At 39.3% G+C, this 1,153,433-nt stretch overlaps 6 protein-coding genes and 3 pseudogenes across 6 annotated transcripts; 3 read left to right on the top strand and 6 right to left on the bottom strand.

The window, feature by feature from the left end:
* The first annotated feature begins 6,418 nt into the window (after nt 1-6,418).
* LOC136149936 (olfactory receptor 5D16-like) lies at nt 6,419-7,363 on the top strand. Its single transcript, XM_065910632.1, has one exon. The coding sequence runs from the start codon at nt 6,419-6,421 to the stop codon at nt 7,361-7,363; it is 945 nt and encodes a 314-aa protein (XP_065766704.1).
* Nucleotides 7,364-12,468: 5,105 nt separating this feature from the next.
* Nucleotides 12,469-13,882, top strand: LOC136150210 (olfactory receptor 5I1-like; annotated as a pseudogene).
* A 6,839-nt stretch (nt 13,883-20,721) lies between these two features.
* Nucleotides 20,722-21,654, bottom strand: LOC136149106 (olfactory receptor 5I1-like). The gene has a single exon (XM_065909048.1). It carries the CDS (start codon nt 21,652-21,654, stop codon nt 20,722-20,724), a length of 933 nt encoding a protein of 310 aa, XP_065765120.1.
* An 11,666-nt stretch (nt 21,655-33,320) lies between these two features.
* On the bottom strand, nt 33,321-34,258 carry LOC136150209 (olfactory receptor 5W2-like; annotated as a pseudogene).
* A 48,361-nt stretch (nt 34,259-82,619) lies between these two features.
* Nucleotides 82,620-83,585, bottom strand: LOC136150208 (olfactory receptor 5W2-like). The gene has a single exon (XM_065910944.1). It carries the CDS (start codon nt 83,583-83,585, stop codon nt 82,620-82,622), a length of 966 nt encoding a protein of 321 aa, XP_065767016.1.
* A 2,823-nt stretch (nt 83,586-86,408) lies between these two features.
* LOC136150207 (uncharacterized) lies at nt 86,409-242,084 on the bottom strand. Its single transcript, XM_065910943.1, has 6 exons — nt 242,018-242,084; nt 239,736-239,898; nt 236,793-236,976; nt 236,265-236,687; nt 117,974-118,288; nt 86,409-86,431 (listed from the first exon to the last, which is right to left on the bottom strand). Exons 1-5 carry the CDS (start codon nt 242,082-242,084, stop codon nt 117,992-117,994), a joined length of 1,134 nt encoding a protein of 377 aa, XP_065767015.1. The 3' UTR covers nt 86,409-86,431; nt 117,974-117,991.
* Nucleotides 91,104-92,036, bottom strand: LOC136150012 (olfactory receptor 5W2-like). Its single transcript, XM_065910748.1, has one exon. It carries the CDS (start codon nt 92,034-92,036, stop codon nt 91,104-91,106), a length of 933 nt encoding a protein of 310 aa, XP_065766820.1.
* A 14,984-nt stretch (nt 242,085-257,068) lies between the features above and the next one.
* LOC136150044 (non-histone chromosomal protein HMG-17 pseudogene) lies at nt 257,069-257,334 on the top strand (annotated as a pseudogene).
* Nucleotides 257,335-297,636: 40,302 nt separating this feature from the next.
* On the bottom strand, nt 297,637-1,089,437 carry CA10 (carbonic anhydrase 10). Its single transcript, XM_065909950.1, has 9 exons — nt 1,089,312-1,089,437; nt 966,378-966,452; nt 776,269-776,411; nt 467,401-467,586; nt 324,504-324,599; nt 309,411-309,483; nt 303,332-303,486; nt 300,629-300,803; nt 297,637-298,797 (listed from the first exon to the last, which is right to left on the bottom strand). Exons 1-9 carry the CDS (start codon nt 1,089,370-1,089,372, stop codon nt 298,775-298,777), a joined length of 987 nt encoding a protein of 328 aa, XP_065766022.1. The 5' UTR covers nt 1,089,373-1,089,437; the 3' UTR covers nt 297,637-298,774.
* Nucleotides 1,089,438-1,153,433: the final 63,996 nt, after the last annotated feature.

The raw sequence follows: 1,153,433 nt of genomic DNA, 5'->3' as shown, positions 1-1,153,433 counted from the left end.
ATTAAGAAACAAAGAGAGAAGAACCAAATTAACAAAATAAGAAATGAAAAAGGTGAGATCATAACAAACAACACTGAAATACAAAGGATCATAAGAGACTACTACCAGCAGCTCTATGCCAATAAAATGAACAACTTGGATGAAATGGACAAATTCTTAGAAAAGTATAACTTTCCAAAACTGAACCAGGAAGAAATATAAGATCTTAACAGAACCATCACAAGCAAGGAAATCGAAACTGTAATAAAAAATCTTCCAGCAAACAAAAGCCCAGGACCAGATGGCTTCACAGCTGAATTCTACCAAAAAGTTAGAGAAGAGCTAACACCTATCTTACTCAAACTCTTCCAGAAAATTGCAGAAGAAGGTAAACTTCCAAACTCATTCTATGAGGCCACCATCACCCTAATTACAAAACCAGACAAAGATGCCACAAAAAAAGAAAATTACAGGCCAATATCACTGATGAACATAGATGCAAAAATCCTGAACAAAATTCTATCAAACAGAATCCAACAACATATTAAAAAAATCATACACCATGACCAAGTGGGCTTTATCCCAGGAATGCAAGGATTCTTTAATATCCACAAGTCAATCAATGTAATACACCATATTAACAAACTGAAAAATACAAACCATATGATTATCTCAATAGATACAGAGAAAGCCTTTGACAAAATTCAACACTCATTTATGATTAAAACTCTCCAGAAAGCAGGAATAGAGGGAACATACCTCAACATAATAAAAGCTATATATGACAAACCCACAGCAAGCATGACCCTCAATGGTGAAAAATTGAAAGCATTTCCCCTGAAATCAGGAACAAGACAAGGGTGCGCACTCTCATCACTACTATTCAACATAGTCTTGCAAGTTTTGGCCAGAGCAATCAGAGCAGAAAAAGACGTAAAAGGAATCCAGATAAGAAAAGAAGAAGTGAAACTCTCGCTGTTTGCAGATGACATGATCCTCTACATAGAAAACCCTAAAGACTCTTCCAGAAAATTACTAGAGCTAATCAATGAATATAGTAAAGTTGCAGGATATAAAATTAACACACAGAAATCCCTTGCATTCCTATATACTAACAAAGAAAAAACAGAAAGAGAAATTAAGGAAACAATACAATTCACCATTGCAACAAAAAGAATAAAATACTTAGGAGTATATCTACCTAAAGAAACAAAAGAACTGTACATGGAAAACTATAAAACAGTGATGAAAGAAATCAAAGAGGACAGAAACAGATGGAGAGACATACCGTGTTCATGGATTGGAAGAATCAATATTGTCAAAATGGCTATTCTACCCAAAGCAATCTATAGATTCAATGCAATACCTATCAAGCTACCAACGGTATTTTTCACAGAACTAGAACAAATAATTTCACAATTTGTATGAAAATACAGAAAACCACGAATAGCCAAAGTAATCTTGAGAAAGAAGAATGGAACTGGAGGAATCAACCTGCCTGACTTCAGACTCTACTACAAAGCCACAGTCATCAAGACAGTATGGTACTGGCAAAAAGACAGAAATATAGATCAATGGAACAGAATAGAAAGCCCAGAGATAAATCCACGAACCTATGGACACCTTATCTTTGACAAAGGAGGCAAGGATATACAATGGAAAAAAGACAACCTCTTTAACAAGTGGTGCTGGGAAAACTGGTCAACCACTTGTAAAAGAATGAAACTAGAACACTTTCTAACACCATACACAAAAACAAACTCAAAATGGATTAAAGATCTAAATGTAAGACCAGAAACTATAAAACTCCTAGAGGAGAACATAGGCAAAGCACTCTCCGACATAAATCTCAGCAGGGTCCTCTATGATCCACCTCCCAGAAAATTGGAAATAAAAGCAAAACTAAACAAATGGGACATAATGAAACTTAAAAACTTCTGCACTACAAAGGAAACTATAAGCAAGGTGAAAAGACAGCCCTCAGATTGGGAGAAAATAATAGCAAGTGAGGAAACAGACAAAGGATTAATCTCAAAAATATACAAGCAACTCCTGAAGCTCAATTCCAGAAAAATAAATGACCCAATCAAAAAATGGGCCAAAGACCTAAACAGACATTTCTCCAAAGAAGACATACAGATGGCTCACAAACACATGAAAAGATGCTCAACATCACTCTATTACAGAAATGCAAATCAAAACCACAATGAAGAACCATTACATGCCAGTCAGGATGGCTGCTATCCAAAAGTCTACAAGCAATAAATCCTGGAGAGGGTGTGGAGAAAAGGGAACCCTCTTACACTGTTGGTGGGAATGCAAACTAGTACAGCCACTATGGAAAGCAGTGTGGAGATTTCTTAAAAAATTGGAAATAGAGCTGCCATATGACCCAGCAATCCCACTTCTGGGCATACACACTGAGGAAACCAGATCAGAAAGAGACACGTGCACCCCAATGTTCATCACAGCACTGTTTATAATAGCCAGGACATGGAAGCAGCCTAGATGCCCATCAGCAGATGAATGGATAAGGAAGCGGTGGTACATATACACCATGGAATATTACTCAGCCATTAATAAGAATTCATTTGAATCAGTTCTAATGAGATGGACGAAACTGGAGCCCATTATACAGAGTGAAGTAAGCCAGAAAGATAAAGAACATTACAGCATACTAACACATATATATGGAATTTAGAAAGATGGTAATGGTAACCCTATATGCAAAACCGAAAAAGAGACACAGAAGTACAGAACAGACATTTGGATTCTGTGGGAGAAGGTGAGGGTGGGATGTTTCAAAAGAACAGCATGTATATTATCTATGGTGAAACAGATCACTAGCACAGGTGAGATGCATGAGACGAGTGCTCGGGCCTGGTGCACTGGGAGGACCCAGAGCAGTCGGGGGGAGAGGGAGGTGGGAGGGGGCGATCGGGATGGGGAATACGTGTAACTCTATGGCTGATTCGTGTCAATGTATGACAAAACCCACTGAAATGTTGTGAAGTAATTGGCCTCCAACTAATAAAATAAAATTTAAAAAAAATAAAAAAAATAAAGTGATTAGCCTCCAACTAATAAAAATAAATGAAAAAAAATGTTTCTAAAGCTGCTGTTTGTTTTTCAAGAAATCAGAATTTCATCAGAAAACAATCATTAGTTCTAATTGCTTGTTCTGAGGCCTCCAAAGAACAAAGAGCAACACAGGGAGTTTTCTCTAGGGTCTTGTTGCCACCAGGAGTAAAAGAGACATGAGAATCCTCTCCCCCAAACCAGTGACTCTCCAGAGCCTGGAGGGAGGCTGTTCTTTCCATATTCGGCTTTGCTTGTAGGTTTGAGAAAATAGGATCTTCTTTACTGTATAAGGTGATCTAGAACATATCTTAGGCTTGTCAGTTCTTTATGAGAAAAATTATTTTAGAGAAAATTTGAGCCACTGCAAACATTACATTTTTAGAACAGGAAGGCCATACTTTCTAGAGAGCTCTGTAGAGGGGCCTTGGTGTAACTGAACTTCTTCTAGTGTCCTGGACAAGTGTTTCCTGGGAGTGGAGGGACAGAGGGGTGTGAGAGTTTTCAGGTATGTGACTCTGTGCTTCTGTGATTTTTCAGACAATAGGGAGGTATTTACAGAAAACTGAAATGAAAGAACGAAATGAACCTTTTGGAGAAATAGAATCAATAGGACTAGCTCTAAATAATACTTTAGAGCGGGGGGAAAACTATGTCAGCTCATAAAAGCAAAATGAAAAAAAAAAAATGGGAAACAGTCATTGGGAAGAAACAAGATTGTAGACCATTATATCATTTGGGAGATAAGAAATAGTTTTAAGTCAGACAGAGGAAAAATGAAAAGCTATCGGAATAAAAGAATCAAGGCAATAGTTCTCAATTACAGGCAATTATGCACTTTCTTGACTTCCCTGGTGGCTCAGACGGTAAAGCGTCTGCCTACAATGTGGGAGACCCAGGTTCAATCCCTGGGTTGGGAAGATCCCCTGAAGAAGGAAATGGCAACCCACTCCAGTATTCTTGCCTGGAGAATCCCATGGATGGAGGATCCTGTTAGGCTATAGTTCATAAGGTCACAAAGAGTCAGACACAAGTGAGCAATTTCACTTTATGCACTTTCTCTCCCCTCCCAAGTGTACACGTGACGATATCTAGAGACCTTTTTTATTGCCATAATGGAGAGACCAGGGGGAGGGTGATGCTGTCATAGAGGCCAGAGATACTGTTATATGTGGTACCTTGAACAGTGTAGGTACCCATAAAAAAGAATAAATCAGCACAAAATATCAATAGTGCTGAGTTTGAGAAACTCTGAGAAAGCTCACTGGTAAAGAATTTTATAATAGCGAGAACTGATTTGGAAACATCGCCTTCTGACTGATCCTTAAATCCTTGGATATCTGAACATACAGGACCTTCAAGAGTCCTGCTACATGGAACCTCTAACCTTTAATGCTGAAACACCTAAAGCCAGTTGGTTCTAGGGATGTGGAAACAGAGATGACCTTACCAGATATATTAGTCTGAGCAAGAAGTCTTCATTATTTGATGGAGGGAATTTCTGGCAGGCAAGACCCTATTGTTCTAAAACAAGGAAGTCCCAAGTGGAATGTATTGTTCACTATAACATTCTAAATTCTTGTAGATATAAGGTTGACAGATTTAGCAAGCAAAAATACAGCATGGTAAATTTAATTTGAACTTCTGATAAACAATGAAGATTTAGTACGGAAACCTCCATAGAATACTTGGGATGCATTTATATCAATAATCCATTATCTATCTGAGATTCAAATGTAACTGGGCTTCCTATCTGTGTGCCAGTTTAAGAAATCCCATCTCTTTTTCTTTTTTTCCTATATTAAGAACTCCTTTATTTTAAGTGTCATCAGAGTGTGGAGAATCTCAATTTTGATCCATGCTTCCGACAATTTGAGTATTCTAGGTGCCTAAGGAAAAGAGAATCATCTAGACAACCTTCCCTGGTGGCTCAGAGGTTAAAGCATCTACCTGCAATGTGAGAGACCTGGGTTTGATCCCTGGGTCTGGAAGATCCCCTGGGAAGGAAATGACAACCCACTCCAGTATTCTTGCCTAGAGATTTCCATGGACAGAGGAACATGGTGGGTCTGAAATCCACAGGATCACAAAGACTGAGTGACTTCACTTTCACTTTCAAGGAAGAGAGAATCATCTAGACAAGTGTCAATATTTAGGACTTTTAATTATATTTATTTCTAAAAAGGGCTTCCCCTAACATCCATTCTTTATGTTCCATCTTTACACAGATCTTCAGAAGATCTCTGTGGCCCACACATAAATATTGAACTAACTTTTATAGCTTTATATCATGAAGTTTGTTTTTAAAGTGGTCAAAAGTATTAGCAAAATAAGGGGCAAAATGTGATCTTTGTAAAGTAGAAATGCTCATATCTCAGTCTGTAATGGGAATCACAGCCTGCTGTGTATGTCATTGGGAATTAAGGAATATGGGCTCTAGCTGTAGTTGAGCATCAATACCTGTATGTCACTAGGCAAGTCATAGTTTCTGTTTTCTCACATGTAAAGGAAGGCCCTTCAATAGGTATTATTTCCTGAAAGCTGTAAATCATTATTTAATTTGTTAGCTGACTTTTTGGTCAAAAAAGGAGGGATGATGATTAAAGTGCTAATCAGATATTTAAAATATGAGCATATGTAAGTACAAGTTTCCTGGTGATTTAATGGTAAAGGACTCAGCCCCCAATGCAGAAGACATGGGCTCAATCCCTGGGTGAGGAAGATCCCCTGAAGAAGGAAATAGCAACCCACTCTAGTATTCTTGCCTGAAAATTCCGTGGATAGAGGAGTCTGGCGGGCTGCAGTCCATGGGGTCGCAGAGTTAGACAGGAGTTACCAACTAAACAACAAAAAGTAAGTTGTCATTACTTACCACACAGACTAATCTTTGTTTATATCACAAATATGCACATATTTTATATAAAACTTATTTCTGATTATATGTTATTTCAAGTGTTTTCACTTTTTATTAATAACTGTATCAGCTAAAATTATTTCATTTTGCAGAATTCATGGATTTCAGTATTAAAATGTCTCACATGAGCATTTGATTACATGTTACAAACAAAATTGCTTGATTTATAATTATTACATTTGTATGTCATTAAAATTATATTTCAGAACTTGAATAGAATAAAGTGTTATAATGTTTGAGGAAAAAAATTAACTAGTAATTCTTTTCTGAAGCTGTAGCTATTTTTGCTTTGGATGATGAACCCCTATCAGGATTATAACACAGATTTATTTTGACTCATTTCATATCCCCTCTGAACAGGGCACAGGTTAAGTATGCTTTATGTGTCAATCACTCTCCTAATATTTTATTTCCAAGACAGATTTTCAGATCCGTCCATCAGGAAGCATGTCTCTGACCAATAGAAATATAACCATTGGGGCCACATTCGCCCTCCTGGGTTTTTCAGACTACCCAGAACTGCAAGCCCCCCTCTTCCTGGTGTTTCTGGCCATGTACAGCTTCAGCATAGCAGGGAACCTTGGCATGATGGTCATCATCAAAGTTAACCCCAAATTGCACACCCCCATGTACTTTTTTCTCAGCCACCTCTCATTCGTGGACTTTTGCTATTCTTCCATCATTGCTCCCAAGATGCTGGTGAACCTGCTTGCAGAAGACAGAACCATTTCATTTTCGGGATGTATGGTGCAATTCTTTCTCTTTTGCACCTTTGTGGTAACTGAATTAATTCTGTTTGCTGTGATGGCCTATGACCGCTTCATGGCTATTTGCAACCCTCTGCTCTACACAGTCGCCATGTCTCAGAGACTCTGTGCCATGCTAGTGGTCGTGTCGTATGCATGGGGAGTAACTTGCTCCTTGACTCTCACTTGTTCTGCTGTCAAATTATCTTTTCGCGGTTTCAACAGCATCAATCACTTCTTTTGTGAGCTTTCTTCCTTGATTTCCCTCTCTTATTCTGATTCTTCTCTCAGCCAGTTGCTTCTTTTCACTGTTGCCACCTTTAATGAGGTGATCACATTGCTTGTCATTCTCACGTCTTACGTGTTCATTGTTGTCACCACCTTGAAGATGCAGTCAGCCGGTGGGCATCGCAAAGCCTTCTCCACCTGCGCCTCCCACCTGACCGCCATCAGCATCTTCCACGGCACCATCCTCTTCCTCTACTGTGTGCCCAACTCCACAACCTCCAGGCACACGGTCAAAGTGGCCTCTGTGTTTTACACGGTGGTCATCCCCATGTTGAATCCCCTGATCTACAGCCTGAGAAATAAGGATGTCAAGGATACAGTGAGCAAACTAATGAAAGCAAAATTGTATTCACATTGAGGGCATGTAACTGCTAAATATTTGCTTTGGTTATTAGACAACACTTTTCTGATTTTGAATGAATTATGTGTCAAAAATTCATTTAAAAAATCACTTTAGATTTGTAAAACAAAACCTGTTTGCAATGGAAAGATTATGAGTTTTAGATCAAGAGACTATACCTAGTTCTGACTGAATAAGTCAGAGAAGATGGATTAACCTGACTCAGTTTTTATCTATAAAACCAATTCAATATGATTTTGTTCATAAATTTGTAAATAAAACAAAATAATAGATCAAGCATATTGCATATGTGCAGTAAACTCTAGTTCTGTTATTCCTTTTTTTCCCAGATGACTAACAGGTCATTAAATAAGTGACCAATTTTATACATTAAATTTGGTGAAATAGATGACAGGGAAATATATAGTTTCACTTTCAGGAAGCTCCGGACCCAGTGATGTTAGTTAATATCATAATACGTTTGGTGGGGAGAGATTGTACAAAATCATTTGCGGATATCATACTTCTTTTTCTTGGCCTTGAAATACAGCCAAATTTTTTAAGAGAAACAAAAGAGAATGTCATAAGTTTTACTTGGGAGTAAAGAACATAATGGTCAAGAGCCAATGATTTAAACATATATTAAGCTACTCTTTTATGTCATATGCATACAAGATATCTTGTTAGGTGCTTGAAGAAATGAAATTTTGCATACATTGTGGATACAATTCTAATATACTTTGGAAAAAAGTTTCAGTAGAGAGGATGAAAGAATTTACATGAGGCTTAGGAAAATTAGCTTGCTTCTTAAAATACTGAGAACAAAAACAAAGGTACTTTATACTTGTATGTTTTGTGTTCCCTTTCTATAACTTACTAATCATTATACATATATTATTACTTCACATAGAAGCTTGATCAAGCCTATATCTCAGTTCTCCTTATCAGGACTCTCTAGAAGGTTTTCACACAATTGAGTAGATTTGTTGTAAAAATTGAGAGCTAATAGCTTTCCTGGGACTTGAACGTTGCTTAAAAATAGCTCTAATTTTTATGTACAATCTAAACATCTATTTCTGCTTTATTGACTATGCCAAAGCCTTTGACTGTGTGGATCACAATAAACTGTGGAAAATCCTGAAAGAGATGGGAATACCAGACCACCTGACCTGCCTCTTGAGAAACCTGTATGCAGGTCAGGAAGCAAGAATTAGAACTGGACATGGGACAACAGACTGGTTCCAAATAGGAAAAGGAGTATGTCAAAGCTGTATATTGTCACCCTGCTTATTTAACTTATATGCAGTGTACATCATGAGAAACGCTGGGCTGGAAGAAACACAAGCTGGAATCAAGATTGCTGGGAGAAATATTAATAATACCAGATAGGCAGATGACACCACCCTTATAGCAGAAATTGAAGAGGGACTGAAAAGCTTCTTGATGAAAGTGAAAGAGGAGAGTGAAAAAATTGACTTAAAAATCAACATTCAGAAAACTAAGATCATGGCATCTGGTTCCATCACTTCATGGTAAATAGATGGGGAAACAGTGGAAACAGTGGCTGACTTTATTTTTCTGGGATCAAAAATCACTGCAGATGGTGATTGCAGCAATGACATTAAAAGACATTTACTCCTTGGAGGGTAAGTTATGACCAACCTAGAAAGCATATTAAAAAACAGAGACATTACTTTGCCAACAAATGTCCGTCTACTCAAGGCTACGGTTTTTCCAGTGGTCATGTATGGATGTGAGAGTTGGACTGTGAAGACAGCTGAGGATTGAAGAGTTGAGGCTTTTGAGATATGGTGTTGGAGAAGACTCCTGAAAGTCCCTTGGACTGCAAGGACATCCAACCAGTCCATCCTAAAGGAGATCTATCCTGGGTGTTCATTGGAAGGACTGATGCTGAAGCTGAAATTCCAATACTTTGGCCACCTCATGCAAAGAGTTGACTCATTGGAAAAGACCGTGATGCTGGAAAAGATTGAGAGCAGGAGGAGAAGGGAACGGCAGAGGATGAGATGGCTGGATTACATCATGGATTCAATGGACATAAGCTTGAGTAAACTCCAAGAGGTGGTGATGGACAGGGAGGCCTGGTGTGCTGCGATTCATGGGGTCACAAAGAGTTGGACACGACTGAGCAACTGAAATGAACTGAACTGAACTGAACTGAAGTTTTCTTTCAGTCTTGAAATGTGCAATAAACTTGACATATTATTGCAATTAATATTCTTTGTATAAGTTTTTTCTTCAAGTCCTGTACATTTGTGAATAGAAATACAAGATTTGGTAGAAAAACAACTTCAGCAAAGAAGTGTTTGTTTCTCATGGCCAAGGCCTCAAGCTTATTTAAGCATTGTCCCTAAAGATGAGTCTCTTTATTTGATGTCTACTTTTGAATAGTCATTTTTCATTATTGTAAAAGAAAGAATGTCTCAGAAAACATATAATTGTATCTTTTGCTTGCCTTCAGAGAGTGGCAATTGCTCTACTCCTTAGTCAATAAACAATCTCTTCTCTATGTTTGCAGAACAAAACAGATGGGGTATCATTCAAGGATAGTTAGTATTTTCTAAGAAGGAAGCCTTTTCTATATTTCAGAAAAGGAGAATTGTAATGAATTAACTAGTAGATCAGTGATGCTTTCCTTCTTTGCTTAAACTTTTGCTTAGTGGAAAAAGGAATCCATGTTTCAACCACCACAAAATATATTCTGTGTTATTGCATCAAAGGATGTAAATCTTCCTATTTGAGCACAAACTCTAAATTAAGATGTATGCTAGCTTTAAACTAATATCCCTATATCCAATTCAGCTCATTGAGTTCTGGGCAATGACTATCTTGGTTACGCTAATCTTTTAAGTACCGCCGTCTCTAACATTTCCATATCTGTAGGTAGTATTTATTGAAGAGTGCCTAGTGATCCAGAAGGTCCAAACTCTGGCCCTGGCTCTTTGATTGCAAAGTTATGCAATCCTGGATCCTTAACTGGGTGGAAATCATCAGTTCCTTTTCAATAGAGGTGATCAGCATAATTTAAAGAACTGTGAGAATTAAGTTAGATGAGAAAGTACTTTGAAAATTATAAGATGGCAATGTATCTATGCCAGATTTTCACATTTACTCTAATGTATCTCCTTTATCTCTTCCATCAGCAGGTAGATTCTTTACCACTCACTGGACCTCGGAAGTCGCTAATTTAGCTAAGAACAGAACAAATATAGAAAAATAGACATTAAGTAATCCAGAATCCTGTCATTATTGTATCCGTAGTTCATGTTCTATACCCAAAGAATAGCTTGGCAAATAGTTGCATTATGCCTATTAATTCTAAATGTATGAAAAATTTTAAAAACACTCAGTTTTATCAAAAAATTTGGAACAAATTGAGAAAAAATTGGAACATAAGATTTTAGTGGTGTGGTTAGATCATAATCTGAGATAGAGTATATAAAATGAAAATATTTTCAAATCCGAAGTTATGCAAATGTTGAATTTGTAGCAGCTATGTGTTACATAGTTTGTTAACAAAGAATTATATAAGTATCATGTATATATATATATATATATATATATATATATATATATATATATATATATATAAATTATCTATGATACACATACCATATGTATATATATGGGCTTATGTGGCGGCTCAGCTAATAAAGAATCCACCTGTAATGCAAGAGATCTGGGCTCAATCCCTGGGTTGGAAAGATCCCCTGGAGAAGGAATGGCTACCCATTCCAGTATTCTGACCTGGAGAATTCCATGAACTGTACAGTTCATGGGGTTGCAAAGAGTTGGACATGACTGAGTGATTTTCACTTTCACTATATATATATATATGACATACATACGAACTTTATACTTACATAAAATGGGCATATGTAAACGATTTTGCTTATTTCATTCATCAAGATGCTATAAATGCTACAAAAGATAATTTAAAGAATCACAATATTATAAATCAGGAATTCACAAATAAACCGATAAATGATGCAAAACTGCCTTTTCCACTGCAGAGCAAATCAGTTTCTGTATGCTGGGGAAAAAAAATGTACCTGTCTATAGACAAATATCATGTGCATTTCTCTGGGTTAGTCACAGTTTACAGAGCTATAGACTAGTGCAACAACAAGAGAATGCATCATTAAGAGAAGTGGGAAGGTGACCCTTTTTAAACATCTGTTACAATTATTCATTATGCATGGAAACATTCCTGAATACTATCATTATATTGCATGGATGAATTCAATAATTGTCCAAGTATGAAGATTTCTCTAATTGGATTCCATAACTTGGCTTATAATTTAAAAAAAAATTAAAAAATGAATGTACTAATTACTATTAATATGCTGCCAACTTTAGAACAGTGAATCAATGAGATGCTAAAGATATTTAACTGTAGAAGAAAACTCATGTAACATAAAATTTGGTGAGACAGGCACACTAATATCTCACTAATGATGATGAAACTTAAACTTAGTGATTACCTGGCTGGCCTAAAGAATTGCAACTGCTGAGTGGTAGAGTTAGGATTCAGCTACTTATATAACTAAATTCTGAATATTTTCTCTTTCTGCTTTACAAACAACTCTTAGAAGTCCCTTTGTTCCTCAGAAGCAAAGTCACATCTCAATGTATGAGAGATTAAGTACTTTGACTCCTCTACCTAGTCAAGGTTTCGACTGAAACAGAAATACTTTAATTTGTTGTGCAAGTGAAATAACACTGCAAAGTGGAACAGATGTGAGTTACTCAGAGTTTGCTATATGCAATATGGTTAACCATGATCATTCACATTGGTGAAAGATGAGAGAGTAAATGAAAGAGGTTCAGAGGTTAGAGCTCACCCATTGGTTTGATGTTGTGTCATTTAATGTGGAAAATGATAGCTTTAAGGAATAGAAGTGGTAACTTATCAGTTCAACTGGAAATATGTACATTTTCTGTGCTTACTGTTCATATGCCTAGGGGTTACCAGGATGCCCAAGTGGATTTAGAATTAACGTTCTAATTACTTTAGCCATTTTCATATTTATTTCTTTGTGACTCTTCAGGTTATTATCAACATCCCCATCAGTACCCTGTCAAAATTCCGACCTCCAGAAACACTGCAGAGAATGGAGGTGGACAACAGTGCTATGAAGACACACTTCTTTCTCTTGGGATTCAGTGACCACCCAGAACTGCAGAGTGTTCTTTGTGCTGTTTTTCTGTCCATCTACTCTGTTACTGTCATGGGGAACCTTGGGGTGATTTTATTAATCACAGGCAGCCCCTAATTGCACACTCCTATGTACTTTTTACTCCACATCTTTTCTTTCGTAGATGTCTGCTGCTCTTCAGTCATTGCCCCCAAATTACTTGTGGACCTAGTTTCTGATAAGAAGACCTTTTCTTACAATGGCTGCGCTGCACAGTTATATTTCTTCTGCTGGTTGGTGGACACAGAAGTTTTTCTCTTGGCTGTTATGGCTTATGACTGGTATATAGCCATCTGCAACCCCCTGCTTTACACTGCTATTATGTCCAAGAGGATTTGCTGCCAGCTTGCAATTGAAGTATTTCTGGGAGGCACCATGAGTACAATCGTCCACACCACAAATATATTTCAGCTGTCTTTCTGCTCCAATGAAATTAACCATTTCTTTTGTGATACTCACCTCTCTTCTCTCTGTCCTGCACTGACACTTACATCCAAGACGTTGTACTGGTGGTCTTCGATAGTTTAGTGGAAGCTCTCTGCCCTCTGACAGTTCTTCTCATTTATGTCCTCATCATAGTAGTCATTCTTAAAACAGGTCCTGCGGAGGGAAGAAGAAAAGAATTCTCCACTTGTGCATCCCATCTGACCATGGTCTCTGTCTACCATTGTACCCTGATCTTCACTTATTTGTGCACTGGCACTGGCTATTCAATTGCTATTGAGAAAGTGACCTCAGTGTTCTATACATTGATTGTACCTATGTTAAATCTCTTAATTTACAACCTTAGGAACAAAGATGTAAAAAATGCCTTCAGGAAAATGATTAGCAGAAAATTTCTTTCTTTTATTTTTTTTCCATTTATTTTTATTAGTTGGAGGCTAATTGCTTTACAATATTGTAGTGGTTTTTGAACTATAAAACTCCTAGAGGAGAACATAGGCAAAACACTCTCTGACATAAATCACAGCAGGATCCTCTATGACCCATCTCCAAGAATATTGGAAATAAAAGCAAAGATAAACAAATGGGACCTAATTAAACTTAAAAGCTTTTGCACAACAAAGGAAACTATAAGCAAGGTGAAAAGACATACTTCAGAATGGGAGAAAATAATAGCAAAGGAAGCAACAGACAAAGGATTGATCTCAAAAATATACAAGCAACTCCTGCAGCTCAATTCCAGAAAACTAAATGACCCAATCAAAAAATGGGCCAAAGAATTTCTTTCTTAAGAAAGGATGAAACTGATGCTGACAAGTTTTCTACCCTGTTTCTTAACCTTTCTTCTTTAATCTTTAAAGATTCTACGAGTTGAAGCTCTAGTACTTTGATATAAGTTCCTATAACTCACCAGTACAACCTTCTGAATGTTTCCCATTATTTTCAATTGTGCCTAAATTGAGTATAAGGAGCAGGCCTTAATGATCTTAATCTTCTCTCCAAACTAAGGAAGAGTAGCAATAGGGTCTCTTTGCTGTTTTGCACAAAAGATCTTTCTTTTTTTTCTTTTTACATCTCTTTTCTTTGTTCCTGGGAGGCCCTACTGAGGTATCACGAGAAGAGCAACTGCTCTATCCAAGTCAGTTAAACTTACTTCCCTAAAGGCTCCATTAAAACAAAAACAAAAAACAAAAAACAGTAAGCTTAACAGACTTACTCAGTCAGGAGAGACTTTTACTGTGTCAGATTAGTTTTGTTTGCACCCTTTTTATGTACTTGCATCACCCTGTACTTATTCCATCATAACACATAGAAGTAAGTAGTAAATAAATAAATAAGAATATATGAGAAACCTCCCTCCAGGTCTAAATATTCCATAAAAGCATGGCACTTACTATCCTGCTCACCATTTTTTCTACTATGCCACTAAGAGTGTTTGACCTGAAAATTCAATTCAAAAATACTTCTTGAACAACAAATGAATGAGTGTAGCCAGGACAATCAATATAAAATTGAACCTTTGTAATATGATCAAACAAATTGCTCTTTTCTTTGATTTTTACCCTACCATGTTCACTTTAGGTGAAATCTATTTGAATATGTTTTCTTTTGCCCTATACAGAAATGAGAGTCAGAGACAGGAATTATTTGTTGTAAAACTCTTCATTCTGCCTTAATTCCTCTTCATTCTGCCTTAATTCCTCTTCATTCTGCCTTAATTATGTCAGCAAACATCACCTGATCCTCCAAAGGTTACCAAAGAGGACTCCATCTCCCCACTGGGTTCATAGCATTACACTAGTTAAAAATGAAAATAAATAAATAAACTGAAAGGCCCCATAATATAGTTTAAATCATAAATCATACATGTTAAATCACATTAACACAAATATAGTTCCCTTTGCAGGGGAGGAACAAAGTATTAGTTATATTAGCATGCTATATATAGTGATTATGTTTTCTATGAAAGTATGAAATAAATTGGAATAATATTCTAAACAAAATTTTAACAGTGGTTATCACAATTGTGTAGTGCTAAATTATTTTATGCTAGTTAATCCCTGAAATATTTACCAAAAGCTTAATTAATTGTGTATTCTATTCTGCCTGTATTCAATTAGCAATTAATCCAGTTGTGAAAACATAACACAATTTAAAGCTCTCAGAAGCATTCATTTTATCATAGGTTGTGGCCATGAAAGGAACATGAAGCCGCTTTTTTTAATTCTAGGAGCAGAGAGCAATTGCTCGTGCAGATTCGTATTCAGGTCACAGGTCCTGCTCACGGATGTCCAATATCCCTGTGGTCCTGATGATTTTATAATCAAGACATCATTTGAAGGAAACAACATATTTAAAAACTTGGAATTTTCAGCAGATTATTTGAATTAGAATTCTCATATAAATTGGAATGTTAGACAAAAATATTTTATTGTTTCTTCAATATATTCTCTCATGATTTCAAATTATTTTTAGTTCATAGAATATACCACATATCAGAAACTCTCAATCACTGTCTAAACTCTTCACAACCCAATGAAATTTATTAAGAACATGTGAAAATACTTATATCTGCAAAAATTAGGCTTCTCAGGTGGTGCTGAGGCAGAAATTTCTAGATGGTGTAAGACTTTGAGACCTCAATTTCTTTCTTTTTTTTTTTTTTTTTTTTTAGTTACAATTTTTTTTTTTCTTCTCAAGTAAGCATCTCAGTCCTTTTTCCAATTTCCAGGCATTCAGAGGAATGCCTCCCTGGTCTGGTAAGTCATAAAACATTCAGATCCAGGACAATACAATCATGAACTGATATCTAGTCTATCAAGGAGAAAAGCTCCAGGTAAACAATTAGCTCCTAAACATATATGTCTAGCCCCTAAATAATGGCCTGGGGTCTTAAGAAAGTGTCAAGGAACAGTGTCACAATGTCTGGGAAAACAGAAACTTGGGGATCCGGGACAGCCTTAATAATGACAAACTGGATGTTGTGAAGCTTAACTGGTCAAAAATGATACATATTAAAGTTATAAGTCAACCAAAAATATATAGATCAATACTAGTAAATATATAAAACTGTTGTAATCCCCACCTTTTTGGGGTTCTTCACCACCACCACCCCCCCCCCCCCCCCCGTCGGTGTCTATGCTAAGGGCTTTGAATCTCTATCTTTTAAAATAAACTTTGCCTGTGTGAGTGTTTGCTAGTTTGTGGAGTCCCTTCCTCGGCTCCACGAACAGAACCTGGTTTCCTGTTTCGGTGCCAGTGGCAAAGAATCAGCCTGCCAGTGCAGGAGACGAAAGAGGTGTGAGTTCAATCCCTGGGTTGGGAAGGTTCCCTGGAATGTGGAATGGCACCCCACCCTAGTAGTCTTGCCTGGAAAATTCCATGGACAGAAGAGCCTATGGAGTTGCAACCAGTTGGGCATGTCTGATCATTATAAAAACGAAGTCCATTCATATCATGTAAAATTAGCTTCACTGACTATTTTTCAAATATATATGTAATTTAAAAATAAAAAATCCCACCTGGGCTGGTGATCTGTTTCACCATAGATAATATACATGCTGTTCTTTCAAAACATCCCACCCTCACCTTCTCCCACAGAGTTCAAAAGTCTGTTCTGTACTTCTGTGTCTCTTTTTCTGTTTTGCATATAGGGTTATCGTTACCATCTTTCTAAATTCCATATATATGTGTTAGTATGCTGTAATGTTCTTTATCTTTCTAGTTTACTTCACTCTGTATAGTGAAGTAATTAGCCCCCAACTAATAAAAAAAATAAATTAATTAAAAAAATAAAGAATATATGCAATTAGAAAAATAAAATAAAAAATAAAAATCCCTTTTGTATCTTTATTTTTTCAAAGTTTTGATTTAATAGTGTTTATAGATGATCAGGAAACCTGGGTTGTTTTTGTTTGTTCATTTTTGATTTATGTTTATTTAAAGAAAATGATGAAGATGGAAGAGAGTTTAAGGTAATAACAAGATTTTAAGTGAGTAGACCTGAGTTCAAATCTGTATACTACCTTTCACTTGTTAGCTCTGTGACCTTAGCCAACTAACTCCTCATCAGGGACTAAATTCTGGTACTGAAAGAAAAGATGATGTAGTTTATCACATAAGGTCACAAGATGGAGTCTGCAGGATTCATCTTTCACGTTAGAGTCAGCTCACTGGGCTCGGACAATCCACTGGAGAAGTGAATGTCAACCCTCACCAGTATTCTTGCCTGGAGAATCCCATGGACAGAGGACCCTGGCAGCTACAGTCCATGGGGGTCGCAAAGAGCCAGACACGACTTAAGTGACATAGCATGCACACATGCCAGTCTTAGAGATTCTAGTTGCATATCTCAGCCACAGCTCATGTCTGGAGTTCTCTGCCCAGAACCCTAAGGACCAGCTTCTCTTGACCCTGCCTTCCTTTCTGCTAGAGCTGAGCAGAGATTTCTTCACAGTGAGCCATACTGGCCACACCATTTTTAATCTTGGCCAAATGTCTGAAAAATACCTTAATGGGCTAATTTTCAGATGTCACAAGTCCTACCTCACTGCTGATTTCTGCAGACAAAACTCTTCTTGTAAAGTTAGTTTCTCCACTGTCGTGAGTGGAATTGGATTTATAACCCAGTACACATTTTTATTGTCAGAAGATGTTCCTCTCTAATTCATCCTCTCTCACACTGCTCAACTGTCTTAGGGTTTATCACTGACTTTAGACTCTCCATCCACACTCTCTTTACTGGCCATGCCTCAGCAGTCACTCAGACTATCATCTCACCATCCATCTGCTTTAGTTCTCATCTCTGGCCCTCAGAAGATGTCCTTCCTTAGAAATGTTAACTGCTTACCAGTCAAGGGATTTCAGACTCTATATTTTGAGAAAATATTTCACAAGCCAGACTTTGATGAATTTGATATTTGCAGCCTGCATTATTATTTTTTTTTTAACTCACCATATTTGACAATATCTTTAAATAGGCATGTGGGTAGTATGGTGCCCTTCTGAAGAATGAGCCAAAAAGTGCAAGAGAAAGAAAGAGTTGCTGCCTATTTTGCACATATAATCTGAATTTTAAATGGTCAGTATTAAAACTAATTTTTTTGTTGTTGTTGTTACTGTGTCTCATGGCTTTTGGGATCTTAATTCCCAACCAGGGATTGAACCTGAACCTTCTGCAGTGAAAATGCAGAGTCTTAACCACTGGACAGCTGGGAAAGTCTTACTAGTAAAATTAATTTTATTTCATAAAATTTTGCTCATTATATACACTAGAGAAGATAATGTGATAAAGAGGCAAGAGTTCAAATATTAATAATAAAAATAATGAATAAATTCAATAGCAGACCATCTTACCTGCCTCCTTAGAAATCTGTATACAGGTCAAGAAGCAACAGTTAGAAGCAGACATGGAAAAACAGACTGGTTCCAAATAAGAAAAGGAGTACATCAAGGCTGTATATTGACACCTTGCTTATTTAACTTATATGCAGAGTACATCATGAGAAATGTTGAGCTGGATGAAGCACAAGCCAGAATTAAGATTGCCAGGAGAGATATTAATAACCTCAGATACCCAGATGATACCATCCTTAGGGCAGAAAATTAAGAACTACAGAGCCTCTTGATGAAAGTGAAAGAGGAGAGTGAAAAAGTTGGCGTAAAACTCAACATTCAGAAAACTAAGATCATGACATCTGGTCTCATCACTTCATGGAAAATAGATGGGAAAACAGTGGAAATAATGGCTGACTTTATTTTTGGAGGCTCCAAAATCACTGTAGATGATGACTGCAGCCATGAAACTAAAAGATGCTTGCTACTTGGAAGAAAAGCTATGACCAACCTAGATGGCATATTAAAGAGCAGAGACATTACTTTGCCAACAAAGATCCATCTAGTCAAAGGTATGATTTTTAAAGTAGTCAGGTATGGGTGTGAAAGTTGGACTGTAAAGAAAGCTGAACGCTGAAGAGTTGATGCTTTTGAGCTGTGGTGTTGCAGAACACTCTTGAGAGTCCCTTGGACTTCAAGAAGACCCAACCAGTCAATACTAAAGGAAATCACTCCTTAATATTCTTTGAAAGGACTGATGCTGAAGCTGAAACTCCAATACTTTGGACACCTGATGTGAAGAAATGACTCATTTGAGAAGACCCTGAGGCTGAGAAAGATTGATGGCAGGAGGAGACAGAGGATGAGATGGTTGGATGGCCTCACCGACTCAATGGACATGGATTTGGGTGGACTCCAGGAGTTGGTGATGGACAGGGAGGACTGGCGTGTCGCAGTTCATGGGGTCGCAAAGAGTCGGACAGGACTGAGCGACTGAACTGAAGTGAAATTCAATACAGGGGTATAACTACAGAGACAAATGACATTATTATAAAATTTAGTGATGTTTAGAATATAAGTTACCATCATAATTGAAGGGGATGGCAGGGGGAAAAAAGTCATGTAGGATTTAATATTTGAGGGAGGCTTTTTCTTTCTTTTCTTTTCTTTCTTTCTTTTTTTTTCTTTTTTTGAGAAAGTCTTTTTACCATGAGTATGATTTTGACAGTTAAGCTTCAATCTGTATATGGTTGTTGTTATTTAGTCACTAAGTCTTCTATGACTCTTTGACCTCATAGGCTGTAGCCAAGCTCCTCTGTCCATGAGATTTCACAGGTAAGAATACAGGAATAGGTGACCATTTCCTCCTTGAAGGGCTCTTTCTGACCCAGAGAGCAAACCTGTGTCTCTTGCACTTGGCAAGTGGGTTCTCTATCATTGAGCCTCAGAGAAGTCTCTATCATCTACACATACTGCCATGGAAATCAAATTAATTAACAAAGAAGCTCAGTGAATTTCATTTATAAATTTTCACAAAAGGGTGCTGCAATATATGATCAAAAGCTTATCCAATAATGAGTATAATTGTAATAACAAAATGAGAGACAAAGTGTAAGAATATGAAATATAGAATATTATATGAAGGGTAAACCTACTCCTGAGGAAAAAATATAAAAGTTCAAATTTATTTCATTTAGCCTATTTCCTATTGGTAGATATTTAGATTATTTTCAATAGCTTGCCCCTCATGCTGGGAAAGATTGTAGGTGGGAGAAGAAGGGGATGTCAGAGGATGAGATGGTTGGATGGCATCATTGACTCAATGGACACGAGTCTGAGTAAGCTCCAGGAGTTGGTGATGGACAGGGAAGCCTGGCGTGCTGCAGCTCATGGAGTTCCAAATAGTAGTACACAGCTGAACAAATGACTATACACAACTGAACTGGACTGATTATAAGCTCTGATGCAATGAATATTTTGAAAGTGGTAAACATTTTCAGGTTCAATTGAAGATGCAGAATTACTGGTTTAAATGATACTTGCATATTTAATTTTCAAATTCTATATGAATATTATATTTCATTCAAATATTAGCAAATTATCTTCCATAAAGTATACTAATTTAAATTTCTACCAACAATGAATGAGTATGGAAAAAAAAAAAAGTCAACCTTGAAATGACAAAGAATTAGACATATGTAACAGGACCTGACTCTAACATTAGCCTCTGGTCCAATTTTGCAGTTGAGGCTTTATTGCCTGTAGAATCAGGGAACACCCATAATAAACTGACTTGTCCATTAGTTAAAATTAAAGGTCAATAAAAATAAAGGTCAACAAACAAGGTAGAAAAGTTGTCAGCCTCAGTTTCATCCTTTCTTAAGAAAGAAATTTCCTGCTAATCATTTTTCTAAAAGCATTTTTCACATCTTTGTTCCTTAGACTGTAAATCAGGGGATTCAGCATAGGTATAATCAATGTATAGAACACAGAGGTCACTTTATCAATATCCAGCGAATGGCCAGCACTGGGACGCAAATAAATGAAGATCAGGGTACCATGGTAAATAGAGATTATGGTCAGATGAGAAGCACAAGTGGAGAATCCTTTTTTTCTTCCATCAGCAGACCCTGTTTTAAGAATGGCTGCTATGATGGGGATATAAGAGAGGAGAACTGTTAGAAGGCAGAGAGCTTCCACTAAACTAGCGAAGACCACCAGTACAACGTCATGGATGTAGGTGTCAGTGCAGGACAGAGAGAAGAGAGGGGAGATGTCACAAAAGAAATGGTTAATTTCACTGGAGCAGAAAGACAGGTGAAAAGTGTTAGTGGTGTGAATCACTGAGCTCATGGTACCCCCTAAAAATGCTCCAATTGCAAGCTGGCAGCAAATCCTCTTGGACATAATAACGGTGTAAAGCAGGGGGTTACAGATGGCTATGTACCGGTCATAAGCCATGACGGTCAAGAGAAAAGATTCTGTGTCCACCAACCAGCAGAAGAAATACAACTGTGCAACACAGCCATTGTAAGAAATGGTCTTCTTATCAGAAACTAGGTCCACAAGTAACTTGGGGGCAATGACTGAAGAGTAACAGGTGTCTATGAAAGACAAGATGCGGAGAAAAAAGTACATAGGGGTGTGCAAAGGGGGACTGGCTGTGATTAATAAAATCATCCCAAGGTTGCCAATCAGAGTAACAGAGTAGATAGACAAAAACACAGCAAAAAGAACACTCTGCAGTTCTGGGTGGTCACTGAATCCCAAGAGAAAGAAGTGTGTCTTCACAGTGCTGTTCTCCATCTCCATTCTTGACAGGGTTCCTGAAGGTTGGAATTTCAGGAGGGTACAGATGGGGATGTAGATAATAACCTGAAGAGTAGCCACAAATAAAAATAATTAAAGTAGTTAGAATAGTAATTCTAAATACACTTGGGCACCCTCATAACACTTAGACATAAGTAAAGTAAGTTTAGTATAAGCATAGTTTTTCAACTGAAATACCTTTTTTAAAATTAGTTAATTACTTTAGTTTTTAATGTTTGGCAGAGACATGTAGCTTGCAGGACCTTAGTTCCCTATGAGCAATGAAACCCATCTACTCTATACTGAAAGCACAGAGTCCTAAACACTGGATGGCCAGAGAATTCCCTGAGATAATTTAATTGAATTGATCATTTACACTTTTATTTCATATTATATATATATATTTCATTAAATGAGACCCCATCAAACCAGTGGGTGAACTCTGAATTCTTTGATGTCATCAACTCTCTCATCTGTCACCAAGGTCAAGTGATTGAGGTTAGTTTCATTGCTACATAGCAAACTGAGTAACTAGTCTCTCTTTCTCTTTGTGGTGTTTTTATTTACACTGCAAATAGGTAACATTTCTGTTTCAGCTGAAGCCTTATACATGTAGAGGAGTAGAAGTTCTTTATTTCTCACCTGAGCTGAGAATTTGCCTCTGAGGACTAAAGAAACTAGTTAAAGTTTCTTGAAATCCACTGATGAAATAGAAGGAGGTAAGATTCAGAATTAGTTCTGTAAATAACTAAATCCTAACTCTGCCACTTAGCAGTTATAAAGTCTTCTGAAGGCCAAGTAATCACAGTATTTCAGCTTCATCACCTATAAATGAAAAGGACAGTGCCTTCCTCTTCAAATCATGTTAAATTTCCTTTTAGGCTCAATATCTTCACCATCTTGTTCATTCACAGTTCTAAAGTGGGCAATATAGTAATTCAGAGGAATTCCATATATCTACTTTATGTTATCTGAAATCCAGGCTATGAAATACAACTAGAGAAATCCAAAGGCTTGCATATTTATTAAGTTCATCTAGGCAATACAATAATATTTAGGAATATTGGCTGGCCCCTTTGATTAAAATGATGAATGATGTTACGTTACAAAATGCTCACCTACCCACTTCTCTATATTATCTCTGCATTTCCTTTCCATTGCTTTAGTCCACAGCTCTGTAAATTGTAGATAACCCATAGCAATTCAAGTGACACTTGTCTATAGAGAGGCACATTTTGCCTAGGATAGAGATAATTGATTTCTCTCTCTGCTGATGGCAAAAATCCAGCTTTACACCTATTTGTCAGTTTATTTGTGAATTCCTTATTTATAATATTGTGGCTCTTAGAGTTATGTTGTGTGCATTTTATAAATGTTACATATTGAATAAAGTAAGCAAAATCTTTGATGCCTATGCATGCTATATGCACTGTTATTGTTGTTTAGTCACTAAGTAGTGTCTGATTCTTGAGGACTCCATGGACTGTAGCATGCCAGGCTTCCCTGTACCTCACTGTCTCCTGCCTACAAAAGTTAAAGATAAGTTAAATATGTGTGCATATATGTTATATACACAAATACATTTTTTCTTTAACAATTCACATTATTCGTGGTTCCTACAAACTCAGTATTTAAATAACTTCAGATTTGAATACAGTTTCATTTTCATCTCATATGTTCTGTCTCAGAACATAATCTAAGCACATTACCAAAATCTTAACTTCCCACCCTATCCTTAATTTTTTCCAAGTTCTTAACAAAACTAAATGTCATATTAAAACCATGTATACATTTAGAGTTAATAAGCACAATACAACTATCTGTGAAGCTATTTTTTGGGGTACAGAAAATGAACTACAGACAAAATAATAATTGTAGATTCTGCATTGCTCAGCACCTATTTTTCTGCATCTGTTCTGTTTCTAGGTGGATTAGGTAAATTCTGGGTAAATGTGTGTATCTGACATTAATACATCTAAATCTTATAATTTTCAAAGTAAAGCTTCTCATCTAATTTAAGTCTCACAGTTCTTTAAACAGGGCTGATCATCTCTCAGTTTTATTGAGAAGGAACTGATGATTTCAATCCAGTGAACAGTCCAGGACTGCATAACTTTGCAATCAAAGGACAGGTCCTGAGTTTGGACATTCTGTACACTGGACATTCTTCAATAAACACTACCTTTCCAGAAACTGAAATGTTAGAAATGGTGGAGCTTGGAAGATTACTGTAAATAATATAGTTATTTCCCCAAAACTCAATGTGCTCACCTGCCAGGGAAGTCCTTAGTCACTTTTTCTTTTTTCCTTTTATTTTAATTTCTTTAAATTTTTGTTCTGTATTGAGGTATATCTGATTGACAAACAATGTAGTGATAGTTTTAGGTGAACAGAGAAGGACTCAAACATACACATGCAAGTATCCATTCCCCCTCAAACTCTCCTCTCATCCAGGCAGCCATATAACATTACACAGAGTTCCCAGTGCTATACAGTAGGTCCTTGCTGATAATCCATTTTAAATACAGCAGTGTGTACATGTTCATCCCCAAGTCCCATTCTCCTTCCCGCTACTCTTTTCCACTGGTAACCATAAGTTCATTCTCTAAGTCTGTGCATCTCTTTCTGTTTTTTATAAGTTCATTTGTATTAATTCTTTTTCAATTCTGCATAAAAAGGATGCCATATGATATTTCTCCTTCTCTGTCTGAATTACTTCACTCAGCATGACACTGTCTAGGTCCATGCTTCTGCAAATGGCATTATTTCATTATTTTTAATGGTTGAGTAATATCATTATCTTTTATTTATTTTTTAGAGATGGTGATTAATTTGATTTATTAATGAAAGAGGATAACTCATATACAATTCTTTAGTTTTAACTGAATGATACATGCTCCAACTGATGTCAAATTGACAAATACCCCAGAGGAAGTACCATCTAGAAGGAGGTACAGAACTTAATTCAGGTGAGAGGACATGGGGAGATACTACAGCAAAGTAACTCTTGAAACCATGAAACATACGAATATTTTGATGGAAATAATATATAGCTGTGGTTTTCAAACTTTAGAACACATGAGAATTACTGGTAGAGATCTTCAGTAATTCAATTCCAGCATCCTTTCCCATTTCTATAATATTTCTTTTTTGCTGTTTTTTAGTCACTGAGTCATGTCTCTGCAAGCTCATGGACTGTGGCAGCCAGGTTTCCCTGTCCCTCACTATCTCCCTGAGCTTGCTCTGATTCATGTCCGTTGAGTCGGTGATACTATCTAACCGTCTAATCCAATGCCGCCCTCTTCTCCTTTTGCCTTCAGTCTTTTCCAGTGTCTTAGTCTTTTCCAATGAGTCAGCTCTTCTCATCAGGTGGCCAGAGTACTGGAATTTCAGCTTCAGCATCAGTCCTTCAATGAATATTCAGGATTGATTTCCTTTAGGATTGACTGGTTTGGTCTCTTTGCTGTCCAAGGGACCCTCAAGAGTTTTCTTTAGCACCACAATTTGAAAGCATCAATTCTTTAGCACTCAGCATGCTTTATGGTCCAACTCTCACATCTTTACATGAGTACTGGAAAAACTATAACTTTGACTATGGATTTTTGTCAGCAAAGTAATCATTTTGCTTTTTAATATGCTGTCTAGGTTTGTCATAGCTTTCCTTGCAAGGAGCAAGCATCTTTTAATTTTAATAATTTTTCTAGACATCAGGATATCTAGGTAAAAGCCTGAAAATCTTTTTTTTTTTTTTTTCACAAGTAATCTAGATGATTTTGATGCAGGTGGCCCAGGACACCCTTTGAGATCTTTCAGAGACTATAAGAAGAGCCCAGTATGAAGCCAGAGAAATGCTTAGAACTCTAAGCAGTAGGAAGGACTGTGGATCAAATCCCCAAAATTGTTAGGAAATATAAAAATAAGATTATAGCATAACCAGAGCTTGGGACTCTGGTCCAAGAGCAAGGGGCTGGCATGGATCAGATCATTATATTTTAAACATTATTTTTTCTTCTCCCTTAAAGTCAGCCCTCTTATCTGCCTGAGTCTTTTCACTGTGTATTGATAGTTGTTGATATCTATGTATTACCATAAGATAGGACAAACACTATAATATAAAAATCAGTTCAGGTTTAATTGATTTAATTTAATTCATCCATTCTTAAAAAATAAATAATATATAATTGCACAATATTTAATTCTGATTCCTAATCATAGTCCAGTAATGGTGAGCTTTGTTTTAAGGATTGCTGTTGTTGTTTAGTTACAAAGTTTTGTCCTACTCTTTGGTGACCTCCGGGGATTGTAGCTCACCAGGCTTCTCTGTCTTTGCAGTTTCCCAGGCAAGAATACTGCATTGGGTTGCCATTTTCTTCTCCAGGGGATCTTCCTGACCCGGAGATCAAACCCAGGTCTTCTGCATTGTCAGGCAGATTCTTTAACACTATCATGTGTCAAATAGTAGGTTTTTGTTTCTGCTATTGTTTCTGTTAGATATATTTTCAGAATTTAAAACCTGTATTACCCTAATTATGTTTATCCTCAAAACATTAGTTTCTTTTTTTTTTTTAATTTTTTATTTTTCAGTGGGTTTTGTCATACACTGATATGAATAAGTAAGCTTCCCTAGTGGCTCAGAGAAGAAAAGTCTGCCTGCAATACAGGAGACCTAGGTTCGACCTCTAGGTTGGGAAGATCCCCTGGAGAAGGAAATAGCAGTATTCTTGCCTGGCCAAACCCATGGACCAAGGAGTCTGGCAGATTATAGTCCATGGGGCCTCAAAGAGTCAGACATAACTGAGCTGTTAGCAAAAAAATGAAAAGTAAGATAAGCACTTAAACTCTCATCAAGTTCTAATAGGCTAGGATTAATGTAAGATCACTTACCAGATTATTATCTATTTCATTCACCTTCTTTCTACACTGTTGTCAGTATCAGTTCATTTTTCACTAGAAAAATCAATTTTAGCACTTAAATATTTAGAAAGAAAATTGATCTATTGTCTAATTTTTACAGCACATTTGGGCAGGTCTTCCGTATTCATAGAAGAAATCTGTGCCTTCCTTGGGAAGGCTGAAGTTCCTTAGGGTGATGCAAGATCTTTTATATGTTTCTTTGAAGCTTTTGAGATTAACTTTGTAATCTCAAATCTCAGGATCACACACTCTGATATCCAAATCCCAATGAGAAAACTTACCTGAGCAATTAGATTTCTACTGAGGAGTCGAGTAAACACAAAGGAAATGATGTAGTGTGTTTTTCTAGATCTTAAGAATATCTCACACAAAAATATATTATGACTTTCAAAATGGTAGATTATTATACATAAAACTGGAGGAAGATACTTATTATTTGATTTAACCTGTTCAAAGCAATTTATCAGTTAATAAAAGTTCTATGTGACAGAACAGTGGGACGAACTGAAATGAAGCCAAATGTACCTATACAGGCATTGAGAATTAGAAGGTTTTTAAGTAAACATTGTCAACTAGAAAATAACATAGTCACAACCTGAAGGTAGAGTTTTTGAGATTAGCTTTCTAATCTCAGATATCAGGATCACACACTCTGATATACAAATCCCAATGGGAACACTTACCTGAGCAATTAGAGTTTTACCGAGGAGTCAGGTATACACAAAGGAAATGATGTAATGTGTTTTTCTATTTCTTAAGAACATCTCAAGCAAAAATATATTATGACTTTCAAAATGGTAGATTAATATACATAAAATTGATGGGAATGTTAAGGACTTGATGGGAACGTTAAGGACTCTAAGACCAGGAGGCAGCATCTCAGTAGTCATGAGAAAACCGCTTCAAGGTGGCAGGAGGGGGAGTCAGGTTTTATATAAGTTTGCAACAAAGGGGACAGGGAATCTGAACATCAGAGATTATTGTGAGGTAGAGAAAATCAGATATCAACTTAAGGAGTTTATCGTTCTTCTGCATACAGAAAGATGCAAGCCTCTGGGCTCACTGAATTCATTCTTCCATATACACTTCAGCTCAGTTCAGTTCAGTAGCTCAGTCCTGTCCAGATCCCATGGACTGCAGCACGCCAGGCTTCCCTGCCCATCACCAACTCCCAGAGCTTGCTATCTGGGGCCAAATTCTCTCTCCTGATTGTTCATATCCTTAATTCCCCATTCACCTTAAGAAGTGGCCGATGTGGCAGATGGCTGCTGCTTGCATTCCCGGAGCTCCTTAGTGAACACCTATGGAGGTGGCAGCATCAGCTGGCTCTCAGTTTTGGGAGCCCTCAGTCACATTTGGAGGCCAGAAATCACAGATGGCTGTGACATTTCTTGTTTATCAATATGACAGCAGGCATTTCATTTCACCGCATGCAGGTAGAAAGTCAACGATGAATGACATTGACTCCAATGTGTGTTATCTGTGCATCACATTCAAGTGAAATTTTGGCTGTCCAAGGCCAGGATTGACCGAGAATTTTTACTCAATAAAAACACTTATTCTATGTAGGCATGCTAGCTGGTACTCTGGGTACAAAACAGAGAAAGAAAGGATTAGTTGAATCCATATGAAGAATTTGGCAAGCAGAAAATAGTGAATGAGAGACAATACAGGAAAAAAATAAATAAGAAATTGCATGGAGATTGAAAAGTTCATGGATTGATATTGAAGGATTTAAATGTGATTTAGAGCAATGATGCCTGTGTGTGTGTCTGTGGTTTTTTTTTTGGGGGGGGGGGCTGGCTCCTTGATGGTTAAACGGTAAAGAATCTGCTTGCCAATACAGGAGCCACAGGAAACAGGGGTTCAACCCTTGGGTTGGGAAGATCCGCTGGAGGAGGAAATGGCAACCCACTCCAGTATCCTTGCTTGGAGAATCCAATGGACAGAGGAGCCTGGTGGGCTGCAGTCCATAGGATCACAAAGAATCAGACACAACTGAGTGGGTACACACATACAGTAAAATGAAGCACAATAAAATTATAAGGGAATGAGAAATTCACATGAATTCCTACAATTTTCAGGTAAGAGAGTGGCCAGATTATTTATGTAAAGCCACTTAAAGAAATACAGAATAACCTTTTTGTGTTTGCTTTTCAGACGAGTTGGAGGAGCAGTCAGTGTGCCCCCATTGCTCCAGATGGGATAGAGGGGAGCCTTGTACAGTGGATGGTGCCCTGTCTTTAAAACCAAACCTCAGCTCATCCATGGCAGTGGGAACTACACTACAGAGAGGGTTCTGTCCACGCAGATCAGTGATGACATAGGCTTGGCAAGTGCGGCTTCCAGTGGGGAAGAAGGAAACGACAGCCTGAGGGTGATGAGAACCGAATGCTTTGTCTTAAACAGCAGACAATGGTGTTAGCAATGCAAGTGTGTGCTTAATTAATTGCTTTCTCCTGCACTGGCAGGTAGAGAGTCTTTACCTCCTTAGTCACACCAGTATACGTATATATATATATATATATATATATATATATATATATATATATATATATATATATATATACATACATATATATATAAGCCTGTATATATATATAGGCTTAGCAGGAAACACTGGTTTAATCCCTGGGTCAGAAAGATCTCCGGAAGAAGGAAATGGCAGCCCATTCCAGTATCCTTGCCTGGGAAATCCCATGGACAGAGACACATGGCTATAGTCCATAAGGTCACGAAAGAGTCGCACATGATTTAGTGATTAAATAACAGCAAACAAATACAAAAAAAATGCTATAAATCACTTTGCTGTACACCTGAAACTAATAAAGCATTATAGATATCTATATTTCAATAAAAAATAAAAAGATCTCCAAGAACCTAAAACTGTTTTTTAATTTATCTTTATTAGTTGGAGGCTAATTACAAAAAAAATAAGTTTTATTTTTACAGCTGGATTAATTGCTAATTGGATACCAGGAAAACAGAACATTACAGTTTTACTCAGAATATTATTCCAATTTAGTTATTTCATGGTGATATAGAGAGACTGTATAAATCATGACACATAGATATTAATATACATATGACTTTGTTCTCCCCTGCCTGAATCTCCCCCACACCACAAGGGACATACATTTTAACAACTCTTCCTTTACAATTTAAATTACATCAACAGAACATTCAATTTATTTCTTTTATTATTTTTTTATTTTTATATATTTATATATATAAATGTATATTCATTTATATAGTCATATATAGTTATTATTTATTATTTTTATTTTATTTAACTAGTGTAATGCTATGAACCCACTGGGGAGATAAAGTTATCCACTGAAAAAAGGCACAAGCTAAAAGTTGAGTGTTAAATTGTATTTGGCAGACATTCTGAGGGCTTCAAGCCTGGGACACAGCATCTCAGATAGTGCTAAGAAACTGTTCTGCAGAGGCAAGTTCTGAAGAGGCAAGAGGGAGCCAGGAGAGATAGAAGACTTTGCAGCAAAAGATAAGATAATCAGAACACCAAAATATTATTGTTAATAAAAGAAAAACAAATAAACTAAAGAATTTAGCACTTTTTCTGTTTATGGGAAGGTGCAACAGTTTGGGCTCACTGACATTATTCATTTGACATGCACCTTACATATCTTGAGAGTCCCTTGGACTGCAAGGAGATCCAACCAGTCCATTCTAAAGGAAATCATCCCTGAATATTCACTGGAAGGACTGATGTTGAAGCTGAAACTCCCATACTTTGGCCACCTGATGCAAAGTACTCACTCATTGGAAAAGACCCTGATGCTGGGAAAGATTGAAGGTGGGAGGAGAAGGGGACAACAGAGGATGAGACAGTTAGATGGCATCACCGACTCAATGAACATGAGTTTCAGTAAGCTACAGGAGTTGCTGATGGACAGGGAGGCCTGGCATGCTGCAGTTGATCAAAAAGAGTTGGACACGACTGAGCGACTGAACTGAACTGAACTGAACTGATCTTAGCTATCTGGGGCCAGCCTATCTTGAGAAAGCCTATTCTGTGCTTTCTCATCCTGAGTGGCCTCAGGGCTCACTGACCAGGCAGCTGTGTCATGGCAGCTTCATGATTGCAACCTCCTTTGTTTACTGATGTGGCAGGCAATAGTTTTCATTAACAAAGTCCTCTACAGTGACTTCTAGAAAATCAGGGTATGTTTGATGATAATAACTGAAAGAGAATGAAGAGAAACTGAGCAGATTTCTACATCAAATAATTCCTATCCCAAATTCTCATTTTTGCTTAAGGCAAAAGAAAACAAATGCAGATGGATCTCACCTAAAGTGAACACACTAGAATGAAATTAAGGAAATGATGATTTTTTTTTTAATAAATTTACAAAGGTTCAATTTTCTATTAGTTTTTCAGGCTAATTCATTAATCTATTCAATAAATATTTGTGAATTGCATCCCAAGGCTAACCAATGTAAATGAGTAGACAATAGTGAATTAGACAGGAAGGACCAAATTTTTAGGGAATATTTGGTCAAGGAATAGAGATTTCTCATTCCATCTTACTTACAAATTATTTGCTTCTAAGTGTTATGATGGAGCTTTGTTAGGGTGATACAAATACATGAAAGGGATAAAAATAAACCTAAGTTGACCCACTAACACTCCTATCCAGCTCAGCAAGATTATTAAGCCTATTTTTTAAAGTAAATAAATAAAGCAATCTATAGATTCAATGCAATCCCTATCAAGCTACCAACGGTATTTTTCACAGAACTAGAACAAATAATTTCACAATTTGTATGGAAATACAGAAAACCATGAATAGCCAAAGTAATCTTGAGAAAGAAGAATGGAACTGGAGGAATCACCCTCCCTGACTTCAGACTCTACTACAAAGCCACAGTCATCAAGACAGTATGGTACTGGCACAAAGACAGAAATATAGATCAATGGAACAGAATAGAAAGCCCAGAGATAAATCCACGAACCTCTGGACACCTTATCTTTGACAAAGGAGGCAAGGATATACAATGGAAAAAAGACAACCACTTTAACAAGTGGTGCTGGGAAAACTGGTCAACCACTTGTAAAAGAATGAAACTAGAACACTTTCTAACACCATACACAAAAATAAACTCAAAATGGATTAAAGATCTAAATCTAAGACCAGAAACTATAAAACTCCTAGAGGAGAACATAGGCAAAACACTCTCTGACATAAATCTCAGCAGGATCCTCTATGACCCACCTCCCAGAATATTGGAAATAAAAGCAAAAATAAACAAATGGGACCTAATGAAACTTAAAAGTTTTTGCACTACAAAGGAAACTATAAGTAAGGTGAAAAGACAGCCTTCAGATTGGGAGAAAATAATAGCAAATGAAGAAACAGACAAAGGATTAATCTCAAAAATATACAAGCAACTCCTGAAGCTCAATTCCAGAAAAATAAATGACCCAATCAAAAAATGGGCCAAAGAACTAAACAGACATTTCTCCAAAGAAGACATACAGATGGCTCACAAACACACGAAAAGATGCTCAACATCACTCATTATTAGAGAAATGCAAATCAAAACCACAATGAGATACCATTACACGCCAGTCAGGATGGCTGCTATCCAAAAGTCTACAAGCAATAAATGCTGGAGAGGGTGTGGAGAAAAGGGAACCCTCTTACACTGTTGGTGGGAATGCAAACTAGTACAGCCACTATGGAGAACAGTGTGGAGATTTCTTAAAAAACTGGAAATAGAACTGCCATATGACCCAGCAATACCACTTCTGGGCATACACACCGAGGAAACCACATTTGAAAGAGACACGTGCACCCCAATGTTCATCGCAGCACTGTTTATAATAGCCAGGACATGGAAGCAGCCTAGATGCCCATCCGCAGATGAATGGATAAGGAAGCTGTGGTACATATACACCATGGAATATTACTCAGCCATTAAAAAGAATTCATTTGAATCAGTTCTAATGAGATGGATGAAACTGGAGCCCATTATACAGAGTGAAGTAAGCCAGAAAGATAAAGAACATTACAGCATACTAACACATATATACAGAATTTAGAAAGATGGTAACGATAACCCTATATGCAAAACAGAAAAAGAAACACAGAAGTACAGAACAGACTTTTGAACTCCATGGGAGAAGGTGAGGGTGGGATGTTTCAAAAGAACAGCATGTATATTATCTATGGTGAATCAGATCACTAGCCCAGGTGGGATGCATGAGACGAGTGCTCGGGCCTGGTGCACTGGGAGGACCCAGAGGAGTCGGGTGGAGAGGGAGGTGGGAGGGGGATCGGGATGGGGAATACGTGTAACTCAATGGCTGGTTCGTGTCAGTATATGACAAAACCCACTGAAATGTTGTGAAGTAATTGGCCTCCAACTAATAAAATAAAATTTAAAAAAAATAAAGTAAATAAATAACTAGGAGCCTTTAGGAAGGTAAGTCAAATTAACATGGGTGACGGGTTGCTCTGTGCATGACATCTCACTGAGACTTCTCCAAGAAAAGAAAAAAGAGGTGTAAAAAAATCCTCTCTGCAAAACAGAAAAGTGATCCTATTACTACTCTTCCTTAGTTTGGAGAGTTTAGTGTAATGACTGCTCCCTAAACTGATTTAGGTGACAGTGTAAGTAGTGGAAAATATTCAGAAGCTGTACTAGAAAGACTATAAGAATCTATGTCAAAGTTCCTGTGCTTCTTCTCTTAGAATCTTTAAATACTTTCAGATGAAAGTACTGTATCACCCAGAACATAATTTAGTGCTAGTTGCTTTTTTTAGGGCACCTTTTACATCCTTATTCCTTAAGTTGTAGATCAGTGGGTTTAACATGGGGATGACAATTGTGTAAAAGACAGAGGTCGTTTTGTCTATGTCCATGGAGTAACTGGAGCTGGGTCTGAAATACATGAACAGGAGTATGCCATGAAATATAGCCACAGCAGTTAAGTGGGAGGCACATGTAGAGATGGCTTTGTGTCTCGCCTCTGTTGAGTTCATCCTAAGGATGGTTGCTATGATGTAACTGTAGGAGAGGAGGAAAGTGATAATGCTGGTCCCCACAATACAGGCAATAAAAGTGAATATCACAATTTCATTGATGGATGTATCTGAGGAGAAGAGGACTAGTAAGGGTGGGATGTCACAGAAAATGTGATTGATGATATTAGAATTGCAGAATAATGACTGAAATGTACAACAGGTGTGGACTGCCAAATCGACCAAGCCTATGATGTAGGCAATACCACAAGCTGGGTACAGATTCCCCTGGACATGGCAATTGTATAAAGAAGTGGATTGCAAGTGGTTATATAACAGTCATAAGCCATGACAGCCAACATGAGATATTCCACATCTGCAAAGGCTCCAAAAAAGTACATCTGGATGGCACATACATCATATGGAATCCTTTTTTGCTCAGATAAGAAATCAGCCAGAATCTTGGGAGAGATAGTAGAAGAATAGCAGATGTTACAGAAGGACAGATTGCTCAGGAAATAATATATGGGTGTGTGCAGTCTGGGGTCCACCTTGGTCAGCAGGATCATCCCGACATTGGCAACTGCAGTCACACCATAAACCAGCAGGAAGGGCAGGAAAAGCCCCTGCTGCACATCTTGTCTACTGGAAAGTCCTAAGAATATGAAGTCAGTAAACACAGTGCAGTTCTCAGCAGTCATCCCTCACACATGAAAATCCCTGGTTATGAAAAAGGAAATGGAAGTGGAGGGTTAATATCATCTCACGGTCTTAATTGCTAAATTGCTATTTGTTTATATATTTTAGTAATTAGAAGAAGAGATAAATAATGCTAAGATGCCTTGAAGTTAAATTGACCCTTTGGGAAATATTTCCAATTTGATATAACTGATAAAATGATAATAATAATGATACATCTGTAGTGTTTGCAGCACAAATTCATCTAAGCTAAATCAGGCTATTTCCACATCAATTTGTATAGCATTTATGACCATTTTTGCTACTTCAATCTAATATTAAGAACTTTATGTCCTCAGATTGAAGGCAAGATTCTCACAATTAGTTGGTCCAGGTAACCCAAGTCTTCTGACAAAATCTCTGCTTTGCTTTGTTTCAATGGTGTTTGGATGTTGTCATATCCTGTAACAGAGAAATAAAGTTAATGAGTGATGTAGCTAATGAATATATTGCTTTGCAATTTCCTCATCTGCCATGAGTGTGGAGCAGGAAGACCTGTGGCTAGTTTCTCAACATAACAAGAACTAATTTCCCCATTAAACTCTCAGGTCTGTTCAACTTTAGTATATGAGAGATAGATAGTTTGTGAAGACCCACTGGAGCAGAAAGGTGCTAACTTTTGGATAAGAGGCTGGAAGGGTGCCTATGTATTAAATGTTAGAGTGAAGAGGCAGTCATATTCCAGGACTGATATTCTCACCTCTGAGAGCTGCTGTTACATAGTGGGGGGGGGGGGTGATGAAGAACGTCTGGGACCCACTTGTAGGGACGCTGATAGCACAGATGACAGAAAAGCAAGAAAGGCAGTATGGTTTGCTGTGTGGATCTTTCTGCCCTCGTCTATTCTACTTAACATGATATATTCAACACAAGATCAGTTACATAAGACACATGATACAAATACTCATATGTTCACAGTCCCAGAGTCCCAGAGATGCATGAACTGTGTCCCCATCCCAGTCTCTAAAAATTTTGATAGTTTCATTCTTTTAATTGATCCATGTTTCTCTTGAATATCTCTGAGGCCAGTCATCCTTGATTTAGGAGTCATTGTCTTAGGGGGGAGGGCAATTGAATTTTATATCCTCTTGCAATACTTTACCCAAACCAACTGTGTGATACACCATGTCATACCCATCCTCTTACATTCCGTGAGACTGTAAGAAAAGTGGAGTTGAATGTAGCACTTTCCAGGTGGCTCAGTGATATAGAATCTGCCTGCCAGTGCAGGAGATGAAGAAGACATGAGTTTGATCCCTGGGTCAGGCAGATCCCCTGGAGTAGGAAATGGCAACTCACTCCAGTTCTTGCCTGGGAAACCCGATGAACAGAGGAACCTGGCAGTCTAAAGTCCATGGTATCACAAAAGAGTTGGACTATGTATATTTATCTGTGTATATCCGAAAAATTCATGCTTCCAAATTGTGGTGCTGGAGAAGACTCTTGAGAGTCCCTTGGACTGCAATGAGATCAAACCAGTTAATCCTAAAGGAAATCAACCCTCAGTATTTGCTGGAAGGACTGAAGCTGAAGCTACAATACTTTGGCCACTTGGTGCAAAGAACCAACTCGTTGGGAGAAAACCCAACTCATTGGAAAAGACCCTGATGCTGGGAAAAATAAGTTAGGAAAAAGGAGAAATGTTCAGCAGACGATGAAGTGGTTAGCATCACCAACACAAGTTGGTGCAAATAAATTTGAGCAAACTCAAGGAGAGAATGAAGGGCTGGGAAGCCTGGTGTGGTACAATCCATGGGTTTGCAGAGTCAGATATGACTTATCAACTAAAGAGCAATAATAAATACATTGATTTGAAATAAACAGACTGGGAAAAGTAAGTAAAATAAAATTTTGTGTATATTTCATATTTCCCTTTGTTTATATAACATGCTTTCTTTCAAAAAAAAAGCTTAAAAACCTAAAGAAATCTCAAACACGTATCAGAGAAACAAGAAAGATGTCAGTACCTGTCCCAGAACTCCTGACTTGCTTGTTGCATGCAGTTTTATCTGCTGGAGTATTCAGGATTGTCTCCTGCCTGACCTAGATCATATAACCATCTCTATGTCTGGTCCCTGGGTGGTGAACCTTTGGCCTCTCAGGAATAATTAACATACATCAAGATGTAGTTTATCATCTGGCAGTTCATACAAGTAAGTTGATTGTGAATGGAATACCGATTAAAGTTAAATGATAACAATCAACAAGCATTCCTTATTTCCAGTTCACAAATCCCTATTCAAACACTTTATTTCCATTTGATAAATTACAAAACAAACGCACAACCATTCACCCTTACATAATTACACAGACACACAGGCATCCCATTAAACACATCCACAAAGTAAAGATTTTGTAAAAACAGCAAAAATCGGAACATATTTACACTCCCTACAGATAACTAGATTTTGTTTTCTACACTACTTGGCTTTTAATTTTTAAATAAAAATGATGTTACAAAGAATGATATAATGAATTTTATATATATATATATATATATATATATATATATATCATCACTTAGTGTATATTCAATCATTAATACCATAAAACCTGTGATGTGAGACAATTAAATATACATAGTTTATCATCTTTCTACATTTTCATACTGTGTGGACCACAGCAAACTGTGGAAAATTCTTAAAGAAACGGGAATACCAGACTACATTACCTGCCTCAAAGCAAACTGTGTGCATGTCAAGAAGCAACAGCTAGAACCAAACATGGAACAACAGACTAGTTCAAAATTGGGAAAGGACTTATGTCAAGGCTATATATTATCACTCTGCTTATTAAACTTATATACAGAGTACCTCATATGAAATGCTGGGCTGGATGAAGCACAAGCTGGAATCAAGATTTCTGGTAGAAATATAAACAACCTTAGATATGCAGATGACCCCATCCTTATGGCAGAAAGTGAAGAGGAACTAAAGGGCCTTTTCATGAAGGTGAAAGAGCAAAGGTAAAAAGCTGGTTTTCAACTTAACATTCAAAACACTAAGATCATGGCATACAGTCCCATAATTTCATGGCAAATAGATGGTGAAACAATGGAAGAAGTGACAGACTTTATTTTCTTGGGCTCCAAAATCACTGCAGGTGGTGACTGCAGCCATGAAATCAAAAGATGCTTTCTCCTTGGGAGAAAATATATGACCAACCTAGGCAAAATATTAAAAAGCAGAGACATCACTTTGCTGGCAGCAGTCAGTATAGACAAAGCTATAGTTTTTCCAGTAGCTACATATGGATGTGAGAGTTGGACCATAAAGAAAGCTGAGCATCAAAGAATTGATGCTTTTGAACTGTGATGTTGAAGACTCTTGAGAGTCCTTTGGACAGCAAGGAAATCAACCAGTCCATCCTAAAGGAAATCAGTCCTGAATATACATTGAAAGGATTGATGCTGAGCCTGAAGCTCCAATATTTTGGCCACCCAACGGGAAGAGATTACTCATTAGAAATGACTCTGATGTTGAGAAAGATTGAAAACAGGAAGAGGAGGGGATGAAAGAGGATGAAATGATTGGATGGCATCACTGATTCGATGGACATGAGTTTGAGTAAACCCCAGGAGATGGTGAAGGACAGGGAAACCTGGCATGCTGCAGTCCATGGGATTGCAAAGAGTTGGACATGACTTAGCAACTGAACAACAACAACAGGGTTTATCAAAGTCAGATATTTTTTATTTTATTTTTTATTTATTTATGTTTATTTATTTTTCCCAATTATTTTTATTAGTTGGAGGCTAATTACTTTACAATATTGTAGTGGTTTTTGCCATACATTGACATGAATCAGCCATGGGCTTACATGTGTTCCCCATCCTGAACCCCCCTCCCACCTCCCTCCCCATCCCATCCCTCTGGGTCATCCCAGTGCACCAGCCCTGAGAATTTGTCTCATGCATCCAACCTGAACTGGCGATCTGTTTCACATTTGATAATATACATGTTTTGATGCTGTTCTCTCAGATCATCCCACCTTCGCTTTCTCCCATAGAGTCCAAAAATCTGTCCTATACATCTGTGTCTCTTTTTCTGTCTTGCATATAGGGTTATCGTTAGCATCTTTCTAAATTCCATATATGGGCATTAGTATACTGTATTGGTGTTTGTCTTTTTGGCTTACTTCACTCTGTATGATGGGCTCCAGTTTCATCCATCTCATTAGAACTGATTCAAATTTATTCTTTGTAATGGTTGAGTAATATTCCATTGTGTATATGTACCACAGCTTCCTTATCCATTCGTCTGCTGATGGGCATCTAGGTTGCTTCCATGTCCTGGCTATTATAAACAGTGCTGGGATGAACATTGGGGTGCATGTGTCTCTTTCAGATCTGATTTCCTCAGTGTGTATGCCCAGGAGTGGAATTGCTGGGTCATATGGCAGTTCTATTTCCAGTCTTTTAAGGAATCTCCACACAGTTCTCCATAGTGGCTGTACTAGTTTGCATTCCCACCAACAGTGTAAGAGGGTTCCCTTTTCTCCACACCCTCTCCAGCATTTATTGCTTGTAGACTTTTGGATAGCAGCCATTCAAAGTCAGATATTTTTTAAAACAAATTCTATGTGGGAACTTCCCTGGGGGTCCAGTAGTTAAGACTATGCAGTTCCAACACAGAGGGTGAGGGTTCCAATTGGCGCCTTGAGTGTGGGTTAAGATCCCACATACCACATGACAGGCCAATAAATAAATAAATAAAATTAAAATTCTAAAAATAAATAAAAAAATAAATGATGTTTAGTGCAAAGAATATTAAAATTACTTAAAACTTGCATTTTTTTGCTTTTTACCCATACTCATTTTATATTATCTAATTTTCACTGCATGCTATTATAGATTTGACATATTATTATTACTACATATGTCATGACTTAATAGTCTCATAATATGAAACAGAAATTGAAGCCCAAAGGGAATAATATTCTGAAATTCTGTAGACATTGTTTCTTTAATTCCATAGAAATATCTCAAAAATAGATTCCTGAATACAGCATAATGAAAGAAATTTGTCTTCAATGCATAAGACAGGGTGCTCTGGGCTAGTACACTGGGATGACCCAGAGGGATGGGATGGGGAGGAAGGTAGGAGGGGGGTTCAGGATGGGGAACACATATACACCCATGGTGGATTCATGTCAATGTATGGCAAAACCAATACAGTATTGTAAGAAAATGAATAAATAAAACAAAACAAAACAAACAAGAAAGACAGAAAACAAAAACAAAAACATAGCCCTGACCAACACCCTGACCACAGAGTTGTGAAACCCTGAGCAGAAAACCCAGTTAAGCTGTGCCTGAATTCTCAACCATAGAAACTGTGAGATAATAACTGGGTATTGTTTTATGCTGAAAATTATATATATATATATATATATATATATATATATATATATATATAAAATAATATACAATATATACAATATATATAATATACAATAATATATATATATACACACACATACACACACACATATAACTCCAAGTAGTCTCGCAGATATTATGGCTTTTTTACATTAAAGTGGCACTTGAAAACTCAAAAAACAATGACATACGGCTCCTAGATTTCTGAGAGGACAGATGGATCATACAAGTCCCGTTTCTAAACCAAGGAGGGATCTAGCCATGACTGAGAGCAGAGGAGGGCAACTAGGAAGCGCTGTCACACTGGGAGGGCATATGTTTTAGTTATATCACATGGACTCGAACATAATCAATGTTGGGGTGAAGAGAAAGGGATGTGGGGGACCACTTCGTTGCAATTTTAGGAAGGAATGGGAAGTAAAGAAAGTAGTGTCCCTTGACTTGCACAACCTGACGGTTTTGAGGAGGTGATCTCTGCATTATCCATCTATTGCAATATTCTATCACACGTGTGTCAGGGAATGTTTGACGGGAGGATTCCTACATGCTGTCTGTCTCTCGTGAGTCCTTTGTCCCTCTTCAAGCGGAACAGCACGCTGCTCCCAGGGACTGAGGTCATTGTGTGAGGCGAGCATGAGTCTCATTTAGTAAACATTCTCCTTAGGACATAACAGCTTAATTTCCTTCCCCTTTCTTGAGATATGGATTGTCTCCTGACCTTGTGACTAACATTACCCCTTGTTCCCTTGGTAACGGTTGCTGTACATTTGGTTTTCTGATCTCTAACATTCCCGAAAGAAATTTCTTGTACTGCAGCCTATATATACTCATAGAAAAATCATTAAAGCACCTTTGCTCCATCAGAGCTTAGGTCCCTGGGTCTTTTTTGTCTCTCTCTCTCTCTCTCTCTTTCTCTCTTTCACTTTCTTATCGTCGACTCCGTACCACCAGGTTCCGGTCCATTAAAGGACCCCAACACACGTGTGAGTCATTGCTGTATACTTTTGAGCACAGGTTGCTATTTGTTCTTTAGACACCTATAGTTGATAAATATTCTCCCCAAATGTACTATAATCATGTGCATTCCCTCTACAACTTCAGTCTTAATGAAGTTAATTTAATTGCCACAGATGTGTAAATGCAAAATGTGATGAACAAACAAGAAAAGATGTGCAAGGCATGTACCAGTTTATGCATTCCAATAATTCAGGAAGTTTCATATTTATTCTGAATCCTCAGTTCAGTTCAGTTCAGTTCAATCGCTCAGTCGTGTCTGGTTCTGCGACCCCATGAACAGCAGCACACCAGGCCTCCCTGTCCATCACCAACTCCCAGAGTCCACCCAAATCTCTGTCCATTGAGTCAGTGATGCCATCCAACCATCTCATCCTCTGTCATCCCCTTCTCCTCCTGCCCTCAATCAAAAAGACCTTAGGGTCTTTTCCAATGAGTCAATTCTTTGCATGATGTGGCCAAAGTGTTGGAGTTTCAGCTTCAACATCATTCCTTCCAATGAACACCCAGGACTGATCTCCTTTAGGATAGACTGGTTGAATCTCCTTGCAGTCCAAGGGATTCTCAAGAGTCTTTTCCAACACCACAGTTCAGAAACATCAATTTTTCAGCACTCAGCTTTCTTTATAGTCCAACTCTCACATCCATACATTACCACTGGAAAAACCATAGCGTTGACCAGACAGACCTTTGTTGGCAAAGTAATGTTTCTGCTTTTTAATAAGCTGTTTAGGTTGGTCATAACTTTCCTTCCAAGGAATAAGTGTCTTTTAATTTCATGGCTGCAATCACTACCTGCAGTGATTTTGGAGCCCAGAAAAGTAAAGTCAGCCACTGTTTCTACTGTTTCCCCATCTATTTGCCATGAAGTGATGGAACCGGATGCCATGATCTAAGTTTTCTGAATGTTCTGAATCCTAACTTGGAATAAATACAAAACAAATGATTTTCAGTTATTTGTGTTTATATCTTCATATTATTTACTTTTATAGTATTTCCCATTGGTGTCTATAAAGCTAGAATAGTCTTCAGACAAAATTCAATTAAATTAATAATTTTCATAAAAGATATTTCTGTTACTATTATTAATACCTTTCATTAATGTATTTATCTTCTTTATGTGATGACCTCAATAAGAAAATATCAATGTACTTCTGTGGCAGATATTGGCAAGAAAAATCTCAAAAACCCTCTGTATTTGCTAAAAGTATTTCAGCATGTTTGTACAGGAAAATGATATATTTGTGGTCATTAAGAATTTATTTCCATTTTCTATCTCTCTGGTGTGTATTTGGAGGGAGGGAAGTCAACCATCATCACCATAATCTGTTTTCTTTCCAGACATATTTTTCTCAGATGCTTCTTTTTCTCTAAAAATACCACATTCTCCCAGGTTACACTCTGTTTAGACAGAACCCCATCTTGTCTTCATAAACCTGACTGCCCATCTGGGCCATGATGACTAATTCTTCCTAAATCTGTAACATGGATAGCAGTATGCTACTGACAATTGAATAACCTAAGTTGCTTCCCCAAAGGTTTGGGCATTAATAGAGAATATCTTTTTGAATCATGAGGGCATGGAGAGAGAGACTGGAGGTAGAATATAAAATGCAAGAATTTGAAGACAAAAAATTGAGATAAAAATCTGTATCTAAACAAACTTCCTTGATGCCAATGATGTCCCTAAACATAATACTGCATAGGGAGCTATCTACTTAAAATTTTAAAATAAAATTTAGATTTAGTAAATATTCATATGGTTTTCTATAAAGTATGTCAATTCACACCTCCACTATGACTATTGCACTCATAACTCTCTTTTGACCAGTGGAAAATGAGGCCCATGATATAAGGGATTTGTAGAAGATGACAGTTACTGTGAGTTGAGTATTCTTACAGACACAATGTTGTTGAAACTGCTTCTCCAGTTCATAGCTTATTTCTAGAGAGGTTTTCAAGCTAAGCTAAATTTGCTGCCTCTGAAGAAGAAGCCACATACTTATCAATGATAGCTATTATGCTTTGATTCAACAAACTCTGCTAACCAACCTTTCACCAGTATGAGCTCATGGCTTCTATCATTCTGTATAACTAACTACCATCCCTGGTTATGCCTATTTGTGGTGATACCAATTGCAGAGTAGAAATAAGGAACTGAAAAAAAAGAACTGACATAAGTTACAATCTCATTATGCATAGTTACTGAAGGAGGCCAGGCAATAGGAGTCAGAGATGGTAAATTAAGCCTACAGTTGTTGGGATGATACCTTGATGAGAGACTGACAAATGACTCAGAGAGGAAATAGGACTGGGCAATATGAAGAAAGTATTAAACTCAAAGTTGAGGTTGAGTAGTCAGGGAGATGGTGAACTAGCAAGAGAGAAGAAAGACTTCAGTAGTGAAAATGTATGCTGTGTTATAAATTTCATGAGAGTTGCATTTATTGCAGTGAAAACTATCTTTAACAGTAGTTTTTTCAGAGGAGGTGATAAGTTAGAAAGTTGGAATCAACGTAAACACACTACTATGTTTAAAATAGATAATCAACAAGGTCTTACTCTATAGTATAGGGAACTCAATACTCTGTAACAACCTATATGGGATAATAGTCTGAAAAAGAATAGATACATGGACTTGTATTACAAATCACTTTGCTGTACGACTGAAACTAAGACAAAATTGTTAATCAACTCTAACCCAATATAAAACAGAAATTAAAAGGTAGGATTTTGTCAATTACAGATCATCATGAAGGTAAGATATGGGCAATGCTTGCTTTCGGTGGGCAAGAATGGAATGGTAGCCTGAAGGTGATGAGAATCAAGTGTCTTGCCCTGAATATGGAACAGGAAATGTCCTAAGTGCACGGGTTCATCACAAAAGATAATTATTGTTTCCTTTACAGTTAAATGTGCCATTTCAACCATGACCCTAGGGACAGGGCCAGGGAATTACATAAGAAAAGTACTCTGGGATTAATTAGCCAAATTACTTCTCGGCAAGGTGCAAGCAGGGGATTGCATCATTAGGGTTGCTTCAGGCATTTGGACTGATTTGGGAATGGTGTGTCCAACATAGATCACCGTGAATTAACACCTCTGCTCAGCTCAGACAATGAATTAATGCAGGGTCTGGAAAAACCAGTACTAAGGGCAAAGAACTCCAAACATAATGTGATGATGGGATGTGTAGTGAGATCTGAAACATTGGATGACCTGCCTCTGAAGTGGATAAAGATGGATCCTGAAGATGCCACTCATGACCTGGTGTTGTGAATGATGCCATCTCTTTTCAGGGCTCGTCCCTGAGGGACTTATTAATCTATATGATTGTGCAACCTTATGTAAAACAGATAGTGAGTGGCAGCCTGCCATACAGCACAGGGAGCTCAACATGGTACCTGCAGTGACCTAGAGGGGTGCAGTGCCAGAACGGAGGGTGAGAGGGAGGGGGCATATGCACACACGTGGGTGATTTGGTTAATGCACAGCAGGGCTAACGCAACATTGTAAAGCAACTGTACCCCACTTAAAAAAACAAACAAACAAAAAAAAAACAGATTGACTGCTCACCTCTCTCACATCTTAATCATTATATTAAAACAAAAATTAGCATAAAAAATGCAAAAATTCCTGGTTTCCTTATCATATGTAAAGGCATTAATACAGTGTCATTAGATAAAAAGCTAAAGGAACAAAGTAAAGTCTATCTTTTTTTCCTTAAACATAGAGTGTGTAGATGGTAAAGAATCCGTCTGAAATGAAGAAGACTAGGGTTCAGTCCCTGGTTAGAAAGATCTCCTGAGGAAGGAAATCCAGTACTTTATCCTGGAGAATTAATTGACAGAAGAACCTCTTGGGCTATAGCCCATGGGCTCAGCAAAAGTCAGACATTACTGAGTGACTAAGCACATTAGCACCTTATATGTAAATAATGGCCAGAGAATCCAATTTTACATAACACAAACTATTGTTAATAGGCATGGCTATCTTTAATAGGTTTTTAACAAAGTACATTGAATGTGGAAAGGATTTGGACAAAAATTAAGAGGTACTGATATATAAAATAGACTGAGGAAAAAAACATTATTTGAGGTTATAAAAGAAAATATGTGGGTCATGAAGAAAGCAAGGGAATTTCCAAAAAACATCTGCTTCTGCTTCACTGACTGTACTACAGTCTTTGACTGTGTGGATCACAAAAATCTCTGAAAAAATCTTAGAAGTGATGGTGTTTTGCCAAAAGTTTTCACTTCTGTCTCAGGTTCAAAGGATTTGTTAACAAAGTAAGCCACTTGTTATATACAAATAAATAATGCATATATTTATTAGAGAATTATCTAGTTTACTTTCAAGATACTAACATTAAAAGAAAAGAGAAATAGAAAGTGCAGAGAATGCATCACCAAACTGAGTTTTGACCAACATCCATACTTACACAAGGCTGGGAAGTCCCATGTCACAGCACATCTGGAGTCCCAATTGGGAAAATGTCCGAGGCAGCAACTCTGCTCTGCTCTGTGGGTGAGATTTCAAAGACTGTCCTCTGGTTTCGATTTATAATCCCAGGACAGACTCAAACAGATACATTCATCAATCTGGGGCCAAAATGCAAGCCTGGTTTCAAGATAATGCTGTTGACTTTGCCATGGAAAATTTGGAATGTGGTGCAGCCTGGGGCTTGGTTGGCCAGGCCCCCTCCAGGGGCTCAACTGTCTCAGGATTCCTCCCTCATCTTATCTATGGTGCTGCAAGTCTTGCACTCACAGCAGTCAATCCCAGTCACTCCCAGTCAGGGCAGTGCCCAGGTAAGTTAGAAGCAAGGTCATAGGCCTGCTCTGCTTTGTCTCTGAAGCCTAAACAAGACTATTTATTTATTTTCTTTAACAGATGGGAGTACCAGATCACTTTATCTGTCTCCTGAGAAAACTGCCTGTGAGTCAAGAAGCAACAGTTACTTCTGCGTCTCTTCTTCTGCCCCGCATAAGAACAGCATGCATATTATCTGTGGTGAAACAGACCACCAGCCCAGGTGGGATGCATGAGTCAAGTGCTCGGGCCTGGTGCACTGGGAAGACCCAGAGGAATCGGGTGGAGAGGGAGGTGGGATGGGGGACCGGGATGAGGAATACATGTAACTCTATGGCTGATTCATATCAAGGTATGACAAAACCCACTGAAAAATAAAAAATAAAAAAAGAAGCAACAGTTAGAACTGGACATAGAACAAATGACTGGTTCAAAATTGGGAAAGGGGTATGACAAGGCTGTATATTGTCATCCTGTTTGTTTAACTTATATGCAGAATACACCATAAGAAATGCTGGGCTGGATGAATCACAAGCTGGAATCAAAATTGCCAGGAGAAATATCAACAACCTTAGATGTACAGATGATACCAGTCTGATGGCAGAAAGTGAAGAGGAACTAAAGAGCTTCTTAATGAAGATGAAAGATGAGAGTGAAAAAGCTGGCTTACAACTCAACATTCAAAACACTAAGATCATGGCATCTGGTCCCAACATTTCATGGCAAATTTTGTTGTTCACTCACTAAGTCATGTCTAACTCTTTGCAACCCCATAGACTGCAGCACACCAGGCCTCCCTGTCCTTCATTATCTCCCAGAATTTTCTCAAACTCATGTCTATTGAGTCAGCAATGCCATCCAGTCATCTCATTCTCTGTTGTACCCTTTTCCTCCTGCCTTCAGTCATTCCAAAATTCAAGGTCTTTTCCAAACATTTGACTCTTTGGATCAAGTAACCAACATATTGGAGCTTCAGCTTCAGCATCGGTCTTTCCAATGAATATTCAGGGTTGATTTCTTTTAGGATTGACTGGTTTGATCTCCTTGCTGTTCAAGAAACTCTCAAGAGTCTTCTCCAGCACCACAGTTCAAAACCATCGATTCTTTGGACTCAGCCTTCTTTATGGTACAATTCTTACCTCTGTACATGATGACTGGAAACGCCATATTTTGACTACACAGACCTTTGTAGGAAAAGTGATGTCGCTGCTTTTTAATACTCTAAGATTGTCATAGCTTTTATTCCAAGGGGCAACCATCTTTTAATTTCATGACAGCAGTCACCATCCACAGTGGTTTTGGCACCCAATAAAATAAAGTCTGTCAGTTTCCATTTTTTCCCCATCTATTTGCCATGAAGTGATGGGACCAGATGCCATGATCTTAGTTTTTTGAATGTTGAGTTTTCAGCTATTTGTTTCACTCTCTTCTTTCACCTTCATCAAGAGGCTCTTTAGCTCCTTGTCACTTTCTGCCATTAGGGGGATATTATCTGCATCTTCGAGGTTGTTGATATTTCTGCCAGCAATCTTGATTTCAGCTTATGATTTATCCAGCCCATCATTTAACATGATGTACTCTGCATATAAGTTAAATAAGTGGGGTGACAATATACAGCCTTGACATATTCCTTGCCCAACTTTGAACCAATCCATTTTTCTATGTCTGGCTCTAACTGCTGCTGCTTGACCTGCATACAAACTTCTTAGGAGGCAGGTAAGGTGATCTGCTATTTCCATCTCTTTAAGAATTTTCCACAGTTTGTTGTGATCCACACAGTCAAAGGCTTTAGTGTAGTCATTTAAGCAGATGTTTGTTTTTGTTTGTTTGTTTGTTTGTTTTCTGAAATTCTCTTGTTTTTCTTGTGATGAAACAGATGTTGGGAATTTAATTTCTGGGTCCTCTGCATTTTCTAAATGCAGCTTGTACATCTAGACACTCTGTTCATGTACTGTTGAGACCTAGGTGAAACATTTTTGAAATCACCTTGTTAGCATGTGAAATGAGTGCAGTTGTGTGCAATTTGAACATTATTTGGATTGCCCTTCCTTGAGATTGGAATATAAACTGACCTTCATGACAAATAGAAGGGGATAAAGTGGAAGCAATGACAGATTTGATTTTCCAGGGCTCCAAAATCACTGGGGACATTGACTGCAGCCATGAAAACAAGAGATGCTTTTTCTTTGGAAGGAAAGTGATGACAAACCTGGACAGAGTATTAAAAAACAGATACATCACTTTGTTGACAGAGACCTGTGTAACCAAAGCTCTGGATTTTCCAGTTGTCATGTATGGATGTAAGTTGTAAGTTGAACCATAAAGGAGGCTGAGTGATGAAGAATTGATGCTTTTGAACTGTGGTGCTGGAGAAGACTCTTGAGAGTTCTTTGGATAGCAAGGGGATCAAAACAGTCAATACTAAAGGAAATCAACTCTGAATATTCATTGGAAGGACTGATGCTGAAGTTGAAGCTCCAAAACTTTGCCAACTTGACACAAAGAACTGACTCATTGTAAAAAAACAAAACAAAACAAAAACGTTGGTGCTGGGAAAGACTGTAAGCAGGGGGAGAAGAGGACGACAGAGGAAGAGATGGTTAGACAGTGTCATTCACTAAACGGACATGGATTTGAGCAAACTCTGAGAGATAGTAGAGGACAGAGGAGCCTGGCATGCTGTAGTTCTTGGGGTTCCAAAGAGTCAGACACAACTTAGCCACTGAACAACATGTTGCTCAGTATTCCAGTACATGTCACAGATACACAGAGAGCCAATATCAATCATTGCAAATATAATACAATTCTAAACATTATCTTGTGTTTGTTTCTTATTTTCCCATATACCAGTAATTAAGATGATAACTTTCTCTTTCATTTAAAAGATAGCATTTTTTTTTAATATTAACTGAGATAATGGCTCACTGGTAAAGAATCAGCCTAATAATGCAAATGATGAAGGTTTAATCCCTCGGTCAGGAAGATCCCCTGGATTAGGAAATGGCAACCTGCTCTGATACTCTTGCTTGGGAAATCCCATGGACAGAGGAGCCTGGTAGTCTATAATAGAGTCAGACATGACTTTGTGACTAAAAGCAATGACTGCAAAAGGCTAAGGCTAGGAATACCTCAAGAGGCGGAGTTGTCTTTTCCAGTGACCTTTAAAGAAGACCCAGGTTCTTTATCCCCCAACTTCCAATCATGAGTTTCTGTACCTCTGTGAAGAATACAGTATCTGTTCTCTGCAATATTGGCAAAAGAGAACAGGCACAGGATGATAACCAGTCTCTGGAGTGCAATAGCGATCTAGTACATATGATTCCAGGGTTACTTAGTGATATAATTGGGGCAGAATTATAAGGAATAGACTATTCAAGAAGTTCTGTCAATCCCTGTGATCCCTGTATCTGTTACTCATTCAACTGTGTCTGGAGGCATGAAACAGAGACATATTTCTCTTACAGTGAATACACGTGTGTGCTAAATCTCTTCAGTTGTGTCTGACTCTTAATGACCCCATGGACTAAAGCCCACCAGACTTGACTGTCTATCGGATTCTCCAGGCAAGAATACTAGAGTGGGTTGCCATGTCCTCCTGCAGGGAATCTTCTCCACTAAGGAATCAAGCCCACATCTCTTATTTCTCCTGCACTGGCAGGTAGGTTCTTTACCATCTAGAAGGCACAGTAAATACTCTAGAATAAAGTGAAATAAAGGGAGGGGTTCTTGCTAGTGTATTTGGTAAATTTACAAGGACTCCTTTGCTTAACAATGCAAGGAGTCCTCATTCATTTATTCAATAATTGTCTTTGAATGGCATTCTGAAGCCCAGCAAAATAAACATCAAAGTAGATAACGGGTGGACAAGAAAGGAAAGGAACTTGCATCTATCAAGGTTTGAATTACGACACATAGTTTTAGGTTTATTTTTATTTATTTCTGAATTTATTTGTATATGAAAGTATTTATTCACTGCCTCTGCAATTTTGCATGCTATGATGAAACAGTTACAGAGTGCTACAAGTACATAAAAAGTGTACAAAAAAACTATTTGAATCACTAATATTCCCTTATTGCTGAGCAATTTTGCTAAACTTATTGTTTAAATAATGTACTGGAATCATAGAATGGTAAGTTGAATTGACATAGGTGGAGGGATAGCTTGGTGAATGTTATCTCACAGGAGGCTTACCCAAGGAAGGAGGGATAAAAAAGACCCTCTCTGCAAAAGAGCATACTGCTCCCGTTTCCTTAGTCTGGAGACAAATTAAGATCACCAATGACTACTTTCAACACTCAATTTAGGCACAAAGGTAAGTAATGGGTAATTTCCAAAAGACTGTATTGATGAGACTACAAGAATCTATCAGTACCTGAACTTCAGCTCTCAGAATCTTTACATATGTAGTTTTGGTTGAAAACACTGTATCACACAGAACACAATTTAGTACTGATTGGTTTTTTTATGGCAACTTTTACATCCTTATTCCTTAAGCTGTAGATGAGTGGGTTTAACATGGGGATGACAACTGTGTAGAAGACAGAGGCTATTTTGTCTGTGCCCATGGAGTAACTTGAGCTGGGTCTGAAATACATGAACAAGAGTGTGCCATGAAATATAGCCACAGTAGTTAAATGGGAGACACACATAGAGAAAGCTTTGTGTCTCCCCTCGGCTGAGTTCATCTTAAGGATGGTTGCTATGATATAGCTCTAGGAGAAGAGGACAGTGATAATGCTGTTCTCCACAACACAGCTACTGGATATGAACAGCATTATCTCATTATGGATATATTTGGAGACGAGATGGTCTAGTAAAGCTGGGATGTCACAGATAAAGTGATTGATGACATTAGAACTGCAAAATGATAATCGAAATGTACAACAGGTGTGGATTGTTGAATTTATCAAACCTTCCACATAGATAACAGATATTAGCTGGGTGCAGAGTCTTCTGGACATGGAGACTGTATAAAGAAGTGGATTGCAAGAATATACAATGGAAAAAGAAATCTCTTTAACAAGCGGTCCTGGGAAAACTGGTCAACCACTTGTAAAAGATGAAACTAGAACACTTTCTAACACCATACACAAAAATAAACTCAAAATGGATTCAAGATATAAATGTAAGACCAGAAACTATAAAACTCCTAGAGGAGAACATAGGCAAAACTCTCTCCAACATAAATCACAGCAGGATCCTCTATGACCCACCTCCCAGAATATTGGAAATAAAAGCAAAAATAAACAAATGGGACCTAATGAAACTTAAAAGCTTTTGCACAACAAAGGAAACTGTAAGCAAGGTGAAAAGACAGCCCTCAGATTGGGAGAAAATAATAGCAAACGAAGCAACAGACAAAGGATTAATCTCAAAAATATACAAGCAACTCCTGAAGCTCAATTCCAGAAAAATAAATGACCCAATCAAAAAATGGGCCAAAGAACTAAACAGACATTTCTCCAAAAAAGACATACAGATGGCTCACAAACACATGAAAAGATGTTCAACATCACTCATTGTCAGAGAAATGCAAATCAAAACCACAATGAGGTACCATTACACGCCAGTCAGGATGGCTGCTATCCAAAAGTCTACAAACAATAAATGCTGGAGAGGGTGTGGAGAAAAGGGAACCCTCTTACACTGTTGGTGGGAATGCAAACTAGTACAGCCACTATGGAAAACAGTGTGGAGATTTCTTAAAAAACTGGAAATAGAACTGCCATATGACCCAGCAATACCACTTCTGGGCATACACACTGAGGAATCCAGATCTGAAAGAGACACGTGCACCCCAATGTTCATTGCAGCACTGTTTATAATAGCCAGGACATGGAAGCAACCTAGATGCCCATCAGCAGACGAATGGATAAGGAAGCTGTGGTACATATACACCATGGAATATTACTCAGCCGTTAAAAAGAATTCACTTGAATCAGTTCTAATGAGATGGATGAAACTGGAGCCCATTATACAGAGTAAAGTAAGTCAGAAAGATAAAGAACATTACAGCATACTAACACATATATATGGAATTTAGAAAGATGGTAATGATAACCCTATATGCAAAACAGAAAAAGAAACACAGAAGTACAGAACAGACTTTTGAACTCTGTGGGAGAAGGTGAGGGTGGGATGTTTCGAAAGAACAGCATGTATATTATCTATGGTGAAACAGATCACCAGCCCAGGTGGGATGCATGAGTCAAGTGCTTGGGCCTGGTGCACTGGGAAGACCCAGAGGAATCTGGTGGAGAGGGAGGTGGGAGGGGGGATCGGGATGGGGAATACGTGTAACTCTATGGCTGATTCATATCAATGTATGACAAAACCCACTGGAAAAAAAAAACTAAAAAAAATATATATATATATACATATGTAAAATTGTTTGCTAGTCAAAATAAATCTGATTTGTCCTACTTTAGTAAGAAACACACAAAAAAAAAATTAAATAAAAAGAAATACAATGGGGAAAGATATACACCCATGGTTGATTCATGTCAGTGTATGGCAAAACTACCACAATATTGTAAAGTAATTTTAAAAAATAGAAATACAATGCTTTTTCCATTAGATTACAGATTATTAACCAAAGGAAATAAGTAGATAAAGTGTTCATTTACAAGTCTCTAAATATTTGCTTCCTTAGTTTTTGAAATTTTAGGTTCTTATTCTTCATTCTTCAAATTTGGCAACTCAGAAACTTACCTGCAATAAGCAAGTTCTCCTGTGCTTGCCTCTGGAAGGTGAACAATATAGACAGATCACACTTAAGTTTTACTTAGTGACAGTTGGGAGTTAAATCTCTGAGGCATTTGTCCTCACTCTTCTGTGTTATGCAATCCTGTGATTAATTAGATTTCTAGTTTTGTATTCTCCTCCATGAATGCTGTAACAACTTTAGAAAAGGCCGAACTTTAATTATTCACACTTAAAGCAAATTGATCATATGAGATGGTTTTTACTTTTTAACTTGTTAATGTGATGTATCACACTAATTTGCATCCTTATGATGGTTGCTTTGAAATGTTGTCAGATAGTTGCTTATCACCACTTAGGTTTGTTATTCTTCTGAGGTTTTATTTTGTCCATTTGTTTGGAATTTATTTCTCTGCTTCCTCACTTTACATGGAGTGAAATGAAGTGAAAGTCATTCAATCATGTCTGACTCTTTGCAACCCGATGGATATACAGTCATGGGATTCTCCAGGTCAGAATACTGGAGTGGAGAGCCATTCCATTCTCCAGAGGATCTTCCCAACCCAGGGATTGAACCCAGGTATCCCACACTGCAGGTGGATTCTTTACCAGCTGAGCCACCAGGCAAGCCCAAGATTACTGGAGTGGATAGCCTATCCCTTCTCCAGGGTATCTTTCCGACCCAGGAATTGAACCGGGGACTCCTAAATTGCAGGCAGCTTCTTTACCCGCTGAGCTATTTATAAGTATTAAGTAAGTCAGTTATGTTTCCTATCTCTCCACCACATAGGGTTCCCTGTGTGTGAGCTGTGTGAGCCTTTCTGTTGTGATGGGGCCAGCTACTGCAGGAGCAGTCCTAGGTGAATTGCCCTCTGGCCAGTTTGGCTAAAAGGTTCTGCCTGATACAGTGGCTGCTGGCCCACTGTTGGGCAGGCTTAGGTCCTGAGGTGACTGGCTACAGGCGTGGAGGGGCTATGACTGTTCCAGGCCTGCTAGTGGACAGGACTGCGGTCCCTGTGGCTGGTCAGGGGCTTGAAGAGGCTGGAGCTCATTTCAGCCCATTGCTGGGAGAGCTCTGGTCCCTGGGCATCCAGCTGCAGCACCTGGGGCTCCTGGGTCTGATGGCAAGTATCTAGCGGATGAGTAAGCCCTTCGCACTAACAGATCAGAGCGAGGACTGGGCAATGCTGGTTGCCATGAGTGTCCTAGTGCCCAAATGAGTCTCAGAAGTGGCTGCTGCCACCATCTGTGTTACCAAAGGAGTTCCACTTGGTTCCTGCTTCTACAAGAGTCTCTCCAAGACCAGCGAATGGATTTGATCTGGGCTCCTTAAAATTAAGGTCAGACTCAGAGTGCATGAGATTATGCATGCACCCTTTAAGAGCTGAGTCTGTTTCCTGCAGCCATCCAGCTCTCCCATAGGCAAACCTTTCCAGCTTTCAAAGCCAGACCTTCTGGGCTTGTTTTCCAATGGAGGAGTCCTGGGCTAGGAAGTCCAGTGGGAGCTCAGGCCCTTCACTCCCCTGGGGAGAGACTCTGCAATTGTCTTTATCCTTCCATTTGTGAGTTGCCCACCTGGGGGTGTGGGTTTTGAACATACCATATCTCTATCCCTCCTACCCATTTCACAGTAGTCCTTCTTTGTATCCTTAGGTGTGGAAATCTTTTCTTCTAGTCTTCAGGTGTTATCATAAATAGTTTTTCTGTAAATAACGATCAACAGTGCTTGATATTTACATCATCATATAATTTTCTATGACATATGTCAATCCACACCTCCACTAACATTCTATCATTGTGAATCCTCTGGTTATTAAACATCAATACCAGTGATGTCTCTCATTTTCATTTTAGCTACTATGTATCTTTTTTCCTCATGGCTAATACACTTGATTACCCATTTTAAAAAATGCAGGATGAAATAATGGTTTAATGGGTCCAGCTTGATGGCATTAGGACTCCTGAAATACATACTAACTATCTTATGATTGCCACTTTATCCAAGGTCTAACTGGCCTAGGGATATCACATATTCTATTGTTATGAATATGCTTAAAAAGAAAAAAGCATGCACACCAATAGAATTGGCTATGGCCTTGAGAGGTTCATACCAATGTAGTTACAGAATGTGGTAGCAGGAATAGACAAGAAAGATTATTCAGACTAAGCCCATCTTTTAGCAGAGTAGACACTATGTCCCAAAGAGAAAAAGTGATTTGCTGGAGGTCACATTGCTGGTGAGCTGAAATACAAATTCAGACCCAATTCCGATACTGATTCTTCAGTTCATAGAATGCTGAAGATGATGACTTCAAACTAGGTTAAATTTGCTGCCACTTAAGACAAACCACACACTTATTGATGTAGTGAGTATTAATATACACAGCAGAATCATCATACATACACAGGCACAGATATATTTTCATACTTTATACTTTCATACACACTATATTTTCATACTTTAAAAATGTCATCCAAATATTCTTTAGAAAATTATGTTATCCTTGATCTGACAGAACATTGAGTGTTTATGGCTTGATAATTTTCTTAAAATTAAACACAAACAGAACCAGCAAATTCTATAAAAGCAGTCTTTAAGAAAAGAGTTTTAAAAAAGGGGGTAAAAACATTAAGGGATGCCTCTTTATCTTAAACACTTATGTGAAAGACAGTCATTGAATCTAATTTTATGCAACACAAAAAGATTTAATTTTTATAGACATGAATATGTTTGGTATGTTTTTATTAGTAAATTGAGTGTGAAAGGAGTTGGGCTGTAATTAATTTCCTGATATGTGAAATATTCTATGAACAGCAAATATATTATCTGTAATATAAAATAAAATATTTTAGAATAATGTATACTTTTGTGTTAAAACTCAATTCAATCAGTAATTTAAAGCAAATAACCTGCTTATAATTATGTTTTAATGTGTTGCTTTATGAAATAAGCCAGAAAGACAAACACCAATACAGTATACTAACACATATATATGGAATTTATTTTTTTTTTCATTTATTTTCATTAGTTGGAGGCTAATTACTTTACAATATTGTAGTGGCTTTTGCCATACATTGACATAAATCAGCCATGGATTTACATGTGTTTCCCATCCCGATCCCCTCTCCCACCTCCCTCTCCATCCCATCCCTCTGGGTCTTCCCAGTGCACCAACCCTGAGCACTTGTCTCATGCATCCAACCTGGGCTGGTGATCTCTTTCACCCTTGATAGTATACTTGTTTCAATGCTATTCTCTGAGAACATCCACCCTCTCCTTCTCCCACAGAGTCCCAAAGTCTGTTCTGGACATCTGTGTCTCTTTTTCTGTTTTGCATATAGGGTTATTGTTACCATCTTTTTAAATTCCATATATATGCATTAGTATACTGTATTGGTCTTTATATTTCTGGCTTACTTCAGTCTGTATAAAGGGTTCCAGTATCATCCAACTCACTAGAACTGATTCAAATGAATTCTTTTTAATGGTTGAGTAATATTCCATAGTGTACATGTATCACAGCTTCCTTATCCATTCATCTGCCGATGGGCATCTAGGTTGCTTCCATGTCCTGGCTATTATAAATGACAACCCTATATTCTTATGATATTTTAAACTACATTATGTTCGGCACTTTTTATGCCTAATGAGATATATAGAATTAGAAAAGAAGTTAAATTGAAAGCCTTGTATAACTCATTATCCCACCCTCCTGGAATCAGAGAAGCGTGACTCCATGTTCATTTTTGATGATGTAAAGTAAAATGAGTGGTCATGACAGCCTGATATAATGTTATGTTTTTCATAAATGGATTAACTGATAATTTATTGCTATGAGAACAACATAAGTACTTAATTTAGTGTTACAAAGTGAGAATTACTTAATATCCCTCTACTTGGCAACCACCACTATTTAAATTGCTAAGAATACAGTTCCTGTTTATTTCACAAATACACAGAGAAAGAATATAAGTACTTACAAATGGGATACTAATGCAAATACTACTTTTTCCCCATTGAACACAAATTTGTTAATAACCATTCCTTTACAACTGCAACTGTATTAACCAGGTTTTTATTCCCTAATTTTAAGAAGAATAATGCTATGAGCACATGAAAAGAGCTGGAGTCTTCTTTTCTAGTGAGTTTTAGAGAATGTCCTGGTACATTACCCCCAACTCCCATTCATGTAATTACTATAGAGTTGTTCCCACTGATGTAATCAGGGCAGAATTATGAAGAATAGAAGATTGAGAAATTCTCTACGTCTGATGGTCCCTGCTTCTGATACATATTTAACCTATGCCAAAAGATAGAAGCATAAGTGAATTTTGCCTAAAATAGATATTCTGGATTAAACTATTAAAAATAGAATTTTTTTAAATGTAAAAAGTTAACAAAGCTCATTTTTGCATCAGTTTTTCAAGGGACACTTGTTTCTTATTCACTAAATGTTTCTGAATGGCATCATGAAACCAAGCATTTTAAGTAGCAAAGTAGAAGCTTTATGAACAAGACAGACTAGGGTCTTGTAATTATGAAACTTTGAGTTAAGGTAGGAGGTTTTTCTTTTAATTATTTATTTATTTTTATTACTTAAGTACTACTAAGTGTCATGATGGAACATGTGTAGGGTGTTACTATTACACAAGAAAGGCAAAAACAAACCTTTTAACCCACTAACTCTCACTTTTGAGGGAGAAAGTTTATTAATCCCATTGTTTAAAAAAATATTGGAATATTTGGACCATAAGTTGGATTGGTGTGGGAAAAAGGATTGTTCTGTCCATGATATCTCTCTGAAGCATACACATGAACAAAGAAGAGATATAATATATCTTTTCTAAAAAATAGCAAAGTGAACCCATTACTACTCTTCCTTAGTTTAGAGATACAATGAAGATAAATGATTTCTGACCCCTACATTCAATTTAGGCATAAAGATAAGCGATGGAAAATATCTAGAAGTTGTATTGGTGAGATTACCAGACTTAGTCAAAGTACCTGAACATAAGCTATCAGAATCTTTAAATAAATCATTTTGGGTAAAAACGTAATTTAGTGCCAATTGCTCTTTTCAGTGCAGTTTTCACATCCTGTTTCTTAAACTGTAGATCACTGAATTTAACACTGGGATTAAAACTGTGTGGAAGACATGGGCCATTTCGTCTGTGTCCATAAAGTAACGAGCTGGATCTGAGATATATGAGGAGGAGTGTGCCAAACAATGTAGCCACAGTGGCTAGCTGGGAGGCACATGTAGAGAAGGCTTTGCATCTCCCCTTGGCTGAGTTCATTCTAAGGATGGTTGTTATGATGTGACTGTAGGAGAGAAAGACAATGATGCTACTGCAACCCGGAACACAGCTGCTGTAAGGGAACATCACAATCTCATTGCTGGCTGTACCTGATGAAAAGAGGGCTAATATGGGTAGGAAGTTACAGAAAAAGTGATTGATGACACTGGAATTGCAGAATGACAGCTGAATTGTGCAATAGGTAAAAACAATTGGCTAGATCAAAGCTTCTAAGTACACAAAAACTACAAGCTGAGTACAGAATCTCCTGAACATGACAACTGTATAAAGAAGTGGATTACAAATGGCTACATAAAGCTCATAAGCCACGATAGTCAACATGAAACATTCCACATCTGCAAAGGTCCCAAAACAATACATCTGAACGGCACACAAATTAAATGAAATCTTCTTTAGCTCAGATGAAAAATCAGCCAGCATACTGGGAGAGACAGTGAAGGAGTAGTGAGCATCACAGAAGGACACATTGCTTAGGATATGATACATGGGTGTGTGGAGTCTGGGGTCCACCTTGAGCAGCAGGACCATCCCTACATTGACAATCACAGTTATGCTGTGAACTATCAGGAGAAGAATGAGGAGGGCCTGCTGCACATCCCATCTGCCAGAACATCCTGGCAGTACGAACTCAGGAAGCCGTGTAGTTCTCAGCAGTCATCACTCACATCTGGGAATCCCTGGTTATGAAAGAGGAGATGGAAGAGGAAGATAACATCATCTTACAACCTTAGTATTTTAGTTGCTGATCCTTTCTGTATTTCAGTGATTAAGAAAAGAGATAATGCGAGGACTATGTGATGCAAACTGACTTCCTGTAAATTTATTTAATTTAGTATAAATCAACAATAATAATAATGATATCACTTCCATTTGCATAGCACTGGACTGTTTGTTTCATTGAGTTAAAGAAGGTTGTGGGCTGTGTGATCATACTGGCTAGTTTTCTGTGATTATGGTTTTAGTGTGTCTGCCCTCTGATGCCCTCTTGCAACACCTACTGTCTTACTTGTGTTTCTCTTACCTTGGAGGTAGGGTATCTCTTTACAGCTGCTCTAGCAAACTGCAGCCATTGTTCCTTACCTTGGATGAGAGGTATCTCCTCAAGGCCACCCCTCCTGACCTTGAACGTCAGCAGAGGTGGCCTATCGGCCCTCCTGCACCCATGAAGCCACTGCTCCATGGACGTGGGGTTGCTCCTCTGGGCTGCAGCCCCTGACCTCAGGCATGTGTTAGCTCATCTCGGCTTCTGCCCCTGACCTCAGAGATTGGGTAGCTCCTCTCAGCCACAACCACTGATCTCGGGCGTGTGGTAGCTCCTCTCGGTGGCGGCACTTCACCTCGGACATGGGGTAGCCTGGACCACAGTCTTGTCTAACTCAATGAAACTACTCCATGTCATGTGGGGCCACCAAAGACGGATGGGTCATGGTGGAGAGGTCTGACAGAATGTGGTCCACTGGAGAAGGGAATGGCAAACCACTTCAGTATTCTTGCCTTGAGAACCCCATGAACAGGAGGTAAAGGCAAAACGATAGGATACTGAAAGAGGAACTCCCCAGGTCAGTAGGTGCCCATTATGCTACTGGAGATTAGTGGAGAAATAACTCCAGAAATATTGAAAGGATAGAGAAAAAAAAAAAAAACAACAATTCCCAGTTGTGAATGGGACTGGTGATAGAAGCAAGGTCCGATGCTATAAAGAGCAATATTGCATAGGAACATGGAATGTTAGGTCCATGAATCAAGGCAAATTGGAGGTGGTCAAACAGGAGATGGTAAGAGTGAATGTTGACATTCTAGGAATCAGCAAACTAAAATGATCTGGAATGGGTGAAATTGACTCAGATGACCATTATATCTACTACTGTGGGCAGGAATCCCTTAGAAGAAACGGAGTAGCCATCATGATCAACAAAAGAGCCTGAAATGCAGTACTTGGATGCAATCTCAAAGATGACAGAAAGATCTATGTTCATTTTGAAGGCAAACCATTCAATGTCACGGTCATCCAAGCCTATGCCCCAACCAGTAATGCTGAAGAAGCTGAAGTTGAATGGTTCTATGAAGACCCACAAGACCTTTTAGAAGTAACACCCAAAAAAGATGTCATTTTCATTATAGGGGCCCGGAATGCAAAAGTAGGAAGTCAAGAAACACCTGGAGTAACAGGCAAATTTGGTCTTGGAGTTTGGAATGAATCAGGGCAAAGGCTAATAGAATTTTGCCAAGAGAACACACTGGTCATAGAAAACACCGTCTTCCAACAACATAAGAGAAGACTCTACACATGGCCATCACCAGATGGTCAACATGGAAATTAGATTGATTATATTCTTTGCAGCCAAAGATGGAGAAACTCTATACAGTCAGCAAAAACAAGACCGGGAGCTGACAGTGGCTCAGATCATGAACTCCTTATTGCAAAATTCAGACTTAAATTGAAGAAAGCAGGGAAAACCACTAGACCATTTAGGTATGACCTAAATCAAATCCCTTATGACTATACAGTGGAAGTGAGAAATATATTTAAGAGAATAGATCTGATAGACAGAGTGCCTGATGAACTATAGATGGAGGTTCATGACATTGTACAGGAGACAGGGATCAAGACCATCCCCGTGGGAAAGAAATGCAAAAAGGCAGAATGGTTGTCTGAGGAGGGCTTACAAATAGCCGTGAAAAGAAGAGAAGTGAAAAGCAAAGGAGAAAGGAAAAGATATTCCCATTTGAATGCAGAGTTCCAAAGAAGAGCAAGGAGAGATAAGAAAGTCTTCCTCTTGACAAAGGAAGCAAGGATATACAATGGAAAAAAGACAACCTCTTTAACAAGTGGTGCTGGGAAAATTGGTCAACCACTTGTAAAAGAATGAAATTAGAACACTGTCTAACACCACACAAAAAAATAAACTCAAAATGGATTAAAGATCTAAATGTAAGACCAGAAACTATAAAACTCCTAGAGGAGAACATAGGCAAAACACTCTCCGACATAAATCACAGCAGGATCCTCTATGACCCACCTCCCAGAATATTAGAAACAAAAGCAAAAATAAAGAATTGGGACCTAATGAAACTTAAAAGCTTTTGCACAACAAAGGAAACTATAAGCAAGGTGAAAAGACAGCCCTCAGATTGGGAGAAAATAATAGCAAATGAAGCAACAAACAAAGGATTAATCTCAAAAATATACAAGCAACTCCTGAAGCTCAATTCCAGAAAAATAAATGACCCAATCAAAAAATGGGCCAAAGAACTAAACAGACATTTCTCCAAAGAAGACATACAGATGGCTCACAAACACATGAAAAGATGCTCAACATCACACATTATCAGAGAAATGCAAATCAAAACCACAATGAGGTACCATTACACGCCAGTCAGGATGGCTGCTATCCAAAAGTCTACAAGCAATAAATGCTGGAGAGGGTGTGGAGAAAAGGGAACCCTCTTACACTGTTGGTGGGAATGCAAACTAGTACAGTCACTATGGAAAACAATGTGGAGATTTCTTAAAAAACTGGAAATAGAACTGGCATATGGCCCAGCAATCCCACTTCTGGGCATACACACCAAGGAATCCAGATCTGAAAGAGACACATGCACCCCAATGTTCATCGCAGCACTGTTTATAGTAGCCAGGACATGGAAGCAACCTAGATGCCCATTAGCAGACGAATGGATAAGGAAGCGGTGGTACATATACACCATGGAATATTATTCAGTCATTAAAAGGAATTCATTTGAATCAGTTCTAATGAGATGGATGAAACTGGAGCCCATTATACAGAGTGAAGTAAGCCAGAAAGATAAGCACCAATACAGTATACTGACACATATATATGGAATTTAGAAAGATAGTAAAGATGGCCTTATTTGCAGGACAGAAAAAAATACACAAATGTACAGAACAGACTTTTGGACTCTGTGGGAGAATGCAAGGGTGGGATGTTTCAAGAGAACAGCATCGAAACATGTATATTGTCTAGGGTGAAATAGATCACCAGCCCAGGTTGGATGCATGAGACGTGTGCTCGGGCCTGGTTCACTGGGAAGACCTGGAGGGAGAGGGTGGGGAAGGAGGTGTGAGGGGGGATCGGGATGGGGAATACATGTAAATCCATGGCTAATTCAGGTCGATGTATGACAAAAACCACTATAATATTGTAAAATAATTAGCCTCCAACTAATAAAAAAAAAAAAAAGAAAGAAAGAAAGAAAGCCTTCCTCAGTGATCAATGCAAATAAAAAGAGGAAAACAACAGAATGGGAAAGACTAGAGATCTCTTCAAGAAAATTAGAGATACCAAGAGAATATTTCATGGAGAGATGGGTTCAATAAATGACAAAAATATTATGGGCCTAACAGAAGCAGAAGATATTAAGAATATGTGGCAAGAATACACAGAAGAGCAGTACAAAAACTATCTTCATGGCCCAGTTAATCACGATGGTGTGATCACTCATTAGAGCCAGACATCCTGGAATGTGAATTCAAGTGGGTCTTAGAAAGCATCGCTATGAATAAAGCTGGTGGAGGTGACGGAATTCCAGTTGAGCTATTTCAAATTCTGAAAGATGATGCTGTGAAAGTGCTGCACTCAATATGTCAGCAAATTTGGAAAACTCAGCAGTGGCCACAGGACTGGAAAAGGTCAGTTTTCATTCCAACCTCAAAGAAAGGCAATGGTAAAGATTGCTCAAACTACCGCACAATTGCACTCATCTCACACGCTAGTAAAGTAATGCTCAAAATTCTCCAAGTCAGGCTTCAGCAATACGTGAACCAAGAACTTCCAGATGTTCAAGCTGGTTTTAGAAAAGACAGAGGAACCAGAGATCAAATTGCCAGCATCCGCTGAATCATCAAAAAAGCAAAAGAGTTCCAGAAAAACATCTATTTCTGCTTTATTGACCATGCCAAAGCCTTCGACTGTGTGGGTCACAATAAACTGTGGGAAATTCTGAAAGAGATGGGAATACCAGACCACCTGACCTGCATCTTGAGAAACCTGTATGCAGGTCAGGAACCAACAGTTAGAACTGGACATGGAAAAACAGACTGGTTCCCAATAGGAAAAGGAGTACATCAAGGCTGTATATTGTCACCCTGCTTATTTATCTTCTATGCAGAGTACATCATGAGAAACGCTGGGCTGGAAGAAGTAAAAGTTGGAATCAAGATTGCCAGGAGAAATATCAATAACCTCAGACATGCAGATGACACCACCCTTATGGCAGAAAGTGAAGAGGAACTAAAAAGTCTCCTGATGAAAGTGAAAGAGGAGAGTGAAAAAGTTGGCTTAAAGCTCACCATTCAGAAAACTAAGATCATGGCATCTTGTCCCATTACTTGATGGGGAATAGATGGGGAGACAGTGGAAACAGTGTCAGACTTTATTGTTTTGGGCTCCAAAATCACTGCAGATGGTGATTGCAGCCATGACGTTAAAAGATACTTACTCCTTGGAAGGAAAGTTGTGACCAATATAGATAGAATATTAAAAATCAGAGACACTACTTTGCCAACAAATTTCCGTCTGATCAAGGATATGGTTTTTCCAGTGGTCATGTATGGATGTGAGAGTTGGATTGTGAAGCAAGCTGAGCATCAACGAATTGATGATTTTGAACTGTGATGTTGGAGAAGACTTTTGAGAGTCCCTTGGACTGCAAGGAGATCCAACCAGTCCATCCTAAAGAAGATCAGTACTGGCTGTTCATTGCAAGGGCTGATGTTGAATCTGAAACTCCAAAACTTTGGCCACCTGATGCATAGAGTTTACTCATTGAAGAAAATCCTGATGCTGGGAGGGACTGGGGGCAGGATGAGAAGGGGACGACAGAGGATGAGATTAGCTGGATGGCATCACTGACTCAATGGACATGAGTTTGAGTAAACTCCGGGAGTTGATGGACAGGGAGGCCTGGCCTGCAGCGAATTATGGGTTTGCAAAGAGTCGGACATGATTGAGCCACTGAACTGAACTGTACTATTTGTGGCATTTTGTCATCTAAATTATTGCCACATCAACCTTATTAGTATGTATGTCAATTTTTGCTACTTTTACTCATATTAAGAAATTGGTGTCCTCAGATCAGAGGCAGTAATTCTTAAATTAATTGGTCCAGATAACCCACATATTCTGACAAGATAGTGGCTATTTTCAGTACTGGAGAAATATTGTTTTATCCTGAAATAGAGATACTTAGTTAATGAGTGGTATAAATAATGGATGTGTCCCTTTGCTATTTCCTCATCATGAACAATTGTGGAATAGGCAGACCTATTCAATTTTCCTGGATATAACATGCTCCTATATCCCATAAGTCTTTTATTTTCTCCCCATCCAGTATACATTCTTACTGTTGTTGTTTAGTCACTAAGTTATTTCTGACTCTTTTGTGATCCCATGGACTCTAAGCCACCAGGATCCCTGTCCATGGGATTTTCCAAGGAAGAATACTAGAGTGGGCTGCCATTTCCTTCTCAGGGCATCTTTCCTATCCAGGCATTGAAATCCAGTCTCCTGCATTGGCAGGCAGATCCTTCACCACTGAACCACCAGAGAAGTCCAATATCCAGTAACAAGTATCCGTTAATTGGAGCAGGGAGGGAACTGAAGAGGGTGGAGCTGTCTCCATAAGTTATATGCTGGAGAGCGCAGGTAGGAATATCCCAGGGCTGACCCCACTCCCCTAAATGTGAGTTGTTGCTCAGGGGACATTATGAAGAATGTTTGGGACTTAACATAGAGCTCATGGTAAGACAGGTGACACTGAGGCAAGAAAGGCAGTATGCTTTCCTGCATGCATCATTCTGTCGTAATTAACTAGAATCTACATGATCTACTCACCAATAGATCAGATATGTAAGATGTTTGGTAAAATTACTCCTATGTCTTCAGTTCCACATATGCAAAAAGATTCACATATTAGTGATGCCTCCATCCCAATCCCCCAGACACTGTAATATTGGTTTATTGTTTTCTTTGATCCTTATTCTACCTCTTTCTGGTTTAAAGGAGTTGATGTTTCCTGAATTCCCTGCCCCAGTCTTACATTCTACACAATAAGTTATGTTATATACAATGTTACAAATATTCTCCTCTGTTCTTTTAGAATATTCAAAGAGTGGAGTTGCATGTGTATGCAATGTTGATATATAAAAACTGGGGTGTAGTCTGACTTTTATTCTTTCTAGACTTAAGTATTATAGTGAATTTCCCAGGTGGTGCAGAGGTAAAAAGTCTTGGGTGGGGAAGATCCCTTGGAGAAGAAAATGGCAACCCACTCCAGTGTTTTTGCCAGGAAAAGTCCATGGACAGAGGAGTCTGGTGGGCTACAACCCATGGGGTGGCAAAGAGTTGGACATGACTTAGAGACTAAATAACAATAAAGAATTATGGCATTTGGATATCATAAATATTGTTATGGATTTGAATTTATACATATTGGTGGTTGTAATATGTTATCTCTACTATTATTTAAAAAAGACAAAAGCAAATTGACCTGTACAATGACATTATGTACAACAGCAAAATATGGCTTGCATATCAACTTTGATTAAAATAAAAAAGCTAAAATATTTAATATTCTTCAACAAATTATAAATGATCTTGTCAAATTCACACAGGTTTAACAAGTATCTTTATTTAGTTATTACATTTTAGTGTTTATGTAACTGAGCAAGTATAAAATGACTCATTTGAAAATTTTCAGTACTTCTTCACTTTTCTTCAAAAGTAAGTCTCTCTGCCACTCTCCATACTCTTTAAATGTATCCATTTAGAAACCTACCTGCAATGAACAAGTCTTCTGTCTTTTCACTCTGGTACATGTACCATAGGCAGATTGCTTTTAATTTCTGTCTGGCGACTGTTGGGACTTAACTCTCTAAAACTTCAACTTTTATATTTTTATAAGAACATGGTAAATTAGATTTCTCATTCTATATTTTCCCCTATGGATGCACAACAGCTTTAGCAAGGGTTGAGCTTTTAATACTTCCTTCTTTTCACAAAATTGATCACTGTCTGAAATTTATCAGAATTCATTTTAATACTATGCTTTATGGATACCAAAATCTACATTCTCCTCCCATGAAAAGAAATGCCTAATGAAATTAAAATAGATTTTTCCACTAACAATTTTCATGTCTTTCTCATTGCTAATCCAGTTTCTTCCATTTTTAAAGATTGCCTTCATTTCTTATTTAGAGATATGACAATCTTACATGTTGCTTTATTCATTAGTCAGGGTCTGAGACCTTTTCCTCAAGGACATGTCAGTCACCCTTATTTTATTTTTTTTAATTGTGTGGCTTCAGAATAATCTTCCTTTCTTCTAAGTTATGACTAGCCTAATAGCTAAATGAACATAAGACAGAGTAATAGGAGAAAAACAAATTTACTTTTCTACATATGGATGTCCCATAAAAAATATTGAGATTCAAAGTGACCAAAGCAGAAAGCTTTTATTCATTTTAGGCAAGAAAGCAGTAATTTGTGAGGAATTGACAAGACAAAGGTGTTTAGGCTTAGGACAGTAATTTGTAAGCATCTTGTCCCATCACTTCATGACAAATAGATGGGGAAAACTGGAAACAGTGGCAGAGTTTATTTTCTTGGGCATAAAGATTGAGTACCAAATTGATGCTTTAGAAATGTGGTGCTGAAGAAGATTCTTGAGAGACCCTTGGACAGCAAAGAGATTAAACCAGTCAATCCTAAAGGAAATCAACCTTGAATAATCACTGGAAGGACTTCTGTCAAAGCTGAAGCTCCAATACTTTGGTCACCTATTGTGAAGAGCCAATTCCCTATAAATAAATAAATAAAAAAAAAAAAAAAAAAAAAACCTGATTCTGGGAAAGGCTGAGGGCAGGAGAAGGGGGTGAGAGAGGGTGAGATGGTTGGATGGCATCACCAACTCTACGGACATGAGTTTGAACAAACTCCATGAGATGGTGAAGGACAAGGATGCCTGGTGTGCTTCAGTCCATGGGGTCACAAGAAATTGGACAGAACTGAGAGACTGAACAACAGCAACAAGCAGTCAGTAAAGAAGTAACAAGGTTTGGTTATGCAGACTTCTTGGCCCATAAACTCCCTGTTTCTACCCTCTGGTACAGGGAGGGGAACTTTCAAATGAGAGATTTATTTCCTGTTTTCAGAGCTACAAAGGAGAATCAGAGTGTCCTTTTTCCACTGCTCTTTCTTAAGTAACTTTAATTCACAGTATTAACATACCAAGCAGCATACTTTGGGGTGATATAGTCTGCTCTCCTTCAGCGGCATAATATCTATCACACATAGTTCACTCTTTATTTAATTTCCTATTTTATTTGTATACAGATAGATCTCATTTTATCATGCTTCATTTTGTTGTTTTTTCAGTAAGTTATATATTTTTTTTTACAAGCTGAAGGTTTGTGGTCAATCTGTATCAACCAAGTCTGTCAGCACAGGTTTTCCAACAGAATTTATTCATTTCATGTCTCCATGCCACATGTTAATAATTCTCACAATTTTTGAACTGTCTCATCATTAATCTATTTGTTCTGCTGATCTGTAATCAGTGATTTTTGACATTACTTTTACAGCTTATTGAAAACTCAGATGATGATTAGCATTTCTTTTTTTTTAATTATTATTATTTTTTTAATTATTTTTTTTCAGTGGGTTTTGTTATACATTGATATGAATCAGCCATAGAATTACACGTATTCCCCGTCCCGATCCCCCCTCCCACCTCCCTCTCCACCCAATTCCTCTGGGTTTTTTTTTAGTTATCAAGTACTTTTAAATTATGGTATTTGCATTTTTTAGGCATAATGCAACTGAACATTTAATAGACTGTGATATTATGTGAATGTAGCTTTAACATACACGGGGAAACTAAGCATTTCTTTTGACTCTCTTTACTGTGATACTTACTTTATTGTGGTAGGCTGGAACTCAATCCACGGTATCACCAAGGTCTGTTTGTAGGTAAGAATTATACATTCTTACAATGCATAAGAAGATGTCTATAAGTAATTGTTCTGTGAATGTGTGTTTTTAAATAGTTTCCTGTTATTATGCTGGTGAATGTTCTTTATCTCTGGTGATATAAGGTTGGTAGATGTTCAACAACAATTAAAAATAAACAGCATTTGAAGGTTTTTTTCTACTAATACAGTTCATATGAACGAAGATAATATTTTATTAAAAACATGTGTTGGGATATTTCTGTGAAAAAAAAAAGCTAATATCCATTTGTTTCTAAAATAGCCTTTGTGTGTTACTCATAGGAAGAGAGAGAGAATGATGGTTACCAGGAGATGGGAGTGGGGGATTGAGAATATGCTGGTTAAATTGTACACAATTGCATTGTAGGAGAAATTAGTTCTTCATTTTATGTACAGCATTGGGATTAAAGCTACAATACTGTATTATATATTGCAAAGTTTCTAGGATACTAGATCATAATTATCCCTCAACAAAAATGAACAATAATTATACAACTGACGCAGGTTTTAGCTAAAGATATAATGGTAATCGTGTTCTAATACATAGATTACTAAATAAATACTGTACTACACAATTTCATGAAGCAAGGGAAATAACTAAAATATTGTCCCTGAAGTTGTGCAGCATAGCAGCCTTAGAGGATATGCTCTTTATTTTTCATATTCAGTATGATAATATATGAATCATTTCAGGATGCTAACAAGCATATATTCTTATGTATTCATTAAATTCTTCTCCTGAATGTAACATAAAATAAAGTCTTATTACTGTGAGTTTTGCTTATCACAATTAATTTATTTCTTTACCACAGAAAAGGTAAATGCAAAATTTTTGTGTATGGAAAGTAATTTGTGAAGATAAATATAAGCCAGTATATATTTACAAATACTCCAGGGGATTTTCTCCTCTGAAACCTCACTGAGAACTAGATAGAGACCTAGGTTTATTTTAGGGTCCTATAAACCTAGAACCCACTGTAAACTAAAATCATTAAAATAAAGTATTATTGATATGTGATAAAGAGTGCCTGAATAATGTATTAATTGCTGTCTTATTGTAATTATTAGAGTGATGTTGTCTATTTAAATATACTTAACTTACACTACAGGAGAGGACAAGCACAAGCAAAGTACTTTTAATAATTTGCTACATACTAAACTGAAGGTGTTTGCGTCACTCAAGAGCTTTACTACCATTATCTAGTTACATATTTGAAGGTTGGAGTTTGTCCTTGCTTACTTCATTATGATGCCTTTGCAAAATCACTTTTCCCGTCAGGTACTTCACTATTTCCTAGGATATAAAATCTCTTAGGATTTCACTCTGTTGAAATAGGACTTAAGTTTAGCTTCCTAAACATGGCTGTCTCTGCAGACCATTTAGTATAACTTCCTGCCATTATGAGGGAATGAGCTGTTGTGGCTACGTTATTATTAAAAATTGGATAATTAGTTTAACAAAGGGTTTTACATTTAATTGAAGCTGACTTTCCTACATTACAGAAGAAACTCACAGTTAAAATTTAATACATCAGAGGCAAGCAATTGAGAAAGAAATATGAGTCCCCTGTGCCACTATACCTCTATTTGTAATACTCTATAGGAACAGTTTATTTATTAATACAAACACTTGCCTTTAGAAAATAATTGTGTGCCACTGAGTCATGGGCCAATGCGTGTAAGTTCAGTGTACCAACGAGGGTACGAAGAGGGGTACCAAAGAGTACAAGATTCATTAAGTCTCTTTGTTGCTGGGAAAAGTATTAGAAGTACATATGGGTTTAAAAGGGGGCTAAATTAAGACATTTTTGCATTACTAAATAATCTATGAAGATTGTACTATTTACTTCACAAAAATATACTGCACTGTTATGTATATCAAGAGTTTCTAGGGATACAAATTTATAATAATAATTCTGAAGTTTCTGGTAATGGTAAACAGACTTTACTTTTGGAAAATGTTTTTGATGTACAATGAACGAATCAGTTCAGTCAGTCGTGTCCGACCCTTTGCAACCCCATGAACTGCAGCATGCCAGGCTTCCCTGTCCATCACCAATTCCAGGAGCTTTCTCAAACTCATGCTATACAGAGAACACTTAAATAATAACTATATAGATAAACATTTTTCCAAAATTTTACCTGTTGACCTAGGTAAGTATAGACCAAGAAGTAACAATTTCCACAATTAACAAAGCCTTTTATAAACTCCCTCCTAAATGGCTAATCTCTTACCTTCAAAGAGTAGATACTTTCTTGACTTTTACTCTCACAGATCAGTTTTGTATTTTGTTTTTGAACCAGTCATAACTGGATGTCTATAGCATTCAGTATTTTGTTCAATTACATGCAATCCATCCATGCTGTTGCATGCAGTTTCAGTACATTCATTGTCATTGAAATATCTTAATTTTTTGTGCATATGCATCAATTTATTTATCTATGTTAATGTTAATGAACAATCATATTTGCCACCAATTTGTAGTGAGTATACTATGAAAGGCATATGAATTAAATATATAGAAAGTGAAGAAAATGGTTAGAATTGGAATTAAATCATGCAAGACAAAGTATTTTGATGCTAACTTTCCCTTTCTATGGAAAATCAAATCAGAAATCTCTTACAAGTCCTTAGCTCAAGCTCCTATCTGAATCATAAATTCTGTGGGGTGTTCACATTAAGTGACACCACATTCTATTTATCCTCCACATTCTATTTAGGGCCAGAGATCTCACACATTGTACAAGTCAATCAATTTAAGACACTCTTTATTGAGATTAAAATTCTTCATTTAATATACAACATTTTATTTTCTTCAGTTCACTCATTAGCCTTAGACTTGCTCATAAGGGCTAAATGCAGATGAAATTTGATTTTAGACACATTAGCATTTCATGTTTTTTTTTTTTTTTTCCTTTTTTAAGAGAGCAATGTGCTAACTGTATAATATTTTTACTTCTGAGATTGACACCCATCTTTGTGTCAGGCTTCATTCTGAATCAATCTCACTTCTGCCATGCTGCTATTCAATATAGTATCTAGAAGGTAGAGAAACATTCCAAGAGAAGGAAATGGCAACCCACTCCAGTATTCTTGCCTGGAAAATCCCATGGACGGAGGAGCCTGGTAGGCTACAGTCCATGGGGTAACGAAGAGTCAGACACAACTGAACGACTTCACTTTCACTTTTCACTTTTATGCATTGAAGGAAATGGCAACCTACTCCAGAATTCTTGCCTGGAGAATCCCAGGGACAGAGGAGCCTGGTGGGCTGCCATCTATGGGGTCGCGCAGAGTCAGACATGACTGAAGAGACTTAGCAGCAGCAGCAGATAAATATTTCAAAAGGTAATAACATTAAAAATGATTGAGAAAATATTATAAATACAAGAAACACCCTCTCATTTTTCTATACATCAACACATCCCCCTACCTGTCTCAGAATCCTAGAAAATCTTTTACACTGGAGTCTACTACCTATTCTCCTACTTGGACTTTAATCTAAAATGTTTTCACTCAAAGGTGTCTTACAAAGGCACTTGGATACATTTAGGTACCAAATTATTTTTGGCTTGTTTTATTGTAGCAAACACTCAAGAATGCACTTGATTCTTTTAGGGTCCTTCAAATGAATGCTTATGTCTCTGTCTACTAAATAGACCACTTTCAGCGATTCAATCAGCAGCAAACTAGAGTAGAGCTATGTGAAGTTTTCAAATATCTTCTAGCCAGAGGAGAGTTCTTTAAAAAAAAAAAAAAATCATCTGTATGTCTTTAACTTTCCATTACTTTTAGTATTCACAACCAGTTTATGTACTTAGATATAAGATGTATGTATGTGTGTGTGAGTTTGTGTTCAGTCATGTCTGACTTTTTGTGACCCCCTAGGCTATAGCCTGCCAGTTCCTTTGTCCATGGAATTATCCACGTAGGAATACTGGAGTGAGTTCCCTTTCCCTTCTCGAGGGGATCTTCCTGACTCAGGGATCAAACCTGCACTTCCTGCATCTCCTGCATTGGCAGGTATATTCTATACCATCTGGGAAGCAGATATAAGGTACAAAACATGTGTTTAAGGCACATGCATTTAAAGCTATCAGTAATTTTTTTTTTTTTTGCTTTATTATGAACAAAGTTTCAATAAAATTAACTTCTTTCTTTCTCCTTTTCTCTCTTTCTCATTCTTTCATTTACCCACTTGCTATATATCTCCTGGGTAACAGTCCTTAAAATCAGAATGTTCATAACACCACATTGAAGGAAATAATTTAGAAAACAGATACAACAATGATCTGAAGCAAAGGCTGGTGTGTGAATCAAGCTCAGAGCTTGCAGGAGAGACATAAAATTCCTGGAGGAGGTGACTGGGTTGTAAATTGCAGCCCTCCAACCTGGACACACTGAGTTTCCTTAAATGACACGGTCTTGTCCACCTCATGGTCACTCTAATTGTCCAACCATCTTCACAAAATGCTTTCTCTGCTGACTTGCATCTCTCAGTTACTTCCTACTTATCTCTTAGATACCAGACTAGTTGTGTTCGTTTTCAGGGAGCAATTTTTAACTTTCTTCACAATATTTGAGCAATGTGCTTTGGGTTTATGTTGTCCAGTCTTTACATTATTGTGCAAATATAGTTAATTATAAATAGTGTCAATAATTATCTAATTAACACCTATCACTTCCATTAGAAAAGATTAATTTGTGTAAAAACTGCTAGATTTACCATTAAATTCAGAGGAAGCAAAAACTTGGCAAACTAATAGTTCAGAACTTTTCCACAAATAGGGAACCTTAAATATAAGTTCAAGACATAAAATGGAAGTATGGAGTATATAGGAAACAACACATTTTGGAATGATTTGAATATACTTATTGATCAAATCAAAGGAATCAAAACAATTTTGACTTAAATCGTAGGGTAAGAGTAGGAGAAAAACATATACCTACAGCTTTACAATGGAACCACTTTCCATTTTTAGGCTTCTTCAGAGCCTCTTTCACACGCTTGTTTCTTAAGCTATAAATCAGGGTGTTTAACATGGGAATCACAAGGGTATAAAACAAGGAGGTCATTTTGTCTTCGTCTAGAGAGTAGGATGAACTTGGCCAGAAATACATGGAGAGCAGAGTTCCCTGGAAAATTGCCACAGCAGTTAGGTGGGAGGTGCAAATGGAGAAAGTCTTGAACCTCCCTTCAGCAGAGTGGATCTTTATCGCTGCTAGGATGGTGTAACAGTAAGACACAAAAAGACTTGAAAGCATAATCAGTTCAATGAAGCCCAAAATGATAAATATCACTAACTCATTGGCCTGTACATGTGAGCAAAATAGCGAAAGTAGAGGAGGGACATGACAGAATAAATGATTAATCTCATTTGACTCACAGAAAAACAGGCAGAATATTAATATTGCATTAATTAAAGCATCCACAATGCTGATCATGTAAATCTCAACCATGAGCAGGGAGCACACCCTGCTGGACATGCGACCACATAGAGCAAGGGGCTGTGGTGGCCTTGTACCGGTCATAGGCCATCACTGCCAGCAGGAGACACTCACAATCTACGAAGGTTCAGAAGATCAATGACTGCAGCACACAGTCATAAAAGGGGATTGATTTACTCTTGGCAAGGAGGTCTATCAACATATTGGTCCAGTTGCTGTGGGTTAGCAGAGGTCACTGAAGGAGAGGTGACCAAGGAAAAAGTACGTTGACATGTGAAGCTGGGAGTGCATTTTTATTAAAATGATCATCCCAAGATTTGCAGCAAGAATAATGAGATAAACAACCAGAAACATGGTAAACATCACTTTGATTCTAGGGTCGCTATTAATTCCTAAGAGAATGAATTCATTCAAGGAAGAGCAATTTTCTCCATCCATTCTTCTTTATTCTTCTAAAATGCTCCAGAAATCATAAGGGAAAAAAAAAGAGTGAGATCAAAGGTTTAACTCTTTTTGACATTTGGAAAAATATAATCTGTAAATAATAAAATATTTGTTACAGTGTATTATATGTCTTATAGCCTTTATCCTCATAACGTAGCTTAGAGATGTCTCATTTTATGTTGCTGACAAAAGTTGAAGTGTCTAGGATAGGATTTGACAGGTTGATCCTCAATTTGGATGTCATCTGTGAGGTATTGGAATTGTGTGAAACTTCACTGCTTTATCTCAGGAATCAATTATGAGATTAGAGATCACTACAGGTTAATATGATATGAAAGCAACACCCAAATTAAAGAGACAAAACTGGAATATACAACCTTGTATGTATAAAATAAATACCCAATTGAGCATAAAAGTGGTTATACTTCTTGAGTTATTTAATAATTATATACCAGAAACGAACACAACTTTGTAAAGCAATTATCTTCCAATGAAAAATAAAACTTAAAAAGGAATCATAATTTGCTTAATATTGTATATTAAACTCACACAATGAGCATATCTTGGAATTTAAAATGAACAATATGATATTACTATTCTCAGTCTAAATTAGTGTTCATATTTTTGAGACATTAGGTATTTCATAAGTTTTTATCTAGATATATTCCACATTATTGTTACTTGCATGCAGGAGTGGTGAGGGGTCAAAAGATATGTCTCTTGATCAGCCAAGCAAATTCTAACAAGTGGGATCAACACAGCCTTTTAGATTTTAGCCTCATTTATTCCAGGTGGCTGCTAGGGTAGGTGGTGCCTGAGACGGGTTCCATACCTGGGTTGCGAAGATCCCCTATAGGAGGGAATGACCACTGGAACCACTCCAGAGTTGTTGCTTGAGAATCCCATGGACAGAGGAGCCTGGCGGGCTACAGTCCACAGGGTCACAAAGAGTTGTGACCTTGAAGCAACTTAGCATGAACACACATCCATTAAAAATAGAGATGGAAAAAGGAGCAATAAACCTATCTTTGATAAATTGCCTTCTATTTATGTGTACATGTGTGTGTATGTATTTTCGTTTCCCTGTTAATATATGAAAACTGGAATATGAATGATAGCTTCATTTTGCTTTAAACAAGTAAATATATTATGTGGTTTATACCAGGCTGAATTTATACAAATTTGTATTTGTATTGCGATATATCAGTGGTGACTGGTGAAATATTCAAAAAAGTCTTAAGTATACATATACCATTTCATAGTGGTTAAAATATGAAATATGAAATAAAAACATGACTATCTCCTTAATTTTGATTATTAACTAAATTAATATAACTTTTACTTATCTAATAAAATGAATCATTTTCTCTTGCTTTAAAAGAAACATCATTTTTTTGCAAAGAGATTTCAGACTATGACTAAAGAAAATAGCAAAAAAAAAATCTATCTACAAGTTTCTAAATAATTTATGCCTTATTTTTTCAAATATAAAGTATTTTATTTTTCACTCTTATATTTTGTTACTTAGAAACCTACCTGTGATCAGCAAGTCTTTTGGTGCTTGCTTCTGGTAACTGAACAACATACGCAAATCACATTTAATTTTTCATAGTGACATTTGGGAGTAAATCTCTAAAGCATTTACCCTCATGCTTTTGTATTATGCAAACATAAGATATTAAATTTTTAGTTCTGTATTTTCCCCTGTGATTGATGAAACCACTTCAGCGATGGCCAAACTTTAGTTCTTTGAACTTGCTTTAAGTTGATCAATATTAGAAAGGTAAAATTATTTTAATATTATGATTGTTTGTTACTCTAAGTCTGCACCATCTTCCACTCAAATTAGACATCTAATGAAAGTGAAACAAACTTTCTATTTAATTATTTTATGTTATCACTCATCCTGTTAAATTCTTAAATTAATACATTAATTAAAATAATAATTATTATTTTATAATACTTATTATTGCTTATTCTTAATCATTTTTAATTTTGTGTGTTTATTTCAGTGTCAAACCAAAAACTAATTTACAAGACCTATGTCAAGTTTACCTCCTGTATTTTGTTTAGAAGTTTTATGGTTTCCATTCTTATGTTCAAGTCTTTAACTCATTTTAAGTTGACTTTTGTGTATGGAATAAGGAGTACAGGTGGCACTAGTGGTAAAGAACCTGCTTGCCAATTTCGGAGACATAAGAGATCCTCCGTTGGATCCCCAGGTAGGGAAGTTCCCCTGAGAAAGAAATGACAGTCCCCTCCAGTATTATTGCCTGGAGAATTCCATGGATGGAGGAGCCTGTCAGGTTACAGCCCATGGTGTTGCATGACTGAGCAATGCAACACAGTTTCATTACTTTGCCTGCAGCTATCTAGTAGTCCCAGCACCATTTATTAAAGAACACATTTGAATCAGTTCTAATGAGATGGATGAAAATAGAGCCCATTATACAGAGTGAAGTAAGCCAGAAAGAAACACCAATACAGTATACTAACACATATATATGGAATTTTAAAAGATGGTAAGGATAACCCTATATGCAGGACAGAAAAAGAGACACAGATGTATAGAACAGACTTTTGGACTCTGTGGGAGGAGGCGAGGGTGGGCTGATCTGAGAGAATAACATTGAAACACGCATATTATCAAGTGTGAAACAGATCGCCAGCCCAGGTTGGATACATGAGACAAGTGCTCAGCGCTGGTGCACTGTGAAGACCCAGAGGAATGGAATGGGGAAGGAGGTGGGAGGGGGGATCAGGATGGAGAACACATGTAAATCCATGGCTGATTCATGTCAATGTATGGCAAAAACCACTACAATATTGTAAAGTAATTAGCCTTCAACTAATGAAAATAAACGAAAAAAATAAAAATAAAAAAGACTATCTTCCCCATTGTATATTATTGGATCCATAATTGTACATTTACCAACCATGTATAAGGTGGCTTATTTTTTCCATTGATCTATGTGTCTGTTTTATTCCAATACCATACTCTTTTGATTACTATGTCTTCATAATATAGTTTGAAATCAGTAAATGTGATGCCTCTAGGTTTGTTTTGCTTTCTCAAGACTGCTTGCCTATTAAGCATCCTTTTTGATTCCATGTCTCTAGAGGTTTTTTTTTTTCCCTTGTGAAATATTGAATATGTAGCTTGTTTTGAGTGATACACATATTCTAGCAATAATAATTATTCTGATGCATAACAATGAAATACCTTTCCATTTATTTGTGTCTTCTTCAGTTTCTTTCAGCAGTACAATGTTTCTGTACTGCATCAATACAATTTCAGTGTATAGTTCGTTCACCTCTTGGTTGTTTATTTTAATTATTTTTATGATTTTTTTTTTTTTGCTTAATTTCTCTTTCCAATAAATAATTGTTAAGTGTATAGAAATGCAACTGCTTTTGTATTTATTTTATACCTGAAATTTACTGAATTTATTTATTGATTTTGTTACACTTTTGCCACCTCATGTGAAGATTTGACTCATTGGAAAAGACCCTGATGCTGGGTGGGATTGGGGGCAAGAGGCGAAGGGGACGACAGAGGATGAGTTGGCTGAAAGGCATCACCGACTTGACAGACATGAGTTTGAGTAATCTCCAGGAGTTGGTGACGGACAGGGAGGCCTGGCGTGCTGTGATTCATGCATGGGTCACAAAGAGTCACACAGGACTGAGAGACTGAACTGAACTGATGGTGAAAATTTTAATATTTTCTATAAGCTATATGATGCTACCTGCAGAGACTATTTCACTTATTTTTCCACCTGAATGCCTTTTATTTCTTTTCTTTCCTATTTCTTCTGGTTAGGACTTTCAAGAAAACGTTAAATGTAATTTACAAAGAGTTCTTGTCTGCTCCTCATCTTTGAAGGAAATATTTTACCTTTTCACTGTTTAATGTGATGTAAGCTGAGTTTGTCATATATGTCCTTTATTTTTACTGAGATATGTTCCCTCTCTAACTGGTTTGCTGATAATTTTATCATGATTTTTTTTAATTTTGTCATTTGTTTTCTATATTTATTGAGATGATTATATTACTTTTTCTTGTGTTTGTTAATGTGGTATATCACATTAATTGACTTGCACACTTTAAACTGTCCTTGCATGCTTGGAATAAATAACACTAGATCATAGTGTATGATCTTTATAATAGAGTTTTCAACTTATATATATATGTATATTTTGTTAGAGATTTTTTCATTCATGTTCATCAGGAATATTGACCCTTAATTTTCATTCCTTGTTGTGTTTTGTCTGGTATTGAGCCAAGGTAATGCTGGGCTCATAAAATGAGTTTGGAGGTACTACCTATGCTTCTATTTTTTTTTTTTTTTTTAGAAAAGTTTAAAAAGTATTAATTCTTTAAATGTTAGAGTTCACCAATGAAGCCATATGGTCCTGAACTTATCTTTTGGGGAAGCTTTGGATAGCTGATTAGATCTTCTTACTAGTAATTGGTCTATTCAGATTTTCTATTTTTTCATCATTCTGGGTTTGTAGATTGTTATGCTCTAGGAATTTAACAATTTCTTCTAAGTCATTTGATTTTTTCAGGGGGAGGGGATGTATATTGTTCATAGTAGCTTCTTATGATCCTTCATTTTTGTGTAGTATCAAGGGTCATATCCCTAATGCCATTTATAGTATTAGTTATTTGAGACTTCTCCATTATTCTTGGTAAATTTAGCTATTTTTCCCCCTCCATTTTGTTAATAACAGAAGAACTGTACAAAAAAGATCTTCATGATCCAGTTAATTATGAAGGTGTGATCACTTACCTAGAGCCAGACATCCTGGAATGTGAAGTCAAGTGGGCCTTAGGAAGCATCACTACAAACAAAGCCAGTGGAGGTGATGGAATTCCAGTTGAATTATTTCAAATGCTAAAAGATGATGCTGTGAAACTGTTGCACTCAATAAGCCAGCAAATTTGGAAAACTCAGCAGTGGACCAAAAGACTGGAAAAGGATGCCAAAGACTGCTCAAACTACCGTACAATTGCACTCATCTCACACGCTAGTAAAGTAATGCTCAAAATTCTCCAAGCCAGACTTCAGCAATATGTGAACCGTGAACTTCCAGATGTTCAAACTGGTTTCAGAAAAGGCAGAGGACCCAGAGATCAAATTGCCAAAATCCAATGGATCATTGAAGAAGCAAGAGAGTTCCAGAAAAAAACTCTATTTCTGCTTTATTGACTATGCCAAAGCATTTGACTGTGTTGATCACAATAAACTGTGGAAAATTCTAAAAGTGATGGGAATACCAGACCACCTGACCTTCCTCCTGAGAAATCTGTATGCAGGTCAGGAAACAACAGTTAAAACTGGACATGGAACAACAGACTAGTTCCAAATAGGAAAAGGAGTACATCAAGGCTGTATATTGTAACCCTGTATATTTAACTTATACGCAGAGTACATCATGAGAAATGCTGAGCTGGATGAAACACAAGCTGGAATCAAGATTGCCAGGAGAAATATCAATAACCTCAGATATGCAGATGGCACCACCCTTATGGCAGAATGTGAAGAACTAAAGCACCTCTTGATGAAAGGGAAAGGAAAGAGTGAAAAATTTGGCTTAAAGCTCAACATTCAGAAAACTAAATCATGGCATCTGATCCCATCACTTCATGGAAAATAGATGGGGAAACAGTGGAAACAGTGGCTGACTTTAATTTTGGGGGCTCCAAAATCACTGCAGATAGTGATTGAAGCCATGAAATTAAAAGAGGCTTACTCCTTGGAAGGAAAGTTATAATCAACCAAGATAGCATGTTAAAAAGCAGAGACACTACTTTGCCAAAAAAGGTCTGTCTAGTCAAGGGTATGGTTTTTCCAGTAGTCATGTATGGATGTGAGAGTTGGACTATAAAGAAAGCTGAGCACAGAAGAATTGATGCTTTTGAACTGTGGTGTTGAAGACCCTTAAGAGTCCCTTGGACTGCAAGGAGATCCAACCAGTCCATCCTAAAGGAGACCAGTTCTGGCTGTTCATCAGAAGGACTGATGCTGAAGCTGAAACTCCAATACTTTGGCCACCTGATGTGAAGAGCTGACTCATTTGAAAATACCCTGATGCTGGGAAAGATTGAGGGCAGGAGAACGGGAAAACAGAGGATGAGATGGTTGGATGGCATCACCGACTGGATGGACATGGGTTTGGGTGGACTCCAGGAGTTGATGATGGACAGGGAGCCCTGGCGTGCTGCAACTCATGGGATCACAAAGAGTCGTATACGACTGAGCGACTGAACTGAACAGAACTGAAGTGAAAAGTACAGCTTTTATGGTGATTGCCTTTTTCTATTTCATATGTTTTAACTCTGATCTTTCTTATTTCTTTTCTGTTACTAACTTTGGGCAGCATGTTTTGCTTTCCTAATTCTTTGGGGGTATAAAAGTAGCTCTAGTGTTTTGTTTGTTTGTTTGTTTGTTTGTTTTTTGGTTTTTTTTTTTTTCCCTTAATGTAAGAATTTTTTCCACACAAATTTTCCTCTTAAAACTGTTGTTGTAGCTTGTTATTGTCCTCTAATTTTTGGCATGACATTTTTCTATTTCCATTTGTCTCTATATATTTTTTAAAATTATTTTTTATTTCTTCTCTGAACTCCTGGTTGTTCAGGGATATGTTTAATCTCCAAACATTTGCAAATTTTTTAACTTATTTCTCTAATTGAATTATAGTTTTATACTGTTGTGGCTGGAATAATGTTTGATATGGTTTCAATTTCCTGTGACATTCTTGAATGAAAGTCTTATTGTCTGTCAGAGTAAGATGATCTGGAGACGTGTTGACCCTTAAAGTGTTGGTCACTCAGTCATGTCAGACTCTTTGTGACCTCATGGACTGTAACCCAGAAGGATCCTCTCTCCACAGAATTCTCCAACAAGACTACTGAAGTGGATAGTCATTCCCTTTTCCAGGGGATATTCCTGATCCAGGGATTGAACCCAAGTCTCCCATATTCCAGGCAGATTCTCTATCATATCCCTAGGATAGTCATAAAAGCTGAGGTACATCTATGTACAAATTCCTTCCAGGGAGATACTGGTAAATTGGGATGAGAGGTCCACAGACGATTGAATACGTCTATTTTAATTTTATAATCCCACTTATGGGGGTTAAAATATTCTTGCCTTTATTTCACACCTGCTAGATCTCATAATAACAGCCAGTATGTAGATCAAATATATCTTTAGATGCTCTGATACAGGGCCGTCATAAGGAGAGAGATTACCTAACCAGATTACACATGTATATTCTCTAAATTAGCAAAAATCCACCAACACTCCATTTTTCTTGGACAATATATCTCAAAAAATTATTTCTACAATGTTTCTGCTCATAAATAACAATTCTAAAATATTGTGTGTAAATTGAAGAAACATAGTACAGGTGGAAATCCTGCAGTATTTTAATTCTGTGGAAAACGTCAGTTTCTCACAAATGCCCCTTGTGGAAGCCAGAGAATCTGCTTGGGCTTTAATTTCATTCTGAAACGTTTTTGCACAAAGACACTTTACAATGATAGCTAAGAAAATCTAAGAAAGAGTGGTGTTTAACTGTAATAAACAATAAAACAGTGTAAACAGTGTAAACAATAAAACAGTGTAAAGCAATAAAAACAGTGCAACAACTGTAATAAATAAGTACATGAATTTTACATGCTTCTTCAAAAAATATGTGCTGTTTAGACATGCTGATTCAGTGCTTTAGCATCAGATTCTAGAGCAGAAACCAACAAAATATATACATATTAAGAACATATACAGATGAATGCTCTTTGCTTCTAGTGTGATATGTATTTTCTTTGTAGATCAGCACCCTAGTATTCCAACAATTTTATATTCTTTCTTAAAATTTATTATATACATACACACACACACACATATATATATGCTGCCCATATATTCAAGCCACATACAATATCTTTAGTTAATTTTGATTTTGTTAATTATTGATGTCTAATAAACACTCACAAATGTTATCCACTCTTTATTCCTTCCTTTTTCTTTACTTCTTCCTCTCTCTCTCTCTCTTTCTCCATTTGTTTCCCAAACATTAGTTACGTTCTTTGGATAATACAGATGGAATGCAGAATCCTTGGGCAAAGATTGCTCACAATCTCACAATGTAGGCCATGACTTCACAAGCAAGATGATATTACATAGAATGACTAAAGAAAATTGTTGTCTGTGAACTATGAAAAGGAGCATTTAATCAGAGACTAGAAGTGGAGGAGCTGATAGCTAATTATTAAAGAAAACTATGTAATTTACCAAGGCACTTTAAATTGCTTTCAATTTTGAATTTCTTAATTCTAAAAAGGTGTGTGTATGTGTGTGTCTGTATATTCAGTCGCATCTGACTCTTTGTGACCCCAGGGACCACAGCCTACCAGGCTCCTCTGTACATGAAATTTTCCAAACAAGTATACTGGAGCAAGTTGCCATTATCTACTCCAGCAGATCTACCTGACCCAAGGACTGAATCCGAGTCTCCTGCACCTCTTACATTGGCAGGCAGATTCTTTACTACTAAGCCACTGGCAATTCCCTAAAAAGGTATACAGCTGCTCTACTCATGACCTCTGTAAGTATCAAATCATCTTCCTAGAATCTTTTCCTTTTCCAAATTATTTTTGAATCTGACAATTAATATCTCCATTCAAGACAACCTTTCTTCTGCACACTGTGTTTTGACATTTGTTCCTAAATTTTTCACTCTAAGTTTTTACTTTTTTTTTTTTAATTCATGAAAATCTTAAACTTTACTATGAATTGTATGTGTGGTTAGTTAATAAATGTTTCTTTATTCATCTAGATTATAAGGTCCGTTTTTATACAAACTAATGGACTTTTTAAGAAATGTAAAGCACTTAGAGGCAGGCAAAGAAACAGTAAATAGTTAATAAATATTAACATAATTGAAATAATAATGCTTGAATGAATGGATACACACAAATATGACAGAATTTAAAGAGCCAGGAAGTTTTGCACAGAAAGAATTTCAGAGATAAGGTCAAGACATATAATAAAGCATGGCAAGTTTTGAAAACTGCAACAATTTCCTATGGCTGAACTTTAGTATAGATACTAATTTATTAAATAATTTGATAAAATTATATTTTTCACATATCATACCATATAATTTTGCAAAAATAATAACTACTATATGTATATGCAAATGTATGATATAAATATTTGAAACCATCTTTTATTTTTTAGCTTTTCTAGGGCATTTTTCACATCCTTGTTCCGTAGGCTATAAATCAGAGGGTTTAACATGGGAATCATAAGGGTGTAAAACAATGATATCATTTTGTCTTGCTCTAAAGAGTAGATTGAACTTGGTCTGAAGTACATAAAAAGAAGAGTTCCCTGGAAAATTGCCACAGCAGTTAGGTGGGAGGTGCAGGTGGAGAAAGCTTTGAACCTCCCCTCAGCAGAATGAATCTTTGAGACTGCTAGGATGATATAACAGTAAGAGACAAGAACTCCTGAAATCGAGCTCAATTCAATAACTCCAAAAACAATAAATACTGTCAATTCATTGACCTGTGTATCAGAGCAAGAAAGAAGGTAGAGTGGAGGTAAGTCACAGAAGAAGTGATTAATCTCATTTGACCCACAGAAACATAAGCTGAATGCTAATGACGTGTGTATCAGAGCATCTATTATCCCCACCAGGTAAACCCCAGCCATGAGCAGGGAGCACACCCTGCTGGACATGCTGACTGCATAGAGCAAGGGGCTGTTGATGGCCTTGTACCGGTCATAGGCCATCACTGCCAGCAGGAGACACTCAGAATCTGCAAAGGTACAGGCAATTAAGAATTGTAGGGCACAGCCATAGAAGGGGATTGGTTTGTTCTTGGCTAAAAGGTCAACCAGCATCTTGGGTCCGACTGCTGTCGAATAGCAGAGGTCACAGAAGGAGAGGTGGCTGAGGAAAAGATACATTGGTGTTTGCAGCTGGGGATCCATTCTAATCAAAATTATCATTCCAAGATTTCCCAGAAGATTAATAAGATAAACAAGTAGTAACATGGCAAATAAGGTCACTTTACCTCCCAGATTACTGGTAATCCCCAAGAAAATGAATTCAGTCACAGAGGAGCAATTTTCTTTTTCCATTCTTTAATTTTTCTCATCTAAATTTTTGACAAGTGATCAGGAAAACTATAGATGAGCATATGGACATCTGCAAAATATCTGTAAAGAAGAACACAGTCTCTTTGTGTAAATGTCATTTTATACTCAGAAAATTACCCAATCATGTAACTACTTCTTGAAGGAACATTATTACCTACCTGGAAAAATAAAAACAAACAAACAAACTGTAATACACATTGAAAAAGTTGTATCTAAATCTGCATGTCGTCATGATGTATATAAAATTTTATGAGCTTTTCATTTTCCTAGATTTTTGCTTTCTTATCTATGGACATATAATTGGATTAATGTTTCATTCTATGTTCAAAATACCATAGAAGAGACACCAATGTTTGAGAGACCTGGCTGTCAGTTACAGGATTAGGCATTTTCCATCTCTAGAAGTAGTTATTTGGATCCAAGAAATTGTTACCATCGTTATGCTTCTCAAAAACAGCTCAGATGATGTTGGTTTAAAATGATTTTTTATTCATTCTAGAGCATATCAGCAACTATTCATAATGAAAATTACTATGCTACTGTCCTAGTCTAAGTTTCCTTCAGCACTCGGTAGACATGAAATAAGTATTATTGATCTTTACTATAGAAATGTGTTGTTGCTTTGCCACAGTACTCATTACCGATCTCTGCAGCACCCTGGTGCCAGGGGATGAATCCCTTGACCAGTCAAAGAAAAATGATACAAATAATTGAAAACAGCAGAATTTAACACAAGCATTTGCATTTCTTTGATTTTAAATTGGTTTTCAAATTAAAAAAACAGAAAATGGGATGAGGTATAATAAACACTTCTGATAAATATAGTCTTCTCCTTGTGTGTATGTATTTGCATGTGTTGTGTCTGCATGTATGCACGTCTCTGTTGGTATAACAACTAGAATATTGGTGACAGATTTTCTTTAAGTGTATATTAGCATATGATTTACATAGAATTGTTTGCACATATTGCTATGTATAGTGCGGTATCTAAATTATTAAAAAAAAAAAAAAACTAAGAGGTATGTATATACTTCCTCAATGACAAAGAGTAAAGGCTTTCCTGTGAATCTAAATTAAAAGAAAATAATTAAACAATCATTTTATAGATACTAGAGACAGATTCTTCCAGTTCTGAGAAGAAAATATTATTTGACCATTAAGTTTATAAATCTCTCATTTTTTTAATGGTAAGTTTTTATCCTATATTCTTAAATCTAGAGATTCAAGAACATACCTAGAAGGATCAGGTCTTTCTGCCCTTGCTCCTGATGCCTAAAAAAATAAACAGCTAACCTTTTGTTTTGCCTGGTAGCATTTGGGACTTAAATCTCTGACGTTTCCATCCCCTGGCTCATTGTTTTCTAACATTTGATTAATTATATTTTCTGCTCTTCATTTTCCCCTGTGAAAACAGTAAAAAAAAAAAAAAAATGCAAAATTTGAGCTTTATTTCTTCACTATTGTCAACATATTTATCTGACAAGAAGAAACATACAGATTATGTTTATATTAAGCTGCACATTTACACTGTGCATCTTACACTTTGACTAGTAAAGTAGATATCCAGTGAATTACAAGATTTCCCCACTTAGTACTTTATATCTTCCTATCATTCATTTTGTTTCTAACTTTTTGAAATTTTCACCTTTCCCATGTCATTTAGGAATATTTCCAGTAATAAAAGGATATGAAGAAATGTCAAAGCAATGCATGAAAAGCTAAAAGATTAAAAAAAAAAAAAAAAACAGTACCTAAAATCAGTACTGTCTGATTAATTCAAAGATTTGATTCAGTTTGTGGGGATACTTGGATTACACTAACAACCATTAGAAATGAAAAGTGAGGGAAATGCACTTACTTTATACCTGCACTATATCTTTTTAGAACAATGATTGACTCAGGTGATAAAGACTTATTATGACTCATAATTTTCTCTCTTTTTAAAGAGGCAAAAACAGGATATGTGTATTATAGAGAATTGATGATGCATTTTAGTCCCCTTAGGCTCCCAAATCACTGCAGATGATAACTACAGCCATGAAACTGAAAGATGCTTGCTCCTTGGAATAAAAGTTATGACTAACCTGGACAGCATATTAAAAAGCAGAGACATTACTTTGCCAACAAAGTTCTGTCTAATCAAGGCTATGGTTTTTCCAGTAGTCATGTGTGGATGTGAGAGTTGGATATAAAGAAAGCTGAACACTGAAGAACTGATGCTTTTGAACTGTGGTGTTGAAGAAGACTCTTGAGAGTCCTTTGGACTGCAAGGATATCCAAGCAGTCCATCCTAAAGGAAATCAGTCGTGAATATTCATTGGAACGACTGACGCTGAAACTGGAACCAGTATTTTGGCCACCTGATGCAAAGAACTGACTCATTGGAAAAGACTCTAATGATGGGAAAGACTGAAGGCCGGAGGAGAAGGAGACAACAGAGGATGAGATGGTTGGATGGCATCACTGACTCTATGGACTTGAGTTTGAGCAAGCTCTTGGAGTTGGTGATGAACAGGGAGTCCTGGCGTGGTGCAGTCCATGGGGTAGCAAAGTTTCAGACATGATTGAGCAACTGAACTTAACCCTTCTTAACAATCATTTGATTAACTCTATAGCTAATGAGTGGTGTTATCATAGTAGTTCAGACACATTATTCAAGTAGTTAACTACTAGCTTGTGGAAATGCTGAAGAGGATGGATTTTTTACCCAGTCGGCTCAGTGGGTAAGTATCCACCCTCAGTTGAGGCGATGCAGGAGCACGGGTTCAATCCCTGGATCGGGAAGATGTCCTGGAGAAAGAAATGACAACCCACTCCAGTATTCTTACCTGGGAAATCACAAGAACAGGGAAACGTGGCGGGTTACAGTCTACAGGGTCATAAAAGAGTTGGACACACTTTAAGGACTAACCAGCAACAGCAAACCTCACATAGTTTTCATTTCTCTATTGTGTTGGGAAAACTTAGGATATATTTTCTGAGCAAATTTCAAATGTACAACACAGCATTGGCAATTATAGTCATCACATTGTGCCTTAGATCCCCAGACACTATTCATGTTATAGCAGAAAATCTGAACCATTTGAGCAATATCAATATCTCCTTCCCCCAACTCCTCTAGCCCATGGAGGGTTCTTTGAGTTCTACTTAGGTTCTTTGAATTCGACTTTTTTAGATTCGATATAAAGGAGATTATACAGCATTTGCTTTTACTTTGTCTGACTTATTTCACTTAGCTTAATGCCTTCGAGGTTAATCCATGTTTTCAAAACTGTGAATCTAGAACAGAGCAAAATTTGCTACCCCAAAATATGGCTCTTTGGTATGACAATTATATTGAGCTGAGTAATTTGTATTGTGCCAAATACTTCAATTTTAATCAATTTACATATATTTTCTTATTAAACTCTACAAGAATCCTATGACATTATGGATATCCCCATTTTATGGTTATTCATTCATTCATTCCATGCATATTTCTTGAACACTGACTTATTATATACAAGAGATCATTCTAGGTAATACCTAAGTGAAAAAAGGAGCAGTGTGGCAACCATGATAGGAATCTACACGGTTTGATTGGAGGTCAGCAGGGAAGGAGCTGGTACTGGCTGCAGGGAAAGGGAGCCAGGTAGGGGTGGGGGTCAGAAAGGTAGTGGGCAGCAGTTCCTGTGGGCAGAGGCAAATGACACAGAAAAGTTTTTTTTTTTTTTTTCTTTTTAACTTTCCCTTACTGTCTAAAATAATTAGATAGATCTCATGTTTCAAAGAAGGAACTACTATTATAGATGGGGACTGCAGAATAATATGAACTAGGTCTCCTAGACAGGGAGGAACCTAAAAATTTCTGTTATAATTTCTCTCTGACTCATTGTTTCTCTTTCTCAGGAAACATTTGTCTAGCAAACATTTGCTCCTTTCACCTCCTGGTGAATGGCTTTCCATTCCTTATTATTTTCAAACTCCTATCACTTTCTCCTTTGTCAGGTATATATGGTTAAAATGTAAAGATAAAATGAGATTATGTATACCTCCTTTTACCTGTCTTTGGAATCTCTCATGTGGATTCCATCTATGTACATAATTAAACACTTTTTTCCTCTTGTTAATCTCTTTCATATAAATTTAGTTATTAGATCTGCCAATATGCACTAGGAGGGAAAAATTAAATTGTTTCCTTCCTTAAAAACACTTTACTTTTAAAAAGTCATGGAATTGTCCACCTTAAGACCTCTATAATTGTCAGGTCTCTGCCTTCTATCTTCCTCTGTCACAACATGCATCATTTCTGTTTTACACTCTAATCTCCATTTGATGAAGCCTTTATAGAAAAAAATAGATTTAGGATTTTCTTTATATTTATTACCTACTGTTTTTACTTCATGATGATATTGAGGTTAGTATGAATTATCTGGTATTTATGTAATTAATATTAGTTAATTCAAAAAGATAATAAGATTTATTAGTATAGAAGCCATTCAAAGTGCAATGGAACAGAAAACACTTAAATGCTCAGACTTCATTTAGTAAACACATAATGCACTATAAGAACAGTGAACTGCTTGCTGTGGGTTTGTCATATATAGCTTTCATTATGTTGAGGTATGTTCCTTCTATTCCTGCTTTCTGGAGAGTTTTAATCATAAATGGGTGTTGAATTTTGTCAAAGGCTTTCTCTGCATCTATTGAGACAATCATATGATTTTTATCTTTCAATTAGATAATGTGGTGTATCACATTGATTGACATGCAGATATTAAAGAATCCTTGCATTCCTGGGATAAAGCCCACTTACATGGTGTAAGATTTTTTTTTAATATGTTGTTGGATTCTGATTGCTACAATTTTGTTCAGGATTCTTGCATCTATGTTCATCAGTGATATTAGCCTGTGGTTTTCTTTTTTTGTGGCATCTTTGTCTGGTTTTGGAATTAGGGTGATGGTGGCCTCATAGAATGAGTTTGGAAGTTAACATTCTTCTGCAATTTTCTGGAAGAGTTTGAGTAAGATAGGTGTTCGCTCTTCTCTAAATTTTTGGTAGAATTCAGCTGTGAAGCCATCTGGTCCAGGGCTTTTGTTGGCTGGAAGATTTCCGATTACAGTTCGGATTTCCTTGCTTGTGATGGCCCTGTTAAGATCCTCAATGGTGAAAAATTGAAAGCATTTCCCCTGAAATCATGAACAAGACAAGGGTGCCTACTCTCACCACTCCTATTCAACATAGTGTTGGAAGTTTTGGCCACAGCAATCAGAGCAGAAAAAGAAGTTAAAGGAATCCAGATATGAAAAGAAGTGAAACTCTCGCTGTTTGCAGATGACATGATCCTCTACACAGAAAACCCTAAAGACTCTACCAGAAAATTACTAGAGCTAATTAACAAATATAATAAAGTTGCAGGATATAAAATTAACACATAGAAATCCCTTGCATTCCTATACACTAACAATGAGAAAACAGAAAGAGAAATCAATGAAACAATACCATTCACCATTGCAACAAAAAGAATAAAATACTTAGGAGTATATCGACCTTAAAAAACAAAAGACCTATACAGAGAAAACTATAAAACACTGATGAAAGAAATCAAAGAGGATACAAACAGATGGAGAAACATACCGTGTTCATACATTGGAAGAATCAATATTGTCAAAATGGCTGTACTACCCAAAACAATCTATAGACTCAATGCAATCCCTATCAAGTTACCAACAGTATTTCTCACAGAACTAGAACAAATAATTTCACAATTTGTATGGAAATACAAAAAACCTCGAATTGTCAAAGTAATCTTAAGAAAGAAGAATGGAACTGGAGGAATCAACCTGCCTGACTTCAGGCTCTACTACAAAGCCACAGTCATCAAGACAGTATGGTACTGGCACAAAGACAGAAATATAGATCAACGGAACAGAATAGAAAGCCCAGAGATAAACCCACGAACCTATGGCCACCTTATCTTTGACAAAGGAGGCAAGGATATACAATGGAGAAAAGACAATATCTTTAACAAGTGGTGCTAGGAAAACTGGTCAACCACTTGTAAAAGAATGAAACTAGAGCACTTTCTAACACCATACACAAAAGTAAACTCAAAATGGATTAAAGATCTAAATGTAAGACAAGCAAGGTGAAAAGACAGCCCTCAGACTGAGAGAAAATAATAGCAAGTGAAACAACAGACAAAGGATTAATCTCAAAAATATACAAGCAACTCCTGAAGCTCAATTCCAGAAAAATAAATGACCCAATCAAAAAATGGGTCAAAGAGCTAAACAGACATTTCTCCAAAGAAGACATACAGATGGCTCACAAACACATGAAAAGATGCTCAACATCACTCATTATCAGAGAAATGCAAATCAAAACCACAATGAGGTACCATTACACGCCAGTCAGGATGGTTGCTATCCAAAAGTCTACAAGCAATAAATGCTGGAGGGGGTATGGAGAAAAGGGAACCCTCTTCACTGTTGGTGGGAATGCAAACTAGTACAGCCACTATGGAGAACAGTGTGGAGATTTCTTAAAAAACTGGAATAGAACTTCCATATGACCCAGCAATCCCACTTCTGGGCATACACACTGAGGAAACCAGATCTGAGAGAGACACGTGCACCCCAATGTTCATTGCAGAACTGTTTATAATAGCCAGGACATGGAAGCAACCTAGATGCCCATCAGCAGACGAATGGATAAGGAAACTGTGGTATATATACACCATGGAGTATTACTCAGCCATTAAAAAGAATTCATTTGAATCAGTTCTAAAGAGATGGATGAAACTGGAGCCCATTATACAGAGTGAAGTAAGCCAGAAAGATAAAGAACATTACAGCATACTAACATATATATATGGAATTTAGAAAGATGATAATGATAACCCTATATGCAAAACAGAAAAAGAGACCCAGATGTACAGAACAGATTTTTGGACTCTGTGAGAGAACGCGAGGGTGGGATGTTTTGAGAGAACAGAATGTATATTATCTATAGTGAAAACAGATCACTAGTCCAGGTGGGATGCATGAGACAAGTGCTCGGGTCTGGTGCACTGGGAAGACCCAGAGGAATCGGGTGGAGAGGGAAGTGGGAGGGGGGATCGGAGTGAGGAATACATGTAACTCCATGGCTAATTCATGTCAATGTATGACAAAACCCACTGCAATGTTGTGAAATAATTAACCTCCAACTAATAAATGTAAATGAAAAGAAAAAAAGAACAGTGAACTGATATTTGAATGAAAGAATGGACAAAAAATTAGCAAAACTAGAAAGGTTGAAAACTTTCTAAATAGAGGGGATGTTATTTTAAAATATAGACATATAATGAAGTATGCAACATTTCTTAAAATTGAGCTTTAGAATAAATATTCATTTTATTAATTAATTTATTGGAGACATCTTTGTTTCTCTTGTAACATTCAAAATAATTTTACAGTAAATAATTTATTTATGCTATAAATAAAATGCATGGGTGCACATATGTCAAATATAAATATTTAAAACTGTTTTTTATATTTTAGCTTTTCTAGGGCATCTTTCACATCCTTGTTCCATAAGCTATAGATCAGAGGGTTTAACTTGGGAATCACAAAGGTATAAAACAATGAGGTAATTTTGTCTTGATCTAGAGTGTGGGAAGAACTGGGTCTGAAATATATGAAGAGTACAGTTCCCTGGAAAGTTGCCACAGCAGTTAGATGGGAGGTGCAGGTGGACAAAGCTTTGAACCTCTCTTCGGTAGAGTGGGTCTTCAAGACTGCTAGAATGACATAATAATAAGAAACAAGGACTCCTGAAGTGGAGCTTAATTCAACAAAGCCAAAAATAGTGAATAATGTCAACTCACTGACCCATGTATCAGAGCAGGAGAGAAGGTAAAGTGGGGGTAAGTCACAGCAGAAATGGATAATCTCATTTGACTCACAAAAGCACAAGTGGAATGCTAATGTCGTGTGTATCAGAGCATCTGTCATCCCCATGATGTAAACCCCAGCCATAAGCAGGGAGCACACCCCACTAGACATGCTGACTGCATAGAGCAAGGGGCTGCTGATGGCCTTGTACTGGTCATAGGCCATCACTGCCAGCAGGAGACACTCACAATCTGCAAAGGTACAGAAGACCAAGAATTGCAGAGCACAACCATAGAAGGGGATTGATTTGTTCTTTGCTAAAAGGTCTATCAACATGTTGGGACCAATTGCTGTTGAATAGCAGAGGTCACAGAAAGAAAAACAGCTGAAGAAAAAGTACATGGGTGTGTGCAGCCTGGGATCCAACCTAATTAAAATAACCATTCCAAGATTTGCCAGAAAGTTAATAAGATAAACAAGAAAAAACAGGATAAATAGTATAACTTTATTCCCAGGATTATCAGCAATTCTGGAAAGTATGAATTCAGTTAAGGATGAGCAACTTCCTCTTTGCATTCTTCTATGCTCTTCTCTAAATTCTTGAGGAAATGATCAAGAAAATGATACAGATATGTGTATCAATTCTGGATGTTTACAGCATATTTGTAAGGAAGAACACAATTTATTTCTGCAATTTTCATTTTATACTCAGAAAATGACTTGGTCAATAGTCACTCTTTAAAGAGGCATTGCTATCTACCTGTTAATAATATAAATATGTGAGATAGGTAGTTGAGGAATTTGTTCTAAATCTACATGTTGTTCCCAAAGTATTTTACAATTTACAAACTAATTACTCTGAGTATAACCTTTCTTGTTTCAAGAATGTTTGGATGAATTAATGTCTCATTACATCGTCAAAATAATGTGAAAAAAAGCAATGTTAGAAACACCAGGCTATAAGAGAGACTAGTATTTTCTATGCTTGAAAAATTTCCATGCATACAAAATGTGTTTACATTTTTATGTCATTCAAAGAACAATTTAAAATGTTTATGTATTAATATTAGAATAAATTATTACAACATACACTAATAACAATGACGATAACTATGTTATTGATACTAGCCTCTAGTACTTAGTGAGGCATGCAATAATTAATATCACCTTTTCTCTTGAGACTTATTACTGCTTTACCACATGACTCATTACCTGTTTTTAGAATGTCTGGTGCCAAAGATGGAGTCTATAGAACAGTCAAAGCAAAGAGCTAAAAGGAAATGTAAACAGCAGGATTTAAAACACATTGCTGTATATCTTTGGATTTTGAATGGACTTTTATAACATCCAAGTGGAAACAGGATTAGTGAAAATAAATGCTTCTGAGATACACTGGTTTCTCTGTCTAGTGTGTGTATAATGTGTGTCATGTTAGAATGTCTATTACATGTCTCTAGTGTGCATAAGAATAAAATACAAGTGAGGATCTTTTCTTTATACCTTATGACATGGGATTCACATGAAGATGAATTTGTACATTTTAATTCTTAAAGTGCCACCTACATTAGTTTTTAAATAAGGTAAAACTAACAACAACAAAATCCTTAAATTTATCGACCTACCATTCTGATGATAAAAGAAGCGAAGGTTTTCCTGTGAATCAACATGAAAATAAATTAATAATCATATTATGGATGCTAATAAGTACAAACAGATTCTGACAGTTCTGAAAAGAAAATATTATTTCTGGACATTAAATTATATAATTTATTTAACTGAGTATGCAAGCATAAAATGTTTTACAAACAAATTTATTTTCCCAAAATTGTAGCTATTTGTTCTAGAGTCTTGAAATCTTTACCTGGAAAAATACCTGAGATGAGCAGGTCTTGGGTAGCTGAATAAAAAGATAGACTTTTATTTTACCAGGCATAGTTCAGTTCAGTTCAATTCAGTCGCTCAGTCGTGCCCGACTCTTTGCAACCCCATGAATAGCCGCCATGGCCTCCCTATCCACCACCAACTCCCGGAGTTTACTCAAACTCATGTTCATCGAGTCGGTGATGCCATCCAGCCATCTCATCCTCTGTCATCCCCTTCTCATCCTGCCCCCAATCCCTCCCAGCATCAGGGTCTTTTCCAATGAGTCAACCCTTCACATCAGGTGGCCAAAGTATTGGAATTTCAGCTTCAACATCAGTCCCTCCAATGAACACCCAGGACTGATTTCCTTTAGGATGGACTGGTTGGATCTCCTTGCAATTCAAGGGACTCTCAAGAGTATTCGCCAACACACAGTTCAAAACCATGAGTTTCCATCTTTCTAAATTCCGTATATATGTGTTAGTATACTGTAATGTTCTTTATCTTTCTGGCTTACTTCACTCTGTATAATGGGCTCCAGTTTCATCCATCTCATTAGAACTGATTCAAATGAATTCTTTTTAATGGCTGAGTAATATTCCATGGTGTATATGTGCCACAGCTTCCTTATCCATTCATCTGCTGATGGACATGTAGGTTGCTTCCATGTCCTGGCTATTACAAACAGTTCTGCGATGAACATTGGGGTGCACGTGTCTCTTTCAGATCTGGATTCCTCAGTGTGTATGCCCAGAAGTGGGATTGCTGGGTCATATGGAAGTTCTATTTCCAGATTTTTAAGAAATCTCCACACTGTTTTCCACAGTGGCTGTACTAGTTTGCATTCCCACCAACAGTGTAAGAGGGTTCCCTTTTCTCCACACCCTCTCCAGCATTTATTGCTTGTAGACTTTTGGATAGCAACCATCCTGACTGGCATGTAATGGTACCTCATTGTGGTTTTGATTTGCATTTCTCTGATAATGAGTAATGTTGAGCATCTTTTCGTGTGTTTGTTAGCCATCTGTAGGTCTTCTTTGGAGAAATGTCTGTTTAGTTCTTTGGCCCATTTTTTGATTGGGTCATTTATTTTTCTGGAATTGAGCTTCAGGAGTTGCTTGTATATTTTTGAGATTAATCCTTTGTCTGTTTCCTCATTTGCTATTATTTTCTCCCAATCTGAGGGCTGTCTTTTCACCTTGCTTATAGTTTCCTTTGTTGTGCAAAAGCTTTTAAGTTTCATTAGGTCCCATTTGTTTATTTTTGCTTTTATTTCCAATATTCTGGCCCTATATGCAGGACAGAAGAAGAGACGCAGAAGTACAGAACAGACGTTTGAACTCTGTGGGAGAAGGTGAGGGTGCGACGTTTCAAAAGAACAGCATATATATTATCTGTGGTGAAACAGACCACAAGCCCAGGTGGGATGCATGAGCCAAGTGCTCGGGCCTGGTGGGCTGGGAAGACCCAGAGGAATCGGCTGGAGAGGGAGGGGGGATGGGGGACCGGGATGGGGAATACATGTAACTCTATGGCTGATTCATATCAATGTATGAAAAAACCCACTGAAAAATTAAAAAAATATATAAAATAATAAAATTAAAAAAAAAAAAAACATGAGTTTTTTTGGCTCTCAGCTTTCCTCACAGTCCAACTCTCACATCCATATATGACCACTGGAAAAGCCATAGCCTTTACTAGGCGGAACTTTGTTGGCAAAGTAATGTCTCTGCTTTCTAATATGCTCTTTAGGTTGATCATAACTTTCCTTCCAAGGAGTGTCTTTTAATTTCATGGCTACAGTCACTATCTGCAGTGATTCTGAAGCCCAAAAAAGTAAAGCTTAACACTGCTTCCACTGTCTCCTCATCTATTTCCCATGAAGTGATGGAACCAGATGCCATGATCTAAGGTTTCTGAATGTTGAACTTTAAGCCAACTTTTTCACTCTCCTCTTTCACTTTCATCAAGAGGCTTTTTAGTTCCTCTTCACTTTATCCCCATAAGGGTGGTGTCATCTGCATATCTGAGGTTATTAATATTTCTCCCAGCAATATTGATTCCAGCTTGTGCTTCATCCAGCCCAGTGTTTCTCATGATGTATTCTGCATATAAGTTAAATAAGCACGGTGACAATATACAGCCTTGGCATACTACCTTTCCTATTTGGAACTAGTCTGTTATTCCATGTCCAGTTCTAACTGTTGCTTCCTGACCTGCATATAGGTTTCTCAAGGGGCAGGTCAGGTGGTCTGGTATTCCCATCTCTTTCAGAATTTTCCACAGTTTATTGTGATCAACACAGTCAAATGCTTTGGCATAGTCAATAAACCAGAAATAGATGTTTTACTGGAACTCTCTTTTTTTTTTTTGATGATCCAGCGGATACTCGTAATTTGTTCTCTGGTTCCTCAGCCTTTTCTAAAACCGGCTTGAACATTTGGAAGTTCATGGTCCACGTATTGCTGAAGGCTGGCTTGGAGAATTTTGAGCATTATTTTACTAGCGTGTGAGATGAGTGCAATCGTGCAGCCGTTTGAGCAATCTTTGGAATTGCCTTTCTTTGGGATTGGAATGAAAACCGACATTTTCCAGTCCTGTGGCCACTGCTGTGTCTCCCAAATTTACTGGCACATTGAGTTCAGCACTTCCACAACATCATCTTTCAGTATTTGAAATAGCTCAACAGAAATTCCATCACCTCCAATAGCTTTGTTTTTAGTGATGCTTTCTAAGGCCAACTTGAATTCACATTCCAGGATGTCTGGCTCTAGGTGAGTGATCACATCACTGTGATTATCTGGGTCGTGAAGATCATTTCTGTGCAGTTCTTCTGTGTATTCCTGCCACCTCTTCTTAATATCTTCTGCTTCTGTTAGGTCCATACCATTTCTGTCCTTTAATGTGCCCATTTTGCATGAAATGTTCCCTTGGTATCTCTTATTTTCTTAAGTAGCTCTCTAGTCTTTCCTATTCTATTGTTTTCCTCTATTTTTTTGCACTGGCCACTGAGGAAGCCTTTCTTATCTCTCCTTGTTCTTCTTTGGAACTCTGCATTCAAATGGAAGTATCTTTCCCTTTCTCCTTTGTTTTTTGCTTCTCTTCTTTTCACAGCTATTTGTAAGGCCTCCTCAGACAACCATTCTGCCTTTTTGCATTTCTTTCCCACGGGGATGGTCTTGATCCCTGTCTCCTGTACAATGCCACGAAACTCCATCCATAGTTCCTCAGGCACTCTGTCTATCAGATCTAGTCCCTTAAATTTATTTCTCACTTCCACTGTATATAGCCATAAGGGATTTGATTTAGGTCATACTTGAAAGGGCTCATGGTTTTCCCTACTTTCTCCAATTTAAGTCTGAATTTGGCAATAAGGAGTTCATGATCTGGGCCACTGTCAGCTCTCAGTTCTGTTTTTGCTGACTGTATAGAGTTTCTCCATCTTTGGCTAAAAAGAATATAATCAATCTGATTTGGGTGTTGACCATCCAGAGATGGCCATGTGTAGAGTCTTCTCTCATGTTGTTGGAAGAGAGCATTTTCTATGAACAGTGCGTTCTCTTGGCAAAACTCTATTATCCTTTGTCCTGCTTCATTCCGAAATCCAAGCCCAAATTTGCCTGTTACTCCAGGTGTTCCTTGACTTCCTACTTTGCTTTCCAGTCCCCTATAATGAAAAGGACATTTTTTGGGGGTGTTAGTTCTAAAAGCTCTTATAGGTCTTCATAGAACTGTTCAACTTCAGCTTCTTCAGCATTACTGGTTAGGACATAGGCTTCGATTACCGTGATATTGAATGGTTTGCCTTGGAAACGAACAGACATCATTCTCATCATTCTGTCATTTTTGAGATTGCATCCAATACTGCATTTCAGGCTCTTTTGTTGATCATGATGGCTACTCCATTTCTTCTAAGGGATTCCTGCCCACAGTAGTAGATATAATGGTCATCTGAGTCAAAGTCACCCATTCCAGTCAATTTTAGTTTACTGATTCCTAGAATGTCGACATTCACTCTTGCCATCTCCTGTTTGACCACTTCCAATTTGCCTTGATTCATTGACCTAACATACCAGGTTCCTATGCAATATTGCTCTTTACAGCATTGGACCTTGCTTCTATCACCAGACACACTGGGACTTAAATCCCTATTCGAGTGTGTCTAGGTTTTGACAATATACAAACACAGCATTAATTTTTTTTTTCTGCTTTTGTGTATCCCCCTGTGAATTCAGAAACAGCTTAGCAAAGTCTGAACTTTTATGTTTCAATATAGTAACCAAATTAATATGGTCTGAGGAAAACTGCATAAGCTATTTAAGGTGTTCCTAACATTTACCCTCTATCTGCTCAAAAAGATGCACAACTTGAGAGTTGTGAGTTAAATTTTATTTGGTGTAAAATGAGGACTGCAGCCTGGGAGACAACATCTCAGGTAGTTCTGAGAGATTTCTCCAAAGAGGCACTGAGGGAAAGTCAATACAAAAATTTTGATGAAGGGGGAGTTCAGTGTAATCAATTGCTATTTTACAAAAGGTTTTCTGCTAATCATAAGGAGCTGATGTTCCCGTGAAGGGATTTAGCAAGTTTTTAGATATGAAGAGATGTAAGGATTAGGATCATAAAATAAGTTCCTGAAAATATCTAGCTATCTAAAGACCTGTTCCACCATTTTCCCTAGGGAACAGAGTGCCTCACTCTCCACCCTGAATTCCCCTTAGGTGGTGTCAGCAGCTGCAGCAACACAGGATTAAGTCTCCACAAAGGCAGATGGCAAATGCCCTTGTTGTTTTTCAGTTGTTGGCAAAGATTTTTGGCAAGTGCAAAGAGACCCAACCAGACCATCCTAAAGGAGATCAGTCCTGGGTGTTCACTGGAAGGACTGATGCTGAAGCTGAAACTTCAGTCTTTGGCCACCTCATGCGAAGAGTTGACTCATTGGAGAAAACCCTGATGCTGGGAGGGATTGTGGGCAGGAGGAGAAGGTGATGACAGAGGATGAGATGACTGGATGGCATCACCAACTAGATGGACATGGGTTTGAGTAAACTCTGGGAGGAGGTGATGGATAGGTAAACCTGGCGTGCTATGATTCATAGGGTCACAAAGAGTCAGACACGACTGAGCGACTGAATTGAACTGAACTGACTGAATTTGTAGTTCACACCTCCATCAATATTCTCCTTCTGTAGTCAGAGGAAATCTAACAAAAATCAAATAGATCCCTCTTTTCCAAATTCTTTGGATTGATCATTGTGTTTTAGGTATTTATTTAGGTATTCTCTGTAACTCATGTGGGATATTGCTACACTTTGATCATATTTATTGAAATGTTATACACACACACACACACACACACACATACCATAAAATTCACTATATACATATAAATAGTTATTTGGATTTAAATATATTTTCAAGGTTGCTCACCCATTATCATTATCTACTTCTGGAACATTTGCATTAATAAGACACTCATACTAATATCTGTCGCTACCTCTTCTTCCCTCCCCCAGGTCTGGCAACCACTAATCTGCTTTCTGATTCTACATAATTGCATGTTCTGGCCATCTCACATAAAAAGAATCATGAAATAATGTGTGTCTACGTGTGTGTGTCTCCTGTCAGGTTTCTTTTCTTCAGTTAAATGTCTTCAAGGTTAAGTCATGTTGCTAAATGCATTGGAATTTTGTTTCATTAAATGACACAACAATTTTGCAATTTATACAGATACAACACATTTTATTGATCCATTCTCCAGACGGATGAATCCTGGCTTATCTCTACTCTTAATCTATTATGAATAAAGATTTTTTTTAACATTTATGTCAATGTTGCCTTTTAAGGCAGCCTTCAAAACCAAACATCAGCTTATTCTCATCTTTCAATACCATACTGATTACTTACAGTGAACAGCATCGAATTTTTTATCTTCAAAGAAGAAGATTTAGCTTCAGGACCAGAGACCAGGCTTGACCACTCAGAGGTTTGTGTGGCAGAAATTTTATTCCAGTGAAAAGGACAGAGAAACCTTCTGACACAGACATCAGAAGGGGGTGGAGAGTGCTGCCTCACTAGTCTTATCAAACCCTTATGTACTATAGTCTGAAGTCAGGCAGGTTGATTCCTCCAGTTCCATTCTTCTTTCTCAAGATTATTTTGACTATTTGAGGTTTTTTGTATTTCCGTATAAATTGTGAAATTATTTGTTCTAGTTCTGTGAAAAATACCATTGGTAGCTTGATAGGGATTGCAGTGAATCTACAGATTGCTTTGGGTAATATAGCCATTTTGACAATATTGATTCTTCCAATCCATGAACACAGTATATGTCTCGATCTATTTGTGTCCTCTTTGATTTCTTTCATCAGTGTTTTATAGTTTTCTATGTATAGGTCTTTTGTTTCTTTAGGTCAATATACTCCTAAGTATTTTATTTTTTTTGTTGCAATGGTGAATGGTATTGTTTCATTGATTTCTCTGTCTGTTTTCTTGTTGTTAGTGTATAGGAATGCAGGGATTTCTGTGTGTTAATTTTATATCCTGCAATTTTATTATATTTGTTGATTAGCTCTAGTAATTTTCTGGTAGAGTCTTTAGGGTTTTCTATGTAGAGGATCATGTCATCTGTAAACAGTGAGAGTTTCACTTCTTCTTTTCCTATCTGGATTCCCTTTACTTCTTTCTCTGCTCTGATTCCTGTGGCCAAAACTTCCAAAACTATGTTGAATAGGAGTGGTGAGAGTGGGCACCCTTGTCTTGTTCCTGATTTCAGGGGAAATGCTTTCAGTTTTTCACCATTGAGGGTAATGCTTGCTGTGGGTTTGTCATATATAGCTTTTATTATGTTGAGGTATGTTCCTTCTATTCCTGCTCTCTGGAGAGTTTTAATCATAAATGGATGTTGAATTTTGCCAGCAGCTTTTTCTGCATCTGTTGAGATAATCATATGGTTTTTATCTTTCAATTTGTTAATGTGGTGTATTACATTGATTGATTTGCGGATATTAAAGAATCCTTGCATTCCGGGGATAAAGCCCACTTACATGGTGTATGAACTTTTTTTTAAATATGTTGTTGGATTCTGTTTGCCACAATTTTGTTAAGGATTTTTGCATCTGTGGTCATCAGTGATATTGGCCTGTAGTTTTCTTTTCTTGTGGCATCTTTGTCTGGTTTTGGGATTAGGGTGATAGTGGCCTCATAGAATGAGTTTGGAAGTTTACCTTCTTCTGCAATTTTCTGGAAGAGTTTGAGTGAGATAGGTGTTAACTCTTCTCTGAATTTTTGGTAGAATTCAGCTGTGAAGCCATTTGGTCCTGGGCTTTTGTTTGCTGGAAAATTAAGACAGTATGATACTGGCAAAAAGACAGAAATATAGATCAATGGAACAGAATAGAAAGCCAGAGATAAACCCACGAACCTATGGGCACCTTATCTTTGACAAAGGAGGCAAGAATATACAATGGAAAAAATACCTCTTTAGCAAGTGGTGCTGGGAAAACTGGTCAACCGCTAGTAAAAGAATGAAGCTAGAACACTTTCTAACACCATACACAAAAATAAACTCAAAATGGATTCAAGATCTAAATGTAAGACCAGAAACTATAAAACTCTTAGCGGAGAACATAGGCAAAACACTCTCTGACAAAAATCACAACAGGATCCTCTATGACCTACCTCCAAGAATATTGGAAATAAAAGCAAAAATAAACAAATGGGACCTAATAAAACTTAAAAGCTTTTGCACAACAAAGGAAACTATAAGCAAGGTGAAAAGACAGCCCTCAGATTGGGAGAAAATAATAGCAAACGAAGCAACAGACAAGAGATTAATCTCAAAAATATACAAGCAACTCCTGAAGCTCAATTCCAGAAAAATAAATGACCCAGTCAAAAAATAGGCCAAAGAGCTAAACACACATTTCTCCAAAGAAGACATACAGATGGCTCACAAATACATGAAAAGATACTCAACATCGCTGATTATCAGAGAAATGCAAACCAAAACCACAATGAGGTACCATTACATGCCAGTCAGGATGGCTGCTATCCAAAAGGCTACAAACAATAAATGCTGGAGAGGGTGTGGAGAAAAGGGAACCCTCTTACACTGTTGGTGGGAATGCAAACTAGTACAGCCACTATGGAGAACAGTGTGGAGATTTCTTAAAAAGCTGGAAATGAACTGCCATATGACCCAGCAATCCCACTTCTGGGCATACACACTGAGGAAACCAAATCTGAGAGAGATACCTGCACCCCATTGTTCATTGCAGCACTGTTTATAATAGCCAGGACATGGAAGCAACCTAGATGCCCATCAGCAGACGAATGGATAATGAAACTGTGGTACATATACACCATGGAATATTACTCAGACATTAAAAAGAATTCATTTGAATCAGTTCTAATGAGATGGATGAAACTGGAGCCCATTATACGGAGTGAAGTAAGGCAGAAATATAAAGACCAATACATTATACTAACGCATATATATGGAATTTAGAATGATGGTAACAATAACCCTATATGTAAAACAGAAAAAAGAGACATAGATGTACAGAACAGACTTTTGGACTCTGTGGGAGAAGGCGAGGGTGGGATGCTTTGAGAGAACAGCATCGAAACATGTATATTATCAAGGGTGAAACAGATCACCGGTCCAGGTTGGATGCATGAGACAAGTGGTCGGGGCTGGTGCACTGGGAAGGCCCAGTGTGGAGAGGGAGGTGGGGAGGGGTAATGGGATGGGGAATACATGTAAATCCATGGCTGATTCATGTCAATGTATGGCAAAAGCCACTACAATATTATAAACTAATTAGCCTTCAACTAATAAAAAAAAAAAAAAAAAACCTAATGTACTTTTACCAAACTCACTCCCCCAACAGACATCTTAAGTTAACAATACTAAAACTAGCAACATAAAGGAAATGGCATCCCACTACAGTATTCTTGCCTGGAGAATCCCAGGGATGGGGGAGCCTGGTGGGCTGCCGTCTATGGGCTCACACAGAGTCGGACAGGACTGAGGTGACTTAGCAACCTAGCAGCAACCAGACACACTCCCACAACACAGGTCTTAGGACAACAAGATTAGTCAGAAGGTTCTTGTTAAGAACAAGAAATATGTCCTTAAGCAAGATGCATTGTTGTTACCTAATCATTAGTACAGAGCTTAAAGAAAAACACACCCTTGAACAAGAAGAGTTGCTTTGTGTAATCATTAGCTCTGGGATTAAAGAAAATATATGACTAAGACAAAGCCCCAGACTCCTTATCAACCTATTTAAGAATTAACTCTCTCAATATCACCCAAGGACACTTAATTGAATCTGTGACTTCATCACATTATCTACTGTGTATGCTCTTTTTTAAGTTACATATTTTTTTCCATAAAATATGTCTACTGCATTTAAGTCTTTAGGAAAAAGTTTTGTTCTTATTATCTCTATTTTCTAAAATTGCTAATACAGAAATTGCAAAGCTAACTGCTTTCTGGACATTTATTGCTAAGTATTTCCATCTGTTAAAGTGGATAATACTGTACAAAGGATAGAAATATATTAGATTTGGGATTTTCCTTACTGACATTATTCATACATGCAAGGATGACTCATTTAAAAATTGTTGGTGGGTTTAATTATTTTCTAAGTAGGTTTAACTTTTGTTTTCTTAAATAATTTGTCTCACATTACCCATACTAGATTTGCATAATTAGGAATATTGGAAATTTCTTTTTTTCTATAGATAAGTGTTGGGATATACTATCATATTAGTTTCAGATATATAGCTTAGTTATTCCATATTTTATGTTCTCCATATATAGTTATAAAATATAGTCTATATTCTCTGTTTGTACATCATACCTTGTATCTTATTTATTTTATATCTAATAGCTTAGTTACCAGCAGGGGGAGGCTTGAGGGAGAGGAATGGTTTGTGAGTAAATCAGAGGGAAGGTTACACCATCTTGGTACCTGTCATGAGAGATTGTAGAGCCTAGCCCATCTATCAACTGAATATTTCATTGTGGCTTCAGTCAACATGCAGAAGAAAAACAATAGCAAAAAAATGGACCAATAGTCATTATTTTAAGTTATGTAATTTTAAAAAAAGTTTATGTAGCAAAAGATAACTAGAATAGTAAGAGTAAATACATCAGAGAGAAACATCTCCATAAACTATAAAGAAAGTATTTGAAAACCATTTATTCATATATATGACACAGAACATGTATCCAAAATACATGAAACTTTTGTCAATAGTAATAACAACATTAATAACAACAAAAATGAACAAAATACTGAATAGATACTCTCGCCAAAAAGATAAATAAACAAGTTAAAGCACAACAACTTTCTCTGAATCATTAGTTACTAAGGCAATGACAACAAAGCCACACTAAGATAATATAATACAAATGTTAAATGCACTGAACCTAAATATTGATCATAATTAATTTCTGCTTCATCTGATTTCTCATTGGGAAATTAACTGGGACACAGGCTTTCTTATTAGTTTTGGCATTTTTCTCAATTTCTTCTTTTCATTTGTTCTTTTACTTATTTCTATGAATCTGGGAAATTCATTATGCTAAAATGTATATAATTAGTACATATTTCATTTTGGAAAAGTGATCCTGAATGACAATTTTTGATGCCTTTTATATGTCATTGTCATTCTTGGTTCTGAGGATGCCAATACTAAAATTTCACCTGCACTCCTGTGGAGATATTGTTGGGGCAAAGCTTACAATTCAACCAATTTTTAATAATTACCCACTAAAATCCAGAAAGTTTCAGAAAAAAATGTACTATTAATATTCGCTTCTCTATTACATGTATAGTGTATGTAGAATTGTCCTTAATCACCTAATCCTATCCATTCTAATTTTTCCCTCAGTTACTTCCATTTTTTATAGGGTATAAAAATCCCTTGAGTTACATTTTTTTTTTTTTTCAATGAGAACCCTGCTTTAGCTTTTTAACAGGGTTGCTCCTCAAAACCATGAAAAGTAGCATAATTTTGATCTACTCCCACTCAACAATTTAAACCTGAATTTGGGTAGCTACATTATTACTACAAGCTGGGTAACCTAAAATATCTCCCAATGGGATTTGTGTTTCATTAAAAATGAAGATCTTAAACAATTGAAAATCTTGTCTTAAGGAGAAAACATATTCCTCGGACATAAGCAAGTGAGAAAAAAATTCTATACTTAGGGTTTTCCTGGTGCCTTGGTGACAAACAATTCTATATAGGGAAATACCACCCATATCAAGATCTTCTTCAGAATGTAGTTGTCTGGTGCCCAAATCTATAATGATATAGAATGCATTGCATGGTTCCAAGCTGAAGTACATTATAGTTCTCTCCTGCTGTGAGAATGACAAGGAGAGCCAATGGGTGTATAAAGACAGTGTTGTTCTACAAGCAAGGCAGCATTTTTAGTAACATAAACATTAATACTATATTGAGATACTCTAGAAAGTATGAACTACATCAATGCAGGGGTCCAGCCCCAGCAGGATCCAGGGGAACCCTCAGGATGAACGGCGTCAGCGAATGAGTGACAGACAGTGAGACAAAGCTTGGGGGCTAAGTCTGAACTTTATTTTTCCACTGACCCTTTATACCCTTAACAACATCTTTTGGGAGGAAGTGCATATAGCTTACACACAGGTCATCTCAAAACATTACAGAAACTTGATCTTCAACAGAAACAGGATGTCACCCACATACTTTTTTTTCACAAGAGTCTTTCTTATTATTTGGCCTTCAGGCCTGCTAATATTTTATGGCTTGCACCTGGTGTGACTTAAGCAACTTCAGTAGCCTACCCTGTTTTTCTTGTAATTAATCTGTTTTCTTTCTAATAGATTTCATCTCTATGGGAACTAGATAGGATTACATTTTTACACAACAGAAATGGAAGGACTGCAAAAAAAAAGCAGATGTGGCACAAAACAGGCTCTTAGTCTAAAAGTTAACTACCTGCAAGAAGTTGCCAGCTAATCTCTAAAATATTTTCTATTAGGCACATTTGTGGCAATTATATTTGTGAAGCTTTTCTCACCCTGCGAAGGGGCCTATGCTTAATAGTTTCTTTTGTTAGTGTACTGTGCTTAAGATGTTTAGAACAATGAGCATTTTTTGCAATGAGAGCACACATTAATTAAACAAGCCAGAATGCCAGCAAAAGGGTTAGAATTGAAGCATTTCCTTCATCTCTGACCCCTTCATAGGGTACCAGCGTCCAGGAGATTTATTAGTTAGGGTTATAAGTTGGTCTTCATTCAATGAAAGAGGAGCAGAACTCTCGGCAGGCAACACAAGAATCTGCAACAGGGCAAACAAGAACAACAGCAGAAAAGGGGGAGGATACAGGGTAGGGTGGAGGCCGCAGTCAACTGGGAGGGTCCCTTATATCCTGGACAGCCTTGCCTGTCAGGTTTTTTCCTCATGACCTCGTCATGGATGGGGTCCCAGACGGCCTTGCCTGTCCAGTATTTTCTTCATGACCTCTTCTTTGGTGGGACCTCCCGTAACAGCTCTCGGCACATCAATTTCATAAATATATAATGAACACTTGTACAAGAAACTTTTAGATTTAAAAATAAAAATTTTGTACAAGAAACTTTTAGATTTAAAAATAAAAATTAACAGCCTCCTACAATCTCATAGTGAATGTATTCTGTTTATGGAAAGCCATTTTTAGAGTATAATATACACATAGAAAAGGCATTTTCTGGATTTAGAAAAGGCAGAGGGACAGGAGATCAAATTGCCAACGTCCGCTTAGTTCACTTCTGTTCAGTTCAGCCACTCAGTCGTGTCCAACTCTTTGTGACTCCATGAACCACAGCACCCCAAGCCTCGCTGTCCATCAGCAACTCCTGGAGTTTACCCAAACTCATGCCCATTGAGTTGGTGATGCAATCTAACCATCTCATCCTCTGTCGTCCCCTTCTGCTCCTGCCTTCATTCTTTGCCAACACCAGAGTCTTTTCAAATGAGTCAGCTCTTCACATTACGTGGCCAAAATATTGAAGTTTCAGCTTCAACATCAGTCCTTCCAATGAACACTCAGGACTGATCTCCTTTGGGATAGACTGGTTGGATCTCCTTTCAGTCCAAGGGACTCTTAAGAGTCTTCTCCAATACCACAGTTCCAAAGCACCAATTCTCTTGTGCTCATCTTTCTTTATAGTCCAAATATCACATCCATATATGACCACTGGGAAAACAATAGCCTTGATTAGATGAACCTTTGCTGGGAAAGTAATGTCTCTGCTTTTTAATATGCTGCCTAGGTTGGTTATAACTTTCCTTCCAAGGAGTAAGTGTCTTTAAAATTTCATTGCTGCAATCACCATCTGAAGTGATTTTGGAGACCCAAAAAATGAAGTCAGCTACTGTTTCCACTGTTTTCCCATATAATTTCTATGAAGTGATGGATCATCAAAAAAGCAAGAGCTTCATAAAATACCCATTTCTTCTTAATTTACGATGCCAAAGCCTTTGACTGTGAGGATCACAATAAACTGTGGAAAATTCTGAAAGAGATGGGAATACCAGACCACCTGACCTGCATCTAGAAATCCGTATGCAGGTCAGGAAGCAACAATTAGAACTGGATATGGAACAACAGACTGGTTCCAAATAGGTAAAGGAGTACATTTAGGCTGCATATCATCATCCTGCTTATTTAACTTATATGCAGAGTACATCATGAGAAACATTGGGCTGGATGAAGCACAAGCTGGAATCAAGATTGCTGGGCGAAATATCAATAACCTCAGATATGCAGATGACACCATCGTTATGACAGAAATTGAAGAAGAACTAAAGAGCCTCTTGATGAAAGTGAAAGAGGAGAGTGAAAAAGCTGGCTCAACATTCAGACAACTAAGATTATGGCATCTGGTCGTATCACTTTATGGGAAATAGGTGGGGAAACAGTGGAAACAGTGGCTGACTTTACATTTTTGGGCTCCAAGATGACCACAGGTGGTGATTGCAGCAATGGAATTAAAAGACCTAGACAGCATATTAAAAAACAGAGACAATCCTGGGCCATAAATCTAGTCCTGGAAAATTAAAAAAAAATGAAATCACTCCAGTCATCTTTTCTGACCACAGTGCAGTAAGATTAGATCTCAATTACAGGAAAAAAAATTGCTAAAAATTCAAACATATGGAGGCTAAATAACATGCTTCTGAATAACCAACCAATCATAGAAGAAATCAAAAAAGAAATCAAAATATGCATAGAAATGAATGAAAATGAAAACACAACAACCCAAAACCTATGGGACACTGTAAAAGCAGTGCTAAGGGGAAGGTTCATAGCATTACAGACTTACCTCAAGCAACAAGAAACAAGTCAAATAAATAACCTATTCTACACATAAAGCAACTAGAGAAGGAAGAAATGAAGAACATTAGGGTTAGTAGAAGGAAAGAAATCTTAAAAATTAGGGCAGAAATAAATGCAAAAGAAACTAAAGAGACCATAGCAAAAATCAACAAAGCTAAAAACTGGTTTTTTGAAAAAAAAATAAACAAAATTGACAAACCATTAGCAAGACTCATTAAGAAACAAAGAGAGAAGAACCAAATTAACAAAATTGGAAATAAAAATGGAGAGATCACAACAAACAACACTGAAATACAAAGGATCATAAGAGACTACTACCAGTAGCTCTATGCCAATAAAATGGACAACTTGGAAGAAATGGACAAATTCTTAGAAAAATATAACTTTCCAAAACTGAACCAGAAAGAAATAGAAGATCTTAACAGACCCATCACAATCAAGGAAATCGAAACTGTAATCAGAAATCTTCCAGCAAACAAAACCCCAGGACCAGATGGCTTCACAGCTGAATTCTACCAAAAATTCAGAGAAGAGTTAACACCTATCTTACTTAAGCTCTTCCAGAAAATTACAGAAGAAGGTAAACTTCCAAACTCATTCTATGAGGCCACCATCACCCTAATCCCAAAACCAGACAAAGATGCCACAAAAAAAGAAAACTACAGGCCAATATCACTGATGACCACAGATGCAAAAATCCTTAACAAAATTCTAGCAAACAGAATTCAACAACATATTAAAAAAATTCATACAACATGTAAGTGGGCTTTATCCCCGGAATGCAAGGATTCTTTAATATCCGCAAATCAATCAATGTAATACACCACATTAACAAATTGAAAGATAAAAACCATATGATTATCTCAATAGATGCAGAGAAAGCTTTTGACAAAATTCAACATCCATTTATGATTAAAACTCTCCAGAAAGCAGGAATAGAAGGAACATACCTCAACATAATAAAAGCTATATATGACAAACCCACAGCAAGCATTACCCTCAATGGTGAAAAACTGAAAGCATTTCCCCTGAAATCAGGAACAAGACAAGGGTGCCTACTCTCACCACTACTATTCAACATAGTTTTGGAAGTTTTGGTCACAGCAATCAGAGCAGAAAAACAAGTAAAGGGAATCCAGATAGAAAAAGAAGAAGTGAAACTCTCGCTGTTTGCAGATGACATGATCCTCTATATAGAAAACCCTAAAGATTCTACCATAAAATTACTAGAACTAATCAACGAATACAGTAAAGTTGCAGGATATAAAATTAACACACAGAAATCCCTGCATTCCTATACACTAACAATGAGAAAGAGAAATCAATGAAACAATACCATTCACCACTGCAACAAAAAGAATAAAATACTTAGGAGTATATCGACCTAAAGAAACAAAAGACCTATACATAGAAAACTATAAAACACTGATGAAAGAAATCAAAGAGGACACAAAGAGATGGAGAAACATACCGTGTTCATGGATTGGAAGAATCAATATTGTAAAAATGACTATACTACCCAAAGCAATCTATAGATTCAATGCAATCCCTATCAAGCTACCAATGGTATTTTTCACAGAATTAGAACAAATAATTTCACAATTTATACGGAAATACAAAAAACCTCGAATAGCCAAAGTAATCTTGAGAAAGAAGAATGGAACTGGAGGAATCAACCTGCCTGACTTCAGACTATACTACAAAGCCACAGTCATCAAGACAGTATGGTACTGGCACAAAGACAGAAATATAGATCAATGGGACAAAATAGAAAGCCCAGAGAAAAATCCACGAACCTATGGACTCTTAATCTTTAACAAAGGAGGCAAGAATATACGATGGAAAGAAGACAACTTCTTTAACACGTGATGCTGGGAAAACTGGTCAACCACTTGTAAAAGAATGAAACTAGAACACTTTCTAATACCATACACAAAAATAAACTCAAAATGGATTCAAGATCTAAATGTAAGACCCGAAGCTATAAAACTCCTAGAGGAGAACATAAGCAAAACACTCTCCGACATACATCACAGCAGGATCCTCTATGAGCCACCTCCCAGAATTTTAGAAACAAAAGCAAAAATAAACAAATGAGACCTAATGAAACTTAAAAGCTTTTGCACAACAAAGGAAACTATAAGCAAGGTGAAAAGACATCCCTCAGGTTGGGAGAAAATAATAGCAAACGAAGCAACAGACAAAGGATTAATCTCAAAAATATACAAGCAACACCTGCAGCTCAATTCCAGAAAGATAAATGACCCGATCAAAAAATGGGCCAAAGAAATAAACAGATATTTCTGCAAAGAAGACATACAGATGGCTAGCAAACACATGAAAAGATGCTCAACATCACTCATTATCAGAGAAATGAAAATCAAAACAATGATGCACCATTACAGGCCAGTCAGGATGTCTGCTATCCAAAAGTCTAGAAGCAATAAATGCTGGAGAGGGTGTGGAGAAAAGGGAACCCACTTACACTGTTGGTGGGAATGCAAACTAGTAGAGCTGCTATGGAGAACAGTGTGGAGATTTCTTAAAAAACTGGAAATGAACTGCCATATAACCCAGCAATCCCACTTCTGGGCATACACACTGAGGAAACCAGATCTGAGAGAGACACGTGAACCCCAATGTTCATTGCAGCACTGTTTATAATTGCCAAGACATGGAAGCCACCTAGATACCCATCAGCAGACAAGTGAATAAGGAAGCTATGGTACATATACACCATGGAATATTACTCAGCCATTAAAAAGAATTCACTTGAATCAGTTCTAATGAGATGGATGAAACTGGAGCCCATTATACGGAGTGAAGTAAGCCAGAAAGGTAAAGACCAATACAGTATACTAACACATATATATATGAAATTTAGAAAGATGGTAACAATAACCCTTATATGAAAAACAGAAAAAGAGACACAGGTGTACAGAACAGACTTTTGGACTCTGTAGGAGAAGGTGAGGGTGGGATGTTTCAAGAGAACAGCATCAAAACATGTATATTATCTAGTGTGAAACAGATCACCAGTCCAGGTTGGATGCAAGAGACAAGTGCTTGGGCCTGGTGCACTGAGAAGACCCAGAGGGATCGTGTGGAGACGGAGGTGGGAGGAGGGATTGGGATGGGGAATACATGTAAATCCGTGGCTAATTCATGTCAATGTATGACAAAAACCACTACAATATTGTAAAGTAATTAGCCTCCAACTAATAAAATTAAATTTAAAAAAAGGTCATTCTTTTACAACAAATAATCCATCAGAAAAGAGTAATATCAGGAATTTGATTTGCTGGTAGATGGCTGTATTTTCCTGTTACTGATAATGAAATAATTGATGCTGTGTTTTATTACTCAGCTTTGTGAGAGGAATATGACAATTTGAAATTGATGTGAAATTTGACAATTTTATTTAGAATGGTCTTTCCATCAAGTCTCCTTTGTCGTGTTATTTCTTTTAAATTATTTGCATTTATTTATATTTTGATTTAAGCTATCCAAATATGTTTGAGTCATCATGCAACTATAATTAAAATATAAGCCAGAAAAAGTGATTTGGGGAATGATCTTTGTGATGTTTTTGTGTTATGATAGTTGGTATAGTCAGTTTATTTCAATTGAATAAGTCATAAATAACTCAGCCAAAGAGGTTTTTATCAATCTCAAACACTGATTTTGCCTTTGAGTGGTAATTCCTGCAACCGACAGCCATACTTTCAATAAATTTCAACTTAAAAATGGTATATAAATCAGCTAAGATTAAAACAAATAAAAGGCATTATTAAGACTGAATTTTAGGCATGTTCAACTCAAAATCCAAGTTACTTTCACTGTAACAGATAATTTCAGGGGAATATAGAATGTATCATTTATATATACTTCTCCTTCCTGGGAATTAACATAACCCAATAAGTGTTTGATTTATGAATGGATAAAAATATCCAATATTAATTAGATTACTACATCCTCTACTAATGATTGGTATGGGATGCACTATTCTCATTATTGTGTTTTGTGTTCATCTCTCTCTCTCTGCACATTGAAGTCTTGTCTTAAGTCTTCTCCAATATTATAACAATATCCTTCTTCTATATTTTTCTTAAGTATTTTGGGAAAAACAAATTAGAGAAAAGTAGAAATAATCAAAAGGCAAGTCGGAAATTAGCAATCTACAACTGAGTACTAATTTGCTTGACTAAGATTTGAGACAAGTTCTTAATAAGATTCAATGATAAATAATTTTTTAAATTTCCACACGTTTTGTGAATATTAAATAGATATTGCATGATAAAACCTTTTGAAATGTAGAGATGACATTAAGCAATTTCTATCCAATATCTAATTCCCTCCTTAAATTTTATAGTAGCATAAAATCTTTCTTTCACATAAAAATACTGGGGATTTTCTCCATGAATTTTTAATGTTTTCAGGTGGTGTCAGGGATACCATTCATGCATGGCTTTATTATAATACTGAAAAGTATTATGTATTCATCTATGACAGTGAAAGATGTATATACCGATTACACATTGTGTTGGACTCATACTATTTCTGTTTTAATAACCTAAAACACTGAAAATGGAGTTACAAAGAAAAAGTGTGCAAACCAGTTGATGACTACAAATTTCATTCTAAGTCCACTATTTATTTCAGACTTTGATTAACAGTTTCTATTTGTGTTAAATGATTTTATGTTTACTTTCCAGAACATTTTAATTGAAATTACAGTGTCCTGCAATACAGAGGGTTTTCCCAAATGGCACTAGTGGTAAACAATCACCTGCCAGTGCAGGAGATGCAAGAGTTGCAGGTTGCTACAGCTAACAAATGTTAGTCAAGATTAATATACAAAAGAGTAGAATTGCAATCTTTATCATTTTTATGACTAAAAGCATTAAGTATTTCATTCATTACCTGAATAAAATTATTTCCAGTGCTATATAAAATATAATTTCTACTTGTACATATATGACGTTTTGGTGATGAAATCTTATATAACATGAAATAGGTAAGATTTGAGCTTGAATTTCTCAAGAGTAAAACAAGTTATACTTCAAGTATATTTGTATATTTGATAAAAATTGCTAATTCAATCCTTGAAAATAATTTAAAAACATTGCTGAAACTAGAGCTATCTTTATTATTTCATAAATCCTGAATTCTATAATTTTTTTCAAAACAACTGTTCTTTGAATTCTCCAATGATTAAAACTTAATTTTATGTATTACTTCATTTTAAATATCTTATTATAATATCAAACTGAATAGACATATGTAACTTTTTTTGTTACAATATGTGGGCTCAAATGAAGTTTTCTTTAATATTATCTATACCTAGACGTTAGCTATTACATTTTTTGGCATTTCAAAGTGACTTAATACCATTATTTATTATAATTATTTGATTAATTTTATTTAATATAATAAGAAATACATAGAAGTTGCTTTAAAGAACAAAAATATTTGCTACCATGTGTAAAATTGATAATTTGCACAATAAAAACCTGTGTGCATGATTGATTTTAAATTTAAAATAAGAATTAAGCCTTACTATCATTTTCATATTTACATTTTTACTTGAAATATTGCTGATTTTTCTCACTAGAGAGGGTTTGAATACCTACTGTAAGTGAAATTACCTGTTTCATCAAAGTAATTCAACTGGCCTTTAAATATTCTATTCTTTCTAAAATATAAAGTGCTCTTAAATAAAAGTAGTTATCTCTACCCAAGGATCTCTGCCACCTGACACATTTACATTTCCAATTAAAATAATTGCTTTCTAAATTTTCTGATTTGTTTTAATTTTTAAACTTTTCCTGAATAGCTTTCACTCTACTTAGAATGTTTTTTTCTTCAGCCTCTCCAGGGAAGAGGATACAATGCATTTTATTTCTTAGATGTGAACAGGGTACTAAGTAACATTTTTTATGGGCTCCCCAGGTGGTACAGTTGGTAAAGAATTGGCCTGACAATGCAAGAGATGCAAGAGGCCAGTGCAGGAGATGTAAGAGATACAGGTTTGATCCCTGGGTCAGGAAATCCACATGGAGTAGGAAATAGCAACCCGCTCCAGAATCCTTGCTGGGGGAATCCCATGGACAGAGGAGCCGGGTGGGCGACACAGTCAGACGCGACTGAGCACGCACACTCACACAGTATTATTTGGGTTGATCAAATAGACACACATCCAATTCTTACATTAACTATTATGAATGCATTATGCAGAGCCACTGTATGATATGTTCCTTGATTCCTGGTTAAAGGACACATCTGTATAATAGTTACAATACATATTCTGATGTCAAATATTTTTATGTGCAAAATTAATGTGTTACTGATTTCTTAAACAACCTGAGATGTATCTGATGAATATATTAAACATACATCAAAATTTAAAAACTGAACCCAAGGCTAATCGCAATAGGAGAAAAATTTTCACTTTTATGCAGCCTACCACCAATTTATCCCAAATTTATTTTACATGTTCATGGTGTGAATAGTTTCAGACTCTCACTTCAGTTCAGTTCAGTTCAGTTGCTCAGTCGTATCCGACTATTTGCAACCCCATGAATCGCAGCACTCCAGGACTCCCTTTCCAGCACCAGTTCCCAGAGATGATTCAAACTCATGTCCATCAAGTCGGCGATGCCATCCAGCCATCTCATCCTCTGTCATCCCCTTCTCCTCCTGCCACCAATTCCTCCCAGCATCAGGGTCTCTTCCAATGAGTCACCTCTTTGCATGAAGTGGAAAAAGTACTGGAGTTTCAGCTTCAGCATCGGTCCTTCCAATGAGCACCCAGGATTGATCTCCTTTAGGGTGGACTGGAGACTCCAAAGGACTCTCAAGAGTCTTCTCCAACACCATAATTCAAAAGCATCAATTTTTCAGCACTCAGCTTTCTTTGCACTCCAACTCTCACATCCATACATGACCACTGGTAAAACCAGAGCCTTGACCAGACGGACGTTTGTTGGCAAAGTAATGTCTCTGCTTTTTAATATGCTACCTAGTTTGGTCATCACTTTCCTTCCAAGGATTAAGTGTATTTTAACATCATGTCTGCAATCACCATCTGCAGTAATTTTGGAGCCCCCCAAAAAATAAAGTTTGACACCGTTTTCACTGTTTGCCCATGTATTTTCCATGAAGTGATGGAACCAGAGGCCATGAGCTTAGTTTTCTGAATGTTGAGCTTTAAGCCAGTTTTTTCACTCTCCTCTTTCACTTTCATCAAGAGGCTCTTTAGTTCTTCAATTTCTGTCATAATGGTGGTGTCATCTGCATATCTGAGGTTATTGATATTTCTCCCAGCAATCTTGATTCCAGCTTGTGCTTCTTCCAGCCCAGCATTTCTCGTGATGTACTCTGCATGTAAGTTAAATAAGCAGGGTGACAATATACAGCCTTGAAGTACTCCTTTTCCTATTTGGAACCAGTCTGTTGGTCCATGTCCAGGTCTAACTGTTGCTTCCTGACCTGCATACAGGTTTCTCAAGACGCAGGTCAGGTGGTCTGGTATTCCCATCTCTTTCAGAATTTTCCACAGTTTATTGTGATCTACACAGTCAAAGGCTTTGGTGTAGTCAATGAAGCAGAAATAGATGTTTTCCTGGATCTCTCTTGCTTTTTTGATGATCCAGTGTATTTTGGCAATTTGATCTCTGGTTCCTCTGCCTTTTCTAAAACCAGCTTGAACATCTGGAAGTTCATAGTTCATATATTGCTGAAACCTGGCTTGGAGAATTTTGAGCATTACTTTACTAGCGTGTGAGATGAGTGCAATTGTGCAGTAGTTGAGCATTTTTGGGGATTGCCTTTCTTTGGGATTGGAATGAAAACTGACCTTTTCCAGTCCTGTGGCCACTGCTGAGTTTTCCAAATTTGCTGGCATATTGCATGCAGCACTTTCACAGCATCATCTTTCAGGATTTGAAACAGCTTAACTGGAATTCCATCACCTCCACTAGTTTTGTTCATAGTGATTCTTTCTAAAGCCCACTTGATTTCACATTCCAGGATGTCTGGCTCTAGGTGAGTGATCACACCATTGTGATTATCTGTGTCGTGAAGATCTTTTCTTACCGTTCTGTGTATTCCTGCCACCTCTTCTTAATATCTTCTGCTTCTGTTAGGTCCACACCATTTCTGTCCGTTATTGAACCCATCTTTGCATGGAATGTTCCCTGGTATCTCTAATTTTCTCAAAGAGATCTCTAGTCTTTCCCATTCTGTTATTTTCTTCAATTTCTTTGCATTGATCGCTGAGGAAGGCTTTCTTATCCCTCCTTGCTATTCTTTGGAACTCTTCATTCAAATGGGAATATCTTTCCCTTTCTCCTTTGCTTTTTACTTCTCTTATTTTCACAGCTATTTGTAAGGCCTCCTCAGACAGCCATTTTTTTTTCCATTTCTTTTCTATGAGGATGGTCTTGATCCCTGTCTCCTGTACAATGTCACAGACCTCCATCCATAGTTCATCAGGCACTTTGTCTATCAGATCTAGTCCCTTAAATCTATTTCTCCCTTCCACTGTATAGTCATAAGGGATTTGATTTAGGTCACACCTAAATGGTCTAGTGGTTTTCCCTGCTTTCTTCAATTTAAGTCTGAATTTGGCAATAAGGAGTTTATGATCTGAGCCACAGTCAGCTCCCGGTCTTGTTTTTGCTGACTGTATAGAGCTTCTCCATCTTTGGCTGCAAAGGGTATAATCAATCTGATTTGGGTGTTGACCATCTGGTGATGTCCATGTGTAAAGTCTTCTCTTGTGTTGTTGGAAGAGCAGGTTTGCTATGACCAGTGCGTTCTCTTGGCAAAACTCTATTAGCCTTTGCCCTGCTTCATTCCGTACTCCAAGGTCAAATATGCCTGTTACTCCAGGTGTTCCTTGACTTCCTACTTTTGCTTTCTAGTCCCCTATAATGAAAAGAACATCTTTTTTGGGTGTTAGTTCTAAAAGGTCTTGTAGGTCTGCATAGAACTGTTCAACTTCAGCTTCTTCAGCATTACTGGTTGGGGCATAGGCTTGGATTACCATGACATTGGATGATTTACCTTGGAAACAAATAGAGATCATCCTGTCATTTTTGAGATTGCATCTAAGTATTGCATTTCAGACTATTTTGTTGGCCATGATGGAAACTCCATTTCTTCTAAGGGATTCCTACGCACAGTAATAAATAATAATGGTCATCTGAGTTAAATTCACCCATTCCCATCCATTTTAGTTTGCTGATTCCTAGAATGTCGACATTCACTCTTGCAATCTCCTGTTTGACCACTTCCAATTTGCCTTGATTCATGGACCTAACATTCCAGGTTCCTGTGCAATATTGCTTTTTACAGCATCGGACCTGGCTTCTATCACCAGTCACATCCACAACTGGGTATTGTTTTTGCTTTGGCTCCATCCCTTCCTTCTTTCTGGAGTTATTTCTCCACTGATCTCCAGCAGCATATTGGGCACGTACCGACCTGGGGAGTTCCTCTTTCATTGTCCTATCATTTTGCTTTCTCATACTGTTTATGGGGTTCTCAAGGCAAGAATACTGACGTGGTTTGCCATTCCCTTCTCCAATGGACCTCATTCTGTCAGACCTCTCCACCATGCCCCGAACACCTTGGGTGGCCCCACACAGCATGGCTTAGTTTCATTAGTTAGATAAGTGAATCAAAAGAATGTCTGGAGGTTTTTAAGACCTCACTAGACCTACTCCCATAATTTACATTTTAAGATAATAGGATTAGCCAAACTACCACCACCCCCACCCCCAGAGACTGTCCTCAAGCAGGATACATTATTGCTATTTAACTCTAAAGAATGTAGAGAGTCAAAAAAGGTTTGTCCTTTCTTCCTCCTTGAGAATTCCAGAGCTCTCTTTCCTTGGGGACCCCTGGACTTCTTATCAATCTGCCCAGGATTTGACTCTTTTAACCTCCCCCCCTTTTCTTTTAGGAGAATTATGTTGTCAAGGGAAAGGGGCATCCTTTTCATCCCATAACTACTTCTTGCTGTTTAGGGGCATGATCCCTAAATTATTAAGGCAACATATTCTCCTAACCTTCATATTGAGGGTCTCTGATAATTTAATTTACAAACATTTGTAAATTAAATTACATTTACAAACATTACAACTTACAAACATTTGTAAATTAAAAGATTTTAGACGGTTAGAAAAACCTGATATGCAATTACAGACTTAAGGCAAAATAGTCATTAAACCAAGTTAAAATAAAAATGAAAACTCACATTATTTCCATAGTTACATCAGTCCATCTTAAGGTTGTTAGATGTCATCAGTTTAAGAGGAGGCATCACATGCAATTGTTGTTGAAGGTATTTGCAGAGTTGGAGAAAATCTTTTCTTTGAATTGGAGATATCCACCGTGAGAAAACTTCCAATGATGAAGAGTGGAGTGCTCCACAAACCCAGCAGTTAGAATGACTGTAGAATTCAGCATAGGAATGAGACCAGGACAGGAAGGCATTGTCTTGAGGATCAAACAGCAGACTCAGGATTTTTGGAGTCACCAGAAGTAGGCTCACATAGATTATCAGGCCCATCTGAAAAGTATAAAGTCAGAGCATAGAAAGTAAAGACATAAAATAAAGTCACTTAGCTCTGGTCAGGGTGTCACCTTTCAAATAGAGTGTGATGAACCCACAAATCAATTCCTGACACAACTGTGGGAGAAGAAAGAATAACCTTGTAAGAGCCTTCCCAGAGGGCCTCGAGGGATGGGTCCCCAGACCCCATTGTTATTATGAGGATCTTGGTTCCTGGCTCAAATAGACACTTGCTTGACTCAGAGGCTGGGTCAGGAGTCTTCTCCAAGAGTTCTATTAATGCCTATTGAAAAGCTGAGAGCTGAGTTACGTAATTAGTTAATTCAAGGCTTCAGGGTCTACAACAATGTCTGTGCATAAGAAAGGCCTTCCATAAATGCATTCAAAGGGGGACAGTCCCTCCTTTCTAGGGGCAGTTCAAGCCCTCATTAAAGCTATGGGTAGGGCTTGAATCCAATTGTCCTGTATTTCTTGAGTTAATTTGCACAGATGTCTTTTGATAATGTCATTATCTTTTTCAACCTTTCCTGAGAATTGGGGTCTCCAGGAACAGTGTAAATGATATTCTATTCCTAGAGCTTTAGACACTCCCTGAGTTACAGCAGCTTTAAAGGCTGGGCCATTGTCACTCTGAAGTCTCCCTGGCAGCCCAAACCTGGGGATAATTTCATGGATTAGAATCTTTATTACCTCCTTAGCCTGTTCACTACAACAGGGAGAAGCCTCAATCCATCCAGTGAAAGTATCCTCCCAAACTTGTAAGCAAGATTACCCATTAGCTTTAGGCATATGAGCAAAATCAATTCCCCAGTCCTCTTCATGACACTTTCCACTTCGTTGTAATCCAGGTTTTGCTAGTTTTTCAGTCTTTGGGTTATTTTTCTGAGAAACCTCACACCATTTAATAATATTCTTTAAAGTTTTCATTGCATGTTTACCTTCAAACAAATGAGAAGCCATCTGGTAAGTACTCTCTGCACCCAAATGAAAACTCTGGTGTAAACAGAGTATAAGAAACCCTTAAGAATTTTCCATTGAGCACTTTCAGGAATTATTAGTCACCCATCCTCAGACTGTAACCATCCTCTATCAGTAATCTTTGCTACTCTTTTCTCATATCTTTCTAATTCTTCCTCAGTATATTGTGGTTTTTCCTATTCCACAGGACCTGTCCAGATCAAATGTGTCTGTCGTGAAGGAGTTTCCTAAAGTGTCGCTTTTCTGACTTGACAGTCAGCCAGCTGATTACCTTCAGCTACTTTACTTCATCCCTGTTGTGCCCTTTGCAATGCACAACAGCTACTTCTTTAGGACAATATATAGCAGTTAAAGTCTCTTAATCTTTCTGAAATGTTTAATAGGTTTTCCTGTTGCTGTTTTAAAATGTCTGTCTTTACATATTACAGCATGAGCATGTAAAGTCAAATAAGCTTACTTAGAATCAGTGTAGATATTTACCCACTGCCCTTTGCTTAACTCTAGAGCTCGGGTCAGAGCCATAAGCTCTGCTAACTGAGCACTGGTTCCCTGGGGGAGATATTTTTCTTCTAAAACTTGTTCAGCAGTCACCACAGCATAACCTGCTTTACACTTTCCATCCCGAACAAAAGGGCTGCCATCTGTAAATATTTCCATGTCGGGGTTTTCTAATGGGGTATCCATTAGATATTCCCGAGCTGCATAGTTTAAAGTTAGGAATTGGGAACAATCGTGATCAGGTGTTTCATTTTCCTTCTCAGGAAGGAAAGTGGCAGGATTTAAATTTCCACAAATTTTAAGCTTAGTTACTTGTCCTTCTAACAACAATGACTGATATTTAAGAAGCCTACTGTGTGTCATCCAAATATTAACCTTAGAATTTAAGATTCCACTCACATCATGAGAAGTCAGTACAGTAAGGTTTCATCCATTAATTATTTTTAAAACTTCAGGTGCTAATAAAGCCTCTACTCCAATTACTCTTAGGCAGTGGGACCACCCATGTGAAATTACATCTAATTCTCTGCTTAGATAAGTAATAGTTTGTTGGTGATGACCTCAGGGTTGTGTCAAAGCTCCCAAGGCCACACCTTTTCTTTCAGTGACAAACAAAATAAATTCTGACCCTGTGGGCAAGTTCAGAGCAGGAGCTTGCAAGAGAGCAGTCTGAAGAACCTTAAAAGTCTTTTGAGTATTTGGACACAAAACCAGTTTGTCAGTGTGGGCCCACTGAGTTTCAGCTATAAGTTTATATAAAAGCCATCCAAGTTCCCCATAACCCGGAATCCAAATGTGACAGTAGCCTGTGATTCCCCAAAATCCTCTCAATTGTCTTTAAAGTCATAGGTAGGGGATAATTTAGTATAGGCTTAATTCTCTTAGGGCTTGTGACCCTAGTCCCTTCTGATATGATAAGGCCCAGATATATACCAGATTGTTGACAAATCTGAGCCTTTTCTCTTGATGCCTTGTAACCGAAGCCTGCCAGAAAGTTTAAGAAGTCTTCTGAGGCTCATGGACAAGCTTCCTCTGTCTCAGCACAGAGCAAAATATCATCTACATATTGTAACACCACTGCTTAGGAGCTATTAAAGTTTTGTAGAACCCATAACAAACTTTGTCCAAATAAGTGAGGACTGTCTCGAAATCCCTGGGGCAAAACTGTCCAGGTTAACTGAGAAACTGGCTGCATAGGGTTTTCTAAGGCAAATAAAAATTGACTTTCCTCCATCAAAGGCACTGAATAGAAGGCATCTTTTAAATCATTTACTGAGAAATATTTGGCTTGTTCAGGAATTTCAGACAATATAGTATAAGGATTAGGCACCACGAGGTGTAAAGGAACTACAGCTTCTTTTATTAATCATAAATCTTGAATTAGTCTCCATTTATAATTTGATTTCTTTATACCCAAAATAGGAGAGTTGCATGGATTGTTACAGGGAATTAATAGTACCCGCTCCTTTAAATTTTTGAGGATGGGTTTTAACCCTCCTTAACCTCAGGTTTCAGTGGATACTGCTTCTTATGTGGAAATAAGTGTGGATCTTTGAGCTTAAGAACTACAAGAATAGCATTTTGTGCTCGACCCACAGATTTTCCGTCAGCCCATACTCTAGGATTTACATTTTGCTTAATTAAAGGAAGAGAAAGGGAGGCTCCATATTCATAAAAACAGAGGCATAGATCTTGCTCAGTATATCCCTCCCCAAAAGGGGTGAGGGAGACTCTGGTAAGATCAGAAACTCGTGTGAAAATAGCACAGAGTCTCAGTTATAACTTAAAGAACAGCTGAAGTAAGAGCTTTTGGCTTATTTAGACAGTCCCATCACAGAAGTGGATTGGGAAGAAAGTGGGCCAGGGGCTTCAGTAAGCACAGAGTAAGTTGCCCCTGTATCTAAAAGGAAATCAACAGATTGGCCTCCCACAGTTATTAATACCTGGGTTTCCTCAGGTGTAATTAAGACAGGAGCTTGTGTGGGGACCCCCTGGCACCTTCAGTCCTGTTTGTCTTGGGAGTCCGACCACTGAGACCTATGCCTCTGGGGACAGTCTCTCTTCCAATGGGGTCTTATGCAGACCAGACATGAAGCCGGGGGTGGCTTAGATGCCTGAGGGCAATCCCGCTTGAGGTGCCCCTCCTTTCCACAGTAATAGCAAGCCCATCCCTTTTCACCTGGGTCCCTCTGGGCATTTTTCTCAGGCTGTTTAAGAACGGTTTTCATAGACATTGGGAAGACTTCCTTTGTCTTTTTCTGCTTTTCTTTCTTTTGTTCATATTCCCTACCATAATCGACTGTCTGAGACAGTTGTAACAGAGTATCTAAAGACTGATTTTGTCCTTATGCCCATTTTAATCGCTTACAGCAGATATATGGGCCAACTGAGTGAGAAATGTATCCTTTGAATCATTTTTCCCTATTCACTCTTGGGATCAATCTCAATGAATCTGTGAAGGGATTCTCTCAGTCTACCTAGGAATTTACCAGGAGCTTCCTTTTCCTCCTGTTCTATGTTTGCCAATTTGCCATAGGCTTAGCACTGAGTCCTTCAAGAATACATCTGACAAAATGACTTTGATCCCATCTTTCTTTAGCTGTGTTGTCCTCCCAGTCTGGTTCTGTAATTGGAACCACCTGATTCCCAGTGGGAAGGACGGTTATCTCGTCCTCCCTCTTCCCTACTGATTCATTACCAAACCATTCATCTCCATAAGAAACCGCTTTTCCCAAACCTTGACTTTTTGTGTCTGGAGTCAGTGTTTGTCCCAAGATATACATCACATCCTTCCAAGTAAGCTCATAAAGCAGAGTAACAACTTTTACAGCTCTAATATTTTTTGATTCCTCTAAATATTCTCCCAGATACTCCTTGATTCTTTATATTTCTTGATAAGAAAAAGGCTTATTAACTCTCATAGACTGATTATTTCTCCTGGTGGGTGCTTCATGAAGAGGCATCAGCTTGTGTGGCTGTTCCTCAGTCTCTCTGGATGTTTTGCACACATGATCCCAGGGATAGATTGGAGAAACCTGACACCCAAATCTATACCCTAGGACATAAATCTGGCATATTTCACAGAGAGAAAAAGGGCAACACATATGCTATTTCTACCCATTTGCCTTGTTTTCTACAGAACCAGTCTAATTGTATCCCAGTTTTTCAGGATACAGTTCAAAGGAGTATGGCTGGAATTGTTAGCTCCCATGTGTAAGAGAGAGAGAAGAGAAAAGTGACCAGTGACCTCTTTCTACCTGAGATGCCCCCTCCCCCCGTGCTCTAGATGGGGGTGTAGACAGACTTTACACCAAAGCTTTACTTCATGGTCAGATTAGTCTGTTCCTTACTGATGCAGGTGTCACACTCATCTCTCCCGGTTCTACCACCGAGATGGCAAGAGGATGCACCGGGGTAGACCTGATGGCATCCCTGACTGATGTCCAGCTCCTCACCATTTAAACCTTGCTTGCCTCTGATGCCACCCGGGGTGTGATCAGAGTAACCTTCTGGAATGCCTCCCAGGCTAAGACCCCTGGGGGAAAACATTTGTCACCTGAGTGCCTGTGCACGACCCTGAGTATATTCCTGACCACGATAAAACCAATACAAACATAAAACTGAGACATTCCTTCCAAGTGTCACCACACCAGTATAAGTCTCCTCTAGTCCACTATGAGCCAGCGTTACCAAAGGGGGAAAAAAAAAGAAAACCATTGTAGTTCCAATCGGAGTAACATTTAACCTCAGAGATGCTCTTGGAGCTAGAGCTCCATCTGCTTCCAGACGTTTCATGCCTAACGAGGCTAGGCACTTACTGACTACCAATCAAAGTTTGGGATCTAAGTAACAGTACACAGTAACAGCACAGATCACAAGTCCCTTGAAAGTCTATGATCCAACAAATTAGGTTAGCACTTCTAATTTCCAAGGAGTTATGAAATGGTCAAAGAGACCGAAAAGTGTGACTGAGAAAGTTTTCGGTTCACATGCTTTGCCATTTCTGGTCGGCCCCCCAAAGGAGACACTGGGTGCCTCTTGGCAATTGCAGGTCTGTATAAACCCCTGACAGGTTTCTGCCATAAGTCTGAGGTCAGTAGCATATGAGGTCACCACGGAACTGCAGAGCAGGGCTCCTCACTTGTTTTGCTCAGGTGTGTGATTCATTCACACAAGCACATCGTAGAGTTAGTGAAGTATAGCAGAAAACATGTTCACTAGGAGAAGAAAGAACTAGAGCTCCAAGCATCCTTACCTTGTCCGGAATAATCCTGGGTGAGCCCCCAAGATGAAAGGTTGTTGCTGACACATGAAAAGACACTGTGATTCTTGGCCTCTGTGGGGAGAATAATTCAATCCAGATGAGGCCTTATCACTCAGAGCTTTGTGTAATAAAGTTTTTATTAAAGTATAAAGGAGATAGAGAAAGATTCTGACATAGGCATCAGAAGGGGGAAGAAAGAGTACCCCTGTTGCTAGTGTTAGCCGTGGAGTTATATACTCTCTAATTAGTTATTACAGAGAATCAAAAGAATGTCTGGAGGTTGTAAAGACCTCACTAGACCTACTCCCATAATTTACATTTTAAGATAATAAGGTTAGCCGGAAGGTTTTTTTCCAGGGACTATCCTCAAGACAGATACATTATTGTCATATAATCATAAGGAATATAGAGGGACAAAAAAGTTTGTCCTTTCTTCCTCCTTGAGAATTCCAGACACTCTCTCCTTGGGGACCCCTAGACTTCTTATCAAACTTCCTAGGAAATGACTCTCAAGAGGAATCCCGAATTTCCCCTCGCACCTCAAGAGGAGGCCTGTCTCACCTATTGAAACTTGAGATGAACCCCGCGGTTCCTTCTGCAAGTCAAAAGGACAGTGAGTTACCCCACCACACAAGATCAGACCTGATTCCCATGCACCACCTCTAATGGAAGCCTGATATCCCCCCACAACAGGAAGGGAGATTTTACACCTCTATAAAAAGCCCAAGATCCCCACCTGAAACTTGATAGGAGGTCTGGCACGCTCTTACAACTCGAGAGGAAAGCAAAATTCCATGCTTCAACATGAGAAGAAGCCTGGCTACCCCGTTGAAACTCGGAAAGAAGCCCAAGATAGCTGTTGCAACTGGAAAGGAACCATGAGTTTCCCGCCTCAACATAAGGTGTAGCCCTATTCCACTGCAATGACTCGAGAGGAATCTCTAGGTGTCCCTTGCAACCTGAAAAGAGGCCTGACTTGCCTGAGGCAACATGAGAGGTTGCCTAAAGCCCCCGTCTCAACTCTAGAGGAACATAAAGATTCCCACCAAAACTTGAGAAACATCACAAGATTCCCCCCTCAATATGAGATGAGGTCCGATTCCCCTGGAGTCATGCGAGAGCAATCCTGCACTCCCCCTCACAACTCGAAAGTAGTCTTGACTTTCCTGAGGGAACACAAGAGGTCCCCTGAGGTCCCCATTGCAACTTGAGTGGAACCCCAAGCTTCTTGCCGCAACTCGAGAAAAAACACGAGATTCCCCCCTCAACACGAGATGAGGCAATTTTCCCCTGCAGTGCCCCAAGAGCAATACCGAGTTCACTCTCAAGACTCAAAAGGAGGCTTCACTACCTTGACGCAGCACAAGAGGTCCCTGGAGATACCCTTCACAACACCAGAGGAAACGGGTGTTTCCCGACACAGCTCGAGAAGAGCCCTGTATTCCCCACCTCATCTGGAGATGAGGGCCAATTCACCTGCTTCAACCCGAGAGAAATCCGAACTTTACACTCGTACATCAAGGGATAGCTTGTCTCACCTACTGAAACTCGAGAGAAATCCCAGTGTTTCTGCTGCAAGTCAAAAGGACACCGAGTATCCCCTCAACTTGAAATTATTCCTGATTCCTCTGCACCAACTCTAATGGAACCACAAGTATCCCCTCTCAACACGAAAGGAGGTCTGACTCCCTGTTGCACCTCCTGAAAAAGCCCAAGTCCCCAGCCTAAACTCAACAGGAGGCCTCACAACCCTTTTACAACTCGAGAAGAAAGTGGAATTCCATGCCTCAACACAAGATGAGGCCTGACTCTCCTGTTGAAACTCAGTAGGAACCAGACATCCCTGTTGCAACTGGAGAGAAAGACTGAGTTTCCCGCCTTAACACGAAGTGAGACCCTATTACCCTGCAGTGACACAAAAGCAAACCCGAGGGACACTCACAACTTGAAAGGAGGCCTGACTCCCCTGAGGAAACATGAGAGCTTCTCTGGAGACACTGTCGTAACGAGAGAAAATACAAACTTCCTGCTGCAACTCGAGAAACACCACGAGACTCCGCCCCCCTCAATGCAAGATGAGACCTGATTCCCCTGCAGTGACTCGATAGCCATCCTGTGCTGCCTCCTCACAACTTGAAAGGAGATTTGACTTCCCTGAGGCAATACAAAAGGTCCCCAATATCCCTGATGCAACTCGAGAGGAACTCCAGGCTTACCACTGTAACTTGAGAAAAACCACGACATTCCCCCCTCAATGAGGAATGAGGCCTTATTCCACCACAGTGCCTCTTGAGGAATGCTGAGATGCCCCTCGAAACTTGAAAGGAGGCCTGACTTCCCAGAGGTAACACACGAGGCTCCCTGAGATACCCGCAATAACTCAAGAGGAGCCCCAAGCTTCCCACTGCAACTAGAGAAAAAAAACCACAAGATACCTCTCTCAATGTGAGGTGAAGCCATTTTCCCATGCAACACCTTGAGAAAAATCCCAAGTTCTGTCTGGATACTCAGAAGGAGGCTTGACTTCCTTTATGCAACTCAGTATGTTCCCTGAGATACAGGCCGCAAATTGAAAGTAACCCAGAGGTGCCCACTTCAACTCGAGATGTGCCCTGTGTTACCCACGTCATCTTGAGATGGGGGCCGATTCCCCTGTTTTGACTCAACAGGAATCCCAACTTTCCACTCTCACCTCAAGGGGAGGCCTGTATCACATACTGAATCTCATGAGAAACCCTGCACTTCCTGCCACAAGTTGAAATGACACCGAGTTTCCACTCAGCTCACAATCAAAACCAATTCCCCTGCACAGATCAAATGGAACCATGATATCCCCTCACAATACAAAGGGAGGTCTGACTCCCCTGTTGCACCTCTAGAAAAAGCCCAAATTCCCCGCCTCAACACGACAGGAGGCCTGACAACCCTTTACAGCTCGAGAAGAAAGTGGAGTTCTATGCCTCAACACGAGAAGAGGCCTGACTCCCGTGTTGAAACTTGCTAGGTACCCCGAGATCTCTGTCACAACTGAAGAGAAAAACTGAGTTTCCCACCTTAACACAAGATGAGGCCCTAGTTCCTTGCAGCGACTTGAAAGCAATCCCAAGGGCCAATTGCAACGTGAAAAGAGGACTGACTTCCCTTAGGCAACATGAGCAGTCCTCTGGAGACACTGTCGCCGGTAGAGAAAACACAGAACTTCCTGTTGCACCTCGAGAAACACCATGAGATTTCCCCCCTCGAAGTGAGATGAGGCCTGATTCCCCTGCAGTGACTTGATAGTAATACTGAACTCCCCTTCACAACAAGAAAGGAGACTTGACTTCCCTGAGGCAATACAAGAGGTTCCCTAAGATCCCCATTGCAACTGGAGAGGAACCCCAAGCTTCCCGCCGTAACTTGAAAAAAAAAAAAAAAAAAAACCACAACATTCCCCCTCGATGCGAAATGAGGCCCTATTGCACTGCAGCATCTCCTGAGGAATCCCGAGGTGCCTCTCAAACCTTGAAAGGAGGCCTGAATTCCCAGAAGCAACACACGAGGCTACCTGAAGTACCCCCAAAACTCAAGAGGAACCCCAAGCTTCCCGCAGCAACTGGAGAAAAAACACGAGATACTGCCCTCAAAGCAACATGAGGTCCTTCCCCTCTGCAATGGCTAAAGAACAATCCCGAGTTCTGTATCAATAAAGAAACGAGGCTTTGCTCCCTTTATGCAACTCAAGATGTTCCCCGAGAAACATGTCAGCACTTGACAGGAACCGTGTTTACGACCACAACTCGAGAAGGGCCCTGCTTCCTCAACTCATCTTGAGATGAGGATCAATTCCCCTGCTTCGATTTGAGAGGAATCCCGACTTTACCCTTGCATCACAAGAGGAGGCCTGTATAACCTATCAAAACTCAAGAGGAAACCTTCAGTTACTGACACAAGCCAAAAGGAAACCAAATTTCCCCTCAACTCGAGTTAAGGCCTGATTCCCCAGCACCGACTCGAATGGAAATCTGAGTTGCCCCTCACAACATGAATGGAGGTCTGACTTGCCTGTTGCACCTCTAGAGAAAGCACAAGTACCCCACCTCAACTCGACAGAGGCCTGAATCCCCTTTACAACTCAAGAAGAAAGCTGATTTTCATGCCTCAACAAGAGATGAGGCCAGGCTCACAGGTTGAAACTTGATAGAACCCAGAAATCCCTGTTGCAAGCGGAGAAGAAGGCTGAGTTTCCTCCCTCAACTCGAGATGAGGCCCTGTTTCCCTGCAACAACTCAAGTGGAATCCTATGTTGCCCCTTGCAACTTGACAGGAGACATCCCTTAGGCAACATGAGAAGTTCCCTAATGTCCACATCTCAAATCAACAGGAACCCAAAGCTTCCCACCGCAACTCGATAAAAACTGTGAGATTTCTCCTTCAATGTGAGATGAGGCCCGATACCTCTACAGTGACTCAACAGCAATCCTGTGCTTCCCCTCACAACTCGAAAGGAGATTTCACTTCCCTGAGGCAATGTGAGAGGTTCCCTGATGCCCCCGTCACAACTCGAGAGAAACCCCAAGCTTTCTGCCAGAACTCGAGAAAGATCACGGGATTCCTGTCTCACTATAAGATGAGCCCCTTTTCCCTGCAGTGCCTTGGGAGCAATCCAGAGTTTCCTCTCGAAACTCAAGAGGAGGCTTGAATCCTATTATGAATCTCAAGAGGTTCTCCGAGAAACCCGTCACAACTGGAAAGGAACCCCGAGGTTCATGCCATAATCTGAGATGTGCCTTGTGGTCGCCACATTATCTCGAGATGGGGGCCAATTCCCCTGTTTCAACTTGAGAGAAATCCTGACTTTCCTGTCGTACCTCAATGGGAGGTGTGTCACACGTATTGAAACTTGAGAGGAACCCCAGGTTTCCTGCCACAAGTCAAAACGACACCGAGTTCCCACTCAAGTCTCGATCAAAACCGATTCCCCTGCACTGATTGAATGGAACCCCAAATATCTCCTCATAACATGAAGGGAGGTCTGACTCCCTTGTTGCACCTCTAGAAAAAGCACAAGTCCCCGCCTGAACTCGACAAGAGGCCTGATATCCCTTTGGCACCTCGAGAGGAAAGTGGAGTTCCATGCCTCAAAACGAGACAAGGCCTGATTCCCTTGTTTACTATACTCAATAAGAACCATGAGATCCCTGTCGCAACTGGAGAGGACCACTGAGCTTTTTGAGTCAATTCAAGATGAGGCCCCATTTTCCAGCAATGACTGGATAGTAATGTCTATGTGCCCCCACAACATGAAAAGAAGCCTGATTTCCCAGAATCAACATGAAAGGTTCCCTGAGGTCCCTGATGCAACATGAGAGGAACCCAAACTTCCTGCTGCAACTCGAAAAACAACACGAGATTCCCCCCTCGATGCGAGATAAGGCCCGATTCCCCAGCAGTGCCTGGAGAGCAATCCCGAGTTCCCTCACAGGCTCGAAAGGAGGCTTTATTCTCTTTGTGCAATTCAAGACTTTCCCCGAGATACCCATCACAAGTCGGGGGGTAACCCAAAGTGTCCTGCCACAAGTTGAGAAGAGACCCATGTTCCTGACCTCATCTTGAGATGAACACTGAATTCACCAACTGATCTAGAGATGATCTAGAGATGAAGGCCGATTCCCTTACTTCGACTGGAGAGGAATCCTGACTTTCCACTCACACCTCAAGAGGAGGCCTGTGTCACCTATTGAAATTTGAGAGGAATCCCGCAGTTCCTGCCAAAAGTTGAAAGGAAACCGAGTTTACACTTAACTCGAGATAAGGGTTGATTCCCATGCAGCGACTCGAGTAGAACCACAACACAAAGGGAGGTCTAGTTTCCCTGTTGCACCTCTACATAAAGCCCAATTTCCTGCCTGAACTCGACAGGAGTCTTGACACCCAGTTTGCAACTTGAGAGGAAAGCAGAGTTCCATGCCTCAAAACAAGATGAGGCCTGACTTCCCAGTTGAAACTCGATAGGAAACCCAACATCCCTGTTGCAACTGGATAGCAACTCTGTTTCCCGCCTCACCTCAAAATGATGCCCTAGTCCCCTGTGGCAACTCAACTGTAATCCCCAGGTGACCCTTGCAACTTCAAAGTAGGCCTGACTTCCTGGATCCAACATGAGAGGTTCCCTGTAGTCACCATCGCAAGTCAAGAGGAACTCAAACCTTCCCGCTGCAACTAGACAAACACTAGGAAATTTCTCCATCAATGTGAAATGAGGCCCCAATACCCTGCAATGGCCTGAGTGCAATCCTGTGTTCCCCCTCACAACTCGAAAGGAGACTTCATTTCCCTGAGGCAACAAGACAGTCTTCCTGAGGTCCCTGCCACAATTGGAGAGGTATGCCAAGCTTCCAGACACAACTTTTGAAAAACCACGAGATTTCCCCCTTAATACGAGATGAGGCTCTTTTCCCCTTCAGCGTTTCAAGAGTGATCCCAAGACCGCTCTCAAAACTGGAAAAGAGGATTGACACCCCTTACATAACTCAAGAGGAACCCCAAGTTTCCTGCCACAACTCGAGAATAACCCCAAGTTCCCCACTTCCTCTCAAGATAAGGGCTTACTACCCTGCTTCAATTCAGTTGGAGTCCCGACTTTCCACTCACACCTCAAGAGGAGGCCTGTCTCACCTATTGAAACTCAAGAGGAATCCTGGGGTTCTTGCCACAAGTACAAATGACACCAAGTTTCCCCTCAACTTGAGATAAGACCCTATTTGTATGCACCACCTCGAATGGAATCCCGAGTATCCCCTCACAATATGAAGGGAGTTTTGACTTCCCTGTTGATTCTAGAGAAAACATAAGTTCTCATCTGAACTCGACAGGAGAACGGACATCCCTTTTGCATCTCGAGAGGAAAGCAGAGTTTCATACCTCAAAACGAGACAAGGCCTGACTTCTCTGTTTAAACTCGACAGAAAACCCCAAGATCCCTGTCGCAAATGGAGAGGACCACTGATTGTTCCATCTCAAATCGAGATGAGGCCTTATTCCAGAGCAGCAACTGGAGAATAATCCTGATGTGCCCCTGACAACTTGAAAGGGGGCCTGATTTCCCAGAGGCAACACGAAAGGTTCCCTGAGGTCCGTGAAGCAATGAGAGAGGAAACCAAACTTCCCGTTGCAACTCAAAAAATACCACAAGATCCTCCCCTCCAACGCGAGGTGAGGCCCAATTCCCCTGCAGTGCCTCGAGAACAATACCACACTCCCCCTCACAATTCGAAAGGATACTTGACTTCCCTGGGGCAACACAAGAGGTTCCTTAAGGTCCCTGGGTCAACTTGGGAGGAACCCGAAGCTTCCCGCAGCAACTCGAGGACATACAGGAGAGTCGCCCCTCAATGCGACATGAGGTCCATTTCCTCTGCAGCTACTCGAGAGCAATTCTGAATTCCCTCTCAAACACGAGAGGAGGCTTCACTCCCTTTATGCAATTAAGAAGTACCCTGAGATACCCATCTCAAGTCGGGGGTATCCCTGTATGTCCCACCACAAGTCGAGAAAAGATCTGTGTTCCTGACCTGATCTTGAGATGAGGGCTGATTCCGCTGCTTCGACTTGAGAGGGACCCCAATTTTCCCTTTGCACCTCAAGTGGAGGACTGTCTATCTGTTGAAACTTGAGAAGAACCCCTATGTTCCTGCTACAAGATGAAAGGACACTGAGTTCCCTCTCAACTCAAGATAAGACTTTATTTCCCTGCACCACCTCGAATTGAACCCCGAGTACCCCCTCACAACATATCAGGTCTGACTCCCCTGTTGCACCTCTAGACAAAGTCCAAGTTCCCTAACTCAACTCAGCAGGCCGCCTGACACACCTTTTACAACTCGACAGGAAAGCGGACTTCCACGATTCAACATGAGTCGATGTCTGACTCCCCTGATGAAACTCGATAGAAAAACCGACATCACTGTCCTAATTTGGGAGGAGCCCTGAGTTTCCCGCCTCAATTCAAGATGAGGTCCTATTCCTCTACAGTGACTTGATAGGAATCCTGAGGTTCCCCTAGCAACATGAAAGGAGGCCTGAATTTCCTGAGGCAACACGAGAGGTTCACTGAAGTCACCGTCGCAACTCGATAAGAACTCAAACCTTCCTGCTGCAACTAGAGAAACACCATGAAATTCCCCCCATCAATTCGAAATGAGGCCCCGTTCTTCTGCAGTAACTCGAGAGCAACCCCGCGTTCCCCCTCGCAACTCAAATGGAGACTTTACTTCCCTGAGGCAACACGACAGGCTTCCTGAAGTTTCTGCCTCAATTGGAGAGGAAACTGAGTTCCCCGCCTCCACTCAAGATGAGGCCCTATTCCCCTGCAGCAACTCAAGAGGAATCCCAGCGTGCCTCTCGGAACTTGAAAGGAGGCATGACTTTTCTGAGGCAAAATGAGGTGTTCCTCGAGGTCCTCAATGCAACTGGAGAGGAACCCAAAGTTTCTTGCCACAACTCAAGAGAAACCACGAGATTTCCCCTCAATGCGAGATGAGGCTGTTTCCCCTCCAGCACAAGGAGAGCAATCCTGAGTTCTCACTCAAAAATAGAAAGGAGGCTGGAATCCCTTTATGCAACTCAAAGTTTCCTGGAGATGCCCATCACAACTCGAGTGGAACACTGAGTTTCCAGCAACAACTCAATAAGAGCCCTGTTTTCCCCCAATAAATTCGAGTTGAGGGCTGACTCCCCTGCTTTGACTCTTGAGGAATCTGACTTTCCCCTAGCACCTCAAGAGGAGTCCTGTCTCACCTATTGAAACTCCTGAGGAAGTTCCTCAAGAGTTCCTGCAGTAAGTTGGAAGGACACTGAGTCCCCTCTCAACTCGAGAAAAGGCCTGATTCCCCTGTACCAACTCGAATGGAACACCGAGTATCCCCTCACAACACAAAGGGAGGTCTGAGTACCCTGTTTCACCTCTAGGCAAAGCCTATGTTCCACACCTCAACTCGACAGGAGGTCTGACACCACTTATACAACTCGAGAGAAAAGTTGAGTTCCATGCTTCAAAACGAGACGAGGTCTGACTCCCCTGTTGAAACTTGATAGCAACTCTGAGATTCCATTTGCAACTGGAGAGGAGCCCTGAGTTACCCACCTCATTTCGAGATGAGACCCCATTCCCTGGTAGCGACTCGAGAAGAATTCCATGGTGCCCCTCACAACTTGAAAGCAGGTGTGATTTCCCTGAGGCAATAAGAGAGGTTCCCTGAGGTCCACGATGAAATCAGAGAGAGAGAGGACCACTGAATGTTCTGCCTCAATTGCAGATGAAGCCCTATTCCCCAGCAGCAACTGAAGAGTAATCCTGATGTCCCTGGCAACTTGAAAGGAGGCCTGATTTACCAGAGGTTACATGAAAGCTTCCCTGAGGTCCCCGAAGCAACTAGAGAGGAACCCAAACTTCCCACTGCAACTCGAAAAACACCCTGAGATTCCTCCCTCAATGCGAGATGAGATCATATTCTCCTGTAGTGCCTCAAGAGCAATCCCGCCCTCCTTCTTGCAACTCGAAAGAAGACTTGACTTCCCTGAGGCAACACGAGAGATTCCCTGATGTCCCTGTGGCAACTCAAGAGGAACCCAAAATTCATGTCACAACTCAAGAAACACCACAAAATTACCGCTTAATGCGTGATGAGGCCCGATTCTCCTGCAGTGACTAGAGAGCATTCCAGCACTGGCCATCGCACCTCCAAAGGAGCCTTAACTTCCCTGAAACACCATGAGAGGTTCCCTGAAGTACCCATTGCAACTCGAGAGGGACCCCAAGCTTATTGCTGTAACTCGAGAAAACCACGAGATTCCCCCTCAATGCGAGATGAGGCCCATTTCCCCTGCAGCATCTCAAGAGCAGTCTCGAGTGCCCTGTCAAAACTCAAAAGGAGTTTTGAATCACTTTGGGCAATTCAAGAAGTTCCCAGAGAACCACAACATAATTCGAGAGGAACCTCGAATTTCCAGCCACAACTCTAGAATAGCCCTGTTTTCCCCAACTCATCTCGAGTTGAGGGTCGATTACCCTGCTTCCACTAGAGAGGAATCCGACTTTCCCCTCATACCTCAAAAGGAGGCATATATTGAAACTCCTAAGGAACCATGTGGTTCCTACCACAAAAGAAAGGACACCGAGTTCACCCTCAACCCAAGAAAAGACCTGATTCCCCTGCAGTGACTCAAAAGGAACCCCAAGTATCCCCTCACAACATGAAGGGAGGTCTGACTCCCCTGTTGCTTCTCTAGAAAAAGCCCATGTTCCCCGCCTCAACTCGACAGGTGATCTGACACCCCTTACACAAATCGGGAGGAAAGTTGAGTTCCATGCCTGAAAACGAGATGAGGTCTGACTCTCCTGTTGAAACTTAATAGGAACCCCAAAATCCCTGTTGCAACTGGAGAGGAGCCCTGACTTACCCGGCTCATTTCGATGTGAGACCTCATTCCCTGGCAATGAATCTAGAAGAATTCCAAGGTGCCACTCGCAACTTGAAAGGAGGCCTGATTTCCCAGAGGCAACATGAAAGTCTCCCTGAGGTCCCCAAAGCAATGTGAGAGGAAACCAAACTTACCACTGCAACTCCAAAAACACCACGAGACTCCCCCCTCAATGAGAGATGAGGCCCGATTCTCCTGAAGTTTCTGGAGAGCAATCCCAGACTTCCCCTGGCAACTCGAAAGGAGACTTGACTTCCCTGAGACAAAACGAGAGGATCCTTGAGGTCCACATTACAACTAGAAAGGAACCCAAAGCTTCATGCCACTACTCGAGAAACATTACAAAATTATCCCTCAATGCAAGAGGCCTAATTCTCCCTCAGTGGCTCAAGAGCATTCCAGCACTGCCCCTCACAACTCAAAAGGAGCCTTAAAATCCCTGAAGCAACAAGATAGGTTCCCTGAAGTCCCCATCGCAACTTGAGTGTAGCCACAAGCTTCCAGCTGCAACTCGAACAAACCCCGAGAGTCCCCTCTCAACACAAGATGAGGCCCATTTCCCCCTGCATCACCTGGAGAGCAACCCTGAGTGTCCTCTCAAAACTAGAAACGAGTCTTTGCAACTCAAGAGGTTCCCAGAGATATGCAACGTAATTCGAGAGGAACTCCATGTTTCTGACAAAAACTCGAGAAGGGCCCCGTGTTCCCCAACTCATCTTGAGATGAGGACGGAAACCCCTGCTTTGACTTTTCCCTCAAACCTCAAGAGGAGAGTACCTCACCATTGAAACTCCAGGGGAACCATGAGGCTTATGCAGTAAGTTGAAAGGACACCAAGTTTCCACTCAACTCAAGATAAGGACTGATTCCCCTGCACCGACTCAAATGGAAACCCAAGTAAGCACTCACAACATGATGGGTGGTCAGACTCCCCTGTTCCACATCTAGAGGGAGCCTCAGTTCCCCACCTCAACTCGACGGGAGCCCTGACACCCCTTTTACAACTAGAGCTGAATGTGGAATTCCATGCTTTAACATGAGCTGCAGCCTGACTCCCCTGTTGAAATTCAATAGGAATCATGAGATCCCTGTTGCAACTGGAGAGGAACCCTGAGATTCCAGCCTCGACACAAAATGAGGTCATATTCCTCTGCAGTGACTCCAGAGGAATCCCAAGGTCACCCTCGCAACTTGAAAGGAGGCTGACTTCCCTAAGGCAACATAAGAGACTTCCTGAGGTCCCCGTGGAAATGTGAGAGGAAGCCAAGCTGCCCACCACAACTCAAGAAACACCACGAGATTTTGGCCTCAGTGCGAGATAAGGCCTGATTCCCCTGCAGTGACTCAAGAGCAAACCCGAGCAACCCGAGCAACTTGATTGGATAATTGAATTCCCTGAGGCAAGACAAGAGGTTCCTTGAGGATCCTGTCGCAACTCAAGAAGAACACAAGCTTCAGGCCACATCTCGAGAAAAACCGTGAATTTCCCATCTCAACGTGAGATGATGCAATTTACCTCTGCAGAATCATTAACGCAATCCTGAGTCTTCAGTCGAAATGTAAAAGGAGGCTTGACTCCTTTAATTCGACTCAAGAGGCTCCCCGAGATATACATCACCACTCAAGAGGAAACTCAAGATTTCCACTGCAACTGGCCAAAAAACACGAGATTCCCATCTCACTGCGAAATGAGGCCCTATTCACCTGCAGCGACTTGAGAGGAATCCCGAGGTGACCTTTGCAAATTAAAGGAAGCCTGGTGTTTCTGAGGCAACATGAGAGGTTCCCTGACGTCCCATCACAACTCGAGAGGATCCCAAACCTTCCCACCGCAATTCGAGAAACACCACGAGATTACCCCCTCAGCACGAGATGAGGCCCATTTACCCAGAAGCACCTCGAGAGCAATCCCCAGTTCTCTCCCGAAACTCGAAAGGTGGGCTTGACACCATTTATGCAACTAAGAGGTTCCCCGAGATTCCCATGGCCACTCAAGAGGAACCCCGAGTCTCGAGCCACAACTCAAGAAGGTCCACATGTTCACCACTTCATCTGGAGATGAGGGCCGATTCCCCTGCTTCGACTCGTCGAAAACCCAGCTTTTCCCTAACACATCAAGAGGAGGCCTGTTTCACCTATTGAAACTCGAGAAGAACCCCGCAATTCCTGCAACAGTTGAAAGGACGCCGAGTTCCCCTGAACTCGATACAAGGCCTGATTCCCCTGCACCGACTTGAATGGAACCACGCATATACCCTCACAACATGAAGGGAGATCTGACTTTTCTGTGGCACATCTAGAAAAAGCCCAAATTACAAGTCTGAACTTGACAAGAGTCCTGACACCCCTTTTACAACTCGAGAGGAAAGAGGAGTTTTATGTTTCAAAATGAGGGCTGATTCTTTTGTTGAAACTCAATAAGAAGTCTGAGATCCCTGTTGCAACTGGAGATGAACACTGAATTTCACACCTCAACTTGAGAAGAGCCCCCATGTTCCTCACCTCATCTCGAGATGAGGGCCGCTTCCCCTGCTTTGACTCAAGAGGAATCTCGACATTCCCCTCAAACCTTAAGAGGAGGCCTTTCTCACCTATTGAACTAGAGAGGAACTCCACAGTTCCTGCTGCAAGTTGAAATGACACCTATTTTTCCCTCAACTTGAGGTAAGGCCTGATTCTGTCGCACTGACTCAAATGAAACCATGAGTTTGCCTTCACAACATGAAGGGAGGACTGACTCTCCTGTTGCACATCTAAAAAAGCTCCAGTCCCCCACCTCAACTTGACAGTACGTCTGACACCCCTTTTACAACTCAAGAGGAAAGCCGAGTTCCATGCTTCAGCATTAGTTGAGGCCTGAATCCCCTGTTGAAACCCAATAGGAACCCCGAGGTTGCTGTCGCAACTGGAGAGGAACCCTGAGTTTCCCACCTCAACTCAACATGAGGCCATATTCCCTGCAGAAACTCAAATGGAACCCCAGGTAACCCCACACTACATGAACAGAGTCTGAGTCCCTTGTTGTATCTCCAAAAAAGTCTAATTTCCCCTCATCAACATGACAGGAGGCCTGATACCCCTTTTGCAACTTGGGAGGAGAGTGTAGATTTATGCCTTAAAATGATACGAGGCCTGACTCCCCTGTTGAAACTTGATAGGAACCCTGAGATCACTGGTACAACTGGAGAGGAGCACTGAATTTCCCGCCTCAATTCGTGAAGAGACCTGATTCCCCTGAAGCAACTCGAGAGGAATCCAGAGGGTCCCCTCACAATGAGGCCTCAAAATGAGGCCTGACTTCCCTGAGGCAACACGAGAGGTTCCCTGAGGTACCCGTGGCAACCCAAGAAGAACCCAAAGCTTCCTGCCACAACTCGAGAATCACCAGGAGATTCCTGTCTCACTGTGAGATGTGGCCGGATTCCCCCACAGTGACTAAAGAGCCATTCTACATTCCCCTTCGAAATTTGAAAGGGGATTTGACTTCCCTGAAACAACACAAGAGTTTCCCTTAGGACCCCATGGCAACTAAAGAGGAACCCCGAGTTTTCCGCAATAACTCGAGAAGAGCCCCATATTCCCTACCTCATCTCGAGATGAGGGCTGATTCCCCTGCTTCAACTAGAGAGGAATCCAGACTTTCCACTTGCACCTCAAGAGGAAACCTGTCTCACTTATTGAAACTCAAGAGAAAACCCACCATTCCTGTCACAATTCGAAAGGACACCAAGTTCCCCCTCAACTCGACATAAATCTTGATTCCCGTGAACCGACTCGAATGGAACCCCAAGTATTCACTCACAACACGAAGGGAGGTCTGACAACCCTGTTGCACCTGTATAAAAAGCCCACATTCCCCACCTCAACAAGACAGTAGGCGTGACACCCTTTTTACCACTCAAGATGAAAGCAGAGTTCCACGCTTCAACACGAGTCGATGCCTGACTCCCCTGATGAAACTCAATAGGAACCCTGAGATCCCCATCACAACTGCAGAGGAACACTGAATTTCCCGCATCAACTTGACATGAAGCTCTATTTCCCTGCAGCGACTTGAAAGGGATTCCGAGGTGCCCCACACAACTCAAAAGGAGCCCTGACTTCCCTGAGGCAACATGAGAGGTTCCCTGAGTCCCCGTTGAAACTTGAGTGGGACCCAAAGCTTCCAGCCTCAACTTGAAACACCATGATATTCCCCCCTCAGAGCAAGGTGAAGCCCTATTCCCCTGAAGTTACTCAAGAAGAATCCCAAGGTGCCCCTCACCATTTGAAAGGAACCCTGACATCCCTGAGGTACCATGAGAGGTTCACTTAGGTGCCCATTGCATCTTGAGAACAACCAAAACCTTCCCCCCTGCAACTGGAGAAACATCAAGAGATCCTCCTCTTAATGCAAGATAAGGCACCTCCCATGCAGCACCTCGAGACAATCCCGAGTTCCCTCTCGAAACTCGAAAAGAGTGCTTAACAACCTTTATGCAACTCAAGTGGATTCCTGAGACACCTGTGGTCACTCGAGAGGAACCATGAGTTTCCCACCACAACTCAAGTAGAGCCCTGTATCCCCCACCTCATCTAGAGGTGAGGACCATTAACCTGCTGAGACTCGTGTGGAATAACAACTTTCTCTTTGGACCTCAAAGGCAGCATATCTAACCTATTGAAATCCAGAAGAACTCTGTGGTTCCTGCCGCATTTCAAAAGGACACCGAGTTCCCTTCAACTCAAGAGAGGGCTGATTTCCATGCACTAATGTGAATGGAACGTTGAGTATCTTCTCACAACATGAAGGGAGGTCTGAAACCCTTGTTGCACCTCTAGATAAAGTCCACAATCCCCACCTGAACTTGACAGGATGTCTGACACCAATTTTACAACTCGAGAGGAAAGTGGATTTCCATGCCTCAACACAAGCTGAGGCCTGACTCCCCTGTTGAAACTCTATAGGAACCCAGAAATCCCTGGCACAACTCGGGAGAAGCACTGAGTTTCCTGCCTGAAAACATGAGCCTGATTCCCCTAAATTGACTCGAGAGAAATCCTGATGTGCTCCCACAACTTGAAAGGAGGCCTGATTTCCCAGAGGCAACATGAAAGGCTCCCTGAGGTCCACAACACAACTCAAGAGGAACCCAAACTTCCCACTGCAATTCAAAAAACACGATATTCCCTCCTCAATGTGAGATGAGGCATGGCTCCCCAGCAATGCCTCAAGAAGAATACAGTGACCGCCCTCACAACTCGAAAGGAGACTTGACTTTCCTGAGGCAACACAAGAGGTTCTCTGAGGTCCACATCCCAACTTGAGAGGAAACTAAAGCTTCATGCGACAACTTGAGAAACACCACAAAATTACACCTCAATGTGAGATAAGACCCAATTCTCCTGCAGTGACTCTAGAGCATTCCAGCATTGCCCCTCAAAACTCAAAAGGAGCCTTAACTTCACTGAAGCATCACGAGAGGTTCTCTGAAGTCCCCATCACAACTCGAGAGGAATCCCAAGCTCCCTGTGCAACTTGAGAAAAACCACAAGATTCCCCTCTCAATACAAGATGAGGCCCATTCCCCCTGTAGGGCCCTGAGAGCAATCCTGAGTGCCCTCTCAAACTTCAAAAGGAGTCTTGACTCACTTTATGCAATTCAAGAGGTTCCCGGAGATAAGCAACGTGATTCGAGCAGAATCCCGAGTTTCTGACAATTAGAGAAGGGCTCCGTGTTCCCCAACTCATTTGGAGATAAGGGCAGAAACCCCTCCTTCAACTCGAGATGAATCCCGATCTTCTACTCACACTTCAAGAGGAGGCCAGTCTCACCTATTGAAACTCAAGAGGAACACCGCAGTTCCTGCAAAAAGTCATAAGGACACTGAGTTGGCACTCAACTCGAATAAAGGCCAGATTCCCATGCAGCGACTCGAGTGGAACTCCAAGGATCCCCTCAGAACACAAAGGGATGTCTAACTCCCCTGTTGTACCTCTACATAAAGCCCAAGTTTCCTGCCTGAACTCGACAGAAGTCCTGACACCCAGTTTACAACTCTAGAGGAAAGCGGAGTTCCATGCCTCAAAACGAGACAAGGCCTGACTTCCCAGTTGAAACTCGATAGGAAACCCAAGATCCCTGTCACAACTGGATAGGAACCCTGAGTTCCCCACCTATCTCGAGATGAAGCCCTATTCCCCTGTAGCGACTTGAGAGGAATCCCAAGGTGAGCCTCGCAACTTCAACAGTGGCCTGATTTCCCTAAGGCAACATGAGACGTTCCCTGAGATCCCCATCACAACTCAAGAGGAACCCAAAACTTCCTACTGTTACTCGAGAAAAAACATGAAATTCACCGCCTCAATGAGGAATGAGGCTTTTTTCCTCTGCAGTTACTCTAGAGCAATCCCAAATTCCCTCTCAAACTCGAACAGAGGCTTGACTCCCTTTATGCAACTCAAGAGGTTCCACGAGATACCCGTCACAAGTCGGGGGGATCCCTAAGTGTCCCACCACAAGTCAAGAAGAGACCCATGTTCCCAAGCTCATCTCGAGATGAGGGCCAATTCGCCTACTTCGACTCAAGAGGAATCCCAATCCCCCCCCACCCCCCCGCACCTCAAGAGGAGTCCTGTCTACCTATTGAAACTCGAGATGAAGCTTTATTTCCCTGCACCGCCTCGAATGGAACACAAAGGTAGATCTGACTCCCCTGTTCCACCTCTGCAAAAAGCCCACGTTTCCCTCCTCAACTTGACTGGTGGCATGAACCCAGTTTACAAATCAACAGGAAAGTGGAGTTCCATGCTTCAACACTAGTTGAGGCTTGACTCCCCTGATGCAACTCGATAGGAAAACCAAAATCACTGTCACAACTGGAGAGGACCCCTAAGTTTCCCACCTCAACTCTAGATGAGTCCCTATTCTTCTGCAGTGACTCGAGAGGATTCCCGAGGTGACCCTAGCAACGTGAAAGGAGGCCTGAATTCCCTGAGGTAACACAAGAGGTTCTCTGAAGTCTCCATCGCAAGTTGAGTGGAACACAAAGATTCCCACCGCATCTAGAGAAACACCACAAGAGTCCCCCATCAAGGCGAGATGGGGCCCTGCTCCTCTGTATTGACTCGAGAGCAATCACGTGTTCCCCCTTGCAACTAGAAAAGATACTTCACTCCCCTGAGGCAACACGACCGGCTTTCTGATATCCTTGCTCAATTGGAGAGGCACCCCAAGCTTTCAGATGCAACTCGAGAAAAACCACGTGATTGCACCCTCAATGTGAGATGAGGCCCTTTTCCCCTGCAGCGTTTCAATAGCAATCCCAAGTCTCCTCTCAGAACTGGAAAGGAGGATTGACTCCCTTTATGCAACACAAGTGGTTCCTGAGATACCCATCGCAACTTGAGAGGAACCCCAGGTTTCCCTCCACAACTCGAGAATAGCCCCATGTTCCCCAGTCCCTCTTGAGATAAGGGCTGATTCCCGTGCTTCAAATCGAGAGGAATCCTGACTTTCCACTCGCACCTCAAGAGGAGGCCTGTCTCATCTATTGTAACTCAAGATACCCACGGGTCCTGCCAAAAGATGAAAGGAAACCAAGTTCCGCCTCAACTGGAGATAAGGTCAGATTCCCCTACACTGACTCGAATGGAACTCAAGTAATCTCTCACAACACGAAAGGAGGTTAGACTTCCCTGTTGCACCTTTAGAAAAGGCTCAAGTTCCCTGCCTCAACTCGACAGGAGTCCTGACACCCCTTTTAAACCTCGAGGGGAATGTGGAGTTCCATGCCACAAAGTGGGATGATGCCTAACTACCCTATTAAAACTCTACAGGAACCCCGAGATTTCTGTCACAAATGGAGAGGAACCAGAGTATCCTGCCTCAACACAAGATGAGGGGCAATTCCCCTGCTTTGACTCGAGAGGAATTTTACTTTCCCCTCGTACCTCAAGAGGAGTCCTGTCTCACCTATTGAAACTCCTGAGGAAACAGGCAGTTCCTGCCACAAGTTGAAAGGACACCGAGTCCCCCCTTAGCCCAAGAAAAGACCTGATTCCCCTGCACTGACTCAAATGGAACCCCGAGTATCCCTTCACAACATGAAGGGAGGTCTGACTCTCATGTTGCACCTCTAGAAAAGGCCCATGTTCCCCACCTCATCTCGACAGGAGGCCTGGCACCCCTTTTACAATTCGAGAGTAAGTTCAGTTCCATGCCTCAAAATGAGGTCTGACTCCCCTGTTGAAATTCGATAGGAACCCTGAGACCCTGTTGCAACTGGAGAGGAGCCCTGAGTTACCCACCTCATTTCGAGGTGAAACCCCACTCCCCGGTAATGACTTGAGAGGAATTCTGAGGTGTCCCTCACAATTTGAAAGGAGGCATGATTTCCCTGAGGCAACATGAGAGGTCCCCTGAAGTCCCTGTCGAAACTTGAGAGCACTGGAAACTTCGCACCGCAACTCGAGAAACATGGCGAGATTTGCACCTCAATGTGAGATGAGGCCCAATATCCTTGCAGTGACTCGAGAGCAATCCCACGCTCACCTCACAACTAGAAAAGAGTCCTGACTTCCCTGAGGCAACATCAGAGGTTCCCTGAGGTCCACAGCACACCTCGAGAGTAACCCAAACTTCATGCCGCAACTCGAGAAACACCACAAAATTACCCCTCAATGCAAGATGAGGCCCGACTCTCCTGCAGTGACTTGAGAGCATTCCAGCGCTACCACTCACAACTCAAAAGGAGCCTTAACTTACCTGAAGCAACATGGGAGGTTCCCTGAAATCCCCATTGCAACTCGAGAGGAACCCCAAGCTTCCCACTGCAACTTGAGAAGATCATGGGATTTCCCCCCTAAAAGCAAGATAAGGCCTATTTACCCTGCCGCTCCTTAAGAGCAATCCTGAGTGCCCTCTCAAAACACGAAAGGAGTCTTGACTCCCTTTATGCAACTCAATAGTTTCCCGGAGATGTGTGACGTAATTCGAGAGGAACCCTGAGTTTCCGACAACAACTGCAGAAGGGCCCCATGATTGCCATTCATATTGAGATGAAGGCAGAAAGCCCTGCTTCGACTGTCCCCTCACGCCTCAAGATGAGGTGAGTTTCACCTTACAAATCTTGAGAGGAATCCCACAGTTCCTGCTAAAATTAGAAGGACACCGAGTTCACACCAACTCGAGATAAGGCCTGATTCCCTTGCAGCGACTCGAGTGGAACCCCAAGTATGCCCTCACAACACAAAGCGAGGTCTAACTCCCCTGTTGCACCTCCTGAAAAAGCCAAGTTTCCCACCTGAACTCGACAGGAGTCCTAACACCCAGTTTGCAAGTCAAGAGGATCTTAGAGTTCCATGCCTCAGAAGGAGACGAGGCCTGACTTCCCAGTTGAAACTTCATAGGAAAACCGAGATCCCTGTTGCAAACTGGTAGGAACCTGGGCTTCCCACCTCATATTGAGATGAAGCCCTATTCCCCTGTAGTGACTTGAGAGGAATCCAGAGGTGATCCTCACAACTTCAAAGGAGGCCTGAATTCCCTGAGCCAACATGAGAGTTTCCCTGGGGTCCCCATCATAACTCGAGAGGAATCCAAAGCTTTCCACATCAACACAAGAAAAAACATGACATTCACCCCTCAATGCGACATGAGGCCCGTTTCCTCTGCAGTGTCTCGAGAGCAATCCCGTGTTCCCCTTTGTTTCTCGAAAGGAGACTTCACTTCCCTGAGGCAACACAACAGGCTCCCTAGGTCCCTGCCACAATTGGAGGGGCATCCAAGTTTACAGACACAACTCGAGAAAAACCAGGAGATTCCACCTCAACGTGAGATGAGGCCCTTTCCCCTGCAGGGGATCGAGAACAATACCTAGTTACCACTGAAAAATTGAAAGGAGGCTGGACTCCTCTTTTGCAACTCAATACATTCCCTGAGATACCAGCTACTACTCAAGAAGAGCCCCATTTCCCCCAACTAATATCGAGATCAGCACTGATTCCCCTGCTTCCACTCAAGGGGAATCCTACTTTCCTTTCACACTTTAAGAAGAGTCCTGTTTCACCTATTGCAACTCCTGAGGAACCATGCGGTTCCAGCCACAAGTTGAAAGGACACTGAGTTGCCCCTCAACCTGAGAAAAGGCCGGATTCCCCTGCACCGACTTGAATGGAACCCCAAGTATCCCCTCACAACATGAAAAGTGGTCTGACTCTCTTTTTGCACTTCCAGAAAAAGCCAATGTTCCCCGCCTCATCTCGACAGGATGCCTGACACCCCTTACACAACTCGAGAGGAAAGTGGAGTTCCGTGCCTCAAAACAAGATGAGGTCTGATTCCCCTGTTGAAACTCGATAGGAACCCTGAGATCCCTGTTGCAACTGGAGAGGAGCCCTGAGTTACCTGCCTCATTTCGAGATAAGTCCCAATTCCCTGGCAATGACTTGAGAGGAACTCTGACGTGCCCCTCACAACTTGAAAGGAGACCTGATTTCCCTGAGGGAACATGAAAGGTTCCCTGCAGTCCCTTCTGAAACTTGAGAGCACCAGAAGCTTCATGCCGCAACTCGAGAAACACCGCGATATTCCCACCTCAATGCGAGATGAGGCCTGATTTCCTTGCAGTGACTCGAGAGCAATCCCACATTTACCTTGCAACTAGAAAAGACTGTTGACTTCCCTGAGGCAACATGAAAGGTTCCTTGAGTTCTGCATCACAACTCGAGAGGAACCCAAAGCTTCATGCCACAACTCAAGAAACACCACAAAATTACCCCTCAGTGCGAGATGAGGCCCGATTCTCTTGCAGTGACTCAAGAGCATTTCAACCCTGCACCTCGCAACTCAAAAGGAGCATTGACTTACCTGAAACAACACAAGATGTTCCCTGAAGTCCTCGTCAAACTTGAGAGGAACACCAAGCTTCCCGCTGCAACTCGAGAAAATCACGAGATACCCCCCCTCAACGCAAAATGAGGCCCATTTCCCCTCCAGGGCATTGAGAGCAATCCCGAGTGCCCTCTCAAAACACGAAAGGAGGCTAGACTCCCTTTATGCAACTCAAGAGGTTCCCTGAGATACCCATTGCAACTCGAGTGGAACCCTGAGTTTCCAGTCACATCTCGAGAAGAGCCATGTTTTCCACAGCTAATCTCGTGAAGAGAACAGATTCCTCTGCTCGACTCGAGAGGAGTCCGACTTTCACCTCTCACAAGAGGAGGCCTGTCTCACCTATTGAATCTCCTGAGGAACCACGTGGTTCCCGCTGCAAGTTGAAAGGACACTGAGTTGCCGCTCAACCCAACAAAAGGCCCGATTACCCTTCACTGACTCAAATGGAACCCTGAGGATCCCCTCACAACACAAAGGGAGGTCTGACTCCCCTGTTGAACCTCTAGACAAAGCCCATGTTCCCTGCTTCAACTCAACAGGTAGCCTGACGCCCCTTATGCAACTCGAGAGGAAAGTTGTGTTTCATGCCTCAAAATGAGACGAGGTCTGACTCCCCTGTTGAAACTCGATAGGAACCCCAAGATCCCTGTTGCAACTGGAGAGGAGCCCTGAGTTACCTGCCTCATTTCGAGATGAGAACCCGTTCCTTGGCAGCAACTCAAGAGGAATTCTGAGGTGCGTCTCATGTCTTGAAAAGAGGCATGATTTTCCTGAGGTAATGTGAGAGGTCCCCATCAAAACTCAAGAGGAACCTGAAGCTTCACGCTACAACTCAGGAAACAACACAAGATACCCACCTCTGAGGCCCGATTTCCTTTCAGTGACTCGAGAGAAATCCCGTGCTCCCCTCGCAAATTGAAAGGAGTCTTGACTTCCCTGTGGCAATACGAGAGGCTCACTGGGGTCCATGGCACATCTCGAGAAGAAACTCCAGTTTCCCCAAACAACTCGAGAAAAAACACGAGATTCCCCCTTCAACGCGAGATGAGGTAGTTTTCCCTGCAGCCTCTCGAGAGCAATCCCAAGTTCCCTCTCAGAACACGAATGGAGGCTTGACTCCCTTTAGGCAACTCAAGAGATTTCCCAAATTACCGATCGCAATGATAGAGTAACCCCAAGTTGCCCGCCCCAACTCAATATGAACCCTTTGTTCACCATCTCATCTTGAGATGAGGTCTGATTCCTCTGCTTTGACTCAAGAGGAATCCCAATTTTCCACTCGCACCTCAAGAGAAGGCCTGCTCACCTATTGAAACGAGAGGATTCTCGCAGTTACTGTCAAAAGTCGAAAGAATATCGAGTTCCCCTCAAGTCGAGGTAAGGTCTGATTCTCCTGCAATGAATCGAATGGAATCCTGAGTATCCCCTCACAACACGAAGGGATTTCTGACTCTTGTGTGATCCCTCTAGTCCCCGTCTGAACTCGACAGGAGGCCTGACACCCCTTTTGGACCTCGAGAGGAAAGTGGAGTTCCATGCCTCAAAAAGAGACTAGACCTGACTTCCTTGTTGAAACTCGATAGGAATCCTGAGATCCCTGTTGCAGCTGAAGAGGATCACTGAGTATTCTACCTATATTTCAGAAGAGACCCTATTCCCCAGCAGCTACTGGAGAGTAATCCTAATGTGTCCCTGCAACTTGAAAGGAGGCCTGATTTTCCATAGGCAAATGGAAGTTTATGAAAGGTTCCCTGAGGGCCCCAATGCAACTTGAGAAGAACCCAAATTTCCTGCTGCAACTCGAAAAGCACCATGGCATTCCCCCCTCAATGTGAGATGGGGCCTGATTCCTCTGCAGTGTCTCAAGAGCATTCCAGCACTGCCCCTCACAACTTGAAAGGAGCCTTATCTTCCCTGAAGAAATACAAGGAGTTCCCTGAGTCCCCATTGTAACTTGAGAGAAACCCCAAACTTCCTGCTGCAACTTGAGAAAGCCGTGAGATTCCCCCCTCAATACTAGATGAGGCCCATTTCCCCTGCTGTGCCTCGAGAGCAATCCCGAGTGCCCTCTCAAAATTTGAAAGGAATCTTGACTCACTATGCAACTCAAGAGGTTGCTGGAGATATGTGACATAATTCGAGAGGAACCCCGAGTTTCTGACAACAACTCGAGAAGTGTCCCATGTTACCCAACTCATCTCAAGTTGAGGGCCAATTCCCCTGCAGTGACTAGACAGCAACCCCACGTTCCCCCTCACAACTTGAAAGTAGACTTCACTCCCCTGAGGCAACACAACAGGCTTCCTGAGGTCCCTGCCACAACTGCAGAGGAACCCCAAGCTTCCAGAGGAAACTCGAGAAAAACCACGAGATTCCCCCCTCAAAGCAAGATGAGAACCAATCCCCCTGCTGTGCCTTGAGAGCAATCCCAAGTGCCCTCTTTAAAGTTGAAAGGAGTCTTGACTCACTTTATGCAACTCAAGAGCTTCCCAAAAATATGCAACATAATTCAAGAAGGACCCCGATTTTCCAACAACAACTTGAGAAGGGCCCTGTGTTCCCCAACTCATCTCAAGATGAGGGTGAAACCCCTGCTTCGCCTTTCCCCTCACACCTCAAGAGGAGGTCAGTCTCACCTGATGAAACTCTAGAGGAATCCCGCAGTTCCTGCCAAAAGCCGAAAGGACACTGAGTTGGCACTCAACTCGAGAAAATGTCTGATTTCCATGCAGTGACTCGAGTGGAACCCCAAGCATCCCCTCACAACACAAAGGGAGGTCTAACTCCCCTGTTGCGCCTCTACAAAAAGCCCAAGTTTCATGCCTGAACTTGACAGGAGCCCTGATACCCAGTTTACAACTCGAGAGGAAAGCGGAGATCCATGCCTCAAAATGAGATGAGGCCTGACTTCCCAGTTGAAACTCGATAGGAAATCCAAGATCCCTGTCGCAACTGGATAGCAACCCTGAGTTTCCCGCCTCATATCGAGATGAAGCCCTTTTCCCTTGTGGCGACTTGGGAGGAATGCTGAGGTGAGCCTCACAAGTTCAAAGGAGGCCTGACTTCCCTAAGGTAACATTAGAGGTTCCCTGAGATCCCTGCAGCAATTAATGAGGATCCCAAAGCTTCCCGCCACAACTCGAGAAAAAGCACGAGATTCACCACCTCAACGCGAGATGAGGCCTTTTTCCTCTGCAGCTACTCAAAAGCAATCCCAAGTTCCTCACAAACTCGAAAGGAGACTTGACTCCCTTTATGCAACTCAAGAGGTTCCCTGATATATCTGTCACAAGTCAGTGGGAACACAGAGTGTTCTACCACAAGTCGAGAAGAGACCTGTGTTCAAGACTTCATCTTGAGATGAGGGCCAATTCCCCTGCTTTGACTCGAGAGGAATCCTGATTTTCCCCCCGCACCTCAAGAGGACACCTGTCTACCTACTGGAACTCGAGAAGGAACCCTGAGATCCCTGGCACAATTGGAGAGAAGCTCTGAGTTTTCCACCTCAATACGAGAAGAGGCCCGTTTCCAATGAAGTGACTCGAGAGAAATCCTGATATGCCCCTCGCAGCTTGAAAGGAGGCCTGACTTCCCTGAGGCAATAGGAAAGGCTCCCTGACATCCCGTTGAAACTCGAGAGGATCCCAAATCTTCCTGCTGCAATTCGAGAAACACCACGAGATTGCCCTGTCAACGTGAGATGAGGCCCTTTTAGCCTGCAGCACCTCAGAGCAATCCCGAGTTCTATCTCGAAACTCGAAAGGAGGGCATGCCACCATTTATGCAACTCAAGAGGTTCCCTGAGATTCCCGTCGTCACTTGAGAAGGACCCCAAGTCTCCAGCCACAACTTGAGAAGGACCCCGTGTTCCCACCTAATCTGGAGATGAGAGCCGATTTTCCTGTTTTGACTTATAAAAAAGCCAACTTTCCCCTTTCACATAAAGAGGAGGCCTGTTTCACCTATCAAAACCCAAGAGGAACCCCATGGTTCCTGCCACAAGTTGAAAGGACACTGAGTTATACCTCAACTGGAGACAAGGCCTGATTTCCCTGCACCAACTTAAATGGAACCCCGAGTATCCCCTCACAACACAAAGGGAGGTCTGACTCTTCTGTTACACGTCTAAAAAAAGCCCAAATTCATCACCTGAACTCGAAATGAGTCCTGACACCCCTTTTTCAACTCAAGAGGAAAGAGAAGTTATATGCCTCAAAATGAGATGATGGCTGACTCATTTGCTGAAACCCAATAGGAAGTCTGAGACCCCTGTCACAACTGGAGATGAACCCTGAATTTCACACCTCAAATCGAGATGAGGCCCTATTCCCCTGCAGTGACTTGAGAGGAATCCTTGAAACTCGAAAAGAGGCCTGACTTCCCTGAGGCAACATGAGAGGTTCCCAGAGGACCATGTCACAATTCTAGAGGAACCCAAGTCCCACCACTGCAACTCGAGAAATATCGTGAGATTCCCCCCTGAATGTGAGATGAGGCCCGATTCCCCTGCAGTTACTTGAGAGCAATACTCTGCTCCTCCTTGCAACTTGCAACTTGATACTCGAGAGGAACCCGAATTTCCTGCCACATGTCAAAAGGACAGAAAATTTACCTTCAACTCGAGATAAGGCCTGATTCCACTGTGCCAACTCAGATGGAACACCGAGTATCCCCTCACAAAAGGAAAGGAGGACTGACTCCCCTGATGCACCTCCAAAAAAGCCCAAGAACCGTGCCTCAACTGGACAGGAAGAATGACACCCCTTTTACAACTGGACAGGACAGCAGAGCTCCATGCCTCAATATGTGATGAGGCATGACTCCCATGTTGAAATTCAATAAGAATCCCGAGATCACTGTCACAGCTGGAGAGGAACCATGAGTTTCCCTCTCAACTCAAAACGAGGTGCTATTCCTTTGCCGCTACTCAATCAGAATCCCGAGATGCACCTTGCAACTCAAAAGGCACACTGACTTCCCTGAGGCAACAAGAGAGGTTCCCAGAGGTCCTAATCGTAACGCCAGAGCAACCCCAAGCTTCCCGCCACAAATTGAGAAACTAAAAGATCCCTCCTCAATGGGAGATAAGGCCCTTTTCCCCTGAAATAACTAGAATGGAACCCCAGGTATACCCTCACGATATGAATGGAGGTTTGACTCCCCTCTTGCACCTCCTAAAAAGCCCAAGTTCCCCACCTCAATGCCACAGGAGACCTGACACCCATTTTACAACTTGGGAGGAAAGCGGAGATCCATGCCTCAAATGGAGATGTGACCTGATTCCCCTTTTGAAACTATATAGGAATCCCAAGATCCCTGGCTTATTGCAGAGGAGCCCTGAGTTTTCCACCTCAATGCAAAATGAGGTCCGATTCCACTGAAGTGACTCCAGAGAAATCCCCATGTGCCCCTTTCCACAGCAGTGCTTCGAGAGCAATCCCAAGTTCCCTCTCGTAACTCGAAAGGAGGCTTGACTCCCTTTACGCAACTCAAGATGTTCCCCAAGATACCCGTCACCACTCCAGAGGAAACCCAAGATTCCTGCTGCAACTCGAGAAAAACTATGAGATTCCCACCTCACCACAAAATGAGGCCCTATTTACCTGCCATGACTCGAGAGGAATCCCGAGGTGCCCCTCACAACTTGAAAGGAAGCCCAACATCTCTGAGGAAATATGAGAGGTTCGCTGACATTCCGTTGCAACTTGAGAGGATCCCAAACCTTCCCACAGCAATTCTAGAAACACCATGAGATTACCCCTCAACGTGAGATGAGGCCATTTTACCCAGAAGCACATTGAGAGCAAAGCCGAGTTCTGTCTCGAAACTTGAAGGAGATTTTGACACCATTTATGCAACTAAGAGGTTCCCCGAAATTCCTGTTGCCACTCGAGAGGAGCCCTGAGTCTTGCACCACAACTCAAGAACGTCCCCGTGTTCGCCACCTCATATGGAGATAAGGGCTGATTCCCCTGCTTCAACTCATTGAAAACCCAACTTTCCCCTTGCACATGAAGAGGAAGCCTGTTTCACCTATTGAAACTCGAGAGGAACTCCGTGGTTCCTGCCACAGTTGAAAGGACACCGAGTTCCGCTTGAACTCGATACAAGACCTGATTCCCCTGCACCGACTCGAATGGAACCCTGCGTATCCCTCACAACACGAAGGGAGGTCTGATTCTCCTTTTGCACAACTAGAAAAAGCCCAAATTCACCACCTGAACTCGACAGGAGTCCTGACATCCCTTTTACAACTCGAGAGGAAAGAGGAGTTGTATGTGTCAAAACGACATGAGGGCTGATTCACTTGTTGAAGTCCCTGTCACAACTGGAGAGGAGCACTGAGTTTCCCGCCTGACTCGAGATGAGGTCCTATTTCCCTGCAGTGACTCAAATAGAACCCCATGTATCCCCTCACTACACAATCAGAGGTCTGAATCCCCTGTTGCACCTCCAAAAAAGCCTAATTTCCATGCCTCAACTGGATAGGCCTCAACTGACACCCCTTTTGCAACTCAGGATGAAAGCGGAAATCCATTCCTTAAAATGAGATGAGGCCCGACTCCCCGTTTGTAACTCGATAGAAACTCTGAGATCCCTGGTGCAATTGGAGAGGTACCCTGAGTTTCCCACCTCAACCCCTGATAAGGTCTGATTCCCCTGAAGTGACTCAAAAGAAATCCCGAGGTGCACCTCGCAACTTGAATTGAAGCCTGACTTCCCTGAGGCAACATGAAAGGTTCACTGAGGATTCTGTTGCATCTCGTGACGAACAAGACCTTTCCTGTCGCAACTTGAGAAACACCACGAGATTCCCTGCTCAATGTGAGATGAGTCCCGATTCCCCTGCAGTGACTCAAGAGCAATTCCTCGCTCCCCTTTGCAACTCGAAAGGAGACTTGACTTCCCTGAGGCAAGACAAGAGGCTCCCTGAGGTCCCCATCATAACTCAAGAGGAATCTGAAGCTTCCCGCCACAACTCAAGATAAACCACGAGATTCCCTCCTCAACACAAGATGTCACCCTTTTCCCTGCAGTGATCGAGAGCAATCCCAAGTTCTCTCTCAAAACTCGAATGTAAGTTTTACTCCCTTTATATAACTCCAGGGGATCCCCGAGATTCCAGTTGCAACTCAAGAGGAACACCGGGTTTCCCACACCAATATGAGAAGAGCCCCGTTTTCCCCAATTCATCTTGAGATGAGGGCCGATTCTCCTGCTTTGACTCAAGAGGAATCCCGACTTTCCCCTCTTACCCCAGAGGAGGCCTGTCTCACCTATTGAAACTCAAGAGGAACCTCTCAGTTCCTGCCATAAGTCCAAAGGACACTGAGTTTCCCCTCAACTCGAGATTAGGCCTGATTCCCCTGCACTGACTCAAATGGAACCCCGAGCATCCCAAGACTACTTCCCCTGTTGCACCTCTAGAAAATGCCCAAGTGCCCCGCCTGAACATATCAGGAGGCCTGACTTTCCTTTTAAACTCGAGAGGAAAGCGGAGTTCCACGCCTCAACACAAGAGGAGGCCTGACTCCCCTGTTGAAACTAGATAGGAACACCAAGATGCCTGTCGCAACTGGAGAGGAATTCTGAGTTTCTCGCCTCACCTCAAGATGAGGCCCTATTCACCTGCAGCGACTCAAGAGAAATCCAAAGTTATTCCCCTTGCAGCTCGAAAGGAGCCCTGAATTTGCTGAGGTATCATGAGAGGTTCTCTGAGGTTTCTGTGGCAACTTGAAAGGAGCCCCAAGTTTCATGCCACAACTCAAGAAACCAAGATATTCACTCCTCAATGTGAGCTGTCACCATTTCCCATGATGTGACTTGAAAGCAACCTTCTGCTCCTCCTCACAACTCAAAAGAAAACTGACTTCCCTGAGGCATCATGAGACATTCACTGAGGTCCCCGAGGCAACTCGAGAGGAACCCCAATCTTCCTGCCACAATTTGAGAAACCAAGAGATTCCCCCTCAATGAGAGATGAGGCCCTTTTCCCCTGCAGAGCCTAGAAAGCAAGCCTGTGTTCCCTCTCGAAACTCAAAAGGAGGCTTGACTCCCTTTATGCAACTCAAGAGGTTCTCTGAGATACCAGTCACCACTTGAGAAGAATCCAGAGTTTCCCGCCACAACTCGAGAAGTACCTCGTGTTCCCCACCTCATCTCGAGATGAAGGCCGAATCCCCTGCTTCAATTCAGAAATAATCCCGACATTCCCCTCGCACTTCAAGAGGAGGCTTGTCTCACCTATTGAAACTTCAAAGGAACACCGAGGTTTGTGCTGCAAGTCGAAAGGACAGCGAATTCCCACTCAACTAGAGATAAGGCCTGATTCCCCTGCTCTGACTAGAATGGGACCCTGAGTATGCCTTCACAACACAAAGGTAGGTCTGACTCCCCTGTTTCACCTGTAGAAAAAGCCCCAGTTCCCCACCTCAATTTGACAGGAGGCCTGACATCCCTTTTACAACTAGAGAGGAAAGAGGAGTCCCATGCCTCAGCACGAGCTGAGGCCTGACTCCCCTGTTAAAACTCGATAGGGACCCTGAGATCCCTCTCGCAACTGGAGAGGGATGCTGAGTTTCATGCCTCAACTAGAAATGAGGCTTGCCAAGAATCAAGAGGAATCCCGAATGCACCTTACAATTCAAAAGGAAGCCTGACTTTCCTGATGCAATATGAAAGGTTCCCTGTGGTCATCGTCGCAACTCGAAAGGACCCCAGTTTCATCATGCAACTCGAGAAACACCATGAGATTTCCACCTCAATGCGAGATATGTCCTGATTACCCTGCAGTGACTCTAGAGCAATCCCGCACTCCCCCTCACAACTCGAAAGGAGAGTTGACTCTCCTGAGGCAACAGTAGAAGTTCCCTGAGGTCCCTGTCACAACTCGAGAAGAACCCCAATGTTCCCACCACAACTCGAGAAAAACCATGGGATTCCTCCCCTCAACGCGATGTGAGGCCCTTTATTCCTGCAGCACCTTGAGAGCAATCCTGAAATCCATCTCAAAATTCTAAAGGAACCTTGAACCCCATTTACAACTCGAGAGGAAAGTCGAGTTCCATGCCTGAACACGAAACAAGGCCTGACTTCCATGTTGAAATTTGATAGGAACCTCAAGATCCCTGTTGCACCTGGAGAGGATCCCTGATAATCCCACTTCAATTCTAGAAGAGGCCCAATATGCCTATGATTCAAGAGGAATACAGAGGTGCCCCTCACAACTTGAAAGGAGGCCAGACTTACCTGAGGAAACATGAGAGGTTCCCTGCTGTCCCCGTCACAACTCGAGAGGAACTCAAAGCTTTATGCCACAATTCGAGAAACACCATGAAATTCCCCTCGCACTGTGAGATGAGACCCGATTCCCCTGCAGTGACTCGAGAACAATCCCACAATCCCCCTCACAGCTCAAAAGGAGACATGACTTCCCTGAGGCAACACAAGAGGTTCCCAGATGTCCCTGTCCCAACTCGAGAGGAACCCCAATCTTCATGCTGCAACTCGAGAAAAACTACAAGATGACCCCATTAATGGGAGATAAGGACCTTTTCCCCTACAGCTCTTGAAGAACAATTTCAAGTGTCCTCTCAGAACTCAAAAGGAAGCTTGACTCCCTTTATGCAACTCATGAGGTTCCCTGAGATACACGTCATATCTTGAGAAGAACCTCGAGTTTCCCGCCACAACTCAAGAAGAGCTCTGTATTCCCTACCTCATCTCGAGATGAGGGCCAATTCCCCTGCTTCAATTCGAGAGGAATCCTGGCTTTGCCATCGCACCTCAAGAGGAGGTCTGTCTCACCTATTGAAACTCTAGAGAAAACCTTCCGTCCCTGACACAATTCGAAAGGACATCGAGTTCCTCCTCAACTCAAGATAAGGCCTGATTTCCATGAACTGACTCGAATGGAACCCCAAGTATCCACTCACAACCCGAAGGGAGTTCTGACAACCCACTTGCACGTCTATAAAAAGCCCATGTTTCCCATCTCAACTCGACAGTAGGCGTGACACCCCTTTACAACTCGATAGGAAAGCAATGTTCCATGATTCAAAATGAGACTGACTTCCCTGACTTCCCTTTTGAATCTTGATAGGAAGCCTGAGAACCTGTCACAACTGGAGAGGAACACTGAATTTCCCACCTCAACTCAACATGAAGTCCTATTTCCCTGCAGCGACTTGAGAGGAATCCAGAGGTGCCCCTCACAACTCGAAAGGAGACCTGACATCCCTGAGGCAACATGAGAGGGTCCCTGAGGTCCACATCACAACTCGAGAGGAAGCCAAACCTTCCCACCACTACTGGAGTAACACCACGAGATTCTGGAGAGGAACCCAGTTGTTCCCACCACCATTTAAAAGGACACCAAGTTACCCCTCAACTCTAGATAAGGCCTGATTGCTCTAAACTGACTCGAATGGAACCCCAAGTATCCCTTCACAACACTAAGGGAGGTGACCCTCTGTTGCACCAGTAGAAAAGCCCAAGTTCCCCCCCCCCCCACTCCCTGAACTCAAGAGGAGGCCTGACACTCCTTTCACATCTAGAAAGGAAAGCAAAATTTCAGACCTCAATAGGAGATGAGGCCAGGCTCCCCAGTTGCATCTCGATTGGAAACCCGAGATCCCTGTTGCAAATTTAGAGGAAACTTGAGTTTCCCACATAAATTCGAGATGAGAATCTATTCCTCTGAAGCAACTCAAAAGGAATCCCGGGGTTCCCCTCACATCTTGAAAGGAGGCCTGATTTCCCTGAGGCAACATGAAAGGTTCCCTGAGGTTCCCATAGCAAATCAAGAGGAACATCAAGCTTCCCACCTCACCTTGAGAAAAACCCCGAGAATCCTCATCAACACGAGATGAGGCACTTTTCTCTTGCAGCACCTTGATACCAATCCCAAGTTCCCTCTTGGAACTCGAAAGAAGGCTTGACTCCATTTATGCAACTCAAGAGGTTCCCCCAGATTCCAATCCCAATTCTAGAGGAACTCAAGTTTCCTGCCACAACTAGAGAAGAGCCTCATGTTCCCCACCTCAACTCGAGATGAATGCTGATTCCCCTGCTTTGATTTGAGTGGAATCTTGACTTTCCCCTCGTACCTCAAGAGGAGGCCTGTCTCACCAATTGAACTCAAGAGGAGCGCAGCCTTTCCCACAGCCATTTAAAAGGACACACTGCAAGTCAAAAGGACACCATGTTTCCCCTCAAATTGAGATGAGGCCTGTTCTCATGCACTGACCAGAATGGAACTCCGAGTATCCCCTCACAACACAAAGGGAGGTCTGATTCCCCTGTTGCACCTCCAAGAAAGCCTAATGTCTCCTCCTCAACTTGACAGGAGGCCTGACACCCCTTTTACAACTCGAGAGAAAAACGGAGTTCCATGTCTCGAATCAAGATGAGGCCTGACTCACCTCTTCAAACTCTATCCTTGGCAAACTCTATCCGTGATCCTTGGCAAAACTGGAGCAGAGCCTGGGTTTCCCTCCTCAACTCCTGATGAGGCCCAATTCCTCTGAAGCAACTTGAGTGAAATCCCGAAATGCCCCTCATAACTTGAAAGGAGACTTGACTTCCCTTAGGCAACATGAGAAGTTCACTAGTTCACTGAAACCCTGTACCTACTTGAGAGGAGCCCAAAGTTTCCCCCACAACTCAAGAAACACTACAAGATCCCCTCCTCAATGCCAGATGTGTCTCTTTTTACCCTGCAGTGCCTCCAGAGCAATCCCAAGTTCCTTGTTGAAAATGAGGCTTGACCCCCATTTTACAACTCCAGTGGAAAGCAGAGTTACATGCCTCAAAATGAGACTAGGCCTGACTTTTATGTTGAAGCTCGATAAGAGGTCCAAGATCTCTGTCTCAACATGAAAGGATCTCTGAATTTCCCGCCTCAATGCGAGATGAGGCCCTTCTCCCATGCAGTGCCTCGAGAGCAATCCCACGATCCCTCTCAAAGCTCAAAAGGAGTCTTGACTCCCTTTATGCACCTCAAGGGGTTCCCCGAAATACCCGTCACAACTCGAGAGGAACCCCGACTTTCCCACTACAACTTGAGAAGAGCCCCGTGATTCCCAACTCATCCCTAGAGGAGGCCCAATTCCCCTGCTTCGACTCAAGAGAAATGCTGACTTTCCCCTTGCACCTCAGGAGGAGACCTGTCTCACTTATTGAAACTCGAGAGGAACCCCGTGGTTCCTGCCTCAAAAAAATGGACACCGAGTTCTCCCTCAACTCAAGATAAGGCCTGATTCACCTGTACTGACTTGAATGGAATCCCGGGTATCCCCTCACAAAATGAAGGGAGGTCTGACTCCCCTGCTGCACCTCTAGAAAAAGCCCAAGTTCCCCGCCTGAACTCAACAGGCGTCCTGACACCTCTTTCTAACTCGAGACGAAGCAGAGTTCCATGGCTCAACAGGAGACAAATCCAGATTCCCCTGTTGACATTTGATAGGAATCTCGAGAACCCTGTCACAACTGGAGAGGAACCCTGAGTTTCCCACCTAAACTTGAGATGAGGCTCTTTGCCCCTGCAGTGCGTTGAGACCCATTCTCAATTCCCAACTGAAACTTGAAAGGAGGATTGCTTATTTTTATGCACCACAAAGTTTCCCCAAGATGCCCATTGCAACTCAAGAAGAGCCCCATGTTCCCTACCTAATCTCGAGTTTAAGGCCAATCCCCCTGCTTCCACTCGAGTGGAATCCTGACTTTCACCTTGCACCTCAAGAGGAGGCCTGTCTCACCTATTGAACTCGAGAGGAACCCCGCAGTTCCTTCAGCAAGTCAAGAGGACAGTGAGTTTCCCTCAACTCAAGATGAGGTCTGATTGCCACACACCAATGCAAATGGAACATGAGTTTCCCCTCACAACACAAAGGGAGGTCTGACTTCCCTGTTGCACTTCCAAAAGAGCCCAAGTTCCCCACCTCAACTCGACAGGAGACCTGAACCCCTTTTAAAACTCAAGAGGAAAGCAGAGATGCATTCCTAAAAAAGAGACGAGGCCTGACTCCCCTGTTGAAACTCGATAGGAACCCCAAGATCCCTACTAAGCTGGAGAGGAACCCTGAGTTTCCCTCCTCAACTCGAGATGAGGCCCTAATCCCCTGGAGTGACTCGAGAGGAATCCCGAGGTACCCTCACAATTCGAAAGGAGGCTTGACTTCCCTGAGGCAACAAGGTAGGTTCCCTGAGGTCTTCTTCACAACTCAAGAGGAACCTCATGCTTCCCGCCGCAACCCGAGAAAAACCATGAGATTGCCCCCTCAACGGGAGATGAGGCCCTATTTCCCTGCAGCACCTCGAGAACAATGCTGAATTTCTTCTTAAAACTCAAAAGGAGATTTGACTTCCCTGAGGCAACACGAAAGATTCCCTGAGGTCCCTGTTGCAACTCGAGAGGAACCCCAAGCTTCCCACCTCAACTCGAGAAAAACCACCAGATTCCCTCCACAATGTGAGATGAGCCCCTTTTCCCCCTGCAGCACCTCAAGACCAATCCCGAGTTTCCTCTCAAAACTTGAACGGAGGCTTGACTCCTTTTAGGTAGCTGAAGAGGTTCCCTGAGGTTCCCGCTGCAACTCAAGAAGAGCACCATGTTCCTCACCTCATCTCGAGATGAAGATCAATTCCCCTGCTTCAATTCAAGAGGAATCCTGACTTTCCCCTCGCACCTGAAGAGGCGGCCTATCTCACCTATCGCAACACCAATTTTCATGTCGCGAGTCAAAAGGACACCGAATTATCCCTCAACTCGATATAAGTCCTGATTCCTCTGCAGTGACTCGAATGGAAGCCCGAGTTCCCCTCACAACACGAAGGGAGGTCTGACTCCCCTGTTGCACCTCTAGAAAAGCCCAAGTTACTCACTTCAACATGACAGCAGACGTGACACCCCTTTTACAACTCGAGAGGAAAGCAGAGTTCCATGACTCAACACGAGTCAAGGCCTAACTGCCCTCTTCAAACTCGACAGGAACCCCAAGATTCCTGCCACAACTGGAGAGGAACCCCGAGTTTCCCACCTCAATACGAGATGAGGTCCTATTCCACTGCAGTGACTCGAGAGGTATCCTGAAGTGCCCCCTGCAACTTGAAATGAGGCCTAACTTCCCTGAGGTAACATGAAAGTTTCCCTGATGTCCCAGTCGCAACTCAAAAGGAACCCCGAGCTTGCTGTGCAACCTGAGAAAAGCCATGAGATTCCCCCCTCAACCTGAGATGTGCCCTGATTTCCTTGCAGTTACTCCAGGGCAATCCCATGTTCCCCCTTGCAACTTGAAAAGTTTGACTCCTTTCATGCAACTCCAGATGCTCCCTGAAATACCTGTCGAGAGGAATGCCAAGTTTCCCACTGCAACTCGAGAAAAACCTCGAGATTCCCCCTTCCACTCGAGATGAGGCCCTAGTCCCCTGCAGCCAATCGACAGTAATTCAAAGATTCCCCTTGCACCATGAAAGGAGGCCTGACATCCCTGAGGCCACACGAATGGTTCCCTGAAATCCCTGTTGCAACTCGAGAGGAACCCCAATCTTCACGCCCCAACTAGGGGAAAACCACCTGATTCCTCCCTCAACACAAGATGAGTCTTCATTCCCCTGCATTACCTGGACAGCAATCTTGAGTTCCCTCTTGAAACTACAAAGGAGGTTTGACTCCCTTTATGCAACTCCAGAGGTTCCCTGAGATACCTGTCACAACTCAAGAAGAGCCCCAATTTTCCCACAGCAATTTAGAAGAGCCCTGTGTTCCCCACCTTCCCGAGATCAGGGCTGATTCTTCTGCTTCGATTCGAGAGGAATCCTGACTTTACCCTCACACTTAAAGTGGAGGCCTGTCTCACCCACTGAAACTTGAGAGGAACCCCAAGATTCCTGCTGCAAGTCAAAAAGACACCAGGTTTCCCCTCAACTCGAGATAAGGCCAGATTCCCTTGCAGTGATACCAATGGAACCCCAAGTTTCCCTTAACAACATGAAGGGAGGACTCACTTCCCTGTTGCACCTCTAGAAAAAACCCAAGTTCTGCTTCAACTGGACAGGATGCCTGAGAACCCTTTTACAACCCGAGAGGAAAGTGGAACTCCATGTCTCAAAAGGAGACAAGGCTTGGCTACCCTGTTGAGACTCGATAGGAAAACCAAGATCCCTGTTGAAACTGGAAAGGAAACTTGAGTTTCCCTTCTCAACATTAGATGAGGCCCTATTCCCCTGAAGCAACTCAAAATGAATCCCGAGATGTCCCTCACAACTCGATAGGAGGCCTGACTTCCCTGAGGCAACATGAGAGGTTCCCTGAGGCCCCATCGCAATTTGAGAGGAACCCCAAGCTTCCCGCTGCAACTCAAGAAAAACCACTGCAACAAATGATGGAGGGGCTCTTCAGTCAAAACTGAAGCGGATTCCCCAGGCGCAACTTGAGAGGTGTCCCACAGGATATCACACGTGGAGAGAAGACCTTCTGTCTCCAATGGAGACGAGTTCCTTGAAGGAAATCGAGTGGAGAACCTCACAACTAGAGAACAGCAATCCCACAAGTAGATGTGAGAAACTGATAGTGCCAAAAGCAGAGAGGACCTCCCCTGTGGAGACACGCACATGCCAACCAGAAAGGACAGAGCCTTGCCCCTCAAGAGGAGCCCTCCACCACAATTTGAGAGGAGCCCACTGGACATCACACATAGAGAGGTGCCCCTCTTCTGCTAAAACAGTTGAACCTCACACCACAAGGGAAGAGGAGATTGCACACCACCACTAGAGAGATTCTAAACCCCTGCCACTACAGAATGGATCCAGACCACAACAATAGAGTAGTCCCTTGCCAAATCTAGTGAGCACTCACCTGTCATTGCAACAAGACAGGAGTCACCCTGCACATCCCTGCTAGAGATGAGTTGCCCCTCGAGAACTCTACAGGAGGCCCCACTGCAAGTTACCAGGAACCTGAGTACCAACCAAGCATAAGGAGAGCCCTGACTTCCCTGCCATGACTCCAGTGCAATCCTGCCTCCCATGCTGAAAATCCATAGAAACACTGATTTATCACTGCACTTTGAGAGGAGCTCTCAGTCCCCTGTTGTAACTCTTGAGGAAACTCCGACTTTCCAGCAACAACTAGAGAAGAAACTGGAGTTTTTGCTGCACCTTGAGAGGAGGCCCTACTCCCCTGCTGCAACTGGAAAGGAAACATGACTTCCCCACCTCAACTCGAGAGGAGTCCTGATTCCACTGTTGCAACTTGAGAGGTATCCCCAGATACTCATTGCAACTAAAAAGAAACCCTGTGATTTCCCCCCGTAAATAGAAAGGACAACGAGTTCCCCCTCAACTCAAGTTAAAGACTGATTCCCCTGGAGGAACTCGAATGGAACCCCGATTTTCCCCTAACAAGATGAAGGGAAGTCAGACTCCCCTGTTGCAACTCAAGAAAAATCCCAAGTTCTCCGTCTGAACTTGATGTGAGGCCTGACACTCCTTTCACAACTCGAGAGGAAATTGGACTTCCATGCCTCAACACGAGACAAGTCCTGACTCCCCTGTTGCAACTCAAGAGGAACGCCGAGATCCCTGCCACAACTGAAGTGGAACACCGGGTTTCCCGCCTTAACTCGAAATGAGGCCCTCTTCCCCTGCAGAGACTCAAGAGGAATCCTTAGGTAACCCTCACAACTCAAAAGGAGGCCTGACTCCCATGAAGCAACCTGAGCAGTTCTGTGAGATTCCTGTCGCAACTCGAGAGGATCCCCGAGATACTGGTCACAACTCGAGAGGAACCCTGAGTTTCCTGCCTCAACTAAAGATGAGGCCCTATTCCCCTTGAGAGAGTCTCAAGGTTCCACTCGTATTAAAAAGGAGGACTGACTCCCCTGATGCAACTTGATAGAATCCCCGAGGTCCCCATCACAACTCAAGTGGAACCCTGAGATACCCACTGCAACTCTAGAGGAACCCCAAGTTTCCCACCTTAACTAGAGATGAGGCCAAATTCCCCTTCAGTGACTCGAGAGAAAGTTCAAGCTCCCCCTAGCAACTTGAAAGGAATCCTGACTCCCCTGAGGCAACAAAAGAGGTTCCCTGAGGTCCCCATCACAACTGGAGAGGAATCACGAGCTTCCAACCCCAACTCGTGAAAAACCTTGAGATTTCCCTCTCAATGTGAGATGAGTCCTGATTACCCTGCAGTGACTTGTGTGGAACGCCAAGTTCCCCATCCCAACTTGACATGAGCACCAAGAAATTGATGCAACTGCAGAGGATTCGCAAGAGGATCCTACCCAACCTCAACTGGAGAAGAGCCCTCTACCACAGCCAGAGAGGAAGTCTCATACCACACCTTAGCAGGAGGCCTGCCCTACCACAAATAGCCAGTAGCTTCCTGCACTTTGCAACTAGGAAAAGAGCCCCTTTTCATTACAACCATAGAAGAGACACCCACCCCTCAATTTGAGAAGAACACTCTACCACATCTAGAGAGGATCCCAACTAGCACAGCTAAAGAGAATTTCCCCTGCCACAATGAGAGAAGTGGCTGCCAAAGACAAGAGATGAGCCGATCCACAGCAAATAAAGAGCGGACACCCACTGCAATGAGAGTGGACCCCAAGTCATATCTACAGAGTAGCCTCCCACACTTAGATTAGCCTCTAAGTGCCCTTAGACAGGGACCAGCTTGCACATTGCTACTAGAGAGGATCTGCCCCACTCTAGTTCAATAGGAGTCTCCATCACAACTCTTAAGGAACCTCGAGTCATATACTACAACTCAAGAGGCACCCCTAGTTCCCCCCTGTAATTTCACAGGATCCCTAGGAGCCCTCCGCCACAACTTGAGAGGAGCCCACTGGACATCACACGCAGAGAGGAGCCCCTCTTCTGCAAATACAGATGAACCTCACACCATAAGGGAAGAGGAGGTTGCACTCCACCACTAGAGAGACTTGAAATCCCCGCAACTACAGAGTGGACCTGGACCACAACAATAATCTCTTGCAAAACTAGTGAGTCACCACATGTCACTGCAACAAGACAGGAGCCACTCTGCATATCCTTGCTAGAGATGAGTCGCCCCAAGGGAACTCGACAGGACAGCAACCACAAGTTGCCAGGAACCCTGAGTACCAACCAAGTTCGAGGAGAACCCGGGCTTCCCCCCACGACTCCAGTGCAATCCTGTATCCCATGCTGCAAATCCAGAGAAACAGATTTCTCATTGCACTTCGAGAGGAGGTCTCAGGCGCTCTGGCAACTCTCCAGCAAACCCTGAATTTCCAGCAAGCACTAGAGAAGAAGCCCGAGTTTCTGCTGCAACCTGAGGGGAGGCCCGACTCCCCTGCTGCAACTCAAGAGGAAACACAGCTTCCCCAACTCAACTCGAGAGGAGTCCTGACTCCCCTGCTGCCACTCGAGAAGTATCCCCAGATCCCCATCTAAACTTGAAAGGAACACCGTGTTTTCTGACACAAGTCAAAAATGACACCGAGTTCCTCCTCGACTGAGATAAGGACTGATTCCCCTGCAGCAACTCGAATGGAATTCTGAGTTTCCCCTCAAAACAAGAAGTGAGGTCTAAACCCCCTGTTGCAACTCAAGAAAAGTCCCGAGTTCCCCGCCTCAACTCTGCAGGAGGCCTTACACCCCTTTCACAACTCGAGAGGAACTCATAGTTCTATGCCTCAGCATGAGACGAGGCCTGACTACTCTGTTGAAACTTGATAGGAACCCCAAGATCCACGTCACAACTGGAAAAGAACCCCGAGTTTCCTGCCTCAACTTGTGATGAGGCCCTATTCCCCTGCAGTGACTCGAGAGGAATACTTAGGTTTTGCTCACAACACGAGAGGAGGCCTGACTCCCCTGAGGCAACATGAGAGGTTCCCTGAGGTCCCCATCGCAACTCAAGAGGAAGGCCAAGCTTCTCGCAGCAACTCGAGAAAAACCACGAGATTCCCCCTTCAAAGCGAGATGACACCCGATTTCTCTGCAGTGATTCGAGACCAATTCTGAGTTCCCCCTTGCATCTCAAAAGGAGGTCTGACTTCCTTGAGGCAACATGAGAGGTTCCCTGATGTACCTGTCACAACTCAAGGGGAACCCCAATTTTCCCACCTTAACTTGAGATGAGGTGAGGCTGAATTGAATTCCTCTGCACTGACTTGAAAGGAATCCTGAGTTTTCCCTCCCAACTCGAAAGGATGCTTGACTCCCCTGAGGACACATTAGAGGTTCCCTGAGGTCCCCGTCACAACTCAAGAGGATCCCTGATTTTCTGCTTCAATGCAAGAAAAATCACCAAATTCATCCCTCAATGTGAGATAAGGACTACCCTGCAGTGACTCGAGAGCAATGCCGAGTTCCCTCCTGCCACTGGAATGGGTGCTTGACTCCCTTTTTGCAACTCGAAAGGTTCCCCAAGCTACCTGTCGCAACTCGAGATGAACCCCGAGTTTCCTGCCACAACTCGAGATGAACCCCGTGTTGCCCACCTTGCCTTGAGATGCCCCTGCTTTGAGTCGAGAGGAATCCCGACTTCCCCTCGCACTTCAAGAGGAGGCCTGTCTCACCTACTACAAGTCCACATGATCCTTGAATTCCGCATTGCAACTCGAGAGAAACCCCAAGTTTCCTGCCACAACTCAAGAATAATCCCAAGTCCCCTGCCTTAATTCGAAATGTGGCCCAATTCCCCTGCAGTGACTGCAGAGGAATCCTGAGTTCCCCGTCCCAACTCGACAGGAACCCCGAGACCCCCATGTAACTGCAGAGGATGCCCAAGAGATTACCCTACCACAATTGGAGAAGAACCTTCTACCACAGAGAGGAAGCCTCATAACACTCCTAAACAGGAGGTCTGCCCTGCCAGAAAAATCCAGTAGCTTCCTGCATTTCACAGCTAGAAAAAGCACACCTTCTCATCACAACCATAGAGGAGTCACCCACCTCCCAATTTGAGAAGAACACTCCTCCACATCTAGAGAGGAGCCCAACTACCATAATTAAAGAGAAGTCCCCCCACCACAAATAGAGAGGTGGCTGCAAACTAAACTAGAGATGAGCAGACCCACAACAAATAAAGAGTGCACCCCCACTGCAATTAGAGTGGAGCCCATGTCGCATCTAGAGAGTAGCCTCCCACATATTGCACTTAGACGGGGACCAGCTTGCACATGGCTAATACAGAGGATCTGCCACAGATTCATGAATCTAATTCAAGAGGAGTCTCCACCACATCTCTTAAGGAACCCTGAGTCATATACTGCAACTCAAGAGGCACCCCAAGATCCCTGTTGCAATTTCACAGGATCCCTAGGCTAGCACAAGGGGTCCGGGACCAAATGATGGAGGCACTCTCTGGCCAAAACTGAAGCGGATTCCCCAGGCACAACTAGAGAGTTGTCCCCAAGGATAACACACATAAAGAGAAGACCTTCTGCCTCCAATGAAGACAAGCTTCCTGAAGGAAGTCAAGTGGAGGCCCTGCCAACTAGAGAGCAGGAATCCCATGAATAGAAGTGAGGAACCCATAACACCCAAAGCAGAGAGGACCTCCCAAGTGGAGACACTAACACCCCAATCCGAGAGGATGCAGCGTCGCCCCTTGAGAGGAGCCCTCCTCCACAACTTGAGATGTGCCTGCTGGCCATCACACACAGGGAGGAGCCCCTCTTCTGCTAAGACAGACTAACCTGACCCCATAAGGAAAGAGGAGCTTGCACAGCACCGCTAGAGAGAATTGAAGCCCCCACAAATACAGAGTTGACCAAGACCACAATGATAGAGTAGTCCCTTTTCAAAACCAGTGAGCAGCCACCCATAATTACAAGACAGGAGCCACCCTGAACATCCCTACTATGATGAGTCGCCCCAAGAGAATTCAACAGGGTGCTCCACTGCAAGACTCTAGGAGCACTGAGTACCAACCAAGCTTGAGTATAACCCTGATTTCCATGACAGGACTCCAGTGGAATCCTGCATCCCATGCTCCAAATCCATAGGAACAATGATTTCTTGCTGCACTATGAAAGGAGCTCTCAGGCACTTTGGCAACTCTCTAGCCAGCCCCGAATTTCTGCTGCAACTCGAGAGGAGGCCCGACTTCCCTGCTGCAACTCGAGAGGAAACATGATTTCCCCACCTCAACTCGAGAGGAGTCTTGACTCCCCTGTTGCTATCCGAGAGGTATCCCCAGATACCCATCACAGCTCAAAAGGAACCCCATGTTTCCTGCCATAAGTCGAAAAGACACTGAGTTCCCCCTCAACTCAAATTAAGACCTGGTTCCCCTGCAGTGACTCAAATGGAACCCTGAATTTCCCCCTCAAAATATGGAAGGGGGTCTGAATCCCCTGTTGCAACTTGAGAAAAATCCCAAGTCCCCCGCCTCAACACAAGGAGGTCTGGCACCCCTTTCACAACTCAAGAGGAAAGTGGAGTTCCATGCCTCAACACGAGACAAGCCCTGACTACCCTGTTGAAATGTGATAAAAACTCCAAGATCCACATCACAACTGGAGAAGAGCCCCGAGTTTCCTGGCTCAACTCGAGATGCGGCCCTATTTCCCTGCAGCAACTCGAGAGGAATCTCTAGGTTCCCCTCACAACTCGAAAGGAGGCCTGACTCCCCTGAGGCAACATGAGAGGTTCCCGGAGGTCCCCATTGCCACTCGAGAGGAACCCAGAGTTTCCTGCCTCAACTTGCAAGGAAGTGAGGCCAGATTTCCCTGCAGCAACTCGAGAGAAATCTGGAGTGTCCCCTTGCAACTCAAAAGGAGGCCTGATTCCCCTGGGGCAACAGGAAAGATTCCCTAAGGTCAACGTTGCCACTCAAGTGGAACCCTGAGATTCCCTCTGCAACTCGAGAAGAACAACCAGTTTCATCCCTCAACATGAGATGAGGCCTGATTTCCCTGCGGTGACTTGAAAGCAATCCCAGCTTCTCACTGGCAACTCAAAAGGAGGCTTGACTCTTTTTTTGCAGCTTGAGAGATTACCCAAGATACTAGTTGCAACTGGAGAGGAATACCAAGTATCCCACCTCAAAACGAGATGAGGCCCAATTCCCCTGCCCCTGACAATTGAGGTGCCCCTCACAGCTAGAAATGAGGCCTTACTCCCCTGAGGCAACTAGAGTGGTTCCCTGAGATCCCTGTGGCAATTCGAGGGGAACCCCGAGATACCCATCACAATTCGAGAGGAACCCCGAGTTTCCGGCCTCAACTCGAGATGAGGTCCAATTCTTGTGCAGTGACTTGAGAGGAATCCAACGTTCCCCATCCCAACTCGAAAGGAGACTTGACTCCCTTTTGCCAACTGGAGATATTCACTGAGAAACCCACCACAACTTGAGAGGAACCCCGAGTTTCACGTCACAACTGCAGAAGAACACCATGTTCCCTACCTCATCTCAAGATGAGGGCCAAGTCCCCTGCTTTGACTCAAAAGGAATCCTGACTTCACCTTCGCTCCTCAAGAGGAGGTCTGTCTCACCTATTGCTCCAAGAGGTTCTCCTAGTTTATGTCCCTATCACCAATGCCAAAGAAGCTGAAGTTGATGAGTTCTATGAAGACCTAGAAGACCTCGAAGACCTCCTAGAACTAACACCAAAAAAGATGTTCTATTCATCACTGAAGATTGGAACACAAAAGTAGGAAGTCAAGAGATACCTGGAGTAACAAGCAAGTTTGGCCTTGGAGAACAAAATGAAGCAGGGCAAAGGCTAACTGAATTCTTCCAAGAGAATGCACTACTGCTCATAGAAAATACACTTTTCCAACAACACAAGAGACAACTTTACACGTGAACATCACCAAATGGTCAACACTGAAATCAAGTTAATTACATTCTCTGTAGTTGAAGATGGAGAAACTGTATACAGTCAGCAAAAACAAGACATGGAGCTGATTGTGGTTCAGATCATCAGCTTCTTGTAGCAAAATGCAGTCTTAAACTAAAGAAAGCAGGGAAAACCACTGGGCCAGCTAGATAGGACTTAAATAAAATTCCCTATGAATATGCAGTGGAGGTAATGAATAGTTTCAAGGGATTAAATATAGTAAACAGAGTGCCTGAACTTTGGCCAGAGGTCTGTATTATTTTACAGGAGGCAGCAAACAAAACCATCCCAAAGTAAAAGTAAAGCAAGAAGACAAAGGGGTTAGCAGTGGGGGCTTTACAAATAACTAAAGAAAGAAGTGAAAAGCAAGGGAGAAAGGAAAAGGTATGTTCAGCTAAATGCAGAGTTCCAAACAACAGCATCGAGAGACAAGCAGGGCTTCTTCAACAGTGCATAAACAACTGAAGGGGAAAAACTAGAGATCTCTTCAGGAAAATTGGAGATATCAAAGAAATTACCATAAAATGGGCACAATAAAGGATAGAAACTGTGGACATCTAGGAGATGCTGAAGATATCAAGAAGAAAGGGAAAGTATACACAGAACTGTGCAAAAAAAGATCTTAATAAACTGGATTACTATGATGGTGTTGTCAGTCACCCAGACCCAAACGTTCTGGAGTGTGAGGGCAAGTGGGCCTTAGGAAGCACTGCTGTTAATAAAGTCAGTGAATTTGATGGAATTCCAGTATAACTAGTCAAAACTCTAAAGGATGATGCCATCAAGGTGTTGCATTCCATATGTCAGCAAATCTGAAAGACCCAGTAGTGGCCACAGTATTGGAAAAGGTCAATCTTTATCCCAATTCCCAAGAAGGGTCCTACTAAAGAATGCACCAACCATTGGACAATTGCACTCATCTCCCATGCTAGTAAGGTCATGCTTAAAATCTTGCATGCTAGGCTTCAGCATTAGGCAAACATAGAACTTCCAGATGTCCAAGTTGGGTTTAGAAAAAGACGAGGAACCAGAGATCAAATTGCCAAAATTTGCTGGATCATAGAGAAAGTTAGTGAATTCCAGAAAAACATCTACCTCTGTTTCATCAGCTATACTAAAGCCTTTAATGGTGTGGTTCATAATAAACTGTGGAAAGCTCTTAAAGAGATGGGAATACCAGACTATCTTACCTGGCTTCTAAGAAACCTGTATGCAGGTTGAGAAGCAATAGTTAGAATCCTATGTGGAGCAACCAAAAATTTCGTTTCAAGATTGAGAAAGAAGTACGACAGGGTTGTCTGCTGTCACCCTGTTTGTTTAAACTATATGCTGAGTATATCATGAGAAATGCCAAGCTGGATGAGTTACAAGCCAGAATCAAGATAGGCAGAGAAACATCAACAACCTCAGCTATGTGGATGATACCACTATAATGGCAGAAAATGAAGACGAACTAAAGAGCCTTTTGGTGAGGTGAAGAAGGAGAGGGAAAGAGTTGGCTTAAGACTAAATATTAAATAAACCAAAAACACGATATCTGGCTCCATTACTTAATGGCAAATAGAAGGTGAAAGTAGTGACAGATTTCCTTTTCTTGGGCTCTAAAATAAGAGTGGATGGTGATTGTAGCCATGAAATCAGAAGATGATTGCTTCTTGGCAAGAAAACCCTGACAAACATAGAAAGTGTGTTGAAAAGCTCTGCTTCTCAGAGACACTGCTCTGCTGACAAAGGTCTATGTAGTCAAGACTACGGTCTTCCTAGTGGTCATGTACAGTTGTGAGAGCTGGACCATAAAGAAGGCAGAAGGCCAAAGAACTGATGCCTTTGAACTGTGGTGCTGGAGAAGAATCCTGAGGGTACCTTGGACAGCAAGGAGATCAAACCAGTCAATCTTAAGGGAAATCAAACCTGAATACTAGCTGGAAGGACCGATGTGAAAGTTGAAGTGACAGTATTTTGGTCATATGATAAAAACAACCAACATATTGGAAAAGTCCCTGACTCTGAGAAAGATTGAGGGCAGAAGGAGAAGAGGGCATCAGAGGATAAAATGACTGGATGACATCACCGCTGAAATGGAGTTGAAATTGGGCAAATTTTGGGAGATGGTGAGGGACAGAAAGGCCTGGCATACTGAAGTCCATGGGGTTGCAAAAAGTTGGACATGACTGGATGACTGAACAAAAACAATGATAAATTTGATGAATTACTTTATAATTATTATCATGAGTCAATCTATACTCGAGATGATATGAATAATCATAATACTGGGAAAAACAATGAAAAAAAAAACAAATGTAACAATTTTAAAGGAGGAAAATGTTATTCTCTTAAAGGTTTAGTAATTATGTAAACAGTTAACCTAAGCAAATTTGTAGAAAAATATATTAACAAACACAATGTTTTTATAAAAGGAAACAACAAAAGCACATGATGGGGTTTTAATTTATTGGAATTTTGTGTTAGTCTTCTTGAAATTGTTCATTGGCCATTGGTTACATTTCCCACTACTTTCATTTCTATTTCCCCTCATTACAAATTAAATTACTACTTTGAACTTCTTTCTATCCCCTTGATAGATCATTCTCACGTGCATCAGTGTATGGAAATGTTCTGGGATCATATCTTAAACACATTCTCCAGGAAGCTTTTCTTGACATCTGGAGCTTGGGTTATTTGCTTTCCATAACCACTCTCATAAAACATTCAGGACTTCCTTAACCAAAAATTTCCGATATTGTAATTGCTTACTTAGTACACTCTTTACACCCTCAAAGACAACAAACTCTAGAAGACCAAGGACCATAGCTGTGCTATTCATAGGTAAAACACTGGGATCTGGGTCAACAAATATAATATGAACTTGGGTATGTGTGTGCTCAGTCACCCAGTCATGTCACATTCTTTGTAGCCCTGTGGACTGTAGCCTGCAGGCTCCTCTGCCAATGGAATTTTCCAGGCAAGAGTACTGGAGTGGGTTGCCATTTTCTACTGTACTGGATCTTCCCGACCCAAGGATTGAACTTGCATCTCTTGTGTCTCCTGCATTGGCAGCAAGATTCTTTATCACCAGTACCACCTGGAAAGTCTTGAATTGGGGACAAAAGGGAAACACATAAGTTTATAGGATGACAAATAATAATATATACATACATTTGTTTACAAATTTGGAAAAAATGTTTTTTTTTTATAATGTGGTTAAAATTTTTATCATTTCTGCTTGAATTTTCATCAAGCTTCAGGAAGTTTCTCTTGGGGTAATACATACAACTGGTGTTTCTAGTGCAATTATATCATCATGAAAGTATGATCTTTCTTCTTTTCACAAGTACCTCTTATTAGTTGGTAGGGGAAGCACAGTTTTTGCTTATGTAACAAAAGTGATGAAACTTGAAATGAGTTATCAAGATAAATAGCAACTGAATACAGCAAATACATGTCCAGACACATTTTTATACACACATTTATGCTGCCAAGTAGAATGGAATACATTTCTTAAGAAACAGCTAAATGGTCTTATGAATTCAGAGAATAGGATGATCTGTTCTTGCTGGAAAAAACAGAATAGATGCATCTTCATGGAATGTGTGGCATTTAATTTTAGCCTTAAATAGGAGTGATGACAGAACAATAGGTGACCAGTCTGAAAAATGTAGCTAAAATAGAGATTATGATTGTGGGAAGAGGGGGAAAGTTAAAGAAGTATTTGGGAATTTTGAAAGGTGTAGGGGTCATGCAGAAATATGACAAATAAACCATAAATATAAGCTTGATTTGAAACAGGGACAGTTCTGAAGAGTAAGGATTTTGCATCCCATAAGATTATTTGAGGGTTTCCCTGGTGGTTTGATGGTAAAGAATCTGCCTGCCAAAGCAAGAGGCACAAGTTTGATAACTGGGCAGGGAAGATTCCCTAGAGAAGGAAATGGCAATCCACTCCAGTTTTCTTGCCTGGGAAATCCCATGGACAGAGGAGCCTGGCAGGCTACAGTCCATGGGGTCACAAAAGAGTCAGAAACAACTTACTGACTAAACAACAACAAAAGCCATTTGAACAGAGAAGGGATGTGATTAGAGATTTCTTAGTGAGAGTTTTTCTTTGGAGAAATTGTGTTTTTAAGGCAGAAAAGGAATTAGAAACTGCAAGATGTTTAAACTGGCGCTTGTGATAAATACCCACAGCTTGCTGTAAAAAACATGGCGAAGGCGTTGAAATCTCAATGAGAACAATATCAGATTCAAACATTACATAAATCATTATATAAACCACATTAGGGGTGGATCAGGTGCCATGTAAATGGAAAAACAGGGTTTACTCTAATCTTAGAGAAATTTTCTCATCTATAATTTCCTCTCTGACTCCCACCATCCATATCAATTTACTTACTTGTTTAATTCCCATTTACATGTAAAACAGTTATTGAATTGTTAACCTGTACTACCATGAGAAATAAATTTCTTGGTTTGAGTACAGTGTTTATATACAGCTCCCTTAGTTTTTAGCCTGACAGTTTCCAATCAATGCACCATTTTCCAAAGTTATGAGTACATTTTAATAGCTACAAAGAATGCTAGAATTAACATCTGTCTTCAGGTTTTGGTATGAACATACATTTTCAAAGGAAATGAGACACTTATATAAATGGTAAAGGCTTAACCATCCTGGGATGAGATATGAAGAAACAAGGTAATTTTTTAGTTTGGATTAGATTTTGGTTGCAAGAGAATAGTTCTGTAAATCAAACACAAATTACTATTATTATTATTTTTTTTTTCTTATGGCAGATCCTGGAGATGTTGGTCCCAGGGCTGGTGTGCTCTGTGGAACCAAGCATCTTCTTTCTTAATAATCAGACATTCAGGCCTCTTTTGTTAAGTGGCTATAGATGTCCCAAAAGCTGCTTCAACTCCAACTTTCATGTTTTCATTCTAGCTATCAAGAAGAAGGAAAGAAAATTAGAAGAAAGTTGTTTTTAGGGAAATCCCCTGAATCTGCACATGTCATCTTCATGGATATCTCAGAGGCCAAAACCCAGTCATGTGGACTCCCTCAGCTCCAAGGTACCTGAGAATATTACTGTACTATTGTCATCCATATGTTTGCTTAAAATTTGGCAAGTATAGCACTGCTAAAGAGGAAAGAACAATTTACAAGTTGGCTAAAGTGTATCAATAAATTTGTCCATAAAGAGAATTTAGGAAGATAATCTCACATGATGGTTTTTATGAGTCACAGGGTGTAACAATGAGATATCAGTTGTCAGTCCATGATTGAGTCCTTCCAGGGTGCTTCTTGAGACAGAAATTACCTTCTGTCTCTTGTATGCTACTGTTATTTTTTCTGACAAAGGCAAACCTAGTCCTACATGATATAGATTTTTTTAAAAATCACCTGTTTCTTTGACAATACCTTCATTCAAATTGCTGCCACATTAGAGACACTTGTTTTGAAAGTTTTCAATAGTAAAACTAGGACTAATTGGCAAATTCACAAAAGAAGCAGATTTCAATTCATAGATTGCTTACCAAATTTCTACTATGTACCAGACAGTGTGTTAAGACAATAAGAGTGCAGTTTGAGCTGATCTTAACATGGCCTGGCTTTCCTGAAGTTTCCTGTCTACTTAAGGGTAAATATTTCAATAAGGTAATTTTACAAAAAAAAAAAAAAAGTATATGAAACTATATGAATAATTTTGGAAAGTGATACCAAAGAAAGGAAGAGAAAGAACTTTTAGATGAAATTGCCCATATGATGAAAGCATCACTACTTATTGCTTTTGTTTGTTTGTTTGTTTGTTTTTTGTTTGTTTGTTTTAAGGCACGAGGTAGGTGGCAGCTTTGGAATGTGGTGGCAAAAATCTGTGTGTGGAAAAGAGACCTTGTGAAATTAAAGGTCCCACACAAATCATGCATAGATCCTATGATACGAAATCTTACAGAAATTATAGTATAAATCCTCAGTCAGTCAGTCAATTCAGTCACTCAGATACGTCTGACTATTTGCGTCCTAAGGGTGTTTAAAAAATGCATTATAAATTTCTAAAAGCTCTGTTTCACATGCTATATTACAATCACATGAAATGAGCCTTTGAAAGATTTCATGGTGTTAAAAAGATCATAATTAATTCCAAATGCATCCTTCAGCCTCCTCAGGAATTAGGATGTCATTTATTATTTTCTTCCATGAGGTTTGATGAAGTTGTGGTGTATAATAACTGTTTGACAACTACATGTTGCTGAGTAACTCATTTGGTCTCAAGCTGATGCTCAATTAAACGTCTATGAAGGAAAATGATTTCAAAAAAAGGGTATTAGCTTCTGGTTTGTGATGTAAATGCTTTGGGGGAATTTAAAGAATTTTAAGAAAGCAATATAACAATCTGATAAGGTAATTTCTTTATTAATCCTGGAAGGTTCCTCGTTTTTACTGAAAATAGCACAGAGTCTCACAAATATCTAATGTGAATTTTTAAAAAGCATTCTTCTGCAACAGTAGAATGGAGAGATATACTGATGTCTTCTTATTAATTCTGAAGCTTGTGTGTTTGCTCTCCTTAAGTAATCTAATTATTCCACATTGTGAAGTTATTTGAAATTTAGTTTGGCAGTCAAAAGTAGCATAAAAGTGATCTCTAGTTTTATTTTCAGAAGCAGTGTTTATCTTCAAATACCTTTCTGTAGCATTTCATCACTCTCTCCAAGAAAAACTGTTTCCTGTTTTCACTAACTACTAAATTAAAAAATGGTGACAATATGATTAGTTGACTTATGAAAGCAGTTCTAATGATTAAAAAATAAATGACAAAATTATATTAAAGTTTTGAGAGCATCTGATAGTACAGATACTTCTGAAAGCAAAGCACAATCCACATTAAAAATATCCCAGTCTTGAGAGTTCAAGTTGGCAGTGTTCAAGCTGAACTCACCTCCTTTCATGGATGCAACTAATCTACAATGGCATATGAAATAATTCACGCAGAAAGGGACCTGAAAACTGAATGAACAAAGTGTCCACAACAAAAGGGGAAAGTATAGCATTAAGATGGGTAGAAGAGGCAGAGAGACAGTCTTGCCAAGAAAAATGCAACAGTCCAACCAGTGAACCACAACTGAGTGGGATCACAAAGGGTTTGAACTTTCTCCTAACCAGCAATGGATTCAGGCACCACATCAGGAATCCCAACCCCTAATCCTGTATGGGAAGGGCCAGCCCCCAAAACACCTGAGCCAGAACTGCCTTTGAGTGTTTGTCTCCTGCAGAGGCATGTGTTAGTAGTGACCTGCTGCAGGGACAGGGGCTCTGGCTGCAGCAGACCTGGGTCACACAGCATTACCCAACATAGAGCCGCAAAGCAGATGACCCACAAACTGCAGAGCAATTATACTAAAGAAATCTCACACTGTTAAGAAAGCTCTATGGCCCACAACAGATTTCCCAACCTGGGGATCTGGTAAAGGGACTGAGAACCCCCAGGAAATTTGACTTAGGGTGGCAATGGGATTTGACTGCAGAACTTTCACAGGACTGGGGAAACAGACTCTTGGTGAGCACAAACAAAACCTTGAATGTACCAGGAGCCAGGAGAAAGGAGCAGTGTCCCCAGAAGAGACTGAGTCAGACTTTCCTGTGAGTGTCCAGGAGTCTCCTGTGGAGGCATGGGTCAACAGTTTGGCCTCAGGCCAAACAAGAGGAAGTGAACACAGTCCCATCCATCAACAAAAAAAATGGAGTAAAGATTTACTAAGCATGGCTCCCCCCATCAGAATAAGACACAGTTCCTCCCACAGTCAGTCTCTCCTATCAGGAAATTTCCAGAAACTTCTTATCTTTATTCAACAGAGGGCAGACAGAATGAAAACCACATTCACAGAAAACCAACCAATCTGATCAAATGAAACACAACCTTGTATAACTCAGTGAAACTATGAGTCATGCCATGTAGTGCCACCCAAGACAGATGGGTCATGGTGGAGAGTTCTGACTAAATGTGGTCCACTGGAGAAAGGAATGGCAAGCTGCTTCAGTATTCTTCCCTTGATAACCCCATGAACAACATGAAAAGGCAAAGAGATATGACCATGAAAGATGAACTCCCCAGGTCGGTAGGTACCAAATATGCTACTAGAGAAGAGAGGAGGAATAATTCCAGAAACAATTAAGAACGAGGCCAAAGTGAAAACAACACCCAGCTGTGTATGTGAATTGGGATGGAAGTAAAGCCCAATGCTGAAAAGAACAAATTGCACAGGAACCTGGAATGAATTGCATAGGAACACAGTCCAAGAATCAAGGTAAATTGGAAGTGGTCAAACAGGAGACCTCAAGAGTTAACATCAATATTTTAGGAATCAGTGAACTAAAATGGACTGAAATTCAGTTCAATTGCTCATGCGTGTCCAACTCTTTGTGATCCATGGACTGCAGCATGCCAGACCTCCCTGTCCATCACCAACTCCAGGAGTCTACTCAAACTCATGTCCATTGTGTTGGTGATGCTATCCATCCATCTCATCCTTTGTTGTCCCTTTCCCACTTTCCATCTTTCCCAGCATCAGGGTCTTTTCAAATGAGCCAACTCTTCGCATCAGGTGGCCAAAGTATTGGAGTTTCAGCTTCAACATCAGTCCTTCCAATGAATACTCAGGACTGATTTCCTGTAGGATGGACTGGTTGGGACTCCTTGCAGTCCAAGGGACTCTCAACAGTCTTCTCCAACACCACAGTTCAAAACCATCAATTCTGTGGTGTTCAGCTTTCTTTATAGTCCAGCTCTCCCATCCATACATGACCACTGGAAAATCATAGCCTTGACTAGACAGACCTTTGTGGGCAAAGTAATGCCTGTTTTTTAATATGCTGTCTGGGTTGGTCATAACTTTTCTTCCAAGGAGCAAGAATTTTTTTAATTTCTTGGCTGCACTCACCATCTGCAGTGATTTTGGAGCCCCCCTCCCCCCAAAATAAAGTCTGTCACTGTTTCCACTGTTACCCCATCTATCATTTCCATGAAGTGATCAGACCAGATGCCATGATCATAGTTTTCTGAATGCGGAGTTTTAAGCCAACTTTTCCATTCTCCTCTTTCACTTTCATCAAGAGGCTCTTTAGTTCTTCTCTTTCTGCTATGAGTGTGGTGTTGTCTGCATATCTGAGGTTACTAATTTTTCCCAGCAATCTCCATTCCAGCTTGTGCTTCATCCAGTCCAGTGTTTCTCATAATGCACTCTGCATGTAATTCAGATGACCATTATGTCTAGTACTGTGGGCAAGAATCTCTTAAAAGAAATGGAGTAACTCACACAGTCAACAAAACAGTCTGAATGCAGTACTGGGGTGCAATCTCAAAAATGAGCAAATGATTTCTGTTCATTTTCAAGGCAAATCATTCAATATCACAGTAATCCAAGTCTATGCCCCAAACAGGAATCCTGAAGAACTGAAGTTGAATGGCTCTGTGATGACCTACAAGACTTCTTAGAACTAACACCAAAATAAGATGCCCTTTTCATGATAGGGGACAATAATGAAGCAGGGCAAAGGTTAACAGAATTCTGGCATGAAAATGCACCAGTCATAACAAACACCCTCTTCCAACAACACAAGAATCAACTCTACACATGGACATCACCAAATGGTCAATACCAAAATTAATTGACTATATTTTTTGAAGCCAAAGATGGAGCACTATATGGTCAGCAAAATCAAGACTAGGAGCTGACTGTGACACATATCATGAACTCCTTATTGCAAAATTCAGACTTAAATTGAAGAAAGTAGGGAAAACCACTAAACTCTTCAAGTATGACCTAAATCAAATCCCTTACAATTATACAGTGGAATGACAAATATATTCAAGGAATTAGATCTGATAGACAGAGTGCCTGATGAACTATGGACAGAACTCTATTTCATTGTATAGGAGGAGGCAGTGAAAAAGACCAGTCCAAGAAAAAAAAAAAAAAGCAAAATGGTTGTCTGAGGAGGCCTTACAAATAGCTGAGAAAAGAAGAGAAGTGAGAAGTAAGGGAGAAAAAGAAAAATAAATATCCATTTGAATGCAGAGTTCCAAAGAATAGCAAGAATAGGTAAGAAAGCCATCTTCAGTGATCAGTGCAAAGAAGTAGAGGAAAACAATGTTATTGGAAAGACTAGAGATCCCTTCATCAAAACTAGAGATACCAAGGGAACATTTCTTGAAAAAATGGGCACAATTAAGGACAGAAATTTTATGGTCCTAACAGAATGAGAAGATAGTAAGAAGAGGGGGCAAGAATGCAGTTATTAAAAAAAAAAAAAAAAAAAAGCTTAATGATCCAGATAACCACTACGGTGTGATCACTCATCTAGAGCCAGACATTCTGAAATTTGAAATAAAGTGGGCCTTAGAAATCATCACTATGAAAAAAGGTAGTGGAGGTGATGGAGTTCCAGCTGAGCTATTTCAGATTCTAAAAGATGACACTGTTAATTACTGCACTCAAGATGTCAGCAAATATGGAAAACTCAGCGGTGACCACAGGACTGGAGAAGGTCAGTTTTCATTACAATCTCAAAGAAAGGCAATCCCAGAGAATGCCCAAACTGCCACACATCTGGGCTCATCTCTCATGCTAGCAAAATAATGCTGAAAATTCTCCAAGCCAGGCTTTAACAGTACATGAATCGTGAGCTTCCAAATGTTCAAGCTGGTTTATAAAAGGCAGAGAAACCAGAGATCAAATTGCCAATATCTGTTGGATCATCAAAAAAGCAAGAGAGTTCCAGAAAACATTTACTTCTGCTTTAGTGAATATGCCAAAGTCTTTGACTGGGTGGATCATAGCAAACTGTGGAACATTTTTAAAGAGATGGGAATACCAGGCCACCTGTCTTGCCTCCTGAGAAATCTGTGTGGAGATCAAGAAGCAACAGTTATAACTGGACATGGAACAACAGACTGTTTTCAAATCAGGAAAGGACTACATCAAAGCTGTATATTGTCACTCTGCTTATTTAACTTAAGTGCAGAGTACATCATTCAAAATACTGGGAAGGATGAAGCACAAGCTGGAATCAAGATTACTGGGAGAAATATCAGTAACCTCACATATCAGGATGACACCACACTTATGACAGAAAGTGAAGAACTATAGAGCATCTTTATGAAAGTAAAAGTGCAGAGTGGAAAAAAAAAAAAACGCTTAAAATTCAACATTGAGAAAAGTAAGATCATGGTATCTGGTCCCCTCATTTCACGGCAAATAGATGCAGGAAACAATGGAAACAGTGGAAAACTTTTTTTTTGGGGGGGGGGACCCAAAAATCACTGCAGATATTTACTGTAGTCATGAAATTAAAAGACGCTTGCCCCTTGGAAGAAAAGTTTTGACTAACCTAGACATCATATTAAAAAGGAGAGACATTTCTCTGTAAACAAACGTCCGTCTAGTCAACGCTATGGTTTTTCCAGTAGTCATGTATGGTTGTGAGAGTTGGACTATAATGAAAACTGCTACATGGAAGAATTGATGCTTTTGAACTCTGGTGTTGGAGAAGACTCTTGAGAGTCCTTTGGAATGCAAGAAGGCTCATCCAGTCCATCATAAAAGATATCAGTCCTGAATATTTATTGAAAGGTCTGATGCTGAAGATGAAACTCCAATACTTTGGCCGCCTGATGCGAAAAGCTGACCCACTGAAAAGACCCTGATGTTGGGAAATATTGAATACAGAGGGAGAAGGGGACGACAGAGGATGAGATGGTTATTTGGCGTCACTGAGTTTATGGACATGAGTTTGAGTAAGCTCTGGGGGTTGGTGCTGGATTGGGAAGCCTGTTATGCTTCAGTACATGGAGTTATAAGGTATCGGACATGACTGAATGACTGGACTGAACTGAAGGAGCCTAAACAGCATGGTTCTGAATAACCAACAGATCATGGAAGAATTAAAAAAGGAAATCAAGATATGTATAGAATCAAATTAAAATGTAAACATGACAACCCAAATGTATGGAATTCAGTAAAAGCAGTGCTAAGAGGATGGTTCATAGGAATACAAGCTTATCTTAATAAGCACAAGAGAAATCAAATAAATAGCCTATTTTTACATCTAAGTCAACTAGAAAAAGGATAAATGAAAAACTCCTAAGTTAGTACAGGAAAGACATCATGAAAATCAGAGTGAAACAATTCAAAAAGAAACAAATGGGACTATGGCAAATATCAGCAAAACTAAAAGCTGGTTCTTTGAGAATATAAATAAAATTGACAAACCATTAGCCAGACTCATCAAGAAAAAGAGGAAGAAGAATCCAGCCAGCAAAATTAGAATTGAAAATGGAGAAATCACAACAGACAGCACAGAAACACAAAGGGTCATAAGAGAGTAGTATCAGCAACTATATGCTAATGAAATGGGAAACCTGGAAGAAATGGATGAATTCTTAGAAAAGTATAACCTTCCATAACTGAACCAGGAAAAAGTAGAAAATCTTAACAGACTCATTACAGGAATGGAAATAGAAATTGTAATAAAACATCTTCCAGCAAAGAAAAGTCAAGGGCCAGATGGTTTCATAGGTGAAATCTACCAAAAATTTAGAGAACAGCTAAGACCCATACTACTCAAACTCTGCCATAAATTTGCAGAGGAAGGTAAACTCCCAAACCCGTTCTATAAGGCCATCATCACTCTAAATCCAATACCAGACAAAGATGCCAAAATAAAAAAAAAATAAAAATACAGGCCAATATCACTGATGAACATAGATGCAAAAATCCTCAACAAAATTCTAGCAAACAGAATCCAACAACATATTGAAAAGATCATACATCATGACAAGTGGGCTTTGTGCCAGGGATGCAAGGATTCTTCAATTTTTACAAATCAATCAACGTGATACACCGCATAAACAAACTGAAAGGTGAAAACCATAAGATTATCTCAATAAATGCAGAGAAAGCCTTTGAAAAAATTTAACAACCATTTATGATAAAAACTTTCCAGAAAGCAGGCAAAGGAACCTTCAACATAATAAAAGTCATATATGATAAACCCACAGCAAACATTATCCTCAATGGCAAAAAATTGAAAGCATTTCCTCTAAAGTCGGGAACAAGACAAGGCTGCCCACTTTTACCATTACTATTCAACATAGTCTTGGAATTTTTAGCCACAACAATCAAGAAGAAGAAATAAAAGTAATCTAGATTGGAAAAGAAGAAGTAAAACTCTCACTGTTTGCAGATGACATGCTCCTCTATATATAAAACTTTAAACACACCACCAGAAAATTACTAGAGCTAATCAATGAATATGGTCAAGTTGCAGGATATAAAATTAATACACAGAAATCCCCTGCATTTCTAAACACTAGCAATGAGAAAACAGAAAGAGAAATTAAGGAACAATCCTATTCACCATTGCTATGAAAAGAATAAAATACTTAGGAATAATTTACATAAAGAAGCAAATGACTTACATATAGAAAACTATAAAACACTGATGAAGCAAATCAATGGTGACACAAATAGATGGAGAAATAAATCGTGTTAATGGATTGGAAGAATCAATATAGTGCAAATGACTATACTACCCAAAGCAATCTATAAATTCAATGCAATCCCTATCAAGCTACCAATGGTATTTTTCACAGAACTAGAACAAATAATTTCACAATTTGTATGGAAACACAAAAAACCTCAAATAGCCAAAGCAATCTTGAGGAAGAAGAATGGAATGGGAGGAATCAACCTGCCTGACTTCAGGTTATACTATAAATCGACAGTCATTAAGATAGTATGGTACTAGAACAAAGACAGAAATATAGATCAATGAAACAGAATAGAAAGCCCAGAGATAAATCCACACACCAATGGATATTTTATCTTTGACAAAAGAGCAAAATTATACAATGGAGAAAAAAACAATCTCTTTAACAAGTTGTGTTGGGAAAACTGATCAACCACTTGTAAAAGAATGAAACTAGGACAATTTCTAACACCATACACAAAAATAAATTCAAAATGGATTAAAGAGATAAATGTTAGACTAGAAACTGTTAAACTCCTAGTGGAAAACAAAGGCAAAACACTCTCTGACATAAACCACAGCAGGATCCTCTATGACCCACCTCCCAGAATATTGAAAATAACAACAAAAATAAACAAATGGGACTTAATTAAAATTAAAATCTTCTTCACAACAAAGGAAACTATAAGCAAGGTGAAAAGACAGCCTCCAGAATGGGAGAAAACAATAGCAAACGAAACAAAGGGCAAATAATTAATCTAAAAAATATACAAGCAACCCCTGCAGCTCAATTCCAGAAAAATAAAAGATCCAATCCAAAAATGGTCCAAAGAACTAAACAGACATTTCTCCAAAGAAGACATACAGATGGCTAACACACACATGAAAAGATGCTCAACATCACTTATTATCAGAGAAATGCAAATCAAAACCACAATGAGGTACCATTTCAGACCAGTCAGAACAGCTGCTATTCAAAAGTCTACAAACAATAAATGCTGGAGAGGGTGTGGAGAATAGGGAACCCTCTTACACTGTTGGTGGGAATGCAAACTAGTACAGCCACTCTGGAGAACAGTGTGGAGATTCCTTAAAAAACTAGAAATAGAACTGCCATATGACCCAGCAATCCCACTGCTGGGCATACACACTGAGGAAACCAGAATCGAAAGAGACACGTGTACCTCAATGTTCATCACAGTACTGTTTATAATAGCCAGGACATGGAAGCCACCTAGATGTCCATCAGCAGATGAATGGATAAGAAAGCTGTGATTCATATACAAAATGGAATATTACTCAGCCTTTAAAAAGAATACATTTGAATCCTTTCTAATGAGGTGGATGAAACTGGAGCCTATTATACAGAGTGAAGTAAGCCAGAAAGAAAAACACCAATACAGTATACTAACACATATATATGGAATTTAGAAAGATGGTAACAATAACCCTGTATGCAAGACAGCAAGAGAGACACAGACGTATTGAACAGCCTTTTGGACTCTGTCGGAGAGGGTGAGGGCAGGATGATATGGGAGAATGGGATTGAAACATGTAAATTCTTATATGTGAAATGATCGCCAGTCCAGGTTTGATGTATGATACAAGGTGCTCGAGGCTGGTGCACTGGGATGGACCAGAGGGATGGGATGGTGGTTCAGAATGGGAAACACATGTACTCTGCCTGATTTCATTCAAATATATAATCTAAAAAAAAGGTAAAACAAAACCAAATGCATAGAAACAGATATCAGATTAGTGTTTATCAGAGGAAGAGAAAGTTGTGGGTCCAGAAAAATGAGTAAAGAGAGCTAATTGCATGATAATGGATGGTAACTTGACTTGCAGGGTGATCAGTTTGTAATGCATACACATGTTAAATTATAATGTTGTACATCTGAAACTTTAATAGTAATAGTATCATCTCCAAGGAAAAAAGTAAGGTGCTATTTTCAAATGAATCTCTTAAAATAAGAATGTGTTAATTAACATCTTGGACGCAGTTTTAATGAACAGAAACTCAAGAAAAAGGCAATTCAGTGAAGCAGTAATCTCATACAATATTTTCCAAAGATCCCTTGCTACCTAACACAGAAGTGTGTAACACTCATACCAACAAAACACTCTGTGATCTCAAAACTTTGGGAAGTGCTGGGTATTGTAAAATAGTATTGTAACATCATGCTGTTTATTTTTGCAGAGTGTCTCAGGTGACAAATGTTGAACCAATCAAAATGAAACAGGTTTTACTTCATTTTAGGAATTTGGGGCTTGAACATTTACGAGTTTAAATTTTTTTCAGTAATTGAATTGCTCATAGTATTATGCAAATAGTGTGTTATTGTGGAAAGAACAGTGTAATAAACTAGAAATGAGTTCAAATATTTTACTATTATTTGTTTCATGACCCTTAGCTGCTTAATTAAATTTTATGAATTTTAGTAACATATTTGGTAAAAAAAAAAAAAAAAAAAAAAAAAAACTTTTTAAAATTCACCTGATATAGTTTGTGTTACTTTAAGTTAGAAAATGCATTAAATTACTAAAAATAATTTTAATAAATTATGCATTAAAAGGTCATCATAGTTATTATTTACCTTATTTTTATGCTTATGACTCTTTAGATAAACATAAAACATTTATTTAAACATACTTAGATATACATATAAAAAGGTATTTCCAAAATGATATGGGCTTTTCTTTCTTGTTATGTTTTGTAGTGAATTTAATTTTAGGGGACAGAAGGGATCCCATGATTGTTATGGAAAACATGCATGTACACAAAATATGTTTATGTAATTCAAAGATTATGTGTAACTCAAAAGTGGAAAATTCCAGTTCTTGGAAGTCTACCCTACACCACAGGGCTCAGTATTTTTGTGTCCAAGTTTGATGAGGGATAAAAACAACTTTTAGCAATATTTTTGGCTTTTGATTCTATACAGAAGAGCATAATTTTGAATATGTGTGGGTTGGTGAAAGAGGATTAATTGATAATGATGTGAGTGTAGTTTAAAAAGATTTTATTTCTGATCCTGATAAGCTTTCCAAGTTCAGTAAAATGTTATAGAATTATAGAGCCATGGACTTACAAATCCATTCTAAATTAATCATAAGCTTTTTAATACTCAAAAGTTATGACTCACCTTTGTGTAAAACACAGTAGACATATTGAGTCAGTAACCATTTATAAAGAAAAATAGCTATTTAGGCAAGCTTTTGAGTGAAAAGGAAAATGTTCATATTAAGTGATCTTTGCAGAAAACGATTCAATGTATTCAATTTATGAAAGTGTAAGGCACAAGATTTTAAGAATCACATGCTCTACTGACTGAGCTAGTTGGGCGCTAAAGCACAAGATTTTAAAAATGATTTTTCATGTTTAAAGAGAAAGAATGAGAAGTTACTGGTCAATATTAAGAGAAAATCTAAAGGGAAGAAGAGCAGCCCTTTAGAGATTTTGTGAAGAAAAAACATAATGGATTTGAGTCACTTGTAGAAAAAATTGGTCTTAGTCTTTAAAAACCAAAAAAGACTCAAGAAATTGGGAGCATAAAAGGGTTTTTTTGTGTTAGTGTGAAATTACTGTAGCTGCTTATTGTGACATTATCTCAGTAATGGAATCAACTGCATATTCCCACAAATATGTTAAACTTCTGTTAATACTACAGTTATAGCTTCACTGAATTTTGAACTTTAAAAGTTAGCATGGATGTATAACTTAATGTTATGCCCGATGTCCGAATCCCTGAGCGGGAAGAGAGAAGGCTTCCAAGACAATGCAGCTCGCAGGAAGGGAAGTTTATTACTGACTCGAGCCAGGACTCTCTGCCACAACCAACGCAGTGGTGTGGGTCAGAGAGCCCCGAGCCCAAGCTGTTACACAAATTTATAGGCTGAGAAACGGATTGGTTACACGTTTGCAAAGCAATTTCATTGGTCAATACTTTCGCGAGCACGGGACTTTCCTGGGGGTTTCTGCCCCTGTTCTAATTGGCAAACAGTGGTCATTGTTAAGCGAAAGCTACCTGATAATCTTACCAAGTAGGAAGGCCTACTCCTAATCTAAGCTGCGTTACTTCTGCTCGCCTCACATTCCCCCATCTGTTGTTCAAGTAGAGGAATCTTCCTCTTCTCCATCTTGTGCCACTGACACTATAAGTGGACCCAGGCGGGTGGATTCCTGAGGTCTTATTGAGCAGCTCATGAGTCTTCCCATCGCTGATCAGCAGGAGAATTAGGAGACCTCCCGGCGGACGAGTTTCAGTATGGGTGAGGACTCGTCTTCCATTCTGCTCCCGCTTTTTCCTGTTCTTCCGGTGTGGCTTGCCGCACGTGATTGCAGTGAACCCAGGGTTCAATCCCGTCGACCTTGACAGCAGTAGGAGTGGTAAGGAGAACAACATAAGGGCCTTTCCATCTAGGTTCTAGTACACACAGGAGGGGGTCTTCCATACAGAATCTCAAAAGGGCAGCTTATAAGGGGTGTTATGTGCCTGAAAGAGTGCAAAGGGAAGAAGGGTCACCCAGTACCCGCCAGTCTCTATTGCCTACTTTGTCAAAGTTTCTTTTAGGGTCCGATTCATTCCCTCAACCTGTCCTGAGCTCTGGGGATTATACTCACAATGTAACTTCCATTTTGTCCCCAGAGCTTGGGCCAGCCCTTGTATAATCTGGCTCACAAAGGCAGGTTCGTTATCAGAACCCATTGTCACCAGCAGCCCATACCTAATCACTATCTCCTCTAAGATCTTTTTAGCAACCACTATTGCTGTCTCTCCCTTAGCAGGGAAGGCTTCCACCCACCCTGAGAAGGTATCTATCAGAACCAACAGATCCTGGTCTTACCTCAGTGCTTTCGTTTATCTACTGAGTGTCTTCTTCAGAAATCTATCTCCCAGTGTTGCCCTGGCTCTTCCCCTCGGTACCTCATTCCCGTGTGCTGCTTTTTCCCTGTCCTCATCAGCTGGCATGTTTTGCAAGCCTGGATTATCTCTCATCCAGTTGTATTTTCCTCAAACACTGATCAACACACAGATTCAGTCCATATTTGCTTTCATTTATCTACTGAGTGTCTTCTTCAGAGACTCTGGCATAGCCTGAAGTAGACCTTCACAGAATCATAGATAGTGCAGTCAGAGTGCTGGTCATGATGATGCGGGCAAAGAGTCCTTTCCATACATCTCTAAATCCAAGTCTCTTGAGGACCTGAGAGTCACTGCTACCCTTCTCTTTATGCAACACAGACACCACGGAATCAGCAACAGTACGTTATGGTATCTGTCTCATCCAAAGAGGAGCAACTCCCTTGTAGAACGCCTTTAAGCCTTCTTCCTTAATCTGGTTGGGTTTGAATTCGAACCTTAGCAGCTTCCATAGGAGCCAGAGCAATGTCAGCAAAGAATTCAGCACTGGTAGAGGCAGCCAAATACAGTGATGTGCGCCACAGATAGGCATTCTCCTCTCCAAGCATGTACTTCATAAAAGCCAAACTTGCAGAGCCCCTGCAGTGAGTAGTCAATGAGGGTCAGGGCCCATTCTTTGGCCAAACCACGGAAACCATTCTGTTTGAGTGTAACTGAAAATCCATTAAGAATGCCCTTGTACTTCTGTGGGTCCACCTGCATATGGCATTTCACTAAATCCAGAGGAACAACAGCAGTGTGTGTCAGAGCACAACTTAAGACCCCATCAAAGCCACACAGTGTGTAAAACTTCACGGAGTCATATTCATAACTGTACTCTTCTACCGTGGCAGCTCCAGCTTTCCTTTGCCCATCTTTTACATAGCTGCTCCCATCGGTGAACCATACTAGCTCACTGTTGTCTAGGGGTACATCAGTTAAAGTCTTTTCGTGCCGCCAGGGCCTTAGCCAGTGTCTCGCTGCAATCATGGAGCTACAAACAGCTGGAATGGCTTATTTGGGTTAGTCAGGGCAAGGGCTGGGGCTTCTAGTAGGGCCCGTCTGAGTGTCTGGAAAGCCTGTTTCATTGGCTCAGCCCAAGTCCAGTTTGGGGTCTCTTTACTTCCCTCATACAAGGGCTGGGCCTTCTCAGCAAACCCCATGATCCACAGTCTACAATATCCAACAGTCCCCAGAAACTCTCTTACCTGGTGGGGGGTCTTGAGCTCTGGTATCTGCCTTCATGGCCTGGGTTAGCCACCTTTGCCCCTGCCTGATCTTATGCCCCATATAGGTGACCTCTTGCCGGGCTATTTGTGTAGCAGAAGGACCTCTGGGTGGCAAGTCTGATATTCGTAGAGGTCTTCACTCAGAGCCTCATTAAACAAGGTAGGGGAGTTCTTGAACCCCTGTGGGAGGTGGGTACTTGTTGGTCTTCCCCCTTGGTCCACTCAAAGGCAAATATCTCCTGGCTCTGGGCCGCTAGGGGTAGGCTGAAAAAGACATCTTTCAAGTCCAACACAGTGTACCAAGTGTACTCAGGCAGCAAACTACTCAGGAGGTTATACAGGTTTGTTGAATCTGTCCCCCCTGACTTCTTCACCAGCAGTAAGGGTGTGTTCCAAGGTGATTGGCACCACTTGAGAATTCTGGCATCCATGAGACGTTGAATGTGGGGAGTGATACCCCGCCGAGCTTCTTGGCTCATGGGGTACTGTCTCACCCTCACAGGAGTTGCCTAGGCCTTTAGCTCGATGATGACCAGATGTCGGTTTGGCCAGTCCTATCCCTGCCATTATCAGCCCAGGCCAACGGGTATTTATTCATCTCTTAAGGCTAGGGATAAGACATGTATCGGCTGTCCAAGTCCATCCATGACTGTCATTCTCCCAGCTCTGTAGGCTTAACTGAATAAAACCGAATGGCCTCTCCTTTCTTCCACAGAATCTTAGCATAATCAGTACTGCTATGACACAGGAATGGGATCTCATTTCTCTCCATTTCCTGCTTTAATCACTCTCTCCCCAAGAGTTCTCACCTGCTTAAGCCTCTCTCTAGAAGGGACAGATGTTTTCACAATATCATCAATAGCCCACCACTGATCAGCAAGGTAAAGTGCCACAGCTGTGAGTGAGTCCTCAGGTGCAAAAAGAGCAAGAACTTTCTGGGTCTGATCTCCACCATAGAGAGGTACAAAGCCTACATTTGACAGGCTAATAGGAAAACATTCCAGATTTTCAGGGTCCTCACACCTCAGATCTAACATGTAATCCAACATATCCGCAGGGAATGCCATCGGTCAACAAGTTTCTTCCAAGTAGAGGGGCTGGGCATTCTGGTATCACCAAAAATGAATGGGACACCTGGTGGGTCCCCAGATTTACTTTTTGTTCTGTGGTTACCCAGGACTTGGAGAGGGGTGCCGAGTCTTGACTCCCCTAGTCAGTCTTCCCCCGCATATAGAACTTGAGTTCCAGGGGAGATTCTCTCTCTCTGGGTCATACCTCTCCTCAGGTCCCTCTTAGGGCACTCGTTTTTCCAGTGCCCCTGTTCTCTGCAGTAGGTGCACTGATCTTTCTTTAGGGCCTGCCTTTTTGGTTTCTGTTTTTCTCCCATCCAGGGGTCTCGAGGTTCCCTCAATTCTGTTCCGGCTTTTATCCCCGCAAAAAGAATCTGGGCTAGCTCCCTCTGGTTCTTCCACTTTTCCCTCATTCTATATTCTCTATCTTCCTTCCTGATCTTCTCAGCTAATTCCCTTTCCTCCCGTCGAATTCATTCTTCCCTTTCTTCTGGGAACTCCCTTTTATTAAATACCTTTTCAGCTGCTTTCCTGTATCATCTGTTCTCCCAATCTCTCTATCTTTTGTAGTTTCCTCCTAATATCTGGGGCTGCCTGATTCACAAACGCTAGTAGAACTGCAGCACATGACTCCTCAGCCTGGGGGTCCATAGTTGTATATTGCCTGAAAGCTTCCATCAGCCTTTCTAGGAAGGCTGCCAGGCTCTCAGTGGGCTCTTGCCTTACTAAATTTACCTTTGCCAAATTTGTCGGCTTTCTTGCTGTGGCCTGCAGGCCAGCCATCAGAGTCTGGCAGTACACTCGGAGACGCTCCCTACCTTCCGCTCGCTCAAAATCCCAGTTAGGCCGCAACAGAGGAAACGAGATGAGGCTGGGCGGTTGGCCTCCCGTCGGCCCCTGGGACCCATTTCCGTGCTTCTGTCAGAATTCGCTCCCATTCTTCTGTGGTGCAACAGCTGCTGACAGTCGTAGTGAAAGGAGGGTTTCACCTGGTCGGGCTTCTAGTTACTGAAGCTCACTTTTTATAGGGCCTTCAGAGTCCACCAGAGTGTAGCCCTGGCCGGGACTCATCAATTGCCCCCACAACCGTTCGCCTGTTCACTGAAACTCCTGAAAAGAGTAGGACCAGAGACAATGCTGGCACACACACACAGACACGGACAAACACGGAGAGCCAAAGACAACCACATGGACAGACAAACGTCGGCCGATAACACAGCACTGAGTTTTTTTCGGGCCCCCTGAGTTTTCTCACCAGACTCGGGATCAGGAGAGGAACTCTCCTTCCCACAGAGCCAGCTGCCTTCCAGCGCGCTTGCTGGCCTTGGCCTTACACCAGCTAGAGAAAGCTTTCTCCTATGCCAGATACCTTCCTGCTTTACAGCAGGGCCCTGGAATTACTCTGGACTTCCTGTGCCAGATACCTCCCTGCTTTACAGCAGGGCCCCGGATTTACTCTGGACTTCCTGTCCTGCCTGAGACAATGCCAGCACACACACAAACATGGAGAGCCAAAGACAAACACACAGACAGCTGACAACACAGCGCTGGGTTTTCAGGCCCCCTGAGTTTTCCTGAGCACCAGTGCTATTATCTATCCTTCCCCTCTGTCCTGGAAGTGTTCTCTTCCCCCGGTAAAGGGATCCCAGACGAGCCCCCAAATGTTATGCCCGATGTCTGAATCCCCGAGCGGGAAGAGAGAAGGCTTCCAATACAATGCAACTCGCAGGAAGGGAAGTTTATTACTGACTCGAGCCAGGACTCTCTGCCACAACCAACGCAGTGGTGTGGGTCAGAGAGCCCCGAGCCCAAGCTGTTACACAAATTTATAGGCTGAGAAGCGGATTGGTTACACGTTTGCAAAGCAATACTTTCGCACGTGCGGGACTTTCCTGGGGGTTTCTGCCTCGTTCCTAATTGGCTAACATTGGTCAGTGATAAGTGAAAGCTAATTGGTCCTAATTGGCAAACAGTGGTCATTGTTAAGCGAAAGCTACCTGATAATCTTACCAAGTAGGAAGACCTACTCCTAATCTAAGCTGTGTTACTTCTGCTCATCTCACACTTAACAGTTGCCTTAGAACATTATTTAATTTACTGGGGAACCAGTGCATAGAGAAGATTCATTTATAATGAGTTTTAGCTTGAGTTAGTAAATAAAACAAACTACCACTGAAGAAAGATAATGATTATAAGGAGAAAAAAAAAAAACTGTTTGCCAAACACCTATTGATTAATACAAGATTTCAAGACTCAGATCAAATGTACTTTCTCTGTAAAACTTGTTTCTTTTTTCATTAAAATACTTTTATCTATTAAAATCATTCATTCAGTGGATATTAACAACAGCTATGTGTTACCATATTATTATGTTGGAAATATTTGTAAACACTGTTTTCAGGAAATCTAAAATGGAGAAAAGACATGTATATTGCATTTACAGATCATTTTCTCTCTCTCTCTCTAAAAAAAAAAAAAAAGGAATAGTGAATAGAGAACTCAATGGGAGAGTGTGCCTTTTGAACTGGTGGTGATAAGGTGTGAGAAGAAAGGATTGCAAATAATTTTTCATGGAGGAGAAGGTGTCTGCAACAAGCTCTGAGAAAAGAAAAGGAGTTACTTGGTAGGCAAGGTGAAAAGAACTTATGTGTATTTAACATGTTGAATTTAACGTCTTTGTTAATACTTCTAATCCATATACCACACCCTAAATTGAGAGCAAGGATAGGTATGATAAATTATTTATTTATTCCACTAGCACTAAGAAAAGAACCTGAGTTTTAGATGTCATTCAATAAATTATTGCCAAGTAAGGGCTTCCCTGGTGGCTCAGATGGTAAGGAATTCGCCTGCAATGAGGGAGACCTGAGTTTGATCCCTGGGTTGAGAATATCCCCTGGAAAAGGGCACAACAACCCACTCTAGTATTCTTGCCTGGAGAATCCCATGGACAGGGGAACCTGGTGGGCTACAGTCCATGGGGGTCGGAAAGAGTCAGACACGACTGAATGATTAAAATCAAGCACAAGCAATGAATAAACACACACAAAAAAGATAACATAGTGACCTTAATGCAAAAACTTATTTGGACTATAGGAACATCAAGGGCAAAGATGGAGGTCCTTTAACAAAATCTTGGAAATAGAATTCAAGCTTGACAGCGGGAGTGGCAGCATAGTTCCTGAAATTGTTTAAATCCTCCAATAAAATCAAACAAGAAAGTAGGACACACAAGTCAGAATAAAAGTGAAAACAGATGGAAAATGCATATACTAATATTAGGTAGAAAACATTCTCACATAACACAGAAAGCATGAGTGGAAGGAGATAAGTCACCATCAACTACAGAATCTACATGAAATCAGTGTTTGTACAAGAGGAAGTATCATGGACTGTTGTAATATACAAGAGACCTAAAATTTTCAGGATAATCACCATTCCCTCAAAATCTTAGTGAGGTGACTTGAAAACTGTAAAGGGTTAACATTCCAACAACAGGTAGGAATAAAGGGTTATGATGAGATTTGAAGGAGAAAAAGTAGTTTGTGCCCTATGAGTTCTCAGAACTAAACAGGCTTTACAGTGGAAATGAAAAATAGTTTTAAGGGACTAGATCTGATAGAGTGCCTGATGAACTATGGATGGAGGTTCAAGACATCATACAGGAGACATGGATCAAGACCATCCCCATGGAAAAGAAATGCAAAAAGGCAAAATGGTTGTCTGAGGAGGCCTTACAAATAGCTGTGAAAAGAAGAGAAGTGAAACGCAAAGGAGAAAAGGAAAGATATTGCTATTTGAATGCAGAGTTCCAAAGAATAGCAAGGAGAGATAAGAAAGCCTTCCTCAGCGTCAATGCAAAGAAATAGTGGAAAACAACAGAATGGGAAAGACTAGAGATCTCTTCAAGAAAATTAGAGATACCAAGGGAACATTCCATATAAAGATGGGTTCAATAAAGGACAGAAATAGTATTGATCTAACAGAAGCAGAAGATATTAAGAATAGGTGGCAAGAATACACAAAAGAACTGTACAAAAAAGATCTTCATGACCCAGACAATCACAATGGTGTGATCACTCACCTAGCGCCAGACAACCTGGAGTGTGAAGTCAGGTGGGCCTTAAAAAGCATCACTACGAAGACCCAGAGGAATCAGGTGAAGAGGGAGGTGGGAGGGGGGATCGGAATGGGGAATACATGTAAATCCATGGCTGATTGATGTCAACGTATGACAAAAACCACTACAATATTGTGAAGTAATTAGCCTCCAACTAATAAAAATAAATGGAAAAAAAATAATCACAATTTAAAAAGAAAAAAAAAAGCATCACTACGAATAAAGCTAGTGGAGATGATGGAATTCCAGTTGAGCTATTTCAAATCCTGAAAGATGATGTTTTGAAAGTGCTGCACTCAATATGCCAGCAAATTTGGAAAACTCAGCAGTGTCCATAGGACTGGAAAAGGTCAGTTTTTATTCCAGTCCCAAAGAAAAGCAATTCCAAAGAATGCTCAAACTACCACACAATTGTACTCATCTCACATGCTAGTAAAGTCATGCTCAAAATTCTCTAAGTCAGGCTTCAGCAATGTGTGAACCATGAACTTCCAAATGTTCAAGCTGGTTTTAGGAAAGGCAGAGGAACCAGAGATCAAATTGTCAACATCCACTGGATCATTGAAAAAGCAAGAGAGTTCCAGAAAAACTATTTCTGCTTTATTGACTATGCCAAAGTCTTTGACTGTGTGGATCAAAATGAACTGTGGAAAATTCTGAAAGAGATGGGAATACCAGACCACCTGACCTGTCTCTTGAGAAACCTGTATGCAGGTCAGGAAGCAACAGTTAGAACGGGACATGGAACAACAGACTGGTTCCAAATAGGAAAAGGAGTATGTCAAGGCTGTATAGTGTCATCCTGCTTATTTAAATTCTATGCAGAGTACATCATGAGAAACGCTGGTCTGGAAGAAGCACAAAATGGAATCAAGATTGCTGGGAGAAATATCAATAACCTCAGATATGCAGATGACACCAAACTATGGCAGAAAGTGAAGAGGAACTATAAAGCCTCTTGATGAAAGTGGAAGAGGAGAGTAAAAAAGTTGGCTTAAAGCTCAACATTCAGAAAACTAAGATAATAGCATCTGGTCCCATCACTTCATGGGAAATAGATGTGGAAACAGTGGAAATAGTGTCAGACTTTATTTTTATGGGCTCCAAAATCACTGCAGATGGTGATTGCAGCCATGACGTTAAAAGATACTTACTCCTTGGAAGGAAAGTTATGACCAACCTTGATAGCATATTAAAAAGCAGAGACATTACTTTGTCAATAAAGGTCTGCCTAGTCAAGGCTAGGGTTTTTCCAGTGGTCAGGTATGGGTGTGAGAGTTGGTCTGTGAAGAAACCTGAGCACTGGAGAACTGGTGCTTTTGAACTGTGGTGTTGGAGAAGACTCTTGAGAGTCCCTTGGACTGCAAGGAGATCCAACCAGTCCATCCTAAAGGAGATCAGTCCTGGTTGTTCATTGGAAGGACTGATGTTGAAGCTGAAACTCCAGTACTTTGACCACCTCATGTGAAGAGTTGACTCATTGAAAGAGACCATGATGCTGGGAGGGATTGGGGGCAGGAGGAGAAGGGGACGACATATGATGAGATGGCTGGATGGCATTACTGACTTGATGGACATGAGTTTGAATAAACTCTGGGATTGGTGATGGATAGGGAGGCCTGGCCTGCTGCGATTCATGGGGTCACAAAAATTTGGATACGATTAAGCGACTGAACTGAACTGAACTGAACTGAACCAGGCTTTAAGTTAGAAAATAAGATTTCTCCTAGTTTTCTGGAGAAAGCAGCTTTGAGGAAAACATTGTTAAACATAGGTTCCAAATATAACACAACGGGACAGTAGAAACAAAGGAAAAATAAGATCCAGATAAAGTAGGGTAGGAAACAGGGCAAGAAAGACCCAAGAAATCTAGTCCCATTTATTTAGTTTTTTTTTTTTTTTTTTCAGAAGAGGAAGTTATAAAATTATGAAAGTAGAAAAAAGAGTCATCCCTTCTATCTAAAAGTTCAGGAAATAATTATGCACACAAATAAGAAAAGAAACAGCAATGAAGCTGAATATCAATGAATGTTTATAATAAAAAATAAAAGTGTAGACCAGATACAACATAAAAATAACTACACACATAGATTATGCATTAAAAAGTAGAAGAAAAAATTATACAACATTTACTGTAAATAATTAAAGAAAGAAATTAGATAAAAATGAAAACATTGAAGACAAGCAAAGTATATATCCAACTTCCATATGTTAGGAACAGCAGAGCAAAGAGGAGGGGAAGCAAATAATCAGATCAGGGATAAAACTTCCCAAATGTTTATGAAATCAAAATTAAGGAAGGTTTGAAATCCCATATTGAAGAAGTACAATGACACATACCTGGAAAAGTCTACATAGAATATCTAACATTAAGAAATATTCTAGTAAATTTTGGTTGTTATGTGAAAGGAATAGAAAAGAAAAATCCTTCAAGTAATTTCAAACAAACACGTAAACAAAGAAGTGAGTTGCAAGGGTAAGAAAATACAGGTATAATGCAATTTCTCAGTAGAAGAAATTGGGAACATTTTAATGATATTTGCAACAACAACAACAAAAAAAGACAATCACTCAAAGGTTTCATTTACACCTAAACTACATTTCAAGTATAAATACTGCAAATAAACATCTTCAACATGCAAAGTTTCAGGGAATATATTTCCTAGAAATCTTCCAAAGAATGATTTGGGAGTAAAACATTAAACAATTATTGACATAAAGTGGTCAAAATCTGTTAATGTGTAGAATAGAATAAATTAGGAGCAAACAAGTGTAAAGATTAGGTAATCGTTACAACTATATTCAAATTTGAAGTAAAATTTAAATAAAACTAATAAAAATTTATATATATATATACATATATATATATATATATACATATATATATATATATATATATATATATATATATATATATATGCAGCAAAAAAATGGGTTTTATGTTGCCATTCTAGGAATGTTTTATTTGTAATGTAGAAAAAATAATTTCATCATGATTTTATAACATCTCCCTTTGGGTACTTGAGAATGATGATTCTTTGAGGAAGAAAAGGAGTAAAAGATATGAACTGAAGAGTTATGTAAATACTATGAAGTCTAGACTTTCATTTGGCAATAGCAGTTTGAGCACATGATGTATTTTATCAAAAAGGAAAATACTCTATACTTAAGAAAATTTTTTTTTTTTTTTTTAGTTCTGTCCACCTAAAAGTCCTAGGAAAAATAATACATCTGGTGTCAGTGATTGTCTCCATCAATCAGATAGAAATCCCATTTCCATCTAAAATAAAACATGCCATTTTAGAGAAATGACTAATTTTAAGTCTGGAATAGAAAATGGACCATATGAGCTACAAAACCTTATTTTAAATTAAGTGTGTATATATATATATATATGTACACACTTTTTAAATGTACATTCCATGTATTTGAACACATATGTGGATTTCTATAACCATCTCCACAATCAGGATACAAAACACTATAATCTTCTCAAAACTCCTTCAGATATCTTTATAATCACATTCACTCCATCTGTAACTCAACAACCACTGACCTGTTCTCAATCACTATATTTTGCCTTTTTGAGAATGTCATATAATGAACTTATATAAGATGTAATCTGTCAAGATTAGCTTTTACATTCAGTATTGTTGTTCAGCTATTCAGTTGTGTCTGATATTTTGCGACCCCATGGACTGCAGCACACCAGGCTTCTCTATCCTTTGCTATCTCTTGGGTATGCTCAGACTCATGTCCGTTTAGTCAGTGATGCCAACCAACCATCACATTCTCTGTCACCCCTTTCTCCCCATGCCCTCAGTCTTTCCCAAATTCAGGGCTTTTTTTCCAATGAGTTGACTGCATCAGGTGGCCAAAGTATTGGAGCTTCAATTTCAGCATCAGTTCTTCCAATGAATCTTCAGTGTTGATCTCTTTAGGATTGACTGGTTTGATCTCCATGCAGTCCAAAGGAATCTCAAGAGTCTTCTCCAACTCCATAATTCAAAAGAATTAATTCTTCAGCATTCAGCCTTCTTTATGGTCCAACTCTCATATCGATGATTGTGGTTTTCATTCTGTCTGCCCTCTGATGGTGGAGAAGGCTATGGCAACCCACTCCATTACTCTAGCCTGAGAAATATATGGACATTGGAGCCTGGTAGGCTGCAGTCCATGGGGTCGCTAAGATTCAGACACGACTGAGCAATTTAACTTTCACTTTTCACTTTCATGCATTGGAGAAGGAAATGGCAACCCACTCCACTGTTCTTGTCTGGAGAATCCCAGGGACAGGGAAGCCTGGTGGGTTGCTGTCTATGGGGTCACACAGAGTTGGACATGGCTGAAGTGACTTAGCAGTAGCAGCAGTCCTCTGATAGATGAGGATAAGAGGATTGTGCAAGCTTCCTAATGGGAGGAATTCTCTGTGGGGAAAACTATGTCTTGTTCTGGAGGGCAGGGCTATGCTCAGTGTATATTTAATGAAATTGTCTACTGGAGGGCAAGGTTGTGCTCCCTCCTTGTGGTTTGGCCTGAAGCAGCCCAGTCCTAGAGTTTGCAGAAGGATATAGGCTCTATCTATAGATATACATAACAGATACACATATATATACAGATATACATAACAGATGTATATATACATAACATTTATAGATGTTCTAGCTGGTTTTAGAAAAGGCAGAAGAAACAGAGATCAAATTGCCAACATCTACTGGATCATTGAAAAAGCAAGAGAGTTCCAGAAAAACATCCATTTCTGTTTTACTGACTATACCAAATCCTTTGACTGTGTGAATCACAATAAACTGTGGAAAATTCTGAAAGTGATAGGAATACCAGACCACGAGGCCTGCCTCTTGAGAAACCTATATGCAGGTCAGGAAGCAACAGTTAGAACTGGACATGGAACAAGAGACTGGTTCGAAATAGGAAAAGGAGTACATCAAGGCTGTATAGTGTCACCCTGCTTATTTAACTTCTATGCAGAGTACATCATGAGAAACACTGGACTGGAAGAAGCACAAACTGGAATAAAGATTGCTGCCCTTATGGCAGAAAGTGGAAAGGAACTAAAAAGCCTCTTGATAGAAGTGACAGAGGAGAGTGAAAAAGTTGGTTTAAAGCTCAACATTCAGAAAACTAAGATCATGGCATTTGGTCCCATCACTTCATAGGAAATAGAAACAGTGGAAACAGTGTCAGGTTTTATTTTGGGGGGCTCCAAAATCACTGCATATGGTGATTGCAGCCATGACATTAAAAGGCACTGACTCCTTGGAAGGAAAGTTATGACAAACCTAGATAGCATATTAAAAAGCAGAGACATTACTTTGCCAACAAAGGCCCATCTAGTTAAGGCTATGGTTTTTCAAGTGGTTATGTATGGATGTGAGAGTTGGACTGTGAAGAAAGCTGAGTGTTGAAAAATTGATGCTTTTGAACTGTAGTGTTGGAGACTCTTGAGAGTCCCTTGGACTGCAAGGAGATCCAACCAGTCCATCCTAAATGAGGTCAGTCCTGGGTGTTCATTGGAAGGACTGACGCTGAAGCTGAAACTCCAATACTTTGGCCACCTCATGCGAAGAGTTGACTCATTGGAAAAGACCCTGATGCTGGGAGGGATTGGGAGCAGGAGGAGAAGGGGACAACAGATGATGAGATGGCTGGATGGCATCACCGACTCGATGAACATGAGTTTGAGTAAACTCTGGGATTGGTGATGGACAGGAAGGCCTAGCGTGCTGCAAGGTTGCAAAGAGTCAGACACGACTGAGCGACTAAACTGAACTGATAGGCTCTATCATAATGTTAATGGCAACCTCCTGCAAAAGGACTTAGGCCAGCAGGCCATAACTCCCAGGACTGCTGAGCCCAGTGCCCGTAATCCCACAGCAGGCCACTGTTGACCCATGTCTCTGGCAGAGACCCCCACTTACTGGCAAGTCTGGCTCAGTCTCTTGTGGGGTCACTGCTCCTTTCTCCTGGTCCCTATAGTCAAAGCTATGGTTTTTCCAGTAATCATGTACAGATGTTAGAGTTGGGCTGTAATGTTTTCAAATTGCGGTGCAGGAGAAGACTCTTGAGAGTCCCTTGGACAGCAAGGAGATCAAACCAGTCAATCCTAAAACAAATCAACCCTGAATATTCATTGAAAGGACTGGTACTGAAGATGAAGCTACAGTATTTTGGCCACCTGATGCGAAGAACTGACTCATTAGAAAAGACCCTGATGCTCAGAAAGATTGAGGGCAGGAGGAGAAGGGAGTGACAGAGAACGAGATGGTTGGATGGTATCACTGACTCAGTGGACATGAGTTAAGGCAAATCCAGGCGATAGTGAAGGACAGAGAAACCTGCTATGCTGCTGTTCATGGGGTCACAAAGAGTTGAATACAATTGAGTGGCTGAACAAAAACAGCTCACATCTGTGTAAGCTGCTGCTAAGTCGGTTCAGTCATGTCTGATGCTGTGCGACCCCACAGACAGCAGCCTACCAGGCTCCTACATCCTGGGATTCTCCAGGCAAGAACACTGGAGTGGCTTACCATTTCCTTCTCTACATCTATACATGACTATTGGACAAATCATAGCTTTGACTAGACAGATCTTTGTGGGAAAACTGATGTCTCTGCTTTTAAACACACTGTCTAGGTTTATCATAGCTTTTCTTCCAGAAGCAAGTGTCTTTCAATTTCATGGCTACAGTCACTGTCTCCACATTCATTTCCTGGAGCTCAAGAAAATATATATTTATATATTTATATATATATATATATATATATATATATATATATATATATATATAAAATACATACAATAATAAACTATAAAATATTGTATATTATATAATAATATAATATATAATATATTATAATATATGATGTTATTATATTATTATATTAGATGCAATATATGTTATTATATAAAAACATTATATAATATATTATTGATTATAATATATATTAATATTAATGTGAAATATACTAATATAATATATAATGTAACTGTAATATATCATATACTATAATAATAGTATATATAAAATATGCAGTATATTATAATATTATCTAATATATTTTAATATATTAAATAATAGGGTATTACATAATAATGACAATATTATTAACACTTATTAACAAATAATTACAAATTAATTATTAATTTAATTATTTTGCTATTTAATTATTACTTTAAAGTGATTTAAAATAACATAGAATCATTATTTTCAATACTATAATAAATTTTCAAAACTTTATTAAAATCAATAATTTTAATCATATCAATTATTATATTAATGAATGCAAGAAATAATATTAATATTAATAGTGATTAATAATAATTTAATTGTTAACCAAAGGCTATAATTATTAAATACTTTAAATTATAGATAATTCAATAATTAGTTAAATTCAATTCTTTAATAATAAAATCTTCAATTAATCATATATTTAATTAATAATATTGAAAATAAAATAATTCATTGATAAATATTAAAATTATTATTAAAACAAAATAATATTTAATTAAGCAATTAGTAATTAATAGTATGCTTATTAAATAGCTAAATAAAATGTAAATTAATGTTGTGGATAGTAATTGCAGATGTTATTTATTAATGATTATTTATTAATTATTTATAACATCAATTCATTGATTTATTAATCATTTCTTAACCTTTTGCAATTAATAATTTATTAATAAGGATTAATTATTAATTTAATAACTAGTATTTAATTTAATTATTAAAGAAGTGCTAAATTAGGTATTACTTATTATTAAGTATTAATACTATTAACTGTTCAACATAAAAATGATATTGTTAGTTATTACTTATTAGTTATTAGCTATTATTAACAGCAGACTGTGCAGAAGCATGGCTGTGAGGAGCTACCCCTTGCTCAAAGTCAGGGGCGGCATCTGAGAGCGACAGGCTGCGATGGTGCAGGAGCAGCTGAGAGGAGCTACCCCACGTCCAAGATCTGGGATGGCTGCTGAGACAAGCTACCCCACACCCAAGGTCAAGGGCAGCGGCTGAGAGGAGAAACCCCCCATCCAAGGTAAGGAGCAGAGGCTGTGCTTTGCTGGAGCAGCCGTAAAGAGATACCCCATGTCCAAGGTAAGAGAAACCCAAGTAAGACGGTAGGTGTTGCCAGAGGGCATCAAAGCAGAGAAACACTGAAGCCATAATCACAGAAAACTAGTCAATCTGATCACATGGACCACAGTCTTGTCTAACTCAATGAAACTAAGCCATGCCGTGGGCGGCCACCCAAGACATATGGGTCATGGTGGAGAGGTCTGACAGACTGTAGTCCGCTGGAGAAAGGACTGGCAAACCACTTCAGTATTCTTGCCTTGAGAACCCTATGAACAGTATGAAAAGGCAAAATGATAGGACACTGAAAGAGGAACTCCCCAGGTCGGTACGTGCCCAATATGCTACTGGAGATGAATGGAGAAATAACTCCAGAAAGAATGAAGGGATGTAGCCAAAGCAAAAACAATACCCAGTTGTGGATGGGACTGGTGATAGAAGCAAGGTCCAATGCTGTAATGTGCAATATTGCATAGGACCCTGGAATGTTAGGTCCCTGATCAAGGCAAATTGGAAGTGGTCAAACAGGAGCTGGCAAGAGTGAATGTGGACATTCTACGAATCAGCCAACTAAAATGGACAGGAATGGGTGAATTTAACTCAGATGACCATTATATCTACTACTCTGGGCAGGAATTCCTCCAGAGAAATGGAGTAGCCATCATGGTCAACAAGAGTCTGAAATGCAGTACTTGGATGCAATCTCAAAAATGACAGAATGATCTCTGTTCTTTTCCAAGGCAAACCATTCAATATCACTGTAATCCAAGCCTATGCCCCAACCAGTAACACTGAATAAGCTGAAGTTGGATGGTTCTATGAAGACCGACATGACCTTTTAGAACTAACACCCAAAAAAGATGTCCTTTTCATTATAGGGGATTGGAATGCAAAAGTAGGAAGTCAAAAAACACCTGGAGTAACAGGCAAATTTGGCCTTGGAGTACAGAATGAAGCAGGGCAAAGGCTAATAGAGTTCTGCAGAGATAATGCACTGGTCATAGCAAACACCCTCTTCCAATAACACAAGTGAAGACTCTACATGTGGACATCACCAGATGGTCAACACCTAAATCAGATTGATTATATTCTTTGCAGTCAAAGATGGAGAAGCAAAACAAGACCAGGAGTCAGCAAAACAAGTCAGCAAAAACAAGACCGGGAGCTGACTGTGGCTCAGATCATGTACTTTTTATTGCCAAATTCAGACTTAAATTGAAGACAGTGGGGAAAACCACTAGACCAATCAGGTATGACCTAAATCAAATCCCTATGACTATACAGTGGAAGTGAGAAATAGATTTAAGGGACTAGATCAGATAGACAGAATGCCTGATGAACTATGGACAGAAGTTCGTGACATTGTACAGGAGACAGGGATCAAGACCATCCCCATGGAAAAGAAATGCAAAAAGACAAAATCGTTGTCTGAGGAGGACTTAAAAATAGTTCTTTCAGGATTTTTCACAGTTTGTTCTGATCCACACAGCCAAAGGCTTTAACATACTCAATGAAGCAGAAGTTGGTGTGCTTGCTAACCAACTGCAAAAGCTCATTCTCCCTGCTGCTGAGAGCACTGATAGAGAGCCTGTCATGAGGTGAGGGTATGCATGGGTGAGGCAGGTGGAGTTCTGGGGGTGCTGTGGGACTGTTGGGGGGATTTGAAGGTGGAGCATCTCCAGTGGCTCATGCACAGACCTTCTGATGGAGTTTGTGACAGTTACTAGGATCTGTGTCCCTTGGAAGCCCTCTGTGGGTTCTATCTGCTGCTCCCTACCTTTCTGTTGTGCAGTACACCTCAGGTTTGGAGATGGAGCATCAAAGAAATGGGAGTCTTTGGTAGTGATTTGCACAACTGAGGATGCTGGGCACTCACTCACAAGCTCATTTTCCCCCATGGGAGGAATCATGGGCCAAAATGGTCCCTCTTAGCACTGAGCTGTGCCTCTATGAGGTAAGTAAACCAAAACTGGTCCTCTTATCATCCTGTTCAATCTCAGATTGCCTAAATTGTTTCTCTTTGGGAGGAAGATGGTAGAAAGTTCTTATTCTGCCATAATGATAACATAACTCTTTTGAGTCCTTTCAATGTTATACTATAGTCCAATAGGATTTATTAGTTAATTCTCTAGGGGATGTACCTTTGACTTGTTATTACTACTACTTACAGCCTAGATTCACTGAAGTTACATGTTGACTTGTAGATTTTTTTTTTTTTTTTTTTGCCTAGTAAAAGTGTAAATGATATTTGGCCAGTAGAGAAGATAACTCCAAATGTAGTGCAGTAGAGTGTTTTGCTATAACAAAGTACAATAGACTTGGTGGATTATAAACAATAGGAATTTATTTTCCACAGTTCTGAAGGCTGGAAGTCCAAGATCATGGTGCCAGCATGGTCAAGTTCTGCTGAGGGCCCTCTCCTGTGCTACAGACTGCCATCTTCTCTTTATATCCTTACATGCCAGGAAGAGAGTGACTGAGCTCTTTGGGGTCCCTTTCATAAGGGACACCAGTCCCATTCATGGGGGTTTCAGCCTCCTTGCCTAATTATTTCACCAAAGCTCCACTTCCTATTACCATCACATTTCAACATATGAATTTTGGGGAACACAAATATTCAGTCCATAAGGCTCTATTTTCACAAACTTATTTAAATATTTCCTTCCAATCTAATTATGTAAATCTCAGTTCTTTAACTGCTCTCTCAATCAACTTTCCCAATCTTCTGAGTTAAGCCTTAAAAATTTCTACTTTGACAGAGTTACTGTGAAGCAGAGGCTGAGGTCTGAGGTGACATTACTGAGAAATTAAGTTCTGCTCTATAGTTATATAATGTGACAATTCAGAAAGTCCTTATGGTCTTTTCTCCTTTCTCAGAAAAAATAAATAAATAAACATACAGAAAGTAACAGTGGTCACCAATGTACTCATCTTTCAAGTTTTTTTCTAGTTTTATTGACATAATTGATACAGTGTCAATTATGTAAACTAAATAGTAGTATATAGTTTATTTTTATTTTTTGGTGCTGCCCTGTGGCTTCGGGTATCTTAGTTCCCCAACTGGGGCTTGAACCTGTGCCCACTGCAGTGGAAGCTTGGATTTCTACCCACTGAATTGCTAGGGAATTTCCTCACCAGTTTTTCCATTAATGTCCTTTTCCTGTTCTAGGATCCAACCCAGGATGGTACATTACATTTGTCAGATTACATGGTAGAGGTTTATAATGATACATGGCATTCTTTTTTTATTCATTCTGACTGAAGATAGAATTCCATTCTTTGACTGTAACCAAGGTATACAGTCTCCTGTTGGTACATATTTAGGTTGTTTGCAAATTTCCTTTACTATTATAAACTGGTGCAATCATAGTTCCTTTATCCTTATCTTCTTTACGTTGTCAGGAAACAGAGAGAGACCATCTAGCTGCAGAATCTATCTATAATTCATGATGAAATGCCAGCCTATAACCTTCAAAATCTAGCTCTAATTTTCTGTTCTAGCCTCATCTTCTCTCCCAGACAACTTTTCAAGTTCGCTACTGACTTCTCTAGCTCTCTAATGTTTTCTACTCTGCCCAGTGCTTTCCTGTTTCCCAGGCTTGCCTATTCTGGTCATCCTCCTCACCCCACCATAAGCTCCAGCAGTATCTGTTAGAATGCTGTACAGATTACGGGCAGAATGGGATTATATGTATGGCTGAGTCCCTTCACTGTTCACCTGAAACTACCACAACACTGTTAATCGGCTGTTGTTCAGTTGCTCAGTCATGTTTGACTCTTTGTGACCCCATGGCTACAGCATGCCAGGCTTCCCTGTCCTTTACCATTTCCCAGAGTTTGCTCAAACTCATGTCCATTGAGTCAGTGATGCCATCTAACCATCTCATCCTCTGTCATCCCCTTCTCGTCATGCCTACAATCTTTCCCAGCATCAGGGTCTTTTCTAATGAGTCAGCTCTTCACATCAGGTGGTCAAAGTACTGGAGCTTCAGCATCAGTCCTTCCAATAAATATTCAGGACTGATTTGCTTTAGGATGGACTGGTTGGATCTCCTTGCAGTCCAAAGCTCCCTCAAGAGTCTTCTCCAACACCAATTGTATTGTACTAGCTACCCCCCCCCCAATACAAAATAAAAAGTTTAAAGTTTGAAAAAATAAAAGTGAACAGAATGGGATTCGTAAGTATGTTTAAGGAATAACTATATTCTTAATTTTTTTTTTAATGATCAGTATGCATATGGAATAACACCACCTCGAGGCATATGAAAGTGAAAGAGATTTACCATACTCAAAGGCTGTAGAAGAGAGAGGCAGGCATGCCTTACATGGGGCTATGTGGGAGGATCACTAAGGAAGCCATCTCAACCAAGTGTGCAGGGTGCTGGGAGAGACTGGAGACGGTGGGCAAGTTCCTCCCTGAGGGTCAGGGTGATGTAAACAGCAAAAGGAATGAAGGGATTTCACTGGTGTGCTTGATGCTACTAGGTCACAGTCAGGATAGGACAAGAAGGGGAACTTGCGGCAGGGACCAGCCTCCTCACACTCTGCACCTTTTCTCCTGGGCAGGGGAGCTCACAGACTGTGGGGCTGTTGAGGCAGCAGGAAAGTATGATATCTAGTCTACCCCAGGCAGTCTCATACATCTCAATGGTTTCAACTCTGATATCAACACCTCCAGCCTAGACTTTGCTTCCCAAGCATCTGACCCATATATCTATCTGCCTCTGGAATATCCCTATTTGGCTGTCTCCTGTGCTGTGCGGTGCTTAGTTGCTCCGTTGTGTCCAACTTTTTTCAACCCCATGGACTGTAGCTCACCAGGCTCCTCTGTCCATGGAGATTCTCCAGGCAAGAATACTGGAGTGAGCTGCCATGCCCTCCTCCAGGGGATCTTCCCAACCCAGGAACTGAACCCAGTTTCTCCATCATTGCTGACAGATTCTTTACTGTCTGAGCCACCAGAGAAGCCCATGAATACTGGAATGGATAGCCTATCCTTTCTCCGGGGGTTCTTCCCAACCCAGGAATCAAACTGGGGTCTCCTGCATTACAGGAAGATTCTTTACCAGCTGAGCTACAAGGGAAACCTGGAGATCTCATAGGTAACCTCAATGTCAACCTCTTCAAAAATGAACTCATCATCTGTAAATATGCCCTGAATCTGTTCCCCTTCCAATGTTCCCTGTATCTTAGGGAATGGCATGAGCAAGCTCCCAGAACTCAAGGTAAACACCTTGGAGTTTCCTTGGACTCACTTCTCTTCCCCAGCATTAATCTAACACAGTACTAAGTTCTGTCTATTTCATTACCTTAGGATAGACACGTTTGTCAACTGAATTCACTTTTTATTCACTTTTGCATTTATTCAGTGTCTTTTTATACTGGAACCTATTCTGGATTCTGGGAAACAATGCCAGTGTTTCTCAAACTATCCTAGTGAAGGATCATTTCTTTTTTTTTTTTTTTTTTTTATTTTTCCAACCAGTCAAGAATGGATTATTTTGGGACTTCCCTGGTGGTCCTGTGGCTAGGAATCTACCTAGCAATGTAGGAAACTCAGGTTTGATCCCTGGAGAACTAAGATGCCATGTGTCTCGGAGCAACAAACCCACAGGCCTCAACTACTGAGCCCACATGGCACAACTAGAGAGTCCGTGAGCCACAATGAAAGATCCCTGTGATGATGCAACCAACATCCCGTGTGCCCTAACCAAGACCCGAAACAGACAAATAAATGAATGAATGCTTTTAAAAAGAATGAAAATTTTATAGAATACAATGAAAATCAATTACTAGAAGAAAGTGAAAGAAAGGATGTAAAAAAATACAAGTCCCAGTTTTTCATTACTAGATTCAATCAACAGAAATTACTTGCCAAATTACTATAAAAGTTCATAAACATTTCTCTCAATTCCTCTACCTATCTCACTGAAGACTGGTTAAGTTTGCAAACTCGTGCATTCCATGGACCACACTCTGAGTAGAGCAGAGGAGAGAGAGCAAACAGAATGGTGCATGTATATGTGGGCCTCATAGTGAGAGGGGGGAAGGCAGAAAAGAAAGACTCTTAAGCAAATAATTAACAACCACACCATCAACAAAAAAGCAGTTAGTTATTTGTGCCAATATGTTGGTAATCCAAGGTAATGGTAACACAGAGAAGGTGCATAAACCAGTCTAAGTATCAGGGAAGCCTACCTTAGAGGAGGTTCAAGACAGGTAGGAGTTAGTCAGGTTGCAGATGCTCTAATGACGAGCAGGAAGGATACTTCTGGCAGAGAAACACGTTCTGGAGACATTAAGTAGCATATGGCTTTTGGAATTACTTCCTATGACTTGATGGACTGCTTTTTTCTGATCCTCAGTATGTATAAATGGATCTGAAAATCCTCTCTGAATGATGAAAGTGGTGGTGGTGGTCCAGTTGCTAAGTCGTGTTCTGACTCTTGCAACCTCATGGACTGTAGCCCCCCAGGCTCCTCTGTTCATGGGATTTCCCAGGCAAGAATACTGGAGTGGGTTGGCATATTTTTCTCCAAGGGATCTTCCCAACCCAGGGATTGAACCCACTTCTCCTGCATTGGCAGGTGGGTTGTTTACCTCTGAGTCACCAGGAAAGTCATCTCCAAGTGACATGTCTAAAGTGGAATTCTTGTCTCAGCAGCCTCTATATCTTCTAAAATTCCCATCTTTCAGTATTACCAAATGGTGCAGTCAGCACTTGGTTGCTTCCCCAGTAATCTAAGGGTCACCTTTAATTCTTTTTTTCCTCACAGTACTTTATCATTCAAATCTACTACCAAGTCCCACCCTTTAAATTTCTAAAATATTCTTTAATGACCATCAGCAACACCCTCCCCCTGGCAACTGAACAGTGACTTCTCTTTCTTGGAGACCCTGTTTAGCTTTCAAACCGGTGTCCATAAGCTTCAAAGGAATGGGAGGATTATTTTCTTTTTATGAAGGTATAGTTAATTTTCAATGTTGTGTTAGTTTCAAGTCTACAGCAAAGTGATTCAGATTCTTTCCCATGATAGGTTATTACAAGATACTAAATATAGTTCTCTGTGCTATACAGTCAGTTCTTACCCAATAATTATTTTTAAAACTTAGATCATACCAATTTCTTACTTAAAAATCCTTCCGTAGTTTCTCATCACCTTTAGAATAAAATCCAAACTACTATCCACAGTCTCCAATACCCTGCCCATCTCTGCTCTCATGCCATTCCCTTTATTCACATCACCGAAGTCCCCTGGCCTACCCTTGCCCAACTAGCCTACCAAGGTCTTTCTTCTCCATCTTCCTCCAAACTTCCTAGGTCTGGTTTCTTTCAGGCACTTGGTTCTCAGCTCCCAGTGCCTGAAGCAGAATAGCTCACTTGTCCTGTTTTGTTTTCTCCACAGTGCCCAATCCCACCTAAAATTATGTTGACTACTGATTTTATTACATTATTTTCCTGTCTGCCCATTTAGGATGGAAATTCCCTGAGTGCAAGGATTTGGTTCTGTCTTGTCATTGTAGCCCTAGTTCCAAAAGACAGCGCCCAACACACAGTGAGTGTGAAGTGAAGTCGCTCAGTCGTGTCTGACTCTTTGCAACCCATGGACTGTAGCCTACCAGGCTCATCCCTCCATGGGATTCTCCAGGCAAGAACACTGGAGTGGGTTGCCATTTCCTTCTCCAGGGGGTCTTCCCAACTCAGGGGTTGAACCTGGGTCTTCTGCACTGCAGGCAGACACTTTAACCTCTGAGCCACCAAGGTAGGAAGTCCCGAAGTACCATCCAAAAAAAGACTTTTGTTTCCCAGAGCTCTCAGTCTTCAGCTGGCACACTCAAGGACATCGGTACCTGGTCTATAGCAGAGGAAATCCAGCTCACGGCAAGAACCCCGAGCTGGTGTGGTGGTGCTGGAAGCTCTCCTGTCTGCAGACGCCCTACACCCTGACCTGCTGTTCTCTCCAGCCTCCTTTCCTTGTCCCTCCATAAAGTCAACATGGCCTGACCGAAGTCTGAAATCTCGGGCTCCCCATCCTCACTTAGGCCAAAGAGAAATGTTCAGAAAGGTGGGTGGCATAGGTTGGGTGGCAAAGATATGAGGCACAAGTAATGAAAGTCTTGAGGTCCCCTGTTAGTGACCCTGCTGCCTTAGGGCAGAATCAGCCCAAGGCTGAAGCGAGGCAGGGTGGGGCAGCGGGTGCTGGGTGGGTCAGTGGGTGCGGCCCTTGGCTCCACTCCACCCACCTCCTCCCCACCCCCTGCAGCGGTGAGAAGCAGAAGCTGGGCACGCTGATTGTGTCGTGGTAGACCAGACCTGCGACGCACCGTGAGTGTGGGTCTGGTGCCCGGGTGTGGGTCTGGACCCTAGCGCAGTGTCAATGTGCAACCCATCCCAAGTTCAAATGAAGCAGGGGGCCAAGGGCCTGAACCAGTGGCATGTGGCTTCGCATCAGTTCACAGTGGTGAGTCAGGGCGTCACCCTAGGACACTGGTATGGGGGCTGAGAGCATGGAGGTTGGGGGAGTCGAAGGAAGCAGAAATCTGAAGGATTAGGGGTCTGAGGAACAGGTTGGGAAGGGAAGGGATGAGAGGAAGGGAACATTAATCTATGTGTCATTTGTTCTGTCAGTAGTCTTAGCGTTGGGTACTGGGAGTATAGAGATTTCAGGTAACTTCTGATAGAGACTTTTTTGAGGACTCTGGAAAGAAGACAAAGAAAGTTGGCAGAAGCAGACAGAGAGGAAAAATTTACTAATTGGCAGGCCTCTGACAGACCCTGGGAATAGAACGGTGAGTTTACCATCAGATATTTCATCGATTATTTTACTAGTAGCTGAATGATTCGGAGAAGGCAATAGCAGCTCACTCCAATATTCTTGTCTAGAGGATCCCTTGGACAGAGGAGCCTGGTGGGCTGCTGTCCATGGGGTCTCACAGAGTCAGACATGGCTGAAGCGACTCAGCATGTCTCATGCATTGGAGGAGGAAATGGCAACCCACTCCAGTATTCTTGCCTAGAGAGTCCCAAGGACAGAGGAGTCTCGTGGGCTGCCATCTATGGGGTCGCACAGAGTCGGACACGACTGAAGCGACTTAGCAGAAGCAGCAGCTGAGTGATTGGAAGTGTAGAAATAACTGTAAAGAAGAAATACAGGAGCCACAGGAACAAAGAGTAGAGGTGTTTGATCTGATTTAGGGTGTGGAGAAGACAGCTGAGTATTCATTCTGGGATCAGAGAAAAATGGTTAGGCGAAAGGTTTGCAGGTCCTGAGACCAGAGACAGAATCCTCCACATTGGAGGTAGTAAAGATGCAGGAAGAGGCCAAAGCCACGAAAGTGATGGGAGAGTGATTAAGGGGAGGGGAAACAGGGGTTCCGGAACCACCTAAGGCCTGCCGGGTTTGAGTTGGTTGTTCCAAGAGCAGGGGAAAGCCATTAGAGCGTTTAAGTATGATCACTCACAATTAAATTTGTTTTTTTAAAAACTACTTATTAATAGATGGTAAAATATATGATAGCAAACTTAGCATTGTATTTCCAGTATCTATCAAAGGCCTGCCAATTAGTAATTTTTTCCTCCCTATCTGCTTCCCCCTGACTTTACAACTTTGTCTTCTTCCGAGTACTCAAAAGTCTCTATCAGAAGTTACCTGGAATCTCTTTAACCCCAGCACCCAATGCTGAATAAATGACACATGATTTATGTCCTGGTGGGCATGGGCAGACTTTAAGGCAATAATTAGAAAGCTATAGTGATAATTCAATCAAAGTGGTGGCCTAACTAGAAAGGTGAGAGTGGAGAAAATGGAATAGCTCTTGGAGACGTTTTGGAGGTAGACACCACAAGAATTGGTAATCAACTTGGATTGGCGACATTTTCTGGGAGCAAAGGATAAGAAGGAATAGGAATAAGTTGTTTGTTTTTTTTTTTCTCCTGGGGGGTAGGTTGGGGGGTAGGTGAATGGATAAAGCTGATCCTGGATTTTGGACTTAGTTAAAAAACTAAGTACCTTTGGGCTAGCCAAATAAGCTGAGCATTAAGCAACTGGAAGATTCAGAACAGGTCTGATTGACTATAAACAGAAGTGGATTTATTAACATGAGAAAGATTGCCCAGAGAGTAGCATAATGCAGAAGGGGACTGAGGAGGAAGGCCAGAGTGAAGGGAAAAAGAAAAAACTGACCAGTGTGTCTGTTCCAGAGGCCAAGGGGAAGGAACCTTTTAAGGAAACAATGGCCATTATTCTTTTTATGGGAAAAGAACCTTAAAAAAAGAGTGAGTATATGTATACGTATACATGCAACAGATTCACTTTTCTATACAGTAGAAAATAATACAAGATTGTAACTCAACTATACTCCAATAAAAATTTTAAAAAGAAAGAGAACAATGGCCAGTAGTCTCAAAAACTCGTGAAAGGTCAAGCACAGGAGGACCCTGACATGTGTTTGGACTTGATATTGTGGAGATCTTCTGTGGCCTTTATGAAAGCTGTTTCTGTGGAGAAATGGGAGGCAGACCAAATTCGGAGGAATAGTCAATTGAGATAGTGGTAAAGTGTTGTAGACATCCCCAAAAAAGTTTGCCTGTGAAGAATCAGGAAAGGAAAAGGGAGGGAAAAGGGGCTGTGTACCCCAGAAATACCTATCCAGTAGATAGACCTCTGGTGCCTATTATGTGCCTACTTTATGTTAGTTACTCAGTGTAAGTGGTGAGTAAAATGGATGGAGTTTTGATAAAACAGATAGGATGACAATTTCTTTTCTTCCATAGTCAAAACACATTAAAACATCTTCAGAGTTAATGAATAATTTCTAAATATCATCTTAGATGTAACTCTTTCAAAAAAACTTAAAACATTGTTTTGAAGTACAGTTGATTTACAATGTCATGTTAATTTCTGATGTACAGCAAAGTGATTGAATCACACTCACATATATACTCTTTATCATATTCTTTTCCATCATGGTTCATCACAGGATATTGTATATAGCTCCCTGTACTATATAGTAGCACCTTGCTCTTTACTTAGATGTAATTCTCATTCAAATTATCTAGTTGCTCCTAAAATGCCCTTTCCAGTTACTGTGTCCAAACCAAAATCCAATTTACGTTTCTTTGAAATCAGAGTTTTCTTTTTTCCTGACTAATCTTTCATTTTTCATATTAACTTTTGCCTTGTAGACTATTCCTCCTTGTGGACTTATCAGATTGTTTTCTTGTGGTAAGATTTCAATTCAGTGCAGTCGCTCAGTCATATCCGACTCTTTGTGACCCCATGGGCTGCAGCACACCAGGCCAACCTGATCATCACCAACTTCCAGACTTTACTTAAACTCATGTCCATGGAGTCAGTGATGCCATCTAACCATCTCATCCTCTGTTGTCGCTTTCTACACCTTCAATTTTTCCCAGCATCAGGGACTTTTCAAATGAGTCAATTCTTTGCATCAGGTGGCCAAAGTATCAGAGTTTCAGCTTCAGCATCAGTCCTTCCAATGAGCATTTGGGACTGATTTCCTTTAGGATGGACTGGTTGGATCTCCTTGCAGTCCAAGGGACCCTCGAGAGTCTTCTCCAACACCACAGTTCAAAAGCCTCAACTGTTTATAGCTCAACTCTATAAAGAACACTTACATCCCCACATGACTACTGGAAAAACCATAGCCTTGACTAGAGGTACCTTTATTGGCAAAGTAATGCCTCTGCTTTTTAATATGCTGTCTAGGTTGGTTTATGACCAAGAAGGAAGTTGGTTTCTTCCAAGGAGCAAGAATCTTTTAATTTCACAGCTGCAGTCACCATCTGCAGCGATTTTGGAGCCCCCCAAAATCAAGTCGGTCACTGTTCCACTGTTTACCCATATATTTGCCATGAAGTGATGGGACCAGATGCCATGATCTTAGTTTTCTGAATGTTGAGTTTTAAGTTAAACTTTTTCACTCTCCTCTTTCACTTTCATCATTCTGATTTAGCTTGATCTAAATTGCTATGTACTGTATTCTCTCTAAAGCTCTTAAAGCTAATTGGATTCCCGATTTTGGGTAAGGATGTCTCAAAGGTACTACCCGAAGATACATCGGGCTCCCATCTTTGATGACATTAGGTGTGGCCCTTGAATTAGGGGAGAGAAAAGCCTCATTGATCTATTTGAACTTATAATTCAGCTTTATTGTCAGAAAGTAATTTGTAATTTTACCTTGGATCCATCCAAATGTCCCCCTGCCCACTAATCATTCACTTTCATTTAAACAAATGCTAATTTTTCCTTAATCGAAAGTTCCCTTAGAGGTTGTAAATTCATTTTCCATTTCCACCATTCCTTCTGTATGCATCAGTTTGTACTCTTCTGTAAAGTAGGATTTTTCTTAAACAACTGGAATTATTTGGTGAATTTGAAATAATCGTTTCCTATCAGATAGAATAAATGCTTAATTTTTCACTTCAGTTTGAAATGTTCAGAGCTGGGATAATAGCTGTCCCATTGTCACTTTTGGTTCATGAATTTTCATAGATTTAATCTATTAAAATCAACAATTGTTCTTTTTGATTCTCAAATTGTTACAAATTTGGCCAGTGGGAACCCCTTCTGTGCCCCTTTTTAAACATTTTAAAAATTATGGTAAAATCTGTATAACATGAAAATATCATTATACATAGTTATGTTTATATAGTTCAGTGGGATTAGACATATTCACGTTACTACTTTCTGTCTCCTTGAATTTGACTTCCATAAGGATCTCATGAATAGAATCATACATTAGTTTTTTGACTGGTTTATTTCACTTGGCTTAATGTCTTAATGTTGAAGCCTGTGTCAGAGTTTCCTTCCATTTTAAGACTGAATGATACTCTACTGCATGAATATATCATATTTTGTTTATCAGTTAATGGACACTTGGCTTGCTTCCACATTTTGGCTATTGTGAATAATACTGCTTCAATATGTGTGTACAAATATCTATTTCAGTCCTTGCTTTCGAATGGGTTGCCTTTAGGCTCTTTTGATAGTGTCTTTTGATGAAGAAAAGTTTTAAACTTTGATGAAGTCAGTTTTGTCTATATTTTCTTTTGTTACCTGTGCCTTCAGTATCATCTCTTAGAAATTATTGCCAATCCAATATCATGAAACTTTTCTGCTTTTTCCCCAAGAGTTTTATAGTTTGGCTCTTACATTAAGATTTTTTATCCATTTTGAGTTAATTTAGTATGTGGTGTTTTTTTTTTTTTTTTAAATTTTTTAAACCCTTGCCTGAGATCAACATGTACACACTGCTATATTTATTTATTTATATCATTTATTTATTTATTTTTGACTGTGCAGGGTCTTCATTGTTGTATGTGGGTTGCAAATTCCACTTGATCTTTTTTGTATAATCTGCTTAATAAAGCAGGTGGATTTGTTTTCTAGGTTTTGCTTTTTTTAGGATTTTTGTACCTATACCCATAAAAATGCTGGTTTATAGTTTATTTGTGATATTTTGTCTAGCTTTGGTATCAGGGCAATGATTAGCTCATAGAATAGATTAAGAAGTAGTCCCCTTTTTCATTTTTTTTTTTTTTTAATTATTTAGCTGCATTGGGTCTTAGTTGTGGCACTTGGGATCTTCGTTGCATCATGCAGGAACTCTAGTTGTGAAGTGTGGGCTCAGTAGTTGCAGCACATAGGCTTAGTTGCCCTGGAGAGTATAGATAATTCCCCAATCAGAGACTGAACCAAAGTCCTCTGTATTGTATGGTGGATTATTAGCCAGTGGACCACCAGGGAAGTCCCCTTTTCAATTTTTTTGTTAGAATTTGAGAAGCACTGACATTTTTCTTTAAATGTTTAATGTAGGATTCATCATGAAGCCATCAGGTTCAGGATCTTTCTTTGTCCTGGAAGTTTTTGGTTACTGATTAACTAGTTGTGGGTATATTCAGATTTTCTATTTTTTCATAATTTGGTGTTGGCATGTATTGTTTTTCTATGATTTTATGCATTTCATTTAGGTTATCCAATTTGTTGGCATGCAACTGTTCATAGTACTCTATTCTTACAGTTCTTTTCATGTCTATATAACTGGTAGTAATGTCTTCACTTTCATTTCTACTACCAGTCACCTGAGTCTTTTCTTTTTCTTGATCAGTCTAGCTAAAGGTTTGGGAATTAATGATAAGGAGGGACTTCTGTCATTTTGCTCTCTGTTTTCAGAATGCATTTAGCTTTTTTGCCCCTTGTTTCCTGTATTATAACTTTTGTGTTTAGTTGATTTTTTTTGTAGTGAAAATTTAATTTCCTTGTCATTTCCTTCTGTATATATCATTTAACTCTTTTCTTTGTGTTCACTGTAGGGATTAAATTTGACATCCCAAAATTATACCATACTAATTTGAATTTTTACCACTTTAATGTGATTAAAATAAAAGTTCCATCCACTCCTGTCCCCATACCAATTCAGTTATTAATGTCACAAAGTTACATCTTTATGTATTGAGTCAAAAAATACATAGTAGTAACATTTTTTATGCACTGGTACCTAAGAAAACTGTTTTCCTTCATTCTCACTCTCACAACACTTATAACATCAGATATGTGGGTTTTCTGCACCAAGAAACTAACTGCCTGGGATAGGTGCCCAGTCCTACAGGTTAAGGGCTTAATCCCACAGACTACCCTCACCCTTTATTTCCTCTTCTCTTTAATATTTATTTTTAAATCTAAAAAAAATAATTTTATTTATTTGTTATTTATTTTTGGTTGTGCTGGGTCTTTGTTGCTGTGTGGGCTTTTCTCTAGTTGCAGTTTGAGGGCTGCTCATTGCAATGGACTCTCTTGTCATGGAGCATAGGCTCTATGGAGCTCAGGCTTCAGCAGTGGTGATGCGTGGGCTCAGCAGTCACAGATACTGGACTCTAGAACACAGGCTCAGTAGTTGTGGTGCATGGGCTTAGTTACTCCATGGCATGTGGGATCTTCGCAGCCCAGAGATCGATCCCATGTCTCCTGCATTGGCAGGTGGATTTTTTACCACTGAGCCACCAGAGAAGCCCCATTATTTTTGTTTGGCTGTGCTGGGTCTTAGTTGTGACATGTAGGATTTTTAGCTGAGACATACAAGATCCTCTAGTTACAGCATGTGGGACCTTGAGTTGTGGCATGGGAACTCTTAGTTGTGGCATGTGGCATCTACTTTCCACACCAGGGATGGAGCTCAGGCCCTCTGCATTGGGAGCATTGAATCTTAGCCACGGGACAACCAGGGAAGTCCTTATCCCCTGATTCAGACACCAATCACAAGTCCAGGTTGCCACCTTGGCTTCTGACCAACTGTCTGTAAATTGGTCCTAGTTTCTATGACCTCCTCCTGAGGTCTGATAATTTTCTAGAGTAGCTCACAGATCCCAGGAAAATTTTATTTACTATTGCTGATTTATTACAAAATGATACCTTAAAGAATACAATTGAACAGCCAGGTAAAGAGCTACATAGAGGATGAAGTATGGGAGAGGGGCACAGAGCTTCCATTCCCTCTCTTAGGTACACCACCCTCCTAGCACCTCCATATGGTCAACAACCCAGAAGCTCTCTGAGCTCTGTACTTTGGGGATTTTTATGGAGACTTGATCATGTAGATATCATCAATTATTAATTCATTTTCTAGGCCCTCTCTTGTCTCTGGAGAACGAGGGATAGGACCCAAAAGTCCAAACTTCTAATGATGCCCTTTTGTCTTTCTGGTGACCAGCCCCTATCCAGAAGGTCACCAAGAGTCACCTCATTAGAACAAAAGATGCTCTAACGGTAATAAACTCTTCCAGCACTTATCTGGGAATGATTTAATATCTTCTTCATATTTGAACAACAGTTTTGCCAGTTATGAGACATGTAGTTAGATAGTTTCTTTCAGCATTTGAAATATATCAACCCACTGCCTTTTGATATCCAAGGTTTCTAATGAGAAATCTGTTAAGAATCTTATCTGGGATCCCTTATATGTGATGAGTTACTTTCTTAGTACTCTCAAGATTCTCTTTGTCTTTAGACAGTTTGATTATAGTGTGTCTCAGTGTGGATTTCCTTGATTGATTTTATCCTCCTTGAATGTCACTGAGCTCTTTGGAGGGCTATGTGCATGTCTTTCATCACATTTGAGATGTTTTCACCCATTATTTTTTCAAGTAGTCTCTCTGCTCCTTTCTCTCTCTCTTCTAGGATTCCCACAATGCTTATGTTGATCTGCTTGATGTTGTCCCACAGGTCATTTAGGCCTTCATTTAAGTTTTCTTCCATCTTTTTTTCTTCTTGTTTCTCAACTTGACAATTTCAATTGTCCTATCTTCAAAGTAGCTGATTCTTCTGCCTACTCAAATCTGCTTTTGAACCCCTCTAGTCAGTTTTATTTTAGTTATATTTTTAAGCTCCAACATTTCTTTTCAGTGTATTTTTAGGTTTTCTCTCTCTTTATCAAAATTACCATTTTGTTCATACATCAGTTTTGTGACTTTGTTCATCTTCTTTTAGCCATTTGAGCATCTTTAAGACAGACAGTTGTTTTAAATTCTTTGTGTAGGAAGTTCACCGTCTGGTCTTTCTTAGACATTTATTTATTTTCCCTTTGAATGGGTCATACCATTCCTGTCCTTTTATGACTCATGATTTTTTTGTTGTTGAAAGCAGAACATTTGAATTTTATGATGTAGGAACTCTGGAAATCAAATTCTTCCTCTTCTTCAGGGTTTACTCATTCTGTTTATGGCTTATCTAAATTGGTGTATGTTGTCTCTGTGACAGCATCAGCCTGAGAGGTAAGCTTACGGTTTCCCAGATATTTTATGAGTCTGGATCTTTTCTTACGTATGTGTGGTGACTTTCTAAGTTTTCTATATATGTGGTTGCGTGTGTGTGTGTGTGTGTCAGTCGCTTCAGTCGTGTCTGACTTTTTGCTACCCCAAGGGCTGTAGCAGACCAGGCTCCTGTCTCCATGGGATTCTCCAGGCAAGCATACTGGAGTGGGTTGCCATTTCCTCCTCTAGAGTATCTTCCTGACCCAGGGATTGAACCCTTGACTCCTGTGTCTCCTGCATTACAGGCAGATTCTGTACCCACTGAGCCACCTGAGAAGCTTTTGAGTATACTAGTTCTTAAATGTATGGTTCCCAAAAGGTGAAAAGGGGAGAAATGAAGGGAAAAAGAAACAGATGCCAGGGACTTCCCTGGGGGTCCACTGGTTAGGACTCTGTGCCTCCACTGCAGGGGGCACAGTTTCCATCTCTGGTCTGGGAACTAAGATCCTGCAAGTCATACGACATGGTGAGAGACAGAGAGAGAGAGAGAGAGAGAGAGAGAGAGAGAGAGAGAGAGAGAGAGAAACAGGGTCCAGTTCTTTGAAATACCCTGTAGGTTCTGTCATTTGGAGGAGGAGAAGTTTGTGACGATTGCAATGGGAGTTGCAACAAAGGCTTACCACCTCTGTATACACATGATCAGAAGCAGAAATTAGTGATTAGAACACACATTACCTATGATTTGGAACACAAGGTTTTCATTGCCCACTCTCACAAGTTGAGGCAGGCTGCTCCAGAAATGTGTGCACAGCTTCCTGTATGGGACCCAGGATATTTGGGGATAGCCACTAACTACCTAAGAGCTGAAACTGACTGTAATTAACTACAGTATACCTTTCCCAACTTGCCTTGAAGTCACAAGCATTTAATAGACTCCATTGTTCCAAAGTGATTACATCAGACAAATTCTGCAGTCAGGGATGTGAATTCCTGGTGCTTCTTACTCTACTACCTTCCCTGGTGTCACTTCAGTTGTGTTGATTTGACACAGTCCTAATTATCTTCGGAAGTTCCCTTATTTTCTGGCACAATAAGAAGCACCAGGTTCACTTATTCATTCCTTGTTCCAGACTTGAAGTCAGGAAATTTTCCCAACTCTTCCTTTTAGTGAGAAATGGAATTGAAGGCAAAAATCTGAACATGAGGGATTTGTGCTTGTAAAAAATATTTCCTATTTCAATATAGCATTATTTTTGTTTCTGATTCGTATAATTTCACTTATGCTGGAAATCTGGATTTCTCACATTATGTTAAAACCTTTTCATTGTGATAAAACAATGCACTTAACACTTACACACTTAGCACTTAAACAGAAAAGTGAATGCAAATGCACAGTTTAATGGATTATTACAGAATAAAGACCTTTGAAACCTTGTTAGCACCAGGGAAGCCCCTACAGTTTCCCTTATCATTGTCTCCTTGGATCCCTCCCCTCTGTTATTACTCATAGCCTATTGTCTGGACATAACTTCTTTGAATTCCTCTGTATGCCCTGTGGTGTTCCTGTAATTGGTGAAAGATGGAATTACTTTAATTTTTGTTTTCCCTTTTCTTTGTAATTTGTGTTTGAATGTTGTTAACTTTTCCCTGACCTTCAATAGCACTTTTCTGTGAATTTTCTATTTCTTTTGAGAAGTTACAATCTTCCATTTCTGTTTTGGTGTTTTAGTATCTTCTGTGGATACTGTATTTTACTCATGTTTTGGCTTTCATATTTGAAGGGGTTGGTCTTTTCTGGAGAGATACTGTGGTTTTGTTCCCAGCTTCTCAGCTCAAGATCTCTCTCTATTGGAACTATAATTGACATCTTTAAAAAACGTGATTCTTGGATCCTGTCCTGTTTCAAGAAGTTCTACCACCAATCTCTTTTCCCTTAATATCAGTCAGTCAAGAAATACTACCCTTGACTTCCAAGACAATCCCTGACACTTTTAAACAGTGCTCTTAAAAGTATTCCCCTTTTCTTTACTTCCTCCAATGCTTGATCTCAGACTTAACCATTGCATTCCTACTCAGAAGAGAGCCTCTTTTTTTTCCCCCTAAATTAGTACCTCTATAATTCTTAAGTTGATTTTTGGTTGTGGTGTGTCTTTGTTGCAACACACAGTCTTTCTCTGGCTGTGGTGAGTGGGCTCCTCCTTGTAATGACTTCTCCTGCTGGAGCAGAGGCCTTAGGAGAAGGGGCTCAGTAGTTGTGGTGCACAGGCTTACTTGCTCTGTGGCATTTGGGGTCTTCCTGGACCAGGGATCCAACCCATGTCCCCTGCATTGGCAGGCAGATTTTCAACCATGGGATCACCAGGGAAGTCCTAAGAGCCTCTTCTGTAGGAAAATATTTGTGAATAGTTTCTAAGCTTTGCCAAAGTCAAGACCTTTCTGAATCCTCCATTCTTCTTACCTTTATGGTTTTCTGAACCTGTTCCGCTAGTTTGGGATGATCTTTCACCCTCACACTTAAACATAGTCTGGAATTTGAGAGTTTTCTCAGTCTTAGCTGAAAGTGCAGGTTGCAGAATATTTTTTGATCTCTTTGTACTTTTTATTGTCAGGAAAGTGTAATCTCCCCGGTTCCATCTCATATCAACAAAAATCTTAAGCGATGGACATTAAAGCCCTCAGTGCATCAAAGCTCTTGAACACACCATGTTATAGCTCTTGGGCCTTGAACAGACCATATTATAGCTCTTAGATCAGTGTTACAGCTCCGTGTTACAGCTCAGTTTTATTTAGAAAAGAGAAGGAAAATACATCCTCAAGGCATGAGGGCATGTGGACCCAGAGACACGAAGCGAAGAGACAGCCCTGACTCTTTGGCTCCACTTTTTATGTTTTTCCTCCCCTCTGGGCCTGCCCTATGTAAATTGGATGAGCCAGGAGTGCTGTTTGTTCTACCTGAGGTCCTCACTCTAGTCCTTGGACTTTCCTTTATTCGATTTTTGTGGGTTTTTCCTTTCCTTGACTTTTAGTCACCAGCATTAAGGTCCCTCCATAGAGAAGAGGCAAAGCCATCTCTGAGTGACAGAGGGAACAGCCCGATGGTCAGGGCAGTGTCTGAAGTCGTGCCCCCCCCCCCCCCCAATCATGCCAGTTCCTCTGTGCCACAGAGAGGTCAGCACCAGATTTCCACTTTGGCTCATGTTTCTGGAGAAAAAAGAAAGGCCCCTGATGACTGAGGCTTCCATCACATGGAGTGTGGGATCTTCCCGAGCCTGGCACAGGCACCAGGTCTAGACACAGGCCCAGCTTTGAAACAGGAGGAGTGAAACTGTCCTGTAAGCAGTGGGAGGCAGGGGAGGGCAGTCGCCACAGCCAAGCACTGTGCCTCGGGGGTTGTGGCTTTGGCTCAGGACCTGCCCAGTGGGAGCTCATCCTCCAGGGCTTTCACGAAGCTGCCACACTGTGGGGAGACCCAGGGCACCACGCAGGCAGGGCAGGAGGCAGCAGGCAGCCTGGGTCTGGTGTCTCCAGGAAGCTGAGGCAAAGCCCGAAACAACTCTCTGTGCTCAGAAAGCCAGGCTGGAATCACCTTTGGGTGAGGATGCCAGGTTCTGTGGATGCATGCTTCTGGGCTGTTAGTTTTCTTTTGGAGTCTTTACTTCTTCATAGTGCTGAAAAGATTTTTTTTCCATTTATTTTTATTAGTTGGAGGCTAATTACTTTACAATATTGTAGTGGGTTTTGTCATACATTGACATGAATCAGCCATAGAGTTACATGTATTCCCCATCCCGATCCCCCCTCCCACCTCCCTCTCCAGTCAACCCCTCTGGGTCTTCCCAGTGCACCAGGCCCGAGCACTTTTCTCATGCATCCAACCTGGGCTGGTGATTCATTTCACCCTAGATAATATACATGTTTCGATGCTGATCTCTTGAAACATCCCACACTCGCCTTCTCCCACAGTCCAAAAGTCTGTTCTGTACATCTGTGTCTCTTTTTCTGCTTTGCATATAGGGTTATTGTTACCTTAAACAAAATTCTAGCAAACAGAATCCAACAACATATTAAAAAAATCATACATCATGACCAAGTGAGCTTTATCCCAGGAATGCAAGGATTCTTTAATATCCACAAATCAATCAATGTAATACACCACATTAACAAATTGAAAGATAAAAACTATATGATTATCTCAATACATGCTTTTTCTAAAGCAAATTCAACATCCATTTATGATTAAAACTCTCCAGAAAGCAGGAATAGAAGGAACATATTTCAACATAATTAAAGCTATATATGACAAACCCACAGCAAGCATTACCCTCAAAGGTGAAAAATTGAAAGCATTTCCCCTAAAATCAGGAAAAAGACAAGGGTGCCTACTCTCACCATTACTATTGTTTTTTTGTTTGTTTTTTTGTTTGTTTGTTTTTATAAACTCCAGCCTTCTATCAGCTCAAATAAAGAATTTGTCCACACATTAGATCAGACTCTAGTTTTATTCAGGAAACTTGTTATAAGCTCCTCTAAGAACAGCATCCCTTGGATGGATGCGGGTCTTGACTTCTAGAATTTAGTCACTAAAAAGGCCGGCGGGGCCTGATCTCAAGGATTTGGCTGAAGGCTTGGGAGGTGTAAGCTGAGGCCTCCTGGCAAGCAGAACCCCAGGCCCTCCAAGTGGTCCATGAACCAGCTGCCCATCATTCTGCTTCCTGCAGTATTTTTGTTGCTGCAACCATAGACTTTATCTCTGGTGTCCCTTGGCTCTTTCCAGAGCAATTCCTGAGAGCACCCCCAGCCTGACATGGTTTCTAGGCTTCGGAGCCTCCCACAGCTGTCCATTGCTGTCACTGCAGTCATAGACTGGCAGGACTTCTCCCTTTCCTTTCCCCTATTGCTCCCACCTCCCTGCATAAGTCAGTTGAGATGCGCACATGAGATTGTGCCAGGTGCTGTGCTGGGTGCTGGAGACCTAGAGCTGATGCAATCCCAGGAGCTCCCAGGTATGGAGGAAACATTCAAAAAGTGTTTATTAGATGGGAAATGCCACTGAAGGCTTAAAGGCCACGAATTTGGCCTTACTTCAGCAGGCAGTGGGGGGGTCACTGAAAGTCTTTGAGGAGAACTGACTTCCAAGGGCCACGGCAGCTGAACAGTTTCTTTCCTGCTTCAGGATTATCCAGAAAACAGACCCCTCCCCTTCTACAGTGCCCACGTGCCCATCATGTCCTGGACCCCTGGTGCCATCAGGTTCTTCTGCTACCCAAATGTTGATGTCGCCCCTGCCCTCCCTGAAATGCCCCTTTCTAGTCTGGGAAACTGGAGAGGGAGCGGAGCAGTGCTGATTGGAGGCCTAAGGCCGGGGTGGGGCTGGGCAGGACTCACGCCCACTCCCAACCCCGACTCTTTGCAGTTTATGCTTATCTTCCTGTTGACCCTGTACCATCAAATCACCTACCAACAACAGAAATATCCAAGGTGGGCCGAGGCCATTGGCTTCCATATGGCTCTGTCCTCTGTTATGTGCATTCCACTCTGCGCCCTGTTCCACTTAAGGAGACCAGATGGGGACACCCTCCTCCAAGTGAGGGGTGGGGGCAGGGGCAGCCAGGCGAATCAGAAGGAGGTGGATGCACTCTGCCCGCCCGTCCCTCCCCCATGCCTACCTCTCCTGCAGTGTTTGAAAAATTCAGTAAAGCCAAGTGGTGATTGGGGTCCCGCCCTCTTGGAGCACTGAACAGGGTGCTACGCCCCCACTATTCCACTCTCCTCTGAAGATGGGCTTGAGTTCCAGCCGCAGAGCCTGGACAAAGCCCAAGTTCCCATGGTAGGCAGTAAGGGCTCCAGCCATCTGCAGGACTCCCAGATATGAGCACAGCTGCCAGGGGGAGTGCCCCGTCCCCAGTCTGTGCTCCCAACACAGGGGTAGGGATGGGGTGATGCTGTTCCAGCACAGCCTTGCAGCCCCTCCAACCTCTTCCTGAGCAGGGTGTGTCCTCTCTCCTTGCCAGCCTCCCAGTGCCCACCCTGAAGAGCAGCAGTCTCTCTTCTGCTGCTAGGACAGGACTAGACTTGTAAACCAATCCCTTACAACCAATACAGATATCCAAGTTAGGCTGAGGTCACTGGCTTCCTTAAGGTTCTGTCCTCTGTCATGTGCATTCCACTCTGTGCCCTGTTCTACCTTAAGGAGACCCGATGGGGACAACCTTCTTATGTTGCTTCACCCCAGGCCTTCAGGACACAAATGCCATTTCTCCTGGACAATTTTGTGCTTTCTCACAAAGGCAACACAAGATGGTACTAAAAGGAGGAGATCTGGAGCCTGGGATTGCACATGGGTTGTGCCATCCTTTACTGTGTGTGAGTCTGGGAAAGCTAATCATCCTTTTTGAACTTTAGTATCCTCATCTGCAAAATAGGGACATTGCCCCCTTCATAAGGATGTGTGAGACAGAAGTTGCTACCGTTCACTGATGAACACGCTGCTGCTCATTTATCTTTTTCAGTCCCTAGCCCTCTCCAACCCAGTCCTCGCAGCCTGGCTATCCCAGCCTGAGGGACAACCGGCCACTGGGTGAAGTCTTTCCTTCCACTCCTATCTGCGTGTAGTGCTTCCTCTCCCTTCAAAACGCTTCTGTTTGTATCTGTCTGGAATTCTGTTCCTTGGACTTAAAACCCAGATCGAACCCAAGCTCCCAGGATTGGCATGTGTTTCCTGGGCTTCTGCAGTCCTCATGGGCTGGCCCCTACCACAGGTGGCTGTAGAAGTGTCAGTCCAAGACCAGGAGCTCCCCCATGCCTGCAGGGAAGGGGACTGAGTTGAACTTTGTGTGAGACCATGGGATTATTTGGACTATTTGGATCTTCCCCGTAGCTCAGACAATAAAGATTCTGCCTGCAGTGCAGGAGACCCAGGTTCAAATCTGGGTTGGAAAGATCCTCTAGAGAAGGGAATGGCAATCCACTCCAGTATTCTTGCCTGGAGAATCCCATGGACAGAGGAGCCTGGCGGGCCACAGTCCATGGGGTCGCAAAGAGTCAGACACGACTGAGTGACTAACACTAACATTATGGGATTAAAGCTGACACAGTGGGGCTCTCCTGTCCTGGGTCCCTCTCTACCAGCTCCCTGTCCTCTGAGCCCCAGGCAACCAGCCCTACATGTGTACAAATAGAGGCACTAGGTCTCCATGAAAGGAACCACCCCCACCCCCATCCCTGGTTCCGCCAACCATCCCAGCTGCTCCCAGGCTTGGAAACACCCTGGCCAGCTGGGTTCCTGCATGGCCCTGTCCTAGGAGCTGCTGAGGCATGAGGGAGGCAGCTGAGCTGGCCTGGCAGAGACCATCTGGGCTGGGAGTGGGGGGAGGAACACATGCAGTGGGCATGTGGACCTGGGCACGTGCTGGGAAGTGGCTTGCCTTCCAGGGGGCACCTGCCACATGGAGAGCTCCGTAGAGCCTCCAAGGATGACACATGGTAGACACTGAGGAAACCCAGGGGACCCATATCTTCACACCCAAGCCTGGGCAAAGGGGCTTGGAAGGGAGGGGCTCGCGGCCAGGGCCAGCTGCCTACTCCTGCATACCAGGATACGAATGGCAGCAGAAGTCACAGACCTGGGAGGGACCCCGTGCCCCTGGTTTACACGCATCGCCCTCAGCTCCCTCTGTTCTGCCCCACCGTGGCCTCTAGAAAAGGAGCATCTTCATGATCTCCCCTTTGGGGACCACGGCAGCTAATGAAGTCCAGGTACAGTTGCCCAGGTTAGCTAAGAGGGTTGGCGCTACTCTGAGACAAGAGCTACATGGAGGTAGCACTGGTTCCAACTGAATCCTGAGAATAGTGTAGCCCAGCACCATAAGCAGAATTGAGAAAGAAGCAGGAATAGAATCTTGAGCAACCACTGGGGGTGCCCAGGGGACCTGCTATGGAGCCTCAGACGTAGCAGCAGTAGGCAGATGTCAAAGGTCAAAGGGCACAAAGGAAACTATTCTCTGGCTATCTTTAGGCACATCCTGGTGCTGGGAACAGGCGTCCCAATGAAGCATTCTCTTCCACAGATGGGCGAGCCGGCAGAGCCTGGGATCTGGGAAGCTCAGCCCTGGAAGTGGTTCTGGGACCTTGGGATTCAGGCTCTCTGTGCTACCCACGTGGGTCCCACATCACCCCTGCCTGCCCGCCCTAGTCCTTTCAGGATCACTCCAGAGAAAGCAGAACAGCCAGCGAGTACTCAGAGGGTTTCTTAAGTTTCACAGGACTCAGAATCTCCATGGAGGGAGGAGCAGAGCCACACTCCACTTTCTCCTACAGGCCTATGGCAATTCCAACACTTCTGGCAAGAAGGAAGCCAGATTTGATCCTGTCATGGCATCTACTCCCCCCTAGCAAGTATGTGAGTCTTGAGACCTCTGTCTCTGCCCACATCTGAGCTCAAGAGCTCAGGCTGGCTCAGGAATACTTTGAGAAGCCTTATTCATTCAGGCTTGTTCCAACCAGGAGTGGGCCAGACCAGAACAGGCCTGAGGGGCTGGATGCTGGAAGTTCAGGACCAGGCAGGAGAGAGGGTCCTGAGCCTGGGGCACAACTGTTTGGCTCCCTTCCCAACAGCATTTCTCTGGACCGAGGATTTCTCCCAGAAATCCCTGGTGAGAGTCAGGGCATGTTTGGGGAGGGCTCAGCAAGAGACCTGAGGTCAATCAATCTCTCACCGAGTGAGAACGGTGACAGTAGAATCCACGTGGGGAAGGGAGGAGCCAAGGGCAGGGCCGTGCTCAGCCACTGGCTTCCTCTCGGGCAGTTGCCCAGTCTCACTGGTTCTTGAGGCAATATCCCCAGAGAAGGAATACAATGACTGCCCTTGGGGTATTTTCCTGGCTTCTGATTCCAGAGCTGGCCTGCTCCATCCATCCATGAGCCATCCATCCATGAGCTGGCCCTGCTCTTGCCCTCTGCTTTGCACCACCTCTCCTGGGCTCTGAGGCAGTGGGCAGTGAAGAGCTGTGACCTGGGGAAAGGGAAGAGGGATGTCTCCTGAAAGACCTCACTAGAGGATTCAACATGAAATATTCTATGCAATTTTTCGAGTGGAAGAAGGGAAAAATCAGTCTCTGAGGACTCCTTGATAATCCCCTACTGAATGCTCCCCACAGCAAGCAGAGCACAGGATGAGGGTGCCAGGGTGTCAGCCCCAGGACAGCCCTCCCAGTAGGACCGACTGCAGCCTGCTCTCCAGGGTATCTTGTGATGAGGGTGCCAGGGTGTCAGTCACAGGACAGCCCTCCCAGCAAGACTGACTGCAGCCTGCTCTCCAGGGTATCTGGTGATGAGGGTGTGGTGTGTCAGCCACGGGACAGCCCTCCCAGTAGGACCAACTGCAGCCTGTTCTCCGGGGTATCTTGTGATGAGGGTGCCGGGGTGTCAGTCACAGGAGAGCCCTCCCAGCAGGACTGACTGCAGCATGCTCTCCAGGGTATCTTGTGATGAGGGTGCCGGGGTGTCAGCCACAGGACAGCCCTCCCAGCAGGACTGACTGCAGCCTGCTCTCCAGGGCATCTTGTGATGAGGGTGCCATGGTGTCGGCCCCAGGACAGCCCTCCCAGCAGGACTGACTGCAGCCTGCTCTCCAGGGCATCTTGTGATGAGGGTGCCGGGGTGTCAGTCACAGGACAACCCTCCCAGCAGGACTGACTGCAGCATGCTCTCCAGGGTATCTTGTGATGAGGGTGCCGGGGTGTCAGTCACAGGACAGCCCTCCCAGCAGGATTGACTGCAGCCTGCTCTCCAGGGCATCTTGTGATGAGGGTGCCATGGTGTAGGCCCCAGGACAGCCCTCCCAGCAGGACTGACTGCAGCCTGCTCTCCAGGGCATCTTGTGATGAGGGTGCCATGGTGTCAGTCACAGGACAGCCCTCCCAGCAGGATTGACTACAGCCTGCTCTCCAGGGTATCTTGTGATGAGGGTGGGGGGTGTCAGCCACAGGACAGTCCTCCTGGCAGGACTGACGCCAGCCTGATCTCCAGGGTATCTTCTGACATGGGTGGGGACTGTGCTACCTGCCTCTCAGCATGCCTTTTGGGCTCTGCAGCAGAATCTGCCTGCTGTGGGCTCCGAATCGCGTCAGTATCTAATCTGCTGGGTGAGGGGCTGCCTGCCTGGGCCTGCGATAGCCCCAGCACTCAGGAGCCTTGGCAGTGCCAGACCTGGGGCCCCATGGAGTCCCCTAGGCCCTCCTGCCGGGGCCAGCAGCTGACAGCAGGCCCCAGAAGGAACGGACGGTGCTCATGACCCTCACCCCTCACTGCAGTCTGGTCCCTGTACTCATCAGCATCCCTTTGGCACCTTTTCCTGCCATGGTGGTGGTGGGTGAGGGGCTCTGGAGTCATGGAGCACACTCACAGGCTTTGCTTCTAGCACCTGTCAGAGTACAGTCCTCGAGAGCTGTGGAGAGATCAGAGAATGAGGTGAGGATTTGGTCCAGGAAAGGCAGGGCAGGACGTGCGTGGCCCTCCAGAGCAGGCATTGAAGAGAGCAGAGAATGAGACAAGCACATGGCCCTGGGAAGGCAGACAGGATGTGTGGGCTCTCCAGGACAAGCAGTGGAGAGAGCAGAGAATGAGGCGAGGACGTGGCCCGGGTAAGGCAGGCAGGATGTGTATGGCTCCAGGACAGGCAGTGCAGGGCCCAAACCATGGCTGCTCTTCTCTCCCATCCTGCTCCTTTCTGGATGACCCTCAGCCCAGTCCCTAGCTCACTCTCCTCCCTACCCTTCCCCTGAAACCCTTGGTCTCCAGGCTTCCTGTCTCAATGGGCAAAGGTTTATTTTTGACTCTCCAGATGCCCAATTCTATTTTAAAAAAATTGTTTTTAATGAACACAGAACTGGGACTGGGTCCAATTCCTTCATCGTCTGTGTGAATGGCCTCAACCTTTTTCCCCTGAAGGGGAGTCAGCTTGGATCAGCACCTGCTCCCCCACCTCACCCAAGCCTGGCAGCCAGCAGGGGCCTTCCCCATCCTGATGCTGCTCAGCCTGGGCTCCAAGCATCTGGATTTACATCGCTAACTTGGACCAGAGCTCTGGGTACAGCAAGCACAGCATGTGCAGGCATGCTTCCATGCCCTTGTTCATGCCGGCCCCTGCCGGACACCTTCCCTCCTGCTCCCCAGGTGAAATTCTACAAACCCTTTGGGACCCAGCTTCGGCGTCACTTCTCCTCTGCTGCTTTTCCTGACATGGCCCCCCTCCCCTCCAGAATGAACAAACTGCCTCCTCTTCTGTGTTTTGTGCTAACAGTGTTCTTATAAACTCACTTGAGACATATTTGCTTATGTCTGTCAACTGTGGGGTGGGCAGTTCCCTGAGTGATTGGATGTGTTTTACTGACCCCTCTGTGCCCAGCTTTGCTTGCAGGAAGTGTTGGTGGAATTGAGTTGAAGGGGAATGGATAACACTGAGGCTGTGGAATCAGGAGCCAGAGGTCTTTCACAGTTAAGTGGGGCTGGCAGTGGGGGGGTGGGGAGCAGACAAACTGACAGGAGGTACTGCCATGCATCTGCTGGCGTCTGAAGATTTGATGTTGGACAGATGCAGATGGAAGACAAGGTACTTTTTGACATGCTACAGGAATGGAATCATGCCACAGGAATGGAATCAACCTTTGAGAGCCGCAAGGAATGCTATCATGGGAGGAAAACCCATGGTCAGATGGACAAGGACATTCACCCTTCATAGGACCTGGTCACAGGAAGGACTGGGGCCTTCTCTGGGTACTCTCAGGGAGTGGACTCTACTGCAAAGGCTATTCTGTATCACTCAGTCCCACTGACAGTCACCTCAAGAGTTCCCAGACCCAGGATGTCATTGGAAAGCTAGAAAACAGGAGGGAGCAGCTTTTCTTTCCCTATGCAAATCCACCCTAGGTTCAGTTCAGTTCGGTTCAGTCGCTCAGTCCTGTCCGACTCTTTGCGACCCCATTAACCGCAGCACGCCAGGCCTCCCTGTCCATCACCAACTCCCGGAGTTTACCCAAACTCATGTCCATTGAGCCGGTGATGTCATGCAACCATATCATCCTCTGTTGTCTCCTTCTCCTCCTGCCCTCAATCTTTCCTAGCATCAGGGTTGAATCAGCTCTTCTCATCGATGGTGAAAGTATTGGAGTTTCAACTTCAGAATCAGTTCTTCCAAAGATTATTCAGGACTGATGTCCTTTAGGATGGACTGGTTGGATGTCCTTTCAGTCCAAGGGACTCTCAAGAGTCTTCTCCACACCACAGTTCAAAAGCATCAAATATTTGGCGCTCAGGTTTCTTTATAGTCCAACTCTCACATCCATACATGACCACTGGAAAAACTGTCAGCTTGACTAGATGGATCTCTGTTGGCAAAGTGATGTCTCTGCTTTTTAGTATGTTGTACAGGTTGGTCATAAATTTCCTTCCAAGGAGCAAAGAAGCATCTTTTAATTCCATGGTTGCAGTCACCATCTGCAGTGGTTTGGAGCCCCCCAAAATAAAGTCTGTCACTGTTGCCACTGTTCCCCACCTATTTGCCATGAAGTGATGGGAATGGATGCCATGATCTTAGTTTTCTGAATGTTGAGTTTTAAGCCAACATTTTCACTCACCTCTTTCAGGTTCATCAAGAGGCTCTTTAGTTCCTCTTCACTTTCTGCCATAAGGGTGGTGTCATCTGCATATCTGAGGATATTGATATTTCTCCCAGAAATTTTGATTCCAGCTTGTGCTTTTTCCAGCCCAGCATTTCTCATGTTATACTCTGCATATAAGTTAAATAAGCAGGATGACAATATACAGCCTTGATGTACTCCTTTTCCTATTTGGAACCAGTCTGTTGGCCCGGTCCAGTTCTAACTGTTTCTTCCTGACCTGCATACAGGTTTCTCAAGAGTCAGGTCAGGTGGTCTGGTATTCCCATCTCTTTCAGAATTTTCCACAGTTTATTGTGATCCACACAGTCAAAGGCTTTGGCATAGTTAATAAAGCAGAAATAGATGTTTTTCCTGGAACTCTCTTGCTTTTTCAACAATTCAGCAGATGTTGGCAATTTGATGTCTGGTTCTTCTGCCTTTTCTAAAGCCAGCTTTAACATCTGGAAGTTCATGGTTCACGGATTGCTGAAGCGAATTTTGAGCATTACTTTACTATTGTGTGAGATGAGTGAAATTCTGCAGTAGTTTGATCACTCTTTGGGATTGCCTTTCTTTGAGACTTGAATGAAAACTGACCTTTTCCAGTCCTGTGGCCACTGCTGAGCTTTCCAAATTTGCTGACAGATTGAGTGCAGCATTTTCACAGCATCATCTTTCAGGACTTGAAATAGCTCAACTGGAATTCCATCACCTCCACTAGCTTTGTTTTTAGTGATGCTTCCTAGGGCCTACTTAATTTCACATTCCAGGATATCTGGCTCTAGGTGAGTGATCACATCATCATGATTATCTGGGTCATGAAGATCTTTTTTGTACAGTTCTTCTGTGTATTCTTGCCACCTCTTAATATCTGCTGCTTCTGTTAGGTCCATACCATTTCTGTCCTTTATTGAGCCCATCTTTGCATGAAATGTTCCCTTTGTATCTCTTTCTCTAATTTTCTTGAAGAGATCTCTAATCTTTCCCATTCTACTGTTTTCCTCTGTTTCTTCGCATTGATCACTGAGGAAGGATTTTTTATCTCTCCTGGCTATTGTTTGGAACTCTGTATTCAAATGGGTTTAGCTTTCCTTTTCTCCTTTGCTTTTTGCTTCTCTTCTTTTCACAGCTATTTGTAAGGCCTCCTTAGACAGCCATTTTTCTTTTTTGCATTTCTTTTTCTTGGGGATGGTCCCAATCCCTGTCTCCTATACAATGTCACAAACCAGAATGTGGCTCACTGGAGAACGGAATGGCAAAACACTTCAGTATTCTTGCCTTGAGAACCCCAGGAACAGTATGAAAAGGCAACAAGATAGGATACTGAAAGATGAACTTCCCAGGTCAGTAGGTGTCCAATAGGGTCCTGGAGATCAGTGGAGAAATAACTCCAGAAAGAATGAAGCGATGGAGCCAAAGCAAAAACTACACCCAGTTGTGGATGTGACTAGTGATAGAAGCAAGGTTTGATGCTGTAAAGAGCAATATTGCATAGGACCCTGGAATGTTAGGTCCATGAATCAAGGCAAATTGGAAGTGGTCAAACAGGAGCTGGCAAGAGTGAATGTGGACATTCTAGGAATCAGCCAACTAAAATGGACAGGAATGGGTGAATGTAAATCAGATGACCATTATATCTACTACTGTGGATATATCTACTACTGTGGATATATCTACCCTTCAAAGCAATGGAGTAGCCATCATAGTCAACAAGAGTCCAAAATGCAGTACTTGGATGCAATCTCAAAAATGACAGAATGATCTCTATTCATTTCCAAGGCAAACCAATCAATATCATGGTAATCCAAGTTTATGCCCCGACCAGGAATGCTGAAGAAGCTGAAGTTTAATGGTTCTATGAAAATCTACAAGACCTTTTAGAACTAACGCCCAAAAAAGTTGTCCTTTTCATTATAGGTGACTGGAATGCAAAAGTAGGAAGTCAAAAAACACCTGGAGTAACAGGCAAATTTGGCCTTGGAGTATGGAATGAAGCAGGGCAAAGGCTAAGAGAGTTTTACCAAGAGAACACACTGGTCAGAGCAAACACCCACTTCCAACAACACAAGGGAAGTCCCTTCACATGGACATCACCAGATGGTCAGTACTGAAATCAGATTGATTATTTTCTTTGCAGCCAAAGATGGAGAAACTCTATACAGTCAGCAAAAACAAGACCAGGAGCTGACTGTGGCTCAGATCATGAACTCCTTATTGCCAAACTCAGACTGAAATTGAAGAAAGTGGGGAAAACCACTAGACCATTCAGGTATGACCTAAATCAAATCCCACCCTAGGTTACCTTTGGCCTTTCCCCTGGCCACCAGGTGTCCTGCATAACCTCCTCAGGGCCAGGCAAGGGTGTGACTTGCGACCGTTTCCCTTCACTAATTCACCCAGGCCAGGTTTTCTGCCTCTCTAGAGAAGTCCCTGCTCATGGCTTTGGTCTTCTGGGGGCAGTCAGGGGAAGAGGGACTGTGATCATACCCCTGTTCTCACTCATCACATCCCTCCCTCCAAGGTATAAACTCTAGACTTATTGTATTCAAAGCTGTCACTCTCTGGCTAACAAATAATAATGGTAGCGATTATCGTAATGAAGCAGAGCCACCTCTCAGATTGGACATCATGCCTTCCGGTCCAGTGAGTAAACTGAGGACACTCTGTCCTGGAGCTTGGGCTACAGGGTGAGATCCCTGAGTAATGCAAATATGGCCCTTGTGTACAAGGTGCTTCTCTTTCTCGGTGGAAAAAAGACTGCTTGGCAGCTGCTCCCCAGACAATGAATTGGGGGCAAAGTTTTGCTACTTCTCCTGCCTCTGCTGTTCTGTGAACAGTCCCCATCCATCCATTCAAAAAGTATCACCTGAAAGCCTATGATAGGTCAGGCACTCTGATAGGGGTTGGGCATCCACATTACCCAGGTGTCAGGTAATGCCCCTCACCCATATATGGACCACTACTGACAAGCTGTCGGTGCCATGAGGTCAGAGTCAGGTTAGTTTGTGATGAAGAGCTTGGACTCTGGGACCTGGGAGGAGGAACTGACTCTGCCAACTCACTAGGTATGTGACTTCAAGCAAATTCCTTAACCTCTCTGACCCTTGATTTTCTCAATCTGGAAGATGGGGCTAAATATACTTCCTTTGTGCCTTCTGAAGTTTCTGCTTAAATTTCGACTCTACAATTCCCCCACTTTCTCCTCCCCTCCAATCCCTTAATCTTCCCAAAGTCCTAAAACCCTGATTCCCTCCAATAGTCTTCCACAGCCAACAGGATATGGCCTAAATCATTCAGCAGGCAGTTAGGGCTTGCCACAGTTTGATTCATTTACTCCACAAATATTTATTTGCTCTGGGCCAGACCTGTGCTGGGCACCATGAACTCTTCAGTCTCTGGCCTCCTGCAGCTTACAGGATGGGTGGAAACAGAAACCAGTGAAACAGGTGACTCAAATGCATACAATTGGAGTCTATGATAAAGGGTGGGGAAGTGAAAGATCCTCTTTAACCAGAGTCTACACCAGTGGGGCCTGGCCTTGTCTGAGAGTTACAGAGGACTTTCCTGAGGAAGTGATGTTTAAGAGTCAGAGGGGGATGATTAGGCAACAGTGAGCAACACAAGAGGAAGAAAGATTCAAGCAAATGAAATAATACAGAAAAAGACCAGGAGTCTGGGGCTCAGAGAGTGAGGGAGAAAGAGGTCAAAGATGAAGGTGGATGCAAAGGCAGGGTCAGGGTCTTTGGGGCCTTGTTTTGATCTTTACCCTGAGGGCAATGACAGCCACTGAAGTCTTTAAATCAGAGTTGTAACTGAGAGGAGGAGCAACTGGGGGTGTGTGCATTTTGAAAACGCCAACCTAGAATGGTATGGAGAAAGGAATGGAGGGAGGGAAGAAGGGAAGAAAGGAAATTGCTTAGGACTAGGCCAGGCCAGGGACGAGGCACTTGACTCAGAAAGGTGATGACCGGGTGGGGAGAGGTGCAAAGATTTGAGGAAAATATGAAAGGTAACTTTGGTAGGACTTGGTGATGCATTGGACTTGGGGGTGAGGGATAAGGAGGGGTCACTGGTTTCTAATGGTATAATAAGAAGAAGCCAGTGCCCGTCCCAGAGACCAGAGGCAGAAATGCTGGGGATGCTGCAGGTTTGGAGTGGGGAGAGGATGAGGAGGTTGGGTGAGCTGGGTTCAAGCTGCCAGTGAGCCACCCAAGGGAGGACAGGGAGAGGATGTCCCGTGTCCATCTCTACTGTCTCATTGCTCAGTCTTCCTCTCCTCCAAACAGGACTGTCAGGTCTGTCAATTTTAAGGGTCCATCTGGGCCAAGCCTTGATGTCCTTCCTGGGGATGGAAAGGTGACAAGGTTTTTTCCCTGCCTTCAAGAACCTCACAGTTTAGGAGAAAGACAAAAGAGGAAGCATAATTTCCCATTCACTGTGACCGAGGGAGGGGAGGGGCTGTGGGAGTGGGGAAGGGCCCTTAGTTCTGCCTAGAGCAAAAAATCCGCTACCTACAGTCACTTATGGCCACCTGCAGGCCATGTGGGACTATCCAGCAACCCCAGAGGGTTCTTGCCTTCATTCCGCAGATTAGGCAATTCCCTCTTCCTTGAGCACCCCTGCCCCCATTTCCATCTGTATACACCCCACCCATCTTCAAAACCTGTTCCAAAGTCACTATCACCAAGAAGCCTTCCTTTCTCTTGCATTTGCAGTCAGTCTTTCCACTGTGCCCCCGGTTACACCCAATGCACGCAGTGTACCTCTGATCAACACGTTCCTCACACGCAGCCATTGTAGCATGGTTACTTGTGTCCAAATCTACCTCCCCCACCAGCTGGAGAGATCCCAGGGCAGAGGTGTGATCCTTCTGCATCCTCAGAACTGGGCACCGAGCCTCAGTCACAGTGTAGGCCGAGTTAAGGGGGTGTTTTCTCCCGGTGCTTGGAAACACTTGGGCATGCTCAGTGTAGCCCATTAGTCCCTTCCTAGAACCAGTCCCCCTCACCCACTACCCTCCAGTCTTCTGACACCTCCTCACTTTGGGGTTCTTTAACCTCTCAGGACCGTCTCTCCTTCTCCACTCTTTGGCCCCGCAACTTAATCTTCTTGCAGCTGCAGCATCAAGCTTGTTTCAACAGAAAAACAGACCTAGGCCTTATGAGAGCTGTCAGAGACAAGGACGCGGCTCCTTTAAGATGGCCAGAGGCCCGAAAGGGGGCGCGGATCCTGTAAGAAGCTGCCGGTCCACTGAGAAGAGGCCCCCTGAACTGCAGGAAAAGGCTAGGTCGCTTTCGAAGCTGTAGCACCGCCTAGTGAGCCCGGATTCCTTGAAGCCGGCGCCTTCACCTTAATCCCGGTGCGAGGTGTCGGGAGCGGCCGTTACATCAACGGCCACGTGTGGGCCGCTCAGCCCACGTGTGGGCGTGGGGATGGTGACCCTGCCCCCGGCCCCTGCCTTGGAAAATACCGGGGCGCCCAGGTCCTCGCCCCCTTACCCCGCCGTTGTGCCTGCTCCGGCCCCTCCAGGCCCTACCTGAAAGCCCCCCTCCCGCCCCGCCCCAGCCTCGCGGTCAGCTCCCGCCGGCCTTTGTCTGCGGGGTGCAGGGCAACTGCTGGGGTCGGCGCCCCGGGCTGTGGGCCCCTACCCTCCTCACCTGCGGGCGCCCGGGCCCACCTAAGCGTACCTGGAATGACGGTTGGGGTGGGGAGGGCGCGGATTCTTCCGGGAAGAGCAGCCGCCGGCCGGAGAACAGGGCCCCGAAACTCCTGGGCACAGCTTCCCAGGACCTTTGGGCGCGGGAAGCCGCACCCGACTGGCGAGTCCGCGGGCAGACAAGGGGGCAGGCCGGCTGGAGGTTCCGGGCGTCTGCAGGCCCCCAGCGCGCAGACCCAACTGGCGACTGGAATGCACGCTCTGGTTCCGGCCCTACCCATACTGCCACGCGCCCGCTGCTCGGGACCAAACCGTCATCTGCACGCAGCTCCCCTCCTCCAGGAGTAGGCCCCTGCCCGGCAAACCCCGCCGCCGCCCCGCGCTGCCCTTCCACCTGCTGCAGCTCCTTGGTGACAGCGGTGACACCCAGACGCACGCACCTACCCAACCTTTCCTGCGAGACAGATATCCCCACGCGTGCACCCACACTCATCCACAGATGCCCGCATGCATGCGCGATCACACACACACACACACACGCGCGCGCGCGCGCGCACACCCACACGCTCACGCTCACGCTCTCTCTCGCTCTTCCTGAGGCTCTGAGGCTCCGCCCCGTGGAACCACCAAACACCCAGACCAGCGGCAGGATAGAGAGAGGCTCAGGCCGCAGCGCCCCCTTCCTTGCTGCAGCCCCCGGCCCAGCGAGCTGGGTCCTCACCGCGGTGCGCACAGGGGGCTTTCTTAAAGGGAAAGTTGCATCAGCCTATTGAGGCTCTGTGCGCCTCGAGTCACTGCTCCTAGCTTCTCCTGAGATTGTTGTGTTTTGGTTTTGGGCAGGCGGGGTCCAAGAGTTTGGTGAAAGTTTGGAGAGTGAAGAAGGCTTGAGAGACCTAGCCAAGCCCCACCCCGCCCCGGCCGTCCTGCCCACCCCCGCCACCCCTCCACTCCATTCTCATCCTCACCCCAGGACGACTTCTCAGGTTCCTCCTCCCAGGGAATAAATGTACAAGTTGCTCCAAGTGTTCCAAGGATTGAGCCCCATGAACCCGTGGGAGTGGGCTCCGCAAAGGAGCCTCCTGCTCCGCCCCATCCTCGCTGCCCTCCAGCTGGGGCCCGTGGAGGAAGTAGATGGAAGTCCCTTGGGCTAGGCTGGAATGAAGCAAGAAAGGCCTGGGGCACTGGGGCTGGAGTTAGCCTGCCAGGCCCCTGGCCTTCTGGGCCTACCTTCACCCTAGAGAGAAGTTTGAGCAAATTCCATTCCCTTTGGATCAGTGCCACTGGGGACTATGGGCACAGCTGGGTAAGGCCCGGGTCCTACTCCTTGGAATTGGAGGGCTTGGGGTTCCTTTCTCCACATCCCCTCTCACTGGTTTGGTCAAACCTACACTGCCTCGGGTTCTATCCTTGGGCTGGGAAGATCCCCTGGATGAGGGCATGGCAATCCACTCTAGTATTCTTGCCTAGAGAATCCCATGTATGGAGGAGCCTGGTGGGCTACAGTCCATAGGGTCGCAAAGAGTCGGACACTACTGAAATGACTTAGCACGCACAGGGGTTGTTATATTACAAGGACTGCAGACACCAACCTGGGCCCTCTGTTCTCGCCCTGGGTAGACATGCAGAGATTCCAATCCTAGCTAAAGGAGACTTTGCCAAAGGGAGCTTTGCTTAACCTCAGTTTCCTGTCCTACAAAATAAATAAAACACATTGTTCCAGGCTGCCTCTGAGCAGCAAAGTTTGGCAGTTGGTGGAAAGGGGCTCCCACATTTGCCTGTCTTGAGGCCACCAGCTTTCAAGGAGAAGGGCCAGTTAGTATTGGCTGTCAGGAGACTATTGTTGCCCCACCATGTCCTCAGGAAGGGGACCAGTCTCTTCTCTGCACCCTGAGTCTGTCCTCACTGTTGTCTGCCCAGGAAACCAGTTTTCTTGGATCCCTGGGATAGTCAGCCTCCAAGAAGCTGATTCACACATTCTAAACTCAAACAAGATCAGTTGACAAGTGAGATTCCAATTCATCAATTTACAGAGGCTCTGAGCAAGATAGCAGGTATCAGGCACAGACACTTCCCGCCAGGGAGCACCAGTCCATTCCACCAGGCTTCTCCAGGGCCCAACCACTCAGAACTTATTCACATCAGAGGCTTGGTCAGAAGCGGGAAGATTTGGAGACGTTCTTCTCATCAGCAAGATTATTTTTGTTTTAACTCTGTCCCCTGTCTTGCAGGTTTGTGATTTGTGTTCTACAGCTCGTTTGTAATTTGTATTCTACGAACGAACCTTAGGTGTCTCACGTGTGCATGTCCTCTTTCTGAGGAGTCTGTGGCTCCCATGCCCCCTGCCCTTGTGGATTTGTCTAGATGGATCTGTGTTTGTGGGAGAGTGACTGTGCACTGAAGCAGCTCTGAGCCTCAGTGTGCATGTGTGCCCAACACTGGGGACTGGGCCCCTGTGAGTCAAGCCTCCCTCCCTCTGCCTCTCCTGCTGGGACATAAATTATCTTTCTCGTCTCTCCCTCCCTCCCTCCTGCTGGGGCTTGTCATAAAGGGCCACCACACAGGGAAGAAGGATGGAGGCTGCTGGAAGATCCTCCATGGAGTGGAGTGGGGACAAGGAGGAATAGGAGGGTGGGACAATGGCTTTCATTCCCCTTAAAGGAGTAGACTGGGGCTGGGGGTCCCTAAGAAGAGAGCCCTGAGTGTCAGTGAAGCTTCTGGGACAACATGACCACCCCACTCTAAGGACTCCACGTGTAGTGGAGGGTGGGGAGTGGGCTGGGGTTGGAAGAGGCAAAGGGTAGGAGTGCTCAGGACTCAGTCCTGAGTCAGGGAGAAGGTGCATTTGGGATGAATCCCGGGACAGGGAGATAGTCTCACACTTTAGCCCATGGGGTGGGGGAAATAGATTTTCCCTGGGGATTTGGGAAAGTTGGAGATGTTGCCCACATGGGTTTTGCTAGACTGATGACGTCACACAAAGTACATTTGCATACATACAGAGACTTATAGATCTGTGCATTTTGCCCACTTTGATCTAGAAAGGGCTTCAAGCAGATGCACAATGAGGTGAGGCCGAGGAAAAACTTAGGAGAAAGATTCTGGTATGAAAAATTGCCTGCCTCCATGAGTCAGAGACTAAAGTGGCTGTTTTCCTTACAACCAGAATAAGACCCCAAGGGAGGCAGGTTTGGGCCTAGCCCAGGTCAGAGCCAAGATGGCTTCACCCCCACTGTGAGCTCCCCACCCTAGTCTGCTGGCCCACAGGATGGGAAGGGAATGGCCAGCCTGAGACACCGTGGGGAGAGGAGGGGACAGATGGGAGGACCGATGGGGTCTGACATCTCGCTGGCTGGCTTTTACCTGGGCAGGGCAGCAAAAGGACCGGTAGCAGCCGGGCCCCACTCACTGTGGTCTAAGGCAAGTGTCAGGAGCCTCCCATTGCAGTGCTATTTCCTGGGAGGGCTGGGTCCACGTCGGATTCCCTGGTGCTGACAGGTCTCACTTGTCATCATCAGCGCAAAGAAGCAAGGCCTCTGTCGGGCAGCACAGAGTGTGCTTAGGCATGTGTCTGGTGGGATGGGGGATCAGGCCAGGGTGGGCCACTTCTGGAAGGCACTGTAGGAGCTGGCGGCACTGGGCAGTTGGTGGAGGGGTGCTGGGGGACCCTGCAGAGAAGTGGGGGGAGGGTAGACATTGCTTTGAGTTACAGCCTGGCCTGACCAGACTTGAAGCCCTGGTCTCAGGAGCTGCAGAAACCCACCTGGGCTCTGCTCTCAGATTCTTCCTCCCTTGAATGCCTAGTGGTCAGTGCCTAGCACCTTCCCTATCCTGTCCTAATGCAAGGGAGGGATCTAGGTTGGTTCCAGAAACAAGAGCTGCCTCTGGGGCTCCATGTGCCCTTCAGGCCATCCCACTGTGCTTACACTGGCCCAGGTCCAGGGAGGCAGCATTAGCCAATGACAGGAATCAGAGCAGGGGCCAGGCTGGATCTCAGCAGCTGCAGGTAAAATTAGAAGGAGAGATTGGAAACATTGACTTCTGCCTGTCTGGGGTACAGCCTTGATGTCCAGAGCATTCAGTGTTCAGATTTCTAAATACCTTAGAGCTCTCAAAGCCCAGGATTCCCAACACCAAGGGAACCAGAGCTTTGAACACCACAGAAAACCTGAAGCCTAGAGTTCCCAGCACCCAGAGGCCCTAAATACCCAGAGCACCTCATGTCTATATCTCTGGGGTTCCTAAGGTTCAGTGCTCAGAGTGCCAATTCACTGGAAAGGAATCTGGAGCGGGGGGGGGGGGAGTGCTGGCCCTGTTGACCCAGGCCCCTTCAGTGACTGGCATTGTCTGAGGAGAGGCCATCACAGAAGCTGGGCTAGGGGCAGTTCTGGAAGGAGCAGAGATGCTTCCTGATGCTCTCCTCCTGTCCTAAAGTGGGATGGAGACTGGTGACCTTTCCTCCAGTCTCTCCCCACCCCAGGTCACATGACCTGTATGAGTGAATGTCCACTAACTCTCTACTTGTGAATGTGCATCTGCTCTGTGCTGGGGACTGTGCTGATTTCTAGGAACTCAACCCTGAGAGGAAAGGAACTCCTGCTTCCCTATATGGGAACATGATCACGTGCCTGTGTCCCATGCCAGGGTGACACAGCCTGTCTCTGAGGCCCACATGTAGTCAAGGGCTCTGCTGTGAGAAGGAAGGGCTGCTGGCCTGCGAGAGTGTGGCTGTCAGGCTGTGAGCACAGACCGTCAGCAAGTTGAGGTGTCTGAGTGTCTGACGGTCAGAGCGGGCCTCACCAAGTCTCCCCATCGGGCTATCTCTGCCTCGCTGCTTTCTTAACGGGTGGAGGGAAGGCACCTATTCCGCCAGATCAGGCCTCCCTGTGAGGAGCAGGAGGCGAGTCCTGGGCTAGAGGCTGACACCCAGAGCCGTCCTGCTGAAGGATGAGAGATTCCTCTCACTGCCCCTGCCCCCGCTGAACCCAGAGCCTCCTTGGATTGGAAGGAGTGGCTATAAGTGGAGCAGCTCACACCAAAAATGGCCCTCCACCCTGGGGAGAATCCTGAGACACTACCCCCTCCTCCCAGTCCAGCCCACCCAGCTGGCTGACCTGGAGCCTGAGTAAGGCTCCTGTCTGACTCCACCTCCCCGGGTCCTGTCTGAGTAGCCCTTTCAGACTGGGAGGAGGAACAAAGCCATGATGTGCCTACCAATGATGACATCACAGGGAGCTGTGACAAGATGGGGAGTGACACCGGGCCCCAAGTGGGGGTGTCTGGCAACCAAAGTGGGTGAGTCTCCATCTGCTGGCAGCACCCCACAACTCCCAACAGCTGAGAATGGCGAGGCTGGGTAAGGTTTACTGTGGGGCCCTGCCTTACCAGTCTCCCCCACATGCCTTATAGCCTCTTACCCCTGGGCTAACTCAGGGAGCATGCTGGGAGCAGGCTGGAAGAGGGGAAAGGGTCAGCTGGGGCTGGCTGAGCTCCAGGACAGCCAGCCAGGATGAGGGAGCCCTGGCAGAGCCCCAGAAAGGGTGGGAAGGGTCCCCAAGACAGCCATGGATGCCTGCATTCTTATCCCAGGACTTGCACTTGATAGCCAGGTAAACTAGAACCTCTCTTTCCTCAGTATTCCTCAACAGAAGACTATCAGTAGTGGCTACCAATCACGGTACTGTTGTGGGGATTAAACAGGGTGGAACAGGCACAGAAGTGGGCCTAGTACATAGTAAGTGATCATCCTCCTTCCTAGGGAAGGCCAGGATCCTACCAGGGGCCCACCTGGCCCAGGAGCAGCTTCCGACTGGCCTGAGCCTTGCTGGGGTTTCCTGAATCTGTGCAGCCCCATTCCCACCCCATCCCAGTCTGCACTTGACTGCAGACTTCCCAGGAATCCTGGGCTTCCTGGCAGGGTTTCTTCCAGCAGCCTGCACTTACATCTTGGAGCCTTGGTGCCCTCTGGTGACAAAATCCATCCATGGCTGTTACAGGCTATCCTTAGGGCACATCTGTCCAGACAAACAAAGTGCAGTCTTTAGGCCTTCCACATTATCATATTTCCAAGGTAGCAACTATCCCCATTTTCTAGAACTGAGGCTCCGGCATGTTAAATCATTTGTCCAAGGTGAAAGAACTAATAAGTGGTAGAACCTGAGCTTGAACACAGGTTGTCCAGTCTCCAAAACCTATGCTCTCACCCTGAGAACAACATACACACATGGTCATGTGGTGACCCAGTCAAAGTTTTATGTGTCGTACTGATATTTGGAGTGCAGCGATGCTTCAATGCAGTGCACATTGAAATTATTCAACTGTGAGTACAAACTCATGTGACTTGGTGTTGAGCACAGTGAGGTTGGTTGTTTGACTACAGAGACGTTTTGCATGGCTGTATGATTGTATTGCGTGAGTGTAACCATAGTTAGGCTGGTCGTTTGTGTCGTGTGAAGTTAGTCATGGCAAAATGCGGCTCTGTGTGTGTGTGTGTGTGTGTGTGTGTGTGTGTGTGTGTGTGTGTGTGACTGTTGTGGAGGGGTGTGTGGCTAGCTAGCTAGATTGTGTGGGGGAAGCTGACCAAGGGCCCTGAGTCCCCAGCACTCCTTGCTTCTGTGGTCCCAGGACTGTGGGACCATGTCACACTTGATGGGTGGCTCCACAAGCCCGATACACTCCCTCAGGCCTCCCCATTCTTAATCCTTCCCTCTCCCCCACTTTTTTCTTGGAGGAAGTAAGGCAAACAGTGCTGACAATGGAATTGGTTTTCAGTTCTTCCATAGGATGTTTGTGAGAGCATTTTATAAACCTTTGAGTGATAGCTCCATTAAAAAATCATTTTAAAAAAAGAAAAAGTAAATAGAGCTATTCTAATTATTTCATTTGAATTCAAGTGTCAGTTCTTATTTGTTCTTCAGGTCTTGTTCACAGATCCCTGGGGGTCTCCAAGACCCTTCCAGGGGATCTACAAGGCAGACATGGTGTTCATAATACTACTGAATTGTTCTTTGCCATTCTCACTTGGTTGGTGTTTGCACTGATGACAGAGCAGCAGCGGGCAGAACTGCTGGCACCAAACAGGAACCAAGGTGGGGCTCCTGACTGCGCCCACAGTCTCAGGCTCGCTCTCTCTCTTTCTCTGCCACTGTGCGAGCTCAGTACAAAAAAAAAGAAAAAGAAGAAAAAAGAAGAAAAGGCCGCTTTTGCTGTTGATAAAGCAACAAAAATATAAATTTTATTAAATCTCCACTCTCCAGTACATCTTTTCAACATTTTGTGTGGCAAAGGGGAAGTATGCATATAGAATTATGACAGTTATCTCCAGGAAAAGCCCTCAAGACGACTGAGCTGTAAGCCAAAAGTCACTTTTCTCACTGACTGGCTACTTTCACTTAAAAGAGCACATGACAAAAATAGTTACTCAGACTGAGTTCTTGGCATGATTTTCTCAAGTGAATGAAGTGAGCCTGTCACTTCAAGAGAAGCAAACTATTGGTTTTGTGGCCAGTATACAATTAGAGCTTTCAAGTGAAAATTAGAGTTTGGAAAACCTCCATATACTACCGTGAGTTTGAAAGCATCCCAAGTTTGATGAGATTGGTAATGACAGTAATGAAAGTACAGGCTTTTTTGTTTGTTTGGATTTTTGTTTTGTTGGTTGGTTGGTTGTTGGTTATTGTGTATAATGAGATATGTCAGCATTTAGAAGATCTGATAACTCAGTGAACCAATATTTTCCGAATGACCAGGGTATGAGTTCCAGAAACACACATGGATAATAGAACCATTCAAAAACAAGAAAGACCAATGGATTTTAACGGAGTATAATTGGTTCATTGATATAGTTTCAGATTCCACACTATCACTAACATTTAAGAAATGACATCTGTTGAGTTTTGGTGTAGTATCAAAGAGGAATGGTCACAGCAAACTAAAAGACTATAGTTGTTGTTGTTTAGTGGCTCAGTAGTGTCTGACTCTTTTGTGGACTTTTTATGACTGTAGCCCTCTAGGCTCCTCTGTCCATGGGATTCTGCAGACAAAAATACTGAAGTGGGTTGCCATTTCCTTCTCCAGGGGATCTTCCACACCCAGTGTCTTTTGTATTGGCAGGTGGGTTCTTTACTGCCGAGCCACCTGGGAGACCTGAAAAGACTATTAACTTCTCTCTTTTCCAACTACATATATTGTGAGGCTGAGTATCCTTCACATCTTGCAGTCAAAACCATTTACTGCAACAGATTGAATACAAAAGCAGGTATGAGATCAGTATGAATCAATATGAATATCAACAGATAAAACTCAAAAATTTTTGTGTCCTCAATTTTTAAAAAGATGTTTTATTTTATATTGAAGTATAGCCAATTAACAATGTTGTGATAGTTTCAGGTGGACAGCAAAGGGACTCAACCATAGATATACATGTATCCATTCTCCCCCAAACTCCCCTCCACATAGCAGGCTGCCACGTAAGATTAAACAGATTTTCTGTGCTATACAGTGAAAGAAAGTGTTAATCACTTAGCCATGTCGGACTCTTTGCGACCCAGTGGACTGTAGCCCTCCAGGCTTCTCTGTCCATGGCATTCTCTAGGCAAGAATACTGAAGTGGGTTGCCATGCCCCTCCTCCAGGGTATCTTCCAGACCCAGGGACTGAACCTGAATTTCTTCCATTGCAGGCAGATTCTTTACTATCTGCGCCATGTACCTTTAAGGTGCTATATAGTGGAGGTCCTCAATTACTTTTAATTGTAAAGGTTCCTAGAGTGAAAAAGTTTGAGAACCACTGAATTAGAGTTTTACTTTAAAAAGGACAAAACTGTGTTTAAAAATTTGCTAAGAAACAAGATCTTATTTGTCCCTATAATAATAATGATTATGTAAAATGATAGAGGCATTAGTTAATGCTACAATGGTTATCACATTTCAATATATAGATGTATCAAATTAATATGTGGTCCTCTTAAATGTACATAGTGTTATATGTTAATTATATCTCATTTTTAAAAATAATTTATTTTTTCTTATAATTATTAATGTACTATTAGAGAATAAGCTTCTTTTACTGCTTCCATCACAATGCAGAGAAGTCACAGGTTTTCTGCATTTTCACAGGGAGCCTCGTGGCATTTTCTTCTCCTTGTGGAATGTTCACCTCGTCACCTTCGCCCTGTACAGCCTGGTATTCTTTCATGAGAAGAAAAAAATGATCCCTCAGTAACTCCTGCCTCCAGGAGCGGTGACATCGGCCAGGTGTCTGGCTGGGCTGTCTGTAATTACTGGCGCTCCTTCTCATCCCATCTCTCCTGTTTCTAAACACCCTTTTGAAAAAGTGATTATTTATTAAGGACTGTGCTAACTTTATATTTATTTTCTCATTTAATCCTCACAATGATTCTACAGCCTAGAAACTATGATTATCATTTTATAGGTAGGAAAACTCAACCTCAGAAAGGTTAGGAGAAGTCCCTAGGAATGGAAATGCCTTGAAAGCCCTTCTAATTCACACACTCAAAAAGTTGCCCAGCTGAATTTTGGTACTTCAACAATTGTTATTAGTAATAAATTACCACTGAAGGGAGACATGAGCACAGATCCACACCCAAACCCTGAGGATGTTTGGGTCCTGGCCCGTGAGAACCCCATGCTGAGAGCATGTCTGAGCCCTGCTGATGATGTCTTGCCTGGACTGTTTCCAGAAGCTTTATGCTGAGCCTTCACCCCCACATTCTCTCCAGTGGTCTTGCTGAGCCCTTACCTGGGGCAACACGCTTGAGCTCCTCAATGCACCCTGTATACCTGGGCCCTGTGATCCACCATCACACCAGAATCTCACTCCTGGAGTTGAGATCTGGGTGGGTTCAGACTCCAGGATGGCACTGTTTAGGCAGCAGCAGCAGAAGTGGGGGCTGGAGGGTGAGGGGAGTAGGTACAGATGGAGTGTGAGCCGAGAGAAGCAAGCATCGAGGGGAACCTTGGGCTCTCAGCCCCCGGCCACAGCCAGGAATGCTCCCAGACAGTGCTGACCTCTCACCCCAGCTCACTTCATCTCAGGATCCACAACCCCCACCACTCCCACTTCAAGGACCAGCAGCCACCTCTGGAGCAACTGGGGCATCACCATAGCAACCAAGCCAGATAGAATGGGAGTGGGTTGGGGCTGCTTTAAAGTCTTTTATTGCTTCAGAACATAGGACTTCTTCTCTCCTTGTGGTCATGTTCAGGGGCCCTGAGGACTGGGAGGTCCAGACCAGCAGGGACCATCCGCTCCCCACTGTGTCTTTCAACTCAGGGAAGGAAGTTTCTGTGGTCTCAGTCAGGTACTTGCCAGCACAGTCCAGGAGGAAATTCAGGCTCTCTGTCCGGGCCTGCCCCAACTCAGCACTCTGGACACTGGTGAGCATCTCCTCTGGGCATTCTGGTGGCAGAGCTGGAAGGGAGGCAGGGAGGGGCTGACCCCTTGCCTCTGCCCCTCTGGGCCGAGATGCATTAGGGATAGGACCTTATCAGCTGAGTACCTGATGGGAGGAGTAGAGGACTGTCTGCGAGAGGTGGGACTGCTCAGGGCTCGGTGACCTGGACAGAGCCTTGTGCAGGCAATTATCTGTCACGCTGGGTCTAAACTCCTTACCCTCGGACCTCTAACCTCCCCACCCCTAAGTCTAATGCAGAGGTGAGAGGGGGAGGGCCTTGACAGGTCTGCAGTGACCCATGCAGCATCACCAGCTGTGGCCCCGTGGGGTCAGGTTTCTCTGCGTCCCTGTCTCTGTGAGTCTCTCTGCTTCTGGGACTCCTCTGCCTGCCTTGCCTTGTGCGGTGCCTCTATGTTTTGGTCTCCCCGACCCCACGTATATTTTGGGCCTTGTCTTTGTGAAGAGCTCTGAGGCCCTGACTCCCTGAAACCCTGGGGGTTGACAGAGGGGCACAGACCTCAGTGACAGGGCGGTGGGTGACAGCAAGTCTTTGGAGACACAGACTGGTAGGTGATGTGAGGCCTTAGACAGCACAGGGTCTCGGTGGCAGTGCATTGCATGTGGCCCAGGTTTGAGGAACGCTGGGCTGTTCGTACTTGACACACAGATTGGGTGACTCTGAGTGTGTGGCTAACACAGGATCTGGTGACTCAGAGCGATTCAAAGCGAGTTCTTGGGCAGCCAAGTGACAGCAGTGGATCTTGACTAGGGCGGTTGGTCCCTCCCCTGCAGGGACACTTGGCTGTGTGTGGAGACACGTTTGGTCGTCACATCTGAGGGGAAGGTGTGCTATTAGCATGTAGTGTGTAGAGCCAGCATGTTCCTCCAGAGTCCACACGGACCTAAGTGTGGCAGCCTACTCTGACACCTGACTGCCAAGCTTAAATCCTAGCTCCTGCCCTCTGCGACTCTGGGTGAGTCTTCTTATGTCTAACGTGGAGTACCCAGGTGGTACCCTTAAGGGGTGCTGGGACTGCTGAGCTGACTCTTGACAAGTGTTTGGAATTGGGCCTGGCACAGAGTAGGTGCATTTTTTTGACTCAGGCCTGGAAAGAACAAGGACAGGTTTAAATTCAGTGACTCAGACGTTCTCTCCCTTTCTCATTACAGTTTCTACTTCAGACAGGGTTCTTCCATCTCAGGAAACCACATGGCCAAAAGTGCTCCTGTCTTATAGTTACTAACCAGGGTTCTTGGCCTTCCTTGTGGGTCAGTCCCTAAGTCGTGTCCGACTCTTCAACCCCATGGATTGCAGCACGTCAGGCTTCCGTATCCTTCACTATCTCCTACAGTTTGCTTAAACTCACATCCATTGAGTTGGTGATGCCATCCAACCATCTCATCCTCCAATGTCCCTTCTCCTGACCTCAATCTCCTGCCCTCATCAGGGTCTTATCCAATGACTCGGCCCTTCACATTAGTTGGCCAAAGTAATGACCTTCCTTACTCAATAAATTATAAGAGGCCAGACAAGAAATTCAGGCAAGGACTTTGCTGGGGCTTCTACTGCATCAAAGGGAAACAAAATCAAATAAGTTTCCCTTGCTGGCTCCCTGAGTGGGAAGGGCAAGTTGGTTCCACATATGGGGTGAAGTAAGGGCTGTGTCCAGGTGTTGGCCCATAGGGGTGACTTGGGTGGTTTGCCCACCCCTACATCCCTAGGTGCAGCTGAGTGCAGGCTGCATGTGGAATACCCTGCTTTTGTTCCTGACCCCTGCTTTTGTTCCCAGCACTTTGGAAGTGGCAGCTGGGTTTCTGAGCTTTTTATATCTTGTCCATAATTTGCCCTAACTGCATGTGCATGGTTATTCCTCATGCCTTATTGTTTCTTTGTATTTTTGTTGCTTGAGGAATGTTTGTCCAGACGTAAGCATTGCAGCAAAGGGTCCAAGGTCCTAGGTCTCAGCTGGTCTCTTCATGTCATGCAGGTGTAGTTATTTCTGAGGAAAAGAGACAAATATCTATAAATCTCAAAGAAATGGTTCTGACTGGCTAAGCCTGGATCACCTGATCATCCACGTCTTACAGAACACCACATACATGGATTAACTCTTCTATTCTCCACGAGGACTTCCCTGGTGGCTCAGCAGTAAAGTATCTGCCTGCAATTCAGGAGACCAAAGTTTGATCCTTGGGTTAGGAAAATCTCCTGGAGAAGGAAATGGCAACCCACTCCAGTACTCTTGCCTGGGAAATCCCATGGACAGAGGATCCTGGAGGGCTATAGTTCATAAGATCACAAACAGTCAGACACAACTTAGCAACTAAAAAACAACAACGACAATTTTTTCATGGCAACTCTCCAGAGTAGAACTCTTACTTTTCTCTTTTAACAGCTAAGGAAACTGATGCCAAGTGATTCAGTAACTTGCAAACCCAAAATTGGATTAAGGCAGTCTAGTTTAAAAAGATGCACCCTTCCTTCACAGCAACCATCTTGAATGTTTATATTTAGGTGTATCAGATTTTATTTTAAAATGTACAATAAGAAGCAACATTGTATTTGTTCATAAGATGCAATCACAGAAGCATTTTCATTACAAAGAGTTGCTCATTTTTCTTTTTCTAAGATAAAGCAAGTGCATTAGTCATTAGTCATCTTGTTTTTTGAGTGGGCTATTGAGAGAATGGTTGTGCTTTTCTTGGTAAGAGGAAACAAGAAGAACTTGTCCTGGGGTGAAGGGTGGGGTAGGAGGGAGGAAGGGACCTTGGTGATGAGCAGAACTTAGTCTAGATAGAATCTGGCCTGGTCCTGAGATAGGACTGCCATGTTGACAAATTCTTTGTTTGGATGATGACCCAAGACAGGATTCATTCTTTCAACTGTTCCTGAAGCACTGATAGGGATATAGCACAGTCAAATCAATAATTCACTAATAATACATCTGCTATCAGTTGCACACATGTTGAGGGAAAGAATGCCTGCATTTTGAAAGCTATCTTGCCCTAGGGCCAAGGGTGCGAGATGAGGGGCATAGGTAGATAGGTGTGCTACTTACATCCTTATTCATATCACCTAATGCTTCTTAGGTGCTTAGTATAAAGAATAACCAGATGAAAGCACGTGAGTGGGTTGAATAGGAAGAGGAAGTTCCCTTGGGGAATTTGGCTTCAGAGGTGAGGTTAGGGTGCTCTCTAGTGGACACGTTGTGAATTTACACAATATCAGACTGGATGCCGCAAATTGGTTTCTGCTTTTTTTCTTTTTTTTTTTTCCCAACCAAGGGGTTGGTCTCCAGAGTGTTTGAGAAGCAGACCCATAAGAAACACTGTATTTGTGTGTGTGTGTGTGTGTTTGTGTGTGTGTCTGTGTGTGTGTCTGTGTGTGTGTGTTTGTGTATGTGTTGGGAGCTATGCAGCTTCGCCTAACTTCATGTAGAAATCAGGAAATGGTTAGAGAAGAAAGATGTGGGAGTAGTTGATGGCAATAACCCAGAGATTTTATTTATTTATTTATTTATTTATTTATTTTGATTGACAGTTGCATTTTAATTGATTTAATTGAAATTGATTTGACATAAAGCAGTGCACAGAAAATTGTTAACAGTGACCTCAAAGGTTTCCTTTTTTTTTTTTTTAGATTTCATTTTTTTAATTTTTTTTTATTTTTCCCAATTATTTTTATTAGTTGGAGGCTAATTACTTTACAATATTGTAGTGGTTTTCACCATATATTGACATGAATCAGCCTTGGATTTACATGTGTTCCCCATCATGAACCCCCCTCCCACCTCCCTCCCCATCCCATCCCTCTGGGTCATCCCAGTGCACCAACCCTGCACACTTGTCTTATGCATCCAACCTGGACTGGCGATCTGTTTCACACTTGATAATATACATGTTTCGATGCTGTTCTCTCAGATCATCCCACCCTCGCCTTCTCCCATAGAGTCCAAAATTCTGTTCTATACATCTGTGTCTCTTTTTCTGTCTTGCCTATAGGCTTATCGTTACCATCTTTCTAAATTGCATATACATGTGTTAGTATACTGTATTGGTGCTTATCTTTCTGGCTTACTTCACTCTGTATAATGGGCTCCAGTTTCATTCATCTCATTAGAATTGATTCAAATTTATTCTTTTTAATGACTGATTAATATTCCATTGTGTATATGCACCATAGCTTTCTTTCTTTTTTTTTATGTTCTTTTTTATTGTTATTAATTGGAGGCTAATTACTTCACAACATTTCAGTGGATTTTGTCATACATTGACATGAATCAGCCATGGAGTTGCATATATTTCCCATCCCGATTCCCCCTCCCACCTCCCTCTCCACCCGATTCCTCTCGGTCCTCCCAGTGCACCAGGCCTGAGCACTTGTCTCATGCATCCAGCCTGGGCTGGTGATCTGTTTCACCATAGATAATATACGTGCTGTTCTTTTGAAACATCCCACCCTCACCTTCTCCCACAGAGTTCAAAAGTCTGTTCTCTACTTCTGTGTCTCTTTTTCTATTTTGCATACAGGGTTATCATTACCATCTTTCTAAATTCCATACATATGTGTTAGTATGCTGTAATGCTCTTTATCTTTCTGGCTTACTTCCCTCTGTATAATGGGCTCCAGTTTCATCCATCTCATTAGAACTGATTCAAATGAATTCTTTTTAATGGCTGAGTAATATTCCATGGTGTATATGTACCACAGTTTTCTTATCCATTCATTTGCTGATGGGCATCTAGGTTGCTTCCGTGTCCTGACTATTATAAACAGTGCTGCGATGAACATTGGGGTACACATGTCTCTTTCAGATCTGCTTTCCTCAGTGTGTATGCCCAGAAGTGGGATGGCTGGGCATTATGGCAGTTCTATTTCCAGTTTTTTAAGAAATCTCCACACTGTTTTCCATAGTGGCTGTACTAGTTTGCATTCCCACCAACAGTGTAAGAGGGTTCCCTTTTCTCCACACCTTCTCCAGCATTTATTGCTTGTAGACTTTTGGATAGCAGCCATCCTGACTGGCGTGTAATGGTACCTCATTGTGGTTTTGATTTGCATTTCTCTGATAATGAGTGATGTTGAGCATCTTTTCATGTGTTTGTTAGCCATCTGTATGTCTTCTTTGGAGAAATGTCTGTTTAGTTCTTTGGCCCATTTTTTGATTGGGTCATTTATTTTTCTGGAAATTGAGCTTCAGGAGTTGCTTGTATATTTTTGAGCTTAATCCTTTGTCTGTTTCCTCATTTGCTATTATTTTCTCCCAATCTGAGGGCTGTCTTCTCACCTTACTTATAGTTTCCTTTGTTGTGCAAAAGCTTTTAAGTTTCATTAGGTCCCATTTGTTTAGTTTTGCTTTTATTTCCAAAATTCTGGGAGGTGGGTCATAGAAGATCTTGCTGTGATTTATGTCGGAGAGGGTTTTGCCTATGTTCTCCTCTAGGAGTTTTATAGTTTCTGGTCTTACATTTAGATCTTTAATCCATTTTGAGTTTATTTTTGTGTATGGTATTAGAAAGTGTTCTAGTTTCATTCTTTTACAAGTGGTTGACCACTTTTCCTAGCACCACTTGCTAAAGAGGTTGTCTTTTTTCCATTGTATATCCTTGCCTCCTTTGTGGAAGATAAGTTGTCCATAGGTTCGTGGATTTATCTCTGGACTTTCTATTCTGTTCCATTGATCTATATTTCTGTCTTTGGGCCAGTACCATACTGTCTTGATGACTGTGGCTTTGTAGTAGAGTCTGAAGTCAGGCAGGTTGATTCCTCCAGTTCCATTCTTCTTAAGATTACTTTGGCTATTTGAGGTTTTTTGTATTTCCATATAAATTGAGAAATTATTTGTTCTAGTTCTGTGAAAAATACCATTGGTAGCTTGATAGGGATTGCATTGAATCTATAGATTGCCTTGGGTAGAATAGCCATTTTGACAATATTGATTCTTCCCATCCATGAACACGGTATGTTTCTCCATCTGTTTGTGTCCTCTTTGATTTCTTTCATCAGTGTTTTATAGTTTTCTATGTATAGGTCTTTTGTTTCTTTAGGTAGATATACTCCTAAGTATTTTATTCTTTTTGTTGCATTGCACCTTAGCTTTCTTATCCACACTTCTGCTGATGGGCATCTAGGTTGCTTCCATGTCTTGGCTGTTATAAACAGTGCTGCAATGAATATTGGGGTACACGTGTCTCTTTCAGTTCTGGTTTCCTTGGTGTGTATGCCCAGGAGTGGGACTGCTGGGTCAAATGGCAGTTCTATTTTCAGTTATGGTAAGGAATCTCCACACTGTTATCCATAGTGACTGTATTAGTTTGCATTCCCACCAACAGTGTAAGAGGGTTCCCTTTTCTCCACACACTCTCCAGCATTTATTGCTTGTAGACTCTTGAATAGCAGCCATTCTGACTGGCATGTAATGGTACCTAATTGTGGTTTTGATTTGCATTTCTCTGATAATGAGTGATGTTGAGCATCTGTTCATGTGTTTGTTATCCATCTGCCTGTCTTCTTTGGAGAAATGTCTATTTCAATCTTTGGCCCATTTTTTGATTGGGTCATTTATTTTTCTGGAATTGAGCTGCAGGAGTTGCTGGTACATTTTAGAGATTAATTATTTGTCCTTTGCTTCTTTTGCTATTATTTTCTCCCATTCTGAAGGCTATCTTTTCACCTTACTTATAGTTTCCTTCATTGTGCAAAACTTTTAAGTTTAATTAGGTCCCATTTGTTTATTTTTGCTTTTATTTCCATTACACTTGGAGGTGAGTCATAGAGGATCCTGCTGTGATTTGTTGAAGAGTGTTTTGCCTATGTTTTCCTTTAGGAGTTATATAGTTTCTGGTCTTATGTTTATAACTTTAATCCATTTTGAATTTATTTTTGTGTATAGTGTTAGAACGTTTTCTGGATTCATTCTTTTACAAGTGGCTAACCAGTTTTCCCAGCACCACTTGTTAAAGAAATTGTCTTTTCTCCATTGTATATTCTTGCCTCCTTTGTCAAAGATACGTTGTCCATAGGTGCATGGATTTATCTCTGGGTTTTCTATTCTGTTCCCTTGATCTATATTTCTGTCTTTGTGCTAGACCATACTGTCTTGATGACTGTGGCTTTGTAGTAGAGCCTAAAGACAGGCAATTTGATTCCTCCAGTTCCATTCTTCTTTATCAAGATTACTTTGGCTATTCGAGGTTTTTTGTATTTCCATACAAATTGTGAAATTATTTGTTCTAGTTCTGTGAAAATTATCATTAGTAGCTTAATAAGGATTGCATTGAATCTGTAGATTGCATTTTCACTATATTGATTCTTCTGATCCATGAACATGGTATATTTCTCCATAATCCATAATTCAGTTCTTAAAGAAACATAGTTCCAGCTGCTCCAAAAAATCTTTTCAATCTTGCTCCACGCAAAGAACTCAGATCCTCCTCTTCCGTAGTGAAACTCCTACCCCAATGGATTTCCTGTGCTGTTAAATGTAGTTGGAATTATTTAAAAATTAATGAGCATCTTTTAAAAAGCAAAACACTGATGATATCTCAAAGGAAAAAAATAAATCTGTTTTGCTAACTAGTAGCCAGATACATTGATACAGATATAGACTCTACATTTTTAAAAAACTTTAATTAGGGTAAAACATAACATAAATTTTACTATCTCATTATTTTTAAGTGTACAGTTCATTAATGTTAAGTATATTCATATTGCTGTGCAACCAATCTCAAAATTTACAAAACCTAAACTCTATACTCATAAAGCAACTCCATATTTCCTCTTCCCACCCAGCCCTTAATAGAACCATCATTCTATTTTTTATTTCTATGACTTTGACTACTCTGTGAAGTGAAGTGAAAGTCATTCAGTCATGCCCAACTCTTCGCGACCCCATGGACTCTATAGTCCATGGAATTCTCCAGGCCAGCATACTGGAGTAGGTAGCCGTTCCCTGCTTCAGTGGATCTTCCCAACCCAGGGATTGAATCCAGGTGTCCGATATTGCAGGTGAATTCTTTAACAGCTTAGCCACAAGGGAAGCCAAGATTACTGGAGTGGGTCACATATCCCTTCTCCAGTGGATCTTCCCAACCCAGGAATTGAACCAAGGTCTCCTGCATAGCAGGTGGATTCTTTACCAACTGAGTTATAAAGGAAACCCAAAATTTAATAGAATTTTAAAATTTAGCTTAATTTCCCCCCTTTATTGCAACATAATGGATATATAGCACTGAAAAATTTAAAGGTGTACAGCATAGTAACTTCACAAACATGTACTGTGAAATGATTACCACAGTAAGTTTAGTTAAATTTCACTGCCTCAGATAGTTTTTTTTTAAAAAATGCTTTTCCCTTGAGAAGTTCTAGTCTCTTGCTGCTACTGCTGCTGCTAAGTCACGTCAGTCGTGTCCGACTGTGTGACCCCATAGACAGCAACTCACCAGGCTCCTGTGCCTCGGATTCTCCAGGCAAGAACACTAGAGCGGGTTGCCATTTCCTCTCTAGTCTCTTGGCAGCCTTCAAACGTGCCGCACAGCAGCGTTAACTACAGTCACCATGTTGGCCACTACATGCCCAGTACTCATTTATCTTATGACTAGGATGTGTACCTTTTGACCACCTTCATTCAATTCCCCCACCCTTTTCTTTCCTTTTTAAAGCTGATCAATATTTCAGCCATATACCACATTTTATTTATCCCTTCACAGACTCCAAGCTTTTGAGATATACAAAGTCTTTCCAAGGCTGAAGAGATACAAGGCTGTTTCAGTGGCTAGGTAACAGCTGTTGGATGTGGTTTCTGGATAAAAGAATGAGGGATCAGGATCTCTGCCAGCTCACGTAAACAACCAGAAGGTTTCACCTCTGCTTTCAAAAATTCTGTGTATTTAAACTGAAGAAACAATGTGCAATTGAGATTTAGTTTTAATGGGAGAGGGGGAAAGCTATGGTACTTGCTAGAAATTATGAATAATTATTCTTTTAGAAAATTTAAAAATGCTAACCCCAAAAGTTAAAATTACCCTTTATGCTCAAAAACTGGATTTTTCTGTGAAATTTTAGTAAGTGGAATTAAGTTGCTGAGACTTATAGAAATTCTGCCAAGTATGTATTAAAAGGTATTGAATCAAGGTGAAATAAGCTCTATATCCATACAAACTGAAAATGGTTCCGGTTTTCTCTTTTGATTTGCAATCTTACTGCATACTTTTAAAGGGAACAGCTAAAGTGATTTAATTGTCAAAGTACTAAAATGTTGACCTGTACACTTTTGATAAGCTAACTGTAAGAGAAGATTGGCTGGAGGTTTCAGAAAACAGATTTTGGGGTTGAATGCAAGAGAGTCCCTCCTCTAACATCAACATTTAAAAAATATAATCTGAAATGTGTGAAAGCTGTTTCAACAGTAACCAAGACAGAATTTCAGATATGTAAATCCAACTAATAAATACCTTTAGCTTGAACATTCAAAATATTGATAAGTTTGATTCATCACATTCACAAATTATTTTAAAAAATCACATGACAGTTTCAATAGATATAGAAAAATCACTTGATAACATTTAATATATATTCATAAAAACTCCTAACAAACTAAGAATAGAATGACATTTCCTTAGCCTGATAAAAGCTGTTTACAGAAACCCTGTATCAAGCAACAAAGCTTTCCTTTTGAGATTGGAACAAGACATGGATGCCTGCAATCATCACTTCTATTCAGCACTGTCCTTGAGGTCATAGTCTGTGATGTATGAAAAGGGAAAAAAAGATGAAAAGATAAAGGGCTGGAAAGGAACAAACAAAACTGGCATTATTTGCAGACCCTATGATTTTAGGTATTTAAAAACCTTAAATAATGTAAAGATAAATAATTAAAACAGCACAATTCTAGATATAAAACCAGCATTAACAAAATTAATTTTATTTCTACATTCTGGTAAGAAACCAAAAATTGAAATAAAAAATTCGCAATGGTATTAAAAAAAAAAAAAAAAAAAAAAAAAGAAGTCCTAGGTATAAGTCTACCAAAATATGTATAAGACCTCTTCAGGGAAAATGGTAAAACTCTAATGATAGACATTACAGAAGATCAAAATAGTTTATGTGGTACTGAAATGAGCACTGCAGAAGATCTAGAGAGATAGAAAGATTTGTTTATGGATTGGAAGAGTAATATATTTAGTCTCTTCAAATAGATTTATAGATTCAATGCAATCCCAAAGAAAATGCCAGCATAGCAAGCATATTGTAAAATATTTGTGGGAATGTAATTGGATAAGAATTACTAATAACAGGAGCAATGTAGAAGAGGGAAGAGTGATCTGTGGACTAAACAAAACCTGTACATAACAGCATCCCTCTGTGTCTAACACCGTTATGTGTTACCATTATACTCATTGTGCCCATTATGTGTGTCTACCATTATGCCCGAGAGAAAGACCGAAGCGAATGCTACAGGAGATAAAACCAAGGTGAAGGACAAACCACAGAGAAGATCTACAAGGTTATCTGTTAAACCTGCTCCTCCAAAGCCAGATCCCAAGCCTAAAAAGGCACTTGCAAAGAAGAAAGCGAAGGCACCCAAAGGGAAAAAGAATGATGCTAGCAAGGATGGGAATAATCCTACAAAAAGTCAAGCTGCCAAAACAGACAAGCGCAGAAAGCTGAAGGTTCTGGAGATAGCAAGTAAAGTTTCATGATTCCATCCTATTCCTGTTTCCACTCCCATTCTATTTCCACTCTTATCACCATCTCTGTACTCCTCTCCTCAGCTCTATTCCCCATCCCTACAGATCCTTCTTTCTCTCTTTATTCTCATTCTGATCCATATCATATCCTCAGATTCTTTCCTATCCCAATCTCTATCTGGTCTTCATTCCATCCACATCTCCATCTTAATTTTTGTCTTCAGTTTCATTCATCTTTATCATCGCTTCCTGCTTCTTCCAGGGTTTATTTCTACCCATTTCCAATGCCCACCCTTGGTAATGGTGAATCTGTCTTTATTGCCATCTCCATCTTATTTCCAATGCACACCATCCCTATTCTTTTTTTTTATAATTTATACATTTCTTTCCTTATTTTTGATTGTGCTACATCTTCGCTGCTGCTCACAGGCTTTCTCTAGTTGCAGCGATCAGGGTTTACTCTTCATTGCAGTACATTGTGGTGGCCTTTCTTGTTGTGGAGCCCAGGCTCTAAGTACATGGGCTCAGTAGTTGTGGCACATAGATTTAGTTCCACAGCACGAGGAGTATTCCCAGACCAGGGATCAAATCCGTGTCCTCTGAATCAATGGGCAGATTCTTATCTACTGTATCACCAGGGAAGTCCATTGTCCCTATTCTTATATGTTTCCTTCCCATCATCTCTTCCTCCAAGGTGAAAATTGAGGAAGATTCATGAGGAAATCTAAAAGTTCAATGGAATGTTGGGGACTATGAGAGTTGATGATCCCTCCATATAAAATTTTCTCCTCAGTCTCCAGGTGAGAAACTTCAAAAGAAATCACTCAAGTTAGATTTCAGATAGAACCTCTCCACTGTTCATGGTGTGTTTAGGTCAGGGTAGGGACCAGGATAGGAAGTTGGAGTGAGTAGAGGAGAGGTAAGCCATCCTCAAAGAGATGTGGAGACACAAAGACACAAAGAGACAAGTCAGAGAACAAAAGAGGCAAAAGAGAAAGATGTGTATGGAGTAAGACATCTCAAGTCCAATTTAATCTGAACCTCTTCCCCATTCCCTTCCCCTCTCTCCCACAGGTCATGCTGTGATACAAGGAATTCAAAGTGGAAAAAATGAAAGTATTAATCGCTCAATCATGTCTGACTTTGTGGCCCCATGGCCTATAGCCTGCCAAGCTCCTCTGTCCATGGGAATCTCCAGGCAAGAATACTGGAATGGGTTGCCATTTCCTTCTTCAGTGGATCTACCTGACCCAGGAACGGAACCTGGGTCTCCTGCATTGCAGGCAGATTCTTTACCAACTGAGCTATGAGGGAAGCCTAGAACATTACCTATGCTAACTGTGCTTCCTCACTTTTCCTTTTGATTCTTTGATTTGGTTTCTGGTCAAGTCTGTCTGTGACTTGTCTAACTTGTCTTTTGAGCTGTGCCCCTTTCCATAGCTGGTCCATGAAGGAAGGGCACCAGACCTCTAGGCCAGGCTGACTTGCATTCCTGGCAATCTGTTAATACTAGAAGTTAATCAGAAAATTCCCTGGCTATCCAGTGGTTAGGATTTTGTGCTGTCACTACCGAGGGCCCAGGTTCAATCCCTGGTGGGAGAACCAAGATCCTACAAGCCGTGGAGCAGAAAAATAAAAATAAAAACAAAAAAACCCCACAACAACAAAAACAGAATTTAATTGCGCCAGGGTGATGAGTTCCCCTCAGAGGTAGCAGCGAAGTGAGGAATCTAGTTCTATGATTGACATTTGGTAATCTCTGCCAAGGGATGATGAGGTCTCTGTTGGGTGAGATATGATAGAGATTCTTTAGCTTGTTAGTGCTTTTTGTTTGCCTGGTTGTTTATTTGTGAGATAAGTCACTTTAAAATATTTTGCGCCTAATGGAAAGGAGAAGAGACCTTTGAGATCTAGACTGTTTTGTGATTCGATGTCCATTCTGACTAGTGGCGAAAGTTGTAAAACCGAAGCTGCAAATTGTAAAATGAAAGACAGCCTGTAGGCCTATAAATGAAAACAGACTTTTTGCTTTGTTTTTAGAGTTTTCCCATATTCCCCTGCAGCGACTTGAGCCAAATAACGAGGTGCCCCGTGCAGCTTGAAAGGAGGCTCGATTCTGCTCTGGCAACACGAGAGGTTACCTGACGTCGTCACAACTCAAGTGGAACCCCAAACTTCCCGACGGAACTCGAGAAAAACCAAGAGATTCCCCCTGCAACGCGAGATGAGGCCTGATTTTCCAGCAGTGAATCAAGAGCAATTCCGCATTCCCCCTCACAACTCAAAAGGAGGCTTGACTCCAGTTATGAAACTCAAAAGGTTCCCCAACATACCCGTTGCAACTCAACTGGAACCCCGAGGTTCCTGCCACAAGTCGAAAGGACACCAAGTTCCCCCTCAACTCGAGATAAGGCCTGATTCACCTGCAGTGACTTGAATGGAACCCCGAGTTTGCCCTAACAACATGAAGGGAGCCCTGCCTCCCCTGTCGCACCCATAGAAAAAGCCCAGTTCCCTGCCTCAACATGACAGGAGGCCTGATACCCGTTTTACAACTTGAGAAGAAAGCAGAATTCCATGCCTCTAAACGAGATGAGGCCTGACCCCCATTGAAACTCGATTGGACCCCTGAGATCCCTCTGGCAACTAGAGAGGAACACTGAGTTTCCAACTTCAACTCGAGATAAGACCTTATTCCCCTGCAGCGACTTGAGAGGAATCCCAAGTTTCCCCATGCAATTCGAAAGGAGGTCTGACTTCACTGTGGTAATCGAGAGGTTCCCTGAGGTCCTCATTGAAACTCGAGAGGAAACCCAAGCTTCCAACCACTACTAGAGAAAAATCACAAGATTCCCACTCAAAGCGAGATGAGACCGGATGCCCTTGCAGTGCCTAGAGCATAATCCTGAGTTCCCTCTTGAAACCTGAAAGAAGGCTTTACTCCCTTTATGCAGCTCCAGTGTTTCCCCGAGATACCCATAGCAACTCAAAAAGAACACTGTGGTCCCCACCTCATCTCGAGATGAGGGTCAATTTCCGTGCTTCGACTCAAGATGAAACCCCACTTTCCCCTCACAACTCAAAAGGAGGCCTTTCTCACCTATTGCAACTAGAGAGGAACACCAAAGTTCTTGCTGCAAGTCAAAAGAACACTGAACCCCCCTCAACTCGACATAAGGCATGATTCCCCTGCAGTGACTCGAATTGAACCCCACGTTTCTGCTCACAACAGGAAAGGAGGTCAGACTCCCCTGTTGAACCTTGAGAAAAAGTCCGAGGTCCCCACCTCATTTTGACAGGAAGCCTGACACCCCTTTTAACAACTCGAGATAAAAACTTAGTTTGATGCCCTAACAAGAGATGAGGCCTGACTCCCCTGTGCAAACTCGATAGGAACCCTAAGATCCATGTTGCAACTGGAGAGATACCCCGAGTTTCCTGACTCAACACGAGATGAGGCCATTTTCCCCTGCAGCAACTCGACAGGAATCTCAAGGTGCCCCTGGCAACTCAAAAGGAGATCTGACTTCCCTGAGGCACCACGAGATGTTCCCTGAGGTCCCCGTTGCAATTCGAGAGGAATCCAAATCTTCCTGCCACAACTCGAGAAAAACCATGAGACTTACCCTTCAATGCGAGATGAGTCCCCTTTTCCCTGTAGCACCTTGAGAGCCATTCTGAGTTCCCTCTGGCAACTTGAAAGGAGGCTCGACTCTCTTTATCCAACAACAGAAGTTTCCCGAGATACCCATTGCAACTCCAGAGGAACCCCGGGTTTCCTGCTGCACCTCGAGAAGAGCCTGGTGTTCCCCACCTCATCTTGATATGGGGGCTGATTCTCTTGCTTCCACTCGAGAGGAATCCTGACTTCCCTGAGGCAACGTAAGAGGTCCCCTGAGGTCCCTGTTGCAACTCGAGAGAAACCCAAAGCTTTTTGCAGCAATTCGAGAAACACCACATGATTCCCCCTCAGTGCTAGAAGAGGCCCGAATCCCCCACACTGACTCAAATGGCACCCCGCATATCAACTCACAACACAAAGGGAGGTCTGGCTCCCCTGTTGCACCTCTAGAAAAAGCCCAGGTTCCCCACCTGACCTCGTGAGGAGGCCTGACACACCTTTCACACCTCGAGAGGAAAGCAGAGTTCCATGCTTCAAAACGAGTCGAAATCTGAATCCCCTGTGGAAACGCGATAGGAACCCCAAGATCCCTGTCATAACTGGAGAAGAAACCTGAGTTTCCACCTGAACTCGAGATGTGGCCCTATTTCCCTGCAGCGACTTGAGAGGAATCCCAAAGTACCCCTTGCAACTTAAAATTAGGCCTGACTTCCCTGAGGCAACATGGGAGGTTCCCTAAGTTTCCCTTCACAACTTGAAGGAAACCCCAGCTTTCCCCCGCAACTTGAGGAAAAAACACGAGATCCCCCCCTCAAACGAGATGAGGCCCAATTCCCCTGCAGTGACTCGAGACCAATCCAGCGTTCCACCTCGCAACTTGAAAGGAGGCTTGACTCCCTTTATGCAACTTGAGAGTTCCCTGAAATACCCATTAAAACTCAAGAGGAACCTCGAGTTTCCCATGGCACTCAAGAAAAGCACTGTGTTCCCCACCTCATCTTGAGATGAGGGCCATTTCCCCAGTGTTGCCATGAGATGAATCCTGACTTTCCTTTTGCACTTCAAGAGGAGGACTGTCTAACCTACTGCAATGTGGGAAGAACCCCGAATTTCCTGCCACAATTCGAAAGAACATAGGGTTTCCCCTCAACTCGAATAAAAACCTGATTCCCCTGCAGTGACTAGAATGGAATGGCGAGTTTCCCCTCACAACAAGACGGGAGCACTGCCTTCCCTGATGCACCTATAGAAAAAGCCAAGTTCCCCACTTCACCTCTACAGGAGGCCTGATACCCCTTTTACAACTCGAGAGAAAAGTGGAGTTCCATGCCTCAACAAGAGACGAGGCCTGACTTCTCTGTTGAAACTCGATAGGAACCCCGAGATCCCTGTCACAAATGGAGAGTAACCCCGAGTTTCCAGCCTCAAATCGAGATGAAGCTGTACTCCCCTGCAGTGACTTGGGAGGTATTTCAAGTTGCCTCTCACAACTTGAAAGGAGGCCTGACATCCCTGAGGCAACACGAGACGTTCCCAGAGGTCCCTGTCGATACACAAGAGGATCCTTAAGATTTCTGCCGCAACTCGTGAAAAACTACAAGATTCCCCCCTTAAGCAAGATGAGGCCTGATTTCACTGTAGTGAATTGAGAGAAATCTCGTTCCCCATTGCAACTCAAAAGGAGGCTTGACTCCCTTTATGCAACTCCAGAGGTTTCCTGAGATGCCCATCCCAACTCGAAAGGAACCCCGAGTTTCCCACCACAAGTCGAAGGGACACCAAGGTTACCCTCAACTCAAAAAGAGAGCTGATTCCGCTCTGGCAACATGGGAGTTTACCTGATGTCCCTGTTGCAACTCGAGTGAAAACCCGAGCTTCCCGATGCAACTGGTGAAAAACCACGAGATTCCCCCCTCAACGTGAGATGAGGCTGGATTCCTCTGCAGTGTCTCGAGAACAATCCCACGTTACCCCTTGGAACTCGCAAGAGGCTTCACTCCCTTTATGCAATTCCATAAGTTCCTGGAGACAATAGTCGCAATTTAAGAGGAACCCTGAGCTTCCCCGCCTCAACTCAAGAAAAACCACGAGATTCCCACCTCAACACGAGATGAGGCCCTGTTTCCCTGCACCACCTTGAGAGCAATCCCGAGTTCCCTCTCGAAACTCGAGAGGAGGCTTGACTCCCTTTATGCAACTGCAGAGGTTCCATGAGATACCCATCACAACTTGAGTGGAACCTTGAATTTCCTGCTGCAACTCAAGAAGAGCTCTGAGTTCCCCACCACATCTTGCAATGAGAGCCTATTCCCCTCTTTGACTTGAGAAGAATCCCGACTTCCCTTCGCACCACAAGAGGAGGTCTGTCTCACCTATTCCAACTCTAGAGGAAACCTGAGTTTCCTGCTGCAAGTTGAATGGACTCTGAGGTCCCACTCAACTTGAAATAAAGTATGATTCCCCTTTAGCGACTTGAATGGAACACCGAATTTCCCCTCACAACACGAATGGAAGATGGACTCTCATGTTGCACTTCTAGAAGTCCGAGATGCCTGCCTCAACTCAACAAGAGGAGAATTCCAAAGTGCCACTCACAACTGGAAAGTAGGTCTGACTTCCCTGAGGCAATACGAGAGGTTCCCTGAAGTTCACGTCACACCTTGAGAGGAACTCCAAGCTTCCCATTGCAAAACCATGAGAAAAACCACGAGATTCCCACTCAACGTGAGATGAGGCCTGATTCCCCTGCAGTGACTAGAAGGCAAACCCGCATTCCCCCTCACACTTGAAAGGAGGCTTGACTCCCTTTATGTAACTCCAGAGGTTCCCTGAGTTACCCATTGCAAATTGAGAGGAACCCCGAGTTTCCCGACACAACTCGAGAAGAGCCCTGTGTTCCCTACCTCATCCCTACCTCATTTCCTCTAGAGGAAAGTAGAGTTCCGTACATCAACACGAGACGAGGCCTCACTCCCCTGTTGAAACTCAATGAGAACTCCTAGATCCCTGTTGCTACTGGTGAGAAACTCTGAGTTTACAGCCTCAAATCGAGATGATGTCCTATTCCCCTGCAGCAACTCGAGGAGAATTCTAAGGTGCCCCTCAACTGGAAAGTAGGCCTGACTCCACTGTGGCAACATAGCAACATGAATTCCCTTAGGTCCCCGACACAACTCGAGAGGATCACCAAGCCTCCTGCCACAACTCGAGAAAACATTTGAGATTACCCCCTCAACTCAAGGTGAGGCCTTTTTCTCTGCAGTGCCTCGAGAGCAAACCCTAGTTCCTTCTCTAAACTTGGCAGGAAGATTGACTCCTTTTATGCAACTCTAGAGGTTCCAACAGATACCCATAACAAGTAGAGAGGAACTCCAAGTTTACAACTGCATCTCGAGATGAGGACTGATTCCTAGAATGGAATGGCGAGTCAAGAGGAATCCCAACTTTCCCTTCACACCTAAACAAGAGGCCTATCTCACCTATTGCAACTAGGAGGAACCCCAAGGTTCCTGCCACAAGTCAAAAGGTCACTGAGTTCCCCCTCAACAGGAGATAAGACTTGATTCCCCTGCAACGATTTGAATGGAAGCCCAAGTTTCCCCTCACAACATGAAGGGAGATGTGACTCTGCTGCTGCACTTCTAGAAAAAGCAGAGTTTCACACCTGAACTGAACATGAGGCCTGACACCCCTTTTACCATTCAAGAGTAATGTGGAGTTTCATGCCTCAACATGAGAAGAGGCCTGACTCCCTTGTTGAATCTCGATAGGAATCCCGAGATCCCTGTTGCAACTGGAGAGGAACACTGAGTTGTACACCTCATCTTGAGATGAGGTGCTATTCCTCTGCAGCCACCCAAGAGGAATCCCGAGGTGCTCATCACAACTCAAAAGGAGGACTGATTACCCAGATGCAACATGAGAGCTTCCATGAAGTCCCCTTTGCAACTCGAGAGGATCCCTGAGTTTTCCGATGCAATACTAGAAAAACCATGAGATTCCCACCTCAACGCGAGATAAGGCCTGATTCCCTGCAGTGACAGGAGAGCATTCTCTCGTTCCCCCTTGGAACTCGAAAAGAGGCTTGACTCCCTTTATGCAACTCCAGAAGATCCCGAGATACACGTGCAACCCGACAGGAAGCCCTAATTTTCCCTCACACCTCAAGAGGAGGCCTTTCTCATCTATTGCAATTTCAGGCAATCCCCAACGTTCCTGTCACAAATTGAAAGGACATTGGGTTTCCCCTCAACTCTAGATAAGGCCTGATTCCCCTGCAGCAACTCAATTGGAACCCCAAGTTTCCCCTCACAATACTATGGGAGGTCTAACTTGCCTGTTGCATTTCTAGAAAAAGCCCGAGTTCCCCACCTCAACTCACAGGAAGCCTAACACCCCATTTACAACTCAAGAGGAAAACAGATTTCTATGACTCGACACTAGATGAGGCCTGACTCCCCTGTTGTAACTTGATCAGAACCCTGAGATCCTGTCACACCTGGAGAGGAACACTGTGTTTCCCACCTCAATGTGAGATGAGCCCCATCTCCCCTGCAGCACCAAGAGAGCCATCCCAAGTTCCCTCTTGAAATTGAAAGGAGGCTTGACTCCCTTTATGCAACTCAAGAGTTTGCCTAAGATCCCTGTCACAACTGGAGAGGATCCCTGAATTCCCCACCTCAAGTCGAGCTGAAGCCCTATTCCCCTGTAGCAACTGGAGAGGAATCCTGAGGTGCCCGTGACAACTCAAAAGGAGGCCTGACTCTACTGTGGCAACAAGAGAGGTTCCCTGAGGCCCCTGTCACAACTTGACAGGAGCCCTGAGCGTCCCATCACAACTCAAGAAAAACCATGAGATTCACCCCTCAATGAGAGTTGAGGCCCGATTCCCCTATAGTGACTTGAGAGCAATTCTGCATTCCCCCTCACAACTCAAAAGGAGGCTTGACTCCCATTGAGGGAATCCAGAAGGTTTCCCGTGATAACTGTCACAAATCAAGAGGAACCACGACTTTCCCACCACAACACAAGAAGAGGCCCACCTCGTCTTGAATTGAGGGCCGATTCCCCTGCTTCAACTCAAGAGGAATCTGGACTTTCCCCTCACACCTTAAGTGGAGGCCCCTCTGACCTATTGCAACATGAGAGAAACTTTGAGATTCCTACCGCAAGTTGATAGGACACTGAGTTCCCCCTCTACTCCAGATAAGGTCTGATTTTCCTGCAGTGACTCGTATGGAACCCCTAGTTTACCCTCACAACACGAAAGGAAGGCTGACTCCCATGTTGTGCCTCTAGAAAAAGCCCAAGTTCCCCACTTCAACTCAAAAGACCTGACACCCCTTTTACTATTTGAGAGGAAAGTGGAGGTGCTAGCCTCAACATGAGGCGAGTACTGGCTCCCCTGTTGAAACTCAATAGGAGCCCTGAGATTCCTTTTGCAACTGGAGAGGAACCCCACTTTCCACCTCAACTTGATATGATAGCCTATTCCCCTGGAGTGACCCAAGAAGAATCCTGAGGAGCCCCTCGCCACTTGAAAGGAGGCCTGATTCCACTGTGGAAATTCGAGAGGTACCCTGAGGTCCCCATTGCAACTCCAGAGGAACCCCGAGCTTCCCATCACCACTCAAGAAAAATCACGAAACCCCCCCTCCCCCACTTAACGTGCAATGAGGCCCTTTTCCCATGCAGCATCTCGAGAGACATCCTGAGTTTCCTCTCACAAATTGAAAGGAGGCCTGACTACCTTTCATGCAACTCCAGATGTTTCCAGAAACTCCCATCGTAACTCAAGAGGAACCCTGTTTCCCGCCACAACATGAGAACCCCGTGTTCCCCAACTCATCTCAAGATGAGTGTTGATTACCCTGATTTGACTCGAGAGGTATCCCAACATTCCCCTTGCACCTCAAGTGGAGGTCTATCTCACCTATTACAACCTGAGGAACCTCGAGGTTACTGCCACAAATTGAAAAGACACCGAGTTTCACTTCAACTCGAAATAAGGCCTGAATTTCCTGCAGTGACTTGAATCAAACACGAGTTCTGCTCACAACACGAAGGGAGGTCTGATGCCCCTGTTACACTTCTAGAAAAAGCCCAGTTCCCTGTCCCAACTTGACAGAAGCCCTGACAGCAATTTTACAACACGAGAGGAAAGCGGAGTTCCATGCCTCAACACGAGATGAAGCCTGACTCCCCTGTTGAAACTCAATAGGAACCCCGAGATACCTGTTGCAAATGGAATGGAACACTGAGTTTCCCAGCTCAACTGAAGATGAGGCTCTATTCCCCTCCAGCGGGATTCAAGAGGAATCCCGAAGAGCCCCTTGAAAGTCGAAAGGGGGCCTGACTCCATTCTGGCAACACAAGAGGTTCTCTGAGGTCCTGTTGCAATTAGAAAAGAATCCCGAGTTTCCCGTCACAACTAGAGAAAAAACATGAGATTCCCGCTTCCCGCCCCCCACCACAAAATCAAGATGAGGCCAATTCCCCTGCAGTGACTCGAAGGCAATCCCACGTTCCCCCTCACAACTCTAAAGGAGGCTTGTCCTCCTTTATGCAACTCTAGAGGTTCCCCAAGATTCCCGCTACAACACAAGAGGAACCACGAGATTCACCCGTCAATGTGAGATGAGGCCCAATTCCACTGCAGTGACTCAAGAGCAATCCCCCTTTCCCCCTCACAACTCAAAAGGAAGCGTGACTCCTTTTATGCAACTCTGGAGTTACCCGAGATACCCGTCACAACTTGAGAGGAACCCCAAACTTCTTGCCAGAACTTGAGAAGAGCCCTGTGTTCCCTCCCTTATCTCGAGATGAGGGCCGATTCCCCTGCTTTGAATCGAGATGAATCCCGGCCTTCCCCTCGGACCTCAATAAGAGGCCTTACATAGAAAACTACAAAACACTGATGAAAGAAATCAAAGAGGACACAAACAGATGGAGAAACATACCGTGTTCATGGATGGGAAGAATCAATATTGTCAAAATGGCTATTCTACCCAAAGCAATCTATAGATTCAATGCAATCCCTATTAAGCTACCAACGGTATTTTTCACAGAATTAGAACAAATAATTTCTCAGTTTGTATGGAAATACAAAAAACCTCGAATAACCAAAGTAATCTTGAGAAAGAAGAATGGAACTGGAGGAATCAACATGCCTGATTTCAGACTCTACTACAAAGCCACAGTCATCAAGACAGTATGGTACTGGCCCAAAGACAGAAATATAGATCAATGGAACAGAATATAAAGCCCAGAGATAAACCCACGAAACTATGGACACCTTATCTTCCACAAAGGAGGCAAGGATATACAATGGAAAAAGACAACCTCTTTAACAAGTGGTGCTGGGAAAAGTGGTCAACCACTTGTAAAAGAATGAAACTAGAACACTTTCTAATACCATACACAAAAATAAACTCAAAATGGATTAAAGATCTAAATGTAAGACCAGAAACTATAAAACTCCTAGAGGAGAACATAGGCAAAATCCTCTCCGACATAAATCACAGCAGGATCCTCTATGACCCACCTCCCAGAATATTGGAAATAAAAGCAAAACTAAACAAATGGGACCTAATGAAACTTAAAAGCTTTTGCACAACAAAGGAAACTATAAGTAAGGTGAGAAGACAGCCCTCAGATTGGGAGAAAATAATAGCGAATGCAGCAACAGACAAAGGACTAATCTCAAAAATATGCAAGCAACTCCTGAAGCTCAATTCCAGAAAAATAAATGACCCAATCAAAAAGTGGGCCAAAGAACTAAACAGACATTTCTCCAAAGAAGACATGCAGATGGATAACAAACACATGAAAAGATGCTCAACATCACTCATTATCAGAGAAATGCAAATCAAAACCACAATGAGGGACCATTACACACCAGTCAGGATGGCAGCTATCCAAAAGTCTAGAAGCAATAAATGCTGGAGAGGGTGTGGAGAAAAGGGAACCCTCTTACACTGTTGGTGGGAATGCAAACTAGTATAGCCTCTATGGAGAACAGTGTGGAGATTTCTTAAAAAACTGGAAATAGAACTGCCATATGACCCAGCAATACCACTTCTGGGCATACATACCGAGGAAACCACATCTGAAAGAGACACGTGTACCCCAATGTTCATCGCGGCACTGTTTATTATAGCCAGGACATGGAAACAACCTAGATGCCCATCAGCAGATGAATGGATAAGGAAGCTGTGGTACATATACACCACACAATATTACTCAGCCTTTAAAAAGAATTCATTTGAGTCAGTTCTAATGAGATGGATGAAACTAGAGCCTATTATACGGAGTGAAGTAAGCCAGAAAAATAAAGAACATTACAGCATAATAACACATATATTTGGAATTTAGAAAGATGGCAATGATAACTCTATATGCAAAACAGAAAAAGAGACACAGATGTACGGAACAGACTTTTGGACTCTGTGGGAGAAGGTGAGGGTGGGATGTTTTGAGAGAACAGCATCGAATCATGTATATTATCTGTGGTGAAACAGATCACCAGCCCAGGCTGGATGCATGAGAAAAGTGCTCGGGCTTGGTGCACTGGGAAGACTCAGAGGGATTGGGTAGAGAGGGAAGTGGGAGGGGGGATCAGGATGGGGAATACATGTAAATCCATGGCTGATTCATGTCAATGTATGACAAAACCCACTACAATATTGTAAAGTAATTAGCTTCCAACTAATAAAAATAAATGAAAAAAAACAAAAACAAAAACAAAAACCTAGAGGTGTGAAAAAGGGTGGGAGGTAGGTTCAACAGTGAGGAGACATATGTACACCTATGGCTAATTCTTCTTTATGTATGGAGGAAATAAAAATATTGTAAAGCAATTATCCTTCAATTAAAAATAAATACATTTTAAAAAGTCAACTAATGCCCTGGACTTATAGCCAGAAACTCTGATTTAATTGGTATGGGGCTAAGAACCATTGTCAGCCTTCCTGTTCCTTGAGTCCACCCTTAGGGAATAGGACTAAGTGATCAAAGTCTCAATGGGTAGAGCCCATCCATTTTTTTATGGTTTTAATTTATTTCATTTATTTACTGTTAATATATATTTTTGACATATAGCTGACCTACAATGTTTCAAGTGCACAGCAAGGTGATTCAGCTATATAAATACACATGTACTATTTTCAGAATTATTTTTCATCATAGGTTATTGCAGGATACTTACTATAGTTCCCAATACTACACAGTAAACCTTTGTTGCTTGGCACATCTCTATTATCTCTATTTTTTCGTTAGAAAGCTAGCATTCTAGTCATACTAAATCAAATAAGTGGAATCAAAATGCCATAGGTAATTCAGTTAGGCAAAAATTCACGTTTCCTAAAATATAAATTACACACACACAGACACACACCAAAGCTCTTCTGCTATACTTGATAAAGGCTTGAGAAAGAACATTAAAAAAAAAAAAAAAAAAAAAAAAAGAGAGAGAGAGATGAAAAAAATTGGAGAACAAAATATCATCATATAGTCCAGGTGTTTTTAAACATGACTGCTCATTAGAAACATATCTGGATCTCTGGGGGGGGGGGGGGAGCAAAACCTGAGTATTTGTATATTTCAAAAAATTTCAAGGTAATTCTGATATGCATCTGAATTTTGAAAAGTGATTACAAGTTTGTTTTTTTAATTATTATTATTAAATGGTAGCTTTGGTGATATAGAGTTCTCTTATTTTTATGTTGACCAATCATGATACCATGGTATTAAGTGAGTAACAGTTGCATAATCAGAAGTGTAAAAAATGTTTATCAGTTTTCACAATAAATAACCAGACCAAAAATAAAAGATAATTATGGCTGTGCAGCACTGGAGCAGTGCGCGGCCAAGAGGAGATACCCCAAGTCCAAAGTCAGGAGCAACGGCTATGAGGAGATACCCCACGTCCAAGGTCAGGAGCAGCACCTGTGCTTCGCTGGAGCAGCACCTGTGCTTCGCTGGAGCAGCTGTGAATAGAGACCCTGCATCCAAAGTCAGAGAAACCCCAGTAAGATGGTAGGCACTGAAACAGCTGTGAGGAGATACCCCATGCCCAGGGGCAAAGGAGAAGCCCCAGCAAGATGATAGGAGGGGAGAATTCGTGTTTAGAATCAAACTCCATTCCAGCCAGAGATGCTCAGAGGGCTCAAACAACCTTGTGCACACCAGGACCCAGGGACCCACAGAGACTGAGACAGAACTGTGCTTGAGCATCTCCTGTGTAGGTACAGGTGAGCAGTGGTCTGCCCCAGGGACAGGGGCTCTGGGTGTGGGTATGGCATAAGTTCTCTTGGAGGAGGTCACCATTAACCCCATCATAGGGCTGCTAGACTGGGAAATAGACTTTTGGAGGGCACAACAGAACCTTGTGCACCAGGACCCAGGAGAAAGGAATAGTGACCCAGAGGACACTTGCCTGTGAGTGTCGGGGAGTCTCCAGCGACGGCGAGGGTTGGTGGCGGCCTTCTGCAGAGTTGGGGGCACTGACTATAGCAGTACATGCATGGGATCTTTTAAGGGAGGTCACCATTATCTTCATTACCTCCACCATAGTTTGGCCCCAGGTAAATAGCAAGGAGGGAACACAGTTCCACCCATTAACAGAAAATTGGATTAAAGATTTACTGAGCATGGCCCTGCCCATCAGAACAAGACCCAGTAACCCCCTCAGTCAGTCTGTCCCATCAGGAAGCTTTCATAAGCCTCTTATCCTTCTCCATCAGAGGGCACACAGACTGAAATCACAATCACAGAAAACTAACCAATCTAATCACATAGACCACAGCCTAGTCTAACTCAATGACACCATGAGCCATGCTGTGTAGGGCCACCCAAGATGGATGGGTCATGGTGGAGAGTTTTCACAAAATGTGGTCCACTGAAGAAGGAAATGGCAAACCACTTCAGTATTCCTGCCTTGAGAACCCCATGAACAGCATGAAAAGGCAAAAAGATAGGTCACTGAAAGATGAACTCCCCAGGTCGGGAGGTTCCCAATATGCTACTGGAGATCAGTGGAGAAATAGCTCCAGAAAGAACAAAGAGATAGAGCCAAAGCAAAAACATCCAGTTAGGCTGTGACTGGCGATGGAAGCAAGGTCTGATGCTGGAAAGAGCAATATTGCATAGGAACCTGGAATGTTAGGTCCATGAATCAAGGCAAATTGGAAGTGGTCAAACAGGAGATGGCAAGAGTGAACATTGACCTTTTAGGAATCAGTGAACTAAAATGCACAGGAATGGGTGAATTTAACTTGGATGACAATTATATCTACCACTGTGGGCAGGAATTTCTTAGAAGAATGGAGTAGTCAACATAGTCAACAAGAGTCAAAAATATAGTACTTGGATGCAGTCTCAAAAACGACGGAATGATCTCTGTTCATTTCCAAAGCAAACCATTCAGTATCAGGGTAATCCAAGTCTATGCCCTGACCAGTAACACTGAAGAAGCTGAAGTTGAATGGATCTACAAAGACATGAAGATCTTCTAGAACTAACACCCAAAAAAGATGTCCTTTTCATTATAGCGGACTGGAATGCAATAGTAGGAAGTCAAGAAACACCTGGAGTAACAGGCAAATTTGTCCTTGGAGCACAGAATGAAGCAGGGCAAAGGCTAATAGAGTTTTGCCTAGAGAACGCACTGGTCAGAGCAAACACCCTCTTCCAACAACACAAGAGAAGACTCTACATATGGACATCACCAGATGGTCAACACCAAAATTATACTGATTCTATTTTTGCAACCAAAGATGGAGAAACTCGATACAGTCAGCAAAAATAAGACCAGGAGCTGCCTGTGGCTCAGATCATGAACTCCTTACTGCCAAATTCAGACTTAAATTGGAGAAAGTGGGGAAAACCACTAGACCATTCATGTATGACCTAAATCAAATCCCTCATGCTTATACAGTGGAAATGAGAAATAGATTTAGGGGACTAGATCTGATAGACAGAGTGCCTGATGAACTATGGACAGAGGTTCATGACATAATACAAGAGACAGGGAGCAAGACCATCCCCAAGAAAAAGAAATGTGGAAAAGCAAAATGGCTGTCTGAGGGGGCCTTACAAATAGCTGTGAAAAGAAGAGAAGCAAAAAGCAAAGGAGAAAAGGAAAAATATACCCATTTGAAGGCAGAGTTCCAAAGAATAGCAAGGAGGGATAAGAAAGCCTTCCTCAGTGATCAGTGAAAAGAACTATAGGATAACAATAGAATGGGAAAGACTAGAGATCTCTTCAAGAAAATTAGAGATACCAAGGGAAAATTTCATGCAAAGATGGGCTAAATAAAGGACAGAAGTGATATGGATCTGACACAAGAAGAAGATGTTAAGAAGAGGTGGCAAAAATACACAGAAGAACTGTACAAAAATAACTTCATAACCCAGATAATCATGATGGTGTGATCACTCACCTGGACCCATACATCCTGGAATGGTGAAGTCAAGCTAGCCTTAAGAAACATCACTATGAACAAAGCTAGTGGAAGTGATGGAATTCCACTTGAGCTATTTAAAATCCTAAAAGATGATGCTGTACAAGTGCTGCACTCAATATGCCAGCAAATTTGGAAAACTCAGCAGTGGCCACAGGACTGGAAAAGGTCAGTTTTCATTCCAATCCCAAAGAAAGGCAATCCCAAAGAATGCTTAGACTACCGCACAATTGCACTCATCTCACAGGCTAGTAAAGTGATGCTCAAAATTCCCCAAGGCAGGCTTCAGCAATACATGAACCGTTAACTTCCACATGTTCAAGTTGGTTTGAGAAAATTCAGAGGATCCAGAAATCAAGTTGCCAACATCACCTGGATCATCAAAAAAGCAAGAGAGTTCCAGAAAAACGTCTATTTCTGTTTTATTGACTATGCCAAAGCCTTTGACTGTGTGGATCACAATAAACTGTGGAAAATTCTGAAAGAGATGGGAATACCAGACCACCTGACCTGCCTCTTGAGAAACCTATATGTAGGTCAGTAAGTGACAGTTAGAACTGAACATGGAACAAAAGACTGGTTCCAAATAGGAAAAGGAGTACCTCAAAGCTGTATATTGTGACTGTGCTTATTTAACTTATATGCAGGGTATATCATGAGAAACATTGGGCTGGAGGAAGCACAAGCTGGAATCAAGATTGCCAGGAGAAATAATAACCTAAGATATGTAGATGACACCACAACCCTACAGATGACACTTTCACCTCTTGATGAAAGTGAAAGAGGAGAGTGAAAATGTTGGCTTAAAGCTCAACATTCACAAGGCAAAGATCATGGCATCTGGTCCCATCACTTCACGGCAAATAGATGGAGAAATAGTGGAAACAGTGGCAGATTTTATTTTGGGGGGCTCCAAAATCACTGCAGATAGTGACTGCAGCCATGATATAAAAAGATGCTTACTCCTTGAAAGGAAAGTTATGACCAACCTAGACAGCATATTAAAAAGCAGAGACATTACTTTGCCAACAAAGGTTCCTCTAGTTAAGGCTATGGTTTTTCCAGTAGCCAAGTACAGATGTGACAGATTATAGAGAGGTGAGCGCCAAAAAATTGGTGCTTTTGAACTGTGGTCTTGAATACTCTTGAGAGTCCCTTGGACTGCAAAGAGATCCAACCAGTCTATTCTTATGTTCATTTTGTTCATTTTGATGTTGAAGCTGAAACTCCAATACTTTGGCCACCTGCTAGGAAGAGCTGACTCATTTGAAAAGACCCTGATACTGAGAAAGATTGAAGGTGGGAGGAGAAGGGGACGACAGAGGATAAGATGATTGGATGGCATCATCAACTCAATGGAGATAAGTTTGAGAAAACTCCAGGAGTTGGTGATGGATGGGGAAGCCTGGAGTGTTGCAGCCCATGGGGTCGCAAAGAGTCGGACACGACTGAGTGACTGAAATGAACTGAACTGAACTGAACAATTGCAAGCCATAATGGGAACATAATTAATGTAATCATGTAAAATAATAACGTAAAGTTGGGGGTTGGGTCAAGCAGAGTGATTTGGTAAGCAGAAGTGCATACATGTACATGTTTTCATCCATCCAACCAGTCTGTCTTTTGGTTGGTGCATTTAATCCATTTACATTAAAGGTAATTATAGATATGCATGATCCTATTACCATTTTCTTGATTATTTTGGATGTACTTTCTGTAGTTCTCTTCCTTCTCTTGTGTTTCCTACCTAGAAAATCTCCTTTATCCTTTGTTGTAAAGCTGTTTTGCTGATGCTGAATTCTCTTAACTTTTGCTTGCCTGGAAAGGTTTTTATTTCTCCAACAAATCTGAAGGAGAGTCTTGCTTGATAGAGTTTTCTTGATTGTATGTTCTTTCCTCTCATAACTTTAAACATATCATGCCATTCTCTTCTGGCCTGTAGAGTTTCTGTTGAGAAATCAGCTGAAGGGAATTCCCTTGTATGTTATTTGTCCTTTTTTCCCCTTGTTTCTTTGAGTATTTTATCTCTGTCTTTAATTTTGTCAGTTTAATTACTATGTATCTTGGAGTGCTTCTCCTTCAATTTATCCTGCCTGGAACTCTCTGTGCTTCCTGGATTTGGTTGATTATTTCCTTTCCTGTGTTTGGGAAGTTGTCATCTTTTATCTCCTTAAATATTTTTAACGCTTCCAAATATTTTCTCAGGTCCTTTATCTCTCTCTTCTCTTCAGGGACTCTTATAATATGAATATTGGTTCATTTAATGTTGTCCCAGAGGTCTCTTAGGCTGTCTTTATTTCTTTTCATTCTTTTATCTATATTCTGTTCTGTGGCATAGATTTCCACCATTGTGTCCTTCAGGTCATTTGTCCACTCTTCTGCCTTAGTTTTCCTGCTGTAGATTCCTTCTAGCGTACTTCTTCTGTCTCCCCTCTGATGGCTGAGGCTGAGAGGCTTGTGGAAGCTTCTTCTTCTTCTCTCTCTTTTTTTTTTTTTTCATTTTTTCCATCCAGTTTTATTGATATATAATTAACATATAACACTGTATAAGTTTAAGGTGTAATACAGAGTGATTTGACTTATACATATATCATTAAATGATTATAGTATGTTTAGTGAATATTTATCATCTCATATACATACAGAGTAAAAGAAAAAAATTCTTTCCTGTGATGAGAACTCTTATGATTTACTTTCTTAACAACTTTCATGTATAACATATAGCAATGTTAATTATAGTTATTATGCTGTATCTTCTATCCCTAATACATATTTATCTTATAACTGGAAGTTTACATCTTTTAACTGCCTTCATCCAACTTCTCTTCCCCTCACTCCCTGCCTCTCGTAACCACAAATCTGATCTCTCCTTTTTTAAAATCAATTTATTTATTTTAATTGGAGACTAATTACTTTACAATATTGTAGTGGTTTTTGTGCCATAGGTTGACTGAATTAGCCATGGGTGTACCTTTGCCCCACATCCTGAACGCCCCTCCCGCCTTCCTCCCCATCCCATCCCTCAGGGTCATCCCAGTGCACCGGCCTTGAGCACCCTGTCTCTTGCATTGAACCTGAACTGGTGATTTGTTTCACATACGGTAATATATATGTCTCAATGCTATTCTCTCAAATCATCCCACCCTCACCTTCTCCCACGGAGTCAAAAATTCTGTTCTTTATCTCTGTGTCTCTTTTGCTGTCTCGCATATAGGGTCATCATTACCATCTTTCTAAATCCCATATGTATATGTGTTATTGGTGTTTTCTTTCTGACTTACTTCACTCTGTATAATAAGCTCCAGTTTCATCCACCTCATTAGAACTGATTCAAATTAACTGATTAACTAATTGATTAGTTGATTAATTAATCAGTTAATCAATTGATTAATTAACAAATTAATTGATTAACTAATCAAATTAGAACTGATTCAAATTGATTTTTAATAGCTGAGTAATATTCCATTGTATATATGTACCACAGCTTTCTTATCCATTCGCCTACCGATGGACATCTAGGTTGCTTCCATCTGCTAGCTATTGTAAGCAGTGTTGCACTGAACACTGGGGTGCACATGTCTCTTTCAGATCAAGTTTCCTCAGTGTGTATGCCCAGCAGTGGGGTTGCTGGATTGTATGGCAGTTCTATTTCCAGGTTTTAAGGAATCTCCACACTGTTCTCCATAGTGGCTGTGCTAGTTTGCATTCCTACCAACAGTGTAAGAGGGTTCCCTTTTCTCTGCACCCTATCCAGCATTTATTGTTCATAAACTTTTTGATAGCAGCCATTCTGACTGACGTGAGATGGTACCTCATTGTGGTTTTGATTTGCATTTTTCTGATAATGAGTGATGTTGAGCATCTTTTCATGTGTTTGTTAGCCATATGTATGTTTTCTTTGGAGAAATGTCTGTTTAGTTCTTTGGTCCATATTTTGATTGGGTAGTTTATTTTTCTGGCATTGAGCTGCATGAGCTGCTTGTATATTTTTGAGATTAATTATTTATCAGTTGTTTCATTTGCTTTTATTTGCTCTTATTGTAATGACTGTCTTTTCACCTTGCTTATAGTTTCTGGGAGGGACTGGGTCTTGCTTTGGTGGGCAGGGCCTTTCTCAGTAAAGCTTTAATCCAATTGTCTGCTGATGGGTGAAATTGCATTCCCTTCCTGGTAGTTGTTTGGCCTTAAAGTGATCCAGCCCTCGGATCGGGTTAATGGTGAACTCTAAGAGGGTTTACGCCAAGGGGGACCTTTCAGTGTCCCATATCTACAGTGAGCCCCTGTTGACCCATGCGTCCACAGGAGGCCCTCCAATACTAGCAGGTAGTTTTGATTCAATCTCCTGTGGGATCACTGGTCCTCTTTTGTGGGTCTTGGTGCTTGCAAACTTTTATTTTTGCCTTCCAAGACTGGAGTCTTTGTTTTCCCCAGCCCTCTTGGAGGTTCTATAATCAAATCCCACTGGCCCCTCTCAAGGCCAGATTCCCTGGATGTTCCCAGTTCCTTTGTCAGATTTCCATTCCTGAAAGTCTGACATGGGGTTCAGAACCTTCACAACAGTGTGATAACTTCTTTGGTATTACTGTTCTGCAGTCTGTGGGTTACCCACCCAGTGAGTATGAGATTTTATTTTATTGGGATTGTGGCCCTTCTACTGTCTCACTTTGGCTGCTTCTTTGTCTTTGGACACAAGGCATCATTTTGGTGGATTCCAGCATCCTCCTGTTGAAGGTTGTTCAACAACTAGTTGCAATTTTGGTGGTCTCAGAGGAGGAGATGAGTGTACATCCTTCTACTCTGCTATTTGAATTTTCATGGCTGATGTAATTAATAGGTGATGCCAGCATGCCATTGTGTGACTCCTTAGCATGGAGATCTTTTTGTCCCCCATTCCTTGTAGGCTAGTTTCCAGTCTCCATGACTTTCTCTGAGTTTGAAAGGATAAGAATAATTTGAGCCCTTCCATTCTGACACCAGCTAAGAGCTAATATTTCTTCAACATTTGTGTACATTTCTGGTCTTAATACTCACCAACTGTGCGATTTGGGGTAAATATCTTTGCCTCTCTGATTAATTTTTAAATTTATAATTAACAAAATTGTAAGAAAGGGAGACCTGATTGAAATAAAAATGTGTTTATTTGGCGTTCTTAAGACTAATGTTCAGAGACACACTGTCAAGAAGCACTTGAATTGTGTTCTGCCAGACTATAAAATGGGAGAGGCTTATAAGGACAAAACCTGAAATGTTATCATTATTTACATGAATTATTTTTTAAGAATTATAATTGGAACTGGCAAGAAGTAAAAGTGCTCATTGGTGGTGGTTTATTCACTAAGTCGTGGCCAATTCTTGTGACCTCATGGACTGTAGCCTGCCAGGCTCCTCTGTCCATGGGATTTCCCAGGCAGGAATATTGGGATGGGTTGCCATTTCCTTCTCTAGGGGATCTTCCCAACCCAGGAATTGAGCTCACAGGGACTTCTACATTGCAGGTGGGTTCTTTACCAACAGAGCTATGAGGGAAGCCCCAAAAGTATTTATTGCTGCTGCTGCTGCTTATTAGGTAAGGATAATTTGAGGTAAGAATTGCATAGTTAAAGGAAAGACCTTGAGACCACAAGGTTGTAATTGGAAGGTGTTCTGAATATGTCTTGTGATGTCTTTGGGTTTCTTACAGCTCAAAGTAAGTTCAACTTCTCATTGCTACTGTAATGTGTCTGAGACAGTAGCTGCCTGACTCCATCTTTGTATATCTCAATTTTGATTACTCAATTGAAATGTAAGCTTGTCATAACTATATAAAGTAAAGCCAAGAACTGCTTGGCAGAATTGCTACAAGCATGATACATGTATTTATAAAACTCAGCATTGTGCCTGGTATACACATGATACAAAGAAGGACCTCAGCAACTATAAGATGAAAATAATCAAATATTATCCTCCATCCCATAGGGAAAGTCTATATATCAGCAAGCATTTTTAGTATCTACTATTTGCTAAGCATTATAATATAATGTCTGCCTCTTTTTTCTTCCTGTATATATGAGAACAATAGAGATGAATGAAGAGAATCTCTGTTTTCAGGAGATTTCAAGTAAGTACAGGTAGGAAAACAAAGAACCCAATGGAGTCTACATATAGCATGCATATGTTCTTATATTTATCTATATTTATAATATAGACCCAAGTGTAGTAAATGTTAACTGGAGATAAAATCAATATGTTGTTCAAGCTCGGACCAAGGAATAAGTAATTTTCCTGAGGGTAACAGGGAAGCCTGGAGTGGATTTCAGTTGGTTCTTTTTAAATGTGTTGTATTTCCACGGGTGAGGAAGAACTGGAAAAGAGCATTCCAAGCTGAGGGATGCTATAACTGAGACTGAGAGTTTGAGATATGAGTTTGCAGATCTCTGCTGAAAATCCATCAAGGGAGGCTTTTCCAAAGGATTTGAACCTTCAATCTGAAAACAACTGGTTATCAATGGAAATTTGAGTCCTGGGAGATATGCTCCATTTGAAGATTTTGGTTCACTGATTCTAGTGATAGGATGAGAATGGGTTGGAAATCTCTTGTCAGGACATGACTCCCCATCTCTTCCTCCTCACCTTGGCCCATGATCAAAGCCTCAGATATCTTATGAAGAGAGCTTAGGAAATACCCTTGGGTAATTCCCAGTCTGCATTCCAGTTTCAGCAAAAAAGTTCTGTCCTCTTGCATTGCATCTGGAGTCTATTTCTTTACCAATCAATTTGGAGTTCTGCCCTTTGAATGATCTGCTTAGTTTTCTATTTTATTCTCTGCCCTGGAAAGTATCTCACGTCATTCTCCAAACCCTTACCAGTCCAGCCTAAATTTCATACACCCTCTGTTCAGTGTGGACTCAAATTTCACTTATTTGAGAGAAAAGACAGGGTAGTTTTTGCTCTTGGCCCAGGGTCTTTCACTTATCTGGAGACTGGAGGCAGAGGACCTACTGGATGGCTATTACTATAGTCTGGTCTAAGCTAATGAAAGCAGAGCTAGGGCCTGTCACAGGGCTTCTGTGCTGGAGAAGGGAGCACTTCATGGAAGAGACACTATGACAGTGAAAGTGACAGATTGTAATTTGCATGTAATTAGTTTAAGTTTAAGTTTTCCTAGTTTAAGTTTTCCAACTTTTGGGTTCCTGATTCACCGTTTGGTTTCATTTGTTCGTAGTAGCCTGAAGTCTTGGAAATATTACAGTCTGAGTAATTAGGAGTGGTGACTTGGGGTGGGTTTTGGAAAATTGTCACCAAGTCATTACTTCAAATACTACTGCTTCTTTTATTTTAAAGAGGGAGATATGTTATTCAAATTCTAGATTTGTTGATTGGGAAGGATAAGGGGGATGGGGAACATTCCAAACATTCAGAATCATGAGGGTTAGGATATGATTCTGAAAAGGAAAGCTTTGCTAGCTAATACTGGCCTCTAGGCTCCCATGGACCCACCTTACAAGAGAGCACACTTCTTAGCAAATCATTCAGACAAGGATGTGGTTCCCAACTTTGCAGCATGTTGGAATCGTCTGGAGATCATTATAAAACTCTGACACCTTCAGATATTCTGACACTGATGTCACTGGAATACAGGTTGGCCATTGAAATTTTTAAAACATCCCAGGAGAATCTAATGAGTAGTAAAGTTTGAGAGGAGTTAGTGGGAATGAGTATTTGATTAACAGTGTTTTTCACACATAAGCATGCATCAGAGTTACTTGCAGACCTTGTTCAAATACAAATGAGTAGGCCCCACTCCCTGAGTGTATGTCAGAGTTCTGTAGTGCTGTCTAAGAATTTGTATTTTTATTCAGCTTCCCAGTAAGGCTGATAATCATGCTATCAACTGCCTAAGTTCTGCTTAAGCAGTCATGCTATTTAAAAGCTATGTGACCCTAAGAATATCCCCAATCTTTATGAAGTAGTTTCTGCATTTCAGTTCAGTGGAGTCACTCAGTCATGCCTGACTCTTTGTGACCCCATGGACTGTAGCATGCCAGGCTTCCCTGTCCATCACCAACTCCTAGAGCTTGTTCAAACTCATGTCCATCGAGTTGGTGATGCCATCCAATAATCTTATCCTCTGTCATCCCCTTCACCTCCTGCCCTCAATCTTTCCCTGCATCGAGATCTATTCCAATGAGCTAGTTCATCGTATCAGGTAGCCAAAGTATTGAAGCTTCACTTGAGCATTAGTCCCTTCAATGAATATTCAGGACTGATTTCCTTTAGAATTGACTGGTTGTCTCTCCTTGTAGTTCAAGGGACTCTCAAGGGTCTTCTCAGACACCAAATTCAAAAGCACCAATTCTTTGGTGCTTAGCTTTCCTTATGGTCCAACACTCACATCCATACATGACTACTGGAAAAATCAGTTTTGACTATATAGACGTTTGTCAGCAAATTAATGTCTCTGCTTTTTAATATTCTGTATAGTTTGGTCATAACTTTTCTTCCAAAGAGCAAGTGTCTTTTAATTTCATGACTGCAGTCACTACTTGCAGTGATTTTGGAACCCTAGAAAATACAGTTTCTCACTGTTTCTATTGTTTCCCTGTCTATTTGCCTTGAAGTGATGGGACTGGAAGTAATGATCTTGGAATTTTGAATGTTGAGCTTTAAGCCAGCTTTCTCACTTTCCTCTTTCATTTTCATCAAGAGGCTCTTTAGTTCCTCTTCACTTTATGACATAAGGGTGGTATCGTCTGCATATCTGAGGTTACTGATATTTCTCCCTGCAATCCTGATCCCAGCTTGTGCTTCATACAGCCTGGCATTCACATGATGTACTCTGCATATAAGTTAAATAAGCAGGGTGACAATATACAGCCTTGATGTACTCCTTTCCCAAATTGAAACCAGTTTGTTTTTCCATGTCCGATTCTAACTGTGGCTTCTTGACCTGAATACAGGTATCTCAGGAGGCAAGTAAGGTGGTCTGGTTTTCCCACCTCTTTAAGAATTTTTCACAGTTTGTTGTGATCCACGCAGTCAAAGGCTTTAGCATAGTTGATGATGGATAAGTAGATTTTTTTTTTTTGAATCCTCTTGCTTTTTCTATTATCCAATGGATGCTGACAATTTCATCTCTGGTTCATCTGCCTTTTCTTTCTTTTTTTTAAATTAATTAATTAATTTTAATTGGAGGCTAATTATTTTACAATATTGCTGTGGTTTTTGCCATACATTAACTTGAATCAGTCATGGGTGCACATATGACCCCCATCCTGAACACCTCTCCCACACCCTTCCCAACCCCATCCCCTCATCCCTCTGGATTGTTCCAGTGTCACGGCTTTGAGTGCAATGCTTCATGTATCAAGGTTGATCTGACCATCTATTTTGCATATGGTAATATGCATGTTTCATTGATATTCTCTCAAATCTACCCACCCTCATCTTCTCCCATAAGTCCAAAAATCTCTTCTTTACATCTGTTTCTCTTTTGCTGTCTTACATATTGGGTCATCATTACTTTCTCTCTAAATTCCATATATATGCATTAATACACTATGTCTTCTTTGGAGAAATGTCTATTTAGTTCTTTTTTATGTTTATTGATTGGGTTGTTCATTTTTCTGGTATTGAGTTGTATGGGCTGCTTGTATATTTTGAGATAAATTATTTGTCAGTAGCTTCACTTGCTATTATTTTCTCCCATTTTGAAGGCTGTCTTTTCATGTTGCTTATAGTTTCCTTCATTGTGCAAAAGCTTTTTGGTTTAACTAGGTCCCATTTGTTTGTTTTTGTTTTTATTCCCATTACTCTTAGAGGTGGATCATAGAGCATCTTTCTGTGATTTATATCAGAGAGTGTCCTGCCTATGTTTTCCTGTAGTAGTTTTATAGTTTCTGGTTTTGCACTTAGATTGTTAATCTATTTTTAGTTTATTTCTGGGTATGGTGTTAGAAAGTGTTCTGGTTTCATCCTTTTACACGTGGTTGACCAATTTTCCCAGTACCACTTGTTAAAGAGATTGTCTCTTCTCCACTGTATAATTTTGTCTCCTTTATCAAAAATAGTGTATCCATAGCTGGGTGGATTTATCTCTGAGCTTTCTGTATCATTACATTGATCTATATTTCTGTCTTGGTGCCAGTACCAAACACTATATTGTAGCTTTGTAGTATAGCCTAAAGTCAAGAAGGTTTATTCCTCCAGTTCCATTCTTCTTTCCCAAGATTGCTTTGTCTATTCAAGGTTTTTTTTGTGTTCCATACAAATTGTAAAATTATGTGTTTTATATCTGTGAAAAATACTGTTGGTAGCTTGATAAGGATTGTGTTGAATCTGTAGATTGCTTTCAGTAGAATGCTCATTTTCACTATATTGATTTTTCCAATACACAAAAGTGGTTTTGTGTATTTCTCCATCTATTGGTATAATCTTTGATTTCTTGCATCAGTGTTTTACAGTTTTATATATATGTGTCTTTTGTTTCTTTAGGTAAATTTCTTCCTAAATATTTTATTCTTTTTGTTGCAATGGTGAATGGTATTATTTCCTTAATTTCTGTTTTTCTTTTTTTTTTTTTTCATTTTTAATGTGTAGGAATGCAAGGAATTTCTGTCTATTAATTTTATATCCTTCAGTTTACTATATTCATTGATTAGCTCTAGTAGTTTTGTGGTGGTAGCTTTAGGGTTTTCTATGTAGAGGATCATTTTCTCTGCAAACATTGAGTTTTACTTTTTTTTCCAATCTGAATTCCTTTTATTTCCTTTTCCTGTCTGATTGCTGTGGCTAGGACTTCCAAAACTATATTGAGTAGTAGGGGTCAGATTGGGCACCCTTTTCTTGTTCCTGATTTTAGAGGAAATGCTTTCAACATTTTGTCATTGAGTATAATGTTTGCTGTGGAGTTTTGTATTGGTTTTTATTATGTTGAGGTATGTTCCTTCTATTCCTGCTTTCTGAAGATTATTTTTCATAAATAAGTGTTGAATTTGTTAAAGGCTTTCTCTGCATCTATTTAGATAATCATATGGTTTTTATATTTCAATTTGTTGATATAATGTATCAAATTGATTAATTTGTGAATATTGAAGAACCACTGCCTCCCTGGAATAAAGCCCACTTGGTCATGATGTATGATCTTTTTAATATGTTGGGCTCTGTTAGCCAGAATTTTGTTGTGGATTTTTGCATATCTATTCATCAGTGATATTAGCCTGTAATTTTCTTTTTTTTGAGACATCTTTGTCTAGTTGAAATTAGGGTGATGCTGGCATCATAGAATGAGTTTTGAAGTTTGCCTTCCTCTGGAATTTTCTGGAAGACTTTGAGTAGAATAAGTGCTAGCTCTTCTTTAAATTTTTTGTAGAATTTACCTGTGAAGCCATGTGGCCCTGGGCTTATGTTTGTTGGAAGATTTTTTTATTATGGTTTCTATTTCTGCAATTGTGATGTGTCTGTTAAGATGTTCTGTTTCTTCCTGGTTCAGTTTATGGTTATATTTTTCTAAGAATTTCTCCATTTTTCCAAGTTGTCCATTTTATTTGCATATAATTGTTATTATACTTTTCTAAGAATTTGTCCATATCTTCCAAATTGTCCATTCCTTCCAAGTTGTCCATTTTATTGGCATATAACTTTTCATAGTAGTCTTTTATGATCTTTTGTATTTCTGTGTTGTCTATTGTGATTTCTCATTCTCCTTTCTAATTTTATTGGTTTGATTCCTCTCCCTTTTTTTCTTGATGAATCTGGCTAACTGTTTGACTGTTTTATTTATCTTCTCAAAGAACCAGTTTTTAGTTTTGTTGATTTTTGCTATAGTTTCCTTTGTTTCTTTTTCATTTATTTCTGCTCTGATTTTAATGATTACTTTCCTTCTATTAATTTTGGGGTTCTTTTGTTCTTCTTTTTCTAGTTGCTGTAGGTGTAAAGTTAGGTTGTTTAGTTGATGTTTCTCTTATTTCCTGAGGTAGGATTGTATTGCTATGAACCTCACTCTTTGCACTGCTTTTACTGAATCCCATATGTTTGGGGTTGTTACGTTTTTATTTTCATTTGTTTCCATCCCTTGTGGATCAGACAGTATATTTACCATCTGCCTGCAATATGAGAGACCTAGGTTTGATTCCTGAGTTGGGCAGATCCCCTGGAGAATGGAATGGCAACGCACTTCAGTATTATTGCCTGAAGAATTCCATGGACAGAGGAGTCTGGCTGGCCCCAGTCCTTGGGGGTCACAAAGAGTCAGACATGACTGAGCGGCTTTCACTCACTCACTCACTCATACTTATTTTTATTTCCTTTTTTATTTCTTCCATGTGTTGTTTAACCTCCATATGTTTGCATTCTTAATAGCTTTTTTCCCCTTGTAGTTGACTTCTAATCTTACCACATTGTGATCAGAAAAGATGCTTGAAATGATGTTGATTTTTAAAAATTTACCAACTCTATACCTGTGGCCCAGGATGTGATCTATCCTGGAGAATATTCCATAGGCACTTGAGAAATAGATGAAATTTATTGTTTTGGGGTAAAATGCCCCATAGATATTAATTAGGTCTAACTGGTTCATTGTATCATTTAAAGCTGTGTTTCCTTGCTAATTTTTTGTTTGGTAGATCTGTCCATAGGTGTGAGTGAGGTATTAAAGTCCCCCACTATTATTGTGTGTTAGTGTTAATTTCTCTTTTCATACTTGTTAGCATTTGCCTTATGTATTTAGGTGCTCCTATGTTGGGTACATATATATTTATAATTGTTAAATCTTCTTCTTGACTTGATCCTATGATCATTATGTAGTGTTCTTCTTTGTCTCTTACCATGGTCTTTATTTCAAAGTCTATTTTATCTGATACAAGTATTGCTACTTCTGCTCTCTTTTGGTCTCCATCTGCATGAAATATGTTTTTCCAGCCCCTCACTTTCAGTCTGTATGTGTCCCTAGATTTCAGGTGGGTCTCTTGTAGACAGCATATATAAGGGTCTTATTTTTGTATCCATTTGACCAGTTTTGTCTTCTGGTTGGGGCATTTAACCCATTTAAATTTAAGGCAAATATTCTTAAGTATGATCCCATTACCCTTTACTTTGTCATTTTTGGTTTATTTTATAAACCTTTTCTGTGTTTCCTGTCTAGAGAAGATATTTTAGCATTCGTTGAAGAGCTGGTTTTGTGGTCCTGAATTCTCTCAGCTTTTTATTATATGTAAAGCTTTTGATTTTTCCTTCATATGTGAATGAGATCCTTTCTGGGTACAATAATCTTGGTTGTAGGTTTTTCCTCTTTCATCACTTCATTTATGTCCTGCCATTCCCCTGAGGACAGAAGAGTTTTTTTTGAAAGATCAACTTTTATCCTTATAGGGATCCCCTTGTGTGCTATTTATTGTTTTTCCCTTGCTGCTTTTAATATTTTCTCTTTGTGTTTAATTTTTGTAAGTTTGATTAATATTTGCCTTGGGTTGTTTCACCTTGGGTTTATCCTATTTGGGATTCTCTGTGTTTTTTGCACTTGGGTGGCTATTTATTTTCCTACTTTAGGGAAGTTTTCAACTATTACCTCCTCAAGTATTTTCTCATGCTCTTTCTTTTTGTCTGCTTCTTCTGAGACACCTATGATTCGAATGTTGGAGTGTTTAATATTGTCCTAGAGATCTCTGAAGTTGCCCCCATTTCTTTTAATTTTTTTTATGTTTTTCCTCTCTGCTTCATTTATTTCCACCATTCTATCTTGCACCTCATTTATCCTTTCTTCTGCCTCAGTTTTCTACTGTTGGTTCCCAAAGTGTTTTTAATCTGTTATCACATTGTTCATTATTGATTGACTATTCTTCATTTCTTTATTTCTTACATTTCTTGCATCTTCTCAATCTTTGTCGCTAGTCTATTTATCTGTAACTCCATTTTGTTGTCAAGATTTTAGGTTATTTTTACTATCATTATTCTGAATTCTTTTCCAGGTAGACTCCCTATTTCCTCCTCTGTTGTTTGGTTTGGTGGGGTTTCATCATGTTCCTTAACCTGCTGAATATTTCTCTTCCTTTTCATTTTGTTTAGATTGCTGTGTTTGGGGTGTGCTTGCTGCAGGTTGGAAGTTCAGGCTTCCTCTTAATTGTGGAGTCTGCTCCCTGTGGGTCGAGTTGGACTAGTGACTTGTCAAGGTTTCCTGGTTGGGGGAGCTTTCATCTGTGTTCTGGTGGGTGGACCTGTGTCTTTTGTCTCTGCAGAGCAGTGAAGCGTCCAGTAGTGAGTTTTGGGGTGTCTATGGGTTTGGCATGCCTTTGGGCAGCCTGTCTCTTAATGTTCAAAGTTGTGTTCCTGTTTGCTGAAGAATTAGTGTGGCATGTCTTGCACTGTAACTTATTGGCTCTTGAGTGGAGCTTGATTTCAATGTTGGTATGGAGACTCTTGGGTGGACTCTTGTCTATTAATGTTCCCTTGAGTTAGGAGTTCCCTGATGTTCTAAAGTTCTGGAGTTAAGCCTCCTGTCTCTGGCTTTTGGTCCTTCCCTTACAGTAGCCTCAAGACTTCTCCATCATATAGCACAGAAGATAAAAACCCTAGGTTAATTGTGAAAGGATTCTCCACAGCTAGCAGCACCTAGATAGATTCACAGTTATAATTAGAAGAGAAGAGAGAGGAAGGAGATAGAGGTGACCTGGAGGAGAAAAGGGAGAGAGTAGTCAAGCTAGTAACCAAATCCCTAAGTGAAAATGGATACTGAATATTAGATTCTTAAAGGCACAAAATTGATAACAAATACAAAAAAGCAAAGATTCAAAATCTATAATAGATGTTAAACTCTCAAAAATACAATATAAAGAATACAAAACAAAATCGATCACAAAAATAAAAAAATATACATATGGGAATTGTTTTTAATAGGATTTTTTTTTGAAAAGTAGGTTATAAAAATGAAAATAAAATAAAAAATTATAAAAATATAAAATATTTTATAAAAATATTTTAAAAATTATAAAAATATAAAAGAGGAATAAAGAACTCATTAAAATTAAAAAGTAATAATAGGAAATACATATCTAGAAATTTCTCTAGATCTGTTGTGGCCAGTGTGGGGCCAGTTCAGTGACACATAGTCCCTTATTCATGTTTGTACTTATTCTCAAGGTCTATGGTTGCCCCTCAAATGCACAACCTCAGCATTAACTGAAGGATTTTAATCTGTTGCACCTGGTACTTTCAGAGTGGTTGTCACATCTTTGTTTCTTTGTTTATTTTGGCTTCCTCTGTTTGCAAGTCTCTTCAGTGTCTAATTTCCACCCTGACACAACGGGACAAATGTGGCCATTTGTTTAGGCCCACTTGTTCAGTTGTACTGTGGGAGAGAGACACTACAAACAAATACCACTGGCATGTGTGGGGAATGTTCGCCATGCATGGACCATGCTGGGTTTATCACAGCCCAAGGTGGCATGTACTTCCCAGGTCCACCCTGCTCAGTCTCCATGGTGCCCTGCAAATGTAGAGTGTCGAGTGGACCCTGCTTTTCATGCTCTTCCCATGTCTGTGCTGCTCAGGTTCTCAGGTGCTCTGCAAGGGCACAGAACTCTGATGGGCTGTGTGTTTTGTACCCTTCCCAGGTTCAAGCAGCTCAGGCAACCAGGTACTTGGTGAGCACTATCCCAAGTTGACCTCACATTTTATGCACGTTCCTGGGTCCCAACCACTTCGTTTCTCAGGTGTGCCATGTGCCTCCTCTGGGGAGCTGATCTCAGTCTGTGACACTCCTGGCAGATGTGAACCGTCCAGGATCCCAGGAATACATGGTTAGCAACTGGGAGCCTGCTTACAATTTGGTGGAAGACGCAGTCTCTGGGGCTGAGATTGCAGCAGCCCCTTGCTTTGTGACTCTGGCTGTTGAACACCTGCCTCTCTGCCACTGAGGAGGGAGGGCTCTATATGGCAGCTGGCTTATGCTCCTTTGGTATTCGTTCAATCCTTTGTTTCACTTGCAGAAGAGTTTTTTTTTTTTTTGGTTTGTTTTTTGTGGTTTTTTTTTTTTTTTTAAATCTCTACCATCCCATGGTTTGAATGGCTATCTCACATTAGCTCCCTCAGATTGTCCTCAGGGCATTCAGCCAGGTCCTTACTCTAAGGAACAACGATGCAGCCCACGCCTCCCAGCCCAGCTCCCACTTACTGCTGGCAGACACGAGCATCTGTGGCATTTCTCTGCTAGTAGATGCAGTTAGGCACAGATTTTTTTTTTTTCTTTCTCCCAGCTATGTTGCCCTCTGAGATTTCAAAGCTCTCCAGAGACATGCCTATGAGAGTGTTTCCTACTGTGTGGGAACTTCTCCTCCTTCACGACTCCCTCCTCAGGACGGGTCTCCATCCCTAAATTTGTCTCTGTTTTCATCTATAATATTTTGCCCTACCTCCTTTCAAAGTGATTGGGCTACCTTTCTGGGTACCTGGTGTCCTCTACCAGTGTTCAGAAGTTGTTTTGTGGGTGTTGCTCAGCATTCAAATGATCTTTTGATGAATTTGTTGGGGAGAAAGTTGTCTCCCCGTCCTATTCCTCTGCCATCTTAGCACTGCCTACTCCTCTGCCTTTTCTAAATCCAAATTGAACATCTGGAAGTTCTTGAATCACATACTATTGAAGCCTGGCTTGGAGAATTTTGAGCATTACTCTGATAGCATATGAGATGAGTGCAACTGAACAGTCGTTTGAACATTATCTGGCATTGCCTTTCTTGGGACTGGAACAAAAGCTGACCTTTTCCAGTCCTGTGGCCACTGCTGAGTTTTCCATATTTGCTGGCATATTCAACGCAGCACTTTCATAGCTTTATCTTTTAGGACTTGAAGTAGCTTAGCTGGAATTCCATCACCTCCACTACCTTTGCTCATAGTGATACTTCCTAAGGTCCACTTGACTTCACATTTCAGGATGTCTGGCTTTAGATGAGAGATCACACCATCGTGGTTATTTGGGTCATTAAATATATGCATGTTGTGATTAAACTACACGTCTTTTTTGTATAGTTCTTCCATGTATTCTTACCACCTCTTCTTAATATCTTCTGTTTATGTTATGTCCATGACATTTATGTCCTTTATTGTGCTCATCTTTGCAAGAAATGTTTCCTTGGTATCTCTAATATTCTTGAAGAGATCTCTAGTCTTTCCCATTCTATTGCTTTCCTCTATTTCTTTACACTGATCATTGAGGAAGGCTTTCTTAACTCTCCTTGCTATTCTTTGGAACTCTGTATTCAGATGCATTTATCTTTCCTTTTTCCTTTGACTTTAGAGTCTCTCCTTTCCTCAGCTATATGTGAGTCCTCCTCAGACAACCATTTTGCCTTTTTGCATTTCTTTTTCTTGGGGATGGCTTTGATCACCACTTCCTGTACAATGTCATGAACTTCCATCCACAATTCTTCAGGCACTCTGTCTATCAGATCTAATCCCTTGAATCTATTTGTCTCTTCCACTGTATAATCATAAGGGATTTGGTTTAGATCATACCTGAATGGTCTAGTGGTTTTCTCTGCTTTCTTCAATTTAAGTCTAAATTTGGCAATAAGGAGTTCATGATCTGAGCCACAGTCAGCTCCCAGTCTTATTTTTACTGACTGTATAAAGTTTCTCCATCTTTGGCGGCAAAGAATATAATCAATCTGATTTCAGTATTGATCATCTAGTGATGTCCATGCATACAGTCATTTCTTGTGTTATTGGAAGAGGGTGCTTGCTATGACCAGTGCATTGTCTTGGCAACACTCTGTTAGCCCTTGACCTGCTTAATTTTGCACTTCTAGCCAAATTTGCCTGTTACCCCAGTTATCTATTGACTTTTACATTCCAGTCCCCTATGATGAAGAGGACATCATTTTTTTTTTTTTATGTTAGTTGTAGAAGATCTTGTAGGTCCTCATAGAACCATTCAACTTCAGCTTCTTTAGCATTAGTAGTTGGGAAATAGCCCTGGATTACTGTGATATTGGATGGTTTGCCTTCTAATGAGCAGAAATAATTCTGCCATCTTTGAGATTGCAGTCTAGTGCTGCATTTTGGACTCTTTTGTTGACTATGAGTGCTAGGACTATTTATTTATTTATTCTAAGGGATACTTAGCCACAATAGCAGATGTAATGGTCATTTGAATTAAATTCCCCTATTTTGGTCCATTTTAAATCATTGATTCCTAAAATGTTGATGTTCATTCTTGTCATCTCTTGTTTGACCACTTCCAATTTGCCTTGATTCATGGACCTAACATTCCATGTTCCTATGCAATATTGTTCTTTCAGCATTGGACTCTACTTCCATCAGTAGTCACATTTAAAAGGAACACAGCTTTGTCTCGCTCAATGAAACTGTGAGCCATGCCATGTAGGGTCATCCAAGACAGACAGGTCATGGCGGACATTTCTGACAAAACATGGTCCACTGGAGAAGGGAATGGAAAACCACTTCAGTAATTTTGTTTTGAGAACCCCATAAGCAGTATGAAAATTGTCTGCATTTGCAAAGTAACAATGGTGATTACCTTGCAGATTGCTGTGTGAAATGAGATGATATTTATAAATTGCTAAGCATAAGATTTAACCCACAGGAAATGTGTGATCGTGGTAAATTTTATTAATTTGTTTCCTTGGCTGGATCTTGGTAGTTCTTGTTTAGTTCAGTTAAGTTCAGTTGCTCAGTCGTATGTGACTCTTTGTGATTCCATGAACTGCAGTAACCCAAGCTTCCCTGAGCATCACCAACTCTTGGAGTGCACTCTTTGTTTCCTTTTCATGTCCATTGTGCCAGTGATTTCATCCAACCATCTCATCCTCTGTCGTCCCCTTCTCCTCCTACCCTCAATATTTCCCAGCATCAGGGTCTTTTCAAATGAGTCAGCTCTCCACATCAGGTGGCCAAAGTATTGGAGTTTCAGCTTCAACATCAGTCTCTCCAATGAAAACCCAGGACTGATCTCCTTTAGGATGGATTGGTTGGATCTCCTTGCAGACCAAGGGACTCTCAAGAGTCTTCTCCAACACCCCATTTCAAAAGCATCAATTCTTCTGCACTCAGCTTTCTTTATAGTCCAACTATCACATCCATACATGACTACTGGAAAAACCATAGCCTTGACTGCTGCTGCTGAGTCACTTCAGTTGTGTCTGACTCTGTGCGACCCCATAGACAGCAGCCCACCAGGCCCCACCGTCCTGGGATTCTCCAGGCAAGAACACTGGAGTGGGTTGCCACTTCCTTCTCCAATGCATGAAAGTGAAATGTGAAAGTGAAGTTTCTCAGTCGTGTCCGACCCCTAGATGGACCTTTGTTGGCAAATTAATGTCTCTGCTTTTTAATATGCTGTCTAGGTTGATCATAACTTTCTTTCCAAGGAGCAAGTGTCTTTTAATTTTATGGCTGCAATCACCATCTGCAGTGATTTTGAAGCCCAGAAAAATAAAGTCAGCCACTGTTTCCACTGTTTCCCCATCTATTTGTCATGAAGTGATTGGACAGAATGCCATGATCTTAGTTTTCTGAATGTGGAGCTTTAAGCCAACTTTTTCACTCTCTTCTTTCACTTTCATCAAAAGGTTCTTTAGTTCTTCACTTTCTGCCATAAGGGTGGTGTCATTTGCATATCCGAGGTTATTTTTATTTCTCCTGGAAATCTAGATTCCAGCTTGTGCTTCCTCAAGCCCAGCATTTCTGATGATGTACCCTGCATATAAGACAAACAAGCAGTGTGAAAATATCCAGCCTTGATGTACTCCTTTTCCTATTTGGAACCAGTCTGTTGTTTCATGTCCAGTTCTAACTATTGCTTCCTGACCTGTATACAGGTTTCTCAAGAGACAGGTCAGGTGATCTGGTATTCCCATCTCTTTCAGAATTCCACAGTTTATTGTGATCCACACAGTCAAAGGCTTTGGCATAGTCAATAAAGCAGAAATAGATGATTTTCTGGAACTTTCTTGAATTTTCGATGATCCAGCAGATGTTGGCAATTTGATTTCTGGTTCCTCTGCCCTTTATAAAACCAGCTTGAACATCTGGAAGTTCACCATTCACGTATTGCTGAAACCTCACTTGGAGAATTTTGAGCATTGCTTTACTACTGTGTGAGATGAGTGCAATTGTGCAGTAGTTTGAGCATTCTTTGGCATTATCTTTCTTTGGGATTGGGATGAAAACTGACCTTTTCCAGTCCTCTGGCCACTGCTGAGTTTTCCAAATTTGCTGGCATATTGAGTGCAGCACTTTCACAGCATCATCTTTTAGAATTTGACATAGCTCAACTGGAATTCCATCACCTCCACTAGCTTTGTTCGTAGTGATGCTTCTTAATGCCCACTTGACTTCACATTCCAGGATGTCCGGCTCCAGGTGAATGGGAGTGATCACACCTTTGTGATTATCTGGGTCGTGAAAATCTTTTTTGTACAGTTCTTCTATGTATTTTTGCCACCACTTCTTAATATCTTCTGTTTCTGTCAGGTCCATACCATGTCTGTCCTTTATTGAGCCCATCTTTTCTATTCCCTTGGTATTGAGTGGGTAACAGGCAGGAAGGCCAGGGGTCTCCAAGCAGAGGAAATAGGCTGCAAGTGTCAGACATTTTTATCTCTCTTAAGCAGCAGGAGGAAACAATCTAGAGATTTATTTTTTCCTTCTCTAAGCAAATTAAAAAGGAAGTTTCTCTTAAAATACTTGTTACCATAATGACACCTGGTTTCACCTGAAGTTAGCTATTCTCAAAACTTGAGTTAACCAGTGCCTTTTTGCTTACGGAAATGTTTGTTTTAAGCTATGTTGATGTACTATGCATTTACCCCTGACTCTGTCTTTAAGTCGGTTTGGCCTAATGGCTCATAACCTACTTGACAAACCAGTATGTTATACTCAGATATGGTTCCCCTAATCTATGTAAATAGAACTATTTGTATGGTAATCTTCCCTTCTACAAGATTCAAGTCAATTGTTTCATGCCCCGGGATGAATCATCTGGTACCAAGATTATCCCAAAATACATCTTATGGATGAGGGGTCTGGTGCCATTCTTAGGTTTAAGATATTCTTTTCTTTCATTAACAGACTGCTAGTGACTATATAACATTCAGCTGAAGACTAGCAGGGGGTACTCTTTCTGCCACCTTCTGATGCCTATGCCAGAAACTTCTGTATCTCCTTAACAGTTTAAGCTCTGAGTGATCAGGCCTCGTCCCTGGCCCTGGATTGAATTCTTCTCCTCCAGAGGCCAAGAATCCCTATGTCTTTTCGTGGGTCAACAGCAACCTTTTAGTATCTCTAATTTTCTTGAAGAGATCTCTAGTCTTTCCCATTCTATTCTTTTCCTCTATTTCTTTGCATTGATCACTGAGGATGGCTTTCTTATCTATCCTTGCTATTCTTTGGAACTCTGCATTCAAATGAGTATCTTTCTTTTCTCCTTTCCTTTTTGCTTCTCTCTCTCTCTCTCTCTCTCTTTTTTTTTTTTTTTTTTCCTTTTTGCTTCTCTTCTTTTCATAGTTATTTGTAAGGCCTCAGACAACCTTTTTTTTTTTTTTTTTTTTTTTTGCATTTCTTTTTCTTGGGGATGGTCTTGCTCCCTGTCTCCTGTACAATGTCATGAACCTCCATCCATAGTTCATCAGGCACTCTATCTGTCTATCTAGTCCCTTAAATCTATTTCTCACTTCCACTGTGTAGTCATAAGGGATTTGATTTAGGTCATACATGAATGGTCTAGTGATTTTCCCCTTTCTTCAATTTAATTCTGAATTTGACAATAAGGAGTTCATGACCTGAGCCACAGGTAATTCTTGATTTATGGTCAATTGTGCTAATTGGTGAATGATGAGAAAGTGAGTTTCTGCTTCTAGCGATCCCTCTCTTAAGCTTTCTGGAACAGAAGAACTGGGAAACTCTTGTGAAGTATCCTAGTTTCTGTTTTCGTGTTCCAAAGAGCCTGAAACTGCTCTGGGGTTCTGAAGGGTGAATAAGGACTCCCCTAAAGGTGTTTTCATGTTAATTGATGTTCCTCAATCAGACATTTTAGCCTGGTGCAGGTGGCTATGGGCCATGCCTGAGGACTGAACTCCTGTCCAAACACCAAATGACTGTCACATTTCAGAACATGTGGTGCTGTGAGTTGTGGTTGTTCTGACATCACCACGGACACTGAACTGCTACTGATGGAAGTGGGAACAAGTGCTTAAATGGTCTTGGAAACTGCAGAAACTGATCTTAGGAGGGGAACTGTGGATCTCTAGACTAAGAATAATTTTTCTCACACATCTTGCCCAGAGTTCCCATCTGTATATATTTACCTCCCTCTCCTATTTTTTAAGGAGGGAATTGAGTTCAACATATATTTTCCTGAAATGTCTAATTATCTTCCTAAGAAAGAGTGAAGGTGAAATTGTTAGTTGCTCAGTTGTGTCCAACTTCTCAGGGGAAAGGACTGTCCCTGTAAGCCTGTGGCTCATTGGGCAACACCAGATGGCCTTCACATGCTGAATAGCACAGCAGCAGCATCGCCCGAACTTCCTAAGCATCATGGACTGAAAATGAAAAATGCATTTTTATTCCTTGATATCTTTATCAAGTCAACTATCAGGGGCTTTGCTGCTTTTAAAAATTCTTCTTCTTCACTTTTTAAAGTGGTATAAATCTAACTAATCTTTATTACATCTATCTGGTTTGAAGGCAAAGTACTCCAATTTTCATTTCATAGTTTGGAAAATCCAGTGAGTAGGAGAAAGGGCATTTTGGATGGGCTTAAGAGGTGGGAGACAGGCTAGTTCACTCCATTTTGAGTTCTGTTTGGCCAGAGTGAAATTCTGCCTGTGCCTAGGGACCCCCAAGGGATAACAACCTGATTTCCCTTTTCCTCTTTGTACTGATAACTGAAAAAGAGACAAGAGTGAAGGAATGATAGAAAGTCTGTGAGAGACCACTGTATCCAAGTCACTTATGTACAAGAACATTCTTCCAGGGAGGTCAGTTGACTTGTCCAAAGTCACAGAAGATGCTGGTAAGAGAACAAGGCCTAGAAACTCAGCCTCTTACCTTTTTCTCACTGATACTTTTTGCTTTTTGCCCCAACATCCTCTGTGTGCTTACCTCTGTGCTGAATGCTGGATGTCTATTGCTGTCATTTGGTATTTACTTGGTGCCCTTTTTGTGATTGGTGTTAACCCCTCCCTGGAGGGGAAAGTATGATGTGGTGCAGAAAAACCTTTAATAGGTAGGTCACACACAAGCTCTATAGGCACTATGTATAGAACAATCATTGCAGGTGTTTTATGAATTGCTTTAATCAGCTATGTAGCATTTAAGGCCTCTTAATTCATAGAAGCAGTGATTGGGATATCCAATTAACAGATCAGAGAAGTGGAAACTTGCCTAGGATCACACACAGCAAGTAGGCAAATGGTACAATGAAGATTTGAAGCCAGGCCTGTCTGATACAATATATCACTCCTTTTCATTGCAGTCTATAGAATATTTTGACTCAGAGGGAAGGCGGCAAGCCATACAGAGTAAGACTACAACTTGCCCATCCTATATATTTTCTGGAAGATCTGGTTTTATGCAACAAGTGATGCTTAGATATAGAGTCACATGTCATCATGGTTAAACCCATCATCATTTTGGTGCAAAATGTTTAAAAAATCCAATTAAGTGTATTATTTCAAATATGAAATATATGACAGATTTTTTTTTCCTTGTCAACAAACCTAGCTACCTGGCTGAAGTTTTTGACATATTTGTGAATGTTCCCATGTGCACAGACCATACATGCCTGTATTTTCCCACTTTATGGAGGCTATAACAGAAATGAGAGATGAAAGTTATTTTTAAGTTGGCCTCTGGGTGAACATCCAAGTCTTCCTTTCCAGCAGCTAAGCCTATATGCTTTCTCAACAGGGTATTAATTATCTGGCTCTAGGAATATAAACAGATGGGCTGTTCTGGCAGGTTCAGCTGCCCTGCTGGCCATAATACAATTGCTTGTGGACACAGCAGGACTCAGAGGCTTCAGCAGAGAACACTGTCCTCTTCAATAAACTCAGACAGGGGTACTGAGTAACTTGTTAAACACATTTATTGATTTCTTGACAGTAACCAAACACAGTGAGTGACCATTATAAACAAGAAAAGAAAGGCATTCATTTGTACTTTGTGAGATCCAGTTGCACCTGGAGAGAAAAGACACCCCTTACCCAAGAATTTACAAGGCAAAGTGCATTCCTTCAAGGGAGCATCATTGGCATGGGGGTAGAAGTTTTGAAATGCAAGAAATCTGTTGCCTGCTATCTCAGGATGAAGCTCACCTCCTATGCATGATCAAGCCATGGAGTAGAATTAAAATTATGCTTAGCTTATCAAATGCATTCCTGATTGCCACAAATTCAGTAAAAACTGGTTGCAAATTAACAAAACATAGATGAAGGAACAAGTAAAAGCAAGAATGCAGTTGTATGAAAACAGGACTGAGCCTGTAAGAAAGGAGAATAGATCAAAGCAAGAAAAATGAAATTAACTTGTTAAACACATTTATTGAGCTGTTAACAATAACCAAACACAATGTATGACCTTTGGAAAATAAGAAACAGCAATGGATCAATCTGATCTTGACAAATCCTAGTATAGATATATGACAAAGAGGAGCAATAATTTTTTCATTTTTTAATAGTCTGTGTGGTTATATATATATATATATATATATATATATATATATATATATATATATATGCACACACACACACGCAATATGTGTCTCTTCAAAGTCTGTCCTTTTTAAATTGTTGAGTAAACAGAAGAATGATAACCTAGAAATGTGTCCTTGGCCAACTTTATCCTGGCTCACCTGTTACCAGCACCCTTAAAGGATCTTAGGACACTATACAAGATTACTCGATGGAAAGAACAAAGTCCACTTGATGCTGTCAGAGCTGTGTTTTCTCCTCTCTCTCAGAAGAATTTTGTATGTACAAAGGCTGAAAAGTCTCATTGGGTAGATTTATTTGTTCCAGAAAACAGTATAAAAATTGTAATCTGGTTAGTTGGTTATTTTCTTCTAAAACCTTTTATGAATGAGCCTTTTGTTTCTGAAACCTGACTTCCCATCTTGGGTGCTGTGTGAGTGTGTTTGTATGTAGATATATTTGCATGTGTGTGTGCTTGTGTGTGTGTGTGTTTGTGAGTATGTGTAAGAGATGTACTCCTCTGCCAAGGTTTTGCAGACACTTTTTATGAAGGAAGGGCCAATCCACAGAGTGAATGAGGCTTGAAGGAGGGAAGGAGAGAGAAGAAAGAAGGGGGACATTTTAGGTTACATCAATTCACAGTCGTAGCATTTCACTGAGGTGGAATTCTTCTTGGCTTGGTTCCCTACTTGAGGAGCCATTCATTTACTGGAAAGAGAGAGAAAGAAACAAATAAAATGAACAACACAAAACAAGACATAATTGGATGAATTTGCACACAGGTTGGGCAGCTTACTTCAAAGGGGAAGGGACAGTTTTTAAATGTCTGCTTACTTGTATGCATCCCAACTATCCTCTCCACCTTCCTATGAAACTCTGGATCTGAGATATCTAATAGTGTGGTCATTAGCTACGTGTGGCTAATATAATTAAAACTATTAGTTGCATTGTCATACTAGCCACACTTCAAATGTTCAATAGCCACATGTGACCAGTAGCTACCATACTGGTCAATGCAGACACAGAATACTTCCATGTGTCAAGAAGCTATAGTGGACGGTGTTGCTTTAGACCAGAGGTTGGCAAATGACAGCCTGCAAGCCAAATCCAGCTGTGAACTGGTTTTGTGATTATAGTTTTATTAGAACCCAGACACGCTCATTTATTTACATATTGTCTATGACTGCTTTCACATTAGAACATCAGAGTACAGCAGAGCACAAAGCCTATATTTCTCATCTGGCCCTTTGCAGAAAAAGTTAGCTGATCCCACTCTTAGACTATAAGTTCCGTAGGGACAGGGTCATGTCTTTCTTCATCACCTAGCTAAGTGCCTGGCACATAATAAGTGAAAGTGAAAGTCACTCAGTTGTGTCCAATTCTTTACTACCCCATGGACTGTATAGTCCATGGAATTCTCCAGGCCAGAATACTGGAGTGGGTTGTCTTTCCCTTCTCCAGGGAATCTTACCAACCCAGGGATCAAACCCAGGTCTCCCATATTGCAGGCAGATTTTTTACCAACTGAGTCACCAGGGAAGCCCAGCACAAAACAGGTGCATAATAAATAGATATTGAATAAAGTGAAGGCTCAATGAATGAATGAGTTGAGTATTTCTGGCTGGAAATAAACAGAAATTATAGTTTTAGTACTCTGGGTATGTCTGAAAGAGAGAGAAAACTAAAGAAATTTGGGGAAGTTGGAGCAATACGGTGGAGGCTATTAGTGGCAGTTGCTTCTAAAAGTTGTATGGTAACATCCACAATCCCCATATTCAAGGAACACATCATCAGTACAAAGGACTTCCCTATCCAGCCTCTCATTTTCTCCTCACAACAAATCATGATGTAGAAGGTATAAAGATTGTCTTGGGAGCCAGGGCTGGAGAGGTAAATGATTTGGCTTGTTAGTGTCAGAACCAGGCCTGGAACTCTGATGTTCTATCTCCTGGTCGAGGACATCTCCATGACTCATCTCCACTTTCCTTTCCATATTGGAGATTTACAACAATGATAAATAGGTACTTAATGTGTAGACGGGAAGAGAGTGGTTAGATGTGGACTAGAGGGTTGCAGAAGGTGGGAGGCACCTTGAATACCCCCTTTAGTAGGAATTCTAATCACTTCTAGACACAAGGCATTGGGGAAAAAAATGTGTTCAGACACACATCTCATTGGCCCCTAGTCACCTGGTACCTAGAGTTATTTGCTCACCTTCTAGGGGAAAAGAGATCTCTTTGTATATAGCTAAAAGCTCTAGTGCTTCTAGTTGTCCTATTTTAGCACATAACTTTGGGGAAATCAGCCTCTCTGAGTTCTCTAAAATGGCAATTAAAATGCTATTTTGTCTGTACCAGACAAGATTTAAAGATTTGATCTGTGTTTCTGATTATGATATATAAACTTTTTCAATAGAAAAGCAACAGGAAAATATCACTTATAATCATGATTCCTATAAAGAGAGATAGTTCAAAACCTTTCAGAGTAGGTTTAGGTAAGAAGACTAGAGGGATGTGTGTCGACTGCCCTCTGAACCCACCTCTATACTGAAGCTTCTGGGCCCGGTTGTTTGGACAGTCCTTCCCCTGTAAACTGAAGTTGATGTTGGTGCGGATGCAGCGGTTGTTGAGTGACTGGACAGGCCTGAAATTGTCACTCATGCTCAGAAAGATCTGAGATGGTTGATTCTGGCTGAGCAGGCGTAAGGAATGCATCTGAGAGGAGAGAAACAGTGGTAAGAGCCATCCATCCTCTTATATGTAGTAGGGAAGAAGTAAGACTCCATAGACCATGGCCAGCTTGGGCAGTGCCATGGGTTCAGTGGGTACAAGCCACTTATGCCTCCATGCTTGAAGAGAGCCTTAATTTAAGCTCACTGGTTGCTAGTGTGCCTCTGGACAAGTCAGCTATTATTTTCTGTCCTATGACATGCTGTCAAAGGAGGAAACCCAGATGGGTGTTCTCCAGAGACTCTTACTCTCACACCCTGAAGATGAGTAATTAAGGGAACGATTTTCTGATATGAGTATTATCGAAACTATAGTGACTGGTCCAGGAGTCAAAGCTAAACTAAGCTGGATTAATTAAGCTATTTTCCTGTGACTATCAGGACCAAGAGCTGGACTAAAATGTTTTCAGCCATGTTCCACCTAGGACTGCGAAACTAAGAAACACTCTCTAGCATAGAGGAGGATGAACCATGGTTTAGAGGGAGCAGGAGAGTGCAGAGAGAAAGGGTTTCTGCAGTTCTGATTCCAGTGAATTCTTGACATCAATTTCTGATCTTAAATTCCATAAGATGACCCAGGATGTCATGAGTAAATCCTTTCTCTAAGTTCAAGTTATCCCAAATGGTTTGCTTGTCACCAAGGATCCCAATAAATACAGATAACATCAGGCACTTCAAATTGTTCAAAGAGTTGTCAGGTTGTGAGTACATGTCCATTAAAAGGAGTTTGGTTTTGCTTCCTTTGCTTGTGCTTTCTCTCAGCTTTTATAGACCATCACAATCACAGGATAGACTCATGTAATTTACCCCCTCATTATAAAGAAGATAATTCACTCCACAGAAGTGGGGCCACAGGCTTAGGAGTACATAATAACCCATTAACAAAGGTGACCTCAGAAGCCAGATTTCCTGATTCCCATCCAGTTCTGAGAAATGCTAGCTTGCCCAACAAGGAATATTGTGGGAAGCTCTAAAAAATCCTACATTCAAATATGTTTATGAAATGCTACACATCATATTGCCTCCTCTTGGAGATAGGCATATATTATCATTCTAAAGGCCTTGAGAAGTCTTCCAGCAATGAAACTGATTTAGCTCTTTTTAGCAGCTTTTTCAAACATACTTGACAATATCATCCATTTTGCTCATCTGGTTTTTGAATACTAGAGTTGGTAGAGCACACTTTGGGAACTAACCCTGATTCCTTTCTCACTCAGGCAGGTAGGGCACATCTATAATTATTTCAAGCTGAGTCTTTTCAGATGCTAATTCCTTAAACATAGGTGTGATGAGCTGAATTGTGTAACCCCCAGATGCAAATACTAGAGTCCTAACCCTCAGTACCTCAGAACATGACCTCATTGGGAAATAGGGTCCTTATGCTGTTCAATCGCTCAGTTGTGTCCAACTATTCACGACCACATGGACTGCAGCACACCAGACTTCTCTGTCCTTTACCATCTCTCAGAGACTGCTCAAATTCATGTCCATTGAGTTGGTGAGGCCATTCAACCATCTCATCCTCTGTCGTCCCCTTCTCCTTCTGCTTTCAATCTTTCCCAGCATCAGGGTCTGTTCCAATGAGTCAATTCTTTGCACCAGGTGGCCAAAGTATTGGATCTTCAGCTTCAGAACCAGTCCTTCTAATGAATATTTAGGATTGATTTCCTTTAGAATTGACTGGTTTGATCTCCTTGCAGTACAAGGGACTCTTATGAGTTTTCTTAAACACCACAGTTCAAAAGCAGCAATCCTTCAGCATTCAGCCTTCTTTATGGTCCAACTCTCACAACCGCTGACTACTAGAAAAACCATAGCTTTGACTATCTTGTCCTTTGTCAGCAAAGTAATATCTCTGCTTTTTAATATGCTGTCTAGATTTGCCATAGTTTTTCTCCCAAGGAGCAAGCACCTTTTAATTTCACAAGTGCAGTCATCATCTGCAGTGATTTTGAAGCCCAAGAATATAGTCTTTCACTGTTTCCATTGTTTCCCCATGAAATGATGGGAGGGGATGCCATGATCTTTGTTTTTTTGTTTTTTAATTTTGAGGATAACTATAGATGTAATTAAGTGAGGTTATTGAAGTGGGCTCTAATCTAATATGACTAATTGGGGTAGCCCCTAATCCCATTTGACTAATGTTCTTATTAAGGGGGATTTGGACAAAGAGACACAGACATTGGGAGAATGCCATGTAAAGATAAAGGCAGATTGAGGTGATGCTTCTATAAGCTAAGGAATACCAAAGCTTTCCAGAAAACTGACAGAAAACAGGGGAGAAGTATAGAACAAATTTCTCTTTACTTCATCTGAAGGAAATGTCTCTGCAGACAGCATGATCTTGGACCTAGATCTTCCAGAACTGTGAGGTAATATGTTTCCGTTTAAGCCACCAAATTTGTGATATTTTGTTAAAGCGGCCCAAGCAAATAAATACAATAAGCACTCCAAAAACCCAGCCAGTCTTCACATTTTCTTCCCCATTAACTAGAATACCACAGAGAAACTCACCTGCATCCTGGTTATATAGACAGGTTTGTTCATTATTATCCAGTTTGCTGTCTCATAGCAGGGTGGGATAGTCATGGACCCATCATAAGTAATGAAACTAGAGGTCTCTGGATATAGTTCCTCTATATTAAGTCCTTGTAGTAAATATGCATCATCTAAAGAAAAAAAAAAAAAATAAGACTTAAGAATTAGGTTTCTTGAGAAAGTATTGGTTATTACTGATAATATTTGTTTTTTACCTTTTCAGATTCCAGTAGACTGTCAGGATAGGCTGCAGGAACAAACAGTCCCCCAAATATAATCATTTTAAACAAAAATATGTTTATTTCTTGTCCCAGTACTAGTCATGGCAATATGGAGCCACCAAAATGTTTTACGCAGGGGAATAGCATGCTAAGATTTGCACTTAATGATGCTTCCTCTGATGGTGGCTTGGTCATACAATATGAAGTTGAATGTACTGAATTAGAAAAGGAAGCATCTGGTACATCTTTATTAAAGGTTAACATGATTTGTTTAACCAATCTTGCACTTGGACCATATTGGGTACTCTAGCATGCTGCTATTATTGTATTTTATTTTATTAAAGGTGGTGGGGAGGAGGAACTGAAGGAGACTACAGAAGGGGGGGCATTCCAGGCTTGGTTCTAGAGTAAAGAAAAATAACATTAAGGTTTTTCTGAAACTATAATCAGCCTCTGTATTCCATCCACATTTGAGGACAGGGTTCCGGGTGTGTGTGTGTGTGTGTGTGTGTGTGTGTGTGTGTGTGTGTGTGTGTGTTGGGGTAGAGAGGGAAGGCCAGAAGCAACGGGCTATCTTTATGGATTTAACCCATGTAGAAGAGTAACAATCCGCTTCCAAAACACGATTGTGCTGATATCCCAGATTCTGCTGCTGTGTAGATTTTCTTTAAAAGACTTTCCAAAGTCAGCCTGAAATTAATTTAGGCTGGTTTTTTTTTTTTCCATTGTCAGTCTGGTTTAGTGAGAGTGTGTTATAAGATTTGCTCAGACATATGAAATCCAAACTTTCAAAGAAAGTAGAAGCTCACTAGGCTATTACCATCCACTGCATGGGTCCCGCACAGGAGCAGGAGTTCTTTTGAGTAAACAAGCTATGTTGCTTATGTGCCCTGTGTTGCATTCACCTTGAAGATAATTTTATTAAGTATTATATTGACCTTCCTCTCACCTCCCAAGAAGCTAGATTTGATGAAAACATACCTAGGGATAACAGAGAAACACATGTTATTAAGCACCTTGTTTATGCCAGTCTTTGTCCAGGCAACTGACTCATTACCTTATTTAACCCCCATCTCAATTCTCTCAATATCAGTATTAGTATCCTCATTTTATTGATGAGGAAATTACCTTAAAGAGGTTAAGAAACTTGCCTGGAGTTATATAGTAAAGATATGGTAGAGCTAGGAGCTGAGGTCTGCTTAGTTTTATATCTCTTCACCAGAACATATTGAGTCCTCTCAGTATAGTGTAGTAGTATAGTCCTATATAGTATAGCCTTCAGTAGCATGATGGCTTCCAAAATTCACAGTCCTTCTGGCAATATTCTCCTGTTTCCTCCTTTTATGGATTACTGGCATTGGTTTTCTCAACTGGCTCAGCACAATGATTTTGCACAGTTCCTTTTTTCTTCCTATCATCTAATGTATGTTCAAATCAGGCAAATGGACAGTGTGCCTACTGGTTGCCATTTTGTGCTGAATTTACTCCATGATTCCATGCTAACTCCTGCCTCTTTACACCTCTTGAACCAGTTGATGGGACAGATATGCAAGAGCCTCTTCCAGGGTAGAATTTAAAAACATCTTTAGAAATGATTTGCAATGTTGAATCATGGGGATCTGAGCTGTTCCTGAAAAAATGAGGATATGTTTCTCTCTTCTCTATTTATTCTCTGCCATGATCTCACCCAGGTTTAAATGCTATCTGGATCCAAGTGACTTCCACATATATATCTGTAGTTATCTCTCCTGAAACCCACACTCATATATACAGCTGCCTACTCTATACTTTTTTGAGGGGCATCTCGAGCTTAACATATTTGAAACTTCTGACTCCCTCCTAACCCATGAATATGTTTCATCCAAGCAAATGGAGTGATCCTTTTGCCAGATCATGTCACTCTCCACTCAGAGTCTTAGATTGACTTTTCATTATGAAACATCTCCAAAGGAAAGACTAATGCGGAAGATTGACCCCATCTAGTACTAATCTCTATGTCTCCTCTGGTTTCAGTATGTGCTCAATAATGGTGATGCCACTGTCTTCCTTTGAATGACAGTGATTTCCACCAGTGGTCCCGCGCCAAAGGAGAAGCAGGAGTTGCAGGGGGCTTGGGATGGTATGAGCCTGACATTTCAAATTGCCCACAAGTTCTGTGCTTAGTTTATGACCCTTCCAAAGTGGAAACATTGGCAAAAAACACAGAGAAGTCTCTTCAGACTGAACTAAAATTGTGGTTAAGAGAAAAACAAGCTGAGAAGCTTCATGTAATGTGAGAGTATTAGCAATACAACTAGTTTTAAGACCTCAGAGCTAAGCTTTCCTTGCCCTTTAGGGAGGAAGACAATAGGAAAGAAAGAGCCTAGGAACATCCCTGGGAGGACCTATGCTAAAATCCTTGCTATCCCACTATGGATGAGTAAACTATTGTTCAGGAAATGTTCATTCCCTTCCTAGCTCCAAATCCACGGTAGCATTTTGATGTTGGGCTTGGCCAAGTGACTTGCTTTGAACAGTGAACAGTGGATAGAAGTGACAGTGTGTGAATTTCAAGACTAGGCCTTAAGCAACATCATGCATTTCTGATCCCCACCGTGAGAAGTACTTGATCCTTGACCAAAAAAAAATAATAATAAAATAAATAAATAAAGCCAAAGCCATGTTATCTGACCTTATCTGACCTAAAGATTTACAGAGTCACTCCAACCAACCCACAGATGCAGCAGTGAGAAATCAATGTCTATTGCTGAATGCTTGTTCATTAGGCAGAATTTGCTGACTAACAGAGCCACTTATTAAATATATATCATTGACAGAGGGCTTCACTTCTTAGAACTTTGCTTTCCTCATCTGTAAACTGGGATAACTATTAATACATATTTTGGGAATAGGAATATTATGAGCACCAGGTGAGATGCTACATGTGAAGCTCTAGCAGAGAGCCTGGAGTATGGAAAATGCTTAGCTAGCATTACTTCCATGTTCCTGATGCTGAAGCAGTTAGCAGAGTGTGTACACATGAGTAAATGTGGCAGACTGAAGCTATACTGGAGTCTAATTCTGGGTAGCAGCAGAAGAATGTGTTGGTCAGGGGCCAAAGTCAGGTGTTCCTGGCTATTGTGGTTGGATAGTAGCTGGAGAGATTCATTCCTTTCTTGCTTGCTTAAAAGCATGAAAGCAGAAGTATCTGGTAGGTGCCCCTGAGCAGGAGGTATTGTGTACCAGAGTTCATGGGAAAATGCCAGCATGACCTGCTGTCTCCTGCAGAGCCCCTGGAGGGACTTCTCAGGTTTATGTTTCCCACCCATTGGCTGTGTCCTTGCATGACTCCTGTTTCAGAAAGGTCCTTGTTGCTCCCTTGTTTGGCCAAATTTCCACAGGCTGGCTGCCTATAGGTGATTAGCTAGAAAGAAGAGTGTTGGCACTTTCCTGCTGAGAAAATTCATCCCTTTCAGCCACATGTCCTAGGTATTGCAGTGTCTAGGTCATTCTCACTTGTCCATGCAGAGGAAGAGCTGATGAAGGCAAGTTTCCTGTCTTTGAACTCTTCAGAGGCCTTTAAGTCCCCTCCTTGCATTTGTGTATGCTATTTGGAATGTCCTTCACTCTCTTCTTCCCTCCTTCTTTCATTTCTTTTCCTCTCCTTCTTTCTCTGCCTCCCTCTTTTCCTCCCTCCCCCTTCCTCTCCCTTCTTTCCTCTATTCCTCCCTCCCTTTCTTTCCTTCTGTCTTTCCTCACTAAATGGTTGTTCATCTATTTAGCACTTATTTGAAGAGCAATCCCTATTTAAAACTCTTGCCATGAATTTTAGGCAGATTATCTATGATCCCCAAGTGTATTTTTAATACACTGTGCTTATTATACAAATCTTTAAGAAACACACCATTATATGCCTGGCTCCCTGACTAGAAAGTGAGAGACTCATAGATGGGAAATATGCTCTATTGATCTCTCTGTTCACTGGCCCTCAGGATGATTTAATATTTGTAACATGAGTGAGTGAACAGATAAATGAAGGTAGTTGGTCTTAACATTGCTATCCACTTGAGTTATTGTCTAAGGCTGTCTTTCTCACTTCCTACAGACTCAGTGGAGGTGAATCAGCAGGAACAGCTCACTTGAAGTAGATGAAGTTGAAGTTCCCCTCAGCCATAAAACTACTGTCCATCGCTGTTTCCAATAAAATCTGTCACCCTGGTTTTCCAGCCCTTATTTTCAACAGAATTGATACTCATTCATGTGAAAGGCCACCTTCCCATAGCACAAACCCATATAACTGGCTTTATCTTTAGAAGCAGCCACATCACTTAACATTAGTCAGCCTAGAGCTGTGAGGTGGAGTGGGGTGCAAAGTTTGACTAAAGGTTGACTGCAGCTGGAAGTCTCTTAGATGGTGTGTTGGGGTTTAAAGTGTAATTTGATGGTTGTCCATGGTCTCTAAACTGCAAATTCAAGATTATTTGAAAGCATTTTATTTAATTTTATACTTCTTTAATAAAAAAGTTAAAAAACTAATAATCTCTATGAGCAGTTATAAAATGTATTTGCAACCCAACACAGAAATGTCTCCCTTTGCTGAGCAATCTAAGTTTGAGCTTGAAGGATGTTATAGGTAATTATGAGGAAGAGTAGGATGGTTTTGGATATAATTCTTCTAACTGATTCTCCAGGTTCATTCATTACCCCTCCACCATCCCCAAATTCTTCATATGGCAGTGCTGTGTGTGGAGGACTGGTGTCTGGCCCATCTTTATATCCCAAGAGCCTCACTTGGTGCTGTCATGAGGCAGGCATGAAAGAAATGTTTGCTGAATTGATGAATAATTGAACAAGAGAAGGGTTCTCCACACTCTTCCTCCAGTAGTCCTAGATGAGATCTGTAAGGCATTCACTTTGTCTTTCCACATCACCATCCGTAGCAGTGTCCTCCACCAAGTGAGGACATGCCAAGGGGATGTGGGGTGTTGGAATGTTTGTGTACTGAATTTTACTTTTGCAAAACCAGATTAAAAATCCTAGATTTAGAAGGACCTTAGAAACTGAATTTCAACTTCTTTACAAAGGGGGAAACAAAGTGAGGAAGCTCCTTGCTTAAGGACAAAATCCCACTTCCCTACTCACTTCTAATTAATTAAAAATTTTCCTATTATTTTCTTCAATCCCTTGGCGTATACTATTTCCATAACTCTTGCCAAGTCCTGCAACCTCTGGAATTGCTGCAGAAGACAGTGGCATCCTTTCCACTCTACTCATTTCAACTTTGCACCATTATCTCTTTTTTGCTTACAGATTCAGGGAATAATACACTCTAGAAACTCAAGGAAATTGGGCTGAATTCTATAGCTAATTGTGTCACACACGGAAATGAAGAAAAATGCCACCTTGTTTCACCTGAAAGGGAGACCCAGTGACACAGAGGGGAGATGCGGTCCAGCTGAGGGCCTTGGAATGTGTTGAAGTTGGATCAAACCACCTGGTGAATGCTTTCTCAATCATATAATTGGCAAAGCCCCAAATGTGGCCAGCGGATATGGTGGAGTCTGTCAGCTAGTAGAGTCTCCCAGCTCATTACCAATCCATAGGCTAATGATGACCATCATCATAATAATCATTATTGCTTTAGACAGGCATGTATGAAAAAGGAACTCTGGGGGTTTCTGCTTGAAATGAGTTGTTTCTTAGCCAACCCTGACTCTCCAGGGTGATTTTCTACAGAATTGAATGATCACGAAGCTGAAAGAGGTCCTTGGAGATCATTAGTTCTGGCGTTCTGCCTTCAAATAGGACTAACCTTTACAGAATAGTTGCTATATAGAAAAATCAGTCAAACTTACTTTTATATGTTATTCTTGTGATAGTATCTCTGTTGAGCATTCGATTAAGAAATGGGTTCGATGAATCAGAAACCTGGAGGAGGGGAAAGAAAATATTAATAAAAGGTAGGGAGAAGTTAACAAAGTGCTTTGGTGGAAAAGGATGAAGGGTGAGGAAAAACACATTGTGCACACATAGACATGGGAGAACTAGTCATTCTTAGGGAAGCATTTCTGGGTAGATGAAAGTGAGAGTATGGAGGAAGGGTGGGAGGTAAAGATAGAGAGGTAGGCAGGAGCTAGCTCATGCCAGGCGTTGAATGTCATATTAGGGCATTTACAGTTTATTTTCTAAGAATAGGGAACCATCAGGGGGTTTTAAGTAGCAAGTAGGGAGTGACATATTAGGAAGGGGATAGTTATCCAGGTACAGAGAGAAAGAGTGTCCAGAGTATTTGTGCTGATGTAACCCATGAAAGGAGAATCAAGAATAGATTGTCCTGTTAGGTAAGGAATCTGTCATGTCCTTTAATTGAGTGCCTTGGTTTCCTGGTACCTGGTGAGTCTGGGCAGAGCTAACATTAAGACTAGACCCTTCTGAGTTGATTGAAAATAATTGAAAAATGTCCAAAGTGCACACAGACAATGTGTGGGGTCTAGTGTGTTGACTATGTGGGTAAGAGGATAAAATATTTACTTGATATATATACACTTAAATAGGAAGTTAATGGTGTGTGACTGAGCAGCAATCATAGCCAAATCTCTGTTCTCTGTGGTTATAGCAAATGTGGGGGATTAGGAGGGGACAGAGATAAGTGAAACCCACAGATAAACACATCTCTTATTTTAACAAACAATTCCAACACTTTTATGACTCAGATTTTGGCCCGTTGACATCTCAAGGGTTCAGTTGACCTAGATATGGGGCTTCTCAATTTCTGTTACTGCTTACCTTGCAGGGAACTGTGAAGGGCAGGTAGAAAGATCAGAAGGAGGGGAAGAGTGCCAGAGGCTTTGTTCATGTCATTTCTAGGTATCAGTGCCCAGAAAAGTCTGGCCTGTGTCCCATGCACAATCAGTTTGGGAATAAGTGAACGGCAAGTCACAGTTTGGATGATCCACTGTGGAGCATCTGGGAGTTGATTATGTTGGACAAAGATAGAAATGCTGTAGCTTATTTTGAGATTCAGCCTGAAAGCTTCAGGTTTGCTCAGGGAAAGAGTGGAAGCATCCCTAAGGGTCAAATTGTCCTGAGAAGATGCAGGAGCTAGGGACAATCCTTTTACTGATCTCAGGATCTGGGGCATAAGTTCTTCTCAATAACTCACAGGGAAACAATCAGGACCTGTGTCAGTAATCTAGTGAAATGAGTGTTTCTACAGAAGCCTGAAAACATTCCAGTAGTTTACAGTTAGAAGGCTCTCTTCTGGCAAATTAATCCCCTTGTCAGCTGTAATGTGCCCACATTGCCAGGATAACATTTACTGACTCAGAAACTTTGAGCAAAGTGAGACAGTGTCAGTGGCTGAGGCTGAGGCACTCACAAAATGTCAAGAGCTGTTGGGCAGCCCATGCTGGTCATGAGTTACTCACAGAAGGCCTGGCATTGGGAAAGTTACAGATGTGAGCCCTTGGATATGCATTGCATAATATTGTGAAATGCCTTCAGGCTGCATAAGAGGAAGCATGTCCCAGGTTGAACACAACAAGAAGTTATCAATGTCATAATTGGGGTTGGTTCAGGGATATAAGTCTTTGTCCTATGTTTGTGGGCAGCATGGGAATGTGGAGGGAAAGTTTTAAATGCTGTTTTCTCTTTTCTCCATTCCAGATCTATGTGAACAAGGTCATCAGTGTCAATATAAAAGTCAAGTAAGACCTGGGATCCTTTCCTGAATGTACTATTACGAGCTACATGAACAGGGATGTAAAGTCAAAAATTCTCTGTACCATTTTCCTTAGGGAAACACCACAGGCTTATTATTAGAGTTAAATGACAAAATATGTATGTGAAGTACATGTCTCAGTGCCTCACATTTAGTAATCTATTATTTTTTATAACAGGGTCTGTGATGATGCCAAGAGGTATAGAGCAGGGATTGGAAGGATCCGTCTGAACCAAGACAAATTTCCTTTGGGAAGTTTTATTAGGGATTCAGTTCAGTTCAGTTCAGTCGCTCAGTCGTGCCGGACTCTTTGCGACCCCATGAATCACAGCACTGCAGGCCTCCCTATCCATCACCAACTCCCGGAGTCTACCCAAACACATGTCCATCGAGTCAGTGATGCCATCCAGCCATCCCATCCTCTATCGTCCCCTTCTCCTCCTGCCCCAAATCCTTCACAGCATTAAGGTCTTTTTCAATGAGTCAACTCTTTGCATGAGGTAAGAAAGCCTAAAATCATACTTACCTGGTCAAAAGCCTTTTTCTATATTTGCCAGTGACAAGCTAAAGGAGGTGGGACTGGTGGTCAGTGGCAGCAGTACGTCCAGGGTTCAGCTCTCCTGGGACCACAAAAAGGCTTGATCTGACCCGGGTGAGGGAAGGAAGTTAGGAGACTGTGTGACCAGATAGAGCAAAGTGTCTGTTGTAAAAGGTGATGCTCATGAGGAGGGAGGGGGCATGGTGTCTGGGGCTACCCCTGTGCCCATTCTGTGTGATGAAAATGTCTTCATGAGAGCTGTGTTAAAACTCCCTAGTGCCAAATGCTGAATTTCTATTGACTGTCATCAGATTTGAACTTCTGATTGGGGCACTTGCTCTAATGGTCTGGCTAAAACTTCCCAAGGAGCCAGCACAATGACTGCCAAACTTCTAGAACTGCCACACTGCACCACCCCCTTTTGGAAAGACAGTGTTGGTTTTTTTTGTTGTTGTTGTTTTTGGTTTTTTTAAGAAATTAGAAATGTTTATTGTTTAAAACAAATATTAAAACAGCAAGAGCTAATTGATGGAAAAACTGGTACCTGAAAGTGAGTGTTTCCCATTTTAGGCTTTGTTTTCATAATAACTTGTATATATACTTAATATTGGCTAAACGACAGAATGATCTTGGTTCATTTTCAAAGCAAACCATTCACTATCACGGTAATTCAAGTCTATGCCCTGACCAATAACGCTGAAGAAGCTGAAGTTGAACAGTTCTATGAAGACCTACAAGACCTTATAGAACTAATATCCCAAAAATATGTCCTTTTCATTATAGGGGACTGGAATGCAAAAGGAGGAAGTCAAGAAACACCTGGAGTAACAGGCAAATTTGGCCTTGGAGTACAGAATGAAGCAAGGCTATGGTTTTTCCAGTGGTCATGTATGGATGTGAGAGTTGGACTGTGAAGAAAGCTGAGCGCTGAAAAATTGATGCTTTTTGAACTGTGGTGTTGGAGAAAACTCTTGAGAGTCCCTTGGACTGCAAGGAGATCCAACCAGTCTATCCTAAAGGTGATCAGTCCTGGGTGTTCATTGGAAGGACTCATGCTGAAGCTGAAACTCCAATACTTTGGCCACCTCATGCAAAGAGTTGATTCATTGGAAAAGACCCTGATGCTGGGAGGGATTGGGGGTGGGAGGAGAAGGGGACGACGGAGGATGAGATGGCTGGATGGCATCACTGACTCGATGGGCATGAGTTTGAGTAAACTCCGGGAGTTTGTGATGGACAGAGAGGCCTGGAGTGCTGCGATTCATGGGGTCGCAGAGAGTCGGACACAACTGAGCGACTGAACTGACTGACTGAATGACAGAATGAAGGAGGGTAAAGGCTAATGGAGTTCTGCCAAGAGAATGCAAGGTCATAGCAAACACCCTATTCCAACAACACAAGAGAATACTGTACACATGGACATCATCAGATGGTCGACACTGAAATCAGATTGATTATACTCTTTGCAGCCAAAGATAGAGAAGCTCTATACAGTCAGCAAAAACAAGACCAGGAGTTGACTGTGGTTCAGATCATGAACTCCTTATTGCCAAATTCAGACTGAAATTGAAGAAGGTGGAGAAAACTACTAGACCATTCAGGTATGACCTAAATCGAATCCCTTATGACTACACAGTGGAAGTGAGAAACAGATTTAAGGGACTAAATCTGATAGACAGAGTGCCTGGTGAACTATGGATGGAGGTTCGTGACATTGTACAGGAGACAGGAATCAAGACCATACCCAAGAAAAAGAAATGCAAAAAAGCAAAATGGCTGTATGAAGAGGCCTTATAAGTAGCTATGAAAAGAACGGAAGTCAAAAACAAAGGAGGAAAGGAAAGATATACCCACTGAAATGCAGAGTTCCAAAGAATAGCAAGAAGAGATAAGAAAGCCTTCCTCAGTGATCAATGTAAAGAAATAGAGGAAAGCAATAGAATGGGAAAGATCAGAGATCTCTTCAAGAAAAGTAAAGATACCAAGGGAACATTTCATGCAAAGATGGGCAAAATAAACGACATAAATATTATGGGCCTAACAGAAGCAGAAGATATTAAGAAGTGGTGGCAAGAATACACAGAAGAACTGTACAAAAAAAAAAAGATCTTCAAGACCCAGATAATCACAATGGTGTGATCACTCACCTAGAGCCAGACATCCTGGAATGTGAAGTCAAGTGGGCCTTAGAAAGTATCACTACGATGCTAGTGGAGGTGATGGAATTCCAGTTGAGCTATGTCAAATCCTGAAAGATGATGCTGTGAAAGTGCTGCATGCAATATGCCAGCAAATTTGGAAAACTCAGCAGTGGCCACAGGACTGGAAAAGGTCAGTTTTCATTCCAATCCCAAAGAAAGATAATGCCAAAGAATGCTCAAAAAACCGCACAATGGCACTCATCTCACACACTAGTGAAGTAATATATAAAATTCTCCAAGCCAGGCTTCAGTAATACATGAACCATGAACTTCCAGATATTCAAGCTGGTTTTAGAAAAGGCAGAGGAACCGGAGATCAAATTGCCAACATCCACTGGATCACTGAAAAAGCAAGAGAGTTCTAGAAAAACATCTATTTCTGCTTTATTGACTATGCCAAGGCCTTTGACTGTGTGGGTCACAATAAACTGTGGAAAATTCTGAACGAGATGGGAATTCCAGACCATCTGACCTGCCTCTTGAGAAACCTATATGCAGGTCAGGAAGCAACAGTTAGAACTGGACATAGAACAACTGACTGGTTCCAAATAGGAAAAGGAGAATGCCAAGGCTATATATTGTCACCCTGCTTATTTAACTTACATGCAGAGTACATCATGAGAAATGCTGGGCTGGAGGAAGCACAAGCTGGAATCAAGATTGCAGGGAGAAATATCAATAACCTCAGATATGCAGATGATTCCATCCTTATGTCAGAAAGTGAAGTAGAACTAAAGAACCTTTTGATGAAACTGAAAGAGGAGAATGAAAATGTTGACTTAAAGCTCAACAGTCAGAAAACTAAGATAATGGCATCCAGTCCCATCACTTCATGGCAAATAGATGGGGAAACCGTGGCTGAACATCTCTGCAGATGGCAATTGCAGCCGTTAAATTCAAAGATGCTTACTCCTTGGAAGGAAAGTTATGACCAACCTAGACAGCATATTAAAAAGCAGAGACATTACTTTGCCAACAAAGGTCCATCTAGTCAAAGCTACAGTTTTTCCAGTTGTCATGTATGGATGTGAGAGTTGGACTATAAAGAAAGCTGAGCACCAAATATTTGATGTTTTTAAACTGTGGTGTTGGAGAAGACTCTTGAATGTCCCTTGGACTACAAGAAGATCCAATCATTCCATCCTAAAGAGATCAGTCCTGGGTGTTCATTGGAAAGACTGATGCTGAAGCTGAATCTCCAATACTTTGGCCACCTGATTCGAAGAGCTGACTCATTCGAAGAGACCCTGATGCTGGGAACAATTGAGGGCAGGAGGAGAAGGGAACGACGGAGGATTAGATGGTTGGATGGCATCACCGACTCGATGGACATGGGTTTGGGTGAACTCCATGAGTTGGTGATAGACAGGGACACCTGGCATGCTGCGGTTCATGGGGTCTCAAAGAGTTTGACACGACTAAGCGACTGAACTGAACTGAAATCTTGTCATTGAATTCAGGCTACAGATGGAGGTTGAAAAACAGTGAGGCAACTGTTAGTAGAAACTTAAAAAAAAAAAAAAAAGGTTAACCAAGTTATGACAGAGAACATTTGGTAAAATTTTCATTTACAGAAACTTGGAGAGCAGACCCTTTGTCATACCTCTAAAAGCTCTAAGCTAAATGTAAGAGTTCTCAGCAAGACAAATAGGCTGCTAATAATCCTAAGGACATTGTCTTTTGTTTTTCCCCCCTATAGGAGTGTGCTGCAACCAGAGTAGGGAAAGCGTGTCCTGGGGGAAAAAAAAAAGGATGCAATTCACTACTTCAGAAGTAGTGAATTTTAGGATTTATATAGAGTAGATATGCATCAGATTAATAGAAAATTCATGAAGTTTTAAAGTCCATTATGCCAATAAAAATACTCACTTGGACAAAAAGAATTTCAGTCGTTCAAAAAGAAGTAAGATTTCTGAACTTCTAACATTTTATGGATAGAAATCAGAATGAGAATAACAGATATTTCTTACCCAAAGAGGTGAAAACCCTAGAGGTAGAGCCGAGGGACTCACAGGATTGTGAACAAGTTAATTATCTCAGGGAGCAGAAATGAAATCTAATCAAGGGATAGCCCCAGGCCCAGAGTAGGAGAACGTTTTTAAAATTAATTTTTATTGGAGTATATCTTTTTTACAATATTGTGTTAGTTTCTACTGCATAAAAAATGAAGTAGCTATACATATGCATATATCCCCTCTTTTTTGGATTTCCTTCCCATTTAGGTCACAACAGAGCACTCACTAAGTAGCATTCCCTGAGCTATACAGCAGGTCTTCATTAGTTATCTATATTCTATATAGTAACAATAGTGTATATATGTCAATTCCAATTTCTAAAATCATCCAACCCCTCCTTCTCACCTTGGTGTCAATATATTTGTATGCTATATCTGTGTCTCTATTTCTGTTTTGCAAATAAGATCATGTATACCATTTTTCTCAGAGAAGGCAATGGCACCCCACTCCAGTACTCTCGCCCAGAAAATCCCATGGACGGAGGAGCCTGGTAGGCTGCAGTCCATGGGGTCGCGAAGAGTCAGACATGACTGAGCGACTTCACTTTCACTTTTATGCATTGGAGAAGGAAATGGCAACCCACTCCAGTGTTCTTGCCTGGAGAATCCTGGGGATGGGGTCGCACAGAGTCAGATACAACTGAAGTGACTTAGTAGCAATAGCATACCATTTTTCTAGATATCATATATATGTGTTAATACATGATATTTGGTTTTTCTCTTTCTGACTTACTTTACTCTGTATGATAGTCTCTAGGTCCATTATCTAGATGGTAATCTCTAGGTCCATTATCTTTGTCCACTATCTAGGTATGATAGTATCTACAAATGATCCAGTATTCTTCCTTTTTATAGCTATGTAATATCCCATTGTATATATATATACATACAAATTATATATATATATATATATATATATATATATATATATATATATATACACACACACACACAAATTATATATACACACACACAGATTATATATATCTTTATATCTCACATACTCTTTATCGATTCCTCTGCTGATGGATATTTAGATTGATTTCATGTCATGGCTATTGTAAATAGTGTTATAATGAACATTGGGGTGCATATGTCCTTTTGAATTATGGCTTCGTCTGAGTATAAGACCAGTAGTAGTGTTGCTAGGTCATATGGTAGTTTTATTTTTAGCTTTTTAAGGAACCTCCATATGGTTTTCCATGGTGGCTGTATCAATTTATATTTGCACCAACAGTATAGAAGGGTTTACTTTTCTCCACATTCTCTCCAGCATTTATTGTTTGTATAATTTTTTAAAATTTAATTTTAATTGGAGGATAATTGTTTTACAATGTGGTTTTTTTTGTAGATTTTTAAAATTATAGGCTGGCTGATGTGAGGTGATACATATTGTAGTTTAGATTTACATTTGTCTAGGAATTAGTGATGCTAAGCTTCTTTTCATGGCTTTGTTGGCCATCTGTATGTATTTTTTGGATAAATATATGTTTAGGTCTTCAGCTCAATTTTTGATTGAGTTTTTTTTTTTATATTGAATGTATAAATTATACTTTAGAGATTAATCTTTTGTCAGTTGTTCCATTTGAAAATATTTTCTCCAATTCTGAAAGTTGTATTTTCATCTCATTTATGGTTTCCTTTGCTATGCAAAAGCTTTTAAGTTTAATTAGGTTCCATTTGTTAATTTTTGTTTTATTTTTATTACTCTAGGAGGCGGCTCAAAAAAGATCCTCCTGTAATTTATGTCATAGAGTATTCTGCCTATGTTTTCCTCTAAGAATTTATATGATCCTACCTTACCTTTAGGTCTTTAAATCATTTTGAGTTTATTTTTGTACATGGTGGTAGAGTGTTCTGATTTTATTGTTTTACATGTAACTGTCCAATTCTCTCAGCACCATTTCTTAAGAGGTTATCTTTTCTCCATTGTGTATTCTTGTCTCGTTTGCCAAAGATAAGGTGCTGACAAGGTTCATAGGTGTGTGAGTTTATCTCTGGTTTTCTTACCCTCTTTTATGGATCTGCATTTCTGTTTCTCGTGCCAGTACCATACTGTCTTAATGACTGCACCTTTGTCTATAATCTGAAATCAGGGAGCCTGATTGTCCAGCTCTGTTTTTCTTTCTCAAGACTGATTTGGCTTTTCAGGATCTTTTGTATTTCCATACAAATTGTATAATTTTCTGTTCTAAGTTTTGTGAAAAATGACATCAGTGATTTGATGGGGATTGCATTGAATCTGTAGATTGCTTTGGGTAATATAGTCATTTTCACAATATTGGTTATTTGAGTCCAAGAACATGATATATCTTTCCATCTGTTTGTGTCATCTTAGATTTTTTTTTTTAATCACTATCTTATAGTTTTCTGCACATAGATCTTTTGCCTCCTTAGGGAGGTTTATTCCTAGGTATTTTATTATTTTTGTTGCAGTGGTAAATGAGATTATTTTCTTGATTTCTCTTTCTGATGGTACATTGTTGGCATATAGGGTTTCAGATTTCCGTGTATTAATTCTGTCTTTTATGGATTTACTAAATTCATTGATTAGCTCTAGTAGTTTTCTGGTGGCATCTTTAGGATTTTATATGAATAGTATCATGCCATCTGAAAACAATGACAGTTTTACTTTGTTTGTTTGTTTGTTTCCAATTTGGATTCCTTCAATTTCTTTTTCTTTTCCAATTGCTGTGACTAGTATACTTCCAAGACTATGTTGAATGGTGAGAGAGGACAATCCCTTGTCTGGTTTCTGATCTTGGAGGGAATGCTTTCAAACTTTCACAATTGAGGAGTTTGTTTGCAGGAGTTTTGTCATTATATAGCCTTTATTATGTTGAGGTATGTTTCCTTTTTGTCCATTTTCTGAAAACTTTTTTTTTTTTTTCATTCTAAGTGGGTGTTGAATTTTGCCAAAAGTTTTTCTGCATCTATTGAGATGATCACATGACACATGCTTTTTATTTTTCAGTTTGTTAACATGTTTTAGCACATTATTGATTTGCATATACTGATGAATCCTTACATCCCTTGGATAAACCCTGTTTGATCATGATGTATAATCCTCTTAATGTATTGTTGGATTCAGATTGCAAGTATTTTGTTGAGCAATGGCACATCTATATTCATTGGTATTATTGGGCTATTTTTTGGGATATCTTTGTCTGGTTTTGGTATCAGGGTGATAGCAGCCTTGTAGAATGAGTGTGGGAGTGTCCCTCTCTCTGCAATATTTTTGGAAGAGTTTGAGAACAATAGGCTTTAACTCGTCTATAAATGCTTGGTAGGATTCATCTGAAAAGCCATCTGGTTCTGGACTTTTGATCAGAGTTTCACTTTTATTACTTATGATTGGTCTGTTAATATTTTCTGTTTCTTTCTGATTCAATCTTGGAAGGTTGTAACTTTTACAGAATTTGTTAATTTCTTCTAGATCTCCCATTTTATTGCCATATAGTTGTTTGTAGTAGTTCCTAATGATCCTTTATATTTCTTCAGTGTCAATTGTATTAATTTAATTGACTTAATTTTATTTAATAATCTCTCCTTTTTCATTTATAGTTTTATTGATTTGAGTCCCTTTCCTTTTTTCCCCCTTGGGGAATCTGGCTGAGGTTGATCAATTTTTTAAAAAAAATCTTCTCAAACAATGAACTTTTAGTTTCATTGATCTTTGCTATTGTTTCCTTAATTTCTATTTCATTTACTTCTGCTCTGACCTTCATAACTTTTTTCCTCCTACTGACTTTTTCTTTTTTCTCTAGTTGCTTTAGTTGTAAGGTTAGATCATTTATTTGAGATTATTCTTGAATCTTGAGGTAGGGTTGCATTTCTTTTCACTTTCCTCTTAGAATTGCTTTTGCTGCATCATATAGGTTTCAGGTTGTTGCGTTTTCATTGTCATTTGTTTCTATGTATTTTTAAATTTCTCTTTGATTTCTTCAATAGTCTTTTGGCTACTTAGTAGCATACTATTTAGTCTCCATGTGTTTGTGGTTTTTACTGTGTGTTCCCCCCGCCCCCCCCCACCCCCCCCCCCCCCCGCAATTGAATCCTAATTTTATAGTGCTGTAGTTGGAAAAGATGAAGAAGGCAATGGCACCCCACTCCAGTACTCTTGCCTGGAAAATTCCATGGACGGAGGAGCCTGCTGGGCTGCAGTCCATGGGGTCGCTAAGAGTCGGACACGACTGAGCAACTTCACTGTCACTTTTCACTTTCATGCATTGGAGAAGGAAATGGCAACCCACTCGTGTTCTTGCCTGGAGAATCTCAGGGATGGCGGAGCCTGGTGGGCTGCCGTCTTTGGGGTCGCACAGAGTCAGATACGACTGAAGTGACTTAGCAGCAGCAGCAGCAGTTGGAAAAGATACTTGATGCAATTTCAATTTTCTTAAATTTACCGACACTTGATTTGTTACTTTATATATGACCTATCCTGGAGAATGTTTTGTGTGCCCTTGAGAAAAAAAGTGTATTCTGCTGCTTTTAGATGTAATGTCTTAAAAATATCAGTTAAGTCTCTGTTTTAATGTGTCATTTAAGGCCTTTGTTTTCTTACTAACCTTTTTGTCTGGATGATTTGTCCATTGGTGTACTTAGGATGTTTAAGTACCTCACTATTATTGCGTTACTATGGATTTCCCTTTTTTATGGCTGTTAGCATTTGCTTTATGTATTCGGGTGCTCCTATATTAGGTGCATAAATATTTACAATTGCTATATCTTCTACATGGGTTGATCTCGTGATCATTATGTAGTGCCCTTCCTTGTCTCTTGTAACAGTTTTTAAAGTTTTTTTTTTTTTTTTTCTGACATGAGTTCTTGTATTCCTGCCCTCTTTTTATTTACATTTGCATGGAATATATTTTTTCTTCTCCTAATTTTCTGTCTGTATGTGTCCCTAGGTCTGAAGAGGATTTCTTGTGGACAGTACATATAGAGTCTTTTTAGAATCCATTCAGTCATCTTTGTCTTTTTGCTGACACATTTAATCCATTTATATTTAAGGTAATTATCAATATGTGTTTCTCTTACCATTTACTTAACTGTGTTGGGTTTTTGTTGTTGTTGTTGCTGTTTTAAGTCATTTTTTTCTTTTCTTGTGGTTAGCATCTAGCGAAGTTTTTTCAGCAATTTTTATAAAGCTAGTATGTTGGTACTGAATTCCCTTAGCTTTCACTTATCTGTGAAACTTTTGATTTCCCTTTTGAATATGAATGAGATCCTTGCTAGATAGAGTAATTTTGGTTGTAGGTTTCCCCCTTTCATTACTTTAAATATATCCTGCCACTCCCTTCTGGGCTGCAGAGTTTCTGCTGAAATATCAGCTGATACCTTAGGATTCCCTGATATATTATTTCTTGTTTATCCCTTAATGCTTTTATTATTTTTCTTTTAATTTTTGTTAGTTTGAATAATATATGTCTTGGTGTGTTTCTTCTTCAGTTGTATCCTGTATGAGATTCTCTTTGCTTCCCAGATTTGGGTGACTATTTATTTTCCCATGTTAGGGAAGTTTTCAACTATAAATCTTTTGAAATATTTTCTAAGAAATTTTCTCCATCTCTTTTTCTTCTGAGACCCCTATTGTGTGTTTAGCATTGTCACAGAGGTCTCTGAGACTGTCTTCATTTCTTTTCATTCTTTATTCTTTATTCTGCTTTGCAGAAGTTATTTCCAGCTTTCTATCTTCTTTGTCACTTATCCTTTCTTCTGCCTCAGTTATTCTGCTATTGATTCATTCTAGAGTGTTTTTATTTCCAGTTATTGGGTTGTTCATTACTGTTTGTTCTTCAGTTCATCTAAGTCTTTGTTAAACACTTCACCTATCTTCTGTCCATGCCTACAAGTTTATTTCTGAGAATTGGGTCATCTTTACTATCACTACTCTGAATTATTTTTCAGATAGGTTGCCTATTTCCTCTTCACTTATTTGATCTTGTGTTTTTACCAGTTTCACCATATTTATTCTTCTTATTATTGTGTCTAACCTACTGTCTTTGAAGTCTCCTTTCTGCCAGTTGTAGGGCCGTTGCTCCTCTTGCTTGTGGTATCTGCCCCCAGTGGATGATGTTGGCCCAGTGGCTTGTGTAGGTTTCCATTTGGGAAAGACCGGTGCCTGTGCTCTGGTGGGTAGAGCTGAGTCTCATCCCTCTGATGGGCAGGCCCACATCATGTGGTGTGTTTTGGTATATCTGTGTGGTTAGCACTTTAGACAGCTTGTCTGTTAATAGGTGGGTTTGTGTTCCAGTTATGCTTGTTTTTTAGCATGACGTATTAAGCACCTTGGAGTCAAGGTGGAGACTTTCTGTTGAGATTTTGCCAATCAGTGTTCCTTGGGTCTCAGAATTCTCTGAGATTTCCCAGGTGGTGCAGTGGTAAAGAATATGCTTGATAACATCATTGACTCAATGGACATGAATTTGAGCAAACTCTGCAAGATAATGAAAGACAGAGGAGCCTGGGGTGTTGCAGTCCACGGGGTTGCAAATAACTAGACATGATTTAGTGACTGAACAACAACAAGAACGAATTCCCCAGTGGTCCAATGTCCTGGCCTTGGCACTCCCACTTCAGAGGCTCAGGCCTAACCCCTGGTTAGGGAACCATGATCCTGCAAGCCACACAGTGTAATGAAAAAAGAGTCAGGAAAGAAAATAAACAGACAAACAAAACCCAAGACAAATAGCAAAGACAAAAACAAAGAACAATAGTTTTTTAAAAAGGAAAACAAATGAAGAAACAAATAAAACCCAAGACAGATGGTAAAAGAAAAATGAAACAAAGAAAAATGAAAATTAAAACACACACACACATACAAAAAAAGAAACAAAAAACAATCTAAACAAAAAACCAGAGAGCAACCAGACAAATAAAAGAACCTAAAAACCAAATCAGAGCAATTAAAAACAAAACTAAGAAAAACAAGAAAGAAAACCAAAGTAGAATACAATCTAAAAATGAAGTAAAATAAATGTTAAAAGCAAAGCAAGGAAAGAACACACAACAATGGAAAGGCAAAGTAATAATAAAAAAATAAAAGCTGCATTACAGATAATGAAAGCAGTGACAGAACAGAACATATAAAAATAGCAATAAGTATATTTTCTTGGTGTCTCATCTGTCAGTGTTTTTACCCCCACTATGATCCCCAGCCAAACTCTGCTTTCCCTGGTACCTTCTAGGTAAGTTTCTGGGCTTGTTGTGGACAACGTGTGGGCAATTCAGACTCTGAGCTGGCCCAACCATCATATGTACTTGACCCCATCGACTGGTCTCAGTTGTGGGAACACTCATTGTCCATTCATATATTCCACAGAAGCAGAGTTTATCAAGCTGATCATGGGGATATAACTTGTGGCTTGTGCAATTACATGAGAAGATTTTCATTCCTCTTCCTTATTCACTCAATTCTTGAGCTTTAGCTAAGGCTTTAGCCCCACCTCTGCATGTGGGCCTCCCACAGAGGTCTGCTCCTGAGGCTTCCCCAAAGCACTCAGGTCTGACCTGGTGAGGACAGGGCATGGAGGTGATCTGGCTCCTGGGTCACAGGAGCCCTGGCAAAGACAGGTGCATGGGCGATCAGTGGCTGCAAGAGATATTGTCCAGCCAGTGAGGAGGTCCACAGAGAAACCAATGGCCAGGGGTTCAAGAGATCCAGCTATGGTGGTAGCATTTCCCATAATCCACTGTCTATGGTGAAAGGATCAGTCCTGTTGGTGACATTTCCTAGTGCCTGGTGACAGGTGCTTCTTCTTCTTTTTTTTTTTTTTTAATTTGCAAACCTGTTTCACCTAACAATGGTCAAAATGTTGTGTAATTTTTTAACAACTTAAACTTTTATTTGTTGGAAGCATGCTGTGGATGATGACTACAAGGAGATGTGGAGCCACCCTAGAATGTCATAAAGCCAGCACTGGTGAATTTTCTTAATTATTCACAGGGATGTTTACATGAGAGAGGTAAACTGGGAGGGAAAGATGATACTCAAAGCAACTCCTGAATGCTGGAGGGAACTGTTTAGTGCCGTGCTTGGAGGGGAAGGGACATCTCACATTTTCTTTTTATCCCTTTTTCCAAGGGTCATCTGATTGACAGCCTTTTAATTCTGTGGGGGTATCAGTGAGAAATCACCCCCTCCCTTCCATTGATACCTTCTGATTCCTCTGCATGAGTGGACCTAAAACCTGACCCTGGATCCAGCATTGTTTTTTTCTCCAGGACAGAAGCTATCTGAATCCTCAGACACCAGTGCTCTGAACTCGTTGTTTTTGCAACTCACAGAAAGGGTCTTTATTTTTCATAAATCTCATGTACATAAATGTTGGACATAGATATTTCCCTTTGGTGATATCTATGCATCTTGGGTTATTTTGCTATTGTTCTAAGATTCAAAGGGACTATAAACTGATATTGTGATTGGGGTGGAAATGGTAAGAAAAGAAGAATGAAGGAATGCAACACACTTACTTTTATAAATATAGAAACTACCACCAATCCATTTGGGCTCTTTGCAGCTTCTGTGACATTGGTATATAGCTCGTGGTTATAGTGGATGAGCTGCACCTGGCAGGAGGAAAAGCAATAATGCAATAATGAGAACAACAATGTAACATTAAAAGATGTGAGGCACCCCATAGCCATCCTACATAAGGGTAAACTGTAAAGTAAATTGTAAAGCAATTGGAAAGGTAATTCTATAATTAAGATTTGAGGGATATGGCGTGTGTCATAAAATACATGCACATGCACACACAAATACAAAAATATCCATACATATTTGCAATTATTTTCTGGTAACAATCATGGCTTTAATAAGTTCAGTGTCCTTCTGGCTCTGGCTTCATTTGAGGACATTTCCACTAAAGGGTATATAAAATTATTTTTCCTTATTAGAAGCAGAACTGCCCTACAGAAGTGGGCCAGCTTTCCAGGCTGCACCTACAGTGGTCATTAGCAGCAAGAAAATCTTCCTCATGGCCATGGGCAAGCAGGGAATTGCTAGATCCTGTCAGTGACTCTGGAGGAGACTGGCCCACCTACAAGATGAAGTGCTCCTGAGGGACAGGAAGTTGGTGGCTTAGGTTTCTGATGCATCAACCTGCCCAGGTTATCTGTACAGGACTTAACTTGCTCCTCATTGAATGAAGATCAGTAATCTGCCTGTTGAGCCTTTATGCATTCATTTCAGACTGTGGTTTTAAAATATATTTTTAACAGCATGGGTGTATAATTTTGTGATAAACTAAATGATAGAGAAATTTAAAACAAAAGTTGCCCCAAACTTTTCTAATTGTAGTTCAAGCAATATGATTATTAAGAGTTTAGTACATACCCTTCCATATATTTTTTGTGTTTATAACTCACTCACACACACACGCGCGCGCGCGCACACACACACACACACACACACACAGTTTAATAAATATTAAATGAGTAAATTCCTAGAAACATACAACCTACCAATATTGCATCAAGAGAAAATAGAAACCTGAACAGATGAGTACAAATAAGGTGATTGAAGTAGCGACGAAAAACTTCTTAGAAAAAATAAAATAAAATAAAATAAAATCCCTGGATCAGATGATTTTGTGGGTGAGTTCTACCAATCTTTCAAATAAGAATTCATATCAATCCTTGTTAAACTCTTCCAAAACACAGAAGAAGAAAGAACATTCCCAAATTCATTTTATTAGGCCAGAATCATCCTGACACAAAGCCAGACAAAGACACTGCAAGAAAACAGAACTAAAGGCCAATATCCTTAATAGAACAATGCACTTCCCAGGTGGCACACTAGTGGTAAAGAACCTGCCTGACAATGCAGGAGACATACGAGATGAGATGCAGGTTAGATCCCTGGGTCTGGAAGATCCCCTGGAGGAGGGCATGACAACACACAATGTAACAGAACTGAGGGTCCTGAGATAAATTCTCACACTTATGGTCAACGGGTCTTCAACAAGTGTGTCAAGAACACAGGATAGACTCTTTAGTAAATTATTTTGGGAAAGCTAGCTATCCCATGCAGAATAATGAAATTGGACTCTGCTTCACACCACATATAGAAGTCAACTAAAAGTGGATTAGACTTATGTATTAAACCTGAAGCTGTAAAACTAGTAGATGAAAGAAAATATAGGAAAAGATTTTTTGACATTGGTCTTGGCAATGGCTTTTTGATTATGACAGCAAGAAGCACAGGCAATAAGCAAAAATAGAGCAGTGGAATTGTATCAAACTAGAAAGCTTCTGCAAAGTAAAATGTGTGTGTGCTCAGTCACTCAGTCATATCTGATTCCTTGTAACCCATGGACAGTAGCCCTGCCAGGTTCCTCTGCCCATGGAATTTTCCATTTTCTACCATTTCCATTTCCTACTCCAAGGGATTTTCCCGAGCCAGGAATCTGACCTAATCATTTTCATCTTCCACATTGGCAGGTGGCTACTTTACCACTACAGCCACCTAAGGAGCTCAAATGAAGCAACCAAAGCAGCCAAATGCAACGTACAGAAAAGGAGAAAATATTTGCAAACCATGTATCTTATAAGGATTAATATCCAAAATATACAGGTAACTCATACAACTCAATAGCAAAAGCAAAAACAGAAACCTGACTTTAAAAATGGGCAAATGATTTAAATTGACATTTCTCAAAACAAAACACACAAACGTCCAATAGATACATGAAAAAGTGCACAATATCACAAATCATTGAGGAAATGCAAATCAAACCCATGACGAGATATAACCTAACACTTGTTATAATGGCTATTTAAAAAAAAAAAAGACAAGGGATAAAAAGTATTCATGATGATGTGGAGAAAAGGGAACACTTGTGCACTGTTGGTAAAAGTGTAAATTGGTGCTGCCACTATGGAAAACATGTGGAAGTTCTTCAAAAGATGAAAAATAGAGCTACTACATAATCCAGCAACACTACTGTGCATATATGTCCTAAAGAAATGAAATCTGACTCTAAAAGAGGTATTTGCACTTCCATGTTCATTGTATCATTATTCACAATGGCTAAAATATGGAAGAAACATGAGGGCCCACTGATGGATGAATGAATAAGGAAAATGTGATACATGCCCCTTCCTTCCTACACACTGGAATATTATTCAACAATAATAGTGACAGAAATCCTATCATATGTGACAACACCAATCAACTAGATGAGCCAGAAGTACTTTATGCTAAGTGAAATATCCCAGACACAGAAAGGGACATACTTAATAAACTCACTCATATGTAGAAAATAAAGTAGTCAAACTCACAAAAGGAGAGTTTGGTATAAATGATCCAAAATCTTGAAAATGAAATAGAGTTACAGATAAAAAGCCTGGAGACAACAATTGAGAAGATGTAAGAGATATTTAAGAAGGACCTAGAAGAAATAAAAAAGAGTCAATCAATAATGAATAATTCAATAAATTAGATCAAAAACACTCTGGAAGGAACCAATAGTAGAACAACGGAGGCTGATGATAGGAAAAGTGAGGTAGAAGATAGAATGGTACAAATAAATGAAGCAGAGAGGAAAAAAGAAAAAAAGAATTAAAAGAAATGAGGACAACTTCAGAGACTTCTGGGACAATGTTCGATGCCCCAACATTCGAATCATAGGAGTACCAGCAAAGGAAGATAAAAAGAAAGACCATGAAAAAATACTTGAGGAGATAATAGTTGAAAACTTCCACAAAATGGAAAAGGAAATAGTCACCCAAGTCCAAGAAACCCAGAGTGTCCCAAACAGGATAAGCCCAAGGTGAAACATCCCAAGATACATATTAATCAAATTAACAAAGATCAAACAGAAAGAACAAATCTTAAAAACAACAAGGGAAAAACAACAAATAACACACAAGGGGATTCTCATAAGGATAACAGCTGAACTTTCAATAGAAACTCTTGAGGCCAGAAGGGAATGGCAGGGCATACTTAAAGTGGTGAAAGAGAAAAACCTACAACTCAGATTACTGTAGCCAGCAAGGATATCATTCAAATATGAAGGAGAAATCAAAAGCTTCACAGACAAACAAAAGCTGAGAGAATTCAGCACCACCAAACCAGCTCTTCAACAAATGCTAAATGATCCTCTCTAGACAAGAAACACAGAAAGGGTGTATAAACTTGAAGCCAAAACAATAAAGTAAATGGCAAGGAGATCATACTTATCAATAATTACCTTAAATGTAAATGGGTTGAATGCCACAATCAAAAGACAAAGACTGGCTGAATGGATACAAAAACAAGACCCTTATATATGCTATCTACAAGAGACCCACCTCAAAGCAAGGGACACATACAGACTGAAAGTGAAGGGCTGAAAAAAGATATTTCACACAAATGGAGACCAAAAGAAAGGAGGAATAGCAATACTCATATCAGATAAAATAGACTTTAAAATAAAGGCTGTGAAAAGAGACAAAGCAGGACACTACATAATGATCAAATAATCAATCCAATAAGAAGATATAACAATTATAAACATATGCGCATCCAATAAAGGAGCACCACACTATGTAAGGCAAATGCTAACAAGTATGAAAGGGGAAATTAACAATAACACAATGATAGTGAGAGACTTTAATACCGCACTCACACTTATGGATAGATTAACTAAATAGAATATTAACAAGGAAAAACAAACTTTAAATGATACAATGGACCAGCTAGACCTAATTAGTATCTATAGCACATTTCACCCTAAAACAATCAATTTCAACTTTTTCTCAAGTGCACACGGAACCTTCTACAGGATAGATCACACCCTGGGTCATAAATCTAGCCTTGGTAAATTTAAAAAAATGGAAATCCTTCCAATCATCTTTTCCGACCACAATACAGTAAGATTAGATGTCAATTACAGGAGAAAAACTATTAAAAATTCCAACATGTGGAGGCTAAAAACACACTTCTGAATAACCAACAAATCACAGAAGAAATCAAAAAAGAAATCAAAATATGCATAGAAATTAATGAAAATGAAAACACAACAACCCCAAAACCTATGGGACACTGTAAAAGCAGTGCTAAGGGGATGGTTTGTAGCAATACAGGCTCACCTCAATAAATAAGAAAAAAAGTCAAATAAATAACCTAATTTAACACCTAAAGCAACTAGAAAAAAAAAAAAAAAGAAATGAAGCACCCCAGCATTAGTAGAAGGAAGGAAATCTTAAAAATTAAGGCAGAAATAAATGCAAAAGAAACAAAAGAGACCATAGCGAAAATCAGCAAAGATAAAAGCTGGTTCTTTGAAAAGATATATAAAATTGACAAACCATTAGCCAGACTCATCAGGAAACAAAGGGAGAAGAATCAAACCAACAAAATTAGAAATGAAAATGGGGAAATCACAACAGACAACATAGAAATGCAAAGGAACATAAGAGACTACTATCAGCAACTATATGCCAATAAAATGGACAACTTGGAAGAAATGGACAAATTCTCAGAAAAGTACAACTGTCCAAAGCTGAACCAGGAGGAAACAGAAAATGTTATCAGACCCATCACAAGTATGGAAATAAAAACTGTAATCAGATATCTTCCAGTAAACAAAAACCCAGGGCCAGACGACTTCACAGCTGAATTCTACCAAATATTCAGAGAAGAGCTAACATCAACCATACTCAAACTCTTCCAGAAAATTGCAGAGGAAGGTCAACTTCCAAACTCATTCTATGAGGTCACCATCATCCTAATACCAAAACCAGACAAAGATGCCACAATAAAAGGAAACTAGAGGCCAATATCACTGATGAACATAGGTGCAAAAATCCTTTACAAAATTCTAGCAAATTGAATCCAAAAAAACTTATTAAAAAGATCATACATCATGACAAAGTGGGCTCATCCCAGGGATGCAAGGATTCTTTAATATCTGCAAATCAATCAATGTAATACACCACATTAACAAATTGAAAGATAAAACTGATATGATTATCTCAATAGATGCAGAGAAAGCCTTTGACAAAATTCAACATCCATTTATGGTAAAATCCCCCAGAAATCAGGCATAGAAGGAACATAGTTCAACATAATAAAAACTATATATGATAAACCCACAACAAACATTATCCTCAATGGTGAAAAATTGAAAGCATTTCCCCTAAGTCAGGAAAAAGACAAGGGTGCCCACTCTCACCACTACTGTTCAACATAGTTCTGGAAGTTTCAGCCATAGCAATCAGAGGAGAAAAAGAAATAAATGGAATCCAGATTGGAAAAGAAGTAAAACTCTCACTGTTTGCAGAAGATAAGATCCTCTTCTTCTGGTGGAGATAAGACTCCACCAGAAAAATACCAGAGCTAATCAATGAATACAATTAAGTTGCAGAATATAAAATTAGCACACAGAAATTCTTTGAATTCCTATATACTAACAATGAGAAAACAGAGAAATTAAGGAAGCAATTCCATTCACCATTGCAACGAAAAGAATAAAAATAATTAGGAATATATCTAACTAAAGAAACAAAAGGCCTATATATAGAAAACTATAAAACACTGATGAAAGATATCAAAGAGGACACAAATAGATGGAGAAATATACCATGTTTGTGGATTGAAAGAATCAATATAGTGAAAATGAGTATAGTACACAAAGTAATCTATAGATTCTATGCAATCAATCCCTATCAAGCTACCAACAATATTTTTCAGAAAACTATAACAAATAATTTCACAATTTGTATGGAAATACAAAAAGCCTCAAATAGTCAAAGCAATCTTGAGAAAGAAGAATGGAACTGGAGGAATCAACTTGCCTGACTTCAATTCAGTTCAGTTTAGTTCAGTTGCTCAGTTGTGTCCAACTCTTTGTGACCCCATGAATCGCAGCACACAAGGCCTCCTTGTCCATCACCAACTCCCGGAGTTTACTCAAACTCATGCCCATCGAGTCAGTGATGCCATCCAGCCATTTCATCCTCTGTTGGCCCCTTCTCCTCCTGCCCCCAATTCCTCCCAGCATCAGGGTCTTTTCCAATGAGTCAACTCTTTGCATGAAGTGGCCAAAGTACTGAAGTTTCAGCTTCAGCATCAGTCCTTCCAATGAACACCCAGGACTGATCTCCTTTAGGATGGACCGGTTGGATCTCCTTGCAGTCCAAGGAACTCTCAAGAGTTTTCCCAACACCACAGTTCAAAAGCATCAATTTTTTTGGTGCTCAGCTTTTTTACAGTACAACTCTTACGTCCATACATGACTTCTGGAAAAACCATAGCCTTGACTAGGACATTTGTTGGCAAAGTAATGTCTCTGCTTTTTAATATGCCTGACTTCAGGCTATACTAAAAAGCTACAGTCATCATGACAGTATGGTATTGGCACAAAAACAGAAATATAGATAAATGGAACAAAATAGAAAGCCCATAGATAAATCTACACACTTATAGACACTTTATCTTTGACAAAGGAGGCAAGAATATACAATAGAAGAAAGACAATCTCTTTACAAGTGCTGCTGGAAAGACAGGTCAACCCCTTGTAAAAGAATGAAACTAGAACACTTTCTAACACCATTCACAAAAGTAAACTCAAAATGGATTTAAGATCTAAATGTAAGACCAGAAACTATAAAACTCATAGAGCAAAACATAGGCAAAACACTCCCCGACATAAACCACAGCAGGATCCTCTATGACCCACCTCTCAGAGTAATGGAAATAAAAGCAAAAATAAAGAAATGGGATCTAATTAAGCTTAAAAGTTTTTGCACAACGAAGGAAACTATAAGCGAGGTGAAAAGACAACCTTCAGAATGGGAGAAAATAATAGCAAATGAAGCAACTGACAAAGAATTCATCTCAAAAACATACAAGCAACTCCTGCAGCTCACTTCCAGAAAAATAAAAGACCAAATCAAAAACTGGGCCAAGAGCTAAACAGATGTTTCCCCAAGAAGACATACAGATGGCTAACAAATACATGAAAAGATACTCAGCATCACTCATTATTAGAGAAATGCAAATCAAAATCACAATGAGGTACCATATCATGCTGGTCAGAATGGCTACTATCCAAAAGTGTACAAACAATAAATGCTAGAGAGAGTGTGGAGAAAAGGGGACCCTCCTACACTGTTGGTGGGAATGTAAACTAGTACAGCCACTATGGAGAACATTGTGTAGATTCCTTTAAAAACTGGGAATAGAGCTGTCATACAACCCAGCAATCCCACTGCTGGACATACGCACCGAGGAAACCTGAATTGAAAGAGACACTTGTACCCCAATATTCATCACATCACGGTTTATAATAGCCAGGACATGGAAGCAACCTAGATGTCCTTTGGCAGATGAATGAATAAGAAAGCTGTGGTACATATACACAGTGGAATATTACTCAGCCATTAAAATGAATACGTTTGAATCAGTTCTCATGAAGTGGATGAAACTGGAGTCAATTATATAGAGCAAAATAAGTCAGAAAGAAAAACACTGATACAGTATACTAATGCATATATATGGAATTTAGAAAGATGGTAATGATAACCCTGTATGTGAGACAGCAAAAGAGACACAGATGCATAGAACTGTCTTTTGGACTCTGTGGGAGAAGGGGAGGGTGGGATGACTTGAGAAAAGAGCACTGAAACATGTATATTATCATATGTGAAACAGATCATTAGTCCAGGTTTGATACATGAGACAGGGTGTTCAGGGCTGGTGCACTGGGATGACTGAGAGAGATGGGATGCGGAGGACTGTGGGAGGGGTGTTCAGGATGGGGAACACATGTACACCCATGGCTAATTCATGTCAATACAAGGCAAAACCCACTACCACATTGTAAAGTAATTAGCCTCCAATTAAAAAAAAAAAAAAAAAAAAAAGGAATGGTGGCTGTCAGAGGTTAAGTGGAGAGGGAAATGAGGTTATTGTACTCTAGTACAAAGTTTCTGGAGCTCTGCAGCAACAGAATGGTGGTGATAGCTAAAAATATTATATTGTAAACTTGGAATTTTCTAAAAGTATAGATCCTAAGTTAAATCTTATCACACATACTCATACACTGGTAACTATTTAGGGGTGATGGATAGGTTATTTAGTTTGATTCTGGTGATCTTTCACAATGTGTACATGTATCAAAATGTCAAAGTGTACACCTTAAATGCATACAATTTTTATACATCAAAGATATCTCAGTAAAAATAAAAAGTGAAAAAAACAAACAAACAAAGCAAAACAGTAAACCTGGAAAAAAAAAAAAAAGGAATATCATTCTGGCTTACTTCACTCTGTATAATGGGCTCCAGTTTCATCCATTTCATTAGAACTGATTCAAATGAATTCTTTTAGGAAGACCCAGAGAGATGGGATGGGGAGGGAGACGGAGGGGCGATCGGGATGGGGAATACATGTAAATCCACGGCTGAGTCATGTCAATGTACGGCAAAAATCATTACAATATTGTAAAGTAATTAGCCTCCAACTAATAAAAATAAATGGAAAAAAAGTTGAATGAAAAAAAAAAAGGAGTAATACTCAACCATAAAAAGGAACATATTTGAGTCAGTTCTAAGCAGGTGGATGAACCTAGAGCCTATTATACAGAGTGAAGTAAGTCATAAAGAGAAAGATAAATATCATATTCTACCACATAAATACAAAATATAGAAAAAATGTTACTGAAGAATTTATTTATAGGGCAGTAATGTAGAAGCAGATATAGAGAATAGACTTATGGACATGGGGAAAAAGAAAGAAAGAAAGAATGTCAATGTATGACAAAAATCACTAGAATATTGCAAAGTAATTAGCCTCCAACTAATAAAAATAAATGAAAAAAAAAAAAAAAAAGAAAGAAAGAAAGAAAGAGGACTTCTGAAAGCATGTAAATAGTTAGTCCAGATGAAAGTTCTTTTTGAACAGTTGGTGTAGGATGGCCTGGGGAGGGGCTTTTTAGGATAATTTCTCATTATTATTCATGTATTGTCAGAGTATCAATGGACTTAGTGATAATTTTGGTATTGAACTAAAATCCTATGATGAGGTCAATTGTTGTTAGGGCTGGAGGAGCTCTTCTAACAGATCAGGGACTAGGATTTACTCTCTGATATGTAGGGGTTTGGTGGCCATTGTCTGTTGTCATGTAAGTAAAGATTTACAAGAAGTCCCTACATCTGAAGTCATTTTCAAAGGTGCGAACATGAGTTCTTTTGTCCAGTCACATAAGTTAGTTCATGTCTTACATATATTGTCACATACATGCATCCTATTTGTGTACTACACTGTACAGAGCTGTATAGTGTTCAGTAGTACAGTACCTTTATTTCAAACTCAGGATGTCCCAGAGCAAGAGGGTGGATAGGATTGAATCCCAGGAAGGAACCAAAACCTGTGCCATCATCGTCAGATGTGAGTGAAATCACAGCTTGCCCTCCATCTCCTATTGCTGATGATACTTCAGTTCTACCATTTCCCACCTCCTCTCCCTCCTCTAGTCAGTCAGTAACCCTTCTTGCCTGTTCACTCAATGCCAGTCCCTGTATGCCACCAGTTGTACTGTACTGTAAGATTAAAAATATTTTCTTTAATTTTTGTGTTTTTTAAATATATTATTTGTGTAAAAAGTCCTATAATCTATTACAGCACAGTACTATAGAACCAATTGTGTAAAAAAACAAAAAACAAAAAAAAAGAAAGAAAAGAAAAGGAAAGAAACAATGGAAATGGAATCATTTGTATTTGTAATTATGAACTTGATTTTTTAAACTTTTTAAAAATTTTTTAAAAAGTTTGTAGATATCTAAGTCCATGTAAATGAATCTGCCTAAATCTTTCTAATAGATGTAGAATTCTCCATCATATAAATGCCTTGCAACATGTTTATCATCCTCTTAATACTTTTCAGGTTGTTTCCATTTTTTGTCTTTTGGAAATAATGTCAAAGAAAGATCAGCATACATCTTTCTTCCCTGGTGGCTCAGAAGTTAAAGTGTCTGCCTGGAATGCGGGAGACCCAGGTTCAATCCCTGAGTCAGGAAGATCCCCTGGAGAAGGAAATGGCAACCCACTCCAGTACTCTTGCCTAGAGAATCCCATGGAGGGAGGAGCCTGGTAGGCTACAGTCATTGGGGTCGCAAAGAGTTGGACATGACTGAGCGACTTCACTTTCTTTCTTTTCTTTCTATAATGATATTAGTATTTTCCACAGGTTGATGTGAGTAAAATCAGTTCAGTTCAGTCACTCAGTCATGTTTGACTTTCATGCTGACTTTCAGCGACCCCATGGGCTGAAGCAAGCCAGGCTTCCCTGTCCATCACCGACTTCTGGAGTTTGCTCAAACTCAAGTCCATCGAGGTGGTGATACCATACAACCATCTCATCCTCTGCCGTCCCCTTCTCCTCCTGCCTTCAATCTTTCCCAGCCTCAGGGTCTTTTCAAATGAGTCAGTTCTTTGCATCAGGTGGCCAGAATATTGAAACTTCAGATTCAGTATCACTCCTTCCAATGAATATTCAGGATTGATTTCCCTTAGGATTGACTGGTTTGATCTCCTTGTAGTCCAAGGGGCTCTCAAGAGTCTTCTCCAACACCACGGTTCAAAAGCATCAGTATTTCAGTGCTCAGCTTTCTATATGGTCAACTCTTACATCCATACATGACTACTGGAAAAACCAGAGCTTTGACTAGATGGACCTTTGTCAGCAAAGTAATGTCTCTGCTTTTTAATATGCTGTCTAGGTTTGTCATAGTTTTTCTTCCGAGGAGAAAGTGTCTTTTAATTTCATAGCTGCAGTCACCATCTGCAATGACTTTAGAGCCCAAAAAATAAAATCTCTCATTTTTTTTTCTATTCTTTCCCCCTTCTGTTTGCCATGAAGTGATGGAACCAGATGCCATGATCTTAGTTTTTTGAATGTTGAGTTGTTTTTTTGTTTGTTTGTTTTTTGTTTTTTTCACTCTCTCCTTTCACTTTCATCAAGTCACTCTTTAGTTTTCCTTCACTTTCTGCCATAAGGGTGGTGTCATCTGTGTGTTTGAGGTTATTGCTATTTCTCCCGACAATCGACAATCTTGATTCCAGCCTGTGCTTCAGTCAGCCCAGCGTTTCTAATGATGTACTCTGCATATAAGTTAAATAAGCAGGGTGACAATATACAGCCTTGAGGTACTCCTTTCCCAATTTGGAACCAGTTTGTTTTTCCATGTCTGGTTCTAGCTGTTGCTTCTTGACCTGCATACAGATATCTCAGGAGGCAGGTAAGGTGGTCTGGTATTCCCATCTCTTGAAGAATTTTCCAATTTATTGTGATCCACACAGTCAAAGCTTTGGCGTATTCAACAAAGCAGTAGATGTTTTTCTGGAACTCTCTTGCTTTTTCAATGATCCAATGTCAAGAATACTGAAGTGGTTTGCCATTCCCTTCTCCAGTGGACCACGTTTTTTTCAGAACTCTCCACTATGACCCATCTTGGGTGACCCTACAAGGGGCCACTCACTGTTTCATTGAATTAGACAAGGTGGTGGTCCATGTGATCAGCTTAATTAGTTTTCTGTGACTGTGTTTTTCATTCTGTCTGCCCTTTGATGAATAAGGATAAGATGCTTATAGAATCTTCCTGATTGGAAAGAATGAGTCTGGAGGAAGCTGGACCACGCCCAGTAAATCTGTAATTCAAATTTCTGTCGATGGGCGGGGCTGTGTTCCCTCCCTGTTGTTGGGCATGAGTCCAAATTGTCGACCCAAACCTCCACTGGAGACTCCTGAACACTCACAGGCAAGTCTGACTTAGTCTCCTATGGGGACACTGCTCCTTTCTTCTGGTTCCTGGTGCACACAAAGTTTTGCTTATGCCATCCAAGAGTCTGTTTCCCCAGTCTTGTGGAAGTTCTGCAATCAAATCCCACTAGCCTCCAAAGTCCAATTCGCTGCATGTTCTCAGTCCCTTTGCCAGATTTGCAGATTGGGAAATCTACTGTGGGTCTTAGAACTTTCTTAACAGCGTGAGAATTGCTTTGCTATAATTGTTCTGCATTTTTTGATTCATCTGCTCGGTGGCTCTATGGTGGGGTTAATGGTGACCTCCTCCAAGAGGACTTATGCCACATGCTGTGTGATCCAGGTCTGCTGCAGCCAGAGTCCCTGTCTCTGTGACAGACCACTGCAGACCGTGCCTCCACAGGAGACACTCAAATATTCAAAGGCAGGTCTGGCTCAGTCTCTGTGAGGCCCCTGGCTCCTGGTGCCCATAAGGTTTTGTTTGAGCCCTCCGAACGTCTCTGGCAGGTATGGGGTTTGATTTTAAAAGCGAGTTCTCCCCTCCTACCCTCTTGTTGGAGCTTTCCCCTTTGCCCTTAGATGTGGAGTATATTTTTTTGTGGTATCCAACACTCTCCTGTCAATAGTTGTTCAGCAGCGAGTTGCAGTTTTGGAATTCTTGCATAAGAAGATGAGCAAACGTCCTTCTACTTCTCCATCTTGCCATGAGTGATAATACACTTATTGGACTACTCTAATATGTAGCACTACTTATTGGAGTATCTAATAAGATGGTGCATATAAAAGTGATTTATGACTCTGAAAGTATAAAGAGTATTCATTATTCCCAATATCTTATATTGAATTTTAAAAGGAGGGGTTGTTTTAGAAACTGAGAAAGTCAATGACCAGAAAAGGGTATTTTTCCTTGATCTTTGCAAAAACATTTCTAACCCAGTGAACTGCAATCTTCACTGTGCATCCAGTTCACCTGGGTGCTTTTAAAATCCACCTATGCCAAATTCTGATTCATTTATGGTGGGAACAAGGCACTGGTACTTTTTAAAACTCTCCAGTTAGAGTGGAGGACCACTGCAACATAGTCAATAAGCATCAATATCCCATATCCCATCAGTGTGTACCCAGAAGAATGTAACTTTTAATCTGAAAATATCCTGAACATCTTGAGTCCATAGAGCTCCTCTTGTTGGGAGCACATATTATTGCTGCTTTCAAAATATCCTTTTTGTTTATCACTTCTTCACTTCTTGTGAGTTTTGCCAATGATGGCAAATGGTTATACAGCAGTTATTTTGTCATCAAAAAAGGCAACCTCAGGCAGGAGTTAGTGAATCTGTTATGCCTGTACATAACAGGCCAGGCAAACTTACAGGCCTGGACTCATCAGTCCCGCCCCCCCCCCCCCCCCACCTTTTCCCTCCCATCCACACAGCCAGGATTTTACATAGATGGAGAAACAGGAGCTAAGGAGGGACCTGTCACACTTCCTTTTAATGTTGAGTAAACTTCTTAATGAGAATCAAAACACATTCTGCTATCTACTAAGACCTTGCCACCATGTGACCTAGAAAACATTCCTTGAAATTTCAGCATGTTCTGAGAACTAGGCTTTGGAGAACAGTCAAATAGAAGGCAACCCAGTGGAGTGATTATCCTCTCCAATGTATAAGACTGAAAATGCAGGAAAATGTCTCTTGGTTGCCCCATAGAGTGGAGTTCCACAGGGCCAGGGACTGTAAGAAAGGGACTGGCAATATAGAAGTGAGGCTGTGCTCTCTCTAAACTCAAGTTAACATGCTTAGAATTTTGATTCAAAGTCCTGCTTCCTCTATGTTTCATGGTAAGCTGGCTAAGACTGAGATCAGATTGAACCATATGAAATTGACTTTTTAATTCACAAAAAGGGTGATTTTATAAAGTTAACATAAACTTGAAATAAATCTAGTTTGAATAGATTTCCTCCTACTCCTCTCACAAATTATATACTTTTAAAAGATGACATAGTACTTTGCTACTCACTGTGCAGTGCAGGGACCAGCCACAGATTTGGGAACTTGTTAGAAAAATGTAGAATCTTATTCCCTACTCTATACCTCCTGAATCATAATCTGTATTTTAACAAATCCCCAGTGATTTGAATATACATTATTAGTACTCGAGAAGTACTGGTTTAACAGATACTGTTGACTTGTTAGCAGGACCCTATTTTGCCTGGCTATTCACTCCTCTTCTGATTCATTTTGAATGAGTTTAGGGGTGCATGTGTTATGCATGTTGGAAGACAGGAGTGGAGTATTTCCTGACATATCAGTGTTGACTTAAAAAATAGTCACAACATAAATGTTGAAAGTTATGTTGTACATGGTGGGAACTTTTAGGACTTCAAGCTTGGAAGACAGCATTGTAAGTAACCCTGAGAGAACTGCATTGAGGAGGCGATGGGAGAAGTCAGGTTATGTAGAAGTCTTACAACAAAGGGCAGGTAACTTGAACATCAAAAGATTACTATTAACTAAAGAAAATCAGATATCTAAAATTAAGGAATTTAGCACTTTTCTATATATGGGAAGATTCAAGAGTCTGGCTCATTCCTCTCATATGCATCTCAGCTATCTGGGCTGGTATCCTGTGTTTCTCAAATCCTGAGTTCCCTTTGGGCTCACTGTAGAGTGTGACTGCAGTCCTGGTGGCTGACAGATCACAGACATTCTTCTTTCCTGAGTGCCTTTAGAGCCTATTTTGGAGGGCTAGAATCGCTGATGACTGTGGCATCATTTTTTATTGATGAGAAATGGAATACTTTCTACTATATCAGTAAGCAAGGATGTCACAGTCATCAGTGATTCCAACTTTCAGATGCCTAAAGGCATTTAGGAACGAGAAGAATAACTATGATCTAACAGCCATCAGACTGCAGCCACTACTTAAGTTGAGCTCTGAGGAACTCAGGATGTGAAAAATACAGGATACTGGCCCCAGAGAGTTGAGGTGCATATGAAAGGAATGATTTCAGTTAACCCAGACTCTTGCAGCTTCCCATTTAGAGAAAAATACTATATTCCTTAACTTGATATATCTGGTTTACTTTAATTAACAAAAGTATTTTGATGTTCAGACTGCCTCCCCTCTGTTGTAAGATTTCTATATAACCTAACTCCTCAGCCTACTTCCTCAGAGCAGTTCTCTCAGGGTTACTTGAGATGCTGTTTCCTGGGCTTGAAGTCCTAAAGATTCCCACCAAATAAAAGATAACTCTCAACTTTAGGCTAGTTTTTTTTTTTTTTTTTTTTAGGCTAGTATTTTTATATTGACAGTTATGGTGACCATGAGGGAGCCAGAGCAGATTCCTCTCCTCCACCTGAACTCTTCGAGGATCTGGACCCTTGGTACCAGCAAGGTCACCTGTGTCCATCCACCTCCTTATGTTAAACGAATTTGAGTGAGTCCCTCCTGTTTCTAGGCTCTCCTGTTATTGCATGATGAACTGAAGCTCTACTCAGTGGGAGAAGAAGTTATCCTTGAAACTTGGTTTCAAGAAGAGGTACCTGGGTTGCTGTTTAGACACTGAGTGGGTTATCTTCAGTTGAAGGACTGGGAAGATTTTGCTCAGTTTAGGCACTGAGAAGGTTAGCCTGGGTGTAAATGCACTGGGAAGACTCAGTTTGGATACTGAGTGGTTAGTCTCAGTTCAGAAACTGGGAAGACTTGCTCAGTTACATACTGCATAAAATGGAACTGAATGGTTAGGCGGAAGACTGGCCTGTCATTTTTCTTAGATTGGCTACCTTACTAAAGTTTGTAAAGACAAAACTGAAAATTTATAAGAGGTTCTGAGCACTGAAGAAGGGATTCTCTCCTCCTGGTCGGCAACAGCATTCTCAGGTAAATGAAAAGCTTGCAGGAGTGGTGGAGACAAGACTTCACACCACGAAGCTGTCCTTATAGGGGAATTCACTCGTATAGTTAACAAACTGCTCAGCCGGGGACATGCTTAAAAATTGGTCATTCCATGATCTGAACACCACATCGTGGAAGATCTGAGCATACGTGGGAGACCCGCAATATGATAGAAGGGGTTAAAACAACTCTGGAGCAAAATCAGAGAAATTAAGCTCCCAAGCAGCATACAAGAGGCCCACCACACAATCGTTACTAGCAATTTTATCTTGACAAACTGACTTCAAAATAGGAAATAAAGGTTTCAAAATAAAAGAAGGCGAAATGACAGACTGTTGGCTTCTAGCCAGTACACCAGCTAGGTAAATACATGTACAAAACTTACCTGGGAATTAAAGGAAATTTCACCCTGCAAACTGAGTGGTCTTTTTCATTGCACACACAGTTAAATTACACTAAGGTTATACTCTGGGTTAGAAAAAATATATATCTTTTCAGGCTTTAAACAAAGGCCTTCTAGGGGGAAATCTACATTTCTCTGTGTCTTTGAGATGTAAGTGTCCCATCTGATCTTCCTAGGACATTCTGTGTTTGTGTGTTTTGTTGGTGTTTTTGAAAACGTGGCCTTTGTCTTACTACTTCTGAGAGTAAACTCTCTGACTTTAGGTTATATCCTCCCCTTATATCTTAGTGGTTTGAATCACTATTGAGATAATGTTTATTGATGGCCAAATGAATCCTTTTAAAATTGGGGAAACTGACAAATTGGTCAATCTAGAGTGCTCTCATTATAAACAGTTATTTTATTGGTACCTATAAAACAAAAATTAAAGCTGAAAAACTATGTCTAATGTTTTACCTAAGAACTTTTGTTGTTTAAAGCAAGTAAGACAAACTTGTGAGGGTTCATATGTGATTTTTGCTTCCCCTCAATGGGTCTTAGATATGCTAATAAGAGCATTAGAATAATTGTTAACAGAAAAATTTGTAAGAAAAATATAGTTATTATTTACAACAAGGTAAATTTTAAAAGGGATTATCTCAAATAAATAAAGAAATCTTTGTTTGGCTACCTAAAATGGGATAAATAAAATGGACATTTATGTGATTAAAACAAGATTTGATATTACTACACTACCTAAGTTCCTCCTTGGTAGCTCAGCTGATAAAGAATCTGCCTGCACTGCAAGAAACGCCAGTTTGATTCCTGGGTGAGGAAAATCCCCTGGAAAATGTATAGCCTACCCACTCCAATATTCTTGGGTTTCTCTGGTGCCTCAAATGGTAAGGCATCTGCGTGCAATGCAGGAGATCCATCTTCAATGCAGAAGATCTGGGTTTGATCCCTAGGTTAGGAAGATTCCCTGGAGGTGGGCATGGCAACCCATTCCAGTATTCTTGCCTGAAGACTCCCCATGGACAGAAGACCCTGGCAGGCTACAGTCCATGGGGTGGCAAAGAGTCAGATATGACTAAGCAACTAAGCACAGCACACTACCTAAGGTTAAATGGGCCAAAAGAGACCACTTACAATAAAAACTAAACAAATTTTTTCTATTTATTCCAATTTTAAAATATATATCTAAGAGGCCAAAAGCGCTTGCACTGAGATATCTGGCCAGCAATTATTGGGACAAAATTAGGCCAAAGGCCTGACCTCCTCGGCTCAACCTCACTCTAGGGCTCCCAGAACTTTTATATAAAAGTAGGTAAAATGAACTGGGAATAGAAGAAAAAGGAAAAACTTTTAAAACTCCTCTGAGACTAAAGTTTGTTGATTTAATCCTAATTTAAAAACTAAAGTTTAAATGCATAAAAATTGACCAAATTTAAATGAAAGTATATAAAATTGGTATAGTTAATAGGGGAAACATACTGACTGAAACTGCCCACCATAGCCAGGCTCTCTAGTAACCATTTGCATGAGTTGTTTTATGACAGGAGGTCCTGGTAAGGAACATGGAACTAATAAGCTACCACCAACAGGAAGAGTTTGGGAAAGGCCTAAAGGAGACACCACATGTCTGACCACCTCACAGAATCTTTCTCTCTGGCATCCATCTTGGCTGAGCAATGCCTACACCACCAGGAAGGACTCTGAGCCAGAATGATCGGCTAAAGACAACCCAGAAACTAATCCCATCATCATAAATCCTGAGACTGTGAGCCTTGTGGCAGAGCAGTTCTCCTGGGTTCCCTTACCCTACTGCTCTCCACATGGGTGCCCTTTCCCAAAAAAATCTCTTGCTTTGTCAGCACATGTGTCTCCTCAGACAATTCTTTTCCAAGTGTTAGAAAGAGCCCACTCTTGTGGCCCTAAAGGGGGTCCCCCTTCCTACAACATATTTACATGGGACTTATATAAGTTGGCTACATCTCTTGTATAGTTGTTTTATGTGATAGATACGTTTCACTGGGTGATAATTCCCCTGTGTGGTATTATAACACAAGACATATAGCTTGTCACTATGGAAATATTAACTAAACACACTTAACCAATAGGGTTACCTGAGACATACAAATAAGTAAAACTGGGAACCAACATACAAGTGCTAATAAAAATAAAAACAGTGATTTTGTTTTGGATTCAATTTGTAAACTCAGAAAGGTTTTTTTTTTTTTTTTTTTTTTATCAGTGCAGTATTTTTTATTGGGGGAAAAAAATGGAAATAACCCAAATAGTCAACCAGAGAGAAAATAAATACGTTTTGGAATATTTGCAAAATAGAATACAATGCAGCAGTTCAAATGAGTAAACTATACAAACAAGACTTTTCAGAAAGGCATGATAAATTAAACTGTAAAAGTTATAGACTGTAGAACTCATAAAATAAATTTCAGTTTAGTTAAAAATGTTGTCACTGATTTAAGTCTCTTTAGATGGCAAAACTGTTCTTTAGAAAACTAAAACAAATGGCTTTTTCTTACAAATCTCTACAAACAAAAAATATAAATACAGGCCATAAGGACCTGAGACTAAGCCTAATTAGATCAATTAGACAAGACTTGAAATCAAGTCTTGTCTAGGCGGGGAAATAGCAATTTAAAAATTCAAACCACTGGGAATGCTCCTTCAGCCAAACTTTACAGATAGTAACCCTTAATCATCTGAACAAGCAACCTTAATATATTCTCCAACTGTTTGTAACTTGCTAATTGTAAGTCACAATTGTAAGTAACTTACTAACTGTAAGTTTATATTGCAATACCTGGTTCATAACTAAACTTTTAGTGAAGTATGAGAACTCTAAATTTGTCTGTTTATATCTGTGTACCCATTATAAACATGAGATATCACTACTTCTGGAAAGTATTGTCAATATTAAATTTATAAAGAATTCTATTTAATTTAAAATGAAAACAGTTACCTTTAAAGAAACTGGCCAAAGTGACTTTCAAGTTCACATGATATGGGAAACATTCAATATTTAGTTGAATATTAAGTTGATACCTGGTATTAATGGGTATTATTGAGAACTGGTATTAATTAAAAATTGATTAATGTTTAAATTTGTTAACCTAATTAATGTAGCCATGTCATTGAGTCATTAAAATTAAACACAATACTTTACTGTAACTAGGTTTAATAAATACGACCTTATTATATCAACTGCTCAGTCATGTCTGACTCTTTGCAACCCCTTGGATGGTAGCCCACCAGGCTCCTCTGTCTTTGGAATTCTCCAGGCAGGAATACTGGAGTGGGTGTTTGTTCCCTTCTTCAGGAGATCTTCCGAATCCAGGGATTGAGCCCAGGTCTCCCGCACTGCACGCAGGTTATTTACCCTCTGAGCCACCACGGAAGCCTGCAACAGTTATAATAAGGAGTTCCCTGGTGGCTCAGAGGGTAAAGAATCTGCCTGCAATGCGGGAGACCTAGGTTCGATCCCTGGGTTGGGAAGATCCCCTGAAGGAGGGCACAGCAAACCACTCCAGTATATTTGCCTGGAGAATCCCCACGGACAGAGGAGCCTGGTGGGCTACAGACCATGGGGTTGCAAAGAGGTGGGCATAACTGAGTGACCAAGCACAGCACAGCATATCTGTTGCAAGGAAAATAACTTGATATGATGAAATTTTAAAGTAGGTGTAAATGAGAACAGAGCTTTGGGGTAGTCTCTTTTACACTTTAGGAATGTTTACTTAAAATGTTCTTTCCAGATATTTGGTAACTTAATCTACAGCTGTGCTAATTTAAGTGATGGAAGTTTATTAAATAGTAGAAGATACTGAGACATCAGTTACTAAATAGAGAAACTGAAGGCATTTAGGACTATTAATGAAAAACATTTGGTGTCACCCTGAGAGGTCCTCTATAAGAAAATGAATGTTTTTAAAAATTATCACTCACCGAACTATAAAATGCCAATATAAAAGCTCATAATTGCTTACTTCTTAGCTTTTACTAAAAATTAAGGTTTCAAGATTCGAGGATTCTAATTTAAACATGTAATTAAAGCTTTTTTTTTTTTTTTTCCAGTGGGTTTTGTCATACATTGATATGAATCAGTCATAGAGTTACACGTATTCCCCATCCCGGTCCCCCATCCCACCTCCCTCTCCACCCGATTCCGAATGATACAGCAACATTTCAAGATATGGTAAGAAGTAGAATGCATGTTTTCAACAAAGAAGGTATGAGGAATGGAATTACACTTTATTAAACAAAGAGAAAGAATGAGCTGGTTGATTTTATTTGGAAAGAAAATGAGAGACAGGGTGGATACAAAAAAATGATGAGATACTGTAAAAAGGAATCCTGAGGAGAAAAAACTTTTATGCCTAGTAAAGATTAACTAAGCTTAGACTGAAGTTAATCAAATGCATTTTGTTGAGTAAGCTAATGCAAGACTGTAGTTTGATTCCTCTTTCTGTTAAAAGTGTTCCTTTATGATAAAAAAAAAAAAAAAGTGTGTTTCTATGCCTGTAAGTGATCTGTATTTATTTTTTAATAGTTATTGTGAATTTGGTTAAATGAATACATATATTTTTTTTTCCCAATGACCTATGATCCTGTTTTCTTTTAAAACCTTTTTGATATTTCTAACAAATTTCCCAAATTCAAAATCTAAGTAAAGCTCTTTTAGCCTCCAGCTGACTCATATGCTTCAAAGAAACATCTCTGAGACAACTCAAAGAGGTATGTTAAACTAAGTTTATTTGGTATTTTTAATTCAGAAATGTTGTCAAGTGATTGAAGGTGAACCTTACGTTGTAATGTATGTATAAATGTTATTCATATATTCCAGAATTTATACAGAATTACTAATCTGATATGTCCTAATATAATGTTATCAGTCATAATTCTACTGATTATTCTAAACTGTTACGTGTTGCAAAAATATAAAGGTTTCCTGCTAATTGCATTGTACTCAAACCTTCAACCCCAGGACGTGACTGAGTGCAGCACAGAATATACAGCATATATGGCATATATGGCAAAATGAGAATGTTGCCTGATCTGGGATGAGCATCCCAGTGCTGTGGAACAAAAAAATGGTCATGAAATATCTCTCAAGTATTGGTTGAATTTTTTTTTTTTTTACCATGGTGAGGGACTGAGGAATGGAGCATTTCCTGCCATATCGGTAAACAATGATATCACAGTCATCAGTGATTCCAGCCCTCGAAAGCTTAAAGGCACTCAAGGAGGAGAATACCTGTGATCCGGCAGTCATAAGTTGAGTCCTGAGGAACTCAGATTGTGAAAAACACACTCATTTATGATTAAAACTCTCCAGAAAGGAGGAATAGAAGGAACATACGTCAATATAATAAAAGCTATATATGACAAACCTACAGCAAGCATCACCCTTAATGGTGAAAAATTGAAAGCATTTCCTCTGAAATCAGGAACAAGACAAGGATGCCCACTCTCACCACTACTATTCAACATAGTGTTGGAACTTTTGGCCACAGCAATCAGAGCAGAAAAACACGTAAAAGGAATACAGATAGGAAAAGAAGAAGTGAAACTCTCGCTGTTTGCAGATGACATGATCCTCTACATAGAAAACCCTAAAGACTCTTTCAGAAAATTACTAGAGCTAATCAATGAATATAGTAAAGTTGCAGGATATAAAATTAACACACAGAAATCCCTTGCATTCCTATATACTAACAATGAAAACACAGAAAGAGAAATTAAGGAAACAATACCATTCACCATTGCAACAAAAAGAATAAAATACTTAGGAGTATATCTGCCTAAAGAAACAAAAGACCTATACATAGAAAACTATAAAACATTGATGAAAGAAATCAAAGAGGACACAAACAGATGGAGAAACATACCGTGTTCATGGATTGGAAGAATCAATATTGTCAAAATGGCTATTCTACCCAAAGCAATCTATAGATTCAATGCAATCCCTATCAAGTTACCAATGATATTTTTCACAGAACTAGAACAAATAATTTCACAATTTGTATGGAAATACAAAAAACCTCGAATAGTCAAAGTAATCTTGAGAAAGAAGAATGGAACTGGAGGAATCAACCTGCCTGATTTCAGACTCTACTACAAAGCCACAGTCATCAAGACAGTATGGTACTGGCACAAAGACAGAAATATAGATTAATGGAACAGAATAGAAAGCCCAGAGATAAATCCATGAACCTATGGACACCTTATCTTTGACAAAGAAGGCAAGGATATACAATGGGAAAAAGACAATCTCTTTAACAAGTAGTGCTGGGAAAACTGGTCAACCACTTGTGAAAGAATGAAACTAGAACACTTTTTAACACCATACACAAAAATAAACTCAAAATGGATTAAAGATCTAAATGTAAGACCAGAAACTATAAAACTCCTAGAGGAGAACATAGGCAAAACACTCTCCAACATAAATCACAGCAAGATCTTCTATGACCTACCTCCCAGAATATTGGAAATAAAAGCAAAAATAAACAAATGGGACATAATGAAAATTAAAAGATTCTGCACAACAAAGGAAACTATAAGTAAGGTGAAAAGACAGCCCTCAGATTGGGAGAAAATAATAGCAAATGAGGAAACAGACAAAGGATTAATCTCAAAAATATACAAGCAACTCCTGAAGCTCAATTCCAGAAAAATAAATGACCCAATCAAAAAATGGGCCAAAGAACTAAACAGACATTTCTCCAAAGAAGACATACAGATGGCTAACAAACACATGAAAAGATGCTCAACATCACTCATTATCAGAGAAATGCAAATCAAAACCACAATGAGATACCATTACACGCCAGTCAGGATGGCTGCCATCCAAATGTCTACAAGCAATAAATGCTGGAGAGGGTGTGGAGAAAAGGGAACCCTCTTACACTGTTGGTGGGAATGCAAACTAGTACAGCCACTATGGAAAACAGTGTGGAGATTTCTTAAAAAACTGGAAATAGAACTACCATATGACCCAGCAATACCACTTCTGGGCATACACACTGAGGAATCCAGATCTGAAAGAGACACGTGTACCCCAATGTTCATCGCAGCACTGTTTATAATAGCCAGGACATGGAAGCAACCCAGATGCCCATCAGCAGATGAATAGATAAGGAAGCTGTGGTACATATACACCATGGAATATTACTCAGCCGCTAAAAAGAATTCATTTGAATCAGTTCTAATGAGATGGTTGAGACTTGAGCCCATTATACAGAGTGAAGTAAGCCAGAAAGATAAAGAACATTACAGTATACTAACACATATATACGGAATTTAGAAAGATGGTAACGATGGCCCTATATGCAGGGCAGAAGAGACGCAGAAGTACAGAACAGACTTTTGAACTCTGTGGGAGAAGGTGAGGGTGGGGATGTTTCGAAAGAACAGCATGTATATTATCTGTGGTGAAACAGACCACCAGCCCAGGTGGGATGCATGAGTCAAGTGCTCGGACCTGGTGGGCTGGGAAGACACAGAGGAATCGGGTGGAGAGGGAAGTGGGATGGGGGACCGGGATGGGGAATACGTGTAACTCTATGGCTGATTCATGTCAATGTATGACAAAATCCACTGAAAAATTTAAAAAAAAAAACACAGGATACTGGCCCCAGATATTTGAGATGCATATGAAAGGAATGATTTCAGTGAGCCCAGAATCTTAGACCTTCCCATACATAGAAAAGTATTAAATTCCTTAACTTGAGATATTTGGTTTTCTTTAACAATAATCTTTTTGATGTTCTGGCTACCTGACCTTTGTTGTTGGATTTCTATATAACTTGGCTCCTCCCCTTACCTCATCAAAGCTTTCTTTCAAGGTTACTTGAGTTGCTGTCTCCTGGCTTTGAAGTTCTAAAAATTCCCACTGGATAAAACATAACTTCTATTTTTCAGGTTGTGATGATTTTCTTTTTTTTATGCTGACAATAGACTGAGTTCTGATCATAGGAGGTATAGACTAGGAAGAAGGGAAAAGTGTGAACAGGAGATAATATAATCACTATGGACTATAAGAGGGAGACAAGCAGGGAGGGACTGGAGATAGATAGGATGTAATTTCTGGTGGTGACTGTTAAGGCAGAGAATGTTCCATAGGACTTTGCAGTTTATAGAATGCGCATGTGTGTGATGAATGGGCACCAAGAGATCCCCTAGGCCTCAGACCAGTCAGGACCACCAGAGCACTTCAGGAGGCAATTTGACAATGGCCAGTCTTTTTGTTTCCACCCATCAGAACACAATTTTGGCACCAAAGGCTAGAGGGACATCCATGCATCAACAGCAGGGCTTAACTATGAAAAAGTACTGCTTTCCTTTCACCTGCCTCCTAAGTCCTTGTCTGCAGCAATTATAATGCCTGTAGCTACTGATTTTGTTGTACCTTAGGCAGGCACAGTAGAGCCAATCCAATTCACACTAACCACGCACATCATGAACAGGTGTGGGTAGATCTAGGGGAAAGGAGTCTGCTTCTTGTCCTTCTATTAATTTGGGATTGGAAGTTGAGAAATGAAATACTTCCTGCCATGTCAATAAACAAGGATGTCACAGTCATCAGCGATTCCAGCCCTCCAATGTGAGCTCTAAGTGCGCTCAGGAAGGGGAATACCTGAGATTTGGTCACTCCCTACAGTGAGCCCCAAGGGAGCTCAAGCTGTGAAAACCAAGTGACACTGGCCCCAGAGAGGTGAGACGCATATAAACGGAACAATTTCAGTAATCCCAAACTCTCTCATCTTCCCATATATAGAAAAGCACTATATTTCTTAACTTGAGATATCTGGCTTCCTTTAATTAACAATAATCTTTTGATGTTCAGACTACCTGCCCTTTGTTGTAAAACTTCCATGTAACCTGTTTCTTCCCCTTGCCTCTTCAAAACAATTCTCTCAAGGTTACTTGAGATGCTGTCTCCCAGACTTGAAGTCCTAAAAATTCCTGTCAAATAAAACATAACTCATATTTTAGGTTGTGAATATTTTTTGAAGTTGACAGGAGCAGTTGTGTGCAAATCTTATCCCAGTAGGAAAAGAGTATAAGATTAGTGAGTGAATCCTGAAAGTGATGTGCGTGGATACTTTCTGTCATTTATGGGTAATATTTTAAAATCCAATCCTACAAAGTCAGAATTTTGAATCATTTGCATGACCAGTTAAGCTGTAGTTTGAACACCAACTCTGGTGTTCAAGTAACCTTGAGCTTATTCAAGGTTATCAAAATGTCTGACTTGAGATGGGAGATTAATAAGTGAATGCTTGACCTTCGGACCAAGAGTGTGAGACAACTAGAACTTCAGGGACAATGTTAAAACTGCTTACAAGAGGAAACTCTTTGTGGGCTAATGATGACGTGCTAATCAAACACTACATTTAGGTATTCATTAAAGAAACACCCCAAAGGCTTCTGTTAACCTAGTTGGAGTTACCATATGAAAGAGCTAAACCTTGATTATTGGAAATTATTTCATAATTATGACTTTTTAATTAGTTTAGACAGGTATCCTCTTCAGTCTTGGAAATGCAAGATTGAGAAACAACTGTCTTAGAGAAAGAAATAACATGTTGGTGGATTTTTCATGATGCTCAGACATGGCACATCTGTGTGTTTCATTTCATGGCACATTCATGTTTCATTTCATTCATTTCATGGCACATTCTGCTATGTTTCAGAGAACTTTCTGTATCTAAACTCTCTGAGATCTGATGTGATTCATCATTGTGTGGCACTCTAATCTTGTGTTCTTATCCCAGAATATGATGTCTCACCTCAAATCTTTACAAGGATCTAGAACTTGTTCATTCAAATAAAAAAAAACAAAACACTTTTTTTTTTTTTTTTTACGGCCATCTATGTGCTGAAACCAAATGAAGTGAGATTGATAAAATCCTTGTTCTCCTAGAGATCATTTTGGATGATAGTAATAAATCCTTAAAATTCGTTTAAAGGAAACAAAATAAGGTTTTGGTTTGCAAAGTGAATTACAGTAATGAAAATATTGGAGGATGGCATACAGGAGTGGGGACAATGTCAGGTAGTATAGCTAGTGAAGGCCTCTCTACGGAAATGACACTGAAACTGAATTCTGCTCATGAAAAGGATCCAGGTATGGGAAGGCTAAAGGGAGGTGAATATTTGGCAAACAGTGGAGTCAACGCAAAGAGCCTAAGGTAGGGATAAATAGCAGACTGTGGTTGGAAAGTGTAAAGGTGCCTCAAGATAGAACTAGCTCCTACAAGGCTTTGTAGAGCCTGGTGAAGAGTTTTGATTTTATTCCAAATGCAACAGATGGTCACTGGCTTTAGGGAAAAAAAAATCAAAATCAATTGGTCTATTGTGCATTGCTATGTTTGATTTTTCTGATGTGCACCTTTGAAAAATTCCTCTGGTCACTGTTAGAGGGCAAAGTTGAAAGAAGAAACTCTGTCTACTCTTCTTTACCTTACAGTTCAGCTTTGGTTTCATCTTACTCCAGACACATTCCATGAACCACTGACCCTGAGCATCAAGTGTAGCTCCTCTCTGCTATTACGTGCTTTCATTCAGTGGGCAAGTTCAAGATATTTTACAACCAGGATGGCATAAGTAGTTAGGTAATCAGAATAGATAAAAGTCATTGACAACTGGTATAGTCACATGGTATAGTGGCTATATAGTGTACATGTTGAATATCCTGTTGATGCTAGCAGCCATCATCATTTGTTGATGATCATCACCAACATTTGTTGAGTACTGCTTTGTGCCAGAGACAATGCCAGTAGTAACGTCATCTCATTCAAATCTTACAAAACTGCACGAGAAAGTGGCATTATCTCCATTTAAGTTATGGGGGGTACTTGGCCACTGAAAGACTATTTTCTCAGGAAAATGATAGAATTAGGATTGTGCCTCATTCCTATGACTATAGAGCACACACACATGCCTCGTGTGATTTTGAAACTGTTTTCTTTATGTCTGTATCTACTTTTGAAAAAGCATCTCAAGAGCAGGGATCTTCCTGGTGCCTGTCATGGGACTTGGCTTAGAGAAGATGTTGGCAAGTGTTTGCCGAATGAGTTTGAATTCTATATCTCATAGGGTTGGGCATTAAAGAAAACCCAGGCCAGCCCACTTTTCAAAATGAAGAACCTGAGGTAAGAAAAGGGCTCTTTCTTGTCCAAGACTATGTAGTCATTTGTATACCCATCTGTTCAAGAAGTATTTACTAGAAATTTGTAAGTGAAGAAGAATCATATGAGGAGAAATCAAATAGGGAAGCAGGACCAAACTGTGGAGAGCCTGGCAGACCTAGGGTCTGGATTCCATTCTAAGGGTGACAGAAAATTAAGTTTATGTCCTAGAATTCTCTTAGGACCAAAAGGAAAGCTTCTCCTCTGCCCCATAACTGAAGTGAGGAGCAAGCAAACACTGGCCTTTGGTGACAAGCAACCCAGCTTTCAAACTAATTGACAAGAACTTATTTTTACTAAATGAGCAGACCTACTTCAAGTAGGCTTCCAGGTTGACAGTAAGTTGTCCTTGTTATTGGTTAGATTCTGTGCAATCTTTGGTATAAAGGTCTCCAATCCCATCTTCACTTTGCAGCAGTGAGCTGACTTACCATTGTACACCAAGCTGCAGCTCAGTTGTTCCCCAGGCCTCAACAGATAGACCAACTGTGTTTTCAGATTGATTTATACACCTTATTTTGTATTCCTCAACATAAAGTTGCATTAGCAGAAGCCCCTTATTTAATTCAGGAAAGATAAACCTTGCTCAGAGGACCATATTTGACATTTGGAGTGATAACACCACACCTGAATATCCCTGCTCAAACACCTCAGTGGCTTGCTATTGCTTTTAAGACAAAGACACAAATCTGAGCACAGTCCTTGTGGACCCTAACTTTTCCAATCATGTCTCCTTGTTTAATGTGCTCTGGGCAGAGAGACCTTCTTCTTGTCTCCCTTATGAACTATGCTTCCTTTTCCTTAGAGTCTGTGAATACACTATCTTTCTGCTTAGAACACATTTCCTTACCTTCTGTGCCTAACTCCCATTTATGAGCAACTTGACTCCCATTATGAGCACTATGACTCCCATTTAGTTCTCAAGTTAAGGGTCATCAGTTGAGGGAGAGCCCCATAACCTAGTCTTATGTCATCTTTTACCTTTCCCCTTTGAAACACATATGAGAGCTCTATTTAAATTTTTTTTGTGTGATTGACTAATGCCCATCACTCTCACTAGAACATAAGCTTCATCCAGGCAAAGACTATATCCAATTGCCTCTTGCGATGCTCCCATTACCCAGCATAGTATCTGCCACATATGAGAAGTAGTAACATAAAAATAGTTGTTAAATGAATAAAGAAAACCATGCAAGATGAAAATAATGCAACAGAATGTGATGTTCTGGGGACAAGGAGAGAAAGGTGCTTGGCTGAATCACTAGTGGAACAGTCCAGAATCATAAAGTGTATCTCTAATGGCAACCCAGAAACTAAATATCATATTAAACTATATGGATTGTGAAGCCTGGTTTCGCTACTGGATTCAGTTCAGTTCAGTTCAGTTGCTTACTCTTGTCTGACTCTTTGTGACCCCATGGAGTGCAGGAAGCCACACAACCCTATCCATCACCAATTTTCCGAGCTTGCTCAAACTCAGGTCCATCAATTCAGTGATGCCATCCAAAACTCTCATCCTCTGTCTTCACCTTCTCCTCCTGCCTTCAGTCTTTCCAAGCATCAAGGCCTTTCACAGTGAGTAATTTCTTCCCATCATGTGGAAAAGGTATTGTAGCTTTGGTTTCAGCGTCAATTCTTCCAATGAATTTTCAGGACTGATTTTCTTTAGGGTTGACAGATTTTATTTTCTTGCAGGCAAAGAGATTCTCAAGAGTCTTCTCCAACACCATAGTTCAAAAGTATCAATTATTCACCAATCAGCTTCCTTTATAGACCAACTCTCACATCCATACATGACTACTGGAAAAACCATAAGTTTGACTAGATAGACCTCTGTCGTCTAAGTAATGTCTCTGCTTTTTAATATGCTGTCTAAGTTAGTCATAGCTTTTCTTCCAAGAATCAAGCGTCTTTTAATTTCATGCTGCAGTCACCATCTTCAGTGATTTTGGAGCCCAGAAAAATAAAGTCAGCCACTGTTTCTATTATTTCCCCATCTATTTGCCATGAAGTGATGACACCTGGTGCCCTGATCTTAATTTTTTAATGGTGAATTTAAGGCAACTTTTTCACTCTATTTCACTTTCATCAAGAAGTTCTTTAGTTCTTCTTCACTTTCTGCCACAATGGTGGTATCATCTGCATATCTGAGCTTATTGATATTGCTCCCAGCAATCTTGATTCCAGTTTGTGCTTCATCCAGCCTGGCATTTCACATGATGCACTCTGCATATAATTTAAATTAGCAGGGTGACAATATACAGCCTTGATGTACTTCCTTCTCAATTAGGAACTAGTCTGTTGTCCCATGTTTAATTCTAAATGTTGCTTCCTGACCTGCATACAGATTTCTCAGGAGACAGGTAAGGTGATTTGGTATTCCCATCTCTTGAAGAATTTTCCACAGTTTGTTGTAATTCACAGAGTCAAAGTCTTTGGTGTAGTCAATAAAGCAGAAGCAGATGTTTTTCTGGAACTCTTTTGCTTTTTCAGTGATCCAATGGATGTTGGCAATTTGATCTCTGGTTCCTCTGTCTTTTCTGAATCCAGTTTTAATGTCTGGAAGTTCCAGTGTGATTCATGTACTGTTGAAGCCTGGCTTGGAGAATTTTGAGCATTACTTTGCTAGTGTGTGCAATCGTGCAATAGTTTGAACATTCTTTGGCATTGCCTTTCTTTGGGATTGGAATGAAAACTGACCTTTTCTAGTCCTGTGGCCTCTGCTGAGTTTTCCAAATTTGCTGGCAAATTAAGTGCAGCACTTTAACAGCATCATCTTTTAAAACTTAAAATAGCTTAACTGGAATTCTATCACCGCCACTAGCTTTGTTCATAGTGCTGCTTCCTAAGACCCACTTGACTTCACATTTCAGAATGTCTGGCTCTAGGTGAGTGATTACACCATTGTGGTTCTCTGAGTCATGAAGATCTTTTCTGTATAGTTCTTCTGTGTATTCTTGTGACCTTTTCTTAGTATCTTCTGCTTCTGTTGGTTCCATACCATTTCTGTCCTTTATTGTGCCCATATTTGCATGAAATATTTCCTAGGTATCTTTACTTTTCTTGAAGACATCTCTAGTCTTTCCCATTCTATTGTTTTCCTCTATTTCTTTGCATTGATCACTGAGGAAGGCTTTCTTTTGTCTTCTTGCTATTCTTTGGAACTCTGCATTCCGGTGGGTATATCTTTCCTTTTCACCTTTGCCTTTAGCTTCTCTTCTTTTCACTGCTATTTGTAAGACCTCCTCAGACAACCATTTTGCCTTTTGCATTTCTTTTTCTTGGGGATGGTCTTGATCACTGCCTCCTTGCAGAATGTCATGAACCTCTGTCCATAGTTCTTCAGGTACTCTGTCTATCATGTCTAATCCCTTGAATCTATTTGCCACTTCCACTGTATAATCATAAGGGATTTGATTTAAGTTGTACCTGAATGGTCTAGTGGTTTTCCCTACTTTCTTCAACTTTAGTTTGAATTTGGTAATAAGGACTTCATGATCTCAGCCAGAGTCAGCTCCCAGTCTTGTTTTTGCTGACTGTATAGAGCTTCTCCATCTTTGGCACAAAGAATATAATCAATTTGATTTCAGTATTGACCATCTGGTGATGTCCATGTGTAGAGTCACCTCTTGTGTTGTTGGAAGAGGGTGTTTACTATGACCTTTCTCTCAGTGCTTTCTCTCAGCAAAATGCTATTAGCCTTTTCCCTGTTTCATTCTATACTCCAAGACCAAATTTACCTGTTACTCCAGGTATCTCTTGACATTCTACTTTTGCATTCCAGCCCCATATGGTGAAAATGACATCCTTTTGGGGTACTAGTTCTAGGACGTCTTGTGGGTCTTCAGAAAACCATTCAACTTCAGCTCCTTGAGCATTAGTGGTTGGGGCATAGACTTTGGATTACTGTGATATTGACTGGTTTACCTTGGAAATGAACAGAGATCATTCTGCTGTTTTGAGATTGTATCCAAGTACAGCATTTTAGACTCTTTTGTTCACTATGATGGCTACTCCATCTTTTCTAAGGGATTCTTGTGCACAGTAGTAGATATAATGGTCATCTGAGTTAATTTCACCCATTCCAGTCCATTTAAGTTCACTGATTCCTAATATGTTGATGTTCACTCTTGCCATCTCCTTTTTGACTGCTTCCTATCTACCTTGATTCATGGACCTAACATTCCAGGTTTCTCTGCAATATTGTTCTTTACAGCATCAGCCTTTACTTCCATCACCAGTCACATCCACAACTGAGGATGTTTTTGCTTTGAGTCTGTCTCTTTATTCTTTCTAGAGTTATTTCTCCATTATTTTCCAGTAGCATGTTGGGCAAATACCGACCTGGGGAGTTCATCTTTCAGTGTCTTTTTTTTTTTTTTTTTTACCTTTTCATACTGTTCATGTGGTTTTCAAGGCAAGTTTACTGAAGCAGTTTGCCATTCCCTTCTCCAGTGGACCACGTTTTGTCAGAACTTACCACCCTTGTGCCCCTGGACAAGGCAGGCCTCTCATCTAAAAATAGGGATGATGAAGATGGCAAACAGGCATAGAAAAGATGCTCAACACCACTACAGGGAAATGAAAATCAAAACCACAATAAGCTATCCCCTCACACCTATCAGAATGTCTATCATCAAAAAGAACACAAATAAAAACTTTTGGCAAAGACGTGGAAAAAAGAGAACCCTCCGACACTGGTTGGTGGAAATGTAAATTGGTGTGGTCACTGTTGAAAACATTATGGATGTTTCTCAAAAAACTAAAAACAGAGTAACCAAAAAGTGAAAGAAAGTGAAAGTCACTTAGTAGTGTTGGACTTTGCGACCCCATGAACTGTACAGTCCATGGAATTCCTCAGTGAGAATAATGGAGTGGGTAGCCTTTCCCTTCTCCAGGGGATCTTCCCAACTCAGGGATCAAACCCAAGTCTCCTACATTGCAGATGGAATCTTTACCAGCTGAGTACAAGGGAAACCCAAGACTACTGGAGTGGGTGTCCTGTGCCTTCTCCAGTGGATCTTCCTGACCCAGGAATCAAACCAGGGTCTCCTGCATTGCAAGCCAATTCTTTACCAACTGAGCTATGAGGCAAGGCCCATGAGGGAAGCCCCATGAGTGAAGCCACACAGGTAACCCCATAGAGTCACCATATGATCCAACAATTCCACTCTTTTGTATGTATCCGCCCTTAAAAAAAAAAAAAAGGACACTAATTTGAAAAGATGAATGCATTGTCAATGTTCATAGCAGTATTATTTGGGAAACATCCTAAGTGTCAATCAACAGATGAATGGATAAAGAAGATGTGGTGTATATACACATGTATATATATACATGTATACACACACACATACACACACACACACACACATACATATATATACAATGGAACACTCATTTTAAAAAAATGAAATTTTTCCATTTGCATCAACATGGATAGACTTGGAGGGCATTATGCTAAGTGAACTTCATCAGACAGAGAAATGCAAATACTGCATGGTATCATTATATGTGGATCTAAAAAAATACAACAAGGTAACGAATATAACAAAAGAAACAGTTTCACAAATGTAGAGAACAAACTAGTGGCTATCAGTGGAGGGGGGAACAGGGTGAAAAATAGGGGAAGAAGAATAAGAGGTACAAGCTATTAGGTATAAAACTACCAGGATATACTGTGCTTCCTATTGGTGCTAGCAGTAAAGAACTTGCATGCTAATGCAGTAGAGATGAGGGTTCAGTCCCTGGGTCAGGAAGATCCCCTGCAGAAGGGCATGGCAACCCACTTCAGTATTCTTGCCTTGAGAATCCTATGGACAGAGGAGCCTGGCAGGCTGCAGTCCATAGGGTTGCACAAAGTCAAACACGACTGAAGCAACTTAGCACACACATATATTGTACAACATGGGGGAATATAGTCAATATTTTATAATAACTATCAATGGAATATAATCTTTAAAAACTATGACTCACTATATTGTACCTGTCACATACATCATATTGTACAGCAACAATACTTTAGTAAAACAGACATCATGATACTCGTTAATTCATAGAACCGTGGTGATGATTTTATGACACTGAATATAGAAATCTGATACTTGTTGAAATTGTTAAGTCGTGTCTGATCTTTGCATCCCCATGGTGTGTAGCCTGTCAGGCTCCTCTGTCCATGGAATTCACCAGGGAAGAATAGCCTTTCCCTTCTCCAGGGGATCTTCCCAACCCAGGGATTGAACCCACGTCTTCTGCATTGCAGGCAGATTCTTTACCATCTTAGCCACCAAGGAATCTAGTAAGCACTCAACGATTAGTTATTTTTGTTTTCACACTATAATTATTATATAAAGCATATATAATAGAATTTTCAACTCCTGAAGAAACAGGGGTAGGTGTGTGCAGCCCCATTTTCTGGATTCTCACTTTGAGGTGTTGCCTCTTCACAACCTATATCATTCTCCAATATATCTTGTTTCATTTAGACATTCATGGAGCACCTTCTGTATTCCAAGTACTGGATGAGGTGAGAGCTTTTAAAAAGAAATGCATCTTCAGTGGGTCATACTATAATTCAGGTAGTGGGAGAGTTTCTCTGTAAAGAATCATTTAGCAAATATGATCATATTAGCTGTATGGCCTCCATTACAGTCATACAATTGCTGCTTTTATATGAAAGCAGCTATAGACAAAATATAAAATAATGGGGATAGCTGGGTTCCAGCAAATCTTTATTTACAAAAATGGTGGCAAACTATACTTTGGCTCTGCTGCTAGGTTAAATTTGAGAGATGAATACAATACTTTATGGGCATATATTTTCCATAAATTATTCTATAGAGACCCTGGAGGAGGGCATGGCAACCCACTCCAGTATTCTTGCCTGGAGAATCCCCATGGACAGAGGAACCTGGTGGGCTACAGTCCATGGGGGCATAAATAGTCGGACATAACTAAGCAACTTAGCACAGCACAGCATTCTATAGAGATAGGGAAAAAAATACATAAAGAATCTAAATATTATACTTTCCCTTCCCTTTAAATTATAATGGTTACCATTTCACATTCCTATAGCCCTCTAAACCTTTCAAGGTATATATATATCTCAAGTGAATTTAATAGGAGTCAGTGCACAAGTCTCAAGTGACCATCCAATGTCAGACTCCAGAAGTCGAGAGGCAAATGCTATATAGTTCCAAATCCTTAAGGAGCTTGCCCATGTTGCCCCATTTGTTCCTAAAATAGACAAAAGATATAAGGAAGGTACAGAGAAGTTAAGCAACTCTTCCAAGGTCACACAGTCAAATTGTGATCCTGGTCCGCTTTTCTTTTTGAGTGTACAACATTTTTTTTTTTTCCACAGAGATGAAAGATGTTTAATATTTGAGGGTAGATTACATTTCAACAGCTGCTGCTGGAACAACAATTATAAGCTAGAATTTATTTATGGAAAGTCATTAACAAGTTTTTCTCTCTGTGTAAGAGCACACACAGTCTGCAGAGAAGTACAGTTTGAGATTTAGCAATTGTCACATTCTCACCCTCAGTTTGGCAATTATCATTGGTCTGCCTGGTGATGGATGGTATCCTGCATTTTAAAATGCAATTATAGCTGAGAATAAAAAGAAGTACTTAGGTTTCATTGAGTGAAGACCTCCAAATGTGGTCCAGGTATCACACCACAACCTATGACATCAGAGTGATGATATATGGTGTTTCCACCACCACCACCTCCTCCAAGAAGATAACAAAATTTGGATTTTAAAGCGTGGTGTTTTTCACAGAGTTCTGCAGTTTGCACAAGTGTGGAATGATATGTTTGGGTGCAAGATGATGCTAGAAAAGGCAATGGTTTGGGCCTTCTCAGATATCCTTCTGTCCAATAACCTCAGGCTAGTGACTTAGCTCCTCTGTGCCTTAGTTTCTTCACATATAATATGGGGATGCATCTAAGGATTGTCATGAGAATAAAACAAGATAATCTACTACACAGCCTTTCAGGAACTAGGCAGAGTATAATCAAATAAACAACATAAATGAGGTGACATATACAAAGAACCACACATATAAAAGACAGTTATCAAATACTGTTTTTTCATTCCATGACACAAAGATCGAACATACTTTCCTTCTTATTGCTTTTCTGACTTCAAATTTATTGTCACAAAGGAAACTGAACACCGAGAATCTTCCAGAGATTTTTCACACCCTTCTCACAGTTTTATAAGAATCATTGGATTAGGATGTTTCCTGATACTTTTTTCCCTGAAATATTCTGAAAAAAATATTAATAGCTGTTTCTAGAAGCTGATCTTTCCTCCTACAATCCTTTTTCTGAAGCAGCCATATCCCTACCACTTCTCATAAAAGAGACTGCTGAAACTGGAGTAGGATGGACCTTCTGTAATGAGGTCCACATGACCCCAGAATAGACCTACATGGACTGTTACCTGTCAGTATCTAAAGGTGGGGTCTGAAGGTACTTTTGGACTTCATCTAATTTTAATTAAGTCTCTGCCTCACTGTTTCCTGTAACCCAGACTTCATTGTTTCTATCTTATTTCTCTTCAACTGCCTACTTCCCACCTATGCTTTCTCTACCTTAAAAGCATCCCAGCAGAGAACACGAATGAGTATCACTTATTTGTTCTGGAGGCTTACATCCTAGGTTCAAGTCCTGGGTTATTTAGTCTTTCTTGAGTCTCAATTTCTTCACATGCAAAAATGTGATTACAATACAACCACTGAAAGAATCGTTGGGATGATTAAATGAGTCAAAGCATGTAAATGAGCTAAAGTGCACGAATGTGACAAAGCAGGCTTTATGTACAATACCTGGCATTTTCTAAGTATGTAAATACTTCAATGGACAAACACATGTATGAAAATTCATCATGCTTGATCATTATAATGCAACATATGTCTAGTGAAATATATATGTTTTCCCTTTTTCCTTGAAAATTGAAGTACTCAATACTCAATCTTTTCAGAATATCAATAAGTAATTCCTGCAGATATCTCAATGGGAGTAGCTGGGGTTGAGACTGAGAGACTACTTAGATGACCTCTTTAGAAGAAAAGGAAAGCAGCTCATCTGAGGAATAGTGAGACTCCTCTAGGAAAAAAACAGAGGTTAAATGAAGCAAATTACAGAGGAAGAACCTGTCACTCGAGGCTCTCAGATCAGAGCAAAACAACCACCAGACCAGGTTTTCTTAGATTCCAAGTCTTTAAGCAAGTAACTATATCAAGATTTTTATGACATGTTGTTCAGTCACATTTGTTTTCTATAGAGGCCACAAACACCTATCACACAGGAAGAAAAGATTACATTCTCACAAACCATTTGCCAAAGTTGTTGTATTCAGTTGGTGTTAATTCAGAAGTGTCACTTTCGATGAGTGCTCTCCTAAGTGCTGCTACTAATGAAAATAGAAAAACAACATCTATTAGATAGAGAGAGAAGTGTTTTCTTTATTTTTGTGAACACAACTGTAGAGTAACTTGGATAAAATGCTAACAAAACTAGGCTTTATTTTGAACACATTAATTGCATAAAGTGTAATACTTAATAAATTAGAAATATATATTTTCAAAATCATTAAATATACATAAACAACATCTAAGATGGGTTGACTTTGGGCATGAGGAGCAGGAAGAACCCTTAACTGATGTTAAGGAGATTTGGCTTTGAAGGACAGTTAGCCATCCAATAGTTGGGTAAGACCCTGCTTCCTTTTTTACCCCTTTATCTGGAAAATAGAGATTTCAAAGAGAGACTTTTGTGATTCTTCTTAAAAAAAAAAAAAAAAAAAGGTCATTGGCAGGAGGTATAGGCTGTTGCTTTTTCAGTTTCCATTAAAGTCAATAGTGACATTAAATTGAAACCAAATGTTTAAATGAAAGTTTCAGTAGACAGCATGTTTAAGCTTAGGGTTGCAAATGGAGTGTACAGGGACCAAGCATGTTGTAAAGATAAGAGGAGGGTGCTGGGTATGACAACAGCCAAAGAACACATGTACAGGTCAGGAAGAGTCCCTGGGCCTCCTGGTTGCCAGTTTGTGACCTCTGGTTTCTCATATGATAATGTTTAGGCTAAATCAAATCAAACCCAAAGAAAACAAAATTCCCCAAGTCTCAGAATTGATTCCCAAGACTTCATCCATTTAGTCTTTCAATATAGCTTATTTATATCTCCTGTATACTTGGTACTTTGCTGGGTATGAGATGATAAAAAAGGTAAGATCTTAGAGCCAGAAGGAAGCACATGTCCAAAGGTCCTGTGGCATGTGTAAAATATACAGGTTGGAATGCAGAAGTTAAAGGGAAACTAAGGTAAAATAACCTAAGAGTAAAAAATAGGGGCCAGACTATTCCTAGTCTTGAAGACACTGGAAAGAATTTTGCCTTTATCTTAAAAACAATGGAAAGTCATCAAAAATTTTAAGGTGAAAAGGAGCATGTGTGTAGAGGAGTGGGAATGGTGATAATATCAGATTTACTTTTGGTGCAGATCACACAACCAAAGAGTGTAGAGGGAAGTCTGTAACTATTTTACTATAGAGAAGTATAAGTCACTTCACTATAGAAGAGACCCTTCACTATAGCACATTTTCTCATTATGGTGTCTGACTCTTCCACGAATCACACTGCCAACTGCCTGTCAACTTTTCCCTATTCTTGGCCTTTCAGAATCTGCCTAGCTTTTCAGTCAGCCATGCATACGAAATCCTGGAATCAGGTCAATTAAATTCAATAACATACCTCATGCCACGGTGTTTTACAGGCTTAAAGTAATTTGAATACCTGTCTACATATTTTAATCATTAAAGACACTACAAGTTCTTTAGTGATTTTCTTTTCTTTTTTCTTTTTTTTTTTTTTTAATTTAAAAAAGAGTATGAAGGGATTCCGGTTCAAGAGGGTGGAGTAAAAGGACATGCTCTCATCTCCTCCTCTGAGAGCATAAAATTGCAACTGGCTGTTAAACGACCATTGACAAGAAGATGCTGGAACCCACCAAAAAAAAAAAAAAAGATAATCCCATGTACAAAGACAAAGAAAAAGCTGCAACGAGATGATAGGAGGGGCACAATCATGATAAAATCAAATTCTATACCTGCCAGGTGGGTGACCCACAGACTGGAGACAATAATACCAAAGAAGTTCTTGCACTGTTGTGAAGGTTCTTAACCCCATGTCGTCCTGTGGATCTGACAAAGGGACAGGGAATGCACAGGGAATATGGCTTTGAGGGTCAGTGAGATTTGATTATAAGACTTCCGGAAGACTGGGGGAAACTGAGACTCCAGTCTTGGAGGGAGAAACAAAATTTTTCATTAACCAAGTCTCAGAGGAGAGAAGCAGTGACCCCACAGGAGACTGAACCAAACCACCTGCTAGTGATGGAGGGCCTCCTGTGGAGGGGGCTGACCACAGGGACAGGACACTGGAAGGTCCCCTGTGGCATAAACCCTCTTGTTCATCATTAATTAACCTTACCATAGAGCCATAGGCCCCCAGGTCTGGGTCGCCTCAGGTCAAACTACCTGGGAGAGAGTACAATCCCACCTATCAGCAGATAATTGGATAAAAGCTTTATCCAGGCAAGACCCTGCCCACCAGAGCAAGACCCAGTTTTCCCATTACCAGTCCCTCCCATCAAGAAGCTTACCCTTAATTTCTCTTTCTGTTTTTTCATTGTTAGTATATAGGAATGCAAGGGATTTTTGTGTGTTAATTTTATATCCTGCAACTTTATTATATTCATTGATTAGCTCTAGTAATTTTCTGGAAGAGTCTTTAGGGTTTTCTATGTAGAGGATCATGTCATCTGCAAACAGCGAGAGTTTCACTTCTTCTTTTCCTATCTGTATTCCTTTTACGTGTTTTTCTGCTTTGATTGCTGTGGCCAAAACTTCCAACACTATGTTGAATAGTAGTGGTGAGAGTGGGCATCCTTGTCTTGTTCCTGATTTCAGAGGAAATGCTTTCAATTTTTCACCATTGAGGGTGATGCTTGCTATGGGTTTGTCATATATAGCTTTTATTATGTTGAGGTATGTTCCTTCTATTCCTGCTTTCTGGAGAGTTTTAATCATAAATGAGTGTTGAATTTTCAGCCCAGGTGGGAGGCATGAGTCAAGTGCTCGGGCCTGTTGGGCTGGGAAGATCCAGAGGAATCGGGTGGAGAGGGAGGTGGGATGGGAGACCGGGATGGGGAATTCGTGTAACTCTACGGCTGATTCATATCAATGTATGACAAAACCCACTGAAAAATAAAAATTAAAATAAAATAAAATAAAATCACATGGAAAATAAAGTATTCATTTAAAAAAAAAAAAAAGAAGAAGAAGCTTACCCAAGTCTCTTAGCCTTAGCCATCAGAGGGCAGACAGAAGAAACAAGAAGAAGCTCAACCTCACAGCAGGTAAACCAAACCATTTTACAGAAAGCTAATCATGATAATAAAACAGAAAGCTGTGTCCCAGATGAAGGGACAAGATATAATCCCAGAAAACTAACTACATGAAGTGGAGATAGGCAATGTTCCAGAAAAAGAATTCATAATAATGATAGTGAACATGACCCAGAATCTTGGGAAAAGAATGAGGGTAAAGATTGAGAAGATGCAAGAAATATTTACCAAAGACCTGGAAGAACTAAAGAACAAACAAGCAGAGATGAATGATATACTAGAAGTAATCCATAGCAGAATAATTGAGGCAGAAGAACAGATGAATAACCTGGAGGACAGAATGGTGGAAATCCCTGTCACAGAATAGAATATAGAAAAAAGAATGAAAAGAAATGTAGACAGCTTAAGAAACCTCTGGGACAACATTAAATCCACCAACATTTGCATCATAGGGGCCTCAGAAGGAGAAGAGAGAAAGGACCTTAGAAAATATTTGAAAAGATAATAGCTGAAAACTTCCCAAACATGGAAAAGGAAATAGTCAATCAAATCCAGGGAGCACAGAGAGTTTCAGGCAGGATAAACCCAAGGAGAAACACACTGAGACATATAGTAACCAAATTGACAAAAATCAAAGATAGATATAAAATATTAAAAGGAACAAGGGGAAAATGACAAATAACATACAAGGGAACTCCCATTAGGATGTCAGCTGATTTCTCAACAGAAACTCTACAAGCCAGAAGGGAATGTCATGTTATATTTAAACTGATGAAAAGAGAAGAACTTGCAACCAAGAATACCCAGCAAGACTCTAGTTCAGATCTGATGGAGGAATCAAAAGCTTCCAGAGAAGCAAAAGTTAAGAGAATTCAGCACCACCAACCAGCTTTACAACAAATGCTAAAGGAACTTCATTAGGCAGGAAACACAAGAGAAGGAAAAGACCTACAGAAAATAAGCCTAAAACCATTAAGATGATGGTAATAGGATCATACATATCAAAAAATTACCTTTAATGTAAATGCACAAATCAAAAGACATAGATTGGCTGGGTGGATGAAAACATGTACATCACTTACCACATCACTCTGCTTGACTCCCCAGTTTGTATGCAATTATTTTATATTGTTAAGTTAATCATCTTCCCATTATGGCTTGCAGTTATAATTATCTTTTAGTTTTTTCTGGCTATTGATTGTGAAAACTGATAAACATCTTTTACTATTGTAATTATATAACTGTAATAGTTAATACTGTAATCATTTAAAACTGTAATCACTTAATAGCATTGTTTCATGACTGATGAACAGAAAAATAATAGAATTCTATATCACCAAAGCTACGATCTAGTAGAAAAACCTGTAATCACTTTTTTTTAAATCCAGCTACATTCAGAATTGCCTTGATTTTTTTTTTTTTTTTTGAAAAATACAAATGCTCGGGTATTGCTGTTTTTTTCCCTCCAGAGTTCCAGATATGTTTCTAGTGAGTATTCTTTTTTGAAAACAACTGGACTATATGATGATCTTTTATCTAGCTTTTTTCATGTTTTCTATTTCATATCCAGTGCTCCCATTTCATTTAGTTTATGTTCTCCAATTTCTGCATCTCTCTTTTTTTTTAATATTCTTTCTCAAGTCTTTATCAAGAGTTCCACAAAGGCTTTTATATACATATATAATTAATATGTATAATATAAATATATTTTAGAAAACTTATTAATTTTTGCCTCACTAACAACATTGTGAGAGTTTGATCTCACTTGTTTGACCTAGTATGAATAGAATGCTAGCTTTCTAATTAAAAAATAGATTTTTGCTAGGGAACTATAGCAAATATCTTGTAATAATCTATGATGGAAAATAATTTCCAAAATAATACATGTGTATTTTTATAATCAAATCACCTTGCTGTACAACTGAAACATCATAAGTCAACTATACTTCAATAATATATCTATATATATAAAATAAAAAAGAGTAAGAAAAAACATATTAATCCATATTATAGGAAATGGAAGGCTATCAAACAGGTTTTGAAAAGTCAGGAAAAATATCCAAGAATATTATGAAAGATCAATATAATGAGTACAAAAAAACTTGGGGCAAATACAGAGAATTCAGTTTATTCTAAAAAGTAAGATGCAGGTCATCCAGTTATTAGAAAATAAATGATAAAAATACCAAGAAAGCCCCAGTACATAGGTAGAAAAATGCAACAGTGATAATTCAGAAACTAATTTGCACATTGGTTCTGGCCTTTTATTGTAATTCAAAATTAAGCCAAAAGTCAGAGGATAGTGGAATCTGTCTTCAGAGTACTTAAATGCCTTATAGGAGAGGAGGAGCTACGAAGACAGACCACAACGTAGAGGAAGGAGGGGACCGTGATGGATGCAGAAGAATGGGCTTATTGTCAACCTAATATAGTCTTAGAATCCAGCCCTCATTCTTCAATCCAAGCAGTGTTTTATAACCAGGGAGTGGTAGACAGTTGGGTCTGGACAAGACTTTATTTTATGTGACTGTCCCATGCATTGCAGGGCCTTTACAAGCTTTGTTCCCCTCCCACTAATTGCTTTTTACTCCTCTCCTCTGATTATGGTGACAATCCTAAAATACTAAAGGCCTTCCATACATTTTCAAGCAATCTCTCCAGTATAAACAACTGTAGTATGGTGGGGATGATGGTGATGTCTTTGCTTTTTATTATGCTGACTAGGTTTGTCATAGCTTTTCTTCCAAGGAGCAAGCATCTTTTAATTTCATGGCTGAAGTCACCATCTGATTTTGGAGTCCAAGAAAACAAAGTCTGTCACTGTTTTCTTTTTTCCCCCATTTATTGATCATGAAGTGATGGTTCAGGATGCCATGATCTTAGTTTTTTGAATGTTGATCCAAACTAAACATTTTTTAAAACAAGCCAGCTTGTAACATTCTGCATTTCACAAAGAAGTTCATAATCTGATAACCCCAATAAACTTGGAGACTCTAGACCTGGTTACTGAGCCACCTGACTACAACTTTGGCTGAAAATTTTGCAGAAGAAAAGAATACAAGACCTCCACTACTCTGATCCTTTCAAACTACCCCAGATCAAAAGAGCCCTGACTACAAGGCCTTTCTCTGTTCCCCAGGGAAGGAGCGGCACATTCTTGAGGTGCTAGCCTGCTGTGTTCCTTCTTTGTTTGACAAAGACACAAAGCTACTCTTTCTCTTTCCCCCAAAACTCGGCCCCTTGGCTTGATTGGATGCTTGGGGATTTCTCTCCATGTCAGCCTCCTCCAGGAGAGAGGAGGGTTGGAAGACTTCTCTGAGACCAGGTTGCCAGGGACTCCCTGCCATAGAGCCATGCCCCAATCACATCTGACCCACCACTGACTGCGTTCCAGAACTTCAAGACTGTGGTGGAGAACAGGGAAAAGTGTGACATAGCAGCGGCTGAGGCTTCTTTTGCCTTGAGGACACTGTCTCTTCTCTTGTCTGCAATGGCTTGAACTTCCACTCCGAGAAAAACACTGACTACTGGAGGATCAGAAATAGGGGATTTGGAAGTCACAATGTACCCAACAGACTCACTTTGGTGAGTCACCCAGACTGGGACTTTGACCTTGCTCATAGGGGAACCTCAGTTCCAAACTTGTGGATTTCCCTGAAAAAGAAAATCTTGATGTTAATTTTCCTTGAAGAGGGAAATTATGACGGGTAATGGTCCAGGTCTAATGGGACTCAAAGGTCATGTTGGGCAGTTTTCTGCCATATGTCTTTCTCTTTTTTAGTGTCTCTTTGCTTTTTACTTTACTTGTGATTTCCAGCTGGTGAGGTAAAGATTTAATTCTGTTTTGAGTGTGCAAACATTTAAAGTTTATTGCCAGCTGCTTGAGCCAAAATGGGACACTCTTCCACTTACATGTGTAAGTGTAAGGTTCCACTTCCACATTATAGGAATCCCTTGGGGAAAGTTTTGAATGACTGGCTGATGTACAGCTATGACCCAATGACCAAAAAAAAGTTAACTCTTATCATATTCTTGAGATACACAGTCCACCTTGCCTTAGCTTTGGGTGAAAGGAAGGTGGGAAGCAGAAGGTATTTTACATCTCAAGTGGAAACTCTGAGATCTCCATTTGTTTGGCAATATGTATGTGTATCAGTATGTGTCTTTGTTTTTGGATGATATTGCTGAGGCTAATTTGTGAATGAGCTTAAAAGAAAAGTGCTAAGTCACTCAGTTGTGTCCAACTCTTTGCAACTTGATGGACTATAGCCCACCAGGTTCCTCTGTCAATGAAATTCTCCAGGCAAGAATACTGGAGTGAGTTGCCATTTCCTTCTCCAAAAGAAAAATAAGTGCTTACAAATAAAATGACTTTAAATACAAGAGAAACACTAAAGATGTTTGGGTTTACTAGTCACAGGTCTTGTATTACATTGAGAAAAGAAACTGTGCCTTGGGAAAATACATGTTTTTAGAGGTTACAGAATATGTTCTCAAGTTTGCTAATTTAAAAATCGCCAATAGGACAAACAGTTCACAATTGCTTTCTTATTGGTTTTTGCTAAAAGTCAAGGTTTTTTAAGGGTTTAAAAATTATAATATGTAACCAGAGCTATTAAAGTGACAATGGAAGTATTTTAGCTTGTAAAGCAAGTAGTTTATAGGTTGTTGGCAAAAGAAGAAATAAAGACTGGAGATAACCCTAACCCTCATTTGAAGAAAATGAGATTAATTGTATCTTAGAACTAATTGTGTATAGATGGGAAGAAATGGAACAAGTTAATATGTATCTAGAAAATGATAAAAGGTCTGTGAAAAAGAAACACTGGGAAAAGAATTCGTATGTCATCAGGACTTTCTAAAATTGATTAGGACTAGATTAAATTTAATTAGCCAAATAAGTTTTGTGATTAACAGTAAACGAGTCCCAGACTGGAATCTGGTCCCCTCTGTTAAGAGAGCAAGTTTTCACAGAGCACCAGGCTAGGCTCCCTGTACTATATAGCAAATTCCCACTAATTATTTTACACATAATAGTGAATATATGTGAAGGCTACCTTCTCAATTCATCCCATCCTCTCTTTCTCCCACTGTGTCCACAGGTCTGTTCTCTACATCTGTGTCTCCATTCCTTCCTTGCAAACAAGCTCATCAATACCATTTTTGTAGATCCCATATATAAGTGTCAATATAAAATATTTTTTCTTTTTCAGATGGGGGAGGGGATGGAGGCTCAAGAGAGAAGGAATATTTGTATAATTATGACTGATTATCATTGTTGTATGATAGAAGCCAACACAATATTGTAAAGCAATTTTCCTCCAATTAAAAAAAAAAAACTAAAAAACAAACAAACAAAACTAGTTACAATGCTAAGAAATGAAAGAGAGAGAGCAATTCTTCTTGGAATGCTGCTTTGGATAACAGGCTGTGTGAATCTCATTGCCTTTTGCCAACAAAGGTCTGTCTAGTCAAAGTTTTGGTTTTTCCAGTAGTCATGTATGGATGTGAGAGTTGAATTATAAAGAAAGTTGAGCACCGAAGAATTGATGCTTTTGAACTGTGGTGTTGGAGAAGACTCTTGAGCATCCCTTGGACTGCAAGGAGATCCAATCAGTCAATCTTAAAGGAAATTGGTCCTGAATATTCACTGGAAGGACTGATGTTGAAGCTGAAACTCCAATACTTTGGCCACCTCATGCGAAGAACTGACTCATTGGAAAAGACCCTGATGTTGGGAAAGATTGAAGGTGGGAGGAGAAGGGGACGACAGAGGATGAGATGGTCGGATGGCATCACTGACTCAATGGACATGAGCTTGGGTAAACTCCGGGAGTTGGTGATGGACAGGGAGGACTAGAGAGCTGCAGTCCATGGGGTCGCAAAGAGTTGGACATGACTGAGCGACTGAACTGAACTGAAGTGAATTACATTTATCTTTAAAGTCATTTGTTACTTTGGTAAAGTAAATAATTATAATTTTACTATGATTTATGAAGATTATGGACTTCCCTTGTAGCTCAGCTGGTAAAGAATCTGCCTGCAATGTGGGTGAGCTGGATTGGATCCCTAGGTTGGGAAGATCTCCTGGAAAAGGGAAAGGCTACCCAGTCCAGTATTCTGGCCTGGAAAATTCCATGAACTGTATAGTCCATGGAGTTGCAGAGTCGGAAACGACTGAGCGACTTTCACTATGAATTCTATGGCACAAAGTTCATTCTCCTTTCACAAAACTTAGCCCCTCTTAGTGAGACCTGTGCCATCCTAATGTCCTTGTAGCATGGCAAAGGGCTACTCCTAAATCAGATAATTTTAGATGGATCAACAGGTGGCGCTAGTGGTAAAGAACCTACCTGCCAAAGCAGAGAGAGGCAGGTGGATCCCTGGGTCGGGAAGATCCCCTAGATGAGGGGATGACAAGCCATTCCAGTATCCTCGCATGGAGAATCCCATGGACAGAGGAGCCTGGCAGGCTACAATCCACAGAGTCACAGAGTCAGACACGACAGAAGTGACTTAGCACTCACACAACAATAGCTGTAAACTAAACTATGGCAAGTCCAAATGGCCACTCGGCTCTTCCCAGGTCCCTGGCAAACCTTCTTATTATTATTTTTTTAATTTGATTGACAAGTCATACAAGCCTTAATAAAAACTTCACAAACTTCTTAAAATTATCACTGTCAGTATCATCCTTAATCATCAGGGAAGGGCAACAAAACTAATGGGAAAACTGGGTTCAAACAGAAAAAAGATTATTTATAAGGGATCAAACTAAGTGCTTAATATGATTATAAATTTTATGACGTTTTGTATTGTGGTTTAATCTTTGCTTCTCAGATTTTTTTTTTTTTTTTTTTTAGGATCTTCTCCTTTTTATTTTTTTATTTTTTTTTTAAATATTATTTTATTAGTTGGAGGCCAATCACTTTACAACATTTCAGTGGGTTTTGTCATACATTGACATGAATCAGCCATACAGTTACACGTATTCCCCATCCCGATCCCCCCTCCCACCTCCCTCCCCACCCGACTCCTCAGGGTCCTCCCAGTGCACCAGGCCCGAGCACCTGACTCATGTATCCCACCTGGGCTGGTGGTCCGTTTCACCATAGATAATATACATGCTGTTCTTTCAAAACATCCCACCCTCACGTTCTCCCCCAGAGTTCAAAAGTCTGTTCTGTACTTCTGTGTCTCTTTTTCTGTTTTGCATATAGGGTTATCGCCACCATCTATCTAAATTCCGTATATATGTGTTAGTATACTGTAATGTTCTTTATCTTTCTGGCTTACTTCACTCTGTATAATGGGCTCCAGTCTCAACCATCTCATTAGAACTGATTCAAATGAATTCTTTTTAACGGCTGAGTAATATTCCATGGTGTATATGTACCACAGCTTCCTTATCCATTCATCTGCTGATGGGCATCTGGGTTGCTTCCATGTCCTGGCTATTATAAACAGTGCTGCGATGAACATTGGGGTGCACGTGTCTCTTTCAGATCTGGATTCCTCAGTGTGTATGCCTAGAAGTGGTATTGCTGGGTCATATGGCAGTTCTATTTCCAGTTTTTTAAGAAATCTCCACACTGTTTTCCATAGTGGCTGTACTAGTTTGCATTCCCACCAACAGTGTAAGAGGGTTCCCTTTTCTCCACACCCTCTCCAGCATTTATTGCTTGTAGACTTTTGGATAGCAGCCATCCTGACTGGCGTGTAATGGTACCTCATTGTGGTTTTGATTTGCGTTTCTCTGATGATGAGTGATGTTGAGCATCTTTTCATGTGTTTGTTAGCCATCTGTATGTCTTCTTTGGAGAAATGTCTGTTTAGTTCTTTGGCCCATTTTTTGATTGGGTCGTTTATTTTTCTGGAATTGAGCTTCAGGAGTTGCTTGTATATTTTTGAGATTAATCCTTTGTCTGTTTCCTCATTTGTTATTATTTTCTCCCAATCTGAGGGCTGTCTTTTCACCTTACTTATAGTTTCCTTTGTTGTGCAAAAGCTTTTAATTTTCATTAGGTCCCATTTGTTTATTTTTGCTTTTATTTCCAATATTCTGGGAGGTGGGTCATAGAAGATCTTGCTGTGATTTATGTCGGAGAGTGTTTTGCCTATGTTCTCCTCTAGGAGTTTTATAGTTTCTGGTCTTACATTTAGATCTTTAATCCATTTTGAGTTTATTTTTGTGTATGGTGTTAGAAAGTGTTCTAGTTTCATTCTTTTACAAGTGGTTGACCATATTTCCCAGCACCACTTGTTAAAGAGATTGTCTTTTTTCCATTGTATATCCTTGCCTCCTTTGTCAAAGATGAGGTGTCCATAGGTTCGTGGATTTATCTCTGGGCTTTCTATTCTATTCCATTGATCTATATTTCTGTCTTTGTGCCAGTACCATACTGTCTTGATGACTGTGGCTTTGTAGTAGAGTCTGAAGTCAGGCAGGTTGATTCCTCCAGTTCCATTCTTCTTTCTCAAGATTACTTTGGCTATTTGAGGTTTTTTGTATTTCCATACAAATTGTGAAATTATTTGTTCTAGTTCTGTGAAAAATACCGTTGGTAACTTGATAGGGATTGCATTGAATCTATAGATTGCTTTGGGTAGAATAGCCATTTTGATAATATTGATTCTTCCAATCCATGAGCACGGTATGTTTCTCCATCTGTTTGTGTCCTCTTTGATTTCTTTCATCAGTGTTTTATAGTTTTCTATGTATAGGTCTTTTGTTTCTTTAGGTAGATATACTCCTAAGTATTTTATTCTTTTTGTTGCAATGGTGAATGGTATTGTTTTCTTAATTCCTCTTTCTGTTTTTTCATTGTTAGTGTATAGGAATGCAAGGGATTTCTGTGTGTTAATTTTATATCCTGCAACTTTACTATATTCATTGATTAGCTCTAGTAATTTTCTGGAAGAGTCTTAAGGTTTTCTATGTAGAGGATCATGTCATCTGCAAACAGCGAGAGTTTCACTTCTTCTTTTCCTATCTGGATTCCTTTTATGTCTTTTTCTGCTCTGATTGCTGTGGCCAAAACTTCCAACACTATGTTGAATAGTAGTGGTGAGAGTGGGCATCCTTGTCTTGTTCCTGATTTCAGAGAAAATGCTTTCAATTTTTCACCATTGAGGGTGATGCTTGCTGTGGGTCTGTCATATATAGCTTTTATTATGTTGAGGTATGTTCCTTCTATTCCTGCTTTCTGGAGAGTTTTAATCATAAATGAGTGTTGAATTTTGTCAAAGGCTTTCTCTGCATCTATTGAGATAATCATATGGTTTTTATCTTTCAATTTGTTAATGTGGTGTATTACGTTGATTGATTTGCGGATACTAAAGAATCCTTGCATTCCTGGGATAAAGCCCACTTGGTCATGGTGTATGATTTTTTTAATATGTTGTTGGATTCTGTTTGCTAGAATTTTGTTAAGGATTTTTGCATCTATGTTCATCAGTGATATTGGCCTGTAGTTTTCTTTTTTTGTGGCATCTTTGTCTGGTTTTGGAATTAGGGTGATGGTGGCCTCATAGAATGAGTTTGGAAGTTTACCTTCTTCTGCAATTTTCTGGAAGAGTTTGAGTAAGATAGGTGTTAGCTCTTCTCTAAATTTTTGGTAGAATTCAGCTGTGAAGCCATCTGGTCCTGGGCTTTTGTTTGCTGGAAGATTTCTGATTACAGTTTCGATTTCCTTGCTTGTGATGACTCTGTTAAGATCTTCTATTTCTTCCTGGTTCAGTTTTGGAAAGTTATACTTTTCTAAGAATTTGTCCATTTCATCCAAGTTGTCCATTTTATTGGCATAGAGCTGCTGGTAGTAGTCTCTTATGATCCTTTGGATTTCTGTGTTGTCTGTTGTGATCTCACCCTTTTCATTTCTTATTTTGTTAATTTGGTTCTTCTCTCTTTGTTTCTTAATGAGTCTTGCTAATGGTTTGTCAATTTTGTTTATTTTTTCAAAAAAACAGCTTTTAGCTTTGTTGATTTTTGCTATGGTCTCTTTAGTTTCTTTCGCATTTATTTCTGCCCTAATTTTTAAGATTTCTTTCCTTCTGCTAACCCTGGGGTTCTTCATTTCTTCCTTCTCTAATTGCTTTAGGTGTAGAGTTAGGTTATTTATTTGGCTTTTTTCTTGTTTCTTGATGTGTGCCTGTAATGCTATGAACCTTCCCCTTAGCACTGCTTTTACAGTGTCCCATAGGTTTTGGGTTGTTGTGTTTTCATTTTCATTTATTTCTATACATACTTTGATTTCTTTTTTGATTTCTTCTATGATTTGTTGGTTATTCAGAAGCGTGTTATTTAGCCTCCATATGTTGGAATTTTTAACAATTTTTTTCCTGTAATTGAGATCTAATCTTACTGCACTGTGGTCAGAAAAGATGACTGGAATGATGTCAAATTTTTTGAATTTTCCAAGACCAGATTTATGGCCCAGGATGTGATCTATTCTGGAGAAGGTTCCGTGTGCACTTGAGAAAAAGGTGAAGTTGATTGTTTTGGGGTGAAATGTCCTATAGATATCAATTAGGTCTAGCTGGTCCATTGTATCATTTAAGGTTTGTGTTTCCTTGTTGATTTTCTGTTTAGTTGATCTTTCCATGGTTGTGAGTGGGGTATTAAAGTCTCCCACTATTATTGTGTTACTATTAATTTCCTCTTTCATACTCGTTAGTGTTTGCCGTACATATTGCGGTGCTCCTATGTTGGGTGCATATATATTTATAATTGTTATATCTTCTCCTTGGATTGATCCTTTGATCATTATGTAGTGTCCTTCTTTGTCTCTTTTCACATCCTTTATTTGGAAGTCTATTTTATCTGATATGAGTATTGCGACTCCTGCTTTCTTTTGGTCTCCGTTTGCGTGAAATATTTTTTTCCAGCCCTTCACTTTCAGTCTGTATGTGTCCCTTGTTTTGAGGTGGGTCTCTTGTAGACAGCATATATAGGGGTCTTGTTTTTGTATCCATTCAGCCAATCTTTGTCTTTTGGTTGGGGCATTCAACCCATTTACATTTAAGGTAATTATTGATAGGTGTGGTCCCGTTGTCATTTACTTTGTTGTTTTGGGTTCACGTTTATACAACCTTTCTGCATTTCCTGTCTAGAGAAGATCCTTTAGCATTTGTTGAAGAGCTGGTTTGGTGGTGCTAAATTCTCTCAGCTTTTGCTTGTCTGTAAAGCTTTTGAATTCTCCTTCATATCTGAATGAGATCCTTGCTGGGTACAGTAATCTAGGTTGTAGGTTATTCTCTTTCATTACTTTCAGTATGTCCTGCCATTCCCTTCTGGCCTGGAGGGTTTCTATTGATAGATCAGCTGTTATCCTTATAGGAATCCCTTTGTGTGTTATTTGTTGTTTCTCCCTTGCTGCTTTTAGTATTTGTTCTTTGTGTTTGATCTTTGTTAATTTGATTAATATGTGTCTTGGGGTGTTTCGCCTTGGGTTTATCCTGTTTGGGACTCTCTGGGTTTCTTGGACTTGGGTGGCTATTTCCTTCCCCATTTTAGGGAAGTTTTCAGCTATTATCTCCTCGAGTATTTTCTCATGGCCTTTCTTTTTGTCTTCTTCTTCTGGGACTCCTATGATTCGAATGTTGGGGCGTTTCACATTGTCCCAGAGGTCCCTGAGGTTGTCCTCATTTCTTTTGATCCTTTTTTCTTTTTTCCTCTCTGCTTCATTTATTTCCACCATTTTATCTTCTACCTCACTTATCCTATCTTCTGTCTCCGTTATTCTACTCTTGGTTCCCTCCAGAGTGTTTTTGATCTCATTCATTGCATTATTCATTTTTAATTGACTCTCTTTTATTTCTTCTAGGTCTTTATTAAACATTTCTTGCATCTTTTCAATCTTTGTCTCCAGGCTATTTATCTGTACCTCCATTTTGCTTTCAAGATTTTGGATCATTTTTATTATCATTATTCTAAATTCTTTTTCAGGTAGATTTCCTATCTCCTCCTCTTTTGTTTGACTTGGTGGGCTTTTTTCATGTTCCTTTACCTGTTGGGTATTTCTCTGCCTTTTCATCTTGTTTAGATTGCTGTGTCTGGAGTGGGCTTTCTGTATTCTGCAGGTCTGTGGTTCCTTTTTATTGTGGAGGTTTTACCCAGTGGGTGGGGTTAGACGATTGGCTTGTCAAGGTTTCCTGATTAGCGAAGCTTGCGTCAGTGTTCTGGTATGCGGATCTTGATTTCTTCTCTTTGGATAGCAATGGAGTGCCCAGTAATGAGTTTTGAGATGGGTCTATGTGTTAGGTGTGACCTTGGGCTGTCTGTATGTTGACGTTCAGGGCAATGTTCCTGCGTTGCTGGAGAATTTGCGTGGTATGTCGTGCTCTAAAACTTATTGGCTCTTGGGTGGTGGTTGGTTTCGGTGCAGGTATGGAGGCTTTTGTACGGTCACTAATTACTTAAAGATCCATGTAGTCAGGAGTTTTCTGGTGTTCTCAGGTTTTGGGCTTAAGTCTCCTGCTTCTGGATTTCAGTTTTATTCTTCCTGTAGTCTCAGGACTTCTCCAACTATACAGCACTGATAATAAAACTTCTATGTTAATGGTGGAAAGTTTCTCCCCCGTTAGGGATACCCAGAGAGGTTCACCGAGTTACATGGAGAAGAGGAGAGGGAGGAGGGAGATAGAGATGGGCAGGAGGAGAAAGAGGGGGACTCAAGAGGAGAGAGACAGATCTACGAAGTTGTCTGATCCCAGAGTGTTCTCCGTTGCCCAGACACCCACAAAGATTCACAGAATTGGATTGGGAAGAGAAGGGGAAAGGAGGAAATAGAGGTGTTCTGAGGTAGAAAACAGAGTCAAGATTGGGAGAGAATAATCAACACACTCGTGAATAAAAATGGGAGCTGAATATTGGATTCTTAAATGTTCACAATTTATATCATATACTGAAAAACAAAAATTAAAAATCTAGAGTAGAGGTTAGACTCTTAAAAATACTATATTAAAAACAAAAACCAAAACACACAAAAGAAATTTTAGAAATATATATGAAGTTTGGTATAAAAATAGGGCTTCTCTTCTTCTTTTTTTTTTTTTTTTTTCCCTTTCTTCTGTAAGGTTATAGTGGATTGAAAATGAAATTTAAGGCGTAGTAAAAGGAGTGCTAGAGGGCTTTAAAAGAAATAAGAGAAAAAGAAAAAGAAAATAGAAGAGAAGAAGAAAAAAGAACAGAAAAAAAAGAAGAAAAAGAAAAAAAAGAAAAAAGAAAGAGAAAAAAAATTGTTTTGCCTAATTAAAAAAAATCGTAAAAATCTATGAAAGTTAAGGAGTAATGGGGGAGTAATAAGGAATTTTTAAAGGAAAATAAAAGAGAACCAAGAAAAAAGAAAAAAAAAGAAAAAAAAAAAAGAAAAGAAAAAGAAAAAATATATCTAAGAATTTCTCTGGAGCTGTTGCGGTCAGTGTGGGTTCGGCTCAGCTTCAGATAGCTCCTCGTTCCAGCTTACACTTCTCGATATCTACAGGCCCTTCCGGTGTAGTCAGTCGGTGGTTTCTTCAGGGATTTTAATCTGTTGCACCGGTCCCTTCTGAAGCGGTTCCCTTTGTTTATTTGGGTTCTGTTGCCGGTCTCTTCCGCGCCTAATTTCCGCCCTGACACAGGGGGCGTAGGTGGATTCTTATTCAGGTAGCTAGTTCCGTCGCGCTGTGGCGAGGGGCTGTGCGGGGAGGGGCCGTGCGGGGAGGGGCCGGCGCTCCCGGGAGAGGCTTGCGCTCTTTTCTCGGTCTGCGCTGCTCAGGCTCCGGGCTGTTCTGTCTGAAGCGCGCGCCACGCTGCCCGCGGCTCCAGCCCTCGGGCGATTCACAAAAGCGCGGCACACAAAGCTGGGCCCGCGCTCCGGCCCCACGCTGCCCGAGCGGCCCAGGCAGCCAGGCGCTTGACGGGCGCTCTCTCCCCGGGTGCGGCGCGTCTTCTGCCCTGCGCGGTCCGAGTCTCAGTCCCCGCCGGCGCCAGTCGGGCGTGCGCGCCCTCTGCCCTCCGCGTCCCCAGCCCCAGTTCCCGCCCGCTCCGGTCGGGCGCCCCCGCCCTCCGTCTCGCCGCAACCCTCCCGGCGGACTTCGGCCGCCCAGAATCTTGGTCCCTTTGTTCTGCGAACGGCCGGCAGTGTGTTCGGGCCGGTTAATTTTCTCTCTCTTTTGCAATCCCACAGTTCAAGCTGGCAACTCACAAAAGCTCCCTCTGATTGTCCTCAGGGCGCTCAGGCCCGGATCCAGCCCCAAGTAATGCCGCCCGCTCCTCTCCGTTCCGCCCCCACTTGCTGGTTGCGGATGCGGGCGTCTGGGGTACTTTTCTGCTGGGAGTTGCTTTTAGGCTCGTAATCTGTGGGTTTTATTTATTCTATCCCTCCCAGTCAGATTCAAACTCTTGAGATTCCAACACTTCCGCTTCTCAGATTTAAAAAAAAAAAGAAAAAAGAAAGAAAGAAAGCTCTTTCCCTCAAGCTACTTATGATTTACCACAATTAAGTAACTTAAATTTAAAACACTTTTCTTTTATCTCTGCCTGTCCCTTCTGAGATTGGAGATGCTTGAGTTCTAAGCAGTCTTATCAGGTAAATTAAAAAAAAAAAAAAAAAAAAAATAGACTGTCTCTGGACATGTACAGGAATCTCAAAGTATTTTGAAAATCTCTTGAAGAGAGAAATCCTCCAAGAATGGAAAGCCCTTGGTTTGGCTTTCTTGGCCTTGAAAGACCCCTTGGGAATTTAGTCTGAGAAATTATGTGAGTCAATGTAAAGGAAACCTATGTGGTCAATTGGCCAACCCTATTTAAAAACAACAACAACAACAACAAATTAGTCTTGACTGTGTTTAATTAAAATGGGGGTAATTTTGGAAAAAAATATATTCCACTGAATATTAAGTTTCAGTTTTGCTAATTAAAGTCTGTATTTACCAAGACTCATTTTGCATATAATTCTTTGCTGAAAAGCTTAATTAAATTATTAAATGGTACTCTATGTTTATTTCTAAAGTTTATCTCAGCAATCTATCTTTGAATGAAATTCAGATGCCCCACAACCTGCAACCAGGGGATTATGCATACTGGAAAAGACATAATTTAAAGGACTTTCTTCTACCTGGGTGGAAGGACTCTTATCAGGCACTTTTAACTAACTCATGCACAAGGAAGCTGAAGGGAATTGACTCTTGGATTAGTTTCCACTCACAAAGGGCCACTGCACTGGACTGGTCCATAGAGAGGATTGCTGACTTCAAAATCACCTTAAAATAGTGCTCAAGCAGAGGAGAATTTACACTCACATCAGGACAAGAAGACGACGACATTGGAAGAAGACAGTTTGTCCAAGATCATCAACCTGAAATATATGATCATTTATAATGTTTCCTTGACTTATTGGATCTTTGCTTATGATCCTATGCTAGTTTAACACAATCAATCAAATTGCTGAGGGTGTGGCAAATTACCTGTGTCTAGTACTTCTGGGTTACCTGAGTGGATTTCTCCACTCCAAGGTTCTAACTGGTTGGCTGTTAAGAAATTTATTTTAAAAGAAAAATTAGAGTCATGTTTAAGCTATTATTGATATTTTTAGATGAGGATACCCTCATCTGGCCAGTTAATAATACCTGCTCTGACCCTGGCCATAAATATGAAATTTCCTCTATTACTCAAGTTCAATCAGAGCAACAAGCATAGTTTAAGCCAAGGAATAAAACATCCCACAAATATGGGATGAATTTATGTAGTTAATCACCAGGCTATGGTAATTTAAGTTTAAAGGCTTTTCTATGCTGGGAACAATTAAATCATACTTGTAGACCCTGGTTTGATCCCTAGGTCAGGAAATCACCTGGAGGAGGGCATGGCAACCCACTCCAGTATTCTTGCCTGGAGAATCCCATGGACAGAGGAGCCTGGTGAGTTACAGTCCATGGGGGTCACAAAGTGTCAGACAGGACTGGAGCAACTGAGCATGAAGTGAACAGACTAAGTCAGACAACCTGGGATGTACTAAGTTGTACCTAATGGAAGTTCTTGGCTTAATTCTTACTTACGACTTCACTAATACTGCTAGATATGTTATTTGCATTTTGCCTGTTTTACAAGATTGTTGTTTCTTGCATTACCAAAGTGTGACTGAGCCTCTAATAAAATCCTGTAGTTCCATATGAGATCAATGACTGTTATAATGTAACTCTTGCTATGGGAAGAAGCAGTAAGAGGGAATATTTTCCTGGTCCAAGGTGGGCAGATTTTTTGCTATTGCTGCTGCTGCTGCTAAGTCGTGTCAGTCGTGTCCGACTCTGTGCGACCCCGTAGATGGCAGCCCACCAGGCTCCCCTATCCCTGGGATTCTCCAGGCAAGAACACTGGAGTGGGTTGCCATTTCCTTCTCCAATGTGTGAGAGTGAGAAGTGAAAGTGAGGTCGCTCAGTCGTGCCCGGCTTTAGTGAGCCCATGGACTGCAACCTACCAGGCTCCTCCGTCCATGGGATTTTCCAAGCAAAAGTACTGGAGTGGGTCACCAGTGCCTTCTCCGTTTTTGCTGCTAGTCTGGACTAATCCAATAATAGCAATTTGAGCAGCCCATCAGCAAAATATTTGCCATACCTAGAAGTGAGCATTCTTATCACCATGGGATGAAATGATCATGGAATGCCCTTCCCAACTACGGTTGAATTTATGGTCATGACAAGATCCTACTGATTGGAAATTGGAACTTGCCATCTATCTCTACAAAGATTAAACCATAACCATTACAGGTATTGACCTTCAACACTCCCTAAAAGGAGTGCAGAATGAAGATCAGAAATGAAGCACTCATCCTGTGCTCTAGGAAAAACTGACAAAACAGGCCTTCAGACAGATGCTTTCAGGTAAGGATTTTCATGAACCCAGACTCTTACATCATCGCATAACTAGAAAAACACTAAAGTTATTAATGGTGGCAATTGCTTTGGTTTATGTGTTACTACCACATAAAAGGTTGAAATTTACTGAGATAAAATTAGACAAGTGGCTACCTGGCTACAAGTCTCCTTGAAGTGCCAGGTTTACCTTAGGATTCAGGTTTATTCTCTTGAAAATAAATAAGATCTATTTTTTCTATTAATATTTAGGCTGTCACTCCTCCAACTATTTATGTATCTGCTATAACAATATCAGTCATACTGGGTTAATTTAAAAAATACATTAAAAATAGGTATGACCATGCCAGATGGCTCCATACCTTTGGACAGGATAACCAAAGTGCTGACTCCATCTGGACCACAATCAAAATTGCTATCAAATGTAACTTGGTCCTTACTTCTGCTTTGGCTCCTGGTTACAATAGTTTGTTGTTGTTGTTGTTGTTTTACTGATCTTTGGCTTCTGCCTTTTTTAAAACCACTTGTTAAGTTTGTCTCTTTCAAGTTACAACAGTTTCACATGAAGATAATGGTGTTGCAGAGAATCCAGCCACTCCTCAGAACAGATCCTGCTGAAATAACAACAGAAGTCATCGCAGGGTGAGTGACACAGGGAGAGAGCTCTGTGATCCAATTAGGTAGGGTCTATTAGTACTTTACCAGTCTAAAGAAGCTACAGAATATAGACCATCATTCCTCATCCTCAAAATAAAGATCTCTCGGGGTTCTCATCTCTTGGGATGGGAGAAGATTTGATCCCAACCCTGAAGAAAGGCAATGCCAAAGAATGCTCAAACTACTGCACAATTGCACTCATCTCACATGCTAGTAAAGTAATGCTCAACATTCTCCAAGCCAGGGTTCACAGTACGTGAACCGTGGACTTCCAGATGTTCAAGCTGGTTTTAGAAAAGGCAGAGGAACCAGAGATTAATTGCCAACATCCATTGGATTATCAAAAAAGCAAGAGAGTTCCAGAAAAATATTTATTATTGCTTTATTGACTATGCCAAAGTCTATGACTGTGTGGATCACCACAAATTGTGGAAAATTCTAAGAGTCAAGAATACCAGATCACCTGACCTGCCTCTTGAGAAATGTGTATGCAGGTCAGGAAGCAACAGTTAGAACTGGACATGGAACAACAGATTGGTTCCAAATAGGAAAAGGAATATGTCAAGGCTGTATATTGTCACCCTACTTATTTATCTTATGTGCAGAGTACTTCATGAGAAACACTGGGCTTAATGAAGCACAAGCTGGCATCAAGATAGCTGGCAGGAATATCAATAACCTTAGATATGCAGATGACACCACCCTTATGGCAGAAAGTGAAGAAGAACTAAAGAGCCTCTTGATGAAAGTGAAAGAGGAGAGTGAAGAAGCTGGCTTTAAGCTCAACATTCAGAAAACTAAGATCATGGCATCTGGGACATCACTTGATGGCAAGTAGATGGGAAACTGGAAACAGCAGACTTTATTTTTGGGGGGCTCCAAAATCACTACAGATGATGACTGCAGCCATGAAATTAAAAGACACTTGCTCCTTGTAAGAAAAGTTATATTCAACCTAGACAGCATATTAAAAAGCAGAGACATTCCTTTGCCAGCAGATGTCCATCTAGTCAAGGCTATGTTTTTTTCCAGTAGTCAAGTATGGATGTGAGAGTTGGACTATAAAGAAAGCTGAGCACTGAAGAGTTGATACTTTTGATCTGTGGTGTTGAAGAAAACCCTTGAAAGTCCCTTGGACTGCAAGGAGATCCAACCAGTCCATCCTAAAGGAAATCAGTCCTGAATATTCATTGGAGGGAATGATGTTGAACTGAAACTCCAATACTTTGGCCACCTGATGTGAAGAACTGTCTCATTTGAAAAGACTCTGATTCTGGGAAAGATTGAAGGTGGGAGGAGCAGGGGACGACAGAGGATGAGATGGTTGGATGACATCATCGATTCAATGGACATGAGTTTGAGTAAACTCCAGGAGTTGGAGATGAACAGGGAGGCCTGGCACGCTGCAGTCCTTGAGGTGGCAAATAGTTGGACACAACTGAGTGACTTAACTGAACTGAACTGGACTGATGCCGTCTACCAGGCTGGACAGCTGGTGTTTGTCACGTGGAGTAAAGCTGAAGCTTTGTTCTCAATAAGATGAGAATGATGCCCTTTTTCTTTCTCCATTGAAACAGTGGTAATGAACTGGCAGTGAGTAATTTGTTGTGGCAAAAATAGAGTTGAGTAAATAGCCTTGGGCACTAACCAACCAAACAGGCTACAAGAGTTATGCAATCTTGGTTATGCTTTAGCTGTTACTTCACGAACAAACACTTGTATTTGGACTTGTCCTTCATAAAGCTCATTATTCTGAGTCCACATGAATTATACTCTCCACCTTGCATTCTTCTCCCAGTACACTCCCTTGTAGCATTCTGCATTTCAGAAATAAATTCACTAGCTGATAATCTCAGAGACACCAGACCCAGTTACTGAGCTGCCTGACTCTTTCATCCAAAACTCTCTGTCTGTATTTCTACTTGATAGAAAGTCAAGATTTTGGCAACACTATCTTGCTTGATCTTCAATTTCAAAAATATTAAGGATGGGGGGAACTATTGCATAGTTTTTCTATGATCCTGCAGGGTCCTGAATGCCTCTCATTTAATTCTTCTAATAACTGTACCAGTAGCAATTTTCCCCAGTTAACAGATGAGGAGACTGAGGTCAGAGAGGTGGAATGACTTGCCTGAAGTCCTCCAGCTACTAAAATGTGGAGCCGTGAATCAAACATGCTCTTTGGCCTTAGGTGAAGCCTCTGTTTCCACATGGTTCTTGTGAATGCCCTGCCTGCTTAGAGCCTCCCTGATCATTCTTGTCTGCATTCTTTTTTCTTTCCTGAACCTCTGGGATACCAACTCATATGTGAACGTGAGAGACTGAATGATACCTGAAACACCCTCCACCTCTGCCTTTCTCTGGCTGTATCTGGACTGCTCATTCCACTCTCAAATTTCCATGTATTTATCTCATATCCACAATGAATCATGACAGGAACACTTGTGAACATTATTACTGAGCCTGTAGTTAAACCAGGACTGTGTTAGCTCATTCACATACTCTGCCTAATTTAATCTTCACAATAATTTCATGCATGAGAAAATTATCATTACCTCCAATTTACAGAAAAGGAAACTAAGGCATAGAGATGTTAAGTAATATGTTCAAGTCACACAGTTACTAATGGATCAAGCAAGATGCCAAAGACAACATATTAACTACCAAGTTACGTGGCCTCCAAATGGATGTAAATGCTTTGGACCTTGGAATGATCATTCAGATTTGAGGGACTGGCTAAATAAATCACTCATCATGGCGTGGAGACCACTGACACTGAGTGTCCCTTAGTGTTAGTTGCAGAGAAAAGGCCCAGAGGCTCAGTCTCCTCTCTCACCCCCCAGCCTCAGCTCCAGCTGCCTGAGCTCCTATCCCCAAGGTTGGGAGGAGAGGCTCAGTGTGCTGAACTGCTGTGTCTCAGGTTCCGTCTCTCCTGGGCAGGAGATACTCCAGACACGCTGCCAATCATTGCCCTGCAAGTTCTGGCCTGGAATCAACCTCTCGGCTTTTCCCAACTGCTAATGCTGTCTCATTCTTCCTACCTCCAGGCCTCCCTGCCCTTCGTTGGTCCTCAGAGCCTCCACAGCCCCATCTCCATCTCCAGCATTCTCTCACACTCTTCTCTACTCCTTCCCCCACCCCAACTAGTCATGCAAGGGGCTCCTGGCTGATCCCTCCACGTGCTGAATAGTTTCACACAGCTTGGCTTTTGCCTGTGCTGTTGCTCTTCACCTGGAATGGCCATTTCCTTAAGTCATCTTTTCTGCCAATTGAAAGACGCTCCTACCTGCCATGTTCTGCATATGAGCTTTCTTGATTTCCCTGTCTGAATTTGTTCTCTTCCTCTTTTTAAATTCTTATAGCACTAAAAGTTGGCTTTTACTGTTTTAAATGATAACTTTTGTATGTTTGTAAAAATCTCCCAAAAATCTCTAAGTAGTGGAAAGAATTGTAAATCTGACCCTGGCCCTGGCTTTATCTCTGCAACTTAGAGCCAGTGAGTTAACTTCTATGAACTTGAGTTTCTTCATCTTTAAGGTAGGGATTGTTATTCTTGCTCAGTTGCTAAGTTATGTCTGTCCAACTTTTCGCAACCGCATGGACTTCAGCACTCCAGGCTTCCTTGTTCTTCACTGTGTCCTGAAATTTGCTCAAACTCATGTCCATTGAGTCAGTGATGCCATGAAACCATCTCATCTTCTTCTGCCCCCTTCTCTTTCTGCCCTCAATCTTTCCCAGCATCAGGGTCTCTTCCAATGAGTCAGCTCTTCACATCAGGTGGTCCAATTATTGGAATTTCAGTTTCAGCATCAGTCCTTCCAATGTATATTCAGAGTTGATTTCCTGTAGGATTGACTGATCTGATCTCCTTGCTTTCCAAGGGAATCTCAAGAGACTTTTCCAGCACTACAATTGGAAAACATCAATTCTTTGGCACTCCTCCTTTTTTATAGTCCAACTCTTACATCCATACATGACCACTGGAAAAAAACATAGCTTTGACTAGATGGACCTTTGTCAGCAAAGTGATGTCTCTGCTTTCTAATATGCTGTCTAGGTTTGTCATAGTTTTTCTTCTAAGTAGCAAGTGTCTATTAATTTTGTGGCTAGAGTCACCACAGTGATTTTGGAGCCCAAGAAAATAAAATCTGCTACTCTTTCCACTTTTCCCATCTGTTTGCCTTGAAGTGATCAGACCAAATGCCATGATGTTATTTTTTTGAATGTTGAGTTTTAAGCCAGCTTTTTCACTCTTCGTTCACTCTTATCAAGAGACTCTTTAGTTCTTCTTTACTTTCTGCCATTAAATTGGTAGCATCTCCATATCTGAGGTTATTGATATTTCTCCCAGTAATCTTGATTCCAGCTTGTGATTCATCCAGCTCAGCATTTCATATGATGTTCTCTGCATATGTTAAATAAGCAGGGTGACACTATACAACCTTGATGTACTCTTTTCCCAGTTTTGAGCCAGTCCATTGTTCCATGTCTGGTTCTAATAGTTGCTTCTTCACCTGCATGCACATTTCTCAGGAGACAAGTAAGGTGGTCTGCTAAAACTTACTTCTCTAGTTTTTCAACTTATTAGCAAGAGAATATATAAATTAATGCATATAAAATACCCAGCACATGCCAGGCATATACTAGGCATTCAACAATCTTAATTTCCCCTTCAACTCAACTTTTTTATTACCTCTTCCCCAAAGTACAAATATACCTACATATACACATACCACCTCCATCACCACCACTGCTGCTACCAAGTAGATGGCTGCAATGTACATGGGATCATAGCATGTCTGAACTGTAAGTTTCATTAGTAGTTCATTGTTTTACATATAACTTACTAATACATGGGTTGGGGGTCAGTTGTCCTAAGTTGCCCTAAGTTAGTATAGTAATATAACTGGCACTTATTGGTTTCCTAGTATATACTTGGTGTTGTACTTGGTGATTCACAAATATTATCTTATTTAATCCTCTCAATGAATCCCCTGTGAGGTCATGTTATAGCATTTTCATCATCCCCCTTTTACAGAGGTGGGGTGGAACTAGGGCTTTTCTTGTGGCTCAGTGGAAGAATCCGCTTTCCATGCAATCAAGGCAGAAGACATGGGTTTGATCCCTGAGTCAGAAAGATCTCCTGGAGGAGGGAATGACAACCCATTCCAGTATTCTTGTCTGGGGAATCCCTGGATAGAAGAGCCTCATGGGTTATAGTCAATAGAGTCACAAAGATGAACACTACTGAAGTGACTGAGCATGCATGTATGCACATATTAAGGAACTAAGGCTTAAAGAAGTTAAGTAGTTTTTCCAATATTCCATTTGCTAATGCATTTAAGACCTAGAACTTTAATCCCAGAGCCTAATTCCATCCCTAGCTCTTAACCAGAAGCCAAAATAAAACTGAACTCCAGAGATCTTGCTTTTTCCAGAACCCTCTCCAGTGCCTCAGGTAGAGCTGCTGGAATTCAGGCAAAGCTCATGTCCCAATACCTCTGCCAGAGCTATTTGCCTGGCTCTGTACAATAGATCTGAATTGAACAGAAATAAATTCTGAATTAAACAGAAATAAATGGAATTTATTTCAAATCTCTTGCCCTTCCTTTAATAGATAAAATGAGTTCCCTCAGGGATCGGTTGCTTTCTGTGGGGAGCTCCAGTAAGCTTTGCAGGAGAGGAAGACTGGAAGAACTCCAACAACTTAGGTTTTTCTGTGGCACACCCTTAGGCCTGCCCAAGAGACAAGAAGGTTAACTCTGTCTTGGACTGATACAAAAACACACACCTCTCTTGCTGGTAATTGTGTTGAGCATGCTTCACGCCTCATGGCCTGTTGAATTGAATGGGTTCCAACTAGGACTATTTTTTGCTTTCTCAGTCAGTGAATGTAGAGAGAGGTAGAGCAGTGATGAGCAAACACAGCCTCCCAGTAACAGCCCTGAAGCTTCTTATGCTCATTCTCATTTTTCAGCATTTGGAAAGCAGAACGCCTAAAACCCCAGACGGGAAAGATACAGGACCAACCCAAGTCAATCCCATATGGTTTCCCCAACTGGCTGTGGTAAATTTTTGTGTCTAGGCAACGGAAACTTCGGAGCTCTTGCAGGGAATTTTATGTTCCAAGCTGCAGCTTATACTAAACCATGCTCACAGTCCCACCACTTGGAATTCTCTTGGATCTGCTCCCCTTGCAAGCCCTCTTACAAGGCCATCATCTACCCAGCACTGCACTGATGCACTTGCAACAGATCTGCTTAGGAAGACTCTTGGTTTTTTTATTCCTAGCAGTCACAAAGTCCTCTAGATTATCAGGAATATTTCTAATAGTTCTTTCAATTATCCCTGTCCTCTTTATTCCCAGTGCCACTACTTTAGCTCAGGGCCATGCCTCACCTTACCAGGGTTATTTCATAACTTCCTAACTAGTGTTGCTGCTTCCAACCTTATGTCCCTCTAATATAGTCTAGGCACAGTGGGCATTATGATGACTTAAGTCTAAACATTTTACTCTCCTGCTTAGGGAATTCTTCTGACACCTCATTCTCCTTAGGGAAACATCTAGGCTCTTTTGCATCACTGAAAACCCCTTCACAATTTTCAACCTTGCACTCTTTCTGCAAACCATATATGCTAACCCTATGCAGTTTCCTAGACAGACCCACCTGTACATCTGCACCTTTGAAAATGCCTTTCCACTCACCTGACTTGCTTCCTTAGCACTGTGTATGCAGGTCAAGAAGCAATAGTTAAAACTGTACATGGAACAACAGACTGGTTCCAAATCAGGAAAGGAGTACATCAAGGCTGTATATTGTCACCCTGCTTGTTTAACTTATATGCAGAGTGCATCATGAGAAGTGCTGGGCTGGGTGAAGCACAAGCTGGAATCGAACTTGCAGGGAGAAATATCAATAACCTCAGATGTGCAGATGACACCACCCTTATGGCAGAAAGTGAGGAGGAACTAAAGAGCCTCTTGATGAAAGTGAAAGAGGAGAGTGAAAAAGTTGGCTTAAAGCTCAACATTCAGAAAACTAAGATCATGGCGTCTGGTCCCATCACTTCATGGCAAATAAATGGGGAAACAATGGGAACAGTGAGAGACTTTATTTATTTTCTTGGGTTCCAAAATCACTGCAGATGGTGACTGCAGGCATGGAATTAAAAGATGCTTGCTCCTTGGAAGAAAAACTATAACCAACCTAGACAGTATTTTAAAAAGCAGAGACATTACTTTGCCAACAAAAGTTCATCTAGTCAAAGCTATGGTTTTTTCAGTAGTCAAGTATGGATGTGAGAGATGGATTATAAAGAAAGCTGAGCACTGAAGAATTGATGCTTTTGAACTGTGGTGTTGAAGAAGACTCTTGAGAGTCCCTTGGACAGCCAGGAGACCAAACTAGTCCATCCTAAAGGAAATCAGTCCTGAATATTCACTGGAAGGACTGATGCTGAAGCTGAAACTCCAACAGTTTGGCCACCTGATGTGAAGAACTTTCTCATTTGAAAAGATTCTGATACTGGGAAACATTGAAGGTGGGAGGAGAAGGGGACGGCAGAGGATGAGATGGTTGGATAGCATCACTGACTCAATGGACATGAGTTTGGGTAAACTCCGGGGGTTGGTGATGGACAAGGAGGCCTGGTGTGCTGCAGTCCATGGGGTTGCAAAGAGTCAGACACGACTGAGCAACTGAACTGAACTGAACTTCCCTCCCCCAGATATATCCTTCACTCCTGTGTCCAACTTGCAGACTCTTACTCATTCTTCAAAACCCTGCCCAGGCTTAACCTTTCAGGTGAGAAAGCGCTACTGTGCCTCTGTGCTACCTTTATTCCTACAACATAGTTTATTTACCACATAAACTGAGACATTTACCACTCCAAGTTACAAGTATTGTTCATAGAAACATCTCCCCAGAATGATGAGAATTACTGGAAGGCAGAATGTAGCTAAAAGAAACTTTCTCCTCAGGAGTTAATATAACCCCTCTTGCATCACTGTTACTAAATGCACTTTGTTGATATGAATTGATCAAGCTGATTCTTCTTACAAAGTACAACAATCACAGGGAAGAATTGTCCTCTTACTTAAGAAAAAATTACTTGACATGTCTTAAAACTATAAAATCTTTGAACAAGTATTTTGTTCTTCTTTTGCAACTACTTTTTTTCTTTTTTGTGTGTGGCTGTGCTCTGCATAAATTGCCTGAGTTTTATTCATTTTCTAATCTCAAATGATTATCTTGGGGATAGGGTGGAATGTAACAAAAAATGATACAGTGTAGCTTTTCTTATTCTGAGAAACATATAGAGCAGCTTCTGAGGAAGTCATTATATTGGGAAAGATGCTGTTATATGCATTTTATTAATTAATCCATATATCTACCTGTCATTCTTTCTTTCTATGGCCTTCCTCATAACAGTGGTGCACACTTCTGCTGTTGGTAAATTGGCACAATAAATCTCTTGGGCCAACCTCTATTTCCAGCAGTTAATTTAAGCATTTTATCACATGGATGTGATCTCAGGATTGAAGTCAGTTTTAAAGATTAATACCATTTAATCATCTACCTAGAAGAAGGATGCCAGAAATCTATTTAAAGTCTTGCTATTCATGCCTCCATTTCCTTTGTGCTTGTATTGTGATAAGCATAAACATCCTTTTTAGGCTGCTGCTAATAACTACTTAAAATGATTAAGGTAAGTAGTTATTTCCTGTAAGAAAATTGCTCTGCTGTTATTAACATGAAATTAACAAAGCTCTCATTTCATTTTCAGCTTCAGCTCACAGACTTTTGCCTCCCAGTTGCCTTGAATAAACTGAGAACCATCTCAAGGAGGATGCTCCTTCATAAAAGATGAACTCTAAAGAGGTAAGAAGGTCAGAAATTGTAGCTTTGCAGAGGACACTATGATAGAAGCAGCTGCTGGGAGGGAACACCTGGCTTACCTCTGCCTTGTAAGCACATCCCCCTAACCTGCCAAGGGGTTTCCAGGAGTAAAACTGACATAATTAGCATAATTGTCATTGCTCTTCAAGCCTGAGCAATGTGAATGGGATCTGTGACTCTTTAAATTTCCCAATTCTCTAGGCTAATGGTTTTAAAATTTTGTCTTAACTGAACACATGCATGGCATCCACGTGATACAGACTCCCATGGGAATAAGCTGCTTTTGAGAAAAACCCACAGATATCTTGTAGAATCATAAAGCGCTGTCAGTAATGGCTGGCTATGGCAGTTTCACACCATTAAGGTTACTCAGTGTTACTTCAAGCACAGCCTATAAATATGTGTGTGCTAGGGCTTCTCAGGTGGCTCAGTGGCCTTGAAGTGGAATCTATGAACTTGTGTATACAAGTTTTTAAGCACCTATTTTCAATTATTTTGGATATATACCTAGGAGTAGAATTGCTGGGTCATATGGTAACTTTATGTTTAATCTTTTGAGAAACTGCCAAACTATTTTCTTACATTTAAAAACTGATCATTACCTGTGCCAGGCACAGAGTTAAAAAGTTTCCAAGGTAGAGTACTTGTCTAGAGACAGGAGGGAACCAAAGCATCGAGGTTCTGTAAGCAGATCTCTAGGATCCTCTCCTATTATCCTTTTCACTCACCTACTCTGAACTGTCCTGTGAGTGGCACATCCAGGATGAGCATCACCTAGGGGCTTGTTAGAAATGTAGAGTTGAGTGCCCTACCCAGACTACTGCATCAGCATCTCTGGCAGTTAAGCCCAGGCATATGTTTTCAAGCAATGCATGTGATTTTGATGGTTTCTCAAATTCCAGAAGCTCTGAGATAGATTTTGGAGTAACTTTACAGCTACCTTCTCTCCTCTTATATTAGAAAACCTACCTATAAGCAAAATGAATGACAGAGACACTGCTTGAGGGGTAGATTTGAATTTTCTCTACTTTATATAAAATAAATCACTTGCAACACTCCTCACTTTGAGAAAACTGTGTGCGCCTTACCTTTCTTCAATGACAATACCAGATCATTCTGTAGTTATGCATGAGGAGTCACCTCAGGCCCATGTCATGTCATTAAGCTCTCAACTGGTCCCTATAGGAAAGAGCTAGGGTCTTTTTCCAGATTTCTTTTTTATTGAAATATAATTGACATAAAATATCCTATTACTTTCAGGTTTACATCATACTGATTCAATACTAATATACATTAGGAAGTAACCACAATGATAAGTCTAATTACCATCTAGCACCATACAAAGTTATTACAGTATTATTAACTATATTTACTAGGTTATACGTTATACCCTAATGACATTTATTTTATATCTGAAAGTTTGTACCTTTTAATCCCTTTCACCTATTTCACCTGACCCTTCTCCTAACTTCTCCCCACTCTGGTGACCACCAATTTGTGTCTTGTATCTATGAATCTATTTTGTTTTATTTGTATTTTGCATCCCATATATGAGTAAAAATATGCAACATTTGTCTCTGTCTGACTTATTTAGTTTAACATAATACCTTCTAGGTCCACCTATATTTCACAAATGGCAAGGTTTCATTTGTTTTGTGGTTACTATTCCATGATATATCTTCTTTATCCATTCATTCATTAAAGGACACAGATGCTGCTGCTGCTGCTGCTAAGTCATTTCAGTCGTGTCTGACTATGTGCAACCCCATAGATGGCAGCACACCAGGCTTCCCTGTCCCTGGGATTCTCCAGGCAAGAGTACTGGAGTGGGGTACCATTGCCTTCTCCTGGTGGACACAGGTTGCCTCCATATCTTCTCTATTGTAAATAATGCCAAAACAAATGGAGTGCAGATATTTCTTTGAATTACTGTTCTTGCTTCTTCAGATAAATATCCAAAGTGGAATTGCTAGATTACATGGTAGTTATACTCTATGATCTTCATAGTTATTACTGAGACTGCACTCTTCCTTAGCACCCAGGCCACACTACAAGTATGATGATTGCTCTACAGTGGAGTCCACTGGTGTAAATTAACCCTCTGTGACTCCTGAATTGTCAAGGGCAACCTTGACATGTGATATTTGAAGTTTATGTTGAGTTTTTTTTTTTTTGGTTACTACTGGTCAAGAAATGGCAATGTGGTAGTGTTTTGAAAGACTATACATTTTGTTGTTATACAGACCAAATTCTGGTTCTGACATTTAAACTTGAATATGCTTCTTAATTCTCTAAGTCTTCAATCCCTTTCAGAAAAAGTGGGTTATGCATTCCTGGGGAATGCATAAAGAAAATATGGTACATATATGCAATGGAATAATAGTTGGCCATTAAAAATTAAGTAATGCCTTTTGCAGCAATATGGATGGACCCAGAGAATGCCATGCTGTGTGAAGGAAGTCAAACAGAGGAGAAATATTGTATAACACCCCTTATATAAAGGAACTAAAAATAAATGATACAAATGAACTTATTTATGAAACAGAAACAAACTCACAGGCTTAGAGAATGAATTTATGCTCCTCAGGGGGGAAGGGTGAGGAGAAGAGATAGTTATGGAGTTTGGGATCAACATGTACACTCTGCTATATTTAAAATGGATAACCAGCAAGGTCCTTCATATAGCCCAGGGAACTTTACTCAATGTTATATGGCAGCCTGGATGAGAGGGGAGTTTGGGAGAGAATGGATGCATGTACATGTATGCCCAAGTCCCTTTGCTATCCATCTGAAACTATCACAACATTGCTAACTGGCTATACTCCAAAATAAAATTTAAAAGTTTTAAAATAAATATATAAAACAAAATCTCATTACAAATCAACATTAAATATGAACATTCATAGTCAATTCTGATGATAAGAAACAGTAATTTTAAATTCCAATTAAGTAAAATGTTATTCTTTTCATTAACAAACTTTCATTACTAAAAAAACAATCTCATTCATTATTGGCATCATATTTTTAATTTCATCAAGAAAAAAACTGGAAATATTTAAAAAGTGTGGATAATACCTGCTACATGGCATAAAATTTGTCCAATAAATAGTGGTTATTATTGTTATTAATCCTTGCTGATGGTAACTCTCCATGGTTCTCCTACACCCCCTCCTTGTTACCTTTTAATAATACTAGTAAAGAGAAATACATGGAAAGAGGAAGATAATTAAGGTGGAGGAGAAAGAACAAGAGAGGCACAACTGTCATGGATTCCTAAAGACTGCTTGGACTACTTCAGTCCTCTGGTTTCCTCCTGTTTCTAGATGGTTTTTTTTTTTTTTTTTTTTGGCAAAGGGCTCTATCTGTGAACCACAGCTCAATGCTTGGCATAAGATAAGCACCCTGCAAAAAAATGCAGTGAAACAATTTGGCAGTTCCTCAAAAAGTTAAACATATAGTTATCATGTAACCCAGCAATTACACTCTAAGGTGCATATCCAAAAGAATTAAAAGTAGGTACTCAAACAAAACCTGTACATGCATATTTATATACATACTATTCATAATAGACAAAAGGTGTAAACGATCCAAAGGCCTGTTAATAGATAAATGGATAAACAAACTGTGGCCTGTTCATATCACAGAATATCATTCAGTCAAAAAGAGGAATAAAATACTGATACATGCTACAACAGAGATGAAACTTGGGAATATTGTGCTAAGTGAAAGAAGCTGGCAGACCCAAAAAGTTATATGTTGTATGATTCCATTTATATGAAATATTCAGAATAGCTAGATCCACATCAGAAAGCAGATTTGTGGCAGTCAGAGGTTGAGAGAGGGGGAGAATAGGGAGTAACTATTTAGTAAGTACAAGTTTTCTTTTTGGGGTGATGGAATTGTTTTGGAACTAAATAAAGGCGGTGTTTGTACAACATTATCAATGTTCTAAGAGCCATGGGATTGTTCCCTTTAACACGGTCAATTTAATGATGCTAATATTAAAACTCAAGTTAAAAAATATTCATGTATATATATTCAAAGAACAAAATGAGGTGAGAAGTTGAGCCTACGTGATTTATGTAGTTATTCCTGAAAAAAACACAACCATTTTAAAAGATTCTGTTGCTTCCTGCTATAACTAAATATCCCTTGATTCATGTGGGGATCTCAGTGAAGGATGAGTGGCTTCCAGCATGTGTTCATGGTTACAAATTTGACCTTGCTAGTCCAGGAATTTCATGTAGAAATCAGGAATTATGAAAGATGTTAACAATTCAGCTGCTTCTAAAAGAAGCGAACATCTAATACAGGGTCAGAGGAATGGTTTAATGCAGCCAAGAGAAAAATATGAAGGTAAAGCATACAGGCAAGCCCTTCTGAGAGACAGATCAGGAGGATAAAATTGGCAGTTCTTCTCCAATCACAATTAGGGAGGATCTGAAATCTCCAAGATTCTGCCTGTCTCTTTATCTTAATTAACAAAGCAAATACTTGTTCTCTTTCCCTAATGGATTATCCAGAAAATAGAAAATCAAGCTTTTGAGAGAGACAGATAATAAAAAGAATGAAGGGAAAGGGAGAAAAGGGCGGCCTGAAGACCAAGAGCTATATTAATTAAGCTTTCATAATCCATTAATTCATTCACTCTCAAAAGCAGTCATATTCCTTTTTTTGTGAAGTGTAAGGAATCAAAGATATATATGACAGACATATTTGCCATCAAAGAGTTTACTGTCTACTGTGGAGAGGTGGGAGGTGAGCATGTGGACACAAACAATTAGTAAGCAAACCTTATCAGTGTGTATGGACCGTATTGTGTACGTAAATCACTTGGAGAGGTCATTAAGATGAGGATTCTGATTCATTACACATGAGATTCTGAATTTCTCAAAGGACTGAGGTGAAATCAATGATGCTGGCCTGAGGACCGCACTTGACATGGCAAGGAGCTAGAATGTGATAAACACAAAAAGAAAGTGATGATATAAAGCAAGTTTCAGCAAATGATGGCCTGTGGGTCAAATATGGCTTGCTGACTGTTTTTGTATGGCCTACGAAGTAAGTATGGTTATATACTTTTAAATGGTTGGGCAAAAACATGCTATTTCATGACAACTAAAAATATATATATATATATAATTCCAATTTTAATGTTGTAAGTAACACTTGAGTGGAACATGGACACACCTATTCCTTTATACCTAGGCTTGTGACTGCTTCCCTACTACAAAGGAAGCATTGACAGTTACTATTGAAACCGTACGGTCTACAAAACCTAAAATATTTATTCTTTGGCTTTTTACAGGAAGACTTTATTTTCCACTGATATATTAAAGGATTTCAGAGTAGAAAGAGAGACGAGATTCTGTTCAATTAATCAGGGGAAACCTCAAGGAGAAAGTGCATCTGAGTGGTAAGTGCTTCTGATTTGGAAGTGCATTTGAGTAGGTAGGAATAGATAGACTTGTGGGCAGGACCTGAACAGCTGTGTTTAGACGAGAAAGAATTCTAGTAGGTACAAAGTCTTGGGAATGGGAAAAGCAGGGGATGTGATTGCAGATCTCAGTGTCAAAAACATGAACAAACCAGGCAGCTGACCAGAATGCCAATGTGAAAGCACCCCTAAAACTTCCCTTTGAATAAGAAAGAGAAATGATCTGATACAATGAAACCCCATTCCCAACTCTGGGAAGATGAAAACAACTGAATTACACATGTATCTGTGAGCCACAAAAAAGCATAGGCATAATATTGGAGTTAGAACTTGGGGCTTAGTATTCTCAAAGTTGGGTAGGGACACTTCCCCAAGGGAGGGTTGGGGTATGTGTGTTTCAGGCTGTCACAATAACTGGAGAATATCTGTTGACATTTACTGCCCAGGTGCCAGAGATGCTAAAAGGAACTGCAATGAAAAGCAGAGGACTGTAATTCTGGCAACATCAAATTTTTTGTAAATATCAATACCACTCCCACTAACAATGTCTTGCTAGGACTCCGCTATGGTGCAGAAAGGACAAGGATTGAGGAATAAAAAGACTGGATGAAGGGAGTGCCATTTACATGATACTGATGTTGATGCTTGGCTGAAAGGCTTTTATTTTTCCCCTCAGATTCCAAGGAAAGCCAAAATGCCAGAGAATGCACAAATCCAAAGGGAACCTGTGTTTTAGGTGATAATTACAGTGCCCTTGAAAGATAAGGTTTGGGTAGGGATAAATGTCTGTGGCTACCACCTACCCACGATCACTGTGTGCAGGGACTAGATTGCTGGCCTCAAAATCAGAAAGAGCTTGGTATGATTTCAGTTTTGTCTTCTCTGAGCTGAGTAACCCTTAGTAAATTATTTAAATATTCTTAACCTTATTTTCCTAGCCTGTAAAATGGGTATGGTGAAGGATTATTAAAAAGATTGACTGAGATAAACTTTGGGACAGGCTTAGCACAATATTTGGGCCCATGGTGGTGCCCAGTAAATGTATTTCCTCTTTCTTGCTTTGATGACGACAAATGGATTTCTTCTGCCAAAAGAGTTGCTGTTACAGGCTGGTTGGCAAAATTAGAGGGAAATCAATTTTAGTTAAGCATGACAATTGGTGTTAAGGCAATGTTTCCTTTTCTCAGTACTATTAACATTTTGGGCTTGACAATTATTTGTTGTGAAGCTGTCCTGTACATTGGGGGATTTTTAGAAGCATCCCTGGCATCTCCCCTCCTCTGGGGGACCAAAATTGTACATGGTTGAAAAGCATTGGTTAGGGTGAGTGAAATAAGTTACAGCTGTTCTGAATGAGAGGAGAAACATGGGTTGCTTTTATTTTATTTTATTTTTGTGTAAATCAAAATTTTGACCACAGATCTCAAAACTCTGTGGCCTATAAATACCACAAAATATCACGTTTTCATTCACTGCCAGCCACTGTACTCAGTCCTGGGGACAAGTCATGGCTTCTGTTCTTCAGGTGAAGATAACCTGCTTTGCAGAGTCTAAGATTCCATCAGTTCAGTTCAGTTCAGTTCAGTCGCTCAGTCGTGTCCGACTCTTTGCGACCCCATGAATCACAGCATGCCAGGCCTCCCTGTCCATCACAAACTCCCAGAGTTTACTCAAACTCATACCCATTGAGTCGGTGATGCCATCCAGCCATCTCATCTTCTGTCGTCCCCTTCTCCTCCTACCCCCAATCCCTCCCAGCATCAGGGACTTTTCCAGTTAATCAACTCTTTGCATGAGTTGGCCAAATTATTGGAGTTTCAGCTTTAGCATCAGTCTTCCCAATGAACACCCAGGGCTGATCTCCTTTAGGATGGACTGGTTGGATCTCCTTGCAGTCCAAGGGACTCTCAAGGGTCTTCTCCAACACCACAGTTCAGAAGCATCTATTTTTCGGTGCTCAGCTTTACTCACAGTCCAACTCTCACATCCATACATGACCACTGGAAAAATCATAGCCTTGACCAGATGGACCTTTGTTGGCAAAGTAATGTCTCTGCTTTTTAATATGCTATCTAGGTTGGTCATAACTTTCCTTCCAAGGAGTAAGTGTCTTTTAATTTCATGACTGCAATCACCATCTGCAGTGATTTTGGAGCCCCCCAAAATACTGACACTGTTTCCACTGTTTCCCCATCTATTTCCCATGAAGTGATGGGAACAGATGCCATGATCTTAGTTTTCTGAATGGTGAGCTTTAAGCCAACTTTTTCACTCTCCTCTTTCACTTTCATCAAGAGGTTTTTTAGTTCATCTTCACTTTCTGCCATAAGGGTGGTATCATCTGCATATCTGAGGTTATTGATATTTCTCCCTGCAAGTTTGATTCCAGCTTGTGCTTCTTCCAGCCTAGAGTTTCTCATGATGTACTCTGCATAAAAGTTAAATAAGCAGGGTGACAATATACAGCCTTGACATACTCCTTTTCCTATTTGGAACCAGTCTATTGTTCCATGTCCAGTTCTAACTGTTGCATCCTGACCTGCATATAGGTTTCTCAAGAGGCAGGTCAGGTGGTCTGGTATTCCCATCTCTTTCAGAGTTTTCCAGTTTATTATGATCCACACAGTCAAAGGCTTTGGCATAGTCAATAAATCAGAAATAGATATCTTTCTGGAACTCTCTTGCTTTTTCAATGATCCAGCGGATGTTGGTAATTTGATCTCTGGTTCCTCTGCCTTTTCTAAAACCAGCTTGAACATCTGGAAGTTCACTGATTCCATCACTTCATGGAAATAGAAGGGGAAAAGTGGAAGCAGTGACAGATTTTCTTTTCTTGGTCTCTAAAATTCTAAAGTCACTGTGGATGGTAACTGCAGCCATGAAATTAGAAGATGTTTGCCTCTTGGAAGGAAAACTATGACAAAGCTAGACAGTGTATTAAAAAGCAAAGACATCACTTTGCCTGCAAAGGTCCTTATAGTTGAAGCTATGGTCTTTCCAGCAGTCATGTACAAATGGAAAATTGGGTGATAAAGAAGGCAGAGTACCAAAAAATTGATGCTTTGAACTATGGTGCTGGAGAAGACTCTCAAGAGTCCATTGGACAGCAAGGAGCTCAAACCAGTTAATCCTGAAGGAAATCAGCCCTGAATATTCACAGGAAGGACTGATACTAAAGCTGAAGCCCCTTAACTTCAGCTATCTGATGCAAAGAGCTGACTCATTGAAAAAGACCCTGATGCTAAGAAAGATTGAGAGCAAGAGGAGAAAGGGACAACAGAGAATGAGATGGTTGGATGGCATCACCAATTCATTGGATATGAATTTGGGCAAACTCTGGGAGATAGTGAGGGAGGCCTGGCATGTTGCACTCCATGGGGTTGCAAAGAATTGGACATGACTTAATGACCAAACAACAGGAAAGAAAGTTCTTCAAACTCTGACCACCAAGCAGCCATTCATTTTCCAGGTAAATCCTGTCACTATGTCTCTGGAAAACATTTGGTTGGGCACCTGAACTGACAAGATGGGATAGTAGGTAGATTTATGCTCATGTTTAATCTGAAAGGGAATGGCTACTCACTCCAGTATTCTTTCCTGGAGAATTCCATGGACAGAGGAGCCTGATGGGTTACTGTCCATGAGGTCACAAAGAGTTAGACATGACTGAGCAGCTAACATTTGTTCACATTCACTTTTTAATCTGAATGCTGGGACCAGGCATAAGGCTGAACCCACTGGCAAAATGAAAGTGAGGATAGATTTATCTTAGAGGATGTAGTTTGTTTGATAGGAGAGATTATGTGGGGGTGTATTGTTTATGTAAGTGCAAAACACTCAGAGCTCAAGGCAGAAGATAGGTTTTAAAATCGGTAGACAAGTAAAATAAATACATTAATCTAGAAATATTCCTGCTCCTTGAATAAGTGTGAAAGGGAATGGTGTAATAAATTTATTTAAGGGAATCACATAAACTTAATGGATTCTCCATCAAACTACCCAAAGGCTAACTTCCACCCTGACCCACCCAAGGCCATGTTCTCTATGAGAAAGTTCCAGAACTTTGGCATTAGAAGGTGAAGCTTGTCTTCTTAATACCAATAATCAAAAGTAAAGAAATGGAAAAACAGAACATGATTTTGATGAAGGCAGGGAGAAGAAATCTAAGGTTTAGAAAAGGCTGCTCTGTGCCAAGTGCTTGATGAATGCACCATCTTATTATATTTAATTCAAACAAAAATTCTATGGGCCAATCATTTCTAAACTTGTCTGCTAATAAGAACTATCATATATGCTTATTACAAATCCATATTTGGGTTCTACCCTCAGACCTTCTGAATCTGACTTTCTGGGGGAAAAAGGAAAATATGCATTTTTAACTATCACCTCAGGAGTTTTTAACAGCAAAGTGTAATTTATCATCCCTAGTTATAGATGTGGAAACTGGGTATTGCCTGACCTCTAATTCTAAATCCTTTCTGTGGCTTCACAGTGCTTGCATAGATATGACAGGTCCAATTAAAACAACAAAGAAAGTGTGTTGTTCAATCACTCAGTGCTGTCCAACTCTTTGCAACCCCATGGACTGCAAAACGCCAGGCTTCCCTGTCCATTTTCTAAAACTTGTTCAAACTCATGTCCATTGAGTCAGTGATGCCATTCAACCATCTCATCCTCTATTGCCCCCTTCCCCTCTTGCTTTCAATCTTTCCCAGCATCAGAGTCTTTTCCAATGAGTCAGTTCTTTGCATCAGGTGGCCAAGTATTGGAGCTTCAGCTTCAGCATTAGTCCCTTCAGTGAACATTCAGGGTTGATTTCCTTTAGGATTGACTAGTTTGATCTCCTTGCTGTCCGAGGGACTCTCAAGAGTCTTCGCCAACACCACAGGTTGAAGGCATCAATTCTTCAGCGCTCAGCCTTCTTTATGGTCCAGCTGTCACATCTGTACATGACTACTGGAAAAACCACAGCTTTGACTATATGGACCTTGGGGCTTCCCTTGTGGCTCAGCTGGTAAAGAACTAGCCGACAATGCGGGAGACCTGGATTCAATCCCTGGATTTGGAAGACCCACTGAAGAAGGTGATGGCTACCCACTCCAATATTCTGGCCTAGAGAATTCCATGAACTTTCACTTTCACTTTCATACAGATCATGGTTGGCAAAGTAATGTCTCTGCTTTTTAATATGCTGTCTAGGTTAGTCATAGCTTTTCTTCCAAGGAGCAAGTGTCTTTTAATTTCATGGCTGCAGTCACCATCTACAGTGATTTTGGAGCTCAAGGAAACAGTCTGTCACGTTTTCCTTTGTTTCCCCATCTATTTGCCAGGAAGTGATGGGACTGCATGCCATGATCTTAGTTTTTTAAATGTTGAGTTTTAAGCCAGTTTTTTCACTCTCCTCTTTTACTTTCATCAAAAGACTCCTTAGTTCCTCTTTGCTTACTTCCGTAAGTATAGTGCCATCTGCATACATGAGGTTATTGATATTTCTCCCCGTAATCTTGATTCCAGCTTGTGCTTCATCCAGCCTGGCATTTTGCATGATGTAGTCTGCATATAAGTTAAATAAGCAGGGTGACAATATACAACCTTCATGTATTCCTTTCCTGATTTGTAACCAGTCCATTGTTTCCTGTCTGATTCTAACTGTTGCTTCTTGACCTGCATACAGGTTTCTCAGGAGGCAGGTAAGATGGTCTTGTATTCCTATCTCTTTAAGAATTCTGCACAATTTATTGTGATCTACACAATCAAAGGCTTTAGCGTAGTCAATGAAGCAGAAGTAGATGTTTTTCTGGAATTCCCTTGCTTTTTTTATGACCCAGTGGATGTTGGCAATTTGATCTCTGGTTCCCCTGCATTTTCTAAACACAGTTTGAACATCTGGGCATTCTCAGTTCATGTACTGTTGAAGCCTAGCTTGGAGAATTTTGAATGCTATTTTGCTAGCATTACTTTATTCAAAGAAGATGACCTTGAAATTTGTTACCACTTTGCATATCAGCTTATTAGAGCTTTGAGATCCCATGTGGTGGAGAAGACAGCACCTGTGACTCCTAGGACTTAAACTCCAACTTTGCACATTATTAATTCTGTGACCTTGGGCAACTTACTAAAGCTCTCCTTGTCACAGTTTTTTCATTATTAAAATGGTAATAAAAAATAATATTTGCTCCAACTGCCTCCAGACTCATTGTGTAGACTGAGATAGATAGTGTATATGAAAGAGTTTTGTAAATGGCAAACTCTGTGAGACTTTAACATTACAAAGTTCTGATTAGATTGATCCCCATTTATCCCCAAAATCAGTTTTTATTTTGTGCAAAGCTTTTGTAAAGATTGAACATTCCTTTTCACCTTTGAGTCACTTCCCATTGTCTGGTCAGTGTGAGAAAAAGGAATTCATACTTCAGTTCAGTTCAGTTCAGTCACTCAGTCATGTCAAACTCGTTGTGACCCTATGGGCTGCAGCACGCCAAGCTTCCCTGTCCATCACCAACTCCTGGAGCTTATTCAAACTCATGCACATCGAGTCAGTGATGCCATCCAACCATCTCATCCTCTGTCATCCCCTTCTTCTCCTGCCTTCAATCTTTTCCAGCATCATGGTCTCTTCCAATGAGTCAGTCCTTCGTATCAGGTGGCCAAATTATTGGAGTTTCAGCTTCACCATAAGTCCTTCCAATGAATATTTAGGAATGATTTCCTTTAGGAATGACTGGTTTGATCTCCTTGCACTCCAACGGACTCTTAAGAGTCTTCTCCAACACCACAGTTCAAAAGCATCAATTCTTCAGTGCTCAGCTTTCTTTATAGTCCAGCTCTCACATCCATACATGACTATTGGAAAAACCATAGCCTAGATGGACCTTTGTTGGCAAAGTAATGTCTCTGTTTTTTAATGTGCTATCTAGGTTAGTCATAGCTTTTCTTCCAAGGAGCAAGCGTCTTTTAATTTCATGTCTGCAGTCACCATCCTCAGTGATTTTGGAGCCCAGAAAAATAAAGTCTGCCACTGTTTCCCTTATTTCCCCATCTATTTGCCATGAAGTGATAGGACTGAATGCAATGATCTTAGTTTGCTGAATGCTGAGTCTGAAGTCAACTTTTTCACTCTCCTCTTTCACATTCATCAAAAGGCTCTTTAGTTCTTCTTCACTTTCTGCCATAAGGGTGGTGTCATCTGCACATCTGAGGTTATTGATATTTCTCTCAGCAATCTTGGTTAAAGCTTGTTACTGACAGATAAAAGAAGCATGAATAGCATTCCCATTGAAGCCTGTTACTCAGCATAAGAAATCCAGGATAACCATTTACTGCAACATGGATAGGCCTAGAGATTGTCATATTGAGTGAAGTAAGTCAGATAGAGAAAGACAAATATCATGTGGAATACAGAAAAATGCTACAAATGAACTTACCTACAAAACAAAAATAGAGTCACAGATGTAGAAAACAAATTTATGCTTGCCAGGGCTTAAGGGGGAGGGGAGGGGAAAATTGGGCAACTGGGATTAACATATACACAATAGATAGTTATCTACTGTATAGCACAGGGAACTCTACTCGGTACTCTGTAATGGACAATATGGGAGAATAATCTAAAAAAGAGTAGATATATGTACATGCATAGCTGATTCGCTTTGCTATACACCTGAAACCAACACAACATTGTAAATCAACTATATGCCAATTAAATAATAATAATAGTGTTGGCCACCCTCCCATGCCATCTGTGCCTGGTTCTGAAAATCCTGACATGTGGCAGCAAATGTTCCAGTAGATTAATCTGGATATTGAATATTGGCCAAGCTTTAGGAAGAATGGTTGAGTGTTGTCTGCACCCTCTAGTGGATAATGCTGTCAATGAACCTTCAGACATGGAGACTTTCATCCCTCCTGTTTCAGGCAGAATAATGCCACCCCCCTACCCACCCCCACCCCCCCAACCAAGAGATGTCCCTGTCTGATCTCTGAAATCTGATCCATTACTCTACACAGGAAAAAAGGACTTGGCAAATGTGATTAAATTAGGAGCCTGAGATGGAGAGATTACCTTGGATTATCCCAGTGAACTCATTTATCACAAAGGTCTTTGTAAGTGAAAGGGGGAGGAAGGGGAATAGAGGGGGGTCTTTGTGCTAGAGGGGCACAAAGTATAGTGACCCAGTGAGAAAGGCTCAACAGACCACTGCTGGCTTCGAAGATGAATCCTTCCCTAGAGCCTCCAGAGAGAACACAGCCCTATCAGTATCTGAATTTTAGCCCAGGGAAGTTCATTTTAGACTTCTGATCTCCCGAATGGTACATAATAAATGTATGCTATTTAGAAGCACTAAGTTTGTGGTCATGTGTTAGAGCAGCCATAGGAGACTAAAGCATGCTCTCTCTGAGTGTTTATCAGCTGGCAGGCTAGTGCAGGTTGGTCCTGAGCATTGCAAGGCATCTACAGTCCTGCAGGATGTTAATGTCGGCTTCCCTCCCAAGTCACTGTGATCACCCCAAACGTACCCATCTATGCCCAGATGCTTCATGGCATCGGCCCAGTTGAGAATAGCAACTTATACAGCTGAGGCATATGGGGAGGAAAGGTGCATGTGGTAGCAGGCTTCAGAAAAGTTTGGAATGAAAAGCATATACACTTAAACCTCAACAAATTTTGTTAGCATTATTGGTACAGCAGTCTACTGGAAACTCCTTCATGCTTCTGTGACCCCTGCATAGCAGAGTGCACCACTTGGCTGAGAGTAATGCTTTTTAAGTGTTTGTGAAGGAAATAAATAAGTTATCTGATTAATTATTTCTCAGGCCTCCAAGAAGTTTTTATTGTGCCTTAAAATATTAAAAAGCATAAGGCAGAAATAATGAAATAAAATCTCATTAAAAGGACCAGAGAAAGAGATGTCCTGGTGCCTGGGGTGGGAGGGAGGAAGGATGGGGTTTGAGGTCCTGTTTCTGAGCACAAGTTTTGGCCCTGTATTCCTGACTGCAAAAGCTAGACAGGCAAGAGCCACTTAAACTTCCTTGTAGGTCCCATGTGAGGGTCAAAGGTGAACCATAAGGGATGTCAGGAGTGACATATTGTTTATCAGCTATGGTGTATGAAGATTCAAATGCTGGAAATGCAAATATATGTTTGATGTCCAGAAATGTTCCTTAAAATTAAGTGAGAGATGGTTGGAAAATGCCCCCAGCTTGATAAGAAATAGCCAGAGGCGGGTTGGTTTGCGTGGTTCACACAGCAGGGGAAGGAGAGGATGGGATGAATTGAGAGAGTGGTATTGATATGTATGCACTACACGCATGTGTGCTAAGTTGCTTCAGTCTTGTCCACCTCTTTGTGACCCTAGGGACTGTAGCCCTCCAGTCTCCTCTGTCTGTGGAATTCTCCAGGCAAGAATACTGGAGTGGGTTGCCATGCCCTCCTCCAGGGGATATTCTCAATTCAGGGATCAAACCGGTATCTCTTATGCCTCCTGCATTGGCAGGCAGGTTCTTTACACTGAACCACTTGGGAAACCCATAGATACACTACCCCGTGCAAAACAGATAACTAGTGGGCAAGTGCCATATAGCACAAAGAACTCAGTTCAGTGCTCATGATGACCCAGAGAGAAGGGATGGAGTCTGGGCGGAAGGGAGGCTCAAGAGGGAGGAAACATATGTATACATATGGCTGATTCATATGGTTGTACAGCAGAAACTAACATGGCAATGTAAAGCAATTATACCCCACTTAAAAAAAAAAAAAAATGATGGACTGAAAAAAAGAAAAAAAATTTCAGATTTCTGAAGGCTACGGATGCCAGGGAGGATGGCATGAACAATCAGAGTTGAAGCCTGTGAACTGTTAGAGACACTCTGATTGTCGGTACATGACAAGAAGGAAGCCCTGAATGAGGTGGGTTAGAGGAAGGCTTGGGCGTCACTGTGTTTTCCAGAAAATGAACTGACCCACATCCAATGTGCTTCTTCCTGCCTCTACAAAGCTGCCTTTGTGTTACTGATGCTAATGACCCACCTAATGGCCCTGCTAGAAGAATTTTAAATCTGCAAATGACAGCTTTTGCAGGCACAGCAAATCACCAAACCTTATAATCAAACACAGAGGGGCCCAGATCATTGAAGGACTTGGCATAATGGGTGATAAAATGAAGTTTAATGTGGACAAATGTGGAATAATATGTCTTGGAACAAACAATCAAAAGGAGGAACAGATGCTAAATGAATTGTTTTGCATTACTCTGACCAGGGAATAGAAATGGACCTGAGCAGCAGCCAAAGATATAACAGAAAGGAAGGCTGGAGAAGCCAGTCTCCTTTGCTGAAAAAGAGCCCTAGAAAAGTCAGAGGGAGAAGAATGATCAGATAAATGCCTGCTTTGCAGGTGCCCTATGCTCCACAAAGACAAATGACAAATGACAATTGCCTGCTGACCATTCTGTGAGTTAAGTCCTGACTGCTGCTTCTCATGCTCTTTTGCCAGCTCCTTTGGTCACTCTCTAAACATTGATGTGCCCCTTGCTTTGGTGCCACCTGAGGGCTTGGACCTTGCTCTTCTCCAGGCTCACTACCTTTGCAAAGAATCTCATTCAGTTCCTTGACTTTAAGTATCATCTATAATCTGTTGACATTTAAAATTAAATCTTTAATTAGCCCTTCTCTGAAGCTCTAGGTCAGTGGGTCTCAAAGTTATCTAAATACTGGAATCACCTGAGGGTGATATTTTCAAAAATCTCAACATCCAGACCACACCCTAGACCAATTAGTCAGAATCTTTGGGGGTGGGACCCAGGCATCAGTGAGTTCAATGTGCAGGTGATTCCAATGTTCAACCAAGTTGAAAACCTCTGCTTTAGACTTCTTGACTCAATTCAGTTCAGTTCAGTTCAGTTTAGTCACTCATTCATGTCCGAGTCTTTGCAACCCCATGGACTGCAGCACACCAGGCCTCCCTGTTCATCGCCAACTCCCAGAGTGTACTCAAACTCATGTCCATCGTGCCGGTGATCCCATCCAACCATCTCATCCTCTGTCGTCCGCTTTACCTCCCACCTTCAAACTTTCCCAGCATCAGGGTCTTTTCCAACGAGTCCATTCTTCACCTCAGGGGGCCAAAGTCCTGGAGTTTCAGTTTCAACATCAGTTCTTCCAATGAATATTCAGAACTGATTTACTTTAAGATTGACTACTTCACTTCTCTAATGGGATGTATAATTGGTGTCTCAAACTTAACAGGGTCAAACACAATTATATCCCCACTCTATTCTGGTTCTCTCCAGGCCTCTCCATCCACTAATTGCTCAAGCTCCAAATCTAAATTTTATTCTTATTCTTGCTCTTTTGCTCTTTTTCTGAGTATCTATATCTAAGCTACCAGCAAATTCTTCAAATCTAACTTGAAAATAACAACATCCTCCAACCATCTAGCCTAGACTGGATCATTTAATATCTGCTTATTTTTTAATGTTTGTTTATTTTTGGCTGTGCTGGATCTTCATTGCTGCATGTAGGCTTTCTCTAGTTTCAGCAAGCTGGGGTCACCCTCAAGTCATGATGTGTGGGCTTCTCATTGTGGTGGCTTTTCTTATGGTGGAGCACAGGCTTTAGGGTGCAGGTTCAGTAGCTATGGTGTCTGCAACATGTGGGAACTTCCTGGACCAGGGATTAAAGCTGGTGCCTCCTGCATTGGTAGGCAGACTCTTAACCACTGGACCACCAGGTCCTGTCTGCTTATATTTGGCTTTTCCCTCATTTATTCTCCTTTTGGTATCCAAAGTGATTTTACAGTTAAAACCAAGCTATGTCATACTCCGCTTAGAAACCTCTGATGGCTTCCATTTCATATAGAATAAAATCCAAGCTAATTATCCTGAATGTCGAAGCCCTCCATGACCTTTTGCATCTCATCTTTATAATTTCATTTTATATTGTTCCTCTCTTATCCATAAGGCCTAGACATTCTGACCTGAAACATCAAGTTCATCCCCATGTTTGGAATCTTGCACCAACTGTTTCATACACACATAATGTAATTTTCTTGATTATCACGTGGTTCATGCGGTCTCATGATTTGTAGAGGCTGAGCTCTATAGCCTACACCAGTGGATTTCAGACCCTTGTCCAGTGTCTATTTCAATTTTATTCTGAGGATTAAATGTGTCAAATGTCCTACACAAACTAGACCTCCCAATCCTTTCTGAACTTATTGTGGAGTCCTATCCCAAGGTCACAGGTGCAAGGCCTTGCACCAAGGCCACAGAAGCAGAGCCTAGAACAAGTTGCCAAAAGTCACCCTGATCATCACCAGCAGGGTTTTTGACCTCAAATTACTCAAAAATGTCCACACCAGTAGTCACCCTATAGCACCCTAATGTAATGGCAGCTTTCAGCGGCAATTTTCTTTGTCTTGAAGCTATAAAAATTGACTGCTAACCCATGAAAAGCATCAACTCTCCCTGGTCTGTCAGGAGGTCAGTGCAGTGTGTGCAGGGTGCATTCATTATCTCTACTTTTTATTTTTAATAAACACACTCCCTTCTGAAATGCTCTATGTCTGGAAAGCCTTTTCCAACCTGCACTCAGACTGCCATGACACTTAAATTCTATGACATCCTTCCATTGCACACTCATCTCCAGCTGCATTGACGTCCTGGCTATTTTTCAAACTCATCAGGCAAGAGACTTGCACCAGCTCTTCCCTTTGCTCAAAACATGTCTCACTCAGATACCCTGTGTCTCACCTCTTCAAATGTTGGCTTGCATGTTTCCTCCTCCATGAGGTTTGTCTTGACTACAGTAATTAGCTCTGCACCCTCTTCCATCCACTCCTGAGACCATTCATTTTGCTTTTTCTGGCTGATGTGTCCCTGACAACTAGAAGAGAGCCTGGCATATAGTACTTGTGCTTAGTCACTCAGTCATGCCCCACTCTTTGCAACCCCATGGACTGTACTCACCAGGCTCCTCTCTCCATGGAGATTCACCAGGCAAGAATATTGGAGTAGGTTGCCACACCCTCCTCCAGGGGATCTTGCCAACCCAGGGATCAAACCCAGGTCTCTTGTATTACAGTCAGATTCTTTACCATCTGAGCCACCAGGGAAGCCCACCACAAATATCTATTGAATGAAAGAATGAATAAGTAAATAAAAGAATATATACATTCATCAAAGAATGAAATCTTTCAGCAACTGCAGTGAAATTAGCTATTATTGATGCATACCCCACTTCCCCAGTTTTCTTCATCCTGGGATTATGAACAATTCTAATGTTCCAACTTTACTACTGACACCCCTCCCTCTCCTGACCTCAACTGACCACAACTCCCTCTCCTGACACTCTTATATCTTCTGTAGTCATTTATGATACCCTAAAGGGGTCCCTGCAGGAGGAAATGGCAACCCATTCCTGTATTCCTGCCTGGAAAATCCCATGGATGGAGAAGCCTGGTGGGCTCTAGTCCATGGGGTCATGAAAAGTCGGACACAACTGAGTGACTAACACAACAAAACAAAGTGGTCCCAATTACCAGTCTGGTCCTTTTCTCCAGCTCCAGGCTTTCAGTGGCTTCAGATACTTGAAGTCATGAAGAGTCCTCCATGGGCTCCCTGCCCATGCTTCCCTGCCCCCCTCCAGACCCAGTAGGCCCTGCTGCTGCTTTCTCATTGCCCAGCATAGTATCTACTGCTACTGCTCTTCCATCATTGACTCTGACTACTATTGCTTTGTTCTCCCCAGAAAGGGAGAAAATGTTCCTCTCCTCTACTCTCTGTTGCCAAGGCTCACCTGGACCCTGAAGCAAAACAACTTGTGCTCTAAGCCTTTCAAGATTGTGTGACAGATTGTGTGTCTTTTTCAGTTTTGCTTAGGACTTAGAACAAACATATGACAAATGTGAAACTGCTACCCACTGTCACCTTTCCTCTGGTCTTTGCTACAAGCTTCGTTTGAACCAACCGCCTCCCTCTTCCTTCAGAGATGTGGGCAGCCCCCAGGGCCTCAATTCATGTGAGTACCTGTCTGCCAGTAGGTGTCCTCTGACCTCACACCCATCCTTCACTTAGCTTCAACCAAGACATCTCTCCCAAGCACGGAGAACAAAGCTAGTCTTCATTAAAAATAAAAAGAGCCTTATAGAAGAATCCAATGTGTTAAGTTATAATATGTTGGTAAACTGCTGTCCCATCTGAAGGTACAGTTCTGCATGAAAAGGCCATGTTCCTGGCCCAACAGATGGCCTATGGCAACAGGTTATCACTGATCTTTTAAAATGAATTATATTAAATGATAAATCATTCCCAGTTATGTGTACACCAGTTTCTTCTCCTCATACAAATCAGTCTATTCATTTACAAGTTATTTTAGCAGTATTTATAGGCTGGTGGTTGCAGGGTAAAGGGAGGTGACTATTATTAGTACTATTTCCAATCACTTGCATTTACCTAGTGTTCTATGCTTCTTAATGCTTCCATAGTTGTTCCCTCATATGATTTCTACAATATCCATAAGAGGTAGACATTAGAGTTGAGGACAATGAAACCCTGGATTTCATGCAAGGTGAGAAACCTTTCTTTCCTCGCCAGGTCTCAGAGCTAGTTTATGTCAAGTCTGTGGCTAGAAACCAGACCTTTGAGTGATTGGCCTGCTAGGTGATTGATGCTGAGGAGAGAACCAGACAGGGAACACCAGCTCTGTCTGCTAACCAGCAGGGTCTTGCTGGGAAAACTGGCAAAGATCTCTGCACAGGGAGTGCTCTTAGCTGAATTGCTGTGGTGGCCTCTAACAGGTTCCCTCGTATCCTTCCCTTGCTTCCATCTGTTCTCAATGCAGCATTTTCAGTCCGATTCCAGACTATGTGACTGCAACTCTCAGAACCATCCCACAGCTTCCTACCCAGGTCCACGTGAGAGCATAAACCCTGGCAAAGGCTGACAAGGTCGTGCCATGATTGACCCCACGGTCACCTTTGATTGCTCATGCTCCTGTCACATTGGCCTCCTTGGTGTTCCTCAAATGTGGCACACTCCACTGTGAGACCTCCACCACATCTGCTTCCTGCCTGGCATAGTCATTCCCCATCTCTGCTTGGCTCACCTCGTGCCCTCAAGTTTTGCTTATGTCTCACCTTCTCCAAGCTGCCTGCCCCACTTTCTTTAGACCTGCATTGCCTGCCCACCACCTTCTTCCTTCCTCATCCTTCTCACCATGCTTTATATATTACTTTTTTCTTTAGCACCTACCATCTTTCAATATACTACATGTGTTAGCTTCCCTAGGCTGTTATAACAAATTACCACAAACTAAAAACAACAAAAATTTATCCCAGCAATGTATTAAAAAAAAATCATATCTGTGTTCTAAAGTAAAGGGAAAAAAAGCAAAAATAAACAAATGGGACCTAATGATACTTAAAAGTTTTTGTACAGCACCGGAAACAATTGACAAAACAAAAAGACAATCTACTGAAAGGGAGAAAATATTTGCAAGAGATATGACTGATAAGGGATTAATACACAACACATATAAACCGTTCACACAACTCAAAAACAAAAACAACCCAATTAAAAAATGGCAGATGAACTGAGTAGACATTTTTCCAAAGAGGAAATGCAGATTGCTAGTATGCATATGCAAAGATGCTCAACATCACCAATCATCAATTCAGTTCTGTTTCTAAGATGTGTTCAACTCTTTGCAACTCCATGGACTGCAGCATTAGGTAAATGCAAATCAAAATCACAATGAGATATCACTTCACACCAACTAGAATGGTTATCATCAAAAAGAACAGAAATAACAAATACTGGTTGTGGAGAAAGGGAACACTCAACATTATTGGGAATGTAAATTGGTGCAGGCACTGTGGGAAACAGCATGCAGGTTTCTCAAAAAACTAAAAATAGGGCTACCCTATGGTCCAGCAATTCCACTCCTGGGTGTACACCAAAAAAAGAAAATAATACTAATGAGAAAAGATACATACATCTCAAAGATGATAGCAGCATTTTTTGAAATTGCCAAGATATGAGAGTAGCCTAAATGTCCATCAATAGAAGAATGGATATATATATATATATACCACAATGGAACACTACTCAGCCATTAAAAAAATAAAGTTTTGCCATTTGCAGTGATATGGATGGACTTGGAGGGCATTATGCTGAGTAAAATAAGTTCAACAGAGAAAGACAAAAGCTATGATATTACTTATAAGTGGAATCAAAAAAGTACAACAAACTACTGAATACGACAAAAATGAAGCAGACACAGATACAGAGAAAAAGCTAGTGGTTACCACTAGTGGGGAGAGGGAAGGGGGAAGGGCAATATAGGGGTAGGAGATTAAGGGGTACAAACTACTAGATGTATAATCTAGTCAAGGCTATGTTTTTTCCAGTGGTCATGTATGGATGCGAGAGTTGAACTATAAAGAAAGCTGAGCACTGAAGAATTGATGCTTTTGAACTATGGTGTTGGAGAAGACTTTTGAGGGTCGCTTGGACTGAAAGGAGATACAACCAGTCCATCCTAAATCAGTCCTGGATATTCATTAGAAGGACTGATGCTGAAGCTGAAACTCCAATACTTTGGCCACCTGATGTGAAGAGCTGACTCATTTGAAAAGATCCCGATGCTGGGAAAGATGGAGGGCAGGAGGAGAAGGGGGCGACAGAGGATGAGATGGTTGGATGGCATCACTGACTCAATGGACATGGGTTTGGGTAGACTCTGGCAGTTGGGTGATGGACAGGGGGTCCTGGCATGCTACGGTTCATGGGGTCGCAGAGTCGGACATGACTGAACGACTGAACTGAACTGAAGCTATCAGTATATATTGTACAACAGGAGAAATACAACCAATATTTTGTTGTTGTTGTTGTTGTTGAGTTGCTCAGTCATATCTGACTCTGTGACCCTATGGACTGCAGAATGACAGGCTTCCCTGTCTTTCACTGTCTTCTGGAGTTTGCTCAAACTCACATCCTTTGAGTCAATAATTCCATCCAACCATCTTATCCTCTGTCATCCTCTTCTCCTCGCACCCTCAATCTTTCCCTGCATCAGGGTCTTTCCCATTGAGTCAGCTGTTTGCATCAGGTGGCCAATATATTTGAGTTTCAGCTTCAGTACTTCCAATGAATAGTCAGGGTTGATTTCCTTTAGGATTGACTTGTTTGATCTCCTTACTGTCCATGGTACTCTCAAGAGTCTTCTCCAGCACCACAGTTTGAAAGCATCAATTCTTCAGTGTTCAACTTTCCTTTTAGCTCAACTCTCACATCTGTACATGACTACTGGAAAAACTACAGTTTTGACTATAAGGATCTTTGTAGGCAAACTGATGCCTTTTCTTTTTAATACACTGTCTAGTTCTCTCATAACTTTCTCTCCAAGGAGCAAGAGTCTTTTAATTTCATGACTGCAGCAATTGGTCATAGTGATTTTGGAGCCCAAGAAAATAAAGCCTGTCACTGTTTCCATTTTCCTCCCATCTATTTGCATGAAGTGATGGTAATATTACAATATTTTGTAATAACTATAAATGGAGTATAACCTTTAAAAATTGTGAATCACTGTATTGTACACTTGTAACATGTATAATGTTGTACGGCAACTATCCTTCACAGTTCTGGACACTAGAAGTCCAAACTTAGGTGTGGCCAGGGTTGACTCCTTTTGGTGTCTTTGAGGAAGATTCTGCCCCATGCTTCTCTCCTAGTTTCTGAAGAAAGCCAGCAATCTTTGGCAATACTTGGGTTGTGGCAGCATAATTCCAGTCTCTGCCTCTGTCTTTGTGTGGCCATTTTTTTTTGCATGTGTCCAAATTTCCCTCTTCTTATAAGGATACTAGTACTTGGATGAAGGCCCACTCTGATGATATCACCTTAGCTAGAATGATTAAATCTGCTGAGATCATGTTTCCAAATAAGGTCATATTCACAGGTACTGGGAGTTAGAACTTGAACATAACCTTTTGGAAGCCACAATTCAAGCCATAATAATAATTTAATTTTTATATGTTTCTTGTTTATTGTCTGTTTGCCTAAGCTCTTGTTTATTGCCTACTTTCTCTAAGTAAAGATTGGGACCTTTGTTATGTGCACTGGTTGAATCCCAAGATATTTAACAAACGTCAACTTCCTTCCCTCAAGTTCTTAATTTTTTAAATATTATTTTTAACCTTAAATGAAATTTTTATAATAATGAATTATCAGGTATCCCTCCATATATGGAAACTGACCGAGAAAGGTAATTTCACAGTCATTTTTCTAATGTGTTGCCAGAAGAATCCTACTTTGACAAATTGGACATTCTATCAAAATTTCTAGCTTATATTCAAATTTCAGTTACTAGAGGCTGCCACAACTTGTTGGAGTCTGTATGAAAGGAGAGAAAAATTTTAGATGCATTACCTCCATTTAGTACCCTTCTTTCTGCAGAGCTTGCAGTCACAGTTCCCTTCCCCAACCACCAGTCCTCCCTTAGTTTTGTCCTCAGCTTATTTCCTCCTTCAGATGTCCTTTCTCTGAACTTGGTTATCAGTCTAGTGAATCAGACTCCTATCATCCAAGAGCCAGAGGGATACTGGTAATTATTCATTAATTAATTCACATCATAATATATTTCTTGAGTACCAATTATGTACCAGGCATTAAGAGTTTCCCTTTCTACCACCTTAAAACCTCATAGCACACTGTTAGGTGGGCATTATGGCCTTGTAGTACAGACAAGGGCACAGAGGCAGAGAGAGGAATCATTGTGATGACTCATCTGGTAGGTGGTAGATCCACGTTCAAATCAAGATTCTTAGGATTACTGCCTTGAAACCCAGCTCCTTATCATTCAATTTGAAGAGGAGAAAAGTAGATCTTACTCTTCCTCTTTTACATTACTCTCACCCCTTTTGTAGGGGCACACTAAACAGCACATAGAGGGGTGGTGACAGTTCTTATTCTCAAGCTAGTTAATAACTTTGTCACTAGTTTGGCGTTATCTGTGTTACAGGCACCTGTCCCTCCATGGACACATTACATTTGCATGCAGGGAGAGCAGGTGCTGTGTTCTAGCGGCTTCTATTTGTGCTCCTGGAGCCCCTCTCCATCCTTCTACACTCTACCTGGGGGGCCCAGCTTGTGCACTGCACCAATTTGAACCTACCATGCCCTCAAGCTATCCTGGGGTTCCACGAATGGCAGCCCTGGAAAAAAAAATCAGAGGGAAGAAGTCAGGGAGATCAGGTCCTTATGCTCCTGTTTCCTGCCCTGTGAAGCTATCTTGAGCTGGCTGTGTCCCAAAGGCACACTGATTCTTTTAGGGCTGCCAACCTTACAAGAATGCCTCTCTCTCTCCACCTTCTGGTAACTTCTCTCTCCTTTCATTCCTTTGTGCCTCCAAGCAATCTCTGGGTTAATGTATTATTCCAGGAGGCTCCCTCATATTCTTGCCTTTATAAACAGTCTTTTGTAAAACTGTTCCTTAAATAATCCAATTTTGAGTGTTCTGTGTATATCTTATTGGGAATTTCCTGTATACAAATTACTGTGTCCATTTGGTAGAAGAAAAGGCAGAGGTTTATCTGGAGAAAGTAGCTGAGTAGGAGCTGGAATGAGGTCTCCAGTTTAGTGCTATGAGGACACAGAAGAATGTCCAATTGGTCTGAGATAAACCTCTGGTAGGATACCCTGTATCTAATAGACCAATTAATTTTGGCTGATGACAAGTTGTGAAGTATGAGTTCCACTAAAGGAGAATGGCTTCTCTTTCAGCTGATGCTATGCGTGTTTTTGGAGTGTCAAAGAAAGATCATCCTTCTTTCTAAAGCTATTCATACAACCTTCTATCCTTCCATCCGTCCATTTCCCTCTGCGTTAATTCACCCAACATAATCTGAGTACTTACTCCTGTCAAACATGGAAGATATAACACTAAATATGGCACAACTAATAGTCAACTAAAACAATGGTTAGAAACTCAAGAATCTAGGTCAGAAGACCTCGGTTTGAGTGCTTATTCTGTGATTTATGTGGCCATGTGGTCTTGGACAAGTCATATCCGCTAGGCCAATTTTTTTTTCATCCATAAAATGATGTAGCTGAACTACTGATTTGAGATCTTTTTCAGGTCAGACATGGTAAGATTCTATATCCAGATGAATTCAGTGTGAAATAAGCTCATCACAGAAGTGCAAATACTGCAATAATATAGTAAATAGTCTCCTCTGTATACTTAGCCCCTCCAGTCTATCTCCATAATGTAGGCAGAATGAGAGAGTGGGCCCTTCCAAAGAAAATCTGTCTTGTTTCTCTTTTCATTTGTCCTCTGAGGAGGGATTCCTATTCTTCTTAGGCTAAAGATCAACATGCTTAAGAAGGCCTTTATGACCTTTTCTAACATTTAGTTTTACAGCAAGTCTTGATTTCCTTTCTTTGCTCCTTAAACTCTTAGTCCTCTTGTAACAAGGCCTCTGTATGAACCACTTGTCTTTTTCCCATCCTCTGCCCAGGGAGAATCACTCATTTTTCAGTGAAAAGCTTACCCACCATTCTTCCGGGATACTTTCTCTCATCTCCCAGGCAGGGCCCAGCTCCTTTGTTGTATATATACATGTGTAAGTTGCTCACTCGTGTGCAACTCTTTGCAAACCCATGGACTGTAGCCCACCAGGCTTCTCTGTACATGGAGTTATCCAGGCAAGGATATTGGAGTGGATTGCCATTCCCTTCTCCAGTATGTATACATAGAACTGTGTTTTCTCTCCTTAGAGCACAAACCTTACTCTTATCCTAAGTCTTAATAAAGAGGTCTTTTGGTTTCATCTTTAGCTCCCCTACTAGCATCTCACTCTCATGAGAACCTAAACACTGGTTGGGAGCATGAGTCTGGAAGTCAAACAGGGCTTGTTGGAGTAGTCAGGATTCCAGCACTGGGGAAGTCACTTTGCTCTAAGTCTCAACTTACTCCTCTATGAAAATCATGGTATGTTTATTACTGGGTTGTTGGAAGAGGAAAATGAAGTTATGAAGGCTAAGAGTTGAATACAGAGTCCAGAATGTATTCAGTGCGCCATACATGAAAGTGTTGTCAATGAGGTTAATTTTCCATTTGTTGTGTTTTTGTGCTCATGCTTATGGGTCCATATGGTCTGCGTTTGACTCCTGAGTGAATCTGTTTGCCAGAAGAGAACTCTCGGGGGAACCTTGACTCCTCTTCTCTCTCCGTAGTATACCAAGTCCATCACCACCAGAGTTGGCTCTCCTTTCAAAATGTATCCAGAGTCCAACTGCTTCATCTACGCTTCTGCTGCTAATACTCAGTTCTAAACTGCCAGCAGCTCTCACCAGATGATTCCACTGGTCTCCTAACTGGTCTCACTGACTCTGCCTTTATCCTCTAGTCTTTTTCTGGCACAGTAGTCAGAACAAGCATGCTAAAATCTAAGTGGACTCATGCCACTCCTCTGCTGGAAAACATCTTTAGTGCTCATTGCACTTAAAATGAAAGCCAAATTCTGCCCTTCAAAACCTTCATGATCTTTTCCAATCTGGATTCCTTTTATTTCTTTCTCTTCTCTGATTGCTGTGGCTAAAACTTCCAAAACCATGTTGAATAGTAGTGGTGAGAGTGGGCATCCTTGTCTTGTTCCTGGCTTTAGGGGAAATGTTTTCAATTTTTTAACATTGAGGATAATGTTTGCTCTGGGTTTATCATATATGGTTTTTATTATGATGAGGTATGTTCCTTCTATACCTGCTTTCTGGAGGGTTTTTACCATAAATGGATGTTGAATTTTGTCAAAGACTTTTTCTTCATCTTTGAAATAATCATATGGGTTTTATCTTTCAATTTGTTAATGTGGTGTATCACATTGATTGATTTGCAGATATTGAAGAATCCTTGCATCCCTGGGGTAAAGCCCACTTGGTCATGATGTATGATCTTTTTAATATGTTGTTGGATTCTGTTTGCTAGAATTTTGCTAAGGATTTTTGCATCTATGTTCATCAGTGATATTGGCCTGTAGTTTTCTTTTTTTGTGGCATCTTTGTCTGGTTTTTGTATTAGGGTGATGGTGGCCTCATAGAATGAGTTTGGAAGTTTACCTTCCTCTGCAATTTTCTGGAAGAGTTTGAGTAGGATTGGTGTTAGCTGTAATCTAAATTTTTCATAGAATTCAGCTGTGAAGCTGTCTGGTTCTGGGCTTTTGTTTGTTGGAAGATTTTTTATTACAGTTTTGATTTCTGTGCTTGTGATGGGTCTGTTAAGATTTTCTATTTCTTCCTGGTTCAGTTTTGGAAAGTTGTACTTTTCTAAGAATTTTATCTATTTCTTCCAAGTTGTCCATTTTATTGGCATATAGTTGCTGATAGTAGTCTCTTATGATCTTTTTTATTTCTGGGTTGTCTGTTTTGATTCCTCCATTTTCATTTCATTTTTTTTCTTTTTTTTTTTTTTTTTCATTTATTTTTATTAGTTGGAGGTTAATTACTTTACAAAAAAGCCCAGGACCAGATGGCTTCACAGCTGAATTCTACCAAAAATTTAGAGAAGAGCTAACACCTATCTTATCCGTTTTCATTTCTAATTTTGTTGATTTGATTCTTCTCCCTTTGTTTCTTGATGAGTATGGTTAATGGTTTGTCTATTTTATTTGTCTTTTCTAAGAACCAACTTTTAGCTTTTTTTTTTTTTTTTTGCTATGTTCTCCTTTGTTTATTTTGCATTTATTTCTGCCCTAATTTTTATGATTTCTTTCCTTCTACTAACCCTGGAGTGCTTCATTTCTTCTAGTTGCTTTAGGTGTAGAGTTAGGTAATTTATTTGATTTTTTTCTCCTGTTTCTTGAGGCAGGCTTGTATTGCTATGAACCTTCCCCTTAGCAGAGAAGGCAATGGCAACCCATTCCAGTACTCTTGCCTGGAAAATCCCATGGATAGAGGAGCCTGGTAGGCTGAGGTCCATGGGGTCACTAAGAGTTGGACACGACTGAGTGACTTCACTTTCACTTTTCAATTTCATGCATTGGAGAAGGAAATGGCAATCCACTCCAGTGTTCTTGCCTGGAGAATCCCAGGGCCCGGGGGGGGGGGGGGGGGGCGTGGAGGGCTGCTGTCGATGGGATCACACAGAGTCGGACAGGACTGAAGTGACTTAGCAGCAGCAGCAGCAATTCCCCTTAGCACTGCTTTTACTGAATCCCATAGGGTTTGGGTTGTTGTAGTTTCATTTCCATTCGTTTCTATGCATATTTTGATATCTTTTTTGATTTCTTCTGTGATTTGTTGGTTACTCAGAAGTGTGAGGTTTAGCCTCCATATGTTTGTATTTTTAATAGTTTTTTTTTTTTTTTTCCCCTGTAGTTGACGTCTAATCTTACCGCATTATGATCAGAAAACATGCTTGAGATGATTTCACTTTTTTAAAAATTTACCAAGGCTAGATTTATGGCCCAGGATGTGATCTATTCTGGAGAATGTTCTGTGTGCACTTGAGAAAAAGGTGAAGTTCATTGTTTTGGGGTGAAATGCCCTATACATATCAATTAGGTCTAACTGGTCCATTGTATCATTTAAAGTTTGTGTTTCCTTGCTAATTTTCTGTTTAGCAAGTTGATCTATCCATAGGTATGGATAGTTGATCTATCCATAGGTATGAGTGGGGTATTCAAGTCTCCCACTATTATTGTGCTATTGTCAATTTCCCCTTTCATACTTGTTAGCATTTGCCTTACATATTATGGTGCTCCTATGTTGGGTACATGTATATTTATAATTGTTAAATCTCCTTCTTGGATTGATCCTTTGATCATTATGTAGTGTCCTTCTTTGTCTCTTTTCATGGCCTTTATTTCAAAGTCTATTTTATCTGATATGAGTACTGCTATTCCTGCTTTTTTTGTGTTTGTTTGTTTGTTTTCCATTTGCATGAAATATCTTTTTCCAGCCCTGCACTTTCAGTCTCTACGTGTCCCTAGGTTTGAGGTGGGTCTCTTGTAGACAGCATATATAGGGGTATTTTTTTTGTGTGTCCATTCAGCCAGTCTTTGTCTTTTGGTTGGGGACATTAAACCCATTTACATTTAAGGTAATTATTGATAAGTATGATCTCCTTGCCATTTAATTTGTTGTTTTGGCTTTGAGTTTATAAACCTTTTCTCTGTTTCCTGTCTAGAGAAGATCTTTGGCATTTATTGAAGAGCTGGTTTGGTAGTGCTGAATTCTCTGAGCTTTTGCTTGTCTGTAAAGCTTTTGATTTCTCCTTCATATTTGAATGAGATCCTTGCTGGGTACAGTAATCTAGGTTGTAGGTTTTTCTCCTTCATTACTTTAAGTATGTCCTGCCATTTCCTTCTGGCTTGAAGAGTTTCTATTGAAACATCAGCTGTTATCCTTATGGGAATCCCTTTGTGAGTTATTTGTTGTTTTTCCCTTGCTGCTTTTAATATTTGTTCTTTATGTTTGATCTTTGCTAATTTGATAAATATCCAGATTGAAAAATAGAAGTAAAACTCTCACTGTTTAGATGACATGATCCTCTACATAGACAACCCTAAAGACTCCACCAGAAAATTACTAGGGCCAATCAATGAATATAGTAAAGTTGCAGGATATAAAATTAACACACAGAAATCCCTTGCATTCCTATACACTAACAATGAGAAAACAGAAAGAGAAATTAAGGAAACAATTCCATTCACCATTGCAATGAAAAGAATAAAATACTTAGGAATAAACCTGCCTAATCAAACAAAAGACCTTTATATAGAAAACTATAAAACACTGATGAAAGAAATCAAAGATGACACAAATATATGGAGAAATATACCATGGATCAGAAGAATCAATACTCAATGCAATCCCTATCAAACAACCAACCGTATTTTTCAGAGAACTAAAACAAATAATTTCACAATTTGTATGAAAATACAAAAAACCTCAAATAGCCAAAGCAATCTTGAGAAAGAAGAATGGAACTGGAGGAATGAACCTGCCTGACTTCAGACTATCCAACAAAGCTGAGGTCATCAAGACAGTATGGTACTGGTACTGGTACAAAGACAGAAATATAGAGCAATGGAACAAAATAGAAAGCCCAGAGATAAATTCACGCACCTATGGACACCTCATCTTTGACAAAGGAGGCAAGAATATACAATGGAAGAAAGACAATCTCTTTATCAAGTCGTGCTGGGAAAACTGGTCAACCATTTGTAAAAGAATGAAACACTTTATAACACCATACAAAAATAAACTCAAAATGGATTAAAGATCTAAACGTAAGACCAGAAACTATAAAATTCTTAGAGGAAAACATAGACAAAACACTCTCTGACTTAAATCTCAGCAGGATCCTCTATGACCCATCTCCCAAAGTAATGTAAATAAAAGCAAAAATAAACAAATGGGACCTAATTAAGCTTAAAAGCTTTTGCACAATGAAGGAAACTATAAGCAAGGTGAAAAGACAGCCTTCAGAATGGGGGAAAATAATAGCAAATGAAGTAACTGACAAAGAATTAATCTCAGAAGTATACAAGCAGCTCATGCAGCTCAATACCAGAAAAGTAACTGACCCAATCAAAAAATGGGCCAAAGAATGAAACAGACATTCCTCCAAAGAAAACATACAAATGGCTGACAAACATATGAAAAGATGCTCAACATCACTCATTATCAAAGAAATGCAAATCAAAACCACAGTGAGGTACCATATCTTGGCGGTCAGAATGGCCGCTATCAAAAATTCTACAAACAATAAATGCTGGAGAGGGTGTGGAGAAAAGGGAACCCTCTTACATTGTTGGTGGGAATGCAAACTAGTACAGTCACTATGGAGAAAAGTGTGGAGATTCCTTAAAAAAACTGGAAATAGAACTGCCATATGACCCAGAAATCCCCCTGCTGGGCATACACACTGAGGAAACCAGAATTGAAAGAGACACATGTACACCAATGTTCATCACAGCACTGTTTACAATTGCTAGGACATGGACGTAACCTAGATGTCCAGTGGCAGATGAATGGATAAGAAAGCTGTGGTACATATGCACAATGGAATATTACTCAGCTACTGAAAAGAATGCATTAGAAAGAGTTCTAATGAGGTGGATGAAACTAGCGCCTTTTATACAGAGTGAAGTAAGTGAGAAAGAAAAACACCAATATGGTGTATTAATGAATATATTCAGAATTTAGAAAGGTGGTAATAATGACCCTACATGTGAGACAGCAGAAGAGACACAGAGGTAAAGAACAGACCTTTGGATTCTGTGGGAGAAGATTGGGTGAGATAATTTGAGAGAATAACATTGAATCATGTATATTGCCATATGTGAAATAGATTGCCAGGTATGTCTGATGCATGAGACAGGGCGCTCAGGACCATTGCACTGGGATGACTCTGAGGGATTGGATGGGAAGGGAATTGGGAAAGATGTTCAGGATGGGGAACACATGGAAACCCATGACTGATTCATGTCAATTTATGGCAAAAATCACTACAATATTGTGAAGTAATTAGCCTCCAATTAAAATAAATAATTAAAAATACTGACAATGGACCCCTATCTTCAGAGGTTCTTATTTAATCGATCTAAAGATGGGACATAAAGCAATTCTAATGTCTAACCAGGATTGCAACTCATGTATGTAGACCAGAAGAAAAATGCACTAGAGTATCATGTGCAAAAGTCCTGAGGTATGGAAAAACTTGGAGTGTTTCCAAAGCAGAAAAGAGGACGCTGTTGCTGGAGGGAGGGCCAGAATTGGAGAAAGAAGCAGGACAGGGTGAACTGCTGAGCTTGCCATGGCTCTAGACCTGCACCCTGTAGTGAAGTGAAAGCTGCCCAGATGAGTCCAACTTTTTTGACCCTATGGACTATACAGTCCATGGAATTCTCCAGACCAGAATACTGGGGCAGGTAGCCTTTTCCTTCTCAATAATTAAATTGAGTCAACACTGAAGAACTGGTGGCATGATCTAGTTTAACAGTCGGTGTTTTCTTAGCAGAGAAATGCAATATCCATAATACATTATTTTGAGTTGAACAGAAGTTAACTAGAATAGAATTGTCTCAGGAGAGACCAATGGCAATTTGGTAAAAACAAAATCTTTTTGAAGGCAACAGGAAACCTAAGTTTCAAAAGTTGAAGTTAAGACATGATCTTAGGATCACATCTCAGGTGCCTGCAGTTTGGGGGCACTCCCAAGAGCTGTTCTGACAACACCTCTCCCCTCTGCTTTAGTGGAACTCTAAAGGGAAGATAAACACAATTCCTGTGCTGTCTGAACGCTTGAAGTTCAGAAGTCTGGCCTCAATCCTCACGATCAATAGAAAGACCCTATCAATGTTGGGCAGCTCTTATCCTAAGAATTAGGTTTGCATTTGCCTGGGGTCATACTACAGGAGATGGGAGGTTGGGTGACTTTTTACTCATTTTTCTGAGAAAAGAAGAAGTGTTAAAGAAGAAAATCACTTTCTCTGGGTGGCAAGTGTCCCAGTAAAGCATCCTCCACTGAGTTTAATGAAGAGTGAAATCTGCCAAACTTGAAAATGCCTTGGATTGAAGTCAAAGTTCTGGTAAGAGGTTGCAAGAGCTTCCTCTCTGTGCTTGCTGCACAGTCTCTCTTCTTGGGGCTGACTATCCAGCTTCAAAGGAAACAGAAATTGGCTCCATTCTGTCCTCCTAATTTTATACAATTTGTGTTAGATTATGCCAAGGATTAAACAACATTTTGCTTTTTTAATTTTTTTGCTTTACCAACAATAGTCCAAGAAAACTTTCGATTAGAGTAGCAGAAAATACTGATTAGAATCAATCAACACCTCTAGAAGTTTAAATACTTAAGCTAATTAAATGATTCAGTAAACCTGAAGCTAAACTTGAAAACAGAAATTGGAATATATAAAGGATTCTCAGATTAAAACAGATAATTGTCTAACAAGATCAACATCGACCTCATCAAGGCTCTGTTGTTCATCAGTTTTCAATGCAGTTCACACTAGCTTTAAAATTATTATTCAAAAACCAAAACGTGTGACTCTTATCAGTAGATGTGATATTCTCACAAAGAACTGATTTAGAGATAGATTTTTGGGAAATTGGCAATGACCATGACCATGTAATTTTTAAATAGTCCTGAATGTTATAAGAGAACACTGTTTCCTTACTCTCAATACAAATAAAGCCATGCAAGTGCAAATAGATCTTGCTTATTTTGTTTAATTTTAGGAGAAGCATCAATCTGAATGAGTGAAAACAAATAGTGTATGGATTCTTTTCAAAGACCTATCTTTTCTAACTCTTCTGCTACAAAATAAAGTCAAACTATCTATCTTTGGTTGTGTTCCCCTAGACAAGGCCTGCAATGAGGAGTCTAGTTCAAGTAATTTATTGGGAATATGTTCCCTAGACAAGGGGAGGAAGGAAAGCAAGACAGAGCTGGAACAAATATCTAAGCAAGGATGTTGACTCAGTTAGAGATTGCTTCACTCTGAGCCTTAGGGAAGTGCTAGAGTGTGGGTTACACAACAGAATTAGCTCCACCTGAGGCAGGGGTCCATTATGCTCCTGCCCTGTATACATAAGTCACTAGCTGTGGGCTTCTGCTGGGGATGGGTGAGAGGGTTGGGCATGGTCTCTTGGGCAATAGCATGAGGCAACTTCCCAGGAACAGGGTCAGCTTTCAGGTGCAATCAGACAGTCACAACCCCTGGGGGAAGGGCAAGGCTACTAGATAGTATTTGGACAGCGGGACTGCTCTGCTGGACCGAGGAATTTCTGCCTCATAGAGAGCACTGGGTGATTTTAGGACAGGGCTGAAAGTTACCTTTGATGACAAGTTCATTCTAAAGTGTGAGCCACTCCAGGCTCTAGACACTGTCCTGTTCACCTCTGAGCATATAAGCCACTTAACAAATGTTTGTTAAACAAATGGTAAACAGATCACTTACAGTGTTAACTGTAGATGCAGCAGTTTCCATGTCCTTTCCAAACATTTTACAAATACCCATGGGGAATACAACAATGATACACTTCTTGAAATTCACTCTCATCAGAAAACATGGGTGAGAACGCCAGTGTAGCTTTCCATTAGGTATGTGGATTTGGACCTCAGTTGTCCAATCTTTAACATAGGTAAATAAATAAAATTTCCCAAGGCTCTTATGAAGATTAATAGACATGGCACATACAAATACTTAATTTGGCTTTTTTTCATAAAATGCTCTTTGGCAGAGAGGCTAGAGTTAAGGAGTAGAGACACTTAAAGCTAAAGGATTAAAATGCTTTAATAATTAAAAAAAATACTGTGTAAAGTTAAAACTATACTGGAACTGTGCTGTAAATTGATAGTCACTATGGATTAATATTAATCTATAAAACACATTTTTTAGGAATGAAGCTGCTTCATAAAGCTAGGTAGACCTAGAGTAAGTGTCTCATTGTTTCCCAGCATAGGTTGAAGCTCAGGCCCTGAACTTCTCTTAACTAGAGAAATGGTGAGTTGCAGGCTGAACATGAGTTTCCCACGTGTTGACCACTTGTAGAGTCTCTGTGCTGCTGCTACTGCTAAGTCACTTCAGTCGTGTCCGACTCTGTGCAACCCCATAGATGGCTCCCCCATCCCTGGGATTCTCCAGACAAGAATACTGGAGTGGGCTTCCATTTCCTTCTCAAATGCATGAAAGTGAAAGTGAAGTCGTTTCTGACTCTTAGTGACATTATGGACCACAGCCTACCAGGCTCCTCTGTCCATGCGATTTTCCAGGCAAGAGTACTGGAGTGGGGTGCCATTGCCTTCTCCAAGGGTTTCTGTGCACATATGCACAATAACTATTACTCCCTCTTAGACTATCTTGTGTGACTTTTTGGGGTTGCAAAACACCCCCTATCATCTGCCAGGAAGGCAAAAAGAAAGCAAGAGGGCTCTTCAGGTTAGGGCATGGTACTGCAGGCACTCTCTGCCTTGGTGTTATAGCTGTCTCTCTTGACCTCTACAGACTCTCCTTTTCTACCCTTGAGGAAAACTGTTCATGGATCCAGAACAGAAGGTCATTATAGAGATTCAGCCAAACTCTAAGTTGTAGGTTAGATATTTAATTATTTGGAACATGAACGTGTCAATTGTCCAACTGGGCGATTTCCACAGAATGTGTTCCTATTTTAGATTTCCTAAAGAATTTAGGAAATTCTGTCTACTGTTCAGAATGACCTCTCTCACACACATCAAATGGTTTGAACATTATTCTTCTTGTCATTGACTAGGGACAGGACTAATCGTTGGACTTCAGGTATGGTCAGAAAGAGGAAGGAATATATGACTGGCTATTTCTTGACTTGGTCATGACCACAGTAAGGAAACAGAAACCTAACAGGCAGGTATAAGAGGACAATTAGAATCATTCATTGACTGACCCCATCAAAGATGGGGGCAGGGGGAGCATCTGAGGAAAATGGTGATGGTAAAGTCTTATGAAAAGAGTAGTGTCTGAAATAATATAGAAATGCTGTATATGGTTCCTAGCTGTCATTCAAGCCTAGAAACTAGGACTAGATTCCCTGACCCCTAGGTTTACTTAGACCAGAGCAAAGAATAGAGTATGAGTAATGAATATTTTTTTTTTTTGCTATTCTGCCCAGAATCTATCTATTCTCCCCACCTCTCTTGATAATAGCATCCTGCCTTTCCTTTGGAGAACTGCCCCTGTCTTATTGTATACAGTAGGTGGGAAAATACCAGTCCTGGTTCATGACCTCACAAGTTAGGGTCGATTCAGTCTCCTAGGAATTTGAATTATAAGTGGAGTGAAATATGGCTGAAATATGATTAAGATAAGACAATTTGATGGCAATACATAAAAAGACTAAGTCTGAGATCCTTGGTTATTAACTATGCCAAAGCCTTTAACTGTGTGGATCACAATAAACTGTGGAAAATTCTGAAAGTGATGGGCATACCAGACCACCTAACCTGCCTCTTGAGAAATCTGTATGCAGGTCAGAAAGCAACAGTTAGAACTGGATATGGAACAACAGACTGGCTCCAAATAGGGAAAGGAGTACATCAAGGTTGTATACTGTCACCCTGCTTATTCAACTTATATATAGAGTACATCATGAGAAATGCTGGGCTGGAGGAAGCAAAGCTGGAGTCAAGATTGCCGGGAGAAATACCAATAACCTCACATATGCAGATGACATCACTCTTATGGCAGAAAGTTAAGAAGAACTAAAGAGCCTTATTGATGACAGTGAAAGAGGAGAGTGAAAAAGTTGGCTTAAAGCTCAGCATTCAGAAACTAAGATCATGGCATCCGGTTCCATCACTTCATGGCAAATAGATGGGGAAACAGTGGACACAGTGGATGACTTTATTTTTCTGGACTCCAAAATCACTGCAGATGGTGATTGCAGCCATGAAATTAAAAGACGCTTACTCCTTGGAAGGAAAGTTATGATCAACCTAGATAGCATATTAAAAAGCAGAGACATTACTTTGCCAACAAAGGCCCGTCTGGTCAAGGCTGTGGTTTTTCCAGTGGTCATGTATGGATGTGATAGTTGGACCATAAAGAAAGCTGAGCACTGAAGAATTGATGTTTTTGAACTGTGGTGTTGGAGAAGACTCTTGAGAGTCCCTTGGACTGCAAGGAGATCCAACCAGTCCATCCTAAAGGAAATTCGTGCTGAATATTCACTGGAAGGACTGATGCTGAAGCTGAAACTCCAATACTTTGGTCACCTGATGCGAAGAGCTGACTCATTGGAAAAGACGCTGATGCTGGGAAATATTGAGGACAGGAGAAAGGGACAACAGAGGATGAGATGGTTGTATAGCATCACCAACTCAATGGACATGGGTTTGGGTGGACTCTGGGAGTTTGTGATGGACAGGGAGGCCTGGCGTGCTGCAGTTCATGGGGTCACAAAGAGTCAGGCACGACTGAGCAACTCAACTGAACTGAGATCTTTGTTGCTGACCTTATGTTCCTGACCATCTTGTGGCCTTTGATCATCATTTTTAAAAAGTTAATTTAATCATTAAGTTTGCAAGGGTGGCTTTCTGCTGCTTATAGCCAAGGAAAAATTAGTGCTTCAGTATAGAGGGCAGTAGCATATCAAAGGAGAGAAATGTCAGTATCTCTCTTCACTATTTCATATATGCACACACTTGTGCTGATTTAAACACTGACAAGCTTCTTACACCTCCATGAAGTTTACTTCAGACTTTGTGTCAGTTTGTAAAAGGTAAGGTGTGATATTATGTGCTGTCATCCATTTCTGTCTCAAAGAGGCAGTGTTATAGTGGATCGAGTACAGATTTTGCAATCAAAGAAAACTGGGTTTGACTGCCAGTTCTATCATCTGCAATTTGTGCAACTCTGGGCAAGTTATGCATACTTTTATTTTCCCTACCTGTCAAAGTGGAACAATAACAGCTATCTTCTCATTGGGTGGTGTGAGAGATAAATAAGGCAATGCTTATAAAGGGCCAAGTATTGCCACTTTCACTAGAACAAATTATTCCCTTCCTCCCTTTTGAGCTCCCTGGGAGGTGGGTTGGAACCCTCATCATCATAGTTATTTCACAGCGTTGAACCTTCTCAGGATACTAGATGAGGTCACACTCATCTAGTGGATGAGAGGTGGATGAGAAGAGACTGTCTGTGGTTTCAAACATTGGAGATATGATTGGAAAGTGATATATACTCTCATTAAGATAATGCACTTAAAAGGTGATGGGAGAAGCTTAGTTTAGATGTAAGCAGTAGTGTGCTCAGATGGAGAGAGTAAAAGGAGTCTATAGACACAGTCATATGCAGAAAATTGATCCCATCTTTATTTATGTGAGACAGTTTCAATTAGTAGCCTGACAAGAGAGTGGGCAAGTAGGGATGAGAATTAACAGATCCCTTTCTGCTCTTGATCCTGGCTATATAGCTACTTATTATTCAGAGAATGGAAAAGCAGCATAGTCTGTTAGCACAAGAACACCTCTCTCAAATTCTCACTATTTTAGAAGAGTTATAGCTTGTCAGCAATCAAATTTCCTTTAGCTTTATATTATCTCATTGTTAATTTTTCATAGGGGAAGGAACAAAATTATTGGGGTGGGGAAGCAATTTAGGAGGATAGTTTCCAAGTAAGCTCCTTGGATAGCTCAGTTGGTAAAGAACCTGTCTGCAATGCAGGAGCTGCTGCTGCGGCTGCTAAGTCGCCTCAGTCGTGTCCGACTCTGTGCGACCCCATTGATGGCAGCCCACCAGGCTCCCTGATCACTGGGATTCTCCAGGCAAGAACACTGGAGTGGGTTGCCATTTTCTTCTCCAATGCATGAAAGGAAAAGTGAAAGTGAAGTCGCTCAGTCGTGTCCAACTCTTAGCGACCCCATGGACTGCAGCCTACCAAGGTCCTCCGTCCATGGGGTTTTCCAGGCAAGTGTACTGGAGTGGGGTGCCATTGCCTTCTCCAGCAATGCAGGAGATCCCGGTTCAATTCCTGGGTTGGGAAGGTCTGCTGGAGAAATGATAGACTACTAACTCCAGTATTCCTAGACTTCCCTTGTAGCTCAGTTAGTAAAGAATCCGCCTGCAATGTGGAAGATTTGGGTTTGATCCCTGGGTTGGGAAGACCCTCTGGAGAAGGGAAAGGCTAGCCACTCCAGTATTCTGGCCTGGAAATCCATGGGGTTGCAAAGAGTTGGACAGGACTGAGTGACTTTCACTTTGCAAGAAATTTCATTCAGAATTTTATGTTATTATTTCTTGACTTAATAAATGCTATTCAAAACAGTATAAAAAATGGCTCTGCTTTATTTCTCCTGCTCCTCATCCCTTAGTCCCTTAGGCCACCTCACTCAGGGGTTTTCCCTCCAGATTTGATATAGCAAATAAGGTTTACACATGACAGCTCCTTGAATCATTTTCAGAGGAATTTGGTTGGAGTGGGAGAGTCTGGGGCCTGAAGGTGATAAGAATAAGGAAATATTTGGGGGAGAAGAAATGTACCTGGGTAAGAAACTATATCCAAAGAAAGGATGTCTAGAATATTCAGTTCCCTCTTCTGTATCAAAAATGTCACACTGATTCAGAGGGGAAAAAGGGAGAAAAAAGAAAAAGTGCCAATGTTATTCCTTTGGGTCCTTTCTCCTTCTCCTCTTCTCCCTCCAGGATTGAACCCTAGCTGGTGAAAGTAACAGAGTCGCCCTTTCAGGTGATGTCAATACCATGGTTTAAGTAATACCTCACCATTTGCTAAATGTATAAACTTGGGAATCTCATTTTGCCCCATTATCTGCAATTTCTCCCATATTATTTGCAGAGGGGTATTTTAAGCATATACTACCTCCCCTACTAAATTTCAAGCTTCAATAAATGTTGAACTGAATATAAAATCTGTTGCTTATACACTCTTCAGGATTGCTGCTGAAAAATTGCTTTTACCTTTGACAGAAAGTCCAAGATTCACCAGGTTCATGGTGGGCCCAGGACTTGCTTATCAAGTTTTGTTCTTTCAAGCTTTGACAATGAAGGCACGGGGATCTTAAGTAGGATGTGCACATGGAAAATTAATTACAGTGTTATGTGGGTAATCTATGAAATCTAAGTTGCCATTTTTGGAAACTTACTTCAGTGAGGAAGGCTTTTGTATCTCTCGCTTTTTTTTTTGTTTGTTTGTTTGTTTGTTTGTTTCTTTTTTTTAAGCACAGCATTGCAAACTGGAAGCAGTAGGCAGTCCCCAGAAAGGTCACACCTTTCCTCTGATCTCACTCTAGTCTCTTTTTTTCCTTCTGAGAGCTCATCTAAGGATACTGCATGTCAGCATGCATGCAAAACTACATAATGGAGAAGAGGAATTTGATGAATTATAAAATATCACACAGCACTGGAGAGAGTCCAGGATAAATGGGCTTTCAATAAATAAATGCCACCAAAAGCCTCACATAAATGATGCATGACATTGCAAATTGAAGCATGAAATTTTAAACGCCCAGATGGCTCCCCTCCTTTTTCTTTTTAGCTTGTCCTCACAAAAACTTGTGCAATAACTATATCACTCATCACTGAACTTAGATGACACTTGAACTCAGCCTACTGCTGAAAACCAGACTGGGAAGTTGGGTTAATGGGGATTTAAAGGCAAGATCTATGCTGTATTTCTTCCTGTAATCTCAAAACCTAATATAGGATAGGGATACAGTAGGTCTCAGTAATTGTTTCTTGAAAGTTTCTGAATGGGACGGAGAGCTGTCTCTGTCTTAGAGAGGTTAAAACCCTTTTGCAGATGTCTATCCTTCATGATTTAAGAGGTTAAGTATATGCGATGGAGATGAACCTGGATTTTTCAACCTTTTAAAGAAGTGATGAGGTGGATGTTGAGACTAGATAGACTGCAATTTGATTCTGAGCTTTGGAATAGGGTAAGTATGTAATTTCTGAGCTCTGGTTTTCCACCATTAATGCAGCAGAAGTAATAATAATAACAATCAATTATACCTTCATAACATTATTCCAAAGACTGAGCTAATAATAATGTACCAAGAAAGACAGAAAACAACAGACATTATACAAATGCTTGCTCATGCTCAGGCTTCCTCAGCTCTTTCAGTGATTTGGCCAGATTCCACTAGACCAACTTTTTACTCCAACATCAAGGTCAATTCCAATCTTGTGGGTTTGTGATATTTTTTTCCTTTACAAGTACCTTCCATCAGGGCAGATGTGGGTGTTCTTTTAATCCAGGTCTATTTTGTATAATTTGAAAGTTTAATTGAAGAAATGAGGAAGAGGGATGCATATTCACCGTCACAGTTCATGTAAGTAACTCTGCTAAATCTGAGGCCGTGGGATGGTGTCAGACTTTATGTCCACATATCAAAATTTACAGTGTATTGTGGTCTTTCACCCATTTTCTTATTTGACACTCACAACAGCTCTGGGGGGAAGTTTGGACTAGGTATTAACACTATTTTCCAAATGGGAAAATTGAATCTCAAAAAGACACATTGGTAATAAAAGAATCAAAGCATATTGAACCTGGAGCGTGTCTTGGAGATCATGTGGCACAACCCCTTCATTTTATGATTGGAAAATGAAGCCCAGAACAGGAATTGAGGGACTTGCCCAACGTCTCATGGTCTTTGGTAGATTGAAACCCATCTGTCCTGATCCTTACTTTGGTACATCTCTCCCTTGGTTACATCAGTAATGTCTTTCTCTCTTTTTAATAACAAATGGCTTATTCCCCTTACACTACAGTCTATGAAGTAAAGACTCCTCGTGAAGTTAGGCCCCCACCTGATGAGACAAAGAGTGAATAGTTGATTGGAAAAAAAAAAAAAAAAGGACCAAAAACAGTAACTCAGCTTTATCAATGAGCCTTCCAAGATGGGTTTCTGGTTCCTAATTATAAGATCAGGCCAATTAAGTAAGTTTCCATTTACATAGGTTAGTGGAAGATGAATGCCAGGATGAATCAAACCTGGGTATATATTTATTTAAGCTATCCAAGGATATATCTTTTACTGAAGCACTTGAATTGTGATAAGGAAGATCAGGGTTGTAACTAGAAGAAAAGTGCCTAATGTCAAGTTCAAAGAGGGAAGCTAGGGGTGAAAAGGAGGATGAACCATGCAGGTGATACCAAGAGGCTCAGGAGCAGGATGAAGAACAATGTTCAGGACCAAGGATGTGAATAGCCACTAACTTCTATGAATGCCTGGGATATGGTGTGGGGACAAGCATGCTGCCTGGCAGTAACACCCAAGACTGGACATGATGTCCACTGAGTGATCCTGTGAGTGTCATCTATAGGAAAGACATCACTTTAGGGAAGTAAATAGTCATAAATTCAAATAATTACACTTTTTAGGTCGCTGGGGAAGTTGTCTTTATAGTCCAACTCTCACATTCATACATGATTCCTGGAGGAACCATAGCTTTGACTAGACACACCTTTGTTGGCAAAGTAGTGTCTCTGCTTTTTAATATGCCCTCTAGATTGGTCATAACTTTTTTCCAAGGGGCAAGTGTCTTTCAATTTCATGGCTGAAGTCACAATCTGCAGTAATTTTAGAGGACCCCAAAATAAAATCTGTCACTGTTTCCCTTATTTCCCCATCTATTTGCCATGAAGTGATGGAACCAGATGTCATGACCTTAGTTCTTTGAGTGTTGAGTTTTAAGCCAGCTTTTTCACTCTCCTCTTTCACTTTCATCAATAAGGCTCTTTAGTTCTTCTTTGCTTTCTGCCACAAGGGTGGTATTATCTGCGTATCTGAGATTATTGATATTTATCCTGGCAATCTTGACTCCAGTTTGTGCTTCCTCCAACCCAGCATTTCTCATAATGTACTCTAGTAGGTAAGTTAAATAAGCAGGGTGACAATACACAGCCTTGACATACTCCTTTCCTAATTTGGAACCAGTGTGTTGTTCCATGTCCGGTTCTAACTGTTGCTTCCTGACTTGCATACAGATTTTTCAGGAGGCAGGTCAGGTGGCCATCTCTTTCAGGATTTTCCACAGTTTGCTGTGATCCACACAGTCAAAGGCTTTGGCATAGTCAATAAAACAGAAATAGATGTTTTTCTGGAACTCTCTTATTTTTTCGAAGATCCAATGAATGTTGGCAAATTGATCTCTGGTTCCTCTGTCTTTTCTAAATCCAGTTTGTACATCTGGAAATTCAAGTGCAGTTCATGTACTGTTGAAGTCTGGCTTGGAGAATTTTGAGCATTACTTTGATTGTATGTGAAATGAATGCAATTTTGCAGTAGTTTGAACATTCTTTAGCATTGCTTTTCTTTGGGATTGGAATGAAAACTGATATTTTCCAGTCCTGTGGCCACTGCTGCATTTTCCAAATTTGCTGGCATATTGAGTGCAGCACTTTCACAGCATCATCTTTTAGGATTTGAAACAGCTCAACTGGAATTCCATCACCTCCACTAGCTTTGTTTGTAGTGATTCTTCCTAAGGCCCACTTGACTTTGTATTCCAGGATGTCTGGATCTAGGTGAATGATCACACCATTGTGATTATCTGGGTTATGAAGATCTTTTTTATATAGTTCTTCTTTGTATTCTTGCCATTTCATCTTAATATCTTCTGCTTCTGTTAGGTTCATACCATTTGTATCCTTTATTGTACCTGTCTTTGCATGAAAGATTAAATGATTTTTGATAGATAAATTTAATAAATAAACTTAATAAATTAAAGATTTCCTGAGTATGGCACTGGCCATCAGAACAAAACCCAATTTTTCCCTAGGTCAGGCTCTCCATCAGGAATCTTCCATAACCCTCTGATCCTTCTCCATCAGAGAGCAGATAGACTGAAAACCACAATCAAAACAAACAAATAAACAAACAACTAACCAATCTGATCACATGGACCACAGCCTTGTCTAACTCAATGAAACTATGAGCCATGCCATGTAGATCCACCCAAGATGGACGAGTCAAGGTTCTGACAAAATGTGACCCCCCTGGAGAAAGGAATGGCAAACCACTTCAATACTGTTGCATTGAGAACCCTATGAACAGTATGAAAAGGCAAAAAGATAGGTCACTGAAAGATGAACCCCCAAGGCTGGTAGGTGTCCAATATGCTACTGGAGGTTAGAGGAGAAATAACTCTAGAAAGAATGAAGAGATGGAGTCAAAGCAAAAACAACAACCAGTTGTGAATGTGACTGGTGATGGAAGTAAACTCCGATGCTGTGAAGAGGAATATTACATAGGAACCTGGAATGTTAGGTCGATGAATCAAGGCAAATCGGAAGTGGTCAAACAGAAGACGGCAAGAATGAGAATCAACATTTTAGGAATCAGTGAACTGAAATGGACTGAAATGGGTGAATTTAGCTCAGACGACCATTATATCTACTACTATGGGCAAGAATTTCTTAGAAGAAATGGAGTAGCCATCATAGTCAACAAAACAGTCCAAAATGAAGTACTTGGATGAAATCTCAAAAATGACAGAATGATCTCTGTTAATTTCCAAGGAAAACCATTCAATATCATAGCAATCCAAGTCTAAACCATCACCAGAAATTCTGAGGAAGTTGAAGCTGAACGGTTCTATGAAGATATACAAGAACTTCTGGAACTAACACCCAAAAAAGATGTCCTTTTCATTATAGGGGACTGGAATGCAAAAATAGGAAGTAAAAAATACCTGGAGTAACAGTCAAATTTGACCTTGGAGTACAGAATGAAACAGGGGAAAGGCTAATAGAGTTTTGCCAAGGCAATGAACTGGTCATAGCAAACACCTTTTTCCAACAACACAAGAGAAGATTATACATGCACATCACCAGATTATCAATTCCAAAATCAGATTTATTGTATTTTTTGCAGGCAAAGATAGAAAAGCTCTATATAGTCAGCAAAAACAAGACAGGGAGCTGACTGTGGCTCAGATTATGAATGCCTTATTGCCAAATTCAGACTTAATTTGAAGAAAGTAGGGAAAACCACTAGACCATTCAGGCATGACCTAAATCAAATCCCTTAGTATTATACAAAGGAAATTATAGATTCAAGGGATTAGATCTGATAGACAGAATGCCTGAAATACCATGGACCGAGGTTCATGACATTGTACATGGGGCAGAGATCGAGACCATCCCCAAGAAAAAGAAATGCAAAAAGGAAAAATGTTTGTCTGAGGAATCCTTACAAATACCTGTGAAAAGAAGTGAAGCAAAAGGCAAAGGAGAGAAGGAAAGATACACCCATTTAAATGCAGAGTTCCAAAAAATAGCAAGGAGAAATAAGAAAGCCTTCCTCAGTGATCAATGCAAAGAAATAGAGGAAAACAATAAAATGGGAAAGCCTAATGATCTCTTCAAGAAAATTAGAGATACCAAGGGAATATTTCATGAAAAGATGGGCTTAATAAAGGACAGAAATGGTATGGACCTAACAGAAGCAGAAGATATTAGGAAGAGGTGTCAAGAATACACAGAGGAAATATACAAAAAAGATCTTCATGAGCCAGATAAATACAATGGTGTGATCACTCACCTAGAGCCAGAGATCCTGGAATGTAAGGTCAACTGGGTCTTAGGAAGCATCACTACACACAAAGCTAGTGGAGGTGATGGGATTCCAGATGAGCTCTCTCAAATCCTGAAGGATGATGTTATGAAAGTGTTGCACTCAATATGCCAGCAAATTTGGAAAATGCAGCAGTGGCCACAGGACTGGAAAAAGTCAGTTTTCATTCCAATCCCAGAGAAAGGCAATGCCAAAGAATGCTCAAACTACCGCACAATTGTAGTCATCTCACATGCTAGCAAAGTAATGCTCAAAATTCTCCAAGCCAGGCTTCAACCTTACGTGAGCCATGGACTTTCAGATGTTCAAGCTGGATTTAGAAAAGGCAGAGGAACCAGAGATCAAGTTGCCAACACTTGTTGGATCATCAAAAAGGGAGAAAAAACACCTATTTCTGCTTTATTGACTATGCCAAAGCATTTGACTGTGTGGATCACAATAAACTGTGGAAAATTCTGAAAGAGATGGGAATACCAGACCACCTGACCTGCCTCTTTGGAAACCTATATGCAAGTCAGGAAGTAACAGTTAAAACTGGACGTGGAAAAACAGACTGGTTCTAAATCGGGAAAGTAGTACATCAAGGCTGTGTATTGTCTCCCTGCTTATTTAACTTATATGCAGAGTAAAGGTCTGTCTGGTCAAAGCTATGGTTTTTCCAGTGGTCATGTATGGATGTGAGAGTTGGACTGTGAAGAAAGCTGAGCACCGAAAAATCGATGCTTTTGAACTATGGCGCTGGAGAAGACTCTAGAGAGTCCCTTGGACTGCAAGGAGATCCAACCAGTCCATCCTAAAGGAGATCAGTCCTGGGTGTTCTTGGAAGGACTGATACTGAAGCTGAAACTCCAGTACTTTGGCCACCTCATGCGAAGAGTTGACTCATTGGAAAAGACCCTGATGCTGGGAAAGATTGAGGACAGGAGGAGAAGGGGACAACAGAGGATGAGATGGCTGGAGGGCATGGAATTGGGTAGACTCCGGGAATTGGTGATGGACAGGGAGGCCTGGCATGCTGCGATTCATGGGGTCGCAAAGAGTTGGACACGACTGAGCAAGTGAAGTACCTAACTAACTAACTAAATATACCGTGAGAAATGCTGGACTGGATGAAGCACAAGCTGGATCAAGATTGCTGGTAGAAATATCAATAACCTCATGTATGCAGATGACACCACCCTTACAAAGAAAGCAAAGAACTAAAGAGCCTCTTGGTGAAAGTTAAAGAGGAGAGTGAAAAAGTTGGCTTAAAACTCAATATTCAGAAAACTAAGGTCATGGCATCTGGTTGCATCACTTCATGGCAAATAAATGGGAAAACAATGGAAACAGTGACAATCTTTATTTTGGGGGGCTCTAAAATCACTGCAGATGGTGACTACAGCCATGAAATTAAAAGACACTTGTTCCTTGTAAGAAAAGCTATGATCAACTTAGACAAGATATTAAAAAGCAGAGACATTACTTTGCCAGCAAATGTTCATCTAGTCAAAGCTATGGTTTTTCCAATAGTCATTTATGGATGTGAGATTGGATTATAAAGAAAGCTGAGCACCATTGAATTGATGGTTTTGAACTGTGGTGTTATGAGAAGACTCTTGAGAGTCCCTTGGACTGCATGGAGATCCAACCAGTCCATCCTAAAGAAAATCAGTACTGAATATTCATTGGAAAGACTGATGTTGAAGCTGAAACTCCAATACTTTGGCCACCTGATGTGGTTTTTTCCTATTTGAAAAGACCCCGATGCTGGGAATGATTTAAGGTAGGAGGAGAAAGGGATGACAGTGGATGAGATGGTTGGATGGCATCAGCAATTCAATGGACATGAGTTTAGGTAAGCTCCGGGAGTTTGTGATGGACAAGGAAGCCTGGCGTACTGCAGTCCATGAGTTTGCAAAGAGTGGTACATGACTGAGTGATTGAACTGAACTAAACTTGCATGAAATGTTTGCATGAAATAGAATGCATATCTTCCACATTTCTAGGAAGTTTGACTGTCAAGATTTCCTTTTCCTGAGCCATGCATCTCAGGAGAAATGTGCTCAGCTGCCCAGCATGTCATCAGGTTGAGGGGACTTTCCTAGTAACCCTCTCCATGGCAAGGCTAGTAGTGAGACATCCCAGTAGCAAGGAGAAGTAGCACAAGGAAGGTACCCTATAGCCACTCAATGGCTGATAGGGGAAGGATGATTTTTTCTATCTCCTTCTCCAGCATCAAAGAAGGTATGTTTGCTCATTGAGAGGGATCTCTTTTCTCTTACAACTTCTCTGTTTTGTTTTTTTTTTTTTTTTTTTCTGTATTCATCCTGATCCCTGTCCCTCAGATTTAATTAGGTGGTAGATACTAATGATCAGCTGTATTTGTTTCAGAGTTTGTTCCTACAGTCTCATTCACTCATCCACTCATCTATACAGTGTCTATCCTCTGCTGGGCATCACATCTTTTACTGGAGATAGATAGGTAAGAAAGACAGAGACCTTGAAAAATCTTGGATATGTAAAGACCCTCTGAGTATTAAAAACAAACAAACAAACAAATGTAGTGTGCAACAAGGCCACATATACAGATCCTGTGGGACCCTGAGGACAGTAAGGGTGATGCTGGTGTAATAGTGAGTAATAGTGATGCCTGCAATATAGGGGCACAGAGCAGACTTCAGAGCTGTGGTGGATATCTAACCTGAATCTTGAAGGAGAAGTAGGATTTGACAGGCCTCTAAGCAGGGCAAGAGAGTTGAGTGTCCTGGGCAGAGGAACTGCCTACTCAAAAAGCCTGGAAATGCAAAAGAACCTGTTGTCAGAGAAATGACTGAAAAACTACTCTTTTGTTTTCTGTTTATGTAAACGTGACGCATTCTTTCAAGTCCCCTCTAACTCTCACTTTTTGTAAGAAGTGGACCTAGATCACCTAAGGAACACTCTGAATATTCATTGGCAGGACTGATGCTAAAGCTGAAGCTCCAATACTTTGGCCACTAATGTGAAGTGTTAACTCATTGGAAAAGCCCCTGATTCTGGGAAAGATTGAAGACAAAAAGAAAAGAGCTGCAAAGGATAAAATGGTGAAATAGCATCATTGTCTCAATGGACATGAACTTGAGCAAACTCAGAGATAGCAGAGGACAGGGAAGCCTGACGTGCTGCAGTCCATGGAGTCACAAAGAGTTGGACATGACTTAGTGCCTGATCAACAACAACAAGGGAACACTTGGCCTCCTTTTAAAAGAATCTTATAGAATTATTTGTCAACACTTATTCATCAAATGCCTTCTATTGTTACTTAACTTTTCAAGGTATGTCTCTTTTTTTCCTGACTATACTGCTAGTAGCTTTTGGAAAGCATGGAGAATATCCTATTCATATTCTGTTGCCCTACTATGACAAGTATAGTACAGAATTCCTAGAAATATTTAATATGAACTTTCAATGAGCCAGACAGGGACTTACTAGCTCTTCCAGAGATCTGTCCTCATTTGATAGATAAGAGGACCAGAGAGAGGAAATGAATTGCCTACATTTATGAAACCATTTGATGTGATCAGACCCAGGTCTTCTTGTTCCTATGTATCAGTCTGTCTGTCCTATCAGCTGCTTTTTTAATTACTGAATAGTTGGGTGGATATATGGATGGATGAATGGGTAAGAATGGGTGGATACCATGGTGCTTGATATACATCAACTGCACCTTTGTCTTGATGTGGCTCATTCTTCAGACACTTGCTAAGCCCCTTCACCTTTCATCCCAGTGCCCCCAACTATCACGGCTGAGGGGAGCTTACATTTCCAGAAGCTGAGATTCTTCATCAATGGACTATCTTCCACCTGAGCCTTCCAAGGACAATTTTCACAGAGCAGCTGGCATTTAGAGGTTGAAAGAGGAAGGAAGAGGAAATAATCTCCTGCTTTCACTTTTATACCTCATTAAAAAAACAAAAAACAAGAAAGGGAAAAAAAAAAAAAAAAAACAAGAAACTCTTCCCCTTGTGTTTGGCAAGTGTTTTCAGGGTAACAATCAGCTGTAGAGTAGTAATATCCCACACATTCTTAATAAACTCAGATTAATAAAATGTCAACAAGATGATTTAAAAAATTAACTTTAGTTCTCTTGTCTCAAAGTTTCTGAGTTGGAGAATCTTTATGAACAGAGTTGGCTGCAGGTTGTGATGTCCAGTAGTGTCTTGATTCCATATAGTGACTTTTAGTGGCCTTGAACTAAGCTGTCACTTTTAGCAGCTATGCCCCCAGGAGATGGGCAGTCTTTTCGCCACTTCAAACATGAAAATGGAATAATAATGATATTCCCTTATGTTTGTAAAGAGCTGACTGCAAAATATTTTGCATTTGGCAAAGCATTTTATTTTCTTCATTTTTTAAACACTATCATTATTGACTTGATTGAATATCCATCCTAATTATTTATTGAATATTTTTTGAGATCCTAGTACCACTCTAAACATTAGGGCCAAAGCAGTAAAAAGAAGACAGTGCTTTAATACTGCAGAGCTGGCTTTCTAAAATATGTTTTATTTGGAAATAATTTTGTATTTTCTGAAGAGTTGCAAAGATAATGCAGAGAGTTTGCATATACCTTTCATCTGTCTTCCCTTAGTGTTACATAACTGTGGTAATTTTATTAATACTAGGAAATTAACACTGGCACAAAACTATTAACAAAACTAGAGACTGCATTCAAATTTACCAGCTTTCTGCTACTGACCTTTTTCTGTTCCAGGTCCAATGCAGAATCCCACATTCATTTAGTTGCGCTCTCTCCTTAGTCTACTCCAATCTAACAAAGTTGTTTAGTCTTTTTTTGTTTTTCACCATATTTTATACAGTGTTTCTCAATTTGGATTTGTCTGAAGTTTTCCCATAATTATACTGGGATTATGGATTTTGTTTGCAAAAGTTACAAAAATAAAGTGCCCTCCTCATCGTGTCTCAGGAGTACCAGATACCCACATGATTTTTCTGCTGATGTTACGCTGATCACTTGTTTTGGATTTTTCTTCTGTGAAGTTACTATTTTCCCCTTTCAGTTCTTTATTATTTGGAAGCAAGTCTCCAAGTTCTGTCTCCACTCAAGAGGTGGGAAGTTAGAGTGGAGCTTCCCTTTTTAAAAGTATTTTTATTTATTTATTTGTCTGCACCGGGTTTTAGTTGCAGCACTTGGGATCTTTAATCTTTGTTGCAGCATGCAGCTGCCACATGCAAACTCTTAGTTGGGGCAAAGGGGAACTAGTTCCCTGATCAGGGATCAAATCCAGGCCCCCTGCATTGGGAGTATGTAGTCTTAGCCACTAGACCACCAGGGAAGTCCCAGGTGGACTGTGCTTTTTAAGGAAAAGAGGAAACTTCAAGTAATTGAGTAAACAAAAAATAAAATTATCATCAGTGACTCAAAACAATGATCTCAGAGTTAAAACAGTCACTCTGTGACTGTGAGTGACTGGGCAACTCCAGTTGCAATCTGAATAACAAAAAGACAGAAGTGAAAAAGCTGGGGGAAGGCAATCTAAGGAGAGGGAAGCTTCTAATGCAGGAACAGGGGCAGCGTCATTCCACATTTCACTCTCTTCCAATTCCTTTCCACCCAGAGGGCGCGCCAAAGCCCTTCCACTGGCCCACAAATCTCCACTCTCTGTCCTTCCCACCACTATCTCTCTGGCCTCATGCCTCTTCTACTAGACCCATTAATGTTGGCATTAATGTCCCCCAAAGGCAGCAAGCATAGTGAGGCGCCACACCCAGTCCTTGGCACTGGTTATTTCCTCCAGGGAAACTCTTCCCTCTCAGCACTCGCAGCCAGCCTCATGACTTCCTTTAAGGTTTGCCTGAAATGTCATCTTTTCAGCGATGCCTACCTTGACATTCTTATCAAAAATAGCGTCATGGGCTTTCACTGCTGATAACTTCAAGATGCCTCCCCTGCTTTCTTTTTCTGTCTCAGCTTTAACTTGCAACACACACACACACACACACACACACACACACACACACACACACACACACACACACACACAAAACACCCAAGACCCAGTGAGTGAGTAGGTTCCCCTGTCACTTGGGATATCAGCCCTGGGTTAGAGGGAAGTCTCAAATAAAACCATGTCATGGGCACTTTAGTTGACAGGGCCTGCATGGCAAGCCAATAGACAATGTAACTGTTTAATTTCCACCTCCTTTGCTGTTTTGGTTTTGACAGTTATCATTGCCAGGCTTACAGGTTTACTCCTTCCTTGCTTTAGACACTGCATATAGGTCTAAATGCACACTGGCATTTACATTATCACACATAGGCATTCATGCATTCTGTTGCTCTCTCTTAATTTGCTGAAGGGGCATCTGCATCACGTTTCCTACCAACCTATGCACGAAAAACATCTTTTGAGGAGAAACTGACATTTAGAGTGAAAGTTTCAAGTATTTTTAAAGGAGATAGAATCCAGGATTTCTAAAGCTTCCTTTATAGTCATCATTTTGGTCCAATTTTTGCCCACCCAATAAACACCTAGTCCTTGTATCCCTCACTGGAGGCATTCCAGCAGGATAGACAAAGCTGGCCTTTTTGTAGCTATGCTGTGATGGTAGAGAAAGGATAACTGGAAAGACCAGTAAAGCAGCCTGAAAACTTTAGCTGGCACGTGTTGTACTGTATCATTCCATTCCTGCTAACTCTCACAAAACGGTTTCCTCTAATGATGTTGATATTGAGATGACATTTATTTTAAGAAAACATAAAAGTCAACTCAACCCACATGGTCAGTAAGGGGATATGTCTTGAATAGACTTCTTTCCCACATAACCAATGAATCAATACAGAAGAATCAGTAAGACATAATTTGGCACCATTATCATCCCCATTTTATAGATGAGAAAACTAAGGCAAAGGCTGATAAATAACTTCCCCAAGCCTAGTACCAGCACAGGAGGCTAGAATCAAGTTCGAGGAATCTGGATGTGTTCTTAACCCCATGTCAGTGGCTTTAGTGCAGAAAATAGCAATCTTCTCTGTTTTCCTACTGCAGGCAGTGCTTTATCCTAGCACAAAATTAACTTTCCAAGGACTGTAAATATCTCCTTACTAGAATGGAAGCTCCTGGAGGACATGGATTGTGCATTATTCATATTTGAACTCAGAGGGTGGCAATAAAGTTCACCCAGCAGAAACTCAAATGTGTGTCTATAAGGAATACATATAATCCATTACAGAGAGTTTTTGGATTATTCATTATTTTGGATTAGTCTTTCTAGTTCCTCAGTGGAGAAGTTATTAGGCACACCAGTCAAGAACATATTCTCCCTAGATTCTTTTTCTGAACTTGTTGAACATTATTTCCTAATATAAATGTTTTGTAAATCTGGCCTTGAAACCGAGACTTAAGCAAGGTTTAAGCAATCAAAGTGTATTTGCAGTGAAGAAAATCATACTACAGCTTGCAAAACCAGTTTTGCAAATTTAACCTGGATCCCCAGCTCTTAACATGAACAAACTCTTTTTCCTTTTGAAGAAGAAATTGAATACATGCCAGTATAAAAAAAAAGGATGCATATTCAATATTAAAGTTCCATTGGAACTGATCTCTTCTTATAAAATACTGAATCACTATGCTAGATACCTGAAACTAGAACAATACTGTACATCAAAATACTTCAAAAACAACTTTTTAAGAGCTACAACTAATTTAAGATCATATGTAAAAAACAAGGCTACGGCATTATAATAAACCAAAATGAAAACGGGATTAAAAATAAGTGTATTGATATACTGACACAAAAACAAAGCACCAACATTAAATAAGATAACCAATGTTGATCAAGTTCAGCATTGAGTCGGATTAACATTGGAAACTGAATTTCCAAACAGTTGGAATTTTTTAAAACATTAATAATGAGAAAACTTTCAATGTGGATATCTTGGACTTCAATATTCAAACAAGTTTTGGAGAGGATCCTACATCTGAGACACAGAGTTAAGTCAGTGCAAGGGATTGGATAAGTTGTGGGGTTGTCACAGTGCCTCGGAAGGGACAGATACTACATAAAAGTGAAATAAGGTGAGAATACGTCTCAAGGCACATTGATTATGTTGATAAATTTCCTGCTTTTTTTTTTTTTGGAGGGTGGGTCTTATTTTAAATATTCTGTTCCAATTTAGCTCACAAATTTAGCTCCCCAAGTCTGCATCTCATCAGCCCACTAAAGGAGAAGAAAAGAAGATATAGAGGGAAGGGGCTGAAAACATTCTTGACATCCTCTCTCTGTCATAAAAAGTACTAAGATTCTTTACCTCGCAATTTCTTTTTTATCCAAACAACCCTCTGAGACTGACATTATTACTACTTTTTTTTTTTTTCTCATTTAGGATAAATCTACATAAATTGTTAAAGGACACACAATTAAGAGGCAGAACTGCCACTTGAATGCTAACCCCTAGATAATTTATTTGAGTCCAGCTTGTGACTTTTTTTTTTTTTTTTTTTTGCTTTGGCAGAAGCAAAGAAGGGGAAGAGCAATCTCAGCAACCAGGAAGGTGAGTGACACTGTTGTGATGTGCTCCTAATGTCCCTGTGATGTATAAGGTTGCTATGGTTCTCAATTACAAGGTGCAAAACCCTTTGAATGTACAATATGGATTGACTACAGTTATTCTTTCCATTTATAAGTGATATTCCTATTTGCCTGGGATGCTTGCATCCATGCCAGCAAAGGTCTGTCTGGTCAAGGTCATGGTTTTTCCAGTGATCATGTATGGATGTGAGAGTTGGACTATAAAGAAAGCTGAGCACCGAAAAGTTGATGCTTTTGAACTGTGGTGTTGGAGAAGACTCTTGAGAGTCCCTTGGACTGCAAGGAGATCCAACCAGTCCATCCTAAAGGAAATCAGTCCTGAGAATTCATTGGAAGGACTGATGTTGAAGCTGAAACTCCAATACTTTGGCCACCTGATATGAAAAACTAACTCATCTGAAAAGACCCTGATGCTGGGAGGGATTGGGGGCAGGAGGAGAAGGGGACAATAGAGGATGAGATAGCTGGGTGGCATCACTGACTTGATGGGCATGAGTTTGAGTAAACTCTGGGAGTTTGTGATGGACAGGGAGGCCTGGCGTGCTGCAGTCCATGTGGTCACAAGAGTCGGACATGACTGAGAGACTGAACTGAACTGAATCCTTTCATTTTCTGGATGAGGAAAAGGAAAGTTAGAGAAATTAATTGCTTACTTAACTAAGGTTATCTAGACGGAGGGTGACCATATGATTGATACACTGTGCAAACTGCAGATGCTGTTATGATGTTACTAGGACCAGCTGGCATCAAGCTGGACTGTCCCAGGCAAACCAGGGTGTGTGATCATCTTGTGTAAACACCTCAAAACTTTGCCTTCTTTACTCATAGAGAAAACATGTCATTTGCTGATACCCTTTGTAAGAATGAGTTATTATATGGGGGTTATAAAGGTGCTCCTTAGCAGCCCAGGATGGGGGTAAACTTCCTTGTACTTGTTCAGTCTGATGAATTTTCCCCATAAGTCTAAGCTGCTGTTAGTAAGGGGTTTGACTGGCCTATGCAGAGCCTGCGTGAGTTTTAGCATAAGGTGCAAATCTGCTGAGGACAAATACACAAAGTAGGGGATGGTGACTTGTGCAGTATATGTTACGTTAATGTTTCAAGGAGTATTAACACTGGTAAGAAAATGGCAATCAGAAAGAGCCTCAGACCCATCTTCGTAGAGGAAGAGATTTTGGAATCAATTCATAATAGCTGGTGGAATTTTTAGAAATCTTACCTCCCACACAGATGCCATTCTAGATTCTTGTTAAATGTTGATGGAGGATGAAAAATAATTCTATATCATGAGCATTACTGTTAGTCTCATTAACAAGGGAACTGAGACACAAGGAGGTTGAATAATTTGTCTAAGGCCAGAGCTGATAAGTGACAGATGAAGATTCAAACACAGGAATGAAAAATTGTTTCAATTTTAACTTCTGCAATTAATAGCTGCTCACACAAGTAGGTCTCTGCTGCCCACCCAGGACAGGAAACACAACAGTCCTAGGGAGGCAGGCACAGCAGGGAGGAAATGTGTCCTCCACAAAGGCCATTATGGAGATAGCAGCCACTCTGGGGTGGCCACATGGGTCCACCACAATGAGTCTTTCTTGAAGCAGAGAATTATTTGCTTTGAAAAACTAGTATAGGGACACTGAGTACTGAGGCAGGAATCTGGCCCCTGGGTCTCTCCCTTCCTCTGGTTGGTAAAGTGATTTAAAACCTCCTGGCTATGTTCATTTTGTCAAATAGCTCCTGTAGGATTCAGTTTCAAGGCTCAATCCAGAAATTTCTGGCTCAGCAAATAGATCCAAAGCAAGAAATTGTGTTCACTCAAGCTACTTGTGAGACTAAGGAATATGGTTTCTCAAGTTTTGCAGAGGGAAACAGATGTGTCTATATACAACCAAATTCATAGATATATAATATCTTGCTTATAATATTTCAAAGAAGTGAGAGAAAAATATATGCATCTGTATGAAACTTTCCAGTTGCTATCCATTTGAGAGGAGAAGGCAAATGAAGCTGTTATTGTTCTCAGAAGGCACTCGAAATGATTCTGTGTCATATTTTACATAGCAATTCTGCCACTTGGAGAAATAGGTTCCTGTCTCACTTTACAGTCAGAAAAACTACAGGTTACTCTTAAAGCTGGTGTAGAACTGAGAGAGGCCAAAAGGTCATTTCAGGTAACAGACATAATCATTTATGATCAGAGAGAACAGTATGATCAAGAAGCTACTTAAAGGCATAACTACAGAAGAGATCTGACTTATCTAAGGTCATTCAGTGCATTGCTAGGTTCAAATCCTAGCTCTTCTCCATACCAACCAACTGACTGAAAGCAGGCTCTTTGATCTTTCCAACTTTCCTTCCTTCTTTGTAAAATGATGCTGATGAGTGCTACCTCACAAGTTTCTTGTGAGGATTAGATGCAATAAGGCACTGAGCAAAAGTTGGAACATAGTGTATGCTCAACAAATGAAATCTGATGGTAGTTATAACATCAGTACATTGTATCTTTATATGTTTTATCTGCAAGGATATTGGACTATATGAGCTCTACTGGCCAATAACTGATTTGCACAGCACTTTTTAAAGTCCTAGCTCAGTTTTTTTGTTTTTGTTTTGACATCGCACAATCACTCTAGAGTGTTTATAGAACTGGAATTATTACCCCTTGTCACAGCTTAAAAGGTTAAGGAAGTACAAAGACTTGCCCAGTTCTGGCTTTATAAAGATCACACAGCTAGTAAATGACAGAATAGGGTCTTGAAGTCAGATCTACCTCAAAATGTTGCCCTCTGACCCGTGGTCCTAGTGTCTGTCTCCTGGGCCAAAGTTCTTTTCTCATGATGCATTTGTCTCTGCTTTCCTGCAGCTCTCTTCCAGACCAAGTCAATGAGTGCTTATGGAGATTGCCTCTAACAAGTTGATCCAATGAGTAATCATGAGGAAAATCCTATTTTTGCCCTTTTACCACTGAGATGGGGACATATTTATAGAGGATGAGTCTGGCTGGTATTTGGGAATGGATAGTTACTGTCACTTACTATATCCTAGACTGCTTTGGCTAAATAATAACTGCCCAGAATTCTGTCCTTTCCAATCAATTCTGAATGTGAGCACACCACAGGCAACTAAGTGGCATAATTCATTTGAGGTGACCATAAATCTAAGACTTCTGCCAGAAATGATGCAAAGAATTAATGGAACATGAAATCAAGTAAATGGAATTGAGTAGAGTAATTAGTTCATATTTTAATTCTCAGGTCTGTTTATTATCCATCAACTGGTGAGCAATTAAGTCAGTACCTCTGAAATGATTAGCTTTGTTTCAGCAAAAGTTTATTGATATGTCAGAGCAAATTAATCTGGAGGTTTTAAATGGTTTTATTTTGAATTGCATAGCAGCACATCCATGGATCAGCTAGACATCTAATTATTTAATTTCACAATATTATTAATTAGATTACTTATATTTAATATTACTGAATCTATAATGTTCTGGATGGTTATTGAGGAGAGTTGGTAAGAGGAATGATTCAAACTGTAGAAAAGCATGGCTTGTATCCTTGGGTTCTTAATGTAATAGTAAGCTTGCATATTCTTATTGAGACAAAAATGAAGGACCTTTAAGGAATTTAACTTTTTAGTTTGGCCTTCCAAATTTTTATGTCCATACTACTTGCAATCAGACACTATAATGGTTCTCAGATCGATGGTAATTTGGTTGGACACTCATCAATGCCCATGTTTGTAAAATAATCTGTCAATATCTTTGCTTTTATGAGTTTGATTGTATAAGTGCCCTTGTGATGGGGTTCTGCTCACTAAAGCAGGAGGCCTGAATATCACAGTACACTTGCTTTCCTGGGCAAATAAATCAGCTGATCTGAAAGGGACTTTTGGATCTTAGGATTTTTAATAACTGAATTTTTATTTGGGCTTCCCTTGTGGCTCAGCTGGTAAAGAATCTGCTTGCAACATGGGAGACCTGAGTTCAGTCCCTGGGTTGGGAAGATCTCCTGGAGAATGGAAAGGCTACCCACTCGAGTATTCTGGCCAAGAGAATGCCATGGAATAGTCCATGGGGGTCTCAAAAAGTCTGTTGCAAAAGGGTCTTTTGAGTCTTAAGATTTTATATAATTGAGTTTTTATTTAGCATATTTTAAATCTCAAAGTAAGAGCCAGGAAACTTGGGTCCTGGTCCCAAATCTTGGTGATTTGGGGAAGGTCTCTTGCCCTCCCTGTCTCTAATTTTCTGTGTAGGTAAGAATGTTGAAAGAAATGATCTCAGTGGGACCTGTAACACTGATACTTTAGATTGAGGCCTTGTGGAGACTTTTTTATAATAGCATGCATGTATTTTGAAGTGAAGATGTGATCTGTGGTGAAAATTTTACAAATTTTAATGAACATTGGAATTAGTTAGTCTAGTAGTGAAGAAGTTATTTCAGCTTGCATTTTCTTTTCCAGTTGATTTTATTGATTTTATTCATGTGGCTTTGGAAATTGATAAAAACATACAAATAAGAAGAGGTGGCAAGAGTACACAGAACTAAAAAAAAAAAAAAAAAAAAAAAAAAAAAAAAAAAACCCAACAACAACCCAGATCTTAATCATCCAGATAACCACGATGGTGTGATTACTCACCTAGAACTAGACATCCTGGAGTGTGAAGTCAAGTGGACCTTAGGAAGAATCACTACAAAGAAAAGCTAGTGGAGGTAATGGAATTCCAGCTGAGCTATTTCAAATCCTAAAAGATGATGCTGTTAAAATGCTGTACTCAATATGTCAGTAAATTTGGAAAAATAAGCAGTGGCCACAGAACTGGAAAAAAATCAGTTTTCATTCCAATCCCAAAGTAGGTAAATGCCAAAGAATGTTCAAACTACCGCACAATTGCACTTATTTCACATGGGATTCCCTGGTGGCTCAGATGGTAAAGCGTCTGCCTGTAACGCGGGAGACCCGGGTTCAATCCCTAGGTTGGGAAGATCCCTTGGAGAAGGAAATGACAACCCACTCCAGTATTCTTGCTTAGAAAATTCCATGGATGGAGGAGCCTGGTGGGCTATAGTCCATGGGGTCGCAAAGAGTCGGACACGACTGAGCAACTTCACTTTCTTTCTTTCACACGCTAGTAAGGTAATGCCCAAAATCCTTCAAGCTAGGCTTCAGCAGTATGTGAACTGAGAACTTCCATATGTACAAGCTGGATTTAGAAAAGGCAGAGGAACCAGAGATCAAATTGCCAAAATCTGTTGGATCATAGAAAAAGCTAGTAGTAGTAGTGTTATTCACTCAGTCGAGTCCGACTCTTTGTGATTCTACTGGACTGTAGCCTGCCAGGCTTCTCTGTCCATGGTATTCTCCAGGCAAGAATACTGGAGTGGACTGCCATTCCCTTATCCAGAGGATCTTTATGACCCAGGGATCTAACCCGGGTTTCCTGCAATGCAGCCAGATTCTTTACCATTTGAGCTACAGAATTCCAGAAAAAGCATCCATTTCTGCTTCATTGACTATGCTAATGCCTGTGACTATGTAGATCACAACTGTGGAAAATTTTTGGGTTTTCCAGTTCAAGGTGACAAAGTAGAAGGGTGTGTGCTCATCTCCTGTAAGAGCAGCAATATTGCAACTAGCTGTTGAACAACCATAGACAGGAGGATGCTAAAACTCATCAGAAAAAGATACCCCACATACAAAGATAAAGAAGAAGCTGCAGTGAGATGGTAGAAGGGGCCCAATCACTACCAAATCAAATCCCACACCCTCTGGCTGGGTGATCCACACACTGCAGAACAATAACACCAAAGAAGTTCTCATACTATTGTGAAGGTTCTGAACCCCACATCAGTCTTCCCAGACTGGGGACCTGACAAAAGAGCTGGGAACACCCAGGCAACATGGCCTTGGGGGTCAGTGGGATTTGATTATAGGCTTGCCAGAGGACTGAGGGAAACAAAGACTCCAGTCTTGGAGGGCAAAATCACTTTTTTTTTTTTTTTTGGTCCTATAGAAGAGGATCACTGACCTTACAGGAGACTGAACCAAAATTACCAGCTGGTGTTGGAGGGCCCCCTGTGGAGACGTGGGTCAGCAGGGACTCACCACAGTGTCAGGGCACTGGAAGGTCCCCCTTGGTGTAAACCCTTTTGGAGTCCCGCATTAAACCTACCATAGACTCATTAAGCCATAGGCCCCATTAAGCCCATAGACCCCAGGATTGGGTCATCTCAGGCCAAAAAGCTATCAGGAAGGGAGTGCAACCCCACCCATCAGCAGACAACTGGATTAAAGCTTTTCTGAGCAAGACCTTGCACACCAGAGCAAGACCCAGTTTTCCCATCACCAGTCCTTCCATCAGGAAGCTTACACAAGCCTCTTAGGTTCAGACATCAGAGGGCAGACAGAAGAAGCAAGAAGAAGCATGCCCTCACAGTAGGCAAAACAAAAACCATATTACAGAAAGTTAATCATGATGATAAAGCTGAAAGTTATATCTCAGTTGAAGGGAAAAGATAAAATTCCAGAAAAAAAGCAAAATGAAGTGGATATAGGCAACCTTCTAGAAAAATAATCCATAATAATGATAGTGAGGATGATCCAGGATCTTTGGAAAAGAATGGAGGCAAAGACTGAGAAGATGCAAGAAGTGTTTACCAAAGATCTAGAAGAACTAAAGAACAAACAAACAGAGATGAACAATACACTAGAAAGAATCAAGAGCAGAATAACCATGGCCAGAATGATGGAAATCCCTGCCACAGAACAGAATATAGAAAGATGAATGAAAAGAAATGAAGACAGCCTAAGAGACCTCTGGCACACCAACTTTTGTATTATCAGGGTCCCAGAAGGAGTGGAAAGAGAGAAAGGACCTGAGATAATATTTGAAGAGATAATAGCTGAAAACTTCCCAAACATAGGTAGCCAAGTCAAGGAAGCACAGAGAGTCCAGGAATGATAAACCCAAGGAGGAACATACTGAGACATACAGTAATCAAATTGACAAAAATTAAAGACAGAGATAAATTATTAAAAAGAACAAGGGAAAATGACAAGTAACATACAAGGTAGTCCCATTAGTCTATCAACTGATTTCTCAACAGAAACACTATAAGCCAGAAAGGAATGACATGATATATTTAGTGATGAAAAGGAAGAACCTATAACCAAAAATACTCTACCCAGCAAGACTCTCTTCCAGATTTGATGGAAAAACAAAAGCTTTCATGACAAGTAAAAGCTAAGAGAATTCAGCACCACCAACCAGTTTTACAACAAATGCTAAAGGAACTTCTCCAGGCAGGAAACACAAGAGAAGGAAAAGAAACAGAAATAAACCCCAAACAATTAAGAAAATGATAATAGGATCATTCATACCAATTACCTTTAACGTAAAAGGATTAAATGCACCAAAAAACATAGACTGGCTAGGTGGATGAAAATATGTGCATGTGTGTACTTCCTTTTTACTACATCACTCTGCTTGATCCCCTCAAACTGTATGTACTTATTTTATATTGTTAAGTTAATCATGTTCCCATTATGTCTTGCAATTGTAATTATCATTTGTTTTTTTGTCTGGCTATTGATCATGAAAACTGATAAACATCTTTTACCATTATAATTATGTAACTATTACTCTCTTAATACAACTGTATTATGATTGATCAAAAGAAAAATAATAGAACTCTATATCACCAAATCTAGGATCTAATAGAAAAACCTGTAATCACTTTTTAAAAATCCAGATGTATATTAGAATTGTCTTGATTTTTTTTGAAAAATGCAAATGTTCAGGTATTGCCTATTTCTCCAGAGCTCCAGATATGTTTCTAATGAGCAGTCATGTTTAAAAATAACTGGAGTATATCATGATCTTTTACTTTTATTTAGTTTGTTTCACTGTTTTTATTTTATATTCAGTTCTCCCATTTCATTCAGCTTATGTTCTTCAATTTCTTCATTTTTTTATGTTCTTTAAGAAATCTTTATCAACTGTAGTAGAAAAACTTTTGTATATACATATATAAATAAATAAAATATGTATTATATATATTAGATAACTTATGAATTTTTGCCTAACTAAAAATATTATGACATTTTGATCCCACTTGTTTGACTTAGTATGAATAGAATGCTAGATTTCTAATGAAAAAACAGATATTCAACAAACAATAAAGGTTTACTGTATAGCATAAGGAACTACAGTCTATATATTGAAATAACTTATGATGGAAAATAATTTTAAAAAGAATATATATGCATTTGTATAATAAGTCATCTTGATGTGAACCTATATATGGTCATCCTGCTTATTTAATGTACATGCGGATTCTATCAGGCAAGACAATGGGCTGGATGAAGCACAAACTGGAATCAAGATTGTGGGAAGAAATATCAATAACCTCAGATATGCAGATAATGCCGCTTTTATGGCCAAAAGCAAAGAGGAACTAAAGAGACTCTTGATAAAGGTTAAGGATAAGGATAAAGGATAAGAGGATATTGAGAAAAAAAAAAAACTAGCTTAAAACTCTACATTCAGAAATGAAGATCATGGGATCCGGTCCCATCACTTCAAGTCAAATAGATGGGGAAACAGTGGAGACAGTGACAGACTTTATTTTCTTGGGCTTTAGAGTCATTGTGGACAGTGACTGCAGCCATGAAATTAAAAGAAGTTTGCTGGTTGGAAGAAAAGCTATGACCAACCTAGACAGTGTATTAAAAAACAGAGCTATCACTTTACCTACTAAGGTCTGTATAGTCAAAGTTAAGGTTTTTCCAGTAGTCATGTATAAAATGAGAGCTGGACAGTAAAGAAGGCTGAGCACCAAGGCATTGATGCTTTTGATCTGTGGCGCTGGAGACAATTCTTGAGAGTCCCTTGGACTGCAAGGAGATCAAACCAGTCAATCCTAAATGAAATCAGTCCTGACTATTCATTGGAAGGACTGATGCTGAAGCTGAAACTCCAATACTTGGCCAGCTAATGTGAAGAGCTAACTCATTGAAAAAGATACTGATGCTGGGAAAGATTGAAGGCAGGAGGAGAAGGAGATGACAGAGGATGAGATGATTTGATGCCATCACCAACTCATTGGGCATGAGTTTGAGCAAACTCCAGGAGATGGTGAAGGACAGGAAAGCCTGGTGTGCTGCAGTCCATGGGGTCACAAATAGCTAGACATGACTGAGCAGCTGAACAAAATAACACTAATTATATCAATGGTGTCAACTTAAGTGCTTGCCAGTTGATGGTTCATGGGAGTGTTAAAACCAGTTGTTGTTTGTTGTTTAGTCATTCAGTCATGTACGACTCTTTTGAGATCATCAAGTGGAAAGATAAGAATCAAGTACAGGAAGATGGTGGCTGTCATGCCATCCTGGCAGGACCAGGTTAAATTATGTTACAGGTTAGGATAGAATCAATGAGATAATGAGTTGATCTCAGCAATTTGTCTTCAAATGCAATGTCTTCTCTTTTAGGCAGCCACAAATTGTCCATCTAAAATTGAATTCCAAGAAGCTGCTAACTGGACTGGGTTGTCCATTCCCTGAGGTAATTATAAAAATGTCCAAAGGGAAAAGTGTCTATACTTACATCAGCATCGTCACCTGCTTGCTGATACCATCATAATCAGCTTTACCACTGGGCTTCTGATCTCTGTTTGCTTTGCTTCTTAAAGGCCAGTTTGCTTGCTGGGTGGGAATGTTTCCTGGAATCCAGAGCTTTGGCATCTAACACTGGCAAATGTAAATTACCTGGTCTGATCTTACCAGTAATTCCAAGGCTAAGATGAAGAAACTAAACAAAATTTTCTAGCACACTAGCTATCAACTTTCCATTGTTATAGGTATACCAAAAATCCATTTACCTTATATTTGCAAATAATTTGATATAAACACCAAGAACTTCTATTAATAATGCCATTGATTTTATTAGGTTTGCCTTTAAGACAGCAGAATGTATTTTATGACATAATGGGCATAATTTATACCTTCTGAAAATTACCATCGTGGATCACAACAAACTGAAAATTCTTAAAGAGGTGGGAATACCAGAAGACCTACCTACTCTGTCTCCTGAGAAACTGGAGATGGAATGACAGATTAATTCAAAATTGAGAAAGGAGTACATCAAGGCCATATATTGTCACTCTACGTATTTAACTTCTATGCGGAGTACCTCACGTGAAATCCTGGGTGGATGAATCACAAGCTGGAATCAAGAATGCTGGGAGAAATATTAGCAACCTCAGATATGCAGATGACACCACTGTAATGTCAGAAAGTGAAGAGGAAGTTAAGAGCCTCTTGATGAAGGTGAAAGAGAAGAATGAAAAAACTGGCTTAAAAGTAAACTGTCAGAAAACTAAGGTCACGGCATCTTGTCCCATCAATTCATGGCAAATAGAAGGGGAAAAAGTGGAAACAGTGACAGGTTTTATCTTCTTGGACTCCAAAATCACTGTGGATAGTGACTTGCAGACATGAAATTAAAAGATGCTTGCTCCTTGGAAGAAAAGCTATGACAAACCGAGACAGAGTATTAAAAAGCAGAAATATCATTTTGCTGACAAAAGTCCATACAGTCAAAGCTATGATTTTTTCCAGTAGTCCCGTACGGACGTTAGAAGAGGACCATAAAGAAGCCTGAAAGTGAAGTGAAAATGCTAGTTGCTTAGTCGTGTCTGACTCTTTGTGACCCCATGGACTGTAGCCCTCCTGGTTCCTCTGTCCATGGGATTCTCCAGGCAAGAATACTGGAGTGGGTTGCCATTCCTTTCTACAGGAGATCTTCCCAACTCAGGTACTGAACCCAGGCCTCCTGCATTGCTAGCAGATTCTTTACCACTGAGCCAGAATTGGGCAGGAAAGAAGGCTAAGTATTGAGGAATTGATGCTTTCAAACTGTGGTGCTGAAGACTCTTGAGAGTTCTTTGGACTGCAAGGGTATCAAATCAGTCGATCCTAAAGGCAACCAATTCTGAATATTCATTGGAAGCACTGATGCTGAAGCTGAAGCTCTAATACTTTGGCCACCTAATGCCAAGAGCTGACTCACTGGAAAAGACCCTGATGCAGGGAAAGATTGAGGGCAAGAGGAGAAGGGGGAGACAGAAGATGAGATGGTTGGATGGTATCTCTGACTCAATGGACGAGTTTGAGCAAACTCCAGAAGATAGTGAAAGACAGGGAAGCTTGGCATGCTGCAATTCATGGGGTCGCTAAAGTCAGACACAACTTAGTGACTGTACAGCAACAATCTTTTAAATGAAATTCATTTACTCATTCAATCTACTAAGTGTCTGTCACATGTATTGGAAGATATTACAAAGTACAACCTACTCTGTGGCTGAAGGGATTTAACAGTCTGTGGGAAAAGGTATTTTCCAGTAGATTAATTACTCCTTAAAGGCAGGTACATGGGGTTACAAAACAGTTGGACATAAGTAACTAAACAAAAACACCCAGGCTTAATCACCTTATAGGCAGGATTTTTACATATTTTATTTATGGTAGCACATGGGAAGCTCTCAATCATTATTTGTTAACTAAATGAATAAATGAAAGTAAATCACAAAGCATATAAATAATGACTAGATGTTAGAGTGAGAATCTGTGGTCACCTACGGATGTGACTGAATAAGTCCTGGATTGCACTGCACAATAACTGATTCATGTCTGTGCCTTATCCTCCCAATGGATACAAAATTCCTCCAAGGTGACACAAGTGTTCAATTCCTTTCTCTTCTTTACCACATTTAGAATAGGATTAGGTTAGTGCCCTTTAAATACACTTTGATTTTCTCAAAACATACCTCTTTTTCAGAAATCCCAGAGCCTGTCTTAGTGATTACTTTGAACTACCAAATGGTTGGGATAGAGGGGAAGCATTTAAGACTGTCAGAGAGTGAAGTAACTGATCTGTGACAGTCTGAATGGAATGAGAAACACGTAGAATCTATGCTGTGGCCGTACATATCCCAGACAGGGATTCGAATCCACCAGAATGTGTGGTGGCTAGGAGCTGAGAGTGGCGTAGAGTGCTGTTGGCCGTGGGCAGACAGCCAGAGGGGACAGGAGGGAGGACATCTGCGGTGGGAAGTGCCCTTGGAGGAAAGCCAGGCAGCCTCGGGGGCATGGCACTACCGCTGAGTCACTGCAGGTGGTGGAGCCATCATTGAAGCCTCTCTCTCCCCACACACTGGCACTGGCAGCTGACCAGTAGAGAAAGACGTCAGTGAGGGTGGTCCTTTGAGCACCTGTCACATTGAGCAATAGAGAAGGACCCCAGCCAGGGCTGCCCTCTGAGTGCCTCCTGTGCTAAGCAGTAGAAAAAGACCAGCTAGGAAGGCCATTTGAATGTCAGCTGCCAGAGGCTAGAAACGAATTCTGGTAGTGCCATATCTTCTGCACCTGTGACCATTGACTTCCCTGTGCGTGTGGAGCCACCAGCATCCGTGCAATCCAAGCAGTTGCAGCACCTCCACTCCAAATCCTCAAGGAAAGCCTCAGGAGAAAACTCCTATGGATGACCTACATACAGAGATGAATATAAAATGACAGTTGAGATCCGGGGGTGGAGTGACTAAGGAAGAAGATTGAAAAACTTTCCACCACCTCAACACACTGCAGATTAAATCCACATGATCAGTTAGGTAGACTCTGAATCTATGGAATATATAAAAGGACAATGAATGTTCCCACAAGAGAAAATGCTCTAGCTCTGGCAGCTGGGGACACTGGAGACAAGAACATACAGGAGTAGGGCCAGATTAGTCTGAGCTGTCTCCATAGCAGGTTTAGAGACCAGCTTCCCCAGCAGTTCCAGAGACCAGCTCTCCCCAGTATGAATCAAACTATAATAATATATCATTATTATACAGAGGGAGAAAAAAATGCTGACAGTTGAAATCAAAGAAAAATATTTATTATTATTTTAGTTTGATTCATTCTGTAGCTTGCTCTGGATTTTTTTTTTTCTCTTCTTTTTTCTTCTATTGGAGTGTTTGTTATTTTTCTTACTACTAAATCTCTATTCAGTCTTCAGGGAACGTTTTTAAAATCATACTTTTAATGTTTATATATATATATACATATATATATATATTCCTACTTTTCCTTTGGCTTTCTATGGTTCTGTGTTTTGTTTTGTTGTTATTTTCTTATAGTTTTTCTTTAATATATATTAGATTTTTTAATGTACTTCTATTTAATACTGCTTTTCTATTTTTTTTTTCTCTTTTTAACATGTTTGTTTTGTTTGCTTTATTCTTCATTTGTTACTTTATTTTGGTCTTGTTTTCTGTTCTGTGCTTTAATTAGTTTTGTTTTTAGTTGGTTGATATCATTTCTGGTTTCCTTTGCTTGCTGGGAAACTCTCGTAATTTCCTTTGGTCTCTTTTGGTTCATGTGTATGTATGTGTGTGTGTGTTTGTTCCTTTGTTTTTGTTTTTATTTGATTGATTTTACTTTTACCATTTGGGGTTCTCTTTTTGTTTCTTTCTTGCTTGCTTGTTTATTTTTTGCTTGTCTGTTTTAATCCCTTTTATTGCCATAACAGACAGCTTGCACGGTCTTGGTTCTCCATCCAGAAGTCAGACCTGAGCCTCTGGGGTAGGAACAGTGAGTCCAGGGCAATAGACTACCAGAGATCTCTTGACCCCAGAGAATATCAATCAGTGAGAACTCCCATGAAGGCCTCCACTTATATCCAAGACCCAGTACCATTCAACTGCCTGCAGCAAAAAGTGCAAAAAACTTTACCCAAACAACAAGCAAAATAAGAATATAAAGCAAATCATCAATAGACATGCCTCACATAGATGCCCCAAAACAAGCCACATCACATGGCTCTGCTCATCAGCTGAGAAAAACTCACTTCCTCCCACCAGAATGCAGGTGTGAGTTCCTTCCAACATGAAACCTACAAAAGTCACTGGACCAACTTCACCTACTGGAGGCAGAGACCAAAAGCAACAGGAAATACAAACCTATAGCTTGGGGAAAGGGCACATCAAACACAGTAAATTAGACAAAATAAAAAGGCAGAGAAATATTGTGCAGATGAAGGAACAAGGTAAAAAGCGATAATACCAAATAAATTAAGAGGAAATAGGCAAATTACATGAAAAAGAATTTAGAGTAATGAAAGAAAAGATGATTCAAAAATCTCAATAATAGAATCCAGAAAATGCAAGAATCATTTAATACATTTAACAAAGACCTAGAAGAAATAAAGAATAAACAAACAGTGATGAACAGCATGATAACTGAAATTAAAAATATACTAGAAGGAATACATAGCAGAATAACTGAGGCAGAAAAATGGATACATGACAAAGAAGATAGAAAGGTAGAAATAACTGCTGAGGAGCAGGATTAAAAAACAAAACAAAACAAAGAAAAGAATTGAAGTCAGTCTCAGAGATCTCTGGGACAATAATAAATTGATCATTGTTCAAATTATGGAGGTTCCCAGAATAAGAAGAGAAAAAGAAAGGGTCTGAGAAAAATTTTGAAGAGATTATAGTTGAAAACGTCCCTAAAATGAGAAAATAAAATAATCAAGTGCGAGAAGCACAGAGAGTCCAATACAGGATAAACTGGATAAACTCAAGGAGAAACACACCAAGACACATATTAATCAAACTAATAAAAATTAAACATGAAAAAAAAATACTGCAAACAGCAAGAGAAAACCAACAAGTAATATACAAGGGACACCCCACAAGGTTAACAGCTGACTTTCACCAGAAACTCTGCAGATGAAAAGGGAATGGCAAGATATATTTAAAATAATGAAAGGGGAAATTTTGCAAACAAGGTTACTGTACCCATCAGGATCTCATTTAAATTGATGGAGAAATCAGAAACTTTACAGACAAGCAAAAGTTAAGAGAACTCAGCACCACCAATTCAGCTTTATAATAAATGCTAAAAGGACATATAGGGTGGAAGAGAAAGAAAAGATCTACAAAAACAAACCCAAAACAGTTAAGAAAATGGCACTGGGAACATATATTCAATACTTTCTTTAAACATAAGTGGATTGAATGCTCCACCCAAAAGATACAGATGACTGCATGGATTAAAAAAAATTAAAATTAAAATTAAAAAAGACCCTTTATATGTTGTGTACAAGAGATCCACTTCACACCTAGAGACATATGCAGACTGAAAGTGAAAGAATGAAAAAGATATTTCATGCAAATGGAAATCAATAGAAAGCTGGAGTAGCAATTCTCATATTAGACAAAACAGACCTTAAAACAAAGATTTTTACATGAGATAAGGAAGGACACTAAACAATGACCAAGGGATCGATCCAAGAAGAAAACATAACAATTGTAAATATTTATGCACCTAACAAAGAAACACCTCAATACATAAGGCAAACACTAACAGCCATAAAATGGGAAATCAACAGTAACACAATAATAGTAGGGGATTTAACATCCCACTTACACCAAAGAACAGATCATCCAGATAGGAATTAATAAGGAAATACAAGCCTTAAATGACATTAGACCAGATGCACCTAACTGATATCTTTGGGACAGTCCATCCAACTGTGGAATATACTTTTTTCTCAATTCACGTGAAACAGTCTCCCAGATAGATCATATCTGGGGTCACAAATCAAGTCTTGGTAATTTTTTTTTTAATGGAAATATATCAAGCACCTTTTCTGACCAAAACACTGTAAGATTTGTTATCAACTAAAGGGGAAAAAGAACACACACACACACACACACACACAGACAAATGCACGGATGCTAAATAATACACTTCTGAGTAACCAAAAAGTCACTGAAGAAGTCAAAGAGGAAACAAAAAACTATTTGAAAACAAATGATCACAAAAGCACAATGACTCAAAACCTATGGGATGCAGCAAAAACAGTTCTAAGAGGGAAGTTTATAGCAACACAGTCTTACCTCAAGAAATAAGAAAAACATCAAATAGGAAACTTTACCTTATACCTAAAGCAAATGGAAAAAGAAGAACACAAAATCCCCAAGTTTGCTGAAGAAAATAAATCATAAAGATCAGAAAAGAAATGAACAAGAAATGGACACAACAGCAAAGATCAATGAAATCAAAAGTTGACTTTTTGAGAAGCTAAACAAAATTAACAAAACATTAGCCAGATTCATCAAGGAATAAAAAGGGAGAAGGTTAAAAATCAATACAATTAGAAATGAAAAAGAAGTTATAAAAGACAACACAGAAATAATAAGGATCATAAGAGACTAGTATGAGTAACTATATGCCAATAAGATGGATAACCTAGAAGGAAGGGACACATTCTTAGAAAATTTAAACCTTCCAAGCCTGAACCAGAAAGATGTAGAAATCATGAACAGACAAATCACAAGCACTGAAATTGAAATTATGATTTAAAAATCTCCCCCAAAACAAAAGCCTAGGGACATTGTTTCACAGGTGAATTCTATTAAACATTTAGAGAAGAGATAATGCTTATTTTTCTCAAACTCATCCAAAAAACTGCAGAGGGAGGAGCACTTTCAAACACATTCTATGAGTTCACCATCATCCTGATACCAAAACCAAAGACATCACACACACACACACACACACACACACACACACACACACAATAATTACAGTCCAATATCACTGATGAACATAGATGCAAAATTCTAGCAAAGAGGTAAAATATACAGTGGAGAAAAGACAGTCTCTTCAATAAGTGGTGCTAGGAAAACTGGACAGTTACTCGTAAAAAACTGAAATGAGTAAACTTCCTAACACCGTACACAAAAGTAAACTTAAAATGGGATAAATACCTAAATGTAAGAACAGAAACTATAAAACTCTTAGAGGAAAACATAGGCTTTGACATAAATTGTAGCACGTTCTTCTGTGACCCACCTCCTAGAGTAATGGAAATAAAAATGAAAATAAACAAATGAGGCCTAGTTAAACTTAAAAACATTTGCACAGCAAAGGAAACTATAATCAAGGTGAAAAGACAACTTGCAAACAGAGAGAATAATAACAAATGAAGCAACTGAAAAAGGATTAATCTCTAAAATATACAAACAACTCATGCCTCTCATAAATAAATGGGCAGAAGACCTAAGCAGACATTTTTCCAAAGAAGGTATCTGTAATGGCCAAATACATGAAAAGATGCTCAACATCGCTCATTATTAGAGTAATGCAAATCAAAACTACAATGAGGTATTACCTCCCACTGGTCAGAATGGCCATCATAAAAAATCTACAAAATATAAATGCTGGAGAGTATGTGAAGAAAAGGAATCCTCTTGCACTATTGTTGAGAATGTAAATTGATAGAGCCACTATGGATAACAGTAAGGAGATTTCTCAAAAAGCTGGGAATAAAACTACCATATGACCCAGCAATACCACCTTAGGCATATACTCCAAGAAAACCATAATTGAAAAAGACACATGTACTCCAATGTTCATTGTAGAACTATTGACAATAGCCAGGACATGGAAGCAACCTAGACATTCATCAACAGATAAATGGATAAAGAAGTTGTGTTACATATATACAATAGAATGTTACTTAGCCATAAACATAATGGATTTGAGTCAGTTTAACTGAGGTGGATGAACCTAGAGCCTGTTATACAGAGTGAATGAAGTACGTCAGAAAGAGAAAAACAAATATTATATATAAATGCATGTATATGGAATTTAGAAAAATGGTATTTGATGAACCTATTTACAGGGCAGGAATAGAGATGCAGGCAAAGAGAACAGACTTGTGGACGGAGCCAGGGGAGAGTCGGGTCAGATGGATTGAGAAATCACTATTGACACATATATATTACCATGTGTAAAATAGAGAGTTAGTGCCATATAACACAGGGAGCTCAACCCAGCATTCTGTAACACCTAGAGGGGTGGGATGGAGTGAGAAGGTGGGTAGAAGGTTCAAGAGGGTGGGGACATACTTATACTTGTGGCTGATTCACACTGTTGTTTGGCAGAAGCCAATACAACATTGTAAATAATTAATTGTCCTCCAATTAAAAATTAAAAAAAAAAAAAAAAAAAAAAAAAAAAACAGAAAAATGTTTCAGTTCCTAAAATGCAAGCACAGTAGCTTCAGTTCAGTTCAGTTCAGTTCAGTCTCTCAGTCGTGTCTGACTCTGTCCAATTCTGTGCAACCGTATAGTCTACAGCCTGAGAGGCTCCTCTGTCCATGGGACTCTCCAGGCAAGAATGTGGGAATGGGTTGCAATGCCCTCCTCCAGGGGATCTTCCCTACTGAGGAATCGAACCCATGTCTCTTAAGGTCTACCTGCATTGACAGGCAGGTTCTTTACCACTAGCGCCACCTGGGAGTTACTGATTCAGTGACTGAGTGATTCATTCCACAAACAACAATTATTTTAGGAACTGTGCTAGGTGCATGGCATACAAACATGAATAGCAACAACAACAACAAAAATCTGTCCTTGAGGGAATTACCAAGATTATTTATTCCTTAATTCAGCAAACATTTATTGACTCTGCTGTCATGTGACAGTTTAAGGTTCTGGGAATACAGTGATGATTAAGATTAAATCACTATTAACAAAGAACTATGTTTCCAGAAATGAGAATAAACAACTATAAAATTTATAGTGATGGGTAATTTAGTAGAATTGGGGTCAGCAAATTTTTTCTGTAAATGATACGGTAGTAAATATTTTGGCTTTTGCAAGCCACATATGATTTCTGTTGCATACTCTTCTTTTTTTAAAAAGCCATCCTTTAAAAATATAAACCATCCTTTGCTCCTTGGCTATGTTTGTCCCATGGTCTACAGTTTGTGGACTCTTATAATAGATGAATACAGGATTTTCTGGAAGTCAAAAGGAGACAACAACACTTTACAGGCTGGGAGGGGAGAAAGGGCCTTGGAAAACAAACCAGATGGGCTGTGCTGGGGGAGGGAGACAGCTAGTAATCAAGGTAGAGGGAAGAGCTTTACCATGGCACTCAAGTAGCTCTTCCATGTTTATTATTTGCTTATCTGTTACTTTTAAATATTCCAATTTTCATTTCCCCTCAAATCTCCAATTGTGCTAATCGATTATCCCTATCAGGAAGTCCCAGGCTCCCACAGAATGCTAGTTAGATTTCTCTAGTATCTCCACCAAGAAACATTCAGTATCTCACCAGACTCTGGTGCTCAGGCATGTGCACCTCAGCACTTTCACACCCTTGCACACTTCAGGAAAATTTGGTTTTAGTTGCTTATTCTTACAAATTAGTGTTACTTTAATGAAATGAATCTCTCAAAGATGCAAATAATTGATTTTAAGAGGACAAGGCCTGCATTATCTGTTGTGTAGTCTCAGTTGTTTGTTCTGAGATACTTGTTTCTCTATTCTGATTCACAGTCACAAAAATACATATTTTACGTTGGACCTTTATTGCACTTTTTAATTAAACAGATCTTATCTACATAGCAACAGTTACAGACTTTTTCCATCTTTAAATGTGTTCAAACAGAATCAAGATTCAGGAAACTGGGTCTGGCCAGGAACTGACCACAGGAATCCCAGGAAGTAGCTGGTACAATTCTCAGTGTACCCCCTTAACCCTTTGAAATGAAGAACTTAAGGAAGGTTTTAAAAATGATTACTTCCAATTCCCCCAAAATATAAAGATTCTTCTATATTTAACCTCACTACTGCAAATTAATCCATAGAAATGATTATTTTCAAATATTATCTTTTTTCTGGTTAATGTATTTTTACTTTTCATTAATACCTTACTATATACTGGACATTAATTTAACCACTGAGACTTGATTAGCAAGCTAAAGTTCTTACTTATTAAAAATGGTCAATTTTCCCAACTTAAAAAATCTAGATATTTGAATATCTGAATATGCTCATTTATCACCAACCCCCAAGAAAGCATCCAGGACTTATTGTGTAGGACATGAATAATTTTTATAAAAACACAGTTGCTGACTGTGTCATACATCCATGCAGCTTTATAAAACAAAGCAAATGATTGCCATCAATTACAATAACCTCACTAGACAAGCCTGCAATTAATCTACAGCTCTTCAGATAAATGACTGTTCCATTGTGCCAAGGAAAATGCCTGACATTAATTGACTTATCACGATCTGTAATGATAGATGGGGCAGATGGCAATGTGATTATTCACCGTCAACAAAATAAACACATGCTTTGTTGCTGAAGTGTCTACTTGGTCCTCTCAGAGGATAACCCCAAATAGAAACCAAAGGGGGCTCTGAAAATAGCTCAAAATAAAAATAAAATGTTAACATACAGGATGTAATATAGTTACTTCACTGAGGCTAACCTTCAGCAGAATCCAACTGAAAAACAATTCCTCTAAGGATATCATAGGTTAGGTAGGAATCTGGCATTAGAAAGTGCAGTAAAGCCCATGTCCATTTGGAAGACAACCCAAATCATTCCTAGAACTGTTTCCTACAGATATAGGAAGGAGAGTCAGTCCTGCTCAACCTGGTCCTCTAGGCAGCCCTTACTAACAGATCACAGATGAAATCCATGCACAGTGCCTTGACACAACTTAAGGCCTTTGCTGTCCCTCATTTCCTGTTTTATCTTTACTGTCTATCAACTATTGAGTACTTCTGGTGCTCCTTACATCTTTAATCCCCCCTAATTTTCAAAACAACTAGAGAGGGGTCTAAACTCAGCTTTAGAAGGATCAAGTAACCATATAAAGGGCACACAATTAGTGTGTACCTTTGAATTGTTTTCCATTGCTTCTCTTCTCAGCCCAGTTCTAAGGGCACCTCTTCTGTGAAGCTTACTCTGAACCCTTCAATAAAAATTTGTCATTTCTTCCTTAAAGTTAGCCAGGGCCCTGTTTCATCTCCGTTACAGCAGAGAGTGCAGGTATGCTCAGTTGTGCAGTTGTGTCCAACTCCTGTGAACCCATGGGCTGAAGCCCACCAGGTTCCTCTGTCCATGGAATTTTCCAGGCAAGAATAGTGAAATGGGTTGCCACTTCCTACTCCAAGGGATCTTCCCAACCTAAGGATTGAGCCCATGTCTCCTGTACTAGCAAGCTAATCCTTTACCACTGCACCGTCAGGAAGACCCTACAGCATGGCATTTTACTTTACTGATTTGAAGATAGCATTTCTTTGAGCTCCTCTGTGGTAGGAGCTCTGTCTTTACTTTATTTTATTTTTAATGTCCATGTCCCTAGTAACTAGCACAGTACCTAGGTTAGGTCTTCAGTTGACATATTTTGAATGACCATGAAAATCTGGCCACTGTCCTCATTAAGCTTGCAGATCTCTTTCTCGGTATATGAACTTACTATATTAAAAACAATGCCAAGTTTAAATATGATCTTGATTAAAAACATTAATCAATATTAGTCAAGACCAAATCAATAGTGAGATACATAGTTCTGTTATTTCAAGAGGGTACTCTTGACATCAGTTATTGAGAACTCTTAAACAGAAACCTAGTTACAGGGTACTTAGCATATAAGGATGCCTGACCTCTAATGATAACCATCCTCACATGTAAGGGGGGCAAAACAGGTCAAATTAACTACACCCTGCTTGTCAAGTGTCATAACACATATGATATTCATTTAAATTGTAGCTCTTGTCTATAACTGAAGGAGTAATTGGTTCACTGATGTGGTCTGAATTCTGTCTGGGTCAATGAACATGATGATACTCACATTAATGGTGGCACACAATGACCTTTCCATTCTAGGGAAACTATTTAGCTGCCTGACATTTACTTTGCTATAAGTTATAGCTTTGTGCGAATAAGACCCATTCTACCAGAAGGGAGAATTATGGAATTTATGTGAACACATGTGACATATAGAAGACTGATTGCCCAGATAGTGTGAATATTAATGAAGACATACATAGAAGGTGAGGATTTAGGGTTGAAATAATGTTCTGGTGATATCTTAGGGCATTAGTCACAAGGGAGCTTCACCAGTGTCTCAGGAGGAACTTTCAAGTATCACTGTGGTTTCCCTGGAAAACACTAGAAGATCATTATAAACATCTATATCAACTTGCAAAAGACAGATGGAGAAGGGAGGCACAGATCTTCTTATTTCACAGATTCAAGAGCAGTCTTTCAATCTGTCATTCCACCTTGGATATAAATAGGCATCACATGTTATTAACTGGCACTTACTCATACTACTTCAATAACCCACATACCTCCCCAGAGAAGGCTTGTCCATTGAGGAGGTGCTCTGACCCTTGGCTATCCTCACTCCCAAAGTGTAGCCGGATCTCCTCCAGCCGATGGCTGTATGTCATTGGCCCTCCTGATATGTTGACCAAGTGCTCCTTGTCCAGACGCAAGGACACATGCCTTCCGGTGTTGTACATGGTTCCACTGACCTGCAAGACAATGGGCAACAGGTCAAAAAAGGCTCTTCTTCCATTTCTCAGTTTCTCACTCAACTCAGCATGGTGTTTAGACCAATCCATTTTGTATCTTTTGGATAGCAAGACACTAAGCTAAGTCCACATGCAGAGTAGGAAGTGACAGGCTTCCCAGAGGGCATTCCAGTCTTACATGGCCTCTATGGTACTTTCTGTGAGGCATAAGCCACATTGTCAATTAGGAATCTGAGGTAGAAATTCAAAGGAGACCTCCTCAACTGTGACTAATATTTTGGCCACTGCACCTTATAAAGAATTAACTTGGCTTCTTATCATAAGTATTTGGAATGGAAAGATGCTTCAAAAGTTAAAATCTCAGATATGAGAAATTGAAGAAAGCAATTAGTAAGGATGAGATGTTACAAAGACCAAGAGAGAGATGAGGAAGATAAAATGAGTAAAGAGGAGCAAACTCTACAGGGAGACTGAGGCTTAGGCCTGAAATCTCAAACATCCAGTCTGGAGTATCCTGTTTTAGGTCCTTCTCTTACCCTGTACAGAGTCAGAGTGTTGATCTGTCCTTGCAACTCATGGCCTCAATGTTGAGTTAAAGAGTTTCATACAAGTTTCTCATTTCACAGATTCTTATTCCATGTTGCTTCAGCCCATGCAAGCTGCTAACCTTACTACTTACTGTTTCTTTTCCTTCTTTCCTCTTTAACTTGATGTTAACTTTCATTTTCTTGACTATGACTTTAGTGCCTCTCAACACTTGATTCTAAAACACTGAATCCTACCTGGAACTTCATTGCCTTGGTCTCCTGGGTCAACCTAGCTCTAGGAGCAGACTGCAAGTTTAAAGCAAACTTTGAATGGGTCTGAATGATATGCTTCTGGGCTACTGGTTGCTGAGCTACTTGGATTTTCTACCCATTTACACTGACTTCTTTGGGTTCAGCCCTAGGGATTTTTTAAAGGATTCACATAACTTCTGATAACTTCATTAGAAAAGTTTTTCATATATTTGCTCTATAGCATTAGCCTTACCTGCCCCTACAGTTCCCGAACACCAGTCCTGTGAATGATTCGTTATTTTAGTTCTACAGATTTCTCACTGTGGCAGAGACAGCAGTGCTCATTAAATATTTCACTGACTTATTATTACACCACCTTGCTATAAGGTAGAGCTCACGTGACTGATGTTGGCCATGGTCTGTGAGGGGCCATGGCAAGTGTAACTTCCAAGCTGAAGCAGTGAAACACTTATGCACAATTTTCCAGTCTCTTTCTTCACCTGATATATCAATCAAGGGGGGCAATATGGAAATATGTAAGTGTGGTACAGCTACAAGATGGAACCTGTGTCAGCCTGGGTCCTTGGCAGATTATTGGCAGATTGCAAAAAGTGGTTAGAATTCTTCCTCTCCCTGTAATTACTCTACTTAAAATGTGACCTTGTAGCTACTCACATCAAGATAGGAGTTTTCTCCTTCACCCCTTGAATTTGGACAGGTCTTGTCACTTGTTGGATACAATATTCTAATTCAAAGAGCAGGCTTTCAGAAACCTTGCATGTATCCTTACTCCTTTTCAGAAACTTGAGACCAACATACAAACAAGCCTGGGCCGGCCTGCTAGAGCATGACACCAGAGTGAGGAGAACCATCCCAGTAGAAGCCATTTTAGACTGGCCATACTATGACTGATCCAACAGTTGACTGGCTTAGTCTGGCCTAAACCAGAAGAATTTTCCACAGACATAGCTTTCTATTCCCTGTGGAGCTAAAACAGCAATTGGCTGTTTACAGTACCTACGCTTTGAGATTTGTTATAGAGCAAAATATAACTGACATATATTAAGCTAATCATCCTCTCTGTCCTGTGAGTCTGGAACTATCAACAAAAACTCTGGACAGTCTAGAGTAGCTGAACTAGAAAGTCACTTGGGTCTCAGATAGTCAGTCTGCTGATCAGCTAGAAAGTCTTACCAAAGCAAGAGAAGGCAGCAGATACGCCAACAGTGGCAGAGGAAACTATGCAGAGACAGAGAATTGGAGATAATATCTACTTTACCTTCAGAAATCCCTTGCACATCTTTGTTCCAGTTCCTTCATGAGGCCCAGGCTGCACTTCCTCTGATACTTTATATCTTACAAAGGGATTTATTTTTTTTTAAGTTATCTATTCCCTGAACCAAATGATCCATACCAAAGACTCTACTTCTTTTTCCAATCTCAAATAAATGTATATTTAATCAGTGTTACAAAACGAGAGGTTGCCTTCTTTCCTTGTCTCAGTTCAAGGCTTTCTTTGCAATGAAATGGTAGAGATAGATTTGTGTTTGACACTGCTTTAATCTTTAAGCAAAATATTTTTTTCTACTTCTTAAGATAATACATAGGAATTATACATAAGTAGGAAGATACAGAACAGCTCAAGGAAATAAAATTCAGTCACAATTCCACAGCTAACCAATAATCAACACTAATATTTTGGTATATACCTCTTCACACTCATAACCATATAGGCCCATATTTTAATGAAATCATTTTATATATGTAATAAATTATTTTCACATGGATTTTCTATATATGTAAATATATAAAATGTATATATCTAATATATTATATACTATCATCTATACTAATTTAATATATTTATTACATATCATTTTATACTGATATAAAGCAAACATATATTAGTTTTAGTCACTTGAATATTTCTAGGTTATTAACCATTCTGCTGCAATAAATGGTTTCATAATATTCCACTGTAAAAATATATAACTTACTGTTGAATCTTTACAGCCCCTTCACCTTTTCACTATTGCTAAAAATATTTCAGTGTGGTTACCAGTGGGGAGAGGGAAGAAGGGGGAAGCAATATAGGAGTGAAAGAATAAAGGGATTAATATGGGATTATTTGAAATCATTTGTGTGAAAATTGTGCAGCACTGTAATTGGATCTTTGATTCAACAACAACAACAACAACAAAATACTGCAATGAACATCCTTATGGAAAAACATTTTTACTAGTTCAGAGATATTTCATTATGCAAACTCTGGGTTAGATGGTATACACATTACAGTGCTTACTGTCTACTGCCAAATCCATATGCTGTCAAGAGTCGATCCCACAAAGCAGAACTGGATCTCAAATTCTCTTCAAATGACCTTAATTCAACTAGCAACATTCATGAGGTACCTATAGTATGCAAGCTGTATACAGGAGCTACTTCAAATTATTAGAGGATATGTGCTCTATTCAAACAAACAAGTATATTTGACTTCCCTGCACTTCTAAAAATCATCTCAGTGTGTTTGTTGAACTTTCCTAAGAAACTTATTGCCCACTGAAGCAAAGCAGAGACCATGTCCTATGTTTGTCTGCACTTTCCAAGTACTTAGAAAACACCCTGACACAAAGTAGAGACAAGAATAAAGGGCTCTTGAGTCAAAAGATTCCCAATATGCCTCTTGGTTACTTGGGTAGTTCAGTTAATTTCTTGAAGCTTCAGTTTCCTTAATAGTAAAATAGAGACAAGAGAATTTCTCCTATGAAAATGAGGGATAAAAAATATAAGACATGTAGAATGAATACCAAAATGATAGAAATAAACTCTTCAGTAATTACTTCAAATGTAAGTGGATTCCACTTATATGAGGTACCTAGAATAGTCAAAATCATGAAAATAGAAAGAAGAATTATGGTTACAAGGGGTTGGGGAGGAGGGACAGAGAAGAATAGACGTTATTGCTTAACAGGCATAGAGTTATGCCCATTGAGATGGGTAAGACAAAAAGAGTTCTAGAGATGGATGGAGGTTGTACTTAATACTGCTGAATGTACAAGTTAAGGTTAAGATGTGGTTTTAAGATGTGTGTTAAGATGTGGTTAAGATGTGATTTTTACACATATAAAAATTGGGAAAAATTCCTTCATGAGTTTGTTGTGAGATTTAATACATGTAATGATCAAACATTTTAATTATTTTCTTTCCTTACTTTTGAAATTGGATGCTTATCTGATGTGAAGGGACATGATGTCGAGAGACTGTAGCCCAATGGAATATAGTGCCACTTTCTAAAAGTCACAGTGAAGAACTTTTACTGACTTCCACATTGTGATGATTCAGTTGCGTCTCATTTTGGATTTTAAAGCTTTGGATATGGGAAATATCCAAGATCATTTTTGAAGGCCACAAAGCAAACTTGAAACCGTGATAACCAGGAATAAACTAGTGTTCCCTCTAGTTCTTCCACTCCATACTTCCAGACTCCTTCTACTTCCAAGGCTCTATCTTTATTCATTCCTCTGTCTATGTGCCAGGATCTGGGGACAGTGTGGTGAGTGAAACCAGGAATGGTCCCTGCCCTCCAGAAACTCACAATATCCATTATTATAGAGACCAGAGTGAGGGAAGGAAGTTATGGGGAATCCATCTGAAATTCTACCATTTGCTTATGTATTCTAACAATTAGAGACAACACCTCTATTCCCCAATCCTTCCCCCAGACACTGAGAAAAACAAACAAGCAAGCAAACAAGCAAATACAAAACTGTGTAGCCAAGGTAATGGTGTGTTGCACTTTAATTTAAAAATAAAGGCTTGACAACATTATATATGATATCTAATAGTACATCTGCACTGTAGTAATTAACATTGCAGCAGTGTCTTCTTACCTGTAATGCTAATTTACAGTGTTCCCAGTGAACTACTTTGATGCACAGCATGTTGGAAAAAGTTGTATTATGTAGACCAGGAAACTGAGTTCAGACCATTCAGGATATAAGTTGAAGCTGCAGGAGATATCCAGGTTGCCTCTGGCTGCCTCACAGTTCTCCTTTTCATTTTATTTTAATTCACTACAAAATGAGATGAGAGATGTGATGCCCATTTCGTAAGTGAGAGAAGTAAGTGCGGTTGGCGAAAGCTCAACGCCTTGTCTCCTGATTCCAAATCTAATGATCTTGATATGAGCAAATGCTCACATTGTAAAGTTGGTTGTTCTAATATAGCAGATATAGTGTTTTGTAGCAGTTCACAGTTAGCCAGGGCCTCTTATTAATGGACTCATTTCCTCTTTCATTCTGCTGACATTGCAGCTTTAGAAGGAAAAAAATTCAGCCAAATATTTTTAAGGGGATTGTTCGTTCTTTGAAAATGAGCAACAATCCTCTTTATAACACTTGGCATCTTGGTTTGACTCCTTAATTGGTGCCAGATGTGGTTCTAAGTACAGGCTTCCTGGATGGCTCAATGGTAAAGAATCCACCTGCAATACAAGAGATGCAGGAGACTTGGGTTTGATCCCTGGGTCAGGAAGATCCCCTGGAAGAGGAAACGGCACCCCTCTACAGTACTCTTGCATGGGAAATTCCATGAACAGAGGGACCTGGTGAGTTACATACAGTCCATGGGGTTGTAAAGAGTTGGACATGACTGAGCAGGCATGTACGCACACATGGTGCTAAGTACTAAATCTGAACTCAATTAACCTTCACAATTTCTCCATCACCAAGTCCAGTGTGGTACTTAGATCTGTGCTGTTTGCTTCCTCTTGGATGGGAAGCTATGGGGCCAAGCCTGCATAGAGTGGAGGCCTTCCACAGGCATACCTGTTCTTCTTATCTCTGTGGCTTTTTCGTGTCTTGAGGCAAAGAGAACAACAGAGCCAGAACTTGATCCCACATGTCTCTGGCCTATACTTTTAACCAATGGGAACTATTAGGTCACACAACTGATTACCTACCAATGCATTCTTCAAATACGGATTGATAGAATAGGAAACCCATAGTGGTTCAGAGTTCATAATGTCTGGGGTTATTTATTATATTAGGGTTCTCCAGAGAAACAGAATCAATACAATGTGGAAAGAGATTTATTTTAAATAATTGGCTCATGTGATTATGGAGGCTGGTGAGTCCAAAATCTGAAAGGTGCACTGGCAGGCTAGAAATCCCAGAAGTAACTGACAACGTAGTTCAGGTCCTAAGGCCAATTACTGCGGCATTCCTTCTAGTCTGGGGAGGCCACTCTTTTTGTTCTACTCAGATTTTCAACTGATGCAGTGAGGCCCAGCCAAATTATGAGGGGAAGTCTGCTTTATTCAAAGCTCACTGACTTAAAAATTTATATCATACAAAACTACCATCACAGAAACATCCAAAATAGTGTTTGGCCAAATATCCAGGCAGCATAACTCAGACAATTTAACTCATAGGGTTGGGGAGGGACGTGGGAGGGGGATTCAGGATGGGGAATACATGTACACCCACGGCGGATTCAAGTCAATGTATGGCAAAACCAATAAAATGTTGTAAAGTAAAATAAATAATTTAATTTAAAAAAAGAAAACAAAAGTAATGTGTCATAAAAAAAAAAACTATCATATTTATCTTCAAATCCCATTTACTTTCTTCACTACATCTTCCTTAAATAGCTCTTAAGCAGCTGAGCTGATACCACACATACAGGCTGATATATGTCATATAATAGCATGTATTTTCTGTGGGCTCCCCGGGTGGCTCAGCAGTAAAGAATCAGCCTGCAACGCAGGGGCCATAGGAGATGTGATTTGATCCATGGGTTGGAAAGATCCCCTGAAGGAGGGTATGACACTCCACTCCATATTCTTGCCTGGAGAACCCCATGGGTAGAGGAACCTAGGGGGCTACAGTCCATAATGTCACAAAGAGTCTGAAGTGACTTCGCACGCGTGCACACATAATTTCTATATCATATAGTTTAAAAAGTCAACTATACTAAAGTTGTTATCCAAACATCAGTCATATGGGAGGAGAGCTAGTTTGTAATAATGTATGTTTGAATTACAGAGCAATTAAAAGGAAGCAATTTATTAATAACTTTTAAAATAAATTGATTTTCATAAATTGGTTTTATACACAACAATAGGTTTATCTTTGAGTTTGCATGGGATATCAGAGATGATTTTGCTCAAGTCCTTCAGGTTGTCAAACTTCCTATTATCGGATTGTGGAAAAAAGAGGAAGTGAATCTTTTTTAAAAGACCTAATTCACAAAATAAATATATTGACAATCTTTTGGCTTAATGGAGATAGCACTTGTACAGTTGATGTCTACTGTGGACAGCTAAGCTTGAGTGAATCTCACCTTCAGAAATTACAAAACACCCAACAAATAGTTACTTGTTTGATGTGTTACAAAGCTTATGTGACATTTCTATTCTATTCTATTTCTATTCCCTCTCAAGGCAGTCTGAAATCTCCTCTAAATACTCAGAAATAATTCCCCACAGCATTCATGGAAAAGCAACACTACAAATAGAGTATAGAACAGGAAACAGATTTCCAGCTGTGTAAAAGAGAAAGACTGTCATCTGATGAACAAAGGTTGATTCTTATCACAGATGAATGGGAGAGTCAGGGTAGAGGACACAAAAGAATTTTGAGAACTAATTATGTTTCACATGCCATGTCATATTTTGGATCATAAAATAGGTACAGTAAAAGCTAATGACTATTCAAGGTTATGTGAGGAGCAAGAGAGGGTGCTTCCACTCAAAAGACTTTCTGAGCAAAAGCTCATGTTCTTCCCACTGTCTTAGAAAACAGCTTCAAAGCTATCATAGAGATACTGCACTCCATTTCTCAGTGACCCTGTAAACCTTAGAATTTAAATATTTTATTGTTGTTCAGTTGCTCAGTCATGTCCTATCCTGTGACCCCATGGTCTGCAGCACTTCACACTTCCCTGTCCTTCACCATCTCCTAGAGCTTGCTCAAACTAATGTCCTTTGAATCAGTAATGCCATCCAACCATCTCATCCTCTGTCATCTCATTCTCTTCCTGCCTTTGATCTTTCCCAGTAGCTAACTTTCTACTGAGTAGCTCTTCACATCAGGTGGCCAATATTAAAGTTTCAGCTTCAGCATCAGTACTTCCAATGAATTCAGGAATGATTTCCATTAGGATTGACCGGTTTGATCTCCTTGCAGTCCAAGGGACTCTCAAGAGTCTTCTCCAGCACCACAGTTCAAAAGCATCAATTCTTTGGTGCTCAGCCCTCAGTCCAACTCTCACATCCACACATGCCTACTGGAAAAAACAAAGCTTTGACTAGACAGACATTTTTCGGCAAAGTAATGTCTCTGATTTTTAATATGCTGTCTAAGTTTGTCATAGCTTTTCTTCCCAGGAGTAAACATATTTTAATTTAATGTCTACAGTCAACATCTGTAGTTAATTTGGAGCCCAAGAAAATAAAGTTTGTTACTGCTTCCCTTGTTTCCCAATCTATTTGCCATGAAGTGATGTAACTAGATGCTATTATCGTAATTTTTTGAATGTTAAATTTTAAACTAGCTTTTTCACTCTCCTCTTTCACCTTCATCAAGAGGCTCTTTACTACCTCTTCACTTTCTGCCATAAGGATGCTGTCATCTGCAAGTCTGAGATTACTGATATTTCTCCTGGAAATCATGATTCCAGCTTGTGTTTTATCCACCCCAGGATTTCACAAGATGTAATCTGCATATATGTTAAATAAGCAGGGTGACCATATACAGCCTTGTCATAATCCTTTCCCAATTTTGAACTAGCCTATCATTCCATGCCTGGTTCTAACTATCGTTTCTTGACCTGCATACAGATTTCTCATGAGGCAGGTAACTTGATCTAGTACTCCCATCTCTTTCAGAATTTTCCACAGGTTGTTGTGATCTACACAGTCAAAGGCTTTACCATAGTCAATGAAGCAGATGTAGATGTTTTCCTGGAATTCTCTTCTATTTCTATGAGCCAAAAGAAGTTGGCAATTTAATCTCTGGTTCCTCTGCCTTTTCTAAATGCAGCTTGAACATCTGGAAGTTCTTGGTTCACATAATCTTGAAGCCTAGCTTGGAGAAATTTAAGTATTACTTTATTAGTAAAGTAGCAGCTCTACTAGTGCTACTAGTAGTAGCACTACTTTACTAGTAAAGAGCATTATTTTACTAGTGTGAAATAAGTGCCCTTCGTGTGGTAGTTTGAACATTCTTTGTCTTTTCCTTTCCTTCAAATTGGAATGAAATTTGACCTTTAACAGTCCTATGGCCGCTGTTGAGTTTTTGAAATTTGCTGGCATATTGAGTGTAACACTTAACAGCATCATCTTTTAGGATTTGAAATAGCTCAGCTGGAACTCCATCATCTCCACTAGCTTTGTTCATAGTGATGCTTCCTAAGGCCCACTTGACTTTGCACTCCAGAGTGTTTGGCTCTAGGTGGGTGATCACACCATTGTGATCATTAAGATATCTTTTTTGTATATTTCTTCTCTGTATTCTTGCCACCTCTTCTTAATATCTTCTACTTCTGTTTGGTCCATACTGTTTCTGTCCTTTATTGTGCCCATCTTTGCATGAAATATTCCCTTGGCATCTTCAGTATTCTTGAAGTGATCTCTAGTCTTTCCCACTCTAGTGTCTATCTCTATTTCTTTGCACTGATCACTGAGGGGGATTTTCTTATTTCTCTGTGTTATTCTTTGGAACTCTGCGTTCAGATGGATATATATTTCCTTTTCTCGTTTGCCTTTAACGTCTCTTCTTTTCTCAGCTATTTGTAAGGCCTCCTCAGACAGTCATTTTGCCTTTTTGCATTTCTTTTTCTTAGGAATGATTTTGATCACCACCTCCTGTACAACATTATGAACCTCCATCCATAGTTCTTGCAGGCATTCTGTCTATCAGGTCTAATCCCTTGAATCTATTTGCCACTTACACTGTAGAATTTTAATAATAGTCTCAATTTATTTTTCCATATAGAAATCCTTCTCACCCCTACCAGAAGTGCTGGTACTCTTTCCTTTAGGATTCTTTCTTCTCTAGCAGGTTGTCTTTTACCGTAATTTGACTGAATGCTCTGGACTGAGGAATGTAACCCTAAAAATACACGACAGTATCAGTGATCATGTTGTGTGCCAGGGCTTGACTTACTGTCTACACTTAATTCCGTGCTGCCCATGTGAGGAAGACCTTAAGATCCATGTTACACAAGGAGGAGATGGAGGCTCAGGGCAATACATGACTCTATCTAAAGCTGTATGTTTAGGAAACTGGCAGAGTCAGAATGCAGCCCTGGCTTGTCTGATTCCAAATTATACAGTTCCTAAAAGAGAAAAGGTCAGGAGTTGGCAGAAAGACTGTTTGGGAAATCATTTAGTTTACAAGTAGCTGCTGGGATTGGAGATAAACTCTTAAAATCAAAATATGATTCCCCACAGACGTGAGAGGTTGGGTTTAATTTTTTTTTGGCCAAGCCTGGCCTAAATATCCTTGGGGATTTCTTGACCATCCAGGCAGCAGGAGAAACCTCTGTACCCACTTGCTGGTTGTTAAGAAATGGATTCATAACTGATTATCCTAGTGTTGGCTTTATCGACTGGGTGGTCAAACCCATAATGTTGGATCAGTGCCTAGAGGGATTAACGAAGAAGTTCCAACAATCATGTCATGTAATCAGGTGTCATTTCTTTGGAACTGAGGTTTCCTATGATGTGCCTCTGACTGCTCTGCTGAGGTATGTAATAGACCTTTGAATGTAATTAGTGAGCCTAAGAAATTTAAGAACATCACTTAGTCTGGTTTCCTACAGAGTAGCTCAAGATACCAAAGAGTTGATTTGTAAAGGCTGAATTCAGGAAGCCGATAGGTTTATTGTTCATAGAGACACTCTGGAGGCATCCATGGAAGAATAAACGTTGTGGCATAAACAACTGGAGTCAAAGTATTGGCCTCACTACAGTGTACATATACACAGATTGGCAAAATAGGTGGATTTTAGAGTGAGAGGGGCTTCGGAAATAATCAAGCCCAATCTTTCACTCAATAAACCTGGAAACTGGGACACAGAGAGGTTGAGAGGCTTATCTAAGATTGCATAACAACTAAATTGCAGACCCAAGACTAGAAATCAACCAGTTAACTCTGCTTCTTGCTCTGTGCAGCACATCACCCCTTCCTCTTATCCTTTTATTTGCCCTTTAAATTGTTTTACACTGAGGATACACTAGAATATGGACTCAGAAATGTCAGAGCACTGAGAAGTGTATACACAACTACCACAGTCAATAGAAAAAAAAAAAAAAATAGAGAAAAAAAAGCAGCCTGACACCTGGACATATCATTTACATGATATCACTCATCTGGATATAGAGCACCTCTCAGTGGTTCTTCAACTGTTTTGTGCCATGACTTTAGAGCACAGAGTAGAAATGAAGCAGGTTAGACGCTGAGAGGTGAGATGAAGATAAACGATATTTAGTATTAGAAGCAGGCGTTTTTACAATGTAACTTTGAAAGAAAGAGAAGATAAATAGTTGGAGCTTGCGAGTTGGAGAAGTTAGAAAGGGAGTTACTAAGATGTGGGTAAAAAGAAAAAGGAGCTGGACTAGAATGATCAGCTTTGAGTTGGCATAGATGGAGTTGCACAGGCAGGTTAAAGGACAATCTCATCCACCACTCTTAACCCTGAAGAGAGGATAGAGGTTTTACTCCCTAGGAATACTAGTTTACTTGTCTCTCTGTAGCCCATCCATCTAAGTCACTCTGCTCTTCCTATATGAGGAAACTGAGAGTTTGGCGTCAATATTGAAAAACTAGAAGCAATGTTCAAATATGCTCCTTATAATTATACTAATCCTATTATTATTATTATTAAGATAAAAATTTAACCTACATATGGTAATCCTGAGTCATCAAATCACAGATGATATCTTTCAATTTGAATACTTCAGGGTTTCTAGGCTGCAGTAAAGCATCCCTTAACATGATTGGTGCTGGTGGTAATGACAAGAGGAATTAGGAGTATTGTGAAAGATGCTGCCTGATCTGCAAAGGTACAGGCTATGTAAAGAGAATGTCTTTGTCTTCCATCTCTCTTAAAGGGACCGTAGGCAGGTAGCTGGCATTAGGCTTGGCATGTTCTTGCCTTACATAGTTGTTGGCACTGAAGCCTTTCACCTATGCCCCAGGTTTGTCCAGTATCTGACCAGGGAGGGGGAAACAGAAAGATGTGTCTGGAATGAGTTTTTCCACTATAACCCTCGTATATAGACTTCCAGGCATGAGTCCTATATATTTCTTTTTGTTCCATTGCTGTCAACTAATGATTTTATTAATTTAGTGTTATTTGAATGATTTAACTTTATGAATAAAATTTAATTTTGATAATTTTACTTCTGTATCTTATGAACATTTTAAACCCTTACATAAAATCTGAAGGTAGGGGTGATCTTCCCATTTTCCAGATGAGGGAATTGATACACAGAATGTTATATTACTTGCTCAGTGACATTACAGCTAGTGGGCTAAAGAGTCAGAGATTGGATGCAAACTGTCTGATTTAAAGGTTGGTCTCTTTCTTGTCCACTCTTCTCCTCCTAGCCCTGAAAAAGCCAGCCTCATCTGTATCATTGTGGTTCAGTTTTGTGTGAAGGATTAGTTCTCCAATTCTCTTAGTTGGACTAGAACTCTAAATCAGCCTGCTAGGCATTTGAATGCCTAGAGAATTCTTGTCAAACATCGCATTTGTATCAAACTTTTGGGATTCTCTAGAGAGTGACCAATTGTACAGAGTAATCAGAATCAAGGTGTTATCTAAGCTGATTGACCAGCAGTGCTGCCCTCATGGAAATGTTTGCTCCTCTGCTCCTTTTGATGAAGGTGAAAGAAGAGAGTTAAAAAGCTGGCTTAAAACTGAACATTCAAAAAACTAAGATAAAAAAACAAAAACCAAACCAAACCAAACCAAAACAAACAAACAAAATTAAAAAAAAAAAAAAAAAAAAAACCCTAAGATCATGGCATTCAGTGCCATCACTTCATGGCAAATAGATGGAGAAACAATGGAAACAATGATAGATTTTATTTTCTTGGGCTCTAAAATCACTGCAGGTGGTGACTTCAGCCACAACTGAAAGATTCTTGCTCCTTGGAAGAAAAGTTATGACAAATCTAGACAGTGTATTAAAAAACAGAGACATCACTTTGCTTACAAAGGTCCATATAGTCAAAGCTGTTGTTTTTCCAGTAGTCATGTACAAGTGTGAGAGTTGGACCATAAAGAAGGCTGAACACTGAAGAATAGTTGCTTTTGAATTGTGGTGCTGGAGAAGACTCTTGAGAGTCCCTTGGACTGCAAGGAGATCAAACCAGTTAATCCTAAAAGAATCAGCTCTGAATATTCATTGCAAGGACTGATGCTGAAGCTGAAACTCCATTTCTTTGGCCACCTGATGCGAAGAACTGACTCATTTGAAAAAACCCTGATGTTGGGAAAGATTGAAGGATTGAAGGCAGGGAGAAAAGGGGACAACAGAGGATGAGATGGTTGAATGTGTCGCTGACTCAAAGGACATGAGTTTGAGCAAACTCCAAGATAAAGTGAAGGACAGGGAAGCCTGGCATGCTGCAGTTCATGGGGTCGCAAAGAGTCGGACACAACTGAGCGACTGAACTGAACTGAACTGAATGACTGAACAACAACTACTTCTTTTGGGGGTTGTGTGGTAGCTCAAATTAAGATTAGATTGAGTACATGCCTATAAATAGAAATAATTTTTGGTAGGGAGGGGAATAATATAGACATGTTTCTCTGTATTTACCTTTCATACTTTCTGTTGTATCCCTAATACCTCAATACTGCTTGCTTTTTATTTATTGTGAAGAAGTGAACAAGATGATATTCTAAGCATATCTGGATGCTGCTCAGGTCCACCCTCAGACTGACCCAAAATGTCTGCAGTGGGACTCAGGAAACTGCCATCTTCTTCTTCCAGATTGCCCTTAATGCTCATTTTAAGCAAGCCAGACATATTCAGTACTGGTGGGTGTGCACAGTAGTATACTATAAATTTCTTTATCTTTTCCTTATTCTTTATGTTTCAAGGAGTTTCTTTGATAATTATAAAGATGATAGCAAATTCAACACCCAAGTATGATTAAAAAAAAAAAAAAAAAAAAAAAAAAAACTCTCCAGAAAATGGCATAGAAGGAACCTACTGAAACATAATAAAGGTCATATATAATAAACCCACAGCAAACATTATTCTCAACAGTGAAAAATTGAAAGTATTTCCTCTAAGACCAGGAACAAGACAAGGGCACCATTCTTGTCACTATTCAATATAATTTTGGAAGTCCTAGCCAAGACAATGAGAGAAGACTCTCACTGTTTGCTGATAACATGATACAATACCCAGAAAAAAATCTAAAGATGCCACCAAGAAAATTAAAAGAGCTATTCAGTGAACTTAGTGAAGTCATAGGATATAAAATTAATACACAGAAATCACTTAGATTCCTATACAATAATAACAAAATATCAGGAAGAGAAATTAAGGAAAGGATCCCATTCACCACTGAAAGAAAAAGAATAAAATACTTAAGAATAAACCTACCTAAGGAGACAAAAACCTGTATGCAGACATCTCCAACACTGATGAAAGAAATCAAAAACAGCACAAAGAGATGGAGAGATATAGCATGTTCTTGGATAGGAAGAATCAGTACTGTGACAATGACTATACTAACCAAAGCAATCTGTAGGTTCAATGCAATCCCTATCAATTTTCCAATGACATTTTTCACAGAACTAGAACAACAAACAAAATTTACAATTTGTATGGAAACATAAAATACCTTGAATAGTCAAAGCAAACTTGAGAAAGAAAAACGGCTGGAAGAGTCAACCTTCCTGACTTCAGACTATACTAAAAAGCTACAATAATCGAGACAGTATAATACTGTCACAAAACCATACATATATATCAGTGGAACAAGATAGAAATACCAGAGATAAACCACACACTTATGGGCACCGTATCTTTGACAAAGGAGGTAAGAAAGTACAATGGAGAAAAGACAAGTTCTTCAATAAATGGTGTTGGGAAGCTGGACTTAAATTAGAACACTTCCTAACAGTATTGCTGGTGCTGCTAAGTCGCTGCAGTCGTGTCCTACTCTGTGCAACCCTACGGACAGCAGCCCACCAGGCTCCTCTGTCCACAGGTTTCTCTAGGCAAGAATACTGGAGTGGGTGGCCATTTCCTTCTCTGTCCTAACAGTATAAACAGAAATAAACTCAAAATGGGTTAAATACATAAATGTAAGAACAGAAACTATAAAACTCTTAGAGGGAAATATAGGCTTAAGAAATTTTGACATAAATAATAGCAAGATCTTCTTTGATGCACATTATAGACTAGTGGAAATAAAAACAATAATAAATAAATGGGACCTAATTAAACTTAAAAGCTTTTTCAAAGCAAAGGAAATTATGAACAAGATGAAAAGAAAGCCTTCATAATGGGAGAAGATAATTGCAAACAAAGCAACTGATAAAGGATTAATTTTCAAAATATGCAAGCAGCTCATGCAGCTCAATGTCAGAAAAACAAAACCCAATCAAAATATGGGCAGAAGACCTAAACAGACATTTCTCTAAAGAAGACATCTGTAATGGCCAACAGGCACATCAAAAGATGCTCAACATTGCTCATTATTTAGTTCAGTTCAGTTAAGTCGCTCAGTTATGTCTGACTCTTTGCAACCCCATGTATCGCAGCATGCCAGGCCTTCCTGTCCATCACTAATTCCGTAGTTTACTCAAACTCATGTCCATCAGTGATACCATCCAGCCATCTCATCCTCTGTCATCCCCTTCTCCTCCTGCCCTCAATCCCTCCCAGCATAAAGCTCTTTTCCAATGAGTCAACTCTTCGCATGAGGTGGCCAAAGTACTGGAGTTTCAGCTTCAGCATCAGTCTTTCCAATGAATACCTAGGACTGATCTCCTTTAGGATGGACTGGTTGGATCTCCTTGCAGTCCAAGGGACTCTCAAGAGTCTTCTCCAACACCATAGTTCAAAAGCATCAACTTTTCGGCGCTCAGCTTTCTTCACAGTCCAACTCTCACATCCATACATGACCACTTAGAGAAATGCAAATCAGAACTACAATGAGGTATCATTTCATACCTGTTAGAATGTCCATGAGCAAAAAATCTGAAAACAATAAATGCTGGAGAGGGTGTGGGGCAAAGGGAACCCTCTTGCACTGTTGATGGGAATGTAAATTGATATATCCACTATGGAAGAAAAAACTAGAAATAAAACAACAGTGCCATGAGATATTGAGTCACTTCAGCCATGTCCAACTCTGTGTGACCCTATGGGTTATAGCCTGTTAGGCTCCTCTGCCCATGGGATTCTTCAGGCAAGAATACTGGAGTGGGTTGCCATGCCCTTCTACAAGGGATCTTCCCAACCCAGGGATTGAACCCACATCTCTTAAGTCTCCTGCACTGGAAGACCTGTTCTTTACCAGTATGACCCAACAATCCCACTACAGGGCATATACCTTGAGAAAACTATAATTTAAAAGAAGTAATAATAATTGAAAAAATATGAAAAAGAATATACATATTATGTATATGTAAATGAATCACTCTGATATACAGCAGAAACTAACATAACATTGTCAGTCATCTATACTTCAAAATTAATTAAGCAATTAAATATATATTGTATTAAAAAAAGACATATGTATCCAAATATTCATTACAGCACTATTTACAATAGCTAGGATGTGGAAGCAACATAGATGTCCATTGTCAAATGATTGGATAATGAAGTGGTACATATATACTACAGAATACTACTCAGCCGCAAAAAGAATGAAGTTGAGTCAGTTGAACTGAGGTGGCCAAGCCTAGAGCCCATTATACACAGTGAAGTAAGTCAGAAAGAGAAAAACAAATATCATATATTAAGCATATATATGGGATATAGAAAAATAGTACTGATAAACCTATTTGCAGGGTAGGAATAGCGACACAGACATAGAGAATGGACTTGTGGACACAGTAGTGGAAGAATAAGGTGAGACGAATTCAGAGAGTAGCTTTGAAATATATACATTAACATGTGTAAAATAGATTGCTGGTGAGAAGTTGCTATATAATAACATAGGGAGCCGAGCCTTGTGTTCTGTGATGACCGAGAGAGGTGAGATGAGGGGATGGGAGGGAGGCTCATGAGGGAGGGGATATATGTATACTTGTAGCTGATTCACATTGTTGTATGGCAGAAAGCAACCCAACATTATAAAGTGATTACTCTCCAGTTAAAAATAAAAATTAAAAAAAGATAATTCCAAGAAAGACAATAGTATAAAATCTCTTTCTAAATACATATTGACTCATTTTCAGGACACCATTTATCCTTACACTGTGAAAATTCAAGGTCAGTCCACCTTAGTTAACATACTAAAACTTGTCTTAGAAAAGTATTTCTCGCTTAATGTCACTTAATTCAATCTCTGATTTACAAGGCTTTAGGCAAGTTACTCTCCATCTCCAGTTATTTGGTGTCCAAAGAGAAAAATATCTCCTAAGAAGAGCTTGGTGGGACACAATGACACATAGGTACCAAAAGAGCAGACAGATCACCTTCTTAACATTCTTCCACGTGGGTATCCTGGGTCCCACTGGTTGGGTTAGAATCCTTGATGTCAGTTTTTCAAAGAAATTAAAAATAGCAAATGTTCGGAGAGTATTTAGAGAATAAGTCCTTTGGTTCATTCCTCATGCCACTGTATGCAAGGTAATTATTTAACATTTATCTCTCACCATGTTCTTGACCCTATGGACTCTAGTTTATGAGGAGCTGCTACCCTCTAGGACATACTCAAATGCCCACAGTGATCAGTGGGCAACATAAAGAAGTGAGGTAGGTGAGGTGTGATGGAAATGGTGGGAGCAATTGGGGGCAGTGTCCTGGGTATCTCTGGAAGGGTATACAAGATCAATCAGGTGATGCTTGCCTCAGGGGGAAGACAATGGGGATCAAGGAAAGGAAAGGCAGAGGACACAAAATTCACTTTGCATTCTTGTGCTCTTTGGTATTGTTTTAAATTTAAAAGTAAACAAAATTATTTTTAAATTGTAATAAGATACATTTTGGACAATCACATCAAATGCTAAATCATGGATGAGGCACAATGATGACAATGTGGACCCAAGAGCTAGCCTAGAGTAGCTGTCCATAGAAATAAAAAACAAAGTTACATTTGCAATCTTAAATTTTCTAGTAGTGAAAAGTTACATGTAAAAAGAAAAACGAAACAGTTAAATTAAGAAAGTATTTTGTTTAATCCAATATATCCAAAATATTACTTCAACATGCAACCTATACAAAAGTATTAATGAGATGTTTGACTTTACATTTTCATAATGTCTTTGAAATTCAGTATGTACTTTACGTTCAAAGAATATATCAATTCAGACTTGCCACATTTCAGGTATGCAATAGCCACATGTGACTGCTTTATTGGATAGGGTAGCCTAGTCAGTCTTCTTTTCCAACATGTTCTTTCTCATAGTTTCCTATTAAGGACTGAGCAAACTGGGAAGCTATTGGAAATGCTAGACTCAGGAGCACTAAACACCCCAGGAATAAATTAGGAGTATGGTATTAGTAAGTTGTATCTGCTTTCCACCTGCATACACAGTTCACTATCTGTTCAGGTTTTTCTTTTCTTCTCCCCTTATTTTTTTAGTGATTCACATAGTAAAGTTTATGGAGCAACCATGCATGAAAGTAGACAAATGACCGTCACCTGGGCTGGTGTTTAGAACCTACTGTCCTTGAAACTCAGATATGCATGGCCTAGCACTGTTCACTAAGGATGTATAATGTCCTGTTATCTAAATTATAAACCTTTTAATATTCCTCCTAAGAAGTTGGCTGAATCTGAAAATCATGAAATGAAATGAAAAGATAAATTACACAAAAGTGGGAAACATTTTTCTCACAGGTGCATTGGTGAATACAAATGGGAGAATTCCCAAGTGCTGCTATCCCACTGCTTCTCCTCCCAGGAATAGACAGCCTATGCTTCATACATGAAAGCCATTTATTCTGTATTACTTAAAGCTCTCTGTCTTGTCAGTTAACAACTGTGCAGTTGGGATTTCATATTGTCCAGTTTTTATGTGCTTTGCAATTTTCAGTGGCTCTGCAATCATAATGAACATTTCCTGTGCCATGGAAGGAAGACTTAAGGTCTTTGGCTGATAAATAAATATAACCCACAAGCGAAATTCAAGGAGGACAGACACACTCAAATATTTTCTTGGATCCATACTGCTGTCATTGACTGCTGCAGCCCCTAAAAAGTGAGGGGTGACTCTGAGAAAAGACACCAATTTCTAGAAACACCATGGGTCCTTTCTAGAAACAGGCAGTCAAGAAAGTTACATTTTCTGACTAGAGGTCACATCTAGATCTACAGTGATGAATATATCAGTATCACTCTCATCTGTCAAGCCTGTGTGTCTATTGCTGTGCATGCATTAACAACTTGATCTTTGCTGCTGCCCTGAGAGACAGATTTTTTTATTATCACCATTTTGATGAAGAAATTGAGGCTCAGTGAGGGCAAATATGTCACAGAGTTGTGAGTGTCAGAGATGGTAAATGTGAAATGCATGTGGACTGCATACACTGACTTTGAGGAGGGAGAGATGATTTCTATTCAGGAGTGCCAGTGATGTTTCCTAGAGGAGATGCTACTGAAATGAGCCTTGGGGATGAGCCTTGGGGATGTCCAGACATACTTAGGATAGCAGAGACATGGGGATGGGAAAATATAAAAGATGCAAAGGGGAATAGAAGAAGGAACTAGTATTCCTAGAGTGACTGAGACAGGAGCAAGGGTAGGATGACATGGGGAACCTGTGACCGGGGAGTGACGGACTCCTAGCTAAAGCTTTACACAGATCATCTCCTTTTCTTGTTTGCAAAATCTGTGAGGTTCTCTCTGTTATAGATAAGAAAAACTAGGCTTGGAGATCTTCAGGGATTTGTTGAGGCTGCACAGCCAGTGAGCAAAGAAGGAAGGATTTGAATGCTGTGAAATTATGTTAGAAAAGTACACTTTTCTTAAAAAAAAAATAATTTCCTCCTGGCATGTCCTGTTCTACTATACTGATTCTTCTGATTTGCCACATTTCTGTATCTCTCTGTCCTCTGTAATGGTTGTCATTATACCAACCACCATTGCCACCCCTGTCAACCCTCTTCTCCCTCTTCCCCAGTCTTTGACTAATAGGAATAAATCTAAAAATCACCAGTGAGTAAAAGCCCAAAATAAATGGTTAAGTGGCTGACAGTACCTGCTAGAATCTCACCTTAGGGATGAGAAGATAAATACTGCAAAAATAAAAATATCTCAGAAATACATGACTCAATTTTATGCAACTGATACTCTATTTCATGGCTCCAAAGCATCATTTAGATGAGCTGATTTGGATCCTTAATATAGTAAAATGCCTACTGAAGGAATGCTGTGCAGTGTGTGTGCTGTGAGGGTGAAGATTCTTTGTAATGTATCCTAAAATTATCTCTCTGGGTATTCAGGATGGGAAATCAAATAGTACTTTTCAATTTCATCCATGGCAAAAGTAGTGAATGGCTCAAAAGTTATTTGTACAATTGATGTAGCTGATGTTAGAAGAGCATATTCACAGATGAGTTTGAGCAAATTAAAGGCAATGCTATGTTTTCTATAGGGAGAAGACCATCTTAAACACAGAGGGCCAAAAGGAAATCATCCAATTCTTTCCCACATGCCTTCCCTGTTCTGCTTCTATCATCCTACCCACTGAAAACTTATGCAGATTTATTTTTAATGAGGTGATCTTAGAGCACCTTTCTGTTATGCAATCCCCTACTGGTGGCTCAGAAGGTAAATGATCTGCCTATAATGAGGGAGACTGGGGTTTGATCAATCTCTGTGTTGGGAAGATTCCCTGGAGAGGGGAATGGCTACCCACTCCAGTATTCTTGCCTAAAGAAATCCATGGACAGAGGAGCCTGTCAAGCTACAGTCCATGGGACTGCACAGAGTCAGACACGACTGAGTGACTAAAACACCTCTTTTAAAAAGAACCTGTAATATGGCGAAACCTCTTTTTACTAGTCTTCTAAATGTTGCCCCCCCACCCCTCCCCCCACACACACAAGAGGAACTCTCCTCATCTTTGTCTCTGACATACAATTATTCAACAATTATTTAAAAATCTCACCTCCCCAAAGTCTCTATAATCTGTCCCCTTCTCTCTGCACACTAGGGTAGAGTTCTGTTCCTATATCCCTATATTTTATGCTGTTCTTTCCTTTCTACCTGTCAGTCACTGCCTAATTTAAACCTTTATTTTATTGTATTTTCTCAAATCTCAGATGTCATAGATTTTTTAAATGCACCATGATTTTATGTCCCAAAATGAAAAGAAAAATTACTACAAATAAATTGACAAGCACCCCAAAACAGATATTACAGATATTACAGAACACACTCCAAACAGATATTAAAATATGAAAAGAAAATGTGTATCTTTAAAATTGACACACAGTTCCTCAACTAAACACTTACAATTGTCTCCTAATCGCTCATACAATTTTATAGAGGGAGAGCAGACTCTCTACAATCAGACCCTGAATGATGTCTCCTTTTCCTCTGACTGGAGGTGGTGACGAATCAGGTGTAATGTAAATGATGGGAGCTGAAAATAAAGTTTTGTTCACTCATCCATAGCTCACCTCTTTTGTGGGTGCCTGATTCCTAACAGGCCACAGACACTGTGGCCCATGGCCTGGGGTTTGGGGACTCCTGCTTTATAGACATGGTGATGAAGCTGTCTTGTCCAGGATTCCCATGGCATCCTGTGTAAAAATATACACACTGCTTTGTAATTATCAGCCTATAAGTTCCCCTCCAAGGACTATGAGGAATTTTAGGATAGGCTTCATCTCTTATTCACCTCAATATTCCAGGTCCTTGGCGCAGGGCAGGTCCTGGGCTAGATACTACTGAAAGCAGGTGAGGACTGCTTGATGCTCAGATCTTCTGGTAACAGCAACTAGAGGGCAGCGTGGAACCATTCAGTTCAATCATTTGCTCAGCCATGTCTGACTTTCTGTAATCTCATAGACTGCAACACGCCAGGTCTCCCTGTCTATCCACAACTCCTGGAACTTACTCAAACTCATATCCATCGAGTTGGTAATGCCATCCCAACTATCTCATCCTCTGTCGTCCCCTTCTCCTCCCACCTTCAATCTTTCCCAGCACGAGGGTCTTTTTAAATGAGTCAGTTCTTCACATCAGGTGGACAAAGTATTGCAGCTTCAGCTTCAGCATCAGTCCTTCCAATGAATATTCAGCACTGATTCCGTTAAGATGGACTGGTTGGATCTCCTTGCCGTCCAAGGGACTCTCAAGAGTCTACTTCAAAACCACAGTTCAAAAAGCATCAATTCTTCGGTGCTCAGCTTTCTTTATAGTCCAACTCTCACATCCATACATACTACTGGAAAAACCATTGCTTTGATTAGATGGAACTTTGTTGGCAAAGTAATGTCTCTGCTTTTTAATATGCTAAGTTCGTCATAGCTATTCTTCCAAGAAGCAAGCATCTTTTAATTTCATGGCTTCAGTCACCATCTGCAGTGATTTTGGAGCCCCCCAAAATAAAGTCTGTCACTGTTTCCATTGCTTCCCCATCTATTTGCCATGAAGAGATGGGTTCGGATGCCATGATGTTAGTTTTCTGAATGTTGAGTTTTAAGCCAACTTTTTCACTCTCTTCCTTTAGGTTCATCAATAGGCTCTTTACATCTTCTTTGCTTTCTGGCATAAGGGTGGAATCATCTGTACATCTGAGATTATTGATGGTTCTGGCAATCTTGATTCCAGCCTATGCTTTATCCAGTCCATTAGGAATTGCTGTTCTCCAGGAATGTAGGTTGCAGAAATTAAAGGAAGCTAGCCTCCTGTGGGCAAACTGGCTGAGAGTCTCGCAGGCTACAAAGTTCCACAGGCACCTCACTGTTCTGCAGGATCTACTTTGAGGATGCTTCTTACATCTCGCTCTCCCTGGTCAGCCCACCCACTAGGTGTTTTCAGGTGGCTGGGTCAGCACTTTAATAGGAACCAAATGCTCTTCCCAGCTTTCCATCCAGGGCAGAAGTGGGAGGCCATGGAGAGGGAAAAAAAAAAATTCCTCCTTAACATCTCCATTCTCATTTCTAATTAAAACAGCCTTGCCATGAAGTGCCTACAGTATAAGTGCTTCACTTTGAAAAACAACAGGTAGCAGCATCAATATTTGATTTTTTTCAAAAGTCTGTGTGAATACTTTTAAATATTAAAGATAAAGGCAGAGATTCAGATTGCCTTTTCATCTTAGCAGCTGAAACATTTTAAATGAAAAAATAGTGCTAATGAGCAGAATAAGACTGCCCAGCAAATGGTATCAGGTTACAATAAACCAAAAGCATTTTGAGGTGGGAGAGGGGAGCAAGGGGTGGGAAGCACTATCTTCACTAGGAAAGTTTTTTGTTCATTATCTCTTTAATGAGTGATATACTGTGCAGCCCTGCCAGAGTAACTTACTTCTAAATCATTGTGGGCTGTTTAGCTCAATCAATGAGTAGTCTGGGACAGGATCTGAGAAAACCTCATAAATTAACTACACAACTTCCTAGATAATGAACCCAATATGTCAATTTCTAGTGATCAAAATAATGGAATTCAATAAAGCACAGTTCTTTTAGTAAGGGAATATACTTTTTAAATGGAGAACTGCAGGGTCCCAGTCCTCCTGAGATAACTATGGGCCAGAGTTAATAAAGGCATGGAGCTGTACTTACTCTCTGGAGATATCCCATGGGGTTTGTGTGGCAGAGAGTATCTTTCAGGGACAATAAATTCCTTCATTACGTTTCCATTACTACATCAGTGCAGGGATCTCTGATTTACTTGTAACAAGAAGGCTGGTTATTCCTAAAGCTTGGTATTTATTGCTAATGAGTGCTCGAAATTCAGACAGCTCTCTGTGTGTGTGTGTGTGTGTGTGTGTGTGTGTGTGTGTGTGTGTGTGTGTGTGTGTCTTGGGCTTAGGCAATCCAGCAAGAAAGTCAGCAACCTGTGAGGACTCTAGGAAAGGCTTTGGAGGGCTGAGATGACTCAAGCCAGACAGAAAAATAGATACCAGGGGAAGTCAAGAATATATAGTCTGAGAGCCCTGAAATTATACTTGAGTAAAGAAGCTGAGGTTACTACTAGGTAGGTAGTATCAAGTGTGAAATTTGAACTGAAGATGCATGGGCTCTTTTAGGTAAAGTAAGTGAGATTCAATCAAAAACCAGGAGTGATGGACAGGAAGAGTATAGGATCTAGGTTGGGAAGCAAGAAGAGATGCTTGGAATTCATATTGATTTGGAGTTGCCCATACAGTGTATGAAGGACCAGTCACTTAGTGGTGATGGGGGCAAGGACAACCCAGCTCAATGGGCATCTTTTTAAGAAGTTCCACATTCAGTAGCTCCTTTAAGAGCAAAGGTTTCATGGTCAGGCTTGCTTGATTCTATAATCTACATTCAAGGGTGAAAAAATAACTATTTGATTTAAAATACAGAAGTAGATGGAAAAATTTTTCACAAGTCTCCATACAGGAGTAGATGATCCTCTGACATGCTGCCCAACCGTGTTGGGAAGCTCTGATTTGGAGGGAAAAAACAGATAGGAGAGATGAATTCACTAGTATTCTTCAGCTTGACTCTGGGGGAGAGGACAGATAACACAGAGGAAAGAGAACAGCTCTTAGAGTTAATTCAAGCTGATTTCTCTGCTCTTAGCTGGGTGGTATTGGGCAGGTGGCTCAACTTATCTGAGCTGTGGTTTCCTTAAATGACATTTAATTTGCTTGGCAGTCTATCTATTTCAAAGGAGATGGGAAGATAAATAAATACCACTTTGCTTATTTTTTCTTATTTTCTATTTATTTCTCTAAAACCAGAGAGAAGAAAAAACAAAAATCAGAATTATTTCCCTTGAAGCAATTCTTACCTAGAGAGGAACTTACTTAGGAAAGTAAAGAAAGTGAAAGAGAAAGTGAAGTCACTCAGTTGTCTATGACTCTTTGAGACCCGATGGACTGTATGTAGCCTACCAGGCTTCTCCATCCATGGACTTTTCCAGACAAGAGTAGTGGAGTGGGTTGCCATTTCCTTTTCCAGGGGATCTTCCACACCCAGGGATTGAACCTGGGTCTCCCACACTGCAGACAGATGCTTTACCAGCTGAGCCAGCAGGGAAGCCCCGATTAAGAATGCTGTTAATTCAAATAACTTGGAAATAAATTTGTGGGAAAATAATATTTCCATAAGTCAAAGGGCTGCAATAATAATACATTAATTGTGATGTTTATTTAAGGTGAGAAATGGATTGTGCCAAATTCAAACTATTGCCAGAGGTCCCTGATAGGCAACACTGGCAATGCCTATCAACTTTTCTTGTCCTTGAAATGAGATTTTCCTGGTTGTCTAGAAATTGTGGGAGGTGGCTTGACAAAGATTTCCCACTATTTAATGAAAAAAAAAATCTCTTCTTCAGTTTTTGATATTTATCTTGGTCTTTACTAAATTCAACTAATGCACACTGGATATTTACTATCTATAAGTTTGTTTTATATGTTGTGTCATTTAATCATTATAATGATTAGATGAAGATTGTTTAATTATGACTTTATGTTTTTAAAGATGAAAAAAACTGAGGCTCAGGTAGGTTAAGAACTTAAGCAGAGGGACAGCAAATAACAGGAGAGGGGAGCACCATATTCATGCCTTTGGATGGATTCCATGTCTCACATTCTTTATTGTATTTAATTTATCTTCCTGAGTGATTTCTGAATTTGATCCTCTTAGATTTTTAAAATAAGCTTTACATTTGGGAATAATTTTAGGTTTATGGAAAAGCTGCAAAGAGAGTATGGAGCCTTCTTGTATACCCCCACCCAAGTTTCTTTAATGTTAACATTGTATATAACCACTGTATATTGCTACAGCTAAGAAATTAGCATTGGTGCATCACTACTAACTAAACTATAGGTTTTATTTGGATTTCATCAGGTTTTCCACTTGTGCCATTTTTCTGCTCCAGAATGCAATCCAGGATCAGTGCAGTTGCACAGTCATGTCCAACACTTTGCAAACCCATGGACTACAGCATGCCAGGCTACCTTGCTCATCACCAACTTCCAAAGCTTGCTAAAATGGGTGTCCATCAAGTCGGTGATGCCATTCAACCTTCTCACCCTCTGTCATCCCCTTCTACTGCTGCCTTCAATCTTTTCCTGCATCAGAGTCTTTAAAATGAGTCAGATCTTCGCATCAGGTGGCCAAAGTATTAGAGCTTCAGCTTCAGCATCAATCCTTCCTGTGAATGTTCAGAACTGATTTCCTTTGGGACCAAGACTGGTTTAATCTCATTGTTGTCCAAGGGACTCTCAGGAGTCTTCCCCAACACCACAGTTAAAAAGCATCAATTCTTTGGTTCTCAGCTTTCTTTATGATCCAACTCTCACATACATACACGACTACTGGAAAAACCATAGTTTTGACTAGGTAGACCTTTGGCAGCAAAGTAATAATGTCTCTGCTTTTTAATATGTTGTCTAAGTTTGTCATAGCTTTTCATCCAGGAGCAAAAGACTTTTAATTTCATGGCTGCAGTCAACATCTGCAGTGATTTTGGACCCCAAGAAAATAAGTGTCAAAGTTTCCATTGTTTTCCTGTCTATTTGCCATGAAGGGACTGGACAAGATGCCATGGTCTTCGTTTCTTGATTTTTGAGTTTTAAGCCAGCTTTTTCACTCTCCTCTTTCACTTTCACCCAGAGGCTCTTTAGTTCTTCTTCACTTTCTGTCATAAGGGTGGTGTCATTTGCATACCTGAGGTTATTGATATTTCTCTGTGAAACCTTAATTTCAGCTTATGCTTCATCCACTCTGACATTTCACATGATGTATGCTGCACATAAATAAGCAAGGTGACAATATACAGCCTTAACACACTTTTTTTCTCAATTTGGAACCAGTCCTTTGTTCCATGTCCAGTTCTAACTGTTGCTTCCTGACCTGCATAGAGGTTTCTCAGGAGGCAGGTATGGTGGCCTGGCGTTCCTATATCTTTCAGAATTTTCCAGTTTGTCATGATCCACACAGTCAAAGGCTTAAGCGTAGTCAATGAAGCAGAAGTAAATATGTTTTTGGAATTATCTTGCTTTTTCTATAATCAAATGGATGTTGGCAATTTGATCTCTGGTTCCTCTGCCTTTTCTAAATCCAGCTTGAACATCTGGCTCATGTACTGTTGAAGCCTAACTTGGAGAATTTTGAGCATTACTTTACCAACATGTGAGATGGGGGGAAATTGTGCAGTAGTTTGAACATTCTTTGGCATTGCTTTTCTTTGGGATTGTAATGAAAATTGTCATTTCCCAGTCCTGTGGCCACTGCTGAGTTTTCCAAATTTGCTGGCATATTGAGTGCAGCACTTTCATAGCATCATCTTTTAGGATTTGAAACAGCTCTAATTCCATCACGTCCACTAGCTTTGTTCATAGTGATGCTTCATAAGGTGTAATGGACTTTGCATTCCAAGATGTCTGTTTCTAGGTGAGTGACCATACCATTGTGGTTATCTGGGTCATGAAGATCTTTTTTGTATAATTCTTCTATGTATTCTTGCCACCTCTTCTTAATAGCTTCTGCTTCTGTTAGGTCATTATCATTTCTGTCCTTTATTCAGCCCATCTTTGCATGAAATATTCCCTTGGTATCTCTAATTTTCTTGAAGAGATCTCTAGGCTTTCCCATTCTATTATTTTCCTCTATTTCTTTGCATTGGTCACTGAGGGAGGTTTTCTTATCTCTCCTTGCTGTTCTTTGGAACTCTGCATTCAGAATGATATGTCTTTCTTTTTCTACTTTGTCTTTAGCTTCTCTTCTTTTATCAGCTATTTGCAATAGCTGATAACCATTTTGCTTTTTTGCTCCTCAGATAACCATTTTGCTTTTTTGCATTTCTTTTCCTGGGATGGTTTTGATCACTGCCTCCTGTACAATGTTACAAACCCCTATCCATAGTTCATCAGGCACTCTATCAGATCTAATCCCTTAAAACTATTTGTCACTTCCACTGTATAATTGTAAGGGATATGATTTAGGTCATACCTGAATGATCTAGTGGTTTTTCCTACTTTCTTCAATTTAAGTCTGAATTTGACAATAAGGAGTTCATGATCTGAGCCACAGTCAGCTTCTGGTCTTGTTTTTGCTGACTGAATAGAGCTTCTCCATCTTTGGCTACAAATATATAGTCAGTCTCATTTTGGTATTGATTATCTGGTGATGTCCATGTGTAAAGTCATCTCTTGTTTTTTTGGAAGAGGGTTTTGCTACGACCAATGCATTCTTTTTTTTTTTTCTTTCATTTATTTTTATTAGTTGGAGGCTAATTACTTTACAATATTGTAGTGGTTTTTGTCATACATTGACATGAATCAGCCATGGATTTACATGTATTCCCCATCCCAATCCCCACTCCCACCTCCCTCTCTACCCGATGGGTCTTCCCAGTGCACCAGGCCCGAGTATTTGTCTCATGCATCCAACCTGGCCTGGTGATCTGTTTCACCTTAGATAATATACATGTTTTGATGCTGTTCTCTTGAAACATCCCACCCTCACCTTCTCCCAGAGTCCAAAAGTCTGTTCTGGACATCTGTGTCTCTTTTTCTGTTTTGCATATAGGGTTATCATTACCATCTTTCTAAATTCCATATATATGTGTTAGTATACTGTAATGGTCTTTATCTTTCTGGCTTACTTCACTCTGTATAATGGGCTCCAGTTTCATCCATCTCATTAGAACTGATTCAAATGAATTCTTTTTAATGGCTGAGTAATATTCCGTGGTGTATATGTACCACAGCTTCCTTATCCATTCATCTGCTGATGGGCATCTAGGTTGCTTCCATGTCCTGGCTCTTATAAATAGTGCTGCGATGAACATTGGGGTGCACGTGTCTCTTTCAGATCTGCTTTCCTCTGTGTGTATGCCCAGAAGTGGGATTGCTGGGTCATATGGCAGCCAATGAATTCTTTTGGCAAAACTTTTTAGCCTTTATTCTGTTTCATTTTGTACTCCAAGGTCAAACTTACCTGTTACTCCAGGTATCTCTTGACTTCCTACTTTTGCATTCCAGTTACCTATGATGGAAAGAACATCTTTTTTTGGTGTTAGTTCTAGGAGGTCTTGTAGATCTTCCTAGAACCGTTCAACGTCAGCTTCTTCAGCACTAGTGGTTGATTAGCATCATCGATTTTGAGATTGCACCAAAGTACTGCATTTTGGACTCTTTGTTGTCTATGAGGACTATCCCAGTTCTTCTAAGGGATAGTAGATATAATGGTCATCTGAATTAAATTCACCCATTCCATTTTAGTTCACTGATTCCTGAAATGTTGATGTTCACTCTTGCTGTCTCCTGTTTTATCACTTCCAATTTACCTTGATTCATGGACCTAACATTGCAGGTTCCTATGCAATATTGCTTTTTACAACCTTGGACTTTACTTCCATTAACAGTCACATCCACAACTGGGCATTGTTTTCACCTTGGCTCAGACTTTTCATGCTTTCTGGAGCTATTTCTCCACTCTTCTCCAGTAGCATATTTAACACCTACTGCCTTGGGGAGTTCATCTTTCAGTGTCTTTTTTGCCTTTTTGTACTATTCATGGGGTTCTCAAGGCAAGAATAACTGAAATAGTTTGCCATTCCCCTCTCCAGTGGACCACGTTTTGTCAGAACACTCCACCATGACCTGTCCATCTTGGCTGGCTCTACAAGACATGGCTCATAGTTTCATTGAGTTAGACAAGCCTGTGACCTAAGTGACTGTCAGTTTTAATTTGTTTCAATTTCACTTGGGAGATGGTTGGCATAGGAATAAATTTAAAGTCTAATGTATTTGTATGCTGTATTCACTTTTAAAGATAAACTAGTTCTTTGCTTTCTTTCTTTCTTTCTTTTTTTTTTTTTTTTTTGGTAGAAGCAATTCTGAAAACTTATTGCAAATGATACTTTCATTTTACCTAGGAACCTTGGCTTGCTGTTACCGTGGCAATGGAGGTTTGAAATTGGGATTCAGATTTCAAAAGTAACTCTCCATCACTGTCTTCTTTCAAGGACGGAAAATTTCAAGTCAATTTTGGGCTTTAGTATTCACTGCACCAAACATTCCTGAAGTTTCCACACTTGCCTATAAATAAGATGTTCCATCATCTTTAAAATGTCAAATCTTCTGATAAATTGAATTTTGTAAAATATTGCTCTATTGATTTTAGTGCATAACCTTCTATTGAAAATTTCTGACTGGGGCTTTTCTGTTGTGTACTTGCACAGATAGAGACATTTATGATGTCAGGTCCCTGACTCTAAATTCAGATCCTGGCACTACATCAAATCCAAACTGATCATAATGACTTTCTCCTCATTGCTGCCACCTTAACTTTGTAGTAAATTTTCTTTAATGCTTTCAAAATAATGTAGAGATGAGCCCTGTGAATCTACACTGTGGCTAGTGTAGTATAGTAGATAGTACATAGTATAGTATAGTACATAGTGGGTGTGTAATTTGTGCTTCCTTTTGCCCCAGAACAAAAGAAAGTCAAACTTGTCTCAGAACTCAATTTTGAGAGATCATTGCATTTACAGAAAGGCTATTGAGGAAAACTGATGACAAGACCTACTGAACAGGGAAAATTCAAAACAAACTGTTTCTCTCCACACCAGCTTTCCCAGGGCTGCTCTCAAAATAGTCTGCAGTTATGTGCAGGTTTTTTTCCAATATTTTAAAGCAAATAACATTTTCATATCTTTATAATGAATGTCATCTGTTCTTGCCATTTGTTAGGGCAACTCAATGAGAAAATATTATTTGGATTGCTGTTGTTCAGTCACTCAGTCATATCCAACTCTTTGTGACCTGATGGACTGTAGCACACCAGGCTTCCATCCCTGTCCTTCACTATCTTTTGGAGTTCGCTCAAACTCAGGCCTGTTGAGTTGATGATGCCACCCAACATCTGATCCTCTGTTGCCCCCCTCTCCTCTTGCCCTCAGTCTTCCCCTGCATCAGGGTCTTTTCCAATGAGCTGGCTCTTTGCATTGGGTGGCCAAAGTATTGGAGCTCCAGCTTCAGCATCCTTCCTACCAATGAATATTCAGAGTTGATTTCCTTTAGGATTGACTAGTTTGATCTCCTTGTTGTCCAAGAGATTCTCAAGAGTCTTCTCCAACACCACAGTAAGAAAGCATCAATTCTTCAGTGCTCAACCTTCTTTATGGCCCAAATCTCACATATGTGCAAGGCTACTGGAAAAACCACAGCTTTGACTTTATGGACCTTGTCAGCAAAGTGATATCTCTGTTTTTTAATATGCTGTCTAGGTTTGCCACAGCTTTTCTTCCAAGGAGCAAGTGTTTTTTATTGTTTGTTCTGTTTTTGTTTTTGTTTTAATTTTATGGCTGCAGTCACTGTCCACAGTGATTTTGAAGTCTCAGAAGATAATGTCACTGTTTCCATTTTTCCCCATGTATGGGGACCAAATACATGATCTGAAGTTATGGGACCAAATACCATGATCTACACTTTTGTCTGTTGAAGTTTAAGCCAGATTTTTCACTCTCCTCTTTCACTTTCATCAACAGGCCCTTTAGTTCTTCTTCACTTTATGCCATTAGAGTGATAACAACTGCATAAATGAGGTTATTGATATTTCTCCCAGCAGTCTTGATTCCAGCTTGTGCTTCATCCAGCCCAGAATTTTGCATGATGTACTCTGCATATAAGTTAAGTATGCAGGGTGACAATATACAGCTTTACATACTCTTTTCCCAATTTTGAACCAGTGCATTGTTCTATGTCCTGTTCTAACTGTTACTTCTTGATCTGCATACAGGTTTCTCAGGAGGCAGGTAAGATGGTCTGGTATTCCAATCTCTTTCAGAATTTTCCACAGTTTTTTTTTTTTTTTTTTTTGTGATGCACACAGTCAAAGGCTTTAGCATAGTCAAGGAAGCAGAAGTAGATGCTTTTCTGGAATTCCTTTGCTTATTCTATGATCAAATAGATGTTACCAATTTGATCTCTGGTTCCTCTGCCTTTTCTAAATCCAGCTGTACATCTGGAAATTTTGTTTCACATACTGTTGAAGCCTAGCTTGAAGTATTTTGAGCATTACCTTGGTAGCATGTGAAATGAGGGCAATTGTGCAGTAGTTAACATTCTTTGGCATTGCCTTTCTTTGGTATTGGAATGAAAACTGACCTTTTACAGTCCTTTGGCCATGGCATCATCTTTTAGGATTTGAAATAGCTCAACTGACTAGTATAAATATTTAGCCTGTTCATAATATTTTAACAGATTGACTGGCTTTCTTTGGGATAATACCCCAGGATCCATGGGATGCTAGAGAGATGAGAGCACTAAACGGGGAGCTTTGCCACCATTAGCCATACTGTGTCCTTCATCCAACATGCTATGCTGTCTCCATGCTCCTTCTTCACTGGGGTGGACTCATGTGCTTCAGGGAAAACTCAAGAGCAAACTTCTGTGGGTGGCCCACACATAGATGTGGGGTTGAAACCACAACTGAACTCCAGGGGACATGCAGCTGAGAAAGAAAAGCTGAAATTACTTCTCACAGTTGCCCAAGTAATGAACTGACACCCCTGTGACTGGCCTTGTAAACTCATTGTGTACAGAAGATCTGAATGGACAATGAATGCCCTTGCAACCAAGATGCAAATGCTTTAAGCTTTAGCATTTGTGGACTTTGTGGGCACATACACATGGGGGTTGGGCCAGGACAGAGTCAGAGTTGCCCCCATAACACCAACAGCAGGTCCAGATCCTTGTTGATTGTTGCAATGCTGGGACTTGACTTCAGGGGATCTATGCTGGTGGCCTGGGGAAAATAACACCCAGGGCCAGTTGCCAGTAAACCCACAGTTAAGGTGAGACTGAGAGAAGTCTGAGAGCTCACACAGCAAGTGAAAAGTCACAACAGAATATCCCACAGTTGAACAGCTACACAAAAGGAATACTCAGCATCTTTCCTCCCAGTTGGAGCCCCAGTTTCACCTGCCTATCACTGCAGATCAGAAACACAAAGAAACTGATCCGAAGGCTTCTACTCCAACAACTAGGGAGCAGAACCCACCTCTGACAGGACAGTGACAACCACATAGTGAAAGAAGAGGCCCTGCTCAATACCCAGAGCAGACTTGGGTCAGCACAACGTGTCACACTTCCTACAAAGGGAATAATGGCCAGCATAGACTGAGTAAAGAGGTGGCAGACATCAATACCATTAAAAAAAATTGCACTAAAAAATATTAAACCCATGTAGGCTACACAAATATGTTCCCACAGAAAAGAGTCCTCCAAGGCAGTCTGAAGATCTTATATCAGGCAGAACAAGTCCCAGAGCATTTAACATTGAAGACCAAAAGATTTTGAGTGCAGGAACTCCACAGGGCTGGGTGAAACAGAAACTCCATTCTTGGAGGACGCACACAAGTTCTCATGTACACTTGAACCAAGCACAAAGCAGTATCTGCATAGGAACCTGAACTACACCTACCTAAGGGTTTTAGGGGTTCTCCTGGAGAGGTGAAAGTCAATTATCACTCACTGTGAGGGCACGGACATTGGTAGCAGAAGCTCCAAGGGATACTGATCAGAGTGAGATCTCCTAGAAGTTCACATTTCAGCACCAAGACAAGGCCACCCTTAAACCTGCAGGCTCAAGAGCTAGAAAGCCTCAGACCAAGAAACCACCAAGACAGGAACACAGCCCCACCCATCAGAAGACAGGGTGACTAAAGTTATACAGAGTTCACAGCCACCTGAAAACACACCCATTGACACTTCCTTGCCTATTAGAGGGACAAGATCCAGCTCTTCCAATGAAAGGGCAAGAACCAAGAAGCCTACACAAGCCCCTGGATCAACCTCACCGAGCAGGGAGCAGACATCAGAAGCAAGAGGAATTATGATGCTGCAGCCCATGGAAAGTAGACCACAAACACCAAAATTCAGACAAAGGAGTCAACAGAGAAATACGTTGTAAACAAAGGAACAAAGTAAATATGTGGAGGAATAACCAAATGCAGCATAGATAGGCAATGTATCTGAAAACAAATCCAAAGAAATGATAATAAAACTGATCCAAAATCTCAGAAAAAGTGTGGAAGCACAGAGAGTGAATATACAAGAAGAGTTTAACAGGGAGTTAGAAAATTTAAAGAACAAACCAACAGAGATAAACAATACTATAACTGAAATGAAAAATATACTAGAAGGAGTTAATAGCAGAATAACTGAGGCAAAAGAATAGTGAACCAGATACACAGTAGTGGAAATCATGGCCACAGAATAGGATAAAGCAAAGAATGAAAAGAAATGAGGACAGACCCACTCAGAGATTTCTGGGACAATATCAAATGCACTAACATTTGCATTATATTGATCCCAGAAGGATAGAGAAAGAGAAAGGGTCCAGAGTGGTTATAATCAAAAACTTTCCTAACATAGGAAAGAAAATAATCAGTCAAGTCCAGGAAGTGCAGAGTCCCATACAGGATAAACCCAAGCAGAAACAAGTCAAGACACATATTAATCAAGCTAACAAAAATTAAACACAAAGAAAAAATATAAAAAGCAGCAAGGGAAAAAAACAGTTAATAACATACAAGGGAATTCCTATGAGGTTAATAGCTGATCTTTCAACAGAAATTCTGCAGGCCAGAATGGAGTGGTAGAATATATTTAAAGTGATGAAAGAGAAAAACCTACAACCAAGAAAATTCAGTACCACCAGACCAGATTTTGGAGAAGGCAATGGCACCCCACTCCATTATTCTTGCCTGGAAAATCCCACGGATGGAGGAACTTGGTAGGCTTCAGTCCATGGGATCGCTAAGAGTTGGACATGACTGAGTGACTTCACCTTTACTTTTCACTTTCATTCATTGGAGAAGGAAATGGCCACCTACTGCCTGGAGAATCCCAGGGATGGGGGAGCCTGGTGGGCTGCTGTCTATGGGGTCACACAGAGTTGGACATGAATGAAGCGACTTAGCTGCAGCAGCAGCAGACTAGCTTTGCAACAAATGCTAAAGGAACTTCTCCAGTCAGGAAATACAAGAGAAGGAAAAGACTCATAAGAACAATTAAAAATGATAATAGGACTATACATATTGATAATTACCTTAAATGTAAATGGATTACATATCCCAACCAAAAGACGTAGATTCGCTCAATGGATACAAAAACAAGATCTGTATATATCCTATCTGTGAGACTCATTTCAGACCTAGGGACACATACAGATTGAAAATGATATTTTGATTGAAAATACAGATTGAAAAAGATATTCCATGCAAATGGAAATCAAAAGAAAGCTGGAGTCGCAATACTTTAATCAAACTAAATAGACTTTAAAATAAAGACTGTTAAAATAGACAAAGAAAGGACACTCCATAATGATCAAGGAATTGATCCAAGAAGATATAGCAACTCTAAATATTTATGGGCCCAACATAGGAGCACCTCAATACATAAGGCAAATGCTAATATGTAATAATAACATATATAATATATATACATAAAAATGTATATGATAATAATGTATATAATAACACTAATAATAGTAACACAAATCCATAAAAGGGGAAATCAACAGCAACACAATAGTGGATGACTTTAACACCCAACTTAGGCTAATGGAAAAGTCCTCCAAACAGAAAATTATTAAGGAAACACAAGTTGTAAATGATACATTAGACTTAATGTATAGACTTAATTGATATTTAAATAGACAATTGATATTTACAGGATATTTCATATAGAAGTAGCAAAACATGCTTTCTTCTTGAGAGCATGTGAAACATTCTTCAGGACAGATTACATTATAGGTCACAAAAAAATCCTTGAAGTTGAGGATAATTGAAATCATCTCAGGGATCTTTTCTGGCCACAAGGCTATGAGGTTAGATATCGGTTATTGTGTGTGTGTGTGTGGGGGGGGGGGACAACAAACCTTAATAAACACAAACACATGGAGGCTAAACAGTGTGCTACTAAATAACCAAGAGATCACTGAAGAAATCAAAGAGAAAACAAAAAATCCCTAGAAAAAAATCACAGTGAAAACATGATGAGCCAAAATGCATGGGATGCAGTAAAAGCAGATCTAAGAGGAAAGTTTATAGCAATACAATCCTACCTCAAGAGGGAAGAAAAATCTCAAATAAATATCCTAACCTTATAACTAAAGCAATTAGAGAAAGAAAAACAAAATCCAGTCAGGAGAAGGAAAGAAATCCTAAAGATCAGATCAGAAATAAATGAAAAAGAAATGAAGGAAACAATAGCGAAGATCAATAAAACTAACAGCTGGTACTTTGAGAAGATAAGCAAAATTTATGAACTGTTACCAGACTCATCAAGAAAACAAGAGAGAACCTCAAACCAATCAAATTAGCAAGAAAAAAGGAAAATTTATGACTAATACAACAGAAATGCAAAGGATCATAAGAGGCTACTAGAAGCAACTATATACCAATAAAATGGGCAACTTGCAAGAAATGGACAAATTCTTAGAAAAGTATAACTTTCCAAGACTGAACCAGAAGAAAATAGAATCTATGAATCATAAGTACTAAAATTGAAATGGTGATTAAAAATCTTCCAACAAGCAAAAGTCCAGGGCCATGTGGCTTCAAAGGCAAATTCTATCAAATATTTAGAAAAGAACTAGCACCTATTGTTCTCAAACTCATCCAAAAAATTTCAGAAGACAGAACACTCCCAAACTTATTCTACAAGTCCACCATCACCTTGACACCAAAATGAGACAAAGACATCACAAAATAAATAAATAAATAAATAAATAAAATTACAAAACAATATTAATGATGAAAATAGATTAAAAAATCCTCAACAAAATTGTAGAAAGCATAGTCCAAATACACATAAAAATGATCATACATCATAATCAAGTTGTGTTTATCCCAGGGATGCAGGCATTCCTCAAAATCCACAAATCAGTCAATACCATGTTAACAGACTGAAGGATAAAAGCCATATGACCATCTCAATAGATGCAGAAAAAGCTTTTGAAAAAATTCCACACCCATTTATAGTAAAAACTCTCTGGAAGTACACATTGAGGGAACCTACCTCAACATAATATATGCCATATATGACAAACTCACAATCAACACTATTCTCAGTGGTGAAAACCTGAAAGAATTTCCTCTAAGATCAGGAATAAGACAAGGATGTTCACTCTTCCTACTATTGTTCATCATAGTGTTGGATGTCCTAGCCATGATAATAAGAGAAGAAAAAGAAATAAAATGGATCCAAATTTGAAAAGAAGTAAAACTGTTAGTTTGCAGATGTCATGATCCTATACTTAGAAAAGCCTAAAAGTGCCATCAGAAAATTCATAGAGCTAATCAATGAATTTAGTAAAGTTGCAGGATACAAGAGTAACACACAAGAATCTCTTGCATTCTTATACACTAACAATGAAAAATCATAAAGAGAAATAAAGGAAACACTCCCTCTTAGCACTGCAGCAAAACGAAAAAAAAACAAAAAACAAAAAAACAAAACAAAACAAAATAAAAAACCTTTGAATAAACTTACCTAAAGAGACAAAAGACCTGTATGCTGATAACTATAAGACACTAATGAAAGAAATCAAGGATGACACAAACAGATGAAGAGATATATTGTGCTTTGGATTGGAAGAATAAATATTGTGAAATGACTACTACTCAAAGCAATCTACAGATTCAATGTAATCTGTATCAGATAACCAAGGGCATTTTTCACAGAACTAGAACAAAATTTTTACAATTTGTGTGGAAACATGAAAGATTCCAAATAGACAAAGCGATCTTGAGAGGAAAAAAAAAAAAAAAAATGGAGCGGGAGAAATCAGGTTCTCTGACTTCAGACTACACTACAACGATAGTCATCAAGACATGGCACTGGCACAATACCAGAAATAGAGACTAATGAAACAGGAAAGAAAGCCCAGAGACAAACTGACACACCTAACGGGCAACTGACATTTGCCAAAGGAGGCAAAAATATACAACGGATAAAAGGTAGTCTCTTCAAAAGTAGTGCTCGGAAAACTGGACAGCTCCATGTAAAATAATGGTATTAGAACACTTCTTAACTGCAAGTAGGAAAATGACCTCAAAATGGATTAAATACCTAAACATAAGGCCAGACAATGAAACTCTTAGATAAAAACATAGAACAGTCCTTTAAAAAAATATTTATTTTAACTTACAACATTGTTTTGATTTTGCCATACATTGTCTTGAATCCGCCATGGGTGTACTCGGGTTCCCCATCCTAACCCCCCCTTCCTCCTCCCTCCCCATCCCATCCCTCTGGGTCATCCCAGTGCACCAGCCCTAAGCATCCTGTATCATGCGTTGAAACTGGACTGGCGATTCATTTCACATGTGATAATTTACATGTCTCAATGCCATTCTCCCATATCATCCCACCCTCGCCCTCTCCCACAGAGTCCAAAAGACTGTTCTATACATCTGTGTCTCTTTTGCTGTCCTGCATATAGGGTTATCACTACCATCTTTCTAAAATTCATACATATGCATTAGCATACTGTATTGGTGTTTTTCTTTCTGGCTTACTTCACTGTGTATAATAGGCTCCAGTTTCATCCACCTCATTAGAACTGATTCAAATGTGTTCTTTTCAATGCCTGAGTAATATTCCATTGTGTATGTGTACCACAGCTCTCTTATTCATTCATCTGCTGATGGGCATCTAGGTTGAATCTTTGTCCTGGCTATTAAAAACAGTGCTGTGATGAACATTGGGGTACAGGTGTTTCTTTCAGTTCTGGTTTCCTCAGTGTGTATGCCCAGCAGCGGGATTCCTGGGTCATATGGCAGTTCTATTTCCAGTTTTCTTTAAGGAACCTCCACACTGTTCCCCATAGTGGTTGAACTAGTTTGCATTCCCACGACTCATCAAGAAACAAAGGGAGAAAAATCAAATCAACAAAATTAGAAATGAAAATGGAGAGATCACAACAGACAATGCAGAAATACAAAGGATCATAAGACACTATTATCAGCACCTATATCCAAATAAAATGGACAACTTGGAAGAAATGGAAAAATTCTTAAAAAAGTACAACTTTCCAAAATTGAACCAGGAAGAAATAGAAAATCTTAACAGACCCATCACAAGCACAGAAATTTAAACTGTAATCAGAAATCTTCCAACAAACAAAAGCCCAGGACCAGACGGCTTCACAGCTGAATTCTACCACAGCTTTAGAGAAGAACTAACACCTATCCTACCCAAACTCTTCCAGAGGAAGGTAAACTTCCAAACTCATTCTATAAGGACACCATCACCTTAATACCAAAACCTGACAAAGATGCCAAAAAACAAACAAACAAACAAAAAACTATAGGCCAATATCGCTGATAAACATAGATGCAAAAATCCTTAACAAAATTCTAGCAAACAGAATCCAACAGCATATTAAAAAGATCATACATCATGCCCAAGTGAGCTTTATCCCAGGGATGCAAGGATTCTTCAATATCCACAAGTCAATCATTGTAATACACCACATTAACAAATTGAAAAAATAAAACCCATACAATTATCTGAATAGATGCAGAGAAAGCCTTGGACAAAATTCAACATCCATTTATGATTAAAAAAAAAAAAACCCTCCAGAAAGCAGGAATAGAAGGAACATACCTCAAAATAATAAAAGCTATATATGACAAACCCACAGCAAACATTACCCTCAATGGTGAAAAAGTGAAAGCTTTTCCCTTAAGTAAAGAACAAGACAAGGGTGCCTACTCTTACCACTACTATTCAATATAGTTTTGGAAATTTTGGCCACAGCAATCAGAACAAAAAAAAAGAAATAAAAGGAATCCATATTGGAAAAGAAGTAAAACTTTCACTGTTTGCAGATGACATGATCCTCTGCAGAGAAAATCCTAAAGACTCCACCAGAAAATTACTAGAGCTAATCAATGAATATAGTAAAGTTGCAGGATATAAAATTAACACACGGAAATCCCTTGCATTCCTATACACTAACAATGAGAAAACAGAAAGAGAAATTAAGGAAAAAATTCCATTCACCATTGCAATGAAAAGAATAAAATACTTAGGAATATATCTACCTAAAGAAACAAAATACCTATATATAGAAAACTATAAAACACTGGTGAAAAAAATCAAAGGGGACACAAATAGACTCCTTACCTTTGACAAAGGAGGTAAGAATATACAATGGAGAAAAGATAATCTTTTTAACAAGTGGTGCTGGGAAAACTGGTCAACCACTTGTAAAAGAATGAAACTAGAACACTTTCTAACACCATACACAAAAATAAACTCAAAACTGATTAAAGATCTAAATGTAAGACAAGAAAGTATAAAACTCCTAGAGGAAAACAAAGGCAAAACACTCTCCGACATAAACCACAGCAGGATACTCTATGACCCACCTCCCAGGATATTGGAAATAAAAGTAAAAATAAACAAATGAGATTTAATTAAGCTTAAAAGCTTCTGTACAACAAAGGAGACTATAAGCAAGATGAAAAGATAGCCTTCAGAATGGGAGAAAATAATAGCAAATTAAGCAATGGACAAAGAATTAATCTCAAAAATATACAAGCAACCCCTGCAGCTCAATTCTGGAAAAATAAAAGACCTGATAAAAAAGTGGGCCAAATAACTAAACAGCCATTTCTCCAAAGAAGACAAACAGATGGCTAACAAACACATGAAAAGATGCTCAACATCACTCATTATCAGAGAAATGCAAATAAAAACCACAATGAGGTACCATTACACACAAGTCAGAATGGCTGCTATCCAAAAGTCTACAAGCAATAAATGCTGGAGAAGGTGTGGAGAAAAGGAAATCCTCCTACACTGTTGTTGGGAATGCAAACTAGTACAGAACAGTCTTTGATATAATAATCTTTAACATAATCACAGCAAGATCCTCTTTGACCACCCCTGTCCTTCTAGAGTAATGGAAATAAAGATAAAATAAACAAAGGGGTCTTAATTAAATTCAAAACTTTTTTGCACTGCAAAGTAAGCCATAAACAAAACAAAAAAAACAGCCCTCAGAATGGGAGAAAATATTTGCAAATGAAGCAACTGACAAAACATTAAACTTTGAAATATATAAAAAATTCATGTAGTTCAATATCAAATGAAAAACCCAATAAAAAAATGAGTGAGTGTTCATTATTAGAGAAATGCAAATCAAAACCACAATGAGGTACCATTACACGCCAGTCAGGATGGCTGCTATCCAAAAGTCTACAAGCAATAAATGCTGGAGAGGGTCTGGAGAAAAGGGAACCTTCTTACACTGTTGGTGGGAATGCAAACTAGTACAGCCACTATGGAAAACAGTGTGGAGATTTCTTAAAAAACTGGAAATAGAACAGCCATATGACCCAGCAATACCACTTCTGGGCATACACACCGAGGAAACCAGATCTGAAAGAGACACATGCACCCCAATGTTCATCGCAGCACTGTTTATAATAGCCAGGACATGGGAGCAACCTAGATGCCCATCAACAGATGAATGGATAAGGAAGCTGTGGTACATATACACCATGGAATATTACTCAGCTGTTAAAAAGAATTCATTTGAATCAGTTCTAATGAGATGGATGAAACTGGAGCCCATTATACAGAGTGAATTAAGCCAGAAAGGTAAAGAACATTACAGCATACTAACACATATATATGGAATTTAGAAAGATGGTAATGATAACCCTATATGCAAAACAGAAAAAGAGACACAGAAGTACATAAGACTTTTGAACTCTGTGGGAGAAGGTGAGGGTGGGATGTTTCGAAAGAACAGCATGTATATTATCTATGGTGAAACAGATCACCGGCCCAGGTGGGATGCATGAGACAAAGGCTCCAGCCTGGTGCACTGGGAAGACCCAGAGGAATCGGGTGGAGAGGGAGGTGGGAGGGGGGATCGGGATGGGAATACGTGTAACTCTATGGCTGATTCATATCAATGTATGATAAAACCCATTGAAATGTTGTGAAGTAATTAGCCTCCAACTAATAAAAAAAAGAAAAAGAAAAAAGAAAGAAAGAAAGAAAAAATATTTCGATAAAAATGTAAAAGAAAAAAAAAAAAAAGAGTGAGTGACCTAAATAGATATTTCTGCAAAGAAGACATACAGATGACCAACAAATACACGAAAAGGTGTTCAACATCACTAATTACTACGGAAATGAAAATCAAAAGCACAATGAGATGTCACCTCACACTGGATAGAATGGCCATCATTAAAAAAATATACAAACAATAAATGCTGGAGAGAGTGTGAAAAAAAGGAAACCTCCTACACGGTTGGTGGCAATATAAATTAGTACAACCACTATGGTGAACAGTATGAAGGTCCCTTTAAAAAACTAAAAATAGAGCTACCATATGAGCCAGCAATCTCATTCCTGGGCATATATTCAGAGAAAATCGTAATTTGAGAAGATGCATGCACCCAACCTAAATGTTTATCAACAGAGGAATAGATGAAGAAGATGTAGTGCATATATACAGTGCAACATTGCTCAAGCATAAAAAAGAATGAATAATAATAAAAAGAATGTTGTTGCCACCTGCAGCAACATGAATGGACTTGAAGACTGTGGTACTGAATGAAGTAAGTCAGACAGAAAGACACAAGTCATATGATACTGCTTATATGTGGAATCTTAAGGGTACAAATGAACTTATTAACAAAATGGAAATAGAGTAACAAATTTAGAAAACAAATTAATGGTTAACAAAGGGCATTTGGGGGAAGGATAACTTGGGAGATTGGCATTGAATTATACACATTATGGGTTCGATAAAGGACAGAAATGGTATGGACCTAACAGAAGCAGAAGATATTAAGAAGAGTTGGCAAGAATACACAGAACTGTACAAAAAAGATCTTCACAACCCAGATAATCATGATGGTGTGATCACTCACCTAGAGCCAGACATCCTGGAATGTGAAGTCAAGTGGACCTTAGAAAGCATCACTATGAAGAAAGCTAGTGGAGGTGATGGAATTCCAGTTGAGCTATTTCAAATCCTGAAAGATGATGCTGTGAAAGTGCTGCATGCAATATGCCAGCAAATTTTGAAAACTCAGCAGTGGCCACAGGACTGGAAAAGATCAGTTTTCATTCCAATCCCAAAGAAAGATAATGCCAAAGAATTCTCAAAAAACCTCACAATTGCACTCATCTCACACACTAGTAAAGTAATACTTAAAATTATCCAAGCCAGGCTTCAACAATACATGAGCCATGAACTTCCAGACATTTAAGCTGGTTTTACAAAAGGCAGAGGAACCAGAGATCAAATTGCCAACATCCGCTGGATCATCAAAAAAGCAAGAGTTCTAGAAAAACATCTATTTCTGCTCTATTGACTATGCCAAAGCCTTTGACTGTGTGGATCACAATAAACTGTGGAAAATTCTGAAAGAGATGGGAATACCAGACTGACTGACCTTCCTCTTGAGAAACATATATGCAGGTCAGGAAGTAACAATTGGAACTGGACATGGAACAGACTGGTTGCAAATAGGAAAAGGAGTACGTCAAGGCTATATATTGTCACCCTGCTTATTTAATTTATATGTAGAGTACATCATGAGAAATGTTAGGCTGGAGGGAGCACAAGCTGGAATCAAGACTGCCAGGAGAAATATCAATAACCTCCGATATGCAGATGACAACACCCTTAAGGCAAAAAGTGAAGAGGAGCTAAAAAGCCTCTTGGTGAAAGTGACAGAAGAGAGTGAAAAAGTTGGCTTAAAGCTCACCATTCAGAAAACTAAGATCATGGCATCTGTTCCCATCACTTCATGGGAAATAGATGGGGAAACAGTGGAAACAGTGTCAGAGTTTATTTTGGGGGGCTCCAAAATCACTGCAGATGGTGATTGTAGCCATGAAATTAAAAGACACTTACTCCTTGGAAGGAAAGGTATGATCAACCTAGATAGCATATTAAAAAGCAGATACATTACTTTGCCAACAAAGGTCCATCTAGTCAAGGCTATGGTTTTTCCAGTGGTCATGTATGGATGTGAGAGTTGGACTGTGAAGAAAGCTGAGCACTGAAGAATTGATGCTTTTGAAGTGTGTTCTTGGAGAAGACGCTAGAGAGTCCCTCGGACTGCAAGGAGATCCAACCAGTCCATTCAAAAGGCGATCAGCCCTGGGTGTTCATTGGAAAGACTGATACTGAAGCTGAAACTCCAATACTTTGGCCACCTCATGCGAAGAGTTGACTCATTGGAAAAGACGCTGATGCTGGGAGGGATTTGGTGCAGGAGGAGAACGGGACGACAGAGGATGAGATGGATGGATGGCATCACCGTCAATGGACCTAAGTTTGAGTAAACTGGGGGAGTTGGTGATGTACAGGGACGCCTGGCGTGCTGCAATTCATGGCGTCGCAAATAGTCAGACACGACTGAGCGACTGAAATGAACTGAAATGAACTGATATATAAAATAGATAACTAATAAAAATCTACTGAATAGCACAGGGAATTTTTCAATGCTCTGTAATGACTTAAATGGGAATAGAATCTGAAGAAGGGTGGATATATGTGTATGTATAACTAACTCACTTTGCTGTATAACAGAAACTGACAAAACTTTGTAAATCAACCATACTCCAATAAAAATTTTAATTTAAAAGAACACATATTGCCTAGCCTAAGTAAATCTCAAGGATTTCACATGTAGTCAAAGTAGAAATTATTAATAGGATATCTTACATGCATTTTAAAATCCATTATATACTTACTGTATAGTTACAGCACATCTCATTTTGAATAAATATCAACTTATGTTTGGGAAAACTTGATATGAGTTTTTATTTCGTAAAAATTATAGTAGAAAAAGTAAATTCATACTCCTAAGTTGTAAGCACACTTAGAAATTTCCCAATAACGGAACTGAGTGTAAGGTTTTACTTGAATCTCTCCAGGACCCATCAATTGCATGTGTCTTGTCAATGTGTGTCAAGTTCAGTGTTAGGTTCACAGGCTACTCTCCCAGGACTCCATTGACATCAGAGGAGGACCAGTGGCACAACCGGAAAGTCCTCCAGATTCAGTGTTTTCTGGAAGTCAGGTATAGCTGGCTGGCTTGTGGGCTCGTTGGTAGTTTCAGGGGTGTATTAACCATTGACTAGGTGACAGGACCAAATCTAATTTAGAACAGGACCACTCAAGGTGACACAGTCAGTGAAGTCTTACAGGATTCCACACTTTGTTAGAAGGTTTTATTCCATCATTAGATGATATCATTTAGATGATATTGCAGAAAACACACCTTGACCACATAATAACGGCCTTGATAGCTGTAAAATCACATCTAACATCTTTATACAAAGGAAATAGTCCAGTGCTTAATCATTTGTTCATGTTGATGCTTTAAAGCGTTGACATTTTCCCAAGGCCTTGTGCTAAGGAATGGGAGCCCAAAGCTGAGCTGTTTTTGCTTCTGTTCAGGAGGCAGAATCAATAAACAGATAATCATGGTAGAATGTGCTAGAAGGTTTGATGGAGGGAATCACAGAAGCGAAGTTTCCAGCTCCAGCTGTGTAGGGAGGAAAATATGGGGAAACTTGCTTGGATAAGGTAACCTATGATGAGACTTTTGATGAAACAGGAGCTCTGAAGTCTCATGTTGTCAGGTCAAAAAGTTGAGGGGAGGTGGGTCCTGGGAGTCATGAACTTCATTTCCCCCCTTCTGCAAGCTGCAGTCATGCATCAGTTGTTTGAACTGGGTACTTTTTGATTCACAAAATCAAAAACATAGATAGACAGTTTGTGGCAGGAAGTGCTGGATCTGGAGTTGCAAGGAAACTAAAAACCATTAGGTGGTCAGAGCCAGGGAGAGTTAACAAACTGAGAGAGGTCTAGGGGCAGGTAGTGACAGACCTTGCTTTCCATTTTCCATAACTGGAGGAAATCTTAGTAGTGGCTGGATTGAGAGCCCTGCTGAGGGTTTAGCATCTCAGGTTTCCTGCCTGTCTAGCAGTTTTCTCTGTACTCTACCCTCCAAGACAGATTTCTGGCCTGCAGATGAACACTGAATGGCTTTATAATTTAAAAAATTAAATTACTCCCCCAAAAATTCATCACAAATTTTGTGTCCATGAGCTGTATTAATAGTGATTAAGAAACTAGTGCTCTCAGATTCAATTAGCAAAACTGCAAGTATTCACAGAGGGTTATCCTGGAAACTGAGGAAAATAGGCAGGTGCGCAAATGTGACCTACCTGAAGATGCTACAGAAGAGCTTGAAAATGCCTCCCCTTCAGTAAGTGCTTTCCTTGTATTGCCATCTTCTTTTTGGGTGACAAATGCAGCTGATGATGAGGTCAGTGGAATTTTAGGCTTGGACTCAGACTCTTAAGTCAGGATTCCCAGATTTGCCTGTTGAATTACTGCTTGTCAATATATAGATTCCTCACCCCACTTCTGGTGATTCAAGTTCAAGGAGTTCTAATATGGGGCTTAGAAATCTATAGCTTAAAAAGTAACCCACATGACTTGTCATAAGACAAGTTTGGGGAATGTGCTCCAAGTAGAAACTGGAGCTGATCACGGCTCTGAAATGCCATCTGTGGGAATGAATGATGATGGAACATGAGGATGCCATTTACTAGCTCTTTCTGGTTTGTTTTTGCCATAGATAATGTAGAAAACTATCTCTGTGAATTCTGAATAAGTAGTAGTTTAATCCAGTAAACATGAAAACAAGAAGAAGGCATCATGACTTGCTAATTAATTATCTCTCTTTCATATAAATAAGAGAAAACAAATAGCTTTGGGAATGTAATCATGGAAACTCAACCTGGATTTCTGGAACATTCTTGGTATTCTTGCAAATAAAACCTTCTTTGACAAGAAATGAGGAGAGTTTTTGACTTAAATGTCTTCCTGGCTCATAGAATTTTTAGGAAAAAAAGACATTGAAGAGAATGGAGTCTAATACCATTGTAGTGTAGATGAAAGTCTGCTAACTGAGACAGATGAGGCACCTGCCCAAGGCCACTCAAGTGATGAGATAAGCTATCTAAAGACAGGAGAAGTGACACCGTGTTTCCGGAACCTTGGCTTCCGGCTTCCAGTGCCTCCTTCTGGCACAACTACTGCCTCTAAGATATTCTCATTATATGGCTACAATATGCTAGGGAGCAGGGAAGGAAGGAAGAACTGGAATTTGTTTCAATAAATACTAAATAAGAACCTAACGTATTTGGTGAAATTGGTGGCATAATAGTTGTTGTTGTTTAGTCACTAAGTCATCTCCTAATCTTTGTGACCCCATGAACTGCAGCCCAACAGGCTCCCCTGTCCTTCAAAATCCGCTGGAGTTTGCTCAAATTCATGTCCATCGAGTTGGTGATGCTATCTGACCATCTCATTCTCTGCCACTCCCTTCTACCTTTGCTTTCAATCTTTTCCAGCATCAGGGTCTTCATCTGTTCACATCAGGTGGCCGAAGGATGGGAGTTTCAACTTCAGCATTAATCCATCCAATGAATTTGAAAGTGCAAGCCTCCAGTTGTGTCTGATTCTTTGAGACCCCATAGACTATACAGTCCATGAAATTCACCAGGCCAGAATACTGAAGTGGGTAACCATTTCCTTCTCCAGGGGATCTTCCCAACCCAGGGATCAAACCCAGGTCTCCTGCATGGGAGGCAGATTCTTTACCAGATAAGCCACCAGGGAAGCCCTTCCAATGAATATTCAGTGTTGATTTCCTTCAGAATTTATTGGTTTGATCTCCTTACAGATCAAGGGACTCTCAAGAGTCTTCCCCAGCACCACAATTTGAAAGCATCAATTCTTCAGCACTCAGCCTTCTTTATGGTCCAACTCCCACATCTGTACATGACTACTGGAAAAATCATAGCTTTGACTATATGGGGCTTTGTCATCAAAATGATGCCTCCTCTTTTTAATGTGCTTTCTAGGCATAGATATACAGATACATAAAATAAGACTGCTATCCTTTAGATTACAAAGGTATGTAAATGAATAACTGAAATACAGTGGGACAGACGCTAAGCAGAAATATATGTAGAACAGTGGTAACTCCAGAGAGGAAGAAACGAACTTCTTGAGAAATCAGAAAGTCTCAGAGGGCTTTGAGTCAGAAGTTAAAGTTCACCATCTTAATGAAAGAAATAGCACATCAGGCAGAAAGCAAATCTTCATGAGGCTGGAGGAGAGAAGACTCTAGAGTAGGTGTCAAAAACATTTTCTGTGAAGAGCAAGGAAATAAAAATTTTGGGCTTTGTGGGTCATATGTTTGCTGCAACTGCTCTACTCTGTCAGCTACAGACAATGGGCAAGCAAATGGGCACATCCATGCTTTAGGTTGTGTTTAGTTACTCAGTTTTGTCTGACCCTTTGTGACTCATTTCAGGCAAGAATACTGGAGTGGGTTGCCATTTCTTCCTCCAAGGAATATTCCCAACCCATGGATTGAATCTGCATCCCCTGTGTCTCCTGCTTTACAGGCAGATTCTTTACCTGCTGCGTCATCAGGGAAGCCCATAAAATTAGGAGTTAGTCAGATTTGGCCCGTGGGATATAGTTTGCATGCAAATCTAAAGTATATAAGTGGTTAACAATGGATGAATGGTTAACAAAACATGAATCTATCTAGCTTCGGTTCAGTTCAGTTCAGTTGCTCAGTCGTGCCCGACTCTTAGCAACCCCATGGACTGCAGTACACCAGGTTTCCCTGTCCATCACCAACTCCTACAGCTTGCTCAAACTCATGCCCATTGAGTCGGTGATGCCATCCAACCATCTCAACCTCTGTCATCCCCATCTCCTCTTGCCTTCAACATTTCCCACCATCAGGGTCGTCTCCAATGAGACAGTTTTTCACATCAGGTGGCCAAAGTATTGGAGCTTCAGCTTCAGTATCAATCCTTCCAATGAATATTCAGGACTGGCTTCCTTTACGGTTGACTGGTTTGATCTCCTTGCAGTCCAAGGGACTCTCAAGGGTCCTATCCAAAACCACAGTTCAAAAACATCAATTCTTTGGTGCTCAGCTTTCTTTATTGTCCAACTCTCACACCCATACCTGACGATTGGAAAAGCTATGGGTTTGACTAGATGGACCTTTGTTGGCAAAGTAAAATCTCTGCTTTTTAATATATTGTCTAGGCTGTTCATAGCTTTTCTTCCAAGGAGCAAGTGTCTTTTAATTTCATGGCTGCATTCAACATCTGCAGTGATTTTGGAGCCCAAGAAAATAAAGTCTGTCACTGTTTCCATTGTTTCCCCACCTATTTGCCATGGAGTGATGGGACTATATGCCATGATCTTAGTTTTTTGAATATTGTGTTTTAAACCAGCTTTTTTCACTCCCGTCTTTCACCTTCATCAAGAGGCTCTTTAGCTCCTCTTCAGTTTTTGTCATAAGGGTGGTGTCATCTGCATATATGAGGTTATTGATATTTTTCCTGGAAATCTTGATTTCAGCTTGTGCTTCATCCAGCCTGGCATTTCACATGATGTACCCTGCATATAAGTTAGATGTACAGGGTAACACTATACAGACTTGACATACTACTTTCCTGACTTTGAACCAGTCTGTTATTCCATGTCTGTTTCTAAGTGTTACTTCTTGACCTGCATACAGATATCTCAGGAGGCAGGAATGGTGGTCTGGTATTCCCATCTCCTTAAGAATTTTCCAGTTTGCTGTAATCCGCACAGTCATAGGCTTTGATATAATCAATAAAGCAGAAGTAAATTTTTTTTTTTTTAACTCTCTTGCTTTTTCTATGATCTTAGCTTGGTAGGGACCAAATTAAAAAGGGATTTGCATGGTAAAGACTTGCTTTCATGAGTCACTTATCTTCTCTGAGCCTTAGCATCTCTGAGCCAAGGCATCTTCTCTCAGCCTTGATTGTGAAATAGCAATCAAAGTAACTCCCCAAGAAAGACTGTTGTGAATATTATCTGAGATAAATCTAGCACAATTCCTGGCATTTTGCTATAAAATATTAGTTGCTAATGCTCTAAAAATGGGATACATTTAGAGATGGGGATGTTGATTTGCCATGGGTTCAGAATTGCCTCAAGAAGTGAAGTACTTGTTTCCAATAGCAGGGTAATAAGGAGAGAGGCTGTTTGGCTATAAGTCCAAAGGGGAAGTATTCAACGGGATATTTCTCCACCGAGGCTCCGGGTCAAATGGCCTCTTATTATCTGAACTTACTTAGACTTCCAGGAGAAATATCAATAACTTAAGATATGCAGATAGCACCACCCTTATGGCTGAAAGCGAAGAACTAAAGAGCCTCTGGATGAAAGTGAAAGAGGAGAGTGAAAAAGTAGACTTAAAGCTCAGCATTCAGAAAACTGACATCATGGCACCCTTTCCCATCACTTCATGGCAAACAGATGGGGAAACAGTGGAAACAGGGGCTGGCTTTATTTTTGGGAGCTCCAAAACTACTGCAGATGATGACTGAAGCCTTGAAATTAAAGGAAGCTTGCTCCTTGGAAGAAAATGTATGACAAACCTAGACAGTGTATTAAAAAGCAGAGACATTATTTTGCCCACAAAGGTCTGTCTAGTTCAAAGGTATGATTTTTCCAGTAGTAATATATGGATGTGAGAGTTGGGCCATAAAGACTCTTGAGAGTCCCTTGGACAGCTAGGAGATTAAACCAGTCAATCCTATAGGAAATCAACACTGAATGTTCATTGGAAGGACTGATGACGAAGCTCCAATACTTTGGCCACCTGATGTGAAGAGACAACTCATTGGAAAAGACCCTGATGCTGGGAAAGATTGAGGGCAGGATGAGAATGGGGTGATAGAGGACGAGATGGTTGGATGACATCACCAATTCAATGGACATGAGTTTGAGCAAACTCCATGAGATAAGGAAGGAGAAGGAAGCCTGTGGTCACAAAGAGCTGGACATGACTGAGCGACTGAACAACTTCTATTAAGCCCAATGGAAAGTTACTAATATCCTTCCAACAATTTTCTCTTTGCTTTATTAATTTCTTCCACTGGATGTGAGCATCTTGAAAGTGTAACATTCATCTCTGTATCCATGGCATCTAGCAGCCAGTAGAACTCAGTGTTTGATAGAGATGCCTTTTATCCATCATTCCATCTGTGTGTCTTCTTTCTTTTCTCCTCTTTAAGTCCTACTTTCATTCCTGTGCCATGTAGACTTTTGATCTTATAGCAGTAACAATATATAACATTTTTTTTACTTCTCACTATATGCGAGGCACTATCCTCAACAATTTATGTACTTCAGTTCCATATCTTCTATTACATGGGGTAGATATTATATAATGATATAGTTACATAACAGTGACGTTTGTTATTACTCCTAATTTGTAGGTGAGAAAACTGGGGCATAGAATACATTCTACAAATTTTATAGCTATTAAGTGAGAGGACTGGGATTTGAGTCAGATTTGTCTGATTTCAAAGCATATGATTGTGCCCTGGAAGGATATTTATTTGTGACCTATCTTTTGATGTTCCAAATTATTCATTGTAAGTCAGCCTCTTTCCTCAACCAGACTGTGTTTCTGAATATTTTTTTCTCAGTACCCAATTTAATATAGGAAAGTTAACACTTATTAAATTCCTGAAGACTTAATTTGAAAAGTCCTTTGTCCCACGGTCACTTGAATTGTTCCAAAGAATGCATTACTAACTCATTCTTGGCCTTTGGAAAGTACCACTCTTTTGACATATGGCAAGGGTGGAAATAATTTTCTCCGTTTATATGCTAAGCAGCATTACAACAGCTGCCTGAAAATATTGGCCTACCAACCATAATACATATCAACCTAGATAGCATATTGAAAAGCAGAGACATTACTTTGCCAACAAAGTTCCGTCTGGTCAAGGCTATGGTTTTTCCAGTGGTCATGTATGGATGTGAGAGTTGGACTGTGAAGAAAGCTGAGCACCGAAAAATTGATGCTTTTGAACTATGGTGTTGGAGAAGACTCTTGAGAGTCCCTTGGACTGCAAGGAGATCCAACCAGTCCATTGTAAAGGAGATCAGTCCTGGGTGTTCATTGGAAGGACTGATGCTGAAGCTGAAACTCCAATACTTTGGCCACCTCATGCGAAGAGTTGACTCATTGGAAAAGACTCTGATGCTGGGAGGGATTGGGGGCAGGAGGAGAAGGGGACAACAGAGGATGATATGGTTGGATGGCATCACCGACTCGATGGACATGAGTTTGAGTAAACTCCGGGAGTTTGTGATGGACAGGGAGGCCTGGCGTGCTGTGATTCATGGGGTCGCAAAGAGTCGGACACGACTGAGCGACTGAACTGAACTGAACCATAACACAAGCACCTGGATGTTTTAGTTACAGATGACAAGTCAACCCAGAAGTGCAGTCTCTCTGTTGAGGAATCCTGATACTCAGCATCTTCTTGGAGAAAATACCTTCGCAGTTAAATTCAAATCATGGGGGCCAGTCCTAAGATAGCAGAGGAATAGGACAGGGAGACCATGTTCTCCCCCACAAATTCATTGAAAAAACACTTGAACGCTGAGCAAATTCCACATAACAACCACTGAATGCAGGCAGAGGACATCAGGCATCCAGAAAGGCAGCCCATTGTCTTCGAAAGGAGGTAGGACACAATATAGAAGATGAAAAGAGAGGTAAAAGAGGTAGGGACAGAGATCTGTCCCATGAAGGGAGTCTTAAAAGAGGAGAAGTTTCCAAATACCAGGAAACACTCTCACCGGCAGGTCTGTAAGGAGTTTTGGAATCTCAGAGGGTAACATAACCAGGAGGAAAAATAAATAAATAAAAACCACAGATTATATGCCTAATGGCAACTCCCAGCAGAGAAGTAGCCCAGACGCTCACATGTGCCACCAGCAAGCAGGGGCTGACAGGGAGGTGTGGACTACATTGTTTAGGGTAAGGGCCAGGCCTGAATGCCCTGAGGGCAATCTGAGGGAACTAACTTGAGCTAGCAACCCAAACTGTGGGATAGCCAGAGAGAGAGAGAGGGAAAAAAAGAGAGAGAGAGAAGGGGGGGGGGGGGGGGGGAGAGAGGGGGAGAGAGAGAACTATCCCACAAAAAGCCCTAATGTAAGGCACTGCCAGGTCCACTCACAGAATAAAGGACTGAGCCAATACCAGCGGAGAGATAGCCGGCTGCAGACAGGCCCATCCCCCACCGGAGGCAGGGAGGCAGGCGGGCAACAGCCAGAGATGGAAGGCAAGGGGCAAACTCGGCCCTAGGAACGTCATCCCCTACCAAACTGTGAAGAGGCTTCCAATTGCTAATCAAGACTTCTTGGGATTCTGGATGGTTGACATCCACCGGGAAGGTCACAACCAGAGATGAGCTCCCTAGAAGAGACACATAGTCATCCTGAGATGGGCGCACTCGCAGCCACCCAATAAACTGAGCGTCTGGAACCAAGGAGGTGATAAGATGCACTCCCCACCTGGGGAGAGAGCTCTTGCCAAGCACCTGGTCGCCTGAGCTGCTCAGACCTGAGAAGGGCACAAAATGCAGGCCCAACCGAGCCTGCGCCATTGTGGAGTCCCCAAGAACCTGAACCTGAGTGGCTTAGACCTGGGAAGTGCACGGAAACCCAGGGCCCACCTAGGACAGTCCCCTGGCAGAGCAACCTACAGCCTGAGAAGTGTAGACTGGGAAAGCACACGTGCTGTGAGCGGGGGCAAACCCAGTGTGGCCGAGACACTGCAAGCATCCGCCAGTGATATTTGTTTGCAGTGTTCCTCCCTCCCCACAGCACGACTGAACAAGTGAGCCTAAATAAGTCGCCACCTTCGCCCCCTTGTGTCAGAGCGGAAATTAGACACTGAAGAGACCAGCAAACAGAAGCAGCTAAAATAAACAGAAGGAACTGCTTTGGAAGTGACAGGTGCAACAGATTAAAACCCTATAGTTAGCACCAACTACGTTGGAAGGGGCCTAGAGATCTTGAGAAGTATAAGCTGGATCAAGGAACTATCTGAAACTGAACTGACCCCTCACTGCCTGCAACAACTCCAAAAAAATTCCCAGGTATATTTTTACTATTATCATTTCTCAATTTTTTTTTATTTTTAAGTTTCCTATTACTCCTTTAATTTTCATGTTTATAATCTACTATTACCTTGCAAAAAAAAATCCTATTTTTAAAGCAAACTTCATATATATATATATATATATATATATATATATATATATTATAATTTTTGTGACTTTGTTTTTTTTTTTTTTTTTTAATATTGTATTTTTGAGACTTTAACCTCTACTCTAGATTTTTAATCTTTGCTTTTTGGTATTTGCTATCAATTTTGTACCTTTAATAACCCAATCTTCAGTACCCAATTTTACTTGGGAGTGTGATTACTGGCTTGATTGCTCTCTCCCCCTTTTGACTCTCCATTTTCTCCACCAGGTTACCTCTATCTTTTCCCTCCCCCTTCTTTTCTCTACCCAACTCTGTGAATCTCTTGTGTGTTCTGGGCTGTGGAGAGCACTTAGGGAACTGATTACTGGCTGGATCTGTCTCTCTCCTTTTGATTCCCCCTATTCTACTCCTGGTCACCTCTGTCTACTACCTCCCTCTTCTCTTCTCCATGTAACTCTGTGAACCTCTCTGGGTGTCCTTCACTGTGGTGAAGCTTTACATGATTAACATAGATGTGTTATTATCGGTGCTGTATAGATGGAGAAGTCTTGAGGTTACTGTAAGAATAAAACTGAAAACCAGAGGAAGGAGGTTTAAGTCCAAAACCTGAGAACACAAGAGAATGCCTGATTACAGGGAACATTAATCAATAGGAGCTCATCCAAAAGCCTCCATGCCTACACTGAAACAAAGCACCACCCAAGAGCCAACAAGTTCCAGAGCAAGACATACCACATAAATTCATCAGCAACACAGGAACACAGTCCTAAGCTTCAATATACAGGCTGGTCAAAGTCATACCAAACCCACAGACATCCCAAAACTCACTACTGGACACTTCATTGCACTCCAGAGAGAAGAAATCCAGCTCTACCCACCAGAACACTGACACAAGCTTCCCTAACCAGGAATCCTTGACAAGTCACCTGTCCAACCCCACCCACTGCAAGGAACCTCTACAATAAAGAGAAACCACAAACTGACAGAATACAGAAAGGCTACCCCAAACACAGCAATCTAAATAAGATGAAAAGGCATAGAAATACTCAGCAAGTAAAGGAACATGGTAAATGCCCACCAAACCAAACAAAAGAGGAGGAGTTATGTAGTCTACCTGAAAAAGAATTCAGAATAATGATAGTAAAAATGATCAAAAATCTTGAAAATAAAATGGAGTTACAGATAAATAACCTGGAAAGAAGGGTTGAGATGAAGCAAGAAATGTTTAACAAGGACCTAGAAGAAATAAAAAAGAGTCAATCAATACTGAATAATGCAATAAATGAGATAAAAGACACTCTGGAGGGAACCAAGAGTAGAATAACAGAGGCAAAAGACAGGATAAGTGAGGTAGAAGATAGAATGGTAGAAATAAATGAAGACGAGAGGAAAAAACAAAAAAAGAATTAAAAGAAATGAGGACAACCTCAGAGACCTCTGGGACAATGTTGAATGCCCCAACATTCGAATCATAGGAGTCCCAGAAGAAGAAGACAAAAAGAAAGGCCACGGGAAAATACTTGAGGAGATAATAGTTTAAAACTTCCCTAAAATGGGGGAGGGAATAGTCACCCAAGTCCAAGAAATCCAGAGTACCAAACAGGATAAATCCAAGGCAAAACACCCAAAGACACAACTTAATCAAATTAAGAAACATCAAACACAAAGAACAAATATTAAAAGCAACAAGGAAAAAACAAAAAATAACACACAAGGGGATTCCCATAAGGATAACAGCTGATCTTTCAAAAGAAACTCTTCAGGCCAGAAGGGAATGGAAGGACATACTTAAAGTGATGAAAGAGAAAAACCTACAGACCAGATTACTGTACCCAGCAATAATCTCATTCAAATATGAAGGAGAAATAAAAAACTTTACAGACAAACAAAAGTTGAGAGAATTCAGCACCACCATGCCAGCTCTTCAACAATTGCTAAAGGATTTTCTTTACACAGGAAAGATAGAAAGGGTGTATAAACTCGAAGCCGAAACAGCAAAGTAAATGGCAACAGGATCATACTTGTCAATAATTACCTTAAATGTAAATGGGTTAAATACCCCAACCAAAAGACAAAGACTAGTTGAATGGATACAAAAGCAAGACCTCTCTATAAGAGACCCACCTCAAAGCAATGGACACATACAGACTGAAAGTGAAGGGTTGGAAAAAGATATTCCATGCAAATAGAGACCAAAAGAAAGCAGGACTAGCTATACTCGTATCAGAAAAAATCGACTTTAAAATAAAGGCTGTGAAAAGAGACAGAGAAGGACACTACATAATGATCAAAGGATTAATCCAAGAAGAAGATACAACAATTATAAATATATATGCACCCAACATAAGAGCACCGCAATACGTAAGGCAAATGCTAACAAGTATGAAAGGGGAAAGTAACAATAACACAATGATAGCGGGAGATTGATTACCCCACTCACACCTATGGATAGATGAACTAAACAGAAAATTAACAAGGAAAAACAAACTTTAAAAGATAACAATGGACCAGTTAGACCTAGTTGGTATCTATAGAATATTTCACCCCAAAATAATGAATTTCACCTTTTCTCAAGTGCTCATGGAACCTTCTCCAGGATAGATCACATCCTGGGCCATAAATCTAGCCTTTGTAAATTAAAAAAGAAAAAAAAAAAAAAGAAAAAAGAAATCTTTCCAAGCATCTTTTCTGACCACAACACCATAAGATTAGATGTCAATTACAGGAGAAAAACTATTAAAAATTCCGACATATGGAGGTTGAACAACACGCTTCTGAATAAACAACAAATCACAGAAGAAATCAAAACCTAAATCAAAATATGCATAGAAACGAATGAAAATGAAAACACAACAACCCAAAACCTATAGGACACTGTAAAAGTAGTGATAAGGGGAAGGTTTATAGTAATATAGGCTTACATCAACAAACAAGAAAAAAGTCAAATAAATAACCTAACTCTTCACCTAAAGCAACTAGAAAAGGAAGAAATAAAGAAACCCAGGGTTAGTAGAAGGAAAGAAATCTTAAAATTAGTGCAGAAATAAATGCAAAAGAAACAGAAGAGACCATAGCAAAGATCAACAAAGCTAAAAGCTGGTTCTTTGAGAAGATAAATAAAATTGACAAACCATTAGTCAGACTCATCAAGAAACACAGGGAGAAGAACCAAATCAACAAAATTAGAAATGAAAATGGAGAAATCACAAAAGATAATCCAGAAATATAAAGGATCATAAGAGACTACTATCAACAACTATATGCCAATAAAATGGACAACATGGAAGAAGTGGACAAATTCTTAGAAAAGTATAACTTTCCAAAGCTGATCCAGGAAGAAATAAAAAATCTTAACAGACCCATCACAAGCATGGAAATAGAAACTGTAATCGGAAATCTTCCAACAACAAAAAAAGCCCAGGACCAGACGGCTTCACAGCTGAATTCTACCAAAAATTTAGAGAAGAGCTAACACCTATCCTACTCAAACTCTTCCAGAAAATTTCAAAGGAAGGTAAACTTCCAAACTCATTCTACGAGGCAACCATCACCCTAATACCAAAACCAGACAAAGATGCCACAAAAAAGAAAACTACAGGCCAATATCACTGATGAACATAGATGCAGAAATCCTTAACAAAATTCTAACAAACAGAATCCAACAACATATTAAAAAGATCATACATCATGGCCAAGTGGGCTTTATCCCAGGGATTCAAGGATTCTTCAATATCTGCAAGTCAATCAATGTAATACACCACATCAACAAATTGAAAGATAAAAACCATATGCTTATTTCAATAGATGCAGAGAGGCTTTGACAAAATTCAGCATCCATTTATGGTAAAAACCCTCCAGAAAGCAGGAATAGAAGGAACATACCTCAACATAACAAAAGCTATATATGACAAACTCACAGCAAACATTTTCCTCAATGGTGAAAAATTGAAAGCATTTCCCTAAGTCAGGAACAAGACAAGGGTGCCCACTCTCACCACTACTATTCAACATAGTTTTGGAAGTTTTGGGCACAGCAATTAGAACAGAAAAAGAAATAAAATGAATTCAGATTGGAAAAGAAGTATTAAAAGTCTCACTGTTTGAAACTGACAAGATCTTCTACATAGAAATCCCCTAGAGATGCCACCAGAAAATTGCTAGAGGTAATCAATGAGTATAGTAAAGTTGCAGGATGTAAAATTAACAAACAGAAATCCCTTGCATTTCTATACACTAACAATGAGAAAACAGAAAGAGAAATTAAGGAAACAATTCCATTCACCATTGCAATGAAAAGAATAAAATATTTAGGAATATATCTACCTGAAGAAATAAAAGACCTAAATATAGAAAACTATAAACACTGGTGAAAGAAACGAAAGAGGACACAAATAGATGGAGAAATATACCATGTTCATGGATTGGAAGAATCAATATGGTGAAAATGAGTGTACGAACCAGAGCAATCTATAGATTCAATGCAATCCCTATCAAGCTACCAATGGTATTTTTTACAGAACTAGAACAAATAATTTCACAATTTGTATGGAAATACAAAAAACAAACAAACAAACAAACAAACAAACAAAAACCTCAAATATCCAAAGCAATCTTGAGAAGGAAGGATGGAACTGGAGGAATCAACCTGCCTGATTACAGGCTATACTGCAAAGCTACTGTCATCAAGACAGTATGGTACTGGAACAAAGACAGAAATATAGATCAATGGAACAAAATAGAAAGAGCTGAGATAAATCCACACACCTATGTACACCTTATCTTTGACAAATGAGGTAAGAATATACAATGGAGAAAAGACAATCTCTTTAACAAGTGGTGCTGGGAAAACTGGTCAACCATTTGTAAAAGAATGAAACTAGAACACTTTCTAGCACCACACACAAAAATAAACTCAAAATGGATTAAAGATCTAAATGTAAGACCAGAAACTATAAAACTCCTAGAGGGAAACACAGGCAAAACACTCTCTGACATAAACCACAGCAGGATCCCCTATGACCCACCTCCCACAGTAATGGAGATAAAAGCAAAAATAAACATATGGGACATAATTAAACTTAAAAGCTTTTGCACAACACAGGAAACTATAAGCAAGGTGAAAAGACAGCCTTCAGAATGGGAGAAAATAATAGCAAATGAAGAACTGGCAAAGAATTAATCTCAAATATATACAAGCAACTCCTGCAGCTCAGTTCCAGAGAAATAAATGACCAAATCAAAAAATGGGCCAAAGAACTAAACAGACATTTCTCCAAAGAAGACATATAGATGGCTAACAGACACATGAAAATATGCTCAACATCACTCATTATTAGAGAAATGCAAATCAAAACCACAATGAGGTACCATTTCACGCCAGTCAGAATGGCTGCTCTCCAAAAATCTACAAACAATAAATGCTGGAGAGGGTGTGGAGAAAAGGGAACCCTCTTACACTGTTGGTGGGGATATAAACTAGTACAGCCATTATCAAGAACAGTGTGGAGATTCCTTAAAAAAAAGACTGGGAATAGAAATGCCATATGACCCAGCAATCCCACTGCTGGGCATACACACTGAGGAAACCAGAACTGAAAGAGAGATGTGTACCCCAATGTTCATTGCAGCACTGGTTATAAGAGCCAGGATATGGAAGCAACCTAGATGTCTATCAGCAGAAGAATGGATAAGAAAGCTGTGGTACATATACATCATGGAATATTACTCAGTCATTAAAAAGAATATATTTGAATCAGTTCTAATGAGGTTGATAAAACTGGAGCCCATTATACAGAGTGAAGTAAGCCAGAAAGAAAAATGCCAATACAGTATACTAACATATATATATATATATATGCATATATATATATATATATGCAATTTAGAAAGATGGTAATGGCAACCTTATTTCTGAGGCAACAAAGAGACACTGATGTATAGAACAGTCTTTTGTACTCTGTGGGAGAAGGTGAGGGAGGAATGATTTGAGAGAACAGCACTGAAACATGTATATTACCATATGTGAAACAGATCGCCAGTCCAGGTTCGATTCATGAGACAGGATGCTCAGGGCTGGTGCACTGGGATGATCCTGAGGGATGGGATGGGGAGGGAGGTGGGAGGCGGGTTCAGGATGGGGAACACATGTACACCCATTGCTGACTCGTGTCAATGTATGGCAAAACCACTACAATACTGTAAAATAATTAGCCTCCAATTAATATAAATAAATTAAAAATAAATTCAAATCATGGTCCGTTGGACTGTACTTCTTTTTTTTAATAGTGATTGATGTCAAGCATTGATTCATTTTTTTCCTGATAAGAAAAGACCATGGTTACTTTTTTAATCTCTCCATTCTCCATGGAAAAAGGATGCACAATAGACACAGGATGGTTTTCTGATTATCTAAAACCCAAGTCCTTTAGGAGGGAATCTCTCTTTTCTCCCATGTATGCGGTCTTGGCAGGAGAGCAGTTCCCAGTGCCTGTCTTCCTCTCTAGAAGCCCGAGGATCAGATCCTCGCAATTTTCCCTACAGCGAGGAAGTAGGAGACTGCATTTCACAATAGTAAATGGTGACCTGACAGAGGTCAACTTGTCCTAATGATGGTGGAACAGTGATGGCAACAGTGATGTTTCAGAGTCTTTGATGGGCTCTTGACCAGAGGTGGTTGTTATAATGCTTGATATCTCTTGTTCCATGTCTTCTCCTGTAGCCTGCCCTTAATATTCTTTCAACAAATATACTTTTTGCTAAGACAACCAGTTATTTCTATTGCTTGCAACCAGTAACCCTGGGTGACATAGTTTGGAATATATTTTTACTGACAATCTCCTAGTTATTTGTTGTCTAAAATAGTTATTTTTTTTCCCCCAGAGTGGCTTCATTGGCTGATGGGAAACTTATTTCTTTCCTTTCTTCCCATATTTCAGAGATGTTGATGAGCAGGAAGATGTCCGCAGAGCAAGAACTTATTTGGAAATGAGTACTTATTCAAGAGGCCCATTAGAGAAATACAAAAGCTAGTGTTTTCTTTTCTCATTGCTATGTGCCTAAAATGTAGAAGAGTGTCTTGAACACACTGGGCACTCAATCAATACATATTTGATCACTTAATGAATTAATGGCATGTGTGCTAAGTCACCTCAGTCGTGTCCAACTCTTTACAACCCTATGGACTGCAGTCTCCCAAGCTCCTCTATCCATGGGATTCTCCAAGCAAGAATACTGGAGTGGGTTGCAATGCCCTCCTCCATGGGCTCTTCCCAAGTCAGGGATTGAACCCACACCTCTTATATCTCCTGTATGGGCAGGAAGTTCTTTACTACTAGTAACACCTGGGAAGTTCAATGAATTAATTAATTGGTCCTTATTAATACATAAAAACTCAGGTATTTTCACATTTGGTCTTTTTTGTTGTTGTTGTTACTATATGATTCTATTCATGGTAAGTTTCAGGGCAAGCAGCACTAATTTAAACGTATTCTCAAGTAGAGTCAATCCCCACCCTTCACTGAGGGACATTTGGCAATGTCTGAGGACATTTCTTGCTTTCACAACTGGTAGGAGGTGGTTTACTACTGAAGTCAAGTGGGTAGAGCCTAGAGATACTGCCAAATATCCTATAGTGCATGGGATAGCCACTGCAACAAAGAATTAACTGGTCCCAAATGTATTTGTGCCGAGGTGAACTCATTCTATGAAAATATAGAAGTCAAAAATCTGTTCTATACATCTGTGCCTCTTTTTCTGTCTTGCATATAGAGTTATTGTTACCATCTTTCTAAATTCCATATATATGTGTTAGTATACTGTATTGGTGTTTATCTTTCTGGCTTACTTCACTGTGTATAATGGGCTCCAGTTTCATCCATCTCATTAGAACTGATTCAAATAAATTATTTTTAATGACTGAGTAATATTCCATAGTGTATATGTACCACAGCTTCCTTATCCATTCGTCTGCTGATGGGCATCTAGGTTGCTTCCAGGTCCTGCATCAAAACATGTATATTATCAAGTGTGAAATGGATCACCAGCCCAGGTTGGATGCATGAGACAAGTGCTCGGGGCTGGTGCACTGGGATGACCCAGAGGGATGGGATGGGGAGGGAGGTGGGAGGGGGGTTCAGGTTGGGGAACACATGTAACTCCATGGCTGATTCATGTCAATGTATGGCAAAAACCACTACAATATTGTAAAGTAATTAGCCTCCAACTAATAAAAATAAATGGAAAAAAAGTATATTATTCTTTTTGTTGCAATGGTGAATGGTATTGTTTCCTTAATTTCTCTTTCTGTTTTTTCATTGTTAGTATATAGGAATGCAAGGGATTTCTGTGTGTTAATTTTATATCCTGCAACTTTACTATATTCATTGATTAGCTCTAGTAATTTTCTGGAAGAGTCTTTAGGGTTTTCTACGTAGAGGATCATGTCATCTGCAAATAGCGAGAGTTTCACTTCTTCTTTTCCTATCTGGATTCCTTTTACATCTTTTTCTGCTCTGATTGCTGTGGCCAAAATTTCCAACACTATGTTGAATAGTAATGGTGAGAGTGGGCATCCTTGTCTTGTTCCTGATTTCAGAGGAAATGTTTTCAATTTTTCACCATTGAGGGTGATGCTTGCTGTGGGTTTGTCATATACAGCTTTTATTATGTTGAGGTATGTTCCCTCTTTTCCTGCTTTCTGGAGAGTTTTAATCATAAATGAGTGTTGAATTTTGTCAAAGGCTTTCTCTGCATCTATTGAGATAATCATATGGTTTTTATCTTCCAATTTGTTAATGTGCTGTATTACGTTGATCGATTTGCGGATATTAAAGAATCCTTGCATTCCTGGGATAAAGCCAACTTGGTCATGATGTATGATTTTTTTAATATGTTGTTGGATTCTGTTTGCTAGAATTTTGTTAAGGATTTTTGCATACCATTCACCATTGCAACAAAAAGAATAAAATACTTAGGAGTATATCTACCTAAAGAAACAAAAGACCTATACACAGAAAACTATAAAACATTGATGAAAGAAATCAAAGAGGACACAAACAGATGGAGAAACATACCGTGTTCATGGATTGGAAGAATCAATATTGTCAAAATGGCTATTCTACCCAAAGCAATCTATAGATTCAATGCAATCCCTATCAAGCTACCAACGGTATTTTTCACAGAACTAGAACAAATAATTTCACAATTTGTATGGAAAAACAAAAAACCTCGAATAGCCAAATTAATCTTGAGAAAGAAGAATGGAACTGGAGGAATCAACCTGCCTGACTTCAGACTCTACTACAAAGCCACAGTCATCAAGACAGTATGGTACTGGCACAAACACAGAAATATAGATCAATGGAACAGAATAGAAAGCCCAGAGATAAATCCACAAACCTATGGACACCTTATCTTTGACAAAGGAGGCAAGGATATACAATGGAAAAAAGACAATCTCTTTAACAAGTGGTGCTGGGAAAACTGGTCAACCACTTGTAAAAGAATGAAACTAGAACACTTTCTAACACCATACACAAAAATAAACTCAAAATGGATTAAAGATCTAAATGTAAGACCAGAAACTATAAAACTCCTAGAGGAGAACATAGGCAAAACACTCTCTGACATAAATCACAGCAAGATCTTCTATGACCCACCTCCCAGAATTTTGGAAATAAAAGCAAAGATAAACAAATGGGACCTAGTGAAACTTAAAAGCTTTTGCACAACAAAGGAAACTATAAGTAAGGTGAAAAGACAGCCCTCAGATTGGGAGAAAATAATATCAAATGAGGAAACAGACAAAGGATTAATCTCAAAAATATATAAGCAACTCCTGAAGCTCAATTCCAGAAAAATAAATGACCCAATCAAAAAATGGGCCAAAGAACTAAACAGACATTTCTCCAAAGAAGACATACAGATGGCTAACAAACACATGAAAAGATGCTCCACATCACTCATTATCAGAGAAATGCAAATCAAAACCAGAATGAGGTACCATTACACGCCAGTCAGGATGGCTGCTATCCAAAAGTCTACAAGCAATAAATGCTGGAGAGGGTGTGGAGAAAAGGGAACCCTCTTACACTGTTGGTGGGAATGCAAACTAGTACAGCCACTATGGAAAACAGTGTGGAGATTTCTTAAAAAACTGGAAATAGAACTACCATATGACCCAGCAATACCACTTCTGGGCATACACACTGAGGAATCCAGATCTGAAAGAGACACGTGCACCCCAATGTTCATTGCAGCACTGTTTATAATAGCCAGGACATGGAAGCAACCTAGATGCCCATCAGCAGATGAATGGATAAGGAAGCTGTGGTACATATACACCATGGAATATTACTCAGCCGTTAAAAAGAATTCATTTGAATCAGTTCTAATGAGATGGATGAAACTGGAGCCCATTATACAGAGTGAGGTGAGCCAGAAAGATAAAGAACATTACAGTATACTAACACATATATACGGAATTTAGAAAGATGGTAACGATGGCCCTATATGCAGGGCAGAAGAAGAGACGCAGAAGAACAGAACAGACTTTTGAACTCTGTGGGAGAAGGGGAGGGTGGGATGTTTCGAAAGAACAGCATGTATATTATCTGTGGTGAAACAGACCACCAACCCAGGTGGGAGGCATGAGTCAAGTGCTCGGGCCTGTTGGGCTGGGAAGATCCAGGGGAATCGGGTGGAGAGGGAGGTGGGATGGGGGACCGGGATGGGGAATTTGTGTAATTCTATGGCTGATTCATATCAATGTATGACAAAACCCACTGGGGAAAAAAAAAAAAAAAAAGAAGAATTGATGCTTTTGAACTGTGGAGTTGGCGAAGGCTCTTGACTGTCCCTTGGACTACAAGGAGAGCAAACCAGTCTACCCTAAAGGATATTCATTGGAAGGACTAATTTTAAAGCTAAAACTACAGTACTTTGGCCACCTGCTGCAAAGAAATGACTCATTTGAAAAGGCCCTGATGCTGAGAAAGGTTGAAGGCAGGAGGAGAATGGAACAACAGAGGATGAGATGGCTGGATGGCATCACCAACTCAGTGGACATGAGTTTCAGTAAACTTCAGGAGTTAGTGATGGACAGGGAGGCCTGGATGCTGCAATTCATGGGGTCACATAGAGTCAGACAGGATTGAGTGATTGAACTGAACTAGCTTTGTATCTTGGTCCTATTGATGTTTGTTAACAATGTAATAAACGCTACTTTTAATAATTATCTGTATAGAGTTTCCCAACACATCATCACTTTCATAGATATTATCTCCTCTTTTGGGGCAAGGGGTAGTATCCACTTCCCATGGAAACAACATAACATGTTGGTCAGGAGGACAAGATATGGTTTGAGGTTTAAGTCCAGGCTCTCTCAGCTATGTAACATGTGTTTTTGGGCAAGTTACTTGTCTTTATATAGCTTTATTTTCTATATCTGGAAAATGATAACCAAGATACATACCTTGAAGAATTTTAGGAAGAATAGTGTTGATTATGTAAGTATTGAGAATATAGTTTCTCTCTGTACACTGTAATAGTATAGTGGATCACATACATAGTAAATAGTAGAGGTAGACTAAGCCCTATATACTCCATTTATGATTTGCTTACTGTACTAGTCTAGTGCTAATAGAAGTCTCTGTCATTTTGAATTTCCACTGAAAACAGTTCATGTGATCAAATGACAATATTACAATGAATTTTTAAAATTCTATTTTTAGATACAAAGGTACAGTTAATATCTCATCTATATAGTTTTGATTGAAATGTACAGTGCCTGTACACAATGGATATTCAACTAATGTTTGTTAAATACAACACCCTGTGGATTCTTAGCTCCTTTCCTTGCAACTGCTAAACTTTTTCACTGACTATACCAGGAGGATATTGATATGACTCTTTGGATTGCCTGATGCAATCTCACTCTCTCTGGCTCATGCGTATGTGCTCAGTCACTAAGTCATGTCTGACTCTTTGGGACTCCATGGACTGTATCCCTCCAGGCTCCTCTGTGCATGGGATTTCCCAGGCAGGAATACTGGAGTGGATTGCAATTTCCTTCTCCAGGGGATCTTCCAATCTAGGGATTAAACCCACATTTCATGCATTGGCAGGAAGATTCCTTACCACTGAGCCACCAGGGAAGTCCCTCTCTGACTCATATTAGGGCAAATGTCTGTGATCAAGAACCTAAAGAAATTATTCCATACCCCATAAGCAGATGGAGGCCTGTGTCTGGGAATTATCAGCACTGTGTTGTCACCACCTCAGATGACTAGACACAAATGAATTCTTAATAGTGCTGTGGTAGAATCAGCTCTTCTGGGTTAACTACATAAGTGAATATTCTCGTGTTGCCACTTGTTAGAATCCTGGTAACCTTTGAAGGGAATTTAGTCTTCTCATTTCAGGTATTAATGCACTTCAACTGTAATGCTATAGAACTTGGTTTGAACCTCTCTTTTATAACCCATTCAAATCTGCTTTGCATGAAAATTACTTGGGTATATTTCTATATTTTCCACTAGATGGTAAATTCTTGAAAATAAGCACTACTCCTATCTACACGGAGAAACATCATGCATGATGTGTAGAGAGAGAACTTGAAGGATGAATAAGTAGAAAGATATGACATTGTACCTGCTCCTAGTTTAGGTATTTTGACAGGTACTTAACATATGGGCTTCTCAAGTGGTGCTTGTGGTAAAGAACCTGCCTGAGAATGCAGGAGACACAAGAGATGTGGGTTCAATCCCTGGGTGGGTAAGACCCCCTGGAGCAGGGCATGGCAACCCACTCCAGTATTCTTGTCTGAAGAATCCCATGGACAGAGGAGCCTGGTAAGCTATAGTCTACAGGATTGCAAAGTGTCAGACACAACTGAAGCAACTTAGGATGTACTCACACACTTAACATGTATTATGGGTAGTTCTCACCTGAGAGATAGCTATTACTTCTCCAGTATTACCAAAGAGAAAACAGGCCCAGAGAGGTTAAGCAACTTGCTTTAAGTAATGACAAGTACAAATGGTGGAGCTAGAAATAGAGCCCAATTTTGTTTGATTTCAAAGCCTGTTCTTCCAGTTTTACGAGCTACCTCCTAATGCTTTGCTTAAAAACATAATAATTGTTGAATTTTGACCTGATAAACCCAAAAACAGATAGAGGGTAAGTAATCATCAGCTCAGTGGTGTCCAACTCTTTGCAACCCCATGAATCGCAGCACACCAGGCCTCTCTGTCCATCACCAACTCTCGGAGTTCACTCAAACTCATGTCCATCGAGGCGGTGACACCATACAGCCATCTTATTCTCCGTCGTCCCCTTCTCCTCCTGCCCCCAATCCCTCCCGGCATCAGGGTCTTTTCTAGTAAGTCAACTCTTCGCATGAGGTGGCCAAAGTATTGGAGTTTCAGCTTCAGCATCAGTCCTTCCTTCAGCTAAACATAATCAAATTCTATTTAACAGCTTCTAACTACTTGAGCAGTGGAAGATGGGTGACAGCATATGTTTATCAAAATAACTACATTATGAAAAGCCAATTCATTAAAATAGTAAGCAAAGATTGAACTAATGAATGAAGCCTAGTGTAGAAGCTCAGCCTAATTGCTAGATATATATTAAAACCATCATGATAGCATTCTGTTGATTATGTTTAAATTAAAAACAAATTGACTAGTAGCTAGTTTATGTCTTAATCCACCTAAGGGGGAAAAAAAAAAGGAAAATGAGTACCAGGACAAAAAGATCTAATGGAGAGGCTGGTGTGTATGATGCAAATAAGAGTCATAAATCATGTGTGAGTAAACTTTAGGGATGATTAATGTTTTTCCCAAAAGTTACAATTACAACTACAATAATACCTTATGTTTATGCAGCTACTTGTAACTTAAATGTAATGCCAAACTCATCATCAATTTTAATCCTCAAGCAACACTATAAGGTATGTCTTATCACTCCCACTTCACAGGTGAGGAACAGAGGTTCAGAAGTTCTTATCCAAGGCTGTCAAGTGTTAATTGAAAAGCGACAGAATGCAGACCTTCGAGGTACTGCATTCTTCAGAGTTTCCTTTCCCTAGTTCATGGAGAGAACTGGTTATCTAGTCACTTTATTTCCATCTTCCATTCTTTCTGCATTGCCCATGATACTGAGGAAACAGAATGCCTTGTATCTGAGTCCATCTATGTTGAAGGAATAGCAAATGATGATTTGTGTTTTAAAATAAACTTGGAATAGAGGAAGGGGCAGAGAGAATTATGTGCCATGAACTGAATTACTGACAAATTCCTTTGGATCAGAGGCCATTTGGGGAAAAATTCAGAGAAACAAAAACCAAGATGCCTCTTTTGACAGCTATCTGGCTGTAGATTTATGTGATAAGATGGTTTAAGATTATTTGCCTGCCCCATTAGTTAGTCACATGACAAGTATATGTTAAAGTTCAGAAGTCATTAATGGCTGAAAAATGAGGAAAAAATATAGATTATGTTAATTCTGCCCTGGGTCAAAACTGCTTGGTCAAGACAGAAAGATAAAACCAATAGTGTTTGACTAGAGGTTGGGTTTAGAGAAATTTACTGAAACATTTCTCTTGTATGATGTAACAGTGGAAACACCAAAGACCTCCTTTGTAAATTAGTACACAGACGTACATGGTACATATGTTCAGTTCAGGTAAGTCGCTCAGTCGTGCCCAACTCTTAGTGACCCCATGGACTGCAGCACACCAGCCTTCCCTGTCTTTTACCAACTCCAAGTGCTTTCTCAAAATCACGTCCATTGAATTGGTGGTTCCATCAAACCACCTCATCCTCTGTCATCACCTTATCTGCCTTCATTCTTTCCCAGCTTCAGGATACTTTTCAATGAGTCAATTCTTCACTTCTGGTGGCCAAAGTATTGGAGTTTCAGCTTCAGCATCAGTCCTTCCAATGAATACTCAGGACTGATTTCCTTTACAATTGACTGGTTTGATCTCCTTGCAATCCAAGTAAGTCTCGAGTCTTCTCCAACATCATAGTTCAAAAGCATAAATTCAGATATCTTTATAGGTCAACTCTCACATCCATACATGACTACTGGAAAAACAATAGCTTTTACTAGATGAATTGTTGTTAGTGAAGTACTATCTCTGCTTTTTAATACACAATCTAGGTTGGTTATAGCTTTTCTTCCAAGGAGCAAGCATCTTTTAATTTCATGGCTGCAGTCACCATCTGCAGTGATTTTGGAGTCCCCCAAAATAAAGTCTATCACTGTTTCCATTATTTCCCTATCCATTTGCCATGAAATGATGCGACTGGAGTCAATGAACTTAGTTTTCTGAATGTTGAGTTTTAAGCCAACTTTTTCACTCTCTTCTTTCACTTTCATCAAGAGATTCTTTAGTTCTTCTTCACTTTCTGCCATAAGCATGGTGTCATCTGCATATCTGAGGTTGTTGATATTTCTCCCAGCAATCTTGATTCTAATTTGGGCTTCATTCAGACTGGTGTTTTGCAGGATGTTCTCTGGATACAATTTAAATAAGTAGGGTGACAAGACAGCCTTGACGTACTCCTTTCCCAATTTGCAACCAGTCTGTTGTTTCGTGTCCAGTTCTAACTATTGATTCCTGAACTGCATGCAAATTTCTCAGGAGGCAGGTAAGATGGTCTGGTATTCCCATCTTTTGAAGAATTTTACACAGTTTGTTGTGATCGATGCAGTCAAAAGCTTTGATGTAGTCAAGAAAGCAGAAGTAGATGGTTTCCTGGAACTCTTGCTTTTTTGATGACCCAGCGGATGTTGGCAATTTGATCCCTGGTTCCTCTGACTTTTCTGACTTTCTGGCCTGAACATCTGGAAATTCACAGTTCACATACTTTTGAAGCCTGACTTGGAGAATTTTGAGCTTTACTTTGCTAGTGTGTGAGATGAGTGCAGTTGTGAGGTAGTTTGAACATTGTTTTTTGGTATTTCCTTTCTTTGTGATTGGAATGAAAACTGACCATTTCCAGTCCTGTGGCCACTACTGAGATTTCCAAATTTGCTGGTATATAGAGTGCAGGACTTTCACAGCATTATCTTTTAGGATTTGAAATAGTTCATCTAGAATTCCATCACCTCCACTAGCTTTGCTCATGTTGATGCTTCCTAAAGCCCACTTGACTATACATTTCAGGATATCTGGCTCTAGGTGGATAGTCACACCATTGTGGTTATCTGGGTCATGAAGATCTTTTTTTGTAGAGTTCTTCTGTTTATTCTTGCCACCTCTCCTTGATATCTTCTGCTTCTGTTAGGTCCACACAATTTCTGTCCTTTATTGTGCCCATCTTTTCTTGAAGAGATCTCTAGTCTTTCCCATTCCATTGGGAAAGACTATTTATATTCCCTTTCTTCTATTTCTAACCCTATAAAGTGTGAAGAGACAGAGCCAAAGCAAAATCAATGCCCAGTTGTTGTGACTGGTGATGGAAGTAAATTTTAATACTGTAAAGAGCAATATTGCATAGGAACCTATTGCATTAGGCCCATGATTCAAAGCAAATTAGAAGTGGTAACCAGTGGATAGGAAGAGTGAGGATTGACATTTTAGGAATCAGTGAACTAAAATGAACTGGAATGGGTGAATTTAACCCAGATCACTATTATATCTATTATGAAGGATAGAATCCCTTAGAAAAAAAAGGAGTAGCCATCATAGTAAAAAAAAAGAGTCAAAAATGCAGTTCTGGAATTCAGTCTCAAAAATGACAGAATGATCTCTCTTGGTTTCCAAGGCAATCTTTTCAATATCCCAGTAATCCAAGTCTCTGCCCCAACTACTAAAGCTGAAAAAGTTGAAATTAAATGGTTTTATGAAGACTTACAAGACCTTCTAGAACTAACACCCAAAAAATATGTCCTTTTCATTACAGGGGACTGGAATGTAAAAGTAGGAAGTCAACATATACCTGGAGTAACAGGAAAATTTAGCCTTGAAATACAGAATGAAGCAGGGCAAAGGCTAACAAAGTTTTGCCAAGAGAATGCACTGGTTATAGAAAGCACCCTCTTCCAACAACACAAGAGACAACTCTATACATGGACATCAGCAGGTGGTCAATATAGAAATCAGATTGATTATATTCTTTGCAGCCAAAGATGGAGAAGCTCTATATAGTCAGCAAAAAGACTGAGAGCTGACTGCATCTCAGATCATGAAATTCTTATTGAAAAATTCAGACTTACATTGAAGAAAGTGGGGAAAGCCATTAGATCATTCAAGTATGACCTAAATCAATACTTTACTATTATGCAATGGAAATGACAAATAGATTCAAGGGATTAGATCTGATAGACAGAATGCCTGAAGAACTATGGACAGAGGTGTGTGATATTGCAGAGGAGGCAGGGATCAAGACCATCCCCAGGAAAAAAGAAATGCAAAAATGCAAAATGGTTGTCTGAGGAGGCCTTTCAAATAGCTGAGAAAAGAAGAAAATGAAAGGCAAAGTAGAGAAGGAAAGATATACCCATTTGAATGCAGAGTTCCAAAGAATAGCAAGGAGAGATAAGAAAGCCTTCCTCAGTAACAATGCAAAGAAATTGAGGAAAATAATAGAATGGGAAAGCCTAGAGATCTCTTCAAGAAAGTTAGAGATACCAAAGGAACATTTCATGCAAAGATGGATATATATATATAGGAAAGACAATCTTTTTTTCCCCTCCCTTCATCTTTTAGACATGTTTTGTGTTCTTCATGCTTTCTTTCCTTACCACCTCATTTCTGACCCTTCTTTGACGACTCTTCATTCAGGGTACGGGTATCATTGATCTACCTGCTGAGCTTCCATCTGTCCTAGTATATTTGTGTATACAAAGATTCTTCACATCTGATGCAATCTGATGGGGATTTGCTTTTCAGAGTCTTTTTCTCTTTGTACACAATAAGTCAAACACCAAATGGTGACTGCTGGACCCATCTCCAAAAAGTCAACAGATGCTGGTAGTTGTTTGGAAGAAAACTGAATTGAACTAGGCAATACAGATGTTTGCAAATTAAAACAGCCTCTTTTTGGCCAGGGTTTTTTGTTGTGTCTCACAAGGCTCAAATAGAGAAGCTAATTACACCAGTCATCTGGAATTTCTTGAGTATCCCAAGAGGGAAAGGTGCATTTTTAGTTTGTTTCTGGTTCCATTGTTAACCAAAATGATTATGTAAACAGGGAATTATGCTTCCTGGGCACTTATATGGTATAGAGCTGTAAGACAATTGTTGGAAGGACCATCTCCATTTCACCAGGAGAAAACTGAAGTCAGAAAGGTTACATTCTTGTTTCAAGTTCATACAGGTATTTGGTGGCAGAGCTGGAAGTGGAGACTAGCTCTTTTTATCCCTGATCAGCAGATGTCATCTAACTATATTGTATTCATTTTAATTTCTAGGCACTGGGCTCTAACACACCTTCTCTTACCAAGGCAGTGTTCTTTTTTATATATAATTTAGTTTCAATTGTATATTTAAAAATTGATATCAAATAGAAACAAACATCATGTATTATATATATATACTAGATGTAATATGCATTGTCATAAATTTCTTCATTATTTCAATCAATATTTAATAGGGCCTTTCTGTAAACTCTGGCATATAGACAGTCAGAATTTCAATATAAGAATTCTGCAATATAAATATTATGATAAATTTATAATAATAGAGTGAAAAAGTAGAGAAGTAAGGAAAGAAAAGAAGTAGAGAGTGTAACTCCCAAAATATAATGACTACAGCAAAATCAAGAATATTTCTACAAATATAAAACAAGATACTTGAAACTTTAAAAGAAAAAATCTAAAAAATGCTCACTTTAAGTAGGGTTTATGATGAAATCTCAGTTAACTACAAGATAATTATCCAGGACTCTCAGTTAATCACAATTGAGCTGCTAGTTCTGCCCTGGAAGAAAGAGACACACCATAAAGAATATAGGATGCACAAGGCAGGATGGCCTCTAGAAAGCACTTGGATTCAGATCCAGATTTTCCAGAAGCTTTAACTTTTCTGCTGCTCAGTTTCATTGTTGGTAAAAGGTCAATGCAAGGCTTAATTGTGGTAGTGGGATGATACAATGTATGCAGAATACACAGCCTAGAGCCTGACACACAGCATCTGCTCTGTACCTCTTCTTGCTCTTCCACACTTCTAAAACTGAACTTCCAGAAGGCTTTCTTGGGTTTGATTCATCCTCAGAATTGTGTCTGGGATCATTTTCTCAAAAGATGAAACAGAACCAACATTCGGAATTATGTGACAAGGTTCCAGGGGAGCCACCACCATCTAATAAAGATTCTATTCTCACTGGTGTTTCCTACTTAACAAAAGAGAATATTTTTATTAAGAAAGAGTTTTAGCCATTGAAAAATCAATCAGAAGATTCAACTAACATGGTTACTATAAGAATTGAGGGTGACTGAGGTTTTGTTTTGTACTAACCTGATATAAGTGTCTTTGGATGAAGGTCTGTTTCTTGGCATCAGTTTCCTCTGGGAGGTAAAGGACCTGAGTGTCCTTCCTAAAAATAGTTGCTCCAGGATGGGACTAGTGCTCACAGAGCTGAGGGTGGATCCCAGGATGGCACAAAGTGCCTTCTGCAAGGTCCTTACCCACACTCATGGTGGTCAGAGGGCAACACTGTGTTGGGCACTTGTAAGGAAGAACTGGTAAACATAGATGTTAAAGCTTCTGAATGTCTAAAATACTCTCTGAGTGAGTAAGTGAAAGTCACTCAGTTGTGTCCGACTCTTTGCAACCACATGCACTATACAGGCCATGGAATTCTCCAGGCTAGAATTCTGGAAAGGGTAGCCTTTCCCTTCTCCAGGGGATCTTCAACTCAGGGATTGAACCCGGTTCTCCCACATTGCAAGCAGATTATTTATTTACCAGCTGAGCCACAAGGGAAGCCCAAGAATATTCAAATGGATAGCCTATCCCTTCTCCAGTGGATTTTCCCAATCCAGGAATTGAACTGGGGTCTTTGGCTTTGCAGGTGGATTCTTTACTAACTGAGTTATCAAGGAAGCCCACTTTTCAAAAATTTGATTTGGAGAGTTGAGGCCAAAATCCAAAGAACCAGAAAAATTATGTGATAAAAAGGTTGTAGAAAGAAACCAATCTGAAAAGGCTACATTCTATATGATTACAACTATATGTATACATGTGTGTATGTTTGCTCAGTCTATATGTACACATGCTTGTTCAGTTGTGTATGACTCTTTGTGGCCCCATGGGCTGTAGTCCATCAGGCTCCTCTGTCATGGGGTTTTTCCAGGCAAGAATACTAGAGTGAGTTGCCAGTTCTTCCTCTGCAAGATCTTCCTGATCCAGGGATAGAACCTGTGTCTCCTGCATCTCCTGCATTGGCAGGCAAATCCTTCACCACTGAGTCAACTAAGAAGCCCAATTATAACTATATGACATTCTGAAAAAGGCAAATTTTGGTGGCAGTAATAAGGTTGTGGTTACCAGAGGTGGAGTGGAGAGAGATGCACAGGCGGAGCAGAGAGGATGTTTAGAGTAGTGAACATATTTTATGATATTGCAACGGTGGATTTCTATCATTATACACATGTCCAAACTGACAGAATATGCAACACGAAGAGTAAACCCTAATTAATGTAAACTATGGACTCTATGATGTATCAATATAGGTTCATTAATTGTAACAAATATACTACTTTAGTGGGGAATGTTGATAAAGACATATATGGGTAGTGGCAGAGGGTCTATGGGAAATTCTGTATCTTCCTCTCAATTTTTCTGTGAACCTAAAACTGCTCTATAAAATAAAAATTTTTTTTGGTAAAGTCCTAGAACTCAGAACAATTTATCTAGATACTTTATTTTATGGAATCTGGAAAGGGACAGAAGTTTCTAGTAATGCTAGCAATGGGATCAGAATCTAAAGTACTATTCTTCATCCACGTTTTTATTGCCATCTCTGACACTGGCTATTGACCTTCTTTCCTTGACCATTAACATAAATTGAATGCTACAGAGGGGATATATCTCACAGGTTTCTTGTTCCAGTTCTATTCTTTTTCAGAGTATGGCTCTGAGGCCCAGAAAGACAATGGGACTTGCCCAAGATCTCATGAAAATTAGTAAGAGAGCCTGACCAGAGCTTAACTCCCCTATCACGGGCCCACTGACATTCTAATTCCATATGCACAGTCTGTGGCTATTCAGTCTTCAAAGAGGGCCAACATGCTTCTACCACTCTAGGGAAGTGCAAGTTCAAGGGTCATGTCTGAGGATATGCTGGGGCACTATGCAGAGAAACCTTCTTCCTTTGGGTAAAGGAGATAAGAAGTAGATTAAGCCAACAGACTAGATGAGGTGACCTACAATCATGCTGTTTAAATCTTTTGGGATAATTCAAGTAAAATTCATGAGGTCTGGACCACTCTAGCTTGGGATTAAAGCTAAATTCACAACAGTTATAACAGTGAGTTACTGTGGGTTTTTCTCTATCTAGAGTTCAGTTGCCTGAAGCACTTCAAATCAGGGAAGCCATCCCTTAATTTCAGTGTAGTATCTGTTATTTTGCCCCTTCCTCTCCAACTTCCCAAACCTCTGTTTGTTGCCAAGTTCTTTAGCATCTATGCCAAGAACACTGCTGCTTTTCCTAAAGCTATCAAGGCCTGGGAAGGTCACTGCAAAGCCACTTCCCACAGCTATTGGCAGTTTTTTTTTTTTTTTTTTTAATCTATAAAGCATAGAATAAGTGTCTTTAAAATTGAGGGTGATGACCTTGCTAACAATTATTCAGTCATTATCCTCTCCTTTAAAGACATCTTTTTTATTCTTTTCCCCAGAAGCATCCTAGAAGTAACCTAGAAGATACATTTCTTACCTACAGACCATCTGCCAGCGGTGTCTGCCAGAACAACTGCCCATCAGCTGGAAGTAGAACCTAGAGAGCCTTTGCATAGCTCTAGCATCAGGGAGGCAGGCAGAGCTGTCACAGACAGCCCCAGCTATTGGTGGCTGGCAGCCAATTTGGGCATGGAATAGCTACTGAGGGCAGACAGCATGAAATTGGACCTGCATTTGTCTGTACTATGTGAAGTGATGATGTTTTTGTGGATCTTCCAAGTGCATGCACAAACACATTATGATTACTGACTTGTGGAGTGTTGGTTCTAGAACTGGCCTTGGGATTATTTAATCCAATGGTTCTTACACTTGACCATGCCTACTGACCAAACTAACCACCTGGAAGCTTTTAGAAATTACAGATTACTGGATCCTACCCTCTGACCTAGTAAATTAGAATATCTAAAGGTAAAGAAAAAAAATCTATATATGAACATATTTCCAAAAGATTTGGATATAGTCAGCTCATCATCCATCCATGGATTAGAATTTTGTAGTCAATGATTATAGTTCACATGCCTCCTTTCCACCAGAATAATTCTTATTGAAGAGGATGACACAGCCTTGGGAATAGACAGACCTGTGTTGCATCCATGGCAAAGCCCTGACAGACACGGATCTAGAAGCAAATCAGTGACTTCTTATGTCTTTGCTTCTTCCTACAATATATATTACAGTTTTCTCTGGTGACTCAGTGGTAAAGAATCCACCTGCCAATGTAGGAGGCATGGATTTGCTCTTTAACTCAGGAAGATAACCCAGGAAAGGAAAAGGCAACCCACTCCAGTATTCTTGCCTGGGAAATCCCATGGACAGAGGAGCATGGTGGACTACAGTCCATGGAACCATAAAAGAGTAGGACATGACTTAGCAACTAACCAACAACACCAACATATACTGCCCTGTCTCCTATTAATGGCCAAACCAGTCTACCTATTTTGTCCTGTTCACAGCACAACATATGTGCACATGACTAGGCAAACATATTTATTGATCAAAATGTATTTAATCTAACTTGACCTCCCTTTGGAAGCTTATCTTTGTACAACATGAGTCCTTTAGGTCAGAGACTGAAAAGCTTTAGAGAGACTCTGAGTCTTTAGAGATTAGCCTCTGAAAATGTATAAATATTTCTGTTGTATACATCTGTGTCTGTATACATACATCTCTGCTTATTTTTTGAAGAAGGTTCATAGCTTTCACCAGATGTTCAAAAAGATTTACCTTCTATCTAAAGTGACTTGAACCTCTAGCATATAATATCCATGATAAGAGGCTGCTTTTCTACTGTTTTGAAGGAGATGGCTTAGAACTTTAAATAAGGGGGAGGGGGTAAAAAAGAAAAAAAAAATCTACTTTAGGAAGTTAGCTTAACCTACTGGTTTTTGACACATCTAGCTATGCTAAACAGAATGAAAGTGTTTGATAAAGTGTCAGCACAGAGGATATGAACATAAAAGCTAATGCAACTTAAGAGAAAAAGTTAGATTGGCTTAAAGTTGCACTGCCACTAATATGAAGCAAAACTATGTCCAAGCCAAAAAGTGTCAAGGAAAAGGCAAGTAAAGCCAGAGAAAGCTTAAGATACAGACTTAAAAGGATAATAAAACTTATCAGGGCAGAACTTGGGAGAAATACAAAGCAGTAATTTTTAAAGTTATGCTAGTACACTAATTTGAGTAACCAAGATTTATAATTAGGATTTGGTGCAAACTCTTCACATTGTCAAACACTTTTAATGGCTCCAGGAAGAACATGATGAATGTATAGGATACATTGCACTGAACATCAAGGAAGAATCAAATGCACAAGGTGGAGAAAATGGTGGGAAGTTTTGTCACTCAAACTCCTAAAACCTCTTATGCAAAGAGGGTGTTGATGGCTATTTGCTTAAAAGAGTGTTCATATGTCTTTCATAGCACAGATTGAACTATATTATTACTCTATGGCATTCCAAATTACGAATTACTCTATGGCCTTTCTGAGTTAATTCAATATAGTTTCCTGAGGGCAAGAACTGTGTCTTTCATTTTCTATTTCTATTCTCAGTACTTAGGATACTGTCTTGTATTAGTTATCTGGTCCCATAATAATGCTGCAAAATAGTTACAAACCCTCAGTGGCAGGGAACATTAAACATTTATCTAGCTCATGAGTCTTAGGGGTCAAATGATCTGAGCTGAATTTGTTCATGTATCTGTGGTTAGCTTCAAGTCAAATAGACAGCTTTGCCAAATTTATTGGGTTCATTCACATGTCAGGGGTTTACCTGGCTATTGGCTGTAACAATAGTCTTGGTTGAGATGACTCAGCCCATATCTGGTGCTTCAACAAGCTAGATTGGGTAAGAATCTCCTAACATCTCACTGGACAAAGCAAGACATATAGTTAAGTTCTGAGTCCAAATGATAGGGTATTTCCAAATTGGTACTACAAAGTACCGAATTAGATGGCAAAGGGTATGAATACAGAAATAAGTAAAGAATTGAAGCCATTAATGTCATCAGTCTCTCACATGCCTAGAATATGGTAAAAGCTCAAAAAAAAGTTTGTCAAAACAAAACTGGTCAACCACTTGTAAAAGAATGAAACTAGAAGACTTTTTAACACCATACACACAAATAAACTCAAAATGGACTAAAGACCTAAATGTAAGACCAGAAACTATAAAACCCCTAGAGGGAAACATAGGCAAAAGACTCTTTGACCTAAATCACAGCAGGATCCTCTATGCCCCACCTCCCAGAGTAATGGAAATAAAAGCAAAAATAAACAAACGGGACCTAATTAAACTTAAAAGCTTTCATACAATAAATGAAACTATAAGCAAGGTGAGAAACAGCCTTTTCAGAATGATAGAAAATAATAGCAAATGAAGCAACTGACAAAGAAGTAACCTCAAAAATTTACAAGCATTTCATGCAGCTCAATACCAGAAAAATAAACAACCAAATCAAAAAATGGGCCAAAGAACTAAATAGACATTCCTCCAAGGAAGACATAACAGATGGCTAACAAACACATGAAAAGATGCTCAACATCACTCATTATCAGAGAAATGCAAATGAAAACCATGGTGAAGTACCATCTCATGCCGGTCAGACTGACTGCTATCAAAAAGTCTACAAGCAATAAATGCTGGAGAGAATGTGGAGAAAAGGGAACCCTCTTACACTGTTGGTAGGAATGCAAACTAATACAATCACTATGGAGAACAGTGTGAAGATTCCTTAAAAAACTGGAAATAGAACTGCCATATGACCCAGTATCCCACTGCTGGGCATACACACCGAGGAAACCAGAAATGAAAGAGACATGTGCACTCCAATGTTCATCACAGCACTGTTTACAATAGCTAGGATATGGAAGCAACCTAGATGTCCATCAGAAGACGAATGGATAAGAAAGCTGTGGTGCATATACACAATGGAATATTACTCAACCATTAAAAATAATGCATTTGAATCAGTTCTAATGAGGTGGATGAAACTGGAGCCTATCATACAGACTGAAGTAAGTGAGAAAGAAAAACACCAATACAGTACATTAATGCATATATGTGGAATTTAGAAAGATGGTAACGATGACCCTATATGTGAGACAGCAAAAGAGACACAGAGATAAAGAACAGACTTTTGGACTCTGTGGGAGAAGACGAGGGTAGGATGATTTGACAGAATAGCATTGAAACATGCATATTACCATTTGTGAAATAGATCACCAGTCCAGGTTCGATGCATGAGACAAGGCACTCAGAGCCGTTGCACTGGGGTGACCCTGAAGGATGGGATGGGGAGGGAGGTGGGAGGGGTGTTCAGGATGGGGTACACATGTCAATGTATAGCTGATTCATGTCAATGTATAGCAAAAACCACTACCATGTTTTAAAGTAATTAGCCTTCAATTAAAATAAATAAATTGATTATTAAAAAAAAAGTTTGTCACAACAAATGAATTGAATGTTCTCCAAAGAAGATATCATATGGCCAATAAGCATGGGGGAAAAATGCTTGACATCATTAGTCATTGTTGTTTAGTCACTCAGTTGTGTCTGACTCTTTGTGACACCATGGACTGTAGCCCGCCAGGATCCTCTATCCATGGGGATTTCCAGGCAAGAATACAGGAGTGGGTTGCCATTTCCTTCTCCAAGGGGTCTCCCTCATCCAGGGACCAAACTCTTGTCTCCTGCAAGTCTCCTTCATTCCAGGAGATTCTTTATCATGGAACCACCTGGAAAGCCAAATCAAAACCACAGTGAGATGTTATTTCATATCTACTATGGTGACTAGTACCAAAATGTCAGATATTTACAAGTGTTGGCAAGGACCTGGAGAAATTGGAAAACTCATACATTGTAGGAATGTAAATTAGAGAAATCACTTTGAAAAACAGTCTGGTTGTTCTTCTACAAGTTTAACATTGACTTGCCATTTGATCTAGCATTTCCACTTCATGAATATACCTAAGACAAATGAAAACATAAGTCCACACAAAAACTCATGCACAAATGTTTGTAGCATCATTATTCATAAGAGCCAAAGGGTGGAAACAATCCAAATGTCCATCAGTTGATGAACAGATAAAATGCATCATACTCATACAATAGAATAACTTGTCCAGAAAAAGGAATTAATTAGTACAGATACTACAACATGCATAAGCCTTGAAAACATCAAGTTAAATGAAAAAAGCCAAACACAAAGGGCCACATATGATATGCTTCCATTTATGTGAAATGCCCAGAATAGGCAAGTCTATAGGGTTGGAAAGCAAATTTGTTGCCTAGAGCTGGGTGAAATAGAAGGGACTTCTACACAACAAAATTTTTCGTTATGATATGATAAAAAATGTTATAAAATTGTGGTGATGCAGCACAACTCTATAATTATAAACAACAACAACATTGAACTAATTTTATAAACTAGTTGGGTGAATTGTATGATATCTCAATAAAGCTTCTACCAGACAACATAAATTAAATAAGTTAACTCCTATGAAGGTACAAGTATAGTACTTGGCCATGTAATCATACTTCATGAAAACTGTGATGTTGTAGATTGGAATATGCACCATTATTTTATGTATCACCAAGAAAGAAAAAAATACTGCCAAGTCAACTACAACAGGTAATTATAATGTGTATTCTGATTTCAAACATGTTGTGCTTAGACGCTCAGTCACGTATGACTCTTTGTGACCCCATAGACTGTAGCCCTCAAGGTTCCTTGGTCCATGGGGATTCTCCAGGCAAGAATACTGGAGTGGTTTGCCACACCACCCTCCAGGGGATCTTCGCAACCCAAGTACTGAACCCACATCTCCTGCATTGCAGACAGATTCTTTACCAGCTGAACCACTAATGAAGCCCTCAGAGATGTTAATTGTAGAAAAATATGTCTTAGAATCAATGAAACACAATGCATGTTGAAGAAGTGTTTGTAACATCTGAAATTAAATCTATTCAACAAAAACACAGATCTTTCATTCTTCCAAATTCAAATTTTATGCTCACACACAGTGCCTAGATTAATGGTCTTTAGGTATCCAATTCATGACTCCCAGTCTCCATCAACTTCAACAAGTATGACCAAGTGAAGTACCTGTCCTCATTCATTAGTCCAACCTGCCTGCCATTTCACTGTATCCCTGTCCTAGGAGTCCCTGGACTTCCTGAGTATCTCTTGACTCTTTATAGGGAGGGGGGCCTGGTCATAGCCTACCTTTCCCTCAGTGACTGGTAGGCATTTCTGCCTTTGAAGTCCTTCAGGCATCTTTTATTTCCCCATGACATGATGAGACTGGGATGTGCTGTAGTGACAGACACCTTGCTCCTGGTGGCAGATTCCACTAAGAAGACAGTGAAAAGCCACATACATATTCATTCTGGGCAGTCAGAGCTATTGACTGGCAGACAATGGAATGAATAAAAGCACTATCTATCAATCTTTTGATTGTCAGTAATCTGCAGTCACTCTTGGGAACTGGCAAGAATTCTTTTCTCTTTCTTGAAATTCACCAGTCCCTTTTAGGACAGATAGGAGAATAAATTCATCATAGGGAGGCTCTCTGGCACTTTCTTAACAGTATAAATATTCTTTATTTCTAATTTAAACACAAGAGGAGAAAATAATAAGCTCTTAAATTCTATCTTCCTTATATACAAACCTTGTGTGAATTATAGAATGTTCTTGTGAGGAAAAGCAATTAAGAAAAAATAGTGACAAGAAGCAATCTTTCTCAGAAACAAAATATAGAAAGAGCAGTGAGTAAATCTATAAGAGCATTGTGGATGCTATGTTCACTTTATGTTAGTTCTCTTGGATCTGACATTTTGTTTTGTTTTTCTTTTCTTTTCTAATATTTTATTAACTTTTTCATTCATTTTTATTAGTTGGAGGTTAATTACTTTACAATATTGTAGTGGTTTTTGCCATATATTGACATGAATCAGCCATGAATTTACATGTATTCCCCATCCCGATCCTCCCTCCCGCCTCCCTCTCCATCCCATCCCTCTGGGTCTTCCCAGTGCACCAGCCGTGAGTACTTGTCTCATGCATCCAACCTGGGCTGGTGATCTGTTTCACCCTTGATAGTATTCTTGTTTCAATGCTATTCTCTCAGAACATCCTACTCTTGCCTTCTCCCACAGAGTCCCAAAGTCTGTTCTGGACATTTGTGTCTCTTTTTCTGTTTTGCATATAGGGTTATCATTACCATCTTTTAAAATTCCATATATATGCATTAGTATACTGTATTGGTCTTTATCTTTCTGGCTTACTTCACTCTGTATAAAGGGCTCCAGTTTCATCCATCTCATTAGAACTGATTCAAATGAATTCTTTTTAACGGCTGAGTAATATTCCATTGTGTATATGTACCACAGCTTCCTTTTCCATTCGTCCACTGATGGGCATCTAGGTTGCTTCCATGTCCTGGCAATTATAAACAGTTCTGTGATGAACGTTGGGGTTCGCGTGTCTCAGATCTGGTTTCCTCGGTGTGTATGCACAGGAGTGGGATGGCTGGGTCATATGGCAGTTCTATTTCCAGTTTTTAAAGGAATCTCCACACTGTTTTCCATAGCGGCTGTACTATTTTGCATTCCCACCAACAGTGTAAGAGGGTTCCCTTTTCTCCACACCCTCTCCAGCATTTATCACTTGTAGACTTTTGAAAAACAGTCACCCTGACTGGTGTGTAATGGTACCTCATTGTGGTTTTGATTTGCATTTCTCTGATAATGAGTGATGCTGAGCATATTTTCATGTGTTTGTTAGCCATCTGTATGTCTTCTTTGGAGAAATGTCTATTTAGTTATTTGGCCCATTTTTTGATTGGGTCAAAGACAACCAGTTTTTACAAAAAGTATCTATCTCAATGGCATCAGCAAGCTTTGATCTTGGTGTTTGAGGTATATAATTGAGAGTCCCTTGGACTGCAAGGAGATCCAACCAATCAGTCCTAAAGGAAATCAGTACTGAATGCTCATTAGAAGGACTGATGTTGAAGATGAAACTCCAATACTTTGGCCACCTGATGTGAAAAACTGACTCATTTGAAAAGACCCTGATGCTGGGAAAGATTGAAGGCAGCAGGAGAAGGGAATGGCAGAGAATGAGATGGTTGGATGGCATCACTGACTCAATGGACATGAGTTTGAGTAAACTCCGGGAGTTGGTGATGGACAGGGAGGCCTGGCGTGCTGTGGTTCATGGGGTCACAAAGAGTCGGACAGGACAGAGTGACTGAACTGAACTGAACTGTAACTGATTCTCATAACAGTATTTATGCTTGAAGCATGTGAGATTGTTATTCTGAAGTCTTAATTAAAGCCTTACTAGAGATATTCCTCAGAGAACAAGCTGAAAAGACCACAATCGATTAAGCTTCAGGGAAGGATTACAAGGTATGGTTCACAGGATCTGCATAGTTGTTATCACCTATCCTCATAGTTGGGTATCACAGCTCAGAGTTGGAAAACAGCTTCATTTTTCAACAGAATTCTAAATGATGTGAAGTGGCTGCATGGCATGCCATACTAAGAAGCATTCAGAAGCTGCTTCAGAACTTTAATTGGAAAAAGTTCACTATTATTGATTATGTCTACCTAGGCTTTTAACAGGATCTGGGAGTAAGACTGGTCTTATGTTAGGGCCAGTAGGTCTGCTGTTTATATTTCTTATTAGTTTTCCTAAAGGAAACAGCATCGTAGAAGGAAAGGATTTGGAATCAATCACACATGTTCTCAATCCTGGTTTTGTATTTAATCTCCCTGAAGCTTCATATTTTTCCATTTACAAATGGGGGTAATAATAATTGTTATCTGTTATACATTACTTACTTAGTGCCATGGGCTTTGCATGGGATTTACTTAGTGACATGGGCTTAGTTCAAAAGGGATTTGAATATTTCAACTCATGCAGTTCTCACAAGTGCCCAGCACAATCAATCCCTGGTATTGTAGAAGAAAGATACTTTCCACTTTGGAAAAAGCATCCTCCTCAGTCCAGTGTATTTGAACTCCACCTAATGTACTAGTCAGGATCTGCTTGAAGGGAGGACTTGTACGTGAAATTTGAAAAACCAAAAGAACTTGTTAAAGAGGTTGTCTTTTGCTGGGAAAACTGGTCAACCACTTGTAAAAGAATGAAACCAGAACACTTTCTAACACCATACACAAAAACAAACTCAAAATGGATTAAAGATCTAAATGTAAGACCAGAAACTATAAAACTCCTAGAGGAGAACATAGGCAAAACACTCTCCGACATAAATCTCAGCGGGGTCCTCTATGACCCACCTCCCAGAATATTGGAAATAAAAGCAAAACTAAACAAATGGGACCTAATGAAACTTAAAAGCTTCTGCACTACAAAGGAAACTATAAGTAAGGTGAAAAGACAGCCCTCAGATTGGGAGAAAATAATAGCAAATGAAGAAACAGACAAAGGATTAATCTCAAAAATATACAAGCAACTCCTGAAGCTCAATTCCAGAAAAATATATGACCCAATCAAAAAATGGGCCAAAGAACTAAACAGACATTTCTCCAAAGAAGACATACAGATGGCTAACAAACACATGAAAAGATGCTCAACATCACTCATTATTAGAGAAATGAAAATCAAAACGACAATGAGGTACCCATCAGCAGATGAATGGAAAAGGAAGCTGTGGTACATATACACCATGGAATATTACTCAGCCGTTAAAAAGAATTCATTTGAATCAGTTCTAATGAGATGGATGAAACTGGAGCCCACTATACAGAGTGAAGTAAGCCAGAAAGATAAAGAACATTACAGCATACTAACACATATATATGGAATTTAGAAAGATGGTAATGGTAACCCTATATGCAAAATAGAAAAAGAGACACAGAAGTACAGAACAGACTTTTGAACTCTATGGGAGAAGGTGAGGGTGGGATGTTTCAAAAGAACAGCATGTATATTATCTATGGTGAAACAGATCACTAGCCCAGGTGAGATGCATGAGACGAGTGCTCAGGCCTGGTGCACTGGGAGGACCCAGAGGAGTCAGGTGGAGAGGGAGGTGGGAGGGGGGATCGGGATGGGGAACACGTGTAACTCTATGGCTGATTCGTGTCAATGTATGACAAAACCCACTGAAATGTTGTGAAATAATTGGCCTCCAACTAATAAAATAAAATTAAAAAAAAAAGAAAAGAAAAACCAAAAGAACTTCACATGATCCAAAGGATATCTGAGGATTAATTTTAAGTTGAGAGGGGATTGGTGAGTCTGGATTCAGTCTGAGGGGTAGATGGCTAGGGACATCCACAGAGTGTCCCCACCTCTGGTTAACGTGCAGATTATACTAGAAACTGTTGTGATGAAGGACCTGGCTACCTTCGTTTCATGCCCATTATTCCATTAGGACATGATTCTAGAAGCCTGCAATCTTTGCCTGATTTCAGCAGGTTCTGTAACCTTCTTTCAAGTAACCAAGTTATATTCATTTCCAGATTCTGCTAAATCTCTTCCATATTTACGTGCACTGTCCCTTCACCAATAACAGTACAGCTGCTGTCTTAATTTTTTTTAATGAAAAGATTTTATTTTAATTTTTTTTAGGTTTTTTAATGAACTAGTGGTAAACAAAAATGTTGTGTTTGGCTGTGTGAGCATACTAAATTCTTCAGAGTATTTGAAAATCACTGGAGAGGTAAAGCGACGAATTAAACATACTCTTTTAAGATTGCAGATTTCTGTTCAATTTAACACTTTGGTCTAATCAAAACTCTTGATTGACAAGTACTCCTAACATGGCCTGTTCAATTACTATAAATTGTTTATCTCTGTTGAGAGATTGACAGTAGAACTTCTATCTTATTGACACTAAATTAAGAGTAACAGACAGTGAGACCCATAGCCTAACATCTCAGGACCCTGCCAGTCAAGCCCAGACACCCTTCTGGCTGAGGGATTGACATGCTACTCCAAGTTTAAATGGGGAATAAACTTGTCACAGTACAAGTCAGTTTTCCCCTTACTTTCCCTGACATCTCTTGAAATTGTACCAGAAATGAATAATGCTCAAACCTCTGGATTGGTAGGAAATGAATACAGTCTAGCCAAAAGGGCTATTCAGGAAGGTTAGTCTGAAGTTTGGCTCTGAGAAGCTGATGAGGTTGGAGAACCCTGTGCAAGTTTTCCTGAAGAAGAAGTAGCCCTGCCTCCATCCTCCTGATATTGAATCTTCCCCTTCTGGGCCTTCACTGTTCCAAAATGGCAGGAAGAAATGGTCAGCTTCCCTACAGCTTCCTTTCTTCCTTCCCAGCCTTCCTGTATTTCAGGCCTTCACTAGAGACCTCATTTCCTTTTTACTCTTTCTTTTCCTCTAATCCTGATCTCTGTATCTCTTTCTCCACTATAAACTATAAGCTAACAATGAAAAATTTATGGTGATTTCAAATCTTGGAAATGTTTGGTTTATTTCTACCTTTTCTATTTTTTTCTATTCATTTATTGGCTGGGGGTGGGGAGATTGGCATAGAGGAATAAACAAAAACTACTACAATTTAGGAAAAGCAGAGAGCTACACAATGTTTATTTTTAAGCACTAATTTCAGTGAAATTAAGAGCATGTGGCTACTCTACAACTCAGCTTGCTAATTAAGTGGTGACTGGTATATTAAATTTTAAAATACAATTTAGTCAGACAATAATTACCAGTGAAATAATTAAATTTACTTTTCATTGTTTTCAATATTCATCACAAATGGAGTTTTAAGTTACCAAGTGGTAATGATTCTAGCATCTTTCCTTTTGTCAATGAATAAAAAGCAGGCAACACAAAGATAATAAGACATTTCCTTCCCACAGTAGAGGAAACATGCAGTGTTACAGGGAAGAGGCAGTTCTGACTCAATGCTGGATCTGTTCCTTAAACCTTTGCTTTCCCTTGCTTTTGTTCACTAAAAGGGTGCTTTTTGTTTGTTTGTTTTGCTTTGTTTTTTTATACATAATGGCCTGCCTTGGGGAACCCTTCCCCTCTACTTAATGTTAAATAAGTGTCTTTGTTCAGGACCCTGTCTACCTATAGGTAGCTACAGAAGGAAGAAATTAACACAACTCCTCCCCAAGGCAAGCCATTCTAAGAGATATTTGCAACATTAATGGTTTGTTTGTTTTTTTTTTTTTATTTCATTTCCTCACCTCCCCCCATCTCTGTTCCATAAAAGAATCTGGCCTCCATACCATCCATCCATGGTTATTTTGAGACATTAGTCTGCCATCTTCTTGGTCAGCAGGCTTTCCAAGTAAAGTCACATTACTTGCCTCAACACCCCATCTATTGCAATTATTGGCTTGTTGTACAGCAAACAGAGTGAGCTTGGACTCTGTAGGTTGGTGAAAATGTTGCTGCAGCTTCGGACTGTGAATTTTAAATCACTGTAACTAAGCTCAAGCACACTTTTATTGAACAAAATAGGAACTATTACAATTAACACACTTTTGCCAATGAGAACCAAGTTTGTTTTTTCCTGTAGTATAAGATTCCATGCTTTGAGAGTCAACAAACTCTTGGAAAGCACTTTCTGCATCCTGATAGCCATGAAAGCATTCTCCCTGCAAAAAGTCGAGATGCTTGAAGAAGTGGTAGGTCATTTGATGAGAGGTCAGGCAAATATGGCAGATGAGGCAAAACTTCACCGCCCAAGTTGTTCAACTTTTGAAGTGCTGGTTGTGTGATGTGTGGTCGGGTGTTGTCATGGAGGAGAATTGGGCCCTTTCAGTTGACCAATACTGGCTGCAAGCATTGCAGTTTCTCAGTGCATTTCATCACTTTGCTGAGTATGTTTCTCGGATGTAATGGGTTTGCCAGGATTCTGAAAGCTGTAGAGGATCAGACCAGCAACAAAACACCAAACAGTGACGTTGACCTTTTTTTGATGCAAATTTGACTTTAGAGAGTGCTTTATTCCGTCTTCTCCGTCCAACCACTGAGCTGGTCATCATCTTGTCACATAAAATCCACTTTTCATTACATGTCACAGTCCAATCAAGAAATGTTTCTTTATTGTTGTGTAGAATAAGAGAAAATGACACTTCAACGATTTTTCTGATTTTCAGTCAGCTCAAGAGGCACCCACTTATTGAGATTTTTCACCTTTCTAATTTGCTTCAAATGTCAAATGATTGTAGAATGGTCAATGTTGAATTCTTTCACAACTTCTCATGTAGTTGTAAGAAGATCAGCTTTGATGATTGGCTTCAGTTGGTCGTTGTCAACTTCTGATGGCTAGCCACTATGTTCCTCATCTTCAAGTCTCTTGTCTCCTTTGCAAAACTTCTTGAACTTCTTGCTGTACTGAACATTCATTTGCAGTTCCTTTGTGAAATGCGTTGTTGATATTATTAATTGGTTTCACTGCATTATCACCCACTTTGAACTCAAATAAGAAAATAACTCAGATTCGCTTTTTGTCTAACATCATTTCCATAGTCTAAAATAAATACAAAAAACAAAAGCAAAACAAAACAAGTAATGTCATTAGCAAAAAACAAAAACAAAACAACAACAAAAAACCCCCCAAAAACCCAAGGCTAGAGATGTGCATTAAAATGATGTATAATATAATCACAATAACCACATTTATTTAAGAATATATTCCAATATCAAAAAGCAAATTTCAACAATGCAAAAACCACAGTTACCTTTGCACCAACCTAAATAGTTAAGTGTAGAGACCTAGGAGCTATGTTGTTAGGTTCAAAACTTGATTTAGACACTGTGTGATCTCGACCAAGTTACTGAACCTCTTTGTGTCTCAGTTTCTTCATATTAATCAGTGCTTATCTCACAGGGTTATCATGAGAAACAAATACATTAATTCTCAAAAAAAAAAAAAAAGAAAAAAAAAAACACAACAACAACTAAATGTTGCCTGGCACATACTAAGTGATAAGTTAGTGTTATCTATAAAGATTTTGAAACAGTTCTTACTCTTTCTGAACTTATCTCTTCCAATGTCAAGCCTAGTCAAAAATGCAAATTTCTAGAAATGAATCTGGGGAACAAGAGTAAGAGCCTAAATTCATTGATGATAGCATCTGCCACACATGGTTAGCCAATTATTCTTAATTTGTGACATATCACTGTCCATATTTATCCTTCCTATGTTCTCCTCTTGTCTGTTTCATAGATTCTCACAACTGAAATTTTGCAAGTGACTATAGTTGATGGTTCATTTCTTGATTTGTATCAGGTAAAGATCTTCTTGTGAACAGTTACAGAGGTCATGAGAAGACAGAGCATTAAAATCTAAAATATTTGAGTTACCTCCACAATAGATCAGTTTCTTCTGTAAGCCTTCAGAATAGGGAGGAAAGTAAAATTGGCAGGAGACAGGAGAGAAAAGGAAGGAAAGGCCTTGGCCACCTTACTCTAGGAAGATTTAGTCAGAGTCACAGCTTGCATTGCTGGTTGCATTCTTAGTCATGCACTGGGGGGTATCTTCCCAGCATCAGGTGTAAATATGCTACCTGCTTAGTAATTCACATATCACAATCTGATTAATAAACTGTTAGTGTAATCTAATTAGGTATAAAGACTCCCTGGTCCCAGGAAGACTTCAAGTCCTTTCTGAAAGGCAGACTTGTCCCTTGCCAACATGTTTACCCTTAGAATTATCATGGCATTATTATACCTGAATAGATTTGGTATATAATTTACTCATCTCTGTAGAGAAAATGATTTTACTTCTACAAAAATTTGGTTGGGTATCACATATCCATAAATCTTGGATATATACAAAGAAATACATATACATTTCTTCCTTAACTTATGGGTCAGGGTTTCTATGGACTTGTTTATAGGCAAAGTTAATCTCCTATTGACAGCTCTTATACTCATTAGCATTTGTGAAAAACCTTTCAAGAATTACTACAAAATCATTGTAGTAATTTCATTGACCTCTTCTTGGCCTTTAACTTGACCTGGTATGAATTTTAATTGTCGACTCTTAGTTACTGATGTAGACAAATGTTTAAAGTTTAAATGTTGATGATCTTAAATAGCTTTACAATTACCTGAATGCAAACTGCTCAGGCATAGAAATTAGGATTGTCTTCTATGATACCACATACTGGGAGCTGCTGAAATTGATCAATGGTTTTGCTAAATAACTCTTCACAGATGTTTGCTTGGCTATCAACTGTACTAAAAGTTAAAATCACTATTGGTCACAGATATCGTCCAAAGCATAATTGGATTGCTTTCACTAACTCTGTTCAATAGATCAACTTGTTGTTACCTATCTTTCTTTTATCCCTGGGTCTTAATTTTAAGCCCACGTGGTCTGCAGTAACATGCACTAACACAAAATACTTGTTTTAAGCCAGGAATTTGAGATAAGGAGCACCAATGACAATAACATACCAAAAAAAAAAAAAAAAAAAAAAAAGATAGCATGCTTAGCTCTGGATAAGTCCTATCCCAACTTGTTCTATCCTATCTATGCTCTTTACCCAAGATCTCTCCAGTTCTAGACCCCCATTTCTATCTATGGGTCCTCTCCTATAAAACTTGCAAGTGCAGCCTGTTCAGAGTCAACTTTTGACCGCAGTTTGGACATTGTGGTTTCTTCTCATCGAAATAAACCTCTGTTTCTATTTGTACTCTCAGTGATCACCAAGTTTTCAGTGACGTTCCATCTGCACTCTTCTAACTTGGAGAGAAAAAATAAATTTGCTTTCCTAGAAGAAAATTACCTGCAACAATGCAGAATGAAGCTACACACATTTAATTGAAGTGGAAAGAGAAGAACCTGAAAACTTTCTTGACCATTTTTACTAATTAAATATGTATGTATCATCTTTTGTTTTATATTTTATTATTTAGTTATCTGTCTGATGCTCTGTATTGGTGAATGTAAAATACCCATTGGGTTTCCACAGGTTTACAGATAAGACCTTTTTTCCTTAACCTTCTTTTTGCAATAATGTCTTTTGACCGTTTTATTGAGATATCAGTTCAGTTCAGTCACTCGACTGAATGTCCGACTCTAAAACCCCATGCACTGCAGCAGACAAGGCTTCCCTGTCCACCATGAATTCTAAGATCTTGCTACTCATCCATCGAGTCAATGATGCCATCCAACTATCTCATCCTCCAAGGGACTCTCAAGAGTCTTCTCCAACACCAGTTCAAAAGCATCAATTCTTTGGTGCTCAGCTTCCTTTATAGTCCAACTCTCCCATCATAACCATAGCTTTGACTAGACAGAGATTTGTTGGCAAAGTATTGTCTTTGCTTTTTAATACACTGTCTAGGTTGGTCAAAGCTTTTCTTCCAAGGAGCAAGACTCTTTTAATTTCATAGCTGACATCACCACCTGCAATGATTTTGGAGCCCCTCAAAATAAAGTCTCTCACTGTTTCCATTGTTTCCCCATCCATTTGCCATAATGTGATGGAACCAGATGCCATGATCTTAGCTTTCTGAATGTTAAGCTTTAAGCCAACTTTTTCACTCTCCTCTTTCACTTTCATTGAGACGTTCTTTAGTTCTTCTTCAGTTTCTGCCATAAGTGTGGTGTCATCTGCATATCTGAGGTTATTGATATTTCTCCTGACAATCTTGATTCCAGCTTGTGCTTCATCCAGCCCAGCATTTCGCATGATGTACTCTGTATACAAGATAAATAATCAGGGTGACAATACATAGCCTTGACATACTCCTTTCCTGATTCGGAACCAGCCTGTTGCTCCATGTCTAGTTCTGACTGATGATTCCTGAACTGCATACAAATTTCTCAGGAGGCAGGTAGGGTGGTCTGGTATTTCCATCTCTTTCAGAATTTTCCACAGTTTGTAGTGATCCACACAGTCAAAGGTTTTGGCATAGTCAATAAAGCAGAAGTAGGTGTTCTCCTGGAACTCTCTTGCTGTTTTGATGATCCAACGGATGTTGTCAATTTGATCTCTGGTTCTTCTGCCTTTTCTAAATCCAGATTGAACATCTGGAAGTTAGCGGTTCATGCACTGTTGAAGCCTGGCTTGGAGAATTTTGAGCCTTACTTTGCTAGCATGTAGATGAATGCAATTGTGAGGCAGTTTGAGCATTCTTTGGCATTGCTTTTCTTTGGGATTGGAATGAAAACTGACTTTTCCAGTCCTGTGACCACTACTGAGTTTTCCAAATTTGTTGGCATATTGAGTACAGCACTTTCACAGCATCATATATTAAGATTTGAAATAGCTCAACTAGAATTCCATCACCTCCACTAGCTTTGTTCCTGGTGATGTTTCCTAAGGCCCATTTGACTTCACATTTCAGGATGACTGGCTCTAGGTGAGTGATCACACCATTGTGATTATCTGGGTCATGAAGATCTTTTTTGTATTGTTCTCTGTGTATTCATGCTACATTTTCTTAATATATTCTGCTACTGCTAGATCCATACCATTTATGTCCTTTATTTTGTCCTTTATTATTTTAAGATATAATTGACATATAACATTGTGTAAGTTTAAGGTGTGCAACATACTAACTTTATATATGTGTATATTGCAAAATGATCATCATAATAAGATTAGTTAATACATCCAACACCTCATATAGTTTCAGTTTTGTGTGTAGTGGGAACTGTTATAATGTACTACTTAACAACTTACTAATGTACAATATGGTGTTGTAATTATAGTCATCATGCTGTATGTTATGCCTCCAGAATTTTTTCACCTTTTATTTGGAAGTTTGTACCCTTTGACCACTTTCACCCATTTCTCTCACTCCCTTCCCCTGAGAAATGGAATATTCCCTTCCATGTCAGTAAACAAGGTGCCACAATCATCAGCAATTGCAGCCCTTCAGTGTCAGCCAGTGAGCCTAGAGGACACTCAGGAAGGAGAAGAAAATCTGGCATTTAGCAGCCATAACACTACAGCCACTCCCTATGATGAGCCCTGAGAAACTCAGGATGTGAAAATGGGATACTGGCCCCAAAGAGTTGAGGTGCATATCAAAAGAATGATTTCATTGAACCCAGACTCTTACTTCTTCCCATAAATAGAAAAATGCTAAATTTCTTAACTTGAGGTAGCTAGTTTTTTTTAATTTACCAAAAAATCTTTTGATGTTCAAACTACCTGCTCTTAGTTGCAAAACTCCTGTATAACTTGGCTCCTCCTCTCACCTTCTTGGAGCAATTCTCTCAGAGTTACTTAAGATGCAGTCTCCCGGGCTTCAAGTCCTAAAAAATTCCCACCAAATAAACACAACTCTCATCTGTAAAGTTGTGGATATGTTTTAGGTTGACACTCCTGACAACAAGCAAACTGTTCTCTGTTTCTGAGTTGTTTTAATTTTTATTTATTTTTTTTAGATCCACATAAAAGTGAGACTATACATATCTGTGTTTCTCTGTCTCATTATTTTCATTTAGCATAATGTTCTCAAGGTCTACACATTTTGTCAAAAATGGCAGTGTTTTCATCTTTTTATGACTGAATACTATTCCATTGAATCTGTATTTCACATTTCTTTACCCATTCACCTATTGATGGACACTTAGTTTCTTTACACATCTCCATATCTCAACTGTATGAACATAATAGAGTAGATATCTCTTGAGATAATGACAACACGCCTTGAAATCTTCAAATATAAATTTTTCTACACTGAGGGTGTCAGTAAGGGGAAAGACAGTACTTTTCCTGAACTCTCCATTCCTGTATTTCTGAGATCCTTTACTGAACATTTCTATTTCCTGTGTTTGAAGTCTTTCCATACTGCTTTGCAGGGCTATGCGACCACTGGTCTGTGGTCTCACCAGTTCCTTTCAGGACTGGTTGAATGAATCTTATATACATATAGTTCCAGTTCTATGTTTGCCAATCTGGGAGTAGGGTACCATGTTACAGTATCACGTTATTTGTGTTTCTGTGCCTTAGAAAGGGCTTTCCCTCTGCCTTTCAATTTTCTATTCATGTACTTAATAAACATATATTAAGAAGTTATTATGTGTTTAGATGCTGGAGATTCAAAGTTGATCCAGTGAAAGACTCTGCATTAGGGAACTTTTACTTTGTGTGGTCAGGATTACTGAATCAAGTAAGCAACTGAGTAAATAATATAATTAGAGTGCTATGAAGGTGATAATCAGGGTGATAAGACAGAATAGTGGTTCTCAGTTATGTCCACACATCAGAATCAACTGGAGAGCTTTAAAAATTTACAAGTGCTTAGGCATCATCTCCAGAATTTCTAGGAATGAGATACCTGTATTTTTAAAAAAACTGCCTGAGTAATTTTTAAAAACAGCTCTATTGAAATATAATTTATATTATATATATATATTTATATATTTATATTATTATAAATTATAATTATAAATTACAATTACTATTGTAAACATACAGTTTGATAATTTTTAGTAAACAACAAAGTTGTGCAACTATCCTTAGAGTTCAGTTTTAGGACATTTCCGTTCATGGCAAATAGATGGGGAAAAATTAAAACAATGACAGACTTTATTTTCTTGGGTTCAAAAATCACTGTGGATGGTGACTGAAGCCATGAAATTAGAAGACACTTGCTCCTTGGAAGAAAAGCTATGACAAACCTAGACAGCATATTAAAAAGCAGAGTCATCACTTTGCTGACAAAGTTCTGTCCAATCAAAGCTATGGTTTTTCCAATATTCACATATGGATGTGTGAGTTGGAACATAAAGAAGGCTGACTGCCAAAGAATTGATGCTTTCCCACTATGGTGCTGGAAAAGACTCTTGAGAGTCCTGTGGACAGCAAGATCAAACCAGTCAATCCTAAAGGAAATCAACCCTGAATATTAATTGAAAGACTGATGCTGAAGTTGAAGCTCAGATACTTTGGCCACCTGATCCAAAGAGCTGACTCATTGGAAAATACCCAGAAGCTGGGAAAGATTGAGAGAAGGAGGAGAAGGGGGTGACAAAGGATGAGATGGTTGTATGGCATCTTCGACTTAATGGACATGAACTGAATCTGAGCAAACTCCAGGAGACAGTGAAAGACAGAGCAGCGTGGCAAGCTGGTGCTGCAGTTCATGGGCTCACAAAGAGTTGGACATAACTGAACTACTGAAAAACAATAAGATTCCTTCTGTTCCTTTGTAGTAACTCCTCATTCTCACCCCCAGCCTTAAGCAACCCTTGATCTACTTTCTACAGATTTGCCTTTTCTAGACATTTCATTTGCCAGGTAGTTTTAACATGCATGATGGAGTGAGAAACACTAGGCAGACTAAATAAGGGGAGGGAACAGCTATGCTAGATTGGAAGGATGAACATAAACCATTTTTACAATGAATGTGGATAATAGTTCTCTTGACTGAGAGAAGTGCACAAACTGGTCTTCCTTGGAGGAGGGAAGGAGCTTTGCCTGGTTCAGGAGCAAAATGGAAGCCACTGTGCAAAATGAACAAGAGTGAGAACAGAGCAGGAGGCAGGATCCAGAATGCTCCAGGCTTTGTTGCATGGTAAGGAGCTTGGGTTTCCCTCTGACAGCATGGGAGATCACTGAGGGTTTTATGTAGAAGTGCAATGTGCTATGATTCTCCTTTTCAAAGATTCCTAGCAGCTTTGCAGAGCTAAGTTCAGAGAGGGGCCAAAGAGAAAAGCAGAGAGATTGGAGCCTATGTCTATGTGTCTGATTTCTACTCAGCCTTTAAGGTTTGATTAAATGTAACCTACTTTTGTTGGCTTTCTCTGTGCCCCCACTTTTGTTCCCATAGAACTATATCCACATTTTCACTAAAAACCAATTATAAGGGATTATTAATAATCTACTTGTACATCTCCCCTATACATTATACATGACTTTGGTGGATTACTTGGCAGGGAAAAACTCACCAAATAAGTAAACTAATGGAAAAATAACAAACAACAATGAGATAGCAAAAAGAGTTACGTGTTATTTATCTTTTTATTATGAGCTCCTGGCACTATGCCTGATCTTGTAACAGGTGCTCAGGAAACAAACATTTGTTGAATTGAATAATGCATTTCTTCAAGGGCTGAAGCCATGCCTCATGTTTTGAACCCACTCAACAAGTAGCATATTTAATGCACAAGAGAAGCAATGTATGATTTCACTTGCATAAATTAATCTAATTTGAGATTTTTATTCCATCAGCACATGGAATACAGTGTGAGATAATAATAGAAGTTAACATTTGTATAACAATGTATAGTTTTCAAAGGACTTTCATTCATTCAGGAAATTATTTCTGAGTACCTGCCTTGTACCAGGCAATGTACATGAGTGGTATAAGGTTTGACAAGATAGTAAATGTCTCTCTGCATGGAGCCATCATGTTGGAGGAAGCTGAAAAATCACAATATCATACAGTAGGTTTGAGAGGTGTGTAAGTCAGACTTCATTATCCTCATTTTACAGATGGGGGAAAAAAAACCAGAAGAATATTGAGGTGCATGCCTAAGATATGAGCTGAGTCTCAAATCTGTGACTTTTGCCTCCATATCCCTTTTCTGAATGGTGGATCTTGGAAAGAATTGATATATCCATGATACTTAGGTGTGTTCCTGTGGAAAACAATGGTCATCTCTGGAATGCAGACAATATCAGACTCTTTTTAACGTGGAATTACAGATGGAAGGGACCTTAGGGAGCATTTGGTTTACCTACTTTATTTTACAGATAAGTAAATCAAGACCTAGGGAAATGAAATGACTTTCCTTCATGTTACAAAAGTATTTAGTCAGAAAGTCATGAACTTTCAGAGTGAAAAGTCCTTATCCATTTTACTGTTGAGCAAATTTGGATCCAGAGATGTGAAGTGATTTGCATAAAGTTATATACCTAGGAAATGACAGAACTCCCAAAGGAATCTGGGTCCCTTAGCTGTTGGACCACTGTTCTCACCACTAGCTTGGGAAACACTTAAAAATTATGCCTGTTGTTCACAAAGAGACTTGTAAAAATGCCCACAGTACCTTTAAGCACAATGGTCAAAAAATAGATATAGCAAAAATGTCCATTGTGGTAGAATGAATAAGAGTTACATAATACAATAAAGAAATGAAAAAGAGTGAGCTACTATGTCACAAGACAACATCAGAAAGTCTTAACATATAATCAGTAAAAGAGGTCAAGACACAAAAAGAGTCCATATTGTATGATTTTACTCAAGTGAAGTTAAAAATAGGCAAAATAGTGACAGAGGTTAAGTTAAACAGGGAGCTGCTGGTTGAGAGGGGGCATGAAGGAATTTTCCAGGGTGCTGGATATGTTCTTTGTTTTGATCTGAATGCAGGTAACAGAGGTATAAACATATATAAGAAGTTCTCAAATTGTCCTTTTAAGATCTGTGCATGTATCTGAATGCAAGTTACGTCTCAATAGATTTGATGAATGAAAAAATAATGAAAAGTTCTAATTGTCATCTCCTGTTCTCTTATAACAGGTCTGAGAAGTAAGACCAGACTTGGGAGTATTAGGCTCAGCGAGTTCTGTGACCAACCGCATTGTTCATGGAACATGATGCCCAGCCACAGCTCTGCTTGAAAGGCTGTTGATTTCAAGACTTCTGTCAATAAACATCTTTAAGCTTCCTATAGACCAATCCCTGGATGATGGGGTTTGGTAATGGTCTGTGGCCAACTAGGAACCAGGCCACACAGCAGGAGGTGAGCAGTGGCCAAGCAAGCAAAGCTTCACCTGTATTTACAGCTGTTCTCCATCTATTGCGTTCTCACCTGAGCTCCGCCTTCTGTTGGACAGGTGGCAGCATCAGATTCTCACAGGAGCATGAACCCTGCTGTGAACTGTGCTCATGAGGGGTCTAGGTTGCCCCCTCCTAATGAGATTCATCCCAAAACCATCCTTCCCCCAACACACACTCCTTTTCCGAACTGCGGAAAGACTGTCTTCCACAAAACTGATTCCTGGTGCCAAGAAGGTGGGGACCACTGCTATAGACTATACATGTGTCAAGACTTTGTATTGCAATAAATGCTTATCTAATGGGTTTGGATTAGACAATATACTCAACTTGTTATTTCCCAATTATCTCCTGATTTTTTTTTTTTTTTTTTTTTTCTGATTCCTCAACCTATATCAATGAAGACAACAGAGTTTGGATCTAAGAGATTGTTTTTTGAAAATACTTCCACATAGGTGGCTTTAAAGAAAAGAATTCTAGAGGCAATTTCAGATTTACATCTGCATTACAATTTCTTGAACTTATTATTTTGTTTTGTTTCTGAGGTAGAACATCCACACAAACACCAGCTGCAGCATTATTTAGAATACAAACTAATAGGAAACAAATGAATATTCAATGATAGGGAATGCCTATGTGAACTGTGGTGTATCTGTTAAATGGAATATAATGCAGACATTAAAATTTAGACAATAGCTTGGAAAGTTCTTTTGGTATATTAAGGGGAAAACATAAATGAAATTGCATGTACAGTATGTCTAATTACTCAACAGTATACATATTTATTCAAATGCATATATACTCAAGTGTCATCATGAGTTGATTATGTTTAGATGGGAGAACTAGAATATGTTGCTCTTCTTTCTACTCTTCTATAGTTTTTAAATTTTCTTTAATGAGTGTTCACTATATTTATAACTTAAAGAATGACATCTTAAGTCAAAAGAGATCAATTTCCAATATCTTTGATGCATATTTTCAGATGTTGTCTATTTTTCAGAGCTATCACATATCTCTAACAATTTCACATTCTTAAACAAGTAAACTGAGGTTTACTAAGTCCTAATTTTGTGTCAAAGGCTTCTCACAGCACTATGAGGAATAAAATGAAAATATAAGAGTGTAAATAAAAGGAACAAAAAAATATGGAAGAAAAGACTAATGTAAGTGTGAAAACTTAGAGTTTATTTTGACCTATTTCCTATTAGACATTTGATATCAATTATGTCAAAAACATCCCTTGATGAAAGTGGTTATGATCATTCCCATCCATTTATTCCACAAACATTTATAAACATCTAATGTGTGTCATACTGTTCTTGTGGTTCTCAAGGCAAGAATACTGAAGTGGTTTGTGATGGACAGGGAGGCCTGGTTTGCTTCAATCCATGGGGTCGCAAAGAGTCAGGCACGACTGAGAGACTGAACTAAACTGAATGTGTGTCCGTCATTGTGTTCAATGCTAGTGATAGAGTTAGGGTAAAGGGACAAAGTAGGTGATTAAACAGCTAATCCCACTGGAGGATTGTAAGTAGAAAAAATATGGGAGACCCTTGTGAGTGTGTGTGTGTACGTATGTGCTCAGTCCCTTCAGTTGTGTCTGACTCTTTGTGACCCCGTGGAGCATAGCCCATCCAGCTCCTCTTTCCATGGTACTCTCCAGGCAAGAATACTGGTGAGCATTGCCATGCCCTCCTTCAAGGGATCTTCCTGACCCTGGGATCAGCCCACATCTCTTGCATCTCCTGCATTGCAGGAGGATTCTTTACTGCTGAGCCCCTTGGGAAGCACTTGGGAGACCCTTGTAATTAATGTTTAATTGCTTAGCAACAAAATCCTGCAACATAAGCAAAAGACATGCCCTGAAACAATAAAATAATGGTGACATGAGACCCATATCCTTCTCAGTGAGCTCAGTAAGTTAATGATCCCTAGGACATCCTCTCTGCACACATAAAAAACAATGATTTCTGGACCTAGTTTGACCATGTAGGGACAAGAAAATTCCCCTGCATAACCTGGAGGAGGAGCTGATGATGAAATCATGACATATACTCAAGAAAGGCAAAGAAGTACTTCTTCCCCTCTCTACTTTTTCTTTGATTATATAACTATAGCTCAGTGAGTTCTCAGGGAGTGGCACACCCTTGCCCACCCACTTGTAAGCCTCACAAGCATCCTGTTCTAATAAATCACGCCTTAACTATCAGGTCAGTTGTGTCCTCCTCTTTGTGACCCCATTGACTATGCAGTCCATGGAGTTCTCTGGGCCAGAATACTGAAGCAGGTAGCCTTTCCCTTCTCCAGGGGATCTTCCCAATTCAGGGATCGAACCCAGGTCTCCCACATTTCAGGTGGATTCTTTGAAAGGTGAGCCACAAGGCAAGCCCAAGAATACTGAAGTGGGTACCTATCCCTTCTCCAGCAGATCTTCCTGACCCAGGAATCGAACCAGGGTCTCCTGCAATGCAGGCAGATTCTTTATCCAACTGAGTTACCAGGGAAGCCCCACATGAATAATAAACCACTTCTCAACTATCAGTTTTTCTCTCACTGAATTCTTTCTGCACTAAGACCTAAAAGACTATGGTACTGGAGCTCTTCAGAGCCCCAGGAAACAACACCTATCTGTTTCACTGGGGTTACAAAGATAAATAAGATACAGTTCTTACGGCTCTATGTAAATTATATATAAAGAAAAATGTATCACAAGGGAGCTCATCCTCTGATCAGATGCAAAACACACTGAGAAGTTAAATGACTTGTCCAATGTCCTACAGAAAGACAGTGCTGGAGCCAGGAGTCAAGTTGCTCCTCTGCAACATCCTGGTTTTGAGGATCATTGTGTGATGTGGGTTACAGATGCTGCAGGACTGCCAAAGTCTTCAGCAGCCAGCAAAACCTTCAGGGAAGGGACAACCTCACTAGGCTTCACCATGGATGAGATTTGGGTACCTGTAGGTGACAGGGGGCGATCCCAGCCACTCAAAAGCCTAGGAGGCAAGAATGACCCATGCTCCTATAGTATTGTAAGGAAATGGGTCCCCAGTAAGGTAATAAGGCTAGAATAGGGGACAAGCTATTTAGTCACTTGGATTTCAACCTGAGGTTGTCACCTCTGCAGGAAGGCCCAATCTCAGCCAGTCTTATCCAAGAATCCAATTATAAATTTATAAATTAGTATTGGTGTGTCTCTTATTTTGTAGTTTTTTAAAGAGATTGATCATTTCTGTCCATCAAAATGTGAAATCCAAGAGAACACAGACAACATCTCCCTTATTCCTAGCTGAATTCTTAGAGCCTAGAACAAAGCCTGGAAAATAAACTTTTATGAAATATTTGTTGAATTAATTAATTGATGTTATGAGAGCACCAAGGAAGTTTTCCAGCTTGTATAGAAATAAGGGTGGATTTCAAGAAGGCTTTCTGTGGGAGGTGGCAATTGAGATAGGCCTCAAAGGATGAATAGATTGTCTGCAGTGTCTGAATAGAAGTGGGAGGGCTGAGGGAAGTGAGAGAAGACATTGTTGAATATGGGAATATCACAGGAATGACATGGTGGAGAAAAAACACCAGAGAGGAGCTGGAAAGTGTCAAACTGGTACCTAAAGATGATGCTCAAAATGAGGCAGGGACTAGATTCCACCAGGATTTGTAAGCTTCCATCTTAATAGGATCGATTTAAAAGAAACAATCAGATGACTTCAGTGGGAATAGTCACAATTGGATCTTTTTAGAAAGTCTGGCAGTATGGAAAGACACTTTAGTTGACACAAGACTGGGGTGAAGATTTCAGCTGGGAAAGGGAAAAGTAGGTTCTGATCTCTAGGACCTGGCAGGGACTGTCAGCTAGAACTCGGGGTTCCCATGATGAAATATACGCCTTCAGAGATCATGAGAGAGGCCACTCTGACCATGATGGGTCAAGTCAAAAACAAGACCACTTCATAACCCTATGACACAGACACAAAGCACAAACATTGTCCTAACGATAAAAATGACCAAACATCCCCCTTTTCTGTTAGTGTCAGCCACTGATGCTGCTTTACCAATTACACTTTTAACCCTGTTTCATTCTTCCAGTATTACAGATAAGATAAACAGTCTCAGAAATACCTCCATTTCTTGACAACACACAGTTCAGAGCTGCTTCCTCTTCCTTGAACCCTCCTCCAAAGCACCTAACACAAGTTTAAATCCTGTAATAAGCCCTTCCTAACACCTGGTATTGAGAAGCCTGATGATACCCATTCTGCCTCATTGGTAAGAGCAATAGACTAGATTTGTTCAACTGAGTATGTCTTCCTGGCGGCCTTTGACTGGAAGACAATGACATAGCTAAAAGATTGCTACAATTAAAGTGCTACTGTCCACATGTACCACCTTGTGAGAGCCTACTGTTAAATTTTAGGAATTTTGCAAGTTGTCAAATACATCAGTATTGATAATTAAAATCTATAAACTTTCTATTAAATTTAATTATACTGAAACAATAGCAATGCATCCTCAAAACTCATTACTTCCAATTTCTTTTATCATATTTTATGATTTTCTCTGCTCTGGAGATTATTAGAATCATATATATATATATATATATATATATATATATATATATATCTTTTATGGCAGAAATGGTATAAAATGATGTGCCACTGTGCCTTTCTTTCTTATTCCATGTTTAATTATATCTTTCATACTGTTAGTGGGAGATTTGCCATACCGGAAGTATTTATAACATGGAAATTGACAAATGCTACAAGTCAAAGCTTCTCTCTATCTCCAGCTGTTTGGTAAACCAACACCCCACTGTTAGACTAATCCACAGATGTTGAGGCCTTGCATTGAGGCACTAAAAGCAGGGGACGGGATCATTGCAGGGGATTCAAGAACTATACAGTTGATAAGAGAGCTGACAGAGAAGGGAAATAATTATCTGAATTTTTCTTCTAGTCTCTGGTGTGAAAGCAATGACACTTGGGTTTCCTTTGCTTAAGGAATTTTGGTTTTAGTTACCAAGATATGCTTTCCTGATTCTCCTTCTACTTCCCTGAGCCCTACCTGCTCCCAGGCTGATTTCTGGCCTTTGGTTTGAAAGGCAAGAAAAACCTCAGGGGAGTTCTGCTGGCCTCAGAGCACTGACAGGGAGTGTCAGGCTGAGGGGATCATGTTTAGTAACCTTCCAAACTGTTCATTATAACCTAAGAGGACAAGCACAACTTTGTGTCTTAAATTATTTACTTCGGGTATGGCTTAGAAATAAAGATGCATTGAAATATGTATATTACCATACATAAAATAGATGACCAGCACAAGTTTGATGCATAAAGCAGAGCACCCAAAACCAGTGCTCTGGAACAACCCAGAGGGATGGGGTGGGAGGTGAGAGAAGGGTTCAGGATGGAGGGACACATGTGTACCCATGTCTGATTCACTTTGATGTACGGCAAAAAAACATTAAATATTGTAATTATCCTCCAGTTAAAATAAATAAATGAAAAACAAAAGAAGAAATAAAGATGCCTAATTTTACTTACTTTTAAAAAATTTTAATTGGCATTAAAATTTCACTTATAGAAGTCAGATAATAGAAAAGCACAGAGCAGATAGAAAATAGTAAAAAGACAGCCATCTATAACAGATAAAATTTTACCAGTGGGGGAGGAACAAAAGTTCTGTGCTCTGAAGGAAGGGGCTTCCTAAGATGATTGTCTCTGGCAGAACAACAGTCCATGTAATTAATGGTTATAAAATACTTTTAAAGTATTTTAAGGCCTAAAGTACTTCATCAATGCTGAGATGTAATTGTGCCATTTCATCAGGACATGTTTTATCACCCGTGTTCACACTGGAATTCTCAAATAGGTTTCAGTGCTGTAGTCTTGGCATCAATACATTGGTTTGCTCCATATCCAGTATGCTCACCTGGGCAGTGGTGGTGAGGGTCAGAGGTGTGAGGAAGACTAGGCCTAGACTTACATGTGAAGAGGGAAGGATCAGTACAAGTACTGCCTCCTGCAGGGAGCCCTTTAAGATAGACCAGTAAGCTTTCTTCAGAGCCCCAGCAATTCTGGCTCTACCCCTTGAGTCTCCCTCAGGTCAATGTTGTTTTGCATAGTCATTCGCATGTTTCACCTGGAGTTCTGGAATTGTGCCCCTTGCCTCTGTTGCATCCTCTGCATAGGGTCTGTCCATTATAGAGTTGTAGCCTTTGGAGGATTCTCCAAAAAAGTTGCATGCAATTTCAAGGTAAGAGTGAAAGCTTTCTCTTACAAATAGTCTCCACTCCCCACACTATAACCCACTACACCAATCCTGATACCCCATGGATATTCCAATGCTTCCAAGCACTCTGGAAGGTGAAAACACTCTGGAAGTTGAAAGAAAATGAAAGTGAAAGTCACTCAGTCATGTCCAGCTCTTTGCAATCCCATGGATATAGAGTCAATGGAATTCTCCAGGCGAAAATACTGGTGTAGGTAGCTGATCCCTTCTCCAGGGGATCTTCCCAACCCAGGTTTTGAACCCAGGTCTCCGACACTGCAAGCACATTCTTTACCAGCTGAGCCACCAGGGAAGCCCAAGAATACTGGAGTGGGTAGCCTATCCTTTCTCCAGAGTATCTTCCCGACACAGGAAGGTAGGTGTCATTTAAACAAACAAACAAACAAACAAAAAACTCTTACTTTGTAGATTGGAGAACAGAGGTCAAATAGCTTACAGAAGAGTTCACGCCATGTTCTGACTCAGTCTAGTACCCTTTACTCATTAATTCCAAATTGCTGGGTGTCTTTTGCCACTATTTGATTTCCTACTGCCTTATTTACCACTACAATCAAAATAATAACCATCTCAACAACAAAAGCAACTGACACTGAAGAGAGTACTTTCCTCAGCTCAGAGCACATCCGTATAGTGACCTTAATTTATATGCACTGTAGCTCCATTTCTAGCCACATGACCTTGGGCAAGACCTTAACCTCTTGGAATTTCTGCTGCTTCAATTATCACATAGAACAACTCAACATCTAATTGAGGCAGGGAAAATTTTATTACTAGTAAATTATTAATAAATATGCATTAATACTGACCTCTTAAACTCTTTAGTTTACAAAGCACTTTCTCAAGTGTTTTCTCATATTTTTCTCCCAATAGCTCTGTAAGGTCAGCATGGCACACAGTTCTGCCCCATTGTAAGAGTAAAGAAACTGAGACCTAGAGATGCCAGCAGCATTTTATAAAGTATATTTTGGGAGCATATTAATCCCTGGAGATACTCTATGGGGGAAAAAAAAAAAAGATGAGTGGGAAATAGTGTATGCTGTATCTTTGCTCAGAAAGTTAAAAGTGTAAGACACAGTAAAGGCTCTGGTAAGTTCTATAGCAAGAAAACAAAAGTATCTTACTTAAAGAGTTGCTAAAATGTATATGTATATATGTACATATAATGCATATGTACATACATGAAAGCATATATATATATGTACATTCTTTCATGTACATGCTTTCATGTACACTAAGTCACTTCAGTTGTGTACTACTCTTTTAGACCCTATGGACTGACCCCAGGTTCCTCTGTCCATGGGATTCTCCAGGCAAAAATACTCAAGTGGGATGCCACGCATTCCTTCAGGGGATCTTCCTGACCCAGGGATTGAACCTGTATCTCTTAGCTCTCCTGTATTACCAGGGACATCTGGGAAGTCTATATATATTATAAACATGAAAGATTGCCTCCCTCTCTGAAAACCTATTAATATTTTGAGAAACTAGGATTCTGTGGAGCTCAAGATCTGTGGAATTAATTAATCTTTAGGAGAATCTGGACTAAACTACTTAATCAAGGTAGTGTGACTGGGAGAGCTGATAGTCTGTCTCTGAGTCAGTACACAGTGGTGGAGTCATTAGCCAAAATATATTTCAATCTTCTGTTTACAATAAATTTAAACTACTCATATTGGTTAGTTTCCTGTTTGCTTTGATCCAGTAGAGTTGGGCAGTCACTCCAGTCCCTATTGACTTTAACTGGTTGCCCATGAAATTCTGAGTTGCTAGTGTACTAAGCGAACTTCACATCACTGCATGGCTTGTCCAGACTTAAACATCCAGCAAAAATACGGGAGTGAGAATTTGTGAAAAGGTGTACGGAGTCTTCTGTGCCCTAGTCTAGAAGGATCATGCATTGCAAATTTGACTCTGGGGTATCATTGCTTTTTCTTTCCAAGCAATTCTGAACATTCCAGAGATATACTCCAGATACTGAAGAGGGAGGATTGGGTAAGGGGAGTAAAGCAGTAGTTTCCTACCAGGAGCAACCCACCTGAAGTTCCCTCTGCTAAGACACATTTGGTGATACTTGGAGACATTTTAGGAAGTGCTACTAAATCTAGTGGGTAAAGGTCAGAATTGCTACTGAACGTCTTTCGATGCACAGGACATCCTCCACAAGTAATTCAAAGTTTCAAAAGTGCTGAAGTAGAGAAACCCTGGACTAAGGAAGTGAGATAGGTTGGACATGTGCCACGTTACTGAGGCAGTGTAGAGCAGCGGAAAGAACTCTGACCATTTGCCTGAAAGCCCGAGTCAAATCTTGGCTCTGCTAATGTGAAAGAGCCTTTCTGGGGTTCACACCCATGTGGTTCTCCTCTGCTTCCTGGTATACAGGAAAAGTTCATAAAGCAAGCCTCTCCTTGCCCCTTGCCACAGATTGGTAAATCCTATGCCTTAGTACATGATAGTGGACAGAGATGAAGTGATGTGACTCCTTCTGATCCTGGCCCCTAAGCTGTCCATGAAACCTTCCAACTCTGCTCCCATCTACCTTCCAGCAGAGAATCCAGTAGAGAATGCTGAGGCCTGATCTAGACATTGGATCAAGAAATTCTAAAACTTAGACCTTTGGGTGCCCAAGGGGTCCAAAAATGTTGGAACTTGGGAAGGGAAACACTATTTTATTTTTGCTAACCTCTGAAAGTTAGCAGTTTCTCAATTTGACTGTAAGCACCAAACCACTGTATTGCTAATAGTGCTTGTGACTCCTTCTCTAATAGAAATCAGAGATGTTTTCATATCAATTATAGTTGTTCCATCAATATCTCAAAATATCATTTTTGCTAAAGGAAATGCTCAAAGTCCTTCAAGTTAGGCTTCAACAGTAGGTGAACCAAGAAATTCCAGATGTACAGGCTGAATTTAGAAAAGGCAGAGGAATCAGAGCTCAAATTGCCAAAATCTGCTGAATCATAGAAAAAGAAAGGGAATTTCAGGGAAAAAAAATCTACTTCTGCTTCACTGACTGTGCTAAAACCTTTGACTGTGTGGATCACAGCAAACTGTGGAAAATTCTTAAGGAGATTGGAATACCAGTATGCAGGTCAGGAAGCAACAGTTAGAATGGGACATGGAACTACTGACTGGTTCCAAATTGGGAAATGAGTATATCAAGGCTGTATATTGTCATCCTGCTTGTTTAAATTCTATGCACAGTACATCATGCAAAATGCTGGGCTGGATGAAGCTCAAGCTGGAATCAAGATTGCCAGGAGAAATATCAATAATCTCAAATATGCAGATGACACATCCTAATGGCAGAAAGCAAAGAGGAACTAAAGAGCCATATGATGACTGTGAAAGAGGGAGAGTATAAAAGCTGGCTTAAAACTTGACATCAAAAAATGAAGATCATGGCATCTGGTCTCATCACTTCATGGCAAATAGATGGGTAAAAAATGGAAACACTTACAGACTTCATTTTTCTATGCTCCAAAATTACTGCGGATGATGACTGCAGCCATGAAATCAAAAGACACTTGCTCCTTGGAAGAAAAGCTATGACCAACCTAAACAGCATACTAAAAAGCAGAGGCATCACTTTATCAACAAAGGTCCATAGAGTCAAAGCTATGTTTTTTCCAGTATGGGTGTGAGAGTCGGGCCATAAAAAATGCTGAGCACAGAACTGATGCTTTTGAAATATGGTGCTGGAGAGGACTCTTGAGAACCCCTGGAACCTCAAGGAGATCAAACAAGTCAATCCTAAAGGAAATCTACCCTGAATATTCATTAGAAGGACTGATGCTGAAGCTGAAACTCCAATACTTCAGCCACCTGATGTGAAGAGCCGACTCATTGGAAAAGACCTGATACTGGGAAAGACTGAAGGCAAGAGTGAAGAAGGAATTCATAGGGCATGGACTCCATCTTAGGCCTGTTCATGCTGATCATGCTGATCATGCTCGGCACCTCCCCAGTTAACTCTGAACTCCGTGTTTAGTGTCTATGAAAAAACAACAACAGAAAGATAAGACCCCCTCCGGACAGGGGAATCTTGAAGATCCTATCCAGGTTACTCATCGCCTAAGAGAGCACATACACTAATCATCCCTTCCCCCAGACAGGCCATAAATTTTTCTGTACCTGTCGAAGTATAACCTCATGTTTACTGATTATTGGCTAATTGTTTAACTGTCTGAGCACATGTCACATGAGTGATGGGGTTATTGGGATTGTATTTACCCTTCCTTAGTTTATGTAAGTCTCAAGGAATTTAGGGTGGTGGGTTCGGACACGTACACATGGGGTATAAAAGATTTTCACAAATGCTGATCGGGGTCCTTGGCTAAGAGGAGACTCTGCCTTGGGCCCGCTGGTGTAATAAACTGCACTCCACTATCTGCATTGTCCTTCTGAGTGAGTTTGTTTCCCGGAATGCGTAGCTACAACAAAAGGAGAAGGGGTGACAGAGAATGAAATGGTGCGACGGAATCATCGACTCAATGGACATGAGTTTGAGCAAACTCTGGGAGATTGTGAAGGACAGGGAAGCCTGGTTTGCCGCAGTTCACGGGGTCACAAAGAGTTGGACACCACTGAGCGACTGAACAATAACCTTTTGATTATAGTAGTTATAAGTTAAAAACTGTTAGTCATTCATTCTTTTTCATCTCTTTGTGACCCGATGGACTGTACCTCTGTCCATGGAATTCTCCAGGCAAGCATACTGTAGTGAATACTCCAGGGGATGTTCCCAACCTAGGAAATGAAGTCAGATCAAACCAATAGAATTGCAGGCAGATTCTTTACTGTTTGAGTTACCAAGGAAGCCCCAAGAGCGGCTGCTTAATCTGTCTCATAATGCACTAATAAAGAAGAACACACATTACTATATTATAATTTTTCTTTTAATTTTAATACTTATTTTGATAACTATTTCCAACTTGATTTTCTATGTAATCCTATGTATTTTATGTTATTCATTTACAAAAATTTTTCAGAGAAGGTTCATAGGCTGCAGCACTCTGACAAAGGGGTTTGTGGCACAAAAAGGTTCAGAGTCCCTGTTCTCTGAGTGGACTGCATGGATCAGAGCCCTTCTTCCCCCAGTGGCACTACCCCATCCCCAGAGGTGCCCTGCCAACCCACATTGGGCCATACCATGAGCAAGGGAGAAAACTTTCTGCTGTTAAGCCACTGAGATTCGAGGAGCTTTTTGCTGCAGCCACACTGATTAAGCCTGCCAAGCTTCTTAATTGCTCTCAGCCTGGCTTCTAATCTTCTTGAAAATAATCATATCATCTATTCACAGGGTGGTTGGGAAGAGTAAAGAGGAGAACATGTATGTCATGTGCTGTTGATGAAGAGAATATTATGAATTAAACAAACCCCTTTGTCAGACTGCTGCAGCCTATGAACTTTCTCTGAAAAATTTTTAGTAAATGAATAACATAAAATACATAGGATTACATAGAAAATCAAATTGGAAATAGTCATCAAAATAAATATCAAAATTAAAAAGTAGGGCTGATTTTCCCTAAATCAAGAAAAAGCAAACAATGACTCACCTGTTTTTGTAAGTCACATTTTATTGGAACACAGGTCTATCATTTGTTTACACATTGTCTGAGCTGTTTTCCTGGCAGAAGTGAGGCAAAGACCAGAAGGCCTGCAAACCTAAACTATTTGCTGCTGGCTCTTTAAGGAAAAGTTTGCTACCCTCTGCCCTGAGCCCTGCTTTTTTCACTTAGATGGTAGTGGGAGGGAAAAATAGCAGCCTTTTTGTATGGATGGAAAACCTGGGGAGATGCTATCTTCAACTCCAATTAGGAGGTTCCAAGGGCACACACAGCATTTCCTGTCACCTAAGGGCATTGACTGAATTCTAAGACAGAACTGGCAGCCCCTTTGGCCTCTGCTTGAACTGGTTCAATACGTTGATGCTTCCTTTGGGTTATTTCCTTTGATCAAGGGGATAAATACCCTCATATATGGAGGAATGCATGAAGCAGATTAACAAGGGCAGTTTGTTCCATATCCTTCCAGTGGTATTGAAGGAGGAAACAGAACAGGCTCTATCTTGAAAGCAGGATTCCATCTTGGGCTGGACTGTGGACTTTGAGCTATATGACCAGTATCTAGGGAAACGACATACCAACTGGAAAACCAGGTCCCCCGGAAGGAAGAGCTTAGGGCTCTCTGTTGCTAAAAGAATACCCTAATTATCTGTATAACCGAATAGAATCATACATTCTATTATGCTTATTGGGGTATGACCACAGGCCTATTGATAATTGTCCACTGTTAACTACCTAGGCTTAAGGCAAATGATCGTGGTTTAACTTTGACTGTATCTTTCTTTTTCCTTCGTTCAGACTAGTTTCAGGGAACCTTATACACTTAGGGTATATAAGGTTTTCACCAAAACTGGTTGGGGTCTTTGGCTAAGAGGAGACTCTGCCTTGGGCCCACCGGTGTAATAAACTGCATTGCACTATTTGCATTGTCCCTCTGAGTGAGTTTGATTCCCAGAACGCATGGCTATAACAGTATATCTGCAAGTAGCAATTAAGATATGATCACAACCTGTTTATAGATAAGGAAACTGAGTCATAAGAAGTTAAGAGAATGTGAGACAGGAACTACCATCATGCAATCATCATATTTATTTCTTAAAACCCTACTATATGGAATGCAGGAATTGGGTAGTGGGAAGTGGGGGAAATCATAAGATTTGCCCAAGTTAATATAAGTAGTAAATTGCAGAGCTGGGCTTTTAACCCAGTTTGGTTCCATGTCCACTACCGTGTATACCGCCCAATATTGCTCTCTGCCATCATGTTCACTGCCAGCAGCATCATTATCAAAGACTTTCGTGTTACGGATGTGTTTACTCGGTGAAAAAGTCTCTTATATTTGCCAGTTCAGAGTGGTCTTTCAAATGATGCATGGTGAATGCTTGTTTGTCCTCTGCTGTTGAATTGCTATGTGATCCTAATTAATTCATTAACCAAAATGAGCCTGTTTATTCAACTATAAAAACAAAATGATAATTTAATCCTACTTGATGGGTAATTTAAAATTCACTGAAAGAAGAAAGGAAACAAATATTTGAGTTGATTTTTCCTTTTTTAATCTTGCACTGGAAAAACATACTTTTCTTTGAAACACTCACAGACCTGAGAGCTGCCAAAATTAGCATCTGACTTTTCCTTTTTAAATATATATATATATATATGTGTATATATATATATATATATATATATATATATATATATATATATATATATATATATATATCTTATTTGATTCCATTATTTGACACATCATATAATGGTATAATGCCAAAGCTAGCAGGGAGTTAAGAGATCTTTCTAAGCAAACCCTTCTTTTAGCCATTGAGGACACATGGGTGCCAGGAGGAAGGTATTTGCTGTGCATGTCCCAGGAACTATGGACTGAGACTGGAATTCTAGTCCATGATTCCCAGAGACTATGTTCTCCACAATACTTCCTTGCCTCCTAAAGGAGGAACCTGTTCAGAGCACCTGACTTGGGGGATGATTGTTTAAGCTTAAAGGTCATAATCATCAATGTGTCCATTTGCTATGGGGGTAAGTGTGCAATGCTAAATCTGTCAGCTTTGGTTTGAAGATGGTCTAGCTTTGAATGCCACTAACAAATGAGACCTTGGGCTTGCTGCTTTCTTTTCCTGCAGAGTCTTTCTTTCCTTGCCTGTAAAAGAGAGATAATAATACAGACAGTATTCAACTTACAATTTTTTTGACTTTATGATGGAGCAAAACTGATGTGAATTCAGGAGAAACTATACTGAGAATTTTGATTTTTGCTCTTTTCCAGGCTAAAGATATGAGGGGATGACACTCTCATGATGCTGGGCAGGGCAGCAGCCACAGCTCTCAATCAGCCATTTGGTCACCAGGGCAAACAACCAATATACTAATAACTATTGTGTACCCAGACAACCATTCTGTTTCTCACTTTCAGTACAGTATTCAATAAATTACATGAGATATTCAACAGTTTATTATAAAGTAGACTTTGTCTTAGATGATTTTGCCCAACTAAAAGCTAATGTAGGTGTTCTGAGCACGTTAATGGTAGGCTGGGCTAAGATACAATATTTGGTAGGTTAGGTTTATTAAATGCATTTTTGACTTATGATACTTCCAACTTACAATATGTTTATCAGGGTATAACCCTCTTGTTGAGGAAGACCTGTAGTACCTACCTCATAGTGTATTGGGGGTTAAAGTCCATGGAATAGAATAACACTTGATAAATGCTCGCTAAATTACTTCTATTGTTCTAGCAACCTAAAGTAAGGATCCTATGTCTAGTTCCTCCTAGTGCACACTATGTCATGTGCCATCTGGAGATCTACAAAAAGAATGCTAAGAAACAAGGTATTAGTAGCCATGGCTCTCTGACCACTTTTATTATTGAGAAAAACTGCACTCAAGAAAATCACTGTAAATTTAGGTGTCTTACTTGATATCACTAAATGGGATTTTAAATATGTATTTTTTTCCCCACATTTTGATGTCAGCAAGTATGAGTTCTGAAGTAATCACCCATAAACAACTTAAACTTCCTGAGGTAAATCTGCCACTGTTTTCTCTCCAGCCAAATGTTGCCCCTTGACATCTGATTTAATCTGCACATGGGTCCCCTCAGAGGCAGACTCCTTCTGGCCACAGGATTGGTCTTCAGCACTTGATGGCTTCCTTGGATCCAAGGCCACTGCAAACCCTTACTAACTGTGAAATGTCTTTAAGCATTAAGCTTTGACAAGACTGATGCCCAGGAAGCAGGGTTCTTAGCCATGGACAGAGGTCCCAGGCTCATTGTTTTATAAACAACCAAGCTTTCCATGGAGCACTGGGAGAATTTGCTGTTTGGGGCTAATTAGCCTCATTAAGAAATCCATGACAAGCAAATGGAACTGAAACGTAGTCACCCTCTGAAACAACTTAGCAGATGTACAACCTGAACATAATTTCCAGCAGTTTCCCAAAGCCTCAAAGTTCCACATTCATATTTCCTGCAGGAAGAAGTGATACAGGTGTAGTCTCCCTCCAGAGTCTGGAGACGAGGGCTGCTGGTGCCCCTTTGTATTTTCTTCTAGATTGAGAACTCTGTCCAGTGGAATTTCATCCTGTCTCTTCTTCATGAAGTTAGATCCAACCTCCAGAGTTCCACTCAAATCTTATTCATTGCCAGAGTGTGCACGCTCACTGTCTTTCTGTCCTTGTTCGACAATTTACCCTAGGATGAGTACTTATATCCATCTTCTCATTTAACCATTATAAGGACTTTATAAAGTGGTCACGGCCATCATTCCTGTTTTATAGATGATAATCAGAGTTGTTAACTGAATTTTCTCAAATTCCATAGCTAGTCAGTGGCACAGACAGAATTTAAAACCTAAAACTCTGACTTCAGAACCTGAAACCTGCATGTAACACGGACCTCAACTGTAAAGGCTTAGACTGTCCTCAGACTGAGTCCACACCATCCCCACTTCAGCGTGTCCTTGTTTTTTGTATGGCACATAGAAGGCACTCAAAAAAGGCACTCCCAGCTGACACACAGTAGGCACTCAATAAGTATTTGTTCCATGACTCCATGCGCAAACTCTGAAGATGAGAATCTTGTTTGGTACATCTCAGTACAATTTAATTCATTCACTCAGTGGTGTCGGATTCTTTGTGACACCATGGACACCAGCTTTCCCTATCCATCACTAACTCCCACAGCTTGCTCAAACTCATGGCCATTGAGTCAGTGATGCCATCCAACCATTTAACCCACTGTCTTCATCTTCTCCTCCTGCCTTCAATCGTTCCCATCATCAGTGTCTATTTCAATGAGGCAGCTTTTCGCATGAGGTGGTCAAAGTTATGGAGTTTAAGCTTCAGGATCAGTCCTTCCAATGAATATTCAGGACTGATTTCCTTTAGGATTGATTGGTTTGATCTTGCAGTCCAAGGGACTCTCTAACACCACAGTTCAAAAGCATCAATTCTTCGGTGCTCAGCTTTCTTTATGGTCCAACTCTCACAGCCATACACCACTACACGAAAAACCATAGCTTTGACAAGATGGATCTTTGTTGGCACTTTCATCAAGAGGCTCTTTAGTTCTTCGATTTCTGCCATAGGGTGGTGTCATCTATGTATCTGAGTTTACTGATATTTCTCCTGACAATATTGATTCCAGTTTGAGCTTCATCCAACTTGGTATTTGGCAAGATATACTCTGCATATACATTGAATAAGCAGGGTGAAAATATGCAATCTTGATGCACTTCTTTCCCGATTTGGAACCAATCTGTTGTTCCGTGTCCAGTTCTAACTGCTGTTTCTTGACCTGCCTGCAGATTTCTCAGGAGGCACATAAGGTGGTCTGGTATTCCCATCTCTTGAAGAATTTTCCACAGTTTCTTGTGATCCACACAGTCAAAGGTTTTGGTGTAGTCAATAAAGCAGAAGTAGATGTTTTTCTGGAACTCTCTTGCTTTTTCGATGATCCAGCAGAATGTTGGTAATTTGATCTCTGACTCCTCTGCCTTTCCTAAATCTGGCTTGAACATCTGGAAGTTTATGGTCCATGTACCATGAACCTGGCTTGAAGCCTGGCTTGGAGAATTTTGAGCCTTACTTTGTTAGCGTGTGAGATGAGTGCAGTTGTGTGGTGGTTTGAACATTCTTTGGCATTTCCTTTATTTGGGATTGGAATGAAATTGACTTTATCCACAAGTGCTCGGGCCTGGTGCACTGGGAAGACCCAGAGGAATCGGGTGGAGAGGGATGTGGGAGGGGGGATTGGGATGGGGAATACATGTAACTCCATGGCTGACTCATGTCAATGTATGACATAACCCACTGCAATGTTGTGAAGTAATTAGTCACCAACTAATAAAAAAAATAAAAATAATAAATAAATAAATAAAAAAAACACAGAAAAAAAAAAAGAAGAAATTGACTTTTTCCAGTCCTGTGGCCACTGTTGAGTTTTCCAAATTTGCTAGCATATTGAGTGCAGCTCTTTCACAGCATCATCTTTTAGGATTTGAAAGAGCTCAACTGGAATTCCATCACCACCTCTAGCTTTGTTTGTAGCAGTACTTGACTTTGCATTCCAGGATGTCTGGCTCTAGATGAGTGATCACACCATCCTGGTTATCTGGGTCATTAAGTTCTTCTGTGTATTCTTGCCACCTCTTCTTAATATCCTCTGCTTCTGTTAGGTCCATAATATTTCTGTCCTTTATTGTGCCCACCTTTGCATGAAATGTTCCCTTCGTATCACTAATTTTCTTGAAGAGATCTCTGGTTTTTCCCACTCTATTGTTTTTCTATATTTCTTTGCACTGATCCCTGAGGAAGGCTTTCTTATCTCTCCTTGCTGTTCTTTGGAACTCTGCATCCAAACGGGTATATCTTTCCTTTTCTCCTTTGCCTTTCACTTCTCTTCTTTTCTCAGATATTTGTAAGGCCTCCTCAGGCAACCATTTTGGCTTTTTGCATTTCTTTTTCTTGGGAATGGTCTTGATCATTGCCTTCTGTACAATGTCAGGAACCTCCGTACATAGTTCTTTGGGCACTTTGTCTATCAGATCTAATCCCTTGAAACTATTTGTCACATACACTGTATAATTGTAAGGCATTTGATTTAGGTCATACCTGAATGGTCTAGTGTTTTTCCCTACTTTCTTCAAATTGAATTCGAATATAGCAATAAGAATTTCATGATCTGAGATGCAGTCGGCTCAGGTCTTGTTTTTGCTGACTGTATAGAGCTTCTCCATCTTTGACTGCAAAGAATATAATCAATCTGATTTCAGTATTGACCACCTGGTGATGTCCATGTGTAGACTCTTTTGTGTTATTGGAAGAGGGTGTTTGCTATGACCAAGAGTTTCAGTTTCAGCCTCAGTCCTTCCAACTAATATTCAGGGTTGATGTCCTATAGGATTGATTGGTTTCATTTCCTTGATGTCCAAGGGATTCTCAAGAACCTTCTTCAGCACCAAAATTCAAAAGCATCAGTTTTTTAGCACTCAGCCTTCTATATGTTCCAACTCACACATCCATATGTGACCACTGGAAAAATCATAGCTTTGACTAGACAGATCTTTCTTAGAAAAGTGACGTCTCTGCTTTTTAATATGCTATATGCAATTGTCATTGTTTTCTTTCTGAGGAGCAATGCTCTTTTAAATTTATGGCTGCAGTCACTATACACAGTGATTTTGGAGCCCAGGAAAATAAGATCTGTCACTATTTCCACTTTGCCCCATTCTGTTTGCCAAGAAGTGATGGAACCAGATGTCATGATCTTAGTTCTTTGAATGTTGAGTTTTAACCCAGCTTTTTCACTCACCTCTTTTAACTTTATCAAGAGGCTATTTAGCTCCTCTTCACTTTCTGTCATTACAGTGGTATCATCTGCATATCTAAGGTTGCTGATATTTCTGTTAGCAATCTAGATTCTAGCATGTCAACCATCCAGTCCAGCATTTCCATGATGTATTCTGCATAAAAGTTAAATAAGCAGGGTGACATTGTATAGCCTTGTTGTACTCCTTTCCCAATTTTGAAGCAGTCAGTTGTTTCATATTCAGTTGTAACTGTTGCTTCTTGAGCCCCATACAGGTTTCTCATGAGGCAGCAAGGTGGTCTGGTATTCATATCTCCTTATGAATTTTGCAGTTTTTTTTTTTTTTTTTTTTTTTTTTTTTGATGCACACAGTCAAAGGTTTTCACATAGTCAATGTAGCAGAAGATGTCTCTCTGGAACTTCTTTGCTTTGTCTATCATCCAACAAATTTTGGCAATTTGATCTTTGGTTCCTCAGCCTTCCCTAAACCCAGTTTGCACATCTGGAATTTCTTGGCTCATTTACTGCTGATGCCTAGTGGAGGATTTTGAGCTTACTAGCTTATGAAATGAGTGCAATTGTCTGGTGGTTTGAACATTATTTGGCACTGTCTTTGTTTTGGATTAGAATGAAAACTGACCTTTTTCAGTACTGTGGGCACTGCTAAGTTTTCCAAATTTGCTGGCATATTGAGTGCAACATTTTAACAGCATCATATTTTAGGGTTCAAAATAGCTCAGCTGAAATTCCATCAATTTCACTAACTTTGTTCTTGGTAATGCTTCATAAGGCCCACTTGACTTCACACACCAGGATGTCTGGCTCTAGATGAGGGACCATAACATCATGGCTACCCAGGTCATTTCGACTCTTTTCTGTGTAGTTCCTCTGTCTATTCTTGTCACCTCTTCATAGTCTCTTTTGCCTCTGTTAGTTCCTTACTGTTTCTGTCATTCCATCCTTACATAAAATATTCACTTGATACCTCCAATTTTCTTGAAGAAACCTCTAGTCTTTCCCATTTTATTCTGTCCCTCTACTTCTTTGCCCTGTCCATCGAAGATGACCTTCTCATCTCTCCTTGCTATTCTCTGGAACTCTGCATTCAGTTGGATATATGTTTCACTTTCTCCCTTGCTTTTTTTTTTCTTCTTTCCTCAGCTATTTGTAAAGCCTCCTTAGACAACCACTTTCCCCTTTTGCATTTCCTTTTCTTTGCAATGCTGGTCATGTCCTCCTGCACAATTTCATGAACCTCTGTCCGCAGTTCTTCAGGCACTCTGTCTACCAGATTGAATCCCTTGAGTCTATTCATCACCTCTACTGTAGAATCATAAGGGATATGATTTAGGTCATACCTGAATGGCCTAGTAGTTTTCTATATTTTCTTCAATTTAACCTGAATTTTGCAATAAAGAGCTCATGATCAAAGACACAGCTCCAGTTCTTGTTTTTGTTGACTATATAGAGCTCCTTCATTTTTTGCAGCAAAAATATAACCAATCTGATCTCAGTATTGATCATTTGGTGATATCTGTGTGTAGAACCATCTCTTGTGTTATTGGTAAAAGGTGTTTGCTATGACCAATGTTCTCTTGACAAAACTCTGTAAGACTTTCCCTCACTTCATTTTGTATTCCAAGATCAAACTTGCCTGTTAATCCAGGTATCTCTTGACTTCCTACTTTTGCATCCAAAACCCTAAGATGAAAAGGACATCTTTTTTTGGTGTTAGTTCTTCATAGAACCAGTCAACTTCAGCTTCTTCATCATCAGTGTTTGGGGTGCAGCTTTAGATTATTGTAATGTTAAATGGCTTGCCTTGTAAATGAACTGAGCTCATTCAGTTGTTTTTGAAATACCCAAGTACAGCATTTCAAACTAAGCAGGGCTACTGCATAGGGATGTATGTATTTTATTGACTATGATGGCTACTCCATTTCTCCTAAGGGATTCTTGGCCACAGTAGAAAATATAATGGTTCTCACCCATTCCCATCCATTTTAGTTCACTGATTCCTAAGATGCTGATGTTCAGTGCCGCCATCTCCTGCTCAAGCACCTCTAATTTACCTTGATTCATAGAGTGAACATTCCAGGTTCCTGTGCAATGTTGTTATTTACAGTATCAGACTTTACTTTCAATACCAGACACATCCATAACTGAGTGTTGTTTCTGCTTTGACCCAGTTACATTCTTGCTGGAGCCACTAGTAATTCCCCTCCATTTTTCCCCAGTAGCATATTGGATACCTTCTGACATGGGAGGCTTATCTTCTGGTGTCATATCTTTTTGCCTTTTCATACTGCTTTTGTTAATGGGGTTCTCATGGGAAGAATACTAGAGTGGCTTGCCACTCCCTCCTCCAGTAGACCACATTTTGTCAGATATCTCCACTATGACCAATCTGTCTTGTGGCCCTGCATGTCATGGCTTATAGTTTCATTGAATCATGCAAGCCCTTTAGTTAATTTTTCTTTTAAGGACTTAAAGTAGTTGGGTATATATCTAATTGTTCAGGTGTTTACTGTCTTCTACCTCATTAAATGGAAGCTCTATGATGTTTGTTTGGTTTCCTGATGTTTTCCTAGTATATAAAAGTGTGCCTGGCACACCGTAAGTACTCAATGAATATAAAGAGATAGAATGTAATGGGTGGTGTACCAGAAACTCAGAGAAGGGGCATCTCACAGGACTTGGTTAGGCAGAGGGAAGGGGAAAAGGTGCCATCTGTTCTGAGTTTTGAAAAATTAAAAGGTAACAATAGCCAAACAGAAAATGGAGAAACTATGCAGTAGCCCTGCATAGTTTGAAATTCAATGGAGAATGCAAATATTATGTGCAAAGATTCTAAAGAAGACATGATGTATTTGGGGAACTTTAAGTGATTCTAGATGACAAGAAGGACAGAATCCTTCTGCCGTAGTCTAAGGAAGAGATGTAGACTTAGTTTCATCATCCTCATCTTCTTTTGATCCCTAATAATTTACTAGAGAGGTTTTATCAACCAAGAGATTTTTAAAATATTTTTTGTGAGCCCTGCTTTTCCTCAATTATGTAGCAATTTGTTTTCTTTACTTTTGTCTTCCTTTGTTTTTAAAAGGCAAAAAAAAAAAAAAAAAAAAAAAAAAGATAAAAATTCCAAGTTGAGAAAAGAAAATGCTTATTTCTTTCTTTACATTCTGTTTTACCAGAACCCAAACACCATAAAATAAGTTGGTGAAATGCCAGATAGCCACATCCAGAGTATTGGCAAAGGGCCATGTGGGTCAGAACAGGCCAGATCAGCCAACTCACAGAAAGTCAGGGGGTAAGGAAGAGGGCTCCAGTTCTAATGAAGTGCAGTGGCTTTATTGATGTTTTCTGCCATGGTTGGCTGCTTCTCTGGAAAGGCATTATGTTCACTCTGGTACAAACAGTTACCAAAGAGCTGATTTGTGGTTCTTCTCATCTTTTTACTTCTTCAGCATAAATGGATATATGATCTTTCTCCTCCATTTGCTGCAAGGAATAAGGATGAAACCCAAGTGTGCTCACTATGGAGGGAAAGAAGGGTGAAGATTTTTTCAGATAACTGCATTTTCTAGGCATCAGGTTCAGAGACTCCCATCTGAACTAAGTGATGAAGATAGCTGTTAACACTTTAATGCTGTATCAGTACATTTTATGGTAGAATTGTCCAGAATCCTGGAGTTTCAGCTTCAAAGGCATGTCCTTTGGTCCCCGTGCCATTCCAAACTTATCTTTCCCTATTTCATCAAGAAAAACAATAATCATTTACTAAGGCACCAAGATGTGTTACACTTTATGATACACATAGAGAGAATCATCTCCTTTGTTCCTCTCAATAGCCTTTCTCTAAACTAGTCCCACCTCTTTCCTTACATCTGTTGTCTTCAGTCTCAGTCACTCTGCCCTGATTCATTTTTCTTTTAAGAAAATGTCATAACTATGCTACATAATATTATGTACTTATTTTTATTGAGCATTACTTCCCAAGCTAAAATAAAAACACTTTAAACACGTTGTTTGTTTCTGATAACTGCTACATCTCTAACATATAATAGGTGCTCAATAAATATTTACTAATAGATAAATGAACAATTCCATGCATTAGTTTTTTTTTTTTTTCTTTTAAAAAATTTTTTATTTATTCTAATTGGAGGCTAATTACTTTACAACATTGTAGTGGGTTTTTCCATACATTGACATGAACAAGCCATGGGTGTACATGTGTCAGGCACCCCCTCCCACCTCCCTCCCCATCCCACCCCTCAGGGCCATCCCAGTGCACTGGCTCTGAGCACCCTGTTCCATGCATCGAACCTGGACTGGCAATCTATTTCACATGTGGTAATATACATGTCTCAATGCTATTTTCTCAAATCATCCCACCCTCACCTTCTCCCACAGAATCCAAAAGCTGGTCAGAATGGCTGCTATCAAAAAGTCTACAAACAATAAATGCTGGAGAAGGTGCACAGAAAAGTGAACCCTCTAACACTCTTGGTGGGAATGCAAACTAGTACAACCACTATGGAGAACAGTATGGAGATTTCTTAAAAAATTGGAAATAGAACTCCCATATGACCCAGCAATCCCTCTGCTGAGCATACACACCAAGTAAACCAGAATTGAAAGAGACATGTGTACCCCAATGTTCATCACAGCACTGTTTACAACAGCTAGGAAATGGAAGCAACCTAGATGTTCATGGGCAGACAAATGGATAAGAAAGTCGTGGTACATATATGCAATGGAATATTACTCAGCTATTAAAAAATAATGCATTTGAATCAGTTCTAATGAGGTGGATGACACTGGAGCCTATTGTACACAGTGAAGTAAGTCAGAAAGAAAAACACCAATATAGTAGGATTTATTGCTTTTAAGGAAGAAACCAATCAAAGGGGAAGATAAATACTCAGGATAAGGCTGAGAAGAGCTGAGCCAAGATTTGATCCCAGGCCATCTGACTTCAAAGATATCTTTCTTAATATGTCCTTTTACACACCCTACATTCTAGCAGAACTGGTGTTAGGGTGAGGTAAGTGAGGCAATCATTTCTGCACAATTTAAGGAGGCATCAAATAATCCAGTAATCAAAATAAATGTTTTACTGTCCTATTAAAAAATAAAAGTCTTCATGCTCAAAAACACATGGTAAACAAAACTTCAAAATTATAAATAAAGGAACAGTATTACTGATTTTTCCTTTTGTCTCAAGCTCCAGTGTGGTTCAACCCAGCACTGACCCATCTTTTTTTAAAACGCTGACATTACCCTGACTCCTGCCCTGCCTTCTAGTCAAAGTGGTATGTTAAATCTCTTATTCTACAGGTACTTCTGCTCTCCAGGTCTTGCTCAGATTCTCATGGACTTCGAGACATGTGCCTCTTGAACCACTGGCAGTTTGTTGTGTTTAATAAATCTCTCTAAACCATGGTGGATTGGTCACATGGTCCTATGTGACAGCTCTTGTACACTGTTGCCTCCACAAATTCTGATCCCTTCACCTTACTAACCAATGGCCACTGGAAAGGGCTTGTTGACTTCATTTATCAGCTAATAGTTTAGTTTGTCAGAACTATTGTCTGTAATGTCAGCTTGTTCAATTACTGGATAATTTCTTTGCATTTCCTTTATTATTTTGTGAATATGAGTGAAACATGGAAAACTGAAAGAGCTGAGACTAGTGATAGGGAATGTAAGTCTTATAAACTAACCTAATTAAAACAAAAATTGGAGGTCAGTAAGCATGCTAAAAGAAACACTTTCTCAGTGTCAATCAGAGTCTTGTTGCATTTGCCTGTTGACCATGTGTCCACAAGTGGAAAGAAAGAACAGGATTAAAGGATGAATAAAAATGTTAAAGTCACATTATCAAAGATTCTCTTAAAAGGTGATGTTTAATTAGAGTTGATGCTATTTTTTTTTTTTTTTTTTTTTTTTTAGTTTTTCTGGGAATATCTTTATATATCATTATAATGGTTAACCTAGAATGTATTCTATACCCGGCAATTTACATGTGTTTACTCATGTAATCCAACTAGCAACCTTAAGGAGCAAGGGTTAATATTATCCATTTTATCTTTTTTAAAATTATTATTATTACAGATGAGGAAACAAGCTGAGAGAAGCTAAGTAATCTGCCCAAGGCCTTACAGTTACTGTCAGAGATAGGATGTGAACCTAGGTGGTATGACTCCAGAATCCCAGCCTAAGAAACATCAAACCTCTTAAGTTACATGTAGCTCTACTGGACTTTATCTATTTTGCACAAATTTACTTTTGTTCTTAATTCCATAAGCCTTACATATAGAAGCAGTGTCCTGCCCAAGACCTCTCCCATTTTTGATGTTCCTAATCCTAGCCTATTCCAAGGCTCAGATAAAAAGCTACCTTTTCAAGTTGCCTTCCTTGACAAGCTATTAATAGAAGTAATCTATCCTTCCCAGAACAATTAAAAGTACTTTGTTTGTCTATCCCTCAAAATTTATTGTTCTTTTACTCAACACACATGTGATCTCTCTTAATTTATTGGAATTTCATCCTTTCATTGTACAAAATAGCATAGTAATAAATACATGTAGGAGAAGGAATAGAGGAATGATTATGCCCAGTATCTCTAGCTCCTGGGCAGTCAGAGGCTTCTGTAGATTTTCCATGACCTTTCTATGCATTTGATAGGGACTGTGTGTGCATGTGTGTGTGTTATTAGCTTAGTCATGTCAGACTCATTACAATCCATGGACTGTAACTCAACATCCTCCTCAGTCTATGGATTTTTCCAGGTAAGAATATTGGAGTGGGTTTCCATTGCCTTCTCCAGGGGATCTTCCTGATCCAGGGATTGAAGCTGGGTCTGCCACATTGCAGGCAGATTCTTTACTGTCTGAGCCACTAGGGAAGCCCCAGAAAATATGAAACACCATATAAATATAGAGAAAGTGAAGGGTACTAATCACTGAAAAGTGTAGCAGTAAGTGATTAATAACATCCTTTCATGGACATGACCTTGCTGGGACACCATCAGTAAGGTGTGTCATGTGCATGGTAAAATTTGCATTGGGTTGATTCCAGGAAATTCCACCTACAAGTCCCAACCAGACCTTTGAAGCTCAGGTGTGGGAAAGATGGTTTCATCATGTGCAAAATATGAAGAATTACTCTTCCTCTTTGTACCTCATGGGGCTGTTGTGACAGCAAATGAAAGAAGATGTAAAAGGGTTTTATAAGCTAGGGAGCAATAGAGTGATTTTATCATAGCTTTACATAGCTTATTGCATTTTCCCTGGGCAGATTTAATTATGAGCACTCCATGTTGGAAATGGCAACCCACTGCAATACTCTTTCCTGGAAAATCCTATGGACAGAAGAGTTTGGTGGGCTACAGTTCACAGGGTCATAAAGAGTAGGACACGATTAGCGATTAAACAAAACCACCAATCCATGTTCTCATGTCCTCTAAATTCCTCCTTGTGCTGGATACTCTCCATTAGCCCTCTCAATCCTGCCTCCACCCTTTCCCACTGTCTCTGCTGTGGGGCAATGAGCATTATGGTCATTATCAGCTTCCATTACATACTGGCATCTGCTCTGAGTTGGCCAATGAAAAACCTGAAAGGAGACTGGGTCAAAAAAGGAGTAAGAGGCCAGGGGACTTATTCCATCGTCTATTCCTCACTTCCAGGGTCCCAGTTGGGCTGGCTATGTCCTTCAACTGTCACTGTCTCTTTTAAGGCAGCCCTCTCTGCCTGGCCCTCTCCTTCATTTTTTCCTTCCAAAGAGCAGTGACTGTCAATTCTGGGCACTGCATTCTCCCTGTAATGTCTGTACACCAGGCACACACCAAACCTTTCTCAAGTTATTTTCACTTGTGTTATAGTCTGCTACTGGGACCCTCACTGATTCGTCTGCTTCTCTCTCTTTTTTTTTTTTTATTATTAAAAAAAAATTTCTTTTTTTATCAGTTGGAGGCTAATTACTTCACAACATTTCAGTGGGTTTTCGTCTGCTTCTCAAGGGATCACCTTCTTCATGAGGCTGTCCTTTGCTGTTTTGTTGTTCAGTTGCTAGGTAATGTCCATCCTGACACTTTGCAGACCCATGGGCTGTGGCACACCAGGCCCCTCTGTTCTCCACTATTTCCCACAGTTTCCTCCAATTCATGTCCGACGAGTTGATGACGCCATCAAACCATCTCATCCTGTCACTCCCTTTGCCTCCTGTCCTCAACCTTTCCCAGCAGCAGGGACTTCTCCGATGAGCCAGCTTTTCACAACCAGTAGCCAAAGTATTGGAACTTCAGCTTCAGCATCAGTCCTTCCAATGAATATTCAGAGTTGATTTTCTTTAAAATGGTTTGGTCTCCTTGCAGTCCAAGAGACTCTCAAGAGTCTTCTCCAGCACAACAACTTGAAAGAATCAATTCTTCAGCACTGCACCTTCTTTATGGTACAACTCTCACATTTGTACATGACTACAGGGAAAACCATAGCTTAGACTATACAAAGTTTGTTGGAAGAGTGATGTCTCTGTTTTTTAATATACTGTCTAGGTTTCTCATAGCTTTTATTCCAAGGAGCAAGCACTACAATTTCATGGCTGCAGTCACCATCTGCAGTGATACTGGAACACAAGAAAATAAAATCTGCCACTTTTTCCACTTTTTCCACTTCTATCTGTCTTGAAGTGATGGAACCATATGCCATCATCTTAGTTCTTTGAAAGTTGAATTTTAATCCAGCTTTTAAACTTTCCTCTTTCACCATCATCAAAAGACTCTAGCTCTTCTTCATTTTCTACCTTAGAGTGGTATCATCTACATATCTGAGGTGTTTGATATTTCTGTCAATAATCTTGATTCCACTTTGTGATTCATCCAGCCCAGCTTTTCACATGATGTACTCTGCATATAAGTTAAATAAGCAAGGTGACAATACACAGGCTTGTTACACTCCTTTCCCAATTTTGAATCAGTCAATTGTTCCATGCCCAGTTCTAAATGTTGCTTCTTGACCCACATGCAAGTTTCTTAGCAGATCGGCTAGGCTCTCCTAGCAAATCCCAATCCAGCAGCCAGCTAATGTACCTTGCTCTGAACTCAAATCTCCCTTTGTTTATATTTTTGCCAACTTTTGCCAAAGTGAATGCTGTGTAATGAATATTTGGTCTAATGGATATTAGTGGCATTAAAAAGTTTTTTCATGTTCTGATAACTTTGGGACTCATGGGCTTAACAAACTACATTCCATCAACTCCCTTTTTAACTGTAAGACTTTTGAGAGTCTTGGGTTTGCTATTATGCATGTTACATACTACCAGGAGTGAATACACACACACAAGCACATGCACAAGCTGTGTAACTGTAAGAAACCATCTACTGTAAAATGTATTACTATTTTACAGATGTTAAAATATGAAAAAGTATTCTTTGAACATGCAATATAAGATTATGCACACCTTTCAATTGTTATTTCTTGAGGATCACTTTCTGAGTAGAAAAATCCCATTAGAATAGAGCACTATGAAACATATTTTGGCAAACTCTGATGTATGCCATTTACTAGCCAACAGTATATGTAACTCCTGAGCATTTCTTTTATTATTGAATTGTTGTTTATCTATAAATTGGTTGTTAGTCTCCTGCTTGGCAGGTAATTAACACCATCTGCAGACATACAAATAATATCCTAGGAGCGGTTGAGTGAGTTCTGTGACAGAGGCTGGCTCACTGTTGACTAAGCCAAGTCCAGTTCTATTGCCTCCTGTGCAGACAACTAACTGCATTTCTCAATCTTCTTCATAGGTGTGCCATGTGAATTCCTCATAATAGAATGTGGTCAGAAATAATATGTGTTGCTTTCAAGTTTGGCCCACAAAACTCTCCCCTTCCTGCTCTCTTCCCTCATCGACTGGTGGAATGGCAAAGTTGGAGGCCATGTGTTGAACTTGCAGACATATCATTAGCCTACATTTCTTAACACATAAATCCCCTCTATGCCCAACCTCCCATTAATGCTGTTTGGATCTTGACTAAGCAAGAAATATATTTCTATTGTACAAAGTCACTGAGACTCTGGGCTTCATCTGCTTCATATTGTGGCTGGTGGTATATAAACTAACACAACTCCCCGTGACTAGGGAGTGGTGGGGTTTAGGAGTGTGGCCTGTGGCTAGACATTGTACACAATGCTGGCCTCTGTAAACAAAGGACATATGTCCACACCCAGCCTTCTCTTCTTTGATATCTTCCCCATGTTTCACCAAGTGCTAGCTGCTCCCTTGCTTACTCTTCCTGGCCCTTTGGACATAGTTTTTCTAAAACACTTATAAAGTTACATTTCCTCTCTCTGTGCCTGTCTCCCTCTTTTGTCACAAGTTCCATGAGGTCAAGGACACCATATAGTGGCTGGCATTGAGTGCATATTCAAAAAATATTTTAATGAATTACTAGAACTCTTTATAGTAAAACAAGGCATCTTGGGACCTTTCCCACATATTTAGTGTATTTCCAAGTAAATCCCACCATTTGAATAAATATAAATAAAACTAATCCAAGACTCCAAGAGGAATCAGATTTTGAAAAAAAAACTTTGAAAACAAAGCAAAAAAGAATTATTTCATCCACAGACTCTCCAAAGGGCTATTTTGTAGGTAAATTCATTTTGTTCATTAAATTAAGCAAGATTTTACTGTTAAAATAAAGGTATCCCAGGTGGCTTAGTGGTAAGGACTCTGCCTGCCAATGCAGGAGACCCAGGTTCTATCCCTGGGTTGGGAAGATCCCCTGGAGTAAGAAATGGCAACTCACTCCAGTATTCTTGCTGTAAAATTCTATGGACAGAGGACCATGGCAGGCTATAATTCACAGAGTTGCAAAAGAGTCATACACAACTTAGTGACTAAACAACAACAAACAAGACTCCAAAGACTGTTGGTGATAGTTTAGTTTAAAACTGTGTTTTTGGAAACTAATCAGGTGTGTGTGATACTAAGTAGCTTAATCTTTTTCTCATTTGTAATATGTGGATATAACAATAATAATACATAGTTGTTGTTTTTCAGTTTCTCAGTCATGTCCGACTCTTTGCAACCCCATGGATAGTAGGACAGCAGACTTTCCTGTACTTCACCATCATCCAGAGCTTCCTCAAACTCATGTCCATTTAGTCGGTGATGCCATCCAACCATCTTATCCTCTGTCACCCCTTCCTCTCCTGCCTTCAATCTTTCCCAGCATCAGGGTCTTTTCTAATGAGTCAGCTCTTCACATCAGGTGGCCCAAATACTGGAGCTTAAGTTTCAAAATCAGTCCTTCCAATGAATATTCAGGACTGATTTCCTTTAGCATTGACTGGTTTGATCTCCTTGAGGTCCAGGAAACTCTCTATAGAGTTTTCTCCAACACCACAGTTCAAGAGCACCAACTCTTTAGTGCTCAGCCTTCTTTGTGGTCCAACTCTCACATTCATACATCACTAGTGGAAAAACCATAGCTTTGACTATACAGACCTTTGTTGGCAAAATGATGTCTCTGCTTTTTAATATGCTGTCTATGTTTGTCATAGATTTTCTTCCAAGAGGCAAGCATTTTTTAATTTCATGAGTGCAGTCACCATCTGCAGTGATTTTGGAGCACAGTAAAATAAAATCTGCCACTGTTTCCAATCACTTCCCCATCTATTTGCCATGAAGTGATGGGCCCAAATGCCATGATTGTTGTTTTTTGAATGTAGAGTTTTAAGCCAGCTTTTTCACTCCTGTCTTTTACCTTCATCAAGCGGCTCTTTAGTTCCTCTTTGCTTTCTGCCATAAGGGTCATGTCATCTGCACATCTGAGATTACTGATAGTTTTTACTGGCAATCTTGATTTCAGCTTGTCAGTCACACAGCATTTCGCATGATACTCTATGCATAGAAGTTAAATAAGCAGGGTGACAATATACAGCCTTGACATACTCCTTTCCCAATTTGGAACGAGTCTGTGGTGCCATGTCCCATTCCAATTGTTACTTCTTGATCTGCACACAGGTTTCTCAGGAGGCAGGTAAGGTGGTCTGGTATTCTCATCTCTTGAAAAGTTTTCCATAGTGTGTTGTGATCCACATAATCAAAGGCTTTAGTATAGTCAATGAAGCAGAAATAGATGTTTTCCTGGAATTGTCTTGCTTTTTCTATGATCCAGCAGATGTTGGCAATTTGAGCTCTGGTTCCTCTGCCTTTTCTAAATCTAGCTTGAACATCTGTAAATTCTCAGTTTACATATTCTTGAAGCCTAGCTTAGAGGATTTTGAGCATTACCTTGCTAGCATATGAAATGAGTGCAATTATGCCATAGTTTGAACATTCTTTGGTATTGCCTTTCTTTGGGATTGGAATGAAACATGAGCTAGTTTCTAATGCATTGTGTAACTTTGTGTAACTACATATAAAGTGATGAAAATAGTGCATAGCATACAGTAAGTAATCACTAAATGTTAGCTACTTTTATTATTTCATGGGCTAGGTGTTTTTTTTTTTTTTTTTTCAGTGGGTTTTGTCATACATTGATATGAATCAGCCATAGAGTTACACGTATTCCCCATCCCGATCCCCCCTTCCACCTCCCTCTCCACCCGATTCCTCTGGGTCTTCCCAGCCCACCAGGCCCGAGCACTTGACACATGCATCCAACCTGGGCTGGTGATCTGTTTCACCATAGATACTATACATGCTGTTCTTTCGAAACATCCCACCCTCACCTTCTCCCACAGAGTTCAAAAGTCTGTTCTGTACTTCTGTGTCTCTTTTTCTGTTTTGCATATAGGGTTATCGTTACCATCTTTCTAAATTCCATATATATGTGTTAGTATGCTGTAATGTTCTTTATCTTTCTGGCTTACTTCACTCTGTATAATGGGCTCCAGTTTCATCCATCTCATTAGAACTGATTCAAATGAATTCTTTATAATGGGTGAGTAATATTCCATGGTGTATATGTACCACAGCTTCCTTATCCATTCATCTGCTGATGGGCATCTAGGTTGCTTCCATGTCCTGGCTATTATAAACAGTGCTGCGATGAACATTGGGGTGCACATGTCTCTTTCAGATCTGGTTTCCTCAGTGTGTATGCCCAGAAGTGGTATTGCTGGGTCATATGGCAGTTCTATTTCCAGTTTTTTAAGATATCTCCACACTGTTTTCCATAGCTGCTGTACTAGTTTGCATTCCCAAGGCTAGGTGTTTTATTCATTGATTTAATTAAGATGTCTAATTCTCACCTGGGTCAGCACACTAAGCTCCATTAGTCAGGTCCAGCTCATTGCCTGTGTTTGCATATCTGCATAAGCTAAGAATAGTTGTTATCATTTTAAGGTATACAACAAAGACATAGATACACAAAGCAGAATGTGCATTGGGTCATATGTTTCCTGCACAGTCTAAAATATTTACTCACTCACTGGTCCATTATAGAAAACATTGCCAATCTCTGCTTCAGAGTAACAGCTATTTACTTGTGGAAGTGGCAGTGTTGTATCTTCTTAGAAAATAGTTGTGAAAAGCTCTATGGATATTGGATTTAAACTCCTGACTCTAGTTATATAAGCTTGGACAGTTATATAAGCTGTGATGGTGTAATTTTTCTGAACCACATTTTCCTCACTATAGATATGCAAAATATAATTTTATCTTTGTAAATAGGGATGGTTTGCTGGTCATGCCTAATTCAGGGGGCTATGTTGAGAATTAACCATTAGAACATTTGTCTACATGCCTAGTTGAAGGTCTCACTAAGAATAGAATATTATTTTCTTTTTCCCTCATATCAGCACTTTTCTATTGGTCCAGGGATCCAAAATTATTTTTAACCAGCAAAATTGTTGATTCAGAGCACAGTAGAAACCCTGTGCAAATATCATCTGCTGGGGGTGAAGGTGGAGCTATAAGCAACTACAGAAACTCCATGTCAGAGACCTCTGACGTTATAGGACCTAGGAGGACAACAGGAGTCCCAATATCATGGTCCAGCATGTCCCCTTCTGAGAATTGATCTCCAGCTCTTTTTGATTCTTTCTCATTTTCTTGATACATATAATCCTGCTTGAAAGTCTACGTTAATTTACAGGAATGAAAGTTGTAGGCATCAGAGATTTGTGTTATTAAAAGACTATCCCCCCATGAATGTCTTCAGAATCCTCTGAAGAGCCCATTACATCCTCCCTGAAGTTGCCTTCTTTTAATTTTTAAAGTGTTTTAAAACTTTACTAACTTAATAGCTTCAGTGATCATAAACATTTGTTATATACATGGATTGCTGAAGCTTCAATTACTGCTCCCATCAAACTCAAGCACTGTATGCCTGGAGGTGACTGTGAGGGGGTGGGCCGAGGCAGGACAGGAGAGCAGTTAAGGCCAGGTTCAATGGGGGATCAAAGACAGATCCACACAAATAAAGGCAGCAGCAAGGAGTGACAGTTGAATGCTTCATGCTAATACTTAGGACAAGGAGTCACAAGGGACATATATGCAATGGAAAACCAGTACAATATCAAAAGGGTGAACTCTCCTGGTGGCTCATTTGGTAAAGAATCTGCCTGCAAATGCAGGACTCCCAGGTTCAATCCCTGGGTCAGTAAGATCCCCTGGAGAAGAAAATAGCAAACACTCCAGTATTCCTGCCTGGGAATCCCATGGACAGAGGAGGCTAGTGGACTATAGTTCGTGGGGTTGCAAAGAGTCAGACACAAGTTAGTGAGTAAACCACAAACACCATCACAATGCCAGAAGAACTACAGAGGGAGAGGAAAGGAGAATATAAACTAGCATTTGTTTAGGTGCTTACTATGTGCCAGGCGTCATTCTAGAGGTCTTCATTACCAGGTTAACTTTTTAACTTTCATAGTGGTCCAGTGAGGTAGTTTTAATTGTCACTCCAACTTTACAAAATGAGAAACTGATTTAGAGACAAGTGGCTTGCTCAAGGTCATTCAGATAGAGAAAGCATCCAGGCTAAGTTGATTTCCAAGCTTTTGTTTATTTCAAAAACATAAGATGATTGAGAATCCATCATGAAATTCAGGAATGACCCTCACAATAAGGGATCAAGGGTCTTTGTAAATATAAATAAGTCAAGAAGATGCACACAGGCAATTTCAAAATGCATGCAATTCACCTCTTGTATAATAGAATGGGGATGTCTTTACCACTCTCTGTCTCTCTTTCTCTCTCCACAGAAATCTTTGCATTTCTATACAATAAATACGAATGATCAGAAAGAAATATTAAGAAAACAATCCCATCCACCATTGCATCAAAAAAGATTAAAATATCTAGGAATAAACCTACCTAAGGAGGCAAAAGAACTAAAGTCAAGAAAACTATAAGATACTGATGAAAAAAAGGCAAAAATGACGCAAACAGATGTACAGATATTCCATGTTCCTCGATTGGAATATTGTCAACATGATTATATTACCCAAAGCAATCTACAGATTCAATTCAATCTCTATCAAACTAGTAAAGACATTTTTCACAGGTTTAGAACAAAGGAAAGTTTTATAATTTGTATGGAAGTGTGGAAAAACAAATGACTCTGAATACCCAAAGCAATCTCGAGAAAGAACAATGGAGCTGGAGGAATCAGGCTCTGACTTCAGATTATACTATGAAGCTACAGTAATCAGAACAGTATAGCAATGGCACAAGAGCAATGGCACAAATGGCACAAAATCATAAATAGAGATAAATGCAGCAGGATAGAAAGCCGAGAAATAAACCCAGGCACCTATGGATACCTTATCTTTGACAAAGAAGACAAGAATATAAAGCAGAGAAAAGACAATCTCTTCAATAAGTGGTACTGGGAAAACTGATTTACATTGTTGTACACCTGAAATTAACACAGCATTGTAAATCAATTGTACTCCAATAAAAATTGAAAAATAAAATGCACCTGATTTACAGATGACTGCTTTTTAAGAAACCATTTCTGAGCTCCATTCCAGCCTTACAATTATATGCTTTTATGCTTTGTAGCTCCTGTTATCCTTATTCATGAAAAGTTTATGATCTGCTAAAGCAAATGAGGTACAAATCTTGAGAAGTTTAGGAGTTCACCTCATTAAATATCTTTTGCACAGGCTTGAGCAATCATGATTGCTCCCCAGGTGTTCCAGAGACAGAAAGTTGGCACTCTGCTTCAGGGCGGAACACAGTGTGCAGCCTCTCTGCTTACTTTACACCAGATGGAGAGAAGGAAGCCACGAAACAGAATAGTTGACTGATACTGGTTTAAGAGATGATAACATGTGATTGACTCACTCTACCGGCTATTTGTCTCTTGTCATTGTCCCATATCCTCTCTCTATAATGATAGGGACCATAAAACTTGTATTCCCAGACTCCCTTGCAGCTAGAGTACAGGTCTTTGACTGGGCTTCTGCCAACTGGTTGTACCCATGTAAGATTTGGATTCAAAAGTGGGCAATCTGAGGAAAGAACCAGGTGTGGGCTCTCACTATGCTGGTGATCTTGTGATGTAGGCTTCTACTTCTTCAGACCTTCTAGCATTCAGGCATGAGCAGCATTGAAGATGAGGGGTAATGACTATGACAGTGATGGTTTCACTAAAATAAAACAGTTCCCTTGACATGGTTAGATATTATATTTATCTCTACATTTTCAAAGCCCAGCTCTCTGGTCCTCCATTCAGAGTCTGTGAGTCAGCTAACATCTTTTAAAACTTACTGGGTTTTACTAAAACTACAGGGGATGCTGTGATTTTGTAATTTAGAGCCCTGACCAGCACTGTCAAGTGATAAGCAATAGGTGAGTCTAGCAACAGAGCAACAGCTTAAAGTATGATGAAAAATTTAGTCTCTATCCTCCCAAGTTTTGTGTGCTCACTTTTTATCTTAAGGTTGGTTCAATGGATCCCAACATATCTTCACACTTTGTTGTTCCAAGTTTAAAATAAATGATTGGGAATAAGAAGCTTTCCTTTGTTATTTTTTTTTAATATAAAAGATGAAATATTTTCTAGAAGCTTCTCAATGTTTCTTTCTTTCTTTCTTTCTTTCTTTTTTTTCATCTACCAGAACCAGATCATAAGACTACCAAACGGAGCATCTGACCAAAAGAAATATAATGGGTATTATAAGCTTACACCAAACATGATTTAGTGCCAGAGGCTAGAAAATCCAGATTCTAATATAAAGAAAGAAAAAAGGGGGTGACTCCTGGATAGACAACTGATGTGTACCACAATTACATCCCAAGCTTACTCTCCCTTTGACCAGAAGTGACAATAAGAATCTGCTCCTATAAGAGGAAGCTTTACTCCTAGATTCTGTTTCCATTTTCCCCAGGACAGCTTCTAGATGCTTGAGAACCTTCCAATGGATCCACTATCAGAGAGATTGGGGTTTGAGTCATGGCTCTGTCGTTTGCCCAGTGTGACCTGGGCAAGAACTTTCTCACTTCTATTTCTTCATCCATAAAATAGAGGCAGCAATAGTGCTGCCTCGTGGGTCAACATGAATCTGTAGTAACACACAATTCCTCGCACATGATGAGCAATAATTTAGAGAGAGGAGGAAGACTAATGTGGGACACATAACCCTCCTATAGAGGGTAGCTTGACAATGTATAACTTCATGATTTTAGAACAGATAGTTTCATACCAACCACAAGGTGAGATGTTTGCCAAATATGTGTTTACAAGTGTATATATATATACAACTCTTTCCGGAAAAAAAAAAAAAAAAAAGGAAAAGAACAAACTAAGAAGAATCAGTTAGGAGAAAATTATTATAGTACAGGATAAAATGATATTTTGCCATGTTGACATTAATTTATCTTTGTTATTTATTCTAAGGGGCCTCTCCTGTGGCTCAGAGGGAAAAGAATATGTACGTTCCATCCCTAGGTTGGGAAGATCCCCTGGAGGAGGGCATGGCAACCCACTCCAGTGTTCTTGCCTGGAGAGTCCCATGGACAGAGAAGCCTAGTGAACTGTAGTCCATAGGGTCACAAAGAGTCAGACAGTACTGAAGTGAGTGAGCATGCATTTATATTACTTTATGTTTTTAGTGGTGAGCCACCTTACCAAAACTGTGGTTTATAATTTAATTTTCACTGTGAGTACAGAGAAGCCATTGGAGTCATCATAATGATGAAAGAACAGCGATAGTAAGACCATGAAAAAAGATACAAAGATGATTTATGTAATTTTATTTTCCTATTTGCAATTTATTAAATCACTGTCTTCTCAGAATGACCATGAGAAAATTAAAGCACTTCCAAGAAGAGCTTGGAGGTCAGTATCATTAGTGGAAAAGAAAAGAGTACCTTGATGAATCTGACTGCAGAAATCTACAGAACACAACTTAACCAGCTTCTACATTGATTTTGGATGCTCAGAGGCAGGTTTAACATTGAACACATCTTTTTAATGAATATTATTTTCCTTTGAAAAGCAATATGTAATACATGAGAATGATTTAGAGATTATCTCAAACTTTAGTTTCATAAAGTAAAATTGCACATAGTCCTTTCCAAGTTTTCATGGAAAATCGAAAGAGAATGGATACTCTTCAAGAAGTTGTCTCCTTCCATGGATTCTCTGTCTACGCTTCCCAAAAGCATTAGACATACAATGGCAATTACTTAGAAGAAAGAGAAACTGTCTGTTGTCCAAATGATCATAATGAAGTTGGCCCACCAGTGTTTCACTTCCTTTTAAACTGCAAGTTGAGAGAGAGACCAGCTGAGTATATGCATCTGGAATGGCAAGAGTACCCTTTTCTTCCATAGTACATGATTTCCTATCTTTGTGGAGAGTTCATTTCAGTTCAGTCACTTAGTCGTGTCTGACTCTTTGTGAACCCATGAACTGCAGCACAACAGGCTTCCCTGACCATCAGCAACTCTTGGAGTTCACTCAAACTCATGTCCATCAAGTCAGTGATGCCATCCAACCATCTCATCATCTGCTGCCCCTGTCTCCTCCTGCCTTCAATCTTTCCCTGCATCAGGGTCTTTTCCATTATGTCAGTTCTTCACATCAATTGGTCAAAGTATTGGCGTTTCAGCTTCACCATAAGTCCTTCCAATGAATATTTAGGACTGATTTCCTTTAGGATGGACTGGTTGGATCTCCTTGCAGTCCAAGGGACTCTCAAGAGTCTTCTCCAACATCAGTTCTTCAGCGTTCAGCTTTCTTTATAGTCCAACTCTCAGATCCATACATGACTACTGGAAAAACCATAGCCTTGACTGTGGACTTTTGTTGGCAATTAATGTCTCTGTTTTTTAATATGCGGTCTAGGTTGGCCATAGCTTTTCTTCCAAGGAGCAAGTATCTTTAATTTCATGGCTACAGTCATCATCTGCAGTGATTTTGGAGCCCCAACAAATAAAATCTCTCACTGTTTCCTTTATTTCCCCATCTCTGCCATGGATGGAACTGACGTGATGGAACCGGATGCCATTATTTTCGTTTTCTGAATGTTGAGTTTTTAAGCTAACTTTTTCACTCTCCTCTTTCACTTTCATCAAGAGACTCTCTAGTTCTTCTTTATTTTCTGCCATAAGGGTGGTGTCATCTGTGTGTCTGAGGTTATTGCTATTTCTCCCAACAATCTTGATTCCAGCTTGTGCTTCACCCAGCCCAGCATTTCTAATGATGTACTCTGCATATAAGTTAAATAAGCAGGGTGTCAACATACAGTCTTGATATACTCCTTTCCCAAGACAGTCTGTTGTTCCATGTCCAGTTCTAGCTATTGCTTCTTGACCTGCGTACAGGTTTCTCAGGAGGCAGGTGAGCGGACACCTGCAATATGAGGCAGGGGGCAAAGGCTTTGGTGCCTGACAAGCTTGGACTTGAACACTTGCTCCTCCATCTCCTAGGAGTCCTTGAGAAAGTTGTTTTAATTAGTTGCACTCTAGTTAGCTCCTCAGCTGCTAAAAGAGGCTGATGAAACACCTCTCATATGGTTCATTTCAGTTCAGTTCAGTTGTCCAGTCGCTCAGTCATGTCCGACTCTTTGCCACCCCATGAATTGGAGCACGCCAGACCTCCCTGTCCATCACCAACTCCCTGAGTTTACCCAAACTCATGTCCATCAAGTTGGTGATGCCATCCAGACATCTCATCCTCTGTCATTCCCTTCTCCTCCTGCCCTCAATCCCTCCCAGCATCAGGGTCTTTTCCAATGAGTCAGCTCTTCGCATGAAGTGGCCGAAGTATTAGAGTTTCAGCTTTAGCATCAGTCCTTCCAATGAACACCCAGGACTGATCTCCTTTAGGATGGACTGTTTGGATCTCCTTGCAGTTCAAGGGACTCTCAACAGTCAGAGTTAAAGGTAGCCAATGATGGGGATTGGACATAACAGAAATCATTTCAATATCATGCAAAAGCAGATTTTATTGGGGAAATTTACAAGCAGAGGATATGCAAGATTAGTCCCCATTCTTTCCTTTATTTAGAGAACTGTCCAGGGGCCAAGCTGACTGGACAAAGTGTGAGGTTGTCCTTTGGGAGTAGGACACCCTGTTACTCTATCCATTTTTAGGTAAAGTCTGAGAGTACTCTCAAAAGAGTGACAAAAATGATTTGCTCTTGCATCTCAGTTATCCAAGAGGTTTGTAGAAAAACATCTTGCACCTGGACACCAGGTCTTCAGGGGAGTTGTTTATTCCTGGCATGTTATCACCTCTAACGTGTGGGAAGTCCAAAACTCTTTCACTTGTAGATATAACAGCCAACGACCAAGGGTGACATGCGCTGAAAACAAAGTTGGGAAAAACTGTTGAGGAGTAGATGACAAGGTTTGAAATGGAGTTGCAGCTGTATCTTGGATTATGTGTTTGAGAAGAGACGCCACATTGCCTTGATACATGTATCAATATTTTGAAAGTCAATATTTACTTTAGGGTTCCTCAAAAGTGGAACCATACTCTGCTGACAATACACTGTACTTAAACGTTCTAGCTATCTATGGCCTATTATTCACAATATGCTCCCAGGTTTTCCTCCTTGGCCTCACTATGAACCACCATGGGCACTGAGCAAACTAGCAAAAGGTAAGATGCAATTAGATTCATAAGAAAGGCATTTTTGTTGTGGTAAAGTAAGCATTTACCATTGTACTTTCTAGGCACCAGGGAATGCAGCAATGGTCGTGGGTTAACACTACCAACTCCAAACAGTTATTGAGTTTTACTACCTGAAGAAAACACTCTAAGTATTTTATGAGTTTTATTTTTTAATTAAATTATTTATTTTAATTGGGGGCTAATTACTTTACAGTATCATAATATTTTTTGCCATACATTGACATGAATCAGACATGGGTGTACATGTGTCCTCCCTCCTGAACACCACTCCCACCTCCCTCCCCATCCCATCCCTCAGGGTCATCCCGTCTCATGAGCACCCTGTCTCATGCATCTAACCTAGACTGCGATCTATTTCACATATGATAATATACATGTTTCAATGCTATTCTCTCAAATCATCCCACCCTCACCGTCTCTCACAGAACCCGAGTCTGTTCTTTATATTTGTGTCTCTTTTGCTGTCTCACATATAGGGTCGTTGTTACCATCTTTTTAAATTCCATATATATGTATTAATATACTGTATTGGTGTTTTTCTCTCTTACTTCACTCTGTATAATAGGCTCCAGTTTTATCCACCTCATTAGAACTGAATCAAATGCATTATTTTTAATGGCTGATTAATATTCCATTGCGTATATGTACCACATCTTTCTTATCCATTTGTCTGCCGATAGACATCTAGGTTATGTCCATGTCCTAGCTATTGTAAACAGTGCTGCGATGAACATTGGAGTACACGTGTCTCTTTCATTTCTGGTTTCCTCAGTGTGTATCCCAGCAGTGGGATTGCTGGGTCATATGGTAGTTCTATGTCCAGTTTTTTATGGGCTCTTCACACTGTTCTCCATAGTGGCTGTACTAGTTTGCATTTCCACCAACAGTGTAAGAGGGTTCCATTGCTTGTAGACTTTTTGATAGCAGCGATTTTGAACGGCATGAGATGGTACCTCATTGTGGTTTTGATTTGCATTTCTATGATAATGGGTGATGTTAAGCATCTTTTCATGTGTTTGTTAGCCATCTGTATGTCTTCTTTGGAGAAATATTGCTTAGTTCTTTGGCCCATTTTATGATTGGGCCATTTATTTTTCTGGTATTGAGCTGCATGAGCTGCTTGCATATTTTTGAGATTAGTTATTTGTCAGTTTCTTCATTTGCTATTATTTTCTCCAATTCTGAATGATATCTTTTCACCTTGCTTATAGTTTCCTTCATTGTGCAAAAACTTTTAAGTTTAACTAGGTCCATTTGTTTATTTTTGCTTTTATTTCAATTACTCTCGGAGGTGGGTCATAGAGGACCCTGCTGTGATTTATGTCAGAGTGTGTTTTGCCTATGTTTTCCTCCAGGAGTTTTATAGTTTCTGTTCTTACATTTAGATCTTTAATCCATTTTGAGCTTATTTTTATGCATGGTGTTAGAAAGTGTTCTAGTTTCATTCTTTTACAAATGGTTGACCAGTTTTCCCAGCATCACTTGTTAAAGAGATTGTCTTTCCTCCATTGTATATTCTTGCCTCCTTTGTAAAAGATAAGGTGTCCATAGGCATGTGGATATATCTCTGGACTTTCTATTTCATTTCATTGATCTATATTTCTGTCTTTTTGCCAGTATCATACTGTCTTGATGATTGTAGCTTTGTGAAGTCAGGCAGGTTGATTCCTCCAGTTCCATTCTTCTTTCTCAAGATTGCTTTGGCTATTATAAGGTTTTTGTATTTCCATACAAATTGTGAAATTATTTGTTCTAGTTCTGTGAAAAACACCGTTGGTAGCTTGATAGAGATTGCACTGAATCTACAGATTGCTCTGCAAATCTATAGATCTTCATTTTCATTATATTGATTCATTTTCACTATATTAATTTCATCCATGAACATGGTATAATACTCCATCTATTTGAGTCATCTTTGACTTCTTTCATCAGTATTTTATAGTTTATATATATATATATATATATATATATATATATATATATATATAGGTCTTTGGTTCATTTAGATAGCTTTATTTCTAAGTATATTATTCTTTTCTTTGCAATAGTGAATAGAATTGTTTCCTTAATTTCTCTTTCTGTTTTCTCATTGTTAGTGTATAAGAATGGGGGGACCGGGATGGGGAATACGTGTAACTCTATGGCTGATTCATATCAATGTATGACAAAACCCACTGAAAAATAAAAAAAAGAAAAAAAAAGAATGCAAAGGATTTCTATGTGTTAATTTTATATCCTGCACATTTACTATATTCATTGATTAGTTTTAGTAATTTTCTGGCGGTGTCTCTAGGGGATTTCTATGTAGAGGATCATGCCATCTGCAAACAGTGAGGGTTTCACTTCTTCTTTTCCAATCTGGACTTCTTTTATTTATTTTTCTTCTCTGATTGCTGTGGCTAAAACGTTCAAAAGTATGTTGAATAGTAGTAGTGAGAATGGGCACCCTTGTCTTCTTCCTGGCATTAGGGAAATGCTTTCAATTTTTCATCATTGAGGATAATGTTTACTGTGGGTTTATTATATATGTTTTTTTTTTATGTTGAGATATGTTCCTTCTATTCCTGCTTTCTGGAGGGTTTTTATCATAAATGGATGCTGAATTTTGTCAAAATCTTTCCCTGCATCTATTGAGATAATCATATGGGTTCTATCTTTCAATTTGTTAATGTGGTATATCACATTGATTTGCAGATATTGAAGAATTCTTGCATTCCTGGGATAAAGCCCATTTGGTCATGATGTATGATCTTTTTAATATGTTGTTGGATTCTGTTTGCTAGAATTTTGTTAAGGACTTTTGCATCTATGTTCATCAGTGATATTGGCCTGTAGTTTTCTTTTCTTTGTGGCATCTTTGTCTCGTTTTGGTATAGGGTGATGGTGGCCTCATAGAATGAGTTTGGAAGTTTACCTTTCTCTGAAATTTTCTGGAAGAGTTTGAGTAGGATCGGTGTTAGCTCTTTAAATTTTTGGTAGAATTCAGCTGTGAAGCTGTCTGGTCCTGGGTTTTTGTTTGTTGGAAGATTTCTGATTACAGTTTCGATTTCCATGCTTGTGATGGGTCTGTTAATTTTCTATTTCTTCCTGCTTCAGTTTTGAAAGGTTATAGTGTGTTTGGTCGGAGAAGGCAATGGCAATCCACTCCAGTACTCTTGCCTGGAAACTCCCATGGATGGAGGAGCCTGGTAGGCTGCAGTCCATGGGGTCACGAAGAGTCGGACATGACTGAGCGACTTCACTTTCACTTTTCACTTTCACGCATTGGAGAAGGAAACGGCAACTCACTCCAGTGATTCCTGGTAGGCTGCCGTCTATGAGGTCGCACAGAGTCAGACACAACTGAAGTGACGTAGCAGCAGCAGCAGCAGTGTGCTTTATAAAACAATAACACCTGTCTTTGAATTAGGTGGGCAGTCAGTCAACTAAATAGACAATACTGGCATTAAGTACTATATGACTAATAAACAAATGCTATTGGAGCACAACAGAGGATATGAGGAGGTAAGAGAAGCGGCATTTGAGCTAGAACCATGAGGAAGTGTAAGTATTAGCTAGACAGATCTGGAAGGAAGAGCATGAACCAAGTCATGTGGTGGTACTGATGATGGTGGTAATCCAAAAACAAGGGAGAAGAGGGAGAAGAGGACGAGTAGAATGGGAAAAAAATTAAATAAGATTGAAGAGATATAAACTTTCAGCTACTATAAATATCATCAGTAGGGTAAAACTAACCTTTCTCATGATGGTCTATACCCAGCTGATGTTCTCTTTTAGTGGGTGAACCATGTCTCTCAGTGCAAGTTTTCAACACATATTTTCCACTCATTTACTTGGAAGGGACCATGATAAATAAACATAAACAGGGCTTCTACAACCTTTGTTGATGGCACCAAATATCAAGGCATTCTTTCTGTAGGCTGAAGGTTGGCTCTCAACCTCTCATCTGTTATTCTTGCTTGCCAAGGTAAACACATTATAGAGGAAATAATGTCATTATTTCTCCTCTTCCCACCACCCCACCCTGCCCCAAGATCCTATAACACCTCTGTAAACTCAGTGACATGCTCTATGTAAAAGCACTTTGCAAAAAAGCACCAGCAGCCAGTATGCAGGCAAAGCCAGTGTTGTAAAGAAGCCGAAGTCCTGCTTTTCAGTCAGAGTTCCCAGTGTGGAGGCGGTCATGGCCAAGCAGTCTAAAAACAGAGATGAGGTAGCAAGAAGACAGGGTATGTGGCATATGGAGAACCCAGGTCTTCACCACACTAAACTGCAGGGAATCTAACTTAGTGTCTTGCCAACATCCATTTCCACAAGATAGTAAAACAGAGTCAAGAAAAATACATATGTTCATTCATTCACTTGAAGCAATGTTTGTAGAATGCCTGTGCCAATTTCTGTGGACACCATGGTCAAGGATCTCTCAGTATGTGAGAAAAATTGACAAGTCAAAAATAATTGTACATTATATGTGCCAAATGTTAAGAAACAGTGATAGCACAGAAAATTGAAGTAATTGGTGGGCTGCAATTTGCCAGGATGTGAAAAAAATCTTCCCAAAAGTGAACATATGTGAGTATGAAGGAGGGAGGAGATTGTCTTTCAATTTTTATTGTATATACTTAATTCTTTTCACTGTGATGTTTTACCCAGGAAAAACAGAGTAAAGGGATAATAAAAGAGGGAAGGGGAATATGAGGCTGGAGATTAGGAAGCAAAATGTTGTGTGAACTTTTATATTGTCATAATAAATGGTGCATATATATATATACTGGTTTGAAGACAAGTCACACACACACACACACACACACACAAACACAAATAACTTTAGAAGTAAATCAGTGAAAGGGTCTTGTGTAAGATTCAACATTTCAGGAAAAATTTTCAAAGAAGCAGCACTGAAAGAATAGAAATAGCAATCTTTGTACACCTTTCCATTGCAAACTGAGTTTCTAGAAATTATGAGTCTCCTCTTACAGCATTATCATGTCAAATGATATGGAAGTAGGATCCTACTTTTCCAATTACAGTAGGGTTGAGAAGGTGAGATCTCACATTTCTGATGGTCCACCCTTTGACAGATGCCATAAAATTTTTATTTAATTCTTGTAACACTGTATAACCATTAGGCATGAAAGGTTACATTCATTCCATCAATAGCTGAGAATTGTGGCTTGGAGTTTAGAAATTCTGTTTCTTAGGTTATGCAGCTGGTATATCAGGTCTCTTTTATCCCAAAGCATATACTTTGTCCACTATACAACACTACTCTGAAAAAAGTGAACACCATTCTTTAAAGAAATAGTCTTTAATGTATATATAATCAAATGTGAGAATGAAAGTTATTGTATATATATGAAATATATATAAAGATTATTATGATTATTTGTCATTACTTCATTGTCATTGAAAACTTTCCATTATTTACAACTTCTATTTTGCTTTTTTTTTAATCTGGTTCATTGGAAGGCTAGATTGTTGTAGCTCCTAACCAGCTAATTATTTAATAGAAATGCAGTATAACATCTATGGTTCAGGTTAATATTTCTTCTCTCTTGGACAAGGACAAATTTGTATGATGGTAGAATTAGTATATTCCCAGACTCTGAAATCCTATGCTAAAGCCTTTGACTGTGTAGATCACAACAAACTGTGGAAAATTTTAAAGAGATGGTAATACCAGACCACCTTATTGCCTCATGAGAAACCTGCAGGCAGCTTGAGAAGAAAGAGAATTGTTCCAGTCCAGACATGGAACAATGGACTGGTTTGAAATTGGTAAAGGAGTATGTCAAGACTGCATGTCGCTGGCCTGCTTATTTAATTTACATGCATAATAGATCATGCAAAATGCTGGGCTGGATGAATCACAAGCTGGAATCAAGATTGCCAGGAGAAAAACCTCAGGTATTCAGATTACACCACCTTAATGGCAGAAAGTGAAGAGGAACTAAAAAGCCTCTTGATGAAGGTGGATGAGAAGAGTGAAAAAGCTGGCTTAAAACTCAGCATTCAAAATATGAAGATCATGGCATCCAGTCCCATCACTTCATAGCAAATAGATGGAAATGAAGCAATGACAAATGACAAAAAGGAAACAGTGACAGACTTAATTTTATTAGGCTCCAAAATCACTGCAGATGATAACTACAGCCATGAAATTAAAAGATGCTTGCTCCTTGGAAGAAATGCTATGACAAACCTAGACAGCATATTAAAAAGCAGAGATACTACTTTGCCGACAAAGGTCCACCTAGTCAAAGCTTTGGTTTATCCATTAGTCATATATGGATGTAACAGTGGAACCATAAAGAAGGCTGAGCATTTAAGAATTGATGCTTTTGAAATGAGGTGTTAGAAAGGACTCTTGAATGTCTCTTGGAGAGCAAGGAAATCAAACCAATCAATCCTGAAGGAAATCAACCCTGAATATTCATTGGAAAGACTGATGCTGAAGCTGAAGCTCCAATACTTTGGCCATCTGATGTGAAGAGCCTCATGGAAAAGACCCTGATGCTGAGAAAGATTGAGGACAGGAGGAGACGAGGGTGATAGAAGATGAGATGGTTGGATGTAATAATCAACTCAATGGATATGTTTGAGCAAACTTCAGAAAGTGAAAGATGGGGAAGCCTGGTGTGCTGCAGTCCAAAGAGAATCAAAGAGTTGGGTATGACGGAGTGACTGAACAACAAACAATGAAATCCTGACAGTGATATTTATCACTATGAATTTAAAAATTGAAATGAAAATGTTTTGAAACATTTTATCTTCTCAAAGGTATAATTAATTATCTTGTTTAAAACTCTTGTGAAGTAGGTGGTGCAAGTATTACTATCCTTATCCTACATTCATCCATTAATTCATTCCCTTGACAAATATTTATTAACATATTTTAAAAATTGAAGCCCTCTGAGTCAACAGAAGAAGCAAATGACAGACTGGAGTTGGGGATCCTGGATCTGGGTTCTGAATCTGGGGCATTTCTCACTAAACTATCTTGTCTGAGTTTTCGTTATTGTCTAGGTCATTTAGACATATATTCATGCTGTCTTAGTTAATTTATTATAGGAAAAATCCTGATGGAAATAGTACCTTCTAAATCAATTCCCATTCTCCTCCAAACCCCCAAAGAAATATGCCTTTTGGAACTGCTCTAAGCTTCAGAAAATCCTAAGAAATACACACAGTAAGTTGTATTCTAACTCAGTTATAGGGAATGGAACTGCTTAATTACTGTGAGGGACTGAATGCAGTTATTACTCAGAGTGAAAGTGACTTGTTTCTTATTTGAAGATTGAAAAACTTTCTTTTCTGGAATGACTTGATGCATTATCAAAACTTCCACAGAAATTCAACACATTCCACGGCAGAGCAAGTGCCCCCGCCATTACATAGCAAACATCTCTACATACACACCCTGTACTTCTCAACAGTAAATGGTTGAGAATACACAATTTTCCTCAACTGAGGCTTTAGATTAGCTCTCTAGCACCTTCTGTGACCCTGCTCTTGCCTGTCCCTTCTTCCCATCCACCAACATTGTGCCCTTAATAGAAGTCTATGAATAATAGTTATTTTAATTTCTTATATCTTCCCTACAAAATTGAGTACATACATCCTAATGGCAGAGATCTTATTTTATTAACATCTGTAGCCTTGATACCTAACAGAGTACCCTACAAAACAGAAGGCCCTCAAAAATGTTAGAGGGAGACACAAGTGTGTGAAATCAGGGATTCATAGACCTTGGTTAATTATATATTCCTTACTGAGTAAAAAAAGCAAGAGTCAACAGGCTCTGAATATATCCTGTGCTTTCCTACCATGTACAAAATGATGCAGTTTAAAAAGCTCTGCCTTTTAGAAGAGGTAAGTTAATATGTAAATGACAAAAAAAATTGATCTGTTCATCAGATATCAGGTAAATTGCTACTGTGGTCCAGACGTGCAATAATGACTATGTATAAAAAGGAAATGACAGGGTTATGGAGGGTCTTATAGGCTGGACTATAGCCAAGTAACTTAAATAAAGTAAACAAAAAACCTAAATATAAAGGAAGAATTAAACAGAAAGAAAATTGGAAAACTTTGAAAGAGATACAAAATAGAGCTCTAACAAAGGAATTCAAATGAAAATCAATTATGGAAATCAACAAAACACAGCTAAGCAATGAGCCATGGGGTTCTTAACATTTAAATTAATTGTTCCTCAGTGCCATACAGTATGGTACCTTCCTTGTAAAGTATAACTTATCTGTTACACTAAACCTGGAAAATAAGCACTTGGATTTCTTTTATGGATAAAAACATGGGATCTTAGGGATAAAGTAAATACAATATAGTATTAAGAGGCCAACTTTGGTGTCTGGCAGAACTGGGTTTGAATACTGAACCAAAATTTAACTGTGGGCTTGGAAAAATCATGCTAATCCTCAAGATTTTTACCTGCAATATAGGGGCAAATGATAGTACCCATCTCACTGATGAGGCAGGTAAAGTACTTATTAGTACAGTACTCTGTATAGAACCCATTACCTATTGACTGTTTCTTTAGTTCAAGACTGTAATCTAGCAAGGTAGAGTTACTACACCCAGTCCTCTTTATTCCAAACTGATATTCCTTCAAGCTTGCTGTCTTTCTGGGTGATTTGACACACATTCATTAGATGTCTGACATGACCCAAAAGGCAGAACACAGCTCTTCTGATCACATTATTAGGACATTCTGTTCAACTTGAGCTTTGAATCCTATCTCGAGCTTTCATTGAGTTTAGATTCAGGTTAGGACAAAAATGCCCTAATAAAACTTCCTCGTGGCTTTAATGATACAGACTTGGTAAATTATAGATAAAAAGAAGCATTAATTTTAGCCCTCTCTTATGTTTTAAAATTTGGATAGTAAGTCTAAGCCTAAGGATGAGAAGGATGATTTTAGTTTTGAATATATTGGGTTTGAGATTCCTATGCATTATACCAGTACAGAGGAAAGTACAAATGAGAAATACCTATAAAGGCATTGTCAAGAGGAACTGACTACATGAGGGAGTAAAGCTAGGAGGCTTTGAGTATAGAAGCAAAACACCAGAACCACAGTCCAAGAATGTGTGCTATAAGTACAGATACCTTAAATGAAACAGATCAACCTTGAAATCAAAGCAGCAGCATAGGCAGACCTTGTGAGAATAAACTCAAAGTTTACCAGTTGAGAAAGAGAAAGCAAAACAGAGCTGAGTCCACTTCATGAGATGCTTGTGGTTGCTCAGAAGTAGAAGTAAATTAATATTCTGAAGGGCTAAGTGGTAGTGGTAGAGACAGATGGTACTGGCCTTCATTTCCATAAGCCAAACAGTCAGGCTTTCCTGGAGAGGACCAGATATGATCTGGTCTATATCTATATGATATAGAATTTCTTTTGCTCACCCTCAAGAAGGATATGTTCTTTTTGTTCCTCTTTAATTTCTTGTAGCTGCAAAAAGTCAAGGCTTAACCTTTCTTGTTGTTCAGTCACTAAGTTGGGTTCAACTCTCTGCAACCCCATGGAATACAGCATGTCAGGATTCCCTGTTCTTCTCTGTCTCCTGGAGTTGCTCAAACTCATGCCCAATGAGTCAGTGACACCATCCAACCATCTCATCCCCCATTCCCCCCTTCTCCTCCTGCCCTCAATATCTTGATGCTCAGCATCAAGATATTTTCCAATGAGTCAGCTCCTCCCATCAGGTGGCCAAAGTATTGTAGCATCAGCTTTAGCATCAGTCCTTCCAATGAATATTCAGGGATGATTTCCTTTAGGATTGATTGGTTTGATCTCCTTGCAGTCCATGAGAATCTCAGGAATCTTCTCCAGCTCCATAATTTGAAAGAATCACTTTTTCAGTGCTTAGTTTTCTCTACAGTCCAACTCTCATATCCACACATGACTACGGGAAGAACAATAGTTCAACTAGATGGACTTTTGTTGAAAGAGTAATGCCTCTCTGAGGCTGTCTAGGTTTCTCATAGCTTTTCTACCAAGGAGCAAGTATCTTTTAATTTTGTGGCTGCAGTCACCATACCCAGTGATTTTGGAGTCAAAGAAAATAAAATATGTCACTCTGTGCATGTTTTCCCATTCTATTTGCCATAAATTGATGTGACTTTATGTGATTCTGTGATCTTAGTACTTTGGATGTTGAGATTTAAGCCAGCTTTTTCACTCTCTTTTTTCACCTTCATTAAGAGGCTCTTTAGTTCCTCTTTGCTTTCTGTCATTAGAATGGTATAATCTTCATATCTAAGGTTATTGATATTTCTCCTGGCAATCTTGATTCCAGCTTGTGATACATCCAGCCTCACATTTTGCATGACATACTCTGCATACGGGCTTCCCTGGTTCCTCAGTTGGTAAAGAATGTGCCTGCAATGCAGAAGATCCTGGTTTGATTCCTGGGTCAGGAAGATCCCCTGGAGAAGGGATAGGCTACCCACTCCAGTATTCTTGGGCTTCTCTGGTAGCTGAGAAAGTAAAAAAAAAAAAAAAAAAAAAAATCTGCCTGCAATGCAGGAGACCTGGGTTCAATCCCCGGGTTGGGAAGATCCCACGGAGGAGGGCATGACAATCCACTCTAGTATTCTCACCTCGAGGATCCCCATGGACAGAGGAGCCTGGTGGGCCACACTCCATAAAGTGACAAAGAGTCAGACATGACAGAGCTACTCAGCATGGCACAGGAATCTGCATTGAAGTTAAATAAGCAGGGTGACAATATACAGGCTTGACATACTCCTTTCCCAATTTTGAACCAGTCCATTGTTCCATGTCTGGTTCTGACTACTGTTTCTTGCCCTAAATACAGGTTTCTCAGGAGACAGGTAAGGTGATTTGGTATTCCCATCTCTTTTCCACAGTTTGTTGTGATCTAGAGCCAAAGGCTTTCATGTAGTCAGTGAAGCAGATTGTTTTTTTGGAATCCCCTTGCTTTTTCTCTGACCCAACAGATGTTGGCAATTTGATCTCTGGTTCCTCTGCCTTTTTAAAATGTAACTTGTACATCTGAAGTTCTTGGTTCATGTACTGTTGAAGCTTAGCTTGAAGGATTTTTGAGCATTACTTTATGAGCATGTGAAAAGAGTGCAATTGTACAGTAGTTTGAACATTCTTTGTCATTGGCTTTCTTTGGGATTGGAATAAAAAATGCAATTTTCCAGTCCTGTGGCCACAGTTGGGTTTTCCAAATTTGCTGGCATATTGAGAACAGCACTTTCACAGCATCATCTTTTAGGATTTTAAATAGCTCTGCTAGATTTCATCACCTCCACTAGCTCTGTTCACAGTAATAATTCCTAAGCCCCACTTGACTTCATACTCCAGGATGTCTAGCTCTAGGTGAGTAACCACACCATCATGGTTTTCCAAGTCATTAAGATATTTTCTGTAGAGTTACTCTGTGTACTGTTGCCACCTCTTCTTAATTGCTTCTGTTAGGTCCTTGCTGTTTCTGTCCTTTATCGTGCCCATCTTTGCATGAAATTTTCCCTTGATATCTTCCCTTTTCTTGAGGAGCTCTCTAGTCTTTCTCATTCTATTACTTTCCTCTATTTATGCATTGTATACTTAAGAAGGCTTTTTTATCTCTCCCTGATATACTCTGGAACTCTGCATTCAGTTGGGTATATCTTTCCCTGTGCCTTTTGCTTTTAGCATCTTTTCTTTTGTCAGCTATTTGTAAGTTCTACTCTGACAACCACTTTGCCTTCTTCCATTTCTTTTTCTTGGGGAGGGTTTTGGTCACCACCTCCTGTATAATGTTATGAACTTCCATCCATAGCTCTTCAGGCACTCTGTCTTCCATATCTTATCCCTTGAATCTATTCATCACCTCCATGTATAATCATAAGGGATTCGATTTAGGTCATATCTGAATGGTCTAGTGGTTTTCCCTACTTTCTTCAAGTTGAGCCTATATTTTGCTAAGTAGTTCATGATATGAGCTATAGTCAGCTCCAGTTTTTGTTTTTACTTATTGTATAGAGCTTGCCCATCTCTGGCTGCAAAGAATATAATCAACCTGATTTTAGTATCGATGCCTTCCTACACTAACATTGAAACTTCAGTTCTTGTGTCAGTTATATTTGCCATCATATGTGACTTTAACTGTGTGTATGCACAGAGAGTTAGATTTTATAGTCCCTTTTGCTGGTTTTGTAATGTTCACACACATCCATTCTACTGTATTACCTCTAATTCTCACAGCATGTTTTCGGATAAATCAATGTGCATAGGAATTCATCTCCTTTGCTGGTAAATATTTTATTGAGTCATGTTCCTAGTAATATTTCTGGAACAGATCTGACTCTTCTGTAAGAAAATCTGCAATGTGAATTTTTCTGAAACCATAAACAGGCACATTCATAAAGATGTACCAGTAAATAGGATAAATAGCAGGATATTTGCACAAAGTTTCAAGAGAATTTGGATGAGGCAATAGTTCATTCCACTCTGAAGACTAGGCACCTTGGCTTTAGGACTAAGCACCTGTCCATGTAAACATGGAAAGAAGCTCCTCCAAGCAAAAGACACACCATGTGTTGATTTATCCTTTTGGTTACATTGGCAGAAAACATGTACCTGGTCAACTTAAATTTAAGGAGATTTATTATCTCACAATGCAAGCCATCTATATGTGGGGAAGGCTCCAGGCAGGGTGCATCAGACCTCACTTCTCTGTGGCCCTGTCTTCCTTTGTGGGTTTTGATCCATAAGCAGGCCAAACAACTGAGAGGGAGGGAGTGCCACCCCACCCATAAGCAGATAATTGGATTAAAGTTTACTGAGCATGGCCCTGCCCACCAGAGCAAGACCCAGTTTTTCTCACACCAGTCCCTCCAATCAGGAAGCTTACACAAGCCTTTTAGAGTCATCCATTAGAGGACAGACAGAAGAAGCAAGAAGAACCATAATCCCACAGTGGATAGAACCAAAATTGCATTACAGAAAGTTAATCAGAATGAAAAAGCAGAAATTATATACCAGATGAAGGGACAAGATAAAACCACAGAAAACAACTAAATGGAGAAGGAAAAGAATTCAGAACAATAACAGTGAAGGTGATTCAGGATCTTGGAAACAGAATGAAGAAGATCAAGAAACGTTTCCCAAAGACCTAGAAGAACTAAAGAACAAACAAACAGAGGTGAACAATGCACTAGAAGGAACCAATGGCAGAATAACTGAAGCAGAAGAACCGATAAGTGACCTGGAAGACAGAATGTGGAAATTAGTACAATGAATAGAATATAGAAAAAAAGAATGAGGAAAAAAAAAAAAAAGAAGAAGAAGAAGAAGAAGGAGAAGAAGACACTCTAAGAGAGTTCTGGGACATTAAACACACCAAATTCACCTTGTAGGGGTCCCAGAAGGAGAAGAGAGTAAAGACCCGAAAAAATGTTTGAAGAGATAATAGCTGAAAACTTCCCTAACATGGGAAAGCAAATAGTCAACCAAGTCCAGGAATCACAGAGTTCCAGGTGGGATAAAACCAAGGAGAAATACACTGAGACAAATAGTAACCAAACTGATGACAATTAAAGACAAAGATAAAATATTAAAAGCAACAAGAGAAAAATGACAAATGATATACAAGGGGACTCTCATAATGTTATAAGCTGATTTCTCAACAGAAATTACAAGCCAGAAAGGAATTGCATGACATATTTAATATGATGAAAGGGCAGAAAAGGGAAGAACCCACAACCAAGAATACTTTACCGAGCAAGACTCTCTTTAAGATTTGATGAAGAAATCGAAAGCTTTCCAGACAAACAAAAGTTAAGAGAATTTAGCACCACCAAAGCAGCTTTACAATAAGAGCTAAAGGAACGTCTCTAGAAGGAAACACAAGAGAAAGAAAAGACCTACACAAAATAAACCCAAAACAATTAAGAAAATGGTAATATGATCATACATATTAATAATTACTCTAAATGTAAATAGTTTAAATGCACCAAACAAAAGACATAGACTGGCTTGGCTGATGAGAATGTGTGCCAGTATGTACTTCCACTTAGCACATCACTCTACTTCAGCCCCCAAGCTGTATGTAATTATTTTATATTGTTAGGCTAATCATGTTTCCATTATGGCTTACAATTATAATTATCTTTTATCTTTTGTCTGGCTATTTATTGTGAAAACTAATAAATGTATTTTATTACTGTGATTTAAAAAAGTGAAGTCACTTAGTCTTATCTGACTCTTTGTGACCCTGTGGACTATATTCCGCCAGGTTCCTCCATCTATGGGATCTCCAGGCAAGAACACTGGATGGGGTTGCCATTTCCTTCTCCAGGGGAATCTTCCCAACTCAGAGATTGAACTCAAGTCTCCCTCATTGCAGACAGGCTTTTTATCTGGATAAAAAAGCTCAGGATAAAGAATCTGTCTGCAATGTGGGACACCTGGGTTCAATCTCTGGGTTGGGAAAATCCTCTGGAGAAGGGACTGGCTACCCACTGCAGTATCCTGGCCTGGAGTCCATGGGGTTTCAAAGAGTCGGACACAACTGAATGACTTTCACTTTACTACTGTGATTATGTAACTATTACTCTCTTAATATCATTGTATCATGACTGGTCAACAGAAAATAGAATTCTCAATCACTAAAATTACCATTTAATAGAAAAACCTGTAATCACTTTTAAAAATTCAGATTTTTTTTTGAAAAATACAAATGCCCAAGTATTGGTTCTTCTCTCCAAAGCTCCACATGTGTTTCTAATGAGCAATTATGCTTAAAAACAATTGGACTATATGATCATTTTTTAAATTCACTCAAAACTTTGATATGGTTCTATGTATTTTAGCATCTAGTATTACTGCTAAAAATAAAAAAAATAATTTATTATTTTAGTGATTTTAAAAAATTGAATGAGACTTGAAAATTGTAATCAAATTCTGAGAATATAAAGAAATACTATGTTGTAAACATCAAATCAAAACAGGAAATTAACATGAGATACAGTGCTAAAATACAGATTTTAATCAAATTTCATAAAATTTTATGCTAGTGTCCATTATTTGTTTTCACACCTTATTCATGGCTCCATATTGTATTCACTTGCATTCAGCAGCTTTGACTTCATGCAACAAATTATGGTAAATTCTCTTTATTTTTATTATGATACAAATGTTTTCTAATTTTGCTTCTTTTGACTTTTTAACTTCATTTAAAAGTGAACATTTAACTTCCAAATACATGGGAGTTTTAAAGTACCCTTGATATTAATTTCAATTAAATGCTTTCTTCTCTGCAACCACTTGCTGTGCTTTTTCATACCTCTAACTTTATTGAGACTGCCAATGGCTAAGTCAAAGATCTCTCTTGGTAAGTGTCACATTGCACTTGAAAATGTGTCGATTATTTTCAGACATCTTTTGATATTGATTTCTAAAATAATTCCACAGTAATAATAGAACAGACTCTCTATGATTTCAGTACCTTTAGACCATAAATTTTTGCACCTTATTTTATGTCCCTGGGTATGTTCCAGTGTCTCCTAATTTATAGTCTATGGAAGATTGAATAGAATTTGCATCCTACTGTTGTGTTCACCGTATTGTGTGAACCATATGTAACCTTGCTCGGTATTTTTTAAGTCTCCTGTAGATGTGCTATCATACTTTCATAATTTAAAAAAGAAGAAGAAAAAGTTACATCAATAAATCAATAAGTAATTAAAGTTTAAGCATTCTGTCTGGAACCATAAAACCTGGCTCTCTACCTAAAGATAGGCTTTCAGTTTTTACAAACAAATTTATAAAACAGAAGCAAAAACATGCTTCTGTTGCAGAAAAATGAGCAGAGTAAGGACTGCAAACACACTATTTCCAGAGGTTGAGCAAGAGGGGTGCTTATAACAGAGCCTTGTTAACTTACCTGTGAATGATAAGTACTATGATTTCATTCATTGCTGAAAATACATTGTGTATGCAAGAAAGATGGAATTGATGGAGACATTAAGTGTGCAAACAAATTTATCCAGAGTTAAGCTAGAGTGAAAGTATAAAAACAGCTACAGAAGAAATTAACCATGGGGATATCTGCAAGAGCTGATACAGTTCTCTTCCTTGAAGGGAACCCCAAGCACCTAGCACATTCCAAGTTGGCAGGTGGAGACTTGAGTGGGTTGCTTTGGGAGGGAGCCATTTTCTTTAGGGTGGTGGTGACTTATGATGGCTGGCTAACATTTGGCTCAGAAAAACTTCTCTAATTGACAGTCATCTAAACACATTGCCTTTGAATAAATCATTGCATTTGTAAGATAAGTCAAATTCTCATTTATTTTGTCAGTTTAATTGCTTTGAACATTGGATCAAGACTTTGCCTGAAAAGAACTTTCAAAAAACAATTTCAGACCTCTGCTACAGGGAAGGTCTGATGCTGGTTGACATTTCCTCCCACAGGAAGACTTTCTTAGACCCAAGGCATTGTACTATCTTCTGGTTATCTGAAATGATATAGGCCCATCTTCAGTAAAGAAATGTCTGATGGAATGAAGTTCTATTAACAGTCTCTGGTTATATACACTATTCTTTTCTTACAACAATGTACCAAAGTAATTCTAAGTTTGTTTTTTTTTTTCTTCACAGTAGTGCTTAAAAGAAGACTGAAAGATCTTAATGATATATTTAGTGTGATGAGGAATGGAGTTGTAGAAAGAGGGGAAAAAGGTCAGAGAGTCTTTGTTGTCTGGGTTTTTGGGACTGGAGCCTCAATTTAAAAGGTTTTAGAGAGAGATTTATATGCAGAGTACATCAGGAGAAACTCTAGGCTGGAGGAAGCACAAGCTGGCATCAAGATTGCAGGGAGAAATATCAATAACCTCAGCTATGCAGATGATACCACCCTTATGGCAGAAAGTGAAGAACTAAAGAGCCTCTTGATGAAAGTGAGAGAGGAGAGTGAAAAAGTTGGCTTAAAATCAACATTCAGAAAACTAAGATCACGGCATCCAGTCCTATCACTTCATGGCAAATAGATGGGGAAACAGTGGCAACAGTGGCTGACTTTATTTTCAGGGGTTCCAAAATCACTGAAGATGGTGATTGCAGCCATGAAATTAAAAGACGCTTACTCCTTGGAAGGAAAGTTATGACCAACCTAAACAGCATATTAAAAAGCAGAGCCATTACTTTGTCGACAAAGGTCTGTCTAGTCAAGGCTATGGTTTTTCCAATAGTCATGTATGGATGTGAGACTTGGACTATAAAGAAAGCTGAGCGTCAAAGATTTGATGCTTTTGAATTGTGGTGTTGGAGAAGACTCTTGAGAGTCCCTTGGACTGCAAGGAGATCCAACCAGTCCATCCTAAAGGAAATCAGTTCTGGGTATTCATTGGAAGGACTGATGTTGAAGCTGAAACTCCAATACTTTGGCCACCTGATGCGAAGATCTGACTCGTTTGAAAAGACCGATGCTGGGAAAGATTGAGGGCAGGGGGAGAATGGGACGGCAGAGGATGAGATGGTTGGATGGTATAACCAATACAACGGACATGGGTTTGGGTAGACTCCGGCAATTGGTGATGGACAGGGAGGCCTGGCGTGCTGTGGTTCATGGGGTCACAAAGAGTCAGACACAACTGAGCTGAACTGAACTGAGAGAGAAATAGCATCACAGTTATATGAACATATTTATTACCAAATTGACCACTTATAAACTACAATACCTGCTCAAAATCAGCCCCTAAAGTATAGCCTGAATCAGTGTCATTATAAATCTCTCATTGATTCCAAGAAAGTTTACGAATATACTTTGTAAACTGATTATAAAGTAAATTTAAAAAATTTGCCTCAAATGAAATATTTCATGAAGTTTAAAAACAAGAAAAAAGTACTGCTGAAGAATGGCTAGAAACACATGCAGAATTATTAATGAATGATGATGTGACAGAAACAAAAGTAGGCATTATTCAAAGAAGAAGAAATCCTCAAGCATAATGATAGCCTTGTCATTATAGAAGAGAATGTGATTAATAAATAAATTAGGGAATAATGAAAAAATCCTTGAATTTTTCAAAAACAATATTTTTTATGATTTTGCTGAGATAGTCAATCTTAAACTGAAGGATCTGTGTGAAAATTGCATGGTTTTGTTGGAAAAATTAAACCAAAGGGAGAAACAAAACCAGATCATTCTTTTTGTTTTAAGTTAGTACAGTTATATTTTCACTTATTCTCTTTTTCAATATAAGTAAAATACAAGTATCTTAATTATTTTTCATTATAAAATCAAAATATCTTTTCATTCATTTTTCAAAAGAAAATTAGTTCCCCATTTAAAAAATTCACTTTGAATGGCCATTTTCAAATATCTATTTCTTTTAAATAAGATGAAACTTCAGAAAACAGCCACTTTACACAGGGACACATTATTGCATATGAGACTAGAAAAGCCCAGTATAAAGGACATCTGATATAGAAGCACGACTTTGTTCTTGTGGTGGTTTTAAAATATACCCACCATTTTCCAGATACTTCTTTAAAAGTCATAGTCTAATTTTTCTGTTCTTGAGTGTGATCTGATTAAAGACTTGCTTCTAACAAACAGAATAAAACAGAAGTGATGATGAGCATACTGGGTTGAATACATACCCCTCCTCACAAAAGAAAATTTGTGTCCACCTAGAACCTCAGAATGTGACCTTATTTGTGCATAAAATCTTTGCGGATATAACCCCCCATCTAAGGTCAGAAGCGACCACCATGCTTCGCTGGACCAGCTGTGAGGAGATAAACCACGTCCAAGGTCAGAGAAATCCCAGTATAGGCGCTGAAGTGGCTGTGAGGAGACACCCCACACCCAAGGACAAAGGAGAAGTCCCAGTAAGATAGCAGGAGGGGCGAATTCACTTTTACAATCAAACACCATTCCTGCCAGAGACACTCAGAGGGCTGAAACAAACCTTGTGTACAAAAGGACCCAGGGACCCCACAGAGACTGAGACAGAACTGTGTTTGAGCATCTCTCCTGTGGAGGTAGGGGTCAGCAGTGGCCTGCCACAAGGACAGGGGCTGTGGGTGCAGCAAACCTGGGTATGGCAGAAGCCCTCTTGGAGGAGGTCGCCATCAACCCCACCATAGAGCTGCCAGAACTTACAGAGGGCTGGGAGATAGACTTTTGGAGGGCACAAACAGAAACTTGTGCACCAGGACACAGGAGAAAGGAGCAATGACCCCACAGGAGACTGACCCAGTCTTGTCTGTGAGTGTTCAGGAGTCTCCAGTGGAGGCATGAGTTGGTGGTGGCCTGCTGCAGGGTTGCAGGCACTGCGTGTAGCAGTACATACATGAGATCTTTTGAAGGAGGTCACCATTATCTTCATTACTTCCACCATAGTTTGGCCCCAGGCAAATAGCAGGGAGGGAACACAGCTCCAACCATCAGCAGAAAACTGGATTAAAGACAAGACCCAGTTTCCCTCTGAGTCAGCCTACAATCACAGACAATGAATCAATCTGATCACGTGAACCACAGCCTTGTCTAACTCAATGAAACTATGAGTCATGCTGTGTAGGGCCACCAAGATGAACGGGTCATAGTAGAGAGTTCTGAACAACCTGGTCCACTGGAAAAAGGAATGGCAACCACTTCATTATTGTTGCCTTGAGAACCCCATGAACAGCATGAAAAGGCAAAAAGATGAACTGAAACAGGAACTCCTCAGGTGGGTAGGTGCCCAATATGCTACTAGAGATCAGTGTAGAAATAACTCCGGAAAGAATGAAGAGACAGAGCCAAAGCAAAAATAAGATCCACTTGTGGATATGATGGAAGCAAGGTCCGATGCTGTAAAGAGCAATATTGCATAGGAACCTGGAATGTTAGATCCATGAATCAAGGCAAATTGGAAGTGGTCAAACCCACAGGAGATGGCAAGAGTGAATATCAACACTTCAGGAATAAGCGAACTAAAATGAACTGGAAACGGGTGAATTTAACTCAGATGACCATTATATCTACTACTGTGAGCAAAAATCCCTTAGAAGAAATGGAGTAGCCATCATAGGCAAAAAGAGTCCAAAATGCAGTACTTGGATGCAATCTCAAAAACGACAGAATGATCTCTGCTTGTTTCTAAGGCAAAGCACTCAATATCATGGTAATCCAAGTCTATGACCTGACCAGTAATGCTGAAGAAGCTGAAGTTGAATGGTTCTGTGAAGACCTACAAGACCTTTTGAACTAACACCCAAAAAAGATGTTGTTTTCAGTACACAGCCTGGAATGCAAAAGTAGGAAGTCAAGAAACACCTGAAGTAACAGTCAAATAATAGAGGTTTGCCAGGAGAATGCATTGGTCATAGCAAACACCCTCTTCCAACAATACAAGAGAAGACTCTACACATGGACATCAGCAGATGGTCAACACTGAAGTCAGATTGATTATACTATTTGCAGCCAAAGATGGAGAAGCTCTATACAATCAGCACAAACAAGACCGGGAGCTGACTGTGACTCAGAACATGAACTTCTTATCGCCAAATTCAGACTTAAATTGAACAAAGTGGGGAAAACCACTAAACAATTCAGGTATGACCTAAATAAAATCCCTTATAATTATACAGTGGAAGTGACAAATAGATTTAAGGGACTAGATCTGATACACAGAGTACCTGAATAACTATGAATGGAAATTCATGACATTGTACAGGAGACAGGGAGCAAGACTATCCCTAAGAAAAAGAAGTGTGAAAAAGCAAAATGGCTGTCTGAGGAGCTAGCTTTCAAATAGGTGTGAAACGAAGTCAATGTATGGCAAAACCAATAAAATATTATAAAGTAAAATAAATAATTTAAAAAAAAATAAAAAAAGCAAAGGAGAAAAAGAAAGATATACCCATTTGAATTCAGAATTCCAAAGTATAGCAAGGAGAGATAAGATAGTCTTCCTCAGTGATCAGTGCAAAGAAATAGAGGAAAACAATAGAATGGGAAAGACTAAAGTTCTCTTCAATAAAATTAGAGATACCAAGGGAAAGTTTCATGCAAAGATGGGCACAATAAAGGACGGAAATGGTATGGACCTAACAGAAGCAGAAGACATTAAGAAGAGGTGGCAAGAATACACAGAAGAACTGTACAAAAAAGATCTTCATGATACAAAAAAGTTTCATGCAAAGATGGACACAATAAAGGACGGAAATGGTATGGACCTAACAGAAGCAGAAGACATTAAGAAGAGGTGGCAAGAATACACAGAAGAACTGTACAAAAAAGATCTTCATGTACAATAAAGACTTTCATGCTAATCACAAAGGCGTGATCAGTCGCTCAGAGTCAGACATCCTGAAATGCAAAGTCAAGTGGGCCTTAGGAAGCATCACTACAAACAAAGCTATTGGAGATGATGGAATTCCAGTTGAGCTCTTTCAAATCCTACAAGATGATGCTATGAAAGTGCTGCACGCAATATGCCAGCAAATTTGGAAAATGCAGCAGTGGCCACAGGACTGGAAAATATCAGTTTTAATTCCTATCCCAAAGAAAGGCACTGCCAAAGAATGCTCAAACTACCGCATAATTACACTTATCTCACATGCTAGTAAAGTAATGTTCAAAATTCTCCAAAGAGGCTTCAACAATACATGAACTATGAACTTCCAGATGTTCAAGCTGGTTTTAGAAAAGGGAGACGAACCAGAGATCAAATTGCCAACATCCTCTAGATCATTGAAAAAGCAAAGAATTCAAGAAAAACATCTATTCCTGCTTTATTGACTATGAGAAAGACTTTGACTCTGTTGATCACAATAAACTGTGGAAAATTCTTAAAAAGATGGGAATATCAGACCACCTGACTTGCCTCTTGTGAAATTTGTATGCAGGTCAGGAAACAACAGTTAGAACTCGACATGGAACAATAGACTGCTTCGAAGTAGGGAAGGGAGTATGTCAAGGCTGTATATTGTCACCCTGCTTATTTAACTTACATTCAGTATGCATCATGCAAAATGCCAGGCTGGATGAATCACAACCTGGAATCAAGATTGCTGGGAGAAAATGTCAATAACCTCAGATAGGCAGATGATACCATCCTAATGGCAGAAATAGAAGAGGAACTGAAGAATCTCTTGAAGAAGGTGAAAGAGAAGAGTGAAAAAGCTGGCTTAAAATTCAACATTCAAAAAACTAAGATCATGCCATCCAGTCCCATCACTTCATGGTAAATGGATGGGGAAACAATGGAAACAGTGACAGCTTTTATTTTCGTGACCTCTAAAATCACTGCAAGTGGTGACTACTGCCATGAATTTAAAAGACTCCTGCTCTTTTGAAGAAAAACTATGACAGACAAGACAGCATATTAAAAAGTAGAGACATTAGATTCCCAACAAAGGTCCGTCTAGTCAAAGCTATGACTTTTTTCCCAGTAGTAATGTACAGGTTTGAGATTTGGATCATAAATGAGATTGTGCACTAAAGAACTGATGCTTTCAAACTGTGGTGTTGGAGAAGACTGTTGAGAATGCCTTGGACTGCAAGGAGATCAAACCAGTCAATCCCAAAGGAAATCAACACTGAATATTCATTAGAAGAGCTGATGCTGAGGCTGAAGCTCCAATACTATGGCCACCTGATGCAAAGAACTGACTCATTATAAAAGACCCTGATGGTAGGGAAGAATGAAGGTAGGAGGAGAAAGTGATGAGATGAGGAGGTGTTTGGATGGCATCACCAACTCAATGGACATGAGTTTGAGCAAGCTCCAGGAGATGGTGAAGGACAGTGAATCCTCATGTGTAACAGCCCATGAAGTAGAACACACTCTGAGTAAATGAACAGCAAGAGACTTCAGGTGCATCCTGAAGTCAAGAAATGCTAGTGTTTCTGGCAGCTTTAAGAAACTAGAAAGAGTCAAGAAAGGAATCTTCTCCTAGATTCTTTTAGATAGCATGACCCTGCTGACTGCTTGACTTTGGAATTCTCACCTCCAGAAACATGAGAAAATAAGTTTCTATAGTTTTAAGCCACCCAGTCTGTGGTTCTTTCCAAAGGCAGCTCTAGGAACCTAGCATAGGATGCCTTTGGAGACTGAATCATTGAAGGCGCTGAAGCATTCTCTTTGTTCACTATCTCTCTTAGACCTCTAACTCCAGGGCAAGTTAACTGCTGTGTCATGAAGACACTCATGCAACCTATAGAGGGGGCCCCAATGGTGAGGAGCCAAGGCCTCCTTTCAATGGCCATGTGGGCAATTTATCTTAAGGGTGAACCTTCCAGCCTCAGCCAAGCCTTAATATGACGGCAACCTCTGCCAACATGCTGACTGCACCTCCCTGAGAAACTCTCAGCCAGAATCCCAAGTGAATTCCAAATTTCTTATTCACAGAAATTGATAATAAGTATGCATTGTTTTAAGCCACTGAGCCTTTGCATATTTTTTTTTAATGTAGCAACAAACAACTAATACCTTTGCTCCTTCAGATCTAATTTCCCTGCTGCCAAATTTCCTCGGTTTCCCAGGTGGCACTCGTAAAGAAGTGCCTGCTGATATAGGAGATATAAGAGATGCGGGCTTGATCCCTGGGTTGGGAAGATCCCCTGGAGGCAACCTACTTCAGTATTCTTGCCTAGAGAATCCCATGGGCAAAGAAGCCTGGCAGGTTACAGTCCATACAGTAGTAAGAGTCAGAAGCGACTTAGCATGCACGCAAAGTTCCTGAAGATGCAACTACAATCACAATGCATTTAAAATTGAACAGAGAGATTTCTCCCCCTAAGGCCATCATAATTTTCTATAACTTCATTTCCACTACTTAATCATTTCCTATTTCTGATAAATTAAAAAGTGGGCTTCTTTCTACCATAGAATTAACTAATAAAGCTCTATCATCTCTGAGATATAAAAATTCTAAATAAAGAGTGGCTGGCACCTTCATAAAAGAGATTTATTAGTTCTATTACCTCAGATATTTCAAAGAGCATATAAAATGTCTTATAATCTCCTTGGAAAATGCCCTTAAATGCAAATTCCAACACTGGCATTCTATTCAGTAAGCTTTAGAGGATGTTCAAGGGTTGCATGTTTTTCATATTTGGTCTCTGGTCTCCCTTACTCCTCAGAAAGTTCAGTGAAGGCTGCTCTGCTCTTCTGGTAGCTTTACCAGTGAATATACAAAGGAGGGAGAGGTATACTTTGTATATCAGAGTATATAAAGGAGGGAGAGGATTCCTGATAACTGAGCCCCCACAAGAATGTGACACAGGTCTACAGAGTCAGTCACTGGTCATTGCTTAATACACCAGATTCATCCAGTCCCTGGAGGGCACCAAGAACAGGTGCTCAGGTCCTGAGCAGACAAGGTAAAATAAGATAAAGACCTAAGACTGTCCATCAAGGAGACGACTCCATAAAAAGATCATCATATGCAGTGTGGTGCAGACAATAATGCAAACATGTACACAGGTCAATAGGAAAAAAGAAGAGATGAGCTGAGTCTGCCAAATGCATTTTACTGCAGAATATATTTGCCTTCAGGATCATTCACCATTAGAAATTGGATGGGAACCCTCTTCAAGGTGATAACTGCACCCATCACTGTTGAAGAAGGAGGAAAAACGAGAGAAGAAACAAATCCACTTACACTACAAGCTCAGTACCATAGGCTCATACCCCTGGAGTGAATGAAAACACTTGGTCATCTATATGTGGTAATCCTGTGCTGGAGCTGCCTGTGATCAGAAATGCTAGCAAACACCAAGTACTATAGAGTGTTCTAGGTGTTTTAGAAGTATTAGCTCATTAAATCCTCCTAATAACTTGAAGAGGTAGGTATTATTACTATCCCCACTTCAGAAAGAAATTGAGATACAGTAAGGGACAAAGCTGGATTTAATCCTGGGCAATCTATCTTCAAACAATACCCCTCCATATTAATGTCTCTTTACTACAGCGGATTTGGAATTTTGATAAAATTTGGCACAAGGCAGAATTTTAGGACTTTCAAGCAAATTACACAGGTCTAACCCTGGTGAGCTGGTAGTTACAACATAAGGCTGGCTTGTGTCTGTGCTTGGTATATATGTACAAACAAGAGTTAATGATGGGGAGGCAGACAGCTGTTTTGTGACCATTTTTGAAAATAGTTAGGAAGGCAATGCTGATTTGGATCAATGCATCATCACTGTGTACATTTTAAGTATAAGTAAACTTTAATGTAACACATTTACCTGCTAAGGAAAACAGATTTTGAGTCTCAAATTAGCTGTAATGTATCTTTCCTTTCCTCCTTAATCCATGGCCCCAAATAACTCTGTTGGTAGATAAACTTACAAATAGCTGAGAAAAGAAGAGAAGCGAAAAGCAAAGGAGAGAAGGAAAAATATACCTATCTGAATGCAGAGTTCCAGAAAATAGCAAGAAGAGATAAGAAAGCCTTCTTAAGTGAACAATGCAAAGAAACAGAGGAAAATAATAGAGTGGGGAAGGCTAGAGATGTTTTCAAGAAAATTGGAGATATCAAGGGAACATTTCATGCAAAGATGGACTCACTAAAGGACAGAAATTGTATAGACCTAAAAGAAACAGAAGACATTAAGAAGGGGTGGCAAGAATACACAGAAGAACTATACAAAAACAAACAAACAAACAAACAAACAAACAAAAAAAACAACTTAAAGGCCCAGATAACCACGACTGTGTGATCATTCACCTAGACCAGACATCTGGAGTGTGAAGTCAAGTGAGCCTTAGAAAGTATTACTAGAACAAAGTTAGTTGAGGTGATGGAATTCCAGTTGAGCTATTTCAAATCTTAAAAGATGATGCTGTGAAAGTGCTGCACTCGATATGCCAGCAAATTTGAAAAACAGTAGTGGCCACAGGATTGGAAAAGGTCAGTTTCCACTCCAGTCCCAAAGAAAGGTAATGCCAGTGTTCAAACTACCACACAATTGCACTCATTTTTCATGCTAGCAAGGTAATGCTCAAACTCCTTCAAGCAAGGCTTCAACAGTACATGAACTGAGAACTTCCAGATATTCAAACTGAATTTAGAAAAAGCAGAGGAACAAGAGACCAAATTGCCATGATTCACTGGATCATAGAAAAAGCAAGGGAATTCCAGAAAGACAACTACTTCTGCTTCAGTGGCTATGCTAAAGCCTTTGACCGTGTGGATCAAAAAAATTGCGGAAAATTCTTAAAAGAGATAGGAGTACCAGACCACTGTACCTGTGTCCTGATAAACGTGAATGCAGGTCAAGAAGCAGCAGTTAGAATAAGACATGGAACAATTGACTGGTTGAAAATTGGAAAAGGAGTACATCAAGACTGTATATTGTCACCCTGCTTATTTAACTTATATGCAGAATACATCATGTGAAATGCCAGGCTGGATGAATCATAAGCTGTAGTCAAGATTGCCAGAGGAAATATCAATAAACTCTGATACACAGATGACACCACTCTAATGGCAGAAAGCGAAGAGGGACTGACTGAAGAACCTCTTGATGAAGGTGAAAGAAGAGAGTCAAATAACTGGCTTACAACTCAAAGCTAAAAAAAAAAAAAAAAAAAATGGAAAAAACCCCCAGAAACTAAGATCATGGCATCCAGTCTAATCACTCATAGAAATTCGATGAGGAAACAATGGAAACAGTGACAGACTTAATTTTCTTGAGCTCTCCAAAATCACTGTGGAAAGGGACTGCTGCCATGAAATTAAAAGACGTTTGCTCCTTGAAAGAAAAGCTATGACAACCCTAGACAGAGTAGTAAAAAGCAGAGATATTACTTTGCCAACAAAGGTCCAAATAGTCAAAGCTATGGTTTTTACAGTAGTCATGTATGGATGTAAGAGTTGGAACATAAAGAAAGATGAACACCGAAGAATTGATGCTTTCAAACTGTGGTGTTGGAGAAGACTGTTGAGAGTGCCTTGGACTGCAAGGAGATCAAACCAGTCAATCCTAAAAGAATCAACCCTGAATATTCATTGGAAGGATTGATATTAAGCTGAAACTCCAATAGTTTGGCCAGCTGTTGTGAAGAACTGACTCACTGGAAAAGACCCTGATGCTGGGAAAGATTGAAGGCAGGAGAAGAAGGTGATGACAGAGCATGAGGTCATGATCTGATTGGATGGTATCACTGATTTAATGGACATTCAGTTCAGTTCAGTTCAGTCGTTCAGTCGTGTCCGACTCTTTGCAACTCCATGAATCACAGCACGCCAGGCCTCCCTGCCCATCACCAACTCCTGGAGTTTACTCAAACTCAAACTTAATGGACACTAGGTTGAGCTAACACCAAGAGATAGTGAAGGACAAGGAAGCCTGTTGTGCTGCAGTCCACGGGGTGGTGAAGATTCAGACACACCTAAATGAATGAGTAACAAAAACTTCTCAACTCCTTGAAAAATAACATAATCAGAAGACTAATACTGCAATATCTTCTCTTTTGGAGAAATCTCTACAAAGCACAGTTGAAGCAGTCTCCTTCCTAAGCATCCTCTACCTTTCTGATAGATTGAAGTTTATCTAATTGCAGGAATGGCATCAACTTTCAATAAACTGAGCCTAATGAATGGATTTCTGAATATTGAAATATACAAAATACCAAAATCATTTTCATATATCACTGCAGAGTAACCTTGTGTGGAGTCTCCCCAAACTTTTTCAATATCATGGCCACTTGGAATATGATAATATAATATTTCTATCCTATTCCAAGAGGCATTTATTTGGGACAGTATAAAATGTTTGAGGTTGGTATGTACTTTTCAGTTATTAGCACCTTCCAGTTGCTGTCATCTTGGGGGCAGCAGTGATATGGTACATAAAATCATGTTGCTTCATGTAATGGCAGGAATCTTGGTGTTCAGTTGAATATGGCATTGGTAAACCATGCTAAGTTAAATGCATGAAGCTGATTCAGGCTGGAGGCTGATAGGCTAGGGGCTCTTGTATCCCCAGGTTCTGGTTAGCACTCCTTGGGAGCTACGAGCTGAGAAAATGAGTATCTTAGTCAGACCTGATACATTTCTGAGACTCTAAGAAAATAGTATTCCCTCCTCAATATCAGTCATACAGTCTGTAAAAGATATCTCAAAAATATGTTCCTGATAAGAAGCTTTTGTAGGTCTTCTGTATTTATGTATATAAAACATTATCCCTATAATATGAAGGAATTTTTCTTACTGCTGTTGGTTTTCTACGACCAGAGTTAGAAGGAGGCAATTGAGGCACTGGCATTGGATGTAACTTAAGAGGATCCAAAGTCTTGGTTAACAAGATGAGTAATACTTTCATGCAATATATATCTTTTTAAAATTAAGACTAATAAAAAATACAAGATGCAGAATAAAAACAAAATTTTAAGCAAAAGCAGAAGCTGGGTCTTCACCTGTGTGACACACCTCATTGTCTTACCCTAATCTATGCTCTGTTGGACCCTGTCAAGATTATTTAAAATGTTGTATGAAAATATTATATACCTTAATTTATAAATTTTTTAAAAAAAAAATTTGCACCTGAGGCTAGTGCCTCACTTTGTTTATCCTAGGCCCAACTTTGGTTACATTTCTGAGATGAGACTGATTGTTTCTAACTGTTTCTAAACTGATTGTTTCTAATTGACCCGATGGCAATTCTCTTTCCACTCATACCCTCATTCAGCAAGCCTCTGATCTCTGCCAGGTGCTGTGTCAGGCACTAGCTATACACAGCGCCAGCCTGTGGCCACTGATACACACAGACATGAACAATATACTCAACAGGGATATTGTAAATGCATCCATTCATTGATTCATCCCACAGTGTTCAGTGAGAACATCCTGTTATGTACCAGGTACAACAGGGAATTCAGGAAGTGAATAATCAGTTCTATGTGGGTCCATATTTTCTTGTGTCAATAAAAACACTCATTTACAGTGACATACCAAGACAATGAAACCATCCCAAAGATAAAGAAGTTCAAGAAGGTAAAGTGATTGTCTGAGAAGGATTTATGAATAGATGAGGAAAGAAGAGAAGCAACAAGCAAGGGAGAAAGGGAAAGATACACCCAACTGAATGCAGAGTTCCCGGGAATAGCAAGCAATGATGAGAAGGCCTTCTTAAATGAACAATGTAAACAAAAACAGTAAAATGGGAAAGACTAGAGCTCTTTTCAAGAAAATTGGAGACATGAAAGGAAGATTTCATGCAACGTTGGCCATGATAAAGGACAGAAGTGGTAAGAACCTAACAGAAGCATAAGATATTAAGAAGAGGTGTCAAGAATACACAGAAGATCTATACAAAAAACGTTTTAATGACTGGGGTACCCATGAAGGTGTGGTCACTCACACAGAGCCAGACATCCTGGAGTGTGAAGTCAAGAGGGCCTTAGGAATCATTACTAAGAACAAAGTGAGTAGAGGTGATGGAATTCCAGCTAAACTATTTCAAATCCTAAAAGATGATGCTGTTCAAGTGCTGCACTCAGTATGCCAGCAAATTTGGAAAATTCAGCAGTGGCCACAGGACTGGAAATGGTCAGTTTTCACTCCAATCCCAAAGAAAGTTAATGCCAAGTAATGCTCAAACTACCATACATTTACACTCATACCACATGCTAGTAAGGTTAAGCTCAAAATCCTTCGAGTGCTTCAGTAGGATGTGAACTGAGGACTTCCAAAGGTGCAAGCTGGATATAGAAAAGGCTGAGGAACCAGAGATCAAATTGCCAACATTCACTGTGTCATAAAGAAAATAAGGGAGTTCCAGAAACATCTACTTCTACATCATTGATTACGCTAAAGCCTTTGACTGTGTGGATAACCACAAATTGTGGAAAATTCTTCAAGAGATGGGAACACCAGACCACCTTATCTGTCTCTTGGGAAACCTTGTGAGGGTCAGAAGCAAAAGTTAGAACCAGACATGAAACAATGGACTGGTTCCAAATTAGGAAAGAATACAACAGTGCTGCATATTGTAACCCACTTATTTAACTTACAAGCAGAGTGCATCATGTGCAATGCTGGGCAGGATGAATCACAAGCTGGAATCAAGATTGCTGGGAGAAATATCAACAACCTCAGATCTGCAGATCATACCACTAATGGCAGAAAGCAAATAGGAAATAAAGAGCCTCTTGATGAGGGTGAAAGAATAGAGTGAAAAAAGCTGGCTTAAGACTCAACGTTAAAAAGAAAGGAGATCAGGGCATCTACTCCCATCACTTCATGGCAAATAGAAGGGGAAAAAGTGGAAACAAAGACAGATTTTATTTTCTTGGGTTCGAAAATGGTGACTGAAGCCATGAAATTAAGAGACACTTGCTCCATGAAAGGAAAACTAAGGCAAAAAAAAAAAAAAAAAAGCAGAGACATCATTGCTGCTATAGTCAAAGCTATGGTTTTTGCAGTAGTAATGTATGGATGTAAGAGTTGGACAATAAAGAAGGCGGAGCGTGAGTGCTGAAGAACTGATTTTTTCAAATTGTGGTGCTGGAGAATACTCGAGAGTCCCTTGGACAGCAAGAAGACTTTCTGTCAATCCTAAAGGAAACCAACTCTCATTACTCATTCGCAAGACTGATGCTAGCTGCTGGAGGACTGCGACTCTTCCTTCTCTGTCTGCCCTCTGGTGGATGAGGCTAAGAATCTTGTAGAAGCTTCCTGATGAGAGGAACTCAGTTTAGTTGTCACTCAGTTGTGTTCAACTCTGTGATCTCATGGACTGCAGCATGCCAAGCTTCCCTATCCATTACCAATGCCCAGAGCTTGCTCAAACTCATCTCCATCAGGTTAGTGATGCCATCCAACCATCTCATCCTCTCCTCTATTATCCCCTTCTAGTCCTGCCTTCAATATTTCGCAGCATCAGGGTCTTTTCAAATGAGTCAGTTCTTTGCACCAGGTGGCCAAAGTATTAGAGCTTCAGCCTCAGCATCAGTCCTTCCAATGACTATTCAGAACTGATTTCCTTTAGGATTGATTGGTGTGATCTATTCACAGTCCAAGGGACTTTCAAGAGTCTTCTCCAACACCACAGTTCAAAAGCATCAATTATTTGGTGCTCAGCTTTCATTATAGTCCAACTCTCACATACAAGACTACTGAAAAAAAAAAACACAAAAAAACACACATAGCTTTGACTAGACAGACCTTTGTTGGCCAAGTAATATCACTGCTTTTTAAAAAGCTGTCTAGTTTGGTCATAGCTTTTCTTCCAAGAATCAAGCATCTTTTAATTTCATGGCTGCAGTCACCATCCTCAGTGATTTTGTAGCACCTCTCTCTCCAAATGAATTTTCTCACTGTTTCCATTGTTTCCCCATCTATTTACCATGAACTGATGGGTCAGGATGCCGTGATCTTAGTTTTCTGAATGTTGAGCTTTAAGCTAACTTTTTCACTCTTCTCTTTAACTTTAATCAAGGGGCTCTTTAGTTCTTCACTTTCTGCCAGAAGAGTAGTGTCATCTGCATATCTGAGTTTATTGATATTTCTCCCAATAATCGTGATTCCAGCTTGTGCTTCATCCAATCTGGCATTTCTCATGATGTACTCTTCATATAATTTAAATAAGCAGGGTGACAATATACAGCCTTGACATACTCCTTTCCCAATTAGGAACCAGTCTGTTGTTCAATGTCTGGTTCTAACTGTTGCTTCTGACCCTCGTAAGGTTTCCCAAGAGACTGGTAAGGTAGTCTGGTATTCCCATCTCTTGAAGAATTTTCCAGTTTGTGGTGTTCTGCACAGTCAAAGGCTTTGGCATAATCAATAAAGCAGAAGTAGATTTTTTTTTTTTCCCTGAAACTCTCTTGCTTTTTCAATGATCCAATGGATGTTGGCAATTTGATCTCCGGTTCCTCTGGGTTTTCTAAATTCAGCTTGAACATCTGGAAGTTCACAGTTCACGTACTGTTGAAGCCTAGCATGGAAAATTTTGAGCATTCCTTTGCTTGTGTGTAAGATGAGTGCAATTGTGTGGTAGTTTGAACATTCTTTGGCATTTCCTTTATTTGGGATTGGAATGAAAACTGACCTTTTCCAGTCCTGTGGCCATGGTTGAGTTTTCCAAATCTGCTGGCTGAGAGCAGCACTTGAATAGCATCATCTTTTAGGGTTTGAAATAGCTCAACTGGAATTCCATCACCTCCACTAGCTTTGTTCATGGTAATGTTTCTTAAGGTCCACTTAACTTTGCATTCCAGGGTGTATGGCTCTAGGTGAGTGATCACACCATCATGGTTATATGGTCGTGAAGATCTTTTTTGTATAGTTCTTCTGTGTATTCTTGCCACCTCTTCTTCTTTTTTTCCAATTTGTTAATGTTTTATTTATTTATTTTTTTCATTTATTTTTATTAGTTGGAGGCTAATTACTTTACAATATTGTAGTGGTTTTTGCTATACATTGACATGAATCAGCCATGGATTTACATGTGTTCCCCATCCCGATCCCCCCTCCCACTTCCCTCCCCATCCCATCCCTCTGGGTCTTCCCAGCGCACCAGCCCTGAGCACTTGTCTCATGCATCCAACCTGGGCTGGTGATCTGTTTCACACTTGATAATATACATGTTTCAATGCTGTTCTCTCAGATCACCCCACCCTCACCTTCTCCCACAGAGTCCAAAAGTCTTTTCTATACATCTGTGTCCTGCATACAGAATTATCGTTACCATCCGTTTAAATTCCATATATATGTGCTAGTATACTATATTGGTGTTTATCTTTCTGGCTTACTTCACTCTGTATAATGGGCTCCAGTTTCATCCATCTCATTAGAACTGATTCAAATGTATTCTTTTTAATGACTGAGCAATATTCTATTGTGTATATGTACAATAGCTTTCTTATCCATTCGTCTGCTGATGGGCATCTAGGTTGCTTCCATGTCCTGGCTATGATAAACAGTGCGGTGGTGAACATTGGGGTAACCGTGTCTCTTTCAGATCTGGTTTCCTCAGTGTGTATGCCCAGCAGTGGGATTGCTGGGTCATACGGCAGTTCTATTTCCAGTTTTGTAAGGAATCTCCACACTGTTCTCCAGAGTGGCCTCTTCTAACTGCCACCTCTTCTTAACATCTTCTGCTATGAGAGGAACTGGTGGTCAGAAAAACTGTGTGTTGCTCTGGTTGGCAGGGCTGTGCTCAGTAAAACTTCAATTCAGTTATCTGCTAATGTATGGGGTTGCATTCCCTCTTTGTTATTTCTTTGGCCTGAGGCATCCAAGCTCTGGGGTTTAGGGCCACTACGGTAGGGTTAATGGAGACCTCCAAGAGGACTTAGGCCAAGAAGCCCCTTCCAGGACCACAGCTGCCAGTGCCCTTGTCCCCACAGCAAGCCACTTCTGGCACACACTTTCACAGGAGACCCTCCAACACTAGCAGGTAGTTCTGGTTCAGTTTGTCAAGAAGCTACTTATAAAGACCCCAGTTTGGCATCTTTCCTAGAGAACTCAGTCCATTTGTTGCTGTCTTGCAGAAATGGATTTGGATTATTCACATTCCATATCCACAGTGTTTATGGGATATTGATGCAAACAGACTGGTTCCACTCTCTGTGTGGTTAGAGTCCTGGGTATGATAGCTGCCAGAAAACCTCACTATGCTGTGTTTAGTCACTCAGTTGTATCCAACTCTTTGCAACCCCATGGACTGTATGTAGCCTACCAGGCTCCTCCATTCATTGCTATTCTTCAGGCAAAAATACTGGCCATGACCTCCTTCAGGGTATCTTCCCAATCCAGGCGTGGAACACAGGTCTCCCACATTGCAGGTGGATTATCTAATGTCTGAGTCACCAGGGAAGCCCCCAAAACCTCACTGTGCTCTGCTTAGTTGCTCAGTCATGTCTGACTCTTTGGGATCCCAAGACTAGAGTGCCAGGCTCCTTAGTCCATGGGGATTCTCCAGGCAAGAATACTGGAGTGGGTTTCCATGCCTTCCTCCAGGGTATCGTCCCAAACCAGGGATGGAACCCAGATCGCCCGCACTGCAGGAAGATTCTTTACCATCTGAGCCACAAGGGAAACCCAAAACCTCACTACCCCTTCTCCAAATTATTTTCTTTGCCTGAGGTAGACTCAGGCTTTTTTAATTGCACTTTACATCAAATTCTGAAACAAATTGGAAAAGAAAGAAATGCACATCTGTTGAGCATCTACTATGAGCCAGACTCAAAACACTTTGAAGAGCTGTAATCTCCCTAAGGACTTGAAAATTTGGTGGCATTAACCTTATAGAGTAAATTATTTCAGAAAGATTAATTAAAATGACCTAGGTCACACCGAGTTCCACCAATAGCTGGTAAGTTGTGAAGCCAAGCTTCAGATTCAGATCTGTTAATTGGAAAGTCTGATTCTCTCCATTGCACCAAGCCCACAAGCATCCAAAGCAAACAAAAGGAATTCCAGGTGGGCAGAGTATAACTTATCATCTCCACCTACTTAGACAAATACATTAGTTTGAATAGCCATTTTTCAAATATTTATTTATTGAGTGTGTCTTATGTGGTAGGCACTGTAGTAGTTGCTGCATTTGAAATAGTCATAGCAATTTTTGAATTCCAAAAGAATTTCTCTCAACATTCTCCTGGTTGTTATTATTGTTCAGTCACTAAGCCATGTCCAACTCTGTGACCCCATGGACCACAGCATGATATGCACCCCTGTCCTTCACTAACTCCTGGAGTTTGTTCAGATTCATGTCCATTGAGTCAGTGATGCTATTTAATCATATCCTCTGCTGCTGCGTTCTCCATTTGCCTTTAACCTTTCCCAGCATTAGCGTCTTTTCTAGTGACAGACTTTTTGCATCAGGTGGCCAAAGCAATGGAGCTTCAGCTTCAGCATCAGTCCTGCCGATGAATATTCAGGGTTGATTTTCTTTAGGATTGACTGGTTTCATCTCCTTGCAGTCCAAGGGACCATCAAAGATTCTCCAGCACCACAATTTGAAAGAATCAATTCTTCAGCATTCTGCCTTCTTTATGGTCCGACTCTCACAACCATGAATGACTACAGGGAAAAACCATGGCTTTGACTATTTTTTTTTTTTTTAATTGTTGCTGTTCAGCATTGATGTCTCTGTTTTTTAATATGCTGTCTAGGTTTGTCAGTTTTCCTTCCAAGGGGCAAACATCTTTTAATTTCGTAGCTGCAGTCACAGTCTGCAGTGATTTTGGAGCCCAAGAAAATAAAATCTGTCATTGTTGCCACTTTTTCTCCTTCTATTTGCCACGGAGTGGTGGGACCAGATGCCATGATATTTGCTTTTTTTTTTTTTTTTTTAATAATGTTGAGTTTTAATCCAGCTGCATTTGCTCTCCTCTTTCACAGTCATCAAGAGGCTCTTTAGTTTCTCTTCACTTTCTGCCATTAGGGTGGTGCCATCTGCATATTTGAGGTGATTTATATTTCTCCTGGCAGTCTTGATTCCAGCTTGTAATTCATCCAACCCAGCATATCACGTGATGTATTCTGCATAAATGGTAAATAAGCAGGGTGACAATATACAGCCTCGATGTACTCTTTCCCAATTTTGAATCATTCCACTGTTCCATGGCTGGTACCAACTTGCTTCTTGACCTACATACAGGCTTCTCAGGAGGCAGGGAAGGCAGTCTAGTATTCCCATATCCTAAAGCATTTCCTACAGTTTGCCATGGTCCATACAGTTTATTCAGTTTATTAACTTTTTACAAACCAAAAAATACACTACAGTGAATCAATAGCAGAATAGCTTATGCAGAAGAATGGTTAAGTGATATGAGGGAAGAAAGGTATAAATCACTGCCTCAAAACAGAATACAGAAAAAAGAATGGAAAAAAAAAAAAGAAGAAGACAGGCTGAGACCTCTGGAACATTAAACACACCAAATTCTGCGTTAAAGGGGTCCCAGAAGGCGAGGAGAGAGAGAAAGGACTACGCAAAAATTTGAAGAATTAATAGCTGAAAACTTTCCTAACTTGGAAAATAGTCAGCCAAGTTCAGGAAGCACAAAGTGCCAGTCAGGATAAACCCAAGGAGGAACACAACAAGACTCATAGGAATCAAATGGATAAAAATTAAAGATAAATTATTAAGAGCAACAAGGACAAATTGACAACAAATAAGGGAACTCCCATAGGGTTATAAGCTGATTTCTCAACAGAAACTCTGCATACCAGAAGTGAATGACACACTATATTTAAAGTATGAGAGGGAGGAATTCACAAACAAGAATACTCTACCCAGCAAAGGAACTTCTCTAGCAGGAAACACAAGAGAAGGAAAATATCTACACAAAATAAACCTGAAACAATTGAGTAAGTGGTAATAGGATCATACATATTATTTACCTTAACTTTAAATGGATTAAATGCATCAACCAAAAGACTTAGACAGGCTGGGCTGATGAGAATATGTGCATGTGTGTATTTTCAATTACCACATCACTCTACTTAACCCCTAAATTGTATGTAATTAGTTTATATTGTTAGGTTAATCTTGTTTCCATTATGGCTTGCAATTGTAATTACGTTTTATTTTTTGTCTAGCTATTGATTGTGAAAACCGATAAATATCTTTCACTGTTGTGATTAAGTTTATTCTCTTAATATCATTGCATCATGATTGGTCAACAAAAAATAAGAGAATTTTATATCACTAAAAATATCATTTAATAGAAAAACTTGCAATCACTTTTTAAAATACAAATTCAAAGCAGAATTATCATAGAAGCTTTTTGAAAAATACAAATGCCCAGGTATTGTTATTTAAAAAAAAAAAACACAAAAAACTTCAGCAGTAGTTTTTGTTCGACTACCAGATAGCTAAATGATCATTGATTGCATTGGCCACGGTAAAATCAATATACACTCTCTTGAAACTGTAATATTCAAACATAGAAAACTTAATTTTATACACAAAGGGTGAATAATTGTCTGTTGGGTTGGGGTGGGGTGATTTGCTTGGTTTTGCTTTTTCCATGTAGTCACAGAAGTAGAAAATATCACTTTTTTCAAGTAATTATGGCATGTAGCTTACACACAGCTTGCTACAAAGAACCCTCTACCACCTTTAGGAAAATTTTCTCTAACCAAAGCTAAAGTTTTCTGTTCATTCTAAACTTGACTACACTTTACTATGATTAGATGCACAATCTTTTTGTTGTCTATTTCTCTCTGCCTATATCTGTCCCTTTTCTTAGAGTGTTGAAAGAATTTTAACTTATACTAGGCAATATGTAGCATACTTTTTCCCTACAGGGATCAGTTACTGACATTTTATCTGAATTATGGTCATTCTCTTCAGCTAGTTGAGAAGACAGGGACACTCATATTTACTCCTGATCATTTAGAATAATCTTAATAGGAAAAATAATTTACTTTACATAACATGAAAAGAATAGTAAAGGTTCCTCTTTGGGAAAGGGAAATACAAAATTAGACAAAGAAAATTAGACATAAAAAACAGAAACTGTTTTTGCAAACTATTACATATGGGATGGATAAACAACAAGGTCCTACTATAAAACACAGGGAAATATATTCAATATCCTGTAATAAGTCATAATGGAAAAGAATATGAACACATATATGTATAACTGAGTCATTTTGCTATACAGCAGAAACTAAATACAACAGTTTAAATCAACTATATTCAATAAAATATTTTTAGTGGAAAAAAAAAAGTAGATTCTTGATGAAATGTGGGCCTGAAAAAATGCTTCAAGGACAGGAGAAACATATGTGCTATAAGCAGAGAAGTCTTGAGTGCTAGAGCAAAGATGTAAATTGGGACTATTTCATGAACACAAAAGTTAAGCCATAAAATGTGACTTCTGATGCAGTTTAAGAGAGATCTATGAGAAATAAACTTCAGAAAACTGCTAATATATATCAGTGTATTACAGGTGCCTGGCAGAACATTTCTGTGAAAATACACAATATGTCATATGGATAAATCTGTCCTGAAATTTACGGTTCCATTATATAAAGTCATAATGTATATAAAGTAGAACAACACGGAGCAGCGGTTCATTGCTCTAATCCATGTTGATTGAATGAACTTCAAATAATCTATCAACTTTGTGTAGGAGCAACAAGTACAATGACCATCTCAGAAGGATTCAAATGAGTGGAAAATGCAGGTCTGGTCATATTCATTTTATAGGGGTAGGTGTGTGGAGAATAGACCAAGATTTCTTGACCTAATGCAACGGGCCAGCTGTCTGCAAAGCACATTACATTATCTCATTTCAACTTCTCCATAATTCTGAGTCAGATACCGCTGTCCTCATTTCACAGGTGAGAGAACTTACACTGAGAGAGGTTGAGTTACATAAGCAAGGACACATAGGAAGCAGATACTGCACTGGAATAGAAGCCTCACAAAAGCAAGTGTCTTGGACATCACTGTACTTTCAGCTCTTAAAACACTGAATGACACCGACCTCACCGCTTGCCCAGACCATTTCTCCAGACTAGCCTGTACTGAACGCCCCTTCCTTGTGCTCTGAAAGTGGTTTATGAGGAGCAAAGTAGAGGCAGCCTAGTATCTAGAAGCCCTGGCATTGTGCTCAGAGGCAACAGACCCAGTTCTAGGCACAGTCACTTACTACAGTTATGACTTTGGAGATGTCATTAGGCCCAGCCACTTACTACAGTTATGACTTTGGAGATGCCATTAGGCCCCTCAAATCTCAGTCTTCTTATCTCTGAAAATAGTATTATACCCATCTTATTATCTTTATACAGCTTCATAGGCTATATGCTGCACAACTCCACACTCTGTAATTTGTGATTTAAACTGAATGCTGTGAAGCTGTATTACACAGTAGCTCTGCTTCTGTTTGAAGGAATGTGTGCACAGGAGAAAGAAGCCATAAATGGAGCCAAACAAACCTGAATTCAAGTCAGCACCACCACTGTCAAGCAGTGCAGGCTTGTTCCAACTCCCTCACTGTAAACAGTAACAGAAGCATGTACCTCATAGTGTTGTTCTGAGGAATACATGTAAAGCACTTGGAGCTTGTAGTCAGTGCTTCAGTACTTTGGCCACCTGCTGCAAACAGTCAACTCATTGGAAAAGACCCTGATGCTGGGAAAGATTGAAGGCAGAAGGAGAAGAGGGTGACAGAGCATGAGATAGTTGGATAGCATCACCAATTCAACAGACATGAACTGAGGCAAATTTCAAGAGATGGTAAGGGACAGGGAGGCCTGGCATGCTGCAGTCCATGAGGTCGCGAAGAGTCAAGCATGACTTGGCGATTGAACAACAGTCAGAGTTTGAGAGATAGCCAATTATTATTTTTTATTATGCTATTTAATCATTTTTTTAAAAAATTCTGTATTAAGCCTATTTTAGGGTCAGTTTTCCTGACTAGACTGGTATAGAAGGTAAATCTGGTATAGAAGGTAAGTCTGTGACCACTTATCCTTCTATCATCATTCCCCCAGTGCTGAGCACAAACTGGGCTCTTGATAAATATTTGCTGCACAAATTGAACAAGCTGTTAGCAAATAGTAAAACAGAGTCCTTTTCACCATATTTCATTATGAATTGTCCTCTTCAGAGTGGGACATTTTAGCCAAACACCTCTTATCTCTGTTAAAATGTTTAGATTTCACTAAATTTTTTTCCCCATCGTTAGTTCTAACTCATATCTTTTTGTTTTGAGAGATACTAAGAGTTTTCTATGTGATTGCCAGCCAGAAATCCACACTCAGCAATGGAATTTTTTATGTATTCTGCTCCTTTGGATTATATAATTAAGTGGAAGAAATATATAGGCAATACATGCTATCCAGGACTTTAAAACTTAAAAGGCCAGAGATGGAGTCAATATCATACAACAATGAGCTTGCTCATGTTTGTTGACAGCATAGAGATGGATGGACCCTCAACCATGACCACATCCTGGTTCTATTTGAGAAGATGCCAGGTTCGCTGATTTGCAGGGGAGAAGATCAGGTTTGTTCTTGGTCTGCACACTGATGTGATGAATGGAGGTAACCGACTGCCAGGGACACTTACGGCAATACATATATATATATATATCTTTTTTCTAAATTATAGTTGACCTTTGAACAATTTGGGGACTCGGGGTGCCAACCCTCTATGCAGTCAAAAATTCTGTAAGAAAATATGGGCAGGATCTGTAACACCTGATGTACTGGGTCCTTGATAACTTAGATCAGGCTTTCCCTACTTGAGAGTCCTCTCTATCCAAGGTTCCACTGAATCCGTAATTCTTCATACAGGGATACTATTTACTATTGAAAAATTCCCATGTATAAGTGAGAAAGTCAATTCCTAGGCAGGTTGATAAGGAGTCCAGGGCCCCCGAGAAGGAGAAAGGGGTCTGGGGCTCTTAAGGAGGAGACAAGGGTCTGGAATTCTCAAGGAGGAGGAAAGGACAAACTGTTTTTCTACATTCTTTAGTAAGGATTACATCACAATAATGTATCCTGCTTGAGGACATGTTTCTCCTTCCTGAACACTTTCTGACTAATCTTGTCATCTTAAAATGTATATAATGGGAGTGGGTCTAGGAAGATCTTTACAACCTTGAGACATTCTTTTGATTTATTGTAATTAACTAGAAATGTATATAACTTCCTTGCTAATACTAGTGAGGGGGCACTCTCCACGTCCTTCTGATGTCCATGTCAGAAGCTTTCTCCGACCCCTTTTCACTTTAATAAAACTCTGCCACACAAAGGATCTTGACTGATCAAGACTGGTCCCTGGTCCCAAAGCTAAATCTTCTTCGAAGATCATGAATCTGAAATCTTCCACCGTAAGCTATCATAAGTGTCCCTGTTTAGTTCAAACTTATTTTGTTAAAGGGTCAACTGTATCTAGGAATTTTTTTTTTTTTTTCATTTTTAAGTAGTAAATTCATGTCAATTATAGGTAATTATAGTACTGGACATTCAGAAAACTAAGATCATGGCATCTGGTCCCATCACCATCACCTCATGGGAAATAGATGGGGAGACAGTAGAAACAGTATCAAACTTTATTTGTGGGCTTCAAAATCACTGCGGATGGTGACTGCAGCCATGAAATTAAAAGACGCTTACTCCTTGGAAGGAAAGTTATGACAAACCTAGATAGCATATTAAAAAGCAGAGACATTACTTTGGCAACAAAGGTCTGTCTGCTCAAGGCTATGGTTTTTCCAGTGGTCATGTACAGATGTGAAAGTTGGACTGTGAAGACAGCTGAGTGCTGAAAAATTGATGCTTTTGAACTGTGGTGTTGGAGAAGACTCTTGAGAGTCCCTTGGACTGCAAGGAGATCCAACCAGCCCATCCTAAAGGAGATCAGTCCCAGGTGTTTATTGGAAGGACTGATGCTGAAGCTGAAACTCCAATACTTTTGCTACCTCATGCGAAGAGTTGACTAATTGAAAAAGACCCTGATGCTGGGAGGGGTTGGGGGCAGGAGGAGAAGGGGACGACAGAGGATGATATGGCTGGATGGCATCACTGACTCGATGGACATGTGTTTGGGTAGACTCCGGGAGTTGGTGATGGATAGGGAGGCCTGGCGTGCTGTGATTCATGGGGTCGCAAAGAGTCGGACACGGCTGAGTGACTGAACTGAACTGATAGTACTGGACATTTGCTTGTATACTATTTAATTTAGTCACCATAGAAAGTGAGGTAGTAATAATGAACCTCCAGACTGCAGACCCAGAGAGTTTAAGTAACTTGCCTAAAATCGCACAGCTGAAATTAAAATACTGGTTTGAATCTAAATACTGTGTTCAGGAGTAAATATTTTGAATCTCTGGAATCAGAAGGAGCTAGACTTTAAATTCTAGGCAAACCTCTCAAGAGCCATTATGTACTATGGAACCCACTAAAAATTTATGTCTCTGTTCCACCTTACGTAAAATGAGAATAATAGCTGTATTCATCTTATAGAACTGCACTAAAGGTTAAATGAGATATGCCATCTGATTCATTTAGATTCATCTGATTTTGTCTACCAAAAAGTAGGTGTTCCATCAAGTATATTTATTACTCCTTTTTAAATTTAATACTCCTGCATCATGCTGTTTATGTAATACAGATGTTCCCCATTCCCCTCATTCTTAAGAGAATAATGGCTTTACAGGTTCTTTTAAATTTATAAAGTCTAATTTCCCTCACGTGTTTTATTTAACTGAAACCATACCCTAATAAGAAATATGGGGGCTGTATTGCTTGCCTTTTGAAAAACTGAAAAAGGGAAAGTGGATCCTCGGGCTTACCTGGGGGCTCAAAAAACGCTCAAACTACCACACAATTGCACTCATTTCACATGCTGGCAAGGTAATGCTAAAAATCCTTCAAGCTAGTTTTCAACAGTACATAAACCAAGAACTTCCAGATGTACAAGTTGGATTCAGAAAAAGCAGAAGAACAGAGATCAAATTGCCAACATCCATTGGATCACAGAAATTGCAAGAGAACTCCAGAAAAGCATCTATTTCTGCTTTATTGACCACGCTAAAGTTTTTGACTGTGTAGATCACAACAAACTGTATTAAATTCTTAAAGAGATGGGAATACCAGAATACTTTACCTACCTCCTGCAAAGCCTGTATGTAGGTCAAGAAGCAACAGTTAGAACCAGACATGGAACAATAGCTGGGTTCAAAATTGGAAAAGGGTACATAAAGGCTGCATAATGTCACCTTGCCTATGTAACATATGCAGAGTATATCAAGTTAAAAACCAGGCTGGATGAATCATAAACTGGTATCAAGATTGTCAGGGGAAAATATCAACAACCTCAGATATGCAGATGACAACACCCTAATGGCAGAAAGTAAAGAGGAACTAAAGAGCTTCTTGATGAAGGTAAAATAGGAGTATAAAAAAAAGTTGGCTTAAAATTCAAGATTCAACGAACTAAGATCATGGCATTCATGTTAAGAAAATTAAATAAATAGTCTTATTTAGGCTTCAAAGACAAAGCAGAGCAGGCCTCTTTTTAGGGGAAGCACACTGACTGAAAACACCCACCCTGGCCAGGCATCATAGTAACCATTTGCATGAGTTGTTTTGTGACTGGAGGTCCTGGTAAGGAACACAGAATAAGTCACTACCAATCAGAAGAGTTCAGGAAAGGTCAAAAGGAGACACTACATGTCCGACCACCTCCCAGAATTCTTCTTGCTGGCATTCATCTTGGCTGAACAAGACATGCATCACCAGGAAGGACTATGAGTCAGAGTGACTGGCTAAAGACAGTTCAGTTCAGTCACTCAGTTGCATCAGATTCTTTGCGACCCCAAGGACTGTAGCATGCCAGGCCTCCGTCTGCATCCTAAAATCCCAGAGTTTACTCAAACTCAAGTCCGTTGAGTCGGTGATGCCATGCAACCATCTAATCCACTGTCATCCCCATTTCCTCTCTCCTTCAACCCTTCCCAGCATCAGAGTCTTTTCAAATGAGTCAGTTCTTCATATCAGGTGGCCAAAGTACTGGAGTTTCAGCTTCAACATCACTCCTTCCAGTGAATATTCAGGAATTATTTCCTTTAGGATGGACAGGTTGGATCTCCTTGCAGTCCAAGGGAATCTCAAGGGTCTTCTCCAACAGCACAGTTCAAAAGCATGAATAATTAGGTGCTCAGCTTTCTTTATAGCCCAAATCTCACACACATACATGACTACTGGTAAAACCATAGCCTTGACTAGATGGACTTTTGTTGTCAAAGCAATGTCTCTGCTTTTTAACATCCTGTCTAGTTTGGTCTAGTTGGTCTAGTTTATTTTTGGGGGTTCCAAAATAACTGCAGATGGTGATTGCAGCCATGAAACTAAAAGATGCTTATTCCTTGGGAGGAAAGTTATGACCAACCTAGACAGCATATTAGAAAGCAGAGAAATTACTTTGTCAACAAATGTCCATCTAGTCAAGGCTATGGTTTTTCCAGAAGTCATGTATGGATGAGAGAGTTGGACTATAAAGAAAACTGAGCACCAAAGAATTGATGCTTTTGAACTGTGGTGCTGAAGAAGACTCTTGAGCAAGGAGATCCAGCCAATCCATCCTAAAGTAGATGAGTCCTGGGTGTTCATTGGAAGGACTGATATTGAAGCTGAATCTCCAATACTTGGGCCACCTGACGTGAAGAGCTGATTCATTTGCAAAGATCCTGATGCTGCTGGGAAAGATTGAGGGCAGGAGGAGAAAGAGGCAACAGAGGATGAGATGGTTGGATGGCATCGCCGACTCAGTGAACATGGGTTTGGGTAGACTCCAGCAGTTGGTGATGGATAGGGAGGCCTGGCGTGCTGCGATTCATGGGGTCACAAAGAATTGGACACGACAGAGCGACTGAACTGAACGGAACTATTTTGGTCATAATTTTTCTTCCAAGGAGTAAGCGTCTTTTAATTTCATGGCTGCATTCACCATCTGCAGTGATTTTGGAGTCCCCAAAAATAAAGTTTCTCACTATTTCCACTGTTTCCCCATCTCTTTGCCATGAAGTGATGAAACTGGATGCCATGATCTTAGTTTTCTTAATGTTGAGCTTAAAGCCAACCTTTTCACTCTCCTCTTTAAATTTCATCAAGAGGCTCTTTAGTTCTTCTTCACTTTCTTCCATAAGGGTGGTGTCATCTACATCTGAGGTTATTTATATTTCTCCCAGCAATCTTGATTCCAACTTGTGCTGCTTCCAGCCCAGCGTTTTTAATGATGTACTCTGCATAGATGTTAAAGAAGCAGGGTGACAATATACAGCCTTGATGTACTCCTTTTCCTATTTGGAACCAGTCTGTTGTTCCATGTCCAGTTCTAACTGTGGCTTCCTGACCTGGATACAGGTTCCTCAAGAGGCAGGTCAGGTGGTCTGGTATTCCCATCTCTTTAAGGATTTCCCACAGTTTATTGTGATCCACACAGTGAAAGGCTTTGGCATAGTCAGTAAAGCAGAAATAGATATTTTTCTGGAACTCTCTTGCTTTTTTGATGATCCAGCTGATATTGGCAATTTGATCTCTGGTTCCTCTGCCTTTCTAAAACCAGCTTGAACATCTGGAAGTTCATGGTTCACGTATTGCTGAAGCCTGGCTTGGAGAATTTTGAGCATGTCTTTACTAGCATGTGAGATGAGTGCATTTGTGTGGTGGCTTGAGCATTCTTTGGCATTGCCCTTATTTGGGATGGGAATGAAAGCTGAACTTTTCCAGTCCTATGGCCACTGCTGAGTTTTCCATATTTGCTGGCATGTTGAGTGCAGCACTTTCACAGCATCATCTTGTAGGATTTGAAAGAGCTCAACTGGAATCGCATCACCTCCACTAGCTTTGTTTGTAGTGATGCTTCCTAAGGCCCACTTGACTTCACATTCTAGGATATCTGGCTGTAGGTGAGTGATCACACCATGGTGATTATCTCAGTCATGAAGATCTCTTTTATACATTTATTCTGTATATTTTTGCCACCTCTTCTTAATATCTTCTCCTTCTGTTAGGTCCATACCATTTCTCTCCTTTATTGAGCACATCTTTGCATGAAATATCCCCTTGGTATCTCTAATTTTCCTGAAGAGGTCTCTAGTCTTTCTCATTCTATTGTTTTCCTCTATTTCTTTGCACTGATCACTGAGGAAGGCTTTGTGTGTGTGTGTATATATATATATATATATCTTGTTGCTATTCTTTGTAACTCTGCATTCAAATAAGTATGTCTTTCCTTTTGTCTTTTGCTTTTCACTTCTCTTCTTTTCACAGGTATTTGGAAGTCCTCCTCAGACAGCCATTTTCTTTTGTGTATTTCTTTTTCTTGGGGATGATCCTGATCCCTATCTTTTGTACAAGGTTATCAACCTCTGTCCATAGTTCATCAGGCACTCTGTCTATCAGATCTAGTCACTTAACTCTTATCTTTCACTTCCAATCATAATGAATTTGATTTAGGTCAACCTAAATGGCCCAGTAGTTTTCCCTACTTTATTTATTTTAAGTCTGAATTTGGCAATAAGGAGTTCATGATCTGAGCCACAGTCAGCTCCCAGCTAAAGACAATATGGAAATTAATCCCATCGAGCCATGTGGCAGAACAGTTCTCCTGGTCCTACTGCTCTCTGACCCAGGGCCCTTTCCCAATAAAATCTCTTGTTTAGTCAGCACATGTGTCCCTTCATGGAATTCATTTCTGAGTGTTAGACAAGAGCTCAGTTTGGGGCCTTGGAAGGGGACCCCTTCCTGCAACACTCTGACCTTGCTTACAACCTGCCTGGACATTGTCCTGATTGGAAGTGATTGTGAGTGACTGCCTGCTATGAGTGCAAGAATTGCAGCACCATAGATGATGTGGGGGAGGAATCTTTAGATTGAGAGGAACCTTGAGACTTAGGGATCTTGAGTCCCTGGAGAGGGCCTGACCAACCGAGACCCAGGTTTAGCAACATTTCAAATTTCACATGACAAAGCCAACAGCATTAACATGAAACCAGGCTGGCAATTTGGTCACAGACTGATGATCATATCAGTTTGAGTCCACCCTGGGACTATAAGTGGGAATCACCAAACTGTATCTTTGAAGTCTCACCCACTGAGTGGACATGCTGCCTGGGACCTTTTCCCAATTGGAACTCTGGACTGCTGTCACATGGGAATTTCCAGCACTGTTTAAGTCTGGGAGCCATTTGGTGATGTATGTACTGTTGCTGTCTTCTGCTGTTTCTATTGATGTATGTACTATTGCTCTCTTCTGCTGTTTCTATGTATTTTGTTTCCCTTGTAATGTCAGTACATTGCAAGTAGAGTAGATAGTCCTCTAATAAGTATTTGTATTGTTTATCTGTATTTGAACCTGAGTCGAAAGTGAAAACTTTTGGCAAAACATCCAGTCCCATCACTTCACGGCAAATAGATGGGGAAACAATGGAAACGGTTACAGACTTTATTTTCTTGGGCTCCAAAATCACTGCGGATGGTGACTGCTGACATGAAATTAAAAGACACTTGCTCCTTGGAAGAAAAGCTATGAGAAACCTACACAGTGTATTGAAAAGGAGAGACATCACTTTGCTGAAAAAGGCCTGTATAGTCAAAGCTATGGTTGGTCCAGTTGTCATGCATGGATGTGAGAGCTGGACCATAAAGAAGGCTGAGCACTGTAAAATTAGTGCTTTTGAACTAGGGTGCTGGAGAAGACTCTTGAGAGTCCTGTCAACTACAAATTGGCACTAACCAAGAGCATAGCCAATGACTGAACAATAATGCCATTTGCCATCTGCCTCTGCAGAGATTGAACCTGGTGCTGCTATAGCTGTTGACCTTCAGCAGCCTCTGAGGGAGTGGGATGAGGCACTCTGTGCTCCAGGGAATCTGATGGGACAGGTCTTTAGATAGTTGGATGTTTTTAGGAACAGATTTTATGATCTCAACCCTTGCATCTCCTCATATCTAGATAAGCACTAAGTCCCTTCATGGTGACATCAGATCCTTATGACTAACAAAAATCTTTTGCAAAATGAGTGCGTAATGGTATTGAACTCCCTCTTCACAAAAACCTTATATATTGACCTTCCCCCACTGCCACTTTGGGAGCAGTCTTTCAGAGATATCTGAGATGCTGCCTTCCAGGCTGCAGTCTTCATTTTGCGCGAAATAAAACTTAACTAAAAACTCTCAAGTTGTGGATATATTTTAGTCAACAGTCCCTTGGACTGCAAGGAGATCAAATCAGTCAATCCTAAAGGAAATCAACCCTGAATATTCACTGGAAGGACTGATGGTGAAGCTGAAGCTCCAACACTTTGGCAACCTGATTTGATGAGTTTACTCATTAGAAATAACTCTGATACTAGGAGAGGTTGAGAGCGATAGAGAAGGGAACAATAGAGGATGACATGGTTGGATGGCATCATCTACTCAATGGACATGTGTTTGAGCAAACTCCAGGAGATAGTGAAGGACAGGAAAGCCTGGTGTGCTTCAGTCCATGGGGTTGTAGGGTCAGACATGACTGAACAACTGTACAACAAAAACAGATGGTAAAGAATCTGCCTGCAATGCAAGAAACCCGGGTTTGATCCTTGGGTTGGGAAGATCACCTGGAGAAGGGAATGGCTACCCACTCCAGTATTCTTGCTTGGAGAATCCCATGGACAGAGGGGCCTGTGAACTACAGTCTGTGGGGTATCAAAGAGTCAGGCATGAGTGAGCAAATAAGCACACACATATATATGTGAATACTCAATAGAGCTTGAGTCTACTTTACTGCAAGACATTAGCCTGAATACTAATATATTATTTTTAATAAAAAAGAGAACATTAAAAAAGGTCCCAATGATATTTAACTATATGATAAAACTCACAGAAACAACTGGATAGAGCATGGGGTGATGAAATACATCTGTAATCTAATACTGTAATGTTGTAGGCCATTATATTGCCTCCAAGACTTTGTTCCCAAGTCCATGGTTCCCCTCCAGCTTTCTTGGATGGGTGCACATGGCACAGGACATCTCAGAGGCTTCTGAGAATATGGCTGATGGAAAGAGCTGGCAGTCATTTCTAAGCTGAGGATGATACCCACAAGGGACACAGAAAACCAAGGAGTGACATTATCACTGGTGACATATTTGACATCATTAAAAAATCAAAATAGAGGAGCTATGATTCGGGTATCCTAAGTGGAGCCAGGTGGCCATTGTGAATGTGGTTTCAGACACATTCCTGTATCACTGAGAACTTAAGTTTTCCAAACAGTATCATATTCAAGGCCATCACCAGCCATTTTCAAAACAATATCTGCTAGCAGTCACCAGCTGCAAACTTGTAGTTTCAGAAATGCCCCCTACTTTGCAACTATGTAATAATTTTGAACCCCAAAGAACACTTGCTTAAAAAAAAAAAAAAAAAAAAACACCCTTAGGTCCTGTCAGCTCCAGTCATACTTCTTGACAATTTATGTAACCTTGCAGTTCTTTGCCTTTAAAAACCTCTCCCAGTCCACTGGAACAGAATTCAAGTGTTATTTGAATCTGTGTCTTCCAGGCTGCAATCCTAATAGACCACAGATAGATGTCTCTTTATTTCAAGCAGGTCTCCATTTCCAAAATTTTCGTTGATATCACTTACATTTACTTAACCCATAGCATATAACAGCACCCACACCCCCACCCCAGGATCAGTGCTTTATATAGTTCATCTCCCTTAATCCTCACAACTGCCTATGAGAAGGTCCTATTTTCATCCCCATTTTACAGATGAGGCAGAAAATGGTTGAGTAACTTGTAAAAGGTCACTTGAGAGTTTGTGTTCTTATGCTGCTCATCTTGCCATCCATTTGACTCTAGGATAGATTGAGAGCAAAACTCAGCAGGAGGAGAAGAGGGAAGAATTTCAACTTTGTATTAAAGCTGTCTTGGGTGTGGTTATAGCTCTGTATCCTACTACTTTTGTGAGTTTGACAAAATTATTTTATCAGTTTCCTCTTCTATGAAATGGGGATAATGCCAGCTGGAAGCAATTATGTGGAGGGGATAAATTATTTAGTATGACACATCAAGCCCACAGTGCCTGACACACACTGAGCATTCTATATATGTTAGCTCTTATTATTTTATGGGAAAGCACTTTATAAAATTCGAACTATAATATATTTTTAATTCCACAATGGCAAGACAGTAACATGGGCCATCATTTAAGAAAATATATTGACAAGCTGTCACACATGATTGACTATAAGAAACATCTCATTTTCAGTGATGTTAAAATGCTAAATATAGTGTTGTATACCTATGGACAAACAACCTTAAAGAATTTAGGATCCCTACCCCCTCCCATTACCCATAACAAGGAAAGAAAGCAATACAGAGTGTCAATTTTATGAGGAGGCAAGATCACAAGGGAATCAAAGAACAAAATACAGGTGCTCACTGGCAAGCTGTCTGCTGGCAGGAGGTGATTTCAGGCAATTAGACCACACCAGTCTCTTCATCTGCCTAGCCATGGAGTTCAATAATGGCAAAGTTTGGCCCTACCTCTCAAAGTAAAAAGAGGCAATGATAAAGACAGTGACTAATTCCTTAGGTGAACCTTGAAAATAACATAATCTGGATTGTGTGAGTAATCCATGAATTGGAAGAGACCACTGTGTGGATCACAGCAAACTGGAAAATTATAAAAGAGATGGGAATGTTAGACTACCTTATCTGACTCCTGTGAAACCTCTATGCAGGTCAAGAAGCAACAGTTAGAACTGGACATGAAACAGCAGACTGTTTCCAAATTGGGAAAGGAGTACGTCAAGACTGTGTATTGTCACCCTGCTTATTTAACTTATATGCAGAGTACATCATGTGAAATGCTGGGCTGGATGAAGCACAAGTCAGAATCAAGATTTCAAGGAGAAAATATCAATAATCACAGAAATGCAGAGGAGACCACTCTCATGGCAAAAAATGAAAAGGAATAAGAGTCTCTTGAGGAAGATGAAAGAGGAGAGTGAAAAACCTGGATTAAAACTCAACATTCAAAAAAATGAAGATCATGGCATCTGTGCCCATCACTTCATGGCAAATAGATGGGGAAACAATGGAAACAATGACAGACTTTATTTTCTTGGGCTCCAAAATCACTGAGGATGGAGACTGCAGCCACGGAATTAAAAGACACTTGCTTCTTCGAATAAAAGTTATGACAAACTTAGAACACATATTAAAAAGCAGACACTACTTTGCCTACTAAGGTCCACATAGTCAAGTTATGTTTTTTCCAGTAGCCATGTATGGATGTGAGAGAAGGACAACAAAAGAGGCTGAGCACCAAAGAATTGATACCTTCGAACTGTGGTACTGGAGAAGACTCTCGAGAGTCTTTTGGAAAGCAAGGAGATCAAACCATTCAATACTAAAGGAAATGAACCCTGAATATTCATTGGAAGGATTCATGCTGAAGCTGAAGCTCCTGTACTTCACCCACCTGATGCAAAGAGTTGACTCACTGGAAAAGACCCTGATATTTGGAATGACTGAAGGCAGGAGAAGAAGGGGATGACAGAGGATGAGATGGTTGGATGGCATCACTGACTCAATGGACGTGAGTTTGAGTAAACTCTGGGAACAGTGAAGGACAGGGAAGCCTGGCATGCTACAGTCCATGGGGTGGCAAAGAGCCAGACACGAGTGAACAACAGCAACATTAATGATGATGGCAGGATGTAGGAGAGGAAAAAGCAGTGGACTCAGAGCCTGGAGACACTTGTCCTGGCCTCCAGCTTTCTCTCTAATTTCCTATGGGACTTGGGTTGGTTGGTTTACCTTTGACCCTCACTTACTTGGCTGCCACTAAGGGGCTGCAGAATGAAGCAATGAGGTATTTTGGGGCTCTGAACAAGTATGTGTCTTCACCTAATGCTACTGTATAACAGTTAAACTGAAGATGGTATTAGGAAATTGGACTTTCCAACACTTCAAGCATTTCTGACCTGTCCCCTGGAAAATCCTGGCCTTTTGTTGCCTGAACCTTCCACCTGAAACTAAACTAACAAACCAGAGCAAAATTTCTTCCTAAAGTAGATCCAGTCCTAATATATCTGAGATTCCTCTTTCATCCATGAAGTAGCACTGGAAGAGATGCTGCATTCCAAACTCTTGTTTTAGTTTGTTTTCTATTGTTAATGCTGGTTATTTAAATGGCCACTCACAAGGAAACAGATGAGACAGACATTTCAGCAAAACAGCAAAAATAACAATTTCTAAATTCCTGAATAAGCCCACAAATTGTCTAGAAGTGACTTGTATAAAAAGACTGATATTTGTAAAGTAAGTGGCTGCCAAGGAGAATGAAACAATAAGACACAAATCACAAATAAAGAATTGAAAAATTCAGAACAGAGATAGGAGTTACATAAATATTGAACTTCAACTCAAATTTATATCCATTTACTTGGTCCATTACTAGAAGGAATGCAAAGGTGAATATGCTGCAATTCCTAGGCTGGTGGATTCTTACATTCTTGTGAGGCAGAGAAAAAGCAGAAAGACTCCTTTACTACATAGCTGTCTGTGTAGAGCACCAGGGTAGAGGTATTAATACAACAAAGATTGCTTGAAGAAGCAGAGAGCCTTAATTTGAGCTGAAGGCCTTGTGAAAAGACCTGTGGAGAAGAATACAAGAGTGGAATAGTTTTTTAACAGTTCAACAGGATCAGAGAAGAGGAATTGACATTATAGGTGACTGAGGCAGCAGGAGCCAAATCCCTGATTCAGGACAATAATCCAGAGGATGATGACTCCAAAATGGATTTCATGTGTATAAGTGTGTTGTAAAAGAGACAGACAGACGCAGAGAGACAAGAGAGACAGAGACAGAGAGAAAGAGAGACAGACAGAAGGACACACACACAGAAAATGAATGTATTGTATATGCAGTGTAAAGCAATGAATTTGTTTTGAGGCGGGAAGTGACATGACAAAATTAAAAGCTATTGTCTTCCAAACGAACCAAAGCCACTGCTCTTCTCCACAAAACTATATACTCTTTGATAATAATACTAAAGCACAATTTACTGAGCATCTACCATTGCCAGCATTTTACAACTGTGTCCCATTTATTCATCACCACAACCATCTTACATATATTATTATGCCCACTTTGTAGATGAGGCCACTGAGGTTCTGAGAAAGGACATAATCTGTCTCTCATGGCAGAGCAAGAACTAAAGAAAAGGCTACCAGAGTCTAAAGACTGCTTTATCCCACCTGCAGTATATACTTTTTACCAAGTGCTACTGATTTTATCAGGACAAAAAAAAAAAAAAAAAAAAATCTCCTATTTTAACAAAGAGCCTTGGATGAGAAGTACCATTATTAGCATAGCTCTTCACGGTTCACTCATAATCCTGAGCACAATACCACAAAGCTTAAGGCAATAAATTGTTCCAGGTAAAGATACTCACGTAATTTACCTGCCACGATATGACTCAATCACCCATGACTTTTTTTTTTTTTTTTCCTTCTTTCTTTCTCCTATTTCAGCAACAAACAATTGCTGGGTTTGGGGGAAGTACAACAATCTCACATTCTGTTCTGACAGTCATTTTTATATACTGCTGCTGCTGCTGCTAAGTCGCGTCAGTTGCGTCCGACTCTGTGTGATCCGATAGATGGCAGCCCACCACGCTCCCCCGTCCCTGGGATTCTCCAGGCAAGAATACTGGGATGGGTTGTCATTTCCTTCTCCAATGCATGAAAGTGAAGTCACTCAGTCGTGTCCGACTCTTCGGGACCCCATGGACTGTAGTCTACCAGGCTCCCCTAACCATAGGATTTTCCAAGCAAGAGTACTGGAGCGGGTTGCTATTGCCTTCTCCCATTCTTATATAATAGGGCGAAAAATGGAGTGGTCTGTAATTGTGATCTGACTGCTATTAAAGACAGAAGACAAGACAGGCATATTATTCTGCTCCCAAAATTTATGATTTCTGGCCTAGTCAATAAGTATGATAACACTCCTGATTTTGTGATAGGGTCTAACCTTAGAAAACATTCATTTGTAGCACAGTTAAGAGACATGAAATTAAAAGGCACTTACTCTTGGAAGGAAAGTTATGATCAACCTAGATAGCATATTGAAAAGCAGAGACAATACTGTGCCAACAAAGGTCCATCTAGTCAAGGCTATGGTTTTCCAAGTGGTCATGTATGGATGTTAGAGTTGGACTGTGAAGAAAGCTGAGCACCAAAGAATTGATGCTTTTGAACTGTGGTGTTGGAGAAGACTCTTGAGAGTCCCTTGGACTGCAAGGAGATCTATCTAGTCCATCCTAAAGGAGATCAGTCCCGGGTGTTCATTGGAAGGACTGATGCTGAAGCTGAAACTCCAATACTTCGGCCACCTCATGTGAAGAGTTGACTCATTGGAAAAGACTCTGATGCTGGGAGGGATTGAGGGCAGGAAGAGAAGGGGATGACAGAGGATGAGAATGGCTGGATGGCATCACCGACTCAATGGACATGAGTTTGGGTAAACTCCAGGAGTTGGTGATGGACAGAGAGGCCTGGCGTGCTGCAATTCATGGGGTCGCAAAGAGCTGGACACGACTGAACGACTGAACTGAACTGAAGGCTAAAATTGAATGAGAAACAAAGGACTTACTCATTAGCTGGCATCACTGAAATAGCTGTGAGGCCTGCATTCTGAAACTCAGGGAAAAGGGTCTCAGTAAGCTCATATTATCCTTTTCTGAATATTCATAACTGTGTCCTGCAACTATAGATATTATTATGTAAAGCATGAAACAGAGGAGGAAAGAAACTACTCATCAAAGATCTCTCTGGGAATCTCCATCACAAATGCAAAGCATCTAAGTTTCTGAATTCTAGGTGCACACCTGGAATCTTATAGTTTTGTAGCTTGTAGTTTTCTTTAGGGGAAGATTAAAAATAAAGATAACTATGCATGGTCTCTTTTGCTGTCTTGCATACAGTGTCACTGTTACTGTCTTACTAAATTCCATATATATGTGTTAATATACTGTATTGGTGTTTCTCTTTCTGACTTACTTCACTCTGTATAGTAGGCTCCAGTTTCATCCACCTTATTAGAGAACAGCATTGAAACATGTATATTACTACATGTAAAATAGGTGACTAGTGCAAGTTTGATGCACGAGGCAGGACACTCAAACATGGTGCTTTAGGACAACCCAGAGGGATGGAATAGGGAGGAAGGTGGGAGGTGGGAGGGGGGTTCAGCATGGGGGGACACATGTATACCCATGGCTGATTCTTATCGATGTATGATGAAAACCACCACAATATTGTAAAATAATTGATCTCCAATTAAAGTAAATTAATTTTTAAAAATAAAATAAAACTATATTCTCCACTTTGGTCTTCCCTGATAGCTCAGCTGGTAAAGAATCTGCCTGCAATGCGGGAGACCTAGGTTCAATCCCTGGGTTGGGAAGATACCCTGGAGAAGGGAAAGGCTCTCCACTCCAGTATCCTGGCTTGGAGAAATCCATGGATTGTATAGTTGACACAACTGAGTGACTTTCACTTTTAATTTTTCACTATATTCTCCACTTCAGTGAGAAGGAGAGAAGATCCAACAACATTAAAATCAGAAGTGAAACACGCAGATAAGAGCTTCATTTTATGCTGAGAAGGCACTGTGAGATTTACCTGGTATTCTTACCTTGTTTGCTTTATGCAGGCCATTCCCAGTGGGAGGAGACAGAAACTGTGTCCTTACAGAGGCCAGAAATCCCCACAGCTCACCCTTTCCACCAATTTTCACCTTTCCAGCTACAAAACCCTCAACTGCTGTGCTCGTTATAGCTGAAAATGTTAGTCATTTCATTATACAGAGTCCAAAAGTGGAATATAAAAGTTGTTTACAAGGGCCAGCCAAGACATAATTATGAAAGTTGACTTTGAGAACTCCCTCTACCTTCACACATTTTCATTCTTTAAATCTGAAGCACAGTCCTATTTTTATAACAGCTAGCACAGGAAGCTATTAAAACACTTTGTTCCAATGTACCTTGGTTCCATCTCAGCTAGAATACTGTAAATGTTGTGGCCAGCACGTTTGTGCAGCCCCCATGTCATAATGAAATGATTTTTGTGGCTAGTAAGGGGAAGGTGAGGACAGACTTCAAATCTATGTCATGTGATGTAGTGATGGAGAGGATGAGTGCTGAAGTTAAAGCAAGCTTGAGTCCTAGAGCTGCCTTGTAACTCCTGTGTGAATGGGTTAGCCTATCAAAAGTCTCAGAGTCCCCCTGTACAAAATGGGAACAACAATGATACCTGCCAGATAGGATGTGGTGTGGATTAGATAAGACAGGTAAAGCAAATAGTAAGTGTCCAGTAAAACTTAGGTATTAATATTAACTCTTCTGCATCAAGACTGGGTTTTGGAATTATAGCAGATTGCAATTTTGTAACCATATCCTCCTGTTATAATTCCTGACTTCTTAAAACAACTTTATTGAGACATCACTGACAACAAAAGTTATATTTTATGTTTTGATATATATATGTGGTAAAAAAATCACCAGAATCAAGCTAAATAATTTACCCATTATCATGTTATCATAGTTATCATGTTGTATGCTTATGTATACATTCTTGAGAAGATTCAATTTAAGTTTTATTACTCTCTTAGCAAAATATATAATACAATACTGTTAACTCTGCTAACCATGCTAGTTTCTCCAGAAATCATTCATTTGCATAAATGAAACTTTGTACCGTTTGACTAACAACTCACTTTCCCCCTCTTACTCTGGCAACAACCAGTCTGCTTCTACTAGTTTTCCTATCTTAGATTCCACATATAAAGGAAGTAAAGTAGTATTTGATTTTCTATGTCTATCTTATTTCATTTAGCACAATGCCTTCAGGTTTATCCTTGTTATCTCAAATGAGACAATTTCCTTCTTCTTTAAGGTTGAATGATATTCCTATGTGTGTGTGTGTGTGTGTGTGTGTGCGCACACTCATATATGTGTGTATGTGTGAGAGAAAGATATTTTCTTTATATATTTAACCATTAGCACCTAGGTAGTTTCCGTATCTTGGTTTTTGTGAATAAAGTCACAATGAACATGGGGATGCAGATACCTCTGTAAGATCTTGTTTTCATTTCCTTGGGATATATACCCAGAAGTGGGATTGAAGAATCAAGTGGTAGTTCTAGTTTCAATATTTTGAGGAAATTCCACTTTCTTAAGAGAACTCAGAATTAATAATGATTAATCCTAGCTTATTCTTCTTTGACTGAAGGATTCCAAGCTATGGTAAGATTGCATTCCTTCTTGGCCTGGACTGTGAGTGAGTGAAATCAGGACCTGGCACACTCAGCATCCTGTGCTATGTTAGGGCCTCTCTGGTCTCCACGTTTGTTATTCTTTTCCCTCAGACTGGAATTACTTGACCTAGAAAGGTGTCTGGAATTATACTTTTGGCTGGGTTTGGAAATAACCTTGGAGGACTCAACCAGCTGGTGAGGCACATGACTTCTTTTGCCATATATCATAAAGGTCACTGAAAATACTGGTTAGGAGAGCTGGGTTCAAGTCCTGCTCCACTCCCTGTTGACATTCTGTTTAGTGCTCAGCTGTGTCCGACTCTTAGCGATCCCATGATCTCTCCATGGAATTCTCTAGCCAAGAATACTGCAGTCGGTTGCCATTCCCTTCTCCAGGGGATCTTCCCGAACCAGGGATCAAACCCCTGCATTTCAGGCAGACTCTTTACCATCTTTGTTACAAGGGAAATTGTCTATTGACATAATCTTGGACAAATTATACAATTTCTCAGAGCCTTGATTTTCTTATCCAAAAATTGAAAAGATGTTGTTATTAATTTTACAGAATATTTTTAAGACTAAAAGACATAACACAAAAGAACATTATCAACTGTAAACAACTACATAAATGTTACTTATTATTTTTGTAATCAGGACCATCACTGTCTGATCAGTTTCCTATATTGAAAATTTTGAGGGTCTCTGTGGCTGAAGATTTCTTACATAAAATTAAATGTTTTTCTTATCCAAAGTCAGAGCAGTAAGGTTGAATGAGGAAAGGGTACAATGGTGAGAGGCAAGAGACTGTTGTACTGGGTCATGTCAGGCCACACAGCTATGGAAAGTGAATTTTGCAAAGAGAGTAAGCTCACTTATTTCTGATTTATTAGAATTGAACTTCTTCAGAGTTTTTCTTCTTTATGTGAACTTATCCCACTTCATCCTTATATTCTTTTCAAATCCTAATTCTGGAAAGCCATTCTTTTCTGGTCTATTGAAATACCTTGGACTTATTAGTCATCAAATATTAATTTTTAAATGGTATACACTTTTAGGGGGTCCAGTACTGGCCCCATGAAATTAGTCCTTGCCACTTGGAACCATCCAATTATGCAGAGGTTCAGACACAACCAGATTTGCAGTTCTCTTTGCCAGTCCAAGAGGCCTCATTTGCAGCATTCTCTCTCTCTCTCTCTCTTTTTTTCCTCCTTCCTTGAAACACTTGTCAAGTTAAGTGGCTGAAGTAGGACTACAAAGACTGATTGGGAAACTGGGCAAATTGTGAAATATATGTTTTGATGCCATGGAGGAGGTGGGCCTGCCATTTCATGCAGCAGGTCTGCAAGGATAAATATCTGAGGCAAAGAACTGACTGGTGCAGGATAGTTGGCTACTATCCACACTTACTTCTGAGAAAGTTTGGGGTCGCATATAATTGACTATGACTGAGCACACACACAAAAATATTGGTGGTGGTGGTTTAGGTGCTAAGTTGTGTCTGATTCTTTGTGACCCTATAGACCCTAGCCCATGGGGTTTCCCAGGCAAGAATACTAAAATGGGTTGCCATTTTCTTCTCTAACGGATATTCCCGATTGAGAAATTGGACCTGCATCTGCTGCAATGGCAGGAGGATTCTTTATTGCTGAACCATTGGAAGAAGCCACTGTCCCTAGTGTTAGCAGTCCCAAATAGTTATCAGTAACGCTGAATTTGGAGGACGAGCAGCAAGTGTGGTTTTTCTGCCTCCTAGATTTTATCCATGTCGCAGAAACACATTATCAACTTGATAAACACACAATGATATATATGCCAACGTCAGCATAGCAGCTATTGCTCTCTCTTCTTCATTAAAATACTGGGAGTATTCAGTCACCCTCTATGAAGGTAACACAAACCACTGGAACAAACCTAGGAGGGCAGAAGCAAAAAGGAAAAAAATAATTCAACCTTCTTCAAGGAAAGAATCCAGCTTTCCTTGAAACCTGAGAAAAGGAGACATTAAACCCAATAAGTTAAAAAATAACAATGAAAAGGCAGAAAAATACTACACAAATGAACAAACTAGAAACACAGAAGTCCAAATAAATGAAGAGGAAATAGGCAAACTCCCTTAAAGAGAATTCAGAATAATGATAGTAAAGATGATAAAAACCTTGAAAACAAAATGGAGAAAATGCAAGAATCAATTAACAAAGACCTAGAAGAATTAAAGAATAAACAAACAACACAATTACTGAAATTAAAAATACTCTAGAAGGAATCAAAATCAGAATATCTGAAGCAGAAGAATGAATCTACCTGGAAGATAAAATGGTAGAGATAACTTCTCAAGAGCAGGAAAAAAAAAAAAAAAAAAAAAATGAGACTAGATATCAAGTACAAGTGGGAAAAAAGAAAAAAAAAAAAAAAAAACTGTAGGAAACACAAACACAAGGAAATTAAACAACATGTTTCTAAATAACCAACAGGTTACTGAAGAAATCAAAAGGGAAAAAACAAATTCTAGAAACAAATGACAATACAAACATGACAAGTCAAAACCTGTAGGGTGCAATAAAAGCAGCTCTAAGAGGGAAGTTTATAGCAATACAATCCTACCTCAAGAAACAAGAAAAACATCTAATAGACAACCTAACTTTACACCTAAAACAAATGGAAAAAGAAAAACAACAGCAAAAAAAATTAGTAGAAAGAAAGAAATCATAAAGATCCAAGCAGAAATAAATGAAAACAAAATGAAAGAAACAATAGTAAAGATTACTAAAACTACAAGTTGGTCCTTTGAGAAGATAACATTGACAGGCCTTTAGCCAGACTCAGTCAAGAAAAAGAGAGAGAGAGAGAGAGCGAGACAGAAGAGTCCAATCAACAAAATTAAAAATTAAAAAGGAGATGTGACAAAAGACAATGCAGAAATAAAAAGGATTATAAGAGCCTACTATGAACAACTATGGCATCTGGTCCCATCACGTCATGGGAAATAGATGGGGACGCAGTGGAAACAGTGTCAGACTTTATTTTGGGGGGCTCCAAAATCACTGTAGATGGTGAATGCAGCCATGAGATTAAAAGACACTTACTCCTTGGAAGGAAAGTTATGACCAAACTAGATGGCATATTACAAAGCAGAGACATTACTTTGCCAATAAATGTCCGTCTACTCAACGCTATGGTTTGTCCAATAGTCATGTATAGATGTGAGAGTTGGACAGTGAAGAAAGCTGAGCATCAAAGAATTGATGCTTTTGAACTGTGGTATTGGAGAAGACTCTTGAGAGTCCCTTGAACTGCAAGGAGATCCAACCAGTCCATCCTGAAGGAGATCAGTCCTGGGTGTTCATTGGAAGGACTGATGTTGAAGATGAAACTCCAATACTTTGGCCAACTCATGCAAAGAGTTGACTCACTGGAAAAGACCCTGATGCCAGGAGGGATTGGGGGGTGGGAGGAGTAGGGGATAACAGAGGATGAGATGGTTGGGTGGCATCATCAACTCGATGGACATGGATTTGGGTGGACTCTGGGAGTTGGTGATGGACAGGGAGGCCTGGCATGCTGCAATTCATGGGGTCACAAAGAGTCAGACACGACTGAGTGACTGAACTGAACTGAACAACTATGTGTCAATAAAATAGATAACTTGGAAGAAATGGACAGATTCTTTAAAAAAAAAAGTTCAATATTCCATGACTGAACAAGGAAGAAATAAAAATTAGGAACAACCCAATCACAAGCACTGAAATTGAAGTTGTGATCAAAAATTTCCCATAAAACAAAAGCCCAGGACCAGATGGCTTCACAGAAGAATTCTATCAAGCATTTAGAGAAGAGCTAATGCCTATCCTTCCAAAACATTTTCAAAAAATTGCAGAGGAAGGAAAACATCGAAACTCATTCTATGAGGCCACCATCACCCTGATACCAAAACCAGAAATAGACAACACACAAAAAGAAAACTATAGACCAATATCACTGATGAACATAGATGAAAAATACTCAACAACATTTTAGCAAACAGAATTCAACAACACATCAAAAAGCTCATACACCATGATCAAATTAGGTTTATCCCAGGGATGCAAGGATTCTTCAGGATATCAAATCAGTGTGATACACTGTGAGGCTGCCAGGGTTAATACCATGACAGGCGGCCTGGACCTAAGTTTTAGCTTCCCCCGAAATGGTAAGATTCCCTACCCCCATCAGGTAACCTGGAGCCAGCCAATCAATATGCGCCCAGTAAGAAACAAAGGGAGAGCTGAAAAGCCCGCGAACGCCCAGGTTTGAAAAAGCCCGTGAAAGTTTGTACCAATAGAATTGCTTTGCAAACATGTAACCAATCCGCTTAAGCCAGCTACTGACCGCTTATGCATATCTTATAAATTTGTGTAACAGCTTGGGCTCAGCGCTTTTCTGACCCTGCACCACTGTGATGGTTGCGGCAGAAGGCCCTGGCTCGAGTCAGTAATAAACTTCCTTTTTTTCGCGAGTTGCATTGTCTTGGAAGCCTTCTCTCTTCCCGCTCGGGGATTCGGACATCAGGCATAACATACACCATATCAACAAATTGAAAGATAAAAACCATCTGATTAAAAACCCTTTGACAAAATTCAGCACCCATTTATGATTGAAACTTAAAAATTGAGTATAGAAGAAACCTACTTTAACATAGCAAAGGCCATATATGGTAAGCCTATGGCAAACATTATTCTCAATTGTGAAAAATTGAAAGATTTCCCCCTAAGACCAAAAACAAGACAAGGGTGTCCACTTTCACCACTATTATTTAGCATAGTTCTGGAACTCCTAGCTACAGCAATCAGAGCAGAAAAAAAAATAAATAAATAAAAGGAATCCAGATTGGATAAGAAGTAAAGCTCTCACTGTTTGTAGATGACATGATACTGTATAAAGAAAACCCTAAAGATAGTGTAAGAAAACTACTAGAGCTAATCAGTGAATTTATCAAAGTTGCAGGATAAAAAATCAATACACAGAAATCACTTGCACTTCTATACTAACAATGAAAAATCAGAAAGAGAAATTAGGGAATCTATACCCTTCACCATTGCAACAAAAATAATTAAATATCTAGGAATAAACTTATCTAAGGAGAAAAAAGAACTATAAACAGAAAATTATAAGACACTAATGAAAGAAATCAACATAAATAGATGGAGAGATATTCCATGTTCCTGGGTAGGAAGAAACAATATTGTGAAAATCACTCTACTACCAAACACAATCTACGGATTCAATGCAATCTCTATCAAATTACCAATTGCATTTTTCACAGAACTAAAACAAAAAATTTCACAACTCATATGGAAACACGAAAGATACCGAAGAGCCAAAGCAGTCTTGAGAAAGAAGAATGGAGCTGGAGGAATCAAATGTCTTGACTGTAGGTTATACCATTTGGGAGGAAGGCCAAAAGGAGGAAATAGGCTGCAAGTTTCAGGCATTTTTTCTCTCTCTTTTAAATGGCAGGAAGAAACAACCTAGCGCTATGTTTTTTTCCCCTTTTTAATACAAATATAAAAAGAGGCTTCTCTTAAAATTCTGTGTTGCCATCATGACACCTGGTTCCACCTGAACTTAACTTTTCTCAAACTGTGAGCTAATCGATGCATTTTTCTTATGGAGATGTTTGTCTTAAGCTATGTTAATGTGCTATGCATTTACCCTAGACTTTGTCTTCAAATAGGTTCTGCCTAAAGGCTCAGAACCAACTTGACAAACCAGTATGTTATGCTCATATATTGTTCTTCTAATCTATGTTACTGAAACTATATATTTGTATGCAAATCTGTCTTTCATCAAGATTTATGTCAATCACTTTATGGCCAGGGATGACTCACCTGGGGACAATGTTATCTCAGAATGCATGTTGTGGGTGAGGGGCCTGGCGGCATTCTCTGAGATTTGAGACATTTCATTTCTTTAATTAGCAGACTGCTAGTAGCTATATAACATCTGGCTTGGGAGAAAAGTTATGACCAACCTAGACAGCATATTAAAAAGCAGAGACATTACTTTGTCAACACAGGTCCATCTAGTCAAGGCTATGGTTTTTCCAGTAGTCATGTATAGATGTGAGAGTTGGACTATAAAGAAAGCTAAGCACTGAAGAATTGATGCGTTTGAACTGTGGTGTTGGAGAAGACTCTTGAGAGTCCTTTGAACTGCAAGGAAATCAAGCCAATCAATCCTAAAGGAAATCAATCCTGAATATTCATTTGAAGGACTGATGTTGAAGCTGAAACTTCAATACTGGGGCCTCCTGATGTGAAGAGTTGACTCATTTGAAAAGACCCTTATGCTGGGAAAGATTGAAGGTGGGAGGAGAAGGGGACAACAGAGGATGGGATGGTTGGATGGCATCACTGACTCAATGGACATGAGTTTGAGTAAACTCTGGGAGTTGTTGATGAGCAGGGAGACCTGGCATGCTACAGTCCATGGGGTCGCAAACAGTCAGACATGACAGTGACTGAACTGATTGATTAAGCCAAGTAGGGGGGCACTCTTTCTGCCCCCTTCTGATGTCTGTGTCAGAAGCTTCCTCTATCTATTTTATACTTTAATAAAACTTTATTGCACAAAAGCTCTGAGCAATCAAGCCTTGTCACTGGCCTTGGATTGAATTCTTCTCTTCTGGAGGCCAAGAATCCTGGTGTCTTTCATGGTTCAGCAACAACCATTCACTACAAAGTTACAGTCATCAAGACAGGATGATACTAGCACAAAAACAGAAATATAGACCAATGGAACAAGATAGTAAGCCCAGAAATAAACCCATGCACTATGGGTACCTTATTTTTGACAAAGGAGGCAAAACTATACAATGGGGCAAAAGCTTTCTTTATAGTCCAATTCTCACAATGATACATGACTACTAGAAAAAAACAAACAAACAACAACAACAAAAAAAAAGAAACAAAAAAACATAGCCTTGACTAGATAGACCTTTGTTGGTAAAGGAATGTCTCTGTTTTCTGATATGCTGTCTAGGTTGGTCATAACTTTCCTTCCAAGGAGTAAGTGTCTTTTAATTTCATGGCTGAAATCACTATCTGCAGTGACTTTGGAGGCCCAGAAAATAAACTCTCTCACTGTTTCCCCACCTATTTGCCATGAAGTGATGGGACCAGATGCCATGATCTTAGTTTTCTGAATATTGAGCTTTAAGCCAACTTTTTCACTCTCCTCTTTCACTTTCATCAAGAGGCTCTTTAGTTCTTCACTTTCTGCCATAAGGGTGGTGTCATCTGCATAGCCGAGGTTACTGATATTTCTCCCAGCAATCTTGATTCCAACTTGTGCTTCCTCCAGCCCAGCATTTCTCATGATGTACAATGCATAATGTTAAATGAGCAGGGTGACAATATACAGCCTTCATGTACTCCTTTTCCCACTTGGAACCAGTGTGTTTTTCCATGTCCAGTTCTAACTGTGGATTCCTGACCTGCATACAGGTTTCTCAAGAGGCAGGTCAGGTGGTCTGGTATTCCCATCTCTTTCAGAATTTGCCACAGTTTATTGTGATCCACACAGCCAAAGGCTTTGGCGTAGTCAATAAAGCAGAAATATATGTTTTTTCTGGAATTCGTTTGCTTTTTTGATGATCCAGCGGATATTGGCAATTTGATCTCTGGCTCCTCTGTCTTTTCTAAAACCAGCTTGAACATCTGAAAGTTCATGGTTCATGTATTGCTGAGGCCTGGCTTGGAGACTTTTGAGCATTACTTAACTAGCATGTGAGATGAGTGCAATTGTGCAGTAGTTGAGCATTCTTTGCTATTGCCTTTCTTTGGAGTTGGAAAGAAAACTGACCTTCTCCAGTCCTGTGGCCACTGCTGAGTTTTCCAAACTTGCTGACATATTGAGTGCAGCACTTTCATGGCATCATCTTTTGGGATTTGAAGTAGCTCAAGTGGAATTTCATCACTTCCACTAGCTTTGTTCATAGTGATGCCTCCTAAGGCCCATTTGACTTCACATTCCAGCATGTCTGGCTCTATGTGAGTGATCACACCATCATAATTAACTAGATCATGAAGATCTTTTTTGTACAGTTCTTTTGTATATTCTTGCCACCTCTTCTTGATATATTCTGCTTCTGTTAGGTCCATATCATCTGTCCTTTACTGAGCCCATCTTTTCATGAAATGTTCCCTTTGTATCTCTAATTTTCTTGAAGCGATCTCTAGTCTTTTCCATTCTGTTGTTTTCCATTTCTTTGCATTGATCACTGATAAAGACTTTCTTCTCTCTCCTTGCTATTCTTTGGAACTCTGCTTTCAAATGGGTATATCTTTCCTTTTCTCCTTTGGTTTTCACTTCTCTTCTTTTCATAACTATTTGTAAGGCCTCCTCAGACAGCCAGTTTGCTCTTTTGGATCCCCCCCCCCCCCCCCCGCCCCTAGGGACGGCCTTGATCCCTCTCTCCTGTACAATGTCATGAACCTCTGTTCATAGTTGATCAGGCACTGTATCAGATCTACTCCTTAAAATCTATTTGTCACTTCCACTGTATAATTATAAGGGATTTGATTTAGATTATACTTGAATGGTCTAGTGGTTTCCCCCACTTTCTTCAATTTAAGCCTGAGTTTGGCAATAAGAAGTTCATGATCTGAGCCACAGTCAGCTCCCGGTCTTGTTTTTGCTGACTGTATAGAGCTTCTCCATCTTTGGCTGCAAAGAACACAGTCAATCTGATTTCAGTGTTGGCCATCTGGAGATGTCCATGTATAGAGTCTTCTCTTGTGTGTTGGAAGAGGGTGTTTGCTATGACTAGTGCATTCTCTTGGCAAAACTCTATTAGCCTTTGCCCTGCTTCATTGTAAACTCAAAGGAAAAATTTGCCTGTTATTCCAGGTGTCTCCTGACTTCCCACTTTTGCATTCCAGTCCCCTATAATGAAAATGACATATTTTGGGGGGTGTTAGTTCTAAAAGGTCTTGTAGGTCTTCGTAAAACCATTCAACTTCAGCTTCTTCAGTGTTACTGATTAGGGCATAGACCTGGAGTTTTATTTGGTGGTGGTGGGGGGGGGGGGAGTTATCCTTGAATGTTGGCTTCAAGAAGAGGTACCTGTGTTGCTCTATTTAAACACTGAGTGGGGACACTCTCAGTGTAGAAGGCACTAGGACAATTTTTCTTGAGCAGGTGTAGAGAAATCACAATTATCCAAGATGGCCTGGTCAGGCTCTCTTGTCACATGTTCCATAAACAATGACTTTACATGATTATATAACAGCTGAGATCATTTATAACAATGCACATGCACATCATGATGTAAGCCCTTGGCCATGTGCCACGTTTTGTTCTGTGTCTATATACAAACACCACCTGGAAATCCCTTGTGGTTATATTAGCCACTCTGAATAAAGTATGCCTGCCTTGCTTCTGTGTCAACCATTAGTGAGTAAAGCATGTCTGCAGTTCCTACAGCTTCTCATATATTCTTCCAGTTTCCCTGCTTGAGCCTTGTCTACCCGGCATTCATTGGTCAGCAAGACAATTGGCATGGTCAGCAATATCCATCAGATTGGGGAGCCCGAGGCTCCAATGGATAGAGGAAGCCACTGGCCACCGCATAACATGTGGTACCTGGTGGCCTTGGCCCTCTCGGCGTGGGCCTTGGTGGAAGACTGGGAGTCAATGAATGGGTCAATGGTTAGCCTTGAAAAGGTGTTTCAGGTGGTGGCTATTGTTTGCCTAACAAAGCAGCACGTACTCCTGTTGGCATCATGGGGTGGATTTTCTTGACTGGCCTGAAGGCTAACATGGATAATACCCTCCATGATTCTGTGCAAGTGCATAAACTGCAGATAAGGAAGGAAGTACTAGAAGAGCTTATGCATTTGCTGGAGCAAGAAATGCATAGCCTTGATGAACCCAGTGCCTAAGACAATGAGGTAGTAAGGGATGGTGACGATGAACATTATGAGACCATGGGTCCCTGCTTATTAGCAAGGCGTGTTGTGCAACAGAAGATGAATCATGAGCAACCTTTGGCCCGGGTGGGGGGGCATCCCCAAGAAGGCTCCAGTGTGACTGAGTCTATGACTTACTGACCACATTCTGAGGTGGAATTGGTCGATTTAGGTAAGCAATTTCGGCAGCAGCAAGAGGAACCCTTGGAAGCTTGACTTTTGCGAGCCTGGGACACAGGGTAGATGGTGTTATTTGTTCCAGGGATAAAATAGAACAGTTGGCATCTATAACCACTAACCTCTCACTGAGACAAATATTACAGAATGCTAGGCAACTCAGGCAGGAGGCACCTAACCAAACACATACCCTGATGGAATGGATTAACACTGCCATCTGCTCTGTGTGGATAAATGTGGGAGAAACCCCAGACACTGTGAGTAAGTGGCATACCTTTTGCCAAGTTAACTGAAGTTGTGAGAGAACTGTGCATGAAACAGGCTATGTTTAACCTAAATATTCAAGGCCCTGACGAGCATTTTACAGGTGGCATGTGAGATGCCATTTTGAACAATGCCCTGTCTACCTCTTTCAGGTCCTTAACTGTTATTCTTATGCCTTATGTGGGCTGCCCCATCTACAAAGTGACCTCGATGTTAGCAAGCTTGAGAAAAGTAGAGGGATGGTGGCAGGCAAAGGGGATTAGAAGTATGAAGACCCTGAAGGAGGACAGAGCTGGTAAAGACCCCATCTGGGTGATACAAATGTTGGCCAATTTGCCAGCAGTGGGAGTTGACAGAAATAAAATTGATCAACAGTCCAATGCTATGCTTCTAGAGCTAAGGAGGCAACTGAGACCAGAGCAGCAGTTTACCAAGTGTGGGAAGCACCCACAGCAAGAGATACAGGTGGTTTATTTAGAAGATTACATGGTGCCCATGGATGTTGCTTCACATGTCCTTTTCCACTTTGAATGGAGTTCAGGCCAATGTGTCAACCTGAAGATCCCAAATGGGGACCAAAGTCCCCATGTAGAGTTTGCAATTCTTTGTCACAGGCTAATGTACAGAGAGTAATGGCTCTGGTTGACTCTGTTGCTGAATGCAGTCTTATATACAGAAAGCCAAAGCAGTTTCCCAGGCCTAGTGCCCAAATTGATAGCTACGGCAGCCAAACAGTCAAGGTAAAGGCTGTGTCTTTACCTTTGGAAATTGGACAGCTCCCTGTGCAGAGTTATACTGTAAAGACTGTGTCCTTACCTTTGGAAATTGAACAGCTCCCCGTGCAGGTGTATGCTGTGTATGCATTACCCAACCCTGGAATATATTGTGGGGATAGATGTTTTACAAAGGCCTAATGATGCAAATCTCTGTGGGGGGATTTTTCCTCTGAGCGCAGGGGTAAAGGCTGCTGTGAGAGAATACACGAAGTATACCCCACAGTTACTGCCAGAAAGGTGGAGGTTAACAGCTATGAGACAGTATTTTTTACCAGTTGGTCATGAAGAAATAGGGGCCACCATTGTGCTGGCAAAAGTGGGCATTGTATGGCCTTCTCATAGTCTGTTTAACGCCCCCATGTAGCCTATTCAGAAACCTGATGGCTCATGGTGAATGACCTTCAACTATAGAGAACTGAATAAGGTGCTGCCACCTATGCACGCTGTCATGCCATTGATTTATGATTTGATGGATCTATTTGCGAATGTATTGACCACAGCATTGGGCACTTATTACTACATGGTGGCCTTAGCTAATTTTTTTTTTCCTCTATAACTATAGATGATGAGGGAAATGGCAACCCACTCCAGTATTCTTGCCTGGAGAGTCCCCGGGACAGAGGAGCCTGGTGGGCTGCCATCTATGGGGTCGCACAGAGTCGGACACAACTGATGAGACTTAGCAGCAGCAGCATAATGGATGATGAGAGCCAATATCAATTTGAATTCACTTGGTAGGGATGCCAATGGACATTTCAGGTCCTACCCCAAGGATATCTACACAGATGAACAATATGTCACGGCCTGGTTGCAGAAGACTTGGTGAAATGGAATCATCCAGCATCAGTGAAATTGTTTTGTTATATTGATGATGTGCTACTAACCTCTGATTCTCTTGCAGATTTAGAACAGTGTGCACCAGTGCTTATAAAACATTTGGAATCATGTGAGTTGGCTGTGAAAGCCACAGAAATCCCCTCTATGATGGGATGGATCCAGTGCTGAGAGGTTTTGTGGGTCATTAATGAGAAACCCTGCAGGTGTGGAGTTGCCCCTGTGGAGGCTCTCCTGCATCCCACTACTGGCTCCAACAGTTCAAGGACAGATGGTGGGCTGGACTTGGCCATGGAAGATAAAGGCACCTCACATGAAGTGGGTGACTCTTCTAGCCTTGGGGGGGCAAGGACTGCAACATGAATTCCAGGTTGTACACTGGGTGATGAGTGCCTGGTCCCTTGTGTGCAAGTCAAGTTTTCAGTACTTGGCATTGGGTTTTGCTATGTATTGGAGGAGTAACTTGCACCTAGTAGTTTGTTGCTGTGGTATGTGGGCCCAAGGGTCAACGTTACTTGTCATGTGGGCATTGTGGAAGATAGACTGCACAAAAACTGCAAACAGAGAGACCCTGAAGGGTAGAATGTAGAGAAATAGCAATTAGCCAAGATGGCGGTAGTCAGACTCCCTCGCCCCACATTCTGTAAACAACGCCTTGTGGCTGCATTAGCCACTGTGAATAAAGCATGTCTGCCTTGCTGCTCCATCAGCCATTAGTGAATAAAGCGTGTCTGTGGTTCCTAAGGCTCCTCATATTTTCTTCCAGCTTCCTGGCTCGTGCCTTGACAGCAGGGGACCCTCAGTGTAAAAGCACTGGGAATACTAGGTGGTCACTGGGTGGTTAGTCTCAGTTTAGCAACTGGGAAGTCTTGCTCAGTTCAATGCTGAGTAAGGTGGGTTGCTAAGAGGGAAGACTGACCTATCGTTTCCCTTGAAGTGGCTACCTTAAGAGAGTTTTTGAAATAAAACTGCAATCTTATGAGAGCTTCTGAGCTCCAAAGAAGGGACTCTCTCTTCCTGGACTGCAACAGTTTTCTCAGGCTACTGAGAAACCTGTGGGAGTGGTGGAGGCTAGATCTTATGCTGCATAGCTTGTCCATGTAGGGAAACCCACTCATAAATTAATGACCTGACTAAACAGGGACTCACATAAGAATTGGCCATTTCATGATCCAAGTACCCGTGGAAGTCTTATAATCCCCTGGGAGACCCAAAGAACATAAGATGGGGCTAAAACAACTCTGGGGCATAACCAGAGAAGTTAAGCTGCCAAGCAGCACACATTAGCCCACCACAAAATCATCATTAGAAATTTTATTTCAACAAACTGACATAAAAAATGGGAAATAAAAGATTTCAAAATAAAAGAAAAAAGAATGACAGATTGTCAATACTCCAGCTGCATAAATGTCCATGCAAAATTTACAAGTGTTTGCTTGATTGGAAATTGGAGAAAATCTTGTCCTGGAAATTGAGGGTGGGGGGTTTTCCTTGTGTATGCAGTTAAACTTAAAAGCTGGCTTGGTAAAATGTAAATAAAGGCCTTATAGGGGAATGCACATATTTTTCTGTGTCGTTGAGATGTGATTTTTTTTTTTTTTTTCTTTAATCTGATCTCCATAGGCCATTCTGTGTTTGTTTGTTTGGTTTGTTCAGGATTTTCAAAATTTGGTTTTGAAAGTAAGACCCTCTGAATTTAGGTTAAATCCTCCCTGACTCTTTTATGGGAAGGACTTTTGTGTCTTAAGGGCTTCCCTTGTGGCTCAGCTGGTAAAGAATCCACCTGCAGTGTCCAGACCAATAGGTTCAGTCCGTGGGTTGGGAAGATCCCCTGGAGAAGGGAAAGGCTAACTACTCCAGTAAGAATACTTAGAGAGAATTCCATGGACTGTATAGTCCATGGGGCTGCAAAGAGCTGAACACAACTGAGCGACTTTCACTTTGCATCTTAATAGTTCTAATCTCTGTTGAAATATATTTTGTGCACTAAGTCACTTCAAAAGTGATAAGTCATGTTCAACTCTTTGCAAACCTATGGACTGTAGCCAACCAGGCCCCTCTGTCCATGGGATTCTCCAGGTAAGAGTACTGGAGTAGATTGCCATGCCCTTCTCCAGAAATACATTTTACTGGTGGCCAAATGATGGATCCTTTTTAAAATTGGAGAGACTAACAAATTGGTTAATCTTGAGCACTCTTATTGTAAACAACTGTTTAATTGGTACATATAAAACAAAAGTAAAATTAAAGGCGTGAAAATTGTAATAATTAACCAGAAAACTTCCACAGCTTTAATACAAGTAAGGAAAAACTGGTTTGAGAAGCCTCATCTGTGGTCTTTGTCTCCCTTCATTAAGTCTTACAGATGTTAATAAGAACATTAGAATAATTATAATATCAATAGGAAAACTTGAAAGGAAAGTCTGGCTATAATTTCCAACAAGGTACATTTTAAAAGGAGTACTCTCAAATGAATAAAGAAATATGTGAACAGTTATTTAGGATGGGATAAATAGACATTTATGCAATTAAAGCAAGATTTGATATTACTACATTACCGAAGGTTAAATGGACCATAAAGGACCTCTTACTAGTCCCCCAAAATAAAAACCAAATGAGACTGTTCTATTTACCCCAGGTTTAAAAATATATACTTAAGAAGCATGAAAAAATTTACACTGAGATATTTGACCAGCAGTTATTTGGGACAATTGAGCGAAAGGGCCTGACCTTCTTGGCTCAGCCCCACTATGGGGATTACAGAGCTTTTTATATAAAGTAGGTAAAATGGACACTGAACAACAACAACAACAAACTTATAAAAGCCCTCTTCTAAGACCAAAGTCTATGGATAGGATCCTAATGAAAACTCAAGTTAAAGGTTAGAAAGATAACAGAATTTAGGCAAAATTATTATGACGAACCTAGACAGCATATTAAAAAGCAGAGACATTACTTTGCCAACAAAGGTCCATCTAGTCAAGGCTATGGTTTTTAAAGTAGTCATGTATGGATGTGAGAGTTGGACTGTAAAGAAAGCTGAGCACCGAAGAATTGATGATTTTGAACTGTGGTGTTGGAGAAGACTCTTGAGAGTCCCTTGGACTGCAAGGAGATCCAACCAGTCAATCCTAAGGGAGATCACTCTTGGGTGTTCACTGGAAGGACTGATGTTGAAATTGAAACTCTAATATTTTGGCCACTTGCTGTGAAGAGCTGACTCATTGGAGAAGACCCTGATGCTGGGAAAGATTGAGGGCAGGAGGAGAAGGGGATGACAGAGGATGAGATGGTTGGATGGCATCACTGACTCAATGGACATGAGTTTGGGTAAACTTCGGGACTTGGTGATGGACAGGGAGGCCTGACATGCTGCAGTCCATGGGGTTGCAAAGAGTCAGCCACGACTGAGTGACTGAACTGAAGTGATCTGATCCAACAATATAATTAAACAAGATTAGGGACCATCTCATATAAAGCCCATTTTAAATATACCAATTTTATATCAGTTAATTTCAGTTCAGTCGCTCAGTCGTTTCAGGCTCTTTGCAACCCCATGGACTGCAGCATCAGCCCTTCAAATGAATATTCAGGACTGATTTCCTTTAGGATTCACTGGCTTGATTTCCTTGCTGTCCAAGGGACTCTTAAGAGTCTTCTCCAACACCACAGTTCAAAAGCATCAATTCTTCTGTGCTCAGCTTTCTTTACAGTCCAACTCTCACATCCATATATGACTACTGGAGAAACCATAGCTTTGACTAGACAGACCTTTGTTGCCAAAGTAATGTCTCTGCTTTTTAATATGCTATCAAGGTTGATCATAACTTTCCTTCCAAGGAGTAAGTACCTTTTAATTTTTTGGCGGCAGTGATTTTGGAGCCCAAAATAATAGTCTGTCACTGTTTCCATTGTTTCCCCATCTATTTGCCATGAAGTGATGGAAGCAGACGCTATGATGTTAGTTTTCTTAATGTTGAGCTTTAAGCCAACTTTCTTTTTTTTTTTCATTTATTTTTATTAGTTGGAGGCTAACTACTTTACAATATTGTAGTGGTTTTTGTCATACATTGACATGAATCAGCCATTGCAACAAAAAGAATAAAATACTTAGGAGTATATCTACCTAAAGAAACATAAGACCTATACATAGAAAACTATAAAACACTGATGAAAGAAATCAAACAGGACACAAACAGATGGAGAAATATACCATGTTCATGGATTGGAAGAATAAATATTGTCAAAATGGCTATACTACCCAAAGCAATCTATAGATTCGATGCAATCCCTATCAAGTTACCAACGGTATTTTTCACAGAACTAGAACAAATAATTTCACAATTTGTATAGAAATACAAAAAACCTCAAATAGCCAAAGTAATCTTGAGAAAGAAGAATGGAACTGGAGGAATCAACCTGCCTGACTTCAGACTCTACTACAAAGCCACAATCATCAAGACAGTATGGTACTGGCACAAAGATAGAAATATAGATCAATGGAACAGAATAGAAAGACCAGAGATAAATCCACGAACCTATGGACACCTTATCTTCGACAAAGGAGGCAAGGATATACAATGGAAAAAAGACAACCTCTTTAACAAGTGGTGCTGGAAAAACTGGTCAACCACTTGTAAAAGAATAAAATTAGAACACTTTCTAACACCATACACAAACATAAACTCAAAATGGATTAAAGATCTAAAGGTAAGACCAGAAACTATAAAACTCCTAGAGGAGAACATAGGCAAAACATTCTCCGACATAAATCACAGCAGGATTCTCTATGACCCACCTCCCAGAATACTGGAAATAAAAGCAAAAATAAACAAATGGGACCTAATGAAACTTAAGCCAACTTTTTCATTCTACTCTCACTTTCATCAAGAGGCTCTTTAGTTCTTTTTTATTTATTTAGTTCATATTTACTTATTTTTATTTAATTATTTTTATTTTATTTTTTTTTTATTGTGGAATAGATAAGACATAGTTTCTCACAAATAAAAAATCCCACAGAGAGAGGAGACTGGCAGGCTATAGTCATGGGGTTTCAAAAGGGTTGCACACAACTTAGTGACTGAGCACACACATGAAATATTAACTAAACATACTGAGGAAATAAATAGGTTACCTGAGTCATACAAATACATAAAAACTAAAAACTAACATGCAAGGGCCAATAAAAATAAAAATAGTGATTTTTCTTGGATTTAATTTGTAAACTGAGAAAGATCTTTGTTGAATGCCTAAAGTAAACCATTAAAGGCATGATAAATTAAACTCTAAATTTCTAGAACCTACAATTCATATAATAAGTTTCAGTTTAGTTAGAAATCGTTTAACTGACTTTAGTAAATTTAGGTGACCGAACTAGAACTCTTCTTTGGGAAACTAAAAGTAATTGTCTTTGTCTTACAAGTGTCTAAAAAACCAGAAATATAAATGCTGGCCACAGGGACCTAAATTAGCTCAAATAGGCAAAAATCTAAAGCCAAGGGGAAAACAAAGGCAGTGTTAAAATTCAAACCACTGGAAATGGTCCCTTAGCCAAAATTATAGATAGTAAGTTTTAGTCATCCTTGCAAGCAACTTTAATTAACTCTGTTTGTAAACTAGTAGATTTATATTGTAATATATGATTCATATAAAATCTTTAATTAAGCCATTCAATCTCTAGTTTGCCTGTTTATGTCTATATACATGTAGGGCTTCCCTGATAGCTCAGTTGGTAAAAAATCTGCCTACAATACAGGAGAACCCCCGTTAATTCCTGGGTTGGGAAGATCTGCTGGAGAAGGGATAGGCTACCCACGCCAGTATTCCTGGACTTCCCTTTGTGGCTCAGCTGGTAAAGAATCCACCCACAATGCAGGAGACCTGGATTCAATCCCTGGGTTGAGAAGATTCCCTTGAGAAGGGAAACGCTACTCACTTCAGTATTCTGGCCTGGAGGATTCCCTGTACTATATAGTCCATGGGGTCGCAAAGAGTCGGACACGACTAAGCAACTTTCACTTTCACACATTATACACATGAGATATCTCTACTTCTAAAAAGTACTATCAAAATTAAGTTGATAAAGAGCTCTATTCAATTTTAATGAAAAGTGCCTGCATTTACAGAAACTGGCCAAAATGGCTTTCAGATTCATGTGAACTGGGAAATATTCAATATTAAGTTGATACTTGTCATTAATACTTAAGTTTGTTGATCCAATTAATGTGACATGTTGTCAAGATTATTATATGACGTTTAATACATAAGACCTTATTAGATAACTTGCAATAAAAATAACATGGCTAAATTTTAAAGTAGATGTACATAAAATAACTTTGGAATAAAATGTTTAAAGTGTACTTAAATGATATTTCCAGATATTTGGCAACTTAAAATTCAAGAGTTGTGTTAATTCAAGTGATAAAAATTTATTAAATAGGTAAAAGATATGGAGGCATCAATTGGTAATTAGAAAACCTAAAGATATTTGGGAATACTAATGAAAATATTTGCTATCACCTGAGATTGTCTCTATAAGAAAACAAATGCTTTAAGAAATTATGACTGCTGTTTATGTTGACCAATCAATGTCAATGTAAAGTTGGCTCAAAATTGTTTATTTCTTAGTTGTACTAACAAGGTTTTAAGAGTTGAGGATTCTAATTTAAACATATAATTAAAGTGATTAAGAATAATACAGTAACATTTCAGTATACAGTAAAAAGTAGAAGGTATGTTTTCAGTAAAGAAGGTATGAGGAATGAAATTACAGTTCATTGAGGAAACAAAGAATGGTTGATTGTATTTGGATGGAAAATGAGAAATAGACTGGATACTGAAAGCGATGAGAGTATGGAGAGGAATCCTGAAGGAAAGGGTTTTATGTATAGTCAAGACTGACTGAATTTGAATTGAACATGTCTAGGTATATTTTTTTAAGTGAGTTAGTGAACGACTAGAGTTTGGTTTTGCTGTTGAAAGTGCTCCTTTTTGATGACAAACTGTGTGAGTTTCTGCACCCTTAGGTGATTTACACTTGTTTCCTTTGGTTGTTTTATGATTATAGTTAAATGAGCATTGTTTAAGTGACTTATAATCCTGTGGTGTTTTAAAATTTTTTTGATGTTTCTAACAAACTTCCCAAATAACAAAACCTAACTAGGCTCTTTTAGCTTCCAGCTGAGTCTCAGATAGATGCTTGGATAAAACAGCTCTGAGACATCTGATAGAGGAATGTTAAACTAAGTTTATTTGGTATTTTTAATTCAGAAGCATTGTCAAATGATTGGAGGTTAATTTTGGGTTGTAACATATGGATAAATGTGATTAATATAGACACTACCAAACTTTATATGGAAACCTTAATATTTTATATGCCCTGATAAAATGTTATCAGTTATAATTCTAGTGATTATCCTAAAATGTTATATGTTACAGAAATATTCAAGTATCCTCCTAATTGCATTTTACTTTTCTTTTTAAAAAAACTAATTATCTATTTAAGTTGGAGGCTAATTACTTTACAATATTGTAGTAGTTTTTGCCATACACTGACATAAATCAGTCAGAGGTGTGCATGTGTTCCCCATCCTGAACCCCCCTCCCACCTCTCTCCCCATCGCACCCCTCAAGGGTCACCCCAGTGCACCAGCCCTGAGCACCCTGACTCATGCATTGAACCTGGACTGGCGATCTGTTTCACATATGATAATATACATGTTTCAATGCTATTCTCACAAATCATCCCACCCTCACCTTCTCCCAGAGAGTCCAAAAGACTGTTCTTTACATCTGTGTCTCTTTTGCTGTCTCGCATATAGGGTCATTGTTACCATCTTTCTAAATTCCATATATATGCATCAGTATACTGTATTGGTGTTTTTGTTTCTGACTTACTTCACTCTGTATAATAAGCTCCAGTTTCATCAACATCATTAGAACTGATTCAATTCAAATGCATTCTTTTTAATGGCTGAGTGATATTCCATTGTGTATAACTAGTACAGTTATTATAGAGAACAGTGTGGAGATTCCTTAAAAAGCTGGAAATAGAACTGCCATACTTAAGTCTTTAATAATGCTATTTTGTTTTGTCCTTTATAGATTATCATAATTTTACACTGTTTTCACAAAATGAAGGTTTACAAGAAGACTCATAAAAAGAACTTTTAAATAATTGTGTTTCTGATAGCCTTTAGGTAATGCCCCTGAACTGAGTAACAAATGACAAACTGTAATAAAAAAAAAAAAAAAAAAATCTGATTATTTCATGCAGATGAAAAGGAATCTATTACCTGTGACTAGATGAACTGATAAAAATGATTTATAACTCTGACTTTAAAAAACATACTAACTTAAGTCCATTTTCCAGTAAACATTTTTTTGTGTTATGCTGTGACCTACAAATTGATAAAGTATCCTTTTGTAAGCAAAGATGAAGCATTTATCTTTTCCTTTCTACCTGATCCTGCCAAAATTTGGCTTCTCCAGCTGGCTCTCCTTTGGACTTGATGGTTTACTACAACTGGATTACAACTGGTTATGCCAATAAGTGTTTTAATGTATTGTTTCCAAATTGTTTATGCCTTTGTCTCTCTGACACACTTTGACTTTGTCAGTGTTACTAGCGAGGTTACTTATATCCATTTTATAAGATTATTGTCTCTTATAGTGAGTAACCAGACCTCCAAAAAATGTAATGGTGACTAGGTGACTTAAAGTAATTGATTAGCTATATAGTTTTATATACAATAAATAATTTCTTAATAGCGTGATTCTAGGTATGGGAAGAAGCAACAAGGGAAATACCTTCTGGATCCTAATAGATTTGAAAATAGAGGATTTAGAGAATCTTTTATTATCTATCAACAGATCTAACTCAGAAACTAACACCTTAGAGTGGCACATCAACGAGAACCTTCCCTTGATCTGAGATGGGTCTCCCAGCAGTTCAGTTCAGTCGCTCAGTCGTTTCCAACTCTTTGAGACCCCATGGACTACAGTAGCCCAGGCTTCCCTGTCCATCACCAACACTCAGAGCTTGCTGAAACTCATGCTGAATCGGTGATGCCAAACATCTCATCCTTTGTCGTCCCCTTCTCCTCCTGCCTTCAATCTTTACAAGCATCAGAGTCTCTTCCAAAGTCTCAGCTCTTCGCATAAGGTGGCCAAAGTATTGGAGCTTCAGCTTCAGCATCAGGTCTTCCAATGAATATTCAGGACTGGTTTCTTTAAAGATTGACTGGTTTGATCTCCTTGCTGTTCAAGGGACTCTCAAGAGTCATCTCCAACGACACAGTTCAAAAGCATCAATTCTCTGGTGCTCAGCTTTCTTTATGGTCCAACTGTCACATTCGTACATGACTACTGGAAAAGCCATAGTTTTGATTATATGAACCTTTGTTGGGGATGATGAAAACCATCCCAAGAAAAAGAAATGTCAAAAGGCAAAATGGTTGTCTGAGGAGCCCTTACAAATAGCTGAAAAAAGAAAAGAAGTGAAAGGCAAAGGAGAAAAGCAAAGATATACCCATTTGAATGCATATTTCTAAATAATAGCAAAGAGAGATAAGAAAGACTTCCTCAATGATCAATGCAAAGAAATAGAGGAAAACAATAGAATGGGAAAGGCTAGAAATCTCTTCAAGAAAATTAGAGATACCAAGGGAACATTTCATGAAAAGATGAGCACAATAAAGGCCATAAATGGTATGGACCTAAAAGAAGCAAAAGATATTAAGAAGAGGTGGCAAGAATACACTGAAGTACTATACAAAAAGGATCTTAATGACCCAGGTAACCACGATGGTGTGATCACTCACCTAGAACCAGACATTCAGAAGTCTCCCAGCATGGTGGAACAAAAAATGCTCATGCAATGTCTCCCAAACAGCGGTTGAATTCCTACCATGTGGGTGGACTGTGAAATGATTTCCTGTCATAACGATAACCAAGGATGTCACAGCCATCAGTTATGCTGATCCTCCAAATATGAATTTTGAGCCTGGAGAATGTCATGAAAAACAATGCTTGCTATCCAGCAGCCACTGAGGTGCCAGCACTCCCTACTGTGAGCTCTGAGGAACTCAGGGGACAAACAATGCAGGTGAGAGTCAATTCCTAGGCAGGTTGATAAATTCAGGGTCCCTGAGGAGGAGAAAGGGGTCCGGAGCTGTTGAGAAGGAGATAGGGGTCTGGGACCCTCAAGGAGAAGAGGACAAACATTTTTTTCTACATTGGTTTGCCTTAGTCAATATAACAAGATATCTTCCTGAAGGACCTGTTTCTCCTTAAGAAGAACTTTCTGACTAATCTTGTTATCTTAAGATGTATATTGTGGGAGTGGGTCTGGTGGGGGCACTCTCCCCTTCTGACATCTATGTCAGAAGCTTTCTCTGTTCCTTTTTCACTTTAATAAAACTCCGCTGCACAAAAGCTCTTGAGTGATCAAGCTTGGTCCCTGGGCCCAAAGTGAACTCTAGAGCTCATGAATCTGACACCATTCACCATAAGCTATCCCAAGGTGATAGTTCCAGATAACTGAGATGCATTTTAGAGGAATTATTTCAGTAAGCCCAGGCTCTTTTCTCTTCTTATACATAGAAAAGCACTAAGTCCCTTAACTGGAGATATCTGATTTTCCTTAATTAACAATAATCTTTTGATGTTCAGACAATTTGCCCCCTGTTACAAACTTCTATATAACCTGACTCTTCCCCTCACCTCACCTCCTCAGAGCAGTTCTCTCAGGTTACTTGAGATTTTGTTTGCTGGGCTTGAAGTTCTGGAAATTCTCACCAAATACAACATAATTCAACTTCTAAGTCGTGACTATATATTTTAAGTCAACACTAGAATTTGTTCAAAGCAGAACTGAAAGACTTCCTGCATGGTCCACCATATATAGAAGCTACCCTCTTTCTATTGACACTATTTCTTGTTTAATTTACTCTCACACACAGAGCCAGAGTCAAGGAGTGGAAAACACAGAAAGGTAAATTCTCATGTAGGCTTCAGTTCAGTTCAGTTGCTCAGTCATGTCTGACTCTTTGCAACCCCATGAATCACAGCACGCCAGGCCTCCCTGTCCGTCACCAACTCCCAGAGTTTACTCAAACTCATGTCCATCGAGTCGGTGATACCATCCAGCCATCTCATCCTCTGTCGCCCCCTTCTCCTCCTGCCCCCAATCCCTCCCAGCATCAGGGTCTTTCCCAAAGAGACAACTCTTCTTATCAGGTGGCCAAAGTATTGGAGTTTCAGCTTCAGCATAAGTCCTTCCAATGAACACCCGAGAGAGACTGATCTCCTTTAGGATGGACTGGTTGGATCTCCTTGCAGTCCAAGGGAGTCTCAAGAGTCTTCTCCAACACCATAGTTCAAAAGCATCAATTTTTCGGCGCTCAGCTTTCTTCACAGTCCAACTCTCACATCCATACATGACCACTGGAAAAACCATAGCCTTGACCAGACGGACCTTTGTTGGCAAAGTAATATCTCTGCTTTTTAATATGCTATCTAGGTTGGCCATAACTTTCCTTCCAAGGAGTAAGTGTCTTTTAATTCCATGGCTGCAATCACCATCTGCAGTGATTTTGGAGCTCAAAAAATAAAGGCTTACTTCAGTGCATATGCATGGAGAGAGAGAAAAAGGAAGAGAGATAACTTCCTCATATTTCTTCTAATCAGGGCACTAATCCCATCTTGAGGGCTCTACACTCATGTGCTTATCTAACCCTAATTACTTCCCAAAGGTCCCACCTTCAAATACCATCACGTTGGGGATTAGGGATACAACATAGGGAACGTGTAGTGTTATAGTGTTAGTAGCTCAGTTGTGTCTGACTCTTTGTGACTGAATGGACCTTCCAGGTTCCTCTGTTCAAGAGATTCTCCAGGCAAGAATAGAGTGGGTGGCTGTTCCTTTCTCCATGGGATCATCCTGACCCAGGGATTGAACCTGAGTCTCCTGCAATGCAAGTAGATTCTTTACCATCTGAATCACCAGGGAAACGCACATAAATATTGAGTTCTAAACAGAAATCAAAGTGCAAAGTATATGTAGGCCAACTTACTACTGTGTGAGTTTGGCCAAATTGTATACCAAAGTCTCACAGACTTCACTAGAAAAAAGAAACGCCAGCAAAAACCTTCCTGACAGAGTTGTTGTGGGGATTAAATGAGTCAATGAACATAAAGTACTTTCACATTAAAATAATCCAAGAACTTTTCGTTGTTACTATTGTTGCTGTTATTATTATAATTATTAGATAATATAGGATGTTTGAAAGTTGTCTCATGATCTTCTGTTTTTGCCTTGATTTACTAATTACTATTTGTCCTTGAATGCAGCTGAAATTTCACTATGTCCTGAAAGATATCTCTGATTATCCTCAATGAGTTGAATGGTACCTACCTTGCTCTCCATGACTAAGGCTACATTTGTTGTTGCAGAGAAGAGTCAATTCTGTCTCCATGGTGGGACTCTGACATGTTTTTCATTGTTTTTGTTATTTTAATCATACATAACGGCCTGCCTCTGAGAACCCAAATCCTCTACCTGATTGTTAAACTAATAAGCCTTTGCTCAGGACACAGGGAGATAATCTGACCCTGCCCACCTGTGTAAGGCTCCAGTAAAGAAGAAATTAACACATCTCTTTCAGAAGACTGGACATCCAGATGTGTTTTACAAGACTGATGGCCATTTTTACTTCCTCACTGCCTCTCCCTCTCCATTCTGTCTTGTTTTACTTTATTTCCTTACCTCTCCTATCTCTATTCTATGAAACAACCAGGCATCCAGATCCCAATAAGATGGTTAATTTGAGACATTAGTCTGCCATCTTCTTAGTCAGCACTCTTTCTGAATAAAGTCATATTCCTTGCTTCAATACCTTGTTTCTCAGTTTTATTGGCCTGTCATGTGCCAAGTCGAGTGAGCTTGGACTCAGTAACAGTGTAAACAGTTTTCTCACTGTATTGTGAATATGATTTTTTCATTACCCTGATGCTGGGAGGGGTTGGGGGCAGGAGGAGAAGGGGACAACACAGGATGAAATGGCTGGATGGCATCACAGACTCGATGGACATGAGTTTGAGTAAGCTCCGGGAGTTTGTGATGGACAGGGAGGCCTGGTGTGCTGCGATTCATGGGGTCGAAAAGAGTGGGACACGACTGAGCGACTGAGCTGAACTGAACAGAACTGAGCTAGATTCTGAGCTACTTGAGGGACTACCTGGAGTTAATCCAAATTTCACAGTTAAGGGCACAGTCCTTCACTAGGTTGCCCTCACTACTCCAGATACCAGTCACAAGTTCAGGGTCCCTGGGGCCACCCTCACTTCTGACTAGCTGTCTAGAAATCAGAGGTCCCTGTGAACTCCCTGAGGCTTCATAATTCACTAGGTCAACTCACAGGATTCAGGGAAAAGCTACATTTATTATTAGAAAACAATTCAGAACAAATAAAAGAAGGGACACATGGGGTAAAGGATGGGAGGGCTCCAAATGAGAAGTTTTTGTCATCCTCAGGTATGCATTACCTTCATGGCACATCAGTCTGCATCAATACACAGAGTACAGCCAACCAGGGAAACTTGTTCTAGGTTTGGGGTACAAAGTGTTTACCAAGGCTTCCTTAGGCCTCCCTGATTGAATCATTGGCTACATGTTTGAAAATAATTCTGAGCCCTTCACTCCACAGGAAATATGAGATGTCTCAAAGCCTCAACCCTCTAATCACATGGTTGGTTTTCTGGCCTGGCCAGCTCCTGTCCTGAGCCACCTCATTAGCATAAACTATTAGGTTTGTGGTCTAAAAGGCCTGCTATGAATAACAAAGACACTCATGTCACTCAGGAAATCCCAGTGGTTAAGTAATTATCTCCCCCAAAACAGGGACAAAGGTCAGCCAAATTCTTTACCTCACAGAATCAAAGATTATGCACTCTTGAGTGCTTAGTAGAGTATATGGTAGGTGGTCAATAAATAGTTACTGAATAAATGATAATAAATGACTTACTGAATGAATAACATAAGTTAAAACAAGGCCACCATCTTAACCACATGGAAAGAGAGAGTTAGCCAATTATCTTGATTGTGAGGGTAGATTTATCCTCGGATATGAAGCCCTCACATCCCTTATTCTATTCTCTCTTCTATTTTCTTCTATTATCACTGAGTTCTTCAAACTAGCAACTAATGTCTTGCTACTGTAAAAAAGACTCTAAGCTCCTCCTTAAAATTCTGCCTTTGCCTTTCAGACCTTATCAGTGGAATTTCAGTGTTGATTACTGAGGAAGATAGAAAAGACAGAAAACAGGGCAAGAAAACCAAATTCCTCTTTCAGTAGCAAAATTGTCTAGATGCACAAGAACATTTCAATTCTGGTGTTCATCTCCCTCCACATTACATTAATGTCACTTCGGTTGCCATTCCATTATTATTATTAATCAAATCAATAAACAGTCTGCAGTCTTGGTGCTTATTACCTATCAAATTGAAACGTTCAGGTAGACTGGATAGCACAAACACAAATTTCAGGTGGCAAGGAGAACACTGGCTCCTTAGAGACGTCTGAAGCTCAGTTTGGTTCAACAAACAATTATTGAGTGCTTAGTATACACAGAAGAACTATACAAAAAAGATTTTCATGACCAGATAATCACGATGGTATGATCACTCACCTAGAGCCAAACATCCTGGAATGTCAAGTCAAGTGAGCCTTAGGAAGCATCACTATGAACAAAGCTAGTGGAGGTGATGGAATTCCAGTTGAGCTATTTCAAATCCTAAAAGATGATGTGAAAGTGCTGCACTCAATATGCCAGCAAATTTGAAAAACTCAGTAGTGCCCACAGGGCTGGAAAAGGTCAGTTTACATTCCAATCCCAAAGAAACACAATGCCAAAGAATACTCAAACCACCATACAAATGCACTAATCTCACATGCTAGTAAAGTAATGCTCAAAATTCTCCAAGCCAGGCTTCAACAGTACATGAATCGTGAACTTCCAGATGTTCAAGCTGGTTTTAGAAAAGGCAGAGGAACCAGAGATCAAATATCCAACATTCGCTGGATCATTGAAAAAAGCAAGAGAGTTCCAAAAAATATCTACTTCTGCTTTATTGACTATGCCAATGCCTTTGATTGTGTGGATAACCACAAACTGTGGAAACTTCTTAAAGAGATGGGAATACCAGACCACCAGACCTGCCTCTTGCGAAATCTGTATGCAGGTCAGAAAGCAACAGTTAGAACTGGGCATGGAACAACAGACTGGTTCCAAATAGGGAAAGGAGTATGTCAAGACTGTGTATTGTCACCCTGCTCATTTAAGTTATATGAACAGTACATCATGAGAAATGCCAGATTGAATGAAGCACAAGCTGGAATCACGATTGCTGGGAGAAACATCAATAACCTCAGATATGTAGACAACACCAAACTTATGGCAGAAATTGAAGAAGAATTAAACAGCCTCTTGATGAAGGTTAAAGAGGAGAGTGAAAAAGTTAACTTAAAGCTCAACATTCATGAAACTAAGATCATGGCATCTGGTCCCATCACTTCATGGCAAATAGATAGGGTATCAGTGGAAACAGAGGCAGACTTTATTTTGGGGGGCTCCAAAATCACTGCAGATGGTGACTTCAGTCATGAAATTAAAAGACGCTTACATCTTGGAAGGAAAGTTATGACCAACCTAGACAGCATATTAAAAAGCAGAGACATTACTTTACCAACAAAGGTCCGTCTAGTCAAAGCTATGGTTTTTCCAGTGGTCATGTATGGATGTGAGAGTGGGACTATAAAGAAAGCTGAGCGCTGAAGAATTGATGCTTTTAAACTGTGGGTGTTGGAGAAAACTCTTGAGAGTCCCTTGGATAGTCAGGAGATCCTACCAGTCCATTCTAAAGAAAACCATTCCTGAATAATCATTGAAAGGACTGATGCTGCAGTTGAAACTCCAATACTTTGGCCACCTGATGCAGACTCACTGTAAAAGACCCTGATGCTGGAGAAGACTAAAGTTGGGAGGAGAAGGGGATGCCAGAGGATGAGATGGTTGGATGGCATCACCGACTCAATCGACGTGAGTTTGAGTAAACCCCAGGAGTTTGTGATGGACAGGTAGTCCTGACATGCTGCAGTCCACGGGGTCGCAAAGAGTCGGACACGACTGAGTGACTGAACTGAAATGAACTAGTATGCTGGGGCCTGTGAATACATAGTAAGAAGACAGTTTCTTGTCTTGAGGAACATAATGTCTAGGGGATCATGAAGACTGGGAAAGGGCAGAATTTATTTTCCCTCTTAGGGTCTTTCAACTCAATAGAAATTTCTCAATTTCCCTATGTAATCCTCTGAGATGTGCCTGAACTATTTAAGATCCAAATTATTTCACCAAATCCTGCATTTCTCATGTCACCTTCCTGATGTAGTCTTCTCCATGACATTCATCACCACTTTTATGTAGTTTGCCTATTTGTTTGTTTGCTTGTCTGCCTCCTTCCACTAGAATGCAATCTCCATCTAGGTGAGGGTTTTTGTCTGTGGTCAAGGAAGACTGTATCTTGAGTTCCTAAATCTATTCCTCAGATACATTAGGTGTTCAAGAATATTTTGTGAATGAATGAATGTATGAACAAGTCTACTGAACAAAGGCTTTTCATTTTTCCAACTGATGAAGCTTCCTCTCTCCTAATGAAAAACTTTAAAAGATGTGGTTATGACAAGATTGTCCCTTTAGAGTGGTTTGGAGATGTTCCCTAGGCTGATGGGCACAGTGTCCAGGCCACAGAGAGCAGGGAAATTGAGTCCATATGTACTCAGCGTGAGACAATTTAGTGTATAAACTACAAACTTTAGTGTGTACTTATATATTTGTTGTATCATTTAACACTGTGAGATAAGATTTATTGTGCCCATTTCATAAATGAGGAAATGGAGAGTGGTCACAAGCTTGCCTGTGGTTCCATATCTTATCAGTGCCAGAACTGAACTCTTAGCACAAGCCTATATAATTACTTGCAATGAAAAATGATCTAAAAAGGATTATGTGTGTAACTGAATCACTTTGCTGTAGGCCTGAAACTAATACAACCTTGTAACTCAACTATACCTCAATTTAAAAATACCATCTTAAAAATAAAACATACACACACACACACACACACACAAAATAAAACACAACACAAGCCTGTAGACTTCATGTTCCACATTCTTCCCATCTATGACATTAGGCTGTCTACACCAAATCTTGGTGAACACAAAAAATGAGCAAGATGTATTCACTCCACTGCAGGTACTGACAGACTAAGATGGATAAATCCATGCTTTAAAAAAAAAAAAAAAAATGCTGATCACGCATATACCTTCAGACATAGAAGATCTCACAAAACAACACCTGATAGTGGGAAGGAGTCCCTGACCAATGGAAAGGAATATATAGATCTATGCAAAACTTGGTAGGATGAAGGAAAGAGGGGAAAAGAGGAAAGTGAGCAGGACCGGACCTTCCTCATGGGTCCACCCTTCAGCTGGGAACTGAAGCAGGAGACAGATCCCAATATCAGGACAATTATTTGGGACAGCGGAGAAGAATGTGAATCTTTTGGAGGGTGAGCGCAGATCTGTGACAGTCTGAATGGAATGAGGACCACACAGACAATCCTGGCCACAGCCTTTGTACCCTGGACAAGCAAACAGGTCCCCTGGAATGCATGGCAGTTGGGAGCGGGAATATAGGTCTTGGAGAGCAATCTCAGGGTCAGGTCTGCTGTTAACAGCAGGGAGATGGCTCGATGGGATGTGGGGAGGAAACTGGTGGGAAGTGCCTTTGGAGGGAAGTTGGCCAGCCATGGAGGCAAGGCGATACTGTTGAGCCATTAGCAGGGGGTGGAGACATCGCTGTAGCCTCTCTCTCCCCAGTCACCAGTGCCAGCAGCTGCCCAATAGAGAAGGACCCCAGAGAGGATGGCCATTTAATTGGCTAATGTGCCAAGGTACAGAGAAAGACCCCAACCAGGGGGTGTGCCTTTTAAGTGCCTGAAGCACCAAGCCACAGAAGAGAACCAGCCAAAGAGACCCTTTGAATGTCAGCTGACAAATGCTAAAGAAAGATTAATAGTGCCACACCTCCCATGGCTGAGGCCACCAGCATCCCTGCACACTTAACACTGCCAGGGCCCCCACGGTGCAGGCAGCTGTGCCACTTCCACACTCAATCCTTACTTGGGCAAAGATGCCAGAAGGTTGAGAAAACCTAAGAGGACCAAACCACTGGTGCTTGTGGCCACCAGGTACCCTGTGTGCCTGGCATTGCCAGTGATCCCATGATCCAAGCAGCAACACTGCCTCCATAGCAGGTCCTCACTGGGGCAGACCCAAGTCTTCAAGGGCAGCATGAGGCGCAAACTCCTATGGGTGATCCACGTACAAAGGTGGGGATAAAACTGCAGTTGAATTCCAGGGCCAGTGTGGCTAAAGAAGAGGGTTGAAAGCCTTCCCACCAGCTGTACAAGTGGTATATCAAATCCACACAATCAACTTGTCAGATTGTGTCTATGAAATATATAAAATGACAAAGATAGTTCCCCCAAAAGAAAATGCACTAGTTCTAGCAGCTACAGACATTGCAAAAAGAACACGCAGAAGTAGGGGCAAAATAGAGTTTGAGTTGTCCCAAGAGCAGGTCCAGAGACTAGCTCACTATCGAAGGGCATCCTAGAAGGTAGAGGTGGACTGTGATTCACACCAAGGGAAATGACGCTGACAGCTGAGATCCAAGAAAAATATTTGTTATTATTTTAATATTTTGATTTGTTCTGCAGTTTTTTTCCTCTTTTTCTTCTTGTTGCTGTGGTTGTTGATTTTATTATTACTATTAACTCTAAGTTTTTGAGAACTTTTTAAAAATCACACTTTTTATTTCCTTTATATACTGCTACCTCTACACTGGTCTTTTGTGGCTCTGTTTTTTGTTTGTTTGTTTGTTTTTTCTTTTAAAATTATTTGGTTTTATTTATTTTTGTTGCACTTTGTTTGTTTTTCTTATTTTTCTTTTCCTGCTGTAGTCATTTTTAATCTATATAAATCTTTTTACATACTTCTATTTAACTTTGCTTGTATATCTTTTTTTCTTTTATTCCTTTCCTTTTCATCATGTTTGTTATTGTTTTCTTTGTTTTATTCCCTACTTGGCACCTTCCTTTGATTTTGTCTTCTGGCTTGTGTTTTAGTCAGTTTTGTTTTTAATTGGTTGATAACATTTTTGGTTTCCTTTTCTTGCTGGGTCACTCTCTTGTACTTTCTTTTCTTTGGACTGTTTCAGTTTGGTTTGTGTGTGTGTATGTTCCATTGTTTTGTTATTATTTGTCTGATTCTATATTTACAACAAGTTTGGGGTTCATCTTTTGTTTCTTGTTTTGTTTTCTTTTTTATTTCTGTGTGTTTGTTTCAATGCTACTTTAATGCTATAAGAAACAACACGTGGAATCTCGGATTGCCAACCAGAGATTGGGCCTGAGCCTTTAGAGTTGGAGTGCTCTGTTACCCACTTCTGCCTCTGCCCTCAATCTGTCATCATCAGGGTCTTTTTCCAAGAGTCACCACTTCATATCAGGAGGCCAAAGGATTGGCAGTTCAGTTTCAGCATGAGTCCTTCCAATGAATATTCAGGGTTGATTTAGGATTGACAAGTTAGATATCCTTGGTCTCCAAGAGTCTTCTCCAGCATCACAGTTTGAAAGCATTAATTCTTCAGTGCTCAACCTTCTTTACGGATTACTGGAAAAACAATAGTTTGACTATACGAATCTTTGTTGGCAAAGTGATATCTCTGCTTTTTAATAACCAGTCTAGATTTGCCATTTTTTTTTTCCCATCTATTCACCATGAAGTGATGGGACCAGATGTCATGATCTTTGTTTTTTGAATGTTGAGTTTTAAGCCTACTTTTTCACTCTCCTATTTCACCTTCATCAAGAAGCTCTTTAGTTCCTCTTCACTTTCTGCCATTAGGGTGGTGTCATCTGCATATCTGAGGTTATTGATATTTCTCCTGGAAATTTTGATTCCAGCTTGTGATTCATCCAGCCTTGGCATTTTGCATGATATACTCTAAATAAAAACGAGCAGGGTTACAATATACAGCCTTAACGCACTCCTTTCCCAATTTTTAAACCAGTGTGTCCATGTCCTGTTCTAGCTGTTGCTTCTTGATAGGTATACAGGTTTCCCAGAAGGCAGGTAAAGTGGTCTGATATTCCCGTCTCTTTAAGAATTTCCACAGTTTGTTGTGATCCACACCGTCAAAAGCTTTAACATAGTCAATGAAGCAGAGGTAGATGTTTTTCTGGAATTCCTTTGCTTTTTCGATGATCCAATGGATGTTGGAAATTTCATCCCTGGTTCCTCTGCATTTTTTATATCCAGCTTGTACATCTGGATGTTCTCCAGATGTTAAAGCCTAGCTTGAATGATTTTGAGCATTACCTTGCTATCAGGTGAAATGAATGCATTTGTGCAGGAATTCGAACCATCTTTAGTGTTGCTTTTCTTTGGGGTTGGAAATGAAAACTCACCTTTTTCAGTCTTATGGTAGCTGATGAGTTTCCCCAATTTGCTGGCATATTGAATACAGCATTTTAAAAGCATATTTTAGGATTTGAAATAATTCAGCTGGTATTCCATGAGTTTTGTTTATAGTAATGCTTCTTAAGGCCCACAGAGTTCACACTCCTGGATGTCTGGCTCTAGGTGAGTGACCACACCATCATGGTTATCTTGGTCATCTGTATAGTTCTTCTGTGTATCTTGTCACCTGTTAATCTCTTCTCCTGATGTCATGTCCTTGCTGTTTCAGCCCTTTTGTGTGCCTATCTTGCATGAAATTTCCCTGTGGAATATTTAACTTTTTTGAATAGATTTCTGGTCTTCCCCATTCTATTGTCTTTCTATTTGTCAGCATTTTTCACTTAAGAAGGCTTTCTTACCTCTCCTTGCTATTCTCTGGAACCCTGCATTCGTTTGGGAATATCTCTCCCTATCTCCTTTTCTTTTCATGTCTCAGCTATTTGTAAAGGTTTGTCAGACAACCACTTTGCCTAATGTGTATGTGTGTGTATGTGTGTGTGTGTGTGTGTGTGTGTGTGTGTGTGTGCTTGTAGGCCCTTCCACGTTGCCTTCTTGAATTTCTTTTTCTTGGGCACTGTTTTGGTCACTAGTTCCTGTAAAATGTCATGAATCTCTGTCTATAGTTAACCAGGCATTCTGTCTATCAGATCTGATCCTTTGAATCTATTTCTCACCTCCACTATAAGGAGTTTGGTTTAGGTTATACATGAATGGCCTATTGGCTTTCCTTACTTTCTTCAATGTGAGTCTGAATTTTCCAATAAGGAGCTGATCATCTGAGTTATAGTCAGCTCCAGGTCTTGTTTTTGTTGTCTGTATAGAGCTTCTTCATCTTCAGCTGCTAAGAATATAATCAATCTGCTCTCAGGATTGACCTTCTGGTGCTGTCTCCATGTAGAGTCATCTCTTGTACTTTGGAAGAGGGTTTTGCCATGACCAGTGTGTTCTCTTGGGACAACTCTGTTAGCCTTTGCCCTGCTTAATTTTCTAATTCAAGGTCAAACTTGCCTGTTACTTCAGGTATCTCTTGACTTTCTACTTTTTCATTCCAGTACTTTATGATGAAAAGGACATCTTTTTTTGGTGTTAGTTGTAGATGGTCTTGTAGGTCTTCCTAGAATCACTCAACTTCAGCTTCTTCTGCTTTAGTGGTTGAGGCATAGACTGGGATTACTGTGATGTTGAATGGTTTGCCTTGGAAAAGAACTGAGATCATTCTGTCATTTTTGAGACTTCACCTAAGTACTGCATTTTGAACTCTTTCTTGGATGATGAGGATTACTCCATTTCTTCTAAGAGATTCTTGCCCACAGTAGTAGATATAATGGCCATCTGAATTAAATTAACCCATTCCTATCCATTTTAGTTCACTGATTTCTAAAATACTAAGGTTCACTCTTACCATCTCCTGTTTGACCACTTGCAATTTACCTTGATTCATGGACATAACATTGCAGGTTTCTATGGAATATTGTTCTTTATGACATCAGAGTTTACTTTCACCACCAGACACATCCACAACTGGACTTCATTTCCGCTTTGGCTCAGCCTGTTCATTCTTTCTGGAGCTATTTTCTCCTCTTCCCCAGTAGCATATTGGATATCTACTGACCTAGAGGCCTCTTCTTTTAGTGTCATATCTTTTGGTCTTTCCATATTTTTCATTGAGTTTTCAAGAATACTGAAGTGGTTTGTCACTCCCTTCTCCAGTGGACCATGTTTTGTCAGGCCCTGGCTATGAGGGACATGCACTTCGGCTGCCCCATACAGCCATAGGACACGCCTGAGCCTTGGCTGGTCCTCTTGAGTTTGTAAAGCTTCACTGGCCTCTGGGTGCTGCCCAAGGTGCCACCCGGGGGCCTGGGCAAAGGCCCTGTTGGAGTTGCTGGCTGGAGCCATTGATACTGGAGGATTCCCAGTAGCAGAGGGCTCTCTGGCTTCTCTGCTGTCTCTGGCTGCCCTGGGACTGATCTGCAGCCCAGGAGCTGTGGGGAGTGGAAGGCTCCCCAGCATCACCACTGTGGCTAGCCACCATGGGGCCAATCCACAACGGGGTTTTCTTTTTATAGGAAACCATTTGAGTCAGTGCTAATTAGGTGGATGAAGCCAGAGCTTATTATACAGAGTTAAGTAAGTCAGAAAGGGAAAAAAAAAAAAAATCCTATTTTAACACATATACATGGAATCTAGAAAGATGGTGTTAGTGAACCTATTTGCAAAGAATCAGTGGAGACACAAATATAGAGAACATACTTGTGGATTCAGAGGGGGGAAGGAAAGGGTGGGATGAATGGAATGAGTAGCACAAAAACATATACACTATTATATGTAAAACAGCCAGTGGGAATTTGATGTATGACTCAGGGAGCTCAAACCTGTGTCCTGTGACAACCTAAAGGGATAAAAGGATAGGGTGGGAGGTGAGAGGGAGTTTCAAGAGGGAAGGGCATATGTGTACCTATGACTGATTCATGCTGATGCACGGCAGAAAGCAACACTATATTGTAAAGTAATTATCCTTCAATTAAAAGTAAATTAATTAATTAAGGAAAAAAGACATGATGATGTGTAAGGTTGGGGTTACATTACCCTTTGCACCATTCACAGAATGCTGGACAGGGCAGATGTAAAAATGCTGCAGTGAATGAGCTATTGGCTTCCCTCATATTAACTGTGCCCCTGGACACTTACTGTCATGAAAGATCAAAGGAACAAAACTCCCACTTTCCAGATCTGAGCTAAGAAGTCCCCAGTAAGCCACTAGGTTAGGCCCCTGAGGCACTTCTCTAACAGCGAGAGGGGTCTGAAATTAATATGCTGTCTCCATGCCTTGCTTAAAGGTAGACTGGAGTTCTTGTAATGGCCTCTCCACATAACTATTCTCCTCCCTCCTTGCAGCTTATTTTTACTATAGTTCTCTGCTGTATACACTTTATCTGGCTTTTTCTAATATTGGACCATGTTTCTAGCATATCCTCAGCTACCAGGTTTCTCAGAACCTACAGCAGAAACAGAGTCTTAGCTCCTTCTGCACCCTGAAAATCATATGACTGACACTCAGGATAACCCACTGGACTTTATGATTATCAGATTCTCCTTTAGAGATAACAGGAAGATACTCCTTTTTGATTCATTTATTTCCCAGCCTGTATCAAACCACCTTCAGGAGGGCCAGCCAGAGAGCATGGAATTGATCCCAGAAAGTCTTCTAACATAGTCACATAAACATATGTCATGTACATATCATGCTTACTTTTTGAATTTTAGTAGAAATGTAGCCTTATTTAACGGTTTTTAAATCACATGAATAAACACTGAAAATATTTTTAATGCAAGTTAAATTATTAGTAGAACTATTAGTAGAAAAGTTAAAGGGGAAATTTGAAAATGATGGTAAGACACACAGTTCCTCAAATAGTCCCCTTGATTAAAAAGTTAAAACTCAGAAATACCTAGAATCCCCAACTGAGGAATATGACACAATGATTTATTTCCATTTGGTTGGTAGTAAGAATGACTTATCTCTTTGGCTTCCCTATGCTATTAGAAAAGGTCCTGTAAAACTGAGATTACTGACCATTTTGGTAAGTAATGAGTCCACATATCTACATAGAATGTAAGTAAGCATTGATGTAGAATTGATTAGCAACTGTAATTGCAGTAAGATGCAATTACATCTTTGCTGCTGGGAATAATGATTTGTGGCATATTGAGAGTGAAAATTGTGATTTGTAGGGACATGGTGCTTCCAATATTAATGCTGGATCTATAAGTATCCAAACTGAATAGCAAATAACCTAATAATTGAATGAGATTGTAGGGTGTAATAGTTAAGAGCATGGGCTTTAGAAGGAGACAGGTCTGACTTCTGAGGTAAAATTTAATATGTATTCATTTGCTGACATGCAACAAGTTCCTCAAATTCTGTCTCTGTCTCTTCTACAATGAAGTGGGAACGCCAATAGTGTTTACTTCTTTAGATGATCGTGAGGATTAAAACAAACAATGTAAGTAAAGCAAAGCTTGTGTCTCTCATACTGCAGGTGCTCAAAATCAAACAAAACAACTGGTTCTATTAGTCTACCAGAAACTCTGGTTACTGGAAGACAACCACCCAATGGCCCACTGAAGGAAAATCAGCCTATGAATGAGATGCAATTTTGTGACTGATCAGATTCAGATTTAGAGGCAACTGACAATCTGTGGTCCCCCAGTGCATATTCTGAGGTTCTGCCCAGTGAACTCAATCTGGAAATAGTAGGCGAAATCTTCCCAGAATGGGAAATGTAAAAGTGAAATGCCAAGGTTGCCTAATTATTTCCAAAAAATTCTTAAAGTCTTTCAATGTGAACGATGCATAAGTGTTTGATTAATACCCACAATTTCTACATTATTCAGTATTTTAAATACAAATAAATTTGAGTTTTCCTTAAACAATTGTATCAAGATTCAAATAAAACAGGTGTAAGATGAGATGTGAAAAAAAAAAGTTATGGAAAGATACTCTACGTTTTATTTCTGCTGCATCTGGGAAAGCATTCATCTTATCTGCTGCCGTTTCTCTCTCTTTCTTTTTTATTACACATTAATCTGCACAGATGGTGAATCATGGTATTATTTGCTACTAGCTGCATAGAGGAATTTTTAATGAAAAGGGAATTTAAAGGTTTTTACATGAAGCATTCCGATCTTTTCTACTTTTTCTCATAATGCTCAAATTATTTTTACTGTTGTGAGTTACAAATGCATGATTGTGGTACTGCTCCTGAAGGAAATTGACCTACTATTTAAAAAGGTGATTATGGCCTAAAGCAGCTATCTCCTGCCTCACCCAGTATGAGGTTGCCAAGTCCCCAGTAAAAGGCACTAAAGTGGCTAAGATATGAGATTCATCCCTGAACTGACACTATTCCACACTATAAGCCCTACCCAATCTTTGCCTAACTTTTGTTGATATACCTCCTGATCATCTAGCCTTCCTTTCAACAAATTCATCAGTGTTGTGGCCTTGATTTAGCTGCATCTCTAATCTCCAACTAGAATATTTATTCTCTCTTTTTTTTTTCCTGGCCCAGCACCACTCAGGCTAACCACCTGGTATGTTAACACCTCCTGTTTACCTTAAGACACCCCTCCCCCTCCCAAACAACACTCATAAGCAGGTCTGTTGGACACAGCTCAGTGTTTATATAATCACTCGCCCTCCTCAAGTCTTGCCCAAGAAGGTTGATGTTGCACATTAATGATCATTCTCAAATAAATCTTATAGGAAGAAATTACAAGTTAGCTATGAAACCTAAGACTTTTATTAAAAATTATACATACAGAAACACTAACATACAAACATATATAAAAAACTGAAAGTCAATTAGTGTCTAATTTGTTCTAATCACATTTAATAGGAGCATACTACTTTAAAAAGACTTATACCCTCTAAAGACATTCAAAATATAGTGACATAGAATCATGTTAATGTTTAGTTTTTAAACCTAAAATGCAATAGTGAAAAAAGTCAAAAAGAAACTCTATACAAAAGGAAAACTATTAATAGTTAGTCAACATTAATAGTTAATAATAAGGCTACTATTCATAATTATGGCCAGGTACAGAAAATTAATACAATCTTAAGGTTAAGAAGTTCATCTCTATTGAAGTTAAACTGTAAAATCGCAGTCTTGAACAATGAATTCTCATGTATACCCCTTTGATGACCACAAACCACTTAAAATGCACAAGCAGAATCTTTGAGGACAAAGAAAGGAGATCAGAGGGAACTCACTGTCATGGGAAGATTAAGTGCTTTAAGATCGGGAAGCCTGGAATCTGGTCTTAGTCTTGACATAAACTCTTTGTGATCTTTTTGGGCCTCAGTTTATACTTATAAACTGTATAAGTTTACTTGTGTGGCATTCAAGTTTGGTTAATATAAGAGATTATCAGGAACCAGTGAAAAACTCACCTGGAACATAAACGGGAGTCTCTTTTCCAGATCCTTAGTATTATTTCATATGATGACCATGTAGAAGGCAGGTTTCAGGATCCTGGGCAGCTATTATGACTCAGGATGTGGAAAAGAGTGAAAGGAGCTTATCTGATAGAGTAGGAAAAAATCAAGGGATAAGAAAGAGTCTGAATGTCAAATCTTTGGAAAACTGGCCTCAATTATCTCAGATGAAGTTTGTCATTGCATAGTTTGGGCTCCCCTATAACTTTAGAGAGATGTCTATGAGAACCCATTTAGCATCTCTGGAAAGATCAGAAGCTTCATAAAACAAACCCCTTGAAGTTTAGTGCCCATTTAAGCCCTCTATCTAGAGATTCCCATATCCTATATTGTGTAATCACCCAGGGGTGAGTCTGACATGCCCTGCTGTTAAAGAAGTTTTAGAAAGAGAGTACTTGTCTTATTAAGTGTCTGGCACCTACTAGACCACTGAAAAAGCATGCTAAAACATGTACTGAATGAATTAGTGTGTTTCAGATACTGCAATCTAGCACAAACAAAGACCTTAACAGGACAAGTTACTCTGGGAATCAGGCAAACTTCCAAAGGCTATCACTACAACAAAGTTTTTTTTTTTTTTTTTTTTTTAAATTAGTTTATTTTAAGTGGAGAATAATGACTTTACAATATTGTGATGGCTTTTGCCATACACCGACATGAATCAGCCATGGGTGTACATATGTCCCCCCACCCTGAACCCTCTCCATCCTCCCTCCCCACCGTATCCCTCTAGGCTGTCCATCAGATAAGAAAATCTGAGGCGGTTCTAAGATGGTGGAGGAATAGGACTGGGAGACTACTTTCTCCCTCACAAATTTATCAAAAGAACATTTGAATGCTGGGTAAATTCCACAAAACAACTTCTGAATGCTGGCAGAGGACATCAGGCACCAAGAAAGGCAGCCCATTGACTTTGAAAGGAGGTAGGACAAAATATAAAAGATAAAAAGAGAGACAAAAGAGGTAGGGATGGAGATCCATCCCGAGAAGGGAGTCTTAAAAAAGAGAGAGGTTTCCAAACACCAGGAAACAATCTCTCTGATGGATCTGTGGTGAGCCTTGGAATCTCAGAGGGCAAAACAACCGGGAGGTAAAATAATTAAAACCCCCAGACTACATGCCTAACAGCAACTCCCAGCAGAGCAGCAGCCCAGACGCTCGCATCCCCCACTAGCAAGGGGAGGCTGGACAGAGAGGAGCAAGCTGTATTGCTTTGGGTAAGGACCAGGCCTGAATGCCCCAAGGGCAATCTGAGGGAACTAGCTTGAGATAGTAACTCAGACTGTGGGATAGTTATCCTGTGGAAAGCCTTAACCTAAGACACCGCCAGGCCCGCTCACAGAACAAAGGACTGAGCAGAGCTAGCCAGCTGTGGACCGGCCCATCTCTCACTGGAGACAGGCAGGTGAGGGCAGCCAGAGCTGGAAGGGGGCAATCATGGTCCCAAAGATGCATCCTACCAAAATGCAAGCAGGCTTCATTGCTAACCAAGACTTCTTGGGATTCTGGATAGTCGACATCTGCAGGGAGGGTCGCAGCCAGAGATCAGCTCCCCAGAAGAGATAGATGACACACCTGAGAAGGCACGCCCGTTTTACACCTAGAAAACTGAGCGGCTGGGACGGAGGAGGTGATAAGTCGCAGTCTTCAACTGGGGGTGACTGTGCTCGCCAAGCACCTGGTCACCTGAGCTGCTCAGACCTGGGAAGGGCACAAAACCTGGCAGGCCCAACCAAGTCTGTGCCTTTGTGGGGTACCCGAGAACCTGAACCTGAGCGGCTTCAGCCTGCGAAGTGCATGCAACCCAGGGCCCGCCTCAGACAGTTTCCAGCAGAGCAACCTAGAGCCTGAGCAGTGTAGACTGGGAAAGCACACACGCCGTGAGCGGGGGCAAACCCAGTGTGGCTGAGACACTGCGAGCACTCCCCACACACTCCAGTGACATGTGTTTGCAGTGTTCCTCCCTCCCCACACATCGCTGAGTAAGTGAGCCTAAAAAAGTGACCACCGCCGCCCCCTTGTGTCAGGGCGGAAATTAGACGGTGAAGAGACCAGAAAACAGAAGAAGATAAAATAAACAGAGGGAACCGCTTTGGAAGTGACAGGTGCAATAGATTAAAACGCTGCAGTTAGCACCAACTACATTGAAAGGGGGCTATAGACCTTGAGAAGTACAAGCTGGACCAAGGAACTATCTGAAAATGAACTGACTCCACACTGTCTGCAACAGCTCCAGAGAAAACCTTAGATATATTTTTTACTATTATCACTTCTTAAATTATTATTACTATTTTTTTTACTTTTAAGTCCCCTATTACTCCTTTAATTTTCATTTTTAAACCTACTACTACTTTGCCAAAAAAAAGACCCTATTTTTAAAGCAAACTTCATATACATATTTCATAACTCCTGTGACTTTGTTTTGTTGTTGTTGTGTTGTTTTATTTTAATATTGTATTTTTGAGAATCTAACCTCTACTCTAGACAGTTAATTTGGTTTTTGGTATTTGTTATCAACTTTCTATCTTTAAGAACCCAATCTTCAGTACCCTTTTTTTTTTTCAGTACCCATTTTTAAGTGGGAGGGAGATCACTGGCCTGATTGTTCTCTCCCCCTTTTGACTCTCCTTTTTCTCCACCAGGTCGCCTCTATCTCCCCCTCCCCCTTTTTTTCTCTACCCAACTCTGTGAATTCTCTGTGTGTTCCAGGCTGTGGAGAACACTAGGAAACTGATTACTGGCTGGATCTGTCTCTCTCCTCCTGATTCCCCCTTTTATCCTCCCGGCCACCTCAGTCTCCATCCTCCCTCTTCTCTTCTCTGTGTCTCTCCGTGAACATCTCTGAGGGATCCAGACTGTGAAGAACATATAGGGAAAAGACCACTGGCTACCTTGCTCTCTCTCCCTTTGATTCCCCCTCTTCTCCTCCTGGTCACCTCTATCTCCCTCCTCCCTCTGCTCTTCTCCATGTAACTCTGGGTACCTCTCTGTGTGTCCCTCACTGTGGAGAGACCTTTCATCATTAACCTAGATATTTCAACATTGATGCTGTATAGATGGAGAAGTCTTGAGTCTACTGTAAGAATAATACTGAAAACCAGAGGCAGGAGGCTTAAGTCCAAATTCTGAGAACACCAGAGAACTCCTGAATCCAAGGAACGTTAATCAATAGGAGCTCATCAAACGTCTCCATATCTACACTGAAACCAAGCATCACCCAAGGGCCAACAAGTTCCAGAGCAAGACACACCATGCAAATTCTCCAGCAACACAGGAACATAGACCTGAGCTTCAATATACAGGCTGCTCAAAGTCACACTAAACCAACAGATAACTCAAAACTCACTACTGGGCACCTCATTTCACTCCAGAGAGAAGAAATCCAGCTCCACCCACCAGAACACCGACACAAGCTTCCCTAACCAGGAAACATTGACAAGCCACCGATCCAACCCCACACACAGCGAGGAACCTCCACAATAAAGAGGAACCACAAACTGACAGAATAGGAAAAGGCCACCCCAAACACAGCAATATAAACAAGATGAAAAGGCAGAGAAATACCCAGCAGGTAAAGGAACAGGATAAATGCCCACCAAACCAAACAAAAGAAGGAAAGATAGGGAATCTACCTGATAAAGAATTCTGAATAAAGATAGTGAAAATGATCCAAAATATTGAAAGCAAATTGGAGTTACAGAAAAATAACCTGGAGATAAGGATAGAAAAGATGCAAGAAATGCTTAACAAAGACCTAGAAGAAATAAAAATAGTCATTATATAATGAATAATGCAATAAATGAGATCAAAAACACTCTGGAGGGAAAGAACAGTAGAATAATGGAGGCAGAAGATAGGATGTGAGGGAGAAGATAGAATGGTAGAAATAAATGAAACAGAGAGGAAAAAAGAAAGAAAAGAATTAAAAGAAATGAGGACAACCTCAGAGACCTCTGGGACAATGTGAAACATCCCAACATTCAAACCATAGGAATGCCAGAAGAAGAAGACAAAAAGAAAGGCCATGAGAAAATACTTGAGGAGATAATAGTTGAAAACTTCCCTAAAATGGGGAAGGAAATCATCACACAAGTCCAATAAACCCAGAGAGTCCCAAACAGGATAAACCCAAGGCAAAACATCCTAAGACACATATTAATCAAATTAACAAAGATCAAACACAAAGAACAAATATTAAAAGCAGCAAGGAGAAACAACAAATAACACACAAGGGGATTCCCATAAGGATAACAGCTGATCTTTCAATTAGAAACTCTTCAGGCCAGAAGGGAATGACAAGACATACTTAAAGTGATGAATGAAAATCTACAGCCCAGATTACTGTGCCCAGCAAGGATCTCATTCAAATATGAAGGAAAAATCAAAAGCTTTACAGACAAGAAAAAGCTGAGATAATTCAGCATCATGAAACCAGCTCTCCAACAAATGTTAAAGGATCTTTTCTAGAAGGAAACACAGAAAGGGTGCATAAACTCGAACTCAAAACAATCAAGTAAATGGCAATGGGATCATACTTATCAATAATTACCTTAAATGTAAATGGGTCAAATGCCCCAACCAAAAGACAAAGAATGGCTGAATGGATACAAAAACAAGACCCCTATATATGTTGTCTACAAGAAACCCACCTCAAAACAAGGGACACATATAGATTGAAAGTGAAGGGCTGGAAAAAGATTTTCCATGCAAATAGAGACCAAAAGAAAGCATGGGTAGCAATACTCATATCAGATAAAATAGCCTTTAAAACAAAGGCTGTGAAAACAGACACAGATGGACACTACATAATAATTAATCCAAGAAGAAGATATAACAATTATAAATATATGTGCACCCAACATAGGAGCACCACAATATGTAAGACAAAAGCTAACAAGTATGAAAGGGGAAATTAACAATAACACAATAATAGTGGGAGACTTTAATACCCCACTCACATCTATGGATAGATCAACTAAACAGAAAATTTCCAAGGAAACACAAACTTTACATGATACAAAAACAAGAAACAAAGGGAGAAGAATCAAATCAACATTTAGAAATGAAAATGGAGAAATCACAAAAGACAACACTGAAATACAAAGGATCATAAGAGACTATTATCAGCAACTATATGCCAATAAAATGGACAACTTGGGAGAAATGGATAAATTCTTAGAAAAGTGCAACTTTCCAAAACTGAGCCAGGAAGAACTAGAAAATAACAGACCCATCACAAGCAGGGAAATTGAAAACGTAATCAGAAATCGTCCTACAAAAAAAAAAAGCCCAGGGCCAGATGGCTTCACAGGGAATTCTACCAAAAATTTAGAGAAGAGAAAACACCTATCCTAGGAAGTCAAGAAACACCTGGAGTAACTGGCAAATATGGCCTTGGAGTACGGGAATGAAGCAGGGGAAAGGCTAATAGAGTTTTGCCAAGAGAATTCACTGCTCATATAAAACACCCACTTCCAACAACACAAGAGAAGACTCTACACATGGACATCAGCAGATGGTCAACACCGAAATCAGACTGATTATATTCTTTACAGCCAAAGGTGGAGAAATTCTATACAGTCAGGAAAAGAAGACCGGGAGCTGACTGTTCAGATCATGAACTCCTTATTGCCAAATCCAGACTTAAACTGAAGAAATTAGGGGAAACCACTAGATCATTCAGGTATGACCTACCTGAATTTATGACCTAAATCAAATCCCTTACGACTATACACTGGAAGTGAGAAATACATTTAAGGGACTAGATCTGATAGACAGAGATCCTGATGAACTATGGATGGAGGTTTGAGACATTGTAAAGGAGACAGGGATCAAGACCATCCCCATGGAAAAGAAATGCAAAAAGGCAAGATTCTTGTCTGAGGCGACCTTACAAATAGCTGTGAAAACAAGAGAAGCGAAAAGCAAAGGAGAAAAGGAAAGATATTCCCATTTGAATGCAGAGTTCCAAAGAATAGCAAGGAGAGATAAGAAAGCTTTCCTCAGCGATCAATGCAAAGAAATAGAGGAAAACAACAGAATGGAAAAGACTAGAGATCTCTTCAAGAAAATTAGACATACCAAGGGAATATTTCACACAAAGATGGGTTTGATAAAGGACAGAAATGGTATGGACCTAACAGAAGCAGAAGATATTAAGAAGAGGTGGCAAGAATAAACAGAAGAACTGTACAAAAAAGATCTTCATGACCCAGATAATCACAATGGAGTGATCACTTACCTAGAGCCAGACATCCTGGAATGTAAAGTCAAGTGGGCCTTGGAAAGCATCACTAAGAACAAAGCTAGTGGAGGTGAGGAATTCCAGCTGAGTTATTTCAAATCCTGAAAGATGTTGCTGTGAAAGTGCTCCACTCAATATGCCAGCAAATTTGGAAAACTCAGCAGTGGCCACAGGACTGGAAAAGGTCAGTTTTCATTCCAATCCCTAAGAAAGGCAATCCCCCCAAATGCTCAAATTACCACACAACTGCACTCATATTACACGCTAGAAAAGTAATTCTCAAAATTTTCCTAACTAGGCTACAGCAATATGTGAACCGTGAACTTCCAGATGTTCAAGCTGGTTTTAGAAAAGGCAGAGGAACCAGAGATCAAATTGCCAGCATCCACTGGATCATCAAAAAAGCAAGAGTTCCAGAAAAATATCTATTTCTGCTTTACTGACTATATCAAAGCCTTTGACCATGTGGATGACAATAAACTGTGGAAAATTCTGAAAGAGATGGGAATACCAGACCACCTGACCTGCCTCCTGAGAAACCTGTATGCAGGTCAGGAAGCAACAGTAAGAACTGAACATGGAACAACAGACTGGTTCCAAATAGGAAAAGGAGTAGGTCAAGGCTGTGTATTGTCACCCTGCTTATTTAACTTATATGCAGAGTACATCATGAGAAATGCTGGGCTGGAATAAGCACAAGCTGGAGTCAAGATTGCGGGGAGGAATATCAAAAACCTCTGATATGCAGATGACACCATCCTTATGGCAGAAAGTGAAGAGGAATTAAAAAGCCTCTTGATGAAAGCGAAAGAGAAGAGTGAAAAAGTTGGCTTAAAGCTTAACATTCAGAAAACTAAGATCATGGCATCTGGTCCCATCACTTCATGGGAAATAGATGAGGAGACAGTGGAAACAGTTTCAGACTTGATTAATGATGATGATGATGATGATGATTATGATGATTTGTCTCCAAAACCACTGCATATGGTGATCACAGCCATGAAATTAAAAGATGCTTACTTCTTGGAAGGAAAGTTATGACCAACCTAGACAGCATATTAAAAAGCAAAGACATAACTTTGCCAACAAAGGTCCACCTAATCAAGGTTATGGTTTTTCCAGTGGTCATGTATGGATGAGAGATTGGGAATGTGAAGCAAGCTGAGCACCAAAGAGTTGATGCTTTTGAAATCTGGTGTTGGAGAAGACTCTTGAGAGTCCCTTGGAATGCAAGGAGATCCAACCAGTCCATCCTAAGGGAGATGAGTCCTGGGTGTTCATTGGAAGGACTGATGCTGAAGCTGAAACTCCAGTACTTTGGGCACCTCATGCGAAGAGCTGACTCATTGGAAAAGACCCTGATGATGGGAGGGATTGGGGGCAGGAAGAGAAGGGGACGACAGAGGATGAGATGGTTGGATGGCATCTTTGACTCGACGGACATGGGTTTGAGTAGACTCCAGGAGTTAGTGATGGATAGGGAGGCCTGGTGTGCTGTGATTCATGGGGTTGCAAAGAGTCAGATACGACTGAGTGACTGAACTGAACTGAATACCTATCCTATTCAAATTCTTCCAGAAAACTGCAGAGGAAGGTAAACTTCCAAACTCATTATATGAGGACACCATCAGCCTAATACGAATACCTGAGAAAGTTGCCACACACAAAAAAAGAAAACTACAGGCCAATATCAGTGATGAACATAGATGCAAAAATCCTCAACAAAATTCTAGCAAACAGAATCCAAAACATATTAAAAAGATCATACATCATGACCAAGTGGGCATTATCCCAGGGATGTGAGGATTCTTTAATATCCACAAATCAATCAAAGTAACATACCACTTTAACAAATTGAAAAATAAAAATCATACGAGTATCTCAATAAATGCAGAGAAAGCCTTTGACAAAATTCAACATCCATTTATGTTAAAACCCTCCAGAAAGCAGGAATAGAAGGAACATACCTCAACATAATAAAAGTTATATATGACAAACCCACAGCAAACATCATCCTCAATGGTGAAAAATTGCAAGCATTTTCCTTAAAGTCAGGAACAAGACAAGGGTGCCCACTCTCACCACTACTATTCAACATACTTTCGGAAGCTTTGGTCACAGCAATAAGAGCAGAAAAAGAAGTAAAAGGAATCCAGATTGGAAAAGAAGAAGTGAAACTCTCAATGTTTGCAGATGACATGATCCTTTGCATAGAAAACCCTAAAGACTCTACCAGAAAATTACTAGAGCTAATCAATGAATATAGTAAAGTTGCAGGATATAAAATCAACACACAGAAACCCCTTGCATTCCTATACACTAACAATGAGAAAACAGAAAGAGAAATTAAGGAAACAGTTCCATTCACCACTGCAATGAAAAGAATAAAATACTTAGGAATATATCTACCTAAAGAAACAAAAGACACACATATATAGAAAACTATAAAACACTGGTGAAAGGAATCAAAGAGGACACACATAGATGGAGAAATATACCATGTTCATGCATCGGAAGAATCAATTTAGTGAAAATGAGTATACTACCCAAAGCAAACTATAGATTCAATGCAATCCCTATCAAGCTACCAACGGTATTTTTCAGATAACTAGAACCAAAAATTTCACAATTTGTATGGAAATACAAAAAGCTTCGAATAGCCAAAGCAATCTTGAGAAAGAAGAATGGAACTAGAGGAATCAACCTGCCTGACTTCAGGCTCTAACACAAAGCCAGAGTCATCAAGACATGGTACTGGGACAAAGACAGAAATATAGATCAACGGAAAAAAATAGAAAGCCCAGAGATAAATCCATGCACCTATAGACACCTTATCTTTGACAAAGGAGGCAAGAATATACAATGGAGAAAATAACATCTCTTTAAAAAGTGGTGCTGGGAAAAGTGGTCAACCATTTGTGAAAGAATGAAACTAGAACACTTTATAACACCATACACAAAAATAACCTCAAAATAGATTAAAGATCTAAATGTAAGACCAGCAACTATAAAACTCCTACAGGAAATCAAAGGCAAAACATTTTTCAACATAAACCACAACAGGATCTTCCATGACCCACCTCCCAGAATATTAGAAATAAAAGCCAAAATAAACAAATGAGACCTAATTAAAATGAAAAGCTTCTGCATAACAAAAGAAACTGTAAGCAAGGTGAGAAGACAGCTTTCAGAATGGGAGAAAATAATAGCAAATGAAGCAATGGACAAACAATTTAATCTCCAAAATATAAAAGCAACTCCTGCAGCTCAATTCTAGAAAAATATACGACCCAATCAAAAAGTGGGCCAAAGAACTAAAGACATTTCTCCAAAGAAGATATACATATGGCTAACAAACACATGAAAAGATGCTCAACATCACTCATTATCTGGGAAATGCAAATCAAACCCTCAATGAGGTACCATTACACGCCAGTCAGGATGGCTTCTATTCAAAAGTCTACAAGCAATAAATGCAGGGAGGGTGTGGAGAAAAGGGAACCATCTTATACTGCTGTTGGGAATGCAAACTAGTACAGTCACTATGGAGAACAGTGTGGAGATTCCATAAAAACTGGAAATAGAACTGACATATGGCCCAGCAATCCCACTGTTGGGCACACACACCAAGGAAACCAGAATTGAAAGAGACACGTGTACCCCAATGTTCATCACAGCACTATGTATAATAGCCAGGGCATGGAAGCAACCTAGATGTCCATCAGCAGATGAATGAATAAGAAAACTGTGGTAGATATACACAATGGATTACTCAGCCATTGAAAAGAATACATTTGAATTGTTTCTAACGAGGTGGATAATAATGGAGCCTATTATACAGAGTGAAGTAAGCCAGAAAGAAAAACACCAATACAGTATACTAAGGCATATATATGGAATTTAGAAAGATGTTAAGGATAACCCTGTATGTGAGACAGCAAAAGAGACACAGATGTATAGAACAGTCTTTTGGACTCTGTGGGTGAGGGCGAAGGCAGGATGATATGGGAGAATGGCAATGAAACATGAAAATTATCATATGTGAAACAAATCACCAGTCCAGGTTCGATGCATGATACAGGGTGCTTGGGGCTGGTGCACTGGGATAAACCAGAGAAATGGGATGGGGAGGGAGGTGGGAGGGGGTTCAGGATTTTGAACACATGTACACCCATGGCAGATTCATGTCAATGTATTGCAAAACCAATACAATATTTTAAGAAAATAAATAAATAAATAAATAAATAAAACTGAAAACAAAATAAACAAGCAAAAAAGATGATCTGAGTTGACACCATGATGAGAAGGATGGGTGGTTATACTACTACAAATAAATATGCTTTGTCTTAGGGTACAAGGTCATTCTCCTTAACCAGTTAAAACTAGGGCACTAAATAGATAAGGATGTAAAACTTTGGAGTTTAGGAGTGGTTTCCCCAAAACTGAGAGGGAAGAAGAGTTCAGGTGTTACCCAAAATGAAGTCTCGGACCTCCCTACCCATATCATTCTTTAATTATTATTTAGACCATTCCACTGGTGCATGAAATTTCAGAATTCTAGATCTGACCTACCATCACTTTGCTCTGTCTTACACTATCCCTATAAAAAAAAATTAAAATTCAGAAGAAAAGAATCACATAGAATTGAACCCAGTGATACAGTTATGGTAATGACTGACTATATACAGTTAGCAGTGTCTCCAAGAGATTGACCTGTTGATTCAGGAATCACCACTAGCTTCTCTTGAGCCATAGCTTTATAGTCCATGCTATGCTATTTTGCCCATCATGAAAGGGTTGGCAGCTCACAAATCATCCGAGGGTAGGATCACACTCTGAAGTGACTTGAATAAATGCTTTTTTGTAAGTTGATGTACTTTTCCTGCAGCCACACTCTCATTAAAACACTGGTGCTGCTTAGTCTCTTCAGTTGTGTCTGATTCTGTGCAACTCTTTGGACTGCAGCCTGCCAGTCTCTGTCCATGGATTCTCTTGGCAAGAGACCTAGAGTGTTTTGCCATGCCCTTCTCCAGCCAGTAAAACACTAGGTCAAATCAAATAAATCCATCAAGGTGCTATAAAATATGCTTGCAAAGAGAATGGATGTGATGCTGAGAATAATAAAATATTCCATACATGTTAACTCGCTTCAGTGTGTCCAATTCTTTGTGACCCTGTTGACTGTAGCCCAGCAGGCTCCTCTATCCAAGGAATTCCAGGCAAGAATACTGGAGTGGGTTGCCATGCCCTCCTTCAGGGGATCTTCCTGACCAAGGGATCAAACCCACATCTCTTAAGTCTCCTGCATTGGCTGCTGGGTTCAATGCCACCTGGGATGCCCAAAATAGTGCATAAAAGTTATGAAATAAATCAGCTATTCTTTCAGGCATGGGAAACTGACCATATACATCCAATGTATTATAAATACTGTAAGCACACATATATCATACAATGAGCACTTATTGATGGAGTCAGAGAAACACAAAGTGATGAAAGTGTTTGCATCATAGAAGCATTTTCTATCAAGGAGGCATTGGCACAATGACTGAAACAATGTTTAACCTCTAGTCAATGGCTTTTCCAAGGACAATCCCTCTCGTGAATAATTTTCATGGAGAACATGTATATCACTAGAAAGATGATTCACAAATAGGAAATATAGAGAGATACACTTATATCATGAAAGAAACCTCTCAGGTAAGTAGCTCTAAGGTGTTCTAAATTTATTTTTTGTTTTCCTCTAAAACCATGTTTTTAATCTCAGATAATGAGGGGAAATGTACCCCCAACTTTGAGCCAAATAATGAGTGAGTTGGTAGTGAAACATCCTTTCCTATTTCCTTCCTATCCTCTTGTCCTCTCTCCCTTCCTTCCTCCCCTCCTTAATTTCCTCCCCTTTAGCTTCTCCCAGACTGTTTTTTGGAAAGTGCATTAGATGCTCCTACTCACACTATATTAGCAATGCCAGCATTCTTAGTGAGCATTTGCTTATGTAAGCAGAGTTGCAGATACAAATGAGCTACCATCCCTGCTCTTAGAGAGTTCACCAACTGCTATCAAAAATCACATGTAGGCAGTTAATAAAAATGCCAGTAAGAATAAAACGTGTCATTGAAAAAAGAATATAAGCAAAGGAAAGTGACTAATTTAAACTCTAAGACTTTGAGAAAGTATACTGTACAAGATGGCATTTGAACTTTGACTGAGAGAGAATTTTCACCAGTAAGGAAATATGAAAAAAAAAAAAAAAAAAATCCAGCTAGGAAATAGCATGTTAAAGACCTGGAGAAGAGAAAGGCAGTGGTTGTTCTCAGTCTTCTCTGTGAAGCACTGTGGAATTGCTGATGCTCACATGAGTTTCTGGCGTGGAACTACTTCCACCTCCTCCTAGCAAAAAGGATAGAAGCTAGTCCAAACAGGGACGTGGAACCTTAGTCACAGAGCTTGTCAGCTTCATCACTTATCTACTCCCTTAGAAAGAGTCTTGAAAATCTAAAAATTCCATTTTATTTCCTTTCTAGTCCTTGTTAAACCAAGATAATCAAACCAGAGTAATTAAAAAATAGCACCTAAATCATTGTTCCCTCAGATATTACCAAGTCCATCCTGATAGGTTCATGCTTAATTTAGTATTTTTACCCTCAGAGATCTTTTAGTCTCTCTTTGCTATCTTTCTATCCGCCATCTATCAGAACATCTTCAGCACTTAAGATGTCTCAATACATGTCAGAAATTCAAATGTAGGAAAGGATTTAAGCTTTCTTGCAAGAGTATCATGAGTTCTGAATAATAAAGACTATTTGTGGTGCTATCTGGATCTGGCTCATTTTGGATTTGCCAGAGTCAATTGTTAAATAGTCAGAAATTTTGTGAGCTTGTTAATATTATATTGGTAACTTCAAATTGATCAGAGTGGAGTATTTATAGTAAGCAAAGTGGTAAAGGCTCCAAGCTTTTGAATCTTATTTTCAGAGAGTAATTTGTTAAATTTTTACCTTACCATACTGAATATTTTGCTTTTTAAGAGTCCCCAAATATTCCCCATCAGTTAGCTATGAGCACACAAAGACTTTCAGAGGATTATCACCATATTATATGATGAATGGAATGCCGGTGTCCACAGAAGCTCCTTGGTAAATGGGTATCAACATTAGTGCTAATCAAAAGCCCACTGTACTAGTCAAGACTATGCATGCTGCAGAGGAAAGAGTAGAAGCATTGAACTACAGCATCTAAGAATACTAGCTCTATTCCTAACTGACTGTGTGCTTTACAGAAGTTTATTTATGTCTGTTTATCTATGTCTCTGTATTCTGTTGTTCTCATCTGAAAAATAGGGATCTTAATATTTATGTAACAGAGATATAAAGATTAAAATGGATGATATATGAAGGCTCTCAGACTAACGTATAGAATAGAATGAAGTAAAAGTAAAAGTGCCAGTCTCTCAGCTGTGTCCAACTCCTTGTGACCCCATGGACTGCAGCCAGCCAGATTCCTCTGTCCATGGAAGTCTCCAGGCAAGAATACTGGAGTGGGTTGCCATTTCCTTCTCCAGGGGATCTTCCCAACCTAGGGATCAAACCTGGGTTTCCCGCATTCGAGGCAGACGCTTTAACCTCTGAGCCACCAGGAAAGCAAGCACCTGATAAATAACTTTGGTAACAGACTAATGCAAGTTCAAATGTTAGTACTACTGCTTCCCAGCTTGTAAAATCTTGTTGCTGTTGTTGCTCAGTCGTAAAGTACTGTCCGACTCTTTGCGACCCCATGGATTGCAGCACCTCAGGCTTCCCTGTCCATCATCAACTCCCAGAGCTTGCTCAAACTCACGTCCATTGAGTCAGTGATGCCATCCAACCAACACATCCTCTGTCATCCCCTTCTCCTCCTGCCTTCAATCTCTCCCAGCATCAGTCTTTTCCAATCAGTCAGTTCTTCACATCAGGTGGCCAAAATATTGGTCATCACTTTCTGCCATAAGGGTGGTGTCATTGCATATCTGAGCAATTATGTTGGCAATTTGATCTCTTCTTCCTAAATCCAGTTTGTACATCTGGAAGTTCTTGCTTCACAGATTGTTGAAGCTTAGTTTGAAGGATTTTGAGGAATGTCTTTGCTAGCATGTAAAATGAGTGCAATTTTGTAGTAGTTTGAACATTCTTTCACAATATCCTTCTTTGAGATTGAAATGAAAACTGGCTTTTGCGGTCCTGTGGCTATTACCGAGTTTTCCAAATTTGCTGGCATATTGAGTGCAGCACTTTAACAATATCATCTTTTAGGATTTGAAATACCTTAGCTGGAATTCCATCACCTCCATGAGCTTTATTTGTAGTAATGTTTCCTAAGGTCCACTTGACTTCAAACTCCAAGATTTCTGGCTCTAGATGAGTGATCACATCATCGTGGTTATCTGGGTCATTAGGACATTTTTTGTAAAGTTCCTCTGTATATTCTTTCCACCTCTTCTTAATATTTTCTGCTTCTGTCTACACTGTTTATGCCTTTTATTTTGACCATCTTTTAATGAAATGTTCCCTTGGAATCTCTAGTTTTCTTAAAGATATCTACAGTTTCCCCATTCTGTAGTTTCCCTCTGTTTCCTTGCATTGTTCACTTAAGAAGGTTTTCTCATCTCTTCTTGCTATTCTTTGGAACTCTGCATTCAGATGGGTATTTCTTTTCTTTTGGAAGGGATGTTTGAAAGAAGGTATTTGCTATAACAGTGAGTTCTCTTGGCAAAACTCTGTTAGCATTCACCCTGCTTAATTTTGTAACCCAAGGCCAAACTTGCCTGTTACTCCAGGTACCTCTTGATTTCATACTTTGCATTCCAATCCCCTGTGTTGAAAATGACGTCTTGTGTGTGTGTGTGTGTGTGTGTGTGTTAGTTCGAGAACGTCTTATTGGTCTTCATAGAACCATTCACCTTCAGCTTCTTCTGTATTAATGGTTGGGACATAGGTTTGGCTTACTGTAACATTGAATGGTTTGCCTTGACAACTAACCAAGATCATGCTGTCATTTTTGAGGTTGCATCCAAGTACTGTATTTCGTTCTCTTCTGTTGACTATGAGGGCTATTCCATTTCTTCTAAGGGATTCTTACCCACATTAGTAGATATAATGCTCATCTGAATTAAATTTGCCCATTTACATCCAATTTAGTTCACTGATATCCAACATGTCAATGTTCATTTTGCCATCTCCTGTTTGACCACTTCCAATTTACCTGATTTCATGAACCTAAAGTCCCAACTTCCTATGCAATATTATTCTTCACAGCATCAGAGATAATTTTCACCACCAGACACAGCCGCCACCGGGCATTGTGTCCATTTTGGCCTCACCATACTTATTCTTTCTGGAGCTATATCTTGTTCAAATTATCTAACTTCTCTGATCTTCTTTTTCTTCATCTATTAGCATTGATACTTCATAGGGTGTAGTGAATTAGGTAGCCGGAACTCCAAATCATTCTGCTCTCTGTATTACAGAGGCTACAAGGCAAAAACTATACTTACCAGACATTTCTGCAGCTAGCATTCAGATGTGAATTATATTCTACCAATAAGATGCACCTGTGTAGGACTTGGAATGCAGATGCAAGGCAGAGACCAATCCTGAGCCACAAATCTAGCCTTAGAGCATTGAAGAAAATTAAAACATTTCAGCATTTTTTCTGGTCACAATGCTGTAAGGTTAGATATCAACTACAGGAAACAATATATATAAAAACACAAACATATAAAGGCTAAACAACTTCTAAATAACCAACAGATCACTGAGGAAATTTAAAAGAATCAAGATATGCATAGAAATAAATGATAATGAAAATATGAAAACCCAAAACCTGGGGGATTCAGTAAAAGCAATGTTAAGAGGGAAGTTCAGAGCAATATAAGCCTACACCAAGAATCAAGAAAAACATGAAATAAAAACCTGACCTTACACCTAAATCAACTAGAAAAAGAAGAACAAAAGACACTCCAAAATTAGTAGAAGGAAAGAAATCCTAAAGACCAGAGCAGAAATAAGTGAAAAAGAAATGAAGGAAACTACAGCAAAGATTAATAAACCTAAAAGAGTTCTTTAAGAAGATAAACAAAATTGACAATTACTAGAATCATTAAGAAAAAAAAAAGAATGTTCAAATCAATAAAATTATAAATGAAAAAGGAGAACTTATACAAGACAATGAAGAATACAAAGGATCATAAGAGACTACTATGAGCAACTCTATGGCAATAAAATGGGCAACCTTGAAGAAACAGGTGGATTCTTAGAAAAGTACAACCTTCCAAAATTGAACCAGGAAGAAATAGAAAATACGAATAGACCAATCACAAACATGGAAATTGAAACTGTAATTTAAAAATCTTCGAATAAAAAAACAAACAAACAAAAAAACTCATGTCCAGATGGCTTCACAGGCGAATTCTACCAGAAGTTTAGAGAAGAGTTAAAACCTATCCTGTTCAAACTCTTCTAGAAAACTGCAGAGGAGAGAAAACTCCCAAATTCATTCTATGAGTCTAGCATTGATTGGATACCAAAATGTGACGAAGATACCACAAAAAGAAAATTAGAGGCCAATATCACTGATGTACATAGATGCAAAAATCCTCAACAAAATTTTAGCAAACAGAATTCAGCAACATATTAAAAGGATAATACATCATGACCAAGTGGGCTTTATCTTAGGGATGCAAGGATTGATCAATATATGCAAATCAATCAATTAACAAATATTAACAATTAGCAACATATTATTGAAAGACAAAAAACATATGATCACCTCAAAAGATGCAGAGAAAGCTTTCCACAGAATTCAAATCTGATTTATGGTAAAAATTCTCAAGAAAATCAGCATAGAAGGAATATGCTGCTGCTGCTGCTGCTAAGTCATTTCAGTCTTGTCCGACTCTGTGCAACCCCATAGATGGCAGCCCACCAGGCTCCCCTGTCCCTGGGATTCTCCAGGCAAGAACACTAGAGTGGGTTGCCATTTCCTTCTCCAATGCATGAAAGTGAAAAGTGAAAGTGAAGTCACTCAGTCATGTCCGACTCTTAGCGACCCCATGGACTGCAGCCTACCAGGCTCCTCCATCCATGGAATTTTCCAGGCAAGAGTACTGGAGTGAGGTGCCATTGCCTTCTCTGTAGAAGGAACATACTTCAAACAAAAAGGCCATACAAGACAACCCCACAGCAAACATTATTCTCAATGGTGAAAATCTGAAAGCATTTCCTTTAGGATCAGCAACAGTGCATGTCCACTCTTGCCACTATTATTCAACATAGTTTTGGAAGCTTTAACCATAGCAATCAGAGAAGAAAAATAAACAAAAGGAATCTAGATTGGAAAAGAGGTAGTAAAATTCTATTTGCAGGTGATATGATACTATACATAAAAAATCCCTAAGGAAGCCACCAGAAAATTACTAGAGCTAACCAATGAATATTATTAAGTCACAGAGGGTAAAATTAATACACAGAAATCTCTTGCATTCCTATACACTAACAATGAAAATTCTGAGAGAAATTAAGGAAAATATCCCATTCATCATTGCAAGAAAAAGAATAAATTACTTAGGTGTAACCTAGAGAGACAAAAAACTTGTATGCAAAAAACTATAAGAAACTGACGAAAGAAATGAAAGAAGGTAGAAACAGATGGAGAGATAGATCATGTTCTTGGATTAAAAGCATCAATATTGTGAAAATTATTATACTGTCCAAACCTACCAATGGTATTTTTCACAGAACAGGAACAACAACAAAAACAACAGTCACAATTTGTATGGAAACACATAAGATCCCCCAAAGTCAAAGCAATCTTAAGGGAAAAACAAAAAATGGAGCTGGAGGAATCAATCTCCCTGATTTCAGACTATACTACTAAGCTGCAGGCATAGTATAGCATACTACTAGCACAAAAAACAGAAATGCAAGCCAATTGAACAAGATAGAAAGTGCAGAGATAAACCCACACACCTATGGGCATCTTATCTTTGACACAGGTGGAAAGAATACACAATTGAGTAAAGACAGCCTCTTCAATAAGTGGTTCTGCGATAACTGCCCAACTATATATAAAAGGATGAAAATAGAATATGTGTAACTCTATGGTTGATTCATATCAATGTATGACAAAACCTACTGAAAAATTAAAAAAAATAATAATAATAATAAAAAAAAGAAGCTAGAGGAAAAAAAAAAAAAGAATATATCCTAGCACCATACACAAAAATAAACTCTAAATGGATTAAATATTCAACTATATGTCCAGAAACTATAAAACTGTTAGAAAAAAATATATAAGCAGTACACTCTTTGACATAAATCACAGCAAGATCCTCTTTGACCCACCTCCTAGTGTAATGGAAATAAAAGCAGAAATAAACAAAAGGGAACTGATTAAACTTAAAGGTTTTTGCACAGCAAAGGAAACAGTAAACAAGATTAAAACACAATCCTTAGAATGTGAGATAACCCTATATGCAAAACAGAAAAAGAGACACAGATGTACAGAACAGACTTGTGGACTCTGTGGGGGAAGGCGAGGGTGGGATGTTCTGAGATAATAACATTGAAACAAGTATACTATCAAGGATGAAACAGATCACCAGCCCAGGTTGGATGCATGAGACAAGTGCTCAGGGCTGGTGCACTGGGAAAACCCAGAGGGATGGGAAGGGGAGGGAGGTGGTGGGAGGGGGATTGGGATGGGGAACACATGTAAATCCATGGCTGATTCATGGCAATGGATGGCAAAAACCACTACAATATTGTAAAGTAATTAGCCTCCAATTAATAAAAAATAAAAAATAAACCTGACAAATTATTAATATCCAAAATAAAAAAGTAGTTCATACTGCTCAATATCAGAAAAAGAAACAGCCCAATCAAAAAACAGGCAGACCTAAAAAGATGTTTCTCCAGACATACAGATGGCCAATAAACATATGATAAAATGCTCAACATCACTAATTATTAGGGAAATGCAAATCAAAACTATAATGAGATTATCACCTCACGTCACTCAGTATGGCCATCATCAAAAAATCTACAAACGATAACTATTGGAGGGGATGTGAAGGAAAGGGTACCCTCTTGAAATGTTTGAAGGAATGTAAATTGATACAGCCACTATGGAGAATAACATGGAAATTCTGTAAAAGAAAAAGAAAAAAAAAAAAAAGGACTAAAACTAGCATATGACAGAAGAATTCCACTACTGCGTATTTACCAGAAGAAAACCATAATTGAAAAAGGGAAATGCAACACAATCTTCATAACAGAACTATTTATAATGGCTAGGACATGCAAAAAATGAAGATCATGGCATCAGGTCTCATCACTCTACAGCAAATAGATGGAAAAGCAATGGAAACAGTGACAGACTTTATTTTCTTTGGCTCCAAAATCACGGCAGATGGTGACTGCAGTCATGAAATTAAAAGATATTTGCTCCTTGGAAGAAAAGCTATGATAAACCTACACAGCATATTAAAAAGCAGAGACATTTCTTTGCTGACAAAGGTCTGTATAGTCAAAGCTATGGTTTTTCTAGTAGTCATGTTGGATGTGAGAGTTGTACTATAGAGAAGGCTGAGCTTCAAAGAACTGATGCTTTTGAACTGTGGTGTTGGAGAAGATTCTTGAGAGTCTCTTGGATTGTAAGGAGATCAAACTTGTCTATCCTAAAGGAAATCAGTCCTGAAAATGCATTGGAAGGACTGATGCTAAAGCTGAAACTCCAATACTTTGGCTACCTGATGCAAAGAGCCAGCTCATTAGAAAAAACCCTGATGCTAGAAAAGATTGAAGGCAGGAGGAGAAGGGGACAACAGAGACAAGATGGTGGGGTGGCATCACTGACTCAATGGACATGTGTTTGAGCAAGCTCTGAGAGATAGTGAAGAATAGGGAAGCCTGATGTGCTGTAGTCCATGGGGTCTCAAAGAGTCAGACACGACTGAGCAACTGAACAGCACCACCAAAAGACATGGAAGCAGCCTAGATATCCATCCACAGATGAATGGATAAAGAAGATGTGATACATATATACAATGGGATATTACTAAGACATAAAAATGATCAAATTTGAATCAGTTCTAGTTAGGTTGATGAATCAAGAATCTGTTATATAGAGTTAAGTAAGGCAGAAGCAGAAAAACATATATCATCTACTAATGTATATATATATGGAATCTAGCAAAAGTGGTATTGATGAACCTAGCTGAAGGGAAGAAATGGAAACACAGATATAAAGAATGGACTTGTGAACTCAGTGGGGGAAGGAGAGAGTGGAATAAATGGAGAAAGTAGCATTGACATATATACACTACCATATGTAAAACAGGCAGCTCGTAAGAAGCTTCTATATATCACACAGGATCCCAGATTGCACTCTGTGATATCTTGAGGGGTAGGCTAGGGGGAGAGGAGGGAGGCTTAAGAGAGAGGTTGTATATGTATAATTATGTGTGATTTGCACTATTATGCAGCAGAAACTAACACACTATTGTAAAGCAATTTTCCTCCAATAAAAATATAAATGAAAAGCAAACAAACAAAAAATTCTGAGTTAATCTGAAGCTGAGTTATACATTCAGTATAATAGGACAATATTGAGAGTTTATAATAAAGGGAATAAATGAAAAAAGCAAGATATAAAAAATATCATTTGTAAGGCCAAGAATATTTCTTAAAAAAATTGGAGAGAAACATGATATATTAATAATATTAAAAGGTGGCTGATACTCAAAGATGGAACTCTGTATTTTCTCTTACTTGTTTTTATTTACTTTTTGATTGTCTCTTACAAAGTATTGTTAATTTTACTATGAAAAACACAAAATTTTATTTAAAATAAGCAATGTGGACGTTCTTTTCTGGAAATGACTAACTAGGCAATATTTATTCTCAAGAGGTCTTTTAGGAGCAACAGGAAACATAGGTTAGGTTTTGTTCTTCATCAGGTAAAAAGCCATTTCCTAAAAGTTCATTCTTAGAGTCCCTACTTCATCATTCACAAAAAAAGGAACAGACTTCTCAGAAATAGAAAGATGCCTCTGGTGAATCAAAAAAATGAGGAAAAAAGTCACCTTTGGTATCCATAGTTATTTATTCACTTCTCAGTAACTGTCTTTTCAACATTTTTCACTTGTTTCTCACAAGAGTCTTAAGAGATTAGGATATCAAGCATTATGAATGCCCATGAAAATCAGGGACAATGAGAATAGTCACCTACAAATATCACACCATGAACTAATTAATATGTGACAACAGACTCTAATCTCAGCTCTTAATTCGGTGCTCTCTTCAATGACAATAGCTCTCTATGTATAATTCTGATTACTCCTGGTAGGGAAGAAAAGCTTATCAGGCTATCAGCTACCTAAAATATTAATGGGTGGAGGTCCTGTATAATGCCTACTCTAAATCTGGTATATTACAACTCTCAGCAATATCACATGAATACCAGTTGTATCACATTCTTTTATTCAGCTATTCATGCAAACTCATTCATTATATACCAAGTATTAATACTATGAAAGCCTTGGGGGTTTGGTGGTGGTGGCCTTCAGGAAGCCTATAGTGGAAAACAGAATTAAATCTAGAAGTATAATACAGTGGGAGGAGTAGTGTGAAGCAGCCATAGTGAGGTGTCACAGACTCTTAGAAGAGAGACATGCTGCTCCTCACTCATCCACTTTCCTTCAAATGATCACCACGTTCCTGCTTGTTGCTGTGCCTCGTGTTAGCTTCTGGTGATTCAGAGTAAAGAACACTTGATCTTTATCTTCCATTGTCATTTACTGGAGATGACAGAATGAATCAAACAGACTCAAAACAGATTTATACTAAAACAGAATTGTGATGAATGTGACAAAGCATAGTTAATCAGTGTTGTAAAAAGCACATGATTTATACTTTTTAATCAAAGGAGAATTTCTTTTTAACACTCTAACAGAAATTGTGAAATTTTCTATTTCCTCAAAGGCTTGAACATTCAGAGGATAGTTTCCAGATGCTGATTGGAAGTAGTCTGATTTGTAATGTTTTTACCTTTATTATAATAATTTGATAGGTTCACTATTACTTATCATACTGTGACTTTATTCTCTCCTTCCCCACTATTTTGTATAGTAGATGATTATCCTCTTGTCCTCAATTTATAAATGGAGTATAAATTTGGACTGTTCCTCTTTTCCCAACAAGTAACAAATACACTCCTAAAGAGAAAGCTGCAATTATATCCATATTATTCATAATAAACCATTACCACCTAAACTGAAGCATCTTCCACTGAAGGAAACAGATGACACAGGGATATTTACATTAGAAGAAATGAAAAACTGACTTTCCTCTCTTCTTTGACCATTGTAGAGGAAGAGGCTAACTATTGTTAGGAACACCAGAGGTAAAGTGGCTCATTAGTGCAAATCCCATACTTTTCTTTCACCACCGTTCTTCTTCTCTGATCCTGATCCTTATTACATCTTAGCTAGCATGCTTATATCCTCACTGCTTCTGAGGTGAATGCAGTCAATTGTTCACTTCAGCAGAGAAGAGTCTCTCTGTTTCATCGTTTCTCTGTTCATGAAGCAGACCCAGGGCTTCTTTTACATTTTCTAGGTTTTTTAATCCAGAGGACAGAGAAAAAATGAGATACATTTTTTATTGAACTATAGTTGATTTACAATATTACATTAGATTTAGGTGTACCACATAGTGATTCAATATTTCTATGGATTATAAACTTTCAAAGTGTTAAAAAAAAAAGACTTCAAAAGTCTCACAATATAAATGTATGATTGGAGCAATGAAGGGAGCGGTCAAGATAGTAGAGGAGTAAGAGGTCGTGGAATTCATCTTTTCCCACAATCACATCAAGGATGCATCTACAAATGGAAAATTTCCACAGAGGACCTGCTAAGCATGAACAGAGGACCTCAGCCACCTAAAAGGACAAGAAAGATCCCATGCAATCAAGCAGGATGAAGGAAAGAGGAAAGGAAAAAGAAGTGGAAGGGAAGTAGGATGGGAGTGGCACCCCCGGGTGGGGGGAGCTGAAAGTGAGGAGTGGTTCCCGCTTATGGGAAAGCCCTCTCATTAGCAGGGAAATCAGCTGAGACAAACGGAGAGCTTCAGGGCTATCAGAAGAGTGCATCATCGGGTCTGTGGCAGGCAGGACAGAGTGAGACCTACACAGATGGTCCATGCACCGCCCTGCATTCCCCCAACCTGAGACGTGAGGTCATGGGTGCACATGGGGGCTTGGTGCTGGAATGTACATTTGGAGAGCAGACCCAGGGAGAGGAATGCTATTGGTCATGAGGTGACAGCCTGGGGATGGGAGTGCAGATCTCTGCAGCTTAGAATTCTTGGGGAGGAAGTCTGGATCTCCACAGAAGTAAAGTGCCTTTATTGAGTGACATGCAAAGGACAGGGCCACCATTGCAGTTTCTCTTTTAATCATAGGCCACTGTCTCCAAGGGCACCAGACAGGGCTCATGCTGGAGTGGCTTGCAAGCCCCTGGTCAGCATCCCCTCTGCCCCCTCTGCCTGGCTGGCCCACTTGCCCCAATTACCCCTTTGGCTCCCTCCTATGTGATGGGGTTGCACATACTAACAGCCATCCTGATACTGTCCCACCTAGACAACCCAGGCACCCCGACTGCTTCCTTCACCTCCTCCTACCTGACAGGCTTGCATGCTCCAGCAGTCTTGGGAACAGATGCCAGTGGGTGGACCACATGCAGAGGAGGATCTAAAAAAAAATCAGCTGAGGCCTAGTGGCCATGTGACTAAGGAAGAAGCGTTGAAATCTCTCCTCATGGCTGTACAAAGCATGGAGGGACACCTCCACTGATGGCTTCTTAACTTTAGCACCTGACAAACATCTGAATGGACAACAAAAGCTCCTGCAGTGGAGGCAGGTCTAGCTTTAGCAACTGTAGGCTCTGTGGGCATGTGCAATGGGACTCGTGTCAGGCCAGAGTCTGAGCTGCAGCCACAGCTTCCACAGTGGGTACAAGTGCAGGATTACTGCCATCCTGCAACCTGACTTCAGCGGATCTGAGCTGGTGACATGGTGAAATCAAGGCCTGAGAGTCACAAGGGTCAGTTGCTGGCATACCTATGGTGAAGGTGGGACTGAGAGTGAGCCTGCGCAACAGCTGAAAGGTGACACAGAAAGCACAAAGCACACTCACAGCTAAACAGCTCAAGAAGAGGCGTCCTCAGCGTCTTCTCTCCAATTAGGAGTGCACCAATCCCACCTAGCCCCTGTGGCAGATCAGAAACAGCTAAGAAACATATCTGGTAGCATCTACTGCAACAACTAGGGAGTAGACACACAAAGAGCAAAATCCCTGCTCAATATCCAGAACAGTTTCTGGTCATCACACCACCAGTCAAACCACCTATCGATGGGATAATGGCCATACATTGAAGAAAGCAGTGGCAATCATCCATCATACAACAGCCCTCACAACAAAAATGAACAAACACAGGCTACACAGGGATATTCCTACATAAAAATAGCCCTGCAAGACAGCCCTGCAAGAAGGCTGGCACTGGGGGAAAGAACTCCCAGAGCATTTAGCCTGGAAGGTCAGAAGGACGTGGGTTTAGGAGCTCCGCAGGGCTCGGGAAAACAGAGATTCCACTCTTGGAGGGTGCACACAATGTATCACAGGCCCTGGGACCCAGTGCAAAGCAGCAGTTTCATAGGAAACTTGCCTGGACATGCCTAGGGGTCTTGAAGTGTCTCCTGAATAGGTAAAGGTCAACTCTATCTCACTGGGGAGAAGGACGCTGACAGCAGCGGCCCAAGGAAATGTTGGTTGGAGTGAACTCTCTCAGTGGTCCCCATTTTGGCACCTATACCCAGCCCCACCCAACAGCCTGTAGGATCCAGTGCTGGAAATGGGATCTTGTTCAAGCCAAACAGTAGCAAGATAGGAAGACAGCCTCATCTGTCAGAGGAGAGGCTGTTTAAAGTTTTCTTGAGCTTGCAGCCATCTCAAAACTCAACCTTTGTCATAGACCTTTGAACTAGAGGGACAAGACTCAGTTCCACCCACCAAAAGCAGGCAACAGTTCCAACCATGACAAAGCATGAAAAAGGTTGAGGACCACCCTCAACCACCAGGAAACAGACACCAGAAGCAAAAGGAGATATGGCCCTGCAGCCTGTGAAAAGGAGACCACAAACAGAAAAATTTATAGACAAAATGAAAACATCAGAGAAATTTCTTGCAGACAAAGGAGCAACATTAAAATCTATAAGAACAACTAAATGAAGAAAAGATAGGCAGTCTAATTAAAAAATAACTCAGAGTAATGACAATAAAGATGGCTCAAAATCTCAGAAAAATAATGAAGTTTCAGATTGAGACGATACAAGAAATGTTTAACAAAGAACTAGAAGAACTAAAGAACAAGCAAAGGAAGATAAACAATACAATAACTGCAATGAAAAATATGCTAGAAGTAATCAATAGCAGAATAGTTGAGGCAGAAGAACAGATAAGGGAACTGGAAGATAGAAACATAAAAATAACTACCATGGAAGAGACTACAGGGAAGAGAATGAAAAAAAAAAAAAAAAATGAGGACAATCTCAGAAACATCTGGGACAATGTTAGATACACCAACAGTCATATTATAGGGGTCCCAGAAGAAGACAAGAATGAGCCTGAGAAAATATTTAAAGAAATTATAGTTGAAAACTTCCTTAACACAGGAAAGGAAATAGTCACCCAAGTCCATGAAGTAAAAAGTCCCATGCAGGATAAACCCAAGGAGGAATAAAATGAGTCACATATTAATCAAGCTAAGGAAAATCAATTATGAAGAAAATATTAAAAGCAACAAATACTATATAAGGGAATTCCCAAAAGGTTATCAGCTGATTTTTCAGGAGAAACTTTACCAGCCAGAAGGGAGTGGCACTGTATAGTTCAAGTGATCACTGGAAGGTAGGAAAAAGGACTACAAAAACAAATCTCAAACAATTAAGAAAATGGCAATAAAAACATACATATCAATAATTACCTTAATTGTAAATGGATTAAATGCCCCAATCAAAAGACTCAGACAGGCTGAATGAGTACAAAAACAAGGTATGTATATATGCTATCTACAAAAAATCCACTTCAGACCTAGGGAAACATACAGACTGAAAGTGAGGGGATGGAAAAAGATCTTCCATGGAAATCAAAAGAAAGCTGGGATAGAAATACCCACATCAGACAAAATAGATTTTAAAATAAGGTCTGTTAAAAGAGACAAGGAAGGACACTACATAACAATCAATGGATCAATCAAGGAATAATATATAGCAATTATAAATATTTATGTGCTCAACACATGAGCCTCTCATTATATAAGACAAATGATAACAGCCATAAAAGGCAAATCAATAGCAAAGCAATAATAGTGGGGGATTTTTAACACCCCAATTACACCAATAGACAGATGATCTAAACAGCAAATTAATAAGGAAACATAAACCTTACATGACATATTAGACCAGATAAACTTAATTGATATACATAGGATGGTTCATTCAAAAGCAACAGAATAATAGCTATCTTCAGATGCATATGGAACATTCTCAAGGATGAATCACATCTTAATCAGAAATCAAGCCTCCATGAATTTAAGAAAATTAAAATAATATCAAGCACCTTCTCCAACCACAACATTATGAGATTAGAAATAAAAGAAAGAAACTGTAAAAACCACAAACACAAGGAGTCTAAACAATATGTTACTAAACAACTAATGGATCATTGTAGAAATCAAAGAGGAAACATTAAAAAAAAAAAAAAAAAAAACCACTAAAGAGATACAACAGTCAAAACATAATGATCCAAAAATTATGGAACAAGAGGAAGTTTACCTCAGAAAGCCAGAAAAATCTCAAATAAAGAACCTAACCTTAGACCTAAAGCAACTAGCAAAAGAAGAACAAACAAAACCCAAAGTTGATAGAAAGAACGGAATCATAAAGATCAGAGCAGAAATAAATGAAACAGAGATGAAGAAAATAATAGCAAGATCAAGGAAACTAAAAGCTGTTCTTTCGAGAAGATAAACTGATACGCTTTTAACCTGACTCATCAAGAGAAAAAAAAAAAGAGTACTCAAATCAATAAAACTAGAAACAAAAAAAGAAAAATTATACCTGACACAACCGGAATACAAAAGATCATAAGCGACTACCACATGCACTATGTATATGCAATAAAATGTACAACCTAGAAGAAATGGAAAAATTCTTAGAAAACTACAACCTTTCAAAATTGAATGAGGAAGAAATAGAAAATAAGAACGGACTTATCACAAGTACTAAAGTTGAAACTGTGTGATTTTAAAACTTTCAGGAAATAGAAGTCTAAGACGAGACAACTTCCCAGGCAAATTCTATTAAACATTTAGAGAAAAGTTAACATCTTTCTTTCTGAAACTCTTACAAAAAAAATTGCAAAGGAAGGAACACTTCCATGCTATGACCCTGATACAAAAACCAGACAAAGATGCCACAAAACAAGAAAAGTACAGGCCAATATCACTGATGAATATAGATGCAAAACATGATCCAGTGGGATTTATCCCAGGGATGAAAGTATTCAATATATGCAAATCAATCAATGTGATACACCATATTAACAAATTGAAGAATAAAAATCATATCATCATCTCAATAGGTGCAGAAAAAGTTTTTGACAAAATTCAGTATCTATTTATGACAACAACAGCAACAGAACTCTCCAGAAAGTGGGTATAGAGAACCTACCTCAATATAATAAAAGCCATATGTTACAAACACATGGTAAACATCATTCTCAGTGGTGAAAAATTAAAACCGTTTCCTCCAAGGTCAGGAACAAAACAAGGATATCTACTTTCATCAATTTTATTCAATACAGTTTTGGAAGTCCTAGCCATAGTAAGCAGAGAAGAAAAAGAAATAAAATAAATTCAAATTGGAAAAGGACTTAAACTGTTCCTATTTGCAGTGACATGATAGTATACATAGGAAATTTTAATGAAGTTACCAGAAAACTGTTAGAGTTCATCATGAACATGGTAAAGTTGCAGGAAACAAAATTAATATGCAGAAATTTCCTTGCATTCTTTTATACTAACAGTAAAAGGTCAGAAAGAGACATTAAAGAAACAATCTCATTTAGCATCACATGAAAAATAGCAAAATACCCAGGAAAAAAAATGTACTTAGGGACTAAAGATCTGCACTTAGAAAACTATAAGATGCTGATGAAAGAAATTAAAGATGACATAAACAGTTGGAGAGATATAATATGTTTTTAGATTGCAAAAATCAATATTGTGAAAATGACTACATTATCCAAAGCAATTTACAGATTTAATGCAATCTGTATCAAATTACCAATGCTATTTTTCACAGAATTAGAACAAAACTTAACAATTTGTGTGGAAATGCTGAAGACTCCTAAACAAACAAACAAACAAAAAACAGTTTGACATTGGCAAAAACAAAAACAAAAACAAAAAATCCCAGAAATATAGATCACAAGAAAAGTTTAGAAAGCCCAGAGATAAACCCACACATCTACTGATACCATATCTTTGACAAAGGCAGTAAGAATATAGCAATGGAGAAAAGATAGCCTCTTCAATAAGCAATGCTGGGAAAACTGGACAAACATGGAAATCATATATACTCTGTGACATAATCACAGCAATAAAAATTTTGACCCATCTTTCAGAGTAATAAAGATAAAAACAAAAATAAACAAGTAGGACCTAATTCAACTTGAAAGCTTTGCATAGCAAAGGAAACCATAAACCAAATGAAAAGACAACCCTCAGAATGGGAGACAATATTTGTAAATGAAGAAACTGACAAAATATTAATCTTCAAAATACACAAACAGCTCATGCCACTCAAAATGAAAAAAAAAAAAAAAAAAAATCAACCCAATCCAAAAAAATGGTACGGTGACCTAAAAGACATTTCTACAAAAAAGGTATACAAATGGCCAATAGGCACATTGAAGATATGCTCAACATCACTAATAGAGAGATGCAAATAAAGGGACGTAACACTGCACACCAGTCAGAATGGTCATAATCAAAATGTCTGCAAACAATAAATGCTGGAGATAAGAAAAGGGAACCCTCCTACACTGTTGGTGGGAATGTAAATTGTTACACTCACTATGGACAGCAGTATGGTGGTTTCTTAAAAAACTAAAAATAGAGTGACCATGAGATCCAGCAATTCCATCCCTGGGGATATATCTGTATAAAACCATAATTTGAATGTGCATGCACCCAAATATTCATTGAAGTACTATTTACACTGGCCAGGGTTTGAAAGCAACCTATCAACAGAAGACTGGATGAAAAACAAGTGGTACATATTTACATCAGAATATTGCTCAGCCATAAAAATTAATGAAATGACTTTTTGATCCAGCAACATGGATCGACCTAGAGACTATCACACTGAGTGAAACAAATCAGACAGAGAAAGATAAATATAATATGGTATAGCTTATATGAGGAGTCTAAAAAAATAGTACAAATAAACTTACAAAACAGAACTAGAATCACAAGCACAGAAAACAAACTTATGGTTACTAGGGGGGAAAGGAGGGAAAATAAATTGAGAGTTTAGGAATGATATATAAATACAATTACATATTAAATAGATAACTAATGATGACATGGCATTGCATAGGACACTCTACTTAATACTTGGAAATAACCTATATTTGAAAGGAAATAATCTATATTAGGGAATGAAATCTAAAAAAGGTTGGATAAATGTATATGGATAATTGTTTCACTTTGCTATTCACATGAAACTAACAACATTGTTAAACAAATATAAGTCAAAGAGCTTTTCTAGGAAAAAAAATAGTAGTGAAGGAAAAAGAAAAATGTACTTTTGGAATTCTCTAATAATGTTATGAGAAAACCTGAACCAACCTTTTGCCCAATCCAATATATGCAGCAAGTGCTATTTCAGTTCAGTTCAGTTCTGCTCATTTCAGTCACTCAGTCATGTCCAAATCTTTGCGACCATACGGACTGCAGCATTCCAGGCTTCCCTGTCCATCACCAGCTCCTGGAGCCTGCTCAAACTCATGTCCTTTGAGTCAGTGACGCCATCCAACCATCTCATCCTCTGTCGTCCCCATCTCCTCTCACCTTCCATCTTTCCCAGCATCAGGGTCTTTTCAAATGAGTCAGTTCTTCACATCAGGTGGCCAAAGTATTGGAGTTTCAGCTTCAGCATCAGTTCTTCTAATTCAGGACTGATTTCCTTTAGGATGGACTGATTGGATCTCCTTGAAGTCCAAGGAACTCTCAAGTGTCTTCTCCAACACCTCAGTTCAAAAGTATTACATCTTCCATGCTCAGCTTTCTTTATCGTCCAAATCTCACATCCATACATGACTGGAAGACTACTGGAAAAACCATAGTTCTGACTAGATGGACCTTTGTTGGAAAAGCAATGGCTCTACTTTTTTATATGCTGCCTAAGTTGGTCATAGCTTTTCTTCCAAGGAGCAAGCATCTTTTAATGTCATGGCTGCAGTCACCATCTGCAATGATTTTGGAGCCCAAGAAAATAAACTCTGTCACTGTTTCCATTGTTTCTCCATCTATTTCCCATGGAGTGATGGGATGGGATACTATGATCTTAGTTTTTTGAATACTGAGTTTCAAGTCAACATTTTCACTCTCCTCTTTCATTTTCATCAAGAGGCTCCTTTATTCCTCTTCCCTTTCTTCCATAAGTATGGTGTCATCTGCATATCTGAGGTTTTTGATGTTTCTCCCAGCAATCTTGATTCCAGCTTGTGCTTCGTTGAGCCCAGAGTTTCTCATGATGTACTCTGCATATAAGTTAAATAAGCAGGGTGACAATATACAGCCTTGATGTACTCCTTTCCCAATTTGGAAACAGTCTGTTGTTCCATGTCCCATTCTAACTGTTGCTTCTCATCCTGAATACAGATTTCTCAGGAGGCAGGTAAGGTGGTCTAGTATTACCATCTCTTGATGAATTTTCCACAGCTTCTTGTGACCTATATAGTCAAAGGCTTTGGTTTAATCAATAAAGCAGAAGTAGATGATTTTCTGGAACTCTCTTGCTGCTTCTATGACCCAACTGATGTTGGCAATTTGATCTTTGGTTCCTCTGCCTTTTTAAAATCCAGCTTGAACACCTGGAAGTTCATGGCTCATGTACTGTGAAGCCTTGCTTGGATAATTTTGAGCATTACTTTGCTAGTGCGTGAGATGAGTGCAGTTTTGTGGTAGTTTGAATATTCTTTGTTATTGCCCTTCTTTGGGATTGGAATGAAAACTGACCTTTTCCTATGGCCACTGCTGAGTTTTCCAAATTTGTGAACATATTGAGTGCAGCACTTTAACAGCATCATCTTTAGGATTTGAAATAGCTCCAACTGTAATCCCATCACTGCTACTAGCTTTTTTTGTAGTGGTACTTCCAAGGCCCACTTGACTTCTCATTTGAGGACATCTGGCTCTAGATGAGTGATCACACCATCGTGGTTATCTGGGTCATGAAGATCTTTTTGTATACTTCTTCTTTGTTTTCATGTCACCTCTTCTTAATATCTTCTGCTTCTGTTAGGTCTACGCCATTTCTGTCCTTTATTGGGCCCATCTTTGCATGAAATATTTCCTTGCTATCTCTAATTTTCTTGAGATCGCTAGTCTTTCCCATTCTATTGTTTTCCTCCATTCCTTTGCATTTATCATGGAAGAAGGTTTTCTTGTCTCTCCTTGCTATTCTTTGTAACTCAACATTCAGGTGGGTATATCTTTCTTTTTCTCCTTTGCCTTTCACTTTTCTTCTTTTCCCAGCTATTTGTAAGGTCTCCTCAGGCCACCATTTTTCCTTTATACATTTCTTTTTTGGGGGATAGTTTACTTGTCACTTCCACTGTATAACAGTAAGGGATTTGATTTAGGTCATACCTGAATGGTTTAGTGGTTTCCCTACATTTTTCAATTCAGGTCTGAATTTGACAATAAGCAGTTCATGATCTGAGCCACAGTCAGCTCCTGGTCTTGTTTTTACTGGCTGTATAGAGCTCCTCCATCTTTGACTGCAAAGAATAGTGAATGTGATTTCAGTCTTGACCATCTGCTGATGTCCATGTGTAGAGTCTTCTCTGGTGTTGTTGTATGAGGGTGTTCAGTTTCCTTATTTACTGATTACATATCTGACAGTGTTAATTTAATCCCTTTTCTAACCAATCCCCAACCCCTCTTTGCCTCTATTATTTGCAGGCTTAATGAAGATTCCTCTATTCCAGGCTCCTTCCACTTCTCATGGCTGTAGGAAGCAATGAATGTAATAAAAAACCACATGGATTTGGTGCTCTCTGCCTGTTCAGAACTTGTTTTAGACCATGGTTCTTCTGCTTCCTAGTTGAATATGCATGGATGAAATACTTCATGTCTCGAAACTGTGTGTTACTCACAGAGACTTAAAAACAGCAAAAAAGTAACATTTACCTATTCCAAACCACTCCAGTATTCTTGCCTGAAAAATTCCATGGAAAGAGATGCCTGGTGGGATACATTTCTGGGTTCAAAAAAGAGTCAGACTCAACTGATCGATTAACACTTTCACTTTTAACCTTCCAAGAAGACTTCTTGGTTTGCTTCTGTTTTCACCATGAGAGATAATTATGAGAAACCCAAGAACTGCAACAATTAAAGATGCAAGAAGTTCTTTATATTTTGTTCATTAAGACAAGTAAAGGTTGAAGATTTTCCCTAAGGTTGGAAACAAAAAGTTATTCATCAGTGCCCCAGCAATTGCAGTTGACTCTCCCCTGTGGCACTGAGACAACAACAGAATTGGAAAATGGAGCTTACATATGGAGTTAGAAATATCTGGGCAAACATCAAGTCTCAAATGGGGATAATTCCCCTCAACCTCTCAAGTTTATGAGAATTTAAGAATGGATCTAAAAGCATGGGACATAGAGAAAATGCTTAATTACTCTTAAGTTGGGAAGACTTCATTTTCCCTTTTAGCAAAAGGAGTCAAAGGCTTGCGGGGTTAAAACGTAGAATTTCTATCACCCCTTGGCTTCTCTTCTTACTTGCTTAGGATCCAATGTGCATCACCATAATCAGTGCCTTTCCCATAACTTAATTCCTTTGTTTCTCTCTCCTTTCATTAACTCACCTGGCACATCCTAGAGTTGTTTGGATTTAGCATTATGCCTACATAGTTCCTGCCCCAACTCAAATGAATTTGAATTCATACAAATGTAACTATACAGCTATATTTTCTTCTGTGCCATGAATGTGCGCTCAGCACTGTGGGGATTTTCACATTGCTTTGGTCAGTTCGTTGTTGCTGTTGTTAAGTCACTCAGTCATGTCTGACTCTTTGCGACTCCATGGACTGAAGCACACCAGGGTTCCCTGTACTTCACCATCTCCCAGAGCTTGCTCAAACTCATGTCTTTTGAGTCAGTAATGCCATCCAACAATGTGATCCTCTGTTATCCTCTTCTCCTCCTGCCTTCAGTCTTCCCCAGCATCAGGATCTTTGCATCAAGTGGCCACAGTATAGGCCATTAAAAACTCAGCCTTCTTTACGGCTATGGTTTTTCCAGTAGTCATGTATAGACGTGAGAGTTGGACTATAAAGGAAGCTGAGCACTGACGATTTGATGCTTTTGAACTGTGGTGTTGGAGAAGACTCTTGAGAATCCCTTAGACAGCAAAGAGATCCAAACTGTCCATCCTAAAGGAAATCAGTCCTGAATATTCATTCGAGGACTGATGTTGAAGCTGAAACTCCAATACTTTGGCCACCTGATGTGAAGAACTGACTCATTTGAAAAGACCCTGATGCTGGGAAAGATTGAAGGCAGGAGGAGAAAGGGACGACAGAGAATGAGATGGTTGGATGGCATCACTGACTCAATGAACATGAGTTACAGTAAACTCTGGGAGTTGGTAATGGACAGGACAAAGAGTTGAACATGACTGAGCAACTAAACTGAACTGAACTCTCACATCCATCCATGACTACTAGAAAAACCATAGCTTTGGTTTTACAGAACTTTGTCACAAAGTAATGTCCCTGCTTTTTAATATGCTGTCTAGCATATTAAAGACTGCTTGGTTTGCTTCTTGGTAATAACTTTTCTTCCAAGGAACAAGCATCTTTTAATTTCACAGCTGCAGTCACCATCTTCAGTGATTTTAGAGCCCCCCAAAATAAAGTCTGTCACTGTTTCCCTTATTTCCCCATCTATTTCTCATGAAGTGATGGCACCAGTTGCCATGATCTTAGTTTTTTGAATGTTGAATATTCAGCCTGCTTTTTCACTCTCCTCTTTCACTTTCATTAAGAGGCTCTATAATTCCTCTTCGCTTTTTGCCATAATAGTTGTGTCATCTGCATATGTGAGGTTATTGATATTTCTCCCTGAAGTCTTGATTTCAGCTTGTGCTCCATCCAGAATGGCATTTTTCATGATGTAGTCTGCATTTATAAGTTAAATAAGCAGGGTGACAATATACAGTCTTGACATACTCCTTCCCCTATTTGGAACCAGTCCATTGTTCCATGTCTGGTTCTAATTGCTGCTTCTTGACCTGCATGCAGGTTTCTACATGTAAGGTGGTCTGGCATATTCAGGGATACCTATTTTATATCCTATCCTCACCCTCCTCAAATTACCCTTCCCATTTTCACTCTCAGTTTATACCCTTGATTATTTTTAATTTTAATTGGAGGATAATCACTTACAGTATCATGATGGTTTGGCACGCATCAATATGAATTGTCCGTAGGTGTGTCCTCTGCATCCTGAACCCCCCACCCACCGCCCTCCCCAGGGCATCTCTCCAGGTTGTCACAGAACACTGGTTTTGGATGCCCTGCTTCATACATCAAACTCACACCACTTATCTATTTTATACATGGTAATGTAATGCTCTTGTCTCAAATCACCCCACCCTCTTCTCCCACTGGCATATATAGTGAATCTAGAAAGATGGTACCAATGATTCTATGTACAGGGCAGCAAATGAGACATAGATATAAAGCCCTTGATTATTTGATTCTTAACATAAAATAACTGTACATAAAGCTTCTTTACTTCCCCATAGCCCTGTATCCTCCCCCAACTGCATCCACACCTAGACCTTTCTCATCCCTCCAACCATGGGAGTGATTTATCCCTTCACCTACTGATGGCTAGTACCTCGTTTTTCACACTGGATCCCACCTGCTTTTGCTTACAGGACAACTTGAAACCTACAGATAACTTATCTTTCCTTAGCATTACAAGTGAATTGGATTATTCCCATCAACAAATAAATATGTCTTAATTTTCCCTGTCTGGAAGACAAAGCTTATTTTGATCCCCATTCCTCTCTACCCTTCTCTCATACATATACATTTTTACATCCACAACTGCTGCAAGAACAGCTGTTGGGAGTCCTCAGCTGCCAGAATTGCTTCTAGTAGGTAAGAGCTCCTGTCCAAGGTCCTCCCTTCCTAGATAACCCTCAGTCATGCAAAACAAAGTCATGCAAAGTCATGCAAAAACAAAGGTGAGAGCCCCTTACTTTAGTGGAGTATCACTCTGAAGGGTCTCTCAGCTTCAGAGCTCACTATGGATTCGCCTTCAGCCTTTGTTGAGACACCATCACAGTCCATCTTCTCCCCCCACTCAGTCTTTCTTCCTTCCTTTCCCATATAAGAGTTAACTTTGCAGCCCCTCTTGAATAAACTTCTTGCACACAAATTTCAATCTCAGAGCCTTTTCTTGGAGAATCTGACCTGGAACACCTCCCTTAAAAGATAAGCTCCATCAATGATGAGACTTTATCTGTACAGTTTTCAGCTATATGTAGAGCCTAGGACAGTGCCTGGAACACCGTAGGTGTGTGTTCAATAGATAGTCGCCAAACAAATGAATAAAGTGGCAGAACTGGTTCTGTAAGATTTTAAAGTCAGTGCTCTCTGCCACACAAACACTACTGGGAAGGCATTTACCAACTAGTAACATTGACATTCAGTTAAATTTGAAACAATGCCTTTGTTGCTGCACATGCTTGGCGCTAGATGACACTTGCAGTTAGCTAAGGTACAGGGATACATTGAAAGAACTCATCATCACAAATGGCAAACCTAGGAGACTTCATGCATGCCAGTGTAATTACTTAGATGGCATCAACACACCAGAAAGCCCCTGGAGAATCTAGACCCAGGCTCAACCTGACAGATTTCTATCTTAATTTTGAATTTCCTTGGGCCTCTGTCACTTGAATTCAAACAGCATTTTAACAAACTTTGAGTGTGTGAATAACTTTTCCCTTTCTTCTGCCCTGGTATTAAACCAATATTAAAGACTAGAATATTTATCATGTTGACAACTCCTGTCTGCTAGATTAGATTTTATCAGGAAACTGAATTTTCCTCTGAAAGCATTCAACTCTGTGTCTTCTCTATGCTTGACTTCCATTTAAGATACTTTTCGTATTAGCTAGCTCTATGCCAAAATAAAATGGGAAGCAGCCAATAGAAATAGTTGAGTATATTCAATATCTTCATTCCAAACTGTCTGACAAATACAAAATCAGTTACTAAATAAAAAGCCTGTTTGGTTAAAGAATGATGTTGTATCTTCCAAATGACTCCTGTAGCATCTTCTGGATTAAAACTCACAGCATCACAGATCATATTTCAGTGATGTGTTTAGAAACCTACTTTACTAAATCACTAGGAAAGCTATGAGCTGTGGCATCTGTCCAAATGCAGACAGAATCATTTATGCTATCTGATTATGCTAATCTGATATTGATGCAAGGACATTAGTGAAATAGGTTACTCTCATTGAATAAAATGCCCCTGGATTTCATAACCACTTTGTTGACATGACTTCATTTGGTTCTCTGAAAAAGCAAGAGATACAGCTCCCTTTGTATTTCAGGGAAGACCATAACTCAAGTGAATGCATCACAAGCACACACACTTTTTTTTTTTTTTTTTAAGAGCAGTTATGCTGTCCTTTCTACAGTCAATATATATTTGTAGTCATTTCCCAGTAAAATAAAAGGTGTACCGAGATAGCTCTTCCCTGGCCTGTGTATAAAAGAAAACAAAACAAAACAAGACAAACTGACTTTCCAGTTAAAGCACCACTAAATAAGACTGGATGCCATCTCTGTTTTGCAAAATTACAGTGTAGGGAGTTCAAGTTTCCCTGAAACTTGAGGTCAGGCATTCAGAATTAGTTACTACTTATCTCCAAACTGAGCATAGAGCTCCTTACCATGATTTCAGGAAATGAAATCCACACAAGGTAGGTGAAATGCAGAGATAAACACTATCAGCTTGAAAAGAGGAAAATATTGTGTCCTCTGCTCTTTCTATTGAGTTATTTTGAGACATGGGAAGATACTTCAGAAGCATGGAAAACACTAGAAATGTAAAGCAACACATTTTGAAATGAGATTGAACCTATCAATTTCCAATCATCCACTCAAAGGACAACAAACCCATTTCAGGAAATCTTCTACAGGTTTTTTTTTTTTTTTTTTTGGATAGCTTTTTCTTCACAAGTCACCTAGAGGCTCAGATTTTTATAATTTGATTTCCCAGAAAGAAAGAAGTAGAGTGACAAGTATTAACAGGAGAAAGAAAAGCTCACACCTTCTTGTGGATTTGGGCTGGAAGGAGGGGAGAAGGGAGTTTTAGAGAGGAGACAGTGTCAGATGGGAGCCTTAGAGACAAGGCACAGAAACCCTTTCCATCTTACCCTTCAGCTCTTCTGGAAAACTTAATCTCCAAAGATTTAGTTTAATTTTTATTATAAACAAAATATTTTCATACCAATGGTAATTAATAAAAGTAGACAAACAGACCAGCTGGTTTCCCTCTTCTTAATTAGGTACCCTTGACAATGCATAGCTTTATTTAATTATTTGCTTTGTTCTTCCTTCTATCTTTCCTCATTCCACAAAAGACTTCATATAGGTTATAGGAAAAAATGTATATAACACTGCAAATAGCAAAATAATCAAATAAAGCAAAACATTAGAGTAGAACAGCAGGATCCAGAGAGGAACTCAGCAGGTTATAAAGTCCCACTGATTTTATAAAAGGTGAAAACTTGGTTCTGAAAATCTTGACCCTCAAAGGGAAATGAACAACACAATTACACAATTATCATGGCGGAAAAAAGAACTTCAGTTGTACAGAGGAAGCAAAGTTTTCCCAAGCAGTTAGTATTAAACAAATTTCTTACCTAGAGTTTCCTTCAGGAAGACCCACTGACACAATGTCCTTTACAAAATACCAGCAGCAATTTAAGGGTAGATATTCCCCTTAAATTGCTCATAAATCTGAGTTTTACAAAGTAAAATAAATCTTAAAGATGTTTGTGACTGGGGCAAGATTATGGTAAGTTGTAGTTTTTCAACTTATCACCTTGTTAACTTTGGATTGTTTTATGTGAAATTTTCTCAAAAAAAAAAAAAAAAGGCACCCAGTGGAGAAAATGTGTTGGAAACTATGGATGGACATTCAACATGACCAGTGGAATATGAGTGGAAGTTGCAATAGGCCAGCTTTGCATTTAAGGCTTATGTGGCATTATATGTTTTACTTTGCTGTCTGAAAACTTTTGATCTCAGTCAAAAGGACAGACTCTAGGTAGTTGCTGCCACTTCAGCCTGGGTCATAGAACATATCTGACCTTTACTTGGAGCATCAGTGAGTCCTGTTCCAGAAGACCTGAAGGCCCATGAGTAGGAAATACATGTATGTTTTATACCACTACGATTTTGTAGTTTGCTGTTAAATGGCATTGTAGTTTTTGTTAAATAGCATTATTGTGGCAATAGCCTTCCAATATCCTACCTTGACTACTTCAAAAAGTTGTTCTAAAGATTAAGTGAGAGAAATAATCAGGGATGCTATTTATATATTCACAGTTAATGGGTAAATTATAATAGCTGTGATGTTTATTCCAATATACGGGCTTATAGAATTTTCAGGAGATTGATCTGATGCTTGGTGGAGAATGAACTGATTCTGGGACAGTCAGGGATCCAGGAAAATATTGTGAAAAAATTGGAGCAAGAGAATAGTAGAGGATGAGATTCATTATGCCAAGCGATACCAGATACAGTAGTTGACATCTTACGTGAACCGTGAGTATTGCAAAAGACACTGCATATATCATGCATGAATAGGGGAATGAATTGAGACTACTGGTTGAATGATACAAACTGACAATCCAGAAGGAGCTCAAAGAACTGTGATAAAAGAGCAGTGAGATACCAAAAGGAGTTTGGAAACTCAAGTGGAAGCTGGCTGGTCTACTGTTAAGTACTAATCATTGGATGTGATTGATATTACTTTGTTCAATCATAAAATTCTGAATTATCCCCTTGTCTTTTTCCAGAGGTATGTCTTTTTCATAGCAGTTATGATAACAATCACATTTGTGGATATTCTTACTTTACCTACTTTGGTCACCCTAGCCCAAATTAAATACAATAAACATTAATCAAGCACCAACCAAAAATTTAAGTGCATATTTACTGGGCACCTTTATGACTCAAATAAAATATGGCCTCAGGGGTAAGCAAGCAGATTACCAGACATGGTTAAATTATATGCCATATTATACAATACATGAGAACTGTACTTCATAAAGACTATGAGGTATAGATATCATTCATGGCAATCAAAGCATGCCAACTCAAAGTATTCCACTTTGCATAAAAATTATTTTAGGTTGAATGCATTAGAGTTCCCAAAACCTCTTATCTGCCAAAAAGCATTTCTCCATATTATAGGTAACATTTCTTACCTCTCTTGTGAACTAAAGGCATGACATAAATAAAATTCACTTTAAATCATGCACATATTATTACATAGGTAACACTTTAATAGCATCATCTTTTAAGATTTGAAATAGATCAGCTGGAATTCCATAACCTCCATTAACTTTGTTCATAGTAATGCTTCTCAAGGCCCACTTGACTTCACACTGCAGGGTATCTGGCTCTAGGTGTGTGACCACATTGTCCTGTTTAACTGGGTCATTAAGAGCTTTTCTGTATAGTTCTTCTCTGTATTCTTGCACCTTTTCTTAATTTCTTCTGCTTCTGTTAGATTCTTGATATTTTTGTCCTTTATTGTGCCTAACTTTGTATGAAACATTCCCTTGGTAATTCCAATTTTCTTAAAGAGTTTTTCCCATTCTATTGATTTCCTCTGATTCTTTGCACTGGTCACTTAAGAAGGTTTTCTTATCTCTCCTTGCTACTCTCTAGAACTCTGCATTCAGTTGGGTATATTTTTCCCTTTCTCTTTTGTCTCTCACTTCTTTTCTTAGCTATTTGTGAGGCCTCCTCAGATAACCATTTTGTCTTCTTGCATTTCTTTTTCTTGGAGATGGTTTTTGCCATCACTTCTTTTACAATGTTATAAACCTCCATCCATAGTTCTTCAGGCACTCTGTCTACCAGATCTAGTCCCTTTATATTGGTCATCACCACTATACAATTATAAGGGGTTTGATTTAGGTCATAACTGAATGGCTTAGTGGTTTTTCCCTGCTTTCTACAATTTGAGCCTGAATTTTTCAATAAAGAGCTGAAGATCTGAGCCACAGTCAGCCCCAGGTCTTGTTTTTGCTGACTGTATAAAGCTTCTCCATTTTTGGCTGCAAAGAATTTAATCAATCAGATTGCCAACATATCCTGAATCATAGAAAAAGCAAGGGAATTCATTAAAGACGTCTACTTGTGCTTCATTTTTACTGTGTAGATCACAATAAACTGTGTAATATTCTTAAAGAGATGGGGTTACCAGAACACCTTACCTTCCTCCTGAGAAACCTGCATGCAGGTCAAGAAGCAACAGTTAGAACAGGACATGGAACAATGGACTGGTTCAAAACTGGGAAAGGAGTACTTCACCGCTATATATTGTCGCTGTGCTTACTTAACTTCTATGCAGAGTACCTCATGCAAAATGCTGGGCTAGGTGAATCACAAGCTGGAATCAAGATTGCTGAGAGAAATATCAACAACCTCAGTTATGCAGATCATACCACTTTAATGGCAGAAAGTGAAGAGGAACTAAAGAGCCTCTTGATGAAGGTGAAAGAGGAGAGTGAAAAAGCTGGTTTAAAACTTAACATGCAAAAAACCAAGATCATGGCACCCAGTCCTATCACTTCTTGGCAAATAGGTGGGGAAAATGTGGAAACAGTGTCATTTCATTTCCTTGGGCTCCAAAATCAGTGTAGACAGTGATTGTAGCCATGAAATTAAAAGACACGTGCTTCTTGGAAGAATAGCTAAGTCAAACCTAGACAGTGTTTTAAAAAGCCATGCTGACAAAGGTCTATAGAGTCTAAGTTATGGTTTTTTTTTTTTTTTCCATTAGTCATGTATTGATGTGAGAGTCCGACCTTAAACAAGGGTGAACACCAAAGAACTCACGCTTTTGAACAGTGGTATTGGAGAAGACTCTTGAGAGTCCCTTGGGCTGCAAGAGCAAGCCAGTCAATACTATAGGAAATCACCTCTGAGTATTCATTGGAAGGACTGAAACTCCAACATTTTGGCTAACTGATGTGAAGAGCTGATTCACTGAAAAAAACTCTGATGGTGGGAAAAATCGAGGGCAAGAGGAAAAGGGGATGACAGATGATGAAATGATTGGACGGCATCACTGACTCAATGGACATGAGTTTGAGGAAACTCAGGGAGATAGAGATGGACAGAGAAGCCTGGCATGCTGCAGTTCACAGGGTCACAAAAAGCCGGACATGACTTAGTGACTGAATAACAACAACAGTGCTCAGCCATTTATGACTCTTTCTGGCCCTATGGACTGTAACCCACCAGGCTCCACTCTCCATGGAATTTTCCAGGAAAGAATACTGGAGTAGGTTGTCATTTCCTACTCCAAGAGATATTCCAAACCTAAGGACTGAACGAATGTCTCTTGCATCTCCTGAATTAGCAGGTGGATTCTTTACTACTGTGCCGCCTGGGTGTGTGTGTGTGTGTGTGTGTGTGTGTGCTTAACCACTCAGTCGTGTCTGACTCTTTGTGACTCCATGGACTGTAGCCCGTCAGGCTCCTCTGTCCATGGGAATTCTCCAGGCAGCAATACTGGAGTGGGCTGTCATGCCCTCCTCCAGGGGATCTTCCCAACCCAGGGATTGGATCCAGGTCTCCTGCATTGCAGGTGGATTCTTTGCCACTGTACCACCAAGGTAGACAATGCTGAAATAATTTCCAGGGTCAGCTATTTCTCTGTTAAATTACAAATAAATTATGGAAACACAATGTATTAGGCACAATAACGGGACCATCTCAATAAACTATGACCATCATCAAAATTGCTTTAAAAAAATGAAGTATAGTTAATTTATAAATTTATCTTTGATTCAGGTGTAGAACATATTCCCTGTGCTGTGTATTATATATTCGTATCTCATTTAATAAAATAAGTAGTAGGTTGGAACTCTTAATCTCCGTCCACTATTGTTATCTTTTCCCATCTGTCTCCCCTTTGGTAACCACAACTTTGTTCTTTGTATTTATGAATCTGTTTCTGTTTTGTTATGTTCATTCATTTTTTTTCAGATTCCATATATATGGAATATATATGTGGCATATATATATGCCACATGGCATATATACCACATGGCATATATGGTTTTTCCCTATGTGTCATGTTTTCCTGATCAATACATCTGTTAATGGACACTTAGACTGCTATGTTGGCTATTGTAAATAATGCTACTCTGAACACTGGACTGCATATATTTTTTGAATTATAGTTTTCATTTATTTCACACATTATACTCAGGGGTAGAATTGTTTAATAATCTTCTTCTTCTTCTTCTTTTTTTTAAGGAATCCCATAGTGTTTTTCATAATCATATTTTTTTGTGTTTTTCAACTCACATTCCCACCATGGTGAATTAAGGTTCCCTTTTCTCTACATTCTAACCAACATTTATTATTTGTAGTATTTTTCTCAACAGCCATTCTGACAGGTGTGAGGTGATATCTCTCTCTCTTTTTTTTTTTGCATTTCCACGATGATTAGTGATGTTGAGCATCTTTTCCTGCACCACTTAGCCATCTGTATATATTCTTTGAAAAAAAAATTCTATTCAGGTGTTATGCCAGATTTTTAATTTTTTTTTTTTTAATTTTTTTACATTGAGTTACATGAGCTCTTTATTTGGATATCAATTCTTTACCAGGCATATCGTTTGCAAATATCTTCTATTTCATAGGTTGTTGCCAGTAGGTTGTCTTTTTGTTACATTGATGGTTTCTTTTACTCTGCAAAGCTTTTAAGCTTAATTAGGTCCCAACTATTTATTTTTGCTTTTGCTTCCCTTGCCTGAGGAGACAGATCTAAAAAATATTGCTAAGCAGACCTATGCTAAAGAAAACACTGCCTATGCTTCCATTTAGGAGTTTTCTGGTCTTATATTTAAGTCTTTAATTCATTTTTTTGGATAATTTTTGTATATGTTGTGAGAAAATGTTCTAATATTATCCTTTTGCAGTATAGGTAGCTGCCCTATTTTTCCAATGTTTATTGAAAAGTCTGTCTTCCCTATTACACATTTTTGCCTCCTTGTTGTAGATTAATTGACCATATGCCTGTGGGTTTGTTTTTGTGCTCTCTCTTCTGTTCCATTGATCTGTGTTTTTTTTTTTTTTGTTTGTTTGTTTGTGTGCCAATGATACACTGTTTTAAATATTGTAACTTTTCAGTTTATTCTGAAGTAAGGAAACATTATGCCTTGACATAATGCCAAGAAAAAAAAAAATGATGCTTTTGAACTGTGATGTTGGAGATGACTCTTGAGAGTCCCTTAGACTGCAAGGATATCCAACCAGTCCATCCTGAAGGAGATAAGTCCTGGGTGTTCATTGGAAGGACTGACGCTGAAGCTGAAACTCTAATACTTTGGCCACCTCATGAGAAGGGTTGACTCACTGGAAAAGACCCTGATGCTGGGAGAGATTGGGGGCAGGGGGAGAAGGGGACGACAGAGGATGAGATGGCTGGATGTCATCACTGACTTGATGAGCATGAGTTTGAGTACATTATGCCACGGACTATAGCCTGCCAGCCTCCTTTGTCCATAGAATTCTCCAAGCAAGAATACTGGAGTGGGTTCCATTTCGTCCTCCAGGGGATCTTCCTGACCCAAGAATCAAATCCATGTCTCCAGTGTCAGCAGGTGGATTCTTTACCTCTGAGCCACCTGGGCATCATAGTGGTCCCTTAAACTATTTTCATTTTTTTTTAAATTGTCTTTCTTCCTGTTATTCTGATCAGATAATTTCCATTATTCTATCTTCCAGGTCACTTATGCATTCTGTATCACCTAATTCACTGTTAATTCCATCTAGTGTATTTTTCATTTCAGCTATTCTTTTATTCAGCTATATGATTTGTTCTTCATTTTTACTCTTTTTTTTTGTTGAAATTATCATTGTGTTCACCTATTCTTCCCTCATTTCAATTATTATTCTAATGACTATTGCTTTGAACTCTATCAGCAAATTACTTATCTTTTTTTAATAAGGGCTTTTGTTCTTGTTCTTTTATTTGAAACATAGTCTCTGTCGTCTCACTTTATTTTACTTTCTCTTTCTATGAAATTATGTGAACTAGATACTTATTCTAGTCTTCAAGGCATGTCCTTGTATGGAAGTGGCCCTGTGTGTGCCCCATAGTTTTCGTAGAAGAGCTAGATTTGAAATGAGCATCTCCCTACTTAAGGTGTGCTGACAAGTAACTCCTTCATGGGACGGATGGCTAGAGTTGGAGAGGCTAGAACCAGAATAAAATGCAAGCCAGAGTTTCCCCTATGCTCAACAGCTGTCACCATCTTACAGGAAGTGGGCGGCAAAGCCTGTAGAGATGGAGCAGGGAGGTAGTTGGCTTTCTCCTGCGTTTGATGGCAGCCACTGCCTTATTTGGCATGCGGTCAGTGCTTGAGGGCTTGGGGTTATATTTCTGTGATGTTTTTACTCTACCCACCCTCAAGTGTGTGAGCCTTGGTTAGAAGCTACACGGGGACCAGAGGGTTTGGTGTCACACCACTGAGCTGGCTCTGCCCCCACCCAGATGTACACGGATGTGGTCTCCAACCTTAAGTTAGCCTTTCTCCCTCCTAGAGTGCACAACGACATGGTTCCCTGATTAGAGTGGTCTCTGCCAAGGAGCTAGTCTCGGTCTCTTCTGAGTGTGTGTGCCAATGCATGCACGTGCACTGTCTGCCTCCACTCTGTCCAGAGGCAGGGCTAGGGTCCAAGCAGGCTCTGTTACCTCAAGTGTGAACACTCTTTTTGACAATTACTGCTTCCACTTTAGTGAGGAGTAGCACTTGAGTAAGAGGGGCTAAAGCAGGGACCTGGAGCAGACTGGCCCTGTTGGGGCAGCACTTCCAAGCTAGCCTCAGCCCCAGACTGTTTAAAATCTGCTGTCTCTGCTCTGTGACAAAGAGTAGGCAAGTATGCCTTCACTTTTTATGAGTAGAGTCTCAGCTTCTTACAACCCTCTAGTAAGCCCCATTGGTTTTCAAACCAGTTAAGTGGTTTGGATCTCAGGGATGAGATGCTTAATATGTAGTTTAAACTCCTTGCTCCCCAGACAGGATCTCAAACCTGTGATAACCCCCTCCTCTTCTGTGCTGCCTCCTAGGGGCCTGGTTCCCAAACAGATTGCTTTTCCTCCCCTTCTACCTGACTCCATGTGGATTTTTCTCTATGATCTTTGTTGTAGAAAACTTGTTCATCTAGTCCCCATATCAATTTCAGTGAGAGTCATTCTATATGTAGCTGTAGTTTTGATATGTTCATGAGGGAATGTGAGTTCAGCATCTTCCTACTTCATCACCTTGATCTTAAATCTTTCCTTCAATTCTTTAATATTAACTCTACCTTATTGATTAGAAAATAAGCTCAAGGAGATAAAGTAACTTGCTTAAGGACTGTCAGAGCCCAACTTCTTTTTTCTATCTATCCTGCTACCTTCATAGTTTATTTACTCTGCTCCAAACAGTGTAATCATTAAAAAGCAATGGCAAATGGGGAAGAAAGAAAAAAAAACTTTGCCTGCTGTATCTCCTCTCTATAGCTAGAGAAAGAGTTTACTATCATCAGGGTCAATGATCATGAAGCAAAAATGTCTGAAGACTTAAATTTGCTTTTCAAATACCACTATTTCAAAGGGTGATTACATGACTCCAATGATATGCTTCAAAACCACCACTGTGCCTGCAATGAGAGGGAACATTGTCATCCATTATAAGAGACTGTTAGAGGAAAACATCTTACTGATATCATACCCAAGGGAACAGCATGTGAAACAACATTATCATATCTTACTGAACTTTCAAATACTCCAAAAAGTATCAAGTATATTTCATTGTTTGAAAAGCCTTGGTAACAAAAGAATAAAATATCCATCTAAAACTCAAAGTACATTCTAATAATGTTACATTCACATTAATAACATTAAAAAATTCACTAGCTCACCAGTCTGTTCTAGGAATGACTATGCCTCATTTACAGAAGGAAAAGCTTAACCCTGTGACTCTGCACTCTTTACAGCAGGGGAAATGTGGAAGTTTAAGGGCAGAGTGGAGGCCATTTATTTATAAAGGCTTCCTCTCGATTAGCAAGATGGTGGGGTGGGATGGATTTCTTGTGCACAGGGAGATAAACACAGTTGGCCTTTGACAATGGTTCCAGGAATCCCCACGGGTAACAAAACCTGCGCAAGCCTCATATATAAAATGGCACAGTGCAATGAATATAACCATCCACAGCTATGAAACCCAGGAATACTGAGGGCCAACCGTACAAGATTGGCTTAATTTGTCTATCACTCTAGAATCATAGGGGTATTGATCCTAGTTTCTAAGAACTCATCTACATAAAGCTTTCAGGGCACTCTCAAGAAATCAGCAAAGAGAACTTTGAAACTGACAGTAAGACTCTCAAGTAAAACAAGGAGAGAAAATGTACCAATTTTTGGTAGCTGGGGAACTGGAGGCTGGGTGAATCACTCTGAGGCAGAAGAAATCCTAAAGAAATGCCCTTGAAGAGACATATTCTTGTTGGTAATTGAGAAAGGTGCTTCTCATTTCCACCAGGCATGGCCACTCAAACAGCTTACAGACAAGTCCCCAGGTTCTTTTTTTAAACTTTTTGTCAGATACTCCTATGAAATTGGAATATTGATATATATTCTGAGAAACTCGAAGAAGGATGAAGTCCCCTCCAGGTCAGACCATTTTAGCTTGAGAAAAACTGTTTGCTTTGGAGAAATACACTGAAAGGATGAGAATAATAGTACCATGTTTCAGCAGCATTTGTGAGATAAGGATAGAGAACTAGTGGGTGAGAGAAGCAGAAGTGACCCCCCCATCTTCATATGCATTCCACTCCCAGGAAGCATATGTCACCCTAACACATGCAGAAAGAGGGACTAGGAGGCTGGGGTAAGCTCCAGCAATGCTCCTGAATGCAGATACTGGGCTAACTAACATTGGAATTGCATGCCTTTGATTTAATTGCTTTATTCCTGGTGCAGTTTGAGAACTGAGGGTCACCTTTGAATTCCTTTCAGTCTCAACACTGGATATGAAGAATAACCTAAAATTTCCATCCATTATCATCATTATTATCTACAGAGAACTATGGGCAGTCTGAGGAATGAATGATAGCAATATGCCAGGTTCCTTTTTAAATTATAAATGCCATAATGACTGAAAGGATGGCTGCCTAGGAAAAACAGGAACAGCATTTACACTAGCCGGTCTTATGAGGCTCAAAACTCTAAAACGCTTATCTTATTTTTATTTTTTTAATATGTTCTGAGCTGTGCAGAACTTGGAAATGAGCCAACCAGGATTTCCACAGTACAATTCATGTTCTTTAGGGGAATAGTCCAGCTTTAGAAACACCAAAGCATGTCCTCAGCACAATGTAAGCGACAACAGAAGCGAGAGAAGACAGAAAACACTTCCACCCTGTATACAGAGAGAAAGCACCTATAACTGTGTTGTAGAAGTGAAAACTGTAGACGTTCCCCCTTAGTCTATAGCTGCAAGATCTAGTACGGTGATGACAATAACTACCTTGGACATTTTATGTTGCACTTTTTGTTTGAAGATATAGGAAAATTACCTATACAGAAGCAACTTTCAAGGCATGCTTTGCCCACTTGCCGAGGAAGAGTTGCAGCCAGACAACAAAGCCAACCTATAGCACCAACTCTAAGGATAAAACACGCATCATGCCAGAGCCAAAACAAATAGGCCACAGGGATGGGTTAACAGGCTGAACACGGTGAGAACCTGGCGCAGGGCACCACTTTCCCTCATCCTTTTAAATTATGAAAAAGAGAAGGAAACTGGCTGAAGGTCAGCGTTCTTCTAATCCTCTCCCCTCTTCTTCCTAAATCCTTAATGGAAATGGAAAATATTCTCCTTTGTCTTTTAGCTTTCAGTGCCACATTCTGGAAAGGAACACTGTGTTGGATTCAGACAACCTAAAGGTTGAAACTCAGCTCTTTTTCTTTTTGTCCTTGTGACTCTAGGTAAACTATGTCACAAATGTACATTTCAAATTCCTGGTCTGTAAAACTAACCATTTCAAGTTGTCCAGGGAATTAAACATTACATATCTATATCTATATATATATATATATATAAATGGATGTGGGAGTTACTTAATATATTTATTATGTGGGAGTTACTTAATATATTTATTTCCTTTCTCTTTTCCTTCTCTTTTTAATTCCAGGATCTGGGGTTTTTTTGTTTTTTTTTTTCCCCACTCATCTATCATTTCATTCAATAAACATTTATTAGGTGTTTTCTTTGTGCCATATACTTGGCTACTAACTAGAAGCTGCAAACCACAGCCATAAAAAATTAGTGGGTCAAAGGAACCCACTAGATTGAAAAGTGTAGATTGAAAAGTGTCACTCATTCAAGATCTTGTGCCTCCTCCTTGGGGGAAATGTCATACCACACAGTAACGGGCAAGGACAATATGTGCATCCAAAGAGATTTTGTTGCTCCCTCTTGAATCTGGATTAGAGGACTCTGACTGTTGTTAATTCACCCTGAAAGGTGATTAGCACATACACTTTCTCTTTCCGCTATATAGGTCCCAGTCTATGAAAAGGCAAATTAAAGGCTTTACTAAACATGTAATAATAAGTGTTAGGGAACATCTGATCTTTCTGATTTTTCACAACCCTGTTAATTTTTACTTCTAGTCATAGAGTATAGCAATATGGAATGCATAAAATGGTTTGACTATGTTAGTAAAATCATGTATTTATATATTATCTGCACTTAGTTACTTTCAGCCTTTACAGTCTTCTAAGTGGGTAATGTACAGTTATTATCTTTCAGGAAGCCCCTATATATCATAGCATCATACCATTAAACTTTTTAGAAATTCATCACAAATCAGTATACATTGATGTCTTATTCATTCCTTCTGGGCCATTTTCAGCAGGTCATTTTTTATATCTCTGCAGTGCTGAAATATGGTTCACTCTAGTACCTGTCCATTTTGTAATCACAAAAGGAAATCTTGGCAGTTATTGTATATCACACTCGAGAAAAACACTAGTAATACTTTGAACTGATTGAAGAGTGTGGTCTCAAAACTGCCTGGCACAAGGCTATTTTCTCACTCCTATTTACATTAAAAAAAAAATCTTACTTTTTGGATTCAGAAACTGAAATAATCATTAAAAGACAAAGTGTTGAAAAATATTAATCATCACTTACTTGGGAAAGCCTATAAACTTCTGCCTATCACTTTCTGTTGGACTTTCCAGCTTTCTTCCAATATGGGGTTAAAGTGTTGTATGCAATGCCTGCAGTGTTGCTAGAAACATACTTTCAGTTCAGTAGCTCAGTGGTATCCAACTCTTTGCAACCCCATGCACTGAAGCATACCGGGCTTCGCTGTCCATCACCAACTTCCGGAGCACGCTCAAACTCATGTCCATCCAGTTGGTGATGTCATCCAACCATCTCATCCTCTGCCATCCCCTTCTCCTTCAGTCTTCAATCTTTCCCAGCACCAGGGTCTTTTCCAATGAGTCAGTTCTTCACATCAGGTGGCCAAAGTACTGAAGGTTCAGCTTCAGCATCAGTCCTTCCAATGAATATTCAGGACTGTTTTCCTTTAGGATGGAGTGGTTTGATCTCCTTGCTGTCCAAGGAACTCTCAACAGTCTTCTCCGACACCACAGTTCAAAAGCATCATTCTTCGCGCTCAGCTTTCTTTACGGTCCAACTCTCATATCCATACACGGCTACTGGAAAATCCATAGCATTGTCAGCAAAGTAATGTCTCTGCTTTTTAATATGCTGTCTAGGCTGGTCATAGCCTTTCTTCCAAGGAGCTAGTGTCTTTCAATTTAATGGTATCAGTCACCATCTAGAGTGCTTTTGGCACATAAGAAAATACAGTCTGTCACTGTTTCCATTGTTTTCCTATCTTTTGCCATGGAATGATGGGACTGGATGCCTTAATCTTTGCTTTTTGGATGTTGAGTTTTAAGCCAGCCTTTTTTACCCTCCTCTTTCAGTTTCATCAAGAGGCTCTTTGATTCCTCTTCAGTCTCTGCCATAAGGGTGGTGTCATCTGCATATCTGAGGTTATTGATATTTCACCTGGCAATCTTAATTCAATCTTGTGCTTATCCAGCCTGGCATTTTGCATCATGTACTCTGTATATAAGTTAAATAAGCAGGGTGATAATATACAGCCTTGACATACTCCTTTCCCAATTTTGAACCAGTCTGTTGTTCCATGTCTGGTTCTGTTTCTTCTTGACCTGCATACAGATTTCTCAGGAGACAGGTCAGGTGGTCTGGTATTCCCATCTCTTGAAGAATTACCCACAGATTGTTGTGGTCCACACAGTCAAAGGCTTTAGAGAAGTCAATGAAGCACATGTAGGTGTTTTTCTGGAATTATCTTGTTTTTTTGATGACACAACAGATGTTGGCAATTTGATCTCTGGTTCCTCTGCTTTTTCTAAATCTACCTTGAATATATGAAAGTTCACAGTGCATATACTGTTGAAGCCTGGCTTGGAGAATTTTGAGCATTACTTTGCTAGCATATGAGGTGAGTGCAATTGTGCGGTAGTTTGAACACTCTTTGGCATTGCCTTTCTTTGGGATGGGAATGAAAACTGACCTTTTCCAGTCCTGTGGCCACTGGTGAGTCTTCCAAATTTGTTGGCAGCATACTGAATGCAGCACTTTCACAGCATCATCTTTTAGGATTTGAAATAGCTCAGCTGGAATTCCATCACCTCCACTAACTTTGTTCGTAGTGATGCTTCCTAAGGCCCACTTGACTTCACACTCCAGGATATCTGGTTCTAGGTGAGTGATCACACCATGGTGGTTATCTGAGTCATGGAGGATTTTTTGTATAGTTCTTCTGTGTATTCTTGCCACCTCTTGTTAATATCTTCTGCTTCTGCTAGGTTCATGCTTTTTCTGTTCTTTTTTGTGCCCATCTTTGCATGACATGTTCCCTTGGTATCTCTAATTTTCTTGAAGAGATCTCTAGTCTTTCCCATTCTATTGTTTTCCTTTATTTCTTTGTTAGAAACATGGTATCACTAAAAGGTAGGGGACTGGTTTTGTGAAATAACCTAGGACATCTCTTGTTTTGGAATAGTGGTGGCTAAAACTGGCAAATAACTTGAGTGAGCTGCTTTGTGATCTCCAAAGAATGAGGCATATCTATATTCCAAGCTTACCTCTTGCAAATATGTCATTAGGAGGAATATAGCCATGTAGGAGGCAAGCAAATACAGATGATGTATTAAGAGAGTGATTAAGATGACTGTATGGAAAGTCAGAGTCCCACGTAATTACTTCCATGCTTCCAATCCATTCCCCAGATGGTGGCAACTGTGATTGGGAAGGGCAGGATACAGGGCACAGGCAGCTCAGTCTGAATGATGCTTCAGGAGTGCATAAGATGGTCACTATGGAGCCCTATACCAAGGTCACAGGTGTGAATCCTTACACCAAGCTCACAGAAAAAACAATCCCTGGAACTGACAAAATTTCTTGTCCTGTGACAAAAATCACAGGACAGAAGTCTCTGGAACTCCCCATAGTGACTGTTACCATGAGCTTCCGAATCTAAAATGGCCAGTTTCCTGACCCAATATTAAATAAAATGCTGCTCTATTACCCACCATAAGGGGTTCCCTGGTGGCTCAGATAGTAAAGAGTCTGCCCGCAATGTGGGAGACCTGAATTCAATCCCTGGGTGTGGAAGATGCCCTGGAAAAGGAAATGGCAACCCACTCCAATATTCTTGCCTCGAAAATCCCAAGGATGGAGGAGCCTGGCAGGCTATAGCCCATAGGGTCACAAAGAGTTGGACACGACTGAGCAATTTCACTCACCCACCTAATAGCATCCTAACCAATCACCCAATGGCACCATTATAGTAGGAATTTTCTCTGTCTTGAGGCTATAAAATTGGTCTAGCAGCCAAAAATTGACTTCTAGGGCTTCTCTGGTGACTCATATGGGAAAGAATCAACCTGCAATGTGGGAGACCTGGGTTCGATCCCTGGGTTGGGAAGGTCCCCTGGAGGAGGGCATGGCAACCCACTCCAGTATTTTTGCCTGGAGAATTCCCATGGACAGAGGAGCCTGGCAGGCTACAGTCCATGGGGTTGCAAAGAGCTGGACATGACTAAGCACACAGCCAGCAAAAGTATTTGGTCTCCCTTGAGCTGGCCCACTGTTCTAACAGTGTCTCCTGCTCTAATAAACATTGCTGTCTTTTCATTCTGCCTCAGGTCTGGAAATTCTTTTCTAACTCTCACACAGACCATGACAGTCACTGAAGTTGTTTCCAATATGGATACTTGTAATAAATCAAAGACTTCTTTTAAACACTCGTTATAATAGATGCTGTTGCCAATTCACCCCAACCTCCTTTTCTAGGTCAGTGGACAGGCCTCCCAACTTCTTTGAGTGTTGTTTGCAATCAGCTTACCCTCCTCCTAGGAACTGCTGCTGCCCTGTAAGAATAGTAATGCTCTAAGTGTTTATCAACCAGCTCTCCTGATTGATAAACAAAGATCCTGGTGTGTAGCATGTACAGATTTCTGTAGTATAAACATTCCTACCACAGTGGATTTCAAGTTATCAACTTTAAGTCACTGAGTGCAAATGAGGAAAAAGATGCACAAGATGGGCTCTTTAAAGTTAATGTAAACCTGTTTCTCAAGCCCGGCACTGTGAAAAGCTGTCTTGCCTGGAGATTCCAAGGAGGTTAGATTCAGTTTAGGCAGTCTCCTTAGACCTAGGGATAGGTGGAAAATGGATAGCACTGTGGTAGCATTCATGCTCAAGAACTCCCTGTGGGATCAGGCTCCAGTTGGATTCTAGTTTGACCCATATCTTTGTTGAATTTCTTCCCTTGTCCTGCCTCGCCCATTCCACTGCAGCTTTCACTTGAAGATACTTCCTTTGCAAATCATTTGCATAAGAATCTCTCAGGCTCTTAATCTGGTCTTGGAGAACATCCCGCTACAAAAAGGTGATGCAACACTTACTTTTGAATAACAATTTTGCTAAAATCTTATTATATCAGAGTTTCTCAAGCTCAGAATAAATAATTTAGGAGTCATTGAACACTGAGCTGATTTCCACATTCAATCCTACCTGACAAATGAGCACTAAGCAGCAATGTGCTGTCCATAATATCCCCTCTCTTTATCACAGCACATGGAATGTCTTTCTCTTATATTCAAAAATTAGTAAAAATAATTGTCTAAAAATTGAAAAAAATAACTTTCTTTCAATTAAGAAAATGAATATTTTCTGAGCATTTTAGATAAAAATTCAAATTACAAAAAAAAAAAAAATCTCTGTTGTTTGTGCTGTGGTGTGACGCTTATTTGTGTATTAAAGATGGGAGAAGACATTTTCAGGCAGGTGAGATGCTGCTAGTTTGATAAGATTGCATTCGATATGACACAACAAACTGTGTGAGTGTGTACGTGTTCACTTATTGGTAAAAATGAGGTCATATGCACTATGGTTTGTTTACGGTCAGAGAATGTGATTCAGGGATAAGGGTCAGATCTGACTAAATGTCATATTAAATACCACATCTGATGAAGATCTGAGGGAAAAATAGGAAAAGAATCTGTTCAGCACTTTAAGTGAATGCAAAATGAAACACATTACTAACTAGACACTGGGTTTAGTGTATGAATAAAACAGAAGTGGGACTGAACTGGCTAATCTTTTTAAAAATTTTATATTTATCTTATTAAAAAAGGCTGTATATATTTAAGGTACATCCCATGATTATTTGATCTACATATGCATAGTGAGACAAGATGATTACTATAGTCAGTTAATTAATGTATCCATCCTCCCCCTTTTTTTTGGTGGTAGAGTGTCTGAAATCTACTTTTTTCTTGGCAAATTTTCAATATGCAATACAGTATGATTAACTTCAGTTAACATACTATACTTTAGATTTCTAGATCTTATACTATATAAGTGCAACTTTGGGCCATGAAGGTGGGGGGAATGGGAAGATGAACTGACTAATCTTAGTGTTACCTAAAACAGTTTGAATCTTGTCTTAGTATACTACAGAATGAGGAATCAGGACAACTATATTATAAAATGATAAAGATATGAGGTAGTCCATCCTAAAGGAAATCAGTCCTGAATATTCATTGGAAGGACTGATGCTGAAGCTGAAACCCCAATATTTTGGCCACCTGATTCGAAGAACTGACTCATTTGAAAAGACCCTGATGCTGGGAAAGATTGAAGGTGGGGAGAGAAGGGGATGACAGAGGATGAGATGCTTGCATGGCATTATCAAATCAATGGATATGAGTTTGATTAAACTCTGGGAGTTGGTGATGGACAGAGAGGCTGGCGTGATGCAGTCCATGGGGTCACAAAGAATCGGACATGACTGAGCAACTGAATTGAACTGAACTGAGCAACTGAAGTGACTGACTGATGAGATACTGAAAAGAAATGGATTGGTTATTTAGTTTTTTGTAATAATTCATGCAACATTAATAAATTTGCAACTATATCACAATAAATTTTCATAAAAATTGTCTGATAGTTGCTCAAATGCTCAATTGTTTATGACGTACAGTTCAGTTCAGTCACTGAGTCGTGTCCAAATCTTTGCGACCCCATGGACTGCAGCACACCAGGCCTCCCTGTCCATCACCAACTCCCGGAGCTTGCTCAAACTCATGTCTGTTACGTTGGTGATGCCATCCAGCCATCTCATCCTCTGTCGTCCTCTTCTCCTCCTGCCCTCAATCCTTCCCAGCATCAGGGTCTTTTCCAATGAGTCAGTTCTTTGCATCAGGTGACCAAAGTATTGGAGTTTCAGCTTCAGCACCAGTCATTCCAAGGAATGTTCAGGACTGATTTTCTTTAGGATTGACTGCTTGGATCTCCTAGCAGACCAAGGGACTCTCAACAGTCTTCTCTAATCCCACAGTTCAAAAGCATCGATTCTTTGGCACTCAGCTTTCTTCATAGTCCAACTCTCACATCCATACCTGACTACTGGAAAAACCGTAACTTTGACTAGATTGACCTTTGTTGGCAAAGGAATGTCTCTGCTTTTTGATATGCTGTCTAGGTTGGTCTTACCTTTTCTTCCAAGGAGAAAGTGGTTTTTTTTTTTGTTTTTTTTTTTTTAAATTTCATAGCTGCCGTTACCATCTGCAGTTTATGATGTTGAAACTCCCCAAACCATACTTTTTATTCTACTTTTTTTCAGTTTTAATCTAGTTCTTTTGTTTTAGGAAAACAGAACTTAGAAGAAAATTAGCATTTTCTTAAGTCCTTCAAACAGAATAAACTTCTTTTCTTTTTCCTTTTTTTTTTTTTTCTGAAGTGACAAGAAAATGCATTTCGTTTCTATATTCAGACCGAAATTGTCTAGGTTGTGATAGCCCTTAAATAGGATTCAAAGTCTAATGTTTATGTAGGGAGAGCTTTGCTGATTTATCCAGCAAAATGATCAGTCTTATGAAGGAGTAGACTGCCCAATTTTAGAACATACTTAGGGAAAATACACAACTGATAACCAGATTTTTAACATCAAAATTCGGAATTTCGTTGTGTGTGTGACTGTTCCTATGTCACGAAGTTGCTCTGTCAGTTTTATCTTCTTGATTGTGATGGAGACACTTATTCGGAAATGCTTGAGAGATAAGGCTATCTGGGAAGAAATCTGTAAAAATTAGGTCACCCCCCCTTCCTCTTCTTCTCCCTCATATTTAGATGGATGGCAAGAAAACTGAGCTACAAGCAGTGTATGTGAATCAGATGCTTTATTGTCTATTTTTGAAAGAACAGTTAATTTGTAAAATGCTTTGTTATTTAGTTAATCTTTCATGCAACATTAATAAAGTTGAAATATATCACAATAAATTTTCATAAGAAAAATTAAAAGTCTGATAATTGCTCAAATATTTGATTGTTTATGATGCTGAAACTCCCCAAATCATATTTTTTATTCTAGATTTTCAGTTTTAATCTAGTCTTTTGTATTATCTGTGTAATCACATAACCATAAAACTGCATGTACAGACACTTAATTTGTGAGATTACTGAAGGAAAAATTTCCTTTTAGAAATTCATCTGCCTAAATTTCATTAAATACCTGCAGTTAATTCTCCCTGTATCCTTTTATAAAAGTTGTGTTTGGTTCTCAGATAACGAGAGTTTTCTCTCATGTAGGTATTGGCACCAAAATCATACAATTTCTATCCCTCTAAAATGTATGAAAGAGGAAAACCTATTCCACTTTGATGCAGAAGAGAGAGGCACAGGTTCCTTAGTCAAATATACTCAGGAAGAGAAAGGAGGGAAGAAAGGAAGGGGAGGACAGAGGTTTAGGAAAAGGTTAAGAGGAAAAAGAAAATTGGAGAGTATTGGAGAGGGGAAGAAAGGATAAGAAAATAGGAAAGAATAAGAGATGGAGAAGAATGTGGGAGATGCATAGGGAGAGAGAGAGAGCAAAAGAACAAGAAGCAGGAGAAGAAAGCAAAGTCAATTAAAAAAAAAAAAATACTCACCAGAATAGTAAAGAATGAGATCTAGATATATTTATTAAAAAAAAAAAAAAAAAACCTAAATCCAGTATCCAGGTGTTTCTTTGGGAGACTTGCCCAAAGACTCTGCGTTGATTTACTTACTGGGAGATGTCAAGAAGTACATATTTCCATGAAACAACCAAGACAGTGTGCAGTAATCCTCAGCCCAGATCTAAGTGAGGCAACCATATACCAGAACCTCGTACCAACAACAGAACACCTTTACTCTGAACCTGCTTGCCAACTTAGATTACAGCATCTTAGCCTTTCTCATTTGGTTTAACTTTTATCACTTTTCAATACTATGCTCTGAAACCTTCCACTGCTTGCCAAAAGCTCTGCACATAAACATAATTATTTTGGCCTCAGTTTTGAACCACTAATCAAAATCTTTTTGTTTGTTTTATCTTGAATTCTCCATTATAGCTACTCAGAGAAAAATATCTTAGAGGAGAAAGAGTACTGCATTCAAAATTTTGAGGAATAATTTTAATAGAGGATAAGAAGAAAAGAACGCAAGTTTCATCCACACCAATGCTAGAGTTTTAAAGGAAGATTTCATTTAAACTAGAGGGTTTAAATCCTAGTTAGATCATCATTTTGGGGTCAGCTTCAAAGAAATATATTCTTTGTGTCCTGTCTAACAACTATTCATATAACAAAGAGTTTCTAGATTGGAAATGGATTCCCAGGAAAAGGGTCTTATTTGATGCTTCAGCTTCTTCTACAGTCTCAAGTGGCTTCGTTACCTGCAAGAACACTTTTTGTAATAGAATCCACAATGAAATACATGTAGGTCATTCATTTTTCACATATCTGGAGCCAGACCATCTAATATTTAAAAGATCCTTCTCCAAATAATACTTCATTCTGCTTGATGTTCCATGCTAGTTCATATTCTAGCATCCCCATAAAGCCTGATTAAAAAATTCAATTCTTGACCCTATAAAAATGAATGCTATCCCACTGTCTCTTCCACTTCTTCTTCTAGTTTCCTGATGGTGCTATTGCTAATTAGGCAACTTTTTCAAAAAGTTTTTGCCAGAAATTTTGCTTGTATGAAGAAGACTTCAAGGAGATTAGAGAGATCAGATGATGGAGTAAAAGAGTGGTCTCACTTCCTCTCATAAAAACACCAAAATCACAATTGCTAAATGACCATCAACAAAGGACAGGAACCTATCAAAAAGAGCTGCTACATCCAAAGATAAAGAAGAAGCCAAAATGAGATAGTAGGAGAAGGACTTCTGCAATATAGTCATATACTGGAAAATAACTTTTAGCAGAAACATTCTCCCACAAGGAATGAGAGTTCTGACTCCCATGTCAGGCATCCCAGTCTGGGAGTCTAATATCAGGAGAAGAAGCCCCTATATCATTTGACTTTGAAGGCAAGCAGGGAGTGAAGGAGGTGCAAAGGACTGGGGGAACAGAGATTCCACTCTTCAACTTCACACACAAGGTTTCACATGCACTGGGACTCAAGGCTAAGCACTGATGCCACAGGAAATTGTGTCAGATCTACCTGTGGTCTTGGTGGTTCTCTTGGGGAGGTGGAGGTTGAATGTCACTCTCTGAGGGGGAAAGAACCCTGGTGGTGGATGCCCTACGGAATATTCATCAGTGTAAGCTCTCCTGGAACTTGTCATTTTGGCACCCAAGACGTGGGCATACCCGAAGCCTGAAGCTTCCTGTGCTGGGACAACTCAGGCTAAATAATCAACAGGGTGAAAAGACAGCTCCATTTATCAGTGATAAAGGTATCCCAAAGTCATCCTGAGCAAACAGATGTTTCTAAATACACTCATTGATACAGCTCTGCCCACCAGAGGATAAGACCCAGCTCCACTCTGCTGGACATGCACCAGTCTCTCCCGCCAGTAAGCCTGCATAAACCCCTGGACCAACCTCACTCAGCAAGGGGAAGCCACCAGAATCAAGAACAACACACACCTGTAGCCTGAGAAAAAAAGGCTAAAAACACAGAAAGTTAGACAAAATGTGATGTCAGAGAAATATATTCCACATGAAGGACAACTAGATGAAATGTATTCCACCAAAAGAACTAAGTGAAAACCAAACAAGTGGAGATTAAAAACAATAAAATGAAATGAAAAATACTATAGAAGGGATCAATAGTAGATTAAAACATGCAGAAGAATGAATAATGAACAGAAAGAATGATGGAAATCATTACTGTGGAACAGAATAAATAAAACAAAAATAAAATAAAAAATGAGTACAACTCAGGGACCTCTGGAAAAACCTTAAATGTATCAACATTTCCATTATAGGGGTTCCAGAAAATGAAGACAGAGAGAAAGAGCTAGGGGAAAAAATGGAAAAGATAACAGCCATAAGCTTCCTTAACATTTGAAAACAAAACAAAACAAAACACTCATTCAAGTCCAGAAAGCTCACAAAGTCCCATACAGGATAAACCCAAGGAGGACACCAAAACACATATTAATCAACCTGACAAAAATTCAAGACAAAGATAAAATATTAAATGCAACAAGCAAAAATCAGCATGTACCATACAATGGAATCCCCATACGGTTAACAGCTGATTTTTTAGCAGAAACCAAAGGCCAGAAGGGAGTGGCACAATATATTTACAGTGATGGTAGGGGAAAATCTACAACCAAGAATGGTCTATAGACAGACACTCGTTCAGATTTGATGAAGAAATCAAAAGCTTTACAGACAAGCAAAAGCTAAGAGAATTCAGCATCATCAAGTCAGGTTTGCAAAAATTGCTAAAAGTTCATCTGTTGTCAGAAAAAGTCACAACTCGAGAAAAAAGAAATTATGAATGGGAAAGCTCATCATTAAAGGCAAACATATAATAAAGGTAAGAAAACATCTACACACAAATATGATGTCAAAACCAGCAATCATGAGGAGAGTACGAATACTGGATATTGGAAATGCATTTGAAATTAAGTTAGCAACAAGCAACTTAAAACAATCATATATATATATATATATATATATATATATATGTAATATACATATCAATAATTAATTTAAACATAAATGGATTAAGTGTTTCAACCAAAACTCATACACTGTCTGAATAGAAACAGAAAGTAAGAACAGAGAAGAAACAGAAAGTCTACAAGAAACCCACTTCAGATCTAGGGACACATACATACTGAAAGTGAGGTGATATAAGAAGGTATTCCATGCAAATGGAAATCTAAGAAAGGTGGAGTAACAGTACTCATATCATAAAAATTAGGTTTAAAATGAAAACTATTACAATAGGCAAAGAAGAAAACTACGTAATGATCCAGGGATCAGCCCAAGAAGAAGATATAACAATTATAAATATACATGCACAAAACATAGGAGCACATCAATATATAAGGCACATTCTACTAGCCATAAAAGAAGAAATTTACAATAACACAATAATGGGAAACTTTAACACTCCACTTATGTCAATGGAAAGATCATCCAGACAGAAAATCAAGAAGGAAACACGGGCCTTAAGTGGCATATTAGACCAGAGGGACTTAATTTATATGTATAGAGCATTCCATCCAAAAGCAGCAGAATACACACATTCTTTTCAAGTGCACGTGGAACATCCTCCAGGATAAACCAACATGCTGGCCACTATGCACATTTCAATAAATTTAATAAAATTTAAATGATATCAATCATCTTTTTCAACCACTATATTGTGAGATTAGAAATATACTTAAAAAAAAAAAAAAAAAAAAAAACAACTAAAAAACCTGTCAAAAATACACAATATGCTCCTAAACAACCAATGGAACACTGAAAAAAAAATCTAAGAGGAAATTAAAAAATACCTAAAGACAAATAAAAATGAAAACATGACTTTGAAACCTATGGAACACAACAAAATCAGCTTCAAGAGGGAAGTTTATAGCAATAGATCCTTAACTTGGGAAATAAGAAAAATCTCAAATAAACAGTCTAAACTTATACTTAAAGCAACTAGAGAAATTAAGAACAAGCAAAATCCAGGGTTAGGAAAAGAACATAAATCATAAAGACCAGAGCAGAAATAAATGAAATAGAGAAAAAGTAAACAATAGCAAAGATCGTGGAAACTAAAAGCTAAAAGATAAATAAAACTGATAAACATTTAGCCAAATTCATCAAGAAAAAAAGGTAGAAGACTCAAATCAATAGAATTAGAAATGAAAAAGATGTTACAATTAATACCAGAGAAATACAAAAGGCCTTAAGTGACTACTACCAGCAATTATATACCAATAAGATGAACAGCCTAGAAGAAATGATCAAATTGTTAAAAATGCCAAACCTTCTAAGATTAAAAAAGGAAGAACTATTAAACATGAACAGATGAATAACAAGTACTAAAATTGAAACTGTGATGATTTAAAAATTTCCAATAAACCAGATGACTTCACAGTCTAGTTCTACTGAACATTTAAAGAAGAGCTAAAATCTATGCTTTTGAAACTATTCCAAAATGCTGCAGAGGATTAAATATTTTCAAACTCATTTTATTAAGTTACTGTCTGTTGATATCAAAACCAGACAATGATACCAAAAATATAGAAAAGTACAGGTCAATATCACTGATAAACAGATTCAAAAATCCACAGCAAAATACTAATAACATAAATCCAACAATTCATTAGCGGAATCACACAGAATGATCAATTGAGATCTATCCCAGGTATGCACAATTTTTTCAATATCTTGTAATCAATCAGTTGTGATAAATCACATCAAAAAATTGAAGAATGTAAATCATATGGTCATGTCAAAAGATGTAGGAAAAAGGTTTGACCTAATTCAACACCCATTTATGATTAAAAAATTAAACACACACACACACACAAAGCTCTCCAGAAAGTGGGCTTAGAGGGACCTATCTCAACAAAATAAACGTCCATATAACAAACCTACAGCTAACAGCATTATTAGTTGTAAAAAGTTGAAAGCTTCTCAACTAAGATCAGAAACAAAAAAGGATGTCTATTCATCAGTTTTATTCAATATAATTTTGATAGTGCTAGCCATGGTAATTAGAGAAAAATAAAAAAAGAAAAGAAAAAGAAATGAATCCAAATTGAATTATTTACAAAATATAATCAGATTATGGGCTTCCAACACAAACTTATGGTTACCAAAGTGGAAAAGCAGACAGAGGAGGAATAAATTTTGAGTTTGGAATTAACATATACACACACCATCATATATAAAATAACAAACAAGGATCTGTTGTGAAGCACAGGGAACTCTACTCAATATTCTCTTATAATCTATTGATACATTGGAAAAGAATCTGGAAAGACTGGGTATATGTATATGAATACCCAAATTACTTTGCTATACACCTGAAACTAACACCACAGTGTAAATCAGCCATACCTCTGTATAAAATAAAAATCAAATTGGAAAAATTAATGCCAATATGACTGATTTGACAGTTAGTGATTTCCATAATTATGGCAAAATAGTTATTTAATTCAAATAACCTCCATAGGGCTTCCCTAATATCTCAGTTGGTAAAGAATTTGCCTGCAATGCAGGAGACCCTGATTTGATTCCTGGGTTGGGAAGATCCCCTGGAGAAGGGGTAGGCTCCCCACTGCAATATTCTTGGGCTTCCCTGGTGGTTCAGCTGGTAAAGAATCCACCTGCAATGTGGGAGACCTGGGTTCAATCCCTGGGTTGGGAAGATCCCCTGGGTAAGGGAAAGGCCATCCACTCCATCCACTCCACTATTCTGGCCTGGAGAATTCCAACCTCATTACAGTCTATGAGGTTGCAAAGAGTCAGTCACAACTGAGCGACTTTAACTTCACTTTAATTCACTTCAACCTCCATTTAACTTCTATATATCTATGTTCACTTTTAATCTTTAATGACATTCATTGTCTTGTTTATAATTTTAAAAGAATTACATTTTCATTGAAGGTAACAACATACATAAGAAAACAAAGCAAAAACAAACTATCACCTATAATCCCCATCTCTGCAGAGACAAACATCATTAGAATTTTGATGCATTTCCTTCAAGTGTCTACATACTATTTCTCTAAATGACATAAAATAAACTTATGTTAGTTACAAGTAACAAAATGTTGATTTGATATTTCAGTACATTAAAAATTATCCTCATGATATGTCTAGTTATCATCAGTCACCATACAAAGATGTTAAAATATAATTGACTATATTTCCCACACTATACATTTCATTGTATGACTCATTTTGTAATTGGAATTTTGTACATTGATCACCCTCAGCTATTTCACTTATCCCTCCACCAGTTTGCTTTCTGGTAACTACCAATTTGTTCTCTGTAACTATTCATCTGATTTGTGTGTGTGTGTGTTTTTTTAATGTTTGTTCATTTCTCTTGTTTTTTAGATTCCACATATAAATGAAATCACATGGTATTTTTCTTTATGTGACTTATTTCATTTAGCATAATGCACTCTAGGTCCAAAATACCAATCCCTTTTATGGCTTTCCATTGTACATACATACCTTATCTTCTTCATGTATCTAAAGATGGATACTTAGGTTGCTTCAATTATCTTGATTATTGTAAACAATGCTGCTATAAATATAGAGATGCATATATCTTTTCAAATTAGTATTTTGGTTGTCTTTGTAAAAATACTCAGAAGTACAATTGTGGGTTTAATTTCCATTTCTCTGATGATTAGTGATGTTTGGCATCTTTTCATGTATCTGTTGGCTATCTATGTGTCTTCTTGGGGCAAATGTCTGTTCAGGTTCTATGCTTTTTTAAAAAAAAAATGGATTTCTGTTTTGCTTTTTTTTTTAATGTTGAGTTATAAAAGTACTCTGTATATTGTGAATATTAACCCTCATTAGATATACCATTTGTAAATATCTTCTCCTATCAAGCCAGTGGCCTTTTCATTTTGTTGACAGTTTTGATCTCTATGCAATAGCTTTTTAGTTTCATGTAATCTAATTTGTTTAATTTTTCATTGTTTCCCTTGCTTAAGGAGACAAATGCAAAAAAAAATATTGCTCAGACCAATGTCAAAGAATATATTATCTATGCTTTCTTCTAGGAGTTTTGTGCTTTATGATTCTACATTTAGGTCTTTAATCCACTTTGGATTTATTTCTGTATACTGTGTAAGAAAATACTTTCTTTTAACTCTTTAGTATGGAGTTGCCCAGTATACCCAATGTTATTTACTGAAGAGGTTGTCTTAGTTAATTCTTGTTTTCTTTTTCATAGATTAATTAACCACAGGTGCATGGATTTATTTTGAACTTTCTATTCTGTCCCATTGATCTATGTTTCTGTTTTTGTGTAAGTATCATAATATTTTGATTTGTTCTTTCTTCCAAGATTGTTTTTGTTGTTTGAGGTCTTTTGTGTTTCCATACAAATTTAGCAATAATTATTCATTTTGGTTTTATGAAAAATGCCATTGGTATCTTTGATAGGGATTGTGTTGAATCTATAGATTGATTAGGTAGTATAGTCATTATAACAATATTAATTCCTCCAATCCACAAATACTGTATATCTTCCCAATTGTTTTTGTCATGTTCAATTAGTTTAGTACATGTCTTCCAGCATTTCGAGTACAGATCTTGTACCTTTTTGATTAGATTTATTCTTAAGTGTATTATCTTTTCAAGCAGCTGTAAATGGGGTTGTTTTCTCAGTTTCTTTTTCTGATAGTTGTTAGTTTACAGAAATGCAACACAGCTCTGTATATTGACAATATTTCTTGGATCACTAATGAACTCATTTTTTAGGTCTCATTTTTTTTTGGTGTCATTAAGATTGTTTCTATATACTATCATGTCACCTGCAAATAGTGGCAGATTTACTTCTTCTTTTCCAATTTGAATTCATTATTTTTCTTCTCTGATTGCTGTGGCTAGAACTTCCAACAATGTGGTGATAGAGGGCATCCTTATCTTCTTCCTGATCTTACAGGAAATGTTTTCAACTTTTTACCATTGAGCATGATATTAGCTGTGGACTCATCATATGTGGCCCTTATTGTATTGTGCTATCTTGCCTCTATACACACATTGTTGGTAGTATTTACCATAAACAGTTGTTGACTTTTGGTAAAGGCTTTTCCTGCATCTATTAAGATGGTCATATGATTTTTCATTCTCTGTTTTATTAATTTGGTATATCATGTTGATTAATTTGTAGATATCGGGTCCTGCTTGAATCCCTGGGACAGAGTCCACTTGATCATGGTGCATGATCCTTTCAATATATTGTTGAATTTGGATTGCTAATATTTTGCTGAGAAATTTTCCACCTATTTTCATCACTGTGATATTTTATATTAACTTTTTTTTCATGGAGTCTTCCTCTGCTTTTGGTATCAGGGTGATGTTGATCTCATAGAGCGAATTCAAAGGTCTTCCTTTCACTTCAATTATTTTCTATAGTTTGAAAAATATAGTTGTTAACTCTCCTTTAAATGCTTGGTATAATTCAGCTGTGAAGCCATCTGGTTCATTTGTGAAGGCACTTTTAATGTTGGGAATTGTTTAATTACTGACACAATTTTATTATTGATAATCAATCTGCTCATATTTCCAATTTCTTCCTAATTCAGTTTAGGAGATTGCTCATTTCTAGAAATGTATCCATTTCTTCTAAGTTATCCATTTTGTTGGCATATAATTGTTCATAAGGTGTTTTTACATCTTTGCATTACTGTGGTGTCAGTTTGACTTCCACTCTTTTATTTCTGATTTTATTGCTTTGGGTCATCTCTTTTTTTTTGATGATTCTTGCTAAAGTTTACCAGTTTTGCTTGTCTTTTCAAGGAAAACCATTGCTTTTCTCTATTTTATTTCTGCTCTGATTTTTGTTATTTCTTCCCTTCTACTACCTTCGTTTTTTTCTTCTTTTTCTAGTTCCATTAAATGTACAGATGGATTGTTTATTTGAAGGTATTGTTGTTGTTTGTTTCCTGAAAAAAAGCTGCACCACTACAAACTTCCCTCTTAGAACTGCTTTAGTTGGATCTCATAGATTCTGGACCGTGTATTTCTATCTTAATATGTCGGACATGACTGAGCGACTGAACTGACTGACTGACTGACCCACTGTTAAGACTACTGATTGAAACATTTAGTGCACTTAATTTTAAGATAATCATTGCTTAGTTCAACAACAGACTGGTTCAAAAAAGGAAAAGGAGTACGTTAAGACCGTATATTGTCACTCTGCTTATTTAACTTACATGCAGAGTACAGCATGAGAAACGCTGGGCTGGAGGAAGCACAAGCTGGAATCAAGACTGCCGGAAGAAATATCAATAACCTCAGATATGCAGATGACACCACTATTGGCACAAAGTGAAGAGGAACTAAAAAACCTCTTGATGAAAGTGAAAGAGGAGAGTGAAAAAGTTGGCTTAAAGCTTAACATTCAGAAAACTAAGATCATGGCATTTGGCCCCATCACCTCATGGGAAATAGATGGGGAGACAATGGAAACAGTGTCAGATTTTATTTTTTAGGGCTCCAAAATTACTGCAGATGGTGACTGCAGCCATGAAATTAAAAGATGCTTACTCCTTGAAAGGAAAGTGATGACCAACCTAGATAGCATATAAAAAAGCAGAGACATTACTTTGCCAAAAAAGGTCCGTTTGGTCAAGGCTATGGTTTTTCCATTGGTCATGTATGGATGTGAGAGTTGGACTGTGAAGAAAGCTGAATGCCGAAAAATTGATGCTTTTGTGTTGGAGAAGACTTTTGAGAGTCCCTTGGCCTGCAAGGAGATCCAACCAGTCCATCCTAAAGGAGATCAGTCCTGGGTGTTCATTGGAAGGACTGATGCTGAAGCTGAAACTCCAGTACTTTGGCCACCTCATGTGAAGAGCTGACTCATTGGAAAAGACCCTAATGCTGGGAGGGATTGGGTGCAGGAGGAGAAGGGGATGACAGAGGATGAGATGGCTGGATGGCATCACCGACTCGATGGGCATGAGTTTGAGTAAACTCTGAGAGTTGGTGATGGACAGGGAGGTCTGGCTGCGATTCATGGGGTCGCAAAGAGTCGGACACGACTGAGTGACTGAACTGAACTGAACTGAACTGAACTGAATGCAAGCGTCACCATTTTTTTTTTTTTTCATTTATTTTTATTAGTTGGAGGCTAATTACTTTACAATATTGTAGTGGTTTTGCCATACATTGACATGAATCAGCCATGGATTTACAGGTGTTCCCCATCTTGATCCCCTCTCCCACCTCCCTCCCCATGCTATCCCTCTGGGTCATTGAATCAGCATCACCATTTTTAAAAAATTATTTTGGGATTGTCGTTTGTGGTTCTTATTTGTTCTTTTCTTTTTTTGATCTGTTCCCTTGAGGTTTGGTGACAATATTTAGCGCTATGCTTGGATTCCTTTACTGTGTGTGTTTGTGTATCTGCTATCAATTTTTGGTTTGTGGTTACCATGAAGTTTTTATATAGCAATATATGATTATTTTAAGATTATGAGTTCTTCACTTCAAATGCATCGTAATAACCTTCCTTTTTTACCCCCCATACTTAATTTTTCACATCACATTGTATAGCTTTCTGGTTTGTGAATTTCTTAACTATTTATTATAGATATAGATAAATTTACTACTTTTGCCTTTTAACTTTCGTACTAACTTTCTAGAAGTAACATCAAAAAAAAAAAAAAAATAGGTGTGCATTTTATCATAGAGGACGGGAATGAAAAAGTAGGAAGTCAAGAGATACCTGGAGTAACAGGCAACTTTGGCCTTAGACTACAAAATGAAGCAGGGCAAAGACTAACAGGTTTAGCAAGAGAACGCATTGGTCATAACAAACATACACTTCCAGCAACACAAGAGAGAAGTCTACACTTGGATATCACCAGATGGTCAATACCAAAATCAGATCGATTATACTCCTTGCAACCAGAGATGTAGAAGCTCTATACAGACAGCAAAAACAAGACTGGGAGCTGACTGTGTCTCAGATTATGAACTCTTTATTGCAAAATTGAGATGTAAATTGAAGAAAGTAGGGAACACCACTAAGCCATTCAGGTATGACCTAAATCAAATCCCTTATGATTATACAATGGAAATAATAAGTAGATACAAGGGATTAGATCCAATAGACAGAGTGCCTAAAGAACTATGGATGGAGGTATGTAACACTGTACAGGAGGCAGTGATCAAAACCATCCCCAAGAAAAAGAAATGCAAAAAAGCAAAATGGTTTTCTGAGGAGGCCTTAAAAATAGCTGACAAAAGAAGAGATGTGAAAGGCAAAGGCATAAATGAAAGATATACCCACCTGAATTCCAAAGCATTCAGAGTTCCAAAGAATAGCAAGGAGAGATAAAAAGGCCTTCTTATGTGAATAGTGCAAACAAATACAGGAAAACAATAAAATGGGAAAGACTAGAGTCCTCCTCAAGAAAATCAGAGATTCCAGTGGAACATTTCATGCAAAGATGTACACAAGAAAGAACAGAAACTGTATGGACCTAAAAGAAGCAGAAGATAAGAAGAGGTGGGAGGCACACAGAATAACTATACAAAAAAAGATCTTAATGACTCAGATAACCATGATAGTGTGATCACTCACCTAGAGCCAGTCATCTTGATGTATGAAGTCAAGTGGGCTTTAGGAAGTACCACAATGAACAAAGGTAGTGGAGGTGATGGAATTCCAGTTGAGCTACTTCAAATCCTAAAAGGTGATGCTGTTAAAGTGCTGCACACAATATGCCAACAAGTTTGGAAAACTGAGCAGTGGCCATAGGACTAGAAAAGGTCAGTTTTCATTCCAATTCCAAAGAAAAGCAATGCCAAAGAATGTTGAAACGACCACAAAATTGCACTCGTTTCACATGCTAGCAAAGTAAAGCTCAAAGTTCTCCAACTAGGTTTCAAAAGTACATGAATGAAAAACTTCCAGATGTTCAAGCTGGATTTTGAAAGGTCAGAGGAACCAGAGATCAGATTGCCAACATCCATTGGATCACAGAAAAAGCAAGAGAATTCCAGAAAACCATCTGCATCTGTTTCATTGACTATGCTAAAGCCTTTGACTATGTGAATCACAACAAACTGTGGAAAATTATTAATAAGATGAGAATGCCAGACAACCTTAATTGGCTCCTGTGAAACCTATATTTAGGTCAAGAAGCAACAGGTAGAACTGGACATGGAACAACAGACTGGTTCCAAATTGGGAATGAAGTATGTCAGGCTCTATATTTTCATCTGCTTACTTAATTTCTGTGCAGAGGTACATGAAGTGAAATACTGGGCTGGATGAAGCACAAGTTCAAATCAATATTGCCAGGAGAGATATCAATAACCTCAGATATGCAGACGGAACTACCCTTATGGCAGAAAGTGAAGAACTAAAGAGCCTCTTGAGGAAAGTGAAAGAGGAGAGTGAAAAAGATGGCTAAAACTCAACATTAAAAAAAAACTAAGATTATGGCATCAGTCCCATCACTTAATGACAAATAGATGGGAAACACTGGAAATTGTGACAGACTTTAATTTTGAGCCCAAGAAGGCTCAAAAATCAATGGAGACAGTGATTGCAATCATGACATTTAAAGAAGCTTGCTCCTTGGAAGAAAAGTTATGACCAATCTAGACACTATATTAAAAAACAGAGAGATTACTTCACCGACAAACATCCGTCTAGTCAAAGCTATGGTTTTTCCAGTAGTCATGTATGGATGTGAAAGTTGAACCATAAAGAAGTCTGAGTGCAAAATAAGACAGATGCTTTTGAAATGTGGTGTTGGAGAAGATTCAAGAGTCCCTTGGACTCCAAGGAGATCAAACCAGTCAATCCTAAAGGAAATCAGACCTGAATATTCCCTGGAAAGCCTGATGCTGAAGCTCCAAATCTTGGTTATCTGTTGCGTAGAGCCAATTTGTTCCAAAAGGCCCTGATACTTGGAAAGTTTGAAGGCACAAGAAGAAGGGGAAAACAGAGGCTTAAATGGCTGTATCATATCACTGACCCAATGGACTTGAGTTTGAGCAAGCTTTGGGAGATGAAGACAGGGATGCCTTATGTGCTGCAGTCCATGAGGTCACAAAGAGTTGGACACAATTTACTCACTTAACAACAACAAAAAGAGCTAGTTTTATAAACGGTTGATCTCTTTTCTTTTCCTTTGCCAATGAGATTTTTCCTTTTGCAATGTTCTTATTTTTAGTTCCCATCTTTTCTGCTTACATAAGTCCCTCTAACATATCTTGTAAAGACAGTTAGTAGTGCTGAACTCTTTTTTTGTTTTTCTTGTCTCTAAAACTCTTTTTGTCACCTTCAAATTTGAATGATAGTCTTGCTGGGTAGAATATTCTCATTCATAGGGTTTTTCTTCTAATCATTTCAAATATATTGTGACACTCCCTTCTGACCTATGCAGTTTGTGCTGAAAAATCAGCTTATAGACTTATGAGAAGTCCTTTATACGTAACTAGTTGCTTTTATCTTGTTACATTTAATATTCTATCTTTAACTTTATATTTTGCAATTTTAATTACAGTGTCTTAGTGTGGTCCTCTTTTGTTTTATCTTATTTGGAACTCCTTTGCTCCTTGGACCTGAATCTGTTTCCTTTCACAGGGTAGGGGAGTTTTCAGCTATTGTGTCTTCAAATAAGTTCTCTGCCCCTTTCTCTCTCTCTTTTCCTTCAGTCCCCTATACTTGTGGTCTTGAGACCCACCAGTATAGGGGGCCCACTAGAATAATAGAGTGCTTGGTGTTGTTTCAGAAGTATATTAAACTATCTCCATTTTATAATTTTTTAACCTTTTTTTGTTCTGTTATGGTGACTCCCACTGCTTTTTTCCAGTTAACTGATCCATTTCTCTGTACCATTTAATCTAATGTGATTCCTTCCACTATATTTTTAAATTTGAATTGATTTTTAAATTTAATCTGTTTTAAATTGTATTTTTAAATTAAATTTCATTTCCATTTGTTTCTTTACATTTTCTAATTGTGTTACATTTCTCACTGTGTTCTTCCTTTCTTCTCCTGAGATCACTGAGTATCTCAATGGCTGTAGACTGCTTATCTCTATTTTGTTAACATTTTTTCTTGTCTTGTTCCCTCTTTGGTACATATTTCTATCTACTTACTTTGCCTATTTTCTGTGTTTATTTCTCGTGTTAGACAATTTGATTCCTTTACCTGATTTTGGAGAAGTGGATTCATGTAGGAGATATTCTATGGAGGCTATGAACACTTTCTCTTCTGGTCAGCAGAGCTCTATATGCTCTAAAAGTGGCCTCTATGTGGCACTTTCTGTTGTGTCAGGGTTAACTTCTTTGTTGACTATCAGAGCCATACATTCTGGGAACTCATCTTCTTGGTATAGGACACCTTAGTTGGTGAGCTTAATATGGGGCTTGGACCTCTCTCTCCTTGGAGAGAAGCTCTGCATTTGTTATTGTTCTCCTGTTTATGGGTTGCTTAGAAAGAGGTATGGGTCTTGACTGTATTATGTCTTTACTCCTCATATCCATTTCATTGCAGCTCTTTGTTTATATCTTCAGTTGTGGAAAATCTTTCAGCTAGTCTTGAGGTTCCTGTTGATAGTTGCTCTGTAATTGTAACTTTGGTGTACCCATGGGAGGAGGTAAGCTCAGGGTCTTCCTATTCCTCCATCTTGGCAACATTTCTCCGATTCTTACATGCATATGCAATGCAACCATGTGTGAGTACTGTTTGAAAGTATGCTTGTTTTGGATTTTGTCCATAAGAGTCCTATGTGTCAGATATGAACAACTGGAATAAAAACTACCATCGCTTAAAAACTACCATTGTAAATAAGCAACTTGAAAGGTAAAAGAAAACATATTTCACATATGACAAATACCTTTTATTATATTAAGGCATGATTATACTTTGATTTCCATCTATTATTACTCTCTGCATTCCTGTGTTCACATTGAATTTCAGCCCTAACAAAAAACAAAACGAAAACAAAAAGCAGAAAAACAAAAAACTAAAGCTTGCAGTTCATCATCTGAGCCTTATGCCAGATGAAATATGTTCAAACAAACATAGCAACACAGTCAGGTACTGCATCAAAGCGGCTTCATTGGTTTGTAAACCCGGTTCATTTAAACATGAGCAAGAATGATGCTCATGGATAAAAGTGTGAAATAAAACACATGATGACTGGGATGGATTTTGCATGTTGATACCCAGCTGATCTTAGGCTTCACAATATGGCAGCTTTCCCAAATTCTACAAAACCTCCTAATCTTTCAGCGAAATTTTTAAACCTTCTGAGTTAGATACACGTTTCTTTGAGGAAAAACTAAATTCAGAGCCACTGATTTGAATCCTCACTTCCAAAATAAACCCCAATTCATGAAGAAGCATCTCAAAAAATTGCAACCATGATTTAACTATTGTCTATCAAGTTTAAGTATTTTATTACCCCTTAGTATATCCAACTACCATCTGTATTTTACTTTTGACCTTTCACAAATTCAAAGGATATCATCAGACAATTCTCAGCTGTTCTAACAGCTGACAACACAAATCATGCCAGATATAAAGTTAACACCATCAAAAGTAAATATTTCAAAAATTCCAAACTCCAATGCATTTAAAAGTTGACTGGGATCAGGCACACTTTATTAAATTGAAAATATATTTTAAAAATTACATAATAACAAAAAACACTGAAAAGCAAACTAATTTATGAATGATTTTTAACTCCAGCTATCTCTCATTCTCTTTTTTTACAATACATTTTAGAGAGAAGTTGTCTTAATTTTGTTTTGTTTTTTAATTTCTTTCACATTAAGGTTTTCCTCTAAGATGGTATGATGAAAAATGAAACGTACATATTCACTATTTGTATTAGCTTAATTCCTATTCCATTCCACTCCCTATGAACTATCTACCCAATAATGCTTTAAATCCTTGCATACCCTTACAAAAAAATTCAGTTCTGTAACATGGCATCAGGATCTCACCTCACATTACTCTTCCATGTTTATTTCCTCATTAACTCCTCTTCAGTCTCTGTGTTTCAGCCTTTCTGGCCATCTTTCAGGTAATCTCTGGAATTCAGGTGCCAACCTTCTGTCTACTTTGTGTGTGTGTATGGTTACTTCTTTTTTTTTTTTCTAATTTTCATTTTGCCTGGGGTAGTTATTCCCTCAATCACCCTCTTCAAGAAAGAGAGAATGATTGAATACTCAAATTTGTCTTTTTTAATATACTGGTCAGGGAACCTATACATGGTTATGATGACTTGAATGATCAACTTTCTAGAGAAAGGTATATATTGCACCCAATTCAAGTTCCCCTTAGGGTTTGCAAAAATACAACTGCAAATGGAAGAATAATTAAGGCAGGTTTGTTTTTTACAGAATCAGAGCAATAAACTACATGACCCTTTTTACAAGGTCCTTTTTATAGGAACTTTTTATAAAAATGCTTCCTAAGTCATATTTAAAATAGCATACAAACACTACTTATCTAAATCACAAGAAGATCTTTCAAAACTTGCCTTGTGACCTGAATCAAAGTTGCTAACAGCATTTTGATGGGCCATTTGACTTTTCTGTATATGTGTGAAAACTACATGACAAGAAAAAAAAAAATGTCAGAAAGCAAAAAGATTTCTTACAAACTTGTGGTAATCAAGGTGAACCGACTGCATAAGGGGTGTAGAAATCACACCCCAAGGAGCCCAAACCCTGGGAAATCAGTTACTAGCAATAGCAAAAGTTATCCATAATTTTAACCGCAATTTCTTGCACATAAATGATTTACCATTTCTCTTGAGTTCACAATAGTAAGTCAACTTCAAACACAATTTTCTGTATGTTTCTTGTTTTTTATTTTTTCCACCTTCAACAGCCTACTCAACAGTAAAACGTAGTAAAAGAAATGCTAGGTTCCTGTGATGAGAAGACCCCATGGACATTATACTCTTCTATAAATTAAGGAGGAGCTTATCATGGGTGGGGGGAGAAGAAAGGAGGAATGTTGGTGTGAGAATAGGAATGATAGTTCAGGATTTCTATGTCGGAGCTAGGATTCTTAGCCAGGAAGTCCTGGTAAGATTAATTATTGATTTTCTCACAAACAACCTAAGGTGGTTGCTGTTTGTTTCTCCTTACAGCATGATAAATGTCTGATTTTACTTTTGATAAAAATATTTTCACTTTTTAGAGGTTAAAGGAAGTCCCAGTAAAGAGGTTTCTGAGAGGAAGAATTTCCCAGCATGATATTTAGGGGCGGCAAACAGTTTTCTGACCTTCCTTCATGGATTTCCAAGGGATAGGATCTCAGGAAACATCCAGGGAGTACAAAGAAGTAAACAGAAGCATGGAAATTGACTGGATAGAGAGAAAAAGCATGATTAAGACATATTTCTTAGCAATAGACCGGAAGTCTGTGATATTACTCCTGGGTGGAAAGACAGACTCATTCACAGAGATCAAGGACTAGAGGTTTGGCTTTCAGAATCAACATCTCCCCTATCCTCAACTTCACAATGGAAGCAAGATGGCTACTTACCTTCCTGCCCCCAGTGTTGATGCGAAGGGGTGTCAGAAAGGGATCAAAGATCATATGACTAGTCTCTATGTTGACTGGCGACTGCCGTTTCCCCACAGAGCAAAGATTCCAAGCTGAGTTCACCAATCCCCAGAAAGAAGGAACTAGAAACAGGAAAAAAAAAAAAAAGTAGAATTAAGCTGGGTGGAAGGCTGGGGAAACAAGATAATAAGAACTATGTCACAAAAGTCATAAAATCAGAGAACTATACAATGTTTTCCACCCATAGACATCCTTGGGTGTCATTATGGCAGTTTCCTGGCCTGAATTTTGGTCAGCTTCTCTAAGTCTTACCTTCATGATGTCTTACAATCGGAGATTCTTATTTCAGATCCACTTATCCTGTGGCCTCTTTGATGGGTATCAATGGGTATTTGATCAATATTAATACCTTAATAAGAATATGGCATAGACCAGCCACATCATCTGCTCATACTGAGGTGCACTAAATATTTAGCAACTCTGAGCTGATACTTTGCTTCTTTGTTTGACAGGAATGATATAGGAATCAACCTTGTCCTAGAAAGTAGCATTCAACATATACAAGGTATTATGTTATATGTTGTCAAGACCAAACTGAGGGAGTGAATTATTTTATGAACCCCCCCCAATCAGTATCAGGGGGCTTTCCTGGTGGCTCAGTGGTAAAGAATCCACTTGCCAATGTAGGGACACAGGTTCAACTCCTGGATGAGGAAGATCCCCTGGAGGAGGAGATGGCAACCCACTCCAGTATTCTTGCCTGGAGGATCCCATGGAGGGAGGAGACTGGCAGGGTACAGTCCATAGTGTCGAAAGGAATCAGCCACAAGTGAACAACTGAGCATGCGTGCATGCAATCAAGGCCAAATAACAGCTTGGCAACTTGACTTAATGTAACAGCAGCTGAAGAATGTGTTCATTGATAAGCAGAAAAGGATGGAATTGAGTGCTGAATGGAAATATCCAAAAGGAAATCATCCACTTATCTTCAGTGTCACATTAAAGAATCTATTAAATAAATTTCTGTCCTATTTCCAGTCCTATTTTACTCTGTTTAATAAAGTTAGCAGAAGAGTAGTGTAGCTAACCTACTAATTTTATATCAGTGACGATCAGAACCTGTATCTTCAACCTTTCCCTGCCCCCTTAGTATCTTTCTGGATCCATGCGTCATGCCTCTGAGATTATATGGTCATCATTCATTAATCCATCTACCACATCCATCAGCAGTACAGTGAATTATTATTGCATGTCCATCGCTGGGTTAGGTTTAATTTTGAAGGCAGATACACATAAGTACAATTACCACACTGGGGGTAGGGAACAGTATGCAGTTAAGTCAAGTGTGTATAAAACTCTAGAAGAGGGGCACCAAAGCCTGCAGCAGAGGAAGTAAAGAACATGAACCTAACAATATAGAGCCACAATCCTCTCAAAAATATCTACTCTCTCAGGAACTCAGACTTAATACAATTTTTAATCTACAGCAGTCATCATTCCTTCCCATATCATGGGTGAAGAAAACAGGCAAGAGAGGAATATAGCAAATATCTGCCAAAGATACTATGAAAGAGAAAAGCATTGGGCCAGATAGTATGTCTAATCTCATCTAAATTCAAAATTCTATAACCCTTTTAACTGTTACAGCAATTATTGTGTAGAAGTGGGAGAAGAGATAAAAACAATTTCCTTAGAGCCTTAGACGAATGCTTCAACATCAAAATTAGGTGGGCTTTATTAAAGTGAACAAGTTGGCTTAAAGCTTAACATTCAGAAAACTTAAGATCATGGCATCTGGTCCCATCACCTCATGGGGAATAGATGGGGAGACAGTGGAAACAGTGTCAGACTTTATTTTTCTGGGCTCTAAAATCACTGCAGATGGTGATTGCAGTCATGAAATTAAAAGATACTTACTCCTTGGAAGGAAAGTGATGACCAACCTAGAGAGCACATTAAAAAGCAGAGACATTACTTTGCCAACAAAGGTCCGTCTGGTCAAGGCTATGGTTTTTCCAGTGGTCATGTATGGATGTGAGAGTTGAACTGTGAAGAAAGCTGAATGCCAAAAAATTGATGCTTTTGAACTAAGGTGTTGGAGAAGACTCTTGAGAGTCCCTTGGACTGCAAGGAGATTCAACCGGTCCATCCTGAAGGAGATCAGTCCTGGGTGTTCATTGGAAGGACTGATGCTGAAGCTGAAATTCCAGTACTCTGGCCACCTCATGCGAAGAGTTGACTCATTGGAAAAGACCCTGATGCTAGGAGGGATTGGGGGCAGGAGGAGAAGGGGACGACAGAGGATGAGATGGTTGGATGGCATCACCGACTCGATGGGCATGAGTTTGAGTAAACTCCGGGAGTATATGATGGACAGGGAGGCCTGGCGTGCTGCGAATCATGGGGTTGCAGAGTGGGACACGACTGAGCAACTGAACTGAACTATTGTGAAATATGGCAAATAACTTAATTTGGATAAATCCATGGTAATAAGCCTCTGGTAGCTCCATTCCCTTCAACTTAAAAAGTTTGAATTAGCTTTCCAGTTATAACAGATTTTCAAAATGGCAGCAATGACCAGAGTTTCATAAGGAGAAACAGAAGGACGAGGACGGGAAGAAGTAGATAGGAAAATATGTACATGTTGTTCCTTGGCACTTTCATCTCCCATCATTATTTATTATCATTATCACTGGAAGTCACTTTATCATTAGAAGGTATCGTGACCCAGGAAAATTAAAATTTTAAGGACGCTCTTGCATTAAAATTATATCTTTTTAAATGTAAACTATCATCTCTAAAATGCTCCTTTAAATTCACAGAATTTTATACTTATTTCTCAATCATTTCAAGATAATTATAAAAATAAAGCCTCCATCAGTGCATATTCCTACCTGTTTTTGTCAGTGATGTACATAAACATGGCCAATGTGAGGATCCTGGGGATATATTCATGGCACTGCCACAAATTAGCTCTGTTACCTGAGATAGTCATTTACTTCTTGGACCTTTGTTGGTATCTATGGCCTCAGACATAGGCTGACTAATAGACTCCTCCAAAGATGTCCACATCCTAACCCCAGAACCTGTGAAAGTGTTACCTTATGTTGTAAAAGGTACTGGGCAGAAATTACTAAAACTAATTAATTGATTATTAATTATTACTAATAAGCATCTTGAGATGCATAGATTACCTGGATTATCTGGGCCCAACATAATAACAAGGGTCTATTTTCAGAGAGAGGTGTAGAAAGATCACAGATACAAAGAAAAGATTTAAGGATGGAAAGACAGGTCAGGAAAGGAGTAAGAAAACATGAGCCCATGAACACCGTTGGCCTCTACAAGCTGGAATAGGCAAAGCAATAGATTCTTCCCCTAGAACCTTCAAAAAGAATACCAGCCTGCTGACAGTGACTCATTTCAGACTTCTCACCTCCAGAAATTTAAGATAATACATTTGTGTTATTTTATGTCACTAAGTTGCTATTATTTGTCAGAACCACAACAGGAAACTAATACAATTCCCTTTCCTAAGATGTCTTAGGGACCTTCCTTGGAAGGCAGATGCGTGATAAACATAGTAACAGCTGGCACATATTGCATTTTAAATACTCGCATGAAAATTATTAACAAAAATAATCCAACCACATAAATGCATTTTGCTGCTATTTTATGGTAGCATGAGTGGGCAGATGCTACTGCATTTCATTAATAAACTTCACACCCCAAAAGTACCCCATAAAAACACAAACAGTGGAAATATCATGAACATCAAAAATACAAACATGAATATCTGATTTGCTTTTATTGGGCATGGCATTCTCTATGACAAAGAGTTTCAGAGTTTTATAAATCCACTTCACTGCTGAAGCCTGTTTGTCTGGTTCTAACTGCATGCTTAGACAATTGAGAACCACTCTTTCTTGTTTAAGTGTGCCACTAGTTTCACCCCTGAAAGGGTATCCAAGTTTACTCACCACTGCATTGCTCATTTTAAATCAGCCAGAAATTAATGATCTCTCAGAAACCGAAGCCACCTTAGAAGTCATCTAATCTAAATGACTACAATGAAATGAGGGCCATAAGGGGAGGGAGTGTCCTCAGCTCAAAGTCACCCAGCCAGGGAGAGGCAGGGAAGGACAGAGTAAGCATCAGTACTCGGGTCTCAAGACTCAAACTGCTGGAAAACCCTTGCAGGTTTCATACATGAGCAGATTACCAGAATCAGGGTTTCAGTGTTAAGTTGTTGTTGTGGCCATTATAAAACTTTTGCTGCCATTTCTCGTTTGGTAAAGCAAGAGGACCATTAATGTCTAGACTCCAGTTGAAATCAATTTCAAGTGCAAAAGTTTAAATCAATTGCTTTAAATATCAATCATGTCAAATAAAGTTAGGACTTTAGAAAACCATTCAACTATAGGTGGATAGAAAAATCTTTCAATTCAGGCAAAAAAAAAAAAAGATGTGTTTCATCTTCAGGGCCCCAAGAAAACCTAATGGGGATGACTGCTCATGAAGAGCAGGACTAGTCCAGATGAAAAAGGTCAATACTCTAAGAATCACTGTATGTATTGAGACATAATTAATGTGTCAAACCAGTCGAGGGACCTCAGGTGAAAAAAGGACCTAGAATAGGTCTACAAAGGTGGTGTTAGTCTAGGTTCTAGGGAAAAGGAAGGCTGTGAAAAAAGAAGCAAGGGCTGCCCATACTTACTCAGTCCGGTCGCTCAGTCGTGTCCGACGCTTTGCGACCCCATGAACCTCAGCACGCCAGGCCTCCCTGTTCATCACCAACTCCCAGAGTCCACCCAAACTCATGGCCACTGAGTCAGTGATACCATCCAACCATCTCATCCTCTGTCATCCCCTTCTCCTGCCATCAATCTTGCCCCAGCATCAGGGTCTTTTTAAATGAGACAGCTCTTCGCACCAAGTGGCCAAAGTATTGGAATTTCAGCTTCAGCATCAGTCCTTCCAATGAACACCCAGGACGGATCTCCTTTAGGATGGACTGGTTGTATGTCCTTACAGTCCAAGGGACTCTCAAGAATCTTTTCCAACACCACAGTTCAAATGCATCAATTCTTCGGCACTCAGCTTTCTTTATAGTTCCAAGTCTCACATCCATACATGACCACTGGAAAAACCATAGCCTTGACCAGACGGACCTTTGTTGACAAAAAAATGTCTCGGCTTTTTAATATGCTGTCTAGGTTAGTCATAACTGTCTTTCCAAGGAGTGTCTTTTAATGTCATGGCTGCAATCACCATCTGCAGTGATTTGGGAGCCAAGAAAAATAAAGTCAGCCACTGTTTCCACTGTTTCCACATCTATTTGCCATGAAGTGATGGGACCAGATGCCATGATCTTAGTTTCCTGAATGTTGAGCTTTAAGCCAACTTTTTCATTCTCCTCTTTCACTTTCATCAAGAGGCTCTTTAGTTCTTCTTCACTCTCTGCCATGGAATGAGCCTGTGGATCTTCCTTGCAGAGCAAAGCTGGGCAAAGGAACTAAGGCTCCAAGATTCAGAGTAAGAAACTCTCCCTCTATGGATTTGTGCAGAACTCTGTTATCCCTAGGCTTTTAATACTTAACTTTGCTCCATATTTTTTATCCTTCAGGTTTATAAACACTTCATATTACCCTTGGAGAGAGAAGTGTCTTTGTAGAATGCTAGGACAGTTTACATTTTCAAATTTAGAGAATCACTGCTGAATTATTTTTCTAACTCCCATGGTTTTCCCAGTCAAAATTTTAATTTTCTTCCACTTCTAAAAAAGCATCAGTCATTGTGGCTTATTGGCTATGGAGGTCTCCTTTTCTAGTTGGATTGATACAACTTACTTTTGAGAAAAATGTGAATGCAAATAAAGTAAAATAGAGTGAAAATTAATTAGTGGAGAACTTGTCTGAAATGTTTGAATGGCATCATCACTAGAATCTTTTCACACAATCTTTTAATTTACATACCAGACACCAGAACACATACCAGACTTAGAAAGTTTTGCAAATTAATTTTCACAGAGCCTAAACAAATGGAACTTAACTGCTTCATCATAGCTATTTGTTATCTTGCCAAAACATTTCTCTGCGTTAATGCTGTCATTGTATCATAAACTACAAATCCCAATAGTCTCTTGGTTCTGGGTCTAGTGAGCTATACAGGATGAGCAGTGACTGTGATCTCAGCTGCTTAAAACATGAGTCTTGGAAAACTCAAAGTCAAACCTATCAGCTGCTTTTTCAAAAACAAGTGGAACAAAAAACTCAAATTCATTTATTAACACATCATGGTAACCCTTAGATAAAACCAAAAGGCTCCCACTAGAAAGAAATAGTTTGAGAGAACAATGAACTAGAGGGATTAATTCTGATAGAGTTAAAATTTATCGTCATGCCATTTTTGTCCTAGAAAAGAATCTCTAGAGTCAGATGGAGCTCGTAGGCATCCTCCTTATTCATCTGTCCTGAATTGTCATTTGTCATGTCAGCAGAATTTCCAGAGACCATGCTGTTATGGTAGGGAGTTTGGCACTTGGAATTAATTTATGGAATTTATGGGACTTGCTAAATTCTATGGAAACAAAACAGACTCAATTAAACACTGTTTATTGGCAATCTATTGTGTGCCAAGCATTAGGCTTGATACTGAGAATTCCTGCAGCAAATACTTACTGAGGACCTACACTACTTGCCAGGAAATGTCATCATTTCTGGGTAGTCAGCAATAAATTAAACAGATATGGTTCCTGCTCTCATTATCCTGCAGTCTAGTGGGGAATATGGGAGATATTGTTCATCTTATTGTTTATCTCCAAGTTTATATATGCATATACATGCAATTAGAACTACTTGTTAAGTATGTTCTAGAAACAAAACAGTAATGAATTATAGAATATAGCATGGATAGGGAGATAACCTAGATAGAATGGTAAGGAATAATTTCTTTGGAAGTGACATCTAACAGACTCTCAAAGGACTGAGAGCAGTTACTCTTGGAAGAATGGCAGGGGAGAGGGTGTTCAAGGCAGAGAAAAGTTACAGGTCTTAGTAGAGAAGAGACTGATGTGTTCAAGCAGTGAAGAGGAAGTCAGTTAATCTAAACTTCATGAGCCAGATGAGAAGGAAAATGAGATGAGATGAGATTAGATGAGATGAGATGAGTTTGGCCGGGGAGATCAGGGACAGGGATTTGCATTTTACCAGGGACAGGGATTTTTATTAGAAAGCAACCAAGAATTTGGGCCAAGGGAGTTGATTTATGAAGTAAATGCATGCATCTACCTTGGTTGGAATACAACCAAGAGTGAGCCTGATGACCCTTGGAGTAGTTTTGAATAGGAAAAGAACTGGTTTCTAAGCAACAGTTGGGTTTTTATGAGACTTTAATCCTATTGCTATATATATATATATACACTTAATTCTAACTTGAAGGCACACTAATTGAATGTTTTAAAAACTATTCTCTTCAACATATGTGTCAATAAAGCAACATTTTCCCATAAGCCAAATAGAGCATTACAAGTAATCATTTGAAGCAAGGGATGAAGAGATTCAACTAAGAAAACCTTTGCTTTCAAGCAATAAACTAAATCCTCAACTTTTCAGCCAAAGGAAAACAAATGGAAGTTGGAAAAATGAATACTAGCATAAAACGTATTTTCAGTGAATTCAGTCTTACAAATAAAGGCTCCATTTCAATACAGCAATTTCTATTTTAGGGTTATAAAGCATATGAATATAGTTTAAATAAGAACTTTTCTTTGCTTTTTCCTCACCAGAGCTGATTTACTGTCCCTTTCCTTATTCTCAACTGTAGTAAATCTCCACTTTGAGCCATTATTAATAAGCATGCTTGAAACACTGACTGCTGCAGGTTTCTGGCCCGTTTCATGTTTCAGATTTATATCATGAGGGGAAGTAGCTTTGAATAATTCCTTTGCTACTGGACTGTTCTTCCATTGTTGGGATTCTGATGCATATTACATGGAGGGCTTCTAACTAGGGCTTCCCCTTCTCTCACTTGGGAGTCTCTAAAGTGTTGGAAATATTCCACTTAATACCATTCATTTAAAATGGTGTTGGTCTAAAAATTATGGAACATCTCCAATGAGCCAGGTTTTTTTAAATGCCCCTACTCTAATGGAGACCTTTAATGGTGGGAAGACGGGCAAGCTAACAAATCATGTTATAATAAAACATGTGTTATAATTAGACATGTGAATATTAAAGTCTAAATAGAGACAGGGGAATAAACTGACTCTGATCCTTCCCTAAAGTGTTGGCATTAGCCTTTCTAGCAGAAGAGACATTTGGATTCATCACTAAAGTATGAACAGAAGCTGCAAAGCAAGCAAGTCTTATACTAGTTAAAAGACGAAAGTTTTCCTAGAAACTGAGAGAAATTATTGCTAGAATTTGAATAACTATTATGCAGGGAGATTTTAAACCATCGAATCTTCTGATTTCTCCAACTTGGAGAGTTTTTTTATTGTATAGGAGAAAGACCATGAGCTACCATATCCTTAACAGATGGTGTGGAAGAGAGGAAGCTTTCAGATCCCCACACAACCCAACCTGAATTCAGAGTAGGAACCAGTGTAGGTCATTGGATTGGTAACTTAATTTCATACTTTTAATGGGCCATATGAGATTAATTATTAGATCTATAACTCTTAAGGTCTAGACGAATGAAGGGAGTGAACAGTGATATAGGTTATCCTAGATGGTTTTATCACCAAAGAAAATAATTTTAATTTAGCTTTAGAATTTGTTGAATTATTTGTTTGTACAGTGACTTCATCCTACTGTATGAGATTGGTTCTAACATGGTAACTGGCTTGCATCCCTACAAACACATCAACAGAGGGTTAAGTAAAAGGAAGAGGGGAGTTTTCCTAGCTCTGTGCTAGGAATTAGACATATCTTATTTTGCTTAATCCTCCCCACAATTCTGTGAGATAATACGATTGCTGTTTTTCAGATGAGAAAAAATTAGAGGTTATGTGACTTTCCAAGACCATTTAGCCCGTGAGTAGATGTTGCTGCTCTTTAATTGCGTCCAACTTTTTTTGTGATCCCATGGCTACAGGCTACAGGTGTGTACCCGATTTCCCAGGTAAGAATAGTGGAGTGGGTTGCCATTCCCTTTTGCAATCCAGTAAGTAGTGGGACTAGAATTTGGGATTAGTTCTCTTGTCTAAGATAAAGGAATAACCAGACAGACAAAGGAACCAAAGTAATGTTTGTGTAGTGACATGTGAAACAATACACAGGTGTATAAAACAGGTAATCATCTCTCTCTTCCCCCTTCCAATGACAATTCTGAGGTAATTGGTGTGAACAATTTAACATCTTTTACCATGCTCATATAAACACATTCAAATACATATACATATAGAGAATTTCCACTTATAAAAAAATGTTTTGCTTCAAGTAACAGTATACATGTCCTCCATGTGTAAGGCTAGAAAGCTTCCGTAGGTTGAATATACCTTACCTTTCTAAACCCATTTCATAGATGAAAGACATTAAGCTTATTTCCATTTTCTTTTACTATGAAAATTAATGCTGCAATAAATAACTTCAAACATACTTTTCATATTAGTAGTGTTTTTTAGACAAAGTAGGCTGTTATTCAGTTGCTAAGTCATGTCTGACTCCTTTTGACTCCATGGACTGCAGCACACCAGGCTCCTGTGTCCTCCATATCTCCTGGAGTTTGCTCAAATTTAAGTGCATTGAGTCAGTGATGCTATCTAACCATCTCATGCTGTGTCACTTCCTTCTCCTTTTGCCTTCAATATTTTCCCAAAGTATGCACATGCTTTATTTTAATAGATGTTGCCTCAAAACTTTAAAAGATACTGGCAGTGTCTATGAATACTTGTGTTCCTATCAGCTACATTTCCCCATAATCTCCATGACCCTGAACGCTATTTGCTTGTTTATTTTTTGGGGGGGGGGAGAGTTGCACTTTTTTCTTCTTTAAAAAGAACAAAAAATTTTAACTAGAGGAAAATTACTTTATAATATTGTGATGGTTTTTGTCACACATCAACATGAATTGGCCATAGGTATACATATGTCCCCTTCCTCTTAAACCTCCATCCCAACTCCCTCCCTATCCCAACCCTCTAGGTTGTCACAGAGCACCTGCTTTGGGTTCCCTACATCATGCATCAAACTCCCACTGGCTATCTATTTTAAAACATATGGTGATATGCATGTTTAAATACTTTCTCTCAAATCATCCCACCCTCTTCTTGCCTCTCTCCTTTGCTGCCCTCTAAGTAAGATCCTCAGTACTATTTTCTAGATTCCATATACGTGTGTTAATATACCATGATATTTGTCTTTCTCTTTCTGACTTACTTCATTCTGTATAATAGGCTCTATTTGTTTGTTTATTTAGTTATGGCAATCTAACAGGAAGCATGGAATTTCACTGATTTAATTTGCATTTCTTAACTACTGCCAAGGATGAGTATCTTTTCATATGCTCATTAGCTATTTTCATTTCTCTTTTGATCATATTCTTCATGTATTTTTCTCTGGACTATTTATGCTTTTATGTGATTTTTACCTATCATTTGGATTCTAGAAATATTAGCCCTCTATCACATGCTATCAATATTTCCTCCTAGCCTATTACCTAACTTTTTTTAAGTTCATTTTTGGCATTCAGCTATCTAGGCATTTTTTAAAATTTTATATGGCTGGATTTATACATCTTTTTGTGAATAAGATTCTGTGTTTTCTGTATTATTTCATATTGCATAATCAACTAGAGTATATAAGCATTTTTCTAAATGTTAAAAATATTTTATTGTTATAACTTCTACAATTTTACCTTATACTATGACACAGTGGTTTAAGATTTTTCCCAGACATAAAGTGAATAATGCCATTATTATTAATTAAACAAATCATCATGTGACAAAACGACTGTTAATTTTATCACACATTAAGTTTCCATATACATTACATTTTTTTCCAATTTTTCTGGATTATCCAAACTATATTTATATTCCTATGTCAGCGCCATATTGTTTTGAGTATAGTAAAATTTAAGACCATTTACGAGATCAGGTTTTCTGCTCTCTTTCCCCTGCTACCTCTAAAGGACCATAAATGTCCCAGGGAAATTTGCTAGAATTAGTCACACTAGGAACTTAACTCTTCTAAATTCTGAAAAATTTACCAACATGCTGTTGGACAGCTATTCCATATAAATTCAAACATCTGATGAAACACTTAAAATCCTGCAAAATATGTGGGTATCTCAGAATACAGTGCCTTTTATTCATATCTAGTTGAGTGCCCTATATCAATATTGTAAACTTTCATGCCCTCTAATTCTCACTCTGTCTTTATGCATGCACAAAGCTACCTATTATACATATGTCAAAAGTTGGCACATTGTGAGAGACCTGTTGCCCAGATGTGCGTGAAGATGAGTAGTCATTTGCAATTCAGTGTGTTCACATTGATGTAATTTTACAGAAATCTCCAGCAGTTTCAGTCTATCTTGACTTTGGAAGGTATTGAAGGCATTTTCTTTACCATTTTCAAAAGTAAGGGCTTTATTATCTTCATAATGCATCAGAAAAATTAATCTTATACCATCACTGAATACTGGGACCCAAATACAGTAGAATCTGTCACTGAACAGGGGACAAAAATACACAAATGATCTGCTGGTCTTTTCCTAGTCCTGCACTGGGATGGATTATCCAATAAGCCTGCATGTATTTTCTGTTGAGATGATGGATTTAGCTTCTATAACATAGTGACTTCTACCAACACATTTAATATCTCTTCTTAACATTCCTATTTGACTCTTGATCACCATGCTTCCTATTAGCAAGCAAGAAAACATGCAGGCATTTCACTAGCTGTAGATCTCTATCATCCCCAAAAATCTTATCAAAGATCAAAGCTGGGTGAGTTCTCTGCTTTGGAATGATTCTTGTCCAACCTTGATAACGCTAGCCTAATCCAGGTTCCCAATGTCATGTACTTTACTTTTTGCAACAATTCCTTAGATAAATTCCCCAACTCCAGGGAATGTTCTACATCACAAATGGTATGAGAGCTGAGCATACAAGGAAGAATCATGACTGGAAAATGGGCTACCTCTGTGGTTCACAACAGAATTTAGTACACAATAAGATCAATATAATACTACTGTTGCCTTTAGCTCTAGAACTCTGAGTCTATGCCACTATTACACTCTAAGTTCCCATTCCAATGCTTGGCACACACAACAATTCAACAACTACTTAATAGAGCAGAGAGAATGAAAACCACAATCTCAAAAAAAAAAACAACAATCAAAATGATCACATGGATCACAGCTATATGTAACTTAATGAAACTATGAGCCATGCTGTGTAGGGTCGCCCAAGATGGATGGGTCATGATGGAGAGTTCTGACAAAATGTGGTATATTGGATAAGAGAATGGCAAGCAAATTCAGCATTCTTGTCTTGAGGACCCCATGAGTAGCATGAAAAGGCAAAAAAGATACGACACTAAAAGACAAACCTCCAGGTCAATAGGTGTCCTACATGCTACTAGAGAAGAGCAGACAAATAGCTCAAGAAGGAATGAGGAGGCTGAGCCAAAGCAGAAACAGCCAGTTGTGGCTGCAACTGGTGGTGAAAGTAAACTCTGAGGCTGTAAGGAACAATATTACATAGAACCTGGAATGTTAAGTTCATGAATCAAGGTAAATTGCAAGTGATCAAAAAGGAGAAGGCAAGAGTGAATTTTGACATGTTAGTCATCAGTGAATGAAAATGGATGTGAAAGGGCAAATTTAAAGCAGATGAACATTATATCAAATACTGTGAGCAAGAATCACTTAGAAAAATTGGAGTAGCTCTCATAGTCAGCAAAAGAGCCTGAAATGCAGAACTTGGGTGCAATCTCAAAAAATGACAGAATGATCTTGATTCATTTCAAAGGTAAACATTCAGCCTCACAGTAATCCAACTTTATGCCCCAACCACTATTGCCAAAGAATACAAAGTTGAATAGTTCTAAGCAGACCTAGAAGACCTTCTAGAACTAACACCAAAATAAAAAAAATAAAAAAATAAAAAAAGTTGTCCTTTTCATCGTAGGGGACTGGAATTCAAAAGGAGGAAGTCAAGAGATATCCACAGTAATAGGCAAGTTTGACCTTGGAGTAGAGAATGATGCAGGGCAAAAGCTAATAGATTGTTACCAAGAGAATGCACTGGTCACAGCAAACACTCTCTTCCAACACAAGAGATGACTCTACACATGGACATCACCAGATGGTCAGCACCAAAATTAGATTAGTTATATTTTTTGCAGCTGAAAATGGGAAAAAAAAAAAAAAAAACCCTCCATACAGTCAGCAAAAACAAGACTGGGAGCTGACTGTCACTCAGATCATGAACTTATTGCCAAATTCAGATTTAAAATAAATAAAGTAGAGGAAAACACTGGGCCATTTAGGTTGACCTAAATCAAACTCCTTATGGTTATACAGTGAATGTGACAAGTAGCTTCAAGGGATAAGATCTGATAGACAGAGTGCCAGAAGAAATATGGATGGAGGTTTGCAATACTGTACAGAAAGTGGTGATCAAAATCAACCCCAAGAAAAAGAAGTGCAGAAAGACAAATGGTTGTCTGAGTAGGTCTTACTATAGCTGAGAAAATAATAGATGTGAAAGGCAAAGGAAAAAAGGAAAGTATACCAATCTGAATGCAGAGCTCCAAAGAATAGCAAGGAGAGAAAAGAAAGGCTTTTGAAGTGAACAGTGCAAAGAAATAGAGGAACAGATGGAATGGAACAGACAAGATCTCTTCAAGAAAATTATAAAGATACCAAGGTAACAGTTCATGCAAAAATGGACACAATAAAGGACACAAATGGTATGGACGTAACGGAAGCAGAAGATATTAAGAAGAGATGGCAAGAATACACAAAAGAACTATACAGAAAACATCTTAATGACCCAGATAGACACAATAGTGTGATCACTCACCTAGAGCTGTACATCCTGGAATGTGAAGTCAAGTGGGCCTTAGGAAGCATTTCTATGAGCAAAGCTAGTGGAGGTGATGGAATTCCAGCTGAGCTACTTCAAATCCTAATGATGATGCTGTTGAAGTACTGCATTCAGGAAATTTGCAGGAAATTTGAAAAACTAAGCAGTTGCCATAGGACTGGAAAAGGTCAGTTTTCATTCCAATCCCAAACAAAGGCAATGCCAAAGAATGTTCAAACTAGCATACGATTGCAGTCATTTCACATGCTAGCAAGGCAATGCTCAAAAACCGTGGAGCTAGGCTTCAACAATATGTGAGACAAGAACTTCCAGACGTACAAGCCAGATTTAGAAAAGGCAGAGAAACCCGAGATTAAATTGCCAATGTCTGTTGGAGCACAGAAAAAGCACTGGAATTCAAGAAAAACATCTACTTCTGCTTCATTAACTATACTAAAGCCTTTAGCCATGTGGATCACAACAAACTGTGGAAAATACTTAAAGAGATGGGAATACTGGACCACTTTACCTGTCACCTGAGAAACCTGTATGCAGGTCCAGAAGCAATAGTTAGGATTGTACGTGGAACTAGGGACTGTTTCACAACTGGGAAAGGAAGATGTCAAAGCTGTGTACTGTCATCCTACTTATTTAAATTATATGCAGAGTACCTCATACAAAGTCCGGGATGGATGTAGCTCAAGCTGGAATCAAAATTGCCAGGAGAAATATCAATAGCTTCAGATATGCAAAGGACACCACCCCTTTTGCACAAAGTGAAGAACTAAACAGCCCCTTGATGACGGTGAAAGAGAAGAGTGAAAAAGCTGGCTTAAAACTCAACATTCAAAAAGCTAAGATCACAGCCTCTTGTCTCATCACTTAAAGGCAAATAGATGGGGAAAGAATGAAAATAGTGACAGACTGTATTTTCTTGGGCTCCAAAATCAACGTGGATGCTGCCATGAAATTAAAAGATGCTTTCTCCTTGAAAGAAACACTATGGCAAATCTAGACAGCATATTAAAAAGCAGAGATATCACTTTGCCTACAAATGTCCATATAGCCAAAGTTAAGGTTTTTCCAGTAATCATGTACAGATGTGAAACCTGGACCATAAAGAAAGCTTTGCACCAAAAAACTGATGCATTTCAACTGTGGTGTTGGGTAAGACTTTTGAGAGTCCTTTGGACAGCAAGGATATTAAATCAATCAATCCTAAAGGAAGTCATCCCTGAATATTCATTTGAAGGACTAATACTAAAGCTGAAACTCCAATATTTTGGCCATCTGATGCAAAGAGCCAACTCCTTGGTAAAGAACCTGATGCTTGGAAAGACTGAAGGCAGAAGGAGAAGGAGATGACCGAGAATGAGATGGTTGGATGGCGTCACTGATTCAATGAGCGAGTTCGAGTGAACTCTGGGAGATAGTGAAGGACAGGGAAGCCTGGGGTGCTGCAGGCCACTGGGCTGCAAATAGCCAGACATGTCCCCATTCTTCAGCTGCTATTCTGTTCTATAGGTCTATGAGTTTGAATTTTTAGATTTCACATTTTTATTCTTCTTTTATCTCTTGAGTTTCTCTGATCAAATCATATGAATTCTACAGTTGCTAATTTAAATCCTAGTCCTTCCATAAATCATCCTTTACTGGTTAAGTCATCACTCTAGATTTCTAGAGAAGCTGGTAAGGTGTCACATAATTTCACATTTAATTATGCATGGTTATACTGTGCAATGCTTTGTAAATTTATCAATATCATTTACTAAGTAGAAGCAAGCGCCTCAAGATTAGGAACTCAGACACAGCCCAGCATCTGATTACAGGGCCTAGGCCTAGAAAAGATAACTCATGACGTGACAAGATTAAATCTCTCTAGAGTTTTTAAATAATTTTATTGGAGTAAACTTGACTTATAATATTATGTTAGTTTCAGGTGTACAACAAAGTGAATCAGTTATACATAAACATATAACCATGCATTTTTTAGATTCTTTTTCCTTACAGGTCATTAGAGTACTGAAGAGAGTTCCTTGTGCTATACAGTATGCTATTATTTTTTATCTATTTTAGATATAGTAGTCTGTATATATATCAATCCCGATATCCCCAATTATCCCTCCCCTCTTTTCCCTCTGGTAACCATAAGTTTGTTTTGTGACCCTCTGTTCTGCAAATAAGTTAATTTCTGTGTGTGTGTGTGTGTGTGTGTGTGTGTGTATGTATATATAAATTCTGTGTAATTTATGTTTGTCTTTCTCTGACTTACTTCACTCAGTATAACCAATTCTAGGTATATTTGTTGCTGCAAATGGCATAATTTCACTTTTCTTTTATGGCTGAGTAATAGTTCATTGCATACATGTACCATGGCTTCTTTTTCTCTGTATTTTGAGCAAACGTATTTATGTTTTTATTGAAGGATGATTGTTTTACAATATTGTGGTGGTTTCTCCCAAACATCAACATGAATCAGCTATAGGCCTATATATGTCCCTTCCTTCTTGAACTCCAGTCCCATGTCCCACCCCTCTAGGTTGGCACAGAGCACAGGCTTGAGCTCACTGCATCATATAGTAAATCCCCAGTGGCTATATATTTTATATATGGTGATGTATATGTTTCAATGTTACACTTTCAATTTGTCCCTTCTCTCCTCCCCCCACTGTGTTCACAAGTCTGTTCTCTATGTCTGTGTCTTATCCCATTGCTTCCCTGCAAATAGATCCATCAGTACAATCTTTCTAGATTTTATATATGTGTATTGAACTATGACATTTGTTTTTCTCTTTCTGACTTACTTCACCCTGCATAATAGGGTCTAGGTTCATCCATTTCATTTGAACTGATTCAAATGTGTACCTTTATATGACTGAGTAATATTCCATTAAGTATTTGTACTACATCTTCTTTATCCATTCATCTGTTGATGGACAGCAAAGTTGCTTCCATACTCTAGCTATGATAAATAGTGCTGCAATGAAAATTGGGTTACATGCGTCTTTTTCAATAATGATTTCCCCAGGGTGTATGCCAAGTAGTGGAATTGTTGGGTCATATGGTAGTTTTATTCCTAGTTTTTTAAGGAATCTCCATACTGTTTTCCACAGTTGCTGTATCAATTTACATTCCCACGGAAAGGATAAGAGTGTTCAGTTTTCACCACGCACTCTCCAACATTTACTGTCTGCAGATTTATTGATCATGGCCATTCTGACTGATGTGAGGTAATACCTCATTGAAATTTTGATTTGCATTTCTCTAATACTGAGCAATGTTGAGCATAGTTTCATGTGTGTATTAGCCATATGTATGACTTCTTTGGAGAAATGTCTTTTTAGGTCTTTATCAATTTTTTAACTGGGTTGTTTGTTTTTCTGGTATTGAGCTGCAAGAGTCGCTTATGTATTTTGCAAATTAATCCTTTATCAGATGTTTCATTTGATATTATATTCTCCCATTCTGCCACAGCTTATGACAGAAAGTGAAGAAGAACTAAAGAGCCTCTTGATAAAGGTGAAAGAGGGGGGTAAAAAAGTTGGCTTAAAATTCAGCATTCAGAAAACTAAGATCATGGCATCCAGTCCCATCAATTCACGACAAATAGATGGGGAAGCAATGAAAACAGTGACAAACTTTATTTTTTTTCAGCTCCAAAATCAGTGTGGATGGTGACTGCAGCCATGAAATTAAAAGACGCGTGCTCCTTGGAAGAAAAGTTAGGACGAAACTAGACAGCATATTAAAAAGCAGAGACATTACTTGGTCAACAAAGGCCCATCTAGTCAAAGCTATGTTTTTTTGTTTTTTTTTGTTTTTTTTCCCCCCCCCCAGTAGTCATGCATGGATGTGAAATTTGGACTATAAAGAAAGCTGAGCACCGAAGAAGTGATGCTTTGAACTGTGGTGTTGGAGAAGACACTTGAGAGTCCTTTGGACAGCAAGGAGATCCAACCAGTCCATCCTAAAGGAAATCAATTCTGAGCATTCATGAGAAGAACTGATGCTGAAGCTGAAACTCCAATACTTTGGCCACCTGATGCGAAGAGCTGACTCATCGGAAAAGACCCTGGTGCTGGGAAAGATTGCAGGCGGGAGGAGAAGAGGAAGACAGAGGATGAGATGGTTGGATGGCATCACCGCCTCAATGGACACGAGTTTGAGTAAACTCTGGGAATTGGTGATGGACAGGGAGGCCTGGCGTGCTGCAGTCCATGGGGTCACAAAGAGTCGGACATGACTGAGTGACTGAACTGAACTGAACTGACTCTGAGAGTTGTCTATTCACCTTGTTTATAGTTTTCTTGTGATGAAAAACCTTTTAAGTTTAATTCTGTCCCACTTGTTTATTTGCTTTTTGTGTTTTGTTTGTAATTTTTTCCCCCATTATTCTAGGAAGTGGGTCATGGAGGATCTTTCTGTGATTCACATAAAGGAGTGTGCTGCCTATATTTTCTTCCAGGAGTTTTACAGTATCTAGCCTTATATTTAATCTTTAATCCATTTTGAGTTTATTTTTGTGTATGGTATTAGGAGGTGTTCTAGTTTCATTCGTTTACATGTAGCTGTCTAGTTTTCCCAGTATCAATTAGGACGGGTTTGTCTTGTCTCCATTGTATATCCTTCAATCTTTTGTGAAATGTAAGTTGTCCATAGAAGCATGGGTTTATCTCTGCACTTTCTATCTTGTTTCATTGATCCATATTTTTTTTTTTTGTGCCAGTATCATACTATCTTGGTGACAGGAGCTTTACGGTATTTATCTGAAGTCAGTAAGGTTGATTCCTCCAGCTCCATTTTCCTTTATCAAGATTGCTTTGACTATTTGAGTTCTTTCATGTTTCCCTACAAATTGTGATTTTTTTGCTCTAGTTATGTGAAAAATACCATTGGTGGTTTGAAAGGCATTGCATTGAATCTGTAGATTGCTTTGGGTAATGCAGTCATTTCACAATATAGATTTTTCCAATCCAAAAAGATGGTATTTCTCTCCATCTGTTTGTGTCCTTTGTTTTTGTTGTTTGTTTGTTTGTTTGTTTTACTAATCAGTGTCTTATGGTTTCTGCATACAGGTCTTTCATTATTTAGGTAGGTTTATTCCTAGGCATTTTTTTGGTTGCAATGGTGAATAAGATTGTTCTTTTTCTTTCTTTGTTTTCATTGTTGCATGTGTTCTAAGTAGCTTCAATTGTGTCCAACTCTTTGTGATCCATTGAATTGCAGCCCATCAAGCTCTTCTGTCTATGGAATTCTCTAGGCAAGAGTACTGGAATGGATCCCTGTGCCCTCCTCCAGGGGATCTTCCTAACCCCTGGGATTAAATCTGTATCTCTCATGTCTCCTGCATTGGCTGGTGGGTTCTTTAACACTAGCATCACCTGGGAAGCCAGTTTTCATTGTTAGTGTACAGGAATGCAAGGGATTTCTGTGTACTAATTTTAAATTGTACAACTTTACTATATTCATTTATTAGCTTTAATAACTTTCAGGTGGCATCTTTAAGGTGTTCTATGTTCTATGTATACTATCATGTCATCTGCAATCTTCAAACAGTGAGGGTTTTATTTCTTCTTTTCTAATCTGGATTCCTTTACTTTTTTGTTGTTGTTGTTCTCTGATTGCTGTGGCTAGGACTTCCAAAACTATGTTGAATAGCAGTGGTGAGAGTGGGCACCCTTGTCTTGTTGCTGATCGTAGAGGAAACACTTTCAGTTTTTCACTGTTGAGAATAATATTTGCTGTGGGTTCGTCATATATGGCCTTTTCCCAGGTTGTTGTTCAGTTGATCAATCATGTCCTACTGTTTGCAACCCCGTGGACTGAAGCACACCAGGCCTCTCCGTCCTTCACCATCTCCTGGAGCCTGCTCAGACTCATCTTTATTGAGTTGGTGATGCCATTCAACCATCTTGTCCTCTGTTGTCCCCTTCTCCTCCTGCCTTCAATCTTTCCCAACATCAGGGTCTTTTCTAATGAGTCAGCTCTTCGCATCAGGTTGCCAAAGCATTGTGGCTTCAGCTTTAGCATCAGCCCTTCCAAGGAATATTCAGGATTGAATTCCCAGGCGGCACTAGTTGTAAAGAACCCACCTGCAAATGCACACATGTAAGAGATATCGGTTTGATCCCTGAGTCAAAGATCCCCTGGAAGAGGGCATGAAAATCCAATTCCAGTATTCTTGCCTGCAGAGTGCTGTGGAGAGAGGAGCCTGGCAGGCTGCAGTCCACAAGGATAGAAAAAAGTTGGTCATGACTGAAGCAAGTAGGCATGCACACAAATGTTCCTTTTATGTGTACTTTCTGGAGAAGTTTTGTCATAAATGGGAGTTGAATTATGTGGAAAGCTTTCTCTGTATCTATTGCAATGACCACATGGATTTTATCTTTCAAACATTGTTAATAGGGTGTATCATATTGATTGATTTGCATATATTGAGGAATCCTTGCATACCTTGGATAAAGCCCTGTTGATCATGATGTATGATCCTTATAATGTGCTTTTAGATTCTTTTTATAATGTGTTTTTAGATTCTTTTTGCTATAATTTTTTTGTGGATTTTTGCATCTACGTTCACCAGTGATATTTTCTTTATTGTGGCAGTTTTGTCTGGTTTTGGTATCAGGGTGATAGTGGCTTTGTAGAATAAGTGTGGGAGTTTTCCTTCCTCTGTAATTTTCTGAAGGATTTTGAACAGGATAGGTTTTAATTCTTCTCTAAACTTTTTGTAGAATTCACCTGCTAGACCATCTGGCCGTGGACTTTTGTTTTTTGGAAGATCTTTGATTAGAATTCTGATTCCTGTGCTTGTGATAGGTCTGCTTTTATTTTCTATTTTTTCTTGGTTCAGTTTTGGAAGGTTATACTGTTTTTTTTTCCCCCTAAGAATTTGTCCATTTCTTTGAGTTTGTTCATTTTATTGGCATATAAATGAAAATAGCTTGTAGTAGTCTCTTATGATCAGTGTTGCCTATTATATCTTCTTTTTTCTTTTCTATTTATATTCATTTTAGGGTTTTGTTTTGTTTCGTTTTTTTCTGATGAGGCTGGCTAATGGTTTTTCAATTTTGTTTATGTTCTCCAAAAACCACCTTTTAGTTTTATTGATCTTTGCTATAGTCTCCTTCATTTCTTTTTCATTTCTTTCTGCTCTGATCTTTAGGATTTCTTTTCTTCTATTAACTTTAAGGTTACTTTGGTATTCTTTTTCTAGTTGCTTTACGTGTAAGGTTAGATTGTCTATTTGAAGTTTTCCTTGTTTTGAAAGGTAGGGTTATATTGCTATAAATTTCCCTCTTAACACTTCTTTTGGTGTATTCCATAGGTTTTGAGCTGTCATGTTTTCTTTGTCATTTGTTTCTAGGTATTCTATTTATTTCCACTTTGATTACTTCAATGACCTCTTGTTTATTAAGAAGTGTGTTGTTTAGCCTCCATGTGTTTGTCTTTTTATAGTTTTTGTTTGTTTGTTTGTTTGTTTGTTTTCCCTGTAGTTGATATCTAACCTTACAGCATTGTGGTCAGAAAAGATGCTTGAAATTATCTATTTTTCAAAAATTTGCCAAGGGTTGATTTGTGACACAAGATGAGATCTATCACGGAGAATGTTCCATGTACACTTGAGGGGAAAAAAAAAAAATGAAATCTACTCTTTTTGGATGAAATATCCTGTAGATATCAATTAGGTCCAACTAGTGCAATGTATCATTTAAAGCTTCTTTTCCCTTATTAATTTTCAGTCTGGATGATCTGTCCACTAGTGTGAATGGGAGATTAAAGTCCCCCACTATTGTTGTGCTACTGTTGATTTCCCCTTTAATGGTTGTTAGCATTTGCCCTGGGGCTTTCTGGATGCTGCTAGTGGTAAAGGACTTGCCTACCAATGCAGAAGACAATCCTAGGGTCATGAAGATCCCCTGGAGGAGGTCATGGCAACCCACTCCAGTATACTGGCCTAAAGACTCCCATGGACAAAGGAGCCTGGTGGGCTTCAGTTCATAGGGTCGCAAAGAGTCAGACATGACTGAGGCGACTTAGCACAGCACACAGCAGAGCATGTGCCTTATGCGTTGAGGTGCCACTATGCTGGGCACATGTATATTTATAATTGTCTTATCTTCTTCTTGGATTGATCCCTTGATCATTACATAGTGTCCTTTCTTGTCTCTTGTAATGGTGTTTATTTTAAAGTATGTTTTATCTGATATAAGTATTGCTACTTTTGCTTTCTTTTGATTTCCATTTGTATGATTATCTGTTTTAGGCCCCTCACATTCAGTCTGCATGTATGTCTAGGTTTGAGGTTGGTCTCTTATAGACAGCATATATAGGGGTCTTGTTTTGTATCCATTCTGCCAATCTGTGACTTTTGGTTGGAGGATTTAATCCATTTACATCTAAGGTAATTATTGATATGTATGATCATATTACTATTTATTGTTTTGGGTTTTTAGGCCTTTTCTATCACTTGTGCATCATGTCTAGAGAATTTCCCTTGTTATTTGTTGTAAAGCTGGCTTGGTGGTGTGAACTTTTCTTAAATTTTTTTGTCTGTCAAGTTTTTGGTTTCTCCTTTGAATCTCAATAGTTCCTTGGTGTAACTCATTGTAGAGTAACCATTACAGGTTTCTCTCTTTCATCACTTTAACTATATCCTGCCACTCCCTTCTGGCCTGCAGATATCCTGTTGAAAGATCAGCCATTAGCTTTATGGGGATCTCCTTGTAAGTTCTTGTTGCTATTCCCTTGCTGATTTTATTTTTTTTTTTTCCCCTTTGTGTTGAAGTTTTGTTAGTTTCATTAATATGTGTCTTGGCATGTTTCTCCTTGAGTTTACCCTGTATGGGACTCTCTGGGCTTCCTAGACCTGGGTGACTATTTCCTTTCCCATGTTCAGGAATTTTTCAGCTATAATCTCCTCACATATTTTCTCATATTCTTTCTTTTTCTCCTTCTTCTGTTACCCCATAATTTGATTGTTGGTACATTTATTATTGTCCCCTAGGTCTCTGAGAGTTTTCTCATTTCTTTTTATTCTCTTGTCTATTCTGTTCTGCTTCAGTTATTTCCACCATCCTATCTTCCAGCTCACTTATCCATTTTTCTGCCTTAATTATTTTGCTATTGGTTCACTGTAGTGTAGTTTTAATGTCAGGGTTTTTTTGTCGTTCATTGCTGATTATCTATTGTTTATTTCAAATAGGTCTTTGTGGAACATTTCTTGTTTCTTCTTGCTTCATGCCTCCAGTCTGTTTATATGTGCCTCCATTATTATTTTCAAGATTTTGGATCATCTTTACTATCATCACTCTGCTTTTTTTTTTTTTTTTTAAGTTAAACAGCCTTTTCCTCTTCATTTGCTTGGTCTTGTGGGTTTTATAATGTTCCTTTCTCTGCTGCATATTTGTCTGTCTTTTCATTTTGTTTAGTTTAGTATGTGTGGGGTATGTATGCTGTATGTATGTATGTATTTCTGTATGCTGGGAGTTCGTAGTCCTCTTAATTATGGAGTCTGCCTCCTGTGTGTCTGGTTGGACCAGTGCCTTTTGAAGGTTTTCCGGTTGGTAGGACTTGTGTTTGTGTTCTGGTGGATGGAACTGGGTCTTGTCTATCTGAAGTGCAGTGCCATGTCTGGTAGTGTTGCGGGGTTTGGTGTGACTTTGGGCAGCCTATTCACTAATGTGCAGTGCATCTGGCAGTGGAGCTTGCTGGCCTTCAGGTGAGGCTTGATCTTATTGTTGAGATGGAGGCAGTTGAAAGAGCATTCACTGATTAATGTTCCAAGAGGTCAGGAATTCTGTGGTGGTCTAATGCCCTGGACTTGGTTCTCCCACCTCTGTGGTTCAGACCCAACCCCTTACTGCTGCACCAAGAATTCACAGTCCACACAGTACAGAAGACAAAACCCTAAGACTACTGGTGAATGCAACACTTAACAACCCAGAATACACAAAGAAACTCACATTCTTACTAAGAGAAAATAAGACAAAAAGGAGAACAACAACAACAACAAAGATAAAAACAAGAGTCAAAAATGAAGACAGCAATGAAGTCAATAAAGGAACCCATAACTGAGAATGAATACAAAAAAAACTAGACTAGCAAGAGTACAAAATCAATACCATGGAAAAATGCAGTATTAATAAAGGGTATTGTAAAAATAGGGGAATAAAATGAAGTGAATTTACTTGAAAACAAGATGTTCTTGAAAAAGAAATAGGTTATAAAAATTAAAAAGGAATAATACAGAAAAGAATATTAGAACAATATTAAAAAGAAAAAAAAGTGAGAAAATCATATATTAAGTAGTAGTAAGAGGACTGCCCTTGCGATTCCTCTGTTTTTCCACTTCACATAGTGTATTCCAGTCAATCTCCCTATTCAGAAAGCCCTCCAATATTTCTAGAAAGATCTCTGGACGTGTTGTGGGCAGTATGAGATTCAGCTTAGTTTCAGATCTGAACTTACTCCAGCTTATACTTGCTCCCAAAGTCCATATTTGCCCCTAAAGACCCGTCTCAGGCTAATTGTAAGGATTTAACCATTGCAGCTGCAGCTACAGAAGCTAATTCCCTTCCTTTTCTGTCTTTCAGCACATGGTGTTCCTCTTTGGTTATGGGTACAACTCTGCTTGTGGGCCAGCCTCTGTTGTCTATTCATCGCCTAGGCAAGAGGGGGCCAAGGCCAAAGCTTATTTGGGCTCACTTGCTAACTTGAGCTGGGGAGAGGGAGGGGTATGACAGCCACAACTGGGATTATGGGAAGCGCCTGCAGTTGTAGAGACCCACTAGATGTTGTTACAGTCTGAGGCAGGGCATGTGATCTCCCAAAGGAACTGTCCCCAGGTCATGGAACCCTAAGTAGAGCCAAGTTGCTCAGGCTCCTAGCAACGTGTGGGCAGTAACACTTGCCTGCTCACATCCTGGTTGTAGCTACTTTGGCAGTGGCTAGGGGCTCATGTTTCACCCTCTGGGATCATAAACTGCAGTCATGTCTAGTCCTACTGCTAGTGCTCCTACCGGTTTTGCTGATTTTGGAGGCCAACAGTGAATTTAGAGTGTCCTTGCTTCTCCGAGACACCCAGCTGTGTTGGACTAGTCCTCTCAGAGTATCCTTGCAGCAGCCAACTGCAGTCCTTTCCCTGGAACCTGACATCCAGGACTGAACCTCAGCACTCAGACTCCACTTTCTGCTGTGAGCACAGGTCTCTGAGCCACTTTTAGACTGGGAAGTCCTGTTTAGCAACAAACTCTGTAGTGGAGTCTCTCCATTTTGCCTTCTGAGCACCCACTGCTGCAGGCCCCTCTGAGGTTCTGAAATTCCCTCCCACCTGTGAGGGGGTTTCTGAGCATGCAGAAAAATTTCCTCCTTCATAACTTGCTCTGTGGGGTGCATCCTCAAATCCTTTATCTTTTTTTATCTTTATCTTTTGCCCTACCCAATTCTAGGGAGATTGGATTGCTACTTTGGAAGTCTGGGATCTTCTTCCATTGCTCAGAAGGAGTTCTGTTGGAGTTGTTTCATATCCAGATGAATTTTTTATATATATTTGTGGTGAAGGAGGTCATCTCCCCCATCTTATTCCTCTGCTGTCTTGGACGTCCTCCCCGCCTCCCCTTCACACCTTCTTAATCCATTCCCCTGCCAATGGATATTAGGGTCACTTCTATGTCTTGGCTATTGTAAATGATGCTGTAATGAACATTGGTGTGCAATTTTTTTTTCAAATTATGTTTCATATAACAAATAGGTGGTGAAATTTGTCAAAAAGTCTCTCTGCATCTATTGAGATGATTATAAGTTTTTTTTTTTATTTTTTCAGTTTGCTAATGTAGTGTATCACACTGATTGATTTGCATATACTGAACGATTTTTGCATCTGAGGGATAAATCTCATTTGATTATGGTGTATGATCCTTTTAATCTGTTATTGAATTTAGTTGGCTAGCGTTGTGATGAGGATTTTTGTATCTCTGTTCATCACTGATATTGGCCTATAATTTTCATTTCTTTCTTTTTTTGGTGTGTGTGTGTGTGTGTGTGTGTGTGTGTGTGTGTGTGTGTGTGTGTGTGTGTGTGTGATACCTTTGTCCGCTTTTGGTATCAGGATGATGGTAACTTCATAGAATGAGTTTGGGAATATTCTTTCCTCTGCAATGTTTTGAAAGAGTTTTCAAAGGATAAGTGCTAATTCTTCTATAAATATTTGACAGAATTCATCTGTGAAACCATCTGATCCTGGACGTTGGTTTGCTGGAAGTTTTTAAATCACAGTTTCACCACAGTTTCAATTTCAGGACTTGTAATTTATCTGCTCATACTTTATATTTATTCCTGGTTCAGTCTTAGAAGGTTTGTCTTCTAAGAATTCATCCATTTCTTCTCTGTCATCCATTTCATTGGCATATGGGCTTTCCAGGTGGCACTAGTGGTAAGGAACCTGTCTGCCAAAGCGGGAGATGTAAGACATGAGTTCAGTCCCTAGGTGGGAAAGATCCCTTGGAGGAGGGCATGGCAACCCATTCCAGTATTCTTGCCTGAAGAATCCTATGGACAGAGGAAACTGGCAGGCTACAGTCCATAGGGTCGCACAGAATAGGACACAACTGAAGTGACTTTAGCATACTTGGCAGGTATTATTGGCATATAGCTTCTTCTAGTAGTCTCTTAACATCCTTTTTATTTCTTGGTGGTAGTTGTAGCTTTTCCTTTTTCATTTCTAATTTTATTGATTTGAGCCTTTACGCTTTTTCCTGAGGAGTCTAGCTAAAGATTTATCAATTTCATTTATCATCTTAAATGACCAGCTTTTAGAGTCACTGATCTTTTTTTGTTGTTGTTGATTGTTTGTTTCTATTTGTTCTGTTTGTTTCTATTTCATTTATTTCTGCTCTTATCTTTATGATTTCTTTCCTTCTACTACTATTCTTTCCTACAACTTCAGGTTTTGTTTGTTCCTGTTTCTCCAGTTGCTTTAGATGTAAGGTTAGGTTGTTTATTTGAGGTTTTTCTCTTCAGGGACCTTTAAAGAAAACATTTGTGCTTGAAAAGACATCAGCAGTGAAATAGATTTAGTGCTGTTTTGATTTGTCTCACCACTTGGTGCCCTAAAATATGTTCAGCCCTGAGAAGCTCTGAGTGATTCCACTAAAACGTACTGCCCACAAAGGTACCATTGTTTAGGATGACCTTCCAATAGTCCATGCAAAGAGAACTTCTTCATTTTTAAAAATTGGATTGACTGGTTGGATATCCTTGCAGCTTAAGGGACTCTAAAGAGTCTTCTCCAGCACCACAATTCAAAAGCATCAATTCTCTGGTGCTCAGCTTTCTTTATGGTCCAACTCTCACAGCCATACATGACTACTGGAAAAACCATACCTTTGACTAGATGAACCTTTGTTGGGAAAGTAATGACTGTGCTTATTAATATGCTGTCTACCATGGTCATAGCTTTTCTTCCAAGGAAGAAGGATCTTTTAATTTCATGGCTGCAATCACCATTTGCAGTGATTTTGGAGCCCAAGAAAATATTCTGTCGCTGTTTCCACTGATTCTCCACCTATTATGTCATGAAGGGTTGGGACCAGACGACATGATCTTATTTTTCTGAATGGTGAGTTTTAAGCCAACTTTTTCACTCTTCTCTTTCACTTTCATCAAGAGACATTTTAGTTCTTAACTTTCTGCAATAAGAGTGTTGTCATCTGCATATCTGAGATTATTGGTATTTCTCCCAGCAATCTTGACTCTGGCTTGTTCTTCATCCAGTCCAGTATTTTGCAAGATGTACTCTGCATATAAGTTAAATAATCAGGGCAACAATATGCAGCCTTGATATACTCCTTCCTCAATTTTTCCAGAAAAGCATCTACTTCTGCTTTATTGAGTATGCCAAGACCATTGACTGTGTGGGTCACAACAAACTGTGGAAAATTCTGAAAGAGATGAGATTGTCAGACCTCTATGCAGGTCAGGAAGCAACAGTTAGAACTGGACATGATTGATTATATTATGCTTAGCCAAAGATGGAGAAGCACAGTAGAGTCACCAAATACAAGACCAGGAACTGACTGTGGCTCAGATCATGAACAGCCGGAAAAAACACTAGACCATTCAGTCATGACCTAAATCAAATCCCTTATTTTTATACAGTGGAAGTGACGAGTAGATTCAAGGGATTGGATCTGATAGACAGAGCACGAGCACCTGAAGAACTATGGATGGAGGTTCATGACATTGTACAGAAGGCAGGGATGAAGACCATCCCAAGAAAAAGAAATGCAAGAAGGCAAAATGGTTGTATGAGGAAGCCTTAAAAATAGCTGAGAAAACAAGAGAGGCTAAAGACAAAGGCAAAGGAGAAAATGAAGGATATACCCATCTGAATGCAGAGTTCCAAAGAATAGCAAGGAGAGATAAGAAAGCCTTCCTCAGACATCAATGCAAAAAATACAGTAAATGAGTACACTGGGAAAGATTAGCAATTTCTTCAAGAAAATTAGAAATACCAAGGGAACATTTCATGAAAAGATAGGCATGTCGGGGGAGTGTGTCATTTCCTTGGTTCTGTCTTGCCACAGCAAAAATTTGAAGCTGTGGGCCAGTGTTACATCTCAGTTACAGCTCAGTTTCGTTTTGTTTTGTTTTTTAATGAAAGTTGTTCAGTCATGTCCAACTCTTTGCAACACCATGGACTATACAGTCCATGAAATTCTCCAGACCAGAATGCTGGAGTGGGTAGCCTTTCCCTTTTCCAGGGACTTTCCCAACCCAGGGATCGAACCCAGGTCTCCCACACTAAAGGTGGATTCTTTATGAGGTGAGCCACAAGGGAAGTCCCTATCACTCGGTTTTATTCAGCAAGCAAAGGATAGTACACCCTAGAGATGTGAGGGTGAGCTGACCCCAAAGGAGAGGCGTCAATCTGTCTTGGCTTTCTCCTTTTATACGTTCATCTCCTCCACCCCCTGAACCTGCCCCACGGAAACCTGGCTAGTCAAGAAGGGGGTGTGTTTGCTTCACCTGAAGTTCTCACTCTAGTCCATGGATTTTCTTTAGTTCCATTTTCACAGGCTTTTCCCTTTCCTTTACTTTTAGCCACTGTTATTTTGGACTCCTTTTTCCTATTCTAACTACCTAATGTTCCCCACTCAAGAGATGGGAGGCCCAATTCATTGGGACTAGGGTCATCGGTGTCTCTCTGGCTACTTCCTGTTGAGCTGGGATGGTCATGGGCATTGGGCCTCCCCATCTTGCTAGTCTCAAGCCTCAGAGTCGTTATAGCAGAGTCCATCTAAGGGTGAGTGATATTTTTCATGGTTAGGTGTATATCCTTGTTGAACTGGCATTGCATGTTGTGGTTTGCTGACAAGTATATTGAGTGTCCTCTTCTGTTTTCTTCCAGGGCTTGACTTATGAGGAGTGAATCCAGGAGTCATGTCCTGGTACTTTGACTGCTGTGGGGGTAGAAAATATTACAGGGTAGTGGCCCTTCCATGTGGGCTGGAGTTGAGCATTTGGGGACCCATTTTCCCAGACTTTAATTAGGACTTGAGTCCTTAGAGCATATAGTGATGGCTCTTTAGAATCTTCTAGGTCCTGGTAGTATATCTTATTGGAATTGCCCTATGGCCATGGCATAGGACCAGAGGGTCTGCGCCTCTGGATCTAGGAAGTAGTCATTGACATAAACAAAAGGTCTTCCATATAGCATCTCATAAAGACTAACAGCAACCTGTACCTTAGGGGCAATACATGTGCAGGGGAGAGCTATTGGTAAAGCCTCCTTCCATCCCAGGGAGATCTCTTGGGCTATATTTTTTAAAATTACTGATTTTAAGAATCGGTTGGCTCTTTCTATATTTCCTGAAGACTGAGACCTCCAGGCACAATGGATATAAGAAATACTCAAAGCTTTAGAGATTCCTGGGGTGACCTTAGAAGCATATGATGTCCTATTGTCACTTTCTAATGACCTGGGCAGACCAAATCTTGAAATGATTTCACTGAGCAGTTGTTCTGTTTTTGTATTTTTTGTTTGTTTGTTTGTTTCTTTGCTCTTCCTCAACTTTCTCAGTCCAAGTGGGAAAGCCTTCACTCCATCCTGTAAATGTATCTATCATGATTAATAGGTATTTATACCCTTGAGATGGAGAAGGCAATGGCACCCTACTCCAGTACTCTTGCCTAGAAAATCCCAAGGATGGAGGAGCCTGGTAGGCTGCAGTCCATGGGCATGACTGAGTGACTTCACTTTCACTTTTCACTTTCATGCATTGGAGAAGGAAATGGCAACCCACTCCAGTATTCCTGCCTGGAGAATCCCAGGGACAGAGGAGCCTAGTGGGCTGTCATCTATGGGGTAACACAGAGTCGGACACGACTGAAGCGACTTAGCAGTAGCAGCAGCAGCAGAATCATACACTTGAGAAACTGGCATCTGGGTGAAGTTCATCTCCTAGTCCTCTCCTGGGTAGCCCCCACGTGATCGGATGGGCTGAGCCAGCTGGGAACTTCGAGCTCCTTGAGGGTTGTTTAATTGGCATGTGGGACAAGAGGAGACAATTGCCTTATAGTCAATTGGAGGCCTGTTACTCTGAAGGAACTTTCTAATAATCATTGGAGAGCCTTCTCCACTAAATGAGTGGTGGCATGTAAGGAGTTAACCAACTTCCATGGAAGGTTCCGAGGCAGAAACAGAAGTCCCTCCTTTTGAAAACACCTCATATGATCTTCTTAAAAGCCCTCACTCTTAGGTTCAAGAGTCTCATCTAGTGGGACAACCACTAGACTATTCAGGGATGACATAAATCAAATCCCGTATGATTATAAAGTGGAGTAAGAAATAGATCTAAGGGATTATATCTGATAAACAGAGTGCCTGAAGAACTATGGATGGAGGCAGGGATCAAGACCACCTCAAGAAAAAGAAATGCAAAAGGGCAAAATGGTTCTCTGAGGAGGCCTTACAAATAGCTGTGAAATGAAGAGAAGTGAAAGGAAAAGGAGAAAAGGAAAGATATACCCATTTGAATGCAGAGGTCTAAAGAATAGCAAGAAGAGATAAGAAAGCATTCCTCAGTGATCAATGCTAAGAAATAGAGGAAAACAATAGAATGGGAAAGACTAGAGATCTCCTCAAGAAACTTAGAGATACCAAGGGTATTTCATGCAAATATGGGCACAATAAAGGACAGAAATGGCATGGACCTAACAGAAGCAGAACATATTAAGGAGAGTTGGCAAGAATACATAGAAGAACTATACAGAAAAGATCTTCATGACCCAGATAACCATGATGGTGTGATCACTCACCTAGAAACAGACATCCTGGAATGTGAAGTCAAGTGGGCCTTAGGAAGCTTCACTACGAGCAGAGGTAGGGAAGATGATAGGATTCCAGTTGAGCTATTTCAAATACTAAAAGATGATGCTGTGAAATTGCTGCACTCAATATGCCAACAAAGTTGGAAAACTGAGCAGTGACCACAGGACTGGAAAAGGTCAATTTTCATTCCAATCCCCCCCCCCCAAAAATGCCAAAGAATGTTCAAACTACCACAAAATTGCACTCAGATCACACACTAGAAAAATAATGCTCAAAATTCTCCAAGCTAGACCTCAACAGTACATGAACCATAAACTTCCAGATGTTAAAGATGGATTTTGAAAACACCGAGGAACCAGAGATCAAATTGCTGACATCCATTGGATTGTCAAAAAAAGAAGAAAATCCAGAAAAGCATGTACTTCTGCTTTATTGAGTATACCAAAGCCTTTGACTGTGTGGATCACAACAAACTGTGGAAAATTCTTCAAGAGATGGGAATACCAGACCACCTGACCTGCCTCTTGAGTAATATGTATGCAAGTCAGGAAGCAACAGTTAGAACTTGACCTGGAACAACAGACTAGTTCAAAATTGAGAAAGGAATACGCCAAGGCTGTATATTGTCAACCTGCTTATTTAAATTATATGCAGAGTACATTATGAGAATCACTGGACTAGATGAAGCACAAGGTGGAATCAAGATTGCAGGGAGAAATATCAACAATCTCAGATATGCTGATGACAATACCCTTATGGCAGAAAGTGATGAAGAACTAAAGAACATCTTGTTGAAACTGAAAAAGGAGAGTGAAAAAGTTGGTTAAAACTCAAGATTCTGAAAACTAAGATCATGGCATCCGGTCCCAACACTTCATGGCAAATAGATGGGCAAGTAACGGAAACAGTGAGAGACATTATTTTCTTGGGTTCCAAAATCACTGTAGAAGGTGACTGAAGTCATGAAATTAAAAGACGCTTGCTCCTCGGAAGAAAAGGTAAGACCAACCTAGACAGCATATGAAAAAGCAGAGGCATTACTTTGCCAACAAAGCTCTATGTAGTCAAAGCAATGGGTTTTCCAGTAGTCATGTATGAATGCAAGAATTGGGCTATAAAGAAAGCTGAACACCAAAGAATTGATGTTTCTGAACTGTTGGAAAATATTCTTGAGAATCCCTTGGACTGCAAGGAGATCCAACCAGTCAATCCTAAAGGAAATCAGTCCTGAATATTCATTGGAAGGACAGGTGCTGAAGCTGAAACTCCAATATCTGGCCACCTGATGTGAAGAACTGACTCATTTGAAAAGGTCCTGATTTTAAAAGAAAGATTGCAGGTAGGAGGAGAAGGGAATAACAGAGGATGGGATGTTTGGATGGCATCACCGACTCAATGGATATGAGTTTGAGTAAACTCTGGGTGTTGATGATGGGCAGCGAGCCTTGGCGTGCTGCAGTCCATGGGGTTGCAAACAGTTGGACACGACTGAGCAACTGAACTGAATTTCAGTATATGAAGGATTTTCTGGCAAATTAGTCTATGGATCTAAGGTTCAACCCCTATTAGGTCATCGTTCTATAATGTTCCTCTCTTAGCTGTCTGAGCAGTTGCTTGTTTCCCTCATGCCACGTCCAAGCTCCCTTTTTGGTGTCATTTACAATGGGAGACTGAAACCTCAGCAGGCAGATGGGCTGCTTCCAAGAGCCTAAGGATTTGATCACCATATTTGATTGGGAATCTTTTGGTGGCCAAGTGACCTCTTTCTTTCCAAATAGCAGCATGCGCATGTAGCACCAGAAAGGCATATTTGGAGTTAGTGTAAATGGCTACTTTTTCCTTTTCCCAGCTCTAAAGCTTCAAACCAGGGCAATGACTCAGCTAACTGGGCTGAAGTACTGGTGGCAAAGATTTAGCCTCTATGGTCCCAACATTGGACACTACTGCATACCCAGCTCTTCTTTTTCAATCCAAGACAAAGCTGCTTTCATCAGTGTACCAGATTTTCTCAGGATTGGTCAGAGGGTCTTCTGACCATCCATTTCTGGGTTTTGTCCAATGCTGTTAGGCAAGAGTGAAAGGGGAGAGAGCGCTTGGGGGTAGGCAGGGGAGTGGCTGGGTTAAGAACCTCACAAGGGGATAAAATCAGGCCTGGATTTTCCATCAGCACTACTTGATATCTGAGGATTCTTTGATCAGGCATCCATAAATGGCCTCTCCCATTCAGGAGCTTTATCTCTTGGTAGCTGGTAAAAATAGCTATTTTGCTCCCAAAAGAGAGTTTTAAAGCATCTTCAATCAGAACTGAAATACATGCAAGATTTCAAACGCAGTGAAAGATCTCTTCCAAATAAGGGATTAGGACACTCAGGGACTACCTGAAACATGGTGGGAAACTACTTGCCCATCCCAGCAATAAAGAAATGTTCAGTTAGTTCCATTCTTCGGTTGTGTCTGGCTCTTTGTGACCCCATGAACCACAGCATGCCAGGTCTCCCTGTCCATCACCAACACCCAGAGTAGACCCAAACTCATGTCCATTGTTTCGGTGATGCCATCCAACCATCTCATTCTCTGTCGTCCCCTTCTCCTCCTGCCCTCAATCTTTCCCAGCATCAGGGTCTTTTCAAATGAGTCAGCTCGCCGCATGAGGTGGCCAAAGTACTGGAGTTTCAGCTTCAATATCAGTCCCTCCAATGAACACCCAAAACTAGTTTGCTTTAGGATGGACTGGTTGGATCTCCTTGCGCTCCAAGGGACTCTCAAGAGTTTTCTCCAATACCATAGTTCAAAAGCATCAATTCTTCGGCATTCAACTTTCTTTATAGTCCAACTCTCACATCCATACATGACTACTGGAAAAACCATAGCCTTGACTATGTTCTGGACCTTTGTTGGGAAAGTAGTGTCTCTGCTTTTTAATATGCTGTCTAGTTTGGTCATAACTTTCCTTCCAAGGAGCAAGCGACTTTTAATTTCATGGCTGCAGTTTAGGTGAATCCTTTTGCAGTTGTTTTTCCTGTACCACCCCAAATGATGCAAGTTTGGGAGGAGAAGTCTCCAGAGTAGGAGGTCAGCACAAAGTAGGGAGCCCCTGTGTCAACCAAGAAATTCTCAGACCTATCTGCCACATCGAGGTGCACCCTTGGCTCCAGCTCTGTGATGGTTATCTGTGACAGGTGAGCTGGCTGGAGTGGGCCACTTCAGTCCTGTTGAACCATCATGAGGGAAGGTTTGATGCTTGACCTTGAGGCTGTTGTGTCCCCAGGGCAGAGCGACACCCAATGTCACAATTGATGGCATTTGAAGCAAGCCACTTGGAGACTTGGCACAGTTTGGACACTCTTTGGCCCAATGTCCTGCCTTTCTACAGATTAGGCACATGGTTCCTGCTTTGTCCTTCAAGGACTCAAGGTTTGCTATAGGGCTTCCCTGGAGGGCAGCCAGTATCTGGGCATGCCTTGTCTCTTTCCTTATCTCCCTTTACTGGGCCTTGGCCTTCCTCTACTGTTATCTGTTATAAAAGGAATTGGTGGCTGTCTGGAACATCTTATCAAAAGAAGCATCAGGGTTCCTGCTGCTGTAGCTGTTGTACTTTATCCTAATTTCCGAAGCACATTGGGGCAGGAATTTCTCCTTTAAAATCACCTGTGCCTAGTAAGACTCTAAGACCAGATGGTAAACTTTTGGAGGCCTCTTTCCAAAAAGGCAATGGACTTCTCACTGGAGTCCTGAGTTATTGTTGAGACAGGGCACAGTCCCACAGCTAATAAGCGTCCTTCTATTTTCATGGGTGGTGAGTCTTTCTGAAGCTTATTCTACCCAGTACTGTTGCAACTTGAGAGCCAGGACTCCCTGTGTCAGGGTGAAGATCCCCAGAGAGGCTGAAGTGTAACATCCTCCTGGAAATCGAATCCCTGGGCAGGTTGAGGCATGTCGATCTCCTGTGACCTCGGAATTGGCAGATTCCAGAGGATATTGAGGTGTGGTGACCGTCTGAGGACCAGATTCCTAAGTAAGTCGAGGCACCGGCACCCCCAGACTGGAGTTGGGCCTCCCCAAGTTCTACAGCATGACCAGTGCTGGATAGGATTAAAGGATTAGAATGGAAGTGAGAAATACATGTAAGGGACTAGATTTGATAGACAGAGAGCCTGATGACGGAGCCTATGGAAGGAGGTTCCTGACATTGTACAGGAGACAGGAATCAAGACTATCCCCATGGAAAAGAAATGCAAAACAGCAAAATGGTTCTCTGAGGAGGCCTTACAAATAGCTGTGAAACGAAGAGAAGCAAAAAGCAAAAGAGAAAAGGAAAGATATTCCCATTTGAATGCAGAGTTCCAAAGAATAGCCAAGAGACATATGAAAGCATTCCTCAGTGATCAGTGCAAAGAAATAGAGGAAAACAACAGAATGGGAAAGACTAGAGATCTCTTCAAGAAAATTAGAGATACCAGGGTATATTTCATGCAAAAATGGGCTCAATAAAGGATAGAAATGGCATGGACCTAACAGAAGCAGGATATATTAAGAAGAGGTGGCAAGAATACACTGAACTGTACAAAAAAGATCTTCACGACCCAGATAATCACAATGGTGTGATTGCTCATCTAGAGCCAGACATCCTGGAATGTGAAGTCAAGTGGGCCTTAGAAAGAATCACTACGAACAAAGCTAGTGGATGTGATAGAATTCCAGTTGAGCTATTTCAAATCCTAAAAGATGATGCTGTGAAAGTGCTGCACTCAATATGCCAGCAAATTTGGAAAACTCAGCAATGGCTACGGGACTGGAAAAGGTCAGTTTTCATTCCAATCCCGAAGAAAGGCAATCCCAAAGAATGCTCAAAATACCGCACAATTGCAGTGATCTCACACGTAACGCTTAAAATTCTCCAAGCCAGGCTTCAGTAATATGTGAACCGAGAACTTCCAGATGTTCTTGCTGGTTTTAGAAAAGGCAGAGGAACCAGAGATCAAATTGTCAATATCCGCTGGATCATCGAAAAAGCAAGACAGTTCGAGAAAAACATTGATTTCTGCTTTATTGACTACGCCAAAGCCTTTGACAATAAACTGTGGAAAAGTCTGAAAGAGATGGGAATACCAGACCACCTGACCTGCCTCTTGAGAAACCTGCATGCAGGTCAGGAAGCAACAGTTAGAACTGGACACAGAACAACAGACTGGTTCCAAATAGGAAAAGGAGTACGTCAAGGCTGTATATTGTCACCCTGCTTATTTAACTTATATGCAGAGTACATCATGAGAAACGCTGGGCTGGAAGAAGCACAAGCTGGAATCAAGATTGCCAAGAGAAATATCATTAACCTCAGATATGCAGATGACACCACCCTTATGGCAGACAGTGAAGAGGAACTAAAAAGCCTCTTGATGAAAGTGAAAGAGGAGACTGAAAAAGTTGGCTTAAAGCTTAATATTCAGAAAACTAAGATCATGGCATCTGGCCCCATCACCTCATGGGGAGAGAGTAGACACAGTGTCAGACTTTATTTTTGGGTGCTCCAAAATCACTGCAGATGGTGACTACAGCCCTGAAATTAAAACATGTTTACTCCTTGGAAGGAAAGTGATGACCAACCTAGATAGCATATAAAAGAGCAGAGACATTACTTTGCCAAGAAATGTCCGTCTGGTCAAAGCTATGGTTTCTCCAGTGGTCATGTATGGATGTGAGGGTTGGAATGTGAAGACAGCTGAGTGTCGAAGAATTGATGGTTTTGAACTGTGGTGTTGGAGAAGACTCTTGAGTGTCCTTGGACTGCAAGGAGATCCAACCAGTCCATCCTAAAGGAGATCACTCCTGGGTGTTCATTGGATGGACTGGTGGTGAAGCTGAAACTCCAGTACTTTGGCCACCTCATGCAAAGAGTTGACTCATTGGAAAAGACCCTGATGCTGGGAGTGGTTGGGGGCAGCAGGAGAAGGGGATAACAGAGGATGAGATGGCTGGATGGCATCAATGACTCGATAGGCATGAATCTGAGTAAACTCCGGGAGTTGATGATGGACAGGGAGGCCTGGCGTACTGCAATTCATGGGGTTGCAAAAAGTCAGAAATGACTGAGCGATTGAACTGAACTGAACTGAATCTTAACTCATTGCTGGTTTGTCCATCACAGATGAGAATAGATACCATGATGGAAAGCAGTCAAAGCCTGTGCCCTGAGACTGGGAACCTGGCAAAACAGCCATAAGCCTTATCCTCTTATTGCTCTGAGGGAATGTAAGTCACTGATCTTTTCCCCCTGGTCCTCCATAAGAGCAATTTACGGTGTTTCCAACATTAAACATTTCATTGTCATAGACCCACTTTAGGCAGTAACAGAAGTAATGGCAAAGGAGTGTGTTATTTGGTCCTGCTAGGGGCATTAAGAGTAATTTAATAATAAGTGGAGTAGAGAGATGTTGCCTACAAGGGGGCAGGGTCCTGGTTGTAGGGGTTCATAAATGGCTTAAGGACAAATTGATAAGAGGCAACAGAGCAGATGTTCCAAAAAAGTGGAGTAGAGATTTGATGCAAGGGTATGTTTGTAACTTTAGGTGAAGGGTGGTACAAGGGTTTGGGCCCAAGCAGCCTGCAGGGTTAACTCCTAAAGTGGCAAACAGTATCCCTGGAAGCCCAATTGCCTTTGAAGGGACGCCATCAGATGGACTTCTATCAGGCATTGTGTGCCTGTCATCTGCCCTAGCGGGATCACTGAGAGATGCTGTTATTGCATATGTTGTAGAAACATGGAAGATGAAGGCCTGTATCTCTAGAGGGATTGAATATTATACAGTATTTCCCTCTCAAGGGTCAGCTGTTTTCTGGTTGTCCCTCCAGAAGACTGTAGAGCCAACATTGTGGGCCCAGACACTGCTCACGAATACAGCATGAAATAGGATGGAAGGGGGAAGGGCACAACTTTTGAAGGAATGATAGAACCGAAGTTCAGTTCGGTTAAGTTCAGTTCCTCAGTCGTGTCCGACTCTTTGCAACCCCATGAATCGCAGCACGCCAGGTCTCCCTGTCCATCACAAACTCCTGGAGTTTACTCAAACTCATGCCCATGGAGTCGGTGATGCCATCCAGCCATCTCATCCTCTGTCATCCCCTTCTCCTCCTGCCCCTAATCCCTCCCAGCATCAGGGTCTTTTCCAATGAGTCAACTCTTCGCATGAGGTGGCCAAAGTACTGGAGTTTCAGCTTCAGCATCAGTCCATCCAATGAACACCCAGGAGTGATCTCCTTTAGGATGGACTGGTTGGATCTCCTTGCAGTCCAAGGGACTCTCAAGAGTCTTTTCCAATACCACAGTTCAAACGTATCAATTTTTCAGTGCTCAGCTTTCTTCACGGTCCAAGTCTCACATCCATACATGACCACTGGAAAAACCATAGCCTTGACCAGACGGAGCTTTCTTGGCAATGTAATGTCTCTGCTCTTTAATATGCTGTCTAGGTTGGTCATAACTGTCCTTTCAAGGAGTAAGTGTCTTTTAATTTCATGGCTGCAGTCACCATCTGCAATGATTTTGGAGGCCCAAAAAATAAAGTGTGACACTCTTTCCACTGTCTCCCCATCTATTTCCCATGAGGTGATGGGACCAGATGTCATGAGCTTAGTTTTCGGGCATAACATAAACTGATTAAAATCAAATGGGTCCAAGATGGCAGACAATTCAAATTCAACTAAACCTTGATCATCAATCTGCAAACTAAATGACACACCCAGAGGTACCTTAAGAGTTCCAAGGTGCTATCAAAAGACCAAGGAGTGGGTGGTTCCCCAAGTTTTGGAATGATCTTCCCACTCATTATCATATGAAATCCCCCAGCCCATAAAAAACTAACCATGTCACATTTCATGGCTGCCACATTCACTCTCTGAGATGGCCCACTGCTTGTGGAGTGTGCTTCTCTCTGAATCCTAACAAATCTACCTCTTGCTTATCTCTGTGTCTCTCATTGAACTCCTTTTGCAATGAGATATCACGAACCTGGGCTTCATTAGGTCCTGAAACCAGGTACCAGGGGTTTTAGCCAGGTTCAAGTCCCTGTCAGAAATGACTGAGTGACTAAGCATAGCACAGAGTCCCTGCCACATGAGTTTGAATCCCAATCTTAGGTAAACAGTTTCAAACACAACTTTTCCCCTTTAGGAAAGATGATGACCTGCCCAATACTTTGTAAGCAGTGGCATAGATGGAGAGAGGAGCTGAAGGATGGGAGGAAACTTCAGTGGGAAAAGCATACCAGGGAATCCCTTTCATAACTTTCCAGAAAAACTGCTAAATACCTGACCAGCGCCCACAATTTTCACTGGCTTGATCCTTGGCACAAAGAAGATTAAGGACAGAAGAAACCTCACCCATTTGGGCAACAGCTACTAAGGCACAGCAGATAGAAGAGCCTTCAGGATACACTGGGGAATAGCCTCTTCCAGAGTCCCTCAGTTGCACCCACTGCTGCTCACCTGTTCCCAGGGGATTCAAGGAGACAAGAAACAAGAGATTGCAAGGAATTAAGATTTTGTTAGCCAGCTGTCCCTCCAGCTATAGGGGCAAGGACCTCCTACCTTAACCAGAGGTCTTCTGAAATCTGAGACTGAGCCGTGTGAGCTTTCTGCCCAGTTTGTTTTTGTTATCCTAGTTTCTAGTACAATGGGCTTCTTGTCACTCCCCCTGCACTAAATTTATTTCTCATCCAGCTTCCACCATATGAGTTTTTGCAGAGTTTGGCTTCAGCTGTGCTTGGTTTCTGCCTCACAGGGGCTGAGCTGAGGTTGTTTCAGCCGGCTAAATCCAAGAAACGGCACGAGATATGTTGGGGAAGTGTGTCATTTCCTCAGTTCTGTCTCACCACAGCAAAACTTTGAAGTGGCAGGCCAGTGTTACAGCTCTGTTACAGCTCAGTTTCATTCAGCAAGCAAAGGATAGTATACCCTCAAGGAAAGAGGGTGGGCTGACCCCAAAGGAGAAACCTCCATATATCTTGGCTTCCTCTTTTTATGTTTGTCTCCTCCACCCCCTGAGCCTATCCCATGCAAATCTGACTAGCCAAGAAGGGGTCCATGAAGCCCTCACTAAGGGTCCATGAATTTTCTTTTGTTCCATTTTCACGGGCTTTTCCCTTTCTTTGTCTTTTAGCCACCACTATTTTGGACTCCTTTTTTTTCCCAATTCTAACTACCTGACAGGCACAATAAACGACAGAAATGGTATAGACTCACAATAGGCAGTAGAAAAAGGAATAAAGGAATTTCATGAGTCAGGCAGCAAGGATACAGAGAAGCATTTTACTTATTTCTATTTCTGTTGTCATGATATCAAAAGTATAGCCACGGCAGACATTTGATCCATCCTTGTACTAATCAGAGAAGGTAGACTGAAGGTTGCATCAAATGCTCATATTGGAAAAAGAAGTAGCAGCACCACTGCAGAAGACCACTGGACAATATGGCTTTAGAACATAAAAGAATGCCTACTCAAGCTGGTACTTATGTTTCCATTTCTAAAAAATATCTCTCATTTTCATAAAGCACTGTACAAAGATTCAATTATAATTAAAATAAAGGCGCTTTGTAAACTATTATACTCTCCTGATTTCTTAATTAGTCATGTTTAAATTGCAACCTACTTACAATGACTAGCACATTCTTGGGCAGTAAGATCTCTGCAATTCAGTACAATTTTGTTCTCCTGGCAGTACAACTCAGGTTTGAGTAGTAAGTACAAGTAATAGATTATGCTGTGATGCTTGCTCAAATAGATGGCATTGTTGAAGAAAAAGTGAGATGCTTAATAAACCATACTCCAAACTTAGGACTCTCCAGGAGATCAATGGCAACACAGCAGAAGAAATTCATGCTGATCTAAGTGAAGCATTCTTTTAGAAACTGATCTTAGCTTAGAAGACTCTTTCAAGTCAATGGCTCAGGACATTAAATTCTAAAATCTTTTGAAACAGTGAGACCTTGAACTTTCCTCATTATTGTTGGCAGCTCCTTGGTTGTATCTGGAAGAACTGGAAGTGCCTGGAGAAAATAGGAGTTCAGAGTGAGAGCAGATTAAAAGAACATTTTCATTTGAAAGTTCAGATGCAACTGGCACTGTAGCTTGGAATGTAAACGGATACAGCCACTATGGAAGACAATATACAGAGTCCTTAAAAAACTAGGGATAAAACTACCATATGATCCAACAATCCCACTACTGGGCATATACCCTGAGAAAACAACAATTGAGAAAGACGCATGTACCTCAAATTACACTGAAGCACTGTTTAAAAGAACTAGGACATGGAAGCATCCTAGATGTCCACTGACAGATGAATGGATAAAGAAGCTGTGATACATATATACAATGAAATATTATTCAGCCCCAAAAAGGAGCATGTCTGAGCCAGTGTTAATGAGGTGGGTGAACCTAGAGCTTATTATACTGAGTGAAGTCAGTCAGAAAGAGAAAAACAAATATCATATGTCAACATATATACATATATATGGAATCCAGAAATATGCCACTGATGAAACTATTTGCAGGGCAGCAGTGGAGATGTAGACTTAGAGAGAACAAACTTATGGACCCGGGCATCATGGAGCAGGGAAGGGGAGAATGGGATGAATGGAGAGAGTAATGTGTAAATTATATATATATACACAACACCATATTTAAATATATGTTTACATATATTATATATATAATAATATGTAATATTAATAATATTAATAAATAATAATAATATATAATAATATTATATATATATATATATATATATATATATATATATATAACCATTTTTAAAATAGATAGCCAGTGGGAATTTGCTATATGACTCAGGGGACTCAAACCAGGGATCTGTTACAACCTACAGTGGTGGGATGGGATGGGAAGTGGGAGAAAGTTTCAAGAGGGAGGGGACATATGTATAAACTATGGCTGATTCATGCTGATGTATGGCAGAAACCAACACAATACTGTAAAGCAATTATCCTTCAATGAAAAATAAATACATTAAAAAAAATAAAAAGCTGAGATGCCTAGGAAAGTCAGCAAGGACTGATTAGAAATATAATCAACAATGACTAGATTCTTAAAAGCTTCCTCTGTAAACACCCTGAGCCTCGACTCCAAGATCTAGCCACCACCTCCTGCTTCTGTTTATGCACTGGGAAATCAAGAAAAATCAGCAAAGTTCTCACTTTTGCAACATTTTGAGGCTTCTAAAATATTTTCTCAAAACACACAGTTCCATTAGTCTCTGCTATATAACTGTATACAAGTTCATCAACAATTTGGTAGTTTAACAAAACCCCCCTGTGCAAAGTCTCGGTCACCAAACATAAGGATGTACAACCTATTCTCTTCAGGACTGATTTCCTTTAGGATGCACTGGTTGGATCTCCTTGCAGTCCAAAGGACTCTCAAGAGTCTTCTTCAACACCATGATTCAAAAGCATCAATTCTTCAGTCCTCAGCTTTATTTATAGTCCAACTCTCACATCCATACATGACTACTGGAAAACCATAGCTTTGACTAGATGGACATTTGTTGGCAAAGTACTGTCTTTGTTTTTTAATATGCTGCTTAGGTTGGTCATAACTTTTCTTCCAAGGAGCAAGTGTCTTAATTTCATGGCTGCAATCACCATCAGCAGGGATCAGTAGTCACCATCAGAGACCAAGAAAATAAAGACTGTCACTGTTTCCACTGTTTCCCCATCTATTTGCCATGAAGTGATGGGACCAGATGCCATGATCTCAGTTTTCTGAATGTTGAGTTTTAAGCCAACTTTTTCACTCTCCTCTTTCACTTTCATCAAGATCATTTTCATCATTTGTTCTTCACTTTCTGTCATAAGGGTGGTGTCATTTTCATATCTGAGGTTATTGATATTTCTCCATGCAATCTTGATTCCAGCTCTCATGATATACTTTGCATATAAGTTAAATAAGCAGGGTGACAATATACAGCCTTGACGTGCTCCTTTCCCTATTTGGAACCAGTCCTGGATATTCATTAGGAGGACTGATGCTGAAGCTGAAACTCCAATACTTTGGCCACCTGATGCAAAATACTAACTCATTTGAAAAGACCCTGCTGCTCGGAAAGATCGACGGCAGGAGGAGAAGGGGATGACAGAGGATGAGATGACTGGATGGCATCACTGACTCTATGGACATGAGCTTGAGTAAACTGTGTGAGTTAGTGATGGAGAGGGAGGCCTGGTGTGCTGCAGTCCATGGGGTCACAAAGAGTCAGATACGACAGAGGAACTGAAATGAACTGAACTTATTCTCTTAGAAGGAGGCAACTCTTTACATTTTTTGATCTCCTAGAAAGTTGGAAGACATGCCAAATCCAGAAGTAATCAGAGGTGATGAATTACTTATAGCTATGAACATATACCCAGAGAAGGCATTGGCAACCCACTCCAGTACCCTTGCCTGGAAAATCCCAGGGATGGGGTCTCACAGAGTCGGACACAACTGAAGCGACTTAGCAGTAGCAGTAGCAATGAACATATACCAGTGCTTCCTGGTAACTCAGACAGTTAGGAATCTGTCTGCAATGCAGGAGACCCAGATTAGATCCCTAGGTCAGGAAGATCCCCTGGAGAACGGAATGACAACGCTCTCCATTATTCTTGCCTAGAGATTTCCAGGGACAGAACATGGGGTCAAAAAGAGTTGGACACAATAGAGCAATTAACACACACACGCGCACACACACACACGAACATATACCAATAGACCCTTAGTGTAATGATGAAGTGTTAATATCATGAAATAACAAGAAGTTATGAGCATAAGAGGCACTCAGTTGATATTGGTTCAGAAAGTAAATAAGGGAGTAGATTAATGTTTGGGGAAGAAAAGGAATCAGGGTAAAATGTAAAAGGGTCAAAGGTCTTTATATGCTATTATAAATGGAGACTTGGCCTAGTGGTTTATTGTTAAGTGCTAACTCAATTCAAGGCCCTGTTTCAGTTTAATCCTCATGACAGTCCTATAATGTGAATTATCCCCATTTAACGGGTGAGAAAACAAGCTCAGGGAGATGGTTTCACAGCAAGTATGAAGTCAGGCCTGGATTCAATGTCAAGCAATCTGGCTCTGTAACTTGCATCTCTTAAACTTAAACTCCATGTGATATCACTTACCTTGATTCTTGACCTTTACATAAACACACAAACCAAATGTTGTTCAAAGAACTGATTAGGAACCTCACACCAGAGATTTGGGTTAAATACAGCTATGTGGGATCCAGGGATTTTCATGATCAATAAGCAACCTTACAATGCAGGTTGTTCATAGACCATAAAAATTACAAATAAACAAATCAGCTTATAAAATTAACATATAATGGGGGAAAATTGGTCTAAATTCATGGCAATGTGATCTGAATAATGATAGATTAATGGGTTGGTTGACAAGAAAGAATAAATCAGAGAAACTAACATTCAGATTTTGCTTCCTGTCCTGTCACGTGAGAGAAGCATAGAGGGGTATTTCTCAGTGGAGGTAGCAATATTTCACCAGAGCTTGTAGCTCTTAAGTTTAGTGATCTTCTTTTGTTCTAACTCCTTGTCCACCAAGAAAACCTCAGGTAAACATTTCCAAATGTTAGAATCTCAAAAAAGAAAAACAGTTTACCTCTTCGGGGCAGGGTTTAGGTAGTGGGTTTCCCAGTTTCCCATTATAAAATAGACTACCAAGAAGACTCATTCATCATCCTGTGCTATATTCATGAGAAACAGCAGCCCCCAAAGGCCAAATGAGTTCTGGATATACCAAGAATATTATGCTTCTTGATTTGAGAATCTGTGCATCAGCCATGAGGGTTTGACCAATATGTGGACTCTGACATGCATTGCCAGCATGTCAGTAGGTTCCACCTTCACTTTACCAGAAGAGAGTCTACACTTATTAATATCATTACTTTAGAAACCACAAACTATATTTAAAAATCAAACATAATCTGTGAATAGGTTTCCACCAGAACATAATGCATAATAATGCAGCACTGAAAACAACCTAAATGTGCAACAATAGTAGGGAAAAATCTTAATAAATAAGGTGCATCCATATAAAGAATATTTGTGCAGCCTTCAACATAAATTTTATATAGAATGCTGATTCACATACATTAAAATGTGCAATGAAGTGGAAGACAAACCAAAATCTGAGTAGAACTTATCTCTGGATAGTCCAATTATAGGTGAATATTACTGTATATGCAAATATGTCCATATGTCCCAAGCTTTTCACAATGAGCAGGTTGTACTTTCACAATTTAAAAAAAAAAGACTGTTTTTTGGTGCCAAATTTTAATTATTCCAAGAATTATATTCTGTTAAACAGAGTAACTGTTTTATAACATCTGTTTTCAATGTGGTGAGATAAAGAAAGACTGCCTGCCTGGACTCACTTTTCAAATTTCTTGGCTGACTGAAAAGATCTGAGTATAGCCAGGGATATAATGAAAATGATAGTCTTCCCCTTGTGTAAGAAAGGAGAGAAATAACAGTCATACTTTGTAATTGCCAAACAGGAGACAGGAGAAACTTCAATATATTGAGCAAGATTTCTTTCCTTTCATCCCTGCCCTTAGGTATAAGATGTTAATAGGGATTTAGCTAATTGGCTGGTTTTCATCATAATTTGCTAACAAATCTATTCCAATCTCAAGAAAAACCAAAGAGGAGGAAATAATAACAGGAGGTTTCAGAAAAGCCTGCATTTTATGTTTTAGGAAGTCTGAAGTCCTTAGGCTTAGAGTATTAGCTCCTCAGAAAGTGGAGGCTCCATTAAGGAAGGGGTAAATGTCACTGGCATACACACCAGGCCTTCTAGCCTCCTTGAAGAAAAACTGAAACTTATGGCACACACTTGAATTTGTTCTACTACTAAATTCAGCTGAAGCAAACACGGACTCATTCTGGACTGGGAATAGAAGATTCAGGATAGCTGAACCACTTCTACCTTGTGAGTACCAGGGACTTCTGGAAGATGCTCATCTCAACTAAATTTACTCTTTCTTTTCCAAACCAATTAGTTATGCAATTTAATGCAGAAATTATCATCTCATTTCCTGGTCTATCATCCAACTCTCAGTATCAACTCACTTTGTGCAGCCAGCATTCCACAAAATTTTGAGGTAGGATAAATTGGCATTCCACACCTTTTCACCAATCTTTTAAACCTCATTCTGCCCTGAATTTGTGTTTCCCTTCCTCACTTGCTTTCAGACTACTTCTCTTTCTTCCAGTAACAGGTATTACAAACAGTCTGAGCACTTACAGTCAGAAATACACAAATACCCTCCTAGAACGGGTGGCAGAATGATTGAAAATGGTGCTAGATCAGAAATCTAGGCCAGATAAGGACTGTATTCAAACTATCCAAAAATTATGACAAGAAAAGTAAAAATAATAAAACTAGGCAAAGTAAAAGAGGATAAGGAAAGAAAGACAATATGGTAAAAAGATATGAAAGAGCATATGGTTAAAAGACTACCAACAGTGACCTGAAGACCTGCTGACAAAGGCTTCAAGCCTCAGGCCATATGCCATTATAGCAAGTGAAAGGACTCCAAGGACAGCAAGAAGAATTCCAGGATTTTTACAAAATGAAGACTGAAGTCTCTTCTACGTTATCCGTTTCTGTTGTTTCTATAAATATGTTTAACCTCCTGAAACTCTAAAGTAACCATCCACTGAGAAGTCTCACAATATTCATTCTCCCTGCGTCCCTTTCCCTGCATTAGATCTAACTGCTTCATTGCCTACGGTACACTACAGCCTTATTTATGTAGAATTCAAGGCCCTCCACTCTCGGGAAGCACCCTTATCACCTACTGCTCTTCTTCATGGAGTTTGACCTCCAACTAAACGAGAATTTTGTCATTCTCTGTGTGTCCTGGGGTTTTCCTTTCTTCATTGTATTGTGCTCTTTGCCTATATGCCTACTTACTAAAAATATACTCATCCTCCAAGGAATTTCCCTCAATACTTCTCTCTGCCTTGTGAAATTGTATTATCTTCTTTCTCTGAAATTCTATTAGAGCTGCATCCAACACCTCTCCTATGCCCCCTTCTTATAATGTCTCATAATAGTGGCAGAAACTTTTTATGTCCTAGTGTCATTGAATGTAGAGTTCCAAAGAATAGCAAGCAGAGATAAGAAACGCTTCCTCAGTGATCAATGCATAGAAATAGAGGAAAACAACAGAAATTGAAATACTGGAGATCTCATCAAGAAAATTAGAGATACCAAGGGAACATTTCAGGCAAAGATAGGTGCGATAAAGGACAGAAATGTTACGGACCTTACAGAAGCAGCAGATATTAAGAAGAGGTGGCAAGAATACACACAAGAACTGTACAAAAAAGATCTTCACAACCCAGATAATCACGATGGTGTGATCACTCACCTAGAACCAGACAGCCTGGAATGTGAAGTCAAGTGGGCCTTAGAAAGCATCACTATGAACAAAGCTAGTGGAGGTGATGGAATTCCAGTTGAGCTATTTCAAATCCTAAAAGATGATGCTGTCAAAGTGCTGCACCCAACATGCCAGCAAAATTGGAAAACTCAGCAGTGGTCATAGGATTGGAAAAGGTCAGTTTTCATTCCAAATCCTAAGAAAGGCAATCTCAAAGAATGCTCACACTATCGCACAATTGCACTCATCTCACACGCTAGTAAAGTGATGCTCAAAATTCCCCAAGTCAGACTTCAACAATATGTGAACCATGAATTTCCAGATGCTCACGCTGGTTTTAGAAAAGGCAGAGGAACCAGAGATCAAATTGCAACATCTGCTGGATCATCGAAAAAGCAAGAGAGTTCCAGAAAAATATCTATTTCTGCTATATTAACTATGCCAAAGCCTTTGACTGTGTGGATCACAATAAACTGTGGAAAATTCTGAAGGAGATGGGAATACCAGACCACCTGATCTGCCTCTTGAGAAACCTGTATACAGGTCAGGAAGCAACAGAACTGGACATGGAACAACAGACTGGTTCCAAATAGGAAAAGGAGTACATCAAGGCTGTATATTGTCACCCTGCTTATTTATCTTCTATGGCGAGTACATCATGAGAAACGCTGGGCTGGAAGAAGCAAAAGTTGGAATCAAGATTGCTGGGAGGAATATCAATAACCTCAGATATGCAAATGACACCACCCTTATGGCAGAAAGTGAAGAGGAACTAAAAAGCGTCTTGATGAAAGTGAAAGAGGAGAGTGAAAAAGGTGGCTTAAAACTCAACATTCGGAAAACTAAGAGCATGGCATCTGGTCCCATCACTTCATGCGGAATATATGGAGAAACAGTGGAAACAGTGTCAGACTTTATTTTATTTTATTTTATTTTTTTACTCCAAGATCACTGCAGATGGTGACTGCAGCCATGAAATTAAAAGACGCTTACTCCTTGGAAGGAAAGTTATGACAAACCTAGACTGCATATTAAAAAGCAGAGTCATTACTTTGCCTACAAAAGTCCGTCTAGTCAAGGCTATGGTTTTTCCAGTGGTCGTGTATGGATGTAGGAGTTGGACTGTGAAGAAAGCTGAGCGCCGAAAAATTGTGCTTTTGAACTACAGTGTTGGAGAAGACTCTTGAGAGTCCCTTGGACTGCAAGGAGATTCAACCAGTCCATCCTAAAGGAGATCAGTCCTGGGTGTTCATTGGAAGGACTGATGCTGAAGCTGAAACTCCAATACTTTGGCTACCTCATGCGAAGAATTGACTCATTGGAAAAATCCCTGATGATGGGAGGCATTGGGGGCAGGAGGAGAAGGGAACGACAGAGGATGAGATGGCTGGATGGCATCACTGACTCGATGGACATGAGTTTGAGTTAACTCCGGGAGTTGGTGATGGACAAAGAGGCCTGGAGTGCTGCGATTCATGGGGTTGCAGAGTCAGATACGACTGAGCGACTGAACTGAGCTGAACTGAATATCTTTGCAGCTGATAATGTGATAACAAAATATTAATTGATTGATGAATGAATGAGGAATCCTGACCACAGATGCTGAGTAAATGCTACCATACCACACTGATGGATCTCTTTTCTTATTTTTGCTGTCATCACACTAATGGTTTGCCAGGCAGTGCTAGTGGTGAAGAACCCATCTGCCAATGCTCAGGACATAAGAGACGAGGGTTCAATCCATGGGTCGGGAAGATCCTCTGGAGGAGGGCATGGCCACCCACTCCTGTATCCTTGCCTGGAGAATCCCATGGACAGAGGAGCCTAGCAAGCTATAGTTCAGAAGGTTGCAAAGAGTTGGGAATGACTGAAGCAACATAGCACACACACACATGCATGCATACTTATATATACTCATGCATTCCTGCCAGTGAGAATAATTTGGATATCTTAGTCAAAAAATAAAAGATTAATAAGAAGAAGGTAAAACAATAATTAAAAAAAAAAAAAAAAAAAACAGTTAGCGCTTCCATTGTCTCAAATAGAACAGATCTTTTTTTTTTTTTTTTTTTGACTGAACAGCAAGTTGCTTTTTATTTATTTTTCATTTATTTTTATTAGTTGGAGGCTAATTACTTTACAATATTTTAGTGGTTTTTGCCAAACATTGACATGATTCAGCCATGGATTTACATGTATTCCTCATCCTGAACCCCCCTCCCACCTCCCTTCCCATCCCATCCCTCTGGTTCATCCTAGTGTAGCAGCCCTGAGTACTTGTCTCATGCATCCAACCTGGACTGGTGATCTGTTTCATACTTGATAATATATATATTTCAGTGCTATTCTCTCTGATCATCCCACCCTCGCCTTCTCCCATAGAGCCCAAAAAAACTGCTCTATACATCTGTGTCTCTTTTTGTGTCTTGCATATAGGGTTATCGTTACCATCTTTCTAAATTCCATACATATGCATTAGTATACTGTATTGGTGTTTATCTTTCTGGCTTACTTCACTGTGTATAGTGGGTTCCAGTTTCATCCATCTCATTAGAACTGATTAAAATGTATTCTTTTTAATGGCTAAGTAATATTCCATTGTATATATGGACCATTGCTTTCTTATCCAATCATCTGCTGATGGGCATCTAGGTTGCTTCCAATGTTCATCACAGCACTGTTTATAATAGCTAGGACATGGAAGCATAGATCTTTTTCTACCTAGGCTTTAAAATAGAATTATTTATGAATTTCTGTATATTAAATCCACTTTGTTCCACACAAAGCTTTGGGCACTTTTAACAATGCAAAATCTTGATTTTTAAGATGTATTTTCACATGGCAAAAAAATAAGTCAAAGACTTTGTCTAGACTTTTTGAACCACCTTTTTCTGTGGGTGGTAAAAGATATCCCAGAAAAAAAGCATCCCAGGTTTCTGTAGAGTGGTAACTGGGAGGATCTCAGCAAACATGATGGAGCTTCACCTACCTAAGTTTTGTAAACAGAGCATATATTACTGCTGGTGTAGACATGACCTTGTGGATCTCTTTGCAGACTATATCCGTGCTGTACAAAAATCCCTACACAATTGTAAAGTCACATTAAAGTAGGGAAATTTTTCTCCCACTAAGAAGATGTTTAACTTCACTTAATATGACACCATAGTTTGAATTCCTAATGTTAGGACAGGGATCTTTTTCAAACTAGATTAAAATTGTGTATGCACAATTTTAACAACATAGCACTTTGTAGCATAAAGGCATTTGCCTCTTTCCTACTAAAAACTTCCTGCTCTTTCTTTCAAGCCCCTCTTGACAATGTCACTTGTGGAGGCCATGGTACACCTATTAGAGCTTGGTAATCATGAGATGATGAAGAAAGTGTCTGTGATTATATACTTCAGCTTCTCTGAGAACTTTTTAACATTTTGGTTGCAAATTCCTACAAAATAACATAGCATACTTATTTATAATTGTATAAGAGTCTCTCTCCAGAAAAATATGAAACATTTCTTTTCCAAAGATGCTAGGAAGGCTTAAGAAATTCTAGGAAAAAGAAAAGGGTGGGTGTGGTTTAGGCCAAGCATGCACATCTACAGTTATTCTCAGGGGTTTTGGCACACAATAAACAGATCCATCTCTCCACTAGTGGTGAACAGGGACAACTGTCCTTCAGAAATTCAAATAGGAGGGACCCTGGAAACTGAGGTAGACCTGACTTTAGGCACAGTAGAATGCCTTTTTATGTGGGGATTGAGCAAAAATCCCAGTAAGGCTGGGATTTGACATGAGACACTCACTCGTGTGAAGGTATTGCAGATTCCAATCTGCCTTTTTACACTGTGCCATGGTACTGCTGCTAGGCTTCAATAGCATCTTTTGTGATTTACCAACTCACTTCTGTATATAATGCTTATAGGGAGATTTAAAAGGAAATGCGAAGGACCCTCTGCTAGTTTTCATCCTATTCCAGTTAGAATCACCTCAGGGATGTGGCTTTGCTCTATAAGGAGGCATTTGGTTCCACTTTGCAGGCCTTCCCTCACACACTCCTAGACCCAGCTTCATCACATTCCCTAGGGATATAAATACCAACCAGCTGGTAGCACTCCCCCAGAGGTCTGGAGTAGCAGTTCACCAGAACCTCTTCTGAGCTCCAAAGTCCTCAACAGCAAGCCTTACTCAGAGCCCCCAGTTTGGTTGCCTTCTCTGCTAGGCTTCTAATTTCTCATCCCATCTTTCTCTCTGTTCTCTCAGTCCTGGATCACTAGCTTTTTTTTTTCTTTTTTTCTGTTATTATGACTCTTATGAAACACCAGGGTTTCTTTTTCTCCTTTCCAATTATCTGATTAAACAACTATTTTATATTAAATTTTCTAGTTGAAAGTATTATATGGTTTGTATTTTCTTGACTGTGCCCTAAAAGATATTTATTACTTATAATTGAGTTGCACAGATTTTTACTATATTTTTGATACTGTATTTATATTTTAGATGGTATATTCATGTAGTAAAACTGTACAGGAAATCTGCATTTGTTAAAAGAAAACACACACACACACATTATTGATCAATATAACTGTACTGAAAGATGTCCATGATATACTGAGTGATAAAAGCAAATGCTTTTTATAATTGGCAAGTATGTTATATAGCTAGAGAAAAACAAAAGAAATAATTTTAAAGGATACTGTCATCTCTAAGAGAATATTTTATTATTCCTGTTAAGTATTTTTAATGTATATAATCAGGACAGTGTAATATAAATTTTTGCCCCTAGTTAGCTGAAATTGCAATAACTATAAAGCAGTTAAAGTGCAACTTTTGGATGTTTTTGCCACAATTTGAAACTCTAAACATTTATATAATATGTGTGATTTAAAGGCATGCATGCTACTACTTCTAAAATTTAACTGTTTTTGTGGAATATAGCTAAAAATAACCCACACTAAAGTTCATAGCTGAGAAGAATTAGCAAAACGTTTGATTATAGTGTCACTTACATGTCTATTTTCAAACTCATGCATGAATTAATTTTTAACTCTGGGCCCCTGCCTTCAATCAAGCTGTGAGTTCCTGACAGAAAACGACAGTGTCTAAATATTTGCATTATGTTTAAAATTTCTACATCTTGATTCCTTTGTCAAAATTTCAACTTAGAGCTATGTGGATGAGGCACTCGGGCAGATGTGGCAAGGTTGTCTGTGAATGTGGACAAGATCCCACATTAAAATATGTTCACTTAATGTGCAAGCCAAAATAGAACTCCTTATTAAAACACATGACCTTCAACACATGATAAATCAGGAGGAAAGCAGAAGGTAGGAAAGCCGAGGGCTGAACAGGAACTTCAGGAGACCTGAGTTCAAGGCCATGTTCTTTAGTGTAACATTGGGCTAATCTTAATCTGTGAAAATGGGTGTTGGACTAGTAGAGCAGTATTGCCCGTTAGAAACTTTCATCTAAGCCATTTTAATAATAAGTTTCTTACTTATTACCTGCAACATCTTAAAGCAACTCAGTGGTTGCCAAAATTTGGGGTAGTGTTGCCCTATCAGTGACAAAACAACATTCAGTATGCAATACGATTATAAATCAGTTCAGTTCAGTTCAGTTGCTCAGTCGTGTCCGACTCTTTACAACCCTATGGCTGCAGCAGGCCAGGCCTCCCTGTCCATCACCAACTTCCGGAGTTTACTCAAACTCATGTGTATTATAAATACTTACTCATAAATTAAATTGATATACTCTTATGCTAGTTATTATAGGTATTGGGTATCTTCTAAGACACTATATACTAACCAACGTCCTTTGTCATTCATCTGTACCCATATCAACCTCCTGAGTGACCCCTGACCCTGCCAAACATGTTCTTACATCACAGTCTCTAACCTTGATCCCTTCCCTACAGTTAGCCACTAAGTTTACATGCTCAACTACTTCAGATCTTTCCTGAAATACCATTTTCTCCTGACCACCCTGTTTAAATCTAAAACCTTTCCCCATGCCCTCCTTGCCCTACTTCTCCCCCTTTTTCTCTTTGCCTTACTACTCTCCTGAGTACTTTGCGGTGTGTATTCTCCATTTACCCTGACGTTACCTCCTCCCCCTTCACTGCCTTTTTCTGTGCCCTGGGAAGCTGTCCTGCATCTACCAGGCTCCTTTGCACTTCAGCTTCCAGCTGAGTTTCGCCAATGGTACGCACGAGTAAGGACAGGAAGGCGAGAGCGGAGAGAAGATCAGACATTTATCCCTTCAGCATTTATCTCTGCAGGGTCACAATTTGGAAAACAGTTGTTTTTCTCTCCCAAGGCCACACCTCTTGCTGGGTGTCCTTCTACGTCCTCATCTGTTGGGATGACTTGGGCCATTGCCTGCTCCCATGAGGGAGGTAGCTTCCTTCTCTTGGTAGCCCCTAGGAAGGTTCACCATTTCCTCTTACTTTCTCTTAAACCCTGATCTTCCTGACCCAGGGATGGATCCCGCATCCCCTGCATCTCCTTCATAGGCAGGTGTCTTCTTTACCACTGAGACACCTGGGAAGCCTCAAACTCTTCCTAGTCCTCCATACATAGCTCTTCATTAAACTCTCCTTAATTACTTACATTTGAGTGTGCCAACTGTTTCTTTCCAGGAATTTGACAACCAGTATTTATATTGATACTCTGTTTTCTCTCATTAGAATGCAAAATTCCTGAGGGAAGAGATATTTTAATCTATTTTTATTGCTGCCTCATCCTTAGTCCCTAGCTCATCATAGGCATTTAAGTAGTTGATAAATAAACAGATGAACAATATTCTCCTCTTAGATTCCTATGTTTGTCTTGTGCATTTCATTTTGGAAATTATTAGCTTAAGATTCAAATATATATTTTTTCTTTGCCTTATTTAACAACTGGGTTAATTTAGGCTAAATTCATCTAATACAAAACTCTATTTTTAAACCATAAAGAAAATATAATTTAGTATCTAATCCCTCTGGAAGAACATACTTGCTTCCCACAATATCTCTATAATAAGGGCCCCAAGAGACACTAAGTCAGTCAAGGGAAAGACTTCATTAGTTCACCTTTCTGGCATGTCTTTGAGTTAACAGATTAGTTTTTCTCCCTCCTGATTTCTGCTTTAAGATTTTGTCTTTCTTTCCTATAATAAGGAAGGTAAAAACTGTCTCAGGAGGTAAAGATGTTACTGACAGTTTATCTCTTTTCACAGTAGAAGTAATTACCTCAGTATCCCCAACTAAGCTACTTAATTTGCATAGTATGCTCAATTATTTAATTAATTTACAACATCTAGGGCTTAGTTGCCTGGATCAGATGTGGTAATAGTCTTTAGTAGCAATATTCCTTAGAGAAGAATGACTAATTAAACATGTTTTTAAAAAATCAGCAACTCATAAAAATCCATTTTTGAGCTTCATTATGAACATTTTTAGGTCTTCATAGAACCGTTCAACTTCACCTTCTTCAGCGTTACTGGTTGGGGCATAGACTTGGATTACCATGATATTAAATGGTTTGCCTTGAAAATGAACAGAGATCATTCTGTCATTTTTGAGATTGCATCCAAGTACAGCATTTCAGAATGTTTCGTTGACTATGATGGCTACCCCATTTTTTCTAAAGGATTCCTGCCCACAGTAATAGATATAATGGTCATCAGAGTTAAAGTCACCCATTCCAGTCCATTTTAGTTCGCTGATTCCTAGAATGTCGACGTTCACTCTTGACATCTCCTGTTTGACCACTTGATTCATGGACCTAACAATCCAGATTCCCACGCAATATTGCTCTTTACAGCATTGGAAATTGCTTTCATCACCAGTCCCATCCACAACTAGGTATTGTTTTTGCTTTGGCTCCATCCCTTCATTCTTTCTGGAGTTATTTCTCCACTGATCTCCAGTAGCATAGTGGGCACCTACCAACCAGGGGAGTTCATCTTTCAGTGTCCTATCTTTTTGACATTCCATACTGTTCATGGGGTTCTCAAGGCAAGAATACTAAAGTGGTCTGTCATTCCCTTATCCAGCAGAACACATCCTGTCAGACCTCTCCACCAGGACCCATCCGTCATGGGTGGCCCCACATGGCGTGGCTTAGTTTCATTGAGTTAGACAAGGCTGTGGTCCATGTGATCAGATTGGCTAGTTGTCTGTGATTGTGCCCATGACGGTTCTATAAAGACCTACAAGACCTTTTAGAACTAACACCCAAAAAAGATGTCCTTTCCATTATAGGGGACTGGAATTAAAAGGAGGAAGTCAAGAAACACCTGAAGTAACAGGCAAATTTGGCCTTCGAGTATGAAATGATGCAGGGCAAAGGCTAACAGAGTTTTGCCAAGGGAACACACTGGTCATAACAAATACCCTCTTCCAGTAACACAAGAGAAGACTATACATGGACATCACCAGATGGCCAACACCGAAATCAGCAAAAACAAGACTGCAAGCTGACTCGCTCAGATCATGAACTCCTGATTGCAAAATTCAGATTTAAACTGAAGAAAGTGTGGAAAATCACTAGACCATTCAGGTATAACCTAAAATCAAATCCTTTATGATTATACAGTGGAAGTGAGAAATACATTTAAGGGACTAGATCTGATGCCTTGTGAACTATGGACGGAAGTTCATGACACTGTACAGGAGATGAACCAAGACCATCCCCAAGAAGAAGAAATGCCAAAAAGCAAAATGGGTGTCTGAGGAGGCCGTACAAATAGCTGTGAAAAGAAGAGAAGTGAAAAGCAAAGGAGAAAAGGAAAGATATACCCATTTCAATGCAGAGTTCCAAAGAACAGCAAGGAGAGATAAGAAAGCCTTCCTCAGTTATCAATGCATAGAAAGAGAAGAAAACAACAGAATGGGAAAAATTAGAGATCTCTGCAAGAAAACTAGAGACACCACGGGAACAATTCATGAAAAGATGGGCTCAATAAAGGACAGAAACATCATGAACCTAACAGAAGCAGAAGACATTAAGAAGAGGTGGCAAGAATACACAGGACACCTGTACAAAAAAATATTTTCATGACCCAGATAATCACGATGGTGTGATCACTCACCTAGAGGCTGACATCCTGGAATGTGAAGTAAAGTGGGCCTTAGGAAAGTGTACTCAATATGCCAAAAAATTTGGAAAACTCAGTAGTGGACACGGGACTGGAAAAAGTCTGTTTTCATTCCAATCTCAAAGAAAGGCAATACCAAAGAATGCTCAAACTACCACAAAATCACACCCAAGTCACACGCTAGTAAAGTAATGCTCAAAATTCTCCAAGCCAGGCTTCAACAATATGTGAATCATGAACTTCCAGATGTTTGAGCTACACTTAGAACAGGCAGAGGAACCAGAGATCAAATTGCTAACATCAACTGGATTATCTAAAAGGAAAGAGAGTTCCAGAAAAAATATCTATTTCTGCTTTATTGACTATGCCAAAGCCTGTGACTGTGTGGATCACCACAAACTGTGGAAAATTCTGAAAGAGATGGGAATACCAGACCACCTGACCTGCCTCTTAAGAAATCTGTCCACAGATCAGGAAGAAAAAGATAGAACTGGACATGGAACAACAGACTGGTTCCAAATAGGAAAAGGAGTACGTCAAGGCTGTATATTGTCACCCTGCTTCTTTAACTTACATGCAGAGTACATCATGAGAAACACTGGGCTGGATGAAGCACAAGCTGGAATCAAGATTGCTGCGAGAAATATCAATAACTTCAGATATGCAGATGACACCACCCTATGGCAGAAAGCGAATAGAACTAAAGAGTCTATTGTTGAAAGTGAAAGAGGAGAGTGAAAAAGGTGGCTTAAAACTCAACATTCAGAAAACTAAGATCATGGCATCCGGTCCCATCAAACAGATGGGGTAACAGTGGGAACAGTACTTGACTTTATTTTTGGGGGCTCCAAAATCACTGCAGATGGTGATTGCAGCCATGAAATAAAAGGGCACATGAAATAAAAGGGCACTTCCTTGGAAGAAAAGTTATGACCAACCTAGACAGCATATTAAAAAGCATAGACATTACTTTGCCAACGAAGGTCCATCTAGTCAAGGTTATGGTTTCTCCAGTACACATGTATGGATGTGAGAGTTGGACTATGAAGAAAGTTGAGCAGCAAAGTATTGATGCTTTTGAACTGTGGTGTTGGAGAAGACTCTGGAGAGTCCCTTGAACTGCAAGGATATCCAACCAGTCCATCCTAAAGGAGATCAGTCCTGACTATTCATTGGAAGGACTGATACTGAAGCTGAAACTCCAATACTTTGGCCACCTGATAGGAAGACCTGACTCATTTGAAAAGACCCTGATGCTGGGGCAAGATTGGCGGCAGGAGGAGAAGGGGATGACAGAGAATGAGATAGTTGGATGGTATCACCGACTCACTGGACATGAGTTTGAGTAAACTCCAGGACTTGGTGATGGACAGGGAGGTCTGGTGTGCTGCAGTCCATGGGGTCTCAAACAGTCAGATGAGACTGAGCAACTGAACTGAATTGAGGGATATAAAGTTATATATAAAATATATATATATATATATATATAATTAATACTGTTATATGTTACAAATGAAAGTTGTTAAGAAAGTAAATCTTAACAGAGTTAAGAGTTTTCATCATGAGGAAAATGGTTCTTGGTTGTTTTTTTTTTTCCTATTTCTTTAATTTTGTATGTATAGGAGGGGATGGAATTTCACCAAACATAGCACGATAAGTATTTCACAATGTATGTAAGTCAAATCATTATACTGTAGAGAGGAAGTTCAAAAAGGCAGAATAAGGGGATGTGGAGCTTATCTCCCTTCCTGAACTCATCAAAAATTTAGACGTCTAAATATGAAACAAATCTGACTAAAAACTAACTGGCAACTGGCAGGATTCTAGATCAACCAAGCTTGTAAGAAAGATACACACATCAATTGACAGGAAGGGAAGAAAAGTTATTGGGTCAGGATCTATATATATACTTGGGAGGGGACTGAGAAGTAAAAGCAGATTACACAAAAGCACTCTTCTCTGAGGTAAAGATCCTCATGCAGGAAGAGGCAGAACAAAACACATTTAAAGGCCACAATGCTGCAAACTTGATCTTGACTGTCAGGGCTCCTGCTACAGCAACTTAAGATTGTGCCCATGACAGTGTGGTAACAGCCAATGAGAAAAAAAACAGTTCTGCCTAACAGTGTGCACCAGCTCTTCTCCTTCTATCTCCAGCCCCATCTCCTGCCATGGTGATACCTGCCTGCACACTCGTGAGGAACGATTCGACTGACATCTGTGTCAATATCAGCTACCCCACCTAAGACATCAGACACGTGCAGTCTGCATAAGGACATTTCTACATAAAAACACCCTTCAACATCAAATAGGTAATAGTTTCATTTAAATTCATAGAGGCAGAGAAAGTTAAGCAAAATGAAAAGTGAGAGGGGCTACTTATAATAGAAATAGCAAGATAAAACACTTGGGGAAAAATGAAACAGAAATAAACAATGCACCAGATAAAGAATTTAAAAAATCAGTAATAACAATGTTAACTGAATTAAGAAAAAGAATTTATATAATCACTGAATATTATAACAAAGAAATAGAAAATATAAAAAAAAGACCCAATTAGACATGAGGATTTCAATAGCTTAAAAAAAAAAGTCTAGAAGAAATGAATAATAGGCTAAGAGATACCTAAGAACACACGAGTCACCCGAAAGATAGATTAATGGAAATTGCCCAATCAGAGCAGTGGCCAAAAATAAATAAACAGTGAAAGCAAGTTAAGTGATCTCTGATATAACATTGGGCTGATGTTCAGTGGTAGAGAACCAACCTGCCAATGCAGGAGACATGTGTTCACCCTCTAGGTCAGGAAAATCCTCTGGAAAAGGAAATGGCAACCCACTCCAGTATTTTTGCCTGGGAAATCCCATGGACAGAAGAGTCTGGCAGAGTACAGTCTATGGGGTTGCAAAGAGTTGGATACAATTTAGAAAATAAATAACACAGCAACTGGGATAACATTAATTATTCCAAATTCTCATTATAGGGGTTCCAGAAGAAAAAGAGAGAAGATGATTGAAAATGTATTTTAGGGAATTACTGATAAAAGTATCCAAAATGTGAAGAAGGAAACAGATACCCAGGTACAAGAAGAACAAAGGGTCTCAAACAAGATGAACCAAAATGGATAAATATCAAGACATATCATAATTAAAATGGCAAAATTAAAGATATAAAGAGAATTATAATGTCTGCAAAAGAAAAACAAAGAGTCAAATACAAGGAATTTACACAGGGCTATCAATTGACTTCTTTCCAGAAATGTTGCAGGTCAAAAAGGATGAGCATGATATATTCAAATTGTTGAAAGGGAAAAATCTGTGACCGAGAATACTCTTCATTTAGAATAGAAAGAGAGATAAAGACTTTCTCAGAGAAGCAAAAACTAAGAGAATTCATCAATACTAAATCTAGTCCAAAAGGAATGTTTAAAGGTCTTTTATAAATTGAAGTTAAAAAACTATACAAAATGAAAAATTCCTCTAAGAGAGACAAATATAAGGATTGAGGCCCCCTCTACTGTAAGAATTGAAGATCAAACACTTAGGTAAACCAGTATGCAGATTACAAAAAAAAAAAAAATTGTAAAAGCAAATATAACTACAATAAACAATTAAGGCATAAACATAAATGTGTAAAATATGACACTGAAAACATGAAATGTAGTGAGAGGAATAAAAAAAATGTAGATCTCTTAGAATGTGTCTGAACTTAAATGACCATCAATTTAAAACAAGTAGATATAGTTATAGGTCAACATATAAAAATCCCATGTTAACCACAAATCAAAACATACAATAGATATACAAAACCCAAAAACAAACTACTAAAAAAATAACCAAACAACAAGAGAAGAAACCAAGACAGTAATTAAAAAGAGAGCTACAAAAACAACCAGAAAACTTAAAATGGCAATAAATACGTCTATCAATAATTACTCTAAATGTCAATGAGCTAAACACAACTGTTTCATTACAATTAAAAAAAAAAAAAAAACAACCGAGAAAATGTCAATATGATGCTTACAAGAGACCACTTCATGGTAAAAGACAAACACAGGCTGAAAGTGAGGAAACAGTAAAGTAAATATTTCATACAAATGAAAATGGTAAGAAAGCAGAGGCAGCAGAACTCTTAACAGATAAAACAAACTTTAAAGTGAAGCCCACAGCAAAGGACAAAGTGAAAGTGAAAGTCACTCACTGTGTCTGACTCTGTGACCCAGTGGACTATACAGTTTATGGAATTCTCCAGGCCAGAATACTGGAGTGGGTAGCTTTTCTTTTCCCCAGGAAATCTTCCCAACTCAGGAATTGAACCCTGGTCTCCCAAATTGCAGGCAGATTGTTTACCAGGTGAGCCGCAAGGGAAGGCCAAGAACAGTGGAGTGGGTAGCCTATCCCGTCTCCAGGGGATCATCCTGACCCAGGGATTGAACGAGGGTCTCCTGCATTGCAATAGGGTTCTTTACCAACTGAGCTATCAGAGAAGTCATAATATAATGAAAAAGAGACCAATACATAAGAGGACATTACACCAAATACATAAGAGGACCAATACATAAGAGGACATCACACCAAATACAGGGTCACCTAAATATATAAAGCTAATACTAACGCTGCTACTGCTGCTAAGTCGCTTCAGTCGTGTCCGACTCTCTGCGATCCCATAGACAGCAGCCCAGCAGGCTCTGCCGTCCCTGGGATTCTCCAGGCAGGAACACTGGACTGGGTTTCCATTTCCTTCTCCAAAGCATGAAAGGAAAGGTGAAAGTGAAGACACTCAGTCCTATCTGACTATTCGTGACCCCATGGACTGCAGCCTACCAGGCTCCTCCGTCCATGGGATTTTCCAGGCAAGAGTACTGGAGTGGGTTGCCATTGCCTTCTCTGTAATACTAATGAAGAAGAACTAAAGAGCCTCTTGATGAAAGTGAAAGAGGAGAGTGAAAAAGTTGGCTTAAAGCTCAACATTCAGAAAACTAAGATCATGGCATCAGGTCCCATCGCTTCATGTCAAATAGATGGGGAAACAACGGAAACAGTGGCTGACTTCATTTTTGTGGGCTCCAAAAGCACTGCAGATGGTGATTGCAGTCATGAAATTAAAAGATGCTTACTCCTTGGAAGGAAAGTTATGACCAACCTAGACAGCATATTGAAAAGAAGAGACATTACTTAGTCAACAAAGGTCCATCTAGTCAAGGCTACGATTTTTCCAGTGGTCATATATGGATGTGAGAGTTGGACTATAAAGAAAGCTGAGTGCCAAAGAATTGATGCTTTTGAACTGTGGTGTTGGAGAAGACTCTTGAGAGCCCCTTGTTCTGCAAGAAGATACAAGAAGTCCATCCTAAAGGAAATCAGTCCTCAATATTCATTGGAAGGACTGATGCTGAAACTCCAATACTCTGGCCAACTCATGTGAAGAGATGACTCATTTGAAAAGATCCTGATGCTGGGAAAGATTGAGGGCAGGAGGAGAAGGGGACGACAGAGGATGACATGGTTGGATGGCATCACCGACTCAATGGACATGGGTTATAGTGGACTCTGGGAGCTGGTGATGGACAGGAAGGCCTGGAGTGCTGTGGTTCCTGGGGTCAAAAAGAGTTGGACACGACTGAGTGACTAAAGTAAACTGAACTGACTAAACATAAAGGGAGAAATTGACAAATATACAATATTATTAGAGGAATTTAACATTCTGCTTGCATCAGTGGACAGATCATCCAGAAAGAAAATAAGCAAAGCAGCAGTGATCTTAAATGACACAATTGACCAGATGGACTCTATAAGATACTGAATCCCCAAAAAGCAGAATAAACATTCTTTTCAAGTGCACATAAAATGTTCTACAGTATAGGTAACACAGTAGGCCACAGAATGAGTCTCAGGAAATTAGTTCAGAAGATAGAAATTATACAAAGCATTTATTCCAACCACAAAAGCATGAAACAAAAAAATCAAAGACAGAAAGAAAATTTGTAAAAGAACAAACGTGGACACTAAACATCAGTGCTACTACCAAAACAAACAAAAAAAATCAATGAAGAAATCAAAGAGGAAATCAACAAACATCTAAGACAAATGAAAATGGAAATGCAGCACTCCATCATCTATGGAATGCAGCAAAAGTAATTCTAAGATGGAACTTTCTAGCCGTATAGGCTTTCATCAAGAAACAAACAAAATCTCAAATAAATCTAACCAACCAGCTAAAAGAATTAGAAGAACAAACAAAGCTCAAAGTTAGCAGAGTGAAGAAAATAATTAAGATCATAGAGGAAATAACATGGAGACCTTTTCATTTAGAGGTCTAAATAAAATAAATAATAAAGGCCCAAATAAAATAATAGAAAGGATCAATAAACCCAAGAGCTGTTTTTCTGAAAAGATAAACAAAATTGATAAACTTTTAGCCAAGTTCACCAAGAAGAGAGGATCCAAATAAACAAAATAAGAGGAAAAAAACAACCAATGCCACAGAGATGTGAAATATCATAGGAAAGTACTACAAACAATTATATGTCAAAAGTTGGAAAATCTAGAAGAAATGGACAAATTTCCAGAAAGATATAACCTACCAATACTGAATCAAGAAGAAAAAGATAAGTTGAACAGGCCAATCACTGGTAGAGAAATTGAATTTATAATAAAATAAACTTTCTGCAAACAAAGGTCCAGGACCAAATGCCTTCTGGAGGATTATATGAAATGTATAAAGAACAACTACCTATCCTTCACTCACTACCCCCCCAAACCGGGGAGGATAAAGTGACATGAAGTGGTTCAGTGCCCGACTCTTTGTGACCCCATGAACTGCAGCCTACCAGGCTCCTCTGTCCATGGGAATTCACAGGCAAGAACACTGGAGTGGGCTGCCATTTTCTTCTCCAGGGGATCTTCCTGACCCAGGGATCAAACCCAGGTCTCTCTCATTGTAGGCAGAAGCTTTACCGTCCGAGCCACCAGGGAAAGAGGATGGAACCAGAGGATAGAACACTCCCAAATCTATTCTACTAGTCAAGCATTGCATAGATACCAAAAGAAGACAAAAAAATTACAGGCCAATATCTTTGAAGAATATAGGTATAAAAATCCTCAACAAAATATTAGCAAACTGAATCCAACAATATATAAAAGGTATTACACACCACGATCAAGTTGGATTTATTTCAAGGACACAAGACTGGTCCAACAGTTGCAAATCAATCAATGTGATACAATCCTCATACCCTGACGTCTCAGACAGTAAACTGTCTGCCTACAGTGTGGGAGATCTGGGTTTAATCCCTGCGTTGGGAACATCCCCTGAAGAAGGAAATGGCAGCCCATTCCAGTACTCTTGCCCAGAAAATCCCATGGATGGAGGAGCCTGGTAGGCCACAGTCCATGGGGTTGCAAAGAGTTGGACATGACTGAGCCACTTCACTTCACCTCAATGTGATACAGTACCTTAAAGAATAAAGAATAAAAATAACACATCTATTTCAGGAAAAAAAAAAAAAAAAATCTGAAATTCAACATCCAAAAACTCTCATGACAAAAGCTCTCATCAAAGTGGGTAGACAGGGAACACATTTCAACATAATAAAGGCCATTTATGATAAAGCCACAGCGAACATTATACTCAATGGTGAAAATCTACAATCCTCTATATTAAGAGACAAAAAATGAAGGATGGTCACTCTTTCCACTTCTATTTAACACATTAGTTGAAGACCTAATTATGGCAATCAGTCAAGAAAAAGAAATGAAAGACATCCAAATTGGAAGGGAAGAAATAAAACTGTCACTATTTGCAGACGGCAGAGATATAGAGAATCCTGAAGTCTCTACCCCAAAACTGTTAGAACAACTGAATGAATTCAGTAAACTTGCAGAATACAAGATTAATATATAGAAATCTGTTGCTTTTCTATATATTAATAACATCAAAAAGAGAAAGTGGGGGGGGGGAGCTCATTTAAAGTCTCATCAAAAAGAATAAAATACTTAGGAATAAACTTAAATCAAGGAGGTGAAAGCCCTATACTCTGAAAAGTATAAAATACTGATGAAGGAAACTAAAGATGATACAAAGAAATGGAAATATATTCTGTTCTCTTGCATTGAAATAATTAACATTGTTTAAATCCCCATACCACCTACAGTGATCTCCATATTCAATCCTATCAAAACACCCATTACATTTTTCAAAGAACTAAAAAAAAAAAGAAAATCTTAAAGTACATATGGAACTACAAAAGATCCTGATTTGCCAAAACAATCTTGAGAAAGAAGAACAAAGCTGGAGGTATCATGGTTCCTGACTTCAGACTATACTTCCAAGCCATGATAATCAAGACGGCATGATACTGACACAAAAACAGACCCATAGATCTATGGAACAAAATATAAAACTTAGAAATAAACACACATACTAATGGTCAATTAATCTATAACAAAGGAGGCAAGAGAAAAGATAATAAAGAAAAGATAATTTCTTCAGTAAGTGGTGCTGGGAAAACTGAACAACCACATGTAAAACAATGAGATTAAAACATTTCTTCATACAGCATACAAAAATAAACTCAAAATTAATTAAAGACCTGAAACCATTAAAGCTCCTAGAAGAGAACACAGGCAGAATACTCTACCATACAAATATTAGCAAAATTTCTTTGAGTTTGTCTCCCAAGGAGGGGGGGGAAGGCACCTAATTAAACTTAGAAGCTTTCGGACAGCCAAGGAGACCACTCACAAAATGAGAAGAGAACTATGAAGTGGGAGACACTATTTGCAAATGATATGACTGGCAATGGGGTTAATATCCAAAATATATAAAAAGTTCATACAATTCAGTATTTAAAAATAAATAAATAAATAAAAAACCAGGCAGAAGTACTGAATAGACATGTTTCCACAGAAGACATACAGATGGCTAATGGGAACACAAAAATAGGCTTGATATCACTTTTAGAGAAATGCAAATCAAAACCTTATGAGATATCACCTCACACCTGTCACAGTGGCTATCATCAAAATGTCTACAAGTGACAAATTTTGGAAAGAATATAGAGAAAGGGCAACTCTTGCACACTGTTAAGGGGGATGTACTAGGAGCAGCTACTGTGGAAAATAGTATGGCTATTTAATAATAGTATAGATTTTAATCAAAAAGTTAAAAAGAGAACTACCATACAATCCAACAACTCCACTCTTGGGTATAAATGCAGAAAAAAAAAAACAGTAAAACAAAAAGATACATACACTTCAATGTCCATAGAAGCTCTACTTACACTTGCCAAAATGTTGAAGCTAGCCAGGGGCCCATCAGCAGATAAATGGAAAAAGACGATGTGATGAGTGTATATATAAAATAAGAGTATTACACAGCCATGAAAGAATAAAATGATACCATTTTCAGCAACGTGGATGACCTTAGAAAATATTACACTCAGTGAAGAAGTCAGACAGACAAAAATACTGTATATCATTTATATATGAAATTTTTTAAATAATACAAATAAACGTATATGCAAAAACATAAGCAGACCCACAGATATAGAAGACAAATGGCAGAGGATGAGAGAAGGAACAAATTAGGAGTATGGCAGTAAGAGATACAGATAACTATGCATATAGTGAACAGCAGCAGATTATATTGTATAGTACAGGAATTATACTCATGGTGTGTTTGTGTGTGCATGCTCAGTCATGTCCATCTCTTTGCCACCCCATGCACCATAGCCCACCAGGTTCTTCTGTCCATGCGGTTTTTCCAGGCAAGAATACTGGAGTGGGTTGCCAATCTTGTAATAGTTTTTAATGAAATATAATCTTTAAAATACTGAATCACTATGCTTTACATCTGAAACTAATATAATATAAATCAAATATATTTCAATAAAAATAAATTCTTATTAAAATTATTATACTGTACACACTAAACTTTACATTGCTGTTTGTTAATTTTGCTTCAGCAAAACTTGAAGAAAAAAATCAAAGCAAACAAATAGAAATATAATAAAATTATATTCCTAACTCTATCAATTGGAGTAGGAAATAGCAACCCCCTCCAGTATTCTTGCTTGGAAATTCCATGGACAGAGGAAGCTGGTGGACAGAGGAAGCTGGACAGTCCATGGAGTCACAAAGAGTCAGATGCAATTGAGTAACTGAGCATGCAAATCTATCCATATCACTAATTATATTAAAGTAAATGTTCTAAGCAAAATGAAAACACAGAAGATCAGATTTTTAAAAAAAAAATAAGAAAAGGTAAGACTCAGCTATACACTGTCTACAAGAAAAAGTCACCTCCAATTTAATTATATAGATTAAAAGTAAAAAGAAGGAAAAAAATACGCCATGTAAACACTAGTTAAAATAAAACTTGAGTGACCATGTTAATATCAAATAAAGTAGACATGAGAACAAGAGAATTACTGGGTACAAAGAACATAATATAATGATGACAGGGTCATTTCACCCTTTGATAGCTCAGCTGGTAGGGTGGAGAACTGTAATGATGACAGAGTCCATTTACCAAGAAGACACAACAAAGTTATGTGTATGAACCAAACAACAGATCTTTAAAATATACAAAGTAAAAACTGAAGTTGAAATCAAAAACCACTATAATAATGTAAAGTAATTAGCCTCCAATTAAAATATATTAAAAATTTAGTTAGACTGTGAACACTCCTTTTAATAATTAATAGAACAAGTAAACACAAAATCAGCAAGGATATAAAAGCTCTGAACAGGACTCAGCTTACTTGACATGTATAGAACATTCAACACAACAGAAGAATATACACTGTTTTCAAGTGTACATGGAACATTCATCAATATAGACAAGATCCTGGGTCATAAAACAGACCCCAACAAATTTTAAGTGACTGAAATAACACACTATAAGTTCTCTGACAATAATGAAATTAAACTAGAATTCAATAACAGAAAAAAGTGTTGAAAAACCCCAAATATTTTAAAATTAAATATTTCTAAGTGATACATTGGTCCACAGAGAGCATAAACAAACATTTTAAAATACTTTGAACTAAATGAAAATGAAAATAGTACATCTTGTAGTCAGTTTTATGTAGTTTACTTCACTATTGTCATTATTTAATCAAACATGAATATAAATATTGTTGAGATAGAAATGACAAACTCTATAGTAATTTTATTTTAAGCAAGAAAGGTAATTATTTGAAAGATTAGAATAAAGACTTTTTAGAAAGTCCCTCTAAAATATCTTCCCTGAAATTCTCTGAGCATACTGAATGAAAAAATATATTTTATCGATGAGAAACAATCCAGTTTTTGCTTGAATTGAACTACATATTGATTCTTCCAACTAGATGGATATTTACTGAGTATCCTCTGTGCGCCAGAGAAAGACTCAGTTCCTTCCTGCCATGTCTTTATTCCCAAATGTGTGGAGGTTTCCCTCCTCAAGCAATTCTCAGTGACACCAGCTGAGCATACCTCCATTTAACTCCACTATGACATTATCCTGACATTCTGTCAGATTCTTTGAGTTAAGTTCTCAGACCCATAAGATTGCTTCCCCCTCCTACTTCATATGCCAGTCACATAGTCGGTTGCTTAGTTATCCATAACTTCTGTCTGATGTGGCTAAAAATTGAAGGGTCTGAGATTTCCATAGCAGCTAACAGAACTCAGGGAAATGCTTTCTATGTTTACCAATTTATTAGAAGATAAAGGATGTAGATGGACAGTCAGATGAAGAGATACATAGGGCAAGATCTGGGAAGATCCCAAGCACGGGAGCTTTGCTTCTGTGGACAGGGTCAAAGACAAATACTATAATAAGAAATACTCCTAGTACCCTTGCTAGTTAAAAGTTTATAAGGGTTTTAAGAGCTCTCTGCTAGGAACGGTGTACACACACACACACACACACACACACACATATACTAGAATATTATAGAATATTAGAATAATAGATTATATATACATCTATTCTATATACATGCAATATATATGTGTGTGTATATATATATATATATATATATATATATATATATATAAATATTCTAGAATGTAATGTATATACAATATATTATATTAGAGCCAGATACTGTTAAGTAAAGAAGATTAGACCAAAATTAAAATGAATGAATGAATGCATGAATCTTTAAACAATTTCTGTGTTCATCTTAGAGAATGAGTAGGGGATGAGCAGAAAATCCCATGCCAGGCAGAGGGAAACACTGCAAAGAAATAGACACAGAACAAGAAAAATTTGCTCTGAGAAGCTACTCTTTCTTCCTCTTAAATTCCCTAGTAGGCACTGGATGCACTATCTGCAGTACGACAGCCAAATCATGGAGTCACAGAGCGGGATGTTGGTAAAATAACAAAAGTACCTGGAATAGTTACATAGCTCAAGGGGTGGGAAGGGAAGAGATAGAACACACATTTCAGGCCAATGCAGATTTTGTGCTCCAAATGAAATTTCTCTAGCATATTTATTTTTTATTTTTTTCTCTAGCATCTATAATTTAAAAAATACTATGTAAGGCTGGGCAAAAGTTGTCCAATTCTGAGCCACCTAGATTGTTTTCACTTCACTTAATTCCTATTAAAGCATAATTTTCTCAAATATCTTTTCATGATATCTGGAAAGCATAATCCTTCAATCTAATTATTATGAATGTGGATTAACAATTAATATGGAAAACAGAAGGAATTTTCCAAAGAAAGTAATTTGATTGAGGAGAAAAGAAAAATCCCTCCACAAAGTACAAGAAGTCTTTTGGTTTTATTATTTTTATTATTTACCCTCTTATGATAAGTCAGGAATGAGAATCTAAAATCTTAAATAAAGTGATCATGGCAGAATTTTTTTTTTTTAATTTTATGCTGCATGGCTTTAACAGGAGAAAAGTGATTCTACTGTCACTCTGAATATATATTTGTAGCAAAAGCAGATACATTGCACTGTTTAAATGCTGAAATGCCTATTTTGCTTATTCAGAATTATTTTAATTATTAGCTCTTATGTGATAAGCATGATAAACATTAATCTTTTTGTGATCTAATTCATCAGCCTTTCCAAAGTTCTTAAGGTAAATTCTATTCTAAATTTTATCCTAAAAGGTTCCATTATTTTGTTTATTTCTATTTATGAAAAGTCACAAGTATGTTTCATTTTCTCTGCCATAGATACTTTTAGAAATAGTGTAATACTTGTATTGGAAGGTAAACTATCTACATTTCAGGAGTGAAACAAAATAGAGAGGAGTCAAAAAGTAACCAGCAATAATAGGTGGGTTTGAGGCTGGAAAGAGAAGCTGCAGAGAAAGCAGACAAGAAATAATGAAATTTTACTTGAATATGTCATGAATTTGCATGAGAAATATTGCTCTAAACATTCCATATTTGAACAGATGTTACACGGTAATTTGAGTTAATTTGTTAATGACTATTATCTGAATATAGATTTCAAATGTATACAAAATAAATTTCTAGATAACAATGTTTTACCTGTTTGGAAAATTGCCATAGATGATTCCATAACTAAGGATCTAGAGATGTTTATTTGGCTTAAACCAATAATTTTGGAGTCTCAGACCAATAATGAAGAAGTGAAGTAAAGTGAAAGTCACTCAGTCATGTCTGATTCTTTGCCACCCCTTGGACTGTCCATGGAATTCTCCAGGTCAGAATACAGAAGTGGGTAGCCTTTCCCTTCTCCAGGGGATCTTCCCAACCCAGGGGTCAAACCCAGGTCTCTCACATGCAGGATATTCTTTACCAGCTGAGCCACAAGTGAAGCCCAAGAACACTGGAGTGGGTAACCCATCTCTTCTCCAGGGCATCTTCCCAACCCAGGAATCGAACTGAGTTATCAGGACAATAATGAGGAGAGTCTAAAAATGAATCTAGACTATAACATGCATATTTTCAGGAAGTCATTTACCAACTGAGCTATCAGGGCAATAATGAGAAGAGTCTAAAAATTAATCTAGACTATAACATGCATATTTTCAGGCAGTCATGATTTCAGTTTCCTATGCACAAATGACAACATCATGGTTATCTACACAAGCTCAGGAATAGAAAGAGAAAATAACCATACTTCTCTCTACCAAACAATTTCTTCTCTAAGAAGCACAGATACTTAGGTTATACTTAAATCTGATTTGGAGATGCCTAAACATGCAAAATGCTGGATTTCATGGACTCTTGCAGATAATAACTTCTGGGAAACAAATTCAATAGAGTTTCTGAAGGTTGCACAATGTGAGGAAATATTGGAGTTCTGGTCATTCAGAGTGGGAAGCTTTCACTAACTTTCACAAGCATTCAGTTAAAGTTTTATACAAATCACAAATAAGAGTAGCGATACACTAGCCCTAAATTATCCTTTCAATCCATCCTAACAAAGCCCAAACAGTCTTGACAGTTAAGTATAAAGCTGATTCTCCAGTAAATTAACTATTAATACTTTCCAGAAAAAAGAGTCAATGCACTTTAAAGAAAGACAATAACATTTAGACTCTAAATATGAGGCAAGCAACAATGTACAACATACAATAATTTACTAAAATGTGTAGCAGGGAAATATGATACATAACTAAGAAAACAAATGTCAATAGGAATAGATTCAGATATGGGAATAATGCTGTAATTAACTGACAAGGGCTTTAAAAGTACCTATTATAAATATGCTAATTTTTAAAATATTGGGTAAATAGACAAAAAAAAAACAACTCAGCAATGAATTAGAAACTACAAAGAAGAACTGAATGCAAATTATACAATTGAAAGTTATAATAGCTGAAATTTTAAAAAAATGAGTAGACTTAACATTTGATGGATGCTGAAAAAGATTACTGAAGTTGAAGACAGAATGAAAAAATCTGTATGAACTAAATCTCAAAAAGAAAATTAAGCTTGATAAAAGGAACAGAGCCTCACTGACCTACTGGACAATATGAAGTGTCTAAATTGATAACTTAAGTTCTACAGGAGAAGAGGGAGAGACTGGACAAAGGCAAGTTTGAAAAACTAAAGGTTAAAATTTTTTAAATTTGATGAAAAATTACAAATCTCAAGCACAACGACATATTCACTGAAGAAACAGTTATTAGTAAAATTTTGGGAGAGAATTTCGAAGATGGCAGAGCAAAAGGACCATAAGCGCACCTCCTTTCAAATGCACATGAAAATCACAATTCACAGAAAAACTATCCTTTTCAGTCTTGAAAAAGGTTGAAATCTACCAGAAAAGAGGTAGGTAGGAGGGTGAATTCATGATATAATCAAATCCCATATCCCCTGGCAGTGGGTGGCCCACAAACTGGAGCATAATTGTTGCAGAGGTTCTCCCACAGGAGTGAGATTTCTGAGCCCCACATCTGGCCCCTGGCCCAGGGGTCTGGCACTAGGAAGGGGCTCCCTGAACATCAAGCTTTAAAGGCCAGCAGAGTTTGGCTGCTAGAGCTCCACAGGCCTGGGATAATAGAGTCTTCACTCTTAAAAGGCACACACAAGTCTTTTGTGCACAAGGACCAAGGGCAAAGCAGTAACTTGATATCTGCTGGTCTTGGAGCATCTGTGGAGGAGGTGGGGGAGAGGTGGCTGTGGCTTACCTTGGAAACACAGACACTCGTGGCAGATATACTGGGGAGCATTCATCTATGTGAGTTCTACTGGAGGCTAACATTTTTTGTACCAAGATCTGACCCCATTCATCCCACTACTGGTACACCTCAGGCCAAACAGACTGGGCGGGGACACAGCCCCATCCTTAGCAGATAGGTTGCCTGCAGACTTCTTGAGCCCATAGCTACCTCTAGATATGCCCCTAGAAGTGGCCGTGCTCACGAGAAGAAATTCAGAGAGTTCCACATAGGATTAACCCACAGAAGATTACACCACAGCAAGTAATCAAAAGGACAAAAATTAAAGAGACATTATTAAGAGGGGCTTCCCTGGTGACTCAGAAAAAAATCTGCCTGCAATGTGGGAGACCCGAGTTTGATCCCTGGATAGGGAAGATCTCCTGGAGCAGGAAATGGCAACCCACTCGAGTACTTTTGCCTAGAGAATCCCAAGGACGGAGAAGCCTGGTAGGCTACATTCCATGGGGTTGCAAAGAGTTGGACACGACTGAGCGATTTCACTTTCACTTTCCTTTCACTTTATTAAGAGCAACAAGGGAAAAGCAACAAATCACATACATGGAACCTCCCAAAAGGCTATCAACTGATTTTTTCAGCAGAAAAACTGCAGGCCAAAAGGGAGTGACATGATATACTTAATACAATGAAAGAAGAAAATCTATAGCCAAAAATTCCCTACCCAGCAAGATTCTCATTCATATTTGGTGAAGAAACCAAAAGTTTTCCAGAGAAGCAAATGCTAAAAGAACTCAGCCCACCCAAACTAACTTTACAAGGAATGCTAAAGGAACTTCTCTAGGCAGAAAAGAAAAGGTCACATTTAGAAACAAGAAAACTACAAAATGGAAAATTTCACTGTTAAAGACAGACAATAAAAGTAGGAAATCATCCAAACACAAACCTAGTAGGGAAGTTAAAAGACAAAAGCAGTAAAATCATTTGCATCTTCAACAGGCACTGAAAAGATATGCAAAATAATTAGATGCAAAATATAAAACTATAAACAGTAATTGTGAGAGCAGGAGAATACACAGTATCCAAATTGTGTTTGAAATATAAACTTAAAAAAAAAAAAAAGAAAAGATCATTGAGACAAAAAGCGGATTTTTTGAAAAAAAAAAAAAAATAATAATAACAAAATCAGAAACCCTGAGTCAGACTCATCAAGAATATAAAAAGGGAGAGGGCCTAAATCAATAAAATTAGGAATGAAAAAGAAGTTAAAACTGACAACACCGAACTAAAAAATAACATGAAACTACTATGAGCAACTATATAAATAAAAAGGACAATAAACTATAAATAAAATGGACAATCTAGAAGAAATGGACAAGTACTTACAAAGATACCATCTACCAAGACTGAATGGGGGTGGGGGGTGGCGGCAGAAAGACAATATGAATAGACCCATACTGAAACTGAATTAGTAATTAACCACCACCCCACTCCACCCCCACTCCCCAACAAGTAAAAGTCCAGGACAGTCCAGTATTCTTGCCTAGGAAATTCCAAGGACAGAGGCTACAGTTCATGGGGTCACTAAAAGAGTCAAACACAGCTTAGCAACTAAACAACAACAGATGGCTTCACACATGAGTTCTACAAAATATTTAGAGAAGAGTTAACATCTATCCTTCTGAAACTATTCCAAGGAAGACCAGAGGAAGGAATACTCCTAAACTCACTCTATGAGGCCACCAGCACCCTAACACTAGAACCAAAGGTACCACTGAAAAAGAAAATTACAAAGCAGTATTATCACCAATGAACATAGATGCAAAAATCCTCAACAAACACTAGCAAACCGACTCCAACAATACATTACAGAGATTATACAACATAATGAAATGGGCTGTATCCCAAGGATGCAAGGATTTTTCAGTATCACCAAATCAATTGGTACAATATACCACATTAACAAATTGAAGAAGAAAAAACAGATTATCATCTCAGTCAATGCAGAAAAAGCTTGTGACAAAATTCATCATCCATTTATGACAAAAAGAAAAACGTCTTCAAAAAGTGGGCATACAGGGAAGCTAACTCAACATAGGAAGAACCATACAAGGCAAACTCATAGCAAACATCATACTCAACAGTGAAAATCTGAAATCATTTCCTCTAAGATCAGAAATAAGACAAGGATGCCTACTCTCACTACTTTTATTCACCACAGTTCTGGAAATCCTAGTCACAGCAATCAGAGAAGAAAAGAAATAAAAAGAATCCAAATTGGAGAATAAGTAAAATTGACACTCTTTGCAGGTGACATGATGCTATAAACAAAAAAATCCTAAAAACATTACCAGAAAAGTACTAGAGGTTACTACTAAATTCAGTAAAGTTACTGGATACAAAACTAATATAGAGAAATCTGTTGCATTTCTATATGTTAACAATAAGAAATAAGAAAGAGAAATTAAGGAAACAATCTCATTTGCCACTGCATCAAAAAGTATAAAATACCTAGAAATAAATCTAACTACGTAGGCCAAAGACCTGTACTCTGAAAACTATAAGACACCGATGAAAAAAATCAGAGATGACACAGATAGATGAAGAGATATAACATGCTCTTAGATTGTAAGAATCAATATTGTGAAAAGGACTATACTATCCAAGGCAACACAGATTAAATGTAATCCCTATCAAATTACCAATGTCATTTTAAAAAGAACTAGAGCAAAAGTTTTATGATTTGTATGAAAACACAAAAAACCCTGAATAGCCAAAATAATGTCGATAAAGTAGAATGGAGCTGGACAAATCATGCTCCCTGACTGAGGCATATACTCCAAAGTTACAGTCATCAAAACAGTATGGTACTGGCACAAAAACAGTCATATAGATTAACTGAACAGGACAGAAAGCCCAGAAATAAACCCTTGCATTTATGGTTAATTAATCTGTGACAAAGGAGGTGAAAATATGCAATGGAGAAAAGATAGTTCCTTCAACCAGTGTGCTGGAAAAACTGGATGGCTATGTGTAAAAGAATGAAATTAGATCATTCTTTAACACCACATTCAAAATAAACTCAAAATGAACTAAAGACCTATACTGACACAACATTGCTGAAACAATTGAAGAAGGCCTGAATAAATGAAAAGATATACCATGCTGTAGGGTAGATGGCTCAATATTATTAGAAAAGCTTTACTTCCCAAATAGATCTAAAGATTCAATGCATTTCTAAGCAAATTCCCAGCAAGATTCATCTGCAATAGAAACAAAAAAAGTTTATTCTAAAATTTATATAGCTATACAAAGAATCTAGAATAGAACAATCTTGAGAAAGTACAAACTGAGAGAACTTCAACTTTTAGTATAAAACCAAAATAACAATAATGATGAGGTTTTAACATAATATCAACAACAAACAGATCGATAAAACAATACTGAGATTTCACAAAAAAAAAAAAAAAGCACACTTTTACAGTCAGTTGAGTTTTTGCAAAAGTACTAAAGCAATACAATGGAGAAAAGAAACTATTTTCAACAAGTAGTACTGATAAAATTAGATATATCTGTGGGGGAAAAAAAAAGTAAACCTCAACCTCATACCATAAACAAAACTTAATTTTAGTTGAATCAGAAACTAGTTAAAACTATAAAAATTAGAGAAGAAAATGTGATAAAATATCTTCCTGAACTTAAAGTAGTAAACAATAAGCATTAGTCATGAAAGAAAAAAATTAATAAATTACACTATCTAAATAAAAATATTCTGCTCATCAAAAGGCAGAAAATAAATAGGCAATTAATGGACTGGAAAATATCTTCACAAAACATATACCTTGGCAAAGGACTTTTTGTTCTGATAAACTAAAAATTGAGTTTATCAATATCACAGATAAAACCAATATAGAAAGCTTAATTTGGTTCTTATTTAATGGCAATAAGGTTTTGGAAAATAAAAAAGAATTTTGCTCTTTAGAATATCATCAAAAGCATAAATTATTTAGGTTTTATTCAATGAAATATTTAGGAACTCAACTAGAAATTCCATATCAGTTAAATATACAGAATTCTATTGATATAATCCAATTAATGTATCCACTCAAGTAAATAATTCGTCAGTATAAAACAAGTAACTCTTTTAGAAGCTGTGCAAAAGATCTGCAGTCACTTCCCAAAAGGTGATATACAAATGACAATAAGAATATGAAAGTGTTCAGCATCATTAGTAAGCAAAAAACACAATGGACTGAATAATATTTTGTAGAATAGATAAAATTAAAATCCCTGACACCACCAAATGCTGGTGAGGAAATGGAGCAATTCTAATACCCATATATTGCTGTTGTAAGTATAGTACAAAATGTTGTAACCACATTGGAAGAAGTTCTGAAAGTTTCCTAAAATATCAAATATATACCCACCAGATGATTCAGACTCTTCACTCAAGAAAAATGATAATATATATTCATATAAAGATTTGCACACAAATGTTGAGACTGTGTTAAAACTGTGACACAATCAAAAATGGGATATTTCAGGTGTCAGAAAAGCTACTGATACATGCAACAATATGGATGAATCTCAAAAACATTATAAACAGAAGAGAATACCTGCTAAATAACTTCATCGCATGAAGTTCTAGAAGAGATTAAAACTAGTCTATGATGAAAGGATTTGAATCAAATGAATTAATATGACAAATAGGAAGGGACACAAAGAAATTTTTGGGGTGGTGAAAATGTTCTATATGCTGATGGGAATGTGTTACAGAGGTTACACTCATCACAACCTAGTGAATTTTACAGTTAAGGTATATGCATTTTACATGAAGTAGATTATATCAGTTTTTTTTGTTTGTTTGTTTGTTTGTTTTTTTAAGGCTACACATGGGATTAGTAATAGAAGTCAGCATTTGCTTCTGCCTGACTCGAGAATAGAATTTAGTTTCTTTCTCTCTCTCTCTCTTTTTTTATTTTTTCCTTTTACTGAGATACACATCAAATGACAATAAAAATAAAAGATTGTGACAATACTGAAGTTGGTGTGGCCAACTGGGGATTTATCTCTTTAGTCAAAACAACTCCTTTGAATGTTAAGAAAGAATGGGCTGAATTCAGAAAATCAAATGAATCTATCTATCATCTCTTTTCTCTAACATATTCCACAGATAGGCAGACTATAACATATAAAGATATTAAGAATTTAGGGCATGCTTGGAAAGGTGCCATTCAGCTTTACAAGCAAGTAAACAAACATCAGATGTAGAGCTAGATTCCCAATCATGAATTTTAACGTATAATTCACAGACAGGCTATAAAAATTCCTTTGAACTTCTCTCTTCCCTGCAATACTGAATCTGGTGGTTTAGATAAACATCGTGGAAAAAATATATGCATAAACAGTACAGGCAATGTGTCTTGCAGTGAATATTTTTCTTGGTGTTTAAACAGCATTCTTGGTATTTAACATTTCTTACAATGATGAGCACAGTAAAAGACAGAAATGGCAAGGACCTAACAGAAACAGAAGAGATATTTAAAAGATGTGGCAAGAATACCAGGTAATTATTTAAAAAAAAAAAAAAAAAAAAGCCTTAATGACCAAGATAACCATGATAGTGTGGTCAATCACCTAGAGCCACACATTTTGGAGTGTGAAGCCAAGTGGGCCTTGGGAAGCATTACTACAAAGCAAGCTAATAGTGGTGATGGAATTCCAGCTGAGCTATTTCAAATCCTAAAAGCTGTTGTGTTAAAGTGCTGCACTCAATATGACGGCAAATTTGGATAACTCAGAAATGGCCACAGGACTGGAAAAGGTCAGTTTTCATTTCAATTCCAAAAAAAAGTTACTGCCAAAGAATGTTCAAACTATCATACAGTTGCATTCACTTCACATGCTAGCAAGATTATGCTCAAAATCCTTCAAGCTAGGCTTCAACGGTTGGTGAACTCAGAAATTCCTGATGTACAAGCTGGATTTAGAAAAGGCAGAGGAACCAGAGCTAAAATTGCTAATGTTCCTTGGATCAGACAAAAATCAAAGGAATTAAAAAAAAAAAAATATATATATATATATATATATATTTTCTGCTTCACTGTCTACACTAAAGCTATTGACTCTGTGGATCACAATAAACTGTAGAAAATTCTCAAAGAAATGTCAATACCAGACCTCCTTACTTGTTTCCTGAGAAGCCTATGCAGAAAAAGAAGCAACATCATCACACATGGGACAACAGACTAATTCAAAACTGAAAGGAGTATATTAAGGCTGTATATTGTCACCCTGCTTATTTAATTTATATGCAGAGTCCATCATGTGAAATGCTGAACAGGATAAAGCACAACTTGGAATAAAGATTGCTGGGAGAAATACCAACAACTTCAGATACGCAGATGATACCACTCTAATGGCAGAAAACAAAGATGGGTTAAAGAGACTCTTGATGAAGGTGAAAGAGGAGAGTGAAAAGCTAGCTTAAAACTTAACATTCAAAAAATTAAGGTCATGGCATCTGGTCCCATCACTTCACGGCAAATAGATGAGGCAAAAGTGGAAAAAGTGACAGCTTTTATTTTCTTGGGTTCCAAAATCACTGCAGACAGTGAATACAGCCATGAAATTAAGATATACTTACTCCTTGGAAGAAAAGCTATGAAAAAACCAAGATAGCATATTAAAAAGCAGAGACAGAACTTTGCTGACAAAGTTCCATGTACATGTAAAGATATGAAAGTTGGACCATAAAGAAGGCTGAACACTGAAGAATTGATGCTTTGAAATTGTGGTGCTGGAGAAGACTCTTGAGAGTCCCTTGAACTGCAAGGAGGTCAAATGAGTTGTTTCTAAAGGAAATCAACCCAGAATATTCATTGGAAAGACTGACGCTACAAGCTGAACTTCCAATACTTTGTCCACTTGATGTGAAGAGTCGTCTCATTGGAAAAGACCCTGATGCTGGGAAAGATTGAGAACATGAGGAGAAATGGGCAACAGAGGATGAGATGATTGGATGTCATCACCAACTCAACGGACATGAGTTTGAGCAAACTCCAAAAATAAAGTCTGCCACTGTATCCAATGTTTCTCCATCTATTTCCCATGAAGTGATAGAATCGAATGCCATGATCTTTGTTTTCTGAATGCTGAGCTTTAAGCCTACTTTTTCACTCTCCTCTTTCACTTTCATCAAGAGGCTCTTTAGTTCTTCTTCACTTTCTGTCAAAAGGGTGGTGTCATCAGCAAATCTGAGGTTATTGATATTTTCCCCAGCAATCTTGATACCAGCTTGTGCTTCATCCAGTCCAGTGTTTCTCATGATGTACTCTGCATATAAGTTTAATATGCAGGGTGACAATATACAGCCTTGACATACTTCTTTCTCGATTTGGAACCAGTCTGTTGTTCCATGTCCAGTTCTAACTGTTGCTTCCTGACCTGCATACAGATTTCTCAAAAGTCACGTCAGGTGGTCTGGTATTCCCATCTCTTGAAGAATTCTCCAGAGTTTGTTGTGGTCCACACAATCAAAGGCTTTGGCATAGTCTATAAAGCAGAAGCAGATATTTTTTTCTGGAACTCTCTTGCTTTTTCAATGATCCAAAAGATGTTGGCAATTTGATATTTGGCTCCTTTGCCTTTTCTAAACCAGCTTGAACATCTGGAAGTTCATGGTTCATGTACTGTTGAAGCCTGGCTTGGAGAATTTTGAGAATTACTTTATGTGTGAGATGAGTGCAATTGTGTGGTAGTTTGAGCATTATTTGTCATTGCTTTTCTTTGGGATTGGAATGAAAACTGACCTTTTCCAGACCTGTGGCCCCTGCCCAGTTTTCCAAATTTGCTGGTATATTGAGTGCAGCACTTTCACAGCATCATCTTTTTGGATTTGAAATAGCTCAATTAGAATTCCATCACTGCCAATAGCTTTGTTTGTAGTGATACTTCCTAAGGCCCACTTGACTTTGCATTCCAGAATGTCTGGCTCTAGGTTGGTGACCACACCATCATGATTATCTGGGTCATAAAGATCTTGTTTGTACAGTTTTGTGTATTCCTGCCACCTCTTCTTAATATCTTCTGCTTCTGTTAGGTCCATATCATTTCTGTCCTTTATTGTGCCCATCTTTACATGAAGTATTCCCTTTCTATCTCTAATTTTCTTGAAGACATCTCTAGTCTTTCCCATTTTTTGTTTTCCTCTATTTCTTTGCACTGATCACTGAGGAAGGCTTTCTTATCTCTCCTTGATATTCTTTGAACTCTGCATTCAAATGGGTATATCTTTCCTTTGCATTTATATACATATAATATATATCATATATACATCATTATATATATTATGTATGTGTATGTATATATATATATATATATATATATATATATATATATATGCACACACACATTTTTTTAAAGATATGCCAACAAACAAAGAACATTTAACTGTAGGGTTATTGCCTGTGTGCTTTCCCTTTTTTAAGCTCAAAAGAATATCTGCAGGGACAATTTTCAGGTGAGCCTATGCTGGCATGTCCTCCTGGATTATTGGACATGCACATAGTTAGAATATGGTGAAATAAAATTAAGGAAAAAAGAGAATGTGTAGATGAAGTAAAACATCACCTACAGCAAAAATAAACTAGACTGAGGGGAAGGGCAAAGATGAAATCAACTATACCAAAAGCAAAATCAGTCCATTATTAAAGCCCAGGGCTCAGAAAAGGAAGGGATATTTGCAATATGTCAGGGAGAAAGAATTTTTTCAGCGATTTTGGTAGGAGAGCGTTAACTTCTGTTCTTGGCAAATATGCTCAATGTAAAGTTTCTAAGTGAGAATTGACTGTGAATAATATGACTATCATATTTCTCTCCCTGCAATTAATTTCCCCCAAATTACTCCTATTCTGGCAACTCTCAACCTGTAATAGATTCTAGATTCATTAGATGACTAATTTAACTACAGCACTGCACCTTTTCACCTAAAAATGAACACCTACACATCCATAATTCTGTATACATACAATTTCACAGTATACCATAATGAACAAAAATACATAAGTGAAATGGGAAACAAAAGGAAAGTCAATACCACAATTTAAGAAAAGCAAATAAAGTAGAATTCTAGGCAAAAAAGCATGAAGCTGAGAAGAGAAGATACTTTCATGGGTAAAACATAAGTTGCAACTTGACTGTTCAGAATTTTACATACCAAATAATATTGCATTGAAATGCATAAGATAAAATGACAAATATAGGGAAATTTTAGGGAGAAAGCTGAGGAAACAACGTGGTGAAGACTTTTATATTTCTTTCCCTATTTTTGACTGACTAAGAAGGCAAAGAAAAGGAAGAAAATTAAACGTCAAAATAACATAATTTTTAAAGTTGATCTAATACATGCTTGTATTTGTGCATGTGCATGTAGGTCGGTACTCTACAAATACCTTCTGAGTATACATGAAAATTTTGAAAAACGTCACCATCTATTTTTATGGCACAAACAATCTTCAACAAGATTTTTTTAATGCAAAAAAAAAAAAAAGGCTAAGAGAAACAATAAGCTATATAGAATTGAATCTCTCGAATAGTTCTTGTGTGAAAAAGGAAATTAAACTCACTAAAGACATTATAGAGAAAGACACTATAAAAAAAGACACTATAGAGAAAATGACACAAAAAAAGATTACCTATAAAAATGGCTGAATTATTATATATACCCTGATATACACTTAAAAGTTTAGATAATTAACAAAGTGTAACTTAAGAAGATATAAAAAAGAACTAAGAATAGGTAGTATGAAGAAAGATTAACTTAATCCATTAAATAAATGTTTATTAGAATCTGTGTTCCAGGACAAAAGCATAAAATAAGAAAATAAAACAGAAGTAGGGGATATTTGAGGGTTAAATCTGAGACTTTTGTTCAAAGGGGTTAAAAGTAACAACAAAAGTGAAAATATAAAAATAGATGAACTATTCACCAAGGTAATTAAGAAAGGAAAGAAGTAAAGCACAAATACATAAAAACTGAAATTCAAAAGGAAAATAAAAACTTTCTGTAAGCCACAGATCTGCCTTGCAAAAATATTAAAATAAGTTATTAGAGAAAAGAAAATGATGTAATTCAGAAACTCAGATCTACTCTTGTAGAAAAAGAATGAGAATCAGAGAGAAACAAATGAAGGCAAAATAAAATTTTTATTTTTCTGAATTACTCTAATAATTAAGAATGTGTATAAGATAGTAAGAAAAATGTATTCAATTATTACAACTTATGGATGCTAAAAAAAGTTTTTAAAATTAAAGCATCTGGGTAAAAGCAAATTAAGAGTTGGACTTCAGATGTATTAACTTAGAAAGTTTTAAACATGCAAGTCCAGCAGATGGGGAAGATGAAATCAGGAAAGAAAATTAAAAATAGCAATCAGTGAGGCAGAGAAACAATGAGAAGATGGTTCCCAATATGCCAATGAAATAATATTCTCATCAAAAAAGTAAAGTATATATTTAAAAATGCATACAATATGCTGAATATGTATAAAACAGAATATTAACAGTAGTTTTTAAAATGCATACAATATGCTGAATATATATAAAACAGAATATTAACAGTAGTTGTTTTAATGCAGTAGGTGCATCAGTGATTTAATTTGAGGTTTTTTGTTTCTATTTTCCAAAAATGTTCTGCAATAAATTCACAACACTATTGTAGTATGAAATGAGAAATACGAAAATAGTTTTGTAAAGATCAGATCCTTTACTGATTTTTTTTTAATATTTTTAAAAGATCAGAATCTTTACTCTTACATAAGAATATACATGCTTATATCCAGCTTTATAGTAATGTTAGCTACAAATATTACAGAGAAACCTGCTGATAAGAATATTTGGAGCAACAGAAATACAATGAAAGCTACATAAATAATTTTCAGTTTTCAAGTAGACACACTGAAAAACATTACACTGGACAGAGGAAATCAGACTTAATAGCATTTTATTTAACTCACGTAATAAAACTATTGTTCAAATACATGACCAGTATAAAAATATAAATGAGCGAGTTCATTTCTTTTTCTTTTGTCTTTGAATCTGGTGTACATTTCACAAATATATCACATTGCAACTCATTTCCATAATGTACAGTGTAATTCTAGATCCTTGTTATGTAAAGTGAAAAAAGTGAAGTCATTCAGTTGTGTCCGACTCTTTGCAACCCCATGGACTGTAGCCTGTCAGGCTCCTCAACCAATGGGATTTTCCAGGCAAGAATGCTGGAGTGGGTTGCTATTTCCTTCTGCAGGGGGTTTTCCCGACCCAGGGATTGAACCTGGGTCTCCCACACTGAAGGCAGACTCTTTACCTTTTGAGCCAGCAGGGAGCAGAGTATAGTCTAAAGACCAACAGCACTGGCATCATTGAAGAATTTGCAGGAAATGCACAAATTCAGTCCACACCCTGGGGCTACTGAATCAGAATTTACATTTCTAACAAGTCGTCAAATGATGCTGGTATATAGATCACATACTGAGTAACAAAACTATGTATGTTTAACTCAAACTGCCTCCAGAGTTACTGCAGTGCTTCCCTAGTTATTTCTTAACATTATTATCTTCATCCCTATCAGTTCTCCACAGGACTGGAAAAAATTAAGTTTTCATTCCAATTCCAAAGAAAGGCATTGCCAAAGAATGTTCAAACTATCATACAATGGTGCTCATTTCATATGCTAACAAGGTAATGCTCAAAATTCTTCAAGCTAGGCTTCAAAAGTACATGAGCTGAAAAACTTCCAGATGTACAGCTGGATTTACAAAGGCAGAGGAACCAGAGATCAAACTGCCAATGTTCCTTGGATCACAGAAAAAACAAGGGAATTAAAAAAATAATAAAATAAAGCAAAACTACTACACTGACTACGTTAAAGCCTTTGACTGTGTGGATCGCAGTTTAAGGACTGTGGAAAATTCTTCAAGAGATGGGGATGCCAGACACCTTACCTGTCTCCTGAGAATCTGTATGCAACTCAGGAAGCAACAGTTAGAACCAGACATCTAACAACAAACTGTTTCAAAATCAGGAAAGGAGAAATCAAGGTTGTATATTGTCACCCATCTTATTTAACTTCATCATGTAAAATGCTTGGTTTGATAAATCAAAATCTAGAATCAAAATTGCAAGGGTAAAAACCAACCAGGTATACAGTTGATATCATTCCAATAGCAGAAAGTGAAGAGGAACTAGAGAACCTATTGATGAAGATGAAAGAGGAGAGTGAAAACGCTGGCTTAAGACTCAATATTCAAAACATGAAGATCATGGCATCTAGTACCATACTTCATGAAAACAGATGGGGAAAAAAATTAGAAACAGTGGCAGACTTAATTTTCTTGGACTCTAAAAGCACTGCACACAGTGACTGAAGCTATGAAATTAAAAGACGTTTGCTCCTTGGAAGAAAAAATATGACAAACATAGACAGAATATTGAAAAGCAGAGACATTACTTTGCCATTAAAGGTCTGTATAGTCAAAGCTATGGTTTTTCCAGTAGTCATGCATGGATGTGAGAGTTGGACTCTAAAGAAGGCTGAGTGCTGGAGAATTTATACTTTTGAACTATGGTGACGGAGAATACTCTTGAGAGTCCCTTGCACAGCAAGGAGATTAAACCAGTCTATCCTACAGGAAATCGACTGACTATTTGTTGAAAAGACTGATGCTGAATATAAATCTCCAACACTTTGGCTACCTGATACAAAGAGCCGATTCACTGGAAAGGACCCTGATGCCTGAAAAGACAGAAGACAGGACGAGACGGGGATGACACAGGATGAGATGACTGGATGGCATCACTGACTCAATAGACATGAGTTTGGGCAAGCTCCTGGAGATAGTGAAGGACAGGGAAGGCTGCTCCACAAAGAGTAGGAAATGACTTAGTGACTGAACACCAACAGATATTCAAAACTTGGTTGTTTGGGTTTGGAATTATCCAAGCTTCTCAATTTCTTCCTTATACATTTTTACATATTATGGTCATTTACTTAGTTTGCAATACTTCCTCTAGAACTCTGACCTGTTAAATTATCAGTTAAGTGCAATTTTTCTTTTAAATTCATAGGAAGAAACCTTTTTTTGTTTTGGCCATGCCATGAAGCTTCTGGGATCTTCGTCCCACAGTCAGGGTTTTTAACCTGAGCTCTTGTCACTGAAAGTGTGGAATCCTAACCACTGGATTACCAAGGAATTCTCAGGAAGAAATTTTTGCTTTTAAAAAAAAAATGGGTTTGAATATTTTCTATTAATATAACTTTCATAAATATCTGCATAAAATTAGTGCAAAATAATAGAAACACAACTGGTACCTAGGAGATGCTTTGACTAGAGCATGCCAATCAGTAATAATATCTACTAGCATCTATAAAATGTGGGCTATGTATTATACTCCAGGACATAGGGTCCTAAAGGATAGTCCTACTAGGAGAACAGATGAGTCTTCTATTGCTTCCTTTGCAAATCATTTAGTATATTATATAGGGGAAAAAAAGCACATAGGGCATTAGTGCATGCCCTTGAAGTATCTCAGATGGGAAAGCCAGATATGCAAATAGAAATCTGTTGATTAAGACTCAGAATTCTGGAGGCACTTGGCTTCAACTTTCAATTTCACTGATTACTAGGTGTTTGCGGGCTCCTAGACCAATGTGGGTCTTGGGATGGGTGATCTTGTGTATAATACATAACTTTTCAGTATCTCTGCTTTCTCCTCTATAAAATAGCCATGGTAGGACTCGTATTCCACATGGTAACAAGCACATAGTTCTATTTGGAGAAATGATCTGTTGTTGTTCAATCATAAAGTCATTTCCAACTTTTTGCGACTCATGGACTGCAGCACGCCAGGCTTCTCTGTCCATCCCCTGGAGCTTCCTCAAATTCATGGCCATCGGGCTGGTGATGCCATCCAAACATCTCATCCTCTGTCACCCACTTCTCCTCCTTTCAATCTTTCCCAGAATCAGGGTCTTTCCCAATGAGTCAGATATTCACATCAGGTGGCCAAAGTATTGGAGCTTCAGCTTTGGCATCAGTCATTCCAAAGAATATTCAGGACTAATTTCCTTTAGGATTGACTGGTTTGATTTCCTTGCAGTCCAAGGCACACTCAAGAGTCTTTTCCAACACCACAATTCAAAAGCACCAATTTTTCAGTGCTCAGCTTTCTTTATGGTCCAACTCTCATATCCATGCATGACCACTGGAAAAACGATAGCTTTGACTGTATAGAACTTTATTGACAAAGTGATGTCTCTGATTTCTAATGCACTGTCTAGGTTTCTCATATTTTTTTCTTCCAAGCAACAGGCATCTTTTAATTTCATGGCTGCAGTCACCATCAGCAGTGATTTTGGAGTTCTAGAAAATAAAGTCTGCCACAGTTTCTATTTTGTCCCCATTTGCCTTGAAGTGATGGGACCAGATGTCATGAGTTTTGCTTTTGAATGTTGAGTTTTAAGCCAGTTTTTGTCGTTTGTTTTTTTTTTTTTTTTCACTCTCCTCTTTCATCTTCAACAGGAGATCCTTTAGTTCCTCTTCACTTTCCGCCAGTAGGCTGGTATCACTTGCATATCTGAGGGTTGTTGTTTTTTTTATATATATTTTCCTTTGCAATCTTGATCCCAGCTTGTGATTCATCCAACCCAGCATTTCACATACATACAGGTGAAATAACCAGAGTGACAATATACAGCCTTGATGTATTCTTTCCCAACTTTGAGCCAATTCTTTGTTCCATGTCTAGTTCTCACTGTTGCATTTTGACTTGCATACAGGTTTATCAGGAGACAGGTAAAGTGGTCTGGTATACCCATCTCTTTAGTAATTTTCTATATGCTGTCATCCACACAGTCAAAGACTTTAACATAGTCAATGAAGCAGAAGTAGATGTTTTTCTCTGGAATCTGTGTTATCCAGCAGATGCTGGCATTTTTTTCTCTGGTTACTCTGCTTTTTCTAAATTCAGCTTGTATATGTGGAAGTTCTCAGTTCATGTTCTGTTGAAACCTAGCTTGAAGGATTTTAAGCATTACCATGCTAGCCCTTGAAATAAGCACAATTGCATGACAGTTCAAACATTCTTTGGCATTGCTCTTCTTTGGTATTGAAATGAAAACTGACCATTGCCAGTCCTGTGGGCATTTCTGAGTTTTTGAAATTTGCTGTCATATTCAGTGCAACATTTTAACAGTAATTATCTTTTAGGATTTTAAATAGCTCAGCTGGAATTCAGATACTTCCACTTGCTTTATTCTTAATAATTCTTCCTTAGGTGCACTTGACTTCACATTCCAGGATGTCTGGTACTAAGTGAGTGACCATCATGTTTATTTGGGTCATTAAGACCCTTTTGTACAGTTCTTTTATGTATTCTTGCCACCTCTTCTTAATCTATTCTGCTTCTCTTAGGTCCTTGCCATTTCTCTCCTGTATTATGCCCATCTTTGAATGAAATGTTCCCTAGGTATCTCTACCTTTCCAGGTTGTGGTGTAAGTCCTCTTGTAGGAGGGCATCACTAGCCTTACCATAGAGCCTATAGTCCTGCATAGACCCAATGTGTGTGTGGCCCACAAACTAGAGAACAATTATACCAAAGAATTTTTCATGCTGTTATGATGGTTCTAGGTCCCACATCAGACGTTCCAATCTGGGGATCTGGCAAAGCGACTGGGAATCCCCAGTAAATCTGACGTTGAAGGTCAGTGGGATTACAGTACTTCCACCAGATTGGGGAAAACAGAGGCACTTGGTGGCACAAACCAGTGCCAAGAGGCACTGTGGCACTGGTGCCACAAGACCAGTGGAAAGGAGCAGTGACCTTAAAATAGACTGAGCTAGACCTGCCTGTGAGTGCTTGGGGGTTACCTACAGAGGGCTGGGTTTACAGGGCCTGCTCCAAAGTCAGGGTGCACTGGCAGTAACAGTCCTGTGAGGCACAGTGTGTTGGCATAAGTCATCTTGGAGGAGGTCACCATTAGCCCAACCGTAGAGCCTATAGCCCTGTCATAGAGAGTGTAGACTCCAGGACTGGGCCACCTCAGGACAAATAACTAACAGCTTGAGGTATCACAGCCCCACCCATTAGCAGAAAATTGGATTAAAGATTTACTAAGAATGACCCTGATCACAGGACCACAGTTGTGTCTAACTCAGTGAAACTAAGCCATGCTGTGTGGGGCCACCCAAGACACATGGATCATGGTGGAGAGGTCTGACAGAATGTGGTCCACTGGAGAAGGGAGTGGCAAACCACGTCAGTATTCTTGCCTTCAGAACCCCATGAACAGTATGAAAAGGCAAAATAATAGGATACTGAAAGAGGAAATCTCCAGGTCGTTAGGTGCCCAATATGCTACTGGAAATCAGTGGAGAAATACCTCCAGAAAGAATGACAGGATGGAGCCAAAGCAAAAACAATACCCAGTTGTGGATGGGACTGGTGATAGAAGCAAGGTCCAATTATGTAAAGAGCAATATTGCACAGGAACCTGGAATGTTAGGTCCATGAATCAGACAACTAAGAAGTGGTTAAACACGAGATGGCAAGAGTGAATGTCGACATTTTAGGAATCAGAGAACTAAAATGGACAGGAATGGGTGAATTTAACTCAGATGACCATTATATCTACTACTGTGGGCAGGAATCCCATAGAAGAAATGGAGTAGCCATAATAGTCAACAAAAGAGTCCGAAATGCAGTACTTGGATGCAATCTCAAAAATGACAGAATGATCTCTGTTCGTTTCCAAGGCAAACCATTCAATATCATGGTAATCCAAGCCTATGCCCCAACCAGTAACACTGAAGAAGCTGAAGTTGAACGGGTCTATGAAGATCTACAAGACCTTGTAGAACTAACACCCAAAAAAGATGTTATTTTCATCATAGGGAACTGGAATGCAAATGTAGGAAGTCAAAAAAACACCTGGAGTAACAGGCAAATTTGGCCTTGGAGTACAGAATGAAGCAGGGCAAAGGCTAATAGAGTTTTGCCAAAATAATGCACTAGTCATAGGAAACACCCTCTTCCAAGAACACAAGAGAAGACTCTACACCTGGACATCACCAGATGGTCAACAGCGAAATCAGATTGATTATATTCTTTGCAGCCAAAGATGGAAAAGCTCTAAACAGTTAGCAAAAAGAAGACCAGGAGCTGACTGTGCCTCAGATTGTGAACTCCTTATTGCCAAATTCAGACTTAGATTGAAGAAAGTAGGGAAAACCACTAGACCATTCAGGTATGACCTAAATCAAATCCCTTATGACTATACAGTGGAAGAGAGAAATAGATTTAAGGGACTAGATCTGATCGACAGAGAGTCTGATGAACTATGGACAGAGGTTCGTGACATTATACAGGAGACAGGGATCAAGACCATCCACATGGAAAAGAAATGCAAAAAGGCAAAATGGTTGTCTGAGGAGGCCTTACAAATAGCTGTGAAACTAAGAGAAGCAAAAAGCAAAGGAGAAAAGGAAAGATATTCCCATTTGAATGCAGAGTTCCAAAATAGCCAGGAGAAATAAGAAAGCCTTCCTCAGTGATCAATGCAAAGAAATAGAGGAAAACAACAGAATGGGAAAGACTAGAGATCTCTTCAAGAAAATTCGAGATATCAAGGGAATATTTCAGGTAAAGATGGGCTCAATAAAGGACATAAATGGCATGGACCTAACAGAAACAGAAGATATTAAGAAGAGGTGGCAAGAATACACAGAAGAACTGTACAAAATAGATCTTCACGACCCAGATAATCACAATGGTGTGATCACTCACGTCGAGCCAGACATCCTGGAATGTGAAGTCAAGGGGGCCTTAGAAAGCATCACTACGAACAAAGCTAGTGGATGTGATGGAATTCCAGTTGAGCTATTTCAAATCCTGAAAGATAATGCTATGAAAGTGCTGCACTCAATATACCAGCAAAATTGGAAAACTCAGCAGTGGCCACAGGACTGGAAAAGGTCAGTTTTCATTCCAATCCCTAAGAAAGGCAATCCCAAAGAATGTTAAAACTACTGCACAATTGTACTCATCTCGCACGCTAGTAAAGAAATGCTCAAAATTCTTAAAGTCAGGCTTCAACAATACGTGAACCAAGAACTTCCAGATCATCAAACTAGTTTTAGAAAAGGCAGAGGAACCAGAGATCAAATTGCGAATATACGCTGGATCATTGAAAAAGCAAGAGAGTTCAAGAAAAATATCTATCTCTGCTTTATTGACTACGCCAAAGCCTTTGACTGTGTGCATCACAATAAACTTGTAAATTCTGAAAGAGATGGGAATACCAGACCACCTGACCCTCCTCTTGAGAAACCTGTATGCAGGTCAGGAAGCAACAGTTAGAACTGGACATGGAACAACAGACTGGTTCCCAATAGGAAAAGGAATACACCAAGGCTGTATATTGTCACCCTGCTTATTTAACTTATATGCAGAGTACATCATGAGAAGCGCTGGGCTGGAAGAAGCACAAGCTGGATTCAAGATTGCCGGGAGAAATATCAATAACCTCAAATATGCAGATGACACCACCCTTATGCCAGAAAGTGAAGAGGAACTAAAAAGCCTCTTGATGAAAGTGAAAGAGGAGAGTGAAAAAGTTGGCTTAAAGCTCAACATTCAGAAAACTAAGATCACGGCATCTGGTCCCATCACCTCATGGGAAATAGATGGGGAGACAGTGTAAACAGTGTCATACTTTATTTTTTGGGGCTCCAAAATCACTGCATATGGTGACTGCAGCCATGAAATTAAAAGACGCTTACTCCTTGGAAGGAAAGTGATCACCAACCTAGATAGCATAATAAAAAGCAGACACATTACTTTGCCAACAAAGGTCCGTCTGGTCAAGGCTATGGTTTTTCCAGTGGTCATGTATGGATGTGAGAGCTGGACTGTGAAGAAAGCTGAGCACCAAAAAATTGATGCTTTTGGACTGTGGTGTTAAAGAAGACTCTTGAGAGCCCCTTGGACTGCAAGGAGATCCAACCAGTCCATCCAAAAGGAGATCAGTCCTGGGTGTTCATTGGAAGGATTGATGATGAACCTGAAACTCTAATACTTTGGCCACCACATGCAAAGAGTTGAGTCATCGGAAAAAACCCTGATGCTGGGAGGGATTGGGGCAGGAGGAGAGGGGGACGACAGAGGATGAGATGACTGGATGGCATCACCGACTCGATGGGCATGAGTTTGAGTAAACTCCGGGAGTTGGTGATGGACAGGGAGGCCTGATGTGCTGCAATTCATGGGGTCGCAAAGAGTCAGACACGACTGAGCGACTGAACTGAATTGAACTGAACTGAAGAATGACCCTGACCACCAGAGCAAGATCCTGTTTTTCCCACAGCCTCCCTTCAAGAAGCTTCCACAAGCCTTTTATCTCATCCATCAGAGGGCACTTAGAAGAAGCAGTAATTACAAATCCATGGCCTCCAGAATGAAATTCACAATCACAGAAAATTAATCAAAATGATCACATGGATCCCAGTCTTGGATAACTCAATGAAACTATGAGCCATGCCATGTAGGCCCACCGAAGACAGATGGGCCATGGTGGATAGTTCTGACAAAATATGATTCACTGGAGAAGGGAATGTCAAACTGCTTTATCATTCTTGCCTTGAAAACCCCATGAACAGTAGGAAAGGGCAAAAATATTTTAATACCTAGGTAATAACTTTTATTGCATATTCATTAGTCATCTTTTCAGAATCTTTTGTGTTTTGCACTAACTGAATCAATCTAATCCAATATATTTTCCCTCAGTCAACAGCCATAAACCTTGGGGGTGTTCAATTCTTATTCCTTCTTCCTTTGGCATGATCAACTTTCTGTTTCTCACTTGATCACACTGAGGTAGTTGAAATGTTTTCAAAGACTTTGAATCCTGGGTAGGGAAACACCTTGTGCCTTTTGTTAGATTCTCAAGCTTTCTGCTAACATCCTGCTGCTTTTCAAAGGTGTCAGCAAGTCAGAAACACCACTTGCTTCATAGAAGGCCCCAGGATCTGCCCCTGGAAAAGCAGACTCCACAGAGTTTGTTTTTCTGATAAAATGTAGAGGTGTCTATCATATGAATATACTTTCCACCACTTAAAAGCTGCGTTCCCACAGTTAGTTTTTTCTTAACTGGATGAGATACTTAACCACTATGAACCTCAGGTTTCACCTACAATAATGTGGTATTTTTACCTACCTCCTAGACTGTCTGATCCCTGGGTTAGGAAGACCCCTTGGAGAAGGAAATGGAACACACTTCAGTATTCTTGCCTGGAAAATCCCAAGGACAGTGGAGCCCGGCAGGCTACATACAGTACATGGGGTCGGTCACAAAAGAGTTGGACACAAATTAGCAACTAAATAACAACAACAAAAAAGGGTGTCTAACAGTATTAACTGAGAATAATATATATATAAAATATAGTATAACTAGTACGCTGATAAAAAAAAAAAAACCTCATACTCATTCTCTTCTAATCCTTAACCACAGGAGTTTTGAGGCATCAAATTTTTAGAGCTTCCAATTGCCAGCACAAACACTTCCACATCACCCCCCTCCAAGATGCATTTGTCCTTCAGATACAATTAATGTTAAATAATACGTGTATGCAATATTCTATTTACTTACTAACAACTACATTGTGAAATCTCTTGGATGAAATCTGGGTTAGTTTTACTTTCTTTCTCAGGCATCTAATACAGTGCCAGGAATAAATAGTCACTTAATAAAGCTCTGCTGTTGATAAAAAGTGTCACCAGAGTCTTAAGAAAGCTTTCCATGAATCTGTCAGTTTGGTCCCTACTCCAGTTCTACCCTCTCATCTTACAGGTGCTCCATCACAGACCTTCACTTGCTTTCCGCAAAATGATCATTATTAGAAAACACTTCAAATATACAGAAAAGCAAAATATCCATCACTCTACAACTTATATTTCATAAGTATTTCCTTTTGTCATATCTTATTCAAGTTCTGGTTTTTAAGATCTATAAATGTTTCAGATACAGTTGTGAACTTTTCAATCCAATCTTTCTTCCTTCTTCCTCTGAGCAAACCACTATCCTATTATGAGCTTAATTTTTATCTCACACACTAGTAAAGTAATGCTCAAAATTCTCCAAGTCAGGCTTCAACAATACGTGAACTGTGAACTTCCAGGTGTTCAAACTGGTTTTAGAAAAGGCAGAGGAACCAGAGATCAAACTACCAACATCCGCTGGATCATCGAAAAAGCAAGAGAGTTCAAGAAAAATATCTATTTCTGCTTTATTGATTATGTCAAAACCTTTGACTATGTGGATCACAATAAACTGTGGAAAATTCTGAAAGAGAAGGGAATACCAGGCCACCTGGCCTGCTTCTTGAGAAATCTGTATGCAGGTCAGGAAGCAACAGTTAGAACTGGACATGGAACAACAAACATACTGGTTCCAAATCAAGAAAGGAGTACATCAAGGCTGTATACCGTCACCTTGTTTATTTAACTTATATGCAGAGTACATCATGAGAAATGCTGGGCTGGAGGAAGTACAAGCTGGAATCAAGATTGCCGGGAGAAATACCAATAACTTCAGATAAGCAAATGACACCACCTTTATGGCAGAAAGTGAAGAAGAACTAAAGAGTCTCCTGAAAAAAGTGAAAAAAGAGAGTGGAAAAAGTTGGCTTAAATCTCAACATTCAGAAAACTAAGATCATGACATCCGGTCTCAATACTTCATGGGAAATAGATGGAGAAACAGTGGAAACAGTGGCTGACTTTATTTTTGTGGGCTCCAAAATCACTGCAGATGGTGATTGCAGCCATGAAATTAAAAGACACTTACTCCTTGGAAGGAAAGTTATGACCAACCTAGACAACATACTGAAAAGCAGAGACATAACTTTATCAACAAAGGTCCATCTAGTCAAGGCTATGTTTTTTCCGGTGGTCATGTATGGATATGAGAGTTGGACTATAAAGAAAGCTGAGCACTGAATAATTGAGGCCCTTGAACTGTGGTGTTGGAGAAGACTCTTGAGAGTCCCTTGGACTGCAAGGAGATCCAACTAATCCATCCTAAAGATCAGTCCTGGGTGTTCATTGGAAGGACTGATGTTGAAGCTGAAACGCCAATACTTTGGCCACCTGATGCAGAGAGCTGACTCATTTGAAAAGACCCAGATGCTGGGAAAGATTGAGGGCAGGAGGAGAACGGGAAGACAGAGGATGAGATGGCTGGATGGCATCACTGACTCAATGGACACGTGTTTGGGTGGACTTCGGGGGTTGGTGATGGAAAGGGAGGCATGGCATGCTGCGGTTCATGGGGTCACAAAAACTGGACATGACTGAATGACTGAACTGAACTGAACTTACTTTCTGTAAAAGTGGAGTTATAGTATCTATCTCACAGCATTATGAGAATGAAATAAAATATATAATGGGATTGACAATGAGTTAAATGTACAATAGCTGGATCTATCATCTTCATAATCATCGTCATTGTTGTCATCATCATTGTCACTATCACATCTATTTGTCTACTCCACCCAGTAGAGTTTTGCTTTTCTGAGATCTGGAACTCTCTTTCAAAATGCTCTATACATACCCACAGTGTAGCTAAGTTCCTGATACATAGCCATATGTATACATAGCCATATAGCATATGTATATGAGCCATAGTGCACATATTTACACATTAAATGAATGTTATAAAGACTGGACCAATGGCCATACATTCTCTGATTTCAGGTATAGTCTTAAAACACATTAGACATTGTCCTTTACCAGTTATCTAATAATATTCAGGCTACTACTCATTCATCTTGAAAAAAATTCAGAATAATAATCATCTCTTAATTATTTCAAGTGGCCCTGATTACTAGTTTGGTAGTATCTTTATGCTTCTCTAATACCTGTCTTCAGAGAAGAATGAGACAAAATAGGTTCTTGAAGTTCAAAAGCTGAGCTAAAACCAGATAAGGTATTGGAGAGATGTGAACCAAGTATTCTAAATATTTAAAAATCCTCTCAAGGTAAAAGCAGCTTTTCAGTTTGTTATAACCCAACTTGCTAGCTCTAATTAAAAACAAAAACAGGATTTGACATTTAATACTATTTGCAATAAAATTCTCCTTTGTTTACTTAATAGCAACAATCAAGGAAGCAACTGCTCTTACTTGCTTCCCCCATACACTAACTAAACATTTTAGTGCAAAGATCAGCATAATTAAAGAATTAGAAAACAATGAGAACTATTCAGGATAATTTGTAATATCAGTGCCCTGATGGATTGGGTTCAGATTCCAGAATTTGATTGGCAGGACTTTATTAAGTTTTGGCAGCACTTAGGTAGGTTGGGAGCTCCTTTATGAGGCACTTGCACATTAATCCAGGCTCCCATTCTCATTAACACTGATGAGTGAAGACAGTTAATTGAATTATGTATGAAGGACTACTGATTAAATAATATTTCACTTTCCACTATAAAATTAGTTCTGCTGGTTTAACATCCACTGTTTTCTCTAACACAATGTCATAAAAACCTCTTCTCAAGCATACACTTTGGTTATTTTCCATCTGTTTAACTGATGTAAACATCTCAGTTTACACTGGATTCAACCACTCTTCAACTCTGACATGAGGTCACTTTAGAGAACTGATATTAATAGGTATTTATTAGCATCTGTGTAGTAATGAGAAAAATTTCTCCTGGTGCCACACCTCCTATATTCTGAGGACATTATTATTTAAATCCACCGTGGAATGTGAAGAAAAATTCTAATAATTTAAAATTTTATTCTGCATAAGGAAGAAAATAACTCAGGATCTTCCAAATTAGCCTGGGAACATTACTTTTTGAGCAGCATTTGTGGTTCTGCCTGCATTTTCTACACCTTCCTCTTCTCATGCAATCCCAGTGATATCTGTTGAGAAAACAAAATATCTCCCTGTCAAGAATACACTCAAGTCTTTCCTCTCTCCTGCCTTCTCTCACTTTCTTCTTTCTTTTGATTTGTCTCTTTTTTACTATGACATATACTAGGTACCAGATGCTATTATGGGTGCTATTATACAGAGATAGTAAAGCTGTCATTACTCTTTTAGAGGAACTCACATCTTAATAGGCAGTAAAATAGGCATTTGGATATTTCACATCATGTAATGTAGAGATATGAACAGTGGAGAGGAGGGAGTGACCAATCCTACTTGGAGAAGTTGAGAAGGCTTTGAAATTGGAAGTAACAAATAGGGTGAGTCTTGAAAGATGAGTTGGAATTTTCTAGATCCTGACTCCAATAGAAGGATGAAAAACAGTACAGGGTGAATTAAACAGCATTTAGATCCATCATCCACTGAGGTACTGAAATAGAGATTACACTAATAAATAAGTCAGGTGTTTTGCTTCTCTCTACGATTTAGACAAGATTTGCTGAATACGATCAGTTTTCCAAGGGTGATAGTGTATTACTAGGTGACGTGGTGTAATGGAAGGAAAACATCAACAGGCCAAAATTGTATGTGACCTCAATCAAGTTAAATCACCTGGTCTGGATTTTAGTTTCTTCAACTCTAATGTAAGGAGTTTGGTCAGGACACATCCTACTGAAAATCTGCAAACATCTGACTGATATTAGAGAATGAGGTTGGCCTGTCTCCCTGAGAGGTAAGCTAGAAGGTTACCTTGACAAATTTACTAGAGATCAGTGTCTGGCATCTCACTTTAAAGGTCCCAGAACTTCATTTTATCAGCCTACAATGATCTGGACTTGAGTACCTGATTTACATAGACTAAATTTATGAGATAACAGCTTACTTCATAGTAGGCTGGACCAGGAAACCCTTTCTAAGACAGAGTTAAAGAGTCACTGTGAATTTCCAACTCTTAGACTTATCTTTTCCTCTAAACTTTCTTTAGTCACCAATTTTTCTTTCTATAGAAATCAGTAAATATATATTGTCTACATATATTGATCACTCAATAAATTCTCAACAAATTTACAGGGCATCCCTTCTTAAGATGACTATCTATTTCTAATGTCCCATGGATTGATTTAATAATTCATACTGGAGAGAGCAATCTTACTTTTCATATAGCTAAGTTCTTAGACGTTCCTTTTTTCTACCTTCCAACCTATATCTTCTGATTCAAAGATTCTAAGACATATAATAAATTATCTTTTTAAGGTTTGCAAAATATTAGACCTACAGAAGATGCTTGAATGGAACTGAATGTGACAACCTAGCAATCAATAAATAAGCACAGTCATATAAACAGAAAAGGGAAAAGATGTCAAGATCATGACTGATACACAAAGCTCTCTTTCAGGAAGATAGTCATGTAAACCATCTTACCTTTCAAATCTCAAGATCATTAAATACTTATTACAAACAAAGCAACCAAGAGAAGAGAATAAAGCCTAACACCTAGCATTTGGATTAATAGAAAAATGTAATTCTTTAATTAAAATTAATTGGTTTTATGCTGTGCTTTGCTAGTTGCAAATAAGTAAAAATATTCAGGAAACTAAATGCCCAAAACGCAACTGTTGAATTTTCAACTAAGAATTTTATGTCTCAGCACGACTTCAGAGGGAAAAAAAAAAAAAAAACTTAGGCCAATAAAGGTTTGATCAAATAACTGAAGCTTGATCATTCAACCATTCAAAAAATTAAACCTTCAGCAGACCAAATAAACATTTGAATTAAAGTTATATTCAGTTCTTACATTCAATGACATTCTCTAACTGAAAGAATTGGGTCTAACAAAAAGAGAATGGAAATGGAAAAAAGTGTAGCTGAGGTTAGTTTCTAAATTTCTATAATAGTTGATAAAGTTGTGTGTTGTTTGTGCAAAGGTTCTCTGTCTATCCAGGGCTAAGGATGACCCAACTGTGACAGTTAGATTTTCAGAAGTAACTTCTTGTATTATTTTTGCTTGAAACGCTTCCTCATGGCTTCCTTTTAAAAATAAAATGAATCTAGATTGGCTAACATGTTCCTTCACATATCACATATTCTTCTTACCTTAAGAGTATTCACTGTTCCTCTTGAAATAAAATAATCAAAGCCACCTCTTTCAACCAACTTCTCAACATTCTCAGAATACACAATAGTCTACAGAATACACAATAATACTGTCAAAATATGTCATGTTTTCAATAAAACACAACAAATAAAGGCCAAATAATACTAATACATATTATTTATTGAATTCTTCAAATATATCTTGTCAGCTGTGTTGGGGAATCAGTGATAAGTAAAGCATTTTTTGCCACTGAGGAGTTCCCGATCAACCAAGAGAAGTAAACATATAAGCAGATGGTCAATATAGAGGATGATTTGTGTTATAAGAGCACAGATGAAGAAGAAGCTTTTTCCAATAGGAGTGAAGTAACTCTCCCATCTTATTCATGGTGTCATTATCCAGCCTGCACTTTGAAAACATCCCTCTTCTCTTTCGTCCTTTCATATCAAATGGAAATTTCTACTTTGGAAATATCTCAATCATATCACTTCAATTCTAAAGGATTAGGCCCTCAGCATCTCTTGCCTGGACAACTACAACAACATCTTTGCCACTATTTTCCTCCCTCTAAAAACCATTACAATCAATTTTGACCAGCATTAATACAAAAATTTCCATTGGCTCTGATTTTCCCACAAGATCAAGTTCAATCTCTTCAACATGGTTGAGGTAACTTTTCACAAGCTCTACCCTCAAGTGCCACATCGGTATTCAGGTTATACCAAACTTCTCTTGATTCTCTCAGTTTGCCATGTTCCTTCTATTATCTGTAGGTTTGAACATTCCCTCTTCTATGCTGGGCATACCTTTCTTCCTGATTCCAACTTCCTGGCAAAATTCTAATCTATAGACCAAAAAACCATTCCCATTGGCTTTTCAGCATCCAACTTGCAAAGGGGTACCAGATGGCCCTTCACTCAACAACCACACACTATGAGGGCAAAACCTTGACTTTTAAATAATAGCTGAGGACCACACTACAACGAAGTGCAACACTTGCACATGTGGTAAAATGTCACCAAGAGAGCTGCCATAATGTGTTCAACTATTTTCTATGGATTTAATATATTTCTCTAAATATCTAACTTACTCACAGCCAATAGGAGCATCATGAGATTTCATAGCTATTATGTGACAAAGACTGAATTATACTCCCTGACTTCCAATTACTCTGCATGATTAGTTCCTGCTTATTCTTCAAATTTTGGTTCATTGCCAGATTCTTCAAGAAATCTTTCTAGATGTACCTCTCAGGTTAGTCCTTGCTCTCATCTTCCACATAGAACCTAATTCCTTTATACCACTTACCCCAATTTATTATTATATATTTATTGTTTATTTATTGTCTTTTATGTACAAGTTTATAATGTCCATAATGATATAGAACACCTTTGTTTTATTCACCCATACCCACCCAGCACTAGCCTGGAACAGTAAGTCTCAAAAAATATCTGCTGAAGGGTACACTTTCATGTTGCATCATGCCAGATGACATGCCTCAAGAGAATAAAAAGGTAGATTGCATGTCCAACATATTTGTAGTCTGGTTGCTCGAGAAATCAATAATTGATGAACATCTATGCACATCATGACAGCTAAGTGATTTTCAAGATTTGTCTATATTAAGGCCCCAAGGAAGTCCTAAGAGAAAGAGAGACAAAATAACTTTGAAACTTGCAATCAAGCTCAGCAAAACACTTCCTAAGTTTTCAAATATTCAGTAACTAAATTCATCCTGTTGTAGAAGAGAGTTAGGCTGCCTAGGCTTTTCCCACAAAATGTGTTAAGCTGGGGTGATTGTACAAATATATCTAGATGTATCTATACTGAAACAATTGAATGGTATTTGACACAGCCTGCAAGAAACTCTCTCATATTTACAATAGCATTCTCCAAGAAACTCAAAGAACAGAACAGTATTTAGGAATTTCCAAACAAAACTGAATTGATTCAAGGGATGAGATCTGGTAGACAGAGTAACTGAAGAAATATATATGGAGCTCATAATACTGAACAGGAGGAAGTGAGGAAAAATCATCCCCAAGAAAAAGAAATGCAAGATGGCAAAGTGATTTTTTGAGGAGGCCTTACAAGTAGCTGAGAAAAGAAAAGCAAATGGCAAAGGAGAAAAGGAAAGATATACCCATCTGAATGTAGAGTTCCAATGAGAGCAAGGAGAGATAAGAAAGCCTTCTTAAGTGACAGTGCAAAGAATTAGAGGAAAATAATAGAATGGGAAAGACTAGAGATCTTTTCAAGTTAATTGGAAATACCAAAGAGACACTCCATGCAAAGATAGGCACATTAAAGGACAGAAACCACAAGGACCTAATAGAAGCAGAAGAGACTTAGAAGATGTGGCAAGAAACATAGAAGAACTGTACAAAAAAAAAAAAAAAAAAAAACTTAATGACCCAGATAATCACCATGATGTGGTCACCCACCCAGAGCCAGATATCCTGGAGTGTGAAGTGAAGTGGGCCTTAGGAAGCATTAAGAACAAAGCTAGAGGAGGTGATGGAATTCCAGCTGAGCTATTTAAAATCCTAAAAGATGTTGCTGTTAAAGTGTTGCACTCAATATGCCAACAAATTTGGAAAACTCAGCAGTGGCCACAGGACAGGAAAAGAGTCAGTTTTCATTCCAATCCCAAAAAAAGACAAAGAATATTCAAATTATCATACACTTAACACTCATTTCACATGCTAGCAAGATTATGCTCAAAATTCTTCAAATTAAGATTCAGCAGTACATGAACCAAGAACTCCCAGGTATGCAACCTGGATTTAGAAAAGGCAGAGGAACCAGAGATCAAATTGCTGACAGCTTCTGGATCACAGAAAAAGCAAGGGGATACCAAAAACATCTACTTCTACTTCATTGACTGTGCTAAAGCCTTTGATTGTGTGGATCACAACAAACTGTGGAAAAATTTTAAAGAGATGGGGATACCAGACCAAATTAACCTGCCTCCTGTGAAACCCATGTGCAGGACAAGAAGCAATAGTTAGAACTGGACATGGAACAGCAGACTGGTTCAAAATTGGGAAAGGAGTGTGTCAAGGTATACTATCACCCTGCTTATTTAACTTATATGCAGAATACATCATGTGAAATTCTGGGCTGGATAAGACTGCCTTGAGAAATACCAACAAACTCAAATATGCAGATGATACCCACTGAATGGCAGAAGCAAAGAGGAAATAAAGAGCCACTTGATGAATATTAAAGAGGACAGTGAAAAAGCTAGCTTAAAATTCAATATTCAGAAACTCTAAGATCATGGCATCTGGCCCCATCACTTCATGACAAATAGATGACAGTGACAGGTTTTATTTATGTGGGCTCCAAAATCACTGCAGATGGTAGCTGCAGCAACAGAATTAAAAGATTACTGCTTCTTGGAAGAAAAGCTAGGGCAAACCTAGACAGTGTTTTAAGAAGCAGGACCATCACCTTGCTGACAAAGATCTATCTAGTCAAAGCTATGGCTTTTCCAGTAGTCATATACAGATGTAGAGTTGGACCATAAAAAAGGCTGCGAGCCAAAGAACTGATGCTTTCAAATTGTGGTGCTGGAGAAGATTGTTGAGAGTCCTTTGAACAGCAAAGAGATCAAACTGGTCAATCCTAAAGAAAATTAACTCTGAATATTCATTGGAAGGACTGATGCTGAAACTTAAACTCCAATACTCTGGCCACCTGATGTGACGAGCTAACTCGCTGGAAAAGACCCTGATGCTAGGAAAGATTGAGGGCAGAAGGAGAAGAGGATAACAGAGGATAAGATGGTTGGATGGTATCACTGACTCAATGGACATCAGTTTGAACAAACTCAGGGGGATAGTGAAGGGCACGGAAGCCTGGGATGTTACAGCTCATGGGATTGCAAAGAGTCAGATATGACTTAGCAACTGAAAAACAACAACAACAACAACAAAACTGACACTATGAGGAAATATCTCACCTCATTCCTTATAAGTACTCAGAGAAACAGAAGGGAGTCAAAATAATCTTTTGTAACAACGTCAGTCTTCAATGGCAAATCCAAGGTCACCTTACCAGTGTGAACCACAGGGACAGAAGAATCTGGGGATTATGGTCACTGAAACTGGAGAGCAGCATGTTGTTGACAAAAGACAAAGGAGTTATTTGGGGACTCAGTTGTTCCTCTTCGTGGGGGACCAAGCCAAAGCCTATGTACTTTCCAAGAATATTGCTACCTATGTTGTTTGTTTATCCATCCAAATGGCTGTATCCTGGACAATATCCTGGACAACAAATGTAAGGACATTCCATTACAGAAATGAATGAACAAGAAAAGAAGTGAACTATTTGTTCACTCAATTACATGGACCGAGGTTTCACAGGTGGTGCTAGTGTTAAAGAATCTGTCTGATAATGCAAAAGGCATAAGAGATGCAGGTTTCATTTCTGGCTTAAGAAGATCCCCTGGAGGAGGAAATTGCAATCCACTCTAGTATTCTAGGCCCAATTAATCTAGTATGTGAATCAGGAACTTCCAGATGTCCAATCTGGGTAAAAGGAAGAGAAACTAGAGATCAAATTGCCAACATTTGTTGGATTATACAGAAAGCACAAACTACCACACAATTGCACTCATTTCACATGCTAGCAAAGTAATGCTCAAAATTCTCCATGCCAGCCTTCAGCAGCATGTGAACCGTGAACTTCCAGATGTCCTAGCTGTATTTAGAAAAGGCAGAGGAACCAGAGATCAAATTGCCAACATCCATTGGACCATCAAAAAAGCAAGAGAGTTCCAGAAAATCATCTACTTTTGTTTTACTGACTACACCAAAGTCTTTGACTGTGTGATCACAACAAATTGTGGAAAATTCTTAAAGAGATGAGAATGCCAGACCACCTTACCTCCCTCCCGAGAAATCGATATGCAAGTCAAGAAGCAACACTTAGAACTGAACATGGAACAACAGACTGGTTTCAAGTCAGGAAAAGAGTACGTCAAGGCTGTATACTGTCACCCTGCTTATTTAACTTACATGCAGAGTACATCATGAGAAATGCTGGGTTGGACGAAGCACAAGCTGGAAGCAAAATTGCCAGGAGAAATATCAATAACCTCAGATATGCAGATGACACCACCCTAATGGCAGAAAGCGAAGAACTAAAAAGCCTCTTGATGAAAATGAAAGAGGAGAGTGAAAAAATTGGCTTAAAACTCAACATTCAGGAAACTAAGATCATGGCATCCAGTCCCATCACTTCATGTCAATAGATGAGAAAACAATGGAAACAGTGAAAGACCTTAATTTTGGGGCTCCAAAATCACTGCAGATGATGACTGCAGCCATGAAATTCAAAGAGGCTTGCTCCTTGGAAGAAAAAGCTATAATCAACCTAGACAGCATATTAAAAGTGCAGAGATGTTACTTTCTCAACAAATATCTGTCTAGTCAAAGCTATGTTTTTTCCACTTGTCATGTATGAATGTGAGAGTTGGACAATAAAGAAAGCTGAGGGCCAAAGAATTGATGCTTTTGAACTGTGGTGTTGGAGAAGACTCTTGAGAGACCCTTGGACTGAAGGGAGATCAAACCAGTCTATCCTAAAGGAAATCAGTCTTGAATATTCATTGGAAGGACTGATGCTGAAGCTGAAACCCCAATACTTTGGTAATCTGATGTGAACTACTGACTCATTTGAAAAGATCCTGGTGCTGGGAAAGATTGAAGGTGGGAAGAGAAGGGGACAACAGAGGATGAGATGGTTGGATGGCATCAATGACTTGATGGACATGAGTTTGAGTAGTTTTCTCCGGGAGTTGGTGATAGACAGATAAGCGTGGTGTGCTGCAGTCCATGGGGTCACAAAGAGTCGAACACGACTGAGCGATCAAACTGAACTGAGAGAAAGCAAGGAAATTTCAGGAAAAAACATCTCTCTTTCATTGACTACGCTAAAGCCTTTGACAGTGTGAAAGTGAAAGTCGCTAAGTCGTGTCCAACTCTTGCAACCCCAAGAAATTCTCCAAGCCAAAATACTGGAGTGGGTAGCCATTCCCTTCTCCAGTGGACCTTCGCAAACCAGGGATTCAAGCCAGATCTTCCGCATCATAGGCATTTTCTTTACCAACTGAGCCCCAGGGAAGCCCAAGAATACTCGAGTGGGTAGCCTATCCCTTCTCCAGGGGATCATCCCAGCAGGGAATCTAACCAGGGTCTCCATTGCAGGCAGACTCTTACTAGCTGAGCTACCAGTGTGGATAATGGCAAACTGTCAAAAGCTCAGAGAGACAGGAATACCAGACCATCTTACCTGTCTCCTGAGAAATATGTATGTGGGTCAAGAAGCATGAATTAGAACCCTATATGGAACAACTGATTGTTTCAAGATTGAGAAAGGAGTATGACAAGGCTGTCTACTGTCATCATTTGTTTAACCTATACACTGAGCACATCATGAGAAATGCCGGGTTGGATGCGATACAAGTTGGAATCAAGATAGGTGGGAGAAACATCAACAACCTCAAATATGCAGATGATGCCACTCTAATGGCAGAAAGCAAAGAGGAACTAAAAAGCCTCTTGATGAGGGCAAAGGAGGAGAGTGAAACAGCCAACTTAAGACCAAATATTAAAAAAAAAAAAAAAAAGCTAAGATCATGGCATCCAGCCCCATTATTTCATTGCAAATAGAAAGGCAAAAGTGGAAGTAGTGACAGATGTCCTCTTCTTAGGTTCCAACATCACGGCAGATGGTGACAAATGCCATGAAATCAGAAGATGATCGCTTCTTGGCAGGAAACTGATGACAAAACTAGACAGTGTGTTGAAAAGCAGAGACATTACTCTGCTGACAGTGGTCCATATAGTTAAAGCTATGGTCTTTCCAGTTGTCGTGGACGATTGTGAGAGCTGGACCATAAAGAAGGCAGAATGCCAAAGAACTGATGCATTCAAACTGTGGTGCTGGAGAAGGCTCCTGAAAGTCCCTTGGACTGCAAGGAGATCAAACCAGTCAATCTTAAGGGAGGCCAACCCTGAATATTCACTGGAAGGACCGATGCTGAAGTTGAAGCTCCAGTATTTTCATCATCTGATGTGAACAGGTGACCCACTGGAAAAGTCTCTGATGCTGGGAAAGGTTGCAGACAGAAAGAGAAGAGGGTGTCAGAGGATAAGATGGCTGGATGGCATCACTGATGCAATGAACATGAACTTGGGCAGATTCCAGGAGATGGTGAGGGACAGGGAGGCCTGGTGTGCTGCAGTCCAAGGAATCACAGAGTCAGACACGACCAGGTGATTGAAGAACAATAACAACTAGTATTCTTGCCAGGAAAATCCCATGGACAGAGGAGCCTAGCAGGTCAAGGTCTGTGGTGTCATAAGAGGAGAAGAGGACTGAGCATCTAAGCACCAGCACATGAACAGAATGCAAATGGTATAGAGATGAGAGAAAGGCTACCCAGAAAAGGATGGGATACAAATATCTGTTCTTCTGCATTTCTTCATGTAGTAAGTCAGCCAAGTTTAAATTTTACTTTACTTTCTTTTAATGATTGTCCCTGGGAATTCTTTACTCCACAAAACACCAACCTCATAGAATTATAGCACGACCCATGTTTTCTCTGATATATTTTTCTTTCTTCCCATTTTCCATTTATAAACTAACAGACACAGCTCTCAACTCTGAAAATACCAACTTTCACTGTGGTCTCCCCAAGTCTGCTTTCTGCAGAGTGCAGCAATTTGCTTATATTTATAAGGCCTAATAAATATTTTTCAATTAGTTTCTACTACACAACACATCATAAGGAAAGAGCATGGTATTAAAATCAGTCTGTGTGACTTAATTTTACCTCAGTGGCAGGACTGTGGTTTTCATCAACTTATTTTGGTCCCAGAATAATTGTGTAATCATCCAGTAGTGTCAGGGAGGCCATAATCAGAGAGTAACCAAATGACACTCTCCTCCTCTTTCTTCCCTCTTCCATATGGAATAGCACATTTTTTTCCCCTCTACTCAAACAGGAGTAAAAGCCAGGTTTTAAACTGAAATTGTCACTTGACTCTCCATTATCCCTACTATTTAATGGGCATCAATGGACTAATCTAAAAAAAAAAGAAAAAGCCTTGTTTCAAATCAATCATTTTTCTTATTTTTCTTGAGTAATACAACAAATACTTTTGCCCCTGAAAAGAATCTCCTAATTGTGTCTTCTTGGCCCCCAAGTAGGCATCAAGAAAAAGGAGATATTTTTAGTATGGGAAGCATTTTCTTGTGTAAGCACTCTGTGAGGATGTCATTATGACTTCCAATTTACACAGAAGGAAATTCAGACAGCAGAGCCTTGTGGGAAAAATCTCAAGGTTAGGAGTTAGGAGGAACAGAGTTCAGGTTCAGTGTCATCACACACTTACCGAAACTGGAGGATGTATACTGGGCTAATTCAGCTATGCTAAGTTGTTTCCCAAAATTACTTTTGCTGCACAGTTCTAAGTTAGCATGGGTTAATAGAGATATTTTGGGTGGGATATGGAAAACGGAAGTGAAGTAGCAGCCATGTTCTTGTATGTGGGCAAGGTTAGTCCAAGGTCTGAGGCAGCAGTTGTAGATCAAACACATGCATGCTTACTGTCAGCCTGAGTTGTTTGTATGACACAGTAGCCAGGCCTGCAGCAATTTCAGTTCATGCTGGACACTGTATGTGTGCTCAGCTCCTTTAAGTACAAGGACAACTTTCCTTACAGATAGTTCCATCATCAAAACTGAAGGCTTTGTGGCCATGAGAGACTAATATGGTTTCAGGTTATCCTCACACGTTCTAGCTCACCCATCTCATCTTTGCTTTCCCCTTTTCATATTCATTTTTCTTCTCCACTGTTTTAAATGTGGACTTCAGGCTCCAGTGCTAGACACAGTAGCAGCAACCTCACACAGACGTTTAACCAGCACTCACAATTGCAGAGATCCAATCGCTTCTAACAATCCCTTCTTTTCTATAGCTCCTGTTTGGTCTGTTTCTTTGATCAAATTCTGGCCCATACACTGAACGATTCTAGGAAATCACTTCCTTTCTTCAGATCACTGTTTCTTAATCAGTAAATATTCCCTTCTGGCTCTATGGTGAAGGTGACGGGTGACACAGAATTATGCTAAGAGGTCTACTTTTTGTTCACAGACATCACAAAATAGGTAATTTAAATATGGATAATCACAAAGTAAACTAAAAGATGGTGTTGTTGTGAAGATAAGAGTCATCATTAGGAATTAGGTCTTGACACGTGTAAAATATTCCAAGGGAGTCCTCGTGCCCTCAGCCACCTGTGTGAAGAAGTGTGTGATGACAATGAAGCTTAACAGCAAGATTTGTGTTTGTTGGGTGTCCTCATTTCGTGTAGGTACAGTGAAAGCATTAAATCCACACACGTGTCCAACACTTCTTTTCTTTCAAGTATTTTTATAACTAGTCTCCCATTTGTCAAAACGTCTGCTATAGGGTTGCCGTAATAAATACATTGGCAATACACATGGAGACCTTGGATGATGCTAGGTACATAGCAGTGAATAAATGGTAATTATTATTTCTTAAATGTGTATGTTTACTTTTTTGCTAGATCTCTTAACTTGATCCTTAAGGTAGTCCTGAAATGCTACTATCACCTACTTTATTAAGAGGAAATAAGTACTAAGTATATAAATGACTGATCACAGATATGGCTTGATCATATGGTTTGATCAAGCGCTCACAGGAGCAATAGCAAGGGACAGAACAAGGAGAAATAACCTGATCCACGAGGAATAATGATAAAATTGATATTTATGTAGCATATATGATGTATCAGACACTGCCTACAATTATTAGATTATTTAATCCTCATCAAGAAACACATAAACAAAACCTATATAGGTAATCATTTTTGCTCCTTGTTAACAGATTAAGAAACTGGAATTTAAAGATTAAGAGATGCTAAATTATATACTTTATAGACTAAATCTGAACAGTAGATGTCCAAAGGGCTAAGACTGGGGTGGGGGCAATTAACCGAGCATCAGTGTGTTGATAGTGTATCTATGTACTTCTTGTTGTTTAGTCACTAAGTCGTGTCCAACATTTTTGCGACCCCATGGACTGTGGCCTACAAGGCTCTTCTGTCCATGAGATTTCCCAGGCAAGAATACTGGAGTGGGTTGCCATTTTCTTCTCCAGGGGATCTTCCTGATGCAAGGATAGTACCTGTCTCATAATGTTGTTCTATACCATATCTAACATGTACTGAGAACTCCTTTTTTGTTAGCGATCTCATACAGTAGTCCATATTCAGTGTAAGTGTTGGTGGTTCTTTTATTGTTTATGCCAGGGACAAACAATGTTGATATGCCAGGGATATTAGGAACCCATGTCATTTTGTCCTAATCCAGCCTGAGGCCTGTTTCTGTATGACTCATTAAATGATTTTTATGGTTTTAAAGCTTTGCAATCTCCCCAGTGACTCGGTGGTAAAGAATCTGCCTGCAATGAAGGAGACAAGGGTTTGATCGCTGGGTTGGGAAGATCCCCTGGAGAAGGAAATGGGAACTCACTCCAGTATTCTTGCCTGGATAATTCCATGGACAGCGGAGCCTGGTGGGCTACAGTCCATGCAGTCACGAAGAGTCAGACACGACTGAGTGACTAATGCACACAAAGCACTGCAGAAATATGCAAAGATGAATATGCAACAGAGACCTATATGCCTCACAAATCCTAAAATACTAATTATCCAATTCTGTACAGAACAGTTTGCCAAAATATTGCCTTTTTTGATTTTTAAGAGTCTTGTATATTTTGGATACTAGTTATTTTTAACACAATTTATCTATTTATGGCTATGCTGAGTCTTTGTTGTTGGATCAGCTTTTCTCTAGTTGAGGCACGAGGAGCGGGGACTACGCTTTAGCTTCAGTGTGCAGGCTTCTCATTGCAGTGGCTTCTCTTGTTGTGGAGCATAGGTTCCAGGGCATGTGGGCTTCAGCAGTTTTGGCATGAGGGCTCAGTAGTTCTGGCCCCCAGGCTCTAGAGCACAGGTTCAATAGTTGCGGTGCACTGGGCCTAGTAACTCCATGATATGTGGGATCTTCCTGGATCAAGGATCAAACTTGTGTCTCCTGCATTGGCAGGAGCCGCCAGGGAAGCCTAATCCATGGTCTTATATTATGCGTTTTCTTTTTATTTATTTATTTATTTATTTATTTATTTTAATTGGAGGATAAGTACCTTACAATATTGTGATGGATTCTGCCATACATCAACATATGCTGCTTCTTCGATTTTGAAATAAATAACTGATTGAGCCAGAAAGGCTACATTGATAAACTCTAGAAACAGATCTTTGGCCTAAAGAACGAGTAGATACTGACAGAATGAAAGAAAGGGCTTGAATGAGGTAGAAGAAAGCTCTGGTGTTTTTCAGGGAAATGAATAAAAATGAGTGAGAAACTAGAGGTTTTATCTTCCCTACTGTTGTCCCACCTTGCTGTAAGTGACTAGAGAATAAATAACTGTAGAGGAGTCTTTATATAGAGGTCTTTATAGGGACATTCTACCTATAATGCTCTAAATCTAGTCCCACACACAGAAATAAATAATTAACATGAAATATATCTAAGTTCATTCATTGGTTATTTTCCATGCATAATTTTATTTGATTCTCAATATCCAGTTATGGAGAAAAAAATCAAATTCTCCATTTTAGAAATTAGGAAACAAAAATAAAAGGAAACTAACCTACATTAAAAACTCTGATGTGTCATGCACTTTCTAGACACTTCCATGTTTTCTCATTTGAGTACCACAACAACTCTATATGTCTTATCGTCACGTCTTTAGTTATCGTTATTGTTGTTAACAGAAGGGAAAGCTGAGGCTGAGAAGATTAGGTAAGATTTTATAAGGAGCAGGCTTTAAAGGCAGAATTTGACCAAGTCTGGCTGGAACCTTAGTGGCTTGCCATTATACAACCACTTTTCCCCTATGTAGAAAATAAGCAGATGACATAGAATTACACTAATTTCAAAAAATACCAAGATGCTTCCACTGTTCTCTTCAAGTTACATTCTAGACCATTCAACAGACTGATCTCTTCCTGATCCCTAAATATACTCTTTTTTAATCTACAGATTGTGGCACTGGCCACTCTCCGTGCAATGGATATCATTAACATACCTTGCAAAAGGCCCAATTAGAACAACAAAAGATACTTCAGGATTTTCCTACCAACCCTGCCCCTGTTGCTCCAAGTGCTCCTCCCCTGCCAGAGGGCACAAATCCCAAAGTCTCTCCCTCGATAAAACCTAATGATTCTGACAACGACTTTCCTAAGACACCTTTTAGCATTAAAACTGCCAACACCTTTCCGGATAACAATAATCTACCCCCTTCGCGACAGAGGCTCTCTGAAATTGCTGGATTTGCAGTCACCAGTCTCTCAAGTTGATGGTTTTTCTGCCTTTCCAGTCTTAAGAAATGTTGACGCTCAAGGGCAGATAATACCTCAACATGAAGGTATTAACTTTTTTCACGTGCAATAAATCTAAATTTAGAGTGTAAATCTAAATTTGATATTGAAAAAAAACAATTCTGGGAAACTCCAAGTAAGAGACCTCCCAGGTCCCCTTTAACAAAAACCAGGGGCAAATTCCATCTTTTCCCTCAAACCCTCAACATCCGGCAGTGGTGCCCTCGATATACCAGCCCTAAACTCCTTTACCTTCAAGCAGTCCCGTCTAGAATACGTACTGGATTTTGGGCCTCTGCCCCACAAACCTTCAGTCTTTTACTAGGCCGATTTAGTTTGACTTAACAGGCAGGAAGGCCAGGGCTCTCCAAATGGAGAAAATAGGCTGCAAGTGTCAGACATTTTTATCTCTCTTAAGCAGCAGGAAAAAACAACTAGCGATATGTATATATACATATATATATATATATATATATACACATATATATATTTTTTTTTATATATATACAAATTTAAAAGGAGGTTTCTCTTAAAATACTGTGTTGCCATAATGACACCTGGTTTCACTTGAAGTTAAGTACTCTCAAACCCTGAGCTAACCAATGCATTTTTCTTAAGGAAATGTTTGTCTTAATCTATGTTAATGTGCTATACATTTACCCCAGTCTCTGTCTTCAAGTTGGTTCTGCCTAAGACTCAAAACAGACTTGACAAACTGGTATGTTTTACTCATGCAAATGTTCTCTCAAGCTATGTTAATAAAACCATATTTACTTAAAAACCTGCCTTTCTTCAAGATTCATGTCAATCATTCTGTGGCCCTGGACAACTCACCTGGTGCTAAGGTGATCTCAAAATGCATGTTGTGGGTGAGGGGCCTGGTGCTATTCTCTTCAGTTTTGAGACATTTCCTTTCTCTAATTAGCAGACTGCTCGTAGTTATATGATATCTGGCTAAAGATGAGCAGGGGGGCAATCTTTCTGCCCCCTTCTGATGCCTATGTCAGAGGCTTTCTCTATCTCCTTTATACTTTAATAAAACTTTATTACAAATAAATCTCAATTTGAGAACACATTACAAACTTATACTGATTTCCAATTAGCTTTTCTAAAATATTTTAGAAAAATATCATTTCATTATCCTTCTGGTAATCTGTGAAATTTCTTCAAAAACACTGAATTTATTATTTCTCGCATTTCTTTTACATAGACAGGACTAAAAACGCCAAAGCTTCATTCTGGTCTCTTAAAAAATACAAAGTCTTTTACACTAAATTTCATTCTGCTCAACAAAATAAATTATATGCTCTTATTCAAGTTATTTGCCTACATCCTTACCCCATTAATATAGTCTCTGATTCTAAATATTTAGTTTTTGTATTGAAAGATAAAGAAACCTCCACCATAAACTCCTATTTCTATTAAAACAGACACTGGCCCTGCCTATATCTCTAGATACTTTAAAAAATGTTTACCATCTTTTTCTATTAAACATATTACAGGTATTCCTTAAAATCCACAGGCACAAGGCATAGTCGAGCATATCACACACTAAAGTTAAAAATAAAAAAATTAAAGAAGGGGGAATACACAGGTACACTACTGTCTTCCTTATCTAAAGCAGACTTTACTAGATTCCAACATAATATATTTTCTAAACTTATAATTATTGGTAATACAGCTCTATTTGTTTAAAATTTTTTAAACCTACCACAGGGAGATTTAACAAGAGCAGAAAGACATTTTGAGGAATTGAATGACACTTCTCTTCCTCTGCCCATTTTGGACCAAGACGGGTTCAATAAACAATGGAAATCTGGGAAATTAATCTTACAGGGAAAGGGATATGCTTGTATTTCCCCAGGTGGATCCAACAAACTTTTTCCTCAGAAAATTCGACCCAAGGGGGCCCCCAACATTCAAAATGGAGATGAAACAATAAGAACCCCAGGAGGAAGAAATTCCAATACAGGCCATGACGGCTCTAAAGATCTCCAGAAAGCACAGCCCTTGGAGACATCAACCCTATGATATCCCCACTTGGGGACAAATAAAAACCCTCACTAATCAAGTTAAGAATCTGATTTCTCAACAGGGAATGCCTCAGAGTCCTGAAAGCATTCTTATCGCTATGCTCCATTGGCCTGCGCGAACCCCGCTCAAGCCGGATTAACTAATTTACTTACCCAACTTCCCTTTTTTTGCAGGTCATAAAATAGATGGAGAAACGATCGATCAATCATATCAACCAATGACTCCACCCACATGCACCCTCCCTGGAACCCTCACACCCAGGGGAGGAAGGAAAACTAACATTTCTTTAGGTTATGAAGTCCTTCCTTTGTGTATGGGCCCAGCAAAATTATACATAAACGTCTGCTGACAAACGGGCTTTTGTCCTGTCTCCAAAAGAAGACTTGCTGACATTGCTGCCCTTTTTCTGTCTGTGACCCATGTTTACTACTGAAACTTTAGGGAAAGAGCTAGGGAAAAAACAAAAAACATTATATATTATGCTGCTTAAGCAGCTTAAAAGGTTACTAACACTACAATGAAACACTACCATGACAGAAGACTTCTTGGCTGGCTTGACAATGGAAGGGCACCTCCTCCTCCCCCAATCATCCTCGATAAACAAATTAGGCCTAAACAATGGGACATTTGGGAACTTGCTGCCAGCACTGAAGAACTTGGGATTTAGACTAGACATTTCGCAGGGACCAGTCGAAGTCGTAGTAACTATTTCTTTTGCTATACTCAGTTATATTTTATACAGGCCTGTGTCCCACTTCCTTTTGTGATAGCCATAAGAAATTTACAACTTGATCTGTAATTTGTATTAATTGGCAATTTTGTGTTACTCCTGTTTAATTCAATCATAGTACCTACTACTGGGAACAAATCAAATTTCATTCACATGATAATGCCTCTCTGAATGTACAACTACTGCAAAAGGAAATCTTTGAAACTTTTTCTAAACGTCTGCCCTCTTCCACTAATTTGAAAACTTTCAGCTGGACAGCTCGCTGATCGATTGTCTGGGCTAGACCCACAAGGCGATTGTCTGGTCTAGACCCACAGGATGATTTCAAAGTATTACACACAGCATCCGGTCTAGAGCTGTAACTTTGGCGATTGTCTTGATAATTGTATTTGCTTTTTATCGTTGCTTTTCTATAAGGTTGGTTAATACTAACCAAACTCATTTGGTCAGGACCTTTTTTTTTTTTAAAAAACAAATATAATAAAATAGGGGGAATTGTCAGGAAGCATTAACAAGAGGCTTCATGTGTGCTGTTTTGGATCTGTCAGGAACTCTCTGGCCCTTATTAATTTCTGAATATTCAGGAATTAAGAGGAGAGGCACACCTTTTCCAGGGCTGAGGAATCCAGGCATTTCTCATTACAGTGATAAGTACCCTCCTCCTTTTTATGAGCTATAAGGTAAAAGGTTATTGTTTGCAACTCTCTGTTTGATAGGGATCGTCTTATGTTTTGTAAGTCTGGAATTTTAATCTTTATCTTTGCTGAGAATAACCACCTTGTAAGAGAGTATATATGCCCATGCCACATTGATTAAAACACCTTTGCTCCATCAGAGCTTTGGTCCCCGTGTCTTTCTTTCTTTCTTTCTTTCTACTCTTTCTTTCTTTCTCTCTCTCTTTCTTTCTGGCTAATTCCTTGGAGCGCCGAGGCCCGCTGAGCTCACTTTCTTGCCCGGGCTTCTAAGCCCCTCTCGAGAAGGCGCACTGAGCCTTCATCCACTCGAGAGAGCGCCTGGTGCCCACGTGCTGCAGCGCGAGCCCTAAGAACAGGGCTCTATTGGCTTTGCGCGTGAACCAGGGGATATCAGCCTCTTTCTCTCTCTTACTCTCCGGACCACCAGGCTCCGGTCCATTAAAGGACCAACAATTAACTATTCTTTACATCTTTCAAGATTCAATTTGAGCATCATCTCCTCCAGGAAGTCTTTTAACACCACATTTCGTTCTGTGGCAAACATTTCAACTCCTCAAGGATGCTCTCCAGTTTACACATCTGTTCCATGGTACCTTGTCCTCACTCTATTCAAGCACAAACCACACTTATAATAGTCAATTTAGATATTTCTTTCTCACTTTACTGTCACTTCCGGGAAGGCAGTGGCTGCATCGTGTTCATTCTGTTTCTCCAAGCTCTAGCATAGTCCCTCATCTACAAGGAGAGAGTTGGTACCTATTAAAGGAATGAGTAGATGAAACCTTTTGTTTTCTGTTTAATAATTTTTAAGCTACAGTTTTAGATTGCAGTTGATGGAGACAAACATGAATGCTCATTAATACTCTAATTTTATTGAAGTAGAAGCTTAAAACAAGGATATGGGACTGTGCAAATCTTGTAGAAAATAAAATGCCCAGAGTTCGCTCATTAGGAAAATAGATACATTTAGATCCAACGACTTCATTTAAGTAAAAGGTAGAGAAAGAGACCTCACAACTGCCCTGCTTAAATTTGAACTCTGTATGTTGGCACTGAGCTAATCAGATTACCATCCATTCTCTCTTCATGTGCAAGGAAACTTATTCCTAAGGGAATAAATTCTCCCTTCAAAATATTCAGAGAAGTTACTTATAGAAAAAAACAACACAACACGTAAATAAGTTAGCTGTCTCTTACCAGGACAACCACTGAAAATAACATGCACATCTCAAAGGGCTGCCTCCAAGCTATATTAATAAATCAAAATATCTACTGGTGATGATTTATTTGTGCATCTTCATGCTGAAAACTCATTTATCATGTGCAATTCAATTTGCTCATCTCTGTAGATCATAAAAATTCACTGTATTATGCTTCTTATGATATAATTTAACATCTTGTTTCTCAGCATCAGAATAAATCCCCATAATTAGTATATAATTTTCCTGTGTTATCCCTTAGCAGTCAATTGCAAACGATGAATTTTATACATGCACATGTGTTATAAGAGTTAATGAAACAAATTTCTCACACCATAATTTCCTCAATCAAGAGAATCAGATTCAGAAAAACAAAACTGTTCAGTTAACAAGAAAACCAGCTCTACATTTCCATAATAAGTGCAATATCTTGCTAGTTCCACAAAAATTGTGATTTATATCCAATAACATGGGAAAGAAATATATATGTGTTTCCTTAGACATTGACAGTAGAGATTTTTGGTACAACCATTCTGTGCCTTAGACATTAATAAGAAAGTTGACGCTACTGAAATAAGTGACATCAAGAGCTCTGTTTCACTGGTTTGGAACAATTGTCTAAGCCATTTCATGGATGGTCAATTATTTCTTTATCAGACTTTCATGGTCCAGAGTATATTGGGGACTAGTGGGCATTTGACCAGCAATGTTGATGTAATATAAGATTTTGAAGAACATCTTTTTATATCCTCACAAATTAATGATTTCAGAAAATTTTCTCTAAGATATATTGGTCTCTTGACTCTACTAACACATACCAACTGGTCACAAAAGAAACAACCAGGGGCTGGAAAAGTGTGGTACATAAACCAGGTTAACTTTCAACATCTGGATATGAAAGAAGAGTGACAAATGAAAAGATAGGAAAGATGAGGGGAAACTGACTTAAGGGTTCAAGGACAAAAAGGATGAAAAAACAGCTCAAAAGTATAAAATTTTATCCCAGATAGAGCTTCCATGGGTCTTAGAGGTAATGTCAGATTTCAGCTTTCATTACCTGATGTAGACCCTGAAGTAATGAGTTCCAGAGAGAAAAGATGCAGGAGACACATACTCCCAGATCCCTGATCAACAGGGAAATGATGAGATCCTTTTCTTATCTCTAGAAGGAAGTAGCACCTGATGTAATTTCTGCTTCTCTCTAAACCTGAAATCCCATGATAGAGCTGAAATGCTACAGTGATAAACCAGTATGTTTCTATGATGGAAAGGATGAAGTCATGATATACAACTTATTTTATTCTCTCCCTGCTAGTTCCCAACAAGCTAGACACAAAAAGGGAATGGGGTACACTTGTGCCTAAAATTATGAAATATTGCAATTAAAACATTACATAAAATATAGAGAATAACACACACACAAAAAAAATGAAAGAAAATATAGAGAATAACATAAAAATGCCACATCATCCCACACCCAGATTTAACCAATGTTAACAATGGTAATTTTTCCCACAGATCTCTCTTTGTGAGAAAAAAATGCAAATTCAGAGGAAGCTACATTTTCATAATTTTTAAGCCCATGTTTCCCCTATTATACTGGCGAGCTGCTTTATGCTTTATGCCATTTATGATGCTTGTTCTTAAATATTTACTACAATTATGTGTATCCATACAACAGACACTACTTACATTTTTTAAAGCATTACATAAGTGTAAAACTTGTTGTTCATTCTGCAATTTGCTTTTTCATACAAGATTGATTGAGACTTATGTGCAGACATACTCTTTAAGTGTACTAAAGTATTCCTGAAAAAGATATCTTTTCTAAAAACATCATGGCAATTCCTGGACCCTCTTAGAATTTTGATTAAAATATAACTGAATTAATTCAATTGGGAAAAATTAACCTCTTTATAATATTCACTCTTGCCATTCATGTACATTGTGATTCTTTCCCATTCATCCAATTTTTTTTTTAAATCATATGTTGTTTTTGTTTTTGTTTTATTGTTGTTGTTGGTAAAGGTCTTCCACATGTTATATACATAGTAATAGGTTCCTTATGGTCATTGCTGTGAGTGGTACTGTTTTCCCCTTATTATATTCTCCATTTTGCTATGGCTGAAGAACAAACATACTTTCAATTTTTGCATATTCATCAGGAAATCTGTTAAATACTCTTTTAAAAGTTTGGCTATATCACAATATTTTTTCTTCCCCCTTCTTTTCTGAACCGTCTGTTTTTATTTACTTTTCTTGTTTTTTTTTTTTTTTTTGGCTGAGACTTCTAGTAGTAATTTAAATGTCAGAAGTGGGACCACTATTAATGCAAATATTTTAACACATTATCCATAATTAAGGTATTTGATATAGGCCTTTGGTAGATGCCTTCCAATAGATTAAGAAAATTTTATTTGATCCCTATTTCAAAAATAATTTTTTTTCTCATCCATAATATTTGCTAAATGTTAAATTTAAAAGATTTTTCCTGCTTGTATTGAGAAGTCAATGTAATTTTTTTTTAAATCAATGGAGGCTAGTTTTATTTATTAGTTTTTGAAGGAATCCCCATATTATTCTCCATATTGGCTATATCAGTCTACAGTCCCACCAACAGTGCAAGAGGGTTCCCTTTACTCTACATCCTCTCCAGCACTTATTGCTTGTACATTTTTTTACAATGGCCATTCTGACCACTGTGAGGTGATACCTCATTGTAGTTTTGATATGCATTTCTCTAATAATGACAGATGCACTAAAGATGAGAGCAAATTTTGAAAATACTGCATTCAATATGCCAGCAAAATTAGAAAATTCAGCAGTGGCCACGGGACTGGAAAAGGTCAGTTTTCATTCCAATCTCAAAGAAAAGCAATGCCAAAGAATGCTCAAACTACCACACCATTTCACTCATCTCATGCGCTAACAGATAATGCTCAAAATTCTCCAAGTCAGGCTTCAACAGTATCTGAACCGTGAACTTCCAAATGATCTACTTCTGCTTTATTGACAGTGCCAAAGCCTTTGTCTGTGTGAATCACAACAAATTGTGGGAAATTCTCAGAGATTGGAATACCAGACCACATTATCTGCCTCCTGAGAAATCTGTATGTGGGTCCATAAGCAACAGTTAGAACCAGGCATGAAACAACAGACTGGTTCCAAATTGGGAAAGAAGAAGCTCTAGGCTTTATATTGTCACCCTGCTTATTTAACTTATATGCAGAATACATCATGTGAAGTGCTGGACTGGATGAAGCACAGGCGAAATCAAGATCCCCAGGAGAAATATCAATAACCTCAGATAAATGGATGACACCACCATTATGGCAGAAAGTGAAAAAGAACTAAGGAGTATCTTGATGAAAGTGAAAGAGGAGAGTGAAAAAGTTGCCTTAAACTTAATATTCAGACAACTAAGATCATGGCATCTGGCCCCATCACTACACATCAAATATATGGGGAAACAATGGAAACGCTGAGAGATTTTATATTCTTGGGCTCCAAAATTGCTCCAGATGGTGACTGCAGCCATGAAATTCAAAGACGCTTGCTCCTTGGAAGAAAAATTATGACCAACCTAGACAGCACATTAAAAAGCAGAGACTTGACTTTGCCTACAAAATCCATCTAGTCAAAACCATCTAGTCATGGTTTTTCCAGTGGTCATGTATGGATGTGAGAGTTGGACTATAAAGAAAGCTGAGCAGCAAAGAATTGATGCTTTTGAACTGTGATGTTGGAGAAGACACTTGAGAGTCCCTTGGTCAGCAAGTAAATCAAACCAGTCCATCCTAAAGGAAATAAGTCCTGAATATTCCTTTGAAGGACTGATGCTGGAGCTGAAACTCCAATACTTTGGCCACCTGATGTGAAAAACCATCTCACTGGAAAAGACCCCAATGCTGGGAAAGATTGAAGGCAGGAGGAGAAGGGGACGATGGAGGATGAGATGAGATGGTTGGATGCCATCACCGACTCGATGGACATGAGTTTGAGCAAACTCTGGGAGTTGGTGATGGACAGGGAAGCCTGTTGTGTTGTAGTCCATGGGGGTCACAAAGAACCGCACATGCCTGATTGACTGAAATGAATTAAACTGAATTAAACTGAATAATGAGAAATGCTGAGATTGTGTTCATGTGTTTGTTGACCATCTGTACATCTTCTTTGGAGAAATGTCTCTTTAGATATTCTGCCTATTTTCTGGATTGGGTTGTTTATTTTTCTTATATTGAGCTTCATGAGCTACCTCTGCATTTTGGAGATTAATCCTTGGTCAGTTGCTTTCATTTGCAATTATTTTCTCCCAGTTTTAGGGTTGTCTTTTCATCTTGTTTGTAGTTTCCAGATGATCCAGCAATCCCACTACTGGGCATATACTCCAAGAACAACATAATTCAAAATAACCTTTGTTTCTCAAAGTTAACTGCATTAATATTTACAATAGCCAGGACATGGAAACAACCTAGATGTCCATCAACAGATGAATGGATAAAGAAGATGTGATACATTTATATGGTGGAATTTTACTCAGCCATAAAAAGAAACAAATTTGAATCAATAGAACTGAGATGGATAAACATAAAGCCATAGTAAAGTAAGTCAGACAGAGAAAAACAAATATCATTTATTAATGCACATATATGGAATCTAGAAAAATGGTGAAAGTCACTCAATCATGTCTGACATCACCATATACTGTACAGTCCATGGAATTCTCTATGCCAGAATACTGGAGTAGGTAGCTGTTACCTTCTCCAGGCACTGATGAAACAATTTTCAGGGCAGGAATAGAGGCAAAGATGTGGAGGATGGACGTGTAGACACAGCAGAGGAAGGAAAGGGTGGAATGAATTGAGGGAGTAGCACTGAAATATACATTACTACATGTAAAATTGATAGCTAGTGAGGAGTGGTATTTAACACAGAGAACTCAACCTGGTGCTCTGTGACAACCTAGAGGGGTTAGATGGGATGGGGAGGAAGGCTTAAGAAGGAGGGGTTATATGTATACTTATAACTGATTCATATTGTACAGAAGAAGCCAACACAATACTGTAAAACAATTATCCTCCAATTAAAAAAAAAAACAAACAATGAAGAGAAGTATATTGAGATGATTTTTATAATGTTGGCCCACCATCACTTTTCTGGACAAAAATGACTGTAAATATAATACAATGTATTTTAAATATTATGTTGGATTAAATTTGCTAATTTTAAGATTTTGCATATGTGATCATACCTGAAAAGAGCTTATACTCTCTTTTATGTTTTTATTTGATTTGGGTGTTGATATTTATTATCCTCACATGAGTTTCCTTATTTTTCTATTTTCTGGTACAGTTTGTATCATATGGGCATTATAGTCATAAATCCATTTATCTCTATAATTTTCTATGAAAATATTCCTGTAATGGTTACTGGTTCATTTTTAAGTATATTTAACTATTTCTATTTTTCTAGAAAGCTATCCACTTCCTAAAATTTTAAGTAACTGACTGAAATAGTATCAAATTTTCTCTTATGCCTCCACTATATCTACAGCTACATTACTTCTTCATTACTCATAATATATATTTGTGCAGTTTCTCTCATTTTTTAATCATTCTTGCTTCTTTATGTGGTAATACAATCTGGTTTGTTTATTTTTTGAAAGGGCCAGTTTTGATTTTGCTGATCATCTCTTGTTTTTTTTTTTTTTTTCCTATTTCATTACTGCTTGTTTCCAGAGGATTCCTTTGCAAGACTGTAAAACGCTTGAGGTATGAGAATGCAAGGGGAATCAGTAAAATCAATAAAGATGTGCATACATTCCACATGCATTAAAAATAACAGAGAAAACTTAAAAAAAAAAAAATGAGAATACTGCAAATCCTTGACTAGATAAAATTACAATGTCTGTTGTTTAGTCACTAAGTCGTGACCAACTCTTGCATCCCAATGGACTGTAGCCCACCAGGCTCCTCTGTCCATGGGATTTCCCAGGCAAGAACACTGGAGTGGGTTGCCATTTCCTTCTCAAAAAAGTACAATAAGAACTATTTTTATTAAAAAGATAAAGCTTTAAACAAAAATTACTAGGAAGTTGGGAGTGCAAAAAGTATCTAATGCATGACTGTATTCTGTAGGTAACAGCGTGTGATTGTGAGATCAGCCACTCAGTCATATCTGACTCTTTGTGACCCCATGGACTGTAGTCTGCCAGGTTCCTCTGTCCATGGAATTTTCCAGGCAAGAATACTGGAGTGGGTCGCCATTCCCTTCTCCAGGGGATCTTCCTGACCCAGAGATTGAATCCACATCTCTTGTGTCTCCTGAATTGTTTACCACTGCACCACCTGGGAAGCCCTTTTATATTTTATATATGTTAAAAATGTAAGGGATGATTTTGTGTAAACCTCTCTAATTTCTACTTTTATATTTTTTGTTACTGTCAAGTGTTTGAAGCAGAAAGAGGTGCTCAAAAATATGAAATTACAATGTTATCTTAACTAGAAATCAAGTAGCAGACATTCTTTGCAGTTTCAAATCTTCCATATTTCCTTCCTACTTAAAGAAATTATAAAAGATACTCTCATTAGAATTTGTTTCTTGTAACTTACTAAATTAAAAATTACTAAATTAAATTTAAATATGAATGTGGTGGTATTCCTGAGTTTATTTCTTACTCATGCTTTTGCATAGCCTTTTCTAAATAGAAGAGTTGATGCCCCTTTCTACTTTGGTCTGCACACTTTCACTTTTCCTCAGTATCCCACCTGAACATTAAACTGAGGGCTCCTATAAGACAGAAAGTGCTTTATATATATATATATATATATATATATATATATATATTCTAGGAACTAGTATAGTTCTTAGCACAGGGTACTAAATGAATGTTTCTTGTACAAATAAAAGTGTGTCATTTTGCCATTAATGCTAGTTTCCCTCTTCTCTGGAAGTCTGAATAGTAGACCATAAAACACTACAAGTCTAAACCCTACTCCTTCAAGAATCAGTCACTTTCTATTACATAGCTTTCCTCTATACTCCCAACTGTAAATAATTTCTTTCCTCTTTTCATTTGTAATGTGGTTTAATATCTCTCTTTTGTGCCATATTATTTTCTATGTTATAGGTCAGTGATTTACATAGGGCTGTAAAACTCTCTTATCTCATCTAATTTGTGTTTTGCATGTAGCAAAGAAAATTATAAATATTTACTGAATAAACAGTTTAAAACATAAATTTTAAACACTGAATTTTCCACTTCACTATTTAATCACTATCTTTACTAGGCCTGCATTGTTTTCTGAGCTATGCTTTTGACATATTACTTGGTGATAAGACATCCTGAGGGTATTAAATGTTATTTTTCTTCTCTAATTGACTTCTCAATACTGTTTTGTAGCAAGAATACACACAATTTCCTAGCTTTTAGAGGATCACTAAAGCAATGGTTGAATGTAATCTATAAAAACATTTCTGAATTTATAATTTTGAGGTGTCTAATTTTAGAGGGACAAGAAATATTTATAATTCAAAACATATTTTAAAGTAAAATATTAAACCACTGATATAATTTTTACGTATTATCCAAGGGGTATTTATTAATATTTTCAATTCAGAAAAATGCAAGTTGTCTCATTTCAATTAGGTTTAATAAAGCTGACATCACCAAATGAAGTCCTAAATTTATTCTACCATTAGATACAAAAAGTTTAAGTTCTACAATCAGAAAATGAAGTCACTTTTCAGTAAATTTGCTGGGGAAAATGAAATGGCATGCCAAGTGAAATCATACAAATGCATAAGCAGCAGGGCCAGGAAGACTAAGGTTCCTCTCCTCAGGTGGTCAACTACCCGCCTGGGAAAGTTGCTTAAATTCAGACCTCACAGATTGACTGTATGGGTTACAGAAAAATATGTATGGCTTCTAATACTTATATGCACCTATCATTTATATTATAATCTGTAGTCATTTATCATGACAATGATGGGAATTTTAAACTAAGTCAGCTTGAAGGTCATAGGACCAGACCTCAAAATTTAGACTTGAGAGTCTGCTTTAAGTGGAAGTAAGTAGTTTGTTTCTAGGATCATGAAAAATGCTCTAGTGCAAGTACTTTGGGTAATTTTAAAAATTACATTTTCAATGGTTTTGGCATTAGTTCATTATAGCTGATCATGATATGGTAGAATAGTTAATAATAACAAAAAGCCTACATTTTTATTTAGCTATATTAATCAATATATAAAATATGAGGTAATTTATTAAAGCAAATGAGAAAAAAAAAGTCTACTTTGCAAAAGTACATTTAGATTTTTCCGCTTTTCTTCCTCCCCTTCCCTCTCACCATCTTCCTTTCTCTTCCCTCTCCTCCCTCTTAGTCATCTTCTTTTCTTCTCCTCCTCTTTCTTTTCCCCACTCCAACCCCCTTCCCAGGTGGCAGAGTGGTAAAGACTCTGCCTCCCAATGCAAGAGACTCAAAAGACTCAGGTTTGATCCCTGGGTCAGGAGACATCCTGGGAGAGGAAATGACACTCACTCCAGTATTCCTGCCTAGAAGATTCCATAGACAGATGAGCCTGGAGGGCTACAGTCCTTGGGGTCACAAAGAATCAGACATGACCTAGCGTGCACCCACACCCCTCCTCACTCCTCCTCACAACCATTTGCCCTTCTCCTCCACTATATTTCTAATGTCTGTAACATGGGATAGCTGTTTTCACACTTTATAATGGAAAGGTAGTAAAATACCTGTCCTATTACAAGGACTATGGATATTGCAAATGACATGACCCAACAAAATCTACAGAGGATCAGAATATAGAAAAAGGACTATGGATTTGAGGGGAAGGCAGTCTTCAAGGAAGCAGAGACCAGAAGCACATGCTGATAGAGAAATGACTTAGCAATAATGGAAGAGCAAAGTGGAAATTCAAAAAGTAGTCAGCATAGTTTCCCCAGTAACTAGCCCCACAGTACAGCTGTGAACACAGCTTCAGTGTCATCTAGGGCCAGAAAGACAGAAGTGCCTGTGAGGACTGAGAAGACTGAACGCAAGCTCACCCAGGAAGAGCCTTGGGGCTGCATCAGGGAGAATGTACCTGGAGTTAGGAGGAAGCCTGGCCAGAAAGATGCTCCACATCTTTGTTTCAATATGCCATGAACTAAGTTAGTAACGGTAGTGTGTTATTTATTAAAACACAATGCTAAGCAATTTATTATAATTTATCTTGTAATTCTTATAAAGTCTTATAATTCTGTAATATTATTATTTTAATTTTACAGATGAGAAAATGGAAGACACAGAGGAACTTGCCCTGATTCTCTCAAAATCCTAAATTCTCATAATAATCCTACAAGTTAAGAATTATTCATCTTATTTATAATGAGATGAGAATATGATAAATATTAAATGATTCTCAATTAAAATATTAAATGAGAACATTTGGAGAAACTAAATAACTTAACAGTGGCCACATAGATAATAAATAAAAGCAAAAATTTAAATATAAATCCATGAATCCAAGGAGAGAGCACATAATCATATACATGTGTATATGAAAACTTTGGGTACCATATTGCTTCCTATGATACCAGAAGCTCCTAAATGGTAGTGGCTATGTAAACTGAAATGCTTATTGAGTTCTTTGTACAGAGCCTGAATTTTATGTAATTTTAGAGCTGAAAAAAAACTTAGCTATCATTTATTCCAACGTAATTATTTTACATTTAATTTTTACTTATTTAATGGAAAATACAAAGAAGTGAATGGTTCAAAGTCAAAGTGTATTCAATATGTTTAATAATTATTTGTTAAAGGAGCAGATGGGAGTAACACACAAAGAAGTCTATCCTGCCCTAGTCACATGTGTAGTTTCATGATACTGAATTTAATGATTTCTAACTAGTAGTCTAATAATTCTTCAATATCAGGTGAATTTTCTTTGTAAATCTGGAAGATTGAACAAGGGTAAGTGTGAATATAAAAGAGAAAACGGGAATGTGTTAGTTACCAAAATAATCTGCTTTACAATTAAGCAGATATTAGTGCTTTTTCTGCTTGGGATTGGTGCTACAAGGAATTCCTCTGCTGTAGACAGATAATTAGGGGAACTAGAAAAATCTCAGTGTAGTTTGTTTACTGGCTAGAAATGTAGATAGACATCAGTGCCATATGAGAAGTTTTAAGTTAAATCTTGCACTAAGCATGGTAAGAAGCTTCTAAGCTGAGAAATGATCAAACCTGGGAAAAGTAAAAATAAAACAATTCTGTAGAAACACTTTTACAATCATCCACACAAAAAATTCCCATAGAAAAGAGAGTGCTCACTGAACAGAAAATTATTAAACCAAGTAAAACGATATGAGGAAATGAATCAACATGGGGGAGAGTAAGAAGCTAAAATGAAAGTGAGAGCTAGAAATAATATATAATCCTGAAAAAGATAACATATTTACCTGCAAAAGATGAAGCAAAAAAGAGACAAAAATCATGTTGGGGAACCATGTGGGGAAAAGAAAACTAGATTTTAAAATAATTGACAATAGACTGAATATATAACTATAAAATTAAAACTCAAGGGATATACTAAATAACAAATATGATTCAGCTGAAGAGAATTAGAAAATAGGTTGAGGAAGCCACACAGAATGCAGCATACAGAGAAAACTATGAAAAAAAAATTAAAAAGAGATTCATAGACATAGAGGACAGAAAGAGACAGACTATCTTCCAAGTAACAATAATTTATTTGGATATATACTTATAGTTTGCTAGTTTTCTCATGTCTTTAATGATGGTATTTTACTAACTTTCACTTTTATATTTGCAATGTCCAAGGTACTATACTGATTAAATTTAGATTTCGTTAATTCAGGTATGTATGGAATAAGTTTTAGGCTAACCATTAAATGAAATTTAGAATTCTAAAAAACTAGAGGAAGCAAAGACAAATCATGAGAAACAAAATACAATATAATGCTATAGAGACGTGACCATATATATCCATAATCATCATAAAAGAAAATGTGATTAAACTTCCATATTATAAAAAGAATATAAGATCTTATCTTTATAAAACTCAAGTTACACATTTTAAATTAATGAAATAACAACTCCAAACTTTATATGAAAGAGTAAAGACCTAAGGCAAGTCAAGAAGGACTATGGATTTATAAGAAGTGATGACTCACTATGTCAGACATCGGGACTCATATAATCTGTAGACAACTAGATCAAGGTGGCAGAAAAAAAAATTCCACAATTACATTTATACATATTTCAAGTTGGAATATAATGGAAGTGGCATTAAAGATGGTATACAGGAAAGGATAGACTACTTAATAGGGCTTTCCAGGTGACACTAGCAACCCACATACCAATGCAGGAGACCTAAGAGATGCCAGTTCGATCCCTGAGTCTGGAAGATCCCCTGGAGAAGGGAATGGAACCCACTCCAGTATTCTTGCCTGGAGAATTCCATGGACAGAGGAGCCTGGCACGCTACAGTGCATAGGGTTGCAGAGAGTCAGACACAACTGAAGTGACTTAGCATGCATGCAGATCACCTAATAATTTGAAGGGTATCAACTGCTTGTGCAGAAAACTTGGATTCCTATCTCATGCCATATAGATAAAATACTAAAATGTGAAAAGCAAATTATAAAATTTAACAGAGAAATATAGAAGGATATTTGTACAAAATAGGAGAGGATTAATAAACTAATATAAAATCCACAAGCTATAAAGAAAAAGTTCGATGAATGAATAAATGTGACATATTGACACTTTGGGCTTCCCTGGTGGCTCAGAAGGTAAATAATACTCCTGTAATGTGGGAAACTTGGGTTCGATCCCTGAGTTGGGAAGATCCCCTGGAGAAAGGAATGACTACCCACTCCAGTATTCTTGCCTGGAGATGTCCATGGACAGAGGATCCTGTCAGGTACAGCCCCTGGGGTTGCAAAGTCAGATGGACTGAGGAACTTTCACTTTCACTTTCTTTCACTATTGACGATTTAAATTTCCTCTAGGGTGAGATGATCTGAGAGAACAGCACTGAAACATGCATATTACCGTATGTGAAATAGACCGCCAGTCCAGGTTCGACGCATGAGACAGGGTGCTCAGGGCCAGTGCGCTGGGATGACCCTGAGGGGTGGGATGGGGAGGGAGGTGGGAGGGGTTTCAAGATGGGGAACACATGTACACCCATGGCTGATTCATGCCAATGTATGGCAAAAACCACTACAATAGTGTAAAGTAATTAGCCTCCAATTAAATTAATTAAAAAATAAATTAGCTCTATAAACAAACTGAAGTCTAAGACTGAGAAAAGGTATTTGCTAGGCCCCAAACTAACATGACATAATGTTAGTATCCAGAGTCCTTACAAATCCATTAAAAACATACAAATGATTTGTATTAAACTCATAAGATATCCAATCATGTGAAAAAATGCTAACTTTCACTAATATAGCAGAGAAATGCATATTTAAACAACATATCAATTCACATTCATCAGCAAAATTTTGCCCTCAATTTAGGCTTCCCACCTAGCTCGGTGGGGAAGAATCTGCTTGCAGTGTAGGAGACCAGGTTTGATTCCTGGGTGGGGAAGATCCCCTGGAGAAGGAAATGGCAACCCATTCCAGTATTCTTGCCTAGAGAATCCCATGAACAGAGGAATGTGGCGGGTTAAAGTCCATGGAGTTGCAAAGAGTCAGACATGACTGAATGACTAAGCACACACATACACACAGGAAAAATTTTCAAGGAAGAAAGAGGATGGATAATGGTAGCATATTCATACAAGAAATCATAAAGATCAGATAAAATTAACAAACTATAAACACACTCATAAACTAGATACTCAGATTATTTTGAGAATATAATATGAATTAAAAAGGCAAGTTGCAAAAGGACATAATTCAATGTTTATGAACAGATATATGTAACAAGAATAAAAATGATTCTTGCCAACTTTTCCTCTGGTGGCAAAGGGAGAGAAAATTGAATTAAGAAGTTTTTAACTGTATAATGACTTTTGCTGTTTTAAAAAAAGTCTCCAAAAACACATAAGAAAAATGCTTTTTCACTTTTTGCTGCTGACATTTTTCTTTGGTAGGTGGCATCATGCCAAGGTTGGGTCAGAAAGCAGGTGACATGTAGGTTTCAATTGCAAAAGAGAAATAATAATGTTGAGGAAGGACCACCCCCACCATTTTATTATCCTGTATTTTCAGTGCACAACAGGGTATCTGGTATTTCAACTGCCACCCATTTAAGGTCACACTGATTGAGAAGAGCTAATTCTAGTTCTGTCTTGTTTTTTAACAGATTCCAACATTTGTGCATTTTAGTTGCTTAAAAATGGGGTCATTTTCTTATTGCCTTTATTCTCTTTAATAAAGAAGGCAATCTTAGTTACAAAATTACAAGCTTTTTATGAAATTCAGTATAGCTTTTTGTTTCAATTTTATAGTTCATTAAATTAAAAAAAAAAAAAAAAGTTTTTCTTGATTGACTCTCAGGCCAAAAAGATTACCTGTTACTGCTTCAATCATTCTGAATACTTGAAGAAAAGGGTTGATTTTGTTTCACTTAACTAATTACCACTAACAGCTTTCAATAACTGAAACCTATTTGACTTTTTCTTTTTTCACAAGGAATAATCTAAGCATACAACTTATATTTTTATATAACTTTAAATTTATCCTTTAAACAGGTAAGTATCATGCATGTAGATAAGTGCGCAGACCACAAGTGTATAGACTGATGAATTTTCACAAAGTGAACAACTCTGTGTATCTACAAGCTAAAATCTCTTACAATGGAATGTTCTCCTCCTGGCTGTTCCAGCTCTTGGCTTCTTAAGTCTAGGAAACTTAACATTCTAACAATCTAAAGTCACTCAATAATTCTGAAATATTTTAAAATATTTTTTGCACGTTATATAGTTCTCAGAAAGAATCAATCTGGTATCGGCTAATCTTCAATAACCAGAAGGACAACAATCTATTTTGAGGTGATACTGCTTATATTGTATTAATTCCAATCATAGACTAAGCACACAATCTGCTTATTCTTACTTAGACATACACACGTATGTGAAATAGGAGCCAAACGAAACATATTAAGGAAGTAAAAGTGTAAAGACTAATTAAATAAAATGTAGATCTTTTGCTGTCTTGGAAGGTGCAGGTGTCCCTCTAAAAGCAGATAGTTTCCTGTACCTAAGCTTCAGGTTTCTAAAAATGACAACAGTAATGAATAACTACACTACAGGCTTGTAATGACTGGAAAAGGTCAGTTTTCATTCCAATCCCAAAGAAAGGCAATGACAAAGAATGTTCAAACTACAGCACAATTGCACTCATCTCACAGGCTTGCAAAGTAATGCTCAAAATTCTCCAAGCTACGCTTCAGTAGTACATAAATCGATAATATCCAGATATTCAAACTGGATTTAAAAAAGCAGAACTAGAGATCAAATTGCCAACATCTGCTGGATAATAGTTAAAGCAAGAGAATTCCAAGAAAATATCTACTTATACTTCATTGACTAGGTTAAAGCATTGGACTGTGTGGAACACAACAAAGTGTGGAAAATTCTTAAAGAGATGGGAATACCAGACCACCTTACCTGTCTCCTGTGAAACGTGTATGTAGGTCAAGAAGCAGCAGTTAAAACTGGATATGGAACAACAGACTGGTTCAAAATTGGGAAAGGAGTATGTCAAGGCTGTATATTGCTATGCTGCTTATTTAACTTTCACAGAGTACAATATTGCAAAAAGGCAATCTTTCAGCTGGAAGACTCACCAGCTGGAATCAAGATTGCCAGGAGAAATATCTGTAATCTCAGATATGCAGATGACACCACCCTTATGGCAGAAAGTGAAGAGGAACTAAAGAGCCTCTTGATGGAGGTAAAAGAGGAGAGTGAAACAGTTGGCTTAAAACCCAACATTCAAAAAACTAAGATCATGGCATCTGGTCCCATCACTTCATGGCAAATAGATGGGGAAGAAATGGAAACAATGACATAATTTATTTTCTTAAGCTCCAAAATCACTGCTGATGGTGACTGCAGTCATGAAATTAAAACATGCTTGCTCCTTGGAAGAAAACACATGACCAATCTAGACAGCACATTAAAAATCAGAGACATTACTTTGCCAATAGAGGTCCATCTAGTCAAAGCTATGGTTTTTCCAGTAGTCATGTATGGATTTGAGAGTTGGACCATAAAGAAGGCTGAGTGCTAAAGAACTGATGCTTTTGAAACGGGGCGTTGGTGAAGACTCTTGAGAATCCCTTGGACAGCAAGGCGATCAAACCAGTCAATCCCGAAGGAAATCAATCCTGAATATTCATTGGAAGGACTGATGCTGAAACTGAAGCTTCAATACATTGGCCACCTGATGTGAAGAGCTCACTCATTAGAAAAGACCCTGATGTTGGCAAAGATTGAAGACAGGAGGAGAAGCGGACGACAGAGGATTAGATGATTGGATGTCATCACTGACTCGATGGACATGAGTTTGAGGAATCTCTGGGAGTTAGTGAAGGACAGGGAAGCCTGGCTGGCGTGCTGCAGTCCATGGGGTCGCAAAGAGTTGGACATGACTAAGCAACTTCACTTTCACTTTTCACTTTCATGCATTGGAGAAGGAAATGGCAACCCACTCTAGTGTTCTTGCCTGGAGAATCACAGGGACGGCGGAGCCTGGTGGGCTGCCGTCTATGGGGTCGCACAGAGTCGGACACGACTGAAGCAACTTAGCAAGCAACAAAGCGACTGAACATCAACAATAAAATGACTGGAAATAGTAAACATGCAGAGTACATAGAACAGTGTCTCCTTCATAAAAACTGTTTAATAATTCAGGATTATGATGATGGTGATAATGATGACTGTGCAGAAGATGCTCACAATTGTGGTGATGATCACTATATGAAGATTTTACCATTATTATCAGAAACAAGTCAGAGGATATCAGAGTATATTGTCCTGAAATTTTATAGCTTATTTTTTTAAGATAAAAAGAATAATACGTATTGTTTTAAAAATATTTTTCTACCTTAAAGTATTCACACTCCTGGTACCCCAAACAATCTCTAGTCTCTAGAACTGCAAGGGACACATGGAATACTACAAACACAGTCTTGCCCAGTTGGATCTTATAAGTAAAAGGAGCAGGGAGGGAATAACTATAACTCATTCATTGTCAAAGAGCTCAAAGAACTCAGTGCTAAGTTACATGGTTCAGTATTTCACAATGATTAATAAGCAAGATCTTAAAGAAAGAATAGCGCATACCTTAGAATAGACACATTCCTCACTGTAGCTCTGGCTGAAAAACATTGATCATAGCAAACAATTTCCCTAAGGTTCATAAACTCAAGACTAGATGGTCTTTTGCTTTGAATACACTGGATTTTTAAAATTAAAAAAAAAACTTACTGCCACTTAAACAAAATAGATTAGGCGACAGGTTGGGAATTGATAAAATCAAAATACTGCCATTTCTATTCATAAACACATTTTCTATCCCCATTTATTTTAAAATATTTTTGATTGTAGAGAAATGAAGCATGCGTAATGTATCAATCTTTTTAGAATTGTTAGGCAACTTTGTTGAGACAAATGGATGGGTTTTTTGCTGTTCAAACTATGGGTTAAGAGGGATATGATAATACGATAATAAAAGGGAAGGAGTGAGACACAAACAGGCGGCTGGGGAAATATATAACAGAAAGAGAAACCAAACCTTCACCAGAGTGTACATTTTCAAACTTTTTATTTTATTTTATATTGGAATATAGTTGGTTATTCCCAGGTGGTGCTGGTGGTAAAGAACCTGGTTGCAAATGCAGGAGATGTAAGAGACACAGGTTAAATTCCTGGGTAGGGAAGATCCCCTGGAGGAGGGCATGGCAACCCACTCCAATATTCTTGCCTGGAGAATTCCATGGACAGAGGCTCCTGGCAGGCTATGATCTATAGGGTGACAAAGAGTTGGACATGCCTGAAGTTGGACAAGCAAATAGTTGGTTAACAATTTTGTGACAGTTTCAAGAAATACAGTAAAATAATTCAGTTACACATATGCATGCATTTATTATGCCATTTTTCAACAGTCATATAGAAGGTAAAAACCATACAGTGGAAATGACAAATTCAAGGAATTAGACCTGATAAACAGAGTGAACGAAGAACTATGGACTGAGGTTCATAACATTGTATGGGAGGTGGTGATGAAAACCATTCGCAAGGAAAACAAATGCAAAAGGTAAACTGTTTGTCTGAGGAGGCATCACAAATAGCTGAGAAAAAAAGAGAAATGGAAGACAAAGGAGAAAAAGAAAGATACATCCATCTGAATGTAGCAAAGAGAGATAAGAAAACCTTAAAGTGAACAATGCAAAGAAATAGAAGAAAACAATAAAATGGGAAAGACTAGAGCTCTCTTTAAGAAAACTAGATAGACCAAGGGAATATTTCATATAAAGATGGACACAATGAAGGACAGAAAGGGCAAGGAACTAACAGAAGCAGAAGATATTAATAAGCAGTGGCAGGAATACACAGAAGAGCGATACAAAAAATAATAATAATAATAACGTGGATAACCAAAATGGTGTGATCACTCACCTAAAGCCAGATATCCTGGAGTATGAAGTCAAGTGGGTCTTAGGAAATATTACTATGAACAAAGTTGGTACAGGAAATGGAATTCCAGCTGAGCTATATCAACTCCTAAAAGATGATGCTGTTAAAGTGTGGCCATCAACATTCCAGTAAATTTGGAAAATTTAGCAGTGGCCACAGGACTACAAAAGGTGAGTTTTCAGTCCAATCTCAAAGAAGAACAATGCCAAAGAATACACAAATTATCGCACAACTGCCCTTATTTCACATATTATCAAGGTTGTAGTTAAAATCCTTCAAGCTAAGCTTCAATACTATGTGAACCGAGAATTTTCAAATATAAAAGCTTGGTTTAGAAAAGACAAAGGAACCAGAGATCAAATTGCCAACATCCACTACATCATAGATAAAGCAAGGGAATTCAAGAAAAACATCTACTTATGCTTCATTGACTATGCTAAAGCCTTTAACTGTGTGTATCAGAACAAATTGTGGGAAATTCTTAAAGAGATGGGAATACCAGACCATCTTACCTGCCTGCTGAGAAACCTGGCTGCAGGTCAATAAGCAACAATTAGAACCGGACATGGAACAACAGACTGGTTCCAAACAGAGAAAGGAGTATGTCAAGGCTGTATAGTTTCACCCTGTTCATTTAACTTATATGCAGAGTACATCATGCAAAATGTTGGGCTGGATGAAGCTTAAGCTGGAATCAAGATCGCTGGGAGAAATATCAATATCCTTAGGAATGCAGATGACAACTCCCTAATCACAGAATCTGAAGAGGAACTAAAAAGCCTGTTGATGAAGGTGAAAGAGGAGAATGAAAAAGCTGGCTTAAAACTGAACATTCAAAAAACAAAGATCATGGCGTCCAGTCCCACTACTTCATGGAAAATAGATCGGGAAAAAATGGAAACAGAGATAAATTTTATTTTCTTGTGTTCCAAAATTGCTACAGATGGTAACTTCATGAAATTAAAAGCCATGAAATTAAAAGATTCTTGCTCCTTGAAAGAAAAGGTATGACACACCTAGACAGTGCATTAAAAAGCAGAGACATCACTTTGCTGACAAAGGTGCCTATAGTCTAAAGTACGGTTTTTCCAGTAGTCATGTATGGATGTGAGAGTTGGACTATAAAGAAAGCTGAGCAGGGAAGAATTGATGCTTTTGAACTGTGGTGTTGGAGAAGACTCTTGAGAGTCCCTTGGATGCAAGGGGATCAAACCAGTCAGTCCTAAAGGAAATCAACCTGGAATATTCATTTTAAGGACTAATGCTATAGCTGAAGCTCCAATACTTTGGCTGCCTGATGAAAAGAGCTGACTCACTGGAAAAGACTCTGATGCTGGGAAAGATTGAGGGTATGAGGAGAAGGGGGATGACAGAGAGATGGTTCGATGGCATCACTGATAGAATGGACATGAGTTTGAGTAAACTCTATGAGATTGTAAAGGACAAGGAAGCCTGGCGTGCTACTGTCCATGGGGTTACAAAGACTCAGTCACGAGTGAGTGACTAAAACCGAATGAAAAAAATGGGCCAAGAACTAGACAGACATTTCTCCAAAGAAGACATACAGATGGCTAACAAACACATGAAAAGATGCTCAACATTACTCATTATCAGAGAAATGCAAATCAAAACCACAATGAGGTACCATTACATGCCAATTAGGATGGCTGCTATCCAAAAGTCTACAAGCAATAAATGCTGGAGAGGGTGTGGAGAAAAGGGAACCCTCTTACACTGTTGGTGGGAATGCAAACTAGTACAACTGCTATGGAGACCAGTGTGGAGATTTCTTGAAAAACTGGAAATAGAACTGCCATATGACCCAGCAACCCCACTTCTGGGCATACACACCGAGGAAACCAGATCTGAAAGACACATGTGTACCCCAATGTTCATCGCAGCACTGTTTATAATAGCCAGGACATGGAAGTAACCTAGATGCCCATCAGCAGAAGAATGGATAAGGAAGCCGTGCTACATATACACAATGGAACATTACTCAGCCATTAAAAAGAATTCATTTGAATCAGTTCTAATGAGATGGATGAAACTGGAGCCCATTATACAGAGTGAAGTAAGCCAGAAAGATAAAGACCAATATAGTATACTAACGCATATTATGGAATTCAGAAAGATGGGAATGATCACCCTATATGTAAAACAGAAAAAGAGACACAGATGTACAGAACAGACTTTTGGACTCTATGGGAGAAGGCGAGGGTGGGAAGTTTTGAGAGAACAGCATCGAAACATGTATATTATCAAGGGTGAAACAGATAACCAGCCCAGGTTGGATGCATGAGACAAGTGCTTGGGCCTGGTGCACTGGGAAGACCCAGAGGGATGGGGTGGGGAGGGAGGTGGGAGGGGGATCGGGATGGGGAATACATGTAATTCCATGGCTGATTCATATCAATGTATGGCAAAAACCACTACAATATTGTAAAGTAATTAGCCTCCAACCAACAAAAATAAATGGAAAAAAATAAAAAACAATATAATATATAAAAATAAATATTTAATATTATATACAAAGTGTAGATTTAAAGTGTGTATGTATATACTAAATATCTTTTGAGGCAATACTAATACTGTACTAGTCTAAATTTTAGAGTGAACCTACAACCTGCGTATTCTTACTTAGACACACACACATACGTGAAATAACAGCCAAATATAAATATAGTTACTATAAATATATTATATAAATATAAGTAAAGGAAGATATCTTTTAAACTGAGGGGAAAATGATAGTTTTTTTGTTTGTTTTTTTTTTTTTTTCTTTTTCCAATTTGGCCCAGTTTAAGATTCTGGCAGATATGGGCTCCCACTCATGAGTAAACTTATGTCCATGAAGACTGAGGAAACAGTCTAGGAAATCTAAATGATCTCCCACTGAAGTAGATCAGAGTGATGCAGGTGGCTTGTGTAATGAATGTGCACTTCAGTTCAGTTCAAATCAGTTCAGTCACTCAGTCGTGTCCGACTCTTTGCGACCCCATGAATCGCAGCACACCAGGCCTCCCTGTCCATCACCAGCTCCCGGAGTTTACTCAAACTCAGGTTCATCAATTCGGTGATGCCATCCAGCCACCTCATCCCCTAAAATTAAATCATCTCTGAGTCTCTTTCAAACCACCACTGTCTTTCCAGACTTGGAGAATCTTAACCCCCTTCACACAACTCCCATGGTTCTCTAGTCTATGGATACCTACTACTGTCCCTCTTTCTACAGTTTAACTCTTCCAATTACCCCAATTTTTCTTATATAAAAGCAGGTGACAAAAGAAAACCTCTTTGAGGAAATACAACTAACCAGCTTTCATCTGGGAACCTCCTCACTGAATCTCAATTTTTCCCATCTGTAAAAGGAAGAGTCTGTATTAAATTCTCTGAAGTCTATCCTGGCTGGGTATGCTGGGAGTCTAGGATCTTGTGTTTCCTCTGACTCTTTCTGTTAAATATAAAAGCTGAAAATCATTTCAACCTTCTGAAATCAGCATACATTTTCAGAGTACTGTTGGTATAGGTTCTAGAATGGGATACTGAGAAAGATGAAACTCTTGAAAAAAATTGGGGCAAGAAAACACTCACTTAAAAAAAAAAAAATAAAACCTATTTAGGCAGGAAGAACCATAAGGTAGCAAAGGAGTGACCTTGCAATGGTGTGCAGAAAGAGCAAGTCACAAGCCCCACCCTTTTTTCTCCGGATTCTCACTCGGAGTCAGTGCTAATCTTTCTTAGAAAACAATCTCTTCCTGGAATTGAGGTAGGTATTCTACACGGTTTTCTAATGACATAGCTGTGAGTCAGAGAAGTTGAGTGATTTGTCTCACATCACAATGTCTCTAATAAGTAGCAGGGCAGAACAAGAAGACAAGAGCAATAGATAGAACCTCATTTTCCTCAGATCCCTGTGCCAAGGGCCTCTAGGATCAACAAACACTAGTGGGCTGGGTTGATTTTGGCCCACCTGCATTCTCCCTGGAGTCCTCTTGCTGACCATCACTTAATGTTGGCTAACTTTTCAGAATCCCCCCTCTATAATTGAAGTAATAACATCTGAACTCATGCCTCCCAGGGATAGAAATATAAATGGAATAATCAAGGTGAGAAGCAGATAAGCCCATTTTAATTACAGTGCTGAAAACCCTGTGGAGTTTTATGGTATAATTAGCAAAATACAAAGGCTGCAGAGTTGTATTTGGCCAAAGCTTACACTCCCAATTGTTAAGGAAGGAAATGTAGAGATATGGAATCAGTATTTACTATTAAATAATAGTGAAACTGAGAACCAGTGTGCACTTGCTTTCAAGTAAATCTATTATACGAAAACTGTATTAATAGAAAAAAATATAGCAATAGGTGATTTTATCTTTATCTTTCACAGAATTATTCTGGGTTATATTTAAAAGACTTCTTCAATAGGTTTCATGATGTGCAGCATTTCAACAAAAATTGGAACTGAAAAAAATGATGATTTACACAGTCTTTTAAGGGTACATCTTTGGTATTTTATAAGATAGAACTGAAGTTACCATTTGAGATTCCAGTTGCTTTAGTTTGAAAATAATTCAATTAATATTGAAGCAGTAGTATAATAATGGAGCATAGGACTTGAGAGTTGAAAAAATTAAATCCCACAGTCATGGCCAAGGTATCAACCTCTCAAGGCCTTCTGTTTCTAGTCTACGAAGTACCATATATCCCTACCCTATCATGTCATTATTCATGTCATTATTGTGAGAGAGTGAGATACGTGGCATGGTATCTGGCTAACAGTGGACACTTCAGTCACCTGAATCTAAATCTCCAAAGGGAAGCAAAAACACTGAGAATGAACCATTGAAATATGATCACAAATAGTTCTAAGAAACTTCTAATTCCTTATCCATGCGTTCAATTTTATATTCAAATATGAAAAAGCTATGTAGTTGAATAGAAAAGTGGATTTATTCTATAATTTATTGTATCACAATGTTACATGTGCATTTTCTCCCACATTGTAAATGTATACCCTTAGAGAGCAGACATTTTGTAAAGTCAAAAATGTTTATGCCAAGCAAAGACACCTGTTCAGTTCTGTAGAGTACATACCACTTTGTTGCAGAGTACACAGCCATGATTTATCCTTTACACCCTAAAATAGAGTCCACCAAGGACAGACAATAGGGTTTTGGTGGTAGAGACCACATCCCATCCAGTTGAGCAATAAATCCTAGCGGGCCCTCATGATTATAGGGACTGGGTCTTGGTCATAATTTTGATGTTATTTTCCTCTCCCAGAAATGCAAAAATGATTGTGGCCTTTAAAAACAGATTTAAGAGAATGCATTTATCTTGACATTATCAGCTTTTAAAGATCACGCACTAGGGCCTATTGACCTTTCTCTCTTAATGATGAGTTGCAAAACTGCTTAATAACATTAATGGAATGAAGTGAAAAAGAGTGTGTACTACAGAGCAGTCTCTGTGGAAGGGAAGAGGTGAGAAAGTGATGTTCAGAATGACAAAGAAAACTTGCTTTTCTTCCTATGGGAACTGAAGTTAGATGGAAGAAAAGGGGTACAAACTGATACCATTTCTGTCTCTACTCCACATACACAGTTCTCAGATATACAACTAGCAAAGAAAAATAAAATATTTGGCTTATAATTAGGTGTCTGACAATGACTCCAACTCTTGGAGATGCAAAGCATAAACAAATTTGTTTAATTGTTCCCAATAATGTAAATTTCTATGTTTCTAAAAAGTACCTAATTTTTTTTTACCAGTTACCATCATATTTTGGAAATGGCAATGAAATTTGTCACTAATATTATGAAGCAGTGTGTGCAAATTACCTCCCTTCTCTGGTATTCTGTTTTACAAAATGTTTTTCTAAAAAAACCAAAGGTTTCTAATATCTTAAGGATTAAACACAAAAATAATTGTAAAGTTCTTCACACAGTTCTTTGGTAATATCATGGATTCAATCATTGTTAGCATCTTTCCTCTCAGCCCCAAAATCCCACTTTGCACTAACTTGATCAATTCATAAAATAAATGGTAGAACAAACTGATAAAGTTGAAAATATTAGAAATTAAGAATGTGAAATACCTTTGGAATCTTTGCAATATAACTGCTGTGAACACACGTTCAGTAAATACAAAGTTTTAACAGAAGGGAAGGAATTTAAAATTGTAAGCATTCTGAAAAATACAGGAGTCATCATGGAGACATTAAACATCTCCAATTTCATGCATGCAAATAAAATGGATTAAGTTAAAAGCACTGAGCAATTTGCCTTCAAACCCAACAGAGAGGTTATATCAACACACAAAATGAAATGCATAATTCTATGCCTACCCACTACCACTATAGCCCATGAAAAAATAAAAGTGGATATATGATTGTCTCCTTCACCTAAACTATTGAAACGAACTGCAATAACTAGAAGGAGCACGGGAACTAGCATTTCCATGGCAAGCAAAGGCTATCAAAATCATTGTATTTTTATTATTTTCACTTTGAAAGGCACCTTCTTGGAAGAGAAATTTCCTTTCAGTATCAGTCTGCTTGATAGCTTCCTGAAGAATTCTAATGCATAAGGTGTTACATCTTTTTTAACATGTTAGAAACAAAATTTGTTGCTGTTGTTCAGTTGCTGTCATGTCCAACTCTTGTGATCCCATGAACTGCAGCACGCCAGACTTCCTTGACCTTCACTGTCTCCCTGAGTTTGCTCAAACTCTATCCATTGAGTCAGTGATGCCTTCTAACCATCTCATTCTCTGTCACTCCCTTTTCCTCTTGCCCTTAATTTTTCCCACCATCAGGGTCTTTCCAATGAGTTGGCATTTCGCATCAGGTGGCCAAAGTATTGGAGTTTCAGCTTCAGCATCAGTTCTTCCAATGAATATTCGAGCCTGATTTCCTTCAGGACTGACTGGTTTGATCTCCTTGCTGTCCAAGGGACCCTCAAGAGTTTTCTCCAGCACGATGGTTTAAAAGCGTGCTGCGATTGATGGGGTCGCAAAGAGTCAGACACGACTGAGTGACTGAACTGAACTTAACTGACTGAAGTGACTAACACTATAATCCAGAAACAATACACACAACATGTGTGCCCAAGAAGAAATGTAGAAGTTTTACTGTATATTGTTTGTAATACTGAAAAATAAGCAATAATTTAAACATTAATCAATAGTAAAATGGAAAATAAATTGTAGCAAATCCATATAATGGACCATTATTCTGCAGTTAAATGAACTAAAACCCAATACATCTACCATATATAAATAAATATATAAATATAAACAAACCTTAGAAAATACTGAATAAAAATAAAAGAAAACAAACAAGCTATAGAATATATGTATTATATGATGTCCTATAAATACCAATATGTCCTATCATACCAATACAGGTTAGGAGCATGCAAATGTTGCTTTAAATTGTTTAATGTAAACATATATAAAAATACAGTAAAAGTATATAATAAAAAGCTTGCATGGAAATATAAAATTTTGGATAGTGGCTTGCTCTACGTTGGAAAGAAATGAAAAATGATTAAGGAGAAGTACACAGATGGTTCTAACTATAATTGCAGCTTTATTTCTTAAGAGAGAGAGAGATGAAATAAATATGGCAGCATTTTCAGATGAATTTCCCCTTTCTATTCTCCGTTCTGTGGTACTGGGGCTTGAACTCTATATGCTGCATTTCCTGTCTGCTTTCTGCTGTCCTCATGTCAGGTTCTGCCAATGAAAAGCACTGGTGGGAAACTGGAATTTGAGAGGAAGGATGAAGGAGGGGCTCCCTTCCAGCTCCTTTTCAGCTTTACTGCAGCAGTAAAATGTAATTATGACTCTATTCTTCAGCCTTCCTACAATCCCAGGACTGGCCTTGCAATGCCTCACCCTCTCAGTGGACTATCACCCCACCTCAGTCTCCAGCTGCAGAACTCAAACACTAGCCGCTGCCCCTGCCATTCTATCTTAATATCTGCTGCGCCACAGCTCCCTTGGTATTTTCAACTGCTTATCGGGTCAAACACTTTTATTAACCCAAGAAACTATAAAGCTGTGTATTCCCAAGGATTAGCCAGAGGAAATCACCTTCTAAGGAGTATGAGCACTAGCTTGTCATGTGATTACCTTAGAGGTTTAAGTTATAGTCGCTCAGGGCCCACATTCCAATTCCCAAAATCTCTGTGGTCTCTTCCTTCCTGATCCCCAAGTTGTAAGAGTGGGAGCTGCTTTGTTTGTATTCCTTTAAAATTGTATCCAATTTCAAAATACTGTGTGCTGGTTACCTTTTGTTTGAGATGCTGGCGTGGTTTCTCTTTTTCTAACTGGACTGTGGCTGACTCAGCGACTTTAGCCTAATGTCATTTTTCAGGATGAGAAAATTGAGTCTGAAGAGCAGAAATAACTTAAATTTTGCAAAAAGAAGGCATCTGTCATAAAAAGCACACTCTTCAAACAATAAAAACAAAACTATACATATGGACATCACTGAAACCAGGCTGACTATATTCTTAGGAGCCGAAGATAAAGGAGCTTTATACGGTCAGCACAATGAGATCTGCAGTTGACTGTGGCTGAAATCATGAGCTCCTTACAGCAAAATTCAGATTAAAATTGAAGAAAATAGAGAAAACCACTAAGCCATTCAGGTATGACCTAAAAACATCCCATATGATTAAACAGTGCAAGGGACAAATTTCAAGGGATTAGATCTGATAGACAAAATGACTGAAGAACTATGGACAGAGGTTCATAACACTGTATAGGAGGTGGTGACTCAAGACCATTCCCAAGAAAAACAAATGCAAAAAGGTAAAATAATTGTCTGAGGAAGCCTTACAAATATTAGAGAAAAGAAGGGAAGCAAAAAGCAAAGGAGAAAGGGAAAGATATGCCCAATTGAATGCAGAGTTCCAATAAGGAGAGATAAAAAGTCCTTCTTAAATGAGCAATGAAAAGAAATAGAGGAAAACAAAAGAATGGGAAAGACTAGAGCTCTCTTCAGGATATTTAGACATACCAAAGGAACATTTCATGCAAAGATGGGAACATTAAAGGACAGAAACCATAAAGACATAAAAGCAGAAGAGATTAAGAAGAGGTGGCAAAAATACATAGAAGTGTACAAAAAAGGTCTTAATGACCCAGATAACCATGACGGTTTGATCATTCACCTGCAGCCAAACATCCTGGAGTGTGAAGTCGAGTGGTCTTAGGAAATGCTGCTATAAACAAAGCTAATGCAGGTGATAGAATTCCAGCTGAGCTATTTCAAATTCTAAAAGATGATGCTATTAAAGTGCTGCACTCAATATTCCAGAAAATTTGGAAAACTCAGCCTTGGCCACAGGACTGGAAAAGGTCACTTTTCATTCCAATCCCAAAGAAGGAAAATGCCAAAGAATGCTCAAACTACTATATAATTTCACTCATTTCACATGCTAACAACGTGAATGCTCAAAATCCTTCGAGCTAGGCTTCAACAGAACACAAACTGAGAACATCCAGAAGTACAAGTTGGACTTAGAAAAGGCAGAGGAACCAGAGCTCAAATTGCCAGTCTCCATTGGATCATAGAGAAAGCAAGAGAATTCCAGAAAATACCATCTACTTCTACTTCAAAGACTATACTTAAAGGCTTTGAGTATGTGGATCACAACAAATTGTGGAAAATTCTTAAAGAGATGGGAACACCAGACCACCTTACTTGCCTCCTGAGAAACCTGTACACTGGTCAAGAGGCAACAGTTACAACTGGATATGGAAAAATGGGCTGATTCAAAATTGAGAGAGGAGTACATCAAGGCTGAATAGTGTCATCCTACTTCTTTAACTTTTATGCAGAATACATCACATGAAATGCCAGGTTGGAAGAAACAAGCTGGAATCAAGATTGCTGGGAGAAATAACAATAACCTCAGATATGCAAACACTATCACTCTAATGGCAGAAAGTGAAGAAGAACTAAAGAGCCTGTTGATGAAAATGAAAAATGAGAGTAAAAAATCTGGATTAAAACTCAACATTCAAAAAACTAAGGTCATGGCACCTGGTCCCATCAAGGCACATAGATGGACATAAAATGGAAACAGTGACAGGCTTCATTTTCTTGGGCTCTAAAATCACTGTGGATCCTGACTGAAGTCATGAAATTAAAAACACTTGCCCTTGGAAGAAAAGCTATGACAAACCTAAATAGTGTATTAAAAAACAGAGACATCACTTTGCTGACAAGGTTCATGTAGTCAAATCTATTGTTTTTCAGTAGTCATGTACAGATGTGAGAAATGGACCATAAAGAAAACTGAGCACTGAAGAACTGATGTTTTCAAACTGTGGTTTGGAAAAGACTCTTGAGAGTCCCTTGGACAGCAAGATCAAATCCATCAATCCTGAATATTCATTGGAAGAACTGATGCTGAAACTGAAGCTCCAACACTTTGGCCACATAATGTGAAGAGCTGACTCATTAGAAAAGACCCTGATGCTGGGAAAAATTGAAGGCAACAGGATAAGGGGGTGATGAGAGAGTGGATGGGATCATCAACTCAATGGTCATGAGTCTGAGCAAACTCAGGGAGATAGTGAAGGACAGGGAAGGCTGGCGTGCTGCAGTCCATGAGTGGGTCGCAAAGAGTGGGACATGACTGAAAGAACAGCAACAACAAGGTAGAAACAGACGGTCTAGAACCCAGAACTCCTGATTGGCAATCCATCATCAATCAAGCTTAAAACACTCTACTCATGACCAAGGAATCACATAACTGGAAAGGCCCTCATTGATCATATCACTTAGTGCAGGGATTGGCAGAACCTTTCACTATAGGGGTATTGGTTGGGATCTGGCCTCTAGGCAACCAGACCTTCGTTTGACAATCCCACTCTACCAGTTTTAAAATGATGTTATGCATCAGAATCACCAGTTATTGTTGTTCAGTCACTCAGTCATGTCAGACGCTCTGTGATGCCATGGACAGCAGCACACCAGGCTTCCTTGTCCTTCACTGCTTTCCTGAATTTGTTCAAGCTCATGTCCATTGAATAAGTGATACCATTCAGCCATCTAATACTCTGTTGACCCCTTCTTCTCCTGCCCTTAAGTTTTGTCAGCATCAGGGTCTTTTCCAATGACTCAGCTCTTAGCATCAGGTGGCCAAAGTATTGGAGCCTCAGCTTCAGCATCTGTCCTTCCAATTAATATTCAGGATGGATTTCCTTTAGGATTGACTGGTTGGGTCTCCTTACAGTCCAAGGGATTCTCAAGAGTCTTCTCCAGCATCCCAGTTCAAAAGCATCAATTCTTTGGCACTCAGCCTGTCTTATACTACAACTTTCGCATCCATACATGACTACTGAGAAAACCATACATCTGGTTAGATGGGCCTTTGCTGGCATAGTGATGTCTGTGCTTTTTAATATGCTGTCTAGGTTTGTCATATTTTCCTTCCAAGGAGGAAGTGACTTTTAATTTCATTCTGCAGTCACCATCTGCAGTGATTTTAGAGGCCAAGAAAATAAAACCAGTCACTGTTTGCATTGCTTTCCCATATATTGGCCATGAAATGATGCCACCAGATGTCAGTTGTTTTTTGTTTTTTGTTTGTTTCTTTGTTTAATCTTTTTGAAAATTTTAACTGGAGGCTAATTAGTTTACAATATTGTGGTGGGTTTTGCCATACATTCACATGAATCAGTCATGGGTGTATATGTGTTTTCAACCCCGAACCCCCCCTCCTACTTCCCTCCTCATCCCATCCCTCAGAGTCATCTCAGGGAACCAGCACTGAGCACTCTGTCTCATGCACAGAACCTGGCCTAGCGTTCTATTTCACATATGATAATGTACATGTTTCAGCACTATCCTCTCAAATCATCCAGCCCACACCTTCTCCCACAGAGTCCAAAAGTCTGTTCTTTACATCTGTGTCTCTTCGGCTGTCTCGCATATAGGATCATCATCTAAATTCCATACATATGGAATTCTAAATTCCATATATATGAGTTAATATGCTGTATTGGTGTTTTTCTTTCTGACTTACTTCACTCTGTATAATAGGCTTCAGTTTCATCCACCTCATTAGAACTGATTCAAATGCATTTTTAATGACTGAGTAATATTCCACTGTGAATACGTACCACAGCTTTATTATCCATTTTCCTGCCAATGGACTTCTAGGTTGCTTCCATATCCTGGCATTATAAACAGTGCAATGAACATTTGGGTACATGTGTCTCTTTCAATTCTGGTTTCCTTGGTGTACATGCCTAGCAGTGGGATCTCTGGGTCGTATGGCAGTTCTATTCCCAGTTTTTTAAGGACTCTCCACACTGTTCTCCATAGTGGCTGTACTAGTTTGCATTCGCACCAACAGTGTAAGAGGGTTACTTTTTCTCCACACTGTCTCCAGCATTAATTGTTTGTAGGCTTTTGGATAGCAGTCATTCTGAACCAGAGTGAAATGGTACTTCATTTGCATTTCGCTGATAATGACTGATGAGCATCTTTTCATGTGCTTGTTATTCATCTGCATGTCTTCTTTGGAGAAAGAAAGACATTTGGAGAAATGTCTGTTTAGTTCTTGGGCCCATTTTTTGATTGGGTCACTTATGTTTCTGGAATTGAGCTGCAGGAGTTGCTTTTATATTTTTGAGATTAATCCTTTGTCAGTTGCTTCACTTGCTATTATTTTCTTCCATTCTGAAGGTTGTCTTTCCACCTTGCTTATAGCTTCCCTCATTGTGCAAAAGCTTTTAAGTTTAATTAGGTCCTATTTGATTACTTTTGCTTTTATTTCATTACTCTGGGAGGTGAGTCATAGAGGATCCTGTTGTGGTTTATGTCAGAGTGTTTTGCCTATGTTTTCCTCTAGAAGTTTTATAGATTCTGGTCTTACATTTATATCACTAATCCATTTTGAGTTTATCTTTGTGTATGGTGCTACAAAGTATTCTAGTTTCATCCTTTCACAAGTGGTTGACCAGTTTTCCCAGCACCACTTGTTAAGGAGATTGTCTTTTCTCCATTGTATATTCTTGCCTTCTTTGTCAAAGATAAGGTGTCCATAGGTACATGGATTTATCTCTGGGCTCTCTATTTTGTTCCATTGATCTACATTTCTATCTTTGTGCCAGTACCATACTGTCTTGATGACTGTGGCTTTGTAGAAGAGCCTGACGTCAGGCAGGTTGATTCCTCCAGTTCCATTCTTCTTTCTCAACATTGCATTGGCTATCTGAGGTTTTTTGTATTTCCATAAAAGCTGTGAAATTATATGTTCTAGTTCTGTGAAAAATACCATTGGTAGCTTAACAGGGATTGCATTGAATCTATAGATGGCTTTCAGTAGTATACTCATTTTCACTACATTGATTCTTCTGATCCATGAACATGGTATAATTCTCCATCTATTTGTGTCATCTTTGATTTCTTTCATCAGTGTTTTATACTTTTCTATATATAGGTCTTTTGTTTCTATAGGTAGCTTTATTTCTAAGTTTTTTCCCCCCCCCCTTTTTCTGGCAATGGTGAAAGGAATTGTTTCCTTATTTCTCTTCCTGTTTTCTCATTGTTTGTGTATAGGAATGCAAGGAATTTCTGTGTGCTGATTTTATACTCTGCAACTTTACTATATTCATTTATTAGCTCTAGTAATTTTCTGGTGGAGTCTTTAGGGTTTTCTACATAGAGGATCATGTCATCTGCAAACAGTGACCATTTTACTTCTTCTTTTCCAATCTGGATTCCTTTTATTTGTTTTTCTTCTGTGATTGCTGTGGCTAAAACTTCCAAAAATACGTTGAATAGCAGTGGTGAGAGTGGGCATCCTTGTCTTTTCCTGACTTTACAGGAAATGCTTATAATTTTTCACCATTGAGGATAATGTTTGCTGTTGGTTTATCATATATGGTTTTTATAATGTTGAGGTATGTTCCTTCTATGCCTGCTTTCTGAAGGCTTTTTATCATAAATTGATGTTGAATTTTGTCACAGGCTTTCTCTCTCAGTTTTTTTAATGTTGAGTTTTAAGCCAGCTTTTTCACTCTCATCTTTTTTTTTTTTAAACAAATACTATTTTATTACTTACAAAATGCATAGTGATCATAAGGATACATGTAACAAATTATAAATGGTAAAAGTACAGGGAAAAGTTGAGGCGAATGTGTTAAATGACAGCAAGGTACCCATTAATATTGAATCCATTTAGAATAAAACTGTTCTTTGTTCAACTTAGTCAAGGCCAAGAGTAGGAACATTGTTGAGCAGAAAATCTTTCACCTCTATCAATGGCTCTTTAGTTCCTCTTCACTTTCTGCCATTAAAGCGGTATCATCTCCATCTGAGGTTGCTGACATTTCTCTCAGAAATCTTGATTCCAGCTTGTGAGTCTTCCAGTCTGGCATTTCACATAATGTACTCTGCGTAAAAGTTAAATAAGCAGGTTGACAATATACAGCCTTGACGTACTCTTTTCCCAATTCTGAAACAGTTCATTGTTCCATGTCCAGTTCCAGCTGTTGTTTCTTGACCTGCATACAAATTTCTTATACAGAATTCCCAGAGAGTTTGCTATAACCACAAGTTTCAGGGCCCTACTCCCAGACATTCTGATTCCTCAGGTTTGAAAGCAGGAGAGTTTTTATTACCAACAAAGTTCCTAGGTAATCATAATGCTACTGGTTCAGTGATTATACTTGGGGAACCCCTGCTGTGATTCAACTTCTTTATTTTATAAATAACTTCTTTATTTTATACAGACTGATGCTGAAGCTGAAACTCCAATACTTTGGCCACCTGTTGCAAAGAACTGATCCATTGGAAATACCCTGATGCTGGGAAAGATTGAAGACAGGAGGAGAAGGGGACGACAGAGGATTATACAGTTGGATGACAACACCAACTTGATTGACATGAGTTTGAGAAGGCTCCGGGAGTTGGTAATGGACAGGGAATCCTGGTGTGCTGCAGTATATGGAGTTGCAAAGAGTCAGACATGACTGCATGACTGAACTGAACTGAACTGAAAGTGGGGGAAAACACTGGAAGGCAGGAATCACAACAACTTCTGCTGTTGTGTTCCCAATATCCAAAGTGGAAATAAGCAAGTGCATATAGAGAGTATAAACAGAATCAGGTAGAACCTATAGAAGGGTACAGTCTTGTTAGTAGAGCTAAATTAGCCCTTAAGTAAAGGTTATACCAACAAAAGTCTGTATTGTCAAAGCTATGTTTTTTTCCAGAAGTCATATATGGATGTGAGATTTGGTCCATAAAGACAACTGAGCACCAAAGAATTGATGCTTTTGAATTTTGGTGCTGGAGTAGACTCTTGAGAAGCCCTTTGGACTGCAAGATAAAACCAGCAATCCTAAAGGAAATCAACGCTGAATATTCACTGGAAGGACTGTTGCTGAAGTTGAACCTCCAATAATTTGGCCACCTGATGCAAAAAGCTGACTCACTGGAAAGGACTTTGATGCTTGGAGAGACTAAAGGCAGAAGGAGAAGGGAGCAGCAGAGAATGAGACAGACAACATTGACTGGCTCAATCGACATGAATTTGAGAAAACTCTGGGAGATAATAGAGGACAGAGGAGCCTGGTGTACAACGGTCTATGGAGCTGCAAAGAATCAGACATGACTCATTAACTGAACAACAAAAAAAATTTCTAGGGCAAGGATGCAAATGAACAAAAGATTGAAAGTAACTAACTGCATGCTGGAATAAAATCCAGCACTAGAAAGAGAATATTACAAAATCCAGAAACCAAAACTGTAAAAACTGTGGTTATTTGTCACCCATTCAAAATGGCAAGTCATAAAAGAAGTTGAAAAAGAAAAAAGACAACCTATACCCTTGAGAAAAATCAGTCAATTAAACCTAGAAATATTCAGATAGTGAAGCTTGCAAGCAAAAAAACAAAAAATTAAAGCAGCTATTATAATTATTTTCCATGTGCTCAAGGGAGTAGAAGTAAAGACGAAACTGATGAAAAATGAACGCTTTAAAAATACACAAAAGGAGCTAAGTAATTCAGAATCTATATGGAATATAGGAAGATGGTACTGAAGAACATATTTGCAGGGCAGCAACGGAGACACAGATATCGAGAAAAGACTTCTGCACACAGCTGGGAAGGAGAGGGTCGGATAAATGGAGAGAGTAGCATGAAAACATATACATTACAATATGTAGCCAGTGGGAATTTTCTGTATGACTCAGGGATTTCAAACCAGTATTCTGTGACAACCTAGAGGGGTGGGATGGGGTGAGAGAACACATGTATACCTATGGCTGATTCATGTTGATGTTTGGCAGAAACCAACAGAGTATTGGGAAGTAATTAAATTTCAATTAAAAATAAACAAATTTTAAAAACACATAAAGGGACCAACACAAGATGAGAAATAAAATATCTAAAACGAAAAATACACTTCATAAGATTAACAACAGACTAAACACTGCAAAAGGAAACATTCATGAACTGGAAGAAATAGCAGTAGAACTGATCAAACATTAAGCACAGAGGAAAAAAAGAATTGAGAAAATCCAACAGGACTTCAAAGACTTCTAAAATAGTATCAAAAATTCTAAGATATATGCCATTAGCATGTCAGAAGGAGTTGAATAGATGAAGAGTTGGTGGTGGTTTAGAAATATGAAGGAATCATGGCCATTTTTTTCTTTTTAATTCTATGAAGGCCAAGAAGTTCAATGATCCATTGTTAAAGTTCAATGAAACAGGACTGGTTAAAACGAACAAAAAAAATTAGAAGCATAATAATTAAATTGATGATAACCAGTAATAAAGAAAAAAATGTTAAAAGCGACCAGAATAAACAGGAAAGATACAATATACAATGAAAAAAAGATGCCATTAAACTTTTTTAAAACTATGCAAGCCAAAAGACTGGAGTAATTTTAATTTTTTTGGTGTCCAGTTGCTAAGTCAGGCAAGACTCTATGGGACCCCATGGAAATATAGAACCCAAGGCTCCCCTCTTTTTCACTATCTCCAACTCTGTTGCTCCCTTCTCCTCCTGCCCTCAATCTTTCCCAGCATCAGGGTCTTTTCCAATGACTCAGCTCTTTACATCAGGTGGCCAAAGTACTTGAGCTTCAGCTTAGGCATCAGTCCTTCCAATGAATAGTCAGTTTCTATTTCCTTTAGGATTGACTGCTTTGATCTCCTTGCAGTACAAGGGTCTTTCAGGAGTCTTCTCCAGCACCACAATTTGAAAGCATTAATTCTTCAGGGATCAGCCTTCTTTATGGTCCAACTCTCACATCCATACATGACTACTGGAAGTACAGCAGTATCAAGTGGAGCAAAATCAAGTGCTAAAATGAAAACATAAACAAACAAACTTTTATTTGTAACCTAGATAAAATGTGTTTTGTAAATAAATGATAGTGTTTCTTTTTTATTAAATATAATTAAAGAAAACAATATATGAAAATATTCATTGCCAGGAGATATGCAATAAAGAAATATGAAATGAAGTTATTTGATCAGAGAGTAACTGACAGCAGATGGAAAATTGATTCAATGCAGGAGTAAAGAACATCTGAAAAGTTAAGTATGTGGATATATATGAAATACATTTTTCTCATTTTTAATCTCTTTAAAAGATAACTCACCACTTAAAGCAAAAATAAAAATTTGTAACAGGATATACAATATACGTTAGAGAAAAATGTCTAACATCAATAATATAGCTCAGGAGAAGGGAAACAGATGTACACTGTTTTTAGGTTCTCATATTCTAATAAGTGTTTTAAAATACATGTTGCAAAATTGATTAGAACTAAAACAAGAAATCTCCAGTTATAGTTGAAGAGTTCAATCATATGCATTCAATAATTGATGAAGAATTAATGACAAAATCAGTTAATATATGTAAAACCTGAACAATAATTTCAACAGGGGGAATCAAGATGGGGGAGTGAAAGAATGTTCATCTCAATGTTCATCTCTTCCCACAAATGCAGCTAGAATACATCTACAAATTGAACAATTCTCATAAAGCAAATGCTGAACAATTAATTGCAGAGGACATCAGACACCAAAAAGGACAAGAACAATCCCTGCATAAACAGGAAGGATGAAGCAAGAAGGGAAAAGGAATAGTAAGGCAGTGAGATAAGACCTCTGCCCCTAGAGGGGGAACTGAAGGAGAAGAAAAGTTACTGTATCCTGGGAAAACTCTTAGGAGCAGGGAGATCACCTGGGGCAGAAGGGGAGCTGCAGGTTCTTGGGAGTGCTCCATTCACTTACTTCATACCACAGATCAGAAATACAGCTAAAAACACAGACCTAGGTGCCTCTACTCTGAAAATTACAGAATCAGTTCAGTTCAGTTCAGTCGCTCAGTTGCATCTGACTCTTTGTGACCCCGTGGACTTCACCACACCAGGCCTCCCTGTCCATCACCACTTCCAGGAGTTTACTCAAACTCATGTCCATTGAGTCGGTGATGCCATCCAACTATCTCATCCTCTGTTGTCCCCTTCTCCTCCTGCCTTCAATCTTTCCCAGAATCAGGGTCTTTTCAAATGAGTCAACTGTTCGCATGAGGTGGCCGAAGTACTGGAGTTTCAGCTTCAGCATCAGACCTTCCAATGAATACTCAGGACTGATCTCCTTTAGGATGGACCGGTTGGATCTACTTGCAATTCAAGGGACTCTCAAGAGTCTTCTCCAACACCACAGTTCAAATGCATCAATTCTTCAGTGCTGAGCTTTCTTAATAGTCCAACTCTCATATCTATACATGATCACTAGAAAAATCATAGCCTTGAGTAGACGGACATTTGTTGGCAAAGTAATGTCTCTGCTTTTTAATATGCTGTCTAGGTTGCTCAAGACTTTCCTTCGAAGGAGTAAGTGTCTTTTAATTTCATGGCAGCAGTCACCATCTGCAGTGGTTTTGGAGCCCCCAAAAATAAAGTCAGCCACTGTTCTCCACTGTTTCTGCATCTATTTGCCATGAAGTGATGGGAGCAGATGTCATCATCTTAGTTTTCTGAGTGTTAAGCCTTAAGCCAACTTTTTTACTCTCCTCTTTCACTTTCATCAAGAGGCTCTTTAGTTCTTTTACACTTTTTGCTATAAGGGTGGTGTCATCTGCATATCTGAGGTTATTGATATTTCTCCCAGCAAACTCTTCTAGCTTGTGCTTCTTCCAGCCCAACATCCCTCATGATGTACTCTGCATGTAAGTTAAATAAGCAGGGTGACAACATACAGCCGTGATGTCCTCCTTTTCCTATTTGGAACCAGTCTGTTTGTTGCTTCATGTCCAGTTCTAACTGTCGCTTCTTGACCTGCACAGAGATTTCTCAAGAGCCAGGTCAAGTGGTCTGTTATTTCCATCTCTTTCAGAATTTTCAACAGTTTATTGTGATCCTCACTTTGGCATAGTCAATAAAGCAGAAATATATTTTTTTTTCCTGGAACTCTCTCTTGCTTTTTCTATGATCCAGCAGATGTTGGCAGTTTGATCTCTTGTTCCTCTGCCTTTTCTAAAACCAGCTCAAATGTCAGGAAGTTCACAGTTCACATATTGCTGAGGCCTGGCTTGGAGAATTATGAGCATTACTTTACTAGAATGTGAGATGAGTGCAATTGTGTGGTAGTTTGAGCAGTCTTGGCATTGCTTTTCTTTGGGATTGGAATCAAATGGTAAACTCATTTGAATCCAGAGTTCCAAAAAATAGCAAGGAGAGATAAGAAAGCCTTCCTCAATGATCAGTACAAAGAAATAGAGGAAAACAAAAGAATGGGAAAGACTAGAGATCTCTTCAAGATAATTAGAGATACCAAGGGATCATTTCATGCAAAGATGGGCTCAATAAAGGACAGAAATGGTATGGACCTAACTGAAGCAGAAGATATTAAGAAGATGTGGCAAGAATACACAGAAGACCTGTACAAAAAAGATCTGCATGACGCAGATAATCACGATGGTGTGGTCACTCACCTAGAGCCAGACATCCTGGAATGTAAGTCAAATGGGCTTTAGGAAGCATCACTATGAACAAAGCTAGTAGAGGTCATTTATTCCAGTTGGGCTATTTCAAATCCTAAAAGATGATGCTGTGAAAGTGCTGCACTCAATATGCCAACAAATTTAGAAAACTCAGCAGTGGCCACAGGACTGGAATAGATCAGTTTTCATTCCAATCCCAAAGAAAGGCAATGCCAAAGAATGGTCAAACTACCACACAATTATGAAATAGATCCTACCTAGAACAGGGCAGTGACACCCATAGAGCAAAGGTAAGGTTGTGATCAACATGCAGGGCAAATTCTGGTCACCACAACATCAGTCAAACTTCCTATCAAGGGAATGATGTCCAGCATACATTGAGGAATGTGGTGGAAGACATCCACACTAAAATCAGCATTTACTATTTCTTTGAAAAAAAAAAAAAATCTGTTTAAAAAAGATATTGGCTATTTAAAATCTTTTTAAAAGATAAATTTATTATTTCTTTAGAAAAGAAATATTAAACTCACATGTGCTATGCAGGGATGATCCAACAGAAAAATAGCCCTCCATGACAGTCTGAGGGTCTGGAATCAGGAGGAAGAACTCCCTGAGCATTTACCCTTGAAAGCCAGTAGGGCTTGAGTGCAGGAGCTCCACAGAATTGGGGGGAAAAGAAACTCTACTCTCAGAAGGTGCAGACAAGATCTCATGTTTACTGGGACCCAGCACAAAGCAGTAGCTCCACAGTAACCTGGGCTAGACCGAACTATGGGTTTTGGAGTCCCAAGTAGGTGGGGTTGGCTGTTGCTCACTGTGAAGGCAATAACACTCACAGCAGAGGGCCAAAGAATGTTAATTGATATGAGCTCTCCTGGAAATCTCCATTTCTGTACCATGATCTGGCCCCACACAACAGTCTGTAGGTTCCAGCAAGTCAAGCAACCAGCAAGGTAACACAATCCCACACATCAGTATGCAGGCTGCCAAAAAGCATACTAAGCTCACAGCCACACAAACCGTACCCCTGACATGGCCCAGCCACCATAGGGACAAGACTCATTTCCACTCACCAGAGGCAGGCACAGTCCCTCCTACCAAAAAGTCTCACTCACCAAGGGACAGACACCAGAAGCAAAAGAAACTACAATCCTGCATCGTGCAGAAAGGAGACCACAGAGAGTTAAACAAAATGAAACGAATGAGAAATATGCTGCAGACAAAGCAGCCAAGTAAACAGCTAAAAGAATACTTAAATGAAGATGAGAAAGATAATCTACCTGAAAAAAGATTCAGAGTAAAGATAATAAAGATAGTCCAAAATCTCAGAGAAAGAATGGAGATCTCAGACTGAGAAGATACAAGAAATCTTTAACAAAGATTTAAACAACAGAGATGAAAAACACAACTGAAATGAAAAATACATTACAAGGAATCAAGAACAGACTAACACTGGCAGGAAAACGAATAAATGAGCTGGAAGACAGAGTAATCGAAATTACTGCCACAGAACAGAATTTAAAAATAATAATAATAATAATGAAATCATAATAGTTTCAGAGACTTCTGGGACAGCATTAAGTGCATCAAAATTCACTTGATAGTGGTCCCAGAAAAAGAAGGGAAAGATAAAGGACTTGAGAAAATATTCAAAGAGATTACAGTCAAAAACCTCCCTAACATGGGAAAGGAAGCTGTCTTACAAGTACAAGAATCACAGAGAGTCCCATAGAGAATAAATCCAAAAAGGAACACAACAATTCACATATTAATCAAACTAACAAAAATTAAATACAAAGAAAAAATGGTAAATCCAAAAAGGGAATAGCAACAAATAACACAAGGGAATCTCTGTGTGGTTATCAGCTGATTATTTTTTCTGCAGAAACTGCAAACCAAATAAATAAACCTGCAACTAAAGCACTCCACCCAGCAAGGCTCTCATTCAGATTTGATGGAGAAATCAAAAGTCTTATAGACATGCAGAAGCTAAGATAATTTAGCACCACTAAACCAGCATTGAATCAACTCTAAAGGAAGTTTCTCTAAAGTTTCTGCTAAACACAAGGGAAAAAAAGAGGCCACAACTGGAAACAAGAAAATTATAAATGGGAAAGCTCACTGGTAAAGGCAAACATACAATATAAGTAGGAAATCATTCACACACAAATATGACATCAAAAATAGCAACCATGAGAGTATAAATTAGGGAAATGAGAATTGTCTTTGAAATTAAGAGACTAAGAACTTAAAACAACCTTGTATATATATATAGACAGCTATATCAAAACCTCATGCGAAATGCAAACAAACAAAAAAAAAAAAGCAATAGATACACACACACAAAAAGAAACCCAAACACAACACTAAAGATAGTCATCAACCACTAAAGAAAAGAACAAAAGAGAAAGGAAAAGAAAAAAGACCTACAAAAACAAACCTAAAACAATTAAGAAAATTGCAGTAGAATATATATATTAATAATCATCTTAAATTTAGATGAACTAAATGCTCCAACCTAAAGACGTAGATTGGCTGAATGGATAAAAAAAAATAAGACACATATATATGCTGTCTAGAAGTGATCCACTTCAGACCTAGGGATACATATAAACTGAAAGTGAGAGGATGGAAAAAGATACTCCATGCAAAGAAAAATCAAAAGAAAGCTGGAGTAGCAATATTCATATCAGATAAAATAGACTTTAAATAAAGACTGTTATAAGAGACAAAGAAGGACACTACATAGTGATCAAAGGATCAATTAAAGAGGATGACATAACAACTGTAGATATACCTGTGCCCAACAAAGGAAAACCTCAGTATATAAGGCAAATGGTAACAGCCATAAAATGGGAAATTGGCAGGAACAATAATGGGGGGCGGGGTACTTTAACATGGGGGACTTTAACACTTTAACACTACATTTACACCACTGGAAAGAGATGACACATTAGACCAAACAGACTTAATTGATACTTTTGGACATTCCATCTGAAAGCAACAGAATACACTTTTTTCTCAAGTACACATGGAACATTCTTCAGGATAGATCACATCTTGGGCAAGACGCCAAGCATCTGTGAATTTAAGAAAATCAAAATCATATCAAACATCTTTTCTGATCACATCACTATGAAATTAGAAATCATTACAGGTGAAGTAAGTCAGAAAGAAAAACACCATTACAGCATATTAACACATATATAGATGGAATTTATTAAGATGGTAACGATGATCCTATATGTGAGACAGCAAGAGAGACACAGATGTAAAGAACAGACTTCTGGACTCTGTGGGAGAAGGCAAGGGTGGAGTGATTTGAGAGAATAGCATTGAAACATGCATATTACCATATGTGAAATAGATCGCCAGTCCAGGTTCAATGCATGAGACAGGGTGCTCAGGGATGGTGCACTGGGATGACCCTGAGGGATGGGGTGGGGAGGGAGGTGGCTGGGGGATTCAGGACGTGGGACACATGTACACCCATGGCTGATTCATGTCAACGTATGGCAAAACCCACTACAATACTGTAAAGTAATTAGCCTCCAAATAAAATAAATTAATTACTTTAAAAAAAGAAATCAATTACAGGAAAAAAAGTGTAAAAAAACATAAACATAAGGAGGCTAAGCAGTATGCTACTAAACAACCAGCTGGTTCCTGATTAAATCAAAGAGGAAACCACAAAATACCTAGATGCAAATGACAACAAAAATACAATGATAAAAACTTTGGATTCAGAAAAACCAATTGTAAGAGGGAAGTTTACAGCAACAAAATCTCACCTCAGGAAACAAAAATAATAATTTCAAATAAACAACTAACCTTACTCCTAAAGCAATTAAATAAAAAAGAATAAGACCCAAAGTTAGTAGAACGAAAAAAATCATACATTCCAGAACAAAAATAAATGAAAGAGAGGTGAAGAAAACAATAGCAAAGATCAATGAAACTAAAAGTTGAATCTTTGAGAAGACTAAAAAAAGAAAAGAAATACTGATAAAGCTTTATCCAGACATATCAAGAAAAAAGAGGGAGAGGACTGAAACCAGTAAAATTAGAAATGAAAAAGAAGTTACAACTGACACCACAGAAATAAAAAGGATCATAAGAGACTACCACTGTTACTGAGTCCAAGCTGTCTGCTTGCCACGTGATAGGCCAATTAACCAAGAGAAGAGGTATTGAGGAAAGGAATATGACTTATTCAGAAAGCCAGATGACCAAGAAAATGGAAGAATAATGTCTCGAAATATCCATCTTGTCTGGGTCTGGATGCCAGGTTCTTTTATAGGACAGAGAGGGGGGAGAATTTGAGAAAGTAAAGACCATTATCTTGCAAATATCTCCTACAATGGCCAACCTCAAATAAAGGGTATATCAATCTCTTCAAGCAGAGGGTCAGGGTCCCTGAGGCAGGTCATTATGTATGCTTATGATCACAAAAGCAAAGAAAAATAAAAGTTAAATTCAAAGAAACAGATCAATCACTGAGTCAGAATTCATTCTTCCCTAGAACACTACCAGCAACTGTGTGCCCAAAAAATGGACAATCTAGAAGAAATGAAAGTGAAAGTGAAGTCGCTCAGTCATGTCCGACTCTTTGCAACCCCATGGACTGTAGCCTACCAGGATCCTCTGTCCATGAAATTTTCCAGGCAAGAGTATTGAAGTGGGTTGCCATATCCTTCTCCAGGGGACCTTCCTTACCTAGGGATGGAACCCATGTCTCCCACATTGCAGGCACATGATTTACCATCTGAGCCACCATGAAGATAGAAAATATGAACAGACCAATCACAGGCATTGAAATAGAAACTGTGATTAAAAATCTTCCAACAAACAAAAGTCCAGGACCAGATGGTTCCGCACATGAATTCTGTGAAACATTTTGAAAGAGTTCTGAAAGTCTTTCAAAAAATTGCTAAGTAAGGAGTACTTCCAGGCACATTCTATGACGCCACCATCAACCTGATACAAACGCAGCCAAAGATATTACAAAAAAAAAAGAAAGAAAGAAAGAAAATTATAGGCCAATATCATATTTGTCAAGATTTGTAGAATTATAAATTTATAATTAGAGATTTTAATATAAATTATAACTCAATAAAATGTATTTCAAAAAGACTAGGAGATTTCCACATTCTTAAATTTCATACAGGATCTAGAAAAATACTTAATACTTTGTATTGGCAAAAAAAAAAAATACTTTGTTTTCTGATAGTTCTCCTATTAAAATTAAACCTGTATTTCTAACATAAAAGTAATATATGCTAATTACTAAAAATAGAAAATGCACAAATGTACAAAAAAGAAAATATCCTACTACACAGAGATACATTTTTTTTTTTTTGCTGGTTTTCCTTTTTATATAGTTTCTTACATAGTTATGAGAGAACTTTTAAAAAGCTAAATCATACTCTAAAGCTGATTTAATATCTTGCTTTTGTTATTAAACCTATAAAGTTAAAACAATATTATATGGTATATTTTTTGTGGTCATACTTGAAAATATCTACTTCTAGGTACTGTAAAATAAGTCTGTCTCTTGAACTTAAAAATAAAATATAATTAGAAAATATGCTTTGGGAATTCCCTGGCTGTCCAGTGGTTAAGAATTTACTTTCCAGTGCAGGGTGCACAGGTTCAATTCCTGACCAGGGAGCGAATATCCCACATGCCTTACAGCTAAAACACCAAACATCAAAACATAAAAAAAAAGTAATACTGTAAAAATTTTTAAAAGACATTGAAAAAATAAAGAAAATATGCTTTATGGTGAAAAACGACTGCATTAGTAAAATGGAAGCCTGACTCTACACATGGACATAACCAGATGGTCAATACCAAAACCAGATTAAAATATTCCTTGTAGCAAAAACTGAAAGTGGAACTGACCGTGGTTCAGATCATAAACTACTTATGGCCAAATTCATACTTAAATTGAAGAAAGTAGGGAAAACCAGTAGACCATTCAGGTATGACCTAAATCAAATCCTTTATGATTATACAGTGGAACTGACAAATAGATTCAAGGGATTAGATCTGATAGAGTGTCTGACGAACTATGGATGGAGATTTAGAACATTGTACGGAGGCAGTGATCAAGATCATCCCCAAGAAAAATAAAAGCAAAAAGGTCAAATGGTTGCCTGAGGAGATCTTACAAATAGCTGAGAAAAGAAGAGAAGTTAAAGGCAATGGAGAAAATTTAAGAAAGATATAGCCATTTGAATACAGAATTCAAAAGAATAGCAAGGAGAGATAAGAAAGCCTTCCTCAATGAAAAATGCAAAGAAAGACAGGAAAACAAAAGAATGGCAAAGACTAGATTTCTCTTCAAGAAAATTAGAGATACCAAGGGAACATTCCATGCAAAGGCAGACACAGTCAAGGACAAAAATGTTATGGACCTAACAGAAGGCAAGAATACACAGAAGAACTTCACAATGAAGATCTTAATGACCAGGTAACCCCGAAGGTGAGATCACACACCTAGAGCCAGTCATCCTGGAGTTCAAAGTCAGGTGAGCTTTTGGAAGCATCACTATGAGCAAAGCTAGTGGAGGTAATTGAATTCCAGCTGAGCTATTTCAAAACTAAAAGAAGACGCTTTCAAAGTGCTGCACTAAATATGCCAGGAAATTTGGAAAACACAGCAGTGGGCCACAGGACTACAAAAGGTCAGTTTTCATTCCAATCCCAAAGAAAGGCAATGTCAAAGAATGTTCAAAATACTGCATAATTACCCTTATCTCACATGCTAGCAACGAAATGCTCAAAATTCTCCAAGCCAAGCTTCAACAGTATGTGAAGTGAGAAATTTCAGATGTTCAAGCTGAACTTAGAAAAGGCAGAAAAACCAGAGATCAAGTTGGCAACATCCATTGGATCATTGAAAAAACAAGACAGCTGGAGAAAAAACATCTACTTCTGATTTATTGACTACACCAAAGACTTTGACTATGTGGATCACAACAAACAGGAAAATGCTTCAGAAGATGGGAGTACCAGACAACCTCACCTGCCTCCTGAGAAATCTGCTTGCAGGTCAAGAAGCAACAGTTAGAACCAGACAAGGAACAATGGACTGGTTCCTAATTGGAAAAGGAGTACGTAAAGACTATATATTGCTACCCTACTTATTTAACTCATATGCAGAGTACATCATGTGAAATGCTGGACTGGATAAAGGACAAGTTGGATTCAAGAACACCAGGAGAAATATCAATAACCTCAGATATGGAGTTAACACATCCTTATGACAGAATGTTAAAGGAATAAAACAGTCTCTTGATGAAAGATGAAAGAGGAGACTGAAAAAGCTGGCTTGAAACTCAACATTCAGAAAACTAAGATCATGACATCTGGTTCCGTCACTTCAAGGAAAATAGGGTAACAATAGAGACAGTGACAGGCTTTATTTTCTTTCGCGCCAAAATCACTGCAGAGGGTGACTGCAGCCATGAAACTGAAAAACACTTTCTCCTTGGAAGAAAAGCTATAACAAACCTAAACAGCATATTAAAAAGTAGAGACATAACTTTGCTGTCTGTCTAGTCAAAGCAATGGTTTTTCCAGTAGTCATGTATGGATGTGACAGTTGGACCATAAAGAAAGCTGCGTGACAAAGAATTGATTATTTCAAACTGTGGTGTTGGAGATGTCTCTTGAGAGTTCCCAAAAAGGGCAATGTTGTCTGAGGAGGCCTTACAAATAGCCAGGAATAGAAGAGAAGTGAAAGGCAAAGGAGAAAAGAAAAGATACACCCATTTAAATGCAGAATTCCAAAGAATACCAAGGATAGGTAAGAAAGCCTTCCTCAGTGAGGAATGCAAATAAATAGAGGAAAACAATAGAATGGGAAAGACTAGAGGACTCTTCAAGAAAATTAGAGATGCCAAGGGACTATTTCATGCAAAGATGGACACAATAAAGGACAGAAATGGGATGGACCTAACAGAAGGAGAAGATATTAAGATGTGGCAAAAATACCTGAGAGAATTATACAAAAAAGACCTTCATGATCAAGATAACCACGATGGTGTGATCACTCACCTACAACCAGACATCCTGGAATGTGAAGTCAAGTGGGCCTGGGAAGGGGAATTGGAAGTTAAAGCTGGATTTAGACAAGGCAGAGGAACCAGAGATCAAACTGCCAACATTTGCTGGACTATCAAAAATGCAAGAGAGTTCTAGAAAAATATGTACTTCTGCTTTATTGAGTACACCAAAGCCTTTAAATATGTGGACCAAAACAAACTCTGGAAAATTCTTAAAGAGAATGGAATACCAGACCACCTGACCTGCCTCTTGAGAAATCTGCATGCAGGTCAGGAAACAAGAGTTAGAACTGGACATGGAAGAACAGACTGGTTCCAAATATGGAAAGGAGTACGTCAAGATTGTATGCTGTCACCTTGCTTAGTTAAACTCACACGCAGAGTACATTATGAGAAATTCTGGGCTGGATGAAGCACAAGCTGAAATCAAGACTCCTGGGAGAAATACCAATAACCTAAGAAACGCAGATGACACCACCCTTTTGACAGAAAGCAAAGAAGAACTACGGAGCCTCTTGACGAAAGTGAAAGAGGAGAGTGAAAAAGTTGGCTTAAAACTCAGCATTCATAAAACTAAGGGCATGCATCTGGTCATGCCATGGCATCATTTCATGGCAAATAGATGGAGAAACAGTGAAAAGAGTGACAGATTTTACTTTCTGGGGCTCCAAAATCACTGCAGATGGTGACTGCCACCATGAAATTAAAAGACGTGAAATCAAAGAGGACACAAACAGATGGAGAAACATACCGTGTTCATGGATTGGAAGAATCAATATTGTCAAAATGGCTATTCTACCCAAAGCAATCTATAGATTCAATGCAATCCCTATCAAGCTACCAACGGTATTTTTCACAGAACTAAAACAAATAATTTCACAATTTGTATGGAAATACAAAAAACCTCGAATAGCCAAAGTAATCTTGAAAAAGAAGAATGGAACTGGAGGAATCAACCTGCCGGACTTCAGGCTCTACTGCAAAGCCACAGTCATCAAGACAGTATGGTATTGGCACAAAGACAGAAATATAGATCAATGGAACAGAATAGAAAGCCCAGAGATAAATCCATGAACCTATGGACACCTTATCTTTGACAAAGGAGGCAAGGATATACAATGGAAAAAAGACAACCTCTTTAACAAGTGGTGCTGGGAAAACTGGTCAACCACTTGTAAAAGAATGAAACTAGAACACTTTCTAACACCATACACAAAAATAAACTCAAAATGGATTAAAGATCTAAATGTAAGACCAGAAACTATAAAACTCCTAGAGGAGAACATAGGCAAAACACTCTCCGACATAAATCACAGCAAGATCTTCTATGACCCACCTCCCAGAATATTGGAAATAAAAGCAAAAATAAACAAATGGGACCTAATGAAAATTAAAAGCTTTTGCACAACAAAGGAAACTATAAGTAAGCTGAAAAGACAGCCCTCAGATTGGGAGAAAATAATAGCAAATGAAGAAACAGACAAAGGATTAATCTCAAAAATATACAAGCAACTCCTGAAGCTCAATTCCAGAAAAATAAATGACCTAATCAAAAAATGGGGCAAAGAACAAAACAGACATTTCTCCAAAGAAGACATACAGATGGCTAACAAACACATGAAAAGATGCTCAACATCACTCATTATCAGAGAAATGCAAATAAAAACCACAATGATGTACCATTACACGCCAGTCAGGATGGCTGCTATCCAAAAGTCTACAAGCAATAAATGCTGGAGAGGGTGTGGAGAAAAGGGAACCCTCTTACACTGTTGGTGGGAATGCAAACTAGTACAGCCACTATGGAAAACAGTGTGGAGATTTCTTTAAAAACTGGAAATAGAACTGCCATATGACCCAGCAATACCACTTCTGGGCATACACACTGAGGAAACCAGATCTGAAAGAGACACATGCACCCCAATGTTCATCGCAGCACTGTTTATAATAGCCAGGACATGGAAGCAACCTAGATGCCCATCCGCAGATGAATGGAGAAGGAAACTGTGGTACATATACACCATGGAATATTACTCAGCCGTTAAAAAGAATTCATTTGAATCAGTTCTAATGAGATGGATGAAACTGGAGCCCATTATACAGAGTGAAGTAAGCCAGAAAGATAAAGAACTTTACAGTATACTAACACATATATATGGAATTTAGAAAGATGGTAACGATAACCCTATATGCAAAACAGAAAAAGAGACACAGAAGTACAGAACAGACTTTTGAACTCTGTGGGAGAAGGTGAGGGTGGGATGTTTAGAAAGAACAGCATGTATAGTATCTATGGTGAAACAGATCACCAGCCCAGGTGGGATGCATGAGTCAAGTGCTCGGGCCTGGTGGGCTGGGAAGACCCAGAGGAATCGGGTGGAAAGGGAGGTGGGAGGGGGTATTGGGATGGGGAATACGTGTAATTCTATGGCTGATTCATATCAATGTATGACAAAACCCACTGAAAAATAAAAAAAATAAATAAATAAATAAAAATAAAAGATGCTTGTTGCTTGGAAGAAAAGTTATGACCAACCTAGACAACATATTAAAAAGCAGAGACATTACTTTGCCAACAAAGGTTCGTCTAGTCAAAGCTATGGTTTTTCCAGTAGTCATGTATGGATGTAAGAGTTGGACTATAAAGAAAGCTGAGAACCGAAGAATTGATGCTTTTGAACTATGGTGTTGAGAAGATGCTTGAACATCCCTTGGACTGCAAGGAGATCCAATCAGTCCATCCTAAAGAAATCCGTCCTGAACATTCATTGGAAGGACTGATGTTGAAGGTTAAACTCCAATACTTTGGCCACCTGATGCAAATAACTGACTCATTTGAAAAGACCCTGATGCTGGGAAAGATTGAAGGTGGGAGGAGAAGGGGACAACAGAGGATGAGATGGTTGGGTGGCATTACCAACTCAATGGACATGAGTTTGAGTAAACTTCAGGAGTTGGTGATGGACAGGGAGGCCTGGTGTGATACAGTCCATGGGGTCGCAAAGAGTCAGTCATGACCAAACGACTGAACTGAACTGAACATTTACAAAGTTCATTTCCATATGAACATTTGGAATCATGCCTGGCACAAATTAAGCATAATCTAAATGTTTGTTAAAACAGACAAATGCTCATACAGTCCTATAACTAATAAGTTGTCCTAGTAGGTGAAATGTCTTCCACTTCTGCCCATCTCTAAAAATGTTGGTTTTTCTCAGTTTTTACACTTCTATTTCTGAGCTATATTTTCTTTTAGGTAGTCTCATTCACTCAATGGCTTCAAGTATCATTTGTTGGCAGGACAAAACCATATATATTCCCCAGACCTCTCTTGCCAACATGCTGCCTCCTCTTTAATGTTTCACAGCATGTGAAAATTAACATGGCTAAAACAGAATACTGGACTCGCCGAACTCCCCATCTGCATCTCCCACAGTTTACCAATTCATATAAAGTCTCCACCACTCACCAAGTTGCTCAAACTCCACATATAAGATTCATTCTTTATTACTCTGTTTCCGTTCAATACCTCAGTGTGACCTGTGCACACTACCTCCAAACCATTTCCAGAATCAGTACACTTACCTCCATCTTCTCTCTTGAGTCTCCAATTCTAGCCACTATTATTTCTCACCTACACTTCTATAACCATTTTCCAACTGCTTTCCCTAAATTCACTTTTCCCTTTTCTCTCATCTATTCTCTGCAAAACAGCTAAAATGATCATTTTTTAAAATGTGTATCATGCATGCAACAACTCTGTTTAATAACCCTGCTTGCTAAGTATCGAATAAGATTTAAATCTCAATTCCTGAAATGTCTTACAAGCCCCTTATTCCCAGTTTCTACTTCTTTTTACATATTGCTAGATACTTCAATCATTTCCCTGGATTTCTCTGCATCCGACTCACATTCCAATGTCTTCCTATCTCAAGGACTTCCAATTTTTGTGCTCCATCTTGTTTTAACCTTCTTATTTTGCTCCTCTGTTGGCCAGACTCTACTTACTCTTTAAGACCCACCTCAAATGACATTTGCCCAATAAGCCCTTCTCATTCATATTAACTTCAGGGATTTTGCCATACCTTATAAATAAATATCTCAATTGTGTGTTTACTTGGTTGATATTTGCCTCTTGCACTAGATTGTAAGTTCTGAGAAGGAAAGACCATATTTGTGTGTTTAATATATACATGCAGTCCCTATCCAGTGCCTGAATTGAAATGTATTTTTTGACAGAAAGAAAGGAAAGGAGGAAGGAAGGAAAGAATGGAGGAAAGGAGGGAGGGAAAGAGAGAGAGGAAAGCATTCACCAGTGCTGATCAATGTTCACTGACTTGCTTCCCTGAACTGGCAAGTTATTAAAATAATAAGGGAGTTGGGGAGAAATTGCTAATTTGGTGGGAAAAGATGATTTATTACAGTATTGGTTCATTATCATTCAGGGCATACATATTTACTCTGTTTTCCACATACTTGCCAGATATTAGAGTACAATTACAGAAAATATAGTAGAAAGGAAATAAATATATAACAACTCTGATAGACTGTTGCCTACCAGACAGCTCTGTCCATGAGATTCTCCAGGCAAGAATACTGGAGTGGGTTGCCATTTCCTTCTCTAGGGGGTCTTCCTGACCCAGGGATTAAACCCACATCTTCTGTGCCTGGGTCCAGAAACAGAAGCTGACCAAAACTAAGGTGATTTCAGAACCACAAAGCTAACGCAGAGATAAAAAATAAAAAAGGCAATTCTGCAGAGGAATGAAATAAAATCATATATACCATTCCATAAAGACTTTTTTTTTTGCTTTGGAGACAGACCTTGACTTTTTATCTTGTAACTCATGTACCTTGAAGAGAAAATGTTCTATCGACATTCTCCATTTTTAACCCTCTCATTCAAGAGACTTTTCATAGAAAATGGCAAGCATAACTGCAGAAGAAACCACATCAGTTACCAGTTATTAAACAATTAAGTTCTTTACTTAAAACTTAAACAGACATCCATAGACATTTGAAAAAAATCAGCAGCAAGAAAGAGAAGAACCAAGATTAACAGGTAGACAGCACTGAAGACAAAACTTAAAAAAAAATCAATTAGTATCCTTAGAGAGATTTAAGAAGATAATGTGCCTATAAAAAAAAAAAATACATAAAAGTATAAAGCAAAAATCAAAAATAGCTTTAGAAAATAAAATGTGATTATTAATTTTAAAAATTTAATAAATATGTAAAAGAATGGAAGTTGCTGAAGGCCAAAGTAGAAATAGGAAAGATAAGTAAAGGAAATCTCCTAGAACTTAATACAAAAGCAGAGAATGAAATTATAAGAGCAAAGAAAGGAAATAGAAACTGTGGATTGAAAGAAAAAAAGGTTATACGATATACGATAATCAAAAAAATAATAGAGGAAACTTCCCTAAAGTAAGAAGTAACTTGAATATTAGTTCATTTAGTCAATAAGATTCTTACTTTTTGTCAGACATTGTTCCTGGTATTCATAGATCAGTGAGCAAAACAGAAAAAAAAAAAGAAAGAAAGAAAAAAAAAAAATCTCTGCCCTGTTGGAACTTGCACTTCAGCATGTTGAGCATAAATAATGAAGAAAAAAAATGTAAACATTAAGATATATCCCATAACATTTCTGAACTTCAAGGATAATGATAGTGTTTTAAAAGCTAGTAGGAGTCTGGGCTAATGTGTTACATTTATTTATCTGCGAAGTCATCAGACTTCTCATCTTGGATACTATTTACCAGCTGACAATAGAGTAATACATAGAAAATCTGAACAAAGGTAATTTTGAAACTAGAATTCTATCACTGAACAAACAATCATTCATGTATAAGGACAAAAGAAAGATCTTTAATTTAATATCTGAAGACCCAAATAACTGATCACCCATATACCCTTTCTATAGAAAACAAACAAATAAATAAATAAAAGATAAAATAAAACTTAAATATATGGAGTTCAGGAAATTATAAAGTGAACTCAAAATTATAACACAATTTCTGTATGAAAAAGTAGAAAACTGACATAGCATGACATATTATATAATGCATATAACAATATGACATATTACTTATACATTTTCATACTGATGAGCTACAGGTATAATTTCTTCTGAAACTACATATGAAGTCATATTTTCCCAGGAAAAACAAACCCAAGAAAGGCATGGTCTAGTTATAAAACATTCTAAAATCTGGCATGATTCTGGACAACTGTGATAGTGTTAGAAAGATCATTCCGGAGAAAAATATTCAAAAAAAAAAAAAAAAGTCAGCTCTTCAGGAATAAGGTAGACAGCCTGAAATAAAATATACTAATGTTTATAACTGATATTATCTGTATCCTGTGAATCACCTGTGCTCAAAAGATGAGGAGGCAAGGTTGTTCAAAAGCTTAGAAACTGAGTCCATAACTGAGAAGAAGCTGGAACCAGTGTTATAGATTTTGGAGTTGTTCACATAAAACAGGTAGCCGCTGAGGCTGTGAGAAGATCTGAGATGACAAAGAAAGAGGGTCTGAAGCACAATTCATGGAAGTGACGTGAGGAAGATAAGGCACAAAAGGCTACAAAGCCCTTAGATCTAGAAATGTGTACTTTTCCAGAAGGAAGAGGGGGTGTCTGAAAGGAGAATCATTGGTGATCAGACATTGATACATGGCACAAACGGGTGACCCAACTGTTAATGATGTCAGAAGACAGTTTGTGGGGAAACTTGGAGTTGGAATCTAAGAAATTGTCACAGCTGCCATAGTGGCCAGTCCATGGAGTGGATTGTGGGGAGAAAGCCTTTGCCATCACATAGGGATCCTGCAACACAGGTTGGGATCCCAGGTGGACAGTTGACTCTTTTCTACTACCAAAGTTTCCAAGTGAGAACATCCTTTGCTGGATACTTACTATATAAAAGCTTTCGTCATTTTTACGCTATAGAATATTACATTTTATGACAGCCCACATTTTATAACACTCCCTGTTTTGCCAGTATAAGAAGTAGGGTTCCTGGTTGGAAGTTATGGTCCTGCTGCTTTTGATTATCTACCATCTGACAAAAGATATAAACTGAGGGTAAAAAAGAAAAAAGAAAAAAAAAAAAAAAAACCCTGCTGTGAATTCTGTAAACAATCATATTATCAAATAACAACTCAACGAACAGTGTTTACTCTTACAAGTACCTCACCAAGCCGCTTTTCAATAAAGCTCTATCTATGACTTGTGAAGGCAAAGTAGGCATGTCTTTCACGTGGGAGGTTTAGCCAGGAGGAGAAACGAGTGAATGTTCAGCTAGCTGGGAAGCCAGGGGATAATGAGGGCAGTGTTATGAACATTAAGTGCTGGGAGCCATTATGGGAGATCCCACCCATGACGAGGTCATGAAGAAAATACCTGACAGGCAAGGCCATCCAGGATCCCATCCATGATGAGGTCATGAGGAAAAAACCTGACACGCAAGGCAGTTCAGGATTTAAGGGACCCTCCAGGTTGGCCCAGCCTCTACCCCACTCTGTATCCTCCCCGTTTTTCTGTTGTTTTTGTTTGCCCTGCTGCAGATTCTTGTGTTGCCTGCCGAGAGCTCTCCTGCTCCTCTTTCACTGAATAAAGACAAACTTAAAACCCTAATTAATATATCTCCTGGACGCTGGTACCCTATGAAGGGGCCAGGGGTGAAAGAAATGCTTCCATTCAAACCCTTTTGCTGGCATTCCGGCTTGTTTGATAAATGTGCGCTCTCGTTGCAAAAAATGCTCATGATTGTTCTAAACATCCTAAGCACAGTACGCTAACAAAAGAAACTATAAGCATAGGCCCCTCCGCGGGGTGAGAAAGCTTCACAAATAATAGTCACAAATGTGCCTAATAGAAAATACTTTAGATAAAGATTAGCTGGTGATTTCTTTCAGGTAGTTAACTTTTAGACTAAGAGCCTGTTTTGTGCCATATCTGCTGTTTTTGCAATCCTTCGCATTTCTGTTCTGTAAAAATGCAATCCTACCTAGTTCCCATAGAGATGACGCCTATTAGAAAGAAAATAGATTAATCACAAGAAAAACGGGGTCCACTACTGAAGTTGCTTAAGTCACACCAGGTGCAAGCCATAAAATGTTAGCAGGCCTGAAGGCCAAATGATAAGAAAGACTCTTGTGAACGAAAAGTATGTGGACGACATCCTGTTTCCGTTGAAGGTCAAGTTGCTGTAATGTTTTGAGATGACCTGTGTGTAAGCAATATGCACTTCCCCAAAAAAAGATGTCCTTAAGGGTATAAAGGGGCAGTGCAAAAATAAACTTCAGACTTAGACCCCGAGTTTGTCTCACTCTTTTCTCTCACCGACGCCGTTCATTCTGAGGGTACCCCTGGATCCTGCTGGGGCTGGACCCCAGCAATTAAGGAAATTATTTTCACTCAAAAAAGTCATGTGTTTCATGGCCAAAAGGCAGCCTTGAACTCTGCTTCTGGGTTTCCCACCCCTGCTTTGGGGTTCAGTGAATGTAAAGTTCCAGAACCTAAGGCTGAATTCAGAAGCATACCTAAAGTTTTTGACTCTAGGCCAGATCATTTTTTAATACCCATTCCAACAGTGATTTTTAGTAGTAACCACACAGCAATCATTAATCATTTTCTTTAAAATTGAAAATTTTCAGTGGTTCAGGCATTATTCAGATTCAATAAAATATTTTATGGATGAACTGAAAATTACACTGAACAAAAACATTACACCTTGCAGTTCACATTTTGCCTCCATGTTTTAAATTTTTAAGTACAAACAAAAACTTCAAATAATCACATAGAATGACTAACTGAGGTAATTCAAGTCCTGTTTCTTTGTGCTTACAATAACAGTGTTATTGCTTATTTTCAATAAACTGTTTAAATTCAAGAATATGCAGTACTACACATTGGACTATGGGGACTGTTCTACAGTTAATTCTACCAATCATGAGCACTCAAGACATCCTCATGGAACAAACACACATAGCTAAGTCCATGTGTATTTGAGGCTAACTGAATAACTGAGAGTTCCCCCAGTTAACTTCTGTGTAGAATACAGTGTTAATTAAAAGAATAAGTAGCAAAAAAAAAGGTGCTAATTTGAAGATTACACATATTTTCTTCAAACACAACAAAAAACATATGAATTATTTGGATCTTAGACCAATAAAACACTTTTGACAGGGGAGAGTTATTTCCTGGCTGGCATTTTTAGAATTTCCAGTATATGGGGATAATAAAAGGCAGATAAAAATTTTGGTGGATTTCCCCATTATTATTAAATTCTCCACAGACAGTGTACTTCCTGGCTGCCTACACTCACTGTGGACCATCGCCACTGTGCTTCCCTTTATATACCTCTGACTGAATAGGTTCTGAAGCTCCCAAGCTAGGGCCACCTGTGTGGATTGGGATTCGTGTAGCACCAGGAAAGCCATGTACCTCTGAGAAGACATGGTGCGGAAGCCAATCCAATAGGAGAAGTCAGTACTGGATGACTGCAACCTGACACCAACAAACCTTCTCACAGCTTTTATGGATACTTGTCCTCAAGTTGCATCCTTGTGTACAATGTGCTGTTGTTAACATATCTTAAAAAGATTTACAGTTCTTCCCTGGATTTGGATTATTAAGAACTCAGAGTGGTAGTACAACTGAGAAGGCTCCTTCCTTGCAATCACAAATAACAACACAAAATTATTACAATGAAACTACTAATGTTGTTGTTTAGTCGCTAAGTCATGTCCAACTCTTGGCAACCCCATGGACTGTAGCCCACCAGGCTCCTCTATTCATGGGATTTCCCAGGCTAGAATAATGGAGTGGGTTGACATTTCCTTCGCCAGAGGACCTTCCAGACCCAGGGATCCAACCTGTGTCTCCTACTTGGTAGGCAGACTCTTCACCACTGAGCCACCTGGAAAGCCCCAAAATACTAATACCTTTGTAGATTTTTCAGAGCATATAAAGCATATCTATGTCTAATACACAATTTTATTTTTACAAAAATATTTGAAGACCTAAGTTTTATTTTCCTTATTTTACAAGTGTGTAAACAGAGGTTCTGAGAAATAAGGTGATTTCCAAACATCGTAAAGTTGGTACATAATGGAGTGAGACAGAAAACAATCTTCTGTTTGAAGTGTATTTTCTACTACACAGTTTTGAAGTATGGTGATAATAGGGAATATCATAGATGAAATGATAAAGAGAAGTGCTTATTGCTTCAAGAAGTTTACAAACTATTATTTACAAGTAGGTCAGATTCCATTATGTTTAATCCAGCAGCAATGCCCTTTTCCATTTCGTTAACATAACAGATTCCTACATATCTGTGGGGAGAGAGCAAATTAGCCAAGATGGCATGTTCAGGCTCTCTCACTGCACATTTTGTAAATAATGATCATGTAACAGCTGAGACCATTTATAGCACTCTACATGCTTGTCATGAGGTACTTGCTTGGTCACGGGATACGGTGTGCTGTACGTCTGTGTGAGCCCCACCTAGAAAGCAGAGGCATTTACTGTGTGTCAAGACTCTGTCCATTGGGTCCACCATGAGAAAACGGAATATAGCGTGCCTCCTGCTATGGCTGCTGCACCAGCCAGCCAGCAAAGAAGAAACACTTCTGCATTTCCTACAGCTCTTGGAGTCTTCTTCCAAACGCTTAGTTCATGCCTTTCCTATTCCGGCTTCAGTGACAGCATGAACAGCAAGACAACTGGTATCACGAACAGGATCAGTGATACAACATATTTTTAAGATCTACTTCAAAAGAAGTCTTCATCTGCAAAGCCTTTTCTGACCCCAAAGGCAGAGATAGCTGCTTTCTCCTTTGTCTCATCACTCTAGTCTCCCATTCCTTACTAGGGTAAACTGTAATCCTTAATTGGCATGTCTGACTTTAAACTTGTCTCTGAGTTCCTTAAGATCAGGAGTATTAGTTTGTTCTTGTTCATATCTCCAGTGTCAAGCAAGGTGTATGTTTCCTATTAGGCTCAGAGTAAATTTTGATCTCTACACATTCCAATTTTGAGCAAAGACATAACTACAGGTATTTATAATTGAGGGTTAGTCAGTGTAACATCACCCTCCTATACTGAGGAGAATGTACCCATTAAATTCTATTTGCTTTCTTTAAAGATTAGGGATCAGACTTTCTAACACCATACACAAAAATAAACTCAAAATGGATTAAAGATCTAAATGTAAGACCAGAAACTATAAAACTCCTAGAGGAGAACATAGGCAAAACACTCTCCAACATAAATCTCAGCAGGGTCCTCTATGACCCACCTCCCAGAATATTGGAAATAAAAGCAAAAATAAACAAATGGGACCTAATGAAACTTAAAAGCTTCTGCACTACAAAGGAAACTATAAGTAAGCTGAAAAGACAGCCCTCAGATTGGGAGAAAATAATAGCAAATGAAGAAACAGACAAAGGATTAATCTCAAAAATATACAAGCAACTCCTGAAGCTCAATTCCAGAAAAATAAATGACCCAATCAAAAAATGGGCCAAAGAACTAAACAGACATTTCTCCAAAGAAGACATACAGATGGCTAACAAACACATGAAAAGATGCTCAACATCATTATCAGAGAAATGCAAATCAAAACCACAATGAGGTACCATTACACGCCAGTCAGGATGGCTGCTATCCAAAAGTCTACAAGCAATAAATGCTGGAGAGGTGTGGAGAAAAGGGGACCCTCTTACACTGTTGGTGGGAATGCAAACTAGTACAGCCACTATGGAAAACAGTGTGGAGATTTCTTAAAAAGCTGGAAATAGAACTGCCATATGACCCAGCAATACCACTTCTGGGCATACACACTGAGGAAACCAGATCTGAAAGAGACACATGCACCCCAATGTTCATCGCAGCACTGTTTATAATAGCCAGGACATGGAAGCAACCTAGATGCCCATCAGCAGATGAATGGATAAGGAAGCTGTGGTACATATACACCATGGAATATTACTCAGCCATTAAAAAGAATGCATTTGAATCAGTTCTAATGAGATGGACGAAACTGGAGCCCATTATACAGAGTGAAGTAAGCCAGAAAGATAAAGAACTTTACAGCATACTAACACATATATATGGAATTTAGAAAGATGGTAATGATAACCCTATATGCAAAACAGAAAAAGAGACACAGAAGTACAGAACAGACTTTTGAACTCTGTGGGAGAAGGTGAGGGTGGGATGTTTCGAAAGAACAGCATGCATGTTATCTATGGTGAAACAGATCACTAGCCCAGGTGAGATGCATGAGACGAGTGCTCAGGCCTGGTGCACTGGGAGGACCCAGAGGAGTCGGGTGGAGAGGGAGGTGGGAGGGGGGATCAGGATGGGGAATACGTGTAACTCTATGGCTGATTCGTGTCAATGTATGACAAAACCCACTGAAATGTTGTGAAGTGATTGGCCTCCAACTAATAAAATAAAATTTAAAAAAAATAAAATAAAATAAAGATTAGGGATCAGAAATCCAGAGAAACACTTTCTATCATTGACTCCATTAGAAACACTTGATTTTGGGAATATAATAGAAGTATCCTATGAATTAGATCAATATTCTATTTTTCAATGCTACTAAGATTATTATTTTTTTGTTTGTTTTAATGCTGCTAAGTTTTATTGTCCTTATTTTACAAATGAGTAAAGAGAGACTCTGAGAAACGAGGTAATTTCCAAACATCATACAGTTGTTACATGATGAAGCAAGACACAAAATATATACACAAAACCAATCTGATATCACATTAGCAAACTCTCAGAGACAAAGCCAGAATGGGTCCTTGAAAATCATGCAGCTCAATACTCTGATTTTACACATAGAAAAATAAAGATTGTGAAGTAATAGTGACTTGCCTGAGATTGCATGTTTAGTTAGTGGATGAATCAAGCCAGTGAGAACTTCATAGTACTCCTTGCTGTTTCCAAAACACAAAGAATGAAGAAAATACACAGTTGTCCTGTCCCACAACAATGCTCAAGGAAATTCAACAGATAATATAAGAACCTACACAGTAAGGATTGAGGTCATCCAGTAGCAGAGGGTTATTCCCTTGGCCAAGCAATATGCAAGAGAACTTAAAATGAAATTCTATACTCAAACAAAAAGGTCTGTATACACGCTTTTTTAGCAAAGAAATTGATATCACAAAGTGAGTCATTAGGAGGGGCTTGATTTTAGAACATCCAATCTTCACAATTATAAGGTAATAAACTTGTTTTCTGCCAGTGTTTGTGTTAATTTGTTACAGCAGTCACATGAAACTAATACAGTGATTTTATGTAGCACTCAATTATCCTGCATTGAAGGATGCTGGAGAGTAGGTAAGCTTAGGGGCTGTGGGATCTTCTTCTTTTCAAAGAGAGACTGAATGAGGATTGAGGTGACTTGCAGTGAATTCCTTGAGGAGAGAAAACCTATGCCCTAAGTGAAATTTGACACCAACATCAGTAGAGCCTGTAAACTCTAAAAGTGGACCAGTAGGTACAAAGGATAGGGTAAAGCAAACATTGATCCTGAGCTATCTGACAAAAGACAACGTACCAAACATGACAGCAAAGAACTTGGAGGGGAGAGGCATCAGAAGCCAGGGTCTGAGAGCAGAGGATGAAAGGACCAGGGAGATAAGGCAAAGGAAACGATTGGAAAAGCAATTTGAAGAGAAACCTGGTGAGTCCCCTAGAGCTGTCGTCAAGATGGAGCCTCTGTATATCCTCTCCCACCCACCTCACTTCTCATTTCCTCTCTCTCCACAGTGGAGAACAGCTGCACTCTCCAACAGGTTGCCCAAGTCAGAAACGTCGGAGCCATATATAAAATCACTCACTTTTCCTCTCACCTTACATTTGTAAGAAATCTTGGAATGCTGGCTGAGAACTCTGAGGTGGCATCAGAGAAGCTAGCTCTGGTTTTCTTCTGAGGATACTCTACATGCTTACTCCTAGAAAGCTAAGTTATGACCAACCTAGACAGCATATTAAAAAGCAGAGACATTACTTTGTCAACAAAGGTCCGTTGAGTCAAGGCCATGGTTTTTCCAGTGGTCATGTATGAATGTGAGAGTTGGACTATAAAGAAAGCTGAGTGCTGAAGAATTGATGCTTTTGAACTGTGGTGTTGGAGAAGACTCTTGAGAGTCCCTTGGACTGCAAGGAGATCCAATCAGTCCATCCTAAAGGAAATCAGTCCTGAGTGTTCATTGGAAGGACTGAGGCTGAAGCTGAAACTCCAATACTTTGGCCACCTGATGTGAAGAGCTGACTTATTTGAAAAGACCCTGATGCTGGGAGGGATTGGGGGCAGGAGGAGAAGGAGACGACAGAGGATGAGATGGTTGGATGGCATCACTGACTCAATGGACATGAGTTTGGGTAAAACTCCGGGAGTTGGTGATGGACAGGGAGGCCTGGCATGCTGTGGTTCATGGGGTCATAAAGAGTTGGGCACGACTGAGCGACTGAACTGAACTTCATGTAAAGGCAAAAAACTAATATCCAATCCAAAGACTACTATTTCCCTCTTCTCAAGTTAAATATATTTAGGCTAGAACAATGTCTATGCATCTTCAAATGCCCTATTGGGAGTGATTGGGTTGAACATTTTAGCTGCTGCTGCTGCTGCTAAGTCGCTTCAGTCATGTCCAACTCTGTGCGACCCCATAGACGGCAGCCCACCAGGCTACCCCGTCCCTGGGATTCTCCAGCAAGAACACTGGAGTGGGTTGCCATTTCCTTCTCCAAAGCATGAGAGTGAAAAGTGAAAGTGAAGTCGCTCAGTCGTGTCTGACTCTTAGCAACCGCACGCACTGCAGCCCACCAGGCTCCTCCGTCCATGGGATTTTCCAGGCAAGAGTACTGGAGTGGGGTGCCATTGCCTTCTCTAGAACATTTTAGCAGCCTTCCATAATTTCCTAATTGAGTGAAGGAATAAGGGGAACAGTTTACTATACCGAGGTACTTGCGGCACTGTTTCCCATATGCAGGAATGAGGGTCACTGTGGTAAACCAAATTCTAAGATGGCCCCAAGATCCCTACCTCCTGTACACATACCCTGTATAATCCCTCCAGGTCAAGCATGGAAGGGATTTGTATGTAGGATGAAATTTCACCCCTGTGATTACACTATATGTCAAAGAAGGAAGGAATATTTTCAGATGTGAATGAGGTCCTTAATCTGTTCACTTTGAGTTGCTCGAAAGAGATATTATCCTGAGTAGGCCTAAATTTTAAAAGAGAGTCCAAGACTTCTCAGAAGAGAAAGAAGAGATTGAAAGCAACACACTTTCCTTTTGGCCTTGAGACAATCAGTCATATGGTGAATTTCTATGGACAAGGGTAACTTTATAGGAGTTGAGGGCCTCAGTCATGTAACTGTAACTGAATTCTGCCAAGAATGTGCATGAGCTTGCCCCAGTGAAAATGCAGCTGGTCTGACACTTTCTCATGAGATCCTAAGCAGACCCAGCTAAACCATGACCAAATTCCTGACCCAAGGAAACTGTGAGACAATAAATGTGCACTGATTTACCTCACTAAATGTGTAGTAAATTTTACACAGCCATAGAAATCTATTATAGGCAGCATTTATTACATGGAGAAATGAAGGTCATGCATGACCCCAGGCAAGCCATTCTAGATCAACAAGGATCTTTACCAACCAGTGTGATTCCCTTCCTAGGAGGACTGCTAAAAGAAAAGAGAGTTCAAGTTCCTTACAATGTCTGATAGGAGCCTTTCTTAAGTAAAGAAAACTGGCCATTTCAGCAACACAGTCATCAAGGCTAAATTACAAATGGTTGGCAATAGATTATAATTAACCTCATCTTCCAACAATCTTGAGGTGTTTTTTTTTTTTTTTAATTACCCAACAAGCCAGGGGTGAAAAGTGCATGTTGGGAAAATGTATTGGTCTAGGAGAATAATTTTTACTTAATTTTAGAGAAGGCACTGGTATAATGAGCCAAATCAACCTCCTAATGCAATCCTGATCAAAAACAAAGATTTAAACTTCTCTATTAACCATCCAGATGGTTAGAAACTCAATCTCATGATCCCTTCTTGATTGCCAGATCTGTGAGAAAGAGTAAATTGATTATAACTGTTTACTGACTTCCCATTATTCCTAAGATCTCTTTTCTTTATTTATTTATTTTTTGATCAAAGGCTAAATGCTTTACAAAATGTTATTAGGTTCTGCCAAACATCAACATGAATCAATTGTGGCCCACACTAAGTGTGATCTGGCTCCTGACCACCTCCAGTCTCAAACCACTTTACTTCTGTCACTCTGCACTCCGGCCACAGTGAAGTTTGTTCTTTGACCTATATATGCCATGTCCATGTATTCAGGCTCACTCCTTTGCCTGAGACACTTTTCTAGGCACACTCTTCACTGCTGCTGTCCCTTCTACACTTCCAGTCTCAGCTTCCCATGGCTTTTTCAGGAACGTCTTCCATTATTTCCAGACTATTTCTTGCTGTACTTCTCTAAATCCTTTATAGAATGTAGAGCAGTTTGTAATGATGTGCTTATTTTGCTTGTGATTATTTTTCTTTATATCTGGCAACAATTCTGCTCTAATCCAAATTGATTTAGCAAATATTGAGCCCCTGCTGTACACAACATTTGCACAGTGACCTGGAGTAGGGATAGAAGGAAATGAGGCTCCTGCTTCTAGAAGCTGGACCCACTGCAGGGTCCCTGTTGCCACTATATTATAATAGCCCTTGTCTCTTTCAATACCTCCCTTGGTGCCCCAGCGCCCTGAGGGTAAATGCCAAGCTCCAACGGGTAAGGCCTTCCATCATCAGGCTCCTACAGCCCTCTTGGCCCTGATTCTTTAGCCTTTTGATTCCAGTGATCCTCTCTTCCCGGCCTTCAGAACTTTGCCCATCTGGAACACCCTCTGTGCTCTCTCAGACCAGGAAGCCCCAAACACCCTTAATGGCAATCGTCAAAAATATTATAAGGTTATGAACATTTAAATATTCCTCTCCCACTATGCTCAGTTCACTGAGGTCATAGTGGGCATTTTTTGTTTCTCTACCAACCAAGAGCCAAGGATAGTGATGCTGAAATCAGGTATCCAAAGAGAGCTTGCTGGATGAGTGAGTTCAAGAACCCACATCCAGTTACCTAGGAGTGATCTTTTGGACATGGTAGAATGGAAGAGGTTGTTTTTGTTTTTGCTTTTTTTGCCTGCTCTAATATATACCAAAAGTGTCTTGTTTTAAAGATTTAAAATGGAGTCAAGCCCTCAGATTTTGATGCCCTAGTCTGAAAAGAGAAAAGAAAATTCCCTACCCAAACACTGCTATGTGAAGAAGGTGGTAAGGGTGATAGACTGCTTATTATTGTTAGAGACTATCTCTCTCACTAGACTGTAAGCTCCAAGAAGTTAGAAGCCATGCCTTTTTAAATATCCAATTCCTGGCACTCTCCTCTATAGACTCTCCTCTATAAATATGCTCAGTTTTTCTACTGCTTTGGATAAATGGATTGTGAACAGATAGTATTCTGCACAAGTTTTCTGAAATGTGCTAAATGTGTATATATTTATCCTAAATTTTAAACATGTTATCTATATGTCACAAGATAAATTTCATGCTGAATCTTTCAATAATATAATTAATTTAAAAATTATCATTTTTTTGTTTTGTTTTGTTTTGTTTTTGGCTTTCATTGTCAACATAGGTGCATGCCATCTTTTTCTTGGATGATTTAAAAAATCACCTCATGGGTCTTTATGCCTTTGATATTCTCATTGAAATACAGTACACCTCCATTACTGTCACCACAGCTGAATTTTTATTCATTTTTTCTTCCAGTTTTATTGAGATATAACTAACATACAGCAGTGTATAAGTTTAGGTATATTGCATAATGATTTGACTTACATATACTGCAAAATGGTTATCACAATAAGTATAGTGAATATACATCATTTCATATAGATGCAAAATTAAAGAAATTGAAAAAATATTTCTCAGACATCTATAATGTGAACGTTAGCACCCTTGATGCTGTTTCCAAGGTCTTTTATCTTGTCCTCATTTATGTTTTCCTTTTTGTTCAATTCCAGTGATTTCTCTTTCCGTGTTTCCCAACTCTGAATTGTTCTTCTGTATCACCTAGTCTTCTGTTGATTTCTTCTAGCATACTTTTATTTCAGCTGTTTGGTTCTTTTTTTTTTTTTTTTTTTTAACATTTTCCAACTTATTTACATTTTTAACATTTGTTAAAATTTCTAACTTCTCACTTTGTTTATCCATTCTTCTTCCAAGTTCTTTGAACAGCTTTATGATCATTACCTTGAGCTCTATTATGTTATCTTTACTTCACTTAATTCCTCTTTGGTCTTATTTTGTTCTTTCATTTGGAATATAGTCCTCTGTTGACTAATTTTGCTTAATTTGCTGTTTTTATTTCTATGCATTTGGAAAGTCATTTCTATTTCCCAGCTACAGAGAAATGGCTTTTTGTAGGAGACATCTCAGGTATCCCAGCAGCACACTCACCTTTAGTCAAAGAGCTATATGCTCTAGGTGTGCCCTGTATGGGTTGAATGTTGCCAGCCCTGCCTTGTGAGGAGTTTGCCAGTCACTGGTGGTCAGGGCTGGGTCAGGAAGTGGCCAGCTGCAGAGTCCTAGGGTTCTTGGGGTTAGTGCTGCCCCAGTGGTAGCTGGATCCACGTCCCAAGGTTGCAGAGCCCAGGGGGCCTTGGAGATGGTGCTTGTTCATGGGTTGGTGAGACTTGTCTGAACTGGTGTGCAGGACAGGGTCCTGGGCCCTCTGGCATAAGGGCTGGTTTTTTGGATGGCTGTGGGCTTACACAGAGTCTTTACGACAGCCAACCTACTGATGGGCAGGGACAATCATAGTACTAACAGGCTACAGAGAGGATTCCAAAATAGCACTGCCAGAATCAGTGTAATTGTGGTAGAATGAGCTTCCAAAAATGACTGCTGCCAGTGTCCATGTTCCCAGGGTGAGTCCCAGTTTTTCCTGCCTCCCTGGGAGACTCTCCAGGGTCAGCAGGTGTATTTGACCCAGATTCTTTCAAATTACTGTTTCTTCCTTGGGTCCTGGAGTATGTGAGATTTTGTGTGGGCCCTTTAAGCGTGGACTCTATTTCCCACAGTCCATTGATGCTCCCAAAAGTAAGCCCTCTTGGTTTTCAAAGTAAAATATTCTAGGGGCTCATCTTCATGGTGCAGAACCCCCAGGCTGGGGAGTCCAAAGTGGGACTGGATTCCTTGCTCCTTGAGGAACACTTCTGCAACTGTAATTATTCTTCTATCTATGGATTGTCCACCTGGGGTTATGGGTCTCAACTGTACTGAGTCTCTGTCCACACTGCCCCCCCCATCTGTCTTGTCATTCTTTCTTTACATCTTTAGTTATATATCTTTTATGCTAGTCTTCTAGTCTTTTTCATTAACAGTTGCATTATAAATAGTTATAATTCTGTCTTGTCCATGGCCATTTGACACATAGCTGGCTTTTAAAAAACATATTTGATTATGTCTATTCAGAGCTTAAAAATATCTTATAATTCTTCTACTTAAAAAAAAAAATTATGTCCTTTTAATAAGAGAAGTATAAGACCTTTTTAAAGCTCTGAAGAGACATAATAGATAGCCAATGCGAATCCACTGTTATGTCTCAGGAAACTCAAACAGGGCCTCTGTATAAACCTAGAGGCATAGGATGGGGAGGGAGAGGGTAGGAGTTTCACAAGGGAGGGGACATATGTATACCTATGGCTGATTCATGTTGGGGTTTGACAGAAAACAGCAAGATTCCGTAAAGTAATTATCCTTCAATAAAAAAACAAGTTAATTTAAAAAAACAAAAACAAAACTGTGTCTAAGTTCTTGAACATGGAACATAAAGTTTCACAGTGTGGCCCCTGTTAGCACTGCTAAGCCCCTAGCTCATCATATTCCACTGTGTAGCCTGCCTTTTCGAGACTTAGAGGTACCCACCACTCCCCAAACCCATAGTAAATTTTCACCCTTCTTTGCCAAATGCTGTTTACTCTGATAATCCTCACATTGTCCTCTTTATTCACTTTGGATAAACCTGAAGATTGTCAACACCCAGTTCCAAAATACTTCCTTTCTTTCCCCATATACTGATGTATATGTGAATCTCAAAGAATGTTTTGGGCTGCAAGTAAAAGAAAAACTAACTCAAAGTGGCTCCAATGATAAGATACTTTGTTATCATTAGAAAAAAAAATTGCTGAGGCAGTCCAATAGTTAATTCAATGCTCAAGAGGGCCATAAAAGATCTGAATTATTTCCAACTTTCTGTTCTGGCATCTTTAGTGTAGTTTTTGCTCCCAAGTTGTTCAGCAGACTTCCCCTCTCAAGCAATGAATAGAAATAGTCATCATATGTTCATATCTGTGTTAGTGTATTAGAGTGTCCCAGAGAAACAGAGAAGGAAATGGTAACCCATTCCAGTGTTCTTGCCTAGAGATTCCCAAGGACAGGGGAGCCTGGTGGGCTGCCATCTATGGGGTCACACAGAGTTGGACATGACTGAAGTGACTTAGCAGCAGCAACAGCAGAAGCAGAGAAACAGAAAAAACAGAATGTTCATGTTTGTGTGTGTGTGTGTGTGTGTGTGTGTGTGTGTGTGCGTGCATGTATGTGTCCACAGAGAGAGATATTTCAAGGAACTGGTTCACATGATTATGAATAATGACATATCCAAAATTTTAGGCCATCCTAAATTGATAGGCCATCAGTTTGGAGCAGCTGCTGTTGCAACTGAAGGCCAAAAACTTCTTCAAGCACAATTTCCCTCAGCCTTTTTCTCTTAAAGTCTACAGCTGATTGGATGAAGCCGACTAACATTATGGAGGTAATATGCTTTACTCAGGGTCTACCAATGAAAATGTTGATCTCATTTTTAAAATATATTCATAGATACATCTAGAATAATGTTTGATCAAATATCTGGGTACTGTAGACTAACCAATTTGACACATAAAATTGGCCTTCATGACGTCTAAATCAATTACTGTCAATAAAGAGGCTGAAAGCACCATGACTGGTGTAGATATCAGCCAAGAAAAACATTTTGGGGATTGGGAGGGTCTCCTTCCCTGAGTTCGTGACCACGTGGAGGTTAACACTCAAATAAAATGGGGCTCTGTCTGTAAGGCAAAATGAGTGATGCCGGATGAAGCATAGATTTAAGCAAGTAAACAACAAAGTCTGTTGAACACCAGTTAGAATGAATCCCAACTCTTTATGGCCTCCTTTACGTGTCCTGTAAGTCCTGTTAGAACCCTTATACTAAGTCATGGTTTTATGGCTTATCTTCTTCTTTAGGGTGTGGGTTTACCCTTATATAAGAGTCACGTACAGTTAGATTTTTAACAACAGTCCCACACATGTGCTCAGCATCAGCTGGCTACTTCTTAAATACTGTTGAACCAGGCAAAATGGGATATTCCAATGCTAAATCAACCTTATTTTGGCCATTGCCACAGAAATCATGTAGTTTTATCTACCACAAGCTGCATTAAAGTCACAGATTTACAATACTATGTTAACTGATAATTATTTCTGGACATTTGTAAAAATTCATGGGACAATAATTTTTTTTTCAAATAATCCAGTAATATGAGGGTCTATTTTCTTTACACATTGATAATCTAAAAAGAAAAAAAAAGTCCCAGCAGCAAAGTAAAGAACACTCTTAAGCTTATATTTCGTAATGATAATAAGAGAAAAAGGGGCCATTGACCAAAGCACCAATTCAGATAAAGTGGGTAGTCTGGAGTCTGTCAAATATTAGAGCCTCAGGTCCAATTACTTAATTCATAAATCCTCATGACTCTTATCTTTTTAAAGGGATTTGAAGTTCCCAAAAGTTTAAAATATTTTAAACAGAAGAACTATATTAAAAAAAAAAAAATCTTATGATGCAAACAACCATCATAGCATCCAGTCCCATCACTTCCTGGCAAATAGATGGGGAAACAATGGAAACAGTGACAGACTCTATTTTCTTGGACTCCAAAATTATTGCAGATGGTGAAGGCAGCCATGAAATTAAAAGACGCTTGCTCCTTGGAAGAAAAGCTATGCCCAACTTTGACAGCATTTTAAAAAGCAGAGGCATCACTTTGCCAACAAAAGTCCATCTACTCTAAGCTATGGTTTTTCCAGTAGTCATGTATGGATGTGAGAGTTGGACTATAAAGAAAGCTGAGTGCTGAAGAATTGGTGCTTTTGAACTGTGGTGTTGGAGAAGACTCTTGAGAGTCCCTCGGGCTACAAGATTAAGCAAATCAATCCTAAAGGAAATCAGTACTGAATATTCACTGGAAGAACTGATGCTAAAGCTAAAACTCCAAAACTTTGGCCACCTGATGCAAAAGACCTGATACTGGGAAAGACTGAATGCAGGAAGAGAAGGGGACGACAGAGGATGAGATAGTTGGAAGGCATTGCCAACTCAACGGACATGAGTTTAAGCAAACTCCAGGAGCTGGTGATGGACAGGAAAACCTGGCGTGCTGCAGTCCATGAGGTCGCAAAGAGTCAGACACGACTGAGCATTTGAACTGAACTGAAAAGTTTAGAAAACGAGGTCATCGAATACCAGTCTTTACCAAGAAGCCAAAGTGCTTTGGGACTCTTAAATATAGAGGATGATGAAGTTACCTCTTTGATGACTACTGTCATCAAAGACACTTTGAGCTCACAAATTCAAGGAATATTTACTAAGCACCTTGCATGTTCTAACATCATGAGAGACCCTCACTTGCATGATTACATTTTTCAGTGTATGGTTCTCTTTCTCAAACAGAGAAATATTAAATATCCAATTATGCTGTTAGGTAAAATAATGATAATAATGCCAACAGTAACTGACTGGTACTGACTCAATGCATGCACCAGACACATTACCTATATTATATAATTTAATCCTCACAAAACATTGTGAGAATGATTTTTCCCTTATTTCTGTTCTAACAGATGAAGAACCCAGGGGACTGAGAGTTGGTAGGCAACTTGCTGACAGTTCTACCAGAAAGAAGCCATAGAACCCAGATTAAACTCCAGGTCTGTCCAACTCCAGAGTCCATGCTCATAACTCCACATCTTACTGCTTCCCATGTAGCAGGTTTTATACATATTAACTCATTTTAAAACTGGAAATGAGGGAAAATTAGATTCTTTTAAGTCAGTGCATGAAGAAAAGATAAAACTTCTCCTGTGGTCGTCTTAAAACCACCAACTCAAAACACGGACTTGAGTACATGTAAAGAAAGAACGTGTAAACAGAGGGGAAGAAAGAAAAAAAAAAAAAAAAAAGACCGGGGCAGGGGGACTACCTTGGTATACAATGGTTAAGAATCTGCCTTGTAATGCAGGAGGCATAGTTTTGATCCCTGGTCACAGAGCTGAGATCCCACATGCCACAGAGCAGCTAAGCCTGTGTGTTGCAATTATTGAGGCCATGCATTCTGCAGCCCGTTTGAGAGAACCACATAGCCCCTGTGTCCATGCCACAATTAATGAGCCTGAGTGCCACAGCTAGAGGCCGTGTGCCACAGTGAAAGGTCCCACATGACACAAGGAAGATCTCGCGTGTTGCAACTAAGACCCAGTGCAGCCAAATAAGTAATTTTATTCATTTTTAAAGTATGGGACAAAGGAGTGCAGTTCAAGATGGTGGAGAAGAAGGATGTGCATTCATCTTCTGTGAGAGCACCAAAATTGCAACTAGCTTTTCAGCAACCATCGACAGGTGATGCTGAAACCCACCAAAGAAAGATACCCCATATCCAAAGACAAAGAAGAAGCTGCAGCAAGATGGTAGGAGAAGCACAATCATGATAAAATAAAACCCTATACCTGCCAGGTAGGTGACCCACAAACTGTAGAACAATAATACGAAAGACATTCTCCCATTTTGAAAGTTGTGAACCCCACATCAGGCTTCCCAGCCTAGGGATCTGACAAAGGGTCCAGGAATCCCCAGGGAATCTGATGTTAAAGACAAGAGGGGTTTGATTATAGGACTTCCACAGGACTGGGGTAAACAGAGACTCCACTCTTGGAGGACACAAATAAAATCTTGCATGTACCAAGACTCAGAGGAAAGAAGCAATGACTCCCCAGGAGACTGAACCAAAACTACCTGCTAGTATTGGAGGGTCTCCTGTTGGGATGTGGGTAGGCCAGGACTCACCATAGGGACAGGGGCATTGGCAGCAGCAGGCTGGGAAGTTCTCCCTTGGTGTAAGCCCTTTTGGAAGTTGCAACTAACATTACCATAAAGCCATTAGACCTCAGGGCTAAAAGATCTCAAGCCAAACGAGCTGGGAGGGAGCACAACCCCATCTATCAACATATAGTTGGATTAAACCTTTACTGAGCATGGCCCTGCCCACCAGAGCAAGATCCAATTTTTCCCTCTGCCAGTCCCTCCCATCAGGAAGCTTGCACAAGGCTCTTAGCCTCCTCCATCAGAGGGGAGACAGACAAAGCAAGAAGAACCACAGTCCCACAGTGGTTAAAATAAAAACCATATTACAGAAAGTCAGTCATCATGAAAAAGCAGAAAGTTAGGTCTCAGATGAAGGGACAAGATAAAACTCCAGAAAAACAACTAAATGAAGTGGAGATAGGTAACCTTCTAAAAAATGAATTCAGAATAACGATAGTGAAGATAATCCAGGATCTCAGGGAAACAATGGAGAAGATGCAAGAAATGTTTATCAAAGACCTAGAACAACTAAAGAACAAATAAACAGAGATGAATAAGACACTAGAAGAAATCCATAGCAAAATACCCGAGGCAGAAGAATGAATAAGTGACCTGGAGGACAGAATGATGGAAATCACTACCACAGAATAGAATATAGAAAAAAGAATGAAAAGAAATGAAGACATCATAAGAGACCTCTGGAACAACATTAAACACACCAATATTCACATTTTAGGGGTCCCAGGAGGAGAAGAGAGAGAGAGATAGGACCTGAGAAAATAACTGAAGAGAGAACAGCTGAACTCTTCCCTAACATGGGAAAGGAAACGGTTAATCAAGTCCAGGAAGCATAAGAGTCCCAGGCTGGATAAATTGAAAGAAGAATAAACCAAGACCACGGCAGTCAAGCTGATGAAAATTAGAGACAAATACAAAGTATTAAAAGCACAAAGGGAAAAAGAACAAAAAATATACAAGGGAACCCCATCAGGCTATCAGTTGATTTCTCAGCAGAAACTCTACAAGCCAGAAGGGAATGGAATGACATATGAACCTACAACTAAGAATACTCTACCCAGCAAGACTCTCAATCAGATTTCATGGAGAAATCAAAAGTTTTCTAGGCAAGCAAAAGTTAAGAGAATTCAGCACCAACAAACCAACTTTACAACAAATGCTAAAATAATTTCTCTAGGCAGGAAACACAAGAGAAGGAAAAGAAAATCCAAAAACATAAAGAAAATGGTAATAGGATCATACATATGGAAAACTGCCTCAGCTGTAAATGGATTAAATGCACCAACCAAAAGACATATACTGGATGGGAAGATGACAATATGTGCATGAATGCATTTCCACTTACCACATCACTCAGCTTGACTCTCCAAATTCTGAGTAATTATCTTATAGCTAGGTTAATCATGTTTCCATTATTACTTGCAATTGTAATTAACTATTTGTCCCGCTACTGATTGTGAAAACTCATAAACATATCTTACTATTGTGACTATGTTAACTGTTACTCACATATTACCACTGTATTATGATTGGTCAACAGAAAACTAAAATAACTCTATACCACCAAAAGTAAGACTTAATAGAATAGCCTGTAATCACTTTTTCAAATCCAGATGCATATCAGAATTATCTTGAACATTTTTTAAAATAGCAGACGAATGGATAAGGAAGCTGTGGTACATATACACCATGGAATATTACTCAGCTGTTAAAAAGAATTCATTTGAATCAGTTCTAATGAGATGGACGAAACTGGAGCCCATTATACAGAGTGAAGTAAGCCAGAAAGATAAAGAACATTACACTATACTAACACATATATATGGAATTTAGAAAGATGGTAATGATAACCCTATATGCAAAACAGAAAAAGAGACACAGAAGTACAGAACAGACTTTTGAACTCTGTGGGAGAAGGTGAGGGTGGGATGTTTCGAAAGAACAGCATGCATGTTATCTATGGTGAAACAGATCACCAGCCCAGGTTGGATGCATGAGTCAAGTGCTCGGGCCTGGTGCACTGGGAGGACCCAGAAGAATCAGGTGGAGAGGGAGGTGGGAGGGGGGATCGGGATGGGAAATACGTGTAACTCTATGGCTGATTCATATCAATGTATGACAAAACCCACTAGGAAAAAAAAAAAACTAAATAAAATTAAAAAAAAAAAAAATGCCAGATATTTTTTTTCCTCCAGAGCTCCAGATATGTTTCTAATGAGCAGCCATGTTAAAAACAACTGAAATATATGATGATCTTTTACTTTTATCTTGTTTGTTTCACTTTTTCTATTTAATATTCAGTACTCCCATTTCATTTAGTTTATATTTTCCAATTTCTCCATCTCTTCTTTTTATTTTTTTGATGTTCCTTCTCAAAACTTCATCAAGCATAGTAGAAAAGCTTTTGTATACATATTATGTATGTATAATATTTATATACACATGAATGTGAAATTCACGTGTATATATATTTTAGAAAACACATGAATTTTTGCCTAACTAAAACATTTATGACATTTTGACTCCACTTGCTTGACTTACAATGAATACAATGCTAGATTTCTAATTAAAATAGATATGCAACAAACAACAGGGTTTACTGTATAGCATAGGGAAATGTAGCCAATATCTTGCAATCACCTATAATGGAAAATAATTTCAATATTGATATATGTATATTATGTATAAATGAATCACCTTGCTGTGCACACGAAACACTGTAAGTCAACTATACTTCAATAATATATAAATATATAAATAAAAGTAAATAGATAAAGTAATTTTAAAAATATGGGGCAGAAAAGTAAAATTTTTCAGACCCTCCCCAGGATTATCCATGAGCATTTCAATCAGTAGGGAGGATATTACTAGTTTAGCAAGACTCCCTATAATCTGGCAGAATGCGCTTTGTTGCTCTAATAATCACAAACCATAAAACATATCACTATAAATGTAATTTCCCAGATATCCTGAACAAAAGCAGATTTCTCAGAAAAAAAAAAAAAAAAAAAAAATATATATATATATATGCCAGCCTTCTAGTCATTGGAAAGGGATGCCCCCAATCATAAGTATAAACTGTCATATATCTCTGTCATGTCATATGAACACAATTATGTCAATCAAGTTATTGTAAGACTATTATTAGAAACATGATCATTTTCAGGTGAATTACTCAAGCCTAGTTTCTATGCCCACTGTACCAAGAAATAAATGTGCCCTAGTAAATTTACTAAGTTAATAATACTAATTTATGAAACTAACTAGCAGTCAGCTGCCTTTGCCCTGGGCCATTCACTCTTCCTCACCATGCCTGGTTTCCTCGTATTGAAATTTGTGTCCCACAATACCAATGAGAAAAGTGAGGTTCAGAGGAGTCTAACAACTCTCTCAGCTCTAAGCAGCTGATATAACGAAGTCTACAGGACAGGGAAAGAAGACACAGCATCCAAGAATGAGCCAGGTGGCCTGGGGGCACCACTCTTCCCACCTGCCACCAACCGCAAAAACCTAAACTGACACTTGGGGTCCTCTATTTTCCGTGCCTGAGTTGGAACCCCATACTGACTCCATTTGAGAGTTTTATTTCTTATCCTCTCACATATAAGCAGTTAAAAATACCTTGAAATATCTCACCTGCCTTCCTGTCCATCCTTCTCTTTAACATTCCTGCTCTTTTTCTTGCCTCTTTCCCTATGAAAGTCTTGAAGCAGGAGACTGAGGATTGTGAAGAGGATAAGAGCAGTAAGGGAAGACAAGGACCCTCCACCTTGTTTCAGAACTTAAGTTATGGCATGTTTCTGGCTCTAACCTGTCTTCAGTTCTCTCCCCTCAAGATGACAACATCTACTTGGCCTGTTATTTTTCATCTGATACTTGGCCCAATTAAGTCCTGACCATGAATATTACTAAAGTAACATCAGAGATAACATGCATCACAGTCAGCCTCACTTCTATGATCAGCCTTGCCAGACTACCTGTCTCCTTGACATTAAAAAAAAAAAAAAGCTCTTTCTCAACCAAATTTCAGCATACAGAACCTCAACCCTGACTCCTGCATCTCCCCGACAGAGGCGTCTGTAGATGGAAGAACCTTAAGATATAAGCTCAGAAGAAAAAACACAGTATTGGTTAAACTGGCACTCATTTAATAAACTTGCTCTTAAGGCAGTATTGATCTAGCACCTAAATCAGTCTATGGTGACTTATACAATAGATTCTATGCCATATAGCAAATGTGAAATTCTGGAAATAATAGATTTCACTCATATTACTTTCCTAAAAATAAAGTAAGAAGAATAAATGTGCATTTACCTGGGACAAAGCTTCCCTGGACCACCTCCTTGTATGCCCACCAGCCTTCGTGGATTTTTGGTGAATTCTGTTGAGCTAAAGGAAAAAAACAAAGGAGAAAAGAGACTAAGAAGACAGAAGAGAAGTACTGTATCCTGGTTGTCCGATAAAGAAGAGTGACTATACATAAAATAATCCTTTTCTACCCAAAAGTCAAACTACAGAATGCAACAGCAACCTCCCCCCTCTTTATTTTCAATGTGCTTATTAACCTGTAAAGACACTGTCATAAAGTTTTATTTTAAAAAACACTCAGGATATGTCTACTGAAGAGAAATAGTAAGGATGTATTTATGCCTATTTGAATTTCCCATCACTTATCTCTAACTCACCTCTTTTGTTTATCCTGCCCCCTACACATAAGTACACACATACATCTATATAAGGAAGACCTATCAGTCTGACTGAAGAATCAAGAAATGCAATTTAAAAAGAAGCAAAAGGGAGCCCCTGAATAATTAAAAATGTTCCAACTGACAAAAGCAAAACTGAAAGACTCTGTTATATCAAGAGAATTGCAAAACACATTGACCTCTGTCCATTTCCATTCATTGTTTCTTCAGCTACTCATCCATTAAGATGTGGCATTATATAAGATTTTAGCAGGCCGCAAGACAGTCAGAGCATCTGAATCAAGTCTCTTATGATGGAACTGCACAGTTTTTGCTAGCTTTCTTTGACATGCATTGAGAATGATCCAAATTCACCCTGCAAAAATCAGTCAGCCTAATCAGGGCTCATTGGATGATATCAAATACAAAACATGATAGATACAGATTATAATTGAAGAAAACAAAGGCTTTCACATACTATGTTCCTAAATTCCCATTTAAATTGGCAATTTGGAAAGACAGGACAGTACATTTAAAAGGCAACTCATTTAAAGTTCTGCTGTAGTACTATAGGGGTTTATCTCAGCTAGGGAAACAAGAGAAGTACTGCATTTCCATTTTAATGCTTCCCTGGTGGCTCAGCTGGCAAAGAATCTGCCCTCAATGCAGGAGACCTGGGTTCAATCCCTGGGTTGGGAAGATCCCCTGGAGAAGGGAAAGGCTACACACTCCAGTCTTCTGGCCAGGAGAATTCCATGGACTGTATGGGGTCGCAAAGAGTCAGACATGACTGAGTGCCTTTCACAAGAAGATCCTCAATAGTCATCTTGCAGTTGCTTCCATCTGACTTCCAGTGGGTGAAGAGCTGATTAAGAATTTCTCAGAGCAAACATGTGAACAGAAAGCAGTTTTAGCTTCTGCTGTGTTCTCCACTTTTCTTTAGCTATGGATTGGGATCTTTACTTGATGTGCAACAAGCCCCTGGGAAAAATCAAGGCAATTAATTAAAAAAAAAAAGGGGGGGGGGCGGGGGGGTTGACAATGAAAACTGTCATCACTACCAGATAAGGAAATACACATATCCAAGGTCTTTCTTTTGATAGTAAGAAAAAAACTATTTCGATTTTATTCTCTTTCTTGTGGCAGTTCCAACCACAGAAGATAGATATAATTTAGAATCACCTTATACTTTGGTCCAGACCGAAGCAGGGCTGAAATAAAAATTTGCATTAAGAAATAAAGAAATTTAAAAAAAGTGGTGGAGCAGCCTATATCACTTTTATTCAAAAGGCTTAAAATGAGATCATGGTTAAAAGGCTCAAAGGTACCTGAAGTTGAAAATTAAGAAAAGGAAAGTTCTTAATATCATTGATTCTGAAGCTGGTATTCTAGAATTACTACAGTTGCCATTCATTCTGATCTTATGATCTTTACAAAATTTCTGTCTACCTGCTCTTCCCAAGGATACGACAAATACCATATTTATTGTTCTCTCCACACTTTTGATGTACCTTCCCCCTGCCCTGACCCCGCCTACTGTAATCCCTCATCTCCCTGAATTTCAGAACATTCAGTTCAGTTCAGTCTCTCAGTCGTGTCTGACTCTTTGCAACCCCATGGACTGCAGCATGCCAGGGGTCCCTGTCCATCACCAACTCCCGGAGTTTACACAAACTCATGTCCATTGAATCGGTGACGCCATCCAACCATCTCATCCTCTGTTGTTCCCTTCTCCTCCCTCTGTCAATCTTTCCCACCATCAGGGTCTTTTCAAATGAGTCAGTTCTTCACATCATGTGGACAAGTTATTGGAGTTTCAGCTTCAGTATCAGTCCTTGCAATGAATATTCAGGACGGATTTCCTTTAGAAGGGACTGGTTGGATCTCCTTGCAGTCCAAGGGACTCTCCAGAGTCTTCTCCAACAACCCAGTTCAAAAGCATCAATTCTTCGGTGCTCAACTTTCTTTACAGTCCAACTCTCACATCCATACATGACTACGGGAAAAACCATAGCTTTGACTAGACGAACCTTTGTTGGCAAAGTACTGCCTCTACTTTTTAATATGCTGTATGGGTTGGTGATAACTTTTCTTCGAAGCAGCAAGTGTCTTTTACTTTCATGGCTGCAGTCACCATCTCCAGTGATTTTGAAGCTCAAAAAAATAAAGTGTGTCATTGTTTCCATTATTGCCTCATCTATTTGCCATGGAGTGATGGGACCAGATGCCATGATCTTAAGTATCCTGAATGTTGAGTTTTAAGTCAACTTCTTCACTCCCCTCTTTCAGTTTCATCAAGAGGCTCTTTGGTCACTTCTTGCTTTCTGCCATAAGGGTGGTGTCATCTGCATATCTGAGGTTATTGATATTCCTCCCAGGAATCTTGATTCCAGTTTTTGCTTCATCCAGCCCAGCATTTCTCATGATGCACTCTGCATATAAGTTAAATCAGCAGGGTGACAATACCTTGAGGTACTCCTTTCCTGATTTGGAACCAGTCCGTTGTTTCATGTCCAGTTCTGACTCTTGCTTCCTGACCTGCATACATTTTATTCAGGAGGCAGGTCAGGTGGTCTATTATTCCCATTTATTGAAGAATTTTCCACAGCTTGTTGTGATCCACACAGTCAAAGGCTTTGGCATAGTCAATAAAGCAGAAGTAGATATTTTTCTGGAACCCCCTTGCTTTTTAGATGATCCAACAGATGTTGGCAATTTGATGTCTGGTTCCTCTGCCTTTTCTAAAACCATCTTGAACATCTGGAAGTTCATGGCTCACATACTGTTGAAGCCTGGCTTTGAGAATTTTGAGCATTACTTTGCTAGCATGTGAGATGAGTGCAGTTGTGTGGTAGTTTGAGCATTCTTTGGCATTGTCTTTCTTTGGGGTTGGAATGCAAACTGACCTTTTCCAGTCCTGTGGCCACTGCTCAGTTTTCCAAATTTGCTGGCATATTGAGTGTAGCACTTTCTCAGCATCATCCTATAGGGTTTGAAATAGCTCAACTGGAATTCCATCACCTCCACTAGCTTTGTTCATAGTGATGCTTCCTAAGGCCCACTTGACTTCACATTCCAGGATGTCTGGCTCTAGGTGAGTTGATCAAACCTCATGATGATCAGGGTCATGAAAATCTTTTTTGTATAGTTCTATTTATCTTGCCACCTCTTAATATCTTCTACTTCTGTTAGGTCCATACGACTTCTATTCTTTATTTTTCCCATCTTTGCATGAAATATTCCCTTGGTATTTCTAATTTTCTTGAAGAGACCTCTAGTCTTTCCCATGGTATTGCTTTCCTCTGTTTCTTTGCACTGATCACTGACAAAGGCTTTCTTATTTCTCCTTGCTATTCTTTGGAATTCTGCATTTAGATGGGTATATCTTTACTTTTCTCATTTTCCTTTTGCTTCTCTTCTTTTTACAGCTGTTTGTGAGGCCTCCTCAGACAACCATTTTACCTTTTTGCATTTCTTTTTCTTGGGGATGGACTTGATCCCTGCCTCCCGTACAATGTCATGAACCTCTGTCTATAATTCTTCAGGCACTCTGTCTATCAGAATTAATCCCTTGAATCTATTTCTCACTTCTATTGTATAATCATTAGGGATTTGATTTAGGTCATACCCAAATGGTCTAGTGGTTTGCCGTACTTTCTTCAATTTAAGTCTGAATTTGGCAATAAGGAGTCCATGATCTGAGCTGCAGTCAGCTCCCAGTCAGTTTTTGTTTGTTTGTTTGTTTGCTTTTTTTCTGACTGTATAGAGCTTCTCCATCTTTGGTTGCATAAGAATATAATCAATCTGATTTCAGTGTAGACCATCTGGTGATGTCCATGTGTAGTGTTTTCTTGTTGTTGGAGGAGAGTGTTTGCTATGACCAATGCGTTCTCTTGGCAATACTCTATTAGCCTTTGCCCTGCTTCATTCTGTACTCCAAGGCCAAATTTGCCTGTTACTCCAGGTAGATCTTGACTTCCTACTTCTGCATTCCAGTCCTCTATAATGAAAAGGACATCTTTGTTGGGTTTTAGTTCTAGAAGGTCTTGTAGGTCTTCATATAACTGTTCATCTTCAGCTTCTTCAGCATTATTTGTCACTTTCATTAATTCAGTAAACATTTGGTGAGTACCTATGACTATCAGGCAGAATTATAAGCATCAAGAACACAAAGTCTATTGTACAAGAACTTATGTTCTCCTGGAAGGAGACAGATAACAGCAAACAAACTGAGCTTAACTATAAGAAGAACACTAATAGAGGAAAGCACTTTGTGGTACAATAAAGAAGGTGAAGTAACACAGAATGCACTTCCCTGGTGCAACAGTGGTAAAGAATCTGCCTGCCAATGCAGGAGACTCAGGAGATGCAGGTTCAATCCTTGGGTTGAGAAGATCTGCTAGATGAGGAAATGGCAACCCACTCTAGTATTTTTGACTGGAGAATCCCAGGGACAGAGGGGCATGGAGGGCTACAGTTCATAGGGTCGCAAAGTGTCACACATTACTGAAGTAACTCAGCATGCAGAAAGACACATTAGAAGGTATAATAATGATGGCTTTTGAGATTTTGATACTTAATCTAAGATTTAAATAACAACAAAAAAAGATCTGGCCTCCAGAAAATCATTTTCTGTAACATTTCAGGGGGAGTAAAAGATCCTAAGAAAGCAAGTGTGTTAGCTTTTCCCAGAAACATAAAAGTGGTCATTGTGTTTGAACCATAGTCAACATATGGGAAGAAAGGGTCCAGATGAGTCCTAATGATTTAGGTAGTAGTCCAGGAGAAAGAAGATGGTGGTTTCAACTAGCATGTGCGTGTGTGTGCGCATGTGTGTGTGCACGTGTGTGTGTGTGTGTCCATGTGTGTGCACACACACCCACTCAGTTGTGCCCGACTCTTTGCAACAGTAGCCCACCAGGCTCTTCTGTCCATTGAATTTTCCAGGCAAGAATACTGGAGTGGGTTGCCATTTCCTACTCTAGTCAACTAGCATAATATTAGTGAAAATAGAAGTGAATGAACTACACACACACACACACACATTATATAAAATATATACATATTTTATTTCTCTGTATATTTTAGAAGAAGAGTGATATGACTGACTGACGAGTAGAATGAAGGAAGTTAAAGACCATAGATCAAGGATAGCTTCTACTGCTTTGGGCCTGAGTGACTAGATATTGATAGTTATTGAGATTACAAGGGATACTAAGGGAAGAGTAGCTTTGAAATGTGAAGTAAAGAGCTCTGTTTGAGAAGGCTAATGAGCAATTATGGACAGATGTTAAGTAGGCAGTTGGATATAAAAGGTGTTCTGAGATCAAGACACGACATACATATATGACTCTTTGAGATATAAATGATATTTAAAACCATAGGTTTAGAAGAGGTCACCAAGAAGAAAGTGAAAATATGTAGAGAGAGGCCAGAGTGACAAAGAATAGAGTTCTAAGATGTTCAATATTTAGAAGTTAAACCAAGGAGGAAAATACAAAATTAAATTGAGAGGGACAGGTCACTTAAATTGGTTAAAAACAAAGATATAGGAGAGAAGATAGTGGCCCCATGCCATTCTTTTGACTATTTTACTTCTCTCTCTTCTGTCTTCTTATCTTCTTCCCCTCTCTCTCTCTCCTTGTTTTTGAACTTGTAGATTAATAGAAACATTGCAAATATAGTACAGAGTTCCTATATATATATCACTTTCTCATCTCTTTTATTACTAACATACTTCATTACTACATTTATCAATATTAATAAACTAGCGTTGAAAAAGTATTATTAGCTAAAGTCCACACTTTATTTGGGTTTTCCAGGTGGTGCTAGTAGTAAAGAACCCACCTGCCAATGCATGAGACATAAAAGACGTGGGTTCAATTCCTGGGTCAGGAAGATTCCCTGGAGATCATGGCAATCCACTTCAGTATGGACAGTGGAATCCCATGGACAGTGGAGCCTGGTGGGCTATGGTTCATAGGGTTGCAAAGAGTTGGACACGACTGATGTGACTTTGCACGCACGCACACTTTATTCAGATTTCCTATAATTTTAGTCTATCGTCCTTCTTCTGTTCAAGGATGGCATCTAGGATTCATGTCTTCTCATGGCTGCAACAATTTCTTCACATATTTCTAATCTGTGATTTTCCTATAGCCCTGTCTCCTTAGGCAAATTAAAACTATCTCAAGTGTAAATGTTGTGGCTTGTCTACTATAATGAAACTCATATAATAGGTGCATTGGGCACAGTTTTAGTGAATATTTGTTTAATAAATCTAGGAAGAGAGAAAGACATGTACAGCACCGTTCAGAAATGCTATTCACAAGTTTGTTAGGAATACCCACCCTCAGGCTCCTCCCCACATTTGTTGCTGTTTAGTCACTAAATTGTGTCCAACTCCTTTGTGACCCCATGGACTGCAGCTTGCTAGGCTCCTCTATCCAGTGAGATTTCCTGAGCAAGAATAAAGGAGTGGGTTGCCATTTCCTTACTCTAAAATAAGTTTAATGTTAAACAGTTTCTAGATTTTAAGAACCATGTAACTAAAATAGTAACAATAGCAGAATGCAAATGAAAGGGGATAAAAAGATCAGCTCTAATCTGTCTAAGTGTAGCTATAATTTTCTTTTCTGCTTCTTTAACCGAACAATGTGTCATGTGTTACTTTCTCTATTCTTATTTTTAATGTGCATATAATATTTATTTTAGTAAACATGCCATGACTTCCCAGTGATTCCCTGTCTACTGACCATTTTAGTTTGAATACTGCAATTATCTTTTTTCAGTTCCAGAGTGTCCACTGATCTCCCTCTTTAAGAACCTTTCTTTGAGACAGTATAACAAAATCAGAGTCAAAGAACAATGAATGCATAAGTGCACTTGTTAAATTACTTTAAAAAAAAAAAGAAGTTTAGCAATTTGCATTGCCATAGTAATGCCAATGATTATTTTTTAAGGAAATATTGAGGAAATTTCAGACAAATAATGATAAAACAATACTAATCCATTTAAACATAATTTTGACTTCTGAAAAATAGGCAAGAAGTATTGTATCAAGAAGTATTGTAACTCTAATGAATGATTCTCTTTTGTCATAAATTGATGAAATGAATATTTCATCAAACTGAAGACACATTTTGTATTTTATTTTACACTACTATTTATCATCTTGAAATCAGGTATAGATGTATTACCCATAAATATTATAGACCAATTTGGTAGTGAAATCTATTCATGTTTTAAAACAGATAGAAGAAGCTTCAGATTCGAAAGTTTCAAGTCCATGCCCAGATTCACCTGGCCTCCCAGAAGTCACAGGAATAAGGAGAATGTATGTGCTGTATTCAGAATACTAAAAGAGAATTAACATAATAAATCAATTCTTAAACCACAGTTGATAAACTATTGACAATTTCTAAAACCAATGAATTAGTTAATTATAGGATTAATCTCATTTCACACATAATTTCCAATCACAACCAATAGCTTTTAATGAAACTAAAATCTCCTCATTTCTATCTTCAGCTTGAATTTAGCAAGGCGTACTCAAAAGAAAGGAAATAAGCAGACTTTCTGGTATCTTTTGAAAAGCAGTGTGAAATAATGGAAGATACAAAGCAACCTGTAATTGAATTTAGATTTACTACCAAATTTTGTGTCACTTTGAGCAAATAATTTCATATTTCAAATTCTCAAAAACAAAAAAACAAAACAAACAAACAAAAAAAACCCCCACAGAACATCCAGTGTTCTTATCTAAAAATTGGTAACAACTATCTTGAAAGGCTGTCAAAAGCATGTCAATATGATACCTTGTGCTTACAATATAACATCTACTACTTTTATTTGATGTTAATAGTTGATGGTATGGCATGGGAGAAAGAGGGGGAGGTCTGGGCCACTGCAACCAAAAGGCAGAAAAAGAATCTGGCAAATGACACGAAGCAGAAAGTTGTTCAGAAAACAGAAACTAGAACACAGTTTTTCTTGAATCGGGTTGAAATTTTAAAAAATAAATAAAAAAAGAAAGAAAGAAATGATATGATAGCTTGAAGAAGCAGTATCTGCACACTTCATTCTCCAGATCCTGAGCCAACTCACAGAAGTTAAAAACAGACCTTCCTGACCCAAGGAGAGTTCAAAAGCCCCTGAAACCACTCGTGACATTTTCAAGTCAAAGTATTGTCACCAAGAAACCTGTGGAACAGAAGTCGAAGTGGGAAAAGAACTGATTCAGGAAACTTATGAAGGGAACTTATGTTATTTGCTGGGACAAAGCCCAAAGTCCAGTGGGGATGCAGGAAAAGCAGACAAAATGACCCACTGGAATCAATTAGTGTGGTGGGAAATAAGATCAGATGTAATTCTTAGGAACTGGCAAGATGGTTTTAACAACTTTTTTTTTTCCCCCTACATATACCATCAGCTCAACATATGGTCCCTCTTTCGGATTCTGACCTACTCAGTATTTATTGATCATATACTACATGACAGGCACTGTCACATACTCTATAAATGGTGGAAACAGTGAATTATGAGCATATCTGAGTTTTGCAGATGAACCAAACCAGAGTTCCAGTATTTAAGTAACAAAGACAACAACAAAAAAAGAAGAAAAAAAAAAAAAAACTTAAAACTTGAATCATCTGGAAAGCTGGAGAGATTTGCTCATCCTACGTATCTCAGCTTGTTGTTTAGTTATTAAGTGGTATCCAACTTTTTTTTGTGACACCACGAACTGTAGCCCACCAGGCTCCTCTGTCCATTTGATTTCCCAGGCAAGAACACTGGAGTGGGTTCTCATTTCTTTCTGCAGATCTTCCCAACCCAGGGATCAAACTGGTATCTACTGCATTGGCAGGCAGATTCCTTACCACTGAGCCACCAGAGAAGCCCACCTCTCAGCCACTATTTCAATAAAGATAAATTAAATATTTATACTCCTCTCCTGGATTTTTCATTCCAGTTCTATCCAACTTTTCTAGCAATCCATTAGGTAAAAGCAGTGCTATTTTCCAGAAGTTCACAATTATAATAAGTCTTTTGCCCCTGTGACAAAAGCAGTGCTAATAATTCATTTTCCTCTTCTTCCTTAACAAGAGAAGTCTTGGTTTTTAGTAAGGTATATTGACTGCTCAGAATAAAGACTACACTTTCTTAACTAGATGTGGCTAGGTGTGGACATGAGACTAAGTTATGGCCAATGAGATGTTAGTGTGCAGGACATCCAGGAAATGTCACAGGAAGAGGTACGCCTCTTCACATTTCTTCCAGGATTCTACAATGTGGACATGTTATGAAGAGCTCAAGTAGCCATTCTTAACTAGGAAGCTTAAGCCTTATTTCCAATAACAAGATAGACAGAGCTGGAAGGACTACCCTTAGAAAAGAGAAATAAACATTATTGGCATTTTCTGTTACTCGCTGCTGACAGTAATCCATATTGATCTATGCTCAACTCCAAAAAAGACATCAATTCTTCTGCTGTAGCTCTGATCCACTTTCCTACACATTTATACTACCTAGTCAGAGGCCCTCAGCAGTGACTTAATGGGCAGTCACAGAGGCCTAATCACAGGGCTTTTTGTCTCGATGCTCCCTGAAGCTGCCCCCACAGCTGGCCCACTATTAAGGCAGCTCTTCCTAAAGCACTGCTCTACTTGTGTCTTTCATGGCCTCTGTAAAATTATTTGATGACTGACAACTATTTATAAGGCAATATCCAGGCTCACTGATCATCACTCAAGGATCACAACAATAACTCATCAGTGGTTTCCAGTGGGTTACACAATAATGGGCAACTGAAGCTTTCAATGCTCTTTAGGGCGTGATGAATTTACCTATTTTTGAAACTTACTCTAGTCTAATAAAAAAAATGATAAAAAATTAACTATAAAAAATAAAAAAATAATAAATATTTCTATACTGAAATAAATAAAACATTTTTTTTTCAGTGACTGACCCTATGTCCTAGTCAGACTAAACTGTCTTCTCTTGTTTATGTGTCATTTGTTCATGCTATTTATTCTTCCTATAACATCACTTTCATCACTGCAAAGTAATTAAACTCTTCAAGTATTAATACCAGCTTAAAGGCCACTTTCTCCTTGAAAACTTTCATGTTCCTTCCAGCAGGAATAAAGCTTTGTCATCTCTTAAGTTTCTTACCATTTTATGTATAATTTATTTAATTTAAACCCAATTCAACACGATTCAATCCAATCCACTCCATTTCAAAAATAATATTTAGAATGTACTCACTGTACTTGACTACATATTCTAGGTTTCTTTTTTGGATGGGCCCAAAGTTCATCAAGAAATTGAAAGGAAGTTTTTAACATATTTGAGGTTAATATTTGTGCAATATATTAGTTAAAATAATGTAAGTTATTATAATGCTAGTTTATCTGCTGTAAAAAATAAATTCTAAAATCTCAATGGCATAGTACAAGTTTATTTCTCACATATGTAAAATCCAAAACTAGTTTTACTGATTGTTGCACAACTCTCCAATACAGCGCCCACCCAGGCTTTCTGTCTTGTGTCTCTGCTTTCTGCAACATGTGAATTCAAACAACCATGGTGTGTATGTACATCACAGGCCAGAAGCAGAAAGTTGTTTTCATGGCATAAGCTTAGAATTGCTTATAAGGCTCGTTACTCTTTCCTATATTTTACTGATTGAAATTTAGTTTTTTTTAATATATTTAAATGTAAAGGAAGTTAGAGAAATGTTGTCCAGCTATAGACTACACAATAGTTTTGAACTGGATAGAATGAAGGTAAGTCTTATAGAATCCTCCATATTTCAAAGTGATGAAACAGAACCCAGACCATGGGGGACCCTTAGAGGTACAAATCCTTTCTGTGTCCCCGTTTTTTATTTATAGGGCATAGGCTTCATTCAGCTTCCTTGATCATCCCTGCATTCCAAAGGGCAGATTCAAATAGTTACTTAACATAGAAGGGAGGGAATGCAGAAACAAAGGCTGAACACTCAAGAAACAGTACTGCAACTGTGGGGGAAGGTCCTGGTCCCTCCTTAAGGAATATGCAAAGCAATCAGCTCAGTTCTGTTGCTCAGTCTTTCCCACTCTTTGCAACACCTTTGAGTTTTTCTATAGGAACTAAGGTCCCCGCCCAGGTGGAACAGGGTAATCTCAGGCTGAGAACGAGATTTCTGGAGCACTGCACTGCTGCCTTACCATCAGCCAGTTAGAAGACAGTCTGCACACAGGTGTTGTTGTTTATTCTGATCCCATCACCAAATGATTCTCCCTTTAAAAGTTCATTATCAGAGGCGAGAGGGAACTAAGATGGTGGAAGAACAGGACAGGGAGACCACTTTCTCCCCTACAAATTCATCAAAAGAATATTTGAACACTGAGCAAACTCCACAAAACAACTCCTGATCGCTAGCAGAGGACATCAGACACCCAGAAAAGCAATCCATTGTCTTCGAAAGGAGGTAGGACAAAATATAAAAGATAAAAAGAGAGACAATAGAGTTAGGGACGGAGATCCATCCGGGGAAGGGAGTCTTAATAGAGGACGTTTCCAAACACCAGGAAACCCTCACACTGGAGGGCCTGGAGGAAGTTTTTGAATCTCGGAGGGCAACCTAACTGGGAGGAAAAATAAATAAAACCCACAGATTACATGCCTAAAAGCAACTCCCAGCAGAAAAGTACCCCAGACATTCGCATCCGCCACCAGCAACCGGGGGCGGAACAGAGTTGAGCAGGCGGCAGTGCTTAGGGTAAGGACCAGGTCCAAATGCTCTGAGGGCAATCGCAGGGAGCTAACGTGAGATAGCAACTTAAACTGTGGGATAGCAAGAGAGAAAGAATTAAGTTGGGAAAAGCCCTAAACTTAGTCACTACCCACCGGTTCCCAGAACGAAGGACTGAGCAAATACCAGAGAAGAGCTAGCCAGCGGCGGACCGGCCCATCCCCCGCTGGAGGCAGGAGGCAGGGGGGAGGGGAGAGGGGGCAAACTCGGCCCCAGAGACGGCATCCCCTACCAAACTGCAAACAGGCTCCCAGCTTCTAACCAAAGACTTCCTGAGATTCTGGATGGCCGACATCTGCCGGGAGGGTCGCAGCTAGAGTCCAGCTCCCCAGAAGAGACACAAGGCGCACCCGACCGGCGCGCCCGGAAACGAGGCTGCAACCGTGGAGGGCAGAAGGTGCCCTGCACCCGGGGAGAGTGCGCTCATCAAGCTCCTGGCTGCCTGAGCTGCTCCGACTGGGGAAGGACAAAACGCAGGCCCAACCGAGTCTGTGCTTTCGTGGAATACCCGAAAACCTGAATCTGAGCGGCATAGGCCTGGGAAGTGCACGCAACGCAGGGTCCGCTCCCTGGAGAGTAGCCTGGAGCCTGAGAAGAGTAAACGGGGAAAGCGCACACACCCGCCCCAACTGGGGGCAAACCCAGTGTGACCGGAAAACCGCGAGTGCCCCCCACACAGGCCAGTGACATTTGTCTGCAGCGCCACCCCCTCCCCACAGCACGACTGAACAAGCGAACCTGAACAAGAGACCACCTACGCTGGCGAGTGTCAGGGCAGAAATTAGCCACTGAAGAGACCTGCAAACAGCAGCCAAAGAAACAAAGAGAATCGCTTCAGAAGTGACAGGTGCAGCAGATTAAAATCCCGGTAGTTAACACCGACTACACTGGAAGGGGCCTATAGATAGTGAGAAGTGTAAGCTCAAACAAGGAGCTGTCTGAAACTGAACCGAACCCACACTGCCCGCAACAGCTCCAGAGAAATTCCTAGATATATTTTTACTACTATTTTTTTAATTAAAAACATTTTTTTCTTTCTTTTTTTTTTTTTACTTTTTTCTTTTTTTTTTTTAAGTCCTCTATTACTCCTCAATTTTCTTTTTTATAACACTATAACCTGGCCCAAAAAAAAAAAAAAAAAAAGGACTCTATTTTTAAAGTGAACTCCATATATATGTCTTAATTTTTTTTGTTTTCGTGGTTTTTTACTACTGTATTTTTAAGAGTCTAACCTCTACTCTAGATTTTTAATCTTTGTTTTTCAGTATTTGATACCAATTGTGGACATTGAAGAATCCAACCTTCAGTACCCATTTTTACTCAGGAGTGTGATTATTGGTTTGATCACTCTCTCCCCCTTTTGATTCTCCTTTTTCTCCCCCAGATCACCTCTATCTCCTCCCTTCCCCTTCTCTTCTCAATCCAATTCTGTGAATCTCTGTGAGTGTTCTGGGCTGCGGAAAACACTTAGGGAACAGAGTACAAACTAGATCTGTCTCTCCTCTTTTGAAACCCCCTTCTTCTCCTCCTCCTCACCTCTATCTCGTTCCTCCCTCTCCTCTTCTTCATGTACCTCTGTGAACCTATCTGGGTGTCCCTCACTGTGGTGAGTTTTTCACCATTAACCTAGAAGTTTTATTATAAGTGTTGTATGGAGGGAGAAGTCTTGGGGCTACTGAAAAAATAAGACTGAAATCCAGAGGCAAGGGGATTAAGCCAAAAACCTGAGAACACCAGAGAACTCCTGACTACAGGGAACATTAATTAATAAGAGATCATCCAAAAGCCTCCATACCTACAATGAAACCAATCACCGCCCAAGAGCCAATAAGTTCCAGAGCAAGACAGACCATGCAAATTCCCCAGCAAAGCAGGAACACAGCCCTGACCGTCAACATACAGGCTGCCCAAAGTCACACCTAACACATAGACCCATCTCAAAACTCACTACTGGACACTCCATTGCACTCCAGAGAAAAGAAATCCAGCTCCCCCCACCAGAACACAGACACAAGCTTCTCTAACCAGCAAACCTCGAAAAGCCAAACACCCAACCCCACCCACTGGGAGAAACCTCCACAATAAAAAGGAACCACAGACCACCAGAATACAAAAAGGCCACACCAAACCCAGCAATCTAAATAAAATGAAAAGGCAGAGAAATACCCAGCAGGTAAAGGAACATGAAAAATGCCCACCAAGCCAAGCAAAAGAGGAGGACATAGGGAATCTACCTGAAAAAGAATTTAGAATAATGATAATAAAAATGATCCAAAATCTTAAAAACAAAATGGAGTTACAGATAAACAACCTGGAGACAAGGATCGAGAAGATGCAAGAAATGTTTAACAAGGACCTAGAAGAAATAAAAAAGAGTCAATTAAAAATGAATAATGAAATAAATGAGATCAAAAACACTCTGGAGGGAACCAACAGTAGAATAACGGAGCCAGAAGACAGGATAAGTGAGGTAGAAGATAGAATGGTGGAAATAAATGAAGCAGGGAGGAAAAAAGAAAAAAGAATTAAAAGAAATGAGGACAACCCCAGGGACATCTGGGACAATGTGAAACGCCCCAACATTCAAATCATAGGAGTCCCAGAAGAAGAAGACAAAAAGAAAGGCCATGAGAAGATACTCGAGGAGATAAAAGCTGAAAACTTCCCCAAAATGGGGAAGGAAATAGCCACCCAAGCCCAAGAAACCCAGAGAGTCCCAAACAGGATATACCCAAGGCGAAACACCCCAAAACACATATTAGTCAAATTAACAAAGATCAAACACAAAGAACAAATACTAAAAGCAGCAAGGGAGAAACAACAAATAACACACAAGGGGATTCCCATAAGGATAACAGCTGATCTTTCAATAGGAACTCTTCAGGCCAGAAGGGAATGGCAGGACATACTTAAAGTTATGAAAGAGAATAACTTAAAACACATATTACTATAACCAGTAAGGATTTCATTCAGATATGAAGGAGAATTCAAAAGCTTTACAGACAAGCAAAAGCTGAGAGAATTCATCACCACCAAACCAGCTCTTCAACAAATGCTAAAGGATCTTCTCTAGACAGGAAACACAGAAATGTATGAACGTGAACCCAAAACAACAAAGCAAATGGCAACTGGACCATTCTTATCAATAATTACCTTAAATGTAAATGGGTTGAATGCCCCAACCAAAAGACAAAGACTGGCTGAATGGATACAAAAGCAAGACCCCTATATATGCTGTCTACAAGAGACCCACCTCAAAGCAAGGGACACATACAGACTGAAAGTAAAGGGCTGGAAAAAAATATTCCATGCAAACGGAGACAAAAAGAAAGCAGGAGTCGCAATACTCATATCAGATAAAATAGACTTCAAAATAAAGGCTGTGAAAAGAGACAAAGAAGGACACTACATAATGATCAAAGGATCAATCCAAGAAGAAGATATAACAATTATAAATATATATGTACCCAACATAGGAGCACTGCAATATGTAAGGCAAATGCTAACAAGAATGAAGGGGGAAATCAACAAAAACACAGTAATAGTGGGAGATTTTAATACCCCACTCATACCTAGGGACAGATCAACTAAACAGAAAATTAACAAGGAAACACAAACTTTAAATGACACAATGGTCCAGCTAGACCTAATTGATATCTATAGGACATTTCATCCCAAAACAATCAATTTCACCTTTTTCTCCAGTGCACATGGAACCTTCTCCAGAATAGATCACACCCTGGGCCATAAATCTAGCCTTGGTAAATTCAAAAAAACTGAAATCATTCCAGTCATCCTTTCTGACCACAATGCAGTAAGATTAGATCTCAATTACAGGAAAAAAACTATTAAAAAAAAAAAAACTATTAAAAATTCCAACACATAGAGGCTAAAAAACACGCTTCTGAATAATGAACAAATCATCTCATTATCAGAGAAATGCAAATTAAAACCACATTGAAGTACCATTACACGCCAGTCAGGATGGCTGCTATCTAAAAGTCTACAAGCAATAAATGCTGGAGAGGGTGTGGAGAAAAGGGAACCCTCTTACACTGTCGGTGGGAATGCAAACTAGTACAGCCACTATGGAGAACAATGTGGAGATTCCTTAAAAAACTGGAAATAGAACTGCCACATGACCCAGAAATCCCACTCCTGGGCATACACCCCAAGGAAACTAGATCTAAAAGAGACACGTGCACCCCAATGTTCATCACCGCACTGTTTATAATTGCCAGGACATGGAAACAACCTAGATGCCCATCAGCAGACGAATGGATAAGGAAGCTGTGGTACATATACACCATGGAATATTACTCAGCCATTAAAAAGAATTCATTTGAATCAGTTCTAATGAGATGGATGAAACTGGAGCCCATTATACAGAGTGAAGTAAGCCAGAAAGATAAACACCAATACAGTATACTAATGTATATACATGGAATTTTAAAAGATGGTAACGATAACCCTATATGCAAAACAGAAAAAGAGACACAGATGTACAGAACAGACTTTTGAACTCTGTGGGAGAAGGGGAGGTTGGGATGTTCTGAGAGAATAGCACTGAAACAAGTATACTATCAAGGGTGAAACAGACCACCAGCCCAGGTTGGATGCATGAGACAAGTGCTCAGGGCTGGTGCACTGGGAAGACCCAGAGGGATGGGATGGGGAGGGAGGTGGGAGGGAGGATCGGGATGGGGAACACATGTAAATCCATGGCTGATTCATGTCAATGTATGGCAAAAACCACTACAATATTGTAAAGCAATTAGCCTCCAACTAATAAAAATAAAGAATAAAAAATAAAAACTCATTGTCAAGCACAATTTTCAGAGTTGGATTTTGGACAAGAGTCCACCTTCCCAGGTTGCTGGTCTGTTGAGTAAAACAAGCTTTGCTTTCCAACCAACACTTGTCTATGGAGTATTAGCTTTCCAGTGGGAAGCAGTCAATCTTGAGTTCAACAACACTGATTCTGAAGAAAGTTTGAAAGTTTCTCATTCTTCTAAGATGGACCAAAAAGAGGAGGAAATAAGTCTAGGAGAATATGTAGCTAGGGTGACTGTAACTTCTGACTTGCCTCTTGCGTTCAGTCACTCATGTCTGACCCTTGTGACTCCATGGACTGAAGCACGTCTGGCGTCCCTGTCCTTCACCACCTCCGGGAGTTTGCTCAAACTCAAGCTTATTAAGTTGGTGATGCCATCCAACCACTGCAGCCTCTGTTATCCCCTTCACCTGCCTTAAACCTTTCCCAGTATCAGGGTCTTTTCTAATGACTCAGCTCTTCGCATCAGGGGGCCAAGTATTGAAGCTTCAGATTCATTGTCAGTCCTTTCAATGTATATTCAGGGTTGATTTCCTTTAGGATTGTATGGTTTGGTCTCCTAAGTATCCAAAGGACTCTCGAAAGTCTTCTCCAACACCACTGTTCAAAAAAATCAATTCTTTGGTGATCAGCTTTCTTTAAGGTCCAATTCTCACATCCTGCATGACTATTGGGAAAATCATAGATTTGACTATATGGTCGTTTGTTGGCAAAGCAATGTCTCTGCTTTTTAATATGCTGTCTAGTTTTATCATAACTTTTCTTCCAAAGAGCAAACATCTTTTAATCTCATGGCTGGAGTCACCATCAGCAGTGATTTTGAAGCTCAAGAAAAGAAAGTCTGTCACTGTTTTAATGGTTTCCCCATCTATTGGCCTTGAAGTGATGAGACCAGATGCCATGATCTTAGTTTCTTGAATGATGAGTTTTAAGGCAGCTTTTTTACTCTCTTCTTTCACCCTCAACAAGAGGTTATTTAGTTCCTCTTCACTTTCTGTCATAAGGGTGGTATCATCTGCATATCTGAGGTTTTTGATATTTTTCCTGGCAAACTTGATTCCAGCTTGTGTTGCTTCATCCAGCCCAGTATTTCACATGATGCACTCTGCATATAAATTAACTAAGCAGGGCAACAATATACAACTTTTAACATTTTTTTTTCCAGTTTGGAATATGTCCATTGTTCCATGTCAGTTCTAACTGTTTCTTCTTGACCTGTACACAGGTTTCACAGAGGGCAGGTAAGGTGGTCTGGCATTCCCATCTCTTGAAGAATTTTCCACTGCTTGCTGTGATCCACACAGTTAAAGGATTTAGTGTAGTCAATGAAGCAGAATTAGATATTCATCTGGAATTCTCTTGTTTTTTTCTATGATCCAACAAATATTGGCAATTTGATCTCTGGTTCCTTTGCCTTTTCTAAACCCAGCTTGTACATCTGGAATTTCGTAGTTTATATACTGTTGAAGCCTAGCTTGAAGGAGTTTGAGCATTACCTTGGTATCATATGAAATGAGTGCAATTGTGTGATAGTTGGAACATTCATTGGCATTGTCTTTCTGTGGGATTGAAATGAAAACTGACCTTTTCCATTCCTGAAGTTACTGCTGAGTTTTCCAATTTTGCTGACATATTGAGTGCAGCACTTTCACAGCACCATCTTTTAGGATTTGAAATAACTCATGTGGAATTCCATCACCTCCACTAGCTTTGTTCATAGTAAACTTTCCTAAGGCCCACTTGACTTTGCACTCCAGAATGTCTGGCTCTAGGTAAGTGATCACACTATGGTGTTTATCCAGGTCGTTAAGATTTTTTTTTTTTTTTTTTTTTTTGTATGGTTCTTCTGTGTGTTCTTGCCACCTCTTCTTAATATCTTCTGCTCCTGTTAGGTCCATACTGTTTCTGTCCTTTATTGTGCCCATCTTTACATGAAATGTTCCCTTGGTATCTCTAATTTTCTTGAAGGGATCTCTAGTCTTTCCCATTCTATTGTCTTCCTCTATTTCTTTGCATTGTTCACTTAGAAAGGCTTTGTTTCTGTCCTTTCTATTTTTTGGAACTCTGGTCAGTTGGGTATATCTTCCCTTTCTCCTTTGCCTTTCATTCCTCTTCTTTTTTCAGCCATTTGTAAGGCTTCCTTGGACAACAATTTTGCTTTTTTTTTTCCCCCCCCTTGGGAATGGTTTTGATCACTGCCTCCTGTACAATGTTACAAACTTTAATCCACAGTTCTTCAGGAACTCTATCAGATCTTATCCCTTGAATCTATTTGACTTGCCTAGGATATTCCTAATTTACCCTGTCTCAATATATTTATAAATAGGGCTCTCTTTGGCTTTCAAAAAGTTGTGGTTTAAATGATAAATTATATGGTCATTTTTGCACATAGCAGTCTTTGCCATGTGAGTTTAGCCATTTTGAAGACAGAATGTAGGGCACTTAGATTCATATCAGATTAGCCACATATTGCTGAAAATTTCATCATGTATGTGCATTATCTAACCTAAATCAAGAATTACACCTTTTCCCTCCCTTCCTGTACTTTCTTTCTCTCCTGCTATGGATAAAGAATGTCACCTGCCATTTCAGTAAAAAGATGCCATAAAGCCATCAGCCACTGCAGCTGTTCCACTGGTGTTCTCTGAGGGTAATTCAGGATGGAGGAAAAACAAGAGTGGTCCTAGATAGTTAACAAACAGACCAAAGGACTGATTCCAATAAACTCAGATTCTTGCATCTTCCTCAAAATAATAAAGCACTAAAATTATTAACTTGAGATGTCTATTTTTGTGATTAGCAGTAATCTTTTTGATGTTTGACTACATTTTCTTTCAACAAAAACTTCCATATATTCTGGTTCCTCCCTTAATTCTTTGGAGCAATTCCTCAGAACTACATGAAATGATGCCTTTTTGGGCAACAGTCTTCTGTAAGGCCCAGAAGAAAACATAATTCTCAACTTATAGGCTATGCATTTTTTTTTTCAATCAACACTACTAACCTCATCACCATTTACCAGATGATAAATCAGGAAAACCAACTCATCTGAACCCAGACCCAATTACTAGAAACCTGAGGACCCAGATACATCTTCTGTTATTTAAATGTTAGATGAAAAGAGACAAATTTCAAGGAAATAAGCTTACTGAAGTTATTAAATGTATTAAAGGCTGGGTGGTGATGGAGTTGAGTGGAAGGAGGGGTTCCCCTTCTGCAAGCAACCTTTCTCTATTAATGACCCTGAGGGATGGGACGGGGAGGAAGGTCGGAGGGGGATTCAGGATGGGACACATGTACACCCATGGCTGATTCATGTCAATGTATGGCAAACACCACTTCAATATTGTAAAGTAATTAGCCTCCAATTAAAATAATATTTAAAAAAATAAAAGTGAATCTGTAATAAAAAACCTGGAGATGCACTTTGCAGCAAAAAAAGTAAAGTAAAATAAATAAATATTCAACATAACCCCCCAAACATTTATTTAACTCCAATACAGTGAGAATCACTGCTTAAATGAGATGTAGTATAAGAGACTGAATATATTAAATTATAATTACCTTATAAACAAATTATCTAACTATATTTCATTTCCTTCTAAAGGTGGACTAACCTTTCAAAAAAATAAAAATACAACATTGAATTATAGATGTAGAAGAGAACTTGGAAATCCTGTTTGAGGCTCCCCTCATTTAGCAGAGGGAGAAACTGAGACCTAGAAGAGCAAAAGCCTTCAGAAGAATTAACAACAGGGAGCCAACCAATATTGTGACTTAAGGTCTCTGGTGATCAAACTGCTGCTCTCCCAACTATATATAAAAGGATTTTAAATGAGTAGTAAAAGAAAAGTTTAGTCATCATTTAAACAGAACATCTAATTTCAGTAATTTAGGATTATCAGTTCAGTAGCCAGCAAATTCCAAGATTTTCTGATAGTATTTGTACTAATTCCACCAAACAAATCTCTGCTAATGAGATTTGGTCTTCTTGACATGTGCAAAGGATCCTGGAACAGAATGTGCACTTCCACTAGGAAAACCAAGTGGAAGTAGAGTTTGATAAGTTCCAGAATTATATTACAGAAAGTTCTTTCTGTTCTTTAATCATCTACTTTCAGAACTATGTGCAATGTCTTCTTAAGGTCTACTCACTTGTATATCAAAGACACATCATTACGAGTGAAAAGAGAGCACTTATGAGAGGCTGCTTTCTCTGAGATCATCTCTAAAAGTTAATCCTTAATGGAAACAGTGGAAAGTGTACTTCAAAATGACTTTTTTCCCTCAAATAAAAGATTTTCTCAAATTTCTGGTAATGCCAAGAACAGTTTTTCTGTTATAAATGTTGCATGCAGTCATACCAAAACCAAGAAATGAAAAGAAATGAACACCTTACCTTTACAAGGTAAGGAAGAAGTTATTCCTGAGAGCCACATCACCCTTAGTTTACAGGAAGAAAAAAAAAAAAAATCACCAGGTGTCAGGAAGCATTTAACAAGAGGCTTCCTGTGTGCTTTTTTGGATCTGTCAGGAACCCTCTGGCCCTTATTAATTCCTGAATATTCAGGAATTAAGAGGAGAGGCACGCCTTTCCCAGGGCTGAGGAATCCAGACATTTCTCATTACAGTGATAAGTACCCTCTTCCTTCTTATGAAAAGGTGATTGTTTGCAACTCTCTCTTTGATAGGGATCCTCATGTTTTGTAAGTCTGGAATTTTAATCTTTATCTTTGCTGAGAATACCCACCTTGTAAGACAGTATATATGCCCACGCCATGTTGATTAAAACACCTTTGCTCCATCAGAGCTTGGGTCCCCGTGTCTTTCTTTCTTTCTTTCTCTTTCTCTCTCTTTCTGGCTAATTCCTTGGAGCGCGGAGGCCCTCTGAGCTCACTTTCTTGCCTGGGCTTCTAAGACCCTCTCGAGAAGGCTCAATGTGCCTTCACCCACTCGAGAGGGCGCCTTGTGCCTACATGCAGCAGCACGAGCCCTAAGAACCAGGGGATATCAGCCTCTTTCTCTCTCTTACTTTCTTATCGTCCACTCCAAACCACCAGGTTCCGGTCCATTAAAGAACCAACAACCAGGCACAAAAGTGGAAAATATATTAAAGATTATTAATAACTCAGCCAATAAAATGTTTTCATCATCCTAGGCGATTTCCCCAGTCAATACTTTGTCTAAAAACTAAGCAAATTCTCTATCATCATTGGGTTAATTACATTCCACTTGCTTATTTTTTTTTCTAATTTTAATCATTTAATTGGAGGAGAGCTACTTTACAATATTCGATGGATTTACCATACATCAACATTAATCGGGCATAGGTATACATGTATCCCACATATCCTGAACCCCCCTCCCACCACCCTCCAGGTTGTCACAGAGCACTCTAGGAGACAAGTCCAAAAATATATTGCTGTGATTTATGTCCAAGAATGTTGTGCCTAGGTTTTCCTCCAATAATTTTATAGTGTTTGGCCTTATTTTAGGTCTTTGATCCATTTTTTTAATATGTAATTTTACGTATTTATTTTTGGCCGTTCTGGGTCTTGGTGGCTACGTGGGCTTTTCTTCAGCTGCAGTGAGTGAAGCTACCCTCTAGTCGCAGTTTACGGGCTTCTTATTGCAGTGGCTTCTCTTGTTGTGGACCACAAGCTCTAGGGTGTGCAGAGCTTCAGCAGTTGCAGCTCCTGGGCTCTGGAGCACAGAATCAATAATTGTGGTGCCAGGCATAGTTGCTCCCCAATATGTGGTATCTTCCTGGATCAGGGAATCAAAACCGTGTCTTCTGCATTGGCAGGCAGATTCTTTGGCACTGAGCCACCAGGGAAGACCTTTGATCCATTTTGAGTTTATTTTTATGGATGGTATTAGAGTGTGCTTGAGTTTCATTCTTTTAAATGTAGCTGCCCAGTTTTCCTAGCTTATTGAAGAGAATGTCTTCTCTCCATTGTATTGTCTTGCCTCCTTTGTCATAGACTAATTGAATATAGGTATGTTGGTTTATGTCTGGGTTTTCAATTCTGTCTGTTTTCAATTCTGTCCTGCTGAATGTCTGATTTGTGCCAGTACCACACTGTTTTGACTATGGTAGCTTTGCAGTATAGTGTGAAGACAGGGACCTGGTTCCTCCAGCTCCATTTTTCTTTCTTAGGATTGCTTTGGCTCTTCGAGGTTTATTGTGTCTTAAAAATGCTCTGGTTATTCAAGGTCTTCTGTTTTCATTCAAACTGTATTTTTTTTTCTTTTTTTCTTTTTTTTGGTTCTAGTTCTGTGAAAAAAAATGCCACTGGTAATTTGATAAAGATTACACTGAATCTGTACATACCCTTGGGTAATACAGTCATTTTGACAATATTGATTCTCCCAAACAAATAACATCTGTGTCATTCTCAACTTCTTTCATCAGCATCTTGTAGTTTTCAGAGTACACATGATTGCCTCCTTAGATAGACTTATTCCTTTTAGATGCAATAGCAAATGGGATTGTTTCCTTAATTTATCTTTCTGATTTTTTCATTGCTAGCATACAGAAATGCAAGAGATTTCTATGTAATAATTTTGTATTCCACAAGTTTACAGATTCAGTTCAGTTAAGTCACTCAGTCGTGCCTGACTCTTTGCGACCCCATGAATCGCAGGACGCCAGGCCTCACTGTCCATCACCAACTCCCATAGTTTATTCAAACTCATGTCCATAGAGTCGGTGATGCCATCCAGCCATTCCATCCTCTGTCGCCCCCTTCTCCTCCTGCCCCCAATTCCTCCGAGCACCAGGGTCCTTTCCAATGAGTCAACTCTTCACATGAGGGGGCCAAAGTACTAGAGTTTCAGCTTCAGCATCAGTCCTTCCAATGAACATCCAGGACTGATCTCCATTAGGATGGACTGGTTGGATCTCCTTGCAGTCCAAGGGACTCTCAAGAGTCTTCTCCAACACCAAAGTTCAAAAGCATTAATTTTTCGGCACTCAGCTTTCTTCACAGTCCAACTCTCACATCCATGCAAGACCACTGGAAAAACCATAGCCTTGACCAGACGGACCTTTGTTCACAAAGTAATGTCTCTGTTTTTTAATATGTTATCTAGGTTGATCATAACTTTCCTTCCAAGGAGTAAGCGTCTTTTAATTTCATGGCTGCAGTCACCATTCGCAGTGATTTTGGAGTCCAAAAAAATGAACTCTGACACTGTTTCCACTATTTCCCCATCTATTTCCCACGAAATGATGGGAACACATGCCACGATCTTAGTTTTCTGAATGTTAAGCTTTAAGCCAACTTGTTCACTCTCCTCTTTCACTTTCATCAACAGGCTTTTTAGTTCATCTTCACTCTATGCCATAAGGGTGGTGTCATCTGCATATCTGAGGTCATTGACATTTCTCCCAGCAGTCTTGATTCGTTTGTGCTTCTTCCAGCTCAGTGTTTCTCATTATGTACTCTGCATATAAGTTAAATAAGCAGGGTGACAATATACAGCCTTGATGTACTCCTTTTCCTATTTGGAACAAGTCTATTGCTCCATGTCCAGTTCTAACTGTTGCTTCCTGACCTGCATACAAGTTTCTCAAGAGGCAGGTCAGATGCTCTGGCATTCCCACCTCTTTCAGAATTTTCCAGTTTGCTTTGACCCACAGAGTCAAAGGCTTTGGCATAGTCAATAAAGCAGAAACAGATGTTTTTCTGAAACTCTCTTGCTTTTTTTATGATCCAGTGGATGTGGGCAATTTGATCTCTGGTTCCTCTGCCTTTTCTAAAACCAGCTGGAACATCTGGAAGTTCATGGTTCATATATTGCTGAAGCCTAACTTGAAGAATTTTGAGCATTACTTTACTAGTGTGTGAGATGAGTGCAATTGTGCAGTAGTTTGAGCATTCTTTGGGATTGCCTTTCTTTGGGATTGTAATGAAAACTGACCTTTTCCAGTTCTGTGGCCACTACTGAGTTTTCCAAATTTGCTGATAAGTTGAGTGCAGCACTTTCACAGCATCATCTTTCAGGATTTGAAACAGTTCAACTGGAATTCCATCACCTCCATTAGCTTTGTTCATGGTGATGCTTTCTAAGACCCATTTGACTTCACATTCCATGATGTCTGGCTCTAGGGGAGTGTAAGTGATCACACCATCATGATTATCTGGATCGTGAAGATCTTTTTTGTACAGTTCTTCTGTGTGTTCCAGGGACTTCCCTGATAGCTCAGACAGTAAAGCATCTGCCTACAATGCGGGAGACCGGGGTTCAATCTGTGGGTTGGGAAGAGCCTCTGGAGAAGGAAATGGCAACCCACTCCAGTATTCTTGCCTAGAAAATCCCATGGACGGAGAAGCCTGGTAGGCTACATACAGTCCATGGGTTTGCAAAGAGTCGGACATGACTGAGTGTCTTCACTTTCACTTTCTGTGTATTCTTGCCACCTCTTCTTAATATCTTCTGCTTCTATTAGGCCCTACCATTTCTGTCCTTTATTGAGCCCATCTTTGCATGAAATGTTCCCTTGGTATCTCTACTTTTCTTGAAAAGATCTCTAGTCTTTCCCATTCTATTGTTTTCCTCTATTTCTTTGCATTGATCACTGAGGAAGGCTTTCTTATCTCTCCTTGCTATTCTTTGGAACTCTGCTTTCAAATGGGTATATCTTTCCTTTTCTCCTTTGCTTTTCACCTCTCTTCTTTTTACAGCTATTTGTAAGGCCTCCTCAGACAGCCATTTTGCTTTTTTGCACTTCTTTTTCTTGGGGATGGTCTTGATTCCTGTCTCCTGTACAATGGCACAAACCTCTATCCATAGTTCATCAAGCACTCTGACTATCAGATCTAGTCCCTTAAATCTATTTCTCACTTCTACTGTATAGTCATAAGGGATTTTGTTTAGCTCATTCCTGAATGGCCTAGTGGTTTTCCCCACTTTCTTCAATCTAGGTCTGAATTTGGCAATAAGGAGTTCATAATCTGAGCCACAGTTAGCTCCCAGTCTTGTTTTTGCTTACTGTACAGAGTTTCTTCATCTTTGGCTGCAAAGAATATAATCAATCTGATTTTGGTGTTGACCATCTGGTCATGTCCATGTGTAGAGTCTTCTTCTGTGTTGTTGGAAGGGGTGTTGGCTATGGCCAGTGCGTTCTCTTGGCAAAACTCTATTAAACTTTGTCCTACTTCATTCTGTACTCCAACGCCAAATTTGCCTGTTACTCCAGGTGTTTCTTGACTTCTACTTTAGCATTCCAGTCCCCTATAATGAAAAGGACATCTTTTGGGGGTGTTAGTTCTAGAAGGTCTTGTAGGTCTTCATATAACCTTTCAACTTCATCTTCTGCAGCATTACTGGTCAGGGCATAGACTTGGATTACCGTGATATTGAATGGTTTGCCTTGGAAACGAACAGAGATCATTCTGTCATTTTTGAGATTGCATCCAAGTACTGCATTTCAGACTCTTTAGTTGACTATGATGGCTACTCCATTTCTTCTGAGGGATTCCTGCACATACTAGTAGATATTACAACTGAAGATTCGATTATTATCCAAATAATGATAATAATAAATAATAAAAAATCTAAAGAAAAATTAGATTATTACTAAAGATTAGAGATGCTAAGTAATTTGCTTAATGTCTCATTGATAGTAAGAGGTTGAGCTAAGACTTACAGTCAGGTAGTAAAGCTCCATAATCTATGCTTTTAACCACTATGCTATTTCCTCTCAAAAAAAAAATTTTTTTTTCCCTCTAGAGAACTATAATTAAAACAGTAAAAAGGTAATCAAGTGCTGAGAGCTAAAGATGACAGTTGAGCTTAAAGGTCTCCAATCCTGGAGAAACAGAGTAAGAAATAAAACAAGTAGGATGCAAGAAGACTCTAGAAAACAGATTCAGATGGACACTCAAAGACCAAATCACTCCTCCAACACCACCACTGTCCTTCTGCTGGAATATTCCATCACAGCTACTCACTCTTGGTAATAAATTTTTTCTGCATCTGTGGTTAATTTCTTAGGATACATATTAGAAGTGGAATTATTTCAGTCCAAGGGGAGAAATAAATCAATCAGAATTACAATTCTAATCAGAAATGACAAGGATGCTTACAGCAAGGATGAAAAAGTAAAACTACCATTTCTTCTTCAGTGATGTTTACATTGCAGATACCCTTCTTGGGATTTCAAATATGCCAATCATTCAGAACAAAGCTACAAAATAAAATGTTGTGGAGATTCAGAAACATTGTATACCTTGTCCAAGGACATAAATTAATAAGTGGCAGATGCAGAATTGAAAGGAAGTCCCTTTTTTGTTTCTTTTTATGGCTGGAAACATTTTGTTGTATTTCCTTCTGATATTTCTAAATAAATAAAATGGCACAATAGGTTGTAAGTAAATATTGAAACAATTTAAATATTCATCAATATAAGAATATGTCAATTGTCAAATTCATATGCAGAAAAACTCTACAGTAGTTAATCAATTAGGTCTATAACTATTAAGATAGGCTAAAAATTATATTTAAAAACAACTTGTAAAGGATACTGATAATTGGAAATATATATAGTATAAACTAACACATATGACATTTATAATATTCTTAAAACTCATAAGATATAATCTAAAATTTTATGCATACATGCATATAAAGTTTTATGCGTACATATTAATAACTTCAAGAAAGTTATTAGCTCCAGAGGAGGAGAAAAAGTGAGGAATAAAACTGAGGAGTGATTTTGTAGATTACTACAAATTTTAGTTATTTAAAAATATCAGAAGCGAATAAAACAAAATGTTAACATTTGCTATTTTAGAATGCAAGTATTAATACATCATTGCTGGACATATTAGTTTTCTGGTATACTGAAAAATAGGAAAGGATGAAGAGGTATGAATGTTAGTAAACATGTTTATTAGATAAACAATTACCTAGTTTTGAAAATAAGCTGGGAAATCAACAACCTTAGAAGAATAAGGTAGACAAGTCAGTAAGATAGCGATCAATAAAATCCTTTCATGTGGTAGACTGAATAAATGTCCATTTTTCCTAAACGGATGAACAGTTTTAATGATAATCTAACTCAGTATAAGATATTTTCTTTTAAATAACATATTTATTTTTTTAAATAGCATGTTTTCAAACTTTGCATTGAAGAATAAACAAATAAGACTAAAAAGAATATTGTTAGGGACTTACTCGTTCAGATTTCAAAACTTTATAAAGCTACAATAATAATATAAGCAATTGGCAAACAGATCAATGAAACAGTATTAAGTGAAGTGAAAGTTGTTCAGTCTTGTCTGACTCTTTGTGATCCCCTGAACTGTACGGTACATGGAATTCTCCAGGCCAGAATACTGAAGTGGTTAGCCTTTCCCTTCCCCAGGGGATCTTCCCAACCCAGGGATTAGACCCAGGTCTCCTGCATTGCAGGCGGATTCTTTACCAGATGAGTCACAAGGGAAGCCTGAAAGAGCATCAGTGGTGTGTAATTATTCCCTACCATATTTGTTAATAAGACATCATAATGAAAATATTAAAATATATGGCAAAGAAGTAAGCTATTCAACAATTACTAAGGAAATTGACAAATTTTAACAAAAATATTGTCAGATATATTTGTCACAATATTAGCTCTAGATGGATTAGAAAGCTAAATGCAAAATAGAATTTTTAAAATGTTCTGGGTCAAAAATCAAGCAACTTTCAGTCAATATAGGTTATCTTCCTCTTCTGAACCTAAAAAGTATTTTTGCATTTCAGGTAGATCAGCAGCTTAACCGTCATAAAACATTCAGGGAAATGAAAACAAGTGCTGCTCATACCACTATGAAAGGTGAATAAGAATCTGGCTTAATATTGGGGTTCAGACTAGTACAGATAATATGATGGACTGAGGTTCCCTGAAGGAAATATAAAGGTACACCTTAGGGGAGATTTGGCTTCCCAGGTGGCTCAGCAGTAAAGAATCCACCTGCAATGCAGGTGTCCTGGTTCAATCCCTAGGTCAGGAAGATCTCCTGGACAATGAAACGGCAATCCACTCCAGTGTTCTTGCCTGGGAAATCCCAAGAACAGAGGAGGCTGGTGGGCTACAGTCCATGGGGTGGCAAAGAGTTGAACATGACTTAATGACTAAAGAACAACAACAACTCCTAGAGGAGATTACCAGGAGTCAAAGGCAAAGATTTATATAAATGGGCACTGACAACACTCATAATATACTTACAAATAAACTTACAAATAACTAAAAGCTGAACATTAGAGCACTGCCTAAATATAGCATGGAATATCCATACAATGGAGCAGTAAGTAATGTTCATTGAATATTATTTGAAGACACAGAAAAATCCTCCCCCAAAAATACTAACGGAAAAAGCAGCATACAATAGAGGGAAAGTACATAGAACATGGTCTTAATTTTCTGAAGGGACAAATGAAATTTAGAAGCAGCTACAACCTAATGCTACACAAGGTTATTTCCAGGTTCCATATTATGAAGTGGAGTTAATTTTCTAAGTTTAATTTTTCTGTATTTTACAACAGTTTTTGTAACATGTATTTATTTTTTATGATTAACATTAAAAAGTTATAAAACATTTAAAAGGCAAAACCTCTCACTGTATGCTGAGGTTCCCCAAACCAATGACCCAGATTTCAGTTAAAACCCTAACAAGTCTCTTCTTACGGTTAAAATAATCAGTCTCCTCATGAAATCTAAAAGTAGCTATAACCAAATGTTACACAAGTTTATTTCCAGGTTCCCTATTATGAACTGGAGTTAATTTTCTAAGTTTAGTATTTTCTGTATTTCAGAACAGTTTTTGTAACATGTATTTATTTTTTATGATTATTTTTTATGATTAGCATTAAAACATTATAAAACATTTAAAAGGCAAAACCTTTCACTGTATGCTGAATCTCCCCAAAGCTGACCCATATTTCAGCTAAAACTGTAACAAGTCTCTTCTTATGGTTAAAATAATGAGTTTCCTCAACACTAACTAACTTTCAGAGCTATAGAAGACAGCAAGAAAACCCAAAGGATAATCATTCCTGAGCATAACTTCTTACTCACACATTGGCCATCATGCTGCTTGGTAAAAACCATTCCTCCTGATTCTTATTGATTTTGATTCATGCATATAAGTCACATGGCAAACCAGAGAAAGCTTCTTAGGGGAAATTTTTAAGGAAAGGAGCACAGAGTGTTACTTTAGGAAATGTGATAGCATTTAGGAATCAGTTTCACTTTGTTGCTATAAATGACAGAGGACCTCACTTTAGGGAGTCTCGCTATTTATGTCAGCATTCAATTTACTAGGAAATCTTGAATACTGTTAGCTAACTCAAAGACTAGCTCCATGACAAGAGGTCTTCCTAAAGTGACATCAGCTGCTCAATGAAATGTATCCTAGAAGGACCTGCTCTCTTCACAGCTAATTAAGTTTCATAAGGCTTCTAGAATAAAAAGTGCAGAAGAGAACCGAATGCATAATGAAATAAATGTTAGCTGAGAAAGATGAAGGCTGCCTATGCTCTTCCCATATTCTGGTGCTTCTCAAATGTGAAGCCCTAAACCAAGATCAACAGGACAAACCTCTCCAGAGTTAACAGAGCACCACAGTAACTGTTGCCAAGAGCCCTCCTGACCAGCTCCCCAACTCCATATTAGGTAAAATACCCATCCTATACCAACCTGATGAGACAGTTAAAGCTTAGGGCCCTGTAAGGAGGTGAACATTCTCAGCATGCTTTCCTTAAGCCTTGTGCAACAAAGTATCTTGCCAGAGAACTGGCCTTTCTTTAGGTCCCAAACTAATGACTACCCAGCAGGATATCTTACTCATGGGAAGCTTTTCTTAGACTCTATGTTAATAACTATAATTGTAACAAATCCTGCCTGGGAACCTGTTTCTCAACAACAGTATGTATGTCTTGCCCAGAAACACATTGCCCTGAACTCATTCCTTCTGGTTAATCTTGTACTGAATTTATCTCAGAAAGTATGCCTTGGGAAAGGGTCTAATGGAACTCTCACAACCTTAAAATATTCTTTTTATCTACTCTCAGCCGCCAGTTTGAAAAGTACATAATGCTTAAACTAGCGAGGTGGGTACTCTTTTCTCTCTTCCAGTGCCTTTTGCCAGAGAAGGCAATGGCACCCCACTCCAGCATTCTTGCCTGGAAAATCCCATGGATGGAGGAGCCTGGTGGGCTGCAGTCCCTGGGGTTGCTAAGAGAAGGACACGATTGAGCGACTTCACTTTCACCTTTCACTTTCATGCATTGGAGACAGAAATGGCAACCCACTCGTGTTCTTGCCTGGAGAATCCCAGGGATGGGGGAGCCTGGTGGGCTGCCATCTATGGGGTCGCATAGAGTTGGGCACAACTGAAGCGACTTAGCAGCAGCAGCAGCAATGCCTTTTGCTGGAGGCTTTATTTATCCTTTTCACTCTAATAAAACTGTTACACAAAGCTCTGGGTGACTGAGACTGTCTTTGGTCCCAGAATGATGTTTTCTCCTTGGTATAGCACGAATCTGGTTGACACCATTCACCAAACACTGTAAGCTATCACTGACCAATCACATAGCACCACCCTTCCAGCAGGAATTTTGCCTTGAGGCTATAAAAATTGGCTTCTAGCCCATGAAAGGGTCAACTCTCCCTTGAGATGCCCCATTATTCTAACAGTGTCTCCCACTCTAATAAACTCTATTCTCCTCTCATTTTGCCTCATGTCTGTAAATTCTTTTCCAACCCACACATCGACCACAACATCAAACACTGCACAAACCACCACATGTCAACAGATCTCTATGGAAGTCAAGAGTTGAAACAACTTCTCTGTCTCTGCTCTCTGTTTTCTCTGATTCTGTCTTTTTATTTCTTCTCTTTCTTTTTTGTTTTTTTTGTTTTCCTCAATGTTTCTTTCTGTCTCTTTTTCTGTACAACATTCCTTCTTCTTGCATGTGGAATTGAAACAAACAAGGTTGGCGGTGGGATAATAAACAGCTCCTACTTTGCCTGGGATGATGTCTGTTACTTATTATACATTATTTCATTCAAGCCACTCTAACAGAAGCTTTAATTTAAGCAACATAAGAGGATAAAACTGAAGCTCAAAGAAGGATTTTGTCCAAAATCTCAGGTATGTGATAGGGATTGGTCTCAGGTAGCAGTGAGTCCCAGTGGTCACCCAGGATAACACAATTCTTAGTCTGTGACTTCATTTGCAAGGGGCTTCCCTGGTGGCTCAAATGGTAAAGAATCTTCTGGCAATGCTGGAGACCCAGGTTTGATATCCAGGTCCGGAAACCCTTGAGAAAGGAATGGCCACCTACTCCAATATCATAACTTGGAGAATTCTATGGACAGAGGATCCTGAGATGGGCTACAATCCATTGGCATGCTTGGTGCTCGAGCTCACTCAGTCAGTCTTTGTGGCCCCATGGACTGTACCTCATCAGGCTCCTCTTTCCCGAATTTTCCAGGCAAGAATATTGGAGTGTGTTGCTGATTCCTACTCCAGGGATCTTTCTAACTCAGGGATCAAACCTGCATCTCTTGTGTTTCCTTCATTGGCAAGCAGATTCTTTACCACTGCACCACCTGATAAACAATATTTAATATATACACACATATATACATAGTATATGCATTATTCTCTTTTCCTTTTTAAAGATATATATCTTTTCCTTTTAAAAGATACATATATAATATGCATATATCTGAGGTAAACATGAAGATATACACACACACACTAGATGGGTAAATAGATGATACACACGTGCACAAACATATCAGTTAATTAAATGAGAGCACATAGTAGAGAAACTCAAGTATCAGCAAGCTGGGCATATGATAGATGCTCAATAAATATTTGTTGCATTTTGAACGAACCAGCTCATTGTATCATTGCCCAATCCTCATCTCAACAAATATCCCACTTTAGCCAACTAGAATATATATATATGCCATGTATTTTCTTGCTTAAATCAGTAGACTCCACCTGAGATATTTCACCATCCTTTACAAATACTGTTCATATACTGGCTCAAGTCATCACAATCAAATCATTGAAAGCCTCTTTTGCTTCTGCAGACAGAAACAACCGGTTCTCTTCAAATATCTATGGCACTTTTTATCTGTTTATCAGTTTACCCTGTTCAGTTCAGTCGCTCAGTCATGTCTGACTCTTTGCGACCCCATGAATCACAGCATGCCAGGCCTCCCTGCCCATCACAAACTGCCGGAGTTTACTCAGACTCATGCCCATTGAGTCGGTGATGCCATCCAGTCATCTCATCCTCTGCCGTCCCCTTCTCCTCCTGCCCCCAATCCCTCCCAGCATCAGGGTCTTTTCCAATGAGTCAACTCTTCTGTAGATAATTTTTAGTTAGTGTTCTTAATTATTATTTAATCTTTGTATTGTTATTTTATGTTTTCCTTGGCATGGTCTTTTCTACCAAGTGAGGTTCAGTTTCTGCCTTTCCTGTGCTCCTTTACGGTATATACTCAGTAAGTATTTAATTTCTGAATATTTTGAGTGCAGGAGATAAATACTCCTAAGTATTCCTATTTAAGGTGGCAGAACAGGGAAAGGTGATAACTAGGTCCGTTGAGCTTCACCTGTGTAGTAAATGCTTTACAGGAATGGCTTGTTTAATTCTCACAATGAATTTATTTAGATAGGTTTTATCTCATTTACATATGATAGAACTGAAGCTCCAAATTATTTGAGCAGGGTTATGAACCTCTTAAATAGAGAAACAGGGACTTAAACCAAGATTTGACTAGAAAATTCATATGCTTAAAATTCTCCCACACTAAACAATAAAGCTTCCAGAAAAATACATAGAAAGAAAAAAAAAAAATACACAGAAATGTATTTTGAGGATCTTGGGGCAAGCTAGCATTTCTTTAACAAGTCACAAATAGCCTTAGGCACTCAGAGAAAAAAGACTAGTAAATTGGACTTCATTAAAAAACCAAGAACTTCTATTTACCTAAAGATATAATTAAAAGGGCAAAATCGCAAGTCACAAAGTGAGTAAAGATACACACAAGCAAACGATCTGTATCCAGGATATATTAAATATTCTTATAAATCATGTTGATGTATGGTAAAAGCCATCACAATATTGTAAAGTAATTATCCTCCAATTAAAATAAATTAATTAAAAAATAGATAAAATACAATTTTGTTTTGTTTTGCTTTGTTTTTTTATAAAATGGGGAAAAGACTTCAATAGACCCTTCAAAGAAGAGGACATCCAAATGGCCAGCATGTCATGAAAACTTGCTCAATGTCATTACTTATCAATCAAATTAAAAGTACAATGAGAGACCACTAACACCCACCAGCATAGCTAAAATTAAAACAACTGACAATTCCAAGTACTGACAAGAATATGAAGCAACTGGAATTTTCATTTGGTGCTGATGGGAGTATTGATTGGCACAACCATTCAGGAAAATTGTTTGGCAGTATTTCCTAAAGTTAAAACTGCAAACTCCATCTACTCTATAACCTAGCAACTTCACTTCTAGACATATATACAAAAGAAACTGGATTTTATGTAAACCAAAAGACTTGCCTAAAACTTTTACAGCAGCTTTACCCATTACAGTGAAAAACCGTCAACAACCAACATGTCAGTGACAGTAGAATAAAAGCAAAACAAAAAAAAGAAAACAATATATTTGTATATTCATACAATAGTTTACTACATATCAATTTAAAAGAACGAAAAATTGACATGTGCAACAACTTTGGTGAGCCTCACAAACTGCTGAATTAAAGAAGCAAGACACAAAGAGTACACTCTGTATGATATTAATATTACATATATATTGGGACTTCCCTGGTAGTTCAGTGGCCAAGACTCTGGGCTCCTAATGCAGGGAGCCCAGGTTTGATCCCTGGTCAGGGAACTAGATCCCACATGCCACAACTAAGGACTGGTGCAGCCAATAAATAAAATTTAAAAAAAGAAAACATTTAAAAAAAAAAAAAAAAGAAAAAAAAAATATTACATATAAGTTTAAGCATAAGCAAAATAAGTCACTGTATATGAAAGTCATAACAATTTCCCTTAACATTATGAAGTCAAAGCTATTGTTTTTCCAGTAGTCATGCATGGATGTGAGAGTTGGACCATAAAGAAAACTAAGCATCAAAGAATTTATTCTTTTGAACTGTGGTGTTGGAGAAGACTCTTGAGAATCCCTTGGACCCCAAGGATATCAAACCAGACAATAATAGAGGAAATCAGTCCTGAATATTCATTAGAAGAACTGATGCTGAAGCACCAATACTTTGGCCACCTGATGTGAAAAGCTAACTCATTAGAAAAGACCCCAATGCTGGGAAAGATTGAAGGCAGGAGGAGAAGGGGACAACAGAGGATGAGATGGTTGAATGGCATCACGGACTCAATGGACACGAGTTTGAGTAAACTCGAGGAGTTGGTGATGGACATGGAGGCCTGAGGTGCTGCAGTCCATGGGGTCGCAAAGAGTTGGACACAACCGAGTGACTGAAATGAACTGAATGGGGTAAATGGAGAGGTTACTAACTGACTAAAAAGGAGTAAGGGAGAACATCTGTGGGGTTTGATGTGACTGGTGGCCAATATGTATATATATATATATAATGTGTGTGTGAATTTCACATGCTATATCTCAATAAAAAAAGGAATAAAAAACAAATAAAACAATACTGTTTCTCAATGAGTGTAGTAGAGTAACTAGAGATACAATTGTGTCTATCAATACAACAATCTCCTATATAAGAACTTATGTGATCTCTGCTTCTTTTAATTAAAAACATATATCACTCATCATACTGAAAAGCTTTCCTTTATCAGACATTAAAACTAGAAGGCAAGGAGGCAAAGTGGTTAGCTGAGGAGGCTTTATAAATAGCTGAGGAAAGAAGAGAGGCAAAAGGCCTTGAAGGAAGGCAAAGATGTAAACTGAATGTAGAGTTCCAAAGAACAACAAAGAAAGATAAGAAAGCCTCTCTACGTGAAAAAAAAAAAAAAAAAAAGAAATAGAGGAAAACAACAGAATGGGAGAGGTTGTAGGTTTATTCAAGAAAATTGGGGACATCAAGGGAATATTTAATGCAAAATGTTCACAAGGAAGGATAGCAAAGGTAAGAACCTAAAAGAAGCAGAAACGATCAAGAACAGATGGCAAGAATATGCATAAGTACCACACAAAACAATGTCTTAATGAGTCAGATAACCACGAGGCTGTGATCACTCGCCTAGAGCTGGACATCCTGGACTGTAAAGTCAAGTGACCCTTAGGAAGTATTACTATGAACAAAGCTAGTGGAAGTGAGAGAATTGCAGCTGAGCTATTTCAAATCCTAAAAGATGATACTGTTAAAGTGCTGCACTCAATATGACAGCTAATTTGGAAAATTCAGCAGTGGCCACAAGACTGGAAAAGGTCAGTTTTCATTCCAATCTCAAAGAAGGACAATGCCAAAGAATGTTCAAATTACCTTACAATTGTGCTCATTTCACATCCTTAAAGTTATGCTCAAAATTCTTCAAGTTAGGCTTCAGTAATATGTGAACCAAGAACTTCCAGATGTACAAGCTGGGTTTAGAAAAGGCAGAGGAATCTGAGATCAAATTGTCAACATTCATTGGGTCACAGAGAAAGCAAGGGAATTCCAAGAAAAACATCTACCTTTGCTTCACTGACTACACTAAAGTCTTTGATTGTGTGGATCACAACAAACTGGAAAATTCTTCAAGAGATGTGAATACCAGACCACCTTACCTGTCTCCTGGGAAATCTCTATATGAGTCAAGAAGCAATATTTAGAATCTTACATGGAACAACTGACTGTCTCAAAGTTGGGAAAGGAGTACAACAGGGCTGTATGCTATCATCCTGTTTATTAAACTTATATGCAGAGTACATCAAGAGAAACGCTGGGCTGGAGGAACCACAAGCTGGAATCAAGATTGCCGGGAGAAATATCAATAACCTCAGATATGCAGATGACACCACCCTCATGGCAGAAAGTGAAGAGGAACTAAAGAGCCTCTTGATGAAAGTGAAAGAGGAGAGTGAAAAAGTTGGCTTAAAGCTCAACATTCAGAAAACTAAGATCATGGCATTTTGTCCCAACAATTCATAGCAAACAGATTGGGGAAAAGTAGAAGCAATGATAGATTCTACTTTCTTGGGCCCCAAAATCTCTGTAGTTGATAACTGCAGCCATGAATTTAAAAGACACTTGCTCCTTGGCAGAAAAGCTATAACAAACCTAGACAGCATTTTAAAAAGCAGAGACATTACTTTGTCGACAAAGGTCCAAATAGTCAAAGTTACAGTTTCTCCAATAGTCATGTTTGGATTGAGAGTTGGACCATAAAGAAGGCTAAGCACCAAATAATTGATGCTTTTGAACTGTAGTGTTGGAGAAGACTCTTGAGATTCCCTTGGACAGCAAGGAGATCAAACTAGTCAATTGTAAAGCAAATCAACCCTGCATATGCATTGGAAGGACTGCTAACGAAGCTGAAGTGCTAATATTTTGGCCACCTGATTGATGCAAAGAGCCAGCTCATGGAAATAGAACATGATGCTGGGAAAGACTGAAGGCAAAAGGAGAAGGGGGTGGCAGAGGATGAGATGGTTAGGTAACATCACGGCTCAGTGGAGATGACCTTTAGGAAAGTCCAGGAGATAGTGAAGGACAGGAGAGTCTGGCATGCTGTAGTCCTCAGGTCACGAAGAGTCAGACATCACTTAGTAACTGAACAACAATAAACCACATATTTCCTTTGTCCTAGGAAATGCACACTATTTAAGTACTAAAAATTATTTACTCTCCTGGGCTGAGTTTTGGTATATTTAATTTCATTCCTTCTTTTTGCTACCCAGTCACCAAATCTGACCCCATTTGACAAATATCTCCTATGTATGCCTTTTGCCACTTTGTAACCATGTTTGATGCAGGTAAGAGTATAAGACATATAACATATAAATTGAATAAGATGCTAATGACAAAAGTTGGCGAGAGGTAGAAAGACAGTAATATTCAGAGTCATAAAACAGTGGTATGAATTTATACTCCCTTCTGATAACTCCCTGATCCTGAGCAAATCAGTTAACTTCTCACCTATAAAACCAAGATGCTTTTATTGTTTTTCAGGCAATGTGAATATCTGACAGAATAATGCTCGCTAAAAATATCATACAGGCATATATGTATATATACATACATATATATATAGAGAGAGACACACACACAAAGATATAGATGTATAAAATAGATAAGGGGCTTTCCTAGGTGTCTCAGTGGTAAAGAATATGCCTGAGGAGATGCAGGAGATGAGAGCATGATCCCAGGGTCAGGAAGATCCCCTGGTGTAGGAATGGCAACCCGCCTCAGTATTCTTGCCTGGAGGGACAGGAGAGCCTGGCAGGCTACAGTCCAAGGGGTTGCAAAGAGTCTGACGTGACTGAGCACACACATGTATAAAATAGATAATGAGAACCTACTGTATAGCACAGAGAATTCTACTTAATGCTCTGTGGTAACCTAAAAGGGAAGGAAATCAAAAAAAGAGGGGATATATGTATATTTATGGGCTTCCCAGGTGACACTAGTGGTAAAGAACCCACCTGTCCATGCAGCTTAGATTGTAAGAAAAACGGGTCCAATCCCGGGGTTGGGAAGGTCCCCTAGAGAAGGGTACAGCACCCCAGCAACCGACACCAGTATTCCTGCCTGGAGAATCCCATAGACAGAGGAGTCTGGCAAGCTGCAGTCCAGGGGGTTGCACAGAGTCGGACACAACTGAAGTGATTCAGTACGCATGCACACATACATATATGCATAGCTGATTCACTTTGCGATACAGTAGAAACTGACACAACATTTTAAGGCAACTATACTCCAGTGAAAAGTTTTACAAATAAAAATAAAATGAAGAATTAAAAAAAAAAAAAAAGTTTAAGGAAGCATAATGATAAGGTTCACCCGGTTGCCAATATAGGCACACATGAGCTGAGGTACATGAAGAGGGAGGTCTCAGGATCCCCACCAGAGCTTTAGGACCTCGTTAATATCTATACATCATATATTCTCTGACCTGCAATTCCTTATTTTAACTTGGTGGGTATTCCCCCTGGTGAAAGAAGAACTCCTGCTGACAGGAACCAAGAACTCAGCAATAAGCCTGTGAAAGTATCAAAAAGGGCTAGGATGGGTAATGACCAGGGGACGTGGAATCCCAGGTCTACATATTTTTGTCCACTCCTAGAGAAAAAGTTCCAGGCCATCCCAGTGAACAAGCTTCCAAAGTAATCTAATTGATGAGAGAGTCAATTCCTAGGCAGGTTGATAAGAGGTCTAGGGGTCCCCATGGAGAGAGGGGTTTGGAATTCTCAAGAGGAATAAAGGACATTTTTTTCTGTCGCTCTACATTCCTTAGGACTATATAACAATAACGTATCCTGATTGAGGTCAGTCTCTGAGAAAGCCTTCTGGCTAATCCTGTTATCTCAAAATATAAACCATGGGAGTAGCTCTGGTGAGGTCTTTACAACCTCTAGACATTCTTTTGATTCACTATAATAACTAACTTGAGAGTATACCATTCCACTGCTAAGACTAGCAAGGGGGTACTCTTTCAACCCCCATCTGATGTCTATGTCAGAAGCTTTCTCTATCTCCCTTATACTTTAATAAAACGTTATTACACAAAAGCTCTGAGTGATCCAGCCTCGTCTCTGGACCCAGATTGAATTCTTCTCAGGAGGCCAAGAACTCCGGCATCTTTGAGTGATTCAGCAACAAGCTTTCATTGATGATCCTGTCCTTCGCCCCCTCAACTTCCATGACAATTCACTTCAATTCAGTCGCTCAGTCACGTCCAATTCTTTGCAACCCCATGAACAAAATCATGCCAGGCCTTCCTGTCCATCACAAACTCCCGGAGTCCACCCAAACCCATGTCCATAGAGTCAATGATGCCATCCAACCAACTGATCCTCTGTCATTCCCATCTCCTCCTGCCCTCAAACTTTCCCAGCATCAGGGTCTTTCCCAATGAGTCAGTTCTTCACATCAGATGGCCAAATTACTGGAGTTTCAGTTTCAACATCAGTCCTTCCAATGAACACCCAGGACTCACCTCCATTAGGATGAACTGATTGGATCTCCTTGCAGTCCAAAGGACTCTCAAGAGTCTTCTCCAACACCACAGTTCAAAACCATCAATTCTTCGTTGCTCAGCTTTCTTTATAGTCCAACTCACATCCATACACGACCACGGGAAAAACCATAGCTTTGACTAGACGGACTTTTGTTGGCAAAGTAATGTCTCTGCTTTTGAATACGCTATCTAGGTTGGTCATAACTTTCCTTCCAAGGAGTAAGCATCTTCTAACTTCATGGCTGCAGTCACCATCTGCAGTGATTTTGGAGCCCAAAAAATAAAGTCAGCCTCTGTTTCCACTGTTTCCCCATCGATCTGCCATTAAGTGATAGGATCGGATGCCAAGATCTTAGTTTTCTGAATGTTAAGCTTTAAGCCAACTTTTTCACTCTCCTCTTTCACGTTCTGTGAGAGGCTTTTTAGTTCTTCTTCACCTTCTGACATGAGGGTGGTGTCATCTACATACCTGAGGTTATTTATATTTCTCCTGGCAATCTTGATTCTAGCTTGTGCTTCTTCCAGCCCAGTGTTTCTCATAATGTACTCTGCATATAAGTTAAATAAGCAGGGTGACAATATACAGCCTTGATGTACTCCTTTTCCTATTTGGAACCAGTCTGTTGTTCCATGTCCAGTTCTAACTGTTTTTCCTGACCTGCATATAGGTTTCTCAAGAGGCAGGTCAGGTGGACTAGTATGTCCATCTCCTTCAGAATTTTCCACAGTTTATTGTAATCCACACAGTCAAAGGCTTTGGCATATTCAAGAAAGCAGAAATAGATGTTTTTCTGGAACTCTCTTTCTTTTTTGATGATCCAGCAAATATTGGCAATTTGATGTCTGGTTCCTCTGACTTTTCTAAAACCATTTTGAACATCTGGAAGTTCACGGTTCACGTATTGCTGAAGCGTGACTTGGAGAATTTTGAGCATGACTTTACTAGAGTGTGAAATGAGTGCAACTGTGTGATCGTTTCAGCATTCTTTGGGATTGCCTTTCTTTGGGATTGGAATGAAAACTGACCTTTTCCAGTCCTGTGGCCACTGCCGAGTTTTCCAAATTTGTTGGCATATTGAGTGTAGCACTTTCACAGCGTCATCTTTCAGAACTTGAAATAGCTCAACTGGAATTCCATCATCTCCACTACCTTTGTTCATAGTGATGCTTCCTAGGGCCCACTTGACTTCACATTCCAGGATGTCTGGCTCTAAGTAAGTGATCACACCATCGTGATTATCTGGGTTGTGCAGATCTTTTTTGTACACTTCTTCTGTGTATTCTTGCCACATCTTTTTAATATCTGCTGCTTCTGTTAGGTCCCTATCATTTCTGTCCTTTACCAAGCCCATCTTTGCATGAAATGTTCCCTTGGTATCTCTAACTTTCTTGAAGAGATCTCTAGTCTTTCCCTTTCTGTTGTTTTCCTCTATTTCTTTGCATTGATCGCTGAGGAAGGCTTTCTTATCTCTGCTTGCTATTCTTTGGAACTCTCCATTCAAATGGGTATATTTTTCCTTTTTTTCTTTGCTTTTCACTTCCTGTCTTTTCACAGCTATTTGTAAGGCCTCCTCAGACAGCCATTTTGCTTTTTTGAATTTCTTTTTCTTGGGGATGGTCTTGATTCCTGTCTCCTGTACAATGTCATGAACCTCCATCTATAGTTCATCAGGTACTCTATCAGATCTAGTCCCTTAAATCTATTTTTCACTTCCACTGTATAGTCATAAGGGATCTGATTTAGGTCATACCTGAATTGTCTAGTGGTTTTCTCCACTTTCTTCAGTTTGCCTGAATTTCCCAATAAGGAGTCCATAATCTGAGCCACAGTCAGCTTAAGGTCTTGTTTTTGCTGACTATATAGAGCTTCTCCACCTTTCCTGCAAAGAATATAGTCAGTCTGATTTTGGCATCGACCATCTGGTTATGTCCATGTGTAGAGTCTTCTCTTGTGTTGTTGGAAGAGGGTGTTTGCTATGACCAATGTGTTTTCTTGGCAGAACTCTATTAGTCTTTGCCCTGCTTCTTTCTGTACTCCAAGGTCAAATTTGCCTGTTACTCTAGGTGTTTCCTGACTTCCTACTTTTGCATTCCAGTCCCCTATAATGAAAAGGACATCTTTTTGGGGTGTCAGTTCTAGAAGGTCTTAGAGGTCTTCATAGAACTGTTCAACTTCAGCTTCTTTGGCATTACGGGTCGGGGCATAGACTTGAATTACTGTGATATTGATTTGTTTGCCTTGGTAATGAACAGAGATCATTCTGTCATTTTTGAGATTGCATCCAAGTACTGCATTTCAAACTCTTTAGTTGACTATGATGGCTACTCCATTTCTTCTAAGGGATTCCAGCCCACAGTAGTAGATATAATGGTCATCTGAGTTCAATGCATTCATTTCAGTCCATCTTAGTTCACTGATTCCTAGAATGTCAATGTTCACACTTGGCATCTCCTGTTTGACCACTTCCAATTAGGCCGAAAGGAGCTATGCCACACTGGAGGTCAGGGGCAGCGGCAGAGAGGAGCCATGAGAATTGTTTCCCTTTAATTTTTAAAATTTATTGTAAGCTGTAAAATACCAAAACAACAAGCTATAATGTAACAGATACCAATTGCTCCTTTACCCTTTTGGAACAGAAGGTGGCTTTTTAAATGTGCAAGGATCTCTTTCAAATATATATATATATATATATATATATATACATACATATATACATATGTATAAATATATAATAGGTAGAGCTGAATTTCCATTCTCTATCCTTCTCCTTATCCCCTCCCCCTCGCCTTGAGGTACTTCACTTCTAGAGTTGGTATAAATCATTGGTTTACATCATCTTGGTTCCCTACCCATAATTCCCATAAACTATTGTTTAGAGTGTGGTTAAAATTATGTAAAATGTACCCAGTCATATCCATTCTTTTAAATTTGTTTTTCTCAATTCATTCTAACTGCTGTGCAATATACCATTATAAATTATAATTGATTCATCTATTTCTCTACTCATAAATAGTTGGGAGCCCATTTCCCTTTTTTAGCGATTCCAAATTGTGCTTCAGTGAAAACTCTTGTGTCCATCTGTTTATACAGTAGGATATGACATTTAAAAAAAATCTAGAATGGATGCCTAAAAGTGTGTGTGTTCAGTTGATATCATGTCTGACTCTTTGTGACCCCATGGATGGCAGCCAACCAGGCTCCTCTGTCCATGGGATTTTCCAGGCAAGAATACTGGAGTGGGTTGCCAGTTCTTCAGGGAATTTTCCCGACCCAGAGATCAAACTCACATCTCCTGCATCTCTTGCACTGGCAGGTGGATTCTTTACCACTGAACCGGCTGGGAAACCTACCTAAAAGTAGAATTTCTGAATTATAGAATATGCCTATCTCTATTTTGACTGTTTCCTCTGGGAAGGGACTACCTTTGCTTGTGACCTGTTTCAGGTATTTTCAACATCCTAGTTACTCTCTTTCAGGCTTGTTTTTTCTTTCTTTCTTTCTTTTTTTTTTTTTTAATTGAGGTACAGTTTATTTAAAACATTATATTAGTTTTAGGTGTACAGTATGATGATTCTGATTATTTGTAGATTACATTTGATTATAGGTTATTGCAAGATATTGGGTATAATCCCCTGTGTTATACAGTAAATCCTTGCTGCTTATCTATTTTATGTATAGTAGTTTGTCAATTCGATTTGTACCTCCTGCTCCATCTTCCTTTTGGTAATCATGTTTGTTTTGTCTATAAATCTGTTTCTATTTTTTATGTCAATTCATTTGTATTATTTTTTAAATTCCCCAAGCAAGTGACATCATATAATATTTGTCTTTCTCTATCTGACTTATTTCACTGACACAATATTCTCTAGGTCCATCCATGTTGCTGAAAATGGAAATATTTCATGCATTTTTATAGCTGAATAATATTAATACATATATTCATATCTTCTTAAGCTAATATCTGTTGTTAGGCATCAGACTTGTCTTTAACCCTCATAAATTACACCACCCAAAATGATACTTACACTTGTAAGGAAATGGTCTAAGTATTTTACTGTGTCAAATTTTACTGTGTGTATGAAACACACAAGGAACTTTTAAAATGTCAATTATGATTCAGAAGGTCTGGGCAGGGCCTAAGATTCTGCATTCCAAACAACTTGCTAAATGATACTGATGCTGCTGGTCTGAGGACCATATTTTGAGTAGCTAGGGTCTTAACAACTTGGAATATATGGGACAGTGTTCAGTTCAGTTCAGTCATGTCCGACTTTTTGCGACTCCATGGACTGCGGAACACCAGGCTTTCCTGTCCATCACCAACTCCCCAAGCTTGCTTAAACTCCCGGAGGTTGCTCAAACTCATGTCCATCAAGTCAGTAATGCCATAAAGGGACTAACACTATTTTAATTTTTAAACAACACTGCTAAACCAGCCCAATATCACATCAACTTTTTTCCAAGTGTCATACCAAGGGTAAATACTGTCCTAAGTCCTCTCAGTCTTTTTAGGAAGAGTTGAGGTTAAAGTCAAGTACTTCTCTTCTTTCACTTGTGTAAGTACGTTTTTGTACACGTATAACTTTGCATCTACACGAATTTAGAGGCTAGTGATACTGCATTCTGGTTCTCACCGGACCAAGTCAGTAATATAGAGAAGACATATACAAAGTTGCTTCCAACAATGCATCTGAGCTTCTGCTACCTTGTTTAAAGGTCCATTGCCAAATTAAAGCAATGCTTCAGTGAACTAAGCTTCTTAAACAAACCATTACAACGTTTCTTTCATTATTTTAACAAAGAGTTTTGAGCACTCATACCTAATAGTACTGAGACATACCTAATAGGTACTGAGACAGTCTCTTTTCTCATTGAGCTTATATTTTTTCTGGGGCTATAGATAGAACTTACATGCCACTTACATTTTTCTGGAGCTTACATTTTTCTGGGGCTATATATGAATAAATAAACAAGAAGAGCTTCAGATGCCAAGGATAATGGCAAGAGGTGACAGAGTAGCAAGGTGGTTGCCATGGATTGGTTGGTGAGAAAAGGCCACTTAAAGATGATATCATTTAGGCTGAGATTTGGATTAGAAGGAAAAGATCATAAATAGATGACAAGGAAAAAATGCAGGTAGAGAAAATAGATGGTACTGGACAGAAGCAGGAAAGCACTTAATATGTTCATAGTTCAAAATGGCTGGTTAGCTGCTTAGAGCATAATGAGTGGGGATAGAGGATGGTGTACAATTACATTGAGGAAGGAGGAAGGAGCAAGATCCTGTTGGCTACATATGTCAGGGTAAGGAGTTTAAATTTTATTTTAAGTGTGATTTGCAGCCATTAGACATCCTTGACATCTTGGATTTGTTTTGGAGGTAGTCTGGAAAGCTTGCCTTTATAATGAATTACAAGGTATTACTTTGGATTTTTGATCTTAGCAATTAGTTGGGTGTTTAGGCTACTTACTTTGTTGGGGAAAGTTGTAGTCTGGAGTATGTTTGAGGGCAAACAGCAAGAGTTTCATTTAACCATGGTAAATTGGAGAGACTGACTACAACTCTATGTGTAGATATCAAGTCGGTTGTGGAAAAGAGTCCTACAGAACTGGCAAGCTATTGGAGCTAAAGAACATAGATGACTACTAGGGCAGACCCACATGATATGCCACACTTACTGATTGGTTAGAAAAGGCAAGCCAAGGAATTTGAAGAGTGTCCAATTCAAGAAGAGGAAAAATAAAGATAAGATGTGGAGGCTTATGAGCTCTAAGAAGTGGTTCAAGGAGGCAGGAGATGAAAGTATCTGATACTACTGTAAGATAACGGTACATAAGAACAGAGCATCCATCAACTGTCGAATTTGGCAACACAGAGATTACTGGTGACCCTGACTACAGTCACTGTAGAGTAGTGATGGAGAAGGAAGTCTGTCAGGTAAGTTGGAAAGAGAATGCTAGTGAAGAAGTGAGAACAGTGACTTTAGACAAATATCTCAAGATTTTATGTGAAAGGAAAAGGAGCAATAGCTGGAAGGGAACAATAGGTTATTTTTAATCATAGGAGACCCCAGAGCATATCTGTATGATAATGGGAATGGAGAGGGATAATGTGATGATTCAGAACTGAAGGAAGTTACAATTGCAGGAGCAAAAATTTTGAGAAGGTAAATGAATTGGAATCTAGATCAAACACAGTAGAATTGGTTTTTGACAGTTGCACAGACACTATCTTCATTGAAATAGGATGGGAAGAAAAGAGATGTGTATAGAGCCAGAGGTGGCTTTGGCATTGACAGGATGAAGTGTTCCTATTCTCCATTTTTTTTTTTATGTTTGAGGTAAAAAATATACAACCTATTCTCAAGTGCAATAGCACTCTCAAATAAAACAGAGAAACCAATATCTGCAAGACCCTACAATAACTACAAAGGAAAACGAACAATTATTTATGAAAATGAACAAGAGAGAGATAAGCAGCTTCTAAATAATCACAGAGAAGAAGTGAAATATAATATTCCCTTAAGCATTTAAACCTCTTAAATTTCTTGAAATATATCTTGTCATATCCCACTTCCCCCATTATTATTCCTGGCATTTGAAATATTCCCTTCCTGACAGTCTTCTCCCTATATCCTCTCATTTGGCATTTTGACAATCTCTCTCATCTTCAAAAATATCTCCTCCAGCAAGCCTTTCCTGATATTCACCCAATGCCCGCCCCTAATCATTGGTAACATGTCTTTCCCTCCATTGATTTCTCAGTTTTATTATATCACCTAGCAAAGTCTTTCCTATATTACAGTTACAGTTTTGTACCCTTTGAAGGAAATAATTGTCCTGATTGTCCTATGAAATAATTGTCCTATTCCTTCTAAATTGTTTTTTACTACTCTGATTCACAGTCTCAGAGACTATCAACAGTTCCCCTTCCCACACAGTTGCCAACTCAGATCTTTAATAGACTCCCATAATAAGTCTAGTCTCAGCAAGCCTGAGAATGGTAAACCATTATTAAAAGCCAGGCTACCATTCAGTTGGCAGGATTTTGATGTGCATATCAATGTCTTTCAGTAATGAGATACTGGTGAGGGATAGTAGATCTCTTCCCCCATAACTGGTCACTATATGGAATGGTTCAGTATAAACATGCCTCCAGCTGATTTTTACAACGCATACACACATGTAATTCATGGGAATATGTACAAAAGTTTTTTAATTTGTGAGGTGGTAAAGATGATGCTGTTAAAGTGATGCACTCAATATGCCAGCAAATTTGGAAAACTCAGCAGTGGCCACAGGACTGGAAAAGGTCAGTTTTCATTCCAATCCCTAAGAAAGGCAATCCCAAAGAATGTTCAAACTACCGCACAATGGCACTCTTCTCACAGGCTAGTAAAGTTATGCTCAAAATTCTCCAAGTCAGGCTTCAGCAGTACATGAACCGAGAACTTCCAGATATTCAAGCTGGTTTTAGAAAAGGCAGAGGAGCCAGAGATCAAATTGCCAATATCTGCTGGATCATCAAAAAAGCAAGAGAATTCCAGAAAAGCATCTATTTCTGCTTTATTGACTACGCCAAAGCCTTCAACTGTGTGGATCACAATAAACTGTGGAAAATTCTGAGAGATGGGAATACCAGACCACCTGACCTGCCTCTTGAGAAACCTGTATGCAGGTCAGGAAGCAACAGTTAGAACTGGACATGGAAGAACAGACTGGTTCCAAATAGGAAAAGGAGTATGTCAAGGCTGTATATTGTCATCCTGCTTATTTAACTTATATGCAGAGTACATCATGAGAAACGCTGGGCTGGAAGAAGCTCAAGCTGGAATCAAGATTGCTGGAAGAAATATCAATAACCTCAGATACGCAGATGACACCACCCTTATGGCAGAGAGTGAAGAGGAACTAAAAAGCCTCTTGATGAAAGTGAAAAAGGAGAGTGAAAAAGTTGGCTTAAAGCTTAACATTCAGAAAACTAAGATCATGGCATTTGGTCCCATCACCTCATGGGAAAAAGACGGGGAGACAGTGGAAACAGTGTCAGAGTTTATTTTTTGGGCTCCAAAGTCACTGCGGATGTTGATTGCAGCCATGAAATTAAAAGATGCTTACTCCTTGGAAGGAAAGTTATGACCAACCTAGATAACATATTAAAAAGCAGAGACATTACTTTGCCAACAAAGGTCCATCTGGTCAAGGCGATGGTTTTTCCAGTGGTCATGTATGGATTTGAGAGCTGGATCACAACGAAAGCTGAGCTCCAAAGAACTGATGCTCTTGAACTTTTGAACTGTGGTGTTGGAGAAGACTCTTCAGAGTCCCTTGGACTGCAAGGAGATCAAACCAGTCCATCCTAATGGAGATCAGTCCTGGGTGTTCATTGGAAGGACTTATGCTGAAGCTGAAACTCCAATACATTGGCCACCTCATGGGAAGAGTTGACTCATTGGAAAAAACCCTAATGCTGGGAGGGATTGGGGGCAGGAGGAGAAGGGGGCAACAGAGGATGAGATGGCTGGATGGCATCACCGACTCAATGGGCATGAGTTTGAGTGAGCTCCAGGAGTTGGTGATGGACAGGGAGGCCTGGCGTGCTGCAATTCATGGGTCGCAAAGAGTCGGACACGACTGAGTGACTAAACTGACTGAACTGACTGAAAGCACCATCTCTCTGTGATTTCCCTTCCCTTGTGGCTCAGCTGGTAAAGAAACTGCCTGCAATGTGGGAGACCTGGGTTTGATCCATGGGTCGAGAAGATCCCCTGGAGAAGGGAAAAGCTACCCATTTCAGTATTCTGGCCTGGAGAATTCCATGGACTGTATAGTTCATGGGGTTGCAAAGAGTCAGACATGACTGAGTGACTTTCACTTTCTTTCACTTTCACTTTTCAGAAGGATCCTTGTGTGAAAGGGTTACTTAAACCAAATGTGACAATCAGCAAAAAGAATTCAGCCAATTTTCTGGTTGGAATCAGACAACCAAAATTCTATATTGAGTAGCTGGACGTAGGACTTAACTAGACCCCTAAGCTAAGGGCGACACTAGAAAAGAATGCAAGGTTTAGGGGCTTGCTAAACCCTCTCACCTCATTCATTCAAAGGCAGAGGTCACCACATGTACCTCTAGTTGATCTACATGTTTTTAATACTATCCATTACACCAATTTAAAAAAAAAAAACATTTCTAACATTTGTGCTAATCCACGAAGTCTCTAGGTGTATTAATAGATTTAGCTATGGAGTGTTGATTGACTACTTGTCATAGCTGCCTTTGAACTGTTGACTCCTAGTCACTGTCTTTCCAATGCTACCCTCTGGAGTATGTATTTTTCTCCAAGGCACTTCAAGTGTTAGCTATTCCCATGGTATGGATAAAATTAAGCTGAACACACACAGCACAAGATTTAAATAGGAATGTTCTAAAATAGTCTGTAGACATGCTAATTAATGAATTCTTCCCTTCCTCCTCCTCTCCCTCTCTCTCCCCTCTCTTCTGCTCTTCCTCTGTTGATAGTCTCTACTGAAGAGTGATGGTGTCATGAAGAATGACCATATTTTTCTAATTCATGACATTTCACTCAAAATTAAATTTCACAGACAATTCTGTTCTCCCAAACACCAAGATTTTCAGGGAAACAAAGGCACTTAAACGTGCTCCACACCCTACTAAGCTATTTTACTGAGCATTTCTCTAAAACAAACACAGTGTTCTCAAAAAAAAAAGTTGTTAAATAAAATTTTCTCAATTGAATTAAAGATTTAAGAATAAGAAATGATTCTTAATTAAAATCCAAAATGCATTTTATCCCAGATAAACAATCACTTACCTTTCACCCTATATGTAAGATAGTTACTCTTGACATGAAAACAAATATTCCAGAGATTGCATTTATTAGACTTTTAAACTGCCATACACATGCCCTCATCACTTCTTTTTTAAAAATTCTTTCAGCTTTACTGAGATATAATTGATAAATTGTAAGACATTTAACATGTCAGTTCAGTTCAGTTCAGTAATTCAGTCATTCCAACTCTTTGCAACACCATGGAAGGCAACATGCCAGGCTTCCCTGTGCATCAACAACTCCTGAAGTTTACCCAAACTCATGTCCATTGAGTCAGTGATGCCATTCAACCATCTCATCTTCTGTCGTTCCCTTCTCCTCCCACCTTCAATCTTTCCCAGCCTCAGGGTCTTTTCAAATGAGTCAGTTCTTCCCATCAGTTGGCCAAAGTATTGGAGTTTCAGCTTCAGCATCAGTCCTTCCAGTGAATATTCAGGACTGATTTCCTTTAGGATTGACTGGTTTGATCTCCTTGGTGCCCAAGGGATTCTCAAGAGTCTTCAACACCACAATTCAAAGGCATCAATTCTTTGGTGCTCAGCTTTCTTTATAGTCTAACACTCAAAACCATACATGACTACTGAAAAAACCATAGCTTTGACTAGATGGACCATTGCTGCAAAGTAATATATCTGCTTTTTAATATGCTGTCTAGGTTGATCATAGTTTTTCTTCCAAGAAGAAAGTGTCTTTTAATTTCATGGCTGCCTTTACCATCTGCAGTGATTTTGGAGCCCAAGAAAATAAAGTCTGTCACTGTTTTCATTGTTTCCCCATCTGTTCACCATGAAGTGATGGGATAGGATGCCACAATCTTTGTTTTATGAGTGTTGAGCTGTAAGCCAGTTTTTCACTTTCTTCTTTCAGTTTCATCAAGAGGCTATTTAGTTACTCTTCACTTTCTGCCATAAGGGTGATGTCATCTTCATATCTGAGCTTATTGATATTTCTCCCAGAAATCTTGATTCCATCTTGTGCTGCTTCATCCAGCCCAGCGTTTCTCATGATGTACTCTGCATATAAGTTAAATAAGCAGGATGACAATATACAGCCTTGACATACTCCTTTCCCAATTTGAAACCAGGCCATTGTTTCATGTCTGGGTCTAACTGTTGCTTCTTGAGGTGCATACAGACTTCTCAGGAGGCAGCCCAGGTTGTCTGGTACTCCCATCTCTTTCAGAATTTTCCACAGTTTACTGTGATCCACACAGTCAAAGGCTTTGGCATAGTCAATAAAGCAGAAGTAGATGTTTTTCTAGCATTCTCTTTCTTTTTCTATGATGCAACCCATGTAGGCAATTTGATCTCTGGTTCCTCTACCTTTTCTGAATCCAGGTTGAACATCTCGAAGTTCTCGGTTCACGTGCTATTGAAGGCTCTCTTGGAGAATTTTGAGCATTACAATACTAGTGTATGAGATGAATGCAATTGTACAGTAGTTTGAACATTCTTTGAGATTGGAATGGAAACTGACCTTTTCCGGTCCTGTGGGCATTGCTGAGTTTTAATTTTGCTGGCATACTGAGTGCAGCACTTTAACAGCATCATCTCTTAGGATTTGAAATAGCTCAACTGGAATTCCATCACTTCCACTAGTTGTGTTCATAGTTCGTAGTGTACATTGGATGCATGAGACAAGTGCTCGGGGCTGGTGCACTGGGATGACCCAGAGGGATGGGATGGGGAGGGAGGTGGGAGGGGGGTTCAGGATGGGGAACACATGTAAATCCATGGCTGATTCATGTCAATGTATGGCAAAGACCACTACAATATTGTAAAATAATTAGCCTCCAACTAATAAAAATAAATGAAAAATAAATAAATAAAGTGTACATCATCATGATTTGATGTGTATACATATATTATGAAAGGATTTCCCCACCTAGTTAATTAACGTATATATGCATCACCACATATACTTATCTTTCTTTCTTTTTTTTTTTTTTCTGTTTTTGATGAAAACACTTAAGTCCTACTTTATTAGCAAAGTACAGTATTATCAACAATAGTAATCGTTTATGCTAGAGTCTCAGATCGTATTCATCTTATAGCTGAAAGTTTGTACCCTTTTATCAACCTTTCCCTATTTTCCTCAATTCCCAGTCCCTGGCAACCGCTTTTCTACTCTATTTTTATGAGTCCCTTTTTAGATCCTACATATAAGTAATACCAAACAGTATTTGTGTTTGTATGGCTTTTTTCACTTAGCATAAACACTCAAGGTCCATCCATGTTGTTAAACAGGAGGATTTACTTCTTTCTTATACCTTTCTTATAATGATACTCCATGTGTGTGTGTGTGTGTGTGTGTGTGTATAAATATATATATATATATATATATATATGTATATATATATATAATCACCTTTATTCATTCATCCATTAGTGAATGATTAAGTTGTTTCCATACCTTGGTTATTGTGAACAATGCCTCAATGAACATGCGGATGCAGATATCTCTTTTATACTCTGTTTTCATTGCCTTTGGATATATACCTAGAAGATGGATTGTTGGATCAGCGTCTTGACTTCTTTCTGTTATCTTTGACATTAAGCTTTTAAAATTAAAGGGCTCAGCCTAAGGTGATATGAATAACTTGGAGACATTTTCAAACTACCTAAAAATTGGCCCAGATTTTCTAAATCAGCATCTGAGAGGTGACACCAAAAATCTGTGTTTTATAAAATATTGCTTGAGTAATTTTGGCACCTGTCTCTGATTAAGCTATTTGGTACAGAAGGAAGTTTTATAATTGTCTTTCTTTGGGTGCCAGCATACTGCCTCCTATGATCAGGTAGAGACTTAGGACTTTTCAGTGCCTATAAGAGTAACTCTATCACTTGCTCCTTTTCAACTTCCTTCTAATGCCTCTTCTAGGTGTCCACAACATAATCCACAGTGACAGCCAGGCTTCTACTCACCTGCACATTTGTCATTTTATTAGGTGCTACCCTATCTCATCATTGTTTCCCCTCAGCAGCTGGTCAGCCATGCTCAAGTTAGTTTCCTTCCTACTCAGAGGGACTCAGTTAACCTGCCTGTACCTGAGACTCTGACCCTTAAATTAGGGGAAATCAGCCTTTGCAAGCTCCCCAACTAGATAAACAAATGGATGATGCCCCATGACCATCTGGGTAGCAAGGTGCTATCTGCCTAGGCTGTGTTGACTTCATTGTTGAAGTTTTCCTTCTGCCATAGACTTGAGGATTACTGCTTGGTGAGTGATTCATGCAAAATGATGAATGCAGCTCAGTACATTTCTTCTTCCATGGTTGTCTCATTTGTTCCATGGTCTCAGTTTCTCCTTACCACACAAAGTAGTCCCCTCACTTGATTAGATAGTTTGATATGACTTCACATTGGTGTGGGTGCTCAGTCACATGTTATATGTTTCCAAATGTACAAAGAGTCAGCCTGAAGCAGTGTAACTATCTCAGACTTTGGAGCCAGCTTGATCTGTGTTCAAATCTCAGCTCTGTCCCTTAAAGCAGTTTAGCCTTGGGCCAGCGACCACCTTTGATTGAGATTCCACTTGGTATCTACAAAATGGAGATAATAATAAAATGCCAACTGCCAAAGGAGTCTAATGGAATTATAATAAATAAAATTATGTTAGGCACATATGTTAGACACTTGTTAAAAACAGGCTCATTCCTCTTTTCTGCTGATGGGCGAGGCTAGAAGAAATCAACCCTAAATATTCATTGGAAGGACTGATGCTGAAGCTGAAGCTCCAATACTTTGGCCATCTGATCCAAACAGCCAATTCACTAGAAAAGACTCTAATGCTGGGAAAGATTGAAGTCAGGAGGAGAAGGGGTGACAGAAGATGAGATAGTTGGATGGCATCACTGACTCAATGGACATGAGTTTAGGCAAGCTCTGGGAGATAGTTAAGGGCAGGGAAGCCTACATACTGCAGTCCATGGGGTCGCAAAGAGCTGGACATGACTGAATGACTGAACAGCAACAGAATTCCTCTTTTGGCTCCTCTTACAAAGGAGGGCAGAGTCCACACAACACTCCCTGTCTTTCTATCTTTCTTACCCAAAGAATAGCACAAATAAAAATAATTACTGGAAGAACATCATCAAATATCCATTTCACCACCCCTAGATCAACCCTTTTCTAATCTCCAACTTTACCTCCCCTTTCTTCCTCTCTCAGTGACTTCCCTGAGTGCCTCTAAAACAGTGAATTCAGGTGAGGCAAGTAAGGTGTCTAGGGTGTAGTTTAAGGGGGTGCTCAATCTCTCACTCAATCCTGAAAGCATGTGCTCCCTAGGGGGCTCACTCTAGTTTTGATTTGATGTGGATTCCACTTCCCTCAATTCATCATATGCTACACTAAGAACAACCATTGCCTTTCTCTTGGTGATTCGGAGGTAATTCAGATTAATCAACGGCAGAGCTCAGGCAATTTTTCTCACTAAGGTGAATATAAGAATATAGGTTCTTGAGTCCTATCCTAGACCTTTAAAGGTACATTTAATGCTTGAACAACACAGATGGAACTGCACAAATCCACTTGTGAGCAGATATTTTTCAAAAAACAGGTACTACATATACTACATGATTCGTGGTTTGTTGAATCTGCCAATATGGAATCACAGATATGGAGGGTCAATTTTAAGTTATACACAGATTTTCAACTCCATGGGATCAGCTTCCCTAATCCCCATGTTCAAGGGTCAAATGACCACCACTCTGTTTGCATATTAGATTTATGGGAAACCTAGACTCTACCTCCACTGTTTTATTGACTATGCCAAAGGCTTTGACTGTGTGGATCACAACAAACCGTGGAAAATTCTTCGAGAGATAGGAATACCAGACCACCTTACCTGGCCCTTGAGAAATCTGTATGCAGGTCAGGAAGCAACAGTTAGAACTGGACATGAAAATATCAATAACCTCAGATATGCAGAAGACAATACCCTTAACGCACAAAGCGAAGAAGAACTAAAGATCCTCTTGATGAAAGTGAAACAAGAGAGTGAAAAAGTTGGCTTAAAACTCAATATTCAAAAAACTAATATCATGGTATCTGGTCCCATCACTTCATGACAGGTAGATGGGGAAACAGTGACAGACTTTATTTTGGGGGACTCCAAAATCACTGCAGATGGTGACTGCAGCCATGAAATTAAAAGACGCTTGCTCCTTAGAAGAAAGTTATGACCAACCTAGAGAGCATATTAAAAAGCAGAGACAACACTTTGCCAACAAAGGTCCATCTAGTCAAAGCTATGGTTTTTCCAGTAGTCATGTAGGGATGTGTGAGTTAGACTATAAAGAAAGCTTCATGCCAAAGAATTGATGCTTTTGATCTGTGGCGTTGGAGAAAATGATGGGGAATTCATGTAACTCTATGGCTGATTCATATCAATGTATGACAAAACCCACTGAAAAATAAAAAATAAATAAATAAAAAAAATAAAAAAATAAAAAAAAAAAAGAGAAGACTCTTTAGAGTTCCTTGGACTACAAGGAGATTCAACCAGCCCATCCTAAAGGAAATCAGTCCTGAATATCCATTGGAAAGACTGATGCTGAAGCTGAAACTCCAATATTTTGACCACCTCATGCAAAGAACTGACTCACTTGAAAAGACCTTGATGCTGGGAAAGATTTAAGGTGGGAGGAGAACGGGACGACAGAGGATGAGATGGTTGGGTGGCATTACCGACTCAATGGACAGGAGTTTGAGTAAACCGCTGGAGTTGGTGATGGACAGGGAGGCCTGGCATGCTGCAGTCCATGGGATCACAAAGAGTCAGACACGACTGAGCGACTGAACTGAACTGAGACTCTACCTTCAGGGATCTGTGTTCCGTTGATCTAGGGTGGAGCCAAATAAGTTCTAAAACCTTTCAAGATAAATTTTATAGACGATTACACTCAAGTCACTAAAGTCAGATAAAGGATTCTGCTCACAGGTGATTCTTACACTAACGCAATTAAATACTTTTTTATAAAAATCCAACGGCTTTCTCTTATGCTCTCAGCCCTGGAATCAGGCTTAGGTTCAAATCCTTACATGTATAATGCTTACACATATAATAATTTACATATATAATTTATATAGGGCTTCCCAGGCAGCATAGTGGTAAGGAATCTGCCTGCAATGCAAGAGATGCAAGAGACATGGGTTTGACTCCTGGGTTGGGAAGATCCCTTGGAGTAGAAAATGGCAACCCACTCCAGGATTCTTGCCTGGGAAATCCCATGGACAGAGGAGTCTGACAGGCTACAGCCCATGAGGCTGCAAAGAGTCAGACATGACTGAGCACACAAATACAGCATTATATATACACATATATGATATAGTCTCTGATTTCCAGTTGCATGGCCTTGGACTAGTTACGATACAAAGCAAAATATCTTACTGATGTTTGTTTCTCCAGCTTTTAGCACAGTGGCAGGCACACATCAGTTCCATGAATGTTTCCCAAGCATGTGAATGAATGAATTACCAGAGAATCTGTATTTGCCTTCACTCTCAAATGGATCTTGCCCATGTCTCAAGACTGTAAACACCTCACTGACCATGGGGCCATTCATTCCATCTCCAAACGCAGTCAACCTGCCCATGGCTCTAATCAAGAGGAGACTTGATTTATGCTGCCAATGGAATGAGCCAGGGAGATGGAATTCTCCACCACTGATTTATCACTGAGTCCCTGAAAACTGAATACGGAGGGAGAGGGAGGTATGAAGAATGACTTAAGAACTACCCCCATCACATTTGTTATGAGGTCCTTTCACTCTGGCAGAGTACTACTGTCCGTCACTGCTAAAACAAAGATTCTAAAATGCTTACAAAAATACATGGCAAGTGCTATGCCTGTGTCTTCTATCTGACTTTCATCTTAGCCCTGAGAGTGATGAAGGAACAAGCAAACTGGATTTCGTTATTGTTCAGTCACTCAGTCGTGTCAGACTCTTTGTGACCCCATGGACTGCTCCATGCAAGGTTTCCCTGTTTTTCACTATCTCACAGAGTTTGATCAAAGTCACATCCATTGAGTCGGTGACACCATCCAACCATCTCATTCTCTGTCTGCCCCTTTTCCTGCCCTCAATGTTTCCCAGCATCAAGGTCTTTTCCAATGCATCAGGTGGCCAAAGTATTGGAGCTTCAATTTCAGCATCCGTCCTTATAATGAATATTCACGGTTGATTCCTTATCATTAGACTGGTTTGATCTCCTGGATTTCAGAGGTTTAATTAATTTACTCTTACAGGCTGTGCTATAAATGTAATACTCCTTGGTGAACGACTATAGTATATTAAAGCAAAATATGTTTCCTCCATATAGTGAATATTGAAAAGAGTTTGTTTTAAAACACTGAAGCTAATTTGGTTCTTTGTTTAATTTATTCAAATACATACTTTAATCGAAAGTATAACAGCTCAAAAGGATTGTATTAACTTGATCGCCCTCTATTGGTCATAAGGTGAAGTACTACCTGTTTTTGACAGATTAAAAACTACAGCTACTTTTAAAAAGTACTGGCCTTTTGAACTCCAAACTACTTTTATAGGTAAACTATATGCATGTAGAGAAGGCAATGGCACCCCACTCCAGTACTCTTGCCTGGAGAATCCCATGGACAGAGGAGTCTGGTGGGCTGCAGTCCATGGGGTCTCGAAGAGTCAGACAGGACTGAGCAACTTCACTTTCACTCTTCACTTTCATGCATCGGAGAAGGAAATGGCAACCCACTCCAGTGTTCTTGCCTGGAGAATCCCAGGGACGGTGGAGCCTGGTGGGCTGCCGTCTATGGGGTCGCACAGAGTCGGACACGACTGAAGCGACTTAGCAGCAGCAGCAGCAGCGCATATGTGTGTAGAGATATTCATCTCAACTAAACCCTAAATCATATGCTTTATTTTTGCATATTCTAGTTACTGAAAGATCATCTGACTTAATAGAGTTGATGATTTATAAAGAAACATGGCCAGGAGACCGGAGTGCATATGGGCCTGTCCCTGATAGCTCGGTTGTTAAAGAATCCGCCTGCAATGCAGTAGACCCCAGTTTAATTCCTGGGTCGGGGAGATCCACTGGAGAAGGGATAGGCTACCCACTCCAGTATTCTCGGGCTTCCCTTGTGGCTCAGCTGGTAAAGTATCCGCCTGCAATGTGGGAGACCTGCGTTCAATCCCTGGGTTGGGAAGATTCCCTGGAGAAGGAAAGCCTACCCACTGTAGTATTCTGGCCTGGAGAATTCCATAGACTGTATAGTTCATGAGGTCACAAAGAGTCAGGCAGGGCTGAGCGACTTTCACTTTCAATTCACTTTCTCATCTGTGAAAGGAAGATTTCCATAAGACAGGCCCATGGCTGTTTTATTCTTTCCAACTGTTGAGGTACAGAGACTACCCCCCAGGTTAAGAGTCCAGTGCCCTGATATCTAGTCCTGATTGTAACTTTTTCTATACAGAAAAGAAAGATGGGATGGAATCTCTAGAGCTTCTTTAAATTCTGACACTATCTATATACTAAGTCATATGTAAGCGCAAACACATATAAATGACAGGGAAAAACTCTGAAGAGGACAATTCCAGTTAAAATCCTTCCTGTTTTGTTTCTTTTTTTTTTTTTTCCTAGGAACATTCTACAGAAAACACAGGGCTTGTCCCTTACATAGCCACTTATATTGATAACTAAAACGACTGTCTCCACATGATCAGTCTGAATAAACCCTAACATTTTTGTTCTCCAGAGTATGAAGGAGGAAATAAATCTAACATCAGACTCTAGATGCAGGCTATTTATATTTTGAAAAAATGAAGTGGCAAGCCCCTCCAAGTATGAAAAAGAACAGATGCCTTTGAGTACCTAAACTGAAACACTTAGAACAAAGCAGAGCTGCTTCCCCCTACAAAGTAGACTTACAATATGATCAGCATCATTTTCCTTCCACCTGTTTGTGTTGGGCTCCCCAGTCTCTGGTCACAGTGCATAGGACACATTAGCTTAGACAAGGTGAGCACAAAAGAGAGTATTTAAGAAAGGCAGAGCAAGACAATCCTGGAAGAATATCTTTTTCTAGCACAAGTGAAATATAAAATGCCACATAAATCAACATAAATCATTCAGTGACTTAGCAATGATCTGATCTAGTGTAAATTCACCAAGTTACAATAATAAAAAACAAAACCATAATTTCCTACATTTAATTAGTCATTTAATTTACCAGTCACTTGCATTGCCTACTTGTTAAAACAACACTGGGAAGGGGTTGCTATGAGCATTAATAGGCCCATTTTGTAGATGAAATTACAGAGATTATGTACCTTGTCAACAAAGTAAGCACTATTTCCAGATATTTAAAATCATGCTGTCATGGGGGAGCACGAGATGGCAGAGGAGTAGGTGGACGTAGAGTGCATCTCTCTCCACAGATACGTCAGGAATACACCTTCAGACACAAACCTTGCAGAACACCAGCTAAGAGCAAGCAGGAGTATCTGACCACCAGAGAAGAATATATAGAACCACACAAAACTTGATAGGATGAAGGAAGTAGGGGGGAAAAGAGGAGAGTTAGCAAGACTGGATGTGCCCTTGGTGGGTGGGGGAACTGAAGCAGAGGTCTGACTCCCATATCAGGGCAGTTGTTTGGGACACAGGAGAAACATTTGAGGCTGAGAGTAAAGCAGCTGATCTGTGACAGTCCAAATGGAATGAGAACCAGACAATCCTTGCCGCAGCCATACCTAACCCGGACAGGGATGTGGGTCCCTTACAAAGCACAGCAGCTGGGAGCCGGAGACAAGGAACGGCAGCGCAATCCCAGGGGGAGGGCTGTTGTTGACTGCTGAGACCCAATGGGATGCGAGGGAGGCTATCATGGTGAGAAAGGCCTGCGGAGGAGAACCAGGCAGCCATGGAGGCAAGGTGATACTGCTGAGTCATGCATAGGGGTGGCGCCATCACTGCAGCCTCTCTCTTCCCACACACCAGCTCTGGCCCTTTAACAATAGAGAAAAATGCCAGAGAGCCTGGCTCTTTAAACATCTGATGTGCTGAACAACTAAGTAGGACCCCAGCCAGGGGTGCCCTTTAAGTCCCTGAATGGGCAGAGCAACAGAGAAGGGCAAGCCACAGAGGCCCTCTGATCGCCAGGCTGCTGGAGACTAGAAAAACACTCTGATAAGACCATAATCCCTGCAGCTGAGTTGGTCGGTGTCCCTACACAGTTGGTGCTTCCAGGATCCCTGAGACCCAAGAAGCTGCGCCACCTTCAAGCTCAATCCTTACTGGGCACAGCTGCTACAGGCTAGAAGAACATCTAATAGCTCCATATCCCCTGTGACAATAGCCAACAGCACTTCTGCAAAACCAGCATTGCCAGGGTCCTCGTGATCCAAGCAACCACGCTATCTCCAATGCACAATCCCCACTGGGACAGAGCTGCTAGAAGCTAGGAAAAAAGCCCTGTTATTGCTGCTGCTGCTGCTGCTGCTGCAGCCCTAAGAGCACCGTATTTCCTGCTTCCCCAGCCACCCGCTCCCCCGAGGGTCTCTGCGACCCACACAGCTGCACCACCTCTACACTGTGTCTTCAGCTGGGGCAGACCCAAGTCCTCCAGGGCAGGCTCAGGAGCAAACCCCTGTGGACGATTCACATGCAGACGGGTAGATAAAACCACAGCTGAAACCCAGGGGCCGTATGGCTAAGGAAGAGGACTCAAAACCTTCCCACCAGCTGTACAAGCTGCAGATTAAATCCACACGATCAACTAGGCAGACTCTGTGTCTGTGGAATATATAAAAGAACAATGAGAGTTCCCACAAAAGAAAGCACACTAGTTCTGAACGCTGTGGACACCGGATGCAAGAACACACAGGAGTAGGACGAGATTAGCCTGAGTTGCCCCCACCACAGGTTTAGAAATCAGCCCAGTATTGGAGGGCATCCTAGGGATGTGAGGTGGCAAGTGACTCCCAGCAAGGGAAAGGACGTTGACAGCTGAGATTCAAGAAAAACATTTATTATTCTTATTAATAATAATAAAAAAAATATTATTATTTTGACCTGTTCTGTAGTTGCTTCTGGATCTTTTTATTCCTTTTTTCTCCCCTTTCTCTCTTGTAGTTGTTGATTTTATCAGTATTAATAAATCTATTTAAGTTTTAGAGAATTTTATTTAATCACAGGTTTTCTTTCTTTTAAATACTTCTGCCTCTACACTGGCCTTTTGTGGTTCTGTGGGGTTAGTCCTTTTTATTTTATTATTTTTCTAACTGTAATTTTTTATTTTATATTAATTGGAGGCTAATTACTTTACAATATTGTGGTGGTTTTTGCCATACATTCACATGAATCAGTCATGGGTGTACATGTGTCCCCATCCTGATTCTCCCTCCCCATCCCATCCCTCAGGGTTATCCCAGTGCACCAGCCCTGAGCACCCTGCATCATGCATCAAACCTGAACTGGTGGTCTATTTCACATATGATAATATAAATGTTTCAGTGCTATTCTCTCAAATCACCCCACCCTCGCCTTCTCCCACAGAGTCCAACAGTCTGCTCTTTTACATCTGTGTCTCTTTGCTGTCTCGCATAGGGTCATTGTTACCATCTTTCTAAATTCCATATATATGCATTAATATACTGTATTCGTGTTTTCCTTTCTGATTTACTTCCCTCTGCATAATAGGCTCCAGTTTCATCCACCTCATGAGAACTGATTCAAATGCATTATTTTCAATAGCCAAGCAATATTTCATTGTGTATATATACCATAACTTTCTTATCCATTCATCTGTCAGTGGACATCTAGGTTGCTTCTGCATCCTAGCTATTGTAAACATTGCTGAAATGAACATTGGGGTACACATGTCTCTTTCAATTCTTGTTTCCTTGGTGTGTGTGCCCAGCAGTGGGATTGCTGGGTCGTATGGCAGTTCTATTTCCAGTTTTTTAAGGAATCTTCACACTGTTCTCCACAGTGGCTGTACAAGCTTGCATTCCCACCAAGAGTGTAAAAGGGTTCCTTTTTCTACACACCATCTCCAGCATTAATTGTTTATAGACTTCAATAGCAGCCATTCTGATTAGTGTGAAATGGTACCTCACTGTGGTTTTGATTTGCATTTCTCTGATAATGAGTGATGTTGAGAATTTTTTTCATGTGTTTCTTAGCCATTTGTATGTCTTCTTTGGAGAAATGTTTGTCTAGTTGGGTGGTTTATTTTTCTGTAATTGAGCTGCAGGTGTTGCTTGTACATTATTGAGATTAATTATTTGTCAGTTGCTTCATTTGCTATTGTTTTCTCCCATTCTGAAGGCTCCCTTTTCACCTTGCTTATACATTCCTTCGTTGTGCAAAAGCTTTTAAGTTTGATTAGGTCCCATTTGTTTGTTATTTGGGTCACAGAGAATTCTGTGATGATTTATGTCAGAAAGTCTTTTGCCTATGTTTTCCCCTAGGATTTTTAGAGTTTCTGGTCTTAGATTTAAATCATTAATCCACCTTGAGTTTATCTTTGTGTATGGTGCTAGTTTATCTTTGTGTATACTCCTTGGAAGGAAAGTTATGACCAACCTAGGCAGCATATTAAAAAGCAGAGACATTACTTTGCCAACAAATGTCCGTCTGGTCAAGGCTATGGTTTTTACAGTGGTCATGTATGGATGTGAGAGTTGGACTATAAAGAAAATTGAGGACATAAGAATTGATGCTTTTGAACTGTGGTGTTGGAGGAGACTCTTGAGAGTCCCTTGGACTGCAAGGAGATACAACCTGTCCATCCTAAAGGAGATCATTCCTGGGTGGTCACTGGAAGGACTGATGTTGAAGCTGAAACTCCAATAATCTGGCCACCTGATGTGAAGAGCTGACTCACCGGAAAAGCCCCTGATGCTGAGAAAGATTGAAGGCAGGAGGGGAAGGGGATGACAGAGAATGAGATGGTTGGATGGCATCACCGACTCAATGGACATGAGTTTGGGTGGACTCTGGGAGTTGGTGATGGATAGGGAGGCCTGGCATGCTGCAGTTCATGGGGTCGCAAAGAGCAGACATGATTGAGCAATTGAGCTGAACTGATCATGCTAGAAAGTGTTCTAGTTTCATTCTTTCACAAGTGGTTGAGAAGTTTTTCCAGCACCACTTGTTAAAGAGATTGTCTTTCGTCCACTGTATATTCTTGCCTCCTTTGTCAAAGATGAGGTGTCCATAGGTGAGTGGATTTATCTCTGGGTTTTCTACTTTGTTCCACTGATCTGTTTCTGTCTTTGTTCCAGTACCATACTGTCTTGATGACTGTACCTTTGTAGTAGAGCCTGAAGTCACACAAAATGATTCCTCCAGTTCCACACTTCTTTCTCAAAATTGTTTTGACTATTTCAGGTTTTTTGTAATTTCATACAAATTGTGAAATTATTTATTCTAGTTCTTTGAAAAATATCGTTGGTAGCTTGATAGGGATTGTACTGACTCTATAGATTGCTTTGGGAAGTATACTCATTTTCACTATATTAATTCTTCTGATCCATGAACATGGTATATTTCTCCACTGCTTTTGTGTCATCTTTGATATCTTTCATCAGTGTTTTATAGTCTTCTATATAGGTCTTTTGTTTCTTTAGGTAGATTTATTCCTTAGTTTTTATTATTATCACTGCAATTAAGGAATTGTTTCCTTAATTTCTCTTTCTGCTTTCTCATTGTTAGTGTATAGGAACGCAAGGGATTTCTGTGTGTTACTTTTATATCCTGCATCTTTACTGTATTCATTGATTAGCTCTAGTAATTTTCTGGTGGAGTCTTTAGGGTTGTCTATGTAGACGATTATGTCATCTGCAAACAGTGAGAGTTTTACTTCTTCTTTTCCTATCTGAATTCCTTTTATTTTTCTGCTCTGATAACTGTGGCCAAAACTTCCAAAACTATGCTGAATAGCAGTGGTGAGAGTGGGCATCCTTGTCTTGATCCTGACTTTAGGGGAAATGCTTTCAATTTTTCACCATTTAGAATAATGTTTGCTATGAGTTTATCATATGTGGCTTTTATTATGTTGAAGTATGTCCCTTCTATGCCTGCTTTCTGGAGGTTTTTTATCATAAATGGATGTTGAATTTTGTCAAAGGTTTTCTCTGCATCTATTGAGATAACCATGTGGTTTTTATCTTTTAATTTGTTAATGTGGTATACCACATTGATTGATTTGCAAATATTAAAGAATCCTTACATCCCTGGGATAAAGCCCACTTGGTCATGATGTATGATCTTTTCAATAGGTTGTTGGATGCTGTTTGCTAGAATTTTGTTAAGGATTTTTGCATCTATGTTCATCAGTGATATTGGCCTGTAGTTTTCTTTTTTGTGGCATCTTTGTCTGGTTTTGGTATTAGGGTGATGGTGGCCTCATAGAATGAGTTTGGGAGTCTACCTTCCTCTTCAATTTTCTGGAAGAGTTTTAGTAGGATAGGTGTTGAAAGTGAAAGTGAAGTCTCTCAGTCATGTCCGACTCTTTGCGACACTATGGACTGTAGCCAACCAGGCTCTTCCGTCTGTGGGATTCTCCAGGCAAGAGTACTGGAATGGGTTGCCATTTCCTTCTCCAGGAGATCTTCCTAACCCGGGGAGACAGATGCTTTATCATCTGAACCACCAGAGAAGCTCAGGATAGGTGTCAGCTCTTCTCTAAATTTTTGGTAGAATTCAGCTGTTAAAGCCATCTGGTCCTGGGCTTTTGTTTGTTGGAAGATTTCTGATTACAACTGCAATTTCCGTGCTTGTGATGGGTCATTAAGATTTTCTATTTCTTCCTGGTTCAGTTTTGGAAAGTTGTATTTTTCTAAGAATTTGTCCATTTCATCCAGGTTGTCCATTTTATTGGCATATAGTTATTGATAGTAGTCTCATGCTGCTTTGTATTTCTGTGTTGTCTGTTGTGATTTCTCCATTTTCACTTCTAATTATTATTATTATTTTTTTTTTGATTCTTCTCTCTTTGTTTCTTGATGAATCTGGCTAATGGTTTGTCTATTTTATTTATTTTCTTGAAGAACCAGCTTTTAGCTTTGTTGATTTTTTGCTATGGTCTCTGTTTCTTTTGCATTTACATTTATTATTTTTTTCTAGATTTAGTCTTTTGTTTGCTTTTGCTACTTTTATCCCATTGTAGCTATTCTTTAATATATAGAAATCTTCATCTAAGCTATTTTAGCTCTCCATTTCTATTGTTTCTATCTTTTCTTCCTTTTCTTTCTCTCATCATGTTTGCTATTTTGTTTCACTTTTGTTGCTTTAATCCCCAATTAACACCTTGCTTTAGCTTTGTTTTCCAGTTTGTTCCTTAGAAGTTCTCTTTTTAATTGGTTTATATCATTGTTGGTTTCCTTTGCTCACCAAGTCAACCTACTGTACTTTACTTATTTATTGTTTGGGCTGTTTTGGTTTTGTTTATGGATATGTGTGTGTGTGTGTGTGTGTGTGTGTGTGTGTGTGTGTGTGTGTGTTACATTATTTAATTATTATTTGCCTGATCTTGTACTTGCCATTTTGGGGATGAGTCTTTTGTTTATTGTTTTTGTGTTTGTTTTTATCCCATTTAATGCCATAACAAACCATCTATGGAATCGCCATTCCCTTACCAGAAATCAGGCCCTGAACCTTTGGAATGGGAGCACTGACTCTAGACTATCAGAGAATTCCTAACCCTTGGGAGTATTAATTAGTGAGAACTCCCACAAAGGGAAACACCTGTATACAAGACCCAGCATCATGCAACTGCCAGCAGCACTTTTTGCAGGACACCTCATCAAAAATTTGGAGAAGAATTAAAGCCTATCCTTCTTAAATTCTTTCAAAATATTGCAGAGGAAGGAACACCTCCAAACTCATTCTATGAGACCACCATCACCCTGACACCAAAACCAGACAAAGACAACACAAAAAAAGAAATTGCAGGCCAATATCACTGATGAGCATAGATGCAAAAATCCTCAACAAAATTCTAACAAACAGAACTCAACAACACGTTAAGAAGTTCATACACCATGATCAAGTTGGGTTTATCCCAGGGATGAAAAGATTCTTCAACATATGCAAATCAATCAATGTGATACACCATATTAATAAATTCAAAGGTTAAAAAACATATGATAATCTCAAAAGATTCAGAATAAGCCTTTGACAAAATTCAGCATCCATTTACGATTAAAAAAAAAAAAAACCTCCAAAAAATCAGCATACAAGGAACCTCCCTTAATATAGCAAAGGGCATATATAATGAACCCTCAGCAAACATCACTCTCAATGGTGAAAAACTGAAAGCACTCCCTCTAAGATAAGGAACAAGACAAGGGTGTGCACTCTCACCACTATTGTTTAATACAGTTTTCAAAGTCCTAGCTACAGCAATCAGAGAAGAAAAAGAAATAAAAGGAATCCAGATCAGATAAAAAGTAAAACTCTCACTGTTTGCAGATGGCATGGTACTATACATAGAAAACCCTAAAGACACTATCAGAAAACTACTAGAGCTAATCAGTGAATTTACCAAAAATGCAGGAAGCAAAATCAATACACAGAAATCACTTGCATTCTTATACACTAACAATGAAAAATCAGAAAAAGAAACTAAGAAATCAATCCCATTCACCATTGCAATAAAAAGAATAAAATATCTAGTAATAAACTGACCTAAGGACACAACAGAGTGGTATACAAAAACCTATAAAACACTGATGAAGGAAATCAAAGACGACATAAACAGATGCAGAGATAGTCTATGTTTCTGGGTTGGAAGAATCAATACTGTGAAAATAACTATATTACCAAATGCATTCTATAGATTCAATGTGATCCCTGTCAAATTACCAATGGCATTTTTCACAGAACTAGAACAAAATACTTCACAATGCATATGGAAACACAATAGCCAAAGCAATGTTGAGAAATAAGAATGGAGCTGGAGGAATCAACCTTCCTGCCTTCAGACTATACTACAAAGCTACAGTCATCAAGGCAGTATGGTACTGGCACAAAAACAGGAACATAGAAAATGGAACTAGATAGAAAGCCCAAAGATAAACCCAGCCCTATAGGTAACTTATTTTTTACAAAGGAGGCAAGAATAGACAATGGGGAAAAAACAATGTCTTCAATAAGTGGTGCTGGAAAACTGGACAGCTACATGTAAAATAATGAAATTAGAACACTAATTTACACCACACATAAAGATAAATTCAAAATGGATTAAAGACTTAAATGTAAGACCTGAAACTACAAAGCTCTTAGAAGAAAATCAAGGCAGAACACTATGACATAAATCACAGCAAGATCCACTATGAACCACCTACTAGAGTAATGGAAATAGAAACAGAAATAAGCAAGTGGGATCTGATAAAACTTAAAAACTCATGCACAGCAAAGGAAACTATAAACGAGGTGAAAAGACAGTCCTCAGAAGGGAAGAAAATAATAGCAAATCAAACAACTGGCAAATGATTAATTTTCAAAATATACAAGCAGTTCACACAAGTCAATACCAGAAAAACCAATAAATAAATAAATAAATAAATAACCTAAACAGATATTTCTCCAAAGAAGACATACAGATGACTAACAAAAACATGAAAAGATGCTCAACATTGCTCATTATTCATTAAGTTCAGTTCAGTTGCTCAGTCATGTACAACTCTTTGCAACCCCATGGACTGCAGCATGTTAGGCTTCCCTGTCCATCAACAATTCCCAGAGCTTACTCAAACTCATGTACATTGAGTCAGTGATGCATCCAACCATTTCATCCTCTGTCATCCCCTTCTTCTCCCACCTTTTATCTTTCCCAGCATCAGGGACTTTTCAAACGAGTCAGTTCTTCACATCAGGTGGCCAAAATACTGGAGTTTTAGATTTAGCATCAGTCCTTCCGAGGAATATTTAGGACTGATTTCCTTTAGGATAGACTGGGATCTGTCTGCAGTCCAAGGGACTCTCAAGAGTCTTCTCCAACACCACAGTTCAAAAGCATCAATTCTTCGGTGCTCGGCTTTCTTTATAGTCCAACTCGCATATCCACACATGACCACTGGAAAAACCATAGCTTTGACTACAGGAAAAAACATAGATGCACCTTTATTGGCAAAGTAATGTCTCTGTTTTTTAATATGCTAACTAGGTTAAAGTGCCTGAGATATATTTATGCTCATTATTAGAGAAATGCAAATCAAAACTACAATGAAATATCACATTTCATTGTTGTTTAAACTACAACAGCATAGTGGAGTATATGAGACAGAGACCATCTTGACAGAGAAGTTCAAAAATATTTACTATCTGGCTCTTTATAGGAACTGTTTGCTGATTGCTATTCTACAATCAAACTTCTTAAGATTAAATACTGACTTTATCACTTCCCCCCCCCACTAGTCATGTACTAAACTAGTAGTAGTGTATTTACAAAACAAAATTGCTAGACAGCTCTTCCATAAATCACTCAGATATGTGGAACTATAAACTTACTCCATGATTTTCACTAGAAAGAGAATTTCACTGAAAAGTAAAAGAGTTGTGGCCTCTTGCTGAACATCCTTCAGCAATCACATAAAAGGAAAATATTGAAGGCACTTTTGGCTCTCTTATACACACACACACATGCACACCACATAAACAACGGGAAAAATAAAATGCTGGATATTAATGTCCAATCACTGTTAAGAAGGCACCAGTTCTATCATACTTGCAACTCAGAACACACAGCATAAATTGTGTTGCAAAAAGAAAATCTGTATCCCAAACAAAGCTCCTGCCCTTGCCGTATGTTTGTGCTCCTTTCCCATTCAAAAGCCTTCAGAAGCCTAGAGGCAAGAAGCTAGTCATTAAAAGCCGTGACCTACTCACTCCTCCCCCTTCCCTAGTACATATTCCAGAATATTACCCTAATTAGCCTAGCACTGGGATATGCAAACCAAAATATCTTCAACAAATATACTTCTTACTGACTTTTTATTCTGTAGAAAATATCCCTTTATGCATCCCTTAATCAGGTACAACAAAAACAGTTAACAAACCCAAAACAGTTAATGAATTGGAGATGCATAAGACAAAGTTTTTTTAAGAAAGAAAGAAGAAGAGCTGTAGAATCAAATTTGTATAAAGAACCACAGGTGCTGAGGACTAAGTTGATGAGGATAAATCATATGAGGCAAAATTTAACTTGTGTCAAAACACTCAGTAACCAAGAAAAATGATATTCTAACGAAGTATTTTGAAGAAACAAAGTTAATACAAAAAAATGGGTGAAAAAATATCCAAATTTTAAATAAGAAATAAATTCAAAACAAATAGCAATGTGGCAGTAACTACATCCCTATCAATAATTACTTTAAGTGGTAAGGGACTAAATGATCCAGTCAAAAGACATACAGTGGCTGAATGAATACAAAAACTAGGCCCAAGTATACACTGTCTAAAATAAAATAACTTCAGACCTAAAGACACACACACAATGAAGGGGAGGAGATGCAAAAAAGTACTTCATGCAAATATTGTTGTTGCTATTCAGTAATGTCTGACTCTTTGCAACTCCATGAACTACAGCATGCAAGGCTTCCCTGTCCTATACCATCTCCCAGAGCTTGCTCAAACTCATGTCCATAGAGTTAATGATCCCATCCAACCATCTCATCCTCCATCGTCCCCTTCTCCTCCCATCTTCAATCTTTCCCAGCACCAGAGTCTTTTCTAATGAATCAGCTCTTTGCACCAGGTGGCCAAAATACTGGAGCTTCAGCTTCAGCATCAGTCCCTCTAATGAATATTCAGGATTGATTTCCTTTAGGATTGACTGGATTGATCTCCTTGCTGTCCAAAGGACTCACAAGAGTCTTCTTCAAAACTACAATTCAAAAGCATCAGTTCTTTGGCGCTCAGCCTTCTTTATGGTCCAATTCTGACATCCACAACTTCCAAGGAACAAGCATCTTTTAATCTCATGGCTGCAGTCACCATCTGGAGTTATTTCGGAGGCCAAGAAAATAAAGTCTGTCACTGTTTCCACTGTTTCCCCATACATTTGCCATGAAGTGATGGGAACGGATGCCATGATCTTAGTTGTTTGAATGTTGAGTTTTAAGCCACCTTTTTCACTCTCCTTTTCCACCTTCATCAAGAGGCTCTTTAGTTCCTCTTTGCTTTCTGCCATAACAATGGTGTTATCTGTGTATCTGAGGTTTCTGATATTTCTCCCTGCAATCTTGATTTCAGCATGTGTTTCCTCCAGTCTGGCATTTCACATGATATACTCTGCATAGAAGTTAAATAAGGAAGGTGACAATATACAGCCTTGATGTATTCCTTTGCCAATTTGGAACCAGTCTGCTCTTCCATGGCTTGTCCTAACTGTTGCTTCTTGACCTGCATACAGCTTTCTCAGGAGGCAGGTAAGGTGGTCTGGTATTCCCATCTCTTTAAGAATTTTCCACAGTGTTGTGATTCACACAGTAAAACGTTTAGCATAGTCAATGAAGCAGAAGTAGATGTTTTCCTGGAATTTTCTTGCTTTTTCTATGATACAATGGACATTGGCAATTTGATCTCTGATTCCTCTGCTTTTTCGAAATTCAGCTTGAACATCTAGAAGTTCTCATTCATGAACTGTTGATGCCTAGCTAGGAGACTTTTGAGCATTAGTTTGGTAGCATGTTAAATGAGTGCAATTGTGCAGTAGTTTGAATGTTCTTTGGCATTGCCCTTCTTTGGGGTTGGAATGAAAACTGACCTTTTCCAGTTCTGTGGCCGCTACTGAATTTTCCAAATTTCCTGGCATAATTGAGTGCAGCATTTTAAAAGCATCCTGTTTTAGGGTTTGAATTGGCTCATCTTGAATTCCATCACCTCTACTAGCTTTGTAGTAATGCTTCCTAAGGCCCACCTGACCTCACACACCAAGATGTCTGACTCTAGGTAAGTGAGCACACCATTCATACAAATGGAGATATAAAAACAGCCAGGGTAGCACTGCTTATATAAGACAAAATAAACTTTAAAACAAAGACTGCAACCAAAGACAAGAATATTACATAATGATGAAGGGATAAATTCTATCAGAAGATATAGTAATTATAAACATATATGCTCCCAATGTAGGTGTACCTAAATGTATAAAGCAAATATTGACAAATATAAAAGGAGAAATTTATTATAATACAATAATAGTAATGGACTTTAACATCTCACTTACATCAATAAACATCAACAAGAAAAAAAAATAGTAAGGAAAGACTGGCATTATACAACACATTAGGCCAGATGGGCTTAATCTATACTAAATCCAAAACTGCATAATAAACTGCATAAATGCATAACTGAGATAACACTGCATCCAAAACAGCAGAACAAACATTTCTTTCATGTGCACATGGAACACACTGAAGGACAAATTACATGCTAGGCCACAAAACAAGTCTCAGTAAATTTAAGACTGAAATCATATCAATCATCTTTTCCAATCACAACCTTATCAGACTAGAAGTCAACTACAAGGAAAAACTTTAAAAAACACAACACATGGAAGCTAAACAATGTACCACCACACAACAAATGAGCTGCTCAAGAAATCAAAGAGACAACAACAAAAAATACCTGAAGACACATAAATCCAATGACACAAAATCTATGGGCCAGAGCAAAAACTGTGTTCTGAGTTTTAAGAGGGAAATATATGGAAATATAAGCCTCCCTCAAGAAAAGAGAAAAATCTAAAATAAACAATGTAACCTTATATCTATAGAAACTACAAAAAGAATAAAAAATATCCAAACTTAACAGAAGGCAAGAAATGATAAAGATGAGAGGAGAAATAAATTAAAGACTCTTAAAAAGAATAGAAAAAAAAAATCAATGAAACTAATAGCTCGGTCTTAGAAAAATAAGTAAATAAAACACACACAATTGATAAACCTTTAGTCAGACTTACCAAGAAAAGAAAAGAGCAGGCCCAAATAAATAAAGTCAGAAATGAAAAATAAAGAAGTTACAACTGACAAAAATACAAAGTATCATCAGATTGCAATGAAGAAGTATACACCAGCTAAATGGACTACCTAGAAGAAATGGATAAAATTCCTAAAAATATACAATCTCCTAATACTGAATCAGGAAGATACAGAAAATATGAACCAAATACCAATAGTGAAACTGAACCAATAATCAAAAAACTCCCAATACACAAATGCCTTCACAGGTAAATTATCTCAAATATTTAAAGATGAGTTAACACCTATCTTTCCCAAACTACTACAAAAAACTGAAGAGAAAGGAGCACTTCTGAACTCATTCTGGAAAGTCAGCATCAATAACTGACACCAAAACCAAACAGATACACTATACACACACACATACACAAAACTTAACAGACCAATATCACCGATAAACATAGGTCTAAAAGTCCTCAGCAAAGTATTAGCAAATTTAATTCAGCAATGCATTAAAAGGATATGACACCATAATCAAATGATTTATCCCATGGATGCAAGCAGAGTTCAATATCTACAAATCAATCAATATGATACACCATATTAACAAATTGAAGAAGAAAAATCATATGATCAACTGTCACTCTTTGGATATGATAAATACACACACACATACATATATATATATATATATTTAAGATTCTATAAAAAACTGAGAATTAATAAATTCAGTAAAGTTTCAGGATACAAAGTTAACACACAGAAATCAGTTGCAATTTTATATATCACCAACAATCTATCAGAGAGAGAAATTAAGAAAACAATTTACAATGTCATCAAAAAATAAAATACCTAGGAATGTATCTAACCAAGGAGGTAAAAGACCTATACTGAGAACACTGTAAAAAACCCTGACTGAACTAATGAAAGATGACACAGATGGAAAGATAGACCATGCTCAGGGACTGTAAAAATTAATATTGTTATAACAATCATATTACCTGAGGCAACTTACAGATTCAATGCAATCCCTATCAAAATACCAATGACATTTTTCACAGAACTGGAGCAAAGGATTCTAAAATTTGTATGGAAACACAAAAGACCTCAAGTAGCCAAAAAAAAAAAAAAAAGTCTTGAGAAAGAGGAACGAATCTGGAAGCATCATGTTCACTGATTTCAAGCTGTACTAGAAGCAGTATGGTATCAAAACAGACACGAAGATCAGTGGAATGGAATAGAGAGGCCAGAAATAAACCTACGTTTATACAGTCAGTTAATCTATGGCAAAGGAGGCGACATTACACAAAGACAGCCTCTTCAATAAATGACGCTGGGAAAACTCGATAGCTCAACAGAAAAAATCAGACTCATCTTTTCACACCGTGTACAAAAATAAACTCAAGATGGATTAAAGACTTAAATCTAAGACCTGAAACCAAAAAAATAGCTACAAAAACACAGGCGGTACTCTAATGTGACATAAGTCTTAACAGTATTTTTTGGATATGTCACCTCAGGCAAAAGAAACAACAGCAAAAATAAACAAATGGAACTATCAAACAGAACATATAGAACTTATAAAACAAACAGAACATATCAAAGTAAAAAACAAAACAAAACAAAAACTTTTGCTCAGTGAAGGAAACTATCCAGAAAAAGAAAAAGCAGCCTTCTGAATAGGAGAAGATATTTGCAAGCATATATCTGATAAGAGGATGCTATCCAAAATATACAAATATCTTATACAACTAAACATCACTAACAATCTGAAAAAAAAAAAAAAAAATGAGCATAGGACTTTAATAGACATTTTTCCAAAGAAGACATACAAAAGGCCACCAGACACATGAAAAGTTGCTCAACATCACTGCTCATAAGGGAAACACAAATCAAAAAGCACAAGATATCACCTCACACCTATCAGAATGTGTACTATCAAAAAGATAATAAACAATAATAGGTGTTGGTGAGGATGTGGATAAAAGAGAACCCTCATACTTGTTTGTGGGAATATAAACTGATGCAGTCACTACTAAAAACAATAGTGGAAGTTCTTCAAATAATCAAAAAAAGAACTACCATACAATCCAGCATTCCATTTTTGGGTATTTTTCTGAAGAAAATCAAAACACTGATTCAAATAGATATATTAATCCCTAAATTCACTTCAGTATTATTCACAATAGTCAACATTGCAAGTGTCCACTGATAGATGAATGTATAAAGAGGACATGGAATATATATACAATAAAATATCATTCAGCCAAAAATGAATGAAATCTTACCATATGCAACAACATGGATGGACCTAGACACTATGAAGTGAAGTAAGTCAGACAGAGAAAGACAAACACCATAAGATTTTAATTAAACATAGAATCTAAAAAGTAAATGAAAAGCAGAAACAGATTCACAGACACAGAGAACAAATACGTGTTTGCCAGAAGGAAGGTGGATGGCAGGATTAATTAAATAGATGAGGGAGACTAAGAGGTGCAAACTTCCAGCCAAGTGGATGAAAGGTACATGGGGAACGTAGGAAAGGAAATTGCAGTAACTGTGTGTTAACAGATGGTATCTAGATTCACTGTGGTGGTCATTCTGTAATGTGTAAATATATTGAATCACCATGTTGTACACCTGAAAGTATTAATAACACAGCACTGTAGGCCAGTAATTATTCAATTTTAAAAAGTAGAAGCAGAAGAATGAAAACTCAACAGTACTGTGACAGGACACACTGAAGTCTAAGACAAAGGGAAAATCAGCAATATGAACCTATCTGTATTCAAAACTTGGATATTTTGTTCATCATCAGTTTTTTTCATACCAATTTTGGTTTCTTAAAAAAATATTTTGCTAAAATTTTACTTTCTTAATTTCCAAGTTTTTGGCACCCTCTTAAATTGGCACCCAAGGAAAATACCTCATTTATCTTACCCTCACTTCTGCCCTTCTCCAAATTATTGAGACTTCTCATCACAAGAAGTGCAAGGGTGCTGGTTTCTGATACAGTCTTCCAGATTAAAAAAAATAAAGCAAAATAAAAACAGAGGCCTTAGAATGTTATAGCACAATGAAGGCCCATTTCTACTTAAATCACTATTGCAAAGCTTAAACATTCTCCTTGGGTTCAAATACGATGGCTTTAATTCAAGAAAGATTATTATTGGAAAGCCCCAAACTTAACATAGTCTTGTTCTGCAAACAAAATCCCTTTTAATCAGTAAGTCCCAGTCTTTGTACCATCAGACTAATTTTTTCTCCCCACCTCTAAACATGCCCTGGGTTTTTGGAAAAAAAAAAAAAAAGTTGCCAAACATATATTAACAAAATTCTATCATTTTAATAAGCCACAATATCTACATTTTCCCTATTTTCTATCCATATTGAATAAATAAATGCGCATGTGAGTTCTGAGTTTATTTCACCATCACTGTTTTAATATGTGACTGCATTCTAAAAGGTATCAGGATTGGATATGTGTTCCATTAAGATATATACACGCATCCATGGGAATAGAGCCTTCTGAACTTTTTTAAAGAACAATCATTAAGAAGCATTATGGAGCACCTCTATTCATTCATACCTATTGACCAACAAACTGATGATTGGTCCCACTGATTCTGTCTCTTACGTTTGCTTCACTTGCACCCTCCAGCCTCTTCCTGACAATCTTACTGTCTCCATTCTGACTACGGGGCTCCTTCTGTATGTACTTCCTGGCACTCTGATACTCTAGCTTACCACCTCTAATCCTTCACGTGTCCTGTTCTCCTTCAATTCACACCCTGCTCACAGAATTCAGTCCATCACTGACAATTTCCTACATACATTTTTCAGCTGGTCCTCAAAACAATCCTATGAAGTTGGCAAGGCAAGAGTTATCATTGGCTCCATTCCATGGACAGTGAAACTGAAGGTCAGAGAAGTTGTGTGTTGGCACCAGACCTCAGTAAGCAATAAATCTGGGATTCAGAACCAGGCCTCCCTTCCCCAAGGCAATCACTTCACCACTATATTCATATGAGTGAATAATTCTGTTATATTATCAGGGACCTCACCTGATATGTAGCATGTAGTCAGTTTAAGCCTGACAAACGAAGTGACATGAAATTCATATAAAAAGTTTCAGAAGGTGTTGGAGAAAATAGTACTTCTTTAGCATGATATGCAAGATTCTCATAATCGGGCTCATCTGACTTTCCAGCTCTGTTCTACCATTCACTGCTATTGTCACAGTGTCCCGGAGATGCTGACCTTGCAAGATCCCTCACCTTCTATCTTCATTCTTCAAGCCTTTATGTGTGGTATTTCCTCTGCAATGCCCATCCAACTTCATTCACCTGGCACACGCATATTCATCTTTTTAAACCCTTCTTTAATAAAAATTTATGAAATTTTCTGAGTAAGACTTGTTCTCTTCTGTGCCCACAATACTATCTAATAGGTGGCTTCCCATAGCTCTCAGGATAAAGATCATTCTAAATTTATGACTTGCCAAGGGCCTTCCAGACCTGGTTCATTCTTACATCTTTCAGCCTTGTCTCGTCCTGCATTTATCAAGTCCTCTCACACTATTCTCTATCCACCCTGAACAAACTTCAATTTTCACATACACACCACTGGCTCTCTCTTTTCTAAGCCTTTCACATGTAGTACCCTCTGCCTCCTCATCCTACTCAGTCTTCCAGAAGGTGTCAGCTGAGATGTCACTTTCTCTTGGAAGCCCCCTTGAGTCATGGGCGGTGGCAATTTCTCTTGGATCATGGCCCCAGCTCACCATAAGAACTTTGTGACTGACTCTCTCAATGTTACCCCTGATTATTTCCTTTTTGATACGTTCCCTGTCTTTCCCAGAAGGGAGATCATGTTCAGATTCTCCTTGATTTTTCTTATTGGAGATCCCTCCTCATCTTTGTAACCATCATTCTATACGATGGGGGGGTGACTGATGTGGTGGAAAGAATGCTGACGTAGGTGCTAGCTCAGGCTCAGATCATACTCGTCATTCATTCATTCATTCAACAGCCATTTATGGAGTATTTCCTATCCATGTGCTCAGCAGTATTCTAGGCAATGAAAAGAACATGCAAAGCTCCAGCATTCATAAAGTTTTCATTCTACTGAGAGAATAAAAACACAGCATTGTGATCAGAAAAATGCTTGAAATGATTTCAATCTGTTTTTAAAAAGAATGAAACTGGAGGAATCAATCTTCCTGACTTCAGACTATACTACAAAGCTATAGTCATCAAGATACTGTGGTACTGGAACAAAAACAGAAATGTAGATCAATGGAACAAAACAGAAAGTTCAGAGATAAATTCACACACCTGTGGATATATTATCTTTGACAAAGGAGGCAAAAATATACAGTAGAAAAAGACAGTCCCTTTAACAAGTGGTATTGGAAAAACTGGTCAACTCCATGTAAAAGAATGAAACTAGAACCATACACAAAAATGAACTCAAAATGGATTAAAGGCCTAAATGTAAGACCAGAGACTATAAAACACCTAGGGGAAAACACAGCCAGAACATTCTCTGACATAAGTCATATCAACATCCTCTATGACCCACCTCCCAAAGTAATGGAAATAAAAACAAAAATAAACAAATTTGACCTAATTAAAGTTTTTGCCCAACGAAGGAAGGTATAAGCAAGGTGAAAAGACAGCCCTTAGAATGGGAGATAATATTAGTAAACAAAGCAACTGACAAAAAATTAATATCCAAAATACACAATCAGTTCATGCAGTTTAGTAAACAGAGAAATGAACAACCCAATCAAAAAGTGGGCAAAAGACCTAAATAGACATTTTTCCAAAGAAAACATCAGATGGCCAAAAACACATGACAAGATGCTCAACATCACTCATTCACTTCAGTCACACAATCATGTCCGACTATTTGCAACCCTATGGACTGTAGCACACCAGGCTTTTCTGTCCAACCCCGAACTTGCTCAAACTAAGGTCCATCGAGTCAGTGATGCCATCCAACAATCTCATCCTCTGTCATCCCTTTCTCGTCTCGCCTTCAATCTTTCCCAGCATCAGGATCTTTTCTAAGGAGACAGTTCTTTGCATCAGGTGGCCAAAGTACTGGAGTTTCAGCTTCAACATCAGTCTTTCCAATGAGTATTCAGGACTGATTTACTTTAGAATTGACTGGTTTGCAGTCCAAGGGACTCTCAAGAGTCTTCCCCAACACCACAGTTCAAAAGCATTAATACTTTGGTGCTCAGCTTTCTTTATAGTCCAACTCACATCGATACCTGACTACTGGAAAAACCATTTTGTCTATATGGACATTTGTTAGTAAACTAATGTCTCTGCTTTTGAATATGTTGTCTAGGTTTGTCATAGCTTTTCTTCTAAGGAGCAAGCCTCTTTTAATTTAATGACTGCAGTCATCACCTGCAGTAATTTTGGAGCCCAAGAAAATAAAGTCTGTCATTGTCTCTATTGCTTCCACTTCTATATGCCATGAAGTGATGGGATCAGATGCCATGGTCTTCGTTTTTTGAATGTTGAGTTTTTCACTCTCCTCTTTCACTTTCATCAAGAGGTTCTTTAGTTCCTCTCCACTTTCTGCCATAAGGGTGGTGTCATCTGTGTATCTGAGGTTATTGATATTTCTCCCTGCAATCTTGATTCTAGTTTGTGCTTCATCTAGTTCAGCATTTTGCATGATTTCACTCATTATTAGAATAATGCAAATCAAAACTGCAGTGAGATATCATCTCATGCTGGTCAGAATGGCCATCATCAAAAAAGTTCACAAATAAATGCTGGTAAGGGTGTGGAAGAAGAGGGAACCCTCTTATACTGTTGGTGGGAATGCAAGCTGGTAGAGCCACTATGGAGAACAGTGTGGAAATTCTTTAAAAACTCAGAACAGAACTGCCATATGAACCAGCAATTCCACTGCTGGGCGTACACCCCTGGGAAACCAGAACTGAGACACATGTACCCCAATGTTCACTGAACTACTATTTACAATAGCTAGGACGTGGAAGCAACCTAGATGCCCACTGGCAGATGAATGGATAAGGAAACTGTAGTACATATACACAATGGAATATTACACAGCTATAAAAAGGAATGCATTTGAGTCAGTTCTAATGAGGTAGATGAACCTGGAGCCTATTATACAGAGTGAAGTAAGTCAGAAAGATAAAGACAAATACTGTATATTAATGTATATATATATGGAATTTAGGAAGATGGTACCAATGATCTTACACGCAGGGCAACAAAGGAGACACAGATGTAAAGAACAGACTTTTGGACTCAGTGGGAGAAGGCGAGGGTGGGATGATTTGAGAGAACAGCACTGAAACCTGTACATTACCATATGTAAAGTGGTTGACCAGTGCAAGTTTGATGCATGAAGCAGGGCACCCAAAACCAGTGCTCTGGGACAACCCAGAGGGATAGGGTGGAGGGAGGTGGGAGGGGGCTTCAGGATGGGGGAACACATGTGTATTTGTGGCCTATTCATGTTGGTGTATGGCAAAACCATCACAATATCATAAAGTAATTATCCTAAAATCAAAACAAATTAATTAATTGAAGAAATAATAAAAATAAGCATACACTATACTTTACATGCTATCCTGGGCCAACCTATTAAATCTCTCTGAAACTAAATGGTACACCTTTTTTTTAAATGGATCTAATAATATCTTCTCTAAATAACTAGCTATATTTTAGTCACTAAGTCATGCCCAACTCTTTGTGATTCCATGGACTGTAGACTGCCAGACTCCTTCTGACCAAGTGATTTACCAGGCAAAATACTGGAGTGGGTTGCCATTTCCTTCTCTGAGGTATCTTCCTGACCCAGGGACCAAACCTGCATCTCCTGCCTTGGCAGGCCGACTCTTTACTTCTAAGCCACCAGAGAAGTCCCAGATAACTAGTAGCATTTCCATAAAGTTCAGGTATGTATGGAAAGTAATACACTATTGAAAACATACCAAGTATATGCTATTGTCATTATTTTATGTGCTATTACTATTTTATGTACTATTGTCAACAAAGGTCCATTTAGTCAAGGCTATGGTTTTCCAGTAGCCATGTACAGATGTGAGAGTTGGACTATAAAGAAGGCTGAGCACAGAATTGATTCTTTTGAACTGTGGTGTTGGAACAGACTCTTGAGAGTCCCTTGGACTACAAGGAGATCCATCCAGTCCATCCTAAAGGAAATCAGTCCTGGGTGTTCATTGGAAGGACAGATGTTGAAGCTGAAACTCCAATACTGTGGCCACCTGATGCAAAGAGCTGATTCATTGGAAAAGACCCTGATGCTGGGAAAGATTGAGGGTAGGAAGAGAATGGGACAACAGAGGATAAGATGGTTGGATGGCATCACCGACTCAGTGGACATGAGTTTGGGTAAACTCTGGGAGTTGGTGATGAACAGGGAAGCCTGGCATGCAGTGGTTCATGGGGTCGCAAAAAGTCGGACATAACTGAGCGACTGAACTGATCATCTCTATTTACCCAATTTTATTCAATGCATGGATCTTTTAAAAAGCCATTATTCATTTAGATATTTGAAAATGAGCAAATGTCTGTCTGACAGCTTTATTCCTCACCTAAATATTTGGCTATTGTATCTGCATGGTTGGAAAAGTCATGAGTTTACTGTTGTGCACTTGAAAGCACTAGAAAACATCAACCTCTAGGGTTATTTTTCCTTTACTATTGAGATAATGGGAATTTTCCTTTCTAAACTTGAAATGAACATTTTTATGTCCCTCTGGGAGAGCAAAGCTAAATAATACTGTCCATCTCACATCAATGTTTATATTTCTATTGTAGTTCACTTTTATTTAGGACATATATCTCCATGCCAGAAATGTATGGGAAAACACTAAACCATTCTCCATAAAACTTAGGAACCAATTTAATTTGTCAACTGTTTCCAAAATAAATTTTTTAATGGCAACAAACTTTATTTTTAGCTATCTCTATTAAGGAGTTAGTGCATGAAAATAAACTAAGATGTTTTTCTATATCACATTTGCTAAAGAAGAATCTGATATTCTCCATTTTGAAAGGTGCCTGGGAGTGAAGTGAAGATATGGCAAATAGGGGTAAACGTTTGGGGCTTATTTAGTATTTTATTTCTATGTGTGTTTATCTTCAACTTTACAACAAAATCTGAAGATATCTTCACAGTAATTCTGACAGTATTTTTATAGGCTTCCCAGGTGGTGCTAGCCATGATGAACCCATCTGTCAATGCAGGAGACATAAGAGATGTAGGTTCAATCCGTGGGTTGGGAAGATCCCCTGCAGAAGGAAATGCAACTTGCTCCAGTATTCTTGCCCGAGAAATCCCATGGACAGAGAAGGCTTGTGGGCTATAGTCCATAGGATCACAGAGTTGGACAAGATTGAGCTACTGAACTCTGATCTCTTAATCTCTACCATTATAACTTCCCTCCACTTGTGAAGTAATCACTATTATTAATTTACTGTGTATCCTTCTAGACTTGTTAATATATGATTAAAAATATATACATGCATTTTTACCTAAATAGCACACTATGCATACTATCCAGAAAATTTGTTTATTACGATATATTCTGGAGTCCCTGCCAAAGAGAAACAAAGAGCTCTGGAGCACTATCACATCCTTTCTCACTGCTGTATAGTATTATAAGGACTCACCATAGTTTATCTTAGTCTATCCCATTCCTTCTGCATGTTACTTAGGCTATTTTCAATGTCTTTACATTCAAACCATACAACACTGAATATCTTCTATGTATGTCCTAGTATATATGTATACATATTTCCCCAGGGGGTACACTAGGTGTAAGTACTATCACTGTGACTTCAGGACATTCATACTTTTCTTCATTTACATTTCAGTAGGTACTGAGGACTTGATCACCAATAATAGAATACCAATTTACACTTTCACCACCGGGATCCACTTGGTTAGGAGACATCATTGTGTTAACATTTAGGGAGGAAGTGAATAAGGAAGGAGAAACTGGTGACTCCTAGCTCTCTGGGGTCATATACACACACTGAGCACGTAAATCCTGAGGGAGAGGAAGAAATTCAGGATAGTGATATTTCTCCACTATATCTCTAGAGTTAATGCCTACTTTTTACTACTTTGCCCTGGTTATTCAATCTTCAGTTGATCCTCAGTTCAATTCAGTTCAGTAGCTCACTTGTGTCTGACTCTTTGAGACCCCATGGATAGCAGCACACCAAGCCTCCTTGTCCATCACCAACTCCAAGAACGTACTCAAATTCATGTCCATTGAGTCAGTGATGCTATTCAACCATCTCATCCTCTGTCCTCCCCTTCTCCTCCTGCCTTCACTTTTCCCCCAGGATCAGGGTCTTTTCCAGTGAGTCAGTTATTCACATCAGGTGGCCAAAGTATTGGAGTTTCAGCTTCAGCATCCGTCCTTCCAATGATTATTCAGGGCTTGTTTCCTTTAGGATTGACTGGTTGGATCTCCTTGCAGTCCAAAGGACTCTTAAGAGTCTTCTCCAACACCACAGTTCAAAAGCATCAACTCTTTGGTGCTCAGCTTTCTTTATGATCCAACTCTCACTTCCATACATGACTACTCAAAAAACCATAGCTCTGACTAGACGGACTTTTGGCTATGCTTTTTAGTTATGCTGTTTGGCTTGGTCATAGCTTTTCTTCCAAGGAGCAAATGTCTTAATTTCATGGCTGCAGTCACCATCTGCAGTGATTTTGGAGCCCAAGAAAATAAAGTCTGTCACTCTTTCCCCATTGTTTCCCCATCTATCAGCCATGAAGTGATGGGACTGGATACCATGATCTTCATTTTTTTAATGTTGAGTTTTAAGCCAGGGTTTTCACTCTCTTCTTCCACTTTCAAAGAGGTTCTTTAGTTCCTCTTTGGTTTCTGCCATAAGGGTAGTGTCATCTGCATATCTGAAGTTATTGATATTTCTTCCAGCAATCTTGACTTCAGCCAGTGCTTCATCCAACCTGGTATTTCACATGACGTACTCTGCATATAAGTTAAATAAGCAAAGTGACAACATACAGCCTTGATGTACTCCTTTCCAAATTTGGAACCAGTCCATTGTTCTATTTCCAGTTCTAAGTGTTGCTTCTTAAACTTCATAAAGATTTCTCAGGAGGCAGGTAAGGTGGTCTGGTATTCCCATCCCCTCAAGAATCTTCCACAGTTTCTTGTGGTCCACACGGTGAAAGGCTTTGGCATAGTCAGCAAAGCAGAAGTAGATGTTTTTCTGGAGCTCTCCTGCTTTTTTTGATAATCCAAAAGATTTTGGCAATTTGATTTCTCTGCCTTTTCTACATCCAGCCTGAACATCTGGAATTTCTCATTTTACATACTGTTTAATCTGGCTTGCAGAATTTTGAGCATTACTTTGCTAACTTGTGAGATGAGTGCAACTGTGCAGTAGTTTGAATATGCTTTGGCATTGCCCTTCTTTGGGATTGGAAGAAACCTGACCTTTTCCAGTCCTGTGGCCACTGCTGAGTATTCCAAATTTGCTGGCATACTGGTAGCACTTTAACAGCATCATCTTTTAGGATTTGAAATAGCTCAGCTGGAATTTCATCACCTCCACTAGCTTTGTTCGTAGTGATGTTTCCTAAGGCCCACCTGACTGAGGATTCCAGGATGTCTGGCTCTAGGTGAGTGACCACACCATCATGGTTATCTGGGTCATTATGATTATTTTTTTTTTTTAATAATTCTGGGTATTCTTGCCACCTCTTCTGAAAATCTTCTGCTTCTGTTAGGTCCTGCTTCTGTTAGGACCTTTTCTGTCCTTTATTGTCCCCATCTTAGCATGAAATGTTCCCTTGAACATCTCTAATGTTCTTAAAGAGACCTCTAGTCTTACCCATTCAATTGTTTGAGCCTAGATATCTGATATCAGAATCTTCTGGACCTACACTTTCCTTGGATATGATCCTAACACAATAGTCCACTGGAATTAATGGCAATTATTATTTGTTAAGTGACACACAGCATACACCATCTATCTGCACTATCCTATTTTCAAAATAGCTGTTTTAGAAAGGAACCATTTTGATCCATATTTTAAAGATGAAGATATAGTCAAAGAAGTTACAGGTACCTATTCAGGGTGTCAACATCCTCTAAGTTGTATAGCAGAAATCTAGACCCAGGCTTCACGATTCCAATGCTGACTCTGGGACTATGAACCACCAGGCTCCACTGCAAGCAATCATTCCATCCTCTGCCTTCCCAAGGCTCTTTATTTTTGCCTTGTTTATATCAGGTACTGCTCTCTACCTTGAATTAGCTATTTGTGAATAAGATTTACCTTATCTTTTGGACTGCAAGTTCCTCAACGGAAAGATGCATGGCTGAGCCACCTGTCTCTGTCAATGTTTCAGAAAATAAACCACCTTAAACACAGTAGAAACCTAATAAATATATTTTGAAAGAAAGACATACTCACTATTCAACCTTATAAAATTTCTTCCCCTATGATCCAAGATCACTGAGTGCCCTCCAATCTGAATCTGACAATGGCTTCCTGGGTCACCTAATATGGCATCTGTCGTGGGGCTTGTTCCTCAATTATTTCATCTCTAACATTATGAACAAATTGCATTATGGGCAATTCCCTTAGGATTCCACTCATTCAGTATCTGATGATATAACTTAATGTATCTATGCCTTATTAGAATTTATTTGCCTTAATTTGTCAATTGAATTCCATTGAAGCTTGCCTCTTCCCTTTCATATCAAGGCCTGAGTTTCCAAAATTTGGGGTCATGCCTTTAGTCTGACTCCCAGTTCAACTGCCGAGTGGAAACTTAGTTTGATAGTTCAGCTTCCAGGCCATCTCCACCCCTGAACACTATCTTTTGAATCATCTTTCAATCTATGCTCTGCTTCCCAAGGAAGAATCACACTCTATCCCCATGATTAATGTAAGTCCCCAAAATTTCAGATTAGACTCAGAATCTTGGGCTCTTGTTTACTTGGACAGAAACTTTGCTAACAGGTAATAACAGACACTGTAACAAGGGTCATCAGTGCTCCACTGAAGGAGATAGCCCTAATGTCAAGAAGACTAATCATCACTCCGTCTCTGCCTTTCTCCAGTCAACTAATCCTCAAAGCCATGGTCAAGTACCTCATCCATGTTGCCTTTGCCAATTTGCCCTGCAAAATTATTGTGGTGGCTTAGTCGCTAAGTGGACCATATCCCACCAGGCTCCTCTGTCCATGGAATTTCCCATGCCAGAAAACTGGACTCGGTTGCCATTTCCTTCTCCAGGGGGATCTTCCCAAATCAGGAATCGGATCTATGTCTCCTGCATTGCAGGAGACTCTCATGCATTGCAGGTGGATTCTTTATTCCTGAGTCACCAGAGAAGCCATATTCATCACCCAAGGGGCTTCCCATGTTGCTCAGTGGTAAAGAATCTGTGTGTCAGTGCAGGAGACTGCCTGCAATGCAGGATACACAGAGTCTATCCCTAGGTAGGGATGATCCTCTGGAGTAGGAAATGGCTATCCACTCCAGTATTCTTGTCTGGAAAATTCCATGGAGAGAGGAGCCTGGTGGCCTGCAGTTCAAGGAGTCACAAAGAGTCAGACACAGTTGAGCAACTGAGAAAACATGCATTCATTATCCAAACTAATATTCAATTATGCTGCTGCTGCTAAGTTGCTTCAGTCATGTTGGACTCTTTGTGATCCCCATAGACTGCAGTCCACCAGGCTCTTCTGTCCACAGGATTCTCCCGGCAAGAATACCAGAATGGATTTCACTTCAATGGACTTTGGAGCAAGTCTCCCTGAGCTGGAATCTCAGAGCCATGAAGTGCCTTTTTCATAGAGCTGTTGTGAAGCCATGTAGGTTAACTCATTCCAAGCATCTAGCACAAAAATGGGAAGGGTAGGTGCACTTATGTGTTAACTGCTATTTTGTGTATGGCCCAAGGACTGTAGCCCACCAGGTTCCTCCATCTGTGGGACTTTCCAGACAAGAATGCTGATTGTTGTTTTCTATTCCAGGGGATCTTCCCAACCAAGGGGTCAAACCCATGTCTCCTGTGTCTCCTGCATTGGCAGGCGGATTCTTTACCACTAGCACCACCTAGGAAGCCCAACTACTATATTATACATAATGATTAGAATAAATAATAATTTCCAATAAATGGGGTCTTGTGCTGCACTCAATCTGCCAGTATATTTGGAAAACTCAGCAGTGGCCACAGGACTGGAAAAGGTAAGTTTTCATTCCAATCCCAAGAAAAGCAAATCCAAAGAATGTTCAAATTACAGAGCAGTTGCATTCATCCCACAGACTAGCAAAGCAATGCTCAAAATTTTCCAAGATAGGCTTCAACAGTATGTGAACCATGAACTTCCAGGTGTTCAAGCTGGAATCAGAAAAGGCAGAGGAACCAGAAATCAATTTTCAACATCTGTTGGATCACAGAAAAACAAGAGAGTTCCAGAAAAACATCTACTTCTACTGTATGGACAATGTCAAATCCTTTGACTGTGTGGATCACAGAAAACTGTGGAAATTTCTTAAAGAGATGGGAATACCAGACCACCTGACCTACCTCCTGAGAACTGTGCATGAAGGTTAAGAAGCAACACTTAGAACCAGACATGGAACAACAGACTGATTACAAATTGGGAAAGGAGTATGACAAGGCTATATATTGTCATCCTGCTTATTTAAATTATGCAGAGTACATCATGCGAAATGCCAGGCTGGATGAAGCACAAGCTGGAATCAAGATTGCAGGAAGAAATATCAATAACCTCAGATATGCAGATGACACCACATTTATAGTGAAAAGCAAAGAGGAACTAAAGAGTCTCTTGGTGAAAGTGAAAGACGAGAGTGAAAAACCTGGCTTAAAACTCAACATTCAAACAACTAAGATCATGGCATCCAGTCCCATCACTTCATGGCAAATAGATGGGGAAACAATGGAAACAGTGAGACTCTATATTTACTTGGGCTCCAAAATCACTGCAGATGGTGACTGCAGCCATGAAATTAAAAGACACTTGCTCCTTGGAGGAAAAGCTATGATCAAGCTAGACAGCATAATTAAAAACCAAAGGCATTACTCTGCCACCAAAGGCCCATCTAGTCAAAGTTATGGTTTTCCCAGCAGTCATGTATGGATGTGAGAGTTGGACTATAAAGAAAGCTGAGCACTGAAGAACTGATGCTTTTGAACTATGAAATAGGATAGGACTCTTGAGATTCCCTTGGACTGCAAGGAGATCCAACCAGTCAATCCTAAAGGAAACGAGCCCTGAATAATCATTGGAAGGATGGATGCTGAAGCTGAAGCTCCAATACTTTGGCCACCTGATGTGAAGAACTGACTCATTTGAAAAGACCCTGATGCTGGGAAAGATTGAAGGCAGGAGGAGAAGGGGCCGACAGAGGATAAGATGGTTGGATTGCATCACCGACTCAGTGGACAGAATCTGAGCAGGCTCTGGGAGTTGATGATGGATGTGGAAGCCTGGCGTGCTGCATTTTATGGGGTTGCAAAGATTTGGACATGACTGTGCAACTGAACTGATCTGACTTGTATATGGGGACAGCAATGGGAAATGAAGGCTTGATGCATATTCAGAATTAAGAATCTTTTCCTGGGTCTCTGGCAACCTGAGTCCAATGGGTTTTAGTGAGTCTAGCCCATAAGCAGTGGAACCAAATTTAGGGAGAGCCCTGGGCCGTTAACCTAAAAGTCCCTGTGTATGCCTTTAAAAATGAAGCCACTAGGTACAGGAAGAGTGGAATTTAGCCCCATAAGCCAAGTTCTGTTACCTAGTTTATGTAATCTCTCTATCTAAAACTGTATACTCTTGCTTCTCTCCTCTGAGCTCAATCCTGTGCTGACTAAACACTAATCAACCAGAGTCAGATGATTAAGTATGCTGTTGTTCATAACATTATTAACATACTGAAATTGCTGTTGTAAATATTATCATTAATACACAAGCCCAGGCAGTCTCTCCAGGACAAGATAAGTTAGTAGGCCCCTGAACCATGGGCCACCCTGCTGGAAACATCCTCACTCCTTGAGACTACAATTTTAAAATGTCACAAGATGATGATTAATCCCAGATTCTTGGTTCTCCCCCTTTAAAAACACTCCCAATTCAAAGATCAAGAAGTAATAGATCTGAGATTTGTCTCGCACTACCTTCGAGAAGGAAATGGCAACCCACTCCAGTACGCTTGCCTAGAAAATTCCATGGATGGAGGAGCCTGGTGGGCTACAGCCCATGGGATGGCAAAGAGTCGGACACGACTGAGCAACTTCACTTTCACTTTTCACTTTCTTGGTGCTTTGCAAACCCTTACTTTGCGGCAAATACCTGCCGTCAGAGTTTGGTTTTCTGTACCTCCGTACCAAGGGCAGGCAAACAAGCCTTTGCTTGGTTACAAGTGGAGTCCCTATCAAATCCAAGTGGCAAACTGAGGGTTCTGGGCAGACACAGGTGAAACCCATGGTTCAGCTGAGGCAAAGTCCAGAGCAAGACAGCAGCATAGCTGTTTTAGAGTGGAGCCCAATATACAAGGTGAGGCAGATTAAATCAGCCCTACCTCTACCCTGGAGCAGCCCAGAGAACCTCAGGAAGACTGAGCATGTAGATAAGGATGATGCAGCACTGAAGGTCAGAGAAAGCTGGGAATCATGCTGGACCCAGTCTACATTGATTTGGGCTACCTCACTGCCCTGTGCAGGCCTCACTCTGTTGGTAAGCAAGCAGTCTGGTGCTGCCTTCTTTTTTGAAGGCAGGCATGTGGCAGATGACTGATTCCAGGGAGCCAAAGAAAAGCTGTCAGTCAGCAAAGCCCATGGTGCAAACCTTAATGGCAAGTTTGCAGCTGCCAGAGCCCCAGTGGTGGGGCACACATCCTCTGGGCAGGGAGCATGAATTCACATAGCACAAGAGCCATAACTTAGCAGGAGGCCACGGAGGCTTTTAAATGTCTATTTTTTAAGCTGGTTAGCAAAGCAGAGGAAAAACTGTCAGAGATCTAAAATGAAAAGTTTAATTCAGAGAGTCAGCAAAGAGGTGAAAGAAAGGAGAAAAAAGCCAGTGGAAGAAGAGGCCTTGGGATTTTGGAAAGAGAAATGAAAAGGAAGGTAACAGGGAAAAAAACAACTGTCACATCTCAAAAACCATTCAAATCTACATTTGTTGAACTCTGTTTTACATTCTCTGAGTACTTGCTGCTTATTTTTTTAAGGACACATGTGATTTTCTCTTCCAGAAAAGCTCAACTCCTCTACATATTTGACAAATTTCTATGTGCACCTACGTCAAAGTTTACCTCTTTTAGAGAGGTCTGTCTTCATATAACTCAATGTTTGTAATAGTGTATTTCAAAGTACAATACAATTATGATGAACTCTGTGTTTTATAGCTACCCATGATCTCCATAAGGCTATCTCAAGACTCAGTAGAGTTCCTAGCACTGTACACAACAGGTGCTCAATTTATGACCACTGAGTAAGTGAAAAAAAAAAAGAAAAAAAGAATGAATAAGGGAAAAAGTGAAGAAAGGAAGCACAGAAAGAAGGGAAGAGGGAAGAAGGGAGAAAAGAAAAAAAAAATTCTTCAAAGGGATTCTTGCCCACAGAAGTTGATATAAGGATCATCTGGATGAAATAAGCCCATTCAAATCCATTTTAGTTCACAGATTCCTAAAATGTCCATGTTCACTCTTGCCATCTTGACCACTTCCAATTTACCTTGATTCATGGACCTAATGTTCCAGGTTCCCACGCAATATTTTTCTTTACAGTATCAGACTTTACTGCTACTCTACCAGTCACATCCACAACTGGGCTTTGTTTTTGCTTTAGTTCATTCTTTCTAGAGTTATTTCTCCAGTTTTCTTCAGTAGCATATTGGGCTTACTGATCTGGGGAGTTCATCTTTCAGTGTCATATTCTTTTGCCTTTTCATACTATTCATGAGGTTCTCAAGGAAAGAATACTGAAATGGTTTGCCATTCCCTTCTCCAGTGGACCACGTTTTGTCAGAACTCTCCACCACAACCCATCCATCTTGGTGGCCCTACACAGCATGGCTCATAGTTTCATTGAGTTACACAAGGCTGTGGTCCATGGGATCAGTTTGATTAGTTTTCTGTGACTGTGGTTTTCATTCTGTCTGCCCTCTGATAGATAAGGATAAGAGGCTTACAGAAACTTCTTGATGGGAGACACCAACTGTGGGGGAAATTGGGTCTTGTTCTGATGAGTGGAGCCATGCTCAGTAAATCTTTAATCTTTATACTAGTAAATCTTTAATCAGTTATAATCAGTGGATAACTGATATAAATCACTATGTGAAGACAACTCTTAGAAAAGGGTCTAGCTGACACAGTATAAGAGAAAGTGATGGGATGATGGACCTACTAAGTGCCTGAAAGTACTTCACTTTACTTTTCTAAATGTGCCGTGTCAAAGTACAGGGAGTAGACTCAAAAAGACTTAAGTTAGTAGATACACAAGGAAGTAGAATATTTGTCTTCACATTCTTGAGCTGAAGATCATTCAGCCTTATGAAACACCACCAAGTCTGTCTCCCAACATGACTCGGGCCCTCAGAGTGGGGATTCCATCTTAATGAGCAGGGCACATCATCTGTCAACACGATTGCTAAGTGGTAACATCTCTCCCAGAACCCAAGGAGCAGAACACTCTGGTGCCATTTGGGTAAGATGCATCGCTTGGCTCAGAGGTTAAGAAATTTTACACACTACTCAACCTGAGAGGAATAAATGATATCTGTAGGCAAAAAAAAAAAAAAAAGAAAGTCATCTGCTATTTCAATAAACAAAGAATACTGTCCACCATCAAGCCATCAGCCACTGCAGCCACCCTAGCCAGTGTACCCTGAGGGGAATGTGGGATGCGGAAAAACAGGATACTGACTCTCAACAGTGAAGATGCATACCCAGAAGATAAGTTCAATGAGCCCAGACATATATAGAAAAGCACTGAATTCACTAACTTGAGATGTCTGCTTTTTATGATTAGCAGTAATCTTCTGACATTCAACTACACATTCAAGGGGTTTTCTTGTTTGTTTGTTTTTTCCTGAAAAAAAAAAAAAAAAAGCCATATATCCTACTTTCTTCCTTACCTCTTCAGAACAGTTCTTCATACACACGTGAGAGGCTGTCTCCCAGGCTATGGTCTTCAGCAAGGTCCCCAAATAAAATGGCACACAACTTTTGGATTGTGTGCTTTTCTTCAGCTGAAAGATCTGTGTATCCTTGCTCCCAGTCCAATTCAGCCTCAACCTTTCCTGTTTGGGTACTTGATGAGCCATTGCAGAGGGGAAGCACCTGGCTTAGAGCAGGGTGCCAGAGGGCTGCATCCCCAACCTTCACACTTTCTGGCAAGAGGATTCAAGGGGCATTAATCTAAACAATACTGTTGACCAAAGCATTGACCTTGTTGTTGTTTAGTCACAAAGTCATGTCCAATTCTTTTGTGACCCTGTGGACTGTAGCCCACCAGGCTCCTCAGTCTGTGGGATTTTCCAGTAAGAATATTGGAGTGGGTTGCCATTTACTTTTCCAGAGTATCTTCCTGACCCATTAGCTTATAGCTAAATGTAGAAAGGAGAAGGAGAAAGGGGAAAGTATGATTCATATATACTCCTTATGGAATGTGATTTTAAAACTAAAATATCTAGACTATATTTTATACTTAAATTAGTGAAAGCAACATAGAGTTTGCTCCTACTTTAGCTGCAATATCATCTTTAATCAAAGGAATCAGAAATCATATATTCAAATGAGGATATATAAATCAGTTACCTTAGAAAGCTAGGTATGCTTTCTGGCATTCCTTATATTATTTTACCTACTAAATTTTGAGATTCACTTCTCTGGAGATTTTTTTCTCTTATACATGTGAATCCTTAGTCTCTAACTGAGGGTCTAATACACAAGCAGGCAGAGAGTGGCAAAACGTATGTACTCAAGAGTCAGATGTTCAAATTCTGATGTTAAAATCAAGTTCAGATCCCAGCTCTGTAACCCAGCAAAGAGAATTTGGTCATATTTCCTATAGTCTTTTCATTTGTAAAATGGGGATAATAAATGTCCATACCTCATGTACTTGATATAAATATATAAAAATAAAGCATATGATACTTAGCATTACCTTTAACACAGAAAACATTCAATAAGTATCAACTGCTGCTATAATAGGGGTTCAATTTATATACATATTAATACACACACCAGTTATAATTTATTTGTTAGGGCATTAGTGGGGCTCTTCCTAGAATAATCTGGATATCCTAACTCCCATTTTTCCAAACCACCTCAATGTGGATTTTTGGTGGTGTTTAATACATAGAGACAACTGAAAATTAGTGAAATCTAAACACACTGTCTATGAACTTATTGACTGTTAACTCTAATTATATTGCTTTATAATCATAGTATCTTTCACAGTGCTTGGCACTTAACTCCAGTAAATATTTTATTAATGAGTAGTATATTTGTTGAATAAATCATGTAGTGTAAATAAAGTAGGTAAAGAAGCAATTTAGGGTTAGGGTTACCCAACTTAGCTTCAGGACTCTATTAGAATGCTCTCAAAGGGTGAAGAGATATAACCCTATAAAGTGCATGTAGAAACAATTCCTCAAGCCCTCCTTAAGTGCTACTAGGCTGGACATTTTTCATGCTTTCTGGTTTCCCATCATATTTTGGATGCTTTCCCTTGTGTATCGGTTTTTCATTGCTTCTGTAACAAATTATTACAACTTTGGTGGCTTTAAACAATACAAATTCATTATCTGAACAGTTCTGGAGTTCAGGAGTCTGAAATGAGTCTTTGGGGGCTAAACTCAAGGTGCCAGTAGACCGATGTCCCGCTTTCAGGCTCCAAGAGCAGATCTGTTTCTTGCTTTTCCAGCTACTTAGAGACCTTTAGCACTGACTTACTAATAGCTCGCAGTCCTCTTCCTCCATCTTCAAAGTGTACCATTCCAACCTCAGCTTCAGTCATTCTATCTCCTTTTTCTCACACTGGTCTTCTTGCCTCCTTCTTTTAAGTACCCTTATGATTATACTAGGCTCACATGGATAATCCAGGATAATCCTCCCATCTTAAGATCCATAGCTTATCACATCTTCAAAGTTCTCTTTACCATGTAAGGCAACATATTCACAGGATCCCAAGATTAGGATATAAACATCTTTGAGAGGGGCCATTATTCAGCCAACCCACTATGTCTGGAGTACGTATTACTTCTTGGGTTCAATTCCACCAGGTAGGATCCTGGACTTTACTTTTGATAGGACACTGGGCTTCCCTGGTAGGTCAGTTGGTAAAGAATCTGCCAGCAGTGCAGAAGACCAGGTTCAATTGCTGGGTCAGGAAGTTCTGCTTGAAGAGGAATAGGCTACCCACTCCAGTATTCTGGCCTGGAAAATTCCATGGACAGAGGAGACTGGCAGGCTGCAGTCCATGGGGTTGCAAAGCGTTGGACACGACTGAGCAACTTCTGCTTTCACAGGCATGTGACATGCTCTGGCCAAGCTCAGATGCCTGAGACTTCAGTTCTGAAGTGAACAACAATGAGAAAGTAGGTCTGAAGTGAAATTCATTTTCTGGTGAGACTGGCAGCAGACCCGTCCAGCTTTCCGAACACCAGTGGTGTCTAGTGACTGGTTCACATCAGTGATGGGATCTAGCTGTCTCTGCCTAGCAGTGGCAGGACCAGGGATCTTTTCTAGAATAATTCCATAGCACAATCTTGTAAATGTAGGCTCCAATTCCAATTATTTGGCCCTGCCAAAGTTTCAGTGAATATCTGCTTTAACAAATCTTTCTGCTTATACTAATTTTGAAAGGATTATTTACAACTAAGGATCCCAGTGGACACAACCTCCTGTCCTGGGTTGTAAGAAAAGCCTGCGGAGAGGCTGATGGAAGTGCACCTAAAGAATATAACAACAACAACAACAAAAAAAAGAATATAATAACAAACAATATTTTGGTGTATCTCTTAGATGCCAAGCTCTGGGTAAAATGTCTCTGAAGAAATGCAGTGCAGTCATTCTAACTAAGGGTCAGTAAACTACACCATCCATTGTAATAGGTGTGAGGAGGAGGAGGATGGAAAGAGAATAGTCTATGCGGCCGTACTCCTAGACTTTCTCAATCTAAACAGATGGATACTAATGCTGTTTGTGAAGGGATGGGAAAAGCGATTCTGACTATTGATACTAGTCAGCATGGATGTGTCCTTCGGTGATTTTCAAAACACTTTATCCCATCAGATGTCTACATTAAATTAAATAGTCTGGTCATATTCATTAGTTTAGAAATAAAAGGAAACCTGACTTAAGACTTCTTTTCACCTATGCCGTTCTCACCCCTTCATTATTTATAGCTCACTCACCGAGGCCCTTAGTTCATCTCTTTGTAGGACAGGGTGATTTTTATTTTTCAAAATAATGTGTTTGTTTTTGTTTTTTTTTCTTTCATTTGCTCTGTGTCTGGGCCTTCCATCGACTCTAGCAATTAGTAACTGGGTGACTTGGACCAGTCACTTAATCTCTCTGAGTTTAAAATGCCAATATTACACCCCCAAGCAGGTTTGTAGAGAAGACTGAATAAGTGTGTGGTGTGGTGGCTGAGTTCAAGGTCTGAATTCAGAAAAATGGCAGCTCATATCTTATCAGCTGTATGTCCTCAGCAAAGTCAACTTGGGTGCCTCTGTCTCCTCTCAATACAATGGGAGATGGGTAAGAACTTCTTATAATGTTAAACGATTAAATGAGATAACAGATGGAGAGCTCTGCACAGTGCCTATTAGCTACTAATACTATAAACAGGTAAGTGGATGTTTGGACTGGGTGTTTGGAGAGAATTAAAGAGTTATCAAATGAGAGAATGAAATCAACTTAATGTTTTCACACGCCCTCTCCACCACCCTCCTTAACACAGTCTCTAGTGATCCGAAATGCTCTGGAAACAAAAATTTCAAAGCTGCTATGATTGAGAGAGGTCAGATCCATGGCTGTCTGAGTTCAAAAATAGGAGAGAGTGACTGTTTAGGAGAACAGGGAAATCTGGGGGATAATGGAAATGTTCTATCTTGTGACAGTTGCTATATGACTGTCTTCTTTTTCTAAATTCATCAAACAGTAGATTTAAAATGAGTGCATTTTATATATTACACTCCAATAAAGCTGATTTTAATTATTATATTACATGCATTCTATAGAGTAGAGGTTGGGGAAGGTTTTTTGTTTTTTTTTTTTTTTCTGTGAAGGGACAGGTAGCAAATATTTTAGTCTTTGCTAACCATAGGCTTTGCAAGCCATAGGCACTACTCCACTCTGCTGTTATAGTTCCAAAGCAGTTATAGACAAAAGACAGTAAATAAATGTGTGGCTGTGTTTCAATAAAATCTTATTTATGATCTGAAATTTCATTTCATATAATTTTATGTATTACAAAATATTATTGTTCTTTTGATTTTCCTCCCAACCATTTAAAAATGTAAGAATCATCCTTAGCTCTGGGCCTTGTAAAAGCAGACAACAGAGTGGATTTGTTTCATGGGCCATTGTTTGCCAAGCCCTGTTCTATAGCTCAAGAGTCTCTGTCAAGCAGCATCTTGACATCTTCTTTAGGGGCTTATCAGTGCAAATGCTATTGTCTGAGAGAGTGGGAATCTAGCTCCTGTGAGTTCTGTGGGTTCCCTTCCAGAATCCATGTCCTTTGTGGTTAGGCTAAGCCACTGCTTCCTTTGACTTCAATTTCCCCATCTGTCCAAGGAGGACAACAACTTTCTCCCAAAGGCCCATAAAGCTCAATCAGCTTTTTCCTTGGGAGAAAATGCTTTATCCAAGTACAGCAACTGATCATGACTCAGGTTATATTTCTGGCCTGGCTCAATTATGAGGAGGAAAGGTTCGATTTTTCAGGTTGTCATTCCTAAAATTGGTTACCTTGTCAGGTGATGTTCTTATTTCTGAATGTGCTCTGACATTCACATTCCCAAAAGAAGAGCACTATTTTTTCAAACAACTGGCAAAAGAACAGTAGTCCCAAACCTTCCTCCTTCTCTGCCAAGCTGACATCCCTAGCACAAACCATCCCTTAGGGGAGGCTTCCCCTGAGAATATTTACCTGGGCAGGGCTAGACCTATTCCAAGTTCCTCTGACAGCAAACGGAGGTTTAAAAATTGAAACCAGTAGAAACTGAGATTTCTTTTTTGGTTACTGACATTCACACAATCTTAAGGAACCTCTTTGGGTAGTAAAACTGCCAATACATCCACAAAATTCAAGATCATTTTGGAGTTTCTAAAGTCTCAAGATTTCAAGATATTATTTTTTAACAGAAATTTAGAGACAATAGAGTAAGATGGCAGAGTAGAAGGACATGAGTTCACCCCTTCTTACAAAAACACCAAAATCCTAACTGCTGAACAACCACCAACAGGAAAAAGAAAACACACACACACACACACACACACACACACACACACAACTTTTGGATCCTACCAAAAAGATACCCTGCATCCAAAGAAAAAGAAAAGCCACAACACAATAGGAGGGGCACAATCACAGTAAAATCAACTCTCATACCTGCTAGGAGGGTGACCCGCAGATTGGAAAATAATTATACCACATACGTTATCCCACAAGAGTAAAAATCCTGAGCCGCATGTGAGGCTTCCCAGCCTGCGTCTCTGCAAATGGGAGCAGGAGGCCCCAGAAAATCTGGCTTTGAGGGCCAGAGGCATTTTATCACAGGAATTCCACAGGACTGGAGAAAATAGAAACTCCACCCTTTGAGGGTGAACACAAGGTCTAGTGCACACAAGGACCCAGGGATAAAAGAACTGACTTCATTACAGACTGGGCCAGAATTACCTGCTAGGATTGGAGGGTCTCCTACAGAGGTAGGGGGTGGCTGTGGTTCAGCATGGGGACAAAGACACTGCAGCAGCAATTCTGGTGAGTACTCATTGGTGTGAGCCCTCCTAGAGAACAACATTTCATCCACAAGACCTGGCCCCACACAACAGCCTGTAGGCTTCAGGCTGAGACACCTCAAGGCAAATAACAAAGTGTGGGAACACAGCCCCACTCACTCAAAAGGCATGTGGCTTAAAGTCTTCCTGACCACAGCCCTGCCCACCAGAGGGACAAGACCCAGTTCCACCCATCAGGAAGCCTATGCTAGCCTCTTAGACAGCCTCAGCCACCAGAGGGCAGACAGCAGAAGCAAGATGAACTACAATCCCACAGCCTGTGGAACAGAAAACACAACCATAGAAAGTTAGACAAAATGAGATGGCAGAGGAATATGTCTCAGGTGAAGGAACAAGATAAAACTCCAGAAGAACAACTAAATAAAGTGGACACAGACAATCTACTAGAAAAACAATTGAGAGTAATGATAGCAAAGACGATCCAAGATCTTGAAAAAAGAATGGGACACAGAGAAGATACAGAAATGTATATCAAGGACCTAGAAGAACTAAAGAACAAACAAATAGAGATTCACAATACAACAGCAGAAATAACAAATACACTACAAGGAATCGATAGCAGAGTAAGTGAGGCGAGAGAATGAATGAGGGAGCTGGAATAAGGAGTGGCAGAAATCACAGCTGCAGAACAGATTAAAGGGGGAAAAAATGAAAAGAAACAAAGACAATCTAAAAGGCCTCTGGACAACATTTCAAACACACCAACATTCACATTATAGAAGTCTCAGAAGAAGGAGAGAGAAAGGACCTAAGAAAATATATAAAGGGATAATAGCTGAAAACTTCCCTAACATGGGAAAGGAAATAGTCATCCAAGTTCAAGAAGTGCAGAGTCCCAGGCAGGATAAACCCAAAGAGGAACACATCAAAACACAGAATAATCAAACTGACAAAAGTTAAAAACAAAAAGAGATATTAAAAGCAATCAGGGAAAAGCAACAAATAATATAAAAGGGAACTCACATAATTCTGATTTCTCAGCAGAAACTCTGCAAGTCAGAAGGGTGTGGCACAATATACTTAAGTGATGAAAAGGAAGAACCCTCAATCAAGAATAATTGGAGGCAGTCCCAAAATGGCAGACGAATAGGACGGGGAGATCACTTTCTCCCCCGACAAATTCATCAAAAGATCATCTGAATGCTGAGCAACTTCCACAAAACAACTTCTGAATGCAGGCTGAGGACACCAGGCTCCGAGAAAGGCAGCCCAATCTCTTCAAAAGGAGGTATGACAAAATATAAAAGACAAAAACTGACACAAAAGATTTAGGGATGGAGACTCATCCTGGGGAGGGAGTTGTGACAGAGGAGAAGCCTTCACACAGAAGGAAACCCTCTCACATGCATGTCTGTGGGGAGTTTCAGAATCTCAGAGGGCAACAAAACAGGGAGGGGGAAACACACACACACAGACAGAATACATGCTAACCATAACTGCCAGCAGGGAAGTGGCCCAGATGCTTGCATCTGCCACCAGTAAGTGGGGGCTGGGCAGAGAGGTGTGGGCTACATCATCAGTCCTTAGCATAAGGACCAGGCGTGAACGCTCTGAGGACAATGTGAGGCAGCTAATGTGAGATAGCAACCCAATTTATGGGATCGACAGAGAGGCAAAAAATTATAATAAAAGACCTTGCCACGAAAGGCTCTACAGCCTCACCGTGACCCTGGCGTGCTCACAGAACAAAGGACAGAGTGAATACCAAAGGACAGAAAGCCAGCTGCCATAAAGGACCCTCCCTCCCTGGAGACAGAGAGGGAGGCATGTAACAGTCAAGCCGAAAGCCAAGGGGCTGCTGCAATCTTGGCCCCAGACATCACGTCTTCCACCAAACTGTGACCAGGCTCTCGGTTGCTAACCTTGTCTTCCTGGGATGCTGGATGGTTGACATCTGCCAAGAATGTCACAGCTTGAGATCAGCTCCCCAGAGGAGACAGAGGGCACACCAGGGATTGTGCTCCCACAGCGCACCTGGGAAACTGAGAGGCCAGGACCAGGCAAGTGAATAAGATGCATGGCCCACCTGGGGCAGTGCACTCAACAAGCACATGGCTGCCTGAGCCGCTTGGACCTGGGAAAAGCACAAAATGCACGGCCCCCCTGGGTCTGTGCCCCTGCGAGCACCTGAGAACATGAGCAGTTCAGACCTGGGAAGTGCACGAAAGACGGAGCCCACTTAGGACAGTGCCCATGAAGAGCACCCTGGAGCCTGAGCAGTGTAGACTCAGGAAGTACACGCTGTCTTGAGCAGTGGCAAACTCGTTGCAGTCCATCCACTGCAAACACTCCCCGCACATGCCAGTGGTATTTGTTTGCAGTGCCCCTACCTCCCCCAGAACACAACTGGATGAGTGAGCCTAAATAAATGGCTACCTTTACTCACTTGTGTCAGGGCAGAAATTAGACACTGAAGAGACTTGGAAACAGAGGAAACCAGAATAAAGAAAGAAGAGGGAACCGCTCTGGAAGTAACACAGGCAAAAGATTAAAATCCTATATTTAATGCTGGAGACAACTGAGGGAACATATAGACCTTGAGAACAAGTGAAAGCTGAAACAAGAGACTATCTAACATAGAAATGACCCCCTTCCCCACTGCCTACAGCAGCTCCAGTGAAATTCCTCGATATATTATTACTATTACCACTTTTTAATTAAAAAAAAGTTCTTTATTACTCCTTTAACTCTCATTTTTATAGCCAACTATTATCTTTCCAAAAAAAAAAAAAAACTACTTTTTTAGAAAACAAATACCAAATATTCTTTCTCCATTATTGCAATTGATTATATTCTCTATTTTTAATATTGTATTTTTGAGAGTCTAACCTCTATTCTAGGTTTTTAATCTTCACTATTTGATACTTGTTATCAATTTCATACTTCAAAGAATCTAATCTTCAGTATCTATTTTTACTTAGGAATTTAATTACTGGCTTGATTGCTCTCTCACCTTTTAACTCTTCCTTTTCTCCTCCAGGTCACCTCTATCTCCTCTCTCCCTCTTCTCTTTTCTACATAACTCTGTGAATCTCTCTGGGTGTTCCAGGCTGTGGAGAACACTTAGGGATTAGATTATTGGCTAGAGTGCTCTCTCCCCCATTTGATTCCCCCTTTTCTCCTCCTGATCACCTCTATCTTCTTCCTCCCTTTTCTCTTCTCTAGGTAACTGTGTGAATCTCTCTGGGTGATCCTGGCCCCTCTTCTCTAGATAGGTCTGTGAATCTCTCTAGGTGTTCCTGGCTGTGGAGAATTGTTTCATCAATAAACCCAGGGATCTTATCTTCTATGTTGTATGGATGGAGAAGTCTTGAGGTTACTATAAGAGAAGGACTGAAAGTCAGAGGCAGGAGGTTTAACTCCAAAACTTTAGAACATCAGAGAACTCCTGACCAGGGAACATTAATAGACAAGAGCTCACCCAAAAGTCTTCACACCTACAATGAAACCAAGCTCGACCCAAGATCCAACAAGATCCAGAGAAAACACACCACGCTAATTCTCTAACAAAACAGGAACACAGACATGAACATTAAAAGATGGCCTGTCCAAATCCATGTTAAACCCAAGGGCACCCCAGAATTTACTACTGGATATTTCACTGCACTCCAGAGAGAAGAGATCCAGTTCCACCCACCAGAAAACAGACACAAGCTCCCCCAACAAGGAAATCTTACCAAGCCATTAGTCCAACTCCACCCAAAGAGAGCAGACTCCACAATTAAGAGGAACTACAAACTTCAAGACTGCATAAAGGGCACCCCAAACACAGCGATCTAAACAAAATGAAAAGGCAGAGAAATATTCAGCAGGTGAAGGAACATGATAAAAACCCCCCAAACCAAACAAAAGAAGAGGAGATACAGAGTCTACCTGAAAAAGAATTCAGAATAATGATAGTAAAGATGACCCAAAATCTTAATTTAAAAAAAAAAAAAAAAAAATAGAATTACAGATAAATAGCCTAGAAACAAGGATTAAGAAGATGCAAGAAATACTTAACAAGGACCTAGAAGAAATAAAGAAGAGTCAAATCAATAATAAACAATGCAATAACTAAGATCAAAACACTCTGAAGAGAACCAAGAGTAGAATAACTCAAGCAGAAGAGAGGATAAGTGAAATGGAACATAGAAAGATGGGAACAAATGAAACAGAGAGGAAAAAAGAATATAAAGAAATGAGGATAACCTCAGAGACCTCTGGGACAATGTTAAATGTCCCAACATTCAAATCATAAGTGTCCCAGAGAAGACAAGAAGAAAGGGCATGAGAAATTACTGGAGGAGATAATAGTCAAAAACTTACCTAATATGGGGAAGGAAATAGTTACCCAAGTCCAAGAAACCCAGAGAGTCCCAAACAGGATGAACCCAAGGCAAAACACCCCAAGACACATATTAATCAAACTAACAAAGATCAAACACAAAGATCAAATATTAAAAGCAGCAAGGGAAAAGCAACAAATAACACACAAGGAGATCCCCATAAGGATAAAAGCTGATCTTTCAGTAGAAACTCTTCAGGCCAGAAGGCAATGGCAGAACATTCTTAAAGTGATGAAAGATAAAAACCTACAACCAAGATTACTCTACCCAGCAAGGATCTCATTCAGATATGAAGGAGAAACTAAAAGTTTTACAGACAAGCAAAAGCTGAGAGAATTCAGCACTGCCAAATCAGATTTTCAACAAATGCTAAATGATCTTCTCTAGACAGGAAACACAGGAAAGGCTTATAAAAATGAACCCAAAATAACAAAGTAAATGGTAATGGGATCACACTTATCAATAATTACCTTAATCTAAATGGGTTAAATGTGCCAACCAAAAGACTGAATGGCTACAAAAACAACACTTCTGTATATGCTGTCTACAAGAGACCCACCTCAAACCTGGGGACACATACAGACTGAAAGTGAAGGGCTGGAAAATATGTAATCCACGCAAGTGAAGTGAAAGTCACTCAGTCATGTCCAACTCTTTGTAACCCCATGCCCTATACAGTCCATGGAATTCTCCAGGTCAGAATACTGGAATGGGTAGCCTTTCCCTTCTCCAGGGGATCTTCCCAACCCAGGGATTAAAGCCAGGTCTCCCACATTGCAGGTAGATTCTTTATCAGCTGAGCCACAATGGAACCCAAGAATACTGGAGTGGGTAGCCAATCCCTTCTCCAGTGGATCTTCCTGACCCAGAAATTGAACCAGGGTCTCGTGCATTTCAGGCGGATTCTTTACCAACCAAGCTATGAGGGAAGCACATGAAAAGGGGGGGCCAAAAGAAAGCAGGAGTAGCAATGCTCATATCAGACAAAATGACTTTGAAATAATGACTGTGATAAGAGAAAAAGAAGGATATGACATAATGATCAAAGGATCAATCCAAGAAGAAGATATAACAATTATAAATATTGATGCACCCAACATAAGAGCACTGAACATTAGAGCATGACATAATGATCAAAGGATCAATCCAAGAAGAAGATGTGTAACTATTATAAATATTTATACATCCAACGTAAGAGCACCTCAATATGTAAGGCAAATTCTAACAAGTATGAAAGGGGACATTAACAGCAACACAATAATAGTGGGACACACGAATACCCAACTCACACCTATGGATAGATCGACCAAACAGAAAACTAGCAAGGAAACACCAGCTTTAAATGACACAATGGACCAATTAGACCTAACTGATACCTATAGGGAATTTCACTCAAAAACAATGGAATTCACCTTTATTTTCAGTGCACTTGGGACATTCTCCAGGATAGATCACATCCTAGGCCATAAATGTAGCCTTGGTAAATTTTTAAAAGTTGAAACCATTTCAAGCATCTTTTCTGATCACAATGCAGAGAGATTAGATGTCAACTAGAGGGAAAAAAAAAAAAAAAAAACTATTAAAAATACAAACATATGGAGGCTAAACAACACATTCCTGAATAACCAACAGATCATGGAAGAAATTAAAAAGGAAATAAAAATATGCATAGAAACTAATAAAAATGAAAACACAACAACCCAAAACCTAGGGAATTCAGTAAAAGCAGTGCTAAGAGGAAGATTCACACCAATACAAGCCTACCTCAAGACAAAAGAGAAACATCAAATAACAACCTAACTTTACATCTAAACCAACTAGAAAAAGAAGAAAATAGGAAACACAAAATTAGTAAAAGGAAGGAAATCATAAAAATGAGAGCAGAAATAAATGAAAAAGAAACTAAGGAGACTACAGCAAAAATCAACAAGTTAAAAGCTGGCTCTTTGAGACGATAAATAAAATAGACAAACCATTATCAGGCTCATCAAGAAAAAAAGTGATAAGAATCAAGTCAATAAAATTAGAAACAAAAATAGAGAAATCACAATACCCAACACAGAGCGGCCAAAGACCATAAGAGACTACTATGAGCACTTATATGCGAATAAAATGGACAACATGGAAGAAATGGACGAATTCCTAGAAAAGTATAACCTTCCAAAAATGAACCAGGAAGAAAGAAAATCTTAACAGATACATCACAAGCATAGAAATCAAAGCTGTAATAAAAAATCTTCCAAAAAACAAAACCCCAGGTCCAGATGGCTTCACAGGTGAGTTATACCAAAAATTTAGAGAAGAGCTAACACCTATCCTACTCAAATTCTTCCAGAAAACTGAAGAGGAAGGTAAACACCCAAACACATCCTATGAGACTAACATATTCCTAATACCAAAACCAGACAAAGATGCCACACACGAAAAAAGAAAACTACAGGCCAATAGCACTGATAAACAGAGATGCAAAAATCTGCAACAAAATTCTAGCAAACAGAATCCAAAAACATATTAAAAAGATAGGCACCATGACCAAGTAGGCTTTATCCCAAGGATGGAAGGATTCTTCAATATTCACAATCAATCAATGTGATACCATATTAACAGATTGAAAAATAAAAAACATATGATTATCTCAATAAAGGCAGAGAAAGCCTTTGACAAAATTCAACACCCAGATCTGATAAAAATGTTCCAGAACGCAGGCATAAAAGAAATATACCTCATCATAATGAAGGCCATATCCAACAAACCCACAGCAAATATTATCCTCAATGGTGAAAAACTGAAAGCATTTCCTCTAAAATCAGGAACAAGAAAGTGGTGCCCACTTTCAGCAACACTATTCAACATAGTTTTGGAAGTCCTAGCTACAGCAATCAGAGAAGAAAAAGAAATAAAAGGAATCCAGATTGGAAAAGAAGTAAAACTCTCACTTGACCTGATCCTCTACAGAGACCCTAAAGATACCACCAGAAAATTACTAGAGCTAATCAATGAATATAGTAAATATACAAAAAAATTAGCTCAAAATGGATTAAAGATCTAAATGTAGTATCAGAAACTATGAAACTCTTAGAGGAAAACATAGGCAGAACACCCTCTGACATAAATTATAGCAAGATCCTCTATGACCCACTTCCCAGAGAAATTTAAATAAAAAGAAAAATAAAAAATAGGACCTAAGTAAACTTAAAAGCTTTTGCACAATGAAGGAAACTATGAGCAATGTGAAAAGGCAGCCTTCAGAATGGGAAAAATATGAGCAAATGAAGCAACTGACAAATAATTAATCTCAAAAATATACAAACAGCTCATACAGCTCAATACCAAAAAAATAAATGACCCAATTAAAAAATGGGTCAAAGAACTAAACAGACATTTCTCCAAAGAAGACATACAGATGGCTAACAAACACATGAAAGGATGCTCAATATCACTCATTATCAGAGAAATGCAAATCAAAACCACAATGAGGTACCATCTCATGCCGGTCAGAATGGCTGCCACCAAAGAGTGTACTAACAATAAATACTGAAGAGGGTGTAGAGAAAAGGGAACCCTCTTACACTGTTGGTGGGAATGCAAACTAGAACAGCCATTATGGAGAACAGTGTGGAGATTCCTTAAAAAACTGGAAATAGAACTGCCATATGACCCATCAATCCCACAGCTGGGTTTACACACAGAGGAAACCAGAATTGAAAGAGACACGTGTTCCTCGCAGCACTGTTTATAATAGTTAGGACATGGAAGCAATCTAGATGTTCACTGGCAGACAAATGGATAAGGAAGTTGTGGTCAATACACACAATGAAATATTCAGTTCAGTTCAGTTCAGTCGCTCAGTCGTGTCCGACTATTTGTGACCCCATGAACCGAAGCACGCCAGGACTCCCTGTCCATGACCAACTCCCAGAGTCCACCCAAACTCATGTCCAGCGAGTCGGTGATGCCATCCAGCCATCTCATCTTCTGTCGTCCCCTTCTCCTTCTGCCCCCAATCCCTCCCAGCATCAGGGTCTTTTCCAATGAGTCAACTCTTCACATGAGGTGGTCAAAGTACTGGAGTTTCAGCTTCAGCATCAGTCCTTCCAATGAACACCCAGGACTGATCTCCATTAGGATGGACTGGTTGGATCTCCTTGCAGTCCAAGGGACTCTCAAGAGCCTTCTCCAACACTAAGTTCAAAAGCATCAATTTTTACTCAGGTATAAAAAAGAACACATTTGACTCAGTTCCAATGAAGTGGATGAAACTGAAGCCTATTACACAGAGTGAAGTAAGCCAGAGAAAGAAATGCCAATACAGTATATTAATGCAAATATATGGAATTTAGAAAGACGGTAATGACGACCCTATATGCAAGACTGCAAAAGAGACACAGATGTAAAGAAGAGACTTTTGGATTACCTGGGAGAATGTGAAGGTAGGACAATATGAGAGGATAATATTGAAACATGTATATTACCATATGTACAATAGATTACTAGTGCAAGTTCAATGAATGAAGCAGGGCACTCAAAGCTGGTGCTCTGGGACAATCCAGAGGGATGGAGTGGGGAAAGATGTGGGAGGGGATTCAGGATGGTGCAATATATGTACACCAATGGCTGATTCACGTTGATGTGTGGCAACAACCACAACAATATTGGGAAGTCATTAGCCTCCAATTAAAGTAATTTTTAAAAAAAAGGATACTCTACCCAGCAAGGGTCTCATTCAAATTCAACAGAGAAATTAAAGGTTTATAGACAAACCAAAACTAAGAGAATTCAACATCACCTGACAAGCTTTGCAACAAATGCTAAAGTCACTTCTCTAAGCAGAAATGGCTACTAGTAGAAACAAGAAAATTAGGAATGGAAAAGCTCACCAGCAAAGGCAAACAATCAAAAAGGTAGAAAATCATCTGCATGAAATATATCAAAACCAGCAATTGTGAGAAGAGGAGAGCACAAATATAAGATATTGGATATGCATTGAAAATTAAAAGACCAGCAACTTAAAACAATATTGTTCACATATGGACTGCTAAATCAAAACATCATGGTAACCGCAAATTGAAAATCTACCATTGATACACACAAGAAACAGAAAATGAAATCTGAACACAACACATAAGTTAGTCATCAAATCACAAGAAAAGAGAATGAAAGAAGGGAAGAAAAAAGACCTACAAAAACGAAGCCAAAACAATTAAGAAAATGGCAAAAAGAGCATACATATTTATAATTACCTTAAGTGTAAGTGGATTAAATGTTCCAACCGAAAAATGCAGACTGGCTGAATATATACAAAGACAAGACCAGTATACGTGCTGCCTACAAGAGACCTACTTCAGGTCTAGAGACACAGACAGATGGAAAGTGAAGTAAGTCAGACTGAGAAAAATATTACATGACTGTTCATATATGAAATTTTTAAAAAATTATACAAAAGAAATTATTTGCAAAACAGAAAGAGACTCACAGATTTAGAGGATGAATTTATGGGTACCAGGGAGGAAGGGTGGGAGGAGGGACACATTGGGAGTTTGGGATTTATACACTACTATACTCAAAATAGATAACCAAGAAGTACCTACTGTATAGCACTGGGAACTCTGCTCTATATTCTATAATAATCTAAATAGGAAAAGAATTTGAAAAAGAATAGCTACATGCATGTGTATAACTGAATAACTTTGTTGTACACACAAAACCAATACAACATTGTTAATCAAGTATGTTCCAATATAAAATAAAAATTAAAAAATAAAATTGAGCCAATCTTTCAATGAGGAAAATGGTCTCACTGAAGAAAAGCCTTAACGGTTTGCAATAGAGGTTGCAGACTTTTTCTGTAAAGGGCCACATAGCAAATACTTTAGGCATTTCACTCTCTGTTGCAACTGCTCAACTCTGTTGGCTATGGTATAAAAGCAGTCACAGACAATGCACAAATGAATGAGCATGGCTATGCTCCAAGAAAACTTTGTTTACAAAATTAGATGGTGGGCCAGATTTGGCCTACTGACTACTGTTTGATGAGCCCTGTCCTGAACTGGGACTAGGTAGGCTGGGAAAGAAAAAATGAAACTTAGATCAACAGATATTACTTGGAATATCTACAGATAATCTCATAACAATCATTACAGATTACAGAGTAAAACCCAGCCAATTGCTAGAATTAGGAACAAGATATACAAGCAGAACAGATGAAACTAGATCACAATGAGTTTTCCATTTGAAACCGATGAGGAAGAAAATTCAGTGACAAGCAGCATTAGCATCGATAAAAGCCGATGGGGTGTAGAGAACCAAGAGACCACTGTTAACTGGACTGATCACAACAGCATTCACAGAAAAGGAGACTACTTGTGAGATGGGTATGTTTAAGGTGAGTGAAAATCCGGTAGAGAAACACAACAAAGAACAAAGTCATGGGCAAGTATGCATAAAATGTATTCACAAAATAGTGAGCTAGCAGACTGGAGCAAAGTTGGAAGGGGTTTATGGAGTATCACACGTCCAATTTTAACAATGTGAACTCTTTTGTAGAGTTAGTGGGAGGTATTGAGGATCTCTGAGCTCCTAGTACAAGGTTCCCTTCAAAGCAGGTAACTCAAAGAATCTTCTTCCTTTAGAATGACAATGAGACTGGCTGCATCTTACATATTATGAATGTCATGTTACCGAGTCACACTTATTAAGCCATTGTTATGTGATAACAACAATGATATGTTATAAACTGATAGTAATAAGCTAAGTGCTTTACTATCATATATCACTTAGCACTTATAAAGTCACAAAGGTGGTTATTTTTATCCCAATTTTGCAGATTAGAAAATTGAGATGCAGAAGAATTTAACTTACACAAAGCCATCCAGCTTAGAAGAAGCAGAGTATGGGTTTAAATGTAAGTCTATCTGTCTGTAAGCTTTTAATTATTCTCCTACATGGCTTCTCAGTGCATTCAAACATATTGTATTTCCAACAAAATATTTTAAAAATCTCATTTTTAAACCATCTCTTCAGAATGTTTCTCCTACTCAAAATCCCCAACACTATATTACCTTCCTCATCTTTTTGTCTTCCTACTAAGCATTTTTTTCCAAAAGCAACAGATTCAAATGAAAGATGTAGAAATTTAAATTCTATTCAAATTTCAGCCAATCTGAGCTTACTAATTTAGCATAAGTTTGTGATTTTTAAATCAATGTCATATCTATCCATCTCACTACATAATTATTTTCACATTGTTTTTGTCTACATTTTAGACGTACCTTGCTTCAGTGCACACAAACAATATATTTATCTCACATGACTTTTTACTCAAGTATAGCAGTTTACTTTTTACTCAAGTATACAATTTCAAATAAGTAAAAATGCTTACAAATAAAACCTAAAGAGTAATAAACTGTTAAAAACACTTGCATTCAATTTATGTGATTTCAGGTGATCTGCTTCATTTCTCATTCTCCAAATTAATTAAAATTGAATTATTTTAAATTCAATCATGTTAAAGAGGTTCTCTTAAAAAAAAATTATGAAATAACACACTGGAATCTACTCTACTAAATAAATAGTCAAGCAGTTTCCCAATGCAAAAGTGACTACATGAAGGTGCCATGATTCTTGGTTATATGTACTTACAGTTATTAAGACCCATTAATTCACTGGGATCTAATATCAGGGTAGCTGGTTTGGGCCTATCTTTGGCTTCTCTAAATTCAATCAACTTAAGAGAAATAAGCGTAGAGGCTTAGTGGATTAGTCAAAACAGGTCATTAATCTCTGCATTCTCAATTGTAATCCAGCCTCTACCAAAGTGATTGGGGAAAAAAATCCCAGAAAAAATCCAAACACTCAAAATGCTCCCTAGAGACTGGCACACTTGGGTCATAGTTTGCTTGCTTTTACTTAACATCATTATAGCATTTGTCATCTGTCCTATTTCTTTTTTGGTTTTCCTTTTATGCCTTTTGTTTAAATTCTCAGAACAGTACATTTGAAAAGGAACCATGTTGCAATCTGACAAATGGTCTAGCATTTAATTATTATTTTAAAAATCATTCTCTTATGTGAATAGGAACATAAATTAAAATGATCTTTTCATGTTGAAGATCTATTGAAAAAACTACCATGAGTGTATTAATGCCTGTAAGAAGCTGGCCAGACAAAATAAGGAAAAGAAAAGACAGCAAGGAGATTCTAGTAAAAACAAATGAGTGACAGTTTTAGAACATATAAATATTATATATTTTATCATAAATGGATTGGATCATAATGCCTCATATCTTTATTGCTCTGGTGAAAAAACATATAAATAGAAACTATGAGCACATTTTTGAATCAGGATTTTGTTTACTTCATTGTTGTGAATGGTGAGTATTTACTGAGTGACATGAGACCATATGCTTATATTAGAGGCCTTGATAAGTCTAAGCTCTAGTTGTAAAATGAAAATGCATCATTAATTTTTTTTAATTATTAAAGAAAAATGTCGGCCAGACTCAGTAAATTATCTCTGAAGATAATTTTATGAAAAAGTCATGATGGTCTTCTTTCTTATAATCTCTAAAATATTCCCCAAACATCCTAGCTTCCCCTAGAGAATCAGATTCAACCAACCTTAACTGAATATGTGTTATGGCCAGGCATTGAGCTAAACACTTTCACATGAATTGGCTCATTTAACCCTCTTGTTTTACATGATATACCAAATTCCTTTCTAATTTTGCCCAACATGTCTTTCTTCTTTTAGCTTCAGCTACAACAATACAAAACCCACCATTTATCAAGTACACATGTCAAGCACTATGCTGCATTTTAAAATTTGTCTCCCTTAACTCCAAAGACAGTTGTTATTATCTCCAGTTAACAAAAAAGGACACTAAGGATTAGTTATGAAAGGCTGCTGCTGCGAGCCATGTGTCAAGCTGAGATTCGTGACCTCTGGAGGAGAGGATTTCGATCCGGGATCAGAGACGAGGCTTCATCACTTGGAGCTTTTTGTGCGGCAAAGTTTTATTAAAGTATAATAGAGATGGGGAAAGCTTCTGACATAGACATCAGAAGGGGACAGAAACAGTGCTTCCTTGCTAGTTTTTAGCAAGGTGTTTTACGTCTGTTAGAGCGCTATTAATCAGATGAGACACCTCAAGGCTGAAGAAGTTTCATCAGGCCCCTCTCTCACAATATGCAACTTTCTTTCGAAATAGGATGGCACAAAGTGTGTTATCCCACAGCAATAAAACAACTGACAAGAATACTGTCTTGTTGAGCCATTATCAGTCCCAAGTTTGAGAAAAGAAAAATATTAGTCTTAGGTGGTACTATTTTGAAGAAAGACAAATTACAAAGCAAATACATAGTTTCATTAATATAAGAAAAATGCATTGGTTAACTCAAGGCAGAACCAGGTGTGGTCAACACAATTAAATAAGCCTCTTTTAATTTTGGGTAGAGAAGGAAAACAAAAAAAAAAATCTGTCACTTAACAGTTTATTTCCTCCTGCTGCTTGGGGACCTGTGGCGTTTCTGCCCGTTACGCTCTCAGTTAGAGATTTTAAGATATTTCTTAATGTCACACGATGAGAAATAGCAGAGTTGAGATAAAATTCTTAAAACTATAATATATAGGACCCTCCCCCAAGGTTTTCAGTAAATGCTTTTATGAAGCAGTCAATGACGACCCCTTAACTCTTTCTCAGGGCCTTACTAGAGAGGTACAAGATCAGCTAACTACAAATACAGTTTGGGTTAGTTTTTTATTATATCTTATCCTTACACTTGCTCATCTCAAAAGTCACTTCCCACTTTTCTGCTTATCTACAAGCTCCAAAATTCTTCCTGTAATTTTGCTGTCATGATATTTCAAAAACTAGAAAAATTTAGCATCGACAGCAAACTTTGATAATTTTCTTAAAAGTTTCATAACAGTAAAAAATTTCCAAGTTGGAAAGGGACCTAGAAATTACCCAGTTCAGTATCCTTGCTTAAAAGGAGAAAACTGGTATTCAGACAATTAAAACTACTTCTTTCACAACACAACACAGTGGAAAAACAAAAACTAAACAAAGCATGTCCTAATTCCATCCCAATAATCTTTTTTGAAAATCAACTGAGTCATTCTTCCCAATAATGTATTAAAACGTGCTCTAGGAACAATACTCAAGAAGGCTCAAATCTCTGGACTCAGAAGAGATATTTGCTTGTCCTTAACCCTGGTTTCCTGTCTGATCTGACATTAAGCAAAAATATCAATCTTGAATGCCATGGCTATTCACAGTTTTTGCGTAATACTTTCTGGGGATGGACCATTATCAAAATCACCTGTCAAAAAAGAAACAAGAGGCTCAAAATGGAGTTATTTATGCTAAGGCTCCTGTCACCAAATTAAGACCTAACCTAACTGCAGTTACAGCCTCCTAGAAATATTATCTTAACCAGTCACTTTGGAATTTCCTGTGTGATCAGTCACTCAGTCGTGTCTGACTCTTTGTGACCCTATGGGTTGTAGCCCGCCAGGCTCCTCTGTCCATGGGATTCTCCAGGCAAGAATACTGGAGTGGGCTGCCATTTCCTTCTCCACTGGAATTTCCTAGTCAGCACTAATGAGGTAACCTGCCAGGTAGATTCCTGCTGTCCTCCAAAGGAAGGTACCTTTCCTGAAACAATCAAGTCTTTGCAACTAACTTCCTTGTTCCAACATCTGCCTGTAGTATGGTAAAAACACAAAAAAACAGTATTCTTTTACCCCATAACCACAATACTGGGATTATTTATGGAAATATTTCAATAGAAATAAATATCTATAGACATAAAAACATATGCCCAGAATGTTAAAACTAGAACAACATAGGTGCTCAAATATAGGGAAAAGATCAATATAAACAATGCTACTTTAGATGAATAAATTATTACAAAACTATTACAAAGAAAATCATAAATGTTAAAGTGGCAAATGTTAGCCAGCTGTTCACCAAATCTTTCTCTTTATTCCTGGACCCAAGACTAGCCTGCAATTTCCAGTTTCTTTTGCAATAAGATACTGTCATGTGACTGACAGACATGAGGTATACAGTTTTTCTGTCAGGCTCATAAACACCTCTCCCATGATCCCCCTCCTCAATCTTTTTCAAATTATTAATGTTGATGCTGAGAACAACACTGGAAGCCATGTCTTGAAGACTGCAGAGACTATCAGCCTTGAAACTCCCAAGTCACTACACAAACAGGATTTCTTCTCTTTTATCTTCTCCCTCTACACCAAGGCCCTATTCTCTCTCTCTCTCTCTTTCACACACACACACACACACACACACACACACACACACACACACACACACACAGACACCAGTTAGATAATTAACATAAGCAGGAGGTGAGCTTATGCCGTATTATGTTTCTGAGATTGTTGGGCTTACTGAACACAAAATTTCCTGAACTAACACAACTAGAATAGCAACACAGGGGAATACTTAAGATATAATGCAGTTTTTGTTTGTTTGTTTGTTTTTGTTTTTTAAGTACAAAGCTTTAAGGGAAAAATTTATAACTGCAAACTTTGGGAAATTAAAAATTTAGCCTATGAAGAAACAGTTTGTTTTCCTAAATTTTGTTTGATACTAGTGTTGTATCATACATAGCATTAAAATTACCTCAATGACTTCTAGTATCATTCATGTTTGTAACACTAAAACACTTGCACAAACAGTCCCTTGCTCATAAGGAGCAATGATCAAGAAGGAGCATTTCAACTGGACACACAATTAGCCTAAACAGCAAATGCATAAATAAAACTCTGATTTTTAACTTGTTCAACATATTTTACCTTTAGATATGGCACATACCGAGCTCAGTAACTTATGTACTATTTTAACTGCACAGGACGCTCATTTAGCCAGGCTTCCCTGGTGGCTCAGACAGCAGAACATCTGCCTGCAAAGTGGGAGACCTGGGATTGACCCTTGGATTGGGAAGATCCCCTGGAGGAGGGCCTAGCAACCCACTCCAGTATTCTTGCCTGCAGAATTCCCATGGACAGAGGAGCCTGGCAGGCTACAGTCAATGTAGTCACAAAGAGTTGGACACGACTGACTGACTGACTAAGCATGCACTCATTTAGCCACTACAACACAGAACTTCAAAGACACAAACTAAAACCACAAAGAACGTCTTCACCAAAGTGGAAAACGGGGAAGGACCCTGTTAGAGATAACACAAAATAATGACTTTACTACTACATATTTCATTCTGTAAGATGCAAGTTACTTAGAGCTGGTATCATTACTGTGTATTGCAAGACAGTATTTTTTATTCAGACTCAGGCCACACAACAGACATTTATTATTCATAGATGCCTCTTTCTAACTCTCAGTATAAGTTTAATATATCTACTGCAAGATTAACAGTAGGGGCCTTTCTAAGACTGCTATCCAAAAGTCTGCAAGCAATAAATGCTGGAGAGGGTGTGGAGAAAAGGGAACCCTCTTACACTGTTGGTGGGAATGCAAACTAGTATAGCCACTATGGAGAACAGTGTGGAGATTCCTTAAAAAACTGGAAATAGAATTGCCACATGACCCAGCAATCCCACTCCTGGGTATACACCCCAAGGAAACTAGATTTGAAAGAGACACATGCACCCCAATGTTCATAGCAGCACTGTTTATAATAGCCAGGACATGGAAGCAACCTAGATGCCCATCAGCAGATGAATGGATAAGGAAGCTATGGTACATATACACCATGGAATATTACTCAACCGTTAAAAAGAATTCATTTGAATCAGTTCTAATGAGATGGATGAAACTGGAGCCCATTATACAGAGTGAAGTAAGCCAGAAAGATAAAGACCAATACAGTATACTAACACATATATACGGAATTTAAAAAGATGGTAACAATAACCCTATATGCAAAACAGAAAAAGAGACACAGATGTACAGAAAAGACTTTGGGACTCTGTGGGAGAAGGCAAGGGTGGGATGTTCTGAGAGAATAGCATCAAAACAAGTAAACTATCAAGGGTGAAACAGATCACCAACCCAAGTTGGATGCATGAGATAAGTGCTCAGGGCTGGTGCACTGGGAAGACCCAGAGGGATGGGATGGGGAGGGAGGGGGGAGGGGGATCGGGATGGGGAACACATGTGGATCCATGGCTGATTCATGTCAGTGTATGGCAAAAATCACTACAATATTGTAAAGTAATTAGCCTCCAACTAATAAAAATAAATGAAAAAAAAAAAAAAAAAAACAGTAGGGGCCTTTTTTTCTATATCCTCCTCCTATTTTTTCTATAATCAAATTAACAAGCAAACAAATAACAAACCGTCCAACTGATCATTTCCTCATAGTTATGAAGAGCTACTAGGAAATCATAGGCAGAATGATCAGCCAAGAACAGCAAATCCATTATGTTCATTCAATTTCTAGGCTCCTGGCTCCCCTCCAGGATTAAGAACCACTGGGCATCACAATTCTGTTACAAAAGGCCGCAGGGGAAGTAAAGTTTTCTGACAGAAGATTGAAAACACCTTAGAAGCCAGTTTCCTGTATTGCTCAGCGTGAAGACTAAAGAGTGGATAGGCTTTTCACCTAAAGCACTCTACTTCGTTGCTAACACTGAGCCTTCTCAAGTGCTGGCTTCTCTCAAGCTGGGACCAAGTGAGAAAACAACCATATCTTTAGCAATCCTTAGTAGTCTGGGCTTCCCAGTCAGTAAAGAACCCGCCTGTAATGCAGGAGACCTGGATTCAATCCCTGGGTTGGAAAGATCCCCTGGAGAAGGGAACGGCTGCCCACTCCAGTATCCCGACCTGGAGAATTCCATGCACTGTCGCAAAGAGTAGGACATGACTGAGCGACCTTCACTTCACTTTAACAGGAACAGAGAAGCATGGAGAAAGAACAATGTACCCATGGATCCTTAGTTCAAGTCTAATATTACTGGTGTCTCAGAACACAAAGGTGCAAAAAGACATTTTAAACAACAGTTAAGTGTCCCAACTAACACTGGTGTCTTTAATGCAGATAAAGAGTTGAGTCTGAGAAGGAAATAAAAAACTATCCAATAAGTTGCTCCTTGAAAAAGTTCCAGTTCTGACTGCATACAGTTAAGAAGCAAGAGGGCAGCTAACAGAGGTGTCTTCTTCATTTTCCCTCACTCTTAACCTCCATACAAGATCTCAATCGTGTTCCCCAGTGTCCTGTGAAGCAAGGAAAGTTATTCTAAATCAATCCTTGTTATTCATCTATGTACCAATTCAAACATTCATTATTGAGTATCTACTAAAATGCCAAGCCCCAGGTTGAGCAAAGGGGAAAAATGTGCATCATCAAATATACATTATATGAGGGCAAAGCTGTTTAGCTTACTATATTTTTGTCTGGCCCAGTGCCTCACTCATAGGAGGCATTTATTAGCATTTGTGAGACTAATGAACCACCACATTAAATTCCTTCAGGGTGGGAGAAAATCCTCCCACAAACATGTACCTATATTTGTCCTTTTTAAGAATCCTATGAGGTATTTATATTATTCTAATATCATGAAGGAGGAATGCCCTGTATTCAGTCAATAAGTCTGCCATCAAAATTATTTGTCTTGAGGGTGAAAGCTTGCTTGTGTTTATGGCAGGAGGAGGGAGCAGCAAAAGAGGAATATGTTGACTCATATCCTTCAGTTAACATGTTTACTCCAACTGTGGCCTTCTTGTCAAATGTGTTGTGAAGCCAGCAGGATTTGGATCTGGAAAATTCACCTGAAAGTCACAGGCTTCATTTCCTATTCTCAGCCCCTTCAGCCTCTGGGCATGAAGTATTAGATGAAGTTAAAGATTAATTCTCCATTTACTATGAAAAAGACCCCACCTCTCCCAGATCAGGAGGAAAAGGCATTTGTAGGCTGTCTCCTTTACAACCACTGAAGATCTTTCCACTTCTATCCTGAAGGCACCTTAATGCAAATGAAATCAAACCCAAATACTGGCTACCTCATTACCAGCTCAATCTTGCTTTTATCTTGAAGGCAACCCCAGACCATTTCTTAGCATTCACAGCTCCCCACACCACCTTCACATGCGAGAAGTCTTTTAGTCTTGCTTAAGATTACACAAGATGAAAACAAAAGAGTAACAGGAACGATTCAATTGTCAAAGGGAATAAGATGAAGTTGCCACACTGCAAAATCTAGGGTTAGCCAATAGCGTCCTGGCTCTTTTTCTTAGGGTAGAAATATGTGAATACAAACTAAGTGAGGAGATAAATTCTGTAGTCTAAATCTGAGATATCAAAAAACTTCTGGGAAGCTACGGGGAACTAGAGACAATACTGGAAAATAATTCATGATTTCGTAAAAGCAGAGCATAGCTGGACTAAAGCCAAAAGCTTTAACCCTGACAGGTCTATTGCTAAAGAAGAGAAAGGTATAAACTAGACCTACATTCCTGAGAACTTACCCTCCTTTAAAAGCTGCTCTCCTTGCACAGAGAGACACAAGGGTAATTTCTACTACTATTATATGTAAAGCATTATTATTATTAGAATCAGATTTCTTAAATCCTCTTCTATCTCAGCCTCATCCATCATACTTCACCCTCTACTTATTGCCATACTCACCTCTTCACAGTCCCCTGAATTCATCATGTCTTATCTGATTACCCCGCCTTTGCTAATGTTGTTTCCTATGATGATTCCTCCCCTATCACACTCCTGGTCAATCAGTAAAAATCTTCCAAGTCAACGCTTAAGCTTCCTTTAAGACTCATCGCTAATTCCTTTCTGGCACTACTTACTCTCCTTCCTCTCTCTCTCCCCCAAATCTTAACCAAGTTCAATCCATTGAATTCATGTAAAGATCCAAAAGAGAAAATAAAATCACCAATAAATTAAATATATTAGGGCACTCCATATTCTCTCAATTCAACAGCTCCCTAAGTGGACTCCTCCCAACTTCTGAGTATCTCCTGAAGTGAATCCTTTTTCCATTTGAGACATTCTCCACTGTATATCTTACTCATTCCTATTTGTCTCCTTTTGATGATACAGTTCCCTCTAACTTTTCTGTCCAGACCTCTAACACCTATTTAATATTCTCTTTTGCCTTCAAGTCTGACCTTCTCACATAGACAGCATTAATGTGCTCTAGCAAATAATTAGACATTATTCATACTGCTTTATATCACAATACATTTTGTGCATTATGACACTGCTTGCATAAGCATTCTTCATATTTTTTATATCACTCTACATTATATGTGTATATCTCTACTTTTATAACTCTATTTTAAGCATAATATGGTAAAGACACAGATACTTTACATTGGTATAACACAAAGAACATTCAAGATCACTCTTTGATGTTCCCCTCAACAATTTTTTGAAATAGGCAAAGAAGACAGAACTTTTCATTTCACAAATGAGGAAACAGAGACTCTAAGAGGCTAAGAGAATTGCCAAAAGTCATAGAGGTAATTAAGGCAGAGTTTGATTGCAGGGTGGGTCTTCAAACTGCCATATTCTTTAAAATACGGCCTGCTACCATATACATTTATGGGCCTAGATCTCTTCCCGACCTACACCTCAGGCTTACATATATAATGCTTAGTTAAGGTGAAAAGTTGAAATAGTAAGTGTGACTGTCTAGGATGGCAATAAAACTCCCTCTTCCCACCCAATAAAATGTTTTTTGACATTGATAATTCTTCACCCTCCCCCAACACACCAAGGATGTATTACTCAGGAAATCTCTCATCTCACTGCCAAGAGAGTCGCACTTATGGTATCTGCCATTCATTTATGGTATCTGTGACTATAAGACACCACATGGGAAACTGAATTTAAAGAAAATGTATTGCCAAGAAGGTCATCAGATTCTTTATCTTTTTCATATTTAATTGGATTGTCTATTACAAATCATATTGACGGCATATACAGTTTGCCATTTTGGAAACACTTTAAAGTTGAGTCTATGTTGAGCTATAATTTAGAAGCAGAAAGAAGGGGAAAAAAAAATGCTGTTGCTCCCCTGGGAATAAGCACTGCATTGCTCCCAGTGATTTCCAAGCCTCATCTCAATATTGGGCTCACACGAATAAAGTGGGTCACACTCATAACTGTGTACCAAAGCCCAATGTTACCAGTCTTATTTACATGAGAAAGAAAATTAAGAGACATTTCAAGCCAACACCTCACTGAAAGTAGGATTTGTACTCAATATTACAAAATGCACTAGCTAATGTTTGTTTTTAGAGTTTTATTGTTGTTGTTTGCTTTTAAACAGCTTAAGGGATGAAGGTAAAGATTCTATTTATTCCTCACAAACCCACGCAAAGTTTGCAGGCAAAATTATATTATTGCAAACTTAATATGCCTGAGACACTATGCTAAGTGAAAATCACTGACCATATTATCTAATTTAATCTATATGACAAACATGGGATATATACTACTATCCCTTTCTACATATTCACATTGATGTGAAACCATTTAACTTTCAGATTAGGGGAGAATGTATGAAATATTCATTTCTTTCAGGTATTGCTGATCATAAGACACTGGAGGCAAATGGGTAACAGTTTGTCACTCTGTTTGAATGACAGAGTCACGTGCATCACAAACACTATCTTAATTCTAGATATAGACTGCGATCGCCCTAAAATTCCAGTTTGAAACTCTCTAAGCCTTACCTCCGTTTAACATGATTTACTCATTCAATTGGAGATATCAAAATAAAAAAAATAATAATAATGAAAACTTTAAAAGAAATCTTATGCCAAAACATGAATGATATATTGAATTTTGACTCAGAACTGTGTGTGAATTCTTCAAGCTGAACTTCTGTGGGTTTTGGTTGCCTCATTTATAAAATCACCCTATAAATTTTGATACTAGATGAGTTAAAATATGTGCAATATTGCATTATACATGTGAAAGTATCACATAATTCTAATTACTATTGCAGTTATTATGAATAAACTGACAAGGAACTAAAGTTATATATAGTTATATATAGAAAAGTAGGATGTTCAACACGAATTAAATCAGACAGCTCTCTTTGGACCAGAAAATTCTCTCCTGATGCTGCTAAGTATTCATTCTCACTGATCTGAGCTGCATTTGTAAGAAGGGAATAGTGTTCTTGCTAGCAAGAGGAAATATTCTCTCTCTCTCTCTCTCATCTCCACAAATCTTGGCCGCCTGACATTTTCAGTAAAATGAGATGTCAGCCAAACATACAGACCCAAGAACTCCCAGATCATGACATTCCCTCTTCAGACTAGCTGTGCTGTCCTGAAGTAACCAAATTCTCTCAAATGGAAGGTACACATGCTATGTCCCCAGCAGCTAACTAAAGCTGGCTAAGCTAGCTAGCAGACCTCCCATTTACTCAGTTTCATCGTAACAAAGTGATTAATGCAAAGCCATGAAACATACAAGCCCAGGTGTCTGTATTTTAAACAACACAGACACATAGACCTAGGGAGAAAATTCCTTTGGGTGTACTTTTAATTTGGGAGCTGGGAAAGGATGAGGGTAGGAAAAGGGAAAGTGTTAGTCACCCAGTCAGGTCTGCCTCTTTGCAACCCCATGGATCTAGCTTGCCAGAGTCCTCTGTCCATGGAATTCTTCAAGCAAATAAATGAAAAAAAAAAAAAAAGAATAACAGAGTCTCAGATAAAAGGAAAATCATACTAAATTGAATAAAAATTTTATTTTTAAAAGACAAAAAAAAAAAAAAGAATAACTGGTTTGGGTAGCCAGTTCCTTCTCCAGGGGATCTTCTCAACCCAGGGATGGCTCAAACCCTCCTGAATTATAGGCATCCTCTATCATCTGAGCCACCAGGGAAACTCCTGAGGGTAGGAACCTTTGGCAAGGGAAACAATAAGTTACAAAATTCCAGAGCATTCCTGAAAGCCAACCTAAATTCAGTCAATATACTTTCTATAGGCCAAATTTACTTCCAAAATTTCCCTTTTGCAGAATGTTTACACTGCAGACTTTTGCTGGCCTCTTCTACTCTGGTACTCCTCAGTAAGGAAGCCAACCCTACAAATGTAACAAACATAGCTATAACTCAGTTACAATTAGTACCCATTTATTAAGCAGGGCAATTGATCCCAAGATGGTAGAGAGGTGCTTTACAAAAAACTTGTTTTCAGATTTAAGATTTAGTAGGTTCTATGAACACACGCTTACATTCTTTTCAGTAAAGCTCATTCATGATTAAATTAAGACTGCAAATCACAGAAACAGAAATGATAAAAGCCCACTAAACCCTCCCTGAGCCAATTATTTAACCTTAGTGCATTGCATTCCTCTTAGGGCTGCCAGATGGGAAACAAAGTCTCCCAAACGGTGGCAAATATGAGTCATGAATAAATTATTAATGAGAACTGTGACATACATGGACATCACTGAATGAGCACCTCTATTCTTCTTACAGAGGGAGGAGGCCACTTTGGTTTTAGAGAAAGAATGACCTTAAGTTAAGTTTATGAGTGTATAAATAGAGAGTCCATAATGTTGTATCTCTCCCTAAATGTCTTCATAGAGAGCAAACTAATGCTGATCCTAACTAGGCATTCCAGTTAGCCTTAGGAATGCTAAGCTAATAGTTAGCAATTTTGCTGATACTTTTATTTTCTCATTACATAACAATGATAATTTAATAAATGCATGTCAAAGGCCACATACTACACAGCAACTCTCCTGGGTTGGAAATAGTTTCTATTTATATAATTTAGCTGCTGATACACCAAATCTAGTATAGCTGTGACAAATATTTCACTAATGCCTCTTTTGGAAGCTAAGAACAGACTCATTCTCAGCTGGTTCCCTGCTGTGCTGGCCCACCCAAATGCAGAGGAGGGACAAAAGATGGGGAGGTCCAGAGCTTGAGTGTTAACCTTTTGTAAATCTTAAAGGAACTCAATTTGTCTGATTTGAAAATCATTTATGATGCAAGAAAGAGGCAGGAAAAGGCTATAACTAGTGAAATAACACGGAGAAAAGAGAGAAACTTTAAAGAGATGTAGAAGAGAAAGATGTAAAATGTGGCCTTGTAAGATGCCACCTCGTCTATCCCTGGATATAGGACTGATACAAACCTTTACAGGTCACCTGGAAATGTTTCCTCATACAGGTAGGATGCATAAAAGAGTAGAGGATTGGGAGTGACCCCAGGGCACTTTTGTCTTCTAGGTATACAACATATCTCTAAAGTTTATAGAGGCAAATTTCTAACAACGATAGCCAAGCCCCAAACAGAATGATTTAAAATAAAAGATCCCCCATTCCAGTCCTGACTATTTGGAACTGGATCCAGAATGAGGGCGGACAAGGATTTTTTAACATCCAGAAGCAGGTCTGATTTAAAGGGTGGGGACTGGCTGAGCCTAACAAAGATAAAGGAAACATGTCCCTCCATCCTAATCCTGCTCAAATAGGCCTGCTCACAAAGGCAGGGTTTCTGTTCTCCTCTTCTGTTGACTTCATGGGAAGTTGGCTGAGTCCCCAATTCTGCAGAGGGATGCAGGCAGAGGGGAATACTGCAAACAGGCTTTACCCTGGGTACTTAAATGATAAATGTGAAAGAAATGGTGTGGACACTGTCAGTGGGAGGAGGCACTGAACCGAACGGGGAAATACTGCTTAGCCTGGAGCTTTTTCTTGTATCTCCACACCATACCCTCAACTTCCTGCACTGACAAGAACACTGGATATCAAAATCCTTCCCAACACACACACACACACACATACACACACACACTCATGCTCACACACAGAGCCAGGCACAAGCTCTGCCTTAATCATTTCAATGCCCTGGCTTCCCACTAGCTCCTAAATCCACACACTGGCACCAGTAGCCTGATGTCTGTAAGTCTGAGCCAGTAAGTACATCCTTACCACTGGAAATCAGAAAAACTCATGATTTAAAGGGGGTATTTATGATACTGTGTTGTTTCAGATAGATTTTGCTTTTATATGGGGGTGGTTCTGATGTATTTGGGGAAGGCATGGAGTATATCTACATCCTTTTGGTTCCTGCTGGCACTCTCCAGTCCCCAAACGCTCCTGCAGTCTCCTGAAAGTGCCTAGATATTAGGGCAGGGCTCTGCATCTATTTTTTTTTCAACCAGGAACCATCTAGTTTGGGAACTTTGAAAGCCAAAGGAAGGCAGCAGGGGTTGCCAAGGCTCATATTTCCTTGTCAGAGTTCTCAACCAGGAAAACAGTTGAAAATCAACACCAGTCTGCCTCTTCTTTCTTATCTCTCCACCCCTACAATGTTCCAGGACTCCATACAGATATTACCTCCGACACACACACACACACACACACACCTGGGTTTAGAAGCTTTCTAATTCCTAAGGCAGTAAACCCACAGAGCTGAAAGGGTCTCTGCCACCATCCCTCTTCCGTATCACGCCGCAAGGCTACTTAATTGTCTACACACAATAAAGCCCCATACATTCCAAAGACCACAACATAACCCGGACCCGCCTGTGACTCCAGCACGCGTCCCATACCTGATATGCAGACGATGAAATTGGCTTGAAGAAGAAAAAGCACCTCCCAGACTATTTCCATCCTCTGATTCTCATTCCAAGTGCATCACTCGACGTGAAAACAGGGGGGGAAGGGGGAGCCCCACAAGGAACACACACATGCACACACGCACACTTCCTAGCGAGCGCACACTCGCACTTCCACCGGATAGTCGGCCAGGGACCGTCACCCCCAAGATCAATATCGCAGTTTGAACTGTTCCAGCAAATTTCCCCTCGGGCTCGACGGATGTGCGCCCCAGACGTGCTGACACATGACCGATGTCTCGCTGCCCGGGAGGTCTCCTTGCTCACCGGTCTCTGCTCCTTGCACAGGCGGCGGAAATAGCACTAGCAGCGGCGGCAGCAGCCACCCGAATGCACCAGCTCCGGGCTCTTCCTGCAAAAACGAGACCCCGATCGGCCTGGCTTCCCAAGAAGACATAGACGATAGCCCCCCGCCGGGCCGTGCCGCGCAGTTCCGGGTCCCTGGCCGCTCGCAGTTTGCGGGCTAAGCCCCGGCAGTCCGCGACGAGTTGCCCTCGAAGTCCGCCCCCCTCACCGGGGCATGGTCAGAGGGTGGCTGCTCCGCGCCGCGCCGTTCTCCTCCTGCTCCCGGGTGCCAGAGGGACGCAGACACAGCATACGGAGGGACAGAAAGAGAGGCAGGGGTTACTGCCCGAGACTGCCGGCCGCCTGCCGCCTCCGCAGACCCTTCCTGCCGCCCCAGTCTGCGCGCAGCGTGCCGCCTCGGAGCCCGGCTCGAGCGACCCTCCAGGGCGCGGAGCGGGGGCAGTGGGGGGCTGGCTCCCCGCTGGCCTCGCGAGCTCACGGGCTTCCCACGGCGCGCGCGCCTGCTGTCCCTCTCCTATTTTTCTGGTCTCCCCAGAACCTCCAGTTCCCTCGCTTCCATGGTCCGCGACTAGCGCCGCTACCGCCGCTGCCGCGATTTTCCGCAATGCAACTGCAGGGGTCGTTATTTCCTCGTCTACGGATCCCGGCGCCTCCCGATTCCGCGGGGAGGCGGCGGGCGGGGGCGGGGGGGACGGGAGAGGGGCTCGGCCAGGTGAGCAGTCTCGCCGAGCCCGGGCCCAGCGTCACCCCGGCCGCCGGCCGCTCGGGGCGGAGGCAGGAGGGCGCGGAGGGAAGGCGAGGCCTAACGCGGCCATGAGGACGGGAGCGCTGGGCTTCGGGTTTTGGGGCAGCGCGGCCGCCCAGGCCCAGCGCCGAGCCGCAGCCCCTCATTCTGCCCCGCCCTGGCGGCTGCTGTCACTACAGGATCTGGGGAGATTTTCCCTCTCCTTAAAAAGAACTTTGCGCCAGCGGCTGAGGCGCGGGGGACACGGGCGGGCTCATCTTGCGAGTGCTGCGCTGCGCTGCGCTCCCTCCGCTGTGGAGTATTGGGGATTTTTTTTTTTTCTTTGCATAATTCATTCCGTTCCCTCTCTCCTGTCCCTCTCCTGCCCACCTCCTCCTGCCCCCTTTCCGCTCCGGTGCCAGAACAGTACTTACCCCGGAGTTCTCTCTGCCGGCTTCTAGACCAGGTCCTGCAAGTCCCTCACCTCCCTCCTCCTGAAACGGGGAAAACCCGTCTTTCCAAGCCCGGGTGCGGGCAGTGGCCGCTGCCAAACACGCCTCTGCCTAGCTCCAGGAAGATACAGCACTATCGGAAACCCGGGCTCTAGGAGAACGAGCTTCGCTTCTTTTCTTTCGTTTATTCTGTTTTTCTTTCGGAAAGCTCAAGTGCTTTACAGGCTTTTGCTGGGCTTCAGATCACTGCCAGCAATACTCAGCAGCGGCTTCAGATTTTCCCGCACCAACCGCGCGAGCGCGCACTCACACACGCCTAGGGCTCCGCTCCTCTAGGCCTCGGGGAAGTGGGGGCGGCAGGAGCGCCAGCAGCCGCCCAGGCGGAGGCTGTGGCCGGAGCCTCACGCTGTTCCGCAGAAGGTCCCCTCCGCCGCCAGGAAAGGACTTGCTTCCGGTCAACAGCTCGCGGTGTAGATGCAAAGGGGTCGGAAGGAGACCCTGGGCTCGGGACTGTTTCCTTGAGAAGGCTGGCAACAAGAGGAAAAAAAAAAAAAAAGTGCAGAGTTGTATTGCCTCTATGGCTGCTATAGAGGTCTGAGAAAACCCCAGACTCACCACTTTGGGAGTACTGAAGAAGAGGACAGTGAAGGGGAAATCCCTGAAAACATCTCGGATTTCTCTGCGTTCTTGTTCAGATTGCAAACTATGACGTTTGGAGATTTTGCAGGAGCGCGGATGGACACAAAACAAAGACAGACACGTAACCCGCAAGGGTTGTTGTTGTTGGTTGTACTTTTTATTTTGGGGGGGCGGGGATTAGAAACCGTTTCAGTGTGAGGTTTGGGGTTCGGTCTAATAACAGCATAAAGGATGGAGAAGAAGGGAAATGGTTACCATTCACCCGCACAGTAAAGTTAGTGAGTCTTCCAGGCAGTGTGGCTTGTGAGAGTGCGGGATTGGAACCAAAGGAGTTTCAGTGCGGCGTTCCCAGAATTCTTGAACTAACTGTTCAGGAAGAAGTGCGGCCGCCTTTTTGCAGACTGGCTGTCGGGTGCGGGGTTGGGATGGAGGGCAGGGAGAGTGAGCAGTGCGAATATCATGAGCTTCCTCGGCCGGCAGACTTTGCGAGCCACCGCTGCTTAGTTCTGCTGGCTTCAGGGATTCGGAAAAAGAACCACAAGCAGTCGACTGCTTTTTAAGACATACGTGTGACTGAGCTATCTGTTTTCTGAGATGAAGGCCAGGGTCTCCAGGTGGTCAGCACATTAAAATCTAGGCTCAGGTGACAGAAGTCCAAGATTCTTATGCAGAGAGCTTAGAGGCTCAGCAGGAAAGACGCTGAGATCTCGAATATTAAAAGAATCCGAGATAGTGAGAACTAGTCATTTTAGGATACATGGGGGAGGGGGGAGCTCCGCCCAAAAGAGATTTTTGAAGGGAGAGGGAAAGCTGTTTGCTAAAGATGAACCGGTTCCACCCTAGGGAGCTTTTGAAACCATGGTCAGTGACCTACCTTCTGCACTTGGGAGTAGAATCTGCTTGCCAGCAGGAGAGCTCTCTCTGGAAGCAGAACAGTGCCTGGATTTTTATACCAGGATTCATTTATTGACTGGGTTTTCCAGTGGCAGTGGTAAAGAATCCTGCCAATGCAGGAGACGTGAGACTCAGGTTGCATCCCTGGGTGGGGAGCATCCGGTGGATTAGAAAATGGCAACCCACTCTAGTATTGGTGCCTAGAAAATGCAATGGACAGAGGAGCCTGATAGAGTACACGGGGTTGCAAAGAGTCAGACAGGACTGAGCACTGAGGGACTGAATAGAGCGCACCCGTTTGTTTGCTGATGAATTATGCAATTATTAACTGAGTGCCAGCTATGAGTCAAGCACACTGGCAAGTCGTTGGAGTTTTGTTACTAAAAATTCATAACCCTTGTTTTCAACATGCTTATAAACTATGTTACCCTCTACATTTTAACTTAAAAGCCAATGTCAGTAAAATAATACTTTTCTCTTTTCAGTCTGTATACTCACCTTCAGCCCTCTCAAAGAATATTTAATCAGCTCCCTACCACCAAGTCCTTTTAATTAAAAATCCAAAAAACATCAATTCATAGGATAGTATTTAATTAAAACTAGTAACATGTATGTATCAATTGTTTGCTATGTAGTAGGCGTTGCCAAATCCTTTCCATGAATAATCTTCTTTAATCATATATATGAGGGAAATACTGTTATTACCTACATTTTACAGATGGTAATAGAAAGGCCTAGAGTGGTTATTTGTCCAAGGTCTCACAGCTACTAATTGATAGTGTAGAGATCAGAGTCAAGCATTTCAGATTCAGATTCTGTGCCAGACTATCTCCTCTTATGTAGAAAATAAAATGGATCATCTTGTCGTCTTGAAGAGGTAGAGGCCACAACTAGAAATTAAGACATATTGAAATGCAATGGTAGATTATGCAGTTTAGAACTTAACTACTCTAGAATTGGGAGAAAGAAAAGATCACTGGAAATTGAGTAATGAAAGTTTTGTTTTGTTTTGTTTGTTTGTTTTTTATTGCTGCATCACACAGCTTTTGGAATCCTAGTTCCTAGTTCCCTGAGCAGGGATTGAACCTGGGCGCTTGGAAATGAAAGTCCCAACCACTGAACTGCCAAAGAATTTCCTCCAAGGCATTGCTAATGAAAGAATGTGAGTGCCTCCTAAGTGCCAACTCAGTTCTTGGCACTTGGAAGACAACAGTGAATTCAAAGTCCCTCAAAATTTAGTTTCCGGGTTAGCATTTTCGGGAAGGAAAAAAAAAAAAAATCAATATTTTCTTGAGTTATTTCTAGGCTCAACCCATGTTTTCTAAGAAATTTTTCATCTTAATCCATAAAATAACTCAGGAAAACCATGTATTAATTTAAAAATTTCTGTCTTCACTCTTTACTTAAGTGTTTGTTTTTTAGCCCATGAAACTAGCAAAAGAAGTTTAAAAAACACTATGAAGCTAGAAAATATTTATTCTTATCCATTGTTTTCATATTTTTAATTTTTTTTAAACTTTTTACAGTATTGTGTTGGTTTTTGCTGAAAAACAACATGAATCCACCATAATTATCCGTACATCCCCTCCCTCTGAAGCCCTCCAACCCATCCCTCCAGGTTGTCACAGAGCCCCACACTGGACTCCCTGTGTTACAGGGCAGCTTCTTACCAGCTGTCCTTTCACTTGTGCCCAAGTATTGATAACTACAAAGAATCTCTCTCCACTATATCTATATTTGTCTTTTTCCTACTTTACATTTCTCCACTACAAATTCAGCACAAGTATGTTAACATACAATAGAAAGTCTTGACTGAGTCCAAGTGTGAGAGTCAATTCCAGTTTTCCCAAAGAAAGCAAGGAACTCTTCCATTCCCTTGAAGAGAACAGTGTTGAAATTCTTTGTCTTATTTTTCCGCCTTCTTTTGACTCAGCCCTACTGAAAAAGGAGTGACTCATCTGGTTGATAAAATTTTTTGAGAATTTGACATCCATCAGGGCACATTTCTCTAAGGCAGATCGTCTATATATTAGAAGACAAAGTAAATCCATCTCTCTTCCCCACTGCTCTCTTGGTCAACCTATATTCAGGCAAAATAGGTTCACAATTTCAGTTTGTGTTTCTGGTCTCCATGCCATATGTAATTCAAGAATAATAGTGATTATCTGGGAAGGGAGACAGGGAAGTGGAGATGGACTGGAGGGAGGTGTTACAAAGGAGTAAAAGGAAGCTTTTTAAAAGTAATGGATATATTCATTATCTTAATTGTGTTGATGGCTTATGGATATGCACATATGTCAAAAGTTGTCAAACTGTGCATTTTAAACATGTGAAGTTTACTTTATGTCAATTTTATCTCAAGATTATCCATCAAAATAGATCACTAGCTTTTAAAAATAGAGGCAGGCTATAATCATAAATAATCAGAAATGGATATATTTAATAAATTGTGGCCTGACTAGGCTTAGAGAAGCTCAACTTTAGCACACTGTTGCTGATCGATGTGAAATGTTACTCAGACTTTGAGAAGCATCAAAAATTATAGGAGCTATTCTTTAATTTGGAAGTTATCACTCAAAGAAGTAGCTCTAATGTTGTCTCTGTATCTTTATATATTTTATTAGTATTGGACTGTTAAGTTACAGTGTAACTACCTTCTTGGGGACATATGCTAAGCTTCCCTAGTATTCGATGGGGAGAGTTTCCTTGAAGTTTGTGAAGATTGTCCAGTCAGTCATTCCTGGAGAAAAGCAATTCTTGGGGCAGAAATTAAAACTTGTAAGATGAGCTTTAGTGTGGAGCCAAGCAAGAATACTTCCATCTCACTGAGTTAGGATGAGAGACAAAGGAGTCTGTAAATTCAGGAGCATGCTTAATGGTGATGGCTGGATTCTGCCACTTGGATGTGGGCTATGAGCTAGGCAAGGAGGAAGCTTTATAGTAAGGCAGGAACATACCCCAAGGGAAACCAGTAAGATTGGCATGTAATTCTGTATTTGAGAGCTATCATGTGTAGTAACCAGTTAAAAAGTATCTTTGAATGTTCTTCTTTTCTACTGTATCTTCAGATGACTATTGATAAACACTATAACATTGTGAGAAAATTTGTGTACCAACACTTACGCTACAATGATAAGGGGTCTTGCAGCAGATCCAAAACTAAAGTAGAGGTGGTAGCAGAAGGAAACACATGTTTGTACACCAAACTGCAGAGTGTGATGGAAAGTGACACAGCAGGTAAATGTTTGGTGAAACTATATTGAGAACTGTATTGAAGAAAGGATCAGGTGAAGACTCGGATGATGACATGGATTGTGAGCGCTGATATCCTCAGGAGTTAGTAGGTGGGATAGAAGAACCTCAAAAGCAGATCTACAACTGTACAATTCAGCATGCAAACTGAGGCCACCAAGCAGTGTCTTAGTTTCCTGTTGCTTCTATGATAGATTATTACATATTGAGTGGCTTAAAATGACAGAAATGTTTAATCTTTCAATTCTGGAGGTCAGAATTCTGAAATAAGTCTGAACTGCAGCTTTGTTTCTGGAGTCTCAAGGTGAGAATTTGTTCCTTGCCTTTTTCAGTTTCTAAGAGGTTGTCCTCATTCCTTTGCTCATGGCTCAGTTTCAGTACTGCCTTCTCTTCAACCTCTGCATCAATCATTATATCTCCTTTTACTCCCTGATTACCCCCCCCCATTTTTTTTTTTTAAATAAAAATCCTTGTGATAACATGTTGAGTTCCCTGGATAATCCAGGATAATCACTTCCCTCTCAAAATCTTTAAATTAATCACATTGCAGAATTCGCTTTGCCACAGAAAGTAAGATATTTACAAGTTCTAGGGATTAAGATGTTGACATATTTTTGAAATAGGACATGTCTTTTGCTTTTTAAATCTATTTTAAATTAACTACACTTACAGAAATACACTCATATTGGTTAATAGAATGCAGTTTTACTTGTCCTATATAATTTGAACTAAAAAACATGGTATATGGTTTGCTTTTAAAAAGAAAGAAAAAGGATTGGCAATCTGGTTTATTTTTTATCTATTACAATATATATAGAAGATCCTCCATAAAATGCTGTGAAAGCAACAGCATGAACCTTGAGAAATTAAATTTTAGTTTGTCTCTGAGGATGTATTTTTGAAATAGGATTCTTCTCATCCATTCTATAATTTATAACCAAAATAAGAAAGTTCATTTTTTAGTAGAGACAGTGGATATTTTATTTCTATAAAATACTATTCCTTATTTGTTATTTAAATTAGGACAGAAGAATAATTACTAGGAGAAGGTACATGCTAACTCTATAGAGTTTTGGTCAATAACTTAAAGTTCAGTTTGGAAATTAGCAATACCCATACTTTACTTTTCTTCTTTTCATTACAATTCATCTCTCTCTCTCAAGTATCCAGGCTTCTGCATGCAAGATTTTAAAGGTGAAAGACTTATTTAGAATGAACAAATAGCAGGCATTCTGTAAACTATTTCTAAAAAAATTAATTAGTTTGTTTATTTAAATAACTTCAGTCTTTCTTACATTTGTGTCTTGGATTTGATGGCAGATTTGATGGTACATTGCAGTTTAGTTCAGTTCAGTTGCTCAGTTGTGTCTGAGTCTTTGAGACCCCATGGACTGCAGCATGCCAGACCTCCCTGTCCATCACCAACTCCAGGAGTTTACTTAAACTCATGTCCATTGAGTTGATAATGCCACCTAACCAGCTCATCCTCTGTCATCCCCTTCTCCTCCCACCTTCAATCTTTCCCAGCATCAGGGTCTTTTCCAATGAGTCAGTTCTTAGCATCAGGTGGTCAAAGTATTGGAGTATCAGCTTCAGCATCCATTCTTCTAATGAATATTCAGAACTAATTTCCTTCAGGATTGACTGGTTTGGTCACATTGCAGTCCAAGGGACTCTCAAGAGTCTTCTCCAACACCACAGTTCAAAAACATTAATTCTTCAGCACTCAGCTTTCTTTACAGTCCAACTCTCACATTCACACCTGAGTACTGTAAAAACCATAGCTTTGACCACATGGACCTTTGTCTAGGAGCTTTATCTCTGCTTTTTAATATGCTGTCTAGGTTCATCATAGCTTTCCTTCCAAGGAGCAAGCGTCTTCTAATTTCATGGCTGCAGTCACCATCTGAAGTGATTTTTGAATTGAAAAAAAAAAAAAAAAAAAAAGGTATCTCCTTGTTTCCATTGTTGCCCATATGTTTGCTATGAAGCAGTGGGGCCAGATGCCATGATCTTAGTTTTTTGAATGTTGAGTTTTAAGCCAGCTTTTTCACCCTGCTCTTTCATTTTCATCAAGAGGCTCTTTAGTTCTTTGCTTTCTGCCATAAGGGTGGTGTCATTTGCATATCTGAGGTTATTGATATTTTTGCCAGCAATCTTGATTCCAGCTTGTGCTTCATATAGCCTGGCATTTTGCACGATGTACTCTGCATACAAGTTAAATAAGCAGGGTGACAGTATACAGCCTTGTTGTACTCTTTTCTCATTTTGGAACCAGTCTATTGTTCCATGTCCAGTTCTAACTGTTGCTTCTTGACTTGCATACAGATTTCTCAGGAGGCAAGTCAGGTGGTCTGGTGTTCCCATCTCTTGAAGAATTTTCCACAGTTTGTTGTGATCCGCACAGTCATAGGCTTTGGTGTACTCAGTAAAGCAGAAGTAAATGTCTTTCTCGAATTCATTTGCTTTTTCAATGATACAGCAGATGTTGAAAATTTGATTCCTGGTTCCTCTGCCTATTCTAAATCCAGCTTGAACATCTGGAAGTTCATGGTTCACGTATTGCTATAGGCTGGCTTAGAGAATTTTTAGCATTACTTTACTAGCATGTGAGATGAATGCAATTGTGAGGTATTTGTGTGTTCTTTGGCATTGCCTTTCTTTGGGATTGGAATGAAAACTGACATTTTCCAGTCCTGTGGCCACTGCTGAGTTTTCCAAATTTGCTGGCATATTGAGTGCAGTACTTTCACAGCATCATCTTCTAGGATTTGAAATAGCTCAACTGGAATTCCATCACCTCCACTAGCTTTGTTCATAATGATACTTCCTAAGGCCCACTTGACTTCACATTCCATGATGTCTGGCTCTAGGTGAGTGATCACACCATTGTGATTATCTGGGTCATGAAGATCTTTTTTGTGTAATTCTGTGTATTCTTGCCACCTCTTCTTAATCTCTACAACTTCTGTTAGGTCTATACAATTTCTGTCCTTTATTGAGTCCACCTTTGCATGAAATGTTCCCTTGGTATCTCTAATTTTCTTGAAGAGATCTCTAGTCTTTCCCATTCTATTGCTTTCCTCTATTTCTTTGCATTGATCACCGAGGATGGCTTTCTTATCTCTCCTTGCTATTTTTTGGAAGTCTGCATTCAAATGAGTACATCTTTCCTTTCGTTCTTTGCTTTTCACTTCACTTCTTTTAACAACTATTTGTAAGTCCTCGTCAGACAGTCATTTTGCTTTTTTGCACTTCTTTTTCTTGGGGATGGTCTTGATCCCTGTCTCCTGTACAATGTCATAAACCTCTATCCATAGCCCGTCAGGCTCTCTGTCTTTCAGATCAAGTACCTTAAATCATTTGTCACTTCCACTGTATAATCATTAGGGATTTTATTTAGGTCATACCTGAAAGGTCTAGTGGTTTTCCCCACTTTTTTCAATTTATGTCCGAACTTGGCAATAAGGAGTTCATGATCCAAGCCACAGTCAGCTACCGGTCTTCTTTTTGCTGACTGTATAGAGCTTCTCCATCTTTGGCTGCAAAGAATATAGTCAATCTGATTTCAGTGTCGACCATCTGGTGATGTCCATGTGTAGAGTCTTCTCTTGTGTTGTTGGAAGAGGGTGTTTGCTATGACCAATGCGTTCTCTTGGCAGAACTCTATTAGCCTTTGTCCTGCTTCATTTTGTACTCCAAGGCCAAATTTACCTGTTACTCCAGGTGTTTCTTGACTTCCACCTTTTGCATTCCAGTCCCCTATAATGAAAAAGACATCTTTTTTGGATGTTAGTTCTAAAAGGTCTTGTAGGTTTTCATAGCACCATTCAACTTCAATTTCTTCAGCATTACTGGTCGGGGCATAGGCTTGAATTACTGTGATATTGAATGGTGTGCCTTGGAAATAAAGAGATCCTTCTGTTGTTTTTGAGATTGCATCCAAGTACTGTATTTCAGACTCTTCTGTTGACTATGATGGCTACTCCATGTCTTCTAAGGGATTCCTGCCCACAGTAGTAGATACAATGATCATCTGAATTAAATTCACCCCTTCCATTCCATTTTAGTTTGCTGATTCTTAGAATGTTGACATTCACTCTTACCATCTCCTGTTTGACCACTTCCAATTTGCCTTGATTCATGGACCTAACATTCCAGGTTCCTATGCAATATTACTCTGCACAGCATCGAACCTTGCTTCTATCACCAGTCCCACCCACAGCTGGGTGTTGCTTTTACTTTGACTCTGTCCCTTCATTCTTTCTGGTGTTATTTTTCCACTGACCTCCAGTAGCATATTGGGCACCTCCCCACCTGGGGAGGAATTTCAGTGTCCTATTTTTTGCCTTTTCATACTGTTCATGGGGTTCTCAAGGCAAGAATACTGAAGTGGTTTGCCACTCCCTTCTCCAGTGGACCACATTTTGTCAGAACTCTCCACCAAGACCAGGCCCTACAGAGCATGGCTTAGTTTCATTGAATTAGACAAGGTTGTGGTCCATGTGATTAGATTGTCTGGTTTTTTTTATTGAAGCATTATTTACAAAAAGTAAGATATGAGTATCCACTGATGGATAAATACATTTTTTAAAGGTGGTATATATACACCCAGCCATAAAAAATAACCAAATTTTGCTATTGTGACAACATGTATATATCTAGAGGAGGTTACGCTAACCAAAATAAGTCAGAGAAAGACCAAATAATGTGTAATTTCACTTATGTGTGCTATGTGTAAAGCAAGACAAGTAAACAGGAATAACAAAACAGCTTCATAGATACCGAGAACAAGCATGGAGTTTCCAGAGGGGAGGAGTATGGGGGGAGGGGGGGAATAACAAATAAAAAGGCAATTTTCTCGATTTTCTTGATCATTTCACAGTGTACATTTCCATAAAACCATCACATTTTATATCTCAAATGCATATAATTTTTATCAACAAGACCTCAATAAAACTTTGGAAAAGGTATTACAGTTTAAAATAATAATAATAATAGAGTAGTTCCAAATATCTGAAATAATCTGAAGATTAAGGTAATCATCCTTTAAAGAGAAAACAATTATATATATATACATATATATATATATATGTATGTATGTATGTATGTATACATATATATAGTGCATGTGTGGTAAGTCGCTTCATCATGTCCAACTCTTTGCGACCCTATGGACTATAGCCCACCAAGCTTCTCTATTCGCGGGATTCTCCAGACAAGAATACTGGACTGGGTTGCCATGCCTTCTCCAGGGCATCTTCCCAACCCAGGGATCGAACCCTCATCTTACGTACCTCCTGCATTGCAGGTGGGTTCTTTACTGCTGAGCCACCAGGGAAGCCTATATATATGCATATATGCCTATAAGTTGTATTTACTGTATGATTGCCATTGCCAGTGTTCTCCAATACAGTTTCTAATTTTAGCCATTCACATAGTCGAGATCAATTGCTGTTGTTTGTGAGAAAGAATAGTAAATGTGGGCAGTAGCACAGAGCAACCTAATTCCTATGTTCCACTCATTCTCGGTCAAATGCCCCTCAATGCCTAAACCTTACAAATAAACCTCTTTAGGTTGCTGGTATCATCTGTTCATTTAAAGGCCAAAATTAGACATGGTTTTGTTTTTAATTATATCAAGTTCCTAAAGCAGTTCCTGATCAATTTATTTACTGCTACATCAGATATTTTCAAGCACATTTGTAAGGTTCCTTGGATGATAGCAAGAATAACAAAGGAGAAAATCTAAGGTGCATAAACCTTGATTAAGGAGCATGGCCCAGTATCAGAAGGAAGGGTTCATTCCCAGTCCTAAGTCCATTTTACCCAAATAACTCTGCTTGATGTGATCTTCTGGATGAGAAACAATTGTGTCACTGAAACGTCACAATATTCTGTGCCCTGCACAGATCACCTTCATCTGTGGTATCTACATTAAACTTTTTATTTATCTTCAAATCTCTCAATGGTTCTAAGCTCAGGAGATGTTGGTGTAAGAAACTACGGACACTCATTACCAGGAGAAAAGAGAAGAGGTGGGTTGGTATAGAACCTAGATGAATGAATTAACTAAAATGGAGGAGAAGTGCCTGATGGTGGTGACTCATAGTCCAACACAATATTAAGAAGGATGTGGAAAGTTTGAGTTTATTCTGAGCTTGTGCTCCACATTTGTAAGAAATAGCAATCTATACTTTGTGGAAACAGTCTGGTTACAGGTGAAACATCCACAAGAAGTAAGACCCCAGTAACCATTAAGATCTCCAAGTAACAGTACTTATCTCTGCAAGAGATGGCAGTTCAGGATGAGGCAGGGTGTCAGGGTCTCCATTAAAGAACCAAAATTAATTTAAGACCATATAACTTGCACTACATTCTAATGAGATATGTTTGAAAAGGATGATTCATTTTGTATCACTTTGATATATTTTTATTTTTAGAAGTTTTAATACAACCAGTTAAACATTAGCTCTTTTATTTAACTTGGGTTTGAATGCACCCTCAATATTTCAAAAATCTTTCATATTGAAAAGTAGAATGAATACAGATCAGAAAAAAAAGATATGAGATTCCATGCCAATGATTCATGGCACCACAGGAAGTCTTTCATTTGCCTGGTAAAGCTTCCTCACTTATAAAAAGGGAGTAAAATCTTTGAGGATGTGGAGAGGGTTGAAACTCAAATGGTAAATACTCTTCTAACTCTCCTATCTTTAAGAGCATATTCAACCTTTAGAGCACATTTTCATTATATATTTTCAAAATTACTTTTTACAAAGTGTCCATAAAAAGCAATATCATTTCAAAGTTATTTGTTTTACATTTTATTGGAGTGACATTGATTTAGGAAAAGCAGAAGAACCAGAGGTCAAATTGTCAACATTTGTTTGACCATAGATAAAGCAAGGGAGATCCAGAAAAAAATCTGCTTCATTGACTGTGCTGGAGCCTTTGACTGTGTGGATCACAACAAACTGTGAAACGATTTTAAAGAGATGGAGGTACCAGACTACCTTTCCTGTCTCCTGAGAAACCTGTTTGTCAGTCAAGAAGCAGCAATTAGAAGCAAACATGGAACAATAGAATCATTCAAATCTGGAAAGGAGAACAACAAGGCTGTGGATTGTCACCCTGCATATTTAACTTGTATGTAGAGTACATCATACAAAATGCCAGGCTAGATGAAACACAAGTTGGAGTCAAGACTGCCAGGAGAAACAGCAACCATCTCAGATATGTAGATGATATCACTATAATGCAGAAAGTGAAGAGGAACTAAAGAACCTCTTGATGAGGGTTAGAGAGGTGTGTAAAAAAGCTGACTCGAAACTCAACATTGAAAACAGTACAATTATGGCATCTGGTCCCATCACTTCAAGGCAAATAGACGTGGGAAAAGTGGTAGCAGTGACGTATTTTATTTTCTTGAGTTCCCAAATCACTGCAGATGGTGACTGCAGCCATTAAATTAAAAGATGCTTGCTCCTTGGAAGGAAAGTTATGACAAACTTAGACAGCATACTAAAAAGCAGAGACATTACTTTGCCAACAAAGACCCAGGTAGTCAAAGATATGGTTTTTCCAGTAGTCAGGTATGGATGTGAAAGTTGGACCATAAAGAAGCCTGAGCACCAAATAATTGATGTATTTGAATTGTGGTGCTGGAGAGACACTTGAGAGGCCCTTGAACTTGAAGTGATCTCAAGGAGATCAAATCAGTCAATCCTAAAGTAAATAAACCCTGAATGAAGTACTGATGCTAAGCTGAATCACCAATACTTTGGCCACTTGATGAGAAGAGCCAACCCATTGGAAAAGACCCTGATTTGGGGAGAGATTGAAGGCATCAGGAGATGGGGGTGACAGAGGATGAGATGGTTCAATACCATCACTGGCTCAAAGGACATGAATCTGAGCAAACTCTGGGAAATATTGGAGGTCAGACGTGCCTATTGTACTGCAGCCCATGGGGTTGCGAAGAGTCAGATATGACTTAGGTACTCAACAACCACAACATGATTGATTTACAACCCTATGTTAATTTCAGTTGTACAGCAAAGTGAATCAATTATACACATAACCACTCTTTTTTAAAGAGGTTTTTTCCATATAAAGCCATTACAGAATACTGAGTAGAGTTCCCTCCGGTATACTGCAGATTCCCATTAGTTATCTATTTTACAAGTAATAATGTGCATATTTCAATCACAGTCTCCCAGTTTATCCTTCTCCTATCCCCTGGTAACGATAAATTTGCTTTCTGGTCTCTACTTCTGTTTGGTAAGTTCGTTTTTATTTCTTTTTGGGTTCGATTTATAAGCAATATCACATATTATTTTTCCTATGTCTGACTTACTTTACTCAGTATGACAATTCCTAGGTCCATCTGTGTTGTTGAAAATAGCATTATTTTGTACTTTTATGGCTGTGTAATATTTCATTGTATACATGTACCACATATTTATCTATCCCTCTGTTGATAGACATTTAGTTTGCTTACATATCTTGGCTACTGTAAATAATATTTCAATAATCATTGGTGTTTATGTATATTTTTGAATTCTGATTTTCTCCAGGTATTTGTCAAGGAATGGGATTGTTGGGTGATATGTTAGTTCTATTTTTAGTTTTTTCAGGAGCCTCCATACTGTTCTTTGTAGTGGCTATCCCGATTTCCAATTCCACCAACAGCATTTATTATTTGTAGATTTTTTGGTGATGTAGTGTTGTAGCTTTGATTTGCATTTCTGTAATAATGAGTGATGTTGTGCATCATTTCATGTGCTTTTTGGCCATCTGCATGCCTTTTTTTGTAGAGGAAGAGCTTCTTGATGAAAGTGAAAGAGGAGAGTGAAAAAGCTAACTTAAAACTCAACATTCAAAAAACCAAGATCATGGAAACCGGTCCCATAACTTCATGGCAAATAGATGGGGAAACAATGGAAACAGTGAAAGACTTTATTTTCTTGGGCTCCAAAATAACTGCAGATGATAACTACATCCATAAAGTTAAAAGATGCTTTCTCCTTGAAAGAAAAGCTCTGATACACCTAGACAGCATATTAAAAAGCAGAGACATTACTTTGCCGACAAAAGTCTGTCTAGTCAAAGCTGTGGTTTTTCCAATAATCATTTATGGGTGTGAGAGTTGGACCATAAAGAAAGCTGAGTGCTGAAGAATTGATGTTTTTGAACTGTGATGCTGGAGAAGACTCTTGAGAGTCCCTTGGCCTGCAACAAGATCCAACCAGTCCATCTTAAAGGAAATCAGTCCTCAGTACTCATTGGAAGGATGGATGCTGAATCTGAAACTTTGGCCGCCTGATGTGAAGAACTGTCTGATTGGAAAAGACCCTGATACTGGGAAGGAGGGCAGGAGGAGAAGGGGATGACGGAGGATGAGATGGTTGGATGGCAGCACTGACTCAATGAACATGAGTTCAAGCAAGCTCTGGGAGTTGGTGATGAACAGAAGCCTGGCGTGCTGCATCCATGGGGTCTGGAAAAGTCGGACACGACTGAGAGACTGAACTGAATCCCTTGTCGATTTTGTATGTTTGCAAATATTTTCTCCCATTCTGAAGGCTGCCATTTTGCTTATGGCTTACTTTACAGTGCAAAATCTTTTAAGTTTAAGTTTATTTAGGCCTTATTCATTTGTTTTTTTTTTTTTTTTTCACTATTTTCTGTCAAAGTGTTCTGTCTAACTTTTTACCTAATAGCTTTATATAATCTGGGCTTACATTTAGGTCCTTAATCCGTAGGAGTTTATTTTTATGTCTTGTTAGAGGTTATCTTAATTTCATTCTTTTACATACAATTGTCCAGTTTCCCCAGCACCACTTATTGACAAGATTCTCTTTTTTCCATTATATATTCTTCCATTCTTTGTCATAGATTATGTGACCAAATGTATCTGGGGTGTTCTTAGGCTTCATATTCTGTTCCACTTAGGTTTCATATCCTATTTTTGTGACCGTAACATACTTTTTTCATGACTGTACCTTTGTAGTATAATCAGAAGTCAAGAAGCCTGATTCCTCCAACTCCATTTTGCTTTCTCAAGATTGCGTTAGCTATTTGGGGTCTTTTGTGTTTCCAAACAAACTGTAAAATTTTCAGTTCTAGTTCTGTGAAAAATGCCATTGGTAATTTGATAGGGATAGTGTTGAATCTGTAGATTGCTTTAGGTAATATAGTTATTTTCATAATACTGATTCTCCCAGTCCAAAAACCTGGCATATAGATCTCCATCTATTTGTATCTTTGATATCTTCCATCAGTAATTTTATAGTTTTTTGAGTACAGGCCTTTTCCTTTTTTAGATGGGTTTATTCCTAGGTATTTAATTCTTTTTTGTTGTGATGGTAAATGGGATTGTTTCCATAACTTCTCTTTCTCATTTTTTATTGTTAGTGTATAGGAATACAAGGAATTTCTGTGTTATTTATTTTGTATCCTGCAAGTTTACAAAATTCATTCTAGCTAGCATCTTCATGATTTTCTATGTGTAGAAAACTCTGGGAAATAGTGAAGGACAGGAAAGCCTGCTCTGCTGTAGTCCATGGGGTCACAGAGTCAGACACAGCTGAGTGACTGCACAACAAATGTACAGTATTACATAATCTGCAAACAGTAAGAGTTTTACTTCTTTTCTAATTTGGATTCCTTTTATTTATTTTTCTTTTCTCATTGCTGTGGCTAACATTTTTTAAGGTAAGGTTATATTGCTATAAACTTCTCTCTTAGAACTTCTTTTGTTGCGATCCGTAGGTTTTGGTTTGTCATGTTTTCATTGACATTTTTCTCTAGGTATTTTTAAATTCCTCTTTGATTTCTTCAGTGATCCATTGGTTATTTAGTAACACAGTGATTAGCCTACATGTGTTTGTGATTTTTGTAATTTTTTTCTCCTGTAGTTTATCTTTTGATTTCATAGCATTGTGGTTGGAAAAGATGTTTGGTATGGCATCTAAAATAGATTTTCTTCCACTTCCTGTGGCTTGATTTGTGACCCAAAATGTGATCTATCCTGGAGAATGCTCCATGTGTACTTGAGAAAAAATGCTGCTTTCAGATGAAATATCAATTAGTTCTCTCTCATCTAAAGTGTCACGTAAGGTTTATGTTCCCTTTTTAATATTCTGTCTGGGTGATGTGTCCATTAGTGTAAGTTTGGTATTAAAATCTCCCACTATTATTGTGCTACTGTCAATTTCCCCTTTTATGACTGCTAGTATTTATCTTATATATTGAGATCGTCTTACATTGGGTGCATAAATAGTTACAATTTTTACATATTTTTCTTAGATTAATCCCTTGATCATTATGTAGTGCCCTTCCTTTTCTCTTTTAACAGTCTTTATTTTAAAGTCTATATTGTTTGATATGAATATTGCTACTCCAGTCATCTTTTGATTTTTATTTGTGTGGAATATCTTTTCCCATCCTTTTACTTTCAGTCTGTATGTGTGTCTAGGTCTGAAGTGGTTCTCTTACAGGCACCGTATATGAGTCTTATTTTTGTATCCATTCAGCTAATCTATGTCTTTTCATTGGAACATTTAATTCATTTGCATTAAGGAAGTCATTGATATATATGTGCCTACTGCCATTTTCTTAATTGTTTTGGGAGATTTTTGTAGGTCTGTTTTCCTTCCTCTTTTGTTCTCTTCTCTTGCTTGTCTTGCCTAGAGAATTTCCTTTGGTGTTTGTTGTAAAGCTGGTTTTGTGATGCTGAATTCTCTTAGCTTTTGTTTGTCTGTAAAGCTTTGATTTCTCCTTCAAATATGAATGAGAGCCTTGCTAGGTAGAGTATTCTTGGTTGTAGGCTTTTCCCTTTCTTCACTTTCAGTATATCCTGCCGCTCCGTTCTGACTTGCAGTGTGTCTGCTGAAAAACCAACGGATAACCTTATGAGGATTCCCTTGTATATTAGTTGTTGCTTTTAAAGTTTTTATTTGTATTTGATTTCTGTTCATTTGAATGATATTTGTTTCAGAGTGCTCCTCCTTGGGTTTATCTTATGTGCTTCCTTGACTTGGCTGATTATTTTCTTTCCTATGTTAGGGAAGTTTTTGAATATAATCTTATCAAATCTTTTCTCAGGCACTTGCTCTTCTTTTTCTGGGAACCGCTATAACTCTAATGTTAATGAATTTACTGTTTCAGAAGTCTCTTAAACTGTCTTCATTTCTTTTTATTCTTTTTTCTGTCTGTGACAGAAATTTTCAGCATCCTATCTTCCAGGTTACTTTTCTACTCTTCTGTGCCAGTTATTCTGCTATTGATTCCCTCTAGTGTACTTTTCATTTCAGCCATTGTCATGTTCACCTCTCTTTGCTTGTTCTTTAGTTCCTCAAGATCTGTGTTAAAGTTTTCTTGTACCTTCTTGATCTATGCCTCCATTCTTTTTCTGAGGCCTTGGATCATCATTAGTATCGTTACTCTGAATTCTTTTTCAGGTAGATTGCTTATCTCCTCTTTATTCAATTGTTCTTATAGGTCTTTGCCTGTCTCCTTCATCTGCAGCACATTTCTTTGTCATCTCATTTTGTCAAAATTATTGTGCTCATTCCACAAGATGCAGGCTTATAATTCCTCTTGTTTCCGTTATCTTCCTCCCTTGTGGGTGAGATTTTTCCAGAGGCTTGTGGCCAGCAGGGCCTTCTCTTTGCACTGTGGTTGTCACTGCCCTATCAGGGGCAGGGTTTGCTCCCTAGTTGTTGAAGTAGAGACCCTTAGATCTGTTTCTTGGTTGTGATTCTGACCTGTGGTTTGAGGTAGGCAGGATTGGAGCAGTCTTGCTGAGAGACAAGCCACTGAGCATTCCTCCTCTGGAGATTTTCATCTGTGAATGTGTTCTTTTGTGTCCCCTTTCTCTCGTTGTGCAGGCTTACAAAGTATATTGTTGATACTACTCTTTGTCCTGTCTTAACTGGAATGCTGGCAATTCACTGTAGTGATTCTCAGGTGTTTTACCTGGCCTCTGGTGAAGATCCACTGAGTTCAGGTCCCAGGACTACAATAGTATCTGGACTCATGGTGGGAGCTATGGAGGCAGCTCAGACTTTGGTCTGATCTAATCCCTGTGCTTACATGCCCACAGAGCTAATCATTACTAAAACCAGACCTGGATCAGCTGCAAGAGCACTTGTCCTTTCGGATGTTTCACAGGTGCTGAATTTAGGAAGCCATCACTGGAGATGTAACTTCACAGTTCATGCAGCCATGAAGAGAGATTTCAGCTCTTCTTCCTTAGTCATACACCTCTGGGGTTCAGTTATGGTTTCAGAACCTCCCCTGGGTCCCAGAACCCACTGTTAAGTTTCCTAGTAGCAAGAGCTATCAGTGTGCTCCTGGGACAGCATGGGGGGTCCCTATACCCACTTGTGTATTTCTTAGAAGTGGGAGACTTGCATACACTCTTGGTACAGTAAGGCAGGCTCTGGCATCCACTGGTGAATTTCCAGTGGTTGGGAAAGTTATCCGCAACCTTCTGGATCAGCAAGAGCGGGTGCTGGGGCCTGCTGATAGCATTGCTTGTAGCTGGAACTGTCCATGCATTTAAGGTCAATTGGGGCAGGTCGTATGGCCCAATGGCAGAATTCCTAGTGGGGAAACTGTCTTTGCCCTTCTAAGTTAGTGCGTATGGGACCTGGTGTCTGCCCATGGGTCTAGAAGATGTGACCAGTGTCTGCCTACGGAGCCCAAGATGGCGACAGTGACTTATACCCACACTGGAGCTACTGAATGCAGTGTCCTATTGCCTTGGAATATTCACAGGGAAATAAATTATTATGGTGATCTTGCACCTCTCCTCAGGCACCTCCCAATAATGGTTCTGTGCCTCATTGGTGTACCAGACTTCTTTCTGTTATACTCTCATTTGCCATGGCCCACTCTAACCCTGCTACTTCTACATCAAACATAGGTTGTTTCCACCCTGGTCCTTTCCCTGGGCCTGAGCTTTGGAGTTTGAACTTCAGCACCATGACTCCCACCCTCACTATCAGAGGGGTATCTCAGGTTGGGGAACTCAATGTGGTGGTTCTGACCCTCTGTGTAGGCTACTCTCCATTTTGCTTTCCATAAACCAGTTGCTGCTCTCCCTTGTTTAGGTGCTGAAATTCTCCCTCTGTCCAGTATAATCTCTCCATGGTGAGCAGTCTTCCCAAGGTTCACGAAACTTTCTTCCTTCACAGCTCCCTCCCCAGAGCATAGGCCTGATTTATTTTTTCTTATTTTTCCTTTTGTTCTGCCTGGTTGTGTGGAGGTTTTCTTATCTTTTTGGACATCTGTGTTATTCTGTAGGTACTCAGTAGCAGTTTTGTGTGAATCACTCCAATTGTAGATGCATTTTCAATGTTTCTGTGAAGGGAGGTGAGCCCTGCTTACTCCTCTGCCTTTTTTATCTTGGATCTGAATTTATTGTTTAAAGAAAACAAATGTTGGCTTTCTGCATATTGGTCAATTTCTTTCACTTCTATGCAATTTAAGAGATTAATAGTTACAACATTTAAAGTTGACAACTGAATTTTTTTGAAGGCTTGTTGACCAATGAAAATAAATAAATACACATAGCAAACTAGAAATGGGTTTTCAATATAACTCAATCTAAGGAACTGGTGTCTTAGGGTTAAACTTGAAAATGTTGTCAGATGATTTGAATGAGAAAATAGAGACTGAATGTAGTTATGTTCATCACAAAAGCCTAGCATCTGCAACATTGGTAGATAGCATTGCCTATAAAAGAAACTATAGACCTTAAATTAAGGAGGCCATGGATAGTTTCTAGCAGAGAGCTTTTACAAAATCACCCATCTCACTACATTTGTGGCTTAAGTTAGACTACATAAAATATCAGAAAAAAAAAAAAAAAAGGCATAGAGGGTGGAGATGGGAAAACCTGGAAAGAAATACATAATAGGCAGCTTCTAGTAAGTGTTTTTTTCACATGATGGTGGAAGCAGTAACCAACTGTGATTTTGTATTTTGGTCTCAGATTTATTGTTGGAATTTATTCCTTCATTTTTGTGAATGGTATTATATATTCCATTTCTACTATTTTTAAATAGTGATTTTAATGCAGTTTTGCTTTAGCTTAAATGAGAAACATAAAAAGGAATTGATAGGTTCTGAATTTTTAGAATACCTTTCATTATGATCAAAAGAAAATGTATCCCAAGTCCACTCTTCAAAAAACAGAAATAGACCATCTGCTGCAGAATTATTCTACTGTAAAATCTCTGTAAACAACAAGAATCTACTGTATAGTAAGGGAAATGCATTCAATATCTTGTAATAAACTAGAATGGAAAATACTTGAAAAAGCAAATATATATGCAGATATATTTTAAAATCAATGATTTTGTTGTGTAGCTGAAACTAACACACTATAGTAAATCAATTATATTTCAATAAGAAATAAGCAAAATGGAGTGTGTTCGATAGAGTAGTCACAGCCCAAAGTATACTCCTTGACTAATTTGATACTTGAACAGAGTCAAGACCCTTTGTGCTTTCAAAAAATACCCTTACAAAGCTTATTTAAGATGCTCTTCATCTCTCTTTGACAGAACAAGTGAAAACAAAGGCTATTCTTAATTTCTCCATACCTGAAAAATGTAAATACCTCTACCAAATTCACTAGTAATCTTAAAAAAAAAAATATTGCATAGCATCCAGGAAAGACCAGGGAGAAAGACTGCCTTGCTCTTTATAAAGTAAATGCTATATTCGGGTTTATGCAGAAAGGCAATTAAAACTATTTTAACTTTGTTCATTTTGTTTTGTCTTGTCTTTGAGAGTTTTGCTTTCTTCCATTACCTCTTTCTTTTTTCTAAATCTTCTCCTGTCTATATTGTTTTTGTGATTACCTTTCTACACTGGACTTGTAAGTAGAATCTGAATTGAAAACCTACTTCTGCAGGTTCTTGCCTCCAATGCCCACAACTGCCAGAGCTAGAGCATTTTCATCTGTGGGAATACTCATTGTCGTTTTAATATTCCATAGACACAAAGTATTACCTAGTTGATCATGTGGATTTAATCTGCAGGTTGCATAGCTCATAGAAATGCTTTTGATCCTCTTTCTTGGTTGCTCCACCTCTGAAGCAAAAGTGTGGTTTTATTCCAAGCTTTACACGTGGGTCATCTTGAGGAGTTTGCTCCTGAAGCTGTGCTGGAGGACTTGGGTCTGACCCAGTGAAGACTAGGCATAAAGCTGGCATGGCTGCTTGTATCATGGGGACCCCAGCAGTGCCAGGCTCACAGGCGATATGGCTCTATTAGGATTCTTTTCTAGATTCTGGCAGCTGGAGCTCAAAGCACCTTCCTGGCTGTTTATTCTCTATTGCTCAGTACATCACGTGTTCAAAGGGCCACCCTCACTGGGTCTTTCTCTACTGCCTAACTGCTGTCACCAGTGTGTGGGGAGAAAGAGGCTATAGTAATGACTTCACACCTGCATGTGACTCAGCAGTAGCATCCTGCCTCCATGGCTGACTACCCTTCCTCCAAAGGCATTTCCTGTCACAGATTTCCTCTTTCTCATCCCCTTGGGCTATCTCCCAGTAGTCAACAGCAGCCTTTGCCCAGAATTGCTCTCCAATTTCCATGCCCCAGTTGCCAGCCGCCATGTATTCTGGTGGACTTGTGTCTCTGTCTGGGGTACATAGGACTACACCAAGGATCATCTGTGTGGTTCTCACTCCATTCAGACTGTCATACATCAGATGTTTCACTCTCTGACAGCCTCAGATTCTTCCCTTCTCTCCTAATCAATTCCCCTAGATGTGAAGATCTCTCCCTTGATTCAGCGCTCCCATACCCATGTGTAGATCTGGTTCTCCTCACTCTCCTTTTTAGCTTCTTTCCTTCACCCTATGGATCTATGTATTCTTTTCCATGACCAGGGACTCCTGCTAGTACTCAGCTGGTGCTCTGTGAGATCTGCATCTGAATATGTATTCCTTATACACTGGAGATACACTCCATGTCCACCTACTCCTTTACTATCTTGTCAACTTCCAGGATCTTTGATCATTGTTGTGACACCCAGGATCTTTAGTTGCAGCATGTGAACTCTTAGTTGTGGCACATGGAATCTAGTTCCCTGAGCAAGGATCAAACCCAGGCCCCCTGCATTGGGAATATGGAATCTAATCTTAGTCACTGGACCAGCAGGGAAGTCCTGGCTTCTGTTTCTTAAGCCAGTGTTCTCTTTGTTTTGTTTTTTTCAATTGAAATTATTTCAAATGATAGAGAAATTATATTTTCAACATCTGATAAACTATATTTTATGATAATCATAATATCTTGTTTTTGAAAGCATTTTTAAATTTACAAACTTGTTTTGTCATATATGATTGCATTTAATCTGCACAGTAAAATGGCAGGTCATGAATTGTTATCCTAACTTTAATGGTGGACAAATTTAAACTCAGAGTTTAAATATCTTGCTTAAACTCACAGAAAGAAAATTTGTTATAATCTCAGAAATTGAACCCTTATCCTCTGACTCTAATTACTAACTGAATAAAGTTTGCTTGTGTTGGAAGCCAAATTTATTATATTCACATATTTATTACATTCTTTAAAAACCCTGAAGAGTTTCAGGGTATCAGTCTTTAGAAGGTAACAAAAATTTGATAATAATTGCTGAACTCATAGTCTGCAATGCATTAAGACACTTTGTTATTAGCCCTGTGGTTTTGAAGAATTAGTAATATAAAATATCCTATTCTGAGGATTTCACAGGCCACTAGGGAATGCAAGTATGAAAATAAGTTATTCTAAATATACAGACTGGGTCATAAATGGATATCTGTTCATTATAAAAGGAAAACACTAGTTCTTACTTTGGAGGCAGTAGGTATGAGGGATGGATGGATGCCAGTGCCAAGGTAACATAAGACTGCATCAGCTGTTTTGTATGATTATAAATTTTGGAGAGTTAAGATTTATGGGATTTTAAAGCTAACCATATTTAGATCATAAAACATTCTTGTTAGTCCTGATGTTTTTTATTCGTGTTGGTCATTAAAATCAACAGATTTCAAACATGGTAATATTATACATAGAATTATATGCTTGAATCCTCATTTGACATCAAGCACTAAACTGGAAGTAGACAAGATTGGAGACAGGGTGTAAGAAGAATCCTGGGCAATATTCCCTGCAAGATATAATGAGTCCAACCAACTCAAGTGTTGTTTGACAATTGAATGAGGAATCAGATTGGATATATATTCAAACATTAATACCTACAGAATATGTGATTAGATGTATGAGAGGGAAGAAAATATGTTTAAAAGCAGAATTCTGTCTCTAACTTCTAAGGAGGTGATAGTGCCATTCATGAAAGGAAATAGCAAAGGAGCTGAAGGGTAGAAGGGCATAACAAAGTAATATAAAAATTCCTCACTGCATGTGTTGAGTTCAGTAGCCCTTTGGAACATCTAAGATGGAGATGGTCATTAAAGAATCAGAAATAAAAACCTATACAGGTGACTCTCAACTTAAGATGGTTCATTTTCTGATTTTTCAACTTTCTGATTGTGGTATGTGTGTGTGTATGTGTGTGTTTGTGTACATGTGTGTGTGTGTGCAGTAACAGTTACAAAATTTATTGTCTAATCCTTTAAAATCTAGATGGGAAAGGGTTCATTTTTTCATGTTGAAAATAGGACAAGTGCAACCTAAGCCTATTTTGGGTTAACCTGATCTCATGCTTTCATGATAAGTCCAACAAAAGAAATGAAGGATGAAGATAGAAGGCACTCAGAATAGTGTCCTTTAGTTCTAGGGAGAGAGAAAAGTGGAGAAATAGGAGGAGGGACTGAATATGAAAATAGAGATATAATTATTTTCACCCATCAGAAGTAACAAGATACCTCTTCCAGTTTATACAATTAAAACAAACCAGAGGCAATCTAGTACAACCTACTTGATTTATGATTTTTCCACTTGAAATCATATTTCCTTCTATATCTGTACACTGTTTTGTCTGCCATCAAACACTCACCAGTTTTGTGAACAAACAAAACAAATCAAGAAGTAGCTGTGGAGAGCTTACTGTGTGAGGTATTGGACTGCTAAAATGTTCATTTGGGTAAACCCGAGTGAATGTTTTGGCCAACCCAATACCTTGCTAAATGTTAAAAATGCAGAAATGAGTAAGATACAATCTCTATCTCAAATAGTTATAATTTGATATGGCAGAGGTGTAAGGAAACTATAATGCCTAATAAGTGCACAAATATAAGCATATGCAAGAGACAAAAATAACTTTGAGGAGGAAATAAGTACATGGATAATAAGACACAGAAGGCTTTCAAAAAGCGATGATTATTGAAATGAGATTTTTAAGAATGAATAGAACTTCCCCAGCCATGACATTAAGAAGAAGAATTCCAGTCAGAGATATGGAAAGCTTGGAAACTATGGAATAGCTTAACAGTGGGTAGAAATAAACAACTATCCTGAATTTCATTATAAACAGTTTGGACTTAACCTATAGGCAACAGGAAGCCATAGAAGTTTTAACAGGAGAAAAATATAATGGACATATATTTTTGAAAGATCACTTTGACAACTATGTGGGAAATAGTATGCATTGTTTTTTTGATGAAAGAAGTAGAAATTGGAGACAGCAAGAATAGGTAAGATGTTATGCTAAAATAGCTCATCTCTGGGGTACACCTAGCAGCCATTTTGAGGTGAGGTGGTAGCAGTTGAGGAAGGAATAGGAAAATAGAGCAAGGAAGTAATGTTCACAACACAGCCCTAAGGTAGGTTGAACAAACACATAAGTACTTCAGGCTAGTAAGGATTCAGGATTAAGCTTACAGCTCAAGAAGACATTTTTGCAGATGGGTCGCAGATTTTACAAGCAGTCTTTGGGCTAAAATAAAGCCTGAACATAATGCTTATCAATACCTAAGAATCCAAACAGTCTTTCTGATTCAGCTCAAATTAAGTACACTTACTTCTGAAAGGTTCTCAAACTAGACTTTTGCAGAAGTGCTCCTTCTCCACACTTTGGTATTGCACTGACAAACTGACTTCACTTTGAGGATTTAGCTCCCTCTAGATGTAGTTTACCAAACATTAATTGTGAAGTCACACACTTCAAGAGGGTGATTAGTGATCATGGGCAGAGGGTGAGAAAGTGGGAAAAAAGATTGTGTGCTGTACCATGTCAAATCAAAAAGCTTCCCAACCTCAGATACAACTGAAAATATCTTCAACCCAGATTTTCAAAGTATTATCAGTTCAGTTCAGCCGCTCAGTCATGTCCGACCCTTTGCGACCCCATGAATCGCAGCACATCAGGCCTCCCTATCCATCACAAACTCCCGGAGTTTACTCAAACTCATGTCCATCGAGTCGGTGATGCCATCCAGCCATCTCATCCTCTGTCGTCCCCTTCTCCTCCTGCCCCCAATCCCTCCCAGCATCAGGGTCTTTTCCAATATGTCAACTCTTTGCATGAGGTGGCCAAAGTATTGGAGTTTCAGCTTCACTATTCAGCTCTCTAGTATGCCACTAAGTGAAATTCTGCACTTGTGAAAAGACTGGGTAATCACAGTGCAGTGGTCTCTTCTCAGAGCTTGTTCAAGAGTGATCCTCTAATGAGCCTATTACACAAAGTAAAGTAAGTCAGAAAGAAAAACACCAATACAGTATACTAACGCATATACATGGAATTTAGAAAGATGGTAACGATGACACTATATGCAGGACAGTGAAAGAGACACAGATGTAAAGAACCATATTTTGGACTCTATGGGAGAAGGCAAGAGTGGGATGATTTGAGAGGGGAGCGTTGAAATGTGTATATTATCATATGTGAAGCGGATCACCAGTCCAGGTTCCATGCATGAGGCAGGGTGCTCAGGGCTGGAGCACTGAGATGATACTGGGGGATGGGATGGGAAGGGAGGTGGGAGGGGTTTCAGGATGGGGAACACATGAACACCCATAACTGATTCACGTCAATGTATGGCAAAAACCACTACAATATTGTAAAGTAATTAGCCTCCAATTAAAAACAAAACAACAACAACAACAACAAAAAGAGTGATCCTCTGAGAGTATTGATTCAGTTAGAATCTAGGAAGGGAAAGCTGCCTTCTAATTCAGCTCTGGGCTCCCAAGGACCTTTTCTTGACGGTCCCTAGGCTCCTGTCACTGAAAAATGAACAAAGCATCTTTAATGTCAAACAGTTCCTTGAGTAGTCAGTCTCTAAGAAAAAATACCTGCCCCACTTTGATCTCTGGTCCTAAACTTGTCTGGCAGCAGAGTTTTCAAGGTATTTTTGTACTCTCATCTGGCACAGGTCTTTCCAAATTCATTGAGAAAGAAGCCTGAAAAAAAAAAATCAGGTTTTGTTGTTAGGATACAGAGGAAGAGCTGGTGAGGGGCTTAGCAAGAGGGCAGCATGAATAAGCCTTTAATTAATATTTATTGTTTTTACAGGAGTGGTGGTGTTTCCTCCTCAGTGGGAGGGAGGGTAAGTTGAATCTATTAACATAAAAAGAAGATTCTATTAGGCAGACATGAATTCATAGAGACCAAATGTGGAGGAAAATGTCCCTTTACTTTTCTCATTAAATCATCTATCTATATATCTATATAATGGATATCCTGGAGTCCCTTTTATCATGGGCCTCTCATTCCTTCTCCTTACCACCCTTTCTTGTTTCCACTCCTCCACTCTCTCCCAAGGGTCAGAAATCCATCCTAGAGAGGGGATAGCAGACCTTCTTTCAGACTTAACACTCTGGATAGTGACAGTAGAGTCTTCCGCTAAAAAGGGAATCTTATTCAAGGTAAACAAACTCTCTACACTGCATTGTCTACCTCTCAGAGTGAAAATGTAGAGTGTTATCATTATCCAAATATTGTATGCTGCATCATTTTTCTTCCAGAACACCTTCAATCCTATAATAAATAAGATAGAGCAGAAAAGATGAGTGGAAAAGAGAAGATGTGTTCTGATACATACCTGTTTGTGCCATTTTTTTTTTAATTATGCTATATAATTATTATAGCTGAAGAGGTTAGTTCACTCAGCTCTAAACTCCAGATATTGAAAAGTGCTTGTGTTTTTATGTAATAAATATTCATATTCTCATTTTTTTCAGTAAATAATTCAAAACCATTATAGAAATAATTTTTAATGAAAAGAAAAACTAATTTTGTAGTGCAGTAGCCAGTATCAGAAAAATAGTGGGAACAATCTCAATAAGGTGAGAAGAATTGATTTAAAACACTTTAAATTCAAGCAGTAAGAGAGATGAAAAAACAAATTAGGAACCAGATGCTTGGGAAGCTTATTCCAAAGCTGAGTTAGAATGAAAGCAATATGTACTCAAAGCTGATCCAAAAGTAAGAGGCACGGAGCTGCTATCATCCCTGCCAGGAGGCAGGATTGATTTTGGAGTCCAGAGTGTCCTGGAGTTGCAGACTAGGATTCAAGAGAAATAGTTACCCCAGTCAGAGGCTGCAGGAAGAGAGCCACTGTCCCTATCAATTCATTACTAACAATTTGTTATTCATATTTGATTACAGAAAGAAATCTCTCAAAACAAGAAACAACCTTTTAAACTCTGAATATTGCACTAGTGTTACCAATTAAATTGTATGGACCCTCGTCAGGCCTTAACCGGGCCCAGGCTCTCTGCCTAGATGGTGGGGGAGGGTTCTTTTCCATTTGTGTTCAAGTAGGTGAATAAGGGAACCAAGCTGAGATTGTCACAGCACAAGCTTTATTCAGTGGCAAAGAATGCAGAAGCAGAATAGAACTAAGCTCACAGATTAACTTTTCACCCGCCTAGGGAGAATGATTTGAATTTCAAAAGTAAAGACAAAGGGAGAAGGAGTGAGGCTAATGGTGAGGAGGCACCATTTGTATTTGTCTACTGGGGAAGGGGAAGGGCTTTTCAGATGGAGTGGGGTGCCAGCTTCCATTTATTCCTTTTTTGGACCTGGTTATCAGTAGTTGTGTCATTTAACATGCTAATATAATAAAATCAACATATTTGTCAATTCAGACTCAGATTCTGTTGGAGGTCAGATCTTGGTGCCAGCTGGTTCTGTATGGTTGGGTGTGTGTATGGCTTCCTTTCTTATATCTGGACCCTCAAACTTAAGGATTGGAGAAAGAAACATGGTGGGTATGTTTGCACAAAAGCTTTTTTTCTTTGTTTTTATAGTTTGTCTCTTCTTCACATAGCAGTCTGGAAGATTCTTCAAGACAATAATTCTCGAAAGGGATCAGGTTTGCCCATCAAGAGACATTTGACAACATCTGGAGACATTTTGGATTGTTACAATGAAAATGGAGGTCTACTGGCATCTGGTAGGTAGAAGCCATAAGCATCCTGCAATGCATAAGAATACACCCTGTAACAAAGAATTATCTGACTTTAAATGTCAATAGTGCTGAAGTTGAGAAACTCTGCTATAATCATTAGTTGGATAATGCCACTCTTCACCTTAAATCACTCAGATTGCTTTCTCATAATATTAATAATGAAATTCAACTTATTTTTGAAAGCACACTTTATAAATAAGTAAAACAAAACAAATTAAATTAATTAATTTGCAGTAAATAGCAAGATTTTGTTTTGCAATCTTCCATAATCTTGTTGAAAATATATTAACTTTTGAACCAAAAGGGACTATGGGGATATGCATCATATGATTTAGACAGAGAGTTCAGACTTAAAGTACACTGGATTAATAGACATGTTAGTTATGGAGGAAGTGACTAATATGCCTAAAGTAGCAAAACTGGGAAAATGAAAGACATAAGAGATAGGCTAGATAAGTAATGGTTTCAGATACAGGAGGAAATATTAAGGGAAATGAATGAAAAGTCAGATGGATTTAAAGTGTTAGTGATAGTGAAAATCACAATAAAATTTTTCAGTTAGTGAAACCACTGAAGATTTTTTAGGGCAGATGAATGGTTGAAATCTGTATTTTAAGTAGATTTTTCTGGCAGCATCATACAATATGGAGTACACAATAATGATTTTAGATAAAAATTATGGAATGATTTAAATAATATGAAAGTGATTTAATTCTACCTGGACAAGAATGAAAGCAATGAGAACAGAAAGAAAGGGAACAGAATATTCATGAAGGTAAGGACTTTAAAAACTCATCAAAAAACAATTAAAGTGCCTAATAGGCCAGAAAAATAACTCAGTGTTGAAAAAAATTGGATTCCTTACTCAAAAGTCTCTTAGGTAGGGAATGTCATACATTCACTCATTTTTTCATCGTTAAATATTTAATGACTGCCCATACATGTCAGAAGGGGTTCTAGGCCTTTTAATTCAACAAGGAACAATACAAAAAATGTTCCCTCGTGGAGTTGATATTCTGGTGGGGAAAATAGATGGTAACACATATGGAATGAGAGAACATAATTATTTAGTTCTATAATTTTAGTAAGTACTTGCTGAGGGCCTAGCATTTATTCACTATTCTTGGAGGAGAAACAAAAATATACCTGAAGCTCAAAGTTTTACAGTTTTGTTGACAAAACAAGACTAATGCATCAGTTCAGTTCAGTTCAGTTGCTCAGTCATGTCCGACTCTTTGTGACCCCATGAATCACAGCACACCAGGCCTGTCCATCACCAGCTCCTGGAGTTTACTCAAACTCATGCCCATTGAGTCAATGATGCCATCCAACCATCTCATCCTTTGTCATCCCCTTCTCCTCATTCCCTCAATCCCTTCCAGCATCTGGGTCTTTTCCAGTGAGTCAACTCTTCGCATGAGGTGGCCAAATTACTGGAGTTTCAGCTTCAGCATCAGTCCTTCCAATGAACAACCCTAACACACAGGACACAGTAAATAATGAAATATAATGTAAGATGACACTACAGTTTATAACATTTATAACCATTAAATTATTTGAGACAACTCTTTGAGGCAAATATGTTGATATCTCTATTGCAGAAGAAAAAAGACACCGTCAATGATTTAGAAATCTAAAGCCCTAGAACTAAAAAGTGGTAGAGGCAGAAAGTGCACCTACTTATCTAACCATGGAGCCGTTGCCTTGCTTACACAGCAGGAGTAGGTGCCAAGTACAGTTTCCATAGTGCCAGGTTATAAAAAGATAGTCAACTGCTGAGGTCCTGTGTGTAACTTAAGTTTCGGTAGAGAGGCAGAGAAGTAAGCAACACATAGAGGAATCAGGATTTGCTAATTGCCTTATTTATAATCCATCCATCAGTGTCCATTTATGAAGTTTCTATTTGAGATAAGATTTCTAGGAACTTATTTTAAAAGCTCAACATTCCTTTAAGAACTGTCATCCATTGATAGAAAGGTTAGAGTGAAATAGCATGGATTAGTGTGTGCATGTGTAATACTGTGTAAAGGAACAGCCCAGAATTAGGAATCAGAAGATCTTTATTCAAATGTTTCATAGAATATGATCTTGGGAATCAAATAACCTTATCTGAAAATGAGGATTATGACCATGACAAATGATTAAAATAATTTAAATATCAATAAAGATGTAAAACTTCATCATTAACTTTGGTTACTTTAAGATATTTTTCTTACAGCATCTGCATTCTATTTAGAATAAAAAATGACTTATCCAGGTTGTTATGAGGAAAAAATGAGACAAATTTCATAAACTATAAAGATATATATGTTGTGGTCACTGTCATTATTCTCTGAGAACTATTGCCAAAAATCCTGCTTCACAAAGCAGTGACAACTCTTGGGATTTTTTCTCTTTCCAAAAACAATGTATTTTCTCAACACCAAGGGTGGATATTATCAACAAGCTTTATGTTTGTGAGAACTGAGAGTTGAATTCTGCCTTTACCTCTTTTCAAGTATTTAAATTGGGATTCATTTCTGGAAAACTCATTACAATTACATGGTGTTGTAATTTTTTTAATTACAAAAAAAATACATGGTGTTTCATTTTTTTAATCCATATTTATTTTATGTCTTTTCATCTCTTATAGTCTGGAGGATTTACTTATCAATGTTTTGCATTTTGTAAATTTTTACATAATTTCTTTCCAAAAACATCTTTTTAAAATAACTGCCTTGTTGAATAAGCTTTCTGTTCATTTAAAAAATTTTACGGGAGGCAGTCCTAAGATGGCAGAGGAATAGGATGGGGAGACTATTTTCTCTCCCACAAATTCATTGAAAGAACATTTAAACGCTGAACAAACTCCACAAAACAACTTCTGAACGCTGGCAGAGGACATCAGTCACCCAGAAAAGCAGCCCATTGTCTTCGAAAGGAGCACGACTGAACAAGTGAACCTAAACAAAAGGCCACCTGTGCCCCCTTGTGTCAGGGCAGAGATTAGACACTGAAGAGACCTGGAAACAAAAGAAGCCAAATAAACAGAGGGAACTGCTTTGGAAGTGACAGGTGCAGCAGATTGAAATACCTGTAGTTAACACTGACTACATTGGAAGGGGCCTAAAGGTATTGAGAAATATAAGCTGGAGCAAGGAACTATCTGAAACTGAACTGACTCCACACTGCCCGCAAGAGCTAAGGAGAAATTCCTAGATAAAATTTTACTATTATCATTTTTTTAATTAAATTTTTTTTCATTTTAAAGTCCTCTATTACTCCTTTAATTTTCATTTTTATAACCGACTATTACCTTGTCAAAAAAAAAAGACCCTATTTTTAAAGCAAACTTCATATATATTTCTTATACTTTTTGTGATTTTTTTTTTTAATATTGTATTTTCACGAGTCTAACCTCTACTCTGACACGGTTTCCACTGTTTCCCCATCTATTTCTCATGAAGTGATGGGACCAGATGCCATGATCTTAGTGTTCTGAATGTTGAGCGTTAAGCCAACTTTTTCACTCTCCTCATGCAAATGGTGATTGCAGCCATGAAATTAAAAGACACTTACTCCTTGGAAAGAAAGTTATAACCAACCTAGATATCATATTTAAAAAAGCTGAGACATTATTTTGTCAACAAAGGTCCATCTGGTCAAGGATATGGTTTTTCCAGTGGTCATGTATGGATTTGAGAGTTGGACTGTGAAGAAAGCTGAATGTCGAGGAATTGATGCTTTTAAACTGTGGTGTTGGAGAAGACTCTTGAGAGTCCCTTGGACTGCAAGGAGATCCAACCAGTCCATCCTAAAGGAGATCAATCCTAGGTGTTCATTGGAAGGACTGATGCTGAAGCTGAAACTCCAATACTTTGGCCACCTCATGCAAAGTGTTGACTCTTTGGAAAAGACCCTGATGCTGGGAGGGATTGAAGGCAGTAGGAAAAGGGGATGACAGAGGATGAGATGGTTGGATGGCATCACTGACTCGATGGGCACGAGTTTGAGTAAACTCTAGGAGTTGGTGATGGACAGGGAGGCCTGGCTTGCTGAGATTCATGGGGTCGCAAAGAGTCAGAAATGACTGAGCAACTGAATTGAACTGAAGGGAACCTCTACTCTAGATTTTTAATCTTTGTTTTATAGTATTTGATATCAATTTTGTACATTTAAGAATCCAATCTTCAGTACCCATTTTTACTCAAGAGTGTGATTACTGGCTTGATTTCTATCTCTCCCTTTTGACTCTCCTTTTTCTCTCCCAGGTCACCTCTATCTCCTCCATCCCCCTTCTCTTCTCAACCCAATTCTGTGAATTTCTGTGGGTGTTCTGGGCTGTGGAGAAAATACAGGGAACAGAGTACTGCCTAGACCTCTTCTCTTGAATCCCCCTTTTCTCCTCCTGCTCACCTCTATCTTCTTCCTCCCTCTTCTCTTCTGTATGTAACTCCATGAACCTATCTGAGGGTTCCAGACTGTGGAGAGAACATAGGGAATTGTTTACTGGCTAGATTGCTCTCTCCCATTTTGATTCCCCCTCTTCTCCTCTGGTCACCTCTATCTCCCTCCTCCCTCTTCTCTTCTCCGTGTAACTCTATGTACCTCTCTGGGTGTCCCTTACTGTGGAGAATCTTTTCACCATTAACCTAGAAGTCTTATTATCAGTGCTATATGTTCTAGAGCAAGACATACCAAGCAAACTCTCCAGCAAAGCAGGAACATAGCCCTGAGTATCAATATACATGCGGCTCAACGTCACACCAAACCCACAGACATTTCAAAACTCACTACTGGACACTTCATTGCACTCCAGAGAGAAGAAATCTGCTCCACCCACCAGAACACCGACACAAGGTTCCCTAACCAGGAAACTTTGACAAGACAATTGTCCAACCCCACCCACAGGGAGGAACCTCCACAATAAAGAGGGACCACAAACTGTCAGGATACAGAAAGGCCACCCCAAACACAGCAATCTAAACAAGATGAAAAGTCAGAAAAATACTCAGGAGGTAAAGAAGCAGGATAAATGCCCACCCAACCAAACAAAAGAGGAGATGATAGGGAGTCTACCTGAAAAAGAATTTAGAATAATGATAATAAAAATGATCCAAAATCTTGAAAACAAAATGGAGTTACAGCTAAATAGCCTGGAGACAAAGACTGAGAAGATGCAAGAAATGCTTTACAAGGACCTACAAGAAATAAAAAAGTCAATTAATAATGAATAAGGCAATAAATGAGATAAAAAACATCTGGAGGGAACCAATAGTAGAATAACAGAGGCAGAAGACAGGATAAGTGAGGTAGAAGATAGAATGGTGGAAATAAATGAAGCAGAGAGGAAAAAAGAAAAAGAATCAAAAGAAATGAGGACAACCTCAGGGACCTCTGGGACAATGTGAAATGCCCCAACATTCGAATCATAGGAGTCCCAGAAGAAGAAGACAAAAAGAAAGGCCATGAGAAAATACTCAAGGAGATAAAGCTGAAAACTTCCCTAAAATGGGGAAGGAAATAGCCACCCAAGTCCAAGAAACCCAGAGAGTCCCAAACAGGATAAACCCAAGGTGACACACCCCAAGACACATATTAATCAAATTAACAAAGATCAAACACAAAGAACAAATGTTAAAAGCAGCAAGGGAGAAACAACAAATAACACACAAGGGGATTCCCATAAGGATAACAGCTGATCTATCAATAGAAACCCTTCAGGCCAGAAGGGAATGGCAGGACATGCTTGAAGTAATGAAAGAGAATAACCTACAACCTAGATTACCATACCCAGCAAGGATCTCATTCAGATATGAAGGAGAATTCAAAAGCTTTACAGACAAGCAAAAGCTGAGAGAATTCAGCACCACCAAACCAGCTCTTCAACAAATGCTAAAGGATCTTTTCTAGACAGGAAACACAGATGGCAATGGGACCATACCTATCAATAATTACCTTAAATGTAAATAGGCTGAATGCCCCAACCAAAAGAAACACAATAATAGTGGGAGACTTTAATACCCCACTCACAACTATGGATAGATCAACTAAACAGAAAATTAACAAGGAAACACAAACTTTAAATGACACAATGGACCAACTAGACCTAATTGATATCTATAGGACATTTCACCCCAAAGCAATCAACTTCACCTTTTTCTCAAGTGCACACGGAACCATCTCCAGAATAGATCACATCCTGGGCCATAAATCTAGACTTGGCAAATTAAAAAAAAAAAATGAAATCATTCCAGTCATCTTTTCTGACCACAGTGCAGTAAGATTAGATCTCAATTACAGGGGGAAAAAAAATTATTAAAGATTCAAACATATGGAGGCTAAATAACACGCTTCTGAATAACCAACAAATCATGAAAGAAATCAAAAAAGAAATCAAAATATGCATAGAAATGAATGAAAATGAAAACACAACAGCTCAAAACCTATGGGACACAGTAAAAGCAGTGCTAATGGGAAGGTTCATAGCATTATAGGCTTACCTAAAGAAACAAGAAAAAATTCAAATAAATGGCCTAACTCTACACCTAAAGCAACTAGAGAAGGAAAAAATGAAGAACCCCAGGGTTAGTAAAAGGAAAGAAATCTTAAAAATTAGGGCAGAAATAAAGCAAAGGAAACAAAAGGGACCATAGTAAAAATCAACAAAGCTAAAAGCTGGTTCTTTGAGAAGATAAATACATTGACAAACCATTAGCCAGACTCATCAAGAACAATGGAAGAAGAATCAAATCAACAAAATTAGAAATGAAAATGAAGAGATCACAACAGACAGCACAAAAATAAAAGGATCATAGGAGACTATTATCAGAAACTATATGCCAATAAAATGGACAACTTGGAAGAAATGGAATAATTCTTAGAAAAGTACAACTTTCCAAAACTGAACCAGGAAGAAATAGAGGATTTTAACAGACCCATCACAAGCAAAGAAATCAAAACTGTAAACAGAAATATTCCAGCAAACAAAAGCTCAGGACCAGACGGCTTCACAGCTGAATTCTACCAAAAATTTAGAGAAGAGCTAGCACCTATATTACTCAAACTCTTCCAGAAATTTTCAGAAGGTAAACTTCCAAAGTCATTCTATGAGGTCACCATCACCCTAATACCAAAACCAGACAAAGATGCCACAAAAAAAAGATAACTAGAGGCCAATATCACTGATGAACATAGATGCAAAAATCCTTAACAAAATTCTAGCAAACCAAATCCAACAACATATTAAAAAGATCATACCTCAATACCAAGTGGGCTTTATCCCAGGGATGCAAGGATTCTTTAATATCCACAAATCAATCAATGTAATACACCACATTAACAAACTGAAAGATAAAAACCATACGATTATCTCAGTAGATGCAGAGAAAACCTTTGACAAAATTCAACATCCATTTATGATAAAAACTCACTAGAAAGCAGGCATAGAAGGAACACACCTCAACATAAAACAAGCTATATATGGCAAACCCACAGCAAACATTATCTTCAATGGTGAAAAATTGAAAGCATTTCCCCTAAAGTCAGGAACAAGACAAAGATGCCCACTCTCACCACTACTATACAACATAGTTTTGAAAGTTTTGGCTACAGCAATCAGAGTAGAAAAGGAAATGAAAGGAATCCAGATTGGAAAAGAAGAAGTAAAACTCTCCCTGTTTGCCAATGACATGATCCTCTACATAGAAAAACCTAAAGATTCTACCAGAAAATTACTAAAATTAACCAATGAATATAGTAAAGTTGCAGGATGTAAAATTAACACACAGAAATTTCTTGCAATCCTATACACTAACACATTCACCATTGCAACGAAAAGAATAAAATACTTAGAAATATATCTACCTAAGGAAACAAAAGACCTATATATAGAAAACTGTAAAACACTGATGAAAGAAATCAAAGAGGACACAAAAAGATGGAGAAATACCATGTTCATGGATTGGAAGAATTAATATAGTGAAAATGACTATACTACCCAAAGCAATCTGTAGATTCAGTGCAATCCCTATCAAGCTACAAAAGGCATTTTTTCAGAGAACTAGAAAAATTATTTCACAATTTGTATGGAAATATAAAAAAACCTCGAGTAGTCAAAGCAATCTTGAGAAAGAAGAATAGAACTGGAGGAATCAACCTGCCTGACTTCAGGCTCTACTACAAAGCTACAGTCATCAAGACAGTATGGTACTGGCACAAAGACAGAAATATAGATCAATGGAACAAGATAGAAAGCCTATAGATAAATCCACAAACCTATGGACAACTTTCCTTTGACAAAGGAGGCAAAAATATTCAATGGAGAAAAGACAATCTCTTTAACAAGTGGTGCTGGGAAAACTGGTCAACCATTTGTAAAAGAATGAAACTAGAACACTTTCTAACACCATACATAAAAATAAAGTCAAAATGGATTAAAGATCTAAACATAAGACCAGAAATTATAAAACTTCCTGAAGAAAACATAGGCAAAACATCTTTGACATATATCATAGCAGAATCCTTTATGACCTACCTCCTAGAATATTGGACATAAAAGCAAAAATAAACAAATGGGACCTAATTAAAGTTAAAAACTTTTGCACAAGAAAGGAAACTATAAGCAAGGTGAAAAGACAGCCTTCAGAATGGAATAAAATGATAGCAAATGAAGCAACTGACAAGAAATTAATCTCAAAAGTTTACAAGCAATCCTACAGCTCAATTCCAGAAAAATAAATGACCCAATCAAAAAATGGGCCAAAGAACTAAACAGACATGTCTCCAAAGAAAACATACAGGTGGCTAACAAACACATGAAAAGATGCTCCACATCACTCATTGTCAGAGAAATGCAAATCAAAATCACAGTGTGGTACCATTTCACACCAGTCAGAATGGCTGCTATCCAAAAGTCTAAAAGAAATAAATGCTGGATAGGGTGTGGAGAAAAGGGAACCCTCTTAAACTGTTAGTGGGAATGCAAACTAGTACAGCCACTATGGAGAATAGTGTGGACAATCCTTAAAAAACTGGAAATAGAGCTGTCATATGACCCAACAACTCCACTCCTGGGCATACACACTGAGGAAACCAGATCTAAAAGAGACACGTGTACCCCAATGTCCATCGCAGCACTGTTTATAATAGCCAGGACATGGAAGCATCCTAGATATCCATCAGCAGACGAATGGATAAGAAAACTGTGGTACATATACACCATGGACTATTTCTCAGCCATTAAAAAGAATACATTTGAATTAGTTCTAGTGAGGTGGATGAAACTGTAGCCTACTATACAGAGTGAAGTAGGCCAAAAAGAAAAACACCAATACAGTATACTAAAGCATGTATATGGAATTTAGAAGGATGGTAATGATGACCCTATATCCAAGACAGAAAAAGAGACACAGATGTTTAGAACAGTCATTTGGACTCTGTGGAAGAAAGCAAGGGTGGGATGATCTGAGAGAATAGCATTGAAACATGTATATTATCATAGGTGAAACAGATTGCCAGTCCAGGTTCAATGAATGAGACAGGTGCCCAGGGCTGGTACACTGGGATGTCCCAGAGGGAAAGGATGGGGAATGATGTGTGAGGGGGATTCAGGATGGGCAACTCATATAAACCCATACCTGATTCATATCAATGTATGGCAAAAACCACTACAATGTTATAAAGTAATTAGCCTCCAACTAAAATAAATAAATTTACAAAAAAAGAAAAAAGAAAACAAAAAATAAATAAAAATAAAAAATTTTGTGAAGTATATTAAAGATTAAATGAGTTAATATATATTTTGTCCCTAGAACAGAGCTTGGCATACTATAAACCGTCTTTAGATGTTAATTACCACAATTAATATTGCTTCACAATTATTTTTTAAGTATAATTGATTTATAATATTATACTAGTTTCAGGTATATAGTATAGTGATTTCATAACTTTTTAGATTATACTCTATTTGAAGTTATTATAACATATAGGTTGTATTCCCTGAGGTGTACATTATGTCTTGTAATTTATTTCTTACCTAGTAGTCTGTACATTTTAATCTCTTATTGCTACCATTTCTGTCCCTCGTAGTCCTCTCCCAGGTGGGAGTAACCAAAAGTTTGTTTTCTGTATCTTTGAGTCTGTTTCTGTTATATTCATTCGTTTTACTTTAGCTTCTGCCTAAAAGTGTAAAATAAAGTATTCATCGTTCTCTGACTTAGTTACCTAGTCATAATACCTTCCAGGTTCATACATGTTGTTCTGAATGGAAAAATCAGAAAAATTATTTTTGTGATTAGTATCGCCTTTTATATGTATTTATTTAATATATGTGTGTCTGTGTGTATATATATATATATCCATATCTCATACTCTTCATCCGGAGAAGGCAATGGCACCCCACTCCAGTACTCTTGCCTGGAAAATCCCATGGATGGAGGAGACCAGTAGGCTTCAGTCCATGGGGTCGCTATGAATGGAACACAACTGAGCAACTTCACTTTCACTTTTCTCTTTCATGCATTGGAGAAAGAAATGGCACCCCATTCCAGTGTTCTTGCCTGGAGAATCCCAGGGACAGGGGAGCCTGGTGGGCTGCTGTCTATGGGGTCACACAAAGTCAGACACAACTGAAGCGACTTAGCAGCAGCAGCAGCCGCATACTCTTCATCAATGCATCTGTTGAGGGATAACTAAGTTGCCTCCATTTTTTGGTCATGATAAATAATGCTAATGTTAGGGAAAGCACACAAATTGAAACCATCCACCCTGGCACCGTAGTAACCATTTGCATAAGTTGTTTTACGTCAGGAGGTCCTGGTAAGGACCATGAAACTAATAAGCCACCACCAACCAGAAGAGTTCAGGAAAGGTCAAAAGGAGACACCACATGTCTGACTACCTCCCAGAATCCTTCTCTCTGGCATCCACCTTGGCTGAACAAGGTGTGCACCACCAGGAAGGACTCTGAGTCAGGGTGATTGGCTAAAGACAACCCAGAAATTAATCCCATCACCATAAAACCCGAGACTGCAGGTCATGCGGCAGGACTGTTCTCCTGATTTCCCTTACCCTACTGCTCTCCAGCGAGGTGTCATTTCCCAATAAAATCCCTTGCTTTGTCAGCATATGTGTCTCCTCAGACAATTCACTTCTAAGTATTAGACAAGAGCCCAGTTTCGGGCCCTGGAAGGGGTCCCCCTTACTGCAACACTGGGATAAATTAGGATACATATATCTTTTCTATATATTGTTTTCATTTTTTCCAGATATGTACCCAGGAGTGAAATTGCTGTATCACATGGTAGTTCATTTTTAATATTTTGAGGAATATCTATACTGTTTTCCATAATACTGTGCCAATTTACATTCCAACTGTGTAATAGGGTTTCATTTTCTCCACATCCTCATTAATGTCAATTTTGTATTGTATTTTTGACAATAACCATTCCAATAGGAAGGGGTGGCAAAGAATCAGACACAACTGAGCGACTGAACTGAACTGAATTGCAATAGGTGTGAGGATAAATGTCATGATTTTGATTTGAATTTCCCTGACAATTAGTGATGTTGAGTATCTTTCTTGTGCATAATGGTAATCTGTATGTCTTCTTTGGAGAAATGCCTCTTTGGATCTTCTGTTGATTTTTAATCAGACTTTTGTTTTCCTTGCTGTTGAGTTGAGATCTTTGTGAATTTTAAATACTTATCCTTTATTGTATATATGTTTTGTAAAAGTATTCTCCCATTCAGGAAGAGACCTTTTCATTTTGATGATGGTTCCCTTCACTGTGCAAAAGCTTTTAATTTGATTACATCATATCTGTTTATATTTGCTTTTGTATCCCTTGCCTGAAGAGACACATACAAATAAATAATGCCAAGATCCACGTCAGTGAGCATATTGCCTATGTTTTCTTTTGGAGTATTATTGTGTGAAGTCTTAAGTTTATTTTTTTTTTAAACCTGTTTTGAAATTGTTTCTGTATATGGTGTAAGAGAATATTCTAATTGTATTTTTGGTATATATCTGTCCAATATTACCAATATTACTTATTGAAAATACTGTCTTTTCTCCATGATACTCTTGCATCCTTTATTATAGATTACTTGAAGATATATGTGTGGACTTAATTCTAGACTCTCTAACCTCTGTTCCATGGATCTATGTGGCTTTTTTGTACCAGTACAATACTCTTAGATTATTTTAGATTTGTATTGATAGTATAGTCTGAAATCGGGGAGTGTGATACTTCCAGCTTTGTTCTTCTTTGTCACTCATGCTTTTTGGCTATTTGAGTTTTTTGCAGTTCCATACAAATAGTAGGATTATTTGATCTAGGTCTGTGAAAATGTCATGGGTATTTTGATAGGGATTGCATTATATCTGTATTTGTATCATCTTCAGTTTCATTAATTAATATCATAGATTTCACCCCTTACTAAAGATATTTCTAGGTATTTATATTTTTAATACAATTGAAAGTGGAATTTATTTTTGTTTTCTATTTTTGGTCATTCATTATTATTGTATAGAAGAGAAACAGATTTCTGTATATTAATTTTGTATCCTGAAATTTTATTCAATTCATTTAGTAATGCTTATAACGTTTTGGTGGAGACAGCAGGGTTCACTATAAATAGCATTATATAATCTGCAAATAGTGACATTGTACTTCTCTTCTAATTTGGATGCCATTCATTTCTTTTTCTTGTTTAATTGCTGTGTTTATGATTTTCAATATCATGGTAATAGAAATGGCAAGAGTGAAAATCTTTATCTTGTTCCTGATATGGTGGGGTTATGGAGCTTCATCTTTTCACTATTGGGTAAAATATTAGTTGTGGGTTTGTCATACATGGCTTTTTAAATGTTGAGATAGGTTCCCTTGTACCAACTCTGTTGAGAGTTTTATCATGATTGAGGGTTGAATTTTGTGAAATATTTTTTCTCCGATGAAATAACCATGTGATTTATTATTTTACATTTTGCTAATGTTGTTCTTGTTGTTTGGTAACTCAATTGTGTCCCAATTTTGTGACCCCATGTACTGCAGCATGCCAGGCATCCCTGTCCTTCACATTCTCCCCGTTTGCTCAAAGTCATGTCCATTGAATTAGTGATACTATCCAGTCATCTCATCCTCTGTCGTCCCTTTCTCCTCTTTCCATAAATCTTTCCCAGCATCAGGGTGTTTTCCAATGAATCAATTCTTCTCATCAGGTGTTCAAGTACTGGAGCTTCAGCATCAGTCCTTCCAACGAAATTCAGGGTTGGTTTCCTTTAGGAATGACTGGTTGCTCTTCTTGCTGTCCAAGGTATTATCAAGAGTCTTCTCTAGCACCACAGCTCCAAAGCATCAATTCTTCAGCGCTCAGATTTCTTTATGGTCCAACTCTCACCTCTGTGCATGACTAATGTAAAAACCATAGCTTTGACTAGATGGAACTTTGTCAGCAAAGTGATGTCTCTGCTTTTTAATACACTGTCTAGGTTTGTCATAGCTTTTCTTCCAAGGAGCAAGCATCTTTTAATTTCATGGCTGCAGTGACAATATGCAGAGATTTTGGAGTCCAAGAAAATAAATTGGTCACTCTTCCCAATTTTTCACCATCTATTTGCTATGAAGTCATGGGACCAGATGCCATGATCTTAGTTTTTTGTATGTTGATATTTAAGCCAGTTTTTTGCTCCCCTCTTTTACCTTCATCAAGAGGCTCTTTAGTTCCTCTTCATTAGGGTCATTAGGGTGGTATCATCTGCATATCTTAGTTTATTGATATTTCTCCTGGTGATTTTGATTCCAATTTGAGCTTCACCCAGCCTGGCATTTTGCATGATGTATTCTGCCTATAAATTGAATAAACCACCTGCTAATGCAGGAGACATAAGAGACATGTGTTTGATCCCTGAGTGGGAAAGATCCCCTGGAGAAGGGCATGGCAATCCACTCCAGTATGCTTGCCTGGAGAATTCCACGGACAAAGGAGCCTGGTAGACTACAGTCCATGGAACCACAAAGAGTCGAACATGACTCAGTGACTAACACTTTCACACTTTCACTTTATTGCTTTGCATCCAGTATTGTTATTCTTGATTATTATAAGATTTTAATACTCTAGTTAAAAGTTAAAAACGAAACTGATGAAACTATCTGTAGTAATGATCTCAATGACTTCTCTTTGTGATGCTACAAACCAGAATTACCACTAGTTTATTAACTCAATAGCAAGAGAAAGAAACAACATACAGTACCTTAAGAAACATTTGATTTACAGATACTGGTAATGATTACAGAGAACAAGAATGACAGACTTGATCCTAATAGGATACTAACAGGAAACATGCTGAGTTAATTTTCACTCACTTTCCTTAAGAAACAAGACAAACTAGTCTGCCACTATTTGCAAGTAATTTATCACATGTTTTAAAGATATATATCAAGGAACCAACTGCCTATCAACAGGTAAAGGGGTAAGCAAATTGTGGTCAACTTGTGTATCAGATAAATAAAATAAATAAAACTATTGATACAACAATAAAAAAAAAAAAAAGATATATATCAAGGAAAGGACAAAATTCAGTTTGAGTAAGACCCAAATATCCTCTAGCCTACATCCTATAGCAGACCTTTTAGCTTGAGTGGTTTCCCCATAAAGACTGGAAACCTATGTTGGTTTTTTAATTATTTTATTATTTTATATGAAAACAATTAGAATACATTTGTAGTCAACTAGCCTGATTCTCAAATATCCTTACTGCCTAAATGCCTAAATTCAGTTTTTAGTTTTTCTTCCCTTCATTTATTTAGATTTTTAAAAAATTTTAAACTTTTTATATTGGAGTGTAGCCAAATAACAATGTTGTGGCAATTTCAGATGCACAGAAGAGAGACTCAGCATACATATACATGTATCCATTCTCCTACATACTCCCCTCCCATACAGGCTACCACATAACATTGAGAAGTCTTCCCTGTGCTATAGAGTAGCTAATTTAGTCTTTAGTTCATGTCTCAGATTTCCAGTTCTGCCAATATATTAGAAAAGATAACCAGAAAATGTCCTCACTAAAACTCCTAGAAAATCTATTAAAATATATTTAAAATCCTGGAAACTAATAGCTAAATTCTAAGAAAGTGAGGAAAAATTTTCAAGAATCAGATATAAAGAGAATACTGTAAACTACAAATCTAAGTAGGTGAGCAGGAATTTAAGCTGCCTTAGGTACTAACAATTCTCAAGAATCTGTGTTTTACTCACATTTTATTACCACAGTAGATTAAACCTTGGACCAATTGGAAACAGAGAAATAGAACCAACTCCTATATAAAGCTGAGATTCTTGACAGTTGGATTAGTAGAATTATCAAAAACACTTTGTATCTGCTTGGTATTTGAATGAAAAAAAAAAGGAAAGAAACAGGCTTCCCTTAAACTTCATGATTGTGAAACTGTAACAGGTAAATTTTAAGTTCAAATGTATACACCTGAAATGTGTGTGAACTTTTAAACAAGAAACAAATGTTAAAATTGATTCCAGTTTTAATCTTTCAAAGCTCTGTCAGTTCAGTAGATCAGTCATGTCTGACTATTTGTGACCCCATGGACTGCAGCACCCCAGGCTTCCCTGCCCATTGCCAACTCCCAGAGCTATTCAAACTCATTTCCATCAAGTTGGTGATACCATCCAACTATTTTATCCCCGGTTGTCCCCTTCTCCTCCTGACTTCAATCTTTCCCCGTATCAGGGTTTTTCTAATAAGTCAGTTCTTTGCATCAGGTGGCCAAAGTATTGGAGCTTCAGCTTCAGCATCAGTCCTTCCAATGAATATTCAGGAGTAATTTCCCTTAGGATTGACTGATTTGACCTTCTTGCAGTCCAAGGGACTCTCAAGTCTTCTCCAACACCCCAGTTCAAAAGCATCAATTCTTCAGCACTCAGTTTTCTTAATGGTACAACTCTCACATCCATATATGACTACTGGAAAAACCATACCTTTGACTAGACAGGCCTTTTGTCAGCAAACTAATGTTTCTGTTCAAAGTTCTAGGCAGAGGGAAATTTAAAATCACCATAGAAAAGTATGAATACCATGGATTCCCTTTCCATAGGAAAGGAAATCTGATCTAAGGAAACTCTCACATCAAAAATATAAAGAAATTAGGAAACCACTAATCAAGAGCAAGTCAACACATACACACAAACACACATATGCACAAATATAAATCCCAAATGCATGTTCTAGGCTCGAAGACTAGTTCACCAAGATTTCTGATTTGAATAAAGTAAAAGGTAAAAATCACCTTCTAAGTGTTTAACAGATTTGTGTTGGGAAACAAAACAAAAACAAGCTTGTCTAACTGATTTCTGTAATTCCTTAACCACAGAAAACTTTTCATGTCCCTAAACTCACACTGTGTCATATATGCTGCTAAAAAGATACAATCTACACAGAGAAAAGGAATTCTTGCCAATAGCCCTTTTGAAATATGTCCACAGAGGACAATGAAAAAGAGAGAATCTAATCAGAGAACAGAACCTGGAGCTACCCATTGACAGACCAAGAAATCTACTCCTTTGTTACAGATCAACATTCCTCCTTTCTGACTTGAAGAATATAATGTTTACCATAGTTACATGACCACTGTATCTTATTTACCAACAATTACTCCAAAGAGGAGTTTTACACCATTTATACCTATTTGATGGCTGAATTTATAATTTAGACATATATCAAAAGACAAGGAGATACTAAGAGAAATACATTTTTAGCTATTGAAGAATTTTGAACTTGAGTTTTCTCCCCTGGATGAGTTCTGTGTACGGACAAGTTAGTGTGGGGTATACATTAAGGGTTGTGCTTTCTAGCATGCCTGTCTTTTCCAGCCCAGCATCCACTTCCCCTCCTTCTGGTTTATGAATTTTCTTGGGGAAATTACTTCTTCTCTCATTCTTGTGGTTTGGGTTGCATTGATTACTACCTGCTTAATGGACTCTGGTTATCTTAAGCTAATCAACGAGTCCTAACCTTAATAGATTTGAACTCATAACTTGATGTAACTAATGGAGAATATATCTGTGTTTATGAAATTACTTGGTGGTTATTTTTTTTTGTTGTTGTTGTTCAAAACTTTATTCTACATTTTAAAGAAAATATTTTGATTAATTTTCATACAAAAAATAAGCACTAATGTTAATTTCAATGTGTAGCTTTTTCTGTGACATAAAAACCACAACAGTTTAATTGAAGGATACCTATCAATAAATATATGTTGGGTAAAGAATCAATTAGGACAGTGAGAAACAAAGAAAAAGTATTGGTTAGGAAGGCAGATTTGATCTGAATAAGTTTTCTGGTTTTGAAAATCAATGTGAGAATTAATATTTTCAAATGGGGATTTGTATTAGTTTTTTCTAATCCTTCTAAAACAAATAACCACAAATTTAATGGCTTTAAGACAATGCAAATTTATTATCCTACTGTTCTGTAAGTCAGAAGTCTGAAATTGATCTCACCATGCTAAAATCATGGTGCAGACAACTGTGCTACTTGTGGAATAAGAGAGATTCCATTTACTTAGCCAATCACATCGTTGGCAAAATTCAACTTCTACTGTTTTTACAACTGAGGTTCCCATTTTTTGCTGAGTGTCAGTTGAAAGTCATTCCAACTATGACTCACTTTATGCCTTCCTCTTCCACTTTTAAGGATTCATTTGCTCAGGCCAAACCATCTAGATGAGCCAGTGTAATGTTCCCATCTCAAAATGTGTACCCTTATTCATACCTTTCACGACATATTCACAGTTGTTAATATATGGGTCTGTTTGGGAAGGGGCACTGTCCTGCTTGCCCACAGCATTGCTACTCTAATGTTTAACATCATTTCAGTGGTAAGGAGCCACTCAATTCACTATCTTAAAAGTAGGGAACATTGTTTGTAATACTTGCATGAAATCAAAAGAGTATTCATTACCCACGCATTTGCTAATGCATGACATGCACCTTTGAGTGCTATCTACAGTCCTCCCTGTTACATACGTAGGGCAGTAGTTTAGCAATAATGAAAAGCTTCCATATTGGCTCACTGATGAAGATAAACAATGTATTGTTTCCCCTTTGCTTAAAAGATCATAGCGACTCATCTCTGAATTCTATTTGGCAGGATACTGCTCCTGCTATATCACTTCAGCTGTTTCCAACTCCTTGTGACCCCATGGACTATAGCCCAGGGACTCTGGCCATGGGATTCTCCAGGCAAGAATACTGGACTGGGTGCCAAGGCCTCCTCCAGGGGATCTTCCAGACCCAGAGATCAAAGTCACATTGCTTATGTTTCCTGAACTGGCAGATCAGTTCTTTACCACTGAGCTATCAGGGAAGCCCTATTTAGCAGGATATGGCAGGCCTAATGTGATTTTCAAAGAAATATAAAAACTATCATTTTCTTATTAAGCTTTGTCATAATTTTGTTTACTTGATCTGTATCAAAGACAGATAAATTATTGTTTAATTTATTAAAATCCAAAGCCATCTACAAAATTAATAAAAAGCAATGGTCCTGGGGATTGAGAGAACAGAGTTCTAACTTCCATTTTGCACAACGCAAAATGTTGCCCTTAGATGTGTCACTTTACTCCATGGGCTTTTCATTCAAGAATGGAAAAGGTGGAATAAAATAATTTCAGTTTCAGTGAAGTCATTTCCAGTTATGTAAATCTATATATAGTAATGATATCAGAGATTGAATCCAGACAGAGACCTTTAAAATTCCTCTCTTTTACTGAATCTGTCAATATAAGCAGTACCTATGGAAAAACTCACATTGAAGAGTCATAGAGAAGAGTTCTGACAAAATGTGGTTCACTGAAGGAGGGAAAGGCAAATTAGTTAAGTATTGTTGCTGTGAGAAGACCATGAATAGTATGGAAAGGCAATAAACTGTGACACTGGAAGATGAACCCCCACCCCTGCCCGCCCCAGGTCAGAAGGTGTTCAGTACAAATTTGGCCATTACAAATTGTCTCAGAAAGAACGGAGAGGCTGGGCCAAATCAGAAACAATGCTCAGTTGTGGATGTGTCTGGTGGTGAAACTAAAGTCCGCTGGTGTAAAGAACAATATTGTTTAGAAACCTGGAATATTAGATCCATTAATCAACATAAATTGGAAGCGATCTAGCAGGAGATGGCAAGAATGAACAGTGACATTTTAGAAATCAGTGAATCAAAATGGACGAGAATGGGCAAACTTAATTGAGATGACCATTATATCTACTAGTGTTTAGGCTAGAGCTTCTAGAATTGACACCAAAACAAACAAACAAACATACAAAAAAACAAAGCAAGATGTCCTTTTCATCATAGGAGATGGGAGTGGAATAGTGCGAACTCAACAGATACCTAGAAAAACAGGCAAATTTGGTCTTGGAGTAGAAAATAAGGCAAGGCAAAGGCTAACAGAGTTTTGTCAGGAGAACACACTGGTCATAGAAAATACTCTCTTCCAATGACACAAGAGATGACTCTACACATGAACATCACCACATGGTCAATACTGAAGTCATATTGATTATATTTCTTGCAATCATTGATGGAGAAACTCAATACGATCAGAAAACAAACAAACAAACAAACAAACAAAATAAAACAAGACCTGGAGTTGACTGTGGCTCAGAGCATGAACTCCTTATTGCATAATTCAGACTTAAATTGAAGAAAGTAGAGAAAACCACAGGCCATTCAGGTATAATCTAAATCAAATCCCTTATGATTCTACAAAGGAGGTGGTGAATAGATTCAAGAGATTAGATCTGGTAGACAGAATACCTGAAGAACTATGGACATAGGTTTGTATGGGCATTGTACAGGAGGCGGTGATCAAAACCATCCCAAAGAGAAAGAAATGCAAGAAGGCAAAGTGGTTGTCTGAGTAGACTTTACTAATAGCTGTGAAAAGAAGAGAAGCTAAAGGAAATAAAAAAGGGAAGTAAAAGTTGCTTAGTTGTATCCAACTCTTTGCAATGCCATGAACTGTAGCATGCTAGGCTCCTCTGTCCATGAAATTCTCCAGACCAGAACAACTGGGTAGTTGTTCCCTTCTCCAGGAGATCTTCCCAACCCAGATATTGAACACAGATCTCCTGCATTGAGGGAAGATTCTTTACCATCTGAGTCACCAGGGAAACTGGTGAAAGAAAGGAAAGACATAACCAACTGGATGCAGAGTTCCAGAGATTAGCAAAGAGATGAGAAAGTCTTCTTAAGTGAAAAATGCAAAGAAATAGAGGAAAGCTATAGAATGGGAAAGACTAGAGATCTATTCAAGAAAATTAGAGATAACAAGGGAACATTTCATTTAAGGATGGGCACTAGGACAGAAACAGTAAGGACCTAAAAGAAGCAGAACAATTGAGGTGAGGTGACAAGAATATGCAGAAGAACTACAAAAAAAAAGATCTCAATGACTGGGATAAGCGTGATAGTGTGGTCACTCACCTAGAGTCAGACATTCTGGAGTGCGAAGCCAAGTGGGCTTTAAGAAGCATAACTATGAACAAAGCTCGTAGAGGTGGTGGAATGCCAGCTGAACTGTCCAAAACCCAAAAAGATGACGCCGTTAAAGTGCTGCACTCTGTATGTCACCAAATTTGGAAGACTCAACAGTGGCCACAGAACTGGAGAAGCTCAGTTTTCATTCCAATTTCAAAGGAGGGCAATGCAAAGAATGTTCGATTTACTGCTCAACTGCACTCATTTCACATGCCAATAAGGTCATGTTCAAAATTCTTCAAGCTAGGCATTAGCAGTCTGTAAACCAAGGACTTCCAGATATATAAGCTTATCTGGCTTATCTGTCTCCTGAGAAACCTGTATGCAGATTAAGAAGCAATAGCTAGGACCAGACTTGGAACAGCTGACTGGTTCAAATTGGGAAAGGAGTGCCAAAGCTGTATATTGCCACCCTGCTTATTTAACTTATATGCAGAGTACATCATGAAAATGATGCTTTGTATGAAACTCAAGCTGAAATTAAGATTTCCAGGAGAAATATCAACAACCTCAGATATATCAACAGATGATATCACTCTAATGGCAGAAAGTGAAAAGTAACAAAAGAACCTCTTGATAAAGGGGATAAAGGAGAGTGAAAAAACTGGCTTAAAACTCCACGCTCAAAAAACTAATGCCATGTCATCTGGTCCAATCACTTCACAGCAAATAATAGGGGAAGAGTGGAAACAGTGACAGATTTTATTTTCTTTGGCTCCAAAATCACTGATGATAGTAAGTGAATCATAAATTTAAAAACTGATTATAGGTTTTTCTATTAAATCCTAATTTTTGTGAGGTAGAGTTCTATCAATTTTTTTGTTGACCAATCATGATACAATGGTATTGAGTAATAGTTACACAATCACAGCAGTAACAGATGCTTATATTTTACAAAGAGTTTTCACAATCAATAGCCAGGCAAAAAATAAAAGATAATTACAGTTGCAAGCCATAATGGGAACATGGTTAACTTAACAATATAAAATAACTACATACAATTTGTGGGCTCAAGCAGAGTGATGTGGGAAGTGGAAATGCATACATGCACACGTTTTCATCTGCCCAACCAGTCTAAGTCTTTTACTCAGTACATTTAATCCATTTACATTTAAGATAATTATCAATATGGAGATCTCCTGGAGAAGGGTAAGACAATCCGCTCCAGTATTCTTGCCTGGGAAAGTCCGTGGACAGAGGGGACTGGTGGGCTATAGTATGGGTTCTCGGAGTTGGACACCAGAGAGTGACTAACAACAACCACAACCACATCAATATGCATGATCCCATTACCATTTTCTTAATTGTTTTGGGTTTATTTTTTGTAGATCTTTTCCCTTTCTTGTGTTTCTTGCCTAGAAAATTTCCTTTAGCATTTGTTGCAAAGCTGGTTTGGTGGCGCTGTATTCTTTTAACTTTTGCTAGTCTGGAAATCTTTTGATTCTCTATCAAATCTGAATGAGAGTCTTGCTGGGTGGAGTATTCTTGCCTGTTGGTTCTTTCTTTCATCACTTTAATATTTTATCTTTGTCTTTAATTTTTGTCAGTTTGATTACTATGTGTCTCAGTGTGTTCCTCCTTAGGTTTATTCTGCCTGGAACTCTCTGTGCTTCCTGGACTTGGTCGATATTTCTTTTCCCATGTTAGGGAAGATTTCATCTATTATTTCTTCTTATATTTACTCAGGTCCTTTCTCTCTCTTCTTTTACTTCTGGGACTCCTATAATACAAATGTTGGTGCACTTAATGTGGTCCCAGTGGTCTCTTGGGCTGTCTTCATTTCCTTTCATTCTTTTTCTGTATTCTGTTCTGCAGCAGATATTTCCACCATTTTGTCCTCCAGGTTATTTATCTGTTCTATTTCAGTTATTGTGCTGTTGTTTCCTTCTAGTGTATTATTCATCTCTGCTTGTTTGTTCTTTAGTTCTTAGAGGTCTTCAGTAAACATTTCTTTCATCTTCTTCATTGCTTTCCTGAGTTCTGGATCATTTTCACTATCGTTATTCTGAATTGTTTTTCTGGAAGGTTGCTTATCTCAACTTCATTTAGCTGTTTTTCTGGGGTTTTATCTTGACCCTTAATGTGGGACATAATTTTCTGCTTTTTCATCATGACTAACTTTCTGTAATATGGTCTTTGCTTTAGCCACTGTGAGACTGTGCTGTTTTAAAACTTATTCTGTCTGTTCTCTGATAAACGAGGCTAAGTGGCTTGTGTAAATTTCCTGATGGGAGGGACTGGTGATGGAACAACAAGGTCTCGCTCGAGTGGTCACGGCCTTGCTCAGTAAAGCATTAATCCAACTATCTGTTGATGAGTGAGGTTGTACTCCATCACTTGTTTGGCCTGTGATGATCCAGCCCTGGGGTTTACGGTAGGGGTAATGGTGAACTCCAAGAGGGTTTATGCCAAGGAGGGACCTTCCCGGTCACTGCTGCCAGGGGCCCCATCCTTGTGGTGAGCCCCTGCCAGCCCAGGCCTCCACAGGAGACCCTCCAACACTAACTGGTAGTTTTGCTTCAGTCTCTTGTGGGGTTTTCCCCTCTCCTCTGGGCCTTACTGCAGACAAGATTTTGTTTGTGCCCTGCAATACTGGAGTCTCTGGTTCCCCAGTCCTGTGTAAGTCCCATAATCAAATCTTGCTGGCCTTCAAGGTCAGCTTCCCTGGGGGTTCCCAATCCCTTTGTTGGATTCCCAGCCTGGGAAGCCTGATGTGGGGGTTCAGAACCTTGAGAAAAGTGGGAGAACTTCTTTGGTGTCATTGTTCTCCAGTTTGAGTGTGACCCACCCAGCAGGTATTTGATTTTATCGTGATCGTGCCCCTCCTACTGTCTCACTGTGGCTTCTTCTTTGTCTTTGCAGAGTGTCTTTTCCTGACGGTGTCAGTGCCTTCCTGTTGATGGTTATTAACAGCTGGTTGTGACTTTTGTGCTCTTGCAGGAGTACACATCCTTCTACTCTGCCATCCTGAACCAGAAGCCCAAGAATCACTGTTAAGGAGGCTCTAAAATGTGTTGGGAATGCTTATACACTAGCTATTACTAAATGCTTTCCATGCAAAATCTGGAGCTTCTAAAATGCCCCCATTTGTGTCTATTTCCAAAATTCGACTGTCACTTTCATCTGTAGCTGGGTGATAAAAGCAAGCTGAAAGTGCATCTCCAGTTACCCCATTCCTCAAGGGTGAGTCTTAGCATGAAGTTCTCTGAAGAAACAGCATAGAAGCAAACATGATGATCAGTACAATTCATGTGTTTTTTCTGAATCCCCTCAAAATAAGTTCTCTAAGAAGAAAAACCTGGTAGTTATAGATGAAGATGAAGGCATTAATAATAAGAAATATTTTTATGTTTATTAAGTACCAGCACTTTAGACACATTATATAATTTGATTCTTGTAACAAATCTGTAAAGTGGGAATATCATGTCTATCTTCTGTGGAGGAAAACCAAGGCACTGGTTCAAAGTCATGGCATTATTTTAACCTGTGTCTATTTGAGATCAAAGACTCTCATACTGACCACCATACTTCACTGTCTCCATAAAGACCTCAGAGAGGCACTCCTTCCACTGCTTTTCAGCTAACACCGAAGGTTGTCTTTCTCTTGTCTTATTATTCTTTAGCATCCAGGTTCACTATTTGTGTTTATTATTGAAGGGTTTTGCTCTGGTGATTAAGGATCTAAAGCTGATAATTACTGTATGATTTGCAAGCAGTGCAATGGCTGACACTTCCCAAATATTTCTGTACAAATATTACCTGCATGCTGTGTCAGCTTTTTGTCCACATTTAGAGCAATCTCCCATTAGTTTTATGGCACATTAAGTCTCCTTTTGGAATGAATTGGATTTGTAGGAGTGGAATTGGTTACATTAGAGTAAAAGAGGAAACAGCAGGGATGACTGGAAAGCTATACAACAGAGGCATTAGAGGAAAGGAGAGAAGAGGAAAAATTAAAAGAAAAAAAAAAGAAGAAGAGGGTAGTGATGGGGTGGAGAGGTTTTTAAAGGAGAGCTTTAAAATAATAAACTAGCAGAAATTTGGTGTCAGTGTGAGGGAAGAAGAAAAAAGTTAATGTTTACTAAATGCCCACATGTGTCTCCCTGTAACTTTAAGCTAGCTTCTGCACTGAACTGGACTCCTCTTGAAGTCTTTCAACTTGCCTTCCATGTGCTTCACCATTATTAAAAGCCATTAAGGCAAAGAGCAAAGGGAAAATGATGAAGAGAGGTATAAGCATCATGTTCCAAGCACTTAACATACTTATATCAGATTTAAGTGAGTGTTTTCTCTGCTAACTTTTTAGCCACTTAAGACTAGAAGGCACCTTTATATCTTGGCATATCGAATACTGGCATGGGACTCTCTAAACATTTGTTTATTCAAAAGAAAATGTGATTATATTGAGCAGAAAAATTCTTCTATAGAAGAGCTAACAAAACTATATTCTTGGTAAAAATTTCAGTAGCCATTCAAATGTAGTTTCACTTACCAATTATAGAATACTAAGGGCACAGAATTTAATCAGAGTCCCTTTCTTAATCTATTGATTTTTAGGTTGATTTGTATTGCAAGTGTGAAATTACTTTGTAATACTTAGTAGAAGAAATACAGTATATCATTATTTATTGCTATAAAGGAGTCTATGGAATATAACAAGTGAAAAATGCAAGATGGAGAAAAAGTGTTTGAAAAGAGAGTATACAAACAAGTGTGCTGGGTTAATATATATATATATTTAAATTATATATTAAAAAACTAAAATGGCAACCTAATGGAAGGGGAAAAGTTCTAGGGGACGGAGATTAAAGCTAGAAATCTCTAAATATATCTTGCTTTATCTTCTTGATCTTGGGATAAAATTTTTAGCATTACCAGAAAATAAAAATAAAATTTAAAAAGCAGTTCCTAAAAATGGTAATCATAAAGAAACAAAAGAACCTGGCTGTGTATTGAATGGGTAGCATAGCCAGCAATACACAAAAGAATTATTTTGCACAATTTAAAACATTTATAATGCCAAATAGCTCTAAGAAGTTTCATCCGAAGACAGTAAGAGTAATAATTAAAAATAAAAACAAAAACAAAAATTCAGTACATGAGTTTGAGGTAGCATTGGTGTTTTTATTTTCAGGCTATTATGAATTTTGGAATTTAAATAATTAGAAATTATATTAGTGATACTCGGAAGGAAGATTTTTGACATGAGAAAAAGATAAAGGTATAGATGTAAGATTGATGAGATTAAATTAAAGCTTAATTGCCTAAATTTTAACTGGAAGTATAAACTTATAATGTGCTTTATCTTTAAATACAAACATGCAAAATCAATATGCATGTAAACCTGTACAATGATTCATATGCACATGTATAATATATATCAATGTACATATGATACACATATACAGTATATTTCCACCATAATTCTATCCATTAAAAAGGCCTAGAAACACTGGCCAACCCATGAGCAATGAATAAATTTCCTTACCAATTTCTTTCAGATATTCTTGGTTCTAACACTTGGACACAATCTGTACAAGATGAGCTTATAATATTGAGGCTGAGCAGGGACCCCTGGGGTTATTTGGCAAAAAAGTCTTTCTTTGTCCCCCATTTCTTAATTACAGGAAATAGGCTTCATTCAGCCTCCATGATCTCTGTGTTCCAATGGGTAGGTTCCAACATTTGCTAATTGGGGAAAAGAGATGTGGAAACAAGGGAGGAACTGTCAAGAAACAATAGTGCAACCACATGGGACAGGGTCCTGGTTCTCCTTCAAGAGAAATGCATAACAATATCTCTGAGCTGTTTTGCAGATACTGAAATTTCCACCAGGTAGGGGAGGTTAACTGTATACTGCCCACAAGCACTGTAGACTCCAAACCAGTTGGGTAATGATGCTGACTAGAGCTGATCATGTCCTTTTTGAACAATTACTATAAAGCTCCTCACTACCCCCTTTCAGGTGGGAACACACAGTTTTGAGGCCATTCACTTGTTGTACCGCACTTTGCCTGGCAAATCAATAGAGCTCTTCTTTTCTACTTTATCCAAATCTGTCTCTGAGATTTAATTCAGTGTCAGGATACAGGGGCTGAATTTGCCATCAATATTTCATCATGCAGTTTCCCTGGGGACTCAGTGGCAAAGAATCTGACTGCAATGCAGGAGATGCAGGATATACAGGTTTCCTCCCTGGGTCAGGAAGATTCCCTGGAGAAGGAAATGGCAACCCATTCCAGTATCCTTGCCTGGGAAATTCCACGGGCAGAGAAGCCTGGCCGGCTATGGTCCATGGTGTCGCAAAGAGTCAGACACGACCGAAACAACTGAGCATGAGCATACATTTCTTCATACTCGAAAGCAAGGACGTTACCAAAAACTACACTGAGTTTTTACTTACTTATTTTGGAAGCAAATAGAAATAATGTTCGTTAAGCCCTATTTTGTGTTTGTACTAGTCTTTCACCCGTTAGTGTAACACACACAAACACTTCATTACTTTACAGTACACAAACATACAAGGGGTTGCATTTGATGAAAAAAAGTAAACCCAGTAAAAGTTCATTTAGATAAGTAAAAGCTACCCTTTACACCTAAATAGGGTCTGCTGAAATCTACTCTTATTTAAAGTCACTGTTATATGCTATTGCTTAACTTTAAGTCTTAGCCATTTACTGGCTTTTCAGTTTAGCTTTAATTCCAAATAGTATTTTCACTTTATTTTTGTTTTATTCACATTCTATACTCTCCTTTTGACTACTGAATTAACTAAGCAATAGGGTAACTTTTATGTCTCTACTAAAATCGATACAGGTTTATCTTACCTTTAAATATAGAGTAAGCAATAAAATTAGCTACTAGACTCTTTCAAGACCACAATTTATAGCTGCAATAAAACTATAGACTTTTAAAAATTTTCTGTTTTTAAAGAAGCTATATTTTAAAAATATGTTTGATATTTTATTAATAGATACCCAAATGTTTATAATTATTATATCTTTATTGGATATTTTGCCTTTAGTAATATAAAATAATCATTTTTTTTGCCATTTAATTTTTCTTACCTTGAATTCTACTGAGCTGAAATAAAAATTTTCAACTACACTTTCATTTTTCTGGTGCAATTCCCTTAAGTAGCATAGGTTTTAATTCTGTATTTTATCTAGTATGCAAAAGTTTGATGATGGGAATAGTACCCATTTGCTTGTAGAATTTCAGCAAGGATAAATGACTCAGGCAAGAAAAATTAATATCAGCTCAACTATGATACAGTAAAGGGGAAGACCTGACTACACACGCTGTTGCCTCTTAACAGATGGATATTCAAATGTGATGTGTGACTATCTGCATCATAATCAGCTGGGATGCTTGATAAAAAAGTAAGCTAGGAGCTACATTTTCGACATCAAGTCTGAATCTCTGAGGGATGGAGTCTTGAAGTCTGCATGTTCCACAAGCTCCACATGTGATTTCTGTGGTCATTACAGTTTGAGAACCATTAGCCAAGAGAAGAACATAAAAGTGTCACAAAATGATTGATTTTAGACAGGAAGCTTCCAAATAAACATGTCTTTGTGTGTGTGCAGAAAGACTGAAAGTGTTAACAAGAGGAAGTTGACAAGATCCATGAAAGAATTTTTTTCCCAATATTGGAAAAGAAATGTGTAGTGTTCAAATTTGCCCTGTCTCCTGATCTAGATTTTTCTGTCACTTTGTATAAATGTTTCCCATTTCTACCTCCCGTCCATCTTTAGTTACTGCTGTTCTTATGTTTATTTTCCATTATCTTGGACTGTAGAACCAAGATTCTTTCAGATTTTTTTTTCAAAAAGGAGAAAACATATTTGAAATGATAACAGTATGTTAACATGCTCTGATTACACAATCAAAGTTTTCTCTTTTATTATTCCATGCAAAAGAGTTTCAGTTTACCAAGCCAAATATCTCAGTACTTTTGCCATCAATCAATGAAACTACAACATATAATTAAACCATTGTGTACTTCTTCTCACTGAACACACATTTACTAACTTTTTTAGGTTAATATTTTGACTGAAAAAACTCAAAATATGTCAAACATATAGTGGTGTGTAATAACTAAATTGAACCTCTTCTCTGTGCCCCAAGGATTAGTAAGGTAATTTTCTATTTATTCACTTCATTTATTCATTCACTTCATTCCCAACTCACTGATTACACTTATAATGGAATTCTACACACTTTTCACTTAAGAAATACTTCCCTTATGAAGCAAAGTCTCCCAATGTTACCAGTGGGTTCCAAATATGTAGGGAGAGTGTGTAATTTCCTCAGTTCTGTCTAACCACATCAAAGATTTGAAAAAGCAGACTAGTGATACAGCTCAGTTACAGCCCAGAGTTTTATTTTATTTATTTATTTATTTATTTTTCATTTATTTTTATTAGTTGGAGGCTAATTACTTTACAATACTGTAGTGGTTTTTGCCATACATTGACATGAATCAGCCATGGATTTACATGTGTTCCCCATCCTGATCTCCCCTCCCACCTCCCTCCCCATCCCAGCCCTCTGGGTCATCCCAGAGCACCAGCCCTGAGCACTTGTCTCATGCATCCAACCTGGGCTGGCAATCTGTTTCACACTTGATAATATACGTTTCAATGCTATTCTCTCAGATCACCCTACCCTCGCCTTCTCCCACAGAGTCCAAATGTCTGTTCTGTACATCTGTGTCTCTTTTTCTGTCCTGCATATCGGGCTACTGTTACCATCTTTTAAAATTCTGTATGTATACGTTAGTATATTGTATTGGTGTTTATCTTTCCGGCTTACTTCACTCTGTATAATGCAGTCTAGAGTTTTATTTGACAAGCAAAGGATAATGTTGACCCCAAGCAGTCTTGGCTTCCATTTTTTATATGTTTGCCTCCTCCTCCCTGAGTCTGCCTTCTGCAAATTAAGGCTAACCAAGAAGGGGGCATGTTTGTTTCACCTGAGGTTCTCATTCTGGTCTGTGTATTTTTCCTTTGTTCTCCTTTCATGGGCTTTTCCCTTTCTTTGCCTTTTAACCACCACTATTTTGGACTCTTTTTTACTCATTCTAATTGCCTAACATTTCCCCCTCAAGAGATGGGAGGCCCAATTTTTTGGGAATAGGGGCTTTGAGATCTCTCTGGCTACTTCCTGCTGAGCTGGGAATATTAGTGGTGTTTGACCTCCCCTTCTTGCTAGCCTCAAGCTTCAGAATCCTTATAATGGTGTCCGTCTAAGTGGGAGTGATAGGTACTTTCCAAGGTCGAGTGAAATTTTGTATACCCTTGTTGAACTAGCACTGCATTTTGTAGCTTGTTGACCTGGGCAGAGACAAAATGGCTTAAATAATTGGTAGTGCATGGAACAATCATAAGCAGTATTAATATGGTAGATAACAAGTGGTTAGTAGGGGCATTAGCCAACTTCAAATACCCCTTACCAGGAGAATGATCCGCCAAAGAGAGACTGTAGCCACCCTGAGGACTTTTCAACTCATTCTTTGAGATCCTGTAAGATCTGAATGTCTCTCTTGCAGACTGTGAGACTTTCTTCAACTTAGCTGGAGGTATTTACCCAGAAACAACACATCTTATTCAAGATGGCTAAAGTCCCTCCTTATTCAGTGGTCAGGAGATCTATCTCCTGTCTATTTTGGAGTACAACCCTGCCAAACTCCTTAGAGCTATCCTGAGAAAACTTACACCCATAAACTTAATTTTGGGGGTGTTCATTCGAATGGCACTCATTTGTAGTCCTGAATAGGTATCTGAGATCTCCCAGGGGCTCACAGGTGTATTGAGTGTCCTCTTCTGTTTTCTTCCATGGCTTGACTAGTGAGTAATCCTGGTACATTGACTGCTGTGGGGGTAGAAAGTATTACAGGGTAGGGACCCTTCCATGTGGGCTGGAGTTGAGCCTTTGGAGACCCATCTTTCCAGACTTTAATTAGGACTTGAGTCCCTGGAGCATATAGTGATTGCTCTTTAGAATCTTTTGGGTCCTGGTTGACACCATATAAGTGTATTTCCTGTTGGAATTGCCCAATGGCCATGGTGTAAGACCAGAGGTTCTGAGTCTCTGGATCTAGGAAGAGATCATTGACATAAAAGGTCTCCCATATAGCATCTCATAGGGACTAAGACCCACTTGTTCCTTAGGGGCGATGCAGGTGTGGAGGAGAGCTATTGGTAAAGCCTCCTTCTATCTGAGGGAGTCTCCTGAGTTATCTTTTTAAATCACTGATTAGCGAATGAAGGTTGTGTTTAAACCTTCAAGACATTGCATAACTGAACTAAATGGACTTTTATAAAGCATCTAGCTTACACTTCAATTTTTACATATAAAGAAACTGAGAAATTTCTGTTCAATGTCAAATTACAAGTGACAAAGTGCTCAGAATATGTGAGTTCTTAGTCCAGTGTTGCATATGTTAAGCCATGTTGCCAATGAGACATGTCAGGATATTATTGCTCGTGTGTTAGTAAAACTTTTTGGACCTATTGATTCTTTAATCTGCTTACAAAAATTGATATGCTTGTGTTCCATAATAAATTTCTTAGCTCCTCTACTTCTTTCATTTCTCTAATCTTTGTGAATCCCTATGGATGTTACCCTTGAAATAGATCCAAAATCTAAAAACTTGGCCTGGTTCTAGGCCTCAGGATCTCTTGCTCTGATATTGTGATTTATAAGAAATATATATTTGATATCCCTCTCATTTCTGTCACAGAGTTCCTAAAACACTTGGAGTTATCCTAAGTGATAAGAGTAATTAAAGTGGCTTTTGTTATGTTAAAAAAGCAAAACAAAACACTTTTGGAAAACATTTTCACAGTTGAGTTGGAACTTTCCATTCACCCCTTCATTACTCAAGCTGTCAGCCTGTAAAACCATCAATGGACACAACTACAGGAAGAGATTTAGCATTGACTAGATAGCTGTAGGGGTGGTTTGAGTGTGAATTTTAAAAACATACAATAAAAGATACTAAAAAATCATTAAATTGGAAAAAAAGCTATGACAAACCAAGGTAGCATACTAAAAAGCAAACATCACGTTGCCAACAAAAGTATGTCTAGTCAAAGTTATGGTTTTTCCAGTAGGCTGAATGCCAAAAAATTGATGCTTTTGAACTGTGGTGCTGGAGGAGATTCTTGAGAGTTCCTTGAATAGCAAAGAGATCAGACTATTCAATCCTAAAGGAAATCAACCCTGAATATTCATTAGAAGAACTGATGCTGAAGCTGAAATTCCAATCCTTTGACCACCTGATGCGAAGAACTGACTCACTGGAAAAGACCCTGATTCTGGGAAAGATTGAAGGCAGGAGGAGAAGGGGATGACAGGGGATGAGATGGTTGGATGGCATCACCGACTCAATGGATATGAGTTTGAGCAAACTCAGGGAGATGGTGAAGGATAGGACGCCTGGCATGTTACAGTTCATGGGGTCTCAAAGAGAAGCTGCAAAAACATTATATTTCACCTCTTATGTAAAATTCATTAACCTCCATCATATATACAAGTACTTTAACAAAATATCTCATTTTAATTCCTCCTTAACAATAATATTAGTGTCCACTTTTCATATGTATACTGTGAAGAGCAGTGATGTTAAGAGGCATTATTCATAGTTAGCCAGCAAATAAAAGATAATGTGCAGAAAGTGAAGTCACTCAGTCGTGTCTGACTCTTTGCGACCCCATACCAGGCCCCAAAATTTTTGATGCCAATTCATGGTCATATTTTTCACTCATGCGTCTCTAAAGTCAAGATTTTCACTGACACTGAAGAATTCCAGGCTCTACCAAAGGTACTTGGAAAACATCATTCTGGGATTTCATTTCATTTCTCCTCAAGCCTTGCTCTATGAGAAGCCTTTTATTCAGCCTACTTGCTGGACTATTGTGGCTATAAAGTACAACAAAAATGTTGACAATGATTTCCTCTCCTGTAATGTGTAACTTTTTGGTCAGTGTGTGGAAGCAATGCTGGATTTTCCTTACACTTTATAAGTTGTCACATCCTTGTTATTTTGTTTTCCAAATCTATTTACATGCCATGACTTTATGTTAAGCTTGAGTTACTAGCTCACAAATTTATTCTAAACTTAAATTGAATTTTTATTACTTATGATAAAATTGATGTCTTGCACAGTATTTCTCTGCTGTGAGCTTTCATAAGGTACAATCATACCTGAGTCAGAGCCTGGACCAATTAATTATTAATGAATAGAATAAAGATATTAATGTTTCTCTATAGCAAATAAGAGGCTACATTTTCTTCCCTCAATTATCACAGCAGATCCTGAATGCTGTTGCTTTAAACAGTAAATTCCAACCTCACTACTACCATAGATTACATAATGTTGAATATTAAAATACTTTCACAATCAAAGTCTGTGTGTATATGTGTGGATATATGTATATACATGCATATATATAAAATCATACATGCAAAAATATGCATATATATGCATATACACTCACACATGCATGTACATGCATACACACGTATAATGTGTTTTGCACTGATTTTTTTCATCAGTTCTACTATCCAGGAACCCTTTGAAGTAGGGAGATTCAGTATTAATCTTTTAATTTTTTAAGGTAAAGAAATGAGGCCTAGAGATTTTAAGTGACTTACTCAAGATCACAGAGCTGGTAAGCAGCAAAGCCAGGACTCAAATTCATATTTCACTGATGTGTTCACAAAAGCTGAATGCTCAGCAGTTGACAATGATAGCCATATGTATTTAAACCTTACTGTTATACCAGGCACTTTGTGTGTATTATCTCATTTATTCCTCAAAACATCCTAATGGAAGATACTAATCCTCCTATTACAGTAAACAAGCAAACTATTACAGAGTCAAAAAAAAAAAAAAAAAAAAAAAGGAAATGAAACTAACAGTCAAACAATTCAGACTGGGAAAAGTAATTACCTCACCCACATGCTTTCTAAATTGCTTAGTGGTAGTTTTAGCGCATGTCTTCTGATTCCCATTGCAGTTCTTCAAATGTTATCTTCCTGATGTTCTTACTCCTTGATAAGAATGAGAGAAAAAAAAATGGTCGGCAATTTAATGTCTTAATTGCAATGCTCTAATTAAAAGCTAGCAAAATTATTGTGAATTATAACATGAAGGGATTTTCATCTTGTTCTCTTGCTGTATGAAGGATGACTGTTATATCACATTTTAGAGGGTAATAACAGCTTTTTTGCACTATGTACATACTAGTGGAGATTCTTCTGTAACTAATAAAATGATTATTGAAATGTAAAAAGAAAAAAATGGTCGGCAGATGTTATGTAAATATTTGCTTAAAATAGAGATATCTGATTGCATAATTGTTTACTCCCCTTTAATTCACCTTCCCCAAATTCCAAACCAAGCCAGGCCAACAAAGACCATTGTATTGGCTGTGAATGAGATGCATCAGAATAGAAAAGAGATCCATGAAAACCATAACTTGATACTCAAGTGTCTGGTATTTGACGCTTTAAAATTCCTGGTTATCATGTTTCATGAGCCACATATTGTATTTTCAAATCATAATGTTGTGTACATTTATATTAGTAATTATTAAGTGCCACTCATGTATTAAATGTTTTTATTTATACTATTCCATCTATTGCTTCAACGATTCTTTATGGAGGATATTTTATCCTGTTTTTACAAAAGAAACTGTGGCTTTAAGGGTTCAAATAGCTTTTGAAATCCCATAGCTGGGTAAAAAGTATATTTCAGATTCAAATGCCAGCCTTCTGATTCATGGCTCAGTGACTCTTTATTCAGTGTTTTCCATAGAGCCTAAGACTAGCACAGTTTTGAATTTAGGATGCCTTGCCTCT

Source organism: Muntiacus reevesi, chromosome 18 (genome assembly GCF_963930625.1).
Source record: "Muntiacus reevesi chromosome 18, mMunRee1.1, whole genome shotgun sequence".
Lineage (NCBI taxonomy): Eukaryota > Metazoa > Chordata > Mammalia > Artiodactyla > Cervidae > Muntiacus > Muntiacus reevesi.
This window is presented reverse-complemented; position numbering and strand designations above follow the sequence as displayed.

Excerpts from the sequence above, each read along its gene's own strand:
- LOC136149936 (XM_065910632.1), top strand. The coding sequence starts at position 6,419 with ATGTCTCTGACCAATAGAAATATAACCATTGGGGCCACATTCGCCCTC.
- LOC136150012 (XM_065910748.1), bottom strand. The coding sequence starts at position 92,036 with ATGCAAAGAGGAAGTTGCTCATCCTTAACTGAATTCATACTTTCCAGA.
- CA10 (XM_065909950.1), bottom strand. The coding sequence starts at position 1,089,372 with ATGGAAATAGTCTGGGAGGTGCTTTTTCTTCTTCAAGCCAATTTCATC. Across the intron at positions 776,412-966,377 it reads CCAGGGAAGCTTTGTCCCAG|TTCCTTCTTTCTGGGGATTG; the intron begins GTAAATGCACAT and ends TCCTGTTTCTAG. Across the intron at positions 303,487-309,410 it reads CACAAGAATAACATATAAAA|ATGATGCATATTTACTACAA; the intron begins GTAAGTTTGACT and ends TTTTTTCTTTAG.
- LOC136150208 (XM_065910944.1), bottom strand. The coding sequence starts at position 83,585 with ATGGAAAAAGAAAATTGCTCCTCTGTGACTGAATTCATTTTCTTGGGG.
- LOC136149106 (XM_065909048.1), bottom strand. The coding sequence starts at position 21,654 with ATGGAGATGGAGAACAGCACTGTGAAGACACACTTCTTTCTCTTGGGA.
- LOC136150207 (XM_065910943.1), bottom strand. The coding sequence starts at position 242,084 with ATGGGGCTGCACAGATTCAGGAAACCCCAGCAAGGCTCAGGCCAGTCG. Across the intron at positions 236,977-239,735 it reads CTTTGCGCTGATGATGACAA|AAAGCCCCCTGTGCGCACCG; the intron begins GTGAGACCTGTC and ends TTTCCCTTTAAG. Across the intron at positions 236,688-236,792 it reads GCGTGAGCGTGAGCGTGTGG|GAAAGGTTGGGTAGGTGCGT; the intron begins GTGTGCGCGCGC and ends TCTGTCTCGCAG.